Source organism: Plectrocnemia conspersa, unplaced genomic scaffold, assembly GCF_051122295.1.
Source record: "Plectrocnemia conspersa isolate PC_06_02 unplaced genomic scaffold, ASM5112229v1 ptg000009l, whole genome shotgun sequence".
Classification (NCBI taxonomy): domain Eukaryota; kingdom Metazoa; phylum Arthropoda; class Insecta; order Trichoptera; family Polycentropodidae; genus Plectrocnemia; species Plectrocnemia conspersa.
In genome coordinates this window covers 7,030,821-8,049,337 of record NW_028277173.1, presented here as the reverse complement: position 1 = coordinate 8,049,337, position 1,018,517 = coordinate 7,030,821, and the positions used below count along the sequence as shown (strand labels likewise).

Here is a 1,018,517-nt window from a genome sequence, read left to right as displayed (position 1 = left end):
TAGGTAGTTTTGGAAATTTTTGTCCAAGGAGAGCAAATAAGGACAAAAGGAGGACAAAATTTTTGAGCAGGACCTTTGTGTCGCCTTAATTTAACGTATCAAAGTAGGTAATAACTTAAATAATAAATAAATAACAATAAAAGAGCAGCTATAATACAATGTACTCAAATTATATTTATAATTATATGTAAATTAGATAGTACCTAATTCTGATTAAATAAAATATTAAATGATAATTCGCTGACGGGAGGGGACGGGTGGCAATTAGACACAGATTGAGCCACTGCAGCAGTAATATATTTAAGATGTGCGATATAGAAGTTACATGTTATTTATATGTATACAGAGTGAGCGGGGCGCGGGCCCGCACGAGCGTGCGAGCCCATCAGTTTCCACGAAAAAGGGTTTGTCACGCTAGTGTTACCATAGTGCCGCCAAGTTTTGGCCATATTAAATCTAAATAAAAACACATATAAATATAAATAGGTACCCTATTATAATGATTAAATAAAAAAATTCTATTGTGAATTTTAGAAAAAAAAACTTATTAAATATTATTATAATTATACAATTATAAAAATACTAGAAAATAGTTATATAGGTATATAAATTGGTTAACTATTTTTATATTACAATAATATAGAGCATATTGAAAGATAAATTTAGTAGAATGAAATTAAAATAATATCGAATTTAAATTTATAGTCGTAAACCTTTTTGAAACCACGACAAATTTAAAATGTTTATTTAATAAAAAAAATCATAGAAATTTTCTTTTAGTTACTTACGTACGTACTTTGGGCATTGCTGGTGTTCGTCGTATCTGTTTTAGAGTCTTAGGTCTAATGCGATCACACTGGTATCGGCGATGCGGAAGTGCACGCAGCCTGCAGTTGCGGTGGTCCAGGTGGAAGTGGTCGCTGCGTTTTTTCCACAATATCCGGTAGACCTAAGCTAGTTTTCATATCTGCAGTCTGTCATTATCACCTCACACTTTCATCGCATTATTTTATAAATAATTCAAAAATTTCAAGTTACAAAACGATGTAACGTATAATAAGCAATATACTGATGTTTTGATTTCTCCCCTTTAGCATGCAATGTCGACACTCGCAAGAAGGCGGACCGAAGGACCAGCGAAACACTTATATTTTGTTTGAATATTTTATTCCGTATTTATAGATGTTTAGGACGCGGAATAAATACTTTTTACAACAAGGTTCATCGTGTCACGGACGCCAACGATGTAAAAACGAGCGGAAAACTCGCGCTTATGCTGGTCCAAGTATCTTGGCCTAAATAAAAGTTTTTCCGGGTATGTTCTTAATACATTTGAACACCTAAAATAAATAATCTGTTAAAGCAATTGCAATAAATAGCTATTTTCTAATAAAACATTTATTTAAAGTCAGTACTAGACATCATTTGACAAAGTACCATTCATGGGTAAGTTTTGTAAAGACGCTATAATGAACTGCGCTCCATTAGGAGGTTCATGTCACACTAGCGGTCTATTATTGGGAACGCCCAATGGTTTTAATATTTAGAAAATAATAGTAATGGAACGGTAAGCACTCCAAAGATGCTCAGAAATATAATAGTTGTCTAATCGTTGTTTTCTATGAAAGCTGAGGTTAAAAAATAATATAGCAATATGTTCTACAATCGTTATATTTTTGTCTACAATTTAACATTTCAGGACAGAAAGTAGAAAAAGCAAAACATAACTTCAAAACACTTTCACACAGTTTTAATGAATATCTTTAACAAATAGTCTAAAGTTATATTAATAAAGTAATATATTATTAGTGCATCAAAATTATGTTATATAATTTAATAATCACACATTAAAATACTCATTTATGTTTAATATAGAATAATTAACGACTAGTAGTATTAAATTTATTGAAGTAATTCTCATCTGGTTCATTTGTATAAAGAGTTTTATCATAATATCTTTGCCGTTCTTTTTGTTGTTGGGCGAGCATCATATTATGTTTATCATGATCCATTGCCACCATTCTACAAATAAAATCAAGTATTAAAATATTACATAATGTGAATACATGGAACAGATATAATATACAGACCGTCTCTTAGTTTTAACTTCATCGTCAGAAAAACATGCTATTTTACAAAGCTTCCCAGACAAATTTTCCCATTCCAGGTCCATTTTCCTCTCAGCTTCTTTTTTTGCCTATTATTAATGATAAATTAGGTTTTACAATTTGCAATACAGTTATATTCAATAAAATTACCTTCCGCTCTATGATTTGATTCAATTGAGCCAACTTTATGTTTTCAATTTCTTTAGATGACATTCCTTTGTATAAATATGGAATCACTCGGTGAGGTCCAAAAATACTTTGTGAAGCAGTTGGATTCTCAGTTAACAAGTCGGACGTCATCGTATTGTAAATCTCTGCATCATTGTCTTGCGTGTCGTTTTGTTGATTGCTTCTTTGCTTTTGAGATAACTCTTCTGCCTGATTGTGAAAATAACTAATTAACAATTCAAAACTAATCTTCAGTATAAACTATTAATGATTTGTTCACCAAAAGTTTGTTATATTTGTCGTTTGCAGATTCTAGACGTTTCTTACAATCTCGTTCAATGAGCTCTAGTTTTAAGGCTCTTTCGTTTTGTGCAATTATAGCATTTTGATATGCTAGTTCAGCCGCTTTTACTTCAGCTGCACGTGCCATCTTTTCAACAATCTAAGTAGTAAATACAGTAGTTTCATTTTTAATATGATTTTAATACATTTCTATTCATAATAATATTAATACTTAAGTTGTAGATTATTTAAATAATGAATTAAGTCTAATAGAAAGATGGTTAAAAAATATTATATTTAAATTAAATGAGAATAAAACTAAATGTATGTTTATTAATTAAAAATATATGTTAGATAATAATTTAAAGATAATTATAGATAACTCTATAATAGAAATAGTTGATAATATAAAATATTTAGGAGTACATAATTGTTGATAAAAAATTAAATTTTAAGAAATATTGTAATCACATAATCAAAAAAATTAGTATAAAAATAGCTATATTATCTATGATGAGAAATATGTTTAGTATAACTACAAAAAATAATCTACAATAGTATTATATTCAATTATTGTGCAACAATATTAAATATGTTTAATAAATTAAATAAAACGATGTTGCTAAAATTACAAAATAGGGGATTGAGAGTAGTTTTAAATAAAAATATATTTACTAGTTGTAGAAGTTTGATTGAAAGACTGAAATGGTTGGATATTCAAGAAATATTGAAGATGGATGTTTTACTTAAAATAAGGTATAAGAAAACGAGTACGGACAGGGGAATATTGTACGGAGGTGTGAATTTGTATAATAATATTCCTAGGACAATCCGCAACATTAAAAGCGTAGTGGGGTTTCTCAATGGAATAAAGAAACACCTTTGTGCATTAAGAAACAAATTATAATATTAAAGTAATTTTTTATATATTCTTTTTATGTTTATATTATGTTTTATATGTAAGGTTTGATTATATTTGCTTAGTGTATAAACAGTTAGCTATATTAGCTAAATAAATAAATAAATACTTGTTGTTTCAACCAAGATGCTTCTTGTTCAGCCATGACTTTTTTGCGTTCTTCTTTTCGAAGGTCCTCTCCGGCGAATCTATTGGATAACAAGAGCATGAAATAGGTAAATATTGTTTGTATCTAGTTTTTAAACTAACTTTTGGCCAGTTGGTAATCCTACATCTTCAGAGCCAATACTCCTCAATGGTTTTTGCTTCTTTAAAATGTTTGGATCGTTAAGATCAAAGTCTCTGGTGAATTCTTTTTTTTGATATATTTTACGATATTGATTTACATCATTCTCAATCATTTTCTTTTTCTAAAAAAATCAAAAACATTATAGTATTAAATTGAATTTGTTGTAGTAAATAATTAACCTTTTCATCTTCCATAGATAATATGCGAGCCACTTCACTTGTGACATTGAGTTGTTGAGAAAATGCTTCATCACATTCTCTCTCATGTTCTTCTTTAGCTTTTCTTTCTTGTATTTGAACTTCTAAACTTTTAACATCCACCTATTATATATAATTATTGGTATTCATTAGATAAAATAGGTATAAACTATAAAATAATTACGAATTAAAATAATACCCCATGCTTACGAATCCTATCATCGAATATTCTGCTTTGCCGTGCAAGCTCGGTGCGTTGTCGTCTTTCTCTATTCAACGCTTCTTTCCTTTCAGCATCCGTTACAATATACAAATTGTTTAACATTGTTATCGATTACTTGATATTCCTTCAATTAATAATTTGGTAGGAATCGTTCCTTTAATATGACTAAAAGATAAATAATTGTGTAACTATAGCAACGGTTTCTAGGACTATTTAATCAATATGAAATAAATCAGAATATGTTCTAGGATATCGTTATTATTTGGAATATAAAAAGGGGACAGAGGAAAATTTATATTGAATATCATATTGGTATTTCAATAATCATATAATGCAATAATTATTGTTTTTTTAAGTTAGTTTTTAAATTCAATTTAAAAATTATTTTTTGATTATGTTGTTAATAATGGAGTGTTTATTTTTAAAGACGTTATCTGTCAAATTTAGTTTTTAAATATTTAGTTATTTGAAAATTCAATGTTTTAAGAAATCTTCTTCTAAATCTACGAAAAAATATGAAGCTTTATGTAATTATATTATTCTAGTCGAGCGGATATTATAAGGCATTTTTGCCAGATTTTAGTTAATATCTTATTTTTTTTCAAATATTGTCGCAGTGGGAACGCTTGGTAACGAGCGTTCCCACTGCAACGGCGACGGCACGATTTGACATGGATTTTTGATATCTGAGAAGGGATAATTGTTTTTTGCGTTCTCCTAATGGTCAAAATTCGTGTTGGATATGCTTAATTTGATTCTCACTTATTTTATGTCGTAATATTGTTATAAAAGTCTTAAGATGAACGCTAGATTACAGAGGGTCACCACTGCGGCGGCGACGGAACGAATTTATTGCTTTTGACGTGGATTCTAAATAGGGACCTCCTTGAATTTGCCCAGAAAAATACATGTCATTTAATGAAATACTATGAATTTTAATGAAATGGAAATTTAAAAAGAAAACAATTACTGGTCAACTTTTGCCCCCCTCTCTGTAAAAAGCTGTAATGCCATCCCTGCTCCTTGGATTTGAGCATGCGAATGTTCATTCAACTTTTAAAATTTTCTTCGGCGTGCGGCAACAGCGCAGAATTTGCGATGTTGCCGCATTCAGAACTATCGGGAGAAAATTCGGGCTCCGGTGCTAATATTGCTGTGCCTCTCTCGCGATAAAATAAATCGAACATGAGATATATATTTTAAAAATAAACAAACATGGATTTTTACGATTACACGTGTTTATAATTATTATTATTACCCTCAAACGTTTCCCAAAATCTCCGCTACTTTGCATTGAAATAAGTCGAATTAAAGATAGATATTTAAAAAAACTAACATTGTTTTTTGCGACCACACGTGTTCATAATTATTAATATTTTGTATTATATATTTTGATGCGATAGTCATATTTTTAGCATTATTGGTCCAGCCTTTAATCAAGGTCGGAGTTCCTCATTTGATGAGTCGTTCCAGAAGAATATGAAATTGACTGTTTTTAAATAAAGGTAGATTGTACAACTGAACTAAAGTTAGATTGTTATAAATAAATACATGTTGTTTAATGTACATATAAAATAATAAATCACATGCGTATTTTGGACCAAAAATTAAAATAAGATCGGGTCGTATTTTCGGGGAAACACGGTATAAGATCATATTTCAAACCAGTTTTAGTAAACTATTACATTATACCACTATTACTGAAATAGTGAAAAACATATATTTTTTTAAAAAAGAAAGACAGAACATTATTCTTAATGCATACATCATATAGTTTCTTAAAAATTTCTTCTCGAGAATCGTATATTATAACTGCTATTTTCTTATCCTTGATTATGAGAAGTGTCGATGTCTTCTACATGCTTGCGACCTAGAACTTTTTTGCGGAAATAGCGTTTTATCAGGCTCGAAGGACCAGCGAAACGCTTAAATCGCTGATTTAAATATTATTCTGCTTATTTTTCTTTTTTTCTTTTATAACATATAGAATTATCCCACGTCTGTAAGTCACGAACGTCAACAGTATAAAACCGAAATTTTATGCTTTAAAAGAGTAGTTTTACAAAGCATGTATCAAATAAATTATGCTTTAAATATTATAAAATTTAATAATATTTTTCACAAAATAGAAAAATAAGTTTATTTTTAATTTATTATGGATTGTGGGTGTGTTCGTAAATGTCAAATTGCCGGCGGCTCATGGGCTCGCGAACCAAGCGCGCTTACGAGCCCGCCAGCGATCGTTCTACGATCTTTCAGTCGAGCGTTGGGCTCTACGCTTAGCGGACGCTTTTAGTTGGTGTGGGCGTTTTGGCGTGAAAAAAATCGCTATTATATTTTTGTTTACCAAACGTCTGCTTTATCGCGTGTTCTATTAAGCGATTCGTTAGTGGCAGTGGCCAATGATCTTTGTGCAAACATGACAACCGCGATCAGGAGAGCCCACAGCGGCTCTCGAGCCAAGTTGTCCATCCAGGACGAGCACAATCCTTTGGGTATGGCGTCCCAGAAGCACGAGGACGAAAACAAACTGGTCAAGTACATCGACGAGAACATCATCGGCAAGACGTCGTCTTTTTTGGGGCCGTTCGGCAGGCGAAAAGGTAATTCATTTAAATAATTCGTATAAATGGACGGCCGATCTTAAAAACGAAAATCATGAATGAAAACTGTCTACGATTCGATTAAAAAAAGCCTGAATCGATAGAGAGATTTTTATATTATTAATAAATGCGCATATATTATTCTTGAATCGACAATTCGTATCGCTTTTGTTGTTGCAAAATGTCACATGGCGCGCGCGAAAGCCATGAAAAACGTATGATACGTAAAGTACATAACACGCGATTTTATTACGTCGTAGCTTAAGTAATATTTATTAGCTGTAATGCCTCAAGATTGAGCACAGTTGACAGATTTACTAAAATTCATATTAGAAAAGTAGCCAAATTGCGCTATTACTGCATACTACATACATACGTGAGCGTTGAAAATTTAGTGTTGCCATCAATCAAAAATGCCATTTTTTAGATACCCCTTTTAAATATTTTTGAAGTTTAGGTCGTTTAATGTCAGCGCTGGTTTTATGTGTATTAATATGCAAATGCGGACACACATGCATATTTATCTTTGCAACTACTTGTCCACGGTGACGATGCGTCATTGTTTTGTTATTTTCTATTGTGCGTAACTTTCCGTTGGTAATGAAATAATTAACATTGGAGTAAAATGTATTAATGTCATACCAGGATTGGTTGAAACCGCGTAAAATCACTAAGTTTTTTTTCATGTGTTATTGTTACGTTATCTTATGTATTGTTTTCAACCGATAGATATGACATGACCGTTTGTGTAATATAATGCGACGGAAACAGTTAAAATTGCATAGTTTAATCTGCAAAACAGTTGTACATTTAATATAAAAATTTGCAACATAGTACCCGCTATTTAGAATATTTATCAATAGAACGACAATTTTTTCACCGACCGAAACTGAGAACATTGCAATTATATGTTTTATGAGCATACGATAGACAAGCTATGAATAATAAATAGCTTGGTTTGGTCACCTAAGCTGAATTGAGTTGGTATTGATAATAGGAATGTTTAAATGAATTATTAAGGCTATCTGACACTATAAAGAAGCTACCGCTCGTATAATGGTATTTTTCCATCAAATAGATGTCTCTAATAAGATATGAATGATTTTGAGGAACGGGAATTGATATTGATGCAAGGTAATTGATGAGTTGTTTGTTGTTGCTTATTCTTAAACATTTAAAAATAGTTTGCTTATCTCATCTGTGTTTTAATATTTGTTCTTAAATAGTTGATGTAGTAAGAGAGAATATTTTTTATTTTTCTACTTCCACTGTGTTCTTCTGTGACATTGATTGTTGCTTCTAAAGATTTATTTTTAGCACTGTAACATGCGAAATGGATGTTGAAATAAATGCTTCATTGGAAGATATATTTAATGTTGTTTTATAAAATAATATGTTGTACCAAATACATCTTCGATGCTATACAGATTTACAGCATCGAACGATTTAGTAATTTAGAATTAGGGAATGGTTCAGTAAAGCGTACATTGATAAATATATTACCTGGAACGAAAATCGTCAGTAGAAGACACACAACATACGGCAGTGAAAGAAGCGATGCGTGGGTACACTAAATACCAGGTGTAATAAAAAATAATAAATATATACCGTTGTATTAAGAGGAACCTCGAAATTCGATTGAGCTTGACGCGCTTTTTTTGGTCTTGCCTCTTCTGGACGCTTTGGTTCGATCCTGTAATATACACCAATTTATCTAACTATTGCTTAGAAATTTTATTTTACTGAAAATTCAACTGTAGTCCGCGAGTGAAGATGTGACAAAGAGTCAAATCTTTTATGTGTTCCATTGAACCAAGCCTAGACAAATGCGAGAAAAGGCTAATTTAGGACTGCCGAACTGCTTTTAGTAAAAGTGTATAACTTACGGGTGGCTATTTGTGGGCGATCATCCGATAATGATACTATTCGGCGCTCGAGACAATGAGTATTGATTTTAAGTGTTTGTATCGAAGATCATAAATAAATAAAGGTTTAGTTCTTGTGGTTATTGTGTGTTTTGTTTGGCAATTCACCTTTTTTTATTATAGTTTTCAAGAGAGCCATTATGTTGTAAATTTGTTCATAAAGCCTTCGTCTAGACATATCATCCTTGCCAAAAGCATTCTTAAACATTTTTACCACTTCACTTTATTACATTTTAAATGCAAAATTTATTGCATATTCTCTCCTTGATATTCAAAATAAAGAAATCGCCGAATGCGATAAAATTCGTCTTAATTACTTAGTCGTTAAACACAAAACGTGAGAAATAAGCAACTTGAGGGAAAAAGGTTATTTTTGAACAAAAACTTATTAAAAGGCATTACATTTCCATCTTCTAAGAAGCACTTCTAATCAGTCAGCTTAATTATGCTTTTCGGCCAAATAAACTTCATGTGTCTTATTTTAAATATATTACTTTTATCTACTTTCAGTTTGTTTATATCGATTCAGACAAAGAACAAAGAAGGTTTCATTATCAAGTATTGTGTCGGTTTGAAATAAATATTTGCAAAAAAATCTGAAATTTAAAAAAAAGCATAAATAACATTTTTTTATTACTATTATTTTTTATTATTAAAGACACATTGGAAATGTGAGACATTGAAACTATGGATCGGTATTGAAATCAGTATAACCATTGACTTCTGGTGCTAAAAATATACTCAATATTCTGGTCTGAATAGTTGTAAGCGCACAGCATTTAATCTTTATGTTATGATCTGTTGACGTATATATTTTGACGTTATTTCTAATGCAAAACACCCTCTCGAAGTTATTTTATGGTAATTAAAGTTACTATGGAATTGAAATATATAATGATAGAATACGTATTTCGGTAGCTATAGCATATTTCAACAGCTGTCTGCGTAACTTATTGGTGTTCATTGTAATGTAAAGGAAACAAGCATTCTTCTTTGACTTTGAAGGGCATATTTGTATCGATGCCGTGTTGTAAGTACATAAGATAACACCTACGTGAGTAGGATTATTGATGGCTTTAAGCTGATTAGCTCAATGTTTTGCATAGTGTCATAGTATCTGTCTTCTAACATTTCAATACAATGTATGCTATGCTTCCTAATATTTTAGAAGCACAGTGACAATCGTATTTCATAGCTAAACTTATTTAATTGTATTACAAATATAAATGAAAACGGGTAGCTATAAAGAAGTAAAAAAGATAGATTACTACCTTGTATCTTAAGCGACCCAACAACGAAGTACCTAATTTGGCTGCAAATGACCTTATTTGCATTAGTATCTCTTGCAGCTTTATAAACAACAAAATTCGCATTGGGAGGAGGTCATTTTTATCTCTTTTCTCTCGCTAGAAGGTTTGCGTGCGTCATGTCGGAAAATGTGTGGCGCGACCTTCGTTCGGATTCGAACCGTTTTGACAGTTTTAAAAGGTTCTTAAAGTCGCATTCCACTCCGTTTGTGTTTTTCTCTCCCGGGTTTATATTCACTCCGAGGTCGTCGGTCTTTCTTTTTGGTTTTTGAGGTCACTTTGGACGGAAGAAGCGATCCTCGTATCGAATAGCGCTGAACTATTCGTTTGTATGAATATATAATTATACGCTTTTCATTTTTTAAACATCGTAAAATCATAATTTATGAGACATGGGAACTATATATAGATATTTGATTACTTGCACTAGTGAAATAAACTCATTAAAAATAATTTAATAATCTATAAAGAACTGTATGTTTATTACTTATATAAATTAATATTTTAATAAAAAATAAATTTCAGTGGCAATCCACATTTATAACAAGACAGACGCTAGCCTAATGCGTTACAGAGGGTAATAGACAACATTTACTATTAGGTATTGTATCAACAGTCGCACTTAATACATCTGTAATTTAGAGACTGTTTTTATTAGTTGTATATTATTTTTAATTTTATATTTATTCATTGTATGTCACCATACAGCTATATTTTATTTAATATATAATATTTTAATGACCTTAAAAGACTGTTTAAAATGTTTGTATAATATATACAGTTGGCATTAAGCCATTCACTCTGTAATATATTGTTATTTTATTTTAATATATAATGAGTAAATTATAAAATTATTTATATCTACATCTTTAAAAAAATTTAACCGCAGATTCAAAACAGAGTTTAAAGTAATCAAAAATTACTATAATTAACCATTGAAAACTGATAACATGTAACGATTCACACCCATCTTTTTGATTGCTCGTTTATTATCACAATATTTAGATCTGACACATGCGTGTAAATTAGACAATAATATATATATTCACACCTTATCATTGAATATGAGCTTTTGTATGACATTAAAATCGTTTAAAATAAAAATCTTTTTTCTTAATTTTTCTTATTTTAAGCTTCTATCAATTTTTCACAAAATATCCATACATAGTACAGAAGTTGTCTCGAATAAAAAGCTGACTCGGAGATTCAACTCGACTGCTTGGCTGAACTTAATTAAAGAAGTCAAAACAGCTGCTTTTGTTTGCGTTCATTCAGTAATCAACGCCCCTACTCTCTCTTGATCCCTCGAACAATCTGGGCTATTTGGGAAAGAACTAGATTTTTTTATTTGATTTAAATCTTATTAACCCTTTGAGCGGTTTCGCCGTACATGTACTGTGCTCGATCTTTCACTGTTTTGATTTACCCCAGATAGTTATTTATTTACTTTTATAACAAAAAAACATTACATATATTTTTATAATATTTTTTATTTATTTAATATAAATTATTTTTGTACAAAATAATACCAATAAATTTAAAAGTACGAAATTAATAAATATAACAAAAAATATTTTGAAATAATTTTATAAGCCTCTGAATTTATATAAAAAATCCATAAAAGCCGAATAATATATTTACATATGTATATAACTTAAGAAATAATAAATAAAAAGCATATTTATATAATCATTTTTTAAATTTGATTTAAAGTAAATTGTTTATAGTAAATAAGCCTCTAAATTATCCTGTCGACGTCGACGGCGACGGCGCCGACACGATTTTATTGCTTTTGACGTGAATTTTTGACTTCTGAGAAGTGATAATTGTTTTTGCGCCCTCCTATTAGCCAGAATTTGGTTTTAATATACTTTGACCAATTTTCTCATATCAGAATTTCGTAGTAATATCGATAAGGATAGTTACCATATTTTTGAAACATAGTGTTATATTTTTTCTTGAGAGATGAGTTGGTTTAGTTTGTATTATGACCTAATGAAAGTTATAAAACTATAATTAGTTTTAGAACCTTAATTAATTCAAGTTGGGTTTGGTTAGGTTTGGGTTGGAACATCAAATAAACGTTTCGTAACTCAAATAGAGTTTAATAAAGATTTTAGAGCAGCATATAATTTCACTAGCGCATACCAGTTAAATTATATTTTCGCTAGTAGAAATATAAATGTATCTACTGGTGAAAATATAACTTTACTAAAAAGTACTGTAACATTTATACTTCGTATGTAAATAAATAATGATTAGTATGGATATGTATATATTACTACGTAAAAGTTAAAATCACATAATTTTATTAGCACCTGCCAGATAAATTATATTTTCACTGGTTAAAATATATATCTACCAGTGAAAATGTATTCTTATATGATTTCAGTGAAATAACATATTTTAAAAAATATTTTCGGGATAGATTCGAGGCTGTTTTCTTTAGATTTTTTTGAGAGATAAGACGAGAATTTCTTGTTTAAAAGATATTCAAAAACTCACTAGAAGATATTCAAAAACTCAGATTCCCCCCCCCCTTAACCCCCCCCCCCTTCCGGGAAGGGGGGGGGGAGTTTTTTAATATTTAGTTTTCCTTACGATTCATAGTATTTAATTAAATGACATGCATTTTTCTGGTCAAATTCAAGGGGGTACAAATACCTGCCTCTGTCTCAAATGACGTTACTGTAAATCTGCAGCAGAACATTTTGTAAATTTACAGATTTATAATGTGAGTAAACTTTAAGACGTTTGCTATAGATTCTACCTACAAAAATATCAGAGATAAAGTTAGAACTTACACATCATTAATCGTTCTTAACCCAATTTCACGCCTAGAGTGGTACACCGAGTATCGATTATCACTTCAACGGGTATCACATTGTTTCGTGAAGCTGGCACCTTTCCAGTAGTTTATAGTAAGTCATAGGGAACAAATGTCATCTCGGTTCACGGGATCAAATGTCAAAGAGTCACGCAAGCAGCTTTTACGAGAGACAATGTATTATTGACATGGAAATTTTTCAGTAGTATTTTACGCTCGTTAAAGTAGCAAATGACATTGCTCCTCTTTGCTAAAGCGTGATCGTTTTATTATCGCCTTGGGCGTTTATTATTGAATAATAATTTACGTTTTGTTATTCTTCGTTGTGTAAATACGATTTATGGTCTATAACTCTTTATTTGATGAGCGCAGCTTTAATGCGAATATTTATCGCAATCGTTGCATAGTTTGGATGCAACTTTCATTATTAGATAATAGCTATTGAGTTTATCCAATGCAAATGTTAAACGGCGATATTGGATACCTGAATTAAAAACAAACAATCTCTGCAGTTGATACTTATTAATCAGAGATCGGAAGAGCTATTTTGTATACAGTTTATTGTACAAATATAATATTGTACCGATAAACAATAAACATGCACATCAGCGGTGTCGATTGAGGAAGATTCGTATAGTCTCTTACTTGTGAAAATCGAGACACTCTGGTCTCCAACTCCTCATCTGTTTGTTTATGATGCAAGTGCAAGAGTAATTTCGAGTGATTGGTGACGTGAGAGTTCCTTTGAGAAAGCTTCACCGAATTGTAGAGAGTTATAAGTTTTACCTGTAGAAATAATAAATGAAAAACATTACATTTAAACAATATTTTTTTAAATTTTATTGCCATAGAAAAAAAGAGTACGAAATAAATGATCATAATAATAAATATTAAATATTAATTTTATAAAAAATATTAGGAGCCTTTGTATTGATATAAAAAAACCCACAAATATATTAAAAAATATGTAACATAAGTCAAAGCAATAAAACGTTAAGAATCACTGTTTTTTTCAATAAAATAATTATAAAAAAATACGTAAGATAACTCACTCCCATGAGTATACTAGCAAATTAAGAAATGTGTATAAATTAATTCATTACTTAAAAGGGTTAAGTGTATCTTCTATTTATATCTGTGAATGTTTCAAGAACAGAACGCACTATTCCTTATTTAAAGATACACATAAAATAAGAGGTGCGCATTATGCTAAATAAATTGTTCCAGTTCCTTGTAGCTGCCGCCGAAAAGCTCATCGAGAAACTAGATCGCTAGTGTAAGTGGTGCTCGTGTAAGAATAAAGGACGCAATCGCGACTCTAGGGTACCATTCGTCCTTAACTTAAAAAAGTGTTTCATGTAATACAAACAATCGTTTATTTTTGCTAAAAAAATATTTGTATTTTGGTTGCATATTGAACATTAAAATAATAATCTAACTACTAAATTATGTGTTGATTATAAAACGATAAATTATTTTAATATTATATTTATTACCTCTGAAGTTCAAAATAAAATCAGACTAAGACGCTATAGCTTATGATCTACTATCAGTAAGATAGTGATATACAACTGGAATTGAAGTATTTCCTATAATCTATAACCAAATAAGCCGTAGTAATTCATTTTACAATAAGAGTAATTTGTAGTTGTTGTGTATTATAGTTAGTTTCTGAGTAGTATTGCAGTATCTTTTAAATACATTAAACCCTTTTCAAAGTATAAAGCACTCTTAATTGAACGATAAGTGCTTTGCAATGATAATGATCTCTTATAAGACTGCGTGGCATGTAGCTTAATTATCATATGAAATTACCTCACAGTGCCGTCAACAGAAGCAGGTGTTGCCATAAATGAGTATCTTATTAATTATATATTGTTGGGCGTTTCTATCGGCAATAAGTCATGAAATTTATGACAGTTTCATTGAGCTGATATTTTTCACCATACATATTTATGATCGTCGACATTGGAACTTTCTAAATAGATTGTGGGTGTGTGCGTATTTTTTTCCATTGTTTTTGCATAATATTTGCATGGCACAAATATAGGTTAAGGACGCGAGGACAGTATTAGCCAAAGAATGTGTCGTTTCGGATTCCGCATAGCGAAAATAAACAATGTTGACCGTACGACTACTCATCAAGGATTTATTGCTGAAAAATAAACAGTTTTCTACCAATGGCGCCAATGGCTGTTCATTTTAGTCTGGTATGATTTTTATTATAGTCAATAGTATACGAACATTAAAAATGATTAACAGAACAAAACTTAATTATAAAATGAAAAAAAAACATAGAATTACTGAAACTCGATATTGAAAAAGTCTTTGATATAGTAAAGTACATATACATTATTTAAATACTAAGACACATAATACGTGCATAACTGAAATCCTGAAGTTTGCTAAATAATAAACAAAATAGAGTTCCGAAAAATAGATCACACGATGGACTAGTGGTATAGGTCGGTGACTAATACATGAAAGACCTGGTTTCGAATCCCATATCGATCCTAACGTTTTTCAATTTTTATCATGTCTGGGAGATCGGAGTTAGTGATTATTATATAATTATGATGCCGATAGATAATTATTTATAATAAAAATAAAATCAAACTATCTATTGATTGCAAGCTGTAATAATAGTTTTTGTTTACCCTGTTGTAGCGCTTTTGGCTAACGCCTGTCAAGTTATGTTACAACGGAAGATTTATAATGAATACATAAATAGTTTACACTAATGATATTTCTATTATATAAAATATTAACATAATGTATGCTGATGACAGCCGTTATAACTTGTTAATACAATTGCATTAAACAAATTTATACTGCAGTGTTTCTTAATATTAATAAAGTCGTGACCCCTTTCCTTAACGGACAAGTGGCCAGCGACCCCAGGGTCAAAAAATGGCTAACTAGTGCCCTAAACTCAGCATGTAATGCTGTACCGATCCCCATAGTACCAGAAAATATCTTAATTTTCGAAAATTTGTGTGTTGTAAATAGTTAAATATTCACAATTATTTAAATATAGTTTTTCACAAATTATACATTCTTAAGTTAAGTTTTAGCTTTTTTACATTATATTAGATATAATAAATAATATTATTTTTTATGAATTGATTTCTACTCATAAATTCAAATTATCTTAAAAATACTTTCACGCGATCTCCCTCCAAGCCTGGACATACATTTACTAAACATATTACAGAACTCAGGTCAAAGAGCTTGCCGCTACTGCACCTAAAAACCGATATTTAATAGGAGAAGCGCAAGGAAATATAAATGGCTAATTAGACCAGAAAACCTAACACACTGATAAGCTAATTAGACTCATGTTAAATGATAAGTTATCTTAAACTTAATAATTAAAAATAATTACGATGCATTTTATTTTATCTGTGTATATAATATATGTATTTTTTATATTCTCAATTTTATAATAAACGTTTAAAAAATATGCAAAATTACATAGCACATAATTAATTACGTGCATATGAATTATGTACATTATGTATATTCCAAATTTACATATTAAATAAATCAACAGTTATCTCTGATTGCATATCTATTAAAATAAAAATGTCTCAAGGCAAGTGTTTTTTTATTGATATTAATCTAAATGTTCGATAAAATCATATTATCAAAAGAGAAGGAAATGCACGTTGCCTTATATGGCAGCCCTGCCCTGACCACGGTCAATAATGATTCGAATTAGCGAGCGCAGGGTCGCCAACCTTTTTAGCCGTCCACGTGACGCGCCGGCGGAAAAGTCGCTTTGCGTTCATAGCACAAAGAAAAGCGACCATACTGTTGTACTGTGGAAGTGTAAACGATAATAATTCAAATTAAAACCTACGGTGAATTGATTATGCTTGTAAATGCGTTCAAATCAGTTTTATTTTTATCAAGCATTTATATAAATCTGAATATTTACCATAATATTTTATATGAGCTATATAATAATAATTTAAATAAAAATGCATTAATATATAAGTGCCGCTATCGTGTTTATTTTGACGTTTCAGTTTTGGCCAAAATATCTGTTCGATTGGCCATAGACAATAATAACGATGACCTTCAACGGTGCATTGGTTATGCTCGTAAAATACGTTTCTATGATATTGTATATATCCGCCATCTTGTTTGTTTTGACGTTTAATTTTGGTCATAATTACAAGTGTTGTTATATTAATTATTATTATTGATATATAAAGTTGAGTTGAATTACTTTGAACTTTATAAACGGCGATGAAATAAAAACATGGCAGACATCCAATACTGTGTCGGAAAACATTGCCCGTTTAATTTTCAAAGCGCAAGCGCGAAGTAAAAGAGCGTTTGCTTCGCTAATGAGATAAATATTCGCTCTCATTTATTTATATTTTACTTATCTGCGCGAAAGATAGCTTTTCTTGTTTATTATTCGTATTTTTTGTTTTGTTGAAACGCTGGCACCTTTTAACCGTTTATTCCAACAGACAGCTCGACGCCGATTTATCAGATTCGCCGATCGCTTTTAACGTCGTTTATTGTCTACTCCTCCTCCTCCGGTTTCTATGTTAATTGTCTTATGATTATTATTATCTATGACCCACGCGTGTTTTCGCAATTATAACCCATTGTCACCCAAAAATATTTCGTAATGGTGGAGAATAAAATTATGTTTTATTATATTGTTTATAACCTATTTAATATATTTATTTAAATGAGAAAATCACAAATTTCATATAAACGTGTTTCGCGTTTTCTATCTTATCGTTATCTGTATTATTTTTGATGTGCTAATTTTACTCTTATTTATAGATTCGACTTTGTACATCAAATGGTAGTTTTATATATTTTTGAGATAAAATTTAAATTAAAAAATGTTATAATGCACAATTAGCACAGTTCAACGATAGTAAGAGGTGCGATTGGTTCATTTAGGTCATTTTGAGTGTAAAACGTTTATATCTCACCGCAAATGCATTTTGACCTGAAGCGATGTTTATAACTTATAGACATAAATCATTAAGCATATTTTGCTATATAATGTAATCACTATATAACAAACGATGCTTTTTTTATAAAAACAACCGATTGCCAATCAACATTTCGACGTTGTTCAACGTTCATATATTTTTCACATATTCACGGTCATGTAAATATTTATGTTTTATTTATTTTTACACTCGAAAATTTGATAATAAAATTTATTTTGCTCTCAGCTTTTGTTTCTTAATCGATTTTGATTCCTAAGAAATCTGAAAGTCTCGATAATGATAATTATTGGATCAAAAGATTGTAAGACTAAATATAATACGTTTAGAGATATGTGATACAAAATATAAAATATGATTAAAATTTACGATTTGTTTTGTTTCAGATAAGATAAGATTGGAATAAAATCATTTCGATTTTTGATACGATTTTTAATGACATTTATTGAAATTTATTCTCAGTTTTGACATTTCAACATTTTTTACAAATACAATCAATTCGAAAAATCTATAACATAAACCTTGAATAATGCTGTTTTAATCTAAATATAAATACTTTTTAACGAATGATAATTTAGAAAGAACAGTAGAGCTTCTCTAATCTTAATCGTATTTTGATTAATGATTATCTGGTATCAGGTTTAACAAATTGAAACTGGTTTTATTACTTTATATTGTATTACGTTACCAAGCACTTCTACGAGAATATATTTTTAAACATTCTTATTCTTGATTTTATTTTTATAAAAAAAACTATTATGGTTAATTTATTAAGAATTTGTGTCCGATTTACTATGTGAAAATTTATATGGAACTTTGTAGTACTCTCTTATCAGAAAGTAGCATATTTTTAAGGAACGTCGCTTTTTTAATCAATAATTAGGATTAATTGTGCTCCTTGAGGAACTGGATGGTGCGAATTAAAGGAGAGGCGCGAGCGTAAGTGGCAGTGTTGAATGAGAAACAACCTCGCAGTTGTGAAAATTGAGTCTCTTTGGTCTCTGCTTTCTCGTGGATGTCTGTAGTGTCGTTAGTGAGTTCATAATTGGTGCTGTAATCAAGTGGTTTTCAATGAAGCTTGAGCGAATGAGAGAAAGAGAAAATTTAGGTCCAATCGTGTTATTGCTTAGCTCTACCTTCGGTACACCCCTTAGCGGAAGCGTAACTTTGAGATAGCAATTGTGGGCGACTATTCGATAATTACAAAGCATACGTTCTCAACACAAACCAAATTTTTTTATAGATGTTTTTTTAATAGTTTTTTATGTGTCAGTATTTTATTTATATGGGCTAATTTAAGTGTTTCAATATTATTATTCTTCATTTACATTTCTTGGTATGTAAGTAAAGTAATCTTTTAGTGATTCACTTCATAATATTACTATTATTATTTTAGCAGTATATCGTTTTTCTTCAGACGTATTTTAATATATATTTTAATTTTCAAGTCTTGATTGATTACATATTGTGGGATATGTTTTCTTGTTTCTATGGACACATTTCAGCTCATATGCCTCAATAATTAAATAGTACAAAGGATATGTCCATTTGCTCGGGTTTTCGTTTACGTAACCCGTATCACAAATGTTGGGTTGTTTCAGAGACGTCCTACGCGGAAAACGTTTTAATGGACTTATTTTTTCTAATATGTTTATCTTTGAGATACACATAGTATATATTTATTATGTTTATGGGTACAATAATTGATAATATTGTGTATTAAATTTTTATAGTTAAAAGATTTTAAATACAAAGTCTATGATTAAACTATTTTATTCTGGTGTTTGCTTAGCTGGACATAGTCTAACGTGAAAGTAAAGAAACGTCTGCTTTCTCGGGGTTCTAAGGGTCGTCTCTGCCAATACTGCCAATTCCGAGTCGGAAGCGAAGTGGTGATTCTGTGTACTATGGTGTTCGAGCTTATATACCCTTTTAGAATTACGGAGAGTATAGAGATTTCTAGCTCTGGATCGTCTGAATTATGCGATAATTCGAGACAACTATTTGTTGTTGTCAAATAAATATCTAGATCAGGGATCGGTAACCTGCGACCCATTTTGATTTGTTCTGCGGCCCAGTTGCAAGTTATTTATATAATAAATTTTATGTAAATATTAAAATAAAATGTTTTCTGTAAATCATATCTAAATTTCGTTCTAAACATATTGGACAACTTTGCAAGAAATGGAATCGGAGTTTAAGAATGTTATTTACTACTCAGTTTACTGAAATTTAAGCTTTATAAAGCTTTAAAGCATATAAAGAAGACGTTTTATGTGTTGTAAATCTGTATCTGTAATTGGTTGAAAAACACAAAACCTTTATTGAAATTTTTAAAGATTTACGATGTGAATTTTCGAGAAGATTTGAGAATTAAATAAAAATGGGTATAAACCCCTTTAATCTTGATATTAATGATGTACCATATCAACTACAAATATTTATTTTGGAATAACAAAATAACGAAATATTGAAAAAAATATTTCCGTCAAAAAAATATTCATATATTGAGCGATAAATTAGTTGCAAGTTGCAACTAATTTATTATATATTTAACAAGTTGCAACTAATTTATTATAATTTATTATATAGTTAACCATATACATACATATGTATGTATATGGTTAACACTTTGAAAGTAGAATATATTTATAACATATCGATAATCCAGAGGCCGCGGGTTCGGGTTCCACAGTAGACTCAAATTTTAATTTAAAAAAAATGCGCCATTATGCTGAAAAATGTCATCTATTTATTATAACCTGTAAGTATAGTTTATAATTGATAAAATATATGTCACTGATTTACAGACTATTTTTAAATCTGACATTTCACTTCTTACTTATAGGTATTGATTGGGTTTATTTCGTTGTCATGCATTGAGCTTACGGGTGTCAAGCTACAATGAAAGATTAAAAAAATATACAAATATAAATAAATGCAAACTTGAGAAAATTGTTAATAATAGTGAAGGTCATATAAAAATATTTTTAAAATTCAGTCTGACATGACCGCTTCATTATCAACGTTTGCAGCACGTCGATTCGGTCGATTCAATGTAGCTCCGCTTGGTGCGAGTTCGATTAGATTCGCATTATTCGAAGCGAAGTATTAGTCCAAATGAAAGTGATAAAGTGTGGCAGGGTATTATGTAATATATCATTAAGAAAGGGAGGAGATCAACGTCCTTCATAGTACGGAAAGATGATTCGGGGTGGAACTAGAATATTTTTTTTTGTCTAATACATGTTTTATCATACTTTTCGGTTCATCGTAAGAGGTGAAATTGCGATCTTGCGATAATTATTACGTTTTCGAATGTTGTGATTCGGAAATGATATACATATATGAATGTTTTCGTGATTCTTTCGACACAAATGTTTTAGTTGTATGCCTTTTTTAACAAGTCTTGCATAACTAATTTCGATGCAATGATTATAGGTGGTCCCCACAATGCTTAATAAATAGTTTGGAATTTTTGTTTAGGTATAAACAAAAAAGATATCCGGGTTCTTGTGAGTCCGTAACAGTAGGTCAAATACGCCGAATTTGGCATATTTAACTTATTTAAACAAAACTCAAAAAGTAAGATTGATTCAACAGACATATGCATAAATAAATTTGTGTTTTTGTCAAGTTGACATTGCTTTGTTATCGGCGTGAATCGATTATTTATTGCTTTGTTTATTTTTAATGTCGGAAAATTACTACAGATGTTTGTGGATGGAATTTTATATACCAATTAATTAATATATGTATTACGTAATTAATTAATTATTATCGTACCAGATTCCATTCATGTTGAACCATTTTTTCGACCGTGAACCGTCAAGTTCGTAACGCCTCTCAAAACGAGTTCAAAGTTCTCAATTAATTTGACCCGAAATTCTACAGCTTGTGTTTATCATATAAATTTAAACAATTTGCTTCAAAACACACCTATGTGACAAATTAATGCTTGAAATTTGCTATCGCAGCTTGAATTATTTATAAATTTAACACACTTGTATATAATACGTATTTATGCATACAAGTCACGTGAAGTCACATAACCGAGATTGTGTGTGGTACGCGTATTTTTTTTTAATTTAATTAAAAAAATAGCCTCCTACACTACTGTATTTTTTTTCTGCGCCAAATTAAACGGTTCTTGACGTCATGACGTTTTTGCAAAATGCGTCGGCCAGACAGCATGGCTCTGCTCTCGCAACGCTTCATGCTAATGCTTTTTTTAACACACGTCTTAACCCTGACACGACTAGAGATAGGAAAATTAAAAATACTAATGAAATTATAAATATTTCTAACGTTTTAAGCACTCGCTATAAATAATGTGTGAGGCGGACGTGTGTGAAATTTGATGATGATTTTTAAAGGGAGACAAGTACAAATATAGTTGAAGAATCGACTTGTTAAATATGAATGACATTTATGTATTATATATTTTTAAAATCTAAGATTTAAATTAAAAATAATTTACACTAAAAAATAATATTAAGAACATTTTTCGGAACACTGGATTATTAGACAAATATTATTGAAATACATATATGTTGGAAACTGCCGGTGTATAGTATTTAAACAGTCAAAATAAAGACACGCCCGTTTGCATGTTTTCCTTCTATTTGTCATTGAGAATGGCCATGATCTTTGGTTGTCTTCAATATTAGTCTAATGACTCGAAATAGACCGCAGCGCAATGTATCTGCTAAACAAAAACATTGGAACAAAGTGTTACGTGTTGCTATTAATACCAAACAAGCGATTCTAAAATTTCAAAACGTTTTAAAATTATCATAATACACCGAATACTATTTTTAGTAAATGGGTTTAAATAGTTTGGATGCTTTTTATTCATGTACATGTAAAATTTATTTGATTGTCTATGTTAAAAGTTAAGAGAAAGACCGATTTTATTTGTCGTTGGCATTACGAGAGATATCAACGGAATTCACACATTCATATCCTTTTTCATTTCGTGAATGAAAAAATTGCCGTGTTGCATTATCATGCTGAAGCAGTGATGGATTTTATTGCGTCTATGACGAATTAAATACATACGCCGGCGTCGGTGCCGGTACGCGCCTGTTAGCGTCGGCGTATCAATGCGCCCTCTGCTTAGAAGTGGCAAATATCAGATAACTCTTGGAGTCGGGGTTAACATCACTTGCCGAACTACCAGTTGTTTGACCAGTATCAATTTTATATGTGAGTATTCTACTCGTGTCGTGTCATATACTATTATTTTTGCTTCTTTCTGTTAGCATAAGTATACAATTTTAAGCATAATAACGCTCACCATGATTTCTTATTCATTTATTAAAAAATGTTATACGAAATGAATCGGACCAGCTTTTCAAGTGCAGAAGTTCTCGCCGAAATCGGCTCGACATTGTTTGAGGATGTTCCGGAACCTGAAAAAGCTGGAAATTCTCAAGAATATAATTGTCTATAGCTCCCTTCACTAATGTGAATAAATGTTTAGTAATAAACATTTTTCTACTAGAAAGTCAAAGAACTTCAGCTTTCAAAACGTTGATGTTCTTTAACGATATTTATTCAGTGACGAAGTCATGTGGCTCGTCTGATATGTGCTGCCAGCTGCTAGATACTCTTTCAGTCATTAGTAACGATTCTGCGAACTACATGACAATGAACCTATACATACAAAAAATCAGATCCTGATTTAAAACAGGTCAGTTGTTTTCATTTTAGATCATTAGCGAAATCAAAGGCAAACGAGCATAAAATCGTTTGTACCGCCTCTTCGCGCACCGCGAATCTAACAAACTAAAAATCCGAACCGGTTCCAAAGAGTGCCCAAAGGCTCATGTGTCAAATCGATCACGTCATCGCCATTTTTGGCGATGCCATAAAACCTTTGGAAAGCGGAGGCAGTGAAAGGAAGACATACCGCGTTGATCAACCGTCAAATTTTCTTAAAATTTTGCGTACGTGCGCCCTTTTGGCAGCGGTCCCGGAATTGAACCCGAAACTGGGTCGCCTGTGACATCTGGCAACCTTTGTCCGACTCGTCCGTGACTTTGGATTCCCGGAAAGAGTTAACGATGCCTATCTGTCTGCGCCTTCATCTCGACGTTCCCAAGAATCGGCAAAGTTAGAGGCAAACACGTGGTCTCCAACACCAGCATAACGAAACTAGTTTAAAAACGAAAGTGAGAATATGATCACAAAAAAAAGCGTAATATACCGCGTGCCTCATGTGACCGGTTTGTGTATTTATGAAAAGATTATAAGTGATCAAATTGCCGATTTGACGAGTTGAATTATGGCTTTTTTATTGTTTAATACCTCGCCTTCCTCGTTTATTGTATTTTTTATCCTTCACATCTAAGGTGACCAGATGTCCTCCTTAAAATTTCTGTCTTCCTTTGTTCTCTTTAAACATGTCAGAGGTGACTTTTTTTAGCTTCCGCAGCATCTCCAAATGAATAAAAAAAATTTTTAGCTCTCGTGGTAATTTCTCATCATTTGTCCTCCTCGAACGAAAGTTTCCCAGATGGTCTTTTCATTACAACATTTTCCGAAATTATCTTTTTAGCTCTCTAAGATTTTTTCCTGACCGAACAAGATGACCTTTTTCTTATTAGTGTCCTCCAATGATATTTAAAAATCTGGTCAACCTATTCACACCCTTATATAGATACAAATTATTTGCACAGTACATAATTTACAGGATGCATATGGCAGATCCTACAATAATAAATAAAATTCGCTCGTCACTGAGTTTCCCAACAAACATTTGCTAAGCCAGTTTTTAGTACTTAATTAGTAGTCAATAAGATGTAGGATAGATAAGATGTCTTCTGTGTTACTATTCTAGTTACCCTTGGAACAGACCCTGAACTTAGTATTCTTGAATTATGTATATATTAATGATCAAGAACCACTTTTTCAATGGAGTTATGGAACATTAAGAATGAGAAAATTATCATTAGAAATCGCTTTGTTTTGAAAAAATATGTTTTCTGAAGATTGACGGACCTAATAATATATGTGACTGATTGACTACTTTCAGTTTAAAAAATATTTAGATCTGGACAAGCAAGTTTTCACAAAGAAGAACAAATTAAATCTAGAGTGCGACAGAAGATTTGACAATAATTCTAGTTCAGGGGTGGTTGTTGGTCACGAACTTTGTGTGCATTAATGTCAAAGATCGTGACCAACAGCCACGGCTTGACAAGAATAACTCAAGTAGATGTAGATGTGCAAGTATTAATGAAGATGAAGGAATTAAATCGAGAATGCTACATGTTTACTACAAGTGCAACAGAAGATTCGCCAATATTTCTAGTTCAGGGGTGGTTGTTGGTCACGAACTTTGTGTGATTTAATATCAGAGATCGTGACCAACAGCCACGGCTTGACTAGATTAACTCGAGGAGAGCTAGATGAACAAATATTAACGAAGATGAACGAATTAAATCAAGAATGCTACGAGTTCACTACAAGTGAAGCAGGAGATTCGTCAATAATTCTAGTTCAGGGGTGGTTGTTGGTCACGAACTTTGTGTGATTTAATATCAAAGATCGTGACCAACAGCCACGGCTTGACTAGATTAACTCAAAGGGATCTAGATGAGCAAGTTGTCACGAAGATAAACGAGCTAAATGAAGAACGTCATGTGATTACTACAAGTGGAGCAGAAGATTCGACAGTTATTCTAGTTCAGGGGTGGTTGTTGGTCACGAACTTTGTGTGATCTAATATTGAAGATCGTGACCAACAGCCACGGCTTGATTAGACGGACACAAGTTTCTCGAAAATGGATGGAGTAAATGAAGAATGTCACAATATGGACGGACCAAAAAGTTTATCACTTACAGAAGTTATTAAATCTGCGTGTTAATAAGCGCAGAAGAATACTAGTTCAGATGTGGTTGTTGGTCACGAACTTCGTGAATTTAATGTTGAAGATCGTGACCAACAGCCACGACTTGATTAGATAAACACAAAGACAATTGAATAAGCTAAGAAGATTTTTTTGAAATGTAAAGGTGATCCAACTTCAGTTTCAGAACTTTTTTTAAAAAAAATACACAAGAATCTTCGTTTTTATTTTAATCGAATGTCTGATGTATTTCATCAATTATGGAAAATAATATAAATTAAATGGCTGCTTCTGGACCATAAACAGCAGCCGATCCTTTTGATGTGATTTTCGATAAGTTTTTCTCGGCTGTAATTTGCCGGAAGTCTTTAAATCATTATTATAAGAAGTGCAGAAGAATTGCTCACAATTCTAGTTCAGGAGTGGTTGTTGGTCACGAACTTGGTGTGTATTAATGTCGAAGATCGTGACCAACAGCCACAGTTTGACTAGATGAACTCAAGTACACAAGGATGAAGAAGACTTTACCGAAGATCAATGGACCGAATCAACATTGCTAAATGATTACTACATGTACTTAGAGGCGCAGAAGAATCGCCGAAAATTCTGGTTCAGCAATGGTTGTTGGTCACGAACTTTGTGTGTATTAATATCGAAGATCGTGACCAACAGCCACGGCTTGATTAGATTAACTCAAAGATAAACGAGTGAAGAATATTTTCTTGAAGATGAATGGAATAAATCAATAATGCTATAAGCTTACTATAAAGAATCTCCGTGAAGTCTGGTTAAGGAGTGGTTGTTGGTCACGAACTTTGTGTGTATTAATGTCGAAGATCGTGACCAACAGCCACAACTTGATTTGATGAACTCAGGCACATAAATACGATGCAGATTTCCCCGAAGATAAATAGATACTGGAGCTCGCCGATTAGCGAGCTCCAGCTCGATGGGAGAGCGAGGGACCCCTCGTGAGGTTAAAACCAAAACCCTTAGGGGGAAATGACCTATCGGGCTGGCCGTACGAGGTAGGGCGCGAGGCCCTGAGGAGAATCGAGGACCAAGGCTGTGACTGAGGCAACATATGCACCTCCCGAAGATCAGGGGGTGGTGTTGTGACAAGGACGATACGCAATGCATGCAGAGCAAAGCAATGCAGGTCAGCCAACGAGAGCACGTTTCCCCATGCGCTCGGGAGAAATACTAATGAAACTCCAATAAAATATATAACACTACGGGTGGTGGGTCCCGCTCATCCGGCTGTAACAAGCTGGGTGCCCGCCCATAAAGGTTGGACTCGGTAGAGCTCTAGTACCGCAATACATTTTCAACGATAATAATATTGAATTACCGATGGGGTCATAAAGTAATAAAACTTCATCACCAAAATCTTATTTTATACGTTTACCGATGGCGGCAACTTTGGCGCAGATTAATAAAGGCGAGCGGAAATGACCCGGATCATAAAATTACTTAAGGGACAAATTTTAACAAAAAATACTGAAACTATTAGGACATACGGCGGATAGACTAATCTGTGTCTTTACTCACCACACACGATCGGATTTGTCCGATCCGAGCGTGTATGGCCAGCTATTGCTACAAGAAGAATCGCCGAAAATTCTAGTTCAGGAGTGGTTGTTGGTCACGAACTTTGTGTGCATTAAAGTCGAAGATCGTGACCAACAGCCACGTCTTGACTAGATATACTGTGAAGATGAAGAAGACTGTGAAGAAAATTAACTAGAATATTAATGCTCTAAGTTGACTACAAGTATTGCATATCAAAAGGCGTAGGAGAACTGCCTAGAATTCTAGTTCAGATGTGGTTGTTGGTCACGAACTTCGTGTGCTTTTAATGGTGAAGATCGTGACCAACAGCCACGGCTTGTCTAGATTAACACAATAGAAGAACACTTAGATAAAGACTATTAGTCAATGAAATGACTATTGAATACTTTTCTATCATAACGAAAGTTTAGTTTATATTTCTTTACCCTTAACAAACATAATGTCTCTGGATGCGGCTGGTGTTTATAATAACTCAATTATAACATAATAATCAATATATTTGTCAGGAGCGAACTTGTAACCTTTAGAATTTCCTAAATAAATGTTTGTTTTAAATAAAGTGTATTAAAACAAATATTAAATTAATGTAGCAATTATAACAACGAACCTTTTTAGGCTTTAAAGCTTCGATTCGACCCGAGTTTTACATTAAACCAGACAGCTTTGTTCGACGTCAATTTCGCAAGTATTTTGAAAATAATTGTAATCTGGTATTAATTAAATTGTCATAATTGTATAAAGTACAAGCTATATTTTGTGAATTTATCTGGGCATCAGAAGGCTTTGAGAGTATGCATTAAATATATGTTAGCTTTCTCTCCACACAAAAAAATAATTTGTAATTCATTAGTGTTCGAATATTTTTGCAATGTGTTCATTGTTTTTTTTCGCATCTATTTTCCTCCGCCATGTTCTATGACGGTGACCCATTTTCGCGACCAGCCGTCAATTTTGATTCGCTACACTTGTGAACTAAATTTTTAACTCGTCAATCGTAGCTCTAATTACTCACCCGTCCGTCGAAAATTCAAAGAAATCAACCAAGAATTGACTGACGGACAGGTCGAATAATAGAAATTGACCTTTTATAAATCGGTAGTTAAACGTGTCAATTATTTTGAATGGAAGCAACGCCCTTAACTTTCAAATATTAGGATAACTAATTCACCCTTGTGTAATTTAGTTGGCATGCAACAACTAAAACACTGAAATATTATGTATCATATCAGAATAAATGTCATTTAAATAAATAAATAAAAGTTCAGACTCTTACTTGGTGATCCAGGCTCTTGTCACGTTACAAAATCAACGTAACATCATATATATTATATTAAGACTTATGGCATGAAATTGTATGATAACCATAGGCATATAAAGATAATAGAAAACAAGAGAGATCTAGTTACTAATAGTTTATTTTTGGTAAATGAAGTGTGTCAAACATGTTCATTTCGCGTTACATTTTGCCTGGGGGTTGTTCGAATACATTATTAAAACGCAGGAATTATTAAATGATATCATATAAGACTTCATTTGCCTTTCAATTAAGCCATTCAATGTATGCAACACAGTTCTCTGTAACAATAGATATATAAAACCCACTCGATGAATCTCAATAGCGCTCTCTGAATTTAATATCTGGCATATATTATACATTTACACATTTAATATCTATGATATATAATTTTAAAATTTAAATTTGAACCATGAAACTGTGTCAGATTTGCCTCTGCATTCAAGAATCGATCTCTTGATAACGTTTTGGCATAGCGCACATGTGGGACATCGTTCTTATGGACAGTTTCAACGACTGCAAATTTTTGCAATGCATGTCGTAACGCTCGTCAATGGACGTAGATGGCACATGGCACAATCAATGCCACTTCAAATCACTTGTGCATTTGTTAATCTTGCTAGTTTCAAGTATCATTGTTAAAAAATACTGATCTATAAATAGCATTTCGCATTGAATCGATCATACTATTGTGAACCGAAACGAGTTGGCGACTCTGACGTCTTTTGGTGTTATATTTAAGTTTCCTTTTGATCTGTATAATTTATAAATAACCTTTGTGATGCTAAAAATAACACTTTGACCCATTATGCTTTCCACTATGATATATTTTATTTGATTTAATGCTACTGACAATTGATTGTTTTTATTAGTATAATAATAATGTGTCGAATCAATTGCAGATGCTTGTATACAATCAGGTAACATATCTGAGATAAAATCAATTGCGACTCTCAAGATAATACAAGTGTTTGGTCGTTATTATTTATTGAACTCTAAGCATTTACAACTGAACAAATAGTTAGTTATGTTATGTTAATAGAATAATTAAAAAAATATGACAGTTATGCTAGCAGCTGTTTTGAAGTATTTTTAGCCAAGTTCATTTCAGCATATTAGAAGAAAGATTTATGCAAAGCACAACTTTCAGCACAACTTTTCCAACGTTCTTCCTTTTGGAACGATGCCCAAATAACTGAGGATGATATAAATTTTATTAATGAACTTATTATTGCAATAATTAACCAAAATATACTTTAATTTTATAAAACTGTGCTATATGAAGAATCGATGAATATGTAAAAAATAAGATATTTTAGAAACACCGTAGCATCCAAAGGGTTATGCTATATATTTTGGGAATATCTGGAGCATAGCTATTTATGTAATTATAAATAATAGTTAAACTTACGTGGAAGGGAGGGGGTGATTTATTTGGTCACAAGCTAATTGGCAACACTGACGTGGCGGCGGCGAGTGCAAACACAACCGCTTAATAACTATACTTCAATAAACTTGAGTGCAGCGGCCTAATCTGTGTTTAATTTCCCGTTCTCATTGATGGGCCCAACTCTGGAAATAATTATATCAAGAATATATTTATAAAAAAAGTAAAAATCGACCTCAAATAATGTATCTGAACTAAATTACATTGTTTGAGATGTAACTATATACTGATGAATTTCAGGTATAAGTTCAATAAACATTATTATTCAAAGCTACAGATTGTAGTTTTTTGACGCGGCTCCGTTTGTATTAAAATTTGTTTGCAAATTATTGCTGACTTTATTGCTTTTTGAACGCTTAAAAAATATTTTACACGAGAGAAAATATTCAATAAATGTAAATTAATAGCAGTAGATTTAGCTATTCGATCTGAATTTTCAGATCGAATACCTAAGGAAGAAGCAAAGAAATAACGAAAAATCAACAATAACATCACCTGAATTATATAAATTTAATGTTTTTATAGATTGATTTAATGCAGTAAAATAAATAAATAATACATTCAGTTTCATGTGGTTATTCCTAAAAGAAAATCTAGAAAAACAGTCTCGAATCTATCCTGAAAATATTTTGTAAAATATGTTATTTCAGTAAAATCATATCGGAATATATTTTTACTAGGAAAAATATAAATTATCTGGCAGGTGCTAGTAAAAATATATGATTTAAATTTTTCTATATGTAGTAATATATATATTTACATACTTATCATTATTTATTTACATCTAGTATATAAATGTTACAGCGAATGTGTAGTTATATTTTCACTAATTAAGTCCAAATAGATTCTCCCCAGTAGATATATATTTCTACTAGCGAAAATATAATTTAACTGATATACGCTAATATGCAGCATACATGCAATTCAATTGTACAGTTACGAAACGTTCATTTCCTGTTCAAACCCAAACCTAACCTAATGAAAGTTCTAAAAATAATTATAGTTATAGAACTTTTATTAGGTCAATTCCAAAATACAAACTAAGCCAACTCATCTCTCAGGGGAAAATAAGCAGAAGAACAAGTACAGACAGACATTGCATCTCTCATATTGCTCCACAGTTTGTCTGCATTTCGATATTACACTATGTTTTAAAAATATGATAGCTATCCTTACCGATATTACTATGGACTTTTAATATAAGAGAGCTGATCAAAGTATTTTTAAACCGAATTTTGGTCAATAGGAGAGCGCAAAAACAATTATCACTTCTTAGAAGGCAAAAATTCACGTCAAAAGCAATAAAATCGTGACGGCGTTTTTATTAATATGTGATAAAATAAAGAATATGTCATTTCATATTAAAATAACTATGAAGCGTTTGTTGCTGTCCAAGATTTCGTTCTGAGTGAGTGACCCTTAGTCTTAAAGTTGTTGTCATATGCATATGTGAACATACATAAAAATAAATTTAAAAAGGGTTTCTTGGCCCTGAAACTTGCAGCAATATGTTGTGAAAAAATCATTTTGCTAGTGTTTTATTCGCATGCTTTGTGTAGAAAAAACTTTGAGAATTATATTATAGTATATCAATACCATAAAAAAGAAAATACATACATAAGTCTCTATCACCCAAATATTTGCACATGTCATTCTACCTGCCACTTATAGGTCAAGAATGCTATTTTCAACTTTCGACAAGTTAAAACTTAAGTTGAACAGTGATTATTGGAATATATGTAAATAAAACCGTTTAAGAAACTGAACAGCGACGTACTCACGATTATGTGCTACTGAAATGCGTTAAGATAATATAAGTATTTGTAATACTAGGATGAATCAAATACATTTTAGTAAATAAATAATAAGTTTTAATCTATCCCGGGCGAACACCGGATAATAAAGCTAATACATAATAAAATATGTGTAAAGGAATACTTAAAACTATATCCCATTAGAAATTTTAATCTAACCCTTATGTGAGTTACTTATTTAAATCCATATAAATGAAACAATTGTAGTAACTTGTTTTAAACAAATTAAAATACAATGATGTAATAAAACGAATAAACATCCATCTATCTGGATCCATTAACAATTCCAGACAAGATAAACTGTTTTGACTACTACTGTGTAAATATTGAAAACCAGCTGGATATTAGATTAAGTTAGAATTCCATTTTCATTCCTCTTTGCGGATGAATGTATTAAATAATAATTTATAAATGATTTTAGTTTTATTTAAATAAATACAATATTCAGAAAACGTAGTCTTTGGTATTTCAATAAGGAAAATATCTGTTAATCAGCAGTTTTTTTTAATATTCTCTGCATTTTTTAACTAAAAACTACACTTACTTATTTATTTATTTTAAATCTTCCGCTGTAAAATTACAGGCGATAGCCCAATGCGTTACAACGGGGTAAATATAATCAAAAACTACTAAGCAAATAGTCAGACATCAAATTGAAATCTGTAACTCATTGATATATATTTTTTGTACATTATTATTACTGCTTAAAATCTATAGATGCAAGACCTGCTTCGATTTTATTTTAATTATTTATCAGTGAGATTAGGAATATATAGGAAAACATAATCTGTAATGATCGATAGATATATAAAAACAGAACTCTTTCAGACACGATTGAAATATAAAAACATTAGGATCAATATGGGATTCGAATCCAAGTCTTTCAGGCACTTTTCACTGATCTTTCGCCCTCATTATTTAACTGAATCTATCTATCCTTTGCTTTGTACGTTTACGTATATACATATGTATGAGTTTTATATATTTTGTAATTCTGAAACTACTTCCAAAAAAGTTTGGGGATCTCCAGAATAAAAATATTGAATTGTATTTATCATGATTGTTTCATTAAGCCTGATCTGTAAAGAAAGGTATGCGATAGTATCATAGATTACCTAGGTTGGATCATAAATAAAACGTAAAATTATAAACAATGCAGTTATGCAACACCTTTTGTGATATTCGCTAATTCTGACACGTAAAAGCGAAGCAGTAACGATCGATTTTTCTCGCTTCCAGAAATAAACGGTAACAATGTACAGTGTGGGCAAACAAGACTGTGCATTGAGTTTCCTTCTTGGTCTAATAATAGACAGTGGCAAAGTGGCGCTAAAGCAACACAAGTATAAATTCGCGACAATTGGCATGCAAATGCGATACGATATGGTGTGAGACTGCGCCCCACTGACCTATTGGGATGACCTATTTTCCTGGCTGTTATCTGGACCGCCCTGGAGTCGCACTTTGATGACGCAATCAGAATGAATATCGGTTGCTGAATTACATGGAATTAGCTCAAATTTTCCTTATATTATCGATTGGGTACTGCTTAACAACACCGCCTAGAATTAGGTTATTATCTAATATGTAATAAAAAAGTAATTTTGACTGATGTAGCGTTTTCGATAAGGGAAAATACAAATAATATAATTATAACGTAATTTATTTGCCAACAAAGCCAGGCTTGTATATTATTTAATTAAAAGATATTGTGTATGTAGAAGCGATGATAATTATTGCTTATAATATAGAGATCTTATGACTATGTATATATTTATATGTAGGTGGAAGGTAATAATATTTGTTTTGATCTTTTTAGTATTATCTAAAACGATTATAATCATGAGTGGAAAATTCTACTCATAAAACAATGTTATAAATCTATTGTTTAAAATTTTTTTTTCTAGAAAAAATATAACGTGTATTAGATTTGGAATCCCTGACTCAATATAAAATGTAAATACCGAAATTACTCCTTTTTATATACATGTATATTAAGTTTATTTCTTAAAAAAATATACATCACATTGAATAAAAATGTTTATCTATATAATTTTTATCATATTATATTTTTTTTAAATAGATCCCATATAAGTTTTGTGTAAGTTAATGAAATTTAAAATAAATTAAAAAATCGGGACTTCTTTAAAAGATCTTAAACAAAAAAGTTAAAGTATAGAACATAAAATATTTTTTTTTTAATTTTCAATTTTGCGGACATGATAACTGTCGTAAGTTTAATTTTATCATCATAAAACTAATTCTAAAAATAGATCTTGTAAATTTGAATCCGCCATTTTGTTTAAAAATTAATGATATCGTCTAAAAACTTATTCTATAATTAGATCTTGTAAATTAAAAAAAAATTAAAATCGTTTTTTTGCTACAAAAAATCTTCGAGAAAAATGTAGAAAATCACAATTAAACTTAAATAAAAAATATATTTTAAAAACGGTATTTTTTTTTTTTAGTGTCCGTTTCAGCTCTTAATATAAAAGCAGAAGATCAAAATCACCAAGAAAACTAGCCCAGAAGTGGTTGTTGGTCACGAACTTTGCTTATTTTAACGACGAAGATCGTGACCAACAGCCAAGACTTGACTAGAAAAAACACAGGAAAAAAAAGATTAATAAGATTTTTTCAAAGATGGACTGCCCAAATGGCATAAGTATACCGCAACAATAATTGCTTAATCAGCGTATCTAGAGAATCGGCCATTTTTCTAGTTCAGGAGTGGTTGTTGGTCACGAACTTTGTGTGCGTTAATGTCAAAGATCGTGACCAACAGCCACGGCTTGACAAGAATAACTCAAGGAGATGTAGATGTGCAAGTATTAAAGAAGATGAACGAATCAAATCAAGAATGCTACAAGTTTACTACAAGTTCAACAGAAGATTCGCCAATATTTCTAGTTCAGGGGTGGTTGTTGGTCACGAACTTTGTGTGATTTAATATTAAAGATCGTGACCAACAGCCACGGCTTGATTAGATTTACCCAAAGACATCTAGATGAGCTAGTATTCACAGAGATGAACAAACTAAATCAAGAACGCAATGAGTTTACTACAAGGGGGCTGAAGATTCGCGAATGATTCTAGTTCAGGAGTGGTTGTTGGTCACGAACTTTGTGTGATTTAGAATTAAAGATCGTGACCAACAGCCACGGCTTGACTAGATTAACTCAAAGGCATCTAGATAAACAAGTTGTCACGAAGATAAACTAAATGAAGAACGGCATGAGATTACTACAAGTGGAGCAGAAGATACGCCAGTAATTCTAGTTCAGGTGTGGTTGTTGGTCACGAACTTTGTATAACTTAATGATAAAGATCGTGACCAACAGCCACGCCTTGATTGGACGGACACAAGTTTCTCGAAAATGAATGGAATAAATGAAGAATGTCACAATAAGGACGGACCAAAAAGTGTACAATCTACAGAAGTTATAAAATCTGCGTGCTAATAGGCGCAGGAGAATACTAGTTCAGATGTGGTTGTTGGTCACGAACTTCGTGAATTTAATGTTGAAGATCGTGACCAACAGCCACGACTAGATTAGATAAACACAACGACAATTGAATGAGCTTAGAAGAAATGTAAAGGTGATCCAACTTCAGTTTTCGAACTTTTTTTAAAACAAAACTACACAAGAATCTTCGGATTTTTTTTATTAATCGAACGTTTGATGTATTTCAATAATTATGAAAAATGATATAAATTAAATGGCCGCCTCTGGACCTTGTACAACAAACTTTTGATGTATTTTTGATGTAAGTCTAGATGAAAAATACGCCAAAGGGAGCCATACGAAAAGCCCAAAAGCTGCGAAGCCGATGAATCCACACTTTCACTTACAGAAGCAATAGTGTTGGCTGAACGGAAGCCACGATATAGCACTCTTTTAAAAAAAAATAACTACGTTGCGAATTGTTTGTTGAGTAGGAGTATGAAACTGTCAATACAGTTCGTACAGAATTGTTATTTCTGTAGAACAATTGAACAATTTTAACGCGTTCGGCAGTGGTTAAGCGATCCATTACTTTTACACGAATACCGATATTGCTCATGTTTTTTTTATTTATTTAAATCAACAATATCAAAGATGGATGCACTTGTGTTATCAAGATTATGGCCTACATGAGCAAGTTTTCACGAATATGAACGAGGTAAATCAGTATTAAGTTTACTACTTACAAAAGTGTTCAAATCTGTGTGTTAAGAAGTGCAGAAGAATTCTAGTTCAGGAGTGGTTGTTGGTCACGAACTTTGTGTGTATTAATTTCAAAGATCGTGACCAACAGCCACGGCTTGACTAGATAAACTCAAGGACATAAAAACGACAAAGATCATGAGACAAAACAATAATGCTATAATATTACTACAAGTACTCAAAGGCGCAGAAGAATCGCCGAGAATTTTGGTTCAGGAGTGGTTGTTGGTCACGAACTTTGTGTCTTAAAGTCAAAGATCGTGACCAACAGCCACAGCTTGACTAGACGAACTCAAGCACATAAGGATGATGAAGATTTTCTTAAAGATCAATGGACTGAATCAACACAATCGGCGAGAATTCTGGTTCAGGAGTGGTTGTTGGTCACGAACTTTGTGTGTATTAATGTCAGAGATCGTGACCAACAGCCACAGCTTGATTAGATGAACTCAAAGATAAATGAATGAGGAATATGAAGATAAATGGATACTACAATCAGAAGGGCAGAAAAATCACCGAAAATTCTATTTAAGGTGTGGTTGTTGGTCACGAACTTCTTGTGCGTTAATGTCGAAGATCGTGACCAACAGCCACGGCTTGACTAGACAAACTCAGGACATAAATATGATGAAAAAATTTCCGATTACCAATGTACTACATCAATAGTTATGTAAGACTACAAGGATTCTGAGGCGCAGGAGAATCGCAAAGAATTCTGGTTCAGCAGTGGTTGTTGGTCACGAACTTCGTGTGCGTTAATATCGAAGATCGTGACCAACAGCCACATTTAGACTAGAGGAAAATAACGTTTTCTCAACGATGGATTGAATCATGAATCTCAAGCTTACCAATTCTAGAAGCTGCGAATTTTAGTTCAGATGTGGTTGTTGGTCACGAACTTCGTATGTTTTAATAATGAAGATCGTGACCAACAGCCACGGCTTGACTGGATGAACACAATGAAGGAGAGTTGGATTATTTATATAACAATAATATTTTGTATAATGATTAAAAAATATCTAGTCTAGTGGTTGCTAGGAAAAAACTGTTATTTGTTTATATTTAATAATAATGTTTTTTGTTCACTTGTTTATATCGTTACAAAGCTGTTTGTTTTTTTATATATTGATTAAGTCTTGTTATAATTTAATGTGATGTATTATACCAATCAAAATAAAAGCTTCGCCTCGCGAAATTTGAGACGAAAACCACAAAGTTGTTGAGTATATTATTATTCTTAATGTATGCGAATGTAACATGTAACTGAATCGTGACGCTGAACTTACTCGTGTTTCTTATATGTAATATGTGACCATATTCATTTTATAGGGTTATACTTACGAACGGTGAACACCAATACTCTCAAATTAATGAATGTCATTAATGTGTATGATGTATATAATACAAATAATTGTATTTCATTAACTTATCACCACACATGCACATCTTTATCCAATGAACTTTGTAGTGCCTTTCATGGTGAATACTGTTGATGGCCTTACTTTTTCTTGTTATACCGTATGAATTTTCCGCAAAAAAATCGCTAATTGAATTCATTACGTGGGCGTGTATAACTTAGCATTATACATTTGGAGGTCGATAAATTTTCGCGACCTTATCCAAACACACCAACGACCGTGACTTCCCGGGTCCCCGATTTACGATCTCCATTCCAAGTTCAAGTCTTTATAACAGGCCGGTGGATTCGCCACAACCTCTTTATCGGTACACATATCGAATTGCGACCCTGACTGCTCGAAAGAAGGACAATACGTGATTTGGTTACAGTAAAAGTTAAACGAATGTGATTTAGCCATATGCTAAATGAGTTACGTTCGTAGATTTAGAACTAACTGAGCGGACGTCCGGGAGGTATATTGAGATGAGCGAGACGATTAAGATTACGTAGACGTTATCCTTGTATTAGTAGCAGGATGATTTCATTGAAAGGCCTTATATCAAATAATTATTAGTTATTAAGTAATATATTCTGATATTATTTTCAAACTTGTTATGTAATATTTTTGTTCCCATCCTTTATATTTTATTATTATTTTTTTTATTTATCATTTTTATTTTTTTATTTTCAGGTAAAGAAAAATAAAGCCAAGTTTTACTGATTATATATGACTGATATTTAAAGGTAATGAAAATTATACATATTTAATAGTCCGGTCTTTTGATAACACATTAACAATTTACAAAGTAGAGAATCAACAAAATACTAACTTGCAAATAACTGCTTTAATCTATTCCAATATTGTTCACTTAGTTTTAGTTTATTTGCCCTAATGTAGTCCCTTATACATTTAGTTTAATTTAGATCGTTTAAGTGCTGCGTTATATATATATATAATGAATGAATCAGATTGTTTGTGTCAAGTTGTTTTTACTGACTTTTCTTTCATTTCCAAAAACATTTAAATTTCATTGCAAAGTTCCCAAAATTAAATCAAAATTTTATGTCACAAGAGCCAACGTACTTCTATATAATAATGTAAATCCTCACATTATATTTCGATTTCAGAAAGTAATGAAGATCATTGTTTCTTTTACACTGCCACAGGTGCAGTCTCTTAATATCGGTCATCAACTTGTGGAATTTATTCTAAAATCTCCCAAGAATGTTCATTTTAGATATGGAGGTCATACCCTAAATCTGAGCTCCATAAAACCACGCCAGTTTTATAATAGGGTTATATATTATTACTTTGTTGTCCTGTGTGCCAAAACAGTCTGCGAAATTTAAGTCCCATATGTTTCATTTTGTTACAAATATGAGTTTTCTGTCGAGAGTTTTACAATCAAGCCATTTTAAATGACTTAATTATAAAATTGCCAGTATTTTATTTCATTAGTTATTTCTAACAATATATTACGGTAAAAATATTAAGTAATTCCTAACCTAGAATTGTCAAATTATTAAAATATGTTAATCCATGGATGGATTTTAAAAACAATTTTTTGACTAGTTTGTGCTATCCGCTCAAAACATTTTGTTTTTACATTTACGCGAGCAAAAGGGAAAGTATCTCACCATACGCGCCTGCTTTTTTTTAATTTAAAGATATCTTCGACTTATTTTTATTAATCGAACATTTGATGTGCTTCATTAATAATGAAAAATAATATCAATGAAGTGGCAGATGTTGGTTTTTAGGTGCCTCAACGGCGTTAAATCGTATGATCGTGGCGGCCAGTTCCCCCTCCCTTTAATTTGGCAAGAAAAATGCATGTCAATACTATGAATCTTAATTAAATCGTAATAATAAATACGACTCAAAAAATTATCCTTCAAAAAAAAAATCTATCCTGAAAATATGTCATTTGAGTGATACATTTTCACTGTAATACATTTTCACTGGTAGATATATATTTTTAACAGTGAAATATAATTTATCTGGCAGATGCTAGTAAAATTATATGATTTCAAATTTTTCATATGTAGATTTACATACTTATCATTATTTATTTTCATGGGATGTATAGATGTTACAGTGAAGTCCAAATACATTAATAATATGAGAACTTACTTTCACCCTTGCTATTTTGATTAACTCTCGCTTAATTTTATTTAAAATGCGTTTTATTGGTTTATTCTTTATATTAATCAAAGAACTTTCCATTATTTATTTATTTAAATTTAATTACGACCATTTTAACCTATCAGGTTACCCCGATGCGTCACGATGGTAAATAATAATAATCGTATTACTTCAATACACCAAAAATATAATTGAAATAATACACAAAACTAATATATATAAGGAAGCAAAATATTAAAATTATAAAAAATCACTCAAATGATGATATGCAACTGATGTAATTTTCAAATTTAAAATGCAACTGGTCAGATATTATTTGTACATGTTGCACATTTTTTTTAGTATTGTTATAAATTAGTATTTCATTGACATTTAAGAAAATGAAATATTGTTTGTGTAAAAGTAACATGATATGCAAGCACAGATTAGATAATATATGTTCTATGTATGCATGTGATGTGTTTGCTCTTGTGTTTTTGCGGCGTTTTTGTAATATAAGCCGTTCAATCCTCCTATATAAAAAAGGGTCGCTTAGGGTCGACATTTTCTAGAATTATACATACATATATCATCACATTATATTTTTTTCTTAATTCCACTCTTGTGTCTGTGACTAACTCGTATTTAATAAAAACGAGGAATATAAAACATTTTATACGAAATTATTAATATTTACACGAAATATGAGAAATCATTTCATTGTTTGTAAGGAAAAAGACATACACATGTTATCATTCAAAGTTTTAAATTTATGCATGCATTCTTTATCCAGTTTTATGATTTCCAAAAGTGATGATATTTTTTTGCAAGAATGGTGTTTTTATAATGTGTTTCTTCACGAAGCTTGTGAATAATGACAAGCACTATCCATTTCGACAATAAAATAAATTTTATTGTCGAAATGGATATTGTCACTTTTTCATATTTTTAAATTTTTCTAATATTTTAAACATAACTGGTATCGTCTTGTTCTTTTCCTAATTTCAGAAAATTATAATTTAAGCAACCTTCTAATGGGTAGGATGTAATAATAAAATAGTTTAATCTAATTACTGAGTTGAATAGTACAGTTATTAATATGATGACTTTCACCGTCATTTTGTCGTTTATTATGTCATTGTTCTAGTATGCATTTACTTATTTTATTATAATTATATAATAGTAACTAATTCGGATCTCACAGACACGATAGAAATTGAATAAAAATAAGGTACGAATGTGATTCGAGCCCAGGTCTTCCAGGTCAATATGTAGCGACCTATACCACTCGTCTATTGTGCTGGTTAACGGTAGATTTAATTTAATAAGAAATATATTCAGTACAAGAAAGTGCTTTTAATCATTTCTACGCAGTTAATAAACCAGACCTTTAATGAAAATATATTAAAACAATTCTTCATTGAATCAATTGTCAAAGAAACCATTATTTTTTATTTTTACGTAAGACGTTTTCTTTCTACCCCGATTTTATTTTTTCTCCATAAAAATAAATCAAGATATGGAATTTTATTTATTGTTACACAAATCTACGTCATATTTTTATACAATAGCAGGAACAACAACCGGCCTTTGATACGGACTTTGTTTACGTTGTTTGATCACGTTTATTTTGCAACCCAGGAACGGTTCAAAGTTCAGCTCACCGCCTGAGTCAACACCCGTTATCTCCCTGGTAAATTGATTGTCGTTTCAATTCTTGAATCAAAGCAAACGATTGAGGATGTAAGGACGATGGCAGGATGTTCAAACGAGGACAAATTGCACCGTGAGACAGTGCAGCGGTTCATTTATGCAACTTATGATTTTGCTTGATTGTTCGTGATGCAATATGAAATCGTTACATTAATACAAGTTATTGCTTATAAAATAATACCGAGAATTGGCGATTAACTCATATTCATTGAGAAGAAAGTGAAACGGGAGCGACTCGAAGTTATTACGCGGATGTGCAATGTGATGTTTGTTTGATTTGAACTCTGCTTGATAAGATTAACGCTTATCTGACATCGGTATGTTTTAGGTTTCAAAAATCGTTTTACCTTTAATTGCCACGTCTATCTATTTAAAATGAATTTTAAATATAGCACGATAAACCAATGAAGTTGGTGACTAATACCTGAAAGACTTGGGTTCGAATCCCATATGGAACCCTAGTGATTTTTTGATTTGTATCGCTATGAATAATTTAAATAAAATTCGAGCATAGTTACATTGATTGTAAGTAATAGTTTATAAATAATAAAATAGGGTCACTGATTTATCTGGTGTCTTACAGCCTAGTTGTTGATCGTTTTTATCCCATTGTAACGCATTGCAACTGAAGATTTACAATAAAAAAATCTTTTTCAATGTATTAGTTGATTTGAAGATTACAAAAATGGAGTCGACGAACTTATAAAACGTTGGGAAATAATTGTAGAAAAGGGTGGTGACTGTATAATTTATTAATAGCACTGTTTTTATCAAAATATAGCTTATTGAATTTTATTTTCAATCACCTAATATTATAATTAACCAATTGACCTTTATGATTAAAAAACTTGAATCAAGTCGAAGGTTATGTAATCATTTTTAGCATTTTTATTTAATATATTTTTGTGCGTTACAATAGTAATTTACATTTTAATACAACTTTGCCCTTCGTTTACGAAACTAGCACCAAGTTTTTCTTGCCAATTAAAATTAATTTCAACTTTGTTTGGCCACAATTTAGCTGCAAAAACTTTATGATTGGTAATTATTCCTAGGGTGTCGCGATAGTAATTATTTTAACAATAAAAATCTCGCTTGAGCGTTCCCACTGCGACGGCGCCGACAAGATTTTATTGCTTTTGACGTGAATTTTTGCCTTCTGAGAAGGGTAATTGTTTTTTGCGGTCTCCTATTGGGCAAAATTATCGAATAAAGTAATATTGTTATTAAAGTATTAATATAAACGCTTGATAATTGAGCCTTTTTACCGCGATGACCCGATTTTATTGTTTTTGACCTGGACTACTAATTCACTATATGGCAACATTGAGCAACAAATAAAACACAAATAATTATGAGTAGATATTTTTAATGCCTAATTAAAATATTTTGCATAAAATATGATTTCAGAAAATAAGTCGCAACGGTGGCTAATTTTTATATTTATTTGTAACATAGAAGGGGTTAACTCGTACTTATTATTATTTATTCAAGAAATTATATTACAATGCAATTTTTGTCATGAGGCCCGGAATCATTGTTTTCCTAAAGCCCTGGTGATGATTTTGTTCTTTCAATTTCGACATTTGGGGAATAGAAACATATTTGTTTTTGTCTGTTACACTTTCTTAAGGAACGCTTTTGCATTCCTTAATGAAGGTAATTTTCCAACCGGGTTTTCACATTCCACTGGCTGTTAGCACTTGTCAATGTAATATAGCATCCCTTTGTATTTATACCCTAACTATCATTTGTTTATGGTTCATTTGATATATGCATTTATATAATGCTTCTAAATCTCCGATCGTCACGTACGTTAGCATGAGGAAAACACTTCTAATAATTATTATAACAAGTATTTGCGTCTTTTCTCACGTTACATTAAAATAAAATATTTTATATGTAATTTATTTTATAATAGTAATGCAATTTTTTTATAATAAACTTTATATTATATGTACTGAAATTTCAAACGGTAGATGTGTACATACTAAATACATATTCATTCATTAATGGATTTAATAATGGCTTCTCGATTGTAATGTATACACGATCAATTCGAAAATATATAACGAGTGTATTTATAATGTTGAAAACAATATACGAAATGTTTGCCTTCCTGTTGGAAATACAATGAAAATTGTTATTGCCAACTTCGGAAACCACGAAGCACTCACTCACTCAGCAAACCAAATTCAATATTTGACTTGCCAAGTATCAAATAGGGTCAGAGAATAAGAAAAATGCAAACCAAAAATAGTTTCGAGGCCAAATCAACCCCATAGATAAATATAGCGAGGGTTGATGAAGACAGTTGAAATAGTTTATACGGCCTTTATCGTATTTGTGAAATGAACCAGCATCTTTCATTATCGTACTTGTTGATCGCGACTGTAAACTTTTCAGACCTTGAGCGTAATGATTCCGCGCTGGAAAAAATATACGAGCAGCGAAATTTTACGCACCGGTTGGCGAAAAAAATAGCAAACTCGGTCAAGGACTGATCTAGTGTGAAAAAGTATTGGAATTAACTTCGAATTAAGCAATTAATGGAGGCACTGAACGTTCACCTTGAGTTATGTAGCGTTGGCGGATCATGACATTTAATATTATTAAATTTATTTTAATAATAATAATATTATATATAATTGCTGGTTTTATAACATTCGCACGTGTCTATACACATGTGCAGTTTTGCAAATTGTTTTGGTTAGATAATGATGTATTTTCTTTTCCATTATTTATGTTTTTCATTATTGATTTATAAAAATAGATATCAGATTAATTAAGGATTAATTAATGTATTTGCATTCTAATATTTTCACCCACATTGTTTTTTACAATTTGAAATATTTTAATGAACTATTGATTTTAATAATCTGTTTAAACCTCAGGGTGAATATTTTCACATGATAATATGGCGCATAAAAATCCTAGTTGCAGTTCAAATTTGACCCCACGTCGGTGCGGGTGAAGGCAGACCGCCCCGGGTGGCTCTTGCATGGGGGTGGCATATTCGCAATGGAAGGACCGTTCGTGTAATGTGAAAACATACATCCACGAATAGCTATTGGTGGTTTTATTGTTGCATGTGGATATAATTTTTTTAAAGTAAAATACTTTAATTACACGAATACAGTGTGATTTATGTGCTTGCAATGAACTAGTGATTTTTTTGTTCGAATCTGTGTTGAAAATCGCAAGCCGTAAGTAATCCCGTAGACACGTCACATGTCATCCTCATCACGTATTGATTGTCCGGCAGTCGCTAAGAGACTGAGAGAGTATGCGTTCTACGTTGCGTCGCTTGGCACTCCCATTAGCGGCTATCGGGCCTATAACATAAATTATACATATTATTACACAATTTTATTTCGCTTTTACTAGTACTTTATAAATATTTTCACCCTGAAAGCTGACGGCTAAGTAATTACTCAAAAACATCTTTAAAAGGTTGTAAATGAGATTTTTTCGGTATTTTTTAACAAATGCCGTGTTAAATTATTATGTTAAATTATGACCCAAGTATTTTTTGGTGACATTATATACCATTATAAATATTCCGTATTACTTATTGAATTAAATGTTAATTAAACATTAAGAAACTTTACAAGGTAGCTAATTTATCAATTTATGATTTTTTTATGTTAAGTATTAATTGTATGAATATAACATTAATTACATCATTCATCAGAGTCAATGTCAAATAATTGTAAAATAAACAATGCCATAATTGAAAGAGTGCAAAACAAATACATAAAATAATTACGTATCATTTGCAATAATTGTCATTCAAGTGAGAAAAAAGCACTAACAGTTAACCGCAAACTTTTTAATAGGTAATAATAATCGATGGTTAAATACAATGCTAATGTTATCATTTATTACATATATCGTTATGCATTTATTGAATACAATTCTATTTATAACGATGAGTCACTATTAATTCCATGTAATGTTTATTTTTATTTTCAAATAAATATTATATTTTGCTATTGTTGCCATAATAAAGTGATTAAAACCGTTATTGTTTTGGAATGATAAATGTTTTAATAATAACATATGTTATGCTAGACATATTTTAGTGACATTTCAAGTTTTCTCAGAGTGAAGGATTCAATTAAATATATTTTTAGTATAAAAAAATCAAATATGCCAATGTTGAAATTAGGTGAACAATCGCTCGCTTTATACGCTGTTGTATTTTTTTCCAACACAACGTGACACAATTAAACTCACCGAATTGATTGTTATGGCCAACGTCGGTGTTCGCGAACACTCGCTTTCGTTGCACCCGCGCCTGAAAATAAATTCGATGCTAACGAATCTGCATTGTTTTCGCCGCGTGTTTGTGACTTTACCGTTCCGGTTTATACTGGTATTTATTGCTTGTGAATTTTATTTGCATCTCGCCCACGCGCTAGGAAGCTGAATCGAGTCAACATATACTTTGCTGTAAAACATCTGCAATGATAATATTGATGCAAAAATATAAGGGGGAGGGAGAGTGTTAAAGTAAATATATTACTTGATTCATTTTGTGCATTCATAGTACATATACAACAATACATAATATACGCTACTGAAACTTTTATTATTTATTTAGTTAATATTGCAGCAAATATCTTCGCTTAAAAAAGAAGAGGTGTTACATTCAATATTTAATTTTATTTTAATATATGTGCATAAATCACAGATGATTAAATAAAACACGATTATTACTTTTGTGCACTTTCAAGTTGAATTTATTGCGGATTTTTATTATTAATTAATTGCCTAATTTTTTTTATATATATTTAGGGTTTTGATTCGAATGCGTATGCATACAGAATAGTAGTGCTTCAGTATTTTATATCAGTATAGGAATAACTAGAGCTTTTTTTAAACAAAAAAGGTGCCGGAACTCATTTATTGTCAGCATTTTACTAGAAAAAATTATATTCAAATATCATTTAAACCCAATTTAAAAGAGCAGTGGGAACGAGAATTCCCACCGCGGTGGCTCCAATACGATTTTATTGCTTTTGACGTGAATTTTTGCCGTCTGAGAAGTTATAATTGTTTTTGCGCTCTCCTGTTGACCAAAATTCGCTTTAAATATATTGACCAATACTCAAAACATAAATCCGTAGTAATATCAGTAAGGATAGCTAGCATACCGACGCTCGTTACCGAGCGTTCCGACGGCGACGACACGATTTTATTGCTTTTGACGTGGATTTTTGACTTCTGAGAAGGGATAATTGTTTTTTGCGCTCTCCTATTGGTCAAAATTTGGTTTATATGTTCTTCATTTGATTTTCACTCATTTAAATCGTAATATTGTAAAAAATATATATTTTGCATCCATACTTTACATAAATAGCTTCTTATTTCTTGTCATCGTACCTGTTATTGTTTTGGTCTTTTTTTAGTGGGACCGGCGTTTGAGAAGTAACCGAAATTTTCTATTATTTTTAAACCTGGGTTAAACTTTTACACTTAAAAATAAGTAAAATGAAAATAATGACATCATATTTACGTAAAAATAAAAAAAATAAACGTTACCCAGATTGTCAATCTTTTTTTAACATTAAAAATACTGTAAAAAAGTGCCGGAACGCCATTTTCCGCGTTACATGACAAAAAAGCTCTGGGAATAACGAATCAAATGAGTTTGTAGCAATATTTAGTAGACCGGACATCTGTCTTTCTTGAACTATTTGAAGCCTGCAAAGCGGTTGATCGGTTGCATATTAATTTATCAACATATTGTACTACAGAAACTTGTGTATCACTTTCTTTCGAATATAAATTAGCTTTTATCTATAAATAATAAAGAACCGACTAAAATAGTTGCATATTAGAGCATATACTATGATAATAAGGAAGCTAATTTAAATGTGAAAATGTTTTACATGAGTACGTGTTAAGGATTCTTTGTATATATGTATATATACATATTTTTAAACACTTGAAGATGAACTGAATAATTTAAATCTCAGATGAACATATGCTAAGAAAGTTTGACTTCTTTTTACTATTTATATAGTAAAATGAATCATCAGATAACATGTTTTTATATATATTTTTTTTATGATATTATTTGATAATATCATAAAAAAAAGATTAAGTTAAACTGGTCTTTTAATTTATGTTGAAGATGATCAATTTAATCTTGAAAAAAAGATTAGCTTTCCTTAAAAAATCACAGTAGATTTGACTAGGAATTAGTATATTTTAACGACTTATGTCAATCACAATGAAGCATAGTCGATAGTCTTCAAAACATATCACCATTTGAATAGAGATGTGTGCTTTATCTTCTCTTTTCTGTACACGTGTGTTGATAATGTATTATTGAAAGGAAAATGCTTTAATACATATCAGTTTCTAAGGCGTGTAAACAATGGGCTAATACAATCCAAAAATAAGTATTTTTATAACCTTTATCCCACTCGCAGCTCCTCCATTCTATTGACCGGCTTTAGAACTATTATATTACAAATATTCATTACATATGTTTCATACACATCAGAGTTATTTATTATTTTTTTTTAATTAAACGACCGTGAACTTGTTCTGTATTTGGCAACGGTGGGATGATTACGTATTTGCATAATGTTGTTTGTCGCGTATATTTCAATAATATGCTTTAGATTAACGTAAATTATTGTATTGATAAATGTCGCGTTATGTAATGTTTCATTTTTACTCACAAACAACGGCTTAATGACCTCTACAATGTACATAATTTATCATGTAATTAATATAATATAATGTGTTTGTAATAATAATTAATACATTAGATAATTCGAGTTACACGGTGTGATGATTTTTTAACAGCAGTTTGTTTTTCACATAGAAAGTAACATAGGCGATCTTGAACAATGTGTTACATGTGCGTTTCGAAATAGCGATAGGCTGATAAAGGTCAAGTGTTTGATATAGTCAAGGTTGCAGTTTAGTAGTGATGTTCAACATTTATCGTGTGGAAAATAATGGAAAGTGCGTGCCTTTTTTTGTGACACGCAAAGGAAAAAGGTCAAAAACAGACACATAAAAGTCGCAGCATTTTAGAAGTTCACTTATAATAATTATAATACAAGCACATCAGGCGTGTAATTTTATTATTTTATACTATATAAATAAAGCACTTTATATACTTAAAATTGCACGATGATTCTAAATTTAATTATTGCATTGATTAAAATCATATATTTATAAATTTCACTAAAAAAAACAGAAATGTATAGTCCATCCAAGATGTTAACGCTCATCATCATTGTGTTGGAAATAAGGGCGCTTATACGCATGCATGCATACATATACAGTTTTCCGCGAATTGGTTTAGACCGATAGGAGAACGTTACCAATACTAAATCAGGGCTGTTTTAAGGTACCATACGTTAGAATTTGAAATAAAAATTATAATATGTTATATTTTTATTATAAATTATTGTCATGTTGTGGTATTTTGCAATCAATAAAACAATTCTTGTAATATTATATTGGTATTTTTTTTATATATTATATTAAAAAGATATTCAACCTGGAGGGTGAATCCAAAACTGCTCTTATGTTTTTGAGTTAAATATGTATATAAATAAACAAAATAAGCAGGAAAGTGATATTTTACATTTTCCTCAACAAATTAAATTAAAAAAGGAAAAATTAATTGAACATGTAATTTCACATGGTCACCCTAAAATATGTCTCACCAATACTATATCGATGAGCGTTCACATCTTGGACGGACTTGTACGTGTAGTTGCATAGTACAATATATTTTTTAAAACGGAAATTTAATCTAATTAGAATTTAGCAGCAGAATTTTGCGGATATTTTAATCACAAAACTTTTCTGTTGATGTATCCTTAGTGTACATGTACAAATAAGTGTTTAATTTTTTTAAGGTTTAAGAACCTTAGGGGTGTGACTTCGTAACTAATGAGACACAAGGTGGAATTTAGTTAAAGTTTTTATTACATTATATTTATAATTGCTTCAAACAGACGATAAATGGCGAGATATTTTCTCCGAGCGATGGTGGGAAAGCTGGCGCAGGGATGATTTGCGTGGGAGGTCCTCAGAGATCTAGTATGTACAGCGAAAGTTGATCCCTCCCTGCTACGATGGTGCTCGGTATGGAGGAGTTCCTCTCAGGATGTGAGCGTCCATGACTGTATGTTGTCTCTTCGAGTGGCTGCTGCTGACTCGGCGACTGGCCTCTCCCTAGATACTAAGACCAGGATACTTAAGTCTAGACTCATTGGAGTCCAGACTTAACACTTAAAGCGCCGGAATCCGATTAACATTCTTTTTGGGGACTTGACCCTACAGCAGATTCTATATTCTTCAAACATATGTCAATATTATATTTCTTTCCATACAAAATTAAATAATGAGTGGTTCGAGATTTTGTAAAAAAAAATTTTTTTCGAATATCGTTACATATATAATTACATAAATGTCACACTATAACAAATTCTCATTTAGAATTGATGCTGACAAATTCTAGGATAGTCACACATGTTGTATTCGTATTCTGAACTATCATTTTATGACTTATGTCATTTTGCAAAAACCGACAAATATTTTGCGTATATTGAATATTTACGACCGAAAATTTCTCATTGATATTGTATTTAGTGAGTGCCCACATCAACTTTTATAATTATCAGTAGCGTAATTTTTAGTAATATGACAATTTGAAAATTGTGATTATTTCGCACTTTTTTCGACCGCGCGCTAATATGCCGGCTGTACCAATTGCAATTATACAGAGATCGTCCAGTCAATCGCTGCAGTCGCTTCTTAGAACAGCGAAATAGGTATACGCCTTTAGAAAGCGACGTTCGCTTGATAAACATTGTCCAAGGTCGTATTGCATTGCAACGGGAATCTTGTGGATCTAATGATTTATTATATCCGAGATCGTTTCGCAACAATGTAATATTCTCTAATATTAATTTAACTAATTTTACATGTTACAATCAAAATAAGTCACTATGCACGAATTATCTCGGTTATATTTAAAATATTAATCATAATATTCATCAGAAATATTAGGAAAATCTAGGAAAACCTAATCTTTTATGAACGATTGAAATTAAAATTATATAATAATCACTAACTCTAGGATGCATATGCATATACTCCAGGATGTGATCTCTAGGATGTATATGTGATTCAAACCTAGGTCTTTTTGGTATCAATCACCCATTTATACTACTGGCCTCTCGTGGTGGTATGTAATAGTATATATTTAAAAACGTGATGGGTAATGGTAAGTTGGGACCAATAATAAATTATCGAATTAAGTTGCGCTATATAATCAACGAACAATTATTTGAGTAGCACTGGCGTCGAAAGTCTATTGCTGTAATTAGTTTGCATTGTTTGTATAATTTGCGAATAGTACGATGGAACAATTTTCAGTTTGTTCCTTTTCCTGTCGCTGCGTAAAAAGTAAAACATGTGTAACTGTTATTTATTTGACATTATGTTATGATTTTTTAATGCAATATTTATCTAAAAGTAATTTAAAATAGTTCCAAGAAAATTCCTAATATTTTATGTTTAATTTACATATTCCTTAACAATATTATATAATATATTGCTTATCGTTTGTGATTATTGGTATTACAATATTGTTCATTTTAGTATTTTTTATTGTATTTTATAAATCATCGCAAATGCTGTGAATGCCTAATCGCACTTTTGTTATCTTATGTCTCATATGTTCTGTTTGTAAACATCCCAGTGCAAATACAACGATATCTATAATTCCATAGAAATGAAGTGCTATTGTATTATGTAATGTTTTTCATATGAAATCTTTTTTTCTTCCGTGAAAAGTAATTGTGTACATACATATGTATCTATGCGATTAAAAGTGGCATAAGTATATTTATAATATTATAATATATTATATGCACGTACAGTTGGCTCGATGCTTTATGACTCTTTGGAAATCTTCCAATCCTCATTGCGAGAATAACGGGGTGAAATTTTGGCAGGAAAATATGACGATGGAAAATCCCTTGATGCGCAAATGCTTTGGTTTACTTAAATTGCACGAAAGCTTTGTGCATATTTAGGTACCTCTCAAGGACAATTTGTCTTCATGTATACAAAATAATAAGATCAACATCTCTGAGCAGATATTGATAATTAAAGCTCTTGATTGGAAAAATTTGTAATAAAATAAGTTATTTGATTTAGTATTTTGGGTTTAAAAACTGATTTTATTAGCCAGTAATACGTATAAGAAGATCTGTCTAGTATAAATTTTCATTGTACAAGTTATTAGGTATACTATAAGTATATAATACAGGTGTCAGTATCGGGTGTCAGTGTCTAATGCAGAATAGCCAGGTTAATCAAAATGTCTCTCGAAATACCTAAGTCTAGTAAGCTAGTGTCAGGCTTTATTTATTTTCAAATAAATATTTCTTCCGGGGGACCATTTATAAATGAAACTATTGTGATTGTTTAATAGTGACAAACGGTGCTTAATGCTTATGATATTCGAAACATTTTGCTGTTTTAAGATGACGATTAATTTTTAGGAATTTGTTCGTAAAACACCGTTATTTAATATTCACATTTTTAATAGAGAATTGTACACATCAAATTATTATTAGGATATCAATAATATTTGTAGGTCAGAAGCCATTTACATTTTACATAATATGGATTTGTTTGTATAAACATGACATTTTTTTTATGACCACCATTTTCATCTTCATAAAAGCGAGCTCTTTCAATGACGCTCTCCTTAACTACATGTAAATGTCTAATGCTATCGTTTAGATTTATCTACAAACATTGTTTTTAAATTTAAGAAATTATTATTATTTCTTTACTCGTCATTGTTATTTATTTTATTGATTTATTGTAAATCTTTTGCTGCTATCAAGCGTTAGCTTTAAGCGTTACAATTAACAACAACTAAGTAAGTAGCGAGGCACCAGACTGAAATCAGTCTGTGAATCAATGACATATTTTATTAATTACGTACTATTATTACAGATTACTATGATTATATTTAACTATACACAAATGATATTCATATGTGAGATTGATTAAAATTATAATATAATAAAAATAACAAATTTCAATTATTCAGACAAGATAGATTGTAATAATAGATTCGACCCCTGGTCTTTCGGATAGTAATCACCGAATTATACCACTCATAGATACGATATAAATTAGAAATCGCTCTCTGAAATGTCAAATCAAGTTAATCTTCAGAAAAATCTATTGAAAATGACACAGGTATGCTTTCTGTGTAAGAATAATAGAGCATTGATTTTCAAAGTAAAATATAAAAGTTTTTACTTTTAATTTGGTCGTAAATTTTTTCACCGCACATTTCTCAATCTTCTGTTTTTATAATCTTACAGAAAAAAATGATTTTATAACCCTATTTTTAAATGATAATGTGATTTTTGGCATATAGTGTGTAATGCCTGCACTACACTCTCTGGAAGTTGTCCAAACCGAAGTTCAACTGAAATCACACTGCCACAAATTTCATATTCCGTCCAGACGGCGGCCGTAAATGACGTCCGCACGGCGGCTGCTGTCGCATACAGCTGGCATATTTGCGCGCGATCGAAAAATGTGCCAAAGAATCGCAATTTTTAAATTGTCATATTATTAAAATTACGCTACTGATAATTATAAAAGTTTGTGTGGGCACTCACCAAACAATATCAGTGAAAACTTTTCGGTCGTAAATATTCAATTTACCCAAAATCTTTGTCAACTTTTGCTAAATGCCAAAAGGCATAAATATGCTACTTCAGAATACGAACACTACATCTGTGACTATCCTAGAATTTGTCGCCATCGATTCTAAATAAGAATTTGTTATGGTGTGACATTTATATAAACCGATCTAGGAAAATAAATAAGGATATTAGAAACGATTTTTTTTAATAAAATCAAGTACCATAAATTATTTTTTAATTATTTAATTTTATATGAAAAAGATATAATAACGATATCTGTTAGAAGAATATATTATCAAAAAATAATTAATCCCTTTTGGTGCCCTAAAATATTCAAAGATGTCAGTAAGAGTCTGTTGAAGTCCCCGATAAGCATGTGGTATTATAACTTGACCACGTGACCACGATGCAGCGCTTGACATGCGTGTTAACCATAGGACGCATACTGAAATTGAACCGAGTTACTCGTTCTATCTCAGTTTGCGAAACACCATATCATTATCTCTCTCACTCTCGTCACTTAACACGCAAGAGAGCGAAAGGGGAGGTATCTCACAGCTCCAACTCTTTAATGTCTCTGTTTAATGTAAGGAAGAATTCATTTAATTGTAAAATCCGCATTTTATTGTAATTGACAATCGATATTTTTTTATGAAAAGCTTTTTTCACATATCCTGATATATGCTTTATTTTTTTATAAAAATAGTATTACAAATTTTTGTTAACATATTTAGCTTTCAATAAAAAGTGAAGTGAGGTTGTTTTTTATTTGCTTTTATAGCAATTATATTACAAAGCGTTTTAAAGCGCAATTTCTGTTTATTTCAAAGGGCACATGAATAACAAAGTTTTGAAAAAATGTTAGTCAACATATTATTGCCTTGAGAACTTATTTTGATATATACTTTGAGCCTATTGTCAATTGATTTACAATCTTGTATACTAAAATTTTATTTTCATGACTTTTTCAGAAAGTCGTAGTATTCATATATAAAACTTTCTGTTAATCTTTACTGATTCTTTCAATAAAACGTTCCTTTCAATTACATTTCAATATTTGCTTTACTTTTTTAATATGTACTGTAAACTTTTTTGTAAGATAAAAATAATAGCAATAAAGAATCTCGAAGACACACATGTAGGTCGACAATAATAACATAATCTCGCGGGTGTGTAAATATTTATTTTGATTGTTTACCTGTATCTCATCTTCTATGCTACCCGTGAAAATGTTTTTGTAACTGTGACAGCAAATTAAGTATATTTTTTATTTAATATATACATATATATGTATATTATATACAGATGTCTGGAATCAAGCGGGTTCACAGACGGTTCGTGTCCTCTTTGAACCCTCATTGACCTTTCGAACACACGTGTAAATTGTATACCATAATTTTACAGTTTAAGGTATTAATAACATATTTTTAAGAAATAATATGTCATTTAAATTTTTGGCACCACTGTGTGAATTGATGTAAATCACAAACATGCACTACTATTTGTATAGCATGCAACGAGTGCATGTCATAATGTGAAATCTGTGTTCATTAATCAGCTCGGTGCATTCTTTCTACGTTTGTTGTGATGATTTTCTACTCTTTTGTCTAGGTATTATGTCATCGGTAATGCATGCTTAGATAACACTCTTGTTGATTTTTACCTTATTTTATTTACCGAGAAAGATATTACGAGCATTGCACACTATATAATATCTTATATTCACATCAGATTCTTGTTTTTACGACATGTAATTATTTAACCCCGTTTTAATGGATTCTAATAGAGGTCTTACTTTACTTGAAATGATTAATAAATGAGTACTGTTATTCAGAACATGTGATTTAGATTATATAGTGTTGCTCATTCAAAATCATGTAAGGAAATCTAATGAAGGTATGCTATCTTTGTTACAGCTGTGCCATAGTTAGTAGCGAGCACCACGAGTGAAGGCGAATAAAATAATGCAAAGAACGGCTAAGTTGTGAATATTATTTATTCAATACTGACTGTGGACTCTAAAATTTATATATAATGACTAAAATTAAATCTTTCTTAGATACAATTTTATAAACATTAAATTGTTTATCCGTTATTCTACGAATAATTTAAAACTATAATAGCTTTGTAACAAACAATATTTAAATATTTGATTTAGAACCTTAGTATGCGATTCGCTGAGTTGTTGCAGAAAGTTGTATGTCGCTAAGCATTTCTTAATACTACTAAAGGGTGCTGCCGAAAAGCAAACGATTCTCAAAAAATTCCAGTTTTTTTTTATTAATATTTTATGATTTTTTTATTATTTATTTTTTCACTATGTATTAATTTTATTTTATTTGATGCTTTGAAGTAACCTGTTATGTTATGACCGTCTAATTTTAATTTAAATAAATAAATAAAATAAATATCGAATTTCGGCAACACAAGGGTTAACGTTGGCAAAATTTATAAATAAAGTCGATCGAGCTGATTTTTAAGTTTGTATTTATAAAATACAACAATACGGATACTTTTTTATTTATAGCTATTTTGAATGGGTACGTTTAATAGTATACTAATAATATTATATTTGTTTTTAAAGTTAATCCAACTTTATACTAATTTATGTTTTTATTTACTGATATCGTCCCATTAACCCAGTTCATTTAATTTATTTCTTTAAAGACCTCAATCTTAATATATTTATTTGTATCGGAGAGAAAGATATCATTTCAGACTAACTGAGATTATATTTATTTTTATAATAAACAATAATGAGCATGGTAACAATCCATCTCGTTTCATTGTCTGCTCGCAGTCTCTTTATGCCTCTTAAAATGATTCAATTTATTTATGTAGCTCGTTTGTCACTCACTCCTGCTTTGTAGTCTTATTACTGATTATATTGCCTAAGGAATAAAATATGTTAAACATCACTTTAATTGCTTTTAAATGAAAAATATTTATGAGTCATGAATCATTAATGAGATAAACAGCGACCTTCCTGTTTATTATCTTTCTTTATTTTTATTCTAGAGTTATTATAAATTATTTATTGAAGTTTTTTATTGTACTTATTTATTCATTAAAATAAAATCAAAATATTTGTTTTATTATCAAGCGATACTAATACTAAATAATATAGTAGTTGTTATCAATATATTATTAAAAAGTATTTCAAAACTGAGAGTATTGACCTAGAACTGTCCATCACGATGAATTATATTATACGCACGTAATATAATGTCCGTCAGAATATGAATAACTATTGTGTAAATTCATGTCAGTATTTAATATATAATACATATCATAATATCATGTAACACGCGTACTGATCTGTCATTTTGACATTGACGCTTTTCACAAATTCATTTTAATTTTATTTATAAAATGTATTCAATTTCATTTGTAGTATCAAATTTATGTAATTTATTATTTAATTTCATCGGAAATTGATGACATATATTTATGTATGTATATATAATTAAATATAAAATATTATGTGTAATTTAATTTAAATACATGTAAAATTTGCAAAAAATCAGAGTTAATATTTTTTGTTACTTCGAAATCGATAATAAATATTAATTATCTAATTAAATCATTTATTCTGTAAGACTAACGATCATAAATCACTGACGGTAAATAATAACAATATACTTAAATGTCGTTTTTTTTTTGTGTACAACCGTCCTCCGAGTATCCTATATGTATTTTTTGCAAATACTCGCATTTTTTTTGTTAAACGGCAAATGCCGAAACGAAATATGTCTTAAAACTTACGTTGTAAAACATTACTTTTTGACTGTTAAATAAGGCTTTCCTGTGCCTTTTCGAGACACCGCTCTCACTACCCACTTAATCTTGAAAATTGTGTGAGATATGTATTTCATACATAGAAGTCAAATATCGTATTGAAATTAAAATGACGCTATTCCGACACATTGTATCCAAGTTAAAATCATGGATTTTTGAAATAAAAAAAATTAGCTCAGTATTTTTTTGTGATTGCTAATGAGTTGTTGATTTAATAATTTTTAGGGCTACACGTGACGCGTTTCTATATATTATTATTTTTGATACAAATTCCTATTTGGAATTCATACTCTTAGCTTACAACATATATTTTCAACATATTATGCCAGTGAGTTATAACAATTTTATAAATTCTAAATTAATGGTTGCCTTGTATTATATGTACATACATATTCAATATACCTGTCTGTCTAGTACGCACGTATTGAATACGGAAACTCGAGAGTCATTGAACTCTGCCGAGGGTTCGGTCCCTCTATCGATCCTCTGAATGGGGTAGGTAGGGCCCTGCCAAGGTTTTAGCGCAAAGGGCCTTTGAGGTCAAATCTGTGGGATTCGTCATCGAGGTCGTTCGTCCTCAGCTCGCGATTTGAGCTTGCCCTCGGCCCTTAGCCCTAACGATCGGCCTTGAACCTTCGGCCTAAAATTTTAGGGAACGCCAGGGAGGCTTTGTCCTTCGCTGCAGGGTCGATGCTTCGACTCCCTTCGACTCCCATCTTTCGAAACCTTCTCCTCGCTCACAAAGGGCTTTTTACTTTATTTTTTAATTTGTCCCGGCCTGTCTGCATTCCTGCCATTATTTTTTATTACTTAATGAGCGGGGTGATTTTTCGGGATGCATGAATCTCTAAAAAATTATACGGGCTCGCATCGGTGATTGATAGCAATATGGTGGCTTCATATTATCTTTATTATATGCTGCGTTGACTTTGTTGTTCAATGGAAGTTAATAAAATAGTTTTAGTTTTTAATTTATAGTATATAATGAAATGCGTAATTTATGGCTCTGTTTTGCTCAAGAATTATTGGTCCATTAAAATACTGTTACGTGTCGTTGATTTCAATTGTTTTCTGGAACGTGGATAACGTAGCAATTCTTTATAATTTCTACTCGATACCCTTAAAAGTGAGTACTGGAAAAATAAATCAATGAAAGCTATTTCATTCCTAACTTGTATTAAAATAAAATACTTGCGATAACATTTTTTAGCTTTCAGACGACTTTTTTAATGTTTAAGTCAGCACTTTTACGATTCGATAAAAATATATATAATGTTTATGTGTACACCCATACCTCGCTTTACGGCCTAGATACGTTCCACGAAACTTGGCCGCTAAGCGAAAAGCCGTATAATGAATAAATTATTCTAATACAAATTCATACAAATTCAATGGGATCGGTTCCAAATTTGTTAAATATGTAACATGGTTAATCATTTAAAATGCATTTTATCTTTTTATTTCATTTAAATCAAAAATACATACATAACAAGTACATACATTTATACATAAAATAATAACAGACTCCAAAAACCAGCAATAATCCATAAACAAAAATGAAACAACTTCATGTTACATAAAATATCTGTATGAATACATACATATTTTTTTTTAAAATGGCTTTAATTTGACGATGAAGAAATGGTAACCTGCAGATCACTGTCGTTCTCATTTTTCGCTGGTAAGGATGGGCCTGGCTTAAAAAAATTGTCCAACGTTGTTTGTCTTGCCTTTTTGTCTCTTTCGTTCTTCATTGATTAATAACAGCTAATGGCTGAGTTAATTCCTCGAGAAACTTTAGCGCTACGTTCGACGTCAGGATCGTTTTCAAGGAAGATGTTTATTCCTTGCTCGAAATAGGAAAAAGGTTTTGACAATTTTTTCGATGTTAGCTGTTTGGATACAACAGGCTCTGTCTCTTCATCAAATGCCGGTTCTGCTTGCAACTGAATGAGTTCCTTATATGAAAGGGGTTCCCTATCAGCTTCAAGTAGATCAAGCACATCACGTTCGTTTAAACCTTCAAAGTCGAGATCATGTGCTAGATCCAAAATGTTTTGCCTAATTTCAGGAAGGCAATTAACTTCTGCATCAGTACTTTTTACACATTCTGGCCATATTTTTTTCCAAACATGGTTCATTGTTGTTAATTTTAATTCCTTCCATGATTCACTGATGCTGTCAACAGCATCCTTGATGTTATAGTTTTTCCAAAATGTTTTAATTGAAGATTTACCATCGGTTTCCCTTATAAGTTGTCGGAAAGTTCGGCGTAGGTAATATGCCTTAAAAGTGGCTATTACACCCTGATCCATTGGTTGGATCAGAGCTGTTGTATTTTTCGGAAGGTACTCAATCATGACATCTTCAGATAGTTCGGATAAATTAGTAGGATGCCCTGGTGCATTATCCAAAATTAGCTAAGCCTTGTTGCTTAACTTATTGTCTCGCAAATATTTTTTCACTTCTGTGCAAAAGTGATTTTTGAACCAATCCTCTAAAGTAGCTTTAGTCATCCAAGCTTTCTTGTTGGATCTCCATATGACGGGTAATTGATTTTTATTTAGTCCTTTAAGAGGCCTTGGATTTTCGGACAAATATAATATAAGTGGTTTTAGCTTAAAATCACCCGCGGCATTTGCACCAAGTAGCAAAGTTAATCGTTCTTTAGACACCTTATAACCAGGCGCAGATTTTTCGGTTTTTGAAATGTACGTGCAATCAGGCATTCTCTTCCAATAAAGCCCTGTTTCGTCTACGTTAAACACTTGTTCAGGTTTATGACCACCTCTTTCAATAATTCCCTTTAAAATGTTGGGATATACCTAAGATGCGGCCTCATCGGCGCTAGCTGCTTCACCTTATATTTTAAAATTATTCAAATTAAATCTATTTTTAAATTTTTAAAAAAATCGACATCGAAAAAAAGTTTTTTTGCCGTTATAGCGAAACATTTTAGGCCGTAAATCGAAAACGTGCCTTAATTGAAGAGGGCCGTTATAGCGAAAGGCCGTATAAAGAGCGGCCGTATATCGAGGTATGAGTGTATTATACATACATATATAAAAAAAACGCTATGAAGAAAAAAAATCTTATATATTATTATATTTAAATTATACTAATATATAATATGAAACGTAACAATTATTTTAATATTAGTGCTGAAAACGAGGACCTCGCAATTTATACAAATACAGAAATCCTACAAGCCAAATTTATTTACAAAAATTATATTGAAACCTCTACGCGTTAAAAAATCTTGTAAAGCAAAAAATCTCACAAGCAACACAAATTGATCTGATTTTATTGCTACAGAATATTTATTTTTTCACTTTATTTATGGATATTTTAACATAATAATATGATCTCTCTGTGTAAATCACAGTATAGGAAAGGTGAAAATATTAAGTTTTACATATAAATAGATTTGATTTGATTCAGAAAAAATGTCATATTATAATTGTTTTTAACATAGCGTAAAAGTTATTTTCGTTAGTTAAAAAATATATTTAGAATTTAGATAATTACTAACGGCAAATGATTATAAAGAATCGTATATTATTGAATTTTCTACGACTGGAATGTAATGAAAGATGCAAGTAACCGGAACAATCGGGTTAGAAGTCTTGAATCATTCATCTAAACTAAAAATGTAAATTTATGTTTTTTAATATATTTTTTTTAGAAAATTATATATCACGTTCTTTAAAAAAAATTATAATACTCTTTTATAACGACTAAATAACTAACTCAAAATTAATTTAATACATGATTAAAAGTTTTCCGCAAAGCAGCAACGTCGGAAATGGATGCGCCGAGTGCATCCAACAGGCGCTGCGCGTTCGTATCGATTTTCTCATCTCAGTTTTCAGCAGCCATTGACGTGAAAATTTATAACGTTAAATTTTATACACCTACGTCCGTAAATAATTTTATATAACCCATACACGTCCGTCCACGGTTCAATCAATACAAGTGCTCCTTGTGTAACATAAATTGTTTGACAAACACAGATTAATTTGCTATGTATTATAATAAAAATTGTATTGGTATATTATGACTGTTTCAGTCACGTTTCAAACTTGTCGATACGCCTCGTTATCGCGAGCTAATTGTTTATAAATAATTAACGTTTGTTTGCATTGTCGTGTGAATAACGTGAGAGGTTTATACGTGTAAATAATTTGTTGGTCGTTTTAAATCAATATTCGCCCATTATCTCATTCTAATTGAAATAAGTGATGTTTGAACATGATTAAAAAATGTATAGGCTTTATATTATATTACTTAAATAAGATTTACATTAGATATGTTATTATTCTCAAACGGCAAACACTGATTCCTATTTGTTTAAAAAAAAATATTTTTTAGCTCTTATCAGCATCTTGCATCCAAACCTAGTACATCTCAGCATCTCAAAATTTCCGAAATGACATTTTTTTAGTTGTCCCGCATAGTTCCATAAATATAGTAAGCCTATTTATTGGCAGTTTCAACAAATGCTCGCTGAAATTGGCTGACTCGCGATCGCATCCCTTATTCTTGACCGTTGCGGCCAGAACGTCATTGCTTGAGAAAGCTCCTCTTGCATGAGCCATCCAACACAAGAATGTTTTCAGTAATAAAGAAATTATGTGGCATAGTGTTCATATATTTTAGGTGTGCACCGTAACTGTTTTTTTTTATTTTATTTTAAATTGTATAATGGCCATCATGACGCAATGAAAAAATCATTATGGCCAGATTTGCCATAAAAAATAAAAATTAAGATGAGTTGCAAAAAATTATAGCAATTAGTTTTATTACGCTTTCAACTAGTATCACGCTCTTTTTCAACAATAGTGATTGTATCCATTAAGTAAATTACCTATGATATGTTTTCAACTAATTATCATCATTTAAATACTATATTCTTTAAATATCAAATTATTTTAAATTATAGCAAAGAAAATGCGGATTAGGAATCGTTCCGGAATAATTCCAGGAATCAAGACATACATGCTATTTAAAAATGCTATACTTAGGATACACAAACCAAAGTCAGGAGCGATCTTCTGATCCCTACTAACGTACGTGGTAGAGATACGGCGGGCCCACACAATCGTGTATATAACGCAGTATTTAAACCGTACTCAAATGTTTTTTCAGTGAGCCCGAACTTTGATGTAGGTTTTGCTACTTAATCCTTAGATAATCACTATCTTCTGCGACGAATGTTGTAGTACAAATCCCATTTCTCATCACTGGTTATCATACGATCGAAAAAATGCAATTCAGCTTCAAGATCCAGAATCTCTGACTTGTTTTCTTTGCTTAATTCTTGTGGAATCAATACACTTTGTTTCCAAGTCTTCCCAATATCTTGTGTTTATGCACGGTTAAATCTGACTTATTTAGTTTCACATCTGCAGCCAGGATATCATTATCTTGTTTTTAGTTTAGAAAATGTTTTTAGTGGCTTTAGTTGCCGACTTTTATTAAATAATTCATATAACATACAATTACATATAAATTGTTCACTAGCAAAAAAAATCTGTCATTGTAAACTGAGATGTTATTTGTTCAAATTTGCCTCCACCCCTCCTTGAATTTAGTTAGAGAAACGCATGTCAAATAATAAATACTATAAATCTTAATAAAATCGAAATATGAAACTATTGACTAGAAAAATTTGCCCCCCCCCCTCCCTGAAAAAATCTGAAATGACGTCCCTGATTCTAAGCCAGAAATTCTAAGGTTATCCATCAATTAAAATAAAAAAAAAACAGTCGAATATGTCCTGCAAATATTTTTTTAAATATGTCATTTCAGTGAAATCATATCGGAATACATACATTTTCACCGGTATAGTTTTACCAGTGAAAATATAATTTATCTGCCAGGTGCTAGTAAAATTATATGATTTTAACTTTTATGTACATTTTCATATATTTATTTACTTGCGATGTATAAATCTTACATTGAATGTGTATTTTTCGGTGAATTTATATTTTCACTAGTGAAGTCCAAATACATTTTCACCAGTAGATATATATTTCTACTAGCGGAAATATAATTTAATTGATAGGCGTTAGTGAAATTATATGCTGCTATAAAATATCTATGAAACTTAAATTTTACAATTACGAATTTGCCATTAACTGTTCAAACCTAAACCTAAACTAGTGAAAGTACTGATACTAATTATAGTTTTAGAACTTTCATTAGGTCAGGTCCAAAATACAAACTAAGGGGAAAATCAGCGGAAGAAGTACAGACGCATATTGCTCCATAGTTTGTCTGTTCTTGAGTATTACACTTGTTTTAAAAATATGATAACTATTCTTATCGATATTACTATGGAATTATAATATGGAAGTATTGGTCAAAGTGAATTCAAACCGAATTTTGGTCAATAGGAGGGCGCAAAAACAATTATCACCTCTCAGAAGGCAAAAATTCACGTCAAAAGCAATAAAATCGTGTCGCAGTGGGAAGGCTCAGTAACGAGCTTTCCCACTGCGACACGATTTTATTGCTTTTGACGTGGATTTTTGACTTCTGAGAAGTGATAATTGTTTTTTGCGCTCTCCTATTGGTCAAAATTCGGTTTAGATATGCTTCACTCGATTCTCAGTAAATTGTAATATTGTTATAAAAAGTCTTAATTTGAACGCTAGATAACCGAGCGTTTCCATTGCGACGGCGACGCCACGATTTTATTGCGTTTGACGTGGATTTTTGACTTCTGAGAAGCGATAATTGTTTTTTGCGCTCTCTTATTGGTCAAAATTCGGTTTATATGTGCTTCTGATCCCTACTAACGTACGTGGTGGAGATACTGCGGGCCAACACAATCGTATATATAACGCAGTACTAAAACCATACCCATCACACTACTCAAAAAATATCGTAATGCGGAGTCTAGATGTCTTCTAACACAAATTAGTTGTTAAATTATTATGACTGAATTTTTTATAAAAAAAAATAATTGTGTTAATTTTATAATTATTTATGATTAGATTATTTATAATTTTAAAGTAAATAGTAAAAAAATATTAAAATTAAAATAATTATTATTTAGATACATAACCACATATTACTATTTTTTAAACATGTGAAACAGTAATTTATTTTGTGTTTCGTGTTATTTTTAGGCGTGTTTCAGATAAACCGAAAGACATTTTTTCTGAAAAAGTTTATAGAGATCATAAATATGTATATAAAACTGGTGTATTAAGTGCAATTGTATATATAATGTATTTATAGCGAAAATATATAATACATACTTTATAAGCTATACTTTGTATTTTAAGAAAATGAATTGAAATAACATTGTATATAGTTTCGAAACGGTATAAACTTGATACAATGTTGATGCAATTTCCACATCACTCTTGTGGATTAAAACGGTAGCTTGCAATGTGTCGTTTATTTAAATGAAACGCTTTTCTTCCTAGCTCTCTGCATAAACACATTGCTGAGCTTCTTCCTTTGATTAAAAGCGGAAAATTCCACCAAATGGCGGTTCGTACGTCATTATTTGCTGGAAAATTCCAGGGATGATCAAACTCGTTTCCATGGCGAGGCTCGCGTAGTGGCGCCCCGACAGGGTGGATTTTCCGCCCTCATGAAATTTCCTTTGTACACATTTTTACAAGCTATATTTTGTTATGAGTCTGTAATCTGCGTTTTAGTTAGCTTTGACGTTTGAGATTTACATCCATCTATCTAGACATAAATCTGTTTATTGTAAATTTAACTATCTTATAATGCCAACAACGCTGTGTATTTTAATTGATTTATTTAGAATTGAGTCGCATGTACTATGTGTATGTATGTGATCATATAGCGGAAAGGTCGAATTAATCGGTGAAAAACCTGTCGCAAGGTCAAAAAAGTCATTCCACGTATTTCTCTACTTCTGGTTTCGATTTATTGAGAATCATTTTACTCAAGTCATATTTTATCGACTACTTGGCGGAACAATTTGTTTATCTCGGATATTTGCTCTGGGCTACCGAGGAAGCTGGGAGCAGATCGATCAAATAAATATTCAAGCAAGACGCTGGTTGTTTGCGTATAAATGAATGATTTATTTCTAGAATATGCTTCTATAAAATTTATACTTATTGATGCTAACATAAATATTTATGTTTCGAGAAAAAGTGTTTAATAAAAAAATTAATTTATAGTAAATATTATTTGCACTTATTAACGTACATATTTCATTATTGGAGTCAATTAGATATACACATACTATAAAATATATTTTAGATCTTGCTTTTTACATTTGCTATTAAATACTGATTATATAGAACACAATGCTACAAAAATTTAAAGAGATTGTATGCCATTTGATATGACTTCCAAAAGGATTGAGAATTGGCAAAATAAGACGATAAAATAATATGTTCGATACATTTTAAGCATCATATGTACATTAATTTAAATAGCTACGTAACACAAAAAATCTTTAGTAAGAATAATACGTTCAGTATATTTTTTTTAACAAGCTGTGACGCAATATTCTATGCTTAGTACTGATTGCTTTTCTTTTACATTTGAATTGAAATTTTGCAAGGATTCTTTCGCACAACCGAAATTTATTGTTTAATGAAAGAATGAGAAAATATATTATATAAAAAAATGTAATGGGTTGGTTTCCAAGTTTAATAACAATATATATAATTCAAATAGACGTCGTATATCATTGGAGCAGTTTGCTTGGATTTCAAGAGAGCCTTCGAAACAATAGACAGAAAAATAATGTTCAAGAAATTGGAGAGTATAGGTGTAAGTGATATAGTTTTAAGATGGTTTAATAATTACTTATATAAAAGAAAACAAAAAGTTAAAATAAATAATGTATATTCTGAAGAGAAATTAGTGTCTTATGGAGTACCACAAGGGTCTAAATTGGGACCATTGTTATTTGTTTTGTATATTAATGATATAGTTAATAACGTGAAAAACTGTAAAATTCATCTATTTGCGGATGACACATTAATGTATTGCATAGGTGATAACATTAAAGAAATTGTAAATAATTTAAATAATGAATTAAGTGTATTAGAAATATGGTTAAAGACTAATGTACTTAAATTAAATGAGAATTAAACTAAATGTATGTTTATTAATTATAAAAATGTGTTAGATAATAGTACCAAAATAGTAATAAATAACTCTAGTATAGAAATAGTGGATAATATAAAATATTTAGGAGTAATTGTTGATACAAAATTAAATTTTAAAGAACATTGTAATTACATATTAAAAAAAATTAGTAGAAAAATAGGTTTATTATCTAGATTAAGAAATATATTAAGTATAAATACAAAAAAAAAATTACAATAGTATAATATTGCCCCATTTTAATTATTGTGCAACACTATTAAATATGTTAAATAAATTAGACAAACAAATGTTGCAAAAATTACAAAATAGGGCAATGAGAGTAATCTTAAATAAAAATAGATTAACTAATTGTAAAAGTATGATTGATAGATTAGAATGGTTGAATGTTCAAGAAATATTGAGTATGAATGTTTTAGTATATATATATAAGTTAGAAAATAATATGTTACCAGAATATTTTAATAAGTATTTAATAAGAAATAAAGATGTACATAAATATAATACTAGAAATAGAGAAAATTTAAAGATAATTAAGTATAAGAAAACGAGTACGGCTAGGGGAGTTATGTACGGAGGTTTTGATTTATATAATAGTCTTCCAAGAGAAATCCGAAACAGCAAAAATATAACGGGTTTCATAAATGGAATAAAAAAACACCTTCGTACATATAGAAATAAATTATAATATTAAGTCTTTATTATTGTATATTTTTATTTTTTCTTTCTGTTATGTATTTTTTATATATTTTTTATATATGTTTACTAAATTTGTTAGATGTAAAGATTAGCTATTAAGCTAAATAAATTAATAAAATAAAATAATAAATAAATAATATATACATTTTGGGAAGAGTTGTCATGGTTAATATTATAAATATGTCGAACCTCGGCATATTTTTTTAGTTTCTCGTAGCTATCGCCAAAAACATCCTTATGTCTAGAAAGCTCCACAAAAAGCTGGATAGCTCGTGCAAAAGGAGCGTTATCAAGCGCTGACGTTTTTGTCGGGATGGTCAAGAATATGGGACGTGATCGTAACTCTCGCAGCTGAGAGTCGGCGAGCATTGACGGAAAAATATAAATGAAATACTGTATAAATTTTCGATATATAAAACAATAGATAAAGAGACCACTCCCAACATAACTTAATAACGTAATATTATAATCAAAACTAAATTGAATAAACATGTTTTGCAAGACAATGCAAATACATATTTGTGCGCTCATTTTGAGAGCTCCTACCTTGAAGGCGTTTGATGAATGGCTTCCAAATTGCCACTTTGTTGTATTATGCTTTAGCCCTATAGATTTATCCGACCTTCATTTAACATCTCGACACCCAGTTGTTTATAAAATTATTGTGTTTGTTGTTTATTTTCGTTGCTAAACACCATACAGAACATTGTCTACAAAGCATATTTTTCTTATTATTGGGTAATCATTTTTTATTTATTTTTTGAATCTTTGACATGCTGACAAACAGTATTGAGTGATTTTTACATGAATTCGCAAATGCATATATTCTTAAGGACCGAATAGCGTAGTCCGTAACGTCTCAGGCTAGTAACTCTGAGGTTGCGGGCTCGAGCCCCAGCAGCGGCACTTGAATTTTTATTTATAAAAAATGCGCTATTATAAAATAAATCGGCCCCAGCTGCAATGCATAAATTATATTACACATACTAATTTATATTTATTAATATAAATATCACCGATTCTCAAACTTTCAGTCTGGTGTTTATTACTTACTTGTAGGTATTCATTATATCTGATTGACTTACTCAGTTGTTACAGATTGACCCCGCTGTAACGCATTGGGTTACAGCGGAAGTTTTAATATTAATTAAAAAAATGTCACAATGACCAGTAAATTTATATTTTCACTAGTAAAAATATAATTTTACTAGTTCATCCATTTACATTTTTACTTCTCGGTATCACAAACAAATATTTAAGATTAATTAAACTAAACCAAACCTAATCAAAACAAATTATAATGAAAGTTTTAACAATGTAGTGTTAGAAATTCATAAGGTCAAGTTGAGTTTGGTTAATTCGTTTAGGTTTGAACAGCAGCGCTTTGGAATGGTAAAATTGAGTTTCAACAATATATAATTTTATTTGCGGTTAAATTATATTTTCGCTAGTAGAAATATATATATACAGTGTATATCTAGCAATGAATATGTATTCGGATATGATTTCACTGAAGCGCCAGTGAGAATATATTTTCACTGGTAATACACATTCACTGTAATATATATAAAATATGTATTGGCAATCCAAATAGTATACGCAAAAAGGCCGAACATAGTCTAAAATACTACAATATTTTTTTCACTGTAACACTGGAGGTTTTAATATTTGACCAACGATATAAAATTCCCAGTTACAATCTATCTATAATTTTTAGTACGCAATGACAAACAACTGCTTACTCAGACGATAAAAATAAACCAAACATAGTTTTTTACGAGTAGTCAAACTAATTTCGTTTACTATTTATATTTTCAATCGCGCCACCGTGAAGTTTGCGACAAAAATAGCCGACCGCATTGTGTTAATTTGTTGCAAAGTGATTCACGTTTTCATTGTTTGTTCTGAAACTCTCCTGTTACGTCCATCGTCATGAAAAATGACGAACTCATTTTTTATTTACGTAAACATTTATTTTTCGGCTTTTCTTCTGAGAAAATGACCGCACCCGGAAGTATCCGGACAGTTTCCGGCTATTTAAAGATGGGCGCATGATTGAGAATTATTGTAGCCGGACGAGGTCGTCACTCTTTCGTCTCGAGGGGAGACATTCACGTCTTATTAAATGTCTCGTCAAATATCAATTACGTTTTGGCCATAACACCAGATACGCCGACCGTCGCATTACGGTTTGTTTGCGACGATTGATCGAGCGGTTAACCGTGGTAAACTTTACCAGTGATTTAGGGCAGAGCTTCTCAAATTGTTTGATGCGAAGGACGTTTCATTAAATTACAACAAACCAATAATAAACTTACGCTACACTATTTTTTTTTAGTGTGAATTATGTATTGCTTGAATACACAAACATTTTGATTTTTAACTATTTCTTATAGAAACATGTTACCTGTCCCTTTTCACTAATTTATTAGAACATACGATTAATATCAAAAATAAAAGGTAAAAAATATTGCATATTTATTGTAAATCATCAGTTAAACATGACAAGCGTTAAAATGTAAACTATGGTAGTATAATTTCGATTATTTTGCAATTATTAAACACAAGGTTCTGAATTATCAGTCTAACATTCATCAATGTCCGACATGTCTCAATAATTCAAGACCATCTTACGTTTAAAAAAATAGATAAAAACTAACTTCACCGAACTATTTTGTAAACTAAAATGTATAATAATCGAGATTACAACCGGTGGAATCATATAAAAATACCTATCCTATATTGTAATGTGTCTGATTGGTTGTTTATATTCATTCGAGTTTGATATACTTTAATTTGTGTTACATTTGCTTATGAAGTAATGTACAACTTTTTTGTTTTTAATGCATTTTTCGACTTTGATAGACTGATTTTAAATTAAATTGCTGTACATTTCTACATACATAGTAAATAAACCATATATACGTCACAATTGCTACAAACATTTAATTTAAATTGATTTTTTAATATTTCGTTTAGTATTATTATCTTGAAGTAGATTAAAATATTTAATTTTATAGTGTTCCAAAATTTGATTTAAATTTTAGTTTCAGACATATTTATTAGCTGCTATCCAATGTGTGTATATTATATGTCTAAGAATGAGAACCGATTCTGAAAGTAAAAAGAATCAAAATAAACAACCGATTACGTGACCAAACGCTAGTCACTGATTGATTGTTTATGTTTGTCTGTATTTGATATAACCTTATTTATAGCTGCGAATAACATTGAGATAACCTTATGTGATTTTAAAATCCCTATTTGCTCTAAATTTTTGCATGAATAGTAAATAAACGTTTCTGATCGTTACATAAACATTTTTCTATCTCTATATGTTTTAATCTTTTAATAAGTTAACATTTTATCTTATCTATCTATTATTGATCGACAACTAAGTATCTCAATTCTATTGTATATCATATCATAATTAATTTAAAAAAAAAGCTTTCCAAGCATGTTTTTTTAATTTATTTTATATGTAGTATTTTCAGATAAACTTTTTTTTAAAAAAGTGTGGTAGAATAAAAATCATCCTTTTCTATGGTAAAAAGTAAATTTCAATACTGATCCACTATATTGTTTCGAAATGCCGGCTATAAAAAAATCATGACTCCGATAAAAAAAATATTAAAAAAGTAAAAAATATTCTATATCAAAAATAATAAAAAAAAACAGTTTTAACCTTTCTATTGCCGCGCGAGTATTTTGTCGCTCAATGCGGTACGACGCTAGTGCCGCGCGAGATATTTTTCTCTCTCACGAGAAACTATTATTTATGCTAAGAAAAAATATTACAAGCAATGTTTGTAGTGTCATCTATGAAGAAGCATTAAAAATTATAATAATTTTAATAACGAGTTTAAAAAACCATAAAAACATTTTTTGTTTTTGAGTGGCGCCATGCATAATATGCCATTTGCAAATTAAATATAAAATAAATATCAAACGCTTGACGAAATAATTTACGTCAACACTTTAGTTAGGGTGTTTATAACCTTTTTATTTAAATCTAAAAATACGCGGCACTAAGCGCTTTGATATGTAATGCACATTGCGGCACAAAAACAGTTTTAAAACAATTTTTTTCGAGGACACGATGGGCGAGTAGTGGTGAAAAAACTGGCGCAGGGATAATGTCCGTGGAAGATCCTTATGGGTCTTGTAGGTGGCAGTGTTTGGAGGTCAATTTCTCTTGCTGCTATGAACCTGTTCGGAAGTCTCGGGCCGTATTTTTGCGTTTATCGGGGGGGGGGGGAGGGAAGGCGTCTGCAGAATATGTCTCCATGTATTAAGGGTTGCAAAACTCGTTGTAAAATCGTTGTTGCACTCGCTTCTTAGAACAACGAAATATGTATACGTCTTTAGAAAGTGACATTTGCTTGATATACATCTCCGAAGTCGAGGTCTTCCGGTGATATATTGTTTCCCGTGACCGTTTCGTAGCAAATAAATATTCATTCAATGCGTGTTATTTATGTGAAACCATTTTTTCTAGTCGTAACGAGGGCATTTGTGTGGTCCCATCCATTACACTATTGTCTAGTTTATCCTTATTAATGAATGATAATTTTTGGTCACAGTCATTAACGCGAGTTTCAAGAATAAGATTTGGCAAATATCAGTATCATTATTTGTTTTCCAAAGTGCTCCAATACTAATGATGAAATAATCAAATAAAAGCATAATGCTTTACAATATTGTATAATGTGATGTATCAGTGGCATAGCACAACAATTCAAATAGATTTAAGAAAATGACAACATATTGCTAATTTTATTCTTCAAATATGACTATTACGACTTCGTTTTTTTCATTGACATTAACATGTTTTCCTTAAGCCACAATATACGCTAAGGTTAAATAGTTGACATTGATTATTTGAGAGGTGAATAGAATATAAGATTTCAATTATTTTGACTGTGAAAGTTTTGTATCTATTTTGAGTTACATTTTCATTGCTGTTATAAAATGTACACAAACATAGAGTATGTTTTCAGGTTAATTTAGTATGTAAGACAACCACTAACTCCTTAAATGGCCAGGTTAATTCACTCATGGTCTACTAAATTTGAACACTTCTTATAAAATAAACCATCAATTTTATGTGAATATGTTTATGGGTAAAGTATGCGAATATTTATAAAATATAAAACTAACCTCAAACCACATTTATTAAATTGTGTTATTAATCAATAGATTTGAACTCTTGATTATCAAGAGGCAGGTTTATTATTATTATGTAAATTTGGAACATTTATTCATGAATTGGAATAGAATCAGGAACGTGAGCCGATAAATGCTCGTTTATATCCAGACAAGTGGAGGCGTCATGCGTGGGCCTGATTTTCATATATTTCAATGTATAGGTATTATATGTATTAATAAAAGGAGGTTTTTCAGCTTCGATTAGTCGCCGGATATTAAAACGAGTAGACGTAACGGTTGTGCCTTGTCCTTGGTCGAGATCTCGGAATTGGCTATAAAGAGCAAAAGAAGAACTAGTCGTTTGAGATCCGCTTCGCTAGGAGACGTTCCATTTATTCATTATGTGATACTAAGTATTTTTATTTACTATATGTTAGTAAAACTTTTAATTAAATATAAAGATAAACATTACCGAAATGTCTATCATAATATTATGATAAAGATACAAATACAAATCTTTATTAAACAAATATATATTTACATTACAAAAAGAAACACTCACAGGGTTAATTTTTAATATAAAAATACATATTCAGAAAGACAAAATCAAGACTTCATTAGTTGCATAAGGCTCAAGAGTTTCGACTTATTATAAATACGAGCTTTCTGTTCAGTACAGTGCTCGTACTTAGCCAAGATCTGACCTCCTACCTAGGCTGTCGCGTGTTTCAGCCGCGGTCGGATAAACCGGCGTGAAATTATTGACGGTCTCTAACATCTCTGATAAATTTAAGAATATGGGATATCAAATTCACGGAAAGCGCCTGAAAACAAAATCCAAAAACATTGCATCAATTCACGATTGACCAGTGGAATAGTCGGTGACTAGAACCTGAAGGATATGGTTCTAAATCCTGTATAAAGTTTTTTAAATCTTATCGTGCCTGATTATTATATAAATTAGAGAATATCGGTATAAGTAAAATAGTTTTAAGACGGATCACACGGAAAACATTGCTTCATTAACTAGCACTATAGACCGGTGATTAATACCTAAAAGACCTGGGTTCAAATCTCATATGAACCGTAGGCGTTTTTTTATTTATATCATGTCTGGGTGATAAGTAATTATTATATAGTTATAATTCCGATTGATCGACACAGATTATGTGTTCATAGTTTTTCTTAATTATTTAAAATAAAATTTATATAAGTCATAATAATAGTTTATAATTTCATAGCTTATGATTTCAGTCTGTTGTTTCAATAAATACTTAGTTGGTGTTGATTGTGTTGTAACGCATTGGGCAAACGTCATATTACAACGGGAAAATTTTGATTCTCTTAATAAGAAAAATATTTTTATTCTTTTAATAAGAAAAAATCCATCGACTCATTCTGAAAAATAGAAGCAAAACAAAAACAAAATGACTGTGCCCATTTATAATCTCGCTAGGTGCGAGGTTAAGTGATTAATTTTTCTGTGCGAAAAGATAAACTGTCGCTGAAATTTATCGCTTATTTGTTTCTGTTTGTGGCAATGGTGTTATTATTATGATTAAATAATGAGTAGAAGGCCATCCGTTGTCACTGATAAACTCGTTATTTTTTTATAACGAACTTAATGAAATATTAGGCTATTCTATTCAATCTGTTTCAAAGTTATAGTGAGTCAATCTCAAAATAGCTTTTCGTATATCTGCAGAAATGTATTTAAATAAGATGAATGTCATCAGATTAGTCTTTTAAAATCATACAAATTTATGCTTGTATATATTTTTCATATACTCATTCATTAAATTAATTTATTACGTATTTCTTATAGTTTTTCATAGCGGCGCTAATTGGTTGAAATATCTTCATAAGCGATCATTGCGTCAAATTGGCATAAACGATTGAGTTCAATGCCAAAAAAGCGAAAATTGTCTCATATATTTGAGTCTAGTTTAGCATATATAATTTATTCATGAATCTCCGCCCTAATCATTCCCTTTACTGACGCGTATAATCGATTATCCCCCTCAAACAAATTTATTTCCATCTTCTTGATTATGTATTATACATATACAGTTGAGGTAATTCCACGAATTTAGTCCTGATAAATAATGATTAAATCTTTCCTCTCTTAATAAAAGTATAAGTGAACTTAAAATTAGTGTTTGTTTTTTAATAAATTTCACAGTAAGATCAATGAGGTCAACAGCAAAATTTTACAATCAGTTATTACTTTTCGCATTCTTTTTATATACAAAGGCCGAAGTGATCGTAAATGTCTCCACACAGAATGCACTATCGACCTTCCACAAGTTGTTATTATTTTTGTAACGTTATATGTATTTATATTTTCGCAGTATTTTAACGCCGGCGGAGTGAAGGTCGTATTAAATCCGATAACGACCCGTAGGAAATGCACAAAAGCGCATTATAGTGCATTTTCCATCTAATTTGATTGTCTCTGAAATTCATGGTATGAGATGAAAAATATTATATTACACGCGTGATAACAAAGTGCATTCGGCCAAAAAATTGGCTTTTGACATTTGGCCACTCGTCTCGAAATAAATGTCGATCGATATTATTTTCGTTACTGTCGCCAATATATCAATTGAAGTGTCCACAGCGGTGACCTGTTCCGGCGTTATCTTTATATACGACATGATGGAGAATGGTCCTGAAAATAATATAATTCGCGACCTTCAAACACCCTACTCGATGTGTTTATTTCTGTCCTATATAATACACACTTTTAACGTGTGCTTAATTTTAAAGAAGTACAAAAAAATACAAACATCGTGTGAGATTATAAGTTTGAAAAAAAAAACACTTTTACTTTGGCATAATTGTTAGGATGTTTATTTTTATACAAGACAAAATTGATTCGTTTTAAATGATTATTGTGCAACTATTTTGAGACACTTCCACTAATACTTTGAATAGTTATTGCTATATATACGTCTTCAATGCATTATCTGCATTTGAATCATCCAGTCGCATCCAAAGATCAGATTGAACTCTGGATCTGGGTTGGCGTGAAGAGGGAAGCGGCTGCTTTCTTGGTCTTTTTCGTTTATAATAATCAGCGTTGCTCCACTTGGTTTCAATTTTAGAAGAACTCACGTGTATTCAAGTTGGAGAGCTCTGGTGCAGCAAAATGTAGATTTATACATCGCGTATGACTAATTACGATGTGCAATTGGATTTGTTTAGAATGATAGATTTTGAATAATTTGCGATGCGGCATCCTAGCGCCTTATCGTTTCACTCGTTTATTTTGTCAATATTTTTAAAAGCATCGCGAATGTGCTGTCTTTTGTCAATACATACAATAACACATACATCATTTTGATTAATACTTCTATTGTTACATACGGTATACATAACAAAGGCCTAACAAGTTGCATACCATGTTGTAAATACAGATGGATTTGTTTATGGCGCTTTTAACGCGTAAAAAGTTTTTTATTAAAGTTTATTTCAATACTTTCGACCTGCCACAGATTGTCGATGGACGCTATTTGCAAAAATATTTTTTTTTAAAACTATAATATTTGAATACCTGATTATTATAATTATTATATTTTATAACATATGAAAATGTTAATTTAAAAAAAAAACAATGTTTGAATATGATATTTCATGTATCTTCGTATTTAATATATATTTTTTTCTTTCAACAGAAGAACACTGGTTAATTCAAAATTACCATTAAATTCTAGATTTAGACATTTTATTCTTTTATTAAAATTAAGAGTTAAAGTATATAAATAAAAAAACTACTTAATTTATAATAAATTATTGTACCAATTTTAAATATTTAAGAACTGTTCGAAAATGTTTTTGTTATCAAAACTCTAATCAATAAATCTGTTTTCTAATATTTTAATTAACAAACACTATTTCATAATACGTTGAGCTCTTGTATTATGACATTTGCACAGTATAGAATTCTTAAATCAATGATTAAATTGTTCAAAATATTAATCTTTATTTTTCAGTTATATTCTGCGATTACAATGGCTCGGGAAGGTCTCTACAATTCCTCGAGGACTATATTCAAAAAGAAATTTTGCCGACGCACGGTGGAACGTGTTCTTCAATGTCCAACACGTCACTGCAATCGATCCTATTCAAGTGCGTATCTTTCACATTTTCATCACAAATAGGATGACTCAATATGTTGTTTTTAAATTAAAGTTCAACCGCCTCTTTGAGACAGAATAAAATCAGATATACTGTAAGAATCTGCATACTCGATTCCTGCCAAAGAGTCGGTTGTATCTTGCCAAGAGTAGTTTTGCTTAGAATACCGAGAATAAAATGTCATTTTTATTATCTTTTTATACCTCAGTGTTTGTTGACATTTATTTTTGAATAAGAATTGTAACTTGTGTGGGAACGTGTAATATCCCAAAATAAATCATGGTCACTCGATTTCAGGGAAGAATCTCGGATGATCATCTACAACTCCTGCAATTGTTCTTCTGAAGACGTTGTTTTACTAGGTGCAAATCTGTCTAATTTAGTGAGGACGCTACGTCTTCGGACACCTGTTGTTTTTGTCGGTCCGTCGGAATCGGCAGCTACTTTATCACCGTGGAGTGACTGTGGATCAATGGTAATTTTATACTGCAGTCAATAATAAGCTTGATTTGTGGCGATGAATTCTTAGTTGATTATTTCTACAATGATGAGAATCAATAACATTACAATAGTATATTTACAATTTATTTTTTGTGTTGTAGATTGTTAGAATACCTGAAACGAAAGAAGGATATTTAGACTTGAATTATTTGGAAGCGAGACTTCAACAGTATTCTGGATGCGGTAGAAAGTTGATCGGCTGTTTCGCTGCAGCGTCACGAGTGACTGGAATTTTAGCTGATGACGTTGCAACGACTTTGTTGCTCCATCAATACGGCGCTTTGGCTATTTGGGGTTGTAACTTATCAGCGGCTGCGCGAGGGCTCGATATGAATCCTCTCGTGCCAGGATTGGAAGAAGGAGGTTTGGCAGCTAGTAAAGATGCTGCTTATTTCACATGCGCTAAATATATCGGAGGAGTACAAGCTCCGTCGGTTATCATAACGAAAAAGTTTCTATTCAAACAAAATCCGCTCTTTTCTCATGACGATATTCAAGACATAGCGATGAAAGAGGAAGAATGCGGCTCTGTCGAGGCCGTCAGAGCTGGGCTTGTAGTTCAGCTGAAGGATTCAATCGGTCAACAGTCGATTGAAATAAGACAAGATAGGATCACAAGGTATGTTTATTATTATAATATTCCATTTTTTGGTATTTATGTTGTGTTTATTTCTTCTAGACAAGTACTGTCACATATTAAAAATCTACCTGAATTAATTTTGCTCGGGAACGACGTACCGTCAACAAGACGGCTTCCGATATTTTCATTACTCGTGAAACATCCTCGTGGCACGTTCCTCCATCATAACTTTGTGTGCGCAGTTCTAAATGATATATTTGGAATTCAAGCCAGAGGAGGATTAAAAAGTACTACAAATTACGGACAAGAGTTATTAGGGATAGACGATAATTTAGCCAAAGAGTATGCCAAATTGCTCGGGGATGATGTGTAAGCAAATTATATAAATGCGACATTGATTTACGTGTTTATTAACGATCGACTACTTTTGCAGATATCATACAGAGTTGCAGCATAATAAAGTCACACATTCCTACGAGCATCTCCGTCCAGGATTTTTCCGAATATCACTTCCCTATTTTATATCTGAGGCTGAATTAGCGTTCGTTTTGGAGGCGCTCAAAATGGTTGCGACGGAAGCTTGGAAAATTTTACCGCAGTATACCGTGAATCCGGAAACAGCCGTTTGGACACATCACACGTACACTTTAATGCGTGATAGGAAATCTTTGAAATCCATAAAATATATGGAGGGAAAAATGAACGTTAGCGAGAGAAAGTATTCGAGTACGTATATTAAATAAATTATTGTAATAGGAATTTTATAAGAAGAGACTTAGATAATACCTAATTTAACAGTGTTCTTTAAATATTGCATTGCTTCTGCCGTATGATAAATATAGTATATAATTTATAATACAACTAAAAGGTGACCCAACTTCAGTTTCCGAACTTTAAAAAAAAAATTTAAGGATATCTTTGGATCTTTTTTATTAATCGAACATTTGATGTATTTCAATAATTATGAAAAATAATATCAATTAAATCTCCGCCTCTGGACCTTTTACAGCAGCCGATCCTTTTGATGGCGTTCTTGTACATTTCCGGCGGTATCTCGGCTATAACTTAGCGGATGTTGGTTTTTAAGTGCTCCAACATTTCGGGTTTGTCGGCGTAGACACGTTCTTAGTATAACCCCAAAAAAAAAGATCCACCGGCGTTAAATCGCATAATCTTTGCAGCCAGTTGACGTCACCAAAACGTGATCTGGGAACTTTTCATGCAAAACATTCAACGTTGTATTTGTTGTGTGGAAAGTTGTGCCGTCTTGTTGAAACTGCATGTCTTCCATATCAATATCTTCGATTTCGTACCAAAAATAATCGGTTATCATGCTTCTATACCACTCACCATTGACTATTACAGCCCGAACTTCATTTAAAAAAAAGTAAGGCACAATGACGCCGCCTGACCACAATTCACAACAGTAATTTTTTGTGCATGTATTGGTCTCTTGTGAATCACATGAAGATTTTCCTCGTCCCATATGCGTCAATCTTGCTTTAGCATACCCAGAGATGTGGAAATGTGCCTCTCAGAGAAGAAAATTTTCTTTGAAAAGTCAGCATCAATTTTCTGCTGCTCTAACATCCAATCTGCGTAAATTCTTCGCTGTCAATGGTCTCTAGGCTTCAGTTTTTGTGTTATCTTAATTTAATACGGGTGTAGGTGTAATATTAGATGCAAAAGGCGCCAAAGGGAGCCTTTTAAAAAAACAAAACGAATTCAGCCACACTTTCACTTACAGCAGTAATATTATCGACCGAACGGGTGGCAAGATGATGCACAGGCCTTACCCTATCTTCAATGCTTCTAGTCTCTTCAAATTTTTTCACTACGTTGCGTATTGTTGGCTCAGTATGACGTTGAAATTGACCATAATATTCCCGTAAATTTCGATACACAGTTCGTACAGAATTGTTATTTCTGTAGAACAATTGAACAATTTTAACGCATTGAGCGGTAATTAAGCGATCCATTTCGTAAACGTGTTGTTGCAAACTAACATTTGACACTTTGAACACGCGTGATTATTGACAGCTGTCTGATTTACAGTGCTCCCAACATATACAACTTGAATTGGATCAACCTGTATTTTTATAACTATTTTTGATTTTCCTAATTATGAACTAATTATTATCTATCTTTGTAAGAGGAATTTGCCTTTGATTTATTTTTCTGTTATGCTAATGTTATTGTAGGAACAATCGTTTTCATATATTTTAGGAAGTCTCTTTTTTTAAATAATGGAATAAATATCTCATTAGTTGTATAATTTATTACAATATTAACTTTTTAGCGAGTGGAACGTTCCCTCAAACGTACTTCGAATGTCTTCAAGCAGCTAGGAATTTATTCAGTAGAGCCAGAAAATCAGCACAGAAGTATCCGCTGACTGAACAATTCATTAAATTTAACGCTCGAGCTGATTATTTAAGATGGTATATGCTTCCGAAAGAAGCTCACGATCTCTTACTAGGAAGTTCGACAAATGTTAAGAATATCATACCGTTTGATCCTGTTTTATATAATAGCGGTAGAAAGAGCGTAGCGTCTTTGTCTTCTGGACGTAATTCACCCATATCTGTGAATTCACCAAGACATTTTAGTCTTTCGGCAATGGATACCAATGAATTAGCCAGGTTTGGTTCTAGTTATAGATCATCTATGCGAGAAACAAAGCTCATTGAATACCCTTTAGTGAAGCCGAATGCTGTGAAACTTGAAAAGGTACACTCATCGCCAGTGAAATTTATGGTCGGTGAACCAGTGACGCCATCCACCTATTCTAATGTTCCTGTTTCGAATTTGATCAAAGCTGAAAACAGACTATCCAGAGCCAGGTGCCATAGTTTAGGCTCGGATAGTCCACCTCCTAGTCTAAACAACACTCAAACCAAAATAAATTTAGCCACAAACATGAATAAATTGAACATGTGTAATTGCGGCAGTCAGACTGATTTACAATCAATGGAAGAATTATACAATTCCTCCAGTTTCAACTATATGAGAAATGCTTCGATTTCTGATTGTAGTCAGATTGGAAGATCGTCGCCGGCAGTGTCTATCTCGTCTCATAATTCTGAAGATATACAAGCGTACGTTAAAGAAATGACGAAGGAGATAGCCACCGAGCTCAAATCCGAGATCAGAGGAGTTATATCTAAAGTCGAAGACGTATTAGAAAACACCGAAACGATTGATCTTTCTAATATGAACTTCAATAATTGCCATCATCCGTTAGATAGGAATTCTGTATCCGTAACGGACGTCACAGAGTATCTGATGGGCGTCTCTAGAGAGATGGCTAGCGAAGTGAAGAGTGAGATACGAGAAATGGTGAATCAAGTCGACGAGATGATCTCACCGGACTCGAATGGTTCAAATATAAATTTTTATCTAGCATCGCCGGTGGGGTCTAGAAAAAACTCTCCGCCCGAATCGATACGGAGAAGATACAGATCTGGCTCTGAAGTCATACTGCCTCGATCGTCCATTGCGTTCGAATCGAGAACATTAAAAGAAAAATCTATTTTGCGAAAATCTCCAACTAGTCCGGGGTTCATGCTGGCCGATTCTTCTAGTCAAGACACTGAACAAGATAAGTGCGAGCAATCTAAGAATCTATCTCCGGCGCATACATTGGACGCTACAACGCACAACACGTCGTTCAACTCGAGCGAAACTTCGAGTCCCGATACCATCATTCAAGTGTTACTTCCCGAGACTTTACCGAATTCGCAAAGCCCTCATAAATTGTCTGACGACGATAATGAAAATTCATCTGTCGATAGCGACTATTTGAGGTTGTACAATAAAAACAAAACGTGGTATCACAACAATTCGTTGAGCTCGCAAGATAGCGGTATCAATATGTCGTTTCACGAACATGACAACTGTCACGATACTGGTAAATTGAAAATAATCATTACATAGACGATTTAATTGTTTTATATAATTTTATTTATTATTTCAGTAAATAAGAGGCCCACTTCCGATTTGCCTCACTGCAAAAAGAGAAAAAGTCATCCACGTTTAAAGGTGTCGTGCCATAGACAAGAGAAAAGCGAAGTTCCTGATATAATTGAAGGAGTGCCGGTTTGCTCTGGAGAGCACAAAACCCACTTTAACAAGGTTACGTTTCCTGATACTGCAGTGTCTGCACACAATGAGTACGAATTGTGTGAAGAGTGTGATCCTAGAGACGATAGGTAAATTTAGTGATAGCAATTATTTATGATTAATTTAGTTAAGAAAATGTAAGCACCTAATTTTTGCTCATGATTAATTTAGTTAAGTTAAGAAAATATAAGCACCTAATTTTTGCTCCTATAATTCTCGGAAATAATCTTAAGAAATGCATATTTTTATCGAATAAACAGTAAGTGCGAAAACTAAGTAGTGGCATTGTCAAAATGTTAATTACTACTACACTTTGCTTCCATCTGTATAATGTATTTTATCACCACGCCATTGTTGATTTGGTTAGCTCCTGTAGCTCAAAACACTGAAAAGTTCTGCAACAACTTTAGTTTAATGTTCATCACCAAAGTTAATTTATTTTCTCACCTTTACTCTTCTGACATTCGTAATTATTATCAGAGACGTCATTTGGAGATGCATATCATTTAATGAAATCTTAATAAAATCCAAATATTAAAAAAACGACTCCTGACTAGCGAACTTTTCTGAACCAAAAATTCTCAGGTTAACCCTTGATGAAAATCTAAAAAAACAATCTCGAATATATCCCGAAAATATTTTTTAAAATATGTTATTTCAGTGAAATCATAGCAGATTATATTTTCACTGGTAGATATATATTTTTACCAGTAAAAATATGATTCATCTGGCAGGTGCTTAAATGTTACAGTGAATGTGTATTTTTCAGTGAAGTTATATTTTCACTAGTGAAGTCCAAATATATTTTCACCAATAAATTTAAGAAAATATAATTTAACCCATAAATTGTATTGTGTGAGTATTATCGCCTTCACTGACTCCACATTATGTCTATTCCATTCCTTCGTCCATTGAGTTTATCGGTGAAAAAACCCTCTCAATGTTTGCGTTTGCAGGAATGCAAAAATAAAATTAACATGATTTGAAAAAAAAAATCGTTGTAACCAGTTTTTTATTATGTAATACCGATATTATCGAAGGTCGATTTTCGCTCCAATACCGGTATCAGTACTAACGGTATTTCAATCCCTAGATCTAACGTAATACTTATATATTAATAGGTCTACTTGTTCAACGTCTACTTCAACTTGTTCCAAATACAACAACAGGACGTCTACCTCCAGTTCGTTGGATACTTCAGACTTTTCTAGAAAGTCTAGCTTCAATACGGACTCGTATAATTCTAAAAGATCAAGCATGAACGTGACTACTGATGACTGTGCTCGGTATTGCATTGTTTGATATATTATGACATGATATAAAATTGTATTCATGAAACATTTTTAATTTAGATGTTCGGATCCTTCGTGTTGCCAACAATTAGACTCCGTAACTGATGCACCAACTTTAAGCACCACTTGCCGAAGCAGACTCAGTTCCAACAGCAGCGGCAGCAGCATTGAATATCCTGGGGATTTTATCTTCGATGAAGACGGAAAGTGGTACTGTCCGCCAAAGGGTGTCTGGAAAGGAACAGTTGAAGTAATTACATCTTTATACAATATAATGCTTAAACGTCACTGTTACTACAATTAATTTTTCAATATGATTTATTAGGCTGTTCAAGAATTCAGTATGATTCGTCACCAAGATAAAATATTGATATGTTTGTCTGGAGGCATGCATTCACTCTCGTTACTCCACACTTTACATCAATACCAATTTTACGCTCGAGCGAAAGGAATTCATTTCACTATCGGAGCGATAACGATAAACGACGGAACGTCCAACGCCGATCCGCTTCATCTCATGGCGTATTGTAAAACGCTCGGTATCAAATACATATATCAAGATAATTGCTTCGGAAGCTCATCTCAATGTGGATGTATGTCTTTAATTATATAGTATATGAATCAATGTTTGATTGTGTATAATATTGTGTTTATTTTACAGCGAGGAGGCGAGATAAAGATCTATGCAGTTTCACTAATCATTGGATCCGTCGTCAAATTTATAGATCAGCGAACGAGAACGGCTATAATGTAATTGCAACCGGTCAACATTTTGATGACGTTGCACAAAGCTTTATTGTGTCTGTGTTCCAAAACGGAAGGCTCAAAACTATGAAAGCACATTATTTAATAAGGTAAATAAATATTTATGAACATTTATTTCATACTGAGACATTTATATCAACTAAACTTCTTTGTCAATATATTCTAATACATTATACAAGTATCAATTGATGAAAAAGATTCATACTGAATAGATATGTATTTCGGACAAAGTATACACAAGATTTCTATATTACATACAACATTTTTTTAACAGAGAACAAAACTTGCGGGTTATCAGACCGTTCATATACGTCAGAGAGAGAAGCTTAATCCAATTCGCCGAATCTTGTAGAATCCCTGTGTTCAACCCGTCACAATACGACAACAGCGATGGTCGTTACAGTGCTGAACATTTGTTCATCAACTCTATGGAAAATTCTGATAATAGCGAAGCAGTTCCCGATAATAGTGAAGAGAAAATTTTTACAAGCGATCAAGAAGTTTCATCTTCAAAGTAAATAGTATATATTAAATGCGTCATTTCAGCCTTATAAACTATTTCACGTTATTCATTTTTTTTAGCAAAGTTAATCGATCCATTTCGGCTCCGTGCGGGAAGAAAGATCAACCAAATACGGAATCCAGTATCAGAACAAGAGCAATTTCAGCTCCGAGCTCCTTGCCCAGTGCTCTGTTGGCTCAACAAGAATCATTACAACCAGGATTGTTCACTAGTTTGAAATTGGCTCTTCATCCGCTGATTAGTGCAAGGTATTTCGATCATTTTATTTTATCTTGCACTAGTTTTACCTAGAATTTTTAGTAATCAAGCTGCAGAAGAATCTGTTTAATTTTTAAGATTATATTTTAGTAGATTATTCGTCTCCAACCTAGTAGTAAAGGTAGTTGTTTAATATGAGGAAGACAGCTGGAAGAGCGTGTTGCCATAGAAAAGTGAAATACCTTTGTTCTTGCATGCTATAGTCGGAAACGCAATCGCTGGTAATTAGATTCTTTTAGAATTTACGGATTGTATATTTTTTACACCAGCAGCTTGAAGAAGTGCTTTCCAAAGTAGACTCGTTGATGCAACTATGCAAATAACATATAGGAATTTTGTGTATATGTACCGGTATCTGAGAATCCTTTTTGAGCCTTTTCTATTAAAAGTTAGTCGGTTTCATTATTTAGCTACAAGACTAAAAAATCATGCTCAAGGTTATCGCTAACTAAGTGATTATACAAGGCACACATTGTCTTCGAGCTCCTCAATTGATGTGCGTATTAAAAGACATATCCTAATATCTTAGAGGCTTTATTGTATATATTTTCTATAGTTCGATTAAAATAGGACATGAAAATCGAGGACCATACTGGGAAAATATTTGTTATCAATAAAAATCAAAGACAAATATCATTGTATATGCGATAAGGTTCTGAATTTATTTAAGCATACCGGTCGGAATGAAATCAGGGTCTGCCCAATTATTAGGACTAGAAATTTACAGCAGCTGTCATTTCAGATTTTTACAGGACGGAGCAAAAATTGATTAATCAGTGGTCGTTTTTTTAATATCAAAAGCAATAAAATTGTCACCGTCGCAGTGGAAATACTCAGTTATTTACTTTTTATAACAATATTACGACTTACAATAAGTGAGAATCGAATGGAGCATATTTAAACTGAATTTTGACCAATAGGAGAGCACAAAAAACAATTATCCCTTCTCAGAAGTCAAAAATCCACGTAAAAAGCAATAAAATTGTGCTGTCGCTGTCGCAGTGAAAACGCTCATTACCGAGCGTTCCCACTGCGTCGGCGCCCACACGATTTTATTGCTTTTGACGTGAATTTTTGACTTCTGTGATAATTGTTTTTGCGCCCTTCTATTGATCAAAATTCTGTTTGAATATACTTTGACCAATACTCTTATATTTTGTTTTAGTTTTAGAAGTTTCATTAGGCCACGTTGGATTTGGTTAATTCGTGAAAGTTAGGTTTGGGTTTAAACAGCAAATAAACGTTTTATAGACATATAAGAGCAGCATATAATTTCACCAGCGCCTCTCAGTTAAATTATGTTTTTGCTAGTAGAAATATATATATATATATATCTACTGGTGAAAGTGTATTTGGACTTGTATTTCACTAGTAAAAATATGTATATATTGGTGAAAATGTATTTGGACTTTACTAGTGACAATATAACTTCACCAAAAAATACACATTCGCTGTAACATTTATGCATCGCATATAAATAATTAATGAGAAGTATTAAAATGTGTATATTACCACATATGGAAAAGTTGAATTGATATAATTTTTCTAGCACCTGCCAGACAAATTATATTTTCACTAGTAAAAATAGTGGTGAAAATGTATTCCGATGAGATTTCACTGAAATGACATATTTAAAAAAATATTTTCGGGATAGATTCGAGACTTTTTTCTTAGATTTTCTTTGAGTGATAACCCGAGAATTTCTGGTTTAGAACCAGAGTCATCATTTCAGTTTTTTCCAGGGGGGGGGGGCAAAAGTTGGCCAGTCATTGGTCGTTTTTTTAATATCTTGATTTTAATAAAATTCATAGTATTTCATTAATGACTTGTTTGGTCAAATTCAAATGCAAATGACCCCACTTACCCCTCACCCCCCCCCATGACGCCACTGAATAAACATTTAATATTTCTAGAGCGTTTCATAATATGTATTTTTTGGTATGACAGCAGAACATTATGGTTTTAATATATTTTATTAATATCTGGTGTACATATACTGAAATAATTTGTTGTTCAGCAAATTGTTAATTAATTTTTATGTAATTTTTGTTACAGAAACATTGAGAAAGATTTGAAGGAGTACAGACATCGTAAGCGCTCAGTCATTCAAATGAAGAATGGAGCTCCTGTGTATAATTCCGATGAAGGCACAGACGAAGAACCTGTGCCGTAAATTAGCATCGGTTTTATGTACTTGTATATTTATATTTTTTAGTTTGCTATTATTACAATCTCAATGAGATTTTTAATTAAAAAATCCTCATCATCATTTGAGTTTTTTATTCGTTTGATCGATCAGTCGATAAATGGAACTGAGAATTAGCTTATTGTACATTTTTTTAATCTATAATATATTCTTTGATACTATTATATTTTTGATTTTAATTTTATCTTGAGAGTCATTCTCAAATATTTATTTTTGGTTTAAGTATTTCTTTTATAATATGTATTAAATGAATAAATGTTTTATGTAAAATACATCATATAAGTTTAATAATTTTCTATTGATAAAAATATGTATTTTTTGCATCAACTACACGATTGTTGCAATATAATAATACAATAGTGTTTAGGTAGTTTATAAAGTAATTTTTCGAGTCTTTTAAAATTATACATATACATATATAATATTAAATTCTAACGTTATAATCGTACGAGTTCTTGTTGGAAAGTTTTAAAATTATAAAAAGCAATAAATGATATTTTATACTCAGAATGTTAAAAAGAAAGCTGATAATTTACAGACGTATTGACCAAATTATTATAATTATGAACACATATTTTATACACATTTTTCCATGGCTGTGTTGTTAAAGTGATTCGATAAACGATAGCGCATTTAAAATGTCCATTTATAATCATTGCTTAGATTAGACTTGCGATTTGCTCCAATGAGTGATGAGATATAATATTTTATGAATAACTAAGGAATGCACTTTTGTGGCCTTACTATGTAGATTCAATGATTGAAAAATATTTGAATGCGCTTTCGTTCAAAAATAGTTCTTTTTAGATTCAGATCATTGAGTTATAAAACAGACACTGTATTTTAAATAAACAAATATTTTTATCATATATAAAATATAATTTATGTGCCAAAACGTACGAAAAGTTAGTTTGCGTAGATGTTTAATCAAAATGTATGTACAGAAACATTTTGTTAAAACTATTATATATATATAATATTATGTATGAAACATATTTACCAAATGTTATAGAAATGTAGAGTTTTACATACTTGTTGGTATACTAGTTTATTCATTCAAAGAGGCTCAGTAACGTGATGTTAGAAGAATAGTTCCTTGAACATAGGAGCAATGGATAAAGTAATATTTTTTATAAGACATTTTTATTTCTGAATCTCTTGAGGTCACGTAACTATGCTATAGATATATAATTCAAATGCGCAATATTTAAATTAAGCATTCATGAAATAGATTTTCTTTTAAAATCATAAATATTTATTCTGCTAGTATATAAGCATATTTGAGTCAAAATGGAAGACTTGTTGGTCTTAAATGGTATAATGGTTATTGCTGATGAAATATAAATACACATATAATGTATAAATGTTATTATACTATATAAGTGAGTACCTAAATAAAATAATTTTATATGAAAGAAAATCCAAATTTGACCAAATCTTAATTGATATTTATAATTGATACACAAATTATCTCTTCATATTGTACTCATTTATATATTCAACTATTTTCAATCTAGATTAAGTTATCTAATTGCCATTATATTTCGGTAGGACCGTTCTAAAGATAATATATTTACATTACATTATTTTTACATAAATTATTGTTCCAATTGCATTATAGACGATATATTTTTATAGAAATATATTTCATGATTGTGTCTTCCAAATGGCATAAAAAGCACATAAGTAGTTTTATTTATTTTGGAGTCAAATTATGTCTCACCATCATTATCATCATCATCATCATCATTATTTTATATATTGGCCAATTGTCAATTAATGAATTTAGTTGATTTCATTTTTTAACATTCATTGATTTAACACGACAAAAGTTAAGATGTTTATTAAATGTAAATATATAAATGCGATTTAACATGTAATATAAATTAACGAAATAAAATATATATACCGTTATTGTTCTTATTTATTTTCTTGTATCACTTTATATCCATCATTTTGAAATTTACAATTTAATTTTGTTATTGCATAAAGATGCAGCAGGGTCAATTGATTGACAAATAGGATTGCATGCTGTCCATATCGGCACGGTCACAAATGAGCGCTGCACTATAAGCGCGCTTACCAAAGTAGCGCTGTAACAAAATAGCGTACGTCAAATGCGCAGACAGTCATATGAGCGCTTGACAAAAGAGAGCATGTCATAAGAGCGCAAAAATACTTGGAGAAAATCAAGTAATGAATATTTTAGGAATTAGGTATACAAGATATAAATAAATTGTGAGAAATTTACATACAAAGAATTCACGAGATATAGGCGGTAAAATTAGTATTTTATGTGCCAGAGCGTAATGACGATTAAATGAAAACATTATTATTTATTAATTTTTACGTACATACGAAAGAATGGCTCCCCATCCCCATATGTACGATATACATATATTTTGTACTAAAATGAAACGCTTTTTCCATACGTTGGTAATTGTAAGTGTAAGTGTAATTTTTTCATTTTTTTGTAACCTTTAATAGCAATCGGACTTATTTGTAGAACCTTATATATAAATTATTAAGAGCACGAAAATATTTTTAATATTATAAAAAATATTCGCGCTCCGGTGATGTACAATCGGTGTACATCGCCGTTCACTGCAAAAGTGTAAAATAACAAACAAGTCGAAACGTAACAATTATTTTAATGTTAGTACTGAAAACGAGGAGATGCATTGAACTTCTACATACCAAATTTATTTACAAAAATTATATTAAAACTTCTGTACGCGATTAAAAAATCTTGTAAAGCATCTCTTGTATAATCTCTCTAAGAACTCTCAGTACTAATAAGAACAAACTGTGAAATTCTTAGCGAAATCATCCTAGTGGTTTTTGAGTTTTGAGTAAGTACATACACATAAGAACATGCCTTTTATTTGTATATTTTAGACGAGTACGATTCTTTGGGGTTCTAGACTATGAAGTCATATTCAAAGACGTTAAATTGACAAAGCTAACAAATTGTTAAAATGACACATGCTCCGCATCACGAAGTCGAGCATATTTGACGTCTATCACAAACTTGGACTGCGTGCACATTAAATCTCCATCTAATGCTTGCGCTACACTCTGGAAGTACAACTGAAGTCGGCCGAGTTCGCCGACTTCCGTGTAGCGGCCACACTGCCACAAATTTCATATGCCGTCCGGACGGCGGCCATGAAGGACGTTCGCACGGCGGCTGCTGTCACGCGCAGCTGGCATATTTGCGCGTGATCGAAAAATGTGCCAAATAATCGCAATTTTTAAATTGTCATATTATTAATATTACGCTACTGATAATTATAAAAGTTTGTGTGGGCACTCACCAATACAATATCAGTGAAAACTTTTCGGTCGTAAATATTCAATTTACGAAAAATCTTTGTCGGCTTTTGCAAAATGCCATAAGGCATAAAAATGATACTTCAGAATACGAGCACCACATCTTTGACTATCCTAGAATTTGTCGCCATCGATTCTAAATAAGTATTCGTTATGGTGTGACATTTATATAAACCGATCTAGGAAAATACATAAGGATATTAGAAACGATTTTTTTTATTAAAATCAAGTAACATAAATTAATTATTTAATTTTATATGAAAAAAATATAATAACGACACCTGTTAGAAGAATATACTATCAAAAATATAATTAATCTCTTTTGGTATCCTTAAAATATTCAAAGATGTCAGTAAGAGTCTGTTGAAGTCTCCGATAAGCATGTGGTATTATAATTTGACCACGTGATCACGATGTAGCGCTCGACATGAGTGTTAACCATAGGACGCCTACGCGTATACTGAAATTGAACCGAGTTACTCGTTCTATCTCAGTTTGCGAAAAACGATATCATTATCTCTCTCACTCTTGTCACTTAGCACGCGAGAGAGCGAAAGGGGAAGTATCTCACCGCTGGCGCTCGAAAGAGCAGCTCCGACTTCGGTCCATTTGCCGACAATGTTCGGAAGCGCTCGAAGCTGGCCAAGTCGACTGAATTACCTCCACTTTACCTCCCGTTCTCGGTAACCTCGGAGAACTTTCGAGAGATTTTAAAGCGGGCAGAACCGAACTCGACCGAAGTAACCCACTATATTCTTCGTCCTTGGCCAACCTTGGCCAACTTCCAGAAAGTGTAGTGCAGGCATAAGTATTTCTAGTTATAACTCTTCTGCCAAAACAAGCGGTTTCCAACCTGGGAGGCGCGGACTATTGCCAGGGAAGCGGCAAAACTTTTTAATATAAATAATAATTTTCATATCATAATAAATATTATCAGAAAAGTGTACTGACGGAGCTCGCTCAATTTTCGGACACAAAGCAGGTCGTCAAGCATTGGTCAAAATATGCTATATGGACGCATTGTATGCTTCACAGAGCAGCTCTGTGAAGCATACAATGTATGAATTTTAATATATATTAAAAAAATAAAAGGTAGGGAGGCGCGGAAAAAATATTTTTTCATGGAAACGTAGTAGCATAAAGATTGGAAGCCGCTGGCCTAAGTTATAAGGGAATTTCGCCGGACAAGAAAATTTGAATATCGAAACAATATGACATTTGGCAATGTTCTGAACGATTTCAGGTCATCAGCATGTAATGGATATTTTAGCTGCGCAATTGCTGTATATACGCTGTTGATAAATAGGATGAAAAGCAGAGGACCCAAATTGAATCCCTGCGGTACTCCGAAAGGATAATTGAGTTCGTTGAGAATTGAAGCGTAATTGCATTAGGATATGTTGAACAATATGTAAAATAAATGTGTTGCAATAGTTACATCTTTGGAATACTGGACACAAAAATTGAAAAACTAATTAAGCAGAAGAGCTTGGAGTGACACAAACAAATATTTAATAAAACAAATGAGTATTTATTCAACCATGATAAAATATGTTTTTTTATTGAATCATTTATTACAAGTAATAGCAAATAATATGTGCGATTGTATTATTAAATACCAAATCTCCATGTTCACTTGGATTCGGGTTTTTTGCAGCTAGTGTCGCACTTCTTGTCGGCCGGAGCCGCCTTGGAAGCGCAGTTGCATTTGGAGTCACATTTGCAACTTGAGCAGCACTTTCCAGGAGTACACGCGCATTCTAAAAGGAAGATAATTTGACAATCATAAATTGAGAAATACAATGACCTTTAAGCGTCTGGATAATGTTACGAGGCACAGATTAAATTGAACCAAATTTATTTTTTATGACATATTTCATAATGTATTATTGTAACAATTATACAAGATTTTTTCTTACACATATTTTTTTAAGGAAACCGTGTTTGTTTTATATGAATTTAGAGATAACTTCTTAAAATAAATATTTGAAAGATAATTTTTTTTAATGATGCAACTATCCTAATTAAAATAATTTAGGTAAATATTTTTTGCTCTCTGTGGCGATTGTATTATTGGTTTTGTTGTAATACTCTGATAGTTACACTCGTAAGATAAGAGAGAAAATGTACTCACTATCACCACATCCTCCGCACGGCATTTTGAATGAGAGATGAAGAGTATCTACGAAGAGTACCGAACGCCGACTGAACCTTCTAGATGGCGTCGAGTGCGGCGCTCAGGTCGAATCAATAACCTTTTTATACGCATGAACACTCTCGGTGTGGCGAGGCTTAACCAGAAAAACAAATAACAAAACAAACATAACAATCGATTCTAATTGAATACATGACTTTTCAGAATGAGCGAATTGCGCAAAACGTGACACAAAAAACAATACTAGGAAATCGGAACCAAACTCTTAAAACTTAAATAACAAAACTTACTAGGATTGATTTGGTATGTTATGGAGCTTAATCTTAGAATTTCTTGATTAAATAAAACTGCAGTAATGAAACAAATACCTAACAAGGACAAACAACTGCGTTACTGTTCCCTTAAAATACATATATTCTTTATATCGGAGAACGTCAGTGTCCAAATTTTATCCACCGGTCGAGAGATGTATACATATTTTCGTGTTTATTGTGTATTCGCTTAATCTATTATTTAATACGCTAAAATATGTCAGCATCAATTTGTGCACGTGTCTGAGGTCTGGCATTGACATGTTTTATTTAACACAATACCTTTTCCATTGCCAAAATCTTATCATCAAATTTTAGTTTGTTTCAATTGTGAGCAGTACTTAGTGGAATCGATAGCTTAGTTCCATGGCAGCAGCTCGTTTTACATACAGTTTTTCTTCTCGAGAACTTTTGATGATTTTTTGTTACAAATTACTTATATTGAAATATTTTCAATTTCCGTTTTATAAAACAATTAAATCCGCTAAATTCACAGTTTCATTCAGAGCAGGTAGTGAGAAAAGGGACAGAGATTTAAGATTAGCATTTCGATAACATTGTTTGACAATATATGTTTTATGACGGGACTTTAAAAAATACAATTATCTAACGTTTGGTTTCGACATCCTCGAACATTTGCCGCTCAACAAAAAATAAGAATGCAAGGATTATATCGCCGGATAAATACAACAAAAATCAATGTTTTCATGTAAATGTTTCCTAAAATAATACAATAAGATGTTTTAATATTATATAAAATATGAAGGAAATATCATGTGATGAAAAGGAATGATTATGTACTCGCAAATTTTACAATTCTTCGCGTTCGTTTATATTTTAATGATTAACTATAATATAATTTACTTGCTTAAAAATTGACAAATTGTTGTTAATTAAATCAGTAAAAATACTACTGTAATAATATAAAAACATACTTAATTTCAATTTGTTTTAAAGAAATTAGAAATATTGGATACACAACATGAGTTTTTGGATGCAATTTAGTATTTGCAGTAGTCTGTACTGACCAGGGCCGCTGAGAGCGAAGCGGGCCCTGGGAAAACACTGATTCCGGGCCTCATCGTCATTTCTTAACATCGTAATATAATTTCTTAAATAAATAATAATAGATACGAGTTAACCTTTTCTATACTATAAATAAATATAAAATTAGCCACCGTTGCGACGTATTTTCTAAAATCATATTTTAATTAGGGATTAAAAATATCTATTCATAATATTTGCTTGATAATTAGTCGTGTTTTCTTTGCTGCTCAGTGATGCCATATAATGAATTAGCAGTCTAGGTCCAATAATGGTGAAAACGCCCGATTATCTAGCGTTTTTATAACAATATTACGAGTGAGAATCAAATAAAGCATATTTAAATCGAATTTTGCCCAATCCCTTCAAAGAAATCAAAAATCCACGTCAAAAGCAAAAAAATCGTGTCGTTGCCATCGCAGTGGGAACGTTCGTTTTCGAGCGTTATTATGAGCGAATATTTAAAAAAAAATTGTATTAATGTAAATGATTTCTATAGAAAATAATATATCAATAAATTAACATAACAAAAATATTTTATATTTATTTTATAAAAAATATTGAGAGAATCTGAATCGATGTAAAAAAAATGATTCGGTGATTATTGCTCACAAGCAGGGGCGTACGTTGAGATACATTCCCTTTCACTTGCTCGCGTGTTTAGTGACGAGAGTGAGTGAGAGATAAGGGCGTGCGTTACATGCGTTCCGCACGCCCTTATCTCTCACTCACTCTCGTCATTTAAGACGCGAACGAGCGAAAAGGAATGTATCTCACCGTACACGCCTGATCACAAGGCAACTTTTCACACGAAAATTGTTCACAAATCGATCGCAAAATTACCAGAACACAAAGTGAAAGCAAAACCAATTAATTAAAATAAGAAATTAATAAATATTCACACACTATTATTTAAACAATTCTATTATTTCCTCAATAATATATTATACGTATTAGATTATTTAATTTTAGTATTAACAGAACACTAAATAAAAAAAAAAAAATTGATTGAAATAAGATATTAATAAATATTTATAGACTATATTTTAAATATTGTTATCTAATATATTTTTAATAACAATAATAATACAATATATTTTAAAAAACGTTGAGAATCATTGATTTTTTTATAATTTACTATAAAATAAATGCAATATAAAATAAAAAACGGAAATAAATATGGAAAATACGTAAAATTACTTCAATAACAAATTAACAAATTTGTATAAATTAACTCACTACTCAAAGGATTAAAAACTGTCAGCGATATTTAAGAAGAGAATTCTATATGTATTAAGATGGAATAAAACACGGAAAGGCTTGGAATAGATAGGATAATAATCTAACTGAAAAGCTATATCAACATATCAGCGATTGTGAGTCACGATCCTTATCAAATAATGTTTAATTATAATCTTACAAGAAGTTATAAATAAAAAACTTTTCCTAGTACATATTGTTATACTACAAATATAACTATAAAATCAGATATCACAAAGGAATTTTATTTAAATAATACATTTTCTGTGTTGGCAACATTGTGAATTAAGAAAACAATCGAAATCGAATTAAATATAAATTAATCATTCTATATAGTCATACTAAACAAATATACACTAAATATATCGTTGATAAACAATATTAAAAAATTGATTAGATTACAAATATTTGCTAACATATTTAATAGAGATAATACGAATTTGCGGTTGTTTTGCGATAATACCTACATAGGCATTGAAACGTTAAAAAATAGTTGTCTACCTCTGAATTAGATTAATGCCACAGCGCAGCAACGGCTGAATGATTAGTTCGAATTCAATGTCAAAGTTTTTTGTTCAGACGAAACCTGTTTTTTATATTGTTTTCGTCGATGATAATAATGAGTTATGTAAAAATACGGTTCACTACAGTTCAAGTTTGAACGATAGATTAATAATGTAATCGAAAATATTTTATGAAGCAATATCAATTTCATGACACAAATTGGATCACGAGTAATGAGTAATTAAAAAAAATGATTTGTAAAATATTAATAACAATTTAACATTAACGAATAGGACAAAAATCGAATAATAATCATTATCTGTGTTAGATAAGATGTGATAAGGATTTTAATAGCACTGTCATGAATCATCATGTATTACGAATTATTAAAAAAGCCACTGAAACCATTATAAATGTATTTCTACAAATACTTGAGTGTCCACATTAATATGAATACATTACTTAAATGTTTCTGTTCTAAATTTAGCAAAATATTATTATAAAATTATAATCAATATTATTAAAAAAAAATAATAAGTATATTATTTTAACAACTGCAATGTAATAATAAATAAAATATTTTTTTATTATAGTCGATGTAGAAGAGGAAAAAATATATATGTATTGAAGCTATTTATTTGCGTTGCCTGAGCATAGTGAAGTAACAAACACAAACATATTTTTTTTTCAATGGTCAGATGTGTGCAAAAATTCGATAAAACCACAATGGATCAAAATCTTTATAATATATTATATAACTATAGTCATGTAAGTTATGAAAATATAATAATTAATTAAGACAAAAAATATGGAAAAGATTTATTAAAAACATGTAATTGTCTGCAATATGCTAGTTCATTTTATAATGTGATAATATATTGTTTAATTAAAAATGTCATATACTAGCACTTTCATAACAACGATTCATACACATGTGCTTTGTCAAATAAAAACACGGATAATTCATTATTTCGGAATACCCAAGATATATTTGATCTCGACCCCTTTATCTTTCACTCTTATTAGACACTGCCACCCGACACCTGCATTTTATATGACTTATTAATTAAAACATAATCTAAATAAAGAGTTGCGGCTTAATTCACTGCGCATCGCAAAAATTATTGTAACAATTTTTTTTAATTAAAAATTTATTGGTTTGCGTAGCAAGAAATTTCAGGTATTTTCTTGAAAAACAACTATTAAATTATGAATCATGTGTTACAAATTTTACAATACATATCTCAAAATTTATCAACAGATCGGCGAAACACATGTTTCATACACTGAAAATGCCTTAGACAAAGTCTAACATGAAAAATTATGAATAAAATAAAATAAATAAGAATGGACAATAAAAATATGTCGGGACCACTCGTAATTGTTGCAATAAAATTACAGTCGTAAAATTAAAAATGTTAAAAATATTTTAATTTATTTTTAACATGCCCATTAAAAATATTGTTACGCCAAGAGATGTTTGTACCAATCTGAGTGGAAAACTCCTAATCGGTCTTATACTGCTGGCTTCTGTAATGACCAGACGCGAGGTAACGATAAGCCTATAGTTGTTGCCTATAGAAAGACAAAATACAAGGGATTTAAACCAATCAAAATGTTTCGCTGGTACTTCGATCCTCGATAAGACGGTCTTTGACCCTTCAAGTACGCACGCGTAAAAATAACTGCTGAATTCTACATTACATAAAATAAATGTTTGCTGTATTAGGGCTACATATACTGTATTTCAAAATTAAATACATATTTAAGATTGTACCATACAATATTTTTTTTTGTAATCTTAATCGTGTAAATAAATAAAAATATATGAGTAATTATTGTAGATTATATTATATTTATACTTATTCACACTTTTTCTTTAAAATAAAACAAAAAATATTTGCCAAAATAACTACCCTTATAATTTATTAATCAAAAAATACATTTTCAAACATATTTTTTCTATTCTATAAATATAAAACGCTATGAATGGATACTAAAGATTGATTAAAATTCCTAAGATTGATTGTTTTTATTTATGTGTTTAATGAATTTATGAGTAATGCTTTCAGCGATTCTCAAAGATTGCTTATCGAATTAAAGAAACGTACTACTTTTTAACTTTACTAAGATGGATGTTTTTATTTGGAGCAGGAATAACGTGTCTTATCAAAATTGTGATCATATATTTTATATAATATATATTAAAAATGAAAAAGATAGTAAAATTTTATTGCAAAAAAATTACAAAAGTGATATCTCTAGTTTTCTAAAACAATGCATTATCTTAATACATATATAATTTATTTAATGATGCAATGAGTATTTTAAATAAAATATGCTGTAGCTCCAAACGTGTTAAAATGTGGAAACGCTCATTACAGATTCTTATCTTAGTCATTTATGATAACGATAACAAAGTATGGCAGTATTATCTTTTAAAAGGTTTATTTGCGCTAATAGTGAAGCATCAGATAGGACGTCGGCTGAATATCTAGTTATATTTATTGTGTTAATGTTATAAGCGCGAGACCGTCGTCAAGATGGGGCGAAAGTATTTCGCTAAGTCCCCATGGATCGCGTTAGGATTAGTTTTATTAGTCGGTTCGAGTTGTCTGGCGCAAGATATTAGTTCTGAGGACGTTGAAAAAACTGAAAGCGTGATTTCGGAAGTACGCGAAACGGATTACGCAAATCCAGGTAGTGTCAATGATGCCGTACCGATTGCGGCGCCGAGCAATGCTGAAGACAAGGACACCGAGTCTACGAAACTAAAAGAAAATTCAGAAAATATGAAAAAGGAAGATGTTCCATCGGAAGCGACCGAAGGCAAAGATCCTATTTCGGCAGAAGTTTTCAAACCCAAGAAAATGATTCCCGGAGAAAAGGCAGAGAAGGCAGGCGCTTATGTATTGAGTGATACTGCCGACACAGCTTTTGGGTCTCGATCGGGAAGAATCGATGATGCATATGGTAAATATAACAAAATAATCATTTTATACAAAATATGTTAGTTTGATGTTTTTCAAGAGGATTTCGTTTTTTTTTGTAAAATAATGTCACACAGGTATTATTTAAGGCGTGGTCAGTATTGATAACGAAAACTGTATATACAGTAGATAACGACTCACCTATATCCGCGTTTCTACGTGGCAAAATTAACTGGTCTATAATTTAATGTTTCAGTAATTCATATTTATACCTTATCATTACTGAGGGTGGTGAATAGAAAGCTTTGGTATTTTATATATAGTATTATTGGAAAGCTTGTGTAGAAATTTACCACTGGATTGTGAAAAATATTTTTTTATGAGAGAAATATTAAATAGGTATCGGACATATACATTCATAAGAGCACGAAAATATTTTTAGGAACTTTTGCAACAACCCGGAATTTAATTTACTGACTATTTAAATAGGCAAATCGTAATTATTTTAGGCTCGGCGGCCCAGAAAGAAAAATTGAAATGAGCTTCAAAAAAGTAATTTCTGTATTTTTGAGACAAATTCTATGGGCAGTTTTTGATTGTAGTTTTACGTTTTTTAGGCTTATTTCCAAAGCCGTTAATTATTCGATAATAATAGCTGAGGGCGGATTTTTTCGTTTCAATCGCTCCTCTGCGTTCCAAATATTCTAATAGATCTTTGTCGTGACTTAAGCACAAAATGTTGTATGGTAAAGCAATTCAAGACATTCGGCTTTCATTTCTGATAAAAAATTACGGAACTGACAACGGTAAACCCTGCAAAGAGCTACGAGAGCGAATATAGTTCACCGTTGACATAACTGGTTCAATAACACATGATATCTTTCCTAAAATGTACCTATTGATGAATAATGCAATGAATAAGCAAATGCTATTAATACCTTTTATTTTTATAAGCCATATATTTTTTTCTAACTAAGCGTTAACCGGTTTCGCACTCATTTTAACACAATTTAGTTGATTTCATTTAATATTTTTATGTTAACACTGTTAATATTTTTACTTAACCCTTTAATTATACAAAATATTCGCTTCTTTCGCAAAGTGCACTTGTTATAATTTGTCTTGTAAAAATATGGATTCAGCAAGGGCGCCGAGAGTAGGAAAAGTTTGGTTACCACCGGTTAAAGACAAGAAAACCACGCGAAATCATTTGATTGGCTATTGATGTCACTCACAATGTGCTTAATTCTTCTACCAACTGTTTTCGCGGAAAGACTGAAAATAAAAGGTGATCCAACTTAGTTTCTAAGCTTTAAGAAAACACACACACACACACACACACAAAATTAAAGGATATATATTATTTTTATTAATTAAACATTTTATGTATTTCATTATTAATTATAAAAAAAATATCAATTAAATGGCTGCCTCTGGGCATTTTACAGCAGCCGATCCTTTCCATGACTTTTTCTTACATTTCGGGCGGTATCTTGGCTATAACTTAATTGGTTTTTAGGTTCTCCAACGTTAACTCCACAAAAATAAACCAACGCGGTTAAATCGCATGATCTTGGCAGCCACTTAACGTTACAAAAACGGGAAATATTGAGACCTGGAAATTTTTCACGTAAATCATTCAGATCTGTTGCGCCTTCTTTTTGGAACCACGTGTCTTCCAGATCAATTTTGATTCAGATTTGGTGTCAAAAATAATCAGTTATCATGCGCATATAACGCTCACCATTGACTATTACAGTCCAACCTTCATTTTCAAAAAAGTAAGGCTTAATGACGCCGCCTGACCACAATGCGTACCAAACAGCCACCTTTTGGAGATGTAATGGTCTCTCGTGAATCACACAAAGATGTTTATTGTCCCAAATGCGGGAATTTCGATTATTAACATACCCATCGAGGTGGAAGTGCGTCTCATTAGAGAAGAAAATTTTCTTTGAGAAATCAGCACCAGCTTCCAGCTGCTTTAACACCCAATCTGCGTAAATTCTTCGCTGTTCTTGGTCTCTGGGCTTCAGTTCTTGTATTACCTGATTTTTTATGTGTATAGGTGTACGTCTAGAAGCAAAATGCGCTAAAGGGAGCCATAAGAAAAGCACAAAAGAATCGACAATTCCGGGTCTTCGGTCACACTTTCACTTACAACAGCAATATTTTCAGCTGAACGGGCGCCACGATGATACACAGGCTTTACCCTATCTTGAACGCTTCTAGTTTCTTCAAATATTTTCGCTACGTTGCGAATTGTTTAGTTAGTATGACGATGAAATTAACCATAAGATTCCCGTAAATTTCAATACAGAGTTCATACAAAATTTTTAGTTCTGTAGAACAATTGAACAATTTTGACGAATTGAACTCTTCAACTCGACCTTAAATCTATTTTTAGCTCGCGGGCTTGATTAAAATAGGCAGCGGGCCGTGTTTTGCCCGCGGACTGTAGTTTGCCGACCCCTGCTCTACTCGGTCATCATTTATTTACTCCTCCCACACAGATTTGGTCTTCCAATACACCTTCAGGCTTCTTCAAGAAACCGACCCACGCTCATTTTTCGGGCTTCAAGATTTGAACCAGTTGATATGAACATTATGAACATTTCACATCACAACCTACAATATATATTAGTTATTAAAACATATTCTGAGAAGCACTGGTGCAGTCTGATTTGATAACCCGATGACCCAGCTTGAAAAAAATATAGCCGTCCAATAATAACCGTCTAGACTTTTATAGATCTCATATTATAGTAAAGCTATATTTATTGGTTTATTCCATATTTGTATTGTTATGTTGTTTTGTTTTATATTTCTTTTGTTTTATTGTAGACTTTTCTTTAATTATTGATAAGAAAAGGTCTGTTGTTAGCAACTCATATGCTCCTACGATTAAAACCTAATTAATAATTAGTCATTAAAATGTACATATTCCAAGTATTGATTTTCTAAAACTGTGCTACCTATATTAGTACGTACATTCATACAAATTCTAAGTACTACTTTTTGTGATAAACGCCTAATCAAGCTGATAAAAAGAGCTACGCGATTATTTCACCTACCAACCCTCACTCATGCAATCGCTTGTTTACTGATATTTAATCTTATCTTAGGCGTGGCATCATCTGCCAACTAATATTGTGAAATTACACGCTGATAACTCACCTGTTCAAAGAACGTGCGTAATGTTTAATTATTACGCACTGATGATGATGATGTTGATGATCCTGATGAAACACTATAGCTTTTATTTTAATCATTTTCAGCTCACATAGACGGCAGAATATCCCCTGGTACGCAATACAACAACAACGGACAACCCTACGTAATAACCGAGTCTCGTCTCAATCAACTCAGAGAGAGATTCGTATATCCATATTATGACATGGGAGGAGAACACGGCGAAGGCGATCACCAAAAGGATATTCACGCTTCGAATCCGCAGATACACAAGAATTTCAACTTCCAGCTGCCGTTCTTCGGCTTTAGATACAATTACACTAGAGTTAGTTTTGTATAATTTAAAGTCGTTTTTAGAATCCTTTCATATTTTAATTCGATTGTAGGTGTCCATGCATGGCTATCTCGAGTTCAGCGATCCACCGAGTCATTTCACGTATCCTCTGACGTTTCCGGTCAAAGACTGGCCCAAAGAGAACGATCCAGCTTTCATAGGAATATTTTACAGCAAATGCAGAATCGGAAGCATCCGCACTGAAGACGTAAATCAAATGAAACCGGGTGTCTACTTCAGAATGGAGAGAGATCTGCAAACTAGGACGGATCAGATGGGAGTAGAAATGAGAGAAAGGTTGATGTGGGATATCAGGAAAGGTGTTATAGGCGCAGAAACGTTCATTCCCAAGCATTCCGCTATTGTGACATGGAAAAACATGTCGTTCAATGGTGGCATAGGAAATTCATTATTCAAAGTAAGCAAAATCCATCTCATTTGCTTAAATTATTTTTGAATTGACTGCTTGATTAATGATGTTTTTTTCAGACCAACAGTTTTCAAATGGTGTTGGCAACGGACGAAGTCTTTACATATGCGCTTTTTAATTACATAGACTTGCAATGGAGTACTCATACAGAAGCTGGCGGTGATACGACAAACGGAGAGGGTGGTGTTCCAGCTTATGTAAGTGAAGGATATTGATGTAATCCATTTATTTCATTTTGTTTGCCCTGTGGTGTTTTTTTGCAGTGTCATTTCTAGATTAGTTTGTCATATTGGTCAATTGAATGACGGTCCTTCATGCGCTTTTTGCGAAAATAAAATGCGTTGACATCTGTGTCAGGACGCACCTTTTAGCGTTGGCGTATCAATACGCCCTTTAAGTAGCTCAAGGTCACATGCTAGATAGACAGTTTAAAAGATAGTAATTTGATAAGAACAGTGGATTATTAGGTAGATATTAAGCGAAATTATTAATGAAATATATGTTGGAAACATGCTGGCAATTAGTATTTAAATAGTAAAAATAAAGACATGCCCATTTGCATGTTTTCCTTCTAGTGAGTGTGTTATAGATCACCATCTGCTAGCTCTACGAAATAATTTTGAGTTCTCTTTTCGTTAGTGGTCTCTGCTTGTGTGCACGCGATTGCATGTATGTTCATCAAGCAATTTTAGATTTTTTTTGGCAATTTTTTTGAGATTTATTTTGAGATTTATTTTGATTTTTTGTGCGCCCCAGGCGACCACTTGTGCAGCCGGCCCCGGTAAAAAGTTAGCAAAAACATCTATTCTATTTGTTGTACACAGTACGAGAGATATCAATATAATCCATACATTTATAATCCCGTTTTATTTATTTAATTTGTTAATACTTTATCTGTTGTTTTTTTGTGGTCTTGCATTATAATGCTGAAGCAAGGGGTTCGCTTGATTTTGCTTATTAATCAATCTGTTGTATTAGTTAATTTAGCAAACTGTGACGGACTCTCTTGCACCGATGCGGAATTTTATACATTGCGAAAAAAGTTTCGTCGACAACGGTGTCAGGACGCGCCTGTTAGCGACGGCGTATCTACGTACCCCCTGAGTAGCTCTAGTGGCAAATATCGAGTGACAAATGGGCTACATTAAATTTATGTAAATTCTCGAGAATAGAAGGATTGATTAAGACCACATCTCCTTTTGGTAATTTTAAGTAATGCTTGACAATATACATATTCAATCATAGCCCAAATATTATAATAAAAAGACGTTGGGATAGAGGAAAGACTTAACTGAACTCTCTTATATAGATATATCTCAGAAATATTTTCTGAATTTTCTCAATCATAAGGGAATATTTGGTCTCACAGGATTCCAAATTAAGAATCCTATTACTAAATCTCTCTATCCAGTTTACTTTCACATTGGCAATATGAGAATTTCACTGGCAATAAAGATCTATATAAAACGACACGACATTGCACTTTCCAATGCTGAAAGGTAAATGACTGTCAGCAGTCCATTTACATAAAGAAACCAGATCGGTCTGCAAAGACGAGTCGGAAATTGTTCGGACGTTTTTGAATACTTTCAAATCATCGGCATACAATAAAAAAAATGAATAATAAAAACAACACTGTTTCCAGGTTGATGAATAGTTATTTTCCACAGTAGCAATATTTTCTCGTTGACTACAGTGTTTATAGTACGAGTACGTAACACTTTTCAATCCAACAGACTCACCAAAAAAGCCTGCTGTATGATTGTTAAGATATTGCTACTTTCATACAGCAAACTAAATAACTTTTTCGAAGGCGCATGTCGAATACAATTTCTAAAACTTTGTATACATTTTTCATATTAAAATAATTATTGTTGTATACTTCAATTCGTATGCTTATAGATTGGCTTCAACGGTGGAAATGGTACTCAAAGCTATGAATATAAACCATATTCGCAATCATTGATTTTAAGAGATTTGACTGGTCGCGGTTGGGGTAACAATAAACCCGGAAGGCACATTTTCAGGATAGACGAAAAAATATTGGTCGGAAGTTGTAATAAGGATATTGGTATGTATTTCTAATTCAATGCAGTCTTATGATAGCATTTGGTATTGATTTTTTGTTTATTTTGTAGATGGTGCAAATCTTCCATTGATGTTTGCTCCTGAAAGTGGTAACATGTTAGGAGGTACGATTGTTAACGTGACGGGTCCCTGTTTCGAGGAAAAGGATCGAGTCACATGCCGTTTCGACACTGAAGACGTTGTTGGAAAGTATGTAGGAAAGAATATATTCTCTTGCGTTCAGCCGCCTTTATTGGCTCAAGGTTATGTGAGGCTAGAAATCGCAGTTAATACTGAAACTTACAAATGGAAAGGAAAATACTTTGTTGGTTAGTATACATAATTACCTTAAGTACCAATTAGATTATAAAACATACATATATATATATATATATATATATATATATATATATATATATATATATATATATATATATATATATATATAATACAGAAACACCGCAAACTGCTACTGAGCGCATATTCTTTGAAACCGGCGCTGTTCACGAAAAATATCCAGCGGAGATAAAAATTACTTGGGACAGAAGAAACTTGACGACTAATGATCAGCTTCCGATCGCTATTTCTCTTTGGGGCTATAAGGAAAACACGATAAGACCTCACTTCACTTACATAGATATGCTAGAACCGAGCACACAAAATAATGGAGAATACGTCATAGTTCCTGGAAACTTTAGATTGAGGGATAATCTAATATCGAACGACATACAATTTGGATTCTTACAGATCAATCTCACAAAATCGAGCAACGACAATCATTTTGATACACCGTTAGTATTTATTTTTTAAGACAAACATTGGAAATATTGTAATGTGTCTTATGTAATTTAGTATACTGTGGAGTAAGCCAATTCCTTTGGGATGGTACTTTGCATCGCAATGGGAACGTTTGTATGGAAAGAAATGGCCTGAACGCATGTGCAATAATTGGTTAAGAAGTGACAGATTTTTGAAAAATTTCGCCGCTGAAGTCCCACATTGTCCTTGCACTTTGGAACATGCATTACTAGACAAGGGACGATTTTTGCCAGACTTTGACTGCGATAAGGACTCAAATCCAAAATGTTTCTATAACAAAGGAGCAATTCACTGTGTTAAGACTGCAATACCAAGGTTTTATTAACTATTATTTTAATGTTAAAACATATTTGAAGTTTTAAAAGCAAATTGTATTTTCCAGTGGAGAAGGTTCCGGTCAGCAATGTTGTTACGACAAAAACAGTTTTCTAATGTTGTCATATGATCAACAATGGGGTTCAAGACCACAGAGATCTCACAATTTAGGGTTCCTTCCATGGAATGAAGCCAACAAAGTAAGTTTAATTCGCAAAATACATTGAAAAAGGTTAAATGTTTATAAAACGTTAATTTAGGTACCGACGTTATCTAATTGGTATCATGACCAAATTCCATTCTATCAATGTTGCATCTGGCAAGAGGAACAAGCGGTTGGATGTGAAACATTTAGGTAACTTTTAAATACATATTTAAATTAAAGATGATTTTACTTACTTATTGTAATATATTTTCAAGATTTGAAAGAAGACCGACTCAAGATTGTGTCGCGTACCAAGCTCCAGGAGTAGCCGGCGTGTTTGGAGATCCACATTTCATAACATTTGACAACAATCAATATACATTTAATGGACACGGTGAATTTGTTCTGCTGCGAACTGATGTACCTGAATTGAAATTGGACGTTCAAGGACGATTCGAACAATTGCCGAATAACTTGTATGGGCCCGTGAGAGCAACGCAACTCACTTCAGTCGTGGCAGCCGGAAATAGCTCTTCAATAATCGAAGTAAGATTGAGGCCTAGTCATGCTCAATGGAGGTACAGATTGGACGTGTTCGCCGATGGTAGAAGAGTGTTCTTCGACAGGCCGTCCTTAAAAGTGCAGCACTTCCCAGGTTTAATACTTGAAAGTAATGTTAACTTGTCTTTATATAGATAATTTATGTTTAAATTGACATTTTAGGAGTGGTTGTATACACACCGACATACATCTTGAATCAGTCTGAGGTTATTATGATGTTCCAATCGGGCGCTGGAGTTGAAGTTGTAGAAAATCAAGGCTTTATGACGGCTAGAGTATATCTTCCATGGACATATATTGTAAGATAATTTCTTTAGCTTGAATTAAACTCTACCGTTTTTTTACATTGTATGTTTTTTGTAGAATAAAACAAGAGGCTTATTTGGTAATTGGTCATGGGAAATGAATGATGATTTTACAAAGCCTGATGGGTCATTCTCAGGAGCCAACGTCAATGATTTCTATAGCATGCACAACGATTTTGGAAAATTCTGTAAGAAAATAGTAAATTATTGTCATTGTTATTATGACATGTTTTAAAACATTGTTTTAAAAATATAATATTTTAGGGATGTTATCTGATAGAATGGAGGAAGGAATAGGGACAGCAATGTTTACTAGAGAATTTGGACGGACAGCGTCTTACTTCAATAATGCAACTTTCCTACCAATTTTCTCGAAAGAACCCAAAGATTTCTTACCGAGTAACAGAACTGATGACATAAATCGAGCAACGGATCTATGTGGAGAGTCATATCAATGTCGTTATGACTACGGTATGTCTCTGAGTAGGGACTTGGCGCATTTCACTAGAAATTACTACGACTCCATTGTATGTAGCTCATTGGTTATTTTGTAATTTTGAATTAGGGTTTTAATAAATATTAATACCAAATACTTTTAGATTAATATAAGAGAGACAAATTCGAAAAGAATAATTAGTTGTGGTGTACTGGAAACTCCTCGGTTCGGTAGGAAAACCAATTTCTTTTTTGTTCCGGGAACAAAAGTTACGTTGGAATGCAATAAGGACTTTATACTAGTTGGTGATGAACGAAGAACCTGTTTAGATGAAGGAAGATGGGATATTCCTGTATATGGATACACAGAATGTTTAAGTAAGATATATTTTATTATTATGTAATACTATTAAGGTAATTTTAAAATTGGAAATTAAAAAAGTATGTGCTTTAAATATTATTTCATATAATAGGAACGCAAGAATATTCTTCAAGACAAGCAGGAATGACGGGTGGAATTATTATAGGTGTTATGTTGCCAATATTTCTCCTTTTAATCTGTGTATGGTTCTGTTGTTTCAAAAGAGGCAAACGCGGTGAAGAACCGAAGTTTAACTTAGACTCATTATCGACAAGATCGCGTTCAAATTCAAGAGCTAATCTTCGATCGGCTTCATTGGGAAATCTAACCGATCCTTACGATGACGGATCCTATAAAAGATCAGCATATGCAAGACAGCAAAGCGAACCTAATATTTTGAGGGAAGAACCAGTCGATAGACTTGAAGAATACGAGCCAGAAGATAAGCCAATACATGAAGCAACACATACAACTAAGAGTCCTCCTCTTCAATTTAATAAAGATACTTTTCCTACAAAAATTTTGATGACAGACCAACTAGATGGATTCAAAGAGCTACCTAGGAAGAAGAGAAATTATGAAAACTCATACCGCACAAAAGAACCCCTCGTAGGACATCCCAATGGAGAGTTTCCAGTAAAGTTATGGGAGTTGACCGAAGAAGATCTGTTATCTTCGGCTTCGAACGATGGCAGCGATCATACAAATCCCACATTGAGCAGACCTGCAAGTGATATAGAGTATGTTAATAAAAATGTGCCTAAGCAATATGGAAGAAGAGGAAACCGAGATGATTCTGGCGTTTCGACTCTTTCGTCACAAGATAGTCCGTTATACGTCGGATACAATCCAAAGTTTGATGACCAATCCAGCACAATGTCTTCGCAATACAGTCCGGCAGTATCTGAAGTATACACTCCATCTACAAGTCCGAGCAACACCACTTCAAGGATACCGATGAAGTTAGCCAGCAGTTCGCCTATTGTAGAAGAACCTCAGAGTGCCCCAGCTTTTTCAAAATTAAAATCTTTATTTCAATTCAAAAAGGGAAAATCGACGGATAACTTGGCGACTCCAGATGTCAATGCACAACCTCAACCAAATTTGTCGACACTACCGTCTACAAACCCAGATGAAGTAACAACACTAAGTAGTCGCACTACTATGGTGTAAAAAGATTGATTAAAAATGAAAATAGCATTTAAGAGTATTATTTATTTATGCAAATAGGTACATCCATGACTTGATTGAAAATGGCGACATGGATGTTAAACAATTTTATACATATTATATAGATAATTAGAATATTTTATATTAATCTATGTCTTAGAACTATTTTATTAAGTATTATATATTTTAAAAATTAGATTATATTTTATCATAATATGTTAACGAGAAGAGTGTTTATTTACAATTTTATATATCAAAATGGTTTAACTGTATGTAATTAGCTGAAATCTAGATAGAAATTCTAGAAAATTCTCAGTGTTTTAAATGATTAATTAAACTATTAAATACAAACACATCATGATATGTAGAAAAATTCTATTCCCCATGTCGTCATTTACATACACATTAAAGAGCAATATTGGCAATATTTAAATATGTACTTTATTTATTTATAAGTAAAATGATCTTATTAAAATTAAGCAATATGTGGAATGGAGTTTTTCATGCATAGTTATATTTTAAATAATCTTCCCATAAAAATAACCAATATAAGATGCTAGTTCAAATTCCAATTCACATCTCCCTTAAAATAGTAGAATAGATTATGTGAGTATATTAAACATATATGTAATTCCAGAATGATTTAATGATATTTTTATATAAAAATAACAGGAAATCAAGAATACTCTTCAAGGTGGGCTGGCGTCACTTGGGGAATAATATTAGCAGTTATAATACCTATTCTGTTGCTGCTCGTCTGCGTCGGTTACAAGGTCATTAAAAAACGGAAGGAAGAGGAAAAGGAAGCGTACAACCAATCGTAAGCATTGAACATCTTACATAGTTAGGTTTTAGATAATGATTTTCCATTGATGTTTTAGCATTCGTCCTGTACATCTAACGGCAGCCAAGATGGATATTGATGATGACGATACCTTTAAAAAAGATGATGGTACAAACATCGATTAAATATTATCACATGACTATAAATGTAATTTTTATTTTATACTTACTATCTGGCTAGTCCGGGTGTACAAAAACCAATCATAAAAAATGATAGAAAGTGTTTTATTTTATTAAATTTATTCGTTAGGTTTTAATGAATTTTTACAGAATATTTTTAAGTTCATTGTTATTTGTCAAGATGTTACCGTTTATTTTATATGTTTTTTTATAATAACGAATTGTACTTTGGTTTTAAATAAACATTAAAGATACAAATAATTTCTTTTAAAGATAAATGTTCCCACTGCAACGGCACCGACACGATTTTATTATTTTTGACCTCGGAGAAGTTATAATTGTTTTTGCGTCCTCCTATTGACCAAAATTCGGTTTAAATATACTTTGACCAATATTATCATATCAGAAGTTCGTAGTAATACAAGTAGGATAACTATCATATTTATAAAACAATGTAATTTCAAAGTGCAATCAAACTATGGAGCGATATGCGAGGTCTGTCTATACTTGTTCTTCCGCTTATTTTCCCCTGAGAGATATGTCGGCTTAGTTTGAATTTAGGACTTGACCTAATGAAGGTTCTAAAACTATAATCAGTTTTAGAACTTCCATTTGGTTAAGTTTGAATTTGAACATCAAATGGACGTTTCGCAACTGTCAAATTGAGTTTCATAGACATTTTAGAGCAGCATATAATATCACTAGTGCATCAGTTAAAATATATTTTCAGTAGTATAAATATATATCTACTGATGAAAATGTATTTGGTCTTCACTAGTGAAAATATAACTTCACTAAAAAATACACATTCACTGTCACATTTATGCATCGCATGTAAATAAATAATGATAGGTATGAAAATGTATATGCTACATATGGAAAAGTTAAAATCATATAATTTTACTACCACCTACAGATAAATTATATTTTCACTGGTAAAAATATATCTACAGGTAAAAATATATTCCGTTATGATTTCATTGAAATGACATGTTTTAAAAAATATTTTCGGGATAGTTTTTTTTAAGGAACAACAAGTACATCGTTTCAGCTTTTTCAAAGGGGGTGGAGGCAAAAGTTGGCCAGTCAGTGGTCGTTATTTAAAATTTCGATTTAATATTTAATAAAAATAAATTTCATTAACCGGTAATTAAAGAGCCTGTGATGATGATTTTGTAAATATTATATTTAAACTGATGACTTGAAACCTTCTTTCAACTATACAACACTTCACTTCTCAAAACAGTATTTATAAAATTGTAAGCAGTATTTAACCGTACGCGAGATATTAACTATTAAATAAGCTTTATTCGAAAGTTCTAGATTTCCAATATTAAATTAAATTTTGTAATAAAGTACAGGAAGTTGACTACATAACCTGGAGAGGTAGTTGTAAAACGCAGAAACTGGACACAACTTACTGAAACTCGTTGATGGGAAAAAATGTGCATTCAATCAGGTAATCTTAATCTTTAAAATACCGTAATAATAAATCAGTAAGAGTAAAAACAATTGTAATATAAAAAAAATATCTTAGAAAGATTATTAAGATAATTTTTTTTTTAGAAATTTGGAGTAGCTGATATATTATAAATATACATATTTAATAAATAAAACAATACAGATTTTAAATATATTTTATTTTTACTCACAATTTTTTTATACCATATGTAATATAAATTTTATAAATCAATCATTATTTGGCACATTCCTTGGTTTGATCTAAAAATTTAATCAATTAAATACATTCACATTGTTGACTGTATAGAAGCTATCTATAATACACATATTATTGAGTAATATAAACATAATCAATAAAAATAAATTATATACTCTTAAACACAAACATTGGTAACATATTGAGTATTTTTTTATACGTTATCAGGTTGAAAATCAGTATTATATTTTCTATTAAGGTCTCCGATGAATTCTTCTTTTAATTTTTTCAGGCACCTTAAAATTATTATTTAGATTATAATAATACAGACGAACATATAATAAATAAATAAGAAAATAGATATACATTCTGTACTGCATCGAATTCCGAAATTGATTTATTTCCAACGACGGCGCGTGAGGCATGTGAATGATAAAAGCTGCCGGTAAAACCACGAAATTATATCCTTGAGCATGCATTTCCATCACGTGAGATACTTTATTCCACCCAAATCCGGTGAATCGAGAATCGTAACTAGGTATCGATTTATGAGCGACGATGTAAGGTTCGTAATCAGCTTGCCACTTTATCTGTAAAAAATAAATGAAGAATTAAATAAATTTAAAAAAACAAATATATGTATAATAATAGAGAAATACCAGATATGGTGAACTAGTATTTATCCATTTTTGATAGTCTGTTGGTGCATGACCCTTTTTCCACACATGATATCGGAACGTGTACAAATTACCATTTTGCAGTTGCTTCAATACGTTATATTTGTTTTTAGGAAAGCTTGTACGGTAACGTTGAGTTTCAAAGGCAGGAACCACCAAAACCTATAAAAACAATAATTTAAGCTTAGAATCAGTTATAGAATTATTAAAAATTATAAATAAAAAACCTCATACATTTTTCAATGGGCCTGGATTTAGTAGTTGTATAGATTTCCTCAAATATTCATAAATTCCGTACATCGGTAAGAAATCTATGTCCATTAAAAATACGTAAGGTGTTACAACATTTCTTAAAGCGACGTTCCGTAGATGATTTACAGGGTAATGTGTCTAAAATATGTATTAAAATTAATATGAAATAATATATAGATGTATATAATATTAAAATAACTATTTTGAGTCATCCACAATTTATTGCTTAATAAAAAAAATCTGATAACATTTAATTAAAAGAAATAATTAAAATTTTGACTTGTAATCGTACATCTACTACAATTATTTTATCAATAGTTTTCAATCTATAGATCGCGTAAAAGCAAAATTGAAACTTAATTAATTTACATCTAAAATAGATTTTATTTTTATAAGAAAAAATATTTACAAATAAATTTAAAAGCAACTCCCTGTAGGAAATATTATAGATATGTATCTTTAAAATTATATTATACATGAACTTGATAAATCATATCTGAGTGTTTTTTTAGATAAAATTGTTTAAAAAATTAAAATAATAAGTGGTAGTTCTTGACTAGGGTTTGCAATACCGGTATTTAGAAAAAAATCTACCCTCGATATGAATACTGGATTATTGCACAAACAAAAATTCTGAACATATATGAGTGCTTTTAAATTTATTGTTTCGTTTCATTTTATCTAATAACAATATAGTATATATTTCTTTCTGTTAACTCAAAAAAAATAATAAAGACATTCGTCTAAATTAGTGATAAAAATTTCGCAAAACTCATGAACTAAAAAACAAATTTTATACCCCTTGTTTGTAGACAAGATGATAAGCGATATTTTTTCTTTTCTTCAATGTTTCAGACCAATCTTCAACAAATATCAATAGTTCTTGAGCTTCAGAATCAGTAACATAAAATGCTAGACTCATAGGACCTATAATGGTAAATATAATATATGTACATAGATGATTAAATTATATAATGAATATAATTAGAACTATTATCTAACCTTCCCAATGAGCACTAAGTTCTTCTAAGAATTGTAATCGATCCATAGATAATTGAGCAACTAATGTTACATCATAGCTATCTCTATGACTATATGAAAATTCCATATAGTACAAATGTGTGCGTAGCTTTGTTGTATACGCCGATCGAAAATCGTGACAAACGTCAGTATCGTTTACCTAAAAAGTGTGATTTAAAAATTATTTTTTTATGGTATTAAACACTATTTAATTTAACACTTGAAAACTCTTAAGCGAGAACACGTTATCGAACGTTTCTGTCTGAAATAATATTTGATAGACTTGAATGGCTGGAAGATATAGAACCAGTAAGTTAGTGTTTATATGAGATTAATACATGTTTTTATATAAATGATGCTATCAATTTTTAATGAAATATGGTCTTTTTAATTTAAAAAAAATACCTATTGTCAAAAATGAGTTATAAAAATACAGGATAATATGAAAATGTCTAAATATATCTAAATGTTCATGCTTTTGAGTCTTCATTTATTAACATACTTTAGATATCGTAATATTTTCTTTGCACGTAATCAATTTATTTCTTAGTAGATTACCATCGTAACCGAGGAACATTTGGTGAATACTGAGGAAATATTTAATATTTTTCAATTTGACTTTATACTTTCTCGGTGAATTCCAATGAATTATCTGCAAATAAATTCCACTGTGAATATTTGAAAATCATCTAAACGAATCAGATGCGCTAACCTTAATAATACTATAACTTCTCATATAACAGCTTTCACTCCTACTGTTATCGCTCAATTGCACATTCCATTCGCAGTCTAGTTTATATACTAAATTAGGATATTGTTTAATTAACGCGTTTAATATATCTTGATCGGCTAATTTTGTTCCAGAATATTTTGATAAATTAACTTCAGTCACATTCTTCCAAAGCTGCTGCCAATTTAGCTTGTTCCTTATATTTTCTAAATGCAAGAGCATCATTCCAGTGTTGAATCCTCGCCCGATTGCTGGCCACGGTTTAAATTCATGCCAAAGTTTACCTAAATACCAATCGCTTTGATTTTCCACTAATCCCAATACCTAAATATGAACATAAAATTAATTTTAATGACAACGATGTATTGATAAAAATAAAAATTTACCTCTCCCTGCATCATCTTTTTAAATAGTATCCATAAATCGGCTATGTCAGATATGAACGTTAAATCTGTATCTAAAACAATGACGTTTGTAACACTAATAGGTAATATTTCCGGTAGTGTTAGTTTTAGAAGTCCATAAATGCCTGAATAATGTGCATTGGGAATCCAAAAAACTGACGGTATTGCATCGTTTATGTGATAAAAGCTAATTTCGACTGAAAAATATATATTAATTAGGGGAATATATTTTTTTTATATATAATATAAATATACACCTTCAGGCAGATCCCACGTATTAAACAACGTCTCGAGAATATTGAAAGCTTTATCGTCAATCATTAAATGGAAGTGTATAGGATTCCTTCTATAGAATAAAATTGATTTTATCAACGGCACAATAACTCGAGTGGAGTTGTAGCCACCGCAGACCAAGGCAACGTGAATAGTTTCGCACACTTCGACATCTTCGCTCATCACCTGAAACGGGAGTTGTTTATCCGAAATTTATGCAACTTATTAAAATATAAATGACGTTTACTGTATTGTCAAAGAAGCGAGGTTCATTTCTATCTCCGTTAACGCCTAAAAGTTTCTCCATATGATTGTGCGACATTTTCAATTGTACTTTTAACATTTCATTTTGCCTCTTTATCATCAGTGTGTCGTTTGGGGACCAATAGTAGAACACAAACATGAGTGCTATGCAGCCCCCCGATAAGAAACTTATCCATGGTCTTGAAACAACTCGTAGGATTGCATTTTTATGACGCAATATGAATATCTTGTTTATTATAATGTTGATGTAGGATTAAGCTGAAAAAACAGATGGATTATAAAAAATGTCATTGATGAATTGATTAATAACTATGGCGGAAATCAGAGATTATTTAATTATTGGTAAGTGAGTGAAATTATGTATAAATGCGGATGTAAATTAATAAACTGCTGTTTTCGTACATGTTTTTGTCGTTGTGTGTGTGTTGAAAGTTAAAATAAACAATTATTTTTAGTTCAGAAAAGGATTATTGTAAACGAGCTGTCAAAACACACGAAACGTGCAAAGTGCACAAAGTGTTGCCATAAGTAATAAGCAAAATGTCAAAACAAGAATCTCGGTCAAAAACCTAATATTTTTTTATTTCTATAATATATAAAATAAAATTAATATACTCGGCAAACAATAAACTATTTTCAAAAACTATGCATAAGGCATTTTTTTATTATTTAAAAAAATATTTATTACTATTATTGATATTTTTGCGAGTCATTTCGAAATTTGAAATTTGAGGTCTGTATATATATCTTCTTCCACTTATTTCTCCCCTGAGAGATGAGTTGGCTTAATTCGCAATTGTCAAATTGAGTTTCATAGACATTTTAGAGCAGCATATAATCTCACAAGCGCCTGCTAGTAGAAATATATATCTACTGGTGAAAGTGTATTTGGACATCATTAGTGAAAATAACCTTTTTATAAAAAAAACGCATTTTTACTTATAAATTCCCTGTTTTTTCCGTCCATCCATTAAAATTCCCATTTTTGTCCATCAGCATCTCAAAATGGATAACCTTATTTGTTTTAGCTGTCCCGCTTTCAAGCGTCATACGTACGGTAAGCCTACTAAGTTTTTAAATACAGTTTTAATATCGCACAAATTAAATGGATTGTTGTAAGATTAATAGCTATTAATTATGGTATATGTCATATGCCAGTGTGTTGATCGCGATCTATCAATCGACCGCAAAGCTATTTGCGATCGTCCGCGCTTTACTAAGATACACGTTGTATTTCGTACTAAAAAGTCTACGCAAAATAGTGGCTTAAATTTAAAAAAATAACGAAAAGACTAAGGATTGAACGTTCGCATAAACTAGAATAGGATTTATTAATTATATTTATATGAAACAACACTATATATTTCTGGCAATTGCACCACTGCTAGACCGACAGCATAAGTCTGGTTTAATTTTATTAGTATTATATAATTTAATAAGGCGTCATTATATATATTGTGTAGATGCAAAACTTTTAACCTTTTTTTCATGATGGTAACATTTTTTTTCCTTTTGTTTTTAAATTATTCTTTTGATTAAGAGACACTTTCTTGCTGCTTTCTGCTTATTTTAGACTTGGCCAGCAAATAGTGGAGAGCCATATATTTTTTTGAAATGTCTGCAGAAAAAGTTAATATACGACACTGTTAACTTTATAAATTTATTAATTTTATTAAAGGTAATTCTGCAACTGTGGTTGGCAAAAACATTTGTGACGTGTACTGAGAATATGCAACTAAAATTCGATTAACATAAAAGTGGTTTAAAAACTTTGGTTCAAAGATTTTTCATTGGCGAATAAATGGAATACCTGGCGACCTTCGAAGCCTGTGATGACAAGTTTGAGCTCATAATTGACATTGCTATACTTCAAAATATCAAGGGGATTACACTAAAGAGAGGAGTCAACCAGTTAACTGTTGTAAGACATTTGCATGGCATTATAATAATTTCATTATGAAGTCTTGACTCATCCCCAAATATCAGCCGCAAATCAATCGGATTGTATTTTAACACGTGTTGCTTTTAGTTCAAGACAAATGGATGAGCCTTTTTTTGCATCGATCGGTAAATGAATATAAAATATAGGTTGTCTTATTAACTATCTCGAAAACAGAAATCACTGCAAAAAGGTGATGCTTTATGTATGGTGAAATTATATTATTATGACTTATGGAACACAACGAATCAATTACAGGCAAACGTAATTGTGATCAATTAACATAATTAAACACCGCTCTTAAAAAGGTTTGACCTCATTGGTAAAGAAAAAAGGGGGTAGTTTTTCATTATGACAATTCGTGACTTCATTTGGCGATGATGACCCAACACAAGCAGAAATAATTGAACTTGGATGTTATTTATTATGCACCCACCATACACTCCAGGTATATTATAATGAAAACATACTTAGTCAACAAAAAAATTTAAAAAAAGGCAGGTAAAAAAACTCTAAATTTATTTTTTGCATCAGTCACAGAAATTATATTTTAATTGCATAAATGAGCTACTAGAAAAATGGAAGAGAGTTAAACTACCAATAAATATTATCTAGCTATTAATATTATTAAAATTGTATGAAAATCAATATATAAAATTAATTGTGTTTTGAACCATTTTTTTCAGCGAGAAAACTGCGATTGCATATATATGATAAAAGTCTGGGGTCTGAAGGATATTAGATTCTGCCAACAGGTGATTTTAAGGTATATATAAGCACTTTAAAGTATCTGAAAGACGTATTTAAAAAACTGTAATAAGATTTTAGAAGCAACTTGCGAGGATGATATTTGCGTATATATACCAAGCAATAAAATTGGTGATATTGCGAGTTCGACGCCATCAAATATATCAAAATACAGGCCAACCCATTGGGTGAACCGGACATTTGACCCGCGTGGCGGATTTGAAGCCTGCAAAGCGGTTAACTTTTAATAAGCCTAGAGGTAAGATGAGCTCCGGTAGGTTGGACTGAATAAAGAGAGTCATCCAAATGCTCAGCATAGCAACTGGCGTTGCATAGCCTAGGATAGACTGAGATGCATGACAATCTTGGACTTGAACGAGATTAAAATTAAAATCTATGAAAATTTATAAACGCCTAAATATATGGGTGCGTATGTAAGTATATTTAGTTACCTAATCAGGTATTAAGTGCGTGTATATTTTAACCCTATTTTTTAGGTAGGAAAGCTGATCATTAGGAAAGTTATATTATGTTCAAAGTTTATAGTTTAATGTTGAAAGGTGTGTTATAATTTATATTTTAAACAATTCGGATATGCAAATTAAATATAAAACTTTTTATCATTAAAACAGCGCTTACCCTTTCTAAAATCGGTCTTAAGGCCGCAATGGCTGCAAGTCCTCTAGACTTGTGTTATATTTTGTTTAATCCCGATGTGTTAGCAAGTATTTGACGCCCGCTCTATATCTTATACGATATCTTGTTAACGTTATGAAATGATTATCTACTAGTTACACAATACTATTAATCTGCCATTAGTCTATGGTGAAATTAATCGTAAATGCATAGATTTGATTTACAAAATCTAATTATCTGTTGTTGTTTATGCTATGATGCTTTTAAATGATAGTCAAAATGTGATTATTTATGTATGCAGGTTAAACTATCTAATTAATTGTTTACATTCATCAATCAATACACACGAAGCTTTTATTGCAAAATAAAAACATTTCAAGAGATTTGTACATGTCGCGGTTTCGCTAGCGTGCTAATAAGTACATTTTTTCACGAATCTATAAAGAAAACCATAGTTTGCAATAAACAACACTTTTTTCATGCGCATGAATGGCAACCGAGGTTTTTATATTATATTGAAAATCGACACAAAAGCTATTATTTTCATGCGCGTTCATAATTAAATACCCATAATATTTCTGCTCGACCGGTGGCCATAATACACGAAAGACTTTCGATTTTTGCATTATCGAACTGAGACGATCAATTTTCGGTGATGTCCGTGCCGACTAGTGATTTGCATGATACAGTGCTGAAACTAGAAACTAATGCCTAAAGAATGTGCTGCAAACATTTCTTTGACGACCAGGTTCAGGATATAGTGCGAATTGAGTAATGTATATCTAAATTGGGAGTTTCCAAATATCTTTGACATTGTTGACTTTGGTTTACGAATTTTTTTACATAAGTATGTAAGGGTGAGGTTTAGGTTAAGGTCGGAATAGCGCAGTCCGTAAAGTCTTAGACTAGTAACCATGAGGTTGCAGGTTCGAGCCCCAGCAGTGAATTGTATTTTTATTTATAAAAATGTGTTATTAAAAAAACATGACATTTTGGGTTGCAAACGTTTTATTCTTTGAATCAACACAGCTTTTTGCAAAAAATAAATAGCTTGATCTATTTAAACTATTTTTACTATTTTTTATTATTCACTTAGAAATCAAATTCTATTTTTAATTATTCACTTTGACGTCGACTAAGCCTTTGCCGAACATTGGCAGCTACAAAACTGATTGTAATTGCTGTACTGACCGTGAGAATAAAGCTTGTCGCATATGTAACAATAATGCCATTAGTCTTTACGGCACGCCAAGTGCCATTGTTAGGCCAGCAAGTGCTAAAAGTATTTCCTAATAGTCGTTCAGTGCCTTTACACACTTACAAAAAATACATTGACAACCAGGTATAATGCAAAATGACAAAAGCGAGGTTGCCAAATATCTAACGGTTAAAACTCAAACAGTTAACAAATACAATAACATCACAAAAACTTCGTGACCGACCGTCGTGGCGAAAGTGGGTGAGCGAGAAACCTCTCCGAGGCAGACCAAGCGTATATAAGCAAATACATGCGCCTATACTTCTATTCAGAATTTGGTTTCGTCAGCACTTCATCAATAACTCCCATTGATATCCCCTATTTGGGACACAAGAGCTATGGTAACATTTGATTGAGAAAGGAGCCGCTTATCGTTTCACGTCAACCATGGTCCAGCTACTGCGTCTGGAATCCAGAGTTCAACCTAATCTTTTCTTCAGACGCAGTTAAAGCTAGCTCTAAAAACACTATCTAAGCTTATGTTTTTTTTTTCAGATTGATCGAAAAGATTCACCTCGATGCACAAAGTATCGCTATGAATAATCGCTATGGTGTCACGCTGGATGTGTTCTCAAGGCTTCCACAAGTTAATCGGAACATAAATCATCGACGATCCACCCACCCTTTAATGAAACGTCGCAATGCATTGATCAATACTCACCTATATGGAAGTATCAGTTTCATAATGAGACGATTCGATATTGAGGCGCAATTAGTTGATGCCTGTTTTTTTTAATATATCGAAATCTGATGGGTGTTGTGTTTCTAATTTCAGGTCATATTTGAGCTTTGCCTTGAGTTTCTCACATGTCTTCTATTAATAATGGATGGATGAATGTTTTCACAATATTTTTGCATGCTCGATTTATGAACATGATATAGTTATTGAAACAGTTACTTTTATTTTTAGTTTTACAATTTCGAAATGACGACATTTAATAAATATCATAAATGATGGATTATTTCCGATATAATTCGTACTACATAATATAAAAACATAACCATGAAATTTCTAAGACGTTTTTTGTTAAATTGTTTTTATTTGTCAGGATATATATATTATATATAAAACATAGATGATTAGGTTCTGCCATGTTATTTACATAGTAAATTTGTCTTATATATTCAAAATTTTCGAGTATATTGTGTGTATATATTTTGCAAGATAAATATCATAAATTATAAGATCTATAAATTCTTTGGAATAGTAAAATATTTTAGGAGTATTGAACACAAGCAATAACTATTCTGTCTAGACCTGAGTTTATTTTTAAAAGTGGTCCTATATAACCTAACAGTGTGTACTTAGTATACATTTTACAATTTAACCACCATATCGCTTTATGAGGGTATAACCAGCCGCGCCCTTCGTTAAGTAATTGACCTCGGAACTTCACCATAAATAATAGTTAAGTTCACTTAGCAGCATGCAACCGGGTGCATTTTAATCAACAAGTATAGCTAAAAGCCCACTATATTATTTTGGTTTATCTTGAAACACTTTTTTCGAACAGGGTGTGCCAGCCATTATATTATGCATAATAGTGTATAATCTTATGATTATGGTGTGGTAGTAAATCAATGAAGTGCGTGCTCCAGTTCACATATAAATAATCCTTTTGTTCATGCGAGAGATTTAGCGAGGGGTGAGCTCAATAGACCCCCATGGACGGGACAACAATTATTATGAGTCATAAACCAAATGTATGGCACGGAGTTATAAATACAAAGACAGCCTGAGAGACTCGAACTGTAAATAAGTTTTAATTTTAATATATTTTTATGTTTCTTTACAATATTTACATGCAGAAGTGTGTTAGTTTGATTAATATAAATTTGATTATCAACGACGTGCTTCTAGTAAATATATATGTTGTGTTCTATATTTTTTATATTATTTGCAGTTAGATTTTTTTGTACGAGCTTAAACTAAAACACAAAGAGCGCAGGAAATGCGAAATATCAATTTGGGATTTGGCGAGGGTACTGTTAGTCAGAGCACTGTAAAGCGATGGTTAGAAAAAAATCATACTGGCGATATTAATATAGAAAATGTGCATCACAGACAGTGATATCAAAAGGTAAATTCTAGTGTCATTATTTTTCATCATGCCTCTTAAGTTAGATAATCCTAATCCTTCACAATTTTATTTGCGAGGATACAATATATCTGCAAATAAATACAAAACATAAGATAATTATATTATCTTTGTGTATAACGTATATTTTAGAATGCTATTTAATGATAATAATACGAAACACTCAAAAAAGAGTATGCTTTCTATTTTGATTATTTACGCTAAATATGTTCCTTCGAGAGCGAAAATAAAAATATATATATGTTTTACATGAGATTGGTTTTAAATTTTCTTCTTACGCTGTGGACCAAATTTTATTCTATGCTGTGGACCTTTTAGTCAAAGTTTTAGTTTATATGGTATCGATACATATAAAAGAAGTTTTACTATAAAAATAGGGAAAGTTTATTGTATTAAAAATATATTTTGGCAATTTTATATGAAAACTTTTCTAATAAAATTCGCAGCATCCCATCGATATTGGAACAATTTCAGTGATAATAAATGCAAAACATCGCAGGGAAAGAGTGCACTGTACACTGCCAATGGCGCACCACCATTTCCCCCTTGCGCTTTTACTTTAGCACCGGTTGTCAAACTGTAGAATGATATTGCAATTATTAATACGTTACGTTTCATATATGAATAAAATTAAAATAAATATTTATGACCAAATATGTTTATCCAAAGCAATACATTTTAATTTTGCTCTTATTTAAACGACCTTGATATAAGAAATGTCGAAATTGGATCAGGTTAATAGTGCTTCTTTTAATTAAACGCGTCTATATTCCATTCTCGTCGAGCAACAACTAGTTTTTTTAAGTAAACGCTTGTAGGTATAACATATTATTTAACATAAAGAATTTTAATATAAATATCACAGACACATACATATTTTAAAATCATTTATTATCTCAAGTGAATAAATTTATGAAAAGTATATGTAGAACACTTTCTTTACTGTTATAAAATAAAATAGCAGGCATTGAGCCGCGCAACGAGAAATTAAAAATTTACTTTTTTAAAAAAATTTTTAGGCCAAGACTAGTTTTTTTTTTAATTTTATAAGCAGCTAGAACATTTATATAATGCTTCTTAATTCATTTGTGAAGCAAAAAACTAACTTCAAAATATGTCATAGGGATTGTTCTTGTTCCCCCAATTTGGGGCCCTGTTCTTATTTAACTGTTACACCTGCTGAATTATAATTATATATAAATATCTATGCCACCCAGCTTCATCCGGGGGCAACTTAATACGCCCAACATTATTAAAATAAATTAGTAAAGTATAACGAAAAGCCAATTTTGTATGATTAATTGTTTGTATTTAAAATAAAATAATGTATTATATTGATTTTTTTAGTGTGTAATAAAATGCTTAACTCAGTAGTTTATGCATTTTATTACACACTTCTAAAACATTTTACTTAAAAGACTGCTTTACATAAATAATGATTTTTATGAAACACTATTTTTAGGCATAGTAATATAGGAGAAAGTTGACTTTTTTAGAATAAAAGCAGTACATCTGCATTACTAGATTTCACTTAAAATTTGTGTTGATTATTAGCTTAGTTTTGTAAGGACCACACAGGCTCTCGTTTGTAGGGGACCTAATCACTGTGACCAAAAATAAGGATAAACTAGATAACAGCGCGATCAAACAAAGGCTCTTGTTACGACCCCATAAATAACATGCAAGGATTCTCCGGTGCATTGAATGAATATTTCTTTGTTCCGAAACGTTCACGAGTAACAATATATCACGGGAAGACAAATAGCACCGTAAGGCCACAATATTCCCGTTACACATACACAAATTAACATCGGAGATATTCATCAAGCAAATGTCACTTTCTAAATGCGTATACTTATTTCGTAGGAGAGGGCAGTCAAAAGCAGTCATCTGACAGACTGGCAGACACTCGAAGAGACTAGCAGACGCTCGCCCGCTCGCTCACATCCTAAGAGAGACTCCACCATACAAGCACCGTAGGAAAGAGGATCAACCTTCGCTTTACTGTCGCTGTCACGCTACCTACAATACCTTTAATCATCTTCCATCGACAACATCCCTGCGCCAGCTTCTCCACCACTGTTCGTAGTAAACATCTCGTCCACCATAGTCTGTCGTAATATGTAATATAATCTAATAAAATTCACACTAATTTCCAGATGCGTCTTACTAGCTGAAAAGTCACACACCCCCAAAGGATTAAAAGCTTAAAGTTTGTATTATATGAGAAACTCAAAGGAAGAAAATCTCAAGAAAAGACAACTACCATAAATTTTAAGTCAAGTGAGGCTTTGTTTTATAAAAATATTTTTATTCAGTTTCTACGCAGTGCTACGTATTACTTCTACAATGACATTTACGTATAAACTAATCCAGTATTGCGCAAACTATTTATATGTATGACTCCCCATTTTGTTTTAAATTTTGTCGCGACTAATGGGTAGACGTTTTTATAAACATCAACGTATTTGTAGTAAATTTTTTTGTGGGACTTGCGCTTATGCTTCTGACTCGTAATATGTCTGAATAAAACATATTTTTTTGAAGTAAATTATTTTTGTATGTTTTAGTTGACTTTTGAATCTGCAGATGCTTAGTAAAAAATATTTCCTTCAGAGCTCTTATCCATTAGTTATACATCTAGCAATCAGCAATAAATTATATTATGAAAGTAATTGTTTCGGTTGTCTACTAGACAAGTTTAACCGCGCGCCACAGTTTGAACACTCGCGTTACTGCGTCTGGTATGGTACTAGCGATTCGATTTCGTGGTGCGTTACCATTTGATAATGTCGTCTTGCGGCGGCACGACGCCCGTACTGAGTGTTTCTCTCCTAGTGCTACGAATCGCAACAATAACAAACGACTGTCACTTAAAACACGTGACGAATCGCGTCGAACATTTTTCAAACTAAACTCTAAATCAATAGTCAAAGTGTCGTGTCTGAAAAACGTGAAAAAACATTGTTTTGCACCTGTGAAACAGTGCTGAAAAATTTGGATTTGCAACGCGAGGTGAGTGACAATTTCTTTGCTAATTTATTGTGTATATGTATATTTATAAATACTAGTTAAAATATACGTAAATAGTAATTCTCTGCATTTTTATGTTGAGAAACTTCAGGTGTATGAAGTAAAGCAGAAGAATTAAATATAATATATAATTCAGTTTAGATGGAGGGATGATAGTTTATACTATTTTACCAAAATATTTTTTTTGTAATCTATTTAATAATGTATCGATAGTCACATAATATATATACTTTTATTGGATTATATTTTTTTAATCTGAGTAACACAGATTAATTTATAAAAATGTTGTACCAATAATAAATATCTAGAATTGATATCGAAACAATAATCAAACTTTCTCATACTAAATAGATTAAGCATAAAAAATAGTAATGAAAATCAAAAATAATTATAAATTCAGAAGGTTGCATTGATTGTTTTTATACTATATTTAGAAAAATATAAGTTAAAAAATACAATTATCAATTATTTTTTTGTTAACTAATGACACAATTGTGTTAATTGCGCGTAATCTATAAATAATATTTTATCATATATTCACATTAATTTTTATTAACACATTTATATCTGGGATTTTATTAATACCGGTATTACCGAGAGAAAAACAGTCAATACCGGTATTGCCGGTATTAACATTATTTTTTTATTATTATTAATTAGTAATAAAAAAGACCGAAAAAATAATATCCATTTATTCAAAGTCGAACTAAATGGCTTATTGCTAAGTTTATTCGGTAATAATATATATTTTTAAATGTTGTTACATGCTTGCGAATTTTGCGATAAAATACAAGGTTTCAAGATTCGGAACATTTTTTTTGAATATCGTCGTCAACATATTTTTTTTTGAAATTCAATAAAGAGCATGTCAGATTTCGACTTAAGTTGTCGACATTTATGACCAATTATGATTTTCTATGTTTATGCATATTTCGTGTTTCAAACAATAAGAAGCTTTTAAGCAATCTTCCTTACATTCAGGTACCTCTAAAAATACTTTATATGCTGATCCTTTATTGTGTTATACAAAGTCAAACTATGCTTTATTGCTGAGTTTATGCTGTTAAATATTGTTGACGTTAATACATGCTTGCGAATTTTGAGAAAAATCTAAGGATTTAAGAGTCAGAACATTTTAAGATGTAGTAAATATTGTTGTCTTCATGTTTTTTTTTTTGGAAATAATATAATAAACAAGCATGTAAAATTTCGACTTAAGTTGCAAACATTTATGAATAATTATCCGGCTGACTAATTATGAATATATCGTGTTTCAAACAATAAGAACTATTTAAACAATATTCCTTACATTCAGGTACTTCTAAAAATATTTTATATGCTGATTCTTTGTTGTGTTATCTACGAGTACTAATAAAAATGAATAAGATGACTGTGTACAAAATTTTTTTTAAAAACAATTGTAATTTTTTATATTTTTTCTAAAAGCATTTGCGCGGTTGAGATTTGATTTATTTATATTATTGCATATTTAATATTTATTTGAAAATATCTCAAAAATATTTATTTTTGAAAGATATCTCTTATGATATAACCTAGAAATGGTTATGTAAATATTATAATTACGTAAATACCGATAACACTACTTAGATTATTTTAGTCTCGGTTTCTGCTTTTAAGTAATTTGGGAATCGTCGTTTATCGTTATCAGCAAATCAAATGTATGGATTTGAGAAAAAAATTATATTTTTTTGGTACTACCAGTATTTAATTTTGTAATACCGGTATTACCGAAGGTCGATTTTTGCCCTAATACCGGTATTACGGTATTAGTACTTCCGTCTCTAGTTTATTCTAAAGAATATATAGCATATATAATATAATAGAACTATGTTATAAATATATATATTTATACATATATAATATGAAATTATAAACAATTAAAAATAATTATGATGCCATATAATCATACAATTGATATCGCTCCTTTTAAAGATGATTTATATGCTATGTATATGCATTATTGATTTAATAATTGTAATTAAAATTGTTTCATAGCAATAAAGCATCTCATTTTAATATATTATATATTATTTTATGTATTTATATAATATATGTCAAGAATTTTCATTTTAACGCTCACTAAAGCTGTGTTTGAACAAATCTTTTCAACCCTTGAATACCTCAATGGTTTTCTCTCAAACTCTTTTGAAAGCTTTTCGTTCAAAGCTCAACGTAAACATATTTTGACTAAGAGTGATATTTACTTTCTAAGATGAGTTTCATATATTTTTAATATAATTCTTCTTTAAAATAAATAAATTTATATCGTTGAACTCTGAATTGACCTCATTGAATCTTGCCATGCGTCATATAGCAGTGACAATTGTCGTAAAACAAAATGTGGGTGTAAGTATTGAGGATACTCATAATTATTGCTGCATTCGTTGTTTTGTATTATTGCCTTCTGAATTAATATACTCATAGTATAACTCGATATTCGATAGGGGATGATCTATAATGTTATATGAAACCTATACTAACGTTTTGATAAGCTGTTTTTAAGGTATTGTTTTTTATGTAATAAGTGATAATACATATTATGTATACAAGTAGATTAAGCATTACTTTTAAACTATGATCAAACACGCGATAAGAGTATTTTTTAGACCTAATTGAAATAAACGTTCTTGGAAACTTAACGTTAAGCTTATTATACTATAATTAGTACAATCTAATCTATTATTTATAATTATGAGATAATTCAGAGCAGCGTTCTATATACCTATTTTTTAATAGTTGTAATGATTTTTGATTAAGTGTGACTTGTATCGATAATCTGAAATTCGATTACATTTGTTCGGTAAAAAGAAATGAGTTAATCTATGATCTTTACTTATCCTTGTGTCTGAATTGAATTACACATTAAATTGTTATATATATTATTGACTAAAATTGTATCCGTTGCAAAATTAACGGATATTGTTAAACATCAATATTAAATTACAGCTAGTTTTTTACTATTTAATATTTGAGTTTATTCATTAAATCCAATTTTAACAATACTGATTCTAATCACCAATACATTGATCGTAAATAATATTGTTGTTTTTTTAAAGACAACGTAAACCAGATTATGAAATGTTGAATATAAAACGAATGAGCTTGAGTTATTATTTATTATGGGTTAACAAAGATATGTTTTATATCATATTATGTAATACCAAAATCAATATCGTTTTTTTTATTTTAAATTTTAAGGACCAGTCTTGCTTTGGAAACACTCCACATATTAAAATAATTAGGCCCTGTAATTTATGACGGCAGAATTTTTACTAAGTTTTGGCGACGGGTGGCAATTAGACACAGATTGCGCCACTGCAGTAGTATTTATTGAAAAGTATTACAGTTACATGCTATTTATATATTGAATGAATGGGGCGCAGGGCCCGCACCGGCGTGCAAGCCCGCCAGACGCTAAGAGAAAAGTATGCCCATTACGCCAGTGTTTTGGCTATAATAAATCTAAATGAAAAAATTATATAAATAGACCCCATAGAAGATAAAAAATTACACAACATTGCATTTTATTGAAAAATAAATTATCAACTATGGCCATTAAAAATATTTGTGAAGTGGTAGATGATTCATAATATATTAAAACATAATTAAGAATAGTCCTGGATGTGGGGGATCAGTAAAAATAGATGATGAAGTCCTGGCTACAGTCAGCTGGCCGAAAAACTAAATCAGTCCGATCAATAAATGCAGGGAACCAAGTTGGATCCTTGCAGTACTCCAGTAGAGGTATTGTATCGTACTTAAAATGAGTTTTTATACTTGAGGAACTAATATATATATGTATATATAGCTTCTAGATATCTTCAAAAAAGTCGAAATTAAATATTTTTTTCACTAGTAAATCGTGTTTGCTTTTATAAATTCGGGTTTTTCTCTTTGTATACTACATATATAAAATGGATATATTTTATATCAACTCTATACAGCACATGTGTGATATTTTTGAATTAGATCTAAATCCCCTGATTTATATAAACTAATCACAAAATTTAATTCTTCAAAAAGGTCCTAGATGTAAATAATTGGTATATTGTGACTTTTTTCCAACGTCTTCAACTACTAACTCATCCCGTTATTGTAACCTGATTCTCGATCCAAACTTTTAGCATTGAGCAATCGCTCTATAGTAATAATAACAACGTAAACTTAAATTCGGTAGCATTACAGATTCCACGCTCAGATTTACAAGAAAACACGGTTTAAAATTTCTTCCACCATAAACACAGGTTATCGCACATAGTTTTAAGACCAAAAATTCCAATAATGATCGCAGAATCGTTAATCGATTTGCGAATCGATACTTAAATAACAGATCGAACAATGATTTCGATACAATAATAGTAATCATGAAGTATGAAATAATTGCAAATTAGTCTTATAATAATACGCGTCGTTATATACTTTCTAAAGTTACGCTAATATTATAATCTAATCGAATGTTTATGTATTTGTTTAGATATATATATTTGTAATTGAGCCATGGATTAGAGATAATGTGTTTATTCATTGTAATTTATTAACGAATGTAAGATTAATTCAATATGAAGACATTCAACTTTGCGGTCGGTAGTGGTTAAGCGATTAATGATATGGTTTCATAATCGAAAAGTTTATTCTTGAGCATTTAAACTAATATAAAATTAACAATACTACAATATTTTGATTTTTGTGGAATAACCCAATTTATTTAATCAATTATTAGTCTTTCTCTAAATGATCTCGTTTTATGATATATAAGTTTAATGCGCAATGGCTAAGTATTCATAAATCAATTTTAATTTCATTTATATAATTGATTACGATAAACTATGATGCATAATACGTTCTAAATCAAATTATAGCTGAGTTTTACAATCATGTATTTTTAATCTTTACCGGATAAAAACATTTTTCTTATTGAATCACAGCGGTCCAATTTATTTAATCATTAGGCATCTTACCTATAAATAAATATAATTACTTAAACACGTCATAACAAGTGCATGGAAATGATATAAAAAAGAGATCGGTTTAATCGAAGCGACATAAAGTGCTAATATAAAAAAGTACGTCAAGTTTGACTGAATGTCAATGTTTTCCGTAGTATTTACTTTTATTGTAATATATTTTTTTTATTGGTTTATTCCATTATGAATTCTTTTATGCCGTTTTTGTGAGACAATATAACGAAAATAATTAGAATTTTAGTAAAACAATTTTTTGGTTATTCACTACAATAACGTACTGACTTTTTTGCATAAAAAAACATTTTTTCTGTTGCTGTATATTAAAAAGATAATAAAATAACAACGTTTTGTAAACATAGAAAATATTTAGCTATGACTTATTTTAATACTTTTTTGTATTAGTATGTTTTAATAATTTATTTTACCATTTTTCTTTTAAATAATTTCTTATATATTATTTTTTTAGGTTTTGTGGATTTTTTATGTCCATTCAGAAGCTCTCAATATTATTTTATATAATTAATATAAAATATTTTTGTTATGTTGATTTATTCCCTACTCTTTAATTTATTTTCACATTAAATCAAATATAAAAAAATATTGTGTAAATATAATGTTTTTTATTTATTATTTCTTCAGCTATATATGTAAATACATCTAACTAGGTACCTCAAAACAGTCAAAGATCGACCACCGTACATGTACGGCCATACCGCTTGAAGGGCTAGGGTACGGTTTCAACTTGTAGAGGTATCTGAAAATTTTAATTTTAATTCTCTTTAATAACAATAAGCACCTAAGTAATATATACATATTCTAGGACGTTACGAACTACGGTATCGTACAGAATGCGAATCGCCAATAAATTGTTCAAGCGACATGCGCTTCGTATAGCGAAACCGAGAATCCTCGACGCATTATGGCAAACATTTTTACTTTCTGGAATATTTTTAATAATTCTTTTAAATTTTTTTTGTATTTTTAAAGGTACTCCACTTTAATTTATTGTAATTATTTTATATAGAAAGCATTCATATAATATTTAAAAAATATTATATAAATATAATGTTTCTTATTTATTATTTCTATAGTTATATTTATATATAAATATTTAATATGTACGGCGATACGGCTCAAAGGACTAAGATACAAGAAGTACTTAAGTAATGTATTCATATTCTAAGGCGCTACTAACTAGGGTATCGTACAGAATGCAAATCGTCAATAAATTGTTCGAGCGACAAGCGCTCCGTATAACAAAGCCGAGAATCCTCGACGCCTTATGGTAAACTTTGGCAATGTGTACAAAATCTCATTATTCCCAAGACATCCACCAAGTATTTTTTGCTTAAAACACATCTGCCTTAATTGTAAGATAATTTTGCTTCTGGAAAATGTGACAACGCGACACTTTCAGCTCATCATCTATGTTTTTTATGAAGAGTAAAAAGAGCAGAGGATCCAGATTAAATCTCTGTGGTACTCCAAAATAAGTGAAATTCGGAGAAATATCGGAGTGACGATTACGATAGTATAGTAGGTCACATACTGACGGCGGTGACTTAAATAACTCGAAAAAAAGCAAACAAGATCGTTCAATAAACCAAAGACGCTTAACTAGCAAAGAAGTAGTTCATGACAAACTTTGTCAAAAGCTTTTTGAAAGTCGGTTTGAAAGAATACCTGACATAAGTGAATCGTATCTAAGAGGAACAACTTTGAAGGGGAAAATATTAATATTGAGTAATGAACGAATACATTCAGCAATAAATAAATAAAAACATAAATATTTAATGACCAATTATGTAATGTTTGGTTCTTAAATATACACTGTTATAGTGTCCTATAACAGCATTATAAAATATCTAATTAACTAAAGCATGAATCGCACGAATTCAGTGACAAATTGTATCATGACTTTATGTCTTCAACAATGAAGCTTTATCTAAAATAAAATATACATTACGATATATATTATATATAAATAATAATACCTTCAAAATCCCCACTATCTTTAAACATATTTACAATGGTTGAGTAAACTTAGGTATGACTTTCTTTACTCAAACGTCATAAAAGTATCGTGGATGCTTTCTTTTTGGCACCCAATGCGCGCATTAAGTAATAATTTTATAACGCGTGCAGTACATCGCTGTAATCTGCATTACTACACTACCTAAGTCTACCATAAGCTTTTCCAACACCATGGAGTGTCTTCTGGAATACTTTTTAATTTTTTCGCAAACATCGGGCGTAATTAGCGAGCGATTATGATTGTTGATTACGAACGGCGTGGGCCAAGTACTATTATTCAAATTATTGTGTGACTCACATCGGCAAGCACGTGCATCACCTTCCCACGTGTTATGTAAACTGTTTTTGTTACAAAACATTGCATCAAAGATCACGGATTCGAGACCTTGACATGAGGACTGTGATTAATGGTCGCGATAATTATTGTGTCTGTAAATCGGCAAGATTCAGATCAGCGATTGAATCTCTTAGACTTGCATATTATGCATGCACATGCACATACGTCTCTTGATGTGTTCCTGAAACTTGTCAAGGATAGTATGAACTATATACTAGAAGAGAGATTAACGATATTGTTAGATACAATATGCCAAATTAACTTTTGACATATTTTAAAGAGCTTCTGAACTTAAAAAAAAAAACATGTGAGATAAATATTCAAACCATTAGTAAAAGTTGTCAAATGGACCTACATAACATATGGTGATCTTGACTTTCAGGTGATCTATTTCCATATGCTTATTCAACAACATAAGTGGATGTTAGATTTATGCACACTGCTTGTAAATGTCGTTAAATCCACACACCACTTCAAAGCTGAAGTGTAGTTCTTCAAATCTGTCTACATTGCTATATATATAATGCATTACATTTTTATACTCTCTTTATTGATAATATATATTTTTTAGTAATATAATATATAATATTTGTGTATAAGTTATTGTACTATCAAACATAATTTCACACCTTAATTAAATTTATTGTTCAAACACAATTAAACAAACATCCCTCGCATTGCACCCTCTCAAAAACGTGACTTTTCCCGGAACTCTACCCCAACTTAATAATTGAGTGATAAAACTCAGATTAATCTCTAATCTACATTGGTCATTTTATATTTAATCTGACCAAGTACTTTAGGCCACTAACGAGAGGACAAACCTATATTAATATTTGATCAATATTCGATGCAATAATTTCACCAAATACATGAGACTGCAGATTAAAGATTATATATGACTTAACCTTAAAACAATAACAACAGATTAAACTACTATATTTGTATGTATTAAAAAAAACTACATTTTTAATCAAATGTCCAACCCATTAATTGTTAAAAAAACTGAATTTAATTTTGTAGTACATAAAAAAAATTAAATTTTCAGAAATATAAAAACAAAAATATTTATAAAAATCATCTATATTTGACAAAAAATGCTTGGCATTCTTAGCATTCACCGCCTATTTTCATTTGGCACTAAAAGGGTTAAATGAGCATACAACAGAGTATTATATACAGGTATGTTATTCTCTATGAACTCTAGATTTTTGATACCTAATATATAGAATTTTAATTATTAATCACGATATTCATCCGTGAGATTAGGAACATCTAGAAAACCATAATCAATGATGTTCGATCGAAATTATCTCCTAGTAGCGATATATTGCCAAACTAAAGGATTCACAAAATATTTGCTCCTAAATCTTATAAGTAATAGTTTAAAATAAAAATATTGTATTATAATATATTTTTTAATAGGAAATAAAATGATGTATTTTGTGTATTAAGAAGATTCTCTACTTTATAGCATAATCTATTTTTGGACAGGATAAATAGCTTGACTAATACAAAATAGTTTGTGAAACATTAAAAATGTAGAGACCATATATGCTACGCCAAACAGGAACAAAATATTTGAACCCAGGAAATGCTGCATTGCTTATCTTTCGGCAAATCAATGAAAGTGGTGACAGCTCGACGTGATATCAACACACTAATTATGAAATAAAATTCTACACCAAAATGCACGGGTTGAAAAAAGATTAGAAGAGCGGTCTAAATTTGTTTTGTTTTAAAAATCACTGATAGAGGAAAATGCCTTTGACAAATTTTATTATGACGTATGGGATTTTTATTCCGTGATATTTCATAAAGTAATATTATCTCAAATATATTGTAGGAGGTTCACTCAGCTGCGCAGTTAACGCTTATGGCATTCAAATGACAATTTAAAACGTATGAAAAGGAAGTAACAACGCATTTGACAAAAGGCCTAATTAAAATATGATACACAATTGTGTAACTGAACAAACACCCTATTAGCACCGCTCGTAATAATTAGAAAAACTACCATTTTGTGCATAAAAAATGTAATGGACAATGCATTTATCCAGTTAAAACTGCTATTGTAATCTACCCTTTGCATTAACTACCTTGAAATGTGTTTATATTGCAGTTTTACTAATTTAAGTCGTAAGAAAATTTCGTTAGTCGAATATACAAGCGATGTGATTGGCCAACCGACATCAGCATATGCTATTTGATAGAGACGTCTTGAATCAAGACTATAAAAGATCTATTAATTTGTCACATCAGCAGACGATCAAGCGATTCGAGACGGTAGACAACCAGACCGAGACCGAGAACAAACAACAACAACAACAAACACGCAGATAATCCAGATGACAATACGTAAAAAATAAATATTTACTACTCGACACTATTTTGATTTAATAAATTGTACAATTTACTAACAATAAACTGTAACCAGATTTTTCCGGTGTTTATTTTAGCTGCAAAGTCACACCCCTTCGGCTTCAAAACCCGTTAATATATACAAATCTTAACCACAATAATTATTGTTTATGATTTGAAAGAAGCTGCGTTTGGTAAACGTTATTTGTTTAGGCTTTTGAACAACTATAGCGATTTATATCTTATGTGTTCTAATTTTTCATATTCTAACGGGAAATTATATAAGATCCTCTACAGTACATTAATACATTAATATTATACTATTATACATCTCTCAAAAGCTATATCTAAAGCTATTATATCGTTGAAATATTGATTCAAATATTTTTTTAGCCCTTAAATAAATCAAATAATAATGTTCGTCTACTTTAAATACTACAATGTGTTCGTGTGACTCGTAATAATATTTTAAAGAATGACTTACATTAAATATTTCACTGGCAAGTTGCCAGTGAAATGTTTTTGAATTTAATTTTCAGCATCGAGAATCTATTTAATTTGAGTTGCCAGTGGCAACTCAAATTAAATAAATTGAATTCATATGATTTTTAAAATATGAAAAAAAAACATTTATGATCGAAGACAAAAATACGATGATTTATTACAGATTCTAACCTTTTTTTATCCGAAATCTGACCAAGCGCTTCAGACGAACCCTTCGCATGACTCAGCCCTCCCTTCGAGGGCATTCCCTTTGGATCAGGGCCAACACGTGGCCTCAGTCTTAGGCGCATGCGTCCAGAATCCCGACTGTGGGTTCGATCCAGTATCCCGTCTGCAGTCTCTCCCTACCTACCGCACCAACCCTTGCTATCCCACCACCTTATTCGCAAATCTGACGCCGGTCGCGTGGCCATGCTCCAACGAGAGTGAAATTCGCGGAGCTTCCGAGCCGGTGAAAGTGAAACGCGGTCGATACAGTATTATATATTTTCATTTTTTTGTTAAACAATCATATTATTGTTATCCAACGATTGTGTCACACGTGTTTTATAACCATTTATCAATCGATTTCGCGCGAGTTTTCGTATCGCACACAAGAAATATGAGAAGCAGGTATGGATTTAAAATATTAATAATATATATTATGAGACGATGAATATAATAATTCCCTCTAATGAAAAGGTGCCACAGTAGTTTTAATACTTGTATGTAAATGTAAATAATATGTCTTCTTGTATGTAGAAGTTAAACTGTGACAAGCTTAAAATTTTCATTGATAATGTATAGTTTTCATTTATATTTTTCTTGCATTGAGTACGTCAAAAAAATATTTTTGCATATTTTTATCTGTGGGTTTATATATTCTTAGAATAAATACGTAGCTCATGAGTGAATTTATCCTGAGAATATATTTATTTAGCATAATCAGATTATATTTTTATTAGGTATATATTAGAAAATTTATAATTTGTCTCCAGGGCCGCCGTGAAATCATATTTATACCAGTGAAAATATAATTTCACATTGTAATACATATACACTGTGACATACACCAGAAATGATTAATTATTTGTCGATGTGAAAATATTCAGATAAAAAGTTAGATGAATATCTATGAAAACCTAACATTCTTTTTATGTTTCAAGGTTTAAATTAAAAAAAATTGATATACATCGAATTGTTCGATGATCATATTTTCCAAATTGCATGTCTTATAAATATATCTTTTAGAAATAATATTTTTTAATAACGTTTATATTTTTTGTGATAAAATCTAATCAAACAATAAATTTTCATTGATATGTTATGATAATATCGTCACTTTTATCATATTTTATTATTCATAAACGGACTTTGTCTTTATCTAGTGATATATTAAATAACTATATTTTTATAAATTCTTAGTTAGGAATATCTAACTTTTTGTTAAAACGGTTGAACGTTGAAATTAAAAATGATTGAATTGACTTTTTTGTAGAAAAACAGTGTTTGTTAAACATATAGACGATTAAAATACGTTTTCTGTGCCATTTTGTACACAACAATCGCTCAATCGTTATAATGGGAATCAAATCTGCATTTGAGAAACTATGTTGTTGCACCAGACGGAAGTAGCAATGCGCCAATTTTTCGTATATTTTATTCATGTTGCATTTTCGCAATGCAGTATTTAAGATTATTCAACGATATTTATATAATAAAATAACATATAATAATAAATATTATATTACATATTTTTTCTATAACTACACGTGATTAAAAGAAATATAATGATATTTTTTAATCATGACGGCAATCCCACGAGATTGTCGGTAATTCCCTGCGATCATACACACAAAAAATAGTTTTTTTCCGCATATTATTTAATATTCTCTAAAACGAAAATATCAACGATAAACTATTGTTTACGTTGCATTATGTGGGCAATAAAATTTCAATCAAAAACTTCGAAGGTCTTTCACGTGAACGATCACGCAAAACTAAATGCTGTCGTTTAAGCTCACGCAACTTATGCAAAAGTTATATCCGCTATATATCTATAAAACCTTTTTTTTTTTAAATAATTGTTGTTCCCCCCCACGTATTTTTATGGGCGTTTTATATCAAACGTAATACGTTATCTTTCAAAATATTCATGCAAACTATCAATCAGCCAAAGTAATCGATTTCACGTAACGCGATCTGAACAGATTTGAAATAACGGAATTCGACCGGAACTAAGAACCGTGAAACCCCAGATTGCGTCATATTAAGATCTTATTTTTCGCAAACGTTATCAAATCATACTTTTTATTGTTATAAAATAATAGGGTTTTGATACTATGAGATAATAAGAAATATTTTTATTTATTCTTTTCAACTTGTATGACATACATATGTATATACAAATATCATAGTAGCTTTAGTGAGTCGGATATTTCACATCATAATTCTTAGTAATATTGTACACATTTTTATATTTTAACAAAATGTATTTTGTTTGTAAAGGAGAATGAACAAAAGGGAGTGTTTAAGTCAGTTGGTAGCCCTGTCGTGCTAATTTTAATGTAATGCACGCTTTTTGCTCTGCAGCGACAAGAGTTATTTTTTATTCACTTTTATCTAATTATGCTCTTTGACGACCATAAACCGCGATACAAAACGATTAACGGTTCCTTGAACGTGCGGCGTTCGCCATATGAGACACGAGCCCAGTTAACGAGCGTCTAACGGGCGTACGCTTCTTATGTATTCCAGACGTGTGACATGTTTACATCCAGACAGACAGTATATATGTATTTCATTCGAAATAGCCCCGTCCTTATTACATACGCTCGTTACATCAGAACTCTATGCTCGTTATATCGAGTGTCAGTTTCTTCTTTTTTACTCGACGTTTATCGTCGTTTTTTGGCCAAAGCGTCACGAAATGCATGCCATTGTCTCATATCTATTTTTTCCCAATAAATGCACGCGATTTGGACGAATAAAATTGAATGAGCATGCATGTCACATGAAACGTTCTTCTTGACAGTTCCAGATATTTTCCGTTCGTGACTTGCGTTCTTCCGCGATAGGAAATGCGATTTGTTGAAAGGCTGATTTTATAATATCCGAACACGGTGACATAAATCGTAGGGTATGCTCGTTATATACGTGTGTTTGGTCCTAATAATATTGATTAACATAATAATTGCGGTGTTCTGATTTAATCCATATTTCATAGGCCACGCAATGTTTAAGTTAAATATTGTGACAATATATTGTACAATATTATAATTAGTCAATTTAATAAATATATACAAGAATATGAAACAAAATTACTATAATAAGCCGTTTAAAAGTCATTGATACAAAACGAATATAACTAAATTTAACGTTGCTCATTTTTCGTGATTAGCAAAAGTTTAACGTGGAAACTTTTATCAGTCTTAGAAACCTGTTATATTCTTTTATAGAACCGTTACATAATCCTACCTACCCTTTTAAATCAAAAATGATTCGAAAACTTATGCGAATGCCGCTTTATCGTTGAAATCCTTGAATTCTTGATAAGATCACTTAACGATAGGAATGCAGCTACAATCGACTAAAATGTGATTTTAACAATTTGCGCGTAAAAATCTAATACATATAATGCTTTCATCACAGTCGATTCGAAATTCAGAGTGTTGAAGCGCAACGTTCGAAAGTCACGGTATGTTTCCTTCCCCGTTTTTTCAATGATTTTACACGCAAATGGCCGGCTATCGAGATATTTTTCAAATAGAAATTCTATCACGCGCGCAGTATGTGATGGCTTCTTCACGTTACATAAAAATATGTGTCAATTCCGATCGAATTATATAGCGGTAATAAAAGGCTTTCTATGATATCATATTATAGAATCATTCCCCCCTTTTATTAATCTCAGTCGTCTCGCTCAGGACGCTGTGTCGCTCTCGCCGAGTCTGTTCCAAGAATGCTGCACGTTCCGTTTAATCACAAATCAGAGCGTAAAAGCACCTCGAGACGTGGTGGTTCGTTATGTGGGTTAATTTTGGAATATAAATAAAGTGCACTTATCGACGTGTAACCCCGTACAATTTTGTTACTATTGACACATCACCATATTGCGACTGCACCTGCGTTTGCAACACGCGCATCATGCATTATTTATTTTTCTTAGAAATTGAAAGCACTCGTTTGTGCGTATTTTAAAATGTATAAATAACGCGATAGTAATCGGGCGCACTCAAGGATCGCCGCGGAACATCACTAGAGCGCCGCCAAAGTCAAATGTCAAAATGGCGCTTTAATTAAATTAACGCGATATCAATCATCACTTTTGTAGAGCATCTAATTGAACGTTGCATTATTTTTTGTATCGCTAACGCGCGTAAAAATTACACATCGCGTGTAAGATTGCGCAATGCGAATTAAATTCTATTAGAAACGTCAATTAAAATGCGTGGGCGACTTTATTAACTCATTTGTGTCGTTGCTTCGGATTTCAGCCGTAATTTAACGCATTACATTTACATGTATTAACTCTTGTTATTTCTGTTTTTTTACATAATAACTACCAGCTATCGCGTGTATATATTTTAATATAAAAATAGACATTACCTAATATTTTGATATATAATAAGTTACTATATGAAAATTTGCGATGTTATCTTAGTGAATTATGAAAAAGTGACAGTGGATAGCATTTAATTTATGGACATGATATTTAACCACATGGCGATGATTTTATATTATGTTATTATAGGTCATTGTTTTATGAGGCAAGAAATCTCAAGTAAAGTGCATAAATAGGTAAAATGCTATTTGAATGCATTTTTTACGATTGATAAATTATATATTATTAATTTTCTTCTTAAATATTAAGCATAGCATTATTACAATATACGAGTTTATTCGCGGTGACTTCTTAATGGAAGATAAAAGTGGCTGCTTCTTCGACGTCTACGGGTCGTTTCGGTCGATACTTCTAGCGTTGCTCCTCTTGGCGCGAGTTCTGCTGAACTATCGTTTGTTTGGTTAAGTCAGTCGTTTTTAATTGTCAATGATGTAATTCTACAGACCCTTCGACTTTGAATTTCAATTATTTTTGGTCAAAATTTGGTTTAGATGCGCTTTATTGAGTTCTAGCTCGTAATATTGTTATAGATGAGACTAATACTTTTTGGTCCGCCACTAATTTTTCCCATACAATTCAGAATTAATTTAAGCACCATCGTTCTACTAAAAGATTGCATTTATAATCAGACCGAGCGTTTGATTCCCCTTACTGTCGACATACAAATCAAAACAGTGACACTGCATCGCAAATTCACGAGCTTGACCCCCATTCGTGCAGACATGCCGCAGCACACAGATAAGGCTATTACGCGATCGGCCCACGGCTTTCTGATTCGGATATATCCGCCGATATAATTAAGCAGTCTTAAAGCAATGTCCGCTTTGCAAATATAGGAAGGACGCTAATTGCCAAAACGCCATTGAAATGCATTGGCAATGCACCTGGGCGTTGGGCAAGCTGTGTTCATGAATGAAACTAGAACCGGTCCGGGTCTTCGTCAATTAACTAAGCGATTTCCAATCAATGAAAACCGTTTCGTAAACGTTTCGACCACTAAAATGACAGAGTAACACCTTTAAGGTGGTAATGGGTGATAAAGAATGCGATTCCGTTAATTCTTTGAGTCATAAATAACATCCGGTCTAACCGAAACTTAATTACATTCTATTTTCTAGCGTTTTTTACAATTAAAATTATATGTTTTAGTTCTAGTAAATCTAGCAAGAAGACACAACTATACATGACTAAATAATACCTTATTGAGGACATACTAAACCAATCGTATTATTCTCGAGTAGATTAGAAAATAGTTCATAACTTTCGAAACTCTTGAATTGTATTAATACACTTATTTTAATAACACTACATAATGACACGATATATTTATATACTAGATGGTACATGTTTTTAAATTCGTTTTCATTTTGATGATGTGTGGTGATGAGAATGACGTTGTCAAATTTACTTTATTTCGATCTCAACAGTCAAAAGTGTATTTTAAATATTTTTTCTTCTGAATAGATTCTCCATTAGTTTCTAGCGGTAAAAGCGCAAGTGACTCTTGAGTTAACTGATTCATGTTGAGCGTGACACTCGATCCATATAAATGGTGTAAAATCCGTTGCTTCGGAGTATTAGGTTACATTTGTGAATTTTCGCATGAAATTATACACATTTATACTATTACCAGTATTCGCTTCATTTGAACTCTTAGAAATTCGTATGTAGCACAAATACAAAGCATATAAATACAACCACGGCCTTATGGATGTCCATTTGAAAGATTAGAGAAACCTAGAATGTAACTTTCTTCATCTTAACCCTATGCTTTTTTAAAATCCATCCGCTTATCTCGCGTTCTATTAGAATACGCCATTTCAACATGTCTTCTTCTTCTGCAAAATGTTACTCAATCGCTTTATTACAAAGTTCGTTCAATGCCTCGATTTATGCGATATTTCCTGGAACGTATCTACCGCGTAAATCGAGGGAAGAGTATAATAAATTTTTACCTTTGAGTTTGTAAGGTCTATACTTTATAGGGTATCCGTTTTATGGTTTTCTCTGAGGTGGATCGAGTAGACTGCATCCTTAAAAGTTTTCACTATGATCAGCTGTGAAGCAAGTCGTATGTTACTCTGAGCGATTAAGTACTGATCTAAGGTCCGGTAGATAACGTAAGTCAAGCTTCAACTTCTCTGTTAGTGTTGCTGTCATCTGTGTAGATACTGAAGCTGACTTTTGTGTTAATGTTCTGATAAAGTGGTGGTCCAGTAATTTCATTGTGAGGGTGCGGTAGTTACTTATTAATGATTCTATTTTAATATTTTAAAGTTTAGTGATAAGACACCTGCAATGTTGTTAGAAGTGCGGTATCATAGAATGATTCGCAGCATGAAGTTTTTTTTGTTATTTGAGAAACTGTATCAATCCTCTTGAATCCAAATAAATAGTACTTTAACACAATTCTGCGAATTTGTCTACCCTCGTTATTAATTATATTAGTAGAACCCCAACTCCAATTTTTCTGTATGACAATGATTTAAAATTGTTTAAATGCATTCTACAGATGATTTAGATTCTTTATGAATATCCGTCTGTCTTTAAAACCAAGCAGTTAAGAGTGTTAATTCTTCTGAAAGTCTCAAAATGGCTCATATGGGGGTCCGATCGAACTGATACATCGCTTGTTTTGAAGCAAAAAACTATTTTTTTTATATTTTATTTGGATGTAGTTTAGGCTTTTAAACGTTTCATGTATAGCAATTTTTTCGTTAAAATTTAAACCATTTTGCAAAAAATTGACACATTAGATTTTGCTAACGAACATATACAGGATGCGCAAGAATTATATACTGTCACAAAAATTCAACTTTAAATATGTATAAATAAGCTCACACTGACCTTAACTATATTGCAAGTCTTATAAGCGTATGTATGGTGGGTAAACGTGTTTTGGAAAAAAAAAATTTTTTTTTAATTTTTAATTTTTTTAAACGGTATCGTAAGTATTATCGAAAGCTCTATTTTGTATCAAATATTGGTATCGGAAAGTACCATATTATGTCATTTTCTGAATTTCATTCGTCTATCGATGGAAATGTTCTATCCAGAGTAACTTCCACTAAAGATCTCAAAATCACTTTTCAGAACAAGTAAAATTTTTCTCTACATGTAAACGATATCTGCGAAAAATCTTTAAATGTTCGCTTTGAGACGTGTCAGTTATTTGTGTCCTTCTATGACACTTTAGTTCGCAGCATTCTTAAGTCAGGATTTATTATTTAAAATCCTCGAATATTCAGATATTCTCTTAATTGAAACAGTTCAGAAAAGGTTCTCGACATATCTTTATTTATTTGATTATACTAATTTACAGCAATTTTGCTCCATGATATTAATTGATCATTTCTTATGTAAAATTACGTGCTGAATCTGAAAATGAAGTCAAAAATCTTGATATGTAAACGTGGAAGAATGACATTATCTTTTCTGATGAGTGGATTGAATTTGACATTTTTTGCCCCACGGTGAAGTTGATTCTGTAAAGATATTTATAAATATTCATTTTCTGTATTCTCATTTGGATTTCTTCCCTGATAATAGGGCCATCCAAAGAAGACTCCAAATTCGGCTCAATTTTGTCAGTGGATGAAGCGGAAGTATGGAATTCGTTTCATTGTGATGTTGCTTACTTTTTGGTTATATTCAAAAGTTTAATGACAAAAAAATCATCGGACATTTATTTATAAACTAAGAAAAAATTGGTATGATTTTAATATCAGTTATATTTTTCAATTTATTCATATTCTTCACATTTTGAAGATGTCTTTGAAGATTCATTTTCTGCACTCCCATTCGGTTTTATTTTATGGGTGATTTCTCTTCAATGATTTTTATTGATAATACACACAGAAAACTAAGTACATAAATCGAACCTATGTCATTTTTAATACCATGAAATTTATATAAATAAAATCAAGATAATCATGAAAATGAGTAAAAATTGAATTTATGTATTTTTACTCAAATCTATATTTTTTAACTGATTTTGATAAATTGCGCTTTAACATCCAAATAATTTTTTTTTTGTGTAATTCACAGTACAATATTTTTTTTAAATATTGCTAAAAATTATCTGAGGATTTCCCACTGACATCGTCCCTCCGCCAGCTTCTCCACCACCGCTCGGAGAATAACAATCTCCCGCGTCATATTTGTCGCAATATGTAATAATACATAATAACTTATTACCAGTTTCCAATGGCGTCTTTTCGGCTGCGAAGTCATACCCGTTAGGGCTAGAATTAAAATAAATACTTATGGCCAATATGCGAGGAAATTAATAACCATTAGCTACAAATCATACAAAATCTAAAATAAAAATATCAGTATTTTAATACAAAAATGGATCCAAATATTTTTATATATCGACATTGAACGCCCTATTCTCAACTCTCAGTGATGAGGAAAAAGAGGAAAAAGACGAAAAGAAAGAATCCAAATTGCTGATTTCACGATGCATTCTCGAGACGAGCTTTCTATGGTTCGTGACACGTGACACAAAAAGGTTAAAGTCGAGCATGACAGAGCTCACATTCAGGAGCGACCATTGTTGAAAAAGGTCATGCGCGCGCAGGTCGCGTTTATGATAATGTTCAAAAAGGGCCTGAAAGAACTCTCGGTCCGACACGGCGGCCGTGACCGCCGCAACAGCCGTGGTCGCCTTTGTCCCGCCTGTGATTAATTCAGCCGAGGTTAATGAAACCCCGGTGACAATAAAGTACGAATCGTGAAGTCCAACGGCCGTCTAAATGCCACGCTGGCCATAATCGGCATCTCGCGAACAATGGCCGGCTACGTCTTATTCGCCATATTCCCCCTATATAACTAGACCACGCCGGCATAAATCACAAATGATATTCGCCTCGGTCTCGAGAAGGACTCTTTGTTGTTTTGAAATGCGAGACCAGAGTTTTTATCGCGGATTTGCAATAGAGCTTTTGCGTTCGACCTCGAAACTTTCGTTTGATAACGTTTGCCGCTGATCATTTTTGGAATTCCGAACCAACAATGACCGACTCGAGACATGACTGCCAGATTGCGGAGAAAAGTTACTCTAACATGTTGACATCCAAGGTTGAGCATGCGACATACAGTGTTGCATTTGATTTTAAGTTATGGCGTAAGTTCTAAGATTGACATTTTGATTAAAAATTACGTTACTTAGTGAACACCAATTGTTCATTCTATTCCGTAAATTCAGATGTTTTTGAAATTCCTGAGCAAATTCGTCGTGCTCTATTAAGTTAAGAAAATTTTATATAATCGATATTTTTAGTTTATAGTTATATTTTTTATTAAATTACGTAATACTCCCAATCAGAATAGTTTCAAAAGCAGTTTTTTTTTTATCTTAATTTGGTTTGGGGATTTTTCCGGACATGGATTTTGCGAACAAATTTTTGCGGGCAGGAATTTTCCGGACATAATTTTTGCGGACAAAAAAATACTGTTAATATTTTATTAAAAAAAATGTAGCAATCAACTTGAATTAAATCCAGGAATCAAAATTTTTACTTCGTGTAAAACGTTTTTACGGACAGATTTTTGCGGACATTAATTATTCCAGACAAAAAAATATTTTGCATTTTTTGACCAGTCTATGCCAGCTATTGTTATCCATGGTTCTCAATTTAAAAAAAAAGTTTTTACATTTACGTACATATATATTTTGAGAGCATTAAATTCCGAATCTTGAAGTTGATCTTGACGAAACAATTGTTATTAACGTCGCGAGGATTAATGGTCTATAACGCCGCAAAAATTAATTAAGTTAAGTGTTTTAGTAGTCCTTCAGTTGTAAGATAGATTTTTGCGATACATTGTTTATGCTCAAGGTTATCATATATAAAGGATGATCCAACCTTAGCTTCCGAACATTTTTAAAAAAAAAAACTACAAATCTAAAGATATCTTTGCTTATTTATTTATTAATCGAACATATGATGAATTTCATTATTAATTAAAATAATATCGATTAAGTGGCAGATGCTGATTTTTAGATGCTCCAACGGCGATAAAGCCAGCTACCCCCCTCAAAATGTAATTTAATAAAATAATATGAATCTTGATGATCTGATTTTTTACAATGGTTTTAAGATTAGATGTTATTTTCATTTATATTTAAAGGTGATGATAAGAAACTGCAAATTTTATTAATCTCATAAATTTATTGTTAAATTGCTTTAATATTTCTTCTAGCTTTGAATAAAAACACAACTACATTAATGATACAGTTGAATATTACTGATCTGTACACATGCAGATTTCATTAAAATTATTATATTTTCCTTTACTACTTCATTGAATGGAACGATCGTAGATATAAAATTATTGTTTGCGTCCATTAATCCAAGCAATCATACTCTCGTGACGGTTGATCAAACATCGTTCAATTTCTACCGTTTGAAACATGAGGTTAAGGCAACATCTAATTTATCCATACATATAAATCAATTATGATTACACGCAAGCAGTAGTAAATGATTTATACGAGGAGAAAATCTGAATACTTTCAGCGAACAATGGTAGCAATTCACATCTTGAGTTGTATTATACGAATTGTCTATACTTAAGAACCTTTTGACACTGAGAGTTTATCGTACGATGACCACGTTAGCGGTTTACGATTATTGTTATTTAATTTTCTATCGCCGGTGGTAGCAGTAGCTCTTGGCGCCATCTCGATTTCTATGGATTTCACCATCGTCACGATGGCGAAGAAGTGAAACTCGACCGCAGCTCGCCTATCCCATTTCCGGCCCGTGATCATCCCAAGACGCGAATGTGAATATAAAAATTAATAACTCGAAATTAGGGTTATGATTGAACACTTATTGTAGAATCACGATTCGATACTGCCACTGTCAGGGTCGACTGGCGATTAAAAAACGCCATAAAGATTTCGTGTAGCTTTTTTATGCGGTCGGATTAAAATGTGAATTAATGCGGAAAAACATTTTCGCGAGTCAGAAGATATGTAGTTTTGATTCCAAACCAGTTTTTTCGAAACCTCTAGATATGGCAGTAAATAAAGAAAGTAATTAACAGTCCATGATTGTAATACACGATCAGACTTTATGAATATTGATATTTATGGTATTGAAGGACTCTTCCGCGATCGTTTATTATTATTGCAAACGTATTTAATTAATTTGCTCCTCTGTTAATTATTTTATCGCATATATGTGACAGGCAAGATTTTTTACACTGTTCTTAAACAGTATAACATCACACGAAGTTACAGTTTTTAGAACTTGAACTAAGAAAAATCCTGCACTTAATCTCAGTACAAGTTTAATCTGAAGAACAGTGCGGCGATGGCCACGAGAAAGATCAATTTGGGATTAGGCGAGGGTGCTGTTAGTCAAAGAAATGTAAGGCATTAGTATGAGAAATTTTTAGCTAGGGATATTAATCTTAAAAATAAAATAACCCCGTGGAAGACCTTTATCTGATGTTCATGAAAAAAAGATTGAGAAACGTTGTTTAAACTAATCTACAAACAAATATTTGAATACTTCTGTATTCAGAGGTTTTTCTTGTAACCGTTTCACAAAATTTGGATGCCATAATAAAGGTGAAAAGTGGATAATTCTTGTTTAAAAAGGACGCGCGCTATGCAATACATTCTACCATGCTGCGCACATTACTATTGTTATTCGACTCTTTGCTTACCGATCGCTTGAGTGAACATACATTCGGGGATGTGTTCAAGAATGTATGTTCTTTATTAGTCCTCAGAAACAATAGAAAACTTATTATCTGATATAAAAAAAAAGAATTCTCTATGATATACAGAGTTTTCACTCAAAAAAATATGGTGGGTTGATTCATCAATTGTTTCTTGAACTAATTGAAATATTTACAGCGATATCAGATTATAACCGTGATAAATTAAGCCATGCATAGTAAATTAACTATAAAATATACGAGATTAGTAAGCAGAATTATGACGACTTGGCGACTTCTAAAAATAGAGATTTTTATATAAAAGGGATTCATTCATCAGACAAATTTCAATTACTATTAATGGAGCATATTTTGATTAGAAAATTATAGTAAAAATAAATTAAGGCGTTTTAAATCGCATCTTAAAAATATTGGCCAGTTTATATGAAACAACCTAATAGTTAAAATCTTTAAAGTAACTAAGATGCCTATATTTTGACTTGGCAAACTTTAATTTTTATTACTTTCTATTTAAACACTTTATATAATTCTTAAATTTGTACTGAGCTAAAGCAATTCTTCTGCTGAATGAAATATCTGCAGAGATAGATATCGTTAATATTTCCTACATAAGGTTGCAGAACAATTTAATCAGATATACATTTTAAACTTGTCTTAATTGTGTATATTTTATGTTATTAAATAATAAACCTATTTTTTAATATACACCTTGTGCTAAAAATGGTTTTAAAAAAATAACCGTATTATTGTAAAAATAATATACAGTTAAAAAATATTTTTGCAATTTATATATAGGTTAAAATCTGAGCAATAACAAAGTTTATTCTTTTATAAGATCACCTAAAATGTTTTCTATTCCTTATCTTTATTGCGTTTAAATAGATTTTAAACATTTTTTTATTGATTAAATATCATCATTATAATAACTTATTTATTTTAATTGATTTTTAATATCGTTTCCAGCATCAAATTGATCAAAAGTTATCTAGGGTTTTTTTTATATTTTTTCTCAATTCTCTGGATTTTTAAATATTGATTAAATTCCCATAAAAATCTTAAACTATAATCCATGTTAGGATCATTATCAACAAAACATAATAAGTTGATAAGAGCATAAGAATTGTTACATCATTAATATGTGTACTAAATAATTAATATTATCCCTCGCTAACTTTAGATTGAATAGGTTTTTAACATACGTTAAAAATGTATTATTTTATATTAAAAGCATGTTACTTTTTCTATATTTGATGATATTATGCGTATTAATATAATCCAGCTAATTTTTAAAGGAATGCATTGTTGTAGTATGATTAATGACATAATTCGGCAATAAAAACAATATCTCAATGTTGCCATAATATGTCCTAGAATAAAATCAATCAATAAATGTATTTTTAAGTTACTTTTTTTATCTTATAACTTTTAGATTCAAGACGGAAATATTTAAGAACCAGTTCTTCATTAATGCTTGGTAAATTAAATTGATAAATTAAAATTAATTATTTTTTCCATAGCACGAGGATTTAAAGACTAATCGTTCGTTTTATTTGGAACCGTGGTGTTCATTTGTTTATTGTGTTAATTTATTTGTTGTTTAATTTATTTGTTATTTTTTCTTGACAACGAAAGTTATTATTCAATTTTGGTGCGAATTGTGTGTTTCGTGGGTGCCCTCTTGATTTCGGACGTTGAGCTGGACCAGAGAGAAGCGGTGGCTTCTGCGATCTTCGCTTAAGTTTGCCTCTTCTTGGTTGCCATACAAGCTGAAGAGCTCTTGAAGATTTGATGCTTTGAACTTCAATATGGATTTCAGTTAAGTGAATGTTATATCTGGTTAACCGCGTTCCAATATTTATATTGATAGCCCCCTCATTGCTAGAGTTTGCTGTCCGTCCCTTTTTTGGTGGGACGAGCAATTACAGAATGATGACGATTTTTTTTTAATATGAATCTCTACTAAGGCAGGTTAAGAAAGATCGTTTTGAGGATAAACCTGAATGCACGATTTATTTCTTCTCAAGGTGACAAATATATTGATCCTTTTTGATTTATGGAGCGTACTTTGTGACTTAATCCGTTAAAATGTTTCACACAGCGTCTCATTTTAATGAAAACCTTTTTTTTCTTAACCGACTCTTTTATTATTTAAAGTATGAAATTATCCCTTCAATTGTTAATAGAGAAATGGTTCAATTGATGAACCCGACAGTTTCATATGTTCATAAAATGCTTAACTGCAAAAAATAATTTATTTTATAATTAGAAACTTAAGGACACGCTGTTTTTTTGCGTGTGTAAAATAAAATCAAATTAAAAAAAAATAAGATAAGACTAGAAAGTTAAACCAGCACGATAGACGAATTCTAAAAGTCTATATTGCACTGAAAGACTTGGGTTAGAATCTCATATGAACCTTAGTGTTTTATAATTTTTATTGTGTCTGGGAGATCAAACTTAGTGATTATTATATAATTATAATTCCGATTATTCATCACAGATAAGGTTTATCTAGATTTTCCTAATCTCACGGATGAATATCGTAATGATTAATAAAATCCGAGCTAGGTCGTACATAATAGGTATTGAAAATTTGAGCTTATATGTATTCAACAACATAAATACCAACGCACTTATTCTTTATAAAATAAAAATATTATAGTATCAATTTATTTCATATTAAAAATTAATTTTAAAACGATAGATTAATGATCGGTGACTAATACATGAAAGTCCTAGGTTCGAATCACATATGAATTTAAAAGTTTTTTTTCTATTATTTCTATCGTGTCTGAAAATGAGCAATTAGTGATTATTATATAATTATAATCTTAATCGGTCATAAATAATCAGGTTTTCTAAATTTTTGTAATCTTTCGGATGAATTTCACGATGAATACTTTAAATGAAATCGAGTTATTTCGTGCATAGTGACATTGGTTGTTAATTATAATAGTAGTTTATAATTTTTAAGGTTTTCTATCCCTAAGGGGTGTGATTTCGCAGCCAGAAAAACACCAGTGAAAACTGGTAATAGTATATTAGTTAAATTTACAGATTGTTTTTTTTTGAGCGGTGGTGGAGAAGCTGGCGGAGAGATGATGCCAGAGGTTTGTCTCTCTGCTGCAGTCGTGTCTGGTCGAGTCCCTCTCTGGTAATGGCACTCCATGACCGCATGGTCCTCGTCTATGGGTCATATCTCATGTCGGACCATGTCTGCGTGTCTGCCATGTCTTCAAATATCTGCCCTGTCTTTATTGCAGATTACCCTTAAATACTAAACGTTGCAAAGCTCGCTGACGAATCACAATCATGCAGCGATCGTCCAGTCAATTGTTGCATAAGTTTCTTAGAACAAAGAAATATGTATACGTCTTTAGAAAGTGACATTTGCTTGATGGACATGCTTTCCGAGATCGAATTGTGCAACAGGCATTTTGTAACCTTTCGGTGCTTTTTGTCTTCTAGTGATATATTGTTTCCCGTAACTGTTTCGCTACAAATAAATATTCTTTTAATGCATCGGAGAACACTTGCGTATTATTTATATGAAGCCCTTTTTTCTAATCGTACCGAGGGCTTTTGTGTGGTGTATATTGTCTTGTTTCTCTCAATTATTGGTTTTCATAAATTAATAAAGTGAGTTTCATAAATTAATAAGATAGGTGTTACTGATTTCACTATGCACTACGTATTTATAAATTATTGATTGTGTTTACCTTGTAATAACGTATTAAGCTAACACCAGTCAACCGAAGATTTACATGTATTATGAATATATATTTTATTCATATTTACACAGTTTTTATTTTCTTTAATGAATTAAGTGTTTGTGTTTAATGTAATTTTACATATTTTACATGTATACCAAGTATACATCACAGGAAAAGTGGCATAAAAGTGTAGTTTGCGTTTGAAAAGCGGTTTAATTGAACTGAATTGTTGTTATGAAAAAAATATTGCAATATGTTAACAAAGGCATATTAATGTTTTCTTAAAGTAAAAGAGCAATTTATGGTTAAATGTGTTTTTAATCAGTGCATAGTATATAGAAGAAAAAAATCAAAACACTTAAAATCATTGTGTATAAATATTTATTCGTGTAGTAAAAAAGTGCTTATTTGATATAGTATCAAATAATAAATCTACATGTCTCATGTACTTGTATAATAATTATCGTAAATGAACTTTTAAAATGTTTTGATTATTGTGTCCTTTTTTTCCTGTAAAATTGTTCAAGGCAATCGCACTTTTTTGCTATCATTCTAAATATATAATTATATATATATATATATATGACGTTAGTTGAAAATGGAGTTTTTATGTAGTTGTGTTCAACTTTGACTAATTTAAAGGTTTAAAGTTTTTCGCTAAGTGATTATAAATAAAAAAATTTAGGACCCAGAAAAAGGTTTTTTTAATTTATGACTGATTTATTTTAATTATTCTGTGATTTTTACTGTATTATATTTACAAATAAAACACAGAGGCTTACCAATTGTAAGTGAACTAATTTGATGATAACTTGAATTTTGGAATAGATTAAAAATCTCTACTCTATCCAATCTAATTTGCAAGTCAAATGAAAAATTCAACGCCCAATTTCAGCGATTATTATTTATATGAATATAATGTGACATTCAAATATGAATTAATGAACAGTATACAAAGCTATGAATCATTTCTATTATATTTAATAATACTATTCCATTTACGTCACATAATTATCAAACATCGTAGTTTTAATCTCTTATAACCAAATCTTTATGCACGTACGCGCAGAGCTACATAAAAAAAAGCGAATGTCAAAATACATTTTTTATGCTTCGCATTATTTTATGCTTGATTTTTATTATTATTATTATTGATCATTGCGGTTTTCGTCCGACTGCGACATAAATCAGTGGCAGTAAAATTGACATTTTGGTGCTAAAATTTAATACCGTATTATTTTTACGACCTGTTAATAATTTTATATAATATATTATTTAGCGTATACATAAAATGCGATTATTTTTATTATTCTAATTATTACTTAAAACGTAGGTCATTTGGCTTAAACGCAAGCGAAATTAAGCAGGATCTGGTACAGACTCATTATGTACTGAAAGTAAGTAGCTGATAAGCGTTTTCACCTGCGAGATGAAGTCCGGTATAAATATTAATGAGCTGATAAGAATCTTATTTATAGTCGCGCGCGTTGTGAATCGCTAAAGCCGAAATGTCCTCTTTTTTTAAAATGAATTCTAGTAAATTAAAATATATTTAGTATTACAATAGTCAATGAACAAACGAGATCAAAGGAGGCTGCGGATGCAATGACGACAGACAAGATGACCGCTAATTGCTGCTGGTTAATGAATGCGCGATGAATGCGTTCGCTTGATTTATCGCTTCTGTGCGAAAGTGGTAATTTTTAGAAAGTTGCCAATAGATATTTAGATATCAACGCTCATCTGTAACGGTAGATAAATCCTGCCAGTCATATTTTCATTGTGCGGATCGCACGAATGCACCGCGCTTTTCCGAGAGGCGTCGGCTGAATTTTTTTTCACACTGACACGATATGCAGACATTTCTTTATTAATTTATTGACTGGAAAATATTGCTACTTGTAACTGTGGTTCATAAAACAGCATTTAAAGAAATAATTCTTTTTTTCCTAAATTTATTTTATGTACTGTATTGAAAAACGCGTTCTTTCTCCAATTCTAATCTACGTCATCTGACTTATATAGCAGTGATGAAGAGATGCTTATTATTGTACTGTAATTTAAACCTTTGAGTCACTTAAAAAAAATATGCGTGTATCTCAATCGAGTGATTAAAGATCGTAAAAAATTAGAATATTCATAGATAATTAAAAAACACTATTAATTTTTATTTGGTTTTAAAATATGCAGATTATTTTTTTTATTTATGAAGAAAATCTGTGATTGTCATTTGATTTTAAGAATCTCTTAATATTTTTTTTTAATCAGTACGATTTTTTTAAAAAGCTGTTGTAATTCAATAAGATTGAGACGTAATTGCTATGCTGTGACGTAATTTCTTAATCGCCCAAAATCGAGTTATATGAACGTTTGTTTATAGTGAAGCAATTGGAGCAAACAAGGGATTGATTTTTGTATCATTCGTTTGAACGAAGCGATGAATCGATAGTATACTCAATACCGAAAACAGTACTGTACTTGTTCCCTTTGTCACAGGGAAATGCGTTACAGGTTATATCACTGGTTTGATCGAAGCGACGAATCAATGGTGTACTTGTTACCTTATTGAATGTGTCATAAAGAAATGCGTCACAGGTTGAATGTATATAAATACGGGAAGAAAATAAAGAGATAGTACTTGATCTTGAACTCGGAGAGAGAGAAAGAGAGAGTGACGGTCAGAGCCAAAAAAGTGTATAGTCCATCCAAGATGTTAACGCTCATCATTGTTGTGTTGGAAATAAAGGTGCGGTACGCATGCATGCATACATATACAGTTTTCCGCGAATTTGCTTACACCGATAAGAGAACGTTACCAATACTAAATTAATGCTGTTTTAAGGGTAGGGTGAACATACGTTGGAAATTGAATTAAAAATTATATTGTGTTACATTTTTACTATAAATTATTGTCATGTTGTGTAATTTTGTAATCAATAAAACAATTCCTGTATTTTTTTAAATATCATATTAAACAGATATTCAACCTGGAGAGTGATTCCAAAACTGCTATCATGTTTTTGAGTCAATATGTATATAAATAAACAAAATAAGTAAGAAAGTGATATTTTACACTTTCCTCAACAAATTAAATTAAAAAAGTTAGTATTAATTGCACTTGTATATTTATTGTATTATCACCCTATTATATTATCTCACCAATACTGTGACGATGAGCGTTCATATCTTGGACGGACTGTACGTTCGTCCAGCTGATTCCTCCTCCCGGTCCTTAGCAAGTGTCTTCTTCGTTTGTATTTTCACTATCACTCTCTTCATCTTCTGTTTGAGTGACAATAGAAACGATATCCGCATTATTCAAACATAAAAATTTGGAACATTTGTATCGCGACCAAACCACTCGTTTTATATAATCACTTGCCTCAGTTTCTTAAGAATTCAATACATTTATTTTCACGTTAGAAAGAACCGTTAGGCTTTACTTTTGTCTAAGATTGTGCTGTTCTATGTATATCATCCAATTTCGTAATTATTTTTCGCGAAATTGAGCAATCTATAATCTTTTTAGTAAGAATTTTGAGAAGAAGATGATAAGGTAACATTACTTATTGTATTATTAGGGGATAAAAAAATGCAATTGTTTTCAAAAATGTTTTCAATATATTCTGATGAGATAGATCATATAATAACAATACTGTTTTCTGTGGCAACCTTTTACTTTTTTTAAATATTACACCTTAGGAACCCATTTTATTTTGAACTAATCTTCGAAGATCTCTCTATACATCCATGTTCCTTTTTGAATATAATAATCACAATGTTATAACTAGTATTTTTTCTCAAAGAATATTTTTCGAAATATCTCGAAAAAAATACCAAACCGAGAATTCCTATTTCTCAAGAAATTTGCATATTTCTTGAGGATTTTTAGAGAACCTTTTTTGTTAAAAATTAAATTTGTATGAATATTTTAAAATGTTTAACAACCGCTGCGTAAAAAATATTGGTGAAAATATGCATGCTTTTTTTTGGAAGCTTTTAATAAAGTTCGAAATTATTTTAATAGAAAAAAATGCTTACAATTTTATCAAATACTCTAATCGGCCTTATCTTTTATTTGGTAATCAAAGAACCATATTAATAATCAGATAAAAATAAACTACTTTGCGTGCAAGTAGGCAGATTGTAAAAATGTATGGGAGCTTTCCATAGAGTTGCGCCATAAAATTTGCCTGTCAGTGACTTAAGCCTCGTTTTTTCAATAATCCAAAGAGGTATTTTATCTTTATCTTGTTCGAAATATAAAAAAAATAAAAAGTAGTTTTGACTATTTTATCAACGATTTGGGAATAAATATTATATTGAAATTCCTTCGTAAACTGACGGTCTGTAATTAATCGATCCTTTTTATCAATATAACAAATCACCATTCTATTGAAATTTGATTATACAATTATCTGTTCATCAATGGTATAAAGATATATAAAATTATGTTTATATATCTAAAAATATATAATCAAGTCACGTCACGTTTAGGCTAAGACGTGTGCACTTTCAGACTCGCCTATGGCTGTCGCCATCCGGCTCCGTAATACGCTGGTATTGCATATTGACATGGTTTAATATATTATGATTTTTTATCATTTCTTTCTATGTAATATTTTAATTACATATTTTTTTGTGTATTGAAATAATACAATGTATTATTTCAGACCATCGTGACGCATTGGTTTTCTGTTTAATTTAAATAAATACACTATATTATTAAAATGACGTACTATACATATATTACATTAATTTTTTTATTTAGCAAAATTTCTCAAAAAATCAAGAGAGTGCTAAGGTACAATAGACGCGCATTTTTATTAAAAAATATCAAGCTCGGATAACCCGCACTTAAATAATCAACAGTAGACGGTACTATTAAATGTAAGAATAATGGACTGAATAATTTAATTGCTGAAAATAAGAAAAAAAAATTGAATACTTTATTATTTAATGCGTAAATATATTACAGAATATTACCGAAAACCATATCTAGTATATATTATATTTATAGAGATAATTAAATGATTAGAAGCAATGTGTACACATCACAGGAGAAAAAGGGTTAAACAAAATTTCAGTATAATTATACAAAGCGTGATGCTTGTATTTAATAATATATTTTTCATCTTAATAGAATATTGTTATGGTTTAGGAAAACTTCCGGATTTGAGTCACAGTTTTATCAAACAATAACAAACAATAAATTATGATTTAAGAGCATTCTAATGAACATACGTATTGTTTACCCAATATGTTTGCCAGCTCACATATTGGGTAAACAATACGTATGTTCATTAGAATGCTCTTAAATCATACTATTAAAAGTTAAATACAAATTAAACAGAGCTCTTCTTAAGTCTCGTTAGATTACATTTGTTGAAATATCAACTCAACAATCAGCGTTCTTGACATTGCATGATTCACAAGGGATAAACACTACGTTATAATTACATAGATCGAAGAAACACTGACTTTCACTGTACCGACCCAGCCGGTCAGTCTATTAATCTTAATTGAACCGCCACACATGACTTATAAGGCAAGCGCGTTCTTATCAGCTTATTATTATTTTTATTATCACAATCGATTACGTCACAAGCACACGAACAAAATATCCCGTTAGCGTGCTAATAAACGGCTTTCGTGCCCGAATCGTATCTGACTATCGTTATGATAGCCATGATAACAGTCATCATGCGAATTTTTCATGGATGGCACTGACGTCGCCGGTCGTCGATCGATCCGATGAATATCCATGACCGTTTTTACTATTTTTCTGCGAGACTGATTCGATGAGTCTCGGTCGTTTCGGATTCGTCGCGTCCGATTCTGTAGATTTGCACAGTTAATTGATAAGTTGGGATGAAAGGCGCCCGAGCAGAATTCGATTATGGTAGCTTTATCTTGTGGGATCTGTGATAAACGGTTTATTTGTATAATGCAGTGATTCTCAATGACTATATTCTCATAAGCCCCAAGGTAAAAATATGCTTACACTTATGATATATTATATATCGAATCATGTTTTAGTGGATGTCATAATATAGAGAAAGGCGTGAAATTGTTTAAAATATCTATAGAATTTTCGGAGACTCCAGGTGACTGCTTCGCTAGACTAGATCGGTTGATTAAAGTGTATTTTCGCTTAGCTTAAAAATGACCTAAATAGAAAGCCCGTGATTATCTTTTGCCTGCACTACACTCTCTGGAAGTTGACCAAGGTTGGCCAAGGACGGAGAATATAGTGGGTTACTTCGGTCGAGTTCGGTTCTTTCCGCTCTAAAATCTCTCGGAAGTTATCCGAGGTTACCGAGAACGGGAGGTAAAGTGGGGGTAATTCAGTCGACTTGGCCAGCTTCGAGCGCTTCCGAACATTGTCGGCAAAAGGACCGAAGTCGGAGCTGCGCTTTCGAGCGCGAGCGGTGAGATACTTCCCTCGCGTGCTAAGTGACGAGAGTGAGAGAGATAATGATATGGTGTTTCGCAAACTGAGATAGAACGAGTAACTCGGTTTAATTTCAGTATGCGCGTAGGCGTCCTATGGTTAACACGCATGTCGAGCGCTGCACTGTGGTCACGTGGTCAAGTTATAATACCACATGCTTATCGGGGACTTCAACAGATTCTTACTGACATCTTTGAATATTTTAGGGCACCAAAAAGGATTATTTATATTTTTAATAGTGTATTCTTCTAACAGAAATCGTTATTCTATTTTTTTTTCATATAAATTAAATAATTAAAAAATAATTAGTGGTACTTGATTTTTTTTTAAAAATCGTTATGAAAATCCTTATGTATTTTCCTAGATCGGTTTATATAAATGTCACACCATAACGAATTCTTATTTAGAATCGATGGCGACAAATTCTAGGATAGTCACATATGTGGTGTTCGTATTCTGAAGTATCATTTTTATGTCTAATGCCGTTTTGCAAAAGCCGACAAAGATTTTGCGTAAATTGAATATTTACGACCGAAAATTTTTGACTGATATTGTATTGGTGAGTGCCCACACAAACTTTTATAATTATCAGTAGTGTAATTTTAATAATATGACAATTTAAAAATTGCGATTATTTGGCACATTTTTCGATCGCGCGCAAATATGCCAGCTGTATGTGACAGAAGCCGCCGTCCGGACGTCATTCACGACCGCCGACTTCAGTTATAACTTCGGTTCGGACAACTTCCAGAGAGTAGTGCAGGCATTATACATATAATATGCTCATACCTGAAACATCGAAGTTATGTTGTTTCACTAAATAATGAACTAAATGGTAGTTTATTTGGCCCTTTCCTACTCATTCTATATACTAATCATATTCCTATTTTCATAATCATCTCTAATGGTATTAAAGTAATTGCAATTAAGATACAAAAATATTTACAAAATTTGATCAATTATTTTATTAAATGTAAAATTAATATAAGCCTTGCCTTCACCTCTTGTAATTGAACAAGTAAACTGCATTGAATGGAAGGCAAACATCAAATACCTTGGTACATATCTTGACTAAGTATATTGTGGAATTCAGGTTTGGCAGCCCTAAAACTAATATGTAACAGATGATTAACAAAAAAAAAGTTAGTATACAAACAGCTAATTAAACTGGTCATAACATATGTTTGCTCAGTATGGAGTAACAATAGTAATTAACAAAATCTGAACTCAAAGTCGTTCCAAATAAAGCGATACAAATAATATGTAACACACCTTTTTAAATGAATTTTATAGTAGATTTTTAATAGCAATTATTAATGAACATTGCCATAATCATACCAAAAGAATATCATAAAAAATATTAAGAGAGATCATATTACCTAGCTAGCCTTCAGAATAGGTGACTAAACGCGTCTTACTTCAGAGCTATAATTTTTATTGTTATAAATAGTATTTTTTTACTTTGTAAAAGGTTTTTAATTTTTCTTTAATTTATATTGTTTTTATTTCTCTTGTAAATTAAAAATTGGTTTGTTATTTTAATTTTAATGCATGTATTTTTATTCTTTTAATTAACCTTTATAATGCTTCTCTCTGGTTTTTATCGATTAAATATGAGCTTATATACATTTTTGTGAATTCCAAGGCTTATATATAATTAGAGAAATGGGAGGAGATCAACTGTCAATCTATATCTTTGACTAATCTGATAAATTTGTAAGATTTTCTAGCTTTGCTGTGGTCTGAGCCCAGAAGCAATATAATGCATTGTCTTACTATTGTGTCCTCGTCTTGGATTTTATTTAACAGGCTTTAAATTTGTGTCACTCATATCTTATTATGATTATTAATTTTAGCTAGACTGCTAAATCGCCAATTTTATGTAAATGCAAGGAATAAAATAAATTACTTATGATATTTTTAACGGATCTTGTATGAATAATTTGTTATAAGTGAGTATGCTATAAATGTTATTTTTATATGAAAGAAGTTACATTGGCTTTCGCATAGAGGAGTTCTAACTAATTTTAATGTTAATTTTTTACTTCGCATGTTTTTATTTTATACATACATGCCAAAAAAGCCTAACAAAAAACAGCGGGTTTTAAAGTTCTTAATTAAAGAACGAACTCAAAGTTTTTATTATACATTTTCAAAAGTTAATTTTATATACTTGTACACATGTCATATTGATATATCAACATCAATAATTTTGACAGTTAATATGTCAAACGTCGAATTTCTAATGCACATATTGCTACATGCAAAAAGTTATCCTCCATACCTTTTTTTCGTTTATTTTTCTAACCAATTATGATTGCTCAAGAAATAATGTTAGCAATGCGCTTTTTATTTCATTATGCGATGTTTCTTAAACGATTTTATTGCAATATAATTTGCGATATAAATACTATTTTTTTATACATATATATTTATGAGGTTTTCCCCTTTTAGTTAATCGTTGATAAGAAAGTATTTATAATTATTTGTTTGTTAACGATCGTGGTTCTAGTAAGTCACGTGTCATCATATCTCACTTTTTTAAGTATAGTTTTTGACGAATATTGGCAAGCCACATAGCCATAAATGGCGAAGACTTGATACTTTGGCCTTGATTCATTTGTATCAGAATATTACAGCTCGAATGATCTTTCATGAATATTTGTGTACATGATTTATATGCATATATTATTTATTTAGAAAATAATTTAAAGCACTAATTATTATTTATAAAAATCATGTTATGATAAAATCAATTGTATTCGAAAACCATTTTTAGTCAATCTAAAAAATATAATAACGTCCCTATGTATCTATTGTAAATATTCATACGTAAATATGTACTTTACATAATACACTTGATTTATATACAATCCCCAGTATCCACATAACAATAAAAAATACCCTTCTTTGATATACGGCCCATATTTTTCCTAATGGATTTTTCCATGTTGTTTTCCTTTCATATTTCCATTAAGCTACATATACTGATAGAGCTATTGAATCATATATGATGTTACATTTTATTTTTAAATTTTGCAGATATATTGAATAATCCTACAAGCCCCAAAAAACGTGGTCCAGAGACCAATATGGACAGTAATTCATAATAATTTAAATGACAGTCTTACGCCAATTTCAAGACATTTTTCCGATCCTACATTTTATTATGTCTTAGAATTTTCCAGTGGATAAATTTGTCTAAATTTACAATAGTTATATATAACTTTATTTTTGAGGTTTTTTTTGTGAGTCCAAATTAAAATTGATTTTTCAACCGCAATATATCAGTGGTGTATGTCGATGACTTAGGTTTTAATAACATATGAACCCTAGGGTTTGTATATGGGAGATTGGATTATTATAAATTATAATTCTAGTCTATTATCAAAGATTAGGTTTTCCTATATTTTTCTAATCACACTGATGAATAATTATTCGTAGTGACATATATTGATTGTAAGCTATAATAATAATTTATAATTAATAAAATATATCACTGATTAACTTGTTCGATTTCAGCCTGATACACCCCATTATAGCGCATTGGGCTAATGCCTGTTATGTTGCAACGGAAGATTTACTATATATAAATTTATACTAAAACTCATTTTTTTTAGGGTCTTTACATAATTTGTTGATCAGATATTTTTGATAGAATTCAAATATGGTTCGTGGTTCTAAAGCCCCGTTCTATTTTAATCAAATCCATGGATTATCAGTAAAAGTTCGCAATTATTTATGCCTTTACTACACACTTATGTTAATATAATCACATTTAGTTGGCAAAATCCTATAAATCTATTTTTGCTACTGAAGCATACGTAGTCATTTCGATAGTAGATCTTCGGTTCGTACTTGTTTTCTAGCGCTTGTCTTGGAGGTGATTGCTCAAACAGTAGGCGAGGCGAAAGTTTTTGGAGCCAAGTAGTAGTCCGAGCGTCGATGTGTGTTTAGTCTGGTTTTGTACCGCGTATGTGTAAACTGCATAGACAGACAGATTTAAGATGTGCGTGTGGCTTGACTCTTGATTGGTGTTATGTATGAATTGCTATAATACGTTGGAAGAAAAAAATGGATTCGGCGTAATCATTTATTATTAGGTTTTCCTGGCTTTTTTATTATTTTTTAAAATAAAATCAAACTGGTTGTTGTTTTAAATAAATATAATAGATGTCACTGATATACAGATTTTTATTTAATTCTAGCACCATTGTAACGCATAGGGCTAACGTCATTCTCCAATAAAAAAATCAATAAATAAATAAATCTTGAAACTTGTTTATTTTTGTGGTTTCAATATATTTTGTATAAGACTTTTTGATTATGTTTATCCCGTTATAACGCATTGGGCTAATGCTTGTTATGATATAGTAAAGCAGTTTTAATAAATACAATTTATTTAATTAAAATGTCTGCTTATGAGAATAAATAAAATAATATAAAATATGCAAAAAAGTTCAAGCAATTTATGAAAAAAAATACTACGCGGCCTAACGCATTTTTACATTTTCATTAGGACATTTTTTGCTGTTCATGAGTCTAAAAATGCAACCAAAAAAAAAGTTCAAGTAGTCCGATTCTCACGAGAATGTCCGAACTCAATCCGCCCACGTTTGAATATCATTAAAAATAAGTCGAATTCAGTCAAATGAATATTTATTCTCTAAATTGTAAAACATATGTTTGCGGCCCACATTTAAATTTAATCAGGGGCCGCTCTATTAAATGTATTCTTATGATTTTGTTATAACTTTGTGAAAAGCGAATGATAATCAGATAACATCACCACCGTTTATGCTAGGTTACGCGTGACGTTGTATCTATAATTGTTTAGGCTTCATTTGTAGCAATTTGATGCTTGAAATGTATGCTTAAAATATATTGTTCAGTTGCTCTGATTATTTTATAAAAAAAAATTAATAGCTTGTTGCTAATAATGACAAGGATGAATGAGCAAAAATATGTCCTAAGCAGGAAGGAGTAACATTTAAAATTAAGAAATAAATATAGGTACACAATAAGAAACTTAAAGATTGATAAACTTTATCCCAACAATTATTTATGAAACGGTATCAAAAACTGCGCGCGTTGGGTGTCGATACAAAGAGCAGACGCGTGTTTACTATGACATTGAAATCAATAAGCTTCTTCAAATCAAATTCTTTCTGAATATACTTTTTAGTTTGAGTTTTAAGTTCTAAAATTTCAGTCGTGTGTTATTTTCCTTTCTCTAAAGTTTGCCTAAGAATATAATGTCATTGAGTGTCAAATGTTAACTTTTGAGTCTAAATGCTTCTGCATAACTTCATACACATTGTATGTATGCACATTTACATGGCTGTAGATGTCAAATGTTACATCTGACATATGCAACGCGATTTTTTCCAACATGCTAATGCGGCGGCAATGTAATTACATCCATATAGTATTTTTTTCGCCTTCTTTGCTCTTTGCATCTCTTTGCACTTTGTTAATTTCGACACGTTCGCGTGCACATATATGGAGCATTTCTCGCTGGACCGGTCGTTGGTCAATTTTGCGTCCAAAATCCGATGGTAATGAGCTCGGTGCATCGCCATTGTTGAGAGGCTGTGCGAGGTCGTCGGGTTTAATCCGGTCTCGGCGGCAAAATGTGCCATTTAAGGGGGTTACCGGCGAAATGTGAGTCAAATTTTGGCCTTCAGCGCGGACGATGGTCAAGAATCGGGGTGAGAAAGGCAACGAGACGAACTGGTGGCCCACGTCTTTTAATCACAATGAAAAAAATATAGACCAATTTCCTATCATTTTTCATCCTGATTACAGATACACAAGAGCAGGGTTTTTTTAAAAAAAAATGCCAATCACTGACTGCTTAACTTTTGCCCCCCCCCTCCCTTTTAAAAATTTAAAATGAGGTCCCTGATTCTTAACCATAAATTCTCGAGTTATTTACACAAATTAATGAAACTCAACTTGACTTATTATAAATTTAGAACTTTCATTAGGTCCAAAATACAAACTAAGCCAACTTATCTCTTAGGGTAAAATAAGTGATACAGATATTTCGCATATTGCTCCATAGTTTGTCTGCATTTCGATATCACACTCTGTTTCAAAAATATCTAACTATCTTTACCTATAATATTAGAAACATTTGATATGAGAGTATTGGTTAAAGTATATTCAAGCCGAATTTTGATCAATAGGTGGGCGCAAAAACAATTATCACTTCTCAGAAGTCAAAAATTCACGTCAAAAGCAATAAAATCGTGTCGGCGCCGTCGCAGTGGGAACGCTCGGTAACGAGCGTTCCCACTGCAACGGCGACGGCACGATTTTATTGCTTTTGACGTGAATTTTTGGCTTCTGAGAAGGGATAATTGTTTTTTGCGTCCTCCTATTGGGCAAAATTTGGTTTAGATAAGCTTTAACGATTCTTAGTTATTGTGAAGTGTAAAATTTTTATATAAAGTCTTAATATAAACGCTCGGCGCTGACACGATTTTATTACTTTTGAGCGTATTCCTTCGTCTCTGCCTATTTGCCTTCACCGCGTCTACTTGATTGTAGTTTTGCATATTTTATATTGTTGGGGCGAGACAGCTCTGGCGAATTGCAGATCAGGATGTTGGCGGGGTGATTGCATCTCCACTTAGACACACCCACTAAATGTGTTTTCGCCTTAAAATTATAAAGGCCCAGAAAAACAATATTATTCCGCACATAGTAGAATGCATTGTCTATTGCACGTTTTACACAAAGAGTATATTTTTCTGGTACTTATATGAAAGATGGATGTGCCGATAGGTGGTCCGAGAAATATTAACAATTATTAACGCAATTGTTAAGTCCCAAGATCTCTCTCTTTTAGATTGTTAGGCTCTTTATTTTGTTTGTGAAAAGGTCGTTAGAACGAGCCCCAACAAATAAAAAAAAATCCAGTGGTTTTAATCCTCATAATACAATAAGAAATATTCTGTCCTATTGATCCATATTTTAATTAGAAAAATACTTTCTATACATGTCTTTAAATGCTATGAATTCGCTGGAAATGTGTTACAGCAAAGTTGTTTCCCCTTTCTCAGCAAAATATTAAATATCGCGCATTTTTCGCTGAAATGCGTAAAAACCATTAACGACTTCATGCCTTTAATGTTAATTTCAACATTGGTAATAACATGGGACAGGTTGTCGGTTCGAATTATCAATATTGTCGTAAACATACACGAGCTGCTGCATTGCGTATGTCACCGTTTTTTCTGTAAATTCATATACATATATGCATGTATGCACATATACATAAATTTACTCAATAATCACAGCGATTGACATTATCGCCGAACATGTCGCTCATTAAGCGTATCCTGTGTTGTTAATTTGGCCATTTTCCATAAATATATATCTTTTGTCGTCGAAAAACATCTGTCTCTCAAGGTCTCATTGTGTGATTGGATGCAGCAAATTTTACGATTAAACATTTGATGGTGATACTACATAATATTTTTTATCTTTCTTTTAAAGGATTTTAATCATAAAAAATAATTTACTAATGTTGATTGCTTTTTTATTGTAAATTACGTTTAAAATACTTTGATAATAGTGTATGTATGGATTACTTATCAGACAATATTTTTAATTGATTTTAAGATATATTTACCTAAATTTTGAATTCGTGGAAATATCAGAAAACTATGTATTTAGTTCAAAATCGTTCTCTTAAAAAGCTTTCTGCTAAATTCTTTCACTAGCAAATTATTTAGAAATAAGTTTGTTAAAAAAATAATACGAACAAATTATATTGATCTTATGTCTATATTACATATATTAAAATTATGTGATTTAAAATGCATTTTTCTCCACGTTTGAGTTAATAAAAAAGGCGTCTAAATAAAATAGTCAATCTTTGTGATTAATAAACTTTTTAACCCTTTAAACGCCAGCGACTAATTAATGAGTCACATGTTATTCCTCTTCGCGTGTCAATATTTGTTTTTTTTTAAATAAATATTTATTTATACATAACCATTAATGCCTGTGTATATGCAAGTCTGACCAAATGTCATATTTTATTATGGAAGACCGCATTTCGAGATGTTTACGAACCAATTGATCGCTTTTTGAACACGCCTACAAAATGTGTTCACGCTTAAAGAGAAAACATGATCTAGATGGCTACTTCAGAGTGTTCGAAGAACGATGGTTTTATATGCAGGGTCAAGCGTATAGTCTGGCACCCATATTCTTATACAAAGTGTTGTTTGTGTGCTATTGAGTCTCTCTTCTTTTGTGTGATATGTAGTCTAAGCTCGGTTGATGATGATGTAGTGTGAAAAAATTCTGTTCTTGTTGTTCAAGTGGTCGTTATGGTGACCTTTAAATTGTAACAAATGGCGAAGATAGCACATTATCACAGTATAAATTCAAAATTAATTCTCAATTAATTTAAAAAAAATAGCATAACGTGATTTACGTTTTACTCGCATACATAACATTATATGCACGCATGCGCGTATACAATATTATAACAATATGTGCAATATTAAATTATCACGAGCGAATTTAGTCGAAACGTTATTGAGCGTAACTGTACCGTGATCCGAGCACAAATTGAAACGTTTGCACCGTAAATCTCATTTTTCGTCTTATCTAAAGCATTACTTGCTCGTACGTGATTTCCGCATAAATTACGGTCACGCGCGGAAACGTATCATCACGTATCAAAATTTTGATGTTACTTCAGATAAGCTGAAGAGAAAGACGGAATTTTGCGTCACAGCTTAAATAGTGAACAACACATATGGACGTAGTTTTTATAAAATAAAATCTGAGGAGGGTATTTCAATATTCTTATGAATAAAATAAACGTATGTGTACTTGGTATGGGGAAAGAATGTAAGTCGAATTCTGCGGACCAATTACGCTACGAATTTGTCGTCTCGAACGCGAGACGAAATGAATAATGTATTGAAAAATGTCTGAAAAATGCGTTTAATTGCGTATCTTGAGACGAAACGCGACGGAAATGTGTAAATCGGAGAATAATAACAGGTAATCTTGAAAGGAACATTGTATGCATAATTTTTGGACATGATTTTTTTACATGAAAAAAAACTGATGTGGCGAATTATTTATGTGGATTTGCTTGTTATTATAAAAGAATACAAACTACATAAAAAAATCAATATATAAATATTATACATTTTTATTTTATTTAACTCAATCTGTGAATTAAATAATACTTCAATACATTTTTTTTAAATTTGCTAGTTTAATAAATACATGTTTAAAAAATAAACTAACATTTTTCAGAATGTATTTATTTTATTTATTATTATTTTATTTTATTAATTTATTTAGCTTAATAGCTAATCTTTACATCTAACAAATTTAGTAAACATATATAAAAATATATAAAAAATATATAACAGAAAGAAAAAATAAAAATATACAATAATAAAGTCTTAATATTATAATTTATTTCTATATGTACGAAGGTGTTTTTTTATTCCATTTATGAAACCCGTTATATTTTTGCTGTTTCGGATTTCTCTTGGAAGACTATTATATAAATCAAAACCTCCGTACATAATTCCCCTAGCCGTACTCGTTTTCTTATACTTAATTATCTTTAAATTTTCTCTATTTCTAGTATTATATGTATGTACATCTTTATTTCTTATTAAATACTTATTAAAATATTCTGGTAACATATTATTTTCTAACTTATATATAAATACTAAAACATTCATACTCAATATTTCTTGAACATTCAACCATTCTAATCTATCAATCATACTTTTACAATTAGTTAATCTATTTTTATTTAAGATTACTCTCATTGCCCTATTTTGTAATTTTTGCAACATTTGTTTGTCTAATTTATTTAACATATTTAATAGTGTTGCACAATAATTAAAATGGGGCAATATTATACTATTGTAAATTATTTTTTTGTATTTATACTTAATATATTTCTTAATCTAGATAATAAACCTATTTTTCTACTAATTTTTTTTAATATGTAATTACAATGTTCTTTAAAATTTAATTTTGTATCAACAATTACTCCTAAATATTTTATATTATCCACTATTTCTATACTAGAGTTATTTATTACTATTTTGGTACTATTATCTAACACATTTTTATAATTTGTATACTTAATAAAAATAAATAAAAAATGTGAGTTTCAATAATTCTTCGCTGCAAATATTAAATTAATACATATTTTATTTAATGCTATTAATGGTATTAAAAAAAATTGATTAAATAAATAGTTAGTTGATATTGCATTTTGTTAAGTAGACAATACATAAAACACACTATAGTATTTATGTAAAAATTTACAAATAAATTTTCCCATATATGCGACGAAGAATTTTCCAGGTAATAAGTTGTGGCCTATTTTTTTTGTCATACGCCACGTTGTGTTTTTAATTAACTATTCGATTTATTGAATCTTAAAGTCAATTTATTTCGTAATTCTCTGGATCAATTAAAAAAATATATTTTGTACATATAAACGTCATGTTTTTTATTTTCATATTATGTAGTTTATTTTCAAAATTCTCGTTATTACGATTTGACATTTGATAAGGCAAAATGACGCAACCTATAATGAAAGGGCAAATTTAGAAATGTGTATCATAAAATGTTAATACACTCATATCTACGATAGGTATCTAAATTCGATAAATCTAGTGCTTCTCCTTTTTAAAAATACATATTTATTTATACATAACCATTAATCATTGAAAAGCTGTTTTTAAATGACTCAGTAAGGTCAAGTTCAAATACCATTATCGATAACAATAATTTTAGATTATTTTATCGCTTCTAATGTTGTATCACGTTATGTTATAAATAAACTTAAATCAAAATGGTATTTGCTACATAAATTATTATTTTATTATAAATTAATTAATGTTCACAATCATTGTAATTTTGAAAACAAACAGTAGCTAAATTCAGAGCAGGTAGTGAGAGAAGGGACAGATTTTATTAAATTGTTTGACAATATATATTTTATAACTGACCAAATATTTCGTTTTGGCTTCCTTGACCATTTGTCGGTCAACAAAAAATCAAGAATGCAAGGATTAAATTATTCTTCAGCAAAAATTCGTTGGTTAGCTAAATTAAACAAGGGTCGAAGTCTTATTTTAAATGCTATATATTTTACGAAATATAAGAAAAAATAATATGTAATAGAAAGTAACTGCTAATTAAACATACATTGAATATTTTAGTAAAATTTATATTGTTGTATGATATATACAAAAATAAAATAATTTGAAGTCTAATATTAATGTAAAAATCATGTACCCAGTATGTTTTAATATAAGTTTTTCTATTCTTCACATTTGATTATATTTTAATATTTTATAAAAAAACATACATTTTGAGCTTTTTTATTTAACTATAAAAATTATGATTTACTTATTGCTAATATTTAACATTGATGTTTAGTAAAGCATATTTCTGAATGGAAATAAAAATAAAAAATCATATATGCAATATCTGCTTTTATTTTCACTTCGCCAGCCATTCTTATCATAAAAAAGCGCGCGGTTTTTTTATGTTACATAACAAAAAAACTGGAACTGCTATTTACCGTTGAGTTGGCCTAAGATAAAGTAAACGTATTCCTTATATGTTGATACGCCGTTCATACATATACAAAAATACAAAAATATCGAACGTGTTAGATAAATTTAAGAAAGCTGCACTGAAATATCGGCCAGTGGAATGGGCCGATTTCACATAGGTAGGGTGGGCCAATATTTCGACCCTTTTGCACTAAGAGGGATAATATTATTCTACTTTGAAATACAACCCCAATAAAAATATTTAGTTTAATCCCCTACAATAATTTCATTTTATTCTACGCTTTTGCTTTCAAGCAATATGGGCGTTGCGTTTTCGTACTTCTAGGCCATATAGATATCGTTTTTAATAAATAAATTTGAGAACCCTATGTATCATTACTACCAGCATTTATTTATCACACTTATTATGCGGTAAAGAAAAAATATTTAGACCAAATTAAACACATTTTGTTCCATACATGTAGCAGTTGATGTACAAACGCATGACTCCCGCTTTTTGCACTTAACCTACATCTGGTACCTCTCTCACTGCCTATGCAGCTTGTCCTGATTTGCTTTTTGGAATACACGCGTATCGGTGAAGATTTTACTCGTTTACTTTTAAGTTAAAGAAACATTAAAAAGACCATTTTATTCCAAATATCTAGGCTTAGATTTACGCAGTATTTTCTGGAACGTATCTACCGCGTAAATCGAGGGATGAGTGTATACGTACTACATACAGATCGTGCTCAATAAAAATTGCCTAATTACTTCTTGTTCTCTGATTATTATTATTATTTTATCTATTGTAAATCTTCTGAGAAAACATGACATGCGTTATACAATGGAGTAATCATAAGTAAGTAGTGAGATACTAGATTAAAATATGTAAATCAGTGACATATATTTGATTAATTATATGTTATTGTTACAAATAACAATCTATAGATGTAACTATGCACGACACAGTTCTACTTTATTAGAATTATTTATCAGAGAGATTAGGAAATCTAGGAAAACCTAATTTTTTATGATCGATTGGAATTGTAATTATAAAATAATCTTTAATTCTGATTGCCCGGACACGGTAGAAATTTTAAAATATTAGGGTCCATATAGGAGTCTTTCGGGTATCATATCGATATCGGGTTTTAGTCAGAGACGTTATTGGGGTGATGCAGGTGAAGGCATTTGCCCCCCCCTTTTGAATTTAGCCAGAAAAATACATTTAATTTAATTTAATGAAATGCTATGAATCTTAATAAAATCGAAATATTAAAAAAATAAACTAACCAACTTTTGCCCCCCCCCCTGAAAAAACTGAAATGATGTCATTGATTCTAAACCAGAAATTATCGAGTTATCTCTCAAAGAAAATCGTCTTGAATCTATCCAAAAAATATTTTTTGAAAATATGTTATTTTAGTAAAATTATATCGAAGTACATTTTCACCGGTAGATATATATTTTTACCACAGAAAATATAATTTATCTGATAGGTGCTAATAAAATTATATGATCTAAACTTTTCTATACGTAGTAATATAGTCCAAATACATTTTCACCAGTAGATATATATTATTACTAACGAAAATATCACTTAACTGATAGGTGCTAGTGAAATTATATGCTGCACTTCAATGTCTATGAAACATTCATTTAATTTTCAAACCTAAATTGAACATAATGAAAGTTCTTAAACTAATTATAGTTTTAGAACTTTCATTAGATCAAGTCAATAAAACTCATCTTTTATGGGAAAATAAACGGAAGAAGAAGTACTAAAGACGACGTTGCATCTCGCATATTACTTCATAGTTTGTCTGGGTTTTGATATAATACTATGTTTTAAAAAATATGATAGCTATCCTTATCGATATTACTGCGGACTTTTCATATGAGAGTATTGGTTGAAGTATATTTAAACTGAATTTTGATCAATAGGTGGGCGCAAAACAATTATCACTTCTCAGAAGTCAAAAATTCACGTCAAAAGCAATAAAATCGTGTCGGCGCCGTCGCAGTGGGAACGCTCGTTACCGAGCGTTCCCACTGCGACGGCGCTGACACGATTTTATTGCTTTTGACGTGAATTTTTGGCTTCTGAGAAGAGATAATTGTTTTTTGCGCCCTCCTATTGGGCAAAATTCGGTTTAGATAAGCTTTAACGATTCTCAGTTATTGTGAAGTGTAATATTGTTAAATAAAGTCTTAAAAACGCTAGTTAAATGAGCGTTTCTACTGCGACGACTTTTTTTAATGTTCACTATCAGATAATATCAACCTGCTCGTTCTACTTTGGTGGCACTTAAAACCTCTGCCATTGGCGACCTTTCCTGGGGCTAAGCCCACCGTTGTTTCAGGGTGGCCTTGCGACAAGCCCTCAGTTCCCTGCGAAGAGTCGAACTTGAAGTATTTTATCGCCTCCATCTACAAGGTGGTCCCGACAGCTTCGTTTGCAATAAAACTTTATTTATACACGCGCACACCTTCGTGACGATATTTTTGCATACGCATTTTTTTCTCCACCGTCGAAGCTATCGCATAAATCTCCATCGACGTTTAGCGCTTGAATAATACACCGTATTTTATATGCACACATAAAGGCATAACTAGTTATAAATAAATGCGCCGTATCGCACATTTATTGTATTATTTATATTATGAGAAGGAATTAAAATTGTCTGTGGGCTGCTGCTCCATATATGCATTTATGACATGTGTTTATTTATATTGTTATATCTCGTAATTCATAGTGTAAATAACGTAAATCATATATTTATAAAACAGCTAATAAGTTTCAAGCTAAACGACTCAGTAAAATGCGACGCAAAAGAACTTCTTATGAGTTTTTTTTTGTGTGCGCGTTCTTGAAATAGCGTGGGATTCTAATAGATAAAATTGGGACATGTGTAATCCTTCTTCTCAGCGTCAAGGATTCATTCGTATGCACATGTGCATCACAAGGGACAGCCATAAAACGTGTCTATACCACGTAACTGTCGTCCGAGGCGGATGTTGATGCTTATCCAATTCGAAGACGTGAGGGCATGAACTCTGTATTGTTTAGTTCAAAAATGTCATTTTTTGCTCTCGCAGATATGAGAAAAGTTATCACACAAACTATCTATTATTATATTAGATTCGATTCGAAGAGTTTGAGAATCGCTATTCTAGGGGTTGATTTAAAATTAGTGTATGGCAATAGTCAACCCGTTAAAGCTGAAATAGATAGATATAAAATATGCAAATTGTCTCGTGTTCCGTTAGAAATTTGTTCGGAATTAATTCGGCGTTTCATGCGTATAATGCGATTTTTAACGTTGCTCCTCTCGTATTCTACGTAGTACGTACATTTATGGATTGTAACGTAACCGTTAAGTTCAAATTCGAATTGTTAATTATTCTAAATATGCGCGAAATTCGAGTTGCGTGAAATTATTACTTATGTAATATTGGTGAATGTAATGGATTTGAATAATTATCGTTTTCAAAGGGCATCGCTTCTTCGGTTATCTAACGGCGAAAGAAAAAGTGGCGTGAAGAAAGCATTGAGGTGCTTTAGGAATCAACTAAGAATATGTATATAAAGTAGTAGAGATCAGATAGTCCGTAATAGTTTTCTAATAGTCCGTGAATATTTGGCGGCTAATTTAAATGTTACGCTAGACCAATGTTTCGTCACCCATGTGACAAAAAACATGGCGTCTATGAAAAAAAAAAAATAAAGAAAGAAAGGACAGTTGAAACATTAAGGAAATTTTCGGGTATTTAACCCTTTGGGGTGTGACTTCGCAGCTAGTAAAACGCAGGTGGAAACTAGTGAGAATTTTATTAGATTAAATTACATATTGCGACACACTATGATGGGCGAGATTTTTCTTCAAATAGTGGTGGAGAAGCTGGCGGAGGGATGGTGTCTACAGTATAGCGAAGGTCCCTCTCGAGATGTGAGCCTCCATGCCCGTATGTTATTCTGCTAGTCTCTTCGAGTGTGTGCCGGAGTCCAGGCTTAAATATTCAGGGCTGCAAAGCTTGCTGACCAATCACAATCATGCAGTGATCATCCAGCCAATCATTGCACATGCTTCTTAAAACAACGAAATAAGTATACGCCTTTAGAAAGTGACATTTGCTTGATGGATATCTCGAAGGTCGAATTGCGCAACGGGAATTTTGTGACCTTTCAGTGCTTTTTCCCGTGACTGTTTCGCAACAAAGAAATATTCTTTCAATGCATCGGAGAACACTTGCGTGCTATTTATTAATTTATTTATTATTTTATTAATTTATTTAGCTTAATAGCTAATCTTTACATCTAACAAATTTAGTAAACATATATAAAAAATATATAAAAAATACATAACAGAAAGAAAAAATAAAAATATACAATAATAAAGACTTAATATTATAATTTATTTCTATATGTACGAAGGTGTTTTTTTATTCCATTTATGAAACCCGTTATATTTTTGCTGTTTCGGATTTCTCTTGGAAGACTATTATATAAATCAAAAACTCCGTACATAACTCCCCTAGCCGTACTCGTTTTCTTATACTTAATTATCTTTAATTTTTCTCTATTTCTAGTATTATATTTATGTACATCTTTATTTCTTATTAAATACTTATTAAAATATTCTGGTAACATATTATTTTCTAACTTATATATAAATACTAAAACATTCATACTCAATATTTCTTGAACATTCAACCATTCTAATCTATCAATCATACTTTTACAATTAGTTAATCTATTTTTATTTAAGATTACTCTCATTGCCCTATTTTGTAATTTTTGCAACATTTGTTTGTCTAATTTATTTAACATATTTAATAGTGTTGCACAATAATTAAAATGGGGCAATATTATACTATTGTAAATTTTTTTTTTGTATTTATACTTAATATATTTCTTAATCTAGATAATAAACCTATTTTTCTACTAATTTTTTTTAATATGTTATTACAATGTTCTTTAAAATTTAATTTTGTATCAACAATTACTCCTAAACTAGCTGTCGGTACCTCACTATCGTGAGGTACCGATAGCTAGCGAGTGTGCGAATACCGGACCCTCAACTTTTTGGGTTTTAAATATAATTTTTGCTTCGTTCTGATTTTTTTAAATATTTTTTAAAATTTAATGGTTCAAATTGGACATTACTATTTAGAATTTTCAATGATAGACAAAATAGTTCAATCTATAAAAAACTACTTGAAATTTTCAATTCATTTGAAAATAGGTTTACAACTTGACTAAATATTTCTAGAAGAAAACATTTTATATTATTTATTAGATTTACAACGTTAGATTTTATCATTATATTGAAACTTAGATATTTAATGATAAATCTAAATATTGTATATCATTTATGAATAGGTTTAAAACTTTTATTATATAAAAATAAATTTTAAATTGTACTATGAAATTTCAATACAGCGAAACTCACGGAACCAATGAATAAATTTTGGTGTACTGAAAATTCGTTATATTGAATGTAAGGAAGATGATATATTTTTATTTTATTTTTAATTACTATATTACTACAGCATCAAAATAACCTCTTATAAGGTTGACAGATCGTTTTTTTCCTTGTTTAAGGAAAATGTATGAAACACAATAAAATTTGTGAAAAAAATGTTTTATAAAAAAGTTTGAGGGTCAACGAAACACCTGTAATGTCGCTTTTGAACACATCTGGCACACCCCAAGTCAATGATGAACTGAATTCTTAGAAATATTTTGTCAAGTTATAACGTCATTCTTAAATTCGGAGCAAAATATTTTGTTATACTAAGATTAGTCTTCATTACAATGAAAACATTTTGTATGACAGTTTTTCGGGGACAAATTAAAGATTCGTTTAACTGGGAATTTCGTTATTTTGGTATTCGGTACAAAAAAATATCATTGTATTATTTTTTAAAATAGGTTTGTAACTTTACTAAATATTAAAAAAACAAAAAATATCAAAATGTTTTCAACATAAAAAATAATATTAAAACGTAACATTTTGTATCATTTAAAAGTAGGTTTACAGTTTAATAAATAATAATAATAAATAGCATCGGTAACACATCCGCTCAAAAATATTACTGATATGAAAAAATATTTTGTTACACGTTACTAACGCAACAACACAATCGATCATATATAGTTAGTGCAATGTGAGTGATTATAAGTCATTGATTGTGTTTTAGCGTATTTTAGGTGTTTGAGTGTCAGTTTTAACGCTACATAACACAATTTTATCATAAATTTAAATTTTCGTAACAAAAAAGTTTTTTGGTGACACCATAAGTTACTTTATAATAAAAAAAAATATTTCTATGTTTTATGTGTAAATATAAAAGTCAGTTTTTAATTACATTTACTAATTAGAAAGAAACAATAAACTAAAAATATCAAGCATCTAATCTGTTACTTTAGACCAAAAGTGCGCTTTAAAAATATTAATAATTTTGAAACCTTTGTCTTTTTTGATCAAAAAATATTTTGATTTACATATTTTTTAAAGTAAATGTTTTTCTGCGCAGCATTATATATTTTAATAATTAATGAGTGTAAAAAGTTTTCACTATATTTAAAATTAATAATAAACTAAAGATATTTAAAATCTATAATAAATTATTATTATTTAAAATCCATAATAAAATAAAAAAGATTTTTAATGTTTAAAAAAATATTTTGAATAAATCTTGAAATTTTATTCTGAAACTTTTAATTTAAAAAATATTTAAATTAGTGTTATACATTTTTGTGTAGTTTACTTTTAAAGGCGTCAGTAAGAGGGATTTTTGCAATACTGTGCGCTTAGTAGTTGGTTGGTAATGAATAGTACTTATTTTTAAACTTTGCCCCTTTTTGTTGAAAATATTTTTTAAAGCAAAGTCTTAAAAATTCTCTAAAAACTAAAACTTTAAATTGCCAACGTTCGCCAAAATTTTGGTACATATTTTTTCCGTATAGAGAAGCTAATACATATCCACATTATTTATATTATATTTTAAATCTATAAACTAAAAAAATATTTTAAAAAACATTTTTTTTAGTATTTGATGATTTTTATACATATTTTAATAAATGTTTTACAATTTAAATCGTTAAAATCAATTTCGCTCGTTAAAATCAATTTAGTTCGTTCTCAAGCGCGGGACTTCCCAAATTTGCTTTGACAGTTCTGTCACATCTGGCAAGCGCTCGCTGTGCCGGCTGCGTAATATGTTATAATCGCGGCACTTTTGTTAAAAAGTGACAATTGAAGATGATTCAAGTGATGGAGCATTTGAAATTATAGACAAAACTATAAATTGTGGGTGTGCCAGTAAGTGTTTAGTTATAAATGAATAATATAACACGGTTATTCTAACAAAATTACTATTGACTTTCCAGGATCTAATATTAAAAGACAAACAGCGGTGATTTGGCAATTAAAGGTATACATACCGAAGTTAATTAAACATATTACAATGCTAGTAATAATAAAAAATATATGACATATTGTGACAATTTTGTAGAAGATGAAAAGATGCCAATCTACATGTTTAATCCTCTACAGTACATCCATCAATTGTGTTCTTTGGTTGTCGTTTAAATTTAATTTATGGATTATATTAGTAGTAATAATGTGTTCAATGTTTACTCTTGATAGGAGTCTTATTGTTTTTTAATTATTTTTCAGAAGCAATGATGGAACAATTTGATGACCTAAATGGCTACAACGTAGAATTGGTATATATAAACAAAGAGTTAATCTTCTCATGTTGAAGTCACTGTCAGCAAGTATTATCTTTTTATAAAGAACATACTACATAAGTTTGATGTAACTGAATATCTTAAATTTGGCTATTCAGAAAGAGGAATGATGGCACAGAACAAAAATTGTACATATTTTGCCACATCGGAATTAAAAATAACCCACTCTTAGATATTTTGGCTATCGATTATTCCAGGTATGCAATCACATATTTATAATCATTGTAAAATGTCGTTTATTAGATAACATCCAAGAAAGTACACATTTATAAGCTGTCCGACAGCGCCGATTTGATCGACATTACCTTTCAATCCTCACATACTAAGAATATATTACACGTTCATGTTTAAAACATAACTGGTTAATTTAAAATTCTTAAAATCTAACGTATATATGTATTAAATCGGAAAGCAATGATAATGTTTATGTAAAATAAAAGTAAAACTCACTTTTCGACCTCGGAGCCCGGCGACGGGATTTCAAAATTTGAAGATTTCATTACAAAGATTGTTTATCTAATTTAATCAATGTATTCTTCTTATCCTCAACACATTATGTATATATTTAATTTTCATAGTTATAACACACCTAGTTAATTTGCAATCCGATTATTTCTAAAAGTAAAAACTCACTTTTAGGCCTCGGAGCCCGTCGCCGGGAATTCAAAATTTGAAAATTTCATTACGAAGATTATTTTATGATTGTTGATCTAGTTTAATCAATGTATTCTTCTAATCCTCAACACATTATGTATATATTTCATTTTTATTCAGTCAAATGACGAATTAATGAAAATTATTGTCGCGTAACAAAATTTTATTATTAAATAATAATTAATTAAAAGTGTTGTCACGGTACTATCTATTTGAATTTGAATGCTTATTTTTCATTGGTCGACGCTATTTGAATATTTGAATGCTTATTTTTGATTGGTCGAAACAACAGAACGCATTACCGGCGGCTCGAAAATCAATCAGAACAAATACAATTTTAATTTTTATTATTATTTATTATTATAATTAAATATATTTCCTTTGTTTACGTGTATTGTTACACACCGTTCATACAAAGCGATACGATTTACAGAGTATAGAATTGAACGGAGAATGTTTCATTGAAAGTTATGCGCGTCCGGAAGCGACGACGGCGGCTTAGAACAATTATATATAAGATATTTTATATTATCCACTATTTCTATACTAGAGTTATTTATTACTATTATCTAATACATTTTTATAATTAATAAACATACATTTAGTTTTATTCTCATTTAATTTAAGTACATTATTCTTTAATCATATTTCTAATATACTTAATTCATTATTTAAATTATTTACAATTTCTTTAATGTTAACTTCTATGCAATACATTAATGTGTCATCCGCAAATAGATGAATTTTACATTTTTTCACGTTATTAACTATATCATTAATATACAAAACAAATAACAATGGTCCCAATTTAGACCCTTGTGGTACTCCATAAGACACTAATTTCTCTTCAGAATATACATTATTTATTTTAACTTTTTGTTTTCTTTTATATAAGTAATTATTAAACCATCTTAAAACTATATCACTTATACCTATACTCTCCAATTTCTTTAACATTATTTTTCTGTCTATTGTTTCGAAGGCTCTCTTGAAATTTATGTGAAACCTTTTTTTCTAATCGTAACGAGGACTTTTGTGTGGTCTTTGAACCATTGTCCTTATAGTTCTTACTAACAACATTTTTCGTCTCAGTTTGGTCTCACAAGACGTTCACACTTACTTGGCATTTGCTTTAATAAAGTTGGTGCATATGCGCGTTAAAAGCGCCATAAACAAAACGCGTCTTTACGACATATTAACAAGTGCATCTTGCATCCGACAAGAAGTAATATTTTTAACTTGGAACACACAGAGTGGAACTACTCTACAGAGATTGATAACATCGAGAAAGCATCCGCTTCCCTCTTTCCGTAAACTCTGGTTCAGTTATGATGTCCGAAATCTAGAATTTAAATCCAGACAAGGCGTTTATACAAACTGGACGAGAATTCAAAAATTGTTGCATAATATTAATAATTTATAAATAAATATCTTTGCCTTATATACAAATTATATATTATATTTTATAATATTACTGGTTATAAAGGAACTGACTTTTAAAGTTGAACGAAATCTACCTAAAAGCAGCTTTTATTCTTTCGCTCTGCTTTTAAATAAAGCTCGAGATTTTTAACTAGAACGAAAGCTTAAAATAAAAAATAATAAAATGGCTAAAAAAAACGCTCTGCAGCTTAATGAGCCACGTCATTTTCTTTAAGTAAGACATAAGCTTTTGAAAAATATTTAAAAACATAATTTATGTGCATCTTTTATTTAGAAAAAAAAAATTTGATGATTAAAAAAATAGCGCCACGCGACCTAAATTCTAAAAAATTAAGCTGCATAATAAAAATAGAGATTAAAGTATCAAATAAAATGTTTTATTTGACGTTAAATTCCATCGATGCTTCCGTTACATCACCCAACCGTCTTATCACGCCAAACCGATAATTAATTCAATTTGAGCCGCGGATTTCGGGAATGGCGGAGCGCAACCGCTGAATTTATGGTCTTATGGCTTTTGGTTTTACTATCGATAACGATCCAAAGTTCTTCGATTCTGACAAGCGTAGCGTGAAACCACAAAACTGCTAATACCCATCTAGATCCGCACCGCGACGTAACGGAAGCGGTCGGACAGGTGTCCGAGCGTTTCCGTTAACAAGAAAAAAACAATAAAAATCAAAAAAAGATTGAGAAGCGGCGAAGAAAATAAAGAAATGGGAAGCGCATCCGTCATCGGTGCAGCGCGCGAGAACATGTGTTCCGGTTTTATTTAACTGGTGTCACAAGAATGGTGGAACGAAATGATCTGACCCTTACTGTGTGTATTTAAGTTCGTCCACCTCCTTTGGATATTTTTAAAATAGAACATCGTTTTCCTGGACTATCTACTGATACTTCTATTTGAGTCCTGCTTGACCAAAATTCCTAAAGATCCAACTTCTTTTAAGATATAACATATTTTTCTATCATATGCAATTAAAGCACTATACTATTTAGTTTTTTAATTAAAAATGTATCTTATATAAAAATGTAAGATTTATATCATAACTCCCATGTTCAAGCATTTTCCTACATTCCTACAATAAAATATCTTGGACAGTCTCACATTAGCGCTGTACATAGAAAGTTCTTATATATATAAACCGCTTGATTTCCTTTCAATGTAGAAAAATCACTTCTAATAAGTTCTTGCAAAAAATTATATAATACAACTATTTTAACTGTTATACTTGTATTTTATTAATTACCTTTTAAAAAAATCCATTTACAACATTAGTTGTTCTTCATATATGAAAATCTACATATTTACATCGTCTCAATTTTAGTCATTTCTAATTAAGTGTTGTGGTCTGAAGTTAAGTTATTAAACCGCCATTATAGAACATGCTTACTATTCAGGATGCATTTAACGCTTAATTTTGCCTTTACGGCTATTTGCACAAACGTGGTTACAAGGGTTGAAAACAACCCAAAGGGGTGTTGACCGGATTATGTCAACATTGTCAACGCTTGGAAAATGGCAATCCTATTAAAGGTTTTAATACTTGGTGAGGATATAAATTAATCAATTAGTATTTATCACTTAATATCATTTATCAGACTAAATTCATTAAAGCGATTTTATATGACTTCACTTACATTTTGATCAGTTGATTTTCATATGTTCCTAAATCAGGAAAGGAAAATTATGAGTACAAGAAAGATTATGTGCAATGGACATTCAAGTTAATATAATTTATTATGATTAATAGAGTTCCAAAACTAGTTCCATTGTACCTAATTAAAAAATCTGATGTATCCACTACACAACAAACATTAGGAAGTGACTTAAAAATCTTATTGTGCAAATCAAGTGAGCTCAAATAAAGCTTCAAATTTATTAATTATTTCATTGTAAGAAATAGTCGATTTTTCATTATAAAAAATGTTGTTTGATCAAAAAACACAGAAATATACTTACATATTTATTAGTTAAAATATAATTTCCTATTAAAATGGTACATAAAAGTTCAAATATGTCACAGAACAATCAAAATTTGCGACATATTTGATAAATATGTCATAAAAACATTCATTGCCATTTCCAGTAAAATCAACAAGCCCTCGATTTACGTGGTTAAAATAAAAACATTTTTAATACTCTAAATCAATCAATTTCGGTTCTAAACATGTATCGTGGCTATATAAAAACACACGAGTTAATGCATGGCTTATTCTCACATTACACGTGGAACCTCTCCCACTGTCCATGCAGTGTGCCACTAAAAATTCGACTGTTTACTTTTATGAGTTAATACAAATTTCGTTCTATGCCTCGATTTACGCGATTTACCGCGTAAATCGAGTAATGAATGTTTTTAAATAACAGAACCATAACTATTGAGTCACGACGCTTGATAAATATTATATAATTTATAAAGTGTATCATAAAAGTTTCTTGTTGTTTATGTTACGAAATTTTTACTTACTTTTGTATTATAGCATATATAATTTATTAGCTGATCAGTTGTATTATTGGTCCAAGAATTTCATAAGTAATTAAACTTGATATATTAGTCTTGTATCATAATATTTTTTCCTTATGTTTACTATAAAAAATAATCATTTATCTGCGAGCCTTGTATCTAAAAAAATATATACACAACTGTAAAATTAATAATATACAAAACCCAAATAGTAGTAGCAATAAATATAAAATTTTGAATGTATTGACTAGAATGTAATAAACAACATATTCATTAAAGATTTATTAATCATAGAACACAGTATTAAGTTACTTCTTATTTCAGGCTTATTTTTTTTTATTAATTAAAAACATTCGGTTCCTGAAATTCAGATTTCCGTATTTATTTTAGATTTGGTGTATTTATTTTAGAAATATATATTATAATAACAGTAACATCTGTTACTACATTACATTTTTCATGTTTCAAACAATGTGTTTCAAACAAAAACTTCTTTGGATTATTAAAACAACGGGATTTAAGTTCGCCGATAAGCAAATTTTATGACATAACTCTGTGGAAAGTCCCCATACATTTGTGCAATCTGCCGACTCCAACGCTAAGTTTCTTCTTATCAAAATCAAAGATAACACCGATTGTTTGCCATTTAAATTTTTCAAAACTCTATTAAAAGCATGCATATTTTCAAACATGACACAGATTCACCTTTTCTTATGCAGCGGTTGTAAATAATTTAAAAATATTCGTACAAATTTAAATTGTAACAAAAAAAAGGATCTATTATATTTATCGTGAAATAAAAATTCTTGATGTTTTATTTTTATCTAACATTTGGTAAAACATGGTTCCGGGTAATTTTTGTCTACTTTTATATACTAACACAGAGTTATCGTTTATATTAAGTGCCGAGCATTGTCAACTCTCGCGGTTATGAACTCTTGTACAAGTATCAAAAAAAAAAAAAAAAACAATTATCTTTTATTTATGAATCATGTAATTGTACATGCAGAATTTGTTCTTTTCATATTTGCAAAAGGAAAAAGTAAATATTTTTATCTCTTCTTAAACGATAATAAATATAAATTGCAATAAAATAAATTTATTCAGTGTAGTTGGTATAAAATTTGCATTAGAATAGTTTAAAAAATTCTGTTCAGAACCCGTGCCAGCAGTGCTAACCATCAACCGATGGATACCGCATGAGCAAGACTCTAACGATCAAAAATCACTGACGGTAAATAATAACAATATACTTAAATATCGTTTTTTTTGTGTACGACCGTCCTCCGAGTATGTCGTGTGTAATTTTTTAAAATACTTGCATTTTCATTTTTTTATTAAGAAACGAAATGCATCTTAAAACTTACATTTTAAAACAATACTTTTGGGCTGTTAATTAGGGAATTCATGTAATTTTTCGATACATTTCTCTCAATACCCACTTATTTTCTAAATGGGTTTTGTGGAGTCATATTGAAATAAAAATTACTGGATACCTGATAAAAATAACAAGGTATTCGGTTCTTTTCAAAACGCGCGGGAACCGGTTCCGGTTCTACTGTCGGAAGCTCTACGTCTGCCCTTTTTGGTCGGAAAGTGGCATATTATGTAATTTTCTTAATCTCATTCTCTATCAGATCGTTTCTCTCGTTACATATAATCTGTACATATAAGATGGTCAGCTTTGTTATGAGGAACGCGTTTCACTATGACTCCTTAATTAGTAGCACCCTTGAATCTGGATCTATAATTTAAAATCCGCGAATAAACAAGTACTCCATCTTAATCAAAAAAGTTCTTGAGATACCTTTCTATGAGAATATTCGCCATTATTTTTGGAGATTTATGATATGGTTCGCTGAGTTCTCGCATTTTAGAGGAATTTTAGTTTTGGGTTTCGAATCGTTTTCGAGAATCACGATCGCGTCCTCTTCTAATGCCCGTTAAAGCCAGGACGTCCGCTTTAGCCGATTCAACTATGCCTATCGCCATCCGGATTCTTGATACGATAATCTATTTAATGTCAGCTACAAGGATCTTATTTAATGTTATGAATATATTTTTTATGTATTATATCGTTTTTTATTATAATTGTGTCGCATTGGGGTAACCTATTACGTCACATAGGTCTTAATTTATTTTAAATAAATTAAATGATATTGTGCTTACATTAAATTACTGTCTAAAATTAAATTAAACACTAAGCTGTGAGTCATTCCTTAGTATTGACTTGAAAATATATCTCCTTCCACCCGGTGACAAGTGACGGCTCCTCAAGTTAATTTCTGTGATATTAAAGATTGATTGGATGCCGGAATCGTTCATATATGGACTAATCATGTTATATCACATTGTGTGTATTATATTAAACATACATGATCACGATCGTGATTATTACATAGTCGATAGTTTCTCACAAAGGCTTTCGCGCGAATTCCTTCTCCAGGTTCGATTATCACCGACCTTGGTTTCGGTACAAGTATGAGAACTTTACCAGTGTTCCTACTCGCCGAGCATGATGTTGTACCTTCCAAAAATGGAAGACGGCTTAATTGGAAGGCATTCATCAATTCGTACCTCGCTCGGACCGAAGAACAGAGAGTCGCAATTTTTCATTTGATAAATAAAAAAAATGTAGCGTTGTTATAGATATATTTATGTTACATACGCGGTTTGCGTTTTATTCGGACTGGGAAAAAAAAGGATCGATGTGTCCTTATAAGCGATGTTCAATGTCGGGTTACATCATTCTATGTGATGCGATGATGATACGTTGTTATGAAAAATTATTTTGTTATATAATATTTTAAATGTCTGTACGTATCTTATTTTTTTCTTAGATTTCAACAATATAAAAAGTTGACTAAATAATACCTTAGATCAAACTGATGTAATAATAAACTTTTATGTGTTCAATAATATTTTTTTTTTTAATACTCCTATTATTAAAATATACTGTTAACAACATATATATTTAAAGATGAATCATAAATTGGAGATGATAGGACTGCAAACGTGCCGAATTATCATTGCACTCAATTGCACAATCGTCGCACAATTGTTGCAATTATGAAATCGCCTCCGCAACATTCGCATCATCATCATCCTCACAAACGCATCGAGATGCGACACCACACAATTAATTAGCACACACCTCCACTCAAACTATCGAACCGCTTTTTTACATTTCATAATATTATAGATAATTTTTTTTCATTGTTATTATTATATTACACATTATTCATAATATTATTGCACAACCGCCCACAAGATAACTATGTTTTTTTTATTTACCCGCTTCTCTTTATTTATTGCTATTATTTATCGAAGCGCATGCGAATTGCGCTACAATGTTGTAAAATACACTCCTTCAGTTCCTCTGTCGGTCTCGTTGTCAAGGATGATTTGCGGTGGTGTTTTATACTGTAAATCAGGGATGAACAGCCTTTTTATGTAAGAAGATCGCATTCAGATGCAAAGCGGAGAGGCGTGTCGATTGCGGTCGATGCAAATGAAGGGATGCAATTACAGATAAAAATCGCTTTTGTAATAAATATTTTTTTGCATATTTATTAAAAATAATCCGAAGCTAACATTGTATCAACTTGACGATCATCTGTTTTAAGCAGACTAGAAAAAGCATCGGACACTTTGTGGCACGATTATAGTATAAATATAAAACCCCCGATTATCTTATAAACATAATACTGGCCGAAGCTATATTGTTCCGCTAAATAATAAAAACTTAATACCGCGTATAATTCCAGCTGGATTTTAGTTTGCTCAGACCGTTCCTCGTCATTCATATATACAATACTAATATCGTTCCTATTCTGAAAAATAATCAAGTGTATATAATCGAGCTGTAATGCCTGCACTACACTCTCTGGAAGTTGTCCGAACCGAAGTTCAACTGAAGTCGGCCGAGGTCGCCGACTTCCGGCCGTGAATACATCCGCACGGCGGCTGCTGTCACGTACAGCTGGCATATTTTCGCGTGATCGAATAATGTGCCAAATAATCGCAATTTTTTAATTGTCATAATATTAAAATTACGCTACTGATAATTATTAAAGTTTGTGAGGGCACTCACCAATACAATATCAGTGAAAACTTTTCGGTCGTAAATATTCAATTCACGCAAAATCTTTGTCGGCTTATGCAAAATGCCATAAAGCATAAAAATGATACTTCAGAATACGAACACCACATCTGTGACTATCCTAAAATTTGTTGTCATCGATTCTAAATAAGAATTCGTTATGGTGTGACATTTATATAAACCGATCTAGGAAAATACATAAGGATTTTCATAACGATTTTTTTAACAAAATCAAGTACCACTAATTATTTTTTAATTATTTAATTTTATATGAAAAAAATATAATAGCTATATCTGTTAGAAGAATATACTATCAAAAATATAATTAATCTCTTTTGGTGCCATAAAAAAATCAAAGATGTCAGTAAGAGTCTGTTGAAGTCCCCGATAAGCATGTGGTATTATAAATTGACCACGTGAATACGGTGCAGCACTCGACATGCGTGTTAACCATAGGACGCCTACGCGCATACTGAAATTGAACCGAGTTACTCGTTCTATCTCAGTTTGCGAAACACTATATCATTATATTTCTCACTCTCGTCACTCAACACGCGAGAGAGCGAAAGGGGAAGAGTATCTCACGGCTCGCGCTCGAAAGACTTCGGTCCTTTTTCCGACAATGTTCGGAAGCGCTCGAAGCTGGCTAAGTCGACTGAATTAATCCCACTTTACCTCCCGTTCTCGGTAACCTCGGACAACTTCCGAGAGATTTTAGAGCGGACAGAACCGAGCTCGACCGAAGTAATTCACTACATTCTCCGTCCTTGGCCAACCTTGGCCAGCTTCCATAGAGTGTAGTGCAGGCATAACAGTGTATGCGAAGAGAGAATCGGTGGTTTCTGTATTCTCATAGTTGTAGTCCAAGTTGGAGGGCTCTGGAAGATTGGACTATGATATAAATGTTGAAGTATAGATGTCAGTAGTGTCAAAAAAAATATTTGAAAAGTGTCTGTGGGGAAAGGTTGAGTGGAAATTATCCCTGATTGCCCGTGTTCCTTCTCCATATTAGATTTTATTGTCCTTCGTTTAGATGGAACGATTTTTTTAAGAATTAAGAATTTCTTGTATACGAATTGCTGTTGGCCTCTAAGGCAGGTCAGAATCGTACGTTTTAAGGATAAACTTTTCCCAAGGCAGCGGATATATTAATATTTGTATGATAACCTTACCGCAGACATTTAATTATATATTATACTCTAATAGGGTAATATTTTTTAAACATTTTTCGCGTTCGTTTTTATTCTATTTATTAACTATAATATTAGTCACATGCATAAATATGTACCCAAATTGTGTTTAATAAAATAAAAAAAATATTTTCGAAATAATAATATATATGTAATAATTATTTAAATACATACTTTTTTTATGTCTAAATTTGTTGTGTATTTTTTTGTGAAATTTGGATAAATTTCTTATTTTTTGAGAAATGGAAATCAATAAGATATGATAAACACTAGTCATAACGTTCGTTTCACTTAATTAGAATTCTGACTGAGATCTTATATATTCAAAGTCTGAAGCGAAGTGGTTGTTCAATAAAATATTTCGAATATATTTTGTATTCGTCGTTTTTTATGACAAATATATTAAACTTGAGACGAAACTACATATAATATTAGAAATGTTAAAATTTTTCAACAATGTTCGCTACCTGTTGGCTCGGGGACGATATTTGTGGCGTCGGTTTAGGTGTACATTGTTTTATTTGTGTCGTCATGTTAGAGGCGCTAAATATCAATTTTCCTTCCGATTCTTAGTAAATTCAAGTTTCACAATTTTGAGTCTTATATAACTTATTTCAACGGTGATTTTATTACTATTTCTTTAATTTTATCTTATAATTAACCAGCAACTTCTAGTGTATGTATTTTTCTGTAGTTGTAATTTTAACAATAAACTAAAAATAAATGAATTAAAAAATATATAAATAAAACCCTTAGAAAAGCAGTTCTTTAAAAATCGTATTTCTTTTTTATTTAAAATCTATTGTAACAATCGATCTATAAAAATCTGTGGTTATTCTATCATAAAACAACTTTCTTGCCACTTTTTTATACTGTTAGCAATATCATGATTTTATATAATATTTTTTCAGCCTATCATACGCATATCAAATATAAACTTCCGCGTAAAGTGAAAAATTATGTAAATCTCTTGTATTGCCAACAATAATTTGCACAATGATCGTAAAATACTAATAAAAACTGTTATTGCCATGTACTTGTTATTGTAAAGATAAAATTAATCATGAAATTATGTTTTGTGCGTATTTTCTAGCCTCTAATAAAAAATTATAAAACATATAAGCTGAAAGTTTATTTTATATTTAAAGTATGATATTTGCAGCTATGTGACACTGTATATGTATACCTTGACTTTATCCGTCAGATAGAGAAAGTCAGTGAAATGTGACAATTTGTTGACACTCAGAATCCCTTTCGTGACACTTTCCACACTTAATATATCATCTCGTTTTAACCATTACAATTAGAAAGCTAGTAAGTAATAATTTTATCATGTATATTTTTTGATTTTCAGATCGAGATGGATTCGGCCCTCATCAGCATTTATCATCATTGACAACTTATATAATCGACAATGGCATACTCTTACCGCTGCCACACAAATTCTGGACCAATGAAGCTGAATCGAACGTCTTGGGGGCCCGTAACCACCCCATCGCCTATCGAGCATCCTAATAAGATATTTGGAAGGCCGTTGAGCGGCAATTTCGATAGGATAATCAACTCCTTTGATAGGACTAATGCTTTCGAGTGTGTGAGGAGCGCCTTTGAGCACGCGAGTCAGAACAAAATAGCTTTGGATACCATAATCCAACACGCGACTGAGAAAGTAGAAGAAGAGGTGCCCAAGCCCAAGATTTGCATCGAGAGCACAGTGATAACACAAGTGGATAGTAGCGTTGAAGAGAAGGAACGGTTTCAAGGGTGCGGAGATGTGGTGGTCAACGGCGGAAGGTCTGGCAGCAGTTATGAAAGGGCCGACGTGGGTCTGGCCTCCAAGCAGACCCCTTGCACGGACGAAGAGGTCACGGAGTACTACAGAGACAGGCTGTACATGTCTCAGGCTAGACAGCTATTCCCGCTGCAGGAAGACTTGGCCGACTGGATCAACAAGACAATTGGTGAGTTCCTCATTGTTTTTCCCTCGAAATTGGAAGATGGTCTTTAATGCGATTCGGATGCGAGCTTTTGATGGAGATGGACTTTTAACGGATCGACTAGTGTTAATTGACTTCAAGTAGACGGTGGGCGAGAGCGATGACAGTAAGTCCAAAGTAAGTTGATAATATACATGTGATTTAAATGACTTTCAACTTAATATTCTATTGAGTTGGATATTAAGTTGAAAGTTGTTTGAATCATATGTACATTATCGACTTAGTTTCGGTATACGACATATAGAGTTTCTAATCGCAATTATTAATCTCCCACAAGATCTTCAATCTAGAATCGAAATTCAATCTCGGGTTATTACAAAAATAAATGGCTCGCAAAAATTATTCCATTTCCATTGTAGATAAAATGGCGAGAATGACGCGACGATCCTATTTGAGATAATTCGATATAAAACCTGTAGGTTTTGCCGCGAAGGCGTGATGATATCAAAGAAAAAAATACAAAGCATTATATTGTGGGACGCTTTTTTACCTTTATTACACTCGTTAAGTAAAAAAATCAACTTCTTTCGAATATATATTATTTAATACATATTCTACAAATATATAAATAAATGGTAGAAAATTTGAAATAGTCCAAGTAAATACTAAATTCTTGTGATTCATACTAGAAAAAAACTGTTATACCTACCTAATTAGGCTAGTAACTTTTGGCACACTCAATTATGCATGCAAACATGTGGTAGGTTCTATTTGAATTGTATTATAACACATTACATACACCATTGTTTATGTGTAAATACAGATAGACAACTCATCGCGATCATTGAAATTAAAAATGCCCAGAGAGCGAACCTAATAAATTAGCATCGCATTATTAAAATTATGTTTACATTATTTGAAACGATGCTAATTGCGCGCGTTGCGTCAGTGTTGCCAATTTAACAATAACGATCATGACATAAGACGCTTAATTAAGCGGTCGACACACTTGTGCAATTGTCCGGTCGAATTTACCGCTTAGTCGCAGCGTATATGGACTATAAGAAAAAAATGTTTTTATTTTTTTATAACAACTGAATACCGGTATATAATTATTTCTACTATTTTTTAAAATAGTAATGTTATGATATGTGATAAGAACTTAACCGTTTATAATATTTTTAGATAAAATAGTGAATGATCTTATTATTTACATTCCTTGTATATTAATTAATTTGAGTGATACAACTTACTTCCGTGCTACTTATAGATAGCTGTCAGTCGATTTTATAGTACGGACTTAAAAATTCAATCCAACTTTTTGATTTTCTGTCAAGAACAATCGAGTCGGAGGAGTATCTACAATTTTTAAATGTTCGATACTTGTGTAGAATTACTTGAAAAAATCATGGAAAAGCACCGTATTTTAATAATTATATTTTTTTGTTAAATCTTTCGCTTGTTACCGAGCGTTCTTCGCTTTGAGCCGACACAATCTTATCGCTTTTGCCGTGAATTTTTTACTTCTGAGAAGTGATAATTGTTTTTGTCCTGTTGACCAAAATTCAATTTTAATACACTTTGACCAATACTCTCATATCAGAAGTCCGTAAGCAAAGTTACGTTTCGCAACTGTTAAATTCAGTTTCACAGACATTTTCAAATAGCATATAATTTCACTAGCGCCTATCAATTAAAACATATTTTCGCTAGTAGAAATATATATCTACTGGTGAAAATGTATTTGGACTTCACTAGTGAAAATATAACTTTACCAAAAAATACACATTCACTGTACCATTTATACGTCCCATGTAAATAAATAATTGTATATATTTATTACTACATATGAAAAACTTAAATTCATATAATTTTACTAGCATCTGCCAGATAAATTATATTTTCACTGATAAATATATATATATATATCTATTAATGAAAATGTATTTTAATATGATTTTACTGAAATGACATATTTAAAAAAAAAACGGGATTGATTTGGGACTGTTTTTTTAGATTTCCTTTTAGGGATAACCTAAGAATTTCTAGTTCAGGGACGCCTTTTCAACTTTTTTTAATATTTAATTAAATTACGTGTACTTTTCTTCGGCAAATTCAAGGGGGAAGGGGCAAATGCCCCCCTCCCTTAGAATTTGCCCAGAAAATTCGGATGAATGATCCTCATCTTCATCTAGCACAGGCCTCGGCAACCTTTTTTGTCTGCGGGTCAAAATAATTAAAGTGTGACTATTAAAAAGACTATTCGGGCGAGTGAATATTTTTGGTCCTAACAACCATATACGTGGTCTAGTCTTGACATCGTAACACGTTAAAAAAAATGATATTTGCAGAACTGAAATGGGTCACTTCAAATCATCAAACGGGTCACTTGGTGACCCGCGGGTCATAGGTTGCCGAGCCCTGATCTAGCATTTGATAAAATCAATATATAAAGCATCCTAATATTGATTCTGTGAAGTGATATTTTTGCAAGTATTGTGAGCGCTGTCAAACTAGCGGCCCGTGAAACTTTTTTTGCGGCCCGCGATCTGTACAATTTACAGCGAAATTTTCATCAAACATTGGGGAGCGAAACTTTGTCAAAATTAATATTTGACGCGACATTTGTGAAAGAAAATATAAAATTGTGTTCGGAATTACCCATCATACATTAAAATACGAAAACATTTTTTATAATACTAAATATTAAAAATACTAATAAAAATAATTTCTAGTTATGTGTTATTTTTGACTCTATTTTTTTCGTATAAATAAAATAACTTTTGAATTGATAATAACTGATTTTTCATTAACCATCCTCTTTGGCCCCCGAAATGTTTGCTAAAGAAAATGTCCCGCGGCTTAAAAGAAGTTGGACAGCGCTGGTCTAATAAATCATAAGATAATAAGTATCCCTGAAAGTAAAAGAAATGCGTTAACTTATTGCTATAAGAAAATAAAAATGAAAATAATGATATGCAGATATTAAACATTTAAAAAATATTAAACAAGGATAAAAATGAAGCTCAGAGATTTAATTTTAAAGCTACTTATAATTATCTTAAAATTATTTATTTTACAAATGCAAAAGCGTAAGCATATTTTGCTCGTCAATAATGAGTTGTCGTAGATTTAAATAATTTAAATAAAAAAATAGATAAATATTATTTTTAATATTTCCACTATGTAATACGTTACTGTTTTGGCCACAAACGTCAATGTCGATTTGAATGAAAATTGCAACTTATTAGAATAACGTAGGCGGAGTATCAGTAAACAATATATTTTTATGTGTGGATTATTCGCTGAAATGTCAATAAAATTCGCAGATAGATATCACGCCCACGCGTGTTAATGCTTACCGTTTGTTTTTGTTGTCCAAGGCTCGTTACCCAATAACCCGGATGCTGCAGTCCCAGGAATCTGAGATGATAACTGTAACGAGTCTTTATACGTGACAAAGATAGCAAGGAGACTTTTTTACTACCTTGACGAGTCGAACGGGTATGGACGATGACCACTTCTCATCTGGACATTACTTTTAACCTCAATATCCTGAGAAAAAACTTTTTATTTTACGATTCAAGTGATACCATGATTCCAATAAAATAAAAATAAATTACGTAATTTAATATAAATATTGCATCTAGTCGAAAGTGAAATTTGAAATGGATCTTCAATTTCCGGTAGCGTTTTATAGTAAATTAACGGCATGTCTATTGAATAGCCAAGAATCGACCATATCGAACAGTTTGTGGTAAAAAATGTGGAGTGATGTTTGTAATTTAATATCGATAATAAAAGCGAAAGTTTGGAATACAATAACTACAATATTAATATTTAAGTTTATTCTATAATATATCAGAGTGCTTTACGGATGGTTCAAATTTAGGTTGTATTTAAAAAATTAATACATTAGCAAGATATCTGCTCTTTACTTTGTCGTCTCGGTCGATTCGGCGTAGCTTCGTTTAGTGCGAGTTCGGCTACTCTTGTTTATTCCAGGTCGTAAGCGAAATGCTGAAGAAGTAATTTTGGCTTATATGCACTTCATACTTGTGGGAGTCTGATGTTTCTTCCAGTTCTCGATGATCTAACTAATAACGATGATTCAGGGTGGAATCAGACTCTATGTTATTGTTTAATACATAACGAATTAGACTGTATTACTTAGTAAAGGTAGATTAGAACCCGCTTAAAATCGACAACGTTGTTGTTCTATGAAATTTTGAGCCAGGGAAGCTGCGTTTGGTATCTGTTTGGCGGAAATATATAATTTGTGAATGACTTTTGGTACTTAGACAAAGCTTTAAACATCGTACACAATTAAATTTTGTTCGGTTGGATGTGCTACACTAAAATTATTTGGGGTTCCGTTATGCAAACACAAAAAAACGATTGTAAGACAATTATAATGTTTTAATAGCAGAGAGAGAAAGCAATTTTTCTGAAACTCATTGCTAAGGATTTTCGTGTTTTATTTTTAAACACAAATAAATTTAAGTCATTCCAATTAATTACACATGCATAAAATAATAGCTATTCATTGTAAATCTGCTTTATTATCGTGCCATTTTTATAATTACTTCTCTTTTATCGCAATCACAATGCTGCTTATTGGCTTCCATCATTCTCTGACTCGGCGATTCGAAGTCGTCCATCAGAACGGGCATTTAATTAAAACTATCGAAACGAGATGAGAAAAGATGAGATTACCCACTACTGCACCTATTAACGCGCGCTTCCGAGGTGTGAAATAGCCCGTCGGTTATGGTCCACGAGGTTCAATTAACATTTTTAATGGTCGTAGAAAAGTCGAATAGCAAATCCAGTAACTTTCGATCTCAATGGCTTAACCATGATTTTACTTAACGGTTTTCAGGCATCGACCACTTGACCGGCGACAACTTTCTGAACGTCCTGGACAATGGAGTGGAGCTGCTACAGCTGGCTGGTATCATCAGGGATAAGGCTAAAGAGGCAGCTGACAATGGCACATATCACGGAGTGAGTATTTAGTATTATAGTTTTAGTCAAATCTCGAAACACACAGGTCGATTAACTAAATATTTAGTGACAAGTAATTTGGTATTCAGTGGATCAGAGAAGTAATAAATAAGTACCGAATTCTTAAATGTTAGTTAGTCACAAATGTGTTTTTATTATGTATTAACAATAGGTTAAATAAATTACTACTGTATCACAACAATCTCAAATTTTGTAACAGCATTGTTAATCAAGTCAAAGAGGAAACTCTGAATGGGGAACAACCGAACATATATAATATATCTAAAAAAAAGTCCATACGGGAAACTCCCGACGATTCAATAATTACTTATCGTTAGTTTGTTATGTTGGGTTAGTGATAAAATACTGTTAAATTGATTCATTCGTGGAAAATCTAGCGTAACAAAACTGTCCATAAATTTAGCACTGTTTATGGTACGTGCATACTTATTTGTATTAGTACTCAACCGTTAAAAATCAACGAAGAAATCATAAAAGTAGTTATAAATTAAACGGAAATTATCCATATTTATTGCCCATGGAAAAAAAATAATTCAGAAGTATTTACATATTTCTTGTATAAAATAACATACTGCTTAAAACCTATTGAAAATAATGTTGTATTTTATCAAATTAAACATTATGTTATTATATATGCGATAGATCAACTAAATAATTATTTTTACACATATACTTGACCTATATTTATTTGTTCAGATATTTAGTTAAGCTTTCAATAGTTTTAATAAATGATCAGCTGTTTAATTGTCAGTTTTTATATTAAATAAACAGTAAATATTTATGTAATGAAAAATACTTATTTGGTATTGTCAATATAATCGAAGCTTAACTGATCTTTTATCAAATGCTTACTGACCATTGATTATTATTATCTGAGCATAAATAAATTATTACTTATTATTTAATCAACTGCATATAATAATGTATAAAGTACAATTATAAAGTACTTCAGCTAAGTTTAAAACTATTATTATGCTCACAACTAACTTCGTGCATTATATTTAGACATTGATGTTGCATAAGCTAATATTCCTTAAGCAATAATATGTACTAGAATATGTATATGCATAAGCTAAAGTTCTTCTCAAGTTTTCAAAGAACATTAAAAAAAACGTTTCACTACTATTTTCTTGAAATTTTCTTGTTTCTCTTAATAAATCAATTGAATTGTAGGGTGTCAGTGACCTTCAGTGGTCACAAAATAGGTACAAGACTTTTATTTTGTACGTGAAAAAACTTGTTTTACGCATTAAAAGTGCCATAAATACCATTCATTTATAGCTAAAAGCATTCCTAAATGTAAAAACAACCGTCTTACAAATGCAGTTATTGTCAACCCATTGGAATGCGAAATAACAAATTGCTAGGTTACCAAATCTCTTTAGCGGTGACGCAAGACAAAAATGTTTCAGATATTAAGAAATCTAATTACACCCCCATTATTGTTCGTTGCGGTGAAAAGTGGGCAAGCACGTAACCTCCCCCAAGCAAACCAAGCATATAAAGTCGTCTGAAACGGCACTTCTCCAGCATTTCATTTAGTGTAAGAGCTTCCTCCAGAGCTTTTACACATAAGAGTTCATCCGAACTCTAAACCAAGTAAAGCTACACCTAAAATCAGCACTGATAAGACTGAGAAACCAGCCCCTTCACTTTTTACATCAACATACAAAGGAACCCAAAGTTTAACTCGTTCTTTAGAAGCAGATAAGGCTATTATGATGTTTATATAATAATATTTATACAAATTTTAAGTGGACTGACTCAAAATTGTAACACAAAGATAAGAATGCGATTAGTTATTTTTAATATAAAAATCTATCTACTTCCTTGCATCTATACACTCTTGCTTCTGTTAACCGATAAACGCTATTGTGGATCGGCACTTGTCGCCGTCGCCGTCGAATTATAACCTAAATGATATAACTTGATTCTACAAAAAAAATAGACTGTTCCTATCATCTGATCTGTCACTATCTACCAAGAAACCTTTTCACTTTTCTACGCTTTTTCTAAATATTATTACTATTGTATATTAAATAATTTTAGGATATTATTAAAAAATTATAGTGCCAAAACATGTGTGTAATTTTTATTATTGCAACAGTGTGGCTGTGGGTGATAATACAAAGTATAATAATTTTCATTGCAATCAACAGATGTCTATCATATTAAATAATTTATTTTAACTTGACTTTCACTTTAGTAAAATAATTCATATCCACTATTCCTAATACTAAATTCAATATAAAAATAGTAATAATCTAAGCATAAATATTATTATAATAAACTACCCGAAATATTGATGTATTCTCCAAAATGGACAGTTTAAAATCTGCCTAATCGAGTATGATGCATTATATAAAATTAAATAGTTGTATTACTTTTTACTATCATACAAAACATAAACATAAAAAACACAATATAAAAATAATTATTAAATATATTTAGCCAAGTGTAGAACCAATAATAAAATATATTTTATTTCCCTTGTTACTAACATTCAAGTGTTCTACACTTGAATGTTTTTTTAATATTCATTTTATTATTTTGAATACAGAAGACAACGATTAACTTTTTTTTCTGTTTCATAGCACATATACTTGTATAGTAAAATAAAAATAGCTACAATACATAACCGAAATTTTTAAAACTTGTAATAAACACAAATTCATTACTAAATCTTAATTATGTAATCATATTAAATATATCATTACAACATAAATCACATTATTTCATTAATCTTAAATTGAATAAAAGGTGTCAGTTATTAATTTATATTATTATTTTCAGCCTGTACCACAAGTGCGTGGAAGATGCTGGCAACGAGCGGCCAGAAGAAGTTTCTTCTCACGTGATAACATGGAAAACTTCATAACGTTTTGTCGACAGTTGGGCGTACATGAAAATCTACTCTTTGAAAGTGACGATCTAGGTAAATATTATAAATGCATTTTTTAAAAGAATATTTATACAAACATAAATATTTCATCAAAAATCTCAATATTTCAGTATTGCACGCTCAACCAAGAAACGTCATATTATGCTTGTTAGAATTAGCTAGAATAGCCACCAAGTTTAAAGTAGAACCACCCGGTCTTGTTCAATTAGAGAAAGAGATAGCCTTAGAAGAAGCTGGCATTATCGAAGAAAAAGAAACGAGACTTGGTGCAGCATTAGGGTGGCAATTTCAACATGAAGACGGTCCGCAATCGCTTAAGATAGAGAAGTAAATTTAATATAAGATAGTGTATAATACGTATTTATTATATATACGTGTAATATTTTTTTTGTATATTAAATTTTAGCAACGATTTGGAACATTCCGTGTCACCAATTGACGCTGAAGGTATTTGGTTTTCACAAAATAAAACATGTTTTATGTGTACATATATTAAAGTTTGTTTTAATGGTATTTTAGTATCTCTTCCCGTTACATTGTTTACAACGGAAAGTGAAGATAATCATTCGAATCATACGGATGACACGTGGTCTCGAGCAACCTCTGAAGATCTTGACGGTGTACCTGTTAAGCCGCTGACCGAGTTGGACAAGAGGGTACAGATTGTTACAAGATTATTGCAGAGGAATTGTAATTGTTCGGAAGGAAAGTGTTCCAAACTACTTAAAGTGAAGAAAGTTGGCGAGGGTCGTTACAACATCGCTGGAAGGAATGTTTTTATTAGAGTGAGTATCTTTGAGTTGTTTTTATAGGCTAAAGCGAAATATATATTTATAAATAATTAAGTAATTTACTTTTGAGAAATTGGTATAGAACTTCTAATGTCAATATTCATTGTAAGTACAAAACACTCCCAAGCCCCAAAATCTAAGTCGATAATATCAATTTAACAGATATGTGAATGTATATAAGATAGCGTAATCATTTATATTAATCCTAATACAGGTTTAATTTTTTTATTACATTTGCGGTTTAAGTTTTAACAAAAAATCTCTTTGGTAAGAAATTCTGAATAGTCAATATGTACACATATCGACAATGCAACACTGTTCAAACTCAAAAGACTTCGATCAATAATTTATCTGTGAGTAATGGTTAATTCAGTATCTATAGAAGTGGTGCACCACTTCCTCTGTTTTACTGTTCAAGTATAATGAATTAATTTAGTTGTGCAATTAAAAAGTATAATTATTCATATCTATATTTATATTTACGCTCTATTTAACATTGTTTAGGGACCTGCCCAAAATATTGGCACTCATCCACCCCCTTATTCTAATATAAATGTGTATTATTTTGAATGCATTTGTTTTAATTTTGCTCAGTTGCACCTTAGGAACCTGAGAAAAATATAATCACATCACTTGTCTCACAGAACGAGCAATTTCAATAGTTTTCCCTCCTTCCCTACTCAAAAGTGCGGTGGCTATTTTAAGCTACTGCTCATATTGCATGCCTGATTGGTATTGCCATCTATTGACAGTAACTCTTCAAACTATAATTTGTAGTACATTAAAACTGTGTTATGAATAGTTTTATTTCATTTTTTGGGTTTTTATTTAAATCATTCTTGTTAATATATCTATTAATTCTTACTTCAGGAATTTTGTCATAAATACCTTGTTAGTTTGAATTTTTTACTCTTTTGGCAATATCTATTAAGATTTTGAATTTCTTTATGTTAAATATGTGGTTGAAATATATTTTTTTAGTTTTGCCAATGTTCTGAAATCTAGACCAAGTAATAGTAAAATATTGTAGAATATATATATATTACTTTTAATCTCTTCTAATGTTTTAGATTACCTTATAAGATATTTTTGTATGCATAATTTGTTTCATGTATGAATTGTATCGTTACAGTTACTAAAAGGACGTCACATGATGGTCCGAGTCGGGGGCGGTTGGGATACGCTAGAACATTTCCTCACCAGACACGACCCTTGCCAAGTACGTGTTATATCCTCACAATCCACATCTGCAATACAAAAAGTTACCACCGTAGATCTAGTCCAACAAACACCGACGCTTAACACATCGACGGTCAAAAACGCAATATTACAGAGTATCCAATCACAATGCAACGACACAGTAGACAACTCAGACATTTGCCCAAACGCTAGCACAATGTCAAACGTAGATTCGATGTCAGACACGTCGTCAGTAAACAGCACCTCATTCTCAAACATGTCTTCAAAGGTCTCCAACGGAAAGGTATCCAACAGCAGCGGTAAGAGCACGCCGAATTCCGTCAAATCAATGTCTTCTAAATGCTCTGCGAGTGGCCGGACCACTCCACAATCAGCCGGAATGACTTCTCCGAGGAACTTGAAATCACCATCGCAACCCAAAATGTCTCCGTCGACGCTAAAACTAGATCTAAACTCAACGACGAACAACAGACGAATTAGATCTAACAGTGTCATAAACAACAGGATGATTTCACCTATCGAAAGCAGTGCTAGATTACTTCCAGCTACGAACGGTAAAACTGTCAGGACTCCTACGACGGAAAATAGGAAATCTTTCCCGTCTACGACCGGATCAGAAGTTAACGGAATGAGAAGGAGAAGCCTAAACTTGCCATCTTCAACTTCAAAGTTTAATAAATCACCAGCTAGAGTTCAAAGACATTCAACGCCGATAGCTCCGTCTCAGTCTGGCTTAAAATCGCCGATTACACCTCTAGTTTCACCATCAAGTATCGAGAAGAGCATAAAAATGGCAATGCCTCAACAGAACGGAACATCTAACAAATCCTTTTTGCACATCAGAGCAAAATATAGAAGTCCTCCACCGAGGGACGTCCCTCCTAGATGAACAAATAGACTTACGATATATGATACAGAATCACGATGAATTATTTTTGACTCATTTAAAAAAACATATCCAATTGCCTTTTTAATGTGCAAAACACAATACGTATTCTTTTGTGATATTATACAGAAAAAAACCAATACCGATGTACAAATACATATATTTTTAATAAGGAACACATACTCCTTCAATTATTAATTTCATTATACCACCAACGCACAATCAAAGATAATCATATTATGTATCTTATTATTCCATTACTTGTAATCTATTTTAAATATTAATCCATTAATGCTAATAATGAATAATTTCATTAAAAAATACGTTAGTGGGCTCGAAATAGACCAGAGAAAAACGGAAAGCAGCTCATTTTGTGTTTCTATAGAACATGTATTATACGAGTGTTCCGATTTCGAGCCCTGTTCGTGAGTAAGTTTTGTTGAAACTGAAAAAACCAAAGAGTAACATATATTGCCATTTTTCTATAATCCTACTTAATTTGTACGATAATAATGAATCTGTACAGATAATTTTTCTATTCGAATATATTATTTATTATTATACATATTATTGCTTTTCATGCTATGATATAATCTTTTTTAGTTGAACATTTACAAAAGAGCAACGCCTCGTTCAATAAAAAGTGTCTTTTTAACGATTAATATATCAAATTATATTTTGATAATAATACATTGTATATATTTATTTATGTATGAAATTCGATCACTTCCATAGTAGACGACGATCTATATATTTTTCGACTTTGCACTATAGATCATCCTATAGCGGACGTTCAAATACATTCCTCAATTATAATATTATATAATTAATTAACATAAGCTTTGAAGTTATTTATTAACCAACTCAAAAGACTGCCAAAACTTATAAAAAAAGTTTCATTGCGTGTTCAGTATTTGAGGGATTATCATTTTAGAAGTATAAATACAAGGTGCAATATTAATTATTATTATATATACACTAATTTACTAGTCTTAGTTTTCGATGTATACATAATTTTATGACGATTTATGTAATCAACGAGCCGATACACTAATGCTAGTTTTAAAACTATTGTAAAAGATATTCTTTCACTATTATATTTTCGGTCTTTTATATAAATAAATTGTGCCAAAAGTTTGTTATTATATGATTCGATTACTTTTCACGTTCGACGGAAACGTGCATGCCAATATTTGTGTAACTTTTATTGTTAAGTAATGAATTACTTTCATAAAAACTTTATGTAACTGATTATACTTATTTGTATAATAAAATAACTTGATTTATTTATTTATATTTTTTGTATATATTATTTTAATTATTAAAAAAGCAATAATTTTGTAAACGAGTTGATTAATTGATTTATGTAAGTTTTTGTTCTAATATCTTCATTAATTGGTAGTACAACGCTTTGTAATATTTACAACAATCATTTACAACACAAAACTGAAGTAATAAACAATTGTTAAATATCAACTGAAGTAATTTTTTTTTAATCATTAAAAATAAAAATATTTCACATGCTTTATTTATAATGTAGTTAGCTATAGCTTAAAATGAAAAATCCTGATAAAGCTTTTTGAGATTTAATTAAAACATGTATGGATGTTTTCAAGACTATAATTTTAACTACAACTACATAGCACTATTACGTTCCAGCCTGCGGGCAAATATCATCTGCAAACTATTATTTTAATATCTTTAGAAGCTTATTACTTTCATTATCAAACGTTGGTGAGTTATGCCAGTTGTGAAGTATAAAAATAGTACTTATTTAAAAATAATACTAATTTATTTATTTTATTTTTTATAAAATCATCATCATTTCGATTTGCTATTGCATTTTAAAATCTATAATGGTGCTGTTTAGCAGTAAATCGTAGCTACTATATGAAATTATCACATAATACAGTATAAATAATTATGACAAACACAATGCTTATTGTTATCGTCGCACAATATGACTGGTTTGTATGAGATATGATAATATACGACACCGATAGAATGTTTTATTGATCGATCTTTTCACGTTTCAGGCAGCTCTAGCAGCTCGTTTGGCCAAACGAGGTTTTTGGAAGCCGCGAGTCAACGTAAACCTTAACGCAAACACGAAAAAGTTTACATATTACAACAAATTCTTCAAAGCTGTCCCACGGGACTTGAAAGTATCACTCGTGTGAACGTTCATTGTAAATTTTGTACTGAATCAAATAAATATATATAATACAAATGTAGTGATTAGATCTTGAAAGTGTCGTATTTTGAAATAAATGTGATGATTTTCCTCGTCTTATCTATGCAGATTTGTTCTGCTGTACGCCGAGGGGTGTGTTTGTAAACAGGAAAATTGATAAGTATTCAAGTTATACAGTCTCGCATGCACTGCATCTGAATCATTAAGTCATTTACTCATCGGATGTAACGGAGGAGCAACGACTTATCAGTCTCGATGCAGACCCGTTTGATTTGTCGCACTGAAATGCATTGTGCTCAGGTTGCATAATGAGAGTCCATTGTCTTATTGATGATTAATTGAATAAAAAGTGAAATGAAAGAAGTGGTTGAGTTTTACTATGAAAAAAATATTATTACTGAGTGCTTTAAATAAATTGCTAGCTATTTTACAACTTTTTATATTTATTTGATAAAAAATCTGAATTTTGTAAATAATTTTAATTACAACAAAATAGTGACTTTCAAAATGAGCACATATTAAAATAAATACATAATAAAATCAGTTGTAACACGTTCGTTACATTCAAATGCAGAAAAAGCTGCCAGCTATATAGGTGAGTTAGGTGAATTAGCAAAGTACAAACTTACTTTATAAAAGTAGAAGTTAATAGTCTAATTATGCTGCTGAGGGATTTGAATGTGATTATGGCAATGATCCTGACTGGTATTTGTTGTACCCAGGATCCCATTGATTTATACGATTTTCTATTTTTAATCAATTTTTTTCCCCATAACAATAAATAAGCCGGAATTACAGTCATTCAATGATATAAAATAAATGCTTCTGTTGGAAGTGGATTACCATAGAACAAATTAAATTACAATGTTGGTAGCTCTATTATATTGCCGATGAATGTTCCATTCAAACCTAATAATATATGCGGTTGGTTGTGAAGGCCATCAACATTTTTTTATTGAGGTAACAGTCCTGATTTACAGGCGAAATGTGCTTATTCTTAGAAACCCATTGATTTCAAGCAATTTGAATTTTTTCTTCAAGATGCTTCAGTTTTTAGTTCCTCTTTCCTTAGCAATAAAACGAATAAGTCAAACATACAATCGTTAAATATAGCAGGAATGCACTTAAGAGATAAATGCTTGCGTGGTAAATTTTAGTTTGGCAGATGAAAAGTGTCAAATGTCAAGACACTGGTTAACAAAATATGGGCAAAGCTTGTAAGAATGCAATCATAGAGTTATACTTTATTGTTTGTTTTATAATATCATGTGACGGAATAATAAATTTAATACATTTAAGGTGACCAAACATTATCCATTGAGGATGATTGTCTTCCTTATGTCCCTCTGTGTACTCCTTGAACAAATATTTCCAAAATGCCCTTTTCTATGAGCTCCTGTAGTAATTTCTCTTCCTTTTTTTATGACTGCTGCTAATTACTAATAATAGTGAACGTCAAAGATGGTCATTGAACAAAAATTTTCCAAAGAACTTTTTTTAGGTCCCGCAGATATTTATCCTTCTTAAACAAAAATTTTCAATATGGCCTTTTCATTTTTAGTGTCCTTGCAGTTATTGAAATATAAATATTTTTTACCAATGATAATTCATTACGATACAATTTATCAATGTTTAAATGTGATATAGATTATTTGTTGATTTCAATAGCAATTTTAATGAGACTAATTTATAGTTGACAGGATATAAGGTAAATTTACTATTTAGTTGTTATTTATGCGTTAGTTACAAAACTTGTATTGAACAAATTAATTTTAGATGAGAGGAATGTCACTAGTTTTAAAATATTTTCCAGGTGGAGAAACATGATGGTGACGTCACGATTTATTGTCAACACTTGGAGACATTCCATATAGATTTTAACAATTGATTTTTAGACATCCTTTTAATGTCGATTCCCTATTGGGTTGTAGATTCATTCTCAAGAGCTAAAAAATCAGAATTGTAATAACAAAAGAAATTTTAAAACCGATATTAAGAAGATTTTTAACTATATTTCCGTCATTAAAGTATTTTTAACTAAAAGTGGGAACCGAGTGCAAATAATTTAAGAGAAAAGATTTTGGGCTGCTATTGACACAAACGGAGTCTATTTTTTACTAATTAGTGACACAAATGAAGTCTTTTTTTTCATTTATTATAATTTTGAAGTTAACTGTTAATTAATTACTAATAATAGTGAACGTCAAAATTAAAAAAAAATGTTTTTATTGTTAGATTGTTAGGTTAATAACTGTTGTTTATGATCAATTTTTTCAGTTATTAATAACTTTAATAAACGAATAAGCACTCTAAGTTTTGGAGTTTGTAAAATCCTAAAATGTGTTTTTGGCAGGAGCTTGATTGTTAGACTCTTTGAGAAGAATTCGGGATTCTTTTTTGCGATATTTTATGACCTTGACTATTGTTCGAAGGACCAGTGAAATATTTAAAATGGTATTTGAATCGTTTGTTTGCTATTTCTAAATGTTTAACAACAAATAGGCTTGCATCTACACCCGCATCCGTAAATCGCGAGCACCAGCGGTGTAAAAAAGAGCGAAAACTTCCTCTCGGGTTAGTTCAAGTTTATTAGCCACTATAGTCGTTTTAATTAGCATGTCCCAAATAAATCAATCACGAAATATGTTCGATAAGTATGGAGGATGAGGGAATATTGAACTCGGTAAATCTGTGCCAATCTTATCCAAAAGGCTTCACTTAAACGATAATTGAGATAGATATGATGCTTTCCAGAGCTGCAAAAACAATTGTATTGTAAATGAACCAAACAAGTTTGAGAAATCATGATATATACGTACAGAAGCCAGACTTCTGTAAAGTGATTCCTGATTAATTCATGAATTTTTAATTCCTAATTGTTGTGACAAAATAACAATAGTAAATAAATATAAGTTTGTTTCATTCTCAGACACTTTAATAGTAAATTTATTTATGAGTATTAAAATATGTTTATTTTATTTTTATGTTTGTCCACGAGCTACTCATTTAACTTTTATATAATCTATTACTTAACATACACAAATTGTATGCCTTCAAATGAATCGACGTTGAACAAATCAGCCATAAATCGGCCTTAGCCTTGAATAAGTTCGGAGGTCCATATGTAAATCGACGTTTCGGTCTCATCTCCGGGGAAGATCCGCGAAGGAAAGGCCACGGAAGACGTGTCTTATCTCTCTGGGAGACGTCGCGTCTGATCATCTACGTTCAGGGTGATACAGTAGCGGCCTCAACTGGTGTTGATCCTTACGATGATGATGCTCATTGTGAATTGTGAGCACGTGCACGGTCACGAGTCGCGCCCGGGCACATCCTGTTTCAGATCCTATCGTGCTAATTTTGTTTTCGCGCCCAACCTTTATAACCGATAGAGTAATGGCCTACTCACAGCGAATCGATAATCGAAGCAAACGATTTACAATTTTAATGTTAGACTATCTAAAAAAATCAAATTCACAGAAATTTCATGTAGTCAATGAAATGTGCGACACAAATTCAAAATACCACTCTATTGTAGTGTAAATTGACAGTTTAAAATAACCGAACTGGTAAAAAGGCGCGTGTATTAACTACTTGCTAAGGCTTGTTTTTATGACTGTGGTAATAGGTGATTAAATATGGCTTTTAAATTGTGGTTATTGTGCAACAGTGGGTGTCCGGCTCCATTTCGATGTCCTCAAAAAACCTTATATTTTTGTACGGCAGGTCACTTTTGTTGTTCAAAGCCACTTATTATCATTCGTATGAGGTTTAAATTCATTATGGACAACAACACTAATGTCACTTTTCACTTTTTCCCACGATGATTCGTCTCTTAATCATAAATCAGCAAAATAAAATAAATTATTAATTCGAGCACATATTATACAAATATTAACGCGTTAGCGCGTTTGCAGTCGGAATAAAATTATTCGCAATTTACATTTTTGCCCTGTAACAAAAATACCATTAGACACATTGGAAACCATTTGTATTCAACGTTGTCGATCAAGCGACGCTGCATATTTTATATATTTACATTTACCATCAATATATAGACCCTTATTTCTATCGCTTTAGCTAATTAAAATTAAATTAAAATAAATATTTTTATATAATTATACATATATTTAAATAATTCAATTTATTTTTTTGTTGAATATTTTAATGTATTATTTTATCAAAAGAATATTAAAATATTTATTGTACTCACTTGGTTTCATATTTATTATTAAATTAGTAATAACAAAGCATAAAATTTAATAGCATATTTCTGTCAGCAATCTATAATATAAGAAAGCTGGGTAGAATAGCCAGTTAAAATATATCAAGCAATCAATGTACAATTTCACTGCTCAGTATCAGTAAAAGTGTATTTTTTTCACAAACGGATGATCTGGTACGCCAATTGCAACATGATCAGGTATTTACAGAATTGTGGTATTACATCATACGATAAAATACTACAATATTTAAAATTAATTAAACTAAACCTAAAGCTAATCTAATGGAAGTTCAAAAACATTAGTTAATTTTAGAATTTTCACTAGGTCAAGTTGAGTTTGGTTAAATCGTGTAGGTTAGGTTTGGGTTTAAACGCTCAGTTATTTAACTTTCACATTCATCAAAACTCGGTTTAGATATGTTTATATATATTAAACATTTCTAATATTTGGCGTAAGCCCAATGCGTTATAACGGGGTAAATCTGTACCAACTGAGTAAGTCAATCAGATATAATGAATACCGTGGCGGCGTTCTGACAGTTCCCAGTGTTGCCACACCACCGCTCAACTTGTGAAGCGGGTGGTTTTTTAACAACTGGTAATATATGCATTCTTCCCCTCTCTCGCCTTGACTACGGTCTAACACCCCGCGTTCCCGCCACCTCTCAAAAAAGGTCGTTTAATTAAATAACCCTCAAAAACCACATGCGCTACAATACCTACAATTATTAACCAACAAACTGAAAATCTGGGAATCGGTGTTATCTATATTAATTATTATGTATAACATAATTTATAACCAATAGATGTCACTGCAGCTGGGGCCGTTTTTATTTATAACAACGCATTTTTTATAAATAAAAATTCAAGTTTCGCGGCCGGGGCTCGTACTCGTAACCTCAGAGTTACTAGTCTTATGCTTCCTCCACACTCTCTGGAAGTAGGCCATGGTTGGGCAAGGACGGAAAATATAATGTGTTAATTCGGGGCTACTTCGGTCGAGCTCGGGTCTGCCCGCTCTAATGTCTCGGCGACCTCGACCGTATTCGGTAGACCTTTGTTTCGGTAACTTCCAGAGAGTGTAGAGGAAGCATGAGACGTTACGGACTACGCTATTTCGTCCTTAATATAAGTCAATACCAGTATAAAGCGGTTTAGACTTTGTATATATTTAAATAGTAAAAAAGTCGGAGTAAGTCGATTTCCAAAGACTCAGATACCATTGCTATACATGTGTTAGCTTATAAGGTTCTTTTTTGATTTCAACATAAGCTAATGAAAGTTCTAAAACTATAATTAGTTTTAGAACTTTCATTGGGTCATGTTGGGTTTGCTTAATTCGTGTAGGTTAAGTTTGGGTTTGAACAGTAAATTTACGTTTCGCAACTGTCAAATTGAGTTTCAGACAAATTTTAGAACAACATATAATTTCACTAGCGCCCATCAGTTAAAATGTATTTTCGCTAGTAGAAGTATATATCTACTTGTGAAAATGTATTTGGACTGCACTGAAAAATTCATCGTATATAAATAAATTATAATAAGTATGTAAATGTATATATGTATATCACTACATATAGAAAAGTTTATATCATAAAATTTTACTAGAACCTACCAGATAAATTATATTTTTACTTGTACAAATATTTATCTACCGGTGAAAACTTATTCCGATATGATTTCACTATAATGACATATTTAAAAAAATATTTTTGGGATAGATTTGATACTGTTTTTTTTATTTTTTTTGCGGTATAGCATGCATTTTTCTGGCCAAATTCAAGGAGGGTGAAATGCTCCTACCTGCTCCTCCGCAAATGACATCACTGATTTTCTTTATAAGAAGTGAGTTCTGTCACCTTTCTTTCAAAAAAAAAGTCCTGCCAAAGTATATTTTTTGCAACTATTGATCATTTGGTAACACCATCCAAAGCCAACTATCGTTCAAGCGTATTATGCAATTTAAATTCGCGAAATCACTCATTTGAAGCACAGCGCGAATAGCCAACTTATCTGGTCCCCTGATGCGCTAATAATATTGTGAGTCAATGGCTAATTGTCTCCGTCAAGTCTTGTCGGCCTCTGCGCCTCGTCATCGACAGACGCGCGCGGACGCGAATAACAATGGGCCAGACCAGGATCAAGGATCCGATAAATCCGTGGTCAATTTCGAATTCGAGCCCAGACTCCGGAGCTGCCTGATTACGAAACGGAATTGCGAAATTTTGGCTTTTTCGACCCGGCGAGACGATCGATTATCGGCTAAATGTGTCGCCATTAAATCATTGACATGGTTTAACTACTATCTCAAAATTATATCATCCCTGAAAGGACTCATTAGAATATTCGCCAAATAATTTGTCGATTACCAATGCAAAATCGACCTCCTCATAATCATAAGTGGATATTCGCGATATGCGAAAGATACGTGCTTAGTCACTGAAATGCGCTTTCGAGATACATAAATAAAAAGTGTGGTGCTGATGATGATAATCAAGAGTCGCGTCGGCGATAATAATGTAATCTACCACCCAAATCAGCGTTTCCCAAATTTAAAAAAATAGGTTTAAGTATATCATATATAAAATGATATTTTCATATATTATTAAATTTATATGGAAATTTGTTCCAAACATTATTAGGTATTATATAATATATACAATAAAATGATGTATTTAAAATATTTCATAAATTTTGCTGAATGAAGTCAATCGCAGCTGATCATCATTCTGGTAATTTGATTTCAAAATATAGCATCCATAAGTGCTATAATTTACAAATGATATTTACTCTTAATCAGGAGTAAAAGTATAAAAATATATTTCCGGATTATAATTCTAGTCTTATTGGAACGCAATAAATTTACCAATAAAATAAGCATTTAATCACAAATTTAATACAGTTAGTCAACAATACAACACGTTGGTCTGTCAGGCCATTGCTAATATCACTCAAGTAGCAGCTAACTCATAGAGATAACAACTTATTTTGCTGAACATGTAAGCTGTAGTTACAGAGAGCCCCATCTACGACTTCATACTCTCATTGAGTCCTTCATTAACGATACTCAAATAACACTATTAATTCAAATACTAAATGAAAAAAATAATCATTAGGATCAAAAAGTTTTGGAAGCGCTTGTATAGGAATTGCACGTACGCCACTTAAAAATAAATACGGTTTGGTTTTTTACTGTTGTACTACAGTCTATTCAAATTCATAGCTGTCAATTTCAAGGAATACGCGCGTCCGTCATATAAATTGTTTGTTTTACGCCTCGGTTAAAATTCCTTAATCAAAAATTTCTGTATATGCAAATCCACATACGCGTTCCGACGCGTTTGCAATAAAATATATTATCTTATGCAATCTCGATCGCCAATAATCAGGTTGACAACCTCTAAGAAAAGTATTTGTATTAATATCTTTTAAAGGCATGATGCCATAATTCATAAAAAAAAATCTTGAGCTGAAAACTTATTCGCCAAAGGATCAGACAATGGGAGAGCGATTCATCATGAATGAGAAGAATATTTTGAACATCTTGGCTTCCAACTCATTAAGTTATGGATCTAGCCATCGCCTCATGCAAATCTAGCCAGCGTGCACTCGACGTCGTCGACGTGATTGGAAATCGACATCGACGATCACGGGAATCGAACCGGGTTTTACCGGTAATCTTTGGGAGTCACGAGCCGCTCGTGACCCGGACCCTTCCCCATTACCACTTTGACCATCTTTACCCGTTATTGAGGATTTTAGCATAGCCGAATACGCATTGCTGTAGCTGATCATGTGTCCTGTGTAAGGTTATATTTTTGCGCCCCTTCATTTTATGCTGTGAGAAATAATCATTCAAGAAGTTGAAAGTATTATAATAAATTTAAATTATGAAATGATTGTATTTGCATTTTGTCCGAAATTTGCTATTAAATAATTTTAACTTGCTCAGTCTACTCTCACGCGAAGCAGTAAAAACAGAAAGAGTAAGAACATCAGGGACATTTAAGCTTTTTTCAGGACGGAGCAAAAGTTGTCCAGTTTTTGATTTCATTAAAATTCATAGTATTTCATTTAATGACATGCATTTTTCTGATCAAATTCAAGAGGGGAGCAAACGACCCCCCCCCCGCTCCTCAATTACATCCCTGGAAATCACATTAATTTAGAGTGTGATGTCTTAGATGTTGCGCTTCCAGTTGTCTCCGAAGATCAGATTAAACTCAGACATGGAATGAAAAGCAGCTGCTTCCTCGGTATTTTAAGTCTGGATCAATGTTTGGCGAAACTCCGCTTGGTGCGACTGTGAATGAACTCTGGTATGTCCCAACTCGGATGTACATATATATTCACCGAATTGTTGATCAAATTCTATTTCATTATAATTCAGTTGTGAAGTCTCAGCTCTTCATAAAATGAGATCGGAAGTGCCTCAAGACAGTGTGCTTGAACCGATAATGTACCTACTGTACACAGCAGACTCACCACTAACCAGCAAAACTTTTTTTGCTACCTTTGCAGACGGTACGGTCGTTATAGCCTCCCTTGAAAATGCAAACATGACGTTTAGAATTATACAAGAACATCTAAATAAAATTAAAAAATGGCTACAATCATAAAGAATCAAGCAAACGAGAAAAAAACTGTTCATGTGACATTTACCATAAAAAAGAATACATTACAGCCCAGTTAAATAATAATATAATATCACAAGCAGATAGTGCCAAATATATGGGGATGCACATGAATAGAAGATTCACATAAAATACACATAAATTAGATTAGGGATTGCAATATCGGTAGTACTGATACCAGTAATACCGGTATTGGGACAAAATTTATATTCGGTACTACCGGTATTACAAACTAAAATACCATACTTCTTTTTGAAATCTGTATTTCTTTTTTTGTTAAAAGTGAAAACGACGATGCCTATATATTGCTTAAAAGTAAAAGCGTACAATAAAATGATGTTCACTGTAGGAGATTACCTTAAGTAGTTTTATCAGGGTCGGATATCTAAGTAGAATGTTATTATCTCTTTTAGTCCAATAGGAATACAATATTGGCCCACCCTACCTATGCGCAAAAATTCACCGGATGATATTTTAGCGTTTTTAAAATTTAATTTAACATGTTTGATATTTTTGTATTTTTGTAAATGCGCAACGTGTCAACAAAAAAGAAATACATTTGCTAAATCTCCTGCAAATATAACGGTACCTAGCAGTGTCTAGTAAATCTGTTATCTAACAGAGAAATGACCGCACCCTATTTTATGATAGGGATGGCTGGCGAAGTGAATACAAAAACAGATATGCATACTCGATTTTCTTTCTATTATTTGTACATTTTTATCTCCATTCAGACATATTTTATCCTAATAGTCTACGGAATATGCTTCACTAAGCATTGGTGCTATTTATATTTAAATAAAAATTTGCACGAAATGTATGTTTTTTTAAAAAATAACATTTTCATTAGAAAATAATGCAATGTTATTTTTTTCTGTTACGAACTGAAAATTGGTTGAACTAGACTATATAATTAAAATAAGCAATAACTCAAATGTGTTTACGGGTCTTGGAATCGAGGGATTTTGCGGATTAGGATGACTTTTGTACATCTCTACAAAGTTTCAAGCGATAAGGCGTAGAAATACAATGCATTATATTGTCACAAGCACTTTTCAATGTTGATAGGGGGTGCTATCGACAATTCGTTGATGCTCTATGAATTTTAGATGCAGACAAAAGCAACGTTTTCATTGAAAAAAATGTTTTCATTAGTAACTATGTGTGTCCCCGAATGCGGTCCTGTTCTTTGAACACCTCTTCTTATCGTGACAGTTTTTTGTTCACATCCTGGACGCGTGCCTCATAGACACGCACAGATCTTACATACCAATGCTTTATTTCGCATTTTTGACATCATACGTTACATTTTTTAATTCAAAGAGTCTTTATAGACGTAATTCATACGCACTGTGTTTTCCCCGATGTGTAACGTAACTCTGAGACGCATCGTACATATTTAAGCTATTTTCTATTTTTAGATTCACTATGGAAAAAATCGACCTTCAGTGAACACTTCTGTAAGTTTTGCATTTAAAAGTGATTGTTCCAAAATCAATTGATTTTTTTGTGCTATACTTGTAAAAATAACGTTTTATTTATTCTAACGATGTTTAAAGATCGAATTGCGAATGGATAATCATATTGTATCGAAAATACATTGCATTTATATATGCATCGTTATATCTTTAATTTAATTTTAGATTTTTGTACAAATTTGTATTTAATTTAATTAAAACGTTTCATTACATTTAACTGCATATTTTAATAACATATTTCAAGTACTAAAATATTCGTCGTTCATTTATTTATTACAGACATTTGAATGATATAATTAAAACAAAAAAAACACATTTACGTTTCGAGGAGCATCTGTATAATTCCGCGACTCTCCTCAGCTTCCAGCTTCAAGTTGTGGAAAGTTCGAGGTATTCTGATAATTAAGTTTCTTTTAGAGCAGTTATGTTAGGTTGTCAAAGTTGTGCTAGCATATAGTTTACGGCAGTTATGTTAGGTTATGCTAGCACATCGTTTACAGCTGTTAGGCTATGTTGCAAAAAAAACTGTTTTACAAAGTTTATTTTTGATTTTTTATTTATAATTAAAATGGGACAGTAAAATTTATTTTGACGCAGTTATGTTACCTGTTTGCTTAAAACTTGTTAAACTGCATTTTAAGTTAGGTTGTCAAAAATATGCTAGCACATCGCTCACAGCAGTTATGCTATGTTAAAACATATACGGGTGTGTTAAAGGTTTGATTTTTTAATTTTTACTTATAATTAAAATGCGACAAATATATATATATATATATCCATTTTTGCCTTTATTTTGTTTCTAAATGCGGAACAATAAGACGTTTTCAACAAAAGAAATATACGCCTTCGAAAATAATTTGTGGACAGAATGTTTATCGGTTGTATCTACTATGACCGAAATTCACAGAATTCGATCATTAAGCGAAACAAAATTATGGAAAGGCCCGCCTTTATTATCGTTTAACGCTTATCTCAAAAACAGGCGTGCCTTGCAAATTTTTGTGAAGTTCGTGTTACGTTTTTATATTTCTTGTTTCAATGCTTTATTGAAAGATTTTATTTCAGTCAATATAATAATTCAATCGCGATCAATTTATTTGTATGCAAATCCACACAAAAAATGTATATTAAATTCGTTTCAGTCATTATTAGCTATTGTATGTACAAAACAACGATAAAACAATTCACCTGAATTAACCCAATCACAGCTGATCTTAAATTTAATTTCTAGCATTTGAAAAAGCTTAAATAGCATCCCTAATCAAAAAGTAAGTAATTTATTTTTAGCGAATATTTTAAGGAATAGCGTAGTCCGTAACGTTTCAGATTAGTTACTCTGAGGTTGCGGGTTCGAGCTACGGCAGTGGCACTCGAATTTTTTTTGTTTTGTTTTACAGTTGCAGTGGCATATATTGGTTATAAATTATATTACACATAATAATTTATAATTATTAATATAGATGTCACCGATTCCCAGAATTTTAGTCTGGTGGTTGTTTTTTAACGCGTTTATTTTAAAAATATTCATGGGTACAATAGTATACAGACATGTTAAATACACAATACTGGTTTATAACCATTATCATTGTTCACGATTAAAAAATAAAAAAATAATAATAAGTTATCCCTAAGTGTAATAAAGTAAAGATTCAAAGAAAAACACATAAAGCCTTTTCCAAAAAAAAAGAAAAAAAAGGAAAAAAAAAGAATCAGTCTGGTGGTTAATACTTACTTGTACGTACTTCATTATATCTGATTGACTTACTCAGTTGAAACAGATTTACCCCGTTGTAACGCATTGGGCTTACGCCTGTCAGGTTACAACGTACGATTTAATAAAATAAATATAACTTATGATTTTAAAAAAAAAAAATATTTTTAACTAATAATTATTTTTTAATTAAATAATATTTCAAAGGCAATTAATTGTTTTTTCGCAATAGTTTTAACTATCTAGATATTTAAAAAACTATAGAATATGTACTAAAAAGAATAACTAGAGTGCATCATAGTTATATATTTATAGTTATTTTTCTCTAATACACATTTTGAAACCATTTTGCTTCTAATGACTCAAAATAATACAAACATATACAAATAACTGAAATCAGCCGAATCTGTCGAAAACAGGAATCAAATTCGCTTTGTCTCAATGCTTAAGAAAATATGACAAAATTTGACCATTTATTCTAAATGTTCTAGCCAATGCTCCCCAACTTTTTGCCAAATATTATAGTTGCACCACTGACTTTGAACAGTTTCTGATTAAATTAGTCGGAAGTGAATCCGCCTGGTAACAACAACGGCAGCGTGCGAGGAGGCGTGTCTGAGATGCGCCAGTTAGATGTCACGTATTAGATTTTCAAAAGCTGATTATTCGATCGAATCGACCTTCAATTATCCTTAATTTATTTTTGAAAAAAAAATACACTTATCGACTATGCGAACCGCATAATTTCCTACTCGGACCTTTGTTGGCATTTCGATCACGAGCCGAGTTTACACATAATATCCGTCAATTTCACATTTGCACAATGGACGTAGTAAAGTAATTATGATAATTCGAATTGTTATTCGAGCTCTTTTGCTTTAATTTATTTCAACCCAGATGTAAATACGATTTTCGACGGATTTTTTATTTTATTCGTTCAGAATTTTAAGCAGAACTGGTGAAATTCGTTTCTCGGAATCGATAAAGAAAGTCATTAGAAGTTTTATGAAATATATTTAAATTAAATCCTTGAACAGTTTTAGTTGTGTATAGATAATCTGTAAAAATAGGTAAGACATAATATTATAATGTAAAATTGCTTTATTTTCACGCTTTTGAATGAAACAATCAAAACTGCTCAGAAGCTAAAATACGGTAAATTGTTTTAAAAAATACTGAAATGGGTACATGATTAACACACAAAGGGCGTACGTTCTCTTGTCAAAAAATCAGCCAAACACCGAAATTACCCTATCTCACCGCAATCTACGAGACTTGAGTGACTGCCAAGTACAAATTTGGTTTTCACGCATTTATGCGACCTCACAGGTGTTTTGACAATATGTACAAAACTCACGTCAAACATTATAATTAACTAATCGACGAGACAAAGGTTCGTAAATTTAAGCGAAAGCTGAAAACACACAATAAATTAGGCAGATATTTAATTTTTCATCATGACTTGACAGGTTTCACCAATGTGCCATGATGGTCATTACACAAACAATAAAGATAAACAATTATAGTGCACACCTAAAACAGATGAGCATCATCCCACATATCTTTTTCTATTTCCTCATAGCTATCACTGAAAACATCTTTGTATTTGCCAAGCTCATTAAGCAGCTGCTTGGCTTGTACAAAAGGAGCGTTGACATTCTGGCCGCAACTGTCAAGAATATGGGAAGCGATCGCGGCTCTATAGAGCAGTCTAAAGCTTGCAGCTGAGTATTGACGGATTGTTGACACCACCTATAAGTGTTTAATTGAGTAGAAGCTACGCCAAGAATGCAATGAATTGTATATCAACGCTCTAAGATGCAATACGAATACGGCGTGTACTTAGGTTTGTCAGGATACCCCCCTCACCAAATCTGTAACAATATTAAACCACTTAATTTTTAATTTATATTAAAAATAAAATAAAATTTATAAATTTCAGTGATAATTATTTATTAATAGGAATAGAAGCAGTTGATATCTAAATTAAAAAAATACAATATAATGTGTATATGAACACATTAATAAGATACGAGAAGCCGGCAGCTCCCACTGCGAGACATACAACACTAGCACGATTAACGGATGCAGTTCTAGTACGCATGTGACCAATTCAATTCCCAATAAGCAATTCATGGCGCACGCGTATCGCCAGCTAGCCCACCCGCAATACTGTCGGCTTTAGCCGCTCCCTCGGTGTGGTTGTATGTAGCCGATTTTCTGAGCGATTAAATTACAAACATAAATGAAAAAAATATTTAATTTTTAGAATCGTTTAAGAATTCCAAGGCATACCCCGTTCTACCGCATGTATGGACCGCACGCCACTGATTCATACGTACATTTAGCATCAAATGAAATCATAGTTTTCAATACACTGTAGATTACTTTCAACAGTATCCACAAAAAGTTTATTTATTTCGTCTGTCAATCGAATCTCTATTAACGAGAATATTCTCTTCACGTTACAATTATGTCCTGGTATGAAGAAAATCTCACACATGCGATATAAATCTTTATAGTGTTCGAGAATTCTATTTTTTTAAATATAGCTCTCCATTTTTCTGTATATATTTTTTTATTCCATTCTAGAGATTGTAATTCAATTTTTAATGTGACAAATTGATTGAATAAAAATGCGTTATTTATTCCAATATTTTTTTTTAAATATTCAACTGTTTTTTTAACATCCGGCCATTTTGATTTGTTTTCCAACCTCGTCCAAGAAATCACTGAAAATTTTTGTTGTAAAGATTTCTCGGAGACGTCTTTCACTTCCGGAACAATCCTGGGTAATATACTTTTATTCATTACCATTATTAAGAAATCCTTTTTCTGAGTTGATGCAATAGTGTGATCCTTTTCTGTATGTATGTATATCGGATCGAGATCTATCGCTTGTACCTATTACAGTTTCTTTATTAAAAAAAGTATGTTTATAATATCACTTGCATAATTAATTAAGAAAGCTTTGAATATACATATGTATATAATACTTTGTTGAGTTGAGTTAACTACTGTTTTAGAAACAACCACAGTTTGTAAACATTCTAATATGGAAACTAAACTTTTATTTCGTCGTTCTAATATTCTATGAGTAAAGTCATATTTTTTTTGTTCAAATATAAAATTAATTATTCCTTTCACCTGTAAAATTGTAACAACATTTTTACTTAATTTTATAACCCCACTTTCTGATGGTTTTAAAATAGTAAAATAAATTTCATTATACAATTTTTCCTGACTAGGTCTAGCAGAGCTTTTCTTATTCATTCCTTAATGTTTATCATATGTATCATAAAATTCAGATTTATCACATTCGTCAAATTCGACATATTCATTTTCATTCATGACAAAATATGACAAAAATAGATGATTTAAAAAAAAACTTATTGAAACGATTTTTTTGAGGAATGGAAGTCATTGTTTATAATTTTTAGGGAAAAAATATTCTTTATTTCATATGTAAAAAAAATGGTAAACCATTTTATAAAAGCCAATTTTCTTTTTTTAAATGACCGAAAAACCGGTTAATCGGTTTTGCTTTTTTACTTTTCTTCGTGCTTATCAGATATTCAAAGAACTCGTACCATTTCTCAATGATTTCGTCTTTGTGTATCAGAATTTTCTCTTCTTTATTAATGGAGGTATTAAGCCCTAAAGGATTAAAGGATTTTGATTGATTTCTGTGTAATTAATAAAAACATTTAGGGTGGGGTGCTTTTTTTTACATTTATTCACGGCTTATTTTTATCATTTTAGTTATTTTTTTCTGTACATTTTTGTGGCTATTTTTCTCTTTTCTTTGTATATTTTTACAATGTTTCTTGTGCTTCTCTGTAGGCATTTTCTTGTTTCGTTTTTCTCAAAAGTGGCTTGAGAAAATACTATTATTATTAATTGTGTTTATATGTTTCTATGGTCTCTTCCGCTCTGGCTAATTTTTATCATTATTTTTTATGGTTTCTTAACTCTTTCCCAGATTCCATTGATATATTCCATTATATTACTTCTATTTAGTTTTTTACAGAGTATTTCGATGGTTTATTAACTTTGTCTTTTAGTTTTTCGGTTTGCCACTTTTTCCTATTTTATCCTTGATTTTGTTGAGAAAAAATATTTTAAAATTTGAGAACCCTAGGGGTGTGACTTCGTAGCCAGTGAGACGCTTGGTGGAATCTAGTTATAGTTTTATTACATTATATTTACATATGTTGCGACAGACGCAACATATGTTTTCTCCGAGTGGTGGTAGAGAAGCTGGCGGAAGGATGATCTCAGTGGACGATCTTAAGAGTTCTGATTGGTGTAGCAGCGTCAGTACATTTTCCGAGCGGTGGTGGAGAAGCATCTTTCTTGCCTACTTTGGCATTGATTTTTTAGAATTAATAATGCGTCATCATAACTGTTCTTAATTATTCGTAATTTTCAACTATTCAAATATTGAATATAAAAATGGACTTCGTAATTTTTTTCTCTGTTTTTACCGATACTAATTTATTTAACTAATTAGTACAAAAAATCAATTAATTGCCTGTATTATGTTATTTAAATAAAAAAATATTGTTACCAAAATTATTCGTTAATTACTTTTAAAATTGTATAAAATATACATAGCACAATGCTGTGCGAATTACTAATTAGTAAGGGCATCAAAAAGAAAATGCTTAATTTATTATTACACCATTTCAGCTTTTTCAAATCAGCTGCTATTGAATTAATTCAGCAAAATTATTAGAATATCGCAGAAACAAAATTTTATCGAATATATTGTATGTTGGATTCTAACATTTTGTTTCGTTCAACGAACGAATTCTCAGAATTTCGGTAATAGTAGATACCGCCAATCAATATTCTATTCACTAATGTTTGTGGCGTAAAAGAAGAAACGTCTCATTGTTTTGCATTTTGAAACAAAATTAGGCGCATGAAGTACCATAGACTTTACAGCAGTAATAGTCACTTTATTATATTGAGAGAAAAAAAGATTACATGTGTTGCTCAAGTATACAAATTGTTTCATTCTAAAATTTTTTAAATTTCATTCAAACTAGAATAAACGAATATTTAAATAATTATTCGAATATTCATATACAATAGTTTAAAATCGAGCAAATAATTCTAATATTCGATTGAAAAACCTAGTCGTGATGTTTAAGGACTTTTTTACACTGCTTTTAAAGTTCCTCATAAGATTTATGTCAGCTACCATTGTTTTAGAGAACTTGGTTAGAGTAATTTAGAGAACCGTTTTTTCTGAATTAATCTGTAACACTCAACTTTAAAATGCATTTTTTTAAATAGGCCATCATTTATTTTAATTGTTTTATTGCAACTTTTCCGCTAGAGTTTTCTTTCGATTTCCGAGAAAAGACAATATATCTTTAGTCGCGTGTACTAAGTGATAAATCTCACACGGTCGTTTACTATTTACATTTATAAGACAGGTAACATGGCCAACATGTGTGGGGAATCTCCATATTGTTTGAGTACGTGACGTTGGACGCATACGCATCAACCCTTTGACTTACGTTATTCATCGCATAAATTAATATTTAAATATGTGTCGTCAGACATCAAACACGCCCAAGTCACAAGCTTAGAAAATTCAATAGTACATTTTAAACTAATTTATGGAATTAAACTGTGTCATTAGATTAGCTAGAATCGATGTATGTATATATATATATTTTAAAATATTTTTTTATGTATGTATCGGTATACAAGCTTTTGTCAAAAGGATCTTAAGTTAAAAATAATATCATGAATGCAAACGTGACAACTTTTCTAATCGCCGTTTTAAATAAGAAAAAAAATCTTCGGCAAGAATAAAAGATTAAGCCAAGGCGCCTATCATCCTGCCATACAACTATCCCCGAGTGAAATTTATCGAAAGCCAACACGTTATGAATTAATTAATTTGACACTGTCATGACATTTCTTGATTTGGCGACAACTTATATTAAGCGTTGATTTTTAAAGCCATCACAATATTGTGTAATTTGTAATTTTATTCAAATATTCCAGAATAAATATTTAATTGCTTATGAATAATAATAATGCGGTAACTATATGTCAGATCCACCTCAAGTTATGTCAGATCCACCACAGGACAACTAACATACTGGCAACTGATCAGAAAAAACTCAAGACTTGATTGACTTTTTTGCATTGTCAAAGGCATAGATGTAAAACGGATTTTAGCTGAATCATGTTTCAAACTAGCATCAAATTATTTACTAATACTAGTTTAATTACAAATGATTTTAATCTACAAATGACAAACTCCAACTTTATATAATCATACAATTGCTTAGGATTTATTCAGAGAAAACTTAGATCAAAATGTCGAATTAAACAGCAGTGAAGAAGTAGACAAACAGTCGAACGATTTAAACAGCAGCTTGGAAAGCTCAATAAAATTTAATTACAAATAGCAGAAAAGTTTAAGCTACGCAAAAAGTGGCAAAACTCAAGATTACCAAGCGAAAAAACAAAATTCAATAAAGCTGTTTAAGAACTAATAGCTCTCTATGGCAACTTAAAAAAATATACATAAAAGACAAAATAACGATCAAAATGGCAACCGAACTACTTGACTGTATATCTGACGATACCACACAATCTGAATGATTTATAGTATCTGACAAACCTGACAGACATGGCAATTAATTAATTAAAAATAGTAAATTATTATAAATAAAAATATTAGTTTATCGGATGTTTTATGGTTAATTTTATTTTAAATGCATTATATTTCACCACAATATGGTTCTGTTGTAATTATTTTGCCTGGTCTTGGAATCTATCGATGAATAATTTGCTCAAAATACCAACATACTGTTACCATATTTTTTCGGGTACAAATTCGACTTCGAAGTATGTTTTGAAGATCTTTTCTACTTATCGCAGATACTCTTTTTTATATATTTAACACAAAATGTGTCACTTTAGACTTCCTTGAATGTGTAGATTATATAGTAGGACTTTTATATAAATTATGTTTCTACAAAAAAGTTACAAAATACATTTGCTATCTTCTTCGTAGAAATATAATTTAAATAAAAGGCCTACTATATGATCTACACTTTCAAGCAAGTCAAAAGTCGCACATTTTGTGTTACAGAATAATCAACTTTATTAACTTAGTACAGAAAATTAGGTCAGATCGAAAGTGGAATTAAAGAACTAATTTTATAAAATACATAAATATTATTTTAGGGCGTCTTAGTTGATTAATCAGCTTTTAAACAATATATTTCTATATAATACAACAATAATAGAGCAGGTATAAAGCAGTTAGATTATTTTTTCTTAAATTTATTCATCTAATTATATTTCAATGAGTAAAAAATATAAATAAAACTATAAATTAATTTATATACTATTTTTTAACGATTAGCACTGTCAATAATATTAATATGATATTAATTACAATTTACTTCCGAGTCATGTTTATTCTAGATATTTTATTTTTATAATATTGAAAAAAATATATGTAATAAAAACACGATTTTATGATAAAACAATTATCAACCGGTTTTTTGGTTAATAACGATTTCATTATAAAATATTTATCTACTTTTTAAGAGGTTTTTTCTTTGAGGTAAAAAATATATACTATTTAATTCCACTATTGGTTGCAATAGATTAGTCATTATCGTGTTAAAAAAATTAAAACCTCAATGCAATTAAAAACATTAAAATGAGATTAATTTATTTAAATTAATTCTCAAGTTTATTTATTATTTAGTTTTAAGTAAAAGAGTTGCCCAAGATTTCTGGAATCGATAAAAAAATAATCGACAAAAGCACCTCCCTCAGACATGAGGAAAAAGACGGGATATTATTATTTTTATCTTATATGATATTTCAGGGCAACCTGTAAATCAAGTTCTTGGGTTTTCCAATTAAAATATATAAATAAAATATAAAATAATAAACCTTTAAAATCTGTATATAGTTGATGTATTTTCTTGCAAAATTATTTTTTTTCGAGTGCCAAAATAGTAAAATATTCTTATAATACAGATTTTTTTTATTTATTATTAAAATATATGATTCTCGTTTGCTTTTCAGAATATTTCAATAATTATCGAATATCAGTACGAATTTTTTTAAGGGCTATTTTATCCTTATATTCGATGTAGGCCAGTAAAGTTTCAACATAAGTCAGTGCCGTCTTGTGACTAATGTAATTGTTAATCACTCCCTTCCTTTTCTGTTTGAGTGACAATGGAAACGTTATCCGAATCATTTAAGCATTGAAAACCCAGATCACTTGAATCGTAATCAGACCACTCTATGATGTTTTTACGATTAACCTATTCAAAGCATTTAATTTTTTTTATTTAACATATTTCAGATACATCACTTGCCTCAGTCTCTTCAAAATCCACGTTAGGAAGAATCTTTCTTCATGATCTAACAAGTGTTACTAACTTTACTATTGACTAATAATGTGCTATTATTACATGTATTGCATCAAATGTCGTAAATTTTTCCATAAATTGATCAAGCCATCATCTTCCTCAGTAAGAGACGAGCATGGTAAAGCCATTTCATTTATGATATAACACCTTGATCTATAGGTTGAATTAAACTTGAAATTAAATTTAATTAAATTAAACTTTTCAGGAATAAATGTTGCTGTTCATTTTCAATATGCTTTCATTCATATGAGAAGGAGCATTATCTATTAGCAATACTTTACTTTGTAAAAAAATTCCCACAATCTGTATCCATACATGCTTCTTTTTGTCCTCGCAAATGTTCTAGTCTTTTTTTACTTTTCCAATCACCAAAATTTATTTTATAAGTTCCAGATACATTTACACAACACATGACTGTATCTTTAGATGATTTTTTAATTAAGATTTGAAATTAATTTAATAATTAATACTTGATAATCCGCACCTGGATAATCGAGAGTAAGCTGTTATTATCTTCTCGATATAAGATGGAACAGATACTCTACCAGGAACTGTCTTAACAAAACGTCTACAAAACCAAGAAAATTGTCGTATCAAACCAGTTCTGGACGACGTTTATGATCACTTGATCACCATAAAACTGATAACGGGATTTTAGCATCCAGCATATATAAAAAGCACTATCATGCTTATTAATAGCCTCTTAGTCCCGTTACGTTTATGTCATCAATTAGGGCAGTTCTGAGCGTAGTGATTTTTGCTCGAGCGCGTGATGTAGGCCTGTAAAAGTCGTGATTCACTTTAATTCAATCGGTGGCGCGCAATGCATACTAAATATCGCGGGCCCACGCGGATGTGCCAATGGGATTCTGAGAAAAGCACAGCTTTAAGGGATTTATCTCCGCTATTGTTTATGCGCATACGTGTTGCGCAATCGCATCTGAACATCAGCAAAGATTCCGGTTCGGGCAGGTGTGTATATCTGGTGGCAGACGAGCTTGATACAATTAAACATTAAATAAATATTTTAATCTCTTTTTCTTTTTCTTCAAAGTTGGGTTCATCATTAAGCGTTAAAAACGAACAGCAATTTTCCTCTGCACACCTTGTCCAAGAATTTTAATATTTTCTTCAGACTCATTTCGATAGTTTGTCATGGATCTAGAACTCATTTATATTGAAACTTAATCCTCTAAATTATCTTGATATTTGTGATTTATAAGTAATCTGGTTTCGCTTAGAGTTATCATAGAACGCTTAAAGTATTTGGTACATTCAGGTGCATCAATTAAATCACCTTATCATTAAGAATTTGCCCACCCAATGAAAACATTTAATCGGTAGATTTAAAAACGGTTGAAAACCTTTTTTACAAATTTAATCAAAAAGGCGTTATAATTAAAATATTATGCTATTAAATCGTAAACCACGGTTACAAAGCCAATAGGCATGTGATATACGAGACAAAAAGGGACTTTCTTGTTAAAATTGGACACCACCGTGAGAAAACCTTTTTGCAGATTAAGTCAAAGTACCTGTATAAATAAAAAAAATTAAAAGCGTCCGTCACAAATGCTATGAAAAGAATAACACGTTCAATTGCGATTGTATCCTAACGGACAAAACTAACTCCAATCCAAATATTCGCCAGTTTTTTAAGTTTTTAATGTTCAAATTATTCGCTTAGTATTCCTTAATGTTTGTGGTGGAATAACTTTTATTTTTTTTAATTTTTAAAACCCAAAAAGCAACTCTTAGAACACAATTTTGTCTTTATGTATCGAACAACACATGTAGTTGCAGCCCAACTCTGTCATTTTTGTTTTGCAAAATTTAAATTATCATCTTTATGCTATTTATAACAGCCAAGGTCATAGCAAAAAATAAACAATGAGCAATAAAACACTTTGTAATTGCCGAAATTTCAGAAATTACTTATATTTCTTAGTTAATATTGTGCAGCTGTGGATTTTGGCTGGCTGGCAAAGATTGTGTTATCTCTTTCAAAATTGATACGAATAATATCTGTCTCAAGTATCTTTTTATGATAATATGTTTTTTAACATACTGAGTCGTAGTCCATTTAAAATTAAAATAAATAGATTTCATTATTTTTACTGTTTTTATAACATTAATTTTGTTTGTTAAGGTTTTATTCGTGCCACCTTCTGATGTCTGATCCTGGGATGCTGCATGTTCTTGGCTTGATGGTGGTGGTGCAGCTGGTGGCGAAATTAATGGAGTATTGATGTTCATTTGATGGTACTCCGGGGTCTCGTAGTCTGGCAATATTCCTCTCTCAGTGGCATGTTCATCGCTGGCTGAATCTTCGTTCCTCTCACCGTCTCCGACCGTCTGCCCATCGTCCATTGGAAACCGGTAAGTACCATAGCTATGGTTTTTCTCTGCATCGGAGGGTAATTACAATGTGTTTACTTGTTCCCTTTCTTCTCCTCTTAGACATAACGAGGGATATTGTGGTGGTTCGTCCGGTTACACTCTTTTGTCACGTTAAAAGAAGAACCCCCACAGTTTTTATATTTATTTATTTTTTGTGCATTGTGATCATCGTATTTATCAGACAAACTGTATTTTTTTATTCTTCATAACTTTATGAATATACAAATAATCGATTATTTTATCGTTTATTATTCGATATTCGAATAGTTAAATATAACGAATATTCGTAAACTTTAATGTGAATTATCTTAGTCATATCTTATTTTTTCTTATTGTTTTGGTACTATTTTTATATATTCGATTATTTTTAGTTTATGATGTCGAATAGTTAACTATGTGAATATGCTTAGAAATTTTACATATAAGATCTTTGATTTTTTACGATTGCTTAATGCATCTGACAAAATTAAATAAAAACTAATTATTATGTCCCAAAATTATAAAAAAAATAGTTACTTCCCCTGATAGTCTCTTATATTAAGACTATATTAAGACTTATGCAAAGATATTAAACTTTCTTTGCTTACATTTTCAAAATACATATTAACTAAGGGGTGGTGTCGACAATTAGTCAATGCTCTGTGACTTTCAGAGAGTTGCGATAACGTCCCTAATTCTTACCTATTGCGTTCGATACTGTTTCATTAACCATCCAGCTTCTCAACGAAATTTCAATACACAATAATATTTTTGACGATAGCTATGAGAATCTGGAAAAAATATTTGGGGCAGTGTTCATATATTTTAGGTGTGCGCAATAATTTTTTTTTTTATTTTTCAAATATTTTTTGGTATAATTATTGTTTGTATAATGGGCGATATGACGCATTGGAGAAATCTATAGTCATTATAGTCAAATTTGTAATAAAAAATAAATTAATAAAATAAATAGGGAAAACTAATTTTACTTTTAACTCCCTGTAAGAAAATTCTAAATTGAATTGACAATACAAACTAAAGCTATTTTTTTATTTATTTTATATGTTTAATTATAAATGAGTTATCGACAAGCGTTTTTTATAAATAGACACAATTAATAGACTATTACGTTTAACTAAATATCTAGTTGAATGATATTTTTGTCGTAGTAGTGTTTGTTGGTTTATGATTTTTACTTTAAAAAAGCATGAACATGCTAATTGAAAACAGTACACAGTATTCATTATAATGTAAAATTGAATTCAAGTCAATAGTGATATTGTTTGTCAACTCTTCTAGTATTTTACAATATGTTTAGTTTGTACATACTTTAGCATATCACAAAATGTGATATGTTAAAGTATGTACATATGTGTAACTTTTATTTATTCATATACTCTGCATTAAATAATAATACCAAATAATTTGAGTAGCTATTTATAATGTCACTATAAGATTACATATGTATATTAAAATAGAACAAGCTATATATAGAGAATAATGTACTGTTTAATATAATATAACAAATTTACATTTTCATAAGTGTAGGATTATTTTTTTAATCCTAATAATGCTCATTAGACAGATCGTTAGATCACAACCTACGAGATGAGATTGGGATGTAAATCCGACTCGATCGTCCTCCCCCATGCCAATGAGGCCGTGAATGATCGGACGGATAACTTATTAAACCAAATCACATATTCGCACACCGAAAAAATCCTCCAGCGCTGCTCACTTTACATGCATGAACCTGTGACACGACGAGAATACCTTATGGATGGAGTGTAAGGTGGGGCGACAGCCCCGTGTCATATATATACACAGGCCATCGCCACAGAAGACCATCTTCACTCGGGTGGAAGTCACAAGAACAAGTGTCTTAGCTCCCTGAAGTATTCTTCAACATTGTTCAAGCACCACATAAAATCAACATGAAATTCTTTATCTTGTTATTCGTCGTCGGATGTGCGCTGGCTTTACCTAGGACCAACTATAAAAGATACGCACGTAAGTTAACAACAGCAATTGACAACAAAGAAGAACATCGTTCATCTATATTTTGCTCTTATAGAAGCGGCTAGATATCAAGCGGCTCTCGCTAGACCTAGAAGAGCTCCAGTCCATCATCGCACGATGTTCATCAGCGGCTTGTACCAAAGACCTCTATACGCTCAACGAAGACAAGCATACGAACCAGAAACATCTATGACTGCCTTTGCTGCCGGTGATTCTGTAGCTGCTGGGTCTTATTTAGGATCCAGAGCTCCCGGCTGCGCTTCTTGTGGAGAGCAAGATAACACTGAGTTCGTAGGAGATGAGCCTTTAGGCCCAGCTCAAGAATTCGACCAACCAGAAGCACCGTTAGCAGATATTCCAGCAGATGCTCCATTAGACGAACCTGCAGCTGAAGTTAACAACGAAGAACTAGTACCAGCTCCACTACCGCCTAAGCGTAAAGCCAACAAGAAACTCAAAGCAGAGGAAGAAGATGATGTTGGCGAAGAAGATTCAGCGATTGTACCGGGACGTCAAGGAACTTATTTCCCAATTGTGTTCAGAGGATACGGCGGAAGGTCTGGAGCAGGAGGTTCAGGCGGCGGAGTCACAGCCATCGCCAACAGTTACAGCACAGGAAAGGGAGGAGTAGCCACAAGTCATGCCACAGCTTATGGAGGTCCAGCGCCTAGCAAATCAAAGAAACGCAAAGCCCCAGTTCCAGATGACGACGAAGATGACGAATAAGCTATTCCAATGTGTGTCTATTCTACATACCTGATCCCAAAGTACCACTGCCACAATCGCTGATTGATTAATTACGGTTTTTATTATTTTTTAGATTTTATTATAGATATATTTTCGTGTAATATAAATTATATAAAATATATATATTATTATTATGTGTATTTGCAATGTGAAAAATTGTTGAAGAATAAAAAACAATGAGGATATTCTCGATAAAAAAAATGTATTTATTTTTAGTTTCGAAAAATTAAATATTAGAGTGAAAAAAGGTTTAGCGACAATGTCACGCACGCTCGCGCGAAGATCGACCTTATCAAAAGCAATAACATGTTTACAAACAGTCGATGTATCATCATACATAAACAATTATATAATAACGCGAAACACAATATATTATTTTAATTTTGCTTAAATTACAAAATTTTACATAATTGATTCTATCTATATTTACGATTAAATTAAATTACATAATTAATTGAATCTTTGTAAAATCGTTTAGTAATAAAAACATAAAAATTTTCAGACAATGAGCCAATTTCTTTCGCGAAATGATTCTCATCTCTCGTGGTCCACATTTATAAAAATGTTGAGAAACATTGTTCTAGAGAACAGTTTTTTATAATATTATATGTAAAAAACAATTGGATCGCTATTTAATTTCTTTAATAAAACAATACTTAATAATATTTATTATCAATTGAAAGGACTTATACTAGGATCACAAAAAATAATCAGCGGATTGATTTATTTTAGTTTTGTCAGTAAATGATTATTAAAGTCGACATTATAAATGAAGTTCGAATCCTCTATCCTTGGTATATAATAAAACATATAAGCTTGAAAATCGTGCAGATTCACAAATAACAAAAAATGATTTTGACGTATAGATAAGTTTTGTAGCAACTACTAAAAACTTATATTTAATTTTCCAATTACTAAATACCGATATTAAAAGCTGCATATGTCAAAGGTTAAACCAATTTAATAAATTTAAATTATCATCATTGTTAATGATGCTCATAACTCACATTTATACACATTTAATTATAAATATAAGTAAATGTATGTATAACAAATAAATTATTCAATAAAATATACTACAATTATATAGAAAAAAAAAACAAATAAAAAACATTATCGATACGTAGAAATACGAACATAAACAATTACAAGAAATGTAAATGCTACATGGGTAATTTTTATTTTTGTTGTATAATTCACTCACGATTTAATTAAATATATAATAAATAGCTTTTAATATACAATAAAAACTGAGAGATCGAATTGATTTGTGTATTTTTAAATCGTATAGCAAACTCTTACAAAATTAGCATGTGTCGCGATTAGATCTTGAAGGTGTTCGAAATGTTGATCAACAAAGAAAGTTAGAGTGTCGAAAAAGCATACGAAATTGGTCAGCTTTTACACGAGCTTTTCTTAGAAATCATTAAATATTTTGGTAACGTACATGTCCGAATTAATTAGAATCGATAGATATTTTTTATCTATTTAAATAGTTTGACCTTCTGTTTCCTTTAAGCGAAATTAGCACTGTTTGTCTAATATGCTGTTTTACTATATTATACTTGATCACAAATGGAACCGGTCTTGTTCTTTGTTTATTTTCACCAGTTCACAAATTCACTAGTAGTGGGTCACGCGATTGTTTGTTAATCGATTCCCGTTAGAGGATCCTATCTGAAATGTCTTCGCCACCAAGAACAATGTGCTGGAGTTTAATTCCTGCTATTGTTTCGGGTGGGTGTGGAGATATTTTGCTGATAAGAGATCAATATACAAGATTTGTGCGTGGAAAAATGTTACATATTATATCTTTAAGTTTATTGATCAACGCAAAAAATAACTATTTAATATATTTTTGCCTAAATTAAAATCCGACTGAAACTATATTATAAGTGTATTATATTATTGCTCTTTATAAAAAAACGTTTATTTATGTTTTTACCTACAATTTGATAATAAATAAGAATATAAAATAAAACGTGGGTAGTTATAATTTAAGAACAAAAAACTAAAAACTTTTTACAATTCTAGCAAAGGAAAAAAATATATGGAAAATAAAAGATCCCAATAAATTCAGTGATTTGAGTACATTTCACTGAAGATCTGAAACCATTTATATATTGTCTTTTGCCTCCAAAGAAATGTGTGTTTTTGCATTTTGTGCTTGTATTTAAATAGTCATAGTTATTGTGGTTTCGCGAAATATTTTTATAATATTTTCTGGTATGAAAATGTCAGTATTCTTTAATTATTGCTATTTGCATTTTTTAAGATTGGTATAAATATGTGTATTATATACTATTTTATCCACACTGATCATTATTAAAATGTGTCTAAAAAATTTTTTTAGAAGAAAAAAAAATATTTTTAATGGATAGCGCGCTCTTTTCATTAAATATCGGTGTAAGGGACGCAATGGCGGCAAGTCCTGTATAACAAAAAAAAAGTAAAAAAAAATAATCTTGGAGTCCAGGTGTAAGCCCAAATATTTAAAGTTTGTTTTTCATTTTACGTTACTGCCCTCTTTATTTAAGTGGTGGCAGAGCTTGTCTACGTTCTGTAAAAATAATTGCTTCTGTTTTAATTCAGTTGATTTTAATTTTCTCTGGAGCGTCTTTCTCTAGCTGACCAAGTGTCTCATATTTTATATTGCTGGTTCAAGACAGCTCCGACGAATTGCAGATAAGGATGTTGGCGGGCCAATTGCATCTCTTTTGGACACACTTACGCCTTAGAAGTGAAACAGCCCAGATGGTCATTTCGGTAATCGTTAATAATGGGATAGAAGAACAATAGTATTTTGCGCAGGGTAGAACGCATTGTATATCGCGCATTATTTTTACACAAAAAGTAGTTTTTTGCTATTTATGGGTGATAAAAAATTATTAACGTTTCGAAATGAATGTGCTAATGAGTGGTCTGTGGAATATTAATAATTATTAACGCAATTGCTTAGTTCTGAGATCTCTCTTCCATTGTAGGGGTTGTGTGATAGTTTCTCTTTTTGATTGTTTGAAGTTATCGTTAGAATGACATCTAAATTATAATGAATTGTGCGGTAACGAATAGTGACAGTATTTTAGTCGGGTGTTTTACTATTTACTTACTAGTTGATGATTAAATTTACTCCGTTGTAGCGTATTGGATTTCCGTGTGTCATGTTGCAAATAAATAAATAGCAAAGTTTTTCTATTATTTGTAATAGCTTATTATTAAATATTTTTTTATTCCTAACATGACCTAGCTCGGTTTTATTTATATACATAATAAGCATCGCAATATTGGTTTGTAATATTAGGAAAATCAAGGAAACCTTATATTAAATGATCGATTTAAATCATAAAAATATAATATAATAATCATTAATCCGATCTCCAAGACATAATATAAATTGTAAAACACAAAAGTTCATATGGGATTTGAACCTAAGTTCTTCTGGTATTAAACCACTGGTTTATTATGCCGGTCAAGACATTATTTCACTGTTTTTTTTACCTATATCAGTATATTACTAAAGGATTATTCATTTGCTATGTATGGAAAGGATTAATATTACATTTGGAATAGCTTTTGTTAAATAAATAGATATTTAATAATATTGACTATTATAAAAAAAAAATTTGATAATTTAAATTTCCGCTTTAAATTTAATAAAGCATTTATTTTTCTGTATTTTTTAATATTTTAATATTCTGAATTAACCATTCACATCTCACTAGATAATATAATGGTACTTTAGGGTGTTTCAGCTTTGTTTCGCTTTGCCTTCGATCTCTATTTATTTTCTTAGCCAGAAAAATATAATCTTTAACTGACAAATTTAATCCAAATTATCGAAAAATCTCCCATATCCCTTACTTGAAATTTATATTTAGTTAAGGTTAAAATGTCATCGACTTATAAATTGTTGATTTTGCTTGACGATAAGATTTTAAATTATTGAAGTATTGTAATATTATGAAATCAATTCGGTATTCGGTCTTGACCGCCAGGAAAACAAGAAAAACTTGATTAAAGCCTTACAAAAGTGAACGACCAATAAAAAATTATCATAACATCATAATAACATTTATATAGAAATAATATTGCATCACTATATACATACTTCATAGAACTGTATTTATTTAACATTAAAAAAGTACTATTGTAGAACATTAAATTTAATGTTAGAGAGACGATACAAATGTAATTGTCCTTTGTTATATTGTGCTTCTTTAGAATGTTTGTCATGCCTTGAAATTAGTAGTATATCATAAAGAAGATTTGACCTAATAATAAACTGGATTGTGGCTCAAATATTTCCCATACTGAAAATTTTGCTTAGTTGGTTATTAAACTTGTATTTAAAATACTAGACATAACATTGCATTGAATACATAAATCCTGAATTGGTTCATGTAACTTACTTTTACTTAAGTTAATTCTCTTACATATATTTTGTTAATATAGAATTATACTATATATTAAATTATTCAGATTGCGAATTTAAAGAAAATAAGTTTCTCTTAGGGAAATTAATGTTATTGCAAAAATAAACATGTTTCTTATAAAACAATTCTTATGTTAGAATATTATATTGCTTAACGTCTAATTTATTAAAATGTTTTTATATGTCAATATAAGCTAATAAATTAGTCGTTAAGAAATATACTATTCTCACACCTATAAAATATAATATAATTACTATTTCTAGAAATGAAACAATAATAATATTATAATTAATCTGCCTTTGACGACCTTCGTCTCGTCTATACTTCTTTATATTTGCATTCGATCGTCTAAATCAAAAAGATTCTATTCGCAGAATTGCAATTATCCAGCTCCATATATGTACGCTTGACGATGACTTTTAAAAAGTTGTACATACAATGGTCGATTCTTAAGCTATTTTATAATACATATATTTTTTGCACGGTCAATAAACACAATGATCTAACGATACATAAAACCAGATTTTATCTTAGCTGATTCTAGTAAATATCGTGCAAGTCTTGTTATGTGTATGAAACGTGACCTCGTATCGACTACCGAAAAATAAGCAAAAAGTATATCAAATAATATTTTTTCGTTTTTCCGTTCATAGAATTATACGCATTAATTATTGTATATAAATTCTATAACAAGATTTTTTAGAAAAAAAATATAATTTACATATATTCTTAATAATACATACGTGCATTATTACTACAAAATAATTAAAAGCTCTATATATTAATTGATAATATATTTTCATTATTTATACAGTTTCACGATTATCATAAATTAACTACATAATGAATGCAAAATAAAATTTATAAGCAAGATAAACATCAACCGTATCGAACAAGGTCCGTAGCCATAAAATGCATCGTCAGTATTTCGGTTTCAAGCTTTTACATTTTTAATTTGTGCAGTTTGCCAAAGTAAAAAAGAAAATAAAACTTTCAAAACACGTTTCGTGCACGTTTTGTTTTTAGCCTAATAGTGAAACATATAATAAATACTGTATCTGCTAATCTAAATCGCGGCTATAAACGAGATTCAAACCAACTGGTTCGAGAGTTAAGTTTAGTTCAAAACGCGTGAAACTTTCGAATCTGCGTCGAGATGTTCTGAAATTACACATTCGGCGCTTTCTTTACTCGTTCTATAGGAGAAACCTTTATTTGTGCCACGATTTGTACTAATGGTAATGATTCATTTGAGACTTGGGTATCATTAGTTGCATATGCTTAACCCTACTTGTGTAGGACTATAAAAACAATAATTAATACTTATTAATGACAATCTAAATAGACTAGTTATTTACAATCCGATTATTTATATTCAGTCAAATGACGAATTAATACATAAAATTATTAAATAATAGTGTTGTCACGGCACTGTCTATTTGAATTTGAATGCTTATTTTTCATTGGTCGAAACTATTCGTATATTTGAATGCCTATTTTTGATTGGTCGAAACAACAGAACGCATTACCGGCGGCACAAAAATTCAATTCGGAACAAATTCAATTTTTATTTTTATTATTATTTATTATTATAATTAAATATATTTCCTTTGTTTACGTGTATTATTATATACACCATTCATACAATATTATTAATATTAATAAAAAAATATTACTAATTTTACTATCGACTATAATAGTCGATAGTAAAATTAGTATTATTTTTAATTCATTAAAGGCTTAAAGCAGACTCAAAAATATATACCTTTGCAACAATTTTAATTGCTTTCTTTAATCTCATCAACTACTTTTCTATAAGCAAATTTGTAAATATTTTACTAAATATTGTGTATAATATGCATTAAAAAAAGGTTATGTATTTAAAAAATCATAAATATTTTTCTTAATACAGATATTTATAGGTAGTACAATAATATTATACCATTAGAATTATGTTTTAAAATCTATTTTAAAAAAGCAACTAAATAGCTTCGAATACAAAGTATTTTTACCCTAAAGTTCCTATTTATAACTTATATTATTTATTATAAATACTTTTAAATATTGAATTTATTGAATAATAAATAAATATAAAAGACCGGCAGTATTGCATTGAATAAATATTTTTGTTAGAGTATGAGATCTAGGTTTGCTCCTTGGTTTAATAGTAAAATTGATTATAAGATTAATTAATATTATTTTACCTCGGGACCAGATTTTATTCCAGACTACATTCTGAAAGGACGCAAGTCTGGTATTTTACAGCCTCTTAAATTTATATTTAATTTAATTTTGAGATCCTCTTGTTTTCCAGAATTGTGGAAATGTTCAAAAGTCACTCCGATTCATAAAAAGGTTCCCAAATCTCAGATTGACAATTACAGGCCAATAGCTTTGATCTCATCACCTGCAAAATTATTTGAAATTGTTTTGCATAAATACATTTTTAATCATTGCAGGTGTATGCTTCTCGACCAACAGCATGGTTTCCGTAAAGCTCGATCCACTGTCACTAATCTAATGGTTTTGTCTATGTTTCAAAATCATTGGACTCTGGTGTACAAGTGGACGTCGTATACACAGATTTTGAAAAAGCATTTGATAAAGTTAACCATGCTTTACTTGTAAAAAAGTTATCTAATTTTGGGTTTTCTGAGGATCTCATAAATCTATTCTCAAATTACTTGACCAATAGATATCAATTCGTCAAGTATAATAACTCTTTTTCAGAACGATATAAGACCCCTACTGGAGTACCTCAAGGATCTAATTTGGGTCCATTGTTGTTTTTATTGTTCATTAATGACATAGATACAGCAATAGAGCATTCAGATTTTTTTATTATATGCAGATGACTTGAAAATTTACAAGAAAATGCATTCGATTTCTGATTCCCTCGACCTACAGGAGGATCTCAACTCTATATGGAAATGGGCTTGCTATAACCAATTGCCTTTCAGTATAAAGAAATGTCACACAATTTCATTTTCAAGGTCATTAACGCCGGCAAAATATTCATACCATCTAGGTGGATATTTTCTGGAAAGGTTTTCTTCAACTAAGGATTTAGGAGTGACTTTCGAAGAACGTTGGAAATTTAGCCAGCACATTGCAGAGACTCATAGCAAATCCTTAAAAATGCTCGGTTTTATCTTGAGAAATGCGCGTTACTTCAGGAATACTTTAGTATTGCGCACTCTTTATGATACTCTAGTCCGCAGCATACTAGAAACTAGCTCCATCATTTGGATCCCAGGCATAATGAATCAATGTAATGAATTGAAGCTGGAAAAAGTACAACATAAATTTCTTCGATATTTATACTTGAAGGAATACGGGTTAGTTCTTGTTTCCCAGTGCTTTTATTTTGGGAGCCCTGGGATACGTTTCTTTGTCGACTCGCAGAAGTGTTTATGTAATTAAACACTTCTGGAAATTGCTCAAGGGCATCGTAGACAATCCTTCAGTGCTCGAGCAGCTTCAAATGTGGGCTCCTGAAGGTGGTTATAGTTCTCGGTCGCGTGCACTATTCTTGCCTGTAAAGTCTAGAACTGGAGCACTTGCCAACTCTTCTCTGGCTAAGGCTATTCATCTGCTCAATTCTGTCGATAGAAATATTGACATTTTCTCTTGCACATATGGAGTTTTGGTTCAGTTCGTATGGGACAATGCACACCTGTTGAGGTGATTTGTGTCTGTTGTTTTGTCTTGTTTTTTGTGTTTTTGCTTATATGCTTTGAGTGTGTGTGTAGTTGTACGTATGTGAAGTTGTATGTGTGCATACTGTATGATTATATGTATTATGATGTATTTATGCTTTTGACTATCGTGACGCATTGGGTTTGCCTGTCAGGTCACGATGGTTATAATTTTAGTAAATAAATAAGCTACTAAAAGAAATATTTTTAAATTTAAATTTATTTTAAATCTATACTATCTTCAAACATGTCCTTTTTGCATATTTCATCAACAAAGGAAATAAACAGGAAACCACCACATCTAATTTATTCCCAGAGAAAATTCGATTCACTACTATACAAAATAAGTTTTCGAACCGTGTTTTTTTTTATTTAATTTAATAATAAAACTGATTTTTGTGATTTTATTTCCTCCGTATCTTAGTCATATTTTACACAGTAATATCTAAAAATATTAAATAGGTATATTTACAATAAAAAAGCTAAATCATGTTAGCTCAAGTCACGGTTTTCCATATCGCGTGTTCTAAAACAAGTAAACATCCAACGTTAAAAAAACACGTATCCATCATAAGATCCACGATTTTCAACCCTACGTTGGCAACGTATAATCAAGATACCATTATATTTGACCGAGAGCATCCACGCCTATTTTTGTATACCACCAAAGGCAAATTTCCATTATGTGTTTTTTGCATCCAATTTCCACTCTGCACGTTAGATTCGGAGGGATCCGAATACCTTTTTAATAATTGTTTTATACAACATCTCGGGACCGGTTTCCTAGAGCAGAAAAACAGTTCGAAGAGAAGAAGAAAAAAACATCCGAGCTGGCTGATACTAGCCGGCCGGAAGATTACGGAAAAAATGCCAAGAGATCAAACAGGTTTCGCGGGGAAGTTTAGCGTTTGCCGGTGTTTGGATATAAATTCGCTGTCGGATGCTGTGATACCCAGTCTCGTCGAGTTTATCTGGCGAGATGAACAAACTAGCGATCTTCTTCGTTCTGTTGCCACTGGTGGCGTGCCTTGGAGGTGATATAGATATTATATTTATTCATACATATATTTTGCCCTTATCTCTGCACCTCTTAAAATTTCATCTGAAATTAAAAAGAGAAAATTCGAATAGTAAAATAGTTAGTAATTAACAATTTCTCATTATTTATTCTTAATATACAAAAAAAACATTAGTTCAAATTATACTTATGATTTCTGTATAAGAGTAAAGATTATTGTAAGATTATTATAAAATTACACATATTATTACATTAATTATTTATTTCCTATAGTATTTGATGATTATAATACATTTTATAAATTAATAATTTTATATAAAAGCAAGGAATATGATTCTCTAAATAAAGTTAAGTAATTGTATACATATATATAATATATAACATGTTATTACAAATTAAACGTATAATTATTGTAGTATTTCAAACTTAATCTTTCATAAAATAACAGTTTTCTTCTGCAAAGTCATATAAAAATATATATATATCATACAAAAATGTAAAAAGGTGTCAATATATAATAAAGCCAAGGTAATTTAGTCGTTATTATTTTATTGTAACTCCTTCATATGTTTTCAATCTTACCAATGGTTAAAAAATTATCTTTGTAGAACTCTCCAGCACACATAATATTATTAATTAATTTCAATGATTAAAATTTATTGCTAGTTTTATACTAAAAACAATAAGGGTGCAATTTTCTTAGAAATCAGGACTTTTTGCTAAAACAATGTGATAGTTAAAAAGTGTATGACGAACGTATTCGATTAACGCGATCCAATGAAATGCTTCTGAACAAAGTATAGTATGATCTTATGGCGTTTAACCCTTATATTGCCAAAGTCCGATATATCGACTTTTTCAGTTTTGGCGAGAATTTTATTATTTAAAAAAAAATAATAAGAAAGAATCATAGTATTTTTCTTAAGAGTACAATTTATTAGTAATATTATGTTATACAACTTTATTCGAATAGTAATCGCAAAAGTCTCGGCAGCCAAAGTCATAAAGTCCATAATAAGCTTTAGACATGGTTTTGGTGTTGTCTTATTACTATCCTCTTATATATTTATTATCAGTGTCATTGACAATAAAGTATCTTATAACAACTTTTTCCATAAAATTTTGAAAAACTCGATAGCAACTCCATTTCTTACATATGTTTGAAGTAAATCTACACTAATTGAATAATATTTTATAGCAATTATCTTGATTTTTAAGCTAATTTTTTGTCCTTGCAACCTTTCATTATTAAATTGCATACCATAAAACAGAGTGTACAATAATAACATTCGCTTGAAAAAATATTTTTTGCTTGTTTGTAATATATAAATAAACACAACATACCAATGCTGTAAATCAGTGACTGAAAGACATGGGTTCGAATCCCATACGGACCCTAGTGTTTTTAATTTTTATCGTTTCGTTATCGAAATTAAGTATTATTATTATAATCATAATTCTGATCAATTATTACAGATTAACTTTTTATAGATTTTATAGATCAAAATAAATAGTGCTAAGTCGTGCATAGTGACATCTTTTGATTGTAAGATGTGATAATAGTTTATAATTCATAAACTTAGATTTCAGTCTGGCGGCTTACTATTTGCTTATTGAGTTTACCCCGTTGTAACGCATTAGGCTAACCCCTGTCATGTTGCTTATAAATCAAGCAAAGATTTGATTTTTTGCAGAATTTTTTTAATATGATATAAGGGTTTCTTGTAATTTACAAGAAATATTTTTTTAAACAGCTGCGGTAGCAACTAATTTAATTTTTTAAACAAACTTTATTTTTTAAATCACAACACTTGAAATTGCAATAATAAATAATATATGTGACTATAATAATAGTTTATAATTAATTTATATGAATATTTGGAGCTATGTCTCTACTTACTTATAATTGTTATTTATATTTACCCCGTTGTAACGCATTGGGCTAACGTATGTCACAATGCAATGAAAGATTTACTATATATGATTCATTGAGCGTCTTCACTACAGTTTTACATTTTTTTTCAATTGAAAAAATTTGAAAATATCAACAATTACACGATTTTGATGCTTTTGACGTGATTTTTTGACTTCTGAGAAGGCAAAAAAATCACGTCTTTTGATCTCTTATTTGGAAGTGGGTACATTTAGTTAAGCAGCTGAGAGATTTTATTTGTTACGGCAGTGAAGATATCTCATATTATATTTTATTAGCATCTCTTCTATTTTTATAATCATTTTTTAGTGTTATGATTATTTTTTAGAATATTTTAGCGATGATTTTAATGTGTGCTTATTTACTTTTCAGGTGATGATTTTATAAGAAAAACAAGAGGTAATTATGGAGGTGGAGGTGGCGGAGGCGGCGGAGGTGGATTTGGAGGTGGATTTGGAGGAGGTGGCGGAGGAGGCCATGGCGGTCAAAAGCCCATAGGAGGCGGATTTGGGGGAGGAAGTGGATTCGGAGGAGGAAGCCACGGAGGTGCTAGCCATGGAGGAGGAGGAGGAGGCAAGCCAATAGGGGAAGGAGGATTTGGAGGCTTTGGCGGTGGCCAGCAGGGAGGATTTGGAGGCGGCCAACATGGAGGATTTGGTGGTGGCGGGCTAGGAGGACTTGGAGGCAGTCAACATGGAGGATTCCAAGGCGGCGGTGGTGGTAGCCACGGAGGAGGAGGTAGCCACGGAGGCGGTGGTAGCCACGGAGGCGGTGGTGGCTTCCCTGGAGGCGGTATTCATGGAGGCGGAGGCGGAGGTGGTTTCCCTGGTGGCAGTATCCATGGAGGCGGAGGTGGAGGTGGCTTCCCAGGTGGCAGCATTCATGGAGGAGGAGGTGGTGGACACGGAGGTGGTGCTCACGGAGGTGGTGCCCATGGAGGCGGAGGTGGCGGACACCATGGAGGCAGCGGGGGTCACTACGGAGGTGGTGGATTCTCTCATGCTAAAGCTTCAGCTAGTGCAACAAGTTTTGGACAAGCGTAAAAAATATATATAAGAAAACTTCAAAAGAAAAAAAAAACATATTTCCAGATTTGATTTTTAAATTGAAAAAGAACTACACCGAACCAAAACGGAATATCACTACTAGCAAGAGAAAATGTGATGTCAATATAAGCATGTGATATTAATTTAAAAAATATATTAAAATAAGCTTTGAAATAAATAATGAAATAAAACCGTATTGTATATTTATTTTAATAATGAATTTTTCTTTGAAAGTATAGTAAAATATTTAGTAGCGTTATAGAATTCAAAGGTGAGGAATGAATAAAAAAATCATTAAAAAAATTACATATATATAATTAGTTATATATATTTTTACATACAAAATTTAATAAACATTAAAGTATAACTAAATTACCAGAGGAGCAAACCATGTTGAAATGCAACCAATAGATACATGTCGTTGTATAATTACAATCTTAATTCACATATCACATCTTAATATGGTTTGCCTCACTGATTAATACATTGGCACTGTATTTTTAAATATGAGATTCAATATATACATATTTACTTTGTAGTAAGCATAGTGCCATGGCGAAGAATTGATGACTTTTGTGAGAGAAATAGGAATGCCGAGTAACAGAACAATATACACATATCTTTTTATGTAAACACACAATTTGATAAGTAAGTCGGTATTTAAAAAAAGAACATTTAGCTGTCGACTGAGATCACTCACAGCTAATTCATATATGGAATATATTTTAAATCATAACAATCTAAATAATTTAAATAAAATTTATATCACTATATAAATCAATGTTAAAGAAGTTAAAAGGATTTAAAAATCGCTATATTGCACAATGATTGCACAAAATAATCCATTACATGAGTTAAAATATTAATATAGCAAATTTGATTATCGTGTATATTTTTTTTAATAAAGTATATAAAAATTGTATATATATAAAATACGTATTAAATTTCAGTCGTACATGTTTCGTTGTAAACATTAAAATAAAAATTCACATCAAAGAGCAAATCTCATCCTTAATAATTTTTCACATATACATATTATAATATATACATATATATTTAAAACAATAAAAAATAAAAAGTTTCAAGTTTACATATTAATAAAATTATATTTAGTCTTCGTAAAAACTAAACCCTTAACAAATGTATCTTACTAAATAATTAAAACTAAATATATCACATTTACACATGCGTCTAATCAACATAAAAACATAACAGCAATCGTCGACACAATGATAAATATTTATTTAATTACTATTAAATTATTAATGTGTAGAAAAAATCAACAATCGTTCAGAGCTATGTCGGAGCAACGTTAAAAATTGCATTAGGAACATTTCACTATTATACAGGGTGACATCTCTCATCAATTTGAGACGTTTCAACAAAAAATGGCAGTTTGATTGTAACGCAAGATAAAATCTATTGTATCAATATTGTATTCAAATATGTGCAAAATTACTTAACGTGCATTCATAATCTACAATATCACATCGTTCAATACTGACAAAACATTACGTTGCTTTCGAAAGACATACAGAATGGGACAACAGATACGTTATTTAATAAGTATTTATGCCGTCCAGTAGAATAATTTTAAATATATATATTGGATACTGGAAGACATGTTAAGATTGAAAATGCAACATGTCAAAATATTTAGTCCACTCTCAAGCACCATTATGAAATTTTAAGGCTCTTCATATATTTTCAGTTAACATATACACATTTTTTCCTAAATTAATTGATTATTTTTACACAAAATTGATTAGGTCGTTTATATACGTCGATTCAGATTGATAAAAAATGGTGTAAACTTTTTTATTGCACCCATACAATTTTAGTAAATTTAAAACCAAAATTTTATATAACAAATTATCAGTCATTGATATTATTGTCGTAATGTTCAAACATTGACAGCATAATGTATTTAATAATAAAAAAAACATTGTTAACAATAAACATATTAATAACTTAACTTATATACATATATTATAACAAACGCCAATAGAATGACATCAGGCTTTAAAACAACATCGTCCAAAAAGTATTGAAAGCAAATCATTAGACTAGTGATTTGTATATTTAAACATATTAAATAGCGATATATTAATTTAGTTAAAATATTTTCACATTGTTTATATTAATGCATTTATAATGTATATATTTATCTAAATATTATTGCACACAAAAAAGGGGAAATAAGCTCGTGTATACTTCTAAGTCTATTATATGTTTTACTACACAATTAATATTTTATATATACTAATAAATAGTATATATATGTATATATTTTAAAAATGATCTAAATTAAAATTTATGTTTATAAGAAAAATATTCAATTTATATTTAAATATACACATACGTATTTTTGTCATCGGTAAAGATCATTTACATTGCATTGCACTATTTTCTCCCAATTTTATCGATAAAAGTAAAATTTATTTAATAACATATTTAATATTTCGATTAATTCATCAATTAATACATCATAAGAATTGATATTTCATCTAAATTATTCCATAAACAGTACAATTATTTATATAAGCATAAATTTAACAAGAACAGTTTATAAAATTTAATAAATTCATAATAAAAAATATAAAATTAAAAGTTAATTCATACGATTAAAAAAAAAAGATAACTATAAATCGATCAATATACTCAATGCAAAAATTGTTTCTATACCATAAAAATAAAGTGTAAATATACACGCTACCTTACGAAATTATGGCATTTGTTCAAAATTACTTAACAATGTTAGCATGTAAAAAAGCACGCAAATAAATCGCACTAATATTTATTTTCTAGCCCCCCGATATTAATTCTACATCAATATTTTATAAATTGTACAAAAATATTATAAATTAAAATATAATATAATATACACTATTCGACCGATTAATTTCCATGACCCTTTTTATTTCACGTCAGTCGGGTTGGTAACACTGTCACATATACAAAAATAATAATCGTCGATTGTGTGTGTATACATATACAATAATTTAATATTCAACTTAAAAATTACCGATTTTGTATATATATGTATGTAACATTCATGTAACAATTAATGACTTTTCATGCTATACGTTAGTATCATTCGATGGTGTTGTTAGCGGGGTTGTCGATAAATCTTGAGGTAGGGTAATTGCTTTAGGAATGCATTCGACTGATTTCGATGATACCACATCGGACGTATCACCTTCCGGATTTATATCTATTCGACTAGCTTTATACCAAACGACGAGATCCATCAAAAAGGCAAGTCCCATTATTCCGGCCGTGGTACCTGAAAAAAAATATTATCTGATTTAAATACATCATAGTTGTATTATTCATTTTTAACTGGAAATTATTGACTGATTAGGGCAAGTCAATTATAAAACTTAAGAATTGAAAATACAATTATATTGTCCTGTAAATTGGCAGTAGCCATTAAAATTCATTATTGAATGAAAGTTTAGTTAGGTGATGCATGTCTGTTATTCCAAGAAATGTACGAGTGGATTAGAAAGTTTCGAAACAAGATCTGCAGCAGATTCTTTTCAAGGAATAGCAGTTTAAGGCATAATGAAAAAAACCACTGGGTATAACTCAACCTCATTTTTGTAGATAAGTCATGGACCAGCACACCACATCGTCCAAGGTGTTCAGCAGTTCCATAAAGTAGCACATCAGCTGACTTTAGAATAGAAAAAATGAAGTTTTGATGCAGAATAAAAGAGGTTTAGGTCCAAAGAAGAGGTAACACAGGCGGTGTACAATTGACCGTGTACTCTGTCAAAAGATTATTTTTCTAAAAGTTTCCATGCAATTTTTAAGCGCTGCATTGAATGCCATGTAGTATACAGCTAAGTAGATAAATTGAGTTCTTTTGTGTCTTTTTCGTACAATAATTTTTCGTTTGAATCTAATTATAATTAAGATTTCCAATACTACAGCATTCCAGTTAATTTTTTCAATACCGGTATTTTGGTACACATAATTAAACATATTTTCTTTTCAAGAATAACAAATTTACGATATGCTTTTATATAACTTTAGAAGAAAGAACGCATATATTTGAAAATTCTACGTAGGAACCAGTTTGCATGGTTGACGAGCTGGCCGCTCAAATTGCGAGCCATTTGAATTGTCACAAGTTCAGAGTTCACACAAGATCAAAAAATATATAAAAACATAAACATACCTAAGAAGAACTGTCTGAAAACATTCGTGTTATACAAGAAACACGCCCCTTTGGAACCACACACAGAATCCCACAGTAGACACGCTGAATCCACAACGACACCAAATATAATCGGACATGGCACATTGCCGAACAATCCTATTGCAAATTGTATTATACCCATCGCCATTGCTTTATCTAAAATTATAAAATTCATTCAAGTTTATTAGGTAAGCAACTTTAAAATATGTACATAACAAAGAATATTATTGATGCAAACCTTTAGGATCAGTACACCGCATTATCAGTAATATCGATCCCACTTCTCCAGTGGCGTGAGTGAACATGATGAACGAAAAAATGCATATAAACAGGATAAAGTTGTTGCAGTTTCCTTTGCAGTAACCACCTTTGGCTTCAGAAAATCTTTGTGGTTTAGAATTACTACCTAACACAGGAGTTTCCCTAAAAAAGAAAATATATATTTACTGTTATTACAATATCATAACATAGATTAAATTCAGTACTAATAATAAAATAACATAGGATAGTTAAAAGAAGAACAAAGATTTGTAAACAAAGTAACATTATCCAATGACTAAAACTTTATTTTAATTTTAATAACTAGCTTTATAACTATCGGTTAGATGGAAAATCAACATTAAGAATCAATAATTAGAATAAATACGAAATACACTAACACCTCATTAGTTCAGTCGCTTAATTTTCAACAGCGAATACAGAGTTATTCTGACTGCCATATTTAATCATATAATCAAAAATATTTCAGAAAGTACAAAGATATAATAAATAAAAAATAATTTTAAGACCTGCAGATAAAATGTTAATAAAATAATAATAGTACTATATAACCCAATTAGTTAAATTATATATTAGAAAACGACTATTTAAGACAATATTAGTGTGATATACATATGTATGTAAATAAATCAAAATAATTTTATTTTCTGTTGATAAACTGTGATTCTGTACTTTTTAAATGTACACTTGATTCCGCTTAATTGGACCACTGGTTTATCAGGACAGTCGGTTATTTTGACCAAATCCCAAGTAACAGACACAACACCAAGTAACATTAATTTACTTCAGTTATCTAAGACACCATTCCGTTTAATTAGGACAATAAATTTTAATAATGAAGATGTTTTACAAGCTCCAATTGTTAATAATCCGGAATTTTTGACAATAGATGACAATTTAGCATGTTACAATGAAAGTGAAAACGATGACAATTATGATGAATATACCAGGAATGCTCGTGTGACTAACCAGGATGCAAAAAAGTGTATCACTGAATTACAGTGGTATTTTATGCAAGTAGACAATAACGGGAGTCTAATACTCGCATTTGTCCATCCCTTGAATTTGGCCAGAAAAATTCATGTCATTTAATTTAATATTATGAATATTAACGAAATAGAAATATTAAAAAAATCTTTAATTCTAAACCAGAAATTTCGGGTTATCTTTCAAAGAAAATCTAAAAAAAGTTTTGAACCTATCCTAAAAATATTTTTTTAAATGTCAGTGAAATCATATTGGAATACATTTTCACCACTAGATATATATTATTACCAGTAAAAATATAATTTATCTGGCAGGTGCTAGTAAAATCATATGATTTCAACTTTTCCGTATGTAGTAGTATATATATTTACATACTTATCATTAATTATTAACATGCGTTCTATAAATGTAAGTGTGAATGAGTATTTTTCAGTAAAGTTAAATTTTCACTAATGAAGTCCAAATACATTTTCACCAGTAGACATTATTTCTACTAGCGAAAATATAATTTAACTGATAGGCGCTAGTGAAATTATATACTGCTATACAAGTCTATGAAACTCAATTTGACAGTTGCAAAACGTCCATTTGCTGTTCAAACCCAAAGCTAACCTAACGAAAGCTCTAAAACTAATTATAGTTTTATAACTTTTATTTGGTCTAAAATACAAACTAAACCAACTCATCTCTCCGTAATGTGTTGATAATGATTTTAAACTTAAATTAATATCTTACCATTGCGACGTAAAGTTGATCATAGGTTGTTTAATACAATCACAGTCCAGATACATCACTTGGTCATTAACAAGAGTAACATTATGGCACCCGGCGTGACAAGCCGAAAAGTATGTTTTGCCATCCTGCAATAGTAATCAATATATAGTTTTTAATTTATAACATAATCAATCTATTGAAATAAAAATATACAAACATTTCCACATATTATCGAAAATTTATCCTTACTGCATGTGCACTCGGACGGACATGTGGGTGTAGTTAATAAGTGCGGAGTAGAATCCAAATATGCTAATTTATCTAGATCGACCAAATCGTCCATTGGACACCCGACAAATATTAAGATAAGCATACCTAAAATGCAATCAATTTAGTACTCGTTTGCGATTATTTTCATAGCGCTTCTTTGATTTGGTGTTGAACGTACCGACTGAGTAAGCCAAAGCTGTGAATGCTATCCATCCGGCGACGAAGCGAGCAGTCGGCACGAGTTTCAAAATGACGGCTCCGCTCAGCAGAATACCAACGCCCATTACCAAAATACCACCGATACCTAAAAATGATAAATAATAAGCATTAATCAATAAAACAAATTTAGATTGAGTGTATAAATCAACATATAAAATTAAACCATTAAAAACGATATACTGTAACATTGAAATCATCATTGTCTAAATCTAAAATTCATATTTTTAACTAGTTAAATAAAAAGGTAGTGTTAAGAAAGCAATAATATTTATTTTACTGTTTTGATTATGATGTTAGACTAATAATCTTTCCAAGAGGTAAAATAGCTGTAATAAAGTTCTCTATACAGTTTTTTAGTAAATGGGAAAACAATGGCATATAACAGAATAGAACTAAAGATTATTATATCTTCATCTATACTATAAATTTTATAGATTGTCGTTGGGTTTGTCTGTCTCATTAAAAATTTTAATAGAATATTTTTCTGTGAAATTCTAGAATATTATCTGGATAGGTATTTACTTACGAAATTAACTAACAGTAACTAAAATAAAAAGATTTAAAAACAAATAATACTTGTGCTAATCTAAAATGAGAAATGATGCCAGTTGTAGCACTTTCATTTTACTTAATTGATGATAATGGACGAAGAAAAAGCTACAAAGTGAATGCAAAATAAGCACTTATATGGTAAAAACACTGGCCTCTGATTAATTGCTTTTCTTTTAATGTGATCAATATACAATTTTTAAAATATAAAATTTGTCTGATTATTTAAAGATTAATCTTATAGATTTTGCTTTAACATAATGTAAAATTGAAAAATAAATTCTAAAACATTTACATTATTCAAGACTAGTGATAAAATATAATACCATTTACCAGATATCAAATTGGCATCATGAGTTGTAAGACGAAACTGTGACTCCAAATATTTAGGTAAAAAGGTATATAGTCCGGCAACAGGCAGAAGATGCAAAACCATGCTCGCCGTTCTGAACATGAGAATGTCGTTGCTCAGCTGCTTTTTCAACGTTTTCGGGAAATCTGGAACGTAAAATGTATTTTTAAAGCAAAATGAATGACCTGTTACAATTATAAAAGCTTACCTTTTAATTGAGGCGGAGTAGGAGCCGGTGTCGGAGCTCTGGATTTTTTAGCGGCCCGAGCCGCAGAGGATCCTGGCAGCTGACGAGGAAAGCAAAACATTGCCAGACCCATCACGAACAGTAGAACGGAAACAAGAACCATACCTGAAACAAGTACAAGATTTATTTAAAAAATGTACGTACAAAATCAGTTACAAGTCACAAAAAACAGCGTCTTAGCGGCATGGTTTAAAAGAATATTAAGCAATGGACCAGTGATGTATCAGTCAAAATCAATACAGCACATAATAAAAGAGTATTTTAATAAGAAATAAAGATATACACAGATTTAATACTGGAAAAAAGACAATTTACGGATAGTTAGGTATAAGAAAATGAGTACGGCCATGGGAATATTGTACGGAGGTGTGAATTTGTATAATAATATTCCTAAGACAATCCGCAAAAATAAAAATGTAGCGGGTTTCCTCAATGGAATAAAGAAACACATTCGTACATTAAATGCAGTGAACAAGTATGTCAAACTTTCTGCGCTTTGTCAAACATTTCTCTAATTAAAAATCTAAAAATAAAGAATTGTTACATAATTCATTCTAAAATGAAAGCTATGAATATCTACAACATCAAAAGAGTTGTTAGAACTTCTCAATAATCCATGGTTGAATAACATATGTTTTACAAAGCAACATTAGATACGTATATATAACTTTAGATATGTATTTATATTTCTAATTATTCCACTGATTACAAAGCTAAAAATAAAACTTGAGAAAACAACAAACAATGATACAAAAGATGAAGTATAAGAAGTAAAGAAAAATCATAGTAGATCTGATATTAAAAATATTTCTGATTTCATCCATCAGCTGTTTTATATTCACTATTTGCTAACAAATATTCTAATATTTTAACTTAACCTTCCTAATCTTCTTAATCTCAAAATCTGATAATAATAGTAATATATAAAGATATACCAATAAAATGAACGCGAATATAGTATTATATCTACTATTATTTTATTATTTCTGAGGTTTCTGTACTCGAAAGTTAACCTTTTAAAAAAAAGTGAAGCATTAACTTACAATATCCTAGTGTCTATTAAACAAACTTTATGTTTCAGATAAACAAGCAGCTCTATAATTATTTTAAGTAGTAGTGACCCACTTTTAAGAATCCAAATATGTATGTATGTATATCGTTCAATATTTTTATAAAACAAGGCTTAAAATCAGCTGATCGTAATTTGACAATTTGTCACAACCATGTGACAAATTCGACAGAGAAAATGACAGCTCCAGTGTCAGATTTTTTTGACTATTGCAATGCAATTTCTTATAATAATGTTCTATTACTCAATTAAGGTTGGTAAAATATGTTAGACTTAATAAAATAGGGACAGGGTCACATACTACAACGCTTTTTGATTTTTATTATCATATTCATAAGCATGTAGTACAGGTTCAACTGTGTAAACAAACGATTGCGTCGCATACAGAATCTCTACATATTTGTTCAGCCGACGCAACTCATGACGCCTTCCAAAAAAATGTATTGTTTCAAGAATTAGCGCGCTACATTTTCTAAAACAAAAAAGAGAAGCGTACATTTGCAAAACGGTAAATCCGACGTTGTCAAACATTTACGTTTACGATTCGCGAATTTTCGGTTAAATCTAACAACACACGAAAATCGCAGTTCGTTAATCCTTGGCATATGCCAGAAATAAAGAGTGCAACGCATTATCTTCATTAACAAGTCGAGGCACAACCGGTTTAGTCATTCACCAGCTTCCACATGCTCACGAATGTCGTTCGTGTGTGGTCGTGCATTTTTACTGCTCGTTTTATGAATGAGACGAAGAGCGATTGATTCTACCAGATTCTACTGAAAAAGAACGACTGCGAGCAGTTAAATCACTGCTGAAATCGGATCGTGTCCGAATTCTTTTTCTTCTCAAAGCTGAGATGCAATGATGTGCAAAAAGTAAATGGAGACACTCTTTTTTGAGAAGATTTATAAGAGGTGCATACGAAACAATGAACCGCCATTGTACTGTCATTCGAGTTTGTTCTTGATTCAGAACATAATACACCTGTTGATTAAGACGCCATTTTTTCATCTTTCCACTCGTGGGAGGTAAAATAAATATATTTCTGTTTGCAAATGTGGGTTTATCTTTGAACTATTTGCCAAATATACACACTTGACGTTGATTTGATGGGACTTGATTTTAAGAAGAAAAAAAATCAATCGAAAATGCGCATTGTGAAAATATAATATATGCAATGCTACTCTTATTTAAAATATCAACAAGAGTACAATAAAAGTGATATAAATTAACCAGTATTTCCTTAAATTTATTACTCATGTGTTTTTTCCATAGTACATAGATAAATTTCAATTGCATGAAATTATTGTTTATTTTTTTAAATTTATCCAATCAAACATGACTAGTGCGATTGTTGTATTTTTTAAAATAAGACAGTATATAATTATATATACACATACATTATTTGAATTCCGGGATTCATCGCAATGAGAACTCACGGTTCGATATTTCGACAGTAATACTCCTGCCATAGTCTGAAATTTAGTAACCATGAAGTATCACGACTAACGTAACTACTTGTGTCAATGATGTTCTAAAATAAATAAAACAATGTCATCATTATTTACTTATTTAACTCCATTGAATTTATGACACATATAAATACACAATTTTATTTATTTTTGCATTGTATTTTAGCAAAATCAACAAAGCACACCTCAAATCTAGGATATGTTTATAAACCATATTGAGTTGTATTTAAATTGTATTGACGGTAAATATTATATTTATAGAGAAACTTTATAATTAATTGGTGAATAAAATTTTATGGTTCAACGTAATTAAATTTGTATAAATAATGATTATTATTCGGTTACAATGACTCATTTCAGCTGTGCGACAAATTTAATCGTATAATCTTTACATAATTAAAATAAAATACAATGTAACAATACATTTCACTTCAACTATGAGACCGATCGGTGCTTTGCGTGCTTTCGTGCAAAAAGTCATTATGCATATTCCTTTCGACGAGTGTTTAAACGATCAAGATTGCGCATTTTTAGTTGAGCGTGATTTTCTCTCTTCAACCCTCTTTGGCAAATGTATATTTTTACACGATTTTCGTGTCATTATATAAATTGCATACCAAGAAATACACACAGAAGATATTTATACAAAATAAATATTCAACATCTTGCTATTTTTAATTTAAAAAAACATAGCTCTTTAATAAGTCGACTAATAATCAGTAGGTTCTAACATATTATTAATGAGGCAAATTTAATATATTCATTAAATGCCACACAAAAATAGCTCATTGAAAAGCAAACTCGAGCTCTGACATACGAGCCGCAACGAACAAGAATAAAGGATGAAATCGCGAGAGAGATCGAAAGCCGAAAGAAGTATTGGATATATAATCGAAAAGAACCATGGTTCTAAAATATTACAGAGAAAAGATTAAGATCACGCAAATCCGCCGTCATATTGTATAAGCATATGATTTTATTCAGCTCACTTGAAAAACGTTGCCATATATAAAATTACAACTGTAGATTTGAACCATGCTCAATAATGAATATCGCTTTCTTGGTGTATGTATGAGTACTTGATTTCGTGCCTCGAATACTCATGTACTGCGCCTCTTAGATTGTGTAACACGCCATATTTGCAAATATATGTACACAAAGTTGTGTGTAAGTAAAACATAAGCCGGATTCGTATCTAGTTGATGTGTATCTAATTCTAATGGCAAAAATGGGAAATGGCTATATTTTCACCCTCACTTTCATATGCGTCATGTAGAAATAAAATTATTAACCCTCTGTATTCCAAAGTTTTTTAATAAGTGTTGCCCAAAGTCAAAGCCATTTTAAATGAATATATTAAATTAAATAATTTCATTTCATTTAATAAATTTTATTTTGGCAAAATTAACTATGCATTTAAATTATATATTTTTAATATAAATAAAAAAAATATTTATTTATTACTATATTTCTAATTTTATAATTAGAATTTTTTATTGAAGTTTAATTTAATTAAGTTGATAATAATTCAAGAAATGTACAGTTTTTGATTTATAAGAAATGTTTTATTACTTTCTTCTTTTATTAAATTATATAAAGATATTTATATAATAAATGAAATTTTTAAAAAAAAAATATTTAATATTCTTGTTTATTTTATTTATAATATTATTTGTTTTAAGATATTATTTTAAATCACTTGAGAAAAAATATCCAGACGTTATAGACATAGAAGCTGTCAGTAAAAAACAGATGTCCAATACATCTGAGCAAAGCACTTTAATTTATTAATAAGTAAAAAACATTTATTATTTTATCGAATTAGACGAAATTATGATAAAAATCGATTGTGTCCTTATATTGTAAACATTTTTTTGAGCGATATACAAAATCCATAAAAAATAAATAACTATTTTTAACTGAAAGTAAAAAACAGTTAAAATTTATATGTATACATATGATTACACTAAATTGTCTTATATTAAAATTAAAATCAAAATATTAATAATATATATATAAAAATATATATACTTATGTATATATCAAGCATTTTAACTAATAGCTGCAAATTTTTTTTTATTAAATGATAAAATTTTATAAAAAATAATTTGACAAATTTTTTAAAAATTAATTTACTATACTAAATAGCATATTAAAATTATAAAAACTACCATATGTCGTCTACCGTCATCCACCGAAGAATGTTAAACATTTGATCTTTATGCAGGTGTTAAACTAAATTTCTTGGAAGTGGCCTTTGTCATCTCGAGTCAAAGAACTCAGTTCTTCCATCCATAAAAAATAACATTAAAATATAATAATAAAATAAATAATTTTTATTTATATAAACATATTATATTCAGTAGCTTTTATTGTTACTATTTGTTTTTTTAATACATGCAAAGATGTAATGGTATTGAACATAAATTCTTTTAAAGTTCTAAAAACTTCTAAATATCATATTTGTTTTACACTCGATATTACGTATTTTTCACGCCATATGCAAACAAAGATAATTGCCTAAAAATCTACAAATTAATTATTTTACTTAAAAAAATTGTCGGAACCACCTGTCATTTTTGCAACGACTTGCTAAAAGCTTATGGGTAATATTAATTGATTTATTTGTGTTCCTTACACTTTATAATAAAATTGGTCGGTATTAAACAGACGATATTGGCTATCGGAGTAATATTCAAAAATAATTTTATAAGTACTTGCATTAACATCATAGACAAAGGATAGAGTCAGTGCCTAAATATCTTCACCAAACCCTGGATTCACATTTCATACAATAACGACGTTGCCAATTTGACCATTATTAATCACCGTTACGCGGATAATAGCAAATAGTCTGGTTCCGCCCCAAATCGCCCGCATTATTTAAATGATCGAGAACTAAAAGGAACGTTAGACTTCCTACATTTCTGAAGAGTTTATAAGCCATAACACAAGCGTATTAAACGGTATGTTCTAACAGTTTCATAAGTACTTGCATTAAAACAATGGACAAAAGATAAGGTCGGTGCCTAAATGCTTCCACCAAACAAGTATAGAAACCCGGATTCATATTCCATAAAATAACGACGTTGCCGATTTGACCGATTTTTGAATCACCGTTACGCAGATAATAGCAAATAGTCTGGTTCAGTCCTGAATTATCGTTATTGCTTGAATCAAGGACTGGAAGGGACGTCGGACTTTCTAAAATTCTGAATATAGGAGTATTAAAGCACTGCTTACAAAACCACCAATTCGTTTCCGATTTGGAATAAACGAAAATTCAGCCTAAGTTTCACTAGGCGGAGCTTCGCTAAGTCGACCGAGAAATAAAAATCTTTGTACTTATAAAACACATACATTTGCTTTTATAATATATGATAAAATTCAAAATAAAATTGATTCGATTATAGAAAAAAGCTGAAAAGCTACTTTAAATGCAATTCGCGATGGAATAGTACACAACTTATGTGTAATTGAAAGCTCAAGCACTTTTTTTGAATGAGCAATAAAAAAAATAATTGTGCCATAAAATGAATTGTTTGTGCAATACTGTTGGACAGAGTAGGTGCGAGCGAGCGAGCACTGGTCAGAACAGTGAACACCTTATGAATAACTATTTGCAACAAATCCTTTTCCAAAGAAAAAATCTAAGATTTACCGTACCTAAATGCACAAACAATTCATTTCATGGAACAAAGTATTTATTTAAATGCACATACTTCTTAAAATAATTCCCTGTTAAATAGCATCCCTTTTTTATTGTTGTTTTTTAAAGATTCTTCTCAATTGTTCAGCATAATGTACGACGTGAAAGGCGTAAACAAGCAATAAAACAGTGTCCAACCAAACGTTGTACAAACAATACCGAAAAGAAGATAAGTGTTTTATGAACTCGAAAAAAATCACATATGAAATAACCGATGGATTCGCGAAACCGGTTGCGATTTCTAAAATTGGTCAGGTCGAGTCTTTTATGTGAATTGCACAACTTCTTCTTCGTCGCCTGGATGTATTAACTTATTTTTTCGTGGATTATTATATTATCATTGTTGTAGTTGGTGGTATGTTTTGTGTGTATTTTTTTTATTTTACTTAAAACCGGTCTCGCCAAATTTGCCGTTTAAGATTTCGTTTCGCTGCGCTCGGAAAATGCGCTTTAAAATACCAATAGTGTGACGGCGGCTGTTGCAAATTGCGAATCTTAAGATGTAGATATAGTATAAATAGATGGCAAACGCAATGCGGCATCTCGAATATGACATTCAAGTCGAAATAAAAATGTTGAAATGGAAATTATAAGATTTGACAGTCTGCAACATAATAACACATAAATAAAAACTGTTTATTGGTGCGCATGTATTGAGCAATCATGCTTGAATTGTTTTGACGAAAACGACATTTCTCTAATTCCTCTGTGTAATTACTATGAAGTATCTAAAATTCCTTCAGTCTCTCGGTGGCTAATTAAACAATAAAGTCGTACATAAATATGAACTCTACCAACAGGGACAGAAATTGCCCTTTCGCATTCCTCGAATGGAAAAGTTTTGCCATTGTGAGGAAAGGTGAGGAGGAGGAGGACGTCGGCAAAGGGACTAGCCGACGCGTTTCTGAGAATTGGGGTCTTCGGGTTCGATGCCATGACCTGGCGTCAGGTCGCCGCACCTGAGGAGGACAATGATGATGAGGAGGTGGAGAAGGAGGAAGGATCGCCGGAGCGCGCGTGCGAAAATGCATCCATTCATGGACGTGGAAGCTCATCCTTCGGTTGCGTAACGCGAACGTCGGTCATTGTGCATAACAATGAAATGGATATCAAGTAGTACGTGTGTATATATGCAGAAACATTTGACAGAAGTAACTAGCAACATTTTTGGGTTAAATCGACAACATATTAAATAGGTACAGAAGATCTCATACGTATGAAAAACATTTTATTTTAAAAATAACTTGGACCTTTAAAACAACATTATATAGATACCACCAACATTAATCAATATTATAAGCATATGAATGAGTTTCCTACAACAACATATGATTTTTAAATGCCTCTCAAAATGATTTTTTCTTCATTTAATGAATGAGTGAATGAATCTGTGACAACCGTGGATTCTGTGTCTAGACAACCCGAGAATTCTCAACTTTTATGGCATTTCGTGTCCCGGGACTTTAAAAAAAATTAACCACAGACATGATGAAATTAAAGCAAAGCTCTAAAATCGAAAATAAAATAAATAAACAGCTCATTGGTTTAATATATTTTTTACAAAAGCCAATGAAAATTATTTTCGAAGCAGTTCCTAAATATATATATATTTGAATAATGGAAAAGATTTATTAGAACGACTTTTTTGTAACTTAAATAGTAGAAGAAACAACTAATACAAAAACTAGAACATTTCTCCGACAAAATAACTTACTAACGCAAAATTATGCCAACATCAACGGAAAGCGAACGAGTATTTTCAATGCCATGAATATTCTCCACAAAAATTGTGGAGAATAATTTAGTTGGAAGAATCAGGTAACACTGTGTCTAGCCTACAGTTTTTGATGAACAATTTGTTACTTTTTCTATGAAAAGGAGTGACTTTTGTGCATTTCCATATATTTTAAAATGTTGTTTTTAGAATCAGATCAAAAATACGCTTCAGATAAGCAATGAGACTGACTTTGAAACCAAACTAAGAACAAAATCAAATCCAGAAGTACGTCTCGTCTTCATTTCTCAAAGCCATATTTAACCCTTTGACCGCGAATGACACCTATAGAAGTCATCAAGAAAATTGCCAGTATGATTTTTTGTATAATTTAAGATTTAAAAACAGTTTAATTTATTGAAATAATATTTATAAAACTTATGGCAAAAATAGATGCTCCCCCACATATTAGCAAATTTCAAAATGGCGCGCGTGAAAGAGTTAAAATCTGAGCGTTTAGTTTCTTTGATAGTTAATACTGAAGATATATTTTTCAAGAGTTTGTATGAACAAAAATAAAGTAAAATTATTTTGAGTCCTTTACATCGATGAAAAATACACCCCTGCATTATTTCACGTCGCACCGAAACAGATTATTTACATACATAATTATACACATTAAAATTAAAATAAACAATATTGTAACTATTGATGTCACTACCATTTTTATAAAATATGGGTTAAGAACAAGAGTTAAAAAATAACCAATAAAATAATGCTTAGACAAATTAAAATCAAAAGATTTTCCTTAATAATAAAACATTAAAACACATTCATTCGACTCAGAGAGTAGGTAAATGAAATACATATTTGCAAAGTGATATAATAGTGTAATGGTCTGTTTTGCATAAACATTACACAACTAACTTAAATTGAATAAATTTAAATTACACGCTACATTAAATTAAGTGCACTAAAGTTGATGTTAATGGATCGTAATTTAATTTTACTGTAATTTACATATTAGAAAATGTTAATGAATGCAATTATTATACTAATAGAAATAATGCAATATTTGTATTTTACGAAATATATATTTGATTGTGAAATTTATGAAAGAGTTTACTACCCTTCGCAGACTAGTCTGCGTCATATTCCCATAGAACAAGTCTAACAAACCTGAACCTGGTGCAACGGTCAAATATGTATTTATAATATTCACAAAAACGCATTATAATTCTGTTTGCACGTTGCACACGACAGGTGTAAAATTTTTGCAAATCGACATAGTTAGACGGTGACGCGCCTTGGTGACCGAGAGCATCTGCAAGTTATTTAGCGGGCAAAAGTTCACATGGGCATAAATACGCTTATCTGTCGAACGTTCCAAAATAAATAACGATTCGAGGTTAGAATATAAATTTAGCAACAGAAAAAATCGGGGCTAAAAATGTCGTTGGAGGAGCAGTTAAATTTAACTGGCGCAGTTAAAGTTAACTGTCGCATAGCTCGACTGAGCGGCACCCGAGTTTTTGGACGCAAAAAATAAATATGACATAATAAAGCGAAAATATAATTGTTACACGTATCAGTTGCATTTTTTTGTGATTTTTAAAGGTCATAATATACACGAAAATACGTTATCTCAGTGTGGTAATTTTAATTACGCCTCAAAAACATAATGCTATTAACTAAATAATGGTTTATTAATTATATTTTTTATCGTATGTCTCTATGTATGCCATTGATAATATCATGAAATATATCAGTAAATTTCTAAAAATAGTTTTAATTGAAATATATATAATGTAATTTAAAGTTTAATTCTGATAATTTCAAAATGATACCTGACATGTTTTCATTGAGTTTAATTGTTTAAGTACAACAATGAATGCAATACCTCTATTGATTTACTACTTATGGAAAACTTAAATTATTATTTTAAAATACTATCTTTCCTTCTACTGTATTTAACTTGAGTATTCTCGGGTTATTTAAGCGATCGTCAACTTGTGGCGAACGCATTTAATCCATCAGCTATTCGCGTCCTTTATGAAACTATTATTTGTAATCCCTGAATAACCAAATTGAAAAAGTTAAAAAAATGATTTTTAGATTATTATTTTATTAATTTATTTAACTAATATAGATAATTATTTATAGACTAAACGAATGTAAAATTTTAATTATCACATATTTTTTTTACCGTAATTACATTATATTTTTCCATATAAATATATATATGTACAACAATATGATCAGTAATTCTTAGAGTTTTTTCACTTTACATTGTAAAGTCCTGTCGAGAGGGATGGAGAGGATACAACTAGTCTCCAATTCGAGTAATCGAGTACTCGATACTCGAGTATTTTTGTCTATTTTTCAAGTACTTGATAATCGAGTATTTTGAAAATTACTCGATTAATACTCGAAATTGAAAAATTTTGAAATATTTCAGAAACAAAAACGTTAACGTCTTGCTTTTATTTGGCGTTTATGCCCGAAGTCCCGAGTTAGAGCGGTTACTATCAGGTATAATTTTTTCATAGTTCCATAGTTGCATAGTTCCGGTCGTCGGCTATGTTAGTGGGTACGACGGAGAAATTTCTTTTGTGTTTTCTGTTCGACAGTCCCGACTTATCTAATTTATGGCAATGAACAATATGAAATATCAACAAAAAATTTTTTTAGGTTTTATGACTATGCAGTTGTAGCGTAAAGTGTTGTAAATTGTTTATACTGATCCCTCAGTTTAAAATATAAATCAAAACAATTGTGTGTTTTAAAGGCATTTAAAGTAAAGTCAGTTCTTTGCGAACCGTTTAGCTCTAGAGTGAAAAAGATTCACCCAAATACACCTTCGAAGGATATAGATTTAAATTCTTCGCATTAATCAGAAGGAGTAGAATATTGTATATTGTTAAGAAAAAAATCTATTCAAGAAGAATTACAAAATGCTATTTTGTCAATAGTCGAAGGAAATAAGTGAAAAGCAGAGAAGGGAATGAAAGAAGAGAACATAAAAAGAGAGTTCAAAAAATTTTATATCTATAAAAAGCGAACAGATATAAATTAGAAGCCTTATCCAACGCGTTAATGACAATAAGTCCAACATCAACAGCAACGGAAAGGGTTTATTCCATAACGGGAATATTAAAACCAAAGGTTAGCAGTAATATTAAATTCGAGACACTTTTTGCATTATTGTTTTTAAAAAGTATGTTTGTGAAGTTAAAATAATTATAAAAATTACCATACTAAGTATTTTATTTATTTATTTATATGTGCACGAATTTGAATAATAGCTATTTTGGTACATTTGGTAAATACTCGAAAGTACTCGAGTATTTTAAAATTTTAATATTCGATACTCGAGTAGTTGATGGTTCGAGTAATTGGAGACTCTAGATACAACTTTCCGGGGGTCCTTCTCCTTGAGGGGCCCGTCTCATAGCAAGAATATATGTATAAAAAAAGTAAAAACCGATCTCAAATAATGAATCTGAACTAAACTACAGTTGTTTGAGATGTATGTACTGATGTATTTCAGGTATAAGTTCCTTCAGCCCTTTTTATACATACAAGAAATAAAAGGAGCGGAACATTGCCTTCAAAAGCACCCACTTTCACAATAAACATTATTATTCAAAGGGACAGATTGTAGTTTTTTGACGCGGCTCCGTTGGTGTTAAAATTTGTTTGCAAATTATTGTTTTTTTAACATTAAAAAAATATTATTACATTAGAGGAAATATTCAACAAATGTAAACTAGTAGCAGTAAATTTAGGTATTGATCTGAGTTTTCAGATCAAGACCTAATGAAGAAGCAAAGAAATAACGAAAAATCTACCAAAATCAAATGTTTTTATAGATTATTAATCAGTAATTTGACAACTGGATTTAATGCACTAAAATAAATAAATAATATATTTAGTTTCATGTGGTTATTCCTAAAATAAAATTTAGAAAAAAAGTCACGAATCTATCCCGAAAATATTTTTTAAAATGTCATTTCAGTAAAATCATATCGGAATACATTTTCACCAGTAGATATATATTTTTACTAGGGAAAATATAAATTATCTAGCAGGTGCTATTAAAATTGTATGACTTTAACTTTTCTATAAGTAGTAATATATATATTTACATACTTATCATTATATATTTATATCCGATGTATAAATTATATTTTCACTAGTAAAATCCAAATACATTTTCACAAGTAAATATATATATTTCTACCAGCAATAATATAATTTAACTGATATGACTATAGAGCTCAATTTTACATTTGGTAAACGTATATTTGCTGTTCAAACACAAGCCTAACCTAATGAAAATTCTAAAACTAATTATAACTTTTATTAGGTCAAGTCCAAAATACTCATTTCTCAAGGTAAAATAAGCAGAAGAATAAGTATAGACAGATAGCGCATCTCACATATTGCTTCATAGTTTGTTTGCATTTCGATATAACACTATGTTTTAAATATATTATAGCTATCCTTAAAGATATTACTATGTACTTTTAATATAAGAGAAACCGAATTTTGGTCAATTGGAGAGCGCAAAAACAATTATCACTTCTCAGAAGGCAAAAATTCACGTCAAAAGCAATAAAATCGTGTCGGCGCCGTAGCAGTGGGAACGCTCGGTAACGAGCGTTCCCACTGCGTCGGCGAAGGCACGATTTTATTGCTTTTGACGTGGATTTTTGACTTCTGAGAAGAGATAATTGTTTTTTGCACTCTCCTATTGGGCAAAATTCGATTTAGATATTTGATTCTCACTCGTAACATTATTATAAAAAGTCTTAATATAAACGCTTGATAATCTAACGTTTTCACCACTTTTGACTTGGACTGGAAATTCACTATATGGCAACACTGAGCAGCAGAAAAAACACTAAATATTATTAGTACACATTTTTAATGTCTAATTAAAATATTTCGCATAAAATATGATTTCAAAAAATATGTCGCAAATGTGGCTAATTTTTATATCTATTTGTAACTAAAACATAATTAATTAGGATATACTTCATTTACAGTCAATTTCTCTTACCAAATATAGAGATATTTAGTTTAACCACTCTTTCAGAACATGTTCTATAATTTAATGTTTCAAGTCTCTTAATGATTTTATTGCATGATGAAGGTCGAGAATAATAATAACTTGTTTCAATATGATTGAAACACTTCATTTTCGGCCAGAAATTTTAATGAATCTTTTCCATGCCTTATTATGTAAATGTGTTAGGCAATTAGAAGATATTATCAATCAAAACTTTGCATTTTATCATATTGAATGCAGAGGGTTATTACCTTTTATTGTAATATTTTAAAGTGAAACATTATTTTATAATTGTCTTTATTTTATAAAAATCACGTGATTAATTGAGTATCTCGAATTGAAAAAAATCATCCTTCAGTCTTTATTTGCCTAAAAGTTTTTTTTAATAAGACTAACGCATAATTTTATTATAAAATATTCATCAATAAAACAAAACGAATAGAAAAAAAAACATCAACGAACCAAGAGAATCCTTGACTGCTAAACAGCGAACGTGTTACTTGTAAAGGATGTATATGTCGTTTTTTCTTTTTCTTCATTCATACATAAAATAATATAAAATGTCGCTGTTCCATAATTTATATTATATGAAAGTGACAAGAAGCTTTTAAGCAAAACATAATAATAAGATTCACAATTCGAGTTTGATCATAAAAATATGCTATTAATAAGAAAAACTGGTTGTTAGAGATATCTATAAGTAAATATATACATTATAAATAGTTTGATATTGTAACATATGATTTACAAGCTGTTATATTTACTAATAATAATATTTTTGACGTTAAAGATGGCGGATCGATGATCAGTTGGCCAATAAAAAAAAATCGAAAATAGCACATATACATATAAATATAAGAAGAAAATTATTGAAAGCTTGGATTTTGGCCAATGGTGGCCGGCGCGGCGCCTTATCGCCGGCGAAAATAAAACGAAACTTTTCTCGCATGCAAATGGCTTCGGCGAATGCAGTGTCAAAATTATTTTGACCGCTGCGCGACATCGATGTGTCTGATGATCGGTTTCGAGAGACGCAGATTAGTATTAATGCGATGCAAAAAGTTACGCAAATGGCCGCTAAAGGCGAGTGGCGCTGTGGTCGCGGCGAGAGAGGGTTAATTCGGACCGATGCACGGTGCGGCCGAATGTCCTAAATCATATCATAATTCATTATCTCTGATTCCAGCAAAATTTATGTTTTAGGTTGTAACATAACAAGTGGCCGATTTTTACATAGTCAAAAACGGGCTGTTATTTAAACATGAGGTTCGTGATAAATAACTATATTTTTTATTTACTCCACTTTTTTTGTACGACTTCAAACTGAAACACAGTGCGGCGCAGACACAGAATAAAGAATATATAGAAGCGGCGTTTGCGGAAAAACCAACTCTGTCCACTAAATTACATTTTTTTTGACATAATATAAATATTCTTTACCTTTACAATAACATTCAATATAAATGTGCTTACGAACTCAAAATACACTATGTACATAATATATGTAAGAACGAAACAAGATCCAGTCTGACTTATCTTTAATGTTTGTACCATAAATTTCAAAGGACATAAAATATAAAATAATAGTATTGATTCTGCATAAACTTCCCACAATTCTGTCCTTCCCTATTTTCTATTCGAGAAATTAGTTTCCTCTACAATGACCCATAAATTATACAGAGTAAAAATTATAATAAATAAATAACCTAGTACAGTAGCCGCAGTAATATTATCACAAAAGAAAAACGCGCTAGTAATAAGTACATTAAAAAATAAAAGACAAAAGTTCTAGCTCAAAAGGTTAGACTATACATACATATATGAACAGTCCTGAATGTTCTGAATCAAAAATTTCAAAGGGTATGTGAATTTACGTTTATTCTTGAACTGAAATGAAATATTTCGTTAAATAAAAGCAAGCGTTTTATATGTTCAAGACAGAAAATAAAATAAAATATACATGACGATTGTAATATCGATCGTAGCGGATGCAAATGAGACTTGGACATTGACAGAGGGCAAAAGAAGTCTCTGAGAATATTTGAACAAATAATACTGCGACAAAAATCGGAGACTCGTGACACATACAGATTTTAAGAACTTGTAATTGGAAGAAGCATTGGATATTCTCAAATAGAGCTTCAAAAAAATGCTAACGTAATAACGATTGGAGAAAACGTATTTTTATAAAGACCAATCAATTGCAAATGGCGAAACTTGCTATCATAAATCTTATTTTATAATATTTGATATTTGGATGTAAACCCATAATAAACCGAGGAATATATGGAGTAGTTAAGATCGTTAAGGTTGTGAAGAACCTTTAACCGATGAAGGTGTCTGCATGTAAAAGACTAAGAAGGTAGTAACAGATGCCATTACGTCGTGTGTTAAGAATAGATAACATATGTATCAGCCGCGTACTGTGAGATACTTTTCTTTTCGCTCGCTCGCGTGTAAAGTGACGAGAGTGAGTGAGATATAAGGGCGTGCGGGCTTGATATATTAGCATAAAGAGAAAAAACAATATCATTTCCAAATAATTACGCATGAAAAGAGTGTTCGACAGGGATGTATTCTTTACCAGAAATTATTGATATAAACTACTTCAAATATGTTTATTCTATGATATACAGATACTACAGTATACAACCAATCTTAAATACCTACATATACTGAGAAATAGAAGGTTAATTAAAGGTTAAAACAAAGGTTATGATAATTGAGTGAAAGTATTCTACATAACTTAATATATTAGGCTTATTAATCTCACGACTAGATTCGGTATGGCGAAAGAAGCTATATAAAAGCTATCGCAAATTTTATGTAATTTAAACAATTAATTGTAATTAGTTCAGCCTCATAGAAAGGACAAAATCCTGATTTTTTCACAGTAAAAAAGGTAGTTAAGACTTGTATGTGTAGGGTACTACTTATGTTATTTTAATATTGGTACTAATATAGGTTAAAAATGATGTAAAAGGCAATCTTTAGACAACTGATTTTTCTCTTGTAAATTCTGGCTGATTTATTTCTGTTTTTTTTTTTCTCTATCTTACTAACTATGTATCTACTAATATTTTTGTACGTTTGAATGCTAAAGAAACATTTCTATGACATGGTATGGTTCTTTTCGCACCCATCATATTTTTATATCAAAATAATAAGATCAAAGTGGCATTTTAAATACTTTTTAGCAAATTTTTACTTAAGCCTGCTTAAGACTGCAGCGATTGGCTGAATGATCGCTGCTTAATTGTGATTGGTCAGCAAGCTTTGATGCTTTGGATTCTTAGACCTGGACTCCGATGAGAATATAGTCACAAGCGGTCACTCGCAGACTCCAGCAGATACTTGAAGAGACCAGCAGACTTCTGCCGCCCACGGACAACTAACGGACGCACACGTCTGCTCGGAAAATATACTGTCACTGCCATATCAATCAGAATTTTGAGGATCGCCTACTGACATCATCCCTCCGCCAGTTTCTCCACCACCGCTCGGAGAAAATTTGCCATTTATCGTATGTCGGAACAATTGTAAATATAATATAATAACACTCTAACTAGATTCCAGTAAGCGTCTCAGTGGCTACGAACTACGAAGTCATCACTTTTATCCCTATTATTATTATATATTATTTATATTTATGAGAACTCTAGTTCTCAAACCTTAAAAGATTTTTCTTGGTTTTATTAATCTTACGGAAAAATATAGTGATAAATAATTTGAATAAAATCGAGCTTTGTCGTACATGAGAACATCTATGGAATGTGAGTTAAAATATTTTTTTATTCGCTGATTTACAAACTTGGATTTCAGTTTGGTGACTCACTAATTCTTTAGTGGTTGTTGGTTGTGTTTACCCGGTTGTAACGCATTAGACTGATTTTTTTCGCACTAATTCATGTTATTTTCCTAATTGTAGACAATTACGTTTAGCTGTAATTTTTAAGTTGGATTCTAAAGTTCAAAATACATGATATAACTAAAACTTTAGACCAGTGTTATAGTCTGTAATTAATATCCGAAAGACCTGGGTTCGTTCGATATGAATTTTAGTATTTTTCAATTTAGTGTTTCTGGGGGGGGGGTCCGAAATTGGTGATTAGTATATAATTTCGATTGATTATCAAATATTAACTTTTCCTAAGCTTATGGATGAATAAATAAAATAAAATTGAGCTAGTTCGTTAATAGTGTCATCGATTGCAAATTATTGGATTTTAGTCAGGTGTCTTACTTTTTATTTAGTGGTTGTTGATTGTGTTTACATGGTTGTTGCAGCGTAAGATTTACAATAAATAAATAAACAGTTGATTAAAGTCAAGTCAAATGAACAAGAGAAAGGGGGATATCTAATCTTATATGAAAGGATCATGTAAAAAAAGCTACTGGCAAATCACTAAAAACAGTAGTGAGCACTACGAAGTGCCGGAAGAGTTAGATAATAACGATAAATTGATCAAACAAGTGGTGATTGTAGGTCATCAATAAGGAAATGACAAAAAATGTTACCTTGTATTATTAACAAAAAAAAGTAAATAATAATTGTACTTTATAACAAAAAAATAAGGAAAACCGACGTAAAAATTAAATAGAACAATTCTTGGAAACATGAAAATTTGAACATGAACTTGTGGTTTGTAGTCTCATTTCTATAATACAATATAACCGATCTATTCATGGACCAAAAAACTGTTTTTAACGAATGTTTTTGAGCTGCTGCTACTAAATTTGGAATAAATAAATCTGAAGAATAGCAAACGGTAATTTTAAGCCAGTTATATTGTATGTATGTAGTAGTAAATGGTACATCGTGAAAACTTGAAAAAGTCACTTTTTCAATTGAGCCAATTCAGAACTACTTCCTGGTCATCTTGAATTGCAACGATCGATGATGACACACGTTCGCGAGATGCAAATTGAAGAACAAGACAGGAAGACCGTTTTTGTCGTTGCGCCACTTAATCTCATACTCAGACCGCTTATCCAATTGCCGGCTAGTGTATAATAAACGACTTCATTATTCGTGACTTTCGATTTTAAAAAACGAAAGTGAACTGACAGTAGTGGTAGTATTCGTATTATTTTTTTATTAAAAAGCATATGCATCATGATATGTCGGCTTTGTGATATATTGGATCGGTTTTTATCGTGCGAAAAATAAAGTACCAAAATTCCATAACGGCCATAAATCTCAAGCGCTTTCGAATGCCTATTTTTTTATGTGAAGCGCGTACTTTTACTCTCTTTTTTTGTGTGTGAAAAAAATGTGACTATGGGCGGTTGTTGCCAACAATTCTGTTTCATTTGGAAGATTGGAATATATTTTAAATACATTTTCTAATTTTTAATTGACAGGAATAAACACTGAAGAAAGCTGAAATTTTCTCACAGTTTGAATCTATTATACAGCCATGATAATAATATCGATTTTATTGTAAAAGTTTGCTTTTTGAGCAACCTCTAGTCAGTTGAAATTATATAATAAATAATAATTTTGTTAACTATGACAAATAGGACCTCCATTAAGACAAGCATGATACTAAAAAAATCCATAAAAATATGTATAACAACTCACCTAACCACCAAGCTCCTATCCATCGTGGATCTGTAGGTGCTAGACCAGGCGGAGTCTCTAAATTCACATAGACTCTAGTGCAGAACGATCCCAAGATGAATCCCAAAGCTGGTCCGATTATTTTAACTCCAATGGTGATAGCTGTAACAAAAAAGAGAAAAACACTTTAAAAAATTGGTTACCATGACAGTTAAAATATAATAGCACATGACACGATTTGTTGTTTGCCTCATATACTATGTACATGCATATTTATTAAAATTTGAATATTAAGCGTTATCGATGATAGGAGCGCTCTAAAATCACACACGTGTCATTATATGTTAATATCGTATTAACATACACGTTGAATTATTATATTGTAAAAAAACACCGGTGAGTGTCATTTATCAAAGAGAAAATGAAACACGCGTCAAGATTTGTATAGTGTGAGAGCAAAATATAAAATATACTATCAAAACTCTTAACTTATTAAGTTATATATTATATCAAAGTTTCATAACATCTTTGCAAATATATTAGCATTTATCAATTTGCAAAAGAATACAATAAACACATTTTTATTTATATAACCGATTGTTAACACACGTTTTTTACTTCAGAAGTGTGTCAAGATGTACGAAGCAGTCTTTTCTAAGCACTCAAATTACACAACGCAATATAATGAACCATTCATATAGAAAAGATTATGTAGATCAACAAACATTAATTAGCTAAAAAAACATAGTATTTTTTATAATTAAAGTTAGCAAAGCAATGTTCGAAAATGATGTCATCATATCAAATTTTTCAATAAATAATCTAAATGGGGTCATTTTATACCCCGTTCCGGGTCCAGTGTTAATACCGTCGTAACAGGGGAAACAAACTACTGAACATTTATAAGATGTCCATAACACTGTTCAACAATAGTTTTGCTATGAAACATTTTAGCCATACCATAATTTTTAATAGGCAAAAAAACGTTTTTAGCACTTTGCCTAAATATTAAAAAAAAAACATATAAAATAATTGAATACATGTATTATCATAAATCTGTGATTTAGTCTCCAAATTAGAGTTAATATTATTTTGTAATGTTAAAATAGCGGATGTTTCTATAAATAAAAATTGCTACGAATTGTATGATTTGAAGATATATAGTATGTATTATTTTTTTAGATTAAAGCTTGTTTAAAATATGTATTTTATTAATACATAATATATGTATGTATCAGGCGCGTACGGTGAGATATTTTCCCTTTCGCTCGCTCGCGTTCCGCACGCCCTTATCTCTCACCCCCTCTCGTCACTTAGCACGCGAGGAAAGGAAAAGTATCTCACCGTACGCGCCTGGTATGTACATTTAACAAAACATTTTTTTTAAATAACGTTTCCAAGTCAAATTTGAAATCCAATTTCTTAATGATGTATGTACCAAAAAAATTAAAAATATATTTGTGTTTAAAAAAGGATGACAACATCTGATCTTCTTTAAACAGGTTAAGATCCAAAATTAAGCGGTTAAAATTTAAAGACAGGTTAGGGAATGATGAATGCACATAAGGAAGCCGCTAGATAGTGATGGGACGTATGTAATAAAAAAGGTACCCGAAATGTTTTTATTACCTGGAAGGACCATTTTAATCAATATGATTAAAGTGACATCTGTAGCTAAAACTGTTACAGTATATACGCAGCTTAACGTGTATTTTTAGGTAGATTTCTTAGGAAATATATACTTATCGACACGAAACATTTGCTAAATAAATCTAATAAAAATTGCGAATAAGTTCGTGAGTCAACACAGTTCCACCAATTAAAAAAATTGTAACTTCATTAAAAAAGGAAAGAGATAGAAAACGTTAAAACATAAAAAAATTACATTTTCGTGTTAATTTTTTGGGTCATATATGGATTTTTGGGATATGATAACTTCTGTAGTTTTATTCATATTTATCAGCTATTTTAAATTGTTTTAAAATAGCTGATAATCGAATTATTAAAAAAAAAACGTAAAGAAAAAAATGGTATTGGCTTAAAAAAAAATTTTACCTTTTTTTATTTAAACATAAAAAATCGCACTTCATTAAAAAAATAAAAAGATAAAAAATGTTTAAACATATAAATTTAAATGTAAAAAAATACATTTTTGTGTACCTTATTTGGGTCATATATGGGTTTTTGAGGACACGATAACTTCTGTAGTTTAATTCATATTGACATTAAATTGTTATAAAATATATATTGAATATCTCAGCAAAGTTTGCTAATCAGTCTGATCAGCAATCTTGATTTAAAATGGCGGCTATTCAAATTATTAAAAATTGAGAAGATAAAATGGTATTAAAAGTTTAAAAATATAAATAAAAATATATATTTTTTACCTTTTTGTCATTTATGTGAGATATAACGAAATTTAATGACACGATAACTGCCGTATTTTGTCTTAACCGCCATCTTGTTTTAAAATAGTGAATAAAAATCATAGCTTTGGAAAAAAATTTTTAAAAAATTATAGAAGCCAAAAATGTTTATTTTTAGAGAAAAAAATTTAATAGAAAAATTTGTAACTCCGTTTAAAAATTTCTAGAAATAAAAGTAAGGATGGCATAAAAGTTTTTTTTTAATTCTTATATATACAGAAATCTACCTAATTCTTGCGGTCTTTATCGGGCGGAATTTTTTGTATCAGATTGAAATGATGCAACACACAATTTTATAAATGTTTGAATTAAACATATATGTATATATTATATATAATAATAATTATTATTGTATTTGCGAAATTTGCTGAAATAAAATTATATGTACATATCTTTCAGGTAGATAGATAAGTATTTTATAAATGTACATAAATTGTATATTTTTATTGTTATTGAAAAATGTATATAGTGGTATTAAAATTGTTTTGATAAAAAATATAATTAGAAACGTTTTTTTATAAACTCAATTTGAATACTTGATAAAAAATATTTTAATAAACAGAACTTGAATTAGTATATAAATTAAAATATAAATTCTTTATTCAAAGAAATTCAAAGTGAGTTGCAAAAAAATCTATTTATAATTTTCGATGTGATTTTTTTCCTTCAGAAACTGAAAGAAAATACCTTCAGATTCGACGCTGATGCCAACTCGATAAATAATTCAAAGCGACTGATGAGTAGGTATACAAAAAAAAGCAAATAGAAAACCAGACGCTCCTAAATCCACGCGGCAAAGAAGAAAAAAGAGCAACAAGTAAACGCTTGAGGTAGGTCATTACACCGTTTTGACCTTAATTAATCAAAGGTTATCTAGCTTATCGTCACATTTGCTCAAACATATATATGTGTTTGTGTTATCTCCAAATGTGCAATGATAACGTGCGAAATTCGAGAGCGAAAAAAATGCGAACAAGTTCACGAAGAAATAAAATACGTATGTACTCACATGCAATCGTGACTTACCAACTAAGACACAAACCAATGATAAAAAATTAAATAATCTAAATGACCTAAAATAAAAAAATAAAGTAAATAAATGATATATTATCTCATTTAAAGTTTAACCTATTGATATTTTAATAGTTTAGTTTAACTTATATAATACTAAAACCAGTGCCAATTAAATTTGAAAGATATTCTCTTCCATCGGGTCAGGCACACGGAACTTTGACTTCTTAGTGATTATCACATATTTCGACTTATCGAAAAGGTAGTGAGAGAAAAGACTGAAAAATATATGATTTCAAACTAATGAATAAAACAATTTTGTTAGGACCGTGTGATGTGGCACTCCGTCTGAATTTATAATTAGTGACGGCCTTTCATTTTCGCACCGATAATTTCCAGTATTTCTATTTCCTTTACTGTTTACAACTTCCTGGACTCTCAAGATCTAACACTACTAGTTTGATCATAAAGATATCTCGAAAATAAGCCATGCGTAACATAATAAATAAATATTTCCGCCCAACTGAAGGACAAGATCTATGCAGAAATTTATAGTATTACATGCTAGGAATAATATTTTATTTAGCAATTGTTTATGTCAAAAAAACTAATTAATATTATATAATAAAAACGGAAACTTGTTAGAATAAAACTTCTATATACTTATAAATATATTACACGATATTACAATGCGTGTCATGTGCGGTCTAAAAATAACCCGCATCGATTTTTTTACTCATGTCGGTTCTAAAATGGTTCTTCCCGTATCTAAACAATCTAGTAGTATAATAAAAATAGAAACATAACACAATTCATGTACCCACTCTAAATTTAAACTTGTTCACAGAGAGAGTAAAGAATGCTATATTAATTAATAAATCATAAATGTGTATTTAATGTGTCGTGCGAGACGTTCACTTTATCTAAACAAATATCGAAATGGTAAGTCTGCCCTTTTGGCCTTGGTGACCAGACGTTTACAACATCCGGAGATTATGCTTAAGAATATATTTATTGAAATGTATAAGGCCAATTTAAAAAAAGTAAAGACATCAATACAAAAACGTTAAGATAGGATCGTTACTGAAGACCTCAGAAATTATGGAAAAAAATACTTCCAGGTTATATTAATTAATCAGAATCTGTCAATCCCTTTCCAGGATAGGTATTGACAGATTATACGGGAGGTACGAGTTGCTTTCTTTATTCTTTGTAACAATGACAAGAGGCTTAATTAACCGTAATATCATTTCATTACACTTAATAAAATGGGTTTACGAGATAATCACTCATTCAGGCCCTCACAATTGTCTCACTGGTCAGCATTGAATTTAATTCAAGTAAATTATGAAATTAAAAGATTTGTCAACCAAGATCAACTCCAGGAGGAACTCAAGAAAGTAACTACCCTTTGTATTTATTTATTTATTTAAATTAAATTAAGACAACCGACCTAACAGATTACTTTAATGCGTTAAGATGATAAAAAACCAATACATTATATTATTACATACTTACACAAAAAAATAATACATAGTAAGAAAGAGAGAAAATCATAAGATATTACCATTAAATAATATGAACCGAAACATTTCCTCGTAGTTACCATTAAATACATTAATGTGCAATGCAAATGTATTAACCCTTTGGGTAGTGATTTAATTCATACACGTTTGTTAATTTCTTAGTATATCTGAGAGAGAGAGTTAATTTTACGTATTTTTCCATAATTATTTCTGTTGCTTATTATTTTATATTTCATTTATAGTAAATTATAAATTTCGTTAATTTTATTCTACATATTATTCGGTTTTATGGATTTTTTGAAATCAATTAAGAGACTCTCAATATTTTTATTAAATATATATGAAATATTTTTTTATTATGTTTATTTATTTCGTACTCTTGAATTTATTAGTATTATTTTGTATAAAAATTATTTTCATTAAATTAAATTTAAGAAATATTATATAAATATACTGTATTTTATTTATTATTTCATAAATTTATAATTATATGCAGTGCCTCAAAACAGTGAAAGATCGACCACGAAGGGAGAAGCTGGCAGAGGGATGAAATCTAGTCGATAGTCCCCAGAGGTTGGGGCAGCGACGCCTTTAGAAAGTGACATTTGCTTGTCGAAGAATTGTGTATGTATAACGGGAAATTGTCTTCCGGTGATATATATTGTTTTTCTGAGACCGTTTCATAACAAAGAAATATTCGTTCAATGACGGAGAATATTTACAGAAAGAACACTTGCGTGCTATTTATGTGATTTTTTCTGGTCGTAACGAGGACTTTTGTGTGGTCCCATCCTTTACGCTATTGTCTTGTTTCCTTGATGATGGATGATCATTTTGGTCACAGTAAATTAACGCGAGTTTTAAGAATAAGACCTTACAATTCTTTCGACAATCGCCTCCATGGGTTACGGACTGTCTATGATCGCTCAAATAACTCATAAACAAGCGAGTAAGATCATAATCTAAGCAACCGAACAAACGTTCTCAAAATCTATGTATACGTCTGCTTTTATTTCTGCAAGAAGAGATTTTGTCACTTGTTTTGCTGAAGAATGGTATATTAGTGAATGTGAAACGGGAAGAAAAACCTAAACTATTGATCCAAATAAGGTTTGCTAAGTTTCGAAGACTCTCAAACCGTCCATGAAATCTTTACAACCAGATCAACGACACGCAAAATAACAACATCAATTTGATGCTATTGGTGACCACTTGCTATAGGCTTTGAATCAAAAAGTTTTGATTGGACGAGTCTCATAACGTGGATGTCTTTGGCTTAAAAAATGCCTTCAAAGTTTAGAATGGATCGTGAGAACTTTCACAAAAAATGTGAGAATAAAAAATTTAGCATTGTGTACAATTGTATTAAACCTAATGGAGGCAATGTGATAGCTGTGTTGCTCAATAAATACAGAATGAAAATGGTTTTCATTTGAAAGATTTTGACCTATACAACAATCATAACCTAACCTAATGCATTCAAAAGAGTTGAACAGCCTAATAAGATGAGATAGGACCGCCTTCCTAGACACTAGCTAGACACTTTTATTAATTTATGAACGTCCGCGTCCGATCGCCGACTTCGAAAGAGGTCAATTTCATTGATATTGTCCAGTTTGCAGCAACCGGCTGAGAATGCAACGAGAGTGCATGTATACACGTATGTAATACTACACACACACACACACACACGAAATGCACACGTAACAGGGGTCGTTTCTATTATCATTCGGCCCTACAGACTCAATAAAAATAGAACTCAATAAAGACCGTCTGGAGTTAAGCGTTTCACTTTCAACGATCAATTGGAAACGAATATATACATGTATATAATAATATGTGCATATGTATTTATACATATATACAAAAACAAGTTTCAAAATATAAAGTGCATAGAATAAGCAATGAGCAGACGTTGCTGAAAACCAGTCGTAGAAGATGGTAAAAAGGTGCTCGACCACAATGCAAGTTGAGTAATAAAAAAAATGATGTAGACTTTAATTTACATTTATGTTATAAATCATGTTTATTATTGATCGATTTGCACAAATCAAGATTAATTAATTAGTATGTAAATTATGAGTTGGCGCATTATTGATTAACCACAGATTGGTTTCGCATAAATCATAAGCGATAATTTAATAAGCAGATTGAATCGCACTGAGTTTACTAATTATACTATAAGTAAACTAAATTATAAGATTTTGAATTATTCTTTAGATATTTATAGATCTAAATATAAACATAAATATTGGGTGAGCACATTGAATATTTGTGAAAAAAACTTTAAAAACTGTGTAAACATTATTAGAGATGGAGAAGTTAAAATTAGTTGCTACAATATAATATCACTCGATGAATATGTATTATAGATTATTAACTAATATATATTAAAATTAGCAAATCAAGTTTTTTTCCCAACGTATTATTTTTAGATATTGTCGATTTTCCTCTTGAAATTTTTTAACAGAATTGATAATTTTTCATTTTTTTAAATATTTACAAAAATCGTTGTTATTGAATTTTTAATATCGATTATGATATGACCAAAATATATTTTTGGTCATATCATAATCTAGTTTTTGGGTAGCATAATTAGTATTTTTTATAATATTATATATTGTAGAAATTAAGGTATTTATTGAGGATAAGTATCCGGTAAACTTTCCTCAATTCAATGATCATAAGTGGGTCAACACACTGATGTTTTGTACAGATCTCTCTGTCCATATGAATGAAAGAAAAGATTTCGGCACAAATAATGACGTTATGTTTTGATATATAAAAACCTTTGAAAGTAAACTTAAATTTTTAAGCGAGATGTAAAGAGTAAAATTTTTAATAAAATAAAATTTTCCTCAGGTAAAAAATAATTTTGAGAAGTCCAGCATAACTGCACAAAAAATAGAGCCCATGCATATAACGTACTAGCATATTATAAACTCGTTACATGACCAATTCGGTGACAGATTTAATCAATTTAAAAGCTTGGATCAGACAATTAAAATAATATAGTATCCCGATGGCATCATAAGATTCCCTATCGAGCTCGACGGTTTACCGTTACATTCTAATTAGAATCCACTACTATTTGCCTCTCAGCCATACACCGTGGGGGTGTTACCCTGCGCTTCTAAAGAAATATTTACCATTTTATTTTTATTATATAATAATGCTCTTTTCTTATAATAAATATAAATATTTTATTGCTTTTGGAAATAACAATAGTAAGAATACATTTAATAATTACTATAATAAATATATTTATTTAAAAGATCGTTAAAATTTTGCGCAAAATTAAAAAAATCAGATACACGAGTAGCAAAACTATGGAATGAAGTTAGTGGTATTGTAATCCAGGACTGACGCCGATCCCCTAGAAATAAAAGTAGGAGTGGTGTCGCATGCAACGAAGAAAGAGATAAAGCATGCTATTTCGTGTAACGGTACTTCGTCCAGATGACATGGGAATCTTATGAAGTAGTAGTCAACAATGCGTTGAAATGTTGCCTTGAGAAAAAATATCAAGTGATAACTGTACCATCCCTGAGCGGGGTACATTTGAACCCCAAAATTAATATTTTTCAACCATTTGTTAAATATTATTAGTATGTAGATAAAATTAATTGTAATCTATAAATATATCCTAATAAATAGAACGCGAAAAAAAAATTATAAATAGTTTTATCAATCAAGCAATATTGTCTTAAATCTTATTTTAGAAAAACATCCGCAAATATTCATAATAATAATAATGTATTTACTCACCAATATAAAGTGGAGACTCTCTGCTGGCAACGTTGTCGTCTATGTACGGAATCCCTAACGTACTTATGGCAGTCTGTCCCACCCCCACCCCCACCAAACACAAGAAATATATAAGTAACACAATGGTGGTCATGTACGAGTGGTGAGCCTGCTCCGTCTTTACTCGCTGCTCGCAATCCGAAGAGTTTTGAAGGTCCAATCCGTTGCCCCTCATGCAATGACCTGCCAAAGTCGGAGCCGAGAGGTTGTTGCCGTGCATGACATGGCTGCTCTCCAAAAGTCTGCTTCCATAGATGAAATGTGGCATGGCGCATCCCAGGGTGCACAGGGCGAACAGCACCATCCCCCACGCGATCCATCTGGGTCTGTGTCCTCTGCCGGCGTAGTATGTTAACAGCAGGGCAGCGCATATTTGGCCAATCTCAGTAGCGGCCAATAGAACGCCGGTAGTCTTGGACTTGATTTGGAACAACTTTTCTATCGTCGTGATCACGCTCACAAAATACGTATAGAAAACTCCCTGTAACACCCAACCCAACAGGAACACCACCATGAACACGTGAGTCGATTCGAACACCCTGGCCCACTTGGGCTGCCATGAGCCAAGTCCACAATGTGTCACGTCATCTTCGTTCTCTTCGTGCTGAGGAGATTTTCCGTTGGTGCAGCCGTTGTCTTTCTGCGGCAAAGGAGACCAACCGCCAGATTTGCCGTTGACTTTAGCGACTGTTCCGTCCACATCCGGATGCCGGAAGTTGTCCTTGCCGTCCACGTCATTCAACCTCATCTTGGCTGCTCACTGATTACCTGTAAAAAAAATTAAATTAGATTTGGGTGCATAATTTAGATACAGCTATTATATAATATACATATCAAAGACCGAGATCTTGAAGGATTTTTTAAATATTTTTAAAAATTAAAAATCGAGTGTTTTGGCTACATAATATGAGGGTCTTAATACAGGATCTTTCGACTTCTAAGAAATGAAAAATAGAAGGCAAGCGCTGAATCAGATGGAAAAACTAGTCCCGGTTTGGGAACATCCTTAAATGGATCGATCAAAATTCAGGCTCAGTTACATAGTGAACTCATTAAAGAAGTCTGTGGACAGTCGCCAAAGCCAGATGAAATATTCCTTCAAAAGGTATAAATGAGGGGCGCGCCGGTCATTTGTTTCATTTTTTGTCAAAATTCGCTTCGAGGCGGTTCAGATTTGGCCGCACGCAACGCAATCTGACCCCCGAGGTTGACCTGCGAGGATATGCGCATTTACAACGTGCCAAAACGACAACTGGGCATTATTTAAGATGAAAGTTATTTATTTCAAGGCTCGACCACCATTAAGGATAAAGGCGTATTAATATCGTAAAAAGAGCAGAGAGAGGAGCGCAGTAAATTATTCGGGCGAAAAAATCTTAAGACAGTAATTAGCAGACGTAAACTTATGGGTTTTATGGCGAAATAATTTAAGAGCAACGAGCAACAAATTATTGCGTTTTAATTGCACTTAAACAGACAGTCCAATCTTTTTTTTATCAACATTTTATCATCAGAAGAACAATTTATGTCGAGATTATCATCGGGTTATCTGTGGAAACCCATGTTTTTCCAGTGAAAAATTATAGTGTAAATGCAACAATGTTACAAAAAAGTGTACCATTCCTTTTCATAAATAACTCTTAAAAAAACGTTTTTTACATGTAGTATTTCATAGTGTTGATAATTGTGATATTATTATTATTGAAGAAAAACATTAAGCTAATATAATTAAATGTTTGATTAACCAATCAATTGGTTAGAATAATTGTATAAATAAGGTTAAATTGAGGTATTATATCTTATCACAATAATACTTGTTATTCAATTATGTGGTTATAATTAGTATAGCAAATATTTGTACATATGTTAAAAAATAAATATGTTTTTTAATGGATTGTTATTTGAATGATGCCATTAAAATTATCACATAAGATAATTTTATAAGCTGAAAGCTTTAATTAATTTATCTACAAGTTTTGCTTTTCAAATTTTGATAAAAGCTTGTTGCTAAAAAAATACGTAATATCTTCAAGTTCAAGAAAGAAACAAGTTGTTTCTAAAATTTTTTAATAGAAAGTCTAATTTGACATCTTTACTAAGGTAAATAATACAAATATGTTTTAATGTAAATATTTTTTCAGTGACTATATTATTAATTATAAATTATTATGTGCTATACAATTTATAATCAATAGATGTCATTGCAGCTGAGGCCATTTTTTTTAATAATAGCGCATTTTTAATAAATAAAAATTCTAGTGACGCTGCCGGGGCTCGAACCCGCAACCTCAGAGTTACTAGTCTGATGCCTGCACTACACTCTCTGGAAGCTGGCCAAGGTTGGCTAAGGACGGAGAATATAGTGGGTTACTTCGGTCGAGTTCGGTTCTGCCCGCTCTAAAATCTCTCGGAAGTTGTCCGAGGTTACCGAGAACGGGAGGTAAAGTGGGGTAATTCTTGGCCAGCTTCGAGCGCTTCCGAACATTGTCGGCAAAAGGACCGAAGTCGGAGCTGCTCTTTCGAGCGCGAGAGGTGAGATACTTCCCCTTTCGCTCTCTCGCGTGTTAAGTGACGAGAGTGAGAGAGATAATGATATGGTGTTTCGCAAACTGATATAGAACGAGTAACTCGGTTCAATTTCAGTATGCGCGTAGGCGTCCTGTGGTCAACACGCATGTCGAGCGCTGCATCGTAGTTACGTGGTCAAGTTATAATACCACATACTTATCGGGACTTTAACAGAATCTTACTGACATCTTTAAATATTTTAGGGCACCAAAGAGGATTAATTATATTTTTGATAGTATATTCTTCTAACAGATATCGTTAATATATTTTTTTTCATATAAAATTAAATAATTAGTGGTACTTGATTTTGTTAAAAAAAATCGTTTCGAATATCCTCAAGTATTTTCCTAGATCAGTTTATATAAATGTCACACCATAACGAATTCTTATTTAGAATCGATGGCGACAAATTCTAGGATAGTCACAGATGTGTTGTTCGTATTCTGAAGTATCATTTTTATGCCTTATGGCATTTTGCAAAAGCTGACAAAGATTTTGCGTAAATTGAATATTTACGACCGAAAAGTTTTCACTGATATTGTATTGGTGAGTTACCACACAAACTTTTATAATTATCAGTAGCTTAATTTTAATAATATGACAATTTAAAAATTGCAATTATTTGGCACATTTTTCGATCGCGCGCAAATATGCCAGCTATTCGTGACAGAAGCTGTCGTCCGGACGGCATATGAAATTTGCGGCAGTGTGGTCGCTTACTCGAAGTCGTAGGTCTCGGCCGACTTCAGTTGTAACTTCGGTTCGGACAACTTCCAGAGAGTGTAGTGCAGGCATGAGACGTTACCGACTTCAAATTAAACATAGCCCTTATTCACGCCGGTTAGAAGAAAAACAATAACGTTACTTCAGATTGAGCTTCAAAATGTTCAGTTTACAACTATATGTTTTTCAATATTTTACAAAGGCTGTATATATTTATACAGTTGCATAGAAAAGGGTGAATCTGTGCAAAAAGTTGTTTGTTTTAAGTAATTTTTAAAAAACGTGACGTGACCGAGAAGTGGTTAAATTAAATTAATAATGATTCATAATAGATTACTAAATGAGCAGGTTTATTGACGTAGATCAAATAAAAGTATACATCAAGTCTTAGAAAGGTTAAAAATACATTTAATCGCAATTTAAACCCCAAACACCAGTGCTACAGTGGTCACAGCATTAATAACAATCCCAGTATGTCAAAAAGACAATTGGCGTTGAGCACAGCTGTTAGTTAATTGAGTAACCAACCAATTTGACTCGAGTTCCGCTAAAAGAAAAAAATATAAAAAATATAAATGAAAGGAAAAACGTCTATCATTGAATAAAAATTTAGTCAGAACTCACTGCTCCTGCTTTTATATAAATATACAGGTGTTTTAAGCAATAGGTGTGTTTGATCTTAGTCAAGCAAAAAAGTGCAATTTTTTCCTAATTTTATTTCAAGTTAAAAATAAATGTAATAATATAATTTTGTAGTTTTATATAAATATTGAGGTTGTGTGGATTTTTGTCAAGAATCAAATGATCCATTTATAACATTTTAAGTAAATAAGTATCTCACATTGATGTAATCACAATTTTTATCAACTGCATTTAACAAAATGTTAACACTGCACCGATAAAAAAATCCGTAGAGATACTCCATATCTGTAATGTTTGTTCGTGTAAAAGTGAATCGCTTAATAACCATAGATCATATATTGAGAAAGAAACGTGTCGCATTGAAAAAATACACACCATATCTAAAGTTTGATAAACTCGCGATGGCCTTTGTTTATTTTAAAATGCAATCTATTGGAGTATTTCCATATTTTTTGACCCCATTGCATCCCATGACAGATGATATTACGCAACGAAATGATTTAACGACGTGAACGGAGATTAGTTAAAAAAATTAACCATCGACTGGACCAAATTCCACTCAATGATATCAACCGATTGACCTTCACTTTTTCACACTGTCGTTGGACTGCTAACAATTTCCATTATTAATTCTATACGCACTAATGCCTACACGTGTAGTGGACAGGGACGCGATGCTTTCAATTTCGAAACTCTCGTTATAACGAGTGTTTTTTGCTAACGAGTGGCGAAATTCGCATTATGCAGTGAAAGTTGCTTTGATTATATTAAAAAAAAACTGTAGTCTTCATGATTATGGCGACGTAAGTTCTTCACTGATGCGACACAATAGAAGATTATGATAAAATATAAAATGTAAAACGAATCATTTGATTTTTTAATAAATATGACTCCTAAAAGTCAACCTAGTGTTCAACAGCATCAATCATTAATCATCATCGAATCGAATACCTCAAATTGAAGTCATTAAAACGAAGTTGTGTCTATAGAACACAAATGATAGGGAATCATGCGTAGTAGAAAATGCATTCAAATGTAGGGCAATCATGATATACTAATAAGAGAAATTGTTTAGCAAATGTACATATGTACATAATAATTATTAAACGATGAGAGTTAAACATGTTCAAAAATACATATGTGATTTTCATGTAATAATGCCTTAATTATATGGACATAATAATTGCTTTGTAGTTAAGTGCATCTACGCATTGAACGCTGAAGGCATAGCCTAAAGTTGTCTGATAATTGATAGTGAGAATGAGATAAAATAGTAGTTAAGATATTAACGAGTCTAGATTGATTTCCAAAAAATATTTTTTAAATTGATATATTGTGGATAAGTAAGTGTTGGACAAACATTGATTAAAATATACTTTTTCAACTTCTTTTAACCACAAACATTTCACAACAAAATTAATTTGCTTAAATAGGTATGGTTAATAATTAGACACTGTTTAACAAATATATATATATATATATATATATATATATATATCTGTAATTTTATGATCCATATTTTATATACAGTATAAGTTATTAAAAATCATGGATATGCAATTTTGAAGAGCTTTCGTTAATTGTAAGTCTTAGCAGTTTTGTTGCTGTCTAGATTTACATGCGTCCAACCTGGGCAGCCGCCGGGCTTAAAAGAAACGACAATCACTTGTGCTTAAGAATGAATTTACCGGCGATCGTCGTTGTATATATCAGAAAAAATGTTGAATCAAGGATCCTCTTGAAGAGGACTGTTGATTGATGATTACATTTAGGCGACTATGATAACAACTACGATCATTTATAAAAGCATGTAAGAAAAATGACGTGATTGCGTCATTAAAATAAAGTGGCGTATTTATTGAAGGACGTAAGCTAAGTGGTTTACTTATATTCGCAGAAATAATATAAATATAAGATCTTCAGTTTTTTTTCACAAAATAAGTTCATTTATATACACTTGATTTTATAACAGATCCACAAGCAAAAGGGTGTATTTATTTTGAGACATTTTATGGTGTTGCTGAGACACTTTTTTACGATTAATTGATACGAATAATACCTAAAGACTTGGGTTCGAATCTCATATGAAACCAATTGTTTTTCAATTTCTATCGTATCTGGAATTATTATATACATGTTGAAATAGCATAGTCTGTATGGTCTAGAATGGTAGCCCAGAGACTGCAGACTTAAATTTTTATTTATAAAAATTCCCCTAGATGCAAAGTGACATATATTGATTATAACATACACGTAATAATTTATATGTATAAATCAAATCTATTTACTGTATAGGTGTTGATTGTGTTAGCCCCGTTGTAACGCATCGGGCTAATGTCTGTTATGTTACAATTGAAGATATACAATAATTCAATTCATAACAACAGAAAAAATGTCACACTATTTAGTATATTTTACCCAAAAAAAGGAGCTAGTGAATTTAAACTTAAGGTTTACTAAATGTATATCATTTTTTTTTTATTATTGATTCATATTATTCAAATACATATGCAGGGCACTACAGATTTACTCAAATGCACCCTGCACAGAATAAAATACATAAAACAAATATATATGCACAGAGCAATTATATAAATTTGTATACAATAATGCGTGCACTAACTGTGATCAGCTGGATGAGATCAAATCAATACTATCTGACAGATGATAAAAAAGCTGTGCTTATTGTCCACTACTTTTGTTCTTGCATACGGTACTTCAAGCAATACTTGGGAACGCAAGCAAGGCACACTAAAACTGTGTTCTTCCAGAATCTCCAAATTGTGAATATTCCCTAACAAAATTTTAAAGAAGTGCTTTTTTAAGTACATTTGTCACCGCGACTTCATTCGAATTGATTGAATATTCGTTTATAATATCTCAAATAAAATTTGAAAAAATCTTAAAATGATACAATTTGTCTCTCAATATACCTGACTGACTAGCGCCGCTCTAAACTTAAATCCATGATCCTTTATTTTGTTTCGAAATGCGTAACAATGAGGCACTTATTTTCAACAAAAAATACTTTCGAAAAACATTTGTGAATAAAATGTTTGAGGCCATGTATATTATGACCGAATTCATAGAATTCGTATGTTGAAGGAAACAAAATCTTGGAAAAGCCCTAATTTTATTACCGTTTAACGCTTATCTCAAAAACAGGTATGCGTCGCAAATTTTTGTGAAGTTATGAGTTATTTGTTTTTGTTTATTAGGAAGAAAATATGTTATTTCAATCAGTTCAATAATTCGATATAGGATAATTTATTTCTAGTTATTTAATTTATATGTAAATCCGCAAAAAAAACAAACGCCGATACAGATTCGACCTTTATGTTTATTAAATCGTTCCAAATATTATTAGCTATTGTTACATAGAAGTATGTACTTAAAATGTTTCATCAACTTTGCTGTATTAATTCAATACATCGAATTTGTTATAAAAATAATATATAACATTTAATTGAAAAATAAATGTGTTTTTTCACATCGTGAAATGAAAACATGGAAAATCGAAACGGTCGTTTTGCCGAAATTCAATTTGCCATTTGCAAAAGTGCACTATCGGTAAAACCTACAACATGAATGGTTTATTCTTTATCATTGAAGATCTTAGAACACGTACGTCATATTTTCTTAAATTTCGTTACTGTATAAGTACATGACGAACTTTCGTATTTCTTCATTTTGAGAGACAGGGACGTCATTTGGGGGTTCATTTGCTTACCCTCAATTTTGCCATAAACATGTGTGTTATTTTTTACAATAAAGAGACAATTCTCAAAAAAGATTCGTATTTGAGTTTAAATAAAATTAACTGCGTCTCGTTATATTATGTAAACAACATACACTGAAAATACAAGATTTTCTTTGAAAAATTTAAATCATAGATTTTACTGAATTTTTGAGGATATAGAACCTAAGCAATACAAAAACATGGGACATGATTTTTTTATTTAATACTCTAATAATTCAGTACCATAATTGTTGTGCATTTTATAATATAATTTAAGCGTTGTTTTTGCTCTAGAATATGTCATAAAAAAACATTATTTGATGCTTAAAGGTAATCTATTAGCAAATGACCACGCACGTAGATTTTCAATATCAATTTTTTTTCAATCGTCGATGGAATCTATTTTAATAATTAATTTAAGGTCATGCGCGAAAAGAATTTGGAATTACGAAATTTTTAAAAATAACAATAATAAGAAAAAGAAATAATAAAGGGCTGAGAATAGAACTTTGAGGAATACCTGATACGGCAATGTATTAAAAAAAAATAGGATTAAGGAAACTTCATCATTTTGTTAAACCCCAAACCAATCCATTTTTTAAAGAATTAAAGCATGACAAACTTTATCAAAAGCCTTTTAAAAATCAGCGTGAATGACATCTACTTGCTATTGATTAATTAGGAACACAGATTGAGTTATAAAAAATGTTTGGACAATTTATAAGAAAAGATTTTCCTTAATAATAAAACGTCGATATGTCGCCTGTCTCAAAGTGGGTAAATGAAATACATATTTTCTAAGTGATATAATATTTTAGAGGTCCGTTTTGATCAATATACCTTATGTGAGTATGTATACAAAATATTAAGTGCACCAGATGGCAGTCGATCCTGCGAAGAGAGAATCGATCAAGATAAAATAAAGTAGTTTCTTGTCTAAAATCTAAGTATTAAAAAGGTTTTCTTTTTTCCTTCACAATCAGGATCTTTCTATGAATATTAGAATGGAATTTTTTTTTATAAAAAAAAAACAGGCGACAGAGCAGAGTCCACGTTTGTCGTCCTTTGTTGCCGAAACACGTTTGGCATCCCTGTTTTGGCAATAAAAATCGCCGGACTCACCAGGTGAGTTTTAAAAATAGACCAGCCGCAAAACAACAGCTGACCAGACAGAACAGACAAGGAGGCATTAGCATTCTAAAAGTTTTTCGTCGACATCACCCAGCGAGCCCCACGCTTCCCATTTTTTTCGCGATTCGGTTTGCCAAGGTCACGGCTTAGTAGTTTATACAGAGACGACGACGATTGCGCCGTGTTTTTTATTATTTTTTTACTACTACTCAGTTTTCAGTTGAATGACCCAGTTGTTTGGACGGGTTTTTTTTCCAGTCTTCAAAAAAGCATCGATTTCGTTTAATATGCGCTAACTACGAGTATTATTATTCGTATACGAATGAGCCGTATGCTAATCGCTCTCTGTTTCATTAATCACTCAGATCGACGCTCGAGATATGTATGTACATACCGTGTCGACATTAACTAGATAAAGTCAACTGGGTAAGTAAATGGACCAATCAAATACGTATAGTCAAGAACATTTGGCATTTAAACTTTGATAAAAAAAATAACACCTCTATCGTATATTTCTTAAAGTACGTCCTTTTGTTTGTCTCATTAAAAAAGTGAAGTTGCTTTCTACGAATTTCTAGGTTAATGCAACTTTTTCTATGAATATAACTAGCTCCTAATTTGGGTGATGTACCAAGTGCTGCATAGTTATTTTTAGAATTGAACAGAGAAGATGAATAATATAAAAAAAATATATATATTTGAAATCTCTTATGTTGAACAAGCATTATCCGTACTAAACGGTCCGTCAGAACACTATATAATATCGATCATCTGAATTGTCAGTAGCACGTACAGACAATAATTATTTTATCTTGTATCTATAAATTATCCATGAAGAACTTAGAGTTTTATTAGAATACCTCAAACCCTGGGACGTAATTTCAGCTATTTCAAGGGGGGGGGGGGAAATTTGCCATTCGTTTTTCTTATTATTTCGATTTTATTAAAATTGATGGTATTTAATTCAATGACATGCATTTTTTTTCACAATTAAAGAGGGAGTATAAATTCCCTCTACCTGTTTGGTATCACGTCAAAAGCAATAAAATCATGACGTCGCCGTCGCAGTGGAAACGCTCGGTTATCTAGCGTTAATATTGAGACTTTTTATACCAATATTACTACTAACAATGAGTGAGAATCAAATAAAGCATATCTAAACCGAATTTTGACCAATAGGAGAGCGTAAAAAACATTCCTATCTCAGAAGGCAAAAATCCACGTCAAAAGCAATAAAATCGTACTGTCGCCATCGCGGTGAAAACTCTCTGGAAAACTTTTTATAACAATATTACAGAGTGAGAATCGAATAAAGCACATCTAAAATGAATTTTACCCAATAGGAGAGCGCAAAAAATAATTATCAAAAATCCACGTCAAAAGCAACAAAATCGTGCCGTCGCCAATGCACCTTGCATTGTCATAAAGCTATTATGCCAAATAAATAAATATGTAAAGGTCATGCGCCGTTGTGAAGTTTGAAGATGTAATTGATGCGCAAATGGACATTAAGCGTATCTCAAAAATATCATAAAGTAAGTGATGTACTTGTTAGTAGTCTAAACCTTGTCGCAGCTATATCACAGATATAATTATTGTGTATGTCACTGAAGTTGAACAGTACATCTCGAAGCTTTAAAATTCGAACCTGGAAACTGAGAAGAGTCACCAATACAATATAACACATTACGGTCCGCTCACGCGTTTCCGCGTGATAGCGAAAGTTCACGGGGAATCCATTCGCGCGATTTCGATGATTAAAACTAATAATATAAATGCGAACGTAAAAACTAAAAATAGAATGCGAGTGTAATAAAGATAGATATGAGAATATATACATTTATAAACATTTTGGTAGCGTGAAAAAAATGTCGCCTTTTGTTCCATACTGTGTTAACTTCTTTATCATACAGTATTATTTTTAAAATCTTTTAGTTTGTATTAAAAGTATTTGGCAAGCAATATATAATAACATGTTAAGAACTGACTTATTTTCAGTGTTTATATTACAAAGATTATAGAAAATCGTTGCACTCGTGTAAATGCGCATGCGCTGATTTAACATTGTTACAAGTGTGAATTCTTTCGATCACATCTATTTAGAGTGGCATGTCCATCGATTTGTACTTCAATCAGAACCAATTGTGAGATCAAAGAGCCAACCAACATCCACGCTATGCAATGCAATTTTTTAACACTCGTGCGTCAGCCGTGTTATAGAGATTGGGTCGGTCGATATAATAATTGGAACATGCTGGTACCGTAGTCGTCACCAAAAAAAAAGAGGGTGAATCAAAAGCTTTTATTTTTTGACGCACGTAAAATTGATGCTTATGTTTAATATTCAATATGGTTTCAAAACGTATAGTTATTATAAAATATGACATTGCCGATAAAATAGATTGAGGAGCAACTCATCAGTCTTAGCCAGAACTCTATAGTATCCAAATATTGTGGTAATTGTTGTACAGTGTACAACATACAAGACCATCGAATATGATAATGTAAATCTTTGAAAATCCCTTTGAGAGTCTCTCTGATTTGAGCCATCCTACTCCTTATCTTTGAGTAACTTACAATCTAGCGCAAGATTGAGGAAATTCTCAGTTTTGTGTCACATCATATTTATTACTATAAATTAAGATTTATTCCATTTTAGACTGAAAAAAGTAGTCTTCAAATCTAACAAAATGATTTGAAGAAGTGAAGTTGTTCCTTTATATTTAATAAATATTTATCTGACGGTCAAATGACTGTACTAATAATTTGTCAAACAACTCTCCAAATGCACAGGTACTTACTAAATTTCTTTCAATCATTATAGTAGCGTAATAACTTGCTCTACAAGTTTTGTGTACTTATCCAACATATAGACGCACCTTTATACAACTACTCATTCATAATTTCTTATCTGAAAATGTCACTTAGGCTCTTGATAACCTAGTTAGATTAATGCGATTTCTGGCTACATCCAAAATGAAAATAATAGATATTCGATAAAAAAATACATAGAAAGTACAAAAATATTCATTGAAGAAATGGGGAAGCGAATTCCTTTGAGCTAAATATAACATTCTTACATTATCTTGTGAAGCGGAAGCGCAACGTTAAAAAGATGCGACCTACATAAGTATGTGCAACCAAAACTGTATTTATAGAATCGTGTTGAAGCAGATGATACTGAATTCCTCTGGGGTTAAATTCTAAAAAAAAGTTAAGCTGTATTCATTCAAGTTATTTTTTTATATTATGAGATTATCTGTTCGATGCGACATTTTTAATAATGTATGTAAAAAAAATAGCCATCCGTCTTCACATATCACCGCAAGTGGAACGTCCACTTTTCACTTTCATCAAACGTCGCTCGAGATGCATTAGTTTTCACTTTTCAAGACAATCGAGCGAATATAATGATTCACTTTCCATCGTAAATGTGCTAAAGCGAAACCCCATCAACAAAAAGTGACAGCGACCAATTGAGATGATGATGATTGTGACGACCAACTTTCATTTAGTGCGACAATGAATCGCAAAAAAGGTCATGGTTAAGTAGCTGATTATAACTGAGATGTAATGTAGACTTTCGTTAAGTAGGTTTAGCACAAAACCGTCAACTCAACACACATCATATTTTCGGCAGATTCAAGATCTGGTTGCAATTCTCGATTTCTCCTGTCGCCGGAATTCGAACGAGCCAGTTTCGCGGTGCTGTGACAAAGTTCGAGTGGGTAAGAAAGAGAAGATTCGCACTCGGAATGGCCGAAAAAAGAGAAATCCAACCCCGAAAAGCGGCAGCAAACAAATCGGATCGAAGAGACAGAAGAGATAGAGTGATTGAGGTCATCGCATGCGTAACTGGCACGCGATCGCGGAGAAACAGGGACGATCTGCTTACCGTTGTTGCTCTGAAAGTAATTTCAGCCAAGAACGACTTTCACCTTGTCTTCCGGCCGCGTCGGTTTTACTTTTAAGTCGGAAGGCTATTCAGGTTCTGGCGGAAAACGAACCGACCTAGTAGCACTCAAGTCTTTTCGGATACGAATGAAAAAATACCATAAGAAAAACCCACGCGATTGTTGAACACTTTCTTTGTCCAAAATGAAAAAGTAATTAAAAATTAAACATAAAGATTCTGTTTGACTGATTGGAAGTAAAGGATAATATCACCTAAAAACTGTTCTAAAAGGCTAGATTACTTACAAAAAAATAGCCCATCGAAAACCCTCATAATAAGTAAGTTAAATCAAGACGATTAAACTAATAAAAATCGAGATAAACGATGCGATTTGTCTGGCCGAATTGTCTGACACGCTTAAATATTGTAGATAATATTGAAGGAACTGTCATATGTCACTAAAAATAATGTACTTTTTTCCCTGCAGATCAATGAAAGTACAGAGATATCGGACAATGGCAACCTATTTTTTTTTTGTGAAATATGATTTGGACAACACTATTCATGAATACTTTTTTTTTGTAAACATCTAACAAGAACAAAAGCTAAAGAAATTTGTAATGATGTATAATTATACAAAATAACATTGAACGGATGTGTAGGAATGAATGGCGATTGAGCATGCTACTTTTTTCCGAGGATCAAAACCGTACCACCGTGAATTTCGTTTTGATGCATTGTAGCATTAAAAATAATACCACAATAATGTATTTACCTGTTGTGTTTCAAGTTTTAAATATGTAAAATTTATTAACGTTATAAACCCTGTCTACTAACTTAAAGAATATTTTCTGTATTATGTAATAAAATCGGGAGTAAAAATTCACATCTTCTTTTATATTGCGAGGTGCGATGGCTATCAAGGGGTAACGATTTAAGAAAACGTACTAATATATAAGAAAAGCTTTAATGCTTTAATCAGGGACGTTATTTAGGAAGGGCAGGTGAAGGCTTTTACCCCCCCCCCCTCCTCCTAAAATGATCGTTTCTGATTCTGAATCAGAAATTCTCGGGTTATCCCTCAACGAAAAACTTGAAAAAACAGTATCGAGTCTATCCCGAAAATATTTTTTTAAATATATCATTTCAGTAAAATCATTTCGAAATATATTTTAACCGGTAGATATATATTTTTACCAGTAAAATATAATATTATACAGACATTTACAAATTTATTATTTATTTATATGCAATGTATAAATGTTACAATGAATATGTAGTGAATTCCAAATACATTTTCATCAATAGATTTATATATTTTTACTAGCGAAAAAATAATTTAACTGAATATACGCTGCTTTAAAATGTCTATGAAACTCAATTTGACAGTTGCGAAACGTATGTACATTTTCTGTTCAAACCCAAATCTAACCTACACAAATCTACAAACCCAACTTGGCCTAATGAAAGTGCTAAATCTAATTATAGTTTTAGAACTTTCGATAGTCTAAAATACAAAATAAGACAACTGAATTCTCAGGAGAAAATAAGCGAGAGAAAAAGTAATATTGCTCCATATTTTGTTTGCGCTTCAATTTTACAATATGTTTCAAGCATATAATATTAATACGGACTAATGATATGAGTATTGTTCAAAGTGTATTCAAACCAAATTTTTATCAATAGAAGGGCGCAAAAAAAATTATCACTTCTCAGAAGTCAAAAATTCACGTCAAAAGCAATAAAATCCGTCGCAGTGAAGACACTCGGTTATCTAGCGTTAATATTAAATTTTTTTATAACAAAATTACGACTTACAATAAGTGAAAATCAAGTGAAACATATCCATGTCATTTAACATGTCATAAACCATGTCATTTAATGAAATACTATAAATTTTAATGAAATAATAAAAAACGACTACTGACCGGCCAACTTTTGCCCCCCCCCCCGTCCCTAATTCTAAACCAAAAATTCATGGGTTATCCCTCTAAAAAAATCTAAAAAATTGTATTCCGAAAATATTTTTTATAATATATCATTTCAGTGAAATTATATCGAAAGCTATGTATATATTTTCACCAGTGAAAATATAATTTATCTGGCAGGTGCTAGTAAAATTATATGATTTCATACCTAGTAATATATATATATATATATATATATATTTACGTACGTATTATTATTTATTAACATACGATGTATAAATGTTACAGTGAATGTGTATGTTCACTAGTGAAATCTAAATACATTTTCACCGGTAGATATATATTTTTACTAGCAAAAATATAAATTAAATGATAGGCGCTAGAGAAATAATATGCTGCTCTAAAATGTCTATGAAATTCTATTTGACAGTTGAGGAACGTCCATTTTATGTTCAAACCCGAAGCTAACTTAATGTAAGTTCTAAAACTAATAGTTTTAAAGCGTCCAAAATATTCATCTCAGGGACAAATAACCGGAAAAAAAGTATAAGCTCGCATATTGCCTCATAGTTCGTATGCACATGGATATTACACTATATTTGAACCTTTTTACAGTGAATGTAAAATTTGGGACAAAATTACCGAATTCGGACATTGAGTCTAGAACAAAATATGCCAGTGATGAACTTTTGGCTGTCTTATCTTCAGGAAAAGTGACTCTAATTCGAATTTTCGAATAATAAATTGTATATCAGTTAAAAAAATTCAGTGTTTAATTTTTAAAAGCACCAAAACCGGACTTTAAAAACAAAGTTTTGTATCAACAACTCAGGTAGTCAATATTTATTCTTCCGCTGCATTATCTACAGTCCAATTGTTCCCTTTTATGTTTAACAAAATTAATCTTTAAACATTTTAATTTTTAAAATCCACGGACAATTCAACTAATTAGAAACAAATAAAATAATGGGGGGAAAAAAACACTTTTTAATTGCCGAAATTTCCTAAATTACTCATATTTTAGTTAATATTGTGCAGCTTTGCGATTTCTCAATGAATTGTATTTTTATAAGTCTAACCGAAGTACTTTATTATGGTTTTTTTGAACATGCTAAGTTCTGGTTTTCGGCAGCAGAAATAATAAAAATTAAACTTTCGAAACGCTTAATGTAATATTATTTTCAGTAATAAATATTATTGATTTTTTTATCGTTATTTTCTAATATAATGTGTATAATCCTGTGCTTAGTATTTCAACATTATTTATATTCTTTATAACTTTACAAATACATTCGTGTATTTTATAGTTTAGTATTCGATAGTCAAATAGTTGATAGTAAATAACGAATATTTTGAAACTTCAGTCAGTGGCATCCAGATTTAGCGGAAAAAGCGATACAATTTCTAATGAACCGAATCAAAAAATGAAGTTTTTGTATTATTCTACAACCCTTAAGTTTATGTTGACATAAAACAGCGTCACATTTTAGTGTGATTTCCGTATTTTTCAATTTTTATTTTACCTATAGAGATGATAACAATTTTAGTGGGTTACAAAGGAGTAGTATAAAAATAATATAAGAGTTCGGGAAACGCTGGTCTAATCTAAGTTTCGTCTGATGAAGCAAATGAACACGTATCGCTTTTCTGAGAGAAAAAAATATTCTAAAGAAGTTGAAAAAAGTTTATTAACTACAAAAAATGGTATACCTTTACAATAAAATGTTGATGAAAAGATATATCATTAAGAGGTTCTATCTATTATATCACAATTTAAACTTGCAACACACGATTCAATATTGCTGAATAAGTAATATAATAGTAACAATGACTCGGAAAAAGGGGCCATAATATACACTAACTGCGAAACATATTAAGATGTTAAAAAATCCTACTAAATTGCTTTACAGTGACTTAAATCATTATTTACGCGCTGTTAACTCTTAAAGACATTCGGAAATGAATAAAAATATTCTCCTAGCAATTGTATATTATTTGTGCATGTTTCACATGTAAAAGCACAGTTGTTTTCCTCAAATATTTATTTGATTAACTTTAACATTGACGAAAGTCTTTAGTGACAAAGATAGAAGTAAACTATAACGTTTTAAACGGTAAAGTACTATCAATTTGTTTTAGTATAAAATAGTCGTGTCATTTTCACTTATTTTTATTTTGCTCAAACTAATTATTAAAAAATTATACATTTTTAACCTTTTTTAGTGATTAATTATTTGTAAATAACATATGTATTAAGTTCATTAGAAAGGGGTGAATTTAAACCTTTTCGTTATGTAGTTATCCTAACTATATATCGACTGTATGTGAAATATATTCGTAAAATTAAATTATACCCTTAGTAAATTACTAAAATTTTACTGTACTGTACATGTACTGTGTAATTTTTCAACATGAACAAATAAATTATATTGAATAATTTCTTTTTAGGTTCAACTATGATAAAAGTAAGAAAAATATATACAAAGTAACGTAAATAGAACAATTCACTACATTGTTTCGTTCACTTTATCATGTTGAAGTTATGTCAACAGTAACACAGTTACGTAATAGCTGCCAATTCTAGATGTAAATTTGCGTAGAGATCTAAAACGTTATCTACATCAACAAATATATATATACAGAGACGACATTCTAGTGAATCTTCTAAATATGGAGTTTAAAAATATAATATAAAATCAAAGCTCTAAGATTTACATATAATAAATAAATACCACCCACACGTCAGTGAAATCTAGTATTTATTACGTATAGCTAAAATATGGTAGGACGTAGTGTTACATCGACATGACATGTAATTATTTCAGTCGCACACAATAAACTACCATTTAAAGTGGCACGATTAATAGTATAACAACGTTTTAAACGTCTATACAATCAACATTATAAATTCCTTACAACAATTATATACACGTTGAATATATCTAGTAGTATATTTTGCTATTAGGTTTATTAGAAAAATCATTTTTTAGGTTGTATAAATACTTTGTACATTAGTTGCATAGTGTTCATTAAAGAATCATTAATAACAAGTTATGTTTGTAATTGTTATACTATTAGGTTAGATACGTATACAGTGACTAATACGCATACAAGTAAAATGTGATATCATAAATAGCATTTATCGAAAAAAAATGATCTGCCAAAAGATTACGAATGTGTGTGGTTTGATTTTGATTGCTTTTGTTATATATTTATATGTTTATACAACTGAAAGGTGGTTTAGGATAAACGACAGTGCATACGTAAACCTCTCTCTTACGATGCGAAAAAAATCCACGCACACCGGTGATGTACACTCAGTGTACATTAAAAAATTATTGCTATAAAATTACGAATATTTAAACAAAATAATCATTATGATAATAATATAAGTCGATGCAATTTAACATTTTTTTATTATGTAAATAAATACTGACTCGCCAATAAAAGCTACATTATCATCAATCATTTTTCACTTACATATTCCACGATAATGAAAATATAAATACAAGCATTGGAGTATTTATATTTTTATACAACTGAAAGGTGGTTTAGTTTAAGCGACAGTGCATACGTAAACCTCCTTCTTACGATGCGAAAAAAATCCGCGCACACCGATGATGTACACTCAGTGTACATTAAAAAATTATTGCTATAAAATTACGAATATTTAAACAAAATAATCATTATGATAATAATATAAGTCGATGCAATTTAACATTTTTTTATTATGTAAATAAAAACTGACTCGCCAATAAAAGCTACATTATCATCAATCATTTTTCACTTACATATTTCACGATAATGAAAATATAAATACAAGCATTGAGTACCACTGGCTAGAAGCGCTTCGTACCCGCAGCAGGGTCGAATTGGGTTGTTTATTTAATTTTGGTAAAATTGATTTAAAGCACTGATATGCCCAATCACAACACACGATCTAAAATTAAATAAGCTTACGTTTGTAGAAACCACAACAAAACACAAACGCGACCGAAATAGTCCCACGACAACTAGGTCATTGAGCCCTGGCATATTTTCAACAAACTTAACACCTGTCACATGAGCAGATGGCCCACAGATCCTCCTCATATTTACATCTGAAAAAGTAATCATATTTCTCTTTGATACTTATGTCTTTTATATGACGATAATTGAAAACCGAATATTATAAGCAAAATTTAGGTCAATCTATGTATATTTTATATATCTGTGATAAGCGACAATATCATATATATTGTAAGCATCAATGTAATTCATACTCAAGATATATTATGCAATGTGTCATTCGCCTTTTTAATAATATAAGCATGCTAAATTCACAGAGCCTTAAAAGATACAATAGCTATTTTGCATTGGTTGCGAGCTGCAAGTGAGTTTTTTTTCTTAAAGGCCTTTAAAATCTGACATTAGCGCAAAAAGTATAAGAACATGTTAACTGACATTCAAATGCAAATATAGCAGTAAATGTTATAATTTATAATAAAACAAACAGAGATGATTGATATGTTATATCATGTATTTTCATCTTTAATCTATTTTTTTGGCAATGAAACTGTGGTTCATATCAACAATAAAACTGATTCATTATGTAATCAAGTCTTCTGTTCAATGGTAAATAAAGGTATTTGAACGATTTCTTAAATTAAAAAAACAATATTTCTTTTAAAATAGCTAGCGATATTTTTATGAAAGACATGTAAGTGCATATAATATTTTTTCGTTAATAAAATAATGGCTGACCTAATTCTTTCCCATATTTATGAAACATAACTTAATTTTCTTGTGAAGTAATTTTTGATAGTAAAAAATAGCATGCGAGACAAATGTCAAAATTACTTGCATTAAATATTTTTTGGCTCCCGGGAAAAGTGCAATTTACATGAACTTCAATACTATTTCCAAAGTAAAATAAAAGCAACCCCTTCTAAAAATAATCAAAATTACTATTATTATAGTAATTTTTATTTTTTAAAGACCTGTCAATTAATTTCTGTTATATCTTAAATAAGAACATTGAACTGTGGTATTTGATAAACAACACTCGTACTATTTTGGACACATAATCAATTTTGAAATTTTGCTTTCATTGTTGAAAGTATATTTGTTTTATCAAACGGAATTAAAACTTTAATGGCTTTCTTCTTAAGACAAGAAAATGCTAATCTTAGGATTTAGTTTAAAATGCAATTATAGTTTTTATCCTAAGATTAATGAGTTTTGAAAAGATTGGATTTATGGTTTACTTTTGACCTCATCTTATCAAGAAATAAATTTAAATGAGTTTTTTAATGTATTTGTTAATTTTTATATAATTTTGTTTTTTAAGCATTTCCTAATATTTTTTCCCATATTTAGAATTTAGCAATAATGTTGGCTTTTACTCTCTTCTTTTTTTTAATTGCGGAAGAGCGGTCGTGCATGTTGTTCCTGAGGCTATCCAAACGGAAATATTACCAAAGTAAACGTCTGGGTTTCAACAATAAATTGGGCATGAAAGCTTATAATGGTAAATGGAAAGATTAATCTCATTCGTATGGTGAAAAATATCTGCCAGGTAAACTAACCCATAAATAAAGTCTGTGCTTTTTTTTTTAGAAAAAGTTGAATTTCTCCTCGTAGTTCTAACTAATTGTTTTAAGACACTTTTTCTTGAAAACTAGCGTATTTTTATGTGATATAGTAGCAAATTAATTATACAACTGCTTTTAAGCAGTTGATAACTTTTATGGATTTTAAAAAAATCACTTTGGGATATTGTTAAAAATATATATATATATATATATATCTATGTAAAATACAATAAGTGGAGTTTTTTGTAAAAAAAATGTTTAACCTAGGGCTTTTCGGGTAGAACCGGAACCAGAACCGGGTACCCGGGTACCCCACACGTTTTTGAAAGAATCGAAAACCCTGTTATTTTTAACAGGTACCCAGTCATTTGAATTGCAATATAATATTTGATTTCCTCATATGAAATATATATCTCACATAATTTGTCAAGATTTTCACGTAACAAAAAATTCACTAATTCACAGCTACATTAAAACCAGGTAGTAAGAGCTGTATATCTAAAAGGGATAGGAAATTTCTATTTAATAGTCTGAAAGTATAACTTTTATGACGATTTAATAAATATATTTCGAAGAGCAAATGCATTTTGTATTGGCATCCTCGGAGTATTTACCGGTTAATTTACCGGAAAATTAAAATGCGGGTATTTATTTGCTCGATATATTTAACTTAGGGTTCAACGACGTCGTTAAGTTCTGCGAGCTTTTGCTTGTAGGATTTGATTTGATTATAATTTTTTTGACTACGTAAATAATATTTAATATTATTTTATAAGAAACAAAAAATATTTATAAATAAAAATATAGCAAATTCTGAATGTATAATTAAGAGACTCATAAATAGAAGACTATAAAAAAATTATTTAAGATGTTATGATGCATTTAAGTTTATTATCCGTGAGAGTTGACAATGGTCGGCACATCATAAAGTTTCTATTAATTATTTGATTTATAGTAAAAGCACATTTTAGTTGTCAACAATATATCGGGACGGGTGAGCTATTTCACGTGTTTTTACGATAAGCAAATTCGTATATTAAAATTATCCAACATTCAAGCATAAAAAGCGAAAGAAAAGTTATTCTGAAATCATTCTTTGCTATTTTTGTTGACAAAATTTTATCTTGCCTTTAAAATTTATATATTATGATTAAATTTATCTGATATTCTGCTTCTAAAAACAATTTTCGGTTCTATTCAGTTATATAACACACGCAATTAATATTATAAAACAACTTTATCCACAAAGTAACAATATTGCTATTGAATTAATGGAAAATAATTCAATAAAAGTTATAGGTAAAAAAACTTCGGAAACTAAATCTTTAATTCAAGAAATGAAAAATACCATTATTTCCGTTACGAATTATACCAAAGCAAAATAAATAGATTCATGGGATTTACCAAAACATTTTAAATTTCTGGAATCCATTGGTGAACGAAATCTATTTCAAATGCGTATTTTCCATTGCTAACAATTTTTCATCAAAAATTCGAAGTTTTATGAAATATGAAACATTGATATTTTTGAAAAATTGCTTTTTAGAAAAAATAACAGCAATAAAGAAATATCTTTTTAATAAATTTTACTTTGGAATTAAAACATATATGTTTGAAGTCTTATGCATGTAATGTGAACCGGGTATTTAAATGCCCTAGTTTAACCACTTTGTAAAAGTTTTGTTTTCGAAATATTAACAAAATATTTTTTTTAATAGAGCTGGCTACATTATAATATATCTGTAGTTTCATCCAATACATACTGAATAAAAATGGCGAGGAAGCAATTATTTGTCTATTATTGTCTTAGGTCTTCATACATTAAATCAACAATTATGTATGTTAAATTGAAAGTATTAAAAAATAAATAAACAACAGATTTTATACATCCAGATTTCACACAATCAACAACCACTAAGTAAGTAATAAGACACCATACTGAAAACAAAGTCTATAAATCAGTGACTTATATATAATTAATTATACACTAATACACTATTATTACAGCTTACAATCAATATATGTTTTTGTTTGATTTAATAATAGATCTAATATTTTATTGTAATCTGACACACAATCAACAACCACTCAGTAAACTGAAATCAAAGTTTATAAAGCAGTGATATATATTTTATTAAATATCCACTATTATAACAGCTTATAATCAATATAAGTCTTTATGCACGACCTAGTTTAATTATTATTTTATTATTAATCGCATTATTTTAAATAAAAAATCGAGTCTGCTTCGAACCAGTGGCCTCTGGGTTACCAGTCTAGACCTACGCTATTCCGACATTTATATAATAATCAATAATTCCAATCTCCCAGACACAACATAATTTAAAATTCACTAGGTTTCATATGAGATTCGTACCCAGGTCTTTTAGTTACTAGTCACTGGTATATCGTGCTAGTCAATATATGTATATATAATATGTATCTTGAAACTGTTTCATTAAAATCAATCAGGTATTTTAGTCACAAAATTGTGACATAAATTATTGATATAATAAGTTTTAACTGATAAATCCTATACATAGATTGAGTTGTTTTTGGCAGAAATATACATAATAATATATATTTTATTTTAGTCAGTACTATTATTAAAAACAAACGCTATCTACACGTGTATGTCAACACGTTTTCTTTAATAATACCAAGTTTTCCTCTACAGCGCAACAAAATGTAATTCAAAGGTCACCTTGCGATTCACAGGTCATAGGTTGCCGACCTCTGTCTTTCATCGAAACCGCTTGATAACACTTCAGGTATAGTTGAACCGGAAAATCAAATATCAATAAACCAAATTTATTTTTGAATGGAAAATAGCAATAAATTAGTGTGTAAATTTCCAAGACCATAAAACGTAGCATAATTTTTTGCAACCAAATTTAGATTGGACAACCTTCGAATCACTTTCGAACCGATATGACAGTTACCAAGCTGAGACCAGTCAGCACCAATCCCACATTATGCTAATATCATAAAGTGTTTAGTCAATTAATTACCACCTGCAATCAATAGGCGAGTTTTCTACAATTGTGATTTAGTATCTGTGTATAAAAGGGTTACCAAGTGAGACTGGTGGTTAATTAAGCCATAAATTACAGACACTCTTGCCATTATTCAGCTTTGGCCCATTCAACCAAGACCGATCGATAGGCAGCAGCGCATTGGTGGTTGACCCGATTTTGACATCCATTATATCGATCACGTGTGTACATACGCATGCATGTATATAGATTCGGTTACTGTTAATTGTCGAATCGAGTATAAAAGCAACACGCATTAGCCAATCGATTTTTTCTTATGGTATTCAATAAGTTCATATATATGACAATTTTTTTATTTTATTAATAATTTTAGTTGAATTATTTATTCAATTAATATGTAAAAAAATGTACAACTGTAAGAGAGTATTAATTAAAAAATATTTTCATCTCTCTCAATTTTGACCACTAAAGATTGACTGCCATATAAAATCTCTAAAAACACGCCAAATTAATTTTCACTATGATCGCAATCCCGAACTTACTGTAGCGCTTATCATTGTCAATATTTTTTTTATAATTTTCAACGAAATTTACAACTATTTTCAAGTGTAATAATTAAGTGATATATTCTAAGCCACCCCATTACTATTTTGGTTTACGTGTCGGTCAATCCGAATTATGTCAATGTGCCGAACATTGGCAGGCCATCCGAGAAACTCCTGGCCTAGTGGCATTCCGACTCGATCAGAACTGGACTCGAATTCCTCGTGCCTGGATCATTCATCACGACCGGTCCGATTAGACACTACAATGCGAGGCAAAAGCTGTAAACTGCATTGCAACGATCGGCTAATTCAATTAAGCTACCACACGCAATCATTAATATGCAATATCGTCGATGAAACGCCATAAACCGTGAATCATATAAGCTTTAAAAAATGAGATACCAGTTATCAAAAATATTTATTATGCATATATGTATATTTACATACAATGGATTTTTTATGGTAATTTTAAGAACGATTTTATAGACAAAATCACAAGCGATTGGCCGACGATAGTGCAAATGCACCTAGCGTTTATTGAAGTTGCGCAATTCAATCGCCTCCTACTTTACCCAGTGTATTGGACGCGTGAGAAAATATCATGTAATGCGTTTCGGCGCAGAAAAAATACCATTCTCACAACATGTTAGAGAAATATTTTTAAAGAAATATTTTCAAGTTAAAAAAATATAGTTAGCCAATACATTTACAAAGTAAATTATTTTATTTTTTAAATAAACGTTGAGTTCCAGAAAAAAATACATTTTTAAATTCTGATCATTAGCTAGTAAATATCAAACTCTTGTACTATATTCTGTTTAAAAATATGTAAAAACATTTAAACAATTCCTATAACATCAAATATTATAATATGTTTTTGTTAAAATAATATTAGATGTAAATAAATTCATCACTCACCTATTAATTTATCTACATATTCATAAAACAAAACAACACTTTTTCAAAGTCATAACACATATGTATAATATATTGCAAGAATATGTTAGCTATGTAATAATTTAACACATTTCTGCCATAAATTATGTATTTTCTTCACATGATAGTACTACGTAATTGGCTGTTTTTAAAGCAAAGAGAATGTGTTATTTTTGAGTAATATAAATTATTTTCGAAAAAAGTATTATAACAAGTACACAAATTTCCATCCGGTAAAGGTCGCAAGAATTAGATAGATTTCTGTATGTAAAAGTGTGTAAAAAAAATATATTATTATTAATTGAATTTTTTATGTCTATATGATTAAAACTACGGCAGTTATCGTGTTCTTAAAAACCTAAATACTCAATAATACTGCATTAAAAAATTTAAAATCGCTTCATGAGTCCATCTATATTTTTTAAGAACCTAAGAAATCATTAATTCAACAACACCACATATATGATAATTTCGAATTAATTTTCATTGTGAAATATAAATTATTGTACTTAATTATTATTATTCGTTGGTCTAAACATTTACTTAGAAAACTTTGCATTACTGTAAAATATTATTTTAAGACAATTTAAAGGGTCATAAAGATTACTGTCCCTAACATTTGCGAAAAATCGAAACAATGTAGACAACAGAAACAGTTATACATATCATTACCGTACGAAATCAACGGAATCTATAGTGCCGACGTAAATAGAAAAACAGTGTGCACATAAATCATTAGAGCAGTACCCCCAATATCGTCTCTGAGACAGCAGGTAGCGAACAATGCTGCCAAAATTAACACTTATTATATGTTAATTAGACAAAAAAATAAGTGATTGCACGATAGACCAGTATAGTAAATGACTGATACCGAGAAGACTTAAGTTCAAATCCGATTTTAACCTTTGTGTTTTTAAATTTCTATCGTATCTGGGAGATCAGAAATTAGTGATGATTATAAAAGTTTAATTCCGATCGATCATTATACATTAGGTTTTCCTAGATTTTCCTAATTTCACAGATGAATATCGTGATGAATAATTCAAATCAGATCAAACATAAAAAAACGTATATATTTTTCTAATAATAAGTTATTGTAACTCATAAAGAATATCATATACATATGTATAAAATAAAAAAATCTCCCACTTTTTCCTCGAACTTCTACTTGAAACTTCCACTTCTCTTTCGACTTGGAATCCTAGTGAGAGATATCAAACAAAAATACAACACTTTTACTAATAATATTGAGGAAGTCTTCAAACCTAATTAAATTGAAATATAGGGCAACGACACAGGAAGCGAAATAGAAAAACAAGATGTAACACCAACAGAAGTAGTTATAGAAATTATATCTAATATCAATTCAAATAAAGCACCCGGATGTCACTTAATCATTTACGAAATTATGAAGAAGCTTTAAAAAAAGGCAATAGTTAACATATTTACTTAACGCAGTGTTTAGATTAAAATATGTCAGAATAGCGTAGTCCGTAACGACTCAGACTAATAACTCTGAGGTTGTGGGTTCGAGGCCCGGTAGCGACACTCAAATTTTTATTTAAAAAATGCGCTATTATTAAAAAACCAGCCCCGGCTGCAGTGACATCTATTGGTTATAAATTATATTACACACGATTTCCCAAAGTCAGTAAAACCATTAAACGAAGTAAAATCGTATAGACCTATGTATGTATATCATTGCTACCAATAATATCTAAAGTATCCGAAAAACTCCTGTTGAAAAAAATGAAAGCCAAAATGGAGAAGAAAAAAACAATTCCTGATTATCAGTCTGGGTTTCAAAATTTACATTCTACAATCACATCACTGATTTAATAGAAAAAGCGCTAAAACAAAAATATATTTGTTCAGCTATTTTCTTAATGTTGCTCAAATGTTTGACAAAGTATGGTACATACAGAAGCTTAATATAAAAACTAAACAGCATATTATTGAAGCAATATTTAGAATTACTTGAATCGTCATTATTTGGTATTAAACAAAATAACAAATATTCTGAAGTAAAAGAAATATGAGCTGGAGTCCCACAAGGAAGTGTCCTAGGGCCGATACTCTATTTGTTGTACACGTATGATTTTCCACAAATAGAAAATGCGGATGATACAGCAATCGTGGCAGTGAAGAAAGAAATAGTGAATACCACCGAAAAACTTCAACAAGTCAAGTAAAAATGATTAAAAAAATCAAAATAAAGTGGTACGAAACACTGTAAATGCTCTCTGGTATATTCGCAATAGAGACATACACAGTGACCTAGGTGTCGAAGACGTCGTCAGTGATATAATACGTTTTGTTGGTAAAAATTAAACGAAACTCCAACAGTACGTCAACATCGTGGCAGGCAAACTCCTCAACGTGGACAACTTGAAACGACGACTGAAGAATACTAAGCCCTTTGAACTGATATAGTTATCATCACTGAAACTCATTTACTATTAGTGATTGTTTAGTGTAGAACAGAAAACTTTTAGACATTATGTTTAAAACATAAATTATTAAATAAAAAGTATAATTAATTGTTAGTCATAAACAAAACCAATTTTAATGTATAAAATAATATCGAGAGACTGTAGAAACTATTTTATTTGCAAGTACTACAAAATAATGAGATGATAAATGGCCAAACCCTGACGGAAAAATATTTCTTAGTGTTGCCCAAAAAAATACATGATTGGATGAGCATGTTATAAAGGGGTAATTGTGTTGGATCGTGTGTGCTCACTCGTCCAATTACATTCTCCACCAAGGTCTCTGCAAACTTTTGCCATTTGCGGTAACATTAAATTAATGAAAACATTAAAATCACAAGTATTGTATATGCACATTAAATAAACAGAATAAAGAACTTACTATAGTAAGCTGATAGAGCTTACAAAAATGACACTTCCACCGTATTCTCCTGACTGTTGAAAACTTAAGATGGGAAGAAGTTCATAGCGCTTCATATATTAAGAAGCACTGCAGATTACTTTTAGTGCATATTGGGTTGAATTATTGTGAGCCCTTCAATGCGTGTTTTCGGCGCCATAGGTAACTGCAAATGCGGTCGGATCATAACGCGGCAGTATGAAAGTGACGCTACTGTCCGAGTGGCCGTATCGCGTTTTGCGGTTAAATTTAACCTCACGTGCTAGTCTAAATTTGGAACCGGAGCACGACCGGTAAAAGTGAGAGCACTCAAAAAGCAATAAAAAGATAGTGAACGCGAATCGGCTTTCTTCTTCGCCAGGCGCCGTGCGAAATTGCAAAAAAGAGAAAACGCCGGACAGGGGTGACCAACCGACGGACGAATGCGAGAAAAGCTCGCCGCACATGTGCGTCGCTCGAAGACTATAAAAACACGGGAGGGTTCAATAGCTGCAGCGGCAACACAATGCGTCATAAGCGCTAAACTACTGGCGGAATCGAAAGACGCAAACAACCATCAAAAGGATCTGGCGATGCTTGATGAATCACCAGAATGTGGCGGTACGTCCAGAGCTTGGCGTTAACCTTTCGAACAAATAGGCGCGGTGCTGGCGGAAAGAACAATAGATCGTATTAATGTCAAGACAGTAGAGATCAATTAGAGAAAATAAAAAACAATTTTCCTTGTTTGATTTGCTACCAAGAACGCCTCAAGATAATAAGTTAAGTAAATATAATAAGAAAGTCACATACAGTATTTTTTATGCGAAAAAAATGTCTTTTTAAACATGATTCTAATACAGAAAAACGTTTATGGAAAATTATTTATTAGGGTTACTCAAGCATATCCCATTTAACGAATCTTGAAATTTTGACGGAAAACTTACAGTTATTTTGTAAAGTAGGTAGAACCACCCAATCCCAATCTTCACGTTCTTAAATTTCACGTGACAGGCAAGCGGATCCGAAATAAATAAAATCGTTTATATCAGACTACTCTTCGCGTCGCATGCGATCTGAATAGATGCGATTAGAATATCATTAATAGATTGTACTACGTCTATTTTTTCACAGCCTGCTCATTTAATTAAAATACAATGTTATTCACGTAAGCTTGATGAGCTTTATAATAAAAGTTGTTTCTGTTGCATTTTCATTGTCAATTTTAATAAAGTGACCAAACGTCCTCCTTTGTCCTACTTGAACAAGTATTTTCGAAATGACTTTCCATTTTTTAGCTCCCGCAACAATCTGTCCTCCTTTATACTCCTCAAACAAAAATTTCCGTGATGACCTTTTTTTAACTTCCGGCCAGTTTCTTAGAATCGGTAAAATAGCGTAGCTAGGGAGAGGATCAAAAATGGACGCCTGAGCCGAAAAGTTTTGGCATATTGAAGACATGCATTAAGTTAGATTTTTAGGAAGGTCAGATTTCGTATAAATAATTGTATGAAGCTACGCCACTGTTTGTATTAAATTAATCTACTGGCAAGACACAAAAAATACATATTTCTTTTTCACTAGGTAAACTATATTATATTAATGTTATTTCTATTTTCGTAGTTTGTATGCAACGCATAATCAGTTTCATACAGTATAGTATTTTACATACTACTTTGCGATTACCTTCCCTATTTATATTTGTTAACTACGATTATTTCCTAATCCAAACCAAAAATTAATAACAGAGCGGTTTTTTTATAAACTATCATTTCAGAAACTGAATACTTCCCATCTACTTTAAATAAAACCTCAAAAATTTTGCTTCTAATAGATTAAAAGGTTTAATAAAAAATAATAAAATGTAATATGGCCGCGCAGCGCAAAATTCTACTTATAAACTAACATTTTAGTTTCTTAAAAAAATTTAACAAGTAAAATTATTTTTTAAATACTGTCAGGACCAAACGTAACCGCTGAAAGCTTATTTAAATGAACGAAATTTTTATTTTTCGGCGTTATATTATACAAAATGATTGCATATCTAAGCGAATATCAAAAAAAACAGAGGACCTGGACTACCTAAACAAAAAACACAGAGGACCTGGACTACCTAAACAAATTTAAAGGGTCGACGCATAATGCGATAGAATGCCAACAGCGCAATAAAATAGTTTTAATCAGACAATAACAAATATTATGTTTTGCGCCGGATTATCCCATTAGTTAAACGATCTAGAATTGGAAGGGACGTTAGACTTCCTCCAATTCTCATTAGTATAAAACCTAAATACTGTCATACACAATCACTTCTATCACCAGGAATATATTTTCTTGGGGAATACCTTCAGACACTTTATGCAGAACTTGACAATTTACTTCCGCTTTATATATTGTATCGACCAAGAATACATCCACTTTTAATATTGACTGTTTAACCACGTCCATCTAAGCAGTCAACTGAATTTCAAGAATTCAATCCGATCTTCGATACGACTTGAACATATATTTATTATTGAACAAATTATAAGGCGTATTTTAAAATTGTAGTTAATTAAAAAGAGGACAATTTAAATGAGCAATATAAAAATAAAATGCGTATTTATTATAAGCATTTTAGAAAATATGTATGCATTAAAATAAATAAGTAATGCATTAGCATTGGAGTGATATACACATTAACTGTTAAGACAAAACTGATATAAAACAATAGCTTAGTTAGTTAAATTATATTCATAGAATTGAAAATATAACTTCACTGTAACACTTCAAACTCAAGCCTAACCTAATGAACTTCCATTGGATTGATTCGTTTAGGTTAGGTTTAAACATAAAATATTGCTCAATGTTATATGTTTTATTGAATAAAAATATATATATTTAATGCTCATTTTTTAATATTTTAATGCACACTATAAATAAAATGTTTCTCAATCCAATATTTTTTATTGAACATTAATATATTTATTTAGTGCTCATTTTTTATTATTGTAATGCACAAAATAATCATATATTAAATCGAATACAATTAATTAATTAAATAAAAACTCACAAAAATAAGCAAGGACACATAATAAATAAAACAATGAGACTAACTTAGCCTAATTTTTTTGATATAAAATAACTGTTATGTATTGATTCCAACCTCAGTCAATTAAGTTCAATTGTTGCTTTACTCTCATTTATATGAGAAATACAACATAGAAGACGCCGAAGTATGTTTTAAGTACTGTCTCCAGAAATCTAACGAAGCGCCTTAGTTACAAGAACATTATCCTTAATCACAATAAATCGTCCAAACTATTTTTTTATTAATGAAGACTTTTATTTCTAAATCTTTAATACGATCCAATCAAAATATTTCATACAATGTGATAAAAAATAAAGGTGTTTAAAATCATCTACCAAAAACCTGTGTCATAATTTCAGTATCCCTAGAGTTAGCCAAGATAGCTAAGGGATCTTGAATTATGATAATAAAACAGTACTAGTCTTACGCAGACGAATTTAATGCCCCGCCTCGATTTACTGTCCATAAGAGCTTATACTGTTACCTGTCACAGGATGCACGTATTGAAATTAAAGTGCAATAATTATTCCAGTCATGCTCGAATACATTGATATGTTATGTTCTACATGTGGACAATGTATACAAAATGAACCGGCGCGAACTTAACCTCTAATGAACTGGTGAAAACGACACGTTCACTAGAGGATAAATTTAAAAAAATAATATTTTTGCAATGTATTTTCTTATCTTTATAGATTTATAATATTATCTATGAGCTAATAAAGCTCCTAATTAGATATTTTTATGTATAATATGTACGACCTATTTAAAAATAGTGATATTCCTCTATTAGATTAGGAAAATCTAAGAAAACCTAATCTGTAATTTAGATTTTTTTAAATACGATACATAGAGGCGATTAGAAATGTAAGAAAGAAATAAAAATACATTGATCAAGAAGATGTTCTAAGAACGCAAAGCGGTAATACTATTTCTAGTCAAGGGTTCTAAAACTAAATACCTCCCCGTGTAGAAGCGTGCGCCTCGAGCGGTGCCCACGGTGTCAATGGCAGGAGCGATAGTCGGCATTTGCGCAAGGACACCTTATGTAACGTTAATTAATAGCGTTGAATATCAAATTATGCGCATAGAAGCATTTCATATTCATACGCGCACCAAGAGAACGAACCAGCGTAAACATTGCGAAACTGTGTCGTCCTTGCCTTATTAGAAAACGTTTCCACGCGTTCGTTTGCCAGTTAATTAAAAAAAATCACATACACACCAGCGTTAGAACGTTAATAGAAATCTATACTTCGACTATTTGCCTTCATTAGGTCGTTGAACTTCTGTGCTATTCAGAAAAAAAAGTATTTGGAACAAATACATTTTTAAGCCCATAATTCACTATTGTATCATACAAACATTGATCTTGAATACTCTGATGCACTTAATTAGCATGAGTAAATCATGGTAATCGATTGTTTTATCAATGGTATATAGCACACATTAACAATTTATAACATTTAATTTTTTTAAATATTTCTATATAAAATGCTTCAAAACTACCATAATTAAGATGATTTCTTGGAATATTTTTGCATAAATTTAGTCCTCATCTTTCAAAGAATAATTCCGCACAAAAAAATCGGCATGTCATCGAGTTCGTTTTTGAGTAATTTGAGTATGCGTCACGTTGCGTCACCGCGAAAAGCTCGCGCCGAACTGGCACGGGCGAATCTGTCGACAAATCGCATTGGCACAGTTCGCGCCGGGGGTCATTGACGCTATTTGCATTATGGGAAAAGAAAAAGTGCGCACGCGTCGTGCGCATTCTTGCGCTGATGCAACGGCGTGTCGATCAGCTGAGGTGAGATGAGCAGATGAGACTACCTGTCCTGTCCTCGGATGGAATGACCCAAACTGACCTGGCAGACGGGTAGGCGCACTCACACACTCACCTACGCGTCTATTAGGATACCTATCTCTTTCTCACTGACCCGATTCCGAAACGGATCGATCGAAAAGTAAAAGTATGGAGCAGAAGAGTTCATTCATTCAATGAGAGCCAATTGCGGAAAGAAACGAGGACAGTTATTGTGCGTACGCATAAGAGTAATTTTAACAATTCGATGCGCTCGTTATGCAAGAAGGCATCATGTCCGACGCAACGCCAATTGAAACCATCGGATCAAGGACGGTGAAGAGTTCAAGCTGTGATGCTTTGGAATGATTGAACGTCCTTGGAATGTTATAATGGGATGTTTTGATTAAATCAACTCAAAAACAAATATAGTGCATCTTTGACAATTTTCTTATAATCCACCAAAGCATCTCTTAAATTACAATAATTTATTTTGAATCACCTTATATATAGCTTGGAGAGTTGTAATCTGATGAATTTAATGTTTAACTGTTTACTAATAGGGTTGGCGCAAACAAATATAAATACATATTTAACTAATACTTTGTAGATAGCAATAAAATAAATATTTTTAAGTTTGAGAATGATAAGAATTATATCCACTTAATATTTTATTTCAATATAATTAAATTATCAGTAAAACATATTATTTATTGTTAATCTTCTGTTGTAATATAACAAGTTTTAGCCCAATGTGTTACAATGGAGTTGTAACTATGATCACTCGAATTTTTCAATTATACGAATATTCGTTTATACTACATTATCTCAAATGAAATTCAGAAAAAATCTTGGAATGAAATAATTTATATAGTTGAAAAACACGTGTAGTCGATTTTTTCTATATATACCCGAGAACTAGTGTCGCTTTAAAATCTATGATCATTTATGCGCCTTTATTTTGTTTCGAAATGCGAGACAATTAAACGCTCCTTCTCAATAAAAAATACTCTCTAAAAGCAATCGTAAATAAATGTTTGTGGTGGTGTCTACTATAACCGAATTCGCAGAATTCGTTCGTTGGAATAAAGTCCCATCGTTTAACGCTTATCTCAAAAACAGGTATGCGTCGCAAATTTTTGTGAAGTTGTTTTAAGACGCAAAGATTTATTTCAATCAGTTCAATAATTCGATATACAGTTAATTTATTTCTAATTATTTAATTTATATGCAAATCCGCACAAAATAAACGTCGATACTGGTCCGATCTTTATGTATATACAATAAACTCGATAAAATTATGTATTTAAAATGTTCCATAAATTTTGCTCAATTAATTCAATCTCAGCTGATCTAACAAAAGATAAAACGACTCCAATCTATGTACATCAAATTTGTTCCAAAAATTATATACAACAGATAGTAAGTTATTGAACATAAATTTTGTTTAATTAAAAAATAAATGTTTTTTGTTCACATCGTGAAATGAAGAATTGAAACGTTTTGCCGAGATTCAATTAGCCATTAGCAAAAGTGCACTTTCAGTAAAACATAGGATAGGAATGGTTCATTCTAAATTTCATCTCAAATTTCGTTACTGCTTTACTATTTTGATACACAGGAACGTAATTTGAGGGATGCATTTGCTTACCCTAAATTTTGCCATAAACATGTGTGTCATTTGTTAAAATAATGAGACACTTCTCAAATCAGATTCGTATTTCTGCGTCTCATTATTTTATGTAAGCAACATATTTTAAAATACAAGACTTTTTTTGAAAAATTTAACGGAACGTTCCGCACGCACTTATCTCTCACTCACTCTCGTCACTTAACACGCGAGCGAGCGAGAGCGAAAGTATCTCACCGTACGCGCCTGACTAATAATTATGTTTTTAATTAAGTAATATTTTACAAGCAATTAACTGATTTTTTACACTAATTGGTAAAATAAATTAATATCAGTAAAAACCGAGAAAAAAATACAAATACATATATTCGAATACTTAAACCATTTTTTATTCAATATTTAAATAATTGAGAACCCTAATTGTAATACAACACAATGAGCACCTATTAACTAAGTAGCGAGATACCCGTGCATTTTATTAATTTTCAACTATTATTACAATTCATTAATAGATGTCATTATGCACGACCCAGCTTAAATTTATTTATTATGATATTAATCCGTGAGATTAGAAAAATCTAGGAAAACCTAATCAATGATAAGCTATCGAAATTATAATTATTTATTTATTTAAATTAAATTATGATCATTGTGACATGACAGGTTATTACAACGCGTCATGATGGTCAATAAACAAAAACAAGGACGTGAAACTATAATTCCTCGTGAATAATTTGATTGTTGACGAAACCCTTCAGTAGTTTAAAGAAATGCTTTTCGACATATAATTTTCTGCGAGAACTCAACGAATCGTTACACTCATAAAAAAAGACGCTGGGGTACAATAATGGAAAATAACCAAATATCCTCATATAAAGGTATCTCAAGAACAAAGAGTATTTGATCATTCATGGTCCGAAATTATAGATCACGATTTAAAAATTCTGAAATCTCAATCACTTTGTAAATAAATAGAGTCCGCAACAGATTGAAAGCATCTAAGCAATTGTAAATCATCTGCATACAGAGAAAACAACCCTTGAAGAAACCCCGCAGGGGTAAAATATTCGTTCGACAATTTATGATCTGTCTACGATCGCCCCAATGACTCGAGAATAACCGAGTTAAGTCATCCGAGCAATCAAGGTCGGGCAATTTTTTACTAATAGCCCATGACAAACCTTGTCGAAGGCCTTCTCAAAATCCGAATATACGACGTCTACTAATCTTGATCTCTCAAACGTGATAGGGAATTAAAAACACTTATTATACACGAGTAGAACAAAAATAGTAATAAAAATAATAGTCTAATAAAGCAGAGCCCTGAATTGTTGTCATACCAAAATCATGGTCGGGACCACGTCCTTCGGACGAGCGGGAGGCTGTAACTTTTTTATCTAAAAAAGCGGACCATCTCTGACATGTAAAAAAAGACGACAAACTATCGATGTAAAAACCAGGCGGGTGTGATTTTTTTGCGAAACAAAAATACGAGACAGTCGCTATGAAATGAAATTATTTTAATTTCCTCCTAGCATTTAAAATTTAAATAGCATGTGTCTACAATTATATTGCTACCTCGCTGAAACGCTTCGAAACAACGCCAGTAATAATTTACAATAACAATAAAATTGGTTACTCAATTTCACATCCTAACAGCATTTTCCGCGATGTGCAGTTATCGTACATTATTGTACGACTCCGCTGATAACCTACATATAATAAAACATTGTTTACAATTGCTTATTATCTTTGACGCGCGTGTTTACATATTTTAAAAATTATATCCAGCAACTCTAAATTCGTTTTCTAAACAGAGAGATGATAAACGTGTCTGTCGTAAATTATATAATTAAATAAGTAAAGCAGGAATGTCAGATTTTACATAATTATAATACATAGGAGACAACACTTAAACTCGAAACATATCTCTACAGAGATTATACAATATAATAGGTAAACGTTAAATCTCTCAAGTGCAAACTTAATACTATATATGTTTATAGAAAATCTGTCGATGTTTAAAAGGGATGTGTTATTGCCGACCTAATAAATGAAATTCAAAAGTTTAGAGTAAAACAATCTGAATTCTATTGCAGGTTTAGAAAAAATAAGCATCGACTTAAAGACATGATGCTAAAAAGTGGATATGGTATAAGAATCCTATCTGTTAGTGTCAAATTATTAAATAGGTATTGTGACATATGAACAGAGAAACGCACTATGATTTTTAAAGATTTTTATGTAAGTATTTTTAAGGTAGTAAGTTAGATTATAATGATGTAGTTCTTAATATAATTTATATATTATTAAAATAACATAAATTATTTAGTTTAAAATAAGCAATACTTCAATCAATGTAAGAGTCGATTAAATCAAGTTCTAGATTCAAGAGACATGTCAGTTTCAGTGCATCTATTTTATTTACATATATGACAAGATAATGGATGAAAAAGAAACTATTAACTATCCATACTAAGTTCTACAATTCCATGACTCCAGCAAAAATTAACCAATTGTTTCTTATTTTTCGATACATAAAAAAATCTGGAAAATTCTGAATGTAATTTACAGTATATTTTTTTATATAATTACTGTAAATATATATTTTTATTACAAATCTAAGCATCATTACTTGACAAGTTTCCTTAATGCGTCATGATGACATTTTATTTTAAAATTGATTCGCATAACAAGTGTTTCGCGTTACGAGTAAGATTCAGGACGAATTACGTTCGTTAAGCGAGATTCCACTGTATTTGAATAGTTAAAAATTGTTAACAATTTTCTTAACTACTCTAATCGGGCATATATTTGCTTTGGTAACCAAAAAATTTCATTAATAGTCAAAAAAGAAGAAACCGCTCCGCGTGAGATCGGCAGAATGCAAAATTCTATGGAGACTTTCCATAGAATTTTCCTGTCAACGAACTTAAATAATGTTTCTACAATAATCCAAAAAATGTTTTTAATTTCTATCTTGTTCGAAATATGAATCGTGGCAACAGCTATTTTTAGCAATTTTTCAATGATATGAGTATAAATAAGGAAGCCCGATTTTGGAAACACTTTTTTGAAAAATCTGTACCAACCGCTCAAAAGCTAGAAGTGTAAATTTTTATCCATGGTTCTTAAAATAAAAAGTTTTGTTTTTACATTTACGTACATATTTTTTTAAAATAAATTAAATTACTGTTTTTAATTTAACTCCACATTTAGAAACTATATTTGACAGTTTCGAAACGTCCATTTTCTGTTCAAACCCAAACCTAACATAACGAATGTTTTAAAACTAATTATAGTTTTAAAACTTTCATTAGGTCAAGTCTAAAATATTTCTCTCAGAAGAGTCAAAGTATATTCAAACCGAATTTTGATCAAAAGGAGTGCGCAAAAACAATTATCTCTTCTCAGATTTCAAAAATTCACGTCGAAAGCAATAAAATCATGCCGTTGCCGGCACGATTTTATTGCTTTTGACGTGTATTTTTTACTTTTGAGAAGAGATAATTGTTTTTTGCGCTATTGTATTGGTCAAAATTCGGTTTAGATGTGCTTTATTTGATATTCAAATAAGTCGTGATATTGTTATAAAAAGTCTTAATATGAACGCTATATAACCGAGCATTTGCACTGCGATTTTATTGATTTTGATGATTAAAAGAACGACAACTAACTTTTGCCCCCCCCCCTCATCCTTAAAAAAATGTAGCACTTTGAACACGCGTGATTATTGACAGCTGTCTGATTTACAGTGCTGCTAACATATTACACGATTATATTATATACTGATAATTTACTTTTCAAATAATTATATTTAATTAGTTAGTTAGGTCTAACAGAAGCAATAACAAATACGCAAGGGAGAAGGTGTAACATATAAATGAATGAACAGTAATATTATAGTAAAAAAATCGAATAGGCGTGACTTAGGAAATAGTAATTTGTATTCCCATATAGTAAATTTCTATATTATGTATAAATGCACTGGTGAAAGAAAAACAAAGTAGATGTTTTAAAACGCAATTGCTTCGAGAAATATCATACGATAACGAAACATAAAATACATAAATATGTAATTAATTGTAATTGACATACATAAATATATTTAGTGTTTCATATACATATCAAAGTAATAAAAAAAAAACAATAAATTCCGTGCGATTAAAAATATGTTGAGAACCATTGGTGTTGTGTGAATTACAATAATGAACAATAAACTAAATAATATTTATAAGGATAGAGCGAAACATTCGTTCTTATGTGATTATTATGGTTTTTTTCTGGTAGTGGTCCCAACATCTGGAACGGGTACAGGGTATACCTTAAATATAAATGATACATAAATAATGGGTAAGAAGCTTTAATTTTCGAATAAATAAGTTGGACCGCAGTGAATTCACTAAGAAAAAAAAATTTTGTACGGTAAAGAAAGGCGAAAATCTTCTAACAATAAAAAGGAGTGCCAAGGATTTAGCTTTAAATGATATGTGCTTTTTATAAAATCATTTTAAGAATAATATGTGATAATATACCCACTAGCATATTTTAATTAATGTTAAATGTTAAACTATTAAGTTATTTCATATTTTAATTACTACAAATATTATAATTAACATACTTAAAATATTGTCAAAAAAAACACTAAATATATATTTTACATTGTATAAAGATATCTGAAATAATGTACTGGATTATTATAATCAAATACTATACATTACATATATTTTATTTTATCAAAATTTCTCGAGTAGATTCTAATCTCATACGGACCCTATTGGTTTTTTTTTCCAATTTATATCACAGCTGAAGTTTTCCTAAATTTTTCTAATCTCGCGGATGTTGTGATGAATAATAAAATAAAATCGAGGTAGGTATTATATAGATGTTCCTGATTTACAGACTGATTTCAGTCTGACGTTTCATCACTTTTATAGTAATACATTGGGCTAAAGTTTGTCATGTTGCAACGGAAAATTTACAATAATTAAATCCAGTTAATTGTAATTAAGGGGGTCACTGGGTTTTCCCTGCAAGTTGCTTACAATGTTTCTCGTGATCAAGAGGGACGAATACCAATGGCATTTGCTGAAAGAATCGATCATTTAGAGACGTGTCATTGTAGAAGAATGCAAAAGAAGAAGAACAATATAAGAGCTCCATAAAATATCTCTAAAGAAAATGCTCAGGTTCAATAACAGCGGTAAGTTGTGGTTGAGATAGAATTGAATGCGATTTTCGATTATCATGAGAGTAATGTACGTAGACAGGAGCAGCACGACTAAGAATAAGTCGTTTATTATAAGAAACAGTAAACATGAGCGTAGTTGGGCTAGGTCAAAAAAATTATTGCGCAATTACAGTCGTAAATCTCTGGTTACTTCCACGCAATCATCAGGTAAATTTCGCCGGTCTAGGTCGAAACCGAAACCATCACGCACAAAACAATAAACCGGCGACGGAAGGCCGCGCGCCGGTGAAAACCGGTCCCGATTCACTTTCGGTTTCTTCCCGCCATTGTTCACGGTTTCTCTATCGCCGTTTTTACTTTCGCCCGGTAACGATCCGATTTTCCGGAAAAGCGAATTTCGCGCCAGCGGGTGCGTACGTATACGTTATTATTTTTATACAAACAACATGTAGAGTAGAGTGAGCGGCCGTCGTCGAGGAATGCAGGGGTTTTCGTCGGGAGCCAGAAACACATAGGATGCGTACCTGTGCTGCAAAGACTGCGTGTAGAGCGCCTCGAGCGGCGTCTCAAGTGCGCGGCTCGCGCACGTCGCGGCTCCGGATTCTACCGACCGTGGGCACGCGCGCACACCGCTCCGCGAACGACAGACGACTGACCGAAAGCCGGCTAATCGAGCCGAACGCGCTCCGACGATCCCCACCCCTAAACGCCGAAGGCGTACTCCCACTCCCACTCCCGTAAGCCACCCACCACCACGCAGTGAAAAGGGGGTGGACTTTTCCTTAAGTTTTCCGAGCTTGTTGCAACATTTAATCTAGGAAATGATGTATTTCTTTTCATTCATAAATAAACACTTAAGTTCAAATATAAAGATCATGAACCCGGAGTAGGGCTGCCAGACGTTCTCACATTGAATGTGTATTTTATTTGACAGGTGACAGCTGATTTGTGCTCAGTTTGCTGCGCCATTTCAGCATGAATAGACTTACGCTAGGACAACGCTTGCAAATTATAAAAAAATATTTCGAACATCGTGGTTCAGTTCGCGAACTTTACACCGTGCGCTACGTCCATTTTACGGTCGACATAAACGTCCAATCGAGCAAGTAATTCGAATAACCATGGATCGCTTTCGCACTACGCATACTCTAATCAATAATACGCATCCGCAGAGACGTCATACAGTACGCACCAAAGAAGTAGTTTCTACTGTGAATACGAATGAGTGCGATTCGCCATCGTGCACAGCAATTGGAGCTGTGTTCACAACTTTATGAAAGATTTTGATGAAAGATCTTATTTTACGAGCTTACAAGATCCAACTCATGCAAGAATTTAGGCCGCTTTTGACACAAAATTTTATTCAGCAATGAGGCTCATTTTTGATCAACAAAAAAGAAGAAAATCCACAAACTATTATTAAGACTCCGTTACATCCAGAAAAAGTCACTATTATGTGTGCTTTATGGGCTAGTGCAATCATTGGTCCATATTTTTTCAAAAATGATGCCGAACAGAACGTTACAGTCAATGGAGAGCGCTGTAGATCCATAAAAATCAACTTTTTCATTCCCCAATTGAGTGGCATTCATGTGGAATTCAGATGGCGCAATATGCCACAAAGCACGCGCCACAATCAATTTATTGAAGGAAACATTCGATGAGAACATAAATTTGTGTAATAAACCTGTGTGATTTAACACCTTTGGATTATTTTCTGTGAGGATATGTAAAGTCGCTAATCTACGCCGATAAAATAGAAACGATGGAGACTTGGAAGCCAACATTCGCCGCGTTATTGCCGATATATTGAACTACCAGGTTCCGCTTTATTCGAGCCGTCCGAGGCGCCCATATTTTTTAAATCATATTTAAACACTAATGGCATAAAATTATATTTTCAATAAAGCCATGGCTATTACCACGATTTGTGTGTTTTATTTCAGTTTAAATTCTACACCTTTTTCAATTCACAGAAGTCATAAATTAGTGCAATCGCTATTGTAGTATATATATACTTATTTTAGTAGTATGGTTCATTAACCTTCCATACAATTAGTTAGTCAAAATTTCATTCACTGATATAGGATACCAGTGGCGGCCCGTATGAATCGTGGACGTCATTTCGGGGGGAGTGGGGAGGGGCAGGTGGAGGCTTTTTTTAAATTTATTTACGTAATTCCGCATGAGTAGAGCACCACTCATTCTGTGGTTAAAATTTGATACATTTAAATTATAAATAAATACGTCTACATTAAAAAAAATATAATAAATACACATTCAGCAAAATAAGAAACATATTTAATTAAAGCAATATGATATGATATATGTATTATTTAACAACTTAAAGTTCCATGAATTTATTAAAAAAATATTTTTTAATTTCTTTAAAATTATTCCTAGTTAATTTTGGTAAATCGTTATATGTTTTAAATGCAATATATTTTAAAGAATATGTGCCAAACTTCACAAATTTGCCCCCACGCCATTGAATTTGGCCAGAAAAACACATGTCATTAATTATTAATTCCAATTTCCAGTTTAAGCTCCAGAAAAATGCATGTTGTTTGATGAATACTATGAATCTTAATAAAATCGAAATATTAAAAAAACGACCACTAACTGGCCAGCTTTTGCACCCTACCCCTTCTTCTTTTTAAAAAGCTAAAATGATGTACCTGATTTTAAACCAAAAATTCTCGTGTTATCCCCCAAAGAAAATCTCAAATCTATCCCAAAAATATTTTTTAAATATGTCATTTCAGTGAAATCATATCGAAATACATTTTCACCAGTAGATAAATATATATATTTTTTAGTGAAAAAATAATTCTGTCAGGTGCTAGTAAAATCATAGAATTTCAACTTTTTTTAAGCAAAAAAAATGCCGGAACTCACTTATGGTCAAGCTTTTTATCAAAGAAAATTTTATTAAAATATCATTTAATATAATAAAATATCATTCGTTTATGGTAGTCTGATTGACATGTTCCTAAATTCCATCTCTCCAAATGTCAACTGAAAATCAATATCTTTGGGCTAATATTTTTAGTCAACTACGCAAATGGGGGCATTTTCCCTTCTTCCCTTGAATTTGCCCAGAAAAATGTAGTAAATATAGTAATGAAATTAAAATATTTAAAAAAATTATCACTGTGCCACGCGAACTCAATAAAAACTAAAAGATTCGCCGCTTATACGTAACAGAAAGAATTGTATTGTAACATAAAAACAGTTTCCATAAAGCATTTTGCGATACCACTACAGCTAAGAGTTATCGCCAAAATAAATATTGCAACTTCTGGCACCCGCACGGATAAATCTGCAAGGTCCAATTCTCTTACACGACAATGCGCGACCACACAAACCATGAAATATTGCCTCACTACAGATTATCCTTTGCTAAGCACTTCGACAACTTCTTACAGGATAAGGTTTACAACAAACAACCAAGCTATATTTTACCAACTCCAAAACTATACTTTTACACCATCGATTTAATTCATTATTAAATTTATAAATTACATTATATACATATCAAACACTGTTCAATATGTCTATAATGGTATAATTTTTAGTTTTCTATAAAGTTAACCATCAAAACTAGAAATTTTACCATTGGTACGGCAATTCCGGGAACAAAGATCACCCACGATTTATTCAGATCATACAGTAACAGGACATACACATTGTTTGCTTTCTGCTGTAGAGCAACCGGTAAGCAACAAGTAAGATTTATCTAGTCCTGAAAGTTACTACCCATTCATCTGGAAAATAATTAATTTCCATAAATACATTGCCAATCGCTGTCGTCGGATTTTTTCATATGGTTATTTAAAAATGTTTTAATACATTTATATTTTTCAATGAGCTAAAGAACAATTTTTGTGTAAAAATCCAAACGATAGAGTAAGGTAATTCACAACGAAAATAGCATCAGCGTTTTAATGTCAGTTAAACATTCATAGTAGTAACATGATTAGGAACTCTTCAGTGCCACCGAAGGGAACTTTAGGGCACTATAACTATTTTCTAGGAGCGTTGGAATAGAATTCATTGCATTCTAGATGCAGCGATTATACAATGAAGCACTTTCTAAGGGGTGGTATCGACAATCCGTCGATACAGAGCGATTTAGAGCTGTTAACTATAGAATGTATTTTTAGTTGACGTGTAGTATATGTATGTATGTATTTACGTGTATAAAATGTTGGATAAAAATTTTTCGTTTAAAGGCCATCATGACGCATTGGGAAAACCTGTCATGATGGTCAATTGTATCATAAAAATATCATAAAAATCTTCAATGACGCTCGCAATATTGATTTGCATAAAAATACATTGTACAAATAAGGAGGGTCAAACAAAAAAACTATTATAGGCAATCTATAATAATTCTAACATGTGGTTCCAGCAGGATGAAGCCACTATTAGTGGCAAATACCAGAACAAAAATGGAGCTTCTTCGACTCTTTTCATAAAATTCTAATCAACTCACTCTTACATATATTAATGTAAAATGCTCTGCAAAAATCAAATATTTTATCAGCGTTAAAATTACGTATTATATATATTCCTCAGTCTTTTAATTTTGTTTAGATAATTAGATGGGGTGCTGTGACTATACTTCTTTCACGGTCTTAGAGTGCAGCTGGGTAAAATTTGGAACGAGTGATACAATACACATTTATATGGAAAAATATAACATCAACATAATAAAAATTAAATGATTTATTAGCGATTCGCGTTCTGTACGATACGCTAGTTCGTAGAGTCCCCGAATAATCATTAGATTATCGCTGTCTTTCAATAATACCAACAGGTATTTCTTATTGACATGTAGAGGGAGTTTAACACATTGTTTTTAACATCCTGTACACAATTTATGACCTTCTACAAAAGCGATTATGAGATACTGAGATCGCAATGCAAATTTAGCGACAAAGTTTAGAAAGTACCTGCTTCCTCCGTTTTAAGTAGAATCTTCTCACGCTGCTGTCTTATAGACAGGAATAGGTATAGGTAACTATTACATGTGTATTTCGGCATGCCCCTAACCCAGCGGCAGGTGTAGGGTTAAAAAAATGAACCCGATAATTTTAACATCCTGAATAGCTTTAAAGATGTTCTATGTTTCGTCCAACTTTTTTTCTACATAAATTTAATTTAATATTATATATTACTAGACGTAATCGAAATAGTGTCTAGACAAATGTAATTAAAAACATCACTCCACCCCAAAATAGTATAATTTCTAAGAAACTCATGCCAGAGTAGGTTCAACATGTAAACAAATTAAATATAATATATCTTCTATTCAAATCTGTGATTATCGTCTAATACAAGTAGAATCCAAGAAAGTAAACACATTTTTTGAAATTATCACTTTCACGATAACCTTGTTTGAAACTTAGAACATATTAAACATATGATGAAAAACTTGATTTATCTAAACTCAATTATATTCTAATGTTACGTTAACCTTTCACACTCGCGTTACGTCATGATATAAACATGTTTTTAAAAGTATTGTTAAAATATAAATCTACACAAATCCTATTATTGATTATGTAGCATTATATAATACAATATATGTATAAATATTTCGAGACTGTATCTAATATAGAAGCTACGTCTCTTTCGATTATCATAGGGCGTACGTGTCACCATCAACGTCCTTTATTGTCCTCGAATAGGATAAAATATACACATATAAGCTATAAGCCAGGGATGTTCGCATTGAAAAAAAATAACTTTTCAAAGGATCTGTATTTCAAAGCCAACAGCCGACCTTTCTTGGAAACGACGTTAAAAGTATTAAAGAATTCGAAGTCCTACTACTAAAGTGACATAATTTCATGTGATAAAATATATAAAATATCGCAATACAGCGGAGCTCAGTTGTATCTTTTTTATAATCAATATATTCTTTGAAATTGTAATATATGTGTATATATTCTAAGATGCATAGAATTGGGTTAATTTGATCGTTTAATAAAACGGACAATGACATTTAGCTATGTACGTGTTTGTATTTACATATTGCACAAGACATAGTATCCAAACTGCATCTATAATCAGATTAAACTATTTCAATGTGATTTTAATGTTTATGTGAAACCAGAAAAAAATGTTATTGTTAAGTATTAATTATAAAACAATGATATCCTGTAGAATAAAAAAATATTAGTGGAGAATGTGAAGTAGAAATTAAAGATATTGCTATGGCAAAACAATAAATAAGAAAAAAACAATTCCACAAATAAAATAAAATCGGATAAAAAAATTGGTGATAATCAAAAAATATACAGATTTAAGATATATTATCCATCATGTAAACATCTAAAATAAAATATACATTACATATGTTACTAACGTTTTCAATCTAACCAATTGAAGTATATTTATTTTTTAAGTATATATTATTCTTGCCATTAAGTTATCATTAAAACCATTGTTAAAATAAAAGAACAAATTTTAGTTAGATTTATACAAAATAAAAAAAATTTTAAGTAAAAATAAATAAATAATGATTTTGTAGATATTTCAATAAATATATGTTATCAATAAATCTATTGCAACACTATCGCAATAAATTATGTTTATCTCATGTTTGTATTTAAACTACGCAATTTATCACTCGTAACTGTATAAAATTACCGATGTTTTGTATTATTCGTTTTAAGTGTATGTGGGGTGCATAATGTCGCCGTTGTGATCATTATTTACGAACGATTCCAATTTATTATACTTTTTGCAGTAGACGTTTTATTTTTGTGTGTATCTGTTATCATTTAAAATTATTTATTATATGTGCATGACGTACGACAAAGCTGGTGTCTTTTTTCAACGTTAGTGTACAGTAAAACTCAGTTATAAAAATATTCAAAATTATTAAACATTTTCCTGATTTAAAAGATCAACAGAATGATTATGATTTTATTAGCATATAGAAAACGTATGCAATAAAACCTTCACGGTGTTGAGATTTTTCTGGAAGGAGCTCGAGGGCACTGCGTCCCTTGTATAATCACTAGGGATTGCAATACCGGTTATACCGGTATTGGAGCAAAAATCGACCTTCGGTACTACCGGTATTACAAAGTAAAATATTGATAGTACAGAAAAAAAAAATCTCAAATCCGTACATTTCATTTGCTGAAAACGACATCTCTATGGCTTAGAACTACAAAAACGACGATTCTCGTATTGTTTCAAAGCAGAAGATAAAATTATTCTCACTGTAAGGAATCATCCTAAATATTTATTTTCTATAATATTTACCTAAACATTTATAGTTAAAATTATATTTATGTTACTTTTAACATAGTATACGTGATAATATGATACTTTCGAGAATAAAAATAATTAAGATGTACTAAAATAAATAAGAAACCTGCAATAAGTAAAATAACTCAATCACATAAATCTGTTTTCAGAAAAAAATACGTCGCAATTTAAATAAACAGAATTACTATTATAATTACAGTTTTCTCCTAAGCTTCTTTCGGAAAATCGTAACCGACTAAAAATAAATAGTAAAATAGGAATAAGTGTATATTTCATTGGAATAAATTGGCGAGTGGTACTCTGGTCCCTGGTATAAACATTTAAGAGGGACCCATCAAAGACCATGATTTTCTAGACTTATTATTCTAAAATAAGAAAGATTTAGAGCCGGCATTTTCAAAAAAAATCTGACAATATGAGAGACAAAATAAATGGGACAAAAAGATTTTAGAACACATTCAACATATTGATTTTTATCAACACTCGTAGACAACACAATAGAGGATCAGCGTACAAAGTATTTTTATAAATACCTGAATGTAAGGAAGATTACACAAAAGCTTCCCATTGTTGGAAACACGAAATGTGTATAAACAGACGGATAATTGCTCATAAGTGTAGGCAATTTAAGTCGAAATTTAATATGCTTATTCAATAATATAAAGACAAAAATAGTTACTATACTCCGTTTCTTTTAACAGAGTCACTTAAATCTTATCCATTTCGTCATTATTCATAACTGAAAAAGAGATGACACTTTGGGTGTACACCCTCCGCCAATTTTCTCTAAAGTACAAGATACGGATACACGTTCGATATACTTATAATTACTCCTTTCTATATTTTAATCAACTTTAGAAAAATTAGATATGTTTTTTTTATGTTGAAATAGTGAAAGCTATAAGCTATCAAAATCAATAATCTATGTATATCGATAACAATTTGCAGACGTCCGTGCGCTGCGTGTGTCGGAATAACAATGAAGTAGTTGAAACGTATATGACAACTTTGCTCGGCGCAAGCAGACCAATAAAATGTTTTTTTTTGCAAAAAAATAAAAAAATATATTTTAATGTCAATACCGGTATTGACCGTTTTTTCTCTCGGTAATACCGATATTTTTGCACTCCCTAATAATCACCTGGTCTGGTTGGCAAATAATTTAACGGACTCGCGGACACCGGACCTCGCATTTTTTCTGAAAGGTTCAATACATATGTACATATGTGGTAATCTCTGTCCCTTTACTCACTACCTGCTCTGAATGAAACTGTATATTTAGCGGATTAAAACCAATACTTTTATTTAAAATTGCAACGGTTGTAAACCATTTAAAAACATTCTTGTAAATTTAATTTTTAACAAAAAAACATTCAAGACATTTCAAGAAACTTTCGAATTTTTCAAGAAATGAGAAATTTGAAAGCCTTTTATAATAAATATTTCTCAATTGTAAAGCTGTTTATTGTAAGTACTGAGATACTTATTTGAATCAGATAATGAACAGTGTGTGTTCAACTTACGTACCCACAAAGTTGGTTTGTCTTAGAAATACCCAGCAGAATGATCTGTAAAAATCATATCGCGTATTTTGAGTGAGACACACAAACATAAGGACAACCTTGAGAAGTATAGTATACTTATATATATTATTATGCTAAAACCAGCAAATATATACAAGTATACAGTATACACATCTCTTGAACGGTCCTCAACTGTAAACGATTTTCGCTCCCGTGCCGAAAAACAAATTTAGCGATGTAAATGTACAATATTCAATACACGATGAGACGTTCAATGAATGAAACTGCGCAGTTGGCTCCATATAATCGAAGCAACACATTACAGGAGCGTGTAGGCAAAAAGAAACGGACCGACCGATCAGTATTCTAGTTTTCAAAACGATTACAATTTGTAATCGGAAATTTTACTTTCAGATACACACGTCGCTCTGTAAGGTTTCAAAATAGACTCTGATTTATTTGGCCGCCGGTCTTATTTTTAAATGTATTTACAAAATTATATTTATGTATGTATACGACAAATGTAACTTTCAAATCGATGCTAATCGATACCATAGCGGATCCTGTCCTGAAAACGTGCACGGTGGGACAATGTTGAATAGAACCGTTGGGTTATTTTCAATAGAAACTTTATGTTACAACAAACTCAAATTAAATATTAATTTAGTCAAAGGAAACTTTAAATCATAATATTAAGTTCTACGTCTAGATAAATTAGAGGAATTGCGGTAAATGTTTGACTATAGACATTTAATAAGTTTTGTATTTGATGAACAATCGGTAGAAGAAAAAAGCCTCAAAAAAACCTCAAAGAAAAGAGCCAAAAACAAACAAAAAGAGTCTGTGGTAGCCTTCTCCTTTCAAAATATTGATTTACAAGTTGCATGAACTCTACAACTCAAAACGTAACTGAAGAAAATAATTCACGAGCATCTTGAAATGACGCTTCATAAGCTCACCAGTAAAAAAGTTTTAAGATGAGTCAATCAAAAATAGTATTGGCGAAGAAACATGTTTATAGTTAGTATAGAAAAATGGCTACTATCTTTTGAAATATTGAAGTAATCCTTCTTAAAGATTAAACAATTATACCAGCACAATTCCATGACTAACAACTTAAAGAACTTGTTTTCAAATCCCATATGGCACCTTATGTTTCTCAATAATTTATATCGCAACTGAGAGATCAGAATTAATGATTCCGATTGATCATCACAGCTTAGGTTTTCCTTGATTTTTCCAATCTCACGGATAAATATTGTGATGAATAATTAAAAATAAAATCAGTTATTGATTATTATATCCCGCTGTAACGTATTAGGCTAAAGCTTGTCAAGTTGCAACAGATAATTTACATTTAAAAAATAAATAAAAGGGTGTCAATATAATCAAAAAGTATTACATTACTGTATATGGATCTATAATTTGGAATCCCCGAATAGCCAAATATTCCCTTTTAGTAGAAAAAATTCAAAAAAGGTATTTAAGATACCTTTACAAAAGGACATTTGGTTATTATCCGTTCTTATATCCCAGCGCCTTTCTTTTAGGAGCGTTGGGATATGATTCGCTGAATTCTCGCAGAAAGCTGTATGTCGCTAAGCATTTTTTCAAACTACTAAAAGGTGCTGTCGACAATCCAGCTATTCTCGAGGAATTCCAGTTTTGGGTTCCGGAACATTTTCGAGAATCACGATCAAGACCTCTTTTGATGGCAGTTAGGGCTAGGACATCCGCACTTGCCGACTCGCCTATAGCTGTGGCCATACGGCTCCTTAATACGCTGGCATTGAAAATTGATTTATTTAATGTTAGCTACGAGGATCTGATCCGGTTTATATCTTTTAATTTTAATATTTTATAATTTTTTTTTGTTATGTTAAAGTATTGTTATATTTATTTATATATATATACGTTTTTTTATGTTTTATAAATTTATAATTTGCTTTCGACCATCGTGGCGCATTGGGGTAACCTGTTAGGCCACGATGGTCTTAATTTAATCGAAAAAATAAAAATAAAATGTTAAATAAAAAACCGCCGCGGAAAATTGGAAGAGAGTGTTATATTTTTACACCAGAAATGCACCAAAAACATCACAAAAACAAAAAGTCAAGTCAAAACAGTCTTTACAGCTATGACACTATAGACAAAAAATATGTTGCAAATTATTGCTATAATAGTTACAATAATTACACGCGAACTTATCTACCGAACCTCGTACATAGATATTAATTTTTTTAAGTTCTTATTTTTAGCTGCTATCAAAATAGTTTTAAAACTGCAGTTGTTTTAAAGTCAAAACTACGCAAGATAGTATCTCACGATAGGAGCATTATTTTTATATACATTTGATATGCATATAAATAATCCAAGGGCAGAACTTGATAACTGCCATAAACGTATAATAGTTTGATATGAGTCATTTAATAATATAGTTATGAGATATTTAAACAAACTACGTAGTTTTATGATTATGAGGATAGAAATATTAAATATATTATTTTATATATTTGATTTTTAATGACTTTAGTTAATTCTAAAACTACAACGTAATATTTTCTATTAGAGGTATTTAAATAATTTCATAGATTAATAATACTAAATTTCAATAAAAACTAACGATATTGTTAAAGGACATTCTTAACATAACCTCAAATATTAATATATGCTATCAATAAATAATATGTATTACTTAATTTTATTACAAATTCATAAAACAAAAAGAAAAGCAAATGTCAAAATACATTTATGACTAATAAGAACTATATAGTTCAATACTTTCTTGAGTAAGCCATAATCTGACTATCATGACCTAATAGATATGTTTCTCCAATGTGTCATGTTGGCTTTAAACGAAATAATATTATTTAACATTGGATTAGAAATGTTAAATATATTTTTAATTATTGTGTGCACCACCCTACAGAAATTGTAACTATCGCCGAAAATATCGTTGTGTCTGGCAAACTTGTTGAGAAGCTAGATAGCTCGAATAAGGGAAAAAATCGAGCGCGGACGATCTAGCCGCCAAGAATAAAGGACGCAATCGTAACTCTGCAACTCGAACTAAAAATCTTGTCGATGCACCACTCCTCAGCATCTTTAAAAAATACTCACTAAGTCAAAAATGCAACGAATTGAACCCCAATTATTTTAGCCAAGAAATACTAGGATACAAATACTTGGAGATATATCTAAGAAATTTTATTTGAATCTTCTTTAACAACAATGAGTATTTTGCTTAGCTAAGCTTTTATAAAATAAAGCCATATTCGAGGACGCTACGAACTAGCGTTTTGTATAGAACAGGAATCCCTAATAAATTGTTAAAGTGACACGCGCTCCGCATAACGAAGTCGAGCATCCTCGACCCCTTATCACAAAAAAATTTGCGATAAACGTAAGTATTTTTCTTAAAATACTTACTCACATAGAAAACTGCAATTAAAATGTTCTCTTTTGATGGTTTTAAATATTTTATCCTTTACCAAAAAAATACAATAAAGATGGTTTAACTAATTTTTATTAATTTTGAGCAAAAGCATTATTGTTCCTCAATCTTCATCGTGGAAGAGGCAGTTAAAATTAATTTATTTTTTAATTGAAGTTTTAATTGTTTCTGAAATATATTTCCTGTAATTATTTTGTATACGTATGCAAAATAACCTGAATTCCAAATTTGCCTCCATAAGATAGTTTTAAAAATAGACAAGAAGAAAAATAGGAGTTAAAGTACGAAACTATAAGTCTCCAATATGGTTCAAAATATCTGCCAAAGTTGTTTCGTTCTATTATTTATCTGTCAATATTTCTGTAGATATCTTTTGTCACGCAAATTTTAAAATGCCTCTTCTAAAATTTATTAATTTTGTGTTGTGAGTTTATGGCCGTTTTCTCCTAAACCTATTATATATTTTATAGTGCCTACCCATGATCTGCCATTAACTCATCATTAGAGAATTTAATACCATAAATTTATGATATTTTGGTTTAGTTAACCGTCTCGATTCATTATGGTCGGCTATGTAAGCCTTTCATTGATTTTTTAATAAATTTGTAGGTTTTGAGCCTTTCTATTCAAGTCTTACTATGCCTTTACATAATTATTTGTATATATACATTTATGTATGTCAAAAGAAAATTACAAATTCAAAAATAAAATAACTAGTATAAAAATATAGTCCGACGGATGTGTCGGACCAAAAACACAAATCTGTCAACAGTGACATTTTGCTCAATGTTTTTACAAGTAGCTTATTTTTTTGCTATCCGAAAACGAGCATTTTTTTAAATAACTGAAAGTGTAATTTGATTACAAATACACAATAGTTGTTATCCATTTTTTTACCATTGCTTTTTTTATTGTATCAAATATATTTTAAATAATATTCAATAGAATCTACTTTTACTATTTTTTTAATTTGATCGTATGTTGCAATGCACAAAAGTGCAGATAGCATTACAAATACATTTACTAAAAAATATAAAAATTAATAATTATACATTAGTTTAAAGTTTGACTGAAAATCAGCAAAAAAATCCCAAATCTATCATTCATTGTAATTCATTTACAAATAATTGCCTATCAATCTTATAAGATCAACGCAGGCACTCGAAAAAAAATTAAAATAAGTGCATTATAAACTATATATAATGCACATCATTTTTTTGTTTCCACAATTTTGACTGTCACTAACCTGATGTTTTTTTAACTTTGTTTCGAGATCATTGGACTCCAGTCTACAAGTGAATACACATAATTTAAAAAGGAGTATGATAAAGTCAATCACGATTTACTTAGAAAATTAATATAATTTCGGGTATTCTCAAATTACTTGACCGATAGATACCAGTTTGTCAAATATGAAAACTCATTTTCAGAACGATATAATACCTCTACTGGAATACCGCAAGGATCAAACTTGGTCCGTTGCTGTTTCTATAGTTTATAAATAACATTTTTTATATGCGTAGGACTTTCAAGATTTCTTGCCTAACGAATCAATGCAATAAATTGCGGCTCAAAAAAGTACAGTGTAAATTCCTTCGGTATTAGCTATAATATGTAAAAATTAGCTATATTAAATTAAATATAAATAAATTTATACTTGAAGGCTTCCTGTTTCCCAGTGCTTTTATTTTGGTAGCGCTAGGATACGTTTCGTTGTCAACTCGCAGAAGTGTTTATATAATTAAACACTTTTGGAAATTGACAACCCTTCAGTGCACAAGCAGCTAAAATGTGGTTTTCGATCGCGCCAAATCTACGTTTCGCAACTGTCAAATAGAGATTCATAGCCATTTTAAAGCAGCTTATAATTTCACTAGCGCCATCAGATAAACTATATTTTTGCTAGTGAAAATATATATATCTACTGATAAAAATGTATTTAAAATTCACTAGTGAAAATGTAACTTCACCGAAAAATACACATTCACTGTAACATTTATGGAAAAATTTAAATCATATAATGTTACAAGCACATGCCAGATAATTTATATTTTCACTGGTAAAAATATATATCTACTGTAGAAAATGTATTCCGATATGATTTTACTGAAATGGCATATTTTAAAAAATATTTTCGGGATAGATTCGACACTTTTTTTTCTACATTTTTTTTAGGAATAAGCACATGAAACTAAGTGTATTATTTATTTATTTTGCTGCATTGAATCCAGTTGTCAAATTACTGATAATACAATCTATAAAAACATTAAATTTATATAATTCAGCTGGTGCTGTTGTTGATTTTTCTTTATTTTTTGCTTCTTCTTTAGATTTTTTTTGAATTTTCAGATCGAATACCTAAATTTACTGCTACTAATTAACATTCGTTGAATATTTCCTCTCATGTCTAATATTTTTAAAACGTTGAAAAATCAATAGAGTCAACAATAATCTGCAAATAAATTTTAACACAAAAAGAGCTGCGTCAAAAAACTACAATCTGTCCCTTTGAATAATAATGTTTATTGTGAAAGTACTACCAAGAAAGTGGGTGCTTTTGAAGGCAATGTTCCGCTCCTTTTATTTATTGTATGTATAAAAAGAGCTGAAGGAACTTATACCGGAAATCAGTACATACATCTCAAACAACTATAGTTTAGTTCAGATTCATTATTTGAGGTCGGTTTTTACTTTTTTTTATGCATATATTCTTGCTATGATTTTTTCCAGAATCTGGCTCCTGAAGGAGAACGGCCCTCGGGAATTTGTCCCCTCTCTTCCTCCCTCTCGATAAAGCTGCATACAGGGAGTTGGTTTAAGGAGGAAATTATAATAAAATTGGTATAAATAAATATCATGAATTTAAAGAGACAAACAGTTTAATATTAATGCAATTTTGCAACACAAAACAACATAAATAACAAGCGATGGAAATGGTTTAAGAAGAAAATTATAATAAAATTGGTAACCAAATTACGACGAACATTTTAAACTTCGTTATACATCCGTCTAGAGCAGTATATTGTATTATTGTACAATTTGCAATGAATACAATACAATTGTTATTGAATATTGTTTTTTTTATCTATTCCACACGTGAATCGCGTCCTTGAGTAAGACTAAGCACATGTAAATATTAATTCTTTATCAATAGAAAATGAATGATAAAATACCTATAAACTATACATTTTTCGAATAATTATTCTGATCAAGACGTTTATGATATCAAGTTCTCAATTTTATACAATCATTTAAATTGCGCAATTTCTAATAAATATTTTACTCTGCTGCAAATATTTTTCTAAATATTGTTCAAACAGTAATGGAACTTTAATTATTGTCTACATAGTCTATTTTTGGTGCTTCACTCGAGCAAAGTGAATTATGACCGATAAAGTGATTGTTATTCGACGATGATACGACAATCGATCTGATCGCCATAGTTATTCGTCGATTAACCAACATAGTGGATAGAAAACGATCCGACGATAGAAAATAAATAGCAATTCGGTTCATATAGTATTCAGCAAATGATGAAAGAACATGCTTCTATTGTTGTGGTGAAAGTCGCATTGGCGAAAAAAGTTTTGAAAGTGAAAAAATCGTACGCGATTGAATCATTGTCGAAGTACTGCTAAAACGGAAAGAAGACGTTAGAGAGAACGATAAATTTTGAAAACAGACAGGCAATGCAATTGTTTCTGGAGCGAGCGAAGCGTGTGAAAAGTAGATGATGTATTGAATTGAAAAAAAAGTACCACATAAAGATAATGAGATATTTAAAATTATTAATAAAATTTCAAAACCCAATCTTGCTCGTATTTTTCCCATTGCTCATCTGAACTTCAATAATAACGACAAATAAAGTATTATTTTTTATAATTATTTCTATGTATGTAAATATTTTTTTATTAATATTAAATTGTCGGGATCACCTATAATCGTCGCATTGAAATTAGTTGTTCAAGACCTCTTATAAAGGCCTAGAGTCTTTTAAATTAAGAACCGCAGTGATTTTCGGCCTTTTAGCCCAAACGGAATTAAAGGCGGCCCTCGACTTTCGAACGTTCGACTTTCGCACAATTCGCTATTTCGCACATTTAAAAAAAATGTTTTTTTAATTTAATTTTTTTTTTTAAACGTTCTGATAGCGGTGAATCTTTTGCTTCAATCGGACGTTCGTATGATACAAACAGGTCTACGATTTGTTCAATTTTGCAAAATAAAAATATAATTAAAGAATTCGTTCAAAATTGTGGAAAATAAAGATATATTTCCACAATCTTTAATATGTTTCCAAAAAAAAACAGCAAAAAAAAAACATGGATGAAATGGAAAATCTTCGTCAATCGATGCAAATCGATGACCAACATCAAAAATTTGTCCCTCTGAGTATTTCAATTATTCAAGCAAAAGCTCTTAGTTTGCACAAAGATTGGAAGGATAGATTAAAAAATATTTTAACACGGTTTTTCAAGCAAGTAACGGTTGGTTTTACAATTTTAAAATGAGGTATTCTTTTCATAATATTATATTTACTGGAGAATCGGCTGATGCGGATAAAGATGCTGCAAAATAATTTATTTCCTAATTATCCAAAATTATTGAAGATGTAGAATATTCCTCTAGCCAAATATTTAATGTAGATAAGACAGTTTTATTTTGGAAAACTCTTTAACAATGAAAAATATGAATGAAGCCTTCACGCACCTTGACAAATTTTTAAATATTATGGAAGATTGTGATCCCAATGGAGAACGCATATCTCAAGTGCGTGGGGCGATCAGTAAAAACATAGCATGTTATAAAATACTATATGAAGAAAATAAAAAGAATAATGGAAAACAGTTAACTCTTGATAACTTTTCAAAGGAAACACCCGCAAACCCCACTTAAACGTGTCTTTTAAACGCCTCTTAAACATCTTATATTTACTTGATAAATAAATATTTTAAAATACACACAATTTTAATTTTTTTACTTCCCTCGACTTTCGTACATTCAACATTCGCACACATTTTCAGGAACCAATTATGTGCGAAAGTCGAGGGCCGCCTGTATTGACGTTTGGGCTGAAAATATGAAAATAGTACGTTTCTATAAATTAAGACGTGGCAAAAAAATATAACAAACTCAGACTACAAGCAACTTAGATTTGGTTGTTTAAAAGTTGTAAATTTAAAATTTAAACATTTATGAAACTTATTTTCCGTGTATTTATTAGATTTTTGTTCATAAAAAATCAGTAAAATATATAAAGAACAAAACATTACTTTTAACATAAAGTTGAAAATCAAGTGATATTAATAAGTGGTATAAATGGGTGATTAATGCTTACAAAACCTGAGTTCGAATAAAATATGGATATTTTTTCATTTCTATCGTATCTGGGATATCGGAAGTAGTGATATGATTATAATTTTGATCGATCATCACACATTAGGTTTCCTAGATTTTCCTAATCTTATGAAAAATATTGTGATGAATAATTTAAGTAAATTCGTACTAGTTTATTCATAGTGATTAGTGTTTTTCTCAAAAAAAAATTCAAATCAAGAATTCTGATTTCTTGAGAAATAAGCTGATTTTTCGAGAAGCCCATTTTTGTGGAAATTTAAATTTGTACGAATATTTTAAATTGTTTTGCATCCGCTACATAAAAAATGTGGATCCATGCCATATATTTGAATACATGCTTTCTTGAAAGTTTTCAATAGAGGTAAGAAGTATTTAAATGATCTAAACTTGTTCACGATGTTTTCAACTACTTATCTTTGCTTTGGTAATCTAATAACTACATTAATATTCAGGTAAGAATAAACCACTTCGCGTAGAAATCGGCAGATTGCAAAAATAAATGGGGGCTTTTCACATAATTACGTCATAAAAGTGTGAAATCGAAATTTTAATAAAATAAAAAATGATCACTCAACTGAGCAAATTTTATAATACACCCCCCCCCTCCCCTGAAATAATATCTCTTGTAACTAGAAAATCTCGGGTTATCCCGAAAATATTTTTTGAAATATGTCATTTCAGTGAAATCATATCGGAATATATTATCACCGGTAGATATATATTTTCACCAGTAAAAATAGAATTTATCTGGCATGTGCTTGTAAAATTATGTGATTTTAATTATTTTTTTAATGAAAAACAACAGACAGACATCGCATCTTGCATATTGCTCTATAGTTTGTCTGTACTTCGATATTACACTATATTTTAAAAATAGGTTAGCTATCCATACCGATATTACTATGCACTTTTGATATGGGAGTATTGTTGAAATTAATTCAAACCGTATTTTGGTCAATACGAGGGCACAAAAACAATTATCACTTCTCAGAAGTCAAAAATTCACGTCAAAATCAATAAAATCGTGTCGACGTCGTTGCACTGCTTTATTCGATTCTCACCTATTGTAAGTCGTATTTTTGTTATAAATAGTTTAAATATTATCGCTAGATAACCGAGCGTTTTCACTGCGACGGCGACTTTTGACTTCTGAAAAGGGATAATTGTTTTTTGCACTCTCCTATTGGTCTAAATTCGGTTTAGATGTTCTTCGTTCGAATCTCACCAATTTTAAGGCATATTATTGTTATAAATAGATTAAATATGAACGCTAAATAACCAAGCGTCTTCACCGCGACGGCTACTGCACGATTTTATTGCTTTTGACGTGGATTCTAAACAGGACACTCCCTTGAATTTTACGAGAAAAAGCATGTCATTCAATTGAATATTTTTAATTTTAATGAAATCGAAATATTGAAAATGACTACTGACTGGCAAAATGTTGCCCCCCCCCCCTGAAAAAATCTGAAATGTCTTTCCTTCATATATCCAGCCTAATATTTTTGTACTAATGTATTGATGCAACCGTTCCTTGAAAATATACAGCATTATTTTGTTGGGGTGAGAGGCCGGAATAGCGTAGTTCATAAGGCGCTGAACTGATAATCCAGAGGCCGCAGGTTAGTGTCCTGCAGCAGACTCAAATTTAAAATTAAGAATCTGCTACAAAAAGGAAGATTAAAAAAAAAGTAATTATCGCATTACTTAGTTAAACTTTATTCTAAATGTGATATAATGTGAGGTTCAGATAAATTGTTAATTTAATATTTAACATTTTTATTATTAATTTAGATATTATCTTTGACATTGAATTAGATAAAGCTAGATAATATTACCATATAAGAGAGAATGATTGTTATTTATTTATTTATTTATTTAAATTCAACAGTTACTTCCCGTCAGTAACCGAATAAGACTCGGTTCTCTGACCCGGTTCGCCGTGAAGGTGCGATTAAAAAAATGTGTCAAAAAGGCGTCGAATCTGGGTCTGTCGACTTTCGGCGTTTGAGAAGCCTCTTTTGCCGTTCTTTCAGACGCGAGACACAAGAGGAGACCACGCAAATTAAACAGGGTCACGGCTGAATCGGGTCGACAAACCTCGAGAAGAAATACAGTCAAAAACCGGAGAAAGTGGCACCGTGCCAAACCGAAAACTTCAACCCGCGAATATAACAGATGAGACTCGACGCGCACGCATGCAACCGACGCACAGTGTGGACTTTGTATGGATTGTCATGGTCAAAAATAAAATAAAAAGTGAAAGTCTTATATCTACGTTATCTATCCTAAACAAAGAATAAAAATACTATATAAGGGATAGTCTTATAAGCCCACACACCTCAATTCGAGAAGGTTTAATGTGAGAGGGATATTTAACTTTTGTTATTTTAAAATTAACTCTTGTGCTTTAAAATAACCGGCCGTTTTTAATCCGCTCAAAAAACACGTCACCCTTTTGCAATTGATCGTTCCATTAAAAAGGAGGCGAACAATAAAATCTCCCATGGATACATACGGGAATATAAGAAATCGAACCACTTACCCCGATCTCTCCAACCAGGATTTAATTCAAGAGGAGGCCGACCCAATTTCAGGATATCGAAGATCGTAAAAGAAGTAGCTTCTCTCTTCGTATCCACTGGTTCAGATCGACACCGGAATCCAGACACCAACAGCTTACAGACGCACTCACAGAAAACGATTCTCAATTGTTGCACAACGAATAAAAGAATAGCAATAACAACAAACGTTGTCTTAGCAACATAAGCCTCCTGACCCGTAGGATAGTGATTCAACTGTTATTTTTAAAATTGCTACCATTTTTTAAAAAAATGCATATTTTTTAGCAATCTGCAAAATTGTCTCGAGATGAATTTATGATTATATTTATAGAAATAAAATTTTAGTCTTTCGAAATGTTACATATAAATAACGCTAAATATAAATAAGCATTTAATTGTTGTTCCGACAATTTTACATATATTTATGCATGGCCGAATAAAAGTGTGTTATGGCCGTGCGTGGTTTTTTGTGTATAAATAACCTGAAGGCGCCTCAGCTGTCACGGCGTGTGGTCGTGCGTCAGCAAGGATTCTGAGGATGTAAACTCTGATAATAAAGCATTTCTATAGTTAGAGGCGTTTAATTCCGTCGAGAGACGGTGGTCCTTCGAGAAGAAAAGACTGCCATCTCCAAAGGGGAGAGGTCGCAACAATTGTAAAATGTTGAAAAAAATTCAACTAAGTTAGGTATTAGATTGTTGTGATAGAATTAAGACGTTCGTAGTAAATAACTATATTTTTTATTAAAATCAATAAGTGTTGTATTCCACATTTTTTATTTGGTGTCAACAAAAGATTTACGTATCCTTTTTTGTAAAAGTTTAAGCTGAAACATAATACTGCACAAGCCACGAGAAATATGAATTTGGGATTTGGCGAAGGTACTGTTAGTCAGAGAACTGTAAGACGTTGATTCGAGAAACTTCTTAGTAGCGAAATTAACCCCGGAAATAAGGCCCACGGAACACCTACATCTGCTGATAATGAAGAAAGATTGAGAAGCACTGTTGAAGCTAATTCTAACACTCACAGCAGAATTCTCTTGCAACCGTTTCACGGCATCTAAATGCCATAGAAAAAGTTAAAAAATACACGAATGGGTACCGCATGAACTGACTTCCAAAAGTCACTTCCTCTCAGATTTTTTATGACATTATTGATATCTAAGCTTGAACGACCGCTTCAGAATTGAGGGCATCGGATCTTCAAAGGCCCTCAAACTTGGGCTGCAACCAAGAGAAATCCGACTCAACTTCAGAGTAGCAAGTCGCCGCTTCTCTCTTCGCATCCACTGGTCCAGCTCAACGTCCGGAATCTAGAGTTTAATCTTGTTAAGCCATGCAACAGACATTCAATTTGAGTTAAAGACAGTTCAATATAAGTTACACTACAGCACATCTTTTTGCTCCTAAATAAAAATATTTTTCCATAATTGAAACCTAACCTTGTTACAATTCATATACATTATTAACTAGGGAGTACTTAAAAAATACGCTGAATTATTATTGGCTACAAAAGCTTGCTAGTAGACCCACTGTGCAACGGATGCGCGAGTATGTGCGCGCTTTCGGCACCGAATTGGGACAAAGTGGAGTGTCAAGGTATCAACGGTCGGACCAAAAATTAACTTTCACGGATGATATGCGTGTGCGTATACGCGTGGGTCTCCTTTGCGAAAAAAACAGTAAAAATACTCAATCTTAAAAAAAATTGACAAGAAGCAGTCAATTAATTTGAATCGTAAATTCTGACCCATGATCTCCCCAGATACTGCAATTTTGTATGAATAAGTTAAATATCATTAAGCCGTGTAGCGCGAAATTTTTGGATGTATTCTGAAAAATAGTTAGTAATATTTGGCTGTGCAACACTGAAGATATCGTCCGTGAGTAAAATAATAATCCCTACTATGCAATGTATTTTTGAGAGCCCTGAAAGGCCCGGGTCAAAGACCGTCATGGACCGAGTTTAATTCGTCAGAATTATAATTTCCTTGCACTTTATACTAAATTTACGTACTACTTTTCCACTTCATTTTATTATTTCATAGAATTACACGTGTACATTAAAATAAATTTGCAAATTTAATTTAATTAAATTATATAAAATTGAACTAAATATGCAGTTAAATATGCCTGAAAGATTACCGAGCTCAGTGCCAATTTTCAAGAAAATGCACGGGGTCATCCGCCCTGGTTCAGTTAACTCAATCTTAAGTTTAGAATCGCATTTCAGCCCAAACATATTTTAATTAATTAGTTATAGAAATTTAGGATTTTCCTAAAATCTACGAAAGAAAAAACATAAACTTTATGGTAAATTGCTTTATAGCATAATGGTATTTTGCCATATGGCAAAAAGCAACGATTAACCTATGTATCAGTACATATATCAAAGTCACACTTTCCAAGAAAGTAGAGGCATGATATCATAAGGGAAATATCAATATTGACAATTTTCATGTGTTCCTTCTTCTTTTTTTGCGTTACTATAATTAAAAAATGAATAATCATCATAAAAAAAATTCTTGTTGCACAACTTAATATATATAATATATGTATGTATATATATGATACATTCCGTTTTTATTGAATAAGAAGTCATTATTGAAATCAGTTTTTCAGCTTTTATTTAGATTGTGAAAGAAAACGTAATTAAAATGTCAAAGACGCCTGAGGAAGTATATAAATTCAATGAAATGGAACATTTTATAAATATAAAAAAAAATTAGAATAACGTTGATTTGTGTGAAAATGTTTAAATCGTTCATTTGATTTGGAATGTATCTGCTTTAGATATTTACTTCAATTACGCGCATAGGTTTCGATTAAGAATAAACGAAACTTTTTATTTAATTATAGCTAAAATGATCTAAAGTGCAATTTTATTTATATTATTGATAATTTAATAATTAGGTTTGTGCTACCCCTGATATTTTACGCCACGAGACGCCATTGATAAAAAATAAGAGGAAATTGCATAATAGGATATTCACTTTAATTAAAATAATTCGGAAACACTTTTTAATATTATATAAAAACAAATATTTTATTATTATTTATTATGTACATTTAAAATATACATATACATACGTGGTTCAAAAAAATTGTTATATATAAAAAATTATAAATTGAACATTTTAAATAAAAAATATATCAGCTCATATTATCAACTTCACTGTTTATCATTTATTTCATGTTCTGTTCTAATTTGTTACAACACAATTGTGAAATTTGAGATAAAACTAGTAATTTCGATGCTTATTTTTTAATCATTTACACAAAACTGATAAAAAAACACTACATACCACACAATTTATCATAAAACAAATAGTAAGCAAGTACTTGGAAGTCTTTGATAACAAATAATAAATTGTATCATTTAAGTAATATTACCTACAAACATAGAAAAACAAGATTTTAAATAAAATTGTATTGCATTAAAAATGCTATAAAAAACAGAATATTCTTACCTGGAGATGTGCTGCATCCAGATTTATTCGTAAATTATAACTCGACGTTGTAAATAGTAAATAAAATTAATTTATTGAATTATAATCTTCTTGTATTCCAACTGAGCCATAAATGCGCCAACGAGTCCATCTTCAAGAGTATCACAAGGACGATGGCTGTAGATATTAGCACCAACGGTGGAGGATTCCAAACTTCAACTTGGCGCTGCCAAAACGTATCGGTTCCACAGCAGTCCCACATCTCCAATAATATCTAATATTGCACAACACGTGATAATGACAGATACATTCGTAAATATTGCGTTGGCCATAAGAGCAATTTGAGTAATAAAATAAAAATATAAGTGTCAAAAAGAATTTAAAGTAAATATTGCAATTAATCGTATATTTTATAATTAAATTATTTCTTATTTGTAAATCAATTAATTGAATAGTAATAATTGTTTCGCTTTTCATATAAATGAATTAAATATTCAATTAATTTATATTTACGTATATAATTTAATTTTAACATTTTATGTATGTAAATATACGACATTTGTTAATTATATCGGCGCCACGCTCGAAAACCAATGGTTATAAACATATTGTCGAAAATGGCCAACAACGTTTTGCTACATAAATACGTTTTAAATTTTGAAACTTAGTTTTTTATTGTCAAGCGCGTGTTTATTTCCAAAACATTTGTTAAAATCACAATTAACCGTTTATTAGTGTCATCGATAACATACGACAATATTGTTAAACGATTAATTGTGATTTTTAAACAATGTTTGCAGAATAAACGTACGCACGGCGATAAAAACTAAATTTTAAAACATATTTATGTAGAATAAAAATGTTCATAACAATCTGGTTTTATCAAGTAGGAAATATACTATTTTTGCGACGGAAGGCGACGGCAATAAAACACAGATTGAACCACTGCAGTGGTGTTTTATTATTAAAAATAAAAAGTTATTATAGTTATATGTTGAAATATATTAGTGTGAGTGACCGGTGCGCGAGGCCCGTACCGGCCCGTGCGAGCCCGCCGAAGCCGCCAAGAGAATGTGCTTACGTCACGCAAGTGCTACCAGAGTGCCGCCAAGTTTTTTAAAACCTTAATATTAATATATAAATGAACTATCACTCTATATATAGCAATATGTATTTATTAACAAAGATGGAAGTTTTTCATCTATCACATTGAGCAAAAACGATAAAAAAAGTATAGCAAACTTTTATTATGTTTTGAAGAAATAAAAACAGAAAGCTCTACCAGATTGTTTTAATTTATTTGAACATGGTTAGCACTTTTGTTATATAGAAAACAGACCAGAAATCACCGGTCGCACCTACGAGCTTTGTCGTCGTATATAAGTAGTAGCAGTTGATCGTGATACTGTGATTTCACTCAATGATACTTATTATTAGTAGTTTAACAAACAAAGCTGTCTGATAAAGCGTTTTGAAATTAAGACTTGTAATATTTACTGGTCGTTTGAAACTATTTTAGGAATTATTGTTTCAAAAACCCAGAAGACGACTTTTTTATAAGAAAAAAATCGAAAAACGAAAAAATAAAATGTGTAAATAAATTTGGTTGGTTCGATTTGGCAGTCTTAATAAACAAATCCATGTCTCAGTAGCAATGTAACCATATTTGTGTTTAGCTTTCCCTAAAAATATACATTTTTAGTTATACATAGACAAAAATGTAAGGCCTCAATAAAAGAAAATATTAAGAAAATTCTAAAACCTTAATTGTTAACTGGCGTGAAGTGGGGGGGTGGTGATTATTTTTCTATGACCAAAAACTATATGGAACATTGGTAACATTGACGAGGCAACGATGGGGTGCAGGTCTGGCAAACTTTTTTATGGCTCAAACTTGTGTCTTTATCATCTCGAAAGTAATAGCAGTTTAAAAAATATTAAATAAAATTAAATTATCATAAAGCTACTATTTACAAATAAGAGAAATGACAAAATTTTTATCGTTTAAAGAAGTTGAATAGTCATTTCTTAAACTTCGCATCAACAGTGATTTTATACTTATGTATTTTAAACATATAATAATAGTACAGAAATAAAATAAAAATAATAAAAAACTTTTGTCTACAAAAACCTGTATTTTTTCTGTTGTATTAAAATTGAATACACAGCATTTTTATTAAACTAACGAGTAGAGTTTTTCTTAAATAAAATTATTTAATATATTTTTTAATTATTTTATTTGATTCAGCTTTAGCTAATATTCATAAAATTTACATTATGATTATTAAACATAAAAACAAATAGATAAAGTAAAATATAATTTTATTTTGATAAAATAAACATATTAATAATAATATTGTAAAAAATCATTAAAAAAATATTATTAATATTTATTATTTAGTAAATCTATTTATAACAAAGTATTTACAAATAGATTTCTCTTTTTGTATTGTTTTTTTGATATTTTATTTTAATATATTTACAGCTTACGAGACTAAAATAATTTGTCTATAAGTCGTAATAATAATACTAGTTTAAGTTCTACTACTGGTCTAGTGATTAATATCTCGGTACACAGATAAATATTAGGTTACCAACTTAAAAGTTCTGTATCCACAGCTGCAATGCTTGCTATTCTTAGCTCAACTTCATTTATATTTAAAATAAGATATGCTCAATACAAAATGTGATACAATTTTTAAAAAATGCTGTTACCTATAATATCAAATAAAAAAATTAACAATAAACAAGAATTTAAATATATATTAATCGACAAGAAATATTAAATTAGACTTATCAAAATATATTTTTTGTAGCAGCAACGAGACCTATATTTTACAATGGCAACACTAGAAAGAGTCGCTTGTGCGTTTTGACGTTTAACATCGTCTGTTGTATTCGAATCGTTATAATGGCTTTAGCTTCTCAACGCCGTGCAAATGTAATATATATTTATTTTACTATGTATCCATAATTAACTATTTCATGCAAAAAATGCGTTAAATATCGAAATATTACAACCCAAATGCAATTTACAGTTTCTAACATAACCTTACTTTTTTAATCCTAAATTTTACTCTAATAAACAATTAAACATTTTTATTTTTAGCTTCGACTACCGCCTGAAGTTAATCGGATACTTTACATCAGAAATTTACCATATAAAATAACGGCAGAGGAAATGTACGATATCTTTGGTAAATACGGAGCGCTACGACAAATAAGAGTGTATGTATATATTGTAATTGATTTTGTTTATGAATAGATTTTAGCATAGCTAATTTTGTATTGTTTTACAGTGGAAACACGCCCGAAACAAGAGGCACTGCGTTTGTGGTATATGAAGACATATTTGATGCAAAAAAAGCTTGCGATCATTTGTCCGGGTTTAACGTATGCAACCGCTATTTAGTCGTCCTTTATTATAGATCAAACAAAGCATTCAAGGGCATGGATATTGAAAAGAAACAAGAAGAATTAGACACCATCAAAAAGAAATATGGAATCAATTCGGATGATCTTCGAAAATAACTATATGAAGTTTATTATTTTAGTGTATATAATAAGTTTACATTAATGTTTGTTTTTCATTTCACTTTTTCATATTTATGTATTACTTATGAGAAATTTTGTAATAATAAAATTATGGTAATTTTTTAATGTTTATTTTTAATATCATACATAATATCAGAAATACTTGCAAATTATCAGTTAATAAATAAGATAAAACACAATTTCATACATGCAACACACATTTCAAAACATATCTAAAATACAAACTACTGAATCCTTTTTCTTTACACATCAAACAATTTTTACCAAATTATGATAAAATTACGAAGATGCAATGCCAAAAAATACTCCTCCGGCGAATCCAGCCGAATAATACGAATTAGTTCTCATGAATGTGACAACCTGTAAACGGAGAAATGCATATTTATTACATTTTCATACAACTACTATATTTATATATTAACATTACCTTGTCGACCCAGGCTGAAGATCTTTTGTTCGATTCCATTTCAATTTTTTCGCTAATATTGTCGACATTTTTGTGTATTTTTTCCCAATTTATGTTGATATAACCGCTTTGATTCGCAAGATGTAGAATTATTATACCGCCACCGAGTCCAAATGCAGCCACTTTACTGACTTTCATGCCGATATAACCGGTAAACCTATAATAAAACGGTCACTGCATAAAAAAATTGAGATTAAAAAATAAAATATAATACAATACCATCCAGAAACTGTCCCAAAGACCAACTGCTTAGTCGACGATGATTTAGCAATGTCTCCCACAGCCCGTTCGAAGAAATTTTTAACTTCTTTCGCTACTTTCTCAACCTCTTTATTATCATCGTCGGAGTTTGAAGAGACAACGGGACTCATTTTTAAACAATTCTGCAAAATAAAATCGATCTATTTCTAAATACAATGGTCAACTGCACATTTTAACACATTGTTGTCGGGACACGGATTTTTCCGTTTTTGCGGAACTGCTGCTGGATTGCGGGACCCGTAAAAATCCGTTTTTTGTAGTCTGTTGCTAGAAGTCGGCTCACGTGTTTATCCGTGTAATTTGAACTGCATTTTTTTTTGTTGTCAGCAGCTAGATGTCACTGCTTTGATATTTAGTAAAGACATTATTTTATTCGTCGTCGCATTTATTACATTTCCACCAAATGTATTGTACTAATTTTGATATTGAATTTTTATTCCGTACAAAAAATTAAATAACGAACTATAAACAATTCCTGTTATCCCAAATATCTTCTATTATGTTCAATTCTATTCAAGATACTTCGAGGAATTACTTTCTACCTGATGTAAAAGAAGGGATGGTTGGGAGTGAGAAAACAAAACAAATTCCAATGAAACTTGACCTGGGGTAGATAACAAGCAACAGTCATTGCGACATCTGTGACTTGTTATAAAAAAAAAGACATCATTACTAAAAAATAGTTTTACACCCCGAAATGTTTTCACCCGATAAAAATAAATCTGACGATGAATTTTGTGTGGATAATTTATCTGATTATTGATAATTGGGCCAAAAGTGTAGCTATGTATCTTTTGACATACCTCTACACAGAGGTACGTGTTTTTAGAGATATCATACGTTGAAAAACTATTCATAAAAACAGATTGTGCCATATTTTAGTTTTATTTAGTGTTTAATTCGATTTTTTATTACATACATTTTTATAGTACTTTTATGTGCAAAATAAACGCAAGTTTCCAGTGAATATAAAACTGTCAACCTCCATGTTTCTTCTTCATTTGATAGTACTGTTTATGGTAAGTCTATGTTTAAAATTTCATAATTTTATATTGTATAGTATAAAAGTTATGGCGAGTTTCCGAAAAAAAACGCGGAAATTCTTCGTTTCCGAAAAATTCCGCGGCTGTTAAAAAATGGCCCGCGCCAGGCTTGAAACAATGCGCGAAATCACCCGACAACAATGTGTTAACTTAGAACGCAATTTATCATGGTCTATTTCATCATTATGAATCATACTAGTATTTTTATATAGCTATACAAGTAATGAAAATTCTTAATTATGCTCACATCTGTATTTTTTGGAAAAGGATATGTAATAATGTAACCTTGGGGCAGTTGTCAAAAATCGAACACAGACGAGTGAATTAAAACTTTGGCCATAACAAGTGCAATACTGTCCATAATATGAATTACATAAAATTATTTTAACTAATAATATTTTGTTGATGATATTTTTCATTAAATTATTTTAATGTTGAATCAATTTGCATTTTTTACTGATTTATTTAAATTAGGGCTATGAATTGAATATAGAAAATTGTTATATAATATTTATAAAGTGTAAATTTCATAAATTAATTGGTATATGTAAGGTGCTTATAAACATTTTAAAACCAGAAATTGCAATAAGTAAATCACTTAAAATTTATGAAACAACTAATAATAAAAGTTTAAAAATTTTCTGCTAGAATTCTAAATATGTTATAACTTATAATTATTACTCAATAAAATTGCTAGTTTTGATAAAATCCACATTTAGATAAATCTGTCAATTTTAAAAAGTTTGCCCACTCACAAACATTATATCGGCCAATTGTGCTAAGTGAAATCCGCATAGAGAAACCCATAATGTTGATGAAACCATATCTTATTAGGAAAGAAATAGTTGCAAACAATTTAACGAGGCAAACCAATTAGATATAGATATATGTATACTATAAGCGGGAATAATTTCATATGGATATATGTATACTATAAGCGGGAATAATTTCATATGGATATATTATTTAGTTTGACCCATATCAGGGTGCAAATACAAACCTGAATATCAAATACTCTGAATTAAATCTTGGTGCCAATGCTGTTCTAATCTATACTGACAAACTTTTTGATCTTTGAATGGGAGAAAATTGACACTCGTTCATAGAGCTTGTCTCTAGTAAATGAATTAAGTAACATAAACATACGAGTCACTGGAAACTATTAGATAAAATCTATATAGGAAATGTCTCTTACTTGACAATAATATAGCGAAAAAAGGTGTCAGATTGCTCGAATGCCATTGAAGTAAATCCGCTCCATAAAACTCATCGGTGCTCACAATAACTGAAAAATCTATGGGGGCCAATATAGATTTGTTATGGCCAAAACTGGTCGGCGCAGAAATAGCGGTGTTGTGACGGCTCTCTCTCTTCCGGCAAGCTTGTAAGGGTTCGGACGCGTGCCGTCGCGCGTCCGCCCCATTCTTATAATGTAAACCGTAACCTCAAATAAATATACTACTGCAGCGGCTCAATCTGTGTCTCATTGCCAACTGCCATCATCACAGACCCTAAAAATCATTGTTTCCCAATCTCAATTGATCCATCAATACAATCAAAATATGGGAGTGGTAAGTCGATCGGACCAAAACATATCTTCTAATAGAATTAGTATTCTTGGGAAGAAGTGGAACATGCCTTTCCTTTTACACTGCACTAATGTGGTAGTTCAAAATGCTTGGTTGCTTTTCAGAAACACTGGTAGGACGAAGAATTTGTTAACTTTCAGGATACGTATTGCAACAATTATTATAGAAACAAATGAACTTCGTAGTAAGCCAGTACCATACAGAGCATCTTCGCTGATCACTGAAATGATGGTAAAGATTATTTGGTTATAGACCAAAGTAACCAAACAAAATGTGGGCTTCGTCGAAAACAGTGCCAGATGCATAAAATGCAATGTTAGACTACGCGTTATTTTTTTCTTGGATTATTATATAAAAAACTAATGTTAAATGACAAATCGTGGTATATGTATGCAAAATTGTAAGTGTAAGATGCAATTTTGTTGTATTTATAGCAACCTTTATATAATTTATTTTTCCATGTTTTTAAGAATATATTCGAACCTCTTTGATTATATTATTAATAAAATAAAATACAAAATTAGTTTTAGGTTTAAATGGGTTAAGAAAACCGTCTCAACATAACTTCGAAGGACTAGTGAAACTTAACGTTATCCTTTAAATGCGAGACAAATAATGATTTTGGCGCACAAGGCTGTTGTGGTTCACTACGGCAGTTAGCCATACGTATCACAGCTTATTAGTTAAATATGTGAATTTTATGTGTAACGTGGCTAATAAATCTTTGACTTTCGTTTTGAAGGAAAGCGGCTATTTATCAATTTTGCGTTGCGTATATAATAACACCCTCTAACTTTTTGTAATAAAATAGCAATTTATCTGTAAAATATTGCAAATGTTTTAATTGCGTTGGTAATTGTGCTTATAGAATATTTTAATGAAAAATTACGGTTTTAAAAATTCAACTAGTAGATTGGCATTAGCTATATCACTTATAGGTTTAATAGTTAAGCCAACGCTGTCATCTCTTCCATTATTTTTAGAAGTATCAAATAAATAAAAATAAAATTGCAAAAATAGCAAATAAGCAAACGCATGTTAAATTTAGAATAATTATTTATCTTTAATTATAAAATAAGCTTATTATAAAAATATTTGTAGATTGTTTGTTTTTTGTGCATGGTCAAAATGTAAGTTGTTATCATATAGTTCATCTCACTGACAGCTTAGTGCTGGAATTGCGTTTGTGTTTCAAATGTGCGTATAAAAATTAATATTCTTTAACGCATATTTATTTCCTTATCTTAATTTTATTTTTCTTGCTTAGAACTCGAGCAAGATGAGCCGCCGCGCCGCTTCACCCAAGAAAGACGAGGCAGCCGAAAAATTGGAAGAGGCTGTGAAAGACACCAAAAAGTTCATCGACAAAGCCGTAGGAGAAATAGGGACGAAGAATGCTACCAAGCAATTGATATTGGGTTCAGTGTCAGGCTGGTAATAACCGGTTCTATTAATAACCCGTGATGTCACTATGATATCATTAGACAAATAAAGATTCTGACTATTCCATAACTATTATTATAATGAATCAATTTCAGGATTGCCGGCTTTATTGCGTTGAAAGTCGGTAAAATTCCAGCTATCGGGGTCAGTGGCAGTGCGTTTATACTACACTTTGCTGAGCAAAATGGTTATATCAGCTTCGACTGGGACAAAATTCTGAAGAAGGTGGATAAACTTAGCGATAAGATTGAAAAGGAAGCCACCGGAAGCTCGCCGGCCTGGACAGATAAGGTTTTAAATTTACACATTATATGGTAGGATCCAAATCGACATGAATCTGAACGATTTCATTTATTTCAGGTTGAAAGATTCGTCGATCGGAAGTTAGATAAAGCTGAAGATTTGTTAAAGAAGAGGCAATTGAAGGCGAAGAAATGGTATCACTCGATCACTGGCGACGAACATTACAGAGCAACTGAAACTCACATTTTCTTGGCATCTTTTATTGCTGGATTGGCCATCGGTTTAATGTGTGGCCGCTAAATGTACTTATTATATGAAAGCAATTTATGCACATAATTTTCGAATCTCTGAAATAATAAAGCAATTATGCTTGTATTAAATTGTTGATATTAATATACCAGTATTGACATTAACTTTCTATAGATAATGTTGTTGATGCTTATATTGAAGATGATTTTATATGTATATTTATATATTTATAAAATTTGCGATTTTGATTTTATTATATTATTATATTTTAACGTCATAAGATTGTGAACATTGTGATAATATATTTGTGTCGTCATGTATCAAACTATTTAATGTAAAATTATTAAACGCATTACTTCTAAAAAATATTACATTAGTAGTTTGATATCTATCTATACATTTCCTATTTTTAGTATGTATTTAATTTGATCTGTTCAAATATTAGTCATCCATTTGAAATATATTGATTAGTCGTCTTTTATTGTTATATAATATAAAGAATTATTAATACTACCAATTTTTTATTATATCTTATTTATTAAATTTATAAACATAAAAGGAACATATTGTAGTTGGTATGAATATCACAAGCAATGCAAACATGTTTGCATAATACAATCGAAGTACAGTGACTGATATTAACTTCATGGAAAATTCATCTAGGAGACTATTTTCCGTAGATCACAGTAATAAATTGCCCACAGTGAATTTTCCATACATGTATTGCAAATATTTGGTGAAAATTAAAAATTAAATCTATCGAGTATAGATGAGATATCGACACATTAATAATCACAAAAGAATGATCTTCTATTCCGACTCTAATACACGATATTTAAATAGCTACCGGAGACTTTAATCTCTTTCCATATCGTCAACATTTGAGTAGTTCGCTAATTAAGAAAAGTTTCCAACGGTAAAATCGATTGAATAAATTTTAACTTTCATATCTGTGTTTTTCTATATTGCTTAAGTTTTAGTTATAAATTATTAATTCATATTCTTCACCCAGTGAAATTTTGTCATTATTGATAATTTTTTTCTCCATCTCGAACGGAATCATTACACCGCTAAGTTTCACGGCTGTAGATCTCTTCATAGTACCGACATCTCGCCTTTTTTTCCTAGCTTTTTTTACAGTCGGAGTTGTTTTTTTCTTTTCAGAAGTGTGTCTAAGATAGTGATAATTTAATTTACTCTAAAATATACATATATATATATATAATTAAATAAATCAATTACATTATATTTATCGTTCAGCTACAAACCTGCGATGACAGTTTTGCTTCGCAACCCGGATAAGTACAATCGTAAGTTTTATTTTCATGTACCGATTTTATGTGATGTCGCAAGTTACTCATGAATGTATAATACCTAAAAAAATAAGTAATATTAATTGGTAAAATATAACATTTACAAAATAAAATTATATATATTTACTTCGGACACATTGTGCACACGAATATGTCCCTTTCGTCATTGCTAGGATGCGTTTTCATATGTCGAACTATATATTCCCTCGATTTGAATACTTTTTTGCATTTATCGCAATGATATTCTAAATTAAAAATAAATTTAAATTTAAAATAAATGAATTTATTACCACAGATGCGAAAGAAATAATATACCTTCAAACTTATGTGACTTTTTCCTATGCTCCAAATAATCCGCCCAAATAATAAATATCTTGACACAATCGTTACATTTGAATATTTTATGCTTTGACTCGTGTCTGCACCTATCGGACTGATTTGCAAACTTTTTATCGCAATACATACATCTGAAAAATATAAAATTATATAAAATCATATTTTCATTTACTTATTAAAAATCCATTCTCACTTTAATAGCTTTTCGCCCGTGTGCAAATACAAGTGATGAGCCAATAATGTAAGTTTGTCGAAACCCTTGGGACATATATGACAAACGTGCGAAAACAATTTTTTATGCTTCCTAGATATGTGTTTCTCTAAATTTTGTTTTGTTGTAAACGTTTGATCGCATTTATCGCATCTGTTTATAAAAGAAAACATATGAGTCAAAAAGTAATCTTGGTTTAAAGTATTATTGATATTAGTCTTACTTAATTTTCGATTCCACCGCTGTGTGAAAATGTACAATTTTAATGTGTCGGATCAAATGTTGTTTAGTGCCATATTGTTTTTTACATTCCAAATGGCCACATATAAAAAATTTCTTCTGAAAATATACAATCATATATTAAAAAAATTAAGATACATTACTCATTACTTCCTGCGGAAATGTATTAACCGATTCAAATAATCAAACATGTGCAATTTCTGTTGTAACTCTTATTTCAACATAGTGAGAGATTTTAGACTACAAGAGTGATACTATAACAATATAACAGTAAATCTAAATAAAGTGTAGCGTGCAATAGGACTTAAACATAAGAAAACGAGTAAATATAATACAACTCTAACCTCCGCGCCGTTCGCCATGTCAAACGGCAAAGTGTTGCTAGAAACATAAAACGTGCTTGACTGAACAACCATTGAGGTAAAACCGAATACCATTTAAATATTTTCATTGCGCAATTAACTAAATCAATTGAAATTAAAATTTATAAGTAAATGTCTTAATTTATATAACAATTTATTACTACTATACGTAAATAATTATATCTCGACATTTTCATTATTGAAATATATGCAGGACAATTTATTATTGAGCACTACACAGGCACGATATTTCAGCTTTTTCCAAGGGGGGCTAAAATTGGCTGGTCAGTGGCCGTTACAATAAGTTTCATAGTATTTTATTAAATGACGCATTTTTATGAGCAAATTCATAACCCCCCTCCCTAAATGACAATAAAAACGTGTCGTCTTCATCGCAGTGGATATGCTCGGTTATTTATATTAAGACTTTTTACAACAATATTACGACTTACAAATAAGGCGGCTTCCATAAGATTTATCGTGAATATTTTACCCCTTCCCCCTCTTCTCCTATGACATTATTTGTGGAAGCCGCCTAAGTCAGAGTCGAATGAAACACATCTAACCCGAATTTTGACCAATAGAAAAGCTCAAAAAACAATTATTTCTTCTTCTTTTAAGACCGTATTTAATGCGGAATAATTCAAAAAGCGTTTTAACTGGAGAAAATTAAGCGCTTAATAAACTTTTATCAATGACAATAAAATATGTTGAATGTGCATTCAGAACACTTTGTGCTAAATGGAGAGTTTTAAGTAAATCTATAGAAACAAACTGTAATCATGTTCGTTTAATTATACAGACTGTTTGTTTATTGCATAATACAATTCTAGACAGAGATGATGTTGTAGAGAGCCCATTTATATTTAGCCCATTATTACTGATAATATTATTAACAGTAATCGTCGACGTCGATATCGAATAAACAATGCTTCAGAAAATCGCGCTAACAGCATTAGAAGAAATTTTAATGGATATTTTGTAAACAACACTATTTTTATATTAACAATAAATGAACCTTTGATGTTTCCGAATTCATTTTTATTTTTTTCCAGAACTTACTTACTATAACTTTTTTATTTTTGTATTGTATATTTTTGTTATCCCATAAAGCTGGCTTCGCCAAAATGACAGTAATGAGCTCCCCATTGTCAATTTTCACTTGGAACGTATACCCTACTCGAATCACTCGAGCCGAGAAGCGAAATCAAACTCGTTTGTTCTTGTCGCTCTGCTCCGCCCGTCCACCGCTCGGCGCCTACGCTTTATAACCATTCACTTCATAGCAGTTTCAATATGCCACAATACATTTATGCACCTCAGATGTATATCTACTACTAAATGTATTTCGGTATGATTTCATAAAAATTACATATCTTAAAAAATATTTTCGGGAGAGATTTGAGACTGTTTTCTTAAAATAATAATCCGAGAAATATTGGTTTAGAATTAGGGATGTTGTTTTAAATAATTCCATGAAGAGAGGGTGGTAAAAGTTGGCTAGTCTAGTATTTTTTTACTATTTTGATTTTATCAAAATTTATAGGATTTCATTAAATGACATGCATTTTTGTGACCAAATTCAAGAATATCAAACGCCCCACCTGCCTTTCTTCGCAAATGACATTACTGGCACTATACTGAATAAATCAAGAGCTTATACGTTTTGATATACTATTTCAATATATCTATTTATTATATGTGCTTATGTAGTGGTAAATAATACATTTATTTATAGTACTCACTCCCCCCATTTTACTTCCGCTTTAAAAAACTCACTTCTTAGCTTACATTTACTAGCGTTTTTGATACATATGATTTTACAACAACACGACAGTAATATTAAGAAATTAACAAAAATATTCATCAACGATGTCGTTTTTGTGGATGTGGGAACGTTATATATTTTTTTTAAGTAAACCTTTTTGCATTTAGTAATTATTTTATTTATGTCAATACAATGTTTGTTTAGATACGTTAATCTTACTAAAACGTGAATATGTATATTTTAAATTTATTTAAAATGCTGTTGGTTGTTAAATAAAGTGTTTTGGCCAACATTAAGAAATGACGCCTGCTTGACAGTGTAGTCGTAGGTGGGGGCTTGCGCGATGCCGACGCAATTTGGTGAAGAGCGAAATTGGGAGGGCGGAACGCCCGGCCCCGATTATGAGGTACCTTCGAATACCCTCAATCGCATTAGCGTAATATTCACTCATGCCGTAATACAACATTCAAATTTGGATTCTTAGTAACTTTTTCGAATCCTTGAAAAATTGGAGTACTTCGTCCCGCCGCCATTTTATTCGCTCTATCGCAAACGAAACGATTTTATTCCACTTTAAATCGATAATTATAACGTTAAAGTGAAAACTTGTGAATATGAAACAAGTTTTATTCATAATATTCAATGTTTTGTTTATGTTGTATTATCAATGATTTATTGTTTTCCTTTTGTCTATTTTTTTAATTTATGTTTCATTGCTTTTATTAAGGACGATGGTATGGAAGAGTCGATTGAAAATCCGGCCGAAGTTCTTCAGGAGTGCTTGGAGAAATTTACGACTCCTGATTATATAATGGAACCGGGAATTTTCACGCAGTTGAAGCGTTACTTTCAAGCCGGCGGTAACCCTGAGCAGGTCATCGAACAGCTTTCGCTCAACTACAGTGCCATCGCTCAAATGGCTAATTTATTAGCCGAGTGGCTAATATTAGGAGGTAAACAATTCAAAGATAATATCAATTTTATTTACATAATATATGACAATTTAAATCTCAGGCGTCAAAGTGACGGAAGTGCAAGCGATGGTTGAAAATCATTTAAAAGACATGATTTTGAAAACGTTCGATCCAAAAAAGGCTGATACGATATTCACAGAAGAGGGAGAGGTATGCGTTTATTTATTGTAATACAATACATCACCTAAATATTGATTACTACATTTTTATTCCATTTTAGACGCCCGCTTGGTTGACTGAAATGATAGAACATCCTACGTGGAGATCATTAATTTATAGACTGGCCGAAGAGTATCCTGATTGTTTGATGCTGAATTTTACTATTAAAGTAATTGTCTATAACAGAGAATTCCAAGCCTTCCAAATTTTTTTATGAATACTTATCTTTAATCGGCATGACGGTTATAAATTATTATAATAACTCTTTGACCGCGGATTGTATCTATTGGTGCCATAAGGAAAATCGCCAGGTGTCATGAATACTTAAAGAATTTATAGCATAAATAGATGCCCTTCGTGTATCTGTGGTATATCACATAGTAAAGTGTGAAATGGCATGCAAAAATACCAGCCGCGGTCAAGTTTTTCTAGCATTATTTTTTGTATGGCAACAGTGAATTGAGGATGCAATCAGAATATTGATATTTTTTTATCTTAAAAAAAATTATTATTCACATACATAAGTAGGTGGCTGAAAATATAATTTATTTCATGATTGTTTTTTAGTACACTATTAAATAGTTAAGGATTTATTACCCACGAATGTCACTTACCAAATTTCTTACTTTTCTGTATCAAAATAGCTATAATAGCAACATATTTGCCGCTTCTTTCTAAGTTAGTGTGTGTAATATGAAAAAAATACCGAACAAGTTGAAAGGCTTGGAAGACTTATCTGTAATGATTTATCATATTGCTATAAAATCAATTGATCTATCATTTTATAGCTTATATCTGATGCTGGCTTTCAAGGAGAAATCACGAGCATATCTACAGCTGCTCAACAAATTGAAGTATTTTCCAGGGTTTTAAAGACGGCGATAGCCGGTTTCTTGCAAAGTACCGATGATTGGCAGACGAGTGTTCAAGAATGTGCCGTAAGATCAATAAAAATATGTATATCATTGAAGTAATATCGATTATCGCTAACGAATATTTCTATATAGAAAATGGTGTGCCATGGTCAACACACATATGTGTATAGTCAAGTGTTGATTCACATATTAGCTCAAGAGCAGAGAGGTGGAGCTATTATGAAACGCTTATCACAAGAAATCACGAGATGTGCTCAACAAAAGTATGATTTCATCACTAAATATATAGGTCGAGTAATAAGACTATATTGTTGTATTTTATTATAGTAATCATGACGTGACTCCCATAACGATGGCGTTGAATGGCGCCGCAGCTTTTCCGCAAGCCTGTGAAGCATTGAGTTCGATGCTATCAAGAAATGCTTTAAATCCTGCTGACATATCAGTACTTTATAGGAATTACAATCTTCAAGAACCGCCGCCAATTGATCTCATAAGAACGCCTCAGTTTTTAGGTTAATATCAATATTGATTGATTTCCTCGTTTCGAGTTAAACGTTAAGCCATATTGCATTACAGAATTGTTGGTTGACGCACTGTTCAAACCGGGCATGAAATTGAATCCCGAACATAAGCCTAAATATATTCATCTATTATCGTATGCGGCTAGCGTATCCGATACTTCGAATAGAAAAGGACCCGCTAAACGGCAGATCGTTAAAGATGAACTCAAGCAAACTGTTCAAGCCATTGAGAAAGTTCACACAATATGCAATCTCGAAAAGGGTTCTACTGAACTAACGGCCGAATTATCTACGTTATATCACTGCATTAGGTCTGTATTTTATTAGATAATAATTAAAATATATTAACTCATTACGTTATTAATAAACGTTTTTTAGGTATCCCGTAGTAGGCGTCGGTATCATCAGATGGGTAGAATGCACAGTGACAGAACCGTCTTACTTCAAGCTATCCACAGAACACTGTCCCATTCATCTGGCGTTGTTGGACGAAGTAGCCAGTTGTCATCCACTTTTGCATCACAAACTGCTTCAATTGCTGATTCAACTTTTTGAAACTCCTCAAGATGAATTAGAAATTCTTGTACAGGTAATTACATTAACACGATTCCATTTCTTTTATTTGAACATGATAAATTTAAATATAATTTTGTTCTAGTTGGAATTAAGGAAGATGTTATTAGACAGAATGGTGAATCTCCTAAGTCGCGGATGTGTCGTTCCAGTCTTGAAGTACATAAAACACTGTTGGCAAAGAGATGACACTGATATATCGCTCATTCGATACTTTGTGACAGAAGTATACATTCACATGATCATCAGTAATAAAAGCCATATTGAAATTGTTTGTTTTTTTAGGTTTTGGATGCTATAGCACCGCCATATACACCTGAATTTGTCCAATTAGTTCTTCCGATGGTCGAAAATGAAGAAATTACAGGAACGATGCGGGCCGAAGGCGAAAATGATCCCGTGTCTGAATTCATAGGTATAGTATTTTTCATTTAGAATTATATTTATCGATCGACATATTCAAACATTGTTTTATTTCAGTTCACTGTAAAGCGAGATACACGAACATGTGACAGGAGGCCGATAATGACGACCTTCAATATGAAGACGATTTGTAAATACACTTTTAGTTTTTTTTTTAATGTAAATATACCGACTTAAGTAGCACTGTTCTTTATTATATATAGTTCATGTAATTCCAAATCCTAAATCTCCATAGCCTTTCTTTCGAAGTAGAAATAAACGTTGTTAGTTTTGTATATATTTTATTATACTTTTATACTCGCATACACACAAGTTATAATAGGGTTGTGGCACAAGGGTCGATCGGCGATCTCAAACAGACATTTAAATACACAATAATTTCACAAAACCCATTAAGACATTTATAAAGTAATGATTGCATATTTCAAATATATTAGTTTTCTTTGAATGCAACTTCCAGATCAACATCGAGAGTATCTAAGAAAAATTACTTATACTATTTTAAGTTGCAACATCAAAAATATAAGCGTGATTACAACTAATTTAAAAAAATTAACACTGAAACATCTACAATTTGTGTAGTTTAACTAGTGAAGACGCTAATTTATTGCTTAGCTGCTACTTCTTCCACAGGAGCGGCAGTGGACTCTTCTGATTTAACGGTAGTACTAGTATCAGATTTGGATAAATCGGCAGCAGCCGCGTCAACTTCAGATTTTTTATCAGATTTGCGGAACCTGTCATAACTGAAAAACAATATTTTAAGTTTACAATTATTCTGAAAACTAACTAAATAATTTAGGCCTCACCGTCCCACAATGGAGTCTTCCTCGTCGTCACTGTATTTACTGTCAGTTTGCCCGACATCTCTCAATAAATCTCCAATCTCTTTATCGACATCGTCGTTCCACAATTTTTCATCGCCGTCGGTGCCTTCCTCCGCCGCATCTTCGGCACCACCATTTTCTTTCGGTTTGGATGCTTTAGGAGCCGCAGCAGCGGTATCGGTGCCGGTAGTGTTAGCCTCGGCGTCTTTCGAGGCATCCTTAGCTTCTGATCGGTTTTAAATTAAATAATTTATAAAATATTACATAAATGATTTTTGTATCGTTTACCTTGTTTGATTTCCTTCGCCTGTTGGTGAATGCGATGAATGCGCTCCGCTTGCCGGCGCAACGCGCGGTCATCTCTGAATCGGACGTAACGGCTGAGATGACCTCGCATGCGGCAATGATCCTTCAAAACGGTATCGTCTTCACCTTGCGGCAAATAACTCTTGCAAAGGCCGCAATAGAATACTTCGACTTTTTTTATATGATCGCTTCCGACGTTGATCGTCGTCTTGGTTTTCTCAGTTCCGTCTTCGTTCTTTTTCTCCGCTCCGCTATCTTCGTCTTCAACTTCTACAAAATCCGCCAATACTTCACCGTAAATATTCAATTCCATAATACAATATCACTTTAAAAAATCAATACCGTCCACGTCGCCGACAGAATCTAAGGTCATGAAATTATCGAGATCGACGTCCATTCCTTCATCTCCGCTTCCGGATTTTTTAGCTTTAGCCTTCGTCAACATTTCGCTACGGGCTCTCATCTGTTTTATTAAAAGACAATATATGTTCTAAGAGTTTTTTTACAATTACAACATCATTAATGTAAAGACGAATACCTTGATATGCTCCAGGGAACAGATGTGATGTTCGAATAACATCGGCGTGCGGAGAGCCGTTTGGCATATTCTGCAATACGGAGTCAAAAACTTCTTTATGTTACGATGACACTCGGATCTGTAATGTTCTTGCTTGGAGGTGCGATGGTTGAGCTTGCAGATGGGACAGAACGCAGCGACCTCGCTGAGCTCAACAGAGCCGTTCTCCTCCAACGCCCTCTGTGCATTTCTCTGCACGGTCCTCATGCGCAATAGCATAAACTTGAGCTTAGAAGCTACATCGTCCATCACGTAACGATGCTTAGACGACTGTAAATGTCTGGCATAAAGCTAAAATAAACCAAGTTATCGTAAGTTGCGTACCGTCGCCGTCCTAAACGATTCTTTATCGTCGGCTGCCGTGATTATACCTTGAACGTTAGATATTTCTCTCTGCAGTGAGGACACGTCAAACGTATAAACGATTTTCCGGTTACTTTAGACCTCGGAAGAGGTTCTTGTTCGTCGGCGGAAACGGCGTCGACGGCTTCTTTATCGGTGGCTTCTTCTTCGGCTCCCGGTTCGTTCTGTTCATAATTTTTTTTAAAGTCGAATCTCTTACGGTGCTGTTTAGAAAAGATTTCATGTTAATTTTGCTACCTTCACGGGCGACTTGGCCGGTGCCTCCGCCTTTTCCTCTTTGATCGGTTTTTTCTCCTCGGTTTCCTCCCAATTCTCATCGGCATCGCTCGAAGAGGCCGAACCACGTTTGGTCTTGGGTGTACTATCAATTCAAATTTTCTTTATTATAACCCGCTCAATCGGGCGGAGACGTCAAACATCGAAATAATCAGAATCAAGCATACACATTCGATCAAACAACTAGGACACGTACTTTATAATTCCTCTGTAAGAATTTCAAGAAAACAACTTTACCTTCGTACTTTGGTCGACGGTTTGCGAACCGGATTAAACGAACGAGAGCTGAATGCCACCTTCGAAGAATAGCTTCTTATGCGAGCGGTCCCGCGAAACGACCCGCGCATGGTGCGCATGGTTCGTCCCCGGAAAGATCTGCGCACGGGAGCGCTGCTCCGTCCTCTGGAGATACCGCGGCTCCTGACGGACGGAGGACTGCGAGGAGAGGAGATCCCCATTGTGCTTTTGCGATAGCTATTATCTCGGCTGGAAGAACGCCGCTGCTCGATATATACTCTTCTTTCGTTGGAGTAAGATTCGTGGCGACTCCCGTAATGGTTTCCTTCGTGACTTCTCCTCCCGCCGGATTCCTGAATACAATCGAACAATCTACTACAACAACTCTTCCGAGTCAAGTCACTACTACTTTCAATAGCCGATAATTCTTTTTTTTCATTCGGTGTCAAATCGCAAGTAGTAATTTAAAGCAAACATAAACTATTTCAAATAGTGCTAATGTATACGAACAAATCTCAAGTTTAATGCGTTTCTATTAGGAAAATAACATAGATTTGCTTTACTTTTATCATAAAACAAATTCTAATATTGACGCTTCTTCGTCGATTCGTTATCAAACATCTCATTTTTCGTCTCCCTTCATAGTTAATAATTAATTCCATCGGGCTATTTCAACACTCGTATGTGATGCACATTTCTGTCGTTCACAGCGATAAAGAGACGGTTATTAAGTTTTTCGTTTTCAAACATGGACACGTTCGTCAAAATCGTTAAAAGACAACTGCTATATTAGCGTTTTTTCCACTAATATCTGCGTGACAATGAGGAAAATTGACAATGCGTTTCTTAACAACGCTTTTGTAAACTTAGGTCGGTAGGTAAATCTTTGTATTTAATTTCGGCAATAAAATACGAGACGGTGTGTGTATTTTATGAGACCATAGTTTTGAATCCTCAGAGTTCTCTAGCTGGGAATAATAAAAGAAAACAATTCAGATGGATGCTAAATTTTACGTAACGAATATTAACTAATTCTCAACATTACGAAAGTATGTAACCGGATGATATAAAATATCTCGAGCCAAATCTTGCAATTAATCTCTTAAGAATTGGCCGTTTATAAATTGATTGAATAATTATTTTTTTTATTATTGCATATGAAATATATTTTAATTATTATAAGAGACAAAATTGCGTCAATGACAAATTTGTAAAACGAATAATCACATAAAACATCTGAATAAACGTGTTGTAGTTAATAAATGACGTCAGATGCCTGTACGCATGTTGTAATTTTAAGTACACAATGCTTAGTGGGACATTTAAGTTTTACACATTTCATATACAGCAATAGAATAATTTGATAAATGGAAGAAAAAGAAATGAAAAAATTACCTCCATTCGCATACGTTTTCTATCTGGGGATCCACTTTTGCCCATATGATCTCTTCCACCGTAGCTACTGGACATTTCCTAAAATTATAACATAAGAGGTTAAATACTTGAGAGAAATGAAAATTGTATATACATGTTTCCTATGTTGACAATGCTGTAAATCAGACAGCTGTCAATAATCACATGTTCAAAGTGTCCAAATTGTTAGTTTGCAACAACATATGTATGAAATGGATCGCTCAACTTGTTGAAATTATTCTATAGAAATAACCATTCTGTACGCAGGAAGTTGATTTTTCAAAGAAAATCTTATTCTCTGATGAGGCACATTTACACCTCTGGGTATGTTAATAAGCAAAATTGACATATAGCGTGAGGAAAAATCTCATGTGATTCACGAGACCATTACATGCCCAAAAAGTGACTGATGCGTATTGTGGTCAGGCGACGTCATTGGACCTTACTTTTTTGAAAACGATCAAAATTAAATGTTTTGGGTGCAAAAAATCCCAGGTCGTATTATTTCATGTTTTGATGACGTCAACCGGTCGCTAAGCTCACACAATTCAACGCTGTTAGATTTTTTTGTGGGGTTATACTACACGAGTAAACAAACCCTAAACGTTGGAGCACTTAAAAACCAACATCTGCCAAGTTATAGTCGAGACTCCGCTAGAAATGTACAAAAAAGTCATAGAAAATTACATCGAAAAGATCGACTAAAAAGTTTAGAGGCGGCCATTTAATTAATATTATTTTTCTTAACTAATGAAATACATCAATGTTCAAGTTGGTCAACATTTACAAATTAAAGAACATTGTCGATAACTCCAGAATAGGGATTCCAATCCCGGGATCCCGAACGATTTTCAATACCCGATGAGTCCCGGGATTATAAAACATAATCCCGAATTTTTCGGATTGGTTGATTTATCAAGCACAATCGAATTATTATTGACAACATCGTTATATTTCGTGTACAAACTTGCGCGAGTTGCACGTGTCATCTGTGAATCTTTAAGGCTGTGAGTCTGAACGTGCTTTTTCAGCAGCAGGCTGCTTAGGAACCAAAATCAGATCAAGGCTAAATGATAAAACACTTGCTGCTTTGATGTTACTTCGTGAGTTTTATTCAAAATAATGTTTTCAATTAATTGTGTCTATGAATGTACATACCTATGTACATACATTGTCAAAAGTTCATTTTTTTCTTCTCAAATGAATATATAAGACCTTCCCTTTTTTATTTTTATTATATTATTTTCTATTTTAAGTCCAAGACTAAAATTATACGTACTTTATACATTGTACCTTATAAAAAAACAGATGTAAAAATATATTGTATTATTCATTTTAAATTATTTTTATCGATAAAATAACACGAAAATTATCCCAGGACTGGTCCCGGGATCGACTAATTGCAATACCGAAATCCCGGGATCAAAATTTTGGCCCGGGATTGGAATCCCTACTCCAGAACAATCTGTAAACGTTTAAGATTCTGCACACTTAAAAAGTTAGCTGAATAACCAGCGTATGTTATAGACATTTGAAAAACAAAATCATTTTTAACTCTTTCTTATCATTTAACTTAATTATTTTCTTCTCGTATAACTTAAATCAATAATTAGAACCATCAAATTTAGATTTCTTTCTGTCTTATTTTATTCATGGTATTCGAGTTTTGATATAACATTGTCGTGGTATTAATGTAATGTTTATTTATGTTTCATTGATTTTAAGGAATGATGATCATACTAAAATTTACAGGAATAGAGGATAAGAATTTACATATAGAGAATTTGCAGCAAAAAGTGAGTTAGAATGAACGATGAATCATCAAAAGATATCCAAGGTATGAGAATATAATCTCGATAGACTGGGATTCATCCGAACGAAGAAGATTGTTAACAAGCACGACTCGAGGTTGTTTTTGGAAATGAGAATGGGGAATTGTAATCAACTAAAAATCTAAAATCCTGTGACAAAGTAAAAAGTGTGGAAGTGACGTCGAAAATGAAGAAATACAAGGAAATAAAAGAACACAGCAATGGTTTGGAAAGAGTACCTTACTTATTTAAGACAGTAGTAAGCAAGATAAAATATAGTTGGAACGACTGCAAATGCCCAATAAGAGTAAAGTTAAGGTGAACGAACAGACATTCCTTTGGAAAAATTGGTGCCAGAACAAAAATTTCCAAAATGACTTTTTTTGAGTCTCATAGCTATCTCTCTTCAAATAAAATTCAGAGATGATCTTCAACTCTTTGACCACGGATGGCACCTACAAAGTTATCAAGAAAATTGTCGATATGCATTGGACACCAAAAGGTTTCCTGAACCTTTGAGCCATGTAATATGTTGTTTTTTTTTTGTATAACTTCAAATTGAAACACCTTTAATTCATTAAAAAAATATTTGAATAACTTACGGGATAAATAGGTGATGCAAATACATGTTAGCAAATATCGAAATGGCGCAAAAAATATCAGCAGCGGTGAAAGGAGTTAACAATAGATTTATGGCACCTATCAAATTGATGGGTTTCTGATTTGTATTCCGATTTGATTTGTATCAAATAGTATTTTTTACGACTTTTATATTTATCAATCCGTGCTGACAAAAAATTCCATGACTTCTTTTTGATATAGTAAAGGCATGATAAGGAAAAGGAATGTTTTCAAGTCAAAAGTGAAGAGAATAGAGAGCGAGTTAAGTTAAGCTCACCGATCTGTAGGGCTTCTTGAAGCTCATGTCTTCCGAGCGCTCATTTCTGCCGCTCGAATACCTATCGCCGCCAGAGTTGTATCTTTCGCTTCCTCCACTGTAATAGCTCCCGCGACCGCCCCTCTCCGTATAGGGCCCGCTTCTACCCCCGCCCCCTCCCCCACCCCTGTACGACGATCCGCCGCCTCTATACGAGGTGTAGCCGCCACCGCCCCGCCCTCCATAACCCGCTCGCGAAATATATCCTCTTCCCCTAGTACTCATCTCGAATCGATCTGAAACAAAATGACACCATATCGATCGCAAAGGTCGCAATAATTTTGCTGAGAAAATCAATGGCGGTCGCTAATCGAGAGGCGTGACTTTTTAAACGGCGCATTTCAATCTTAACAGAAGCAAAGATCCCGAAAACACGCCGCAGTACACGCGCTTTTCTAATACGAATTTCGACGAACCAGCGTTGCTTACCTGGCGAAAGCCCACTCCCGAGACAAATGGCGACCGACGCCTCGAAGCTCGTTAATACGATCGTCGATTCGAAGTAGCGAGTACTTCGGTACATGCTCGTCAATTTACGAATATAGCGCTTTATCAATAAGGAGGAGGAGGTAGTACTCTTTCCAAACCCCAGCTAGAGGCCCTCTTTTTTCTTGTATTATACGCTGAATGGTGCGATAGTACTGATTAATGATTTATATTAGAAAATCCCCAAATGAATGTCGTATTTTGAATAAAACAAAAAAATCACTTTTAAATGTTTATTTTTTAATTCCATTGAATTCAAAATATTTCGATAGCCACCTTTTCACATTGTATGCATATTCCTTTTTTATCGTCCATGAAATGATACATCGATCGAAATAAATAGTAATCGAAATGAGCAAGGTTTGGCGAATAAGGTGGATAAGATAAAACTTTTATCGAGTATCAATTTTGCCGACTGGCATTGTGATTTACACGATGCCAGTCGGCGCGCCATTCGAGGTTACCAGTCACTGGATGCCAGCGACTAGCACCGTGTAACGCCAGTCACTGGAGAGGCCAGTACGCCACTGGCATGCCAGCAGCTGGCAGCGCCAGCTCTCCCTTTCACCACACAATCATACTGGCACAAGGTAAGTAGGGCTTTTTGCAACAATAATTCTTTCAGTTGCTGGCACTGTGTAAACGGTAAGGCGCCAGTGGACTGGAATGCCAGTCGTCGCGTGCCAGTGACCCGCCAGTCACTTCCAGCTGGCATGCCAGCAACTGGCAGTGTGTAAATCAGCCCTTACTTTTAAAAGCAACAATCAGGGAGCTTGCTATCATATTGAGAGTGTGAAATTGGTATAGTATTTTTATTTAGATAAATTTCAACTGCGACAACTATGGGCTATTATACATTTTGGAGTTTTTCAACAATAATGTAGATACGACACTTTTATTTTGTCACTTTGTTGTTACTGTTAAAATATTTATATAATTATTACAAAATTAATGTAGCTTATTCAAATAATTTTGACAGGCAATATTGACAAAATTAACTGAAAATTAAAAAAAATCGGTTTGAATATACTTTGCCCATTACTCTCATTTCAAAAGTTCGTAGTAGTACCGGTAAGGATAGCTATTATATTTATCGAAGTGCAGATAAACTATGGAGCAATATGAGAGATGCGACCTCTATCTCTACTTTTTCTTCCGCTTATTTTCATCTAAAAGATAAGTTGGCTTAGTTTATATTTTGGACTTGACCTAATAAAAGTTCTAGGACTATATAATTAGTTTTAGAACTTTCATTAGGTTATGTTCGGGTTTGAATAGTAAATGGACGTTTCACAACTGTCAAATTTTAAAGCAGTATATTAGTGCCTATCAGCTAAATTATGTTTTCGCTATTAGAAATATATATCTACTGGTAAAAATGTATTTAGACTTCACTAGTGTAAATATAACTTCACTGAATAATACAGTCACTGTAACATTTATACATCGCATGTATATAAATAATAATAAGTTTATAAATGCATACATATATATTACTACACATGGAAAAGTTGAAATCATATAATTGCACTAACACCTGCCAGGTAAATTTTATGTTTACTAATAAAAATATATACATATCTACCGGTTGAAAATATATTCCAATATAATTTAACTTAAATGAAAGACTTTTTAGATATTAATTGAGGGATAGCCCCGAGAATTTTTGGTTTAGAATCAGGGTCATTTCATTTAAAAAAATATAGCTATTTCATTAAGATATATAGTATTTTATTAAATCACATGCATATTTCGGCCAAAGGGGAGGGGGGCAAATGCTTTCACTCCCAAATGACGTTCTTATGAGCTGCCCTCCGCCACCGTCACGTCAGTGCTACCAGAATGCCGCCAAATTTTGGCTATAATGAATGAATAATTAAATTTATAAATAGGCCTCCCATAAAAGTTTTTCTTAAGTTTTTCATAAGATCAACTTTTAATTGGAATTACGAAATTACTTGAAATGATTAAATATAATATAATAAAATAATTTCAATAATGTGGGTGATTTCTGAAAATAAAAATATTATTATATTAATAAATCGGGCTAATACATAAAAGATCGGTGGGTATTGAATAATTTATTTCGAGAAAATTAAATCGAAAAAGTTGTACATTTATTTTTGTCATATTAAAATTGTAAATCTCGATCCAATTTTTGGCGAACCGTTTTCAATATATAAAAAAAATCTATAATATATATTCTATGAATTTATATTTGTTCTCTTGATTAAGTGATGGTCACAAAATGAAGCGTTAAGATCTTCCGTTTTTTCGGTAGGTTCAGCCGGCGACATGTCTGACGGCGACGATGATTTTATGTGCGAAGAAGAGGAGGATTATGGCCTCGTAAGTCACAACAATATTATATAATTAATTAAAATCGTGTCTGAACAATATTAGCGACATTTGCACAGCAGCACGCACGAATATTGGACAAATGCGATGAAATGTCAGTTATTGCGCCAAACGCGTTATGTTGGTTTGCTGTTCTTGTTCGCGACGATATCGAATAGTGTTTGCATTAATTAATTTGAATCGACGTAGATTTAGTGAATCGTAACTTATTTGTTGTAATTTAGGAATATTCAGAGGATAGCAATTCCGAGCCAGATGTTGATCTGGAAAATCAATATTACAATAGCAAAGCTCTAAAAGAAGACGACCCGAAGGGTGCTCTGGCTAGCTTTCAGAAAGTGCTCGATCTAGAAGGCGGCGACAAGGGAGAATGGGGCTTCAAAGCGTTGAAGCAAATGATCAAGATTAATTTTAAACTGGTACGATTGTTTAAAATCGTCGCCGTCGATGTTAAAAATTAATTAAATTTTATATCTTCAGACTAATTACCCTCAAATGATGGTCCGCTACAAACAATTGCTCACGTACATCAAAAGCGCAGTAACGCGGAACCATTCCGAGAAGTCCATCAATTCCATATTGGATTATATATCGACGTCGAGAAATGTAGGTTGTGTTCATTGTATTTTATAGAGATTTTTTGATTGTTTGTGCAGTATAAGACGTTTCAGATGGAGTTGCTGCAAAACTTTTATGAAACGACGCTCGAGGCTTTGAAGGACGCCAAGAACGATCGGCTGTGGTTTAAAACCAACACAAAGTTGGGAAAATTGTATTACGACAGGGGCGATTTTAACAAATTGGCCAAAATTCTAAAACAACTGCACCAAAGTTGTCAGGTTAATTCTCAAGATTCATATGTACAAAATAATTTTGAAAATTTTAGTATATTGTATTTTATTTTGCGAGGGGCGATCTCAAATTCTCCGGCTTTTTATTTCAATTTTGTTCGATAATCGCTTGGCAAAAGGCTGGAAAATTTTTTACCGACCCTCGTATATCTATATATTCATATATTCAGGCACTCAACAATAGTACTTCATCTTATGTTAACACTTGCAGACTGACGAAGGAGAAGACGATCTAAAGAAAGGAACTCAGCTTCTAGAAATATACGCCTTGGAAATACAAATGTATACCGCTCAAAAAAATAATAAAAAGCTCAAATCTCTATACGAGAGATCGCTTCATATTAAATCAGCTATACCTCATCCGCTCATTATGGGTGTAATACGCGGCAAGTATTATTAGATTTAGTGTAATAAAACGGAGTTTTTTTTGGCAGGTATAACACTGCATACACCACTTTTATATTTACAAAGAAACTCAATATTTTGAAACTCATAATTTAGGAATTAGTTGACGAAATGCATTGATTTTGTTTGGTACTTGTTTATTATCACGACGCCACGTTTAACTTTACAATTGTGAAACGTCTATTTGCTGTTCAAACCTAAACGGATATAATAATATAATAGATAAGTTGGTTAGGTTAGGTTTGGGTTTGAACAAAACAGCAAATGGTTGTTTCACAACTCAAATTTGAGCATGGCACCGTAATAATAAACAAGTACCAAAATTTGGTTTAAATAAAATAATAAGTTAATTTTTCAGTACTTGCAAATTTATTCTAAAAAATTATTTATTCATTTTATTTATTTATATACAATTATAAATGACATTTTTTAAGTAGATTCGTTGCAGGGTTATTCATGGGGTGTTCACTGTTCTAACTGAAGCTCACTCATTATCGCTTGTTCGCACCTGACCTGTTCAAATTTTAAAATATTTGCTATATAAATATGTTTTAAAATTTTAGCAAGTCAGGTGCGAACAAGCAGAAGCGATTGAGCGTTGGGCAGAACAGTGAAACCCCATGAACACAATAAAATAGATTATTGCAGGAATTGTGCGGCTTTTGTTTCTGTACAAAGTTCAAACGATCTCGTTAATAAATATCTTTTTAGAATAAATTTGCCCTTTAACAGAAAAGTACCGAAGAAATCTCTTTTTATTAAGGTTTAAATTTAAATATTGTTTTTATATTTCTTTTACTAAAATATATTGATATAATATTTTTTTTTATTATATATATATATATCTAGTTTCAGAATATTCAGTTGGCTTTTAAATATTTTTTAACCAATTAACCGAGCAGGATGTATTATTGCTTCCTGCATAAACAAAGTCGTAATGAGCAGGATGTAATAATTGTTTCACGAGATATTTTTGATATGCCTCTTCGGGTGGAACAATTTATTTTGTCACAGTAATGCATAAGTCATCATACCACATGTTTATATTCTATTTATGTATTCCACTAAGGCAGATGCAAATGCGCGTGTTTTTCGTATATAATATTTTTTTATAAACTAATCTTTTAACCTATTAAAATGCAACCTTCAAAACTCAACCATCAATGATGACGAAATAATAAGCCCAACAAACAAAAAACGAAAACGTGTTATAACTTCATCAGAGTCAGAATCGGATAGTGATTATGAATATGCTACCGATGTAAGTGATAATAGTGAAACTGAAGATGACAAAAAAGAAAACAATACTGGCAATATTATGGATGACTTATTTCGAAAATTCATCGAAACTATCATGTCCCGTAGATTACCAGCAGCGGACAAAGTGGGTAGAAATTACTCGACCCGTTGGTTGATTATTATACGACCCAACGATTAAAAACCACCGATAAAATAATTTCAACGTATACACCAATACTAATCAAATCATTTGATAATTTTTTATTTTTTTTATTCAAAAATTATCAATAAAAGACATGTCAATAGAGCATTAACATAGCTTTCGCACGTGCCCCCTATTGCTTCATTGTATGTGTGCAAGCATGGTGGTGGCCGGTATAAAATCGACCAGTACCTAATTTTTATAAATATCACCACGTAAGCCGACAGTAAATTGGTTTAGATGACCACTCAAAAACAATATAGACATACCCCTAAATAAGTGATGAAAAGTTAAAAAAGTCAATCATGGATTATAGATATTCTCAAGATTTTGAGAATATTTAAAAATTGTTTCAGCTTCATTTCAACTAAAAATTAAAATGATTCTTTTCAAAAGAGTTCAGGAATATCTACAAACCATTTACAGTTACTCTCTTGCCTTTTTTCAATTGTCAATTCACAATGATTCCCTGGAAATTTAAAAAAACTGGCCATCACCTTCCAAATTTACAAAACTTTTTTAGTGGACTTTCACATATTATTAACCATTGTTTTGTATAAACAGTATTTAAAGCTGATGAAGCCCCCGTGAACTTTGCTCTGCTTAATTCAGATAACTATCAAACGTTAACTGCCAACATTTTGCCAGACTAATTTGCTAACAATGATTGAAATCTACCAAACTTTTTAAATTACCCTCAGAACACAATATAATGAATCACTTTTTTCGTATTATAGAATGTGGTGGTAAGATGCATCTACGTGAAGGTGAATTTGAAAAAGCTCATACTGATTTCTTCGAAGCGTTCAAGAATTATGATGAATCTGGCAGTCCTCGACGAACTACTTGTTTGAAATATTTAGTTTTAGCCAACATGTAATATATCTCTAATTTTTCACATTTAAACATTTTACATTTTTCTGATCGACATATTAATTTCAGGCTTATGAAATCTGGAATCAATCCGTTTGACTCCCAAGAAGCTAAGCCATATAAAAACGATCCTGAGATCCTCGCGATGACGAACCTCGTTGTGTCGTATCAAAACAACGATATAAACGAATTTGAATCTATTTTGAAACACAATCGTAACAATATTATGGACGATCCGTTCATTAGAGAGCATATTGAAGATCTACTCCGAAACATAAGAACTCAAGTATTGATCAAACTCATAAAACCGTACACTCGCATCCATATTCCGTTCATATCTAAGGAGCTTAACATTGACGCAGCCGAAGTTGAAAGTTTGCTCGTCTCTTGCATATTAGACAGGTGAGTCCATATACAACAATTATTTTAGAATGCCTATTGATCGTTTGTTATTATTCCAGCACCATCCGCGGTCGCATAGATCAAGTCAATCAAGTGTTGGAATTAGACAAACAGTCTCGCTGTGCGGCAAGATACAACGCTCTCGACAAATGGACCAATCAGCTCGCATCTCTCCACTTGGCCGTCACAAATAAAATGGCTTAAATCAACACAGACGCAAAATCTACTGATAATGTAGATAACCCCTAACTCTTGCGGATTGAGCACGCTTTGATCGATTGAGCGATGTTTGTACATTTGTGATCGCATTGAAAACTTTATCCTTTGATATTAGCAATTAAATAATACAATACTCGTTTTAGATCGATGTTTTACACTATTGGGTTGTGTTATTTTACTGCTTATTAAAGCGTTTCAAGCTCTATAATAATCTGAAATACGTGAATAACATTTTATATAATCGTTTCGTTTATTGGATGTATTTGCATTAAAAAAATAAAGTAAAACCATTATTGTATGTTCTTTGTTATATTTTTCAATATCAAAATATAAAATTAACGCTTCACAACTTAATTAATTCATATTTTTATTGTTAATAACATAAACGAGTCGTCGAGTTCCAAAAATTGCGACTATTTATATACATATAATCAGTAGTGTACAAAACAATTACAGATAAAATTAAAGATCTTGAATACATTATGGTTGAAAAAAATAAGTCTTCTAAATAATTCACTAAAGACACATTAAATATGTACCCCATAAATAATAAATTGCTGTGACAAATCAATATAAATTTACATATACAGTAATACTCAACTTACACATTTTGCATGAATACATAAAATGTCACAAATCCAAAAGTTATAAAACATTATAATTTATGATAAACAACTGATATCGACAGATCTGTTCAAATTGAAAATAAAATATATACACATACATTTATTATTATAATGCATATACATTACAAAAAATATGCAAAAATAATAATAAATTGTTGACAATTACTTAAAAAATAAAGCAGTCATTTCCTTCTAAAAAACTTGAGTGTGGTATTCACAAAATATCACAAATTTTATTGCTATCTACATAAACTCAACCATTTTAAATGAAGAAGTTGATAAAATAAGTGAATGGTTTAAATGCAAATCCTTATAAATTTGAACATAAAGCCAAAAAATTGCCTTTCCGTCGTCTGCACTGTTAAACTAAAGCCAATAATTTGGCTTAAATTGAAGGTTTAAAAGCCATCTTCATTATTTGCATATTTTGAAACTCAATAACTCAAATTTAAAAATAAATGCGATTAATACAAATCACAATAAAATGTCTCAAAAGTTGAATTGTTAATTACGTTAATAAGAAAATGTCTTATAAAATAATAAGTTTAACTTCAAAATGGACGGATTATTGAGACTAGTTTTTTTTTTATATAATATATACATTTTTTTAATCATAATGTTTCATAAAATAATCTTCATTCTTAATTAGTTAACCTAATATGGCTTTGTAACACTTCATCGAAAGCATCAATCTAAGACTTGATCATGTAACCAAGGTCTAAAGATCGGCAGCATGCTCGGGTAATGCGTTTCCGGCTTAAGTGCGTCGTCGGCATCTCTGAATGGATAAGTGGCGAGCATGATTGGCAACTGGAGCTTCACTTCTTTCTCTAAACTCTTAGGCTCGATTATAAACTGTTGAATAATATTCACATAAAAATATGTTGATTTTAATCGCGAGTCTTTTGAGAACTTACATATACGTCGTATTGTATTTTTATCAGATGACATCCTCTGAGGTTCGTCGGAGGAAGTGGCGGTACGTAGAGTAATTCGTTGTTCCATTTGTCTTCTTCACCCGGTCGAATCTTGCCTCGTGATAGTCCTGCGAGTTCTCTTCGTTCGGTTTGTATCACTTTACCGTGTGCCATATACTGAATCGTCTGAAAATAAGTTTGAATGCTATTTTAAGTACTTTAATTTTTATTTTGCATAACTACAACTGGTGCGGTGTATTGGCTGTACGACTATGTTAAGTACACTTATATATTACCTCAGTAAGAGCAGCTCTTGTGCTCTTAATGGTCGTTCTACTATTGTTCATCACAGTAGCGGTAATAGCGATGCTCTCGCCTGGTACGTATCCACCTCTGTCTAACGTCACTCTACAGATCAACGAACCAGAGCCGATACAACCAACGCCTAAAGTATGCTTGACGTCACATTGAAAAGCTTGCTGAAATAAATATATTCAATTACACACTTATAGTATCAATACATGTTGTTTTTATATAAATGTATATGCAATAAAGCCTCAAAGAAGATGGAATTTATCTTGCGATACGCGCCTCCATTGAGAAACTTGCTTCTCTATCTGGTTACCAAATAATGCAACTGAATCGCTTTTAATAGAAAATGTTTCTGAGATATTTGTACACGAGGGAATATAAATATCATCCGTTTTTATTAACCAAAAAAATCCTACAATGTATGCTAGGAGTTGCGTCGATGCATATTCTTCAGAGTCGTGTCGACGAATATACTTGAGAAAGCACTTCTCCAATATACTGGTAGGGAATATATACTACAATCTTGAGATTTGAAAAACATCGTTTTTGTGTGCAACCACATGCATAAACAGTATTAGAGAACTCCCCAACAAGCACGCTCGGTAACGAGCGTTCCCACTGCGACGGCACGATTTTATTGCTTTTGACATGGATTTTTTACTTTTGTTGTGGATTCTAAGCATGGGCGTCATTTGGAGGGGGGGGGGCTTTAGCCAGAAAAATACATGCTTTAAACAGCCTGATGCTAGTTAAGAAATAAAATTGATTCACCGTTATTAGTTGGTTTAACTTAGAAAATTTCCCTATGTCAACACACTGTCGAATATATTGATCCACGTATCTGCTAACGCATTAATAGGATTTTTTGACCTGTTTCATCCAACAATGAAAAATTGACAGATTAAAATCAAGCAAACCACATTCTTAGCACTAAAGGCTATTTTTCTAGGAATTTGTGCATGCAGATGTATGATCTTAAGATGTATAGCAAAAAGAATTATCCCAAATTCTTTTAGTAAACATTTTTAAAATACATATAAGCTAAAATTATAATCGATACGTACAGATAAAATTGGCGGTTCAAGGTTCAAATCGATGGGATTCATAACAATGAAGACTTGTTGGTTTTTGTGAGTTAAACCATTCGGTTCTCTGAGTGCAGCTTTACAGAAATATTGCACCCAACCATGTTTTCCTAAGAACGTCGATGGCAGACCTGGAGGAAGACCTAATTTGAATGGAAAGCTATGGATTCCTGGCGATAGAAGCGTCGGTCCTTGGCCTGTAATAATAAGTATATATGACAATAAACACAATGACTAGGTAAAGAATACGCTGAATAAATAAAATACCTGGTTCACCCAGAAGCCTCATTCTAAAATCAATGTAATTTTCTTTGTCATAAATCCTCTCTTGTCTCGCTGATCTAACACGAACGACTCCCTCGCCGACAACATGAAAATGAAGACCTACATAGCACGAACAAATCGTTAACATTTATTAGCCATAAAAATGAGATTACATTAATTTATAAATTTATTACAGATTTGGAAATTGCACATTTAAACTTCAAACACATTGAGCAAACATCGGTCGACCTATTGATCCTATTTCTTTTCTCGATATTTTTTTCTCACGCGCCGGAAGCGACTCAACTTCGTTAAATATTCAAAATAATTAACATATAAAAGTGGGCTCACTTAACAGTATTTTTGTAACGTAATATATTCTGATCATTCGGCGAAGATTATAAATATAACTGACGGTTTGTAATTGAACTCGCGAATCTAATAATTCTTAGCACTTATATAATCCCAGGAATTGATCTTCGGGAACCGAGAATTTTTTATACATAGCCTGTATTTTATTGTCAATAATTTTATTTTATTTTGGTTAGTTTTTAATTAAACGGTCAGTAATTATTTTATTTTTGTTTGCGAACAAATTGCTGCGAGAGCTCAAAAAAGTATTTATTTAAATTTTTGTTCAGGGAGGACAAAGGGGAACAACGTTTTCGAGGAGGATGTCTGATCACCTGATTTAAGAGCATAAGTGACCAAACCTTTATTCCAAGCGGGTGACTTGCTGCTGGAATCATTTCTGTCGGTCTATCAGTGATAGAATCGCCAGCCATTTCTAATGTTGCTTTATACAAATGTGGTTAATAAATGATAATATAGTTTTTGTAATGGTTAAATTCGAAATATTATTATTATTATCTTCAAAGGATCTATACCGTTATTTTGTTTAGACAGACGTTTTAGCACGAGATATTGGGTATCTCATACAAAGACACGGGCGACTGCAAATAGTTTTGCGGTCGACTGGTCGATCGCGATAGACGCACTAGTCACCTATTTAGTATTTAGGAAAATGTCCTCAAAGCTATGAGATACATTTTTACGTTCCTCAATTCTACTAAATAAAAATCTTCAATATTAAACTTTTACGTAGACTAGAATTGATATATTGCGCTGGTTTTTTGTCGCAACTTAAAAATGTAAGTGTAAAATCACAAAACTACCCTTAATCAAAAAGTTATTATATTATTTATTGTCGTAAATTTAATAAAATTTCCATAAAGTTTTTTTTTTAAATTGCCTTGTAAATGTCTGTGTTGTAAAATAAGTTAAAATATTCTCTTGAATATATTTATTTACTAAAATAAAATATTGTTTCACACAAAAAATATACTGTTTTTTTCTGGAGAGAAGTTTTATTATTAAAAAGGCTAAAAATATTATAGCATGCATAATTGAAGCATATTTACGAATTAATGCTATACTTCTGAAATATTTTATCTTAATATTGAGTTTCCTTTCTTTTAGAAGATTGCGCTAATTTCTAATAAAAAATCAAGCAGCGCCGTTTTTGAATTGCAGCCAAATTGAGAAGCATGCGAACCAATAATTAAAAAAAAAGTATGTTTGTGGTAAGTGGCAACATTTTTTTTGCAGCCAAATCGAGAAACAATAGTCATTGTGGCGCCAATTTTAAGTAAAAAATTTTAGCGTTTCGCCTTGCGTGTGTGACTCCAGGCCAAATAAAATTGTTTTATAATACTTTTGCAATCATTCAAGGCGCGATTATCGCGAAAACTTTCTATTTAACCTATTGTGCGCCTGATAATATTTTAATTGGAGACAATAATAATTTCGCACGGAAGTGATGAGCGTGCGAACTTTGTTAAAATTAGTAACTGGTGTGTCAGCGCGTATTCGTTAATTAAATTCCTAATTAGTAATTTATTATAAATGAAAGTAGACTGAACCATCTGTTTAACTTATAAATTTAATTTTCGCATGTATTTCAATATAAAAAAGCAAAGGCATAATTGTTAAAAATAAATAACGCGACGGATGTTTAATATTTAAAGCATTTGAATTACATATATTTGTTGAGTTTGTCCTGTATATTCTAAGCGCCTCATTATAAATGCAAACATATGTGCAGTAAATCGCTAAGGAATGACTAACCCAAGGCTGGAGTATCCTCTTGGAGTTCGACCAAAACTTTTCCAGACAGAAACTGTCCCGGAAAGTAGAGGAGGGAAGTGTTGTCGAAGAGTATCAAGAACTTCAAAAGTTTCCTCGGCATGTTGTGCGTTTTTTGTTACTGGTATTATGCAGTCAAGATGGCACTGGTCATCAACTGGTTCGCTTTCGTGCACAATAGAATCGTTTATGTGGCGACCATAATGGCGAGACCATCGGTGGTATCGGACGCAATTCGTACGCCAGATATGGCCACTTTTGAGACGCGCCCAGACTCAATTGTGTGGATGTGAGGTAATTCCGAGGCCGATCCGAGTTTACCGACGAAGGTAGCGGAGGTTGTGGGCCAGAGAGTGGGGGAGAGACCGCCCACCTGCTCAGGTGAACACGTTTCTAAACCGAGTCTGACGATACGCCTATGATTAATAAAAATAAATACATTTTAGCATATTTTCACATTTATATACTGTACAAAATCCTTTACTTTATTTTCATTAACAGATCATGTATGCAGATAATAAATAATTATGTATTATTTAATTACAATAATCTACAAAAGTGGCATTTCAGTTTTAGTAAATAACATACTTGAATTTATCATTCATTTTTATTGTATTATATATTATAATCATATGTGCCGAAAGCATAAAAAATTAATTAAGCAGTCTTAAATTGTTAGAAAATTCCTAGCACAATAGATATTTTATGTTGAAATTAATTCCAAAAATATTTATAAAAATAATATATTCATCATTGTTCGATTTGCATAAAAACATATAAAAAATAGTAAAGATCTCAAAACAGTACGCCAAAAATATTGTAATTATTATAATCACATTTCTTACAAACAAATTTTCAGTCATTTTGTGGTTGCGTTTCAAGAAATATCACGTAAATCAAGGCATAGAACGAAAATTGTAATAAATCGATTGAATAGTACTCATGGGAATTTTTAACGTTTCCTTAACTTAAGAAGTAAAGGAGCAAAATGTTCAGCGATACGCGTGTATAAAAGGCAACTCAAGACACACCGCATGAGCAGTGGAAGAGGTTCCAGATGTAAGTCAAGTGCAAAAAGTGGTAGTACGCTATTGCGTTTATATATCGCCGCGCTACACGTGTTGAAACAAAGTGTATGATTTGGAGTATTAAAAAATTATTTTTCTTAACCGCGTAAAAGTGAAACCATATAAAACGAACACCGCAAAATCGACGGATAAGTGTATATATCATTCTATCGTATACATTAAGTCGTTTATATCATTCTTTGCAACTAAATGTGTCATATATTTAACTACCGAATGAATGCATTAACTAAAACTGTCATTATTTTTTCATATTATATAAATTCAAACGAAATATTTTATTTGAAATCATTTCAATACTTCAGGGTTTGTCCGCTTTTCGGTGTTTCATACCAGGATGATGATGGCGCGTTTTTGTATTTTTGCACCTAAAAATTATATTTTGACAATGTTGTTTTTCTTATTTTAAGATTTAAATAATTCAAAAACTCTTCATAGAATTTCGTTTCAGACAGAAACTTTAACAAAAAAAAAATGTGGTAATTTGACTGATACATCTACGATTGAAGAAGAAAATGATATACAGTGTGATTTATTAAAAATTAAATATTAAAGAACTAGTGTCACCTATGAACAGACCAAAACGGAAATACATATGATGGAAGTTATCAGTAACTTTGCTAGGAAGTTGTTTAGATGTAAATCTTTGCCTATGGATTCATAGGTGAATGATTTACATTAGGAGCTACTTGAAAGATATGATAATTGGTATAAAACCAATTTCCAACTTCTTACGAAAATTATTATTTCATTACTGCAATTTTGTAAGAATGTTAGATCACTAAAAAAAATCATTTTAATCGTTGATATTTTGTCGAGGCTTTTATGACATAATTATATTACTAATTTGATGGAAATAAATACGGAACAAATATTGCGATTTACTTTGATATAACAAGTAGCATTAAACATATTCACCTTTTTAGCTTTTATAAAAATTATAAATACCAGAAAGCACCAGTAACTTTGTGACGGTTAATCGCGACTTCCCACATAGGAGGTCGAACGTCCGATCAGATAAGGATCGCAGTTGCCAACTCGCCGAAACTCTTGGCCTAATGCAACTATCTTGCACTTCCTGTGTCCTGATTGATGAATTAAAAGAGAGATTCACTAAGCAAAAGGTTTACTTCAACGTTTAAATACATAACAATAACAAGCAAAATTTTATATTTCTGTTAGCATGTACATTTACATATATTTTTTACGCATTACTTTTTTCTATAAAAAAATGCCACTACTAAGCGCTTATGCGTTTTTAGTCAGACAAAAAAACAGCTTCCTAATATTCTATTATATTAGTTTTATTGTCTTATTTTTCCATATCATTAGCAAAATAATTTAAAAAACTAGTAGTAATATTAATTTCAATATAAATATTACTATTAGTTTTTTTTTAATTATATTATTTCACTAATCACTGCCTTACCACCAGATCGTTACTATAATATTGGAGTAGGCGCAAACTTACATCATATGCACACTTCTAACTTCTGCCATCGCTGATTTCAACTAATACACACATTCTATGTAAATAAATAATTTAATGTTATTGTCAATACATAAAAAAGTCAAGCTTAAATATGAAATGTGTGTACCTTATAAAAAAAATTTCATACACATACATAAATACTTGATATATATTTGTGTTTTAAGCCCACAACCGGAAACAACAGTGCAAAGAATTCCATGTGGGTGATCAACATAATGGACTTTGCTAAAAAAGGATCTTCGTTAGACAATAATATATAAGTTATATACAAGTATATTCATTTCTAACTGATGCACAGTTGCAATAAAAAATATTATAATATTAAAAACTTATTATGATTGGGGAAAAAAGTAAGAAAAATTGTAATTTAAAGAATTTTAATTCATAATTATATATTTATTAAGTTAAAAATAATTTACATTTAAAATAATTTACAATTCTGCCAAAGACAAAGCTTTTGAAATTCTTACAGATCTCTCCGCCGGTCTTTTAGCTATATGTTTACCGTAAATCAAAAAATCTATCTCTCCGAAATGTATTTTAAACAAGGATCCCTCTTTAGGAATCGTTTTTACAAGATTGTCTTTACACACAAGTTTAAACGTGTTCTTAGTTTCTATCAAACATATACCGCACAATCCCACCAGACTCGGACATTTAGATTCCTCGACAGAAATTAATGCGCCGTGAAAGTCTGATTTATAAACAGTAACCGAGAAGCTATCCCATCCTTTTTCGTGTATTTGAGGCACAGGTTTTCCGTTTAATTCCAGTTGATTTTTCATATAATCTGTCCAAAGCGCGTTCATTGGGAGCGCATCAACGTACTTCATTCCTCTTCGGGGCAAATGAAACAATCCCATTTCTTTTTTTGCTTTTCTATTCATATACGACACTTTGGACGTTTTTTTTTGTTTTGACTTAGTTTTTGATTTTTTATTAATCAAACCAAACGTTTTTTTAAGTCCTGCTTCAATGTCGCATTTTTCTTTGATGTGTGTGTTGAGAAATTCTTTTATGTCTTCCATTTTATAGATGTATTAGTATTCTAAAGGACAAGAAATAGTAAAAAACCTACAAAAGAAATCACTTGAATTTAATCTATAGTGAATTATTGATATAAATCGTTATATTTACATACCTAACCTAACAAGCGTGCTTTTGACATTTGTATATTTATTGCCATATGAAATATATCAAGAAATGAAGTTCTTAATATTATCTCTTTTATTTTTGTGAACGATAATTAAATTTTGCATCGCGAATTGCCAGTTACGATATATTTGTATCATTTTAATACTTGATACAAAAATATTAAAAAAATACAGTGCGAATTTTATATCCTTTTATTTTTACATTACTTAATATATACCCTTTATTTACAAACGTAAGCAGTGACTGATTAAAAAAAAATCTTGCCTCTAGGTGCAAACTGATTATGCTAAACAATGATTAAAAACTTAAACAAAATTTATAAAACATATTTTTTTAAGTTCGCTTAAATAAATTTAACTATAATATTATATTGAAATTTAATTTAAAAATAATATTATTGCGTATTTATTAAATAAATAAAAAGACTTTTTCAAATGCCATATTATTAGAAAAATGATATTTTTTAATTCCTAAAAATCAATGAGGTACCTAAATATCATTTGCCTAAAGTGCATACAAATAAAAACCTAACTAACCAGTGGTCAATAATCTTGCAGACTACAATTTTTTTAATTTGATTAAACAGTGATGAGCGTTGACATCTTGGACGGATTATACGTATTGCAAAAAAATCCAATCCCCAAATACACGCTTCCTATCTACCGTGTTATCTGAGAGTTTACTGTATTTTATTTAAACCCTATTAGTGTATTACTCCTGAAAATATTCTTGCTCATCCTTCATCAAAACGATCCTTAACATATACTATATTTTCATTATTTAAATCAAAATAAAAATAAAACAATAACTCAATACTGTAGTTTTTAGTATTTAATTTATTTTTTCAGCATAATTTGGTGGTTTTTTTAAGGCTAAGAAGTTTGCTTTTTATTATATGATACATGCAAATTTTAAATTCTGTGTTATAAAGTATTTTTTAACCAAATTCTGGTGGACAGGTGATGTAATCGGAATTATATATAAATCAAGCCGCTGTAGTAAATTTTTTATTGAAAGCTTACAATTTAGTTACATGTTATATAATGATGATATATGTAAGAGCACGACGGACGAGGCACCGCCGGTCATCATCTTTCCGTCGAAATCCGCCAAAAAGAATGTTTGGGCATAATAAATAAATAAATAAATAGTTCCCACAATATTTTTATATTTTATACTCGTACTAGAAATTACTAAACTTTATTTAAATTTAATTATGTTGGCCTTTTTTACCATCAAAGTTAAATTATTAAAATGTCCTGACATTTCATTTAAAAATAAAACTTTCAAGAACAATTATTTGCAAATTATTATAAATAATTCAAATATATGAATAAAGTGTATAAAATCAGAATAATCTGACATACTTTCTTATTTTATTTAAATTTACAAACAAAAAAATGAATTCTTATAAGATTTTTTCGTATGGCAGCACTTTCATTACTGAGAAAAGAGCGCGATTGTCGCAGATCTCGCGAATCACGGCATAAGGCTGCGAGATAGATCTCAAAATGAGTTCCAAATATGTTCTGGTTTGTATTATTAATACATTTTCAATTTTTGATATACACATTTGCACCATTCGCCATTTAAAAAGCAATAAAAACAAAAAACATTAGCATCGATTGGTTTGACAGTTGAACAGCTGTCTTACCATTTTTATATCACATATTCAATACAAATCTAACGTTTCAATTATACTCGTTTTTTACCGTTGCGAAATACGACATTCACGATTCAACCAATAAACTCATTCTTAATATGTCTTTTGTACAATTTTAATCTACAGTTTAAAGAAACAACTATCTCACTTATACATTTATGTGGCCTCAAAAATTAACGTAACAATATAGTTTAGATACTTTTCGATGTACAAGTATACAATATATGTTTTATAAAAATATGTATATTCTTATTTAAACCATACTTTGTCATTATTCTATTGAAACAAGTTAAGTTATAGAGTTTTTTTTAATGAACTCCTTGATAAATTAGATATTATGTGAAAAAAAATCTTTGGTTCTCGACATTTTACTATTAGAAAATAAATATTATTTCATTCTTCTGCTTTCCTATATGAAATTTAGGAAATCCATTATTTTTTATTTGGAAGCCACTACAAGCATAAGTTTAGTTTTCGAACATACAATCAAATAATACTGGACCCATGAACCAGTTATCAAAAAAAATGGTGTCCCCTATTTGTTGCATTGAATTTATAACTAAGCCTGATATTCTTAAATTTTTATCAATGTCTACTTTTACTTGGCTTATTTTTTTGATACAATAATATCTGTCACCACATCATAATTTATTTTATTTCAAGACTTAGATGCAGTGTTAACTCAGATAGACAAAGGACTTGTCAATACATATATTTTAAAACAGATTAAACACTGCTTGTATGAGATGATTTTATTGGTTCTTATAATAATCTTATTTAAAAAATGTAATGTAATGTAAAGTAAAAGAAAAAATATCTTGAGGCAAAAAAATGGATTCATTGATCAATACTCTTTCTAGCAATGTTTGTAATTTCAAATATGCTAATCTGACAAATTTGAAATGCAACTTTTAAATATTGTTTTTTTTTGTATTCGCAATAGTAAAACCAGTTAACATCAAACCAATAAAATAAAATATAAATTTGTTAAAAAAAGTTTAGGAACCACTAACCTACTTTAAAAATATCGTGATTGTTTCAGGGCTAAATAAAGTACTTCAGAAAATCTTTAAGATAATTTGGAGATTAACCAATTCACGCTTGAATTATTTTTCAAAAGTTGTTCAAAAAACCGAAATTATTTTCTTTTATTTTTTTAGGTAAAAAATAAATATTCAACAAAAAAATAAAAATAACCGATTTTTTAGAACATTTACTCGAAAAAACAGTTTTTTTATAATATATTTATAATAAAATTGAACAATAGAAATAATGATTCATAATACACAATTCCATCTTTGAATAAAAAACCATTTAAGGACCCGTCTTTAAATGGAAGCGTTTAATCAATGTGCACAGGAAAACCAACATATGGTTATGGGATGCAAGTTATAAAAAAGGGACTGCTTAGAATGCTCAAAGGAGGAGGATATTGATTTTCTAAATTATTTTAGTTAATATGGTATTAGTGATATGTTTAGTTAAAGGCCTAAATAAATATGTCACAGTAATAACATTAATGCCTATCCATTAACTGCGAGTATCTGAATGAAAACAAATCAATACTATCCGACAGATAGGTTAAAAGTTGGATAGATGTACTTATTAGTCAGTTGTACACTACTCTCGTTTTTTTCAAAAACGCTGATAATTAGGTGGCACAAAATTATTATGTATGTTTTCTACCAGTAGCTTGAAGAATTGCTTTTCCAAGTATTTCGTGGAAAATAAAAATGAATAATATTTTTATTCTCTTATGTACAGGTATCTGAGAAACATTATTTGGACCCTTTCTATTAAATATGAGTCGATTGCGTTATTTAGCAACTAGAACAATGAAGCGTGCTCAAGAATACTAGGCATTATGTGATTATACAAGGTACACAGTGACCTGCAGCTCCTTATTTGATGCGTGTATCGCAATACAAATTCCAAAATCTTAGAGGTTTTATTGCATATGTTTTCTATATGCTGATGAATATGTATTCTGCTTGAAATAGGACACTCAAATTGATTACAGAGGTAATTTGAGTACAGAAGAGTGTGCGATGAAGCATATTGCTATTAATATCATAATCAAAATTAAGTAGTGATTTTGTTCTAGAAATAATAATTTCATCAAAAGTTTTTTAAGACAAAAATCACAAATAACAAACATAACATGAATAATAAGAATAAAACAGAGTGTCTATATTGTATTTGGATCTATAAAATTATGTACCTTATTTTCTGCCTTTCAGAAGGAACTAGAACAAGCAATTAAAAGCTCCGTAATAAAAAACTTCCTTTCTCATCATTGTCTTAAAATCGATTTTAATAATAATATGAGTTTTGTCATTGGTCGAAATGGTAGCGGACAAAGGACCATTTTAACAGCACTTTTCATTGGTCTGGGTGCTAGTGCTTCTTCTATCGGAGGACGTAGTTTGCAATGTAAGTATCATATATTTTTATTAGAATTATATCTATATATATATACATATATTATATTATTTATGTGTATATTAATTTACAGCTTACATCAAAAAAGGTCAAAATTCAGCTTCAATTGAAATAAAATTAAGAAACAATTCTCCAAATGCATACAAGCCAGACGTATACGGAGATATGATTACAATCACTAGAACGATCAATTCTTCGGGCACTACATTTTGCGAAGTTAAAAGCGTATATGGTACTATTTTATTCCTAACCCCAAAGTTGAGAATGATTGAATTTTTTATAATTACGTGTAATTTTAAGGCGAGATTATATCAACTAAACCCGAAGAAGTCTCCATGATTTGTACGGTGCATAATATTCAAGTTGATAATGCGGTCTGTATACTGAATCAAGCCGATGCTAGGTACTTTCGCGCCGTTGATTCTAAGATAAAATATGGATATTTCAGAAAGGCGACAAATGTAGATATAGTTTTACAAAATTGCAATAGAATTCTCTACAATTTTGCAAAAGCAAATGATACAATTGCTAATAGAAAGAAGGTTTGCTTTTTTCGAATGTCATTTATGTACCATATATTCCATTCTCATGTGTTTTATATTTATAGACTTTTTCAGTCTTGGAAGAACAAGTTAAAAAGTTGAAATCGCCGCATGAAAAACTGAAATTTAAAGAGAAGATTGAAGGTTTACTGAAAACTGTAGAGAAGGAGCTACGTAGTGGTGAGATTGAAAAATTAAGAGCGTCGTTACAAGTTGTTGATGATGACGAACGTACGAAACAAAGAGAGAAAATTAAAACTTCTATTAGAGCTCTCAATAATAACTCTAATGATACTCCAGACATACACAATAAGGTCAGCTTGTTTTATTTTAATTATTTTTGTTTATTTAATAGATTTCTCATAAACGTGTTTTATAGACTTTTTCAGAGCTTGCGGAGAAGGTTGAAAATTTGAAATTATTCCAAAACGATCAATTAAAAACACAAGATGAGATTGAAAATCAATCGAAGAGCGGGGAAAGCGGAGTGGATGACATTCCTCAATTAGACGATATTATGCAGAATGGACTCGCATTTTTAAAACGAATAGAGAAGATTAAAAAAATGTTGATAACGACTACCACCAATTAAAAATGTATTCATAATATTACAAAATATGTATATCTATATACATATTTTTTTTGATAAATATAAAATATTATAATTTAAATGAGTTATTGGAATAGAACTATAAAATCACACGCCTAAAGAAAAATTAGTGTGTTTGTTATATAACTAAAATAATTCTCAATACGAACGTAAAAATGAATGCAATTATAATTTTAACAAGATAGTAATATTTTTTTGCTGCCGTATAATAAAAGAGTCACGTTTGCCCTGTTTTTATTACAATAGTTTTTAAGAAAAAAATAAGTAGCCTAATAAATCACTTAAGTCTAAGTATACATATGTCAATTCAGAAAAAATTATAAATGGTTTCTTGCTAGGACATCAATTTAAATGCATTTTTTTTATCAATCAGATTTTGAATATTTTTTTTATTTGTGCAGCAAAATAAGTTAGATTTTTTTTCGAAGAATTATGTAAATTTATAATATTTTTAGTGACTATATCAAATTATTTTAATGTGGTTCTACATACGCATGCGTAACTTAAAATAATAGCTACCCAAAATTTTAATTTGACTGGAGGAATATGGAGAGAGAGGTTGTTCTAGCCCCAAAGAAAGTAGTGCGTTGAGAAGAGTGGGCAATAAGCAGATTCTGAAAAAATGTTTATTTTTATCGAACATCGATTATAAAGACATTCACTTGCAAAAAATATACATTGTAACTTAAAATTCTGTGCTGCTACTCAGGCCTGCCAAGAGGGGACAAATTCCCGTGGCCCGTACTCCTTGAGAGGCCCAATTCTGGAAGAATCATAGCAAGAATATATGTATATATAAAAAAAGTAAAAACTGACCTCAAATAATGAATCTGAACTAAACTACAGTTGTTTGAGATGTACTGATGTATTTCAGGTATAAGTTCCTTTAGCCCAAGAAATAAAAGGAGCAGAACATTGCCTTCAAAAACACCCATTTTCTAGATAGTATTTTCACAATAAACATTATTATTCTAATTTTTTGACGCGGTTCTGTTTTTATTAAAATTTGTATGCAAACTATTGTTGACTATTGATTTTTGAACGTTTAAAAAATATTAGACATGAGAGAAAATATACAATGAATGTAAATTAGTAACAATAAATTTAGGTATTCGATCTGAAAATTCAGATCGAATACCTAAGGAAGAATTATAAATTTAATGTTTTTATGGATTGTATTATCGATAATTTGACAACTACACTTAATGCGGCAAAATAAATAAATAATACATTCAGTTTCATGTGGTTATTCATAAAAGAAAATATAAAAAAGACAGTCTCAAATCATACATTTTCAACAGTAGATATATATTTTTACCAATGAAAATATAAATTATCTGGCAGGTGCTAATAAAATTATATGATTTAAACTTTTCTATATGTAATAATATATGTATCTATTCACATACTTATCATTATTTATTTACATCCGATGTGCATATAAATGTTACAGTGAATGTGTATTTTTGGCAAAGTTATATTTTCATTAGTAAAGTCCAAATACATTTTCACCAGTAGAAATATATTTCTAATAGCGAAAATATAATTTAACTGATAATATGGTGCTCTAAAATGTCTATAAAACTTAATTTGATAGTTGCGAAACGTCCATTTGCTGTTCAAACCCAAACCAGATCTAATGAAAGCTCTAAAACTAATTATAGTTTTAGAACTTCCATTAGATCAAGTCCAAAATACAAACTAAGCCAACTCAGGGGAAAATAAGTACAGACAGACACCGCATCTCACATATTGTTACATTGTTTTTTTTTGCATTTCAATATTACACTATGTTTTTAAAATATGATAGCTAATTTAGGAGAGCTGATCAAGGTATTTTCAAACCGAATTTCGGTCAATAGAAGAACGCAAAAACAATTATCACTTCTCAGAAGTTAAAAATTCACGTCAAAAGCAATAAAATCTTGTCGGCGCCGTCGCAATAGGAACCCTCGGTGTGAAAATCATTTAGAAATTATATATTTTTTAATAATGCAATTATATTTCGTCTCTCGACAGTTAAAGTAGCTCAAGATGTGAAGATCAATTATGCTTAGCGTCTTATGTTTCAAAAAAAATCACACGGTTCTGTTGCTCAATACAAAAGTTTTTAGCACAGATAGTGAAGGCAGTAAAAACAAGCGACCACCGGTGAATAATTTTTATAACAGAACAAAAAGTAAAAAGAAAGTATTTATTATGCCTCCTATCCGTAGATTTAGTAAAATACTGTAATTGAACGACAGTAGAATGTTTATTTGCATAAACCGCATAAGTCATCGATAGAATTATTCATGAAGACTTGTTCCCAAAGATCTTCCTACTTCGTCTTCGCCCAGTAATACTCGTAATATTGGACGAAGACGCCCGTGTAACTTTAGTTCTGGTAATAAAATTATGCGTGTATCGTATTTTGTCACCGAGCTGTGTATCAAATGTATAGAGTAATAAAATGTTCGTATTACTTAAGGCATTTAGATTTTTTTATATATAATTTTTGTATGATATACGTATGTTTAATATATGTATGTTTTATTTTAAGCAATCTAGGTTTAATTTATATAGATATGTTTTAATCATTTATTTTTTAATATTATTATTTTTGAAGAAAAAATGTACAACAAATGTATTGTGTTTTATTGGAAACATTTGAGAGCCAGCGCGTGCTTAACGTCATCGGGTCTGAGTAGGAAATGCGTTTTTGTACGTGCATAAACAATGACAAAAAGGCATAGCATGTTCTCGCTCTACGCTCAATTAAAATATTTCTGTTTACAAATCACTTTTTTTATCGGAATTAGAATTTTTTTCACTTTGAATCCTTAAAAAAGCCAGACCATTTATATTTAAATTATGTTTCTAACTTAAGTTGATTTTTGTCTCATTAGCGAATAATTTTATATACTTTTTTTTAGCCAAGATAATTTAATTTAGTACCCCTTTTATGAAAATAGTGGTTTGTTACCCTGCTCTCTGATAAATTTTTAAGCATAATGGTTTCTTCATTCGCTTTAAGCCTTTACTAGGCTTTGCCTCTCTTGGGTATTTGTCTTTACAAAATATTTAGCATAAATAGCAAATATTTAATATAAATAGCAACAAATTATTATAAATAAGTTACTTGACTATAATTTAGCTCTTAGACTGATAAGTAATTTAATTGTAATCTAAACTATTAAGTATGATAGTAATAGTATAAAGCAATGAAGCCCCTTCTACAAATTAGTAAAGGCGTTTTTTTAATAGAGGTTGATTTAAACGTTCTAGCTATCCACTACACTTTTTTGGGGTTTGATAACAGTAATGTTTTTTCAGTTTATCCATTGTCATTCTAGTTTTACGTTGGCGTATTATATATATTTTTAGATCTAAGTACGATTAGATTTTATTTACCTTTTAGCTACCTTAAAATTTGAATTTATATTATAACAGCTTTATTACCCCACTTATTAAGATATATAAAGTTGTAATTTAATTAAAAATACATTTATATTTTAATAGTATGTATTATAAAATATAATGAACCTATGTTTATTTGTAAGAACAATTTTAGGTAAAAAATATATTATTAGACTGGCAACATTCTAACCGCCAAAAAAAGTAGAATTTTTTCCATCAACAATGGAGGACAGCGAGATGGATTGCTCTGGCGAGGGAAATAAATTGGTTAGTAAATATAATTTCAATATTCCTGTACATGTATGTATAGGTATAAAATATTTTCGGCTAAAGACATTTCCACCAATCGCCAGTTTAAAATATAGTAAACAAAAATATTGAATGACAGTTCTGTTGAAAGGTTTTTTATATGATTTCATAACATCTAAATCACCTAAAATTGACCAAGCTACCGCTTTTTCAATATCACATTTTTTAAATTAAACCAAACTACGGAGTACTAACTGATTCAGATTCATAATAATGTATCATAACCTCAAAATGTGTTTACGGTGTTTGTATATATTGTTTAACAACGAAGCATTCAAATAAGGAGCGTTAAATTATTAAAATTTTATTTTATATAAATAAAAATAAAAATACCATACTTATTATTTCTCTTAATTGAAAATTTATATTAAATTTTCTGAAATGATTTATTGTTCTCAGAGGGATTTAGATGGTGCAATCGAAAGCGTTGCAGTAAAAAACTTCTTTTGCCATGATTACTTGGAGATAGATTTCCACAAAAATATAAATTTCGTCATCGGTCGAAATGGCAGCGGAAAGAGTGCCATTTTAACGGCGCTTGTCGTCGGACTAGGCGCTAGAGCTGCTGCTACTAACAGAGGAAATAGTCTGAAATGTAACTTTTGGATACATACTTTTATAAAAACTTCTACTATATGACATTTATGTTATTTGACTTTATTTTATAGCTTTTATCAAAAAGGGCGCAAATTCAGCTTCGATTGAAATAAAGATAAAAAATAATACTCCACATGCATACAAACGTGACGTATATGGAGATACGATTACAATTATCAGGATAATCCATTCCTCAGGCGCTTCCAATTACAAAATTAAAAGCACATCTGGTATGTTATATTACATTTAATTTGCGAAAGTATATATACTTTCGCAAATAATAATATATAATTTTTAGGCGAAGTTATAACAACTAAACACGACGAAGTCTTCATGATTTGTACGGTGCACAATATTCAAGTCGATAATCCAGTCTGTGTGCTCAATCAAGATGATGCTAGAAATTTTCACGCCGCCGATTCTAAGCTAAAATACAGTCTTTTCAGAAGAGCGACGAATATGGATGTAATTCTACAGAATTATAACAAAGCTTTCAACAACTGCGTTAGATCGAAAAATATACTGAGCAAAAAAAAAGAGGTGAGCTATTTTTATTATTTACACTACAAAAAAAAACATTTTTTATATACAAAACCTGATATCTCCACAGAGGTACTCGTTTTTGTAAAGTACCATTTATTGGTGAACTATTAAAAATCATATTTATGTCCCAAAAAATTATAATAAAAATATAAGTTTACTTTTTGGTTGCAGTACTTTTTTAAAAATTGTTTAAAAAACTTTTTGCACAGACTCGCCCTTTCTTAAGCAGTGATATAAAAACATAAACATTTAAAAATATTCGTACAAATTTAATTTTTAACAAAAAAAGGCTATGATAATTTTTCCGAGAAATTTGATGATTTTCAAAATGAGAATTCACAAAATATAAATTTCCTAGTTAGAAGAGAAGAGGTTAAAATTTATGTATGCGAGTAAAATCTCCAGTCTAAATCCTTTACGTAAAAGCGCTCGTGCAAAATCGGCCTGCAGATTATGTGTTTTATTATATTTTTATACGTTTATTGTAGGCTTTTACAGAGTTGGAAAAGGAAGTGGATACATTAAAATTGCAATACGAACAACTGCAATCGCAGGATGAGATTGAAAATCAATTGAATGATGTGGAGAATGAATTTTATTGGAGCGAGATTGCTGAATTTGAAGCGTCGTTGCAGAAAATTAAAAATGAGCATGCGAAGCAAGAAGAAAAGATCAACAAAATTAAGGGAAAGAAGATAAATTTTGACAGCGCTCACGACCAACACAATGAAGAAATACGGTAATTTTAATATTACAAAATAACGATTAACCGAAACTGCCGAACAAAAATTATTTACATAATCTTATATTGCATGCAAAAGTTTTTTTTTTATATTGATTTATGTTATTAGCAGATTAAATACCACAACTTATTTACGATAATTAAAGAAATAATTTTTTTAATAGTTCACGTTTTAACTCATTGCGTACGGTGTGCACAAATTTGTGCGTTTCAGAAACCTTCCGTTGCGTCGGTGTGCACAAATTTGTGCGTTTCGTCATTTTAACTTCATACGAAAAAAACCCACGTAAACTGCGTATTTACTGTAACGTATTTATTTAGGGATTTACCTACAGATGTTACTAATATCATATTAACTAAAAATAGTTGAAAAGAGTAGAAATTCTAAATTCCAGAGGCTCATAACTTGGGTAAAATAAATTCGTTTCAAGATGTATGTTTACATATAGATATACAATTTTTTCTATGGAATTATCTCACATATTATTTATTAGAAATAGTGAAATCACTCAATACCAAATTGCGAATCACGTATCAATAATATATAAATATATTTAAATAATTTTTAACACTTAACGGTCGATTTACGCGGCGATATTCGCAAGACACCCAACCGTCCAATTTCGAACAAATGTACGTTTCCGTTAGGCTAAGCGCACGCTGTTATAAAAATGTTAACGAAAAACCCCACCTTATCGGTTTGATTCAGGTAAAGATGGTAATTTTTTTAGAGATATGTTTCTTGAAATTCTTATCTACAAAATTATAAAAAACCCAAAATATTCAAAGGTAACCGCATAAAAAAAAGAAATGTTGAGCTAGACCTAATATCTAAGTACATATTATCAACCCGAAGCATTATAACAAAATAATCAGTGATTCTCAACTTTTAATTGCGTTAATTTATTTTACAAGTTTTTGCATTATTATATTTTGTTAGGTTTACAATATATTTTTGTAATGCTTATTTATTTCGTACTCCTTAATTTATTGATACTATTTTCTAAGAAATAAATTACAGTAAATCAAATTCATATTTTTATAATATAAAATATAATGTTTTTTATTTATCATTATTTTCTGTTATATATATATATGTATGTAGAGGTATCGTGGGCATTTAAATGCAGATTCATCAATCCCAAATGTGATATTTTATAATATTTAGACCTGAAATGATCCCGATCTGTTCAAATTAAATAAACTGTTCTCAACATGTTTTCAATTACCAACACATTGAATACCGGGCATTATTCCTAAAAATGGAGCGTGCGGCGGGGATTATTTGCAAAAATTAGGACTTTAATTTGTGTAACTATCCAAGCACATTGGTGGTTCGAGTCTTTATTGGATGCGAAGTATACAGTAAGTGCGCGTTTTTCATTATTTTAACACATTGCGTACCGTGTGGTAAAAATACAAAAAGTGGTGAATATATAATATTAAAGCAATAAAATGTTTAGAATCACTGATAATTTTTAATTGTATTAAATATACTATATAAAATAATAATACATAAATTATAACAGAAATATAAAATAATAATACATAAACAATAAAAGATTACATTTAGCCATAGGCAAACGTTACGTTTGTTCGAAATTGGACAGTTGGGTGTCGTGCAAATATCGCTGCGTAACTTGACCGTCAAGTGTTAAAAATTTTGAATTGATTGTATAGGTCACAAAATTAGATATTTTCGGTTTTTATTATATACAACAGTATTTTATCATCATTTTATTATTATCTTTATTGTTTTTATTCAAAAATATATATATTTGGTTATTCTAAACTAAAAATTATATTTTATTTTAATGTTACGCGATCCACAGTTTGACGTTTACTGATTTTATCATTGCGAATACAAAAAAACGATTATCATAAATCTGTTTTTAAAATTTGACGTTAAAACCTTGACTAATTTTAGAGTTACGATGTTTTAAAAAAAATAAGTTTGTATCCTAATTTTCGCAAATAATCCCCGCCGCACGGCTCCATTTTTAGGAATAATGCCCAGTATTCAATGTGTTAAAGTAAAATTTGGAATGCAATTTTTTCATAGTAAATCGTTAAACGTTAAACAATGGATCATATAGCAAGAAAAATTTCGTAAGAACTTTAAAATAAGTTAGGGATTGATGAATATGCGTAAGAAAGCCAATAGATGGTGTCGGGATGTATGTATGTAATAAAAGAGAGACTTGAAATATGTTTATTACCTATATCAATATTTTTTAAATATCTTAGTTAATATGATATAAACCCTCTGTAGTCCAAAGTTTTTTTAATAAGTTTTGACAAAAGTCCAAGGCATTTTAAATGAATATATTTAATTAGGTAATTTAATGATCATTAAATATAATAAGAAAAAACTATTTCTTTTATATACACCTTTCATATGAAATTTATTTTGACAGAATTAACTTAAAAATTAAATAATATGTTTATAATATAAATAGTATTATATTAATTTTAAAAATATTTTTTTTATAGAAATTTAATTTTTATAATTTAATGGAATTCAATTCATATTAATTCAAAAAATGTACTAATATTATATATTTATATATTTAGTGAAATATTTAACTCTTTAAATGTCAGTTACTTTTTTCTAAAAATAAATATAAAATACTCGGCTTAGTGATAAATGAAGTTAGTGTAATAATCTTGAATAATAAAAATAAAATTCGTTAATTTATTTTAAAAAATCAATTTGCTTAAAAAAAATAATCAACAAGTGACTTACCAGTGAGTCGCTGGCGTTCAAGTGGTTAAAATACGTTTTATTTATTTATTTTATTCATAATGCTATTAATTTTAATTAATTTGAGAAAAAATATCCAGACGTTATGGACATAGGAGCTGCCAGTGAAAAATATATACGTCTGGGTTAATGACATCTTAGCTAAAAGGTTCAATAAGTACGTTACAGTAAATATGCAGTTTAATGTTTGTTTTTTTCTTTTTATGATGTTGAAATAATATTATTCAATGTGTTAACAAAACCTGGCGTACAACCAAAAATTCAAATATTGAAATAATCGAAAGATTACAATAAAAAACGTTGGTGTTTTCTAATGAAAAATAAGAACTCAATGGAGTTCAAACATATACTGAATATGTGTTTGATAATTATTTATAAATCAGGTAGATTATAAAAATTAACTCAATAGTTATAATTATTGTAAAATATTGTACACTAACTAAATGTAAAATTATATTTTTAAGTAAAACCTAATGTTCGGTCGATCTTTATTATAGAATATGCTTAGATACGCAGTTTTATTTAAAATATACCATATTTTCAGGGAATTAAAGGCTCAAATTGAGACTCTGCAAGTGGATAATGTTGTCGTAGGCAATGAATTGTCAGAAAAGGCTAATGCTATCCATAAGGTAAAATCGGTGTGGAAATTGAGTATGCAGAACGTTCAGAAGAAGAAGGAACAGATGCTTAAAGAAAATACAAATATCATTGACCTGTCTACAGAGATTAGTGTTGCAGTGTAATTGCATATTTTTAATTGCATTATTATTTTACTCAAATAATATCCATTTACTTATTATAATTCACAGGAAAATGAACAGAGCTAACGAAGCTGAGAACATGGAAAATAAAATGGAAGAATTGTCCAATCAATTACAAGAAGCTGTAGCTAGAAAAAATACTCTCACTAACGAGTTGTTTCAGATACGTAATGCTTCATCACACAGTCAGTCGGAATATGAAAATTTAATCATGAGTCAAAACCGTTTGCTGGGACAACTAAGTAATTTTTTGTTAAGTGGCTTATAAATCAATCTTTGGAACGAATTTTACCTATCGATCTGCAATCGTTTCAGATAAATTAAAATCTCAATTTAACGAATTGAGTGTCAGGGGCAAGGACAATTTGGCAATGTACGGTAGCAACATGATCGATTTGGTCAAAGCTGTGAATGCTGCAAATAACAGACGAGAATTCAGCATAATGCCTCAAGGACCAATCGGTGTGCATTAATTTATTTTCATTTTTATTCCAAACGATATTTAAATTATTTATATGCTATGAATTTTTCAGGGTTTTTTTTGAAAGTTCGCGATAAAAAGTGGACTTCTACTTTAGAGCATATCATTGGAGGCCACATCACAACGTTTTGCGTTAACAACGAACAAGATTCGAGGAAGTTAATATCGATTATAAACCAAATTTATAGACCGGGTGTCAAAAAACCGACAGTGTGGACAAGTAAATTTATTAATCAAGTACATAACGTGTCGAGGACAGCAGTCGAAGAGCCACCGGGCTGTATCAGCGCTCTCAACTGCCTCGAAATAGAAGAACCTGTAATTGCCAACTTTGTGATTGACAGTTTAAGAGTAGAGTCCACTTTACTGGTCCCTACTCAAGGTATTAGCGTGTTTAATCATTTTACTGTTACCAATGAACGATTCTATCGTTTGTTTTTACCTTTTAGACGAAGCGACGAGATTGGCGTCTGATATTAACAATGTGCCTAGAAATTGTATGAAGATCGTTACGCAGGATTCGCAGGAATTTTATCCCGCACCCAATTATAGATCGTACGGTGGCTTAAGTCGGCCATCTAAGTATTTGCAGGTCAACATGCAAGAGAGGAAAATGTACGTAATGAGAGGGCCTTTAAATCAGTAATAAAATATTTCCATTGTTTTCAAAATAGGTGCTAAAAATTTGTATATTTACTGCCCAAGGAAGATTCATAATAATATTTCGTGCTGCTCATTTATTACATTATCACAGTAAATTGCCTATTCGTGAGTCATTATTGTTAGTGTATGAGAGACATAAATAAATTATCATATAGGCATTACTGTTTTAATACCCATCATTCGATTAATTTATTGAAAGTGCAATTGGATAAATGAAAACCGTTCTTTTTTTAGTCAAATACAAAGCGAGATTAATGAGGCCGAAAGAGAAACCCAAAAGGTGAGAAGAGATTTGAACGAAATGAACACATCTAGAAATCAGTTAAGAAAGTCAGAGGGCGAGCTGGATACTCGCCTTCGCAAGTTGACTAGCGGGATTCAGTCGATCGAATCAAATTTGGCGAAGTTAGAATCAAGTTTACGCCATCTAGAAAGTGGACACATCCGACTCTTGGTACGTCAGCTCAAATTTATAATGTTCATATGCCGTTATTTATAATTATTTGTTTGTTTAGAACGAAGAGTTAGAATTAGCTAGTTCAAAAATATCTAAATTCAAGGAAGAAGAAGCCGCACTTGTCAGAGAAGAGCAGACGTGTCGACAAACAATGATAGATTTAGAATCTTCTGTTGCGCTTGCGAGGTCGAAGAAGAGGTCGATCGAAGACGTGATATCTGCTTTAACTGTGAGCATGTGGATATGACTATCTTATTTATTATGAATATTTAACGATTTTTATAAAAATTTTTACTGTTACAGTCGAAGATTAGACAAAAAAGTTTGGATTTCGAAAAAAACAAAATAGACCATTCCGTGTTGGAAAATAGGTTGCAAAAAGAAAACGAAACTCTCGATAAGTTGTACGATTACATAATTAAAATACGAGATGTTATTTTTAAAAAGATTCGTGATGCTGAGATGCTTTGTCCTAGAATAACAGACCCCAGGTATTATTACAAAGTGCTATACTTATTCAAAGTTTGAAGATTAGGCATAGATGAGATTAGTTTAATATAAAAAAAAATTGGACAACTTGTCGGAATTTCCATCTCGCCATTAAAATTCTGTGTAACACATGTGACCGCCACTATGCTTTAATCGGTTTGCTCGCTAACCTTTGTGCTGTATTTTATCGTAATCCTCTGGAACATAAAACTCTTTCGAATTATACAGTCGACCCCCCTATAGCGTAGAGATTGGGACTTCGTTATAGGGGACTGGGCACCCATACAAAATTTGAGGTTAGGTTCTTTCAACTGTATTTTGTGAATTAAACGAAATCAGCAAATCAAACTTTTCCCCCCATTTTGTATGTATTAAATGACCTTGCATTTACTTTATAAACAAGTGCACGTGTTCTTATTGCGACACGCATGTGCGAAGAATGTTCTTGATTTTGCGAGTGCCAGGGGAGTCAAATGCAACAGTTTTTTGAGAATTTTTTTTTAAATGCGTAAGCCTACAATGAATAAATAATAAAAAATAAATATAAATTATCAAACTTTTTCTGCAGTATGTCTTATTTTAGGATATTAATAAAAACCTATTAATTATATTAAGAAAAAATTATAATGAAAAAAGTTAAACATCTTAATTCTTGTATTTATGCATTTAATTACTGTCAGTGTAATCTAATATCACATTCCATCGAGAACTTTTGAATACCTTAATTTCATCATCACTTTCATTTAATAATAGGATAATTTTCTTTATTGTTTTCTGTCTGCATTTCTTCTCGAATTTTATAATATGGTGCTTGACATTTTTCTAAATGTTTTTTTTTTAATTCAGCAGATCGCTCTGTATAAATTATTATATTTACATGGGTTTTGTATTTACATTTTGAAATAAAAAAATTGCTAAGCTTAGAAAGATTACATATTATTTTAAATGCACTAACATTTTAATGTTGAGTATAAAGGGACAAATAGTAACAAAAACTATGCTATATGGGGGAACGCTATAGGAGGGACTACAGCATATGCTATAGGAAACTTTGCTATAATGGGGGCTTACTGTATTGCTGTATTTAGATTGTACAAAAACACATAGGCTTAATATGTTGTATTTGACCGTATTAGTCCTTTTTACAGTAGCATTTAAAAAATATTAATCACAACTTTCCTTAGTTTTAATCAGTAGCAATAAATTCTCTTTCCACCGATATCAGTGCTTCTATATTTTGGACTGATTAAATTACATATGCTTTTGTAATAAGCTATAATATTCTTGACTCATTTATCATTTAAATTTTTATGCATTTAAGATAGACGCAGCCAGAAAAAATATTATTACGGGAGATAATAATGACGTTCTTTTTTGTTAATAATATTGAACTGCTGAGGTTTTTGATAATTGATTAATATGTATAAATTGCTCTAAAAATTTCAGGGATAAAAACGTAGTCTCTTCGGAAATAGATAAATTAAAAGCGAGGTTAAAGTCCCTCAACAAAAATGCACCAAATAAAGAACAACTCAGCACACTGCTTTTGGAAAAAAGTAAATTGAGACAGAATACGTTCGAAACATTAAAACTATTGTTAAATTTGATCAACGAAGTGAGTGTCAAGGGTTGTGTTAAATTCTTAAACTTTTCTCTATATAATTTTGTAATTAAACAGTTACAGAAAACTGTGAAAGATCATCTGCATTTCGCGATGTCGGTCGAAGATTTGACGTTCAATAGGGCAAAGTACTTTTTTACTTCGATCCTACGATTGAGAAGCTATTCGGTATGTTAAATATGATCCGTTAATTTAATGACAAATATGCATAATTTTTATTAATATATTAAATGTATCTTTTAGGGGGATTTAAAAATTGATAAAGAAAAGCGTACCTTAGAGATATTTTGCACAGGCCGCGATTCAGCCAAGATTAGGAAAGCTAACACGACTAGTTCGTTGTCTGGAGGCGAGAGATCATACGCTACTGTCGCATTCATTATGGCCTTATGGGACTGCATGGACTTGCCGTTTTACTTTTTAGACGAGTTTGATGTTTTTATGGTATGCTTGTTATCAATCAGTTTGTCTTTTTTGTTTTATTAAAATGAATTTTTGATTTTAGGATAACGTTAATAGAAAAATCACCATGGATCTGTTGATAGACCATGCCAAAAAATGCTATAATACGCAGTTTGTCTTTTTAACTCCTCAAGACACGTCCACAATAATGGGTAGTGACAGTGTTAAAATACACAGGTATAAAATTCATTATATATCATGATATTAATATAAAAAAAAATTGATATTATTGCTAAAAAGAGAAATGATAATGGGATTTAATTTTCTTTTTTGCGTGAGAATCTCAGCTTAACTTATTTTTCATCAGTTCTGATTTAATTTTACTCAGGCATCTTTTTCTTTGTGTGCGTGAGTGAAAGTTCGATTTGTTCTGAGAAAATCACTTAAATTTGTCGGCGATTTATGCAACATTGATTCTTACACGAGTTAATTGTTTTTGCAAGGAGATAAATAGCCCAGTCCTTTGTCATTCCTTTTAATCAGTTGCTAAAACGCCGTTTTTTTGTAAATGCAACGAACAATATTCGAGATTTTATCGACAATTATCCTATTTTGATTTCCTAAGCATGTTGAAAATAACATATTGAATACTACAACTTATTTTCGATAATTAAGAGAATAACTTGTTTTTTAAATAATCAACTTTTTAAAGTCAATTTATGTATTTGCGACGGTAAGATCAGTAAATGTCAAACTGTGGATCGCGTAACGATAAAATAAATAATAAACCACTGGCAGGAAAACCGTGAAGATCTTTAAAATAAGTTAGGGATTAATGAATGTATGTAGGAAGACTGATAGATGGTGATGGAATGTAAGTAATAAAAAAGGGATTTGAAATGTGTTTCATTACTTATAAATGCAAAGATTTTTTTAAATATTTTTCTCAATTCTTTAGTTAAATATATAATGCAGTTGAACGTGTTTTATTTTGTATGGAGTTGAAATGAAATGCACATGGTATTTGATGTGTTAATTCTTAATCCACGTGTACCACATATTACAAATATTTTCATTTACTTTTAAACAAAATTCAGACTTTGTAATGTACATATTCTAGACTTATGATCTTAGTTAAATCAAAGTTCATAATTATTCAAATGCGTTTTCTCAGAGTTTATATTATTATTATTGGTGTATTTTTATATTAAACATAATGACCGTATGATTGTTACAGGTTGGCAGATCCTGTTAGAAGACAAGACTAAAATTATTTTTGGTTTTTATATGTATTATAGATCTTTCATGCATGATGTTATGTTGAATATTTTACCGTGAATTACCCCACAATTATTTTAGTTATTCGGTGGTATTGTCGGAGAGTATCAAATAATAATGTATATATTTTTAAATAATTGTGCATGTATATTATTAATAAAATATATTATGTTAATATAGACAATAAATAAAACTAAATTTTCAATGTTTTTTTTTTATTATACATTGATTCTTCCTTAAGAAAAATTATATTTCAAAAAGTAGGACTCATTTTTAAAGAAGTACATTATTTACATCGACTTTTGAACTTTTTTTGTTTGACTTATATACAAATGATTTTATTACAATTAATTATTTTTTATACAATAAAAATATACATTATATCCCACAGCAGTATGTTCTTATTAAACGAAAATGTTGCCGGAATAATAAAATGAAAACATTTATAGAATGCCAAAATATTTTGCAAAAAAAAAAAATCAATTACAAAATAGAAAACAATAATAAATATCAAAATAACTAAGATCAACAATATAAATCAATTTATTTGCATAGCAAATATAAAACCGAGATATTCGTCGCGCTCGTCAGCATACTGGCACCGATTAAAAGTTCATGTCGGCGACGAAAAAATGACACGCGTCAAACTCAGTCGTTTACATTTACAATTATCATAGATCAAATCACTACTTCCGGTAATCATTAATGCTTTTCGGTTTCGGTAAAACTTAAGCGTAAAATAAATATGTAAGCATAACTTTTTTTTTTTAATTTAATGTTTTTCAATTTTTTTGGATTTTTTAAAAAATGTAAAATGAACACAATTTCATTACACATATGTATATTCTAAAATAATATTCACCCGATCGGACGCAGTTTACTAACAAATATAACAAGTTTTTTTGCGATTACGACCTTTATGTCTACTTGATTTCTTTTGAACTTTGAATTGATGTTACTATTCGAAGTGTCAGTGTCATGATTGTAACCGTCTGTATTATACAATTAAATTATACAATAAAATAACATACATCAACAGGTTAAAGCATACGTATCCAGGACTAGACGATAACGCTGTTTGCGACCTTTTAACTGCCAATCGAAATTATAACTGACGTTTTTACTAAAATATTATTGCGAACTTTTTTTATATATAAGACTACGATTGCTTAGACGTTGAACGTTAAGGCATTATACATTTGGCATTCGATAGCGCAATCTCGAAAAAGAATAGTAATATTGTCGTTATGGATGGATGTTTATTTAAATATATTTATTAAAACGTAACATATATTGTTATAAAACCGTATTTTTGATCGACATGTACAGCATGTCGTTTATTAAATACATCGGTCAAAATAAATATGGCAAACATGCTATGGTTAAAAAAAAAGCACAACTCACTATCTGATATTTGAGATAGAGTTGAATCAAATAAAACTTATATGCATATTGATAAGATTAAAATTTACACAATCACAATTTACATATTCCTTAAAAGTTAGATCGCGTGAAATAAATTCCACAGTTGTGTGCGTAGTTTTAGAATGTCAGTCATGAAGATGATGGCCTTATCGTGTATAAATATTTTCATATAAACTTATTACAAATACCAACTTAGAGTAGTATCGAATCTGAGTATTAAGTTTTCAAACAATATAAATGTACGCGGAACATTATAAATGTACATATGTTAAGATACGCAGCTATCACATTGGGACATTTTATTTTAAAAATAGTTCGTCAACTCTTCAAAGTAGTCTTGTGAAAAAAAGTTCACTTTCATATAATACGTTAGCAGTTTCTGCAATCAACACTGGCGTGCGAGTGATTGACTGGAAAAAATTCACATCATCGACCCAGACCTGAGAGTTCTTGAGGCCTCTTGGCGGGTATGCTGCCGCCCGACTGTTGCGGGGGCCCTAAGTGAGGATTGCTAGACGGCTTCCGCTTCTTGTTCAGCCGGCCCAAGGGCGCGTTGCCGTGCTGAAGCACGTGATTGTACCTGCCCGGGGACAGCCGCCCGCTGTGGTGGACAGTCATCGAATTTTCGTTGCTCTTAACTTGCTTAGGCACAGCCACGTTTTGAGAACTATTGTAACGTTTCTGTTTCGTGTGGTTTAGCGGTATGACGCGGTTTGAGTTTGAACGACCGCCCGGTTCACTAACACTAGAAGAATGAGGGATTTGTATTCCGCTCACGTTCGTTCTGATACCCTTGAGTCCGTTGCTCATAGGATAATACTCTTGTACGTGGGGAGTCTGTTGGTAGTGGATAGGTATCGCTCCCGTCGCCGCCGGGTTGTAGTCCGGATTCGAAGTGATGTGCTGAATTATGGCGTTTTGTTGAGAGGCACGCCGTTGCTCGGGAGGCGAAGGCGCGTGACTGGATATTTGAGGCGGAGGATAATTCGGAGCGATGATTGTGTTGTTGTTTGGCGACGTGTTCCTGCTGTTGTGGTTCTCTTCGGAATCCTGAAAATGCATATATACAGACATTAGACATAAGAACTAGCAGATTCATTCGAAGACTCCGAGGTAAGAAAGAACATGTTAAATAATCTTGATCTATATGGTATTCTTGCATTGTATTTTATTTGGGTTTACGCCGAGTAGTTCATCTCGATTATGTATTTTGCTAGAAGCTGATAAACACTATTTTGGTAGATTGTTTTGTGAAGTTTTATTTTAGGAAAACAAATCTTTAAAACGAAACACTCCTATGTAAATAACAAAAAATGTATTTGTAATCAAAGAGCAGTTCTAGTCATCATTAAATTATCTTGAAGTAGAACGTTGCGGAAATTTATTAGAACTTCGAACCAGAACTAAATTAAACTAAATGGTTCGGTACAAACATGCAGTCACAAGAAGTGCAAGCTGTGCAACATTTGAAAAATACTTGGAACAAATAACCATTTTTAGAGGAAGTAGAAAATGAACCATCCGATGAAAATGTAGACGATTTTTTAAGAAGTAATGCATTGGTAATAAAGACATAGATTCACCGTTTCTACAGATGTAGACATTGAATTCATAATGAATAAACTTTAACCATGTACAAAGATTAGACAAAAAAAAAACGATACACGGTAAACCCCCCTATAGCGTATGTGGCAGTCCCCGTATAGCATAGTTTTTGTTACTGAATGTCCCTAGACTTCGTTAAACGTATTCTGTGAAGGGCGAAACGCCGCCGTGCTGTAACATTTCAGGGTTATTCATCACAATACAGTAAGAAAATATTTATTTTTACAAACTAAATACAAGGTAATTTAATACATAAAATGGGGGAAAAAGTTGATTTCGTTGAATTCACAAAATACAATTGAAAGAACCTAAGCCTCAAATTTTGTATGGTAATCCCCCCTATAACGAAGTCCAAATCTCTACGCCATAGGGAGGTCGACGGTATATATTTTTTAATTGAACCGGAATGAAAACCAAAATGAAAAAAATAAGTTTGAAGCCCTAGTTTTTATCAGGATATATAAAAAATCTAAAGATTTACCCTCGTTCAACCTTTTGGTTGCCAAGTATTTAGGATTACTAATAGAGTATCGATTCTGTACAATAAAAAAATTATATATTCCGAGGCAAACGCCTTACAGACTGTTAAAATTGTATTTGAATCTTTCTTCAAGTCCGATTTGGCAATTTTCGCCAAGTAGCAAAAGCTGACATGTCATATTTTAGCAATCGAAGGGCTAAACAATAAAATAAGGTTTCAATGCATATGTTTTATTATATTGATATCGATTAACATGCTTTCGCCTCGCAGAGTCTTCGCGTTGTAAACTAACCGGATCGCTGTCCGTGTGACTCGCGTCGCTACCCAAGGAATTGAGACTGGACATGCTCGTAGGCGCCAGCATCAGAGGCTGGTGGAAATACTGCGCTTCGAACGTTTCCTTAACCCACCTCCTATACTGTAAAACATTGTCTGTAATTCGTATAATCCTACCTAGAATGGAATGTTTATTACAGTCCCACATGAAATTGTCTAAAGCGGGCGTTACGGCCTGCTGCAACACTATATAACCATAATCGAAAGCGGATTTGACTTGCAACGCTCCGTAACTAGAACGACCTATATCGTTGCCCGGCGTGAGCGGGTCTTCGATGCACAACAAACTGGGTCTATGACCGTCTATCATCTCCTTTTGTATCTCTTCTTTGGAGACGTAGCAGCCTCCGTTTTTGACACGAATCGCCGCCTTAAAATAGTTAAACTTGCGACCGTACAATTCGAAAAATTCTATGAGCAACACTCCCAGGTTGGACTGTTCGTTGAAGCAGTCGGCGCGCGGATGCAATTGCAGAAAACTTATGCACATGAGAATCAACGAGTAACTAGAGATTCCACCAGTGAAAACTTCGTTCAGATCTCTCTGCAGCAAAAACTGTTTCAATACCATGACTAATTTGGACAAGACGGGATACTTTTGTTTGTATTCCTTGATCAGTTCGGCACTTTTAACACCGCTGGACATGTTGAAAGATATGTCCACTTTGACGTCCGAAAATTTATCGGTCATCTTAACGATAGGGACGGTGGCTTTTTCTAACACTTTGATCGAGTACGGTTCGGCGATGTTCTGTTCCACCAGCTCCCTTTCCAACGTCCGGAGGGGCAGTTTTTCCCAGTTGCCTGAAAACATTTTTAGATGTAAGTGCACACTTCCTTAAATAAGCACATCGCAATCGTATTAGGACATCGCCGATACATACATATAGAATAACATCCGTTTGAGAAAAGAAAATGATTTTTTACCTATAACGACCAAATCTATATCGCTGGTGGGCAGGTAAAGACCGGTCCGATATGAACCGAAAACTTCGACTCTGGCGTGAGACCACAATCGTCTGACGGCATCGCTTATGCGTCGCACTGCGTGCCCGCGAACCAAATGTTCAGTGTCCGTCGGAGACATGTATCTATAAAACTGTTCAATTTCCTCGTGCAATCTGAAACAAATTAAAATAGCATTAATTTGGACGGTCGAATAAAACTACAAAATTCAGAAGATCCTACAATAACTTTTAAGCAGATCAACAAATTAAATCTCTTTTAAATGTAAAGAATATTATTGAGTAATAAAAAATAGCCTTGTCGGAGTTCACACTTCATATCACATACACATATTTGATATACGAATGTTAAGCGATCATTATCCACTAGTTTTTAAATAATATGGGAAAATTTAATGAGGGCGATCTTATCATTCAGTTTTGACACATAACCTCAAAGAATCACATGGCCGTCGATTAGTTAGATTGTCAATTTTTTAAACTCCCGCAGTAATTTATCCTCTAACAAAAATTTCCATGACGACTTTTTTATCTCCCGTAGCAATAATGACCATTTTATTTTTAGTGTCCTCCTTTGATATTTTCAGTCACCTTATATATTTTTGTTAAAAAAACATAGGATAATTTGCAAATAATGCCATTTCAGTTAGTAGTTTGGCATTTTCCTGTTTTTAATTAATATTTTATTCATCGCTATTCATCTATGGAAAGTCATGTGACAACATATTAAATGTACATTAATGTTACATATACTATTCGTGTCTAATATTTTCTCATTAGTTTTTAAATAGATTGGAAACATATAATGAGGGCGATTGTATCATTCGTTTTTGACACATAACCTCAAAGTGACATATGGCTGTCGATATCTGGATAAAGTTCTAAATGTATTTTTATTTAATTATTTATATAAACGTACATACAAAAATAATTGTTTACGATTACAAATTGCTATCTGGAATCTGTACATATTCTATATCTCTGCCATCAGACAAATCTCTGCAGATGCGTCATTCAATATTGTATCACTTACATTATATAGATTATTTAACATATCTAATCATATTTAATCATTGAACTATCGTAGCATTGTGACGGGTCGTTCTTTCAAAAACTAAAATTAGATCGCTTGTAATTTTGGGATAAGAATTATTTTTTTCAGTTGGCAATAGTGTTACAGTAAATGTTTTTATTGCTGTAACTCTGAAGATGGTACAACTGGTCGATCTGTCATTCGCATATTGGCAGTTCATTGGCATTATCAAAGTGTTTTAGGGCCAAATTGTTTGTTTGGGCTCACAACATTGTCAAATGTCAGCATAACAAGCTAAGTGTTATTCCAGCTTCATTACTTTCGCGTCCTACACATAATTAAATAGTGTTATTCATGGGGTGTTCACTGTTCTGACCAACGCTCCCTCGCACCTAGCCTGTCCAACAGCTTCGGTGCGAGCGAGATACAGGTAGATCAAATTCGAGTTTCTTATGTTGGCAGCCCTGTAAACCAGACAGCTATCAATAATCATGCATATTCAAAGTGTCAAATGTTAGTTTGCAACGAAACATTTACGAAGTGGATCGTTTAACCACCGCTCAACACGTTAAAATTGTTCATGATTCTACAGAAATCTGAATCGAAATTAACGGGAAGATTATGGTCAATTTCATCATCTTTCTGAGCGAACAATTCGCAACGTAATAAAAAAAATTGAAGATACTGTGTATCATCAGCTGAGAATATTGCTGCTGTAAGTGAAAGCGTGGCTGAAGATCCGGAATTGTCGATTTGTCGGTGTTCGTAGCTTTTCTTATGGGACTTGCACCGACACCCGTATAAAATTTAGTTAACACATCAACTGTAGCCCAGAGACCGTGCACAGCGAAGAATTTACACCGATCGAGTGTTAAAACCACTTTACCTTTGGGTTATTATTCAAAAAGTAGGTAAAAACACATTGGGTTTTTTCATTAGATTTCGCAATAACAATACTAGTTTACATTATAACAGAATTTTTTTATACAATACTCATTTATGATTCTTTTTTGTATCCTTTGCAAGTCAAAGGTTCTCAACATAAGATGTCGCCAAATATTTTTTATTATACCCATACGAACGTATCACGTACGTTCGCATGGGTAGGGCGGTTAAATCAGCAGAAAGTTAATGCTGATTTTTCAAAGAGAACCATTCTAGGTATTTTTAAAAGTAAATTGCCGCATGAGACTAGGAAAATCCTCACGTGATTCATAAATAAGACCATTGCATGCCCAAAAAGTGACTTGGGTGCCCATTGTGGTCAGGCAGCGTCATTGGGCCTTATTTTTTGAAACAATGAAGGTTGGACTGTAACAGTCAATGGTAAGCACTATAACCGATTAGTTTTGAAGATACTGATGTGGAAGACTTTTAGTTTTGTGGGGTTACGAAGCTAAGAACCATGTTTACACCAACAAACACGAAACGTTGAGCACCTAAAAACCAACATCCGACAAGTTCTAGCCTAGCAGTCAATTAATTGTTATTATTTTTCATAATTAACCCTTTCACCTTGGATGGCTTCTATATTTGTCATCAAGAAAATCGCAAGTACTCATTGGGCACCTAGAGGTCCCATAAACCTTTTAGCCTAATCATATGGTGATTTAGTATACTGTAAATCACTTGAATTTATTGAACCATAATATTTTTAAAAGTATGGCACGAATAGGTAATAGAATATGAAAAATGAAAGGGTTAATGAAATACAATACATTAAATGTCCGATTAATAAAAAAAATATCTTTAAATTTGTTTTCTCCTATATTTTTATTCTAAATAATATAATTATGACTAGTCTGTTAGCAAAAGTCTGACAATTTAATTGGTTGACAAATTTTATATCTGTGCTAGGGGGGGATATACTTTTCTATACTATGTTGACACATAAAATAATGACAATGGTTAATGGTTGAAAATATTCGACTCACATATAAATTGAGTCTGTGTGCACATTAGCTGTGAATTTTTAGCAGACTTTGAATGTTAAATGACATTTTATTTAGGATGTAATTTATAAAGATCTTTGAAATAAAGTTTGTCGATAGAATATAGAAATATTCTCCAATTTAAATTAGTTGTTCCAAGAAACGCTATTAAATCAAGTTAAAATAAAATGGCACGTAGAAGTGGTATTTTTACTTTAACAAGTTTATCTTTGAAAGTATTATATAATTTAGGATTTACAATAATAACAAAATAGTCAGTAAAATTATTTTGAATATTTAATATTGTATATAAAAAGTAGTCGTCTACAAGAATAATAATATCGAAGTAACAAGTGAAAATTGGGATTGACTTTTTTCAAGAGTTGTGGGAGACAGAAGATACCGAGTTGGCGCGAAACTATACTATAACCTAAGGTAACTATCGTTCACACACTAAAACACATTAAGCTGATCCGCTATGCCGGAAAGAAGATAGTAGAAGATAGAATAAGTAAGGAGGAAGGAAGGTACCCGAGAACACCCTGCGAGTAGCGGAAGTCGGGCGGTCGCCACGGACATCCGCCGAACTCGCCGATGAGCGCCTGTCGGTTCTCGTTCATGTTGAAGGTGGAGGCGCGGTTGTCGAGGGGGCGCCGACGCGGAGGCGGAGTCTCGTCGTCAGGTCCGGACGGGGGCGCGCCGGAGGCGGGCGCCGCCTCCCAGATGCGCAGCCACACGCGTTTCGCGGGGCCCTCCTGCTCGGGCTGGTACCACGCCACCGCCGGGTCCATGCCGCCGCCCGACACCCGCACCCGCGGCCATCACGCTTCAAAATTCGGCCAGATTCTAATCGACGCCATTTTTTTACTCCGTATTACCCCATTTGCCGATTTACGCAATATTCTGCTGCTAAAACTAACCCCTTAACATATTCTAATTCAGACTTTTTTAATTAACAGTTGATTCGTCCAGTGGTACAATTGACCATGCCGCATTTATTTTCAAGCCTTTATTTCTATAGAACAGAATACACAAATTATCAACTACATAACTGGAAAACCTTGCGATTGCAATTTAATATTTTTCAAAAAGTATTGTGTAAGAATGTAAACCCTTTGCAGTTGCAACTTTTTTCTTATTAAATCCACTTCGGTTCAATTTATTTAATCACAACTCTTATTTAGAGTGTACCCTGTACCCGGCCCAAATGTTGGGTCCCCTACCTAAAAAAACACTCAATAATGCAACAACAAAAGATAGAATATTCGCTCTATCCTTGCAAATAGTATTTAGTTAATTGTTTACTATTGCAATTCACACAATTTTTTTTTATTATTACTTTTATATCCGAAGCACTAAATATATTAATGTATTAGCATTACAATTATTTAAATATTTACATACTTAATGTTTATTTATATCCATCGTATGATGTTTTCGAAGCAATCTTCCACATATATATATGATTTTTGATCACGTTTTAAAAATTTCCCCTCCTCTTAAATTCAAGTTTTATCACGCCCTGAAAAGTTCATGTTTAATAAAAATCATATATAACTACCTACATAAGTTATATATTTAATATTTTTTATAAACATTACGTTCGATATTTCACTTTTATGTTTTAATCAGTAGTGTAGTACTAATAAAATAAATGCCGGAGCGCTAAGCTAACACCCCTCCACCAATTTGTTTAATGCATTTTTTTTAAATAGGCAATATTGCTAATTCTAAACATTTTCATTTTTTGAAATGTCTTTGTGAGAATAAAAAAAATCAGATAATATAAGGATGTTTTGTAACATTTAAGTATTTTATTATAAAATCTTTTTAATGTAATATGTATTTTTTATTATTGTAACATGCAGTATTTATAAATAAAAAACAATATTTTTTTGATGTAACATTTAATATAATTTTATGTAATAGTTGATGTAACATTTAATGACTAACTTATTGTTTCTATTAAGGTGCTACTTAACAAAATAATATTTTGGGAGATATGTGCATTAAAATAAACACTTCATTCCATAGAACGAATTGTTTGTGCATTTATGTATAATAAATCTTCAGATTTTTTTTTTCGAAAAATGATTCATTACAGAAAGTAGTACATAAGATGTTCAATGCACCAAATCTGTCTAACAGTAATGCACAAACAATTCGTTTTATGGAACAATTATTTTACATATTGATCATTTAAATAAATCTGCCGTATTTCAAATTTCATAGTAAATTAATATTATTTTTTTGAAACTGGAAGAATAATTTATCACATTCAACGCATGTGTAAAATGAAATAAATATATAAAGCGAACAATTTAAAGTACCGGAATGCCACTTTGGCCTGCCTTGGCATTCTACACCAGTGTTTTTAATATGATTGTACATATTTATAACTGTAAAATATTACCATATTCACAGAAATGGGACAGAAAACACTGACACATGATTGTTGCGGACTAGAGTCGAGTAAAGACTACTTTTATAAAATTGAGCCGTTTTTAAATAAAGACTTTTTTTTTCAAATTTCAAAAAACATTTCAAATTTTAGTCGACAAAAGCTCATTCATCCGACGACGTTCAGGAGAAAAATATCATCCGGACTACCATGTAGAGAGTGCTAAACATCTGGTTAGAATACTGGTGTCGACGGTGATCTCAGCTAAGGGCGTGGGACGCCTCTACATCGTGAAAGGGACTACGAGGCAGGATCAGTACAAGCGAGTACTAGAAGTTTGGCTCCTGTCACAAATTGAAGAATAGTTCCTTGGTAATGAGTAGTAAATGTTTATGAACGTCACGGCACTGTGCCACAAAGGCAAGAACGTTACTGCATTCCCAACTGAAAAAACATTACAATTTTGTCCTGGCCATCCACACAATAAAAATAATATAGAAAACAGTACTAAAATCCAATGCAAAAAAAATGCACAATGCAAACAATGCAAAAAAAAAATGCACAGAAAATATGGTCCGACGTCTAAAATCTCAAACTAAAGCAAAGAGCGGACCTTCTAAGTAGTAAAAAAAAATAACAAGACCTAAAACCAGTAAATTTATCACAATATTTATTCAAATTCAAAATACAAATATAGTAGTACTGTACCTAATGTTTTGGCTACCTAGTGTATTTCATGTAGTACAGCGCATTTAAAATTATTTTTATCACAATCTGTGATATTTGAAAACTTTAATGTTTACCAATTTGCAGTAACATAAGAATCACAATATTAAATAAATACTTTTTAATTTACGTATAATAAAATAATCAACTGCTTTAAACAATATAATGACACAGACATTATTAAGTAAATTTATTTTAATTATTAAAAAACAATCAATAAGTATTTTTGTTATGATAAATATAAAACATATATCTTGTACATTTTACTGTATTTGTTTTTTTTATTGATAAATTACATATGTAAATGTTGTAAAGCTTTTATGGTATTATTTTTTTAAGCTACAATTATATAATTTATTTATTCTATAATAAAGTAATATATGTAAGATTATATTTCTGTTATGGTTGCTTTTTATCATGTTAGGGTCACATATTGTGACAGTTGTTTGCCGCCGTTTTCAGTGAAGGCGCGAGACGCACTTTTACGATGCGTTTAATTACTGATTTTTATGCTTAGAATTCTTAGCAGTTGTGCATACCACAGTTTTTATGTGAGATTATTCTGTTTTGCCTTAATCATTATTCTGTATCTTTTTAACCTGTATTATTTGATAGCAATTAGAAATTATATTCCCACCTTCAAGAAATATGGCTCAAAAAAGCATCATGTCGTTCTTCAGTAAAACTCCACCTGTTTCGATAAAAACGAAAGCCATTATCGATTCTTCTCCACAGAAAAAGAAAGAAGTCATAAGTTCGCCCTTGAAATTAGAGGTAAATATATATCTTATTACTTTAAGCTTAATTCATTTTTTATAATAATTATTATGTTTCAGAAATTAAAGAATGACGTCATAGATGAGGATAGTTGCTCTCCGATAAAAATCAAGGTAAATAATAATTATTTTTAGTTTTGTTTCGAATTAATTATTATTTGTTTTCTAAATTATTATTTTTAGAAGAAGAATAAAAGGCGTTTAATAGACAGCGACAGTGATGATAATCCCCAATCTCCCCCTGAAAAACGTGCCCAATTTGAGAATGTCAACGAAAATGGCAAAGATAAGATAAAGCCTTCAGCGAATGCCAATGGAATCAAAAAGGAAATAAACGATGTTAAAATGGAAAGCTCAAGCGAGGATGATGTAGTCGAAGAAGATTCTAAAAAAGATGATTCCCCAAAAAAAAATGATTCCCCGAAAGAAAAAAAGTCTACAAATGGTGATGTTATTTCAAAGAAAAAAGATACTACTAATTCAAAGAAAAAAGTCACTAAAAAAGCCAAAGAAACGAAAACTAAAGGCAAAGATACTAAGAAAAAGGATTCACCTAAAGAAAAGGTAAAGAAAGAAATTATTTCTCCTCCCAAGGTTGAGAAAACTGCTCATCCATTTTTTTTAAGTAACAAAGACACGAAAGATCTGAAGTCTTCTGAAAAGGACAAGAAAGATAATCAGAATGAATACAATCCGACAAAAACAAAATATCATCCGATTGAAGACGCTCAATGGTCAAGAAATCAGAAAGTTCCATATTTGGCTTTAGCTAAAACGTTAGAGGAAATTGAGAAGATTTCTTCGAGGCTTAAGATTGTTGAAATTTTGAGCAACTTTTTTAGATCGGTCATCGTATTGACACCCAACGATCTTCTGCCGAGTGTATATTTGTGCTTAAACAAATTAGCGCCTGCTTATGAATCTGTCGAATTAGGTATGCTTATTAAATAATTATTTATTAAAAAATATTGTATTTTAAAACCAATTTTGTAATCTCAGGAGTAGCAGAAACTACTTTAATCAAAGCCGTCGCCCAGTCTACGGGAAGAACACCGGCTCAAATCAAAAGTGACGTTCATAATACTGGCGATATCGGAATTGTCGCCGAACAATCAAAGTCAAATCAAAGAATGATGTTCCAACCGGCTCCGCTCACGGTTCAGGGAGTGTTTGATAAATTAAAGGAAATCGCTCAAATGACTGGACATGCGGTGATGTCAAAGAAAGTTGATAAGATTCAGTCACTGTTTGTCGCTTGTCGGGCGTCAGAAGCAAGATATATTATTAGGTATTATGCTTATTGTGATTCTAAATTCAATAAGAGTTGTATTTAAATGATTTTTTCTTTAGATCTCTCGCCGGAAAGTTACGTATCGGCTTAGCTGAACAATCAGTATTGCAAGCTATTGCTACTGCTTGTGCTTTAACTCCACCACTTCTTACATCAGAGGACTGGCCTCCGACAGTTTTGAATGCATCTAAGAAATTGTCAACAGAACAATTCAAGGTAAATACGAGGATTTGTTCTCCACTATACTCATTTAAAGCTCGGGACGCTGTGCCTTGTATAATAATCACTTATATAATCTCAAATGATGCAACCGGCTTATTTGAAATGCTTTTTTTTGGTTTATTAGTAATATGAATCAAAGAACTTTCCATTATAAGATGTAAAGTGTTAAAAAATCACAGTCGTATTACTCAAATGATCTGCAACTGATATATTTTTCGAATTTTAAATGCTTCTGATCAGAGATTATTTGTACATGTTGCACATTTTTTCTCTTTTTCTAATAATGTAATAAATTAGTATCCTCTTGACATTTAAAAAGAAATTTTGTTTATGAAACAGAAACATGATATGTACGCAGACTAAAGAATATCTGTTCTGTGTATGCACGTGATGCATTTGCTCTTGTGTTTTTGCGGCGTTTTTGTAATATGAGCTGCTCAATCCTCCTGTGCAAAAAAGGGTTGCTTAAGGTTGTGTTTCTAAAATTATACATACATATATAATCACATTTCATTTTCTTCTGAATTCCACTCTTGTGTCTGTGACCATCTCTCATTTTATAAAAATGAGGAATATAAAACTTTATATTAAATTATTCATATTTACACGAAATATAAGAAAACATATTTTATGGATTATTTTAACCTTTTTAGATTAAAGGACATTGGCACTTTTTTTATATAAGGTTCTTAAATTGTAAAAACTCGCGTGTATTTAATGTTTGTAAAAATGTGCACACTTGTGCTCTTATGGCATTGAAGTGGTTAACACTTAGGTTTTTGCGTCAGCAGAGCGGGTTCCGGAATATTCCGTGCGACAAAATTAAAATATTAGCACAAAATATAAATATGAATGTCACTGATCTTTTAAAAACGGATCAATTGACAAAAAAATGCAAATGTGCATCCTGTGCAATTTCGTCCACAGAGCTACCTGTATTGAGAAGTAGCATTTATCAGTAACTATTAAAAACCATATTTATGTCATATTAAAACTATTTTTTTTGTAGCGTAATTTTCTCATTTATACATATTTTTTCAAAGTAGATAATACTACATTTTTTTAAGGACTACGCACTTTTCTAAAGAAGCTTAGTACAATATTGTTTATCTCCTTATTTATTTATTAAGAGAATAATATATTATATACACTGTCCTAAATACACGAGAATTAGTTACATTGGTCATATTTTTGGTTCTAGTAGCACCATCTCTTAGCTTTGGCACTAGCCACCGAAAATTTTTTGGCACTAACCAAAAAAATTTCTTTCATTGATGACGTCCAAAAAGGTTCGACCGAAGCCTTAAAGGCACTTCTGAAATATTTTTTTAGATTTGGGATAGACGGGGTATAATATATTATATATGATATTTTATGTAGTAATTCTCATCGCTGATCTGCTAAAACTTCACTTGTTAATGGAACGATACCTGATTTTGTAGTATTATACTGCAGTAAGTCTTGTTCGTAATAGTTCACTTTCTTGTTCGTAGTAGTCAACTAAACCGATCACAATAAAATTTTACATTTATTACAGTCCTTTTTGTAAACTAATCCACAAGAATTATATCATAAACTTTTCTGGAACTGATGCCCATTTAATTAGAAATCTCCCAAATGATTACATGTCTATTATCGATCACTAGCTTTTCTACTACAGCAATGTTTTCTTCATTGACTGCAGTATTTAATCGGCAGCATCGCTTATATCTTTAGGGCTTATTCCATAATGATTTTCAAGTCAGGTAATAAAATATTATTACGCTTGATTTAATGCGTCTTTAATAACTTGAAAATTATCAGAACTTTGCAGAAGTATACCTAACAGTGGTAGCAAATTAAATTGCTGATATCAATCAATAGTAAGGATGTTCCATCCAAATGTTCTGATTTTATAACATAATGAAATCCTAGAACTCTAAACATCCCTTGTGTATTGTTGTAATTTTAATTTAAGTTCCTACCTACATTATATTGTTATAAAAAATCGTTGCTCTTGAAATTTGCAATAGATTATTCTATAAAAAATAGCGCTTCATTTTCATATTTTTAGTGATGCTTACTAACAAAAAATTAAAAAAACTATATTTGCTTTTTCTGTAAATGTTTTTATAGGCAATTGTGGATGAGCAAGCAAGTGTGTTAAAAACAGCTTATTGTGAATGTCCGAATTATGACTCAATCATTCCGACGCTCTTAAAATATGGATTGATGGAGTTGCCTAACCATTGCAAGCTAACTCCGGGTATTCCGCTCAAACCCATGTTGGCCCATCCCACTAAAGGAGTCTCTGAAGTCTTACAAAGGTAACGATATATTATTATTAAAATAAAATCATTTTTAATAATAATTTATAACGTGTAAAACAGATTTGAAAATATGGAATTCACATGCGAATGGAAATACGACGGGGAAAGAGCACAAATACATGTTCCGTCTAAAACCGTAGATGATTCTTTAACACCTGACTTGGATCGAGCTACAATATTCAGTCGCAATTTAGAAAATAACACTACTAAATATCCTGATGTATTGAGGAGATTAATGAAGACATTAGGACCGGATGTTCATAGTTGCGTATTGGATTGTGAAGCGGTGGCTTGGGATTTGGAGAAGAAAATGATAAGACCGTTCCAGGTTAATAATATATAATACATTAGATATTTCTATATAGAAGTTATATGTCATAAATATTGTATTTGCTTATATTTAGATTTTATCGACTCGTAAGAGGAAAGATGCTAAAGAATCTGATATCAAAGTGGCAGTGTGTTTGTTCATCTTTGATTTATTGTATCTAAATGGCGAAGCTTTGGTGAGGAAACCGTTTCAAAAGAGGCGCAAGTTGTTAAAAGAGAATTTCAAAGAAGTCGAAGGTATTTATGTTATTAGATCATAAAGATATATACAGTAGACCCCCTAATAACACGGTAAATTAGGGACATGGTATTTGGATATCCGTTACTTTATGTGTGAGCGAGCCAAAGGGAGAATATCTCATCACAGGCCCCTGATTCGTACGTATGTATGTATTGAAAAAATTTACTACTAACTACCCGCACTCAAATAGCACGTCCCCAATTTACCGTGTTATTGGGGGGTCTACTGTAGTTATATTTATCATAATCATTTAAATAATTATGTTTCAGGCGAATGGTGTTTTGCTACCAGTCAAGATTGTCAAACTATTGAGATGATCCAAGAATTCTTAGAAGAGAGTATTCGTGGTAACTGCGAAGGTTTGATGATTAAGACTCTCAAAGGAAAAGATGCCACGTACGAAATAGCGAAACGATCTCGTAATTGGTTGAAGTTGAAGAAAGACTATATAGAAGGTATCGGAGATACGATCGATGCTGTAGTTTTGGGCGGTTATCTCGGACATGGAAAACGAGCTGGCGTATACGGTGGTTTCTTGTTGGCGTGCTATGATAAAGAAACTGAAGAGTATCAGACTCTATGCAAGATCGGAACCGGTTTCTCCGATGAAGATTTGCAAACGCATACTAATACTTTGAAGGAGTTTATTATAGACGGAGCTAAGAATTATTTCAGATACGATACGTCGTTAGAGCCGGATCATTGGTTTGCTCCGAATCAGGTTTGGGAGGTTAAATGCGGAGATCTGTCTCTATCGCCGGTGCATCGAGCTGGCATCGGTATCGTCGATCCTGAGAAAGGTATCTCACTTCGGTTTCCACGATTCATTAGAATACGAGAAGATAAAAAAGCCGAGGAAGCTACTTCGGCTCATCAAATAGCCGAGTTATACAGTAATCAAGATCAAGTTAAAAATCAGGGAAAAACTGGTATGAATTTTGCAGAAGAAGATTTTTATTAAAAACCGTGGGCATCGCTCCTTTGCTGCTATAATAAATATTTTTAATACAATTGTAATACAATGAAAATGTTATAACTCACCTACTATAAAAATTAACTGTTTTTTGACTTGATGCAAAATTATGTTTTTGTTATAAAGAAGTAACTGATGAATCTATCAAGACTTATTATACAATACTCTTATGTCAATAAATGATCATTTTTGTACAAATTCTTAAGTAATAATTTTTTTTTTAAATAAATGCATTTTGTAATAAAAAAATATTTATTGTAAATTTATATAGAAATTAAATTTACAGATTGGCACATTTATAATTTTTATATAATATAATTTTAATAAAAACGAATATGGCATTATGTATTTATATACTATGGTATACAAATACAACGTTTGTTCATCTTATTCAATTGTAATAACTTACATTGTCTTTTATTCTTAATTTTAAAACACAATTCTCCATATATATGTATTTTTAGTTCACAACATATAAACATCACTAATATTCATGGACAATCACTCGCACGTATGATAAATGCGATCTAACTTATGAAAAACACACATGAAAAATATAAATATACATGATACTAAAAAAATATTTACATTGATCGATAAAAATATAACGAAGTTCTCGAGACTTAAAGATTCACCCTACACATTAGTGAGATTTATGATGCATTCTCATTACGATTTGAGCAAAATTCTTTATATACTTTTTTGGATTACATGGTAAAAATAGCTAAGAAGCTCATTTTTTAATAGGAAATTACACATATTCTTTGGTAATCACAATCGTCATCCAAAGTGTTTTTAACACAAAATCACACGTTTCGTAAAGAACGTATGAGAACATTAAAATTATAGGAATCAAAAATTCATTACTTGTGGAACGAAAATCCATTGTCGAAACGAATCACATATTTACAATTAACTAAACCGTTATACAATTATGATAATTGGTCCGATTCGTGACTCTGCAACAAACCGGCTTTTTCATCAGCCGCCATGTCGTTTTGCGCCGAAGCGGAATTAGCTATTAGGGATGAGTCTACAGCGTGTGAATCGCCCATACCCGTGTACAACGAGTCGTAAACAGGGTTAGCAAAATGTCCGCTGTTCTGAAAGTTAAAATAAAAATTACAATATTTCTTAAATTTGGTATATAAATATAAAAGTATATTTACTTTATCAGACGAGAGGATAAAACCTCTATCGATCGGTTCTATATCTTCATCAATGGCACCTTGAAGATATACTGGATTGTTGATTTCTATGTTGTCTTGAAGATGTGAATGGCTGAATGATTTACTGAAATGAAAAATATATTAGTTTGTTGCATAAATATAATCCCATTGGTCTTTGCGTTTTTTTTCTTACATATGCAAAAATGAATAACTTTATAAATTAACGATAATTTCACTATTCTTTCAGTGTCTGTTAACAGTAGTCGTACCAATGATATTTAAGTAATAGGATATTTTTAACCCTAAAATAACAATGGCAGTGGAGATAAAATAATCTCAGTTAAGCTGTATGAGTTTCAACTCTCATAATGTGACAATAGCTGTTAAAAACATCTGTAATGCAATGGGCGGGGATGCCATTAAATTTAGAGTCAAACGTGTCTCTAAAAATTTCGTTCCAATAATTTTGACATTAAATATCCTTAGAGGTTGTTAGTGAGGATTTAGGGCTGTTATCAAAGTAGCTCCGAGATTAACGATACAAAAGTTGCCACAAAAGCTTAAATTTAAAAAGTTAGGTAAGTTGTTAATTGCATAATATATGTATCTCATAAATTGTCTGAGGAAAACCTCGCACAGCGGGTCTCAAAATGCCAATAATTAATGATTCTAGAACACAAATATTTATTTTTGAGTCGAATTGTTACTCAAGGTGAAAAGTGGACCCTTTACTTTAATACACAACGTAAAATGCAGTGATTGGACCCCCAATTCCAACCCCGAGAACAGGATTACATCCCAATAAGATAATGTTATGCATTTGGTGGGATATGAAAGTCAGAATTCTTTAAGAGTTTACTTAGAATCATTTTCATTGTTCAGAGGATCGAGGACTGGAAGAAACGTTGTACATAAGCCGGTATATTATTTCTAGTCAGAAGGAATATTAAAAATCTGCTCCAATATAAGAACCAAACAAACAAAAAATATGGGGTCTAAAGCTACGGGCGGAATCTTGCTCCGCTTATGACTTATTAATAAATCAATCAAATTTACCTTCTTCGCCTATAGACCAAAAATAGTACTGATAGAACGGCAACTACCAGCATGATTAGGAAAAATGATACTCCTACTCCAGTCCATATTTGTTTGGATCGTTCAGTCGCCATCTGTTGTGGACTAAACAAGCATCTTGAACCGCCAAATCCGCCGATGCATCTAATGCGAATAAAAACAATAAATATTATGAAATATATAAGAGAATAATCACAGTAAAAAGGGACACAAAAAATATTTTACAAGCATTCCGGTTCTCCTATTGGCGTCAATCTGCAAACACCGTTGCTTGGATGACAGTATTTCCAGCAAGGATCCTGCTTGTCACACAATTCTCCTCGCCAGCCGCCGAGACAGTGACACCGCGGCTGTCCTATCACCGAATCGATTGAACACACTCCTTTGTTTTGACATCTGTCGGAGCAGGGGCTGTCGTGACCGACGTAAATCTGAAATTACAATATAATGCAATCATAATACTCTCAAAAAATTTAAATTGCTACTATTCAATACCTTGCAGTAAGCTCCTCCCCATTGCGGCGGACAGCGGCAGACGATCGAGTGTGCCGTCTTTGTGCATGTTCCGCTGTGTTCGCAATTATTTCCTCCCTCAGTGCCGTTCAGATTGCATTCGCCTTCACGAGGTGACATGTTAGACTGTTCTTCTTCTATAAAAAATGTTTTATTATAAGAATTTATTCTTAAAATATTATTTTATTATAGCTAAACAAACCTTTCGATATGTCGCAATTGTTTCCTTGGCACAGACGCTCTTCACAATGATGGCCGGTGAATCGAGCAGGGCACACACAGAATACTCTTCCAGATGATACGTGACATACACCTAAAATGACAAATAATTTTGCATATTAGTAAATGCAGCTAGTGCTACAAGCGCATATTATCAAATGTCGTTTTCCAAAACAGGTTTCTGTAATTAAGGCGATATTTCCATAATTGTTGTAATAATAAGTAGATAATATTTATAATTAAAATAATAATGTATTTTTTAATAGTAACTAACTTACTGTTATATGTAATTTCAACTTAAAAAAAAAGTAATAAATAAATAAATAAACCAGTGCGATTACATATGAACGCAACTGGGAGATCAAAATTAGTGAATATTGTATAATTTTAATTGAGGATTATTTATATTAGCTATATGTGAAGTAATTGTTCTATAAAATTATTTGTTGGTGTATTACTGTTGGACAGATTAAATGCGAGCGAGCAAACAATGATCAAAACAGTGAACACCCCATGAATAACTTTTCAGAAAAAATCCGAAGATTTACCCTAAATAAATGCACAAACAACTCGTTATATGGAACGAAGAATTTATAGCACACATTTTAATTCCAACTGATCATCACAGATTAGGTTTTCCTAAATTTTCCTAATCTCACGTCATGTTACAATGGTATATTTAAAAAAATAATTATGTTCTTTTTTCTTTGTAATGATTATAATTACATTTTGCCATTAAGATATATGTATAATAAAGAGGCAATTTCAGATTTTTAAATATCATTAATTTTATTTTAGAAAATATTGAAAATTTATAAAAAACACAAAGTAGTTGAAAATCTATAAAAATAATATGGATAAGAATTAATTGAAAACCATTACATTTGAGCTTAAATATTCATCTTCCATAAAAATGAGCAAAGCTGATTACAAAACGATCACTGATAATACAAAAGGATAAATAATTTGCCTTTTTTAGTACAAAACTTTGAAAAACAATAATTTCGGAAAAATTTTAAATCAATTCTCAATTTTTTAAAAATGGTTCTTAATTCTAGAACTAAATTAAATAATTATTATGTGGGGAGCCTATTTGAATATTCATTATTGCCAGCACATTTTTTGGCGGACCGCGACAGGAAGACATCGACCGGCGGTGCCTCGTCCGCCGATCACTAACATCGTTTTTATTAAAAAAAACACAAACTCTTTTTTTACCATTTTTTAAAATTTATTTATTAAATATTAATTTAAATTACTTTATCTGTGAAAGGAGGAATAAGTAGTATCAATTATTTTGTGGAATAAATATTTTTTTATTTAAAAAAAAAGTCATTTTATGTTTTAGTTATGTCTTAAACATCAGAAATGATGCAGCTAAAATCATAATGTAATTTTGCATGGGAATCATGGTTTTTTGTATCTAATTTCGAATTTTTGTAACATGTTATTTTAACCACTATTATTGTACAATATTTGCGTTAGTACAAATGGTCATTATTTTTTTCAACAAAGTCTACTCGGTTTTTTAAGAATGTAAGATCTTAGAATAATTTTAATTCGTAGAACTCATGTGAATATGTGTTTAGTTTAGTTGAATTTACCTCAAAGTAAATAGTTCGTAAATCGATGCCCGATCTACAGCACACGCTATCTTTTATTATTAAGTTATTTTAGTATCACGATAAACTAAACTATAGCAACCTTACTGCTGCGTGTTAATAATGTTTTAATTGAATCATTGCGTCCATCTCTAAGGAGCATTAGGTATGTGTAATAAATACAAATGCAATTACCAGTAATCTTTAGACGAGATAAGAGGAAAAATAAATACCGATTGACCGTCTTCGAACACTTCGAAGAAACGTATTTTTTGAGGTCGTTGGGTATTTACAGCAAAAAAAACGGTTGCATCACGATCGCGAGAAAGGCGAAAAATAAGGACTTCTTGCGTACAAAATGAGGTTATGCAACTTTTTTTATAAGAAGTTATATGTACTACACATTCCGAGAAGACAATGCTTTTATCGAATTAGCGAAGCGTTGCCAAAACTAGTTTTGATCGGTAAGTATGTGGTTCGCGGAACGTGCCAGGAAAATCCGATGTTTTGCTATAATGATTATGGAAAAGTTTGCGCATTGAATGCATAATGAGATAATGACCAAAATGATCGAACTTGATGCAAAAATAGTAGAAAGTTTTTAATATGCATTACTTATTTTTAAACTTTCTTTAAATAATGGTTAAAATAATTGAAGCTTAAGGCCTTGGACATACTAGTGTTCGTGTCGCTCCAGTGAGTCTGAGGTTATAATTTAAATAAAATTGTTATTTTATGCAACTTTATTTTAATATTATGAACAACAATTAAATAATGTAAGATTTATAAATTAAAATACGCCCAATTATTGAGACAGGAATTGTCGTTTATATGATGGATTTAATTGTCATCGCAATTTTTAACTTATGTAATAACAGTATTTTATTGCTTTCATAAACATAATATTATAAAAAATATAATATAAACTGTATTATGATCTATTTTATAGGAGAAATTCTAATATATAGTTTTCTATCAGTACAAAGAATTATTGCAGCATTGAATTGTAATATTCCATATTGTGGCGATTTTACTGAATTTTATTTTAAAAATACGTTTTTTTATTTTTTAGTATCACAGATATTAGGATTTGAAGGCTTATATAAACATAAAAAATATTAAAAAGCATATGGTCTTCAATATGTATCAGATAAGAAACTTCCACAGATATTAAGTTTTAGTAGCGGGCGGCAAAACAAAAGCAAAAAAATATATTTTATACTTTTTTATAGCAATGGTTTTTTCGAAAAAATATTAGTGCATAAATAAAAGAAAAAAAATATTAGTTCGATATTAATGCAATCGGTGATGTACACTCAGTGTACATGCAAAAAATGTGTCATATAAAATTAGAAAAAACACGAATATTATTACGAAATAATCATTATATGTAATAATAGTCGAATTCGAAACAATTCAACAATTAATGAAATGTAAATAAATGTATTGAATATTGTAGTTGTTTTGAATAGATACAGAAATTTTATTAATGTAAAGCATAATTATATTTGATTAACCAGGTAATAATCATTGAACAAAAAAAGTTGGAAATCACTGACTCACATTAAAAAAAAACATGGTAATGACATTGAACTTTAAAATTCGGTTGTCCTAACTGGGAGGTCAAAATATGTGATTTATTTGGGTTTTTCGTTGGATTTTTTTTAATTTTCACAGTAAAAATATAAGAACAGTAAATAACACTGACATTACCGAAAAACCGGATTGCGATGTATCGACGCACGACCAGCTAGCAAAAAGCTTCGATTAACACTGGTCTTACTAGGTCCACTGTCATATGAATCATCACGGTTGATTTGAATGATCTATGGATCGAAGGTAGGATTGGCTTGATCGCACGATTTAATTAAAACACGGATAATAAACAATAGTCAACAATTATCTTTCACGTCCAATATAGTTAATATATTATCACTGGAATTAAATATAATTTATACGTATGTATGTGTAGCGAAAACTTTAGATAAATGTCTGGTTTCGAGAGTTAAAATAATGGTTATTTGTGTAATAATAAATATTAAATTATGGACAATGTTTAAATTGGAAGCTAAACAAGGTTTCAAGCAAAAATTTCGTTTAGATATATGTAAACATTATTAACAATGCCAAGTGTCCAGAACTATCAGAAACTGCGCGCGTTGGGTGTCGAAAAAAAGCAGGTGAGATATTTCTACGACGAATAAGTCGATATCTTAATAAACACAGACTCAAATGCATCGAGATCCATGTGGGCTATGTTGGAAATTTATATTAATCTCAATCTATCACAAAATAAAATTATTTTACCTTAAAGATTTGTTTATTTTTGAATTACAAAAAGTTTTACAATTAATGTTTGGATTTGTATAAATTTATTTTTATTATAATTGCAGTTAATTAACATCAATATTTCATTTTAAGTAATGTAAAATCAGATTTTTAAATAAATTTTTCGATACATACATTGGATTTCTCTAGAAGTTTCCCGAAAAATTGACTTTATAAATTAAATAAATTAGTTCGATAGCCAGCCTATATTCGCTATATTGTTTCAAAATGGCGGTTCTGTTATAAAATGTTAAAGAAAAAAGAAGTGAAAAAGGTTTAAACATAAAGATTAAAATAAAAAAAAAATGTTTTTTGTCATTTAAGTTTTTGAGGACACGATAACTGCCGTAGTTTTAATTCTATTGATAAAAATAGATCTTGTTAATATCTCAACTATGTTCATTAGCCAGTCTGATTCGCCATCTTGTTTCAAAATGGCGGCTATACAAATTCATTAAAAAATCGAAGTAATTAGTTAAAAAATGTTTTGTAATAGAAATAAAAAATATATATTTATTTATAATATAATAATTCTAAAAATACCAAAAAAACGATCAACTCTAAATACTGAGTTGTGTATTATGACTATCAAAATTTTGTACATTACAATTTAGGTATTAAATTTTCCTATTTACTTCTTCATTGTCTACAGCCTAGTTGTTATTTTTTGTTTTGCGAATTTTATCTTCTTATTTATATGCTTTTAATGGTTCGGTGATTATTGCGCAAACGAAAATTGCACAGCGAAATTCCGAACATAGATGATCAATATACATATATATGTATATTTAAGATAACGGCAAAATATATAAAAAATAATGTCTGTTTATATCACAGATGGCAATATGATTTTAATTTAAAAATATCTTGTTTTCAAAATACTTTATAATTATATTGATAATTTACATTGTTGAACATAAATGTGGTGAACAACTATTGCTCACATGGTAATTCGTCACATGAAGATTGCTCACGTGGAATATTTCTCACACGAACATTGTTCACAAGGCAACTTTTTCACACGAAAAACAAAATTTATTTATTACAAAAAGAAAAGTATTGGAAAATAAAAATTTAGATAAATGTATATATAATATATATATAAAGCTTAGAAAATAAAGGGTTGTACAGAGCTGTGTACAATGGGCAGTTTTTGAGTGAAACTGTCCAAAGCATGGTCGCTCAACACATTACGTTTTCTTACACAGGTCGCAACGCCAGCGACCTCGATTATGGCAAATAAAACAACGCAATGGTTTTTTGATGAGTTATTTTTTCACTCTAGTCCAAGTATTTTTCGTTTTTGTCCGTCGTATGCCTCGAACAATCGTCCGTCTGAACAATAATTGATCCATACGCGTCACCTAACCAGTCTTGCTGAGTAAAACATGCAGTCGCCAAGCATTAGAAATGGTCATATCCATTAAAGTAGGTGAAGATTACCTACCACCTTTTTTCCTCTTATAAACACCTGGTAAAGACAAGTGAACTGATCCATTTGGTCAACACCACCCATTCCTCTGTAGTAATTTATGAACAGTCTTGGAATATTGAATTCCACCTTTTGCTTTTGAGTCTTGCACCATCTTTTCAGTTTTCCCAGAGGCTCTATACTGTCAAAATTGGTTCCTATAGTAACATTTGGGACAAACGGCATCTTTTCCAGCAGAGATTTTACGACTCTCGCGCTGAGAGGATCAGCATAAACTTCCATAGACTTACCGCAATAAACATCAAATGCATAGCAGTAGCCGTCTGAACTTGTTGCATCCCAATTCCGATAACCGAATCGCACAGGTTTTCCCATAATGAATTGTTTGGCTGAATGATGGCCAAAGTATTTAATCATAGATTCATCCACAGGCAAATTTTCATGAAAAACTCCCCACTGGCACAAGTTTCTCTGAACAAAATGGCACAACGGTCTCATTTTATCATTCAAAAACATGATAGACAGTGTATCAAGATTCATTATTATCATCGCCTGAAATTGTGCAACAATGCGGACTGAACAATTGGTTGACGGTCAGATGCCCATTGTACACGCTTGTGTAAAGGGCAATAAAATATAACCTAACATACGATAATTGAAAAATATTGGCATACTAATAGTATCTCACGTTATAGTCGAGTATAAATATACATAATAATAAAAAAATAAGTCAAAATATTTTATTATTTATAATAAAAAACGAAAAAAAAACATTTTATCTAAATAATCTTGTTTTAAATCTGTATTACGATGACATTTATTTATGCATTATTGCCAGATTTTATTTTTTATAGTTCACTACTATTATATAGTTTCGAAATAAGTAATTACTTCCTTAATAATTATAAAAAGAAAACACCAAATCATGCACCGAACAGGTGTACACAAGCGTGTACGGTGGGCGGTAATGGGTTAATATGGTAAAAAATTTTGAGCATACCAAGTTGTAATATTAATAACAACAGGTGTAATTAAAATCAAACTTTGTACTGATTGTAAGTATGAGACACACAATGCTCTATACTTTTTAAATTAAAACAAATAGATATATTTTAATGTTAACATAAAAATATTTGTATGTATGACCATTATTCATTATTCAAACTGTATTTTTTGATTTTTTAAAACCTTATGTACGTATTCGAATATTTTAATAATTTATCATTAACTATTCGATATTCGAATACTTGAAAAAAGGAATATTTGGAAACTCTAGATACAACAATATTTGAGAACACTATAACTTATGCAAAAAAGAGGTATGAATTAACCAATATATTCTATATTATTAAACGTAGATAATTCATTAAATTTAAAAGATATTATTCTATCCTAAATATGTATGAACTGCGCGTACTGTTGTATTTTATAAAATCTGATGCTATGTTATTATTAGCAATATAAAAGTAACTATTAAAAAATATATTAAAATAATTTAGTTAACTTTAGTAACATTAATAAAATATTTATTATTTACGTACGGATCTGTGTATTTCTTATCTGATGCATACTACACAGCATTAGCTTATTTTAACAACAAAATAGAAGTCTTCAAATAGTTACCACACTAACATAAAAACAAGTGATTTCTTTTTCACCTATTTATGTTAGCATTATGCTAACGTATTCGTACTATTTGACATACACATAAGAGCATCGAATAAATTAATTAAAACATACTTAATGTCAAGGGCGTTGGTGTACATTTTATATGAATAAACCATCAAAATACAAAAACATTAAAAAATCACTAACCGTTATTTTTACAAAAATCTTTGCACATATCTTCTTCGCAGCGACTTCCAGAACGACCAGCAGGGCAGTGACATTGGGGTTGATTGCGATCGTTTACTTTGCAATAGTCCTGATAAACAATAAAGTTTAACATAGCAACAGCGCTTGATAATGTATATGTATACAAGTAAAGATAGAATTAATACTAACATCGTTGATGCAGTATCCCATGCAAATATTTGTTTGACACTGAGGTCCCTTCCAGCCGTCTACGCATATGCAACGAGGGAAAAATACAGGGGTTGACTCATATCTGCAAGTGCCGTTGTTTAGGCATTCCATTCCGCCGCACAATTCGCAATGAGAGCCTATAAATTTAAATATTTTGGAATGATTATACTGTTGCAAAAGATTCTGTATTTTACTTATTTAATATTTAAAAATAAAATTATTACTGAAAGTCTTAATTTTTATATAATAAAAAATGTTTCATTTAGATTAAACTATGTTAAGGAATGCCTCTATAAAAATATGCAGAATAATATTATACAGAAAAAAAAAGTTTGAGACATTGGAATTAATAATTATAATAATAATATATATTGATTGCAATCACATGTTTACTGTAATGCTTATCATTGTCGAAAAAATAGTCAGAACTAAGCAGCGATCTAATAAAATATAAACAGAAAAGTACATACCAGTATATGGTATTTTACAATGGCATCCTGTTTTCGTGCAAGAGCCACCATTTTTGCATTTTCCTTCGCAGTCAAGTACTGGAGTTTCGCATCGTTCTCCAGTGAATTGTGGTGGACAGGCACACTAAAATAATATTTGACTGTATTTTATACTCAAGATTTTTGGTTAATGTTATATAAAAATTATAAGCACCTTCAGCGATCCGTTAGCTTGTGGATTACATGTTCCACCATGCATGCACCTTCTAGCGCACCTGTACCGTTCGCAACGTATGCCACCGTATCCAGGCGCGCATGCACAACGTTCGACTCCGTCGATAGCTTCGCAAGTTCCACCCGCGGCACAGTGCAATGAACACGACATGACTGTAGTCGACCCAATAATGCACTTCACTTCAGACTGCATGCAAAAAGTATTATTATAAATTTGTCCAATAGAAGTGAATTTCTTAATCATTGATTAATTAATAAAATTGAACATTAGTATTGTATTCCTATCTTACTGCACAAAAAAATATACAGAGAAGCAATAACGTAAGGCATACTAAACAAGTTTAGTAGAAAGTATACGATAAAAATAAGATCTGGCCTGTACACACTATGAATTTTAGTCAAAGCTTACAATGCTTCATTTCGTGTAAACTTTCACTAGATAATGCATGCTTTAACTAGTGAGTGTGTGAGCTCTCCGACATGAGCTAGTTACATTAGACATGAGCTAGTTACATTAGCAATGAACAAGAATTGACAGACGAGCGTGTTTGACAACCAACCTAATCGCGAACGACTAATCGTAGAGCCAATAAAAAAAATTAGTGTTGGTCAGAACAGTGAACACCCCATGAATATTTTTTTGCAACGGTTCTACTCAAAAGTAGGATTATATAAATTGGCACCAAGATTTACTTTGCATAAATGGTTTAAAGACTTATTAACCCCTTCCTGATCATGTCCGAGTTAACTCAGAAATTTGTATTTTGTGAATTCTCATCTTAAAAATGATCATAGCCTTTTTTCATTAAAAATTAAGTTTGTACGAATATTTTTAAATGTTTTATAACGGCTGCATTTTTTTATACCTCTGCTTAGGAAAGGGTGGGTCCGTGCCAGACGTTTTTAAGTTATTTTTGAAAAAGTACTGTGACCGAGAAGTGGTTAAATATATAAATTATTTAATTTGAATACTTTGACAAACACCAAATTGTGAGATTATACAGTGTCTAGTTACATTACTTATTATTTTGTGCACTGTAACTGAAGCGATTTGACAGTGCATACATAGACTAGTTAATGTATGCATTTTCGAAATTCATACATAAAGCGTAAATTCATTCTTATAATCTATAACTCAAAATGTACGATGTATTCTATTGAATCGCAAAAATGATTTTAGGATTTTAAAAGCCAGTGTTGTAAAATGATGTATTTTAGGAAGAATTTTTAAATTTTATCTAAGTACACCAATACCTCGTTATACGGCTGCTCTTTATACGACCTTTAGCTATAACGGCCCTCTTCAATTAAGGTACGTTTTCGATTTACGGCCTAAAATGTTTCGCTATAACGGCAAAAAAAGAAGTGAAAAATATTTGCGAGACAATAACCTAAGCAACAAGGCTTTGCTAATTTTGGATAATGCACCAGGGCATCCTACTAATTTATCCGAACTATCTGAAGATGTCATGATTGAGTACCTTCCGAAAAATACAACAGCTCTGATCCAACCAATGGATCAGGGTGCAATAGCCACTTTTAAGGCATATTACCTACGCCAAACTTTCCGACAACTTATAAGGGAAACCGATGGTAAATCTTCAATTAAAACATTTTGGAAAAACTATAACATCAAGGATGCTGTTGACAGCATCAGTGAATCATGGAAGGAATTAAAATTAACAACAATGAACCATGTTTGGAAAAAAATATGGCCAGAATGTGTAAAAAGTACTGATGCAGAAGTTAATTGCCTTCCTGAAATTAGGCAAAACATTTTGGATCTAGCACATGGTCTCGGCTTTGAAGGTTTGAACGAACTTGATGTGCTTGATCTACTTGAAGCTGATAGGGAACCCCTTTCATATAAGGAACTCATTCAGTTGCAAGCAGAACCGGCATTTGATGAAGAGACAGAGCCTGTTGTATTCAAACAGCTAACATCAAAAAAATTGTCAAAATCTTTTTCCTATTTCGAACAAGGAATCAACATATTCCTTGAAAACGATCCTGACGTCGAACGTAGCACTAAAGTTTCTCGAGGAATTAACTCAGCCATTAGCTGTTATTAATCACCGAAGAACGAAAGAGACAAAAAGGCAAGACAAACAACGTTGGACGTTTTTTTTTAAGCCAGGCCCATCCTTACCAGCGAAAAATGAGAAGGACAGTGATCTGCAGGTTACTATTTCTTCATCGTCTTCAGATTAAAGCCATTTTAAAAAAAATTATGTATGTATTCATACACATATTTTATGTAACGTGAAGTTGTTTCATTTTTGTTTATGGATTATTTTTGGTTTTTGGAGTCTGTTATTATTTTATGTACAAACGTATGTACTTGTTATGTATGTATTTTTGATTTAAATGAAATAAAAAGATAAAATGCATTTTAAATGATAAACCATGTTACATATTTAACAAATTTGGAACCGATCCCATTGAATTTGTATTATAATAATTGATTCGTTATACGGCTTTTCGTTTTGCGGCCAAGTTTCGTGGAACATATCTAGGCCGTAAAGCGAGGTATGGGTGTATTAAAAAAACTAATTACAAGTTATCATATTTCTGTGTCAAAATTCTTGTTATATTGTAATATTAGTATTATCAACATATTATGGTGATTTAGACATTACAGATTTGTAGATTTTCATGCATATGTTAATTTATACTTTTATGTGATATTTATTTACACCATTAAAATTAAATCTAAAAAATGAATTACCTCGGCGCTGCTATTACTAACGATTAAACCATTTGGGCATAAGCATCTTCTTCCGGGATCTTCAGAATGTAACACACATAGAGTACTTTGATGACAAGGACTAGATTCGCAGGCATTTGTAACTGTTTCAATAAAAATAAAACATTTTTAGAAAAATATTTATAATCAATACAAAACATATTCTAGAAACATACTATTTTGATTTTGTATCTGTTGTTGGATGACTGTCATATCGGAGATTTTATTGAGACCTCTCACAAGATAAGTGAGTGGATCTCGTCCGAATTTATCCATTTTCAAGACATTCTGACCGTAAAACGTCGACAAGAATATAGTATCTTCGAAGATGGTTATTTTATTCGGTTTTTCATCTATTCATATAATTTATTAATAATATATTTTGATAACTATATAAACAAACGTTTACTTACCGAAATTAAAATGCTTGATCAAAATTCGATCTGTTCCGTCTATCTTGATAGACTCTAAAGTAGAACTTTTTGGATCGCTCCAGTACAATCTGGAGGCCGGTATGTCCAGAGCCAAACTAGTAGGCCATTGTACATCATGTGAAACTAGAACAGTTCTAAAAGTACCTGATAAAGATGCTCTTTCTATCTTAGGTACATCGCCTAGAGACGCCCAGAACATATGCCTAAAATTAAAAGGGTTCAGTGAATCATATGATAGACTTGTCGTAATTATTTAACTAACCTTGTATTCGGATTTACGACTATATCTTGAGGTTCGTGTAATCCCGATACGAGAGTGGTTCGCATGCGACCTTCAATCGTAGCAGCTCCGATTGTTCCCGGAGCATTCACATGACCGCCGCCTTCAGTCCAATAAATACGTTTAGAAACCCATTCAATAGCAATCCCTCTCGGTTCTGTCATACCACTTATCTAAAAATATATTTATTATTAATATATGCATTAAAAATATTATTAAATTATCTTACAATAGTTATTATGGATTGATCGCTGATGTGAGGCACGATCGCTTCATGTTTGATGATATCTTGAGTGTTAGCGACCAATTTAACGATTTTCCTTTGACGGTGTTCTGTCCAGAATATCTCAGTTTTGTTTACACCCCACAGTATATCATGATATCCGATTTTAAACCTAAGAAAGTATTTTATAAAGTATTGTATAAATTTATATAAAAAGAGCTATTTATAAAACTTTATTTACCCTGCAGTAGTATGGTTCCGTTGAAGCAAAGACGTATGCGAATTATTATCCGCTTTATGTGGATCTAAGATACGGAGATCTGCGTCGCTCGTTACAATCAATTTAGCATTATCACCCATAGCTTCACATGTGCTTTTATTTCCGTAGCTTTTCATGTGATATCCTGGAGCACATCTATAATATACGTATACAAATTTAGAAGCAGCTCGTTTTGTATTATTTAATAAATGAAGTAATGATATATTTACTTGCAAGAGTAGCGACCCTTTTTTTCAACGCATAATTGAGAACACGTTCCGATAGAACATGCCGATTTTACACAATCAACTTCGTCTGATGTATCTCCGCAGTTGTCAATGCCTATGTATGTTTTTATTAATTAATACAAAATTTGGTATGTCATTTAATAATTTATTATTTACCATTGCATGTTAAATTCTTAGCGATGCAATAAGTATTTGCACATCTGAATTGATCTCTCGTGCAAAAACCGCTCTGTTTACCTATATAAAAAATAATCTTATCATAATTGAAGCATAAAAATATAGATTATTTAGTAGGAATTCTTACAAAGGAACAGATTCTCATCGGATTGATCACCACAGTCGTCTTTTCCATCACACCAATTGTCCATTGATATGCATTTATTATTGAAACACCTAAGTGTGTATATACAAATATATTTATAAATAAGCACACGGTTATAAAAATATATATTGAAGAATAATAACCTGAAAGCTGAAGGTAGACAAACGTGATGAGCGCACATTGTGCTATTTTCGTCAGATCCATCACCACAATCGTCTTTATTATCACACTTCCAACGCTCAGGAATGCAACGTCCGTGAGATGAAGCACAAGCAAACATTCCAACGCCGCAGGTGTTACCGGAAGTTCCATTTTCGTTATATTCACAACCAATTTCATCAGATCCATCGGCACAATCAATATCACCGTCACATTTCCATTGTCTAGAAATATGAACAATTAATATTAACAAGCAATGTAAAATAATTAAAAGTAACAAATAACTTACGCAACAATGCACAGTTTTGGATCATGGCATCGAAACTCGTTGGCATTGCAAGAAGTGTTACAATGTAACTCGTCGGAACGGTCTTCGCAATTGTACTCGCCGTTGCATTTGTGAGATCCTCGAATGCACCGACCGTCCAAACATCTGAACTCGCTCTCAGAGCAATTGCGAGGTGAGCAATTTTCTTCATCGCTCTTATCGCCACAATCATCATCATAATCACAATGCCATCGGCCAGGTATACATCTAAAAATAATATTATTATATACTATACATGATATAAAGGAGAGATATAAATATTGCTATAAAATATAATAAATAGTTTAAAGCAAGGGGGGATACTAGTATTTATTTTATGTCTTACTCTACAAATAAACATTTAAGAATACATACTTATTATTTTTACATCTGAAATACGTGGGTTCACATGTAGGGGATATCTGCGTTTTACATGAAGGTGGTTCATCTTCTCCTCCAGGACAGTCGTCGTCGCCGTCGCATTGCCAAGATAATGGAATACAACGACCAGAATTACACCTTAAATATAATAAACTATGTAATATTGAAGTGTATATGCGTACATATGACAATATTTCTGCAGTAATTCATACTTATTTGGACTATACTTAAGTTTCAATGGTTTTATCATTTATTTGTTAATTGTATAATATATTTAAATTAATTAAGAAATCCTCCCGTATATTTACTTACTATACAAGAGTTTTTAAAGTAACTTCCAGAACAATAGAAAATAGGGTAAATTGTCCGATAATTTACACAAAATTTAGCACTACGATTATTTTCGCAGCTTTCATACACCGACACTGATAAGTATTATATATAAATTTAAAATATAAATATACCTGAAGGAATCGGAGCTACACTTCCTATCTTTGCACTTTTCAGTCTCATCTGAACTATCACTGCAATCGGCATCGTTATCGCAAACCCATGTGTTCGGAATACAATTCCCGTTATCGCAATGGAACTATTTAAAAAAAAGTATTTTTATAAGACTCGTTTTAAAAGTAATATAATTTTTAAACTAACATGATTTGGTGCGCAGGTTTCCGGTGGACAGTTCTGTTCGTCGTCACCCTTCGGACAATCTTCAGTACCGTCGCATCTTCTAGCGCTCGGTATACATCGATCTGATATTGTAGCATTGCCTTTGCATTTGAATTGAGACGATAGACACGTGAACTAAAAATAATCGCATTTAAAATTCATTCTGCAGCATTAAATAAATTATATAATTTACTTTATCGCAGTCGAGTTCGTCGGATCCATCACCGCAATCGTTGATGCCATTGCAAAGTTGTGACGGATCAATGCATTTGGTGTTGGAGCATTGGAATTGGCCTGGATTGCAATGATAGCTCGGACACGATGGTGGCTCATCAGATCCATCGCCACAATCATCCTTAAAAAAACATATATTATATATCGCTACTGCCATTAAGCTACAAAATTACTTTAAGATAACATACTTGAGTGTCACATCTCCACCAGAACGGTATACACTTCAATGCTTTCGGACAGATAAAATGCGCAGTCGTGCAGTTTGGTAAGCAATTATATCCGTCGTCGGCTAATATGAAGTTTTCAGGACATACGCATTTGGCGATGATGCCGTCAGTTCCAGGAGTCAATAAACACAGACCGGAACAATTGAGCTCATTGCAACGCAATGATCTATCTAAGAATTTACATAATATGATGATAAAATATTATATATATACATCTAGTTAAACTTACTCGGTACAGGTCTCTGTCTATAAGGATGATAGATTCTAATATCCATCGGTTTATGTACTAATTTCGCCATAGTTCTGCAAGGCGTTGAAGCGTTTACGTATGCGCCAATTTTGATAAGGGTCACGTCAGCTTGACGATCGGCGAGTTTCGGATATTTTTCACAGCGTTCTATGGTTTTTGTTTCCCAGTCGCTCCAATATACATAACCTTCCCAAACGGCAATTGCGAAGATGTGATGCAAATTTAAAGACGGATTTTTAGCTGAAAAGTTTAATTATAATATGATATTACTATATATATATTTATATACATATATGAGTTTCTCTTGATACCGGAGTATAATCTTGATAATTCTAAGATACAATTTCAGATACAAGAAAGAGCCATAATACTTATATTAGCATGCTGATTAAAAGACAAACCTCTATTAAACAGTATTCGGACATTTTTGCCATCTAAGTCAGAAACGGCTATATAATCTTCTTTGGCGTCAGCAAAATACAACTCTCGACTTTCGTGTGATATTGACAAAGCATTAGGCCAACCTAAAGACGAGTTTATGATCACGTGTGGATTGGAACCGTCCATTCCAGCTCTACCAATATGAGGAAAGTCACCCCAATCTGACCAATACATCATTCTAAACAAAAACATAAAAAAAACATATCAATAAAATCTTCTAGAGATATAAATGATCAAAAACCCATTACCCATGTCTTGGATCGAGTGCTATCGCTCTCGGTTCTTGAAGCCCTTGATTCAATAGTATTTTTCGGTGGCGTCCATCCAATCTGGATACTTCGATTGTGTCATGGCCTTTATCACACCAGTATAGATTACGGCCTACCCAATCTACGGCAAGACCGTCAGGATTTTGTAGAATCTGAGAATGTAACACTTGATAGGTGGCATTTGATGTGGCGCCGCCGATGTTCGTAGTGTTCATATCGCACAATCTTTTGATATTGGATCCTTGATTGGTTGTCACGTCTGACCAATATATACACTGTCCTGCCCAATCGAAATCTAAGCCCACTGCATTCGTCAAATTATGAGCAATCAGCGTAGTTTCACCATTAGCCAGGTTCATTTTACGATTATAGTATCGGTTTGAGAATATGATTGATGCTGGTACTCCTTAAATGTATATAACAATAATTAGATGAGCTTTCATCCATAGAAATTAATTATATATTCAGATACTTACTACTATTGGCTTTGCAGTTAATTCTGTCATGCTCTAATAAGAATCCATCTTGACACGAACATACAAAGCTGCCTTCAGTGTTACTATAAGTATTATAGATTGATATTAAGTTTTGTTTTTATTAGACACATTACTGGTTTTGGTATATTTAAACACTTACCGACAAACTTGTCCACATGGGTAATCGGCACATTCATCAATATCTACGCAAAGCCGTTTATTTTCCTTTGAAACCTTATAACCTTTCTTGCATGAACACACATATCCTATTTGTAGATCTTTGCAGATGTGAGCGCAAGTCAGTGGATCCAAACATTCATTTATATCTATTAGGATTAAAAGTTAAAATCATCGTATAATATATTACTATTAAATTAGATTTAATAATCTTACTGCATAGCTTTTCGTCGCTAAAGTCTCCACAATCATCACGGCCGTCGCATAGCAGAGTACTGTTAACACAAGCACTGTTTTCGCATTCAAACTCTGTTTTAGCGCAAGCGCCCACTTGTTTCGATTTATCTGCTAAAATCATTTTTTAGTCAAGTATGGTATTCATAAAATAAATTAAAGAATGAAGATAAAAAGCATACCACAATAGTAAGAATCTTCATCAGAACCATCCGTGCAATGATTGAAGCCGTCGCAAGTAAATATCGACAAAATACACAATCCTGTGTCATGACAGGCAAACTGTCCATTTTTACAAACTGTATTATTTCCCATATAATTATTGCAAGACGGCGGTTCGTCTGAGTTGTCACCACAATCGTCGTCACCGTCGCAATAATAAATCTGAAATAAATTAGTAATGTAGAATGAAATTTTGTATAACTGGTGTTGCTGTGTTAATTAATCATCTCGATATTGATTTGTGAGATTAGGAAAAAGTAGGAATACTTAATCTGAGGTCAGGGATGTCATTTCAGATTTTTTCAGGGGGTGGGGTAAAAGTTGGCCAGTCAGTAGTCGTCTTTTTAATATTGCAATTTTATTAAGATTCATAATATTTCATTAAATGACATGCATTTTTCTGGCCAAACTCAAGAAGGTCTTGTTTAGAATCCACGTTAAAAGCAATAAAATCGTGCCATTGCTGTCGCAGTGAAAACGCTCGGTTATCTAGAGTTTACATTAAGACTCTTTATAACAATATCACAACTTACAATAAGTGAGAATCGAATGAGGCATATCTAAATCGAATTTTGACCAATAGGAGAGCGCAAAAAACAATTATCCCTTCTCAGAAATCAAAAATCCACGACAAAAGCAATAAAATCGTATCGGCGCCGTCGCAGTGGGACCGCTCGTAACCGATTTTATTGCTTTTGACGTGGATTTTTGACTTCTGAGAAGTGATAATTGTTTTTGCGCCCTCCTATTGACCAAAATTCGATTTGAAAACACTTTAACTAATACTCTCATATCAGAAGTCCGTAGTAATATCGGTAAGAATAGCTATCATATTTTTATCAAGTGCAGACTAACTATGGTTCTCTTCCGCTTATTTCCCCCTAAGAGATAAATTGGCTTAGTTTGTATTTTGGACTTGATCTAATGAAAGTACTTAAACTATAATTAGTTTTAAAATTATTATTAGGTCAAGTTTGGGTTTAGTTAGGTTTGGGTTTGAACAGCAAATGGACGTTTCGTAACTGTCAAATTGAGTTTCATAAACATGTTAGAGCAGCATTTAATTTCGCTAGCGCCCATCAGTTGAATTATATTTTTGCTAGTAGAAATATATATATCTATTATTGAAAATGAATTTAGATTTCACTAAAATTCGATTTGAATACACTTTGACCAATATTCTCATATCAGAAGTCCGTAGTAATATCGGTAAGGTAAGCTATCAAATTTTTAAAGCATAGACTAGGGGTGGCCAACCCGCCTTGAAAATTTTTCCGGCCCGCGAGATTCATCACACTTTAACAAAATATATTTATTTTATAGTGGCCAATACACTACAGACAATTTTTCACTCCAAAAAATGTCTATAGTGTATCTAAATCTAATATAGGAATATATAATTTTACATGTGGCCTGCGGAGTTATGATGCATTTCCGAAGTGGCCCGCAATAGCATTTGGGTTGGCCACAAACAAACTATGGAGCAATATGCGAGATGCAATAGCTGTCTATACTTTTTCTTTTGCTTATTTTCCCTCGAGAGTTGAGTTGGTTTAGTTTGTACTTTTGACTTGACAAAAGTACAAACTAAAGACTTAGTTTTAGAACTTTCTTTAGGTCATGTTGGGTTTGGATGATTCGTGTAGGTTAGGTTTGGGTTTGAACAGCAAATGTGCGTTTCGCAACTGTCAAATTGAGTTTCATAGACATTTTAAAGCAGCATATAGAAATATATACATATATATATCTACTGGTGAAATTGTATTTGAACTTTACTAGTGAAAATATAACTTCACCGAAAAATACGCATATACATGTTAAGTATGTAAACATAGTTATTACTATGTATGAAAAAGTTGAAATCATATAATTTTATTAGCACATTCCAGATAAATTATATTTTCACTGGTAAATATATACATTACAGGTCAAAAGTTCAAGAGCAAACTATTTTTTGTTGATATTCTTAATATATATGGAAGAAAATTTCTGTTGAGTAAACCTTCTAATTTATTTTACTTGAAATTACTATATGCCGATTCCGTTGTTTTGATGTAATTATAGGATTTCTAGATCGAGGTTTATCACAATTTAGTCCTGTATCTTTAAAATTTTCACATCTTCCTACATGGTGATCTTAGAGATATTTAATATTTAGGCAATATATCGCCGAGTTCTGTTGAACTGGTGAAGAATGACAATTGCAGTGCTTTTTTCTGCCATCAAATTATTTTTCCCCCCCATTGTAGCAAGAGATTTTTTTTTTCCAGATGGTGATTTGTATAGTTTAGAATATACGTAAATGAATGTGCATAGATAAAAAATTAAAAGAGTTGTTAAACTCTTGCCATTGCATATGTAACAGTTGGACCGGATTAGTCATGCTTGTCCTTTTTACCACTCTTTGCATGGAATAGAAATTGCGAGTCTAAAAAAAATATGCCTTAATATTATTATTATGGATAATACAGAAAATAGTCGATTATTTAATTGGGTAACAATATTTTTAATAGCTATAATAAATAAAGGTGGATTCGTGACTATGAACGTCGTTGCAGGTTTTGATCTTAAACTTTTGACCGGTAGTATATACTGATGAAAATGTATTCCGATATGATTTCACTGAAATGATATATTTTAAAAAATATTTTCAGGATAGATTCGAGACTTTATTTTTAGATTTTCTTTGAGAGATAACCTGATAATTTCTGATTTAAAATCAAGGACCTCGTTTCAGCTTTTGTAGTAGTAATTGTAATATTCACCTTAGCTGTGCAACGTCCATTGGCGCATTGAAGACTATGGGGAGAACACGAGATTGAACCGCATCCGGCAGCAGGAGTTTCATCTTCGCCTCCTACGCAATCAGCTTCTCCATCACAAAGCCATCCACGAACAATACAACGGGGTGTAGTGCCACATTTATATTCATTCTCGGAGCAGGTTCTATCGATGCAATGAAGCGATTCATCTGAGCCATCGGTACAGTCCGGACTACCGTCGCATTGCCAACTTGCTGGAATACATTCTTCACTACCGCACGTGAATTGATTAGAGCGGCATTGATGTTCTTGAATTTTTAAAAGAAATATTATTAATAACTACATAAATCACAACTTACATCATATTAAACAGACTTACTGCAGTTTAATTCATCAGAACTAATTCCGTAACCGGTTAAGCGACTGTCAAAGCAATCGTCTTCACCGTCGCATCTCCATTGAGCCGGTATGCAGTCGTTTGTGCTGCACGCGAACTTATCCAGAGAACACGTCACATTCGCCACAGGCGTCAGTTTAACTGAAATAATTTTCAATGAGCATTTATTATTATATTACATATATATTGCGATGCATACAGTTGCAATTTTCTTCGTCGCTATTGTCCAGGCAGTCGTTTTGACCGTCGCATAACCAGGATAGATGAATACATGGCGATGTATGAAGACACCTCCTCAAGTATGTATTATCAGGTGGAATCTTTTCGCCCAAAGCGTTAGGAGCCAGACAATCAGCTAGATTGCAATTTTTTTCATCTGATACGTCGGGACAATCGGCTTTCATGTTGCAAACCATATCTGAACTGATGCAGTGACCAGATTGACATCTGAAACATATATATGTAGTTTAAGGACAAAATTAATGAGTGGATTTAAATTTTTATGAATAGAGTGATACCTGAAAAAGTCGCCTTCGCAAGAACACGAAGCTTCGTCGGAATCATCGCCACAATCATTTTCTCTATCGCATACTTTGTGTAGTAAAATGCATCTGTTATTTGTGCATTGGAAGTAGCCGTCATTGCATTTTCTTGTAGCTATAATATAAATGTATAATTAAATAATAAAATCTTTTGAAGTAACAATTATTTTTAAGCTTTACGGAAAAAATTGTAATTCAGTTCCCAGCGAAATAATATAAAAAATATATTTATGAAGTAAATATGCTCGTGAATAAGTCTAAAATGCCTTCAGTTGATTAGGGACATCGGTAATTTATTTTATTTTAGTCATTACATCTACTGAATTAAAATGGATAGATAATAACAGACGCTTACCACAATAATTCTCATCTTCGTCGCTTCCATCAGAACAGTGATTTATACCATCGCATGTTATCTCAAGTGGTATACAGCCGCCACTTGAACATCTAAATCAACATGATTTAATTAATAAGCATTTATTATAAAAACAAGTATAAATATTTATAAGATAATATTTACGTGAATGTATTAGATGGTATCCCTTCTTGACATTTAGCCTGCGTACTTATACACTGATGCCCGTCAGCTGCGAGACGATAACCGGTCTTGCATTCGCAAACAACTTGACCGTGCGCGTTTAACTTGCATATCTCTGAACAACCTCCATTCATAACCAGACACGGATTTAGCATGCAGTTCTCGTTATCTTCCGCAATGGCAACAATACCCATCGGTTTCGGTATGTCTTTTCTGAGCCGGACAATATTCAGACCTGAGATTTTATCGGCTCTTATCACGGCGCTCAATACCCAATCTGTCCAAAATATTGAATCTCCGTATATAGCCAAGGCGAATGGATGAGCTGGTGTTCCTTTAGTTATCACGACTCTCTTCGATCCGTCGTATTCGGTTCTTTCAATCTTATCCAATCTGGCGTCGGCCCAGTAGAGCTTTTGAGCTTTGTGATCCAGCGTCAAACCGTTTGGCATTAGAATATCGGTAGTGATGATAGATTCTTTATTAAAACCGTTAGTGTAAGCCCGTTGTATGCTCGGTGAGTTTGAATTCCAATTCGTCCAATAAATTTTCCTAAATTTTAAAATAAATCATAGCACCTAGCATTTATAAATATAAATTAAAAATATAAGAACTTACATCCGACAGCTATCAACGGCAATACCTCTAGGTTTATCGTTCTTTTCTAGCTTAACAACTCTTTCTACAAGTGACGGTTTCGTATCGTTCAATGAAGCAACAGGATAAACGAGTACTTTAGATCTATTGGCATCTGATGCAGATGAAGCCTTAGCTTGGAACGCTTTTGTCAAGTTCAGCTTGTTGATTGTAGCATTGTTGTTGCAGGTGAAATATAGATAATTCGATAGCGAATCATAAGCAAGCCCTTCGACACGTCCTTGATCTACAAAAGCAAATAATATTATATACAATTATTATTATTTTATTTATGCTAACATACTTTCAACTATCACAGTATGTCCAGATCCATTAAAGAAAGCAGCGTTTATAGAGCCTATTTGGATATCGGAGTAAAATATTCGTGATGTTTTATAGTCGTACGCTAGACCAATAGCGTTTCGCAAATCCCTATAATAAATTTATTGTTTTAGCATATATCATTTATTATACAATATATAGAAAATAATCTAATACCTGTGCTGAATAGTAGGATAGGGAGCATTGTGATTATATGTGTCAAACATATTGATGGATTCAATTTTCACTATCCGTGAATACATTAAAAAAGCACTGTACGCTGAAAATTAATATGAAGATTCATAAATAATATAAACGATAATGTCATATATAAATGGAAAATAATAAATTATATTAAATAATAATAATAATAAAGAATAAAAGATTTACATTAGATATAGTAAATAAAGAAATGTTACATTAAAACGACGAGATTATGGAAATGCAAATTAAGTGAAAATATATATATGAATTTATTGTAATTTTGGTTAGTAATTTAAACGTAAAATTAATATTGCTTTATTAAGAACCCTTATAGCAAGATTAAGATTTGTACACTTCATGCTTACAAAATCCTCAAAAATAATTAATAAAGATCAGTAAGTTTTGGCGAAAATTAGGTCAATGATTCACAGAGTTTTGTGAAATAGTTTTTTCAAATTTAATTTCCAAATTTTAAGCGGAACTATAATAAAATTGAATCTTTTGTAGAAATTATTGTGCTTTACCTAGTAAGTAAGTATATATATACATAATTTATAATTAGTTAAAATAAAGATTTGATATAGTTATACATTAATAATATAGATGCAGCGATAATTATAAAAAATACAAATATATAAAAATAATAAATAATATTAAATAAATTCATACGTTGACAGGTTTTTCCATCAGCTGCCACATTTCCATGTGGACAGGCGCATTTTGCTTGCTTTCCATCGTATAGACACAGTTCTGAACAACCTCCATTAAAAGGCATAGCGCATGGATTGGTTCCCTTTTGTCTAAAAATATAAAAGTTATTAGCATTTTTACGTTTTATATAATTTTAAAATTATACCTTTGCTTCGAAAATATGTGAATATCCCTTAGAGTTTCTCCGGCTAACATGAGTATGTTTGTTTGATCAGTCATGTTTTTCACGGGAGCTTTCACGATCGATGCGTAATAATTTCTGGAATACATTATATGTAGATAAGTAATCAAATTATATTTTCAACTTTGGATAGCAATGAAATATAAATAAAAGTATGCTCACACATTATAAATCCAATACAAATGATTATTGAAATAAGTCAACGATACGGGATCCATTGAGCTATTATTCAATATGATTTTTTGAGATGATCCGTTATAGTTCATTTCCATAATGACTTGACTACCAGATTCGGTCCAATAAAGCTTCTTTTCCTAAATATTAAATATATATTACATTATTGAATAATCTAATATGTTTATTTTAATACATAAAATATAAACTAACGTTATAATCTAATGTTAAATCTGTAATTAAAGCATTCCCCGATTTATTGCATAATAGTATGTGATTAGACCCATCCAATCCGGATCTTTGTATTGAACTTCCGCCAGTAAAGAACATAAGTCCTTGCACAGGATCCAGAACAATCACTGAAATAATATGTATTATTAATTATATATTATATAATAATCTTTGATTGTTTTTATATATTATCATTATATACCTGTTGGAATCTCCAATTCGTTTACCAATAGAACATATTTGGAGCTGCCGTTTAATCTGGAAACACTGATGACGTTACGCCTAGGTTCACCCCAATACATATTTCCAGCTATCCAATCGATCGCTAATCCTGATATACGATCCATTGCGTAAACTTCCACCAGTTCGTTGTCTTCGATCAGGACTTCTCTTTCAGTTCCGTCTCTTTTGATCCTGCTCACAGTGCCATCGTCGGAATCAGCCCAATATAAATGGTCAGTAGCTGTAATTTGAAAGTGATCACTTATCATAAATTCGATGTATCGCACCCAGCGTTACAAATGTGTAAATACCTGCATGGAAATCTATACTTGTCGCTACAGAAACATGTGAAATCGGTCCTAGCGCTTCAGACGTACTATTTCCTACTATACGCAACCCTCGAATTTCCCAACTGATTGAGTAAAATAGAAACTCTTGTATGCCTGTTGATGTAAATGAATGGAATTTCTAGCTTTGAAGAGTAGATGTTTTATAATATTCGGTTTTGAAGACGAACCAATGCATTTGTTGGGATGAGCTGTATCTACGTAATATCCAGTGGCGCAGGCACATGTTCTAGTGTAGGGACCAGTGGGAAGGCACAGATGATGGCATCCTCCATGATTTTTAGAGCATGAGTTATTGCCGACTTGTAGTTCTGTATCGTATATTCGAAGCGATAAAACATTTCCTGAAAATATCAGTAGATATCAGAAATTAAAGGAACGTTGATATATAAAGTATGTATATATTACTTTTATAATAATTAATCACTATAAGAATATTGTTTAGTAACCCTTTCTTTACCTGTATTGTTTCTTAATAGAGTATCATTTTCACAATTGGTTTTATCGCATATATGTATAGCTGCATCGTGATTTGTGGTATAATACAATTTATTAAAATACGGAACAGTTGCCGTCGGTTCTGTGCCTGCAGGTAATGGAACCTGTAATTTGTATACAAGTTCATACCAAATCTAATCATATCAAGACTAAGCAATAATTTTTGAGCAACTCACCGTTTTCACGACATTCTGAGATATATCATAATACTGAATAGAGCCAGTATTTACCCAGTACAATCTCAGCGATACAAAGTCCATTATTAAGCCTTAAAATTAGACGAAACATATATTACAAGTAACAAAAAATATATGTCACAAAACAAAGATAAACCATACTCGTAGGTGATATCAACAGTGTGTTATTGATCTGCGAGTTAATAATGTTGCGATCAGAACCATCCATGTAGCTAGACTCAATAACATTAGATTCGTTTATCTGATGTGCCCAATACAATTTTCCTCTGTTAAAAAAAATGGATTAAAATATATACTATAATTCTGAAATCTATTTTTTTTTCAAAAGTCGCAGTACAAAATAATCATTCATTTAATAAATTTTTGTACCGATTGGTCGGTCACCCCGAGGAGTTGTACCGGTATATGGAAATACACAGAGCAGTATTGGTTTGTTGTTCTCGAGGTACGGTTGTCGAGATTATTATCTTGCACTATTATTATGGTTAATTGTTTTATTTATTATTTTTATTATCTTGACCAATATGTAATTTTAATTTTATTTATCTCAGCGATTACGTGAATTTGTTTTTGTGCATGACTCTTGAGAAAAAATAAAGCGTAATGAAAGTGAAGATATTGAAAACATATGCGATTGAGGCATAAATGCTTCTCATGGTAAATTTTATATGACAATGTCACATGTGGAGAATCCAAGTGTCGAAGGTTACAACATAACGAAGAACAAAACGAGGACAAATACAGATATAAAAGCTAGTTATCTAATGAAACATAGTAAACCTTACCTAATAGGATCCACAGCAATCGCATTGACGTTATTAATATCCTTCGATAACAGAGCAGTTCTAAACTCTCCTTTCAAGTTACACACTGAGATTTGATTATTGGTTTCCGATGATGAGAAAAACATCAATTCTGACATCCAATCGATTGCGAAACCTTTTATACTTTTGATATCAGTGTCTACTACGCTAATCGCAGGACCTTTAGTTAAATTTGAACTTTTAATTTCGTTTAACTAGAATAAAACATATAATTAGCCATATAAATATATTTATATATATAATATATATAAATCATGTTTTACTTGTGTGTCAGCCCAATAGAAAGTATTCGTCTTTGCAACGAAGTCTATTTGTTGAGGATTGATAACTTGCGACACGCTGATTGTAGGGATGGTGTGATAGTAAGGCATATTTAGATCTACTCCTCGTATTTCGTTGGCGCGTCCAAACAGTAGCACCTTTTCGTTAACTATAATGATATAAAATTTATTTATCTATATGAATTATTATATAAAATTATAAATAAAAATATACTAACTGAAGCATGTTTTTTTATCTGGTCCTAAAATCATCACATGAGCGCAAGCACATTTATACAATGACTCTCCGTCGAGAAGACACAAATGTGAACAACCCCCATTGTTCTTCTCGCAAGGATTCGATTTCACTTTAGGTTGTCGACTCGGATGCATCACAGTTAAATCGAATGGTTGCGCATAAATCTTTTGAATTGTGAATGTATCACTCCCGTTCCATTTATTGGCTCTCATCAACGAATTTGTACGCCAATCAGTCCAATAAACGTAATTTTCATATAAAGCGATGGCGAACGGATGCAATATAAATTCATGACCTTTCAATATCAATCGATGATCGGATCCCTCGTATGTGACGGTGTGTATAGAATCAGATCTATAAAACAATTTTATTAATAGGACTGTTTCTATTACGTATTGAATATGTGTAATACTTACTTAGCGTCGATCCAATAAACGCGTTTGGACTCATAATCTAAGATGAGGCCGTTCGGCCAGGCTCCACCTGAAGGCACTTTATCGACTTGCACTATAATTTTTCTTGAGTTACCAGCCATTGTGCAGCGTTCGATCCTCGGAGCGAAGACATCCCAATCAGTCCAAAATAATAACCTTAAATTAAAAATAGCATATAAACCCTTTGATTAGTGAGTTACTTTTTCAGCATATATTTACATCATGGGAGTGAGCTAAATTTTTTTTTTTTTTTAAATTTGATTGGTTAATTTTTTTTATATTTATTGTATTATACAGTAGAGCCTCCAATAACACGGTAAATTGGGGACGTGATATTTGGATGCCCGTTACTTTATGTGTGAGCGAGCCAAAGGAAGGATATCTCACCACACGCGCCTGATTCGTAACATATTGCAAAAAATTGTATGAGTATTTTCAAGTTAATTTACCGTGTTATTGGGTCTACTGTATTTATTGTTAAAGCAAATTCAGTGGTTCTCAACATTTTATTTATTTATGTCTCGCATTTATCAACTTATGATTATTTTATTTACATGTATATTAGAGTAAATTTTGATTTTATGATACAGTAAATTCAGTGGTTTTCAACATTTTATTGTAAGTTTTTTTATTTACGTCTCACTTTTATTTATTTATGATTATTTTATTCACTAATATATTAAAGTATATGTTGCTTTATTAATAAAAAAAATTAGTGGTTTTAAGTTTTTTATGTGGATGATGACACAAAAGAGATGTAGATTGTGTACGTAATATAGATCTATTATACGTATTTTTCTTACTAAAAACGAAACCAAATATTATTGATAAATATATGTTTCGCTGAGATAAATAAATATTTGATCGAAATTACAAACATTTACTAAAAAATATAAATAAAATAGTGCATAGGTAATATTTGCAATTTTTGATATGTTTTTCCCACTAAATACAAATAATATTTTTATGATAATATCGAAATATTATTGACAATGATACGTATCGTCGGGATTAATAATTGCAATAATACCGGGATTTAGAATACCGGTATTACCGAGAGAGAAAACAGTCAATAACGGTATTGACATTATTATTATTTTAAATTATTGTTAATAAAAAACCGAAAAAAGAGTCCGAGTACCGTTCATATATTTCACCATGTTTCAAAAAAAAATTCCATTACTACTGGTATTTCATTTTATAATACTGTTAATATCAAAGGTCGATTTTTGCCCCAATACCGGTATTGTAAACTCTTATCAGGATAAGTAATAATTTAATCAAATTTACAAACATAAAATAAAAAAAACGAGTAAATTAGTCACGGATGCGTATGTGCGGTGATACTCTATTTAGATCCATTGAGTGTCGCCGCATAAGTGCAGCCAAAGGGTATTAAAATAAGTTTAGTAGCAACATACCCATATCTAGGATCAACGGAGATTGCTCTTGGACTTTCCATATCACCAGCAACTAAAGTTCTGCGAAAGCTTCCGTTTAACTTAGCGACTTCTATTTGATCTAAATTACTCTCCACCCAATATAGATTATTCCCGATCCAATCTACGGCTAAACCTTCAGCTGTGGTGAGACCGGATTGGATCACAACTTCAACGTTGCTGAGTGCTATGAATATAAAAATTGTATAGAATTTAAATATAATAATATTATAATCACTAGAAACATCTTACATCCGTCGATCATATTTCCTCTATAAATCTTATCGTCCACTACATCAGTCCAAAAAATTACGCTTGCAGATTCAGAATAGTAATAGTCTATAGCGATTGTATTTTTCAATAGTAATAATAGTGGTTTTCCTTGCATTGTTTGTAGGTCGACCCTTCGAAGCTCGTGTCTGTTGCTGAATATTATGTAAGGCACAGCAGGATCTGAAACAGTACATAAATTTAATAATAAGTGGTGTTTTAGTGCAATTTTCTAGGTTGTTCAATTGATAAGATTGGATGAATCAAAAGTTATCTACAGTACTGAACCCTCAACAACAGCGCAAAAGGTTTGTAGCTTTATTATACTATTGATGAATTTTGATCCATCAAAACTGTTCAATACAATTATACTAAGAAATTAATATTAACTAACTAAAATGGCATAAAATGGAGAAAAATACAATATATAAAAATGAGAATCGAGCGAGGTACAAAAAACGCTTAAAGAGAATTACTTAATCCAATCTTACCAGTACTCTTGCAACTAAACCCATCACTAGCTAGCTGGAATCCTTCATGGCAGACGCATTTGTGTCTTGAATGATGAGGTTCACATTCCTGTGAGCAGATTCCCCATGAAGAACAAGGATGTACTTCCGAACATCGTAAGCCATCTGGTTGTAAATGTAAGCCGGGTGGACATGAGCATATAAAACCCTCTGGAGTGTTATGGCACATGTGTGAACATTCAAAGATCTTTTCACATACCTTTTCACCTGAAATGATAAATATTAAATTAGTAAAAGTCTATATTATAATATTAATAGTGAATTTATTGAAATATGTTACGTACTACAAAGGAAACCCTCATCACTGCGGTCAACGCAATTATAAACACTATCGCATAGTATATCAGGAGCGATGCAACGTGTATCATTATCACATCTTCGAGATGGTTTATCACATGGTATGGCATGCGGCGATTCTGTCGTTGTTGTCGTCGTCATAGGAGCTGGAGTGGTAGTTGTGAGTGGACACAAAAGCTCATCAGAACCATCGAGGCAATCTAAGGAACCGTCGCATTTAAACGGCTAAATAATTATAAATAAACATTAGGAATAAATCGGCAATTAATTAATAATTAAACTATAGTCATCTACCATTGGAATGCAAACTGAATCGGCGCATCTAAATTCATGAGCTTCGCACAAGTTGATTTCGACGGACGAGTTAGGATGCAGGTGGTGTTTAGAAGTGGGAAGTTTATCAGGCGGACAATCCTCTTCGTCGGAGCCATCCGGACAGTCTTCAACGCCGTTACATTTGTATTGAATGGGGAAGCAACCTTCGTGAACGGCACAGTAAATCTGTTGATAAATTACATACAAAAATAATTGAAATTTTTTAAATTATAGATTAAGAGATGTACCATAGTTTTGTTATCACAAAGTTTTGGACAGTTTAATTCATCGGAGCCATCTCGGCAATCTTTTCTTCCGTCGCAACGATTGTCAAAGCTGACGCATTCTTTGTTGTCGCATGCGAATTCCATTATGTTGCACTTACGATATTCTGAAACATAAATAATACGGGTATCTCATTTTATTTTACATAAGTAGTAATGCTCATCATAGTAGAATTTTGGGCCAAAACTAAAGCATAGATAATGATTTACATAGCACATGCGAGTAAATTAGTTTGTTTAGAAGTCCTTATCTCGTTTTATTAATGTATGTATTTCGCTTTGACATAAGTGATTAATAAAAAACTATTTTTTTCGTTCAAAATATTTCTTTGGTATATATTTGATACCTAAAATTATAATATATGTTTTATTTATTAAGATACATATTATAAAATCGTATTAACAATTTATTACTAAATAACATTCAATCAAGACAGTTTTCCTAGCCAGCTCACCAGAATTTACAAAAACGTAATATTGTACATATGTACGTTTTTAAAAAAGCATTGTAGCTTCAAGATTGTATGAAAGGATGCAAGTCATTTAGTTTCAAAACCAGCTATAAAAATGAAAGAGTATGTATGGCAAGATAAAATTGATTTTCTAAAGAATGATTTTATTTTTTTAAGTTTATTTGATTTTAATAGTATTTTTAAAATATGCGTCTATGTAAGTAAAGCTTTAAGTTTATGTATACTTTTTATAAACTTGAAAGTTAATTGGGCGATTTCAATTGTACCATTTTATATTTAATATTATGAGAAAATTGAGTAGTTGAATCATGTAAGAGAAATCTTAGAATAAATGCAGATGAAACATTAAAGGACAGAGTAAATAGATTCTTATTGTGAGTCTGTGTCAACAAAGATAGCTTTAGTGAAAGATGAGTTTATTTAGTTTTGAAATAAGGAGGCAATGTAAATGTGTTTACAATAAATTATTATCCTCGAATACCGGCTAGAAAGGCATAAGTTAAAAATATACTAGATTCTCTTAGATCTATGCCTCTTTGTATTGTACGAATGGTTTTGAAACTATAAAACTATGAAACTTATAACATTCTGGTTTTTAATCAGTGTTTATTCAACAACTTGGCCGTATCGGTCATATTGAGCAATCCTTTGGTGCGTTCCATTTGATGAAAGGTTCCCGCTGTAAAATTAATTGTCGAGTATCCCCCGCGCACCAACAGGTCTTTGCGAGCGAACGTTTTTATCCTCATTCGCTCCTGTGACTGTGGCGAACTGGCCGTGTAGAACTGTCCTAGACCCGAAAAATATTTTTTAAAAGATGCTTAATTTAGATAAAAGTGCTATTTTAATTTAATAAGCTTTGGATGGGTTACGAGTAATTTAATAGCGAAATTTATACTATAAATATTCATCGAAGAACCTTACCACAGTTGATTTCATCAGACGTATCGTTGTCGCCACAATCATAATCAGAGTCACATTTCCACGCTATTGGAATACACCTAAAATTAAATTTATGTATTTATAAAAATATATAATACGTAATCACATATAATAAATAAAAGCACATACTTTCCAGATATCTTACATCGAAATTGGACTGAGGAGCAGGTACTATTTTTACATTGAATGGGTTCTTCATCCGTTCCATCATTGCAATCTAATGATATATAAATATGTATCAATTAATATAGATGCTATACATTTATAAGTAGAGTTAAACATATTTTTTATACCTTTATCACCATCACAGACCCAAAAATTAGTGATGCATTTTGTGATATCACATTTAAATTGATCACTACGACAAATAGTATTTTCTAAAATAAAGCAATATGTTTTAAAACTATTATGGAATTCTATTATATATATTAATTGAATTACCACAAGCAGCACCAGGACTTGCGTCTTCATCTGAACCATCATTGCAATCATCATTACCGTCGCAGACAAACTTTTTCTCAATACAATTACTACAAATACAAAATAATTATAACAATAAAAAAATAAATAAATAAAAAAATACGAGCGACTAACTTATTTTTGCATTGAAATAATTTATCGCATAACAATGGAGCTGTATAGTTTTTCACTGACACACATTGTGCCCCAGAAAGAGTATAGCCGTCAGTACAGGAACAAACTGCTCCATTTGGAGTGTTGAAACACAATTCAGAGCAATTTTTCATACTGCATTCGTTGTTACCTAAAATATTATATATATATTTTAAGTCAATTTTAAAGTATTCATGTTATAAATTATATATTTTTATATGTACCAGTTTGTGACATTTCGCTATACATTTTTATGTCAAAGAGCGGTGGATTTTCTACGGCGAGAATTTCACTCACGTTATTTGATAAGTTCAATCGGTAAATCATGCCTCTGTTGTATTCGGTCCAGAATAAGAATCCGTCATGATACGTCAAACTGTACGGACGCATAGCTGCGCTCAGTTGAGTTCTTTTGGATCTTGAAGTGCCGTCAACGTGGATCCGTTCTATCTTTTCCAAGTAAATGTCACACCTACATGAATAAAAAAATATTTTAGGATACAGAAGGTACCGTGTTTATTTAGTAATGCTAGCATGTTATTTTTGTATATACTATTTGCTAAATATTGTATGCGGGCTAGTCAAATATATAAAAAGTAAATAGCTGTGTGATAAATTTTTAGGATTAGGATTATACCCCACCCAGTGATATACTTTATAAAATGTGCTGTGTGCTGTTTTCAGAAAACAAATATAAGATATCTAGCTGGTGATTAAAAATCGAATAATTCCCAAGGGATGATAGTCAATTCGTCTTCTATGTATGAGTTCTCAAAATGTCCATGTGCAAAGATATTTGCAGTATTTGAAAAATATTATTTTGTCTACTTTAGTATAGTAATGAACTAATGATTAAGTATTTAAAAATATGCTTTCTTATAAAATATACTCATAATCCTTGGTTGGATTTTTCGGAACTTTTATTACTCATTTATGTGGTTACCTAGCCAATTAATCGTCAGCTTTTATGGTGAAAATTGATAATATTATTATGTATTCGTCAATTAGGTCATCAATAAGCCAAATTTTATAGTCAGCCTATTATAATTAATAACCAGTTTAATGTCAAAATAGGTGCAGAAAATCGTGTCATACTATGAATGTGCTTACGCGATAGGCATAAAATTATCGTGGATTTTACCAGAGAGTATATGTGAAACATTTGGTAAAACAACCCTTATAATGTGACTTAGAGAAAGGGGTATATGCAGTGATACACCTGCCAAAAAAACGTTATTCACCGAAGAAATGCGTTCGTATAAACAAAATATGATAATTCCAAAGGGTTGTGATATTTTGCATTCTACTGTATATGTACATGTTAGGTTATTTGGAAATAAATGTTATTTTTTGTATTGGTCTGTTTGGATGATTAATGGCGCTCTGCTAGTCATTGTGTCAACACGTGTCTTGTTATTTTTAGGTTCATCAACATTCCGGCTATACATTTTAACAAAAAAAACACCGATTCACGATAGCACAATTTATTCAGACTGAAGATTTCTATTTGATTTTTTATAAATATCTGCAACAATTGCAGCAAAAACAATCTGTGATGTATTGGGGAATGTATTATATCTACGTAAGTGTTAAAGATGGTTTAATAAAATTCGGATGGGAGACTTCGATATTAAAAACAGTTTTGGAAATACCAGATAAAGACGTATTGACCACAGAAATTGAAAATAATCCGACCCTAACTATTCATCAGCTAGCAGAGAAGCTCGGATTCTCCGAACCCACCATTTATGATCATATGAAAAAAATCTGGAAGATTTGGAGGCAAGAAGCGACGAGTACAAAGCAGCACATGTGCGCACTTGCTGAGAACTCCTAGATCTTGAAGAAAAAATATCGTTTTTACACCATCTGGTGACCGGAGACAAGAAATGGGTGATATGTGACAATTGTAGACGTAAAAAACAATTGAAGACTTCCTTTTAAAAAGTAGATATGTTAATAAGACAAAATTTTACAGGAGAGCATAAAAACTATTAAAAACGATATATAAAAATAATAACAAAATGAAAAAAAAAAATTTTAAAATAAAAATAATAAAAAATAGAAACCGACACGGACATCGTACGTTTTCAGTCAAACAAGTGAACATCGCTCGTTTTTACAATTTTGAAAACAAATTTTTAATGTGACTTCGACTATTTTGATTCCAAAACCGGAAATTTTACAAAGGTATAAAAAAGTTAAAAGAGCGGGCTTAAAGTTTTATCTAATGAGGGCAATTCTTTTTCTGAAAAATTTATCAATAATAAAAAAAACAGCATTTTATTGTTTCCTTTACAAACGACATTAATTTCCGAATAGCCTTATACTTCTAATTATTTTTTTGAAAAAATTTGAGTCTTTTCAGTTGAGAAGAAAAAACGAAAACTCGGAAGCCTTGCTCTGGTTTACTTGAAACATGAATATTTGACAATGCTCGAATATGGGTACATGCCGAAGATGATATAGACAAAGATTATTTACCAATACAAATATCCAAAATCGTAATCGATTGTGAGACTATTCGGCCAATGGAGTTCTTTATTAACAAGGACTTCTCTATTCGTACCGTCTAACCACGCCTTTTCGATCTTTCCAGTGTAATCTGGATTGATTTGCCATTCTGACCAAAACATTATCCTAAAACCAATAAGTATTATTAAAAATAATATAAATGTTCTATACAAAAATATTTCTTACCCCCTTTTAGGATCTACAACAATCGATCTAGGATTCATAAACGGGTCATGAATCAGCGTTTTCTTCTTATCAAAATTCGACAGAGGCATGGCACTGATTATATGCAACGATTCGTCGCTCCAATATAAAATGCGACTGATCCAATCGATCGAGAGACCTTCGCAGTTTCTTATTGATGCCGCGCCGTGCTTGTCGGTCGATAGTATAGTTTCACGAATGGGTCCATTTATTTGCTGCCTTTGGATTATATTTCTGCAATTACATAAGCGTATTGAATATATGTATATATCTATACATAAAAAATATAATTATTATATTTAATAGTACTTTTCTATATCCGAGAAGTATATATATTGTTCTTTGTAATCAAAATCAAAGACTGCCGGATGCGCCACTTCCGTGATCGGTATCATCATTTGATTCTTCTGATTTGGCGAAATGCCGATTGCTTTGATTATTGGCGGCTTACCTTTTCCGTATATTAAGAACGTAGATCGATTTTCTACTATATAATGATTAAATTGTAAATCAGTATTGAATGTAATACTTTATCTAGGTTTCACATCGGAATAAGATGCTGATTAGTTTTTAATAGTTCTTCTTATTTCATTGTGAACCATATCTTTTATAATGAAAGTACACTTACATACACACTCTCCATGACCTCTTAGACGGAATCCAGGCTTACACATGCAGTTTGCGTAAGGCTTCTTTGTGTCATTTGTATACGCCGGTATACACAAATGCATACAACCTCCATTATGTGTTTTACAAGGATGTTGAACTGTATCAAAGCATAAATGGGCAATTAAAACACGATTTTGAACATAATTAATCAAATATGCTGGAGATAGTTACCGATTGGCTGTTTCTGTCTATGAAAAATATGTACCGAATATGGCCTGGATATGTTGTAGTGTATAACTTTATAGTTGTCTGCATTTCTATTGTTCAATCTGATTATTGATTGATTCTGCCATGAAGTCACAAATAGATTCAATTCGAATATAGACACTGAATATAAATTTTGAGCTAAATTTCCTTGCTTTATGATTTTTCTACTCTTGCCGTAATAATCCACTCTTTCGACAAAGTCCAGATAGGTATCAACCCAGTACACCATAGCCGACGGAATGTCTACGGTGACTCCGTACGGATATACAATCTTCCATGTTACAATTTCTTCCCGGTTAGAACCGTTTAAGTCGCAACGTTCCAAAGTTGGTGCGGAATAACCCCATTTGGTGAAGAACATCACTCTATATTACAAAAAATATATTAAAAACATATAAATCATTAGACTATTGCGTAAGGTTAACCTTACCCTCGAGTCGGATCGAGTGCAATTCCTCTAGGTTTGCTCAGATCTACTTCTAACAAAATATCACAGACTTCTAAAGTACTATTGCATATTAAGATAATTTCCTTGTGATCGTCTAAAAAATACCAATTTCCCGACACCCAGTCTAATGATATTTGATGAATAGCTGAAAGAGGTAAAATAAATAATAATGATTTAAAAAATACAACAATAATATTTTCAAATTTAATTAATATATTTTTCAACAGGTGTGATTTTGCTAAAAAACTTACATTCTAATTCAGGAAATAATGATGGCGAAGGCATATACCACTTTTCATTCAAATCGTCAATACTCGAACAGCAAAACGATGATTTTGTAACCTTATTATAAATATAGCAGATGGATCTGAAAGAAAAAATAGATAAAATAAGACCTTCTGGCTATATATATTATATTTAAAAATAATTGTACGAACCTATTTTCGAAATTGAACTCCAAAGCATGCGAGTTAAGCAATTTCAAAGTTGAGTTTCCGCTCCATGGTGTGCCGTCGAGTTTTATTCTTCTTATATCCCTCTGAGTGGAGAAAATAATTGAAGGTTCTTCATCTACAGGATCTATATAAGATGAATAAAAATATTTATTAACTTAGTATCTCATACATAAAAATCAATGAATATTACACCTATCTTACCATTGATTGCATTGCAGTATGACATGTTGTATAATTGATAGCCCTCAACACACGAACACTTGTAAGATCCGACGGTATTTTGACATAATTGATCGCATTTAGAGTCAAACATACATTCATCCATATCTAAAATAAATATTTACATCATAACAAACATTGATATCAGGTTATGTAATTCATTTCCATGTGGGCAGACTTACCGACGCACTTTTCACCTTCTGGAGACTCTCCTTGGGGGCAGAAGCATTTAGGACCTGCTACGGTAGGTCTACATCCGTGATCACATTTTGTGTTATTGCAAGAAAACTTGACATTTCCTAAAAAACATTGATATTATATATATATATTAGATCGAGATTGAATAAAAAAAAAAAATAGAAATAGAACTGACTGCAAAAATCCCATTCGTCGCTATTGTCCGGACAGTTTCCGTGATTATCGCAAAACATTTCAATGGGAAGACACGTGAGCTTATCATTGCAATGTTCTTCGTTTGGTTGACATTTTACTCCAACGAGACCTAAACATATATCGATGTAAATATGATACAGCAAAGTATTGAATGATATTAAGTAAATAAAGGAGAGATAATAACATCTGTTTGGTGCTTCATCGGACTTATCTTCGCCGTATTTCTCGTGTATACCACAATCTACGTCTCCATCGCAGACCCATCCATTTGGGATGCATTTCTTTGTGAGAGTGCATTCGAATTGATTGTCTTGAATGCAACTGGTGGAGTTTCCTAATTTGTATGAACAAAAAAAAATAAGTTAATAATATTTTATATACATATATATTCGAATAGTGAAAGAAATACAGTAGACTCCCCAATAACACGGTAAATTGGGAACGTGCTATTTGAGTGCCAGTTACTTTATGTGTGAGCGAACCAAAGGGAGGATATCTTACAACACGCACCTGATTCGTACGTACATATTGAAAAAATGTATGATTATTTTCTAGTCCCCTAACTACACAACTTACCGTGCTATTGGGGGGGGGGGGGGGTTACTGAATATGTCTAATTATTATTATTTTATAAAATTAATATAAACAAATTTTAGTACATAATCTAGAAATTTAGCTTAGCATTTTTCAAATTCGCTGTATTTTTTTCACAATTTGGCAAAAATACGACAGAAATGGTTAAATTATATTTCTAAAAACTAACTTCTGGGAATTGTTGATCTCAAATTATCACAGTAATCGCGCGAGCCTCAAAAAGCCAGAGTCAGAGACCGTCATGAACCGAATTTTCTGTAGTTACAGTGCAATTTTAATAAAAAAAATTGCTCCACGTTCAAAACCATTTTGATATTTTAAATTAATTTTTAGTTGCTAATTACATTTTAAGAATAAATCGTCTGAAATATAGCACTGCTCGGCCAATTCAATATCAACATTTATTTAGGATAGTATAAAAGTGAAATATAAAATTTTGCTTTGCGCAGCCAATTTAACCTCAACGTTTTTTTTATTTATATTAAAAAAAAACTCCACGTATTTTTGTTAATGACCTTCTTTCAAAAACTTGTCAGTTCTTGAGTTATTGACATTTAAAAAAATAAGTTTAGCTAGTAATCGAATGGCGTATTTTTTATGGAAATCTTAGTATTATAAATACGAAAAAATTATCAAAATATACTAGTAGTATCATCCGTGATCGTTGCGACGAAATTAGTCACAAGGACTTGCTAAAAGCTTATAATACTAATTGATATGTTTGTGTCCTGTCTCGTCGGCGTTATATGAAATATAATAATCTAAGTATTTGCAAAAATTTTGTCTGGCAAAAACCCGCAGGAATTAGATCTAATTTTGTATATAAAATTGCATACAAAAAGTAGGATTTTATTTTATTTTTTCATATTATTTTATTATCTACTATATAATGTTTTTGACTTTATTACATTTTACTCTAAGATTTTTTTCAAACTTATTTAAAAATTTTTTTGTTTAAATTTTATTTTTTAATAGGCATTATTTTGAAACAATTTAGCAGATCATTTGTTATATGTATCTCACAAAATATTTTTATTTTTAAAATTTTTAAATGTTTTTAACCTCTTTTTTTAAACAAAGTTACGTTTTTTTTTATTGTTTTGAATAGCTGCCATATTGAAACTGTCTAACAAATGTAGCTGAGATATTTAAAAGATCTATTTTTAGAACAAGTTTTATGTGAATATTATTAAAACTACGGCTGTTATAATATCTAAAAAAATCCGGATAAATTACAAAAAAATGTAAAATAAATAATTTGGGCCTCTACTTTTTTTTCTAGGTATTTTAACAGAGTTACGATTTTGTATTTTTATTTAATAGTCGCCATTTGCAACAATATGGCGGATTAGACTGGCTAACGAACTTAGCCGAGATTTAAAAAAATCATGTCGATATAATAAAAACTACAGCATTTATCGTGCCCTCAAATTTTATTATATCTCGCAGGAATGACCAAAAAATGAAATCAAGGAATATATGTACATTCGATACCTTTTACGTCTAACTAGTTATTTATTAGACAACAAATAGTTTCGCACCCCGAATCATCGAGTTTTAAACTGCTTTACACTTAAACCGTCGAATAAGTCCAGCAAAACAGTTACCTGAATTCAACCCGATCTTCGAGACGATTCGAAAATTTACGTTTTCAATACATATATAGTACTGAAATTTCCACTTACTAAATAATATAAAAATAAATTTTATTATATTTTACAAATATAGCAATTAAACATTAAATCACCTAATGTAAAACAGTAAATTTAGGAATTAAGTGAAAAATAGAATAAAATAAAACAAGTTAAGATAACACAGCTAGTTTATTTTAAAAACATAATTTTATATTTCTAAGATAATAAATTTACTTACGGCAAACATCGTCGCAATTCTGTAGTGAAGAACACTGCCTTATTTCAATGCATCTGCCATCGTTACATCTATACTCAGCTGGTCCGCATTTGCTTTCTTGGTCTGAAATAAAATATGATGACATTAAAAAAAGATAAAACTGAAATTGAGTAGATAGTAGTAATACAATAAAGTATGTGGTGATATGGTTACAGTTGAAAAACCACAGCTAACGCGATCTAATAAAAAAGAATATGATCCTTATCATCAGATTACACATCGTTCATCAAAAATATAAAAAAACATTTTCATTGGGGAATGAATTAAACACTCGCACTGGATTGGTGAATCATTGCGTCAATTATACATTTTATTAGACCCTATTTTCAGAATCGGTCTAATCCTGGTCACAAAAGTGGTTAACCGCGGTCAAATCGTTGGCAATGAATTGAACTCGAGAATGGATCTTAAATTAAAAACAATAACATATTGTCAATGACGTCATAATGGGATCTAAGTGACGAATTATCTCTTTAGCGACCTCTGACTTTGAGATGGTTTCGAGAACGAGTCACTTTAATTGAACAATCGGCGTTAAAAATAAGTTCTCATTGATAGGTGTGATAATTGAAGAATAACGAGTAAAACACAGTATACTCATAAATTTAAAGATTGTGTATAATGAGACAATGGTTGATATTGATATTGTAATGTTGCGGTTATCAATATTTTTTGCGTAGTTGTCATTTCTAACTTTGAAGCTTAAAAATACATTATTTTGTACAACACTCCTTATTGAAACATGGTTCAAACTCATTCGTAGATTTTCCTATTCATCCTACTAACAATGATATTATTTTTAGATATATAATAAGCTAATAACGAATAATCATCGCGTTGCTTACAATTCAATTGAAACACGCAGACGCGTGCAACAATCGTGAGATAATCGCTGCAAGTTCTCTGTCAAGTCCTTTCTAATCAATTATATTATATAGGTATACGTGAATGTATCTATACGTTGATATAACGATGCAAACAAGTTTCTTGCACACTAATGGTATACTCTTCTAGAGGTGTTTATGCAAGTGAGATGAAAACCAGTCATTCTCACGTATGGTTTATAGGCAAGAAGTCATAAACACGTCAGACACCATATACGAAGAGCGCGTGTTCAATTGTTGAACTAGCTACGACTTGGTTACATAATAAACTAAGCTTTGGTTGTATGGGTTTGATATGACCGCATGCCTAAAAAAGCAGTTTAAAGTTCAAAATCCATCTACCATTTTTCCTGTACGAGTTTATCGAGGCTATAAGATAGCAATTACAAGAAAGATTAACTACTAATCAGGTTTACCTTGTTTTCATAATTGGTTAGAGCAAATTCCTATTGAACTAACTAAATAGAAAAGATAAATCAAAAAGGTTTAAGCAGAAGAAAAAACACAAACTGAACATTTTGCATAAATATAGAACGGTTCTTTGATCTACATTTACTTAGTCTAATCTGATTACAGTTAATCCAAATGTTAAATAACTAATTTAGATGAAAATAAAACAATTTTCACTGAAAACCTATTAAAGAACACATATATACGTGATATTGACTTTTTGTTGACAGAACGAAATGACTTAAATTTGAGGGAAACAGATGCCACATGAGAAAATATCAATTGGGTCGGATTGGATTGGACTGAAAAGATCATGTATTTCAGTTCCTGGTAAAAGAAAATGCTACATGAGGTGTTTTTATATATATAATATTTGTTTTCATATCACATGTGTACTATCAAAACATTTCTACACCAGTGGTTTTTAAAATGTTTTTACATATTTTTTCCGTGAAAAAGTCTTAATAATATGATACCACATTTTATAATAGATTAATCTATTGTTATATGATCCTATTAATGTAACATTTTTTAACGCTGTCAATGCATAGCGCCCGCCATTGCCAAGAGTACACCCGTGCACAAATTTATTTTATAATATTTTTATTTTATTACCATACATATTTAAAACTATACCCATTTTCTATAATAAATCATGTCATGTTTAATCAAATGAGAATCGTTAAACGCAAGTTTTAAAGGGCAACAAATTAAAACAACTTTGGGTCCAAATTTTATTAACAACCTAGTCATAATTATATTATTCAGGATCAGATTAATTATCTAATTGCTAGAATTAAAATAGCACAGTCAGAATAAAAATTTTGGACGATTAGAATTGAAATAATGAAATGTCATAATTATATTATTCAGGGTCAGAATAAATAACAAATGGTTAGAATAAAAATACCATATAGTCAGAAAAAAAAATATGAGACGATCATGTGAACAAAAAAATATTATAAATGGGCAATAAATTATTTATTTTAAAAATATCTTATAAAATATCTCGCTCGCACCTAAATTGTTGGACAGGTTAGGTGCGAGCGAGTGTTGGTCAGAACAGTGAACACACCATGAATAACTCTCAACGAATTTTATTTAATTGTAATTAGGACGAGAATGTATTTTGAGCGACGAACGCTTGCCTTTTGTGTTACCATTTGACAATGTTGCGAGCCCAACCGAACAAATTGGCCCTAAAACACTTGATAATGACCATGTATTATTATGCTAACCATCTGACAACATAAAACTGACATTCCACATTTTTCAACAAAAAAAAAATCATTTTTCTAGATTTTAATTTCGATTTTAAAACATTTTGTTTCTTTTTACTGTTTTTCGAGATTTTTAACGCGGTTACGAATTAATATTTTTTTGAATAATCGCCAGTTTTAAAAAAGATGGTGGATCAGGCGGGCTAATGAACATAGTTGAAATTATTGCGAGGTCTATTTTTAGAAAAAAAATAATGTCGGTAGGATAAAAAATAAAGCAGTTATATTCCGTTTATAAGTCGCGTATTGAGCAGGCGCGTACGGTGAGATACATTCCCTTTCACTCGGTCGAGTGTTAAGTGACGAGAGTGAGTGAGAGATAAGGGCGTGCGTTAAATGCGTTCCGCACGCCCACTTTTTCTCATTCACTCTCGTCACTTAACACGCGAGCGAGCGAAAGGGAATGTATCTCACCGTACGCTCATGGTCTTGAGTATCTTTTTAATAGTGTTTTTTGCTTTAAACGTGGATTATCTTAAGAAATCAATATAAAAGTGATTCAAATATTGAAAAATTTCAAACTTTATTATAAAATATCAAATTTATTTTAGCAAAATATAAAAAAATACAAGTATAAAATAATAACAGACAGGATTGCTTATTATATAGAAAACACAAATTATACAACACATGATTCTCTACAGAGTAGGAAACCTAAAGTGATATATTTAGTTGGTAAATAATAATTTAAAGTCAAAAAGCAGAAGCTTTTAACAATTTTGAAGTAATTGAATACTTAATAAAAATATAAAAAAACAGTGACTTCTATTATTTAAACAAAGGCGCTTTACAAACAAAGCATGACCACATCACAAACGAAGACAATGACCATAACACAGTTAAACCAAAACTTCTATAACCGTTTGTTACCACTAAGCAATAAGTATTGTATTTATAGAATGTATTGTGATATCATCAAAACGAGCATTGTTTTGCTTAATAAATAGTTTTTTATGTTCATCATGAATCGACCACAATGGTTTTGTATATGGAGAATCACCCGGGAGAAATACAAGACGGCCTAATTAGTTTAAATAACCCCTATCGCAATTAGTAGCGATTTACTTTGATACACACCTGTGCATTCTGAGAGGTATCAACATCAACTTTTCAAGGCTTCTGGTACGTATACTCTGCTCTACCAATGCCAGAACTTTGCATTTGACTTCGCCACCTGATACTGACACATGAATTATATCTGCGTATACATAATAATTCATGCAATAAAATATATATTGACAGATGTCTCACTGGTCCATCGCTCCACATATAAATCCATCGTTCAATATTAACAAAAACAATACATCTGGTGAATAAATATTTACTATAGAAAAGGTTCATAAGAGCGAAAGAAAAAAACGTGACAGGTTCATTTAAGATGAATTTTATCGGATCACGTGGACGAAACGCATAACAGGTCCATGCTTCAGCAACTAACTTTAATATTGGAAAAAATATGATACAAGGAAGAGACAGAAGAGATCGTAACAAATTGAGAACTTTAAATGTATTATTAATTTATATGGAGATAGATATGACAGTAGTAAATCTTCGCAAAGGATATGAAATACGTTTTGTCTTGAATTCGATTTCTATTCTTCAAGCAGCAATTTATACCTATCGTTTAAAATCTTAATATTATAAAATTACATAATAATATTTAATCCTCTGCTTACTCCAAATGTATATCCTTTGCGTTAAGTGATCTTCATAAACACAAAAAGAACAGTCATATAAATAATCTAGATAGCTATGCTTTCAGAGGACATTACCCTCCATTAATTAGAGACTGAATTAAGTTTGTATTTGTCCTTTTGTGTGACAAGGATGAATCTCGTTTATTATAGCGATTAAATAATAACGTTACATTTAAGTTCTGAACAATATTATTGTATCTTTCGTTGAACCTATATAATTCTTCCCTAATCGCATATGGCAATCAAAAGTACATTTATAATAAACACATGGATTCCATTAAAACTTTGGTAATAAATCTCATTTGAACTATATGGATCAGCTGCGGCGAGACGAGTTTAATTCTGGATACCATGTTTTCATAAATTAAATGATCGGTCGTAACGTTATGGTGAATGTAAAAATAAAGTATCGTAATAGACCATAATGGACTGTAGTGGCGCAGTCGAGTGATCCAATGTATGAGAATGACTAGTGGCTAATTAAGACACGTCAGAACTGATAAACATAAGTGTTATGGGGGACTGGTCGCTTGTTTTGAATGTAGGAGTTCAAAGAAAGTTCATAGTTTTATTAGATAGAAGGAGTTATCTGTTATGGTAATCTATATAAAGATTAAGACAATTATACGGTGTGATAGTTTAATTCCCAGATTGACCGAATTAAAGTGACAACCAATTATTGCACAGTTGTCTAAAGCCGACTGCTTATCGTAAAAAATCTATTAACAAAATTTGATTGTGAACGACAAACATTTTCAAAGGAGGGATGGATAAAGGTATTCATAAGTTGAAATATTATAAATGTATCATATATAAATAAATTTGTTTACGGTTCATAAGATATCGACATGTCTTGCCATTAATGCTATACATATTTTATGTTGATATTCATACGTGACTGTATATGTTAATAGGAGATTAATTCTGAGTGAATGCATAGGCACGTATTGAAAAACAGTTCTAAATAAAATTTAAATATATACAGAATCTACTGAACTAGTTTGGAGTATTGCTGTAATTTTAAATTGAAATTGATGCAATAAATCATTGTTGGACCTCTGATGGATATACATATCTATACGTTATTTATACCATTTGACAGAATAATATTGCAGTGTATTTTTTGTGGTAATCTATGAAACAAACTAGAATAATTATCTAACATAGTATATATATAAAAATAAAGAAAGCATAGAAGAGGAGATACAAAAAGGAAAAGTTTTCAAGGCCATTTTAAAAATCGAATGCAAATGCAAATAGAGATCGTCATTTTAAATCGAAGCTAAAGAAAATCTGTAAAATTTGATAAGGAAATTGTCCCTAATGATCCTGATTATAATTAGTGATTCTAAAAAAAGGTAGTCCACTGTTAATAGGTGTATTATAATCGGACCGTCGATACAAAATGTTATATGTACTACAATCGCCGCTTGAAGGTAAAATCATGTGCATAGAAAAAAAATCTTCCATGACCTAATTGCCTAGCAACTATTGAATGAAGTCTTTGATGATCCGAAATTGCTTCAACGCCTCAAAACAGGCGACGAATCGTGAATAAGATGTGATATCGAAATAAATATCTCTTTGTCTCAATAGAAGCGCCCACAAAAAAATAACGTCAAGTTGAATCGATTGTAAAGATTCTTCTTATTGTTTTTTTCTTCGATTTAACTAATAATTATTATCACTAAGTTGTACGGTTAATAAGGCGTTGTACTTTAAAGTTTTACGTTGTTTGCGTGAGACAGTCTAATCAAGAAACGACTAGAATTGTGGGCAAACAAATGGATTTTGCAGCAAGATAACATACTGGCTCAGAGTTTACTATTAATTCGTATATTTTTAGCCAAAAACAACATCTTCAGATATGCCTCTTTTGAATTTTTTTCTGTTCTTTTGGATATAGAGGACATTGAAAGAAACTCTGGTATAGATGAAATAATATATTATAAATGATTTTTAAAGGCATTATGGCTCTATAATGATAACTATTATTAAACTAAATAGTTAATGTAATATTATAAACTACTCAATACATGCACACATTTATATATATGTTATATTGTACATAACAAATATGGATTCTCAGTACGATGGAATATTCTTTATTTATTATTATAAAAAAGGATACAAAGATAAATTCGAAGAACTGAAATATAAAAAGATTCCGTCTATACATCCATTTTGGGATGTATAAACGGTTAGATATGATTCAATGAATTCGCGTAAATATGTTGATGTAATAGAATATTTCTAAAAGGTTCCGACTGATAAGCATCACGTATTGTAAATGTATAGTTTCGAAATTCAGTTTTTTGTCCAGAAACACGCTCTTGCGGCACTATTTCGACCCTTCATTCGGCTGCTAATTATCATTTAGTTAAAGCAATCTGACTTCATCCAGAGATGGTCAACTATTATATATGAGAATTTTTTATTTACTACGAGAATAGATAACGTTGTAACTATCTACTTTAAGACAATATGTGAAATGTGTCACCCTCAAAAGTAGAACATAGCAGACGAATATAACAATATATATTTATTATAATATTATAAAACAGTTAAAGAAAAATATATATACAAAATTTGCGACTTTTTAAATATATAAATACCATTTTTTATGGAAAACTACAGTTTATAGGGAATTACTTATAAAATACGTGCGCAACAAAATGCACATTTTTATTATTATTTAATTATACTGTCAAGCACATGAGTTTGAAAAGTTACTGACATTAATTATGTTATGTAACAGAGAAATGACCACGCCGCCGTGGCCTGCCAGCATCTTTTTTTTATTATAGGGATGGCTGGCGAAGTGAAAATAAAAGCAGGTATTGCATACACGCAATTCTCTCTACTTTTTGTACATTTTTACCTTGATTCAGACATATTTTTAAACAGATAGTCCACGAATTATGCTACACTAAACATAGCCGTTAAATATAAGCAATAAGTATTTTTTTAAAAATGCGTGAAATGTATGTTTGAAAAAAAAATTTTTCATTGTAAAATAATGCAATGTTTTTTTCTGTTACCAACTCAAGATAAGTTGTAGTAAACGATATAATCAAAATGTTTATTTATATCAGTATGACTGTTTTTTTACAGCAAACAATATGACTGTTTTTTACATCAAACTTGATTTATCTTTTATTTTTTTAAGTAAATAATTTTTTTTTATTGCTATGACAACTAAACATAATTGCTTTTTAATAGCTTATATTATTGAGAGTACACAAAAAAGTATCAAATTTTTAAAACACATAATTTATTAAAAAAAAAAGTACGTCAATAATTAAAAAAAACACAGACCAAATTGTCTGGGACTATAAGCACTAATGCGGTATTTACATGTTTTTATATTCTATAATATTTACATAAACATTTATAACTTAATTTTAATTAATGTTACTTTAAATATGAGTAGAAACAAATAAGAATACGAGAAATTATAGACTTTATTTATTATATTAAAGATTTTATTTCAATCAATTCAATATTAGTTTATTTTTTATACAAAATAAATTAATATTGATAAAAATAAATTAATATACACAAAACAAACGCCGATACTGATACGATTATTATGTATATCAAATTCGTTCCAAACATTATTAAATAAAATTATGTATCTAAAATGTTTCATCAATTTTGCTGAATTAATTCAATCGCAGCTGATCTTAATTCTCGTGATCCAAAAAAGCTGAAATGACATCTCTAATTAAAACGCCCTCACTGATCAATAATTAGCACAGCATTGTGTTATGCATATTTCATAAATTTCAAAAACTTATAAAAGTAATCAATGATTAATTAAAATAATTATTTTTTAATTAAATAATATTTTACAGGATTTTTACAATTGATTTAATGAATTAGTATCGATAAAAATCGAGAGGAAAATCACAAATATATCAGAATATGGCAATATCTCATCCATTATTTATTTAATATTCGAATAGTTGAAAACTACGAATAATTGAGAACCCTACTTCCAACTCAAATCAGGTCCTGACCCGTCGCAATCGTTATGCCCCCGAGCAATTGTGTATCGAGGAAGACACTTGACAGTGTTTCGCGTGTCAATCAAACCCATCAGCTATTCGCAGACGGTTCAGGACTCAATTTCGTCCTTGGTCGGTCATCGCTACACGATGCAAATTGCTCATCTGTCATACAACATGCTGATACCTCGCATGAATAATTCATTGTGCATTTTAGAAGAATATTCGAAGACGCGTCCTGCTCTTAAGTCTATGCGCTTCCACTTTTCGGTTTGGCGAAGAGGACCTACTCAAATACGCCCTGATTTTTTGCGATCGAAAGCCGGTCCAGCCTGTCAGCGAGGGCAGCCAGCGAAGGTCATGCGAGGCCCGCGGCCCGTTGAATGACCGGTCTTCAATACTTGCATACAAAGGTTATCTTTGCGGCGCTCTTTTCTTTCGGGATTGACTTCGACTGTCTAGAATCAGTTTTAGGCTTCAAGACGCAGCTCTATCCAAAGACATTAAAGTTCAGTACAACAATTACTGCTAATCAATTAAAAGTTGGTGACTAAAATCAGTGTCTGAATGATCAAATCGTTTGGTTTCATAGATTTTACTACCCTCGTAGATCTTCGCTGCTGTCTGTATTTATACTATAACAAATACTGCACATACCTCCAAAAAAGCTACACATTAAACAAAGTCCTCTGCACTTTTTCTAGATCAAGAATTGACTAACTCTTGAGGACTTGCTCTACACCAAAATTATGAAAAAGAAAAATTATTTTTAGTTGCGGGAATAGTTAAAAGTCAGAGGTGTCCAGATCTGATGAATATGAAGCACTTTAATGAATTGCAATAATACCGAAATTTTCAATACCGGTATTACAGAGAGAAAAAACAGTTAATACCGGTATTACCGGTTTTAACATTTTCGAAAATACGGAACAATTAATTCTATGACAACATCATCTTTGACAAAATATCGTCTTTAATCGACAGCTTCTGGATGCCTCCTAATTTTTTATACCAGAGGCCAGATTATCCCTCGCCAATTTATTTCAATAATATATATTACTCATTATTTTCAGTTACGATTATCCGTAAGAATCTTTTAAGAAAGAAGTGCATAGAAAATTGTTACTTTGTTTATTCAAAATTTAACACATTTTTAAAATTTTTTTAATTTATTTACAGTATTTTATTTTAAATATTGCACATTCAATATTTATTTTAAAATATCTCAATTATATTTATTTATTTTCGAACGATTTATCTCTCGTATACTTATTTATTTCTACTTTAATTATTTTTTTTATTTTTAATTGGATTAATTTCTCTTAAATTGCCCGTTGAAATTTCGAGCTCAGAATCGATATTTTCCAATTGTTTTAACAACAATTTTAAGGCCCTCTCGGCTGTCAATAATAATCGTGAAACAATTGTCAATAACAGCTGTTGCTACTTTACAAAAACAATATTAAAAAAAAAACATTTTGGATCATAAAAAAATAAAAATAGCCCTAAATCGTTTAGGCTGCGTAATTTATTCATATCTGAGCGGGTTATTAGATCACCAAAGCAAAGATAAAACCGCCGGCCGGTTAGAGTAATAGAAAATCGCAAAAAAAATATTGGTCATTCAAATACTTTCGCCCTTCCGAGAAAAAAATGTATATTTTTAAACATCTGGCACGAACACCTTCGAAAATGTTAATTATTCAAGTGTCTTCTTTTATAACTTAAGCAAAAAATAAAGCGAGTTCGAGTGTTAAAAATTTGTAAACAATTATTTGTCATTCTAAAACCAAATATTAAGCATGAATCAGCCTTTACTTATGCAGCGTTATAAAAAGTGCAGTGGTTGTAAACCTTTTAAAATATCGTACAAATTTAAATATACATAATAAAAATGAAAATTCTCAATTTGACATTTTTCTTGAGAAGAAACTCATCTCGGCTAAACTAGAATCACACGATTAAAAATTAACTTTCAATGTTGGTAGCTCTATTATGCTACTGAGGAATTCAGATTCACCAAAACTAAGCAACGGAACGCGGTTGGTTAAAAAATCATTGAATACATATGTAATTGAGGCAACGATGAAGTGTTTATTTATAGAACACCATTGTTTCAAAAATCTTCAATTCTGTCGCTCAATGCGAGATAAACAGATGTATGAGTTGGCAAATGAAACATCGTATATGATTATAAAAATTGGGTGCAAAAACAATGTAACAAAAAGGTTGATGAATAATAAAGAAGAACGCGTTATATGGTAATACATGTTATTTTATGGAAAATCGGTTGGATCCGTTGTTAGTGTTTTCATAAATAGATTTACATTATTTTACAGATTGTCCAAAGTAAACGTTAAACTAATTAATTCGGCAAAATCGTGAGGCTCTTGTACAATAGAGTGTTATTTCGCCAATCTAAAATAATTGCATAAGCATACTTGTAATGTGTATAATCATAATATAATCAACCACATTAGCAAATATATATATTTTTATTATTAAATATTGCTGTATAATGTATAATAAAATAAAATAATGTGGCACTTATGCTTATTAAATTTAACAAGTTAAATCGGAAAATTGTTAAATTAATTGAAATTCAACTGAAATGTTCTACGTTATGTAATGTAAGGGTAAAGTTTATTTTAAATAATAATAATAGGTGTATTAGGAATTTAACAACAATATGTAAGTTGTTATCTATCCTTCACTGTATTGATTTAAGAGTCCCTGACCTAATTTACATTTAATAAAACGGGACTTTATGATGTAGAAACATACATATATAATAATATCATTTATTACGACGTATATATACATATTAACATTTTAATAATAATATAAATTGGAACGTTTGTTAATTAATATCTTTCACATGCGCAATTAAAATAAATTGAGTGATTTGTGTTGTTCAAATAAGTAGAAATCTTGACTCTAATAACGTTAATTGAGCAATTTAATCGATTGTGTAATTTTAAATAAATTAGTTAATCGATGCATTACGTCATGCGAATCGTGTTTATTTTATAGTAAGATATGAGTTGCGATATTACAATCAGTTTATAATTATACAATACAGGGTGTGAGGGCCTTTATTGAACGTACCGGTCACTGTTGCCTACCTTGGCGCTATCAAATCCACCTATATCCATAAATATAGCGTAATCGCCACTATGCATTATGGTATACTAAAAACTAATAGGAAATTATGAGCCAAACACTTTGTTTGAGAAGTGGAGTTTAAAAGCGTGCACTTTAAAAAGCTATTATAATGTTATGGTAATACAAAGTACATATTCTCGATATATACATATAAATTACAAGTGCCCAGAAGTGCACGAAGAAACATTCGATTATTCATGAATTCTTTGTGCTTATGTAAACGTAATATTTTCTTTGTGCATTTTATACAGTTTGTGTATATAGAGCGCTTTGAGTCCAATAACCTAGAAAAAATATAAATTTATTACCCCGAAGGACCATAAATATGAAATAATAATTTACGAAGAACAGTAGACGCTTGGATAATTCAAAGAAAATGATTACGATGCTTTTATATAAATCTCAACTTAAAATTGAAGGTTTGTGTGAACTTGATATTTATTAGTCTGAAATTTTATTTCCAAATATATTAAGTTACCGACGAGTTCATATGTAAAATTCTAAAATATAACTCGGAAAACGAACCGAAACTTCAATACGGAATCTGAGCTCAGAGAGACAAGAAGAAACTCAATTTCAAGTTTAGATCTGACAAACGCCATCCGTATATGAACTAAAATCATTTATACAGAATTCGGATTTAAAAATAAATATGGAAAAACATGCTGGATACATATTTTAACTCAGTAAATGTTGGAAAATCCTTTATTGAATTAATAAAATTCGAGGCATATATATTCAGGCGAATCCATCCGCTTTCAAATTTTTTCAATTTCATACCCATTTTAACTCTAAATGCAAAATATATTTGGATTATATTTATTGGGATTATCTAATATAAATGTTCCAGCTACTTAGAATCGCTATAGATGCTATAGCGATTTTAGGTATTTTTGTAAAGATAGCACTTTGAGGTTATCAAAACATATAAGAGTTCATAATGTATGTACATATTTATGTCATTGATAAAAATAAGAAAAGTAGAGGACTCAAATTGGATCCATGCGGTACTCCAGAGTGATCGAAATAATTTTATTGTCAAAGCGACGACATAACCGCTTAGAAATTTAGTTGGAAGCATTTTAATATCTTATCTCTTATTTGTTTAGTATTGGCGCACAACGCACTGTGTCGTCGATTTATTACATCAACACTTCTAATCATATCTTCTATGCAATAAATATAAATAATCAAATATTATAAAGTCAGTCAATGTGTTATTTATGGAGATGTTTTAGAGATATTGAAAGTACAGAAAATAAAATGTAAAAGTTAAATATAATGTAAGAGTTTTCCTAGATAATTCTTAACTTACGATCAAATGATCTTATTGAAGTAAGTAAGATAATGCATGTAATATATTACAAGCTAAAGTGAGCTCTTGTGACCTTTTTTCCTTTACAGTAGTTTACCCAAATTAGTCTGTGCGCAATTGGGACCTTTGTCTAATTAGACGGGTCACGAATGTCCTGACCTCCCCGTTCGTGCCCCTACGGTGTCGCAGTTTCCTATTTGCGCAGCCGATTGATCCTTGCGCACACACGGGCAAAGGGTCGTTGATCCTAACAATAATAAATATGAATTGATGAATGTTGAAATTATCTCTGATAAGACGACAATGACGGATGCAGGATGTACGAATGCAGAAAGCGCATTGTGCAGATTCGCGATAGGACGCATACGATTCGATTTCTCCGAAAAGGATTCGATAAAAGGTTTAGTATGAAACTGAACTGAGTTAATAATATCAGAAATAGACGCTCGTTTCATTGTTGAGTTGTGGAAAGGATGAAACTATAGAATAGTGAATAGCAACGCAAACTATAAGTAGCTCGTGAACTGCATAAATATTTTTGGTTCTCTTTATTTTAAGCAGGTAAATGAATGCTTATAGATTGAGTGATTATATCTATATAACAGTCAATACCGGTGATACCGGTATTGACTGTTATATACCGTGGACTATTTGGGTAAAAGCATGTCTGAATGGAGATAAAAATGTGCAAATAGTAGAAAAAATCACGTGTATGCAATAACTGCTTTAGTTTTCACTTCGCCAGCCATCCCTATCATAAAAAAGGCGCGGTAATTTCTGTTAAATAACATAATTACTGGAAACTGCTAGGTATCGTTAGATTCGTTATATTCATATTAAATCAATTTTTTTTAATTTGCGGCGAAATATCGGCCGATGGGATTTTTTGCATAAGTAGGGTGGGCTGATATTTCGGCTCTTTTGGACTAAAATATAGATATTCTACTCCGATAAAACTATTTTGGTTAATCCCCTACAATTATCATTTTATACTACGCTTTTTAAGCAATATGAGCATTGTCGTTTTCGTAGTTCTAAGCCATGGAGTGGCGTAGTGAAGGGGGTGGGGTCCGGGGGATTTCAACCCCCCTTGGCGGAGCGCAGCCGGTGATTTTATATTAATTAAATAATAATTAGAAAAATTATCCTGCCTTTTTTCTTGACAAACCCCCCCCCCCCTCCACTTGACAAAATCCTGGCTATGCCACTGCATGGAGATATCGTTTTTTTTAACAAATAAGATGTATGGATTTATAAATGGATTTAATTTAAAAAAATATTTTTGTAATACCGGTAGTACCGAATATATTTTTTGCCCGAATACCGGTATTGCAATTCCTAGACATAATATCTAAGCTTTTTTTAAATGCCTTCCTTCTCAGAATATTAATATAAATTAATAAAATATAAAACGACATAAAGAATTTTTGCTAAACAGCCATGACCTGTCACTGTCATAGACAACAACAAAAATCTATTGGCACAGTGTTGAGTAGGTCATATAATACTTACTGATTAGATTTTTTTGATAAAATTAAGGCAGAATGTCGTTATGGGAATATAAGCATGAAACGACGCACACGAGATTTTACAAAAAATCACAATGTTAACAGAAGTATAACCGAACGTGAGTCAAACAATGTGCAAATGTAATGTTCCTGACTCAGCGCTGGTCCTAATGATATTACTATTACTCTATTTTCTAGAAGACTTAATGATATTCCTGCAATATGATCCATACTGTTAAATGTAAAAAGTATAGATTTAACAAAAATATTAAGCGTAGATCAGTGTCATTTTGATCCCACACTGAATATTTAAAAAAATATTTATTTATTTATATAAATTAAATTAAGACCATCGTACCATAACTTATTACTCCAATGAGTCACGTTAGTCAAAAAACAATACACAGAAAAAATCATATCAGAAGAGGACGCGATCGTAGAAGAAGACTTTTCGGAATCCAAGACTGAAATTCCTCGAGAATAGTTTGAAGACACTAGAATACAAAAAACGGATAATAACTAAATGTTTTTTGATAAAGGTATCTTAATAATCTTTTATGCACTTTTTCGATTAAGAGGGAGAGTTATTCAGTGATTCCAAATTATAGGTCTCAATTAAAGAATGCTGTAATCTAAAGTGTCAAAGAGGACACGGATCGCCAAAGCGAAACGCGTTCTTCATAACAAAGCCGAGTATCTTAGAAGATTTTTCGCAAACGTCGTTTACGTGTAGAGAGAACCTCTTCTTGCTCTCAAAAATGATTCCGATATCTTTAGTGAAAGTTTCTCATCGAAATCTTTCATCATCTTTCCGACACTATAAGGCAAATGGTTAAAGGAAGCCCATCTCCATAGAAAATCTAAATCACTATAGAGTCTGCAGCAGATCGAATGCACATAAAAAAACTGCCGTATGTATATCATTAATAAATAACGTTAATAGCAGAGTGTACAATTTGAACTCTCGAGGAACTCCCTGAAGAGGTGAAATATTCTTTCGACAATCGGCTGCCATATGTTACAAACTGTATACGATAGCTTGAGAATAACCGAGTTAAATCATCCGAGCAACCGACAGTCTGACAATTTTTATAATAATAATAATAATAATAATAACCCATATCGTCTACTTGAATTCCCGCATTCAGAGATTTTGTCACCATTTTGGTGAAATACAAAAGCATAACGGTGGAACGGGTGGGACAAAAAATGTTGGTATTTATGGCATATAACTTCGACCATCGTGACGCATTGGGGTAACCTGTTAGGTTATGATAGTTTTAATTTAATTTAAATAAATAAATAATATTACAGCATAAACTTAGTAATAAAGCATTCAATTTCTACTTTGAATGACTGTACATTATTTATTCGGTCTTTTTTTATAACAAATAATAAAAAATGGCAATACCGGTATTAACTGTTTTTTCTCGGTAATACCGGTATTATTGCAATCCATAATCATAATATAGATTTATTGCGCCAATTATACGGCATTGTCTCAATTTTTATAACTTAAAAATAATTTGTACTGAAAATAAACGCGTGTGACAAGCAAGGGTAACCGGGCAGTGAAAACAGTGTTTTTTTTTTTCGATTTACCATAGAATTATATTTAATCTAAAAATACACAATATCCCTGGAGAAAATGTTTAACGATCGTATACGGTTAAATTCAACCAAAATATTTTGCTGCAAAAATAAAATAAATATATCTACACCAACTACAAATGAAATTCAAAGAGATTATAAATCGAACTAGATATATATTATTTAACGACTAAGATTTTTTAGAAAATGGATAGAGCTGAAAATGATAGCTATACTTCCATAACGAGTAAATTTCATTAAATTCTCTCCATTATCAAAGAGTATAAATAGCCATATCCATAATCAAATAATACACTACACTCAAAATACAAAGAGCACCAGATTATCGAAGCATATCCTAATATGCTTCGAACTAATGAATCATACAATTTGATTCGAATGGCAATCGTTACGGAGAAACGTTTAAGTTTAAGAATATAATTCAGCTTTGAATCAATTTAATATGCGCTGTGTATTATACACCCATACCTCGCTATACGGCCGCTCTTTATACGGCCTTTCGTTATAACGGCCCTCTTCAATTAAGGAACGTTTTCGATTAACGGCCTAAAATGTTTCGCTATAACGGCAAAAAACTTTTTTTCGATGTCGATTTTTTAAAAAATTTAAAAATAGATTTAATTTGCATAATTTTAAAATGAAAGGTGAAGCAGCTAACGCCGATGAGGCTGCATCTAAGGAATATCCCAACATTATAAAGGGAATTATTGAAAGAGGTGGTTATAAACCTGAACAAGTGTTTAACGTAGACGAAACAGGGCTTTATTGGAAGCGAATGTCTGATTGCACGTACATTTCAAAAACCGAAAAATCTGCGCCTGGTTATAAGGTGTCTAAAGAACGATTAACTTTGCTACTTGGTGCAAATGCCGCGGGTGATTTTAAGCTAAAACCACTTTTAATATATTTGTCCGAAAATCAATTACCCGTCATATGGAGATCCAACAAGAAAACTTGGATGACTAAAACTACTTTTGAGGATTGGTTCAAAAATCACTTTTGTACAGAAGTGAAAACATATTTGCGAGACAATAACTTAAGCGACAAGGCTTTGCTAATTTTGGATAATGCACCAGGGCATCCTACTAATTTATCCGAACTATCTGAAGATGGCATGATTGAGTACCTTCCGAAAAATACAACAGCTCTGATCCAACCAATGGATCAGGGTGCAATAGCCACTTTTAAGGTATATTACCTACGCCGAACTTTCCGACAACTTATAAGGGAAACCGATGGTAAATCTTCAATTAAAACATTTTGGAAAAACTATAACATCAAGGATGCTGTTGACAGCATCAGTGAATCATGGAAGGAATTAAAATTAACAACAATGAACCATGTTTGGAAAAAAATATGGCCAGAATGTGTAAAAAGTACTGATGCAGAAGTTAATTGCCTTCCTGAAATTAGGCAAAACATTTTGGATCTAGCACATGATCTCGGCTTTGAAGGTTTGAACGAACGTGATGTGCTTGATCTACTTGAAGCTGATAGGGAACCCCTTTAATATAAGGAACTCATTCAGTTGCAAGCAGAACCGGCATTTGATGAAGAGACAGAGCCTGTTGTATTCAAACAGCTAACATCAAAAAAATTGTCAAAAGCTTTTTCCTATTTCGAACAAGGAATAAACATCTTCCTTAAAAACGATCCTGACGTCGAACGTAGCGCTAAAGTTTCTCGAGGAATTAACTCAGCCATTAGCTGTTATTAATCACTGAAGAACGAAAGAGACAAAAAGGCAAGACAAACAACGTTGGACAATTTTTTTAAGCCAGGCCCATCTTTACCAGCAAAAAATGAGAACGACAGTGATCTGTAGGTTACCATTTCTTCATCGTCTTCAGATTAAAGCCATTTTAAAAAAAATTATGTATGTATTCATACACATATTTTATGTAACATGAAGTTTCATTTTTGTTTATGGATTATTGTTGGTTTTTGGAGTCTGTTATTATTTTATGTACAAATGTATGTACTTGTTATGTATGTACTTTTGATTTAAATGAAATAAAAAGATAAAATGCATTTTAAATGATAAACCATGTTACATATTTAACAAATTTGGAACCGATCCCATTGAATTTGTATGAATTTGTATTAGAATAATTGATTCGTTATACGGCTTTTCACTTAGCGGCCAAGTTTCATGGAACGTATCTAGGCCGTAAAGCGAGGTATGGGTGTATAGTGTATTATTATCATTTATAAAAACTCATTAAACGTTGATTTTCATGTGAAAAATAAAATCTAGACCTTCGTAACAAAAATGTTTATAATCCGTCAAAACATTTTTCCTGAAACGAATATTTAAAAATTATGAAATGGCGTTACTAATCTATCTCGACTGTATTTCGGAGTTAACTACCTATCATCAGATTACTTCTCGCATAGCTTTACCCTCGTTGCGCCTAATTGGCAAAGTTTTCCGCCCATGCAACACGAAGCCCCTGCACTCGCCTCAACGCACACTAGCCCAACCATAATTTGGCAGGTCACAGTTTCACTTTGACCACCACATACCAAACTTTGAACAGTCTATCGCAATGTTCAATTCGTGTCAAAACACGCTTATTGAGCGAGGTCGTCAAACGCTACGGCTACTCTGGATGACAGGGCACAAATCGGTAATTGATCGTATTATTAACATGCAGTATCAGAATTCCATTCTGTAATTGGACATGGGTTAATTTGATACTAATTTGCATACATTTGTCCAACGCGATGAGTGTTTCAGCGAATCCGTGTACAATAATAAGTCACCATAAAACATTCGTTCAGTTGGAGTAGACGAGTGGATAATTGTGTCTTTCGATTAACATGAGTGTCTTTCGATTAACACAAGGTCTATGTGACGTTAGTTGATAATACTACGCAATATGGTTTATAATAAATATTATGACGGATTACAATACTTGTTTACAAAAACATAATGCCACAAAATAAATTTTAACATATATTAGATTTATGGTTAGTTAAAAAATATTTTAAAGCTATACATGCAAGGAATGTTAAGAAAATTAGGGACAGGCTCAAAGAGCTTATAAAGTTGATTATCAAGAAACGTGCGTTTGTTGAGTTGAACGTCTCATATCTAGTGTGTTATTTTTCTTTTCACGGATTTGAAACCTTTTACATGTACCACCCAAGTCCACAATAGCCTTCCACCGGACACGGTTTTGAGTTGCTATTTTACATTTTTAACTTTAATCTTTTCCAGACCTCGTTCAGGCAGTCGTCCTACCCTTTATGGGTCACACTCGACCTCACTTTTACTATGTATAATACCTGTTTTATTGTTGTCTAATGTGCCATTTCGACATGTCATCTATGTGATTTTAAAAAATACAGATATTTTTATATATCATATTATTATCTCTTCCAGATATTATTTTATGGGCCCAGCCTTTTAAGCAACAGTGTAAGTAGCTTATTAATTTTTACTTGCAAAATATATTGTGAGTTTATATTATTTAATTACAAATACTGAGAACGACTTATATAAATCTTTTAAACAGATTGAAGTCTTATTATTAAAGTCCAGAGAAAGCAATAGTAATTCAATTTGTATATTACGAGAGATGTTGCCATTTTTTTGTTGTTAAAAAAGTAGGTTTAGGACTAGTGTTTTTTCTCAAGAAAAATGCCTGTTTTTTGTTAAAAATTAAATTTGTAAGAATGTTTTTAAATGTTTTACAACCGCCAGATGTATGAAAAAATGCATGCTTTTTTGGAAGTTTTTAATAAAAGTCAGAAGTCAAAAAATTGCTTACGATTTTTTCAACTACTCTAATCGGCCTTATCTTTGCATTGATAATCTAGAACTACATTAATAATCAGATAAGAAGAAACCGTTCCGCGTGAGAATCGGCAAATTGCAAAAATGTAGGGGGGTTCCAGTTTTTTTTCACCGAAAATTTCCTTATAAAAAAATATAAAGAATGACCGATTCCACTTTAGATGGTATGTACTATTTAAAAAGTTATTGTATGATAATGTAGCTAATAATATTTTTTAATAAATAATAAATGTTTTAACATTCTTAAAAAAAAAATTATTTTTATGGTTTAATATTTGCAAAAAATTTGTATTTTCAACTATTTAAATATCGAATAGTAAACGATAAAACATAGAATCGATAAATACAGTTTGAATAATGAATACAGTAAGTGCCTTAGAGTCGCGATTGCGTCCCTTGTTCTTGACGTTGCAGTCAGAATGTCATAACTTGGGAGCGCTTCTTTTATACGAGCCATCCAGCTTCTTAGCGAGCGTGTCAAGCACATTGACGTTTTCAGCGATAGCTATGGGGAGCTAAACAAAATTTTGTGGGATGGTGCTCATCTATTTTTGGTGTGCACCATAATTTATTTATATTATTTTTAAATGTTTGTATAATGGCCATCATGACATGTCATGATGGTCAAATTTGTAATAATAAATATATTTAAAAATATAAATATAAACATACACTACAAATCTAACATTTTCTATATTATAATATTCATAAGTAGATAAACACATAACATTTTAAGGAAAGCAATATTTTGGACAGTATGCATTTTGACATTATGCTTCAGAGGTCTTATATAATCTGCAATTATTTAAATTCCTATCGATTGATCTATATTTGGAAAGTAGAAATTACACGGTGCTAACAAGAAGTTTCGGCGGTTCACAACCTTTTTACGTGCATCTTGAACTACTCGCGTGCACACAAGAATTGGACACAATTATACATATATGGCAGATCGAGTCGTCGAGTAGCCCACGACTACTGGACCGGTTTTTTACGAAATTAACGAGTTGCTACGAAAATTGCTAAATTTTTCGAACAAAACCAAAGGTAAGTTTTTGCGCAATCGTCAGACCTCACAAGAACTGAAGGCACTTGGGAATTAATTATTTGCAGTTAAGACCCGCTTTCGAAACAATCGACTCAATTTGCAAATAGGTGTCATAATTTCGCGGAGTGAACAATCTTCTAAGAATGATACACACAAGTCGAACAAACAAATCGTTTGATAGTGTCGTTACAATGGGCGCAAGTCAAATGAGAGGTAATATATTATATTTCGGTTACTTATCGAGTCGAGAACTATTAGAGCACAACAGATAATTTATTCGTTATTGTTTGAGCAAAAGAAAAAATATGAAAAGATACCACGTTTTAACCTTTTGCACTTGAAAGTCATGTTTTGAATACTGCCGCATTCTGATCGTTTTTAAACATGATAAATAACCTGATATATTCCCGAGTGCTTTAACGGAGAAAATGTTGATTAATTGATCATACTGTACAACAAATTTTATTTTATTTTTGCTACCAAAATACGATAACCTGATTTTTATGTAAAATTACGTGCTGATTTCATATACATACATACGTATGTCATTGATTTTTAACACGACTATTTTAAATCAAAATTGTTCATAGTCAAAAGAGTAATTTGTATTTTATGCGAAAAGGTGACATAAGTTTAGTTAACTTTGATCTAACAGCTTTTCTTACTAAATCATTAAATATAGATTATTACTGCTTACAGTTGGTATTTTCGTATTAAATGAGACATTGCAAAATATAATTATACTTGTATGATTCAATCTGAGGTTTAATTCTGACTTGTAATATAAAATTTCGTGCAGTAATGTTCAAGGTTGCATTACGAAATAATTATGATTGGATCTATCTTTTACTATAGCATTTTTTATTTACAAGAAATAAATAACATGATATTTTCAATTTTCCAACAATTACTGAAGTACTGGTAACACGCTGGAACGCTTTGGGAACATCTGTTATGTCGCAGTAGTATCTTTATATTTATAACAATTTATTTGTTATATATTTAGTTTTTATTAAAAATATGACCATTATCATTTCACAGGTTTCCTAATACTTATACAAACAATTATTATACAGTTAAACATTTAAAAAATAAATTATAGCGTACATATTTAACAACATATTTTTTCCAGCTCCTAATTGCTATCGCAAAAAACATATTAGAAGCTGGATGGGTCGTTCAAGAGGAGAGTTCTCGAGCGCTGGCGTATTGGCCGCGACGGTCAAGAATTAAGGTCGCGATATGTTTTTAATATATTTTTTCTCTTAAATGAAATTATTTTAAAGCCGCAATAAGCACATTATAAAACACATTTTAAATTAAAATTTTCACCTAATATAAAATAAATAGTTTTGACACTTTCTTGGAATTAATTTTTGCTTACTATAATATATAAATATAAATAATAAAATATTCAATGAATATTAAGAACGCATATATAATATCAGTATATTTTATAGAATACTACAAGGTTAATCATGTTGTATGTTTTTGTTTTATTTCTATTCAATTGAAACGCTTCAGTCTCGTAATCAATGTTTATCTCATAAGATATTTTAATTTTTATTCGCTCATAAGACGTTTTTTTACGCCACGATTTCTCCGCGAATAAAAAAAATTCACACACTAATTTGATGCAATGTAATTTAAATTAAAAGATTTATATTGGTCGTAAAATTAGGTAAATTATAAAGAGAGGTGTCCATATTTTTTTTTATTAAATACTGTTATTTGAATTAAGGTGACCATACCTTTTTGGTTTTATTATTTATGAATAAATAATCTCAAGAAAATATTTTCCTATTAATTAGGTATATTATGTTGTATTAGAAATAAAGTTAAACAGATTTGTTGAAGTAAAATAATTAAATCAAAATATATCCTAGTTATAATTTTTATGGAAACTTTTTAAATTATATAGTGTCCAAAAAATCAAGATTAATAATACATTTAATATAATTACAATTCTGTTTAATAAATTCGATATTAATTTTTCTAATTTTTAATTTGCATATTGCCTGTTATTGAAAATATATTAAAAAAATCGCGTTACACGGCTTAATTAACTTAAAATATTATTGAATAAGAATGCAATTAACATAAAGTTGGGTGGTTAAAACAGGCTCAAGATTTTCTCACCCGTGAGCCACTTTTTGATACTTTTTTAAACATATTAATTAACTATTTACAGATTATTATTTATTAATTCGTAAAGATTATTGTACTAACATAACTTAACTGTAAACCAAATATTTTAAAGAGAATACTGAAGCGTGAGAAGAAATAACAGGTGACGCACAAATTACTCGCTGGCGTTTTAAAGGTTAACCAATTCCGCGAGACAAATAAATTATTCCCGAGACAGTTCAGAAAATTTTAATTCAATTTATTTCTAATATAAACAACATAACTTTTATATATTTAAATAATAAATAATAACTATAAGTATGAAAAATATTATATAGGCGTACACTTAGCAGGCGCGTACGGTGAGATACATTCCCTTTCGCTCGCTCGCGTGTTAAGTGACAAGAGTTGTCCAGATGCAGAATCTATCAAAAGTCAAGCAAGAGTAACAAAATTGTCACTTTTTCGTCTAGATAAGCGTTTCTAAATGAATGTTCCGTGTAAGGTTAATTAATGTACCGTATAAATTTAGCGAAATTACGTGTTTCATATAAAGTACATATTTAAATATGATTCTAAAATCTAAACTAAAAAAATTAACAAAACAAATATTATGAGGGTCAAATATTATTACTGACACGTTTATGCTTAGAGAAGAAACGGAATTACATACTCTTCAAAATCTAAAATAAAAGAACAAGTGTTACATAAGAACAGACCAATATTGAAGTATTTCAAGTGATTTAAATTTTAGATTTACGTATATTGCCAATACAAATGTGTTTTGTGTAATAAAATTATTAAATGATTCGCCATTTAAATGTTGGGTTAGCAAGAAAAAACAGCTATTAAATCATTTGGACATCATACTACGTTTTTGTCGTTAGTAAAAAATATCAAGCTCAATATGTGGTTAGCAAACAAACTAAATATTATCAGCAAGTAAGCACATCTTTAGTCAGCTTAATATTTATGCGTATTCAAAATAAATAGTCACGAAAAAAGTTATTACTTGGTCAGCAGGATTATAAAATTGATCTACAGCAAAATAATATATATGCAGGGCTTTTTTTCTCGTGTAACGCGGTGGAACGGCGTTCCGGCACATAATTTTACAGTATTTTTAATGTTTAAAAAACATTGTCAATCCTCGTTACATTTCATTTCTTTATTTTTGCGTAAATATGACGTCATTGTTTTCATTTTACTTATTTTAAAGTTTAAAAATGAAAGAAAATTTCGGCTACTTTTCAATCGCCGGTCCCACTAAAAAAGGACCGATACAATAACAGAAACTACGACAGAAATATTGGTATGATAAGATACTATGTAAAGTATGTATACAAAATATGGAAAGATAAGAAGCTACAATTCAATTTAGGACATTTTTACAATATTACGATTTTAAATGAGTAAGAATAAAACGAAGAACATCTAAGCCGAATTTTGACCAATAGGAGAGCGCAAAAAACAATTATCCCTTCTCAGAAGTAAAAAATCTACGTCAAAAGCAATATAATCGTGCTGTCGCGAATATTAGCAAATATTTAACACCACTGTTTAATGAAGCCTATCTTTGGATTATTTCGGTAAAAATATGGCTGAATGGAGATAAAAATGCACATATAGTAGAAATAATACCTGCTTTAGTTTTTACTTCGCCAGCCATCCCTATCATTAAAAAGGGCGCGGTTATTTCTCTGTCGCATAACTGCTAGGTACCGTTACATTTGCCTGAGATAAATCAAATGTATTCCTTTTATGTTGACACGTCGCGTATATACAAAAATATCGAACATGATAAATTAAATTTTAAAAATTTGCGCCGATTTTTCGCATAGGTATGATGGCCCTATAAATTGGCCCTCTTAAATTAAAAGGGATAACATTATTATAATTTAGTAAATTAAAAAATATATTTGTTCAGCTATTTTCTTAGATGTTGCTTAAGCTTTTGATAAAGTATTGCACAGAAGCTTAATTCAAAAATTAAACAGTATGCTACCGAAGCAATATTTAGAATTACGTGAATCTACACATCCGACAGAATCTTCAGAATTAAACAAAATGACGAATATTCTCAATTAAAAGAAATAACATAGTGCCACAAGAAAGTGTCCTAGTGCCGATACTATATTTGTCACAAATAGAGAATGTCACAATTGCAACATTCGCGGATGATACAGAAATCCTGGCAGTGGGAAAAGAAATAGCGAATACTACCGAAAAATTTAAACCAGCCGCTGATAGAATCACCAGTTGGAGCAAAAAATGAAAAATAAAGTTAATGAATTAAAATCGGTACATATCAACTTCACCAATATAAATATAACCGTTTGGAAATACAGCTAAATATTTTGGATCGCAGGCCACGCGAAGAGTAATGTGAGATAAACGATTTTATTAATTTCTAGGTACGTGAAAATTAAAATTTTAGGGTTTATGAAATGTTCTGTTGTAGGATAAGAGAGCACAATTTAATTTTGATTGTATTTACAATTACAAATTAATTTATATATGTTAGGGTTTTTCTCTGCGCGGCTAAATAGCACATATTCCAAAATTTCATAGTCATCGAGAAAAATCCTAAAACTTGTGAAGTTTTGCAAAAATTCCGTAAAATTTCTCGTTGCGCGGCCAAATAACTCTTGTATTGTTTTTAAATTAAAAGCCTCCGGAGGACAGACAGAAATATTAAGAAATAACTTAATAGTCGCAGATTTAAAAAAATAGTTAAACTTGTTTAAATTGGTAAAATCGGAAACTGGGTCGAAATGTAAGTTAAAATCGTAGTCTATAGAATTTTTGTAAGATATCTAACATTTTTCTACATGTATGTAAAACGGAGATAAACTCAGCATAATTATGAATGACACTAATGTTTTTATGAATGAAACAATCGATAGTGTCTCAAATGAGATACTATTTATCAATGGTCACCTCACACTGAAGCTTTTTTCGCACTATCGACGTATCAATCTGGCATCATTAAATTGAACAGCAAAAAAAACAAACAGTGGCGCCGAAACCAAAGAACGCGGAATCAAAGGACGTCTGGTTCTCGCATCAAATATGCTCGCAAATAAAAACATCGGGTACATAAATACTGGAGCTTGAGCAAAACGTGCCGGCATAGATGTAAACAACGCGGGAGTTATTTTTTATTTTATTTCACGGCTTCGTTAATATTATCAGTGTTCGTCTGATTTGTTGTGTGGTATTAGACGGTGCGTGTGGTTAGGAGCTAAACGTCGATCGAACGACATTCGGCGCGGTGCGAAAGAACGCGGGGGTTCAGATGCTGCGAAGACGAGATGAACGGAAAAAAGGTATGAGATAAAATTGGCTCAGGGAGACACTCACCGGCCGTGACATGCGTCAGGGCGACGACGACGATCGCCGCCGCCAGCCAACCGCACCACCGGCGGACCATCCCTCGTCGCGAGGGCGACACACGGCGAGCGCAACACGAACGATCCCAGCGATGGTACAATCGCGACTGAATCGGAGTGTTGCGCTGACGGCCGCTGAGGAGCGCTACTGTGCAATGTTGACGACGAGCGGCGGTTGATTCGAATTTTCATTTGTTGGTGGTGTTTTTATTTTTAAATGCGCTAATTTTTAATTATGGCGTTCGTGCCTAATATTTGGCCAAAAATAAAATTACTTTGTTTTTTAGGTAATCATTACAGGCGCTATCAGTGGTACTTTTTATGCAAACGTTTATTACAAGATTAATCCTTTCCAGTCCTATGTCGAATGTCATTCGACAATTTTTTAATTTTTATTAATAATATTTTTTTTGTTATCATACATTATCTGCCGTTGTAATTAATATTGAAGTACTAACTTTAAACAACATTTTAAGCTGACGGTTAAAGTTTAGGAACCCTTCTCCTTCTTCTTACTGACATTTTTTGTCGAACCTCCGTTTTTTGTTTCCTAAATGCAATTCTAAATTTATCTGCATTTTTTAAATCAATTTCATAATTGTACATATTTTTTATAAAATATTTTTTTTTATTAACAATCGAACAAAATTGTTCTAGACAATTTGGTCTGATTTATATTACAGTAAATTTAAAAATAAACTAAATTCTACTAGCAAAAATATAATTAAATTGACAGGCGCTAATATGCTGTTTTAAAAAGCAAATGAAACTCAATTTGAGAATTGTGAAATATTCATTTGCTGTTCAAACCTAAACTTAACCAAAATACAAACTAATCCATCTCAGGGGAAAATAAGCGGAAGAAAAGACAGATGTTGCATTTCGTATATTACTCCATAGTTTGTTTGCACTTGATATTACACTATATTTCAGTGAATGTCAGTGTCCAATTCGTACACACATACATTCGCGCGTGCTAGAGCCCAGTCACAATAATAAAGTCGTATACGTCGCACGAAAATACGATTGTGTGTTTTTTTGTTTCTACCTGCGCTGCAATAAGGGTTATTATCGAGAAACTGCAGCGTATCGGCATAAATTGGAGAGTTTAGAAGAGATCGTAAAATTTTACACATAATATATTAGTTAAAATATGCAATTAAAAACATTTCAAAAATTATTAAAATATTTTTGTTATATAGTGATACAAACTATATACATATAATAAATATAAATTTACATTCATAGAAAATATATTTACAGAAAATTTACATAGAAAATACACATATTTTAAAATACAAATAATTACATTTAAAAAATAAAATCACGGTTAAGTTGGAAGTCAGTTTTCTTTGGTTTCGTTAGAACAATATTCTTCTACATCACTTTCTAATGACGTAGAAGAAGATTAGTAGCTCATTTTCAATTTTTAAAAAGTCACTATGAAAAATTGTGAGTATCGAATCCAAAAACAGTTTGCTGGTAACAGATACGTCAAATATTCGTACTGCAATAATTTTGTAAGTGCGTTGTCTACGTATACAGACGTATGCGAGAGAGAAGCGATACATGCGCGTAAGAATATTCGTTGTCTCGCTTGTTCTTGTTGAAGCGGCATAACCAGGATTTCGTCTGTGTCACATCCGGTTATAAAAATAAACATATTTCGCACAAAATAAAATATATATAATATCACAGTAACTCCTACAATATGATTGTGTGAGTAAATCGTACGCGTGTTTTTGGATGAAAAGTGGATATCGTGATGACCACTGCTCTAGTGAGATAGTGGCGTATGGAGTGACTCCAAAGTTGATTTACTGGCGTTTAAGTGATTAAACACGTATAATAAATACGTTGAATTCAAAATGAGTATTTATAATATGTCATCGTATCCTCAATACAGATGCAGGCCCGGCGAGTGGGGGGGGGGGGGTGTCTAGCCAATGTAAATAACCTAGGCCCAGATTATTTATTATAAAATGGAAAAAAGGTGTATAATTTTATTAGAGATTCAGGCGAGCAATCGATATGTTTTTTTTTATTTTAATATAAAATAAACAGTCTGAGTTTCCGAGTACCGGATTTCCGTTTCTTTATCTATTAGTATGACTTTTTATAATTCTCCATGGGTCACAGTGAATAAATTATGAAATGAATTTAATTTACATTTTTTAGTATGATTTTCGTTTATACAAGAAAACGCATAATTGAGTCTTCAAATATTATATTTTAGATAACACTTAGGGGGGAGGGAGGCACAGCAATAATAAGCACCGAGGATCATTTTTTCTCTCTGCGGCCCTGAACAGATGTAATAATTAGAAATTTTAATCACACTATTCAGACACAATCATTTTTTTTAAATGATCAATCTGTGTTTGTGCATCGATTAGAAAGATTCTTACGCAAAATTAATTTGAAGCAAAATGCGAAGATTTAAAATGCACAGCAACTGGTATAACCTAATTTTTCTTTGCTAAGCAGTTAGTCTTTCAAATGCAGGGACGTCATTTGGGAAGGGGGAAAGTGGGGACATTTGTCCCTCTTGAATTTGGTCAGAAAAATGCACGTCACTTAGAGAAATACGACCACTGACTTGTCAACTTTTACTCCGCCCCCCTGAAAAATGTTAAAATGACGTCACTGATTCTGAATCAGAAATTCTCGGATTATTCCTCAAAGAAAATCTAAAAACACAGTCTCGAATCTATCCCGTAAATATTTTTAAAAATATGTCATTTCAGTGAAATTACATCGGAATCAGTTGCGTAGCTATGGGGGGCGGGCCGCCCCAGGCGGTACTTGCATGGGGGCGGCATATTAAGGATAGCGAAGCAAAACTTCAAGTTCCTATACTTCTTTCCATTGCATTTCAGTCATAGTCACGTTCCGGTTGGCCATGTCCTCGAGGTAAAATTTAAGTTCAATAAGTCGCTGAATCATTAAGCATGTACTACCCCATCTAGTAGCTTGATCCAAAATCGCTCCCTTTCTAGTTCTTCGCTTTATTATGGCATATATTTACATAAAGAAATGATAAGTATATAGGCAGAGAAAATTTTCGAATGACTTTTATGCATATTATGTGAAAGAATGCGTTTACCTGAGCGAGTTTTTAAGATTTATTAATATACAGTTAAAGTTTAGCAAATTGATAATGGCACAAAAAAATTAAAATGATATATAATATTCTTATACACACATTAAATTAATTCCTTGGCTGAATGTAGTTTCTTATTATTAACCTGTTCAACGCCAAGCAAATTTCTATGAATTTGCTCTGTAGGCCACCATTTTCAACCCTTTAAATTATTATGAAAGAGAAACATTATTTACCTGGAAAATCACTGTTTACTTTCCTTTTTATTAATTTTAACATAAAAGTGAAAAAAAAGCACAGAAATAACAAGTTTTAAAAACCACTGTCAGGGCTGCCACACACAAATATTATATGTAATTTATATTGTATGTTATTTTATTATATGTTTTTGGTTGTTTTTAATATTTGTATGGGACACGATAATTTCCGTTGTTTTAATCAAAATCTTTTATCAAAATGGCAGCTACTTCATATATTTAAAAATTTTCAACTATGTCAAAAAAATTTTAAAAATAGTAAATATGGCAATAATGTTATAATATAAACAAAAACAAAATTCAAATTCAAAAAATGTTTTTTTTTTACAAAACATTGTGTTTTTTTTATCATTTAAAAAAAATATTGTAGCAGCCCTAACAACGTCTGTATGCTCGATCGTAAATAATAAAAGAATGGTTCAAAAATTGCACATTTTAACGATCACATTCCATTTAATAGATGTCTCTGTATTAAATTAACGAAAAAAAAATCGAATTTATTAATAAATGTGTCCGTAATCACATTTGCGTGCCTGCACGCGCTGGCACTTGACGGTCCGACCGCTTTGGCGTGCGGGCACGTCACTGGCGTCTAAAGGGTTAAAAAGGTTGATAATATATAAGGCGATTTTTTTCTTATGGTACATTAAATATTTATTGCAGAAATCTGATGTTACACAATTTTGCTGAGTAAAAACAGCAATACGCAAACAGAATCGGGGGTTGTGCTTTTTTACAATTTTTTTCATTTACCATTATCAGAATTACCGTGACTATATTTTTTATGCGCAGAAAGAAAAATTTTCTGTTTAAACCCTTTCCCACACATGTCACATTCAAAGTTAGAGTGAGAGTTTTGGATGTGTTCTTTAAGATATAGCTTACATTTGCATACTTTACCACATATATCACATACCACATAATTATTTGTGTGAGCATTTTTGGCATGTTTGCTAAGGCTAGTTTTTAGAGTGAACACCTTTCCACACTTCTCGCATTGATGATTAGAATTAGAGTCAGAAATTGTAGTCTTTTCTCGATTGTGACGTTTTACATTATCTGAATCCAAGTGTCTGTACTTTTGATGTAATGTGAGGTAAATTTTGCGCTTGAACATCTTTCCACATTTGTCGCATTCAAAACCAACGTGCTCGGTGTGAACATGTTTAATATGTACCGAAAGGTAACTTTTGTGTTGGAACACCTTTCCACACTTATCACATTTAAAGCCATCATTTTTAGGTAGTTGATCTCTATGAGCTTTCAAAATGTGGGTACTAAGGTCATATTTGGCTTGAAACTTTCTATCGCAATAGTCACATTTTAAGCTATAAGGAAGAATATGACGCTGAACATGTTTATAAAAAGTATTTTTTTTAAGTATTTTTTCACAATGTTCGCATTTGTATCGAACATGATTAGGATCATGATGGTTAAATCTCGTTTTATGTGTACTAAGAGAGGTACTAGTCGTGAATACTTCTTCACACTTGACACATTTAAATGGATACATAATATGACGCTCAACATTATTATAATATGTATCTTTTATACACGAGTTCATTTGACAGATGTGCATACGGATATGATTCAAATGGCTCAATGAATTATTAAAAGTTTCATCACAAAATACACACTGAAGATGTCTTGAATCGAGACAATGAACATCTGTTATATGCGTTAAGAGGGTAGATTCACTTGTAAATACACGCGAACACTTGCCACAATTAAAATGCACCAAATTACTACTAGAATCAGGTGGTGTATTCACATTGTTCTTTATAAGTATATCCTTAACATCATGGGAATCTAAAAACACACATTAATTAATAAATAAGACATTGTTAAATACGATCAAACATTCTCATACCTAATTCTAACATATCGTCGTATTCGTCGATATTATTTTGGTATTCTTTTTCGTGCTTTATTATGATGGGTTCAAGCTAAAAACAATATATTCCATTAATGCACATGTAATTAAATATTATTACAATCAAACGTACTTTTACTGTATGTAATCCCATATCGTCTGTCAGACCAAAAGTCTCGTCTTGTTTATCAATGCCCGGTTCTACAGAATGAACAATTTATATAATATTAGTGAGTACATTATATTATTCGAAATAATACATCTGACTATAAATAACCTGTTTTAATCAACTTAGTAAAGGCCATTGTAGCAAATTGTAAACAAAAACTCAGTCGTAATGAACCATCGTGTGTTTTCAGTGTGTTTTTTGGCCTAAACGTGACGCCTACCGTTCAATAATAATAATTCGTTGCGACAAATGTGGAAAGATGTTCAAGGGCAAAATTTACCTCACATTACATCAAAAGTACAGACACTTGGATTCTGATAATGTAAAACGTAACAATCGGGAAAAGACTACAATTTCTGACTAATTCTAATCATCAATGCGAGAAGTGTGGAAAGGTGTTCACTCTAAAAACTAGCCTTAGCAAACATGCCAAAAATGTTCACACAAATAATTATGTTGTATGTGATATATGTGGTAAAGTATGCAAATGTAAACTATATCTTAAAGAACACATCCAAAACTCGCTAATTTGTTTGAATCAACCATTCGTATGAAGGGCCTTCGAGTGGAAAACGAGACGATATCAGGCAGTTTTGATCAATCAATTCTTGAATTATCATCATTTTCATTCAAAACCGCTTAATCTGAAGGCGATTTTGAAAAATATCTCAATGAACAAGAGGAAAAAAACGTCCTTGTTTGAGTCCCAATATAGTAGACGAAGGAGACTACTTCAAAATTGAAAAATTAATTTTACGATGCATTGAAAATAGTGGGAAAAATTGACCGAGCTTATAATTTAAATGTTAAAATGGCAATACAGCGGTATCCAGAAATCGTAAAAAATACAGCGTTGACCGATACAGCATTGCCGTCAACCCAAGTATCCGTAGAGCGGTTATTTTTCGCTCTTAAAATTTTCAATTCTGATTTGGGAGCTTCTTCGAATATAGATTTAATAGAAGCAGTGTTGTTTTTATGAAAAAATCAAATAAATAATTAATAAATTTCTTGTTTTTTTTTATGCATATAACAAGAAAAAATTACCTATTAGCAAAGGTAGGAAAACCACTTGATAAAATAAAAAATTTTTGAGTCGGAGTGGAGTCGTGTTGTTGGTAAATATTGGAATCGGAGTCGTGTTTTTTTTTAACGACTCCACAGCCCTGGTTAGTATTTCATATACATATATAACTATGTGATATTAACGAATAAGATTTTATTAAAAAAAATTACATCGCTATGTTTGTTTTATTTTAAGGTCTATTCCCTTCCCTTGAATATAATATAAGTATCACAGTGTAACCTAAATATAATAAGTCATTCTTTATTATATCAGCTGTGTTTTACATCAATACTTTGAGTAATTATGAAATATTTTTTTATATTTATTATATTATTTAGTAAGATAAAAAAACATTTTTAAAAAAATGGTCGTACATGGTTTCCATATGTAACGTTAGGACCAAATGTGATATAAAAAAAAAAATATTCTGCCAGTGGCCGTCTTTGACTGTCTGCTGTGTCGTATTGGTACTCTAGTTACATTTAAATTATATTATTTTTTTCAATTTATTATCTTCGTAAAGCTTCTAATGTATTATTTTTGTAAACTTCATATGTCAAAGTTTTATTATATAAGAGCAATGTTTTAACTTTAGTTCTGTAATTGTCCATTTTACGCCAATATCATCCCAATGTTCTTGTTTTTTCCGATGATTCTAATTAGAACTACAAAACAAACGTCAATATTGACATAACCTAAAAATTGCAGTTACAAAATGGGGGGCGATCATCACGACCACCATCACCAACAAAAAGTAGTCGTGCCAGATTATAAGATTTATAAAATTGAAGATTGTCCAGAACTGGTGAAGGTTAAGGACAAGTTGGCCGCGAAGGGTTTATCCGATCCCTGGTTAAGGTATTGTTTATATTTATTTGCAGCACCCCGATTTTGGTTCATAAAATTAACATCGATTTTATTACAGAAATGATGTTTGGAGGTTCCATTCATCAAACTGGAAAGGCAAGGGGCACAACGTTAGAACTTTTTTGACCACAGGCATGTTCACTGGAATTGCCATGTTCGGTTTGACGCTCGCTTTCGAAGCTTGGGCAAAGCCGTACGACCACCCTCATCATGAACACGATGATGATCACCATTGAATTTTGTTCTTAACTATGTTATAGCTGTATAGAAAATACACATTAATTTAAATCAAGCTTTCTTTATAACAATGTTTTATTGCAAGATGCATTACATTTTATTTAGTTGCTAAAATCAGTTGACATACAAAAATAATATAATCTTTTACATTAACATATTCGTTACCGATGACTTGTTTGCTTGTCTTTCCTTGGGCAAGGACAATAAATGTATATCGTTTTATAGAGGGGTCTTATACAAGATTTATTAATCATATAAAAAAATTTACATATTTTAATTATTTGTAATGACAATGAAATTATTTCACAATTTTCCTAGGTATTTTTTCCAAATGTTACTTCAACTAATTATACATTTAATACAAAAAACAAAATATATTTTTCTGTTGTTCTTTTTTGCGTTACGTAAATAATTAATTTATGATATAAAAGGATTTTCCTTCATGATAATATTCGAAATTTTAAATGCATCCAGATGCGCAACTTTAAATTCTACAAAATATTTGTCGAATTTTATCATAGAAGCAAACTTATTTAGTATTCTAATGTATTATTTACATAATATTACGCAAAGGAACCAAAAAGTTAGTACATCTGAGCACAAAATTGTAAATATTTCGATCACATAGTATTAAATTGTTTAAAACTTGTCGTTGCTTGGATTCTAGCTACGAAAATTGAGTATACTGTTTCACAAAAAGTGTTTAGTTATTTTTTATCTTTTATCGTGAAAAACAAATGGAAGAAGTCATTTTTGGAGGAAAGGTGTGAAGATTCTGTATCTGAGATAAGATAATATGAATGTGATGAAATAGAATATGACTTCAAAATATTGTTAATTTGAAAATAATCAAAGCAACATGCGCAAATCACAGATTGAGAACCATTGAATATGTAATATATTTACATATGTAAAAATATAAGGACAAAATCATTTCCAAAAGTTTCAACCGTTTTTCAAAAACAATACATACATTTCTTTTTAGTTTTTTTTTATAATTTACAGCTGTAACGAATGTGTTAATTTATTTACGAAGAAACCCTCGGCTTCATTTCATCATAACACGGTCTTAAGAAGATGTAGTTTTTCTTAGCAGGATTGTTGAACTCGTGTCCCTGAAAATTAAATTTGATATTATTTATTATGCTCAAATGCAGCTTTACATGTATTAAATCAATACTGGTATTAGCACATATTACAGTCGATCTGTGTACAAATTTAAAATGACATGTGCAAGATCACTGGACACATGTAATAAATAACCAAACAAAAACACGAGATAAAACATCATCTAGGGACACCCAAGAATTTGAAGAGCGACTAAACTCACAACGGCCACACATACTTTCGAAAACCATAGCGTTAATTACCGTAACAAAAAACTACTTAACACATTGCATACTGGGAATTATTCTTAACCGTTCGAGTGCTATGCAGCGCTATCGCACTGCAAGAGTCGCGAAAATTGCGACGCAGTGCTTAGGCGCTGCGTTCGTTATTGTGCGTTTGTCGGTCCTTGAGAGAGCATGTGTTTCATTTGAGTGCAGTTGTCGCGTGTTTTGATAACTATAATTAGAACACCAGTAGTTATGCATCGCTTATGAAGTGCTGTGCAGCTATTTAGATTAAAGCTCATTCATTAAAATTATGTTTTGAAGAAGATAATCAAAGTTAATTCAAGATCTAGTAAAAAGAGTGGGGAAATTCGTGGCACTATTATCAGCCACTCACTAAAAATAGTAGAAGTGAGCATGAAATTGAACAATAAGTATTTTCTTTAAATTTTCGTTCACAGGAAATGGTTCTAAATTAGGAAAATCCACGTTTTTAAACGTATGGGTTTGATTCAATGATAAAAATTTAAAAACTTGGTTTGGATGATAATTGAGGGACAATGCATTATACTTCTCAAAACATTTCTATGAGAACTCATGAGTCATATTTTAATGTTCTTAGATATTTAAGCAGAAAGTAACCATAGTACATCAGCCAAATTTTCTTTGTATATTTGTTTATGTGTGGTTATATTAGGATTTGATTGTAATTAACTTTATTTTTTAAAGTCCGAATGATTTGTTAGATATTTATGTTTCTACCTTTGACCAATCATAACTGACGGCATATGCAAATATGTGTCCATTGCTGTTTATTGCGCATTTCGTGATGCTCTGATCCATTTGCTCGAAGGCCTTCAGCTTTGTGCGGGAATCTTTGTCCCAGAATGAAAAGGTTCCATCAGAGCCGACGGTAGCTAAAGTGCCATGTTCGGGATGGAATGCTATATCGTTAACTGCAAATATTTCCTATAAAAATATATTAAAAAAATGTTCACAATAGAAGGTATTAAATTAAATACATTATTGTCACGCTACACACTTGAATGCCGTTTTGCGGACCATTGGAAGATCTATGACACTTGAATGTGAAATTATCTTTAGGGCTTTGTGAATTGACGTAATTAATGGCAACCCTTCCTTCTACACTTCCTAATGCAAAGCCTAAAATTATAAGAATATCATAAGTTAATATTTTATAAAAAGTACTAAAACAATCTTGTCAAACCTGTAGGTTGTTTAGTTGTTTTATCCTTAAATATGGCGACGGTTCTGTGTTGATACTTGAGCGGAGAATCTATTCGTCTAAATTCTTGAGGTTTACCTTCTAGCATGTAAATTGTTATACCTCGACCGGCCGTACAAACAACAGCCATCGGATAATCCTGTGAATAAAATAGCATGAATAATAAAGTGAGATAGTAACATTTAAATAGCCAATTGAAATTTACCGCATCGGCACAATAGCCTCGCTCTTGGAGATTAATCGTTAACATGGGATGCGGTGTTCTAGTATCCCAAAACTGTAAGTTAAATTATTTGTAAAAAAATCCTCGTTATGAATATGATACGTAGCAATAAATACGATACCTTTAAAGTTTTATCCCAAGATGCAGTCATGAGACAAGTGTAATTTGGAGCTTTGATCCAATTGCAAGTTTTCACTGGAGCATCATGGGCAGCGACCTAATATAAATTATATGTATATGTATATTTATATACAAAATTAGAAGACGGGTAATAAAATATAATACCTGCATAGTCTGATTGGATGCTAAATCCCAACATTTGACTTGTTTATCGACAGAAGCGACAAATACTTTTGTACCGTCCTATAATAAAAAATATTTTATTTTATAAATAAACAACAAAAAGCACATATGAGTTTGGAAGAAGACAACTCAATATCCAATATTGCATATTTTGACTCCCAAGTAAGGATAATTTATATTATGACTCGACCATAAAACAAAAACCCATTGTGAATATCAAACAAAGGCATTTGTTAGAATAAAGTAAATAAACGCTCATGCAAAACAGTGATTAGTAGAAGCTATTGAGTACCAAACCTTTTTTTGTATAAATCAATATAATTCACATTTAAAATGCCTACAATTCATATTGTTTCTATTATTTATCCAGTTTAAGATATAGATATTTAATTATTACACTAATTTTTAAATGTTTATTCAAATAATCTATAAATATGGATTAAATCTTCGTTCAAACCGACTACAAATACATTTTAAATTTAATACATACGTCATGCCAGCACGCGTCTAGAACAGGACCTCCCATAGTTTGCATAGATTTTGGGTTTGCTTTGCCCGTCATTTCTACGTCCCAGCATCTAACCTTTTATAGCATTTTATCATGTTATATTATATAGAAATTGATTTCTTTCATGTTATAAATTAATAATTATACACATACTTGACTGTCCCAACTGCCGGCGATCAGTAAATTTTGTGAAACGGACGCGGGAGAGAAGCATAATGCCGATATTGAATCTTCAGGTGGCGCAGTTACTTCGTAGTCTTTATTAGGATTATGCGCAGTCTTTTGGGTAGTTAAGGCAAACGCACCCGTTCCGATCGTGTTTTGCGAGAACATGATCGAGCTGAAGTAAAAAATATAACATCAAATAAAAGCGTCAGCAAAAAAGTTGGTTCAATCATATAAATACTCACAATAATACAAATCAAATATGGAATAAATATTTATAGTTAAGTTTATTGTAAGTTAAGATAAAAATTAACAACGTTTCAGTAAAGAGTCATGTTTTTATTTCTTGTACTAATTAAAAGAGCGGCAACAAACACTGACGTTTGAGGTTATGCATTGCCAGACGTTGTTAAGATATTTTTTAAATAGGACTTAACAGACATTTTGTTGGTCATATAATGTTGATAATAAATTATACTAAGATGTAATATACACACAAAATATTATAATAATAGTCTATATTAAAAAAATAACTTTATTGTTGCAAATTATGAATGCATTAGAATGATAAACAATTATGTCATAAAGGAGCCCAAAATATTTTTTGACGTCCGATCCGCATAATGCATGCGTTCATGAACGACGTTTTATGGTATTAAAAATAAAATAAATTCTCTAATCACAAAGGAAAGAAATATATAGAGGCCGCGACGCATACAAAAATTGTGCAGAGAAAAATCAATTAATCTAGTACCGCGGTCAGACCAACTTCATAAAATATAGCTTCCTGTTCTGCATTCTCGTATAAAAGCAATACAAAACAGCAGAACAAAAGTTACACTATGCAATTATTTGTATTATTTTAAGAATTAGTTATTAAAAGTGACACGTATCAACTAAGGCTGCACATTTCATACTTCGCACTTATATTTAATATCAAATTAAATATAAACGATGAAAATAATATTTTATTAGTAAATATTTTTGTCATATATTATGGTTATTAATATTATACATATTTTCTTTAGAACCAGACTGACGAAAAATATGGGTCGAAAATATTTTACATCTTTCATGGAAGCCTCATTCATTTTATATTCAACCTCAACGTTGGCGCAGAAAAGAATAACAAAATTACTGTAGTGATAAATAATAATTGGTGATAAAAGTAAATTATTAAAGGAAAATATAAATTAACTGTTAAACTTCACAAGGTCATTTTCGTCCGTCGGCGATCCAGAATACGCAACCATTATTTAATATAGGTCGCTGCCTCTATATATTTTTTTATTTTATGATCGGAACGTTCCGAACTCAATACATACTTAAACACACAAAAATTTTGCCCTAGATGTATAAATTACGTTACATTTTTGACACACACATATGTAAAAACATTTATTTCTTCTATAAACGATCGTCGATAACGTTTCTTTTATACTGATAATTGACAAATTTGTATTTTAAAAAAAATAAAAGTTTTAACATAATATAAATGTATATTTATTATTTATTTAAAAAGTATAAATTTAATTCTAAAAGCATTTTTGAACAAACCCCTTTTTCAGTGTTGCCAGTGTAAACTATATGTCAAAAGTGACATTTGCAACCCTTGCCCCTATTGTGCGTGTTTTAAAATAAATCTATATAAATCTTACCTGGATTCGTTTTATAATACAAACATCAAGATGGGTATCTTTCAATCTTCATCCATGGAGGATAACTTCAAGAAAAACCAAGATTTCATACAGTCTATCAGCAAAATAAAAGTATGCAATCTAATCGCGCTTTTAATCTCACGTATTTTAATTACATTTTCCTAATACACACTTAATTTAATAACAACAATTAGTTTTATGCATTTTACTTCTGCTTTAATATCAACTATGTTTGTATTGAGCGATAATATATTTTATAACCTATTTCGTTTGTTTTTATATAATATATTTTTGCTTATTTTTATGCGTTCTATTTATTACTTATAGATGGAACGTCACATCCAAATGATGTTTCAATTGCGTGAAAGAAATCTCGCAATGGAAGTCGCTAAACAACGAGAATATTGCAATTGGGTTATGTTTTTTTACGGTTCTGCAGCTGTTGGTTTATTTACAGGGTAAGACCATAGTTGAAAATTGATTCATTGTTACATTATGACGTAATGTAATATTAATACTATTATTGTTTAGGTTTCGGCGGACTAAGAGACCATATTTACTGGCTCCGCTGTTACCGCTCACGTTTTATACGGCATACCAAATAGATTTTGCTTACGGGAATAAAATATCGAGGATTCAACGTATGTATTATAATTTTGAGAATACTGTATATCAAAAGTACTTCTTCATGTTGTATTTGTTTTGTGATCTTAGAAGAAGCAGAGAATATAATTCAGTTTGAACCTGAAATATTGGAATATCCGTGCGGATTACCGACTGCTTCGGCAATCGATCAAGCTCGCCTTGATGTCGAAGAGAAGAAAAAGTTACATCCTTCTTCTACGGGTCTTTAAACACATTGATTTTAAATTTTATGTTACTGTTATTGTAATATTAATCATATCTTTTACATTAATTATTTGGATTTAATATTTTTATTTGTAAGTTAAGAATTATATTCATACAAGTTTATATTTTATTATTAATATATTATTTATGGTATCAATACCGTATATTTTTTAATATTATTTGAAGTTATGTTAATATTTAATACTGAAATTATTAAATAAATATGAAATGAAATTAATAATGATATATTCTAATCGTTGTGATATAAGATCAAATAATTTGTGAGTGTGAAGTGATTTTTCCATAGCACAAGTTAAATACAATAAAATGGGGTGGCTTTGGTTATTGAGGTGTCATTGGTCCAGATGCTCAAAATTATTTTATGAACAACTGACAAATAAACTAAAATTTGCCTATATTCATATCATAGTTGTTGATATAGTATATACTTTGGACCAAAAATATTATGACTAATGTAGCCCCATTATTTAATATAAACCTGCTTAATAATTACTATTTAAGTGCATTTATATTATATATTAGAATAATAATGCTTTATTTTCTATATAAACAGATTGCTGTAGCATTTAGAAATATTCCATTTAATATAAAACATTATTTACACAACACAACATCGTTATTTTGCTCAATAAAATATTATATTATCATAATGCTGCAATTTGATAAAATTATTTTTATATTATAATTCGCAGCTTTAGATTGTTGTACTTTATATGGGTTATGTTTATAGAGATTTTATTTTTATTAAATTACTTTTAAGTCTTAATAGAATGTACTTTATTTTTGACCAAATTTGGTGCCAAAATTGTATGGATTTTGTTTTTAGAATGATTCAATGTTATTTACACTATAAACTAGACAGTTAATCAAAATACATGTCAACAGTATTATTATAATGTTTTTTTTAAATAAATGCTATGTGAATATTTTATGAAAAGCTACTTTATATAATTTAACTTAATTTTTATTCTTAGATATAAGATGGAGTTTATACTTGATGCAATGTTTATTGTATACTCTGTTTACTCATAATTGATTAAAAATATTTATAGAATTTGCATTGTAATAATATTTTTATAATAGTGTGATTCTAGTTCACATTATGAAAGAAATACTAGTTGATAAATGTTAAAATAAGGTTAATTACTCTTATGGAAAAAAGATTTAGCACATTTTTAGTGCTGATTGTTGAATACATATTCAATTAAAAATTGTTAAATTTGTTATTTGAAAGTTGTTTGTATAATGCAATGTAACTGCTGTTATTGGAACTGAATTTTTACTGCATTTTGATCTCAGTATTACTTGTTAATGATGATAGATATTTTTTAAACGTTTTTACCATGTATGTGTACTTATTTTTGAATATGACGTTTCTTGTTTAAGAAAGTGTTCATTATGAATCGCCTTATGATTAAAAATAAATAAATAAAATTAAATAACCTTAATAAATGTTCCAAAACAGTTGTCCGAATACTTTTAAGTATTTTATTAATAACTTTTCATTACTTCTAGATTAGAATTTTACAGTTCAGTCACAATTTATATGCCATATTTACTATTAGCATTGTTATTGATTCTAGAAACTTTTACCTTACTTAGGTTTTCGTCTACTGTCTTCAAAACTTATGTCTTACCAGTAATCTACTATTCTGTAACATGTTACATTCTTTACCACGTGTGGGGTGTAATTATATTGAATAAACATATTTATTAAATATTTTGTTTTATCGTGGAACCAGTTATTATAATAATAAATTTACATAGAGTTTGCTTTATAATCGAAAAATGGGCCAAATTTGTGATTTAAGTTTAGATCTCTTGGCAAAAAGAGCCATATTATTATAAATATGATTAAAAATCCTCAAATTCTCTACTTATGAATACACTGGGATCTTAATTAAAAAATTTAATATCTGTATTTTTTTTTCAAACAATATCAAAAAATAATTTTTGTCCTATCATTAGCACCTGCTAAATTTATACTCTCTTATTTTTTGGATTAGTCTGCTTGTATATAAAATTATCACAAGCAAAGCATTTAATAAGCCTTTACGTTTAGCTCTGAATTGAAACGTTGTGCCTAACAATGCGTCTCAAAAATCATATATAATTTGAATCTAGTTATGACAGAATTTAAAAGGAATCAGGAAGATTTTCAATATTTGCATAAACCGACAGTTACCTGCATTGCCAATAGATTAATTTAAATCAATATTTTATATTTAATATTTCTAGACCAAGTGATTTCATGACGTTAAAAATTTGTTGTATATAATATCGCAACACTCGAAAGAGGTGTACCACAAGGATCTTATCTTGATCCACTGCTGTTTTTAGTTTATTAATTGCATTAACACAGCAGTTGTCTTAAAGGGGTTTTCGTTATTCTATGATGAGTAAATAAGCATTATTTAAAAAATAAAATAGCATAAATCTGAACATCATGATGATATCTACAATGCGTCATTATGGCTAATATACAAACAATAATAAACATAAAATACAGTTATGGTGCACACCTAAAATAGTTAAGGGGCATTGTCCCACATTTTTTTCAGCTTTCGTAGCCTTCGCCCGAAACATCCTTGTGTTTAGCAAGCTCGTTAAGAAGCTGGATGAGGAGTGTTCTAAGGCGCCGACGTCCTGGCCGCAACGGGTAAGAATAAGGAACGCGATCGCGACTTTCTAGGCTCTAAGGCAATCTAAAGCTGACCGACGGGTTGTTGACACCGCCCCTTAGCACCTTTAAAAATGCTTCATCGAGTAGACGCTATGTCAAGAATGCATAGCATCTATTCGTCTAAATGAATTGTATTCCAACGGTCATAGCAAAAAGGCACTAGGTACAAATACGGATATGACCCGTACTCTCTCTTGTAGATACATATATCTTACCCGTACTCCATCTTGTAGATATAGCAAAGAAGGTCGGTACCAAATATTTACGCCGTACAAGTGCACTATATCTAAAAAATATCAAACTAGGAATTGAGCATACTACCTTTCGTAACATAACAAGGCTTTGCTCTTAAAATTAATAATTTAAAAAATAATTGTTAAATCAGAATTACATTTATAGATTAAGAGAGATTTATAAAAAAATGCATTCAAAAGAAAATTATTTTTTGTGTAACACAAGGTTTACAATACTTTAATAATTTATAATAAATATCATTCAATGCTAACAAGTTTTTTTATATAATATATAATATGACACTCATTGCGACAGACAACCAAACTTGCGATATTTGGAAACCATATTGGGACGACACCAGGAAACGCTATTTAAAATGTCTAGTCTAAATTGTCGACGAAACCATAGAATCGTTCAGTTATTGACCAGAAAGGTTTACGAGGGTGGCACGTGATGCCTGTGTATAATATTACATCTAGAAAAAAAACGCGACAGTGATTCTTATTAGTGGCACGCGATCGAATAATTTAATATTAAAATATTTTAACAGTTATCTAATAGCTCCTCAGTAAAAAATAAAATGTTTACAAATAAAGGTGATGATTTAATTTAGAATGAATTAGAATTAGTTCTATACGGATTTGTCGGGTTATTTTGATCGTTGCTTGTAATTATATGAGATTTGGAATGCTTCAAAGCCGCATAGCTATGTAAACATAGGCTATAGCTTTTACAATTTAAAATTGCTTATGAACTTATAAATTACTTAATAATGCATGATGATTTTGAAATACCAAACTGGAAATATAAGTGAAGATTTTTTCCGTCTTGGTTGGTAAATGTGTTATTTATTTTTAATATAATGACGTTAGTTCAGTAAATTATTCAATGAACAAACATTGCCGAGTTAGTTAATTCTCTATTAAATCGCGTCCATCACAAATTACACTCGAACTTACGAGACGGGACTCTCGAGGACTCGACTCAGCTGACCACAAAATTTTCACAACAGTAAGGGTTTACGTCTTTTCCTTATTCGACATCGCCACCCGATATTGATATGAGTTGTTCGAAACTTTATATAAAATGCAATTAAAATGGAACAGTAAAAATATGATTTTTGATGTAACATTAAATAAAAATATCCGTATATACCTTAAAAGTCAATTCGTTGTTTGCTATCTTTTTCTACATTATTTTTGTGAAAGCGAATTTTTTCTCAACGCAGAAACAAAAACAAAATATAAGAAGAAGTTGAATTTCACTGACAATATCAGAATATTACTTCAAATTAAATTTTTAAAGAGTAATTTAACAAAAGAGGATGCTGAATTCTTCACGTAAATTAATTATATTTTTGTAATTATTAATTAAATTATTGACTATTTTCTGATCTGTTCGTTTTATTTATGATGAAAAATTTTTTACGCGTTTAAAGGCTTCGGCATTTAAAAAAAATTGGAAGCGCTGTTTTAAATGATATAGTTAAAGATGTAGAAAAATTAAACGACTTTAATTATTTTCTCGAAAAATTATAAAAAATTCAATACATATGTACTCTGTAAAGCCATGAAGGAAAAACAAATTACAGTTATTATAATTGACAGATTAGTACGACAAACGAATGTAATAAAACATTTACATGTAAGTGGAAAAGCACATAGCGAAGAAGCATAAGATAATACGTATGACATTTATATTGTTTGAGTAGATTTTCAATATTAAATATGCATGACATGTAAATAAATAATAACATTTTTGGAGTGTACTGGTAGCTACATATTTTTATATCATTACTAAATATGAACAACTACAATCGTACATGGTTTTTAATTAATAACATAAAATTATTTAAAAGGTCGTGCAATCGTGCGAAAATGAAGTTCGTTTTTGTGTTATAAATTTAAATTTATGCGAGATGTAGGGTAGGGCTAGTATAAGTGGTTGAAATTTATCCAGGTGGCTAAGACTGCGACGAGGGGAGTTAGGGTAATTTAAAAATAATACTTTGAACATATGTTACTTTTAAAATATTTATTCTACTCCTACTTTAATTTATTATATACAATTTAAAGTGCTTAATACTATGTCATCCCTTAATTTAAATGTCAATATTAAAGTATTCTCCCCTTTTGAAGTTAGCACTTTTAGCGTTTCGATTAAATGAAATAGCGCGCTGCTCATCCCGCCGCCCGTTCTCAATTTATGAATGATCGTGAAAAGTGCATCAGGTGAGAGAGCGTGTATGTCGGGCTCTTTATGCGTCGCATTTAGTATTGCAAGCCGCACACCTTCAACCGTTACCCAGTCAACCGCTAAACTCAGCGGCGTACAGTCGCGTTCACCTGTCCGTTTATCACCTGTGTGTATTACGAACGCGCCGGTTAAGAAAAATAGTGTGTTACGCGATCGATCGCGCCAACTCCCGTGTGAACTCACTCCGTGCAAGTGCGATTTAATTCCCAGGTGTTTTTATTTTATTTTTAATTTTCGTTTTACTTACCTTTCCCAACGTGGTCCGGCATTGTTTACAATGCGATGGAGCAATCTGTCACACGGCGAGGCGCAATTTTGTGATAACAATAAGCGTAAATAAATAACGAAGAGCGCGCTCGCGAGCACCGTTTATCAGCCGGCTGAAAATGCGCGCGCTTGATAGCCGATGACTTCAAAATTTAAAAAGCAAAAAAGTGACAGATGAGACAAACTACCCACATACGGATTTAACCTGAAAAGAATGTATCTGACGTCAATTGTTTAATTTTTTCACTATGCGTTTTTTGCGCGTCATTATGGACTTTTTATTGGCGTATCGTGTAATGGTTCATTATGCAAATTGACGTTTGTATAAGAACAATAATTGTTATGAATAATAATAACTATTGAAGAAAAAATCGACGTGCAAATTCTGTATAGATTGAATGATCCATAATCTGCTAAAGAACTTTTAAATGATGTTATTTTTCTCTTTGTCGGCTTAAGGTCACCTTGTTTCAAAAGCACGTTTGATGATTTAATATGCATCATAAATCGTAATATATTATATTTAGCTTAACTTGTCGTGATTTGATATAATTTCTCGTGGGTAAATCGTAATTGGTAAATACTATGAGTCATTGATCTGATATACAAATGAGCAATACAAGATAGTTCTACCAACACTATTAATCGATTTTTCCCTATTCTCCCCTTATTTTTTAACACGGAGCTTCTAAAATTATAAAATTAATATGTTTGGAGATAATCATAAAACATTTAATACTATATTTAATTACATCAATTACTTTTTAAAAGACGATGGAGAAATAAATATATATATTTCATAAATGATTTTTTATTTAATTCTCACTTTAAAAGAAAAAGATTTTTTATGGCCAAAATTTGGCCATAGATATATTAACAAAAAAATACAAAGATAAATATATATAATGGTGAGAACTCACACTATTTACATTTATTACAATATTTGTGTATCTGAAATACTAAGTTGTGAAAGGTCGCAAGAACTAGATAGATTTCTGAAAATTAAAATGTGTCAATGTACTTCAATTTTTAATATATTTTTTAGTTAATAAATATGTTATACAAAATCAGAATGGCTAACAAACTTAGTTGAGAGATCAAGTGTCAATTTTTAAGTTTTATGGAGATCTGAATTAAACTACGGCTCTAATCATTTCTACAAAATTCGTAATATTCCATATATATTTGAGTAAAAAAAAAATTCAAACATTTGATATTTTTAGTTTATGCTTCAAAATTTTTAGTGAAGTTGCGATTTTATTTTATTTTTAAATAGCCGCCATGTTGAAACAAAATGACAGATCAATATGTATAAAAAACTTAGTTGAGATATTTATGGCAATTTAACTATGGCAGTTATCAGTTATTACACTCCATACATACTTATACAACGACAAATAATATTTTTAAAACCGTCATTTTAAAACAATTTTAGTTAGCCTAATCAACCAAATTATTTGTTAAAAGTCCATTAAAAAGAAGGGGGATTAGTCTGACTCATAAATTTAGATAAGGTTCTTCCAAAATCAAATAATAAAAAAGTTTTAGACAAATCAAATTTGATTTCTTTTTTCAATGAATTCTATTTCATCTAATAGCAATAAATTTATTTTGATCTACCCACAAAACAATTATATCACATTTTAAGAATTTAGCAAATGGTACTTTCGGTCTTCATTTAGGTTTAGGAAACATTTGCTTAAAAATCGTAGTGGATCGACAATGAGGTCAATTAGTTTCAGGAATGATATGTTGTTGTGGCAAGAAACTTAATTAAACATTAAGACGTGTTTGTACAAATATATATGATAAAAATATGTTTTGACCTTTTGAAGAAAATCTTTTTTGTCATAAAGTAGCAAAGTGTCATTGTATTTTGGTATTATATATTATAGTAGAAAATTATGCAGCAAATCCATCCATTTTGCATAAAATGTTAAATAATCTGAAATTAATTTTAAATATTTTATATTGCTACAATTATTTTTAACATAGTTATAATTTTTTAATTGTTTCCATGATTACGAAAATTTCGCACAAAATATGTCGCAACAGTGGCTAATTTTTATTTTTATCTGTAGCAAAGAAAGGGCTAGCTCGTACCTATTATTATTTATTAAAGAAATTATATTACGATGTTAAAATATATATAAAATGGCATGGAATCATTGTTTTTTCAGGACCCAGGTTCGCTCTCGGAGGCCCTGCATATAAGGATCGTGATAGATGAATAATGTTATATTGTATTGTTGAGTCATACTTAATTACTAATTTAGTATGTATGTTCTTGAAATTATTTGTTGACTCATCTTATCCTTATGCAGACCCTAAAGTTCCTTTTTGTTCTTTGTACGTATACGTTCGACCGACATTGACTCTTACCTTTTCAATGATGACCAAATTTGGATGCAAGGTGCTTCGAAGCTTTTCGAGCATATCTTTTCATTGAAATAATTGAACTCTCACAGTATCACATTAAATTTTATGTTTTTATGAAGATTCATTGCAGTTTCTACAATACATCATCCGACGTTAAATAAATTACCAGCTCACGCGTCATACTTGCATATCTATCCGCAAAAGCCGTCCGTATCTGTTGCAGCATACCTCAGGTGAAACCGAGTTGACGCCAGTCGAACTGGTCACTTGTTATTAAATAGGTGCATAATTGCAGCATGGAATACTTTATCGCCATTAGTGTTGAATTTCCGAGGGTCTTTGAACCTTTTGATCAATCGATCTGTTCGCTTGTTGTCGACTAATGATCATGCAAACACGTGTGATCATGCAAATAAGGCCAAAAGCTGGTCGAATCCTCGGGAGGTCAGCGATGCGTAACGCCCAGACCGGTACGCGGTATGAGGTTGGCGAGTTTGACCTCAAGTGCCTAGTAACCTACTGACTGCTTGAAGACGTGCCTTTTTAACAATAACAATGGGGTCCTTAGATGTGTGTAAAGTACTTTGTTTTTTTTTGCAATACTGCAATGCATTAAAACTTTCAATACTATTCAAGCTATACTTACAATCTTAGTAAAGCTCAATAGTTTCCAATTTGTTAATTTACATAATACCAATTTATAGAAATATGTAAACAAATATTTTTATAGTATGATTCTAAATACATATCGGATGTTCTGACAATAGTATTTTTAGAACTATTATGATTTCATCTTAAATTCAGATGGATAACCGTGAGCATTCTGGGGTCATTATTTATCGTTCCGTTATAGACGAAATAACATTTCGATTCGAGTAATCGTCGAATACATTATTGAAACATCCGAACGATTCGATCCACTTGCGACGTTCTTGGTACAGCAATCTCACGGGAATGTTTTCGGTATACGTTGCAGAAACGTTCATTGTTGATTTTTTTATTGTTAAAAACTCAGCCAGACTCTGTATGTACTTATTAAATTTCATAAAGTATCAATTTGCGAACGGTAATAATTAATATCATATAATTTACTATAAAGAAGTTGCTGTACTTTGGTCGAATTTTGATTATAAAAACTACGTATAATATACGTTACGTTTGTAAAAAGTATTTAAGGTAAGGTAAAGTATTTATTTTTATAAATATAATATATAGCTGTAACCAATATGGAAATAACAAGTATATTGGTATTAATAATTTTACGCATTTCCTAAAAATAAGAACATTTTAAACCATTTTTGCTTAACTGTAATGATTTTATATGATATTCTAAGAACAGAGGATACAAAATCAATTATTAATTTCGTCTTTATCTAGCGGATTATTATAAAAAGTGATTCGTGAGTTAGCTATGCAAAACCCCTTAAGGATCAATGATCCTCAACGCTCAACCAGGGCCGCTAAGAGAGAACCTGAGGCCCTGTGAAAACAATGATTCCGGGCCTCATGGCAAAAATGGAATTTTATATATTTTTTCACATCATAATAAATTACATTGAATAAATAATAATCGATACGAGTTAACCCTTTCTATGTTACAAATAAATATAAAAATAAGCCACCGTTGTGACATATTTTCTGAAATCATATTTTATGAAAAATTATTAAAAATATCTACTCATAGTATTTACCTGATAATAAATCGTGTTTTCTTTGCTGCTCAGTGTTGCCATATTGCGAATTTCTAGTCCAGGTCAAAAGCAATAAAATCGTGCCATCGTGGTGAAAACGCTCGATTATCAAGCGATTATATTAAGACTATTTATAACAATATTACGAGTGAGAAACAAATGAAGCATCTCCTATTGACCAAAATTTGGTTTGAATATACTTTGATTTTCTTATATATTATAAGGCCATAGTAATATCGGTAAGGATAGCTATCATATTTTTAAAACATAGTGTAATATCGAAACGCAGACAAACTATGGAGCAATATGTGAGATGCGATGTCTGTCTGTACTTATTCTTCCGCTCATTTTTTTCCGTGAGATAAGTTGGCTTATTTTGTATTTTTGAATTTACCTAATGAAAGTTCTAAAACTATAATTAGCTTTAGAACTTTTTTAGGTTAGGTTTGGGTTTGAACAGAAAATGGATGTTTCGCAACTGTAAAATTGAGTTTCATAGTCATTTTAGAGCAGCATATTAGCGCCTATAAGTTAAATTATATTTTCCCTAGAAGAAATATATATCTACTAGTAAAAATATAAAATAAACCTTCACTGTAACATTTACAAATCGGATGTAAATAAATAATGATAAGTATATATATATATACATATAGAATTACTACACAATAAAATACGAAAACGTTCTTTGATATATTCATATGTAGGTGTGTTATAATCATACAAATGCATATACAATATTAAACAAGATTTTGTCGTCAAATTTTCTGACAAAATTTTTAATTACATTTTGAGGTCCATTTACCGCTATGTTCGAAGAGCGTGTATGTTTTTTATCCTCCGTCCGTTAAAGGTTAATATAATTAGTCTTTGAATATGTGACAATCTTGTGATATGTAGTATTTTTGAATAAAAGTATGCAGTTATATTTATATGTTTTTTATTATTATATTTTTATCGTTTTTTATTAAGCCATAGAGCAGGGCTCGGCAACCTATGACCCGCGGGTAACCAAGTGACCCGTTTGATGATTTGAAGTGACCCATTTCAGTTCTGCAAATATCATTTTTTTTGCCGAGTTACGATGTCACGTCTAGACCACATATATGGTTGTTAGGACCAAATATATTCACTGACCCGAATAGTCTTTTTAACAGCTTAACGACCGGTATTTATTTGCCGAACTTTGCTTGGTGGCCGGGCGATCTCACGGAAAAATGGCAAACAAATATCTTTTTCAGTAAATTCCCTATAACATGTAAACCAATTAAGATATTGTATTCAAATTTAATATGTAGCTTCCTTATGATTTTTCGCATAAATACCTGTCAAGTACGTCATTTAACCAGTGTTTCTAAACCTGTGGGTCCAATTTGTTTGAAATAATAGTTTCAAAAACAAATTTATATCATTGGCAAACATCTTACAAATACAAAGTAAGTGAGACCCTTCAATAGATTAGTATTAATTACCTGATTCTTTAACAATTTTTAAATTTAAAAATAAAAATTTTGATTTGTTATTTCTGGGCCACCATGTCTGACCATTTGTATGCCCATATTCACGAAATGAATTTACGGTACACTTCACTAAAGATATTTTGCTTATTGCACTTAAATAAATTAAAAGTAACATGTTTGCTTTCAATATATTTTATATTCATCATTTTCATTCTTTCCATAATAATAATTTGGTATTATATAGGTGATATAAACAAAAAACCAAACATAAATTCTCAGAACAGTTTCTTTCTAATTATATTGTATGCTTTGAAAGAAAGGCCAACGCCCATTTCTAAAAGGTTCATTGTTGACAATTTACTACCTGCACTTGCGATAGATGGATTGGCTCTAATCTTAGAAAAGATATTTTCTACTTAATTTTGTATTGGTTATTTACATGATACACAAGTTAGATCAGCCCACAATATTCGCATACACTACAAGGTGTTTAGCAATTCACAAAAATATTATGATAATATTTTCTTTAAGAAATTATTATTAAAAAAAATAGTTTACGATTTTATCTAATGTTATTGTTAATTTATTATTCTTAATCTTATAACACATCTAAGCACTATATTTTTTACCAGCTTAACGCCCGGTGTTTTTTGCCGAACTTTCCTTGGTGGCCGGGAGATTTCGCGGAATAATAGCAAAAAATCACCTTTTTTAGTAAATTCCCTTTAACTTGTAAACCAAATAATATATTTTATCGAAATTTAATTTGTAGCTTCCTTATGATTTTTTGCATAAATATATTGTAATTACGTAATTTAACCAGTGTTTCTAAATCTGTGGGCCGCATAATTAAGTGATGTAACGAAAAAAAACTTGTTTACAAATATAATATTAAATATTTACTATAAATTACAATCAATGTTATTCTAAAAGGGTAAATCGCCACTACCTGTCCCGTCTTATCAGCTTACCTTGTGCATACCTTTTAAGAATTCATCTATTAGGGTATATGACACTTTTTTTATTGTGGAATTCCCAAATTCGGGAACTCCACACAGATAAAAAAATGCATTTTATAATCGAAGTAATGCAGTATATTTAGTCTCCTCTAAACTATCGGTCGAAACGTATCGCGAAAATAGCTCTTCTCTCTGTGATCTTTCGTGATTGTGATTTTGATTTAAAAATTTTATTTTCAATCACGGCAAAATGGACGAAAGAAATTAAACCTTTTTGGAAAATTTTGATGACGCGTTGTCCAACGCCCCCAGTGATTGTGAACATAGTGATGTGTGCGAAAGTAATTCTAATTCAAGTGTACGTGAACATAGACCGCGTGTGACAAATTTGCACTCATCCAGTTCATTTTCTTCATAATGACAAATGTTTTTACACGTATCACTCAGTGTAATTATGAAAATAAATGTGTTCGAAACGGTTGTACGCAGAAAATGGACGCCAAAAAATTTAGTGAGTGCAAATTATTATTTATTATAAATCGTTTATACAAAAAAATTTAGAAGAATTTAAATAAACATGTTATTAATTTAATTATCACATTTTTAAGCTAATGTGGTGTTCAAAAAAAATCGTGCACTAATCAACGTTGTCAAATTTCAAAAATTTCTTTAATGATTATTTAACTATTTTTGTAAATACGCAATTCACTGTTTTTATTATTATTAACTAAATTTTACTATAAATTATGACTTATTAATAACAACAACAATAAATAAAAATATAATATTCAACAATGCAAAAAATATGGTCACTGTAAGTGGGGAGCGGCTTAGAAAACCGTTACCAAACAACACACTAGCCCAAAAATATTAGAATATAACAAACTAAAATAGGCGACGACTCGTTGCATTGCGACGCAGTGGGATAAAACGACTCTTTTTACGAAAAATTAAAGCAAAATATAATTTATTTTATATTTTATATTAGGTAGAAATAGTATACTACCATCTCGCATTATAATATAGGGGTAAACTGTATTGTATCATAGTGTATTTTTAATAAAAGAAGACGCATAACGCAGGACGCATGGGCGAGTCCTCGGCCGCTACAGAAGGTACTCTCAGGACTCGTGGGTGAGTCCTCGGTCGTTAAGCTGTTAATAGTCACATCTTTATTATTTTGCCCCGCAACCGAAAAGGGTTGCCGAGGCCTGCCATGGAGTAAGTAACATATTGATTAATCAGTTACTGTTTGATTAATTTATGATTATAATTAATCAAAAATAACAGATTAGAACTAAATAAATATTTTTTTATAAATGCCAAAAAATGCGTGCAATATCTAAAAACGAGATACATATAATATTATTTAAAAATAACTAGAGATTTGAATTCAATATGTAATTTTACAGAAAATCGAGTTCTTTTGTTTGTGTAGTAAAAATCTTGTTGTAATATTCATTTATATTTTTTCTTATAACTGAAATTGAGTTTTTATTATTTTATCTAGATATAGGCAAACATCTTAAATTGCGTCTTGCCTCAATCTTAAAATTAAAATAATCATTATAACCGTGTTTTTTGTTGTGTTAAAAGTTCAGTGAGTGAAATTCTAGTGATTGATCGGATTACCAAATAATGCCAATCAAAAATGGGTGACGGAGATTCCAGCTATGGTGACTCGCGAAGCATTTCGCATGACAACGCTAGCACGTCTTTGGACTCGGAGAGCTATTCCGGAAGCAGGAAATCCGAGTCCGGAAGTCCCATTCACGCGGACGATCAAAGTCCCGTCAACCAGGACTCGATCAGCCCCACGAACGTGTCCACGTGTTCGACCCTAGAGGATGGAAGCATCAGAATCAAGTTAACTTCGCTTCCTGGCGACATAAGCTCCTTGCCGAGAGATCTGCTTCCGAAAAGGAACCCGTTTATAAGGGTGAGTAACCAGTTTTAATATTTTTTTGTCGGTAAATGTATGCGAAGGCAAAGAAGGACTTCCTGTTCTTGGTTCATTGAACTTCGTCCATTGTGTTTTTTATGTAGAATCAGCATAATGCACACGAGCCAGATGTGAATTAAATAGTGAATTGAAGTTAGATTTTTTCTTCATCAGCATTATTATTCATTCAGTAAAAAATTAAATAGGCATACGTAATCGGTATATTAATCTATAATTGTAAATTTAATGCGTAAGGATACAATATAAAATTCCACCACTTATTTGTTGTCCACAAACACGAGTTGTATGTGTATATACAAGAATAATAATAATCGGAAGCCTAGGTGCAGTAAAAAATGAGCTGTACGAGAGTTTTGTGATAAAATCTGGAATTAGACATTGTCTACTGTATTACCTTGAGGTGCATGTGCTTATTTGTATTCTGAAATTCACGTTTTCTCACAAAGACAAATTGGTTGTCTTATTGATTTTTATTGTAACTCATAGACAACATAATAAAGGTTCAGCGTATAAAGTATTTTTAGAAGTACCCGAATGTGAGGAAGATTGTTTAACCCTTTAAACGCTAACGACTAATTAATAAGTCACCTTTTATTTCTCTTCACGCGTCAGCATTCTCTTCTTGAAGGTGGGATGTTGATATGGTTTGTGTGGAGTTGTGCCGTTCGCGTGTGTAAAGGGCACGCGGTGCGACGTTGGCTGGGGGGGGCCCTGCGTGTGTAAAGGGCACGCCGGTTTGGGTTTTTGTTGTATGGGTGGTTATAAATATATAATGAATGTTGGTAATAAACGCCTAAAATAGTATGTGATAATAAATATTTGGTGAAATTGGATGGTAATGACTTGTTATTTTTGAGGGTGATTGGTGAAGTGCCTTGGGCATTAAGTTTCTGGGGATTGTTCCTGTCACATTTTTCTTGCTGTTGGCAAGACCTTGTATATAAGCTTAATCCGGCTGACTCAGCATGGACAGGTAGTCCTCGAGCGTATATAGTCTTTAAAGTTAAGGGAAATCCTTCGCCTTTTATATTTTCGACCGGTTTGGGGCTGAAACAGACTATTTGTTATTGATTAATAAATATTTATTTAGAACATCTTTTGCTGATTAAAAAATCAGTAGTCTTGGTAATTATGAAATTCTATTAAATGCATATCAGGTTCAGATACCTGCCAGTGGATTCCATATTGTACTAAGCACAAAATCTTCGGCTTTGTATTGACATCGATATTACGTCACAAAAAATAAAAATTGCTCATAGAAAGTCCCAAATAAATCATGCAATTAGTTTAAAAATAAATTAATATTAAATTTAGTGCTAAAGGCGATATTTTGCTAACTCATTAGCATTCGTTGTTCAGAAATCACAGTGAGTAGGAAGCAGTTCATTGGTCTGATTTTGACGAATAAGTCCGACATATGCTTTTTAAATATTTCATTGTTTTAATATTACTCACCGCGTAGAAAAGTTTTTCTAAAAAGTACATATTTTATTTGTAGGTAGTAATTCTTCAGAATGTAATTTTTAGATTAGTTAGATATTTATTGTTTTACTATATCAAAGTGTTCTTCTTATAACGTGTAATTTATATTTTTTTATGTATTCAATTATGTATTACTCTGATGATAAAATATTTTATTTATCAGATAAGGTTTTTTATAAGATAGTATTTTAATTCACGGATGTATATCGTGATGTATGGTATAAATATTTACAGAAAATCACATATATAACAAAATGAAAAGATAGCGCTTCACTGACTGTAATTTCTAAATCGAGTATAAACTCAAATACAACATAAATGTGAAAAAAATACAAATAGTTTAAGCTTATCTCAAAATTAAATTCGTTGTACCAAATTACTTGCACTATCTTCAAGTGTCCAGTCTTGGTGTTTGTGAGCCTATTCCAGTCTTCTCTTTTTTATAAAAGCCACTACTTATACGCTTTTAGTTAAGTTATATAGATTTTTGTGCTCATTATGGAATTGTATATAGCTTATTTAGCATATTTTGATTATCTTTAATTCATTGGTTTGTAAATCTTTACGAATACAATAAAATTATATTAGTTAGAATCGTCTCTGAACTTTTCGTCTCGTGCGACAAAGTTTCATCTTTTATACTGTTGCTTTGAGACAGCTGTGGCGAATCACAGATGGGGATGTTAGTGCGTCAATTGCATCGTTTAATTACTATTACTACGAAATATGTTAACGCCTTAAATAAGTGAAATTGCAATGTTTACTTTCGAAGATCATTAATGATAGCGGTTTTAACGCAGGATAGACGCATTGTCTATCGCGTATCTTTTATCTGGTGCTTACGAGTAGTCAATGTGCTAGTATGTAGGTGATCTGTGAAATCTCCAATTATTACGCGATTTTGTATGGAGTATTATCTTATTCAAAACGAGTTGCCATTTTGTTTTCATAAAATTTGAAATGATCGTTTGAATGACCATACCCCCCACAAATATAAAAAAATAGATAGTGGCAATTGAAAACATAACATAAACAACTGTTGCTTTCTCCGGAACTAATAATAAGACGGTGATCCTTTTTTACTTAAGCAAAAAATTTCGACAAATTTCTTTGAATTATATTTCTGTACCAGTTAAAACTATCTTTTAGATTATGCACTTGTAAATAAATATGTGATATTTAATGGATGCTAAATTATTAGTATTGTTTTATATTACTTAAAACATAACATTGTTTATAAAATTTTAGTAATAATAGCCTAAATAATAAATACTTAACAACAAAAAATATATCTTTTGAACGTACTATTAAATAATTTATTTATTTTTATAAATATAATAATATCTATAAAACACTTCCAATGAGAAATTTATTTCGTTTAGGTATAAATATAGCAATGAAATAGTTTATCTTGCGTTTATTAAAAATTAAGAATTTTAAGAATTACAATCAGTATGCACAGTTGCGATATTCCTGTTTTCTAATATTTACTGTCTGCAAATTCATGAAAACGTTTGGTGTTGTATGAATAAATAATTATGATTACATACTAACTGTGGCGCTTAAATTCATTTATTAAAATGCACATATGAAACTAATGTAGATTGACATTTACACATAAAATAATTATAAAATCTTCTTCCGCCTTTCAGAACTTTTTTTAATCTAATTATCTTTACATCATCAGCATTTTTAAGAAATAAAGTCTAAAAATGCCTTTAAGTTAAGCATGGCTTTAGATTAAAACGTATACATTTTAATGGATAAATAGTTAATCTTTTAGAGAAGCCATTTAATGCTATTAAAATACATTTAAATATCAATTAATTAATTTAATTTACCATTCTAGACAATATCATAATTTTCAAGGCAATGTAAAAATAAAAATCTATTATGTGCTACAAATCAATTTCCATCTATAACGTTTCCAAAACAGTTATATTTATATGGGAATGCAATATCACAACCGAACAATGATGAGATGCCGTAACAAACGTAAACGTAAACGGATTTTTTTTTGATGAATTTTTAATCACAATCTTGACACATTTTCCATATAGTAACAATACGAGCAATTATTGAGCCAACTACTACAATATAAAAAAATTGAAACGAAATGAAAATTTCTCAAAAACTAATGAAAATGTAGTGCGTTTAGATCATCATCATTTGTGTACGTAAAGATAATGATGGTCGTTCTAGAAAATATACACATATTAGAGCTAACATAACGACCGGGAGCAATAATGTCTACCGATGTCTATATTGTACGTTTATATAGATGTAATGTATACGAGCTCTAGAATAATTTATAGAAAAGTTCGCACGAAGACTACTTGGCTGTGATTCTACAATATGTAGTCATCGTTTGTTTTGAGCTGTTCTTGTAACCCTCAAATTGCTACATGCTGCTACATAAGCAGCTCTCTGTATTGAAATATTATTGGTTTCATCTCCTTCAATCCTTATAACTGTCAATTAATTGCAATACAGATTTATGAATAGTCTTGCATCCCTATCATAAGATCATGCTTTCTCAAAATCTATGAAGCAAATGTAATCAGGCTTACGAACTTCGTAACATCTCTGAAGTAGCGTTTGCATGCAGAAGTACTCGTGCATTCCCTAAATCGAAATTGTTCTCTGATAATAGTTTCTTTGCAACTTGTGTGAATTTTTCATTATATAATTTTTAATAAAATTTTCAGTATCTGACTAAAGCAGCTGCACACGTTTGCATTGCAATTTTTTGGTAAGAAAATAAACGTTGATGACAACTAGTCGTAGGGTATTTTTATAGAGAAGTATTAGATGTTTAGGTTTTCCTCATTTAGATTTTTAAAATTTGGTATTGAATCAGGTCCAGTTGACTTATTGTTTTTTGAAATTTTCATGGCATATTCTACCTCAGACAATATGTGGGGTTTCGTTTCAAGTTGGTTGTCATTTGTAATGGCTTTTCTATAGGTTCTCCATATAATGATTTTATTATATATACTCAGTCAATATATTTTCTCATTCAAGCTAAGTAATATTTTTCCCTTTGTGTCTTTCAGGACTGTCAATTTGTTTCGATTTAGTTCAATGCCTCTTTTAATTTTTTATATCGACGTTTATTAAATTCAACTGAAAATTTGATTTGTTACAAGACAAAAATACTAGCACTTTTTTTTATTGGTCAGTAACTGAAGATGAAAAATGAGTAATATACAACAATGTGACATGCAAAAAACATTGAGCTATCAAGGACAAGTCTCAATTTGGCACTTTCAAATTGGAAACTCACAAAATTGCTTGGTATATTTTCAATCTTATTTGGTCTTGGAATATAAGTTAATAATAACAACTAAAAGTTGTTGTTAGATATTAATCACAGCACATAATGGAGTTTAAGGGAATAATTTTGAATAAATAAATGTATGGCTATGATGCTGAAATAAAAAAACATGTTTGGGATGTTTTTAAGCACTCATCAAATTCGCCAGACCTTGCTCACTCTGACATTTACTTATTTAGATCATTGCAATCTTTTCGAACTTTAAAAATCATCACTTAAATTTTTACTGTTAAATTAGTATATAAAAAATATTGTAAAAAATACGCGAAAACCATTTTTCTATTAAAAATGATTTATTGCAGTAGATAAATTAAAAATTGGGTATAAAGAAATCTATTTAATATATGTATACTAACAACAAAAGTCGTAGAAGGAAATGAATAATCACTACACCCTATTTGTTTATTTATAAAACTAGACGTTCTAGTCTATAGTAAGGAAATGGACATTTATGATTATTATGAAGTTTCTCTTTATATATTATACATATTTTTCAAAATTAATATTCAATAACTAGTTGTAGATGTTGTAAAACAATTCTGATTGTTTGTTCGGCGGTCACGAAACGGTTAAAGCAGAAACAATATTGAAAACGAGCAAATCGTGTGAAATGCGTACATTTTCATTGGAACCAAACATTAAAAACGCTTTTTTCTTAATTGTAGGGCAAAAATTGTATACATTTTTTCATCCGAATTGTGGAAAGCATAAAACAATAGAGAAACAGTTCTGGCAAATTAATTCACCATTTGGCGTACCGGATTTTAGATTGATTACTACTGCCTTTTCATTATTAGCCCATATACTACTCTTAAAATAGTATAAATACCTACAATAACATTTATTTTTATATGCCATATGATGATGCTTAAATTTTTTATATATAGAACAGTACATTTTCCTTTTTTCAGCAGATTTATGTATACTACATGTACAAAAACTTTCAATACCAATATTTAACGACAGCTTAACCTATAAATTATGTTAAAATATAGTCGCTGATTATCTTATATACATAATATGTTCAAAAATGAAAGATCGAAGCTATGCTGTTTCGCGCAATAATGAACTCTCGATACCGCGTAAAATTCCATCTTTAGTCCCGCAGTTCCGATATGAAATGCTATTTACTGACTTATCGATGTACGACATAGGTGTCACAGCTTACGGTTTAAAATCACTTGCAATTAAGTTACAAAAATTTGGACAAAATTTGAATAGTTATTTTAATAAATGGAAAGTTGAAATAAAATGATATTTTGTATAACACTAAAACAGCAATAAATAAATTAAATATACAAATTTAACTGACATGTTATGTTATAAAGAAGACTGTTTATTATTTGTTTATTATTACAAGCCTAAAGTTCCTATCGTGCCACCTTTCCTAGTGTATAACTAAAGCTTATGTTATCGACTTTGCCAAAAATATAAAACGGACAACCCGTGTCGTGGTGTATCGGTCGTTATCACGACTTACCTGTCGTTATTGTTATTATTTATTATTATCATTATCATGGTTGTAATGAGTGTACTCATAAGCACTAGAGCCCCGACTTACGTTTCGAAATCGGCGTTAACTCCATGTTAAAGCTAAACTTATTTATCGGCGACTTTTGCGTAACGAAATCGAAATCTAGCTCTCGGGGCAGCAACCGACCCACATTTTTGACGACCCAATACACTAGCAGTGGAAGTTGTAGCTAAAAAAATGTGAAACATTCCACGATCGAAATTTCGAGATAAGCAGCGCCTGTCTGCCTACTTCTTGGAGGCACTCTAGATCTTTGCTCTTATCAAACGGTAGCGGCGGATTTTAATTGTTATATAACTGGACGTTATTGAAGCGAATGCGATAATAATTTGAAAGGCATACTTTTAAATACACAGATTCAGTAATGATCAAAGTAAATGTTAACTTAACTATAATAAAACTAATTAAGAGGCGTTGTTAGTATTATAGTAGTTGTTGTTACTAGTGATTGATAGGGAGTAATTTTAAACACTTTATTATAATATTTTAAATTGCTAGTCAAACTTCAATGTTGAATTATATATCGGTTAAAGTTAACGATTCGTTTTATTACCTTCGGTTTGGGTTATTGGAGCAAACAGCAATGTTGCATAATGCTAACGATATTGAACCACTTTTTTATTATAAATATATAGTATATATTTTCATAATTGAGACATTATTTATTGCTTTAAATTTAATATAGAATATATTAATAAGTGTAACATTTGTCAAGAATACGTATGCTTAAATAATCCGTCACTTAATATTAAAACAAAAACAATTTAATGACGTAATGTATTCAGCAATTGTTTAATAATAACCATTTCGGGTTTTGAGGCCGAAAGGGTAACTTTGCATCCAAAATAGACGCCGGAAAAGTTACTAACAATTTATTTTGATGAGCATATATTAATTACTATATATATATGTAGAAATGGGGTAGAGTTTAAAGGCAGGTCTTGGAAGTCGAAGGGTCTTCGCTGGCGTGTCGCGTTGTATTATTGTCGGCTGTGATTTTGTGGAGCATCTTGACTCGGCCTTCTTCTGTGTCTGTGTGTCACATCTTTTAAAATTCTCCTTCGACAGATCTGGCGAATCGCAGATGAGGATGTTGGCGGGCCAATTGCATCGCTTTTAAACACACTCACTAAATATGTTTACGACTTTTATATGACCACCTCAACGACCGTTAATGAAGGGGTGAAATTAAGAATAGTCATTTTGCGCAGCGTAGAATACATTATCGCGTGTCCTTTTTATATAAAAGAAAATTTTTCAGTACTTATGGCTGTTTATTAGTTCAAGATGGATGTGTTAATAGGTGGTACGTGAAACATAATTTACACAATTATTAACGCATTTTTTTCCGATATCTCTTCCATTGTTAGGCCTTAATTACAATACTAATTAGTATTAATTTTATATCTTATAATTTTAATTTGTAATCCTTTCATTTGTTCTAAATTGTTGTTAAAATGACCACTAAAATATTTGTGCAGATAGTTGAAACCTTCATACATCCATAAAAACAACATAATCCTTTTATATCCATCTATTATAATCAACATGTTAAAAATTTTATATTTTGAAATATTAAATAATCCCTATTTGTATCAGATGGATTCCCTGATATTCTCTATTTGTATCAAGGGACGCAATCGTGACTCTATGGCACTTTAAAGATTGTCGGCACCGCCCTTTAGCAACTTCAAAAAGTACTTCATTTAGTAGATTCTACGCTGAGAATGCAATGAATTGTATTCTAACGCTTATAGCAAAAAAGTACTAGGATAAAAATATGGATTCGGTCTTATAAACTTTCTTTGAATTCTCTCTAGCAACAATATGTATTTCGCTTCATTTGGATTCCAGAAAATAGAGCCAGATTTGAAGTGCATAGAGAATTTCACCCCCAAGTCATAACTTAAAGTTAAAACATAACATGTTTAAGTGTGAGAAATGATAAAAAAATAAAACTAATATATTATGTTGTGTATGTTTGAATTAACTTATCAGGTTTGACTATATTTTTGTCAGAAAGAACCTAGAATATATATGTTATTTAATATATTACACATTTAAGCACAGGGATGTTCTAATTACTAATAAACATTAAAAAAATATTTATGTTTGTCAAAAAGTCCCAAAACGTTTTACCAAAACGGTTACAAAATATCGCAAGTAGACGTCGTATATATGAATTTTGAGAAGGCCTTCGACAAGGTTTGTCATGGGTTATTATTAAAAAAACGGTCAGACCTCGGCCGCTCGGATGATTTAACTCGGTTATTAACAAGTTATTTGAGCGATCGTAGACAGTTCGTAGCCTATGGCGGCCGATTTTCCCTTCTTCGGGGGTTTTTCATGGGTTCAACGTGGGCCCTTTGCTCTTTTCGTTATTTATTAAGTAATAATATTTGCAATGTATTGTTTATCTTAACTCACTGGGGTAACTTTTTAGGTCATGGTGGTTTTAATTTAATTTAAATAAATAAATTTCAATAATGTTTTATAATATTAATACACTTAAATAATATATTGTAAATATAAATAAATTTATAAAAATTATTCAATAATTTGAATTATTTAATAATAATAATTTTATCTAATATAATAATTGTTGGTATGTATGTATACATAGATAGATATACTACGTTTTGAGCATTGATAGAAAATATAGTGAATAATATATCACTAATATCTCCAAGACAACAAAAAGTATTTGCGTGTCTATCACAAAGTCCATATATTAACTTCTTAATATACGACCTGTAACGACTCACAATAAACATGCAATACAGTAATAATGTTATTTAATATTATTATTATAACATTTGTTATATTTTCAAGAATAATTAAGAGAGTCACAATAGATCTTATGTTACATGACATCATACAACAGTTCTGTTTGACATCACGATTTTTCACTCGTATAATATTTCCCGAAAAAAACCTTTCTAAGCGTTTGGGCACGTTTTCGTATGAAAAAGGCTAACAACTTTGTAAGGCGTAGGTTTTCGCAATGAGCAATTAAGCCTAAAGGCTTTTTTCTTGTGTGTATGTGTAACTTGACATGTCACGCCGACTATGGCGCATAGCTCACATTCATATGGTAATGTTTGTCCGGAAAAATCTCGATTTTCGTACCACATACTCAGAAAATGACCACACGATCTGTCAAGGTCGGAGCAGTTTTTTGCCAGTTCACTATTGTAGAAATTGTTGTGGTAAAATCGTATGCTGCATTCATGTATGGCTTCGTGAGTTGTGTTTTAAAAGAAAAAATAACAACATATGGTCTACAATAGAAACAATAGTGTCAAGTAAATTTCAAGGATAGATAATGCAGGCGTGTCTTTTACAATTTTCTTTTTGGAATTGTGTGACTTTATAATGTATGCTTAAGCGTAGAAAATATCACGCAGAAACTTGTGTAATATTTACTCACTCTAAACTAGGTTTATTATCGGTGTCTTTGTTTTAAAGATTATGCTCTTGCGTAATCTTAGATAATCCAAAAGTAACGAGCTGCGAGATTATGCTTTTCATTTTATTTTAGATTTGTGTAATTGAATTATCTAGGTTTCAACATTTAGATGAAAATTATATGTATTAGTTTGCCTTTTTGTTTATCAAATTATAATAATGGACCCAAAGCAATATTGGTTTCAGCGTTTTTCTCTTTTTTTCTGAAGCGTTAACGTTTCACTATTCTATTGTTAAAATTTTGCATCGGTTCAAAGGGCTTAATATAAAAGTGTTTTATAGTGTTTAGGATTCACGAGAAAACAGTATTTAAATGATGTTCAATATTAATGATCATCTTGTACTTACACATAAATATATAATAAAAATTATTTATACATAAATATCTAACATCTAGAATCAATAGCAAATATGTCATATTTAATTATTTTTTAATAAGACACAATAAATCATTGCTGGTTGATCAATATTTATCATTATTTTTATTTTGGCCGAACGTCGATAAAGTGGATTAATAATAGTGGTTGATACAATTCAGGAAGAAAGGATTTTTTAGCTGGAATAGTATTTATTAAAGTATAGTTATAATATTGTAGTTACATAGTCATTCAATGATATGAATAAGATCGGCGGATGAGACACCGCCGGCCATTGTCTTTCCTTCGTCGTCAATTAAAAAAGTGTCGCTCGCGTCGCCGCCACGTTTATCTTGCTGGAGTGCCGCTTAACTTGTGGCCAAATAAATTGCCCCCCCCCCCGCCCAGTATAATTTAATTTGAACTCTTTATAATTTAATAAACAACTTTGATATTATCTATAAACATGTATAGTTGTTTTAATTTCTATGTGATTATATGTCATTGATTGTATTTTGATGGAATTTAACACATTACTTTGCTTTTGGAGATGCAAGGGTTTGCGTATCGCGCCTTTTTTACCTTCTCATAATTCTTGTCGACGTTTCGACTTTCAGTGTTGGAGTCGTCTTCCAAGTCATACGATCAAATTGAGTCGAAAACGCAAACTATGTTTTATATATGATAAATATATGATTATATTAGTATTAAATCTGAAACTATAAAAACTAAGTACAATTCGTATGCATTCAAAAATAGCTTTTGATGCATATGAATTGATTGCCTGTAATTTCTACCCATTTCACAATTTTCATAAGCAGCATAATTGAAACGTTTTCTCGCATATACAACGCTCTAAAAATACATAACGAACAATTCATAGACAATTCGCACATATAACATTATATAATTTAACACGATCGGCACACGCTAGCCAATCGCTTTTCTCGATACTGCCTTCTATGGATTACCTGTACATATTTACTATTATTACCGGCATCGTAATTACGGTCATTCTCTAATAATTGTATTGTTTACCTGCCGTCTAATGGTACATCGTCAAGGGCGATCTCTAGGACCCGGATGTACCGTATTTTCACTGATGACCTGAGTGCTGCGTTCATATTACTGTTTTTCCTCGATCTACCGCGATGATTTTAATCATAGAAATATAAAGTATACAGAGAACATAAACTGCTATGAAAATATTATAATATTATAGTTAAAGACGCAGCTATTCTATACCAAATTTGTTGAAGTGAAGGCATGTTTTATTTATTTTATTTTATGTTTTAATATGCCATAATATGTATTAATATATAATGTGTGGACAGTAATAGACAGTGGGTGTGGTGTGGCGTAATATATAACTTATGCGCGACGCGTTTATTGCAACGCCATACGCCGCAGGAAGTTAATTAAAAAGTATTAACTAAAAAAAATGAGTATCATTACGGTCATTAGCGTGTTTCGAGTTAATGATACGATAATTGTTAGAAAATTGGAATGGTTGTGTGAGGTGTTATTTTTTTTAATAGACGCGAAACTTGTGATCTTCTCATTGAATACTAATAATCAACTAGATTTTTGCAATAAAGATAAGTTAAATCAATTTATATGTAGAGGTACATCCTATTTTTTTAATTGTGCGGAACCTCACTTACATAACTGTTTTCACCGTAGTACTACGTCACGTTGTCTAAAGTTTATCTCGGTCGATTCAGGGTAACTCTGCTTGATGCGAGTTCAGCTAAACTTTAATTTATTCTAAATCAGATGCGAAGTGATAATTTTTTATTTAATTATCTAAATAAGGTTATTTCGTACGGCAATTTAATAATAAATTAAAATGATGAAAAATAGACAAAAAAGTGTAGTATTTTTTTTCAATTTTTTATATATTATTTTTAAATAATATCTACATGATAATTCAATCAATATGATAAATAATTCATATTTAATTTTTTTCAAAGATAAAGTGTTATTTCATATAAAAATAGATCAGGCAGTAAAATATAAAATGTTCTATAATGTTATTAATTTATTTTTACGAATTTATTTAATATCAATGTTTGATATTATTTTAGAATTATTTTAGAATATATTGTTATTAGGTAGATTTCTTAAGAAATTTATGAGGTAGTTTTTTTAGAATTTTACCTATTGCAGATGAACTCAACACACGATTTCAAAAAAAATAAATTACCACGAAATTTGGAAACATGATAACTGCTGTAGTTTATAATATAACATACAACTTTTTTTAATAGTAAACATCTTAGTTAAGTTTGTTCGCTAGCCTAATATGTAATCTAGATTTAAAATGGCGACTAATCAACAAATTAAAACATTCGTAGCTCCAGTAAAAAAATGATAAAAAACGTTTAAAAGTATAAATTAGATAAAATTAATAATTCACATTTTTTTTTCATTAATGTTGGGTTGTATAGTTTTTGATGACACTATAACTGACATAGTTTAAATTATATCGACATAAAACTTTTTATAAAAGTAAATATTGTAAAGAACACCGCCGAATTTGTTAGTCAGCGTGATCTGCTATCTTGTTTTAAAATGTTATTTATTAAAAAAAACTGTAAGATTTCTAGTATCGTTAACAAAATTTTGTTAACAATATCAACATGAAACTTTATATAAAATTATTATTAATAATTTGGTTAAGCTTGCTAGTTAGCGTGATCTAAAAAGGATGGCTATTTAAAACATTAAAAAAATTGTAGCTTTGTTAAAAAATCTTCAACAAAAAAGTATAAAATCAGAAATTTAAATTAAATGAAGGTAAAAAAATTTTTTTCTAATATTTAATTAAATTAATTTTTTATGTAGATTTTGTAAATAGCACGACCGAGTTTGTTAGTCAGTGGGATTTACTATCTTGTCTTTAAATGGTGGCTAATAAAAGATTATGAAATTTTTTACCCCGTTGACAAAATCTTCTCCTAATGATGAGAAAATCAAGTAGTAAAAAACGTTTAAAAATAAAAATGTCAAAAAAACTTTTTTTTTACATTTTTTGCCGTACTTTAAATTATTTGCCATTATTATTTTAGCTGGCTTGTTTCGGCATATTGTTTTAAAATGGCGACTAATAAAATAAATTAAAAACCGTTGCTTCGCTAAAAAAATACTAGAGAAAAGGTCAAGAGATCAAAAATGTTCTGTAATATAATTTATACAAAAAAGTATCTTTTTGGAACATTTCAACATTTTTTTAGAAAATGAACAATTATTTACTAACTTTACTGGATGAAATTGTTATTACTCTATTAATAATAATTTAAGATACTTAGACATATTTGTTAAAATTCTACGCTAATTATTGCGGCAAATATAGTGTTTCAAAAATCGTATTAGTATTAATTAACATCTGTTATTTATTAATTTCTATAATATATAATACATAGTAGTAAAAAATATAAATATATTTTTTTAATTAAATATAGTATGTATAGTATTTAAGAGCAATCGTCGTAAAATATATTTTAAGTTCATTCATTATTAATAAATTAATGATTTTAATTAAATAAAGATGTTTAGTGTACTAGTAAATCTATTAACCAGATAACGCAATAATTGACGTAAACTCTTGACATTTTTTACTATCAATTTCGTCATTGGTATTCCACTTATCAGTCAATTGGTAATTGAAAAATTAAACCAGTGACTTTTATGTCGGTTATTAGGTTTTGTATGTTTTAGATAATCAATATATAGTATTTTAAAGTGCAATACAAATAAAATATACTACAGTAGCTCTATTTAATTTTCATAGCAAAATAACATATTGTATGAATCGCTTATAATATAATTTGTTAAGCAAATAGCTCTGAATTAGTATAATATGTACTTGAGAATATTTTAGCGCCATATTATTATGGAAAATTTTAAGTCACATTCATAATGTTTACATCTATAAACTTTGCACTTGGTCGCTAACCATCATGACGAACGATTTATTCTGTCGTCGAGAGTTTTATGACGTATTAACACCATTCTACGTGCTCGTTCCGTACACGTGAAAATTAACATCTGATGGTTTTTATAATTGTACACAATTTCATACTTAATCCGGTCGCATAGCGTAAATGAATTAACGGATAACTCGTTCGCAATAAGTTGGCCATGATGTTCGGCATATAATTTATGCCTAGCGGAACAAAATATTCGCACAATAATACCCATGTATGTACGTTTATTATAGACACAATACGTAACGAGCTTATATGCGATTTTTCTCGTCAACCGATTAATTAATCGACGATCAACAACAACAAAGGAGTTGTAATCTGTGAGAAGGTAAAACTGTTGAATAACTGTGTAAAAATATAATTTAAAATACAGTCGTTAATATATTGTAGATATCATACAAATATTTTTTTCATATTGTTAAGCGACTTATAAATATAATTTTGATCGAGTAGTTAATCGATTTTAGTCTCTTAAAATATTAAAAATTCCTTGCATACATAGCAAAAAAAAAACATGTTCGATCCGCAGCTACAATTTCACACTTGTTCAATCAGAGAATCCAATTTTTCACAATATCAAAAATGATATAAAAGAACTGTATCAATGGTGGTAGTGACACACTGTTGATTTATTATATATTAATAATATTATTTTAATGACTTATCCATTAGTTTTTCAGAGAAGATGTGTCAATACATTGTTAAAAATAAATCGATCTATGTAGTAAGAGTATATTAAATATGCTTATAAATATTTTTTACAGTAACATAAATGTAATTCTCCCACGGAGCCCCCCCAGTGCCGACATTGATCATACTAAAAATTTATTATCAATCGCATCTCCTAAGGTCACAAGTTGGCAATGTTTTTACGTAATCACGTATAAATGTGTGTGAGTATGTATTTCGTATTATGTGTAGTATACGCCTTTGGGTCGTGACTATCGCGAATTCTCAAACATTGTCTAAATGTCAGTTGCGGAGATGTTGTAGCCGTTGTGGTCACGTTTTTTGAAACGGTCGTCGGATAATCACCTGTCATTGTTTGGTTTTATGGCACATTTATTAGTAACTATCGACCAGACACGCAACATCCTGGCTTTTCATGGAATCGACAGGTTGAAAGGGAGTAATTTATATTGATGAATCGTATGTGGATTCACATTTACATTGTGTGGCGCATAATTTGAAAATTAATCAAATTACACAATAAGATTTTTTCTACAAATGTAAGACACAATTTTTAATTACGTATTAATGTAGAGTACTGCGTCACTTTGACTCAAATATTTTTTATATTTAAAGTCTCTTGGGATTCAGGCGATTTATTTCTAGGACTTTTAAGGGTCGTCTCGATCGATTCGGCGTAGCTCCAGTTGTTGCTAGTTCGGCTGAAGTATATTACAAGTCAGAAGCATCGTGATAGTTGTAGAAGTGTTTTGTTTTATATACTACTGAAAATTGAGAAAATTCCATCGTTCCTCTCTGTCCTTGATTTTATGTAAAACTGCGTAACGGTAAATTTAAAAGCAATTAAATTGGCAACCACATTATTCTATAAAATGCATAATCCGTGCATAATGTTGTGTTTGGATTCATTTTTTTGCATTTGCCACTAATGTTTTAGCGCACTTATTTGGCGAAAATATTTGGGTTAATGTAGTGTTCTGATTTATTTAAGTCATGCCTTTGTGGAGGTTTCAACCACATGCATAATTTATTATAATTAAGAGGTCACTCTAATGAAAATTCGAATAGATGTTTTAAAAGTGGGACCACACAAAATATATATACACAACAATATCGTAACTTAATAATTGTATTAATATTTGGAAATATTGCACGGACCGCCGAAAAAGCTACTCTTCGTTTGGAAAGGACGCGCGCTAGCCAATACATTCTACTGATTGCCGGAGTGGGCATCTGTACAGTTTCTCTTTAGGCGTAAACACAATTCGGTAATGTATCGAAGACAATAATACAACTTCGATTTTCTTTATCACCTGCCATTTTAATACCACCATCTGATAGTGGCATCTATATTTCTCTATATATGTTTATAAAATAAACTGTTACTAGCTTTTTAGCATTTATTTGGCTGTAAAGTCACACACCCATTTGGTCTCCAAACCCAAAAACTTCTAACAAATGATATTAAAGCTAATAGATGCTTGGCTCAAGCCGAGCGTGATAATCCCGTCTGGTCTTTCTTATAGCGCTGGTTTCCGCACTGTTCGGAAGCGATGGTAAGCCTATATATAATGTTACGTAAAAGTAAAATATAACAATGAAAATTATCAGAAGCATTTTATTGGTATTTCAAGCCGCAACAAACCACCGATTTCTCATCGAGAACAGTTAAACATTAAGGTCCACAGCTTTTATAAAAGTGCATTGGAAATGCACTTATGTTAATGGATGTCTGCTAGGATACACAATGTAGTTTATTTACCGATATGAGAAAATAACTTTTTTTCTTAAAAAATCCAAGAGGCACGAATCAATTATTTTTATGAGTCCTTTAGTGCATATACAAAAATATTTCTAATTCTTTTTTTATGGTTTTGAGTTTTAGGCTATGATTATGAATCTTTAAATTATTAATACTATAATTACTTTTTATTGTACTTAAATTCTGATTTTTGTGAACCAAAAGTAAAAACGTTAAAAACAATTGCTTAGATTTTTTCATAAAATTAGTAATAAATTTATTTCAAACTTATTTTTTAATAATATAAAATAATAATGAATTTTTAAATTGAAAATGTAAACTTTTTTTATGAAAATGATTTTTTAAAATAAACTAAAATTTTTGCTAACAAATTTAAAATTAAAAAAATATTGAATGCAATTTGTTGTCACAAATATAATATTTACTAACCTGATTTTCACCATATACAATTTTGATTATATGCTGATTTTATTATATGTTTTAATTGATTTCATATTATTTTTTTATTGAATAATTTACCAAAAAAATATCAATAGTTAAAACAAAAATTGGTAAATTGGACAAGAAATATTGATTTATTGCATCACACATGGCCAGTAAATATTATAAAATAGACTAGAACATAAAAAAATATTATTAGAAACATATATAATTTTAGTAATTATTTTTTATATTAAAAGCAAAAAATAGGAACTTTTTGTAACAATCTTTGAACCAATTTTTTTAATGAATATATTTCATTAAAAATCCATAAATAATGATAAATTCTATAAACTTTTCTGTGAATCAATTAAATATGTGCTTTGTAATATAATCTAGCATAATATATGTATAATGATTTTTAGGTGTTTTATTTAAAGTGTTTTAGTATTTAATATACAAAAAAATAAATGTTATTTTAAAGTATGAAAACTGAAATAAATTTTATATTTAATATATAAATTAATTTGTCTTATCTTTGTGGCAAAATATTCTGAACATTTTTTTATTTATATATTATAAATAATAAATTAAGATTTTTTATTTATTGTTATTATCGAAACATATATCAGATTAATACATTATCTTGTGGCGATTCGATGATTTTATATTTTACAATTTTGTATCATAAGGATCGATATTTTTTTTAGGAAGCTAGGAATTTTTATAGTGCACGATGATAAAGGACGAAAAATATATTTTTTTCGTCCTATAGATAATCTCTAAATAATCGTCCTAAAAATATTTTTACATTTTTATTTCTTTATGATTAAAATAATCAAATGTGGTAAATTTGTTTTAAATATGAACTTTCATTATTATGTTTCTTGGTATATTAATAATTATAATTTTGTGTCCCTCATAATATTGAAATTTATAAGAAGTCAGGTTTTTCTTTTTTTTCTTTGATTAGGTGGTTAAAGATTTATCACCAAATATATTAAATAGTAATGACACGTATTGTTTCTTGCTATTTTATTTAAAAAAATAGTTTTTTATTCGTAATGTAATTAAAAATGTAATCAAATACATAATCAATGTAAATAGATGTCAAGTTATCACTACAAAATTTTCTATATATATATATTTTAAATTAAATCATGTTGCAAAACTATACCAGTCTATTATTTCTTCGAAAAAGACTGATGAGGTTTTTAAATTTAATTACATACGATTGATAAGAAATTATTTCTAGAAAATCAACTATAGGTCACATTTCTATGAATTCATTAATACACTGTTATTCTATATTACCCAATAAAATAGCATATATTTTATTTTTTGATAGGAAAGATCATATTGATAATACATATCGTATCGAGGTTTACGATTATCGATTATGACGCTCAGATATTATTTTTTTAATAACATTTTTCTCGTTCTCTCGCCATGAATTTTTATCATATGTACCGTTATAAAAATAATATACGTAATACATAATTACAGTAATGCTAAATAATAATCCTTATAATAAAATATTTCTATGGTCGTATGAATCCATATTCTACAATTGTGTTCACGTTTTATTACTGTGAAGATTTTGGATTTGTGATATAATAATATGCTTATCGTATGCATTGTGTTCAAATCTTGTGTATATAATATTATATAATAATTAACTAATTGGTTATTAAGAATCCGGACGTATATTCTTAGAACATAATCTATTATAAGAATGTGATGCATTAGAATGGAACTTATGACATTGAACACAGTATGAAAAATATTTTTTTCTGGGTATGATATTAAGATAAAACGTGACAACCGTTAATCAGTATTTCTATGCTGGCAATCTAATCGAAACAAATGAGTTCATTTATGGTTTTATCAATTGTACCCATAAAATTGAGTTGGCATATAGTGTTAAGAATACATTTTCTGAAAAACAAGACTTATTTTCAAATTCACAAATTCTAATTCACGGAGTGGTTTATTTAATATTTATTTCGTATAGAAGTGCATTTAAAAATCATCCTTTTGTATTTCTGTCAATATTTAATATAAGTAACATCATTACTGTCAAAATTCGCTGATTAGATTTTTAATTTTTGAACTGATGTGTTAAAAGTGACATGTTTATCAACTAATATTTTTTCTATATATTATATCATCAAATATGTATGTACGTCTTATTTTATAATATACAACATATTATTGATCCTATTTGAATTTAATAGTGAAATTCGAGTCAGAATATTGCACAACAATTATGACATTTTAAAATTAATGTACATATATTTCATAATAGTTAAACACTACATTTGACGAGTATGGGCTATGTCAAGGTTTTCCTGAATGCAACTTTGCGAAATTTTCTTCAAATGCCCACGTGCATCGAACAAGCACCCAAATGCCACAAATCGTTACATAAACATTAATTTAAAATTATGAGTAGGATTTAATGCAAATTTTACAAATGTGGGACATGGATATTGTTTAAAATCATTCGAAAAAAACATCATTGGGAAAATTACTTAATAATTTTCCGACAATGACCGATGGAAAGAAAATTGTCATATGTTATCCATCATAATGACCTTCAATCGCCCTCGTGGGACTGACAGTGTGGCAAGGTCTCTAAAACGAGTTTTGTTATCAAATTCCGATTGTTTTGGTGCATGCTAGTTTTGGACAGGGGTTGTAAATGTTTTCTATTTAATTTAAATAACGGTGTGTTTATAAATTATTTTTGGATTGTAGGCGTGACGATTTACTTAACAGATTAGCTTTAAAATAACGGCGTAATTAGTCATAGTCTTTACATAATTCGTTAATGATCTATGCTCATGGGAAACAGCAACTGTGTCAAATCGATTATTTTTTGAGATAGTACGTCAGAAAAGATTCTTTATAAGGTGAAAGAAAAGCCAAATAAATGTACAACATTTTTGACTTCTGACTTGAAAATATCTTTGTACAATTTAATGAATTAGTGATAATGTTTCCCTTGTTAATTTAATAATTAAAATTTTAATACTAATATCATATATATAAATATATACAAAATTGAATTGAATCATTGCACCATATAATTATATATGTATATATAATTAAACTAATGCTTAGCTTTCGTAGAATTTTTGTGTCGGTATAATCAAAAATTATTTTGCTATTCAACGGATTTTTTGTATTTATTATGATATAAAAAAATAATATGAAATCAATTAATGGCCCCTTTTAATAAAAAAATCTTTGAATGATTTTTTTGTATAAATATACATATAAAGTATTTTTATTGTATATAATTTTTAAGCTAATGTGTACATTTATTGTGAATTTAATATAGTTTATGGGGAAATTTTGAAAGTAGTTATATGAATTATTTTTAACTACAAAGATCTAATAGTCAAATTTATTAAGTAATCTAAGTTAAACTATAATTTAAAATTTGCTATCACACATTTAATTATTTTGTGATCGGTGATTTTATTAACTACTTTTATGAAAATCTGAATGCTTCTGGATGAAATAGTGATTTAATTTTTATGGAAAAAGTAATGTACGGCATTTTATTATTTAATATAAATTATAAAACTATTTAAAAGCTACTTATATGACGTAATAATTCACAAATATTTGTATTCATTATTTTTTGTGTAGTTTCTATAGAACTTTTTAGAGAGTCTAGTTCTTAGTTTTAATTTTCTATTGCTCATAAAGACTCAAATACAAATATTCTAATGACAAATATATTCGTCCGTTTTTTAACGATTAGTTATTTAAATATTTGTCCAAATATTCTTGTTTATATTTGTAGTAAAATAGCTTGAAATTTTTAATTTATAAAATCAGCTAAAACCGAACTTTTAAAACACAGTTGTGTATTATTTTTTAAGGCCTTGTGTATTACATCAATGTAGCTAGAATTTTTACGTTTAATGTACTGTTACATTATTTACAACTTTTCTTTATGTTATATTTAACAGTTATGCAAATTACATCTAATGGCTCACAAAAATACATGTTGTAATTGCCGGAATTCCAGAAATTAATCATATTTCCGAGTTTACATTTTGTAGCTGTTGACTTTCTAAGTAGCTGGTAATAAATTTTTTATATTTTTTTCTTTAAAAAATCAATACGAATTATGTTTAATTTAAAGTATGTCTCAGCTGTTGATTTTTTTATAATTTTATCTTATAACATCAATACGAATAATGTTTAAAACTATCTAGTAGTTTTGTGTTTCTATATATTTATATATAATACCTTTTGTGTTTATATATGTTTATATTTCAGTTTGTTAAATTTTAATAATTAATAAATAAGCGCAGACTAAACACTATCTATGTGTTTGTTACCCTTTAATAAACAACCAATAATAAGGCAGAAATTTAAGAGCACGCGTTAAAAATATTTTTTATCCACCGACTCTTGAAAGCGAATAGATTAAGTGATATGGTTAATATTATATAGGGCTTAAAAACTTGTATTATATTCATAGCATATATGTACATAGTGTGGCCAGTCTCAGACTAGTAATCCTGAGACAACGGGTTCGAGCCACGGCAACAGACTCGAATTTTTATTTATAAAAATGCCCTTTTAATAATAAACCTACCCCAGCTTCAAAGTTACTAATATTTAATTATTTGTTATAAAAAATACAGATAATATTTTAATTATTTTTTATAAAAAATACAGATTAACTTGCAAATGTTAAAAAAATCTCATTAAACATGCTCTTATCTTGATGTCTTTAATTGTTAGGATTTATTTTGAGGGAGTTTAAAAAATATGTTAAACACGCAGTATTTTACACAATTGAAGAGAGATCTCTTGATTAAATATTTATAAATATTGCATTCGTTTCGAGACGTTACCTACTCATGAGTACCGGTGAACTACTCTTTGCTTGGAAAGGATGCCCGCTGGACAACATTCCAGCGGGAATCCAACACGATCTACCGCCCAAAAGTGGCATTTATATTTCTCTATATATGTGGTTATTTATATGTATTTATTATGCGAATAATTACCAGCAAAGTCACATCCCGAATGCCTTAAAAACTTCTGATATGATACATATCTACAAATTTTCCCTATTTGATACAATCTAAAAGCTTATAAATAAAATAATATGACAAAGGATTGTAATTATATGTTAAATTCTGGTACCTATTACGAAAAAATATTATTTTCTACAACCATATCTATTCACTTAACAGATTGGATATGTCGAAAAAGTGGTATTGTGTATACCGCCACGGTGTTCGACGCCCATGGCGAATTCGGTATGAATTGAACATATTTTCATAACTCTTACACAACACTACTTTACTACATACCTAATTAAATATTAATTTACATGTTAATTCAAATCACCTTAAATTATTTTCAACAACCATAACCAAATTTTCAGACAAAATATTTTTTTTGTAATTTTATTAATCTCAGCATATTGTTTAAATAAGAATCTCTGTCTTGTGACAACATTAGTCATGAATTCACGTACCAGACACAATTAAGATAACCTATTCGTTTTAACGACACCATTAAATAAGTGGCGTCGTTTGAGCGATAGGAAAAGTAGCCTATGAAAAAAAAACTTGAAGCAGGTACTGTTTATCGGCATACGTAAGAAGCGAATAGATTTTTCTGATACTTTCGTTTTTCCGGAAGCGATTCGTCGAGATTTTGTATGAGAAAACAGTTTTCGAAATGTGTCATTGTTGCTAATTCAATGCATCGTTAGTGGAAGTGGTTGTAATGTTGATTGCTGTTTAATTACAGTAGATCAGATGTAACTATAAAATATGGCGATTTATCAGTATTTTAAAAACAAATATAGAACATAATTAATTAAATATGTTTATTAAACTATTTATATATAAACCATTTGTTCTTATAAATTTAAATAAATACATATATATGTATTTACTATGTAAATATTTCACATTTGTAAAATTTCAAGGTAGATACAAAAGATACAAATCTTGTAACTGTAAAATTATTTATAAAGGTCTTTGTATCAGTATGTTATATTTTACAATGTCAGACTAATTTTAAGCGTGTCTATTATCTGACTTGTATCAAAAACGCCTTTTTTGCATCATTGCGTTATATTTTAATTTTTCAATTATATATCTAGTGTTTAGCATCCTGATGTTTTATTGATGACATTTATTTTTTATGTATGTATTATACATATACTGAATATATAGTAAATTCTTTTTTTTATAGATAGGGAAAAAATTCTAGCTAAAGTGTATATTTATCATATGCAACGTCAACAGCCTTTTTAAATTAGATGTTGAATAAATCTGGATTGTTCGCAGTAATATTAATAATGAAAAAGGTGGCGACATTTTAGATTAGTATCATAAATGCCCAGATAAGATAAGAACAAAAATACAAAATTATCTCGTTGTAATGATTCAGTATGTATTTTAGCATAAATATGTGAATGAACTGACATTGGTGTATGTTAAACACATATTTGTCAATGCATTCGTTACGAGTTCTAACAAGGATTACTATTTAGGTAATATTTTAATTAGGCATTAAATTTTTTAAAAATATCATCATATAATATTTACCTGATAATTAGTCGTGTTTACTTTGCTGCTCAGTGTTGCCATATAGTGAATTTTCAGTCTAAAGCAAAAGCAATAAAATTGTGCCTTCGTGGTGAAAACACAATATTACGAGTGAGAATCGAATAAAGCACATCTAAATCTAAATCAGTCGTCGCAGTGGGAACGCTCGTTACCGAGCGTTCCCACTGCGACGGCGACGACACGATTTTATTGCTTTTGACGTGAATTTTTGCCTTCTGAGAAGTGATAATTGTTTTTTGCGCTCTCCTATTGACCAAAATTCGATTTGAATATATTTTGATCAGTCCTCTTATATTGGATGTCCATAGTAATATCGGTAAGGATAGCTATTATATTTTTAAAACATACTCATAAAATAAACTCTGGAAAATCTGATAATAGTTCATTTTTGTGAGCATTTATTTATTACTACATATATATGGAAAAGTATCTGTCGCTATCCGGTAATGATTTCGTAATTAAAAATTTTGTAACTTATTAAGTTTCTGCTGGAGTGTCGAGTTGAATTATTGTCGGCTGTGATATGTTGTAGAACATCGAGGATCTGTCGTGATGTGTTCTTGTAATGATGCTGTGTCTCTCCTGGTCTTTTTCCGTTTATCCGTCTGCTTCCCTGTGACCAAATGTTTTATATATTGCTATTTTTATATTGCTGATACAATAAATCTCTGGCGAATCGCAGATGAAGATGTTAGTGGGCTAATTGCATCGCTTCTTGGATGCCTGAAAATGAATTTTTGTTCATTCTAGCGATTTATAATTTTGTCAGATCATTTGTCATTTGACAGATGACTGATCATTTTGTCTGTTCATGATGCTCTAAAGAAAAACAGGTTAATGTTGAATCATTTGACACACCTTTCACTTTGTGGGATCAATAATTGACACGACTATTTTAAACACACGCTATATTCACAAAGTTTATGGAAAGCGCTCACCGCGTCACTCTACCCTAGCAGAAACTATAGTGTTACTCACATATTTATAAGATCCAGGTTATCTTCTTTGAATCTACTAATAAGCATACCGTCAATGATAAATAATATATGATCAAATTTGACCTTTTTAAATATCACAATTCATAACCTAATGCAACTCGTTAACCAGTTTGCCGCCTGACCCTATCTATAACCCAAGAGCGCGGAAGATTCACTCTCCATTTTTTTGCCGTCGTCTCAGAAGTTACATAATTTCGATGTTCTCAGGACTAAAGCAGAATACATATACAGGTCTTATGCCCCCCACACTGGTGAGACTACACACCTGTGCATTGTTGAGTAGGTACGTTGCGAAATCGCTCACACTTCATCTTGCATCATAAATCTAGAGAGAACCATTGTTATCGTTCTCTACTGACTTATATACTATTTAGTCTCATAGAGAAGACAATATGTATAAATCTTACACATTATCGTCTCAAAACTGACAACAAACACGTGTCATCTTCTGCGCATTTTTCCTGTTCAGTAATATTTTTATTGTTTTCAGGTTTTATTCCAGGCTTCCAATCCATTAACTTTTCACTCATATTGTACATATTATATATTTTTCGTAACAATTCTCACAGCCATTGTGATTGTACCGATGCGAAAACAAAACGACTTTACAATCTTTATTGCGTCTATTTAATAAGATCTTAGAGATATTTTACGTTTTTATTAATTAAATTTATAGCTTTTTAAAGAATATAATTGCTTCAGATTTCTTAAATCCAATATTAATTATAAATATTAATATAGTACACTAATCATTGGTATGTTCTTGGTGTATATTAGATTGATTTTTATCACGAGTTCTTCCAAGCTTGAATTATGAATGTTATCATCGTATCTTATAATGCGTGAAGAGGATTAATTCTTTCGTATTTACTTACTGAGACTATTTATTATCTTTATGTTTAATTAGATAATTATTCGCAATTCCGTTAAAAATTGCGGAAACAACCAATCATAGCAACAAAACGAGTTTATGATAGTTAAAAAAAATAAAGGTAATAGCTGTTAATAAACCAGTAATTAAAATGCATTTAAATTCTTCTAATGAAAAAAAAACATCCAATAACGCAGCTTTATTTAAGTAAGCAACTAAATACCACAATAAATATTTAGAAAGAAGTAATTTCTAACGTTAATATAATAATAAGTGTTTATATAAACACTTCTAAAAATTGCTCAAAGGCATTGTAGACAATCCTTCGGTGCTTGAGAAGCTCCAAATGTGGGCTCCGGAAGGTGGTGCTAGTTCTCGGTCGCGTCCACTGTTCTTGCTTGTAAAGTCTACAACTGGAGCACTTGCCAATTCTTCTTTGGCAAAGGCCATTCGTCTGCTCAATACTGTGCATAGAGATATTGAAATTTTTTCGTGCACATATGGGGTTTTGGTTCAATTTGTGTGGGACAATGCACACCTGTTGAGGTTGTTTTATCTAGTTTTCATGTTTTTACTTATATGTGTATGTGTGTACGTATATGAATTTGTATATATGCATACGTATATATGTATGTTTTTTAAAATTGTAATGTATTTTATGCTTTTAGCAATCGTGATGTATTAGGTTAACCTGTAAATAAATAAATAACTATACACTTATCATTTGTCGCATGTTTTGACGCGTTGGAGTCGTTCTTGTTCGTCAGCGACTTCATTCAACAATTGCTTAGAATGTTGTTTTTATTAAGAATTCTGCAGTTTTGCAACAAATTTGCTTGCAACTCGTTTCACCACATAGTGGTAAGAATACATTGTTGACTATACAGTAATAATTGAAAAAAGCTGGAAAAAAAACCTTTATATTCGACCAAACATGGTATGCTTTTTTTATGTCTTGGCTCTTGAAAAGGATGCTACCATTGTTACGATACCACAAACATACACTGATAATCTGTCTCCTGTTTTAACACTTTTCAATCGTCAACTTCATTCAACAATTGCTCAGCAATTTCTTTACGATGCTGTGTTAGTTGAAACATTAATTAATCATATATACTAATTTCTTCAGCAGTATAATAGTGATTTATTTTCTTACATTTTAATCGTTAGTTATATTTTTTATGATTTTTAATATACTTAATTAGATTTCCCTGTTATTGTTCTAATACTACTGATTTGTATTTACCTTTTTTATGTCTACAGCTGATATTTATTAACATGATTGATAATTTAAAAATATGTTTGTAATGCAAATCATTATCTAGTTAACATCATAAATACGTCATCAAAATATAACAATATATTACAGACACGAACCCTGACACGAAACTGTTACGGTTCATTGCTTTAAGACCATGAGGGCGGTTCAACAGCCCATCAACCTGTATTCGTAAATGCTAAACAATCATATTTATACTTCCTAAATACCCTAGTTCAATTATTATTTATATACATGACTATACTGCGATGTTTATGGGATTCTTTTTAATATAATCACGTCTGATCATGGCTCCATAATGGCTTTCGAATAACACGAAAGCGGATCTAATGATCTCGGATTGCGCAAGTGTCCGACCTTTACATCCATCCCAGTTGCAAAAACTCGATACATAAAATTGCAGTCACGCCATTTTTTTCTCGGCCTGTAATTGCTTCGTAATCGACGACATTGGCAAAGTCTATCGTCCAACGTCGCGTGGCCTTCCATTAGTATTGCTTTGGTGTTTGCTGTCGAAGAAGCGACGCTTTCTTCGATTGATTGTATTTAGTAGTAAAAAATAAATTGTTGATTTATTGTATCTCTAATAATATTGAGATGTGCTAACTGTCATGATTGAGTTCATCACAACATCTTACCTTAAGAGGCGATGCTATAGGAAGTCGAGATTCATTCAAGGATTTCGTGTATCAAGTGTTTAATTGTGTTTGTATTTTCCATGCAATTATTTCAAGATTTTCTATTATGCATATCGTAAGATTATGATATTCGAATTCTTAGTAAAATATTTATTTAAGTAAATTACTATTATATGCACATAGTTTCTTTTATAAGCTAAAGGTTTGATGTGAGCTATAAATTACTATTTAATCGTATTATTAATCTACATACATATAAGAAAGGCTATAGAAATAAAAAATAAATATATTTAATGACATTTTAGATATTGCGGTATAAGACAAAATCAAATTAACTGTTTTTAATGTGTTTTTTTATGTGAATTTTTTATTTTGTAATAAATCCGATTAGAAGTAAATAAAAAAATACGTTCTTAAATTTTTTTTAAATTTACAATTAATGAAATTAAAGTTTTACAGATAGGTAATAAATACTGTATGTCATTAATTATAAATTTTATTTTAGTAAAGTATCAACATAATAGGAGCTTTCGTGCTTCTCAAACTTATCTGATTAAATTTAACTTTTTCGATTTAGCATTAACCCTTTTCTCTCAATAATTAACTTATATAATCAATTGTACTAAATAGTCGATTTAAACAGTATCTTCAATCTTAATTGATAGTACCGTACCCATTAAAAAATCAACGGAGAATTCATCATGATGTATAGTATGAGTTCAGCGAAAGCTTTCTATATTAAATACAAATGGAAAGTGTAAATATAACTTAATAATTTAATTTAAATATGTGTATTCGGTGTTAAATTTTTTTAAATTTTAGTAATATTATTGTTATTCATATTAGTATACATACGTTTTTATTTGCATAGACTTGCGTCAGTAGTCGTTTAAAATATCTGATTGAATCTTTGTATTTTTCTGACTTTACTGCTGAAAGTGGAAGCAGCTGCTTTCATAGTCATGTTTATCGGGTTTGCTTAAAGTCGAAAGTGAGGTGATTATTATGTTTTGACTAAAAGTTCCTTAGGTATGTGCGTTTAATATGTCGTTTTTTTGCGTTTAAATACTCTCTCAAAGTTAGGGCGGGCCTTCCTCTTTCTTACTCTCTATCGTCTGATTAATGCGATGATTCGGGGCGGAAGCACAATGTTTGATATTATTTGCTAAATATATAATTAGATTTTCGCATAACCGCTATGATTGAAAAATCGGTAGAGTTGTGTGAAGGTAATTTTAGGCGCATTTCAATGACCCTTTGACTTGTATTGGCATCTATTTTATCTTTTGTTTAGATCATTTTGCGCTTTCTGATTCGAAAAAAAAATAACTTATATAGTGTCTAATATTTTATTCCCAGTTTCTTGGCATGAGCCTTATTGTTTCTTGGCATTATTTGTTTATTCTCCTTTTTATTTTTTGAGGAAAAAAAAAACAAAAAAAATTGTTTCAATCATTAACTAGCGATTTCTTTAAAGGTATTTTGTGTTATTTAATTATTATTTTTTTATAGTTTTTGTAAAGTTTTTTAACAAACAGATTTGAATATAAACAACGTTAAATGGTCGTATAAAGTATCCAATTTTACATCTTTATAAATGTTTGAGTTGCGGACTAACCATTGAGCATTTGTCACTATTCTTAGCGAAATATTTTATTGTGTTTGTAACGATTTGGAATATTTTCGGTGATTAAGTATATTACGCCAAACCGGGGATGCATATTAAACAACTGGTCCGATGATCGATTTATACAGGAGCAGTTTGTTCTTTCTCTTTAGTAATAGATTTAGTAATAGCGAATGAAATAATTTGTTCTTCAAAATTCATAAATTAATCAAGCAGTTCAAGTTATTAAAAAAAGCTATGTTTATTTTTAAGTTCATGTTATAATTATTATTATTATGTTGTAAATAAATTTACCGCTGCAAATAATTCATAAAATTATACTCAAACGGAAGCGAGTCTGATTTATAAACATTAATCGGCGTTTTAGTACTTGTCTGCTCTATATTAATTATTATTAGACTCGTTTCATTATTTTATCAACCCCTTTAAAGTTAAAGGCTATTACAAGGTGACTCATAAAAACTTAACGATATTGTATACTGTTTTTCTATCCCGTTGTAATTTTACACCTATATAAATTATTAATAATTGAGCTACATAAGTATTTGTTGCCGATGTTTTATTTATTATTTATTGATTTTATTCACTTTGTCTAGTTTAGGTTTTTTCACGTATACTAAAGCTTATTGGCAAATGTGCACTTAAAACGCTTAATAATGTCTGGCAAGCGATGTTGAATTACCATATCTGTCCCATCAACTTTTTGTAAGCGTAATTTTCTCACGCTGTCTTCCAAGTGAGAAAATCTTTGTTATTGTTCGTACGTGTATCTATTTGCCATAACACAAATCAATCTTAACAACGCGCACTATTGATGTCAAATCAAAAATATTCATTACATTACATTGAAACACTTCAACCCCGCTTCTGTTGACCCTGCCGGCTTAAATAAGGTCATCCGCGTTCCGCGACCCATTTTCGCCACATTTGTTGGTCTTCTCAGACGACAAACGGTACAAACCTGAACCAGACGCAAAGAAGAAGACGTTGCGACCTTGAACCGGTTCCGTTTTTACCCCACAGTAATTATATCAGTCAACGCTCTGTCAAAAATCAGCCGAGCGCGACGGCCATACGTGAGTCATGAGTCTCATGACTCTTCCCTTCCTCAGTCGGTCAGTTATGGTAAATAAAGTCGTGGAGACGCTCGATACGAAGGTTTGTGTTTGCATTTAAATGCATCAGGTGCGCCGGTGTCTAATGACAGAACAATGAGACAATAGCCAATCACAGAGAGAAAATTACCGACGCGTGCCCACGGGGCGACTATGGTCAAATGGTCACGTGGCCAAGGCGTCACGGATGGTCGCAGTCGACCTGGGTTAGGACAATGGTCGTGACCACACATGCATGAGGATCAAAACGGTGATTTTCAAAACTGATTTAGGAAAATTGGGTATTATAAAATAAAAATACATGATACTTAACATAAACCGTAAGAGCATATTTTTATTTAGATAATATCTTTAACATGTTTCTTATGAAGCATACTTCTTGTTTAGATAAAGATATATAAATAATATAATTTTCTATTTAAAATACCTATTTTCCAGTAGGTGATAAATCTAAGACCAACCGAAACTGCCCTTTTCATATATGTCAGAAACTGAAACACGATATTCGGTGACTGAAATTTTTCTATGTTTCTACAGTGTGGTACTGAAAAAATGTGTAAATCTTGGAGAAGACTTTTGGCATGAATGTTTGAATGAATGGTTTATAAATGGTACAAACGTACCCAATAGGGCCATAAAGACGTTAAATATGACGAGAGAGAGGGACGGCCTAACCCTAAGGGGTGTGACTTCGCAGCCAGAAAGATGCCGTTGAATCTAGTAATAATTTTTTAGTCAATATTACATATATTGTGACAAACTATGGCGGGCGAGTATCGTTATTCTCTGAGCGGTAGAAGCTGGCGGAGGGATGATGTCCAGTGGATGGTCCTCAGAGGTTTTGTAGTTGTGGCAGCGACAGTTTAGTGGCGGTTGGTTCCTTTCTGCTGCGGTGCTCGTATGGTGGAGTCCCTCTCTGGCCTCGAGCCGTCTCTTGTCTCGGGCCGTAGCTGACTTCTCCCCAATGGAGATTAGTCTTAAAGTATCAAGGGTTGCAAAAGCTCGTTGAAGAATCATAATTATGAAGCGAGTATATCCAGCCAATTGTTGCACTCGTTTCTTCAACCAACGAAATATGTATACGCCTCTAGAAAGTGACACTTGCTTAATGGACATCCTTCCAAGGTGCAACGGGAATAATGTTGCTTTACGGAGCTTTTTATCTTCCGGTGATATATTGTTTTCCATACCCGTTTCAAGAGGAGTTCTCTATATAAGAAATACCTACATATATGAGGTGATAAAAATCTTCTAATATACCTAAGAGTTTTAGCGAGATAATATGGCTATGTGTATATTTTTAGTAGCTAGAAAGAAATGTTTTAAAAGTTTTACAAAATTAAGTTAAAAAATTTAGAAACCGAAACATAAGTAAGGTCTTTATAAAATAATAATATTTGAAATTTAAACTTCTAAAAATCTATTTATTTCAAAGTCTACTATATTTTTAATTGGCACAGTTTTATTATTATTTTTTATATCTTAAAATAAATATTTTTCTTTACTATTAAAAATAACTTTTTTTACTAACTTTATTGTCTGTTTGCATTCTTGCTTTTGTATTTACGATTATAAAAGGCTTATAATCTACTGTAGCATGTGCTACAAATTTTAAGGATTGCATAAACATGTTCAAGGATAATGATATACAACGTAATAAAATTGTCACAGAATTTACGCACAAGGTTTTTCTTAAACATTATTTATTAAAATATAATCTAGCTTACCAAAAAATACTTATATTGGAAAGTAGCCTTCCAAACCGAAATTCTTAATTTGATTTGTTTTTATGACTTGTATATAATGAACTATAGCTATTATTGTTATTGATCAATCATAGAAAATGTGACTATTTTTTCAAAGGAAATGAAAGTGAAAACAAATTGAATAAGTCAGTTCTATATAATCGCAACTGTCCGAAAAATAACAGCATAGGCAAACAATTTGTTATGTGGGAAGATTCAAGGCCAATAATTAACACAGCTGACTCGGAAAAACGATATAAAACTCGAATTACCATTTTAACCCACTTAGAGAAACACGAATTTGCGTTCGAATAAATATTTATTCTGTAAGTTTGTACTAAATATTAGGGTATTTAAAACTATTATCTATTTCTGAATTCTAAAAAAATACTTTTCAACAGTGTTTTTGCTATATAGATAAGCTATTGATTTATATGTAGAGTTACACTTTGATTTCACTGTGTTGAAATAATGTTTATGCGTTGACATAACTAAATTGTTTTTAATTACTGTGATGCTAAATGCATTTTTAACTCATTTAAAGCCAAGTTGTGGTCAATATTTGTATTTTTATATTCTAACGTATTGACATTAGAATATGAAAATATTGCTTGGTATTTTTTACAAAATTAAATTTTATTATATTAATATTATAGGATCTTGAAGAGTCAAGTGGTATAGTTTATTTTTTAAAAAGCAGCCTGACAATTAGGAAGAAATCAACAAACAAATATTGTATTTTACATCCTTGATTACTGTTGTTAAAAATCAAAATATATTCAGCTTATCACGTTTGTACCGTTATTGATGACCATTGTACATATTATACAAGTACAAATTTGGTGCTCACGTTTTATTCGAATGCATAAACTCATAAAACAACTTCTAATATTATTTAATTATAAGCCTGAAAACAAGTTTTTACACTAACTCAATACGTGTACAATTAACACTCAGACGTCACATATGAAAAGTGCGAATGCATTTTTTGTATGTGTATAAACTTTTCATAAACGCAGTTTTTTTTATATAATTTTTACTTCCCAGGAAGGCCATTGGCCATCCGAGAATTTCGATTTCACGCACGTAATTATCTACATCTAGAACTGGGAAGTTTTCTTATTATAGAAGTACAAGATTGACGACTTTCTTTCTGTCAATGATGATGATGATGCATTGAATTGATTTTGCAATGGAGAAAACTAACTCAGTAGTCGATTGTTATCTCAGAAGGCATAATGTAGTACTTCACAATGATTGTAAATATCCCTGACCTGACGAATTTCCACTTGGCGTCTCAATTCGCACGAGACTAATGGGAAAACTTTATCAATTTATTTGCGTACGACTTTTGTGCTTTATTGTGCAAAGCGACGAAACGCTAAGATTCAATAAGACGTTGCAAAACGCATTGTTGTTAGAAATTACAATGGTTATTGTGAGTTTTAAAAGCAATTGTCGTTATGTTATTTATAATTTCATGAAATGCTACGTTGACATATTACAATGCAGGCTAACGTTTGCCTAATGAAATAGTAAATAATCATAGTTTTTATAGGCTATGATAGATAATTCTGTCGTTACAGAATATTATTGTATATTTATGTGATTATGTTACAATAATAAAATACATTTAACATATTCTTTAATATAAAAGTGACATCTAGCGACATACTGACGATTTAAAATATTTATAATTTATAAAGGTTTGAAACATTGATTATTTAGTAAGAAAAAAAAATTACTTTTTATTTAATTATATTTTTTATTTCAAACATAAGAATTTTTAAAAATTTAAAACATTTGTAATAAACAAAATAAATACTATATTGCTGCTATATTAAAATATTTATTTTTTAAATATATAAGGATCGCTCATACATAGATGGCACTAGAATATTTTTTGTGTGAAATTTGCAAACGAATCTGCTGACTAAATAACAATATTAATTTCTTAGTATTTTTTATTATAAGTTAATTATTAGAAAACGTATAACAATTATAAGTTTAAATTTTGAAACCAGCGCAACCAAATTATTAAGAGATTTTACTGAACTGTTTTTCTAGATTTTCTTTTTGGAATAACCACACGAAGCGAATGTATTATTTATTTATTTTGCTGCATTAAATCCAGTTGGCAAATTACAAATAATACAATCTATAAAAACATTAAATTTTTATAATTCAGGTAGTGCTGTTGATGATTTTTCTTATATCTTTGCTTCCTCCTTAGGTATTCCATCTGAAAATTCAGAACAAGTATCTAAATTTACTGCTAGTAATTTTCATTTCTTGTATATTTTCTCTCATGTCTAATATTTTAAAACGTTAAAAAGACAATAAAGTCAACAATAATTTTCAAACAAATTTTAATACAAACGAAGCCACATCAAAAACTACAATTGAAGGCAATGTTTATTTCTTGTATATATTATATATAAAAAGGGATAAAGAAGTTTATACCTGAAATACATCAATATATAGGTTCAGATTCATTATTTGAGGTTAGTTTTTACTCTTTTTATAAATATATTCTTGCTATGATTTTTAACAGAGTCGGGCCCCGGATATTTGTCCCCTCTCCCCACCCCTCTCGACAGGCTTGATTATATGCAATGTTTAGAATTCGATATCTGTGGCTGAGATATAGACGCATTCTTTTGTATTTGGCACCGACTATTCTGGTTTTTCCTCGTACGTTTTGCAAGTGCTTTTGAATCGTTTAACGAATGAACGGTCTTTTGTATAACACCGACAAAAAACTTCTTAGATAGTTTAAATAAAGCAATTATTCATTGCGATAATTTTTTTCGCAACGATCAAATGTGGTCCTGACATCTCATTTGTTAATTTTTTACCTTTTTAAAATAATAATATTTTTTTACACTTCTTTGGAAGAAATGTAAGATCTTGGAAAAAAACATTTTTTAATTACTTTTAAATGCTCCAGTGCATGTTTTCATTATATTTTTTCTTAAAATTTAAGTTCCAGTTAACAAGTCGATAACTAAGAATTTTTATTCAACCATTTACGTACACTTCTTAGATTTTTTAAGATTGCTTTATATTTTAATTAAAAGTTTTTAGTACACTGAAAATGTATTTTATGTCATAGATAGAGGCTCTTTTTAAGTGCACTAAAGATAATTATTTATATTATTTCATATTCTTTATATAATTGAAAAAGTTTTCCTATTATTGTATCGATTATATGTTTATTATAAAAAAACTTCATTATATTTTTTTATAAAGAGAAGAGCATATATAAATTAAAATAAACGGGAAATATCTCTTTTAAATGCGTTTTCTTAATCCTTAATTTAATATGTATGTATAATAATATTGATATGAATAAATTATGCAATATGTGTGAATATTATCAATAGATTCATATAATATACATATTAGTCACGTAAGCTTTTAATTGTATATCCTTTATTCATTATGCATTAAAATGTCATTTTGAGTGCTTCTCAAACAAAACATAATTATCGCCCAACTTGAAAGCTTACGTCTTAAAAGGGAAATCACTTTTGACTGTCAGCTGTTGTTGTAAATTCCATTCCGATACTATCCCATAACACTGTCAATACCATTTGACATTCAAGCCAAACTAGGAGTGTAAAACGGAGAAAGTATACAGCCGCACCTAACACTACATAGTAGAATTCTTCATTAGTTTTTATATCACTGCTGTCATACGTTGGCGAGATGCCCGCGGGCAATAGAAATTAGACTTGAATTGTCTATTCTCTGTGTGTCGATCTGATCGAGAGGCGAATTTCATGTGCGAATTATGTAAATTGCCAGCAAATGGCCCAGTTTCCCAATTTTGTCGGACGCGGATGGGAGATTAATCGTTTTTGCGAATCATAGGCGACGACAGTATGAATACATCAAATTATGCATTTACACCATCGTGCCACTTATCCGATGAGGCGCAACATTCTTATTGACTTTCTTACTAGACTCGAAGGAAATCCTGTATTGAAAATATATTCTTAACAATGTTCGAACTTCCAAATATGTTTACAGCTTGCCAAGAATATGCTATTCAAACTAGGCCGATGTGACATAATGGTAGACATCCACCAGATGCACGATTTCGCAAATGTTCTTGCAAAAGTTGAACGTGTGTAATTGCAAAGAGGGTTTTGTTGCTAAATCGCGAGGTGCCTGTGGCAGTGTTCTTGGTAATCTGCGGATATGGTTGTTAGCACTTCCTGCAGTCCGGTCTCGGTTAAGAACCTGGACAGGAAGTTGAGTATCTTCGCCTTCGGGGCACCTCCCTGGCGCGAGGCGAAACCAGGAAATGTCACTTGCGAGGCTTCTGCCGCTGGGGTTAATATCCTGTATAAGTATTTATGTAGAGTGATTCAGCCAGGATGGCGACGATTAGGATTTGCGTAAAAATGTATGCGGTGAATGCATTTATATTCGTTGGCGTCTTTAATATTTTTCATTGACTGAAATATGAATTATTGTAAAAAAACTTGGCTTATATTTATTTATTTATTTCGGGGGCAATGCGCCTTGTAGACAAAAAATACGAGTATAATTATGACATATATTGGTTTGTAACATATGTTCGTTTCGAATACAGATATATACTATAAAACTATATGCTTTTAAATGATTAGCTATGCACAAATGTAGACGAAAGCATAGAAATAGTTTTGAAATTCGCCCTATAATTTATGCATTAATGAATATACATATATATGTATATAGGTTCTAGCTTAACTTACTATATTCGGTTGTAAATTTAAAAAAATAAAAACGACATGTAGTCGCGTATACTCCAAAACCCGGCTGGCAATTCCTTATGGTCTAAAAATAAAACTATATATTCCACCGTTAAAAAACGGAAATAACATAGCGAAAACCAATCTAGAAAAGTATGAAATGCTAGCTAGTGCTATTAAGACATTCTATATTTTTCCTAAAATGAACAAATCAGGGATAAATAATCAGACAATTGACGTAGTAAACCCTCTAGAAATTTTAGAGTTATGTATAAAAAATAAATAAAAAAAATCTCCTGGACTAGATAAAATAAATAACATCATGATAAAAACCTTCCTTTTGATAACTTTCACTACTTATCTAAAATATGTATTGTGTGCTTATTACACTATCTTGAAAACAGCTAAAAATAATACAATTAAAAATCCCGATAAAGAAGATAGCATTTTGATCAATTATCGTCTTATTATTCTATTATATTCGCTTTATAACATATTAAAAAAATTATTGCGTCTAAAAATATCTCTTAAATTATAAAAAAACAGTCTCGCTTTTGCGAAATGTATTCAATGACTCGCCAATACATTTCCGGTAAATTTAACATGATATAGTACAGGATTATTAATTCTGGGTATTGAAAGAACATTTGACACTATTTCGCACGACGGTTTAACTTATGAATTATCTAAATATATAGCAGTTTACACCACGGCTTCTAATTTTTATACATACATTCGTGCGTGTTAGGGCCGAGGCACGAAAAAACGATTGTGTGTAGTTTTTGTTTTCATGCGCTGCAATAACGGCTATTATTGAAAAACAGCAGAGTATCGGAATATTTCGGCGAGTTTTGTAGAGGTCGATAATAATGTTACACGTATAATATATTATTTAAAAAATGTAATTAAAAATATTTCCAAAATTAGTAAAATATTTTTTTTATGTAGTGATAAAAATACATATAAAATATATTTACAAAAAAATACTATATTTTTAAAGTCGTATATTTAAAAAAATATTAAACAAACAATTAACTTCCTTTTGTACAGAATTAAAAAATATCCTCTTCGGACATCAAATACAATATTTTATCGTTTATAACTGGTTTGTCAATCTTAGGCATAATTGTAGATGATGCAATTCGAAGAGGTATCTCTAATTGATACGATTTCCATTTTTGTTTTTTATTGACATCGTTTTCTAGAATCTTTGTTCATAAAGATAGGTTGTTTGGAATGGCAGCAATCTTTTAATAGCTCTTCCCTCATTATTACCCATTTTGTTACAAAAAACATCTAATGATTCATTCTCAAATATTTTTTTAAAAGCAATGCATGAGATACTTCATTGTCTCGCTTGTTTGTGAAGCGGAAATTCTCGTTTCAAGGTTGTCTGGATTGCATCCAGCTATAAATTTAAATATTTCGGCCCATTCGCACAAATATATAATATCACAGTAGCTGACTATCAACTCCTAACATACGATTGTATTAATTTAGTGTGCGTGTTTATTGGATAAAAAGTGAAAACTGTGGCGTGTGCTGATGTATAGCTTCTGATTGTCTAGCTAAATAATGAACTCTAGATACCGCGTAAAATTCTAGCTTAAGTCCCGCAGGGTAATTTGCTCAGACCGTCCCTTTTCACAATATATACTCATGACATTCCTTTCCTCGTGAATTTGTGACTTATATATTATATATACGCTGACGACACAGTCATCATAACTTGTTCTTCCGGTCTTAAACTAATTGAAATTAAGCACAAAAGTAACAAAAAATTGTGCAAAATTGAATAATTACTTGATCAAATAAATAATTACTAACACAAGCAAAGAAACTGCATTATATATATATATAGAGAGAGCGTCAAATATCTGGGTATCTGGACTCCAAACTAACATTAACTAAGCGTATTGCGAAACTCTTGCCATTGCGGCCTGTAAACCGATATTAAACGGAAAAAGCATATTAACAAGAAAAAATAAAATTCTACTATATAAATAGCTAATTAGACCGGTTATAACATTAGATTGCTAGGTGTGGAGTAACACCAGTAGTTAAAATATTTTTAAGTCATTCAAAATATCACACTTTTCTATACTTACATAAAAAACTTAATTGTAAATTTTTAATACATTCAGTAAAATATAGTCAGTGACTGACAAGAACAAACGTATTAACATAAAACTCCTAAGTAAATCTTGCTTCAAAGGCATATATTTTATTTTTAATGGCTCAAGGTCCCCAGTTAAGTAAATATTTATGTATTTTTTTTATTATTTTTTTTATGAAGCTTTTTATTTTTAGTTAATTTATCGCTCAATTGATACGACATCCAAATATCGAGTTTTTTGTTGATCTCAGGCATTTGTAAATCTCTCCAAATAATAATGGCAGTAATGAGCTTATTTATAGACAGAGCAAATAGTAGTGGAACAAGAGTTGATCATTACAGCACTCCAACGCATGTTATACTATCATTTAGGTATTTAAAATTATCTGAAGCACAGCAAATTAGTAAACCATATATTTTACAAATAGTAAATAGTCTAAAGTACATTGAAATTTTTGCTAAGCAAATTAAAAACGGCATGATCTTCAATAATTTAATATTTAAAAAAATGAATTTAAAGTAAAGTCAAAGTTATCTAATCATATCTTTCACTTTGTGGCTAAAAATATGTCTCAATTATGTAACCTTGTTAATTTTTTATATGTTATAGCAAAATTAATAATTATGAATATGTACATTACATAACTTGCGATTTGTGAGTCGTAATATTATTATATAAAATAAAATCAATTAAACGTATTTACTAGAGATGTCATTAAAATAATCCGATTTTTTCCCTATTTACCTCAAATAGATTACATAATTTTTGTACAGATTTGTCAGCTTTTTTCATTATTATTAAAAATTAAATATAAAGATCTATATCTCATAGTAACTTATATGCTTCTGAATCTATAAATGTTTTAATAATAAATTAACTAAATTATGTATATAACATTTAGATTGTGTAATATCAATAAAAAACCCACAAAAATGGTGAATAATTTATTTAACTTTGATGATCGTTTATCTAACACTTTACGGTCTACTAACATTTTTGGCGGAAAGATATGCTGTTTCACAATTAAAATTGAACGGCAAATTGCAAAACTGGGCTACTTTTAAATACTCCATAAATGTTTTGATTTCAATTGGCAATGTTTTAGTAACATTTTATGTATGTTTAAAAAATAAAATGCAAATAACTGCATCTTATTAAAAAATTGTTCCTGGTTTGTTAATAAAATGTATTTTTATAATAATTATCAATATTAAAAGTATGGGTAAAAACAGCTTAATAATTTAGTAATTAAAATGCTTTGTATATAAATAGAAATTCAGAATACAGTTAAACCTCTGATTAAGATTAAATTGGGTTATGAGTGTTTCGCAATACGAGTATTTTTTATCAATTTTGTCTTGCAATACGAGCAGTACGTATTGCGTCACTTTCTCCCTTTTATTTAAATTATTCATCACGATATGCATTTATGAGATTAGGAAAATCTAAGAAAACATAATTTATGATTATTGATTTAAAGTATGATTTTTGTATGTAATAATTAGTAATTCTAATTTTTCAGACACGATTGAAATTGAAAAGCACTAGAGTTCATATAGAATTTCAGGTATTATTCACTGACTTTTATATGTACATATATAATACAACTAGTCCATCATGTTGGTATATTTAGATTATTTAATTATCTTACAAGCTATGCTTTTTAATATTAAACATTATTGTGAAAGCTTATACGCATTATGTAACCCAGAAATGAATAAAATTAAATATAGCGTATATAAACTTTTTAAATCGTTCTGAATGTTTAAGGAGGTCTTAACCCGTTTTAATTTTTTCATTATATAAATGAATTGATGAATCATAAAGTTTCATTACTTTACTTTACAGCACCGACATAAAATCGAGAAAAGCACTAATAATGGTCCGACTTCCAATTATCGAGCTTATTCTTACGCTCGGCTCATTGCCGTTTTAGCCATTATCATTTATAGCATGCACATATCTACATAATATCACAAATACACTTAGCTTTCTAGTTCATTTTATTATTTATAAAATTACTCTTACAGCGTTAACGTTTTAATATACATAATTGATTGCAAAAATCGGTAAATAATATACACATAATGCGTAATGCTAGTAAAAAGGCACGCGAGTGTAATACTTTAATGACGTTATGAAATATTGTATTATTTTTTTGTTTATAAAATTATCAGTGAAAGGTGAGGTCGCGTTGCATAGCTGTGGGGTCAGAAATTAAATCTCACATTTCTAAAAAAATGCGATTTGGAGTTTTAACGATATAATTATGATAATCGATTTTTATATAAGCCTGTAGCGAAATCGAACACGGCTATATGTAAGTAATTAAAAATTCATGTTTTTACGGCAATAAACATTGGCGATGTATCAATTTTTAATTAATGTATATAATTACCCCCGAGACTTGTCAAATACCTATTGACTTGTCAAATTATATTTTTAATTTATTTATTTTGATGGTCTTCCATTTTTAAATTAAGTAAATACTGACTTTATTATAATTTGTATATAAATCACATTTGACAGTGTAATTTGAATGTATGTTTTAAATATAGATACGTAGATTTTGTTGTGGTACTGCGTCGTTTAGTCTCCAAGTCGTATCGAAGATCGGGTTGAACTATTGGGAATTCGGGTTACTACTTTTATATTTGGTACATAAAAAAATAAGCAAAATTTTTTTACAGCTTACGAGATATCTTTCATTTTTTTCAAACGCCTGCCGTGTCTGTTTTACTTATGATTTCATTTAAAATTTTAGCATTTATTTTTATTAGTACAGAATTCTTGTATATAAACTGTTTTGAAATTAGCAGTACAATTTGCGCTTGCTTATTTTCGCCGTTGTTGAAGTCGTCTCGAAGATCGTGTTGAACTCTTGGGTTTCAGGCGACTGCTTAGTTGGACCTAGTTGAAGTGGAAGGCGACTACTTTTTACCGCTTAGTGTTAAGCTAGACTCTCATGTATTACAAGTCAGAAGCGAAGTTGTAATTCTACATATATTAAGTTTGATTTGAGCTTATGTACAGATTTGTTTGAGCTTAAATATTTTCAACAACCCAACGTCTCTTCTCAATAGTTCATGATCATCTGGCTAATGCGATGAATCAGGGTGGAAACAGTTATTATCTGATAAATGTGTTAATTTTTTTATAATCAGTCTAGTTCGATAATTATTTTATTCTATGGAACGTATAATTGTAAATGCTTTTAAATCGTTTATTGAATGTCTTTTCAGAAACGCAATCATTTGTATAACGCATATGCTTGATTTATTTTTTCTATTTCGTAAGGATCACAAGATCACGAGAATTGTAAAAATATATTAAACATGACAAAATGTTTAAGGATCACGAGATATTAATATATATATTGTATATAACATACAATATAAATTGTATAAAACTATTAAATATGGCAAAACGCAATCTATAAATATTTTTTTCTATTGTTTCAGGTGAGTCCACTAATTTAATTGCAGTTAATCAAGCAGTTAAGTATGCGAAAAATTTTAGACTGCATTTTTGTAATTTATTCCGATGTATTTTTACTATGAAGTACTCGTGATTTCGCGTGAGATTTATTTAACGAGTAGAGTAGTAGGTCAATTATAATATTCAATTTAATTTTAAAATCTGACCTTCATCTTTAACCCAAAAATATAACCTCTGAGTTAACGAGATAAAAAAATCATTTTCTAAGTGATATATTAGTCATTATTTTTTTCATCAATTTTATATCCACATTATCTTAACGGGAACTCGAAGGTCCGCCGCCACCTGATCCGATCACGAATCGCCCGCCAATGTGTGTCTAGAATTAATTATCCAGTGCGCGAATAGCGCCCATAGTAAAAATATGGAACCCGCGCATGGTTAACCATTAACGGTACACAACTTATAGATATGTGTATAATATAATATAATAATAACAGCAGATGGGTCACGTTTTTCCCGCAACGGCCGATTGCGCAACAGATTATCGAGCAGAATGCGGGTCAGTCGTATAATCGGACGTCTGATAATAATCGGGCAGTGTTATTATTATTATATCAGTTAGGCTTTGCGGTGGTTGTGGTGTGATGAATCGATTCTTCATTGATTCTGCTATTCCGGGGTGAAAGTATTTTGTGCTGGGGAAAGGTTGTTCATCTCTGATTAGCCACGGGTTGGACACTTTTAGTTTACGCTGGGCTAGAGTTAAAATTGTTTATAGAATATGTATTTTTTATCTTGATGATAATATAATATGCTAGTTAATCATTTATTTATTTAATTGTAAATTTTCTGTTGTACCACTGCGTTACAACGGAGTAAACACAATAGTGAATAGTAAGACACTAGACTAGACTGAAATTTGTCTGTATTTTTTTATGACATCTATTTTATTTATTATAAGCTATTCAACAATTAGATGCTATTTAAGATTATACAAATATAAGAAAACCTATTTGGGATGATCGATTAGAATTATATTTATATAGTAATCATTAATTTTGATCTGTCAGACACAATAGAAATTATAGAACATTAGAGTCAAAATAGGTTTTGAAACTAAGTCTTTCTAGGTGAGGTGCCAGCACTCTCAACTTTTTAATCTTTAATTTAAAATAATATATATTCAGTTCTTAGCATAAATTAAGTTTATTTTATTTAAGGCAAATGTTTATAGTAAATTCCAAGGTTTTGTCCAATTCTCGTCTGGCAAATCTTTTCTACTCTTTTCCATGCTAAAAGTCGTCCTCTGTGTAACCACAGATCAACATACTTTAAGCGATTAAACCACTGATTTATCTTGCTGGTAATATATGCTACAATATATATCAAAAGCTACTTAAGTAACTATTGTATTTGAAGCATCTCCCAATTTTATATGGAAGTCGCAATTTTCACATATTTTTATTTTGTGACATATCTTAAATTCTATAAAATTATGTATTTAAAATGTTCCATCAATTTTTCTGAATTAATTTAATCGCAGCTGATCTTAATTTTGGTGAACGGAAAAAACTAAAATGATGCATTTTCCATTTAACGCCCTTACTGATCAGTAATTCTCAAAGCATTGTTTTATGCATATTTTATAAAATTCAAAAAGTTCAACAAATATACCATGTCAATATTTATTTTTTAATTAAATAATATTTACATGAAATTAATTGCACTAATTAATTAAATAAATTAATATCGGTAAAAACCGATTTTTTTTTCTAATATATTCGAATACTTTCATTATTTTTTATTCAATACTCAAATAGTTAAAAACCACGAATAATTGAGAACCTTAAGTGAAGTAGTAAGTAAATTATTTTTGTCTAATATAGTACATATTTTAGTTGTATTAAGGATATTTTTTTCAATCTTGCAACTTTAATAAAAATAAAAATTCCTAAGGACCGCTACTGGTCAAGTTTATGGTAATAGTTATTTCAAGTTAAGAAAGTGGATACAATTATTTTTATTACACGAATAAAATATTAATATTACAGTTATATTACTTATTAAAAAATAACGGTGCTAAAAATATAAATTTTATAAAAATTAATATAATACAAGTTGAGGCATATTAATTAAAATAATCTAATATAAGATCCGTATTAATACTTAGCAATCACGTTTAACTGTAATGTGAAAAGTACACATATTAAAAAAGCAATACTATTTAATATTCAATGCAATTTTTCACACTCGATAAATACATGCAAAGTTCATTCGTGATACAATATGGACAGCGTACATGAATGTGTATTATAGCATTATTCGATTGCACTTGATGAGCGTGTGCAGAATATTAATTTAATTTGCATAATTTGATAGTCGTATTGGTAAATATTATGTTAAATTATTATATTTATAATGGTATATGTTAAGTGGCAATTTGATTAATTTGTGAAAACTCTCGAAGAAACGGGAATGAAAATCACAGTCCGTATCAAATGCAACAATTTTTCTGGATATGTGTTTTCGAAAATAAATACAATCATTTATATTTCATTAAGTTTCAGTCTGATTCACTACTTTATAATTTCCATCTCTAGTCGAGTATTAACAACTTCAGTCATGTGTTTGACCAAGTACATGAGACCAATTCGCCAACTCATCATCATTGCTTTCAAACAATGCAAAGTGCATTTACGATTTAAAATGCACTTTGGTCAATGGGATTCTTTATTGAATCTTTTTTTGTAGAGTTTTACCAAAATAAATATCGTTAGCGCATTTTTATTAGGGAGCAAAGTTTCTGTAGTAGGGTGCGGTCCTGTAGGCATCATAAGATTCCCTATCGAGCTCGACGGTTTACCGTTACATTCTAATTAGAATCCACTACTATTTGCCTCTCAGCCATACACCGTGGGGGTGTTACCCTGCACTTCTAAAGAAATATTCACCATTTTATTTGTATTATATAATAATGCTTTTTTCTTATAATAAATACAAATATTTAATTGCTTTTGGTAAGAACACAAATAGTAGGAACACATTTAATAATGACTATAATAATTATATTTATTTAAAAGATCGTTGAAATTCTGCGCAAAATTAAAAAAATTGGATACATAAGTAGCAAAGTTATGGAATGAAGTTAGTGGTATTGTAGGTTAATCAAATTTATTCATTTAACAATCCAGAACTGACGCTGATCCCCTAGAAATAAAAGTGGGAAGGGTGTCGCAACGCAACGAAGAAAGAGATAAAGCATGCTATTTCGTGTAACGGTACTTCGTCCAGACGACATGGGAATCTTATGAAGCGTCCTGTAGTGCCAAACTTAATTCTGATTCTTGGAGTGCATCACAAATCAATCATAGGTCAAACATTTTTTCTCTAAATGTGATTTTTCTCTTCAAACCACCATAAGTGCATTTAGAATTTTTATCTTATGCAGGTCTGCTGAGAAGGGGGAGAGGGGAGGGTTTACCCTTCAAAGAAAATCTAAATAAAACAGTCTTATATATACATTTTCACCAGTGGATATATATTTTTACCAGTGAAAATATAAATTGTCTGACAGGTGCTAGTAAAATTATATGATATTAACTTTTCCATATGTAGTTATATAAACATTTACACATTTATTTACATGCGATGTATAAATTTTACAGTGACTGTGTATTTTTCTGTGAAGCTATATTTTCTCTAGTTAAGTCCAAACACATTTTCCTTAGTAGATATATATTTCTACTAGCGAAAATATATTTTAACTGATAGGCGCTAATATGCTACTCTAAAATGTCTCTGAAACTCAATTTGACAGTTGCGAAACGAACATTTACTGTTCAAACCAAAACCTAACCTAATGAAAGTTCTAAAACTATTTATATAAAATAAGTCCAAAATACAATCTAAGCCAACTCATATCTCAGGGGGAAAAAAGCTAAAGAATTTCACATATTGCTCCATAATTTGTCTGCATTTCGATATTTCACTATGTTTTAAAAATATGATAGCTTTCCTAACCGATATTTTTATTGACTTATAATATAAGAGGGCTGATCAAAATATTTTCAAACCGAATTTTGGTCAATAGGAGAGCGCAAAAACAATTATTACTTCTCAGAAGTCAAAAATTCGCGTCAAAAGCAATAAAATCGTGTCGGCGCCGTCGCAGTGGGAACGCTCGGTAACGAGCGTTCCCACTGCGACGGCGACGGCACGATTTTTTTGCTTTTGACGTGGATTTTTGACTTCTGAGAAGTGATAATTGTTTTTTGCGCGCTCCTATTGGTCAAAATTCGGTTTAAATGTACTTCATTCGATTCTCACTCGTAATATTGTTGTAAAAAGTCTTGATAATCGAGTGTTTTCACAGCGATGGCATGATTTTATTGCTTTTGATCTTGACTGGAAATTCACTATATGGCAACACTGAGCAGCAAATAAAACAAGGAAATATTACGAGTAGATATTTTTAATAATTCTTAAAGCCTAATTAAAATATTTTGCATTAAACATGATTTTCGTACCTATTATTATTTATTTAATAAATTATATTTTGATGTCAAAAAATATATAAAATTCCATTTTTGTCGTGAGGCCCGGAATCATTGTTTTCCCAGGGCCTGGGATCGCTCTCATGTAGGACCATGCATTGCTTCTTCAAAATGGTACTAAATGGATTCAAAAGTATTCTACATCCATCGTGTAATTTTTAATTGAAAGATCTTCTTCTAGTTCATTATAAGTTGACTTCAATCATTTAATATATTCGTATGTTTCGTCACGAATACGTCATTCCAAGGTCTCCGTAGGAAGAAAGCGTCCAGGCGAATTGTTCGTGGTTCCCCAAGCGGCAAGGCCCCAGAGGGGGCCTTAGCGAGGCCCAAGGCCAAGGGACCCATCCACTGTAACACCAACGCAGCGCAGAATAATTACTCGATGAAATTTATTACGTACAAATCGACCCACACACGTTTTGTTCATATTTTAATTAATGGATTTAGTAAATCAGCCTTTGATTTTTTCAGTGAAAGCGTCTTTTGACGGATATTTTGTATTAGATTATTCTTAAGCATTTTTCCATTGCGATAAATCGCTTTAGTCGTTTGTTACAAAACGTTTAAAAATATAAACAGCGTCGCAAGAATGATTGCTGTTTGCGTAGCGTTTCTGTAAATTGCTCGCTCACGCATTTAATTTAAAAAATCTCACATTGCTAATTAAATGAGGAAAAGTCAGTAAAAATATATATTAATATTAAAAAATATTTTACTATAAGTATGAAAAATTACTTATAGTAAAATAAACGGTCGAATATATTTAGATTAGAGTATCTAGTAGTCGTGAGTTTTCGAAGAACTGATCTTTCTGCTCCTTTGTTTCCGAGTTTGTATATGTAAAATACGTTACGAATAGTGAACGGGTTTATCTTAACCAATTGAGCCATATAGTCAAACGGTTCGCCCTTTAATAAACACCCCTTCTACATGATGGCAATATATTTTCCATTGGCTTTACAGTCTATTTAATGCAGTTAAATGAGAATGAGATGTCCATATATTTTTTAAGTTCTCGTTTAAATAAAACACAGAGAGTTAATAAAATTCAACCAAAATATTTATTGGATTGATTAAAGCTATCCTTGTTTTTTTAGGGGTGTTGTTTTTACTCATATTTTAATATCTCGTTTTGTTTAATTGGCGATTTCTCTAAAGAGTTTATTAATAATGCGCCCTTGTTTAAATTACGTATTTTTACCTCTTTATAATAGCAAAACTTTTTATTTTTATTAAATATTAAATATTCAAAGAATATTTTGTGATTTTTATTATAAAAATATTTTAAACCATTTCATAATGCATATTATCTGTAAAAAAAACAACATTTAATTTAAATGGTTATATTTGTTTGATTTTAAAATGTAAAGTTATATAAAAAAAGCAAACTCTATTGTATAATTATTGAGCGCTTTACGACTGACCATTTAATGAAACTAATGACAAAAATCAAACAATTTTACTGAACGAATAAATTCAGCTCTAATTTAATTTGTATATAAAAATAAATTTATTATTCAGGAAATCGCTTTTGAGAAATTTTACTTTATTGTATCTCTAAAAAGTTTTATAGGTTCTGAGTTATTAAAAAATAAATACTTTAATAATGCGCTATTAATTTTCTAGTTCTAGAAAAGCTATAAGTATTTACAGTAACTGTTATTATAATGAGTAATAATTATCTGTAGATATATTTTTAATAGCTATATGTTAATAAAGATATGCTACAATAAACCGATATATTTCGGATATATTTAAAGTTAAGCATGAACGACATTATGTATAGATACAGCATGTATCTATAGAGTTGCTTATTAATGACCGAAAATCACGTAGTGTCAAAATACGGTATGTTTAATTCAGTTTTAATTTATAAATATTACGAATTTATTAATTAATAGAAATAAATATTTTAGAGTGTTATTATTATTAATATTTTGGAGTGTAGCATTCAGTGACAATGGAATTGTCATGTCATTTTGTTATGAGTGTAACTGTGGCAGTAAAGTGGCATTGTCAAGTAATATTTATCTATTTGTGAAGTTAAGCAACTTACACTTTGTTTTGGGATACTTTTGAATGCCCTACGAAATACAATAAATAGTTGTGGTAATGAACAAAGTATCTTTGAAGGATTTTACCTAATAAAATTATTAACATTTTTTATATTTAAATATTATGCATACAACTGCAGACAAATTTAAAACGTATATTATGTATACATATGTATGTTGTAAAAAATACTTAAGCTCATTATTCTTGTGATCAACCAAGCCGAACTTTTTTACGCTTCTTTGCGTCGCACTGCGAACGTCTACCCATAAATTTAAAATATTGCCTTAAAATGACAATTTTTATGATAAAAAATCGTAAAACCAAAATTTAATTGTAAATTTATAATTAAAAAAAATTAACTGTTATAGTAGTTAAATGCAATAGCAATGCATTTGTAAATTAATATATTTATGTTTAACAATTAATTACATCTATTAACTTTTTAAATAATATAAATTGAGCTAAACTACCGATTAAGATTAAGAGGAATAATATTAACGATGGTTATCTCGGATGGATTCGGCGCTCTTCAAAGGTTAACTGTTTGCTCATGACTCGCACTGCTGCTGTTCACTTCCTCGATCAGAGGCGCTCGATCTGCGGGTCGCGACCCCTCTGCCGTTTGCCATTGTATTCGCACTAGATTAGATAATTAATTAACTCAGGCATAAAAGTACAGCTACAATACTCCACAATTAATAAGTGATTCCGTTGAGGCGTAGCGTTTTTATTTCTGTGTAATTGCTGGTGAGTAGTTTGTTGTTCGCTCGAATGTAGATACTAACAAGCTATGTTACATATCAAGAATAACGGTGATTTAATTTATTGAACACTTATGTGAATGGTGGATTTAAAAAAAAAAGCAATTAGAAAAATATATTTTGTCATCAATGTTTGATATAATTTATTTTAAGCGATTATGAATATATTATCTGTGTCTTCTTTATCTAATATTTAACTGAAATTTGATGATGTGTTCTTTAATTAAATGTTAATTTATTCATAGGAGAAATATGATAATATTTTGGACAAACACAATGGGAGGTCACGCGTTAGTTACACCTTTATTTTTATTGTGTAAATAGCTTTTCTTTGATGTGTGCTTAAAAATGTAAATACATTCATTGGTAAAAAATGCCGAATTTTAAGCTTTATTGTAATAAAGATATTTTAGGTGTAAAATATGACTAATGGTGGACAAAGTAATTAGCAATAAAAAGCCAGAATTAAAATAGAAATATATTTTTTGAATATTATTAGCAAAAATCAACTGTAAACTTGACGTTTATGTGTATTGCAAAACACTGCAATTAATTAAAAAAATATACGTAATATATTCTGTTTAATGATAGGAAAGTTTGACAATTAAAAGAACATGTTTGATTGCATAATCTAAAATGTTTTTATATGGAAGTATTTTTTGATATATAAAAAATATCGCAAATTGTTAAGACATGTTAGTTAAACACATTTTTGCATGAAATATTTATTTATTTGGCTCCCTTTTCAATGGCCAGTTCAATAAAATATTATTAATTACTACTTTTAATGTGTTTTAAAGCAATGCCTGTGTATGCGTTAAAAAATAATTAATTTCGTTTATGTTATTTTATTTTTGAAAACATGCAATCATGCACCACTGCCGTAGGCCCTACGAGTCCAACCCTTCGGACGGGCACTCAGCTTGTGACGGCCGGGTGAGCGGTTCCATACCCTCCCTTCCCGTAGTACTAAATATGTTATTGGAGATATATTACTTTTTCTTCCGACCGCTCAGGGAGACAGGATCTCGCTGGCTAGCCAGCATTGTAATTGCATTGCGTATTAATAACATCACCCTCCAGGTCTCTAGATAGTGCCTCGTGCTCTACCTCAGACGGCTAGGTTTTGGGATTTAACTAAAGAAGGGTCCCTTGCTCTCCCACACTGATGGATGGACGGACCGGCGCCCAATTTATACCGATAAATATTAAAAAGATTTCTTTGGAATCTAGCACCGTAAAAATCTTAATTGATTTTAGAAGGCTTTCGTTAGTGCAGTTAAGATCGCCTTTTATCACACAAAATTCAAATCAACTATAGCTAAATTCACTATCATTGTTAGCTCAATTTTTAATGTAATTTCAAGTAGTTTCTGAATTAAGAAATTATACTTATTTACTATATAACTTTTATTGTATATTGGCCTGTATAGTATTAACACTATACACAGCATGTGCACCATATTTTTATTACTGTCCGGTGACACAACCCCTGTGCCACGTTTTCATCGAGCATATTAGTCAATGGCACAATCCATTTAGCATTTATTTGATTATCATACTTTTCAACAAATTTTGTATTCAAGTTGTTTTTTAATAATATTTTTTTATTAATTTAAGTATATCCCTAGTTCCAAATAAAATCAAATAAAAATTATTAAAATAACTATTTTGATTCCGTATTCCATTGTAGTCAAAATAAAATGTTACTATTTATAGTTATTAGACTGTTTTCGGGTCAATTTAATTCATATATTACCAATATTTGTTTCAGCAGTGCTTATTAAAACTGAAGATAAAATTAGTTAACTAGTCTTTATAATATAAATTAATGATGATTTACATACTCATAATAAATTTATACAGCTCGTTAAAAATAATTATTGATTGTGAGTAACTTGTTTTATAAATGCTTTGGAATACGAGCAGATTTTTAAATCATTTCTGATTTGATAAACGAGCACTGTTTTGTAATACGAGCCGCAACTATTGCGTCACTTTTTCCTCAATCGAGCCGATAATTCTTCTTGCAGTTAAGACACCTTTTATAATATAATTTGCCACTTTAATCTTGTTGGTTATTAGATAATGCTCCTGCTCATTTTCTAGACCTTGAAGATACTTTCATTGAGAGCAAGTTTATTTTTCCCATCACTACTTTATTACTCCAACCCATAGATCAGCAAATCATTTCAAATGTCAAAAAACTTTACACCAAATCATTATTTCTAGTAATGAAGGAGCAAATCTTACCTTCAGAGACTTTTATAAAAATCATTTCCACATCAAGAGCTGCCCCAAGATATTGATAAAGTATGGTGTGGGGTTATTAAGAGAATACTCATGAACCCTTACTTCAAATGAGATTAGGGATATCTATAATGTGCAAAACAGTACAAAATTTCGTGGAAAAGCATATCTCAAGTAAGGCTGTAGCAGTGCTATATATGAATCTGTTTCATGATAATTTAATGTCACCTTTTTACCAAATCCTCAAAAGGAAGCAAAAGCAAGTGTTTTAAGATAGATTCCTAGTTAAAGTTCTACAAATATAAAATTGCATTGAGCTATCAATAATTAATAGCTGTTTGATTATATTATACAATATACAGCACAGCAAAGTGAAAATCGAGTCATGTAGTTTTTCGTACTTTCTATGTTTTACATCTAAGTGATCGATTCTGCATTAGCAAGTTCTGTAATGGAATTTGTAATTCAGTAGGAACGGAAAAAAAAAAATCTTTTCTTAAATGAATATAGCTGTGAGTAGATAAATATACAATCATTACTTCATGATTTGGGAAATTGTTTCTGTTGTTAATGATTGTAGTTATAGTCCTTTAAGACAATATATAATGCTTGATTTGATTGAGATAGATAGATAGTTAGAGACAGATAGCTGTAATAATTTATTTATATTTTTTGCAACATTGTTTTATCTTATTTATTAAGTATATAAAATATTGTTGCACAATAATTTAAAAGGGGCGATATAATTATATGGTAGATTATTTTTTATTTATACTTAACATATTTTTCATATATTTTTCTACTATTTTTTTTAAATATGTAATTACAATGTTCTTTAAAATTATTTTTTTATCTACAATTAATCCTAAATATTTATCTATGTTATTAATATTTATATTATTATCTGATATATTTTTATAATTATTAAACATACATTTAGTTTTATTCTCATTTAGTTTAAATACATTATTTTTAACCATATTTATATTATACTTAATTCATTATTTAAATTATCTACAACTTCTTTAACATAATGCAATATATTAATGTGTCCCCAAACAGATGTATTTTACATTTTTTATATTAATAATTATATCATTTATATATAATATAATCAGCAATGGTCCCAATTTAGACCCCTGTGGCACACCTTAAGATATTATTTTCTCTTCGGAATACGAAAAAAATATTTTATTAAATAACTTTTTGCTTTATTTTTTTTTAAATAATTATTTAACCATTTGTACTGACATTATTTTTCTGTCTATTGTTTCGAAAACTCTCCTGAAATCTAAGAAAACTGCTCCAATGATTGTATTTGTATTTTTGGCTAACAACCAATCATTTATAATTACTCTGAATTCCGATTTTTGTTCACATAGAATTTTGAGAGAAATAATGAAATCCTTTAATTGTTTGATTTCTACAATTATATGATTTGATTATTTCTCAAAACTAGTATCAAAAAGTATATTTATTTGTTTTTTTTTAGTTATATCGCATACAAACCTTAGGTTTTTGGTTGTAATTACTACGACTCGGTATACTTAAAAAATAGTACCGTAATAAATTACTTTTGACATACTATTAATTAAACATTATTCGTACTGATTTTTTGTTGTTATTGAATACATACAAAATATTCTCTATTATATAATTTTCGATACCTAATATGTATGGTCTAGTTAGATTTCAATTAATTGTCATGATATTCATCCGTGAGATTAAAAAAATGTAGGTATCTGTGATGATCGACCGAAATTATAATTGTATAATAATCTCTCAGACACGATAAAAAAATATTAAAACATTAAAGTTCATATAGGATCCGAAACCAGGTATTTCAGGTCAATAGTCAGAGATTTTAAAAGAGATTAAGAAAGTCCTCAGCGGCATAATATTACTTTTTTATTATTTTCTATGCTTTTTCATTTATTACTTTTAAGATGATAATATAAATTTTGCATAATAAAAAAGGAACAACTGTAGATACTGCAGTGGTACATTGTAAAAAATTATACCATCGTTGTTTCAACAACAAATGTAGTTGTATTAGTATATTTAAAAAATAACTAATAGAGCAAATATATATTTGCTTGTTTTTCTTAACTATTTGTTATTCTAATATTTGTGTTAGTTCATATTATGAAACATTAAATTTATATTGAATGAACTCTAAAAACACATTGTATTTCAATACAATTTGTTTTTAAAGTTTATTCAATAGAACTAAAACAAATATTCGAATAACGAATAGTTAAAAAACGGGCAAATATATATTTGCTCTCTACTGGTAAGATTGTCTAGAATCAGGTTTAAATTTTATGTTACTAATCACTGTTCTTGTATAAACTGCTCTGTTGAATTGCGATGGAATAAATCTGAACTGCCTGTCTTGAGTTAATTCCCTATCTTTATTCTGTATTCACTGGCGGAAGAATATTAAAATCCCGCATATCCTTTTGCCTTTTTGTCAAAGATATAATATAATAAATATATAAAAATTATATCAATGAACCATTTTAGGTTTTACTGAATGACCCGATCTTTTGTTAACAGACAATAAATTTATTTAATTGAATCGAATGTCTTTCTCATAATAAATGTACAACATTATTTTTGTTAGGAACTTTAAAAATATGTACTATAGCGTCTTTGTTATATGAATTACATCGTCGAGCTTTTTAAGTCGTACGCTATTGCGTTTCAGAATCTGGGCGGTACTAAAATGTTTTCATGCATAATTTGAGTGGCTATATATTTAGTAATATCTAGACTTATATTGATCTCTATCGTCGCTAACGAGGTATTTGTTATCTTGTAAACGAAAAAACTCCGACGAGTATTTTCTGTTCTTTCGTTTCTTTATCAATGAAATACGTGAGGCAATTGAGAGCTTATAAAATTAATTATATGCTGATAATCTGGAGTGTTTCAGAATATTCGTAGAAATGCTTATTCGTTGTCCTTGCAAAAAATATCTGGAGTTGCTTGACAAACTTTTAGCATGTCAGGTAGTAATTGTTGTTTGTTTTATATTTACGAGTGATGTTTAAGCAGAGATAGAAATTTTAGTAAGATCATCGCCATTCGAGCTCTGTACAATACGTTAGTTTGTAATGTATTTTAGCGAAGCGATGTACTTATTTTTGTTATAGAGGATAGTGCATTTTTGCTAGGAGTGGTGAAAAACAATTCATTGCTTTTTAAAGTTACTAAAGGGTAGGATTGATAATCGGGCAATGCTTGGTGAAGTGTAATAGAGTCGCGATTGCGTCCCTTATTCTAGAGCGTTACGGTCAGGACTCGAGAACACGATCCACTGAGCTTTTCAATGAGCTTGTCAGATAGTTATAGTTGTGTTGCTTGATTTTTACTTATGTATTGTCAATCTTACGCTCTTTTTTCGATCTATAAATCATCTTGCATTGCGTCCCCGCTTTGGAAGCACCTGGCCAGTGCGTCCACCCGCCTCACCGGTGCATTTCTCTCATTCGCTACGAGCGAGCCAAGTTGCGCGGACGCGGTTCTCGTACCCCTGACTTCCGGTAACGGTGATCTACATTTTTTCCGGCTCGCGCGCCGACCGGTTTGCGACCAGTGACAGCGGGAAAGAGAGTGTGGCCATCATCGCCGCGACCGATTTGCGGTACTTTCGGACGCGCAAAAAACGAGACATTTCCACCACGATATAATACTGTAACTAAACAATGTGTATAATTTAATCGACGATAATTACACAATGGGGGATCGAATTCGCGCATTACGATAAATATATGTTTTGGCGCGATATTTTTTCGGCAACACTACTTTCGTGACCGCGAGCGAGCGTAACTGAAAATTTACATAATAGGATATCGTTAAACGAGCGCGCAAATGTGAGCTAAATAAAGGCGTAATGATGATCGTTAGGGAGGATTGGAAATTAGGCAATCGGATGGATCAGTGTGATTTTTTTCATGTTTATCTCTCGCATGCGTAGAAGTATTGGATTCGTCGAAAAAACGTGAAATTTTTGTGTATCGTAGATCTGAACAGACTATGGTTGAAATTTAACTATAAATTCAATTAAAATTAAAATTTCAATTGAGCCCAATAATTTATAATATATGTTGATTTTTGTGCTTTTTTAAAAGTTGGTCATTACAATAGCAAAAAATATTCGCAACCTTTACGTTAACACAATTTTATGTTACCTAAATCTTTTGACGGATTTAAAAAGAGATTCATTTTGACAAATATTTTCAGATCCTATTTTTTGCTACTTTTTTTTGGAATGTAAAATGTCTCATTTAAAAGTCATATTTTTATATAAATATATTTATTAAACAAACTTTGGATACTAAAAATTAAATTTTACGTATTAAAATTAAATGGAATATTATTTATTTTATTTACTACACTGACAATAATTTTACTAATACAACTTTGCTAATAATATTTTCCAATAAATCTATTTTTTCAGATATCGTTAGTAATTTGTTTAACAAAATTTTATTAATAAATTTTATTGTGGTTTTTATTAAGTACATATTTAATTTGTTTATTACTAAAAAAAGTGAAAATTAGTCATTTTTGCAAAAAAATCTGTAATTATTTTTTGCTAGATTGTACAAATTTTATGTTAAATCAAATTCACTATGCTTCAAATTTTGATTAGCCTGATTTAAATATAAATTTATGTAAAATACAGCACGTACGAGAAAATATAATAATATGTTTGAAATCGGTATATGATTTTATCTGTATGTAAAAAATCTTATTGCCTATTGACATCAACATATATGGTTTTACAAGTAATTACGTATTCTGAACTTAATATAATTTTTAATATGATATCTGAATATAAAAAATGTCAAGTTAAATAATGAAGAAAATAACGTTGTTATTTTTTTTTTAATTTCTTTCACGGTACCTAATTTTAATTTTGTGCCCAATCGAAAGCATTCAGAGTATGTCTTCTTTACATGTTTTTATACATGTATCACGTTTTCGCGATCTCGTTTCAAAGCGAGCGTGAGCCAAATGGGCAAAGTCGTATCTCCTGTTCTTGTAAATTTCATTCTGCATAATTCAACGGCGTCGTGTAGAAACACTAAAGACCACAATAACACTAATAATGTAATAATAATTCGATCTCGGACGATTAAACGCCAAATTGTGCATTCGATTCGGATCGTTTCGCGCCTGATTTTCTCATACAATACACATGACCACTTATGTGAGCTATAAAAAATGACTTTTAACGCGTAACAGACAAGTATATGATGTGATTACGAGGCATAGGAAAATTAGCCGGGTGATTGATGTGGATGAACCCGCGACCACTAGACAGTTCACCTTTTGAGAATAGCCGGCGATTAATCATGCTGTTTTGTGTCGAAACGTTTTGAAAACACTGTAATAACCGATCGGCGGTGGTTGTTGTGTGTTATAATGTTAAACGATATTTATGTGATTTTTTTTCGTGTAGAAGAAAAATTATAAACACGCGATATTGGGCTCGAATGCAGGGATTACTCATCGCTGTGTTATGAGTGTAATAAATATTATTAAAATTGTGCAAAAGTCGTAAAATTATTGTGTATGCTATACTTTAACTGCTCACGACATTCTCAAGTTTATGTTCTTATTTCAGTAATTTTTTTGTTTGCATAGTTATAAGCCAACGATGTAATTTTATGTATTTATTAAATGCAGTTTAACCAATCACCATAATTAAGAAGTTATATATATTTTTTAAGAACTGGCTTTAGTTATTGCTTCCATTAATTTAATATTAATTTTGCAGTTATTTCTTTAATTTTATTTAATATCTTTAGTTACTTAAACTGTCTTAAATTGCGCTGTTTTGAGTTGTCTTTGGGGGTACTTAATTCTGGAGTACCACAGGAATCCCTTTTTTCTCCTTATTACCGACTTACTTTTATTACCTGATGATGAACTGGAAGTGTTTCGTATTTGCACAAATTCGGATTAACTCTTTTTATATAAAAACTTGAATTCGCTGTGGAAATAGTCAATTGACAATCGACTAGCTTTCAGCATCGTTAAATGTCACGTTGTCACATTTTTCAGAGACCCCTGCCTAGCGGAATTTTCTTACAGTTTAGGCGGATGTGTTTTAAGCAAAAATACTTCGTGACGTTTGGACAAGAATGGAGGTTTTCTATGCACATTTTTTTTTTCTCCAAAATTTGCGATACAGCGTCAAAGATGCTCACCTTATACGGTAAGATGCTCACCTCCGTATACGGAACGTAGATTTGCGTTCTGTATGATATGCCAGTTTATGATATTTTCAAGAGTGAAAACATTTGATTATAAAATGGATAAGAATGTGCTTCATAGCTCATAAGTAGAAACATATTTGGGTGTCCTATTTCAAGAAGACTACAATTTTATCAGAATATACAATAAAAAACATGTGTAATAAATCCTCTAAGATATTAAAATAGTTCTTATCGCATCAATTATTAAGCTTGAGGTCACTGTGTGCCTTGTATAATAATATATTTTGCAGTATTATTGAGCATATTCTCTAGTCTCATTGCCAAATAATGTAATTGGCCTACTTAGAAAATGTATATAAAATGTTTCTAATCTAAATATTATTTATTATTATTTCACACAAAATTCATGAAAAGCATGCTGGGATATGATTCCCTCGAGTTGCCTTTATTAGTATACTGTAAAAAACACTTTAATATGGAACGTACATAATTCGAAGTTTCTTGCCAGAGCTTGCGTTCCAGAGTATTGTTTGAAGTATTGAATGGAAGAGCAAGGGTAAAGGTACTCTAGATGTTCCTACCCTATTTTTATGCTCTTATGGCTATCCACCAGCCCATAAGTGACACTTAGCTACAATATACTGTAGGCTTAGCATAGCTAGCTGTGCGCCAACGAATTGCTCCACCTCCGTTCTCGACCTAAACCGTCATGATCGACGACTGCAGCCATGTTCTCGGTCACGATTACAGTTGTTGATTTCCCGGCATCACTATCTATGTTTTTGAATAGAAAATGAGTCGTGCTCCGCTTATTTGCTATCTCTTTAGAAGAGATAAATTATGCACGGTTGGTACTTCTTATGAGGTGCATAAGAACATAATATATTTGATAACTCCTCAATAAGTACGGCTATCTGATATTTTAAAAATCTATCGGATAGTATTGATTTGTTCTTATTGTTCTTATTTGACGCATTGTGGTTTAGCCTTTATTGTATATAATTTAATAAGTTGAAGAGTATACTTGAAAAAGTGCTGGTAGGAAAAATCCGGGGATTTTGAAAGAACATACTTATTGGACAATTTATCAATAAGCATAGCTACCTGAAAGGTTTAGTCCATGGTTTAGCTACTGATTTATTTTTTTCGTGTAGATTTTTATCGAACGAAAGTGTTAGTAGAGTATAAGATAACCGCAGCAATTTAAAATTAAGCTTATAATAGATATTGGTCAGAGCTTTAGGCGTTATTTGTTGATTCAAAATATATTGTTATATTATATAAGCACATGTCTCCAATTGGTAGAATTTGATTGTTAGTTGAGATTTGTGTTCATGCTGTGACGCTTTTGGCTAACGTCTGTTATGTTACGTTAGAATTACAACAGCACAATTTTAACCTTTACCGGACAAAAGTTTTTTCTTATTGAATCCACTGCGGTGCAATTTATATAATCATAAAAATTAGGCTACTTACCTATTATTTATATATTATTTATTTAGGGTATACCTGTTCCAGATGTTGGGACCACTACCTCAAAAAAATGAATGATGAAAGAACGAATGTTTCGCTCTGTCCTTGTAAATAGTATTTAATAGCATTTCACACAACATCAATGGTTCTCAATATATTTTTAATCAAACTTGATCATCGTATGATCATCTCTCAAAGTAATCTTCCATATGAATTTATTTTACATTTCCAGTTTTTTTATACATAATATAGGAATTTGAAAAAAATGCTTGGCATTCTCAGCATACACCGCCTAATTTCGCTTGGCAATAAAAGGGTTAATAAAAAAATGTTTTGAAAAAACTGGAATTGGATCACTCTTTGTATATGATATCCTTCAGCATGAACAATGTATTGCAAAAATCTATCGTAGAACTGAAGGACTGCTCTTGATTAAAATAAAAAAAATCAGTTATCCTCGGGATGTTATAAACCTATAATAATAGGGCACAAAATAATAAATATATGATATGACAATTGATTCGTGTTTGAGCGGCTGGCAGTGATTGGTCAAAAAATTGTTTCTAAAATCCATCGATGGATTAACAGATTTTACGACGAACTTTAGTGATTTGCGAATTCTAGTAAAATGTTCAGAAATTACTAAATATTTTTATCGTATCTCTGAGTAACTAATGAAATAAAATACTGGAAATTTTATCATCGAGTCGTTTAAAATGGAAAATATATTGCGCATGACATAAATTCCTTTGAACTGCAATCGTAAAACCATTTTGGGCATGACATACATGCCTTTAGACTTTTGGTTAAAACTTGATTCATAATGGTATTTTATATAGAATTCAAAGGCTTTTTTTACTTCATGCAAATTTATAAAACTGCCGTCTCTTCGCGCATCAGACGCCAAATTTTCACAAACTTTCTTTCTATGTTTTTCGCGCATCTTAATACGCGCATCAGAAGGCCCCATTTGTATAATATAATACCAACGTCGGTTGTTATTTTATTTTAACGCAAAACCCATTAGGCGTAATGGCTCGTAATTGTCATTTTCGTTTTCATGGTTGCGGTCGGAGCGAATTGTTATTGCGAATTTTTTCTCCTCGTCGTTGCATTCCGCGGTCGTTTATCAATGACATAACGATCGGCGAGTCATTTCGCTTTTGTTTGCGGAACAGACGGGCGACAGACTTTGGAAAGCTTTCGTTTGGCCTTTTGAAAGTCCAAAGCTGACTTGCGAATCGGGTTCGGCCGCTTTGATATCGCGTGCTCTTCGGATCTTGTGTGATTAATAGCTGTGAAAGTGGAGAGAAAAAATCGTATTAATAAATTTAAAGTGAGGCGAATTATGTGCGTAGGTAGTATATATGTAGAAAATGTGGGTGAAAGCCCTTGATGGTTTTTTAATCATTTTTAAAATGTAGTGAAAGACTTCATAAGCAAATCGATATTAGTTATGAACATCATTTTTGTTGTAATACATACATATATCAGTATTATTCTAGCATAAAAAACAGTGAAATAAGTCATTGACTAATACCTGAAAGACTTAGGTTCGAATCTGATTTGAATTCTAGTGTTTTTCAATTTTATTCGTGTCTTTTATATGATTTTGAATTTAGTCCAAATTTTTATTTCATGTAAAATACTAATAAATGTAATAAAAATAAATAAAATATATAGAGTAGGTTTTTTTTATAATATTTATGAAGAATATATATAATTATGGCTTTTCTATTTCATGTTTTTAATAGGTTAGTGATATATACCAAAATCATAACAATCACGTATGGAAAATTTAGCGACTTATTATCATTTATTTAGTAAAGTAATTTATATGTTTTAATTGCTAATATTGTATTTAAATTAAAAAGCAAGATAAAAAGCAAATTCATTAGATTTAATATATAATTAAAAATATAGTGCTTTTTAATATGTAATTTCACAAAAATAATTTTCATGAACTGGAGATCGATTATAATATATTGTATCATATTAAAAAATTGGTGAAAGAGGAAGTTAAAGAGTGATCAACATTCTATCTGGCCATCATTTTACGAGCTACGGTGAAAGTAGTTTTTTTGAGATCAGATTAATTCACCGGAGGCAATATGTTGACAGAAAGTACAAATAGCAAATATATATATAGCTTAAAAATGCATGTTCTCTATCCAAATTAGATAACATTTATTTACTAAACGTGTTTTGTGATTATTTAACAAATTATAATATTTATTTAAGATATAAATATGATTTATTGCATATGGCAATTTATATTATACATTTATATATGTATCAGGGAAGCCGCTAGGTTCAACTCGAACTTCCGTTTCGCAAATTAGTTAATCGCAATAATTCAAAGACGATCGATGCTATTAATATAACTGGTTTTTCAGTAGATCCAACAGGAAAAAAACCGTATAGATTTAACAGTCGAAAAAAAACACACGGAGCTAGCAAATTGATTTTTCGCAGTATATTACGCGTAACAGTAGTTGGTAACATTTTTTTGCTCATAGAAGAAGTTTCACACGGACCCCTATGCATAATAATAGTTTGTGTAATTGCATTTTGATTAAACGCCTATTTTCATAACATATTTTTATGTAATAGAATGTTTGATTTCGATTATTTTTTTTATTGGGTATGTGTGTCAGTTATTTTGTGTTATATAATGACACCATCGACAGTTTACGTATGTTTCTGATATGAAATCTTAATCGCAAATGAAGATGAATTAATTTAACGCTTGAATAGTCTTTTAACGGCGTATCAGATCGCAGTTTCTCATCTCTGAGAGGAGCAAAAAACATATGTGAAAAAAACCGGACAAATAATTCTTCGGCTTTGGTATGTGGGTCACAGTTACATCGGTTCGGACAAACTCTAACTACTGTTACTTTGGTTGGGAAATGCCCGACGCGATTGACATTTTCACGTGTGTTTTATGTATTTTTTTCGCGATTGGAAACTACCCGAAGAGAATTCTCGACAATTAACAGTGCATGTTGATTGACGACTTTTACGCGGTGAAAGGTCCGATTTCCTACTACATTGCACTAGACAAAAGTTGCATGGCTATCGCTTGTAGGAAGCGCATTGAATTTACGACAATAAAGCTTTTACGTTTAACGAAAATATTTAAAAATAGCTTCCGCATACTAATTAAAATGTTCACACTAGAAAGTTCAGAAGAACACGCCATTTTTAACATTAAAAAAGTACGGCATGTTTTTTAATTTATTTTTAAAACATATCTAAATATTATACAGTTATATGCTTTTCCAGACTATTATGCCTAAAAGTTTACGAAAGATATTTATTCAGTAAAAGTTCAAGGAAAAATGTATGCAACAAAAAATAACTAAAGGTTACTAAATTTTTATTTATAAAGAGGTTAATGCTATTATATCGAGCCAGAATCTATGAACCATTCATTCGTTACATACTGTTTCGTTCAGTTAAACACTAGGTATTTGATAATCCATTTCTTTTATCTATTTGATTTATATGACGTCTGATATATATCTACTGCATATTTATTTTAAGTTCACAACATTTTTTTTAAATAGATTGTGTATTTACAGAATTTCTTTCTTATTTTATAATTACATTTTTTCAATTCCCAACACTTTAAATATAAAATATTTCTACAAGTGTTTTTGCTTAGTTTAAATTAATTTTAATTGCGCCTAATTGCTCGTATTGCTCGCGGGGATCACGTTTTATGATTAATCACTGTTAATGGTTCAATTAAATAGCAATATCTTTAAAACGCTACTCATGTGTGTGTGTGTATGTACTCGGATAGGAAGTCAAGTTCAAGACTATTACACAAATATCCGTTATTCGCCATATGCTCGCGACGCTCGTAAAATTAATGTTGTAATTTGTATAAAAAATAATAACATAACGACATTCAACTTAACCGTTTAATCTTCCGTAGGACGTAATGATATTTAAGAGTGTTGTGATAAAGTTTGATGTTAAATGACACAACTGATATAAAATTTATTAACGCCGACTCTTCACGGACAATAAGTTGTGTGTGAAGATGTGATTTTGTGCTTTGTGAATTGTGAAATAGATACGCGTATCTATTGAAGATTGTCGCAGAGAAAGATGCTTCTTATACCGGAAGTTATAATGCCTCAGGTAATTATGTTAATTAATTTCATTTTTTTATATTAATGTACGCTTTTTATTATGTGATATTAATCAACTGTTTGGTAATAATTTACATTGTTAATAACAACAACCGGAAGTTGAGAATCGCTCAATTATGATAAAATTTAAAAATATTTTAAAAGTATATAGACATACAAAAATATGTTCAAAATTCATCAGTTAATGTGGAACTGATTTTTATACATATTTTTCTAGGTTATAACATTTTCATGTTTTGTATACTGCATTTATTATTAAGTTTAGTATATTTATTGTAATAATGATAATATTTGCTAGCTAAATATAATAAATACTATTAATAAAATTATATTCGTTGTATTATTAATTAAAATTAACGTCCATGCTAAATTATTTTTTGTATTAAATTTTTATACATTATTAAATAATATCAAGATGGCCATTTAAAAAATTGATTTACCTCATATTGTACATATAATTAGTATTATGAAATATAATATGTTAATTATACGTCAAAAGAGTCGAGTTTCATTATAAAAAACGAATTTTTATTATTATTACTAAATTATGTCGCCGTTACAAAAATTACATACAATTAAAAAGCAAAGTTACGTCGGATAGACTCAAACGCGCGGAGTAGCGACAAACCCGCTGCACGAAAAATCTCTTTTTACGCACGAAAAGCATTCCAAATTCTCGTTTAGCGTATAAATTTCGGTCTTAATTGAATAAATTCCTAAAGCGGACATATTTAAACGTCCCGTTATTTACGATGAAGCTGTAAGTAGTGATTAAATGCACATATAGAACGTACCATTAAAATGTATATTTTATTGATGAAAATTTTCCGCTTCTGTAGAATACAATTAGTACTTGACTCACATGATAAATTAATTCAGAAGGTTTCGTGAAAGCTGAAAAGTAAATTTTTATGATTTTTTTATATAAGTATAAGTGATATTTTTTTGAGAATGTGCTCACGGAATCAATGAATCATTTATATTTTATTTAGTTTCAGTCTGATTGACAAGTTTCTAATTTCCACTACTTCAAATGTCAGTCAAGTATTAACACCTTTAGTCCAATGTTTTTGCAGTACGCGAGATCAATACGGCAACTCATCGTCTTTGCTATCAAACAATCTTTTTTCAATTTTGTAAAAAATGTTCTTAAGGCATGGGAGGATAATTTTTTTTTATCTTTTTCGTGAAGTAAGACTCCACAAAAATCAAGATCATGTACAGCAGCAACAATGCATTTATAATATGGCCCAAAGTTCTGTCTTATTTTATCTAAAACTTGTATCCGTATTTTTATTTTCTTCTCTGCCTTGTACAGGTTTATATTGTGGTCCTATAAGTGTGAACTTAAATCTCATAATTATTTAATTATTATATTAAATTCATTAGCAGTGCATTTATAATTTTTTTTCTTGTATAGGATCATGCATTGTTTTTTAAAAATGATTTTTAGCAGAAGAGCCCTAAATAATTATGCACATAAATGCAACTATATACTATTCTTTGCTGAAGCATTGAAGTTTATCAATCTGTTTATTCCTGCAGTTTTATTGAAAACATTATCAACTGATAATTCAAGTCTGTTATAGTAATATAATAGAAGGATTAGATTTAGGTACATAAAACAGGTAGCAATGTTTTAAAAATATTCTTTATTTTCCTTGACTTTCTGCTGTGGTAAATTTGAACCATTTTTATAATGTAGAAGTGTGAGTCTATATTTAGATATTTTAGATCCATAGATTGCGCAACTATTTAATATTTTGCTCTTCAAGTATACTTTTTCTTCATAATATTAGATACCTTATATGTACGTATAGGTTCATACAGGAATCCATAAGTTACAACTATTAAACCAGCATAATCAATCACTTAGCAAATTATATAGTTTTATTGTTTTCCGGCCGTGATTTATAACCGCGCAACGATCCGTTGGAGCTTTAACGACGTAACGATTTCAATACGAAACGGAAAATAATAAATTACGATCCCAGTAAGTTTTTTGACGAAGCGCCGTCGACGCTTTTCGAAGAGCGCATTTCTATAGTAATTGGTATTGTTCGTGTGGCTCCAGGCCATACTTTTCGGGTGTTGCTATACCGAAATGTTATGTAACGGATATCTTATACTATATATTTTATTGTGTGTGTGTGTTATTTAAAACGTAATTTTGTGCGCGTTTTGAAACTCTCGACTTTAGATTAATGCCTCATAAATTGTATTATTAGATGGCCGGACTCGTCAATCTGTATAATCAATTACGTCTGTTCGTTTATCAGTAAAATAATGTCTGTGAAATTCGAATTGAAAGTCGAAGCATTATTACCGTACATTCCGTTGAAATTATGATAGATATTCAATAATAAGTCTCATAAATTTAAATTTGTATTAATGTTTCTATACAATTTATGGCATAAATAAATAGTCTGGAAATTGAGGAACTTATGTTACCCGATATCATTTTTTAATAAATGGTTTAATAAATTAATCTTTCTTTAATTTATCGAAAGCATGTATGTATGTTCTATATTAATACATTATTAATTAAACTTTATATTTGTCACTTTAAAGTCAGTGTTGTTTTTTAAATTTTTAAACATGCTTTTAGATCGTATTTTAAGACGCGTGCAATTTTATAAAAAAATATTTTAAGAGCTTAAGAGTGACATAGAGAGTCGCGATCGCGTCCCTTTTTCTAGATTGTTGAGTACAGGTCGCCAGCGCTTGAGAACACTTTTCTTACACGAGTCATTCAGCTTCTTAACGAGCTTTCCAAACAATTGCGATTGCTGTACAGTGCTGGAAAAAATTATGTGGGATGGTGCTAGTCTATTTTAGGTTTGTTGTATATAGGTACTATTATTTTCTATTAATATTTTTTTAATGGTAAATTTATGATTATTTTTTTTTATAACTTCTAACTTTCATTTATATAATCATATTATTCAGGTCAATTTAACTCATATTCATGTATGATAAAATAATCAATCCATTATAGCAAGACAAAGACTAATCTGTTGAATCAATGGTAATTCTCACGGGCATCAAAACTGACGACATTTTATAATTTATATGCAAATTAAATTATGCCGTGAGATCGATTCAATAAGTCAATCATCTTTTGTGTGTTTTTCTGATTCTGATTTGTGATTAATGGAACGTAAAAGAACAAAGCTTAAATTTGTAATCATGTGCTCCAATTTAAATAACCAGCATGTGTGTATCTATATGCAAATTTTTACCTCATAGTTCAATTTATCAAAATCATTAACGGTCGGCATTGACCCAAAATGCCAATCTTCCGTACACATAAATCGAAAGAAAACGTATGTGTTTGCGATTAATTGTTCGAGTTTTTTCCACCAACGTATCGCTGGCCCACAAATGTTATCTACCATTTTAACGCCCACACTTCATAACCCATAAGCATGTAGTCCATATTGAGACGTGTGTGTGTGTTTTTTTTTGTGTTCACATTAAAAATAATTTGTAATTGCGACTGACGAGATTCGATTTTAACGAGACGCTCGTTACGATGGTCAGTTGGGTTAGGTTATGTTCGTAATGTGTTTTTTGCGGTCGCTAAATTGTTACTGTCTGTGAGTGATGTGATATAATTATCTAATTTGTATAGAATTTATTACCAAATGCAAATGTAGCTAATAATCATCATTTGTAATAGTTTAAATGAACTATAAATTTCATACCTAATAATAAATTAAGTCTGAAGTATTTCAATTTAGAATTGACATTGACACTTTACTTCTTTGTTATTACCTTTAGGAATTCGCTAAGGATCAAATCTAAGCCCTCTCTTCTTCTTATTAAAAAAAATCGAAAAATCAGCAAATTTATTGAGGAATAAGAATTTTTGATTTGACATTTTTTTTCGAGAAATTCTCAAAAAAATATTCTCTTGAAGAAACACTAATCGTGACGCATTAAAATATTCTGTTTAATCACAATTTTTTATTTTTTTTAATTCTCGCGCCTCTCTTCTTTTTTAGTACTCAGTGCCATACTATTTTGTAACTATTTGAACAATTTTTTTTTGACTGAGATTTTAGTAGAAACAGGATGGCTATTCCATATTTATACATTATTAACTAACATTTTCTGTAAAGTATCATTTCCATAATAAAAAACACGTTAGTGATTGATTTCAGCAGCAGTTTCTCTAGCCAAACTTTGCACTTATGAAATGGGAATTTACACATAGAACTTAAGAACTTTAGAATTAGGATATTACACATTTATTTTTTGCATTTAAGCTATGCTATGTCGCGAAAAAGACGTTGGTGTTAATCGAGTAAAACATCGATACTAAAAGTTTAAAAGATTTTTATTATATAATATTTAACCCTTTAAGTGCCGAGTTAATTTTTATATTACGTAATAAGCCAATACAGTAAAAAATAAATTTAAAGATTTAATTACGATTTTATGTATGTTTATATTTATTCTATGTTGCATCTATATTCACCTTCAAGATTAAATTTTTACTGTATAATTGATTAGTTACGTGACTTAACTTATTGAGTTAACATAAATCCGAATTTTGCACTTAAAAGGCGTGAACTATGATTCGGATTCATCCGCACCTAGCACATAAAGGGTTTAAAAATGTAATTATGTTGTGTGTCTAATAGTAGCCTGATCATATCTATCCAAATGTTTCTAATAAATAAATAAAAATATAGATGAAATAATTTAAAATTAAAATTTTTTAGAGATATTTTTATTTATTGCTATTATTGTTTTATTATATAAAATGAACGATATCGCAATTAAAAGTAGCCCCATGCTGTGTACGTTTTCCAATAAGCCTTATGAAACACACAAGTCGTGTTATTTCAAAGTCTCCACAATCTTGTTTGACTCTTTCTCTCCGTAATGGCGTCATTATTCACCTTTTAATTGGAGATAGGATGGCGTGTTTTTGCTTACTTATTTATGTGACACTGCACTAGTTATTTGTGTTAAGGGCTTCACAATAATACTATTATAAAACTATTTATATATTCACTTAAAAATTAGATCTTTTATTTATTTATTAAATTATACTAAACGAGTTTTGATGCATTGCGATTGCGCTTAGTTAATTGTTCGTTGCAAATTATTTACAAAATTCAACGAAGCGTTTTACGAGCAAATTTATTTAGCATCAAGTCCAAAAGTGCATACCTCAATTTATGCGTTGCATCTCAGTGCATTGATCAAAGATGTGGAATGAAGCGAACATAATGGGTTATAAAATATATGCATGCATAATAAAAAGCGAACCTTTCTCAGGTACCTGCAGTTTTCAAAGCTATAAAAATTATACCATTAACACATAAATATAATAAATTGTTGTAGTGTTATATAAATTTATATGTATACGTTATTATTGTGTTTCTGGATATATCATAAAAAATACACAAAAGCATATTTTAATATTTATTCATACATTTATTATGGTATTATGTAGTTTAAGTAGTAATTTGAATATATAAATAATAGGATTAGATAAATCTGACTCAATTAACACATATTTATTGAGTTATCATTATATTTTCAATAAATAGAATAGTGTATGCTTTCATTTTATTAAAATTGGTGGTTGTAGCATTTTAATAATATTGTTTCATTTATCATTATATACATATTTATATAAATATTAATTTATTTTTGACAGTTTAAATAAAACAATTAGTCTATACTGTAAAAACTATTTTATTAAATATTTCAATATATATCATTATACTGTACTAATATACGAGAAGTTTATGAACATATAATAAAAATGGTCTTTAAAATAGAGTTGTGTTACTTTAAATGCAGATTAAAGTCGATGACTAATGCTTATTATATATAAATATAATTCCGATCTAATATCTTAGATTTCCCTAATCTCACGGATGAATACCGTGATAGGTAATTAAAATAAAATTAAGTTAGATCGTTCATATATTGATTGATTGTAAGCTATACTAATTGTTAATAATTAATATAATATATGTTACTATTTTTCTATATGTTTTTATTTGTAAGGTATTATGTCTGTATTTCACTATGTACACTATGTTTTAAAAATATTATAGCTATCTTTACTGATATTACTATGGACTTCTAATATAAGAAGGCTGATTAAATTATATTCAAACCGAATTTTGGTCAATAGGAGAGCGCAAAAACAGTTATCACTTCTCAGAAGTCAAAAATTCACGTCAAAAGCAATAAAATCGTGTCGGCACCGTCGCAGTGGGAACGCTCGGTTACGAGCGTTCCCACTGCGACGGTGACGGCACGATTTTATTGCTTTTGACGTGGATTTTTGACTTCTGAGAAGGGATAATTGTTTTTTGAGCTCTCCTATTGGTCAAAATTCGGTTTAGATGTGCTTTGTGTCACGTTTATAGAACATCTTTCTTCGTCTGCTTTCCTGCTCGTTGCTCGTCTGTCTCCCTATAACCAAGTGTCATATCTTTGATTATAGCTCTGGTGAATCACAGATGTGGATGTTAACGGGGCAATTGCATCGCTTTTTAAGCGCTTAAGCTTTAAAAGTGAAATATCTAGCTGAACGTTTCGACAATTAATAAAAAAAGGAGTAGAATGAACAATAGCTTATTGTGCAGGGTAGAACGCATTGTCTATCGCTTATCATTTTTACACAATGTACATATGGGTGATTTCAAGTGATTAACATCTCGGGGCGGATGTGCTAATAGGTTGTCTGGTAAATCTTAATAATTAGCATATATTACCATGATTGTTTAGTCATAAGATCTCTCTCCCATTACTGGGCTTTATTTTAGGGTTGATATTTATTTTTTCGAAATGGTTGTTATAAATACCTTTAAATTAATATTTTAGATTGTTAAAACTTCTACAAAATGTTATAGAAATTTAAGTCGATAATGATATATATTATAATATAATATCTACTATACTAAATTTTGTATGCTTGAAAATGATTAAAATATATAAAAATTATTTATATCATAGCATAATATTAAATTTAAACAATTTTTCTCTATAAGGCAAGTCTATAATTTACGACAAGAATATATTTTGTTTTGTTTTTTGTGGAAAAAAACTAATCTGGCTTAAGAAAAGTGATAATTTATTAAAACTAAATCTTATTTTACCAAAAATATATGTTATCAGCATTTTTGTAATAAAAAGCATATGCTATTTTTTTGCATAATTATGGTCTTATTAATTTTTTTTGTGTGCTATTTTGTAATTTGTTTGTGCGCCATTTTGTAATTTGTTAATATGTGGGGGGGCACATATTCATGCCATATTTTTAAATTTAATAAATTCAAATGATTTACAGCCTTAAATTATGCTAAATAATTGTATGATTAGTTCAAAGGTATATTGCACCTTTAGGTGCCCTATGAGTACTGGCGATTTTATTGCTGACTTCTATAGAGACCATCCGCAGTAAAAGGGTTAAACTTACAATTGGCAAAGTTTTAAAATAGTTTCTTATCAAAATATTTAAAAAAAATGCATAATAAAAATAAAATTTAACCATTAAAAAACAATTAAGTTTTTGTATTCGTGTCTTAATCTATCAATAATAAATAAAAATTATGCAACGGTTTTTTTTATATTATATACTCAAAAGTAAAAAAATCATAAATAATATTGTAATTGAAAATTGCATATTTTACTGTGATATCTAATGACACAAATTTCAGTTAAATCTATTGACAAGATAAAATATACAACCATTAATTTTAACATGACAAAATAAGCATGATACAGTTAAATGCTGATCTAATATTATAATATTCAATGGGCATAAAAATCTGCCATACATACATTATCCTTTTATTTTATAATACTTACATGCACAATCAAAGTTCGATTTATTCCCAATTACAAATAAAAAAACAGCAATCGTCAGTAAAATTATTTTATTTAAAAGAGGGGGATTTCGTTTTACGTGTTGTTATGTGTCACAACAAAAATAATGCACTTTGTCTCGATGAAAAAGTCGATTACGTCAATTACGCTGTGGAAAAACTGTCCGTTGTACGACGTATTTTAGATAAGTGATCATATCTGACGACAATTGAGTGATATCTTGACGTATAGCCGGCGAATTCAGTTGCGTACCTGGCTCGAAATTGTGCGGTTAGGGCCAATCGTGCGTCGGTTTCCAGTTTGTGCGTTGTTTTATGTGAAGTGATATTCAGTGGTCATGGCCGACATTCAGCGACTCACGAACCAAATAATCCTCAAGTTGATAAAAGATGTGCGTTTTTGAAATTATTTTTATTTTGCCTTTAATTTGTATATGTTATTTTTCTATAATGTCTATATGTCATTAATTTTTTTGAGAACTTATTTTGAAAATTACGCATTTTTTTTATTGTATCATATATTTTTTTAGTGTATAAAATTACATTTTCTCACTTTTAAATAATAAAAAAATAAATTGAGCCATCAATTATTATATATGGATCGTGTAGAGTTCAAGAAACGACGGAAACAACTATCAAAATTATGTTTATCTGTTTTACTACAAAATCTCAATTGTACATTTTGATACATATATAGTTCGATTTTAGCTGCTCCCGAGTGAAACCGGGCGTCACAGCTAGTTATTTTATAATTTAAAAGCCTTAAGACAATACTCAGCACGACCTTGGCGCACACCACGATCTCAAACGAATTCCAAAAATGATTGATCGTTCTTTTCTCCAAACACAAGAGTTGCGTGTTGTTGGATCGTTCCTTTTTCTTTTGAGTCTGTCAGCGCTTATAAAATATTTACAAGATTTCAGCGTTATGAAATCATATGCACATGATACGCAGCACGTCAATGTGCGTGTTCGTGCGTATGTGTGGGCGTTCAACAATTTATATGTAAACTTCCCGGAGGGATAATCGATCTGCGTTCCCGCCAAACGGGTCGGTGTTGCCAGAGTACAAAATGGCGTTATGCAAATTTAACGGTCGGTTAGTTGCACGCCTTTGCGGCCTGTGTGCAATCTCGTTTCTCTCGGTTACATTAATTTATAAATATGTATGTGTGTAAATAAAATTGGTTTTCTAGATTGCATCGTTATTCATGGCGGAATAATAATGCATAAATATTTTTTTTATTGTTTATGATAAGTAATTAAAAAATATATATTTTTATTATCACAATTTTTTGTTGTATTAACTTATTCTGTTTCATTTCTTGGTGTTAAAAATCGTAATAGCCGTTATAAATTATCATTACCTGGTTCACACTATTAAAAATACTATTTAAATATTGAAAAGTGTTCCAAGCCTTCCATTTTTTTTATGAATTGTTTGTGTATGCTCCGAAGAAAGTTTCTCAAGGGCAGCTTATCTTCATGACAAATATTGTCTCTAGCTCGACAGATACACGATTCAAATTACCAATTGCTAGCGAAGTTAACAATACAGTCATTTCTTGCTCACTTGTTTGTTTATAATCAGATTTTTTAAACAAATGTATATAACAATAATTTATTCACAACATTTGGTCTAATGTTTGATAAATCAACTCAAATTGTAAGTTAATAAGGAACATCGCGTATTTTTTTATTTGTTCACATAAATTGTTGGTTCAAGGTGTAAACAATCGCATGATTGCTTTTTTAGTGTATTATAACTTGTAGAAAAAATATACAATATTAGCAATAATTTAAATTTACCAAGATTATAAAACGATTTAAAATTATTTTTCTAGTATGTTCGGAATTATGAAAATGAACTTTTTTTATTATTCTTGTAAAAAAGTGTGAAAAAAATATGTTAATAATAATAAAAATTTATTTGTTTTTGCAAATAGATTGAGATAAAACGGTTTTTGAGAATACAATAATAGCTGTTTTTATTGTATTGCTATTAATTGGAACTCATAAATATAATAATATGTATCTGGGCTAATTGTATTAGCCAGCTTGATCTATCATTATGTTTCAAAAAAGTTTAAAAAAAAACGTAACTCCTTAAGAAAAATATATTGATGTCATTTATGACCTCTTTACATATCCTATATTAGTAATTTAAATATTTTCTAACTATAACATAGCAATGTAGAAATACTAATTTCAATACAAAAATCTAGAAAAATAATGAAGTGGTGAAAAACGTCCTATAAAAGATTTTTTTTTACTAAATTCAAATATTTTTTAATTAAAAAATATCAAAGTAGTTTTTGCTGAAATCAATTATAATAAATACCTTTTTCATTTAAAAATTCTAAAAAAAATTAAGAGTTGAAAAACGTCCTATAATAGTATTTTAATAATTTTGAACATTTTTGGAGATATATTATACAATGAAATCCATCTAAATTATGTGGCCAATTTTGGAAGGATTTTTTTCTTATATTTTATGAGTTGTATAGTTTCAAAATTAAGAAAAATGTATTTAAAAATATTAATAAAAGCAATAACTTAATATTCACATTTTGAGTTAGTGTGTCCTTTATCTACGCTCAAACCAATTGGAAGGTTTGGAAGATTTGGTTAATAATTATGCCACTTTTTACATCTCATTATCAATTGTAGACACTGCTGAAAACCATTACGAGAAAAATATTTAAGAAATATACAACACAATTGGAAAAGCAGCGCAAAAAAATGGTTCTTGAAATTTTTGCCGATTGTTTATGTTTGTTATCATAATCCTTATCTTAATTTTGCTGTTAATATCTTAATATATGATGAATTTATTATCTGGAATTATCTAAATCTTTAATTGGTAAGGCATAGTTTATAGATAACAACGTTTTTTCCAATATGTCATATACGATGATCTATTTATTAGTATGTCAATTATGCCGTTTATTATTTACGCATGATTAATTGTATTAATATGTGTCATTACACTTATTATTATATTATAGATTATAGAAATAAAAGTGTGACCTTATGTAGGTGAACGGTTCAAAATTTTTCGAATGTGTATTTGGTAATAAAAATTTATTATTAAATATAGAGAATAATATATATAAAATAAGTGATAAAATGGCAAAGTATTATTATTAAATATATGCAAGAAAAACTATATGCATAACCTAATAATAATTATATATATATTTTATATTAATATTTTACAAATTTTACACTACTCATTTAGATTGACTCAAACTTATTTAAATAGCAAATAAAATAAATGCTTAAAAAACTAATCATAAATGATAAATTAATAAATTACCTGTAGAGTTTTAAAATAATTACTGCAAAAATTATGTCAAAATATATGTTATCACAATTTATTTATTTTTTATTGAATAATGAAACCGGTATTTTACCCCCCATAGATTTTTCTCTCAAATATCACACATAGAATTTCACAGTTACGCTTATTATTATGATGTTCTTTATAAATAATATTCATTTACATAATGTCTTCCTGTCTTATTGACAAACTAATATGAATAACTGTGCGAAAATGGCAAATTTTAACTAACGTTGATACAATAAACCTGACCAGTGACTTATATGTATACGATTAAAATAATACGGTAAATACCGTGATTAAAATCAGCGTGTAATCAATTTTTAATTTTAAATTGAAAATAAATTACTATTAATAAAGCAGTTACGCAAAGATCAGGTTATATCAAGGAAGTTGAAAGTTATCAAACGCATAATATACATACTGACCGCTAACCGTTAACGAAAGCCTTTCTAAATAACTATAAACCGTTTCAACGGTTAAACTTTTGGTAAAGTGTTACTATTTTCTACTAATTTGTTTATTGTTTTTTTTTTTGTCGTAAACGTCCGTTTCTTAACAGTTAGTCGTGTGTTAGTTTAACGGTTTGGAATGCGACGTTTAGATGCTTTTCGTGTGACTTTTATATTTTGTCAGTTCGACTGGTTTATATGTCGTTCGAAATATAAATCAGTATGATAAATGTGAGCTATAAAGATTTTATCGACAGCTCTAAAGCGTTTGGAAATGTTAAAAAGGACTTTATACGTCTTTGAGACGGTTGACTTTTGAGAAAGGCAATAAATGTGCATTTAACTCATGTATAAATTTGTGATATAATAATGTGTGAAATAAGATGAAATACTATTATCTTCTTGTGTGGTTTTGTAATATAAATCTAGTCTTAGTTATATAATATAAACAAAATAAAATATTCGCCACATTAACAAGATTGCAAAACGAATTATGTTATTAATTTAATACAGGTTGTTCCATAAGTCATTACGTTTATTAGAGTGCAGGTTAAATGAGTCAATGAAACGTGTATTAATTTAAATTAATTATACATTCATTTTCTTTAATTATTCTCCATATGGTAATACATTTTTTATGTATTTTTGGAAGCCATAAATTATTTAATTTCTGTGTTATAAAATACTTTTTTCTTCCTAAAAACTGTCGCAGGAATTTAAAATAATGATAGTCGCTTGGAATAATGTCTGGAAAATACTTTGTGTGAAAAAGAATTTTCTAAGAAAATCCATTGATTTTTTATTGCCTTCTACGACACACGAGAGCGAGTAAATGTTCAAAAGTATAGGGATATAAAAAAACATAAAAAATTGTATTTTATAATATTTATTAATAATTATATTAAAAATATTTATTTATCAAAATATATATATTTAAGTTAACGAGGCATATTTAAGTACTTGTATGTATTTTCTTTATAAACTTGTCAAGAGTTAATTGAATACAACATTTTTTTTCTTTTCTTGATATATTTAGAATCGCCCTACGTTCTTGAAATATTCATTCTGCAAAATTATTTGAAATTGTTTTGCATAAATACATTTTTAATCATTGCAGGTGTATGCTTCTCGACCAACAACATGGTTTCCGTAAATCTCGATCCACTGTCACTAATCTAATGGTTTTGTCTAACTATGTTTCAAAATCATTGGACTCTGGTGTACAAGTGGACGTCGTATACACAGATTTTGAAAAAGCATTTGATAAAGTTAACCATGCTTTACTTGTAAAAAAGTTATCTAATTTCGGGTTTTCTGAAGATCTCATAAATCTATTCTCAAATTACTTTATTTATGAATCAAAAATGATTTTATTTTTGATTCATAAATAAAATGTGTGAAGAAATTTCGCTGCGCGGTAACTAAACTCGTTTTAGAAAACGGCAATTTAAGTAAAACATAAAATTTCAAATTTCGCCACTTGCAAATAATAATTACAGCTAATTTACCAAAGGGACAAAGTTTTCTGCTAAAGAGAATACTATAATATAATACTATAATAAATCTATTCTCAAATTACTTGACCAATAGATATCAATTCGTCAAGTATAATAACTCTTTTTCAGAACGATATAAGACCCCTACTGGAGTACCTCAAGGATCCAATTTGGGTCCATTGTTGTTTTTATTGTTCATTAATGACATAGAAACAGCAATAGAGCATTCAGATTTTTTATTATATGCAGATGACTTGAAAATTTACAAGAAAATGCATTCGATTTCTGATTCCCTCGACCTACAGGAGGATCTCAACTCTATATGGAAATGGGCTTGCTATAACCAATTGCCTTTCAGTGTAAAGAAATGTCACACAATTTAATTTTCAAGGTCATTAACGCCGGCAAAATATTCATACCATCTAGGCGGATATTTTCTGGAAAGGTTTTCTTCAACTAAGGATTTAGGAGTGACTTTCGAAGAACGTTGGAAATTTAGCCAGCACATTGCAGAGACTCATAGCAAATCCTTAAAAATGCTCGGTTTTATCTTGAGAAATGCGCGTTACTTCAGGAATACTTTAGTATTGCGCACTCTTTATGATACTCTAGTCCGCAGCATACTAGAAACTAGCTCCATCATTTGGATCCCAGGCGTAATGAAGCAATGTAATGAATTGAAGCTGGAAAAAGTACAACGTAAATTTCTTCGATATTTATACTTGAAGGAATACGGGTATTATCCGTTCTTGTTTCCCAGTGCTTTTATTTTGAGAGCCCTGGGATACGTTTCTTTGTCGACTAGCAGAAGTGTTTATGTAATTAAACACTTCTGGAAATTGCTCAAGGGCATCGTAGACAATCCTTCAGTGTTCGAGCAGCTTCAAATGTGGGCTCCTGAAGGTGGTTATAGTTCTCGGTCGCGTCCACTATTCTTGCCTGTTAAGTGTAGAACTGGAGCACTTGCCAACTCTTCTCTGGCCAAGGCTATTTATCTGCTCAATTCTGTCCATAGTAATATTGACATTTTCTCTTGCACATATGGAGTTTTGGTTCAGTTCGTATGGGACAATGCACACCTGTTGAGGTGATTTGTGTCTGTTGTTTTGTCTTGTTTATATTTGTATGTATTATGATGTATTAGTACTTTTGACTATCGTGACGCATTGGGTTTGCCTGTCAGGTCACGATGGTTATAATTTTAATAAATAAATAAATAAATTCTCCATTGGGATCACATTTTTCCATGATGCGCGAAGGCTTCATTCATATTTTTATTGTCAAAGTCGCAACAATTTTATCAGCTTCTTCTACCTCACTTTAGTTGTGAATTTCATTTAACTCCTGTTGCTCAATTAAGTACTCATTTGACAGAAGTACTGGGTGAGATTCAATAAATTCATTCACATCTTCGTTGTTGATGTCCAAGTTTAGTTCCACAATTTCTTCAGAATTTATAAAATAACTCATCATTTCATTGTTCACTCTTTTATTTCAGTCCACGAGTCTCCATATTGTTTATTGCGTTCCATATATTATAGTTCTTCCAAAAATTTCTTAATGTAGTTCTACCTTTTTTGTCAGTTGCCTTGATGGCCTGATTCATTATTTTCTTCATATAATATCGTTTAAACGTAACTATCACTGTTTGGTCCATGTACTGTATGTAGCAGGTAGTATTGGGAGGAAGAAACACAACATTGATTTTCCGGTATAAATTCTGCAGAAATTTTGTGTGTCTTGGAACATTGTCTAAGATTAATACTGCTTTGAATTGTAAATTTTTATCTTAACTGCCGGCATGAAATGAAAAGTGAACTAATCTTTAAATATTAACGCATTAACCCCGGCTTTTATATTTGATTTCAAAATGACTGAAAGCAATTCTTTATCTTTCTCTTTGAATGCTTTAGGGTTTTCTGCTTGATAAATTAACACGGGCTTCAATTTTAAATCACCAGCTAAGTTTCCACTAAGAAGTAATGTCAATCGGTTTTTAAGGTTTATGTCCAAAGGGCAACTGATTCTTCTTTCGATAAGAATATACAATTAGGCATTTTTTTTACAAAATAAGCCCTTTTCGTCTGCATTGAATATTTGGCTAGGAGAATATTCTACGTCTACAATAATTTTAGACAATGAGAAAATAAATCTTTATCTGCATCAGCCGATTCTCCAGTGAATTTTATATTATGTAAAGAATACCTTATTTTAAATTTGTCGAACCATCCATTACTTACTTGAAACGCCATGATATAATCTTCTTTAGTCTTCTTATCTTCATGCAAACTAAGAACCTTAGAATAATTGAAAAACTCAAGAGGGACATAGTTTTGACGTTGCTCATCAATCCATGATGACAAAGATCTTTCCACTTTATCCATCACTATGCCGTGTCTTTTGGAAACAGTCTTTAATCTTAGTCTTCTTTTTAAAAATTGAACATATGCATGGAAACGAACAGTTTTTGCATTATCGACAAAAATCTTTAAAAATTGCGAAATAGCGAATTGTGCAAAAGTCGAAGGCCGCCTGTATTATTATGGACGTATTGATTAAAGTATATTTAAACCGAATTTTGGTCAATAGGAGAGCACAAAAAACAATTATCACTTCTCAGAAGGCAAAAATCCACGCCAAAAGCAATAAAATCGTGTCGGCGCCGTTGCAGTGGGAACGCTCGGTAACGAGCGTTCCCACTGCAACGGCGACGGCACGATTTTATTGCTTTTGGCGTGGATTTTTGACTTCTGAGAAGAGATAATTGTTTTTTGCGCTCTCCTATTGGTCAAAATTCGGTTTTTCGCACATTTTATAATTGATTTTTTTTAAATGTGCAAAAGTCAAGGGCCGCCTGTATTCAAATTCAGTTTATTTTTTCTTTCAGAATTTTATATGAATATCTCATTTTTATACATATATTAGTACTACTTTTTGGGGAGGGTAAATGTATAGCAATCAAAATATGTAATAAAATATATTTTGAAACAAAATTACTCGAGTGTATTGTAGTTATTGAATAAAATAGACTTACGTACGACCTCTTTAGACACACGATCAAAACTCCCGTTTGCGACACAACTCATATATTTTTATTATATTATAGGCATTATATAATAAAATAACGATGGTCCGAAATTTCACATCGTCCATAAAACAGCATTGGCAATCAATCGGTCGATCGCACATTCTGAAGTCGTTATCGGTTTCTCGTCATTTCTCTGCCCTCGTTTTGTATTCTGTCTGCCAAACTGAATGCACATAAACGTATCTGATGTAAGCGCCACGTTTCATTCCCTGAAACACTTTTCTATTCAAGGCGTGTCCCTGTAACGTCAAAACGTCACGGTACTTGAAATTTTTCGGATGCTACATACTTAATTGTATTTTTTTTTAATTCCAAGCTTTGATCTCGTCGATTTGTTGTGAATGTATCATTAGGGGTGTGTCGTGTTGATTTGGGTAAATGATATGGTATAAGCATATGTACTAACAAACCTGTTGTGCACTCTTCCGTTACGTTTCACGCACCATTGGCTCACCTGACTGGATAGGTGTGGTGCCATTCATGGCAACTTGTGCGTCATTCGAATGGAAAAAAAAAACAGATCAATTGGAGTTACTCTCAAGTGTGTTGTGTAGAAGATATCCAGTCCATAATTCAATCTAAATACTATATATATTTTTCTAGAAGAGAAGAAAAAACATTTTCTTTATATGGTAAAATAATATTAAAACGAAGCAAGTACTTTATTACCCGAGATAGATTCAAACTAATTTTGTGTTCATCCTGTATTAAAAAAATATTTCAATAGTAGTCTCTTGTCTTCATGTGTTTCTTCAGCAATTTCATTGGCACGTTTTGTAGTATAGCGCGTAATCAATTGTCAGTATGTCACTGTTCAGCTCAATAACAAAAGTCATGATGTTGTAAAAAAATACATAATAAATTATTTTTAGTAATTTATTAATTATTAAAATTTTTTTGTCAATAACAGCTTATAAAATAAATTTAGAAAAATACAACTGAACGTTATTGGAAAATACTAGATTTATCTAATATAAATGTAATTTAATAAAAAAATCCAGTTTATCTTATCTTATAATTGTCAATAATTCAATATTAAATATGCTTAGGCTACTATTAAGCGTGCCACTAATATTTTTTTATTTATAAAATACTATTTTTAAATAGTAATAATATTTTATTGGGCCGGATGGGTTAAGAGATTTTTTTTCAAATAAATGTAACATAAATATAGTATACTTTTACTAATGATTTTATCTGCTAGATTAGTTTTTGTCTTTATATGAAAATGTAGCTTAGTTAAGTCTTATTTTGCTAATAAATATAATACTTAAAACACAGATAATGTTACATATTGATTGCAATAGTAAGTTTATATTTTTTGCAATCTGTCTTTCCATCCTATCATTCAGCAAAATTTTTATCATTAAACCTCACGTGAGTAAATAATTATAAATTAATTAAATTTTTCTCGGTAATAAATTTATTGGTCAATTTGTTGGAATTTTTCTCCAGTTTTTCCTTGTATTTTTATATTGCATTATTCACATTTGCCTTGCCAATTTTATTTCCAAATCTTTGTGAATAAGAACGTTTGGGATATATTATGAAGCATTTAATATCACTCTTAAAATTTTATTTGTTTGGAAGTTTTGCCCATTAATCAATAATATTCTTAGTTGTTTTCTTTTACTGCATATATTAGTTTTACAGGTGAGCATTGTGTCAAGGTGCATCCCCAAATATTGCGTTATTTAATCGAACGGGAGAACATGTTTTCGTTCTTATGGTATAGATAACATAGACAGACTTTAGCTCGTTTGCCTTGTATTTTTTGAGGGTTTCTTAGAGTTAATTAGACGTTGTAACTGGGCTCTCACTATAATCCTCCAGAATAAATGTATCATTAGCAAAGGATGCCCGAGTGATCCTGTTTGCAGTAGGCAAGTCTGCTGTATATATTAAGTACAGTACTAGCCCTAGTACACTGCCTTAAAGTACTCCAGAATTTATTGAACAGACGGAGGACTTTTCGTCTTGACATTTTACTACAAATAATCTATCGCTCAGATATATTTTTATTTTGTATTAAATCATCCATTGTTACCTGACAGGCGTAAACCCAATGCATTACAACGGGGTAAATTTGTACCAATTGAGTAAATCAATCAGATATAATATATACCTGCAAGTAAGTTTTAACCGTCAGACTAAAAGTCTGAGAATCGGTGACATCTATATTAATAATTATAAATTATTATATGTAATATAATTTATAACTAATATATGTCACTGCAGTTGGGACTGTTTTTTTAATAATTGCACATTTTTTATAAATAAATATTCGAGTAACGCTGGCGGGGCTCGAACCCGCAACCTCAGAGTTACCTTACGGACTACGCTATTCCGTCATTTATGAGGGTTTTCATGGATACGAAAACTGCCGTAGCTTTGCAGATATTGTAATTAAATTTATTTTAAATTTTTAAATTTTTCTAAATTTCTTGGCTAAGTACGTTAGCCAGTATAATATATCGTATTTTTTTCAATTAAAAAAATCCTAAAGAAAAAAGTATTCATGTAAAAAATGTTTTAAATTAAAATAAAAATATAATAAAAAATGCATTTTTTTGCTAATATGATTTTATGAAAAGGTAGTGGCTTTTTGATTTTATAGTTTAATCCCATATGCCTCACTTTATCGAAAGCTTAACTTATATCAAAGAAGGAGCAATATTTTCTCTCTTGTAGATTATTATTATTCTCCTTTGCCAGTGTTTTTGGAGTCAATTTTTCAATGCTCTTGGAGAAATCTGTTTCGGGATTATCTTTCTTGTCTGTTGTATTGTATTTATTATATGTAGCAGTAGCTTCTTAAACATTTTTAATAAAATTGGCAAAAGACTAATCGTCCTGTAAGAGTTTCCTGGTTTTGGAATAATTATAATCTGTGTTCTCTTCCATTGTGTTGGAAAATATTGGATTCTTATTATTGCGTTGAAAATGTTTGTATATATTATTATATTTTTTTCAGTAGTTTTTTAAGCACCTTTCCTGTTATTACAACATGCCCAAGAGATTTTTTTTTGCTTATTTTTTGACTGATGAGGTTATTTTTAATTATAGTTATTGTTTATAAATTAGTTTATGGCTTATAAAATATATGCGTTAACCTTTTATAACCCATAAGGCTAACGCCTGTAATTTTATTTTTCTTTATTATGTATGTACTAGAATTATAACTTACAAAACACTTTAAAGACAGTTACGGTAAAAATCCCAAGTATTAAAATCGTATCTCAGTTAAAAAAATAAGTAAAGTTTTTTTAATTTTTTGGTCATTTATGTGGGTTTTTATGGATACGAATACTGAGTAATAAAATATATTCTAAAAATAGATCTTATTATGTATAGTACGTTAGCCAGTCATATATATTATATTTTTTCGAAATACTGGCTATTCAAAACACAAAATAATTTGTAAAAAAATCCTAGAAAAAAAAGTATTTAAGTAAAAATATTTTTGTTAATTTTATGTGATATAACGAAATTTTGTGGACACGATAACTGCCGTAGTTTTTAATAAATCGACTTGAAACTTATTTTAAAAATAGTTTTTATAAATATATCGGCTAATCTTGCTTAGAAATAGATGCTTTTAAAAAAATTCATTACTTAAATAATAAACATTAAGATACTAGTAAAGGTGTAAGAAAACGTTTAAAAATATTTATTTTTGCAAAGAGAGTAGAGTAGTAATAAACAATAGTTAATATTAAATAATATAAAAATAAAATAAAATACTTTTTTTACATACTTTTATATACAGAATTCTATCTAATTCTTGCGATTTTTGCTGGACCGGATTTTTTCTTTTCAGTAAACGTTGATAACTGAATTTTTCATGCTTCTGTAAATACTAAATGGGAAAGTCATTTTATTTGTATATTGCTGTAGTATATTAAAATAATATATCAATGGACACTGACGATCGAAATATTGCATGATTTTTAGGCGCATTTATGTGATACTTATGTACATAATTGTTATGCGTATATTTATGTTACTAGTTTTTACAATATATGCTTTTTTGTTATAAGTTAATTTACCGGTTAACATTTACATTAAAAAAGAGTAAATTTATTGCGTTGTTAAATAAATTTGTCAATTGTAATATTAACTTGTCAAGTTATAGTGATGTATAATATTTACATATAATAATACCGTTTGTGAATTGTTTATAATACTTACCATGATTGTATATTCGATTAACCGTTTTTTTAATATTTTTTATGACAATCAATAGCAAAAAACTTATTCTACATATTTTTATAACAAACGGTTTCTAATCTTTTTATACTAGATAAAAAAAGTATGTGTGTCATATGTAAATTATTGATATAGTTGACACTTATGAATTAACGGAATTACATAGTAAAAACGTTCGTAATCTAACAGTATTTAGTATTCACAGAATCTGACTTATACCGAATTTTATTTGGAATGTTTGCTAAAATTTGCAACTTAATTTTGCAGATATTTAACTAACGGAACTAATATAAATTAATAAATGCAATATAACTTCTTAGAAATAGCGAATAAATAGCTAATGAACAGTAAGAGAAATTCTTACAGGAAACGCAGTTTCATTACTTAAAAAAAAAAACAACGTGAGAAAAGTCATGCTTTGTGTATAAAAATAAAGATAGAGGATATATGTGTATTATTTATAATTGATTTAATTAAATATTGAAAATATATATTTTTTAATATAATTATGGGCATTGAGCTGAAATTCTGTCAGGTATACATGAATTAAATTCACGCACGTTCATCAGAAGGGCATTTATGCTAATGTTATGCAGATTGAGTGCCTCTCAAAAATGCTGTCAATCTCAAACACACACAACCTTATAATAATATTATCATTTCATCCAAATACGTATTACATCTAAAACATTATAATTTAGCGTGGCTAATGGTCGTTAAATTCGACCTTATCTCCCATGGTCCGTAGATAAAAATCTCCCATTATGCTGTACGCTCGTGCGTAGGAAGACGAACTATAGCGTTGCGTCATTCTTTATATTATCTATGTACCTATCCCACGCACTACCGCAACCTTCGAGCACGCGTGGAAAAACGTTGTCGACCCCTGGTGCGTGTGCAGATTGCAATTATGGCCTTTGCGGGTTCGACGACCGCTCCCGCCCGACCGCTGCACTTCCTTTTGCTGAAAATCTCATACTCAATATTCGTACTTCTCAGGGGTCACTTAACATGCATGGGAGGCAATCTGGATGCAAACTGGATGTTGCTGTAGAGAGACAGATGGTGTGTCGTTATGAGAGATAACACGTGTGAAGAGAGCATTTCGAAATAATTATCATTAGGCGAGTGATTTCCGAAGGAAGTCGTAAAGCCTTCGGGCTAGGTTATTCTAGATCTGGTTTCACTAGCTTTTATTTCCAGGTGGGCTTATAAAGACTTAATATATATGATTATTGTATTTATCTATTATACATAAATACTCTGCTTCTTTAATTTTTAGTATATGAAGTTTTTTTGAAGCAACGTTGATTTTTTATAGTTTTCAGAAAATATCTAAATTGAGTCAAAATGTGGTGATGATTACTTAGGTACATGAAGTATGTTATGTTAAATTAAAAATTATCTTTGATGTACAGATGAGGTGAAAAACAATGATCCATCGATGTATAAAACTAGAGCTTCATAAAAATAATTGATGCAATTGGATAGAATAGCATATTAATATTTTTAGAAATATTTTAAAACAAGAGTTGTGACGATATATGTTGCAGTAATAATTTTTATGACAGATCTATTTCATATAAATTCACACCTAAGTAAAAGAGTAGAAATATTTCAGTGAAAATATCTACTGAAAAATAATTACATACATGAGTAAAAGCCACATAGAAAAATACAATAACAATTATAAAACGCAATTTATCTTGCAATAAAAATGAAAGTAAATTAAATTTAATTTTATATTAAATAATTAATACACTCATTAACTTTTCAGCCTTATCATAAACTTTAAATGATAAATTTGTTTTTAATAGCAAGACCATGAAGGAATTATTAAATAAATCTTTTCAGTGTTTGCCGATAGTTGATAGCGTAGCTCTACTTTGTGAGAGTATAGATGATTCTTATTGTGTCGGGAGGTTTCGGGCTCGACCACTTTTCGCCACAACAGTCATCACAAAGATGTAGAGGTGTACTTGAATTTATTTTTATACTGGAACATTTTTATGTTACGTGGATATCAAAGTTTGAACAGATTGCCGATTCGACAACCTAGCACTTCGTCAATTCGCATTCCAGTATGCTGTCAATACATTGTAATGTGTTTTTATTTAATTTTTTTGCAAAGGAATACTTGCTACTACATATAAAATGCATTTCTGATGTCCTGTCCGGTTCCAGACGTTGGTGAACACTTGCAATGGTTGTTCTCGGGAGATTAGTAGTGTTTTCTGTACCGCAGTTCCACGGCCATACTGTTGATATAACTCCGCTTGTGAATATCTGTTTCCAATCCTTATTGATGTCGAGCATCTTTAGCATTAAGATTAGCGCTGCTGCCCCCTATCAGAAAATTAATCTCGGAGTAACCTTCTTCTAGATAAGCTACCTTCCAAATTTTATGAGGCTTATTTCCTGAGATATATGCTTGGAGTTATCTTTTTTCAGATAAGTTGCCTGCCAAAATTTATGAGGCCTATCTCCCTAGATTTAATTTCGCAATTATCTTTTCCTATAAAGATGGCGTTTTAATACTGACAAGATCAAGCTGCACTTATTTTTTTATTGCTACACAAACATATTATATAATAGCAATATTTAAATGTTTGTATTTGCTGACAGTTTGAAAAGCACTATGTTTAAAATCGGCAGTTAATAATTATTATTCACACCTAAATCTTGATTATTATATTTTCGGTGTCATTTTTATGTAAATAGCACTAATCTCTTTAGTTTAAGTGTTACCTAATACTTAACGCCTCAATCGGTAGATCTCTAACTGGCAATTATTTTGCCATTTGCCGCACGAACTCACATATACATATTTACATGTCTGATTCAAATGAGTTTATTAATTATAGATGCACAATGGTCATAAAAATGAATGGCATTTTGTTTATGACGCTTTTAACGCGAAAAATGTGACAATGTTTTGTCTCGCAGTCAATGTGCCAATTGCACCTACATATTCAGCCGCATTATAATTTATTAACCACACAAACAATAATGGACCCAACTAAGATCTACATGGTACTCCATACTCCATATCTTTAAAGTATATTTTTAGAATTTAGTTTTGTTAGATTTTCACTTACACAAAGGGTTAGTCAAATTTTTTTTTTATAATTTACGATTACTATGTATTTATTTTTACGATCACTCTAAAAATATTTAATTTAGTTGGGGGGAGAAATAAATATATAACTTTTCTTCAGATACTATTAATAATATAAAAATTACTGACGAAGATCTTATGAAACAGATTAGATAAAATATGGAAATCGTTATTTTTCACTAAAATTGCTTAAAATAAATATGTTAATATAGAATTTATATATAATAGATATATATGTCATCTCAAATACTGGATGTATCAATGTGTGAGTCTTAGCTTTCCGAAAAATACCATGATCAGAATTTCTAATGTTGACCAAATGAACATTTATGCTTTTTTAATGGCTCACTACTGTTTGCCACTTAAACACCCAAAAAAACGCATTGCTGGTTTTCTAACTTCAGAAACAAGTAATCGAACTCTTGCATAATGATGTTGAAAAGCTAAAGTGCCATTCAAATAAGAAAATATATTCTCGGTCAGCGACGATGGTCACAAAAGTGACACGTTTTGACACGGCGCACTTGAAATACTCAATGAACGACACCACTTTCCACAGATTTCACTTTTTTCTTCATTCCAACGGGCGGACACACTCATGCAAATACGAATCCAAGGTACCCTTGGCGATTTCCATGAATGGCTGCGTGCATACGGCCGGACGAAAGTGATGCATAAATGCACGGCACGTCTACGAAGAACGCTCTCTTGCGACATTTTTTTTATCTCTATTTAGTTATGTATTATACAATCAATTGAGTTTTTGCAAACAACATTATGAGTTAATTTATAAATGGACTGCCATATATTCTCGGCTTCGTCCTTGTTTTGTTTTAAATTATATACAAGCAATTTGTCTTACATGTTTGAGACTGTTAATATAGATACAGTATACTCTCGATTATCTGGGCGGCAGCAGGGCTGCCATGGGAAAACAATGATGGATTTTAATATATTTTTTAATTTCTTGAATAAATAAAAATAGGTACGAGTTAATTTTTTTTTGCTACAAATAAATATATAAATTAGCCAATGTTGCGACATATTTTCTGAAATCATATTTTATGCAAAATATTTTAATTAGGCATTAAAAATATCTACTCATAAACTGTATGGAAATACTTCATATAAAATGTGTATAAATTAAAACAAAAGGAATGTTTTGAAAATGTAACTCAAAACAATCGGTCAATAACATATTTTTAGTAAACAACACATCAATATAATAAAAGTTATTGATAAAGAATGTCATTGTCATTGTGTTGATTAATTGATTAAACGTTAAGATCAAAGGCGAGTAATCGACAACAATGATGAAAAATACGATAGAACGTATATCAAAGCCGAGATAAAATTTCAGAGATTCTCAATAGATTCAAACTAAGCGTCATCGATAGTGATATTATCCATCGGTGATGCAAGGCACGAAGCAAATTAGCAATAGCAAAATGGCGAATCGATTCTCGTCACATACGAAGACGATGATATCTCTACTTGTCGTTGAATAATTGATGCTGCTGGATGCGACGAAGAAGTCTCGGGAAATGAACACATGTCTGTATAGTAATAAATACTGAAACTGGTATACATGCCTGAAAATAATTGTATAAATTAAGATGATTGTATTTATAATTATTATTAAATTTAATTTGTTATGAAATGTGTGAGGATAGGATATTCTAACACCTTTAGATTATTAATTCAACTTTAGAATATTGATTTGAATATATTTTTTTATTAATTGGGAACCTTTGTGTAGTAAAAAAGCATGGCATTCCAACCATTAAATCTATCACAATGGTCAGCGTAGCAAAAGCATATCTATGTACCATAAAAAAACTAATCGCTTGCCATAAAGAAGATCTTACACACAAAAACTTTTCGTAACAAACCATGAGAAGTCCACAGCGTTTGTAAACGTTTATCATCCAAGGAAGGAAATCCGTGAGAAAAATCTTACCATTGTCTTTCAAACGTTGAAGAAAATTCGACCACATTTTAATTTTAAAATGCACGTGTTATATAAAAATGTATTCATTATGTCTATAGACGAATTCGCAATAATCTTCTGGCGCTTTTTTTCTTGCTTATTTTTGTCGGTTACGTGTCCTTGGATTATCTAGATTCTTTTTTTATTTTAATTGCGCCATTGTTTGGAACGGCTGTGTGGAATTCTGCTCTGATGCCTTTCGTGGTCGTTCGCGGCCATTAAATCTTAAATTGCGTCACATTTTTGTAGTTTGATGTTAAATTTTTGTGTGTTTTTTGTCAACAGGGTTCCGATCCTAGAGTAGCGACTTGTAGAGGAAAATTACAAAATAGAAGATGCCAGCTAAATCAAGAGATCAACAAGGAGATGAGGCTGAGGGCAGGGGCGGAAAATCTATATAAAGTAAGTCTGGTTTTTCTTTAGCTCTCTTGGATAAACACATTCGGTATTGATTTTAAATTTTAATTAGTTTTTAACGACAGTAAAATATGCAGTTTTAACAGCTGTTTTAATTATATTCTTCAAACAATTCTAAATGAATATCTTTAATGAGGCAGCAGTGAATTACTTACTGTTATCAAATGATTCACCTATCATCATCTAAAGATGACGTTATTTTAACTCTTTTCCTTCTTATATTTAAGTGTGGTATAACAGCTTTAAGATGCAAGTTATAAATAAGTACAGTTTTTTTAATATTTATATATTATGTTGTGTGGAATTTCAAAACTATTTATATTGAAATTCAGAAACCTTTGTTTATTGTATAATTATTTTTGTGATAGAAAAAATATTTATATAAATATTTTATTAACTATTTTGCTTCTTATACTTAAATATGGTATAATAGCTTAAATGCATAATTTATACGTCTGTTTCTAGAGAGAGCAAAACATAAATACAAAGTACTATCTTTTCGTTTTGTTCTTGATATTATGATCTGTGGGATTAGTTTTTAAAAACTATGTATATTAAAATTCATAAACATTTGTGTATAGTTTAATTGATTTTTTGATAAAAAAAAATGCATTTTCCTAATATTTTATTAATATTTTTTCCATATTTTAGTTAAATGTGTTACAGCTATGAAACATAAATTAAAAATACTGTTTTTCGGTATGTTTTATACTTTTTTGCTATTATTCAGTATAGGATTAGTTTTTTAAAATCATCTATATTACAATTCAGAAACCTGTATTTATGGTACGCTTGATTTTTTAAAGAAAGAAATGCTTTTTTCTATAATTTTATTAGCAACTAATATTACATTTTATTTTGCAATATACATAGTATGTCTTTCTACTTTAGTGTAATAAATTTAAGACTTCATCCAATTAGCAAATATTAGAAAAATAAATAAAAACATAATTTTATTTTATTTAAAATCGAAATTACATAAATTATAGCTAAATTGTATGATAAAAAAATTAGTACAAATATTTATACAGACAAAAAAATATTTTTAAATTTAAAGGTTAAAAATACTTAATGTATAAAAAATATATTATGCTATTGCATCACTCTGATAAAAAAAAATAATCTAAAAATACTTTCGAGCGTAAAAAGTTAAATTAAATTTCTACGCTCCTCACTCCTCAGATTTCTGACGTAAAAAATAATTAAAAAAATGCAACAATGAGATTTTGATCTAGTTGCTTTCGTTTCGTACACGTCTATTTATATTTATTTTATTTTTATTTTTTACAGGCCACACACAATAGAAAACTGCGAGAGACCGTCGCCCTGGAGCTCAGCTTTGTCAATTCGAACCTTCAGCTTTTAAAAGAGCAGCTGGCTGCTCTCAACTCTTCGGTGGAACTGTACCAAAATGACAGGTGATTCTTATTTATTTTTTTAGATCTACCATACAGAAGAGAGTTTAATAACCTCTTAACTTCTTATTATATAACATCATTTCACGCTTCGCCATCGTCGATTGGAGCGATAAAAAATTTACACTTTCTGAATTCACAGTTCATTTCTTTCACTCTGATGTCTTGATTTATATTATTTTATTTTTTGTAATGACATTTTAGATCTTATCGAAATTATGTTCGGTATCATATAACAAGGCGATTGTTAGTGATTACTAGTTATTATGTATTCAGGAATGTTAATGGTGAAAATAATATTTATTAGAAAGCTCATTTATCAGTGATTCTAAATTACATATAACAAATAACCATTTTTTATGAACGTATTATAAAAAAAATATTTATTGCAGTTTGTATTGGCATATATAGTTCCATTAGAATATGTATAATATATTTACAAAACAGATTATCATTTTATTATGAAAATATATGATTCTTATTTGGTTTTGAGATTCTCTCAATAATTCTTTGTGGCAAAAAATCTGTTTTTTTTTATTCCAGTCCCATTAAAATATGTTATAAATAAAAAATAAAAATGTTGATTAAGCACAGATTTTTGAGGATAAACTGTATATGCTTTAGATGGATTTATACTGGCTTAATTTCGGCAATAAAGTAATGCATTCAAACCGTTCAACTTAGTAATAGTTAATATATGTTTTCTGAAAATATAAATTCAATTCTTATTAAATATGATGCTTATCTTTATGATAGTGATTCTAATAATATAAAATATAAACCAAAATAATGCGTGACTAAAGAACACGACTCACGATTACGTGATTACTATATAACATAATCATAGCAACAGACTTGGATTGATTCGATACAGAAATTGTTATCATAATACCATTTGCTCTGACAGCTACTATAACAGTTGTTTCAAATTTTCTAATTCACTATCAGATCTTAATTTTAATATTTGGATTCAATTCGACTCACACGTTTATTTAAGTGTTCCAAACACCGAAAATTCCAAAATAAACATATTTTTTCAATCTTAATTGCGCGATAAATTTGTGAGAAAATATTCAACATCATTATATTTATAACGCTTACAATGCAAAATAATTACATTATTATAATATCTCGGCCGTTATTAACAACCAAATTATTAAGAAGAAAAATTGGAACGTGTTAAAAGTAACAATTGATAATGACGCCCACAATGGAGTTTTAAGCAGAGTTAAATTATTATATATATTCGTAATTAAAGTTTAGCATTAATAAAAAAACTGTTATGCGGCGGATCAGAATAAAAAAAGCTTATGCATTTAATTATTATATATGCAATGAAACTACATTTTTATATGAATTTTATGTGTGGCACCGAGATGAGGTTCCGTTATCGGATTGGTCATGAATGGTTATGCAAGTGATCGGAGTCAAAGCTTTAACGGTCATCTCGTTTTTTTTTAACTTTATGAATTTGACACTGTCATGACATCGATTCCGACGGGAACAATTTTGGCCGGACGTGCGAGAATTCTTGATTTTTTCCTGTGAACATCTTTTGAGTTCTACCTCACTTACGTGGAGTTCACATAGATTATGTGATGGAAGATTACTTCATTCTAGACTAAACATTCATCAAGATTTTGCGTTTAAAATTTAGATTAAGATAAGCCACATTCCGATTACTTAAAAATCCAAATTAGTGAAGCAAAAAAAATATAATCCTAATACGAAATATGCAATTTTTGTACTAGCTATATGTATTATGAAACTCAATGCATTTGGTGAGCCTGGGAATAAATTTATTGATACAGAATTTAATAAAAAATAATTCTGAATACTTCTTGATAAATTAAAGAATGGAATAGCAATAGTTTTTTGACGGTATTTATGGGTGATTAATGTCTCGGAACAGATGTTCTATTAACGCAATTTTTTGGTCACGAGATCTCTTTTCTATTGTTGTGTGAAATACCGTGAGTGACCTTACCTTCAAGAAGTATTTTTTCTAGTTCAAAATTGTCGTTAGAATGACCTTTAAATTACAACAAATTATGAGGTGGTTAGTATTTTTCTTCTTTCTTTATCATGAACATCACTTCTTTTTTCAAAATAATCCACAGCATTTTAAACATTAAGTTTGTTCCTAATAGCATTGCCTTAATTAGATACAAGCTAATTATAAATTTAAGTACCATTTTCTCTTGATGAACTTCATACTCAAATGGGTTAATAATTGACCGACTACAACTGCTATTTGTTAACGTTATTTTTAATGAGTCCTTATGATTTGTGTATTTCCAAACTATCTATATAACATAATTTATTCAATCAAAAAATACAGAAAATAAGATAGTATTCCAAACAATTATCGTCCTGTTCGCTTAGATAAATATTAAAAAAAAAATCTTATTGCTCCTAAAATAAAATTATAATAAAATTATTATATTTGGTTTTTACGTAATGCATCCAATGACTTACTAAATAAACAGGTTAAATCAAAACATTTCCGCTAATTTCAACTAATTTCAAAAGTACTGGATTATTAATGTTAGATATAGAAAAAGCATTCGACACTGTTTGTCACGACAGCTTAACTTATAAATCATATAAATATTAAGACCCTGGTTATCTTAAACACATAATACGCTCGTATCTTTGTTGTACTGTATTCCTAAATAATGAGGTCTCGATACCGCGTAAAAGTACCGAAGAGTAGTTTGTTCCTCTTCATTCTTTAACCCTTTGAGTGGCGAGTTAATTCTTTCTTTAATAATTGTTAATTTTACGCGTTTTTTCACATATATTTCTGTAGTTATTTATTTTTTATTGCTTTAATTTATTTTAATTTATTTATTCGCATGTTTTAATAATGTATTTTAACTATTTTATTTTATTAAATTTTGTAATTTATTGCATACATTTTTCATATCTTATTCAACTTTTGTGAACAAAAATGTATATCAATTCAGAGGCTCTCAATATTTTTTTATATAATTAATATAAAATATTTTTTGTAATCTTCATTTAGTTGGTACTCTTTAATTTATTGATATTATTTTCTATATATTAGATCATTTTATTTATTTTTTCTTTAGTTAAAATTATCTGAAAAACATCTAAACCAAATTTTGCCCAATAGGAAAGCGCAAAAAACAATTATCCCTTCTCAGAAGTCAAAAATCCACGTCAAAAGCAATAAAATCGTGCCGTCGCCGTCGCAGTGGGAACGCTCGTTACCGAGCGTTCCCACTACGACGGCGTCGACACGATTTTATTGCTTTTGACGTGAATTTTTGCCTTCTGAGAAGTGATAATTATTTTTGCGCTCTCCTATTGACCAAAATTCGGTTTAAATAAACTTTGATCAACCCTCTTATATTATAAGTCTATAGTAATATCATTAAGAATAGCTATCGTATTTTTAGAACATAGTGTAATATCGAAATGCAGACAAACTGTGGAGCAATATGTAAGATGCGACGTCTGTCTGTACTTATTCTTCCGCTTATTTTCCCCTGAGAGATGAATTGATTTAGCTTGTGTTTCGGACTTGATATAATAAAAGTGTTATTGAGCTAGGTTTGGGTTTGAATAGCAAATGGACGTTTCGCAACTGTCAAATTGCGCTTCATATATATTTTAGAGCAGCATATAAGCGCCTATCGATTAAATTAAATTTTCGCTAGTAGAAATATATATCTACTGGGGAAAATGTATTTGGACTTTACTAGTGAAAATATAACTTTACCAAAAAATACACATTCCCTCTAAAATTTATACATCGGATGTAAATATATATTACTACATATAGAAAAGTTGAAATCATATAATTTATATTTTCACTGGTAAAAATATATATCCACTAGTGAAAATGTATTCCGATATGATTTTACTGAAATGACATATTTAAAAAAATATTGTTGGGATAGATTCGAGTCTGTTTTTTCTAGATTTTCTTTTAGGAATAACCACATGAAACTGAATGTATTATTTATTTATTTTGTAGCATTAAATCCAGTTGTCAAATTACTGATAATACAATTTATAAAAACATTACATTTATATAATTCAGCTGGTGTTGTTGTTGAATTTTCGGTATTTCTTTCCTTCTTTCTTAGGTATTCGATCTGAATTTTATTTGAATAATAATGCTTATTGTGAATGTACTACCTAGAAAGTGGGTGCTTTTGAAGGCAATGTTCCGCTCCCTTTATTTGTTGTATGTATAAAAAGATTTTCCAATGTATTTTCATTCAGATATAATTACTTAGAGAAATCTAAGATAATCCTAATTTGATCCCTTCTTGCTGGTTATATTTATACTCCATCGATTTATGTTTACTAGCATTTAGACCGCAATCCTGATTCGTAACGGAACGGTGCAAAATTTATCGCTCTGCAAGTACACGGCGTCTCTTTGAACCCGGAAAGTGCTCCTCCTCGCCGCTCTTGCTCTTTAATGCTGTCAGATAGGTTATTAAAGCGGAATGTCAAGAAGAAGAGACGACAAGAAGACAAGACAAGCCAAGGAAGCGGTAATCCGCCGACTTCCCTCTCGGTCGTGTCCGGTAATGGATCTTAACGGTGGACAAGTTCAAGCCAGTTTGTTCAACCTTCGAAGCCGCTAAGGACTACTCCTTATCGCGACGATCCTCCATTCCATAGCATATGCACCGTTGGGTTATAATGAACGGCTTCCTGTTTCTCTTGGCGCCTGGAACATGTGATAATGCATCGATTGTGGTAATAAGAAAATTTTACCTGTGCCATGGTTGTTTCTGTTTCCTCATCAACAGTTAAATATTCATTAGACTTATAAGCTCATATAGTAAATATAATGAAAAAGGGCATAGAAATAAAATATTATGTTCATTCGTGTGCCCTTTTATAAACATTCTTTATTAACATTATCCATATTATTAACACTATAAAATATTTCCATTACATCAGCATAACAAATGTTGTTAATTTTCTCCCCGCCGACTTGGAGTGCTCTTTTGAATATGGTTTCGGAAAATATATTAGTGAATATATGACAGTTAACAAAAAAGCTCAAAAACCGAGTTTCCGCCATAAAACAATTATAGTTACGGTATGGTAGTATTGTGAAGAAATTAATCATTCATCATTTCTTAAATATAGCGAGACTAATTAAAACCATGCATAAAAATATATAAATATAAAACATCCGATGTTGGTAAACAGACTTGAAGCGATATTGCTCCATGATAATGTGAAATTCACTAATTACTGTTGCAAAATTAAGCAAATTTTGATTGGAAATTTTGCCTCATCCCTCATATTCCCCGGACCTTTCCCCTACAAATAATCACCTTTTTAATAATTTATAGAAATACGAAATTCAATATTTAGTGTGATATTATAAAAGCCTTTGACGACTTCACAACTTTATTATAAGCATTATCCATCCATTAATTGTTAAATTCTCTGCAAAAGAAAATTTCTATAAATGAAGAATATTAAATAATTAAAAATATGTAGCGTTATATAATCTTACTAAAAAAAAATCGGTCACTTTATATTGAATGACCTAATTAATTGAAAAAATAGGGTTGATTCTAGGAAATTTAAAAAAATCATTCTCGGGTAATATTTTTTAAAAATTTCGAGGGACTCGTATTTTTTGTAATATTTTAATTGTTACATGTTTTTAAATATCTGGTTGATTTTATCCCTTAATTTTATTTTATAAAAATGTTGTTAAATTAGTTTTACAGTGTGGGTGAGATTTGAGTACATGTGATGAATCTTACATTGATAAATTACAACATTTAGAGTTTCATATATATTAGTTTGATACTAAACAGAAACTCGATGATGAAAATATTTAGAAATGCTAGTCAATAAAAATATTTTATTCCTTAATGATAGTATTATATAAAAAAAATCAAAATTACACTTGGAAAATTAAAATCATGGTAAAATTTTTAAGGTTTGAGAACCTTTGGGGTGTGACTTCGTAGCCAGTGAGACGCTTAATTGAATCTAGTTAAAGTTTTATTAGAATATATTTCAATTGCGACACGATTAATTACGAGATGCTTTCTCCGAGCGGTGGTGGAAAAGCTGGCGCAGAGATGATGTCCGTGGGTGGCCCTCAAAGGTATTGTATAGTGGAGGATGATCCTTCTCTGCTATTAAATTGTATTCAAACCGAATTTTGGGCAATAGAAGGGCGCAAAAACACTTCTCAGAAGTCAAAAATTCACGTCAAAAGCAATAAAACGAGCGTTGCCGAGCCCACTGCGACGGCGACGATTTAAGAATGATGTATTTTCTTAAAAAAACATTTTCACCTTAATGATGATCAAATATAAAAACGGTCATAATATCACATGAAAAAATTGTTCATGTTATGTTTTCATTTCTTCAAATTAAATCCAACTTTAACAGCAGATTATCAGTAGTAGTTCAGACAATTTTTGATTTTGTGATCGATGGACATCATCTTATATTGGTATCATAAGTATGCCATTTTTTATAAGCTATGTGCTTTTCAAAACAATATTCAAAGCTTACATTGAAGCTATCGCATACATTCTAACGACTTGATTAGCGTTTATTAAATAGTAAGTGCATCAATTCCCAAACTGCTCCAGGTCAGAATTAAGTAGACAGTTTTCCATAACAGGTAGCACCAGTTGGTGGTCAGTGCGGTCATCGTACACCAATTTGTACGTACTCCATGTATGTACATATCTAAGCCCTGTGCGGTCATCTCGATTAACGTTACTTTATCATATTGCGCGTTCCGCGTGTCATTATTCAAACAATCGTCTAGAAGCGAGATTCGTTTGATAGCAATTAAGATCTCAGAAGAGGAGAATAACGCTTTTTTAATAACCCGAACATCTGACACGCGAGCCAGACCCTTCTGACTCGCAATTAACTCATTATCTTCGCGATGAACATCACCACTCTGTAAAAGTCATAAATATTCAATTTGCTAATGATGGCTTGTAACTGTTGAGATCATTTCCACTTAGTAAAGGCATTTTTCTTTAGCAAATGATTGAGAAAACGTCATGGTTTAAATATTTTTAGATAATCATCTAACATTCACAAAACCAATTTAAAACTTGATGATAAATATTCAATGATTACAAATAATAAGATAGCATCAATGCAAATTTTGAGCAAATGCATGAGACATACAGTGGAAAAGTCACAGTTTTTCATTGAATATTGTGGACCTAAATATGATGCTTAAAGCTCTATATCAAATATGGAACGATTGTTTCAAAGATGGTCAAGACAAATTGAAAGCTTATGTTATTTTTCTTCAATTGAAATTGGATTATCAGTAGCAAAAAAATCATTACTTGTTTCTTCAATCCCATTGACGTTACACATAAAATCAAGGTTAACCTCAACCAACACAAAAACCACAATAACAATAACTACGTGCACGTTATCAATCATTCATTGGAAAGTCTCTAGAGGCACGCAACGCGTTCAAAGCTATCACATTATTCATATCAAGTATCTGGCGGAAGCTGCGGATGTCGACCAGTTTTTTTTTATTTATTTATATACATTATTATCTTGAGATGTCATGTTATGTAACGACCGGCGACATTCCCAAGGTCCTGGATATCTGATCGACGTCTGACCGAGTGGCCTTGGCAGAGATTTCGTCTGGTCGATTTCGCCCCGGAGTCTGAACCGGTCGCAATTAGAGGGTACCAGTTAAATACCGTTAATGAGAGACTGTGGGTCAGATCAAGGAGGGCTCTCTCGGCTGCGAACCGTTATGCACAATGAATCGATCATCGTCATCATAACCGAATCGACTGTAAATAATGCAGTAATACTGTTGATGTCACGATACTTTCTTGGGTTAAGTATATTGCATTTGAGTTAACATCCTCGGTTCTTTTTGTTTTATTCTTTATCAATACTCTGCAAGTTTGATTTGTGCCATTAGGAGAAATATCGATTATGCAATATTTTATTAGAGATATTTTTTATTGTGAATCGATTGTAAGTAATGCTGAAATGTATGTAAGCTTTCTTTGATCTCAGTTAGATTTGCTTTTTATATGGAATTCTGTTCGTTAACTAATGCGGAACGGCAATAACAAACCGCGTTTTGCGGTTGGTGCAACTATAGCAAATAACCATGAATATAAACACAACTTATGTTACAAACCAAATCAATAAATACAATTGTTTTGGTTGCATCTATATATATATTATATAATATTTTTATTTTAAAAGAAAAATACTAGCTAATATTTTTTATTTTAAAAGCAATATACAATATAAAAGGTTAATCTATCTCTATCATAATTATCGGGTATAGAAATGTACATCATCTTATTAATTTATATACATCATATAGTTGATGGATAAATTTTATCGGTCAGTCATCAATCATTAATGTAATAAATTGGAATCAATATTTCTATAATATAATCATTAAAAAATATGTAAAGGTACATTTCAAACATTGAACCAGTTTAATATTTATTATCTGGTTATATAAAGTGTACCATATGGTATAAAAAAAAAGTTTAAACTATAAATAATACATGCAAATACATCAATTATATTTTTAGAGAATTTTCGACCCAAATGATGTTCTTACTTTACTTTAAGATCGGAATAGCGTAGTCTGTAAAGTCTAGACTGGTAATCCAGAGTCCACAGGTTCTATCAGCTGCAAAAATGACATTAAGGCAAGACTTAAATTTTACTTTTTTGAGTTGTATTCTGAAAATAAAACACCAATGAAACATCAATAAGCGGACAAACCATGAAGCATTGAAATGAATTCTAATAAAATATTTTGTTTTTCTTAATATAGAAAAAATAATGACAGCTTATAGTAGTTGAATATGTGTTACATTTAGTCATAAAAAATAATTATAAATGACTTGATGTATACGATAGAATGATATATATACTTATTCCTTGATTTACACTAAGTTATATTTTATATGATTTCACTTACGTGGTTAAGAAAAAACAGTTTTTTCAATACTACAAATCCTACATTTTTGGTTCCATATGATTAGCGCGGCGATGTACAAACGTACTTATTCCTATTTCTTGCACTTAACCTACGTCTGGAACCTCTTCCACTGCTCATGCAAATATGTTTTATTACAATTTTCGTTCTATACCTTGATTTACACGATATTTCCTGCAACGTATATACCGCTTAAATCAAGGGATGAGTGTATGATGTACTATTTATTTAAGTTTGGAATATTTCTCAGGAAAGTTCACATAGAAGCTCTAAATAGTGTGGGAAGTGGTTCCATTTTGCATAAAAATGTTTATGAATCGCATTTAATCGAATAATGAAAAATTCTCTGAAATATATTTGATTTTCTTATAAATAAAATTATGGTTCGTTCCATAATTATCTGCAAGATATTAATCAGATCTAGAAATACATTATAAAAAATATTTTTAAAAGAGGCTACATAATACGTATATGTGAACACACGTTAAAATGTGTGCGAGGTCAAATCTTTTACAATAGCTTTTGTACCGCCCAATGAAAGACGATAATGGAGGCCGGCAGTTCTTAAAACGAGATATGATTAATTGCGAATCCAAGTCGCAATCGAGATAGTAACAATGGACAATTCATCATCGAGCAATTCAAACTCTCAGAGGTTCGAAATTGAAACGTACGTAGTTCATTTTTGACAGTTGCCGCGCGCCTCTCGCAGTCATTCCGGTTATAACGCCTCTTTTAACGACCATGCACCGTTTACAATTTCATAATTATCTTTAACGACTCGGTACGATTATAAATGTAGTTAATTTGTCGAAATTAATTTTAATTATGTTCATTAATTATTTTAATGTAATATCATAGAATTTATGATATTTCCTAACCAAATATATTAGATTGCTGTTTCCCCTTTGGTGGTAATTATTACTGTGAAAATAAATTAAATTTGAAAAAAAACATTATTACGGCTAATGATTATGCGAAAATGTTATTCATAATATTTTTATATTAATAGATGGGGAAGAATAATGTAATTGTATTTAGTTTGTGTTGTTAAGGTGGCAAAACTGTACTTGAAAGTGTTTTGTTAAAAATATTTTAATTATAAATATAATATTATGGATAGTGTTTCTTCTCGAAAATTTATATCATATTTTTTGCCAAATTTTAATATTTACCTCAAGAATTCTTGTTATGTTTTTCTTTTTTTTTAAATTAAATTCACCCGAATATTTTAATATGCGTTATAATATGTATATAAAACTCAATTCGACAGTTGCGAAACGTCCATTTTGATTTTCTGATTTTCAGTCTCAAATAATAGTGTCCTTAGCAACAGATTGGGTATATTAAAATTTAACTTTAAGATTTAATTTTTAAATAATTCCGCATAAAACCAAATATTTTATTTCTGCAGAATGAGAAACAAATATATATGTTTTACCTAGAAAAATTTTCAAGAAAGAATTATCGAGGAGAAATAGTAATAAGGACAGATCATGTTTATATCTAACGAGAAAAATGTGGATACTATCTTTATAATAATAGATTAAAAAAAGTTTTAACATGCTAACTAATTTCAGCAAGGACAACACAATTACGTTGAAAAAGTCGATTCTTTTTGTTGATATTGATGATGTTAGATAGATCTAATATTTTTTGATATTATTTTTAACACGATAACAAATAGAAATTTCTAAATATGATTCAGTTATGTCAGTAGTCTTATTATTAAGACACAGATAAATTAAATTTGAGATTGTGATTATAAGTGCCAGCAAATTTTTTTTAGGGGTGTGTAGGTTTTATGCTATTATTCGCGAAACGGCAACCGTTCGCCTCTTAAGGGTATCTTTACGAACGATCTAGGTTTCGTCCGTCAAAGAATTACCATAAAATGGATGTCGAGAGCTTCTTCTTCTCGCGTGGTCGCACGCCATCCGCGAACAATGGAAACAATGGTCGGATAATGTTCCCATGGTGGCTATGATCGACGCTGACTTGTCCTGGTCGATGCCCCTCCATTGTTCTCCAGACTTTAAACATTACATCATCCGGAGTATCCGACGTCTTGGCCTATCTTCGTCAATTAAAAAAAAGCTTTTGTGTCTACGTGTATTTAGCAATTCTTCCACAAAAAATAAATACATAAAACATAACCATTTCTCAAAGATCTGATACGCCACTTCCGCAGTTGACACGTTAACGCGACAAACGTCGCTTTCTCCATTCTTGTCCTGGCGTATAATTTCAATTTTTCACCATGATACTTCCTATTGTAGCGTCTCGCTTCGATTGACATAATAAACCCTATGATTTTTAAGTTATTAAATTTCTATTGCAGCAAAGACAGCGTGATGCCTATGATTCCTCTGGGCCTGAAGGAGACCAAAGAGGTGGACTTCAGAGAGCCGTTTACGGATTTCATCTTGGAGCACTACAGCGAAGATGCCACCACTTATCAAGATGCCATATCCGACTTCATGGACATGAGACAGGTGTGTGTTCTCAATCAGATAAATCGATACAGCGACCTAATGCGTACAAAATAGTAATTGAAAGTTGAGCAAGTGGTAAAAGTGAGAGGACGCATTTTTAGAAACAATTTTTTTCAAGAAACGAATCTAGTTCAAAAATTGCGTGCACACGTATCATTATTAACATGCTTCGTTTATTTAAAATAATTAGCTATGTGTGTGTTATTATTCTTTCCCTATTTTGTGTTACAAATACTATAATGATACTAAAGAAAGTTTTTTTTTTATTATTACGTTTTAGGCGATAAGAACGCCGATTCGCAATGCAAATGGAGTGGCCTTATTGTTTCGTTACTACAACCAACTATATTTTATTGAAAGGAGATTCTTTCCACCCGACAGGAGTCTGGGAATATATTTCGAATGGTTCGACTCATTGACCGGTAATTATACTTTCTATATATAAACATTCATTATTTATCCATTGATCATATTAATATTATTTTTATACCTTTAGGTGTCCCTTCGTGCCAAAGAACCGTCGCTTTCGAGAAAGCTTGCATTCTTTTCAATATGGCGGCCATATACACGCAAATCGGAGCAAAGCAGGTAAATTGATTATGACTATCAATATATAATAATAAAAAATCAATCTGTTATTGTTACTGTTAATAAAAAAAAGTTTCAGAGTATCTGATTTGCCTGTTTCGCGTAACGAGCAATTCCAATAATCTAATTAAATGCATGAATTTAATTAAATACATTAAAAACTTAATTACATGTTTATACAGTGCAGATTAAAATCGAAAATCGTTTAGCAAAATCATGATTTATTACACATTGATCGTAAAATAAGTAATTAATATTCATTAAAGCGATACAAATATAAAATTATATTTTATTTCGAACATACAATTAGAAACCATTTATCATAAAACTTCCTTTAAAAAAAACAATATCTGCTTTTTTTTTTTTTTTATTAAATTTTCAATCGTAATTTTCTAGTCACTAAAAATAAAAAACAATTCTACTTATCATAAAACTTCCTTTAAAAAAACAATATCTGCTCCTTTTTTTTATTAAATTTTCAATCCTAATTTTTTAGCCACTGAAAATAATAACCAATTCTACTTATCTCTATTTTTATTCATTTTCTTAAAGTATTTTTCGTATTGAAACATAAACTAACACAATAGAGAGGTATAAGTTAGTGGCTAATACATGAAAGACCTGTGTTTGAATATTATATTGATCTTAGTGTCTTACGATTTCTATCTTATCTGGGAGATATAAATTACTAATTATTATATAATTATAATTCCGATAGATCATCACAGACTAGGTTTTATTCGATTTTCCTAATTTCACAAGTGCATAGTGACATCTATTGATTATAAACTGAAATAATAGTTTATAATTAATAAAATAGATGTCACTGATTTACAGAATTGATTTCAGTCTGGTGTCTCACTACTAACTTAGTAGTTGTTGATTATGCTTATCTCAATAATTAGTAAATAATACTTACGTGAAAGTTGGTTGCAATATTATATGTACATGTGTTGATAAAAACTCGGTTATTAGAATTACTATGCAATTTTTGTGTTTGCCCCCCAAAATAAATTTTATCTACATTAACTTTTTATAAGAATACTTTGCTGTAAACGTTTCTCGACATTTCTTGAGAAAAAGTGTACATTTATATTTTTTAAAGATTCTCGAATAATTTCGACACCGCTCACTTAATAATTTAGCTGTTATTTTGAGTAGATCAATTTATTAATTTTTATAATACCGTGATCATACCATGCCCTGTGATTGGTCGTTTGCTGTGAGGGATGCACCGGTACGTATAAGTACACAGGGCAGTATTGATTTGCTGTTCCAGGAGCACTGTTGTCAATATTATTATCTTATCGAGTATTTTATTTTACTTTAAAAACATAAAAAAAATCTTTTGCTAACAGCAATAATACATTTTAGCCCAGATTTCCTTTGGGCCTCTGAATTAAGGTACTTATTGACTGATTTTAGTCTGGTACGTTACCCCGTTATAACGCATTGGGCTAACGCCTGCCATGTTACAATGGAAGATTTACAATAAATAAAATATGTACATATAATATTTTTATATAAAATGTAATTTGTTTATCTTTGATAAAATCAGAAATATTGTAGCTGCTTCCAAAAAATATGTTCGGAACGTTCTCGAGCAATGTCCTCAAATAACGTTTCATGATGGTAGTACGTTTTTCTGTTTTGAAGAGCTGGTCCGATTTATTTTGTCTAATTTTAGAATTATTATAGACCATTTTAATGCATTAGGGTTTACTTTGTTAGGTCATGATGATCTTATTTTAGTAAATAAATAAATATATGTGCGTGAAGCGCAAAATTACGAGTGCAAAGCGCGAAATTCTGAGCTAAAATACAAGATTATATAAGTGTGATAATATAAGTGCATGATACATATCCATACAGTAATATTTTTACGCGGTTGTAATATTGCACTTTGCGCACCAAATCTCGCACATAGACGTTTGTAATCACTAATATTTTTTATAATTAATTATATATTTATTTCATATTGTATATATGAATAGTAATTATACACTTAAAATAATATATTATTATAATTTCAGGATCGTTCAGAATCTAAAGGCTTAGATTCTGCAGTTGATTCGTTGCTACGCGCAGCTGGTATGTTTAGATACATTCACGAAAACTTTACAAACGCACCAAGCATGGATCTGGGACCTGATATGTTAGATATGCTTGTAAATTTAATGCTAGTGAGTATCTTTCATCTTAAAAGTTCAACACAATTATATATATTTAATAAATAAATAAATATTGTTCCGAACAGGCTCAAGCACGCGAATGTCTTTTTGAAAAATTGGTGCTTGGAGCTCAAGAGGAATGCACCGCTAGAGAGAAGGAATTGTGCGACGATTTGCCTCTTTGCCTCGATCTATGTCAAGAGAGTCAGACGCTGGCTCAGCAGTATCAAACACTTGGACAGAAGGTTGTTTTTAATATTATTTTAAGTACAATTTGTTAGGAAAGATTTGCTTAATGAATGTTTTTTGTTACAGATGCAAGCCGATACAGTTTTAAGTTATGTGCCATATTCATGGGTGTCTTTGGTCAATATAAAAACGGAATTTTATAAAGCATTAGCTCACCATCACATCGCAACTGGATTATTAAACGCAACGTCGAGCAGATCGTCGAGTAAGACTCAAGAGCGGATAACTAATATTCATGCTTCAGACTTGAACCTACCGGATTGGTGTGAATATGTTGTGAAAACTGACAGGTTTTATATTTTCTTTTTATAAATTAAAATTGTTTTGAGTCATTGTATTTTATGTTTAAACTTGGTGCAGTTTCAATAGTTGTTTTTTTTTATATTCTTAAAATATAATACCGTAATAGTGATATTACACTAAAAGTATAAAATATAAATAATAATGTATATGGAATAACATAAATGCATCCATAAACAGTTATCATTAAAATCTTGAGTACTTAACTGTTCTCTGTATGTTTTAATTGCGATACTTAATACCTTATTTATCTTAATTTTCATTAAAAGCTAGGTAACATATCAAATTGTGTCTTTATTGACAACATTACGGTATTTGTAATGACGATTAGTATTTACTTTCTGAAAACATTTTTTTAGAAAGATTATCATTCTTATCAGTAGGCAAAATATTTTTATCAATTGATAAACATTTTTATGTTAAGTTGGCACCTAATTAGAATTGAAATTGAAAGTTGATTTTCATCTTCAGTTCTTGAAATATTATATGACGGCATCTCATATTACCATAGAACACATCAGTATAAGTAAATCACAGGGGAATTCAACAAAATATGCAATGACCTAACATTTAACTTGATATAATAAAAATATTAATTTCTTATAATATGAATTAATAAACCAATTTTTGTATTCAGAAATGTCGATCAAGCATTGATTAAAAATGGAAATAGCAATGGGTCGATGGTTAACAAAGATAGTCATAGAATTGCTTTAGGTAAAGCACATCTCACTGAAGCATTGAATTATTACGAAGAAGCTTTACGTTTACAAAGAATGTGCCGGTAAAGTATTATTTTTACACTCGAACATAATTTTATCTATACTCCAGTGACTAATGTTATAATTATTTATTCTAGAGAGTTGAAATCTAAAGCATGCTTATGCCGTGTCTTGCGTCTGTATTACGAAAAAGCTGTAAATGAAAGTGCTCTTTTACCTGATAGTCCAGATTTTGCTGAAGTCGTCGAAGCTCCTGCTATAATACGTATGGAATCTTATTTAATATAATAATTTTTAGTATTTCATATTTAATGATTATTTAATTTAATAATTTATTAATAATTAGAATTAAATAATGGTATAAAAATAACTATATATTTAAAATTTAATTTATTATCTTTTTAAAATAATTATTTAATTATTTAATTTGTAGCGTCTACGAAGTTCCAATTATCACTCACACAACCGGATTTCGCACAGCACCGAGTCGAAGACTTGTTCAAGTCTCTCGGACCGGTCGCTATATTTTCAGCCAAAAGGCACTGGAGCGCGCCCCGTTCGATTCAGTTACAAAAATCAAACTATAACTCTAGGAACAGGAACGATAAAAACCAAAGAGATAATAAGAGAATAGAGAGAGGCAGAGTGAACGGCAAGACTTATTATCAAGAAGACAACTCTTATAAGAACGGAGGGCAAAAAGTTATACGCAACGGTTCTCTTTACGAGAAGAGAGACAGATCTGAAGACAACAGTGCTTATTACTACCAAAGGGATATAATAAAGAATGACGAAAAGTACAAATTGCACAGAGACGAACAAGATTACGATTCGAGGAAGAAGAATTCAAATAGTAAATTACCGGTCTCACGGCAGAATGGCATTTATATCAACGGGTATAATAATAACTTGGAGAAGAAGCCGAGTTTTTCTAAGCCTTATGAGACGGAAGCTTATCATAATGAGAAGAATTCTTTATCGACGAACGATCTGAGGATGAAACCGGACAGCAATTACAAAATCAAGATCAAGTACGACGGTAATAATTATAAGAGCAACGGAAAGAATATGTACTATCCGAAGACAAACGGCTCGGAGAATTTCATTTATAACGTGAACTCGAAGATGAACGGAAGCGACGGAAAAAACTGCGATCCAAATCTTCTCAGAAGAATATCGAGCGAATGCAATCTATCATCGGAGACGGAGAAGAACGATGATAGCAAAAACATTGACAAGTATCCGAGTGACGGATTCGGATTCTCTGTCAGAGGAGACGCTCCTGTGATCATTGCCGGAGTGGAATCAGGATCTTTGGCTGATGTAAGTTGTTCATATAATATGATATTAAAATATAATATATAAAATTTCTAATAATTATTAATATTTCAGTTGGGTGGAATGCGTGAAGGAGACTTCATAGTTTCAATCGGAGACAGAGACGTAAAATGGTGTCCTCATGATGAAGTAGTGAAACTTATTAAAGCTGCCGGGGATACACTTAGTCTCAAATTGGTCACTCCAATGGACAGAAATTATCTAAAGGTATATTATATACACAAATCATTCATAATCTTTCATTGCTTAAATATATAACATAACGATAATTTCGTACATTTTTCTGTCAGATATTAATATTTCCTGTTTTACTAATCACTGGGTATAACATATATATATATGTAATCCTGATTTGACAAAATATAACTTACGGGTGTTTTTTATATCTTCTTTAACTGTTCTCAGCTGAAGATCACAAAGCATGCATATCAATACTTTTGATTGGAATCCTTAAATTATTTCATTATCATTTTTGGCTGTATCCTATATTTAGATTATATTGGTTATAATATTGAATTTTATTTAAACTGATTAGGTCTCATTGGCTAGTCTCCCATATTAGCAACCAGATCCACTGGATCTTGCTTAGGTACTTCTGGATATATTATATTTTGATTCAACTAAAACTAGAGTATTTTGTGGTGTATATTAAATTCGGTGTTGGTCCCAAGATGCTGCTTGTGGAACTCCATTTATTAATTAGAGTGATTTTTGTTCCTCTTTTCTTAATATAATATTTTTATTTTACAGGCTACGCCTATAGATTATTCAGATGGAAAGAATAGTCAAGTGCGTATCATTAACTCTCATTTATAAATTTCGTAAATTATTAAATTTACTAATCAAATTTATTTTTGCAGTTAAATAGTAGTACCGTTACTCAAAATTCTGGCTCGAATCAAGGTTCTGTATCGGCAGCTTCTACAGCTTCGAGCAACGGTTCGAACGGAGTTTTGAATAAAAGTCATTTAGGAGCGAGACGAATGCCATCTTGGAATCCGTTCAAAAGACACAACGTCTCCAGAGATAGTAGCACCAATAGAGGATCACATTCCAGCAATGTAATATTCCGATGAAATCTTTTCATAAGTGTAACGTAATGCATTTATAATTAGTTTGTACAACAAAGGCAATAATTATGAATTGGAAAAGAATCTATGCCATGTTCAATGTGTTATGTGATATAAGAACGGACGTAGGTCCACGTTTGTGTAAGTTGAATAGAAAAATAAAAATCTCTGATGAATCCGAGTAGTTTGAAAAATAAAAATTAGTTCATTTACAAAAAAACGCAATGCAAAGTTAATGTAATTGGCGTATACCAAATGTAGTACAAGAAGTAAATCTTACACAGAAGTAGATAAAATTCTTATGTAAAAAATGTGAAATATGTATATATATATATTTTGTTTCTGCGTAAACCTACTTTAAAACAAATTACGTATATTTATTTGTGATTGTTGATTAAATGGTAATATATATTTTTTTGTATAATATTTGTGAATTTGTAACATAGTCTATTTTAAAAAGAAAAGTTTATTTTACTTGAGATTATTTATGGTTTTAAAACGGCTATTATTATTTATTTTATACATGTTTTAAACAAAAGTTAAAAAAAGGTAATGTATTAAAATTATACGTTTCATATTTTGCGAATCTTCGTAACATATTATATCTATTTAATTTTGCAAGATGCAATAGTTTTTTTTATTATATAAATAGTATAAAACTGTACAATAAATTAAATAAATGATATTAAACAACATATTGACCAATTTAAACAATTTTATTTCTATAAATCTTTAACCACCATAAAATAAACTAATATATAAAAACAAATAAAAATAATTTGACAAGCGTCTATAAATATCTTTTACACAATCTTGATGTGTAGTCATAAGCACCAAAGAAAACATAACCACCTATCATAAAACTAACGATCCTCGGGGTCAATCCTGCCAATAATCCAGAAACACCAGCTTCTCTATAAACCGATTTTAATACTGTTCTAATTTTCAATCTGTTTGAATTACTATGTTTCTCTGATAGCATGATTCGCGTTTTAACTACGTCTAATGGCGTTGTTATCGCTCCTGCAATAGCTCCAGCAAATGATCCACAGATAGCGACCTAAAAAGGTGTAAAAAAAAATATGATTAAATCCATTCGGTCAATATTTTTATAACAAATTATACCTGTAGACTAGAAATCTCTCCGTTTTCAGAATTTTCTGCGACAACAACCTTCAAATATTCCCAAAGCGGAAATTGTATGAAACTAAAGGGAAGATCTCGAAGAACCGTAGAAAAAAATCCTCTATAAAGTCCTCTTGTGAATCCTTCCGTTCTGTATGCTTCGTATAAAATTTGTAAGCCGCCTCTTCTACTCCCGCCTATAACGGCTTGCTGTCGTTGTTTAGCTATTTCAGTAGGTACTCTTACTGTACATGCCACCTATTATATATACACACAATAATATCAACCATTATAATCTAAAAATAAATTATTACATTATTAATCAAAAACTATAGCTTACAACTTCTCCTATTGAAGCAGCAGCCAAATGAACTAATGGCGTATACTTCTTATCAACTAACGGTCCAACGGTTGTTTTGAACATTTCATACGAAAAGAAAAATAAAGCAGCCGTTGGCACACTTCCGGCAACGACAGCTCCCAATCCGTTGTACATACCGGAAAATCCTCCAGATTTTCTAAATCCATTTTCGCTCTGTAATCTGGTTTTGATTGTATCGATTGGAAATAAAGTCACATCTACTGCGAGTCCTGCCAAGCCACCTGACTGAAATTGTAATGGTAATTTATGTAAAAATATTCATATTTGCATATTATTACCAATAAACTTTGAACGAGGTACAAAAGTCAACTTAGAAAGTAACCTAGTTAACGTATCGAAAAAACTTCACATGGCAACGGTACGGATGAGGTTAAAGGAAAATTATGAAAATAAATCACTTACGATGAGTGGTGTCAAATAGATATTCGCAGGATTTTTTATTCCGTCCATCGTTCTTAAAATAAAATGATAAACTAATTAAAAACAATCGCACGAACCGCGCTACGGTACCATGACGTTTAGAGTGCTGCCAGTATACAAAAGCTAATGAAACTTTTGGCCTTAACAAATATATTTATTTGACAAAGATCTTTCTATTTACAAATTCAATAATTAATTTGAATTTAAACAGTACAATATACTTAAAATATTGTAAAAACATTACAATTTCAATTTTACTTATAACTATAAAGCACCCCTCGATTTTTATATCGCAAAGCAAAACGATTTTTTTTTAATTTTTTGATTAATCAGTTACAATGCATGTATTCATAATTTCTATTCACAATAGCATTGCTATACAGTGATGTAGTTCCAAAAAAAAGTACCGGAATGCTACTCCCTTTTGGCATAATCAGTGAGATTTCAGTTTATGTGAACTCGGAGACGAATATCCTGGTTATTTAATTTGTTACATTGTAGTTGATTTTTGCAGTGTGTTGCTTAAAAATGTGCTGTCGGTGACCATTTAATTAAGCTCAAATATTTTTTACCAGATCTTTTAACAAATCGTACTGAAGTGCGGTCATAGATGGAAGGTAAAAAACAATGTGACATAATTTATATATTTTCTTGAATGTTTGTTACTTGCTCAGAAGTAAAGTACCTCATCTTAAGAAAAGCTGTGTGCCGACTAATTTCAATTTTCGGTACAGCCTATTTCCATGAATCCCTGTATTTGATAATGAAATTTATCAAATCAAGGAATCGTGCAATTTAGGGTATTCATGAATCAACACCTTATGGAGTTGCTGCGTACAAAGCACTAACAAACTACAAGCCAGACTTTAAATAAAAAAATATTGCGGCTCTTCAGTTTTTTGAGATTATTATATGTGGCTCATATTGGCATGAAGTTTGGTCAGGGTATATAATATAATCATTATAGCAATACAATAATGATATTGTAGGCAAATTGCAATTTTATTAAAAAAATATATTTTTAATTATCAATTATTATTTTATGTACTTGTTAAGAAAGTCGGCGCCACGCTCAGAATCCAATGGTTATGAACTATCCTCTGCATTTAGCCATAGCGGCTATGAATGCGACCAAAAACGTTTTGATACATAAATACGCTTTAAAATTTTAACTGGTTCGGTGATTAGGTATTTATTTTATTTTATTATTTTATATATAATTTTATCGATTCATGCTTAAAATTGAATAGATTACGACCAAAACCCAACCGATTGCCATTCGGCGTCGGCGTTGTCAACACACCGACGTAAGTAGCACGTTCCATACAATTCTATCAGAAGATAAACACGTTATTCTACTCGCATTGTAAATATACAGGTCACTATGGGAGAGCGCTACAATATCCACAGTCAATTGGAACATCTCCAGAGCAAATACATCGGCACAGGACACGCCGATACGTCAAAGTTTGAATGGCTCACGAATCAACACAGAGATTCGTGTTCCAGCTATCTTGGCCATCCGGATCTATTAAATTACTTCGCGATCTGCGAGAACGAGGCTAAGGCTCGCGTACGGTTCAACTTGATGGAGAATATGCTTCAACCTTGCGGACCACCGCCGGAGAAACCAGACGACTAATATTTCTTTACCTTATGTTCATTTATAATATAATTAAGTATAAATAAATTCATTTATTGACTAGAACGCTATTTTTATTTATTTCATTAACAATTCAAACAATAAGTGGTTAATATAAGGATAACGAATCGATCTTGTCAATTGTCGTAGGATTTTTCTTTTTTTTCTGCATGTTTATTATACTTTTTAGGATAACATTTATTAGTCGCATTGTAGAATTTATCATTTTGCAGCATTCTATGCTTCCTATTCTTTTTATTCGGTTGCTTTTTATGATCCAATTTATCGATTAGTTTTCTATAGTTGTTATCTTCCGCATAGTTATCAATATCTATGTAGTTAGAATTTTGCATTGGTAATTCGGTACGATCTTTGTCATGGATGCTTATTTGATTGGTTAATGTGATTAATTCATTGTACCAAATTCCGATTGATTTGTTAGATTGATCCGTTGTGGAAGAATGACTAATATGAGTAATTCGCTTCTGTTTATTTAATGCTGGATTACTTTGCTGCAATTTTGGCTGAAATATTTGTATATATTATACATAAATTAGTAAATATCAAGTTATTTATTGTTGCTGAATATTAAATAGGATCCATGTGACTATTTTAACAAATATGCAATATGACATTGTTAAACTTTTAAAAATAAGTATATGTTAACATCTTAAATCTTGTATCATATGATGGCTAAAAATTAGCATTCTACTAGAAGACGTTATTTGCAATAATAATAAGAAAATGACACTTTTTTCCTGTTTACTAAGGCTGGGTAAAAACAATGTGTTTCGCAAAATAATATAACGTAAATCATCAGCAACTGCCGAATAAAACTGACAACACTATTGATTGAACTCTGGAATATAATACAGTTGAAAGTAGTAAAACAAAGATGCATTTGTAGCAAATAGCTACTGCAGATCCCATATATAAAGGCAGTACATTGAATCTTATTTTTGTCAGTTTAACACATGTTTTCAGTTTACTGTTGAAAGAAAAATCTTATGATGTTTTAAAGATTGAAACATCTAGAAAGAAAGTTAGGGAGCCTGTTGTCACAGATTTAAGAACACTATCAGGAGACATTTTACACAAAACTAGCGCTGCTCGCACATCGAAATTGAAAACATTGTTTCTACTGTGTATCAGTATATTCTATAAATTACTATTATGATGCGTTTATCACAATGACATTGTCTGTTTTATAACTCCACCCTAGAGTAAGCTACATATTGTTAACCATAGGAAATGCAAGATGATTTCATTTCCACATTTCCACCTCTCTGGGTATGCTATTAAAAAAAAATTGCCGCATATTGGACGAAGAAAACCGTCATATGATTCACGAGATAATTACATGCCCAAAAAGTAACTAATTGGTGTGCACTGTGGTCAGGCGGCGTCAGGGTCTTACTTTTTTTAAAACGATGATATTTTGACTTTAATAGTCAACAGTGAGCACTATAGGCGCATAATTACCGGTTATTTTTGGCACGAAATTGAAGATGTGGAAGACATGTAGTTCCAAAAAGTCGGCATAACTTTCTGAGTGCAATGTTGGATGTCTTGCGTGAAAAGTTCCCAGGTAGCATTACTTCACGTTTTGGTGATGTTAACTGGCCGCCAATATCATGCGATTTAACGCCGTTGGATTTTTTGTGGGGTTACGATAAGAATCGTGTCTACACCGACAAACCCAAAACGTTAGAGCACTTTAAAACCAACATTTGCCGAGTTACAGCTGAGATACTGTCCGAAATCGTCGTAAATTACATGTAAAGGATCGGCTGCTGCAAAGGCCCAGAGGCGGCCATTTCATTGACATTATTTTTCTTAATAATAAAATACATCAATGTTTGATTAATAAAGAAATAGATGTCACTAAATATGTGCTTTTTTTAAAAAAAGTTCGGAAACTGAAGTTGGAACAACCTTTATTATATCAAGATTCGTTAGAATTATTAAAACGCAACAAAACTGAAAATGTTTCATTTTTTTACAATGTGCTCTTGGCTGCAAAAATCAAGCATCTGCAAGAACTTAAAAATGACCAAATTTTAAAAAGTTGATATATTATAAAACTGATAGTAAATCGACAATTATACAATTTTGGAAAAGATACAGTGAAAATCATTAACGACTCACGGAAAGAGGTAAAATCAACAACAATGAACCATGTATGGAAAAATTTATGGTAAAAACTAAAAAATCTTTTAGAAATTCAACAAAACATATTGAACCTGGCAAATGAATTTGGTTTTAATGAGATGATGTGATCGATTTAATAAATGATCAAGACAAACTAAAAATTTAACTGCAAAGGATTTGTTCAAATCACTTTTTAATTTTTAACAAAAAATAGATATGCTACCTCAAACTGATCCCAACGAAGAACACAGTGCTAAAATTTCGTGAGGCATAAATACAGCCATTAGCTGCTACAAAGAACTTGAAAAAGGAAGGCAAAGCAACAAACGTGGAACCAATTTATTCAATCAAGTCCTTCCATAACAGCAACGATAGGTGGGGCTGATGACACCATTATATTAAGCGATTCTTTATGTTATTCTTTAGGCTCTGATTAGAATCGTAAAACAATTCATTTTATATTTTTATTTTGTCTTTACAACATATTAATGCATATATGTAAAATATATTATTAATGGAAATAAAAAGTGAAAATGCTTTTCATAGTTATTTTTTTGTGATTTTCCTATTTTTCAATAAAATTGAAACTGGCATTTCGCTTTACGGTCAACTTTCCCAGTCTATCTAGGCTGTAAAGCGAGGTATGGTGTTATTATTAAATATAAATGATTATTTACCAATGCTATGTTTTTAAGACGCTTAGTAATTTTAATAATATAGATGAACGTCGACTTTCGTTAATTTATTTTCACTATTTTGTATATAATTGCCTAATAAGAAGCACTAATACAAAGGTGCTTTGCCAAACAAAAATACGAGTGAAATCGTCATTTTGGAACACCTATGAATTTGTAGTGAATAATATAAAAACCATTAGCGATAATTACCATAACCTTCAAGACAATAGAAAACAATTGGCATTGTCTTCCGTATTAAATAAATTGTTATACGTTTTCTTTTCCCATCAATGAAAGCGACCAAAATGTTTTCAGCTATAAAGGATCACACTGAAGACATAATCTTGCTGCATTAGAATGGTTGTAAATAATAGCCAAAGTTTAAAAGAATGGCGAATTGTCTAAATAAATTCTCCTATTCGTCCAAGCTACATAAAAAAAACATACTTGCTAACAGTCCATGTCAAATGAATCATAATTAATGTACAGTGACTTTATAAATTACCAAGACAGCATTAGTACCGCAAGGCTCATTTTTATGAATAAAATTCTTGTACAAACGTTCCACCTTTTAATTAATAAAATATTGATTACCGTTATATTTTTAAATGGCTTATTATTAGTGAATAAAATTTAAACCTCTGGCAAATTCCATAACTCCATATTTTCAGTAGCTCTGTGTAAAAATAGTAAATTATTATACAATATAAAATATGATAATTTTATCTTTATAGAAAAATAGTTTTACCTAATATCATTTCTTTTTTTTTCACCTGGTATAAATAAAAATTTTAATCAATTAAAATATGTAATAAATTTATTTATTTTAAATATTTAATATCCTTACTTTTTAATAAGTAGCTATGAGAACAATGTTGCAACCACAGTTTCTAAAATATTTTTTATCAATATAAAATTTAATTTAAATAAAAAGTATAAAATAATAATATATAGTATTTAAAACACCTGATTTGCTATTACATATTGATCTGATTTATTGTAAGACCAAGTAGGATCGGCATATAGCCTTATATTTTTCCATGATTCGTCCACTTTCGAATCCATTTAATCTATCTTCAGGATATTCTCAACTGAATGATTTTATTTCTGTTTACAGTAGTCATTAGAAACATCAAAAACATTTAAAAATTACCCTAACAACATAATACAAAAAGTGATATATGTATATATATATATAATTTTATTATCTTAAAATACATAATTAAGTAGATTCGGAAACATTAACATCTTTCATACATTTCATCAATTTATCAATATTGACAGTATCGCATTTCAACGAGAGCTTCTCTTTTAACTTTTCGCTAGAAAATCTTTTGCATTTTCTGGTCAGCAAAGCTTGCATGTATTGGTATAAGTGATCGTATTCGGATTGACACAAACTCAACACTTTGAGTTGAGTCTCTAGTGTCATGGCGCCGTGTTGAGAAAGCTCCGCAATTTGTTCCAATTGCGGTAGAATAGCTTTTATGGTAATGCCATGATTGCGTTCCCTCTCTTCCATTATGTTCATCAAACATAATTTTTCTTCTTCGGCGTTGGGATCTACGAAAATCAAATCGCCTTGAATGCCGATCGTTAATGCCGTGATCAAATCGTACATGGGGACTTCTCCATCGGCCAGAGCCAATCCTGTTCCATTTATAGCCGCAGCCAAACATCCACCGTCGTCTTCTAATACATATATGAAAATATCCAACTAAAATTAACACAATAACATTTTAGAAATTACTGACATGTATAAAATATTCAGCTACTGCTGCTGCATAACAAAAACTTACTTGAAAATTGGGAAATAAATTTCTTATAACTGTCGGCTCGAGAGCTCTTCGTACCGCATCGGCCATTTCTCTCTCTTCATTCCCCGGTTGCCATTGAGAGCGTATTACGGTCGAGAATGGAGCGAATTTGACTTCACAATACAAATCGCCCATACCGCTATAATAATAATTAACAATCAAATATATACATCATTAATTAAATATATACATATTGATTATAAAACTTACTCGAACGCAGATTGTTTGTTTTCTCTCGGTTCAAACACCGAAACCACAACTTTCGTGTTCCCCAATTCGACGTAAGCCGAACCTTTGGCTTGAGATACGCACCCGACGTCGGCAACTGTATAATAAACCATTTGTATAGTCGCAATTATTACATAAAGGGCAATCACTTGTGACTTACATAGTTTTCTGGCTTCATTCAACTTTCTTGAATCTCTTCTGCGTTTGCCGTCAATCCAAACTTCCGACAGTAATTGCTCGTATGATTTCAAATGATTTTTTGAGTAAAATCTGTACGGAACGGTCGATTCGGGTCCTGTGATTCGTTTAGTATCAGCAGGCATCTTTATTTATCACACGCTATGCAACAATATAAACGAACATAACCCCAATAACTGACAGCAGCTTAAGTTTATACTTTTTTAAGCGCAACACCATTTATCTTGGCCATGTTTATTAAAACACTCTTTTTAAATTCGTCGCATTAAAAAAAATATAACACTTTTTAAAATTAAGCAAAAATAAACCTAATACATATTTTTATATTAATTAATTTAATTTGAACACAATATATTATTATTTTATTCATGCATATGCGTAAATTAGATTCCGGAGGAGCTTATAATACGAGAGTAATTGATGGTCCATCTTAGTTCAAAATTTCAATAAAAAAATAACATAAATCAGAATTCATTCAAAGCAATTTTGCTTACTATTTAACACCAACGAAAAGAAACATATGCTTTCCGCTCAGTTGCTTTTTTCTTCCTATACTTGATTTTCAGTATCGATGACTAAGAAAACTGAGCCCCCAGATCCTTAATATGATTTCGAGAAGTTTGGGATAAAATGTTTTTCTGCACCCAGTTTGGTTCAGGATTCAATTTTGAAAGGGTGCAAAGTCAGTCTCGCTGATCCGAGCATATTTTTGCGCTTATTCTCAAGATGTCATAATTTCCTGTTCTTAGGAAATTCACAAAAGTCACATACGGAGCCGACGAAAGGATCTCTTCGTTAATTGTATCATGTGCACTCATTCAATGATGTAGAAAATATATGCTTGGTTAATTTTAGTTATATTTTTCACTAAATGAATAAATTTTATTGCAATGTGTTTATTTTTGCTTAGTTTATACCAGTGATATAGTAGAGCGAACGCGGTACTTCTTTTTCGAGTTGAAGCGCGGCATATTGTTAAAAACGTCATTGGTCGCCAGTGGTCGTAGCGCGATACCTTTTTATTTAGCACTACACCACTGGTGTATACAAGATAACGTACAATTAAGCGAACTATAATTAGTCTTAGAACTTTCATTAGGTCAAGTTGGGTTTGGTTAATTCGTGTAGGTTAGATTTGCGTTTGAACAGCGAATGTACGTTTCGCAACTGTCAAATTGGGTTTTATAGACATTTTAGAGCAGCATATAATTTCACTAGTTAAATTATATTTTCGCTAGTAGAAATTTATATATACTGGTGAAAATGTATTTGGACTTCTCTAGTGAAAACATAACTTCGCCGAAAAATACACATTAACCGTAACATTTATACATTGCATGTAAATAAATACTGAAGTTTGTAAATGTATATATACTACGTGTGGAAAATTAAAACCATATAATTTTACTAATATCCGTCAGATAAATTATATTTTTGCTGGTAAAAATATATATGTATCTACCGGTGAACATGTATTACAATATGATTTCAATGAAATGAAATTATTTTTATGATAGATTCAAGTTTTTTTAGATTTTCTTTGAGGGATAAGCCGAGAATTTTTGGTCTAGAATCAGGGACGTCATTTACTTTTTTCAATGTAGGGGGGGGGGGGGGATTTATCAGTCAGTGGTAATTTTTTTAATATCACGCAGTATTAGTGTTAGTGGTTATTTTTTTAATATTTCAATAAAATTGTTGGTATTTCATATGACGCATTTTTCTGGTCGAATTCAAGAGGGACAGATGCCCCCACATGCCCATCTACCAAATGACGTCGCTACATACGAGCAGGAAAATAGGCGGATTACTGGGTTTTTCCTTTAACAGGCCCACCCAAATATAGGCCCATTTGTTTTTGAAATAGAAGCCCATGGGAATTTATTGGGGACAAATAATAGTAATTAAAATTGCTAATATAAATAATTCTCTTTTTGCAATTATTATTTGTCTTTTGTATGTATAATTTCTTAAGATAATAAGAATAACTTTTAATTTCATACTGTTCTATTGTTGCGATATGTAAAATAAAAATATTTTTTTATTAAGCAAATAAATATTATTTAATAAACCTGTTTTCGTTAAAAAGCCCTTGAGTTTTTTAATGTAAAACCCTGTTACATTTCGTTCAAGATTGTGTAAGTTTTGCAACAATGGAATCGCACTTGCTCGCTCGGTGACGATATTTTGAATTTAATTGTACATTATTTTTATTATTATGTGTCGGCGCGATAGATCCTGTTTTAGTGTTAATTGCATTCGTCCAATAGATGCATATATAGTATTTTATTGTCCTGCATTAAAATCAGAGTATCGCTCTGTTTCGTTATAATTGCAAGAGGCATAAATTTTAATAGGGTACTCTGGCAACACGTAAAACATCAAACATTTATTAAATGTTTATGCTAATATTTACAAATACGCATCTAGATTTTATCAGTGAAGCCCTTGTGATTATACTGTCAAGATTGTGTCAATTTTTGATTATTAAAAAATATTTAAAAATTGTTTTGTAATATTTTAAAATCACGAAATGCTCAAAATTAACATTCCTGAAACATAATTGATTTGTAGAAATGCTATGAAATTCATTTGGATATAAAAATTATTCTGAAATATTAAAATAATATAGAATACATGGCACATTTGAACCATCATTGAACAGTTAAAACAGTCGCATTTTTTATATTTTTAAAAAATTATATTTAAAATTAGAGTAAAGAATATACTCAATTAATATCTTCTATCACAGTTCTAGTTAGTTAGTACATTTATAAATAATCAAAACATTGGCAGTATGAGTTTTTTGACATTAAGTAAACTCAAAATCATAACTAATTAAACATCTACGTAATTGAGGAACTACTTTATATATTATACACTTATTAAATATCATATATAAATATCACTTAAATAATGTAAATTAAGATTTTTTAGATATGAGCGGAATGGTTAGAAATCCCGTATTGCCAGAGTAAGAGCCTTGAGCTCCAACCGATGTGAAGTTGGTTTAGCCGCTACAGTTTCTAATTAGGGGAAAGCATAAGATTAAATAGTAGAGATAAATAAGTCAACAGTAGAATTGGTTTCGAAGGTCCTGTTTGATTAATGAATATATTTAATTTACTTCTTTACATATATTAACTATAAATGGCGAATAAAATATTAATGCAAAGCTTTTATTTAATGTCAAAGTGTTTTATTGACAAAATGTTATAAATTATGTTAGACAAGGTAACTTATAATGAACAATTTATCAATATTGATTTTTTTTATTTATTATCCATTAGCAAAAATATTAATTTACAATCAAGCAATTTGTGATGCACATTTAATAATAAAAAATGGAGGTTGTTTATGTTTTTAACCTTCATTTAATTACGGTTTTTTTTCTAAATAATAATTATTTGGGGTGGGAGTAAACCTTGCTGATAATTAAAAAAATATAGTTTTATTTTACATATAATGCTTATAAACAATCGTGAGTGCTTCTTTACATTTATAGACCGAAACGACTGCGACACACGACAACGGTTCGAGAAACTAGTCCAAGAGGTTGAACCTCAATATCGGAACTGTGCAAAAACCTTTTTCAATTTGCCAATACGTTCGGTTCGGTAACGTTGCGTCGAGTAAAGTTAAGGTCGAACAGAGTTGCACAACAACACTACCGACCGCATGTTACACGTTTGCCTACTTACCTTCGAGCATTGTGTCCGATTGCGTTATGCCTAATTGTCGAATTAACGAAGGCTTGTTATGCAAAACGCTTAAAGTAAAAAAAATCATTATAACAATTTATTTTAATAGATGTTAACACTGAATTTGGTCATAAGACGTCAAAGTCGATTATTTTAAAAGGGGGAAAATTATATACGTATATTTTTATTTTTCTGCATTTTATGCAAGGGGTAATTCTATAGCGCGCTTACCTTTATTTATTGCAGATTAAAATTTCCGAGAAAACGCATAAGGATTTGCTTTATTGTAGCCGTAAAAACACGTCCTAGATCGCGCTGCAATACCCATTATATATTAAATCAGGGCTTCTTTAACTTTCCAAATACGCCATTAGTGTATTGTTGTGTTGCTTATCTATGTTGAAATTGCATGTTGTCGGATACACATTGAGCGTGCGTTCTTTATTGTTTAATTGTATATTTTTTCATATAAATAAGAAATCATTATTAATGATAAACTGACAGCAAAATGAAAAAAACTGATGCATCTTCACATTTTTTAATTACATTTTATTAGCGATATTTACAAACACTTTCATAAATTTATGTAGTTGAACATTGGATTGCGAGTAACTTGGTATACGAGTGTTTCAGGATACAATAACAAAATATTATTCAATTTTAACTTGATAAACGAGCGAAGCGTATTGCGCCGATTCTCCCCAACTAAGCCAGTGCTTCTTATCGACGCAATTATTTTGCGTGATGTTATTAAAAATATGTACCCTTTAAATGCCTTCATTTTATGAACCGCAGAAAGAGACCGTAGGAAAAGACCAGTTTATTAATTTATAATGGTATTGGAAACAGTTGTGGGGTCTGTCGTCCGCCTGTTCGCATAAAGAGCATTTCTTTTATCTTTAGTGAGCTAGGTTAAGGGTAAATTAATTTATAATATTATTCCATTATTTTAAAATTAGCAGAAAATGTTTTCTTATTTTGCATTTCCTCAAGAACTTTAATTATAATATAAACATATCTAAAATATACATTATAGCAATAGCTTAATATTTAAATAATACAAAGTTTAAGTTAGATTGTGTTATAAGAATACACTCAAACAAATTAGAAGCCTTAGTAGACTTTGTCTAATATGTCAAAACGCGTTAGACAAAAATCTTGTAACTGCAGGGTGGACTGGAATGCCAGGAACCCGCCAGTCAACTCCCAGCTGGCATGCCAGCAACTGGCAGCGTATAAATCAGCCCTTAGAATAAATTAATTTGTATACTTTAGCAGCATAGTCTTTTTTCTCTCAATACACCCGAGTAACTAGTGCCGTTCCAAAATCCATGGTCCTTTATGCACCTTTATTTTGTTTCTAAATGCAAGACAATGAGATGCTCCTTCTCAACAGAAAATGTAATTACGCCTTCGAAAATCATTTGAAAATATGATGTTTTTCAGCCGTGTCTACTATGACCGAAATTCGCAAAATTCCAAAATGTTGGAGAGGTCTATGGCTTAGACTCTACGATTTATTATCGTTTAATGCTTATCTCAAAATGTGTGTAGTTCGTATAATGTATATTTGTTGTTTCAATCAATTCAATAATTCGTTCGCGGTTAATTTATTTCGAGTTATTTAATTTATATGTGAATCCGCAAAAAACAAACGCCGATACAGATCCGATCTTTATGTATTACAAATTCGTTCCAAACATTATTTGCTATTATATATACAATAAATGTTCCATTAATTTTGCTGAATTAATTCAATCGCAGCTTCTCTTAATTATAGTGATTTAAAAAGCTGAAATGACGTCCTTGATCAAAAAGTAAGTATAATAAAAAATTATGCATTTTTCTTTTGACGCCATCACTGATCAGTAATTCGTATAGCGCTGTGCTATGCATATTTTATAAAATTCAAAAAGTTTTTACGATCATGAAAGTAATTAATAAATAATATTTTACAGGAATAAATACGAATATTCGAATACTTGAACCATTTTTTATTCAATATTTGAATTGTTGAATACTACGAATAATTGAGAGCCATAGTGGTAATAATAATAATCTGAAAGGTTTTTATTTTATAAATATTTTTATATTTTATTTAAATATGAAACAAAATACAACAATAATAATGCTGTTTGAAATTGAGTAACGATAAAACTAGAGCTACGAACCGACCCTCCTTCTTCGTTGGAAAAGCGAGGGCGTCCACGCGAGTACAGTTTCGAAGCCGCTGGAGCTTCGAGCGCCGTTTGTGCAAAGCCTCCGCTGGCGATAGTCGCGAATCGAGGCGCTTTTTGTCGTTCGGCCAGTTGCCGAGCGGTCGTCGCTGCCGATGGTCGATACCCGGCTCTTCGCGCACGCGTCCGCCATTTTGTAAATAAAACGCAAACGTAAACGAAAACCTAACGCCCGAAGCTCGCCTAGTTACAATTAAAATTTTTCGCACATCTGTTGCTGCGCCGCGCATGCGCGCGATCTCATTGTCCGCGTCTTCTTCTTCTTTTCGTGCCACCCTTCGGCACATCGCTATTATCAAACTTGACGTTTAATAATCCTGGACGAAAATTGAGCCGTTATGGCCTCGTATATAAAAAAATTACACGACTTTGACATTTGAAAGGCACGATCGCCATGTTGCTTCTATTTGTGTATTAAATTGATCCATTTTACGATTTAGGTCTGACATTGGATAAACGTTATCGATTATTATCGTTGGTGTGTGTTTGTTTTATTTATCTGTTGTGTTTTGTGCATCGTGCATCGTGCATCTGCGTCGACATGGACGAGGTGGAAACCGCAAATCGAGCCAGGTACGTACTCTATGTATAATATAATCGTCATTATGATGCGAAAAAATGGCAGCAATTGCAAAATCGATGACATCGATGACACCGATCGTACATATAATATATAGTCGCAACTCGCGTCCCGGGTGGGTAGTTAGTCGGCTATAGTGATCGATTTTGCAATACGCCAGTCGGTACTCCTCGCGACCTCGCCTCCTTTTCGTTGTGTGCACTCGAAGGCCGAATATGGGCGTTAAAAAGGATTTATTGTCTAATTTACAACTTAAGATATTTCCGCATATAATTTTCATAAATATGTTTAATTCGGCGATGAAAAAATATTAGTCCAAACTGCATTTAAACACTGTTGCAGTTCGCGAAGAGTGATGATACCATCTCCGAATATATTATACGTACAATATTGTTTTTTTTTTTGTTGCATTAATCGCCTTTGCGGATTTACTTATGCTCCTTTGTGCGCGCGCGCAGTTTTGAAATCAACTTTCAATGCAACTTATCAATTGTCTACCCACGTACGTACAGTTACCTATAGCCGCGCCGGGTCGAAACTCTGACATGATTTAATTGAACGGAACACTCATATGATCGACAATCGATCTTAAATTGTCATAAGAATCGACTTTTCCACTTTCTTGAATCAGACACCTGCTTATCCCTTCATCCCGATCCATCAATATTTGTATGTACAATAACATAGCTAGTTAATTATTTAATATATATTGTTTATAGCAACTTATGTATTATATTAAATATAGTAATAAATTCAAATCGTGTTTGGGAAATTTGGAATGAATAATTAAAATTAAAATGAGCTCAGTCTGTAATAATAGTTTATTATAATTATTAAAATATATGTTACTAAAATACATTGATATCTCTGATTGTGTTACCCCATTGTAACGCATTTATAATAAATAAACCAAGTCCATATGATCATTGCCTACGTTATGAATTATGTATTATTAAATAATTAAATTTAGTAGCTCAATAAAACATATTTTCAAATTTAAAACGCTGTAAGGATGTAAGGAAACAATTTCAGTCATTTAAAAATAATCATAGGAAAAAAACATAAGATTAAATTTGTATACTAAGGTTTAAGAAAATAAAGATTTGTCAATAGCATTGATGTATTAAATAACATATTTCCATTGCATATCAAATCTGAATAAACAAAACATTTTCTGGTTATTAGAACTAAGAAAGCAAATGTGATTGATGCTGTAGTCACACAGTTTGGTTTTTAGTTTAATTAAAAAAGCTTTGCTATAGAATATGGGAGAAGTTTTCACCTGTCGAATATTTTATCCTCAGTTGCTTTATTAGCTGAGTTATAAAATATGAGGGAGCGTTTCTGTAGTATCTACTTCTAAGTATATACATCAAAAGGCAATCTAACATCTGCCTCAGAATAAATTAACGTAATAATAGTTGCCAAGAATTATAAAAGCATGTAACCTCTCCATTGAGCGTAGAATAAACGCCTCTCTAAGTTTTTATAAATAGTTATCTGTATCTTTATATTTTATCGTTTTAATGAAAGAGGAATCGTTTATCAATTGATACATTTTTCAGCATTTTATTGTATCATATTTATATATCAAATTTGTCAATATATGGATTGTAATCAATGAGAGCTTTCGACATTGAAGTCTTATCACAATATAATGAGAAATGACAATATTTAGAATTTAAAAATAGTCTAACAATTTATTCATTATTTTAATACTTTTAATTACATAACTTTTACCTTCGAGATATTTTTTTGTATCAGTAATAAATCACTATCAAAAGGTACATTTAAATACCCCATAATCATAATTAGTAAATGATTAAAATGAAATAATTGATTGCCTCTGTTAACGATGCATTAATTTAATTACATATTGTTTTTTTTCTCCATGAAACATTAACACCTAAATTTAATCATTGCTGTGCAGAGCATGCAAATATTCCATTAACTATTACGAATAAAAATAATCGCACCGAGAGCATTTAACAACGCTCAATTTGAGTGTGTTTAATAGAAAAAATATTTCTAATCGTAGTTTAATATGCATGGGAAAATGTATGTCAAAATTTTCGTCGAATAACAATGATTCATTCAAAAATGTACACATTATAAAGTTTGACTCAAAGGCCGTTCGTCGAGGTCTCAATTTTAATGCTTATTATATATACACGCATTGCAATTATGTTAAGCGTTTAATGCGTTTACCGTGTAAAGTATACGCAAACGAATTAGCTGAAAATCAAAATACAGTTAGTAGGCAAGCGAGGTTCGCACTTCCCCGCGCGTCGATATCACTCGGTTATATCTCGAATTTTACTACGGTACAATAAAGTGTTACATCATTGGAAAACGATGTAAATTCATTGCTATATCTATAAAATAATACTCGCCTCTTATAGCGATGCAACAAACGATATATCTACTTGTTCTGTGAGAATTTCAATACCATAAAAGATCCTAACAAATTTTTTATATTCAGCAGCGTAGTAAAATATTAATTAACGAGATCTTTTTTAGTGTTTCTAAATTAGATGTAACGAAAACACCCGAAGGAAGGCGGTCATTAGGCGAATTTTAATATGGCAGTATGCCGTTGTTAGATTTGAGTGGTTCTCCTAATTAATGTTGCTTTATTACAATGAAGTATTCATTTAAAATGTCAGTTTCAAAAGCATTAACAATTCAAATTCAATAATAATCTTATATTTTTTAACAATTTATATAAAAAAATGTTTCGGAACTCTAGATTTAAATTATGTGTTGTTAAATGAACATTCAATATATAGCATATGTGCTAAAAAAATCTAATGTCATTCGAACTTTGTGCATATATTTGTATGCACAAATTTCTAGAGCAAGGGTGGCCAACTCAAATGATTTTTGGCAACTGGAAATGCATCATAACTCAGTGGGCCATATATAAAATTATATATCCCCATATTAGATTTAGATACATTATAGACATTTTTTGGAGTGAAAAAATTGTCTATAGTGTATTGGCGATTATAAAATAAATATATTTTGTAAAAGTGTGATGAATCACGCGGGCCGGAAAAATGTTCAAGGTGGGCCGCATGCGGCCCGCGGGCCGCGGGTTGGCCACAGTTCTATAGCATATAGCAAAAAATACAGCATGATTTCTTTACTTATTTTGCTCAATAAACCAATGTGAAGACTGCTGCTGTTTATCTTTAGCTGTGGTTTAGGATTTTAATCGGATCATGCTGGACATATGTATATTTCATGTCTTTATTGTTTCAAGAATTGAAATTCACATAGAATGTTTTTGTGTACAGAGATAATACTTCGATACCACAGTTTTAAAGTTACACTATAATCTATGCTTAAGTCTTCGATAAAGTATATATGCATAATATAAAAAAAAATTATCTCATCAAGATGTAAAAAATACCTTTAAATGAGTTCTGTATTATTTCCAAGTGTTTAAAATTGACATAGAATTGTGTAATTCAACACCATTTTAGACAAACACGTCAACTAACATTGGGAAGTTTGCTCTATTCTCTTCTTCCTGATTGGTAATTTGTAATATTTAAGTTGCATCCATAATGTTGATATTCATTTCATTTATATGGTGAAAATATCTGACAGGCATGATAAACCACATGTAAACCCCGTTCAGTTTAAATATTTCAAGGATAGGGCTTTTCTATTTTCCAGAAAAAGTGAATCTTCTTCCATTTCTTATACATGTCATATATTATATTATCTCTAAGATGAAGTATTATTAGAGAATTTTTATACTTAATATGGGCAAACTAGTTTTATTTGAATTAATCATCACGATATTTATATGTGAGATTAGGAAAATCTAGGAAAACTAAATGTATGTCTATTGATTGTGAAGATATGTTAGATAATAATATAAAAATACTTATATCATATAAATAGTTGATAATATAACATATTTAAGGACGGAATAGCGCAGTCCGTAACATCTCGGACTAATAACTTTGAGGTGGCGGGTTCGAACCCCCGCAGCGGCACTCGTATTTTCATTTATAAAAAAACTGCGCTAATATTTACAAAAAACTGCCCCAGCAACAGTAACATCTATTTGGTCATAAATTATATTACACATAATAATTTATAATTATTTATATATTGTAGATGTCACTGATTCCCAGACTTTGTCTGGTGGTTGATACTTACTTGTAGGTATTCATTACATCTGATTGAGTCAGTTGATACAGATTTATCCCGTTGTAACGAATTGGGCTTATGGCTGTCAGGTTATAAAGGTAGATTTAATATTAATAAATAAATTTAGATTATTTTGAAGGAACATTGTAATTATTTGTTTTAAAAAATAGGTATATTATCTAGGATAGTAAAATTAGAAAAAAATCCATATTAGTATAATTATTGTGCAACAATATTATATATGCTTAATTCTTTGAGTAGTGAGTTAATTTATATACTAATTATATAATTTATATTTGTTGGCATACATCTGGGAGAGAGTTATTTTACTTAAATTATCGATTTTCAACGTTTTATCGCTTTGATTTATACTAATACTTTTTTGTATAGTATGTAGTAATATTTTTATCAACACTTTTCTATTATTCAATTTCGTTAATTTATTTTACATATTTTTTTATATATTATTTAGATTTTGTGGATTTTTCGATATCATTTCTTAAGCTCGCAATATTTTTTATAATGTTTATTTATTCCGCACTCTTTAATTTATCAATAATTTTTTCTATGAAAATCGTTTACATTTAATCAAATTAAAAAAATAGTATATACATATAATGCTCTTTAATGATTATTTCTTTGGCAAAATATGTACATATTTAGCTATCTGGGGTACCTCAAAACAGTGAAAGATCGACCGCCGTACATGTACGGCGATAACGCTCAAAGGGTTAATAAATTAGATAAAACGTTAGAGCAATAAGAGTAGAAGAAAAATATTTTTTTTTTAATGCGAAATAGAGCAATAATAGTAGAAAGAATAATAGTTTTACAAGTTGTAGAAGGTTGATTGTTAGATTGGAATGGTTGGATATTCAAGAAATATTGAAGTCTGTTTGTAATATGATAATAATTTTGTCTGTGAAAAAATCTGGATACATATATTTAGAAGAGCTTACTTTTTTTGTATGGTTTATAATTATGGCGTTAAACAATTTACAATATAATAAAATATATCAATATACTGTCTGATATTATAAAAAACAATAATATTATTCTCCACTAACTAACTTGATTAATTATAGTTATTGACAATCATTGAATTTCATTACGCTACTAACCTTGATGTATTTTTTTCGTAAATACGTTATAGAAAATTTTATGAATCAACTGAGGTCTTATTGAATTTCCCGATTTATTTTTTTGCTTAAACTTGAATCACATCTCCAATGGAACCAGCAAGTATTTTGCAGAACATTTCTGAATCACGACTCTCGCAAATTCGCGCTTCATTGATTTTTGGCAGATAAACAAGAATGTCGAACCATTGCAAAAACATATTTAAACCGCAAACTGAGATTGGGTGGTGGGGAGGGATTTGCATCGATTTCGATGCATTAACACTTATAAATAAGTGCCTTTAACGAACCTCCGAATGCATTTTTTCACCCACTGCATGCATACCCGACCGGTGACTGGTTTCGGTTCGCTAAAACCCACGCGTTCGAGAAAAAGCACTCCTTGCTTGTTTTTATTTTATTTACTTTTGTGTCTGTCGTTCTGTTTTGAAGAAGGCGAATCGTTTGTTCGAAACGTCTGGTTAATTAATCGATTCAAAATGCGTCACGCGGAGCTTTCTTCGTTTCAATGGCAAAACGAGAGGTTATTGAAAGAATTCAAAACGTGTTGTGCAATTTTTTCGGCTGTTCGAAGTAGCGTTGTGTTGTCGGACGTTTATGCTAATTTATGTCTTTTTGCTAACATTGCACGTCGGTTATGTAACGACTATTGGAATTTCTAATGTAAACGAATGTCTGGTAAGTTAGTCATCAATCGGCGGTTGCATTTCACCATTTTTGACATTGATTGTGTCATTGGTTCTTTATTCTGTTATAATATATACATACATATGTATGTATTATACATACACTAATATTTTTTCTTTGAAAAGATTATTTTAGATTTCTTTGTAAAGCTCTTATAAAACCACAGAATTAAAAATACTTGATAAATATTTCATGGAATATTTTTTAATTTTGTATATTTTTCCTTCTTAAAGTTTGTATGTCTATGTTTCATTTAAAATATATAAACCATATGGGTTGAAAAATCAAAAGTGAATCTTTAACATCAACAAGCAAATTTATGTTGTGTTTTATTGTAAAATATAAATAAATTACTGTTGATCTAAACTTAGATTCTTATATTCTAAACATATTATACGTACATTCTCATAGCACATTTTTTTTATAATGAATTTAAAATTGCAGTGAATATGTGTAAGCGTCGTTCTTTAGATCTTGCGTTATGTTTATGATCTGTTTGTTGTTTGAAAAGCTGATTTTTTAAAGTTTTTCATCAATAGTTAAGCAATTTGACATACTTTTAGTAATTGGATTTTAAAGCGTAATATTTTTTAGCTCTTACTCTAATATATATTTGTTTAGACCGATATTACCCACTGGAGTTAAAAAGGAAATAATCAAAGAACATTTAAAATAAAAATAGTTTAGCAATCAACTTGTATAAAGAAAATGCTTTACTGTAATATTCATTTTTTGTTCAAGCATTTGAGAATTGACATTATTTCATTTTTGCTATAAGAATACCCAACAATTTTACTTTTTGAATACTCTCTTAGCGTTCAAAGGCGTTCTATTTTTATACATCTAAAAACATCTGGTTTATTCTCAAATTCAATCGAAGAAATGCCTCTTCCAATCGTTCAGGCTCCTCTGACTTCAAAAAATCAACTTCAAAAAACTAAACGTGTCGGCAACATTGAGCTTGCTATCTCTTTCCCAATTATGAATAATGATGAAATGGATAACTCTGGAACTGACTGTGTTACCGCAAATAGGGTATAGTGTAAATATAATTCCAGTAACTAGGTCAGTTAAAATATATCAAACAAATGATTTATAGTTTAACTAGTCAATATCAGTAAAATTGTATTTATTCACTGCGCGGTGCATTAACCCTCTGAGTAGTGAGTAAATTTATACACATTTGGTAATTTGTTAGTATACACAATTTATTGCATTTACAATAAATTATAGAAAAAATCTTAACGTATTATTGTTTTGATTTATTTTACTTCTTTTTTGTATTAGTATGTTTTAATAATTTATTTCAACAACTCTATTATTAAATTAACATATTTTTATATATTATTTGCCTTTTGTAGTTATTTTTATATCAATACAGAGGCTAATATTTATTATAAAATTCATATAAATATTTTTTATTTACATTTATTTCGTACTCTTTAATTTATTGCTATTATTTTCTATATATATATCATTACATTAATTCAAATTAAAACATATATTATATAAATATAATGTTTCTTTAGTTATATGTAACTATCTGAGGTACCCTAAAACAGTGAAAGATCGACCGCCGTACATGTACGGCGATACTCCTCAAAATTCGCTGGTGGCGTACTGGGTTAACAGGTGGCGTTCACAACTGTTCAAGACTACCACGTACGTCGCTTTTTTACACGTTTCACATTTGTCAAAAGATAATTTTATCTTCTGGTAAAAATGTATTCCGATATGATTTCACTGAAATGTCTATAAAAATATAGTTTCACTGGAAATACACATTCACTGTAACAGTAAGTTGTAAGTGGTCTTGATTATTTTTTAACGCAAGTTAATCTGTGCTTAGTTCGAAGAGACGCAATTCTTGTAATATTTACATACATATATTATATACAAATACCAAAAAGTAGTTCTCCAGAAAGAATAAACAAATATATCCTCGCTTAACGGCAAAGCTTTATAACTTATTATTTTGAAAGCAAACTATTAATATATATGACGAAACTAATATGCACAATGAGAAGGGACAAAGGAATTGTAACAAAAATATTAATACTATAGCTTTTTAAAGGTTCAATGTGTTTTAAAATATGGTGGGGTAAAGGGTGATTTTATATATTCCTCAGGGTTCTAGAGTGTAACTAAGATATTTTTGTAACGAATGACATGAAATTTTATAAAAAAAATCATTTTAAGAGGAGGTGGTAGTGGTTATGAATTGAGCAGGGTCTTACAGTGTAACTATGCAAATGTTATTCGATACATACACATTACATTTTATAGATATAATTGTAGCTATAAAATTTAATGTGTATTTTTAATAATAGCATAATTTTTATTTAACCAAAAATGTCAAATAAACGAGAATCTCATACATATTATATAAAATAAATTATTTGTATTATAATTAATATATTTAACCATAACCTTTTTACGTATGTACAAGTAATTTGTGTTTTTCCACTATGCTTAATAGTGTTGATTATATCTTGAAATAAAATATTTTAGTAATTTTTCCTCGTTCGGAGCTATTTGTTGTAGTTTTTTATCCATAATTTGGGTAGCGCTCTTAACATTTTAAAAACTTTTTATTAGGATATCCTTTAATCAAATTCAAGAGCAACAAATCTAAGTTCTTAAATATGTAAAATTATTTAGCCGCGCAGGTTTCAGTTCATTCGGAGGTAAATTTTATAGCATATAATAATTGAAATGCAGTCACTGAAATATTTATATGATGAATATCTTCATATCAAATTTATTTAATGGTAATCATTTAAACATAACTGCGTTTGCTTGTGTGTATTTTTTCGTTACGGGTGATTTTATATTCTTGACGAAGACTTTTAATCCAGATAGAAAATTGGCAGCACTACAGTTGAATCATAAATGGCTTTTCTATAGCATAAAAAAATGCACTAGTTTTTTTTTCTGCAAATATTTTCCATACAAATATTCTGTTCAGGCAATAGTCGGTAACCAAAGCTGTTTCTCCAATATCCAGTCTTTGTGCAATACCTAAAGTTTCCAATTGTACTGAACCGCAAGACGTTAGTGCTAAGCTGACCATCATCAGTGCCGAATGCTCGTATCGAAAAGGAAATTGGCCATTCGGGCGTGTAAGAGCCGTTTAAGAGGAACCGGTTATGTCATCTCGCTCGGCCGCGTGCTCGCAGGGTCATTATTCCGACTGCTGACCCGCGCTGGGGCGAAGCGGAACACGGTTTGAGAACCGCAGCTAGCCGTCGTGATCGGCCGCCGTTTACGGGGATTTGCGTAGTGTTCGCATTCGAACGAGAGCTTTCAGATGAAAAACTTCATGAATATGCTAATCATCAGCGTTACATTTGTATCATTTTTTTAATGTGTGTGCAAGACTTTGAATTTTAAATTGTTTGACATTCTTAAAGCTACGTCCGGTTGGAATCGACACAATAGAACATTCATATGCATATTGGTGATTTATGACGCTTTATAGGGTGATTTTGTAGTCTAAGAAGGCGATAGGTCAGTAGTACTTTGAATGCACTTTGTATGATAATACCAGAGTAGATATGCACAGAAAAGATAATCTAAATATATTTCATTTCTTGTAATTTTTTTGTTGCAATATAGGCGTTAACCAAATGCGTTTCAACGAGGTAAACACTATTACTAGGTACTAAATAAGTTGAGAAACAATTAGTGAGTAGAGTAAATTAGTGGCATCTATTTTATGCATTATAAACTTGTAACTATAATATGTATGTACGATCTAGATCAATTTTATCTCAATTCATCTTTAAAAATCTTATCTTTGATGATCGATCGAAATCATAATTGTATAATAATTACTAATTCCGGTACCTTTGACACAATAGAAAAACAATAGAATACATATGGGATTCAAACACATTTCATTCTGGTGCTGTATACAATACTCTCTACATTCGATTAAAAAGTATGAAAGCGATGTTTATTTCATGATATAGCTATCATATATTATTCTTGAAAAAATAAGCACTGGTAAAAAGATGGCATCATTCTAGATTTTCTACCAGCAGCCTTAAAAAATGCTTTTCCAGTCCCGGCTATAGATATTTTTGTTCCATCATATCTTACAGAGATATCGCAGTACATGAGAAAAATAAATATCTGAGAAATCTCTTCTAAAATTTCATTATCGCATTATTTGGTAACCAGACACGAGATTCTATAATCCACTTGAAATACAAGTGTTTCTCTGAGAATTTTCAGATCCTTTTTTGTTAAAAAAATAAATTTAAACGAATATTTTTAAATATTTTACTACCGCCGCATTTTTATACTGCTGCATAAAAAAGGGTGAATCCGTGCCAGATGTTTAAAAATATACATGCTTTCTTGGTAGCTTTTAATAGAGGTCGGAAGTATTATATTTAAATGGCAAAAAAATGTTTACGATTTTCTTAACTACTCTAATCGGCCTTTGATAATTTAAGAACTACATTAATAATCAGATTAAAAGAAATCGCTCTGCATGAAAATCGGAAGATTGCAAAAATATATGGGGGCTTTCCCCAGAATTACGCCATAAAATTTGCCTTTTAGCGAACTTTTTTCCAAAAATATTTTTTTATCTTTATCATGTTCATATTATATGAAAAATGTATAGTAGAAAAATCTAGCCCGAAGTAAAAAAGGAGCCCGAAATCTTTGGTAACTTGACGCTCTGTAATTAATCGAAGTAGCTCGATTCACTCTGTTCCTTCAATTATTCGCATCCATTACAATAAATCATTATTTTATTGAAATTTATTCTCTTTAACAATCATCCAGTTCTCTGTTCATCAATAATATGAATATATCTAGAATGATATACTGTATTATTATAATCGCACACTATTCTTTAAATATATTTTTTTTATTTATCAATATGTCTCGAGAAAATGAGAATATTTATTTCTCGTGATATAAAAACACCCAGAAACCAAAATTCATTATCAAAACTTAAATGTGTTCTAGACCTTGCTTATGTAATGAAATGACATTTTTAACGCCGAACGGATGACCAAGCATAAATATTTTCAACACCAATTTGAAGTTCAATGCAATCAAGTTAAATTATGTGGTTAAATTTGAAAAGCATAGCAGTATAGGTTTTATTTTTTAAAGGGTTATGAGTGAGTGCCAAAATGATTGCCAAATTTAACACGCTGGCTGTTATTTCTTGAGAAAAATGCTATTTATTTATATTTTCATGTTAGCATTTATCCACACAATGTTTCATGGCGTTTTTGATCATACAAGTATCCTTGTATGGAATATACGATAACATTACAATGACACATTGAAAGATGAACATAATATGAACATTCACTGTCAACAATAAATTCATAACTAAACTGTGTAAATAATTTTTGAGTTTAATATTGTCACTTACATATAGTTTTAATTGTCTATTATATGATTAGTAATTATACACAGTATTTTAGATCTTTCATTGTAAAAGCGTTTAATTTTAATGCCAACAAGTAGTGTTCAAGGTTCTGAGATGTGAGAATTTGTGACAAGATGGAACATATCAGTTTTCAAGTTCCATGTAGAATATTTAAGTAATAAATTTATCGATTATCGACTAGCTTAGGAAAAAAGTATAGCTCTTAAGATTCATGTTTTAATTACATAAGTGCCTAGACCGTTGAAGTCTCGTTAAATACAAATCTCTTAAGTAACAATGTCTTACTTGCTAATTACGAGACCGTCCATTAGCGTTTAACGTTGGGCTTTGTTGCATGTATTTATAATGAAATTCTACCTGATACTTGAGTAAGAAATACGCGCAGTAAACAATCGATGATTCTATTAAAGCGGTATGCACAGACTTGCCATAATTAGAATGTTAATTAAATTATGTGAGTAGATGATATAACTTACCTCTACATAATCCATGTATAATTTATATTAATCTTAAATATTTATAAACTGATTGAATATTGTTATATTTTATAAAAACAGACAGAATATTATTATATTATTTTAAAATACATATATTTAGATATTAAGTCATTTAAAACTAATAGTAATATATTTATTTAATATTTTTTTTATTGTCTTATTAAACATGTCTTAATCTATCAAAATATTTGCTAAAACGGGATGAATATTTTAATATAAATGAAAGAAAAATTAAAGAACTTAACGTCTTCGAGAATCACGATCGCGTCCTCTTTTAATGACCGCTGGGGCTAGGGCTTGCGCACTTTCCGATTCGTATATGGCTGTGGTCATCCGGCTCTCTCTGGCATTGCACATTAACATGTTTAACGTCAGCTACGAGGATCTGGTCTGGATCGTATCATTTAATTTTGATTGTATTATTTTAATTATATATATATATATATATATATATATATATATATATATATATATATATATATATATATATATATATATATATATATATATATATATATATATATATATATATATATATATATATATATATATATATATATATATATATATATATATATATATATATATATATATATATATATATATATATATATATATATATATATATATATATATATATATATATATATATATATATATATATATATATATATATATATATATATATATATATATATATATATATATATATATATATATATATATATATATATATATATATATATATATATATATATATTGGGGTATTGGGGTAACCTGTTAGGTTAGGTTAGTTCGTTTCTAAGGGGTGGTGTCGACAATCCGTCAATGATCGGCCGCATACGGCTGCGAGTTTTAGAGTGCCATAAAGAGTTACGATTACGTCCCTTATTCCTCCCCGCTGAGGCCAGGACGTCAGCGCTTGAGAACGCTTTTCTCGGATGAGCCATCCAGCTTCTCAAGGAGCTTGGCAAATACAAATATGTTCTCGGCGATAGCTATGAGGAGCTGGAAAAAATACGGGGGATGATGCTCATCTATTTTAGGTGTATACCATAATTTTTTCTTTTACTTTTTAAATGATTAATTGTATAATGAAAAGGGAAAACTTATCGAGTCATGATGGTCGGATTTGTAGTACAAAATAAAATATACAAATACATAGATAGCTCTCGAAATACATTCGATTTTTGTCATTCTTGAATGTGTTACTAAACTTAATCGAAAAACGTTTTACGAAATTCTATCCTTTAGACTAGCAAAGTAACACAGGAATTAAGAATTCTCTACACTCATTTATATAGGCACGATTTTCTCACGCTTCCACTAACAATCAATCAAAAATACATAAATTCTTACAAAAAAATCGTCTATTCCAAAGCACAGCCCCGGGCGATCCGTCTATCCGCCAGCTCGTCCGAAGAAAAAACATAATTCGATCGATTTTGCTGTCAACGGCCGCTGCCGAGATCGAATTCGAATCGGATGCTGTGCTGGGATCGACCAGGTGGAGATCAGACAGTCAATCCAGTATGTGTACGTACAAAAACGCCATTAACAGTTAACTAGCCGCCGGCCTGCGATTGCGCGTGAGACACACACACGTGCATAATTTAACCCGTACATATATACACGTACAAACGCACGTGCTTTAAGGATCGACAATACCGGTAGCCGAAGAATTCGTACATATACGGTGAGAAGAGAAGGTTTCTGTGTGTTAAAAATCGAATTGTTAAAACCGATCTCAAGTCGGACTGGAAAAAGTGCATAAAAATCAATCGGCGATGGTCCAAGGAACAATTGCTCGATAAAGCATAAATTATAACAATTTGTCATATTTTTTTCAACGATCGTTGAAGTATTGAATCAATGGAAAATCGATTATCGCTTGTGAGATTGCTTTTTTTTATTCATTACATTAAGTTAATCTTGCGCATTTATTGTTATCACTGTGGCGCGAACGTTGCACTGTTATGCATGTTCGGCATTGTTTATATGACTTGTGGCTACTATCAATGAGATGTACGTACTGATGTATTTCAAGTATAAATTCTATTAGCCCTTTTTTATACATATTTTACAATAAATAAAAGAAGCGGAACATTGCCTTCAAAAGCACCCACTTTCCTGGTAGTACTTTCACAATAAACATCATTATTCAAAGGGACAGATTGTAGTTTTTTTATTGTAGTTTTGAGACGGCTACGGCACGATTTTATTGCTTTTGACGTGGATTGTTTTTTTTTGCGCTCTTCTATTGGTCAAAATTCGGCTTAGATGTGCTTCATTCGATTCTCACTCATATCATATTGTTATAAAAAGTCTTAATATAAACGCTTGATAATCAAGCGTTTTCACCACGATGGCACGATTTAATTGCTTTTGACTTGGACTCACTATATGGCAACACTGAGCAGCAAACAAAACACGACTAATTATCATGTAAATATTATGAGTAGATATTTTAAATTTTTTTGCTGCCCAATTAAAATATTTCGCATAAAATATGATTATAGAAAATATGTCGCAACGGTGGCCAATTTTTTTCGTAGCCTAGTAAGGGTTAATTATTACCTATTATTATTAATTCAAGAAATTATATTACGGTGTTCGCTCTCGGAAGCCCTAAATACATCTACAGTTATATTTTGTCATTTTATCCATAAATCAGTTATAAATTAGATCTCCTTTTCCGAATCGCTCATCTCATTTGTTCCCCCTCGTTCTTCTTCATCGATCAGCATTACGCAACTCGCGAATCGACGACGGAAAGCGACCATCAATGCGGAAACAACGTTTCTTTTCTCGATTTTCCACCATGTGATCGTACCACTACGCACTGATCTCTCTTCTCCGTTTTTTCCTCCTCCCTCCTTCTGCGCGTTTCCTTTTACGAATCTGACTGCAACATAATTGCATAATTTCAAGTTGAAACAACACATACCCCTCCCTCCACCGGGATAGACCACTTTGAATACAAAGTACAAATCGATAATTCCGCAAATGTAGATATTCACCGGTGCATAATTAATTTCAACGCTCGAACGCTCTTCGAACGGATTATAACATTATAGAATTTATCGCTGTAGACCGCAACATTTATATGTTTATAATAATGCAAAAAATGTTGGGAATCGTGCATAGGTTGCTATTTCCGTTGATAAAAAAATAATTGGAGTTAAGCCTCAGCGATAGACGTGCGTAATTTTAAAGCGAACGTGTTCTATTTTAAGTTATTTATTTTATTTATTAAAGACAGCAAGGAGTAGTGATATTTATTAATAAATGGGTTTAAAATTGAATAAAAATATCTATTTAAATGTTTTGAGCTTATAGGTATTTTAATTTTACGGATTAATATCGAGGTCGATTATCTTAAGTCGCGCTAAGCCCGCAAGGCGTTAATATTTTTTTTTATTTATTTAATAAAATTAAGACCATCGTGTGCTAACAGGATAACCTAATACGCTACGATGGCCAAAAGCTTAAAATATGCAACAATTTAAAACATAAATATTATATGCACATACACATATATGTACTTATACAGTGGTGCTAGTAATTAAATCACTACACTATTCTTAATTTAGGAAATTAATTAGGGATTAACTTATGCTTGTTCTGCTTGTGATAACTGCTTAAGGGAAAAAACGGTTTCTTCGTTAAAATGTGAGACCACCATGGGAAATATTTTAATAGCTTAAATCACAAAGTACACTATGAATCTGAAAGGATTGAAATATTATATTTTTTCTCGTATTGTGCATATTATGACAACATGTTATTGTACGATTTTTAGCATTTACATGAAACATTTACTTTTGTTCCTTCTAGCCGTCAAACAAATCCTTGCCAAAGACATAATTATATAATCATTCTTAAGTCATTGATTCTTGTATTCCTTTTTTTTTGTTGATCAGCAAAAGTTTGCTAATCGTAATTTCTAGAAATATCACCTCCTTTTCGTACTACTTGCTGTGAATTTAATGGATTAAAAGCACTAATTATCTTTAAAATTGCAGTGGTTGTAAATAAGTATTTGTATAAATTAAATTTTCATTAAAATAACATATAATGAAAATTCTCGAGAAACCGCTTTCATTTTTTTTGAGAAATACTTGAGAAATAATTCTCGATAAGAAACAATTATCGTTTAAAAATTTATTTTAAATTAATTAAGAAAGTGAGACAACAAATACTCAACAATTTAACAATGCACAGAAATTCATATAATACTTAGTGTATGATTATGAATATCTTTGACTCCAGCGTTTCAAGAAAATATATAGATCAATTCATGTCCAACCTGCCACTTATTTCTCGAGAAAATAATTTTTACACTATATTCCTCTAATATTAGGGGTACCGGAAAGAAAACCATTATTTTAAACATCATAGGTCTTATTGAAATTTTATTTTCATATTATTTTACATATTATAAAATATAATCCCCATAGTTATCTAGAACTGTTTGCCAACTTTTAGGCAATTTTTGGATTCCCGCTTTATAACAATTTGGTGGTTTCGAATTAAAATACGAATTTAAATGATTTTCGACTTCCTTCAGATTTTCAAATTTTTTGTCCCTAAATGAATGTTCCATAAATCTAAAGAGATAATAATCAAAAGGAGCGAGGTCTGGCGAATATGTAGGATGCTTCAAGACTTCAAAATTTAAATTGCATATTTTTTCACGGGTCATCTTTGCACTGAGAGGGTGCGCGTGGTCGTGTAACAGAAGCACTCCTTTTCGGTTTATCAAATTCGGACGTTTCACTTTTAATTTCTCATTCAATCTTTCGAGTTGTTGACAATAAACTTCTGCAGTTATCGTATCACCCAGTTTTAACAGTTCATAATGGATAATTCCACGAATATCCCACCATACATACAATAGGACTTGCGAAGGGTGAGGTCGGGCTTAAGGGTCGGAACAGGTACTTCCTTCTTTGAAAACCATTGTTTTTTTCGCACCACGTTGTCGTATACTATCCACTTTTCGTCACTAGTCACAATTTGATCCAAATATGGGTGAATTCTGTTTCTTGACAACAGTGAATCGCACGTGTTCATTCGCTCCTCTTTGTTCGCTACGGACAGCGCACGGGGAGCCCAAACACCCATTCGATTAGTTTTGCTGAATTTTTTTGTGTTCTTGCACTGTGGACCACGGAGCAGTAAGTTTTTGGGATAAATCCTCGATACTTTGACGAGGATTTGATTACAAAATGACCTTCAGCAGTTCATCGTCGAATTTCGAAAGTCGTCCTGATTTCGGAACGTCTGTTAATGTCCTATCGCCAGATTTAAATCGCCGGAACCAAAACTGGCATCTGTTTGCTGTTATTACTGCTCCATAAATTTCAATAATGGTTTTAGTTGCCTTAGTTGCTTTCCAGCCTTGATCGAAAAAAAAGTAGCATGCAATGCCGTATGTATTGTTCGATTGCTTCTGGTTTGCTAATTTTACCCTTAAGATTAAAAAAATATTTATGACGCAAAAAGAAAGCCAAGGAACAATACTATAGAAAAAAAAACATACAAAGATGCTCACTCCATCGTGTCCATGGTCAAACTGATCTCAAACAAGGAATGTAAAAAAAAATGGAATCTTTTCCGGTACCCCTAATATATTAACGGTGTTATCTCAAGAAAGTCATTAATTATTTCTAAAGCAATGGTGTATATATTTAATACATATTTTTTTAAGAGCTTCACGCGTGTTTATATTTTTTGAAAGCCGCGTTTTTACGCGATTGTGATATTTCGGCAGTAATGGACATACCATGATCACGATTTCGAACAAAACCATACTAATATTTGTATATATTTTAAGATTTAGTAACCCTAAGGGGTGTGACTTCGCAGCCAGAAAGACACATATGGAAACTAGTAATATTGTATTCGTTAAAATTACATACATTGCGACTAGGGATTCCAATCCCGGGCCAAAATTTTGATCCCGGGATTTCGGTATTGCAATTAATCGATCCCGGGATCCCGGGACCAGTCCCGGGATAATTTTCATGTTATTTTATCGATAAAAATAATTTAAAATGAAAAATACAATATATTTTTACATCTGTTTTTTATAACGTACAATGTATAAAGTACGTATAATTTTAGTCTTGGGCTTAAAATAGAAAATAATATAATAAAAATAAAAAAGGGAAGTTCTTATATATTTATTTGAGAAGATAAAAATGAACTTTTGACAATGTATGTACATATGTACATTCATAGACACAATTAATTGAAAACATTATTTTGAATAAAATTCACGAAGTAACATCAAAGCATCAAGTGTTTTATCATTTAGCCTTGATCTGATTTTGGTTCCTAAGCAGCCTGCTGCTGAAAAAGCACGTTCAGACTTATAGCCTCAAAGATTCACAGATGACACGTGCAACTCGCGCAAGTTTGTACACGAAATATAACGATGTTGTCAATAATAATTCGATTGTGCTTGATAAATCAATCAATCCGAAAAATTCGGGATTATGTTTTATAATCCCGGGACTCATCGGGTATTGAAAATCGTTCGGGATCCCGGGATTGGAATCCCTAATTGCGACAAACTATGATGGGCGAATATCGTTGGTTAGTGCCGCAGGTGTCTGCTAGTGTCATAGTGTCTCTCCCTACTTCTCATTAGAGACCAGCCTTAAGTATTAAAGCTCGCTGAAGATTCACAATCTTGCAGCGATCGTTCAGCCAATTGTTGCACTCGTTTCTTAGACCAACGAAATATGTATACGCCTTTTGAAAGTTCACATCCTTCCAAGGTCGAATTGTGCAACGGAAATTTTATGGCCTTATAGTGTTTTTTGTCTTACAGTGATATATTGTTTCTCGTGACCGTTTCGTAACAAATAAATATTCATTCAATGCACCGGAGAACCTTGCGTGCTATTTATGTGAAACCCTATTTCATAGTCGCAACGAGCGCTTTTCTGTGGTCCCATCCTTTACACTATTTTGTCTTGTTTCTCTCAATTGTCGATTGTCACTGCAAAAATGAGAGCCCCAATAATATTTTACTTGCCTAAAATACTTATATTTATTCAGAATTAGCTTTTTTTTATATATTATTAAAATAAACGTATTTACATATTTTAAATTATATACAAAAACTAAATCTACAACATCATCTTTATATTCATTATTTTAAAGCATTGTTCCATAAAACAACGCGTTTTACGTTGGAGTTATAAAATCATTTGCAATCAAGAAATTTGCCTCATTTTAAGTGAACGTAGGCTTAATCGTAGACAAAGTATCTATTAGTTGTTGTATATTTCCTGTTCTTTTACCAGTAGTTTCGAATATTTATCATCACCATTATCTATTTCTGAATTTAAATTCATTCAATAAATATTATTTAAAAAGTACATTTATTTTATCTGCAAGATAAACGTCTTTTTCTACTTACGATATATTTTGTTCTATATAGTCTTCGTCTTCGACAGAATCAAACATATTTTCTGCCTCTGAATAAGAAATTACAAATCATTTTGTTAAAACATGTTTGATTGATATTATTTATGTATTATTATTGGAAACATATAGCAGAGTTTTGGTTTGATATTTAATATAATATAAAGTTCACAATTTATAGAGAAATGAGAAATAAAAAGATTTGATTTTTTGATTTTAATTCGGGAGGCAAACTTTTTCTAAATTTTCATTGTGGCTCTTAAAATATTTAAAATATGATTTGAACGCTTAGTTAGGCAATACAGTGTGATTTATAAGTACATCGAATTAAGACATACGGTTAAGTAATTCTATGATTCATTCCTCAAAACTATTATAAGTTTATGTATTGAAACATCTAGCCTAAGTATTTTGTTTTATTTAAATGAATATTTCTAATCCCATTTTCGATCCTTTGTCAAATACATAAGGATCGCTAATTTGTGAGCAGGCATTACCTTAGAACAGATATATCTTTTTACAGAATACTCAATGGTAAAAAATATCCAATCAACCGTCGAGTGGGTACAAATAATGGCTGACGTTAATTCCATTGCGATAATTCAGCGGTTCTGAATTTAACAGTTACGCAACTGGCAACAGACCGGCGTTCGTATTATATTGTATGTACTTCACTTGCATCGTTCTATCCCGTAATGAACCTACTTGGCCGGTTTTCGGTTCCGACGAACCGGATATGGCCCATTCCTGAACTAATGGGTCGCAAACGCGATAAGGCGTTCGTATACATTCCGAAAACGTCACTAATGTCCGCCATGCGATATGGTCTTTGATTGTCCTTATTTGGCACTGTTAAGAGTGTATGCTAATATCCACATACCTACATATAGGGATGTGAATGCCTATAAACATATACATATACTTATTTGATATGGAAATACAGAATATCCTTGATTATTCAGGCTAATACTCGGAAGGAAGGGCACGAATACTTGAAAAGCATGGATGATCCGAACTACCAATTTTTATTTGGTTTTAAAATATGTTTAATATATTTAGAATATAGATTATTAATTTTTATTTACAAGGGAAATCTGTGATTTTCGTTTGCTTTTAAGAACCTCTCAATAATTTTCTTAATGCGAGTAAAACTTCTGATGAAATTCATCGCTAATATGTTTTTTCTTCGATGTCTTGAAAACACGACGTTTATGTTGAAGGCATCAGTGGTTGCACCCGCAAGGACCTATGTATATAGATCCTAGAATAGACAAATTTCTCAATGCATTCATAACGCATAAGACGCACAACTTTAACCGTGGTTTTCACGATTGTTAACGTTAAATGTGTCACTCTTATTTTTCACTCTCAGATAACGACAAACAATCGCGGACAAAGCAAAGTCGCCGCGAAGCAAATTCACTTACATTGTGTTTGATTTGTGCCATTGTTATCGTTGCGGTGTGTTATGGGAGATTTCATAACACACATCCATATTTACATCGTTGTAAATTACGGCCGCGCCAGTGTACATTTCAATGTAAAAACGATGGAGTCCTTATAAGGTCTAAAAGCGCGACGGAAACCTCGATTCCCTGCTATATGCACGTACAACGAAACATGCGCAAAAATTCAGGACATTAAGCCATACGCGTTGAGTAATGCTATTTTTGAGCAAGGTCTTGATAAAAATCATTCTGGGTAAATTTTATCACTGATACAGTGGTATTAAATTTATTTATAAATTCTTAAATTTCACAGTAAGTTAAAACGTTGATTATGTTTAAAATTGTAGAGCAATCTTAAATCACGATTTAACTGTTATTTTGCGTTTTGGTATGTATTTATGTTAAACCGTTTCGGTAATAATATGAACCTTTCGTTTTTTTATTATATGAATATTCAACTTTTAGAATGTAGTATATACATATATATGATTTATAAGCATTAAGTATTTCAATCCTATGATTGTATTAGTTGTATACATTTTTATTTTTATGTATAATTTTGATCGGTCACGTCATATTTTTAGAGTTATATTTGAATTTTACTTAAGACATGTCTTAATCTATGTTTACATCTAAAAATGACGCTTACCTGGATTTCTCTAAGATATAAATATATATGATCTTTTATAAGAAGATTGAAATTCATTCGCTCTACATTTCTAAACCATAAAAATCGACTTATCTGATATTGCTTCCAGCCTTAACATATATTTGCTAAATACTTGTGTAAATTTATATTTATACAGTATAGAATAAATAAATATTTTATCGTAACTTAGTCTAATTTAAAAAATACTATTTTTGTTGATTCATATATATAAAATAAACCATAATAATTATAACATATATTACGTATTCTAATTAAAAATCTAAGTATATCATTTTTAACATATGTTTGCTAGGTGTGGAGTAACAAAAGTCAAACAGTTTTTTAATTGTAAGTCATTCAAAACCAAGCTATTAAAATAATAAATAATACACATTTTTATACTTATCTTAAAAACTTCATTTGCTTACCAATATCTACCAACAATAAAATATCATTATCATTTATTAAATTGTATCTAATTATTTTATTACCTCAGATCTGATTTAATTAACTAAATTTTAATACAACGCTTATTTTTTATTAATAATTTTTCATTTATTACGCATGGTTTGAATCTCACGTGGCGGAATAATCATCTCGATTCGATTTCGCAATGGTCTTTTGTTGTACGTACTTACTTACTATGTCGTTGTGTTTTTTTCTTAATACATACGCATAACGTGTATTCTTAAACCATTCTCACGATTGTTCCCTGTGCCATTGTGAACGAGTTATATAATTCTTGGATGTACTCTCGCCAGTTTAGGAAATAGTTCAGGTCGTCTCGGCGGTTCCGACAAGTACGGAGACTTTCTACAGTGAAAATTGTGCAAAAAATAAACCATGGCACGCGAATGTGTAACAACCCAACGACACGCTCATGAGATAACAATCGGATTTATGGCGCTTTTAAATATTTAACGCTTTTAAGACGAGTTGCACTGGGTCATGTATAAGTTAGAATGTTTCCACCTTACTGTACACGTTCCTAGATAATTGTATTGATCTATAGCAGTGGTGCACAAACTATTTTTATTTTGTTTTAATCGGCGCTTATGCTTCTTGCTTGTTAGAGGTTTGAATAAAATACATTCAATGTAAAATTCTTTAAAAACAATAATGTGTGGTATGTGCTTGCAAAGAATTCATGATTTATTTTATGTTCGAATCTGTATTGCTAATCACAGTCATTATATGGATACGTCAAACGTGTTGATTGTTCTGCAGCTAAGAGACTGAGAGAGTATGCGATCTGCGTCGCGTCGCTTGGCATCGGGCGGCTATTGGGGCTACGCCCCTGCTGCCGTCTCAAAAAAGAATATATTTTTAATATTTAATGATCCTTCCGACCCCCGAGTGATCGGGATCGAGGGATATTAAGACTAATAGCCACTGAATAATATAACAATTCAATTCTATGGAATATTTGACAATGAATCATTGCCTCTTTTTGTGGGCGTTTATTAAAAATACGTTTGTACACTCTCCGTGTATTTATAATAAAACAACTCGTCAGATTGTGTTGCTGAGATTTATAGCGCCCGAGATTGCTTTGACAGTTACTTACGTGTTAATACTAGGAGTGATGAAAAATGATCTTAATTAAGCGCTAATGGCAAGTCTCATTCATAGGTTCATTAACTATTTTCGGCGGAGATTTACCTTTACACACCGTTACTTTTGATACTATCAATGGTGTATTTATCTATATAGCGATATTAACCGTAATAAAATAATTTAAATTTTCATAAGTCTATCGCATATCTAGATTTTAATTTGCGTATAATAATAGAATATAAATTAGACTACCGAGCGTAATGTGATATTTTATTAGACACTGCAGAATATTATAGACTGCGTTTATCTGGGTTTGAATTAATTTTATGTGATAATCGTAAAATATCAGGTTTTTAAGTAGATATAGTCGCTGTTAAACTACTCATAAAACTTGGTGTGTGCTTAATGTCCTAATCGTTTTTCAATAAATGATTATTTATTGGATAGCAATGTTTTGATCCATATTGCCTTTTATATATTCCAAACATTCAAATTGGTGACAATTATATTAAATAAATTTTGACTATCAAATTGATTAATCTACGTATGTATACTTTAATACAATAATATCATTCTGCGTATGATTAATTCTCTATTGACAGATAGACAGCTTGAATAAAAACAATTAGTTTAAATAATAGAGGAAAGGCTAAATCAATTTCAGCTAAATGTAATGTAAATAATATTTATGCTTTACTAAGTAAGTGGTGAAACACCAGACTGATCGGTGACATATATTTTATTTATTTTATGTAACAATTCAGCTCGATTTTATTTAAAATATTCATCACGATACTCTTCTGCGAGATAAGGAAAATCTAGGAAAACATAATGTGTAAAAATCAATTATTATTATATACATTCCGTTTTCCCAAAAAAATTGAAATTAAAATACTAGGGTTCATGAGGGATTTGACCCCAGATCCTTCAGATGAGACACAAATAAAACAATTAGAATATGTGACTAATTTCGTTGCAACTATTATGAGTGCTCTTGACACATATGCATATATATTTTAATGAGAATCGTATTATAAGATCATTTTCCATTACAGTATTACTACCTCGTAAAGCCATTGCTTTTCAAAATTTATGCACTACTTGTATATAATAATACACAAAAAAGCCTAAACGGTTATGTATTGTAAATCGTCGATTATTGCTCACTAGTGTATGTTAAATGGTGTCAGATGCTTGTATATTTCTTTTACATAAATGTTTGATTTTTTCATGAATATCTCATGGTAAAAAAATGTTACATTTGTTTAATGACCTATATTTTTATAGTAAAATAAAAATTCGAATCTACCGTGCTTGTAATAGTGATAGGTGGTATAATATATATTATTCGTGGTTTATAGTAGTACAGTCTTAGAGCAACTAGAGTTAAAATATATTTTTTCTTATTACAATAAACGTATTACCGACAGTAACTATCGCATGGGCATTTAAACAAACCCAAAACTTTAAGTTACTATTAAAGTAAGATAGTAGGGTTTGTCGGGTTTTAACCCTTTGAGTAGTAAGTTAATTTAAACACCTTTGTTAATTTGCTAGTATACACCTGGGAGTGAGTTAATTTTACGTATTTATCCATAATTATTTATATTGCATTTATAGTAAGTTATAGAAAGTTTCTCATCATTTAATTGCTTTGATTGATTTTACTACTTTTTTGTATTAGTATGTTTTAATAATTTATTTTAACATTTCTCAAATACATATTTTACATATGTTTCGGCTTTTGTAGAATTTTTTTATATCAGTTCAGAGGCTCTATATTTTTTTATAAAATTAATATAACATATTTTTTGCTATGCTTATTGACGTACTCTTTAATATATGAAAAATATTATATAAATATAATGTTTTTTATTTATTATTTCATCAGTTATATATGTAAGCATATAAATATTTGAGGTATCTCAAAACGGTGAAATATTGACCGCCGTACATGTACGGCGATACTGCTTAAATGATTAAATACTAAGTTATAAAACCGGTTTTTGAATTTAAAGAAAAAAAAACAGTTTAAAATAATATTATTATTTTAATTTATTAGAATTCAAAATTTTCAATTGATATTGCACCTTAAATAATTCGAATATTTTTTAGAAATAATTTTTATGACAATTAAACATATTTAAATTTTTTGAGCTTTAGAATAATTTAAAAAATATTAATATTAGTGGATTTTTTTTAGTTAATTTTTAGTTTGCCTGATATAATACTATAGGGAGCTGTTATTATTATAGTAACTAAAAAAGCATTTTACTTATGGTATAAGTTATATTTATTACACAAATATTCAACATCAATTTTAGTTGAGCTTTTTGAAGTTCTAGGAAAATAACATATATTCTTTCACTGTTTTTTGCAAAATACACGAAATTTTAAAAACTGTATTGTATTTATTAGCGTTAAAATTCGCAAAATATTTTTTTTACAACATAATAGGTTAGAATATTTTTTTAGGATATGATTCTTGACGAATCTGAAAATATCATATCAAAGTTATATTTTTAATATTTTAGACAAGCATTAAAAATACAAAAAATATTTCAAAGGTCAATGAGAGAGTTTTTTTTATCAATATTTCAGATAGTTGTATTTATAATAGAATAAGATTAAGTTTTTTTTTCTAGTTATTTTTTTCGTTCATTTGGTTATATGTTGTTACTTAATATTACATAATCTAAAAAAATGGAAATAAATGTTTTTTTGTTGTAAAAATGTGAAAACAAGTTTTTAAAATGTTACAACTGGTAATTAGACTTCAGAAGATCAAGAATAGTCTAGTTTTGATTTAGAAAAATACCTATTTTTTTATTTGGAGTATATTAATTATCCTGTAACTTAAACCAGTTTTATTTTTTTATTATTTTAAAGTAGTAAAAAACGGACATTTAAAATATTATATAACATAAATAGAATAAAGTATCCAATTTATAATTTAAGTTTTAATGTACAAAGGTGCTTCTGTATCACATTAAATTAACCAGTTTTATTTTTTTTTCTTGAGGACTGTCTTAGGATATTATTAAAAATATATAAAATATTTACTTTTTCTTATACCAATTTACCCTTAAATCTATATATATATTATCATAATACCTTAGTAACTTCTTATTTTCTAATTTAAATAAATAAAAACTTAAACGTTCACATTAAATATTTCCCGAACATCTAACCATTCTAATCTTTCAATCATACTTTTACAAGTATATCTATTTTATTTTAAAAAATGTGATTTTTGCATCATCGTCTTTATCTAATTCATTAGATATATATATATATATATATATATATATATATATATATATATATATATATATATATATATATATATATATATATATATATATATATATATATATATATATATATATATATATATATATATATATATATATATATATATATATATATATATATATATATATATATATATATATATATATATATATATATATATATATATATATATATATATATATATATATATATATATATATATATATATATATATATATATATATATATATATATATATATATATATATATATATATATATATATATATATATATATATATATATATATATATATATATATATATATATATATATATATATATATATATATATATATATATATATATATATATATATATATATATATATATATATATATATATATATATATATATATATATATATATATATATATATATATATATATATATATATATATATATATATATATATATATATATATATATATATATATATATATATATATATATATATATATATATATATATATATATATATATATATATATATATATATATATATATATATATATATATATATATATATATATATATATATATATATATATATATATATATATATATATATATATATATATATATATATATATATATATATATATATATATATATATATATATATATATATATATATATATATATATATATATATATATATATATATATATATATATATATATATATATATATATATATATATATATATATATATATATATATATATATATATATATATATATATATATATATATATATATATATATATATATATATATATATATATATATATATATATATATATATATATATATATATATATATATATATATATATATATATATATATATATATATATATATATATATATATATATATATATATATATATATATATATATATATATATATATATATATATATATATATATATATATATATATATATATATATATATATATATATATATATATATATATATATATATATATATATATATATATATATATATATATATATATATATATATATATATATATATATATATATATATATATATATATATATATATATATATAATACATTTGCACAATTATTAAAATGAGCCAATATTGTATTGAAGATTTGTTTCTATTTAGACTAAGCATATTATTAAAATGTTCATAATTTAACTATTTATCTAAATAAACTATTTTATATTATCAATCATTTTTACAACTATTTCATATTTATAACTAATAATCATACATTTTGTTTTATTCTTATTTAATTTGAGTATTTATTCTTTAGCTATCTTTATACTATACCTAATTCTTTATTCAAGTTAATGACCATTTCTTTAACACTATTATCAGTAATATATCAAAGTGTAGTCTACAGATTTATTTTCCATTGTTTATACAGTATTGATATAATAATTATAAAAACGCTCTGAAGTGAGTTGCGAGTGATATAATTAAAATTTTAATAATATAAATTCAGGTAAATTAATTATTTTAAATTATTATTTTTATACGTTAAAATAAAAAAAAAAGCAATAAATGTGTATGATTATAATATGTCTGATACAACAATCATAATAATCGAATGGGCGGATTATAAACAGTCATACATATTCAAGCAGTTTGATTCATACTTTTTAAATTTAATTATGTGTTACGAAGAATTATTTACCACAGGTAACAATTACAAAAAATAAGACAGTTAATTTATACTGTTTTTATGTACTCTCGGTTGATTGTTCAACGAGTACAACACTAGTTTATATTAATAGCAGAATTTTAAATAATAAAACTGTATTCAATTACAGCCATTGAATGATCCATTGGACAAACACATTATTGTCTTCATTATTCAGCATTTTTTTTAGAAAAAAACTACTTAATAAATTACGGTTCTAATTCAATACACAAACTTATCTATAAAATAACGTGTCTTTGAGTTAAGTATATATTTGTACAGTTCTACATATTTACACTAAGGATAATTAATTAAAAAAAATATCTTAGTAACTCGTGTTGAATACAACTTGTGTATCTCTATTACCTGAAACCACTTCAATATTTTTTTTATTCTATTTACTTCGTTTGTTCGTAATGGTTTGGTTTTTATAGAAAAATGACTACTTGCAAACTGTTTAATCATTGCCGTCTCAAAGACTTGCAGCGTCTTCCCAAAAAAAAGTAGCTGTATTCTACGTTATGTTTTACCACTTAAAATGTTCACAAAGCAACAAATCTAACACGCCAGATCTTCCAAAAATAAATTCCTTTTTTCTCTCACTCTTGTACGGTCTTATCTGCAGTAAATTTATAATGCGGCAAATCGTCTTGAGAACCACAATGAATCATCGAGTATCATTCTCGAACGGAAACGTATAATTTTGACTCTTTGTTTCCCATTCTTCCGAACACACACAAGAAGAATCTTCTCGTATTGCGAAATTCACACTTTTTAGTACACATTTTCTCCTTCTCCCGCCTCGACCTACCTGGCCATCCATCTCTGGCGAATTTAAATAGTGGGTGGTGGCGTTCGGTCGTATTTCACCCACTGGCATATTTATGAAGGAGCAACGATTCAACGGGCTGTGTTTATTTTTTACGTGCTTCAACTCTTCGCGTGTGTAATTACCTTGAAAATGTGCGACTTTTCCGTTGCGAATATGCATAAGAAAGCTCTGTAGATTGGTCGCTAACGTTCGCTTATTTAATGACACGTTACTTGCACGAGGCACTGTAATGATTCGAGTGGGTGTTTGTATGTAATTTGATTTTTTATTATTTCGTACATTGATAGCTTCTAGTGTGAGATGTAACGTATTTTTTATGTGTTGAAAATCGATAATCTGTGTATTTAATGTACAAAGAGCTTCACGTAACTTTAAAACATGTAACTAAGATTTACTATGTAACATAAAATATTTAATAGTTTTTATTGTAGTCGATAAAATTGTTTTATATGTATGTAAATAGTTTTACTAAAAATTAAAAACAAATGTAACTATAATAAAACTTAACTTAGATTATAGAATAAATCATTAAAATATTTAATTTTGGATAATTTAGAAATGTAATAAAATTTTACATTGTTTTAGTAATCAATTTTATAGTTACATATTAAATATAACATCTCTTACAGAATGAATTTTACGATTAAACGTTAGATCAGTAGTCAATGCTTACCAAATAAAATATCACAGAATCATAATTTCAGCACCCAAGTATTTGGGCAGTAATGGAAGCGATCCTTTTTAATTGGTTGGCGACACTGCGGTTTCCCCTATGATCCGAATGACTATATGTTGTGAATACAGTGGGTTTTAAATGTTGGTGCCAGTACCGAATTCCACACATTTCATTGTGAAGTACAGTAAACCCCCCAATAACACGGTAAATTGGGGATGTGCTGTTTGGGTGCGTATAGTTGAGGGACTAGAAAATACTCATACATTTTTTTGCAATACGTACGTACGATTCAGGCGCGTGTGGTGAGATATCATCCTTTTGGCTCGCTATGTGACCCCCCAATAACACGATAAATTTTGTCGCAGCTGATTCATTTTTAGTACTTTGAAACATCTTTGACTTATATACTTAAGTCACCGACTATTAACATGAAAACATATTTAATTTCTATTGTGTCTGGGATTTTATTTATTATAATTAAAATTCCGATCCATTATTACAGATAAGGTTCACCTTGATTTTCCTAATCTCACGAATAAATTTTGTAATAATTAATTAAAATCGAGCTAAATCGTACATATTAGATATTAAAATTTATGTAATAATGAGCTAGAATTAAAAAAAATATAATTTAAAAATGGTGGTACATCATTGTTATATCGTACCCGCGTTGATAACGCTAATGGGGTGTACATATCACACCCTCTTCTTACCTATTTTGAATGTGTTATAATTCTATGTATTATTGATAGGTTGGACAATTTCATTGGACTAGCAAAACCCAATATTTTTAAGATAATATCCAACCTTTTTTAAAGATTGCGTAGTATAAAACTACTGTACCTTTAAATTTTCAGACATACTTTGTAATATAGAATGAAATACAATAGTCTTCCACACATCAACGTTCCACTGTATCATTCCAGTGCTCCGTTTATACGCACACATAGAATCAAATATTTCTATTCAAGCGGCCAGACGCCGAGGAATTTTTCGTGTCCTCTCCGAATCTTGTACAGTAGGTATACTCTTTTTGCAGCAACATTGTAACGTCTCTCCTACAACGCAGAGGAGCCGATCCTTCGGGTTGCAAACGGTGAACCGGTTCTTCGCATGCGGCTGTACAGTAAAGTGGCGGCAAACATTTTTATTGCGCGTTCTTCTAGCGCCGCCCCTGGGCCGGCGGATAATTAAACCGCTGCTTACTCTTTACCAGTTACAAATTGCGATAGATGCGTGCCGGTTACAAAAAATATGGCTGCAAGTTACGACCTTATCCCACGCATTAAGTAGCAGTGCTAATTTTATTTCGTTGCTAATAAGATGATGCAAATCATTTGCCCATTCGTAACGAGAAGGCATTTGAAAGACGAAACAGTGTGGCAGACCGCAAATTGTTGCCAGTAATAAAAAATGCGTATTATATGTTATAAAAGCGGCGATAGTGGTTTTGCAACCACGATCGCGTTTTATTCTTAGAAGGCCCTGTATATTATTTATAGTTCGTGGAAGACTCGACTATGGATGTATTATATTTTTCCTGTTTTGTAAAAAATATTTCAGGCAATGTCTCCTATCGGGAAAGCGTCACGGCATGTCCGATTAAATCTCCAATGCGCTTTCCAAAATGGAGCTTAATTTATTTTTATAACATGTTATTTTTTCACTTTAATTTTAGCCACTTACAGCACAATGGTAGTCCAACAGTTTATTTTTACGCAAATGCGTATTTCCGCCTCATTGATCGCACTTTCGTTCTCAAACGATCGGTGAACCTTGAAGTTCGATTGCGAAACTCTCAGTGAAAATGACTTATCTAATGTTTTTTTATTTTTTTTATTTAGTTCAGTTGTGTCAGAATTCATAATTATAACTAGATTTACCTGCTATTTACACATTAGGGAGAATTTCTACATAAGATGAAAATGCATGGATTTAACAATTACCCGGCTCCGCTCGGGATAGTTTTAAAATCATTATTTATTCATAATAATTAATTTGATTAATCCTGCTAATACAAAATTATTTCAATATTTGGCTAGTTACAATATGTTAGTCTCTTATCTTCACGTATTGCAGTAGCATGTAATCGGTTATCAGCGCGTCGCTGTTCAGCTCAACATTCAACTAAAATGTTAATAATAGCATAGTTGACATAGAAATGACATGTACAAAAGTCACGTTGCTACTGTTGATAGACAAACACATGTGTTTTTTGTTTTATAGTATAGCTTATGCTCTTCTTTGTTGCATATGAACAGTCTAAAATAGCGCAGTTGACCTAGAAATACCAGTGCAAATGTTACTTTACTATTATTTATGGTTTGGGAGGAGTTCTTATGGCAGACAGACAGACATGTATTTTTTATTTTATTTTAGATATTTTTCACTGTTACGTTTCATTCTGCATGTACTGCACATTTGAGATCTTAGATTTAAGAGCATATGTTTTCATAGCTGCTTAAATGCCATATATAAATTCACTAAAAAAAATATTTTTGCTATTGTAAATAAAAAGCATACTAATACATCGGTTTGTTTTATGTCGCAATTGCTTTATTAGTTAATAACATAATGGATTGCGTAGCTCAAAAATTTTGCATATGTACTTTTCCCGTAAACTGTAACAGGTATTTTTCTAGTTTAAAACAGTTTTGATCTGTATTTTTATATCATAGTTAAAAACAGTTTTCTGGTGGAGAGCATAATACATTATTTAATGTAATTTTATCTCGAATATGTATTTTTTTAATTTGACAAGAAAATTAGTTTTTTCATTCAGAAATACTGAATCATTCTGTATTCTGTTCAATATTATGTAAAGAACAAGATATATCTTAGATTTAAAACGCTATATATTATAATAAATATTTAACCATATTTTTAAGCACATATACGCTTGTTTTGGTAAAATAATATTTAATAAGAATAAATTTCTTACTTAATTATTCCACATATTAATAGTCTTGACCTTTTCCAAAATTTTAGCTATTACCGACATTATATTTATATATTGAAACAGCACATGTAGCTTGCGTTAACATGATTATATTTTAATTTCTAGTCTTCAATCAATGTACAGGCGGCCCTCGACTTTCGCACATAATCGGTTCCTGAAAATGTGTGCGAATGTTGAAAAAAGTAAAACAAATTAAAATTGTGTGTATTTTAAAATATTTATTTATCAAGTAAATATAAGATTTTTAAGAGGCGTTTAAGAGATACGGTTAAGTGGGGTTTGCGGGTGTTTCCTTTGAAAAGTTATCAAGAGTTATCTGTTTTCCACTATTCTTTTTCTTTTCTTCATATAGTATTTTATAACATGCTATGTTATTATTGATCGCCCCTCGCACTTGAGATATGCGTTCTTCATTGGGATCACAATCTTCCATAATATTAAAAAAATTGTCAAGATGCGCGAAGGCTTCATTCATATTTTTCATTGTTAAAGAGTTTTCCAAAATAAACCTGTCTCATCTACATTAAATATTTGGCTAGAGGAATATTCTCCATCTTCAATAATTTTCGATAATTAGGAAATAAATTATTTTGCAGCATCTTTATCCGCTCAGCCGATTCTCCAGTAAATTTAATATTATGAAAAGAATAACTCATTTTAAAATTGTAAAACCAACCGTTACTTGCTTGAAAAACCGTGTTAAAATATTTTTTTAATCTATCCGTCCAATCTTTGTGCAAACTAAGAGCTTTTGCTTGAATAATTGAAATACTCAGAGGGACATCTTTTTGATGTTGATCATCGATCCACGATGACAAAGATTTTCCATTTCATCCATGTTTTTTTTTGCTGTGTTTTTTTGGAAACATATCATTAAAGTTTGTGAAAATATATCTTTATTCCACAATTTTGAACGTATTCTTTGATTATATTTTTATTTTGCAAAATTGAACATATCGTAGATCTGATTGTATCAAACGAACGTCTGATTGAAGCAAAAGATTCACCGCTATCAGAACGTTTTTTTTTAAAAAAATTAAATTGAAAAAAGTTTTTTTTTTAAATGTGCGAAATAGCGAATTGTGCGAAAGTCGAGGGCCGCCTGTACTCTTTTTCGAATTTCATTAATTTTCATATGCATGTACAAATAAATTGTAAAAAAATATAATTCCAAGAGCTCGTTTATTATAGTTAAATGTTTGCATTCGTAAAAAATCAAGTTTAATCAACTCTTAATTTGCATCGTCACACTCTTCATTGTTTTCAAGATTAACTTCTTGGTTTGTTTTATATAAATATAAATGGTATATTTTTTTTGTAGATCTCATCCGATTCACCGAATCGTAGAACAGACAAGGCCGTACTTTAACCTCGCGACAATTACATGTAATATATTTTTTCTTTACCTTTTCTATATTAATTTTTTGTCATCCTTTCGAGCGAATCGCATCTATATTTTGTAAAAAAAATAGCGAACCGGATGGGAGTTAAAATACGTGGGATCTTCGCGAATCAAGGACTAAAACAATTTTTTTAACGGGAACTCCCTTAATTACATGCTCGTGAATGAATATGTTTGTTCAAATGTAATATAACAATTACGTATTGTTTTTTTTCTACGTATATGCTTGCATATGTGTGTTTTTACATAATTTTCTCACGCTTGTTTACCGTTTGGCTGAGTTCAATGGAAATGTGGCGTGAAAATTAATATCCTAAACAAAAATTTGGAAGTTCAGACCTCGACCCATATGCTGAAGGACGATTTGTACGACCTCTGCTTTATATTAATTAACTATTTAATAACATCCGGGCTAGTTTTAAATGTACCGAGTATGGTTTAGAACGCATGAATTTATTTTAATTTTAATGACTTCAATTTTCTGAATACTGAATAATTTATCATTACTTTACTAGCATCCACCGTAGCAATCAAATACAGATTGTTTCAAGAAGATTCGAGTATGTATACGCTCTTCAAATTAAAGGTCAAGTATTTAATCAGACCTCTGACGTTACACAGATCGAGTAGAAAATGGCATGGGCATTATTCGGCGTCTCCATTAGGCGCCCAATTTCAAATCCAATCTGTCGTTCCATGAAACTCTCAAAGTCTATCTAAGCTATGCTATGCAATTTCGTACGTCATAAAGGAATCTATCTCTCTAGCTCAACGTGTCGTTAATTTGGTGTAACTGTATTTTGCAAGGCATTATGGCACGCCTTTCAACAGCGGGTCGTTCATCATTTTTGTATTTGATTCGCGGGACACATACAGTCTCAATGGCGTGTGCCCTGAGAACTTTTCGCGTCTTTTTCACAACGAAGATAATGGCCGTGTTTCAGGGGGGCGTGAGAAGAAAAAATAAGTTATTCAGTTGCGTAACCGCATTTTTTAGTATTACGGTGGGTTACGTCAAAAAATATTAGCAGTGAGGCGTGCGGTTGATCTTGTTAATTTGTTAATTGTATTTACATATTAGGGTGCATTAAATTCTATGTAAGGTAAAAATACCCTCGTATTAGATATTTTTTGCATACTTTATTACCTGGCTATGCCGAGGCAGGGCCGTCAGGAGCGAACCTGGACCCTGGGAAAACAATGATTCCGGGCCTCATGACTAAAATTATATTTTATATATTTTTAACATCATAATATAATTTCTTGCATAAATAATAATAGGTACGAGTTACCCTTTCTATGCTACAAATAAATATAAAAATTAGCCACTGTTGCGACATATTTTTTAAAATCATATTTTATGCAAATATTTTAATTAAGCATTAAAAATTATTAAAAATATCTACTCATAATATTTACATGATTATTAGTTGTGTTTTCTTTGTTGCTCAGTGTTGCCATGTAGTGAATTTCCAGTCCAGTTCAAAAACAATAAAATCGCGCCATCGCGGTGAAAATGCTTGATTATCAAGCGTTTATGTTAAGACTTTTTACAACAATATTACGAGAGTGAGAATCGAATGAAGCACATTTAAACCGAATTTTGACCAATAGGAGCGCGCAAAAAACAATTATCACTTCTCAGAAGTCAAAAATCCACGTCAAAAGCAATAAAATCGTGCCGTCACCGTCGCAGTGGGAACGCTCATTACCGAGCATTCCCACTGCGACGGCGTCGACACGATTTTATTGCTTTTGACGTGAATTTTTGCCTTCTGAGAAGTGATAATTGCTTTTCGCGCTCTCCTATTGACCAAAATTCGGTTTAAATATACTTTAATCAGTTTTTTTTATATTAGAAGTCCATAGTAATATCAATAAGAATAGCTAGCATATTTTAAAAACATAGTGTAATATTGAAATGCAGACAAACTATGGAGCAATATGGAAGATACGATGTCTTACTGTACTTATTCTTCCGCTTATTTTCCTCTGAGAAATGAGTTGGGTTAGTTTGTATTTTGGACTTGACCTAATGAAAGTTCTAAAACTATAATTAGGTTAGGTTTGTTTCGCTGAGATGAGATCATCTCGATTAACCACAAGGACATTTTAGACCAATCGCCATTTTTTCCACATCTGCTAAGTTATTTCATAAAATTATTCACTGGTAGATTAATAATCCCTGTGGTAATATTTAGTCGTTATATGATGAAATTACACAGAAAAAAATTACACGTCGTAAAATTACACACGAAAACAACTACACACTGGAATAATTCCATATTTTAAAAATATTATAAAATAAAATTAGCAATCTACATTGTTTTGGAATATTTTTCTTTATTTAACTGTTGTAAAAATATGAACTTGTAATAATATTTCTAGTTGACTTAACAAAGTGTGTAATAAAAATGTTAATTACTAATAAAATTGTAAAATATTGTTACAATGTATATTTTTTATTTAAAATATTTTTTTCTTGTACATTTTTTTCTATGTTTGATTTTATCACGTGTAATTGTATTCTGATACAAGATTTAGTATACCAACAACATGGTTTTCGTCCGCGTTGTCTCACTAACTTCTTATGCCTATCAATTGCGGTGACTTATTATTGTACATAGTATATACTGACTTCCAAAAAGCATTCGAAAAAGCTTATCATAAACTTTGTCTTCAGAAATTAAGAAACTTAGGTTTCTGAGTGACTTTAATAAGCGCCGCTATTATGTCAGTTATGGTACTTATTGCTTCGAGAGTATTATGCTCGATCTGGTTTATTGCAAGAATCTAATTTGGATCCTCTGTTCCTTCTTATTTTTATCAATGATGTGTGGAAATTGAAGATATTTATTATATGTTGTGAATACCTGGTTTCAGAGGATTCGCTATCTTTACAAAAAGACCTGGAGTCGATGTGAGTTGTGTCATTTTGTTACATTTTTTTGCGATCCTCTTATAGTTTTAAGCAGAAATAGTGAGATTTGACATGCACATCGTCAATGTTTGCGATAGGGCGTCGAAAATCCTCGGCTTCGTTAAGCGGAGCGCTTGTCACCACAACATTTTTTAGCTGATATGTGTTCTGTACGATTTGCTAGTTTATAGCGTTCTTGATTATGACTAAATTGTCTTGTAACCCAACGAACATAAAAATAATTCTTGTTATTAGAGTGGACTTAGATTTTTCAGACATTTATATTTTATGTAGTGCCTTTTTGGTTGCATTCTTGACGTAACGTGTATTTAATGAAGCACTTTCAAGTTGTTAAGGGGCGATTTCCATATTTTCAAAAGTCTAAAATATCACAATTGAAATAGATTAACGAAGGGCAAGGAATAATAATTTAATAATTAAAAAATGCTTCATATGCTGAAGTATCCGTTATTCAAAATGTTGTATCAGTATTGAAAGCTCAAATGCTTAGTGATCTGAATTATCTAATGCATGGTTTCCCAAACTATGTTCCGCGGAACACTGGTGTTCCGCGGATCCAAAATAGGTGTTCCGCGGGGCCTAAATAGATATTTCACAAAAATTTAGAGTAGATTAAAAAAATTGTTAGTCTTGCTAATACATAAAAATTGTTCATAAATCTGATAAAAAAGCTTGAAAATATGTGTTAAATATTCAACATTGATGTGTATAAAATCTGCAGGAAAAATTTCATAAGTCGGTGTTTTTGATCCTATTTAAACAATATTTTTTTTGTTAATTAATCACACGATATTAGTGCTTGTTATACGAATTTTATTTATGTGACTAGATATGCTACTAGCAGTCACTGTATTTTGCATAGGCATGCACTGTTGACTAAAAAAAATTCCACAAATTTAAAAAATGTTATGAAGAAGCCGTGAAAATGATAAACTATGTAAAATCTAGACCACTTCAATCCAGATTATTTAAAATTTTGTGCGATGAAATGGATAGTGAACATGAAGCACTTTTATTACATATTGAAGTGAGATGGCTATCCAGAGGAAAAATATTATTAAGACTTTATGAACTTCGAAATGAATTATTAGTCTTCTTGAAAGCACAAAATAATTTGCAACATCATTTTATAATTTTTTTAACAAATCCTTCCTGGCTGATACATCTGCATATCTGGCGGATATTTTTATAAAGTGAAATGATGTTAACTTATAATTACAAGAAAAAAGTATTACAATTTTTAATATGAGAGATAAAATTGAATCTTTTGATAAAAAAAATACAATTTCAGATTTTATCGGTTGAATCTAATAATTTTGATTGTTTTCCTGTCTTGGATATGAATGTTTAAATGAATTGAATTTTCAAGTAGATAAAAAAGTTTAACAAATATTTTTAGAACACCAATATTACTTGAAAATAACTCTTTCGGAATATTTTCCGAAAGCTAGTAAGGACGATTCCTGGGCTCGGAATTCATTTTACGTGACAGTAAAACCAGTGGGCTTAAGGGATTATGAGAATTTAGTTAATGACTCTGATTTGAAACAAAAATATCAGCCATTAAACGATTTCTGGGCGAGTCTGACTGAAGAGTTCCCCAAGGTGTCAAAACAAGCTCTGGTTTGTTTACTTCCGTTTTCCACGACGTATTTATGCGAAGTGGGATTTTTTAAGTATATTGCAACAAAAACAAAATACAGAAATAGACTACACGGCACGGCAGATATGAAAATACAACTAACCAAAATTGTGCCTGATATAAAAAAAATTGTTATTTAAGAACCCAAAATCATCAGTCATTAGGAGTTTTATTTATTTGTATTTTTATGTTTATTAAATAAATTTAATAACATTTCTTAAATAACATGTTTTATTTTATTATGATTTACCCAGCCTAAAAAATAAGCTAAGTGTTCCGTCAAAATTTTCGGATTTGCCAAGTGTTCCGTCGCTGAAAAAGTTTGGGAAACCCTGATCTAATGCATGTTTTCTAACAATCTAACAGGAAAGTATATTTTATTTTAGTCGAGAGACAATTTTCCTTTTTTCAAGTGATGTAAAACGAATTCTCGCGGCACAGAAACATTTAATTGTCATTTCGCACATTGCGAAAATATCCGATACGCCATAATACACTATACATATTGTGTGTTTTTTCCCACAAAATGTGTCGCAATGCGAGTAAATCGCGCATTTTTATTATTATGCACGTATAGTACCTATGTATTATAGTATGTATACAATATAAGAGGGAGCGAAAGTCGATCGACACTGGGAATTTTTTTCATTCGAGAACAATTGACAAGTGTCTCAACTTGCGGCCGAGATTATTAGATAACTAATTTGTGCTGATTTGGTTTCTTTATTATGTGGCACGATGTCATCCCATGATGTAACCACCGGCACTGTTATTACACTGTTTTACTGTCAATAGAAACATGGCGAATGAAGCGCTCTATTAGTCAGGCAGTGCAAAAGAAAATTAACTGTCATGTTTTTATATATCATTTATAAAATGTGTTGTTATCGCTACAGTTGACTTTAAATTAACTTATAAGTGCATATATCCGATTGTGAAATTTATTGGTTAAAGACAATTCACAATGAACGCACTCAAGACAATGCGTTTATTATTGCCGTAATTTTATTGTGTTATTCTATAATAATATATAAAGAAAAACATTGGTTTATAAATAGAACGTATTGTGTAATAACACTTGGCGATATAACTTACATGTCATAAACAATAAGCACCTGCTGATAACGAAAATGCGGCCAAAATGTCAACCAACCACCTGCCAAAAGAACAGACAGTTGGAACGTAGAAGTAAAAGTTGATAACAACGAAATGAAATTGTTATTATCTAAGAAACATATTTTCTTGCTTTGTCTAGATATATTTTTATAAATGCAACCAGTTTATTTTTTAAAAATGCGAAAAATTACAATACAGTGCTTATCCCGTATTTTTTAAAGCAAGTAGGTCTAATGAATTACGAATTATTTTGTACTATATCATAGAATATTGTAGATATTTCCTAAATAATCCATAGGGTTTCAAGACGGTCTAGTGTTAAAAAAGCGTATTTTTAAAATGTTTTTTTATGGTAGTTAAGATTTTAATTTTAAGCTTTAATAGCCCATACAATTATATTAATATTATTTTATAAACGTTTATTTAAATCGGAGGTGACCAACTTTTTGGATATTCTGGGCCGGTTCGCCCGATAATGCCTGCACTACACTCTCTGGAAGTAGGCTAAGGTTGGCCAAGGACGAAGTATATAATGGGTTACCTTGGTCGAGATCGGTTCTGCCCGCTCTGAAATCTCTCGGAAGTTGTACGAGGTTACCGAGAACGGGAGGAAAAGTAGGGGTAATTCAGTCGACTTGGCCAGCTTCGAACGCTTCCGAACATTGTCGGCAAACGGACCGAAGTCAAAGGAACCGAAGTCGGAGCTGCTCTTTCGAGCGCGAGCGGTGAGATACTTCCCCTTTCGCTCTCTCGCGTGTTAAGTGACGAGAGTGAGAGAGATAATGATATGGTTTTTCGCAAACTGAGATAGAATGAGTAACTCGGTTCAATTTCAGTATGCGCGTAGGCGTCCTGTGGTCAACACGCACGTCGAGCGCTGCATCGTAGCCACGTGGTCAAGTTATAATACCACATGCTTATCGGGGACTTCAACAGACTCTTATTACTGACATTTTTGAATATTTTAGGGCACCAAAATGAGATTAATTATATTTTTGAAGTCGGCGACCTCGGCCGACTTCAGTTGAACTTCGGGTCAGACAACTACCAGAGAGTGTAGTGCAAGCATAAAAATTGTCAAATAATTATTGATAATGCTGATTTATTTTGCTTCATACAAATCTGAGAAAAACGTGCCTTTATTGAAACTAGGGTTATAAATTCTTCGGTTGTATTAAATTCGTTGTCAATTTCTCGTAAAAAATTTAACCATATCTGTAACACGATTCGGTGTTTTTTCCGAACAAGATTATTCCGGGCACAGATTTTTGCGGTCAGGAACTATCCGTACACTGAGTTTTCCGGACAAAAAATATTTTTAATATTTTATTTATTCAATGTAGCAATCAACTTAAATTAAATTTAATGAATCAATATTTTTGTTAAATATAATAATAAAAATAATTTTTTTCATGGAATAATCTATATCTGAAATATTTTATTTTTGCAAAACTCCTCTCCGGAAAAATCAGTGTCCGGAAAAATCCGAGCGTATTGTAACATCACTGCTACGATTTCAAAACATACTTTAATAAATTCATCGTCACAAAACAGATTTGCTTAGTTTAAAAATTAAATTTGCTACCACATAATTTGCCTTTATTATTCAGTCGGAGCTCGAACCCGCAACCTCACAGTTACTAGTCTGAGACGTTACGGACTACGCTGTTCCGTATAAAATAAAAGATAATGTAAAGGTTAAAAAAAAAACAATGAAAATAAATTGAAATCCTATTGTTAGTCAATTTTTTTGTTGGAAATTCTGATTTAAATAATAAGTAATACATATGTATATATGTATATACATATATATTAATGTATTGGGACTAGTAAAAAACAGCTTCCAATTTGGTCCACACATTAGCTACGTATTGACTTATTAAATTCCATATGAGTCTTTTGAATTTTGTGTATCTTCTTATATTGAGGACTTAGTTCAAATATTAAAATAAATATTGTTCAATATTAAGGTTTTCTTTAAAACAGTTTTTTTAATTTTCCTAATGCTATTTATTTATATATATTTTTTTATCGTTTCAGGTGTTCGATTACTGCTGAATACAGCTGATATTTGAAGATGAACGAACTGTCCAAGTCGGTGGCGACAGCATGATATCGCACGACTGGGACAGAAGGATCGGCATGTTCCCCAACAGGACAATATCTTCCGGGGAGGGCTCCTTTCCCAGCTCCGGCGAGCTCGGAAGGAACTCATCGATGCCCTCCCTGAAGGGTCGCCCTATTTACTCGAGCAAACCATGCGGGAGGTTCCCACCTCATTTTTCGCCTCCCTGTAACCCTTACATATTCGACGCGGCGAAGTTCGCGTACGAGAAAAAGCCAACGCAAAGGCCTAGATACTTAGACAGGGACAGGGAGAGGCACGTGACGAGATGGCTGATGGAAGCGCAGGACGCTTTGGAGAAGATGGAACCGAAGAAGAAGCCGTCTTCGAAGAGGAAGCCCTTTTTGAGGAGGTTCCACTCGCACGACTCCAACAAAGACTTTATCACGAGTGCGTTCGACGATTCGTGGAACGAAAACTTCATCTTAGCTGATAGCTCGAGTCCTAAGAAAACCAAAGCGTTGCTGAAACGATTTCAATCGACGAACAACGAATGCTCCTACGACGATTATCCGTCGAAGACAGACAGCTTCGACAGGAGCGAATCGGCGAGGAGCAGAAACGCCGAAAGTCCCAGTCCTCTGAGCACTGGGGCTTCATCTAAAATGTTGACTCCTAGGGAGTTCATAGAGAAGTACACCCTGCCTAGAGTTGCGGCGCTGGAAGGCGAAACGCATCCGCTGCTGTTGTATAAGCACATTAGCAATTACACGAGAGTCGAAGCCGTAAGACTTATGGGAAAGAAGAACAAACCAGTTGGGAAACCGATGTTCATTCCGGAAGGTTATCAGGGTGAGTTGCTCAATATTATTTTACTAAATGTGTGGTAAATTCATTACAACATTTTAAAGAAAGTGTGGTCACTCTATTTTTGTAGGGCAGCGTAAACCACAATTTTTGTATTAGATTACTCCATTCTATTGCTATTATTTTTTATATACATATTTGACACCTACGTAGTTCTTTATCGCGCTTGTAATAAATAACGAAATACGTGTATTGAAATTAGTTTTATGTGTATTTATAAAAAAAAACACTATAGATTCCCTGCTTTTAAGATTAATTATTTATGCTATAATATATATTCGCAATATTTCACCATTCTATTATATTATACTTTTTGCTTATTCATAAATTGCCATTCACATCATTATGGCGATGGTCCATATTTTTTCTCTACTTGAGATTATAATATTATATACATCCGAATACACATTTGTATTCATCATATTCTATTCGTATTTATATTATAATAGAATCTCCCTTCTATGGATAGTGAAAACATTTTCATTCATACAATAATTTATTATTGTCGTAACAACTCGCGGATTTGTCGCACGAGCGTGAGTGAAATTGTCAAGAAAAACAAACATCCATCATTTCACAAGTATCACTCCAAAATGTGCGTACTATTAAAGACTTTTCAAAAAAAAAATGGAATATAATACAATAAAGACGCTCACGATTTCTATAACGCACATTTAAAATCGAATCAATCTTAAAATATACAGTCGAATTAGGACCAGTTATTTAAAATAGATTATCTATTCAATGTTGAAGGGAGAGTCATGTATATGCTGTTTTACAAAGATTATTGTGAAAGTATAGATACAAAGCTAGAAAGAAGCGATTATTTTACTCAGTTGTTAAGACCAAGTTTGCAATACTTGTGATCTGTTTATTCTGTGCAAAATAAAAACTGTATTAGCAATTGTTTATGGCAATGACGTTGTCAAACGTGATTTTAATGAAAGAAGAAGTGGCCTGATAAAGAATGGAATGAAAGGCTATCGTTGTCATTGATTAACTAATATTAGACGTTTTATGTGAATTCATAAAAATAAAAGACGGTTTTTCGGTCTCATTTCATATAAATCCAGGAATCTATATTTTATGGAACAAGCCCATAACACACACGTTAACAGAACTAGATCACGAATTAATACTATAAAAAAATAATAAATATCTTTTGAAGCACGGCACGGTGTCGCGTGATGGTAGCAATTAAACGAAAGCCAAACTCACTCGACCGTCCCAGTGGGTGAAAACACATCTCTGTGTTTACAGCGTGTTTACTAAGTTTTTGTTGTTGTTTTCGTGTAATATATTTTTAACGATATAAGGAAAAAAATGTTGCGATCGGGCGTAAAATTGGCCACGATTGTTCGCCGATCGAAAAAATTAGTATAAAAAAATATCTGTAACGAATAATAGGTACGCTTGACCAGATTAGAATTGTTATGTGGGAACAACAATGGGTAATTATTTGCCATGCGATAGCGATTGGTACGTTGTGTATGTTTTTAATGCGTCTAGGCAGCGTTTTTCAAATGTTGCTTTGATATTTCAATCAACGACCAATGATTTATATTATATATCACTTGCAATGACAAATATTTTAAATACAAAAATATTGTTAGAGATAAATTATATATCTACATTTTGTCGATTTAGTTCTAATTACTAAAAATCATAAAAATTTTGGTTGCCAAAATCCAATACTTTTGCTACTGTGGCAATTTTTTTGTTGAAAAGTCATTGAAGAAAGAATCGAATACATTTTTAATGTTCTGAAGAAAGAGTATTTCATTCAAAAGTGAATAACATTTTTTTCAGAACATATATTTTGTTTATTACGTAATACATCGATATTATAATAGTAATCCCAAAAAATTCGGCAATCAAAGGGTTATTTTTTTCATTACTCTTGTGCTTTTAAATTTTCTCCATATTTACAAAATAATTAGACGGGCTTTTTTGACTCTTAGATATTTGTTTCTTTTTCATTCAAATTTTCGTTCAATATAATGTGGAATTAGTAGTTTTTGTTGAGTCGATAAAAATGCATTGTTGAGTTAAGTATATATATGTATGTATATATTTATTCAGATTTTTTTTATCAGCTGTATTAATAGAAATTCCGATCGGCATTAGGTAGAAATTTGTATAAGCACGGAATAGCATAGTCCGTAATGTCTCAGACTAGTAACTCTGAGTTTGCGGGTTCGAGCTCCGGCAGCAGCACTCGAATTTTTATTTATAAAAAATGCGCTACTATTAAAAAAACGGCCCCAGCTATTGATTATAAATTATATCACACATAATAATTTATAATTATTATAATAGATGGCACCGATTCCCAGAATTTCAGTTTGGTGGTCCATACTTACTTGTAGGTATTCATTTTATCCGATTGACTTACTCAGTTGTTACAGATTTTCCCCGTTGTAACGCATTGGGCTTATGTCTGTCAGGTTACAGCGGAAGATTTAATACAAAATAAAATAAATATATAACTGTTTATTATTTAAATAAATAATTTAGAACATTTTTACTTTTTACAATAGATTTTTTTTAGACAGATTTACTTTTTTTTTAAAATTTAATATATTATTTTTGAATTATTATTTAAATTTAAATTTTCAAATGTTTTTTCATTAACATTTGTTAACAAAGTTATGTTTTTTTATAGCCGTTATTTTGAAACAATTACAAATTAGAAATTAGGTCGACTAAGATTATTCTATCGAATTTCATGTCGTTATGGTTAAAACTACGGCAATTATTGTGTCCATAATTTTCATTACATACCAAATAAAAAAAACGTAAAAATTAACATTTTTATTAATTTTTATTTGTATTTATTTTTGTAAACTGTTTTTTATTTTTTACTTTTTGCACCAAAATTTTCTGTAAGAGAGTTATGATTTTTTTTGTTTGGCTGTTATTTAAAAAAATATATAGCGGACTAGACTGGCTCACAAACTCAGCCTAAATATTGACAAGATTGAATTTTCAGAATAAGTTTCATGACGATATCATTAAAAATACGGTAGTTGTCGTATATTCAAAAACCCGCATAAATGAGCAAAAAATATAAAAACACTTTTTTTATTTTATAAAGACATGTGTTTAAAATCTCCGAAAAATTTAGTCCTTGAGTTTTTTAGCTTTACCCCAAAATATTTTTATTTTAATTGATATTACCTTATCGAGTTAAAAAAGAAAGACAGTTTATTAATCAAATATGGAAAATATGGTTTTCTGTAATAAAATTTAAGCTTTTGAGTAATCATATTGTTTAATTTTTGAAGCAGAGCATCAAAATTTAAATTTTTGACCACAAAATAATTTAAATGCTGTCTTCAGGGCTTAACCGATTCCTGTGCTTTGTTTTTATATCCATAACAGTAATATTTTTTGACTGATAAATATGAAAATTGCGTTTTTTTATTGCTTATTTGTGTACATTTTTAAAAACATCTAAAAATATGACAGTTCTGCTTTATGAACAGACTCATTATTGGAACAAAGTTCAATAAAAGTTCAAAGTGCCTCTGCCACTCCTTCAGGCTCCTCTGGCACATCAACTTTGATAAATCAAACGTATTTGCAAAATAAAACATTGAAAAAATTAATTAATAATATTTAAATAATATTTGTCGCTTTAATAACCCGAAAAAATATTATTTTTACCCATTTTGGAGTAATTGACCCTGGTTTCCCGACCACTGATTTAGTCGAAAACGTATCTTATGACTTCGTATTGTGTCTTATTTGGTAATGCACAAACAATTCGTTTTATGGAACAAGTATTTTATATATTGCTCATTCAGTTTATCCTCAATCAAATTTTTACTAAAATTTTATAAGCTCAATTCTAAGCTTGGCGAATGTTGATTTTCTTGTACGCAATCAAAAATGTGTGATAAGGCAACGATTGCAATATTTAATAAAAAATCATCTTTTTTGAAAATAAGTTTTAAAGTGGTTCCGAGAAACGTCGTTATCTTGTTTGGCGACCGTTCGCCATATTTTTTTTATGAAATATATTATTTTCTCTAGTAAAATACATAGTATGTTTGATGACCTCATATTGTGTCTTATTAATCTAATCTTCTAAACCGCGGGTGATGTTAATACATATATATTTATAATTTTTATGTTTTAAAGTAAGCTAAAATATAATATTTAATATTATAAAATTAAATATTTTAATTCCTATTTATTAATGATATATAGAAATAATAAATTATAATTTAAAAAGTTATTAATTTTTTTATTATATTTAGCCAATTAAATATGTTTTTTATTCAACTTTAAAAATGTATCCATTCTAACATAAATAATCCTTTTTAAATTATTTAATTGAGTTACGCATTATAAATACATAGCCTTGAATTGTCCAATTGCGGAAAAACCCATAATATTTATTCATATGAAATTTGATTTAACACAACCGCTTCGGAAATATGTTGTGTTAAGATAGTTAACTCATATATTTACTTCTGTAACATAATACATCTATAAAATATCCATAATGATTATTTTGTATATTATTGATACGATCTGACTAAAAGGTAATATAGCAAAATATTTTGTGTACCTTTTAAATAAACATATGCAAATTAATGCTTATAAGGAAATGTTGAATATGTTAATTAATGAAGAATTACGCGTCAAAATAAAATAGAATAACATCATATGAGCCCATACAATTTTGCTAATTTGTTGTAACTATATTATGATATATACATAGCCACTCCCAAATACCATTTTTAATTTTTCAGCGCTATGTTTGTTATAACAATAAATACTTTTGTATAGAATACGAAAGTATGAATCGTAGAGAAGAATCTGTAATTACCGCAATTACACGCTCCTGTGGCCAAATTCGTCAAAACCGATTACCAGGCATAAAACAATGACTGTCTCATCACGGTTGGATTGCGTTCGATTTTACGCCGCATTAAACTATGATATATCATGGGTTCAAATAGTATGCATATTAACATAACATAAGATAATATGTAGTATTGGAATCTCTCATTTAATCATACAGTTTAGTTGTTGAATTATATAATTGGTAAATGAATCTAAAATGTTAAGGTTAATGATGTTGTTAACTTAACTAAACTAAATATCTTTAACCATTAAATTGCTATCTAACACACGACATGGCTTACTAACATAATTTAAATTACGGATAACTGCTAGTCCTGCGGTTGAGTTGTTGTAATCTTGTTAAGATAGCAACTTTATTGTCGAAAGTAACTGTGTAAACTATATTAACTCGTATGTTAGTTCCGTTAGTAGTAAAATGTTTATATACAATGAAGTGGCAAAAATTGTATACGGTAAAGATCTTCTAATTATAATAAACTGAACTGTAAAATAATATTTAATTATTACATACATCTTTTTGAAGTATAATATTATACAAATAGCTCCAACCGATATTTTAAATTGATTTTTATCTATAGAGTCATGAATTTTCTTATTCCCCTCCCACTCGCATAATTACCAAGACTAATCAGTTGAATGTATATGGTATTAACTAATGGAGACAAAGGTTCCGCCTTTAATCAGCACAAACATAAATAGCTTTAACCATAATATGGATTAGGCATATTAATACAAAGTACCTTTAGAGCGTTTCTTTATTAGTCATAGTGACATAAGTTTGTATATGTGTTGCGGCTCTCAAACTGTTGTACACCAATTCATACCAGGAACCATCAATCTAGGTTCTAATGTAAATAAATACACGCATATTGCAACCAAATCGGCCGCAACGAAACCCGATCGAGCAATTAAAACGCAATGGGTTCACGCACAACGACCCGAGCAATGTCGGACTTCACAGATGATTTCATTAGAAAGTGACTATAGTAAAACAATAAATAATATCTATCGTTACACATGCACACACTGATAGTAAGTGGTAGATATGTAGATAGAAACAAACTCGTTTCACGCGTGCACTTTGGAAAGCCGACACATAATTGCCGTGGCAATGGGGAGTGGTGATGTGTCGTAATGGATTCGGTCAAATTATATCATAGATTGTTTGTAATTTAATTATTGGATGTGGTCTGCAGATTGAGATTATGAGTTCGGTTGGGTTATGTAAGGTTATAGTAAAGTTTGTCTGACGCAGGTCACAGATTTTTTACAAATATTCATTCAATTTATTCAGTAATAAAATAGTAGCAATTTTCGAAATATTTAGTTTGAGTCAAACGCTTTGATTATTTATTTATGTACTGCTTAATTTGGGTGTCACAATGTTTTAGCTAAGTTCATTATAGATAACATTGAAAATACATTAAATATAATAAATATATATTAACCACTTGCCGGCGACTCACCGGTGCGTCATTTGATGATTATTTTTTTAACCAAATAATTTTTTTGAAACAAGTTCACGAATTATATAACATTTTTTTTTATTAATTATTAAATATTATTGTACTAGCTTTATTGTTCAGTAAAACAAGTATTTTATATTTATTTAAAAAAATAGATACAGACGCGTGAAGAGAAATAACAGGTGACTCACTAAGAGTCGCTGGCGTTTAAAGGGTTAAGCAAATTTACAATTATTATTTATTGCAAAAGCTCAGATAATGAACCGTTTTATTGCAAATATAAATTAAATATACATCAGTTCAATTTAAAAATGTGTTTTTTTTTAAAATTGAGTTGGATTTTACATGTTTTCAATTATTATTTTTAATTTGACAAAACACTTTCTATATATTCTTGTAGTATACTGATGATTTTATTATTTATCATACGGTGCATGATTAATAAAAAAAGGCAGCACGGTTAATAACTTTGAAATGAAACGCTTAGTAATATTGTTGGACCAGAATGGGTGAAGCGGGGTACGTTTGTACCCCAATTTCAATGTTTTTGTCATATATTTTAATTAATAATATTATAAAAATTGTGTCAGGATGAAATTACACAAGAAAAAATACACGTAAAAATTACACAGGAATTACACAATAAATTTTACATTTCAGTGATTTTCTATTATCTAGTAACATGTCAAACTTTTTCGGAGTGCATATAAAGTAGTAAGAGTAGAACTGAAAATGCGTACCTATTTTTATACAAATATTTTCTATTGCTGATAGAAAGTAATTTTAAATAAATAAAATATTTTTTAATTTTATTAGTGTATTTTTTTATTACATAAAAATTAGCCTTATAATAAGAAAAAAAATACAATCCCTTGTTTGATATAAAAATATTGTTTGATATGTAAATATAAATTCATTCATAATAGAGTAAAAAAAATATTGATAAAAAGTCTTATTTTTACAAGGCTAAATAGTGAACTTAATTAAACCCTTTGAACGCGGAAAACGATCAAAGTCGCCCAATTGATTTTTTTATCTCTTTACGCAAAAATCAGTAAAAAAAATGCTTTTCAAGAAAAAACTTTTTTTTGTGAATAAACATAAAATATCATTTTAAATAAATAAAAATTAAAAAATCAGAACATTTAAACACAGTATCAAGGTAAAATTTGCATTTTTCAAAAAAAAAAAAACAATACAATTTTATTTTTGATTAACGCGTTCAAAGGGTTAAAATATTTAAGTTTTCTCAACCAAAGTTATTTATTACTAATTTTATTCTATAATATTTGAGAAATACTATTTTTTTTAAATTTAAAAAGGCACTTTCTATCAGCAATAGAAAATATTTATATAAAAAAATGTACATTTTTGGTTCTGCTATTTATATTTTTACATGCACACCGAAAGAGCGGTATCGCCGTACAGGTACGGCGATCGATATTTCACTGTTTTGAGGTACCCCAGATAGTATATATAACTGAAGAAATAATAAATAAAAAACTTATATGTATATACTATTTTTTATAAATTAAAGAGTACGTATATGAATATAATAAAAAATATATTATATTAATTTTATAAAAAAATATTCCAAAAAAAATGTCCCAATAATCTTTTAACAGAATTTCACAATTCTAATGTTTTCATAAGGAAATTGGTAATGGTCCCCCTGTTAAGGTGCTCAGTAATTTTGTCATAAAAGTAACTTATTGAAAAACTCTCAGTAAAGCTTCGATTTTTATAATGACAATACCAAAATAATTCAGTTTCTCATTACATTGTATATTCTTTAAAAAAATATTTTATATTCGATTTTTACAGAACTTTTTATCTCATGTCGTCTTCCATTAAATACTAAAATTCAGTCAATTTAAAATTAAGCATATAATATAAAAAAAACATGCTCTTCAGTAATTAATAACCGTATTAAAAACTGACAAATACAGATGTAAAAATATTTTACAAAATTCGTATTTTTATTCACTTTATTTTTGATAAAATGATACATTGTAGGTTTTTTATTTATACAGGGATTAAAGATTATTTTTTGGGCGTCGAAATTAAAATTATATTTTTTACACTGTAACAACTAGTGTTCCCATTAATACGCTGTTATTAAACTTGATTTTTTGCCATAAAATTCAATATACTGATTTTACACAAAATACAGTGTCATTAGTATTTAAATAAATTATTTATAGATTTTTTTTATTAACTAATTGATTTTTTATTGATTTAACTAATATATATATTTTATGAGTTATTTTGAAGTCCCTCAATTATTGATATGATATACAAAAGTTTTTTTTACTGATTTTATAATTAAAATTATACGATTAAGGCTTTCCACAATATTGCAAAATACATATATTATATATACATTTTAATATTAAATTGAGTATGAATACAATTACGTATTATTGCGCCAATAAATTACCTCGTGTATATTATATCACTGAACAATTTTAACGATAATATATTACAGCCAATTAAAAAGCGTTTTACGACCGAATCACATTGAAAATTAACCGATTGTAGGATAATATAATTATTTTGAACCCGATTTGAGTGAGTTATAAATCGGTATCGGTATCAATATACCAGTTTTGGTTTCGTTTTACGACAGCCAACGTTTTGATTAATGTAACGGTTCTCGCCGATGACATTTCGGCTCAATCAGGTCCGCAAAGCGCATAGGCACTTAGCCCCGGGCGCGACAAATTAACGGGTGCCAGCTTTGTTGATTTTTTTTCATTCCAAACTATATCGTTCGACGCTTTAAAAGCCGATTGCGAAACGCGTTATCGAATTGTTATCGCGGTCGAACGAAAGTTAACACTTTCCTGCAGTAGTTGCGGTGTTTATTTTTCAATTTTGGTGATAGTTTAACTGTGTTACTGTATTTTAAACATGCACACAATGGATTGTAATGTGCCGTTTGTTCAATTAAATGGAGATAAAGCGTTAGTGGTGCCGAAACTTGGAGGTGAAAAAATAATAACGCGACCGACCAACATGGTAAATTAGAAAGTGAATCGAGTTCACCGATAACTAACTGTTTTGGAACGTGCGGGTAATTCAAATTAGCATAGTCACAACGTGTGCAGTTTTGATAGCATTGTTGTTTTTAAACGAGCGTACTTAATAAATTCTATCACATTTTCATTGTTTACTTTTATCCGGTATTATCCATATACGTAATTTAATTATATATAGTAACTGTCGGTCTCTCACTATCGCGAGGTACCGCAGCTAGCAAATGTGTGTACATACTGGACGTTCAATGGGAAAACAATGATTCCGGGCCTCATGACAAAAATGGCATTTTATATATTTTTTAACATCGTAATATAATTTCTTGAATAAATAATAATAGGTACGGGTTAACCCTTTCTATTCTATAAATAAAAATAAAAATAAAAATTAGCCACCGTTGCGACACATTTTCTGAAATCAGATTTTATGCGAAATATTTTAATTAGACATTAAAAATTATTTAAAATATCTACTTATAATATTTACCTGATAATTAGTCGCGTTTTCTTTGCTGCTCAGTGTTGCCATATAGTGAATTTCTAGTCCAGGTCATTAGCAAGCGTTTATCTTAAGACTTATTATAAATATATTACGAGTGAGAATCGAATAAAGTACATCTAAATCGAATTTTGACCAATAGGAGAGCGCAAAAAACAATTATCGCTTCTCAGAAGTCAAAAATCCACGTCAAAAGCAATAAAATCGTGCCGTCGCCATCACAGTGGGAACGCTCGTTACCGAGCGTTCCCACTGCGACGGCGCCGCCACGATTTTATTGCTTTTGACGTGAATTTTTGCCTTCTGAGAAGTGATAATTGTTTTTGCGCTCTCCTATTGACCAAAATTCGGTTTGAAAATACTTTAATCAGCCTTCTTAAATAAGAAGTCCATAGTATTATCGGTAAGAATAGCTATCATATTTTTTTTAAATAGTGTAATATCGAAATGCAGACATGCAATGGAAGATTTACTATAAATAAACAACTTTTAATCATAATTAGTATTTTGGTAGTGACTATAAGTTGTATAGAGACAATTAGTAGTTCCATCGAGTATTTTCGATTGAATCTATTCTTTTATTATCCATTTGTGTCACAATTTTAATTGCCATTATTAGTTGGTAGTAGGTGACATTTTAAATATACATCAGTAGTTCTTAAACTTAGTTTATAATATTCAATACAGTTACTACGAGTACATATATTTAAGTTTGCCTTTCAAATGTATATTATGTTCCAAGTATAATACATTAATTAATAAAAAATACAGATAAAGGTTTAAATATTTGTTATGTTAGTATGTTTTTTTAAAACTTCGCTTATGCATTATATGCAACATGTTTACACTTTTTTATTGTTATCCTTTCTAATAGTGCAAAATACGTCGAACATTAAGTAGATTGCAAACTTTGATTAACCCCAAATCCAAGGCGAGAGCTATATATCTCTTCTCGTTATCTTGATAGCTAACCGCACGCCGTAAATTCCGATTGCGTCACATTGCCCGCTGAAATAACTCAATAATATTTCAATTATACTTCCAACACGTCCTTCCAAATCCTTGACATGATTGACAAGAATTTTATCAACGAAAACTCGCTCCGTATGACAGAAGCGCAATCCATTTAATACGCCCATGCATTAGAATGGAGGGAAAGCATATGTAATTATGAACACGACGCGTTTTCTTTTAAGAAAAATGTTAATTCAAATTCATCTATTAATTGCTTAGAATTTTGAGATACCAGAAAAAATGTGCATATTATAATTAGAGGAAATCTAATTTAACAAAAAAACACGTATTAGCAGTAAATCTGTTTCTCAACGCTTTCGCACTGCCGAAATTTACGATAGTCAGTAAACGCAAACAAATATAGAAAGTATACAACGAACTGATTGAATCGTAAAAAAAAGTTTATGGCATAATAAATAATTAATTATGCAATGTATGCTTTTTATTAGCTCTTAAATATTTATGTATTGAATTAATATAATGTAAGATGCAACTGAAAACTTGAACTGAATTTTATGAACGATCATGTTTTTTTTTCAAAATTTTAACACAATATGTTTGACCTCCATTTTGTACATCACTGCTTTATGACTATAATTGTGATTGGATTATTTCTTATTATTTAATAAAATTTAACGATTCCATATTTGCATATTTACAAGGCTATGGTTTTTGAGGTCTAGCAGCAAAAAATCGGTATGAAATTAAGTATATAATGTTTTTATTATAAAAAAATTGCAATAATTTAGTGTGTAATAATAGTTTTACATATATCAACCTTTTTCTTTATCATATTTTAATTTAAAAATATTTTTTTATGGACTTGACGTTTTAATTAAGTGACATTAAACGACGATTGAAAAAAATAGTAGTATTTCACTATTTGCTTTAACATAGTCAGTTCGAGAGCTATCCATTTCATCATTATTTATAATTGAGAAAGAGATGGGAAGTTTGGGTTTTTGCCCCTACTATTAGCTCTAAAGCACATGATATCATTACTATAAATTTATAGAAATTAAAATCATTACTATATTTTTTATCGGTGTAATGATAAATATATCGAACGTATATCCGTATCGTGTGCTTTAGAGCTAATAGTAGGGGCGTAAACCAAATTATGAATAGTGATGAAATGGATAGCTCTCGAACTGACTGTGTTAACGTAAATATAGTATAGTTTAATAGTGCCCTAGAGAGTCGCGATCGCGTCCTTTATTCTTACCGTTGCGGCCGGGACGTCTGCGCATATTTTACGCGATCCATTCAGCTTCTCAGTGAGCTTGCTAAACACAGATATTTTTGGCAATAGCTATGAGGAGCAAAAAATATATTAACGCAAATAGAGTATAGTAAAAATATTACTTCACTGAAAAATACACATTTATTGTAACAGTTGCAAAACGTCCATTTGTTGTTAAAACTTTCCCTGATAAAGGTTATAAAAAAATCATACTTATAGAACTTTTATACGGTAAATTATTTTAGTTTGAACAGCAAATGAAAATTTGCTATTCAAAATCAAACTTATAAAACAGTTAAATAATATATACAAATTAAGAGTGTGAGTGTTCCTTTCTAAACCATTATTACAAAAAATACATCGAACTAGTATAGTACAAAAGTTTATATTGGCAAAATTGTTCTGTATTTTATTTTCCGTGGAAGTTTTAATTTATTTATGACACATCAAATTTAAAAAAAAGTACTAACCTAATCCTAAATATTTATGATTTTATAAAATCAGAATATTTATTATTTCACTCGCGACTAACTTCAAAACGTTCCACTCGGTTCTGGTTGTTTATTATAATAATGTCTCAAACATTACCATAATTCTGATTTATAGATAGTATTTTTTAAAGAATAGAAATCTGGAATTGCCTATTAGAATCTTGGCGTGACGGAGATGAAATTGTCCGATGCTCATATGTGCCGCAGATTCGGTGCTGTGATTCCAAAACTGGGTCTCGTGTGTCACAAAAACACGCGAATCTCTGTCGTGCTTCATAAATGGAGCAAAAACACGTTGTTTTGGAGAAAACGCACCACTAAGGTCGTTCGTGTCGATCATTTTTTAATTTTATTTTACATTTGATTCGTATCTGATTCAAAGGCGGTGAAGCATGAAACCATACACATATGCATTAGATTAGATTAGATTAGCTTTCGTAGCGTTTTGTTTATTAATGAATTATTTATCTCATCTGAGAGTACATATAGTGCCATTGCGACAAAAATTCACAATGAAAGAAGCATTTATCTATTAAGTCGATTATACACATTTCTTAGTAGTATATTAATACAAATAACTTTGATAATAAGTAGTATTTATTCCTACATTATTTTAAAAACAGGTGACTCATTTAACAGTCTTTGGCGTTTAAACGTTTAAAGTCATTAATTCAATTTATATAAAAAACTTCAACCAAAACTATCAAAGATGTAGAGAATGATAGTCGAGTGGCCGTTAAATACATCTGGTTACATTATCAGGATAGTAGAGTATATTTTGGAAATGTAGAGGGATGTAGAGTAAGAGGAAGAGTGCCAGAAGAGATACGGACCGTATTATAATTGGAGCGTAATTTTATTAAAACAAAAACTGACCTTGATGTATTGTACATACTACAAATATGTATATTTTTTTATGATTGCTCAAAATAATCTATATCTCATCTCTCGATTTGTGATGGTTCGCGTGTGGCTAGCCAAAATAACGAAACCGAAATCGGGAAAGCATGACTCGTCTCCGAGCGTTGAAATAATTTCACGCACAGTGAGCTAGCGTAGCCTTCGCGATTTGATTAGGATTATAAATAAATAAAAAAAAGTATATTATATTTACACGATATTTGCGCGCCATCGGCTCCTGATTGACAACCTCTGCGGTAGTTGCGTGATGTGGCGCAAGGCGAGCTTCGCCGGAAGGAGTTTCTACTTTTTGCGGAGATAGGTTGCGCCAGCCGTAGGATATCCTCTCAAGAGTGGGCTTTTCGAATAATCAAGGTGAGCGCTGTCGGAGGCAGCGGTTTCTAAACTGTTGATTGGTGATAAAGATCTTAGATACAATCTTAGATAAATATATTTTTACTGACACTTCAGTGAAATCATATCGGAATATATTTTTGTCAGTAATATTTGTACTAGTGTAAATATAATTTATCTGATAGGTTCTATTGAAATTAAATGCTGCTCTAAACTATCATTTGAGAGACGTGAAAAAAAGCTACGTAAGTGATGGTTTTTCAACTGACAGTTATAACAAAATAGTTGTAGGGCGACACATCAGCCAAAGTGTTCCGAACGTACAATTTCACTGATTTGCTAGTGAAAATATTAATCAATTATTTGATACATGTTGTAGCGACCACACACAAATGACTATGTTTGAAAGGGTCATTGTCTCAAAACCCTAAACTTGCGTTAACGACTGTCACCAAAAGCGATCATTTATCAAATCCCGCAAAATCTAGCCCTATTCAAAATATCATGAAATAGTAATTTTTAGAAAGTATGAAGAATCTAGGTATGGATATTTTCCCTTTGAATTTATCAATAAATTTATCTTGGATGTGATTCATTGGTTGAACTTATAAACTTATAGAACTTTAGTTCTTAATCCCCTACTGCGTTGCTGTTTCGATTCCATCTTTCTAAAATAAATATTTGCATAGAAAAATATTTTCGAGCGCAACGTGTGTACTAAAACTTTGTTTCGAATAAAATATTTATTGCGTAAATTTGTTCAGTACTAAACCGAATGAAATTCTCATTTATTAAATTCCTGCTCAGAAGCAAGAATGATCTTTTAATTACTAAATTATGCATATCATACGTAGCATATCTGTTTATAATATTTAATATGCAATAAAAGCATTAATTCCTTCCCACGAAGAATCTTCACGATTTTCATTATTCTGATCATAAAATTACGAAAGCACCTATTCATTATCTAATCTTGTACATTAACGTGCAAATACAACGATGTATATATTTCGACTATTTCCTAACATATACTAACTTTCGATTTCTTTTCGGCAAGGTTATGTTATGTTTTATTTATTTTTTATTTTATTATATTTAGAAAACGACTGTCTAGTATATCCACTTTTAATTAACGCCTTATCTATTTTTAACGGCGATGAGGTTTGCGATATCTAATAGCAGGATCCTCGGTTCGAATCCCACGCAATTTGACACTTTTCACATATGTGTATATATTGAATATACAATAATATATGAATTTTATTTTTAAGTACAATATGTACTATAAATTATCTTTTTCATGGAAGTGGTTTTGCAAGGCTTTGCTAATTGTCGATGGAATATTGTATTTAATTATTAATATACAAATAAGAGGTATCTGGCATCTTAATCAACGTGTAAACGATTGTTATGTAAAAACAACAATCACCCAAATCGATATAAATCTCTATCTAGAAATTATGTTATTATACAAATGGAATGCTCGATCGTTTATCCGAAGGTCGGATAATATAACAACTGCACAAGTTGCAGAGCTTTTTTCTGTCGCGTATTTTTTTTTGTAAATCCCATCAAGATCCGTTTAAAGTTTTTTTTTTATAATTAGTAAAATACGGATTTAATGGGAATTCGCCATGGGCGGTCTTTCAGCTAAACTTATCATAAGGTCGTTGAACTTAAATGATTAAAGTCAATGCCAATGATCTCTAGTTTTATAATATATTAAAAGTGCAACGTCGTTCGTTGCGTTGAAGGCATTGCTAATAAAATAAGACAAGAGCCTAACCTATAAAACGCCGACGTCTTAATTGTCTATAAAATTAATTCAATCTCGCTGCGAATCATCGAACGGATGATCGACGTGAACGCTTTAAACGTTATTTATGTTTTAATTTTTAATTAAAGAATCGCCGTGGCACGTCTAAGGTTAAGTCAGTGGTGCCGAAGTTATTGAGCAGTAAAATGAGAGGATTAGTTTGTGCGATTTTAAAATTGAAAATAAAAACATCAGGTAATGATCATGTCCTTGTTAACTTTATTACAGTGATTTGAATGGGTGGGGCACGCGTCCCTACTGAAAATGGCGCATAATTCTATCTCAACGATCATGAATATTTTTAATGATACGCTGCAGTGGATAAGTGTTTAATGATTTTACGTCATTTGTAAATGTCAGGGCTATCAAACGTCCTCTTATCACTGGATTTTTTGGGTTTGGCATATTATATGTATTTTTTAATATGTTTTTTTCTTGAACTATTTCTTGCTACGTTAACGATTACAATATTTTTTTGAAATGCCTTAATTTTATGTAATTTAATTGGCAATGGAGTAAACAGACCTTTCCGGGAAATGCTCAGTAGCATTAGTTAATTTATAATTATTGATATTTTGCAACTTTTACGTTTAGTGAAGTAACTTGAAATAGTCGGTTTTATGTATTTATCCTCTTAAACGCCAGCGACTCACCGGTGCGTCATTTGATGATTATTTTTTTAAACAAATTATTTTATTAAAACAAGTTAACGAATTATTTAAAAAATATTTTTTATTAATTATTAAAGATTATTGTACTAGCTTCATTTATCAGTAAACAAAGTATTTTATATTTATTTAAAGAAACAGAGTAATAACAGGTGACCCACCAAAAAGTCGCTGGCGTTTAATGGGTTAACTAGAATCCCCAAATTAGGATTATAATTTTGTAATCTATAGTGGGTCAGAATTTTTTTATCAGGTATATTCTTCATATGTATGCAGAATATACTCTCTGAACTATCAATTTTCTATCACTTCAAAAACCCATGTGCTTTTGAACTAATCTCCCAATGCATCTATGCTCTTTTTTGGTTGTACTAATACGCAGGAAGATTTTTTATTTCAGTCCCCTTAAACGATTAATTTTTTTTTATTTATGAATTATATGAATTCCAAATACATTTCTGCAACCTTTGGCTGTATATGATTTCAAAATAATAAATTAATTTATAAACATATACATATTTCAAACATGGATAGCTGAGAGTACACTGTGTTTTACATATTTCTACATGACTAACTATTTCATTAATATATGTTTATTATAAACAACAATGGCCCTAATTTGGACCCTTGTGGTTCACCGTTATTACCTTCTAAATTAACATGTTGTATTTTATATATTACTTAAAACTATTTTACTTATATATTTAATTTCATAGTTTCAAAGGCCCTTTTTAAATCCAGAAAAACTGCTAATGATCTTGTAATACGTTCTTTGTAGAATTTTCCGTTTATTTTTCATATGTAATATTTTGTTTAATAATGAATTTCCGAGACTTCAGAATCATTAGTCTTCAGTGTCTTTGTATTTGATATAATTTTTCAGTTTTCTTAAGAAACATATTTATTAATATATTTCATGCATTGTCCTCAATAATAGTTTTTTTGATATTTTGCTCGTTGGAATAATTTATTAATCAGTGTTTATGGATTCTATTAATTTAGCAAAAAGGTGTATTGGACTTGGTGTAATACACTTGTATCTAAAGCGGTCTCAAGTTAATATAATAACTTTTGTATTTACAAATTTATCATAAATATGTTAAGTATACTAATAGAATGAAGTTTATTATTACACCTTTTAATCAAGATTAGGTACTTTTTAATTCCGCCTTGTTAGTCCCACAGGAGTAAATCTCTAGCGGTTTTTTTTCATTGTTCATTATTTCAAGTTAATTTAAATATGTATATAATTAAATTTAATCAAGTGATTATTCACTTTTAGCATACTAATTCAAAAACTTAGTAGCGAGCTTATGTTCTTAAATAAAAATGCATGATTTTTAATATGCTTATACTATAGCATATTAAAAATCATGCATTTTTATTTAAGAACCGTAAATTTATATACGAGACGAAGCGCGCTTTGCGTTAGGATTAGGGCCAAATGCAGGCGTGCAACATAAGAAAGTTAGACCTAAAAGGGGCAATCGTTTCGCGGCGGGGTAATTCCGAACGACCTTCACTATGCGCAGTAATTGTGCAATTACGTGCATTTTTCTGCTCGCAGCGGGCACGCCGGGAATCCCCCCGGAGTATGGCGGCGACACCGGCGCCGAATCGTCGAGCCTCCCCATAAAAAGCGTAAATGCCCTCATTACGCATGCAAATAAGGCGTTCGCATGATATATACACACTAATCACGCGCGCTGCTCGGCATTGAATTATGCAACGATTCCGGTTTCGTGCCCGATCGTTCCTGCCGCAACCGCGACCTATGAGGTAGCGCGAAAAAAGACGATAGAACGAGGCATGCAGTAGCAACTTTTTTGCTGCTTCCCCTCATCCGCTGGCAGACTGGATTGAAGTCGTGAAAGAGCAGCTGGACTATTAATAGACGCCATTTTTATACGCGAGCCAATTAATTGTTGACTTTTTTGTCTCGGATGAATCGATTGTGAAGAGGTACGATCGATACGTCTTTATAAACGGCTTAGAGTAATTTTATATACAACAACTAGATAAGATAAATCTAAGCGAGTATAAATTATTGCGAAAGACATAGTCACATGCGCACCTCTAATTTTATTGCTATGACATATCCTTATAGCTTGGTACTCATTGCTGATTAATGGGTGTAATGAAAGCTTATCATAATATAAGTTGAACTTGAAAGGCATTTCAACAAGTTGTCGATCAATTAAAACGTACTGTAATTTGATTCCGGTGCGCTTGAAAAGGCCCTATTGAATTAATAACATATGCGCATACATATGCAGATTAAAAAAAATTGGTTTTAAATATTTGTGTCAAATATCAAACTCGTTCATTTAATGCTTTTTGAGGTCACTAGTGTATTTATGTAAACTTTCTTTACATAACTGTTTTAATATACAATATAAACTATGATAGTTTAAATTAGTATTTTTTTTAGTATCTTATTTAAGTTAATTACATTTAATACATTATTTTTCTTAATTTAACATATTAGTTTGATGTTTTAAATTTATGATTATGAATCTAAATATAATATAAGAAATAATTTAAATTGATTGCTTAATTAAGTTAATATTATAAATTAAACCGGCAGCTGATTAAAAAAATGAAAAGCTAGTAAAAGGGACACTAGAATAAAAAATTGTTTTAGGTCTACCAATTAATTTATATTTAGATTAGTCGTTAAATTGGATAGGGGTATTTAATTTTTTATTATTAAAAACTCTAATTGAGTAAAAATTATGATTTAAATAAATACACCCCTATATTAATTTTAATGTTAACTTTCAACATAATTCTACACCATATATCAAAACATTTCCACGCCATTCCCTTAATACAAATTGTATTATATCGTATTGCGTTCGATTAAATATTTTCTAAGTTGCACTTTAAGAACCTGAAGTAAATATATTTAATTTTTCCTCACGACTTAAATAAATATATATTTAATTGAATGTCATTCGTTCCAGCTTTTTTAGTTGTTCTTTAGAAAAGCGGAAAAATATATCTTCACCCCACCCTACATATAAAATACTATATTATTATAATAATGCAAAATTACTTTACTGATTTTGCTTGTAAGTGGTGTATCAGTTTAACGCCGGATATGTACCATAAAAATGCAGGTGTCAGTATCAGATGGTGGTATCGAATGATCAAGAGTTGTGAAAATCGAGAGGCTCTGGTCTTTTGTTTCTCGTTTGTCTGCTAATTGGAGAGTTTTTGTCGAAGCGATGTGTCACATCGCTCCCTAAAAGAATTTTAGACCTAGGAGAGTAGGTTAATTTAGTACCAATCGCGTTATTGTTTAGCTCCATCTCCGATCCATCCCTTTATTAAAAGCGTAACATTCAAACTAGACCGGCCGATAATAACAAAAGAGTACTTTTTCAGACGTGTGGTTTGAAGCTTATGTCAAAAATGGTTTATGGTAATCGATGGCTTTTGTAAGTTTGCGTATTTTCACTAATATTTTGATTTTTTAACCTATAGCTTTCTAATTGCCCATTATTTGAATCCATAAAGAGCATAAGTATTTTCAACGCTTTGTTTACTAGTTTTAGCTATTCGCTTTTTAATTTATGTTAATCAAAATTCAAACAAATACTCTTTTTGCTTTTATTAAAACTAACAAGATTTTATTTATTTCAGTAAATTGTTTCTTTTTAATATTGGCAAAATCGTAATGCAAGTTATCTCTTTAAAATTAAATAAAAACCTATCCCTTAATATATTTAAAGATATTTCCTTCAAGAATATATTGATCAACTTACATTACTAGTATGCATTCTGATTTCTCGATGATTTTCTTTCTCATGAAACGAGAATTCTCGAGAAATTTTGATGAATAAAAACATGTATGTAATACAGTTAAGAATTGCAGATACATTATTACACATTTTTCTTAAAATAACCCTTTAAAAAACACATGCCATCTGAAGTAAAATCAAACATCCTTGTTATGTTACTGGTGAAAGATTCTAGATTTTGCATATATTTAATTAATGAGATTAATGTCTGGTTTATTCGATAATGTAATTTATCTTTGATTGAGCTGAGCTTAAAATTGCTATTATCCAATTGTTTTAACAGCATTTTAAGGCCCTTTCATGAGACAATTGTCAAGAACAGCTGTTGCTACTTAAAAACCTGTTTGTATTATCGAAAAAAATAGCACAAAATCGTTTTGCATTCTGCCGACTCGCATGCGTAATTTATTCTTATCGGAGCGGGTTCTTTGATCACCAGAGCAAAGATAACACCGCCGGCCGGTTAGAGTAATAGAAAATCGCAATTAAATTATTAGTTATTCAAATACTTTCAATCTTCAGATAAATTATGCATATTTTCAAACATCTGGCACGAACACCTTCGGTAAGGTTTCTTATCTGAGTGTTCTATTTTATTACATATGCAAAAAATAAGGCGAGTTCGAGTGTTAAAAATGTCATTTTAATTCCAAGAAGTATGCATATTAAGCACGAACTCGCGTTTACTTATGTAGAGTACGCTCGGGATAAGGATGCCGGTTTGTAATTGTGTGCGTGTACATGTATATGAGAGGGAGAAGCGATGTAGCGCGTTCTTCGTTGTCTCGCTTTCTCTTTTAAGGACAGTCGCTGATTCGTCAACGCTGGTATTCGTCATTAAAGTGCAGTATGGCACAGAATTTAGAGCTTCTCTAGTGATTTATTTTAAATAATTTTGTGTTGATATTGGTTTAACTCAGATATGCCCACTGTCCCATGGGTAGGTCACTAAACTCGTGCCACTGTTTTTTATTTATAAATGAAATTTTAAGAGAACAAAATTTCTTGGGCATATCTGGGTTAATTGATATCAAGGCTTTAAATATACACTGTAAGTTATTCGTACTCTTACCCGTGGATTAAACATTTTAAATATTTTTCCATTAATACGTACGTTGTTGATTTTTTTACACTATTCTCTGTAAGGCTTAAAAAAGTTATTATTCTTATCGTTGCGCCAATGATAATTTTTTAAATTTATTCATTGGATTCTAATGATTTAATAGAGTCGTCGAGCCATTTAACAATGTGCGAATAATTTCTTTCCCCATTTTATGTCTTTTTGCTTTTGGAGAATAGCTAAGAACTTCATTATTTTTTTGACTAGTGAAAGATTTTGAATTTTGCAAATATTTAATTAATGACATCAATGTCTGGTTTCTTCGATTATATAATATATTTTTAATTGTCCGTTGAAATTTCCAACTTAGCTCAGATGTATGTATGGTAAATAAACATATATTTTCTTTTAAAATAAAAAAATTAAATATTCTGAGCGAAATTGATTTGAGCCACACAGTTCACGCACACAATAACAAACCGGAATCCTTATCCCGAGCGTACTCTAGCGTTAAAAATGGCAGTAGTTGTAAACATTTTAAAGATATTCGAACAAATGTAATATTATATACATTTTTAGCACTGATAATAGTTTTTTGTATGTTTGCGTCAGCAAAATTGTTTTTATCCTCAATATCGATTTTTAGAACTCCTTTAAATTATGTTTATTTTTGAACTGTATGATTGTATGATCAACTTAATATGGCAATCGAAATTGTGGGTAATTTGGACATATTTAAAAAAAATCAAAATATCAAGAATTCCATAGACATAGAGTATTTATTATTTGTGAACTCTTTCTGAATAATCATATATATAATTTATATATAATTAGGGGCTTTTTTAAACTAAACATATGTTCATATTTTTGTTTATATATTATACGGACTTTTAGCTTAGTTTTGGTTAGAACAATTGTGGAGAAGTAAATTGTCATTTTTATCAATAACTCAAGTGAATCAAGAGTATTCCAACGATTCCAAAGGCTAGGTTATCATGATAAACGAGATGGCAGTGAGATGTTATCTCGTCGTCTGAAATGGAAGGAAGTAAAAGTTACGAGTTCCTCTCTGCATTTCGATACACACCCCGAGGCAACAAAAACATGTTCGGCTGCTACATTCTTTCGCATGTGATACTCTTATGTAACGTGTGTACGCTTTTTTCGTACCCGATTCCCATAAATTAGTAAACGCCCGTATTTATCACCGCTTTGTCTTATTGCCGGAAGATTTATCGCGCGTTTCGCAAAAGTGACCTTTCGAGATGCTCGAATAGAAAACGAAAGTTTAAAAGTTTTTATTTTATTTCAACGGCCTAAATGAACCACTGCATTATAATGTGATTGATTAGAGATAAGTTTTAAATACTCTTTTTTTATACCCACTTTCAGATCAAATCCGGTCTGAACGAGGAAGTGTATACATTAACGATTAATCCGTTTTATCGATAATTAAACATAAATGGGTCGATCGTAGCTTGAAGTTCATCAAACTTAACCCGCAAAAATTACATTATATATTTATAAAAAAAAAGCAGTAACGCACAACACGGCTCATAAATAACAATTTCACATTGTTTATACACGCTAACGATAGCCGACGAGTTGTTGATTATATAGGTATCTCTATCTATATGATTCATGATTCATAACGCATCGGATCGTACGCTTTATGTTACGACATACGATGGCCATTATGATGCATGTTCGGTATGCGCATTGTGTATGATCTTTTATTTTTTTTACATGGATATTATATCATAATTCATTGTGTTAAAGAAGATTTGTAGAGCTGTTTTATTGGGGGTGTGAAAATGTATATACGCCCTTAAACTAAACCGTTAGATAATTAATACCACACCTAGACACATTTGATCATCTATCAATTAAGAAATTAATTATCATCTAGCTTTCTTACTAATCATACCAACATTATACTACATACATAGTATATATATTCAATACCCACGTTATATTTGATTCAGGATTCGCACGTATTATAATTCCTGAAAATGTTTGGTCAGTACAACAATTACTTCCCACAGGCACTCGACGCTACCGCATTATCCTACACACTAGATTACAATATGATCAACTTTCGCTGCGTATTTATTGATTTTTGTTTTCAATTTATCACCCGACTCTGCATAGTTTTCCATATTATTAAAATTATCAAAATTACCATTGTGTAACTTGTACGACTACAGTTCGTGCAATATTTCATAATGCACATATTCAGTTATGTTTATGCGCCAAAAACGGCATGAGGCGTCGTCGAAAACGTTCCGTGTCGGTAAACCCCCTAATGCGTAACAATTTAGATGATTGCGCATAATGTTGCCGTTGCGTCACATCATTTGTGGATGTTTGACTTGTGAATTTGCAGCTGATGGGTTTAATACCTTGGAGGTAACTAAAAATTTTTTTTCTCTTGATCATGGGTTCAATCTGACATTTGAAAACCACATTTCTTTATTCTTTTAATGAAAATATTCCCTAATTCTGTACAGGCGGCCCTCGACTTTCGCACATAATTGGTTCCTGAAAATGTGTGCGAATGTTGAATGTACGAAAGTCGAGGGAAGTAAAAAAATTGAAATTGTGTGTATTTCAAAATATTTATTTATCAACTAAATATAAGATGTTTAAGAGGCGTTTAAGAGACACGTTAAAGTGGGGTTTGCGGGTGTTTCCTTTGAAAAGTTATCAAGAGTTAATTGTTTTCCACTATTCTTTTTCTTTTCTTCATATAGTATTTATAACATGCCATGTTTTTATTGATCGCCAAACGCACTTGAGATATGCGTTCTCCATTGGGATCACAATCTTCCATAATATTTAAAAATTTGTCAAGGTGCGTAAAGCCTTCATTCATATTTTTCATTGTTAAAGAGTTTTCCAAAATAAACCTGTCTCATCTACATTAAATATTTGGCTAGAGGAATATTCTACATCTTCAATAATTTTGGATAATTAGGAAATAAATTATTTTGCAGCATATTTATCCGCATCAGCCGATTCTCCAGTAAATTTAATATTATGAAAAGAATACCTCATTTTAAAAGTGTAAAACCAACCGTTACTTGCTTGAAAAACTGAGAGCTTTTGCTTGAACAATTGAAATACTCAGAGGGACATCTTTTTGATGTTGGTCATCGATCTACGATGACAAAGATTTTCCATTTAGTAATCAAAGGGGTTGTACCATTAAAAAAGTAATTTAAACTTTTGACCTACAACTACGTTAATCATTTAAAAACCATAAATAATAAAAAGTTGTTATTACTGCTTTTATAATAAATAATAATTTCAAATGTAAATGTGAACTTTCCTTGTATTTGCAATAATCTTCGTCTGATTTCGATTCGAACATTTCAATCACTTATTACATTATCCGAGAGAAATTCTACACCTTCAAATTCGAGATCTGATTCATTGGAATCATCTCTATAAATATTATTTAAACTAAAGTTAGTTTATATTAAAATTATTTAACGAATTAAACATATTAAATATACTCGTTAAGTCGAAAAATAATTGAAAAGTACAGAAATATTCTGCGCTTCGACTAAAATCTCCCGATGACAGCCAAACAAATACTGACGCACGATTGAAACGCTGTCTGATGCGTGAGGCACATTGCCTTACACGCACTTGTGCATCTCGCTCGCTAGGAGATATACTCGCCTTGTGGAGCTCTCTGACAAAGCGGTGTAACATAAGCGCGTGAAAGTAAAAACAAATTTGGCCCTAAGTGCATTGGTTTTCGCGAGTAGATTTCGCCATACTCCTACCCAATCAGTCATGTCACCCTATTTCCTCATCTCGGTCCTGGTCTTCCAGAGGGGCGCGGTCTTCCGGTTTTTGATGATTTGGAGAAAATCTACAAGACACTATCTCGTTGCCATCTGAATGGTTCAAAATAAAACATCAAACTAAGCCGTGAAGATTATAGGCAATTTTCCGATCCCAAGGGCCATCCGCTCCTCGGCCCGTTATAATTTTTGACCCCTGGCAACATTAGCTGTGAGAGGAGGGTCGCCCGCGAAACCGTTCCGGCAACATCCGTCCACGCCGGGTCTCGGTCCATCGGACGTTCCGCCGTGAATTATGACCTTCCTGTGCGGCGGAAAGATCAACGCTCGGTCGCGGCCGGCGGCGGTCGTTTGGGAAGGCGGCGGTCGCCTGGGTCGATGACTCGCGGGGTCAGGTGCCGCGAGAGCACGGCCCGCGGTCCTCTGCCTCTTATTTTTCTTATCTACACTTGACCTAGGCGAATGTTTATCATTACAAAGCAAGTTTAGCAATTATTTTATGTTAATAATATTTTTCCGATTAAGGGAGTTAAAAGGCTCATTTTAAAGAACAGGATGGGTGAAAATATATAGTTCACATGCGGGTTATTTATGACCAATTTGATTACAGTAGAAATTCACTACTTTGGCACGCCCCTGGGCCAAAACAGTTTTTATATTGAATGCCAACAAAATTCATTGTGCCACTACTTGTTGGTCAAAATTAATAACAACATTTGTCATAGTTATGGGAGTTCTTAATTGTCAAGGTCCACTTTTATTCTTTACTCAACAACTAGCGCTATAGCTCTTCACGTTATCTTTTGTCTACAAAAGGATTTGTCACTCGCGGCAATATATTTCAGCACATTTCGAAGCAAATTGTTATTGATAAGTACACGGGTTTTTATGCCAATTTCTCATTAGCATTTACAATTAATTATATAAACCTGTAATATTATTTTTTTATATACAACTATCCAAATCGTGGCATCCATTTCAAGTGGTGTACATGCTTTAGTTAATTTTTCAATACCAAAATATTGGTATTTATTTAATGGAATTACCAGTGTTTCAGTAATAATAATAATATTTTTTTTTATGTATTATAATATTTTATATTATATATGTATTGCTTACCATTGTATACAGTAATTCTGGTTTTAAATACTAGTTAAATCACAATTATTGTTGGGTTAATTTTTAACCACCACGTAGCTACGTTTGTCATCAAAATTTATATCTATATTTCGATACTCTTTCATATTTAGATTTTTTGATAAAAAACAATATACATTGGAATTATAGGCATATATATACATGGAATCCAAATGTGAAAGATTTTTTAATGTGAAACTTAATTACGTGAGGTTGGAGCTAAAACTTTGATATATTGCTTATTAATCTATTATGTACATCAAAATTATATAGTCAAGGTTTATTAAATGAATTATGATCTTCGACGGATTCTATGAAATTATTATCTTCGTATAATTTAAATTAAAAAGTAATAAGCATTATTAAAAATTTGTAATCGATAAAGAAGATTGAATTATTTAATACTTTTACATGATTACTGAAATATTCTAATAATTTATAGATTAAATTGTTTAGTTTCTCATTATGAAAACCTCTCGCTTAACTCAATTTCAAACAGATAATGGCAAACTGATCGTTTGTGATCAGAGAAAAATTAACTTTCTTTCCATGCGATACTTTAAGTTTATTAAATTCACATTTAGCAATCACACTTTGTTACACAACACAACACGAATCAATCTGTATATCTGCGCACATCTCGTCATTAATTCCTAGTTAGTTTTAATGTACGTATACCGATTTCACTTTCGAACCTCTCATCTCATTCGATATGCGACAATTAGAAACGCGATACCAAATCCTGTTTTGCGGCTGTGTTATATATTATATATAATGTGTATTATCAATGTATTCTAATGGTTTCATATTTGTTTTAGGATGGTTCGCCGTGGTCGGTGGAGGTGGTACGACTACTGCGAAAGCCTTCGGAAGCTTAGCAGAGCTGGTGAGGGCGAGGATACCTTGCTTTCTGCCCGCAGCGCCTCTTCAAGCCTATCTACTCCAAAGAGATCCAGGTTGGTACAACCATCAAATTAGGCATTGTTACTATTAGGTGTAGTGGAGATTGATGGCCTTGAGCCATATTTAAGATTCGCACGTAGAGGTATCGTGTATCATTATCTGTATCTCACACGAAGGGATAATTTGCGAATAAGTGACGGAGAGGATTGGCTCTTGAAGTTGTAATGTAAAAACAGGATTTTTCTAGAAGTATTATAGAATAAGAATGAAAGTAGCATAAGTTTCTTTTTATTTTATAGTTAATATTATTTGAGTGCTTTATAATTTAAATTGTATCGAAGATCGGTTTGAATTATTTGGGTTCAGCTGATCGCTTAAACTGGACCAGATCAGTCTTCTAAGAGTCGTTTTGGCTCATTCTATATATTATTAAATGGCGGATTAAATTAAATAATTAAAGGAAGTGATTCAGTACGGCATTTAATTTAATTAGTGCGAGGTTTAAAAGCACTTCTATTCCTCAGTCCTGTGACCAATGCCGATGATTTGGGGCGGGACCTGACTTTTTGTTATTGTCTAAAACATTAAAATTAAATTTATTTATTTGTTTAAATTTAATTAAAAGCATCGTGGCCATGTAATTTGATTATGATAAAAAAGTATCTTAAGAATCATTTCCGAACTTTTTTGATTAAAAGGGAGTATATGGTAATTCAGGGACTCTTAAATTATAGATCATGACTGTGAATGTTGCAAACGAAAGTGTCATAGATGACTTAAATACTGATAGATTATAACAAAGCCAATATATATTGTTATGACAAATATTGTTAGACTCACACATACATACAACATATATTAGACTCGTTTAGTAGGTATGAAGTCGTACGGTTGATTTAAAATCCGTAAAAATTGATCCGCTCGGATACGCAATATCATTTGCTTACGCCGTCAAAAGAAAGCAACTATTTTTAGAGATTCTTTGAGCGAGTATGTTATGGATGATCGAGATAAATAATGATAAAATGTATGCTACCTAAAATTTAAATTTAATGTATAAAGTATATTGAACCAATTTTCTGGAATATATCGAGATTTTTCTCGACAATGTTCCTATTGAGGTCTTTATCTTTATCCAAAAAAAATATCAACATGCATATACGTTCAATAATTTATTGGAAATTTACGTTCTGTACAATACGCAACTTCGTAGCGTCCTCAAAAATTGCTCTATTGTTATAAAAAGTGAAACGAAGTACTCCTTGTTGTTGGCAAAAAATAAATAAAATTTTTGAAATATCTCTACAAGAGGGTTTCCGCACAATATTTTGCGGACATTGATTACTTCTGAAAATATTGATGTATTGGATTTAATTCATGTTGATTGCTATAATGAACTCTGTAGTTAAAAATTCAACCATCTAAAAGTTTACCTTTATTTTTTTTTGTAATATAATATTAGAAATATTTTTTTGTCTGAAATAATCAGTGTCCGCAAAAATCCTGTCCGGAAAAATCAGTGTCCGGAATAATTCTGTCCGGAAAAACCCGAGCACTGCTGTTAATATACAAAAAATTATATTGTAGAATAGATTTTGCTCATTCTTGACTTTTCGGTGGGTATTTCATATTTAGGATTAAATATAGATATTACATGTATAGTATTCTTTTAAAATAAAACGTATGACAAAGTAATACTTTTACTATTTCATAATCGTTTTTACATTTTAATGTATGACTTTCACACGATTATAATCCGGTTGCAATAATTAGGCTTAAATTTGGTTTTATGTATTTTTAACATTCATTAACTGACACATCACATAAATAGTATTGTAAATCTACCGCTGTTTTTTTTTATTTTTAACGTAATTTGATTACGTTGTAGCAATCAAAAATACCGGCACTCTACCGATACGTTATTACACATATCAATACAATAATTGATATGATTGTGGCATATTTATGTATTTATGTATATTAATTTGATACTATGATAATCAATTATTACAAAATTCAATGCATCATAATATTAAATTCTAATGATTATATTACATGTAAATTATGAAAATGATGAAAAGTAATTTGCATGCATTATTTATAACAAATGTGTATGTATAACAAAAAAAGTCATTTAAGTGAGCTGTCTGTCAATGAGCAACAATCCAATTTGATCATTCACGTCAGCTTTTTTAATCATGCTATAAAGTTGTAATATGATTGATATGGACACTTGTGTGACCACATGAAATATTTTAATGGGAAACATTACGCTATCGTTTGCGACACGCAAACTCTGGGACAGACTCTCGTTCCCAAAATTTGAATACAATCGCGCGCATTTGCGCCATTTTATATATTGTATAAGTACATCTCGTTTTTATTTTAAATTAACCGAAAATGCCAGTCGGTAATTAAATAAACGTTTCGAAATGTTACTTTGGCGTAACTCGGGTTTTAGAAGATTTAAGATAAGCGGGCTTGAGATAAGATCTTGAGCGAAGGTCCTGTTACGGTTTCGAATTGAAATCGCTATCGATATTAATTACAATGGCATTTCCATCACAATGCAATACATAGGTATACTGGTAACATATTTCACGTTTTATGTTGCAAACTTTATATTATATATTGCTCCAAAATTAGATCGCCATCCAATTTATAAAATTGCATTATTTTTAATATTCAAATTAATTTAACGCGCTCGTGTGAGAAAGCTCACTTTAACGCCTTTCTAATTAACGTGAATGGCGTCTGTTTAACGCCACCGCAATCATAAACGTCCAGATATTCATAAGGCTCACCAGAATTTGAGTTATGTCTCTCATGGGTACCGCAGATGTTATTTATGGTAGAGAAATACATATAACTATATGACTCTAAGGTCTAAGGTGGTTTTCGCAAAAGCTTTTTGTTTTAATTTAAATATTAGTTATCCAAATAACTGATACAAATCTTCTTCGAATTCATTTGATTATTCGGTTTCAGTTTTAACCGAAATATAAAATTTTACGTTGACATAATATAACCATACATTTTCAAGTTGTGCAATAAATTATAATACATCTACTTGCTGTGCCGTAAAATCTTCAAGTTGTCTCGAATATCGAACTTAAACACTTATCAATTCAATGTGTATGCTTTGCTGAACATGATCAAAGTAAAAGCGGCTGCTTCCTTGAACTTCTTAATGTCATGTGTGTCGATTCAGCGTAAGCTCCGCTGGATGCAAACTCTCGTGTATTTTATTTTTTATTACAGATCTGACCTTAATGGCTTAATAGGTTTTTCCATTCTTCATGATTGCCATTATTCAAACATTGATTTTTAAATTAATAATTTAAATAATAAAAAAATAATATTGTTTTCAGCTCCTCATAGCTATCGCCGAAAACATGTTTGTGTTTGGCAAACTCGTTGCTTACCGTGGCTTACCATAATTATGAAGCTCTAAACCGGAATAGCTAAAAAAGGGTCAAAGTTAAAAATGTCTCGAAAATATTAATATATTATTTAGAAATTTTGTTCTAAAATAACTGAGGTGACTTTTTGCGTACTCTTTCTTTAAAATTCTGGTAAATTTGACACTTAACCGGGATATCAGAGAGCGATTTCAATTCCGGGACAATCCTGGTCAATCCAGAATTGCTGGCAATCCAACTAATGCAAGAGCGCTGACGTCCTGGCCGCAATGGTTAAGAATAAGGGATGCAATCGCTACTTTTTAAGCTTTAAGTAGACGTTACGCCGAGAATGCAATGAATTGTATTCCAGCACTTTAAGCAAAAAGACACTAGGATATAAATACATATACGACCCGTACCCCCCTCCCCCCTTATAGAGATATCTGTAATTTTTTCTTTGAATTCTCTCCAAAACAAGAAATATTTTGTTTCGATTTCAGATAGTAGAGCATCTAATATATTTTTTTATTACATTTATAATACAGATTTAGAAACATGCAGGCTTTAATTTAATTTATGAAATACAACACAACTTAAACGATAAAAATTAGCATTATTTATAGACTTAAAAAAGCTTTTGACATAGTAGAATATAACATATTATTAGAAAATTAAAACATATTGAAAAAATAGAACCAACACCAAATTTATTAAAAAGCGATTTAAATAATGGACTAAAAGTAATGGTGCACAAAAGGAATATGAGGTGGTGAAGTGTAAAATTCCACAGGGTTCTATTATGCGACTTTTATTTTTTAATCTATACATAAATAATTTAACCCTAAGCAGGAGAATGCAAAGAATCATGCAGAGTGATTTGATCCATATTTTAGTGAACGGATAAGATTAGACAAATTACCAATTAATGAATAAAAAACTAACTAAATGATATTTAATGATAATTTTGATATCTTAATCACTATAAATAATTCTCTAATTTCAAAAAGTGTTATTATAAAATACTTAAGTCTACTAATAGATGATAATTTAATTTTTTATCACCATATTGATTATATAATATAATATTTTTTTTTGCAATGTCAAAAATTTTATTCAGGTTTCAAAATATATTATCGTATAAAACTAGATTAAACATTTATTATGCATATATTCATAGTGATCTAACACATATGTATGTCTTTGGGGATTTACGAGTGAATTTAAATTAAAATCACTTCAGGTTATTTAAAATAGTGCTATAAAAAATTTGGTAAATTTGCTTTTCGATGCTCACACGAAATAAATGTATACATATACATTTTTGCCTATAACAATTCTACCAAAATATAAAGTAATAATGGTAACCAAAAAAACGCTAGAGAAAAAATCGATTATAAATACTCAATTTATAATCAGAAATCAGCTACATAATTATGAAATTAGATCTGCTAATGATTTACTTATCCCTCAAGCATTTTCTGAGAAGCTTGGCACAATTTATTTTAATATATTGCATTTAAAACCTTTAATAATTTACCAAAATCAACTAGATATAATTGCAGAGAAATTAAAAAATATTTTTTTAATGAATTCGTGCAATTTAATTATTTATCATCTTCTTTTAAAATATAATAATACATATTTTAATTGTGGTGCCGTGAATATATGATTAAAGCAGCGATATTTATGATAAAGAAAGAAGTAAATGGCTATCCATTGTCACTGATCAACTCGTTTTAAAACGATATGTAGAAAATCGTTTTCTTACTTTATAAATAATGTCAAAAATTATCTGCATCAGGTAACGAATAAAAGAGCAGATGGGTGAATAAAAAACATATTTTAAATAATAGGACATTCTAAAGGTCAATCCTAAATGCCTTAAAAATATATAAAAACATCTCTAGTGAAATCCCAATACAAGCATATTTTATAGAACAACTATTGTCACTTTTACCAATCGTATTTTTTTCATGTTTGGCTGCTTGCAGTTTAACTGATTAACCGACTTTTTAATATATTAATGGAAAAATATTATTTTACTCTAAGCAGTAGATGTTTAAATAATGAATTTAAAATCTAAATATCATAAGAAGATGTTGAAACTTGCTCTTGATTCACATAAATAAGCATTCCATTACTTTTTTGTCCCCTAGCAATAATCTGCCCACAATGCATCTGCGTCCTAACAATATAAATCTTGTTCAACGGTTTAGAACGGTTTTCTCGTTTTATTAATGCGGGTTTCTTCATTCCAAGTTCATCAGTGACAACTGATGACAATCAAATATTCATTGTTGTGATCCTCACTTCTTCCTGCTTTAAATTCACAGTACCATTATGTATCTTCATAACGACAAACTGCCGGCAAAAGCACATTTGATAGGATTATGAATTGTCACTGCCATTTGAAACACAGCGCAATCAAAGTTGCTGTAACTAAACTTCGCCACGTCAAGAAAATGAATGTGTTTCTGTTTATAAATCTTTAAACCCACATATTAATCTAGACGCAGAGAGATTATACACAAAAATAGTCTCTTTATATTTAAATTTGTAATGCTAATACTTGGATGAAGACTAAAAACCGAAATCAAATGTTTGGTTGATTTTTATAAAATTTTTTTTGAGTGATTCAAACGCCTGGTCATATAAGTTTTATGGTATTATATTGCCTTCTATACTGTATAATATATCAATGATAGATATAAACGTGTTTGCATGAATACCTTTGTATACACAATACATTATACAAATGTGCGTGTTGTGCGAGCTCATAAACCATAATGTTTATTCAACGTTATCCATGTTATATATGGAGTAATAAAGTCCAATTAACCATTTTCGATGCCCAGTAATTATTACCGTCTAATTAAATTATTTTATCTGTGAGTCTAAAACAGGATGATATACGTTAAATCATTGTACATAATTTAGATTGTGACTTTGTTATATATTTAATAAATATAAATATACTATTTTACTTAAAAGCACGCATGTCTGGATTATCATTATGACCACGTATTACTCAGTAAGGGTTGAACCTTTGGACGATTCAAAGTTCAGATGGTTCATATTTTATCGTATAATATAATACTATCGCTTCAGTTATGTAAAAGAATATAAACCGAGGATATGTGTTAGGCTATAAAAAATAAATAATATACAGCACGTATTATTATTGTTCATAAAATATTTTGAGTTTAACAGGCTTTTAACGTGCACACACTATAATATATTGCGCCGATGTGTAATAGCTTAAAACTTTAGCACGCCACACACCAGTGGACCTCAAACTGCGTTATAATAAATTACGTTGAATTTTCAACTCTCGTTAATACATGCTTATCACGAACGCAAATGAGTCATCATAGACGGATAGAGTTAAATGAACCGTTGATTTCTGTTAACTACACAAGTCACGGATTTATAATTTTATACAGGAAAAAAATATATTATTTCGATGTGTTTTTTCAAGGAAATTAAAAGTTGATAATTTTACTAATTATCAACTTTTAATTTCCTCTTAAATATTTGGTAGCTCGTTTTTAATTTTAATTAATTAGGAAAGGATAGAAAAAAGATTTGAAGTGATCGATCCAAATTATAATTAATAAAATCTGATCTTCCATAGATAATTGAAAATGATGTAGATTTATATTTTATTCGAACAGATGATTTTTAATTTAGAAGTGTGGCGAGCACACACAAGCCCTCGTTACGACCAGAAAAAAAATCATAAGTAACACGCAAGGATTCTCCGGTGCATTGTTTGTTGTGAAACGGTCACGGATATAATAAATCAACGGATCTACAAGATTCCCGTTGCAGTATACGACCTTGGACCATGCCCATCAAGCGAATGTCGCTTTCTAAAGGCGTATATCCATTTCGCTATTCTCGAGAAATAGCCACATGAAACTGAATGCATTATTTATTTATTTTGCTGCATCAAATCTAGTTGTCAAATTACCGATAATATAATCTATAAAAACGTTAAATTTATATAATTCATCTGGTGTTGTTGTTGCTTCCTTGCTATTTATTGGCTTCTTCATTTTTTGTTGATCTAAAAATTTAGATCAAATACCTAAATTTAATGCTACTCATTTACATTCGTTAGATATTTCCTCTCAACTAAGTGTAACATATGTAGTTTATTTATTATAAATGTCATAATCCAAGATTTAAAATATATGTGGATGATGATTAGTGTTTTGACGATATCATCACAGTATAAAAATGTGAATAGCATCAGATATGAGTCTGATTTTAAAACTATATAGAACACATACGTGCGAATGTGAAAATATACTCAAGAAACAATTACATATATTTTGAAAATATATGCAATTGGAAATAGCAAAGAAGAAAACGAGAAATCTTGCATTTGTATTGCAAAACAAGATGGAATACAATGCAGACAATGATTGATCAAATATACGCTAATATGATTGCATTTTAGAATGAAAAATTTGATAAAAATCGCCGAAATATTATTGTCGATATCAAATGTCGGTTTATACTACTATTTGAGCAGAGAAGATTTTACATTGTTAACTACAATAAGACATGAACTTTTTTTTAAAAATTGTCCTGTATTTAATTTTTAATATGGTTATATAAAATGAAACATAAAATTTAATTGTTCAACATAACCTCAGCTTAAATCATTATGATTGTATTCAATTTGAACTCTGGTAATGAAAAGTATAAGAAGTCAGAAAAACCAAAGTCACTGTTTGTCCAGTTGCATGGAGATGACTTCATCAGTTACCGAAGTCGTCAATTAGACAGTAATCTTCACCGTAAAAATTTCCTCACTGGGTGGTACGATATTGATCTTCGAAAATGCGGGATGATCATGGTTTTCGACAGTCCGTTTGTTTGTCTTCCGCTTTGTCGGTCAAACGGTTAAAGTCAGGATTCACGACGATCGTCTCCGGGTTGGGTCATTATTCTCTCTTGCGATGTGATTGTGCAAAGATGTGGTATGAGATTGGAGAGGTGGGCCGGTCCGGCATAACGGGCATCTGCTAGCCGCGGGCCGCTAATCTCCACAATGGACCCGAGTTTATCTCGCGTCGTAAAATAAAGCATCGATGTGATTCGATACGCTATAGGGTCGCCAACCTTGAAAAAATACAAAAAATAAGATACCTAGATGTTGATAAATTGGAGAGCTGTAAGAAGGATTGATGTTATTAAAAAGTATAAATTTGAATAATACACAGATAATATAAATTTGAGAAGAATAGAAGGTTTTTTTTGTTCAATAAGCAGACATCAATATTATTAGACTTTGACAAAATTTATAAACAATATATATAGCAACTCAATTTGGTATACAAATTTAGTGTTGTGCCATCATAGGTACCGGTGACCTATGATGACCTATATTTTGAGTTATTAAATGTCGCGTGTATGTTGTTAATAAAGTACAAAAAAAGCATAGGACCCAGATTGAATCTCTGTGGTACTCCAGAATGAGCGAAATACTCATCGGAGCGACGATTGCCATAGCTCACAATATTATAATATAAAGTTGTAATTAAAATGTTATTTACTTGCTGCTTCTACATATGCATACGATATTTATTTCTGTGAAAATTATAAGTAATTTTCAATAAAAATACCAGTTCACATATTCTTGAATTTCAGTGTACATTTAATTAAAATGTTTTTTCTTGTTATGAATTTAAATTATGATCAGTGGCGTGCAGTCCATACATGCGGTAGATGCGGCGCATGCCTTGTGATTGTAAAACGATTCTAAAAATGAAATATTTTTATCATTTATTCACTTTTTAATTTACGTAATTATGAAACGTAACGCTCAGAAAATCGGCTACAAACAACCACACCTAGGGAGCGGCTAAAGCCGACTGCCACGCGGGCGGGCGGGCTGGCCAACTGCCTGTACAGTCGATACGCGTGCGAATTTAATTGGTCGCGCATGCGTACTAGAACGTTTTAAATCTGTCTTATTTCTCCGGCCTTTCGGCCTTCATGTCTCGTAGTGGGAGCTGCCGGCTTCCTATACCAATAGCCGGGCAGGTGTAAAATTTCTCTTGAACTTTACATCTCGACGATCGTGTTCTAAATTTAAGGAATACAAAAAGGATTTTCCAGAACCGCTTTTTATATCATTTTTTTAAATTGATGAGGTTGAAAAGTGAACTTATTTATATATATTCTTCACCAGAATTCCATTTAAAATGTATAAATTGCATTAATAATGTGATTATTAAAAATGAACTGAAAGATATTTGAACGGAAGTATTCAATTTAATAAAATTATTTTTTACCATACCGACGCCAAGTGCTTCTGTAGAAATATAATTTTCTACAATGAAAAGAATAAATACATTCAATAGAAATAGTCAAAGTGAGAATAGATTGTCAGCTCTTGCATTAATATTAATAAAAAAAAAAAACTTTCAGACAAATTAATGAAAGACTATATATTATATGATACGATTATTGATGACTTTTGTAAAAAGGAGCGTCGAATAAAATTATTTTTAAATAAGAAAATAAATTTAAAAATATAGTTTTTGTCCCCCCCCCCTGACCTCATGCCCTGTTTCAAAAGTCACCGCACGCCTCTGGTGTTTACATCATAACTTAATATTTTTATGTGCGCCTTCCCATCAAACCGTAATATTATATTAACAAATAAATAAAATATATTTATCGCATCGTAATTTTCACAAGTCAATAACACGTTTAGTTTTTACATATTTACGTCCTATTAAAATAATGGTATGTGGTTATGAAATATTTACCTATTACATAATCGAACGAAAGTATGTATTATAAACTATATAAATCCATTATTTTTCATTTGTTTCAAAACCTTATTATTTATTATATTAATATATCTGCGTAGTGAATATAATAGATTATTTATATAGATATATCTACATAATGAATACTATATGTTTAATACTGCGCATATACATACATTGTAATTGTGTGAATTTTTTGCTAATATCACATATTTTATTTATTATTGTATTATTTTTTATTATTCATATCGGAAACAATGGCATAAAACGATATTATCTCGCCTTTACACAATATCGAAGGTTGGTTTTTAATTCTCGCGCTTGTGCGCATGCGTCCTTCGACTTTGTTAAATTATCATTGTTCTTAGGCGATTTGTAACGCGTCGGAAATTAATCAACTACGATCAGGAGCGATCAGCCAACGGCTCTCGAGCGCTCATTGATTTCGACAGTGATGTCATACTTTCACTCGCATCTTTGTTATGCTCGGATAGTCTTTATTTCTTTTTTTATTACTATTCTTGCCGATGTATCTCGACGAGACGAGAATTTCAATACATTTAAAAAACTTTTCTTTGTTTGCTATTTATTTTACTCAACTTGCCAAAATAGTAATAAAATGTCTTGGATGATCTGAAAGAAAAATATATATCACCTGTAACTCGTTAAGTTAGGTTAAAAAATTTGGTATCACATGGCGACACTTCAGCAATATAAAAAAATATTGTGTATCAATAAGTATATTTATCTTCACTAGAAACACGGTTTTCGTCCGCGTCAATCCATGGTCATAGATAAATGATAAATAAAATATATAGTGTGTGATCATAATAATACAGTATATTATTATAGATACCTTTATATTATTGATGAACAGAGAACTGAATTATCGTTGAAGAGAATAAACTTCAACAGGATGATGATTTGTTATAAAGGACGTGAATAATCGAAAGATCAGAACGGATCGGTCTATTTTGATTGATTACAGAACGTTGAGTTACAATTAATCGGGCTACCATATTTATACTCAAATAACAGCTGTTGTACTTTACATTTTTCGTATTTTGAACAAAATAAAGATAAAAAAAAACTCCTTAGATTATTGAAGAAACAAAATTTAAGCTCGCCGACAGGCAAATTTTATGACGTAAATATGTGGAAAGTCTCCGTACATTTTTGAAATCTGTCGATTCCCACGCAGAGCGGTTTCATCTTATCTGATTATTAATATTTTCCTTAGATTACTAAAGCAATAAGGCTAATTAGAGTAGTTAAAAAAATCGTTTTTTGCCATTCAAATACTATTGAAATCTATTAAAATCTTCCAAAAAAGCATGTAAATTTTAAAACGCCTGGTATGGAACCGCTGCAGCGATTAAATATTCGTACAATTTTTTTAGCAAAATTCTCGAGAAATTCGCTGAAAAAAGGATTTCCTGAGGATTTTTTGGAAAAAAAACGCTAGCCGTCCACTAGTCCACACACATACGAACATTGACTTTTATTTGTATATATATATATAGAAAATCTTTTAATATTAAAATCTATATCGATGTTTTTCATTAACCTGTTTCTTCTAGAACACAGCATGGATCTAATTTGCGTCCTTTTATGTAATATGCCGGTGGCCTGAAAGTAAAAAGAAATGGATTCGCTGTCTTTAATAAAAGACGTGGAATCGTGGATAGATATGTATGAAAAAACGAATACGGCCAGGGGAATTTTGCACGGAGGTATAAATTTATATAATAATATTCCTAGGAAAATCCGCAAAAATAAAAAAAACAAGGTAACACATTCGTGCATTAATAAATAAATTATAATATTAATGTCTTTTTTATATTTGTTTTGTATATAAACAATTAGATATATTAGCCAAATAAAATCATAAGTGTTAGTATTTCAGCTAAAATAAAATGCAGTAACGTTTATATTCTACCTACTGCAATAATCAAAACACATAGATTGAGAAAAGAGCTATAAAATAATATTAATAAAATATTGAAAGTAATCTAAACATTGGTTGTTACTTCATTGCCCTATTTTAAGTAGTAGTTTTATTGCATTTATGAGCCAAGATTGTTCCCTTTACATGCATAAAATGTATTGGTTCATATATATGTGTCTACTCTTTCTGAAGAACCGCCTTCCGATCTATGTTTGTAATTATTACAACAATGGCTCTCCCTATCTATTTTCGGATTATGTGCATTAAATCTTCTTTTCTTATTTAGAAATATTTTTAGAAAAATATTTAATATTAATATTTTATTATTTCAGATGGAGAAAGATGGTCCTACGTGAAGGGCAGCGCTCGCGGTGGTACCCCCCTTAGACTGGCCGGAGTCTTCGAAGAAGCCCCGAGGGGCTCTCGCGCCAAGGGCGGAATCCCCGCGTCGAGCCCTTCGTCTCCGCCCCAGCGGTACGCCCAGCTGGTCGATCCGAACATGACCGTGAGTATTATTATTAATGCACACGCCTTTTTGTATTTATTTATATCAATTCAGAACTCCATTATTATTCCGACGACCATATTGCGTCTGTGCAGCTGTTGCAATGTCGCGATGCTACCACAACATATAGACATCAAAGCCATGTTTGTGAGCGAAGGTTGGACGCGCGTGTTGTGAAAATGCGCACCTGGGCCGCAAAACGGCACGCGTCATTGTGTCGCGGGCCGCAAATGCATAATCGAGACCCTAGTATCGGTTGAAAGGCGAAAGTTCGATTGTTGTCGCAAAAAGGATGCATTAATAATATGGGGATTTTATTGTACACGGACAAAGCCTCAAGGTTCTTGTACATATTCGACAAATAGGCATCTAGATACTTGAATATAAAGACAAACGGATGTGGATGAAAGTACCATACTTTAAATAATATATATACATAATATGTTTTTGAATTGAAAAGCTTATTGTCTGTTGTACATTTATTATATTTATGAATATTGAAAAGAGGGCATCTAAATATATTCTATATATTAGGTGTGTCAGGTGTATGTGTAAGAAGGACACAATCACATTTTTTTATGTACTCATATAACAATCTTTGCACAATTACCAGAAATATTTTCATGAAACTTTCACATCGGCTTGCTATAAAACCCCAATCGTTAAATTATTAAAATGTTAAAGATTAACCAAACGAGAGTCTTTATTCGATGCTACAATCAATTGCAAAAGCGAAATCTGTGCTTTGTGTCCAAATGTGCGCTTTCTCGCTTTTGTGGCTAAGCTTTCATACTTTAATACAATATGAGCGCCAGATTTCGAATGGATGTCACGACAACCCATGAAAATCGATGGCCGGTGAAATCTTCGCCATTTTTTGCTAAACACGTTCGATCTATTTCATTTTTTCCACGATCGATTGTTTGAAGATGAGGTCCGTCAGTGTCCATCTGTAGAGGCAGAGGTCGTCACACTCTAGCCGATGTTTCGGTATTTGCTCTTGATCCAGACGAGCTGACAGGAAGGTGATGACCTGTCTGACAAGTTTCACGAGATCTCGCAGCGTTTCAGAGAATCGAATAGAAAAAATACAACATCCGACAGCGATGGAAAAAAGTGAAGCACATCGATCTGGAATACGAATCGATTTATAATCATTAATATGATGCATGAGTATGTCTTTATTTACTTGAGCGCGGTGAAAACTGTGACGATCATACCAATGCAAATTCAGTTAATAGTCAGTACGACTCGAGTTGTTTTAATCGGTTTTAAATACTAGAAGATTGATTTGTGAAAGTTGTGGTGGCACTTTAGGGCAAATAGAGAGAAAATAAAACATCTGTATTTATAATTATACTTGGGCGAGAGCTTAGGTGTCTTGAGACGTGTCTGTTCTATTTAATACACATATAGATTTTACAAATTATTAATATACAAGAATAAAAAAATATAATCTCTTAAAATTTTGATTCACAAGAGTTTTTAAATGCAAAATAACTTTAATTAAATATTTTAATATGCCAAAAATAATTTGTGTGCATCTAAACTCACGTTTCATATTTATGTAAACAATAATTATATCTGATTAATCCATTATGTTCTTAATTTGCTTAGTTGTACTTTAGGACCCTGATACTTTCCTGATGAAAGTTTTTGTAATGTAGAAGTACGTAATTTGAACGTATTTATAAATTCAAACAAATGCGTATTTTCTTTTCTATTCCATTGCTACTCCAGTTGTTTATATTAGTGTCAATATGTCAATTAAGAGCTTGCTTTTTTTGGGTTTCTAATTCTTTGGGGTGTGACTTCTCAGCTAGTAAGACGCAGGTGGAAACCAGTAAGAATTTTATTAGATTATATTACATATTGCGACAGACTATCATGGGTGAGATGTTTTTCTCCGGTTGTTGTATGTGGAAGATCCTTAGAGTTCTGATTGGTATGGCAGCGACAGTATAGCAAAGGTTGGTCCTTCTCTGCTGCGGTGCTCGTGAGCGAATGTGAGCGTCCATGACCTTATGTTGTCCGCAAGCAACAAGTGTCTGCCTTATGTATTCAGAGCTGCAAAGCTTGCTCACTAATTACAATCATTCAGAAATCATCAATTCAATCGTTGCACTCGCTTCTTAGAACAACGAATACGCCTTTAGAAAGTGACATTTGTTGTGGCCTTACTGTGCTTTTTGTCTTCCGGTGATATATTGTTTCCCGTGACCGTTTCGTAACAAATATTCATTCAATGCATTCTTGAGAATTCTTGCGTTTTATTTATGAGAAACCCTTTTTTTCTAATCGTAATAAGGGCATTTGTGTGATCGTACTATTATCTAGTTTATTCTTAATGATGAATGATCGTTTTTGTTCTCAAGAATAGGACTCAAAACTTTTAAAATTATTTGTTTTAATTTTGAAAAATTGGAATCACCTTAATGCTAAATAAGATTATGTACTCTTTCTGAAGAACCGCCGTTTTTTTAAATATGCATACTTTTTTTTTAAATACGGCAGTTCCCTGGTTCATCAAACGGTCTAAAAATATTTCTTATATTGTTCATTTTTACACACAATTTAAATGGTGTTGGTGTTTAAATGTCTTTAAATTTTAAATAAAAAAATTCACTATACAAAAAACCGCAATTATTCAGCAAAAAATCGTAAATTTTCCTGCTAGGCGGTTTTTATCAAAAAGTTGTTATTAATAGCCACACTATCATAATATACAGATAATGGTATATTTTCCCGCTGTGCGTATATCGTATAATATTTTCCTTATAAATATAGATAATAAAAAATCATAAAACTACTTACTACACTACCTAATAAACCAATTCGTAAGATATATTTTTATTTATTTATATTTACGTAATTCCGCATGAGTAAGAAATAACTCATTCCGCGGTTACCATTTAATAAATTAAAATTATAAACATAATATGTATTCATATAGAAAAATATAATACGCACACTTCAAATATTTGTTATTAAATTAAAAAAATAAATAAAAAGCATAGTAAAAGGAACACAAACATAAAAATTATATGAGCCATTGATTTTGAAAGTGGGGCAAGTCCGTATTAAGTTATTGTTCAATAATTAATGGTTTGCGTTTGAACTGATTAAAAATATTGGTAAGCAACAATAATTATTATTTTGTATTGTTTACGGTCTTTTTTCATATTTTTTTTTCTTAATAGAAATCATTAATTAAAGTCAGAAAACTTATTCCTGATTTTTTCTAATATGTCTCAAAAATCTTTGACGTGTCTGTAATAGTTATTAAAATACCAAAGCAATAATGTGAAGATTCTGGTTACAGTTTCGAGCATATGTGCGATTTTTCCAAGGACTCCGATCACTCAGAGTTACGACTTTTTCAAGGCAGCAACAGAGCACATCTCGGGCGGTTTTATGGTAGTGCCTCCGCTGAATTATAGCCGCCCATAAAAGATGATTTATCTAATTAAACGACATTTGCAGCCAGATGGATGCTCGCTTGGGCCGCAACGAGAGCTTTCAAGAATTGTATATAATAATAGTAACAACATAAAATAGTTTTGTTGTTGCGATTGCCCCACGACACGCGATGAATACACACGAGTGTGTATTAAATTATTATATTTTCGTGTGCGATTACAATAAATTTGAAACCACTCGGCGTTTAGCTGTTGATGATGCTCGCATCGAAAATCCTCTTGGGGTACACGCCTTTTTATGGGTGTGATTATCTGGGATTGCCTTGATGAGATATTCTCGGATGTGAATTAACTTATTGTTTTTTTTCTTCTTTGGATGATCGCTTAATTTAATCGTTGAATTGAAGAATAACCTTGCTATGAGGATTCCACGTTTATCGGCATGCATTAAATACGATAAATATAGCTACAATCATATTATTAAGAGCCACTAAGTGTTGTAAAATAATGCAATAAAATATTTTAAAATTATAATCAATATTTATGCGCTTCATGGAAGACGTGCAGCATAGCGTCTAGACAGGTTCGAGAGAAATGTCCTCTAGAAGAAGCATTGGACCATGTTGGCATGCTGTCCCAAGAGGGAAATATTGTTGGAGATGTCCCTTTATCGGCATTTACCTAGAATAAAGGATAATACTACCGAAGGTGAAATGGAATTAAAACAGCCCACTTAGAATACGACTGTTCTGAATTGCTTCAGAGTTCGGACGTTTCTATTGCGGGGCTTAACCGGTGGGATGATGTACTGTGGAATATGAATGAAGTGATGAAACATTATCCAAATGAAAGCATAAATAATTAGATATATATATATATAATAATATAAATACTCAAAACTGCATATACTGTTTAAATTTATTAGATAAAAAAAATCGTAATGGATATCGTAATACGCTATTCCGTCCTTAAATATATATAAAGAATCTAAATTACTCTGCAACATATCGAATGCATCTAAACAATTTTGAAGCATCGGCATTTAACTGCAGAGGTTAGACCATTGAGGAGCTCTCAAAGGGTGAAATATTATTTCGGTTTAGAACTGTACAATCTCTCAATCATCTGAGCAACAGAGGTCCAACAATTTTTATACTAATAATCTACAACAAACCTTGTCGAAAGCCATCTCAAAATCAGTATATACGTCTACGTGTATTCCCGCATCAAAATATTTTCTCACTGTTGTGGGGAGTCTTCATACGCTAGCACAGTTAATGCCAAGGTTAACCAAACGATATTCACAAGAATGTATTTGAAAATTGCATAATTTAAACAAAGGGTAACCCGCAAGAAAGATAACGACAAGTAACACAAAACCGACACTGAAAAGACCACCACGGTAGACCCTCATAAAAAGTCCAGAGGAAAAATAATCCTTTTAGACATAAATGAATACATAAATAATGTGGCAAAGTACGTCAATATTACCCTTGTGAATACAGAGAATCCATACTATTTTTAGCATTATAGTGTGCGCAAACAATACGCCATCTTTGCATTATTTGACCTTCGAAATGTGTTTATCTAAGCGTGGACATATTTCGTTGATTGTATGTAAAAGCACAATAATTGATTGACTGATCTCTGCATTATTGTGATTCGATGGAGACGTCCTTAATCGTCGGTACATAAGGCCTGACTCCAGGAGAGGGAGTCTGCACAGACGGCATGGAGACGAGACGGCCCTGCGAATAGAGACAGCAACAAGAGATCTCAGAGGACCTTCCCGAGGACATAATTCTTTCCCGGCTACACCACCACCGCCAAGCCGAGAATCCATAACATCCCACGATCAAACATCAGAACGTGACGTGATTTTAAACCCGAAACTGTTTCGGCGAAAGACAGGAGATTAGTGAAAGTGGAACGGGTGAATTGAAGACTATCTATGGATGATTTATAATAGTTAAATTAAAGTGTAATACTTAACCCGTTCGTTTTACTTGATATAAGTATAATATTTAGCTTGTTCGTTTCTTTAATATATTTTTTTTAAATAGCAACATTTTTTAAATTGTCTGCACAATTTGTGCAATAATTATTATAAGTTGTTTTGAAAATCGGGTTGTACTCTTAGGAATTCGAGTGACTGCTAAGCTGAGTTTCTAAGCGAAATGGTACTTGTGGATGAAGTTCCTTATTGAAGGGGCGAAAATAATTCAGTGCAGCAATGTTCGAGATTATTTATTCTTGAGAAATAGGCGATGTTTAGCGTTTCTTTAATTCCTTGGTCTTCTGACCAATAATGGTGATTCAGGGCGGAACCAGATTTATTGTAATTGTCTAATAAAAATCTAATTAAGCTGTATCTTCATAACGATGATTTGAAAATCTGTCAAATCGGCAGTGAAGTCCAGGCGGAGAACACTAGTAGTTCACGATTTTTATGCAATTGCGCTTGAAACTGTCAATGCATACCGTTTAATGAATATCCGCTTATATTTTTTGTTTTTACAAGTCCAATGGTAATTTTTATATTAGATTATATTTCATGAAACGGTCAATGAAACCGTAAATAAAAATATTACCATTGCTAATTGTGAAGCTTTAAATTAACCTTAAGATTCAACATGAGTGCCTCATTGTCTCGTCAAAGGCAAAAAGGCGTACCCGTCCTTGGCGAGTTCATCAAAGGTCTCTCTGTAGGAATTCGGGTCTCGAGGCACGTCCTAAACCTCGAGACTTCCAAACGAGTTCGGACTGATTTCATTAAAAAAAATCAACCTTTCGGCGTTTGTTTCGCAACATGGGCGTGTAGAACTTTTATATTTCCCTTTCGAAACGCTTTCGTCGGCAAACGTTGCCTTTGCTTCCTCTGAAGAGGCAGCAAGAATCGGATGAATGAGATTAATGGCGTGGTATAATTTTGTATCATTAATCAAGAAAAAAGGGAAAAATCTTAATTCGAATATTAGAAATCGGTATTTAAATATGTAGAGTGGGTAATCCTTAACAACTTAATTTGAGAGATTATGTCTTGGAGAGATTATACGTTGGCAGCCCTGCTTGCAGGTCAAATCGCACGCTCGGGTGGTTCGATGTCTTCGGTTTCGTTTTGAATCTGTGTCACGAGCGTTTAGTGTATCGATGATATGTTTTTTTATTTATATTTCATTCGACCTTACGTGCTCGTGCATCATGTCCCTTTGCAGACGTATAGTCACGTACGTGGCACATTTTTATTTCGTTGCGGAGGTCAACACTGAATGACTGCGCGTACCGCCAACATAACCATTGTGTCGGCGACGGGGGGCGAATATTAATTTTCGATACGCCAGGAGGTCCTTATGTAACATTCTAAGCGTGCATCGAAAAAATTGGAACTTAAGCACAGTTATAATCTTTAGAAATAAACTGTGTAGTATAATTTTTAACCAGTCGTGAAGCTTTGAGACGACTTAATACTGAGATTCACTTTTCTTTTAAATTTAATTTGAAGAAACACATTTATATATATTTTAAATTATTGCCATTTGAATAATATGTTCTGTGGCACAGAACAGGCTTGAAACATATACAAAATAGCGTGCAAAAAACGTACCACGAATGAATATAAGATATCCGTAATCCTTGGTTGGATTTCTCGACACTTTCTTCACATTTTTATTGCGAGTCATTTATTATATTGTCCTAACAATACATCACTAAATTTAATAAAAAAAAATATAATATGATGCATTAGAATTCCAGTTAGTTCGCATCCCTCAAAAATATAAAAATATTTTTTCAAATTAATATTTCTCGATTAACAAATAAAGACTATATATTAATATTGCTTTAATTAATAGGTTAATACTTATCATAATTATGCAAAGCGACCAACTGTTCGACGTTCCGTCTGGTTATTTGGTCGGAAAATCTTGTTATAATTAAAATGATAAATTTAAACAGATGGATGAATACGGTTGCTCATAAATAAGCTACATGAATGCAATCTGAAGCAGTGTCCAATATTGCTTAATATTCCTCGATTGAGAAACCAGAGCTTATAGTCGCAATAAAAAACATAATGACTGAAAATAATATATTAAACTCATTAATAAATCTCCCCTTATTTTTCACGTTGGCAACACTGCCGTCCGCGTCACAGATGCACCGAATAATCCAACAGTTAATCAAGCGCAAATTTGAAATTGCATTTTTTGTACTGGCTTAAAAAATCGATTACGAAACGAAAACGATCGCACTCGCGATGACCGGTCACATTTTTTTCGATTCTCTTAGCAGCCGACCAACCGGTCAGGCCGTGGCAGTGACCATTCGAAAATTGTTAATTATTAATTATTACGTCTCGAGTTACAGTTACCTTGCGCAACGCGCGTACCGTAATATTTGGTCGAAACCCGACGATTGACTGGCCATTCATTTCCAGGTCGGACACAATTAATTTATGAACGCTGCTTGCCAACGAGCGATGAATATAGGCGATTGAAGATGATATATTGACAATCTCATTCGGCTTAGTTCTATTTATTTTATTAATTTATTTAGCTAATATGTGAAACCCGCTACAGTTTTATTTTTGCGGATTGTCAAAGGAATATTATCATACCAATTCACACCTCCGTACATAATTCCCCTCGTTTTATTATACCAAAATAACCTTAAATTGTTTCTATGTCTAGTATTAAATCATGTCTTATTAAATTACTAAAAATATGAGATAAATTAAATCTGATATAAAATAAACACATGTCAACATATTTTAATTATATTGTCTAATACAACTTATTTTTAGTTGGTAACAGAAAAAAAGATCATAGAAATATTTTCTTATGAAAAGTTTTTTTATATATACATTTTATGCAAATGTTACAAATACATTTTTTATTTAAATATAACTATTGAGACTTTCTTATTGCTAATATTTAACACCTATATTTAGTGAAGCATATTTCGTGGACTATTTGGGTAAAAATATGTTAGGTTAAAAAATGTACAAATAGTAGAAAAAAAATTATGTATGGAATACCTGTTTTTGTTTTCACTTTGCCAGCCATCCTTATCATAAAAAGGGGCCGGCATGTCATTTCTCTGTTATGTAAGTACCTTTTGCTAAGTACTTTTTGACTTGCCTGAGATAAAAATAAATGTATTCTTTTATGATACGCCGCGCATATCGTACAAAAATATCGAATATGTTAAATTAAATTTTTAAAATTAGCGCCGAAATATCAGCTTGTGGATTAATAGATTTTACGACGATTTTAGTAATTTGACAATTCTAGGTAAAATGTTTAGGAATAGCCCTTTGTAACCAAATTGTATCATCAAGTTATTTAAAAAGGCTTCAGAAAATATATTGGGCATGACATAGATGCCTTTGGATTGCAATGGTAAAACCATTTTGAGCATAACATATGTACATGCCTTTGGACTTCTAAAGGCTAACAACAAAAAATTAAGTTAGGTTACCCAAATGTCCGGATTTTCATTTTATGATTGACGATATTTAGAGCTACTTCAAGGATATGGTTTTTATAAAAAATATATTGGAATAATGGAGAGTGTCAATTTTCAAGAAAACTTGGAAATCCAAAAATCGTCTATAATCATAAATACATTGAAAATATTCTGGTTTAATATAAAAATATTAGAGATTTATAAAATTACAGGAACATAAGGAACATGATTTTCACTTTAGGCTATTGAAATGTAACATTCTTGAATGATTGTTTGATTGATATAAACAAATCTTGAAGCATTGAATGAGTCTTGTTTATAGTATTTTAATGACAAGGTCTCGCAATGCTTTTTGCTTATGATCATTAAAATCTAACACGTCCATTGTTCTTGCGTGATTTGAGTAACGCAGATTGAATGATATTTAATAATCGTAAAAAATTCTCACACGTTGTTTGCGCAGAATAAATCTCTGAATATAATTTTCGTCGTACATCTTCAAAATAATAACTTTGCGAGAAGATTTATCGTGCTTAACTTCGGAACGAATTTATGCAAACTTATGATAAAATAAATCGCGAAAGTCAAAATTGGACTTATCTCTCTGATCGGTCCACTTTTTGTAATAATCTTCTGCGGCGAGTAACATAGTTTCTCTTGATCTGTTATAGGAGTTGTACGTGCCGCTGTCGACCAAGGGAGAGTTTTACGCCATAAACATGGAAGTCGGCGGAGCGGACGATCAGGACGCGAGGAACGTTGACCTCGGCCTCCAGAGGCTCTCTTCTCTTTTGAAAAGGACTCTTCCGCTGCGCGTGAGGCTCGTCGCGGGACCAGCTCTGCCGCCTCCGTTGCATCCAGCCTTAACGACAGGTTTGCATGATGATTTTATGTTTAATTTTATAGAGCCTATTGATACTGATGCTCGCTTTTTTCATCCTTTTCAGGCACTCTTCTTCTGCGAGCCGTGACGTCAGAATCTGTGATAGTAACATGCTCGTTGGCGGACAACTCGAGGATACCCGTCCTCACGCTGCTCTCGTTGAACATGGACAGGAAGCTGCAAAAGACACAGCTAGGCTGCGAGTCTGAAAAGAAGATGTTTTTCTCTCCTAAAGTTCACAAAGCCCTAACCTATTGTCAAATGCACGTTGACACGTGGATTAGGCAGATCACTTTCATCACCCCGGATAATTGCCCAGAAAAATTCAAACCATTAAATAAGAGCGACGATGAGATTATTGAAAAGGAGGTTAAGATAACCGAGAAGAAGACGCAGGCGGAAAAGTATGAGAAAGAACGGAAGTTCACTTTTCAAGGATTGAAAGCCGATGCATCTAGATTGTTCGGTAAAAGCGATAAGATACTGAAAGACATCCCGGACGAAAATGAAGGTTCTATTATATTCATAAGCAAGAATGAATTGGAGAATATGAATTATGACGTGTATAGTGACGATGAGAATAAAAAAGACGTTAAGAGTGAAGAAGAAAGTGCACAACAGTTTTCGAGCGATAAAATGAAGGTGTTTAGAGAGAATGGCAATGGACATCCGAAGTTCTCTAAGTGGTTCAAGCATCTCAAGATATTGAGGAGCACTGAGCGTTTGACTGAAGATAAATTAGACGAGTATACCAAGCAATTGGATAAATATAAAGAATATAGAGATCCGTTTGATCCGACGATAGAAAAGACAAATTCTATAGAGAGGTATCAAGATATGTCTAAGATAATACAAGACAGATTCGGAGCTATGAATTTGGCTAATAGAACAGAAGAGATGTCTTCTGGTAAATGGCAGTCGTATAGAAGTTTGGCTACATCTTCAGATATCGGCACAGCTTCGGCCTCTACCAGGAACATTGAACCTAAAAGGGTTTTGACTAAATCGGTTTCGGTCCAAACTGGAATACTCGATTCGCCATATACAGACGACAGGATGTCCGAATTAGGCAGAAAGAAAAATTTAAGCATAGAGCAAATAAATTATTACTCGGAAAACGATTCGAGTCTTAAGAAAAAACAAATATACACCGGTAACTGCGCTAAGAGAACAGAAAACTCAGGTAAACAGAAGGTTTCAAAGTTTGAAAGGCGACAGAGGATCAGGCCTGATCTTATTCCAGAAAAGAGCGATATTGCCTCGTCAGAATCGTTTGATCAAATCCAGAGTTGTGAAGATTTGAATGCCTTCGGTACTGGATCGAGCTGCAGTGATAAAAATCAAATATTCAATAATCAACAGTCGTTCATCACTGAAAAGCTTTGCTCAGAGTTCCACGTTAAAACTAAGCGTGTCCTTAGCAAATCGACGTCGAACTTATTATACGGAAAGGATAATAAAAAAGATCTTAAAGTAGATCAACCTAGTTCATTAATACTGAACGATACAATAGAGGAGCAATCTCAACAAAACACAACCGATTCAGAAGAGGATAAAAAAATTGAAATAGGAAAACTTAGAAGATCGATATCTTCAATTCAAAATCGTAAGTTACCGGTGATAGAAGATTTACCATACGGTCAGGTCGCAGATGCAATCACCGATTGCAGTACCTTGGAACGTAGAAATTCAGATCTTTCAGACAATATTTACGCTGAAATATGCAATCCGGAACAGAACGCTGGTAGAAGCGAGGAACAGAGATTCAGTCTGAATGTCAATAAAGAAGTAAAAGAATCGAAGAAAGACAACCAGTTCAGACATATTGAAGTTGTGGTTATAGAAAGGCGCGACATTCGCAACGGTAATTCGATTGCGAGCGACTTTGAGGATTCTGATTCGGACGAAAAGGTTTCGGGCTCACAAAAGTATTCGTCGTTGAGCGAATCGGGAGAAATGTCTGCTGGAAATTCACTCGAGAAAGATAACAAAAAGCATGCCATAAGATTGGAAGTGCACCACGATGTCGAGGATAACGAAAAAGTCAAGTTTTTCAAGGAGTCCGATATCAAAAAATTACCAAATTTACAAGCGTTGAAGAATGGATCTTATGTTAAATTTTATCAAGGACTCACTGTTCCAGATGATATAGTGACGGAAGAAAAAACAGAAGGAATATATAACACTTTAAAATAATAGTGTTTATTTAGCAAAATATAAGCTCTCTATGTATAAATTATAATATTAAAAATATATCTAATAAAAAGCCAGTGCATATATTAATGTAATTAGTGACATATTTTTTAATATGAGACTTGTTAAATATGTATTAAAATATTGCTTTATAAATTGTACTTGATTAATGATAGTTTTTTATAAAAGTAATGTGACATTTTTTTTTTTTAATAAGTATATTATAACATTTTTTTGCTATATTATGCATTGATAGACAATAATTTTACTCTCTTTATTATTAAACAGTATCCAATTTGTATATAGACAGTTAATACAAATAAAATGCTTTGTTTCTTATAATGAAACTTAATTTAAAAAAATAGTTTTACCGTGTTTAAATATTTCTTGTGATTCGTTGCTAATATGGTGCTATTGTTGATGCTTTTGTAGAATAATTTTATCATAAAAAGAAACTATAGCTAAAAGCGTGATTTGATACAATTTGTATATTTTAACATATCAGCGAATACTGCCTTAAATTAATATGTGGAATGATTAGTGAAGTGTATCTGAAATGTATATAAATGTGATATTTTAATGTTAGACGCACTTGCTAATTTGATCTTTTGTATAAATATTGCATATTCTTATATTTTATATTATATTTTTATGCGTTTTTATTTTATATTATCTTTTTTTGTAATAAATATGAAACAGTATTACCTTAGATTTTCATTAAATTTTTATAATCTTGTCCCATCTTCCGGACTTATTTATCTTGTATATCATCCGATACAACCTGATAAAAAAAACACCGGATATACATACATATATAAATGAAGTGTTACATTATTATTTCTCCAATTTTCCTAATCTCTAGATCAGTGGTTCTTAACCGGTGCACCGCGAGCTTATTGCAAGTGCACCGCGAGAAAATTGGTAAAAACAAAAAATCCGCAAAATTGTAAAATCTTAATGTTTCAATCAATTTGTATTTTATTATAGTCGTGATACCCCACAATGGATAAATTTATTACCAAACGAAATTGTGAATCAGACCAAAATATTAATGACACTGGGAGTACAAGTGGAAGAAGTAGTGACGATGTTACTAGACATCATACGTCTCATACAAAAGAAACTATATCCAGTATAATCAAAAAATATAATGGACAGTATTCTGAAAAATATTTACGTTTCAGTTTTACTAGCATCAATGAGGAAGGATATCACATTCCACTATGTGTTGTATGTGGAGAAAAACTGTCCAATAGCGCGATGTATACTGACAAGTTAAATCGCCACTTCACTACGAAGAACGCCGATCTTGCATCAAAAAGTAAAGATTACTTCAAAAGATTGTTAAGCATGCAAAACATTTTGAAAAAACTGTTAAAATTTCCGATAAGGCACAACTGGCGTCATAAAAGTTTGCTGAATTGATTGCTGTACAATTAAAACCACATACTATTATATAAGCAGAGTCTCTAATTTTACCTGCATATTGTGAAATAGGAAAAATTATGTTTGGTGATGAAGCAAAAAGGAAATTATGAAAATTCCTCTTTCAAACGATACAATAAAAAAAAAAAATTAAATATGTCGGATGATACTGAGAAAACAGTTAACGATAAACTTTTCAAGCGATATTTTGTTTTACAAGTCGACGAGTCTACTGACATTAGCGGTAAGGCACAAATACTAGGATTCGTTCGTTTCATAAATAAAAACAAAATAGTGAATCAATATCTATACTGCAAAGAACTTACCGAGCATACGACAGGACAAGATGTTTTTGATCTTATTTATTCATATTTAGAACAATTTAAAATATCATGGGAGTTATGTGTAGGAAATTGTATGGATGGTGCTCCTTCAATGGTAGGCTCATTTAAAGGATTTGTAACCATTGCAAAGACAAGAAAACCTAATATTATTTTTACGCACTGTTTTTTACATTGAGAATCTTTAGTTTCGAAAACATTACCAGCAGCACTAAAACCTGTACTAGATCAAGTTGTAAATATAGGGAATTTCATAAAATCAACACGCATGTTTAAAAAACTTTGCATTTATATGGAAGCTATGTACGAGTGTTTGCTTTTTCACACTGAAGTCAGGTGGTTATCTAAAGGTAAAGTTTTATGCCGATTCATAGAACTTAAGAATGAATTGGTAATCTTTTTTTCGAAATGAAGGTATGGATGACTTTGTAAAATGTCTTCAGAATAATGATTGGTATGCTAAAGTGGCATATTTAGCAGATATTTTTAATTACTTAAATAACGTTAACACAAGCATTCAAGGAAAAAACGAAAAACTCATGACATCCATTGACAAATTGACAGGATTTCGGAAAAAAATAACTCTTTCGAAAAATCGAATAATAGAAAAAAAAAAGTAGATATGTTGCCTTCACTTAACGAAAACATTCCCAAGGGAGTTATTTCCGCAATAATAGAACATTTTACTTTATTGGAAGAAAAGATTACACATTATTTTTCATTCTTAAATATAGAAAATTATGACCGGATACGAAATCATCAAATTAGTCTCATTGTCGACTAATCGTACTCTAAAAATTAAATTTTCAGAAATAACTATAAAGAATATTTGGATTACTGTCCAAGAGGAATATTCAGTTCTTTACATGAAGGCATTGAAAATTTTGTAACAGTTTTCAACATCATATTTGTGCGAGCTTGGTTTCTCAACAACAACTAATATGAAAACTAAAAAACGAGAAAGACAGAAAAAAAATTAAACGAAGAATTCAGGGTAACTACATAAAATATTTGACCTAATATTTCTGATATCTGCAAAAGCCAACAAGCTCAGGTATCACATTAATTAATTTTTGATCAATCATATAAATTCCATTATGCTAAGCAGGAACGTCATTTTGGGTAAGCAAAAGGGGGGAAAATGCACCACTTAGATTTGCCACACAAAGAGCACCTTTAAATATTAATACAAATATTTTTAATAAAACACGTTTTTAAAAATTGGTTCTAGGGCAAACTTCACTAAATTTATTTTCAATACTTAACTTTTTTATATAATTTAATTTTAAAAAATATGTAAAAAATTTGTATGTAATTTTGTACGTTACTATTATTTTTTTTAAATATGTAATAAAAATTATGTCCACATATTTTTTTCGACCTTTTAATTCTGGTGCACCGCCACTTTTTCCCATGATCAAAAGTGCACCGTGACTTTGAAAAGGTTAAGAACCACTGCTCTAGATCATTTTTTTTATTTACAAATCAAAATTTTTGCCAGAAAAATATAGCGTAATTCAATTTTGCGATGGTAAAAATCAGATGGATATATTAATTTATTTATATTCATTTCCTTTTATTAAAAATTAATTGTAGTAAACTAGACTATTCTTAATGGTTCTTAAATTTAAAAGACCATATTTTATTTGAAATAGCTAATATTTTTATTAAGGGCATATATGATATTACCTCAAAAATGCTGAAAAATACATTCAAAGTAACGATGTTCATTCAATTAATTTTATATATAATCTTCCCCTATGGCAATTTATTAATCTTATCCCTATAATAAATAGTCAAGATATGTTTTGACTTCTTCTAGAGAATTAAATTTGTTACCACTTTGTCACACAATTTTATCATCGTGGTATTCATTAATTGTGGTTGTTTTTTAACAATGTAAAGTTAAAATTATATAATTGTTGACATTATATATCGGCATTTATTGTCTTATTAGATTTTAAAAGTTTATAATACACTACGCATTTAATAACACACAACCATTTTCTGATGCTGTCTTAAAGGTAAAACATCGCTTTCTTGTCATCACGTTACAACATGATCCAAAAATTGTTCCTGATTACATCTGATGAAAAAGATTTGTAAGTATTCATTAAATTCTTATGCGGCACACAAATTCTAAGCTTTAAGCTAAGCAGTGGGAACGCTCGTTACCGAGCGCTACAACGGCACCGACACGATTTTATTGCTTTTGACGTGGATTTTTGCTTTCTGAGAAGTGATAATTATTTTTGCACCCACCTATTGACGAAAATTCGGTTTGAATACACTTTAACCAATACTCTTACATCAGAAATCTGTAGAAATATCGGTAGGAATAGTTTTCATATTTTTAAAACATAGTGTAATAACGAAATGCAGACAAACTATGGAGCAATATGCGACGTCTGTCTGTTATTATTTATTTTTCCCTGAGAGATGAGTTGGCTTAGTTTGTATTTTGGACTTGAACTAATGAAAGTTCTAAAGCTATAATTAGTTTTAGTAAGTTGGATTTGGTTAATTCGTGTAGGTTAAATTTGGGTTTGAATAGCAAATGTACATTTTGCAAATTAAGTTTCATAGACATTTTAGAGCAGCATATAAATTATAATTACACTAGTAAAAATATATATATATATCTACTGGGGAAAAAATATTTGGACTTCACTAGTGAAAATATATACCTTCACTGAAAAAAAACAACCATTTGTACATCGCATGTAAATGTATGTAAGAGTTGAAATCATATAATTTTACTAATACTTGGCAGATAAATTATATTTTTACTGGTAAAAATCTACCAGTGAAAAAGTATTCCGATATGATTTCACTGAAATGACATATTTAAAAAAATATTTTTGGGATAGATTCGTGACTGTTCTTTTTATATTTTCTTTGAGGGATAACCCGAGAATTTCTGGTTTAGAATCAGGGACGGCAATCAAACTTTTTCCAGGGAGGGTGAAGGGAGGGGGGAAAATGCCAGTCAGTCAGTACTGCCAGTCGACCACACGCTGGAGTTCGCCGTTAACAGTGTGGGAGAGTGAGGGACCTCTTTTGAGCTTGAAAACCCCCAAGCTCTTAAGAGGAAGCAAACTTTGTGATCACCCAACCGAGGTAGCGTCCTTTGGACTATCAATGACGAGCAAAGCACTGCATTTCAAACCAGCAGGCTAATAAGGGCCCGGCCCTTAGGGATTGGGAGTCGAAACTAGAACTGAGGCATCACGAAAGTGATGTTCAAGGATGAAGCATAGAAATGCAGGAGCATGCAAGGCTAATGCTATGCAAAAGCTAAGCAACAGATTGCAGGGGATCAGGAGAGCGTTTCCTAATAACACTATCACTCGGGAGAAACACTACTGAGACTCTAACAAATAACGTAGCACTACAGGGGGTGGTTCCCGCTCATCTAGCCCTAAAAAGCTGGATGCCACCCATTGGGTTGGACTCGTAGGACCCTATTACCGGTAACGGCAGTGGTTTAAGCAATGGATCATGTAGTAACACTCTCAGTCAGTCAGTACTAGTTTTTTTTTTTAAATTTCGATTTCATCAAGTTTCGTAGTATTTCATTAACTCTTTGTTTTGAGGAACCTAAGATACACTTGGCTCTCTTTTTATGCGTACTATTATTATACAGTTTATATTTCAAGAAGCATTTTATTTTTAAATAACTATTTTAGAACGCTTTGACGTGTATAACTTTTTTCTACTTCAGACTGTTTAAATCATGTAACATAATCTCCCAAATAAGACCACAGACTTTAAATTCTTGCTGGAAAGCAATTTGGATCGCATGTGTTGCAGTCAATGAAACCAATCAAACATCGACATTATCAGCTGAAATAATTTCTTTAGTACAAGAACTTGGTGTGGAAGGTTTTGATACATTTACCCAAAATGTTGTCGATGAATTACCTGAGGATAATATCTTGAATGACAATGATATTATTGGTATAACTATAGATATCTTCGAAGAACCAGAAAACGAAAATAAATCGGGAGGTCTTCAACTTTGCAGTAAGCTGGCAAACTATTTCCATGAAAAATATGATAATTTTGAACGAACCTTCAAGTTTCAACACGAGCTTCAGAATTGTATATCTGAATTTCACGAATTGTACAAATATAAGCAAAGCCTAATTACTGATTATATTGTCAAAGTGGAAAAATCAACACGAGAAGTTGAGGCTATATTTGTGAAGAACTATTATCTTCAGGACATAGGTCTGATGCGCTGACTATCTCTTCTAGTGATGAAAGTGATTTCGAACCAGTTCATAAATCATACCGAACACTGTCATATAGCGACGATAATTCCAAAGAAAGTATGTGAAAAAATGATTAACTTAACCAATCAGTTTTCATAATAAAATAAACCATTTTAACAGAGATCTGACACTAAAGCAATTTGACCGTTTCTCCAAATTAAACTAAGAATAAACTTCTTCCGGTGCTAAAATTAAAGACAGACTATTAAAAAATATGAAGAAAACTTAAAAATACTTAAATTGATTTAGAAAATTTAAAAATAAATACATTTTTTGATTTCCTTAAGATTTATTTTGTGATCCATGTCATTAACAATAGATATACTGTTGTTTTGCCCTTTACTGCGAACATTACTTCAAACTACTATATAAAAGCTCTGACTGACTTTTCCAAATAAATTCCAGAAGCAAAAATCATAATCTTTAGAAAACTACTTTTCAATTACTCTGTATTTGGAACAACTTACTGTTGCGAATCTTTTTTACACTAAAAACAATTATAGTGGTATTCTGAGGGAATTATTTATTTATCGTTTTTTATTCCGGAAAAATTATATTGTAAGGAAATTTAAACCATGCTTAGAAAAATTACCATAAAACATCCAATGTTGGTCAACAGACAACGGTATTGCTTCATGATCATATTTCACTAATTATTGTTGCAAAATTAAATGAATTATGAATGACCTTTTCCTTGCAGATTTTTACATTTTTAATCATTTCGAAATATCACAGCCTTTAAAACTTAGGCTTTTTATTATAGAGGGATTTATTCATTGTTAAATCGTTGGCAAAAGATCATTTCTGTACATAAGATCGGACACTCCATAGAAACACCCTAACTTATACTATATTAGATAGTGTATAAAAATAACAATAAAACTTGAAAAAATTTAAAATTTATTTATATGTAAATGTTCACATAATATACATATTACATTAAAATACATTTCACCAAATGAAACATTAATTTAATAAATCAAATTTTATTTCATGCAATGACTGCGGTGATATTTTCAAAGAAAAAAATATTGCCACACAACCCTTACGTAGGAAATTCATTATTTTGTTATATAAAACTATCGTCATGTAACTCAAATGCACAAAGAAAAAGAATCAAAGCCTTGTATATTGTACAAACATCGAATTGCTGTATAGGAGCTTATTTAGATATCAGATTATTTTTCTTAATGAGAAAAGAGTCCTGATTTTTTTCCCACGCTTGCACCAGATTTAATTTAAATGAGATGAAATTTTCCTTTTAGCACTGATCACAATCAGCGTTCATTGTGAACACTGCACAAAATATACACACTTGATGATGGTAAACGCTAAAACAACCTTCCAATTTAATATAAATCATATTTAATAAGGTTCACAATGGAATGTTAAATAACCAAATATATTAATATCATTTAGATTATTATAAAATTTCAAGATATAATTTCTGTATTTATATAATAATAATAAAAAAAACTATATAATAAATAAATTTAAGATAGACCTGTACGGATGTTTTACGTGAAGAGATACTACAATTATGTAAAATAATCGATGACCTTGCTTACGTATTTTATCGACGTACCACGCACAATTGTTTCAACACAGCGGGTCACCTTTTAGATGGTCTTGCAGGTCGTGTAAGATAATTGATTATAAATAAATATTAACGCGTGTGTACATTTTGCTACATTTTCAAATGTGATGGGTGCTGATGGCGTAAAAACGTCGTTTACGCCAATCTGATAGATTGAATTATTTGAAAAACTGCTGATCCGCAAACGACGAAGATAAAGAGCGCCAGAAGCCAAGGACCGACTGGATATTGATCATCTTTTTGCTGAAAAGTGATTGTAACATGTTAATATAAAACATTATAATAAAATTAATAATGCAAAAATATACTCACTTTGGTTGTTTTAGGTACGTTTCCTCTCATTGTGATGTTTTTGCTAGCCATTTCGTTGGCGATGCGCATTCTCTGTTTAGGTGCCATTGTGAAGTATTAATAAAAACTCCTCGAAAACAGCTGTAACATTTTATCATAAATATGAGTAACCGTGAAATCGACAAGTTGATATTTTATTATACATGAAAGTGATAAAAGTTTATTGCAAAACATTTGTGAATGTACGTCGCAATTGCACTTTCTAAACCGTATATTACATTCATCTATCAAATAACAATAATTTATAATTTTAAAACATGATCGTAAGTCGCAGTTAAATCTGTATATAGTTTTGAATATATTACATTTTTGTTATATAATAATAAGCATTGTCTGTATTGTATCTACAAGAAGAGCTCTTATACATTAGAAAGAAAATCATAAAGATTCAGCAGAAAATAGAGAATACACTTTCTTGTTTAACATTATTTAGACTATCATATGACTGACCGATATTTTTTTTCTTGGCCAAATAAACGGTGAAAAGTTGATAGTAATTATAACTTGTTTAGCTGTGGAGCAAAACGTTTTTGGTTGTCACTAGCAAACTGCTCTTTTACTTTAAATATTACGTTTAGAACAATATTTTATTTTCATTAAAACTACTGTATTATTTAATAATAATAAAATAATTTATTTAGCCGTGTAGCTTGAAATTTTTGGATATTATAATCAAAAACTTCTATTTGTGTATTATTTTTATTTATCAACCCAATGCGTTACAACAGGTTAGTACAATCAACGCCTACAAGTAAGTATTACAACACTACACTGAAATCAAAGTGTGGAAATTAGCGACGTGCATTTTAAAAATTATAAACTATTTTATAGCTTCCAATTATTAACCTCACTATGCATCTGAAGTTGGCTATTAGTAATATAATATTTATTTATAAATAAAAATTCGAGTTTGCTACTGGATTTACACTCGGGGCTCTAAAGGTTCTAAAAATAAGGGGAACAAAATTTTCTAATAAGTCTACATCATGATAGTATTTTTAACAACAGGATACCGAATCTTTCAAATTATTAACAACCAGTTTTCGGGAAAATGTGGAAACTGGCTGTACATACAATATAACTGTCCATAAAATATACTATCAGCGATGTTTTAAAAACGGTTGATTAATTTTAAAGAAGCAATAATAGATCTAATAGATTGGAAGACGACAGTCTTAACTTAAAAATAATAATTATATGTAACAACTCAAAATGATTAATATTTTTATGTCAGAGTTGCAATTTATAACTCGAATAGAAACCAGTAGCTATAGCTTGTGAAAGTGAATTGCCAGTCTTTTCACATAGCTTCTTTTATGTTAGTGTTCCACAATATTGCACTTTTTAGCCCAAAAAAATACAGATACAGGGAAAAATGTAACTATTTTATTAAAACAAATTATGGATACTGATATAGACAATGTTGGTAGTTATATTTGGCATTAAGTACAATAAAAAAAATAGAGAATGAAATTGATACTTGCGTGTGACATTATCTGATTAGTTTAAACGATAAGGCTCAATATGAGAAAATAATGATTTATGTATGTTATTTTTTACGATAGCAAACATATGGAAAAAATAGGAATTTAATTAATTTGAATTTTTGCTGTCTTACAGAGGTCAAATAAAGTTTTTTTAAATTCATTGTAATAATTCAAAATATTTTTTTTATCAATTAGTGTACGACTTAGAGGTTGCAGCGCAAAGTTCCTTGTTCCTATTATTTATACACGTCTTATTACTTCACAAATTTTGAGTTGCGACGGCCATCTTTCAAGTCGACAATGTAAAGAAATTATATTTTAGATTGATTTTTATGTGAAAAAATTCCCACTTTACTAGAATTTAAAATTCTTGTTTGATTCTATCTAATCTTATAATATATTTTATTCATTAAAATGTATTATATCGAGTATACGATAACTCGATGATACGTTTATAACTGTACATTGAAATTCGCAACAAGAATTAGTAAAAAAAAACTGGTTTTTATATGATAAAACTAAAAGGGGAATAATTTTGTATTTAAATTTGAATATTATCATTATTTAGTCCTGGCGATAAATTTACTCTTTTTTACCAAAAAATGGACGTCTGACAGTTGTGCCATGATTCGATGTAAATCTATCTTAAGGTTATTGAATGAAAGTATTGATATACAGAGAATAAACGTATCGGTAATTAATCGCAAACCATGCGTGACCAATTTGCGAGACACGTAAGCGGAATCTGACGAGAAGATTGCGCTAAAACGTGGAACTTCGGAAGCGATAAAAGTAACAGTTAACATATTGAGCACGAAACGTTGCGCACGTGCGTCATACGAATCTTCCGTTGCGTTAGTACTATTTTTTAAATTGTTAAACAATAGGAAATGTATCCGAATTGAGCGTATGTAATGATAAAATTGGACTTACAGAAGCGACGACGGTGCAGGCTATACTCGCCGCAGCTGACACGTCTCAAGTAAACACGACGTGGGAGCAGGGGTGCCAACTGTACTTTGCCAGCGTAATAAATATTTCGAGCGAGTGGCAACACCGAAGCGCCTTGTCACGAGCTCGTGCTTTTAAAAATTAAAATTAAATGATTAAATAAATAATATTAATAAAAAAATACATTTTATTAACAACTGCATATTTTTAACATTATCAACAACGTGACAGATTTAGCCATAGCGCAAAATATATACTCCATTAAAAATATTTTTATTGGAATGGGAATACATTGGTGTCGGCCACATTTGTTGAGTCATCATCAGTAGAAACAATCGGATGAATTTTCAAAACTTGTTATTTCTGTTGGCTGTGTTTCTAATCACAACAATGATATCCATTTTATGTAATTATATAATATTATTTAAGTTCTCTATTTGAATACTTTCCTTTGTCTTTTTTTACTTATAGTGTTTTATTATAATTTTATATAGTGGATATTTTTTTAATTCTGATTCTGATTTTTCATCTAACAAATACTCGTCTTCGCTCATATCAGGTATGTTAAAACACGATTATGTCAAAAGAATATCGCACATAGTATTATATATGACCATACATATTTATAGCACTCAATGCATGAAGTGTCAGATATGGCAATATCATTATAACCTTTACTGAATATTTGCCTTATAAATAAACCTCATTTATGACATAATATCGAATGTAAAATTAAACAGTATATTTTAAAATTTACTACCAATATTTAATGTTTCTCAATATATATTTTTTAAAACGTGTATTGTACACAATCGATGAATTATTTATTTTATTTAACTTCTAAGACTACAGTATATATGGCACTATATGCGAAAAGGGGTTTAAAAAACTATAATATTTGTTCATAACGGTTAACTTAAGACACGCCAAGAATTATTGTCATACATAGTGCCGTCATGTGTTATTTAGTATTATCGACGATACTGATAAACGATTAATTGCGATTTTTAACAGATGTTTGGTAAAAAAATCGAGTACGGCGATTAAAAATAAGTTTAAATTTAAAACCTATTTATGTAGCAAAAAATATTGGGCATTTTCGCAAACATTAGGGCCAACAGTAGAACAAATGTTCATAACCATTGGTTTCTAAGCATGGCACCGATATAATTAACAAGTACCGAATTATTCTTTTATGTAAGGTGAATTGACGTATGGCTTTAAATTGCTAGTTCGAAAAATTGCATGGTAAGACCTTAAGATTATTGTGATCTTTAGATAACAGTTTGTCGTCCCACTATTTTGAAAGATATTGCATTTGTTAATATATACATTTTTCGGTACTTGTTACTTTGTACGGCATCACGCTCAAAAACCGCCAGTTATTACTCCCCACTGTGACACTAGCGCGGTCTCACTGCTGTGCGCATGCGCCTGTTAATTAATTAGCGCTCGCGTGTTTATGAATTTACTATATAGAATGGAATTGAATATGAAAATATTTTATAGCTATCAAACTTGACAGTTGCGAAACATCCATTTGATGTGCAAATACAGTGGTTCATTTGTGAAACGCAGTGGGAATTAGCAACTGGTGGTTTTTAAGCGTGACGCCGTGCTAACTAACAGGTACCCATTTTTATTATGCATAAACTCTTAATATAAATAAAATAATTAACGCAATTGTTTAGTTTTAGTATGTTTGGTGTGACGGCAAACGATATTTAACGAAAACGCTGATTGAAGTCAAAATGGGTGCATTTTCCCTTTTTGTAATGTATACACAGACAATGCAGGTGGGCAAAAAATATCAAGAAAATAATGTTGTAAAGAGGTTTACTACTATTTTCGCTCTACATAAAACATTAGCTGAATTATTATAACAGAATTATCGGTATTACAAATTTTATTATTATGATTATTATTTCTCAAAATTTCGGCTATCATTGCTCTAAAATATAATCATTTATATACATATTTTGAGATAAATGCGTATAAATCAGATATTAAACAAATATTAACCTGCAATTTAATAATTTTTACAAAATCTTAAAATTGGTTTGAAACTTCGATAAAATATTTATGCAAAAATATAAGTTGTCGCTTATTGCCTTTTTAGATTAAGAGTTGGAGTGAAAGAGGAGGGAAAGGGGGAGGGCTGATTGAATATATATTTTATAATTATACAATTAAAATAATACCAATTAATTATTATGAGGAGGGGGGGGGGGAGGAATTAATAAAATTACTACCTCTCCCTCTTTCTCCAAAACAGATTTGAGAGACTCAAGTTACTAATATATTAAATAACGATTTAATATTACTTAAAACTTTTTTGGTTTGCGAAAGCAAATGAACCTGTGTATCGCGAGATAGTGAGCAGGGGTATCCAACTTATTCTAGAGTGTCGATAAGTACAGAAATAAAATTTTAACCATTTATTAACTAACATATATTTATTTTATAGCTATTATCTTGTCTGATTTTTTTTCTCGTATTTCAAGTGTAGCTTGGGTAACTCAAAAATTCTTAACTTTTCAAGTAGGATCTCTTCCATCTCTTATAGTTAAACTGTAGTTATTGAGACATTTGGCAGTGTTCTTTTTAAATGAATATGGAGTTGTCGATTTTTAGTGATGCTTTTTTACATATGAGATATTCATAGTAAATGCATAAGAATTGTGAGAATAAAATGGCATTATTAATTCATCCACACCAAAAAAGTAGAGTTAAACAATTTAAACTTTAAGGCCATCGACATTAATATTTAGGTAATCATTTAAGCATATTTTGAATAATGAGTTCTTGAATTCGTACCGTCAAAAATATTATGCAAAAAAGTAGAACTTTGACACCTTTTTTGTTAACGCAAATAGTAGTTAGTTTTCTGCATTTATATTAAATGTTGTTATTCATAGGGCTTTTGGGATATCTGCTAAGAAAGATGTATTTATTTTATTTTAATTTATCGCCATTAAATATACTCACAGATATATGTACATATGTATGTATAATCTTTCAAATAATGATATTTCTCGAAAAGCTGTTTTATTATATATTATGTAGCTTGAAAGAAATATTTTATCGATATTTATTTATAAACCGTAAACATATTTCTAGCGTAAGCTATAGCTACTATTATTGGAATATCTCATTAATCATGTGAAATTCGACGGTAAATGTATTATTGAGAATTCTCGTGTATTTTTGATTTTACCGAGGAGCACTTCAGTTAAAAAAATGTGATTAATCCTAACTTCGAGATAGTTAATAAGTTGATTTCAGGATATTCCTCGTTATAAGTAACTATGGCAATTCAGCTAGAATAATACATTTATCTGTATCGGAGTTTTCTTCATTGTTATAAAAAAGTTCAGTCACCAAATAATTTGCTTGTTTTATTTTATTAAAAATTTTGCTTCCTGTAATGAAACATGTATTTTGTTAATTTAAACACCATTCAAAATAGGATCTAGATTTCATAAAAAATATGTTTCTAATTTAAATGTCTTTGTAACTTGTTCGTAACCATTCTTACATTAAATAATTTGTTACAATAAATACAAAATGAAGAATTTAAGTATCTTACCAAATACGTTAAAAAATTGTGCTTGGTTTATGGAAACAGTAGTCTTAGGTAAAAAGAGAACCATGAGGAATATTTTTTATTCACTCTCACTTCTATGTTTGGTATATTCATTACAACCATCTTCATGTGCGTCTTTACTTGTACCTTTATCATATACAAATATCTCCAACGTTTACATCGACGGGTGGGTTAGTTTCCAGTTTGGCACTGTTCAGAAATCACAGTCAGTAGATAGCGTTAATGAAAAGGGTTTAATTACATAGTCAGTCTTTTGGTTTTTTGCGCAGAGGCCCTCTCGTCTTAGACCTTAGAGGGAACGTTGCTCTTACCCTAAAGTTTTTTTTAAATTAAATAATAACAATTAAATATCCTCAAATGCATGATAGATTTTATCATATTGACATATAAATAACATCAATATTTTTTAAAAATTGTTAAAATTTTAAAATAAGTTTCGACTATTATAACATTTGTATATATGAACATACTTGTAATGACATGTGAGGTAAATTATAAGTTTACTCAAATATTTCTATTGCCTTCCTAATTAATAATATTGACGAAAGTGATGGCGCTCTACTGACTGTGATTTCTTAATCGAACTTAGATATAATATTGAAAGTATACAATGTACGCTTTTATTAAAATCTTCAAAATAAATTATTTTCACGTTTAGAAATTGTAATTTCGGCTGTATAAACTGTGTAATATTTTTTTATTTAGATATGGATAGGCGATGGATTGTTCGTACCGCCCCTAAATCAGCTCAAAGCTTGAGCTAACTTTTGAAGACAGCTGGATTGGCCAAAACGCTGACGATCGTGTGGGAAGGCTGCTTGTCTGTCTTTTTCCAGACTTCGATAGTCTCGAACTGAAGGTTAGTAATATCTCATTTATATTGATTGATCCGTGAGCTAAATATTTGAACTGTAGTGCAATTCCAAGTCAAAACTAAAAAAGGAAATTTCAAATCCTAAGTGCTAGTGTTTGGAAACGACAACATTGTCATGGCCGCAATAGTCTAGAATTAGGGACGCGATCGCGACTATCTAAAGTACACTAAAGATCGCAACCGTAAGCCACTGATCATCGACGGGTTGTTGACACCGTTCCTTAGTAACTTTAAAAAGTGCTTCATTGATTAGGTGCTACGTCGAGAACGCTTACGTCCTAACGCTTCTATTAAAAATGCACTATGTACACAAATACAGATACGACTCATACTTATTCTTGTAGATATATCTCTTTGAATTTCTTTGAATTCTCTCCAACAACAAGGAGTACTTCGTTTCGCTACAAACTAGCGTATCGTACAGAACGCGAATCGCCAATAAATTAAAAATGGATTGTTCTTGCCGTGGCCTTGTGTAGTGCAATATCCAATTCATCTTGAAGTTTGAGTTAACTTTTGATTAAGTTCGATAGTCTCGGCCTGAAGGCTGAAGGTGTCGATTGATCTCAAGGTTTGAACTGCAATGCAGTTCCGAGTTAAAACTAGTCATTAGTGCTGATGGAAATCAATATGAACACATTTTCACTCGCTCGCACCGACCCTATAGTGAGCTGAAACAATACCTACACGCTCACCAATGCTAAGGTCTCTATAGATCATCTTAATTAATTTTCGAAATACTAAATTCCTATGGGGTATTGTGGGGAACATTATCAATATAGTGTGGACTTGTGTAATAAAATCTTGTGGCATTATGTACATTTCAATTGTGGTAATTTATGGTGATTACAACGTGATCAACTATTTGTAACGTTCGGGGATAAATTTAGATTTCGACAGATTAAAACTATTCGGCATTTTTTGTTTATGACCCTACTGGAAGCTGCCTTTAAATATAGTTTTTTTTATTTATTAACCATTTTCTCAAATTGTGACAAAACTAAACAAATATTTTTTTATTAATCAATTTTAATATATTATTTCCAATGCAAGTATATTTTCGCTCTTAGTTAAGTTGACTGAACTCTGATTTTATTTTTGATTCATAAATGAAATGTGGGAAGAAATTTCGCTGCGCGGTAACTAAACTCGTTTAATTACGGTGAATTTACCAAACGGACAAAATTTGACTATTTCTGCTTAAGATAATACTATAATGTTTTTCTGTTAACGTTTTTTTGAAACTCTGGATTGAAGCTCAAAGCCTATGCATAGTAGTAATATATGTATATTTGACAAATCTGCTCTATCGTAAATATCATATTTATCCGGACTTCATACTATCGAATTGTTTACAATTATTTTTAAAGTGGAAAAATATGTTTTGATTGGCAATAAAATGTAATAAATATTTTCAAGTGAAAAACAATTAAATGGGTCAATGACAAATTTACCATTTAATTTCATTCAGTGTATTTAGAACGGTATATAAATTATTCCCATAAAAAATAACAAAAGTAACGTCAAATTCTTTGTAAAAGTTTTCTTTTGCACCCGATGACCTATTTCCACTGAATTTTCGTAGGCGTATTTCGTATGACGTATTCATGCAAATTTTCAAGCAAAAAAACGCACACGTACCACAACGTTTAGTTCAGCGAGCATTTCAATCTATTTCCGACGATTGTGTCTACTTGTGCAATTGACGTTTGATCGAACGAATAGTTAGCATTCCTGCATTCGATATTCTCGAACTATCGTTATACATAGATACAAAGTGACGGGGATTTATTTTTCGATATGCGAAATGATTCAACGCACCATTAAAATCGATTTCGTGAAAAACAAGACGAATGTTGTAATAAAGCTAATTGTTAGGAACACAGCCAAGTGGGTTGAGTGAATGTGTGCGAGCTTTTGACGGTGACGAGAGTGGATTACTCGAAACTGTGTCTATCTTGAGATGGTAACTCATCAGAAAGTAATGGAGTGAATAACTTTACTTTAAATATTCAAATGAGAATCACGCACGATTTGATACGTGGGAACATTACCATTTGTTGTGAGAGCATTACTAATTCTTTAGTATCAATTTCACTATCAAATTCAAGGTAAATATATTTGTGCCTTTTATTTTTATTATTTGAAGATACATATGTTTATATTTATTTAAAGTAAAGAGTACTGAACACATAACTTAAGAGATTATATACTATTTCCTCAGAAGAATCGATATCCGCCATTAAAAAATACACTATTAACATAAATAACAATTCAGCTACAGAAGTCATTTGTTAAAATAAACACAGATGTTCCAATTGTTATATGTGGTTTGTTATGTTACAAGTTGTAACACTTTGGACTATCACTTATTATATTACAGTGATAAATTTATATTCATGTATTATTTATTTCATAAGCTGTTGATACTAAAAAAAGCCATTTTCTGGTTTAGAACCCGATGGAGTTTGGTTTAGATGCCAAATAGAAGCCGGAAAAGCTGGTAAAACTTTATTTTATAAATATATATATAAATTATCACATATATAGAAAAATATAGATGCCGTTATCAGATAGTGAAATGGCGTGTCGAGTAGTATTATTGTCGGATGTGATGTGTCGTGATCTGTCTTTGGACAATCCACTGAAGCCTCTCATGTTAATGCAGAATCCTGGTTCATCTATGCTGCTGTAGCTTGTCTATCCAATGAGATCTCTCCCTTATGAGACTAAGTGTCACATATTTATAATGCAGGTTTGAGACAGTTTGCGAGCCAATTGTATTGCTTATTGCCCTCCCTCTTTCACGTTGTTTTTGATAATAGTTTGTGCTCAACGAGGCTACCAATTCTATGTTCTTTTGTATCCATTGCGGAATATTACAAGAAAGGTTTGAGATATTCTATCAAAAGTCTCAGTTTTCCAGCTTCCATGCTTATTGATGAATACGTCATAAAATAATTGTTATTTCTACGTAATAGCTGCGACTGGGTGAAGATCAGTGGTTTTACTTTATGTGACGGGATGCTCCCGAACAAAGGAGATTCCCCTATTTATATAATTATGCTAATAAGTAGTTATAACATCAAAGTCTGACAGTCTAAAAATAAGGATGCTGACCAAAACTTGTACGAAGGGCGATGATCTCACAAAGCAAGAATATAATATATAATAACGTATGAAAAATGGCCCACAGCGATCTATAACCAAAGAGCCCAAGAACAATAGTAATGTGCGCAATGTAAAATATATTGTCTCGAGCACATCCTTTTCAAACAAAGAATAGTTTTTTAATCGGTACGTTTCGGAGAGGATGTGCAATTAGGTGGTCCGTGCAATATTTCTCACTATTAACGCAATTTTTTGGTCATGAAATCTCTCTTCCATTGTTGTGAGAATATCTTTTTTTTCGTTGTTAAAATAGTCGTTAGAGTGACCTCTAAATTAGACAACGCATTTTATAGTAGATATTATTTAATAAATCTCTTTTTAAAATAAACTTTTTTGACATGTTCTTATGATTTTCTGTTGCGTCTATGCTTTACGAGATATCTCAAAAATGCACTTTGGAATATTATTTTTAGCAAACTCATTACAATGGTGGCACAAGCTTATATATTGGGTTTAAATTTACTTCTATCTTGGTGCTGTAAAAGCTTCCTACGTAATTGCTTAGTAGAAAGCAACCATCGAATAAAGGTGCTTTGCCAAATAAAACACGAGTGAATTTGTCATTTCGGAATACCCAAGAATTCAAAGAGCAGCTTACTCACAATGATCACGCAGACTTTCAACATCTTTTAACGGCATTAACTATAACCAAAACTATAATCCACCATTTCTCTTTAGGTTTTAGATAGAGATATGTATATAAGGTCTAATCGCGATAAACTTGAACTAGCGGTGTACACATAATAATAATAAACACAATTATTTATTTATTTATTTATTAAAATTATAACCATCGTGACCTGACAGGCAAACCTAATGCGTCACGATAGTCAAAATTATGTAGCCAGTTAGACGCCGGAAGTGCCAGAAGATTGATTGAAACACCTCCGATAAAAAGGATTAGCCAGTTTTAATGTTGTCGTTATTGATGTTCATTCGTTATGAAAATTAGCATGGCTACTGTGAAAAAAAATCTTGTGTGTTTCTACATTAAGATTTCATTTATGTTTTGTTTGGCCAAGCCTTTGTTGTTCTTGCTTTCTGAAGCCCATTTTTAAAATCCTTACAGAATATTGTCATTTAAAGTTAAATTTAATGGCATTTATGAATAAATTATATTTTCCACGAGTAAAATTTTATTTTTGTACTGGTGCGATGCATTATCTATGTTTAAAATTGCTTATAATTATTATTGGCACAATTATTTTAAATTTTGCAAAAATTTTAAGCTATAAAACGTCAGGTGAAAATTAAATATTTAAACGAAAAATTGTTCACACTTGCGCTAATTTTACTTTCAGTTTGCATTGAGATATATTCATTTAAACAATCTATATTTTGTATCCATGTAAATTTACTGTAATATAAATAAATATTAGGTGATTTATAAAACTTTGTTTATTAAACTAAAAAATTCTTGTCGAAAGTAATAAATAACCTTCTTCTAGCGATGATTTATTGTTATTCTCACGTCAGAATTGTGCCAAGAATTCATAATATTAATTTTCAAGGTGCGGTCGTTGATAAAATTGAGTTACCGTCTAATAAAACCTGCGGTACAGACTGCACCAAAAGTTCATATATTATCCGCCTTCAGGCTCCGGATTAACGTCTATAAATTAAATGACATGTCAAAATTGTATTATTCGCGTAATATTTAACGGGATTATTTTATATTTATTTTATCTAGTTCATATTGAAGATAACCACAGATATTTTTGTGTGAAACATAACAAAGAAAAAGAGAAATAATTTCTTTGACACATTTTATGTGAGTGTTTTCTAATATTATATTTAGCAATTAATTCTAAATGTCTCAATTTATATTTAATTGTGTTGTTTTTTTATGAATCGAACAACGTTTTTCACTTTGCATAACTTGTGAAAAACACATAAATTGATCAAGCTTAGATATTGCTATTTTGACATGGAATAAATAAGTATTTTTGCAAAATATTTTTTAGGGTTATGTTACTAATTAAAATACGATAAGTTCACTTGGACATTTAATGTTTTATGGTTAGTTTTCTATGCATTGCTTAAATTTATTTTTAATATGATTTCACTGTAAAAGTCTCCCCTGATTTAAGAAACGATTGATAAATATTTACCCCAGAATACGACTATACTGTCAAACTCGGATTTGAAGCATGTTCGATGGCTTTTTTGCAGTTTAACTATTGTCCTAATCTCTTTTGGATCTATTTTTCTTAACAGGTCATGATTATTTTTAAGAATAGCTTTCTATTATTACTGAGAACAAACGAAGAACAGTTTTTGCCTTTTAGTCGATTCATGCGGTACCCATTTTTTCTTTTATTCATCTTTTATATACTATCCAGATGTCGTAAAACAGTTAAAAGAGATTCTTATAAGTCTGCTACGAGTTTTTTAACAGTTTAATGCAGATTAGCTTAAATAGCAGATGGAGGTCCTCAACGGAGCTCGTTTTCAAGGTTAATATCGCCATTACGTTTTTTTTTTATAATTCTCTGACTAACAGTACCTTCGCCACATCCTCAATTTATATTTTTCGTGGCCTGCGCCGCATTGTGTTTCAGTTTACATTCGTACAAAAAAGAATACGTAAATATTTTGTCGACACCATAATCCATAAGAGCTCAAAAATAAAGAGAGAAAAAAACATGACTTATTGCAACTAAAAAAATATTAATAAATAGTACAACACTCTTTGTGGTATAAATAAAAAAGATATATATTTATTTACTACAAACGTTAATTGTAATCATTTAAATGTATTGTTATAAATTATATGGCATTGTCATTCTTAAGACTTTTGCTCATATTTATTCGCATAGAAGAAGTATAAAGCCATAGATGATTCACTTATTCAACATTTGGAAAAATTGCAGGAAACGCATAAGTGTTTGTAGGAACACTTATTTAAGTAGCCCGATTTTATACTCCTGTTTTTATACTTCGAATTATCCAAACCCTTCCGCATTCAACACCGGCGCCCGACACTGACGCCTGATCTATTGATCATACATTAACTGTACAACAAAAATAAATATATATCAGACAGATCCAATAAGCATCTCACAGGTTGATAAAGCCTCTTAACTCGGTTCTAAAATGCAAACACTAATATCTATCGCAAATCTAAAATAAGTCTAGCGGGCAAAATTGAGTACAAATTATTAAAATATGTATAATTTTATTGCTGCTTGTTTGACATGCCTGCTCTCACATTTGACAATTTGGTTGAAAATCTTTCGTTCGTCAATTTGAATACAAATGCCGCCTTTATACATTAGAGGTCATCTTAATCAAGTAATAATACATATTAGCTAATCAAAAAGGTTTCGATTACAATTTTTTGTGTTAATAAAAAATATATTTATTGAGTAATAATAAAAAACTAACATTTTACTATTTTCTGTCATTTTATTTTACAGTAGCTGAAACAAGGGTTTTATTAAATAATTTTTAGTTATTTAAGTGCAATTTTTTCCTCTGGTTCTAATTCTTCAAAATAATTATTTACTGAAATTCCATTATTTTTTTAGCAGTTTACAAAAGTTACCTGTTGTATAATTCTTGCTGGAATACCGACGCTGAACTCAACTCTCATATTTATTTTTACGATCAAAGATATTTTATCGCTCCAATCGCAGACTCTCAAGCTCAGGGTCGGGTCACCATTCAGTCCGTCCCAACTTCAGACGCCGCGTGATTTACGACAGGGGTGTCAAAGCTTTTTTCTCAGGATTCAATGTGACCGAGAAATTGACACAATCCATGCTTAGTTTTTATCGCCAAGGCCAAAAATGGGCGCCGACTGCTGACGTAATTTCCATACAGAATCGGTTGCATGTTTGTGCTCAACACAAGTGACCTCAACAATTGATGTCAAACATTAGCCCGGGGCAGGGGCGATCAACGGCGGCACGCAGACCATGAACTTGACTCAAACGAGAGATTTCCTTGATTGTTTTTTTTATATCCAATGAATAAGCAAGATTTAATTAGTAAAATAAATAAGCAAAAAATTAGGAAATGCAGTTTCCCTATTTTAGGATACTGTCACCTGTTACTAAATAATACGCAATTTACTTTGTAACATAAGGAAATACATATCATTTATGAATAATGGGTATAGATATGAAAAAGTGTAGATTTTACTGGAATATAGGATTATGGCAAAATCTGTCTCGACGTTAATAGTGTATTTATGTCTTATGCATAAGCAGATAAAGCGGCATTTTAGCGGCCTACTCAAAAGAAACTAATTCTGGATCTCTAATTTGGAATCCTTGAACAACAAAATACTTTCTATTAATCGAAAAAGTTCATTGAATGTTCTTGAGATACCATTATAAGATGTATATTCCCCAGATATTCCAGTTTTGGGTTCTGAAACATCTTTGGGAATCACTATCGCGTACTCATTTGATACTCGTTAGAGCCAGGGCGTCAGCACTAGCCGACTCGCCTATGGCAGTCGCCATCCGGCTCCTTAATACGCTGGCATGGTATATTAATCTATTTAATGTCAGTTACGAGGAACTGGTCTTGTGATTTTTTTCTTACCTTTACTATAGACTATTTTTTATGTATTATTTTTTATCTTACTTGTAGCTATAAGTTTTTGCACTTTTTAAAATTCTATGTGTTTTTGAAAATTATTTTTTTTAATCTTGCTGCATCCCCGTCCTCTGGTCGTATCCTGGGAATTGCGGCTGGAAAAAATCCCTCAGCATCTTGACAAATTTATAAAATGAAAAACTTGTGGCCCAACCAATATAATATTTTTTTAATGTATTGATTTTTGACCATTGTGACGTATTGGGGTTATGTGTTAAGTCACGATAGTCTTAATTTAATTTAAATAAATAAATAATAAATTTCTTCTATCGCATTTAAGCTGGATCGCTGTCATGGCAAAATCACTTCTCCGGTATTACTTGAACTACCACTTGAAAATATTTTAGGATTTTTAATAGAAACTTTTACTTTGCTTCTGATATTGAAATACGCGAGAATTTAGTTCTGAACTCGCATCCAATGAAGTTCACGCAAAATCGACAGAGATACTTTCACTTCGATTGCCAAGGCTTAAACTCTATTTTCGACTTGACGACTTAAATATTTAACACAGAAAGTATCTATGAAATAAATAAAATTTATTGCACAATACACAGCTGTTGTAACTTGAAAATACTTTATACTAAAAATAAATGGGTGTGCCAAACGCGGATATTTTCATTTACTTGGTGCACTCAATTTTTAAAAATACAACATTTAAAAAATAATAATTTGATTTGAATAATATTGTTGTATTTTTTTAAATCAGACAGTATGCTATATATTTAGATTAACTATAAATATTAATTTAATTATTTTTTATTTATACATTAGAAAGCATTATAAAAAGTAATGCTCAAAACATATCATATAACTTTATTCGTATTCGTTTTTGAGTTGTTTTATATTAAGAGTTATATACAAAACCGTCTAGGCTTTTATATATATTGAATATTATTAAGATGTCATATTAAATTATTATTAATTATGACACTGAGCATATGGAATTCTATATTGCTTAATAAATATAATCATACTTATTTATACAAATGACCCTATCACTTATCACTTAAAACCTTACAATCCCCATATGTAAAGATCAAAACATAAAAAGTGACAATTAGAAAATGGCACTGCAATTGAAAATAATATATATTTAACTAACCGAGCAAGTTGTATGAAAAAAGTATTGTGACATTGATGTATTTATGATTATTTAATGAAGAACAATTTATTAAATATTAGAAATAGTGCAATATGTGTCAGACGTGCATATAAATAAATGTATTGCTAAAATGACGCAATGCTCGAGAATACATATATAATTATATATATAGTATATATAAATTGACAAAATACATTGTTTAAATTTTATTGCATTGGGATGGGTCAGTGGAACGTACGCTATTTTCGACTTTTACAAGATAATAAAAGTGAAATTCTGGCTTTTGAGTTGTGTTTAGCGCCGTCTAAGAATTACCCAATAATTTTCTATGAATAATGGTGGCATTGACATCAAAGATCGGTATTGCTAGAAACGCGTTAAAATTCTGGCACGGATTTAGCAGTTAACACCAGCTTTAACCTTTACGTTTATCGGTTTGCAATTCGATGTGAATATTAACTTAAATTTGTACTTTTCCAAATTTAGGAAATGACGACACTAAAAATGCAGATACGAAATATTTTTCACCTCTCAAAAAAAATAATATTAGTGTTACCAAAATACGATTTGCTTATCCTATTTTGTGAATACTTTATTCAGGTGTGATTACATCTAGTGTATCTTTTTAATCGGTGGAACTATCGTTTTTTTTTGGTGAAATTCAGCGACTATTCGCAACTTTCAGGCTCAAAGTTTACGAAAGGTTTCGAGGAGGGGTTGAGTTCTTCTAAATAGACTTCCAGATGTATTAATGACACGACATAAAATAATCTGTTGTCTCTATAAGCTAGCTGTACCTTTGTTTATATATTTAGACTGACCGTTTGGTACGAAATGTATTATTATGATTATTCTCTCGGAACAAAAGATTCTCCCCTATTTATATTAGTATGCTAATTAGAATGTTTTGAAATTAAAAGGATGTCATTCCTTCGTCTTTCCATTTTAAAATAACTATGAAACGTTTGTTGCTGACCAAATGTTCGTTGCTGAGCGAGTGACATTCGATTTCGCACATATACATACATATGTAACATTATATGTCGTTCTAACATAAATAATCTTATAAAATAAATACTGAGATTATTTTGTAGCGATTTTTATGTAGCTTTCATGTGTATTCATAAACTTATTGCCAGGACATAAAATATTTTTTATGATGAAGATCGAAGATCGATATTTTCAGTGTCATAATGAACCACATGGTACAGAATACTTGATGTTATTGCACCTTTTAACAAAGGAGACTCTTATTTATAAAGTTATGTTGATTATTTTTTTTAAAAATCATGAACACACCATTCTTTAATTTACTACCTAAAAATAATTATGCAGCGTTCGTCGTTTTTCCCAAAATACGAGCGAGTGATCTTCGTTTGAGCCCATGAATATATTCTACTAACAATATATAATTTGTAGAGAATTCTGATATTTTTTCGCAGCGATTTTAATGTTGCTTTCAGGTGTATTCATAAACTTATTGACACGACATAAAGCAACTGTTATCGCTACAAGCTAGCTGTGACTCTGATAAAGAACGATATTATCAATGTCCTGACAAACCGTATGGTACGGAATGTTTATGGTAATGGATAATAAAAGACTCTCCTATATTTAAAAGTTATGTTAATTTAAGATAGAAAGAAATCAAAATATACCATTTCTCGTTTTATCAGCTAAAATAATTATGCAGCGTTCACTGTTGTTTCTCAAACTTCGAGCGTATGATCTTTGCATGTATTGGCTTCTCTATCTTTAGCCAGCAACGTTATTATAAATTTAGAAAAAAATTGTTTCATTTTAAACTATTATCGTATTAATTTTACACATTATTATCGCTTTTTAAGTTGAGTTTTGTACAAAATTAAGACTAGTATAGCGTAGTTCGTAAGGTGCTGGACTAATAATTTAAAGTCTACTGGTTCGAACTCCTCGGAAGCTCAATTTATGAAATTATATTTCTGATTTATAAAAATAAACTTTGACTTATTGATTTTTAATTACATTAACAGTTAAAAATTAATAAAATTTATGTCATCGATTCCCTAACTTTGATTTCAGTTTGGTGTCTTAATTCTTATTTGTAGGTATTGATTATGCACTGATTAATTTATCTCATTGGGCTCATGTCTATTATGTTTTATTATTAAATCGCTTGCCTGCGTTCCACGGGTATAAGGGCTGATTTTATGAATTGTTTATTTTATAATGACATATCTTTTTATTCATATTTACTATTCCGAAGCATAAGTGTAACCTGTTAGGTCTTAATTTATTCTCATTTTTCAAATTCTTCAATATGCTCATTATTCGGGCGGTATTCGGTCGCTACAGGCGGGCGCCTGCCCTGCCTGTGCGTAACACTAGCGCTGCGTACTGATAAGCTTATAAACAATACAATACAGAGACAAAACTGAGCATAATTGAGTTACGTGAAACTGTGAAGATAGCTAAGACAGTGCAAATAATAATTGTATTTTTTTCTCTATTTGTGATGGCTAATAAATGGAATCAATTATTAAAATAATTTAAAATAAAGCACTGCTGTTTATACTAGTAAGAGAAAAAACTGCTAAAATTCATCGCTGACTTGAACATAAAAAATGGTATCGTGAATAAGTCATAGCAAAGTGAGATAATTACAATCATTTTGATATTTATTTATTTATTAAAAAAATATTATCTTACTTGGCAGGTTTTTGCAGTAGTTCTTTGTCAAACATTTAATGATAGATTTATGAACAGAAGTACTATTAATGATAGATGATAGAGCAGAAGTACTCATATTATAAGTCAAACGAAAAATAAAATCACTTAGAAATATTTATATTTTAATATCCTATGTATTTAACTCAACAGCGCTGCTATATGTACATATGTAAATTATTATTTCCTTTAAGTCCGTAGTATTTTTCTTGTGATATATTGTTACACTATGCATTTTATCACGTAGTACGTGCAGTACGTTTAACTTCGCTGGTTTACAAAAAGCGATTGTGTAATTTGACACAATGGTTTATTGAAAACAAAATACACAAAAAAATTAAATAACAGCCATTATTTTAGATTTTTTTATTATGTTAACATTCAATTATAATTTTAAGTGGCATATATTTATTTTACACGGCGCTTTTTATCTAAATTTTAGCTCTTTGCATAGTTATAAATTAGTCGAATATTATTTAATATAATTTTTCAGTACCGATAAATTAGTTAGTATTGGAACATAATGCGCCAATATACGTAACCTTATTAAATTGGAAAATAGTCACTATTTCGAATTTTCATTTGGAAAATGTTAAAAAAGTTATTGGTACTTAAGTCTAAAATCTAAAGTTTTAGTCTGCTATTTTTACTGAAATTAAGCTAACTATGTAGTAATATCAAAAAAATACTTCATATCTCATCCTAATTTAATTTAACGTTTATTATGATCGATGAATAAATTTGGTAATGCTTGATACTTTTGCTCTTAAACAACCCAATTAATCGTTCCAATAGCTCATGTGGCACCCACTTTCTAAAATTAAACCTTTATCTTTAAATGTGACAAAATTTAGTATACATGCTATTATACAATTTAGTTTTTATAAACCAATATTAGTTATAAACTTTGCATGCACAATATTGATATTATTTTTTGACAAATCCAAAAAGTACTGGATCTTTAGTGAGGTAATACATTTATTTATCATCGCTGTATATTTGTTTACTTAGGAAATATTCGCACTCCGCTTCATAATGATAATATTTACATAATCGAAACGCTTTTATTTTTGGCTATGGCCGGTATTTGCTACCTTTTGTTTTCATTACAAATCAAGGGCGCCAACGCAACGAATATAAACATCGAAGTTACACTTTTTATGCTGATTTAATTACAGTGTTTTTTTTGCAGACCACACAGCGAACGCATTCTTTTGTGAGACTAAAATCGTTCGTGAGCCAACGATCGATTTTTCGTAATGGAAATGCGTGATTAATAAAAAAAACTGAGCAATTAAGATATTAGTGTATAAACGTATGTGTGCCTTAATAGATATTTGAGTTGCCACATGGTTTAAATGCATTTTAATAGGAAAACCGGATATTAGAAGCTTTAGACTTCGTTTTGTGTCAAATTAAAAATGATAAGACAAAATGGAGAGAGAGAAAAATAATCTAATTAGTCAACAACTTTTCATGTCAATTAATTTGACAGGAAACAAGCTTCTTTTTCGTTCTTAGTCTCGGCCTTGAGAATGCCCATATGTCCCTTCGTTGATTGATTGATGAAGATCGTCAATTAAATATTTCGAGGATTGGAACGATTTGCTTAATTTATTTCGACGCCATTAAGTCAACAATTGCGCCAATTAAAATGGCGTCTGTCATTCGCAGCTCGTTAAAATGGACGCAGTGAAAAGATTTAAAAATTTGACCATTATCAATATTGAATAAATTAAATACTTTTTTAAACAAATAAATTTATAACTCGTTTGCGGATTAAATCGAGTAATGCGATTAACTTCGCTTTAGTTTTTTTTATTAAAATTGATATTTTATTGAACCGAATCATTAGTGAAGTGATGATTAAGATTATCCCCTCCCCCCATTTCAATGAAAACAATATATTTATTTATGATTGTTATTTTATGTACGAAAGTATAGGAGACTTGTTCCAAACAATCCTACAGTGATATCGTTAAATCTTGTATTTTTTAGGAAATTGATTTACTTTAATACAAAGTTTTGCAACACATAAAAATGTGATTTATATGTTAAAGTATATGCTTCTATTAGGTTTCAAGTTTTGGGTTCTAAATTATGAATATTTTAAAAACGAAAAAACTGAAATTTTCTATACAAAAATAGTGTTTTGGTATTAGGTAGATTCTAATAAAAATATCCATAAGATTAAAATCGCATTAAAAAAATTAATACGGTATTTGTAACATTTCCTTTAAAACTCAGCATCAGTAAAATGTTTATTTATATACACGTTATAGTCAAAGTGTATACTTAGTCAATGCATGCATTGCTTAGTTAATGTATGCATTTTCTAATTTTTGTTTATACAAATTTAATTGGGTAATGCTCTCGGAAAAAGGATTGTTCTCTATTTATAAAAGTGTGTTGATTATGTGTTAAAATAAAAAGGGCGTAATTCTTTCGTCAAAAAATAGCCACGTAGCGCTTGTTGCTCACCAAATGTTTGTTTCTAAGCGAGTGAGATTCGAGTACACCCATACACATAGCATTACATACCATACTTAAAAAAAATAGTTTAAATAAATACTGATTTTTTCGTAGCAATTTTTCAGCTTGAATCTCAGTTTTTGTCAATTTGTTCAAAATATACTACGCATCAAAGTATAACAGATTTACAAAAAAATAATCAATATCTAATAATCTAGTCAAAAATATTGATATTTCGTCAGATACAATACTAATTAGTGTTTCTTAAAATTCACAAACATTGCTCTACAGCCTACTTAGTGATTTTGCCGTAGTAGTCGTAAAACGTTTTTTTAGTGTTAGCTTTATCTATGAAAATAAAAAAGTAGGGCGCTATATCTGGCCTAAAATTCACAAATTATTAGTGAAATGTGAGCTGGTGTGTTATCGTGCTAGGTATACAAAGGTAGTGGAAATTTGTTGTGGACTATAACCACTATAATCAAATAAAACAGTATAGATAACCTTGACAATCAATAAAACTTGACTTGCTTTTTCACTCTTGGCTATTTAGGGAACTTAAAAATATTGGTCTTTTGCTTCGATGTCATAAAAATTAACATATAATGACGCGTTGAAGCAATTCTGGATCGTAACTTATGGGCGCTGTTCCCGAAAATTCAAAAAATAAAAACAGAAACAAATAAACGTTTGTCAATAAAATAAACAAAACACATTGTTTAAGCATTTCATCACAGTTTTTCTCACGTCCTCTACTAAACCATTATATTTCATTACAATTTGTTCAATTCATAATAACGACGAAAATAATTTGGACAATGCGGGAAATTATCACATTATAATATTTTTACGCATTGTGTGTAATATTTGAGGCCGAACAAACATGGTTTATTACGATGACTACCAGCATCAATTACATAACAATCGACGTCGACGAATCAATCATCGATCAATTGATGATCGTCTTTTGTCGACTTACGACCAAATAAAAATGGCGACAGCGTGCATCGGAAAAATCGCCAGTTCAATTTGCTATGCATCACCCCCACCCTGCGGCGTCGATGTCTATCGAGGCGTGCGGCGGACACCGGTGAAATGAAATGAATCTGCGTTCAGTTTTTTAGCAGTCGCCGTCGGGCTGATAGGGAGAGCGTGCGCCGACGAACAGCCAGTGCCGACTGTCAACGCGCGCCGATTCGAAATGAAGTACGTCTTTAAACTTCTTTTAATTCTCCCATAGTCATTTTTACGTATAGTTTCATTAACGAAAAAGCCATAATAGCATACAATTGAACTTTTAAAATTTGGCCCTAAAATACTATATACGACCATATATTGACTCAAATTTGAATTTGCATGAATATAATGCGGATATCATATTAATATAATGCGGATACTTTTAAATGCACCTACCATACATTTTATTGATATATTTTTTATCATATTACATTAGCAAGTTTTGAAGTTTTACTTTCTGTTGCTTTATAAAAATTTTTGGCCACAACAAAATTTTACTCGACCTTATTTTTAATATAGTGTAAATGTTCAGTTTGAAAACACATCCGTATGCTTGTTTCAAATGTACTGTATTGTTATTTAGTACATTTTTTATTATGAAAATATAACATTCAAATATTTGGAATTTGGTAATAAAATTAATTTATTCGATTGGCCATGAAATAAATTTTATTTTTTATGCAGTGTTTAATTTATTTAATTATACAATTAAATCGAAACACACGGAGATGTTTTTTTAAGATGATCCGAATTGTTATTTTTCTGAAAATATGACATTTAAAAATAAATGTATTTTGCTCTTAATATTTTTTTCGACCATACTATTTATGCAAATGAATCGCAAGAAATAGAGAAATGTGATATTTAAACAAAATGGAATTTTGCAATAACACTTTTATTAAGCCCTTCAATTTTTATGAATAATAATTTAAAAAATTATTAAATCGAAAAAATTATTTGTTTCAAGAAATGCATCAATTAATTTATGGCATTTTTATTAAAAATGTAATATTTAAAATATATGGAATTTAAACAAATCATTTTATGAAATATGTTTTATTCGACGTTAATATAAATAACATTTAGATGTCACATTAAAAAAATATGAAATTTGACTATTTATATTTTTATTAAATGTATTCAAAAAGCTAGTAAATTCAATTTTTTGAAGATTTGAAATTGTATTAATAATTTATGCCACTTTTATTAAATATATATCATTAAAATAAAAATAAATATTTTGGGAGTGACATTATTGCGCAAAGGAAAATTATGCACACGAAAATTCTATACAGTGAAAATAGTAAACATAGGTGATTGCTTGCTTGTCAAATATATTTTATTTTAATTCAGGCTGTCTAATATTTTTCTTTATTTTTAAATAAAAAATATCACGAATATAATTGTAAAATATTTTTAAATTAAAATCATATTAAGAGCTGTTAAATTTATTATATATATGTACATTATTTGTTTATGTATATTTACATATTCTTAAGTGTATATTGATTATCTATGATCAGAATATTTTTGTTTGAAATTATCGCTGTGCGCAATTTTCGTTTCCGCAATTTCTGTTTGCGCAAAAATCACAGAACCATAATATTTATAGGCTATAAAATACATTTATGGGCCACTTTTAAATGCACTTATATAATACATACGTATGTTAAATACACAGTATTTAAATATTACTAATATTAATTTTTTTAATAATTTCAACCCGTTTTTCTTTCATGTTGTATAAAAGAGTATTTCGTATTGCATTACTCATATTGCATCTATATACGATGTTTTATTGAATCTTATCGAAACTCACAAGTATTTCGTTTATATGTTTGCTCGTGTCATTTGAAGCGTTTAACACTTATCGCTCGATCATGCGGCTATTCATATTCCGATAACGACGAATTCGGAATATTTACATTCGTAGCGGTCAAACTAATAAATCTTATTTAAAAAATCTCTAAAACAGACATACTGTCACGTTAAATGGTGCGCGTACATTATACGGTCCTTGAATAACAGAAAGAAATTTTTATTCGTGAGAAAAAACTATTTTCTTTTGTGACCATGAAAAAAACACTGCTGAATTACCAAACGAGCGTCTAGACGCCACATCTGCGGTTCTCAAATGTTTTTTTATTATATAGTATAGTATCGAAGTGAGTTTTACAGCATTGTGAATGGTTCAGTTAATTTTATTAAATATTGTATATCAACAATGGATCGTAAAATACTTATTTTTTATTTAAGAAACACGAGCTTTTGCTTATTTTACAGGATAGCAAATAGGTAGTTCTTAAACTTTTTATAGCTACGATCCTCTCAAATACGGTTCACATGAATAAATTAAATTATTTACGTATTTTTTGTATTACTTACTTTTGTATGATCAAAAAAGCGCTGTAGTTTATCGAGTGGTTTACTTTTATTCGTGTCCTTGAAAAGTTGAGCTTATCTATGATTATTCTTATATAAGATTTATAAAGCTTATAAGATATTATATACTTTTCGTTCGTTCGAGCTCGTTGCAAATATATAAAATAATCTTGATGTATATGTATGTTTGTATATGCTTACTTAGTAACAGATATGCTATAAATAACATATGTTTTAAAGTAACTTTATAAGGTAAGCTTTGAATAAAAATATTCTGCTTCTCCTAAATCAGGTTTGTTAGCTTATCAGCATAGATTTATGCAGCCTAAGTAAGCAACTGTGAATTGTGGGTGGTGCTCACAGATACTCAACTGCATCTGATTGTAATTGTGTGTATTATGTAAGCAAAAAAGTTTCTGCAAATATATATGTATTTCTTCTTTAAATTACACGTCTGTAATATTAGTTGTAAAGCTATCATGATAATTGGATACACTTGAATCAGATGCAGGATAAATTGTCAAATGAAACATTCTTTATGTATAATACATAATTCGCATTTTATATAATTTTTTTTATAAAAAAAGCCTTTAATTTTAAATGTATCACATATCCACACAACATATGGCAGTGAAGTCAGCATTGCGTGCAATGTGCCAGTTTAACAAGCTTCTAATTATGGTTGTCTTTAGACTTGAGTCATATTTGCAATCAACTGACGAGAATTACCTTAAATCGAGACTATAAGAAATTATAATATTAGACCTTTTTTTAACTGATAGGAATTTAATAATTAATGAAAAAAAAAACTATATAACATTTAACGATAATTTTGATATTAAAATTACTGTAAATAATTCTTTAATTACAATAATAAATTAAATGAAATTCTTAAATCTACTTTTGGATAAAATTTTTAATTTTTATTACCGGTATGCTTATCAGGCGCGTACGGTGAGATACATTCCCTTTCGCTCGCTCGCTTCTTAAGTGACGAGAGTGAGTGAGAGATAAGGGCGTGCATTACATGCATTCCGCACGCCCACTTATTCTCACTCATTCTCATCACTAAACACGCGAGCGAGCGTCTCACAATTTTTTTATTAATAATTTCAATGAATACAACTTTTATTAAATATCTCATATCACTATATAATTGGTATTTTTGTTTTCCTTTAACACGTATACGTGCTAAATTTAAAGTTTTTATGTATCAAATTGTAACCGCAGAATGAGTTATTTCTTACTCAATCGGAATTGCGTAAATAAATAAATAAAACGATTGTATTGTATATCTAAACAGTGTAACCCAGTTGTCGTCAACATTTGTATGCCTACCGCATACTTTTCCTTATTTTTTACGGTTAAAATTTCCTTACCGCCCACCAACATCGCTATATTTCAATCCAGTATATAGGTGAAAATATTTTCAGAAGGAATTTAAGAGATTTGAAAAAAATGTATAACCAACATTTTATTGCAAAAAAATTTACAAAAAACAAAAATCACCCACCGCCCACCACGGAAGCTTTTAACGCACAATAGTGAACGGTACGTACCAAGTGGTCTAACCCTATAAAAATAAATTAAGTTGCCAACTATCAGATGTAATAGCAGACTTACTATTATATGTCAAATTAATGAAATTGCAAACATCGTAGAAAGTTAAGCTATGGTTCAAACTGGCTACTTTCAAAAAATATTTTACTCACTCTATATACGCTTTCTCTATCTATATCAGTTTATCTTAAAACTTACATTAAATAATTTATTTAATGGAACATTAATTTTATCACGTCTAAAGCTAAAGTTCTTCGGAATTAATTCATTATATCATAAATTTAGTTCTTCACACATATAGTTAAACAAAGCATTTTTTAATTGTTATTTTGACAGTTTTTGGCAGTTAGTAATGGACAATCCCACGAGCATTTCAATTTGCATAATTTATCTCGCACTTCCTTGTACCAAAATCTCAGACGGTAATTTACATCTGTATCGTATTCTGGTATTATTTTTTAAACAAAAACTCACATTATCGTTATCTTTGTTTGAGGATCGTGAATAACGTCACGTGAATATAAAAAAAACTAACCTAACATTTCGGAATATTTCCAGAAGACCGTCAAGTATGCGAAAAATTCATGGCTTATTATTGTCATCATGTTTTATTAATGAAGTGCAGCGAATCGCATTATTTATACTATTGTATCCTATTATGTTTTGAACCAGACATACTAGTACACGTTAAAAAACATTAACACGTATTAATAACGTAGTAACTCGATCATGCACCGCGGATGTGCATTTTTTGCCAGGAAGTTCTGCTTCTGTCGAGTATGGGAATATTTTTTTATAACGATCGCCAATCACTGACATCATCTCTCTATCTCATCTCAATCGTAAAATGTATTGACAAAAACATGAAAATAGGAACTACGACTGCCTTATATGTAAATTAACGTCTAAAATTAACATATACGTTATTGTGTATTTGTATGATATTCGTAGATAATACGCGTAATATATAAGCTGAATGACCAAATCGGACAGATTTATTAGCAATCAATAAAAATTAAACTTGAATACATATTTTTTTCACTGCTGCGAACATGTTTTTTCATTTATAAAATTATTGAATCTAACTGCGAAACGAGTCGTTAGATATAGTATTTATTTGTGTTATAAACGTTTTTTATAGAATAATATGAATGTATCATTTTTGTGATGTAGATATTTTACTAATTTTTATTTAGTTATAAAACGGGTTGATATGATATTTTGTGTCGATATTGTGCCTTTAAGTAGCAATACACTGAACATACATTTTCTGTCATTATTAGACAAGTGGAATAAGTTAACAGCAAAAATTAAGTTCGAATCCTATATGGACCTCTAATGTTTTTTTGTTGGGTGTTATATTCAATAATTAAAATAATATCTAACTAAGTCGTGCCTATTGACATCTATTGATTCCAAGCTGTTTTAATAGTTTATAATTAATAAAGTAGATGTAGACTCTGATGTGTGGAAATAAAAAGAGTTTGTCATGATTAATTATACCACGAGCTCGTTGAATCCTTAATTAATTCTATGCTTTTCCGTCTTTTAGCAGTATTGACAGCTAAAGGGAGTGCAACAAAATTATAATATACGATTTTAAACTTAAAAAATACTGTTACCCGTGCGACTTTGCCGTGAAAAGCCGTCCTACGTGATAATGATAAAATATGCTGGTTTTGCTAGTTGCATTGGGCTCGCTACCGCGTCCGCGCAGTTCGCGAGCCGCTAGTACAAAAAAGGTCAGCAGGAGTTTCCGCTCGATTTCAACCAAATATATCTTAGCCATAACAGCTTTTATAATGGCCATAATCCAAATAAAATAAAACAAAAAGAAATTTTACAATGATTTTAATAATTTAAATATAGATTTTTCGTATATGATATTTTATATAACCTGAAGTAGTGTATTATAAATATCAAATATGTACGTCCTAGCTCAATTTAGATTAGGAAAATGTAGGAAAACATAATATGTGATGATCTATTGGAATTATAAATATATAATAATCACTGATTCGGATCTAATAGAAGCGATAGTTCATATATGATTTTAACCCAAGCCTTTCGGGTATTAATCCCTGACTATACGTCTAGTCTATCGTATTAATATAATTCTAATTTGCATTTCATTTAAAAGCTGTATAGTATAAACTTCTTGACAATGTTAAATCACATTGTGTGTATAGTAGCTTTAATATATACTCATAAAATGAAGGGAATTTCAGGAACAGTTATTTATATCTTCCAGACCCGACACAAATTAAGAAGATGGCATTACTCATGTGTAATTTAAATCCTTGAAGTTTCAGTTCATAAGCAATTACTTTTCTTGATAGTCTTTATACATTCGTTTGAAAGTAATTGCTCAATGTCTAATAAATCAGCTAGATTGTGAATACTATTACAATATTTTATTACTGTTAATAAAATTTTAACTATAAAAGTTAACGTTTTCTTAATATAAATTTGTGAAAATACAAGAAAGTAAATAAATATTTAATTACTTTGTCATTCATATTTTTAGTGACTTCTGAGTTTCATATTGATATTTTCTATGCAAAGTTTATTTCGCAAACTTGAAAGGACAGACATAAAACGTCTTTATCTTTAAGTTATCTCTCAAAACAAACAGGTGAGATAATTATCGCATACCGAAGCAAATTGAAACATCAACATGAAACGCGTTGCGTTAGTTATATACAAAAATTGTAAAATTCAAGCAAAATCATACGAATACAAATTTCCATCAACGATAATTGGTTTTATATGATTAATTCAAAGATCACTAAATAACAAAACCATGTTTTAAAAAAATAGAAATTTATTAGTACACTTAATAAATTAATTTATGAATAGTTTTAGTATGTATGTAATGAGAGCATCTTTGGAATTTATAATTCACGTGTGCAATAGCATCATCATTTTACTGCACATACCTGTTTTTCTATGGCAAATTGTATGTAGTCAATGTTTATGCGGTAAAGCTCTCTGTATCAATATCAACAAAATAAACCATCTGAGGTTAATTTATAGCCGTAAGTAATTTGCGATTTGCGTTAAAATGCCTACAATCTATTAACGATGCGTTTAATAGAGGCAAACAACTTCAAGAGCAGTAGTGCCGACTGCTTATATCGAGCTTTTGCATGTATAGTAATTGAACGCGAATGCGGAAGTTAGCAGCTGTATTTGCTCTTGATCCTTGCGGATTCTTCGCAATCTCGAGAGCGTGACAATCTTAGGATCATCTCATTAGAGCCACATTTCCTGAAGTGCTGCCGCTAGGAAATTGATGTATGTACATGCTATGTTTATAAACACTTATAATAAATATAGCTGCTGATCGTTTGGTCAGGCATTGTACGAACGATAGTAGGTGGTCTTCCGTCATATTTGTTTGCTTTTCTATTATCACTACTGTGGGTAAATAATCGGGCGAGACCGAGAACTTCGGTATTTGGCAATCATTGTTACCATTGGACTGTGTTGGAATTTCATAAACGATTTAAAGTACACATTATTAATTAGAATCTCAAATTAGTTAGGACTACTAATGCTTATTTATATTATACGGATCTGGATTTTAGAATCGAGGGATTTTGTTAAGGCATTCTTATGGTTAGTCACCGTGGAACAACGCAGACGAAAACCATGTTGTTGGTTTACTATTGTAAAACAGACTATTATTTTTATCACAAAATGTAAAACTACAATTCATATAGAGATATTTAATTTTCCTAAAAACGTTATGAAATCAAAATTGTGCCAATTCTGGGATAAGTTTTGCAGTATCAGACTTTGTGTATTTTTGTAAAAGTCATATATTAAAACAAACCCGTCCTCGATCTCCACCAAAACTCCCTCGAAGCCCGTTGTGTAAAAAAACAAGGGCCAGAACAACTTGAATGTGTCGTTTATATGGATCATTCTTTAACGCTTGTCTTCGTCGCAATAAATCAAGAAAACACACTAAAAAAATATGGCCCATTAATACGCACGTGTTCAATACTGTGTTTTTTTGTTGGAAATAATAGATTGAATGTTAGCAGTGATTCGAAAACTTTTTTTTTCAAATCACACATTATTTTTACTGATTTTTTTTTTATTAAGATTCAATAATCTTAAAATATTGGAGATTACACACGATTTTTTTGGCAGTTTTTGTAGTGTAGTTACTTTGCATGATGTATAAGCAATTAATTTTGCAAAAGCAAAATATCGAACTGCTTATATTGAATTTATTTTGTAATTTTATTTGGAATTACAGTACTATATTAGTGTATTTTATATATTATTTCGTAGGGCTTTGTTTAGGGCACAATCGCTAGAGCCAGCCGTGGTTTTGTATGAGATTTGAACCTTTGTCTTTAAAGTATTAGTCACCGACTAATACCACTAGTCTAGAGCACTAGCTTAATAATTTAACCATATGCCTGTCTTACTATTAAGTATGATAAGATTATTTATTGTACATCGTTAATTTCGCGCATTTTGACTGGAATGCCTAAATATAATATTCTAAGAACGGATGATCTGAAATCTACTTATAATATTTCCCTTTTATTTATAAATAATGCAAAATATTAATACTTAAAATAATAATAAATTAGCTGGGTGAAACCAAATAATAGTTTAGATAAGTTTTGTAGAAATATGTTGTGTGTTGTATATTATCAAAAGTCACATATTTACTCTCTAAAGAGAGTAAATATATGATTTGTGATAGTTTTGCAAGTGCTTTAAAATGCCTAAGCTTATATTTTTTTTGTAATTAATATTAGATTCTCGTTGCTTTCTACACCGATTATAAATTTAATAATGTACTTGAAGATCATTTTATTAAAATAAGTTTACATACCCAATATCACGTAGACTTGTTTAAAAGTGAGTGAAAAACTGCAGTATGATTGTTATCTGCTATTTAAAAAAAAAAACAGTATCTTCAATTAGTGTTTACATTTATAGAAAAAACCCAACCAGCTCCCCCTTTTATTGATTTTATAATGTTGTTATATAATGTAAATATTAATATTTATAGATATAATGCGTGTTTTGCGCGCTACTGTATACATATAAAAAATATATAATATATAAATATACAAAAAAACAAAAAGTAATTTAATTTAATTAATTTATAACATTATAAAATATATAAATAAAATGGCAGCAAAAAATAATTAAGCCGCAAATAATTTAAATAATGTATTCTGTGTTATTTTATTACAAAAAAAATCTTACGTCAGCATTTTATAGATTTTATGTTGATTAATTTTAAAGATATTCTAAATGCATTAGATAGTGGATAGAATAAAAAAATCTCTCCAAAATTGTATTATAATTATTTGCTTTGCTTTATTTCGTATGATTTCCGCGTGGGTGTCTATTTAACAAATATTTTTATTAAATGTCATTACAGGAGTTATACAATGATAATATATACAATAAGTTAACCATAGTTAAATTTTAATTCCCAATTATTATTGTAACATACATATATACATTTCTCTATTGAAATGTGGAAAAAATTTATTATGAATGGTTTACGTTAGATAAGTATAGTGGTTTCTAATTATACATATTAATATTATTTTATAAAAAAAATCTATTTTGATCTTTAAAATAATATGTTAGATTGGGTTTAAAATATTTTTATAAACATAACGCTGATATTATAAAAATAAATTTAGTTATCAATACAATCCGTGAAAACATCTGTAAATGAAATTTAATAATAATTTTAAACTGTAGTTAAATGGTATTAATGATTGTTATAAATCATACTGTAATCGATTTCATTGAATTTGTTTTGCTGTCCAATTTGAATCAATGACATATTGAATTTGAAGAGTGGGCGAGTTGTTTCATTTACTAAACGATAATAATGCCTTTTTTACGGTCGATCTGCCTTGAAACTATTTATTTATCAAACCATATTATAATTTATATACTGACTGACGTAAACCGTTTTTATACACACAAAATATAATATAAACTTCATCGTAATAAATTTCCGATTTCGTTTACCGAAACGATTTTATTACACACGAAAACCACTCGCGGCTACACTTGCTCTTTCCGATTGATTTACAACGCAACAAAACTAAGATATTTAAAATCATCGACTACAGTAATATCTGGATATGCACATACTTATTTATAGTGTCCCACGTCCTTGTATGCGTTTTGTGTATCTCAAACGATTTATCTTCTCTAACTAGAGAATGCCACCAGACACCAAAGATGTCCCCAATGACAGAGATTTACAGAAAGATCCTTTCGTTTGAAGCGTATCCAACGGTTCTCAGAAAATCTCCACCGATCGGATGACTACTCTTTGCACAATGATATATCTGATCTTTGTTGACTATCACTTGTGTGTGTAGTGCCCATCGACTTATTTATTTGATAACGACGCTCTCGGTGAATCTAGCTTATTTTAGACATCGTTAAAGCTTGAGTCAAAGTGTATTATTGCAAGATCAGCAAATACTTTGCAGAAAATAATCGATTTGTTTATTTTTAATACTACATACTTAGTGAATCAAATTGAGCAATTGCCAAATGTGCCATAAATAAATTGTTAAACTTGACGGTTAAAAGGTTGTTTTAATATTTTAAGAGTCATAATAATAATAGCGAAATTTTAGTGCAGTAGCGTTGTTATGACTTTGTGGAAACTATGTGTAAAATAACTCCTATCTTACAGTAAAAATAGATAATATACAGTAGTGGATGCAGAAAGTAAAGCACTGTTATTTACTTTTGTAATTATTTCCTTGCAATGTGACAGGTCTTAGCAACACAATTAACAACGTGAGATCTGTCTTATTAATTATAAATTACTATTGCAGATTATAATCAACAAGCATCTATACACAACCGGGCTCAATTTAATTTAATCATTCTTTCGTGAGAATAGGAAAATTTAGGAAACTTAACTGTGGTAAGCATTTGGAACTATAATTATATAATCAATAATTCCGATCTTTAAGATTCGATATAAATAGAAAAACACTAGGGTTAATATGGGATTCGAACAGTGGTGTTGTTTGTACATAAAAAATGTACAGGAACGAAGTACTGCTACACTACACTGGATTCGAACCCAACTGATCTATCATATTGGTATATATTAAATAAAGTCAGGTTTTCAATCCAACTAATTATTTTTAACGCTATTTTATAAGTATTAAATTACATTTAAAATATCAAGTTTCAAATAAACTTGAATCTAAGCATTAATATTTATTATATTATGGTTTAATTTTTTTATAAAAAAAATAATAGTCATAATAAACAAAATAAGTTAACAGTCCGAATTACTGTTGTAGAGAATGTATAGTCGCTGTGAGTGCGATTTTAAATCACGGATCTTTTCTTTACGGTACAAAAATCCGGTGATGTTCACTTTGTGTACATATGAGAATGTGTATAAAAATGAGTGATTTTAAATTTAAATAACACTAATATTAATAAGAAACAATCATCATTAAAATAATTGTTGATGTCGTAACCCTCAAAATTTTAACTGAATTGATACCCGATTATTTGCCATAATATTATTTTTTGTCAGTTCTGTTGATTGCTTATGTATTATTAATATATACTTTTATATGTAAGTGAATTATGGAGGTATACTTGAAATATTAACTGTTTATTTGGTAAATTTAAAGAGATAGATACATATTAAGATGACATGTAAACTTGGTATACATCATAGTAAGGCAAAGTTGTTTCAAAGCTTGTTTATTTCTGATTCCTATATTTGTGTTCTGTGTTTCTGTATGTGTTGTATGTTTTTTACAGAAATATGTTGTATTGATTTCGGAGTGATATTTTTGTATATATTTTGAAAAAATGAATGTTTCCTAATTTCTAAGCAAAGTTAGTAGTGTCTAAATATAAATGCACTTACGTTTATGATTTCGTACTCCGATTCTAAACTCATTTTAATAAAATAAGTTTAAGTGCGTCATATTTGTTTAAAAATAATACCTCATATCTTTGAATATTATTTACATTATACATTACTTTCCTAAATAAGTTGTATATATTTTCTAAAAAAATCTCAACTCCAGTTCCCCTTTTATTTATATTATAATATTTGTAATGTAAATATTGGTATTTTCTTATTTATTTATTTACATTAAATTAAGACCATCGTGACCTAACAGGTTATTCCCAATGCGTCACGATGGTCGAAAACAATAATTGTTTTATCTAATACACAAAAAATGTATATATACATAATTAGAACAATACACCAAAAAATCATAAAATATCAAAATTAAATGATCCGAACTGGACCAGCTCCTCATAGCTAACAATAAACAGGTTAATATGTAATGCAAGTCTAGCCCCAACGGCCTTTCGGACAAGTTTTTTGAATTTATCGAAATTAAATTTCACCACATGGGGACGCACATTGTTTTGTTATAAACTATTTTGTTATAAACTACGATAAGTCCAGGCCTTTTTATTATAAATTCTCTTGTGAATAATCCATCTGATCACAATATAAGGTTGTTCTTATTGTTTGGCCAGATTTAAGAGTTTCATAATGCACAATCCCTTTGCAATCTTACACCATATACACAAAATAACTTTTTTTTTGCAGTTCCTTCAATTTTTTAAGTTGTTCACTTGCTAAAAATTCTCCCATCGTTGATTTTGAGCCTATTTTTTTAAATATTGTATTGTAAAATCTAGATGTGTCCCAATACAAGGGATAAAGTACGAGTGACTAAATATTTTAATTAAAAAAAGCTACATTTATTTCGGGATTACCTAATATCAGACGCGTACGGTGAGATACATTATTTTTCGCTCGCTCGCGTGCTAAGTGACGAGAGTGAGTGAGAGATAAGTACTGTACGCGCCTGCCAAATATATTATACAATACCATTAGTATAAGTCGGTGATTAACACCTTAAAAAGTTGAGTTAGAATCTCTTATGAACTCTAATGTTATTAAATTGGAGATCGAAATTAGTAATTATTATATAAATATAATTACAAACAATCATCACAGATTTTTTCCATAGATTTTCCTAATCTCACGTAAAAATATCGTGATGAATAATTTAAATAAAATCTAGCTAAGTTGTGCATAATGGCATCTAAAATATGTTACTAATTTACAGACTTTGATTAAAGTCTGGTGTCTCACTACTAATTAGAAATCATTCTCGTTTAATTGTATAACCGTGTGACAAAACTTGAAAGACTTATGCTCGAATCTCATATTGACCCTAATGTTTTTCAATTTACATTGTTTCGATGATAAACATTTTTTTATATAACTATGATTCAGATTGTATGATTCATATCTGAATAAGTATTTTTTATATAACTATGAATCATCACAGAATAGATTTTTTCTAGATTTTCCATATCTCACGGATAATTATATAAAATTAAATCGAGCTAGATTGTGCATAGTGTGAGCTGTAATAATAATTTATAAATAATAAATAATATGTCAATGGTTAACAGACTGATTAAAATCTGATGTTTCACTACTTACCTATATTATAACACAATAAACCAATGGTGTTTGACAAATATCTGGAGGGCTTAATTCGAATACCTTATTGACAGTAGATGGTATTTTGTAATTTATATCGTATCTGGGAGATCAGAATTAATGATTTTTATATAACTATGATTTCGATTGAACATCAAAGAATACGTTTTCCCAGATTTTCCAAATCTCGTGGATAAATATTTAAAATAAAATTGAGTTAGATAGTGCATTTAATATTTATAGTTAATAAAAACAAATGTCACTCATTGATTTTAGTCTGATATATCACTACTTGTAGTTGTTGATTGTATGTATCCCGTTGTAACGCATTAGGTCTGTCATATTGCAACGATATATTTACATAACATATTGAATCGAAATTAAAAATATTTCGCTCCTAAATTACATATGATGTAATAACAATTATGTTTCATAAATGTTTACAATAAATGTATATTACAGTTGCCTCCTTATGAACGAATAGCGCAAAATATGTATGCATTAGGAAAATATAATGTATCAGAATTTTATCGTATATTTAGAATAAATTAAAAGTGAATGGTAAACATTCGAATGACGTTTTTTTATATACATACGTAAAATTGATGCATTTCTATTATCTGTAAAGTTTATTTAAATTATTCGTTTTTTACTAAAATGTGTGCCTATTTTTTAGACGAACATTTAACATATAATAAGTTGATCTACAACCTTTAACCTAATGCGCATTATATATTTATAGTATGCAACAGGTGAGGTTCTATTAAAATGTCTATAAAATCGATTTTAACACTTTATATATTGATAGTAAATGTCTACTGAGTAGTCTAGTAATGGAAAAGCATATAATATATAAATAAACATCGATTTTGCCTATGAATATGTATTATTTATATAAACCACTTGCTAAGCTTGTTTCTATTGATATTTAATATTACGAATTAAATTAAGCACCATGTTTCATTCATAAAAAAAGAATAATAAAACAGTTTTATTTATCTTTTGAATGTCAACACTTCCTCGTTGTGCATATAAATCTCGATCGATTACAATGTGAGTACAGTCTATGAATTCGATAAATAAATAAACTAGCATCGATAAGATCATTCACCACATGACATTCGTATGGAATTTCAAACATCGCTTATCCCACATCGTGATAAGTGGTCATGAGTTGAATCTGGTCATGATCGATCGCCACATTATGAACATGACGTCACATGTAGTCCCGTTTCGAGATAATCGCTTATGGCAGATCGAATCCATTGGTCACTGAGAAAAAAGTTCGTGACTTGTTGCCAAAAACGACCAAAAAATACACTGTAAGGTCATGTGTCTGCCCAGACTCTTTAACCTTCACCCTAAAGACCCATTTTGTGTTTTGGTAATCGATTATGCAAGAAGAGTCTGGTCTGCCCTTTCGAGAACTTTATAGGTTGTGGTAAATTTGCATAAGTATGTGGGAACTATTGTAGAAAGAATCCTGCTGCGAAACTTAATCTGTGTATTAGGTCTTTTTCGTATTTTTTGTTACGTTATGTTTATGAGCTTAATACTTTTTTTAAAAATATTTAAGTTTGTCATTTATATAATAGACTTACAAAGCCAGGTTGTTGTTAAAACAAAAGTTGTGATTCATAGTTTACTGATTTTACTATTGAAATCACAAAAGGCAGTCGTAAAAAATTGCATTTATATTTTGATGTTAAAATGTTATGGTTATTAAAAATTGTTTGTGTCCCAAATATCGCCAAATATCAGTTAGTTTGTTTGTATATATCCTTATTATAATTATTTATTGCGCCTCTATCGTTCGAGTTTTTATATTTCCTGTCATTTTTTTATATAGCGTTATAAATTCATTCATATTTTAGCTTATAATAAGTTGTTTACATAAAAAAAGCGTGTGTCGCCTCGGGTGTTAGTCTGACTATATCATTGAAATTGATTGCTATGATTAGGCGAATAGCAATTTTCCGTAAGTTATTATTACAAAGTGATGATATATCGTCTACTCGCGTCATTTATTAGCGTTGCAAACGTTTCTAGTTCCAACGCTCCAGGTAAACCGATTTAACTTCGGTGATTTTCTTTCGCAATGCTACGAGCCATACAATGCATATAATGACACGTGAAACTATGCATTTGCATATCGGGGTCTAGGCTGACATTATGCTATCCAAACGGTCAATCCAATGGCTCGATCACGAGTCTCGTAAAATTAGCCATAACGTATTCGGATCACTCCGTTTGCTGTTGACCTGTAGTTTATAACGCATCTAGAGGAGCTGTGCTGCGCAGAACAAATGTGGCTCAAAACGTGTATTTGGCTACTCTACTATTTTTTTGTTTTAGGATAGATATAGTCAGTAGTCCGTTCCTCTCAATTTAGCATCTGTTATGACAGTATTTTAAGTACCAAAATTCAACATGTGTCTATTGTTTGTTGTATTGATAAAATACACTACAATATTTGAAATTCTAGTTCTATTGCTAGTAACGACTGTCCGTAGTGCAAATGTTGAAAATGACAAAACAAGGAATCTGTATTCAATTTTACGTCCAGCGAATTGGTTCAAGATACATTTTTTAAGCAACGGGTTCTTAATGGTACTGTAGAGTTACATTAATGTCTTTTATAATATTATAAATATTTTTGATTCAAGTGCGAGTAAAAAATAATGCCCACACAAGCAACAAATCTAGCAAATAAGAAAATGCATTTGAATTATATGAATGATTAATTATATTTAACTATAATAAATTTAATATAAATAAATAGTAAAACCACAATTTATCTGATAAAATTTTTAACATCGCAAATAACGATTACAAATTCACATTCCTTTTGTGGTTGTTGATTAGACATAGGATATAAGGTTAAATATTTATGTTACAATTAAATCATTGCCCTGTTCTATGATATACACTGATACACAATACATATAAATACATATGACATAATACTTCTATATCATGTATATGGCATGTTATACATTTTTTTAATGTACATATCTTTATAATATAAACAACATTTCAATTTAAGTTTTTTTGTAGTATAAAATCTAATATTTTTATTTTAAAGTGTAATTTATTATTTATTTTTATTATAGAACAAAACTTTCAATAATTGTTTCTTCGTTGTTTATTTAAAAAAAATAGTACATTCATGGGTTTTTTTAATCTGTATTCAAATACAAATATTCATTTGTCATATATATTTATTTAGCAAAGTTTTCAAATATTCGTTATATGACAAAATATTTAAATACACATCACTTGTTTTATGCGGTTAAGATTTTTTTTAAATATTTAAAATCAAGCATATTTTCTTACATACGTGTAGCGTGACTATGTAATGCTTTACTTTTGGAACCTCTTCCACTGCCCATGCAGTGTCTTTTGAGTAGCGTTTTGGTGTAGATAATGCTCGTTTACTTTTTAAGTTAAAGTAACAACATAAATATCGTTCTATATATTTCATTTAACGTACATTTATACTGCGTAAATCAATGTATTCGTGAAGTTATAAAGAGTTTGAATAATAAATTCAGATTTACACACAAAAATTATATGTTATCAAAAAAAATAATATTTAGCTACTGCCAAAAATATGGTTATGTTAAAAAAATATTGTAATAAATTTAATTAGACAAAGCTGAAATTAAATTGATTTAAAATAAATAAATAAATTAACACCAGTCATTGATCAAGACCACAGCAGCAAAATAATAACTGGGAAATATTAGTAATTTCTGGAACTTTCGGCAATTAAAAAATATTTTTTTTTTTAAATAATAATCGCTTTTCTCATGGCTATTATAAATATATTTTGCAACACAAAAATAGGCTATACAGATTAATGTTTCTGTAATACACGACTGTGGATATTTTATAGAAGAAACTTTTACTATTTCACTATAAATATAAACAAATATTTATTGAATAGTTAGGCAAATGTTTGAATAACGAAAAGTTAAAAAAAAGCGCTTATCACAAAAATTTTCACACCTTTTACGAATGCTTAATCGATACAAATTATTGTGGCAATATTCAATTAGATAATATAGCAGTTTTTCTAGGTATTTGTTCTTAATTTAGCTAAATAATGACGTTAAATATACTTAAAACATTTAGTATGCAAATATTTAAAACGTATTAAATGCAACTTAAATTTTCTTTATATAAATAATACTTTTCCTTATATAGAGCTGAAACAGATTTGACATACTCTGCGTTGGTTTATCTACAATATACTTTAACTATGATTCATGATTCAACATACCTACATAGTTAGGTAAACGGATTAACTGGGATTATAACGTGACTCTAATATAGGTCAATAATACTTTCTTAATATTTTTCATGATATAATATCTAAATCGGTTTTCTTTCAATTATTCACAATTACCACAAAACAAAGTATATATAATACACACACACACATTTATTATATTATACAATACTTGCAGAATCGCTATTCATCTTGAACATGTCGTGATTTTCTCACTATATCTTCTTAGTGATTTACGACCACGTATCACTCAAACGTGGGCTTTCAATATAAATGCACGTTCTTGAGCCGTCCAACAATAATATTCTCTCTGGAAGGAAGTCCGACATCGCACCGAAACGCCTACACATGTTTGATCTTCGCAAGCGGAAATCGACAGATGCACAATAATCACAAAAGCGTTATTTGCTTGATAAATCACGATCACGATCATTAGCTAACGAAGAGTTTAATTTCCTGGTCGTGCAGTCGTTCGAACAATGCCATTGTTTCAGAGCTATCAGATGGTCTCAGTTTGAAAGTTCGTGCGTAAACTGTTAGCGGTTTTGGCGGTACGATAAATAAACCATTTGGGATAGTTTTAGCGTCACTCTAATCGTGAAATAGCCCACAGAATCGCTCATTAAGTGGTTAGACAAATATAAACGCGAGCGCCTCTTTGGGCAAATATTGGTTTCGGAAAATTCGCGTGTTATCATCGACCGGCGAAGAAACGAGTAGTATATGTATAACTGGTTCTAGATAACCTCGCGTTCTTTGCTGCTGTTGTGCACGTACGGATTTTTTTCTTTTGGGAACTTTGCTACTTATAAATTTTAAGACTGACGTGACAGGATTGTGTTGATGGGATAACTTTCAGGTTTTAATCGCATTAAAATATGAATCAAATTTAAGATGTGTTACTAAGGCAATTATGTATGTAAGTAAATGAAATCATGCAGCAATAAATTTTATCATAAAATACATAATGATTCAACATATAATTCTTCTCGTCTAACGCAATACTTGTATTTTTTATACAAAGAAACGGCAGGAACGTCGGTAAATTTCATATCATTTCAATAAATGACATTTTATTTCATAGACATTTTTTTTTGTCTCTATTTAGAATCCACATCAAAAGCAATAAAATCGTGCCATCGCTTATCTAGCGTTAATATTAATTTTTATAACAATAATACGACTTACAATAAGTAAGAATCAAATGAGGCATATCTAAACCGAATTTTGACCAATAGGAGAGCGCAAAAAACAATTATCCCTTCTCAGAAGTCAAAAATCCACGTCAAAAGCAATAAAATTGTGCCGTCGCCTTCGCAGTGGGAACGCTCGTTACCGAGCGTTCCCACTGCGACGGCTCCGACACGATTTTATTGCTTTTGACGTGAATTTTTGCCTTCTGAGAAGTGATAATTGTTTTTGCGCGCTCCTATTGACCAAAATTCGGTTTGAATATACTTTGATCAACTCTCTTATATTATAAGTCAATAGCAACATCGGTAAGGATAGCTAGCATATTTTTAAAACATATAGTATCAAATTGCAGAAGTCTGTACTTCTTCATATGCATTGTGGATGTAGACATTCATAAAAGTTCTAAAACTATAATTCGTTTTAGAACTTTCATTAGGCAATAATTGCAATAGTTCGGTTAAATTATATTTTTGCTAGTATCAATATATATCTACTAGTGAAAATGTAGTTTTATTTCACTAGTAAAAATATAAATTCACTGAAAAATACACATTTACTGTAAAATTTATACATTGCATGATTACTATGTAAATGTATATATTATTACATATAGAAAAGTTAAAATCGTATATTTTTACTAGCACCTGCCAGATAAATTATGTTTTCACTGCTGGAAATATATGTCGATATGATTTCATTAAAAAAATAATTTTAAAGCTAATTCCTGTCTGTTTTTTTTATAAATTTTCTTTGAGAGAAAAGATTGCTATGTATGAAACGTTTAAAAGCCTAAACTTCATCTAAATAAAATATAAAAAAATAGATTTTTGCTTCAAAACAAGTGATGTATCAGTTCGATCGGACCCCCATACGAGCCATTTTGAGACTTTCAGAAGCTTGATTTTAAAGATTAAAAATTTAATTCTTAGCTTGGTCTTAAAGAATAAAAATTTAATTTTTAGTATCGTATAGAACTACAGGTATAGAACTACAGAGAACCCCCTATACGTTCTGTATGAAAAAAAAATATAAAATTATTTTACAAAATGGCGGCCAGTGTCATAACTTTGCAAATTGAAATCTGACTGAAAAATGTCGTATGTAAAAAGTGTTTAAAATCTTAATTTACATTTAAAAAAAAATTTTAATTTTTTTTTTTAATAAAAACTGACTCTTACGGTATATTGAAATAATTTATAATAATAATATATACAATAATTTAGAATCAGGAATGTTATTTTTCAGTGGAGGAAGGGGGTTCAAGTTGGTTTATTTTATAATATTTCGATTACATTTTGAATCCTAATGAAATTATTTTTGAGCGCTATGTATGGTGTTCGATCTTTTGCTGTTTTGAGGTACATATACAGTATTTAAAGCAAAAGAGTGGTTGTTATCATATAATTTCTGAAAGAACATACTGCATATTATAATTCCGTATGCTTTTGATACAGAATGATTGGAAGTTTTTTACGGCAGCGTTTCTCAAATTGTGTTAAACATAACCTTAGCGTATATTTACATAAAAAAGTTATGTTCTCTTGCGCCATTAGTTACAATTTAGATGTTACCATAATTACCACTCGAACAACAAAAAGAGAGATCTCCTACACTACACATATTTTTCATTTTTATTATAAATCTGACTATCATGTCTTGATAGGTTTCTCCAATGCATCATAATGACCATTGAACGCAATCGCCACTCTCTTGGGCAGTCTTAAAGTCAGTCTAATTTTATAAATTCATATTTGTAAAATTAGGAAATAGATATAAAACTAGGCACTAATATTTGTATTTTAAATATTGTAATTTATTGTACCACTATTTTATATTGAAATAAAAACATTTAAAAAAAAAAAAAAGTCACAGCCGAAAGTCACGACACCGCCCCTTAGCAACTTTAAAAACAGAAAATGCAATTATTTGTATCTCAATGAAGTGGTAGTTTTGATCGAATCATTGTAAGTTGTAAGGTAACTTTTTGGCTTTTATACCATTCAAAAAGAAAAATACTTCTTAACTATTTATCGATTTTTTGACTAATGCAGATTATTGTGAATAAACTAGAATTATTGTTTTTGACTAATACATATATTTTTTTTTATTTTCAAGCTTTGGTACAAGTCTGGCAACAGTGATTACACTTGCTAAATATCAATGGCTGTACTTTTTGTTTTTGGAGTACGATCCAGAGATTTTAAATGGACATTGTTTTGTTATTTATGTCGTCACAATCGATTCCGTTAATCGTTCTTAGCGTAGATATGCACTGTTGTGCTATATTGTTCATATTATGACCCTTTTAACTGGTCTGGCACTATTTATTGGAACGTGATGTTTATGGGAGTTTCTGGAAGTATTGTACAAGACTTTTGAATTTATAACGAAATGTTAATGAAACACTAGATATGCATCTCTTTGCCAAAATCAATTAACGCTAAACGGGATATGTCATGGTGACGCACAACAGTAAAATAGCGTGCACCCAAAAACCAAAATATCGTCTCTGAGCGAACAAGTATGATTTCCTGTTGCCGAACTTATACAACCTCGAACAAAATTCATCTGCTCCAATGTCTATAGTATCTAGTAATATATTTATTAGATAATAACAAATATTACAGTTTCATAGTTAATCTTCTTGATTGTACAAAATAATCAAAATAAAAAGATTTTCATTGATAATATAAAAATATCTTTTTATATGATTAATTAAATATTTATCTTTTCAAAAGATAAATATTCATTTGATAATAAAAAAAATTAAATAATTATATCAAATGAAATGTTTATTATTTGAATCTAATATTGTATTTGAATTTATTATTTTAATTAAATTTATTACTATTAAATGTATACAATACAATGAAATGAGCTTTCATACCAATTTTATTACCATATACATAAGAATATTTCTCAACTGTTCAAATGTACATTGCATGAACTTATGCAGTTATACTCATGATGCATATCAACAATGCTCTTCATTTCACATTATCGCCGATCGAACGGTAGACATTCGTAAATGAATTCATCAAAATGTATGTAAAATGACGTCAAGGTACAAAATAGTATTGTTGATTATTCGATGAGATAACCAAGCAGTGATCTCACCGAGTGAGACGGTTACCTGTTGTCCTTTTGGATATAATTACATGCGTTAACAATTGCCCTAATGACATCACGCAGTGCTTTCGGTCCGGCGCTATACAGTCACTATTAATTTTAGATGTTGAAATATTTATTATGCTAGAAACTAGAATGCTGATTATGAAGAAAATGCATAATTTAAATGTTGAGTTTGTATTTTTGTTAACCATTTAAAGAACTGATTTATTGTATCAATGAATCAATGTTTATATTTATAAATGGCGGCGCCTCAAGCGACAGATAAGTCTAATAGATAAATAGTAAAATTTACACTGTTTAATAATGCCTTATACGTAAATATCATGCGATTTAAATTCCCCATTAATATCAATTAACAACCTTATATTTAATTTATAAGGGCGTTATTTTTTTGACCAATCGATATTAAAAATTACATGTTATATGTCAAATTTATATAAAATCGTTCCGAGGGCATGGCCTTTGTATAATTTATTAAACATATCTGATTCAAAATACAAACATAAGCGATTTAAAAACTTGTTCATTACAAATTTATTATTTTACAATAGCGTACTTAATGATACGATCTGTATTTGAGATGTTCTGTATCAAAATGGTATAATTTCAAATTTTATTTATTGCCATTAATGAGCTCATGTTTTTATATTTAATGTATTTCATTCTCTAAATTTATTTAAATAATGATATTACTCATATTTCTGAAGTTGTTATAGTTACTTTTTTGCAGTATAAAAGCTATTTATTAGCTATCCCGCACATGACAAGTGCAGGTGTATCAAAAATATTTTTTTTCAAACAGCAACCCGATTAATTTTGAAAAAATATCTATTTCAATATGTTTCATAAGTATCGTAAATCTTCGCTACATCTGACAGAATCGTATATATTTCCTATTTATTTATTTTAATTAAATTAAATTAAGACCATTACTAATTTGAAATATACCCGTATCGTTTATTTAATACTGATAATCGTATTATTATCTTAAAATCGTATCGAAGATCGAGTTGAACTATTGAAGGTTCAGAATGTCTGCTTGGTTGGACCAAATTTAACGATCGAAATGAAAGCAAACGTTTTTCTCGGGCTCTCAATCGTCATCGTTCGTATATTTTTAGTCGGAGCAGAATTTTTAATGAAGAATATGAAATGTGGCACTGTTGTAGTTTATATAGCTTTGAGAAAATGGATGAGATTAACGCCCCTACTATTTCTATTTATCATTTGACCAATGCAAGTGATTCGGGGCGGAACTAAAATTTTTGTCTTTGACTCAAACATAAATTGACCATTAGAATAGAAAATTTTAAATTGTGTAAATCTGGCTATAAAGGTTACATTCTTAAATGTTTCAATTGGGTGAAACTGTTTCATTTCAATGGTTTTAGTGCACTGTTGACCCCGTTATTGTTCTTAAAAAAATAGTTTACAGAATCTATCTATGGATTAGTAAATTTTACGACAAATTTTAGTGATTTGACAATTCCAAGTATCATGGTTAGAAAATACCAAATAAAATATCAGAAAATATATAATAAAAAAACCGTTTCAATTCTTATCCATCAGTTAAATATCCTTTTATGGAACTTCACATAACTAATTTCAATGCAACGATTATGGGTGATCCCGACATTATTATTAATATGCGCTCCAAGATTTTTTCATTTAGCATGATTTGATTAAATCTTACCTATTAATTACTAACAATAAAAATAAACTAAGCGCAAATTTAAATTTATAATAAATAAATATAACGTAACATAATTATGTATGTGGGTATCATTCAAGTGATCGCAATCATCACCATAAAATTTATATACAAGTTATGTAATAACTTTTAATAAGAATGTCCACACAAACGGTTAGATAAGCATTTAATATTTTTAAAATTAAAATAAATAATTTAAAGACAGCAATGAAAAGGTTATAATAGTGTTTAATGTTCAATGATTAAGAGTTCTATAATGAATGCATTTTTGAACGCCGCCAGCAATATTGACATAAAAAGTGTAATCACCTTTTAAATTACGCAATCGTATCAATATTGACACTATTAATAAAACACCTATGTGTCATATAAAGAACGATGACATAATATAAAGGGCAACGTATAAACTAAAACTAGTGAGTAATTTTTAAATGCGTAGTTTGTATAATTATAATTTACTATACTATAATATGTAACTGTGAATATATTTACACTATTTTTTTTAAATATATAATATACTTAAATTGCAAAATATTTTATAAGCCATTCTGCAGCCCTCGGGTACATTGACTAATATAAACGATTTAACTTTTACTTTGAAATGAACATTTAAGTTTCTGCCATATTTATATTGCGTGGGAAGTACTAACTACTTCACGCTTAGATCTGCGATTTTAAAATTATCTTGATTATACAATTAATTCTTATAAAAAAAATAAAGTATCGTTGTTTTTTGTAACAAATTAAATTTGTTTAAAAAGTGAATAAATAGATTATGTTGAAAGGTGTCTAGCAGAATAACACATCAAAGAATTTTATCAACATGTATTACTTCACTTTCTTTAACCGTAATAAATATGTTTAAAAAATTTCAATTGCTTTGAAGCATATGATTATGTCTCATGAATGTATGTAAGCTATTACTTACATTTTAGTTTGAATGCACTACGTGTAGGTGTCATGTATTATTTTACGACTTCTTCTCTGTTTGAAGTTTTGCATACGACATACATATCAGAATATTATTCGCTAGCAAACATCCGATATATGAATACAAAGTTTTGGCATTTACGCTTAGAACAACCGTAACGTCATCGCCATTCTTTGTTTTCAATTCTGAAGCAATAATACAAGTATTAAAAAAAATATTGCGGCGCCGATAGATAGCAAACAGTTACCGAAGCATCAAGCACACGGAATTAGAAACGTAAATTTAAAAATGGTGTTTACATTGAACTTGCGCGGTAATTATTTCGGTCGTCGTTTCACTTTGATCAAGGCCCCGGCACTTGTTCTAAATTTAATGGAAACGTCTCATGCAGCGCTCTGTAAAGATAGCTGTAGTGTAAGCTGTTGCGAAAGCTCTCGCAGAAAGCTCTCGCGACCAAATTAATCTCTCTGTAAGATCGGTATTGCATATTGAGGCTAAGGACTTTCAAAAAAGTTCAAAAGGTTGAGTTTTCTCTCATAATTTTTTTTGTCAATATATTTAAACTTAAGAGCTTTAGAATGATCATTAAATATTAGTTATATTGTTAAAGCTAATTTAAAAAGTTAATTTAATTGAAGCTAAAAAATCGTAAACATCACAATAAACAAAAGTTATGTGATGAGCTTATTTTTTTATAACGCAAGCTTATTGCTGTCAGCGGAATGTATTAGATAAATATTTACACAACTCACATATCATAATCTTATCATATTTATATGATTTTCCATTAATACGTTTTACGATGAGCTTAATTTTTATTATACAAATAAAAACATTTTTAGAATACTACAATATTTCATAACTTTTCATTAAGTAGCGTAACATCTATAAAACATGGCGAATATATATAAATATTTAATTATCGATAATGTATAACTATTTTTGAATAACAATCAAAATAAAAAAATATTACCACACATATACAGTGGAACCTTGGATTGCGAATAACTTGGTTTACGAGTGTTTTACAATACAAAAAAAAATACTTGATAAACGAGTGCTGACTTGCAATACGAGCAGTACCTATTGCGTTACTTTCTTCCCAACTGAGCCGATGCTTCTTATTGACAGTCAATTATTCTTCCTGCAGTGAAGACATACAAGCTAGAAAATAATTTGACTATAGATAATGTTCCTGCTCATTCCAAACCATGGGGACGACTTAAATTCGAGTTCATTAAAATCAAGTTTCTCACAATACCACATCATTAGTCCAGCTCTTACACAAGCAGGTCATTTAGAACTTCAAAAAGCTATTGTGTATAATTGCTCCAGACTTATTTCAATTTATCAGTGAGCTTTTCATGAAAATAGTTTATATAATGATTAAGCACATTGTAGGTGACATCAATAGCCAATTTAATAGCAAAACAAATAAATTTGAAAGATTTTTTTTGCTTCACCTAATGATTGCCTCCCAACGCATTTGCTAAATCTAGTGCGCTATCTCAAATAATAAGTACACTTTACGAAATAGCAAATATTTTGTATAAAATAGAAATTATAAACTTATTAAAATTTCATAGCGGTGCCCCACGGCATACCCTTTAAAAACCACTGGCCTCGCAGATACTGTTTAATTGCTATTGTTTATTCAAAGAGTCAATGCTTTGTTTGAAGTGTCTGAACACGTATTACGTTTCACGTAAGTGACCTTTTATGGATAGTTTGCATGGACAATTTTTTTATATATTTGAAAAAAAACTTTACATTGTACAATCTGTAATGAAATCGACTAAAATGTGTCACATCCGATGGTGTTGAAAAAACATATAGGGCTTTGTGGGAAATATTTTTATCTATCGTGTGGTATTGAACCAGTTGTGTCAGCGGTGATCTTGAACCGATCCAGTTCCGTGATATTTTAATCATAATTATATCCTGAATTGATCTGCCATACAGCACAGTAATGCGTTATTGATATTATTAACTCAAAGAAGCGATTGATTTTTATCCATTCAAATAAATAAGACATTCAGATAAGAAACCTTTCCGAAGGTGTTCGTGCTAGATGTTTAAAAATATGCATATTTTCTCGGAAGATCGAAAGTATGACCAAAATTTTTTTGTGATTTTCTTTTACTCTAACCGGCCGGCGGTTTTATCTTACCTTTGGTGATTTAAGAACCCAATCTGATAAGAAAAAAATCACGCATGCAAATCGGTGGAATGCAAAACGATTTAAGGCTATTACTCATTTTTGATAATTATTGTTTTTGTAGAGTAGCAACAGCTATTATTGCCAATTATCTCACATTATTATTGACAGCCGAAAGGGCCTTAAAATTTTTGTTAAAACAATTTTTTAAATTTTTGTTAAAACAGAAAATAGCAATTCTGAGCTAAGCTTGAAATTTCAACGGGCAATTAAACATAGATTATATAATGGAATTGCTCTTTAAAGTATGCACTACTTTTTTGAATAAAGAAGTATTGTTTAATAATCCACACTGCTTTCTTTTATCACATTTATAATAAATCAGGGAAAATAAATTGTGACAGTATAAATTTATTGATTATAATTTATTTTTACATAATTAATCAGCTATCATTACTATATTCATGTTAACCAAGTTTAATACGATGGTACCTTAAACTTTAACTCATTACATAGAGCATGGTGTATATTATATTTATCTCTTTGCAAATATCGTAGATCTTTGAAGTAGCACAGTCTCCTAAGAAGCACTGACACAAGACAATGTATCATTACTACTACGCGATAGAACATAAGTAATAATGTGAACGAAGCGCTGAATCGTTTGTACATGTATGACTTTTACGATCGTAAATTCATTACGCGTACAAACGTAAAATTTAATACATTTCCAGTAATTAAATTTGATTGCACGATTTATTAGCTTGACATAGCAAAATTAAGTATTAGTCTCAGTGACACTTTTGCCTTTAGTTTAATCATATCAAACGACAGCAATTTATTGTTATCATTATGCTGAATCAACAATTCAATTGATGTACATGTACATATGTTATAAGTTATATTTTCACTGGCATTTCAGTGAAATTATATCCGAATATATTTTCACCGGTATGACGCTAGTGAAATTATATGCCACTCAAAAATATCTATGATTTTTAATTTAACAGTTGCAAAACGTCAACCCAAAAGTTTGTTTTTACCTTTATCAGGTCAATTCGTATCAGTTAGGTTTGAATTTAATTTAATTTATTTATTATATTGTAATATTTTATCAAATAATGTGACATAAATCTCTGATTATGAAAATGCACAACAGATTATCTATTCGTAAATAAATACAGTTTTACTGACTTATATATTTTAATACGCCAAGTTAATCAAATTATATTTAAACTAGTGAAAATATCACTGATAATACACAATCATTGTAATATTACTAACTGAGTCAATGTGTATATAATTTATAGCCCCTTAACTAATTATGTGATGAGATATATAAAATCAAGGCGAAGAAGATAAAATATATTTTATTATTAGCTTCGTAAATCAAACTATTTTTTCAGAAATAGTATATTAACACTTTTATTTTTATCGTTACTTAGTATTTTAAAAATTAGTTAGCCAATTTTATCGAAAAACCCTATACGGATATTAATCAACAATCTGCCTGCGAAATACATAGATTATATTCTACGATACTTTTATAATATTTTAAGTACTTTTTAATCTATAAAAAATAAAGATTAACGATTTTATCCCCAAAAAGTGCAACCATATTGTTTCTGATATCAATATACACATGTTTGTTATCTATGTTACATAATTATTGAGTGTTAAAGCTATTTTATTTTATTGGAGGTACTTCAAAGTTAGTGTCATTTACAGTTTACACATTTTATGATAATACATAGAATTTCTATTTCAAAGCCATCATTGTGGCATAAGTGACACTATAGATATTTTTTATGTCTATACATTTTAAGTTAATCTTCAATTAAATTCACAATTTACTATTTATAAGACCTCTGAACTTTAAATAACATGAAAGAGATGACTAACAGTATTTATGGTTTCGATCACTTTCATGGCAATTTTATTATATTTTATACATATGCTTTTACTGTCTGAAACTAGTATTTTAAGTTGTTTCATTAGAGAGGAACATTCGTAATATAAAAACATATTTTTTATTTAAAGACATTTTAAGCCAGGCATGTGCTTCAAAATTTGATGCAATATGATTTTTTGTATCAGTTCAAACATTACAAGATAAATCAATTTAGGATTTGGCGAAGGTACTGTTAGTTAGAAAACTGTAAAGTATTAGTTCGAAAAACTTATATTCAATATGATGTCTACTAAAGATTTACTAATCTTTTCTTATGAATTCAAACTAAAACCCAATTTTGGATTTGGTAAAGTTAGTGTTAGTTAAGCAAATTTCATATTGGCGATACAATTCTTAAAAATTATCCCCATGAAAGACCTCGAAAGATTGAGAAGCACTTAAATTTAATTCATAAAGAACTGCTTGGAAACTCACAGCACGCTCCACGATAATGCCCATTTCATATTACAATGAAATCTCTTTGTAACGAATACCGAAATAACGAAATTTCCAGTATAACGAATCTTCAATTTATCCCCGAAAAACTTATACAAAATATTTTCATTGTAACGAAAACTGATCTCAGTATAACGAAATATTTTAATACGTCCTTGACTTTGTGTGTGCCTGATGTGTTCAAAAGCGACTCAAACTTTTCTTATAAAACATTTTTTTAACAAATTTTATTGTGTTAAATACAGTATTCTTAAAAATAGACCTTGTTAGAAGTTATTTTTATTCTGTAGTAATATGGTAATTAAAAATAAAATAAAAATATATAATCTTCCGTACATTTAATATAACGATTTTTTTTGGTCCCGTGAATTTCGCTATACTGAGATTTCACTGTATTTCTAAGAAACACAAAATTTAATGATTATTCTTCATAACCACTAAAAATGTTAAATCGTTGGCAAAATACCATGAATGTAATGGTGCAATTTTTGATTAATAATATACTAGAAAAAAATTATAGCGTATCTCATATCTCACAAAACTCGACCACTTTATATAAAACAACCTAATAGCTAACTGCAAAAAATACACATTAACGATTAAGATCAGCAGCACCACACCTAAAATTTTACCCGTGAATAACTCCGCCCTTTTTATTGATATGTCCATATTTTTATTACATAGCTATTTTATGACCTTCTACATATATTTATTACATACATCGTGATATAATAATAACTTAAGAGTCTGAGTTGCATGTTCATTCGTTGATTGAAATAATATTTCACTAATTGTTTGTTAGTGTGTTACAGCTGCTAGCGCCTGTTTGTATTAAAAACAAGATGTCATGTTTTTCTGGACTTTCTCATTCATGCTATGTTTAACATGCTTACACATGTGTGTACACAATAACTTAAAGAGATATCGGTAGTGACCCAATTAGAAAGTAGACTCAGGACAATGTTTGGCACGCGGATTCACTTGGCATAGCTATACGTTACATCACTGGGAATGCTTTCCACCTGTCATCACGAATCTTAGAAAGATCCGGGAAGAATTTGCAGTTCAACCCACGCTGGCGATTCATCTATAAACATTGAAATGCGGAAAGCTTAACATTCCATTAAATTTTCTTCTTGATCAAAAAACCTGACGTAAAAGGTCGCGTATCTATTCCTAAATGGCGTCCCAATGTCATACACGTGAACTTATTTGATCTTTATACCTTCAAATGAGGAATTTGCCGCGTGTACCGGTAGTAATCTATATAAGTTGATTTTTATTTATGACTATTTAATTGCGACAATCGACGGCCTGAATAATTTAACGTTACATCACACGAACGTTCAATTGATTCCGCCGGTTGAGCATTTCAAGAATCTCTCACGTGGGCGAAACAGTCGAAATGCGTTATATATGACGCTAGCAAATCAAATATGCATATAGTGAATGGTGCAGCGTCTTATAGCGATTTAATAAAAAAATATCACATAGAAAAATAGGTTGGGGAAATAATAAATATATTCTCGATATAGGAAAACAGCTGCCACCTACACTGATTTTTTAAAGGCTTTTGATAAAGTCCATGTCATGCCTTAATTCTAAAAAATGGATAGGTTTGGGTCTTGCTTTTTAATCATACTTCTCAAATCGTCGCCAATATATTCAATATAAGCTACACAACTCGTCTGAATATATTGCCACATTAGGAATTCCTGGAACATTAGGTCTTAATCTCGACCCATTCATATTTTTTCTATTTATTAATTATATTAATTTTTTTATTTATTATACCAAATTCTTATCTTTCGCCGATGATCGTCAAGCATTGACGTTTATAGAATATTTAATTTTGACGTGCGTTGTCATTTACTAATAGATTACTATTTAGCACCAAAATATTGATCAAATCACTGCATGTTTCCTTGCATATCCTTGTATGTTTTATATATATAATATTTTAGCACTATATCATCAGTATACAGTTGAATCATTTCTGCAAGTTACATAGGATTAAATCATTTATGTATAGATTAAATAATAAAGGTCCTAAAACAGAACCATGTGGAATTCTATTTTTCACCACCTCACATTCGCTTTGTGTAACATTTATTACAACTACTTGTCTATTATTTAAATAGATATTTAATAAATTTAGCGTTGGTCCTACTATTCCAATATGTTTTAATTTCTCTAATAATATATTATGATCTACTGTATCAAAAGCTTTTTAATGTCTATAAATAATGCTGAAGTTTTATTTTTGTTTTTGTTGTAATATTTTATTAATTAATTCAAAAGCTGCATATTTTCTAAATCCGTGTTGTAAATATCATAAAAAAAATATGTTCCAAAGTTTATTCATATATATGTAGTATATTTATATATGTAGATATAAAATATGAGTGTACATATGAAGTACTCAAGGTTGCGATAAAAAATATCGACAATTTTTTTATTTATTTATTATTCAATATTGATTTAGTCCCCTTCAAAGTTGTTTGTATTTTAATATAATTTTATCTGATTTGGACTACATGCTATTATTAAATAATATATAAGTATTTTTTTGATAAAAATGTCACTTATGGCATCGTTTTGTTCAATGCATTTTTTGATATAGTCCTATTTATCTACAAAAATAAAAAAATGTGAGTGTGAGTCAGTGCATTATAGTGATTCTAAATTCAAGAGTTATTTGTCCATAATTCTGGTCGTTTTCTTCGGACTACCTCACGCAAATTCCGTGAAACTACAATGTCACTTTATTGATTATAAGACTTTGTAGTAGATTATACCGTTAGAATCTAAGAAAACAGTACGAAGAACCTTAACATTAGATCCAACTTGACGTGAATTTTTTTGGTCTTCCATTGAAAGGACTGCGCCTTTGCTTTGATGTCACAGGGACGTCATATGCGTGGAGCAGATGGGAATTTGGCCATAAAATTACCATTTAATGATATACTATGACTCTTAATAAAATTAAAATATTAATAAAATGACCACTGACTGTGCAACTTTTGCCCCCCCCCCCCTCCCGCCTATGAAAAAGGCTGAAAATACGTCTCTGATTCTATGATTCTAAACCATATATTCTTGGCTTATCCATCAAAGGAAATAAAAAGAAATGAATTTATCGCAAAAATATTATTTTTAAATATGTCACTTCAGTGTAATATTATATCATATTGGAATACATTTTTCTTGATAGATAATATATATTTTTACCAGTGAAATTATATTTTATCTGGCAAGTGCTAGTAATTTCTCAAGCAAAATAGAGACATATTTCGCATGTCGCATTTTGATCTATAATATAATTTTTCTGCACTTCGGTCTTAAAAATATGATAGCTATCTTTAATAATTTAACCCCCCCCCCTCCCTGGAGAAATCTGAAATGACGTCTCTGATTCTAAACCCAAAAAAATCTCGGGTTTATTTTTTAAAGAAAATTAAAAAAAACAGTCTCAAATCTATCACGAAAATATTATTTTTAAATATGTCACTTCAGTGAAATATTAAATCATATCGGAATACAATTTCCCTGATAGATACTATATATTTTTACCAGTGAATTTATAATTTATCAGGCATGTGTTAGAAATCTAATCGCATTTTGATCGCATCTTGATTAAAAAATTTATTAAAAAATTGATAGCTAACATTACTGATTTCCACCCCCCCCCTCCCTTCCTTGGAAAAATCTGAAATAACGTCCCTGATTCTAAACCAGAAATTCTCAGCTTATCACTCAAACATAATCTAAAAAAAAAGTCCCGAAAATATTTTTAAAATATATCTTTTCAATGAAATCATATCGAAATATATTTTTCCCGGTAAATATATATTTTTCTAGTGATATTATAATTTATTTGCCAGGTGCTAGTAAAAATATATAATTTCAACTTTTACATATGTAGTAATATATATATTTACATTATTTATTTACATGTGATGTATAAATTTTACAGTGAATGTCTATTTTTCAGTGAAGCTATATTTTCCCTGTGGAAGTCTAAATACATTTTCACGGGTAGATATATATTTTTAATACCGAAATTATAATTTAGCTGATAGTGAAATTATACGCTGCTCAATAACGTCAATGAGACTCAATTTGACAGTTGCGAAACGTCCATTTGCTGTTCAAACCCAAACCTAACCTACACGAATTAACCAAATCCAACTTTCGTTAGGTCAAGTCTAAAGTAGCCAAATTACCTCTCAGGGAGAAATAAGCAAAAGAAGCAGTACAGACAGACGTCGCATCTCACATATTGCTCCAGGGTTTATCTGTTCTTTGATTTTACAATGTGTTTTAAAAATATGATGGCTAGCCTTACCGGACTTCTGATATGAGAGTATTGGTTAAAGTATATTCAAACCGAATTTTGGTCAATAGGAGTACGCAAAACCAATTATCACTTCTCAGAAGTCAAAAATCCACGTCAAAAGCAATAAAATCGTGTCGGCGCCGTCGCAGTGGGAACGCTCGGTAACGAGCGTTCCCACTGCGACGGCGACGGCACGATTTTATTGCTTTTGGCGTGGATTTTTGACTTCTGAGAAGTGATAATTGTTTTTTGCGCTCTCCTATTGGTCAAAATTCGGTTTAGATATGCTTTATTCATTAGAGCAACTCTTCAAGCGTCAGTGACTTTATTCAACAGTTTTATAAAAAAAATGGCTACCACTCTTTTCATGTCTAGAATGTCAAATAAAATTGCTTTGTATATATTGTATGCAACAACAACTTCTTTAGTAATCTCCCTAATAATTATTCGGCGATTACTAAAAACAATGTCCTTATTATTTTCACATTTTACTTGATGTGCTAAGCTTCTTGCTACTCTTTACACTTTCAACGTCTTTATCACACTCTTGAAAACGATTTTACTATTCATAAACCCTTTGTTTGTACATAGCATTCCCACCAAAAGCCATATTCAACAGTTGCACCATTTCACTGCACTTTTTGCACCGTTTTATATTTTTAAATATAATACGTGGATTTAAAACAAGACGTTTCAGGTGATACACATATACTCTATTTGCATTAACACAGTCAGTTTGCGGGTTATCCATTTCATTTTTATCCATAATTGAGAAAGAAATGGCAAGTTTTGATTTACGCCGCAACTATTAACTCTAAAGCACAATATACGGATATACGTTCATTACTTCTGTTTATATTTTGAACAAATTTATTGAAATTAAAATCATTACTTAATTTTTTATATTCATCAAGCAATCAATCGAAGTAATTATAAGTATCGTGTACTTTAGGGCGTAAACCCAAACTTGCCATCTCTTTCTCAATTATGAATAATGATGAAATCTTGAACTGACTGTGTTAATGCAAATAGAGTATAGTGATATTAACACTATTGTTATTAAATTTGAAGAGAACAATTTAAATGAGTAATATATAAATTAATTGTTCCATAAAACGAATTGTTTATCAGGTCAGAACAAAAATCCGAAGATTTATCTTACGTAAATCCACAAATAATTCGTTTTATGGAACAGTGTTTATTTAAATGCACATATCTCTTAAAATAATTCCTTTTTAAATCGCACCCTAATTTTAAATTAAATTGAGACAATTCAACATGAGATGTAACACAAATGGTAAAGAGAAACATGCGTATGATAATGCATATTGACAGAACAGATCAAGTTACAATAACAACTAAAAGAATACCGTAAAATAAAAGTATCCTATTTTTTATTGTTTATAATCTACATATATTATACTAGCTGTCAATACATCACCGCGAAGTACCGGAGCTAGAAGACGTGTGGGTTCTGGATGTCAAACTTTTTTGCTTGATTTTCATTATTTCTTTTTTGCTTGATTTTCGAGATTAAAAAATTTAGAATACATATTTATATCCGCCGGATATGATACATATTGAAAAAAATTGTGTCCATATGGAATTCGAACCCAGGTCTTTCAAGTATTAGTCAGCGACTTAAACCACGAGTCTACATACTGATGTATTTATAAATATTGGGGCTGTGTACTACTTTTTATTTTATTTGTATTATCATTTGACCATCGTGACGCATTGGGGTAACGATGGACTTAAATAATAATTTAAATAAACCTAATAAGTAATAAATTAAATTAAAATACCTAACAATTTCGCTGTAAAAATACATTTTGTACAGTATTTAAATTTGAATGAAAGTCATTTCAATATACAATTTTTTAATAATGATATTTATTTATGGAGATATAATGTCTAAAATTATAGGTTAAGAAGCACTGACTGTTTCCAAATATGGATTGAGTACAATTATAATATTTAAGACACATATTTACGAGCTTCCATTTGAAATATTATTAATTCACATTGGTTTAATTGACGCCACGTTATGTTAATGCAAATGTGCTTCGACCTTTAAACCCATTCGTCGCCTTAAACCGTAGAGATTTACGGTTAGCGCCAACCTGCCGATTCAATGATGTCATTTTTGCGTACTGGTATTCTCTTTGCATAACAAACACTCAACGCAAGCTGTGGACTCCTGTTGAATGCCACAATAAACGTTTGTCCTGACTAGATAACCATAACAAATCCGGCAAATATTTTAAAATATGATAATTTATTGAACACCACTTAAATAAGTTTATTTATAAACTTTCAGATTGATTCTCGGAATCTAAGCGCGCTTTATGTTTATCTAAACTCGTGATCTCTTTCTTGCGTTGCTCGACTTGAACCCAATCCGTGAATTAACCCTAAGACACAACTTGTTGATCTTGCACTTGTGTTGCATGCTTGAACTGCAGTTTAATCGATTCGTAAAATTATACGGTGTTTGCTTTAGAATTGGGCCCTATGCAAATATGGATGCATTTAAAAATCAAAAATGCTCTGAGAATGCTGCTTGTTTACCTCTTTATGTAAATTAACATCCTTTTACTGAATCACTCGGTCAACATTTTTTGTAAAGAACACTGAAATGTACACTCAAACTTATTTACATCACAAGCGTTGTATTATCATATGAATATCACGAAGTGAGTTTACTGACTAGGCTACATTGAATTATTTCGTAATAGTTTAAGAAAGAGCTACTTGTATTATGTTATATCTGTAAGTCGAACATGAAAAAACAAAAAAAAACTGTATTTACTTCGTAGTATAGAATTCTAACATTTTACGTATTTATAATCTTTATATACAAAACCGCAACTACAGTTTATTTATTTTCAAGAGTCAGTGTACAATAAAATCGTTCAACGCATGCTCTTAAATTTCTGCCATGTGATAGGTCGGACGCCGTGGGGGTTGTGCCGATACGTGTAAGTACATAGGAGAGTATTGGTCTGTTGTACTTGAATGTTATCTTATTGTCCCTTTCACATTTTTATTAAAACGTTATGTCCCAGATTCGCTTTGAGCTTTTGAATCCAAAAATTTTAGGGTAATCAATGAGAAATACTTATTTAAGTTTTTCAAACCCTAAGGGATGTGACTTCGCAGCCAAAAAGACGCCAGTAATAATTTATTATTTAAATTTACATATTACTACAAATTATGATGGGCGAGATTATTTTCTCTGGGCGGTGGTGGAGAGGCTGGCGGATAGATGATGTCAGAGGAAGATCCTCAGAGGTTTTGTAGGTGAGGCAGCGACGGTGTAGTGGAGGTTGGTCCCTCTACTGCAGTCGTGTCTGATGGAGTACCTCTTTGGTGATAGCACTCTATGACCGTATGGTCTTTGCCTCGGGCCGAATCTCAGCGTATCTCCTGTCGCGGCATGTCTGCCGTGTCTCTTTCTCATCATTCGAGACCAACCTTAAATATTAAGAGTTGCAAAGCTCGCTGACGAATCACGATTGTTATACGAAATATGTATACCTACGCCTTTATAAAGTGACATTAGTTTGATGGACATCTTTCTGAGGTCGAATTGTGCAACGGAAATATTGTGTAATGTAATGTAATGTAATAAAATATTGATAAACATAAGATAACCAGGGACGTAATTTCAGTTTTTCCTGGGGGGGGGGGGTAGCAAAAATTGGTCAATCATTGGTATTTTGAAAAAAAGTCGTATTCATTAAGATTCATAATATTTCATTAATTGACATTCAAGGAGGGGGGCGAATTCTCCCATATGCTCCCCTGCGTAAAACCATGTCAAAAACAATAAAAATATTTTTTTATCATTAGTTCATTATTAGAGAATTTTCGATACAAGATATGTACGACCTATTTCGATTTTATTTTATCATCACGATATTCATCAGTGAGATTAGGAAAATTTAGGTAAACCTAATCTGTAATGATCAATCGGAATTATAATTATATAATAATCACTAATTAAAAAACACTAAGATCGGTATGGGATTTGAACCCACGTCTTTCAGGTCAATAGTCAGAAACTTATACCACTCGCTTATCATGCCATCGCCGTCGCTAAACCAAATTTTTTGTAATACGAGAGCGCAAAAAAACAATTATCCCTTCTCAGAATTCAAAAATTCACGTTAAAAGCAATAAAATCGTGCCGTCGCAGTGGTATATCTAGCGTTCATTTTAAGACGTTCTATAACAATTTTACGGCTTACAGTAAGTGAGAATCGATTAAGGAAACATATCTGAACCGAATTTTGACAAATAGTAGAGCGCAAAAAACAATTATCCCTTTTCAGAAGGCAAAAATCCACGTCAAAAGCAATAAAATCGTACCGTCGCCTTTACAGTGGAAACGCTCTAGCGTTCATATTAATTTTTATAGCAATATTATGACTTACCAAGAATCAAATGAAGCATATCTAAACCGAATTTTGACCAATAGGAGATCGCAAAAAACAATTATCCCTTCACAGAAGTCAAAAATCCACGTCAAAAGCAATAAAATCGTGCTGTCGCCGTCGCAGTGGGAACGCTCGTTACCGAGCGTTCCCACTGCGACGGCGCCGACACGATTTTATTGCTTTTGACGTGAATTTTTGACTTCTGAGAAGTGATAATTGTTTTTTGCGATCTCCTATTGACCAAAATTCGGTTTGAACATACTTTAACCAATACTCTTATATCAGAAATCTGTAGTAATATCGGTAAATATAGCTTATTTTTAAAACAATAATTTCTGAATAATATGCAATCAGGGACGTCATTTCTCCATTTTATGCTTTATCTATTTCATTAGGATTCATAGTATTTAATTAAATGACCTGCATCTTTCTGACCAAATTTCGGAAGGGCAAGTGTCCTCACCTGCCCCCCTCAAATGTCGTCACTGCTTAATTCGTATTAGTAATTTAATAGAACGGATGTTATTAACCTGCATTTTTCATGAATAAATGACACGAATTGGTCTAAAATATAAAATATTAATGAACATAAAATAACGTCTAATTAAGCATTCAGTCTACGCTCTTCAATTGGAACTAATTTGTAATTTTTCTATTACTATGTATATTCAAAAGATACTTCTTTGTGTGGTTAAATCATTTTTTCTGGTTTTCTTCTTCTTTTCAATAATACCATCCACAGCGTCTACAATAAAAAAATGAGAATCGAATAGCTCCGCTTGTGAAAGACAATAAACTAGCATAAATCTATATAAGTACCTGAGTCAAACTCGAAACAGGTTCCCATGAATCTATTTAATATAGTTTTATAAATTTAGTGCAACAATGGTTGTTGACACCAAATAGGGCAAATAATTCTAAAATGCTTGTTAGTTCACACTCGTGGGTGTTAGGTCGTATGTAAATACTTTGCTATTCGGTTATCTGTCAACATTGTACATCACTTAACAAACAAGCTGCCTACAGAATGATGAACAACACAAAGTTATAACTCATGTTAAGCGCCGGCGAATTATGTCACCAAAACAGCGATCTCAATCAAGATGTAATTGTGCAATGTCAAAATGCGACATGGTCAGGTCGTAAATTCATCTGTGAGACACTCCATTACCAGAGCGGCTTTTATGATCATCGCAGACTTGGCTGTGCAATTGCTCAGGCACCACCAACTTCTTACCCTGTTTGGTATGAGTCCAAATAGAAGAAGGAACTTTAATTGGACACTGACCCTAGAAGGCATCAGACCGTTGTTTCGCAATTTGCGTGCCTATAAGTTTCATCTTCTCCAAAATCCAGTGGTTCCTAGTTTTTTAAGAACCCATAATTAATTTTATTTTGAATGACTTTATATGAAGTGGATCTTTAATCATATCAGTCCAAAAAAAGTTACATGAACGAATATAAATATTGTCTATTTTTATTTCGCATAAAATTCCTATAAGGTATGCTGGGATATGATTCCCTCAAGTCGCGTCGACGAGTATACTTGGGAAAGCAGTTATTCAAATAAATATAAACTGTCGGATAGTATTGATTTGTTCTCATTCAGGTACTTGCAGTTAATAATATGTATTGATTTTTTTTTCTATGCATTAGCGTAAATCTGTTTAAAATAATATAAGCAAAACTTACTTTAAGCGACTGAATATTTCATCTGGTATAAACCACACTAATTTATGCATCATTCATATTGTTTATATTATAAAACATAAACCACCCACGAAATTTTTAAGCAAGGATTGTTTATTATCTTGTTATGTATCTTTCACAGAACAACAGTATCATATTTTAACGAGCATCTATTTTGTTTCAGAACGTTTTGGCGGTACGGTGTCTTAGCTGTAATATGCTTAGTGATTGGAATAGCCGTAGGATACTCGGGTCCAGACTTACCACCTGGACCTTATTGTGGACAACGTTCGGACTTATGTTGCAACGGCAGGGAAGATAGATGTTCGGCTCCAATTTTAGGTACATAAAACTCACTTTCAATATAACTTTTAAGATTAAAGATAATAAGTCAATATAGGTATGAACATTAATATGCTATATTAATCAATGTAGTAAATTCAACAGGTACTCTATGCTATTGTGACGACTTTTGCAACAGGACGGACGACCACGATGACTGCTGTCCTGACTTTTTCGAAGTGTGCCATGGAATTTTACCCCCGGGACCGATCAAGCAATGCTTTTATAATAACAAATACGTGGCTCCCAAATACAAAGCACAAGAAAACTGCAATGAATGGTTAGTCTGCTATAAATGTGGTTGCGTTAAGTTAGGCTTAAATAGTGGTTAACATTTAAATTGGCATAAACGGAAATGATTAATAAAAGATTAATACATGCGATATCTAAACCACAATTGATCATTAAAAATATTTTTTTTAATTTATCAAAGTATACATAAAAGATATATAACATACACAGCTGAAACAGTCAATTCAGTTCTAAAATATGTAGGTTAACTTATGCATACAATTAGAGAATTGTCTTTATCAATGTAAGAATGAAAGATATTTTATTAATCAATGTTTAACTTACATCCCTATGCCCAAGCAATTTATTAAGTTAACTTGTATGACACTAATATTTATTTTATATTTGTTATAATATTACAGCGTATGCGACGGTTCAGAAATGGTGTGTGAAACAGATCCTTGCATTGTCGATGAATCACTGATTGATGAAATCAATTCTGATTATTCGAGCACGTGGAGAGCAAAGAGACACGAACCATTCTGGGGTCAAAAATTGAGCAGAGGAATTAAATTGAGACTAGGTGAATATCTTATTATTGCTTGAATGATATACCCTTGCTATGTATATTAATGTTATCTTGTTATTAAAGGCACGTTGAATCCGGAAAGAAGTACTTATGGAATGTACCCAATCAAGCCTATATACGATATAAATACTATTCCCGAATCGTTCAATGCCATTAGTCATTGGCCTGAAAAGATGTCGACTGTTAAGGATCAGGGCTGGTGTGGTTCTTCCTGGGCCATATCAATAGCGGATGTGGCTAGTGATAAGTAATGAATTTGAATGAAAGATTGAGGTTTAATAAAGAATGTCATATAATGTGTTATATTATATTTTAGATTTGCTATAAGTTCAAATGGACGGGAAATGCCCAAGTTGAGCGCCCAGCAGATGGTGTCTTGTAACAGCCGTGGTCAGAAATCATGCAGTGGAGGATATTTGGATAGAGCATGGCAATATATTAGGAAAACGGGGTATAACTCTTTATACTTGTTGTAAAATATATTTTTCTCTTTATAACCAATATTATATATTTATAGTTTGGTCGATGAAGAATGCATTCCTTACGTGGCCCAAGACACCAAGTGCACAATCCCATTCAGAAATCCGACTCTCGCTGCTTCTGGTTGCAACACTCCTGGAAGTCCCTCCAAGCGTAAAAATCGTTACACTGTATCTCCACCGGTCAAGATTGGCTCCGAGTCGGATATAATGTACGAGATTTCAACCTCCGGACCACTACAAGGTATGTATTATATATAAATGCATAAAAATACAAATAATACAAACTTAAATAACTATATTTGATTCCATAACCATTTAAAATATGAGGATGTATCAAATGAAAACCAGTCGCCTCTTTCAATGGTCTAAATATATGAAAATCATTATCTATAAAGTAGGGTTGATGTTAAAGACTCTTTACAGATCATAAAAGGCAGTAACAAAGTTCCTCAGTACTAAAATACAAGTTGACGTAGTCTATGCTAACTTTCAAAAAGCATTTGACTAAGTTTTTCATGAATTTCTTATTCGAAAATGAATCAACTTTGCATTTATAAATGCAAATCAAAATTACATTGTTACTTTTTCAGTAAAATATCAAGTACCACTAACATTACTACAATCAGAGCTTTATTCAAAACAAAAAAGGTGCCAAAACTCAATTTTTGACAAGCGTTTTACTGAACTAAACCTTTATACTATACTTTTCCTATGCCACGACGCGCATAAAAAGTTAAACAAAATTTATTGTATTTTTTCCTTACTTTGGACATGGCAAATCTAAAGTTAAACGAACAAATACAAATATACAACTGTAGACTAAATGTAAAATAAAATTATAAAACCTTATATATTAGAATAAAAATTTATAGTGATTTCCAAAGTTTTGTCTAATTCTCGTCTGACAAAGTGTTGCTGTTTATTGCCATATGAAATCAGAGAAATCACAGATCAACGTATTTTGAAGGAACGAAAAGTGGCAAAAGTGGTCCGACGATTTTGATGAACAAAAGTGCCGAAACTGTATTGTTCTTGAACAAAGCTCTAATTGGGGTAGTAATTAGATTAATTTGCTAAATCCTGCGTTTACATTCAAGTTAATATAAGTACAAATTATTTATTTACATGCAATGTATAAATGGTTGTATTTTCAGTGAGGTTATATTTTTACTAGTGAAGTCCAAATACATTTTCACCAGTAGATATATATTTCTTAGTAGAAATATATATCTACTGGTGAAAATGTAGTGAGGTTATATTTTTACTAGTGAAGTCCAAATACATTTTCACCAGTAGATATATATTTCTACTAAGAAATATATATATAGAAAATAAAAAAAATAAAAGAATTTAACTGATAGGCGCTAATGAATTTATATGCTATTCTAAGATATCATTGAAACTTAATTTGACAATTGCGAAACGTAAATTTGCTGTTCAAACCCAAACCTAACCTACACAAATTAACCATACAACCCAACTTGACCTAATGAAAGTTCTAAAACTAATTATAATTTTAGAACTTTCATTAGGTCAGGTCTAAAATATTTTTCCCTGGGGAAAGTAAGCGGAAGAATAAGTACAGACAGATGTCGTTATCTCGCATATTGCAACATAGTTTGTAAGCATTTTGATGTCACACTATGTTTTAAAAATATGATTTCACACTATGTTTTAAAAAGCTATTCTTACCAATATTACTACGGACTTCTAATATAAAAGGGTTGATTAAAGTATATTCAAACTGAATTTTTGTCAATAGGAGGGCGCAAAAACAATTATCACTTCTCAGAAGTCAAAAATTCACGTCAAAAGCAATAAAATCATGCCGTCGCCTTTTCAGTGGGAACGCTCGTTACCTCCACTATCTTGAATCCCAGCATAGCAATTGTTACTGATTGTTGAAAGGCATTAGCATTTGTAGAAGAAAATTTTGCTATGAACTTTTTGATAGGAGCGTTGGAATACAATTGAAGGGTGGTGTCGACAATCCATTGATGTGTGGTGATTTTCATGTGTGGCGTCTCTTACTCATAAGCATTACAGTCAGAAAACGCTCCGTTTACATAAGCCATCTAGCTTTTCAATGAGCTTCTCAGACCCAATGATGTTTTCGACATTAGCTACGAGGAGCTAGAATATAGAATGTAGAATGGCAAATGTCTTTTAAAAGTGCGCTACTATTGAATTTTAAGTCATTTATATTTTAAAAAAAATTAAATATCTTGATATAGTAAGCGTAAATAAATATAAATGAGTGCATGTTTGTGTATGAGCTGATATATGGTATCTGTATATGTTTGCACTATTATGTATTAAGGTCATTATGACAAATTGGGGAAATTCATCATGTCATGATGGTTATATCACGTTACATCAAAACAACTGTATTCTGGTACCAAATGAACATCGCTATGATTTTATTGCATCGAAGATATGTCATACTTACCTATACTCTAAGATTATCCCTTGTTAATTTTAAAAGAGAGTGAGTATAATCTTTCACGTCGATAATTGGTGTTCTTAGCTTATGGCTGACGGTAGCGAACCAGAATTCTTCCCCAATAACTATTATTCCTAGGAAGCCACCACTTTCTGCCTCAAAGCACTGTAAATTTATTGGAATTTATTTATTATAAATCTTCCATTGCAACATGATGTTAGCCAAATACGTTAAAATAGGGTAAACACAATCAACGACTACTAACTGAAATCGAATTCTATAAATCAGTGACATCTATTTTATTAATAACAAACTATTATTACAGTTTTATATTAATTATTCATAATAATTTTCATCCAGGAGATTAGGAATATCTAAGAAAACCTAATCTGTGATGATCTATTGGAATTATAATTATATAATAATCACTAATTCCGACCTCCCAGACACGATAGAAATTGAAAAACACCAGTGTACATACGGGATTCGAACTTATATCACCAATTTATAGCACTGGTATATCGTGCTGGTTATGTGCCCGCCTGGTCGAAAAGTCTGGCATTCATAACTTTCATTTGTCAATGAATTTCAATGGGTTTTGCACATTCACTACTCAAAAAAGTGCGGTACTGCCACGCCTTCGTGCTTTATGCCTGATTCGTACTGATTATATATACAAGTCAATAGAGCGTTCTTTTGAAATTTTATCGCACTTTTAAGTTTTTATTTGGTTAACATTTTTTGGAGCATTAATTTTTGTATAAATGTAAAAAAATTGTGTTTTTAATATATATATATATATATATATATATATATATATATATATATATATATATATATATATATATATATATATATATATATATATATATATATATGTATATATAATATGTATTAATTTTTAATTTATTGTATCATTCTAGCTACCATGAAAGTATATCAAGATTTCTTCTCATACAGTGGTGGAATATATAAAAAATCATCGCACGTTAGGAACGATTTATTCGGTTATCAATCGGTGAGGATTATCGGCTGGGGTGAAGAGAACGGAACTAAATATTGGGTAATTAAAATATATATTTTATATTGATTTTATGTGTCGATATTAAATGTTTTTCTTATAGTTGGCAGCCAACAGCTGGGGTTCAAATTGGGGCGAAAGAGGATATTTCAGGATTTTGAAGGGAGTCAACGAGTGCGATATCGAATCATTTGTCATCAGCACAACAGCTTTCACCGTCGATAACAAAGCTGGAGTCATAGGCTAAATCGAGGCGATTTATATTTACAGCACTAAACTACTGCCATATTTTTTTCTCTTATAAAATATTTAATTATTCATTTTTTTAGATTGTTAAATGCTTAATTTTACGAATACTAGTCTGCGATAATTTTTTTTATATGTATACATATATAAAAGTATTCACTTTATTATTAAATAAGATCATTTTTTTAGTACTCGATTTATTAAGCAGTTTGTTGTTTTTAATATATCGTTAATTTATATCGAGGAGAGATCCATGTTTTATTTGTTGAAGCATTTAATATGTGTATTATTTAATTTGTGTGACTTACAGTGTTCATTTTTTATAAGTTTCAATTTAATTCAGATTGTCAATTATTGTCTTCTTTGGCATCATTCCATGCGTCATGTTTGATTTACAAAATTTGCAATGAGAAGATCTCGAATTCATTTTTAATTATTTAAAATATATATTTGCAATTATTGTATTTGTATAATAAAAGTGTTTCAAAGTGCCATTATTAAAAACATAAATATACAACTTTAGTAATAATGTCTTTGAGACGATAATAAACATGTGATTTTATATGTAGTATATAAATCAGATTTTAAAATAAATTAATAAATTATATATTTTTGTGTATGTAATAAAACCTGCTTAGTTACTTTTTTTTAAATTAATAAAAATATTTAAAATAAACATTTTTTATTTTTAATTAATTAATTGTAAACAAAGCTATACGTGTAAAGTGAATTGAAAATAAGGAAAATATTCACTCTTTTACATTAATATATAGATATAAAAAATATATCCTATTATTATTAATTAACAATTATTCGTTAAAACTTAAATAAAGAACCCTGTTTACTAAATATTATTTATATAAAAATTATAGTAATAAAACTTTATATAATACATTAATATATAAAAATAATATAAAGATAGATTTCAAAATTAGTGATGTTTTTTCAAGGACAGCAATGATCAATAACATCTTTCCATTTATATTCTCAATATACATAATTATATACAACAAAACTAAACAATGTTATTTTCAATTTAAAATATGTTGAACTTTACTAACTTTGAAATCTAATATAATCTGATTAGATACATTAAAACGAAATTAAATGAAAGACTTAGCCTCTCAAAATTTAAAATAATTATTGCATAATTATTAGACGACGTGTAGAATTGATACATTTACTATTTGAAGCCACCGATCAGTCTCTGTTCATTTTCAAGTTGCACTTTCCGAGCCATCTGTTTGTTTTTTGCGAAACTTAAAACGTTATGCGCTCTTGTCTATAATACAAATTAAAAACATGTAGTAAATTTACAAATAATGTCATAAGTGTTTTAAATTTACTTTTAAACGGCTAGTTCTCTCATGAATTGACGCCATTTGTTTCTTTATCTGCACCAATTGATCCCGACAATAATGGATATCTGCAAACTACATCACGCTTATAAATAGATATTTACTATTACATATTACAATCGGATAGTATGCTTACCATATTTTTCAAAGTTTCATCGTTTTGTGTGGAATACAATTTCTTATTTTGTTCAGTCATAGAATTAATTAAAGTCGATTGCTTCGATCTGAATAAAAAATCATTGTTAGTATTAAATTTACCGTAATTTGAAATCAAATGTTCTGTTTCAATATTAAAAATATATGTACGTTAACTCGCCGAGATTCGTCTGCACTTTGACGAGAGGGGCCTCGTATTTAAACAATAACCCATCTGACATTTTTTTTATATCGTCGTCAGAGGCTAGCCTTCTAAAATAAAATATAGGCGTTACTTCAAATAATAAATTATCGGAATACAAATCATATTTCTATAGTTAAATGAATAATTTCGTATGTATTTTAATGTATTACAGAATAAATAAACGCGTTGATTTTACCCTGGAGTTTCTGGGCCGTCCATTTTAATTTCTATATTGACATTATAAATGATGAATGACACATAACCTAGATACAATTGTGACGTTTCATAGTTTCACGGCTATCGAATTTTTTTCTGCACGCCAGTTTTTAATTGTGCCGTATATCATTGTCCCGAAACATAGTTTCACATTATATTTTATTAATTACACATATTCCAATAAAAAAGTAAATATATACTATATGTGCAGCATGCGTAGCACACAATTACTCTGCGTCGTATTTTATATAAATGTGGAGTAGTACCTACAACAAGCACCTCTCAGATAAATGGTTTTGCCATGCGTGCAAGCACACTGCGTTGCGGTTCATGTTTCGAATCTAGATTCGTATGTAGAAGGCAAAATGAGATATAAAAAAGTTCGTATGTAGAGCGGTTTGTAAGTTGAGGTACCACTGTAATTATTTACTTTCTTGTTAACCTGGAATCGGCACGCGACAAAGCTCGCACGAAATTTAGATTTTTTTTAACGCTACTGTAGAGGTTAAGAAGTGAAGGATTAAAACTACAATAATTAAAAAATGTTATTATATAATCTATTTAATAACATAAAATATTACTCTACGATCATTAGTTTAAAATATAAGCATTTAAATTGTGACACGTTTTCGTTGCACATGTTACCCCTTAAACGTCACAGAGAAACACATTTTTAATGCTTTTGTAATAACATTAAATATATTTTATAGGGTTCGGTGATTATTGCGCAAAAGAAATGTTCACGTAAATGTATATTTACACATAATACGTAAATATACAGACTTGGTCATAATAATGGGGCACCCCAATAAATGTATTAAAACTGAATAAAGTTGTTTAAAGTGTTTATTTTAAGCTTATTTTTAATATTTAATAGGCCAACCATTAGCTGTAATTACAGCTGCAACCCTCTTTGGCATACTATCAACTAATAACTTATAGGTGGACGTAAACCTTTTTTTTCTATTCCATCTGCAATTTTTCTTGAAGTTCAATTTTAGATATGATCTTCTTCGGCAACCTTTCCTTTTAATTTTACTCATAAATTCTCTATAGGATTTAGGTCTTATGATTGCCATTCTAAAAGCGTCAAACCCTTAGGCCGGTTTCACACGTGCCGGGTGGATTTGCCCGGCACCGGGCCGGCGCCGTGTAGTGGGGATGGTGTTGTATGGGCTAGTACCTATCATTTCAGACGTGCCGGACAAATCTACCCGGCGCCGGCCCGACGCTGACTGCCGGGTTGTCGCCGGCCGCGCTCACTAAACTGTCCGGCGCCGGGTACCGAGTTGAGTGTGGTGGGAGTAAAACTCAAACATGAACCGGGCCGTTGACAGTGATTGTGGTATCTTGTAATAAAATTATTAAATATATTCCTCGTGTTTAGGCAATAGCGGAAGAAATAGACCTCGAAATTTTAATTATATTAATGTAATCTCTTTTAATTATCTTAGTAGAATACATACAAAAATAAAAAAATAACGCGAAATGTGTGGAAGGACTTATGTGAAGCCGTTAATCCTAAATTACTGGCACCAGTTGACGGGGTATAGGTCGGGTTGGGAAGAAACCGGCCAGAAACCGGCCAGAGACCGGCTACGTGTGAAAGATTTGTAAACGGCGCCGGCCCGGTGCCGGGTGAATCCATCCGGCACGTGTGAAACCGGCCTTAGACGCAAACCAACCCTTGCTTTTTAGCGAGGTATGGCACGAAGTTTTTTCTTGCTGGAATCGGATGATAGCGTGGTCTGAGCTTAAAAATATTTTCCAGTAGGAATCCATTAAAGTGGATTAAAATTACCTTCAAGTTGGTTTCATCGGACCAAATTATGTTCGCCTATTCTTCAAATGTCCAATCTCGGTTCTTACGAGCCCTCTCTAGCCTTCGAGTTTTATTTATTTCCGAAAGCCACGGTTTGTGTCGGGCTTTAAAACCTCTGAGTCTTCTTCTCACCGTCCGCGAAAAAATGAATGGCCCTCCGCTTACAAATACTTAAGCAGCCAATTTTAAAGACGTTTCTCAACGATTTTTAAGAGACTTATATACCAACATTCGATCTTCTTCGGCAGTTTTCTTTCGTTTTCTTTTAGTTTTGGCGTTGATTTGTAAGAACCACATTCGTTAAACTGTTTCAAAACACTATTGTGTTTACTAATTTCTGATGTAGTAAGTCCTAGCGAATGCAATAAAATTATATTTTGTTTTTAAGCATCACTAAATAACTAAAAAAATATATTTAATTTATTTGCTAAAGTCTATTCCAACTTAGGTGAAACCGCAAATTAAAGCAATATTTTGAAATGTTAGCATTATTTGTAGACAATAGTGGGATAAAATTTTATATTTCACTTTTCTTCAGTAATTATAAAAGTTGTATTTAAAATGTCGAATTACGGTATTTATTAATAAATTTGAAACCATATAATCAATATTGAATATGTATAATGAAAAAAAAGAATGCTGCCATGCGGCACTTTTTGTCGTAGTGGCAACACTGCGCCTGCTGCTCCTCTATCTCGTTTGTCAGGTGCTCCGAGTCGCTGCCACCCTGCCTGGTACGTGCTACGGTTGGTTTGAAAAGCCATTGCGAACGATCGCTGTTAAAATTTAGACTCGAACTCATCGAAGCCGACCGTTCGGTCGCGTGCCGTCCGGCGCTGTTAGGTAACGCAATGTCAACTTCCGAATTTTTCTCTCGCCCGAGTTCGGTTATGCCATTCGATAAGCACTAGACGACTCCGCGATGTTAACCTTTCGCGTATTTATGTTATCTATACATGTAAATATTTAGTATCGAGCGTCGATCGATCGCCGGTCGCGTGTTACATAACTCTTTCGTATCATCGATTTTTGGTTAAAATTGTATAGATTCAACTATGACAATGCTCATGTGTATTTTTAAACGTTTCAGAAACATGGCTGGAAGAATCTTCGCCAAGAATTTAATCGACCTCGCGAGGTTGCCGGTCGGCGTTCGCACCGTCTACGGCAAGTCTCGCATTGGCAACCGAGACATCGTAGGTTTCGGCGTCAACGGACAAGCTATATATGTGGACAGGTCCGATTATCCAATGCCCGCTATCCGCTGGAAGGAGAACACCTCGGATGTGATGGTGAGCGCTGACGGCTTTGGCCAAACGTAAAAACAACTAATTTCAAATGAGACATTTATCCCACGCACATACAAGAATAAGAATCATTGTTTATGGTAATCTAATAATAATATTTTCTTCCTCCTGAAACTGGAACCAATTAGCGCTAGCGCATCTAGCTTGGGCGTGTACTCTTCTGCGATATAATATATGCAGTATCATAGATTAATACTAAAACAAAACGGAGGCTTATTAGTACGCAATATATGTGACATTGGAATTAATAATAATAACAATAACACAAAGGTGAATGGATTTTTTTTATAAAATTAAATCTGGGAATAAAATGTCTAGGGTATTTCTTAATTAATTTCAGACGAAATTATCATTTAATACCACATTTCTTACGTTTTTATTTTCTTCTCTAAGACTTAAGACTGATCTTAATTTTAAAGAACTGCGAGATTTATTATGTCCTCAAAATCTGTTTCTGAAGACTTGTTATAAAGTTTTATGGCAAGAACATATATATTTTCATCTTTGACAAAATAAGTTAAGAACAGTATTTGCATAATTTCTTACATTAAGACTGTTTCATTAGAAATAATGTTTATATTAATGTCACACATGACATAATCTCAAATATATGATGATATTTTCATCAAGGTAGCTCATTTTTCACTCGTAGATTCTACGTCGTATATTCGAATTTAGGTAATGTTAGCGTGTTAATTCGGAAAAGTTCCCATGTAGTTGATTACTTATTTTCAACAAAAATGTCAGTTGACGTGTAAACTTTAATGGAGAATACTTTTGGAGTCAACTGGTTAATATTTATAAAAGAATATAGAATTTTTTCAAAAGTTGCCAATTGAGACTTTCTGCAATATTTAAAAATATTTCTCACCACAAATAATTTTAAAATAGATTTTTTTTCAGTAGTTGATTGAACAAATATTTCACTTGTAAACAATGTTGCAGCGCCCGTGTTTTATTAGATTTTATACACATGATATTTTTATGAAGGGCAAGCATAACATAACCTCAAATATTTTTTTGTGGTATGATTAAATGTAAATAAACTTAATCAAATTATTAAAACAGTAGAATATGTTTTATCCTCGTGAAGTAATTTTAAATAATAGTTTAAAACACTTGGATGCAGAGCTAATTATGGCAAAAGCATGATGACTATGCAGCTTAATACATTATCACCATAGATAATGTTTGTCTTCTTTGGTTTATGTGATAAATTAATTAATAAATAATTTATATAAATACTTTGTTCAATAAAATGAATTGTTTGTGCATTACAATGATAAAAAATGAGCATTAAATAAATATATGTATGTTCAATAAAAAATACTAGATTAAGAACATTTTATTTATAGTGTGCACTAAAACGATTGATTTGTGCATTAAAATATTAAAAAATGAGCATTAAATAAATATATCCTTATTCAATAAAAAACATTACATTGAGCAATATTTTATGTTCAAACCCAAATCTAACCTAAACGAATTAATTGAATAGAAGTTCAATAGCTTAGGTTTGAATAGTAACTGGACGTTCCGCAATTGTTATATTTAAGGTATATTTTCAGTAGTATGAATATAATTTTATTGACTAGGCCAGTTAAAATGTATCAAACAATTGATTTATAATTCCACTGGTCAATATCAGTGAAACTGTATTTATTCACTGTGCGGATAATCCGGTACACATACTTTCGGAACATTTTGGCCTTAGCAGTTGATGTATAAACCACCGTAGTAGGAAAACAAATATTAAGATTAAAATATTTTTAGTGCTATCTATGAGTAATGTATTTTTATAAATTAAATAAATTTGACAATTCTCGTAAATTTTACCAGAATTTATTAGTTTTATCTTGAGTAGATAAAAAAATTGATTATCTATAATTTAATAATAAATTTTGTAATCTTCGTCTTGCTGTGGATTTTTATATTAATATGCATTCAATTTCAATAACACTTCTTTAGTTTTTATAATAATTTATCTTAAATTAGATTTAAAATCTTAATCGTGTTGTGGTTTAAAATTTAAAGATAATCATATTATTTTATAAGAATAATCCAACTGTCTTTTTAACGCCTTACTTATTTATTTAAAATAGGCTCTGCGTGAAAAGGAGAAGGGCGATTGGAAGAAGCTTAACGCTGAAGAAAAGAAAGCACTGTACCGGGCCAGCTTCTGCCAGACTTTCGCTGAATTCGAAGCTCCCACCGGAATTTGGAAATATTACTTCGGTTGGGCGATAGGTCTGGGTGCCATATCACTTTGGATGTTCATGGCCTTCAAACTGTACGGTGAGTACAGGTTTTTTGATCCATCTGCTCTTATGCGCAAAAACTTATTAATCGATATATATACATTTTTTAGTTTTACCACCTCTACCTGAATCATTCAGCGAAGAAAACCGAAAGAGAATGTTGAAGTCTATGTTGGACATGAAGATTGACGTAGTCACCGGACTTTCGTCTAAATGGGATTATGAAAACAACCGTTGGAAGTAAAGCCATAATTTTGTTCGTAGTTGATTTATTAAGTAAAATAAAAATTTATTACGTACATACCAAAACTACATTTTGCGTGTGATGATAATTAATAGTCTTCACTGGCATACGTGTACACTTAATTAGGTAGGTGCTTTGCAGTTTTTCATTCTGCACATGATACTGTATTTACAGCCTAAATAAACGTTTCCATCTATGTCTGTTATAGTAGTATTTTTATTTTTTAATAAATACCTTTTTCAGACATTGGAAGAATAGATCAATGCATTAGTGTGTATACAACTTCCGTTTTTTGTAATCCATGAATTTGAATTGTTTGAATTCTAAGAGATAATGCTGCGTTTAAAAGTATCGGAATGAAAATGTCTCTTATTGTTGTATTTTGTTGTAAATTATTTTTACTTTCAGTAGATGTAATAAATGTACTGAAAGAAGAGTTTTGTCTTTACGCTTCCCAATTTCTTTGTAAGAATAATCAATAAAAAAAACACATTCAGCATGAAAAGTAATTAAGGTAAGAAAGAAAATCATACAGTTTTAAATAGCTTTAATCAATGAAATTTGTATCTATAATATGAATAATACATATGTATACAATGCTACATTTTTTACAACTCGTGAATTTCAACGGGAGAATGCGAAAATTTTGAGAACAAAAAATTATTTACATTTCTTGCTAATATAATTTTCCGATAAACATATATACAAATAATTAAAGTTTTGCATTAAACATCGTAGATTTATTCAATAAAATTGTATATAACTTTGATAACGATATTTGTAAACAAATTTATGGACATTAAGGATTGAGTTGTGTTATTTACATTCATAAAATATCGGATGTTCGGATTTTATTGATTTGTGTGATTCTTCTGTATTCAAAAGGTCGGTGTATTTAATATCCTTCACAGCCATGTGATATTATATAAACAATTTTCACACATAATTATTTATATTATAATATATGAGAAAAAATATACAGTAAATACAACATAATAATTGGGCCAAAAGTTATAGATTTCAATTTCAATAATATTTTTTTTCGTCCATGTAGATAATAACACAAATCAGAAAGTATATTTTGGTCCAATTCATATATTGCGGTGATTAATAACAGATAAAGAGAAGTGAACAATTTTTTATTTGTCGTAAATTTGATTATGTTTCGATATTTTATTACTATCGATTTTAATTTGACCCAGTTGCCTATCTAATTTTCATTTATTACTTCGAATTAGTGCTACATTTTTTAAAAATTCAAGTTATTAAATTTTGTATTTAAAAAATTATACGATGATTTTAATTTTATAAATTTACTATTCAAATACTAATTATTTATATATAAATATGTAATGAAGTTTATTAAAATTTAAAATGACGTATGAGCGTTTGCGCTAAATATATTCAAAAATTTTAGCTAATAAAAATAAATTTAAACGAATCTACTAAACGTTAGTAACTAAATCTATTTTATTAAACGGGTCCAGTTAAAATATTTAAATCTAATTAATATAATTTTATTTTATTAGACAATTGTTCACTCCCTGAATTTTATAGATGTTACAATAAGCCGTCCCTGTCGTTCAGTCGTGAAGAATAAGATTATTCTTTAAAATTACAAAAATTCATTACAAAATAGTGAATATACGTAAATAGTATAAGAAATCTTAAAAAATAAAATAACTAATTTTTTACATTTGCAATAAAACATGTCCAAAATATAAATATAATCTCGCTCAGTTATTTACTCGTCAAAAAATATACATATACATTTTTAATTTTTAAAATGAACAGGATAGAATAGTCTTTATTGGATTCTAAATATTTTTAGGTATAGGGAAGGGCTCAATTTAATTTTAGGGAGGCCTATTAACGTCTTAATCAAAATTTACATTAATTCAACAAGCCAAAAATGTACACGTCGCTTTTAATTATTATATTTTTCAGAAAGTTATTTATTGCTGCGTTATTTTTTTAGCAAGACACGTTTGAATTTTTTTGGTCACAGTTTGGTGCAGTTTTACATCACGACTAAAAAGGCAACTCACCTACCGTTTCAAGAGATTCTCTGTAATTTATTATTGCGAAATAGCTTAAGTATCGCAAGCGAAACATTTCACGTAACAGACGAAACGTAAGAAAATAAGCAGAGAAGCGGAAACGTTAAATAAAAGAGTGAAACGTACGCTGCGACAATATACTAGGCTAACAATGAAGTTTTCACAACCGTAAATAAGTATTTTATATTATATATTTAATACAATATGAATAAAAAATGATGTTATTTTAAGTGTTACAAATGAATAACGTACATTTTTTTATTGTGTTTTCCTCCAAACGATCGGGATAGTAAGGCAATATTTTTGGAAGAATTTAATTTGACGTATTCAATGATCTTAATGTAAAAATAATAGATAATACAAAATAATGACAATTCATTTGCATGTTAAAGTAATTAAATCATATCCGTACATATATACTAAAACATGCGAGATTGCCTTAACGTTGACAATCTAATTAATTGATTGCTTTTTGACGCTAAAGGACATTCAGTTTGCCGTATCATAAAAGGTGAGTCAAATGAAAATGTAATAAAAATTCAAAAACGCTGCTCTATTGTCCTGGAAAATGGTAGCCGTGTTACATAAGATAGAAGAGAGCCACTTGAAAGTTCAGTAAGGTGAGGCATGTGTCACTCCAGCAAGTGTACTAGTGGACTAGAAAATTACAAAACGGCATGAGTTTTGTAGCAGACCTTAAGGGTACTGTAAACAAAATGTTTCGGTTAATAACGAACAAGAGAGGCTTAATTTTAGATCTAAGTCATAGATCAGAACAATTCACCGTTACTTCTTATTTTTACTGAAACAGAAGAATGTATATATTGACTCTCTGTAACTTTGAAGTATGACATGCGCAGATCTCTAAAAGAGATCTTGGAGTACAGTTGCTTTGTTTCAACATAATCAATACTTAATCTCATACTGCTCGTTCAATGGTTGCAACGATCTAAGATCTACTCTCAGTGAGTTTTACATCTTTGAACCACTCTAAAGAAAGTGTTTAAAAACCTTCATTTGACTCGCCTTTGCATAAAATCAATTTATTTGATTTTTGGCTTGAAGGTCATTTAAATTCCTAGATTGTCTTAGTACAGAAAAACAAATAAATTAAGAAAAAATACACTCATGCATTCTTTGGTTATTCACTTGTAATACTTTTAATGGATACTATTTTGGACCCTTAATAATTAAATATTTTTTTAAAGAATCTACATTAAACTTTCATTCTCATTAATTCCCCCTATAGTAGATGATCCCATTTAAAATGGATTATACAATAACCTTTATTCAAAATTATAACATAATAATTAACGCTAACTTTAAATTCATTTTGGAATGTATAACAAACGTGAATGCTGTATTTCAAAAATTACATTCTATTTACAAACTGATTGTTGCACACGATTGAACAAATTGAAGAGCCCAAAGTATATTTGTTTTAAAATTCATCATGCAGTTTCATCGAATTTACAAAGTGATACGCCAAAAGAGATTGTCTTTATCTTATCGTATGCGTAAATAAATCTTTAAACACCAAAAGCATAACAATTTGTTATGATTACGTTTTTGGCACTTGGGTTTTTTTTTATTTAATTTTATATTCTCCTTAAATACTCTTTCTTCACAAAAACGTGATGTTCTTTACGCACATTGACATCCAACAATACAAAATCGTTTCATATCATTGGCACAGCAATAAAAGTAAATACTTACAGCAATCAAATAAACAATTAGAAATATTTACACGATCAATTTGATCTATCGACGTTAATACTTTTCTTTTTCTAAAAGATGTATTATATTTACATATTTAAAACTATTGAATAAATTAACTTTAAAATTCTCGCTGAAAGCTTTCTCAAACTCGACCGATCGGTTTTATTAAATAATGTTCTATTTTATAAGGTGTGATGTTGATTATTTTATGTATTGTATACATATTTGTAAAATAATTCAATCACATCGTATTCATAATTTAGAATGTTAGCTTTAACAACGTGGAAGATTTGATATATAGGTATATATATTCCTCTTTGTGCACAAAACATGTTTTTTAACTAAACGCACGTGCTGAAATTAGGATCATTGATAGTACTGCGAAAACGAAAACTATCGCAACGGCTCTAGCTATTCGGACCCGCCGCCGTTCCTAAGGCCAGCTTTGGTCTCGGGCGGGACCTGTTTTCTAAAACAATCGTCGAGGAACGCCGCCATCGAACGATACAAATGTTTTTTCACACCTGACAAACTGTGTCCTTCATCAGGATACACCTGAAACAATATGAAAAAAAACAACATTAAAACCACCTGAATTACTGAATTTAAAATAAAGTTTAGAAACAGTATTCATATTAGAGTGTCTCTAAAGAAATGCAATTATACCTGTTGTCTGAATATAGCACCTTTCGCAGCAAGAGCCTTCGCCAGCAGCAAACTTTGCTGTAAATGCACGTTGTCGTCTGCGGCTCCGTGCACCAAATAAAACAGTTTGTCTTTGAGCTGATCTGCTTGACGCGTCACATCTGCTTCGGCGTAGCCCCTATAATTACCCGTCGCGTTTGGCAATCCCATGTAACGTTCCGTATAAGCAGAATCTATAAATCAAAACGATATTTATTCGAAGACTGTTCAATCGATGTTTATAGTTCTTAGATCAATGTTTACCATAAAGCTTCCAGTTTGTGACCGGAGCAACTGAAATACCACAATGAAACACGCCGAGTGGGCTCGCCAAAGCTAGAGCGGCCACAAAACCACCGTAAGACCAACCCCAAACTGCGACCCTTCTCTTGTCAACAAAGTGTAGCGAATCTCTTAGATATCTGCAAGTATAATACATTTATTACAAAATATGTTGTAATATATAAATTGTTAAAATAAAGAGAAAATTTTATATGAAATAGTAAAATTGAATAAAAATTATCATAAACAGAAAAGTATAGATTTTGTTAAGAACGTGACAAGGTTGTTTTATATCACCACTACTTTTCCATATTTATTTTTAAACTGAATTGGGCGAAACATTATTATTAAAAACGACAAGATTATGAACAACTTATTATATTTAAGAATGGAATAGCATAGTCAGTAACGTCTCAGACTAATAACTCCGAGGTTGCAGGTTCGAGCCCCACGAATTTTTATTTAAAAATGTGCTATTAAAAAACCGGCCCCAGCTGCAGTGACATCTATTGATTATAAATTATATTACACATAATAATTTATAATTATTATTATAGATGTCACCGATTCCCAGATTTTCAGTCTGATGGTTAATACTTACTTGTAGGTATTCATTATATCTGATTGACTTACTCAGTTGGTACAGATTTCCATTGTAACGGAATATTTAATAAAATAAATAAATATCAGAGATAAAGAGATGACAAAGGTTTAATTAATAAAAAAAAACAGGCATTGTAATGATGATGTAACTACAACATTGAACCATTTATATATTAAACTCACTCAGTTACTTCCAATTGATCGGCAACGTCCACAGTACCGAGCTGGCGATATACCGCATGGAGAAGTCGGTATCCCTGACCAGCAGATCCACGACCATCCACTTGGGCTACGACACATCCTCTAGCGGCAGCGAGCCACGAAGCCCAATCGATTCTCCAACGTTCGGTCACCAATTGAGTTCCAGGACCACCGTAACTGTAAAACGATTTAAGTTTTACAATGATTCTAATAAGCAATCAATATAAACTTGGAGATATACATACACATGCAATACAAGAGGATATCGGGTGATTTCCTCTTCTCTCAAGCTTGGAGGGAGAAGCAATCTCACTTGAGCTCGGTGTCCACTTGAGACTTGCACTGGGAACGTTCTAGTTACAGGTAAAGCTATGCCACTTACTCGTTCCTATTAAATTGATAAATAATATTTCATTTCATGTTTCAGTGTATAATAATATAAAAATTGAGGCACATATTGCTACAAATGGATATGTGATTATATTATATATACAAGTGTAGATTTCTGCCAGCTTATAAAAGTGTTTTATATGCTCTGCTGTGACATCAAATTGGCAATGAGAGAAATTATCCTTGTGACTTGAATTGTTATTAATTTTGAAGAAAAAAACGGATTTAAATAGTACAGTTTTAGTGGATCCAAATTTTTTCAGAGCATTAGAGAGCTACTAACCATAAGATTAGTTATCAGTAACAGATATATTAATTCTTTTTTGTAGCAATATTCATGCCTCAGTCTTTACAAAGCTTACTTGTAAATCTGTGTTGTTTTGAAGATGCATCAACAGCTTAGGAATAGGATGACGTGCAGCGTACAATGTAGTTCTCGGAACTCCTGGTCCTAGGCATTCTAAAACGTAATGCGACGCTCCCGGACTGAACCAAGCATTGTGATAGAGGCATGGCAATGGACCTTCTGGTATTTCTGTAAAATAAACATAAACCGTATAGCGATTCATCATCAAAATCTTGATTTATGTAATTCATATAAAAATTCTTGAAACCTGTTGTGTGATTTTGTTCTTGATCAACATGTACCACTTGCACAAGATTTACATGTACCACTTGTGCTTAAAGAATAAGATCATGACGGAGATGAAAATCAAACGTAAACAATACACATGTGCATAATATGAGTTTTCATAATGTTTGAAAAGTTTTTAAAGAGTTTGTCAAATTAGTGATTTTATAAAAATATTTTTAGTATACCTGGGTGGTGTTTTTCCTTTTTTCTTTTGGTGGGTGGGGTCGAGGGGGGTTCCGTAACATCCTCTTCCTTTTCTTCATCCCATTCGTCGTCCCAAGATACTCTAGCTGGCGCTAGTGGAGGAGGAGGTGGAGATTCTTGTTGGAGTGTGCTAGGAGAACCAGGTTTTCCTGGTGGGGGGCATGTTAGGCACTGAGGTGGTTTCATGGGTGCTCCGTTTCTGGCTGGCCCTGCAGCCACTCTATATAAGTGAAGTTCTCCAGGTTTTCCTTCTGGGATTCCTAGATAATAACTGCAAAATAGGAGTTGGATTAATTATAGCATTTTGTGAAACTGTATTACTTTTTAATATATTATCTTAAACTAGGACTGTCCAACATGCGACCCGTGAAGCGATTCTTTGCGGCTAGTGAGTCCAATTTTTTTATTTCAGTGCGTCTCCGACTTGCTTAAGGTTGGACAGCCCTGTTCTATACTATTCGTATGCTATAACGAAATTGTGCTACCGTGAACTAAAATTTATTTGTTTAATAAAAAATAAAAATTCATAATAATAACACCTTACGGTTAACTACGGCACCTGCTCATTTGTTTTATATAATTTTTCACAACTGTCGACAGGCTTTAGTGGACCAGCGACACGATTTTTTCCCGCGTAGTTTGATTAACCTATTATAGATACTAAGACACAGGTCGACATAGTTTGTACTAATTTAAGAACAGCGTTCGACTAAGTTTGTCATGAACTTCTTCTTTCTCGAGTTATTTAAATGGAGTGACAATTTGACAATCAACGTATTCGTACAAATGCGGATTCGCCGTCTTTACAAAGAGAGATAGAGTCGCTGCGGAAGCAGGTGATCGACAACCAGCTACATTGCTATGTGTCACATTATTACATACTCTAAGAGGATTTTCCTTATATTGCAGTTTAGACGGAAGTGTTTTAACTATAAATAATTCCTACAAAGACTTGAAAGTGACGTTTCGGATGGATTTTGTACGCACATTACCCGAGTTTGTAATAAAGTGCCGAAGATACTTAGTTTCGTTATAAATGCATTATTGGCGATTCGTGTTCTGTACGTTAGTACGTAACACCTTCGAATATGGCTCCATTGTCTGGAATCATAGCTAAGTAAAATACTTCTCTTCGTTTTCTCAGATATCTTATATACTGCTGGCTTCCGAACTGCGCGGACGCAGTGGTGAGCCTATGTGTAATATTATGTAATAAATAAAATAAAGAGATAAAAACTTTCTAGTAAGGTAAGATATTCGCATGCTTAAGAAAGATAAACCACCGACTTTTCCTCAATGCGAGAAGTTAAACATAATCTTGAAACTCACATCATATCAGTGGAGTGATCCCAAGCCAGCAGCCTGGTAACTTCGAATCTCCCGTGAGTCAGTGGTAGAGCTCTACCCTGAACATGTACAGCGTGCCTGTAGTGTCCAGCTGGTCCATCTCTCACGGCAGCTGTGCTCACATGAGCGTCTCCTTCGACCGAAAACAACGGGGGTCCCGGGGCCTCTGCCCACCCGCCTGCATCGCCCCCGGCTCGTTGAGTCTGAAAAAAACGCAAACACGTCAATCAAATTTATCTCGCTTTGATGGTATAAATCACTCTAACTCGTCGGACTGAAAATGAAAGATTCACCTGTTGACGAGGATAGAAAAAATAACATAGAGGGTGAGAGTAGGGGTTGGATTGGAAAAATATATAGAGTAGAATATTATGTGAGCCTAAGAGTGATGGTAGTTTCGTTGTACAAAATAAAAGTATGGCGTCCAAAACAATCTTTTTGCCTGAATATTTTTCTCACTTATTGGAAATAATATTTTTGGGATATTTACAGTAAAAAAATCCAGTAGAGTGGATTTTAAAATTTAGTTTTATGTATTACTATTCATGCGACCCTTGTACATATTTGCATTACCCCCTACTGTTACTCAAATCATAGTTTTGATTGTACATTAATATTTTTCGAAAAAAATATAGGCAGCACCTCAAGAAAACGATGTACAACTTTAGTCATAATGATTAATTAATCTTCTAAAATTTAATTATACAATCAAGGGTAGTTTATACTTATCTTAAAATTTGTATTTTTTTTATAAGGAAACTAAAGTTGCAGCATATTTATAACGAGAATCGGGATTTAAAAGTAATAAAAACCATAAAAGTCAACTCGAACATTTGTGGGGTATTTTCTACATACAAGCGAGTAATAAAGTGATACCATCAAGTTTATAGCAGCAAATGTTTGAGAATATCCACTTTCAACCAATGTTTCAGTTTTACGAGCACTATGCACTTTTAAATCATTTTAAGGTACAAAAGTAGCTTGTAGTAGATCGTTCAATTATTTCACATCGAGAGGTAAATTTAGTATTATTATCTCTTGCATACAAAGTAAGAGAACTATTGGATTCGTCGAAATTTTACGTTTATGTATTTATCAATTAATTGTGTACTGATACTACACATACATATATTTACACCTATAACGATAAATCTGAGGATAGATTTCATATTATCATATTCTCTGATGTATGGAAAAATAGGACGGTGACTAACATACATTAAAAGGGAAACAAATCTATGATAGATAATTACAGGCTGGTGTTGACTTTATCAGCACCAGCCAAAATATTCAAAATCATAATTCATTAGGATGCTTCAAGGCATATCGAATAATACTCGATTGATTAACATGTATCAATATGTGACGAAGAATCTTGATATAGGCATACTGGTAGATGTCATCTACATTGATTTTGAAATGGCTTTTGATAAAGTTTGTCAGGCCTTTATTTAGTAAAATTGGGGTTTTACATAAAATTATTAAATTTAGATTCTATCGGCATCTGAGGGAATACGAATATTATCCATTTTTATTTCCCACAAAATTCCTACAAAGTATAGTGAAATATGATTTCCTTCAATTGTGTCAATTGTTGTACTTGAGAAAACACTTCTATAAGGAGTATTCAGATTCCGGAGATTTTGGTAAATTTGTGCCATATAATTACCAGCACTTGGGCTTGAAGTATCATATACAAGAACTTAAGAATTGGACAATAACCAAATAAGCACAGTTATCCGACTATTTAACCATCTGTTGGATAGAATTGTTTTGTTCTCATCCAGTTGTTATAAAATAAACAACCGTTACATAAATATAATATCAGTAATACTCACATATGTATGTACTATATATATACATCTATATTATTTAATTTTATTGGCATTCACTGACATTTTGAATACCACGCGATATTTACTTGCCCGCATGAATTCAATCATCGATATTCTATCGTAGCATGCAAACTTTTATTTTCAAACGTATTGACTACATAACAATGTAGATTCTGAACAGATTCGTTATTGGCAATATCTAGAAATGTTCAATACACAGCAAAGTGAAATCCAACTGCACTAGTCGCAATTGATTAAGTGAGATGCTCTCGTACAATTCGGTTAAATACATTCAAGACTCATTCAGCCGGAAATTAAACAGACCGGAAGCGGATGTTGGGCTTCTAAACAAGAAAGAGCACTAAAAATCCCTATACACAAGCACAAGCCTAGGTTTCTGCCAATAATGGAGGATTGAAATTGAAATCACGTCCGACTACGAAATTCTAATCGATTTAGAATCGTTAGTGAGTTTTCAAATTTCCACCGTTCTATTGCGACTGTGCATAAGTAAAAGCATAAATAATTAATTTATATTCATGAGAATACTTTTCAAAGGTTAATATTTTTTTTTTCGTATTTCTACATGAATGTTTAATGGAAACATACATCTACGTTACTGTGCTTTTATTTATGGTATAAATCGTTCTATTTGATATTATGAAATATAGAAGTTAACGGCAATAATTCAAGAATTGTTTCGCTCGAGCGATTTTATGATTTATCCGATTCGATGATCGGAATATTTTCGGATTGGTTCAGTAATGGTTAAGGACATGGAAATTGTGTTTATTGCAATATTATTAATGAATTCTAATCATAAACGAATTTTATATCATCTTTTTAAAATAAAATAAATGTTTAGCTCTTTCCTACTTTCGAGTCTTAAGCCAATGCAACCATTTAGAGGTGGAAACAGACTATGTTGTTGTCTGTTACTTTAACTTTAAGAGTGCTTTTGTGAAATGACAAATTGTGCTTGAGTGAAATTTGAAATTGTGGGTATGTGCTTTTAGTGGTTTTTTGGTTCCTTTTAAAGATAAAGACTTGAATTTTTGATACGAAATAGAGCTTTCAAATATACTTACGATACTGTTTAAAAAAAAAATTTTTTCCAAAACACGTTTAGTGTTATGAATCGATCGACCCACCATATATACGCTCATAAGACTTGCAATATAGTAAAGGTCAGTGTGAGCTTATTTATACATATTTAAAGTGCAATTTTTGTGTCAATATAGAATTTTTAAGCATCCTGTGTATGTATGTTAAAAAAATCCAATGTGTCAATTTTTTGCAAAATAGCGACAAGTATAAAAATTTAAACACTCGTAACTCAGTAGGTTTGAATTTTAACGAAAAGATCGATAGACATGAAACGTTTAGAAGCCTTTACTACATCCAAATAAAATATAAAAAAAATAGTTTTTTGCTTCCAAACAAGCGATGTATCAGTTCGATCGGACCCCCATACGAGCCATTTTGAGACTTTCAGAAGAGTTAACGCTCTTAACTGCTTGGTTTTAAAGATTAAATATTAAATTTTTAGTATCGTATAAAACTACCGAGCACCTTCTATACGTTTTGTATGAAAAAAATATATATTTTTTTTACAAAATGGCGGCCAATGTAAAAATTAAAAGTGTCATAACTTTGCAAAATTTTTTCCTACTGAAAAATGTTGTATGCAAAAAGTGCTTAGAAATTTAATTTGCATTTAAAAACAATTTTTAATTATTTTTTTCTTAATAAAAAACGAGTCTTACGGTATATTGACCGGGCCCCCGAACGAGCTTTTATGCGACTTGGCATATAGTTAACGCTCGTATTTGGTTCCTTTTAAAGATATAGACTTGAATTTTTGATACGAAATAGAGCTTTTAAATATACTTACGATACTGTTTAAAAAAAATTAAAATTAAAAAAACCTTTTCGACCAGAAGGACACAGGTGGAAACTAGTAAGAATTTTATTAGATTATATTACATATATTCCGACAGACTATGATGGGCGAGATCGTTATTCTCCGAGCGGTGGTGAAGAAACTGGCGGAGGGATGATGTCAGTAGAAGGTCTTGATTGGTGTGGCAGCGACAGTGTGGCGGAGATTGATTCTTCTCTGCTGCGGTGCTCGTATGGTGGAGTCACTCTCAGGGTGTGAGTGCCCATGATTGTATGTTGTCCGCGGGCGGGCATTGTCTGCTAGTGTCTGCCGATGTGTCTTTGTGTCTGCCCTCTCCTCATTGGATATGTGCTTTAAGTATTCAGTGCTGCAAAGCTAGCTGACCAAACACAATCATGCAACGATCATCCAGCCAATCGTTGCACTCGCTTCTTAGAACAATGAAATATTTATACGCCTTTAGAAAACATTTGCTTGATGGACATCTCCAAGGTAAAATTATGCAACGGTAATATTATGGTCTTACGGTGATATATTGTTTCTCGTGACCGTTTCGTAGCAAAGAAATATTCATTCAATGCACCGGAGAATCCTTGCGTGTTATATATGGTAACTATTTTTTCTAGTCGTAACGAGGGCCTTTGAGTAGTCGCATCCTTTACACTATATTTTTAGTCACAGTTATTAACGCTTTGTATAAAAATAAGATCCTACACATGTTAAAACGTATTCAACTGAATTTGTCACCACTTTATATTTATCACGTTTTCAAAATTAAGTTAGAAAATACAAAGTTTTTGGTTCGCTTCTTTAAATCTCAAAGATTTACTAAAACTGTGGTTTATATAATACATATTTTCATAATAAATCTAGAAGATACCTATTTTTTAAAATGTTACCTGTATACTAAAAATTTCGTTATTTAAAAAAAAATCACCCTATTTTGCTTAACTAACCGTTACGTAATATTTTATTAACGAAATATGTGAAACCCATTTATAATTTTGACTTGCAAAATATTATTTTCCGGCACAGCTAACATTTAAAATAGTAAATAATTTGTGAAAAAATTTTTGAGGATTTGTGTAAACCAAAATATTGAATAAATATTGCGCCGTATTAGATTTTCTAATCATGATTTAAGGGTTTTCAAACCAGGAGATCCAAAACTATACTCTACTTCTAGATCTGGATGAGAAGCCATAACTGACCGGTCGGCGAGAGAACTCTTGTCGGCTGACCTCAGTCAGCTGATCTCGCCTCTCATCGTGGACCAATCTGTTAAAGTGGACAGTTGAAAAACGATTGAGACATTAAACTACATCACATTTGAGATCAGAACGTGTTGATGCGTTACCGTTATATATTAAAAATATGATTTTTATAAACCTTACTTCTAAATTTTATAAATATTAATTTTGTATCGCGTATTATACTAATAATGTCTAAATTATCACCAAAATGTAATTACCTCTTGGCAGTACCACATTGGACTTTTACAGATGGTAATCAGTGACAGATTTTGCGGTCTGTTCAGCCACACAACGCATACTTCGGTCAGGGATATCCATTGAGCTGACGTGAAATAATATTCCCTATAAAAAATAAGCAACATATAATATTAATAAATCGACTTTGGTACTATGAGACTTATCCGGACTTACCCTTCCGGTCCGAGAATAGCCGGAGGTTTGATATTCCTGGTACGTATGTTCTTCGGATCGGCCAAATCTGCTACGGTTAGGGTAACGATCGGATTTGGAGTGCCTGGCTTGGGATACCGCAAAGATCTTATCTCTGGATAAAGATAAGAGTCGTCTCCAGCTCCGTACCACGGTATCTTCTGTTCTTCGACCAAAGAGTCGTTGAATGTGGCGTAGAGCATCATGTGACCGTCTTTGGACATCCACAGTGCAGCGTTAGATGATATGACCTCTTCTAATCACAAGATACGATGTTTAAACATATAAATATTGATGTATCTTAAATAGAGTTACCAGTGTATGTATTTAGAGAATATAAGATTAGTTTTTTGTGGGTATATTTAAGGAGTTTACAATATGAAAACAAGGATGTAGAAAGAGTTCGGTGTTGCTCAATCCTGTTGCAATGTCAGAACTTTCAATAACCTAAAATGGGATGAGTTTTGTAAGAAATATGAGTATTAAAATAGAGGATATATAGATATAGATTTATTAAGCTCGTAAAAAAATCAAAGTGGTGGTGGTAGCAAAAAGTTACAAGCTGTCAATCAAAAATATGGCAAGTTTTATTAGTCAATGAATTTATTTATTAATTGTAAATCTTCCATGATAGGCGTTAGCCCAATTTTATGAAAAATATCGAGAGTCTCTGTATTGATATAAATACTTTTTTCACAAAAGTCAAATAATATATAATAAATATATAAAATAAATTTATGAAAGTTAATAGTATAAAAGTGTTGAAATAAATTAATAAAACATACTAATACAAAAAAGTAGTAAAATAAATCAAAGCAATGAAACGTTGAGAATCACTGATTTTTTCTTTAATTTACTATAAATGCAATATAAAATAATAATAAAATAGTGTATATTGACAAATTACTGACCATTACTCAAAGGGTTATCTTATTCCTTGTAACAAATGAGAGACATTATATGGGAAAATATTTAATAACAAACAATGTTATTTCTTTCTGTCAATAAAAAAAATACATTTTCACTGGTGTTTCAGTGAAATCATATACAAATACATTTTCACCGGTGGATATAGACATATGTATATGTCTATAAGTGAAAATATAATTTAAATGGTAGGCGCTAGTGAAATTATATGCTACTTTAAACTGTCGTTAAAACTGTGAAACGTCCATTTGCTGTTCAAACCCAAACCCATGTTTAACAAATTAGCCAAACTCAACTTGATCAATGATAACTATAAAACAAATTATAGTTTTTTAGATTTCATTAGAATAATTTGGGTTTGGTTTATGTTTTGGAGTATTATGTAAAAAAATATATCATACAAATAAAATTAAAAAATGTATGACTATGTACGCGTTGATGTCCCACATCTGGTAACCCTATTATTAGAGAGTTGACATTTTACCTTCGTAGAGCCAATCTGGCACGCCGTTGTAGACCACGCCGGGAACCGCCGTGCTCGTGACCCTGTAGCCAGTGGAGGAGCGCGGCGCAGGCCGAAAATAAATGTCGTAGTCAAGGACAGTGATGAGGCCGTGACCCTTGGGCGTCCATCGGGCCAAGGCCAGGTACGGCGCCCTGTCCTCGTCCGGCATGGCCGTCAGCGGGAAAGTCTCCCTGTAAAAGAAACGTCTACTTCAAAAGGGTTCCATTCACACTAAAAATTTGCATGAAACACTCGCGGATGCAGAGGCTTTGTACACGGGGCCTTTGCAGCGCGAGCCTTTCAGACGAGATGGTGATGCACGTTCTTTAAGGAATGTTCGATAAGTTGAAAAAAATTAAAGCATAAGCTAAAAAAAGCATATTAATTTCTGATGCGATTTAACAGGGAATTATTTGTGCATTAAAATAAATACTTTGTTCCGTAAAACGGGTTGTTTGTGCATTTAGGTAAGGTTTTTCTTTGGAAAATGATTCACGTTTTGACCAATGCTCTACTGGGATCTAGAAAACGTGACAATGTGACATTTGGCGATGCTAAAAAGTAGTTGACTGTTGATTGAATTACTTCACAGCGGCTCCAGGTATTTCTGTAAAGAGTGTGAATCAAAATTTGTGCAAATAATCATATATAAATATTAGGATTGTCACATGTATGTCGTTAATTAAGAGCAAAAATAACAAAGGACCCAGATTGAATCCCTGTGGTACTTTAGAATACTGCTATAGCTCACACATTGACGGCGGCGATTTGAAAAAAGCTAAAAAGACCGCTCGAAAAATAAGTAGCTCATGTCAAACTTTGTTGAATGCATTTTGAAAATCGGTATAGTCTACATAGAAGGATTTTGTTACGCTCTTCAAAATGCACAAGATTTTAGTGACCGTAGAACGACGCGAACGAAACCCGTGTTGTTGGAATACTTGCCGACAACTTAGCAGGTGTCAAAAGAACGGCAACTGATCTGATTTACATTATTTTTGTGGATCAAGGTGACCTTTGCACATATCCACAAGTCATATGGAACTATGCTTCTCAAAACCGCATGTTATATCTAAAATGTCAATTTCGTTTATGGCTAGATCGTGAGATCAAATTATCTTTATTGCGATCGGGAGCTGAATATGATTTGTCATAGATGAAATAAATATTTTATTGTAATATTAAATCAAATATTTAATACACATTTTTCTCCCAATACTTATTTTATACTCCTATTTCATAGAACGTGTAAGGTATATGAGTATTACACTTTTTATTTGTGCCACATTGAATTGGCGTCCTTGGTGCAGAAATGAACTTTTCATCAAAGTGTTTTATTTGCGGCATCTCGTTTATGGAACTTTATACGATTGAGCGAAATGTGGCTATAAACTAACTATTGACTATTGAAAGCTTTTTATTGATGGAGGTTTAGCTTTAACATCGACACGCAGCCATATCAGGGTTTTAATATAATAAAAAATTCATAATATGTTTACAGTATAAAAGGAGTACTTAAAACAAGTTTTTCATGAACAATATAAAATGTTGTGTCTAACGTGTTACATTATTAAACCTCCAATCTGCGATATAAACTCTTTCTAAAGTAATATGAAAGAAAAGTGCTAAGAAAAGTTTAAACTTCGGCAACATAACCTGGTTATTTTCTTTATGGTATTTTTTATATGGTGAAATTTTAAACGTGTAATTAAAATTTAATAATATATTTTAGAATTAAATTAATATATCAAATCGTTTATATTATTTGTGGCAAATTGATTATATATGTTTGCACAAATAATTTAGTATAATGCTGTATATATTATATAAACCACTGTTAACACCTATATAATAATAGAGAACGGATAACATGTCTTTGTCATAATATTTATCGTGTTTATAGCTACTATATCGCTCTTGTTAATGACCCGTTGAAATATAACACGTTTAACATGAAAGGAAATAATCGTGAAATATTTATTGACGTATGTAACTGTGCCACCAAATAATAAAGCTCACACGTAGGCTCTTTATAAATTTATAATTTGAAAAGTTTTCATATTCACAGCTGTCATGACATTAACGCAAATTGATGGAGAAATATCGATCGGGAAAATCGCGGAACGACTTCATAAAGATTCTTAATAATGATAAAAATATGTTTCAGAAAAGGTAATTTATAGCTTGGAAATGTATTCATTCACTTTGAGCTTTAATTAGATCAGTGGTTCTTGATCTGTGGAGTACATCTACTTAAAAGTGTTATGAACAGATTTGAGTTAATTTTGATTATATATTGTTATACATATGTATGTTCATAAGACAATGAAATTAATTTATTAAAATAAATTTAAGACCATAGTGACCTAAAAGTTTACCCAAATGCATTATCAGGGTCAAAAAACAATTACTACCACTATTATTATGAAACACAAAAACTATATTACAAGAATGACAAAAAAATAAAAATTAATAATAAATTTTTAAATTAAATTATATGAGCCGGACCAGCTCCTCGTAGCTGACATTAAACAGTAAACCAATATTTATTAAAAAAAGCGCACTAAATACAATTTTTTTTTAATCTATAAGCAATTAATTCAACTCGTTTTAACATAGTATGTCTGTTCGGTGTGAAGAACACTAGTAATACTATTTTTTCTAAAGTATAAGTTATTTAAAACAAAGCTTTAAAAATAATATTTAGTACATTTTGTTTTTAATAATTATTAAAAAAATGCATATTAGCCTTTAAAAACCTAGAGTTAAAAAACACTGCCATTTTCATACCAAAAAAATATTATAAACATATCTCGCGAAGCCACACTAATCCACTAATCTTCAGGCGCGTACGATGCGCATCATAAGATTCTCTATCGAGCTCGACGGTTTACCGTTTCATTCTAATTAGAATCCACTACTATTTGCCTCTCAGCCATACACCGTGGGGTTGTTACCCTGCGCTTCTAAAGAAATATTAACCATTTGATTTTTATTATATAATAACGCCCTTTTCTTATAATAAATCCAAATATTTTATTGTTATAATAATAATTATATTTATATAAAAGATCGTTGAAATTCTGCGCGAAATTAAAAAAAATCAGATACATAAGTAGTAAAATTATGGAATGATGTTAGTAGTATTTTAGGTTAATCAAATTTATTCATTTAACAATCCAGAACTGACGCCGATTCCTTAGAAATAAAAGTGGGAGTGGTGTCGCATGCAACGTAGAAAGAGATAAAGCATGCTCTTTCGTGTAACGGTGCTTCGTCCAGATGACATGGGAATCTTATGAAGCGTACGGTGCGATACTCGCGTGTTAAGTAACGAGAGTGAGTGAGAATAAGTGGGCGTGTGAAACGCGTGTAGCGCACGCCCTTATATCTCACTCACTCTCGTCACTTAACACGCGAGCGAGTGAAAGGGAATGTATCTCACTGTACGCGCCAGCTAATCTCGTGTATCGGTGACTATGATAAAAACAATCTAAAATTTAAATACTAGCACAAAATGTCAAAGCATGTATTTCTTTTAAAACTAAAGATTTTAATAATTACAATACTCAAAATATCACTTGATTTATTGTTTTTTTTTTTCGATTAAATTGTAAAAAGTTTTTGTATTTTCCGCCTTAAATTGTAATCACAAACGTTTTGTTTTATATTTTCATTTATATACATTTTTAGCTAATAACTAATTAACTAATAAACATGAAAATGGCTATAAACCAGTAACATATTTAGTATTTCTAAAATTATTATTTAAACACATTAAAAAAAGTACAGTGAAGATCATATAAATTTAGTTTTTTTTTTGCCAAATATTAAAATTAAGCACGTCGGTAATTTTTTTACGTATTATACAATAGTTCTCTATAACTACAAGCATCGTAAAAATACATCCGGCGAAACACTGATCAATCTTTATGCCTGTGAGTTCAACAAAGTTATTCTTGGGTTTAAAAATAAGAATTTTGTGGCAACTAATATGGAGAAAATTATAAATTAACTTCACCCTTTGGAATTTAATTATGGTGTGACTTTTGCAACAAGTTATATGCTAGTAAAGCTTATAAGTTAATTGTGCAAATTACATATATAGAAAAATATGGATTTCATTCAAATCGAGTGGTCGCCGAGTTGAGAGTCTTCATTGTAGTCGTCGATGATTCGACTGACGATAAATGATTCATGTCTGAGATTCTTTATTGTAGTTGTCGATTGATTGCGTGTTTCGTATTTGAGAGTAGATTGATTGCCAGTAGTTAATCATGTGATCGAGTGTCACATAATTTATAATAGTCCTCCGAAGAAGCTTGAACGAATAGGAGACGAGAGAAATTTAAAGCCAATCGTATTACTGCTGTTGAAAGCTGTTTAAAGACAGCTCTTTGTTTGAGTGATTGTACAATGCTTATCCGATGTGAGGCCATTAGTGTTTTCTATGAATTTTGAAGCTGATGTAGAAAAGATGGCTTTTGAAAGTTTTAAATTTAGATACAGTGTCGTTTTGAAACCCTACACAACAACCCTTGGTCTATGTTATATATTTTAATAATCTATGTACTATGTAGCATTTTTATTAATAACTTATCATCTTTTTGGTAGTTGAAAGTTTCCACTTTTGAATAATTTATGTGTCTTGTCAGTAAAGTACTAATAAAATGGTTTTATTTTCAAAATTATGACAGTTTTACAAAGTTCTAAACAAATTATAGTTTGAAGATATAAAATCCAGACTATATAATGGACGAACTAAAACGTGTGGTCTGGTATTGTCACAGTTGCTAAGCAACAAAATGTCCTTTATATTGAGCTTCCTTTTTGTCAATTACATCTTTTAAATTAATTAATTGTAAGCAGTACTTAGTAGAATCAATAGTTTGGTTTTGTGGCAGCAGCTCGTAGTGTACGTTATCATTTCTATACCAAAATTGGGTGCAATTTAGTATTTTTAATTGTCTGTAATGGCTGTAATTTTTCATCACTAGTGATTGTTTGATTAAGCTTGATTTACCCAGGATTTCATAATTGTCTCAAAACAGTAGATCAATTTCATTAATGTAAAATTACTATTGGATGATTTTTTAAACCAAGAATTGTAGGAAAATAAAATCTGAATTTAACAGTATCTTTAATCATGTATAGAAAATTTGACAGTATCTTTAATCATGTATAGAAAATCTGACGTTTGAGCTTTAGTATAGGCACTAAAAATTGTGATGCTGCAGAGTTTTTAATATATTCATACATTGCTATTAAAAACTACTATTCAAATCATGGGCTCTAAATCACAGATTTAAGAAAAAAATGTTTGAAACATAAAAAACATAATACACATCATTAGAAACTAGCCCATTGTTATATTATTGTTTGAAATATTGTATAAAACAGGTAAAAGTTTCAAGTACATTTATATATTAGTCAATCTGCATTGTTTGAGTAAATGGTTTAAGTAAATAGCATATTACACAAAATTTATTTTAAATATAAAAATAAATTACGATTGCTATTTTTTACAGGAGTGTTTAATACATAAAGCATTTTAATAAGAAGCAAAAATTTATTCTTGAAAAATTATTAAACGAAAGCATATTGCTCTTCATTCAAATAAGAAACGCTTATTTTTAATCCCCACTAGAGAAAGAGCTTTAAGCTCCAGTCCCTTTTTATTCCGATTAGGTCTTTTTATTAAATTGCATTAGCCGCTCTTCCACTTTATTATCTCATTGTTCTTATTAAGACGTGGCCCCTAAGAGAAGGGAACGATACCCGTCTCGTTTTCATTTGTCGTTCCCTTACGACAGGAAAAACGGACACTTTTCACAGCGAACTGCCTTTTTTGTATTTTATCTCATCCTCGCTTAGGTTTTTATACCGTGCAAGAAAGAAAAAACACTGTCACATAAATAAAAATAAGATTGCGAGAGTAAATTTTGAAACGTTGTTAAGATAAATATGGTTAGGAACCCTCTGAATTGGTTGTATCAGTTATTACTATCGATATAATACACTCGAGCTTTGAAGGCATTAATAATAATATCGATAGTGATACATATATAAAATTTTAATGTACGCACTTCATAAATGATATTTTATTAAAAACTACCTCTACCTGTATAAATATTTGACAAGAAGCTCTAATCGTTTAGTTTTAATTGATACCAAATAAAAAATAATTCAAACAATATCATACCGCAATCTAAAGGTTATTGCCAAGGCAAATTGAAAACACAAAGCAATAATTCATTTTCGAGAATCATATAGAGCACATTCGATTGATTTATTATCAATGAAGAATGTAATTTCAACCCTTATCAATAGGTAATTTTCATACCGCGAAACGTTAATGTAATTTATTCAACGAACTGCTTTATAACAATTTATAAAAATTATTTTTTGATTATAAAAAATTGCCGCTGTCGTTGTATATATCTTAAAGAAAATGCTCCGTTGAGATAAGTCATAATTAATTCTTGTGCTTTCCGTCTTTTTTATGTTTTTTTTTCTAGTCCGAGAAAAAGTTCGAACCCGAGGGTACACTTCATAACTTGGAAATTCAATTAAATCCAATTAAGCGTGCGGATAGAACTTGTTTCGGTTTATTTTGTGATTTTGCGAATTTCGGTGTTTAATCTAAAGGTTCTGTTAAATCGCTTACATTTTAAATATCTTAAATTTATTTTAAAATACTATTCTAATTATTAAAATAACTTTAAATATATTTTTCACAATTTTAATTGTTTTAATGTATAATATAATATTGGATTGAGAAATCATAGAAAGAAGTATTATGGAATAAAATACGCTTTAAATAATCAGGATATAAATATTTTTAGTAAATTTTAAACCAGTGTTTTTCAACCCGTGGTCTGAATAAATTTTCTGGTGGTCCATAAATATTTAACGTTCATTATATGCTACGCTAAAAAATCAAAGAAAATATTTATTGTCTGAGCTCTTCGTTTCTTGGAAAATTGACTGAGCTCTTCGTTTTATTACTATCTTGATGTATATTTTGAAAAAATATTTTTTGAGTCATTGTGTTGAAAATTTTTAAGCCATACAAAATGTAAATAAAAAAAAATCAGTCTTTAACAACAATAATCAGGAGAAGAAATATGAAGAAACCAAAAATAGTCCAAAACGAGTACAGCGAGTTTAGAAGAAACAATATATTATTACTTATATGTACAAGGAATGTTTGGCAAAAATAAAAAAAAATAGCAAGAAACATTCCTAAACAATATGATAAAAAAGTACTTAATATTTGTTTTCGTTATAGCCTTTGGAAGTGAATTATATTCACGGCGCCTGTGTCCGGAAAATGACGCTATAAACCTTCAAAACTTTGTCATTTGAACTTAAAAGCACAGTGGATTTTTTTGAGAGATTACATGACCAGTAGAAAAATAAAGTTCATATTTAGTTTCCCCTATCTAAACCGAAAAAAGTTATATAATAATGAGAAGATAAAAAAAAACTTGCATATTAGATGTCGCTCTATTTTTTATTCTAAAGCTACAAAAAATTAGATGTTTAACCGTTTTTGAACGACATTATTCAGAATACAAATATTGATATTAACCATTTGAGGAGTATCGTCGTACATGTACGGCGGTCGATCTTTCACTGTTTTGAGGTAATCCAGATAGTTATATATTTACACACAATATAATTGTTTTATATTTACATATATAACTGAAGAAATTTTTTTAAAAACCTCTGTATTCATATAAAAAAAATCCACAAAAGCCGAATAATATATAAAAAATATGTAAAATAAATTAACGAAATTTGATAATAGAAAAGTGTTATTAGTTACTACTAATATAAAAAAGTAGTCAAATTAATCAAAGCAATAAAAAGTTGAGAATCACTGAATTTTTTAATATTTATTATAAATGCAATATTAAATAAAAATAAATATTTAAGGAAAATTTACTCACTCCCAATATTAAAAACAAATTAAATGTTTGTAAATTATCTCACTACACAAAGGGTTAAAGAGCAAATTGTAGAGGGCATAAATAAATCAAGATGTTAAGCGATTAAATTTGACGATTTATCATACTTCACTAACCATGTTATTCAACTTTAAGCTGTAGACTTTAAACAAGAACTTTAGGTTCAATATATCTTAAGAAGAGATATTTTGCGCTCTTAATGTGTTAAAAATTATGAAGGTCTCATAAAGTTATTTTCAAATTACTTGATCCATAGATCAGTCTGTCAAGTTTCAAAACTCATTTAGGCGCATACGGTGAGATACTTCCCCTTTCGCTCGCTCGCGTGTTAAGAAACATGACAAAGAAATATTCTCTATCATTGAGAGAATATTTCGTCGCGAAATGGTCACGGATATAATAAATCACTGGATCCACAAGATTCCCGTTGCAATGCAATACGACCTTGGACAATGTCGCTTTCTAAAGGCGTATACTTATTTTGCCATTCTAAGAAGCAACTGCAGTGATTGGCTGGATGATCGCTGCATAACTGTGATCAAGCTTTGCCACCCTGGATATGTAAGCCTGGACTACGTTGAGGAGAAGGCAGTCACAAGCAGCTACTCGAAGATTCAAGCGGACATTTGAAGAGACCAGCAGAAGTCCGCCACCCACGGACAACATACTATAATGGGATTCCTCCATACGAGCACGTCCGTAGCAGAGAGGGATCATCCTCCGCTATACTATCGCTGTCAAGCCACCTACAATACCTTTGAGGACCTCCCACGGACATCATCCCTGCGCCAGCTTCTCCACCACCACTCAGAGAAAACATCTCGCCATTTATCATCTATCGCAAATGTGATATAATCTAATAAAACTCTAATTAAATTCCACTAAGCGTCTCACTGGCTATGAAGTCACACTCCTTAAAACAGCTTTAAAATCTGTCAAGGTTAAAAATGTAAAAAAAATATTGGACAGCAGCACAGGGGCTCTAAAAAACTTCAAAATAAAAATCGATATCGTTGAGACAGTATATCAAGAAAATATAAACATCTCTTCACTGCTAAATAAAATAAAGATTATTTCACCTATCACTATACAATATTGAAAAACATATTTTACAGAAGCATATTTGTAACGAAGCAGTGAACCAATTTCTAATCAAAAATTATTATTATTATTATATATATTTTAATATTGCTAACAACAAAACGAATGCTTTAATTTTTTTAAAGTTTATCTTTTATGGACATTTTTCCTAAATTAGGATCTTGGTAATATATTATATAGTATTTTTAACGATTCCATGGAGAGTCATAAAAGACTTTACACACACGAATAAAAATAGGCACTGTCGCTCAGGAAGCATTAGAGTGCATCAAGTCCATTAACCATCTGCACCAAGTGCCCATTACTGCGACGAGAACCGCCATTTCCAGCGCGCCATTAATTCCGGTCTAATAGATACATATTTCCCGTATTAATTTTCCAGAAATATCCAAAAGACCCTCGCCACTCATAATTTCTGATTGCGAAACGGAACTCAGTTCCGATGTAGCACACGTACACTATCACATACATATACATAACCGAGTAACGCGAGACGAAACCGGCAGGGTGATAACGCAAGATGAAAACGGATTTGGAATAGTCCGGAAAATGGGTTTTCATTTTACGGATATACACACGCGTACAGAGTCGTAAACATTAATTCGCAAGCGTATACATGTGGAGTAGGATTTCGAGTGTAATATGTGGGATGTTTGCGACAGTGGGTCGCTTCACAACGGGTTTAAGATAAAGTAAATCTTTTGCAGGAGAGTGAAGCCATGAGATAAACCATTTTTAATATACGAATGTCACTATAAAAATAACTCACAGTTAGAGATTACACTAAACAAATACTGTTTTGTGCTTAAAATTTATTTCAATGTAAGATTATAAGATTTTGTATAACAAACAATATAACAACACTTGCTTTAACAATAATCAATATTAATTGGATCATAATTATTTATGTATAGTTTATTACATAATTTATTTTTGTCCTTTGATTATTCGATTATTGTTTTATTATAAACCGTTTCGATATAAATATCAATATAAATGCTTATATACTCATTAGTAAAGCTATAATTTTTATTATAGTAATGATGAGACCTGTTGCTATAAAAAGTTTTTCGCTGGAATGTATAGTTTATTTTAACTTATGGCGCGTAGGTTGAGTAAAGCTAGAAATTATGTATATATGCATTATTACGTAGAGATTATTTTGATGCCACAAATACATGAAAATTAATGTGCTGATTTTAAATATGTTATCTGTTTACTTCTAGCATGTGTAGTTATATTTATTAATAATGATTTTAATAAAATTTATAGTGATCTTAAAAAAAATTAACATAAATCAAGCAATGCAATATTTGTGGTAAGAAATTCGTAAGTTCAGCGAAATAATGCATAATATAAATGTGTCAAGCTTTGTAAAAAAAATAGTAAAATCGACTATAGTAAAATAATAATGAATATAAATACTATACTAGCAAAAAAAACAGCTTGAGATTATGCATTTGATATTTTTAAGCGCATATTTTGTTGTCATGCTAAACGTAATGCAAATAAAAAATTTTCTTTGTTTGTCAACAGCAAAAGAATTCCGCCTAAGACTGAATATAAACTTTAGGACAAATGTGGCATTTATGCTATGTTTTTTCATTGTGATATTCAAATATTAAAAATAGCAAAACATACTTTTAAAATCTATCGCATCAAATAAGCATTTACCGTCCCTTTTTAATTATTGAACGGTCACCTAACGTAGAGATTATAGCCTAACTTTCACACAGGGTGTGATTTTAAGGTAGGGTTAAGTACTAAAACAATCAGCTTTATTTTGGCCTTCATTCAAACTTATTTTAAGGAGCATTATTTTAATTTGTATTACAAATCTGATCATTATGACTCAATTTTTCCAATTTGTCACGAACATTTTTTAAATAATTAAACATTTAAAAAATAACAGTAATGCTCTACACCTAAAATAAATGAGCAGCATCCCATATATTTTTTTCCAGCTCGTCATTACTATCGCCGAAAACATCCTTGTGTTTGACAAGAGAAAGCGCAGCGTTCTAAAGCACTGACGTAATGGCCACAACGGACAAGAATAAAATTATAAAATATTTGACACTTGTTTACATCATCAATCACTGGCAATCATTCATCAATAAGCCAATCGCTCAAAGACTACTTGACTGACGGCTAGCCAGTTCAACTTTGCCGCCAGATATTTCATTTTTCTATACATCAGCTCTTCCAACGTCTAGCTGGCAGGCGCGTACAGTGAGATACGTTCACTTTCGCTCGCTCGCGTGTTAAGTGACGAGAGTGAGTGAGAAAAAGTGGGCTTGCGGAACGCATGTTATGCCTGCACTACACTTTCTGGAAGTTGGCCAAGGACGGACAATATCGTGGATTACTTCGGTCGAGTTCGGTTCTGCCCGCTCTAAAATCTCTCGAAAATTGTCCGAGGTTACCGAGAACAGTAGGTAAAGTAGGGGTAATTCAGTCGACTTGGCCAGCTTCGAGCGCTTCCGAACATTGTCGGCAAACGGACCAAAGTCGGAGCAGCTCTTTCGAGCGTGAGCGATGAGATACTTCCCCTTTCGCTCTTTTGCGTGTTAAGTGACGAGAGTGAGAGAAATAATGATATGGTTTTTCGCAAACTGAGATAGAACGAGTAACTTGGTTCAATTTCAGTATGCGCGTAGGCGTCCTATGGTCAACACGCGTTACGAGCGCTGCATCGTGGTCACGTGGTCAAGTTATAATACCACATGCTTATCGGGGACTTCAACAGACTCTTACTGACATCTTTGAATATTTTAGGGCAGCAAAAGAGATTAATTATATTTTTGATAGTATATTCTTTTAACAAATTTCGTTATTATATTTTTTTTCATATAAAATTAAATAATTAAAATATAATTAGTGGTACTTGATTTTGTATTTTCCTAGATCGGCTTATATAAATGTCACACTATAACGAATTCTTATTTAGAATCGATGGCGACAAATTCTAGGATAGTCACAGATGTGGTGTTCGTATTCTGAAGTAGCATTTTTATGCCTTATAGCATTTTGCAAAAGCCGACAAAGATTTTGCATAAATTGGATATTTACGACCGAAAAGTTTTCACTGATATTGTGTTGGTGAGTGCCCACACAAACTTTTATAATTATCAGTAGCGTTATTTTAATATTATGGCAATTAAAAAAATGCGATTATTTGGCACATTTTTCGATCGCGCGCAAATATGCCAGCTGTACGTGACAGGAGCCGCCGTACGGACGTCATTCACGGCATATGAAATTTGTGGCAGTGTGGCCGCTACTCGGAAATCATTGTAAAAACAATTTTTGATTCGACCAAAAATATACTATATAAGTTTTTTGTAGCGATTCTAAGAAAGACACTGTATTTAAATATTACATAAAATTTATAATCATATTAATATTTCTTAATCTTGTTACAGCACAGTGTTATGTAAATACAAGGTAAGACAATACATAGTTGAAATAATCGATGATAATAATATGCAAACTTTGACATTGTTGTACTCAAGACATTCGAAGTAATAAAGTGGATCAGATATATAATTTAAATGTCAACAGTTTCGTTGCTGGCACTGTAATGACGATTACGTAAATTTTGGAAATGTATATCGTAATGTATATATCATATATATAATGTATTGTATATTGAGTGAATAATTATTAATTTCTGAATGCAATGGTTTTAGATTATTAAAGATATTGCCATAAAAAGTTTTAGTTGTAATACATTTAATTGATTTTATTTTGTAAAAACAATGAAAAGATATCTATTTATATTAAATTAAATATTATAATTAATTTTAACATTTTACATATAATTTTATAACTAAAATTAAAAATATAGGAACGATCAAAAATAATCCGAAAAATGGTCCGGTATTCGTACGTTTATGAGCTGCGGTATCTCACGATAGTAATATTAAAAAATGATATGTTCTCTTTATCATGTTATAGCTTTATGGTACTATAATATTGTATATATTATATGTTTAATAATATTTTAGCAAATACCATGAAGCATTAAAACGTAATAATAATGAGATAATTTTCAATCTTACACATCCAAATAAATTTTGTATAATAATTGTGAACTAAATCTCAATATCAATTTTTTTTACATAACTATCTTCATTCAAACCATAAAACCGAACATATTTTGCCCTATAGCGATTGGTGTACATGTAAAGTTTCATATTTTCAATATTTACTCACGTCGTCAATATGTCGTAGACGCTATACTGTGCCAGATAGGAATGTCGGAAAAGTTTCTGCACGTTCAGAGCCAACAGGATGAATCGTCGGTCGGGTGACAGTTCGAATCGTGCAGGGTTCAATCGGCGCTGTAACAATAAATTGAAAACAAATATTAAAACTCTGCATAATTTAAAGATAAGTACGCGCCATAGCTCTAGATCCTTATTATTAAAAATATACTTCAATCAATCTTTAAAAAAAAAATATATAATGAGAAATCTAAGCCTAACTTGACTAGAACTGGATATAAATTTACAAAAAGGTAGTGTCATGGTTCCTTTATGGTTTCCCTTGGAGTTAAGACTATATAATTTGCGTCGTTACAAGTCATTTTACGACTGACCATCATAACTCGCTTCCTAAGGGAATTAGGTTTATACTCGGAATTTTAACAAAGATGTCTAAAGTTTTGACCTTAAATTTGCACTATGTGTCTTGGCATATTAAGTCTTAAACATAATTATAAAATAATGTGGTGAACTTATTTCTTTATAGTCTATTCTAGACCATTGAGAATAGCGCTTTTCGAAAGCTGTTGCTATGGTATCAAATGAGAAGCGATTCAAGCTTTTAAATACAAGCAAATTGATTGTAAGTGTTTAGATTATCACATACATGAGGGGCGCAGTATCTGACGGATACAGGCCCTCTGGTAACGGGGCGCTCTAGTGTCGTTAGTTCTCTAAAAGACATAAGCGCATTGAAGAAAGCCATCCCTGTTAAATTCGGGCTCTCTGGAAGGCTCTCTTCAATGAAGTAGTAGCTTTTTTTTGCGAGAAAAGAATTTCTCATGTTTTAATAAATCTTCCGTTGTAACCTGATAGGCGTAAGCCCAATACGCTACGACGGGATAAATCTGTACCAACTGAGTAAGTCAATCAGATATAATAAATATCTACAACTAAGTTTTTACCACCAGACTGAAAGTCTGAGAATCGGTGACATCTATATTATGAATTATAAATTATTATGTGTAATATAATTTATAACCAATAGATGTCACTGCAGCTTTTTATAATAGCGCTTTTTTATAAATAAAAATTCAAATGCGGCTGCCGGGGCTAGAGCCCGCAACCTCAGAGTAACAAGTCTGAGACGTTACGAACTACGTTATTCCTTCCTTATGACTTGTCTTCTATGTTTATTGATTATTGAGGATCACGTGGTAGAAAACACGCATTGACAGTGAAAAAGCACTTGAAGCGTAATTAACCAAATTGTAATTGGTCGTTAACGATGGACTAATATCCCTAATAAACCATCAACAACGACCGTTAGGTGCCTTTACAGAGAGAATATTATAGATAGTGCTTCTTCTCGAGAATTTCTCGAGAAAAATGTCAAATCGAGAATTCTCATTTTTTTTAGTATGTGAAATTAAATTTGTACGAAAATTTTTGAAAGGTTTACAACCACTGACCTTTTTATTACGCTGCATAGGTAAAGATGGGTGCATGCCTAATATGCATACTTCTTGGAAGGTGTTAATATGGGTCTGGGAATGACAAAAAAATGTTTACAAATTTTCAACACTTGAACTCACTTTATATTTTCTTAAGTATTAAAAAATACACTCAAATAAAAAACATTTCCGAATGTGGTCGTGCCAGATGTTTGAAAATATGCATACTTTCTCGGAAGATCGAAAGTATTTGAATTTTTATTGCTCTAACCGGCCGGCGGCTTTATGTTTGTTTTGGTGATTTAAGAATCCGCTTCGATAAGAAGCGATTACGTATGCGAATCGGTAGAATTTTTGTTATTGCAATGCTTATGATAATGTTGCACAGTGTTAAATTTTATTAATATTTGTCAATGAATGTATTTAAAGAAAAATCACAAACAAAAGTTGCACTTTTAATGCGATGTTTTTGATGCAGCGATATTGTTACCTTCTACTTATTTATGATACTTTTGCAGAAGGATTTATACATTTTTTTGTTAATCAAAATTTCTCAAGAATTCTCGAGAAATTTGAGAAGTGAAGTCAAGAATTCTCATTTCTTAAGAAATAAAAATCATCGAAAAATCAGAATTGCTAAATATAGCATTAGCAAGGTCGACATTAAGTGAAATTTTCTAACCGGAATGATAAGAGCAGTGTTGCCAAATCTTCACTTGATCTAAAAATGATACTAAAAAAACAAATAGTAAATCTAATTTTACCACTAAACTGTCATGATTTATGCACGCGAGAAAAGCCAGAGCAAAGAAACACCCTTCTACTTGACTAAATAATAACGTATATAAAAGCATTCATAGTGCACATTATCATATTTAAAATTCATTCGCGATGGAAACCCTTATCAAGCGATTTTATCAGTTAGTTCTGACACACGAGAGTTGATCCAAAGTCGCATTAAATGTAGCTACGCCTAAACACCGAAAAAAAGCAGCCGATTCTCTCTAGTAAAGCCTGATCCTTATTTATAAAAAAATGCGTAACTACTAAGTCAAGACAGAACCACTGAAATTCTGTTATTTTCCGTTCATGTGACACATGTCGACCGCCACATGCTATATAAATTTATTTAAGAACAATAATTTCATTTGATTAGATTGTTTATTATACTTTTAATAATTTATTACCATTAAAATATTTTGCGCCACCGTGTATATTTTTTATAAAGATCTTTGAATATTGCTGAGTTGCATAAGCTCGCATATTTCGAAATAGCAGCGTATGATTTTCAACAACTTTCTTGAAAGAAAAACGATTGAAAAGACAAACTGTTCGTTTGTTATTGAAAAATATAGCTCGGATTGTTTGATCTTTTATAAAAATATCAGTTGTATATTTTAGGACCATGTGTCAGCATATTTCGATTCTATACTAAAAATAATAATGTACAAATATTTATGAAAAAATATAATATTTACAATACAAAGAAATCCGAATGAATTTGAGCTTTTTTTGCTTTCAAGCAGCTCCAACGAAACTATAACACAATTGTTGCCTAAATAACAAAAGTAGGGTAGTCACTAACTACAATTAGTGTTACATTTGGGCATAGAAAACTTTTGACATTACCATACAAGACTTATATACATATACTTTTGTAATTTTGAAGCCTACAATGAGCGTTCATATTATAGCATTATAAGTACTTGTATATGCGATAAGTCTTCTTGTTAGTAAAGTTATACACACGTAGTTTGCATAGCTTCGTGATGAGGAAATTGTGTTAATTTCTTTAAGCGATGGATATTATATATATTAAATTACAATGGTAAAATGGATATAGTGATTGACAGAAAAAGCATTAATATTTAATTCCATTACATGTGAAATAAACCACGTGTTACTTTATAGGGATGCTGAAAATGGGCAATCAACTAAATTACTTCCATCAATCCATTTACATCTGGTTTAAAAAAGTATATACGAAAAGTAAAGATACAGAGCCTAGATAATATTTATAAAACATTTTATTTTGCTTATCAGTTATATATTTTTAATGTTTTATATATGCTTCTGACATTGTTATTGAGTTCATCAGTGACATTAATTGGCTTGTCACTCATTTATTCACCATAAACATCATCATTTGGAACATATGAGGGTAAAGGTGATATGGATGCTTATTTTTTTCAAGAGATAGCTATCCTTAGTCTCCATCTGGACTCCATAATCCAGGCTCACCAGGAGAGATTCAATCTCTCAAATTAGTTAAATTACTGTTCCTATTTTTTAAGTTAAGGAGCAAATTTCTATGTTAAACATTGAAAATAAGGGCTAATTCATCAAATAGTCGATAGTAGATAAGTAGATCTAAAAAGTACTATTTTTTATTAGGGTCGGATTTATAGCTTACTATATACTACGTCCTAACGATATTTATTCACCAAGGGTCTTCGTCGAAAATTTTAAATAAGCCCTTAGCACGTTCGTATACATTGACGATTTTTTTTATATACATCATCAACCCTTTCTAGATTTTTTAACCATCTAAATGTTCACCTCTGAAATATATACTATATTTCATACTCGATATGATATGGTGATAATGATAGAATCACTCCAAATTCACATGTCGTTATAATGTTCGAATTTGCACAATGAAAGATGGATTCGTTGGAGGTAGGTTGCAAATTTTCACTATATAATGGTGTGTCGTTTCTCTGGAATTCGTGCCACGTCAAAATCGACGTTTGTTATTCTGTATATGTTCCGGAGAAGAGAAGATTTGTAGCGTAAGGTACGTGTCATTAGATTTAGAATTGATTGTATATAAGGTAAAATAAAAAATAAAGATAATTTTAATTTATTTTTATCTCCCCTATGGTCCTCTTTATTTAAGGGAACAGGAAAAAGTTACAGTTAAAGAAAGTTATTCACTGACACGATGTTGTGGTTTTTGCGACAGTCTGTGCAAAATTGTGGTGCAAAATATAGGAGCTGTTTGCAATAGATTGCTTCAAGAAAACAATGAAAAATTGAGATGAAAATTTGTAGTGAGCTATACCGTTATAATCAAAAGTTTTTAAAAGTTGTCAATGACAGACTTCAATAAAATATAAATCAGAAAAAGTAATAGACATAATTAACTATTTTACAAGGCAGTACAAAAAACGGTATTTTTTAATAGAGAAAATAATCATATTTTGACTAAATCATTTTTTGTTGGTTGATTTAAGATAAAACATTTTTTTTAATAATGTAATTATAATAATAAAAATAAAGCTCAATTGAACTTCATAAGATCTTACAGAACACTAAGAAATAATTTATTCAATTATCCAATGATTAGATGAGTAATTTGTGATTTTTTTATTTATAAATTCAACAGTTTTAATTTGATTACAAGCATAGCTAATTGAAAAACGACTTTAAGGTCAAGCAGAATAATATTTAATTTAGAAGCTATTTCAAGCTATAAGAACTGAGCTTTGTGAATAGCTTATTAATAGAAAGAAAAAAATTATAAAACTCTCACAAAACACCGTGCAAGGTCATTAGACCATAATGCTCTCGATTTTTATTTATAGGAATAATGTAAGCAAGAGGTGTATACATGTAAGTTATGCTATAAAAAGAAGGTTACACTAATCCATAAGATATTTTATTCAAACAATTGACGCAGGGCAAAAGAAGTTAAAAATAAACTATTTTTATAAACTAATTGTTGTGTTACAAATAGCAATATAAAAAACAATATAAATGTTTTTGCAATATTTTTGCCTCAACTTATAGTGAAATATTTTTAGAAGTTGAAATGGTTATAAAAAACACATGTCTAAATATTTTTCTATTAAATATATTAATATATAGTAGTTTATTTTATAAATAATATAAATCAATCATCAGATTTCACAGGTAAGTAAATATAGAATGTTGGGTGGATTTTTATTAAATAAAATAAGATAAGCAAAAATATGGACCATTAATTTTACAGGGTTATCTATTTTAACCTATGTATTGAATAAAAAATACAATCATTGTGTAAAAGTCATTTAATAATTTATTCCCAAAATAAGATAAAATATTTAACTATCACAAAAATCATTTATTTTGTATATCTGTGTTAATGCACATCTAGACTATATATTCTGATATTTAAAAAAAAAATTGGTCCAGAAAATATACAAAATAAATACAAAAATGGAAGTAATATGAATTACTTAAAACTACGGCCACTAAAAACATTTGTAAAATAATAGGTGATTCATTAAAGTAAATCCTACTCAAACTATATTAGCTGGCCGAGAAACTAAATCAGTCCAATTTAATAGTGTATAGACACATTAAGAAGATTAAGGAGGATAAGAGTGTACGCTACAGCTTCCAATTTTTACACACATAGTCGAGTCACAAGAATAAAGTCGTATACGTCACACGTGTGTTGTTTTTGTTTCTACCTGCGCTACAATAACGGTTATTATCGAGAAACTGCTGCGTAACGACATACTTTGGCGAGTTTAGCAGAGGTCGATAACAACATTACACGTATGATATATTATTTAAAAAAATGCAATTAAAAACATTTCATAAATTAATATAATATTTGTTTTTATATAGTGATACAAATTACATACATATAATAAATATAAATTTACATACATATAAAATATAGATATTTTAAAATACAATTAATTACATTTAAAAAATTAAATCATGGTTAAGTTGGAAGTAAAATACTATTTTTTTATACATTAAAAAAATAAGGATCTTGTTTGGAAGATTTTATTTCATCCACCTTATTCTCCAGACCATGATCCTTCCAACTACCATTTATTTTAATCGATATATCGATAGAAAAAAATCAAAATGCATACGATTTTAAAATTTGATATTTATCTAAATATTTTGCATTAAAGCCACTAATATTTTATACTAATGAATTTTAAAAAATTACCTAAATTATGTTTTTTTTTATTATTAATTCATATTAAAAAAACAATATGCATTTTGGAATTGCCTAATATTTTTATGTAAAAATATAATATATTATCTCATTATATATAAAATGTTGAATAATTATAATACATGTTTACACGATACAACTGAATTGAATCGCATAAGCTTTGTAATACCCAAGTTCCTTAGTGCAAGCATTAAAGACGTGTAATAATGCCCCTATAGGTCCCACGAAGCCCCTTTAACGCCTTTGACCCAAAGGTTTACTTTCGAGAGACACAAAAGCTTTTATTTTCCAATATTAGTAAAAACAATTTGACATAATGAAATTCTCTACAAGCAAATGACGTAACCAAAGCGCCAAAGTTTCATATTTGTTTTTTGATTCTTTAACAACGCTTTCCTAGTACGTTATAATTAATGTACAAACATTTCACTGGCAGTTTGTATTCCGCTGGAACGGTTCACCTTAAACGATCGTTAGTTTATAACAGTTTACGGTTTCGAACGGTAAAAGAAAACGTCGTTAAATGAAACGAAATAGTTTCTCAATTTATGTACTTTCAAGTGAGTCCAATTTGACTTCATGAGTTTTTTAATGGTTTGTGAATTGGTGCTTTGTGTATTTATTATTAGAATGTACAAGTAAAATTTATATTCTTGATTTACTATATCGATCAAATTAAATTTATTAAGCTCATTTGAACGCATAATAAGTAGATTAGCTCGTGAAAGTTTTATGGCTAGATAATCCCAAAATGCGAAACGACGATAATAGCTTCATTAGTTGAAGTTGAGCGATAAATAAAACTTGGGAACAAGTCACAAGTCCATTCAACCTCCATTTATTACGTATTAACATAATCAATGCCGGTACCCGGCCATTTCTTACAGGCAACGTGAATCTCCCATCAATGAGCCACGCGTGAAAAATTCACGTATTTTCACCTCGGCTTCCTTTCACATAAAATAACTTCGTCTATCTTGTAAAAAGAACGTTCTTTCCGAGGTTTTCGCCAATTGTTTTGCGACATGATGTACACGTGTATGTATTTCGCTCGTCGTTGCCCTCAAATCCAGGATTAACGGGCTTTGTTCTTCCAGGCACGTTTTTCGCTCATTTCAACTTTCACGTTTTAAATGTTTTTTCCAACGTAGATAAATCAGAATGATTAATGTGCGTTGTAAATATTTAGGTATTTAAAAATATATACTTGTATATAAATATTTAAACTAGTATCATATACCTAAAATAATTTGCGCTGATGAAAACAATATGTTTTTATCCATTATCTATTATTAGTCGCAAATAATGTTTTTGATTTTGAGGTATCAGTTAATTTCATGAACATATATAAATAGCCACATTTATAAAGAAAGGTAGACGCTACCAGGTGGTGAAGTTGAAATGGCGGGTCTTAAAAGTCGGAGAGTCTTCGCAGGCGTGTCGAGTTATATTATTGTCGGCTGTGATGTTTGCGAATTCGTGATGCTCTCTGGATGATGTGTCGAAACAGTCACTTGACTTGCATCTGCTTCTGAGAATCCATGACGTCTTTTTTTCGTTACCAAGTGTCACATCTTGCTGATTCGAAGCAGATTTAGCGAATCGCAGATGAGGATGTTTACGAACAAATTGAGCACATCTTTGAAATGGGTTCACGTTTTAAATACACAATCCAGATGGCCACTCATGCGATTAGTTATTAAAATATTAATGTCCACAAGGTAAAATCAATTGTTTAGCGCGCATCCTTTCCAAACAAACGGTAGTTTTTCGGCGGTATTGAGACGAATGTGCAATTAAGTAGTTATAATATGAACTCAAAAAAGCTTTAAATAGTAAGTATAAATAAAAAAAAAATTAATTTTAGTATAACTTGATAAAATTTAAACTTTTTTTTACATTTTATAAATATTCCAGAGTTTATTCAACTCTAAAATAATAGTTTTTTTTATTATTAATTAAGACAGATTTTTACTGCTTAGTTTGTTACTCCTGCTAAAAAATAAATTAAAAATATAAAGTTTTGTGTACCTGAACATATTTTTACAGAATTATCTAAGAAATATATTGATTTTAAGATCCAAAGCAATGATAATGCGTCAAGATAATAAAACTCCCTAATTTTTGCCATAAAGACGATATCGTTTAATTTGTATGTACGCCGAATTTAGCTTCTTTTAAAAAAATATTTGAAGCACTTTTAATACTCTAGTAGAAAGAATATTTTTGACAGTGGACCAAAGAAAGATATAAGTTGAAAATTTTCACTGTCCGGGGTATTTTGAGTGTAGTATATATATTTATAAAATTATAATATGTTTAAAATTTTATAAAGAAATAAAAGAAAATTTTGCACCAAATTAGCTGTATAGATAAATATAGCAACAGAGATCAGAAAATTGAGATAAGAATGAATATGATTAAATTTTACAATTATTTTTAAACGACTTTTCATGTTTCTAACTATTATTAGGTACATACTATTGGGACCCGACAAAGCCGCGCCGGACAATCCTGCGCCGACTAAGCCGCCCCGACATAGCCGCGCAAGACAATCCCGCGCAATACAACCTCGACATTGCCGCGACGACATTGCCGTAAAAATCAAAATTATAAAATTAAATAAAATGAAAGAAAATGATTTTTTTAATTCTAATTATTTTGTTTTGTGGACAGCTCTATCACTAGTGATTCGCTTTTTAAACAGTTTGTCATAGATTGGATGATGCTGGACAATTACAAAATATACCGAAATGAAAATAAATCAATATCATTAAAAAAAGGTTAGGTTGTTTGGTTCTACAGTGAAAGTCGGCGCGAGCGGTAGCGAGACGCCTCCCTTTTCCTATATATGTTTGTAATTATAAATAAATAAAAACCGTGTTATAAAATGAATTTTGTTTTGACTTTGCGCGGCTATGACGGCGCGGCTTAGTCGACGCGGGATTGTCCTGCGCGGCTTTGTCGGGGTGCCACATACTATGTACGTGCCAGTTATTATGAAAGTGAAATAAGTTTGACAACTGGACTTTTGCATATATTTGTTTTAAAAAATATTTTGATACTATGTGAAATCATATCTATATTTTATCATTTTTAGCCTTATAGACATACCCTTTCCTGATTGGTGGAATTTTACGATTACCTTGTAAAATACTTTTTGTTACCATGGGTTATTTAACCAAAAAATTCAGTAGCTACAATCTTTTATTTTACAAGGGAGGCAAAATTGTGATAATAATAACTATATTTTTAACGATAGTCATCGAAGCAAAAGCCAAACGGTCAACTGGAGATTAATCTTCAAGTCGACCGACCTCAGTCAGCTAATCCGGTCACTACTAAATGGATTACAATTCTGCTCAATTGAACAGCTGACATACGTCGCTTATTGACTTCAAAGCAAAGAACTTCCGATCCGGACAACTACAGATACAATAGAGGGCGTCACGAATCTATCGATTTACCTATACAACTCTTTGTATTTAACTGCAAATGTCTACCTGAACAAAGCAATCGTTACAAAGAACAATTGCTTCAGACGATTCCATGATTAACCATTAATTCGTACGTTAAATAAATATATAAACATTATAAGCCGTACACATTTTTACATGTTAGATAATTTTACATCATTAAGAATACTGTGACATATATATTTAATTTTAAAATGTAGTTAAAATAATTCTGTAAATTGAATTCTAAGCTTTCATGCTAATCATTATTTTTTTTATAGTGATGAGCTTAGTTGAGAAATGTATTCGTGCATTTCTTAAAGTTTGCTCATAAAATGAAATCAAAAAAAGGTTTTGTACTATCGAATTATAAACATATAATTTATACACCAATTAATTTCAAGTTATATTTATTTATACATAGTTAAAACGCAATATTGGCATAATTTATTAAGCACTTAACCCTCGCGCCTATAAGCAATCGGCAATAAACATTTCGAAAACACGATCGTACAAATAAGTTTTGCTAGCGAGCGACGCTTAGCCGATTTTCTTCGAAGATTTAATCGTTGTTTTCGAGAAGTTATGATCGAAAAAATATATGTAATACTCGTTGAATCTCGATAAAGATGGAGAAATATCAAGAAGCATTCGTAAATATAGTTTTAAAGCAAATATTTAAAAAAGCACAAAAGCGCCTTTGATATTAAAAAATCGGAAATGAGCTTATTAAAGCTCGCTCCAACTCGCGCTTAAAAAGCGCATTCCATTGCGAAACTTCACCGACGAGAAGAAATTTCCTTTTTTTTTAGAAGTATTATACCTGCATTTGTATCAAGTATGCATATTTTAGGAATGTGCACATGTGCAACCAACGACTTGATTGCGCCGGCAATCTATTTTCCTGTTTGTGATTGCTCGCTAACTTTGTTAAGCGAGATCGTTGGCAATTAGGTCGACGAAAATTAAATGCTCACTGCCAGAGCTAGCGGTAATTAAAATTGGCACGCGATCCGACCCAGAAACTGCTCACGAGACTCGATATGCGCCTGAGAACACACGGTTCAACTTTGGCGAAACTATTGTCACAAGTGGCTTACTTCATCCAACCGACTCTCTCCTTCATAAAGAACGTTTCGAAAGTTTAAAATACAAAGCTGGAGTGGAAGGGCATGGATAATTAAAAAACAAGAATAATCCAAACTATACATTTTTATTTGGTTTTGGATATGTATTATATATTTACAATATATATATATCCATTTTTAAGGATACTGTAATGAACACAATAAAATTTGTGAAAAAAATGTTTTATAAAAAAAAGTTTGAGGGTCAGCGAAACACCTTTAAAATCGCTTATATACACATATTGTGTAAAGTTATAATTTCATTCTTAAATTCGAATCAAAATATTTCGTTATACTGGGATCAGTCTTCGTTAAAATAAAAACATTTTGTATGAAAGATTTACTGGCTCTATTTTTCATACATACATATTTTTTAAATATAATCTAATAAAATGTTATCTAAGCGATTCAAAATTGGTTCATTACAATTTCTTAGAAAGACTTATACTAAGCTTCAATTTCCGAATTGTTTATTATTTGAGACTTGAATGCTTCAATTATTATGATTAAAAAAATAAACCAATTTTATTAATTGAATTGAAATTATATCATTGATTCAATTTAAAGGAATAAAATTATTATTCTACAACAAAACACAAGATAAAATAAAGTATTAGTGTATTCAATTTCTTTCATCCGTGAGTTAAATTAATCATTTTTCTGATTTCTAAGGCAAGATAAAACAAACCCTATAAAGGCAATTCTGCGCCCATTCGAGCAAATTTATCCAAACACACAATTCGTAATCATAATAAATTATGAGCCTATAAATCGGTAGTTACGCAAGTCAAACTCTTATTTTCGCCTTTTATCCAATCCTCCTACTTCATTGACGTCACGTTTATTTAATCTAGTTTTTTGTGAAAAATACATTAATAGTTATGTGTCTATTGTAATGATGTTATTGTTTTTGTGTACCATTATGTATTTGTGAAATATTAGCATTGAAAATATCACGGAAATTATAATAAATCGAAGCATAATTTTACATTGAATCTTTATATAAATAATGTAATTCTAGCGAAATAATTTATGCAATTATGCGTCACATTGCTGTAAACACAAGCTAGCAAAAAACTAAAACAATACATCAATGAAATAATATAGATTCTGTGAAAAAATAGATATATAGTTTTTTATGAATTTTTATTGAATATATTTTACATTTAAGAAAATGTAATTCATAGTTAAATCCTAAAACTAAGTTGTGAATAAATTTAATATTTATAATAAATATAAATCAATCGCAGAAAAAAATATATGAAGCAGTTTTGATACATTTTCTAAAACAATTTAAATACCTGAAGGGTAAATGCATTTTTTTAACTTAAATTGACAAGTTTTTTCCAATGCGGCAAAATGGTCATTATACAATAATGAATCAATTAAAAATTTAAAACATAAATCAGTTATGGTGCACACCAAAAATATATGATATCACATATTTTTTTTGCGAAAAAAATATATATGTTTTTATTATAAAGACGTTATTATATAACTCTTATTCAAGTTCCTGCCAATTGATATTTATTTTATTTCCAGTACTTCATTTAAAAAGCAAGTTTTACCAAATTTCAACAGCGATGAAAATTCTTATGCGAAATAAATAAAATCGAACAAGTCGTTCATCATTGCCGCTTGATTGATTAAAGCGTCAAATTGCTCGGTTTTATGTGAAAAACAAAGAGGAATTTGGCTATTTTTCACTCCCGCTTAAACCAAAAACTGTTTTTGTTCCAGCTGGACCTTTAGTGATTAATGTTGTTTTAACATTTAAACCACGAAAATCGATACTACGAATAAAATAGTGTTTAAATAAAAATTTAATACATAAATACTAACACAGAATAAATTAAAGCAGAAAATAATATGCCTCACCTATTTTTTTTACAATTTTACCTTTGTTAATTTTAAGTTGGTAGCTTAACGATTTTTAGCGATATCACATTGAACGTTTCATATTAAAGAAAATACTTGCTGCATTTATTTAGCTCTCTAGCTTAATAACATATTTATCTCAATCCACAGCTTTTACTGATTTCTGTTTACTGATTTTACCATTGTGAATACAGAAAAGCAATTACTAAAAAATTGCATTCTAAATTTGATTTTTAAACGTTAACCAATGAACAAGCTAGGAATATATGAAAAAAATGTGGAAAACTAATGGAAATCTATGCACGTATGTGTAAAATAATATTCATTAGAATATCACTTATACATATCAACACAAGTCAAAAAATATGGCACACGCGCGTCCGATGTCTCGCGAATAGTGCACGCGGATCTAGCAGCCGTCGAAAAGTACGCCCGCATTTACAACTTATTCGCACAATAGTGTAGGTATATAGGTAGGTCCTGAGTGTATACGATAGAGGGTATACGATAGCGCATTTTTTGTACAATATCGTATACCCTATACCAGGGCTGCCAAAGTTGATTATTAATTATGTTAATATGGTGCAAAAATATATGATTTAATTTTACTTGGACCTCAAAAAAAAGCTTATAAAAATATTTTATAAAATTACTTAAAATATCAGCTTCCCAAGATCCCAAAAAAAATAAAAATCCCAAGATGCTGAATATCTTCGAGATAAGAATGACTTGAGATTGTTTGTGCCGGAAAAAAGTTCACTGTGCACCGCAAGTTTGTAAGGTCTACCTTATACTTTCATCTTTACAAAAATCAATTTTACAAAAATCTATGAACAAGGAGTAAATTTTTCGTTACTTTCAATTTTTCTTTAAATGGGTCTTAAATTCAATCGTAAAAATGTATTAAAAAAACTGAAAATTTGCGGCGTTACTAAAAAGCGGGCCGAAAAAAATTTCAGCCCTTTTAATAGGTTTTTAAGCGCAAAACCCTGAATTTAAAACCGCAAATGAAGATGTTCACAAACAATTGCATCGCTTCAAAAATGTCCACGGCTTTAAAAAATAATAATTGAGAAAAAGAATAATGCAGTCTGAAAATTTTTTCGTTGTTCAAGTGGTCTTTATGATAACTTCTAGATTGTGTATAATGTCACAGATGGATTAAAACAACTATAAATAATACTACATGTGCAATAAAACAATATATTAAGCATATATTGCCTAATTAAATCATACCAATCATTGTTAAAACCTGAAAATTTCAAGTCTGAAAGATTTGAAAGCTTTCTCACAATTACTAAATATATTAAAAGTAAAGTTTTATCCAAAATGCTCCAAAAATATTTTATGAACTTTTTATATTTACGTTTTAAAGATTTCTGTTATTGATTTAATGCGAAAGTAATTCCACTTTTCAAAAAAAAAAAAAAAAATGCTTTTATTCTATTTATTGATTGATTTTTTAGTTATACTAAAAAGGACACTATCTAGTTTTTTTATGTTCTTTGGTTAAGGAATACTTGGAAATTATAAAAAGTAAGGATTTTAATTATTTACAACAATTTAAATAAGGAAGTAGTGCAGCTACAGCGACTAAAACACACGATAAGTTTATGATGAAAATATTTCTTGTTGATTTTTGTTGCGGAAAAAATCATATAAATTAAAAATAATAAAAAAATTATAATAAGAGACCGACTGCATAATTGATCACTAAAAGTTTTAAAAGATATGCCTTATACGTATAATAAAATGAGTCAATAAATGCCAATAACTACTGCCAACAATCGGATTGCTTGCACCTGACATTTATACAAAAAAAACAGCCGCGTTTAGTCGGAAGAGACTATAATTGACGAAAAATAGTAAGTTTTACATTATTTTTAATACTTTCCAATTTTTATAGTGATTAGATTATTAAAAAACATTAATAAGTGGAAGAATGTTATGTTTATATAATAAAAATTATATTTATCTAATAACCATTAATAATTTTAAAATATTAAATATTAAAGTCGGTTGCCAGCTTTAGATTGCACTCGCGATCGCGTCCCATATTCTTACCCCTCGCGGCCAAGAAGTCAGCGGTTGAAAACGCTCCTCTTGCACTAGCCATCCAGCTTCTTAACGAGCTTGCCAAATATAATAATGTTTTTAACGGTAGCTAAAAACAATTATGTGACATGGTGCTTATCTATTTTAGGTGTGCACCATAATGTACTGGTTTAGTTTCTCAACCAGCTGATAATTTAAGAGGAATTTGCAGCTAGAAAATCATCGTATGTCTTTGCTGATCTTCCACATCTAGGAGATCAACAAATATATACGATGATTGATATCATAATTATTCGTTTGATCTTTCAGCACTTTTTAATAGCTGTAGTTACCGATTGTTTTTAAGAAATGCAATTTTCTATAAATTATTTACTTGGTTAAAATTTTTCCACAGTAAATTTTGCGGTCTATTTTTTATATATCGGGATGTAAAGTACATCTGTACACCAACAGTTAAGATAAATAATGTATGTTCTGAAGAGAGGTTAGTGTATTATGGAGTACCACAAGGGTCTAAATTGGGACCATTGTTGTTTGTTTTATATATAAATGATATAGTTAATAACGTAAGAAAATGTAAAGTTCATCTATTTGCGGATGACACATTGATCTATTGCATGGGTGATAACATTGAAGAAGTTGTGAGTAATTTGAATGATGAATTAGGTGTGTTAGAGATATGGTTAAAGAATAATGTACTTAAATTAAATGAGAATAAAACTAAATGTATGTTTATTAATTATAAAAATGTGTTAGATGATAGTACCAAAATAGTAATAAATAACTCTAATATAGAAATAGTGGATAATATAAAATATTTAGGAGTAATTGTTGATACAAAATTAAACTTTAAAGAACATTGTAATTACATATTAAAAAAAATTAGTAGAAAAATAGGTTTATTATCTAGATTAAGAAATATATTAAGTATAAATACAAAAAAATTAATTTACAATAGTATAATATTGCCCCATTTTAATTATTGTGCAACACTATTAAATATGTTGAATAAATTAGATAAACAAATGTTGCAAAAATTACAAAATAGGGCAATGAGAGTAATCTTAAATAAAAATAGATTAACTAATTGTAAAAGTATGATTGATAGATTAGAATGGTTGAATGTTCAAGAAATATTGAGTATGAATGTTTTAGTATTTATATATAAGTTAGAAAATAATATGTTACCACACTATTTTAATAAGTATTTAATAAGAAATAAAGATGTACATAAATATAATACTAGAAATAGAGAAAATTTAAAGATAATTAAGTATAAGAAAACGAGTACGGCTAGGGGAATTATGTACGGAGGTTTTAATTTATATAATAGTCTTCCAAGAGAAATCCGAAACAGCAAAAATATAACGGGTTTTATAAATGGAATAAAAAAACACCTTCGTACATATAGAAATAAAATATTATAATATTAAGTCTTTATTATTGTATATTTTTTCTTTCTGTTATGTATTTTTTATATATTTTTATATATGTTTACTAAATTTGTTAGATGTAAAGATTAGCTATTAAGCTAAATAAATTAATAAAATAAAATAATAAAATAAACACAGATATAACAAAAAATATACTCAGGTATCACCGGATTGTTAAATATTACACAATATACATCCAAATAAAGAAAATTTAGCCATAAATAATTATTATTTTTAAATCATATACATAGCAATCACGAAGCATGTTAGAAATGGGTTAACTGGTTTATAATGCATTATGTATTTAAATTTACATCATATACAAGTTTAAAAATAGACACAAAGAGTGCAATCTAAGGCAACAGCGCTACACAGCGCCAAGATTTATTTACTAAGTGCATCAATTTAATAAATAACACAGCTCAACATGCGGCGCCTCGCGCAATCCGCGTTTTAATCTAGCCATAACTCACTGAGCGCCGGCGTTGTATTATAATTGCGGCCCTGGAAATGCAAAGTTATAATAGCGCAAAAACTTTGCCCCTCATAGCGTTTTAAATAATAACCACGAGTTGTAAGTAAACAAAGAAGAACGGGCGGATCGGGAAAATTCGGTGGTACGGCAGGTGCGGCCCTGTAATTACCGAGCCTTTGCAAATATCAAAATCGTTGCTTGGGAAGGGAAGAGTGCGACAATAACGACACCAATTTAATTAACGGCAAGTTTAGCTAAGCGAAAAGACGCTCGACTGAGAATAATTACTAGTTAACCGACAATCAAGGGAAACTTGTCTGTTGTATTATGGATCGTACTCGAGGAAAACGTTTGTAAATTTAGAGAGACGACCGCCTTTTTGAAGTACAAATGATAGTAACGTTTAGTGTAGTTACTTTTTCACCTAAAATCAGGGACAGCTGGAGTTAATTAATAATTTTTTCTACAGTCTAGCGCAGGGGTCGGCAAATTTTTTTGTAAAAGACAGGATCGAAAATAATTTAAGCTTGGCGGCCCAGAAAGTAAAATTTGAATAAGTTGCAAAAAAAATAAAAAATGTAAATTTATCTGAAATTTACAATTTCAGCACCTATTTGCATATTTTATCCATTTGAACCCATTCGAATTTAATATAAATTTTGGCATATTGCTCAAGAAACGTGTCCTTAATAATAAGCTTTATTTATGAAAATAATATAATTGCTCTTTTTAAAATAATATTTCATCAATCTGGGTTTCGAAGTTTGTCACTTTCTATCTGTTAATTCTATATTTTTTATTAATTTTTTATTCTAATAAAATGCAATCTGTCTTCTTGCACAATAAGTAATCCTTACAATAAATGTATTTATTTATTTATTTCTACTTTCTCTCAGCAGGGAAAAGAAAAATAACATTGCTTATGGTAATTAAATCTACGTTTATTAATAATGTTGTCTTTTAGACGATTCTTTCTAGTATAATATATTGGGGTGAGTTTTTAATCTGTGCAAATGTTATTGATTATTTTAAACTGACACAGTTGCAATCACTTAATATATAATTAAGCACCGGTCATCAACCTGAGGAATTAATTCTGGAATCTCTCTAGAATATTGATTAAATATGCAGGTCACACCCTCATCTGAGCTTCGTAAGACCACGCTGGTTTTAAGATAGTGTTATATACAATTATCTAATTTGGGTTCCGAAATTCACACTCTACAATCGATCAGATGCATTGCATTATTGATTTAATATAAAAAAACATTTGTTCGGCTATTTTCTTACATGTTGTATGTATAGCACATAAACTCAAATCAAAAACTAAACAGCATACTACCGAAACAATATGTAAAACTATTTTAATCATACATTTCCGACAGATTATTGAGAATTAAATAAAATAAAGAATATTCTTAATTAAAATAAATAAGAGCTGGAGTCCCACAAGAAAGTGTTCTAGGGCCTATACTGATTTTTTCTATACGTATGATTTGTCACAACAAGTGGCGGAGGGGGCGGGCCTGCCCCGGGCGGCACTTGCTTGGGGCGGCATATTCGCGATGGGATCGTCCAGTGTGATTCTGAATGCACTAAAACATATATAAATCCACGAATAACAAGAGCTTAATAATAACCAATTTATTATTTTAAGAAATACTGATTTTATGACCCTGCAAAAAATATATGGGGGGAGAGGCGGAAATTTTAAGGATCGCCCTGGGCGGCAAATACCCTAGCTACGCCACTGGTCACAACTAAAATATTCGCGGATGATACAGCAATACTGGCAGTGGGGAAGAAATATCGAATACTAGCGAAGAACTTTAACAAGCCGTTGATAGGATCAAAATGGAAAATAAAATTGAATGAATTAAAATCGGTACATAGCAACTTTACATATAAAAATGCATTTTTTATAAACAGCAACACTATTTTATTTGTGCGGTGGAACGAGCATATGTATACAAAAGAAAAAATAAGAACTTGAAATAAAATAAAAAAAATTATATTTGCTTATAGGAAAAATTCTAAATTATCAATGTACAACAAAGTCAAGATATACAATCAAATTCTGAAACGACTTTGGCTGTACAACACATAATTCTAGGGATGTGCCAAACAGTGCCACATTAAAATCATTACAAAATGTTACGGAATATTGTGAATACTCCGTGGTATGTTCGCGATAGAGACACGTTACCAATGCTATATAAGGTTTTTCTGCTAAACATAAAACAAGCTCTAACAGCACGTCAACATCAAGGCAACAATCTCCTCAATGTGGACACCATAAAATTGACACCGACAAAAAATATAATTTTTGTCAGACAAATATTAACTACATAACAGCAGCTTGCTTTTAAAAATCACTTGTATAGATATTTACTGAAATCTTTTTTCAAGGCTTAAAATAATTTTATCTTAAAAAAATGTATATGTATGATGATACGAGTACGGTTTAGTCAGACTTTGGATGCCTAAATCTAATTGGCGCTGAAAACGGCTTTAATTTTTATGTGCGTATTTGTACGGAACAGCCGTTCTATGTAACTCTCTGTTCTGTGATTATAGCGCATACTTTAAAGAGCTTGAAAATGTAAAATCTATTTGACTCCTGAGTCCTGATATATCATATTAAAATAAAATAATACACAAATTTATAATCTGAGATTATCTTAAATATCCAGTATGAACTGTATATTCACAGTGAATTAAATCGCATCAGATACGAGCGATTTAATTATTGACCTCGCATTTTTGTTTCGAATTACCAAAAGAGATCCATATCAAACGTTAGTTTTCCTCGAGTCCAATCGATTAATCATCAAAACATTTAGCCCGCTATTTTTTCTTTCCACCAAATTACAAATTTGTAACGCACCTGGCATTAACACAGAGGTAGCAGGCCTAAGGTGAATTACAGGGCGGGGTTTTGCTAATTGCGTTTTCCCTGTTTGCATAATTCTACGGCACTGTTTCCCTTAGTAACCTCACTTCGCATTTACCCCGCCCACTCTTTGCCTTGTTAGTGCTTCAGGTTCCCCTGGAAATTTAGTTTAATATTTCAAACGCTGGCCAACTGGACCGTGAGCAATTTTGTCGCTTTGGTAAAAACCCCTCTACGTTATGCGATTAATATGTAATGCATTTTGCGAGTGACGCTATGGTTACGGAGGTTTGACCGTAAAACGTTAAAATGTTTGTGTATCAAATCTATTTACGCATTTGCGTTTAGACTGAGTATTAAATGCTTGCTCATGCATATTTATTTAAATCGTAAATGATGTTTTAAAACATCATTTAATATACAACTATTATTTTAAAATGATGTCACGCAATCCAACATATGTTATAATATTGAATTGCTGTTTAGAGAGATGTAGTGTTGCACCGCAAGTACCTGTGGCGTAGCTATGAGAGGGCGGAGGGGGCGGGCCGCCCCGGGCGGCATTTGCTTGGGGGTGGCATATTCGCGATGAGATCGTCTAGTGTGGTTCTTAACTCCAGTAAAAAAGAGACTAGTAGACTTCGAATTTCGTGCTTTTAAAGCAAAGTGGAGTGTACATGATTTTGTTATCGAATTTAAGGACGAAGCATTATAATTATTAAACAATAATATCAAGCCTGCAATAAAAAGTACAATTTACGTTGTCATTAATATTTTACAAAATATTCACATAAAAAAAAACAGGGATCAAAAATTTTTTCATCATAAGGAATTTTTCCATGAAAATAAAATAAAGAAAATAAAGCTATAACTAACGAGTTGCTTATTTATGAACTAATAAAACAAAGCCATTTACTGATTGCGAATAAATAAAGTCGTGTAAAATTGTTACAGCCTTATTTGAATATATGGTTTTCGGTAGCAATGATTGCTAAAACCGTTGAGCACATTGTGAGTAACATCAATAGCCAATTAAGTAACGAAGCAAATAATTTCATACGATAAGCCTTGCCTTTAAGGTTTTTTAAAATAAATATGAGGCTTGTGTTTTTGCAAAGTATTAAAGCCTCAGATTATTCTGATTAAGAAACTTTGTTAGAAATATCTCAAAAATATACTACTTTCTGAGTTTGAAATGTAGTTTTTGCACCGTTTTTGGAATCTTGATGCAAGTGCAGAAAACATTTCGATTTTAAAAAATCAAAATTTTATATAAGCTTTAATTGGAAGTGATGATTCTGCAAAGATGACATAATAAAGACTATTTTAAAGATAAAAAGGTAACAAATATATAAATTTGGCTTTTATGTGAAGAATATGTTCAATTAAGATCATTTGCTTAAGGATTTATATTTGTGCCATACATAAAACTACAATATCAGGTTAGTAATATCAAATAATCATTCGCAGTAAATTTTTACGATAGTTTAAAGTAATTTTATCACAAAAAAGCAATTAGATTATTTTTATACTTAAAGCTTATTACAAAAGACACGTATTTGCAATATATGCAGAAAAATACTAGATTTAGATAGACAAAATATCCAAATAGATGCAAAAATTTTTGAAGCCACTTAAATTTTGATTTCTGGCACGCTGAGCTTGAAATATTTTTGACCCGACAATTTACGAAAAAAATGTGAATCCATACTTAGCAAAAAAAAACAACTCAGAGGTCACAAAGCTCCACATAAGTCTTTCAGAATATAATTAAATAATAAAGCTGGAATGAATATGGTATCTTTGAAATTGGACACTTGCAGATTGTGCGGACTTAATTTAGTCTGACGAATAAAACTTTGAGATAAGTTCAAGTTCAATCAAAATCCTAAAAGTTTTAATGTAGTTTTTGTGTTTCCCTGTACTGTATGTATATGTGCGTAACATTGAAGATGAATGTATTATCAAATGCGACAAATGCAGATATGACGTCGTATTTTATTAAGAAGCAGCAGATAATATTTGACAGAATCTTGAGATTGATCTACAATACACAGTCACTAGACTTAAATCAAATTTGAGGAATATTTTAAATTATTAATAAATAATCAAAGACAAAAATTGAGCTGCGGGAAAAATTTAATATTAAATGAAAAAAAAAACAAAAATTATTAAGACATATGTAACATTTATATGTAGATATATATGACACAAGGTCGGAATAACGTAATTCGAAATGTCTAGATTGATAACACAAAGACCACGGATTCGAGCCACGGCAGCAGACTCGAATTTTTATTTATAAAAATGAGCATTTAATATATAAAACCGGCTAATTATTGTGACAAAAATTGATTATAAATTAAAATACACATAGTAATATATTCCTAATTTAATATATCTCAATGGTTCTCAAACTGAAAAAGTCGTTAATACTTATTTGTAAGAATTCATTATGTCCTAGTTGGTACAGATTTACGCACTGGCTTACGTCTCTCAGGCTATAACGAAAGATTGAAAATAAAAAATAAAAAAAATATTACGAGATAATACCATGATACTGTCAATCATAGCTTTAGTCTAGGGTAACTCTCGGATCTCGGGGATCTAAAGGATATACCAATGTTTTTTTACATTAGACGATAACATCGTTGACATTCCTGAGATAATTTTAGATTACAAGAGAGCTGATTGGATTAGGTTCAGAATCGATGTAAAAAACGCTTACATTTAAAACAGGAAAGATGCAATATTTTACATCCCTAATTGAAGTCAGGCTACATAGTAGTCATGAAAAAATATTTTTTAACGGAATTTTCTTCGGAGAAAGTCATTCGTTCATGTTTAAAGTACAGAATTGGGGTACTAAGCAATTTTATTTACACTCATATTTATGATATTTTTAAATACATATGCTAGTTTTATATAGTAAAATATACAGAGGCGTATTTAGAAATGGAAAATATTTTTTTGTAATACATAAAAAAATATCTCCAATGGAGAATTCAATATATGAAATACTAAAAATATACGCGTGGGTATTAAATCGTGAATAAAAAATCTTTTTCATAAAGACTGCGTCTTTCTTAAGCCCGGGATCAAGTCTTCATATAGCATTTTATCTCGACAACGCAGACGATTTCAGCTAAAAAGTAGTGCTTTCACGAATGAATACAAAAAATAAGATACACGCGTATGAGAAAATTACGTGACAACTAGATATATAAATCAGAATTATCAAATATAAAATAGCCACAATACAATTTTTATAAGATGCTTTTTTAACTGAATTATTATTTATTGCTCCATGAACGCAGCTGTCAAATCAATTCGATACATTTTCGTGTAAACATGGTCTAAAATAACTCATATATAGTATATTGGGATCTTTAGATACTACATATAAAAACGTCAAAGCGAACAATAAATGTGTTTAATGACCGGCGCCGCATTCAATATTGTGTTCGGAAAATCCATTTGAGAAAGTCTTTTTGTACACTAGTAATCAATCATTATAACAAAGACCTGAAGTTGCATACATTGAATATGAAACTGTATTTAGTTCATTATGTTTATTTATTCACTTTTGTAATGCACAAATACATAGGAAATTAATATTTAAATAAAACGATTTAAAAAGTGTTGCACACTTAATACAGTTGTGAACTATCCTATTTAAATTATTTTAGATCCACGTAACTATCGCTAAGAGCATAATTGTGTCTGGCAAGCTCGCTAAGAAGTTTGATTGATTATGTAAGGGGAGCGCTCTCAAGCGCTGACAAGAATACTGGACGCAATCGTGAGTCTCTATGGAGCTCTAGCTTAAAATTGCCAAACATGTTATCCTTCATAATAATTTATTTATTAATCGCGTAAATACGGCAGTTACAAATTCAAGATTTTTTGTGTATGCCATGGACTATTTGCGCAAAAATATGTTTGAATAAAAATGTACAAATAGTAGAAAGAATTTCGTGCTTTTGTTTTCACTTCGCTAGCCATCCCTATCATAAATAAAGAGCGCAGACATTTCTCTGTTTTATAGCTAGAAACTGATAGGTACCGTTAGATTTGCCTGAGACAAAGCAAATCTATTCCTTTTATGACACATCACACATATACAAAAATATAAAAATATTGCACATGTTAAATTCAATTTTAAAAATTTGCGCCGGTGAGATTTTTCGCATAAGTAGGATGGACAGATAATTCGGCCTTCTTGGACTAAAAGGGATAATATTATTTTTGTAGTTCTAAACTAAGAAGATATCGTTTTCAACAAATTTAAAAAAAAAAACAATTTGTAATACCGAAGGTTAATTTTGCCACAATATCGGTATTGCAATCTCTACACACAACTCATAGCAGTGAAATCAGCAATGCGTGTAGCGCTACCTATTGTATTGAATTTTATACATATTTTGACGGTTGGTTTGCAACGAAACTGCACGAATGACACTTGGGAGCTCAAAAAAATTTTTTGTAACATCAGAATTTGAGAGAAAGTATTACTGTGTCGATGAACTTTCTATTCTATTCATAAGAAATACTTTTACATATTATTTTAGTTAAAAAGTTATTTTTTTGAATAGGCATATCCGAGAAAAAATAATATGTATCCTAATCTTTGTGTTGAAATATAAATAATTCTTGTGCCACTTTTATGTAAAGATTGTATTATATATGTATTGTAATATATACTTAGAATTTATGACATAAAATAGGATTCGGTTTACGGCGCTTTTAACGCGTAAGAAAAAATTTTCTTACGGTATTTTATATTTTATCTATTTATGTTAACAATGTAATATTTATAAATACAATATAAATTTGATGCTGTATATAAACAGTCCAATTCGATTGGCAAAGTGAATTCTAGAAAAAAAGTAACTTTGTTTTTAATCAACTTTTTCCGTATTTTGGCAAGGGTTGAAATGGCGCTGAAAACGTTCACGGTATCACGTAGTGATTTGGCGTGGCTTTGAATCTATCTGCGGTAATCCCCGACGAGGGTGGAAAGAAGCTTTTTGCGGCAACAAGTTGTACAAAGGAAAACCCCCTTTAAGTCTTCCACCGCCCCCCAGAAGAGGCGAGTTTACGGCAAAAGCTTTATTATTTTAACACGAATATATGATTCCTCTCAGTTCACACGAGATTTTGCAGTTTATGTGGGTACTAATAATTAAGCTGCTCAAATCATGTAATATAAAAAAAGCTTTGAAACAAGCCAAAAAATATAGAACTTTTATTTATATCTGATATAGGATAAAATGTATTTTGTATCACCTGTATGTTACGCATGTTACTTTTTTTTTTAATAAAATGCTCATATTTTTTTTTTTAAATTATCAATTATAAAGATCATGAGCAACTTTTTGATTAGATCCTTTTTATATTTTTATTAATAAATACAAATATATTTCTAATAAATAAGCTAAAAATTATTGATTTTTATGTAAAATTTAGCTTTATATCCCAGTAGCCAGAATCAGAAAAAGAACATCAAAGAGGAATAACAAGCAGCTTTCAATCCATTAATTCGATTCGGTCAACGCGTCGCTAATCATTTACGAGGGGTCGCTAATATCGTATAAATATTTTCAGCATCCGCACCATTTCATCTGGCGAGACAAAGCACTGGATTACTCTCGCGCGATATAACACAAAATAAAAAAGAGACCATTTTATCCATTGCATGCACACAGGCGAGCGAAAGTTGACTTGCCTTTTTATCGTCGCTTTATTTCAACACGGACAATAATTTCATTAACGAATACTTTTTACTGTTGCCGTTGTTGTGTAATATGTTTGCGAATTGTTATGTGAGTGAGAGTTAAAATGTTGCCGCTTATAAACTTTTTTAAACGACAAATTTGCTTGTCAAGCAGGGATGGTATGATGAATGTTATCTTTATGATGCGTACCTAAAATGTTTTCGTTTGTACAACAAGATTTTTTGTACAAAGATAAGCTTTACATCTGAATTAAACGTTGATTTCTTCCGTATCGTTAGTTTTTTCCCAATTACGCCTCGTTTAGTCAAATAAATCGTTCTTAAACATTTTCTTTGCCAAAATATTGAAATATCAGATATATTCACATTTTTATTAATGTATGTATATATAGAAAATTATAATACATAATACATTAATTAAAAGCAAAGATTTTAATCTTATATAATATGTATTGATTAAGTGTAGATTGGCGATTAAATGCTTACAAAGTTCTAAGAATTTTGTTCTGTTATTTAATTGACATGCGCAGACGAAATACAATATATATGTACCTGTGTGAATATTAGAGTATTACAAAAAATGTAATCAACGAAATACATGCGGCAATTAATACATGCTGATGAGTTGAAAGAGTAGTCGCACAAATTCAGATCCAGATCCCTTTGTCCCGTGGAATTTTTATACAGTAGAAGAATTTGTAAGCAGAAATATTCCGCTAATGACTTGAGAGTGACATTCGGTCAGGAATTTGTATGCATGTATGCACATCGCAAAGTGTTTTGAAGATGCTCGTTTTCGTTATACGGAACGCGTGTCACTTCAATAATTTATTGCCGATTCGCATTCTGTACGATACGCCCCAAATATTGTCTGGAATTCAATTTAAGTGAAGTACTCTTTGTTGTTGGAAATAATTAAATAAAATTTCTATATTTGACGCTGGTTGAGATAAGAGTTGTCTGTAGCAAACATATTTTATCAGAATCAAACAATCAACCTCAATTATCAAAAATATTAATAACATCCAAAATACAATCAATCAAAACAAACAGATTGAGGGAGCTTCACCTGTCGTTTGACATTAGTCAGAACGTCTCATTTAGAACATCGCACTTGCGAAAATTCCCATCAAGGCGAGACGCGTTAATTTAATATCGCAGCCTCTGTGTATTCTGTCTCTCCTGCAAAATATTACCTTTAGCGGTGGAAATTTTCCAGCTTTTCCGAGATAAAAGCGCCTTTTGAGGTTTTCCAAACGACGGACCGTCGAAAATCAACAAAAAGAAATGAGCATTACGCAATAATTCGGCGCTGCGCGTACTTAAATTAATTTTCTGGCAAAGAATTCTGCGCACAATTTCAACCTAATAAAAAAATATACGTAAAGCCATTCGCAAATATTTGCTTTTGAAAATTTCATCAGATTATCAACGCGATGACACGGCTGCTTTTCTCCAGTCTAATTCTCGAATTTTGACGAATTATAACGGTTAACCGAAGCGAGGTTAATGAAGCTAATCGAGATTATCGCCGTTCGTATTAATTAATTTAATATGCACATTTTTATATACAAAATATAAATTAGTCTGGCCTTTTGAATATATTAATTGAACAGCTAATGAAGCTCATAAAGATAAGCGCTGTTGAAATAATTAATAATGTGTAGATAATTAAAATCAATTGCCTATTGAGGCTGAAATGTTACAAGTACTCAATGATATGAATATCGGTTATTGTGGTGGACAATTTCGATGTTCTGGGGTTGATACAATTTCGAAATGCAATTTAAATTGAAGCTAGCTAGTAAAAGAACTCATTTTAAAAGATGTTGTCAAAATATGAGATGTCTGGTAAAAATTGTGGATGAAGCATATTTTATAACCCAATCTATTTAACTTTTCTGAGGGTCAATTGTGCAAAACATTTTTTATTTTTCAGTGCGGGAATCGGACGCCGCAGTTCTTAGTGCATTTTTTGTTTTCAGACAATCACAGCTGTAATGGTTTCACCAGGAAAAATATTTGCAGTGTATTATACCGAGCACAGACCACACCATAATTTAATTTTGGTTCCGCGAAATGATTTTGTGTTTTTGTTTTTATCTTGCAATACACAATAATTTGCAAACAAATTTCAATACAAACTATTATTTAAAACTTATTTTTGCTTAAGTAATAAAAGAAGACACTCAGATAAGAAACCTTTCTGAAGGTGTTAGTGGCAGATGTTTGAAAAAATGCATACTTTCTCGGAAAATCGAAAGTATTTGCATGAATTTTCTGATTTATTGAGAAATTTTGTAAAGCATTTCTCATTATATAAAATTTAATTTTTAATTTAATATTTCTACAATTATTGCTTTATAATTATTTTTTTATTGGTTTACAACCTTAGCCTTTTTTATAACGCTGCATAAGTAAAGGCGGGATGAAGATAAGAAAAAAATACGCATAGCAATCGGCAGAATGCAAAACGATTTAGGGCTATTTTCTTTTTCGAAGGGTTTTTTTATTTTGTTTTTGTAAAGTAGCAACAGCTGTTATTGACAATTGTCTCACGAAAGGATCTTGAATATTAGTAATAAAAAAGACACTCAGATAAGAAACCTTTCCGAAGGAATTGAAAATATGCCTACTTTCTCGATTTTTTTGCGATTTTCTATTACTCTAACCCAGTGGTCGGCAAACTTATTGGCCGAAGAGCCAAATATGTACATTACAACGATTCAAAATAGTTCTAAGAGCCAAATCTGTTTTTTAATTTAGTAAACCTTTATTATAATTTTAGACCTTCATTAAATTACGGGTACACTGAATAAAACTTGATTTCACACTTAATAAAGATTTATTCGTTGATAAACAATAATATGAAAGTAAGGTATCCATAAATTTAAATCATGACAATGACTGACAAACACTTAATGAGAACAATGTCGTTGCATCTCCTTGGAAAGTTTCAGTAAGTCAGGTTTATATGTTGTTGTTTTTAATTTTAGGCATGATTCCATGTTCTCATCAATAAGACAACTTCTCAGTTTACTCTTGATAAAGTTCATGCTTGAAAAGGATTGTTCGCATGAATATGTAGAACCAAAAAGGGAAAGAACAGCAAACGCAAGTTTTTTCAGCTGATCGTAAGTCAGGAATACTATTCCAGACGTTGAAAATGATCATGTCTTCATTCTCCAGGTCTTTCAAAGCAGACCACTTGTGTTGTGAACTAAGATCACATTCGTTCTTCTCCAATATTTCCAAGTCAATACAAAGAAGTTGAAATTTGGAGCTCCATATTTCCTTGTTTTTTAAATCCTGCAATTGTATTTCAAATTTACAATGTCAATGCCAAAAGGAGAAAATTCCAACTCAGTTATTATAGCATTAAGAGGATTTTTGACGAATGCTAAGGTCGCTTTGCTGTTTTTAAACTCCTGAAACCTGCTGAGAAATGCTTCCCTCATATTTAAAATTTTTGGATTGAAATGGTGTTTGTCAAAAGAGGAATTATTTTCTTGGCGATGCTTCAGCAGGCTCGGAAAGTGAAACAATGTTTCCCTTTCAAAATCTTGAGCAAAAAGGGATAATTTGTTTTCGAATGAAATGACTTCTTCTAACATCGAAAAAATTGTGTTTCTTTTCCCTTGTAGTTTACGGTTAAGCTGATTTAGATGAGACGTAACGTCTACCATGAAATGAAAGTTTTGGATCTACTGATTGTCTGTAAGTTCTGGATAGTAAACATTCTTCTCAAGGAGAAATGCTTCAATTTCTGGCAATAGGGACCCGAAACGTTTTAAAACGTTCCCTCTTGATAACCATTGAACCTTGTTTTGAAGTAGAAGATCAGCGTACTCACTCTCCATTTTAACTAAAAATTCTTTGAATTGACGATGATTAAGAGCTTTAGCTACAATGGAGTTGATGATCGTGCTCACTAATCCCATAACTTTAGTAATTTCTTTCGGAAATGTCTGCACACAAAGTGCTTCTTGGTGAATAATGCAATGATATACCAATATCTCGTGATTATTTTTTCTTTCAAAATGGCAACAAACCCTTTTCTGACGCCGGTCATACTTTTGGCCGGCTTTTCTGTAGTCGCCAAATACGCAGATTGACAGCTGTCATACTACTACGCTGCGCTGCGCCCCTTCCGGACGAAACAGGTACTACGCTCACGCACACATTCAACGTTGCATGGAAAGGACACTTGACCAGAATTAGCGCCCGAGCCCGTGGATATTTGTGCCAAAGCCGCACTCAAGGAGCCAAAGAGCCGCATGCGGCTCCGGAGCCGCACTTTGCCGACCCCTGCTCTAACCAGCCGGCGGCTTTATCTTTGCTTTGGTGATCAAAGAACCCGCTCCGATAAGAAAATATACACATAGGAAACGGCAGAATGCAAAACGATTCAGGCTTTCTTTATTTTTCGATAATCCAGAAAGGATTTTTTTTTTATTGTTTTTGTAAAGTAGCAACAGTTGTTATTGACAATTATCTCACAGCCAAAGGAGCCTCAAAATTTTTGTAAAAACAATTGGAAAATTTAGATTCTGAGCTAAGCACGAAATTTCAAGAAGCAATTAAAGAGAAATTATATATTCGAAGAAACCAGACATTTTTGTTATTAATTAAATATTTGCAAAATCCAGAATCTTTTACTAGACACAAAAAAATGACTTTTTAGTTATTCTATAAAAGCAGAAATATGTAAAATGGAGAAAGAAAATATTCGCAGATTATTTAATGGCTCAACGAAATCTAAGCACTCTTGCGACTCCTTTAAAATAGAATCCATTAAAGAAATTGAAAACTCATCATTGGCGCAACAATTAGAGAAAGAAATTTCTTTCAACCGTACAGAGAATATTGTAAGAAAACATAGAGAAAGGATTGAACATATTTTAATCGACGGACAAGAGAGCAAATAATTTACAAAGCCTATTTTAAAGCCTTGTTGTCAAATTTACCAACATCAACAGAAAACGAGGGAAATATTTTCACTATTGATTTTTTTTTAAGAAAAAAAAAGGATATTTGATTCTACTTAAAATGACATGTGTTTTTTAATAAGTATATATAACAATATATCTGCAACACTCTACCAGAAATTTGCCAAAGTTAAAATCATTGAGAAATCAGACACGGTCCATTTTTGTTGCACATTATTGTAAGGTGCAACAAAAAGAGGACATATTCGATCTGATTTTTTAGATCGAATACCTAAGAAAAGAAATAAACAGCACTAAAATATGTAATTTCAGTAAAATCACATCGGAATACATTTTCACTAGTAGATATATTTTTACCAATGAAAATATAAATTATCTGGAAGGTGCTAGTAGAATTATATGATTTCAAATTTTCTATAAGTAGTTATATATATATTTACATACTTATCATTATTTATTTACATCCTATGTATAAATGTTACAGGAAATATGTAATTTTTAGTCAAGTTAAATTTTCACTAGTAAAGTTCATTAGTAGATATAAAATATAATTTAACTGATAGGTGCTGCTCTAAAATGTCTTTGAAACTCAATTGCGAAACGTTCATTTGCTGTTTAAACCTAAACCTAACCTAATTAAAGTTTTAGAACTTTCCAAAGTCATAAGTACAAACTAAGCCAACTCATCTCTCAGGGGAAAATAATCGAATACATCGCATCCTACATATTGCTTCACAGTCTGCATTTCAATATTACACTATGTTTTGAAAACATGATAGCTATCCTTATCGATATTATTATGGAGTTCTAATATAAGAGGACTGATAAAAACATTTTCAAACCGAATTTTGGTCAATAGGAGAGCGCAAAAAACAATTATCACTTCTCGTTACCGAGCGTTCCCACTGCAACGGCATCGACACGATTTTATTGCTTTTGACGTGGATTTTTGACTTCTGAGAAGGGATAATTGTTTTTTGCGCTCTCTTATTGGTCAAAATTCGGTTTAGATGTGCTTTATTTAATTCTCGCTCGTAATATTGTTATAAAAACGCTTAATAATCGAGCGTTTTCACCACAATGGCACAATTTTATTGCTTTGACCTGGACTGGCAACACTGAGCAGCAAAAATTTACGAATTTTTAATATTTTTAATGCCTAATTAAAATATTTTGCATAAAATATGTCGCAACGGTGGCTAATTTTCATATCAATAAAATTTATTACGATGTTAAAAAATATACTAAATGTCATTTTTGACATGAGGTCCGGAATCATTGTTTTTTTTCAGGGCCCAAGTTCGCTCTCGGCGTCCCTGAGTACATGTAACTATTAATGTATAAGCTACATTTCACACAAAAATTCTTTTTAGAGTTTCACAATATAAACTAATAACTACAATACGAAGGAAATTCAAAGCATATGATTGAAAAAATATTGCTATTATATTAACCCAGATCGTTGAAATACCCTTATGCGGATTTCGACCCACGAGTGACCTATAAATACACGAGCTCAATACTGATTTTAAGTGTTAAAATATTTATTTAAGCTTGTACATGTGCTCGCAGTAATAATGAATATTTAAATGTACAAACTGAAACCATTTTCAATTAAAATGTTTGTGTTTTAAAAAAAGTTTTATGGCAAACGTGGTTCAGAATAATAAAAATATAACGCTTTTCTTATTCGCAATACTGTCAAAACATTACGTTTAATGACAGTACGTTCATTGAATATTTTAATGACGCGACATTAAGCTTAACGATATTTAGACGACATCTTATAAAATATTCTCTTAAATTTGTACTCAAAGCTAATATTCAATGAAGCACTTGATATGCTATTCTTATACAAAGTACCGAGAAAAAGAATATTAAAAAAGACTTACGAAGGTAGTATTTGGCATTAAGGTCTTGCTTGAACCATTCACGTGCAACAAGCTGATTCCTCCCCATTGATCTCTGTACACGAGCTCGTCTCCTGTAATAATACAAAAATAATTAAAGCATTAACCTTGTCGTTACAAATCAAAAGTTATTACGTCACCTCTGACGTAGAATTACGAAACACTTAATTAGTACGCGCCGAACTACGTTTTGGTACGTTGCGCAAAAGTTTAACGTCAAAGTACTCTTTTAATTGCCACAAAAATTACAGAACGCGTATAGATGGCTTCATTAAAAGCGCGCAGCCGAAAACTCGTTACCAATTATTTGGGAAACTCGTGCAAAATTTTCATCGCGTCGACAAATTGAAATCGGAAAGCGGAGGAGTTCAAGTTCGATTCGTTACTTGCGCTAATCGGAACGTTGAAAGCTCAAAATTTCAGATTCGCACGCTAAAGCACAATTGAAAATGAAAAATAATTTTATTTTGTTAATGTGCCTGATTTTCTGACTTTTATAGCATTTATGCATTTTTATTTTTAATTATTGTGATGTTTGAATACCACACTTTATCGAAAAGATCATTGCATAATAATTTTTCCAAAAGAAACTAATTTTATTCGTTGATTCAATTTTTGTTACATGGAACAAAATTTATAAGAATATAGTAGATTGTAAAACAAAAAGTCAATATAATTTTAAAAAGGAATATCGTTACAACCCAAAACCGTGGTTTAATGATGATGTTAAAAATGCTATAAAGAAAAGAGATGAGTCATACAAAATTTTTCAAATATTAAAAACAGAACAAATAGATTATAAAGTCTTTAATGAAAAATGGAAAACATACACACAATGTAGAAATATGGCAGTCAAAGTATTAAGAATGGCTAAAAAGAAATGGTATGAAAAATTGATAGATGAAATACAAAATGATCCAAATAAGATGTGGAAATCAATAAAACAATTAATTAATCCAACTCAGCAAAACGACATAATAAAAATGGAAATTAATGGAAATATATATCAAGATCCTTATATAATAGCAGAAAAAATGAATACATATTACATTGAGAGCATAGAAGAAATTGTGAATTAATTACCAAGGATTAGTAATTTAGTACAATATAATAATAAAGCAATAATTGTAAAATTTAGTAAATTTAAATCAGTATCATTAGATGAAATTCATAACATAATATGTAAATTTAAAAAAGGAACTAGTACTGATGAACTAGATATAAATATAATTAAAGAAACATGGGAAATAATAGGAACTAAATTAAATTATTTAATAAATAAAGCACTCTCCTTAGGAGAAATTCCTGAAAATTTAAAGATTGCTACTATTGTACCTATACCTAAAATAAAAAATAGTAAAAAAGTTGAAGAAATGAGACCAATCAACATGCTACCGTGTATAGAAAAAATAATAGAAGAAGTAGTAATCAAACAATTAAAGGAATTTATTACTTCTCAAAACATAATATGTGAACAACAATCGGGATTCAGAGAAAAGCATTCCACTGAAACTGCATTACAAGTAGTGATAAATGATTGGCTGTTGGCTAAGGATACAAACAAAATCATTGGAGCAGTTTTCTTGGATTTCAAGAGAGCCTTCGAAACAATAGACAGAAACATAATGTTAAAGAAATTGGAGAGTATAGGTATAAGTGATATAGTTTTAAGATGGTTTAATAATTACTTATATAAAAGAAAACAAAAAGTTAAAATAAATAATGTATATTCTGAAGAGAAATTAGTGTCTTATGAAGTACCACAAGGGTCTAAATTGGGACCATTGTTATTTGTTTTGTATATTAATGATATAGTTAATAACGTGAAAAAATGTAAAATTCATCTATTTGCGGATGACACATTAATGTATTGCATAGGTGATAACATTAAAGAAATTGTAAATAATTTAAATAATGAATTAAGTATATTAGAAATATGGTTAAAGAATAATGTACTTAAATTAAATGAGAATAAAACTAAATGTATGTTTATTAATTATAAAAATGTGTTAGATAATAGTACCAAAATAGTAATAAATAACTCTAGTATAGAAATAGTGGATAATATAAAATATTTAGGAGTAATTGTTGATACAAAATTAAATTTTAAAGAACATTGTAATTACATATTAAAAAAAATTAGTAGAAAAATAGGTTTATTATCTAGATTAAGAAATATATTAAGTATAAATACAAAAAAAATAATTTACAATAGTATAATATCGGCCCATTTTAATTATTGTGCAACACTAATAAATATGTTAAATAAATTAGATAAACAAATGTTGCAAAAATTACAAAATAGGGCAATGAGAGTAATCTTAAATAAAAATAGATTAACTAATTGTAAAAGTATGATTGATAGATTAGAATGGTTGAATGTTTAAGAAATATTGAGTATGAATGTTTTAGTATTTATATATAAGTTAGAAAATAATATATTACCAAAATATTTTAATAAGTATTTAATAGGAAATAAAGATGTACATAAATATAATACTAGAAATAGAGAAAATTTAAAGAAAATTAAGTATAAGAAAACGAGTACGGCTAGGGGAATTATGTACGGAGGTTTTGATTTATATAATAGTCTTTCAAGAGAAATCCGAAACAGCAAAAATATAACGGGTTTCATAAATGGAATAAAAAAACACCTTCGTACATATAGAAATAAATTATAATATTAAGACTTTATTATTGTATATTTTCATTTTTTCTTTCTGTTATGTATGTATTTTTTATATATTTTTATATATGTTTACTAAATTTGTTAGATGTAAAGATTAGCTATTAAGCTAAATAAATTAATAAAATAAATAAATAATAATAACCTGGTTATGATGATCGATCTTTTGTGAGATTTATGAATTGTTATGGCTACTTTATATTCATTTCTTTTATAAACAAAAAAATCACGATTAAAAAATAAACGACCATAGACGAAAAAAATACTTATAAAGAAATTGGCAATAGATTTGACAAAAAATTGTAAATAGTCGCAAAAACAGTGCTAAAAAATATACATGCACATCATGGCTTTAGGTTTAGACTATATAATAAATTTATAAATATTATTCCTTCCTCAAAAATTAGCCAATCAGTGACTCAAGATACAAAAAACAGATAAAGTTTTTGTTCCAGAAATAAGAGCAGAAAATCAAGAGTATGCTTCACTGACAGTAATAAACCAATTTATGTGGTACATAGACGCCAGTGTTAAAAAAAATGTACGGTCCTGATTGCAATTAGGAAATTTAGATGCAAATTTAGGTTTATATAAATAAGTAATTATTTTAATTTATATGTAATATTACAAACATAAAATCTGTGAAAAAAATATTTGGTGCTCTTATATTATAATAAAATATTGCGTTTGAGAAGCTGGAATACTTTTATAAAGTAGGTTTAGTATTGTTAACGCTATCGCGGAAAACTGTATATGTATGCATGCATGCGTACACGCAACGATGATGAGCGTTAACATCTTGGATGGACTATACATATATGAGCTTATTTTTTAAAAATTAAATTAAGACCATTCTTGCATAATTATTAAAGTTATTATATAGCTGTTTAAAATGTATATTTTTAGTGATACGAATAAATACACTTTATCTTTGTCACAGTTCGTTAATAAGCAAATAATGGCATTATTTAAAATTGAATGTTTCCAGTTAGGAAAATATGATTATGTCACGATTCGAACATTATACTTTAATGAAATATTATCACGATCAGTGTTTAGTGTTGAAACACAATACGGCGAAGGTATTCATATGGGGCATATATATTATAATTCAACGCTCGATACATTTTGCTTATCGGCTCCCAGCAGGCATCGGAATAGCTCTCAAAAATTGCCCAATCTTGTAAAATTATCCAGAAAGCAAGCCCGATAACAAAATTTTATGTATCGAATCCTAAACCCATCCCAATGTTTGGGGTTTGAGATACCGCAAAACGGCGCCCCGGGATAGTTACCGAGATTGCACTGGCTTTGCGAAAATTTAATAGATTTTCTGTAACGTCTCCGCGCATCTGTATCTAAAAGTCTTGACGTATAAAAAAGCAACCATTAAATGTTGTAGCTATGTAGTATTTACTTGGGGCAATTGAAAAGTTTGCAACCTAATATTGAAAATTTTTATTTTAAAATATAAGCTCTTTCAACTTTAACAAAGTTTATTCAATGATTTTCCACTACTCTTATTTATTTATTTATTTATTTATTTATTAAAATTATAACCATCGTGACCTGACAGGCAAACCTAATGCGTCACGATAGTCAAAAGTACTAATACATCATAATACATACAAATATAAACAAGACAAAACAACAGACACAAATCACCTCAACAGGTGTGCATTGTCCCATACGAATTGAACCAAAACTCCATAAGTGCAAGAGAAAATGTCAATATTACTATGGACAGAATTGAGCAGATAAATGGCCTTGGCCAGAGAAGAGTTGGCAAGTGCTCCAGTTCTACACTTAACAGGCAAGAATAGTGGACGCGACCGAGAACTATATCCACCTTCAGGAGCCCACATTTGAAGCTGCTCGAGCACTGAAGGATTGTCTACGATGCCCTTGAGCAATTTCCAGAAGTGTTTAATTACATAAACACTTCTGCGAGTCGACAAAGAAACGTATCCCAGGGCTCCCAAAATAAAAGCACTGGGAAACAAGAACGGATAATACCCGTATTCCTTCAAGTATAAATATCGAAGAAATTTACGTTGTACTTTTTCCAGCTTCAATTCATTACATTGATTCATTACGCCTGGGATCCAAATGATGGAGCTAGTTTCTAGTATGCTGCGGACTAGAGTATCATAAAGAGTGCGCAATACTAAAGTATTTCTGAAGTAACGCGCATTTCTCAAGATAAAACCGAGCATTTTTAAGGATTTGCTATGAGTCTCTGCAATGTGCTGGCTAAATTTCCAACGTTCTTCGAAAGTCACTCCTAAATCCTTAGTTGAAGAAAACCTTTCGAGAAAATATCCGCCTAGATGGTATGAATATTTTGCCGGCGTTAACGACCTTGAAAATGAAATTGTGTGACATTTCTTTACACTGAAAGGCAATTGGTTATAGCAAGCCCATTTCCATATAGAGTTGAGATCCTCCTGTAGGTCGAGGGAATCAGAAATCGAATGCATTTTCTTGTAAATTTTCAAGTCATCTGCATATAATAAAAAATCTGAATGCTCTATTGCTGTTTCTATGTCATTAATGAACAATAAAAACAACAATGGACCCAAATTGGATCCTTGAGGTACTCCAGTAGGGGTCTTATATCGTTCTGAAAAAGAGTTATTTTATGTTATCTTATGCTGGAAAAGCTATTTCTATACTAGCGTTTCTAGTTTATTACCGCATAAGGTTTTTTACGGTTTTGAAATAGTTTCACAAGTTATAAATCGATGAATAAAGTCAATGATAGTATTTTTTTCTTAACAAAAATATTCGTTAACTTACTTACCTCGCTATGTTAAATTTCATTAATTTCAAACCATAAACAACTTTTACTAACAAAGTTTTTATTCAATCGACTTGAAGTTTTCCAGCTGTTTATAAAAGAGATATGTCAATATACCGCAGTTAAAGTTTTAAGTATATTAGCGACAAAAGTAGTAAGGTTTTCAAATTACTAGATATATTGGCCTCTTAAATCATCGATTAAACAAGTATTTGAGATTATTTTTCATTGTGCGATTAAGGCTTAACTGTCAAGTGTTATTAAGGCAATATCTCACTTTAAAAGTTATCGATTTTCCATCAATTTTATTTACAAACTTTATTGATACTTTGTTTGCCATTTAAAATGCCAAAAAATATTTTTATTGGGTTAGGTATAAATTTAAAATGATATAAAATTATAATTAGATCATTTATAAAAAATATAATAATTAATTTACAAATATAATCAATACCTGAGTTGACACATAAAAAATAACTTCATACGTCTCTCCTCGCTTTCATGAATAATCACGCATCGATAAAAATTAAAAGAGAAGAGCTATATATAGTATCAGTAGCTCCTTTGTGTATAAATAATCTCTATGAGTTAGATTTAGCCATTTTTTTAATACATAATCTAATAAGAAATTAAAATTACAATTATATAATCCCTAATTCTGATTTTACAGACACGAAAAAATTTTAAATCAATAATAATGTATTAGTCATTGACTTATACCACTAATCTATCGGAAAATTGTGTAAATGTATTGTATAAAGTAAGATTCCTGCCGCTTCACAGTGAAAATGCACGGTGCATACCACAGCATTCGTATTTTTTGCTACTACTAACACCCATTGCTATATAATCAAATTTTGACCTAAGTTACTTCTTGATATTTTCAAAATTAAACTATTTTTAAATCATATGATAATAAGAGTATGCATAACTATATAATTAAAATGTATATGCATAACATAATAATTAAAATTTAATAGCAGAAAATGAAAAAAAATCATTGGCTGAACGGCACAAGTAGCCAAATAGCTCTGCACAAGCACCAGACCCAGTGGGTGAGTAATTTCCCTTTCGCTCGCACGCGTGTTAAGTGACGAGAGTGAGTGAGAGATAAGAGCATCGTTCCCCACGCGTGACATGTCATCGAGCGGTTACAAATCATATCATTATTTTTTGTCATTACAGCTTTATCCAGAGGGTTTTTTTAAAAACCAAATAGATATTAATTTTTGAGAAATATTTTTGTAGCACTCTTTATTATTGTTGTTTATTTTAACAAATATATCATACAAAAAATGCTACGATAAAAAACTTTTACTGTAACCAGCAAATTTTTTGACCTAATATCGGGCTGTAACCTTTTATAGTGACCTTTGAAAGCATTTATCTTGTTACAGACACTTATTGAGCTTGCCCTTTCTCTATAAATTATATTGATGGTGTAAAATGTGAATTTGCCAACTCTATAATTTTACACTTTACAGGAAAGACAAAACATAATGTGCGTTATATTATCATAACAATGAAGGTATAAAGTGTTCTTTATGATTACTGGTTATTTTGAAGAGTGATAATTTTATAACATATGTATCAGAATAGTTTTATTTTATAATGGACCTAATTTAAACTTGACAAATATAGTATTAGGGTTTAAAAAACTATGCTACAGTTTATGTAACTCAAAAAATATTTGCCATTTATATTAGTTAACTTTCAATTACTTAAAATAATTACCATAGAAACTGATTCAAATTCAGTGTTTTAACCTTTAAATTTCTAAAATCGTTCACATTTTAAATAAGTTATGACTTTATATTTTTAATCTGGTGTCAGACGTAAGCCAATTTCATAAACCGGTTCTCGGATAGTTTTCCATTACTTAACCGGGTACTTAGTTCGGTTTCGGGTAATTTTTGTCCATTATTATGTAATAACACAGAGATATAATTTATATTATATACGTATATTATAAATTAAAATATTTTTTTTTTCGTATTTTGCTTTACTCATATTTAATTAAAAATTTTAATTAAAACCGATGTATAATTGTTAACATTAAATTTATTGCTTTATATACATTATATGCATAACTTATTTTTTTTCTAATTTATTAAAAAGGTGATTTATCATTGCTCTTATTTTTTTCTAAGAGTAATATTTTAAAAATAACAATTTTTTAGTGTCGAATTTTCGATAAAAAAATTCTACAGAAAAAATAATATTAAATTTAATATATAATTGCATAATGAACCTATTAATGTGTAATTGTTATCAACAACATATGTATGTATATATTGTATTTACACATATGATTTATTCATTTAACCAATAATATATATTTTATGAAATTTAATAATTGCTGTAGACAGGGAAAATTTTATAAATATGATTTTATGATTTAAGATTAAATATTTTTCTTTGACCTTTTAAGCGCTGAATTATTTTCATAAAAAGTCACGTAATTAGTTAATTATGCAATAAAAATTAAATGTTATGCTTTAAATACAATTTTTTTGTATGTTTATATTTATTCTATGATGCATCTACATATATTCACCTTCAGGATAAAATCTTTCATTGTAGTTTTTACTGTAGAATTAACTAATTACGTGACTTTATGGAGTTATATTTAGAAAATTAATTCAGCGCTTAAAAAAATATATTATTATTTATTGAGCGTGGGATTTACGCTTAATAAATAATACTCTGGAATAATAGTATAATTAATAATCTAAAATAATAATATAATTAAAATAAATATTAATATGAACTTCGCACTTAATAGTGATTTATCTGCATCTAGCACATAAAGGGTTAAATAATAGATTTAAAAGTTAAGTGATTAAGAATGTATGGGTGTATAATTATTTACACAAAACTTTGAAATTCACTGTAAAAGAAGGAATTGTCAACAGTAATTTTATTTGAATGCTGATAGCAAAAATAATAATATTATAAAAAAAAGATGTATAATCATATTATATTATTTCTTGATTATTGATTTATATGAATTCAATTTACAGAATACAATTACATTTAGAGAATTTAATCTGGGAAACAAAAAGCGAAGGTTCAATAAATATATAAGCAAAAAGAGTAAAATTAAAATTGGTGCTTCAAAATTAATTACAACGGTAGCTAAAAAGTTTGTTACAAGGTATCAGATTTAAAATATTTGTAGAATAATGGAATAATCAATTTGATAGCACTGCATATTAAAATAATGCAATTTTTATAAAGTTTTATCTGAAAGAAAAAAAATTTAGTCATTATAAATAATTTTTTAAGTCCGCAGACAAGATTCAATTTTGTAATGAAGCCGAATTAAGATTAAAAGAAATGGCTAAGAAATATTTCAAAACCACTCTTGTGTGAGATAATTTGAATATATAAATTTGAATATAAAAATCGTAAAAGCACGTGAAAGGGCTCACCCGTCACAATATATTGTTGACAGAAAAAATGTGTTTGGATTAATAGAAACCTAATGAAGCACCGATCGTTGTCAACTCTCGCGGATTATAAACTTGAAAGCATCATAATAAGTTGAATGAGAATTTTTTAATCTTCTATTTATGAATCACCTAATTCATATGCATAAAAGGGAAGAATAAATATTAATCGATAGATAATAAGCGAGCAAGACTCTAACGATCATTAATTACTGACAATAAATAATAACAATAGACTGAATGAGTCAAAGGTTTTATAGAAACTTTATGAAGCGCCGATCATTGTCATTGCCGAACTCTCGCGGATTATAAACTTGAAAGCATCATTACATTTTGAATCAAAATTTTTTATGAATCACCTAATTGTACAAGCAGACATTTCTCTATTTATATTAAAAATGTAAAGAATAAATATTTTGTGTTACTTCTAAATCGATATTAATTACCTAATCATATAATTTATTATGTGTAATTGGAGTATTAAAAAAAGTTCGCATCACCTGCTAAAGAGCTGATCAACCGATGGATAATAGACGATCATAAATCATTTACGGTAAATAATAACAATTATTTTTATATGTACAACCGTCCCCTGAGTATCCCGTGTGTATTTTAAGCAAATACTCCCATTTTTTTAAAACATTTTAAACAACCTAATTTGAATATAATTTTCTTTAGTAAGCTGCTTGACAAAATGTGAGTTCCGGCACATTTTTTGTTTAAAAAAGCCCTGCTATTATTTATTGTATTAATGTTATTATTATACACAATTTTTAACAGTAGTCTTGCCTTTGTATTCTATTCAGAGTTAGCCTGACAGCTGATATTCGGTTGAACACTATTGTTTAGATACTTTTAGGTTTATATGATGAAGTATTATTTTTACTTTTTCCATATTTTCTGAAAGAATAATTAATAATGTGATATTTAATATCTTATACACTAGAATGGTGAGAGTAAATTGCATTGTTTCAGTAATTTTCACTCAAAGGTGGAGTTACCTTATTTAAACTTAAGGCCATTTATATGCTACATTATTAGTGGTCCAATTCCACTTGGTTCTGCATCGTCAGTCCAGGAATTTAATTGCTCGCTCTACACAAATGTCTGCAGCACAGAAACCATAAATACTACCAAGACGCTCAAACCTCATATTTATTAACCTGCATAACGCTTAATTTGACTAAACCACATTCGTGGTATTTGGAAACATCCGACAACTGCATGCGCCTGCACATGCGCACATTGCTCTCTCTCAATGGCTATTTTCACACATGGCAAAGCCATCCGTGCGTGTATTAACCCCGCCGCAAGATTATGGCATATTTTATTCTGCCATGAATTCATATTTCATGCAGAAACATTCGCGAACATACACATCATATAATATGCATTAAGTTGTAAGTTTCCGCTTCTAAAATTACCATACATCAAACTGTGGGTTTGCGGTTAAATATCAAGGTGCATATCCAAAATATTCCCGGTGGAAAAAAAAACACATGATACATGTGTCGCATAGCGTATTTTATGTTTGTCTTAAATAAGGCAATATTTGACAAAATTAATAGAACACAATATTTTCAATGAAATATTTGTTATAGTGTTTTTTAGACAAGTCAATATTTTATTTGTAAAACTTTGGTTTACAATATTTTGCGTTAGAAAGCTTTATTTAAACAAAGTCGCTTTATGAATCAACTCTCAATATCAATAGGAAGTGCCTTTATTTTTTTTATTTTTTCTTTTGTTATTCTTCGGGAATTTTTCACAATTGTGCGAAAGCTTTATTGAGCTTTAAAAAGCTTTTAAAAAAGCCCCTTTATAAATAACTCTCAAAATCTATGCCAAGCTAGAAAGATATGTTTCGGTGGCTGACAAATAACAAAGAAATCATAGTCGGAAAAGTATTGATAGATTTTCGTTCATCTGTCAGAATCTAAGAGCTTATGTTGCTCATCTCAATAATGAGGTCGTACACAAATCAAACATTCTTTTTAATAAACTATTTTTTTTTGAGTGATGCAATTAAGATCGACCTAAATTTTAAAATGATATTGATGCTATAAATTCTGTGAATTCCAACCACTTTAATTCAAGTAAAATTACGCTATAAGTTATTCAAAAGTATATAAATACAAGTGATTTGTTGGCAATATCAAAGTGGCAACATACATATCAACACATTAGATTATATCATCACACCTTAACCCTTAAATGCATTATTTAAGCGCTTATAACTCAGTCTACGTTCAATATAGGAACTCTATTGCATAGTGTAACATATGTGTAACAAACGCCGAGCCATTGTGTTTTCCAATTATTCCTATAGATGTATCTTTACGCGTGATAATGCCATTTTTTTAAAAAATCGTTGGGTGCAGATGTGTCACATTTTTGGAAATTTCAACATTTGTTTTCATTGGTGCTAGTAGATATAAAACAAAATAAAATTAATTTATATACTTCAAAAAGGTTAATTTACTTTGGATTTATATTTTTTGCAGTAGTTGCATAAAATAAACAAAACATGCAGTTATAGACACTGGCCCATATTGACCAAGAGGAACAAATGCAAAATGCAAATATGCAATAGAATTTCACAAACAGTGTGTGAAAATTTGCTGTGGTCTTATGTTTTAATAAGAAGAAAAATTGCTTTAAGAATTTCTTTATGTAAATATTTTTTGTATGTTTTTAATTTTAATATACTTTGTTCGCGTTCTGCATGCAACATTTTTTATATATATAATCCACAAGTAACCCTAAATATTTTTTTAATTATTTTTGCCGTCATTTTCAGCCTAATTCTTGTATAAAAATATTTTTATTTTTGAATTTGAAAAAATCATGCATTTAAGGGTTAAAGAATTTCATGGTAGTAAAATTATAACTGAGCAATTTTGTGTTTCATAAAGTGCATGTAATATGAAAAAAGTACTGTATTGATAATGTTAGATATAGAAAAAGCATTCGACATCGTTTGGCACGAAAGCCACAGATTATTTTATACACATAATACGTTCAAACCTAAAAGGTCAAAGTTGTGTAGTGTAGCTAAATAATATACTGCGTAAAAATCTAGCTGGAGTACCGCAGGGTTTTTCGTTAGGGCCGTTCCTTTTTATTTTAATGAATAACTAATGACATTACCATTTAAAAAAAATACTGACTTATCGGTGTTAAACCAATTACATTTAGGTTTAAAAATCCTAGTAAAATTAAATAAGTGATAAATAAATTTATACAAAACTAAAGTAGTTAGAAAAAGCCAAGAAACAGTGAGACGGATGTTCCAAAAATAATGCGACTCTGATTGAGTACTGTTTTTTGCTTAATTACTCTATATTTATAGTAAATATTTGTGAATAACGATAATGACATATTTATGTGCAACACGTGTAAATAATTAATTACATAAAATTTGATTAATTTGTAACATGTGGCCATACTAATTTATTCGTTGCTTATTTAAATAATATGACCATTAGCGGCTGTTAATTTGTTGGTCCCAATACAACACACAAAAAACATTGCTTTTAACTCTTACAAGAGCACAAAAAAATGCATTAAATGCAGGTCAAGCGTTAAATATTTATTCTATAACTCAGGTGCAACGGACTTGCTGCTATTGCGGCCCTAAAACTGATATTTAACCGATAATTATATATTTGTAATTGGTAATGCATACATTTTTAAGTAATGTAAAATTCTAATTTTACACTTTTTATACTTTTTATATATATAATAATTTTATTTATGAATCCAGTTATCATTATTGAAGTTGTTTTACTATGTTATAATTTATGATACACTAATGCTAAATCTAATTACATAATTATACGTTATACGAGCGATGTTTACAAAATTCTGAAAATTTTGTTTTGCTACTGAAATGGTATGTGAACACGGAACATATGCGTATGCTTATTAGTATTAACATGTCTACTGTTTATTATTATAAAAAAATAACACGAAGTCAAGTAATATAGTTTTTTATGTACACTTCTTCAAAGTTTAATTCAATTCAGATATTTAAAAATATTTTTTTAATTACAATATAGGGAAATGCCTTACAAATAAATTCACTACGGTCACTATAGCAAAAAATACTTATAGTACTAAATTTTATATTGGGCTTCCGACCTGGGTACCAATATCCTGTTATTTTTAACAGATACAGGGCTATTATAATTTCAATATAATATCTGATTTCTTCATATGAAATAAATATCTGATGCAAAATTCTCCGGCTATTCTTCTATTTCCCAAAACCTATTTAGAGATTAATTGGGTAGTGAGAGCGGTGTATCAAAAAGGGACAGGAAATCCATATTTAACAGTATAAAAGTTTTGATTTCAATGTTATTAAGTCATTTCAAAATCCTCAAACATTTGCCTTTTGAAAAAAAAAATGCAATTATTTTCAAAAAATATACACGCCATACTCGGAGGACGGTCGTACACAAAAAAAAATCATTTAAATCTATTGTTATTTTTTTACTGTCAGTAATTTATGATTGTTTTAGTATTACTTGCTCGTTATCTATCGGTTGATATTTATTATTCACTTTTACAAATATGAATTAGGTGATTCATAAATATATGATTATACAATTTTATGATGATTTCAAGTTTATAATCCGATAGAATTGCCACTGTTTGGCACTTCATAAAGTTTTGTTTGATTCATATTAGAAACACATTTTTGCTGTCAACAATATATTGGGACGGGTGAGCCGTTTTGCGTGTTTTTACGATAAACAAATTTATATATTTAAATTATCCTACCCTCACGGACAAAAGTCAAAACAAGAGTGATTCTGAAATATTTTTTGCTATTTTTTCTATCCTACTTTGGTTTCATTTTTAAAAAATCAGCAATTTAAAAAAATATATAAAGTCTTGTGTATGTAATGCAATGAATGTAAAGCAATATATGTAGTAAAATATAAATGTATAATGTTATAGCTTTCTATATCGATCATTATCTCTTGTTTACTTTAACGTTATGTGTGTACATGAATATTTCGCTTAATAATTTTACATCGGTTTTAATTTTCTATTCAATTTTATTTTTATAATTAACTTCTATTTGAGCAAAATATGAAAATCACATATTTAAGTTTAAAATATACATATATAATACGTGTCGGTATATGATGATATCCTAAAATTACCCGGTTAATTTATGGGAAAATACCCGAAAAGCGGATGAATTAAAAAAACCGCTGTTGATTAAAAATATTGGTCATTTAATTTGCTCGTCTTTTTCTGTTCAACTATACTTTGATCCAGAAAAGACGATTTTTTACCAGATAAGCAGCATCAGAGAGCAATGGTAAAAGTTGTTGATTGATATTTATAAATTACCATATTGATCCCAGTGTTTTTTTTAATTTATTTAGTTTCTGGGAGAACGGAATTAGTACTTCATTCAAAATTATAATTCTTAAATAGATTTTCCATATCTCACGGTTGAATATTGTAGTGAATATTTAAAATAAATCATTTACAGTGATTTCTATTGATTTTAAGCTTTATTAATGGTATTAAGTCATTTAAATAGAGGTCACTAATTCATAAAGTTATTTTTCAGTCTGGTGTTTCACCACTTAATTAATAATTGTTGATTGTCTTTACGCTTTTGTAAAGCATAGAGCTAATGAATGTTGCAATGGATTTTTTTTAATATCTTAATCAATTTTTGTGAAGTTTTGAATAACGTGGCTTATTCACAATTATTTTTTTAATGTGCGAGAAGGAATTAAAGACTTTGGTTTTTGGAAGGAAGTTTTTGGTAGGTGTGCTAAATCTAAAAGCACAAATAAACATTGAGCTGACTAATGTTTATTTGTGTAGTAGAAAAAGAGCCTTAAATATGATGAATACATAAATAAATAAATGTGATGAATACATAAATGAATAACATAAATAAATGTAGGTGCTTTGTAAAATAGACGTGTGGTCATTTAAAAGAATATTTATTAAGGTTTCATATAACTTTTAGAAACGTCAAGATTTTCTGCTAATGCCTGATGAAACGTATGTTAACATAATTATATTCTTTAACGCAGAAAGAAAATAAAATAATACAAGAATTAGTAGTGATCAAAAAAAGCATTTAATTTAATATGCGATCATCAGAGTATTTTGTAATATTAAGGAGATGATTATTATAGATTATTTACCAAGAAGAGCTAAAATCAATCAAAATCAATGAATAAATAATTATTCATGTTTCACAAGACAAACATTTTCAGTTTCTTAATGAAGAAAAAATAGTAATACATGAGTGGACGAACATAAAAATTATTGTCAGTTAGAGCATAGTCTTTAATATGGATAACGTTTTAAAATGTAGATTAAAATTTAAAGAATGAATAAGAAAATTTCAGGTTATTTTTTTAAACATTTTAAACATCTTGTATATGTATATAAATAGATTTAATTAAAAATTATTTCGTCAAAGTAAAAATATTAAAAAACACTTAAAACGTCACATTTCATGGTTAGCATTAAACTGTAAATATAAAAAATTGGTACATACCTGATATCCATGTTCCGTTAAATCTCAACGGAACCAAATCACCACCCAGCAGATCTTGGATCCTCAAGCGCCTCCCTCTAACCCTTGGACCTTCCTCGGGTGGAGTCAGTAGCACCACCGACGTAACTATCAAAGCCAAAACAGTGACGATGACCAGGAGGGCGATGAGGATGCCTCTCCAGTTTCGTTGGTTGGGTGCTGAAACCAGCTCCTGGAACAAACGGGAATTACACCACACCACTTAAAAGGATGACACTAATTGAATGACAAATCACTATAACAATTGGATGATACTTGAGACCGGAGTGGAGAAGGATAGGGACAAATTGAAATTTATGCAAATTCGAAAACCTTTACGGTCCACGGTGCGTGAGGCTAAGTCACCAAAATGCTATTATCGTCGTCTGTTTTGGTCTGGATAAACCGTAATTTACGCTCGAGTAAATTGTGTTATATTTTTTAAATATACAAATTATTTCAGCTATAAATCTGGCCAGTGAAGTGCTATATTTAAAGAAGAGAAAAAAATAATGTATAAAGTTTTCCGTCAACGCAAAGTTTTATTTCGCTACATATTTGTGTATTTATCATTACTCGTCGACGAATAATGAAAACACGTTTTATCGTAATTGTTACAGATATTTTAAATATATTAAAATTTATTTTTTATAAAATATGATTCATAAAAAGTTGTAGTATTTCTTAATATAGTTATATGTAGCTTTATCTATTATAATGAATATTTCTTTGAAACTGTTGAAAGCTAAAATATATCACTGTACAAATTCTAAGTCATTGATACCTAATGTTTGCTTCGGTATATATGCATTATATATTTTACCATTTTTTAATTTAAAGTATTTTTTAATTATATTTTATTAAAAAAAAAATACACATGTACAGGCGGCTCTCGACTTTCGAACGTTCGACTTTCGCACAATTCGCTATTTCGCACATTAAAAAAAAACATTTTTTTTTAATTTAATATTTTTTTTAAAAAACGTTTTGATAGCGGTGAATCTTTTGCTTCAATCGGACGTTCGTATGATACAAACAGGTTCAATTTTGCAAAATAAAAATATTATTAAAGAATACATTCAAAATTGTGGAAAATTAAGATATATTTCCACAATCTTTAATGGTATGTTTCCAAAAAAACACAGCAAAAAAAAACATGGATGAAATGGAAAATCTTTGTCGTCGTAGATCGATGACCAACATCAAAAATATGTCCCTCTGAGTATTTCAATTATTCAAGCAAAAGCTCTTAGTTTGCACAAAGATTGGAAGGATAGATTAAAAAAATATTTTAACACGGTTTTTCAAGCAAGTAACGGTTGGTTTTACAATTTTAAAATAAGGTATTCTTTTCATAATATTAAATTTACTGGAGAATCGGCTGATGCGGATAAAGATGCTGCAAAAGAATTTATTTCCTAATTATCCAAAATTATTGAAAATGTAGAATATTCCTCTAGCCAAATATTTAATGTAGATGAGACAGGTTTATTTTGGAAAACTCTTTAACAATGAAAAATATAAATGAAGCCTTCACGCACCTTGACAATTTATTAAATATTATGGAAGATTGTGATCCTAATGGAGAACGCATATCTCAAGTGCGTGGGGCGATCAATAAAAACATGGCATGTTATAAAATACTATATGAAGAAAAGAAAAAGAATAATGGAACTCTTGATAACTTTTCAAAGGAAACACCCGCAAACCCCACTTAAACTTGTCTCTTAAACGCCTCTTAAACACCTTATATTTACTTGATAAATAAATATTTTAATACACACACAATTTTAATTTTTTTACTTCCCTCGACTTTCGTACATTTAACATTCGCACACATTTTCAGGAACCAATTATGTGCGAAAGTCGAGGGCCGCCTGTATACTAAAGTAAGCAGGTCTGCCGAGAGGGGACAAATTTACGGAGCCCGTTTTTTAAAAAAAGTTAAAACCGACATCAAATAATGAATTTGAACTGAACTAAAGTTGTTTGAAATATATGTACTAATCTATCTCAAGTATAAGTTCCTTCAGCCCTTTTTATACATACAAGAAATATAAAGAGCGGAACATTGCCTTCAAAAGCACCCACTTTTTTAATGGACAGATTGTATTTTTTGATGTGGCTCCTTTTGTGTTAAATTTGTTTGCAAACTATTGTCTGATTTATTGCTTTTTAAGCGTTTAAAAAATATTAGACATCAGAGAAAATATTTAACAAATGTAAATTAGTATCAGTAAATTTAGGTATTTACTTATTTTTACACAATTACTTCCATTGTTATTTATTTATTATTATTTTATTTTACATTTATAGTAAAATAAAGAAAATAATCAGATTTTATATATTGTATTTGTATGTTTCAATAATTTTTTGCAACACTTTTCTTTTATTAAATTTCAATAATTTATTTTACATATTCTTATTTTTATATGTATTAAGTTTTTTTATATATCAATTTTGAAGCTTTAAATATTTTTTTCATAAAATTAATATATTTTTTTTGTAATGTTAAATTATTTTGTACACTTTAATTTATTGGCATTATTTTATATAAAAAATATTTACATTAATATATGCTTCGTTATATGTGTAAATATATAACTAACTGCGGTACCTTAAAACCGTTAAAAATCAACCACCGTACATGTACGGCGATACCGCTCATAAGGTTAAACAACTTATAGAGCAATCTAAGAAATAAAAATTCAGAACGTCACCGATCCTTTTTATTAGTTAAAATAATATTTAGCGCGCGCAATAAATTTTCCACTCAAACGTGAACCAATTAATTACCAACGATACCCCGTTAACGTAACTGAGAACGGCGTTAAATTAATCTACGGGCGGTGTTATAGAAATATTTACGGGCATTCCAAATAAAATCAATTAATGGTTATTGCTCAGATTGAGAAGTACAATATATCCACAAATCAAAGAATTTTAATAGTAGGAAACTATTATATATTATCATCGGGATTCAGAGAAAAGCATTCCACTGAAACTGCATTACAAGTAGTGATAAATGATTGGCTGTTGGCTAAGGATACAAACAAAATCATTGGAGCAGTTTTCTTGGATTTCAAGAGAGCCTTCGAAACAATAGACAGAAAAATAATGTTAAAGAAATTGGAGAGTATAGGTATAAGTGATATAGTTTTAAGATGGTTTAATAATTACTTATATAAAAGAAAACAAAAAGTTAAAATAAATAATGTATATTCTGAAGAGAAATTAGTGTCTTATGGAGTACCACAAGGGTCTAAATTGGGACCATTGTTATTTGTTTTGTATATTAATGATATAGTTAATAACGTGAAAAAATGTAAAATTCATCTATTTGCGGATGACACATTAATGTATTGCATAGGTGATAACATTAAAGAAATTGTAAATAATTTAAATAATGAATTAAGTATATTAGAAATATGGTTAAAGAATAATGTACTTAAATTAAATGAGAATAAAACTAAATGTATGTTTATTAATTATAAAAATGTGTTAGATAATAGTACCAAAATAGTAATAAATAACTCTAGTATAAAAATAGTGGATAATATGAAATATTTAGGAGTAATTGTTGATACAAAATAAAATTTTAAAGAACATTGTAATTACATATTAAAAAAAATTAGTAGAAAAATAGGTTTATTATCTAGATTAAGAAATATATTAAGTATAAATACAAAAAAAAATTTACAATAGTATAATATTGCCCCATTTTAATTATTGTGCAACACTATTAAATATGTTAAATAAATTAGACAAACAAATGTTGCAAAAATTACAAAATAGGGCAATGAGAGTAATCTTAAATAAAAATAGATTAACTAATTGTAAAAGTATGATTGATAGATTAGAATGGTTGAATGTTCAAGAAATATTGAGTATGAATGTTTTAGTATTTATATATAAGTTAGAAAATAATATGTTACCAGAATATTTTTTTATAAGTATTTAATAAGAAATAAAGATGTACATAAATATAATACTAGAAATAGAGAAAATTTAAAGATAATTAAGTATAAGAAAACGAGTACGGCTAGGGGAGTTATGTACGGAGGTTTTGATTTATATAATAGTCTTTCAAGAGAAATCCGAAACAGCAAAAATATAACGGGTTTCATAAATGGAATAAAAAAACACCTTCGTACATATAGAAATAAATTATAATATTAAGTCTTTATTATTGTATATTTTTATTTTTTATTTCTGTTATGTATTTTTTATATATTTTTATATATGTTTACTAAATTTGTTAGATGTAAAGATTAGCTATTAAGCTAAATAAATTAATAAAATAAAAAATTAAATAAAATTATAAATAAATATAGAGAAAATTAAAAATATTAATTACTTATAGTATTATCGGATATTAGAGATTATACTATTCCAGCCCTAATTAATCCAAAATCCATACCAGATTATTACCTGTGTATATTAACTAATCAACAATGTAGGCACACTTAGTATTCAATTTGACACATTGTTGGTTAGCAAATTAGAATATAGATCGATAATTTAGAATACTATATTTTAATTTTGATTTATTATTAGCTCGTTTTATGAAACTCGGAACTAAGATATGAAAATAAATGGAATATGTGCTAAGAGTCAACAGCCTAAAAAACAGAACTTCAAATCAGAATGATGTATGTCTTTTCTAGGTGAGGCATGACTGTCATAGTCTAATATTTATTTAAGATTTAATTCTTTAATTCACAAAATTTTAAATGTCATTAAAAACTTTAAAATGAAAAAAATTTGGAATTAACTAATAAAATAATACCTAATAAACGCCTGCTTATCATTTGGAAAACTACTAAATTTCATCAGATTAAAAACCAAAACAATTCTGTTAAATTATCATTTTATAACCGTCATTTTGATAAACATTGAAAAAATTATATGAAATAAAATGATTAATAAAATGTTTTCTTGAATAAGGAATTGTAACTAAAATAAAAGCTTTTCACACATTTTGGTTGAACCAAACTTATTTAGCACCTTCAGTTTTATAAATATATACAAATAAAAGTTTATTATCATCATCATCAGAGGGCGGGTGTTCACCCTCGCAATTGAGTCGTTACGGTGGGCGTGCTGCTGACAATCCACCACGCCCTTTCTCTATACAAAACGGGCAATATGGAGTTTTTGCATAATCGGCACGATCCATTTGCCAGACATTATCCGGGTGAAAAGTTTGAGACGATCGTGAAAATTCGGCCCGAACGATCGTTCGTCACGTTCGACCTCATGGCTAGGCGATAACCTTTCACGAGGCGATATTTGTCAAGCCAGCTTCGAGGAATATGTTTTATTGCTTTGCTGTCGTCATGAAAAAAACCTGAATGCTGCCAGTCGTTGGAATTATATAGAATGTACCAGGATAGTCATAGACAATTCATGGAAAAATAAATAAACAGAATAAAAAATTTACGATTCGCGGATTGAGTGTTTGTTTAGTCAAACACTGGAAATAAGACAATTTATTTATTTTTTTAATTTAAATAAACATCATTTGTGTTATATTGGACTACTACAAAAATAAATATTTTGACACGTTAATTTAAAATACTTATCACTTCTGAAATAAATATAAAATACTAATACATAAACCAGCTTGTAAATTTAAATATAAATCGAAAAATGTTCGGTCTTATTTTTGACTCAATTTGACTGACAATAAGCAGAATATGAATATAGATAATTTAAGTAATATAAAAACGTCTAGATTTTGTATCGAATCGATATAATAATAATTATAAGTACTATATTCCTTTTAATGGAAACATAAAGTTCAATTAAGGTACACAAAACTTAAGTTTGTTAATCATATTTATATTAAATATCAACATATATGATAACGATTGGTCACTAAAATTTCATAGCACAATTGTAGTATAACCTTTTTCCTTTATGGCGAAGTAAATAATTTCTAAACAAGTTTCAATGGCACATCCTGTAGAACACAACAGAACAGCACACATACAAATTTATATCTTCGCAAAAGTCCTTCGGTAATTCCCGCGGGTGTTTTCTTCCGAGTAAGCAATGCGACGTCGAATCCTTCACCATTAAAGTAACATTCAATATTCATGAAACCCACTTCGAGACTCCTTAAACTGTATTAATCTCGCAAGTGGCGTTTCACAGTGAAAAATATATCTACTTTTCGAATGACGTTTGCGTATTCGTATTCGATAAGCTTGCGGATCACAAAGGATTGTGTACGTTCCTTTGAGGTCTAGTCTCGTTCTTTATCGTCATAGAAAATTTTCTGCTACTACTTTATAGTGCATAATTGTCACGTTTCATGGTCAGCATAATTTACTAAAGAAACGTCAAATAGCATTTAATATTAGATTTGGCAAAGGTTTCGGCCTAGCCTTGAATGTATTTAAAAAAAAGTACATGTACATATGTCTGTGTTTATTTTATGAGCTTCCTACGACAACAATCAGACCGTATCAAATAAAACCAACTTTAATATGTACATTAGAGATGTAACTAAATAATTAATTATTTTCTATTTACTGATAAACATTGAACCAATCATTCATGTTGAGCCAAAATGGTTTTAAGTAAACATTCTGGTTTCTCGATTTTTTAATTTTTCAAAAAATATGAATTTTTTTTTTACTCGATTTTCTTGAAAATACTAATTAAAAATAATATATATGTATTATATAGTATGTAATTATAATATTGCAGAGAACTGGATGATCATTGAAGAACACGCGAATAGTCTAAGGACTAGAACGGATAGATTTACTTCGATTGAATACAGAGCGTCAAGTTACGAAGGAATTTCAGGCTCTCGTATTTAAAAATTTTCAACAACAGCTGTTGCTACTTTACAATATCAAGATAAAAAAATCCTTGGATTATTAAAAAAACATGATTTAAGTCCATCAACAGGCAAATCTTATGGCAAAACTCTGTAAAAAGCCCCCATACATTTTCAAAATCTTATTTATTTTATCTTTTGTCAGTATAGATAATTTTTGAGATCAATATAATATCTACCTGTTTTTTTTTATAAATGTGTTTATTTCTTGCGCATTGTTAAGTAAGCCATTGGCGTTCCAAGCTGAAGAGGTTGGGCATTTTGATATTTGTGTTACATGCGCGTATTTTTTTTTTATAAAGAAAGACTGACAAATCAGCGTACAAATGACTTAACAAAAATCTAATACAGGGAACGCCTGAAGAGGAAGGAAATATTATAAAGTAAAGGCTAAAATGGTATATTTAGTTGCGAAGTGAATCGCTGATGGGCGATTCACTCACCTGCCACTAAACGGACAAATAAATTGTTTAATGTCCCATAAGGACAGATTACAAATTTTTGATAAACAAAAAAAATATTTTAAGCATGGCTTTTATGGTTTTTATGACATGTTCAAACATCGGCAGTGGGTTATTATTTTTGATATGAACTTATCTGGTACTTCTTTTTATTATTTTTGTTTGTAGGAGCATCTTACCAGTAGTAGTCTCTGATGGTGGATTTTTTTGTAGCTAATAAGCTCATAACGATCGTCAAACTATATGAACTCAGTTCCCTTTTGGGCGGCCTTGCGAACGGTTGTGTTCAATCGGTCCCTTAGAGACAAAGCAGGTAGCGACAGCGCCGACTTGTGTAGGCGCAGGCAGGCGAAATTCCTTGCATTGTCTTCCACTGTTTGGGACGACCGTTACAAAAACGCCGACCAGCTGCGGAGCTACATCTCCAATCAATTCCCGCCAAGCGGCGGGAACCTTATCAGGTTGTACCTTTTTATTAAGAAATAAAATAATTATTAAATTGTTAAGGGATGGACAGGTACGTCCAGTACTTAAATTCGGCCAAGAGCCAAAATGGGGAATGGCAGGTCCCGAAAAACCCAGCCAAAAGACCGCGTGCGGGATCGGACGACAATCCGATTCCCATTAAAAATAAATTCACCGGCTTGAAACCGGTAGATAATGAACTGGGCGCTACAGGCGCTATTCTTAAAAACTCGCGCGTTCCCCCGATCATAATGAAGGCGGGAAAATCTCACCGTGAAACGGTAGATTTAATTAAAACGTGTATCGGAGACAACTTCGTTCTCAGATACACTAGAAACGGAAACGTTTCGATCCAGACACGTAGCGTGTCTGATCATGAAAAAATGAGAAATGGTCTCAAAAACACCATGAGGCCATTTCATACGTTCACGCTTAGCGGGGACAAGCAAAGAAAGGCGGTCATTAAAGGCCTCCACCTCGTCGAGGTAGACGAGATAAGAACTGACCTTGCCGGGCAAGGGTTCGAGGTGACGTCAGTAGTCGCCTTAAAAACATCAAAAGGAAGCGCGGGCAATTACCCGTGCTATCTTGTTAATCTTCCCCAAAACACTGATATGGGGAAATTTAAAAGTGTGGTAAAATATGTTTGCCACACAAAAATTTCTATTGAGAAATATAGAAACAAAAATGTAGGCACCCAATGTTTCAGGTGTCAAAATTTCGGCCACGCCGCGAGGAACTGCAATTGGCAACCACGATGCGTGAAATGCGCCGAAGAGCATCTCACCTCCAGCTGCACAAAGGACCGCGAGGAGCCGGCAAAATGCTGCAACTGTGGGGAAGCCCACCCGGCAAACTTTGGCTTTTGTAAAGCTAAAGTTAGCTACGTCGGAGCTATCTTGAGCTCCAAAACGAGAACTACTAGACGACAGCAGCAGCAACCAGCCCCAAAGAAGCAGGAAGACCGCCAGCTATCCGAGAGGGAAAAGAGGGCAGCCTTGGTGGCGAAAATAACACCCATCCCCCCAATGCCGATCAGAGGAACTAGGAAGACTCCAGCTGAATCAGTTGAAATTCCAAGTGGAGCCAAGATATCAGAGGACAGCCCCCCAGCCACCAAGCCAGAAGCCACATTCAGAGCCGTCAGCGAGCTGTCAGAGGTAAAAGAGTTGATGAGTTCGCTTATCGGACTCAAAAAACGGTTAGCAAATTGCAAATCGCAATTTGAAAAAATGGAAATCCTATTGGACTTCCTCGATAAATTAGATTAAATCTAATGGGTTTAAGCGTGGTCTTCTGGAATTCCAATGGGATTCGCCGGAAGGTGGACGAAATGATGCAGATGGTTCACAACTTGGGCGTGGATATTATAATGTTAACCGAAACCCGTCTAAAGCCGGAACATAATTTTAAAGTCGCTGGTTTTAACTGTTACCGTAACGATAGGCCTAGTGGAATCGGTGGAGGGGTCGCGATTCTTATTCGAAACGAAATCAAACACCACGAGGTGAGCATTCCCGAGACCGAGTGCCTCGAAGCGGTAGCTGTTTCGATAATTGTCGACAATAAAAAACTATTATTAATCTCAGCATACTACCCTAAACAAGGAGGACCATTTCGAAGTGATATTCGTAAAATTATCGCCTCTGGCGAACGCGTAATTGTGGCCGGTGATTTTAACGCAAGACACTCGCTGTGGAACTGCGATCGCGCAAACCAAAACGGAAATACTTTGCTAGATATTTTAGGAAAACGCGATATACATGTAGAATTTCCAAACTCGCACACCTTTTATCGCAATGGTAGGCCGTCAACGCTTGACATAGCGATTTGCAAAAACTTCCCAGGCATGGTGCTTGAAACCTTGCAACAATTATCGTCAGATCACTTACCGGTTAAATTTACAATTGGTATCAATGCTGAGAAAATAGATAGAAGTTATTATGTTTTTTCAGAAGCCGACTGGCCCGGTTTTAAAGAGCATGTAAATAACAGCTTACACGTCAACGCGTCCTTGTTCTTTCGTAACAAAATCCAAATAGATGCCGGGATAAAACAATTTACCGAATCGATATGTGACGCTGTAGCTGCTCATACTCCGCGTCGGCCCTTAGACACGTTTAAATTAAAATTAACGTCAGAAATTAAGGAATTAATCGCGACAAAAAATCGTCTTCGAAAGCGCTGGCAAAAGAGCAGAGACAAGGAGTTGAAATCCCAGGTAAATTCTCTCACAGCAGCGATCGCGCGTCAAATCTCAAGTTTAAAAAATCATTCGTGGTCGCGTAAACTCGAAACCGCAAATACGCAGGATAATAGCATTTGGCGTTTATCAAAAGCCGTCCGTCGGAAAAATTGCAACATTCCACCGCTAGTTACCGCTAATGGCGATAAAGCTACGACCGACGTAGAAAAAGCCGAAATCCTCGCGAACAATTTCGAAAAATCACACGGTTTGACTAAAAACATGAAACATGCAGAAACGGATCGCTACGTCATGCAGTCCGTAGAAAATTTTCGCGAACTTGAAATTTTAGAAGAAATTCCTCTTAAGGATCTACTGATTAAACCTTATGAAATCTGCCAAGCAGCTCATAGGTGTAAGATTAGGAAAGCCCCGGGAGCTGATAAAATAGAAAATATCGTATTAAGGTACTTGCCTCAGAAGGCGCAGATTTATCTTTGCAAAATTTTAAACGGCTGTCTTAAAATTGGTTACTTTCCCGTGGCTTGGAAATCTGCCACCATTTTTCCAATTTCAAAAGCCGGGAAGGACCCCACGCAAGCTTCTAGCTACAGACCAATTAGTCTGTTATCAACTCTCAGTAAAATCTTCGAGCGTCTCATTTTAAAAAGGATTTTACCTACGATAAATAAAACAATACCAAATTTCCAATTCGGTTTTAGATCCGGCCATTCGACCGCACACCAACTCACTCGAGTTGTCGAATTTATTTCGAAAAAATTTAATATCCGTAAGGATACAGGCATGGCTCTTTTGGACATCGAGAAGGCTTTTGACACAGTTTGGCACGATGGATTAATATATAAACTTCTTAAAGCTGAAACACCACTTCCACTCATCCGTATAATCGATGACTATCTACGTGATAGAACATTTACGGTCACCATAAAAGGTGAAAATTCAAACCCAAGAAAAGTCCCGATGGGAGTTCCGCAAGGCAGTATTCTCGGACCTCATCTATTCTCCGTATATATTCATGACGTTCCCGTGCCACAAAATTGTCAACTTGCGCTATATGCGGATGACCTAGCGATCTATACCTGCTCATCAAGCAGAAAAATAATTGCCAGAAGACTGGAATTTGGCTTGCAAAAACTGCGAAATTTTTACAGTAAGTGGAAAATTAAAATAAATGATTCAAAAACAGAAACCATCATGTTCTCTCGCAGATCAAAAGCGGCCATGCCATCACGTATTGTAATGAATGGTGAGGCGATTCCTTGGGCAAGATCAGTAAAATACCTAGGTCTCCACTTAGATTCCCGTCTTAACTGGAAAAGACAATTAGAGAACATCAGACAAAAAGGTCTTTCAGCAATTTCAGCTCTAGCTCCCATATTTAGAAGAAGAAGTGGTCTCAGTAGTAAAAACAAACTCTTGTTGTATAAAACTATGATACGACCACTACTTACTTATGGCGCTCCCGTGTGGTCCAGTTTATCTAATAGCTCCTACAGAAAAATAGGCGTAATTCAAAATAAGTGTTTGAGAATTTCAGTAAATGCCCACCCCAGGATTAGCCTCAACCAACTTCACTTCAGAAGTGAACGTATGGAGAACATAAAGGACTTTTGCCATAGACAGACATTTAACTTCTATAGGAATTTAAAAAACAATAAGAGCACCAACACCTGTCTCACTGATGTTGGCAAATACAACCTTAATGACCTACCGTTTAGGTATAAACATAAACTACCTAAACATATCTTAAGAGATGAACCGTCCGAGAAGTTCAACCATCTGCGTCCAGGTGATTATTGCTGTGATACCTGTAAGTCCCCGGAGAGTGTAGGGGCGCCAACTGTTCGATTTCGAATTCGTGCCGGAGGCGCTCGCCGCTAACTTCGGCACTCACGATTAAACCTTTATTATATGTAAACCTCTTAAGGCGAGTACATCAATTTTCCATTATTGAATATATTTTTGTTATTGTTAATTAGTTGTAAGCTGTTAATTTGTTAGATTGCTCGTCTAAGATTGGTGTGAAAGTTAGTTTTAAATTTTTTAATTTATAATATAAAAATAAAATTCGCAAAGAGGTTTTTGTCAACTTTTCCTCTATAAATAAATGTAATAACATTGTAAAGTTAAACATAGATTATCTTGATTTTGTAGACTTGATTTCGTAATTAAGGAAATAACTAAGGTTAGGTATTTAATATTGTGTAATTGGATTATTTGTTTTTGAAAACATGTATACGAATTTGAAAATAAAGACCTTGTAAAATTAAAAATTAAAATTATTTTTTAAACTATATGAACTAGTGTACAGAACTGTTTTTTCTATGAAACGAAAAATGAACAATTTATTTTATTCCTCAAATTAATATGATAAAAATATCAAAGAGTAAAAAACTAATAAAATAGTTGTCCCCATCTGATGGTTACAAATAAAACATTAATAAGTTTTAAAAGCTATTTTGCCACCTGATGCTCGTGATTTAGGAGAAATGCAACTCTAGAATGTACGTTTAAGTGATACTTAAGAACAAGTTTTAAGTATTGTTTACTATATTTGTGCTAATGTAACACGACATCACAAGTTTTGTAAAACGCTAAAGTTGGACGACAAGGTGTAAAGTATGGATTATTGTGTCATTCTAAAATGCTCTTAAAGCTTATTGCTAAAAAAAACTCTATCCCTGTCACGTCACTTCCAAGTGATCGACGGAAATATTTCTGCTTAAACTGTACGAAAATTTTACCGTGAAAGAAGATCTTGAAAATACGACAACGTGAAATTTAATAAAATGCCATGATTTAATAATAATACATTTTTTTAACATAAGCAATAAAATAGTGATAAAGTGTCACAATCATATGATATAGTCGTCAAAGGTAGAGCATATACAAATGTTGCCTTTCACACGATATAATTATTTCCATCGTCACAAATTACAATATTCCATGACTGTTTCGCGTCGAATTGATGCGATATTCACGTGACTTTGATCATTACGCTCGTGCTAATACAATATTTGCACTGTAAAGGAATATATTTGTTAGATCAATTTTATTTTCATGTTGCTACATATTTATTTAATATTTGCGACATTTTAACATCGCCGCGTCAATAACTGATATAGGGGTAGAAAAAATTCGTGGAACTGTGCTCACATATATTTACTGTCGTGACACGTAGAGGACCCTAAAATACGTGGTCGGAATTCACCGACAAGGGGATGAAAATTTTGACTGTCGAAACATGCCCGGACGTTACGGTAATCCGAAAATAAATGTCCATACGTGTCTGTGTCCATATATGGATATGTATTTCCGCGTGTAAATATAATACGCGAATATTCGATTATGAGGGTTACGTTCCATGTTTTACGAAGTTCAATTTGGATTTTTTAGGTTTCTTATATTTGTTTGTTAAATGTTTTTTAACGATATGAACCAATGTGATAAAAATAAAAATTGATGACTTATGTTTTACATATTTATATAAAATATTGTTCTTTATGCACTCGAACGACAAAATTTTAGTAAAAAAATATATATAAATCAACAGGTTTCTGTCAAAGAAATTGACTACTTGTTATATAATGACGTGGGGTGGGAATGAAGCTCTTAATGTAAGATTCTTCAAGATTTTTTAAGCGTACTTGAAAAAATAAGGTGAAGCACGTACAATGCAACAAAAATAAATATGAAAATTATTTCTTGATATTAATTAATAATACCGAATTTTTATAGAAACAATTATTGTTAAAAATCATTAAAAGTGTTTTACATCATTAACGTCATATATTTGAATGAGTGTTGATTGTTGTGAGGGTAGGCTTAATTCGGTAGGTTAGGTTACCAAATGCTGTTATCAGTACCCAGCATAATTTGGACCGGTGAACATTAGATCTTTGTTGTTCAAGCGTGTAATGAGAACAGCCATTCTATGAGCGTACTATAAATGATCGGCAGTCAATCAAAATACAACCGCACCAGTTCAAAAAATGTTTTTTTAATCTTAATGCAACTGAATTTGCACTAAAAATAAAATCTCATGCCAAACCTAGAATCGTTAGAACGCCAGAAAATGTGAAAGCAGTAAAAGCTCATTAGCATGTCATAGCACAGATAATAAAGAGGATTTCGGATGCTGATTTAATACTGCATCCTCATGAAATAATATTGGTTCAATATGACTTGTTATTTTGGGGATATTTGAACATTTATAATATAATATAATAAAAATAATCTAAATAAATAAATATATTTTTATTACAATTTTTTTTAATTTTATTAGACACGTCATATGGAATAAATATCTGATTTATTAGAAACACATAATTTCTCAATCAAAAATTTACAAAAGCATGTTCCATGTTCTTTAGTTAGATACGTTAGTAAGTAAATAAATGTCACCTGGGGTCTAGGGAGGCTCAAGGAAAAATGCGAAATGCTGATTTTTTATTTGTCGTCAATTCAGCACGGATTAAAATTTTCTTAGAGAGATGATAATGTTTAGAGTCAAATAGAATAAATTTAGATAGTATGCGTATATGATTTCTTAAGAAATATTTTTGCTCTAATGTACATATAATATATATAGTACATATAAATATGTTTTTAATAAAGTTTATTTATCATAAATATTTAATTATTATTTTACATAAATTTATGAACTGGTAAATTTATAAAGTTATAAACAATCAAGAGCTTTAAACCTTTTGATTGTCATTAAAAAAGTTTTAGCTCGGTTGCAAATAAACTAAATACGAACTATGTACTATAGTCATATTATAATCAAACATTAATTTAAATAGAAAACATTTGTTTAATTATATTTCAAAGCAAAGTGGTTAACATATGGAGTACCGAGTGTATATAATTGTGTCTTTCGTACAAAAAACACACTCCTTGAACTGTGTATTTATTGTTACGTATTTATTTAGCTCATATTTACAATCATATTGACTAAATATATATCCCTTTTGTGCTTCTAGGCCAAGGGCCGACAACCTACGGCCCGTGGGCCAAATCAGGCTCGCTGCCTATTTTAATCCAGCCTGCGAGCTAGGAATTTCCAAAAATGTAAAATTTAAGCGAAATCAAAATACGGTGGTAAAATAGGTGCAGATATTATAGATCGTTCTATTATTTACCAACAGGTACTTTGTGGGAAATATCTCATTTTATCATGTGTTATTGAACCAGTTGTATCAGCGATGAGCTCTAACGTTGTCAGTATCGTGACTATTTTATCAGAAATGGAAGCTGAATATATTGACAGTTTAATGGGTAGTTTTATTGAGATTTTTAGTTAAAATTTTTCTTAACCAAAAACCCACCCTCAACTACTTTTATCAAATACTGAACGGTTTTTAAAATTATCCTTTGCTACAACCATAGGATTTCTTAACGAATTTAATTTGAAACTATAAGGAACAGTGTTCATATATAAAACGTACACTGCGGTAAAGTCATTTTGACGATAATTGAGTTCCCATTCATGTCAAGTTGATTTATGTATTTTAAAAAAATAAGTAAAATCTCTACTCGCACTAAAATTTGCGGTGGATATATTTTCTGAGCTCGATTAAGCAATTTAGAAACTTTTACTTAAATTTCAATTGAAAGTGATTTATTCGCAAAGGGGGGCCGCCCCGGGCGGCACTTGCTTGGGGGCGGCATATTCGCGATGGGATCCTCTAGTGTGGTTCTTAACCCTGAAGGCACTAAAACATATATAAATCCACGAATAACAAGAGCTTAATAATAACCAATTTATTATTTTAGGAAATGCTGATTTTATGACTTTGCAAAAAATGTAGGGGGGGGGCAATTTTAAGAATCCCCTGGGCAACATATACCCTAGCTACGCCACTGTCGCAAAGTGATGACATGCTAAAAGTTAAATTCTAAGAAAATACAGTAACATAGTTCATTACATGTGTCTTTCAGGGGACGAATATGGTTAATAAAGATCACATGCTTTAGGATTGTACCACCTATATACATAAAATACAAATTCAGGTCAGCATTAACAGATTTGCAATAAATAGAAACCCTTTATAAAAAAGTTGCTATATGTAATAAGCACATTCAGAATCTCACCACCATATGTCGTCCTTCTTATTGACATTCATCAATCCCTAACTCATCTTAAAGGTCTTTTGATTTTTTTTTGAAATAGCCCTGAAATGGTCTTCACCTATTTAAAGTAGGTCAGTGACTCCTAACCATTTATAAAACATGAATTTATTTTATTGGTACGCAATCTGCAATTTGTTGTTTACTAATTTCATAATCGTGAATAACAAAAAAAATCAAAATTTTCGTACAAAATAATTTCTTTCAGTAACTTGTTGCATTATGTTATCTATATTTTAATGATTTTTAATCCTCACGTGCATTGAAATAATACAAATGGGAATTATCCCAACTCATAACACAATTACTGATTTCCTTGTGTTATAAGATTAACCATATTTTAATATTTATATTCTTAGACAAGACAACCGTGCAAAAATAAATATTTTTAAGCTTAAGTTTATCGTCGCCTGAGAAACAAGATCTTTTATTTTCTTTATTTATATAATACTATGTTAGAGGAAACGCCATTTCAATTTTTCCTCTTTTATTTCGTCATAGTCTCGTAAGTGTCACGCACGAGTCACCATTCATGCGTTATTGTATTTTTCATACACATTCTCCACATGGATAATTCTTTTGTGACTTTGACGAATGAGACGGTCTTCCGGGTTACTGTTTTCGGTCTTTTACATAATATCCACAATAAAAATTCGAGTCGTTCCCCAGACATTCATTTCGAGTCCAGCGCGCTGGTTATGTATTGTTGGGTTTCTTTTATGAATAACCGTTATTCGAGTGAAAACTTAGAAAGTGGTATGTACCCATATTTTACAAGCTTTGTGTTATAAACTTGAGGAAGCTACTATAAATATAATATTTCTTGTATTTTCCAACCCTTATCGTTTGCAACGAAATTTACTACTCTTTCACTTAACTTTAACAGCACCTAATAAATATAAGCATATATAAAGAATTATTTTATCATGACAAAAAACATTTATTTAAAAATGTTTTTTGACGCCATTAAATTAAATCCTTAATTCTGTAGAATTTAATTAATCCAAAAAAAGAAACACATGTTTAAAATTGACCAGCAAATTTGACGTCGTGTCGTTATTTATTATTTATTTATGAACACGAACGAAAATTACCAGAGAATGTGCTATCTCACTCGACTGGAATGCGAAAAAAAAACCCTCCGAGAATACGTTCTCTAAAAATTTACGAGGGATGAAAAAACCGAGTGAGGAGGAAGTAAATATCTACTTTCCGGTTGTGTTCTAATGGAGAATGGAATATCCTTTCTACCAAATGGGATAGTGTCAAATTTCTCTCGAATAGCTCCTCGAATTCGATTGGATAAACAACGGTACTACAACAGTTTATAGAGATGAATAGGTATATGATTATCTACTAAGTAATATGAATGTTTGATCTTGATGTATGAAATGTGATACAGCGAATTATGTTATTAATAAAATCACAATCGTGAAACGAATTTGGAAGTTGAGAAGTGAAGTAAATTCTTAATTCAAATTTAATTAAGAATCCCATTGGGAGAACTTTCGGCTCGAGCTTTTTTCTGGGTTCGTTAAAAAACATTCATATTAACATTATTAAATTTGAGCTTGAAAAAATGTAAATGAAATATATCAGAACGTTCCTACCTTATATATTTTTTTAAATAAACTCAACAATTAGGGTAGTTAAATAAAATTAATTGATTTGGAACCATTACAAAATAATCTACAGAAAGTGCTTATTACATATAACATAAATACATAAAATATTATTAAATGCACTGAATCATTATTTTTTGTGTGATATTAGTGCAAAATTTAATATATAAAGAACGAAAATTTATTGAGCAAATTAAAATTATTTAAAAAATCACTATTTCTACAGTTAATATTAGCAACATTCTACATATGCACATATATTTAATTATTAACTATTAATTTATTTGTTAAAAAAATACGGTAAGTGACATATTTGAGAGCTCACATATAATGTTCGTAATATTTGTATTATTATTATCTGTCCTAGAAGATAAACGTTAACTTTATGTAAACGTAGGATTAATCTTTAGTGTTTGATCTTAACGGTATTTTAAATATGTGTAATATATTTATTTTTCCTAAGGTAAAAACATAAGTATTTAATTAATCCCTGTCTGACAAAATATTTACTTGATGATATAAATATTATATTAAAATTCCTTATCAGTGTAAAAATCAAGATATTAAAAAAAAATTATAAGCGTTGTTTAATTTTTAATTTAAGATTACAGAAAATTTATTTCATTAACATGGTGTTAAAACAACATCTATTTTTATTGGGAAAACTATATATATGCCATCTATAAATTTTGATTAAAAATATTTTCTTGAATTTCTAACGGTTTTTAAAAGTATTTAATGAGATTTAAATTTTTTTGGGAAAACTCAATCGGTTGATACTGTATTATAAAAAATATAAAATACTGTCCTATATAAAAATATTAAATACTAAACAAACTCTTTCTATTTTTTTATTAAAAATATCTGTTTTTTAAAAAGGTAAATATTTGATTTGATTGAATCAAGACAATAATAATGATTACCCCAATGCGTCACTATGGTCAAAATATAATATAATATTACATAGTATTATTACAATAAACAAAAATATAACACAAATAAGATTAAAACACTAAGAAAATAAATTAAATTATAGGAACTAGACCAGATCATAAATTTCATTAAATAGATAATTGTACAATGCCAGCGTATTAAGGAACTGGATGGCATCAGCCATTAGCCAGTCCTGGCTCTAACGGACAGCAAAAGAGGACGCGATCGTGATTCTCGATGACGCCCCTGAAATAGACATTATAATTTTTATTTATAGTGTAATGATAATTCTCGAGAAATGTAAGTAGAAGCAAACATTCTCGTTCTTTTTTTGATAAAAAATTTTGGCCGTGGAAAAATTTCTCTGGCTTTGTGTTGATGTTGGTTTAATCAACAACAAAGCTTCAAATATTGATTTTCTTACACTACTCTCTGTAAGGCTGAAAGAAATTTCTTTCTATAATTGTTGCGTCAATGATAAATTTTCAACATGGATTTTACTTATTTATTAGAGTAGCAAGGATTCAAAGAATTCGTTGGGTCATTAAATGAACTGCGAATATTTTTTTTCAGTTTTTACATATTTTTACTTTTGAAGAATATCTAAAAAAAGTCATTTTTTGACTAGTGAATTTTGTAGTATTTTGCAAATATTTAATTAATAACATCAATGTCTGGTTTTATCGATTATATCATTTTTCTTTAATTAGCTTTAATCAGAATTAATATTTTCAAATTGTTTTAACAAAAATTTTAAGGCCCCTTTGGCTGTGAGATAATTGTCAATAACAACTGTTGCTACTTTACAAAAACAATATAAAAAAATCCTTTCTGGATTATAGAAAAAGAAAAAAGCTTGAATCGTTTTGCATTCTGCCGTTTTTTATGCCTATTTTTTCTTATCGTAGCGGGTTCTTCGATCACCAAAGCAAAGATAAAGCCGCCGGCCGGTTAGAGTAATAGAAAATCTCAAAAAAATCGAGAAAGTAGGCATATTTTCAATTTCTTCGGAAAGGTTTCTTATCATCGTGTCTTTTTAAAAACATAAGCAATATTAAGGCGAGTTCGATTTCTATAAATTTATAAACATTTTTTGTCATTCCCAGACCCCTATCAAAACCTTCCAAAAAGTATGCATATTAGACTTGAATACGCCTTTACTAATATAGCGTTGTAAAAAAAAGTAGTTAAAGTAAACTTATTAAAAATATTCGCACAAATTTAATTATATATAGAATGCTTTAAAAAATTTAAGAAATCAGAAAATTTATAAAGCATTTTATTTTGCTTTCTAGATTATCGCAAAATAAAAATAGCCCTAAATTGTTTTGCATTCTGCATATTTCCATGCGTATTTTATTCTTTTTGGAGTGGGTTCTTAGATCACCAAAGCAAAGATAAAGCCGCCGGCCGGTTAGAGTATTAGAAAATCGCAAAAAAAACATATGGCACGAAGACCTTTGGAAAGATTTCTTGTCTGAGTGTATTTTTTTATTACTTAAGCAAAATTAGAGCAAGTTCGTTTGCTAAAAATCTGTTAACCATTTTTGTCATTCCCAGACCCCTCTAAAAAAATATTTTAATATAGGTCTGAGAATGCATATTAGGCATAAACACGCCTTAACTGACGCAGCGTTATAAAAAAGGTAATGCTTGTAAATCTATTAAAAATATTCGTACAAATTAATTTGATATAAAATGCTTTATAAAATTTCTCGAGAAATTCTCAAGAAGAAACACTACTCAAAACCCAAAACTGTAATTTTATGAGAATAGTTTATATATCGACAGCACCCTTTAGTAGTGAAAAAATGCTTAGCGACTTTCTATGAGAATTCAGCTCATATAAGAAAGACGTTGGGATACAAGAACAGATAATAAGCAAATATCCTCTTATAAAGTTATCTCAAGAACCTTTTAAAAGCTTTTTATAAACTAAAGAGTATTTGGTTATTTAAGGAAAGCTGCAAACTAAAGTGCTATAACTGACGGTACGTCAAAGTGAAATGCGTTCCTCACAACAAGGCCAAGCACTTTGAAAGATTTATCACAAGCGTCGTTTACGTGTAGAGAGAATCTTCACTTGCTCTCAAACGTGATTCCAAGATCCTAAGTGAAAGTTTCTCTAGCCAAAATATTCCCAGTGATATCATAAGAATAAGCTGATGGCGAATGAGATCGAGAAAATGACACAGTATGGCACTTTCCGAGACTAAAAGACAGACGGTTGACGGAAACATATAAATCACTGTGTGGAAGAAGTCCGCAACAGATCGAATGCATTTAAAAATAATAAATCATCTGCATACAGAAGAAAACTTAAATGTATTACTGCCTTATTTATGTCATTAATAAATAACGTGCAGAGCAGAGGTTCCAGGTAAGACCCTTGAGAAATCTCCAAAGGGGTAAAATAGTCTTTAACAATCGGTCTATATTTTAAAGAAAATGTATAATTTTTTTAATATAAATTAATTTATTTACAAAATATAATATGAGACCTAACCGATCATTTTTGACACACGAAGCAAATCTGTCGCATTATAAATCACATATAATTGCGACTCAAATTTCTCAAATCATATTTATAGCTATATTACTCTCTAATATGAATTTCGTGTGTACGAATGTATGTCGCTCGTTTAACCTTATCTTTTGGTGTAATAAAGGAAATTTTGCCTTGAACTTTTTCAACGGCGCCGTTTTCCCCATCAAACTGTCAAATTCGTCTCGTTTTCCATTACACTGTAATAGTACTTTCGTTGGTAATATTGAACATAACCTTCAAATGTATAAATAAAAGGATTCGTAACCTTAGTAATGTATGAGCTCTACGTTTTATTTGTTTCCAGGTATTAAATGCTATTTTTATTACTTTACCTAAACATAGAGCAAAGAGTAATTCCTACAGTTAACTAGATACTTTAAGTTATATAATAAGGTTAGCTAGTATAAATAGTATTACATGATTTAAAAACATGTAAAAAAATAAATTTATACCAAAATGTGATTTGTAAAATTTACCTATTGAGTTTAATTTATGCCAAAAAATCTACTACAGACGGCCCTCGACTTTCGAACGTTCGACTTTCGCACAATTAAAAAAAAACAATTTTTTTTAATTAAATTTTTTTTTTAAAAAAACATTCTGATAGCGTTGAATCTTTTGCTTCAATCGGACGTTCGTATGATACAAACAGTTCTACGATATGTTAAATTTTGCAAAATAAAAATATAATTAAAGAATACGTTCAAAATTGTGAAAAGTAAAGATATATTTCCACAATCTTTAATGATATGTTTCCAAAAAAACACAGCAAAAAAAAAAACATGGATGAAATGGAAAATCTTTGTCATCGTAGATCGATGACCAACATCAAAAAGATGTCCCTCTTAGTATTTCAATTATTCAAGCAAAAGCTCTTAGTTTGCACAAAGATTGGAAGGATAGATTAAAAAATACTTTAACACGGTTTTTCAAGCAAGTAACGGTTGGTTTTTTTGATTTTAAAATAAGGTATTCTTTTCATAATATTAAATTTACTAGAAAATCGGCTGATGCGGATAAATATGCTGCAAAAGAATTTATTTCCTAATTATCCAAAACTATTGAAGATGTAGAATATTCCTCTAGCCAAATATTTAATGTAGATGAGACAGTTTTATTTTGGAAAACTCTTTAACAATGAAAAATATGAATGAAGCCTTCACGCACCTTGACAAATTTTTAAATATTATGGAAGATTGTGATTCCAATGGAGAACGCATATCTCAAGTGCGTGGGGCGATCAATAAAAACATAGCATGTTATAAAATACTATATGAAGAAAAGAAAAAGAATAGTGGAAAACAGTTAACTCTTGATAACTTTTCAAAGGAAACACCCGAAAACCCCACTTAAACGTGTCTCTTAAGCGCCTCTTAAACATCTTATATTTACTTTAAATAAATATTTTAAAATACACACAATTTCAATTTTTTTTACTTCCCTCGACTTTCGTACATTCAACATTTGCACACATTTTCAGGAACCAATTAGGTGCGAAAGTCGAGGGCCGCCTGTATGTAAAAAACATATATGTACATATACCTATAATAAGTTCAAAGAACAATAGCAAGTGTCTAGATAGCTGCTTAAAAGGATGAAAAATTAATACAAAAAACAATTTTATACTTTTAGCAAATCTTGTAAGCTATAGGTGTTACATGAATTATTTTTATTTAAAAATCAGAATATATTTAATGTAAAAAATAAAAAAGGAATTTATTTGGGAAAAAGTATTTAAAACTTGAAGTTTTGAAATAACACAACTGAGCTAGAAATGGCAGCCTGAATGACAAGTGCAAATGCCATGTCGTTACTGTTCACCATTTGGGAGGTATTCTTGTAATAAAGAAACGCACGTGTATTTTAAATATTAAGCGCGTACGGTAAGATACATTCCCTTTCGCTTGCTCACGTGTTAAGTGACGAGAGTGAGTGAAAGATAAGGGCGTGCGTTACATGCGTTGCGCACGCCCACTTCTTCTCACACGCTCTCGTCACTTTACACGCGAGCGAGCGAAAGAGAATGTATCTCACCGTACGCGCCTGATAGATACGTGACAATCATAATTATTTAACCTTTTAAACACTTTATTTACCAAAAACTAAATTTTCCTGCTTCTAAAAGCATTAAAATATTTGTATATTAATCAGTTGATGACGTTAATATAATTTTAATACTTTATAAATAAATATTAATATTTTAAGTAAATAACTATAAATTAACTTTAACGGAATTAATTAAAAATTTATTACCATAAGATTGTTATATTAAAACAATCAAAATTGCCTTAGCAAAGTTACAATAAATTAAAACAATATGTACATTTAAAGCATGTAGGTTAAAAACAACACTAGTTATAATATTATTTAAATTACCACTACAAATGTCAACAATCGTAATAAAACTTTTAAAACAAACGTAGTAAAACAACAGCTAATGAGTCTCACAGCGACTATAAACATTTTGTCAAATTTAAATTACTGTTGTATTAAATATGAATCGGCCTTAACAACACTAGTGGTATGAGTCGGTGACTTATACTTGAAAGTCGTAGATTCAAACCCCATATCAACCCTATGAATAATTGAAATAAATCGGGAATATTGGCATTAATTGATTATAAGTTATAGAGAGAGTTAACAGTAATGCCATTGATTCGCTATTGTTATTCGATATTATTTGTTGTCATCAGGAGCAATCACAGTGGTTTTGTTTAGACACATGCAAATGCTTCATTAATGAAGGTGCACGCTATAGACGGAGTTGACAGTAATGCCATTGGTCTTAACCCTTTGAGCGGTATCGCCGTACATGTACGTCGGTCGATTTTTCACTGTTTTGAGGTACCTCAGATAGTTATATATTATATTTACATATATAACTGAAGAAATATAAATAAAATACATTATATTTATGAAATATTTCACCTTGTAATAATTATTTGTGGGGGCTTACTCGCATACTTCTGGTTTATTAGAGATCTGAATAAAACACATATCTGATGAAACATTTTTTTATGAATGTTTGTATAATTTTTTTTTTAAATACATTAAAAAAACTTTAATTATACGATTTCAATATGAGGTGTTCGTTTGCATAGAATTCAAGAGCAATATTTTATTTAAATGGCAATTAACTTTAAAAAGCCGGTTTCACATAAGTAGGTCGATGAGAAGCTGAGAGAGAGTACGCGATCTGCATCGCGTCGCTTGGCACTCAATCAAATAAAAAAAATCCGTGATTAGTTTAAGACAGTAAGCACTTGTAAATATAGTATTTTTATTTTTTAATTTAATAAATAAAATAGGAAAAGTGGTTTTTATACCATTATTGAAAAATAAAAATAAATCTGTTCATTTATTATCGAATAAAAATATATAAAATATAAATTATATTTAACATTTTTGCTTCAAAAAGAGAAGAAGACAAATTCGCTTTTAAATAAATATATATTACAAAAATCTAGCTTTAAATAAAAAACGCTCTGCCATAAGTTCAGACTGATGTTACTTGACAGATCTTAAAGTAGGGGTGGATAACAGAGGCTGACGGGGGTGAAACTACATATAATTTTTCAAATTTAAAACTCGTCTACATATAGATATATGTCTATAGGAAACACATTAAGCCCCCACACATAAAAACTCCATAATCGAATTAACCCAAGGGCCAGCTGGCTGATCGACTCGGCCGAATTAGCAGCACGGAACAATTTCCCTTTTTCCGTAATAGATTATAATTACTCGCTACGAGGCGGCGGCCTAATTCCGCAAAACCCTTGTAACGCGACACCACATTCCACCACGTTCTATACCACAACTCTCGCGACTGTCACATTCGCTAATGGCGGTGCGTGATGACTCGCATGAGACCCAACTCTTAATTAAGTCGAAAAGCGACCGAAAATTGCCCGTTTGAAGATTTTAAGGTAGTTTGCAGAGGTATGCAATTTTGCGAATATGGAGACGGAATTGCGTCAGTGTGGGGTAATAAGGTGGCTCTGATCTAACCCCTGTTGCATAACAAAATTATTTTATTATAGAAATTTAAGCTAATATTAATTAAGGCTTATATAAAAAATAGTTATTAAAATAAAAGTAATATTCATTAAGCTCCACATTAATTAGATATAATGTAAATTTATGGCGTTCTACTGTGTCATACCAAATTATAATGACATTCTGGCAGAAAGGTTTTATAAATTATTATATAATTTAATAATTAACTTTGTCCCTTTCGTCATGACAAAAACAAACTTTTCTTTCAACTTTAGTGATAAAAATTAGGTGTTTTTTTTAACAAAGTAAATTAATTTAATTTTTCTCTTTGGAAAAAATATACAAACATTTTAATTCTAAATATCAAACTTTGAGCTTTCTAACAAAAGCTTTATTCGCGGTCAAAAGTTAGTAATTAAGGAAACACGAATATGTTTTCACATTGGCGAACCACAATGGTATTGAAACAAATATTTCTAACTTAAATGAGAATCATAAGCATAATGAGAATCAGACATGTATAAATACCATGTAAAATTAAAAATAATATAAAGCGAGTGAATAAATTAGGTTATTACAAAGTATATATTGTTTTTTTCTAAGGAAGGAAAAAATCACTCCCAAATTAAAGTCGTTTATTGACCGTTTTGAACACCATACTTAAATCCTGTCAAAAACAACTAGTGAAAATATAACTTCACTGAAAAATATAATACATACACCAAATTTGACTTAATGGAAATTCTTTAACGCACTATAGTTTTTAAACAAGTTTGATTTGGTGGACGAAAATGGACTTTTTGCAACTGGAAAATTAATTTTCATAGACATCCTATTCCTATCAACTAAATTATATGCAAGTAGAAATATATATCTACTGGTAAAAATGTATTCGGATATGATTTCACTGAAAAAATTATAGCTTCACTGAAAAATACATAATCACTGCACTCACAAATAATTTCTTTTTTTATCTAAAATAAACTCAGAAGTTATCAGAAGTATAAAAGTTTTAAACTAAAAAAGTCTGCGTAAAAGGCGGTACAGTAACATAAGGTTTAAAGTCGCACTGTCGATTTCAATGGTTCCTAGCCATGATCTTCTGGTTTGAATAAAACATATCTATCGATTAAATACCAGGATATCAGCTTAATTAAAATATGCTATCAAAGAAAAAAACCACAAAATATACGAAAAAGTTTTTCTGATTTTTAGAAGGCGATCGAGATCACCAAAGTCGGAAATCAGATGCTTTCGTGATACTAAAATTTAACAAACCACCTTAGTGTTTCTGCTTTAAGTGAGCATTCAATATTTTCAATTAAATAAGATATCTGCTCTTGATGGAGTGATGAAGCTTGCTACAAAATATTAAGCATATTTGTATTAAGCTAATAAGAATATTTTTATCAAGGTAAAAAATTTGTAGAAAAATAATACTTGTTTATTTAACAACCCTTCTGTTTCACGAACTTATCTATCGCCACTTGTATATGTAAATATATATATATATATATATATATATATATATATATATATATATATATATATATATATATATATATATAACTTAATTATTTCACCTATCGTTCTCAGATTTATCGTTTTCTTGCGTGCATCTTTACCTTTATCAAGGCGCCGAAAATAATTATTTACAAAACGTGCAATTTATCTTCACGGATTTATTACACCTTTAGTGGTCGGTGCTCGTTTATATAATACATAGGTATATCGCTTTTCTGCACCAATCGCTCTGAAATATTAACCAGCGAACCTCAATCGATCGAAGCTGCACATGTAATTTAAAATTATACCCTTGCTTATAATTATTTAATTAAAAATTGACTGCAAATGAAATGTGCACGAAGCTTTTGTATTATATAATAATAACCGTGAAAAACTCAACATAAAGTTATGTATTACCAGTAATTTTAAATATTAAAAATTACACAATTATGGTTCTTTAAAAAAATCATGAAATAATTGTAATTATTAAAACAGTAAAGAAATTTTGTGTTGTAAATGAGCATTTATATTATTATATTCATAGAAAAGTACAGATAGTCGTAGGCGACTACGTGCTTTTTATAGAATAATTTAATATGTATTTTATTTTAATTAATTTAATATATCTGTACATTATTTTTCTTTACAATATCTTGCTATGTTTACTCTGTTGTTTATTTATTTATTAATAAAATTGGAAAAAGTATTTATTTACTTACGTTAACGTTGTAAATAAAACAATATGCGAGTAAGAAATATATGAATTGAAACATTTTTACGTATTATTTCGGGAGTTGAAAAAACATATTTCCTATATATTATAATAATAAATACATAGTACTAATTTATACTAATTAATCAGATATTATAAAAATAATTATGTTCATAGTTATCACCGTTTATTGATATATTTAGTTTACCAAATTATCCATATGCTTACGATTTATAAATAAAAAATAATAGTATATGAATAATTATTAAAACCATATTTCAATATGGTGTCATTTAAAATTGAAATTAAATAACTTTCTTTAAACCGCGTGAGTAATGTTCCGTGTGAGCAATATTCGTACGAGCAATCGCCTTGTAAGCGATCGATTTGTGAGCGAACCTGGTCCCTGGGAAAACAATGATTCCGGACCTCATGACAACAATGGTATTTTATGTATTTTTTAATATAATAATAATAGGTACGAGTCAACCCTTTCTATGCTACAAATAAATATAAAAGTTAGCCACCGTTGCGAAATATTTTAATTGCACAATAAAAATTATTAAAAATATCTACATAATTAATCGTGTTTTTTGCTGCTCAGTGTTGCCATATAGTGAATTTATCAAGCGATTGAGAATTGAATAAAGTACATTTAAACCAAATTTTGCCCAATAGGAGAGCGCAAAAAACAATTATCCCTTCTCAGAAGTCAAAAATCCACGTCAAAAGCAATAAAATCATGCCGTCGCCGTCGCAGTGGGAACGCTCGTTACCGAGCGTTCCCACTGCGACGGCGCCGACACGATTTTATTGCTTTTGACGTGAATTTTTGACTTCCGAGAAGTGATAATTGTTTTTGCGCCCCCCTATTGACCAAAATTTAAATATACTTTGACGAGTCCTTTTATATTAGAACTTCATAGTAATATCGGTTTAATTAGCTATCTTATTTTTAGAACATAGTGAAACATCTAAATGCAGATAAACTATGGGGTAATATGCGAAATGGGACGTCTATCTGTCCTTCTTTTATTTTCTCCTAAAATATGATTGGATTAGCTTGTATTTTAGACTTGATCTAATAAAAGTTTTAAACTTTCATTAGGTTAGGTTAGAGTTTGAGTAACAAATATACGTTTCGCCACTGTCAAATTATAAACATTAAAGAGCAGCATATAATTTCTCAATCAATAATCAGTTAAAATATATTTTCACTAGTTAAAATTTATATCTACTGGTGAAAGTGTATTTTGACTTCGCTAGTGAAAATAAAACTTGCCAGATAAAATATATTTTCACTTTCTATAACGCTACCAAAATATATTCTGATTTGATTTTACTGAAATAACATATTTTAAAAAATATTTTCGGGATACTATTTTTTTAGTTTTTATTTGACATCCCTCCCGCTTTCTCCAGTAGGGATATTTAAAAAAAAAAAATTCATAGTTTTTTTTTATTATTTGGATTTAATTAAGATTAATATTATCCTATTAAATGACATGCATTTTTCTGGTTAAATTCAAGAGAGGGGGGGGTAAGTGCTCCTATCTGCCCTCTGTATCTCGCACTCATCACCAGTGTTTTTTTATCAATAATTCTCATTCTCGAGAAATTTTATAAAGCATTTTTTATTATATAAAATTAAATTTGTGCGAATATTTTCGAAAGGTTTACAACCACTGATTTTTTTTATAACGCTGTATAAGTAAAGGCGGGTTCACGCCTAATATGCATACTTCTTGGAAAGTTTTAATAGGGGTCTGTGATGTCGAAAAATTGCTTAACACTTATTTTTTTTTAAGTAATAAATGAATACACTCAGATAAGAATCCTTTCTGACGGTGTTAGTGGTAGATGTTTAAAAAAATGCATACTTTCTAGGAAAATCGAAAGTATTTGCATGAATTTTCTGATTTATTGAGAATTTTTATAAAGCATTTTTTAATATATAAAATTGAGTTTGTACGAATATTTCTAATAGGTTTACAACCGTTGCCTTTTTTATAACGCTGCATAAGTAAAGGCAGGATAAAGATAAGAATTTTTTTTAAAACGATTCAGAGCGATTATTATTGACAGCCGAATGGGCCTTTATTTTTTTGTTAAATCAATTGGAAAATATCAATTTTGAGCTAAGCTCGAAATTTTACCGGGCAATTTTATTGCTTTTGACGTGAATTTTTGCCTTCTGAGAAGTGATTAATTGTTTTTGCGCTCTACTATTGACAAAAATTTGCTTTGAATATACTTTAATCAGCCCTCTTATATTAGACTATAACTAGTTTTAGTACTTTCATTAGGTTAGGTTTGGGTTTGAACAGCAAATCGACGTTTCGCAACTGTCAAATTGAGTTTCATAAGCATTTTAGAGCAGCATATTAGCGCATATCAGTTAAATTATATTTTCGCTAGCAGAAATATATATCTACTGGTGAAAATGTATTTGGACTTTACTAGTGAAAATATAACTTTACAAAAAAATACGCATTTACGCATCGGATGTAAATAAATAATGATTAGTATATAAATATATATAATATATTAATACATATAGAAAAGTTTAAATCAAGTAATTTCACTAGCATCCGCCACATAATTTATATTATATTTTCACTGGTTAAAATATATATCTACTGGTGATAAAAAATATTTTCGGGATAGATTCGAGACTATTTTTGCTAGTTTTAACATACACGGAGCCGCGTCAAAAAACTACAATCTGTCCCTTTTAATAATAATGTTTAATGTGAAAGTACTACATAGAATGTGAGTGCTTTTGAAGGCAATGTACCGCTCCTTTTATTACTTGTATGTATAAAAAGGACTGAAGGAACGTATACCTAAAATACATAATTATATAGGTACATAGCTTAGCTTAGATTCATTATTTGAGGTCGATTTTTACGTCGGATACCTCAAGGAGAACGGGAACCAGGATTTGTTCCAATTTGTTTGACCAATGTTTGTGTGGAAAATAATCCAAGTGAGCAATCAACTTGTGACCAGTTGCCATGTGAACAATGCTCACCGAACCGTTTTTATACGCTAGTGAAATTTGTAACCCGCTTGAAATAGGACACCCAAATCGGTTATAGCTTATGTGCGATGAAGAACATTGTTATTCATTCAATAATCGAATTTAAGTGGTGTTCTTGATATAGCAAATGATATGGAAAGATATTTTTTGTTGCTAAATGATCATTTATTAGCGGAAGACTAATATGTTAGCAACATTAAGCAAAGGTTTACTGTAATATTTAATAAAATATATTTTAGGAAATCTGCAAAAAATATCTATATCAAAAAAAATGTATAATGAACAAGAACAAATGTTAATGAGCCAAGATTCTAAACGATTTATTGCCGATGATCTGATTTGAAGCATAAATATTTATGTACAACACACAAGCATTTAAATATTTTAGTTTTAATTAATATAATATTAAGTTATTTGTAATAGTATTAAATTAACTTAACACTGAGTCTACGGATTGGTCAGTGAGTTTAAATTACTTAAATTAAGGTAAATACCATTATATTATTCAGGGTTTGTTAAGTGAATAATATAAGATAAGCAACGTAATTTCACATTATGAAATAACACAAATCCCATAAAGTTATTATACATATATGTACATATATAATAGACCAGCGAAAGCTCAAATATTAATCCTTATGAATAAATTTTAATAATCCTGCAATACGTCATGTCTTATTGCGTTTTCGCGGTTTTGTTCGTCTCGGTTTCATCCTGTTCGGTCCGAAACCCACAGACGCAAAAGGAGAGACGTTTCCTTTGAAACTCAAATATATAATCATATATATTTGGCTTTGCAGTCGGTACGAATGTTATGGCATGCAAATATGTTCAGACATGCTAATGTTTTGCGGAACCGCAATTTTATAAAAAAGGTCGTCGGACCGATGTAAATTTTATCATTCAGATCGTAAATATTATTTTTTCAGTTACGCACATAATATAGTATGCGACGATGAAACGTGACGTAAATGCCTAACGTAATCTTGGATATTTTTTGTGGAAGGCACGATTCTTACGAAAATGTGGTAAGCTGAAATTCCAAATGAACTTTTTTCCAGAAGGCAGTCGATAGAAAAGTAACGTCTAAAAATGTATACGGAGCAGAATAAGCAAAAACTGCTTGATGAAATAATAGTTAATTGAAAAGAAATGCTTCTGTAAAAAGAAAATTTATTATCCCGAATACATTAACTACATATTTAATTAAAGCTTAGAGTCAAAAAATGTATTTAACGCTTGTTTTTCCCTTTATGTTACTACCCTGTTCATTTTATAAATGCGATGGCAGAGTTTGTCAATATTTTGTCAATATAATTACTTATGCTATTTATTTTTTACCTCTCGAAATATTTATTTGAGATTTTTGTAATTTACGCGCTATTGGTTTAAGACAGTAAGCAAATAAATGTGTATTTTTAAAAATATGGATCCCATAAATAAGATAAAGAAAAATGTAAACGAAAAAGAAAAGCAAGCTTTTCTAACGAACTTCAGCTGGAATATTCATTCTTTAATAAAACACAGATAATCGGGGGTGTTGTATTTGTTTAGTTTATGAATCAAATCGATATGTTATACCATGTCGATTTTTTTATCTATATCTAACATTAAAAAGCTCGAATTTTTTTCATGCTAAAATAAACGCATGTCAAACTATTAAAAGTAATGTATTTATTTTATTTTTTGCGAAAGAAAACTGTTTGTTGAAAATTTAATTTTCCAAAGATTATCAAAGCATTATTTTTAGATTATTTTCCACGCGTTAGATTACACCCATACCTCGCTATACGGCCGCTCTTTATACGGCCTTTCGCTATAACGGCCCTCTTCAATTAAGGCACGTTTTCGATATACGGCCTAAAATGTTTCGCTATAACGGCAAAAAAACTTTTTTTCGATGTCGATTTTTTAAAAAATTTAAAAATAGATTTAATTTGCATAATTTTAAAATGAAAGGTGAAGCAGCTAGCGCCGATGAGGCCGCATTTAAGGAATATCCCAACATTTTAAAGGGAAATATTGAAAGAGTTGGTTATAAACCTGAACAAGTGTTTAACGTAGACGAAACAGGGCTTTATTGGAAGCTAATGCCTGATCGCACGTACATTTCAAAAACCGAAAAATCTGCGCCTGGTTATAAGGTGTCTAAAGAACGATTAACTTTGCTACTTGGTGCAAATGCCGCGGGTGATTTTAAGCTAAAACCACTTTTAATATATTTGTCCGAAAATCCAAGGCCTCTTAAAGGACTAAATTAAAATCAATTACCCGTCATATGAAGATCCAACAAGAAAGCTTGGATGACTAAAGCTACTTTAGAGGATTGGTTCAAAAATCACTTTTGCACAGAAGTGAAAAAATATTTGCGAGACAATAACTTAAGCAACAAGGCTTTGCTAATTTTGGATAATGCACCAGGGCATCCTACTAATTTATCCGAACTATCTGAAGATGTCATGATTGAGTACCTTCCGAAAAATACAACAGCTCTGATCCAACCAATGGATCAGGGTGCAATAGCCACTTTTAAGGCATATTACCTACGCCGAACTTTCCGACAACTTATAAGGGAAACCGATGGTAAATCTTCAATTAAAACATTTTGGAAAAACTATAACATCAAGGATGCTGTTGACAACATCAGTGAATCATGGAAGGAATTAAAATTAACAACAATGAACCATGTTTGGGAAAAAATATGGCCAGAATGTGTAAAAAGTACTGATGCGGAAGTTAATTGCCTTCCTGAAATTAGGCAAAACATTTTGGATCTAGCACATGATCTCGGCTTTGAAGGTTTGAATGAACGTGACGTGCTTGATCTACTTGAAGCTGATAGGGAACCCCTTTCATATAAGGAACTCATTCAATTGCAAGCAGAACCGGCATTTGATGAAGAGACAGAGCCTGTTGTATTCAAACAGCTAACATCAAAAAAATTGTCAAAAGCTTTTTCCTATTTCGAACAAGGAATACACATCTTCCTTGAAAACGATCCTGACGTCGAACGTAGTGCTAAAGTTTCTCGAGGAATTAACTCAGCCATTAGCTGTTATTAATCACTGAAGAACGAAAGAGACAAAAAGGCAAGACAAACAACGTTGGACAATTTTTTTAAGCCAGGCCCATCCTTACCAGCGAAAAATGAGAACGACAGTGATCTGAAGGTTACCATTTCTTTATCGTCTTCAGATTAAAGCCGTTTTAAAAAAAATTATGTATGTTTTCATACACATATTTTATGTAACATGAAGTTGTTTCATTTTTGTTTATGGATTATTGTTGGTTTTTGGAGTCTGTTATTATTTTATGTACAAATGTATGTACTTGTTATGTATGTATTTTTGATTTAAATGAAATAAAAAGATAAAATTCATTTTAAATGATAAATCATGTTACATTTTTAACAAATATGGAACCGATCATATTGAATTTGTATGAATTTGTATTAGAATAATTGATTCGTTATACGGCTTTTCGCTTAGCGGCCAAGTTTCGTGGAACGTATCTAGGCCGTAAAGCGAGGTATGGGTGTATTTACATTTTAGAATATTTTTCAACGCATTATTTTCCAAAGATTTTTATAAAGAATTATTTTTATTAAATATTTTACTAAATACTAGTAATAAACTAATAAGACTATAACAATCATTTCTTCTTCTCTTCTTCTCGATTCTTGTTAGGCAAATTTAATGCCTAATAAAATGTTTGTTTTCTTTAATTTCTTTTATTTTTATAGCTTAAAATTTACTGCATCATTTATTGCCTATTTATAAGGTTATTACAATTATATACATGTAAAAGAATAAAATGCTTGAAAATAAAAAATATTCTTCTGGCTTTGAAGAATATTTTTTTTTAGTTGAAAAATAAAACTAGTTTTCAATTAGGGAAAAATAAATATTGACTTTTAACTATGGGAAAAATCTTGAAAATGACAATAGATTTACGATCAATTTTGGATATAAATAGTGCATGACACCTAATATTGCACAATAACCACAAAATTTCAAAAGCCATTTATAATCTAGAAACACATTTGGTTAAGTATCGCTATTCTAGCCTGCTTTCAAAAATTGGTATAACTATATATATAACTAAGCTTTTATAAATGGGTATAAATGGGTAACTTTTAGGAATGTGGGTCAAATATAATGCAATTGATTCTTAACTATATACGTTTATCATTCGTCAAAGCTTCCTCGAAAGATATTAAGGACGGAATAGCGCAATCCGTAACGTTTCTAGCAATTAGTAACTCTGAAGTTGAGGGTTTGAACCCCAGTAGTGGCACTCAAATTTTTATTCAATGCATTATTATTATAAATACTAGACCCAGCTGCAGTGATATATTTTGATTATAAATAAATACATAATTTATAATATAGATGTCACTGATTGGTACACCCCGTTGTAACGCATTTGGCTCACGCATGCCAAGCTACAACATAATATTTAAAAAATGTTTGTATAATGATCACCAAGATCACTCCTTCATGGAGAATCACTTTGACTGTCGCAAAATACGTAAAAACGATGAAAAAATATCAGCAAAGATTCTCAAATATCAATATTTAATTTTTGTATATTTTTGATAAATTTTACATTTATTAAATAAACTGCTGAAAAGTTATACTATTCGGCATGAATCACGAAAATATATTTAGCAAGTTTCATCGAGACCTAATACAATTTAAAGCAAACTTTCAACAACTCAAGTCTAATAATATCTATATAAGACAATAATAAAGAGTCTTGTTTCGCTCTAAAGCATTTGCATTGGTGAAAAGATCAAAGAATGAAATTGATATTTGAGTTATAAAACAGTTTAGTATTTCATTACATTCCGTCAGAAACTTCTGTCAAAACTTTCCGATTTGTAATAATGAGATTTCAGCTGAACTTGCATTAAGCGAAGCTACGCTGAATCGACCGATATGACCCTTAAAAGCCAGATAGAAGCAGCAGCTTTTAATTTGTAGCTAATACTATTTTGTTTAGTTGAATTCGATCTTCATTATGATTTAAATGCTTTAAGTAAATAATAATATATAATATGGTATATATTATAATTTGTATTGCCATATTAGAAGCTGTGTATGAAACTTGTGCGTCTACCGTTCAGCTTCGCATTTTAAAATATTTTTTGGATGATATAATAATTGGATATTATATAATACATAGACTGCTCACCGCTTTTGCAAACTATTACAATAGCAGTAGGTAGCGAAGCTTTAACCAGTTTAAGCTTATTAAGACCTATCTCAGATTGACACTCCTCGAAGACAAATTGGGAAATCTAGCTATGTTATCCAGAGAAGTAGCACAGTAATTGTTTTATAGAGCAAGCAAGAATAATATTTGCATTTTATTTTGTGTAGTAATATAGATAACATTATTGTAATAATATTACTTATACCGAATTCGAACTAAAGTTACTAAATAAAATATTTCAATTCTACTTCATTCCGAATTCATACTTTAAGATCTCTTTAGTATTTGAAAAACTGAAGAACTAATATATTAAAATCGATTGTCATCAATTAAAATCGTTCTTCCTGTGAAAAAGGATTTTTTAATAATTAATAAGATCTCGTTTCATTTTAACAGACTGTAATAAATTGCTTTTGTATTTTACTATCCTTCTATTTACTTTTCGAATATCTCTCGTATTCAATATTTTTTAACGCATAAAATAACCACAAAACATAATTGATATAACCCCCGAAAAAAACGTAAATCATAAACACAAGTTGAACAAACCCCTTAAACGGATATATTGTAGTTTTCGCAGTCGGGTCGTAACTTTTCGCCGCGGAAAGACGATGATGTCGTAACGGTTAAGTTAGGAAGGCACTTTACAATTACCACGAAGAGAGGGCACTTTTTATGCTTACGACTTTGTTTATCGCCAAAAGTCACGTAACCGTTTCGAGCGATATCTATTGCTCGAACAAAGTGAAAAAATGAACGTTCGACATATTCGTATCCGTATTGAGCACAGAAAACGTATGTCGTAAACAACCTGGGGAGATAGCGTCTGAACATATTTTTCTGGACGTTTTCTATCGCTTTGTTGTTTGTTATTGCGTGTGTGTGCGAATTCCATTTTTCGGACGAAAGCCTGTGCCTTTGTGCGTGTATACATTTATATTTATATTGCTAAATACAAAAAAATGCTTTGAATGGTAATAATGAAAGCGTACAACGATCTGACATTTCACGTTTGATCGTACTTTTGGTATATTACATACAATACACCTGACATTTCCTGGAATAATAAAATATGAATTATTAACTGCTGTTTCATAAATATTTTTTGGCAATCTATGATATACAGGAAAAAATTGTATAATGTACTAATTTTAAAATAACTGTGCAATAAGAGTGTTATATATAATCTGGATTCTTTAACCATTATTCGCTAATAATTCTTTGCCAATATAATCTTTTCTGGAAAAATGATGTTTATGATACAAGCATTTTACGAATTGTTTTTATTAATAGTAGATTATATAGATAGTTTTGCATAAGTCTAAAACAATTTTGGGTGTTTTAATCCATTGATCATGTCTTACTAGGTAAGTATCTAATCTATTCATCTAATAAAAAAACAATGTTTTTGCTGAGCTAAGAAAATAATCTACGTTATTTTAACGAAAGTTTGCAGGATGTTAAAATAACGCCCTATATAAATACTAGTAATAAGGACATAGATAATATTTTTACTTAATCTGCTTTTGAGAAAAGTGACAAATTAAAAATATATATTAAAAAAAATATTGCGATTTTGTTGTAAGGTGTGATTTTATTCATGTTATTGGAAGCTTCGCTTAAAATATGTGCAAATGTCACGTCACTACTGTTTGGGAGGAGTTCTTATGACAATCAGAAACATGTATATTATGTTTTATGGAATAGATCTGTAGAGGAAGAATTAAAACTATTAAAAAACATACACATATTTATTAAATATATGTTTATGTTATAATTGTCATCAAAAAGTATTTCTAAACTAAACGATTATCAATATTTTTGCTATGACAAAATACACAAAAGCCCAATTTTGTTATTAATCATAATATAATACATATTTAATAATTTACAACTGAGTTTTAAACTCGGTTAATTAAAACGTTAATTTTAACATTTTTGTTGTTGTGCAAATGTAAATGTGTATTTCTAGTAAAAATATATTGCTACTGACATTTTAGTAAAATCCTATCGGAACACATTTTCAGCAGTAAGTATATATGTAAAAATATAATTTCACTGACTGGTGTTAATGCTAGTTATGTATATGCTGCTTTTTTGTTTGCTTTTTTTTCAAAAAAATTTGTTCAAACTTAATAAAATATTAAAAACAAATATTGAATTCGAGTTAATAATTTAGAATAGAACGTGCAATCAAAAAAATAAAACTGACTGATCTATAGCATTATAATAAATGTTTAAAGGAGAAAAAGTATACTATAATTTTCTGTATAAAATGTTAAAAAATGTGACCATGTACTCTAATGCTTGCACTACACTCTCTGGAAGATGGCCAAGGTTGGCTAAAGACGGAGAATATAGTGGGTCACTTCGATCGAGTTCGGTCTAAAATCTCTCGGAAGTTGTCCAAGGTTAGCGAGAACGGGAAGTAAAGTGCGGTTAATTCAGTCGACTTGGCCAGCTTCGAGCGCTTCCGAACATTGTCGGTAAACGGACCGAAGTCAAAGAAATCGAAGTCGGAGCTGCTCTTTCGAGCGCGAGCGGTGAGATACTTCTCCTTTCGCTCTCTCGCGTGTAAAGTTACGAGAGTGAGAGAGATAATGATATGGTTTTTCACAAACTGAGATAAAACGAGTAGCTCGGTTCAATTTCAGTATGCGCGTAGGCGTTCTATGGTTAACACGCACGTCGAGCGCTGCATCGTGGTCACATGCTCAAGTTATAATACCACATGCTTATCGGGGACTTCAACAGACTCTTACTGACATCTTTAAATATTTTAGGGCATCAGAAGGGACTAATTATATTTTTGATACAATATTCTTCTAACAGATATCGTTATTATATTTTTTTTATATTAAATTAAATATTTAAAAAATAATTAGTGGTACTTGATTTTGTTAAAAAAAACATTAAGAATATCTTTATGTATTTTTCTAGATCGGTTTATATAAATGTCACACCATAACGAATTAGATTAATTAGAATCGATGGCGACAAATTCTAGGAAAGTCACAGATGTGGTATAAGTATTCTGAAGTATCATTTTATGCCTTATGGCATTTTGCAAAAGCCGACAAAGATTTTGCGTAAATTGAATATTTACGACCGAAAAGTTTTCACTGATATGGTATTGGTGAGTGCCCACATAAACTTTTATAATTATCAGTAGCGTAATTATAATTAAATGACAATTTAAAAATTGCGATTATTTGGCACATTTTTCGATCGCGCGCAAATATGTCAGCCGCCGTGCGTACGTCATTCACGCCCGCCGTCCGGACGGCATATGAAATTTGTGGCAGTGTGGCCGCTACTCGGAATTCGGCGAACTTCGGTTCGGACAACTTTCAGAGAGTGTAGTGCATGCATAATATATATTATAAAATACAATTGTGTTACATCACCATCAAGGCCAACATTTTTAAACCAAAACCTAAACGAAAATGAAAGTTAGAAAACTAACTGTAGTTAGGGTTAGGTTTGTGTTTAAACAATAAATTAATGTTTTACGTCGCCTTTTAAGAGCATAATGTTTGAAGCATACGTAATACAATTTCACTGTTATTATCCAGTAAAAATATAAATTAATTGTTTGATACATAATCACTAACCTAGTTAGAGAAATTATATTTTTACCTTATAAATTATAATTTTACTGAAAAATACACATTCACTGCAACTTTACCTATCAATATAATAAAATAGTGTGTATAATAGAAGAAATTTACACCGAGTGTATGTATAAAAAATTTATACTTATACCGAGCGCAAGAAGAGCAAGAAAACAGCCGCTTCACATTTCACGTCAAAGTCTGAAATTTTAAAACTCTAACCGATCGTTAGAGAAGATAATTGCTGACAATGTAACACAGACAAGCCACAATTCTATATTTATTTATTAAAATGTATTAAAATTATAACTATCGTCACCTGACAGGTAAACATAATGCGTCACGATAGTCAAAAGTATAAATATATCATAATACATATAAATATATAGTATGCATACATACAATTTCGTATACGTATAATTACACACACACTCAAACCATATAAGTAAAAACATAAAAAACAAGATAAAATAACAGACACAAATCACCTCAACAGGTGTGCATTGTCCCATACGAACTGAACCAAAACTCCATATGTGCAAGAGAAAATGTCAATATTACTATGGACAGAATTGCGCAGATAAATGGCCTTAGCCAGAGAAGAGTTGGCAAGTGCTCCAGTTCTAGACTTTACAGGCAAGAATAGTGGACGCGACCGAGAACTATAACCACCTTCAGGAGCCCACATTTGAAGCTGCTCGAGCACTGAAGGATTGTCTACGATGCCCTTGAGCAATTTTTAAAAGTGCTTAATTACATAAACACTTCTGCGAGTCGACAAAGAAACGTATCCCAGGGCTCCTAAAATAAGAGCACTGGGAAACAAGAACGGATAATACCCGTATTCCTTCAAGTATAAATATCGAAGAAATTTACGTTGTACTTTTCCAGCTTCAATTCATTACATTGATTCATTACGCCTGGGATCCAAATGATGGAGCTAGTTTCTAGTATGCTGCGGACTAAAGTATCATAAAGAGTGCGCAATACTAAAGTATTCCTGAAGTAGCGCGCATTTCTCAAGATAAAACCGAGCATTTTTAAGGATTTGCTATGAGTCTCTGCAATGTGCCGGCTAAATTTCCAACGTTCTTCGAAAGTCACTCGTAAATCCTTAGTTGAAGAAAACCTTTCCAGAAAATATCCGCCTAGATAGTATGAATATTTTGCCGGCGTTAACGACCTTGAAAATGAAATTGTGTGACATTTCTTTACACTGAAAGGCAATTGGTTATAGCAAGCCCATTTCCATATAGAGTTGAGATCCTCCTGTAGGTCGAGGGAATCAGAAATCGAATGCATTTTCTTGTAAATTTTCAAGTCATCTGCATATAATAAAAAATCTGAATGCTGTATTGCTGTTTCTATGTCATTAATGAACAATAAAAACAACAATGGACCCAAATTGGATCCTTGAGGTACTCCAGTAGGGGTCTTATATCGTTCTGAAAAAGAGTTATTATATTTGACGAATTGATATCTATTGGTCAAGTAATTTGAGAATAGATTTATGAGATCGTCAGAAAACCCGAAATTAGATAACTTTTTTACAAGTAAAGCATGGTTAACTTTATCAAATGCTTTTTCAAAATCTGTGTATATGAGGTCCACTTGTACACCAGAGTCCAATGACCTTGAAACATAGTCAGACAAAACCATTAGATTAGTGACAGTGGATCGAGATTTACGGAAACCATGTTGTTGATCGAGAAGCATAATTTAAAAATAATTATGAATATTATAACTTTATATTATGTTAAAATAAACGCGCGACCATAAATATGTACTCGTTTACCTTAACCGTAAAATATATTGATTGTATTATAACTGCCTAAAACAGTATTTTAATTTTGCTATAAATTTTTTCCCGAACAAAAAAATTGCTACTATAAAATGTGCTTCACGTGCAGACGAGTGCAGAATTTAAGCATTATTAAAATTGCATCGCCTGGCAACACCCCTGCAATATGTTGCCAGACGGCGCTTGAATTTTGACTCGGGCGCTATTAGTTATTTTCAACTATCAAAATAAATTAATTTACGTTCACGCCCAGAGTGAGTAAAATGTTTTGCGTGTTGTGCGCGAGAGTAATGAGATTAACTCGGGGTACAATTAATTGCATATGCCTTAAATCACACAACAGTCTCGAATCATACACACCAGCGGCCTAATGGCGTGTCTAATAAATATTCATCTAATAACGCTTGTGATTTGAGTCTGCATAATTGAAACGTAGAAAACGATTGTGTCTAGAATAGCTTTTGTAAATGTTTTCCTGGTATAACGTTTCCGCTCATTGTAAATATAATCTCCAGCTCAAATATCTCCAAAAGATATTAATGTTTTTGACGTGAAGCATCATGGAGCTTACAAATAACCAGTGACATTAATCAAATTCGTAAAGAGATGACGACACAAAATATTGACGTAAAAGTGTATATTTAGATGAAACATTTTTGCTTATATTATAATAAAATATATTTAGAATCTGTTTTTTTTTAATATTTGCGGCTAATTTAATATGATTTTTGCTTCACACATGCAAATTGATGCTTCGTTACTAATGTTCCTAATTTATCAGCACTCGATATTCAATAACTAAAAATATACACCTACTCAAAAAAATAAATTTATTAAGCAGTTTAAGATCAATCACAAGAGAATATTAAATCAGTAAAAGAAATAAGCTTAGCTCAAAACCTGCTTAGGACATCAAATAAAGTCTTATTCCGTAGAATGAGGATTAAAATTAAAAAAGTTAAATGTTAAATTTGCAGATCTTTATAAATCTTGAGCTAATCAATTATGTTTTTTTTAAAATAAAGCAGGTACAAAGAAAATACTACTAGATTTATATTACAATAAGGTATCAATGAAAATAATAATATAAATAGAATCAGAATATATTTTGCTAGCGTTATAGTAAGTGAAAATATATTTTATCTGGCAAGTTATATTTTCACTAGCGAAATTTAAATACATTTTTACCAGTAGATATATATTTTTACTAGTAAAAATATAATTTAATTTAGCGCTGAAGAAATTATATATAAAACTTAATTTGACAGTCGCGAAACGTCTATTTGTTGCGTAAACCCAAAACTAGCCTAATGAAATTTCTAAAATTAATTATATTTTAAAACTGTTATTAGTTCAAGTTCAAAATACAAGCTAAGCTAACTAATCTTTTAGGAGAAAAGAAGCGGAAAAAGAAGTACAGACTGACTCAGATGCTTTATTTTATTTTAAAAATAGCTATCTAAACCGATATTACTATGGACTTCTAATATAAGAGTACTGATCAAAGTATATTCAAACCGAATTTTGATCAATAGGAGGGCGCAAAAACAATTATCACTTCTCAGAAGTCAAAAATTCACGTCAAAAGCAATAAAATCGTGTCGGAGCCGTCGCAGTGGGAACGCTCGGTAACGAGCGTTCCCACTGCGACGGCGACGGCATGATTTTATTGCTTTTGACGTGGATTTTTGACTTCTGAGAAGAGATAATTGTTTTTTGCGCTCTCCTATTGGGCAAAATTTGGTTTAGATGTTCTTCATTTGCTTATAAACATACATTACATAGATTCTTATCATACCAATATTGTCATATATTTATCGTCGTTTCAGTTATTATTTTGGTAATTTTTAGTAAGACCGACGATTGAGAAGTAAATAAAATTTTCATATATTTTTAAACTTGAGCTTAAAAATAAAGAAAATAAAAATACTGACTTCATATTTATGTAAAAATGAGGAACTAAAATTTCAACCGATTTTTAAACATCAAAAGAACCGTAAAAAATATGCCGAAATGTCGTTCCACCGCGTTAAATGACAAAAAAATCCCTGGTGCTAAGTATTAACCCTTCAAGCACGTATGACGTGCACCGCACGCGGATCAAAACCACCTACAGGGACGTATGACGTGCACCGCACGCGCATAAAAAATCCGTCAAGCACGTATAACGTGCACCACACGCCCATCAAAAATCCCACACATATGGACAGAAAAAAATAGTGTCCTGTTTTATCATCTACTTATAAGAACAATAGTTTCATTCAAATAACTATAAAAATGGATTCAAGCTTTAGATGTAAAAAAAAATTTATTCGAAAAAATGTTCAATTTATCGTTTTTTTTTTAAACTATGACCCCAACTTGTCGGCACACACAAAGGATTTTAGTTTTTGACACATTCAAGTCCCATAAATGATGTTTATTAGGGTATTTTAAGTATTATTTTTTTTTCGGATTTTTACACATATGTATGGCATCTTCAAAAATGGCATTTTATTCGAAAAGACCACTATTAGAATCATCAAAAGATCGCGATTTAGATTCAGATATTGTACATCGAGTGAAACTGATGTTGAAGAACAAGAGTGCCATGAAGTAGACAATTTTTTGAAAAACCTCAAATATTAATATGAATTTTATCTTCATCTCCATTAAAAAAAACATGACGTCCCTGGGACTGAAAATCTGTTTTAGGCATACGAGCCTGAAGGGTTAATAGTATTTATACCAAAATATGTTTTTTAGATATACTATCTTGGGTCGATAATTTTTTTTTTTGATTCTGTGACACTCTTAATATTAAATTAATGCAAAAAAATTGTAATAGGTTTACTGGTATAATTGCGATTATAGTAAATGTAATACAGAGATTTATAAATAGTCAATTAGCTGTGTTAAATTAGTAAAGTTGTAAATTAACTGTGGTAAAGTAGTAAATTAATATTGTGGAAAAGATTGCTGTTGTTTTTGGAAAATAAATAGCTCAGGCGATATTTATTATATAAAATTTAAGCATAATACTATAAATTACCTATGTAGCAACTTTAACGTAAAAGGATATCATAAATGAATAAAGAATTAGTTTTATTTATATTTTTTTATGTAACATATTCAAATATATAATTATGTTAAGCATTTTGCGTAGCAAATATATCTGGAGATTCGTGAGGTGGAAAATCCACTTTGATTCGTGACACAGGTGTGTCGAATGAGAATAAAATTTACCACTCCCAATAAAGAGAAAAACACATCGATATGTGTCTATATAGGTTTCTACATACAAACATATATTTTTTTACGTATACATATATAATATTATATGTATTATACATATATGTATTCAAAAATAATTTAGGACAGTAACACAATATTTCTATTCTCTCTCTAGTCAATTATAATATGTATATATAATAAATAAATACATCTACTAGAACTGTACACTTGTATATAAACTAAATATCAATTTAAAACTATATACTTTAAGTGCATCATATTGTAAAATATCAAATTAAATTTATTGGCATATTATGCCAAAATAATTTTACAGTTGCAAAATTTGTAATAAATTACATAATTATGGTAATTAAGAGTCAATCGTTTCACAAAGCTGTAAAATGTTTTTATTGCAACTTTGATCAAGATATTAAAAGTTCGACTCCGATCATAATATCTTTACAATGTTGAAAAAGACAGTAAACGCTATTTAATTTTATGAGACTATTTATCCAGACCAAAAACTTAAGAGTTCATTTTACGATATTATTGCGATTAACGACATACTTAAAAATAGTTTAATGATCGAAAACAAAATTACGAACCTCATCCTCGAAGTGGTTATCAGGATCCGACATTTTCTCGATCAACTACGAACAACTTAACTTAAACAACTCTCACTAAATCACTAAAACGACATTTATCACAACCGCTTTCAGGCTAATATTATTGCTGTTCATAGGATTTATTTTAAATGTGTATTTATTTACATTCGTCAGATGACGACCCCTGACTCTTGGGAAAAACTCGGTCGGCAGTCAGTGCAACGACTCGAAAAACTCGACACGGCTCGCAGTCCCATTTTTAGAATCGCTTCACATCGAGAGATATCGCGAACAACTTGGTTATTGAATTTATATATACATATTATTATTTTCAATAATAAAAACAATCAAATCAAAATTACACACAAACTTTATATCATTTTTCGTTTATATTGATTTTTGGAATATTTTTAATGAGTCGCAATTTCCCGAAACATTTCTTCAATTCAGCATCTGAAACAGAAAAATAAACGTTTATTAGTAACGTTGTATAAAACTTAAGCATAGTTAAAATATATTCAGTACTTGTACATATATGTTATAATGATATTTGTATTTTTAAATATAACTAACACACGAGTAGATATCTCACTGTGTTCCTTCAAATACTCAAAAACAGGTAGAAGAAACCAAAAACGACCGTCATAAATATATTACATTGTTAAGATTTTTGTTATAAATGTGTCCTGGCATTTAGCTACGTAGATACACATATTTTAAAGTAGATTACTTTTAAAATATTAGCTAAATATATACATATGGGCTATCAGGAAATTTTAGAATATAATTACTGCTGTAGATATTTTTCATATCTATGTACAATTAACTTTTTTTTTAAATGGACCTATTTATATTTGTAAAAAATTATATCAGATAATTTAACTTCCGAAGAATAAGCAATTTATAATAATTTAATACATTATTTTTAATTGACAAAAATATTTAGCTATTTTTAATCAAAGCTTATCTTCACAATTTCTTCACCTAAAACCACGCAGAATATTTTGTATCTTATGATTCTGATTCACATACGAAAAATGTACTGATAGTCGCACATTTTACTTATATATTATCGAGATAAAATACTAAGCCTGATTAAGCCACGCAACGCATTTTATATATTTTTCTAATAATATGATTTGATTTAATTGCACAATTAAAATTTTCATATGTAAAAGCTTAAAGCACATGTGATACCTAACATGTTTTCATTTTGTTATTTTTGTACAAAATTGAGAAATTTCGATATTATATTTTCTTATATCAAACACGAATATATTAAAATATCTTAGAATTTCTTGGAAATATCTTGGAAAAACAAACTACACGACCGCAACTGAAAAATCCTACCGGCAAACTTTTACATGAAGCGACGTCGAATTTGATTTTCCCCATAGGGAAAATTCAATTTCGCCCGAAATAATAAACGGGAATAATGTTATTTAATTTGTCGTGTCGTGTGTATGTGACGAGTTACAACCCTCGGAGTAGAACCCACCCTGAGGGATGATCAATCCTCAGATTTAACCCTGGGGCTTGTCCAAGTTTTCTATTATAATGCAATTAAATCCATAAAATTATCGTATATTATGTATTTATATATATACGTATAGATTTAATTCCTATAAATAGAAACGCTAAGTATTTTTTGGAATATATTTAAATACTAATATAAATGCGAAGTGAATTTTTCTCACCGCGAAAACCACAATCCTTTGGGTGCGCAAAAAAGCTTTTGGTCCTTTTTATTCATCCCCCAGTCAAAGTTTCACAATAGATTGACTTTTTAACACCCTTTGAGTCACGAACAGACGGTACTAATAATTTATTGAAATTGTTCGATGGATTAAAATCGTTCACCAACTTTTTATATGAGCATATTTTTTGAAATAAAAAAATATGACGCGTAATAATAGTCAGATAAATCTTACAGTATCTAAGATTTTTGTATTGAATTTAATAAATTTATTTAATTATTTATTTATGTGAATAGGAAAATCAAGAAAAATCGAAGCTGAAGTGATTTTTATTAAAAAACAAAAATTTTGCTTGAAAAATAGAACATATTACTAATTTTGCTTTTTTTAATAAGATGGTAATAAGGATTTAAAGCTATTTTTAATAAATAATATTAATTGAGATTCTTAAATAATTTATTAAAAGTGAGTATAAATCAGATTACGTTCAAGTGCAACGAGATTACTTTTTATTTTTTTAATTATTTTTATTTTTATTAAAATATGACCATTTTTTTGGTTTTTCCAATGCGTCATGAAGGTCATAATTAAAAAAATTTGGTTCACACCTAAGCACCATACGACATATTCTTTAATTTTAATTATGGTGCACATATAAAAATAGATGCATTGCACTCATTTTTATGTTTGGCAAGTTCGTTGAGAAGCTGTATGACTTGTGCAAGAGGTGTGTTCTCAAGCGCTGACGTCCTGGCCACAACGGGCAAGAATAAAGGATGTGATCGCGACTCTCTAAGGCGCGAAAATCACCGAGCATTGACGGTTGTCAACACCGCTCCTTTAAAAAGTGCTTCAATGACTAGACACTGCGCCGAGAATTCAATGAATTATATCCTATCGCTTCTAGCAAAATGGCACTAGGATATAAATACGAATACGACTCGTACTACCTCATATAGAAATATTTCAGAAATTTTCTTTGAATTCTCTCTAATAACAATGATTACTTTGCTTTGATGTTGCTATAAGCTAGCGGATCATATGAAACGCGAATCCGCAATAAATTATTGAATTGACCCGCGCTCCGCATATGTAAGCCGAGCATCATCACATGATTTAAAAATATAAATCGCATGTGGTAAATACACACAATAATAACCGAAACGTTTATGATAATATTCAAGCATTAGAAGAGGCGGATAATATCATATTATCTTATCATAAATAATAATAATCAACTATATAATCAGTAAGATGAAATACTTGAGATATTTTCTGACGGTTGCTTAACAATGCACTTTTAATACAGAAAATTCACGTTTTTTTAAAGATTCATCAGTATATGCTAAATAGTTTTAAAAATTAATATAAAAAGAATAAAATAAATAATCAAAGAATAAAATAAATAATGTACATTTAGATTTTAAGAAATGCGACGTTTAAAATATATTTTGGTTCATTCATCCAGTTTTTCATCATCTAATGTTTCTTATAGAGCTTTTCTGGAAATGGGTCATTTATTACTGTTGATTTTTGTAATGTATTTTTATTAAAGCTATTTATTTTTTAATTATATCCCAGCTGACAGGCAGTACGCAAAACGGCGGACGCGAAATTTGCGAAACAATGAAAATGTCATTATTTAATCGCGAATATAAATCATTTTGACTGTGTAAAACTCAGCAATGTTTCACTAAAATTTATAACAAAGAAAGTGAAAAATGTATCGCGTGCCATAATAATATAAATGCAACAATCGTAGAGAAGTGCGTTGAATTTTCACGATTTCTGTGCTTAATTACGTTCGAACATAATTAAGGTTTATTCAAGCGAAGACTTTTTAATTACACTAATTAATTAAAATGTAGAATATATACATTTGTAACAACTGAAAGTATACTTATAATTTTCACCAACTTAAAATAGCAACACAAGCAACATAATGGCATAAGAAACTAATGTTTTATGCGATAAAAATTTGCATAAAAACGCGTATTTGGTTTTATGTATGTGAAGTGTTAATAAAATCGTAACACATTTAATCTTATTATTTGTGGTTAAAATTGATCAGCTGCTGCTGATCAATTTTTACAAATGTTGAACAAAACAGAATGGTATCAGGTGAAGAGCATCAGATAAAGTCAGGCTATATAATAGTAACGATTTAAGCTGACAATCTAGCTTCGTGGATTTTTATCTAAAAGTGGTATAAGCTGACAAGAAATTGGAGAAAAAAAATTGTGTGTTTTAAACTTCTGTAACACATAATTTTAACAAAGAAGATTTGGAACGAAATATTCTGAAAGAGTTTAAATAAACAGAAGGTATGAATAAGCTTAAAGTAAAATCAGTGTTTGAGACTATTATGCTAACTTAACCCTTTATGTGCTATGTGCGGATAAATCATTGTGTAAGGCTCAAGTACAAAATTCTGATTTATCCCACGCTCAATAAAAAAAATTAAATGCTAAATTAATTTTAATAAAAAGGCACATCATTAATCAATTTAACAGTAAAAAAATAAAAATTTAATTCTGAGCGTGAGTATAGATGCAGCATAGAATGAATATAAAAATATAAAAAAATAATATTTAGTTTTTACTGTATAATTGCCACTGATTCAGCACTGATTCAAACTACATGTCGAATTTTCACTTGAAGCAAGAAGAGGCAAACGATCAAGAATGATTTTCTATCGGCCATTTTATTTTATAGAAGCAATAAAACGACGATGTATAAATAGTATTTTAAAACTATTTTTATAAACATTTGTACACATAAAATTCCTAATAAGACATTTTTAATCGAAGCACGGATCGAGTAATTTAATACCAGTTCAAAAAATAGGCTAGTCATTAAAATAATAAACGAGTAATTAGTGTGATGAGAGCAGTAATAAGAGATTACTTATTTTAACCCTTAAATGCACGATTTTTCCGAATTCTTAAAAATAAAAATATATTTTTATACTAAAATTTGGCTGAAAATGACGGCAAAAATAATTTAAAAAATATTTGGGCTTATTTTTGGATTATTTTTATAAATAAAATGCTTGTTGTAAGTATGTAACATCACGCAGAATGCGAACAAAATATACTAAAATTAAAAACATACAAAAATATTTACAAGTAGAAATTTTAAAGCAACTTTTCTTCTTAATAAAACATATGACCACACCACATTTTTCATACATTTTTTGTGAAATTCCATTGCATTTCGGCATTTTGAATATATTACAAAAAATATAATTCAAAAGTAAATAAACAATGGTATAATAACCTTTTTGGAGTATATAAATTAATTTTATTTCGTTTTATAACCACTAGCACCAATGAAAACAAAATGTGACACATCTGCACCCAACGATTTTTTTAAATGGCATTATCACGCGACAGAGACATCTATCGGAATAATTTGAAAACGCAATGGCTCGGCGTTTGTTACACATATGTAACACTATGCAGTAGAGTTCCTTTATTGCACGTAAACTGAGTTATAAGGGCTTAAATAAATTGTTGCAGATTTGCAACACTGCATTTGAGGGTTAAAGTAAGTTTAAAGTCGGTATACGATTTTATATTTTTAAAGATTTTCTCAAAATAATTAATAAAAATAAAGGCGCTAGTCTCAAACGTAAGTGTACTGATTTCCTATGCACTACGTTACACCTTATTTATGTTTACATAGAGATCTAAGCTACATTTATAGACTTATTTGACCTCGATCGGTTAAAATTGTGCTGCGCTATCTCTGATCAGACATATTTTGTACCACGTTACGTTTTCAATGGTACACTATATGTCATTTGATCATTTTTAGGTACAAAGCTTTCATAGCAGGTCGATGAAATTTAAAAAACGAACCTCTTTAACCATTTGAGGAGTATCGCCGTACATGTATGGCGATAAATAAAAAAAACTTTAATACAATAATATGTTATTAATTTTCTTAATAATTCTAAGAGTACGAAATAAATATTTCATATTAATTTTATAAAAAAATATTTAAAGCCTCTGTATTGGTACGAAAAAAATTCATAAAAGCCGAATAATATAGAATAAATATGTAAAATATATTTACAAGTGCTAAAATAAATTATTAAAAAATAGTAAAATAAATTGAAGCAATGAGATTTTTTTTTATAATTTACTATAAATGCAATATAAAATAATAATAAATAAATAACAACATAAATAATTATATAAATATACGTAAAATTAACTCACACTCTGGTGTATATTAACAAATTAACAAATGTGAATAAATAAGCTCGCTACTCAAAGGGTTAATAAACGATAAAAATGTGAGATATTTGATAGAAAAAGACCACATATTGAGTATCGGGATGATCAAAAAGTAAATAAGCTTAGATAAAAATAAAATTTATAGATTTGAATAAGAGTTTTGCATAAGCAAAAAAATGCGAAACTAGCAATATAAATTTGTAATGATTTTTTAAGAAGACTCAAGCAATTAAGTATGAAAATGATGATTATAATTTCACAAAAACGATTATTAACATCCCTACATTATCACAGCCACTCTACGCCATTATGAGATTACTTTTTCTTTTCTGATGAAATTTCAGAATAATATGTATTATGTATTACTAGACTATAAAACGTAACAAAAAAAAATTGTAACCTAATCAAGAATAATGTTTTCTCTTGATCAGTAAAACTGTGTAACTTTTAAGGTTTTTAAATGAAATAAATACAATGTTACACATATTGTATGTATTTTACATAATCTAAGGGTACTCTTATTATCATCCACGTACGCTCTTTTATTCCACCAGTATGGAAAATATGCTATCCCATTTCAGAATTTTAAAAAACGTTCAGGTTTTAGTGCATCCCATATGTACTAGCCATAAATTCTGTCGTCGTCCGTTTTCGGCATGCAAATTTGCAATCCGTTCACAATTCGAATTCAAGCGCGTTCGGAATCCAAGACCAATCTCGAATTCTTGATCCGTATGCATTCCCAGATTAAACCACTGATGCTCAATAATTGAACGGTGCATTCTATCCTGCGCTAAAATTTCCGACCTCTGGAAATTACCCCCGCAGTATGACTCTGGGTCACCGGATTTCTCTCTCTCTCTCTCTCTCTCTCCCTGTCAGGTTTCCTACCAACTACACGATCTCTTTTACGGAGAAAACAAGAGCCTTCCGCCGGTTTCCCACTACAGTAATTGGGGCGGCCGTGTAGAAAAACCGAGACTACAAAAGAGTGCCACCTTTTGACGTGTGCTGAGCCCCTCGGGCAACGCTTTCTTTTAATTAAATGTGCCAAGAATAAAAAAAACACACTCATGCTAGCAGGTGCACAAAAAGAAGTAACTCTGTGTGCCGAATAATCAGGCCATTAATTAACTAACCTAATTTATTTCCTTCGTGTGAAAGTATTGACTCAAACAAAAATAGTGGTTTTCCATTTCTTCTTAAAACTGTGTTTTTCAATTAAAATAATTTATTTATTCAAAGACTTACTTCTTAATTTATAAAATCAATTATTATATGTAACATAAGAACATATTGGATAAGAATAATTTCATCCATGATGTATTGTATTAAATTTATTATAGTAGTCGGTGAGGGTATCTATTTTTAATAGTCCGTATAGTATTGAATCTCGGTCAAACCATATAGCATTGACGCAAGTCTTAGTGAAGTATTTTGCTTTATTGGATACTTAATTATTTAGCCACAGATCGTAGAAGCAATCAAAAGTGCAAGTCTTATTATAGTCTTTGAATATTAAGTTAGCTTTTACGATAAAAACGAAGAAAATTATTTTATTTATTAATGTAGATTTTCAATGAAAGTTAAAAATCTATAGTGTGACTAAGAAAATGTGCTAATTCCGCTATTGCTATTAATTCATTTTTACTTATGCAAAAAACAAGCTTTTTTTTAAATATTTTAGGTCTTTCTACTACTCGTTGGGTAATTTGTCATTCAAAAGAGCAATTCTTTAGTTAAAAAAAGCATATGCTCTTAGTGGTTTTTAAATAATATCTGTAAATTTGTGGTTCAAGTTTAATGCATTAAAAAGTTAAATATATATAATTGATACATATTTCTTGCATGCTAAATACGATCAAAAAATGTTATCAAAGTCCCTTAAGCTTTATGTAATTATGATTATAGCTTTTATATTGTATTATCTTTAATATATTTTCCTATAGTCCAATAACTGAGGTATCTGTTATATTCCTGATTCTTTAATTATATGTTTTGAATGCTTTCTAAAAATACTGATTTAAATTCACTAAAGCTTACATTCAATGTTTCATTATTGTTTTTTACTAAATTAATAAACTAACTTCTTCATATATATTTTTATAAATCGCCATATTTATTATGTCGTTTTTCTAAGTAGGACTAATTATTTTTTATTATTAATAAAAGTTTGTAAATAAGTGATATGTTCCATTACATTAAAGTTATAGTCGTGTGCTGGGTATTCTGAGATCATTCAAACGATTTTATATATTATAATAAGAAAATACCAGCTCATTCACAAAATATCTAACAATAGAAGAGAATGGCAATGCTAAACAATTATGTAACAATTGTAAGATTTCGTGGAGCACCTAATCTAGCGCATCCATCCCGATAATAATGGAAACTACCGAAAAAAAAATTGTTGTGCGTAAAGGATGCGCGATAGACAATGCAGACAATTGTTACCTTGCCGTTAAACTTCAAGGCGTAAACATATTTCGTTAGCTGGATTATAAAGCGATGCAATTGACTCACCAACATCCTAAACTGTGATTCGCCAGATCCGTCTCGAATCAAAGATGTGACACTTCATCACATCGGCGGACGATCAGATGATTCGAAATGAGAGAAAATCACAGAGACGATTCAAGACAGACAAACCCAGAAACACCCGCATTGATATGAGAGACATTAACGGATCGTTCAGAGAACGTCATGACGACAATCTCAGCTTCTTCATTAGCACTTAGTCTACGGAATACAACTCTAAAGTGCTTTTTTTATTAATATTTGAATAAACTGCTACCAGTTTTTCCGGATTTAAGCTGCAAAGTCATACTCTATCGGCCAAAAAAACTGAAAGTCGCAAGTAGAAATGTACTAATTTTCCAATGCACTAATAGATAACGATACACCATACTTATGGTAATTTTTCATTCAAGGTAGTACTCCACTACCCCTGATTAAAAATCTAACAATGGTACACAATAAAATAAATTTTAACATCCAGTATGTTTAGTCTTTTATAAACATGCAAAGTAATAATACATTTTTTTTAATATATAGTAAAACTGTTACTGTAGATGAATTTATTAAATATTTTTTAGATACTAGCGAAAATAATATTTTTAAATTTAGAGCTATAATTTTCTTTATATCATTCACCTGAAATTTACGGTTGTGCTGCAAATTATTTTTAAATTTAACAATAATGTATTACTAAATAAAATCTGATGATAAAACTAATTGTAACTGGAAATTTTAACCAGTATATAAATCCATTATAATAGGGTATAATTAGTCACATCACTCGAGAGCGAAAATGAAAATTTATCCATAATGATATATAATATTTTTAATGTTTTAATAAACAGACAACATTAGTTTAAAAGTATCAAGTACCCAATGTTTCTGATATCATTCATCTCTCCTCTCTATATTTTTTCTTAAAGTCACAATTTATCTATATAATCAGATCTTCGTATCTTACGTTTTAGTCCTTAAAACGTATTTTAGCTGTATATAATGCACTCGCTATCTAACTAGTATATTTCTGGTTAGTTAAAAATCCTCTAGTTTTTAATTAGATTTTGGACAATAAAACGCTAATAATTTATTTGACAATGATAAATATCTGATTCAGCCCTTGCGATTCCCAAAAATGTTTATAAACTATTTTACTATCACTTAATTGTGGTTTTCAGTATTTATTCTATAAATGAATAAAATGATTAAAATAGATTATGGACTACAATTCTAGTTATTTATTTTTTTAAAGATTGCACTCTATTAAAATCGCAAATAAAATTACCTGCAAAAATAATATTTTAGAATATTAAGAATGTACGTAAAATAAGCAAACGCAGTAATAAAAACCAGATCCATGCATTTTAGAAGCAGAGATAATTTTTTTGCGATTCATTGATTTTAAAATATAAAAAATTAGAATCAAACTCAATTGCGCAACAGAACATTGCATAAGTGCATTAATAAACTGGGCTAATGCCACACCCATAATTAATTATTAATCAATACGATCAACTAAAAATAAGAGTCATTATTTATTGTTATATTCGGGTAAGCAATATTTTTGTTATACTCGAAACACAAAGAAAATTAATATATTATTCCATCAAAGATCCTCGGAGACTTTCCTTATTAATGGTTTCTCTTCTTTGAAGGTACACAGAACCAAAATAAATATTAGGCGTACGCGTACAATGTATATATGCGCATATGAATTACTCTTAATTCAATCTGCTTCGTAATATGTTATTATTAACATTTTCTCAAATTTAATTACCAAAGAGAAATTGCTGGTAGGAAACGATTATTCCAAAATGCTCCTTTCGCAAAAAGATCCCACCGGATCCGAAAAACGATGTCGTTCAGAAGCGCTTAGGGTACGCTCCTTCGAGAGTTTTCTCACAAAGAAAACCAATTTTTACACACCGCCATTGTGTGAAAATTCGCCAGTGGTCCGTTGAACTTTTAAACAATATTCTTAAATATATAAACAATATTTTTTTAAATAGAGATTATTATAAATACACTACATAACATTTTTAAACTTGTTTGCCACTGAGATAAGATAATTCGAATTTCATAAAAAAAATCATTAAAGCGTAGTTTATGATAAAAAAATATATAATTAACTGCTTAGCAATCGAAACTTATTAGTCTAAAGAAAATTTTATTCATGCCTTAAATTGGTAATATAAGCTTCTCATTAACCATAAAAGGTAACTTAGTTTCACCTTTTGTCTGTCATAGAACATTTTGAAAGGAACATAAGAGTCGCTCCTTTAAAACGATATACATTTTAGTGCTTTATTTTAAGCAAATATTTGACGAAAAGCTAGATGGTCAGCACAAAATAATATTCACAAACAACACTCTGCATAATTAATTTCACATGAACGCTTTGCAGCCTAAACGAGAGTGGACTTTAATTATGTATATTGGGTGAATTAATTAGCTTTCGCCTAGTTTCTAGCTGATTGAGAATGGATGGCAAAAACGATAGCGATGGGATAATTTTTTTTTCGTCGTGTGTCTTCCATTATATTTATGGATGAAGATTATGTTACGTCGTTTAACAGTATGTCATTTTTTTATCGACAGTGATATATAATATTCATGACATGAGTTTGCCGAAAGAAAGACTATTTGTATGTATTACTTCCAGGGCTTATATATTTTTTATTACACTGTACAATAATTTGCTACTAAGAAACCTTAATCTTAATTATATAAAAATTTTATAATAATTTTCAAACATCTGACAATGATAGGAAAACATCTATGACCGAAATTCTTCAAGAGCAGATATTCCAATCTTTTCCGTAACTTATATGAAAGGCGTGCTTTCTTTTTAGCAATGAAATGATTGCAGCAGAAAATTTCATAGAAATTAATAATATGGAATATAGATTTTTATTTATTATATTATAAGCAATAAATATTTTTTACAAAAATAAAAAACATTTTAAGCAATTTACCAAAACAATTAGAGTAGAGCAATGTGTTTAAAGCTTTATGCTACTAAATTAAAATAATATTTACAGTATGATAAATACCATTAAGCTGATTCATCTAAAGATATTAAATATTTAGCGATATATATATATTTTAACATAGATACATATTTTAAAATTTAAACACAAACTTCCCAATACTTTGAACCCGAACGTTAATTAAAAAGCTTGACGCAAGATATATAATTACCATCACCTGCGATTGGCAGGTGATTGACGGTTTAATAATTTTTTGGATGTATTTAATCTATTGTATAATAAATTTATTACAACAAGTTAAAGGCTAGACAGTAAACCCGACATTTTTATAAAAATATACATATTATACCAATATTACGTTATCGCAAAACATCCATCAAATTTTAACGATATAGGGTTAATCCAGAGCAAATCCCAGAACCCAAACAAAACCGATCCGAAGGTGGACAGGTATATGATTTATCGAGGGAAAAGCTAATGCAGTTATAGCTAAGCATGGCATGCGATACGCCCTGGCCGTATATTATATACATTGTGGTCAAGAAAAACGATGCTTATTTTTTTATACCCAACCGAAACTAAAACCTTAGGGGTGAACGGGAAAGCAGAGAAAAAATAACAACGCTTTGACTCAAGTGTTCATCTACAAAGAAATCTCGAGATGGTACATTTTCTTTATTTTTTCCTTCTATATTACACCGGCAAAAAAACGGGTAAACACGTTTCGAATTTGATGAGGGTCAGAAATACCCTCACATCATCAATAAGTAATATTTACAAGTATATTGTTTTCGCGACGATTCTACAGCTAAGAAGAAAATTTGGAATATTTTTTATCACTTATAGTATTTTTAAATGTAATTGTGTTTTTAACACTATATACACATAACATATATAATTCAGTATTACTACTATGCATATATAGTGAAAAATATTTATATATGTATGTATTATATATAAATACATTATATTAAAAAAAAACAGGAGGTAATCACATTTATTTTTGTAGGAATGTTCGTACTTTACTCTTTTTACCACATGTGTTCAAGCGTTTTTTATCCGCTTTTTTTTACTATAAAATCGAATTTATATTCAAGGGATGTTTTAAAGATGAAAATACAAATATTGCGAAAAGTGAAAGAACAAATTTTCTGTTCGGAAAGTTTTCTTAATATGAAAATTAGCTACAAACCCTTTATCGCTGAATGTTAACAAGATTCACGCAATATATTATTCTAAACATTTTTTAAAAAATGTGATATAGAACTATTTGGTTGTTCCATCAAAATACAAATCTTGATTTTTTTTATATGATGTGATAATTAAAATTGTAGTTACTGATATTTTGGAGGCCCTTAAAAATGCGGGCAAGATAATAACATCAATGGTAATAAATATTCATTCGATTAAAAAAATTATTTTTTTCACAAAACCTTTGTACGCTTTTTCATTAGCAATTTCAGTTATTATTTCAGAATAGTCTATATGGTAATAAATTTTGGGTGTTACTAGTCCATTTAGTCACTCCGTAAAAAATGTTCATTTTAGAATACTATATAATCTCAAACTTTCTGCTACACTTACAGACAAGTTTGAAAAAAATCGAAACACAATAATTGTGTTCAGAATATAATTAAGAATCCATGCAGTATTAGTTTTTCTAAAATTTTGTCAATTATTTCATTCTCATATTTCTCTTAGAATAATGTTGCGTATAAAACTATAATCATAAAATTCCCATTAAACTTTTAAAACATGCAAATAAATGATCTCAGAATTAACAATCTCTCACATTAACCAACTTGTTTTTTTAAATACTCTGTAATGCCTGCACTACGCTCTTTGGAAGTTGGCCAAGGTTGGCCAAAGTTGGCCAAGGACGAAGAATATTGTGGGTTACTTCGGTCGAGATCGGTCTAAAATCTCTCGGAAGTTGTCCGAGGTTACCGAGAATGGAAGGTAAAGTGGGGGTAATTCAGTCGACTTGGCCAACTTCGAGCGCTTCCGAACATTGTCGGTAAACGGACCGAAGTCAAAGGAACTGAAGTCGGAACTGCTCTTTCAAGCGCGAGCTGTGATATACTTCTCCTTTCGCTCTCTCCCGTGTTAAGTAGCGAGAGTGAGAGAGATAATGATATGGTTTTTCGCAAACTGAGATAGAACAAGTAACTCGGTTCAATTTCAATATGCGCGTAGGCGTCCTATGGTCAACACACACGTCGAGCGCTGCATAGTAGTCACGTGGGCAAGTTATAATACCACATGCTTATCGGGGACTTCAACATACTTTTACTGACATCTTTGAACATTTTAGGGCACCAAAAGGGACTAATTATATTTTTAATAGCATATTCTTCTAACAGATATCGTTTTTATATATTTTTTATATAAAATTAAATAATTAAAAAATAATTAGTGGTACTTGATTTTGTTAAAAAAAATCGTTTCGAATATCCTTATGTATTTTTCTAGATCGGATTATATAAATATCACACCATAACGAATTCTTATTTAGAATCGATGGCGACAAATTCTAGGATAGTCACAGATGTGGTGTTCGTATTCTGAAGTATAATTTTTATGCTTTATGGCATATTGCAAAAGCCGACAAAGATTTTGCGTAAATTGAATATTTACGACCGAAAAGTTTTCACTGATATTGTATTGGTGAGTGCCCACACAAACTTTTATAATTATCAGTAGCGTAATTTTAATAATATGACAATTTAAAAATTGCGATTATTTGGCACATTTTTCGATCGCGCGCAAATATGCCAGCTGTACGTGACAGCAGCCGCCGCGCGGACGTCATTCACATATGTGTAGTGCAAGCATTAGGAATAGAGTACTATGTGTTTGAAAATCTTTTTGGACTTTCACTTAAGAAATTTTTTTAGACAATACTAAAGATAGTTTTTTATCTTTCTGCAAAAGATTTTGCTGAATCCACCCCAGCAAAATTTAAAGTATGGTTTCCACAGCCATAAAAAGTATTTTTATTAAATGATATTTTTACGTAAAAACTGCTTTTACACCATTTTACTTCTACCATTAGTTTGATTATCGTGTCAAATGATCTTGAAACAAACTTAGAAAGTGATAATGGATTGAGATTGATTAAAAAAATGCTTCTGCTTAAGAAGCATACATCTGCAATGTTTAAAAATATATTTATGTAGTATAATTTAAAAAAATTTTGCAGGTGCTAAAAGCAACGCTACTGGTCTGTAATTATCAATGCGAGACTTGTCACCCTTTTTATGAATAAGGGTGATCTTAGAAAATTTTCACAACCCTAGAAAACAAGTGGATCTCAATAATTAAATTCTATTTATATATAAAATTGCATTTACGTTAAAATACATTGCCAAAGTGATAATTTTCTATTATGTGAATATTGTTTTTCACACTAAAAAATTAATAATATAATATAATAAAAATCTGTGTATGTATATACAAATCAGATTAATTAAATAATATTGAATTAAATTACAATATTAGTTAAAATACTATATAACAATAAAATGCATAATTTTTCTCATTTAATAATAAAAATATTCAGAGAATTTAATTATAAAAATTGCAAATAAATACCCCCAATAGCGAAATGAGATAATTGTTTTTATTTACTAAATCTTTTTTAGTATAAAGCAATAGCAAATAATTGTAAAATAAGATTTTTTTTAAATCAACATATTTCTCTACATATATAAATAATGTAAATTTTTAATCTTTGTCGCATAAATCTTGTAGAGTTAATAATCAAGATTGAATAAAACAATCAATCATAACCTATCTGAAACTAAAATTTAAAAAGTAGAAAATAATACATAAATATTAAAAACAAATTTTTATACAACACCATCAGAAGCCAAAGCACATAAAACACCTTATCATCTAAATCTTATTATATTTACCGCAACCAATAAGCCTTGCAATAAAAATAAAGCTCTATACACAAGGGTGTGATACAAATCACCCATAAAATATTTTTTCATACAACATAAATATGACATTATCCAATATAGCAGGGCAAGCCAACATTTTTGTGATTGCGATTTATTTCTCTGTATAAAAAAAATCATCGCAATTTACCAATAAACAATACTCTTTTATATAACGCTTACAAATGTTTTAGTAAAAATATTACAATTTAAAATATAATCACATCAAAAAATAATAAAGAAAGCCAAAGAAAAAGAACGTAAATACTACATTATATAAAATACTAGCTGTCGGTACCTCACTGTCGTGAGGTACCGCAGCTAGTAAAATATTCTAATAGTATCGTTGAAACTGCTTAGTCTACTTGACAATATCGGAGAAAAAAAATAGTTTTTTTACAAAAACTCACATAGATCAAGATATTCATCACTCTCAGAATTTCGTATATCCAATTTTATAATATTCATATCAGAAAATGCGAATTTAGCAAAATACGTAGAGCCAAAACAAAACATTAATTTTCGTACTGCATATCGAATTTGATGAGAATAAAATCACGCCATGATCGAATGGTTGGGCATCTCTACAATAGAACATACCCAACATAACATATTTTATTTTAAGACTCTTGCCAATTTACGTTTATAACCACTAATTAATAAATTTAAATTAATTGATACATAGCTCAAATCACGCGTTACATTAACTATTGTAACAACGCGATAAAATTGAAAATCGCCAACACGTAACAATTTATTAACCGACAATTAAGGCCGCGTAATGACACGGCGAAAGTCGCGAACACGCTCGCGACATTGCCCCCGAAACGTTAATTCAAAAGAGAGCGTGTTCGAACGCCAAAATAATGTCAAACGATTTTCGTGCCCCAAAGTAATTCCGGTTAACCGCCGAAAAGGAGCAGAATCGAAAAAAGAACTGAAAACTCATGCGAATTTTCCGCGAGAGTTTTCGGAGCGAAAACTTCCGATAGTTAAAGTGAATTAAGTTCGGAGACGAAGTGATAAAGTTTTTCCCAGCGAACGCCTTTTTAGAGCAGTCACTCGGAGAATTAAGTCGAGAATGTGCATAAATATTGGTGTATGTACATGTGATGTATAAATATAATAAAAACCGTATCTCGAAATTGGTCCTTCAGAAAAGTTTCTCTGACGCAAGCAGCTTTTTAAGACCGCAATCTAACTTTGAAATTATTCTGGACGAAATTTCAAGTCGATGTGTATTTTATTATGTAATGTATGTATGAAACTACAATTGAGTTTCGAGTTTGTAAATAATGTAAGATCAATTATGTTTATTCAGCTGTGAATATTGTGGAAATAAATATTTAGCCGGATTATGTAAATCAAATTTTATTGCGACAGTTAAAAATGTTCAATGTTTACATTGAAATGCTTAAATATATACAAAGCCAAAATTATATACAATATATTTAAATGAAAAGTTTATTGAAGATTTATACGTAAAATATATAGAAATTTGACTACTAAATTGATATAATGAACGAATAAAAAATTATTATATGTTGCACTAAAAAACTTTTGTTAAGTTAATATAATGGTAACATTTTATATTTCCATGTTATTTATAAATTAAGGGTCAACATAATAATATTGTTTTTCATCCACGTGCGTAAAATAATTACATACATCAAATATATGCACATACATATATAATATAGATAGTATACATAAAAAAAAATATTATACAATGACTACATAGCAAACTTTGTGTACAACATATTGATCGTTAAATAATTATACTGCCTTTGGCTTTATATTTTACCTTAAACATAAATTTGTTGTTTCACCTGATAATAAAAAATATATTCACAACATATGGCAAAATCATATTATGTAAGTCAAATGAGTTATAAAAGAGGAAAATATTTTTCAAGTATTTTATATTTTATATAGAGTAATACACCCGACACATTTTTTTTAATTAAAAATATTCATATATATAATCATAAAAATTATGGTGTGATAGGATATTAAAATGTTTACTAGATTTTAAAAAAAGATTAGTTTATAACAATTTCAGATGCAAATATTCAAATCAATTTTAACATATTATTATGTAAAATTTGCACAAAGATAACAGTTTAAAATTTGTTTTTAAATATAGTATTGAAATATTTGCATTAATTTCTAGGGATTTGCATGAAAATATACCATTCAACTTTAGTACGCAAAATAAATATCCAAATTTGTAATAATAGCTTAGAATTCAATGATCGTATCTAGATATGTACATATCTATACATAGTAATATTTTAAAATCTGTATTTATAACAGTCGTAATTTAAATTATATAAAATCATAGACAAAAAGATATTTAATTATTAAAAATAGTTTTCTCCATTTAAAACACACAATTTTATAGAAGCAGTATTTTATTACCTCAACTCATTAGTCTATTTATCTTTTTTTATTCTTAAAATTAAACTTGTGTCAAAATTTAAGTAAATTTTTAATTAAAATCATTATCTAATCTAACGTGTTAAAAGTAGTACCTCCACTATTATTGTATATTATAATTTACATACCTAAATTATTATTATCATTGTCAATATCTTATAATGAAGCAATTACCTTTTTATTATCACATATTTTTTTATAGTCTGAGTGGCATGACAAAGTATATACACTAGAGATAAGTTAAAAAATATGATTTTTTACATTTTTTGATAAATTTTAAAATTTGGTTAAAAGAGGTCCGAGCCTGATATTTTCTGGCGTCATGTAGACTTTAAAAAAATGCAACATTATAAAGTCTTATTTATTGAGAATCTTATTAAAAAATTATCCAATTAAAAAAAAATATTTTTATGAATATTTTTAATTAATTTCCAACTGCTACAGCTTTAAAAACAAGTAGTGGATTTAACCTGCTTAATTAACAAGTGCATTTAAAGCAAGTTGTAAAATAAGGAACAAAGAAAAGGACAAAAACTTTGTTTGAAAATATAAATTTTATGACCGACACTAGGAACTACTATTTAGAAATATTTATTTAACTCTTTCGAACATTTGTCGGTTAACAAAATATTAAAAATGCAATATCAATTATTTGTAATGGTTATATTATTAATTCTTTGGCAAGGATTCATTAACCGGTTACTTAAACAAAAATCGATTTTTTATGTGAATGACTTAAGATTTTGTTATTTTTTGTAGTGTAAAAAAAAAATATTATTCGTTCAAATTATATTGAAAAAAATTTAAATTATGGTTTTTTCCATTTTTTCTGAGATTTCAATATTTCTCTAATATCAATGTTTAATTGATTTAAAACCGCTGCAAAAATTAGTAGCAGTCGAAACATGCTGAATTCACAGCTATTTTCAAATTAGGTAGTGATAAATGGTACACGGATTTCTGATTACCATTTGAATTAATTACGATAATCAAACATTTGCCGTAAAAATGTAAGGATCAATTAATAAAGAATGATTATATTATTTGGTCCTTGGTAAGTATGTACGTTGACTAAATAAAACAAGGGTCAGTGATTTTAATAATATAAGATGGTGTCATGTTTGTTAAGATACTAGGGTAAATATCACGTAAATGAAATTGTCTGGTAATACAATGAAGATCAAATATCTTAGCCAGAATATTGATAATATCCGATAAAACTTTTTTTAATAAATTAATAATGTAATATTTATGTATATATTGCGTTTCTTTATATTTAAAATATTAAATGCTAATTAAAATGCATAACTTTTTATCAAAATTGTTGTAAATGAAATTAATACAAAATAATTTTCATATACCAAGTTATATTCTGTATATACCATATATTGTATGTTTTCATATATCTAAATTTCTCAAGAATTATTGTCAAAAAATTTGATCAATTTCTCATTTGCAGAGTGATGGAAAACATCAAGAAATGAGAAACAATACTCGTACTAATATGCACTATATTTTTTTGTTGGAAAAGTGATACTGTTGCAAAATTTTAAAACAAATAATTTATGTACATAGCAATAATCTGCCAAAATGGTGTCTGTGTGAACTCATACAGAATTAGGTGCCATACATAAATAATGTATAATACTGTTTTAATAGTGAAATCAATATACTGTTAAACGTAAAAAATAAGTAAAAAGAATCTTAAGGTATCACAAGTCAAGCTCAACAATCTTAAAAATTGTGTTTGGTATTTTTTCTTTGTTTAGTTATATCGTTATATTTTGAAATATGTATATTAAAAGTAAAATATTGCTAAATGTATAATATTATGATTCAAAAACCAGTATCCAAATCGTATAATCCAGACGTCTCTATTGAGTCGGGTTAAACTCTATATTTTGCAAGGTTAACGTGAAGAGGGAAGCGGTATTTAAATCTTAGTCGATGCTACATGTAGCTCTTCTTGATTATCAATTATAAGACTCAGCTAAAGATTTTAATTGAGATTGAGAATCATCTATAGATTTTCTTAGCAATTAGCTAACATTTTGCCTCGCTTGGATTCTATAAGATTCTAGGAATTAGTGTCTTGTATTTTTTCGTCCAAGGAGACCACCTTAGATATTATATATTAGTGGCACAAAGAAGTAATAAACGCGCAAGTTTATCAATATGATATATTTACGAAAGAATGTGCTTAATGGCGCGGTCAAGCCACGTAGCATCCGCTTCCGATTCGTAGCGCATCCGGGGCCATGTAGAAATTTATGACAGAATTCAGTGACCCCTCCTGTGCGGGTCCAAAGGACACGACGAGCATATGTATGTCTGTGTGAGAAAGAGAGGGAGGTGGGTCGTAAAATCAACGCTGCATAATTCAGACGAATGTCGGGGGAGCTAATACGAAATCGATGGAAAAGGCTTATGAATAAGTCCCGTGCGTGATTTATGTACGTGAGTCACGATTTTTCACCTGACGGTATCGGACCCTGATTCGACGGGGGCGACCTTTTCGTTTTTTGTAGTTTTTTTTGAAAAGGAAAATCGCTTCAGGGGTTCGTGATTTTAGATGGAATGAAAAATGGACTTGGTCCTTTTTGGTAGAAACGGCGCGCGTTGACGGAAAGCGACGACAAAAAATGTAATAAAAACTTGTATGTGGTAAATTTGAGAATGTTTGATTAATGGATGCTGAGGTATTTTATTATATTTAATTATGTTGTGAAATATTATTATAGTGTGTAATAAAAATATTTTTATTATAATTAAATTATAATTCTTGCCTTGTATAAATATATTCGTACTACGTGAATATTTATTATAACAAGTATTTATAGGATCATCTGAAATCATTGAGATGCAATTTACTTGTATTGTACAAGATCTGTTAAACAAGTCTTAAAAACCAATGGATTTTTTTTCCGTTGCACATCCAAAAATATGCATTTTAGCAACCTGCCAAAAAATGGCAATTAACTAGTTCTACATGTTTTTTTCCGAGAAGTTACAAAGATATGAATTTTAAGTTGCATAAATCTGTCAAAAATGGAATTCTATAATTGCTTGGAAAATGGCTTTTTACTTACTTTTTTGATTCGTTGTTTGTGTGGTTTACAATAGATCTTTAACGCTTAAGCAAGAAAAAATGTGCTACTTTTAAAATAATTGCCGTTTATAAACGCACCGAAAAAATAACAGCGAATAGCTTTCGATCAATAATCTATAGATTTGTGTGACTCCAGGCAATAATATCACATATGATTAATCAAAGGATCGGAAAATAGATGGATTGTTGATCTCTTCCCATTTCCTTCATTATACGAAGGTTCGACCCTGTGACATCTTAAAAAAAAGCAGCACAATAGACGAGTGGTATAAGTCTCTGACTATTGACCTGAAAGACCTGGGTTCGAATCCCATACGGACCGATCGATCATCACAGATTAGATTCATCTAGATTTTCCTAATTTCCCGGATGAATATCGTTATCATTAATTAAAATCTAACTAGGTCGTACATATCTGGTATTAAAAATTCTTTAATAATGAACTAATACTTATATGTATTAAAATACAAAATAAAAAAATCAAAGCAGCCGCTTCCACTTTGATCTTAAAACTGGTTCAAACCAGATTTGACACATTTTTATCACATCTAAATTAACAAGAGTTAACTTAATATAAAAAACAAATGGCACATTACAAGTGCTGTTACTCAAAAATAATTAATAAGCTTTTGTAATCTTTACTAAAAATAAACCCTTATGCCAATCTTTAGTACTACACATAATTTTAAATCGCACTAGCTCAATTTTAATTAATCACCTCGAAGCCGATCTTCAAGGCACGATATAAATATAAAAATGTCGAAAGTTCAAGTCGGATTCGAACCAACGGCTATTAACCAGATAAGTGACTACTTAAGCCACCCATCTTAGTTAATGCTTATTAAGATAATTTTTATATATACATATACATTATGATACATATACTTGAAATAAGATTATCGCGGTTGGAAAAAACACATGTCAATCTAGCTGTAAATATTTAACTGTTACATTAAAATATTATTCATAATTTTCAGTATGTAGATAGTATATATGTTACAGTGAATGTGTATTATCAGTGAAGCTATATTTTTACTAGTTGAATAGTTAAAATGTATCTAATATATGCTCAACAATTTTACTGCTCAGTATTAGTAAAACTGCAATTGTCATTTTAGAACATTTTAGAACAGCATTAAACTTCACTAGTGCCTATCAGTTAAATTATGTTTTCGTTAGTAGAAATATATTATATATCTAACAATGTACATATATTCCAATTTCACTGAAACGCCAGTAAAAATATAACTTCACTGGTGATACAAATTTATGTATGTAGTAAAAACGTTATAAATTACTGCTTTCAATACACTGAAATAAAAATTATAGTATCATATAAATTCGATAAAGATCAACTGTTTAGTTGTATCAGAGTATAACTGAAATGTTACATTGCTAAATTAGTAAAATTATGTTCTCCATAAAATAACATATAAATGAATTTAATTGTACATTTTTTTATGTGTTATTAAAGAAGAAAAAATATTAATAACAATAATAATAATATATACAAAAAGGTCATTTTTAATGTGTTGTATATTATCTTAAGACATTTAATCATGCTTTATCATAATAATTAGATTCCTATTATTATGTAAAACATAGACAAGTAAAATACTTTAAGATACTGAATTATTTAATCTGGTTCATATCTGTAAAATTAATACTTTTAGAAGCACATTTTTATTAAAAAAAATTTTTACTGTTAAGAAACCAATTTCACGACTCTAATCCTACCTATTATTTATACCATTTTTGATACAGTTCTTTGAGCACTGTTAAGGTGTTAAACTAACTACCACTCTTTTCTATATACGAAAAATGTGATATGTCTGACACAATTTAAAAAACAGATTTGTCTGCAAAGCATGCTTAAAATTTTTATTATGGTAATTTAAATATAAATATATTTTTAACGCATTTTCTATTTATATTTGTATTTATTTAGTTAAAGGGTTATTTTTTTTGTATATTACCAAAACACACATTTTTTAAGCTACAATATTTTTTGAGGTACAATAAAATACAGTTTTTGCTTTAATATGTTTTGAGAAAAATGCACAAAATCAGTAATTTTATATTGTGAATAATTTTAGTTGAACTAAATCTAATTTTTACTTAAAAGTATATATTGAATAATATATATATATAATCAATTTTTTTAATAAATAATTGAAAAGTTCACAGATTGTTTCATATATTATTTACTACAAATAAATATTTTAGCAAGGCTCTATATAGAATCATTAAAAATATTTTTTCAAACGTTATAAATGTAGAACTTATTTCTCTGATAATAATAAACTAAAAGTAAGCAAAATATTAAGGGTAGACCAACAATGTGCAATTTTGCAATTATTTAAAAATAAGAAGGGTAACTTCGTATTTTCTATATATTTATATATATATATATATATATATATATATATATATATATATATATATATATATATATATATATACATCTCTCAAGACCTATTAAATTATATATAAGCTTATACTGCAGTTAATTAATGCAAAGATATACTTAAACTTGAGAGAAAAATATTGTAAAACTAAATACAAAATGCGTGAATTTACACACTTTTATATTCGGCCTTAATAATTTTTACGCCTTACTAAATTAATCTGTGAAAGTTAATGTGTAAATTAACATAAAAAAACTTTATATACAATTACTTAAACTCTATAAATATTAGGGGTATCCATAAGTTATGTCGTTTTTACTACATACAGTTTTGAAAAATATCTAATTTCGGACTTTAAAGTAAGTAAACACCTATTTCATACAAGTTTTTGTATTGTAGCTTTAGAGAAATTTGTAATTCAGAACAATTTCATATTAAAATAAATACATCAGATGCTACAAAAAATATTTGTGCAATTTATGGCGACATATTGGATGTCAAACAATGTCATGAGATGGTTTAAAAAATTAAATCTGGTGTTCCTGATTTTATAGATGAGCCTAGAAGACGACCACACAACTTTTAGGATGAAATAGTCATTCAAGCTGAACATATCTAACGGTTAATATCGGATAATTATAAAACAAGATCTGTACTTTGTGGTATTTAAAAATATTGACAAGAGATGTAGAGAAAGTTTTTTGCTTCTTTATGAGTGGTCCAATCACTACAACACAATGAAGATCAAAAGGTGAACTCATTTGCGGAAAAAATTAAAAATTACAACGACTTTTCTAAAACCAGATCACTGGGGACAAAAATTGAGTCCTTTATACGAACGTTACTAAAAAAACAATGACTATCTCGTGCCGAAAAGGCAGTTCTAATCCTTAAATCTGGATTAAAAAGTTATTTTGTGTATGGTGAGATTCCAAAGGAATTAGTTATACTATTTTTAGTGTTATAACAACGTAATACAGTGATAGAAAAAATACATATAATAAAATTTAAATTCAGTATTATAAAAAGGGCAGTTGTATTCCAAAAGGATATTATTAAAACAGCAGTAGTTATTCATTTTAAAGGTGAAATAAAGAAATTACACCTGAATAAAAGTATAAAATTATAGTATAAATAAATATTATATTATTAATATTAGTAATATTCGAAAATACTGACTTTTAATAATAAAAACTATATTACTTTTGGGTACTTTTCATACAATTAATTTTAGAGAAATATGTATTACATTTTGACCGATCTAAGTAATTTTTTTTAAAGATATGTACTTAGATTTTGCCCAAAATATACCATCTCAACCCTTGCTATACAAAATTCAATACCTCCGTTCCAAAGTTAACTCAATTAAATTCTAAGAATTTATTAAATATATACGCCAAGCTTTTCATAAATTTAGGATAAAACATAAAACTGCGCAATTTTTGTAACAATTGCGTACTTTTTGAAGAAAAGCTTTCCTGATATATGAACAAGCATAAATATATTAACAAAATATCGCTGGTTTATTATAAAAATATTCTTATACCAAGAAATGCATGTTCGTTTCTCAAATCAGTCATGATTTAGTCGTTGATACCTGAGTATTTTGTGTTATCTGATTTAATGCAAACATGGACTCCACAACATTGGGCCTCAAAAGAAGCAAAATATTTTTGAGAAGAACAATCCTCCTTATAGGAGGACGTCTGGTACTTGACATAATAGCATTTATTCTTATGCTCAATCAAGGACTGCCTTACATAAATTATAATTGAATATACTTCAACAATCGTAACATTACTACATTGGAATTTTGTTATCACTGATTAAAATATTGAACATCTGTTCTTTACACATTTTACATATGCCTGATGAAGCATGGAGACTGGGAATTGGTTGTCAACTCCTCGTGGCGTAAGCTTCGGCGCGCACACGTTGAACGTTTGGACATTTAGTAGACAGTGACACGCCTATTTATGCAGACGTTTATGTCTAAAAATCCCCGAGCGGCTTGGGTGTTCCTGTGGCAATTAGCGTGCAACTAATGTGACCAGAGGTCTTTCTTAGATAAAGATTGTCTTTTTTCTATCTTTCTTTATCTTCATAGAACAAAAAAATCTGAGATGGAATTTAAACAAAAATTTTATATATGACCCTTTTTAACTCCCGTAACAAATTGTTCCCCTTTGTACTTCTCACCTGCCAATGTCAGAAATTCATATATATTATAAAAAAATACGTTTCATAACAGCATCTATCTGGCATCTCTGATTTCAATCGATGCAACACTTCCCATACAAAAAAATTAATAATAAAATGGAGGCTATCGGAATATTTTGAATCAAAGCCTTAAACATTTTATGGTGATGAAATTTAAAAGAATATCGAGAGGTGGGAAACATTTAAAAGAGATTTTTCATTTAAAAAGCGATTTTATTTATATTTTTTTAAATTGAATTATATAACGTAACAAATACACGTTTTATAAAAACTAATACGTATTAACTCATGTGCATATAATTAATTTACATCGCATATAAAAGACACGTTTCGGCGTAGAGCCATTAAGAAGCGCCCGAGAAAGACCCATTCACGGTAAGGAAAACTCATATTCCCGAAAATATTATACCAAAAAACACACACAGACCCACCCTCGTGTATATATCATTTTTGTTACATTTAATCGAAGGGGTGATTTTGGCAGAATTTTCACACTCCATTACCTTCCGCCTCTGGCGAATATAGCAAGTCATCCGACGATCGAGATTTGTATATGTGTATGTTATTGTGGATACGAGAATCTACCCATGGTGGAGATTTCATAGTTTGGATAAATTCAAGATAAAAAAATAAACGAGAAAGAAGCGATGTATCACTCGTAAAAATACGTACGATGCATCATGACTAATTTAGATGAATGGTATGTTGCGAAGAATACGTCTTGGTTTATCATAATGGTGAAACTTTTATATGGCGGATGATTTATTATTTTAAATGTAGTTGGATTCGTTTTTAAAAACGACTGCCTTACATCTTGATGCCATTTTATTATATTTGAAAGTCATTCTCGGAACAATAGCAATAATATAATGCTAAAGTTAACTGAAGCATAGGAGCTTTTGACGATCTCGTTATTGTATTGAACTACTTCATTAAATGAATAAGAAATCCAAGGAAAATATGAAGAGCAATAATTTTTAACAATGGATAATTTATAAGCTATGGAAATATCCAAATTATTTAAAAATGGGCTTGTGTTAAGTCAAAGAAAACGATAAAACTAACAGATTTTTATCTGAATTATTGCTTAAATACAAATATTATTTTTAATTAAAAAAAATATTCTTCCGTTGTAATCTGACAGGTGTAAGCTCAATGAATTACAGCGGGTAAAATATAAGTCAATCAAACATAATTAATACCTACAAGCAGGGCTTTATTTAAAAAAAAAAGGTCCTGGAACTCACTTCTTAGCAAGCATTTTACTAAAGAAAATTATATTTAAATATCATTTACATTAAATTTAAAACAGATTTTTCTATGCCACAAAGCGTTAAAAAAAAATTAGAGATTTATTTATTTCTACTTTTAAAGAAAATCTAAATAAGTCATATTTTTTTAACTGGTGAAAAAGTCTGGATTTTGTATATATTTAATTAATAACATCAATGTCTGTTTTTTTAGATTATATAATTTCACTTCAATTGCCCGTTAAAATTTTGAGCTTAGCTCAAAATGGATATTTTCCAATTGATTTAACAACAAAATAAAGGTCCATTCGGCTGTCAATAATAATCGTGAGACAATTGTCAATAACAGCTGTTGCTTCTTTACAAAAACAAAATAAAAAAACCCTTTTGGTTTATCGAAAAAGAAAATAGCCCTAAATCGTTTTATTTTTTTTTCTTATCTGTATCCCGCCTTTACTTATGCAGCGTTATAAAAAAGGCAACGGTTGTAAACCTATTAGAAATATTCGTACATATTCAATTTTATATATTAAAAAATGCTTTATAAAAATTCTCAATAAATCAGAAAATTCATGCAAATACTTTCGATTATCCGAGAAAGTATGCATTTTTTTTAAACATCTACCACTAACACCTTCAGAAATGATTCATATCTGAGTGTCTTCTTTTATTACTTAAGCAAAAATATGTGTTAAGCTATTTTTCGTCATCATATTAAAACTTTCCAAGAAGTATGCATATTAGACATGAACCCGCCTTTACTTATACAGCGATATAAAAAAAATCAGTAGTTGTAAACCTTTCAAAAATATTCGCACAAATTTAATTTTATATAGTGAAAAATGCTTCATAAAATTTCTCGAGAAATGCGAATTCTTGATTTGACATTTTTCTCGAGAAATAATTTTCGATAAAAAAACACTGGTACAGGGACGTTGTTTGAGGAGGGCAGATGGGAGCTTTTCCCCCCTTGAATTTAGCCGGAAGCATGTCATTTGATAAGATAATATGAATCTTAATAAAATCCAATAATAATAAAAAAACTCTGAATGTGTTTTTTTTAAATATCTGGATTCCCCATCCCTACTGGAAAAAGCGGGAGGGATGTCAAATAAAATCTAAAAAAATAGTGTCCCAAAAATATTTTATAAAATATGTTATTTCAGTAAAATTGAATCAGCATATATTTTGGTAGCGTCATAGAAAGTGAAAATATATTTTATCAGGCAAGTTATATTTTTACTAGTGAAATCAAAATACACTTTCACCAGTAGATATAAATTTCAACTAGTGAGAATATAATTTAACTGATTATTGAGTGGAAAATTATATGCTGCTCTATAATGTATATAAAATTCAATTTGACAGTCGCGAAACGTCTATTTGTTACTCAAACCCTAACATAACCTAATGAAAGTTTTAAAACTGGTATTAGGTCAAGTCTAAAATACAAGCTAAGCTAACTTATCTTTCAGGAGTAAATTAGAAGAAAATAAAAGAAGTACAAACAAACGTCGCATCTCGCATATTGCCCTATAGTTTGTCTGCATTTAGATGTTTCAGTATCTTTTAAAAATAAGATAGCTAAAAGGACTGGTCAAAGTATATTCAAACCAAATTTTGGTCAATAGGAGGGCGCAAAAACAATTATCACTTCTCGGAAGTCAAAAATTCACGTCAAAAGCAATAAAATCGTGTCGGCGCCATCGCAGTGGGAACGCTCGGCAACGAGCGTTCCCACTGCGATGGCGTCGGCACGGTTTTATTGCTTTTGGCGTGAATTTTTGACTTCTGAGAAGTGATAATTGTTTTTTGCGCTCTCCTATTGGTCAAAATTCGGTTTAGATGTTCTTCATTTGATTATATACATACATTACATAGATTCTTATCATACCAATATTGCCATATTTCTATCGTCATTTCAGTTGTTTTGGTAAGGCCGACGATTGAGAAATAACCGAAATTTTCTTTAATTTTTAAACTTGAGGTTAAAAATAAAAAAAAATAAAATAAATGAAGTCATATTTACGTAATAAATAAAATGTTACCCAGATTGTCAATCGATTTTTATACATCAAAAGTACCATAAAAAAATGTGCTGGAACGCCGTTCCACCGCGTTACATAACAAAAAAAGCCCTGCCTACAAGTATTAAAAACCACTAAGAATCGGTGACATCTATATAAATTATTATGTGTATTTTAATTTACAATCAATATATGTAATCGAGAAATAGTTTACAGAATTGTATTACTAATAAATATATTATGTTTCTTTGCTTATTTTATACTAATATTTTATTCAATGCTAATTAAATTTTCATTCACATTTTAAAATACTGTTTTTTTACTAAAATAATATCTATATTTTGCAATATATTCATAATAAGCAATTATTAAAATTTGCTTATTAAGAATATATTGCATAGACTTTATGAAGTCGATTTATTCATATTTTTTATATATTTAATAATGTAGTGAAAATAATATGTTTTTATTATTATATATCAAACATAGCACAAAATCAAATAATACCTATAATTTATATTTTATTTTGAATTGTCTATGTGCGCTACTTGACAATTTATTTTCATACTTTATATTATATAATAAAAGGTTTAGCTGAAAGACTCAAAGTTAAGCCATTAAAATTTATTTATGGTTATAATTTTATAGAATTATTTATTCTATTAGTATATAATAGCGTCCGGAATTAAATTTTCATTTACATTGGAAAGGAATAATTTAAGGAAAACATCTTGTACATAAATAATTATATAAGCCATAGCTTAAGCTAGGTTTAAACCCTAAGTCTAGGGTATATATATATTAAATTTAAAAACTTAATGTATATATTATTAAAGTTACTATAAAACGCTTAAATTGAGTATTAAGCGATTTAAAATTACAAATTAATTATACCTATATACTTCTGATATACAAAAGTATATACTTACATATTATGTTTACTATAAAAGAAGTAGTAATAATGACTTGAAACAAAGAACTTATTTAGTGTCATATTATAAATTATTTCTGTTGTGAAATTTAATTACCATAAAATTAACTCAAATTACGATGATTACATTTAGTTATATATATATTAAGTTAATAGACTATTTTACAAGATAAATGATTTAATACCTATATTGAATACTTCTTATCTATTCACATTTATCGCAAATTGTATTCAACAGTAGTGGTTATATGTAAATATATACACTAGTATATGGTATAATGAGAGGATTTTCATTGTTCTCTCGTACCGTATCGTTTGAATTTCAATACGGTGGTCTCACTTTACATTTCTCCCTATTTTATCCTAGCTATATATCAACCGGGACAGTCAATAGATCAGTTCTAGTATTCCGATCGGGGTTTTGCCACGTCGAGGTGTAAGGGATAACGACTCCTAAATACGACTCGAAGGAGTGGACGTCGATTCAAATTGAATTTTCATGTGCGAGATGACTCAAAAAATCGGTGATGTGACGTGAGATTAGGGAGATTGAAAAAAAACGTGATGTGTGTGACAAATTATCGATAAAAAATAAGTAAATTTTTATATCAATTTGATTATATATTTTAACTGTAATTAGTAAGGATTTACATTGTTTATAGCCAAAGATTAATATTGACATAGATAAATAAGCGTGTTAAATTAAATCCTAGTAAGTAATCCTAATTGATCATCTTAATAGCGTTCTAATTATACCCTGTTTTTTTTTTTGCTTTGACAAAATAATTGGTATAAGCTATGATTTATAGTAGTGTTTTTTAGGCTTAAGAATAAAGCTATAAATATTAAAAAGGGTTAGTAATTGATTTCTTGGTTCATTTTTAAACAATGTTCTGGATGATTCAACATTTAAGTAAATTTTAGGAGAAAATATCAATGTCGAACCCTGGATAACATGTTACTAACTACTTAACAAGACATAGATACATTCTGATTTTCACAACTTTGACACAACTTTAAATGCAGCATTGAAATCAAAATTTAAGAAAAAATAAATAAGCAGTTCATTGGTTTAATACATTTTTTACAAAATGTTGACAATGATAACTATTTTTGAAGTTGTTCCCAAATAATTTATTTAAATAATCGGGAAGATTTATCACAATGCCTTTTTTCTAATTTTGCTACTTTGGAATCAGATATTGAAATAATTAATAAAGAGAATACTGATGACGATTTCATCAATGATGACAATCAAGAAAGAATTAAACAAATAAAATCTAAATGTTGTATACAATTTTTTGCGCAAAATTAAACCAACATCAACGGAAATTAGATTACCACCGTCCCACATAAAGTTTTTCAGCTCCTCGGCTATCCTTGTGTTTGGTAAGCTTATTAAGAATCTAGATTGCTTGTGCAAGAGAAGGGTTCTCAAGCGCTGGCATCCTAGTCGCAACGGATAAGAATAAGGGACGCGATCGGGACTCCCTAGGGCATTCTAAATCACCATGCATTGACGGGTTGTCGACGCCGCCCATTCTTGACGCTACGTCAAGAATGCAATAAATTTTATCCCAACGCTCTTTTAAGGTTAGAGAACCCTAGGAGTGTGACTTTTGTATTAACATATGTTGCGACAGACGATAAATGGCGCGATGTTTTCTCCGAGTGGTGGTGGAGAAGCTGGCGTAGGGATGATGTCATTGGACGATCCTCAGAATTTTGATTGGTGTGGCAGCGACAGTATATTCTCCGAGCGGTGGTGGATAAGCTGGCGGTGGGATGTGTGCATCCATGATTGTATGTTGTCCACGGGCGGAGGGCGTCTGTTGGTCTCTTCATCGGAGTCCAGGCTTAAGTATCCAGGGCTGCAAAGCTTGCTGATCAATCACAATTATGCAGCGATCATTCAGCCAATCACTGCAGTTGCTTCTTAGAACGACGAAATATGTATACGCCTTTACAAAGCAACATTCGCTTGATGGGCATTATCCAAGGTCGTATTGCATTGCAACGAGAATCTTGTGGATCCGGTGATTTATTATATCCGTGACCGTTTCGCAACAAATCAATATTCTCTCAATGAAAAATAATATTTACTGTAAGAACGTTTTACTCATGTTATTTATAGGATTTCTTCTGGTCGTAACCAGGGCTTGTGTGATCTAAGTCCTTTACGCGATTATGTTGTTCCCTTGTTGATGGATGATCATTTTAGTTACAGTAAATTAACGCAAGTGCTAAGACAAAGACCCTTTCAAAAATGGTCATCTGTGTAGGGTCACCACACTCCAATAAAAATGGACAGAAATACAAATTATCACTCTAGCTCATCGCAAAAAAAAATATTTACTAAAATTTCTCGAGAATTTTCGATAATTATGTTTTTCATTTCTTGAGAAATGAAAAACATTAAGAAACTTTAAAGCTCATAAACAATAGATAAAACGATGCTGTATAAAATTACAGATATACCAATTAATTTCAAATATAAATTAATCTTCTGACCAATTTTATTTATATTTATTATTTGACTAATTATAAATATAGTAATATTACTAACCCATATAGTACGAATTAAAATCAATAGGCTGCAAAAGTTTGAATTCAAAAGCTATGACACTGAATGTAGAAATAAAATGGCACAGATTTTGTGCATTTAAGCTTTTATCTCAGTGCTCCCAGCTTCGAACTTTAAGCTTTAAATTTTGCAAGGTATAATCTTTAAGCTTTGTAAATATATATGTATTTTCATTACGGTATTTATAATTGAAATTAAATCGAAACACTTGTGTGATTTTATTTATAAAATAATTAATAAGCCCTTACTTTTAAAAATATGCTTATAATATATTTTTAAGGTTCTACTCGTTAAAAATTTCAAAGTAGCATAATACTAATGTATGTATCATACATAAACACATACAATATGACGGTCACCATTATTGTGACCATAAACAATGAAAACCAATAAAGCCGCCAGCGATTAAATGCTTTTGCACGTATCCTACCTTATAAAAAATGCCGTTCACGCGATATAATACACATTAAAAATATAGTATTTAATGTATACAAATCTTTATCAATTAGCTAAGGTCGTGCGTTCTCTTACAAACGATATCATAAACCTCCCATGAGTATAAATGACCACCATAAAACGGAAAAAGACCTTTTGTGGCAAGAGTTGAGAGGATCGCCTTTTTCTTTGCACATTTTCCTTGTCTTGTGAGGCTGGTGGTTTTCGAAAGTAAAAAAAAAACAGAACGACCGTCGAGAAAGATTGTCTCTGTGTCGAGAATGTATAATGCAGAGAGAATAAAAGTATAGCTTCTCCAACAGACAATAAATACATGCAAAGCGGTATGTATTTCGTATTGAATCGCTTTCTCGGTTTGGTGGGTATTTATAGAATAAATTTTGTCGAGATGTACATATCATATATTTATGAATGTCTCTATTTATATAGTACGTGTGTATGAACATATTGCATGAAGAGAAGGTAGAGAAAATATCATATTTTTTGAGAAAATCTCGTTTTGGAAATAAACCATACACGGGCATTTTCATAGTCATGTACTTATATCTTATACACGAATTATATACTTTGATATATAATTCAGTAGATCCTAATTTGATACGTCCGACGTTTTTAAACTGAATATGAGAAGTGGATCTTTTACGTTAACACGCGACGTAAATGGCAATGATTGGACGCTAATCAACCCCCAATTTCAACCCCAAGAACAGAAAAACACTCCAATAAGATAATATTATGAATTTTCTGGGATATGAATGGCATAATTCATTATGAATTATTGGATTATGAGCAGACAATAACGACAGACAGTGTGCTCAGCTAATTCGTTCTAAAGCGGCTCCACAAATAGACCTGCCCTTATAAATCAAAGAATGGTAATTTACACAAAGACAACGTTCGCCCTTATTAAAGTAGAAAAAAAATTGTTTCCTTCAAAATGCATACTTTTTATTGATCAGGAATAAAAATTAATTAACATGCATGGAATAATTGTAGAAAAGGATTAAAAACATATAATTAAGCAAAAGTTTTATATATAATTCCAAATTTACATTTGAGATAATTTCTAGAAATTGTTTTATTTAACAACTGATTTTTAAAATTATTTATAAAATGTTAATAATTTAACCTAATTCTAATATGTTATTTGCATTTTTATACAAACACATTTATTCTATTTATAAACATATAATTTATACACTTATCCTATAAGTGATTATATTAAAAATTTGTATTAAATATTAACCAAATAAATTCCAATTGAGAGAACAAATAAAAAACAGCAAAGGATGAGTATAAAATATTCTCATCTTATTTACCACTCGAAACTCTCATTTTGAACAAATTTTCTGGTTACCTAATTTTTTCATTTCAAAGCTCTTTAAATTTATTTCATACAAAAGACAAACACGATTTATTTTACCAAATTTTCTTCGATCAGTACAGGATAAAAGTCATAAATTTTCTAAATAAAAAATGTCCGTTTGTCGCATGGAATTAATTCAAAGCAACTACCATAGTGTTCTCTGACCATCGAAAAAAAATGCGTTAATAAATCTCAGAAAGCCGATATAACTTTTGATTATCATCACTCTTCTCTCTTTTCTCCGACGCTTTCGTGACCGTTTGGAAATGTTTGTGGATGGCATTATCGAGAATTGCCCCCGAGCTTTGGGAAACATCCATAATTCATTTTTCGTCCGCAAGCCCATATGCCTCCCGCCCCGTAATTATTTTCCTGTCTCTAATAAGGATTTATAGTATTTTCCAAATGTTTCTATCAATATGTATTTTATAAAAAATGAAAATAAAATACACAAATTACTCCAATATTCAACTAAAATATATACATTTAAAACGCACAAAAATAACTCATTGAATGTTTTTTTATTAATCACCATTGTTTATTTATAAATATAGAGTTCAATGTGCTAACTCATCAGTTGTATAATATGATGCAACTTTCTACTCTATTTGCCAATACATTTTGTTATTGTAGTTTGGGCAAGTTGCCAAATAGGTCTAATTCCCTCGACCTTCCATCTGTGATGTTTCAGGAAATTAAATATGACATGTCTATTTACACTTTCATTATGGTTATTGAAAATTTCTATCAAAAAAAATCCAATATTTGGGTAAAACATATTTAAGAAATATAATTAATTAATAATTATTTTATAAATACAACCTAAAAAATAGATTATATTAATTAATTGTGAACTCTAAAATAACCTTGCACTTTGGTTGCGATCAAAAAAAATTTTTAGGTATTTTTATTATTTTCTTTTAAAAAAACGCTACAGAAAATATACCCTTTAGCGTGATTTATATAATTCATTATTTTTTTATAAAGTAGTTTTTCATTAGCAATATTTTTTTAATAAAAAAATCATTTTATGTTGTAATACAACACATCAGCTGTAAAAGACTTTGTGGAAAAAAGCTAATGACAGTTTAAAATGTATTTGAGCAAACATTTTTTAATCTTAGAAAAATAATATGACACAATAAGCTATAACAAATAACTAACTATAGTAGTTATAATATATTTCTACTCTCAAAAATTTAAATTAACTTATTAGAGCAAGTATGCTCCATTAAAATGTCTACAATACAATTTGGGTTTGGTTAATTCGTTAAGGTTTGGTTTGGGTTTGAACAGCAAACAGACGTTTCTTAACTAACAAGACAATTTTACCGTTAAAATATATATATACCGGGCTTAATGTATTCGGATAAAATTTCACTGAAACACATAGCAAAATAATATATATACTAGACATATAAATACATAAAAGAATATAATTAATAAGTTCTAGTTATATCCGCTGTACTTTATTACCTTAAAAGGCAATTCGTAGTAAAAATCCTCGATTGAGATTAGCTGTTTAGTTATATAAAGTGCTATAAAGTACTTTTCCAAATTTATATACTTATATAGTTACGCGATTTTAATAGTTTTTATGTATTTTTAGTGAAAAAATATTATCACTGGTATTAATTCAATTTCATTATCTAGGTCAGTTAAAATGAAGCAAACAATAATCCATAATTTCACTACTCTATTTATTTACTTCGCTAATGAAACAATACATTTCTTGTATTTCAACGCTTATTTTCGGGAGTTGGAACCAAGCGCGTATGGTGAGATACTTTCCCTTTCGCTCGCTCGAACGCATGTAACGAACGCACCTTTCACTCACTCTCGTCGCTTAACACGCGAGCGAGCGAAAGGGAAAGTATCTTACGATACGTTACTATAACAAAATTAAAAATAAATAATTAGATATACGAAAGATTAATCTTTTGAAAATTAATAGTATTGAGATATTTTTACCACAGCTAATAACTGCCATAAAATTATACTTAAAAAGGCGCTGTAAGGCAACTTTTTATATAACTCAGTGCAATCTACAGTTTTGTTATTAATTTGTCTTATCTTTGTGAAAAATTCATGAATATTTTGTGTAGTTTTATGAGCTTAAAAACTTGTCAAGGCTTAAAAAGATAGTGTGATATTTTTGATGCACTTTTTTATACATCTAATATGCCATAATTTAGTTATAACTAATAATAATAATGTTATTTTTACTTGTATCAGGACCACCAAATCATTGAGTTGTGAAAGACTCGCTAAAAGAGGCATTTAACTTATTTGAGTCCTTTGGATGTCTAAAAATCGATTTTTTTTGACGTGACACATAAACTATTATGCGTTACCAAGCCACATATATATTGATAATTCATTAGTGAGCTTAAATCGTTAGCACTTAATAGATGAAAGACAAGGGTCAGTCCCAAATATCAGACACAATACCCGCGGATTAATCATTCCTGAATGTGACGACTTTGACTCTACCAATAGTATATAAAAATAACAAAGAGTCTGGCTCTATCCTTAAACATTGACATTGGTCAGAAGATCAAAGAATGAATGTATATCCAGTGAACATTAACTTTTATACTCTACCAATATAGAATAATCAGTTCGTTTTTTTCCGACCCAGTCTGTACTAAATCCATGCATACGTTTGAAGCAAATCTGATTTAACTAACGTCATAATATGGGAGGCACTCATCGAATGAATACTGTGAGGGTTCACTGTAATGTCCCTGTCGGATTTCTACGTCCGTTAAGCGTCGAATTTCTTCGAAAAATAACGACCAAAAGGGCAATTTAGCTCCATATCATTTTTCCATACACTATCCGAGAGCGCGACACAAAAAAGGTCAAGGGTCGATCTCTCTCTCTCTCTCGCTCCAGGCTCCAAATAACCGTTTGCTGCTCAAATTTAACCTGAGCCTTAACCCGCGCACCGATTCCGACTCTGAAATGGTTCAATGTCGATTTTATTTTTGGACCCAAAATCGATAGAGGCACATATTAGTTTTAGACCTTATTTGCTTTCAATTATTAGCTTTTCAGTATATTTTATTACATATCCTAAAAAAACATATGTACGCATGGTAAATTTGGATAAATTGAAGATGGCAGAGCTTGATTCGGGTAACGGGGATTTTTTAACCCCTTTCAAATTGGACGATTACACATCCCTGACCCGAGTCCATCTGCGGTCCCTTTTCCGAGCTTATAAAATATCATATGATCTTTATTTTATTTTTGTGTAAATAAAAATAATGAGTTTTTGCTCTTCTATTGTCGTTCTGTTTGATGTAAATTGGTTTGATGAAGCAGAAAAGCTGATGTTTATTTACAAAAAATATACAATATTTATCATTTAGATGAGTTATAAATGTATTAACAGCTTTATAAAAAATTAAAATAGTACAATTTCGTATCGATAAACTTTTAAAAAATATTTTAAATAACTATTTTCATCAAATTAACTTTATTAATTCCCGACACCTATATCAAATATTTAGTAATTGTGTGTTTGTCAAATCAAATGGGAAACTTCTTAGTTTTGATTATGTGGAACTAAATTATGATAAACAATGTTAAATAGATGACAATGTAAACTCATATTTGAACCGCCTAAAAGTAACTTTGATATTTAATGTCAGAATTGATCTGTCATCTAACAACTAAACTTCACAGGTGTTAAAATTATATATTAATAGAAATGTAACATATCAACGATTAAATAACACAAGTAAATTAATTCATATTAAAAAAATAAAATTCATGCTTAAAATACTTCAAATTTTAAAAATTAGCATAAAGCTGGAATAGTTTATTCCGTAAGATTCTGGACTGATAATCCAAAATTGTATTTATAAAATGCGCTATTATTAAAAATCGGCCCTAGCTGTCAAGTGACATATATTGAATGTAAATTATAAATAGTTTTAAATTATTTATATACATAGATTCTTAGACTTTCAGTCTAGTGTTTTAATACTTACTTGTAAGTATTATTTTTGTACTTTTTACCCCGCTGTAACGCATTAGGTTTACGCCTGTCATATTACAACAAAATAAACAAATATCTACCTATCTTTTCAATAATAAGTTTTATGAATAAGACATCTAAAAGTGTGTTAGATTTGACAAAAACCGGAGTTGGAAGACTATAAAAAAACATTTATAATATTTTCAGTACTATATGTATGTTGGTTATATAAACATATTTTGTATACCTATGTGAAAGAAATCAATAAATATTCTATCGTACTAAGATATTACACGGCTAAACAAAAACATGAGAAAAATTAATTTCAGAACACTCAAGAATATAATGAGCGACTCAACTTTCACCACAACAATAAACGAGTGGTAGAAGTTTCCGTAGTAGTAGACCCCGTGATATCTTAAAAAAACAGCACAATAGATGAGATTACCGATATGAATATAGACTTCTAATATAAGAGGGTTGATTAAAATACATTCACATATATTTTAATTAAACATTAAAAATTATTAAAAATATCTACTTCATTAGTCGTGTTTTTTTGCTGCTCAGTGTTGCCATATACCGAATTTATGTGTGAAAGCGCTCAATTATCAAGCGATTGAGAATCGAATAAAGTACATTTAAACCAAATTTTGCCCAATAGGAGAGCGCAAAAAACAATTATCCCTTCTCAGAAGTCAAAAATCCACGTCAAAAGCAATAAAATCATGTCGGCGCATTGTCGCAGTGGGAACGAGCGTTCCCACTGCGACGGTTGACAATCGGTTGACGGTTGACAATCTGCGTAACATTTTAGTTCTTCATTTTTACAAAAATATGAAGTCAGTATTTTTATTTTCTTTATTTTTAAGCTCAAGTTTAAAAATGAATGAAAATTTGGGTTACTTCTCAATCGTCGGTCTTACTAAAAAAAGACTAAAACAATAATTGTAACGACGATAGAAATATGGCAATATTGGTATGATAAGAATCTATGTAAAGTATGTATATAAGCAAATGAAGAACATCTAAACCAAATTTTGCCCAATAAGAGAGTGCAAAAAACAATTATACCTTCTCAGAAGTCAAAAATCCACGTCAAAAGCAATAAAATCGTGCCGTCGCCGTCGCAGTGGGAACGCTCGTTACCGAGCGTTCCCACTGCGACGGCGCCGACACGATTTTATTGCTTTTGACGTGAATTTTTGCCTTCTGAGAAGTGATAATTGTTTTTTGCGCTCTCCTATTGACCAAAATTCGATTTGAATATACTTTGATTAGCCCTCTTATATCACAAATCCTAATATCGGTAAGGTTAGCTTTTATATTGTTAAAACATAATGTAATATCGAAATACAGAGAAACTATGGAGCAATATGAGAGATGCGATGTCTGTCTGTACTTATTCTTCCGCTTATTTTCTCCTGAGAGATGAGTTGGCTTAGTTTGTGTTTTTAACTTGACCTAATGAAAGTTCTAGGACTATAATTATGTTTGGGTTTGAACAGCAAATGGACGTTTCACAACTCAAATTGAGTTTCATAGACATTTTAAAGCAGCATATTAGCGCTTATCAGTTAAATTATATTTTCACTAGTAAAAATATACATCTACTGGACTTTACTAGTGAATACATAACTTGACCAAAAAATACACATTCACAGGATGTAAATAAATAATTATTAGTATGTAAATATATATATATTACTACATAGAAAAAATTGTAATAAAATAATTATACTAACACCTGCCAGATAATTTATATTTTCTGTGTTAAAAATATATATCTACTGGTAAAAATGTATTCCGATATGATTTTACTGAAATGATATATTTCAAAAAATATTTTCGGGATAGATTCAACTCCATTTTATTTAGATTTTCTTTGGGGGATAACCAGATAATTTGAGATTTATCTTTTCTTAGCATATTCAGCTTTTTCCAGGGGGGGGGGGGAAGTCAGTGTTTTAACATTTATACATTGGATGTAAATAAATAATGATAAGTCGTAAATATATATAATACTAATTAAATAATTTTACTAGCACCTGCTAGATAATTTATATTTTCACTACTAAAAATATATATCTACTGATGAAAATGTATTTAGATATGATTTTACTGAAATGACATATTATAAAAAATATTTTCAGGTTAGATTCGAGACTGTTTTTTATAGATTTTCTCTATAGAATAACCACATGAAATCAAATGTAATATTTATTTATTTTGCTGCATTAAATCCTTAGTAAACTTATCAATAATACAAATTATAAAAACATTAAATTTAAGTAATTCAGCAAGTGCTGTTGTTGATTCGATCTGAAAATTCAGATCAAATACCTAAATTTACTGCTACTAATTTACATTCGGTGAATATTTCCTCTTATGCTAATATTTTTTTAACGTTCAAAAGCAATAAATGTTCCGCTCCTTTTATTTCAAGTATGTATAAAATGGCTAAAGAAACTTATATTTTAAATACATCAGTACATCTCAAACAACTGTAGTTTAGCTCAGATTTATTATTTGAGGTCTGTTTAAAATAAAAATACTGAGATACCATCATGTTTACTTCTATGTACTAACAAATAAAAAATAAAATTTATTTTACATCAAATTTTTGTAAAAAAAGTCGACGTTTTTGGGGCACGTGAATTATTTTTTTGAAATGTATGATCCATAATTATTTATTTTATATAAAAAAATAATATATTATGGTTACACTTCTTGAACAGAAATAACCTTAAGGGGTAAACTGTCTGACTAGGTAAACATAAAACAAATTGAGACATCTTGGTTGATAAACATAAAACAAATTGAAACAAATTAAAAAAATATTTTTATCGGGTGTTTTTTTGAATTTTTCTAACCATTTGGAAAATCGCAATGATTCATAAATTAAGAGACCATGGGGAAAAAGCTACAATTCAGATAAATTATCACTGAATTAATTTATTGTAATATAATAGAAAAAAAATATTATTTCACTTAAAAGAATATCTGAGGAATAAAATCATGAACGAATAAATATTTATTTTTCATTCCTAATATATTGTATAAATTGAAAATGATTGCAATAGTTACAAACCAGTAATTTATAATTTAATAATATGTTTAAATGCTTCTATATTTTTTTGTATAAACGATTTATAAAAAATATCCGTTTATAATATAACATAATTTGCACTCACCATTTTTCGGCGTCCTTTTTCTGCTTACAACTATCACAGACACATCACAGATATTTATCATTACACTTATAAACCACACTATATCGCTATTTATATTTATTTTTATTATTCACATTTTTTTATCTATTTCAATATTTTTTAATACGTATAAAAACATTCGACAATATGAACAGAAATTTCACAACTTCTACACATATATGCAGAACAAACACGACATGATCGTTTTTGTCACACTTTTTATATTTATTGACTGATTGATCTGGTGGATCCACAGCACGGGCACGTCAAGATATCATATAAACTGATAAAATGCCTTTAGAATCGATAGATTCCACTAAATTCAGCATCTATCCTTTAGCCCTACTCAAAAGAAAATCTTTGGATTAATTTTAACCGTTACGATTCAAATTTTGCTAGACACTGAACGAATAAAACAATGCGCATTGAAATAAATACCATAACAACTTTTTTTGTTTATCCGTTATTTTTCGTAATATTAGGTAACTAGGTAACACCTATATTTATTAGAATAAATTATACATCGAGGCTTATATATTGTCAGGCCGGTCGTTCTAGTTTTTTTTTCCCGTGTCTATCATCTGGCTGTTATTAAAAGTAGATATTATTCTGAATTCTCTTTTCTTATTTGTTTTACAAATTTTGATGTCAGCATAAACACTGTGCCACTTGTTCAGTATATAGTTAATAGTATACTTCTAACGATAGAAAATTAATTGAACTATCATTTATTCCAAATAATTTTTTATTAATATTTTTTTTATTATTTTCCTAATATTCTCAATTATTATGCATATCGAACTGTAATCACCACTAAATAATTCAAATTACTCATAAATACAAGATTAATATATTACTAGTTCTACGCACATTCAACAAACATTTGCTAGTTGAAAGTTTCGAGGCTTAAGCTCGTTAATAACCTTCAGTAATCTTACACATATGTATGTACACACATGTGTACAGGTGTGCGTTTCTAAACGAAAAGCCACAAGCTGCAGAAGCGAGTCGCTACTGTCGACCAATCGTTCTGATTGAAATGGTTCAATTTCGATCGTTGATCGTAAAACAGTAAAACACTATCGTGTTTCGTACGTGTCGAACGTATATGGGGTCGCGTTCTAAGTGTCTAGGAAAGCACGTATAGCTACTAGCTGCTGTCACCGGCCATATAACTCGAAGTGCGTCGAGTTTATACGGTATGGATTGGCAATATGCTTTTTAGAGAAGCACTTCGTTCAATGTAAATCAATTTACGCGTTCGAGACGGGCTTGCGATAAAATACATTAAATATATATATTTTATAAAGTTATTTCTGTGCCAGATTTAATCAATATTGCTGAAAATGTATAGTGCAAAATTAAAGGTAGTCTAATTTGTGAAAAAAATGGGTTTAATTAAATTTACCTGTTTATGTGTATTTAAAGTAATAATAACATATATACAATTATATGCTTGTGTTTATAAATTGATTGGTTAAGTTGGACAACATATTCGACACGAAACCAGCAGTAAAAATGGGGAACGCTTATGCCACCTTGCGGCTGCTTAAATGTGAGTAGACGTCCTTCTCAAAATCTTTGTCCTTCTTCAACAAAAATCTGTGTAATGACATTTTTTATTTTTTTAACCCCCGCAGCAATCTGTACTCCTTTATCATACTTCAGTAAAAAAAAATTTCTTTGTCCTCGAAAAAAATTCCCATGATGAGCTTATTTTAGCTCCCGCAGCAATTTACTCTCCTCAAATATTATCTACTGATTTATAGGTATATGTTTCACCTGGTTGAATGATGTTGAATGTTTTTTGAAGCTAATATTGTACGTTCACTTAACCATTGATAACTTTTGTGATGTGTGATATCTTGAAATACGCATTGAGTTTGTAATACTATAAAAAAATTCAATTTTGCAAAACGTTTTGCAGAAGCATCGTGATGTGTCGTCATGATGAGAAGGCAAAATTATAGTTCGGCGTCTTGTCATAAATTTAATTTATGGGCTATAAAAAATATACGACGTCGATGATATGACATGAGATGACGTCAAAGTTATCGGGAGAATTTTGAGTCAATATAAAACCAATTACCTGTCGGATTACATTTATCTAAACACTCCCAGTACTAGTAGAGACAAACTGTAAAATTTTCAGCAAAATCAGTCCAGTAGTTTTTGAGTTTTGCGTACATACACATACATACATTGCCTTTTATTTATATAGATGTCCTCTTTTGATATTTTAAAAATCTGGTCACCTGCTAAAAATCTTGTCTTAACACAATTCTAGCTGCCAATATACTGATATCAGAGATAAGAGCAACCGTGTGTTAAAGTATATAGCAGTGGCGGCTCGTGTATAGGAGCTACAATACTGCAGCACCCCCATATAATTCAATAAAAAAATATATTGAAATTCATAGGATTTACAACTTGTAAATATAATTAAAATAAATATGATTATTATTTGATATAATCATTGTGATTTATATTTGCGATACTTTCGAAAAAACGTTGCGTAGACATAATGAGAGTTATTCGTCAAAAAATCCGGGAGTTTTTAGGGGCTTAATAAATTTCATCAAAATTTTTATTGCAATACTATTTAGATAGCACTTCAGTGTTTAAAGGGATATCTATGATTGCTCAACATATTTTTTTATATAATACAGTGAAATCTCTTTGTTACGAATACCAAAATAACGAATTTAAAATTTGTCCCCGAAAAACTTTCATACAAAATGTTTTCATTGTAATGAAGACTGATCTCAGTATAACGAAATATTTTGATCCGAATTTAATAACGACGTTACAACAATATTTCTCCGAATTTAGTTCCTTCTTGACTTGTGTGTTCACAAGCGACATTCAATGCAATTCGCTGACCCTCAAACTTTTTTTATAAAACATTTTTTTAACAATTTTTTTGTGTTCATTACAGTATCCTTAAAAATGGAAAAAAAAATATATGTCAGTCTTGTAAGAAGGTATTTTGATGCTGTAGTAATTAAAAATAAAATAAAAATATATCATCTTCCTTACATTCAATATAACGAATTTTTTCTTCGGACCCGTGAGCTTCGCTATACTGAGATTTCACTGTATATTGAATGTTATTGGAAAACAAATAGTTCCAGAAATTAAAAAAAACATCGTATTTTGCTAGTAACAGTTGTTGTTTTTTGTTAAGAAATTCATGAAGTAATTTATGAGCGATCTTCGGTATTTTTTAATCCTGAAAATGTTAGTACAGATAACATATCTAATGAGATTCATGATGTATTGAAATTCAAGATAATTAATAACCCAAATTTATGATGCAACTAATCTTATGAAAGGTGTTCATTGTTAAGCACGCTAATTAAACCTTTTTATGAAACATGTTTCTGCATGCACTAAATCTATTGTGAATAGTAATTTTATTTTCTAAATCTCTGTAAATATAAGCAACACTATAAATATGTTAATACTGTATTCCAAAACCATCGAATTATATTTGGAATTTAAATATAAAAACAGTCGATACAATTTGTGAAAGCAAAGACAACCTTATAAATTTTTTTTTTTTTTTTGAAGAATTGTAGGCCTTAAAAACTACCAATAAAATATTTTTATTTTGGTTGAAATTTTTTCCTAAAGTTAAGCTGCATGTTGAAATATTATACAACAAAATGCAATCGTGAAATGTTGATGTTTTTATAATTCAAAAACCATTGAATGAATTTTATAATTTAATTTTTAAAATCAACCAATTGTGAATCTGTTAGCATAAGTACAATTATTGGGAGTATGTTACCGTAAATATGAAAAGCAAAACATATATTTTCTCACACAAAGCAATAATAACTGCTAAACTATTTTTACAAAAATTTTCAAAATTACCATTAAAAGTTGCCAATTCTTAAAAAATTAAAAACAAAATTACAAATATTTTATTCATGCAAAAACTTATAAATTGTTTGCAATATTAAATTTATTAAATGTATATAATAATTTTTTTTTTTACATGTCTGTATGAGTTTATTTTATCTTGGTACAAAAAATGTAATACAATGCAATTCCAGTAAAATATTACAGATTATGTGTCACACGCAACCGTAAAAAATGATAAAGTCGACTATACCAAAATGCTTGACATCCATACTAATAAAATAATTATTACAGCAATAAAGTTAATATATACAATATATACAATAAAATAATTAATACATCAATGAACTACAATAACGAAAGTGTAATGTTTTCAATTAAATCAAAAATTTTGCTTCTTTTCCATTAAAAATTCCAAAATTCAGCTTTAGAAAAATAATAAATCATATGTATATATACTTGTATTTTTTTATTTTAGTAATTATAATTTTCACATTTTTTAATCATTATATTAAGAGTGTTTAAAAAGTAGTCGTTGGCACTTAAGCAGGCAATTAAACCCCGGAAAATATCGAACAGTAACATTTAACACAATAACGTGTAACTACAACCTTAAATATCAACAGTGCAAAATTTTTGTAGTACGATCGTGCCGTAAATTAGTCACTTTGCCAAAAAAAGAATTGCTAACGGGCAATTAAATGCGATACAATTATTTTTTACCACACAACCTAATTCCGTCGATTAATCACACAACCTAAAACCATCGGGGTGACAAGAAACCTGTCAGACCTATTTCCTATCACGCGTTTTTATTCGCTAAATAACTGCCTAGGCGTAATCCACTCCTAAGGGCATTAGGACACTTTTTTAATTATTTTTTACATTTTTCTTCAAGGCCGTATTTACACAATATAATTTTAGATATAACAAAAAAAAATGTATAATATGTGAGTCCCAAAATTACGTTGATATTACATAATGTGAAACGTAGAACGTAAATTGTTCGTCACGCAAGGGTTATAATAATAATGTTTTAAAGGTTATTACACTTTACACCCTCACAGAAATGAGATAAAGCACAATGAAAGGACGACGTAAACTGAATAAGATAAATTTTATCTTCAAGATTAAAATTCACGTATGTTTCATGGTACATAAAAAGTACCGTTATAAACGGAGTAATGTTTATGATATAAAGCAAACTTTAATTATCATAAATTAGTTCAATTAAAATACACCTAATTATGATATTTCTAAATTTTTTTTAGAAATAATTTTGCCTCCAAAAATTCTTAAATTTTATATTAAATTAAAAAGTAAAGAAGAGCATATTAAAAAGTCAGTGGCAAACTGCTTTTTTCACAATGTTATTTAACTCAAATTAGGTTGTAAAATATACAAATAAAATTGATAATACAATCAGATAAATATTTATAAAGTGATTTAACCTAAGACTTATTCCTATTTATTTGTAATAATGACCATTCTGGTTTTTTCGATGTTTTTTTATTTATCAAGAAAAGATAATTATTATTTTTACTTCTCGATTGTCACAAAAATTCTCGAAAAAAAAATGATAAAAATAATATATAGTATGAAATTACAATAATGCAGTATACTATCGCCAACATCAAATTTATTGGCGTAAGTTTGTGTAAAGCCCCCATACATTTTTTAAATCTGTCGATTTCCACGCGGATTAATTTTTTGCTGTTCAAATACTTCCGCCACATTTTTCTGTTTTATATCATAATTTCTATAAACATAAACAAGTAGGATTTAACTAATTAATTAATTATAGAAAAAAAATTTCATTAGCACAAAACAACTGGAGGCTAACACAGCCATTTTAAACACATAAATAAAACAATAATAATGTTATTATAAATGAATTTACTTTATATTTTAATATGTTTGATATTCAGGTAAATTTTATATTAATATATATACATATAATCATTCTTCCTAATATTGTAAAATACGTACGTATTTATATAGATTTATTAGACATAAGATTTATTAAATAAATCATATTTTCCATGATAGTAATAAATATAAATATTATCCAGTTGATTTACACTACTTTTATGTAATATTATTTAGTACATATCGCAATTATGTATTTTTTTTAATTAGTACCATTTTTCTCCTTCATTGATTACATTTTTTTTGTGCTAAACGGAATTTTCTTCGAGATAAATAATTAAATTATCGAAAATTGTTTTATTCATAAATATTATTACAATACTTGAAAGAAAAGCTTTGTTATATATTTGGTAAACTTTATAAATAACAATGTAAAAAATTACTTTATTCACGTTTCATTTCTATCGACTTTTTCCAATTTATTTGCTGTTTGAAATTCAAAGGTTCCAATTATATAAAAATTCACATAATGACCTTAACGTAAAAGTAAAAATGTGGCCAATTTCGTTGATTTGATTAGATTGAAAAACACTTACATACACAAACAACCACCTGAAAGTAATCAAATTTCCGTTTATCTCTAAATATTAAATCTAAAAGGCAAACCAAAAAAAGCTCTCTTGTCAAATCATAAGAAAAACTTTTTCACGAAAGCTTAACGTCTTCGGAGCCGTTCATCCGCGAGTCACATTTTTCATTTCGGGGATTTCCACAATGCGATTAAACAAGGTTTAAAAAGCAAACTCTGCGGCCATTGTAGTAACTCTGTTTATTCGTGCACAGCAAGGGGATATAAATTATTCGATGAAAATTACCTAAAATTATACAAAATTTCAACAACGAGGAAATTGCGCAATTTTCCACGCGGGCTTCAAAGACCGAATGTCAAATGTCGAATAAATAAAACAACAAGTCGTCCATCATTGTATGTTTGATTGATCGAAGCGTCAAAGTGCTGTGTTTTATGGGAAAAAACGAAAGGAAATTTTGGCTATTTTTCACTGACGCTGAAAACTGTTTTCGTTTGGGCGAAGCGTGCATTTGAGATTAATGTTGTTTTAACACTCAAAACCTCGACAATCGATTCTGTGAACACATTTTTCAATTTAAATCACTTTATGTTTTATGAATGAATAACAAACTATTCATGAATATAAATATAGTATCAGACCGTACGTGGGTTATTTGAAAAGTTTCTAACTTGATAATGAAAGTATTTTTCATTATAATCTCACTGAACTTTGATACACTTTTACAGCAATGTTTTTGTGCTTTAATTAAAAATCTCTTTACGACTATTTGTTTTTATCTAACTGAACCACAATGGATTTTTAAGCCTTTTTCATTGTTTTTACTGATGTTTTTTTTATGGTATGTAAAAGTAGATTTTTCAGTTGATATACATATATCAACGAACATAATTTTCAATACGAATTTAATATAAAAATTATTTAAATTGCGTTAGTAATCAACTTATCAAACGATTCACTATTATACATATATTATATAAGCAATTTTAGATACCTCGGGTTCTTTAAATCATGTTCATAAAAATGATGATCGGCAGACGAGGATCCACCGGTCGTCGTCTTCCATCAATTTCCATCAAATAATGTGTAAATAAAATGGCAATTATACAACCATTTAACTATTATTAAAAAAAAAATTCAATATGAATATATTTTTGCGCGTAAATATTTAAAGTAATTTGAGAGTAGCTTGAAAATTGCTACCTCTCATAAAGCTCAATCAACTAAACTTATCTTCACTTTTTTTACTAATCCTTATTTTTTTTAATACTACCACATCTTGCATTTAACCTACATCTGGAACCTCTCCCGCTGCCCATGCAGTGTGTCCTGAGCTGCTTTTTGGAGTGCACGCATGTCGTTGAAGGTATTACTTATATATTCTATAATAGAACGTAAAAAATACACGTGAATACTATTCACTCGTTTTATTACAAATTTCGTATAATGCTTTGATGTACGCAATATTTCCTGGAACGTATCTACCGCGTAAATCAAGGGATTAGTATACTTTTAAATATTATTTCTTATTAGCGTTGGGATACAGTTCGCTGAGCTCTCGCAAAAATTTGTATTTCGCTAAGCATTTCTTCAAATTACTAAAGAGAGCTGTCGAAAATCCAGCTATTCTCGAGGAATTCCAGTTTTGGGTTCCAGAACTTCTTCGAGAATCACGATTGCATCCTCTTTTGATAGGCGTTGGTACTAGGATGTTCGCACTTGCCGACTCGCCTATGACTATGGCCATCCGGATCCTTCGCCCTTTAAGTTATGAATTATTTTTTTATAAAAAGCACGTAATTAGTTAATAATACAATAAAAAATAAATTTAAATATTGACTTGAGATTTTTTTATATTTTTATATTCATTATATGCTTATATATCTATATTTACCTTCAGCATTAAATCTTTAATTTTATTTTAAAATTAATTTAGCACTTCTTTTTTCTTTAGCGTGGAATATGTCAGAATTTCGCACTTAAGAGCCGTACGCAGTGATTCGGTTTTATCCGCATCTAGCACGTAAAGGGTTAATGCGCTTGCATTGCATATTGACTTGTCTAATGTCAGCTAAGAGGAGCTGGTCCAGTTCATATCATTTGATTTTGATATTTTATGATTCTTTTTGTTTGCTTCTTTATATGTATTTTCTTGTGTATTAAAATTATACAATTATTGTTTTAAATTTAACTATAAAATACATATCATATAAATAACTAAACAACACTTTTAAAGTATATGTAAATTTTAAAATGTCTTAATATGTTTTGGCTAATATAAATCAATAAAATATATTTTTAATAAATATAACAATGTTATATTGAACCGTTTCTTCAATTTCAATCCACAAATCCTTCCTCGTAATTTAGATAAACTGTTTACAAACAATATACAATTACTTAAAAGTAAATCGATTGAAAATGTTATTCATGGAATATTTTACTACGAAATTTTCAGAAATAGCTTATAAATCATACGTACATTACTACTTAAATCATCAATGAGATTTATGAATAGATATTTACTTAATTACCAAATTTTGGATTCGATCCAAAGAGTTCAGTTAAAACTAGTTTTGCTCAAACAAATATATTATGTCTTTTAGATATTGTATGATTAGTACAAACAACAATCAAATAAATCATCAATCTCAAAACCATATATTATCATAACTTTATGAATTATTTTTAACATAATACTTATCTATATAAAAAAATGTATTAAGTTGTTTGCTATTGTATTTCCACATTTATATATTATTAATTAATCATTATGATTGTGTTGTACCTTTAAATTACCACTACAACTTTTTGTGTTAAATACAGATTCCATAATTGTAAACCAAGTCGACAATCGGTACCGCCTGTGGCCTAACTTTTGCGACACCCTCAGGGTTGAGAGGGAGAGATTATGTAATACACTTTGGTATCTAATTGAATTATTATTGCGTCATGACGATATCTAATAAATAATCGATTGTTATTCACGCAATTATGTCGCACAATTATCAACCCCTCGCGACACAATAAAACAAGACAATAAGACGGTCTACTTGCGACAAAGGCAATAGTGACACAATAGCTTATCTCGCATCGACCGATCGGTTATTAATATACTTATATGGATGCATCAAAGATATATGTATTACATTTTAGTTAATGGTAGTAAATAACGCTAACATTCTTCCTATTATAAATAATAAAATTTTACATTATTTTTGTATGTATTCTAACAATCAAAATAAGTTTATCGTATGAAAAATTGCTGCTACCTAAAACCTAAAAATAGTTATTGTTCACTAATCTCATAGATAATTTTATATGCCTCTTTACTATATTTTTTTTAATTGTTTAAATAAATTGTTGATTATTATGAAAGTCGGTTTTAGTATCTAACCTATTCGTTATAAATCCTGGCAGTGAAATATAAATAAAATTGCTATACGATAGATGTTTTTATTATTATCCTGATTTAAACCCATGACATATCAGTTGGTACCACCGGGCTATTATACACTCATACGAATCAATATAATAATATACATATATAACACAAAAATAAATGATTCACGAAGTTCGCTCGCATGCAAAAGCCTTTGTTATTCTTGGCAAAGCTCAATATTAAAAGGGTAACACCGTTTTCCGCAATTCTTTGTTCCCGATGGTGTAACTGAAATATTTAAGCCTGAAATTTTATTCAACCCTTGGAAAAGGATAGAAAACGAGAAAGGCGCCGGTCAAATATTGAATTATTAATTCTTGCGTATTTCGCGTAAAATATGATAAGAAATTGGGTAAAGGTATGGATAGGTAAGACGGAAGCTATCCAGCTAATATTACCATTTATATAATATTACCTTTTATCTAAACGTACCTCAGCCCTTGTTGGGTAAACTTAACGGTCGAAAGAAAATTCAAGGAATTTTGTTAAAATTTGTAATATCATACAATTGCGAGCTGAAATGTTTTACGTTGGTAATAAAATGTGCAATGAGAAGCCATTCATATCGGGAGATTCACATACGGCCCACATATTACGGCAATAATAGTAAAACTTAATTTATGACTTGACACGGGAATTTATTACGTATTGATAAAAATGTATATGTTATAAAATAAGCTTAGTATTGATAGTTGAAAGCTATAAAAACGGATAATAAAATAATACTAATATACTACAATGAAATGATTTAATTAAACAATAAATGATTTTTGCAAACTTTTTTACGTAAGTTTCTTTTAAACAGAAAATCAGACATTATTAATGTTGTAATATATTACAAAATATACATAAATAACCACAGACTACTTTTTAGAAAAAATATACAAAGGTACTATTAATTTAGTTTAAAAAATTCAATCTATAATAATATATAAATAAAATTGTCCACTCAAAAACTATTGTCAATTTATAATAAAATTTATATCTGTCACCGATTTCTCCGTTGTAACGCATTGGGTTTACGCCCGTCAGATTACAATAAAAGTGTGGGATCTTATTCTTAAGACTTACGTTAATTTACTGTGAGCATAATTAATATCCATCAACAAGAAAACAAGACAATAACGTAAAGGATGGGACAACACACAAAAACTCTCGTTACGAATAGAAAAAATCACATAAATAACACGCAAATGTGTAAACTGTAAATATTTTCCGTCATTGAAAGAATATTTCTTTGTTTCGAAACGGTCACGGAAACCATAAATCACCGGATTCACAAGATTCCCGTTGCAGTATACGACCTTGGACAATGCCTATCAAGCAAATGTCGCCTTCTAAAGGCGTATGCCTATTTTGCTGTTCTAAAAAACGAGTATATCTATTGGCTGGATGATCGCTGCATGATTGTTATTGCTCAGCAAGTTTTGCAGCCCTGGATACTAAAGCCTGGACTCCGATGAAGAAAGGGCAGTCACAAACAGCCACTCGAAGAGACCAGCAGACACACGCCGCACGGTGGTGTATTGTTTTGATCTGGGCGGCTTTAAGAAATACTTTAAATGCTTATTAAAATAAAATTTCATGAATTATTTCATGAAAAATTAAAAAAAATAGTTTTTTTCGATAATGTATTTTTTAACACTTATAATATTATATATTTGGCTAAGAGCACTTATGGAAGCAACTAAAGTGGAGAAATAAATTTGGCCGCCCAGATCGGGCAAATACCCCACAGTGCGCCGCCCGCGTACAACATATTGTTATGGGCGCTCACATCCCGAGAGGGACTCTTCCATACGATCGTCCTCCGCTATACTGTCGCTGCCACGCCACCTACAATACCTCTTAGGATCTTTCACTGACATCATCTCTCCGCCAGCTTCTCCACCACTGTTCAGAAAAAAACATCTCGCCATTTGTCGTCTGTCACAACATATGTAAATATAATATAATAAAACTCTAACTAGATTCCGCCCGTGTCTTACTGACTACGAAGTCACATAAAAAAATATATTTTATATGAAGATTCCACAAAATATTCTACATAATATATTTATATTCAGTAATTATTATAAATTATATTTTTAAACTCTCGACGAAAAACTGTATATGCCTTACCCTCAAGAATAAATATCGCGAATATTTTTTTTAGTTACCCTTTTGTTGATTATAATAAAAATAAATTTATGTAAAATTTCAATTTCACCAGATCTTAAAGACGACTTACTGTAGGAATTTAAGTTCATTAAGATTAAATTTCTCGCTCTCAACACCATTCCATTTCAGCCCTTGGATCAGCAAGTCATTTCGAACTTTACACTAAATCGCTATTTCAACGATGCTTTGAAGTGACGAAGGGGTGGAGTTAGCAAGTTTGTTTATGAAAGAGAGACGCCAATTATCGATGAAAATGTGTACTTGGACGATATTCAAAAGTTTGTGAAGGAACATCACCAAGAACCAATAGATCTGTATCGCTAGCAAAACCGCAAGACTACAGAGAAGATCTCGTCTAGACGAGAGGAAAAGGAGCCTGAGAAACTCCACACATTAGGGATATCTGTACAATGTAGAAAACAGTGCAAAATTTGCTGGAAAAGTGCGAGCCATTAATCTATTCAATGACCATGACATGTCACATTCTCGCCAATTCCTTAAAAGGAGTTAAAAGCACGTGTCATTAGAGGGGCTCTTAGTTAAAGTTCTACAAAAAGAAAAATCAGTGATTCATATATGAATAATGAATAAATTCCGGAACGAATTAGATTCCACTGTAACTCATATCACAACCATTATATAACACAATAGTTTAACTAGTAGACTATATATTCACAATAGGTATGAATCAAAGTTTTCTTATGGAAATCGACTTTGAAACTCTCATTATAACAAGAGAGCAAAAATGTAATATTAGATCCTGACAATCAATCAATGTCAGAAAGCAGAGTCTCGTGAAGCTGTCGTCTATACTGCAAACTTCTCAGCTGGTGACATGTAAGTGCTTAACGATGGATTTTTCAAAAGCACCAATTAACCATCCAGTGCAATTGATTCAACTTGAATTTTAAAAAATAAAGATTGTTTGACCTATATGAGTCAAATTTCTGATAAGTAACATGCAACAAATAAATCATACTATAAAGTTAAGATCATGGTTGGACTGTATTTAACGATAGACTTTTAACACGAATGCTGGTTCAAGTTATGATTAGACAATTAATATATATATATATTTGGTTTTAACAAAAGCTTTATGGAATATTAAACAATATTTTTTTTGTATGCATATCGAAATTTAACCCAATTATTATACCGAAAAAAAAACCTCCAGATCTTGAGTTAATCAAAGTGAAAAAAGACAAGTGTCACTTATTCCATACACCTTTACTGGCATATAACAAAGGAGTACTTATCGATGAGTTTTTAAAAAGCAGCAATTAACGGCCTCGTACTCCAGATTTGCTTCAGATTTTAATTGCCAATGATAATTAAAAATATATCATTTATTTATTTTAAAGTTAATTACAAAAGTTTGTTATAAAGTAAAACATTTAAATGAAGTTGAGAGTCGTTGTAAAATGCCACTTCTCATGAAGATATATCAAATACTAAACAAGCAACTTCCCACTGCGACACGATTTCATTGCTTTTGACGTGAATTTTTAACTTCTGAGAAGTGATCATTTTTTTGGCGCCCTCCTATTGCGCAAAATTCGGTTTGAATATACTTTGACCAATACTTTCATATTAAAATCTCGTAGTAATATCATTAAAGATCATATTTTGAAAACATAGTATAATATCGAAATGCAGACAAACTATGGAGAAATATGCGAGATGCGACATCTGTCTGTGCTACTTCTTCCGCTTGTTTTCCCTTGAGAAAAATAATTTAGACTAGTGCAAAAACTATTATAAGTTTTTGAACTTTCATTGGGCTAGATTTGAATTTGAACAGACGTTTCGCAACTGTCAAATAAAGTTTCATAGAAATTTCATGTAAAATAATTAGGAATTGCTAAATCTTTTCTCCGTAATATATTGGTAGAAGTATCTCTGAGTAAGCAATGAAATAAAATACTGTAAATTTTATCATGAAGTCATTTAAATTGCTTCAAAAAATAGAAAATATATTGGCATTGACATAGATGCCTTTCGACTGTAATGATAAAACCATTTTGGGCATGAGATACATGCTTTTATACTTCTAAATGTTAAGAATAGTTAATATATATATATATATATATATATATATATATATATATATATATATATATATATATATATATATATATATATATATATATATATATATATATATATATATATATATATATATATATATATATATATATATATATATATATATATATATATATATATATATAGACAAAAATATTGTCTGTATATATGTATAACATATATTAATATGATTTTAATTTAAAAATATTTTACAATTATATCAGTAATTTACATTGGTATGGATACACTAACAAATTATTGAATTTCTGTTGTTTGAAATTTTTGTATTGTATCGTATACCTTGTGACTTGAACCGTTAAAAGGTTTACCATGGTTGTGTCGCATTTAAACGAATAAACATATTTTTTCTTAAGCGGTTAAAACGCTTTATTAAAAGCCGAAGCGGCTTTTTTTAAGACTTAACAGGATAGCTAATTCCTTAAATTGTAATAGAAGGGTAATTCAAGAAGTCGATAGAGTGATAAGTCGACTTAGGTTTATTATGGTTTTGTGAAATTTTGTTGCACTTAACATTTATGAACATTTCACAACAACTTGGTATGCAAATCAATTTAACAACTACTCATCACACCGAAAGAACCATCGTTTAAATATCATATTCTAACAATCAATGCATTTTGAAAAACTGAAATTTCGAACACTTCAAAAACTACCAATGCCCCAAATTCACTCATGAGTTTGTAAATAATTTCAGTGTATTTTGTTTTGATAAACATAATCTACTACTCCACTATTATTAAACATAATTTAATAATTACAAATTAATGCATTGCATTTAAAACTATCATAATACCATAAAATTAAAATAAATATACCAGATTCTAACCATCAATCAAAATGGTGAAAGACAGTCTCAAGAAGCACACCTATCAATTATTCTAAACATGTGAGTGTATAACGATGGATTTTTTCTAAATTCTGCAATAAACCATCTAGGATTTTATTCGCCAATGATTAAACAACCAAGATATGTTTTAGCTAAGACAAAGGTTTGCTTCATCAACTACTGTTGAACATGTTTTCAGTGTGCAAATTAACAATAAAAGTGATAAAATATATAATATTATTATTTTTTCTCAGCTGACATTCAATTGTTTTTTATATAATTTTTTATCAATTATTTCGTAGCAGTGTGTAATGGCTTAACATGATTTATATGCTATATTTTTTATACACTCTGTGTATTAACATTTCACAATAGTTACAAATTGATTCTTTCCATATGCAAATCAACTTTGAAACTACTCATCATATAGAAAAATAAAAAAATATATCAAATCCAGTCAATTAATCAAAATGTTAAAAAACTGAGTCTCGAGGATTTTAAGTGTCATTTATTTCATACACCCTTTCCAGTGGGTGACATGCAAGTGCTTAACGGTGGATTTTTCGAAAATGAAACAATAAACCTCCCCGCGCGATCAGTTCAACCCCGATTTTGATCACCATCAATGGATTATGTTATAGTTTATCATATGTGTTATTTGTGGTGTGTTTTGTTTGTGATTGAAAGGTTGGGTGCACTCACCATTGTTGCGATCGTCGGGTGAGAACGGCGGGGCGGCCGGCCGCTACGGCCGCAGCTCGCGTGCTGCCGCCAGATGTGTTGCGGCTGGGACTCCGCGCTGGGAAATGGAACAGTCCGTTCACTGCATGAAAGTCTGCGGGGGGAGGGTGGGAAAACCAAAATGGTAGTGTCCATGCTCGATTTTTTTTCACATTGTGTAGAGTCCAATAGAGTTGGTAAACACCGACAAGGAGTTGACTCATATGAAAAGCACTTGAGAAACGACCGAGCTAAAAGCTTTCTGTTGACAATAAAAGCCCCTTTAATGGAAATATAGCATATGCAGCTGTTGCGCCAATTCAAGTGTGCGAATTCCTATTACTTTCAGATCAAGTAGAGAACGAAAAATAGCGATATATTCACATTACCGCTGAGTATAGTTCTCAGCCTCTCTCGGTGCCATATCGGCACTGAGAAAGGTTGTTAAGACGTGTCGGCTAAAATCTATTTAACAGTCGCATAAACCTCCATCCGGATTAAGTCGTCGCGTAAACAACGACCCAATAACTAATTCATGTCACCGGCTCGTAATTAAAACTCATTTAGGTCAAACTAGTCAACACACACACTTCATCTTCGATTTATATAAAAATGTGACATAAAATCTAAAACAGAAACAACCGCTTTATTCAATTGGTATAAGACACTGAAGAGTTGAATAACAAAGCTACTGCTATGTGTATTATCATACAACAATAAACACCTTACAGCAAAAAATATTTTATCCTTTTGTAATACTATTTTAAAAGTATTCATTAAATATTTGATATTATCCTTATGTTCCTCATTAGTATTTATTAAATCAACTTTCGTTTTTTAAATATAGCCAAAAATTAAAAATTGCTATTTTTTTCACCTTAAATTAAATTAGAACACTTTTACCTTTACAATGGTCCAAAAAATATACATAGTACAAAATGTGCAATGCCAGCGTTTTAAGGACTCAGATGGCGAGTGCCACAAGCGAGTCGGTTAGTGCGGACGTCTTGGCTCTAACGCGCATTAAAAGAGGACGCGATCGTAATTCTCGAAAACGCTTCGAAACACAAAACGGTAAATCTTAAAAAATAGGTTGATTTACAACAGCACCCTTCAGTAGTTTAAAGAAATGCTTAGCGACGTACAACTTTCTGCGAATTGTATCTTAACGCTCCTAAATAAAAGGCGCTAAAATACATGAACGGATAATAACCAAATATCCTCTTATAAGCTTTTTCGATCAAGAGGGATTCCAAATTTTCTGCAAACTATAATGTCATAAAGGACACGAATAACAGATCATTGAAGTGAAACGCTTTCCTCATAAACAAAGCCAAGCATCTTGGAAGATTTTTTCAGACGTCGTTTATGTATAGATAGAATCTCCACTTGCTCTGATAAGGGATTTCGAGATCTTTAGTGAAAGTTTTTCTAAGCAACACATTATCATTGAGTTCGTAGAAATATTTTGGTGTTAAATAAATTGCCATAAAGTATAATTTATGACACTGTGGGGTCTCATTCTTGAATCTCATCAATTAGAATGTAATGGATGGGACCAAACAACAGCCTTTATTACGACTAGAAAAAAATGTTTCACATAAATAATACGCAATTATTATCCGATGCATTGAGAGAATATTTCTTTGCTGCGAAACAGTCACGAAACAGTCACAAAAACACCACAATATTCCCGTTGCACAATTCGACCTCAGAAAGATATTCTAGATGCGCTTATATATTCGTTGTTCGAATAAACGAGTGCCACAATTGGCTGGATGGTCGCTGCATATTTGTGATTCGTCAATTACCTTTGCAACCTTTAATACTTAATGCTGGTCTCCAATGAGGAGAGGGCAGACACTCAGATACGGCTTGACAGGAAATACGTTGAAATACGGCCTGAAGTGTTTACTATACGGTCATGGACTGCCATCGCCAGAGAGGGAATCTCTATAAGTTTGAAAAAAGGGTCTACTGGCCTGCTGACGTTTTATAGCCTAATAGCGTAAGATTTTGCTTCCGACGCTGGTTCGTTCATTTCATTATTTTGCTACCTGTCTTTATCAACTGTCGCTGATGTACGTCGATTAAAATAAAAGTCGTCGTTTTTAACACTTGCGACAAAATACTTTTGTACTTGATTTAATGCTACTTATAATAGTAGCAAACCAGAAAATGAGGGCATGGTTACATATGTTTAAAATAATTGTTAACTATTATTATATAGCTTTCAATAACTAGATGTCACCATGCAATTTTTATTTATTCTACAGTGGAAACTCTGTATTTCAGTTATTAGATTTACTAATATTCATCCCAAATATGTCTTATTTGTAGTTTAAATCCATTAAAATAAATTTTAATATTTAAATCTTTAATCCACATACATATTTATATGCATAATAAAAAATCAACACTTAAAACTAAATATCATACAATAAAATCAACGGTTCAATAATAATATGTTCCAAAAAATTAATAATAAAATATGTATCATCATACTCATGTATATTTAAAAATACTTTTTTTATTACCTTTAAATTAAATTTAACTTCCGCTTTTCCGCTCTCGCATTCAGGGTGGGAACGGAAGTACTTGCCTCCGCGTCCGGGAAAAGCTCCGTGCGCATGCGCGCGATCGAGCCGCCACATGAAAGCTCAACTGAAACCGGTCGGGCTTAACACTTTCAAGACCTATTTTATTTTCACGTGCGTCCGGCGATTCGTTACCGCAAACAGCGCATTACGCTTCATTGTCGACAGATGACCGGCAGGCGGCCACTCAGAGGGGTCGCTTTCATCATACGCGAAAAATAATAAAAAGAAACAAAGAAACCCTTAGCCTAGTTTCGTACAGTGGCGTACCTACTATGACGTGGGGTATACAGTGCTTCGAGGGACTTTGCAACGAGGGGACCCCAGAGAGGCTTTAATATATACATATATTTTATAATTAATATAAACAAAAGAACTAGCGTTTATTTTGAAGAATTCATATATTTACATACATATATATATATGTAGTATATCAAAAATATATTTTAAAAAAGGAATATGATTTATTGTGCATTATTAAGAAAGAAAACGAACTGTTTCGCAGAAACATAAAAAAGCTAACACTATAACAATTACACAGAGCAGTAAAGATTTAAACACAATGCACCTGTAGCGCTAAAATAATATTATAAAATAAGCCAATCTTATAATATTATTAGTTTTCTACACATGTCATAATAACCAACAACTTTTATATATCTTGCTAACTCAATTATTTTTACTTATGTATTGAACATTATATACAATGCAAATAAAATTGTAAAATTGAAATTAGCGGTAAAAATCCATCACTTCATATCGGAAGCCACGTTGTTTCTTTTTTGGATCAATATTTTTTTTATTATTTTAACTTGTTTTGACCTAGCAGTAAGTGTTTATTTTTTAATCTAAGGTAAAGTTATCTAGTACATAAATTATTATTAAGTGTGCAAAAAATTTTAATCATATACAGTTTGTATAATTACCAAGGTTGGTGTGAAGAGAGAAGCGGCTGCTTGCACTGTTTTCAAAGTCTAAGACGATGCTTCGGCGTAGCCCAGCTTGGATGAATTCTAGTGTGTCCTTAGTAAGAGGTAAGTATTTGTTAGTAATTCTCGACTTGTGCTTATAATTATTTTGACGAATTGTGGATGGATTTAGATAACACTTCACAGTCTATATGTTCAATGCCATACCATTATTATGTGTATTGGGACCAAACGTCCATTCGGTGATTCTAATCCCTTATACTTAAATGTATTTAATATAAATTTCTGGATTCAAAGAAACCACAAAAAAAATATTAAAAAATAAATCCTTTGGTAATCTTTATATGCAGTTATTTTACAGCTACGCCACTGATTCATAGCTAGTGCATGTACCACAGAATGAAACATCGCATGGGATCTTGTCCTGCGCGACAATGGTGCAATGTTATTTCCGGAAGTCGTTGGAAGTAAACGTGTTTTCGTGTTCGGAGAAAATGTGTGAGGAGTTTTATTATGAATTTTATTGAAATTCGGATCTATTATACTTATAATTTTCTAAAAGCTCAACATTGCTTACTAAAATTTGAAGCGTCTTAAATTTTTCACGCGTCAAAACAATAACCAGGCTTTCTCGCTTATTAAGGGAGAAGTTTTAACGGCGAAGGCAAACGCAAATTTCAGACATTGAGTTGATGAGAAATGAAAAATGTGTGCTCAAAAATAGTTAGAACGTTTAATTAAAATTTATGCATATTTTACTATTATTTATTTACTTTGTTATAGTAGTATAATATATGTATATTCAGGGGCTTAAAAGCAAAAACATCACATCATAAATCACGACAGAGATAAAATATAAAATTCTTACCTGAAGAAACAAAAAAATATATTTATCTTACAGACATTCATAAAATTTAATATTTTTAAATTATACTTTAATATACATATATTTAGATAAAATACTCACCGACTCTATGACGTACATAAAAAGCGCCAAGGGTCGTTAAATTTTAAAAGTTATCATTAAAAATCATTTTTTCAGAACCACTTTTCTACTAATTGTTTGTAAAATGAATAGCATATTTATTAAGCCAGCTTTTGAACAAAAACGCTTCGTATCCTCCAGTTACTGATCTGAACTTTTATGTAGCATATTCACAAAGCTGTTTTACCTTGCTTTTGCCAGCGTGACGTAAACAATTATTTCGTTAACTGATGCTGGTCCAATTCAGTCCTTGCGAATCCAATAAAATTATATTTGCTCTTTGACCTTCACTTATATCGTGATTTTTTTCTATATATGCAATATTAATATACTTTTATTAAGCACCATAATAAATAAATAACGGCAAGTAAAACACTATGCATATAACTGTTTAGTTAAAATGCAATGTCTATTAATCAATCAGTAAACAATAAAAAAGACCAATTCGTTTGTAATATATCATAAAAAAAAATTTTCGTAATATCGGCATCTTTGAAATTGTTTGATATAATTATTTACAGATATATTAGGGGTACCGGAAAAGATTCCATTTTTTTTTACATTCCTTGTTTGAGATCAGTTTGACCCTGGACACGGTGGAGTGAGCATCTTTGTATGTTTTTTTTTCTATAGTATTGTTCCTCGGCTTTCTTTTTGCGCCATAAATATTTTTTTAATCTTAAGGGTAAAATTAGCAAACCAGAAGCAATCGAACAATACATACGGCATTGCATGCTACTTTTTTTTCGATCAAAGCTGGCAAGCAACTAAGGCAGCTAAAACCATTATTGAAATTTATGGAGCAGTAATAACAGCAAACAGATGCCAGTTTTGGTTCCGGCGATTTAAATCTGGCGATAGGACCTTAACAGACGTTCCGAAATCAGGACGACTTTCGAAATTCGACGATGAACTGCTGAAGGTCATTTTGTAATCAAATCCTGGTCAAAGTATCGAGGATTTATCCCAAAAACTTGCTGCTCCGTGGTCTACAGTGCAAGAACACAAAAAAATTCGGCAAAACTAATCGAATGGGTGTTTGGGTTCCCCGTGCGCTGTCCGTAGCGAACAAAGAGGAGCGAATGAACACGTGCGATTCACTGTTGTCAAGAAACAGAATTCACCCATATTTGGATTAAATTGTGACTAGTGACAAAAAGTGGATAGTATACGACAACGTGGTGCGAAAAAAACACTGGCTTTCCAAGAAGAAAGTACCTGTTCCGACCCCTAAGCCCGACCTCACCCTTCGCAAGTCCTATTGTGTGTATGGTGGGATATTCGTGGAATTATCCATTATGAACTGTTAAAACTGGGTGATACGATAACTGCAGAAGTTTATTGTCAACAACTCGAAAGATTGAATGAGAAATTAAAAGTGAAACGTCCGAATTTGATAAACCGAAAAGGAGTGATTCTGTTACACGACCACGCGCACCCTCTCAGTGCAAAGATGACCCGTGAAAAAATATGCAATTTAAATTTTGAAGTCTTGAAGCATCCTACATATTCGCCAGACCTCGCTCCTTCTGATTTTTATCTCTTTAGATTTATGGAACATTCATTTAGGGACAAAAAATTTGAAAATCTGAAGGAAGTCGAAAATCATTTAAATTCGTATTTTAATTCGAAACCACCAAATTGTTATAAAGCGGGAATCCAAAAATTGCCTAAAAGTTAGCAAAGAGTTCTAGATAACTATGGGGATTATATTTTATAATATGTAAAATAATATGAAAATAAAATTTCAATAAGACCTATGATGTTTAAAATAATGGTTTTCTTTCCGGTACCCCTAATATATACAATCACTATCGACAAGCGTTGATTGACCATCAACACGGGTTTCGTTCGCATCATTCCATGGTCATTAACCTCTTGTGCCTTTCGAAGGTGACAACAAAATCTATCGATAGTTTTTTCTATTTTCAGAAATTAAAAAACAAATACAAATATTCTAATAACGAATAATTCTAAAATGTGAAAAATATGTAATACAGTGAAATCTTTATGTAACGAATACTGAAATAACTAAATTCCCAGTATAATGAATCTTCAATTTTTCCCCGAAAAACTTTCATACAGAATGTTTTCATTGTAACAAAGACTGATCTCAGTATAACGAAATATTTTGATATGAATTTAAGAATGACGTTACAACAGAATACAATACTTCTCCAAATTCAGTTCGTTGTTGACTTGGCGTGTGCCGGATGTGTTCACAAGCGACATTTAAGGTGTTTCGCCAACCCTCAAACTTTTTTTACAAAACATTTTTTTTTTAATTTTATTGTATTCATTACAGTATCCTTAAAAATGGACAAAAAACGATCTGTCAATCTTTTAAGAGGTTATTTTGATGCAGTAGTCATATGTTAATTAAAAATGAAATAAAAATATATCATCTTCTTACATTCAATATAACAAATTTACAGTATAATGCATTTTTTTCTTCGGTCCAGTGAGCTTCGCTATACTGAGATTTCACTGAATAAACAATTACACTATTGTGCTAAGAAACTCTTCCTGCGTTGGGTGCCATAAAAAACAAGCACAAAACTAATCTAACGTTGGAATCAAGAAACTTGCTTCTAATCTTACTCAAAAAATTATTCACGTCTATTCATAAATAGTGTTTATATTAAAATTATTTAGAAATATTTTCTAGACTAATCTTTATTTTTCAAACATCCCTCGTATTGGATTACATTCGCTGTAAAGTTTTGTGACAATTTATATTGTACAATATAAATAATTACATCATAGTGGCAGCCCTTTTCAAGGCTGTGTAAGATATACTTGTATGTGTAAAATATCGCAGCTAAAAAAGGTGTTTATTTAAGAGCAAATGAAAAATATACAGCACATTTATTAAAGTATAAATAATTTGTATAATGTTACTTGAATCTAAAAATATAAAAGATTTTCTTTTTTCCATGTTTTCATTTTTCATTACATTTATTTTTGTACCATCCATAATATACGACAATCTGGGAGCCTTTCTTCTTCTTATTTATTTTTAAATAAAACATCAAGCTTTCATTTCCAGATTCGCGTTTCGGCGAACTTGTTACCATTTTTTTCTCCGTTCAATTTCCATTCGAAAGCACATACACGTCGAGCTTTCCGCTGCGAGCTTTCGTGCTCAAACAAACACGAATCGGTTGGCGTGCTCGGCTGCATTACCATACACCAGAAGCGTAGATATAATACCGTCATACCATAGGTACAGAAAAAGCCCTGAGATCCGTATCGCTAAAATGGGTACGTCGGAATTTCCACGATATTCTCGACACGAACTTGTCAACGGGCTGATCTATGGCGGTGACTCATACTCATGCCACGTCCGATATTGAAGGATCACAAATGGGTCACGTGCATTGCAACAGACGCTATTAATATTGTTGCTCGTTTCTCATACAAACGTATGGTCATTGCACTACGACAAATTTAAAATCCTACCCTTTGTTATGACGCGTCGTGATTTTGGCCTAGTGCAGGGTTGACAGATTTTTAAATAAATACAAAGGGATAAATAAAAAAAGCTATTGAAAGAAAATTATTAATCGATACATTGTCTGCAATTAAGCTGTATTGACGTTTCAGTTACAACCGTAAGATTGTGGCAGTAAGATTGCCGTGAATAGTATGCTGATCGATCAGTTTGCAAAGCAAGGTTTTTGCATGTCAAAGGTCAATATCAGAGTCATCTAAATTTCCTTTTTAAATGTTCAAAAAAAATCGCCTGCCTTTTATTAAATTATTTTTAGTAATTGACTATAATACTAGAATAGAAAAGAAAACTTAATGTGATTGTTGCATTAATCTGTACTAAACGGGATATATCCGTAAATAGTGTATCTAAAATAGCTGTTCTGACGTTTTAATTCCTCACTAATAATTGAATTGTAAATATCTGGACGATTTCTATATTAAGCTCTGATTTCAATTACACTCGAGCACATTATGCCTTATACGAATATATACATTATTTTTAATTACATAAATATAATTAATCAGAAATCCCGAGAATAAAATATTTGTGGAGGCTTAACAAAGGTGCATGACCAAACAAAACACGAGTGAAATCGTCATTTATAAACACCTAAGTTTGCTCATAATAGCCACTGTTGACGCCCGTTTCGCCTGGTGTATGCGTTCGCGAACGCCGTCTTACAGCGTTTGGGAATGTCCTTGATTTAACAGCAGTCGGCTCCGATCGTCGTTACGAAGCGATCGGACCACGCCGATCTAAATATAGCTTGTAAAGCGATCTCAGAAATTAAAAAACAAATACAAATGTTCTAATAACGAGTAATTAAATATTTTCTATCATTAGAAATATTTTCAAGTATGAATTGGATTCCAACATTGAAATATTAATGTCACCATTCATAATACCCTCACAAGTATACAAGTTTCCTACACCTGCTACTGCCATGCAACCCCAGACCATAACGCTTCCGCCACTATCACAAGCCCATACATTGATTCACTCAGGGCCGGCCCAAGGGGCAGGCAGTACAGGCGATCGCATGGGGCGCTAGATCTTGTGGGGCGCCGTGATACTAAATAAAGGCGCAATAAAAAATTGTGACGAAAATAAAACTACAATTTCTTAAATACGCACAATCGCAAAAAAGAGTATGGGGTCAAATATATGTAATATTAAATTACTTTAATTTGAATTATATTTTTGCGCTCATGTAATGAGTTATTAAAGTATTATCATGGTGGGGGGGAACGCAAATTTAGTTTTTGCCTGGGGCGCTAAATAACCTAGGGCCGGCCCTGGATTCACTAGCAACCACATAAATAGTATAATGTATATGTATTTATGAAACCGATAAAAATAATTTTTAGGCCCGGCGCTGGCTTAATTCTGCGTTACATATATAGAATATTTAGATATTTTAAAGAAACTTTTGTTTTTAAAAGGAGTTTCACTTATAAACATAATGTCTATTTTATTATTTTCTATAAAAGTTTTTATTTTCTAGTTATATTGTGCCAAGCCATTGGCATTACATGCCACATAATAACTTATTATTTCATGACACAACTTTGCGTGATAAATAAGGGAAATGTCATAAAAAATATTATTGCTCTATTTAATTTAAATTAAATATATTTAAAAACTAATACATATTTTTGAGACGATTTATTATAGAAATAAATACAACTAATTGAGGATAAATGTTCAGAGCCGCTCGCCGGTGTTGCCACACCGTAACGCAGTAGGCCACACCATAGACACGCGGCTCCCGCGGCAGGTGACAGCTGCGGGCGTTGTCTATAGACAAGCCAAGCGCGCGCCAAATCAAAACGAAGTCAGGTTCCACGCAGACACATGGGCATGGACGATCCGGAATCTCCGAACGAGTGGGCCCCCTTCTGTCGCGCCTGCCTCGTCACTTCAAACCTCAGATCGGTGCTGAACGACGATGAGCTGCGCATCAAATTCAAAGAGATCACGTCTATACAGGTAGACTGTCAACAACAATCGATATCCATAATTTATCGTCGGTATTAGACACTTTCAAGTGATGTTGATGTCAATAAACTATTTTGTACTATCTAATGTCACACAAATGTTAAAACATACGCCCATTAAATGAGTACTGCTATTGAGTTGTGTAACATTTTGCTAACGTGAAAATAAACATACTATGCCGAATTATTTACAAAGTACTAGAACAAGTATTGAATGTCTTCATAAATAAGGTGACCAGATTTTTAAAATATCAAAAGAGGACACTAAAATTGAAAAGGTCATATTGAAAATTTTTGTTCAATGATAAATTGCTGTGGGAGGAAATTAAATGTCATCGCCGAAATTTTTGTTCGATGATGACAAAGGAGGTCAAATTGCTATGGGAGCTAAAAAAAATATCATTTCGAATATGTTTGTTCAAAGACCATCTCGGAAATTTGTGATTAAGGAGGATAAAGAAGGACAGATTACTGCATGAGCTAAAAAAAGTCATTTCGGAAATTTTTAATTTTTGTTCAAAAGTCATCTCAAAAAATTTTATTTGAAGACAAATTGTGCAGGAGCTAAAAAAATATAATTTTAAAAATTATTGTTCAAAGGCCATTTGGGAAATTTTAATTCGAGGAGAACAAAGAATAAAAAATAACTATGGGAGCTAAAAAATGTTCATTTTGGAAATTTTTGTTCAAGAACTAAACCCTATTATAAATCAAAAAAAAAATAACTTATTTGAAAATTTTAAATTTGTTTTGAAAGCATATAGATCATAATAAGTTTTTGAAAGTAGGCACTGGTTTCTCAAAAAATTAATGGTTAATCAAATTTTTTTTTTTTAAAATCAATATTGCTGACGGATTCCTCAGTTATAGAATCTGAAAGAGCATTTTCCACAGAGGAAATTCACTAAGCTAAAAACTAGACTAATCATATTAGTTTTCTTAAATCTCATAACAATTCATTATTATTGTTTTTTACTCATTAAATTTCAAATGTAATAAAATATAATATTTCTCAAATACAAAGGATGTTAACAAAATTCTAGAAATTTTGTTTTTCCATATAGTCTAGATTTGCAGTTGTTTGCTAGATACAATTTTGCAAAGTTGAGATAATTTTTAAGTCAAGTTAATATATAACAATAAAAAAATATATGTTAAATGCAGGGCTTTGAACCAGAAAATACTGCTATTTTTGTCGAAACGAAAACTGGTGCTGAACTGAAAAAAATATCAGTTTATTTCGATTCAATACATGTTCAAACAAAATAAAATATTGAAATTTATGAGCTCCAGCAACACAAATTAGTGTTGAAAGGGCCTTCCTGGTTTATTCTACGAGGCAATAGAAATATAATAGCTTCAATGAAAATAAATTGGAAGATATTATAATAAATATATGTAGTTAACTTTCATATTTTTTAATTATAAATAAATATACACAAGAATTAGAATAGTTTCGTTCAATAAATTATATTATATAGTTCTAGTTCTAATTATTATACCTTTATTTATATTATATTATTGTATAACAAAATAATTAATACAAAGTTTTTATTGTAGTAGAAAATATGTTTTAAAAACATTTAAAAAAATTAAAAATTAATCACTTGGAGATCGAAAAATTTAACCAACGAAAATCGAAATAAAAAAAAAACGACTTGAAGCACTGATTAATGTATCAAGACTTCACAAATCATACAACTTTAAACTAAAATTTGATATGTACTAAGAGTTGATGAATCTATTACCAATCATATTAAATACATCAAACTTTTTAATAAGAGCCCAATATTAATCAACACCATTATATCTAGTCTTTAATTCTTTACATAAGATGTAATTTGCTCTAAACAGTGTTTATCTGTAACAGAAAAAAATTTAGCTGCTTTCAAAGAGTCATTTTTATAAATATGAAGACATGAGGGGCATAGCGACGAATGTCATAAAAACGAAATTTTACACAGGAGCATTTTAGACAGCGAGTATCAAAAGTATTCAAATCTTTTACATAAAAATTTGTAGTATTACACTAAAATTGTTTTTAAATACAGTAGCTATATATTACATTTATTTAATAATATAATTCTCAATATCTAAGAAAACCTAATATGTGTCAATCAATCGGAATTATAATTACACAATAATCACTGATTTTGAGACACAGTAGAAATTTAAAAATACGAGAAATGATATATATATATAAATATTTATATATTAATTGTTGAAAAGAAACTGAAACCTTATTTTTTTTATTGTCTTAACATTTAGTCATTATTATCATTTTTTTTTTTTTTTTTTTAAGGTAGAAACCAATGAGCCTTATTAACAGCTGAAGGCTTCAAGTATGAGATGGAAATAAATTCCTCAGAAAGTCTTATCTGATGTTGGAAACAATCATTGTATACATTTATAACATTAAAAATTATCAAAAGAAGACCTACTGAAAGTTAACAGCTAACATATTTATATAGTTTCTTTAACTCTCATAAGTAATTCTATTTACAATTTAACTGTATTCCTATTTTAATTACTTTTTAAATTAATCTGTGACACGGTCTAAAATTTATTTCTTTATATTTTCAGATCAATGAAGAAGACGAATTGATTGCACTCCTTTGCGAAGACTGCATTGACGTTCTTTGTTCTGCACATCAGTTTAGAAAGCAATGCTTATCAATAGACGATCAGATAAGAGCACAACTGTTGAAAATCAATAATGAGAGTTCTCCAGAAAATGCTGACGATGATGCAAACATAATTTTGAAAAAACATATAAACCACAACTCTCTGTCGGATGAATTACCAAACGATAATGATACAGACGAGGACGATTTGTATGTGATTGTCGTGAACGAAGAAGATAAGGCAGCAACCGATAATGACTCTTTAGCTAATAATGAATCTGAATCTGAAAATGGAAGCAACAAAAATAGTAAATGCTTACTGCCACATCAAATAAAAGTCGAGAGTCACGAGGAAACCGAGACGAGCAAAAATAATGATATGGATATAGAAATCTATAATAATGATAAACCTGAATTTATTAAGTTGGAGTACAATTTCTCAAATAGTAGTACGAATTCAACGCATAGTGATAATATCCATGTTATACGCTTGTTCAAAGATAGTGTAAACGATTCTAACATTGTAAAATTAGAAGCTCCTCATGTGAGTAATGATGCATCGACTGAAGATAATGTTACATATACTCAGGAAGAAATTGTCGTTTCCAACGGAGAAGACGCTTACGAGATTATCAACTGTGATATATCCGAGCTCAATATGGAGAACTTGGAAAATATCGATCAGAGAGCTATTTGGCGACAGGACGACGGCACGTTTTTATGTGAATGCGGAGAGGTGTATACGGACCTTTCAGAATATGAAAAACACTTTGCCACTCACAACAATCACACGTGTCACATTTGCGGTAAGAATGTGGAATCGAAAGAGGTGTTGAAAAATCATTTGATGTTGCACGAAGAAGAAGATGAAATTGTTCCGTGTTCATATTGCTTGAAGAAAATTAAACGCAGCATGTTATCTGTTCATATAAGTGTGAATCACATACAGCATAGACCGACTTGCACCATATGCAAAAGAACATTCGCAACGGAGCACAATCGCAAGCGTCACATGGCGACACATTTTGACAGTAAGCATCATGAATGTGATATTTGTCACGTCATATTCTATCAAAAGAAAACTTTTGATAACCATAAAATGCTACATGAGAATTTAGAATATCTGAATTGCAGCTCGTGCATGATGGTCTATTTGCCGGAAGAGGCTCACTTGCACGAAACTTGTGACTCGTCAATATTCGAGGAAGACTTAGAACCTAAAAAGCTCTCTTGCAATAAATGCGAGTGCACCTTTGATAATATGCTTTTGTTGAGGAATCATATAGAACTGGTTCATGCGCAGCAAAGCAACTTGCTATGTCCCTCGTGCGGCTTAGTATTTCCAAATAAGAAAACATTGTTTGGACACTACTGCTCCAATCGTCAAAACAAGCCTAGGAACGTGAGAAGGTTTAGTTGCGGAGAATGTGGCAAGGGCTGCCCTAGTCAAGCCATGTTGACCATGCATGAACGTGTTCACACCAACGAGAGGCCATTCAAATGTAAAAAGTGCATCTTAGCTTTTAAGACTAAGACGCATCTCACCACTCATCAATTGACTCATACCCACGAAAAGAAGTTCTCTTGTTCTGTCTGTCCGAAAGCGTTTTCGCTGAAGGGAAATCTAGTCGTGCATATGCGCACACATACAGGAGAACGCCCGTACGCTTGTAATATATGCAGTCAGGCTTTTATAGACTCTAAATACTTAAAAAAACACAAACTTCGCAGACACACTGCAGAAGAAAGTATGTGGTAATATTGATTTTTATATCTTGGGGTGTATATTTATGATTTTTTTCTTTCATCACTATCAACCGTTTTACGTTTTTATTGCATCGTACTGATTATACTGCCTAGTTATTGTATGTCTTGAATAGATATATTCCTCGACTTTTTCTAATTGGACACTAAAATTATTGATGCATAACTCATGATTTAAGAAGTGATAAATTTTAAGTCCACTTCCTAATCTTTTTATTATAGTCTAATTTTTTTATGAACGGATCCTATGATTAATCGCTTAGCATCTTTTCAGTCAAAAAATGTCTTCCAGCATTGAAGTGAACTGTTTCGGAGAACTTGTATACTTCAATTGTATTTGCTTTGTTATTGTTTCATTGCACAATAAGTTATGTCTATTAAATTTTAAAAACAATAGACAGAATTCCAAGAAAATGTACATAATTGCATACTTTATTATACACACCCAAAGATTTTTTTTATCATATATTTATATATTAATAATAAATTAACAAACATATATTTTTTATTTTCAATCTATACTGTGAAAACTATTTATTTATACACAATAAAAGTAATTATGTAAGGATGTTGTTATGTTTATTTAATATTATACCAAAATACTTTTTAAAAACATTCCGATTACAAATGTAAAACGAGTAAATATGAGATTTTTTTTTACTGTTGGACCAAATGGAAACTATATGTCTTGAATTTTGTACATCTCCCGTTGCAACATGACAGATGTCGCAACTAGGGTTCTCAATTATTCGTACTTTACAACTAATCGAATATTGAATAAAAAAGGATAAAGTATTCGAATATATTCGTAAATTTTTCTTAGTTTTTACTGATATTAATTTATTTAATCAATTGCCTGTAAAATATTATTCAATTAAAAATAATTATTTTTATTGATCATTATTTACTTTTATTTTATAAGATGTGTAAAATAGTGTTGTGCGAATTAATGATTAAGGAGGGCGGCAAAAGGATAATTATGGTAATAATCAGAGACATATTTTAAGCTTTTTCAAATCAACAGAATTAAGATCAGCTGCGATTGAATGAATTCAGCAAAATTTATGGAACATTTTAAATACACAATTTGATTTAATTGTATATACAATAGCCAATAATGTTTTGAACGAATTTGATACATAAAAATCTAATCCGTATTAGCGTTTTTTTATGCGGATTTGCATATAAATTAAATAACTAGAAATAAATGCGATCGAATTATTGAACTGACTACGTCTTGAAACAACAAATACAAAATGCAGCAGGAACTTCACAAAAAATTGCGACGCACACCTGTTTTTGGGATAAGCGTTAAATGATAAAGGTTGGGCCTCCAATATTTTGTTTCGTTCAACAAACGAATTCTACGAGTTTCTGTCTTGTGACTTCTTGCACTTAATTGGATACAAAACAACTTAAATGAGACTTTTATACTTTATCTAACAAATAATAGTATGCTTTATTAATTTGAGAGATAATTTTCAATTAATAAATTCAGAGTTATAAGGTAAGTAATTTTATAATGCACTAAAAAAGAAATAGTTTCTAGAGATTTCTCATCAAGTCATAAATAAGAGTGCTGTATAATGAGATAGAGGGAATCAGAGATATTGACTTGGTCTTGAGACAGAAATAGACAAGATTGATATTAATTGGTTTATTTTAGTAAGTATGTATTCGTGGGACACAAATAAATAATTGGTAAAAACAATTAAAAAAATATATAGTCAGTTCTTGACTTATGACGGGGTTTCATTTTACTGCCTTGGACATAAGTTAAATTTCATACCGATAAATAATAGTCATAAAAGGCATGTAGTACGTTAATGGTTTTTATTTCTGATTGATAATTGTTAATTACATACATAATAATGCAGTGATAGTGCTTGTTTTCTTGTAAATATCTCCAGGTTTGTTGTTTGTTTTCCTTATAAATTTCATCATAACAGGCATATGCTTCTGAATGAGATGGCATACCTTAGAATATATATCAGTGTCCATATTTTCAAATTGTTGAATTCCATCGTTGATATGACTAAAAGCTGCAGCCGTGTCTTTTAGCACAATTTTATTGGGTGGTTCTTTGAGTTTATCTACTTCTTTCAACTCCTTTTAATAATTTTCTGTAACTCATTCTTTCTCAATCTCAATCAAATCTTGGTTTGTGAGTTCCTCAACATAATTTTTCAAATGTTTATTTTCAGATTAGTTGTTGAGCCACTTGTCCAATAATTTTGGCAATTTATCCTACTTTCTCTTATCTTAAAATTCAAATTATGATTATATGCCGTTCATACATGACGTCGTTACTTTGGGCCATCATTCTGAGATATTTTTTATTACATTATAGATGTATTTTTTTCAAAATTCTTTTATTATCCGATCTTATTCTATTCCTGCAATGGCTTGGGCAAAAGTGATACTTAAAAAATGCATTTTGAAGTTGCCAATACCCCCTTAATCCATCGGCTGTAGAATTCTTGAGGTATTAAGAGGTAAATAAGCCACTCTTATGTTTGTATGTGATGAAGGATGATTAGAGCATTGTCAAAAGTCAATAACATTTTAAAATCTGTGTGTTTTTCATTACAATATTCCTTTACTTCTGAAATAAAACAGTTATTAAGCCAGTTTTAGAAAAGGCATTGTGTCATCCATGTCTTTTTATTCCAACGATAATATAGTAGTAAATTAGACTTATCGATTCTTTTAAATGTTCTCGGGGTTTTAGAATCATATATCAAAAATGACTTCAGTTTATACCTGGCGACATTTCTACCAAACAAAATGGTCAAGCGGTCTTTGAATGTTTCAAAACCAGGCATGCGCTTAGCTTCTTTATGAATATATGTATGTCCATTTGGTCATTTTTTTTCAAAATAGGGCAATCTCATTGACATTGAAATTTTTCTAGAACTGACTACTACAATATACCATTAGTATATATAAAAACTTTTAACCAGTTTTAAATCATACAATTCGTGGAATTAAAAGATGTTCCAAAATAGGAGTTTATACAGTTATTCAGATTTTTTCTTTAAACAGTAAAAAAGATAATTGATAATTTGACCAATTAATTTGACATTGTAAGGAATTTATGGCTACTGTTATAAGGCGACGCATACCACATATTCACAAATACACGCAATATTAAATAATGCAAAGTTACACGACAAAAATTAGCACAACAATGACGCCATAAAACCAAATTTGAGCTCACCACCAAGACACACTTAAATGTTGAGTATAATAAGTAAAGAAATCAATAGCTTAAAAAAGTTTATTGATCCATAGAAGATAGATTGAATATTTTAGTCAATGATCATTAGATTTTAAGTTTTTGCTTAGGAAACATTTTATTTATATTTTTACGACAATGTAAACATAGAGCATGTAATCAATATAAATAAAATGTAAATAAATTTTGTAAAAAGTGTTCAGTTAGTATCTTTATTTGTAATCTAAGCTAGCTTAAAATATTAACGAATTTAATACATATGCATATAATTTTGTCCTAGTTTTTATTAATCTAAGCGTTTCATTATTTATTAATTATTTATTTATAATAATTTTAATATTACAATCTTTCTGCATAACTATTATTTTATATATTACATCCATGACATTGAATTTGTTTACTTTTTAACTTCATCGAAAACATCTATCTATTTCTCTTTCTAACTAACTAAACAGTTTGACAGTTCCTCTGATGTCGCTGTACTTCCACGCGTAGCGTCTGTGTATTAGGATCGCATAATAAGCGAAGATGTGAACGAGTAATCATTTTATGCGCCAAAGTTCAGCATGTATAATAAAATACGTTTGTTGGAATATATATCTATCCTTTTCTAAACAAACGAGAATATGTAAATATCAATACACATGATAGAGAAAGATATATTTACTGTAACTTTAATACTTCATTTAATTAAATAACTTAATTATGCATAACAATAATACATATTGTATTGAAATATCTATCTATGTATTTTTAAGCTTAACTTAAATTTATATATTACCATAGTAATCAATTCAAAAGTGTGATTAGGACTGTCACTGTTTAGGTTTATTTATTTTTGCGAATAAAATATATACAGTTTGCAAAATATTAAATTTAAGCACGGCACACCATATGATATTATCAACACATTAAAGCAAAAAACATGTTTTTTGTAATTATTATATTTATAAATAATTCAGAGCCAAAGTTATTTTATTCTACTCGGAAGAGAAAGCTATTACGCAGTCATTAAGTAATTTTATAGGAAAGTAGCCCTTTTAGCAATTACGACCATTGCCTTCAGTTAATGTGACCAGATTTTAAATAATCAAAGGAAGACCGAGCGTTTCCACTGCAACGGCGCCAATACGATTTTATTGCTTTTGGCGTGAATTTTTAACTTCTAAGAAATGATAATTGTTTTTGCGCCCTCCTATTGAGCAAAACACTTTGACTTACACTCAAATAATATCGGTAAGGATAGCTATCATATTTTTAAAACATAGTATAATATCAAACATCCCACGAGAGATGAGTTGGTTTACTTTGTATTTTGGACTTGACCTCATAAAAGTTATAAAACTAGAATTAGTTTTAGGTTAGATTTGTGTTTGAACAGCATATGAATGTTTCGCAACTTTCAAAATGTGTTTCGTAGACATTTTAGAGCAGCATATCTATTTTATTTACTTTAGGTTAACCCAGTGGTCGGCAAACTTATTAGCCAAAGAGCCAATTATGTACATTACAACGATTAAAAAAAATTGAGAGCCAAAACTATTTATTAATTTAGTAAACCTCTATTATAATTTTCCAAATCAACACAAAGACCATATTTCCTTATTTTTTAAATCCGGCGCGTCTTGCGCGAATGCCCGTGGATATTTGTGCCAGAGCCGCACTTATGGGGCCAAAGAGCCGCATGCGGCTCCGGAGCCGCACTTTTCCGACCTCTGGGTTAACCTAATGCGTCACGATTGCCAAAAATATAAAATATATTACAATTTTAAAATACATACAAATATATACATATTTATATACGCACACACACATATCCGCGTATAAGTAAAAACACGAAAACAATATAAAAGAACAGATACAAATCACCTCAATGGTGTGCATTGTCCCACACTAATTGAACCTAAACCCCATATATGCACGAGAAAATGGCAATATCTCGATGCACAGTATTGAGCTGACGAACGGCCTTTGCCTGAGAAGAGTTGGCAAGTGCTCCTGTTCTATACTTTACAGGCAAGAACAGTGGAAGCGACCGATAACTATGACCACATTTATAGCTGCTCGAGCACTTAAGGGTTGTCTACTATGCCATTGATATATTTTTACTAGTGCCTATCAGTTAAATTATATTTTCGCCGTAGAAATATATATCTACTGGTGAAAATGTATTTGGACTTCATTAGTGAAAATATAACTTTACTGAAAAATACACATTCACTGAATAACATTTATACATCGCATGGAAATAAATAATGTTAAGTATAGAAATGTATGTATTACTACATATGGAACAGTTGAAATCATTTAATTTTACTAGCACCTGCCAGATCAATTATTATTTCACTGGTAAAAATACATAATTTCCCGGTGAAAATGTATTTCAATATGATTTCAATAAAATGTCATGATTTAAAAAATATTTTCGGGATAGATTCGAGACTGTTTTTTTTAGATTTTTTTTAAAAGATAACCCGAGAATTTTTAGATTAGAATCAGTGACGTCATTTCAACTTTTTTAATGTTTCTATTTCATTAAGATTCATAGTATTTAAATAAATGACATGTATTTTTCTCTGGCTAAAAATTATGTCCCTGGTTCTATCGTGGTGAAAGATTCTTCCTGGCGTGGAAATATATGTATTCGATTCTGATGAGACAGATAAGTGATATATTATCTGAAATATGCAGACTAATAGAAAATCAAAATGCTTTCAAAACGCCGATCGTGGTTTGATTCATCCGGTTTTTTAATGATAGAATTATGTGTATATCGTTTCTATTGTCACTAAAACAGAAGAAGAAGAAAGTGATAGTGAGAATACAAGCGAAGAAGATACTAACAATTACATTAGTCACAAGACGGTACTGACTTCTATTAAATTTTACTGGACATATGTATGTATATCGATATAATAGCTCCTAGAAAATTTCGTACTACTGATATTCGAAAATGATTGAGAAATTCCCAAAAGCAAACGAGAATCACAGATTTTCTTAATAAATAAAAAATGAGAACCTGTATTTTAAATATATTATACATATTTTAAAACCAAAAAAATCGATTGCCCTCCTCTCTAACAATAAGCCCAAATAATCGAGAGTACATATTTTTTTATTTTCCCCCATCTTATAATTTGAAACAAATAATCATATTATTTTATTTGGTTCATTTCTATGCGTTTTTTTATTTCTGCTGTGAACTGAGAGATAAGAGAGTCGTCACAAACGATGCGATAAGAGGTTTTTCGCCACTCTCGCTGACGTAGGATCCTAATACTGCGGATAGTTCGGCGTCTCCGAATTGATGTGTTTATCGAGGAGGAATGTCGGTCGTTCGCCCGCGAGGTCCGGACTCGTTAGCAATTCATAATATTTTCACGGCCATAGATCTCCTCACGAATCTGTTCGCCTAATACAATTAGCCCACAGCGAGCAACAATGTTTTAGGAAGTTAAAATTGCACACTACTTTGCTTCACACACTCAAACACGCATGGCACACTGGCACAGTTTGTTATCGTTTCAATGTCAACTACAGCAGACTGCGATAAATTTAAGACTTATTTAATTTTAAATTAATAATTAAATTAGCCATACAAGAAATTTTAACACTATCTATTATCGGTGAAATTTTATCAGGTATAATTTTTAGATTTTAAGAGTACTAAGTATTTACAAAAATTTAACATTTAAATTATTATATATTGCACAGTTCTTCAACCTGGGTTCCGCAAAAAATCGTTTTGAAAGGGTTCCACGTTTATAGGACAAACTACTCAGACGAAATTCAACAATTGTATTAATAAAACGGAACCTTTTGAAAAATCTTGTGATACCTCTCAATTGTCAGTAAAAGAAAGAGAACAACCCATTATTATATCGACCAACAGCAACAAAAACTAAATACATAAACAAGTTAGATGCAGAAGGTAACATTCTTTTTCAAATCTCAACGATCACTCCGGATATAAATATACTTTGCGACAAAAAAAAACAGGTCCAACCTAGTTAGGAATGATTTTTGTATTATTTGTATTATTCATAGATAATAAAGTTTTATTTCGTATTTTCCTTTTCACTTTCTAAACCAGTGTTTCCGGGGGGGGGGGGGGGGGTAGTCTACCCCCTTGGTTGTTCGCAATAAGTAAAATAATGTTTAGGTTCGCAATAAGTAAAATAATGTTTATGTTTAGAATTGTTCTTTTTTACTAAAAATGCATCCAAAATAAAATAATGCCCGTTATACAAACATATACATACTTGTACATACGTATACATACACACACTCTTTGTTTTTCTCAGACGACGTATTATTATTAAAAATTCACATAAAATTTTTAATTATATCACTATTAAAAAAACGATTGTGGTGCACCTGTTGAACCTATTGGTTTTGGACCAATCTTCGAAAATCTTTATCTATCTTTTTTTATGATAGGGAAAATAAAAGCAGGTATTGCATAAAGGAAATTCCTTTTAGTATTTGTACATTTTTATTTCTATTCAGATATATTTTCACCTAAATAGTCTACGGAATATGCTTCACTAAACATAGGTGTTAAATATTAGCAATAAGTAAGTCTCAATAATTATATTTAAATAAAAAACGTACTTGAAAAATATATCGTGAAATGTATGTTTTTTTAACTAAAACTTTTAACAAATAGATTATACTAGAACAATATAATTAAAAATGAGTTAACGGGTGTTTTTTTTTACGTTACACTTGAACTATCTTTATTTTATTTTTTTAAATTAATATGAAATATAAATATATAAATATTATCTTCATTTTTATTTCTGTAACAACTAAATATAATTGGTTTTTATTACATTACATCATTAAGAGTACACAAAAAAAATTCAAATTTTTAAAACAAGTATTTATGTATGACGTAATTTATTTAAGAAGTGCAAATCAACGATTTCATAAAAAAAAACTTATATGTTAGACCAAAATATGCAGTAGCTACGTATTTCTATATTCTATAATAATTAAATGGACATTTAATACTCAGATTTAATTAATGTTAATTTTAACATGATTGTAAATATGTAAGTATACAAATAAATATAATTGAGCTATTCTAAGATATATTATAAATGTGCAATAATTAAAATAAAATAATATAAATAATTCACACCTTAATCAAATAAATATCAGAATCAGCAATCATATCTGTTTTTGAAAAAAAAATTGCCATAGCGCGCCTTGGGAAAACACGGTTTAGCAAAAAAGTTTGGGAACCATTGGGTGAAGGCAAATAAAATCTTTCGAAAGCATTTGCTTAATGTGACCAACGCTTCTAGCAACTGTTCTTACCAAAAGCCCGGTAGATTAAAATAAGGCTGCAAAAATTACACATGACTTTACAAATTCACCGTCAGTAAATGATTTTATTTTATTAGTGGATAATTAAGCTACCTGTGAACTGACTTAAGTTACTGCTTTATTTTATTTTCGCAAAAATAATCCGATATATTAATGCCGACGTAAATGAAATTCTTTTAGTACGGACAATGTTTTCGCACAATAAACATAATGCTTTGTCATCTAATTTGATAATAAGAAAATAAAGCACGACATTCGAAGTGATTTTTTTATTATTTTCTTGCTTTAAAAATGACATGACGAATATATATGGAAGCGAATAATCAAAGTACCAGAACGGATCAATCAACTTCGATTGATTACAAAGCGTCGAGTTACGAAAGAATTTTTGGCTTCCGTATTTATATCCAAATCGTAGAGAAAATTGTCAATTCAAATAAGATAAAGATAAAAAAAAACCTCTTTGAAAATTGATAAAAACAAGCGTTAAGTTCACCGACAGTGAAATTTAATGGCGAAACCCATGAAAAGCTTTCATATATTATTTCCCACAGTCGAATTCGCAGCGTGGTTTCTTCTTATCTGATTAATAATGTTGTTTTTTGATTACCAAATCAAAAGTAAAGTCATTTAAAGTAGTTGAGAAAATCGTAAACAATTTTTTGTCACACTTCTGACTTCTATTAAAATATTCGAAAAAGGTATGCATATTTTAAAGCATCTGGCGCGGATCCACCACTTTTATTCAACGGTATAAAAAAATGCAACGGTTATAAAACATTTAAAATATCTGTATAAATTAAATTTTTAATAAAATATGGCTTGATTTGCCATTTTTCTCCAGAAAATCTTTAAAACAAATTCTCGAGAAGATGAAAGAAATAGGAGTATGAAATAAAATAAATATCAAGAAAATAATGAGAAACGTATCATTATATTTTGAATCTTTAAAATTAAAATTTTTAAAGGCCCTGACCAATGTATAATATATTGTATATGTATATAATACTAGATTATATCATAACTTGAAACAAAATACTTTTATTTGATCTCAAGTTACAATTCATGCTTGAAATTTTAATTACGAAATTAAAATACGTCATCAAAATATTAATAGTGTGGACTTAAACAACGAATATTGACTGTACCGATTTCACAAGGCCGGTAGTATTTTTATGCGATCCTAATACAACCGAGACATGAAAAACAATGTTGTGATCGCGAGCTAGTTTTCGTACTTATTTTTTCACACGTTGCAAATATATTATTTTTATTTATATATTTAATTTTTATTATAAATAAATATTTTAGTAATGAGATGATTTAAAAAATAAAATTATTGCACTATTTGAAGGGTAATAATTTAAAATAATAATAATAAAAAACCTCGCGATAAAAATAATAAATAATAAAAATATTAAATACATCAGATCAGAAAAAGGTGTATTTTCGAGGGATACCCGCAATAGGAGAGCACGTTTGTTATTCACATACGAGCATTTCAGTAGAATGTCTATTCGGTTTATTTATAAAAAAATGTAAGATGGTTTTGTAGTCCAATCACAAACGAGTTGCATAATTCTATCGTTAATCGACCATCTCTTTGTTATGATTTCCTCTTAAATTTCACGTTCAAATTGACTCTCCTGGTATGTCCTAATTTTCGTATGTCCAACGGTTCTCATAACTAAAATTTAGTTATGGAAACTGATAAGAGATGTCACTGCTTAAGTGCGTTTTATTTTTATTTTAGACCAAATTTTAATACTCATAAATTCGATACAGGTACGTTTTAATTTTATTTTACTTAATTAAAATATTTTTAGTTTTATTTTTTAAATAAATATTATCTTTTGGACAGTTATAATATTTTTATTAAACGAAAAATGTATTTCGAATTTAAATTTTCTTATTTAGCAATAGATGGCAGTAAATAAATTTAAAATGTACAGTATTTATACACATTTACAGATATATAATTAAGTGACAAGTGCTATAAACGAAACCGAGTATATGAAATATAGAAAGAGGATTTGGAAGATACTTTCTATATTGGTCTTTGTAAATTAACTGCATCTTTCATGGCTTTAAATTAATTTCAACTTTGAAAGAGAATTGCTAGCAAACAACTGTAAGCATGTTAAGAATATATAGCAGAACAAATTGTATAGAAAAACGTTTGTAAACATCCCTCGTATTTCAGAAATATTATACTAAAATAAATTATTATAATATTTCATAAAACAAAGTGACTATTCTGGTTCTTAGTTTAGTGAATTGACGTTGCATAAAATACTGAATAATTGAGTGGAATCGTTTTGATTGCATCTAGTAGTAAAAGACGTTCGCTGTTTTTTACCTGTTGCCTCGAATATATGATGTTCCATTTAAGGTTTTTCAGAGCGCATAAAATAAAATAATATCAGGGATAAGAAACGTTTCAAAGGTTAGCTAAACTAGTTTAAAGCATATCTGTATATCCGAAGAGGATATCACGCATTAAACTTGAAAATATGTGTCATTTGCGGGAACCTCAAAGCCGCGTGTAATTAACGAACGCATCCACTTCACTTGTGTGAACACTCCCGTCCAATTTTATGAGCCATCGAGGCGCAATCAAACTTTATCCATTTTGGGCCGTTAGATTTAGTGCCGTGTGAAGATATTAGATGTTAGCCTCTAAAAATCTCCACTCCCCTTCAGTACCACAATTTTTATCTTCAGACCATTACGAGGAACTTTTTTTAAAAAAACAGAATGACTCCAGCACGAGAATGGATTGTAAACATGTCCACGCAAAACGTGCGTATGAGCATGTTTACAGTCTGGGCGTATGCGAAAAAAGTTATTTGAAGGTGTAGTGAGTGGGCACGGGGCAATAAAGTGAGTGTCCTCTGCGCGAGTCGGGCCCTTTTAGGCCGTTAGGGCCCTGTCACGGGCCACTCACGCCCACCGTCGCGTCGCCGAGGATAAAGCGGTCGTATTGTGCAAAATATCGGGGTCGGGTGCAGTGGCGTATCATAAATTTTGCCGGGGGCTTTCACTACGACCTTACCGTATATATGTACAAGGTGTACTTTAGATATGGTGTGCTTTTAAACAATGGCGTACTATGTGAGAAAATTGGTACATATTTATTTATTTCATTATCACCAAACACTATTTTACTCTTTCGCCTTTGCCTTTTTACCACCAAAATCTTACCCACTTAGTTTTTGTTACTCCACTGGGGATGGCCCACTAAGTCTAGGATATACAAGGGTGTGACAAAAAAAAATTGCACTAAACATTTTAATTTGAATAACACTCGTTAATTTTTAAAAGCAAAAAAGTGTATTTTTTTATTAAAAATTGCCACAAAAAAAACTGCTATTTTTGATATTTTGCTTTGATTATATAAATTATAGCATCATATCCTATTAATATACATCTATAGCTACAATAAGTACTTTTATACTTCATGTGAATAAAGCATACTCTCGATTATCCAGACTAATGCTGGGAAGGAATGTACGGATAATTGATAAACATCTGTTATAAAATATCTCGCGATATGATGATGGCTACACTTGTGGATCAATAATGTAATATGCTATTCATAAAGTCAACAAGTGGACCAACTTGTGGCGTTTCAAATTGAATTGGACTTAATTCAGCGTATTAAGTTTATAAATAGAAGAATCGATTCATTATACATAACGACCAACAAATAAGTCGCGCTGTGTATCATGTGAAGCTGCTCGTCATGAACATAGACGCGAAGTTGCGATGGAGCGAACATGTGAAAACTAAATTACTGATTTCCCAACTTGTACTATACAGTATTAGCATAATATTATACAGAAGCTAGCGAGTGTGCGAATACCGGACCCTCAACTTTTTGGAGCTTAAATATTATTTTTTGCATCTATTTTTTAATTTAATATAATTAAAACCATTGTATAGCTGTGCGATTTACAATATATTTTTTTAGAACTTGATGATTTTTCTACATATTTTGATAAATGTTTTACAATTTGAATCGATAAAATCAATTGCGTAGTTTGTTCTTAAGCGCGCCAAAACCGGGATTTTCTATTAAATGTCAAATTTGCTTATATATGACAACTCTTCTGTCGTCTGTCAAGCTTAGTGCAATTAAATAAACAGTGAAATATATTAAAATCACAGCATTTTTTACAAAGTGTTAATTGAAGATGATTCAAAATGGGCTAGCATTGCAATTATAGACAATATAATCAAAACTTTAAATTATGAGTGGGCCAGTAAGTGTTTGGTTATATGAATAATATATCACGGTTATTCTAATAAAACTACTATTGCCTTTCTAAGATCAAATATTAAAAGACAAACAGCAGTGATTTGGCAATTAAAGATATACATACCGAAGTTAATTACATATATTACAATGGTATGATTAGCATGGTAGTAATAATGAAAAATCTCATATTAGTGTAAACAAAAAGTTACATTTTACTCACTATATAGTATCGTTTAAGTTAATTTTCAGAAGCAATGAAATATCTAATAACATTTAAGTATGCCAAACAATTAAAATATGACGTATTGCGACAACTTATCAGTTGAAGAAGAAATGCCAATCTACGTGTTTAATCCTCTATGGTAACTTCCGCTAATTTTGTACCTCAGTTGTCGTTTAAATTTCATTTATTGATTAAATTAGTAGTAATAATGTGTTCAATGTTTAACTAAGGTCTTACTGTTCTCAATTATTTTTCAGAAGCAATGATAAAACAATTTGATGATCTATATAGCGACAACGTAGAATTGATATATATAAACAAATAATCAATCATCCCACTGACAGTAGTATAATCTTTTTATAAAGAACATACTACGTCAGTTTGATCTTTGATGTAACTTAATACCTGAATTTGCCTATTCCGAAAGAAAAATGATTCCACAGAACAAAAGTTGATAAAAAAACATGACGTAGATACATATTTTGGCACATTGGAATTAAAAATAACCCACTCTTAGATATTTTAGCTAATCACATATTTAAAATTATTGTAAAATGTCGTCTATTAGATAATATCCAATAGCTCGGAAAGGTGATTTTTTTTGCTGCAATAATGGTTTTAATTTATTTTGTTTATATACCTAGGTGTATACAACAAATTATTCACTACCCTAAATATTATCACTATATGGCATAAAAAACGAAAAAATCAAAAAGTAGAGAGCCCATGACTGACATTTTAGGATAAATATAAAATTAATTTAAAAGTTCAATTAAGATGACTAAGTAAAAATGGAACCAATCATTGTCACACGATCATCGTGAAAGATAGAGACTCCCAAATATCAATAGATAAAAAAATACGTTTTATAAGCATTTATATTTTTTGATTGACAACAACTTTCAATCCTCATACATACTAAGTATATATTACATGTTCACGTTTAAAACGAACCTGGTTTATATGTAAGTCGAGTAAAAATCTAACGAATATGTGCATTAAATCAGAAGCAATGATAATTTTTATGTATTGTAAAAGGAAAAACTCACTTTTCGGCGTCTGGAGCCCGTCGACGGGAATTCAAAATTTGAAGATTTCATTGCGAAGATTGTTTATCTAGTTTAATCAATAATTCTTATAATCCTTACACACATTATGTATATTTCATTTTCATAGTTATAACATACCTAGTTAATTTGCAATCCGATTATTTATATTCAGTCTAATGACGAATTAATGAAAATTATTGTTGCGTAGCAAAATTTTACTAATAAATAATAATAATTTAAAACTGTTGTCACGTTACCGTCGGCCATCTTGTTTTATATTTGAATGTTTATTTTTCATTGGTCAAAACAACAGAATGCATTACCGGTGGCTCGATAATCAATCGAGCTAACTGAATTTTAATTTTTATTATTATAATTATATATATATTCCTTTGTTTACGTGCATTATTATATACACCTAAAGCGTTACGATTTACAGGTTAGTGGATTGAGCGTATACAGTTTCATTTTAAAGCTGAAGCGAGGTCTTAGAAAAATTATATACATATAAGATACTCCTAATTATTCGGGACACGGATAATCCAAACTATCAATTTTTACTTGGTTTTACAATATTTATAACATTTTTATTACAGATTATCATTTTTTTATTTATTAGGAAAAATTGTGATTATCAATAATTTTCGAATATTAGTAGTAAGAGCTATTATATCGTTATATTCGAATCTTCTTTAGTCAATGTAGTCCATTAATGTACAATAATGTTGGGAACAACGTGACACTATCAAGTAATTTTCACCCAAAAATGGGGTTAGCAAATTCACGCTTCAGGCCATAGATATAGCGCTTTGCACACATCAAAGAGTGCAGTGGTGTGCCTCAAAGTTTGCCTCGGCTTTTCCCCTTCGCCGCGGACAGATAGAGTGCGTGTAGCCGGTGAGATATTGACGAAATTAAGAAATACGATCCAGATCGCAGGGGCCGTACTTCGGGTACTGAACTGCGCCCCGGGCCACAGATAAATTGAAATAATTCGACGCGTCCCTGCGGGGGACTGATCGAACGAGTGGTCTCCCGCGGTCGCAATGAACGATTACGCTCTCTCGCTCTCGTTGCAATATACGTGCAGCGTCGGCAACAAATCCGCAAATAGATTGCACACAATCTTAGATATCGTATACGTACGTGTATACGTGGATGGTATACTGTATGTGCTTGTTTGTGGGTATGTATAAGTGGCGAAACCTCAAGCGGATCCGATGGCCGTGGCGAGAATAAGAAGTTGAGGTTTTAGATGCGGGTAAAATTATGACAGTCGAAAGGTGTATGTATATGTGTATGTATGTACATTTGTATATAAGAGAAAAGCGCAGATAGAACTCTGAAATACTGCTAGTATAAAGCAGATAATAATAATAATATTATTAAATATTTAGAAAAAACTTACATACACAGTTTAATCTTGATTATCTGGGTACGGATAATCTGTGCTTTTAATATTTTTTTATTTTTTATTTTTTTTTAATATTTAATCTGAATTATTAAAATCATCTAAGAACACCATGTGTTGCTGAACTACATCTGGAGCTCCTTTTGGTGATAAGAGCAGCAAAATACTAGTAACAATTTAGTTAATAAAATTGAATTATTTTTAAATCTTAATATTATATTAATTTTTAATTACATAATAAAATTGTAATAATATATTAATTTTATTTTAGAGTTACATAAGTCGCTGCCGTCAGAGCGAGAGCTATATTTTTTACGAAAATTCGGAGAAAAATATTGGAGTTAAATTATCACGCTATTGGTTCGAAGGACCAGTATAAAATAATTGACACTACTCGTATTTTTTAATATGTAAGATCCAAGTTTGCGAGTATTACTTAGTTTTGACGTTTCTAATTATTCGAATTGAACATTTTGATAAAAATAAAAGTATCGCTGGCTTAGTAGACTGATTCCAGATATATAAATAGCACACAATCTCAGCGACTTATTTATTATTTAAAAATATGAATAGTCAATTCATAATAATTTGGATAGTAATTATTGTAATTTCTAATATTAGGCCACATCATAAAGAGTATTTAGCATTCAGAACTCACTTTCGTACACACGCAA

General features: G+C 30.7%; 37 protein-coding genes and 1 long non-coding RNA gene across 82 annotated transcripts; 21 read left to right on the top strand and 17 right to left on the bottom strand.

Annotated features, from left to right (window-relative positions):
* Positions 1–1,880: 1,880 nt before the first annotated feature.
* LOC148231795 (RIB43A-like with coiled-coils protein 2) lies at positions 1,881–4,288 on the bottom strand. The gene is made up of 8 exons (XM_088193701.1): positions 4,163–4,288; positions 3,946–4,086; positions 3,727–3,887; positions 3,587–3,665; positions 2,557–2,718; positions 2,259–2,486; positions 2,091–2,197; positions 1,881–2,022 (listed from the first exon to the last, which is right to left on the bottom strand). Exons 1-8 carry the CDS (start codon positions 4,286–4,288, stop codon positions 1,881–1,883), a joined length of 1,146 nt encoding a protein of 381 aa, XP_088049827.1.
* Positions 4,289–6,443: 2,155 nt separating this feature from the next.
* On the top strand, positions 6,444–88,047 carry LOC148231794 (uncharacterized). Its single transcript, XM_088191564.1, has 15 exons — positions 6,444–6,789; positions 75,742–75,877; positions 76,184–76,361; positions 76,489–77,006; positions 77,067–77,336; positions 77,401–77,693; positions 79,267–80,877; positions 80,944–81,178; positions 82,211–82,375; positions 82,442–82,631; positions 82,707–82,974; positions 83,043–83,235; positions 83,421–83,660; positions 83,729–83,917; positions 85,983–88,047. Exons 1-15 carry the CDS (start codon positions 6,606–6,608, stop codon positions 86,098–86,100), a joined length of 4,788 nt encoding a protein of 1,595 aa, XP_088047690.1. The 5' UTR covers positions 6,444–6,605; the 3' UTR covers positions 86,101–88,047.
* A 9,141-nt stretch (positions 88,048–97,188) lies between these two features.
* On the top strand, positions 97,189–109,025 carry mesh (sushi domain containing 2 mesh). Of its 2 annotated transcripts, XM_088191563.1 has the most exons (17): positions 97,190–97,713; positions 100,949–101,187; positions 101,249–101,614; positions 101,686–101,823; positions 103,529–103,697; positions 103,765–104,022; positions 104,148–104,484; positions 104,546–104,827; positions 104,895–105,027; positions 105,088–105,182; positions 105,248–105,627; positions 105,696–105,832; positions 105,897–106,026; positions 106,103–106,365; positions 106,438–106,651; positions 108,477–108,624; positions 108,686–109,025. In XM_088191563.1, exons 1-17 carry the CDS (start codon positions 97,284–97,286, stop codon positions 108,771–108,773), a joined length of 3,807 nt encoding a protein of 1,268 aa, XP_088047689.1. In that variant the 5' UTR covers positions 97,190–97,283; the 3' UTR covers positions 108,774–109,025. The 2 variants fall into 2 exon arrangements, with proteins under 2 accessions (XP_088047688.1, XP_088047689.1); XM_088191562.1 differs by lacking the exons at positions 108,477–108,624; positions 108,686–109,025 and adding an exon at positions 106,747–107,939 and having other exon boundaries at positions 97,189–97,713.
* A 1,365-nt stretch (positions 109,026–110,390) lies between these two features.
* Positions 110,391–114,557, bottom strand: LOC148231792 (xylosyl- and glucuronyltransferase LARGE2s-like). Its single transcript, XM_088192107.1, has 12 exons — positions 114,447–114,557; positions 114,028–114,302; positions 113,765–113,966; positions 113,490–113,704; positions 113,086–113,427; positions 112,876–113,025; positions 112,356–112,533; positions 112,153–112,280; positions 111,336–111,491; positions 111,084–111,263; positions 110,791–111,014; positions 110,391–110,720 (listed from the first exon to the last, which is right to left on the bottom strand). Exons 2-12 carry the CDS (start codon positions 114,181–114,183, stop codon positions 110,639–110,641), a joined length of 2,013 nt encoding a protein of 670 aa, XP_088048233.1. The 5' UTR covers positions 114,184–114,302; positions 114,447–114,557; the 3' UTR covers positions 110,391–110,638.
* Positions 114,558–123,493: 8,936 nt separating this feature from the next.
* Positions 123,494–199,675, top strand: LOC148231791 (uncharacterized). 9 transcript variants are annotated; one of them, XM_088192105.1, is made up of 10 exons: positions 175,059–175,337; positions 175,418–175,461; positions 175,543–175,977; positions 186,992–187,598; positions 192,457–192,581; positions 195,396–195,537; positions 195,615–195,831; positions 195,911–195,951; positions 196,024–196,289; positions 197,428–199,675. In XM_088192105.1, exons 4-10 carry the CDS (start codon positions 187,052–187,054, stop codon positions 198,382–198,384), a joined length of 2,295 nt encoding a protein of 764 aa, XP_088048231.1. In that variant the 5' UTR covers positions 175,059–175,337; positions 175,418–175,461; positions 175,543–175,977; positions 186,992–187,051; the 3' UTR covers positions 198,385–199,675. The 9 variants fall into 9 exon arrangements, with proteins under 9 accessions (XP_088048223.1, XP_088048232.1, XP_088048231.1 ...); XM_088192104.1 differs by having other exon boundaries at positions 175,059–175,349; XM_088192103.1 differs by having other exon boundaries at positions 175,418–175,977.
* A 25,602-nt stretch (positions 199,676–225,277) lies between these two features.
* On the top strand, positions 225,278–226,401 carry LOC148231790 (uncharacterized). The gene is made up of 2 exons (XM_088191765.1): positions 225,278–225,444; positions 225,509–226,401. The coding sequence occupies exons 1-2, from the start codon at positions 225,369–225,371 to the stop codon at positions 226,177–226,179; spliced, it is 747 nt and encodes a 248-aa protein (XP_088047891.1). The 5' UTR covers positions 225,278–225,368; the 3' UTR covers positions 226,180–226,401.
* Positions 226,402–235,285: 8,884 nt separating this feature from the next.
* On the top strand, positions 235,286–238,519 carry LOC148231789 (uncharacterized). The gene is made up of 2 exons (XM_088192166.1): positions 235,286–235,365; positions 237,655–238,519. Exons 1-2 carry the CDS (start codon positions 235,311–235,313, stop codon positions 238,323–238,325), a joined length of 726 nt encoding a protein of 241 aa, XP_088048292.1. The 5' UTR covers positions 235,286–235,310; the 3' UTR covers positions 238,326–238,519.
* Positions 238,520–241,304: 2,785 nt separating this feature from the next.
* Oatp74D (Organic anion transporting polypeptide 74D) lies at positions 241,305–336,725 on the bottom strand. 2 transcript variants are annotated; one of them, XM_088192165.1, is made up of 11 exons: positions 336,427–336,725; positions 273,485–274,291; positions 264,775–264,915; positions 246,114–246,257; positions 245,887–246,051; positions 244,964–245,089; positions 244,733–244,890; positions 244,537–244,661; positions 242,774–242,958; positions 242,515–242,691; positions 241,305–241,614 (listed from the first exon to the last, which is right to left on the bottom strand). In XM_088192165.1, the coding sequence occupies exons 2-11, from the start codon at positions 274,269–274,271 to the stop codon at positions 241,409–241,411; spliced, it is 2,214 nt and encodes a 737-aa protein (XP_088048291.1). In that variant the 5' UTR covers positions 274,272–274,291; positions 336,427–336,725; the 3' UTR covers positions 241,305–241,408. The 2 variants fall into 2 exon arrangements, with proteins under 2 accessions (XP_088048291.1, XP_088048290.1); XM_088192164.1 differs by lacking the exon at positions 336,427–336,725 and adding an exon at positions 313,290–313,437.
* A 2,516-nt stretch (positions 336,726–339,241) lies between these two features.
* On the top strand, positions 339,242–340,060 carry Sf3b6 (splicing factor 3b subunit 6). Its single transcript, XM_088192163.1, has 3 exons — positions 339,242–339,346; positions 339,515–339,633; positions 339,705–340,060. The coding sequence occupies exons 1-3, from the start codon at positions 339,317–339,319 to the stop codon at positions 339,934–339,936; spliced, it is 381 nt and encodes a 126-aa protein (XP_088048289.1). The 5' UTR covers positions 339,242–339,316; the 3' UTR covers positions 339,937–340,060.
* LOC148231786 (FUN14 domain-containing protein 1-like) lies at positions 340,054–342,101 on the bottom strand. Of its 2 annotated transcripts, none has more exons than XM_088192162.1 (4): positions 342,016–342,094; positions 340,646–340,809; positions 340,388–340,583; positions 340,054–340,320 (listed from the first exon to the last, which is right to left on the bottom strand). In XM_088192162.1, exons 2-4 carry the CDS (start codon positions 340,795–340,797, stop codon positions 340,240–340,242), a joined length of 429 nt encoding a protein of 142 aa, XP_088048288.1. In that variant the 5' UTR covers positions 340,798–340,809; positions 342,016–342,094; the 3' UTR covers positions 340,054–340,239. The 2 variants fall into 2 exon arrangements, with proteins under 2 accessions (XP_088048288.1, XP_088048287.1); XM_088192161.1 differs by having other exon boundaries at positions 340,181–340,320; positions 341,978–342,101.
* Positions 342,102–344,438: 2,337 nt separating this feature from the next.
* LOC148231785 (FUN14 domain-containing protein 1-like) lies at positions 344,439–345,765 on the top strand. The gene is made up of 4 exons (XM_088192160.1): positions 344,439–344,516; positions 344,587–344,753; positions 344,858–345,053; positions 345,123–345,765. Exons 2-4 carry the CDS (start codon positions 344,599–344,601, stop codon positions 345,303–345,305), a joined length of 534 nt encoding a protein of 177 aa, XP_088048286.1. The 5' UTR covers positions 344,439–344,516; positions 344,587–344,598; the 3' UTR covers positions 345,306–345,765.
* Positions 345,766–345,842: 77 nt separating this feature from the next.
* LOC148231784 (P43 5S RNA-binding protein-like) lies at positions 345,843–347,756 on the bottom strand. Of its 3 annotated transcripts, none has more exons than XM_088192156.1 (7): positions 347,699–347,756; positions 347,338–347,453; positions 347,097–347,267; positions 346,883–347,034; positions 346,695–346,812; positions 346,523–346,628; positions 345,843–346,452 (listed from the first exon to the last, which is right to left on the bottom strand). In XM_088192156.1, exons 1-7 carry the CDS (start codon positions 347,714–347,716, stop codon positions 346,231–346,233), a joined length of 903 nt encoding a protein of 300 aa, XP_088048282.1. In that variant the 5' UTR covers positions 347,717–347,756; the 3' UTR covers positions 345,843–346,230. The 3 variants fall into 3 exon arrangements, with proteins under 3 accessions (XP_088048282.1, XP_088048283.1, XP_088048284.1); XM_088192157.1 differs by having other exon boundaries at positions 347,338–347,450; positions 347,699–347,736; XM_088192158.1 differs by having other exon boundaries at positions 347,526–347,726.
* A 2,046-nt stretch (positions 347,757–349,802) lies between these two features.
* Positions 349,803–353,195, top strand: TH1 (negative elongation factor complex member TH1). Its single transcript, XM_088192155.1, has 12 exons — positions 349,803–349,890; positions 350,212–350,437; positions 350,499–350,608; positions 350,679–350,786; positions 351,406–351,555; positions 351,625–351,755; positions 351,820–352,007; positions 352,072–352,327; positions 352,395–352,605; positions 352,675–352,815; positions 352,875–353,004; positions 353,070–353,195. The coding sequence occupies exons 1-12, from the start codon at positions 349,828–349,830 to the stop codon at positions 353,099–353,101; spliced, it is 1,746 nt and encodes a 581-aa protein (XP_088048281.1). The 5' UTR covers positions 349,803–349,827; the 3' UTR covers positions 353,102–353,195.
* Positions 353,196–353,276: 81 nt separating this feature from the next.
* Ciz1 (Ciz1 zinc finger protein) lies at positions 353,277–360,253 on the bottom strand. Its single transcript, XM_088192154.1, has 11 exons — positions 360,189–360,253; positions 359,721–359,995; positions 356,994–357,071; positions 355,599–355,951; positions 355,323–355,446; positions 355,094–355,249; positions 354,684–355,013; positions 354,488–354,608; positions 354,128–354,415; positions 353,822–354,065; positions 353,277–353,758 (listed from the first exon to the last, which is right to left on the bottom strand). Exons 2-11 carry the CDS (start codon positions 359,982–359,984, stop codon positions 353,617–353,619), a joined length of 2,100 nt encoding a protein of 699 aa, XP_088048280.1. The 5' UTR covers positions 359,985–359,995; positions 360,189–360,253; the 3' UTR covers positions 353,277–353,616.
* A 2,259-nt stretch (positions 360,254–362,512) lies between these two features.
* On the top strand, positions 362,513–367,092 carry alien (COP9 signalosome complex subunit 2 alien). Of its 8 annotated transcripts, none has more exons than XM_088192488.1 (8): positions 362,513–362,594; positions 362,828–363,022; positions 363,084–363,209; positions 363,281–363,442; positions 363,666–363,840; positions 366,038–366,176; positions 366,243–366,575; positions 366,635–367,092. In XM_088192488.1, the coding sequence occupies exons 1-8, from the start codon at positions 362,541–362,543 to the stop codon at positions 366,777–366,779; spliced, it is 1,329 nt and encodes a 442-aa protein (XP_088048614.1). In that variant the 5' UTR covers positions 362,513–362,540; the 3' UTR covers positions 366,780–367,092. The 8 variants fall into 8 exon arrangements, with proteins under 8 accessions (XP_088048614.1, XP_088048612.1, XP_088048613.1 ...); XM_088192486.1 differs by having other exon boundaries at positions 363,281–363,463; XM_088192487.1 differs by having other exon boundaries at positions 363,275–363,442.
* On the bottom strand, positions 367,088–372,570 carry Vdup1 (arrestin family protein Vdup1). The gene is made up of 6 exons (XM_088192490.1): positions 372,126–372,570; positions 370,002–370,118; positions 369,714–369,931; positions 368,634–368,816; positions 368,338–368,523; positions 367,088–368,275 (listed from the first exon to the last, which is right to left on the bottom strand). The coding sequence occupies exons 1-6, from the start codon at positions 372,244–372,246 to the stop codon at positions 368,108–368,110; spliced, it is 993 nt and encodes a 330-aa protein (XP_088048616.1). The 5' UTR covers positions 372,247–372,570; the 3' UTR covers positions 367,088–368,107.
* Positions 372,571–375,080: 2,510 nt separating this feature from the next.
* Pop4 (ribonuclease P/MRP subunit POP4) lies at positions 375,081–375,899 on the bottom strand. Of its 3 annotated transcripts, none has more exons than XM_088192492.1 (2): positions 375,862–375,899; positions 375,081–375,809 (listed from the first exon to the last, which is right to left on the bottom strand). In XM_088192492.1, exon 2 carries the CDS (start codon positions 375,746–375,748, stop codon positions 375,152–375,154), a length of 597 nt encoding a protein of 198 aa, XP_088048618.1. In that variant the 5' UTR covers positions 375,749–375,809; positions 375,862–375,899; the 3' UTR covers positions 375,081–375,151. The 3 variants fall into 3 exon arrangements, with proteins under 3 accessions (XP_088048618.1, XP_088048617.1, XP_088048619.1); XM_088192491.1 differs by having other exon boundaries at positions 375,081–375,794; positions 375,862–375,898; XM_088192493.1 differs by having other exon boundaries at positions 375,081–375,794; positions 375,867–375,893.
* A 1,401-nt stretch (positions 375,900–377,300) lies between these two features.
* On the top strand, positions 377,301–381,117 carry LOC148231778 (structural maintenance of chromosomes protein 6-like). 5 transcript variants are annotated; one of them, XM_088193168.1, is made up of 8 exons: positions 377,328–377,407; positions 379,779–379,808; positions 379,892–379,971; positions 380,054–380,212; positions 380,281–380,354; positions 380,429–380,522; positions 380,588–380,836; positions 380,902–381,117. In XM_088193168.1, exons 5-8 carry the CDS (start codon positions 380,350–380,352, stop codon positions 381,112–381,114), a joined length of 561 nt encoding a protein of 186 aa, XP_088049294.1. In that variant the 5' UTR covers positions 377,328–377,407; positions 379,779–379,808; positions 379,892–379,971; positions 380,054–380,212; positions 380,281–380,349; the 3' UTR covers positions 381,115–381,117. The 5 variants fall into 5 exon arrangements, 4 of the variants coding, with proteins under 4 accessions (XP_088049293.1, XP_088049291.1, XP_088049292.1 ...); XM_088193167.1 differs by having other exon boundaries at positions 377,301–377,407; positions 380,281–380,522; XR_015810795.1 differs by lacking the exon at positions 380,902–381,117 and having other exon boundaries at positions 377,301–377,407; positions 379,779–379,971; positions 380,588–380,765.
* Positions 381,118–384,661: 3,544 nt separating this feature from the next.
* Positions 384,662–395,846, top strand: LOC148231777 (structural maintenance of chromosomes protein 6-like). The gene is made up of 18 exons (XM_088193499.1): positions 384,662–384,798; positions 385,240–385,435; positions 385,509–385,667; positions 385,736–385,977; positions 386,469–386,719; positions 390,031–390,228; positions 390,299–390,492; positions 390,566–390,712; positions 390,784–391,113; positions 391,181–391,346; positions 391,629–391,848; positions 391,910–392,080; positions 392,155–392,342; positions 393,787–393,955; positions 394,019–394,129; positions 394,205–394,405; positions 394,467–394,600; positions 395,601–395,846. Exons 1-18 carry the CDS (start codon positions 384,754–384,756, stop codon positions 395,629–395,631), a joined length of 3,153 nt encoding a protein of 1,050 aa, XP_088049625.1. The 5' UTR covers positions 384,662–384,753; the 3' UTR covers positions 395,632–395,846.
* LOC148231776 (terminal nucleotidyltransferase 4B-like) lies at positions 395,840–404,242 on the bottom strand. Its single transcript, XM_088193500.1, has 4 exons — positions 403,949–404,242; positions 400,416–400,609; positions 399,445–400,292; positions 395,840–398,116 (listed from the first exon to the last, which is right to left on the bottom strand). Exons 1-4 carry the CDS (start codon positions 404,206–404,208, stop codon positions 397,493–397,495), a joined length of 1,926 nt encoding a protein of 641 aa, XP_088049626.1. The 5' UTR covers positions 404,209–404,242; the 3' UTR covers positions 395,840–397,492.
* A 2,712-nt stretch (positions 404,243–406,954) lies between these two features.
* On the top strand, positions 406,955–412,979 carry DNAlig1 (DNA ligase 1). The gene is made up of 10 exons (XM_088193198.1): positions 406,955–407,095; positions 407,160–407,318; positions 407,381–407,434; positions 407,504–408,254; positions 408,320–408,608; positions 408,671–408,827; positions 410,949–411,139; positions 411,203–411,470; positions 411,547–411,709; positions 411,983–412,979. The coding sequence occupies exons 1-10, from the start codon at positions 407,054–407,056 to the stop codon at positions 412,672–412,674; spliced, it is 2,766 nt and encodes a 921-aa protein (XP_088049324.1). The 5' UTR covers positions 406,955–407,053; the 3' UTR covers positions 412,675–412,979.
* On the bottom strand, positions 412,920–481,200 carry LRP1 (LDL receptor protein 1). 4 transcript variants are annotated; one of them, XM_088193193.1, is made up of 82 exons: positions 481,063–481,200; positions 454,764–454,865; positions 452,482–452,631; positions 452,278–452,406; positions 452,087–452,203; positions 451,887–452,012; positions 451,668–451,809; positions 451,482–451,597; positions 451,213–451,375; positions 450,747–451,147; positions 450,535–450,672; positions 450,216–450,393; positions 449,889–450,140; positions 449,673–449,828; positions 447,413–447,660; positions 447,171–447,339; positions 447,018–447,106; positions 446,870–446,953; positions 446,706–446,793; positions 446,559–446,635; positions 445,126–445,268; positions 444,857–445,063; positions 444,550–444,787; positions 444,227–444,472; positions 443,718–443,918; positions 443,448–443,652; positions 442,009–442,182; positions 441,573–441,946; positions 441,337–441,503; positions 441,035–441,267; positions 440,391–440,515; positions 440,229–440,320; positions 440,015–440,156; positions 439,725–439,898; positions 439,519–439,650; positions 439,188–439,448; positions 438,968–439,113; positions 438,743–438,894; positions 438,545–438,658; positions 438,358–438,488; positions 437,662–437,764; positions 437,468–437,595; positions 437,146–437,410; positions 436,510–437,079; positions 436,345–436,436; positions 435,966–436,104; positions 435,647–435,894; positions 435,430–435,588; positions 435,054–435,358; positions 432,249–432,450; positions 432,049–432,180; positions 431,816–431,981; positions 431,656–431,738; positions 431,159–431,585; positions 430,871–431,088; positions 430,449–430,709; positions 430,181–430,389; positions 429,952–430,113; positions 429,741–429,893; positions 429,554–429,678; positions 429,084–429,227; positions 428,691–428,936; positions 428,386–428,625; positions 428,225–428,313; positions 428,077–428,157; positions 427,903–428,014; positions 427,655–427,828; positions 427,420–427,585; positions 427,173–427,363; positions 426,890–427,113; positions 426,653–426,829; positions 426,459–426,580; positions 423,711–423,917; positions 423,518–423,641; positions 423,027–423,184; positions 422,838–422,946; positions 415,645–415,755; positions 415,425–415,579; positions 415,155–415,360; positions 414,912–415,073; positions 413,856–413,979; positions 412,920–413,789 (listed from the first exon to the last, which is right to left on the bottom strand). In XM_088193193.1, exons 1-82 carry the CDS (start codon positions 481,130–481,132, stop codon positions 413,619–413,621), a joined length of 14,292 nt encoding a protein of 4,763 aa, XP_088049319.1. In that variant the 5' UTR covers positions 481,133–481,200; the 3' UTR covers positions 412,920–413,618. The 4 variants fall into 4 exon arrangements, with proteins under 4 accessions (XP_088049319.1, XP_088049320.1, XP_088049322.1 ...); XM_088193194.1 differs by having other exon boundaries at positions 432,049–432,177; XM_088193196.1 differs by lacking the exon at positions 423,711–423,917.
* A 3,879-nt stretch (positions 481,201–485,079) lies between these two features.
* On the bottom strand, positions 485,080–486,686 carry LOC148231773 (uncharacterized). Its single transcript, XM_088193052.1, has 4 exons — positions 486,602–486,686; positions 486,458–486,525; positions 486,322–486,397; positions 485,080–486,260 (listed from the first exon to the last, which is right to left on the bottom strand). Exons 1-4 carry the CDS (start codon positions 486,627–486,629, stop codon positions 485,197–485,199), a joined length of 1,236 nt encoding a protein of 411 aa, XP_088049178.1. The 5' UTR covers positions 486,630–486,686; the 3' UTR covers positions 485,080–485,196.
* Positions 486,687–487,930: 1,244 nt separating this feature from the next.
* Positions 487,931–488,718, top strand: ND-B12 (NADH dehydrogenase [ubiquinone] 1 beta subcomplex subunit 3). 2 transcript variants are annotated; one of them, XM_088193191.1, is made up of 3 exons: positions 487,931–488,026; positions 488,268–488,417; positions 488,485–488,718. In XM_088193191.1, the coding sequence occupies exons 2-3, from the start codon at positions 488,275–488,277 to the stop codon at positions 488,660–488,662; spliced, it is 321 nt and encodes a 106-aa protein (XP_088049317.1). In that variant the 5' UTR covers positions 487,931–488,026; positions 488,268–488,274; the 3' UTR covers positions 488,663–488,718. The 2 variants fall into 2 exon arrangements, with proteins under 2 accessions (XP_088049317.1, XP_088049318.1); XM_088193192.1 differs by having other exon boundaries at positions 487,966–488,034.
* A 2-nt stretch (positions 488,719–488,720) lies between these two features.
* On the bottom strand, positions 488,721–492,905 carry Rae1 (ribonucleic acid export 1). The gene is made up of 10 exons (XM_088193189.1): positions 492,688–492,905; positions 492,431–492,617; positions 492,260–492,352; positions 491,752–491,829; positions 491,588–491,683; positions 491,449–491,520; positions 491,226–491,382; positions 491,040–491,161; positions 490,760–490,966; positions 488,721–489,778 (listed from the first exon to the last, which is right to left on the bottom strand). Exons 2-10 carry the CDS (start codon positions 492,608–492,610, stop codon positions 489,692–489,694), a joined length of 1,092 nt encoding a protein of 363 aa, XP_088049315.1. The 5' UTR covers positions 492,611–492,617; positions 492,688–492,905; the 3' UTR covers positions 488,721–489,691.
* Positions 492,906–494,028: 1,123 nt separating this feature from the next.
* LOC148231770 (plasminogen receptor (KT)) lies at positions 494,029–496,688 on the top strand. The gene is made up of 4 exons (XM_088192129.1): positions 494,029–494,211; positions 494,428–494,558; positions 494,632–494,741; positions 494,815–496,688. Exons 1-4 carry the CDS (start codon positions 494,131–494,133, stop codon positions 494,952–494,954), a joined length of 462 nt encoding a protein of 153 aa, XP_088048255.1. The 5' UTR covers positions 494,029–494,130; the 3' UTR covers positions 494,955–496,688.
* Positions 496,689–500,193: 3,505 nt separating this feature from the next.
* Rhp (GTP-Rho-binding protein rhophilin) lies at positions 500,194–618,613 on the top strand. Of its 8 annotated transcripts, none has more exons than XM_088193182.1 (16): positions 500,194–500,335; positions 508,496–508,838; positions 598,434–598,550; positions 599,856–599,983; positions 611,317–611,470; positions 611,751–611,892; positions 611,967–612,058; positions 614,092–614,241; positions 614,316–614,474; positions 614,545–614,768; positions 615,416–615,562; positions 615,638–615,765; positions 615,934–616,823; positions 616,893–617,045; positions 617,589–617,627; positions 617,699–618,613. In XM_088193182.1, the coding sequence occupies exons 2-16, from the start codon at positions 508,551–508,553 to the stop codon at positions 617,912–617,914; spliced, it is 3,027 nt and encodes a 1,008-aa protein (XP_088049308.1). In that variant the 5' UTR covers positions 500,194–500,335; positions 508,496–508,550; the 3' UTR covers positions 617,915–618,613. The 8 variants fall into 8 exon arrangements, with proteins under 8 accessions (XP_088049308.1, XP_088049305.1, XP_088049307.1 ...); XM_088193179.1 differs by having other exon boundaries at positions 500,194–500,353; XM_088193181.1 differs by having other exon boundaries at positions 500,194–500,353; positions 508,410–508,838.
* On the bottom strand, positions 618,606–619,953 carry LOC148231768 (S-adenosylmethionine mitochondrial carrier protein homolog). The gene is made up of 4 exons (XM_088193188.1): positions 619,818–619,953; positions 619,374–619,640; positions 619,034–619,291; positions 618,606–618,968 (listed from the first exon to the last, which is right to left on the bottom strand). The coding sequence occupies exons 1-4, from the start codon at positions 619,863–619,865 to the stop codon at positions 618,699–618,701; spliced, it is 843 nt and encodes a 280-aa protein (XP_088049314.1). The 5' UTR covers positions 619,866–619,953; the 3' UTR covers positions 618,606–618,698.
* Positions 619,954–621,085: 1,132 nt separating this feature from the next.
* Positions 621,086–621,543, top strand: Sf3b5 (splicing factor 3b subunit 5). Its single transcript, XM_088192178.1, has 2 exons — positions 621,086–621,142; positions 621,214–621,543. The coding sequence occupies exon 2, from the start codon at positions 621,220–621,222 to the stop codon at positions 621,475–621,477; it is 258 nt and encodes an 85-aa protein (XP_088048304.1). The 5' UTR covers positions 621,086–621,142; positions 621,214–621,219; the 3' UTR covers positions 621,478–621,543.
* A 3,942-nt stretch (positions 621,544–625,485) lies between these two features.
* Positions 625,486–626,759, bottom strand: Mtr3 (exosome complex exonuclease Mtr3). Of its 2 annotated transcripts, XM_088192231.1 has the most exons (4): positions 626,511–626,759; positions 626,333–626,447; positions 626,105–626,261; positions 625,486–626,022 (listed from the first exon to the last, which is right to left on the bottom strand). In XM_088192231.1, the coding sequence occupies exons 1-4, from the start codon at positions 626,671–626,673 to the stop codon at positions 625,528–625,530; spliced, it is 930 nt and encodes a 309-aa protein (XP_088048357.1). In that variant the 5' UTR covers positions 626,674–626,759; the 3' UTR covers positions 625,486–625,527. The 2 variants fall into 2 exon arrangements, with proteins under 2 accessions (XP_088048357.1, XP_088048356.1); XM_088192230.1 differs by having other exon boundaries at positions 626,333–626,747.
* A 5,797-nt stretch (positions 626,760–632,556) lies between these two features.
* On the top strand, positions 632,557–728,002 carry B4 (imaginal disc development protein B4). 2 transcript variants are annotated; one of them, XM_088191588.1, is made up of 7 exons: positions 632,557–632,622; positions 632,927–633,059; positions 674,712–675,588; positions 702,607–702,744; positions 715,167–715,339; positions 724,896–725,097; positions 725,172–728,002. In XM_088191588.1, the coding sequence occupies exons 3-7, from the start codon at positions 674,781–674,783 to the stop codon at positions 727,301–727,303; spliced, it is 3,453 nt and encodes a 1,150-aa protein (XP_088047714.1). In that variant the 5' UTR covers positions 632,557–632,622; positions 632,927–633,059; positions 674,712–674,780; the 3' UTR covers positions 727,304–728,002. The 2 variants fall into 2 exon arrangements, with proteins under 2 accessions (XP_088047714.1, XP_088047713.1); XM_088191587.1 differs by having other exon boundaries at positions 632,557–632,639.
* Positions 728,003–734,226: 6,224 nt separating this feature from the next.
* LOC148231764 (stress-associated endoplasmic reticulum protein 2) lies at positions 734,227–737,762 on the bottom strand. Its single transcript, XM_088192593.1, has 3 exons — positions 737,712–737,762; positions 735,253–735,372; positions 734,227–735,183 (listed from the first exon to the last, which is right to left on the bottom strand). The coding sequence occupies exons 2-3, from the start codon at positions 735,337–735,339 to the stop codon at positions 735,076–735,078; spliced, it is 195 nt and encodes a 64-aa protein (XP_088048719.1). The 5' UTR covers positions 735,340–735,372; positions 737,712–737,762; the 3' UTR covers positions 734,227–735,075.
* A 1,381-nt stretch (positions 737,763–739,143) lies between these two features.
* LOC148231763 (uncharacterized) lies at positions 739,144–742,189 on the top strand. Its single transcript, XR_015810842.1, has 3 exons — positions 739,144–739,358; positions 739,421–739,525; positions 742,042–742,189. It is a non-coding gene; the product is annotated as an uncharacterized LOC148231763 (long non-coding RNA).
* A 15,152-nt stretch (positions 742,190–757,341) lies between these two features.
* On the top strand, positions 757,342–803,087 carry Swim (Secreted Wg-interacting molecule). Of its 2 annotated transcripts, none has more exons than XM_088192707.1 (9): positions 757,342–757,478; positions 797,242–797,399; positions 797,505–797,679; positions 798,053–798,213; positions 798,283–798,466; positions 798,536–798,670; positions 798,737–798,942; positions 802,068–802,207; positions 802,269–803,087. In XM_088192707.1, exons 1-9 carry the CDS (start codon positions 757,474–757,476, stop codon positions 802,410–802,412), a joined length of 1,308 nt encoding a protein of 435 aa, XP_088048833.1. In that variant the 5' UTR covers positions 757,342–757,473; the 3' UTR covers positions 802,413–803,087. The 2 variants fall into 2 exon arrangements, with proteins under 2 accessions (XP_088048833.1, XP_088048832.1); XM_088192706.1 differs by having other exon boundaries at positions 797,493–797,679.
* Positions 803,077–804,417, bottom strand: Pldn (biogenesis of lysosomal organelles complex 1 subunit pallidin). The gene is made up of 5 exons (XM_088192708.1): positions 804,306–804,417; positions 804,076–804,177; positions 803,906–803,993; positions 803,758–803,844; positions 803,077–803,693 (listed from the first exon to the last, which is right to left on the bottom strand). Exons 1-5 carry the CDS (start codon positions 804,326–804,328, stop codon positions 803,595–803,597), a joined length of 399 nt encoding a protein of 132 aa, XP_088048834.1. The 5' UTR covers positions 804,329–804,417; the 3' UTR covers positions 803,077–803,594.
* Positions 804,418–806,798: 2,381 nt separating this feature from the next.
* On the top strand, positions 806,799–810,392 carry LOC148231760 (cytochrome c oxidase subunit 4 isoform 1, mitochondrial-like). 2 transcript variants are annotated; one of them, XM_088192152.1, is made up of 4 exons: positions 806,799–806,881; positions 807,238–807,439; positions 809,557–809,749; positions 809,823–810,392. In XM_088192152.1, the coding sequence occupies exons 2-4, from the start codon at positions 807,242–807,244 to the stop codon at positions 809,954–809,956; spliced, it is 525 nt and encodes a 174-aa protein (XP_088048278.1). In that variant the 5' UTR covers positions 806,799–806,881; positions 807,238–807,241; the 3' UTR covers positions 809,957–810,392. The 2 variants fall into 2 exon arrangements, with proteins under 2 accessions (XP_088048278.1, XP_088048279.1); XM_088192153.1 differs by having other exon boundaries at positions 806,799–806,990.
* Positions 810,393–813,597: 3,205 nt separating this feature from the next.
* On the bottom strand, positions 813,598–988,024 carry Dpp10 (Dipeptidyl peptidase 10). Of its 4 annotated transcripts, none has more exons than XM_088192148.1 (17): positions 987,918–988,024; positions 930,977–931,429; positions 886,029–886,239; positions 870,526–870,617; positions 838,225–838,352; positions 824,912–825,123; positions 823,483–823,756; positions 823,290–823,413; positions 818,063–818,283; positions 816,715–817,004; positions 816,510–816,575; positions 816,258–816,430; positions 815,751–815,893; positions 815,488–815,682; positions 814,684–814,841; positions 814,402–814,613; positions 813,598–814,290 (listed from the first exon to the last, which is right to left on the bottom strand). In XM_088192148.1, exons 2-17 carry the CDS (start codon positions 931,007–931,009, stop codon positions 814,147–814,149), a joined length of 2,676 nt encoding a protein of 891 aa, XP_088048274.1. In that variant the 5' UTR covers positions 931,010–931,429; positions 987,918–988,024; the 3' UTR covers positions 813,598–814,146. The 4 variants fall into 4 exon arrangements, with proteins under 4 accessions (XP_088048274.1, XP_088048276.1, XP_088048275.1 ...); XM_088192150.1 differs by having other exon boundaries at positions 823,483–823,753; positions 987,918–988,011; XM_088192149.1 differs by having other exon boundaries at positions 886,029–886,236; positions 987,918–988,011.
* A 9,661-nt stretch (positions 988,025–997,685) lies between these two features.
* LOC148231758 (uncharacterized) lies at positions 997,686–1,002,741 on the top strand. Its single transcript, XM_088191762.1, has 2 exons — positions 997,686–997,931; positions 1,000,523–1,002,741. The coding sequence occupies exons 1-2, from the start codon at positions 997,797–997,799 to the stop codon at positions 1,002,320–1,002,322; spliced, it is 1,935 nt and encodes a 644-aa protein (XP_088047888.1). The 5' UTR covers positions 997,686–997,796; the 3' UTR covers positions 1,002,323–1,002,741.
* Positions 1,002,742–1,018,517: the final 15,776 nt, after the last annotated feature.

Coding starts and splice junctions, on each gene's coding strand:
- LOC148231794 (XM_088191564.1), top strand. CDS start 6,606: ATGACAACCGCGATCAGGAGAGCCCACAGCGGCTCTCGAGCCAAGTTG. Junction 80,878..80,943: donor TGACAACTGTCACGATACTG/GTAAATTGAAAA, acceptor TTATTATTTCAG/TAAATAAGAGGCCCACTTCC. Junction 82,975..83,042: donor AAGCTCATCTCAATGTGGAT/GTATGTCTTTAA, acceptor TTTATTTTACAG/CGAGGAGGCGAGATAAAGAT.
- LOC148231778 (XM_088193165.1), top strand. CDS start 377,387: ATGAGTTCCAAATATGTTCTG. Junction 379,972..380,053: donor CGGAGGACGTAGTTTGCAAT/GTAAGTATCATA, acceptor ATTAATTTACAG/CTTACATCAAAAAAGGTCAA. Junction 380,213..380,280: donor CGAAGTTAAAAGCGTATATG/GTACTATTTTAT, acceptor TGTAATTTTAAG/GCGAGATTATATCAACTAAA.
- LOC148231776 (XM_088193500.1), bottom strand. CDS start 404,208: ATGGACCCGGCGGTGGCGTGGTACCAGCCCGAGCAGGAGGGCCCCGCG. Junction 400,293..400,415: donor TATAGATTTGGTCGTTATAG/GTAAAAAATCAT, acceptor AAATGTTTTCAG/GCAACTGGGAAAAACTGCCC. Junction 398,117..399,444: donor GTCACACGGACAGCGATCCG/GTTAGTTTACAA, acceptor ATGCATTTTCAG/GATTCCGAAGAGAACCACAA.
- LRP1 (XM_088193193.1), bottom strand. CDS start 481,132: ATGGTCCGCCGGTGGTGCGGTTGGCTGGCGGCGGCGATCGTCGTCGTC. Junction 447,661..449,672: donor GATTTTGGATATTTGTATTG/GTAAATAATCTT, acceptor TTATTCATGTAG/GTGTGACATTTACTTGGAAA. Junction 446,794..446,869: donor GGTCTGTGATGGTGATAAAG/GTATAAAAAATA, acceptor ATATATCATTAG/ATTGCAATGATGGAACGGAT.
- LOC148231789 (XM_088192166.1), top strand. CDS start 235,311: ATGAACAAACTAGCGATCTTCTTCGTTCTGTTGCCACTGGTGGCGTGC. Junction 235,366..237,654: donor ACTGGTGGCGTGCCTTGGAG/GTGATATAGATA, acceptor TTTACTTTTCAG/GTGATGATTTTATAAGAAAA.
- LOC148231773 (XM_088193052.1), bottom strand. CDS start 486,629: ATGGCCTTTACTAAGTTGATTAAAACAG. Junction 486,398..486,457: donor TGGGATTACATACAGTAAAA/GTACGTTTGATT, acceptor TATTGTTTTTAG/CTTGAACCCATCATAATAAA. Junction 486,261..486,321: donor CGACGATATGTTAGAATTAG/GTATGAGAATGT, acceptor GTGTGTTTTTAG/ATTCCCATGATGTTAAGGAT.
- LOC148231786 (XM_088192161.1), bottom strand. CDS start 340,797: ATGAGTCCCGTTGTCTCTTCAAACTCCGACGATGATAATAAAGAGGTT. Junction 340,584..340,645: donor TTTGGGACAGTTTCTGGATG/GTATTGTATTAT, acceptor GTTTTATTATAG/GTTTACCGGTTATATCGGCA. Junction 340,321..340,387: donor CTTCAGCCTGGGTCGACAAG/GTAATGTTAATA, acceptor CTCCGTTTACAG/GTTGTCACATTCATGAGAAC.
- Swim (XM_088192706.1), top strand. Junction 798,214..798,282: donor AGGAATTAAATTGAGACTAG/GTGAATATCTTA, acceptor TTGTTATTAAAG/GCACGTTGAATCCGGAAAGA. Junction 802,208..802,268: donor AGAACGGAACTAAATATTGG/GTAATTAAAATA, acceptor TTTTTCTTATAG/TTGGCAGCCAACAGCTGGGG.
- Sf3b5 (XM_088192178.1), top strand. CDS start 621,220: ATGGGAGAGCGCTACAATATCCACAGTCAATTGGAACATCTCCAGAGC.
- Sf3b6 (XM_088192163.1), top strand. CDS start 339,317: ATGGCTTTAGCTTCTCAACGCCGTGCAAAT. Junction 339,347..339,514: donor CTTCTCAACGCCGTGCAAAT/GTAATATATATT, acceptor TTTTATTTTTAG/CTTCGACTACCGCCTGAAGT. Junction 339,634..339,704: donor GCGCTACGACAAATAAGAGT/GTATGTATATAT, acceptor ATTGTTTTACAG/TGGAAACACGCCCGAAACAA.
- Mtr3 (XM_088192230.1), bottom strand. CDS start 626,673: ATGCCTGCTGATACTAAACGAATCACAGGACCCGAATCGACCGTTCCG. Junction 626,262..626,332: donor AACAAACAATCTGCGTTCGA/GTAAGTTTTATA, acceptor TTATTATTATAG/CGGTATGGGCGATTTGTATT. Junction 626,023..626,104: donor ATTTATTTCCCAATTTTCAA/GTAAGTTTTTGT, acceptor TGTTAATTTTAG/TTGGATATTTTCATATATGT.
- LOC148231784 (XM_088192156.1), bottom strand. Junction 346,813..346,882: donor AAAGTCACATAAGTTTGAAG/GTATATTATTTC, acceptor TTTTTAATTTAG/AATATCATTGCGATAAATGC. Junction 346,453..346,522: donor AAGCAAAACTGTCATCGCAG/GTTTGTAGCTGA, acceptor TGTATATTTTAG/AGTAAATTAAATTATCACTA.
- Vdup1 (XM_088192490.1), bottom strand. CDS start 372,246: ATGCCGAGGAAACTTTTGAAGTTCTTGATACTCTTCGACAACACTTCC. Junction 369,932..370,001: donor GAGGCTTCTGGGTGAACCAG/GTATTTTATTTA, acceptor TTATTATTACAG/GCCAAGGACCGACGCTTCTA. Junction 368,524..368,633: donor CAAGAGCTGCTCTTACTGAG/GTAATATATAAG, acceptor ACTTATTTTCAG/ACGATTCAGTATATGGCACA.
- Dpp10 (XM_088192148.1), bottom strand. CDS start 931,009: ATGTCGGATCCTGATAACCACTTCGAGGATGAG. Junction 886,240..930,976: donor ATAACCACTTCGAGGATGAG/GTTCGTAATTTT, acceptor CGTTTGTTCCAG/GAGCTGGTTTCAGCACCCAA. Junction 823,414..823,482: donor GCTATTCTCGGACCGGAAGG/GTAAGTCCGGAT, acceptor TATTTTTTATAG/GGAATATTATTTCACGTCAG.
- LOC148231760 (XM_088192152.1), top strand. CDS start 807,242: ATGGCTGGAAGAATCTTCGCCAAGAATTTAATCGACCTCGCGAGGTTG. Junction 807,440..809,556: donor AGAACACCTCGGATGTGATG/GTGAGCGCTGAC, acceptor TATTTAAAATAG/GCTCTGCGTGAAAAGGAGAA. Junction 809,750..809,822: donor CATGGCCTTCAAACTGTACG/GTGAGTACAGGT, acceptor TACATTTTTTAG/TTTTACCACCTCTACCTGAA.
- alien (XM_088192481.1), top strand. CDS start 362,541: ATGTCTGACGGCGACGATGATTTTATGTGCGAAGAAGAGGAGGATTAT. Junction 362,595..362,827: donor AAGAGGAGGATTATGGCCTC/GTAAGTCACAAC, acceptor GTTGTAATTTAG/GAATATTCAGAGGATAGCAA. Junction 366,576..366,634: donor GTCTCTTGCATATTAGACAG/GTGAGTCCATAT, acceptor TTATTATTCCAG/CACCATCCGCGGTCGCATAG.
- LOC148231770 (XM_088192129.1), top strand. CDS start 494,131: ATGGGTATCTTTCAATCTTCATCCATGGAGGATAACTTCAAGAAAAAC. Junction 494,212..494,427: donor AGTCTATCAGCAAAATAAAA/GTATGCAATCTA, acceptor TATTACTTATAG/ATGGAACGTCACATCCAAAT. Junction 494,559..494,631: donor GCTGTTGGTTTATTTACAGG/GTAAGACCATAG, acceptor ATTATTGTTTAG/GTTTCGGCGGACTAAGAGAC.
- DNAlig1 (XM_088193198.1), top strand. CDS start 407,054: ATGCTTAGAATTCTTAGCAGTTGTGCATACCACAGTTTTTAT. Junction 411,471..411,546: donor AAATGATAAGACCGTTCCAG/GTTAATAATATA, acceptor GCTTATATTTAG/ATTTTATCGACTCGTAAGAG. Junction 411,710..411,982: donor GAATTTCAAAGAAGTCGAAG/GTATTTATGTTA, acceptor ATTATGTTTCAG/GCGAATGGTGTTTTGCTACC.
- LOC148231795 (XM_088193701.1), bottom strand. CDS start 4,288: ATGTTAAACAATTTGTATATTGTAACGGATGCTGAAAGGAAAGAAGCG. Junction 4,087..4,162: donor ATAGGATTCGTAAGCATGGG/GTATTATTTTAA, acceptor TATATATAATAG/GTGGATGTTAAAAGTTTAGA. Junction 3,666..3,726: donor GGATTACCAACTGGCCAAAA/GTTAGTTTAAAA, acceptor GTTATCCAATAG/ATTCGCCGGAGAGGACCTTC.
- Oatp74D (XM_088192165.1), bottom strand. CDS start 274,271: ATGAGGTTGAATGACGTGGACGGCAAGGACAACTTCCGGCATCCGGAT. Junction 246,052..246,113: donor TACTCCGCCTCAATTAAAAG/GTAAGCTTTTAT, acceptor TTTACGTTCCAG/ATTTCCCGAAAACGTTGAAA. Junction 244,662..244,732: donor TTTCGATAATATGTGGAAAT/GTTTGTATATTT, acceptor TTACTATTGCAG/GATGGCAAAACATACTTTTC.
- LOC148231790 (XM_088191765.1), top strand. CDS start 225,369: ATGAAATTCTTTATCTTGTTATTCGTCGTCGGATGTGCGCTGGCTTTA. Junction 225,445..225,508: donor CAACTATAAAAGATACGCAC/GTAAGTTAACAA, acceptor TTGCTCTTATAG/AAGCGGCTAGATATCAAGCG.
- LOC148231768 (XM_088193188.1), bottom strand. CDS start 619,865: ATGGACGGAATAAAAAATCCTGCGAATATCTATTTGACACCACTCATC. Junction 619,641..619,817: donor TCTATTTGACACCACTCATC/GTAAGTGATTTA, acceptor TTACAATTTCAG/TCAGGTGGCTTGGCAGGACT. Junction 619,292..619,373: donor CTGCTTCAATAGGAGAAGTT/GTAAGCTATAGT, acceptor TATATATAATAG/GTGGCATGTACAGTAAGAGT.
- Rhp (XM_088193182.1), top strand. CDS start 508,551: ATGGGTGACGGAGATTCCAGCTATGGTGACTCGCGAAGCATTTCGCAT. Junction 614,242..614,315: donor TGCTTGTAAATTTAATGCTA/GTGAGTATCTTT, acceptor TGTTCCGAACAG/GCTCAAGCACGCGAATGTCT. Junction 615,766..615,933: donor CGAAGCTCCTGCTATAATAC/GTATGGAATCTT, acceptor TTTAATTTGTAG/CGTCTACGAAGTTCCAATTA.
- Rae1 (XM_088193189.1), bottom strand. CDS start 492,610: ATGTTCTCGCAAAACACGATCGGAACGGGTGCGTTTGCCTTAACTACC. Junction 491,684..491,751: donor CATCCAATCAGACTATGCAG/GTATTATATTTT, acceptor AATTTATATTAG/GTCGCTGCCCATGATGCTCC. Junction 491,521..491,587: donor CTTGGGATAAAACTTTAAAG/GTATCGTATTTA, acceptor TTTAACTTACAG/TTTTGGGATACTAGAACACC.
- Ciz1 (XM_088192154.1), bottom strand. CDS start 359,984: ATGAGTACTAGGGGAAGAGGATATATTTCGCGAGCGGGTTATGGAGGG. Junction 357,072..359,720: donor TCAAGAAGCCCTACAGATCG/GTGAGCTTAACT, acceptor TTATAATTTTAG/GAAATGTCCAGTAGCTACGG. Junction 355,447..355,598: donor CCGTCGACCAAAGTACGAAG/GTAAAGTTGTTT, acceptor TTGAATTGATAG/TACACCCAAGACCAAACGTG.
- LOC148231764 (XM_088192593.1), bottom strand. CDS start 735,339: ATGGCACCTAAACAGAGAATGCGCATCGCCAACGAAATGGCTAGCAAA. Junction 735,184..735,252: donor ACGTACCTAAAACAACCAAA/GTGAGTATATTT, acceptor ATCACTTTTCAG/CAAAAAGATGATCAATATCC.
- LOC148231791 (XM_088192097.1), top strand. CDS start 187,052: ATGGCATACTCTTACCGCTGCCACACAAATTCTGGACCAATGAAGCTG. Junction 192,582..195,395: donor ACAATGGCACATATCACGGA/GTGAGTATTTAG, acceptor TATTATTTTCAG/CCTGTACCACAAGTGCGTGG. Junction 195,952..196,023: donor GTCACCAATTGACGCTGAAG/GTATTTGGTTTT, acceptor ATGGTATTTTAG/TATCTCTTCCCGTTACATTG.
- B4 (XM_088191588.1), top strand. CDS start 674,781: ATGATATCGCACGACTGGGACAGAAGGATCGGCATGTTCCCCAACAGG. Junction 715,340..724,895: donor TGGTCGATCCGAACATGACC/GTGAGTATTATT, acceptor GATCTGTTATAG/GAGTTGTACGTGCCGCTGTC. Junction 725,098..725,171: donor GCATCCAGCCTTAACGACAG/GTTTGCATGATG, acceptor CATCCTTTTCAG/GCACTCTTCTTCTGCGAGCC.
- LOC148231792 (XM_088192107.1), bottom strand. CDS start 114,183: ATGTTTGTGTTCTACTATTGGTCCCCAAACGACACACTGATGATAAAG. Junction 113,428..113,489: donor AAAAGATGATGCAGGGAGAG/GTAAATTTTTAT, acceptor GTTCATATTTAG/GTATTGGGATTAGTGGAAAA. Junction 113,026..113,085: donor GAAGTTATAGTATTATTAAG/GTTAGCGCATCT, acceptor ATTTATTTGCAG/ATAATTCATTGGAATTCACC.
- LOC148231758 (XM_088191762.1), top strand. CDS start 997,797: ATGGGCATGGACGATCCGGAATCTCCGAACGAGTGGGCCCCCTTCTGT. Junction 997,932..1,000,522: donor AAGAGATCACGTCTATACAG/GTAGACTGTCAA, acceptor TTATATTTTCAG/ATCAATGAAGAAGACGAATT.
- ND-B12 (XM_088193191.1), top strand. CDS start 488,275: ATGGGGGGCGATCATCACGACCACCATCACCAACAAAAAGTAGTCGTG. Junction 488,418..488,484: donor TTATCCGATCCCTGGTTAAG/GTATTGTTTATA, acceptor ATTTTATTACAG/AAATGATGTTTGGAGGTTCC.
- mesh (XM_088191562.1), top strand. CDS start 97,284: ATGGGGCGAAAGTATTTCGCTAAGTCCCCATGGATCGCGTTAGGATTA. Junction 105,833..105,896: donor ATCTTCCATGGACATATATT/GTAAGATAATTT, acceptor TGTTTTTTGTAG/AATAAAACAAGAGGCTTATT. Junction 106,027..106,102: donor CAACGATTTTGGAAAATTCT/GTAAGAAAATAG, acceptor ATAATATTTTAG/GGATGTTATCTGATAGAATG.
- LOC148231785 (XM_088192160.1), top strand. CDS start 344,599: ATGAGCCGCCGCGCCGCTTCACCCAAGAAAGACGAGGCAGCCGAAAAA. Junction 344,754..344,857: donor TTGGGTTCAGTGTCAGGCTG/GTAATAACCGGT, acceptor AATCAATTTCAG/GATTGCCGGCTTTATTGCGT. Junction 345,054..345,122: donor CGCCGGCCTGGACAGATAAG/GTTTTAAATTTA, acceptor CATTTATTTCAG/GTTGAAAGATTCGTCGATCG.
- Pldn (XM_088192708.1), bottom strand. CDS start 804,328: ATGGACGGCCCAGAAACTCCAGG. Junction 804,178..804,305: donor GACGGCCCAGAAACTCCAGG/GTAAAATCAACG, acceptor ATTTTATTTTAG/AAGGCTAGCCTCTGACGACG. Junction 803,994..804,075: donor ACGAATCTCGGCGAGTTAAC/GTACATATATTT, acceptor TTTTTTATTCAG/ATCGAAGCAATCGACTTTAA.
- TH1 (XM_088192155.1), top strand. CDS start 349,828: ATGCCGACGCAATTTGGTGAAGAGCGAAATTGGGAGGGCGGAACGCCC. Junction 350,609..350,678: donor TATTCACAGAAGAGGGAGAG/GTATGCGTTTAT, acceptor ATTCCATTTTAG/ACGCCCGCTTGGTTGACTGA. Junction 350,787..351,405: donor TGCTGAATTTTACTATTAAA/GTAATTGTCTAT, acceptor ATCATTTTATAG/CTTATATCTGATGCTGGCTT.
- Pop4 (XM_088192492.1), bottom strand. CDS start 375,748: ATGGAAGACATAAAAGAATTTCTCAACACACACATCAAAGAAAAATGC.
- LOC148231777 (XM_088193499.1), top strand. CDS start 384,754: ATGGAGGACAGCGAGATGGATTGCTCTGGCGAGGGAAATAAATTG. Junction 394,406..394,466: donor ACGAGTTTGATGTTTTTATG/GTATGCTTGTTA, acceptor TTTTGATTTTAG/GATAACGTTAATAGAAAAAT. Junction 394,601..395,600: donor GACAGTGTTAAAATACACAG/GTATAAAATTCA, acceptor TGATTGTTACAG/GTTGGCAGATCCTGTTAGAA.